The 1,153,433-nt window shown below is 41.1% G+C and overlaps 6 protein-coding genes, 7 long non-coding RNA genes, 4 other non-coding genes and 2 pseudogenes across 98 annotated transcripts; 11 read left to right on the plus strand and 8 right to left on the minus strand.

The window, feature by feature from the left end:
• Positions 1-19,516: 19,516 nt before the first annotated feature.
• Positions 19,517-198,416, minus strand: LOC105478822 (myomesin 1). 5 transcript variants are annotated; one of them, XM_011736457.3, is made up of 39 exons: positions 197,563-198,416; positions 177,007-177,116; positions 162,066-162,383; positions 140,349-140,489; positions 135,307-135,628; positions 133,994-134,151; positions 122,289-122,381; positions 120,080-120,168; positions 119,881-119,943; positions 114,741-114,905; positions 110,597-110,758; positions 102,457-102,598; positions 99,207-99,406; positions 96,741-96,797; positions 92,003-92,127; positions 85,855-86,038; positions 84,934-85,108; positions 81,397-81,518; positions 79,261-79,548; positions 76,726-76,922; positions 69,536-69,662; positions 65,988-66,172; positions 61,906-62,020; positions 49,289-49,445; positions 47,467-47,573; positions 47,306-47,350; positions 42,764-42,900; positions 38,583-38,727; positions 37,468-37,527; positions 37,108-37,175; positions 34,062-34,175; positions 33,120-33,207; positions 32,063-32,101; positions 31,863-31,968; positions 28,958-29,121; positions 25,602-25,638; positions 25,335-25,357; positions 24,454-24,509; positions 19,517-20,265 (listed from the first exon to the last, which is right to left on the minus strand). In XM_011736457.3, the coding sequence occupies exons 1-39, from the start codon at positions 197,563-197,565 to the stop codon at positions 19,972-19,974; spliced, it is 5,181 nt and encodes a 1,726-aa protein (XP_011734759.2). In that variant the 5' UTR covers positions 197,566-198,416; the 3' UTR covers positions 19,517-19,971. The 5 variants fall into 5 exon arrangements, with proteins under 5 accessions (XP_011734759.2, XP_070941697.1, XP_011734756.2 ...); XM_071085596.1 differs by lacking the exons at positions 177,007-177,116; positions 197,563-198,416 and adding exons at positions 162,930-163,012; positions 167,026-167,188; XM_011736454.3 differs by lacking the exon at positions 79,261-79,548 and having other exon boundaries at positions 197,563-198,411.
• LOC112426140 (U7 small nuclear RNA) lies at positions 42,162-42,224 on the plus strand. The gene has a single exon (XR_003017422.1). It is a non-coding gene; the product is annotated as a U7 small nuclear RNA (small nuclear RNA).
• LOC105478821 (uncharacterized) lies at positions 120,654-130,316 on the plus strand. Of its 2 annotated transcripts, none has more exons than XR_011617063.1 (6): positions 120,654-120,707; positions 122,469-122,520; positions 125,222-125,339; positions 128,101-128,217; positions 129,072-129,100; positions 130,179-130,316. It is a non-coding gene; the product is annotated as an uncharacterized lncRNA (long non-coding RNA). The 2 variants fall into 2 exon arrangements; XR_985474.3 differs by lacking the exon at positions 125,222-125,339 and adding an exon at positions 125,383-125,463.
• Positions 198,417-198,576: 160 nt separating the features above from the next.
• On the plus strand, positions 198,577-207,056 carry LOC105478820 (myosin light chain 12A). Of its 4 annotated transcripts, none has more exons than XM_011736453.2 (4): positions 198,577-198,683; positions 204,127-204,322; positions 204,767-204,928; positions 206,566-207,056. In XM_011736453.2, the coding sequence occupies exons 2-4, from the start codon at positions 204,142-204,144 to the stop codon at positions 206,736-206,738; spliced, it is 516 nt and encodes a 171-aa protein (XP_011734755.1). In that variant the 5' UTR covers positions 198,577-198,683; positions 204,127-204,141; the 3' UTR covers positions 206,739-207,056. The 4 variants fall into 4 exon arrangements, with proteins under 4 accessions (XP_011734755.1, XP_011734754.1, XP_011734752.1 ...); XM_011736452.3 differs by lacking the exon at positions 198,577-198,683 and adding an exon at positions 198,864-199,006; XM_011736450.3 differs by lacking the exon at positions 198,577-198,683 and adding an exon at positions 203,111-203,231.
• A 5,201-nt stretch (positions 207,057-212,257) lies between these two features.
• Positions 212,258-228,745, plus strand: LOC105478823 (myosin regulatory light chain 12B). Its single transcript, XM_071085598.1, has 4 exons — positions 212,258-212,388; positions 223,096-223,294; positions 227,793-227,954; positions 228,307-228,745. The coding sequence occupies exons 2-4, from the start codon at positions 223,111-223,113 to the stop codon at positions 228,477-228,479; spliced, it is 519 nt and encodes a 172-aa protein (XP_070941699.1). The 5' UTR covers positions 212,258-212,388; positions 223,096-223,110; the 3' UTR covers positions 228,480-228,745.
• Positions 228,746-287,963: 59,218 nt separating this feature from the next.
• Positions 287,964-349,280, minus strand: LOC139360064 (uncharacterized). The gene is made up of 4 exons (XR_011617064.1): positions 349,123-349,280; positions 309,202-309,231; positions 306,521-306,628; positions 287,964-288,329 (listed from the first exon to the last, which is right to left on the minus strand). It is a non-coding gene; the product is annotated as an uncharacterized lncRNA (long non-coding RNA).
• Positions 345,586-384,794, plus strand: LOC105478824 (uncharacterized). 2 transcript variants are annotated; one of them, XR_011617066.1, is made up of 4 exons: positions 345,586-345,612; positions 355,166-355,238; positions 382,241-382,382; positions 383,459-384,794. It is a non-coding gene; the product is annotated as an uncharacterized lncRNA (long non-coding RNA). The 2 variants fall into 2 exon arrangements; XR_011617065.1 differs by lacking the exon at positions 345,586-345,612 and adding an exon at positions 352,883-353,278.
• On the minus strand, positions 365,122-365,204 carry LOC112426152 (small nucleolar RNA U13; annotated as a pseudogene).
• A 2,522-nt stretch (positions 384,795-387,316) lies between the features above and the next one.
• On the plus strand, positions 387,317-398,011 carry LOC105478825 (TGFB induced factor homeobox 1). 10 transcript variants are annotated; one of them, XM_011736464.3, is made up of 5 exons: positions 390,640-391,372; positions 393,978-394,063; positions 394,789-394,861; positions 395,959-396,185; positions 396,970-398,011. In XM_011736464.3, exons 4-5 carry the CDS (start codon positions 396,003-396,005, stop codon positions 397,543-397,545), a joined length of 759 nt encoding a protein of 252 aa, XP_011734766.1. In that variant the 5' UTR covers positions 390,640-391,372; positions 393,978-394,063; positions 394,789-394,861; positions 395,959-396,002; the 3' UTR covers positions 397,546-398,011. The 10 variants fall into 10 exon arrangements, with proteins under 10 accessions (XP_011734762.2, XP_070941702.1, XP_070941700.1 ...); XM_071085599.1 differs by lacking the exons at positions 390,640-391,372; positions 393,978-394,063; positions 394,789-394,861 and adding exons at positions 388,021-388,041; positions 388,646-389,276; XM_011736459.3 differs by lacking the exons at positions 390,640-391,372; positions 393,978-394,063; positions 394,789-394,861 and adding exons at positions 388,050-388,191; positions 388,646-389,276.
• An 8,026-nt stretch (positions 398,012-406,037) lies between these two features.
• On the plus strand, positions 406,038-453,482 carry LOC105478831 (uncharacterized). 5 transcript variants are annotated; one of them, XR_011617304.1, is made up of 7 exons: positions 406,038-406,123; positions 406,902-407,072; positions 429,186-429,771; positions 447,236-449,378; positions 449,551-451,056; positions 452,316-452,408; positions 453,417-453,482. It is a non-coding gene; the product is annotated as an uncharacterized lncRNA (long non-coding RNA). The 5 variants fall into 5 exon arrangements; XR_011617306.1 differs by having other exon boundaries at positions 449,551-449,631; positions 450,912-452,408; XR_011617305.1 differs by having other exon boundaries at positions 449,551-449,631; positions 450,949-452,408.
• On the minus strand, positions 408,752-415,629 carry LOC105478832 (uncharacterized). The gene is made up of 3 exons (XR_985500.2): positions 415,091-415,629; positions 413,268-413,480; positions 408,752-408,832 (listed from the first exon to the last, which is right to left on the minus strand). It is a non-coding gene; the product is annotated as an uncharacterized lncRNA (long non-coding RNA).
• Positions 431,780-925,595, minus strand: LOC105478829 (DLG associated protein 1). 22 transcript variants are annotated; one of them, XM_011736476.3, is made up of 13 exons: positions 925,508-925,595; positions 802,153-803,181; positions 742,929-743,042; positions 733,593-733,807; positions 666,949-667,126; positions 660,153-660,393; positions 588,832-588,861; positions 519,519-519,808; positions 506,115-506,206; positions 473,279-473,700; positions 445,458-445,549; positions 438,239-438,391; positions 433,929-435,134 (listed from the first exon to the last, which is right to left on the minus strand). In XM_011736476.3, the coding sequence occupies exons 2-13, from the start codon at positions 803,107-803,109 to the stop codon at positions 434,925-434,927; spliced, it is 2,994 nt and encodes a 997-aa protein (XP_011734778.1). In that variant the 5' UTR covers positions 803,110-803,181; positions 925,508-925,595; the 3' UTR covers positions 433,929-434,924. The 22 variants fall into 22 exon arrangements, with proteins under 22 accessions (XP_070941938.1, XP_011734784.1, XP_011734785.1 ...); XM_024791968.2 differs by having other exon boundaries at positions 519,519-519,892; XM_071085837.1 differs by lacking the exon at positions 742,929-743,042 and having other exon boundaries at positions 431,780-435,134; positions 519,519-519,892.
• On the minus strand, positions 512,307-512,410 carry LOC112426151 (small nucleolar RNA U13). The gene has a single exon (XR_003017431.1). It is a non-coding gene; the product is annotated as a small nucleolar RNA U13 (small nucleolar RNA).
• LOC105478827 (uncharacterized) lies at positions 548,191-567,103 on the plus strand. The gene is made up of 2 exons (XR_003017417.2): positions 548,191-559,057; positions 566,354-567,103. It is a non-coding gene; the product is annotated as an uncharacterized lncRNA (long non-coding RNA).
• On the plus strand, positions 621,817-638,276 carry LOC139360129 (uncharacterized). The gene is made up of 3 exons (XR_011617309.1): positions 621,817-623,320; positions 623,422-623,540; positions 637,068-638,276. It is a non-coding gene; the product is annotated as an uncharacterized lncRNA (long non-coding RNA).
• LOC112426145 (small nucleolar RNA U13) lies at positions 730,847-730,950 on the plus strand. Its single transcript, XR_003017426.1, has one exon. It is a non-coding gene; the product is annotated as a small nucleolar RNA U13 (small nucleolar RNA).
• On the plus strand, positions 799,195-949,077 carry LOC139360127 (uncharacterized). Of its 39 annotated transcripts, none has more exons than XR_011617284.1 (9): positions 841,335-841,419; positions 914,018-914,129; positions 916,126-916,145; positions 916,584-916,692; positions 927,569-927,710; positions 933,010-933,266; positions 933,905-934,057; positions 935,276-942,098; positions 944,849-949,077. XR_011617284.1 is itself a non-coding variant. In XM_071085845.1 (4 exons), the coding sequence occupies exons 1-4, from the start codon at positions 841,345-841,347 to the stop codon at positions 916,638-916,640; spliced, it is 264 nt and encodes an 87-aa protein (XP_070941946.1). In that variant the 5' UTR covers positions 841,335-841,344; the 3' UTR covers positions 916,641-918,805. The 39 variants fall into 39 exon arrangements, 3 of the variants coding, with proteins under 3 accessions (XP_070941946.1, XP_070941945.1, XP_070941944.1); XR_011617276.1 differs by lacking the exon at positions 916,126-916,145 and adding an exon at positions 916,197-916,272; XR_011617288.1 differs by lacking the exons at positions 841,335-841,419; positions 916,126-916,145 and adding an exon at positions 887,692-887,779 and having other exon boundaries at positions 916,197-916,692; positions 918,812-927,710; positions 944,849-945,365; positions 946,101-949,077.
• On the minus strand, positions 817,750-817,856 carry LOC112426155 (U6 spliceosomal RNA). The gene has a single exon (XR_003017434.1). It is a non-coding gene; the product is annotated as a U6 spliceosomal RNA (small nuclear RNA).
• On the minus strand, positions 893,275-903,298 carry LOC139360126 (glyceraldehyde-3-phosphate dehydrogenase pseudogene; annotated as a pseudogene).
• Positions 949,078-1,153,433: the final 204,356 nt, after the last annotated feature.

Consider the following 1,153,433-nt stretch of genomic DNA (forward strand, 5'->3'; position numbering starts at 1 on the left):
CAGCCGTAACAATTTGGTTTATGCCCCTTTCGTCTTTCTTCCTCCACATTTATTTATGTGATTTTTTTTTTTTTTCTTTATGTTTTGAGACAGAGTGTTGCTCTATTGCCCAGGTTGGAGTGCAGTGGTGCAATCTCTGCTCACCACAACCTCTGCCTCCTGGGTTCAAGTGATTCTCCTTCCTTAGCCTCCCAAGTAGCTGAGATTACAGGCGTGCACCACCATGCCTGACTAATTTTTTGTATTTTTAGGAGAGACGGGGTTTTGCTACATTGGCCAGGCTGGTCTCAAATTCCTGGCCTCCGTGATCCTCCCTCTCTGGCCTCCCAAAGTTCTGGGATTGCAGGCATGAGCCACAGTGCCTGGCCCATTTATGTGATTTTAAATTGAAGAAAAGAAAATAAACTTTCCTTACCAGTTAAGCAATATATCAATTAACATTTTGTCAGCTACACAGCATTTCCTCTATGGATTACCACAGGATTTTTTATTTTTATTTTTTAAAATCTCCTATTTTTTAGCATTAACTTTTTAAAAAATAGAGGTCTCACTCTTTAGCACTGAAATGCTTTGAGTGTGTTTTGATGTGTAAATAATATAGTGGTGAACATTCTTATTCAAACATCTTAGGCTATTATCTCTATTTTCTTATGGTAGAATTATTTAATGCAGAATTTCTGTGTCTAGGGATATATAATTTTAAGATTTTTGATACATATTTCTGCTTTTTATTCCCTTTTATAAACTTGCTGTTTTGCTCTACCTTTAGAAAAACAATGCGAGCACCAAGCAAATTGTGAAGGCCCAAACCTTCTCTGCTCTTTATTTTGTATTATTTACTTATTTTTAACAGACAGGATTTGGCTCTGTTGCCCAGGATGGAGTGCAGTGGTATGATCATAGCTCACTATAATCTCAAACTCCTGGGCTCAAGTGATCCTCCTGCCTCAGCCTCCAGAGAAGCTGGGGCCAGAGGTGCATGCCAACATGCCCAGCTAATTTTAAAATTTTTCGTAGAGATAAGATCTTGTTTTGTTGCCAGTGCTAGTCTCTTGAACTCCTGGGGTCAAGCAGTCCTCCTGACTTGACCTCCCCAGGTGCTGGGATTGCAGGTGACTTCCCTTCTCTTTATCACATAAAAACCCATTCTCTGGAAGTAATCTGACAAATTAATTCTCACAGAAAGGTGAAGCAGGGAGGATGCTCATTGTGTGAAGCTGGGAGCAGCCTCGGTCTTGCCCAGTGCTGTGCGTGGGTGACTTGATTGCATGGAACTTTGGGCCAAGAGGAGCTTTATTCATACTCGCTAGCAGGAGTAGATGCACTGCCCTGCTGGGTTGGTGTTAAGTCATAGGAGGTAACTTGATGAAGGGCGAGTGGCTTTCTCATTAAGCAGTTTCAGCCCACTGAGAAGAAATAAGGGGATATATATTTTGGGTGAGGTGAGGACAATGCACCTTTTTTTTTTACTATTTCTGGAATCTCATTCTATGGATTATTAAATACTCTGCCCATTAATAAAAGAGGTTAGTGGGGAAAATAGTCTTGAAATCTCAAACTTAAGCATTCCATTCTCTGACCATAATATCCTCTGGCCTGCTTACCAAAAAGCTTAAATTCCAAATATTCCTATCTCATTGGGACTACCAGTTTACTGAGCGTCATTTGTCAAATGTTCTTCTCATTCTTCTTACCCAGCCTTAGACTCTAAGGTCGAACACTATAATCAGTTTCCTGAGAACCACCCTTGGCCAGGCACAGTGACTCATACCTATAATCCCAGCACTTTGGGAGGCCGAGGTGGGCAGATCACTTGAGATCAGGAGTTCGAGACCAGCCTGGCCAACATGGTGAAACCCCATCTCTTTTTTTAAAAAAATACAAAGATTAGCTGGTTTTGGTGACGTGCACCTGTAGTCCAACTACTTCTACTTGGGAGGTTGACGCACAAGAATTGCTTGAACCCTGGAGGTGGAGATCTCAGTGAGCCAAGATCCTGCCACTGCACTCCAGCCTGGGCGACAGAGCAAGACCGTCTCAAAAAAAAAAAGAAAAGAAAAGAAAGGACCACCCTTGACTTTGTTCCTTTGTTCTCTCTCCATTTATTTACCCACCTGGCACAGCCCCGTCCTCCAGCATAACCACACTTGTGCAAATGAATGTTGCAGATAATTGCACAGTGGTGCCACGAATGTGACACACAGATTTCGAATGGACCCTGGCACTTCCTGGAAACCTCCCACATCCCGCTGCTCTCCGAGATATTTATATCTTGCCTTTTCCTCTCTCCACTTACCTCATTTTCCATCTTCCTCTTAATTATTCACTCTCAGCTGACGACGTGGCCTCATAATTCCTTAAGAGCATGGGAACAGAAAGGAACATCCTCATTATCTCCCCATTAATCACCTGTATCTGGCTCGTATTCTTCCCTCCTGTCCTATGAAGGTAGAGGGCAAGGGTCCTCATCCAAGCACAGCTGAATTCCTGCCCGTCCTCTGAATGTTACCCTTTCTTGTCTCCTGAGATCTGTCTGCATCGTTTCCTCCTCCCTCTTCCTCAGTGAGTCTCGCCAGCATCTTCTAATCTATCATCTGTCATCCTAAAGTCCCCCACCCTACACTGAGTTCCCTTCAGCTACCATCTCATTTCTTTACTCCCCAGTCAAAAAAACTACTTGAAATCTATCTGTGCTCTGTGTCCCATTTTTTCCTTTCTGTTTTTTTTTGTTTGTTTTGTTTTTAAGATGGCGTATTGCTCTTGTTGCCCAGGCTGGAGTGCAATGGTGGGATCTCGGCTCACTGCAACCTCTGCCTCCCGGGTTCAAGTGATTCTCCTGCCTCAGCCTCCCAAGTAGCTGGGATTACAGGCACCCGCCACATTGGCCGGCTAATTTTTGTAATTTTAGTAGAGATGGGGTTTCGCCATGTTGGCCAGACTGGTCGCGAACTCCTTACCTCAGGTGACCCACTTGCCTCAGCCTCCCAAAGTGCTGGGATTACAGGCATGAGCCACCATGCCCGGCCTTGTGTCCCATTTTTTTCAACCTCCATTTTCTTTCAAATTCACACCAAGGCTTCTGTCACAAAAACTAAACTCTATGACAACTTCATCCTCACTGGACACAGCTGACCATTCTGTCTGGGGGACACACACTCTTCTCTTTCACCTCCCTGATACTCCCTGGTCCTTCTTCTGCCTCCCAAGTTTCTTCTCCTCGGTTGTCTTTGCTGGTTCCTCTCCTCTTCTAGAACTCTAAATGTTGGTGTGCACCCGGGCTCTCTTTTCCTTCCTTCCCTCTTTCCAGAAGGGGTCGTCTCTTGGAAACCCATAGATTTCAGGAGCATCTGTAGTCCAATGACTCTTAAATCTCCATCTCTCCCATGATCTCTCCCCTGAACCACAGATTTACCTATCCAACTTCTTCCCTGCCTTGTCCATGTGCAGGTCTAACAGGTGTCTCAAAATTAACATGCCAAATATGGGAGGCTTGATTTTCCTCCAAAACTCTTTCTCCCCATTTTTTCATGTCTCAAGTACTGGTGCCCAGCCCCTTCCAGCTGACAGGCTAAAAGTCTCCAGGTTATCCATGGCTCTTCCTTCTCTCCCTCATTCCCTATGTCCAGTGCTTCAACAGAACTTTACCCTGCAGTTGTATCTTGAATCTGTCCGTCTCTCTGCAACTCTACTGCTAGCTTTAGTCTAAGCTGTCTTCAATTTTATCCTGAACAGTGGAAGAGCAACTTGACCCTTTCCCCTTTTGTTTTTGTCCTTCTTCAATCCATTCTCCAACTAAGAACCCAGAGTGATTTTTTTTTTTTTTTTGAGATGGAGTCTTGCTCTGTTGCCCAGGCAGGAGTGCAGTAGCACAATCTCGGCTTACTGCAAGCTCCACCTCCCGGGTTCACGCCATTCACCTGCTTCAGTCTCCTGAGTAGCTGGAACTACAGGTGCCTGCCACCACGCCCAGCTAATTTTTTATATTCTTAGTAGAGACAGTGTTTCACCGTGTTAGCCAGGATGGTCTCGATCTCCTGACCTCGTAATCCGCCTGCCTCAGCCTCCCAAAGTGCTGGGATTACAGGTGTGAGCCACTATGCCTGGCCCAGAGTGATCTTTTTAAAAAGTTATTGAACTCATGTTCCTCTGCTTAAAACCCTCCAGTGGATTCCCACTGGATTTAGAATAAAGTCGAAATTCCTTACCTCACTCTATGTGGCCCCACATGATCTGACGCCTGCTTCCCTTTCTGACCTTGTACCTACGTTCCAGGCATACTGACCGACTTGCTGTTATTAAAACATGCGAAGGGCAGATATGCCCCTGGGCCTTTGCACTTGCTGTACCCTCTGCCTGGATCATCCTATCTAAACCAGTTCAAGCCTACCACTCATTATCTCTACCACTCATCATCTCTACCATTCATCATCTCTACCACTCATCGTCTCTACCACTCATCATCATCTCTACCACTCATCGTCATTACCATTTATCATCTCTACCACTCATTGTCGGGTCACGTCTTCACACCTCTTCACTCTTTCAACACAGTATCCTACTCTTGGTAGGCATTCAGAAATTTTTTTTTTTTTTTTGAGACAAGGTCTCCCTCTGTCACCCAGGCTGGAGTGTGCAGTGGCATGATCTCGACTCATTGCAACCTCCGTCTCTTGGATTCAAGCGATTCTCCTGCCTCAGCTTCCCAAGTAGCTGGGACTATAGGCACATGCCACCACACCTGGCTAATTTTATTTTTACTTTTATTTTGTATTTTTAGTAGAGACGGGGTTTCACCATGTTGGCCAGGCTGGTCTCGAACTCCTGACCTCAGGTGATCCACCTGCCACCAGCCTCCCAAAGTGCTAGGATTACAAGTGTGAACCACCTCACTCAGCCAATAAATATTTTTGAAGAAATAAGCGATGCTGTGCAATGAAGCCTGTTTGTTGGTTGACTCATGATTTCATTATTTTCCAGTAAAGAATGTGTTTGGGTCGGGTGTGGTGGCTCACACCTATAATCTCAGCACTTTGGGAAGGCAAGGTGGGAGGATTGCTTGAGCCCAGGAGTTCAAAACTAGCTTGGGGAACATAGCAAGACCTTGTCCCTCCAAAAATCAGAAAAGAAACAATTACCTGGGCATGGAGGTGCATGCTTGCAGTCCCAGTTACTCTGGAGGCTAAGGCAGGAGGATTTCTCAAGCCCAGGAGTTCGAGGCTGCCATGAGCTATGATTACGCCACTGCACTCCAGCCTGGGTGACAGAGAAAAACTCTGACTTACTTTTATTTTTATTTTTTCTCAAAGTCAGGGAATAAAAACCCTGTCTCAAAAAAATAAATAAATAAAAGCATATTCTTGGGCATCTATCCAAAACTGAAGCAGGATTAAAGAGGAATGAAAATACAGTTACAAATAATATGTTGACATCACTTCATAGCCAGCTATTTTAAATGTTCCTTTTGAGATAGTTCCTGACACTGTAATAAAATGATAATCTAGCCGTCATCCCCTAATCTGTCCACCTCCCACGGTTGACGGGGTAGACCTCTGATACCCCTGCCAAAGTAGTGCTCTTCGGGCCCATTGAAGCCCAACTTTGTGAAGAGTGGGCAAGAATGAAGGGCAGAATGGTCCCGCACCATCCATTACATTAAAAACATTAATTCATATGTTTTCAGTATAGGATTTCTATATGTTATTTTCCAAATTCATTTAGTTTTTTTTCCCCTAATAATATGTTGTTCCTGCCCTAGAGGTTATATTTCTTCCTTTACTTCCTTCAATATTTTAAACACGATTATTTTTAGGAGCTAAGCTATGAGGACGGAAAGGCATAAGAATGACATAATGGACTTTGGGGACTCTGGAGGAGTCCTTGAGTTAATGGATCATTCCCATTCATTAACTCTAGTTCTCGGATGGGAATGATCTCTTTTGTGATTCTTCCTTGTGCTGCTTCCTTTCCCAGATGGTTTTAAATTTTTACCTATGAACTCATCTGTAGTAGGTATTTTCCACCAGTTTTCTCTCAGGAGCCAAATTCCTCAGGTTGTATAGTTACAAGAAGTTACAGGAGGAGCAGGTCAGCTGGCTGAGGCTTCTCAGGACTGGTTGTCCAGTTAGTCTGGTCTCAGTTTCACAGGTGGGACAATTCCTTGGCTTTATACAGGGAACTCTCCTCACACAGGTTTGTGGCTTTATTTTTAAAAAAAAATTTTTTTTTTTTTGAGACGGAGTCTTGCTCTGTTGCCCAGGCTGGAGTGCAGTGTCGCGATCTTGGCTCACTGCAAGCTCCGCCTCCCGGGGTCACATCATTCTCCTGCCTCAGCCTCCCAAGTAGCTGGGACTACAAGTGCCCACCACCACTCCCGGCTAATTTTTTTGTATTTTTAATAGAGATGGGGTTTCACTGTGTTAGCCAGGATGGTCTTGTTCTCCTGACCTTGTGATCCGTCCGCCTCGGCCTCCCAAAGTGCTGGGATCACAGACATGAACCACCGCGCCCTGCCAGCTTCATCTTTTGACATGAGTGAATACTATGTATTTGATCTACGATCATTTGATGTATGAACAAGACCCCAGCAGCTCCACACTCCTGACGTTTGAGTTCCAACACCTTCTTTATCCACTCACTTTTACACTTGCACACTACTTTGCCTTTGAGTTCACTGTTCATTTCTACCCCCAATATTTTTCATTCAATAGATATTTATCAAATGCTTACTAATGTGCCAAGCATGATTCTAAACCCTAGACAATCAGCAATGAAGTACGTAATGTCTTTTCCCTGAACAATTGTACATTCAAGAGGCTTCTCTTTCTTCTTCTGTGCTCTAAATGTACTAAGGACAGTCCTGTTATATTTGATCTTGCATGGTTGTGTGTTTGGAGCATGTGGGTTTGTGGGGGTCCTGTGACGGAGGTAGCTCAACCTGCAGTAATAGCCAGAGGTCACCCCTCCCTTACATGTGGCCCTGTGAAGTATGCTCCTGGCATATCTTAAAGACTGTGAAAATATTTCTATCCAGAGGCAGCTGGGTATAATTAACTGTTAAGAAAATCAAGTCTGGAGCCTAAATGGCTAGGCTTAAATCCCAGACCACTTACTAGCTGTGTGGTCTTGGGCAAAAGGAACCCTCTTGGTTCCTCAGATTCCTCATGTGGAAAAGCAGCCCAATAGTAGCATCTCTCTACACGCTTATAGAAAGGATTCAGTGAGTAAAGGGCTTAGGACAGGAGCTGGCACGTTATAAGTACTTATGAATAGAGGCGGCGTAAACACCAATGACCCAGTGCCAATCACAAGGCTCTAGGACTAGTAGGTCTTGGAGAGGTGTTTCTTGTTGCCTTTATTGTTGTATTTTGGTTTCTTCTACCTGCACACCTTGTGCGTCAGGACCTGCTGGTGAGATGGCCCATCACAGTGGTCCACCAGCCTTGCTGGGCTGAGCTGTAAGCTGGAGCAAGGTAGGGAGCCCGGAAACCAAACCAAGTTCAAACCAGGAGAATGTCTGAAGTCTCCACGGGGACTGTGTTAGCTTGCTGGTGCTGCCACATAACAAAGGATCACAGATTATGTGGCTTAAGCAACAGACATGTATTACCTTATGGTTCTGGAGCTGGAAGTCTGAGATCAAGGCGTGCGTGGGGTTGGCTTCTCCCGGGGCCTCCCTCCTCGGCTTGCGCGTGGCCACATTTTCCCTCCTTCTCCATGTGGTCTTCCCTTTGAGTTTGTGTCCTAAACTCCTCACAAGGACAGCAGTCATTTTGGTTTAGAGCTCACTCCGGTGACCTCACTTACCTCTTTAAAGACATAATCTCCAAGTACAGTCACATTCTAAGGTACTGGGGTTTGGGGGCTTCAGCATACGAATTTTGAAGGACACAATTCAGCCTGTAATAAGGACAGAATGAATTTGGCCAATGCCTCCTTTGTCTGGGAGTAGATATTAAAGCACATGCCTGTGTATACCTGTCTGCTCTGGGGTTGCCTTCATGGTACTGAGGGATTTGTTTTTTGGTTTTTTGGAGACAGAGTTTTGCTCGTCTCCCAGGCTGGAGTGCAGTGGCACAATCTCGGCTCACTGCAACCTCTGTCTCCCGAGTTCAATCAAGTCTCCAGCCTCAGTCTCTCGAATAACTGGGACTACAGGTGCTAATTTTTGTATTTTCAGTAGAGACGTGGTTTCACCATGTTGGCCAGGTTGGTCTGGGACTCCCGACCTCAAGTGATTCACCTACCTTGGCCTCCCAAAGTACTGGGATTACAGGTGTGAGCCGCCGCACCCAGCCAGCCGAGGGATTTCTTTAACGTAAATACTCTTCCCTTCAGTCTTGAAACTGGCTAAAACCCTCCTGCTCATCAAAGCACCGATTAAATGCATCTGTGTCCACAAAGCCTTTTCTGATTCCTGTAATCCACCTTCCCCCGTACCCTAACCTCACCGCCCAGCAAGCATCGCACTCTGCTTGAACTCAGGCGATAGCACGCTGTCTGTCTCCTCCCCATGCACACTTTGTTTATATTGTGGTTATTCACATTCTGGTACTGCTAACACATCAGTTAGCAGTAAACATCCTGAGGGCAAATCTCCATCTGATTCGTCTTTGTTTTCTCACAGACATTGCTCAGTAAACATTTGTTGAAGGAATAAGTGAATGATAACAATAGCAGCAAAACTGGCATATATTTTGCACCTAAAGTCAAGTATTGAGAAGCTCCCCAAATCCATGATCAATAATTGACTAATTTTAAGAGATAATATGCTTAGCAGAACTTTTGTCAGCTCCTCAGAGTAAATGCTTCAAGGCCAGGCACAGTGGTGCACACCTGTAATCTCAGCACTTTCAAGGCCAAGGCAGGTGACTCACTCAAGCCCAGGAGTTCGAGATTAATCTGGGCAACACAGCAAAACCTGTCTCTACAAAAAAAAAAAAAAAAAAAAAAATTAGACAGGTGTGGTGGCGTGCACCTGTAGTCCCAGCTACTCGGGAGGCTGAGGTGGGAGGATCAATTGAGCCCAGGCGTTCAAGACTGCGGTGAGCCATAATTGCGCCACTGCACTCCAGCCTGGGTGACACAGAAACCCTGTCTCAAAACAACACCACCACCCACCCCACAAAAGAGAAAAACAACAAAAATGTTAATGCTTCAAAAGCCTGCCTTGTTGGGCAGAGGAGGCATGTAACTAATGCATACTTTCTACAGGCCGATGAATACCTTCGGCAAAAGAAAATATGCTATAAGGGTGTGTAAATTTCAAGGACTCATGCAAGCGGTCCATAGAGAAGTGAATTGAATTAGAATTTATTTATTTATTTTGCAGTGACTAGCCTAATCTCTCTACAAAAAGCACTTTAAAGGCTATAAAAGTAAACGCTTTCTGATTTTTTCCCCCTTTTCATTTTAAAGGGAGTTCCCAGAATTTGACTCTTGTTTTGAATGATGTCTTTGTAACAAACTTCCTGTGTTGACAAAGGACACACTGAATTTCTGTTACTGTGACTACCATAGAAATGAGAGCAGTTCCAATCCTGTCACTGTATTAAGGGCTTTATACAATTTCTTTCAAGTTTTCTTATTTTTATTATGTTTGTAGCTCTATAATATACAACCATAAAACAAGCTAATATTACTATAACAATATGCAACTGTATCTCTATATATCTCTATATAACACACAAATACTACACAGTAACAGTACTTTACAACAATATCTCTACAGCATACCACTATAATAAACATTTGAAGTGACACGTGGGTTTTTTTTTTTTTTAACTTCCCCTAGACTTTGGACTTATTTTACTTTAAATTATTTATCAACAAAGGTCTGAACACTTAATAACCTCTGCCTTATGGTGATACATTTCCCCATTATTTTAGTTTTATATTATCAAAGTACAGTGAAAATGAGACACATTGTCTCTGAACCTTAGCTATGCAGGAGATCAATCTGCTTCTACTTCATAGAAGTTGTTCAAATGTCACTGACAGTTTCTAGTAGAACCAGGGACATCAAAATGTCTATTTAAAAGCTGAAGTGATTTTAGCATGACCATATTTTAAAATGCAAATGAATTTTTTCTATTACTGTAGCTAAAATGGCTTCTCATTATCATTATGTTTTTATATTTTTATATTTCCTTTGAGAAGGCATCTCGCTCTGTTGCCAGGCTGGAGTGCAGTGGCACAATCTCAGCTCACTGCAACCTCCGCCTCCTGGGTTCAAGCGGTTCTCCTGCCTCAGCCTCCTGAGTAGCTGGGATTACAGGCATGTGCCACCACACCAAGCTGATTTTTGTATTTTTAGTAGAGACGGGGTTTCACCATGTTAGCCAGGCTGGTCTCTAACTCCTGACCTCAGGTGATCCACCTGCCTTGGTCTCCCAAAGTGCTGGGATTATAGGCGTGAGCCACCGTACTTGGCCTATATTTTTACTGACAGCTTTTCTTTTTCTTTGCTGCCTTGTATTTAAAGGCAACAACCGTCTTTTACACAGCGTTAGAAATGCTGAACCACTTTTTGAAATGTTAACAACCATAATGCAGCCCAGATAAGAAGCAAAATTAAGAGCCTCAAGAAATATAAAAGTGAGAAACATTCCAACTAAAAACGTTTAAACAAAATAGTCTCATTCTTTAGGGATGTGAAGTTTATGTGTAGAAGCCAGTACACATTTCCTGCCTCTTCTCCCTCACTTCCTGGCCCCCGGCGACACAGAGCGACTGTCCTGCTACACTTGAGTGAGATGGAAAAAACCAATTCCTCACCCCAGTTCATTTCCATGACTTCCGGCAGTGTCTGTTCAGAGGTCAAAGCTGTTGGTGATTTTTCACTTGTGCTGGACATAAACCTGGCAAAACGGCAGGAATTTTAGGGACAGAGGGCTTTCTACCATGGCAGGTCAGAAGAGCCTGGGGGAACAGGGCCTGACCCACACCAGGTGTCAAGTAAATATTTGTTGAATAAATGAATGAATGGAAGAAATGATATCTTATGGTTTGTCTTTTTTGGAGACAGAGTCTTGCTGTTGCCCTGCCTGGAGAGTGGTGGCACGATCGTGGCTCCCTGCAGCCTCGAGCTCCTGGGCTCGAGCATCTGCCCATCTCAGCCTCTCAAGTAGCTAGGACTACAGCGTGTGCCACCATGCCCAGCTAATTTATTTTTAGTTTTAGTTTTTGGTAGAGATGGAGACGCTCTGTGTTGCCCAGACTGGTCTCAAATTCCTGGCCTCCCGAGGTGCTGGGATTATAGGTGTGAGCCACCGTGCCCAGGCAATGCCTCGTGTTTTTAATAGGATGACATAGAGGTAGTTGCTTTTTCCTTCAGTTTTGAGATGAAAACAAGGAATTGATTTCATTTTCATTATTTTTTCATCTGTACTTCAGTGCTGCTGAAACTTTCTCCTGCGAGGATGATTTCAGATTTCTCAATTCTGCCCCAGCAATGAGTTGCTTCTCTTCTTTCTCTGCACAGTATTCACTTCCTTGAAGCCAAATGCCTCCTGGCAATTCAGTTCCTGGTTTTGAGTGTGTGAGGAAGACACACGCTTCTCGTGAAATTCTGGAGAATGTGTCCGGACTGCGTGGGAAGCTTATGGACCAGAGGTGCCTGTACTGACAGAAGCCTGTGAGCAAAGAGGGTTCCGAGATCTGGTTAGCTCTTTCCAGCCAGGAATATTAAGCTGCGAAGAACAAGGAAATTGAGGGGCATTCTCATATGTACTGCAGTTGGCATGGGCGTCTCCTTGGAGAGGCTTCCTGAGGGCAACTACGGGACATTTACATAACTAAGATCAGCCCTGGAACAACTGAAATAGAGTCAACGCGATAAAACACCCTGTGCTTCTGGGACACGTCCCCTCGTCTCTGAAAGGAAACACTTTGCTTCTATTTGACCCAGCAGGGTACCACCTTTTCTCCTGGCTTAGAACCAGCTCTTAGCAAGCAGAGTGGGTGGCTTTTGTGTGATACCACGGGCACTAGTAATGTCTCAGGCTGAAGTCCCAGCCCGATAGGTTATGCCCTTAACCTTTTAAAAATAGAAACGAGAGGAAAGAAACCACAAAAGGAAACCGTAGAACCTCAAGACCAGGGGAGGGGAACACTACCTTCGTAATTTATTCCAAACTGTGCCTATTTTGTTTCCAAAGTGTTTTAAATTAAACTTAGTTGTATATCGTTTTTCAGAATGTAAATATTTGTCCTCAAAAGTGGGTAGCAGGGAGCATGGACCGTCTCTGGGTAACCACAGTGTGTGTGTGAGCTTTGTGACAAGTCTACTCTGCCTTCTTGATGCTGGGCTACAATTAAAGTATGTTCCAAAAAAGTAAAAAATCCACTTAGATGTTAGTAAGTATGAGCTAAGTAATTTTGGAAACTTTCATGTGCATTTTAGAGATTGAGATTTTCATTTACATATATCAGTTGATTCTTCAGAAGCAATTTAAATAACTTAAGACTTTTTTAAACAGAATTTTATCTCTAAAGCCCAAGGTAGAGGTCAAAATGCAAATATTTGAAGCTGTGATGTGATGGCCACTGTGTATCCAGCTTGTAATCCTCCATATAATTGGTGTATTAGTATTTTATCTAAACATCTTGCTGTGGGTAAGTGAAGCAGACCCACAGAACAGAACTAATGAACACTTGAGACCGTGCCAGGGGCACTATCCATCCATAACCACTTTTTCAGTTGATCGTAGTGGATGCTTAGAAGTAACCAGCACATGCAGTTTGTGCTAATAACAATACAGTGTTGGTTTGTGCCACAGATGCTACACAGTACCTGGAAGTGCTACAGTAACCGCCAGAGCAGTAAAAAAATTATTGATTCTCTGCCTCAGAGAACTGACTCTTTTTTTTTTTTTTTTGAGACGGAGTTTCGGAGTTTCACTCTTATTGCCCAGGCTGGAGTGCAGTGGCACGATCTTGGCTCATTGTCCGCCTCCCGGGTTCAAGCGATTCTCCTGTCTCAGCCTCCCAAGTAACTGGGATTACAGGCACATGTCACCATGCCCAGCTAAGTTTTGTATTTTTAGTAGAGACGGGGCTTCATCGATTCGGTCTCGAACTTCTGACCTCAGTTGATCTGCCGTCCTTGGCCTCCCAAAGTGCTGGGATTACAGGTGTGAGCCACCTTGCCCGGCCAGAACTGACTTTTAATACCTCTATTGTGAAAGGTTTGCTGTCATCATTAACACACCACAAAGATGGGCGGGGTTTTGTTTTCGTTTTTGTAATACAGAGTATAAGAATTCCAAGTTCCTGGTGCTTTGACTCCCATTTTCCCTTTTATTTGTTCTTAGAATTCAACCCCAGTAATCATGTAAGCTTCACCTCTCCTAGGTTCTGGTCACACATCTCACATTGCCCCCTTCTCTTACATTCGGGGCTCTTTGTAGCTGATATCTTCTGAAAGCCATAATTTCTAACCCCGAGTTTTTAGTAAACTCACAATTTCGCTATGATGCTACATTTGCAACCCCTCCCCTCTGTCTCCAGATGGCTCCCCTTTTAGCCATCCAATCATCCACCTAGCTGCTCAAGCCCGTAGATGGGCAAGTGGTCCTGAGCAATTCCTTCTCCTTCTGCCCCTGTGCAATCCACACTTAAGTCCTGTCATTACACGTCCGAAATATCTTTCAGATCCATGTGTCCTCTTCTCAGCCAATCCTCTCACAGACTGCAAAAGCCTCCTAAGTGGTCTATCCAAGGGTAGAGTGGGACTTCCTGAGGACAGAGGGATGGAGGGGCGGGGCGGGTTGTCAGTGGGGGTGAGCATTTATTCTATGCAGCACCCTTGAAGAGACTGGCCCTGAGGCCAGTCTGGTGCTGGGCAGGGTTGACATGAAGGGAGTACATGTTTGCATATGAGGCTTGGCCAGAGGATCTCTGGCAGAGGCACATCACAAGCAGGAAGAAGAGACTAGAAGTGAGAAAAAAAAATGTATTTCATTTTTTTTCTTTTTTCTTTTGATGTAGAGATGGGGCTTCACTATGTTGCCCAACTGGTCTCTAATTCCTGGGCTGAAGCAATCCTCCTGCCTTGGCCTCCCAAACTGCTGGGATTAAAAAAATGTATTTTGGGCCATGCACGGTGGCTCATGGCTGTAATCCCAGCATTTTGGGAGGCCAAAGTGGGCAGATGACTTGAGCTCAGGAGTTCAAGACCAGCCTGGGCAATGTGTTGAAACTCCATCTCTACAAAAAATACAAAAATTAGCTGGGTGTGGTGCCTCACACCTGTAGTCTCAGCTACTTTGGGGCCTGAGGTGGGAGAATCACCTGAGCCAGTTCCTGGAGAGAAGCACCTGAGCCCAGGAGGTTGAGGCTGAAGTGAGCCATTCACACCACTGCACTCCTGCCTGGGTGACAAAGCGAGACCCTGTCTCAAAAACTACGTATGTATATTTACCCACGTGTTCACCAGTTCTGTCACTCTTCATTCTTTGTTGATCTGAATTCCTGTCTGATATAATTTGCCTCCGTCTGAAGATCTTCCCTTAATATTTCTTACCACATAGATTTGGTGGTGGTAGATCTCTCATCTTCAGTTTGTCAGAAGGTTTTCTTTTACTCAATTTCTGCACAACATTTTCAGCAGGTAGAGAATGGTAGGTGAACAGTTTTTTTGTTGTTCGTTTGTTTTTATTTTTGGCGATTTGAAGACCTTGCTCCACTGACCTCTGGCTTCTATAGTGTCTCACGAGAAATCCTGTATTATTCTAACTTGTGCTCCTCTGTACATAATTTGTCTTATTCTCAGCTTTTAAGATTTTCTCTTGATCTATGTTTTCCAGCAAACTCATGATGCTATGCCTTGATATTCTTCCGTATCTCTACTTAATGTATTAAAACTTTCTTCTGGCTTCTTGAACACAAGGAACATAGTTATTGTGGATGCGCAAAAGTCCTTGTCTGTTAATTCAATCATCTGGGTCATTTCTGGGCTTGTTTTGTGAATGTACTTTTCTGTTATTAGTCATATTGCTTTTTTGTATGCTGGCTAGCTCTTGACTGGATACTGGCTATTGTGAATCTTAGAGTGTGTTCATTTAAAGTGCGCTGCACCTTGTTGTGACACACGGTTTGTTGTAGATATTTGATCCTCTTGAGGCTTGCTTTTAAGCTCTGTTAGGGTGAGGCCAGAGCAGCTTTTAATCTAGGATTAATTTCTGACCTCAGGAGTGCCCCACTCCTGAGGTGAGAAACCTCTGAGGACTGTACCCGAGGCCCACATATTACAAACTCTTTTCTTTTTTTTTTTTTTTTTTTTTTTTTTTTGAGACGGAGTCTCGCTGTGTTGCCCAGGCTGGAGTGCAGTGGCCGGATCTCAGCTCACTGCAAGCTCTGCCTCCTGGGTTTTTACGCCATTCTCCTGCCTCAGCCTCCCGAGTAGCCGGGACTACAGGCGCCCGCCACCTCGCCCGGCTAGTTTTTTTTTTTTTTGTATTTTTTAGTAGAGATAGGGTTTCACCGTGTTAGCCAGGATGGTCTCGAACTCCTGACCTCGTGATCCGCCCGTCTCGGCCTCCCAAAGTGCTGGGATTACAGGCTTGAGCCACCGCGCCCGGCCTACAAACTCTTTTCATTCCAGCTGGTGGAAATGGAATCTGCTTCCAGCCCGTGTGAGCTCCAAGAACTGTTTGACCGGAGGCTTTCCGGATTTATCTCTCCCGTGCATTCGCAGAACAGTACTCAGCCAAGGAGCATGTGCAGACTCCAGCACCCTGTCTTCGTGCAACTCTCCTCTCTCTATTATTCTTTCTCATAAATTCTAGACGACCCAGCCTCCGTGAACCTCAATCTCTATCCCCTCAATTCAATGAGACTGACAGGTTCCCCCTGCTGAATTGCAGCCTGAGCACTCTGTCTAGGCAAGAAGAAGCTGGAGCAATCATAGTTGTCTCATCGCTTTTTCTCCTCTCAGGCATCCTGGGCCTGCACATCTGCTTGCCAATGCCCTGAACAGTTATTTTTCCATATATTTTGCCTGTTTTTCTAGTTGTTCATGGTGGGAGGACAATTTCCATAACAGTCATCCTTTGTGGGCAGACAGAGAAGTCCCGTGTGGTGCAGTTTTGCATTTGCTTCCCTGAGGCCCCAGACAGCGACCATTTTTATGGGAATTCTTGGCTTGATATTGTTTCCATGTGGTGCTGTAAATTTGCACCCCACAAACATGCAGTACTAGTTTGAGGAATCCATTACATTTTCTGTCTATCCAGAACCGCCCCCAGGCAGATGGAAAGCTTCAGTATAGCTTCTCTATGTCAGTTGGTGATATTTTTACTATTCCCATTTTTGTTTTGACTAAGCCACTCATTGTGCATTTCAGATTTGTGCAGGGATCCTGGTACCAACTCACTACCTTGAACAATCCAGGTCTACATCTCTCATTCTGGCATGGGTATTAAAACTCCAGTCCCAGATCTTAGGGCCTATATCTAGGCAAAATTAGTATTTCTGCATTATGTAGGCTGTGCATATTTGATTTTCACGTATTTGAAACGTCTTAGTGTAGTGACTTAAGTCCAATTTTTTTTTTTTTTTTTTTTTTTTGACAGATATCACTGTCTTCCAGGCTGGAGTGCAGTGGTGCAATCATAGCTCACTGCAGCCTTGACCTCCCAGGCTCAAACGATCTTCCTGCTTCAGCCTCCTGAGTAGCTGGAACCACAGGTTCATGCCACCACCCCCAGCTAATTTTGGATTTTTTGTAGAGATGGGTTTTCACCATGTTCCCCAGGCTAGTCTCAAACTCCTGGGCTCAAGTGATCCTCCTGCCTTGGCCTCCCAAAGTGCTGGGATTACAGGTGTAAGCCACTGCACCCAGCCTCCAGCTTTGTGATTCCAATGTAAAATGTTTAATTGACTATGATTTTATGTTCATCTTACTAAGTTTATATACAACATGAGAATATTTATGAAAACTCCAAATTTTCTGTATATACTTAGTTTAGTAGATAATTAAAGTTATTTAAGTTCTTGAGACAGTTTTGTTTAGGTCAGACAATAGCAGTTCTTAAAGTGGAGAGAAAATATATTAATTTATAAATAAAGCTTAACAAATTAAAGGGAATTTAGTTATGCTATAACAAGCAGCCTTAAACTTAATGTTCTTCAATGGTTAGATTTTTAAATGGAAAAATAATGTTTTAAAGTTGAACTTCAAGAATATAGGAAGATCTAGGGTTTAAAATGTGTCACTTGACTATTCTATATATATATATATATACACACACACATATATATACACACACACATATATATATATACTATATATATATATATATATATATTTTTTTTTGAGATGGAGTTTCGCTCTTGTTGCCCAGGCTGGAGTGCAATGGTGAGAGCTTGGCTCACCACAACCTCCGCCTCCTGGGTTCAAGCCATTCTCCTGCCTCAGCCTCCCGAGCAACTGGGATTACAGGCATGTGCCACCATGCCCAGCTAGTTTTGTATTTTTAGTAGAGACGGGGTTTCTCCATGTTGGTCAGGCTGGTCTCGAACTCCCGACCTCAGGTGATCTGCCTGCCTTGGCCTCCCAAAGTGCCGGGATTACAGGCGTAAGCTACCACGCCCAATCTATATATGAATTTTATAAAACTAAAGTAAATTCTGAATGGTCTTTTCTGTGTTCCAAGTTGATCCTTTAAGTACCACCACTTCACATTTACCAGGTCACAGGTTCATAAATTCTTATGTGTTACAAAGTACCTTTGGCATCATTAAAGTGATGGATCTATAGTTTCAGTTACATTTTTTTCCCTGTAGAAATAACAGCTTTTTACCTAAGCTATTAAATCTTGAGGTCACTGGTTTAGTTTGGTCATTATAATGGCTGAAATGATTCTTGTAACTATTTTATTGAGAAATCTCGGTGTATGGAGCTCCAAACACAAAAGCCATCTCCCCGACTCACTGCTGCCGTGTCCTATCAGGCCCCTCTGCTGGGCGCAGGGGTCTTAGGCCACACTTCGATTTCATACATTTTTGTACAATTTCAGAATTTGGAACACACTGTTTTGAAATTTTGTTTCCACCTGATTCAACATCCTTCTTGCTTTCTCCCCAGTCTGGGCTCCAGCAGGTGGAAATTAGGGAAGGGGTGGGAGGTGCTGCTTGCAGAAACCCCACCTCTCCAATGCTGGGAACTCTGTCGCTGGCCCTTTGAAGGGTATGGTGGGGGCTTTTCGGAGAGTCTTAGGGGCCTCTCGCTTGTATAGCCCTTGGCCCTTGGCATGGGAGGTCTGCCGCCGCTTGAACCCTCCCCGCCCCACCCCCACCCCACCACCCTCCTGCCTTTAGCTCCCCAGCAGGTGTCCACCCACTGGCAGTTTCCTTCTGGGTCGGCTTGTTCAGAGGTAGGCCTCTTGCTGAGGCAGGGAGAACTGCAGACTGCTCATGGCCAGCCACCTTCCACGGGGTCCACTTGACCCTTGGGAAGCTCATCTACTTGCCGTATCTGGGAGTGAGAACACAGCATCTGGCTCCTGCTTGGTGTTCAGTGTCACAGCAGCAGCATCCAGCACTTGTCTGGACAAGAGGATTGGCCACAGTCAGATGAGAAGCAATTTCCAGCCTTAAACTTGTAAAGGAGAGGGTGTGCAGCAGCTCCTGCCAACTGCTAAGGAAATTTCTTGCCCCATCTGCTACCTTTGGCAGGAGAAAGAAGGGGAAAAAATTGTTTTTATGAGATGGTCTTGTTCTGTCGCCCAGGCTGGAGTGCAGCGGCGCCATCATGGCTCACTGCAGCCTTGACCTCCCAGGCTCAAATGATCCTCCTGCCTCAGCTTCCCAAGTAGCTGCGACTATAGGTGGGCACCACCACACCCAGCTGATTTTAAAAATTTGTTGTAGAGAGGGGTCTTGCTATGTTGCCCAGGCTGGTCTTGAACTCCTGGACTCAAGCAATCCTCCTGCCTCAGCCTTCCAAAGTGCTGGGATTACATGTGTGAGCTACTGCACCCAACAGCAAAACTTCACCTTGACCATTTTCCTACAATGGTGTGTGTTATGTGTACGTGTGTGTGTGTGTGTGTGTGGTGCTGGGGTCAGGGAGGACAAAACTTTCTAAAACAGCTGCTGCTGGGATGCTCTCAGCAAACCCCTCAGGGAGTGGCAAGTTCCACAGCTGGCAGTTCTCTGCGCTTAGAATGAAGGCTTCTTTTGTACCTTTTATTCTTAGCTGTGAGCCCTTAGTCTCCAATTCTGGCACGAGGCACCTCACACCATCTTATCACACGTAATTGGCACACTACGTTCAATTGCCTTGTGTATCTTATTAATGGAATGGGCTTGTGTGGTGAGCCACCGGATGTGCCGGCGCAGTGTAATTTCACACCCCGAACCTCGTTGAGCTCAGACGACTTATCTGATCATGTTGCAAGGTACTGCTTCCACCAAAAGGAATTTCAATCAGACGATGTGGCACAAGAAGCATTGAGAAAGAAGCACCAAGAACACCCAACCTAGTAGCAAAACAGCAGGAATTTGAGAAACAGTGTCGGGGAAGAGGACAGATGTGAAAACTGTTTATTCATACTGAGGAGGTTCCCAGCCATAAGGCGCCCGTTGAAAAGCACAGCACTTCTGTGACAACACACAAGACACGGCCGTGGCTTCACAGCTGCAGCTAATCCCAACTCGCCCCACAACACATTCGTCTGCCCTCTGACCATCACTCAATGTCCCTCCAACTTTATTCAAGTCTTCTCCTTAAAACTCTTTCCTAATCTCCATGCTATGAATGGTATTTTCTTAACACATAATTTTGTAGATAAAGAAAAACAATTAAAGTGTCACTAGTTGGTGCTTTTTTATGTGAATGAAAGATCTGACATTATTTCCCCCTCAACCCAGAAAAGAAGAGGGAGGAGAAAGCACGAAGATGTCTCATCCTTAACCCAAACCATTCACATCCAAGTCGCACAGGCCAGCTGGCTCTCCTCGCACCTCCGGTCACTTGGCCTTCTTGCCGCCTTTCTGGGCCTCCAAGGCAGCCATCCTCGCCTCCTCCTCTGGGATGAACACGCTGACAGTGAAGTCGCTGGTCTCCGAGCCATACTTGTTCTTCACAACCAGCCCGTATTTGCCCGAGTCAGCAGTGCTCACGCCGTTGATGGTGAAGTACGCGGTCTTCCCGGCCTCGAACTTGAGGTTGCAGTGGTCATCTGAGGCCAGGGCCTTTTCGTTCTTCAACCACGAGACCTCCGGAGGCGGGTCTCCCCACACATTGCAAGTGAGATTAAGGGCCTGCAAGACAGGTTTTATGGGAGAGAAGAAGATAAATTAGATATAATAGACACAATGTCAACAATCTTGCCAGCTACTGGCTTGGCATGACCAAAGGGAGGATAAGTAAAAACCTCCTGGACCAGGGTTTAAAGGAGTTATGTGTGTGCACCCGTGTGAGTTACAGTTCGAAATAACATCTGAGGGGACCTCCTCAAGGCCTTTTAATGCTCCTCAAGGCCTTTATATGCTTTCTGGCTTCTGGAATGCTTATTATCAAAAACACACAAAAGAGTTTAGGTCTATTCCGCATTTTCACTTTCTCCTTCATAAACATATAGATGCCTTTTGCTCTATTGTGGCATTTTGGGTTCTGTCTCAGTAGAGGAATCTCATTGCTGTAATTGCCACCTGCTCCCTTTTGCATTTCATTTGTGTCAAAGAGCCGGGCAGCAGAATCACGGCAGCTGCTTCAGATAATGTTACCAATTTTCAAATTCCACCACCATTATTTTACTTCTCTCCTCAAACCCCACTCAATCTGTCACAGTTGCAGTGGTTCCCTACCAAAATGTATTCCTAAAGAAAATATTCTCATCTGTGCCGAAACCTTATTCTAAAAGATCAATATTCTCAATATATATGTAGATACAAGGTCTACAGTTTTACTTTACCTTACTTTTTTTTGATAATTGTAAATTCACATGCAGTTGTAAGAAAGAATAAAGAGATCCATAAGAAATAATAAAGAGATCAGGTGTGCTGTCTACCAAGCTTCCCCAGTGGTAACATTTTGCAAAACTGTAGTACAATGTCATAACCAGTATATTGACATTGAGGCAATCCACTGACCTTATTTAGATTTCTCTAATTTTACTGGTGCTTATTTGTGTTTGCATGTGTTTCATTCTATTCAATTTACAGAATATTTTCATCACCACAAGAACCCCTTGTGTTGTCCTTTTATAACCACACCCAGCTCTCTCCTCCAACTTCCAACCTCTGTTCCTAATCTCTGGCAACCACTCATCTGCTTTCCATTTCTAATATTTTGTCAGGTCAAAGATATTATATAAATAGAATCAAGCAGTCTATAACCTTTCAGAAAAACCTTTGTAACTCAGCACAATTACTTGCAGATTCATCCAAGGTGCTGCATGTATCGAGAGTTTATCCCTTGTTACTGCTGAATAGAATCTCATAGTATGTTTATGCCCGTAAGGGCCATCTGAGCGTTTTCCAGTTTTGAACTATGATGAACTAAGTTGCTATGAACATTTGTGTACAGGTTTTTATGTGAGCATAAGTTGTCATTTCTGTGGGATAAATGCCCAGGGATACAATTGCTGGAATGTATGATAAATGCATGTTTCATTTTTTTCTTTATTTTTTTAATTAAAAAAATAGAGAATAGAGATGGAGTCTCATTATGTTGACCAGGCTGGTCTTGAACTCGTGGTCTCAAGCAATCTTCACATCGTGGTCTCCCAAAGTGCTGGGGTTACAGGCATGAGCCACCACACCCAGCCCATGTTTTTTTTTTTTCCCCAGAAATTGCTAAACTGTTTTTCTGAGTGGCTATACAATTTTGGGTTACATTCCCACCAGAATATACAAGTGATTCAGTTTCTCCACAGCCTCTCCACCATTTGTTGTTGTACACCAGCCCACCCAGCTTCTATTCTTTATTACAGCAATTCCGATAGGTGTGGTGTGTTATTTCACTGTGGTTTTAATGTTCACTTGCCTGGTGACTAATGATGTTGAATTTACTTCACATTTTAAAATTCCATTCTTGTATTTTTATCTTACTAAAATCCAGACGTGATAAGGAAAGAACTAGGGCTCACAATGTATAGAGAAAACGCCCATCTACCCATCATTCTAAAGAGTCTTACATGATTATTTGTTACCCCTTTTGTAGGTGTATCATTTACAATTGGATAGATTAAGAAATCTGTTTATCCCCCATCACTAATTAATATTTCTTACTGAATTACCCTACAAATACATTTCAGTCAAAAAAAGAGGAGTCCAATTATTATCCTTAAACTGAATGAGCAGATTAGGTATATGCTCTTGGAAACTGTGATTACCTGTAGTTAAAGCTTTTAACAAAGTCAAACAAAAAGTCCCAAACACTCCTTGACAGTCTAGTGGTTAGGAAAAAAAAATGCAAAAAACCAAAAAACGAAACTCCCAAACACCTTAGGCGTCATGGAAAACTCTTATCCACACTTCAGATTTGAGTTCTGCATTACAAAGTACTGTCATATACATTCTCTTTAATTCTCAGTACGACCTACAGAGTTGTATATTTTTAACCTGATTAGGTGAGGAAAATGGAAAAGAGAGTTGAAGAACAAAAGCAGCCCTGCAGTGAGTGAGCTTAAAATTAACCGTGATCCTATTTTCCACCTGCGAGGAAACATAGTTGAATGAAACCTACCTCTTGCTAAAGCATTTCCACATGCCTTGCTTCGTTACCCGAATTCCAGTCACCCACTGTATGTCTTCACTGCCCTTTGAAGTGGAAAATTTGTTCTACTACAAATATCTCTACCCCTAGGACTGGTATGTTAAACTTGTTTTAATTTATTTTCCATTTATTTTTTGTAGGCAGCATCTTACTGTGTGGTCCAGGCTGAAGTGAAGTGGCATGTCATGGCTCACTGTAGCTTTGACCTCCTGGGTTTCTTGAGAGAAACAGACAGGTGCACCACCATCCCCAGCTGACTTTAAAAGATTTTTTTGTAGAGACGGGGTCTCATTATGTTGCCCAGGCTAGTTTGAACTCCTGGGCGTAAGCAATCCTCCTGCCTTGGCCTCCCAAAGTGCTGGTTTACAGTCATGAGTCACTGCACCCAGTGGCTGTAAACTTTTTAATGAAACATAAAGATAAAAAAAGTGAATCCAGGTTAGAAATTGTGTTGATTCGCTCAGACTGTGTAGAGTTAAATGAAAGTAAGGAAGGCCTCATTTGGCATCTTTATCTTACAGGGACTCTTCGGAAAATGCACAGTACTTGTTGGGGACAAGTTGCAGTGATTTACCTGACGCCAAATTTACAATGTTGTGAACTCTTGGAGAGATCATTATAGAGACAGGTTACATCAGTTTAAAACCAAATGGAAAGAAACCAGAGGGGCATGTTCTATTTTTGTGTGTGTGTATGTGACAGGGTCTCTGTCACCCAGGCTGGAGTGATCTTGGCTCACTGCAACCTCCGCCTCTTGGGCTCAAGCGGTCCTCCCACTCAGACTCCCGACTAGCTGGGACTACAGGTGTGTATCACTACACTCGGCTAATTTTTTGTAGAGATGGGGTTTCGCCGTGTTGCCCAGGTTGGTCTCAAACTCCTGGGCTCAAGTGATCTGTGCCCCTTGGCCTCCCAAAGTGCTGACATTACAGGCGTGAGCCACTGCACCTGGCCTAGGGGCACATGTTCTCAGGATCCCCTGGAGTTCTGTCACAGGGGAAAAAAATTAATAAAAAAAGAAAGAAAGAAGCCCATTTTCAACAGAACTAGAGCCTATAGAAATTTCCATATTCCACTGTGTTAGAGGTAATTTCTTTCTTCAATTGTATTTGTCATAGAGTTAACACAGAACATTTTCAGTTTCCCATAATTTTAAAGGGTGACTTTTGAAAGATACTAAGTGGTCTACATATGTCTATTAGAGACAAACTTTTATCCTGATGCTTGACCTATAAAACATTAAGATGATTGGAAAACCGACTGCTTTTTTTGAGATGGAGTCTCACTCTGTTGCCTGGGCTGGAGTGCAGTGGCATGATCTTGGCTCACTGTAACCTCCACCTCCCAGGTTCAAGCAACTCTTCTGCCTCAGCCTACCAAATCGCTGGGATTACAGGCACCTGCCACCACACCAGGCTAATTTTTGTATTTTTAATAGAGACAGGGTTTCACCATGTTGGCCAGGCTGGTCTCGAACTCCTGACCTCAGGTGATCCACCTGCCTCGGTCTCCCAAAGTGTTGGGATTACAGGCTTGAGCAACCGTGCCTGTTCAGAAAATCAACTGATTTTTAACCTTGTGTTTGGTTACTTTGGTTAAGTATAAGCAGCTATGGAATAAGATGAGGGTGGTGGGCTGTTAAGTGTATCTTAAAAGAAGGAACCAAGGTTGGGGTGCTGGAACCTGTTTCTAGTGCAGAAGGAACAGGCACAGGCAGGCTCCATGCTTACCTTCCCCTCCTGGATGGTGACCACATCTGGGAGACCTCCCAACACCCGGGCACGATCTGTAAGCATAGGCATTTTGGGTTAATCACTGCAGTGGCAAGGCCAGTGGCCATACTCACAAAACCACCCAGGAAGCTACAGTTCCAATTCAGTTTCCTTCTCCTGATTCTTCTATACAGTTTTCAATATGCAAAAGAAGAAAATGACCCAGGGATTCAGGATTTTTCTTTTCTTTTTTTTTTTTTTTTTTTGACACGGAGTCTCGCTCTGTCACCTAGGCTGGAGTGCAATGCCAAGATCTCAGCTCGCTGCAACCTCCACCCACTGGGTTCAAGAGATTCTCCTGCCTCAGCCTCCCGAGTAGCTGGGATTATAGGCGCCCGCCACCGTGCCCAGCTAATTTTTGTATTTTTAGTAGAGATGGGGTTTCACCATCTTGGCCAGGCTGGTCTTGAACTCTTGACCTCAGGTGATCCACCCACCTCGGCCTCCCAAAGCGCTAGGATTACAGGTGTGAGCCACTGCGCCTGGCCCTTACAATGTTTCTTGATGTTTCTTTTCTCCAATACATACACACTTTTATGAGACACTGTATCTGCAAGTGACTAACAACCTATTGTATGATTTGCAGCCAAGAGGTTTCTCAGGATGTCTGGGTTGGAGCTCAAGTCAAGGGTAGGGTGACATTCTTTACAATGTAACCTGAGACCTTCTTTTCATAGATATTCTTACTCAAAAGACTAAAATGAAAACATATGTAGAACACCTAAGATTTAAAAAAGAAAAAAAAACACTTCCACTCTCCTCCATCTGTAGTCATAATAGCAAAACAAAATTATCTTTTGAATCTATCCCAGGAGTACTTGTGAAAATGGTTTACTCACTTTTCTCGGCAATGGCAGCTTGTCTGTGGTTGACAGAAACAAACAAAGAATAATTTAGTGTTAGTATTACTTCAAAGTAGCTAAACTTGACGACATTTTCATCGCCTCAGAAACATTTTGCTGTTCAATGTAACAGTGGGAAGTGCTACTTCTACTGTATTTTCTGAAATAAAAGGCTCTTTCTAACACTCAGAGGGGTAAGCAGTAATGCAAGCTTCCAGGGAAATTAGTGCATGCAAGTGGCATTGGTTAGGACAAGGGACTTACTTCAACCTCTGGAATTCAGCATAGGCCTCCTCGTATGCTTTAAACGAAAAAAGAAGAGTTAGAATTTTCTCACCCAGAATTGACGACACACAGGGATATTAAAATTCACAACTGGAGATCATTGTGATCGGTCCAGACTTTGATTAAGACTGTGCTTATGTGTTCACTCCACAGCTTAATGTGCTTAACAAGGTCAGGAAATACTTTCTAGGCACAAAATATGAAATAGTAGATTTTAGAAGCTTTCAACTCAGCCAGAGGGTTTCAGCCCCTCAAATGGAAAGGCAGAGATTAACTCCAACAAAGAAAAACATGGGAATAAATATCTGTTTCTTTTCTTTTTTTGAGACGGAGTCTTGCTGTGCCCAGGCTGGAGTGCAATGGTGCAATCTCGGCTCACTGCAACCTCCACCTCCCAGGTATAAGCGATTCTCCTGCCTCAGCCTCCCAAGTAGCCGGGACTAATCAAGTAGCATGTGCCACCACATCCAGTTAATTTTTGTGTTTTTAGTAGAGACGGAGTTTCACCATGTTGGGCAGGCTGGTCTCAAACTCCTGACCTTAAGTGATCTGCCTGCCTTGGCCTCCCAAAGTGCTGGGATTACAGGCATGAGCCACTGCGCCCGGCCATAAAAGTCTGTTTCAAAGAAAAGCTGGCTGTTGAGTAAACATCCTGAGTGTCAAACAAAAACAAAAACAAAAACAAAAACAAAACCTTTCTCTTATTAAATTATCCCAGACATCAGAGCCTCCTAGATAGGCAGTTAACTCTCTCTCTGTTATGCTGTCTGGTCTATTTGGGTGAAAAAGCACAATGAGTTACTGTAATCACAGAGGGCGCTGGTGCTTGCCTGAAGCAATGTTTCTTATGCCATGATGGACAGGGGATGAAAGGCAAGTGGGACAAGAAAATGAGATCTATATAATTCTTAAATAATTTTTTTCTGTGCCTGTAGAGTAAGCCACTTTGATTAAAGATCCAGGCAAAATGGCAGCTTCTCTGGGACTACAGGCGCCCGCCAGCATGCTCAGCTAATTTTGGTGTTTTTAGTAGAGACCGGGTTTCACCACGTTGGTCAGGATGGTCTCGATCTCCTGACCTCATGATCCACCCGCTTTGGCCTCCCAAAGTGCTGGGATTATAGGCGTGAGCCACTGCACCCAGTCTTGTTTTTTTTTTTTTTTTTTTTTTTTTTTTTTTTTTCCAAGAGACAGGGTTTTGCCATTGCCCAGGCTGGAGTGCAGTAATCATAGCTTGAGGTAGCCTCAAACTCCTGGGCTCACATGATCCTCTCGAGCAGCTGGAACTATAGGTGTGTGCCACCACACCTAGTTATTTTTAATTTTTTTTATTTTGTAGAGACAGGATCTCGCTGTGTTGTCCAGGCTGGTCTTGAACTCCTGGGCTCAATCGATCCTCCTGCCTCAGCCTCTCAAAATGTTGGGATGACAGGTGTAAGCCACCATGTTGGGCAGGTTGCTTCGTTTTGAAATCCCTCTCACCTCATCTTTCATCTCCTCAGTGGTCTAGGAATCATAGTATTTTAAGTCTAGAGAGTGCTTAGATAATACTAGTTTATTCCCTCATTTTACAGATGGGAAAAATAAGTATAAAGCTAGGCTTAAAGTTGCTGGTCCTGAGTTTTTCTCATCTGTAAAATGAGGGGTAGACTGGTTAGGCGGACCCAGGCTGAAGTCAGTGCTTCCCCTTGTCCCCACACCACTCTGAGAGAGAGGTGGGAATGGCTGAGCCAATCTGTGCTTGGTAGCAGTGGCAATGCTGGTAGGACAATCTACAGGCTTTTCCTTAAAAAGGATTTCAGAGTGGGGTAGTTAAATAAGCTTTGGTGGACCAGAGAGTAAAAATAACATTTTAAAAATTTTAACTTTTTCCACCCCCTTACTGCCTCCCTTTTTCGGTTGTGTTTCACACTGTCAGACGGAGAGTGGAAGAAATCCCCCGTCGCCGTGCGCTGGTGACGCAGGCCAAGCGTGTCCTAGAAAGCCTGCGTCCCTCTGGGCCGGCGGCTCCCGTTACTGCGGGTCCTGCGGAGAGTCCTTCTAGTCACCGTGAGTGGGTGCGGTGAAGACAAGGGGATTCAGCCCCAAAAACACTCAAAGCAGGGCTGAAGGGCTACGCTCTAAATGACGAATCTGCTCTCTGAGGTTGAAAGAACCTGAGTTACTGAATATTGAGGTTGTATTTATTTATTTATTTATTTTTATTTTTTATTTTTTGACAGAGTCTCGCTCTGTAGCCCAGGCTGGAGTACAGTGGCGCAATCTCGAATCATGGCAACCTCTGCCACTTGGGCTCAAATGATTCTCCTACCTCAGCCTCCCGAGTAGCTGGGGTTACAGGCATGTGCCACCACAGCCAGCTAATTTTTATATTTTTAGTAGAGACGGGTTTCACCATGTTGGTCAGGCTAGTCTCGAACTCCTGACCTCAGGTGATCCACCTGCCTCAGCCTCCCAAAGTGCTAGGATTACAGGTGTGAGCTACCGTGCCCACCTGAGGTTGTATTTTAAAATGAAGGAGTAGAGGAAAAGTCAGTCCACAGCTGTCTTTATTAACTTTAACACAGTATAGACTATTTTATTTTATTTATTTTTAATTTTTTTAGAGACAGAATCTTGCTCTGTTGCCCAGGCTGGAGTATAGCAGTGTGATCTTGGCTCACAGCAGCCTCAACCTCCTGGACCCAAGTGATCATCCTAGCTCAGCCTCCTGAGCAGTAGGGATTATAGGTATAAGCCACCACGCCACCACACCTGGCTAATTTCTTAAAATTTTATTTTTGAAGAGCTGGGGTCTCACTATATTGCCCAGACTGGTCTTAAATTCCTGGCCTCAAGTGATCCTCCCACCTTGGCCTCCCAGAGTGCTAGGATTAAAGGCCACCATACCAGCAGACTATTTTACTTTTGTAAGAAAGAATAGGATGAAGAGTATAGTTCTGGGAAAGGGAGAAATGGCCCAGTATTTTTTAACTTTTTACTTATAACTGAGTATTTTTTATTATTTATTTATTTTTATATTTTATAGAAACGGGGTTTCGCTATATTGCTCCAGGCTGGCTGGTCTTGAACTCCTGGGTTCAACTGATTCGCCTGCCTCCCAAAGTAGCTGGGACTACAGGTGTGTGCCACTTTGCCCAGCTTTTTTTTTTAGAGATGAGGTTTCGCTATGCTGCCCAGGTTTGTCTTGAACTCCTGACTTCAAGCCATCCTCCTGCCTTGGCCTCTCAAGGTGTTGGGATTACAGGCATGAGCCACCATGCCCAGCTCCCTTCATTTCTTTTAAAAGGCTCATTCATCCAGAGTAAATTTGAATCTGCAAAATATCTGTTTACCTTGTCCAGAAAGATCCACTGTCTTCTGATGTCCAGTTTTGCCATCAAAGAGCTCCATGACGTACTTCCCTTTGTCATTCGGGGTGGGCTCATTGATTTGTAGCCAGATCTGCTCTCCAGTGACCCCGGTCTTAACTCTGTCTGAGTACCTAATGGCGGCCCCACTGTGAAAACCGAAGAAAACTTCCTTAGCGTTTGCTTCCATCCAGGGCTGATCTTTACTTTGTCTCTTATTGAAGCTCTTGCTGTAAAGTTTTATAGGCTTGCAAAAAGCGAGGGATCTGCATATGTTATTCTTCTGCTTCAGAAAAATTATGGGCCATGACACACAGAACTGGGATTCCAAGGCCCAAGTTCTGACGGTCGGAATATTTATTTATTAATAACTCCTCATAGCAGTCTGAGGCCCAGGGCAAATCACAATACTAATACTTCTCAGTGGTATTATTATCTTTGTTTTAGTTTGGATTTATTTGTAGGACTAGGGTAATCTATAAAGCTAAAAGGCCAAACTACATATTATTTTACTGTATATTTCATCTAGATAATCTATGGCTGTAAATCAGATTTCACAAGCTAGTCCAAAAACAACACTTATGGAGGCTCAAGTGGTTGACTAGACCAAATAATTAAGATGCTTATGCTTTGCTGGTCTAATAGCAATTTCCTCAAAACATCCTTTCAGTGTTCTCATTTTTGAACAAGTAATTCTTTTAGAGAAGATATAAAGCTTTTTGATTGATGATTCAATGAATTTTACTTCTCTGACACTTCAGACTGGTATATTAGAATGTCCTAGATGTCACAGAGGAATTTCCTGGAATTTGATCTATTTTAGCTTATAATTACTTTCCTAAAATGTATTCTGAAAGAAACAGAACAAAGGAATAAGCCCCAACATTCGACACTGGAATTTTACCAATTCTCATTTTTATGACTCAGTTAATAATAAATCATAATACTAGCGAAAACACTGTTTTACATAACAGTAAAGTCATCTTAAAGAAAACACAAATGGCTGCTTTGCGGCACCTGGCTCTGGCTAACTGTTCAATCTAGCCCAGTGGGCCCCAACCTTTTTGTCACCAGGGACCGGTTTCGTGGAAGACAATTTTTCCACAGACCAGGTAGGGGGAGGGTTTCGGGATGACTCAAGCACATAACATTGATCATCAGATTCTCACACGGAGCGTACAACCTAGATCCCTCACATGCGCGGTCCACAATAGGGTTCGCGCTCCTGTGAGGATCTAATGCCGCAGCTGATCTGACAGGAGGCGGAGCTCAGGCGGTCATGCTCGCTCCCTCGCTCACCACTCACCGCCTGTTACACGGCCCAGTTCCTAGTAGGCCACGGACTGGTACCCGTCTATGGCCTGGGGTTTGGGGACCTCTAGTCTAGACTTCACGCAGCTGGAATCCAGTGGTAGGTAGTGCCATGATGAACCGGGCTCTGGAGCCAGGCTGCCTAGGCTCAGCCTTGACCCACCTCTTAGCTGTGTGACCTTAGGCAGGTCACCTCCCCGAGCCCTAGCTTCCTCATCCCTCAAGGGAGGAGCACCTCCCACGCAGAGTGGTGAATGTGAAATGAATTCACATACGTAAAGGGCTTTCAGCAGCGCCCCCCATACTGTCAATGCCACTGAGGGTACAGGGTGGGGAAACTTGCTATCTGTACCCTCCTGGGGATGCCACGGGACCTTCTTCTCAGTGGGGCTCCTAGGAACACTTGCAGTTTGGAACATTTGCATCCTGAGGTTGGACTGAAGGTGGCTACACTCCATCAGATTATCTATGCCAGGCCTCGGTTCTCTTTCAGCTCAGGATATTTCAAGGAAGCACGGAGGTTAAGGACACTGTCAAGAGTGTAAACGGGAGGCCTGGTTTGATTTGGAAACTGATGTCAGCTCTTGGAATCCCGGAAGCTAACTTGAATAGAGTCCCTGTATAACTGCACGGAGGTTCAAACCCATCTTCCCCAAAGTCGCCTTGAGCTCTCCAAAGCCTTCTGAGGGTGGACCAGAAACATGCTAATGTCTCACTCTGCCAGGCGCTATAACATCAACAACAATAATCTTGGGCACTCATTGGATTAGGCTTCTTTGGTGGATGCCCACTCATTCATACCGTGGGAAATTAGGTGCCTCCTGGTGCACACTGCTTCATCTCTGTTCCAGACCACAGAATGTGTTAACCGTGTGGATAGAGAGAAGGGTAAGAATGTGGCTCCAGATGCCTGGCACAGCAGAGGGAGCCCAAGCACGACTGTCTGGAGGTGGAGGCTGCGTTATAGAGGTGTCCGTGAATTATGGTACTTCTTCAATCACAAATAAAGACGTACTGTAACTATTACCGGCCTCAGCACGTACATGTTGAGGGAACGAGCTAACCTCCCAGTAAGAGAATGCCCTGGTGGTTCTGTCCTGTGCTCACCAGTGTCAGACTTGAGAATCAAGAAGATTCCTTACTTGAGAAGAACATGAAAATTTTTTCCCTATCCTCCTCTCTTCCACTGGAGAAAGAATTTCTTTTTCTTTCTTTCTTTTTTTTTTTTTTTTTTTGAGAAAGTGTCTCACTCTGTCACCCAGGCTGGAGTGCAGTGGTGCAATCTCGGCTCACTGCAACATTTGCCTCCTGGGTTCAAGCAATTCTCATGCCTCAGCCTCCCCAGTAACTGGGATTACAGGTGTCCGCCACCACGCCCAGCTCGTGGTTTTTTTTTTTTTTTTTTTTTGTATTTTTAGTATAGACAGGGTTTCACCATGTTGGCCAGGCTGGTCTTGAACTCCTGACCTCAAATGATCCACCCACCTTGGCCTCCCAAAGTGCTGGGATTACAGGTGTGAGCCACCGCACCTGGCAGGGAAAGAATTTCTACACAGCAAGTAAGTTCCCATTTACTTACTTGTGGGACCAGTTAACTTTCAAATCCTCCACGTAGTAAGTTACAAAAGAGTACAGTCGGATGCCCTCGGCTGTGCTCTGGATTTTCAGGTCTGTAGCAGACAAAGCTGAAAGAAGAAAAGAGCATATTTCATGCATCTGCATGCCCCTCCTGGCAGGAGGATCATAAAGCATTGTTGTGGTGTGAAATGTTTAACTTACCTATTTTTTTGCATACTTCTGTCATCAGTTCCTTAAAGGCTGTGGAGAGAGATTCAGAGCCAAAACTTTAGCATAAAAATTCTCAATGTAAGGTTAAATCTCAAATTCTTAGTTCTCAAAACTTCCCTTTCTGGATGAAAGGAAATGGAAACAAGGTGAATTTGTGGACCCACTGAAAATGAGTATTCTTTGAGGAAATAGTTTAGTTTTATCAGGTTTTAAAGGATCCCTGCTTATTTTGATTTTTTTCCCCTTGAATTCTTTGTAACAATCGCCATATTTACATTCTAGAGAAAGGGCCATAAGAGATTTCTAGGAAGGTTCTTGACTTTGGGATTCTCTTTCTTCTCAATTCCCAGGAAGCCTTAGTTTACATTAGAGGACATTTTCTTATCCGTGTCATTGATTTATACTGAATTAACCATGTCGGTCTCCTGGCCTTCATCAGCCTGATAATGCTTTTCGCCAATAAACACATTTAGCCCCACCTCCGCCCAAAGTAGGAAGGTGAAATTAGTCAGATTTCTGCTGTTTGTTAGCAATATTATTTTTAAAATCTTGTTCAGGAACAAAATTGTAAGTTTTGGGGTCCCAGGTAGATTTTCATCATCATGATATATTTGTCCTTAGCGGTCTCTGAAAAATGGAATTTGCTTTCTTGCTCTGCTAAAAACTGCAAGGCTTCACATTTCATATGTAAATCTTGCTTGCTACCTTTGGAGTGGACTATTTTTTGTCATGCTTCTGACAGAAGTTTTTGAGCCTGGAATATTTTTATAGAGTTGAAACAAAAATGATTTAAATTGAAAACAGACCCCTTGTGGACTCTGGACTATAAATTCTCTAAGGATCAAAAATACACTTCTGATTTCGAAGACGACTAGAAGTGAGGTATTTTTGAATAAAATAGTTCACTCTGCTGGAATTTCACTTAAGCCAAAATCTGTGGACAAAAAAAAGTCAGCATGACTTCAATTGTCAGCTCAGTCTCAATCATCATTCTGGTAAGCTGTATGCAGAAACACACAAGACAGACGCCAGCGGTTGGTGGACTGACCTTCATCCACAAGCTTCAGTCTGCTCTTATCTTTTCCTCGGTCATCTTTCAGGATAACTTCATAAATCCCAGCATCTTTCTTGGAAAACTAAGGGGGAATAGATATACCACATTGCACCTTTCATAGCCGCAGGGCATGGTATCTGTAATTTTTTTCTTCTGCTTCTTCTTTTTTTTTTTTTTGAGACAAGGGTCTCACTATCAGCCAGACTGGAGTGCAGAAGTATGATTACAGCTCACTGTATCCTTGAACTCCTGGCCTCAAGTTTGGCCTACCAAAAGCCCTGGGATTACAGGTGTGAGCCACTGCACCTGAGCTGGTATCTGCATTTTTAAAGGCCCTTGATTTACAGAACTGCGATCAAAACACTCTTTGACTAAGCATCTAACTGCGTGAGTGATGAACCGCTCACAGATGCAGACATGCACCTCTCCGTAATAATTTGACCAGTGAGCTAGCAGTCCTGACTTTTTACCTTCTAAGGCTGTAACTGATATGAGGCTTAAAGTCCTTACCTTTTACTCTACCTTCATTTATTAAAAACAGTGATCACTAGCTTTATAGTGATATATTTAAATGGGGTGCTTTTTTAAACAAGAAGTAGATAAAAATCTATCCTTAAATGAAACCATGTCTGATGTCTCTGCACTTTTAGGACCAGGAGGCTTAAGTACAACTGAAGAAGGATCCACTTCACTGCCCATATATGGATAAAAGCAACTCAGAAAAGCGAGTTGTGGCATTCAGCTAATATTGGTTTGCTGTCCACCAAATCCACACACGTCACAAGGCTAGAGAAGCTTTTGTGTTCCTACAGCAGTTGAAAGTAAGCTAATATAAATCCCCTGGTCATGAAAGGAATACAGAATCTAGTCACTGTTTTGGGATAAGACAGAGGGTAGAGAGCTAATATATTACATTTTGCATTTATAATCGCCTACCTCTGTTATAAGCAGGGTACATATACCATCCTTAAAGTCGTGCTTTTCATCCACTGATATCTCCCTCTCATCTTTGTACCACACAATATGAGTCTCCTTCTTAATATTTGCCACCTAGGAGCAAAACCATAATTACTTTTTTTAAAATAAGGAAATGTACTCTTGTGAAGTTAAATAGTTCTTAATGCAGCAAGATATAAAAGAAAAAGCACTGAACATGGAGTGAGAAGACACAGATTTCTAAAGGAATCAATGGAAAGCGATTTTAATTGAGAAAAGAGTTTACAATCAAGTGGACACCAATAGAATAAACCTAAACCAATAGCATCTCTATTTCCAGCAGTGAAAATTTGACTTTAAAATCACATGGTAAGAAAGAAAAGAGAGAATAGATACATTCATACTGATATACATACTTAAACGAAAATAGAAATCTCAAAACCAAAGGAAGACAAATCCCATCAGATTAAAATAAAGGCTGTGTTAGAAAAACAAATGACTTTATTAAAGGAATGGAATGAGTAAGCCCCAATCTATATCTAAAAATTTAGTAAAAGATAAATGAGGCATTGCAAATATATGTGGAGGGGAGGCATGGATTAATAAATTAATTACTTAGCAATTTTGAGGAGACTCACTCAGATACACTAATCTCCTCATCATGTCATCTATTTCAAATGGACTAAACAACCGCATGTGGTTAAAGGGATCTTGAGCTTTATCTACAGTGCTTGATTTTTTTCTTTTTTTACAAAGGAGAATATACTCATGTATTTCTTGTATAATTCAAATTGTATGAAAAAGTAAAGACTTCTTACAAATCAAGAAAACTATCTCAAAGAGCCCACTGAATAATGGGTGAAAGGTACATACCATTCCCCAAAGAGAAAATACAACTATAAAACCAACAAAGAAAGTGTTACCTCATTATACATGAGAATATACAGGTTTTAAAATACGAAACAATTTCAGCTGATAAATAAACACAGGAACCACCCTGGTAACTGCAGTGAAACCACTACACACAATCACTCCGCAGCTTTGGGCTTTGCTGAGTACATTGCTCTTGAAATTTGGACATAACCCTTGTGTGGATCCTGGAAGTTCTGCTTAGATAGTTGTTACAAGAGATACTAGGTCCTTAGGGCATGAAGGTTTTTAGGTGTTTTGTTTTTTTTTTTTTTTTTTGCTGTGGCCCCTTCCTGCACCTGCCCAAAGTGGATCGTGTCTCCTTGCATCTGAGCTTTCTGTTGTCTGGGATGGCAAAGGTCATAGCTCCACATGTGGACTCCTGAGGGAGAGGAAGGTCCCAGTGTGCAAGCTAGGGTTCCGCCTGTGTTCGTTGTTTTGTTTTTGTTTTTGTTTTTGTTTTGAGACAGAGTCTCACTCCCTCGCCCAGGCTGAAGTGCAGTGGCGTCATCTTGGCTCACTGCAACCTCAGCCTCCCAGGTTCAAGCGATTCACCTGCCTCAGCCTCCCAAGTAGCTAGGACTACAGGTGTCCGCCACCACGCCTGGCTAATTTTTGTATTTTTAGTAGAGACGTTGTTTCACCATGTTGGCCAGGCTGGTCTCGAACTCCTGACCTCAAGTGATCTGCCTGCTTTGGGCTCCCAAAGTGCTGGGATTACAGGCGTGAGCCATCGCGCCTAGCCCCTCCTACATTTTTTTGAGTAGACTAGCACCAAGCAAGACCCACCATTCTCTTGTGAGTCTGAATGATTAGCTGAGCATACTCCAGGAACTGTAATGCCACATGTGAGGGGCCAAATTTACAGGAATTCCACAATAATGGAACAAAGAGCTATGGGGAGACAGAGGGAGTGGGAGGCCTTCTAGAGATGACTGTGCTAGGCCTGGAAAGGATTTTGTCAGAGAAGCTGAAAGAAGGTCATTCCAGGCATTGGAATGACAGCGTAAGCACGAACTGTGTGAATATTCACAACCCATTTCCAGGCTGCCCTTGGTTGCTCAGAATCTGGGAATGGGGCTGACTCTCCTGAGGAAGGCCATCACAGGACACCAGAGCTCCTCTGCAGAGGGCCACAGCAAGCGCAGAAGGCGAGGGATGTGTGGGCTTTTGCAAAGGGATGGTTTATAGGGAGGGGCCATGCGGATGAGGAAGTGAGTCGGGGACAGCACGACAGGGCAGCTGGGATAAGAGAGAAGCTGAGGGCTTCCGCTGCTGCCTGAGAAAGAGTTTTTCAAGCAGCATTGCTATTTCCTGTGAGGCTAAAACCTAGAATTGATTTTCCTTATATGTATTTCTGATAGACTACTGTTTCTCTGAGTTTATCAGATCTAGTAGACACTGGGGCACCTGGGTTCTGGGTTTTATCATGACAATTGTGAAATCCACACCAAATGCCACACCTACGCTTCCACTTGTCCTTGTCAGCCAGCAGGACCTTCACGCTCCCGCTCCAACCTCACCCACCAGTTCCTTACCCCAAACATTTCTGATGACTCACTCAGCTACACACCACAAGCTAAAGTACAAACTCGTTTAGAATGCCATATAGAATTTTTTTTTCCTGAATCTTTTCGAAGTCCTAATAAGACAATTGGTTTTGAGCTGCCAACTCTTTTCCACATCTCTCCCTCAAGCCAGCACAGTGGCTTGGAGTCAGTGGCACAGCTGGGGAACACCCAGGGGGATTGTTGCGCCAGCCTCACAATTTACTTAGCAAGGTCCACGAAACACTGCAGCTAGAGTGATTCTGGAATAGGTCTATGACTTACAATACAGATTTGGCTTAAGACAAAAACAATGTGAGAGTCTTTGGAGATTACTAATTAGATAAAGGTCGAGGGTCTTACTAACTAGGTCATTAGTAGTGACTAGGAATGATCACCTTGCCTTCTCATATTTTATGTCGTTTTATTTTAAATCGTTCTTATCAACAGATGATTACAGTAACATTCAACAGTAAATATGTGTCCCACTTATCATTTTGGCTCAGATGGAAGAGATGAAAAATTGATCTTCCTCTTCTCTACATTCTATTTCCCTTGAATCAAATACTAAAAATTTATCTATCTCTTACCTTGCATTTCAATAGTACATTACATTCACCAGTCACTTCCCAGCTCAAATACTCAGCAAAGTGAGGACCTATAAAATTTTAATGACATTAGCAATTACTCTATTAATCACAAATGCAAAATCAAAGCTCATACTTAAGTCCTAAGGTGATTTACGTCTGAAGTCAAATTTTCAAAATTCTAGATTTAGCTTTTAAATATTTTAATGTCTACCTATTTAACTGTAAATATTTTCAATTATTTTAATTTACTAGGCATTATTAACATAATAATATTCATTTTAATGTGTTATGGAAAGAACCTTGGAATATTTTGTACAAAAAAAATCAAAATTTTTCTCTTTATCCACTGCCTATTTTTACCTTGTTTCCTGATCCATTCTTGCCGCTGGAATTCAGCTTCTTTCTGGAGCTTTTTGAAAACTACAAATTGAAAAACAAGGAAGTGTGAAATTGAGTTGGGTGGTATAAATGCACCTGTCAGCTACCACCCCTAAGTGATTTATATTCATTACTGTAACACTCATACATTGTGACAAGCCTGCTCATTTTTTATCTTTATAGATGAAGAAATAGGCTCAGGAAGGTTGAATAAATTGTACAAGGTCATAAAGCTAGGAAACAGTGAAATGATATTGGATGTTGCAAACACAGAGCTCTGGCTAGCCTTTCCATTGCCTTTGTAACTGCCACATTTTAAATCTGGGTGGCAGGAAGGGAGCAGCTGATTTACTACAATCTAGTTACAATGGATGATTAGTAGATTCGCAATGCACTACTTTTGCATATTTTTATTCTCAATTTTAGTAATTTACAGTAAGTACACATGGCAAAACAGTATCATGGTTTGTTTCTGAGACACATACAGTCTTTGTTGTATTGCAATCTCCCTCACTGGAGAATTTGAGCAATAAACATTTGTTTATATATGAAAGTATTTAAATGCAGTCTTGCCTGTGGGCTAGGGATAAATTTGGTGTTCTTTTAACTTAACTTTCATTTCTATGAAATAAAATACCACGTAAAGTATTAACTGAAAACTGTATTTTGTTTTTTTTTTTTTTTTTTTTGAGACAGAGTCTCACTGTGTCGCCCAGGCTGGAGTGCAGCGGTGCGATCTTGGCTCACTGCAACCTCTGCCTCCCAGGTTCAAATGATTCTCATGCCTCAGCCTCCCAAGTAGCTGGGACCACAGATGCATGCCACCACACCTGGCTAATTTTTGTATTTTTAGTAGAGGCGGGGTTTTACCATGTTGGCCAGGCTGGTCTTGAACTCCTGACCTCAGGTGATCCGCCTGCCTGGGTCTCCCAAAGTGCTGGGATTATAGGCATAAGCTACCGCGCCCAGCTGAAAATTGTATTTTGAACATTAGAATTCAATTAAGAAACAATTCAAATGACAACTTTTGTGCCATGGGGTATTTGGATTGAAGGGAGGAGCAAAGCCTGCTGGTTAATGTTCCACGGAATTCTTACCATCTCCAATAAGAACAACAGTAGAATGGTTAGTTGCTTTTCCATCTTGAAGCTGGAAAGTGTACGTTCCCTCATCCTCATCCTGTAGCTTCTCCATGAACATTTCAATGATGCCAGTGTTTCGGTCAATATGCATTTTATATTTCTTCAGTGTGAAAAGAAAATGACAGAGAAATCACTGAGGCAGATATTTTACTTGGATGACAATAAGCTTGATGAAATAAAAATAAACCCCAAAGAATAATAATTTTAGGCTAGGTGCAGTGGTTCATGCCTGTAATCCCAGTACTTTGGGAAGCTGAGGTGAGGACTGCTTGAGGCCAGAAGTTTTAGAATAGCCTGGGCAACAAAGCGAGACCTTGTCCATATAAAAATAGAAAAATAGCCGGGGCACAGTGGCTCACACCTGTAATCCCAGCACTTTGGGAGGCTGAGGCGGGCAGATCACCTGAGGTCAGGAGTTTGAGACCAGCCTGACCAATATGATGAAACCCCATCTCTACTAAAAACACAAAAATTAGCCTGGTGTGGTGGGATGCGCCTGTAATCCCAGTTACTTGGGAGGCTGAGACAGGAGAATTGCTTGAACCCAGGAGGCGGAGGTTGCAGTGAGTCGATTGCACCATTGAACTCCAGCCTGGGCAATAAGAGCAAAATTCTGTTAAAAAAAAAAAATGGAAAAATTAGCCGGGCATGGTGGTGTGCAACTTTAATCCCAGGTACTCAGGAGGCTGAGATGGGAGGATCTCTTGAACCCAGGAGGTCGAGGCTACAGTGAGCCATGATTGTGCCACTGCCCTCCAGCCTGAGCAACAGAAGGAGACCATGTCTAAAAAAAAATTAAACATTAAAAATTAGAGTAATAATTTAAATACAATTTCTTCATAACTGAACAAGTTCTTCATATTCTTATACTCAGGAAAAGGGAAATATTATATGGAGTTTTTGATCTAGAGCAGAATGGATTACTAAAAAGTCTGAAATTTAGTTTCTTTTTTTTTTTTTTTTTTGAGACGGAGTCTCGCTCTGTCGCCCAGGCTGGAGTGCAGTGGCCGCATCTCAGCTCACTGCAAGCTCCGCCTCCCGGGTCTATGCCATTCTCCTGCCTCAGCCTCCCGAGTAGCTGGGACTACAGGCGCCCGCCACCTCACCCGGCTAGTTTTTTGTATTTTTTAGTAGAGACGGGGTTTCACCGTATTTAGCCAGGCTGGTCTCGATCTCCTGACCTTGTGATCCGCCCGTCTCGGCCTCCCAAAGTGCTGGGATTACAGGCTTGAGCCACCGCGCCCGGCCTGAAATTTAGTTTCTTAAATCTAAATAAAGTTTTGTTACCCCAAGTGACAAAATGTCAAAAAGTTGTCTTTAGACTCTCACATTACCTTCCAGATTACATTTTATCTATCTATCTATCTATCTATCTATCTATCTATCTATCTATCTAGAGATGGATTCTTGTTCTGCCGCCCAGGCTGGAGTGCAGTGGTGCAATCTTGGCTCACTGCAACCTCTGCCTCCCAGGTTCAAGCGATTCTGCTGCCTCAGCCTCCCGAATAGCTGGGACTACAGGTGTGTGCCAGCATACCCAGCTAATTTTTGTATTTTTAGTAGAGACGGAGTTTTACCATGATGGCCAGGCTGGTCTTGAAGTCCTGACCTCAAGTGATCTACCCACCCCAGCCTCCCAAAGTGCTGGGATTACAGGCATAAGCCACTGCTCCTGGCCTACATTATTTTTAATGAGTAGAATAAAACTATAGGCAGCAGAGGCAGGTATCTTGCTCATTTATCACTATCTCCTTGACATCTTGCACATGCATGGTATATAATAGTCAATTAATAAATATCTGCTGAATTAATACTTGAAAAAAATGCTTCTAAATCTATTTACTCTCTCTTTTTTTCTCTTTTTAGAGACAGAGTCTGTTGCCCAGGCTGGAGTGCAGTGGTGCAATCATAGTTCACTGCAGCCTCGAACTCCTGGACTCAAGCCTCAGGCCTCAGGCTCTTTTTTTTTTTTTTTTTTTTTGAGACGGAGTCTTGCTCTGTAGCCCGGGCTGGAGTGCAGTGGCCAGATCTCAGCTCACTGCAAGCTCCGCCTCCCGGGTTTACGCCATTCTCCTGCCTCAGCCTCCTGAGTAGCTGGGACTACAGGCGCCCGCCACCTCGCCCGGCTAGTTTTTTGTATTTTTAGTAGAGACGGGGTTTCACCGTGTTAGCCAGGATGGTCTCGATCTCCTGACCTCGTGATCCACCCGTCTCGGCCTCCCAAAGTGCTGGGATTACAGGCTTGAGCCACCGCGCCCGGCCAGGCCTCAGGCTCTTGAGGCTAGGACTACAGGCACACACCACCATGCCTCACCAATTTTTAAAAATTTTTTGTAGAGATGATGCTTCGCTATGTTGCCCAAGCTGGTCTCAAACTCTGAGCCTCAAGCAATTCCCCTGCCTCGGCCTCCCAAAGTGCTGGGATTACAGGTGTGAGCCACCATGCCTGGCCCTATTTGCTCTTAATGAATGGAAAGAGCCCTATTAGACTATACTTATTTTATCATATTGTTTAGACAAATTTTTTTCCCCAGAATGTAAAGATAAGTTTTAGTCACTGGGCATGCAAGCACAAATTCCATGATAGATTTGAATTTGTTAACTTTTGCTATATATAAACTATCACAGAATGAAGGCTCAGGCCTGGGATGAACTCTGTGATGCCATTCATGCTCCCGAGCCTCCCCTGCAGGAAGTCCGTCTCCAACTGAGATCACATTTTTGCTTAGCATCCCCCTATCCTATCCTGCTCCCCAACAATAAATCATTTGAACAAGAAACAACTTCAGACTATCTTTCTAAGAAACTTGACTTAAGAGAGCAGGTGCATACTCTCAAGGCAACACGTGTGCACGCTTGAACACGTGAAGGGGAGTACGTCTATATGCACGTATGCATGAATGTTCACTCACTGACTGTGGGGTGATGGGTGAGGCCAACAACACTTTTCCTTCCTCTCCCCTGGCCAGGTGGTGATCACAGCAGTCGAGGGAACATTTTGAAAGTGGAGAGGAGATGGGTCGCAGTGGACACAGGAGTCAGGAGTGACTTGTTCTGGCCCCACAGCAAGTCACTCTAGGCACTGGGAAGGACTACGCTGCATACTCTCCTAATATTCATGGTACTCGTTTCCCTCTCACTAACAAGTCCTCACATGTTTTAAAAATACATCTCAGTGAAAAGGGAAACGGTTGCTAATAACAGTCACAAACCACACCTCCTCTGCCCTTTCAGTTTCCCATTTACACCCATGATAGCACAGGTGACAGTCAGAGCACCTGAACCCCCAGTTCTTCAGTACTACTGGGCACTGGCCTGATCTTGACTTGACTGATGTCTGTGGGGAGGACAAATAAAGCTTAGATGTTGTAGCTCTATAAAAACGATGCTTATGTTAAAAGGAAAGGAAAGAGTATTTTTTATATATATATATATGTAACTATCTATGTAAATATGACACAGACATACACACAGAGAAGCATAGAAAAATGTCTTAAGAAGTATATACCAATATGTACATCAAAAAGCCATTAGAAGTGTTACAGCTCTTTTAGAATTTGTCTAGCAGGCTTTCCGGTTTTTGCTGGAAAGACCCCCCAGCACTGCCACCAAATTAAGAAAAGCCGTAAGAATGTGCGATTAGCCCTTTCTGAGTCTTTAATGCTTTTTGCAGTAAGGATGTATTGTGTTTTTAACCAGAAAAGCAATGAAAGGTATTTTTATTGAATTTTTCAGAGCCATTAGGCAAGAGGCCTGTTCTTCATATAACGAATCAAGTCCGTGCTGAGGTGTCCAGTGTGAGTATGATGTGAATTCAGGCAAGGGTATGGGCTCCTCTGCCTCCCAGGACAGCCTCTCTGTTTTCATGGGTGATCATACATCTCGGTTTGCCTGAGACCGTTTTGGTTTATGACTGTTTATGACTGTTGTCCTTTCATTCTCAAAGCGTCCCAGTTTGCATAATATGATATAGTCAATCTGTATTTTCATTTCACAGTTTTCACTTGTGAGAAGGATTTAAACTCACCCACTCCACCACCCAGCGGTTTTTATAACAACATATCCACATCCACATAAGGCTTCCTCAGTGTATTCTACAATGATACATTAAAAAGGCTAAACAGTGTAAAACCTACCGGGCCTTCAAAAATTTCCTTCTCGTTAAATATGTAGTTGACTTTGGCATTGCCAGACAGCTTCTCAGCCTGCATCCAAAACCGGACCTGGCCCTTCTCCAAAATTTCAACTGCCAACTCTGATTTAACTGGGACAGCTATGAAAAGTAAAAATAAACACAGTAATTATATTGGTAACCAATTATATTGGTGCTCATTTTTCAACAAGTGAAAAAAAAACAACAACAAAAAAACAGGCAATGGAAATGACAATGTAGCACCTGCTTCTTGCAAAGCCCAGAGACAATGAGGGTTGCAGGGAAAGGCTTAAAGACAGAGGGACTCAGCTCTGATGCTGGGACTGTCACTTAGAGCAAGTTGTTCATCCTCTTTGAATCATTAGTTGTCTCAACTGTAAAAATGAGGAAGATGAACTTACCTCTAGGGGCATGGGGCACTTGTAGTCAGTATCTCTAACTTTCTACTGAGTCTTTTGGTTAGTGTTTTTTCTTGCTTTTTTTTTTTTTTTTCCAACAGGTTCTCGCTCTGTTGCCCAGGCTGGAGTACAGTGACACGATCTCGGCTCACTGCAACCTCGGCCTCCTGGGTTCAGGTGATCCTGTCACCTCAGCCTCCTGAGTAGTTCACACAACAGTAACGCACCACCACACTCGGCTAGTTTTTTTTTTTTTTTCTTTTATTAGACAGGGACTCATTATGTTGCCCAGGCTGGTCTTGAACTCCTAGCCTCAAGTGATCCTCCCTCCTTCGCCTCCCAAGGTGTTGGGATTACAGGTGTGAGCCACCTCATCTGGTTGGCAGGTGCTGTATTTTAAATTAGAAGCTTCGAAACTTATGTCAAATGTAAATTAATATTTCTTTGTATTCATTTTAAAACTACCCTTTTCAAATTTCAAGGGATGCTTTTCTTTGCATTATTCCATATTCACTACCAAGTTCAGTGTGATAAATTCATTCCAATGCAGGACTGAGAGGGGGCTCAGATGTCATCTATCGAGGGGGTTTCAAGGTGGAGAGAAGGTGGGTTTTGGAGTCCCACCAAGATCTGGACCAGTTACTCTCCTCCTTTAGATCTTGTGTCCCTCACCTGCTAACATGGATGTGCTATGAAGAGTAAATATAAGGCCAGGCACGGTGGCTCACACCTGTCATCCTAACACTTTGGGAAGCCGAGGTGGGCGGATCACTTGAGGTCAGAAGTTTGAGACCAGCCTGGCCAACATGGTGAAACCCCGTATCTGCTAAAATTACAAAAATTCGCCAGGCATGGTGGTGGGCGCCTATATCCCAGCTACTCCGGAGGCTGAGGCAGGAGAATTGCTTGAGCCTGGGAGGCAGAGGTTGCAGTGAGCCAAGATTGCACCATTGCACTCCAGCCTGGGCAACGGAGTGAGACTCTGTCTCTAAAAAACAAACAAACAAACAAACATAAATATAGTAAGAGAACACATTAAGGTACTGTGAATAGTGGTCTGTGTTCAAGAAGGTTGGTTCTCTTCCTCCCCTCACTTTACTGATCTCTTTACAAAATCTCAACTGCACCCCGGAAGACAGTGGTAACACGTCTGGGTGGTGGAGCTGAGAGCAGGGTCACTCCATCTCTTCTGTATTCCTCTTGGTCCTGGTTGTCCACACGGTGGTTTTCCAGTGTGAGCAGGATGTCTCAGTGCACCAGGGCGGCAAGGGCAGAGGCTAAGCTTCTCCCTTGCAGGACATTCATGCTTGCTACAAGTAAGTCTTGAGGAGAGTAGAAAGTACAATTTCTTCTAAAAATATCTGGAGACCTCATTCTAGGAAACTTACTATGTGAGTGAAGAGGTTACCTAAGAGGCCCAGAGTGGTGAGGGAGGAGGAGGAACAGGCCCTCTTGGAAGCCTCCAGCTCCCTTAATGTTCACTGTCCTCCCTGAGTTCTGAGAACATCGTTTGGGGAATGCTGGCCTCCTTGAATGTCCACGGGGGCACGGAGCAAAAGTGGCTGTGCATACATGGAGACAGCCCATGTCACAGTCAGGGGAGCAGGCTCCAGAGGCAGACCACCTGGGTTTAACCAGCTGTGTGCAAATGATCTAGTTACTTAACCTCTCCAGGCCTCATGTTCTTCCCCTCTAAAATCAAATCACCACAATACCAACCCTTTTAAGGTCATTGTGGAATTCAAATAAATATATCCTGCTTAACTACTCTACAGAAAGCCTGGCATATAATAAATGCTCTATTAATGTTGGCTGTTAATGTTTTGGCATCTCTTTCCTCCTCTAGTTGCTTCTACAACACCCTGGAAACACTTTTTTTGTTTTCTTTTTTCTTTTTTTTTGAGATGGAGTCTCACTCTGTCATCTAGGCAGTGGCATGATCTCAGCTCACTGCAACCCCTACCTCCCGGGTTCAAGCGATTCTTGTGCCTTAGCCTTCAGAGTAGCTGGGATTACTGGTGACAGCCACCACACCTGGTTAATTTTTACAACCACTAATTTTAGAATATAATATGTTGACACCTAAGAGGATACACCAACATATCTATATTTATATATACGTGCTTGTGCATGTCTCTCCACATAAAGTGCATGTATACAACAGGGGTAACAACTGGTGTCTGCAAACGAAGGGCCATTATGCAGCATGCTGAGAATACCAAAGTGTACCCTCCCCCCACTCCCCCAAAATACCTTGAATTCTGGGTGTACGGATATATATTCAAATAAGCTATCTTTCCACACTGCAATTTAGTATCAATACTGGCAAGATAGACTAAGTCGCTTTCTATTTTTAGCTTTGTGCATTTTTATTTTTTCCATTTACTCAGCTCTAAATTTCCTTAGGCTCTTTTCTCTGGCGGTTAATGTGCCTCAGCGAAATATGTTATTTGTAGGTTTAAGGCACATGTTTAGTGGTTTTCAAAATATTTTTGAAAACAGCTTAAAATAGGAGAATTTACTGTGCCAAAGGATAAAGGAATACGATACTCGTTATTACATTCTCTAAGAAATAAGACAGTTTAAAACTTTACAAAATCTCATGAAGACAGCTTCATCAACATGCCAGCGTTTACAAAGATGGAGTGCCTATGAATCAATAAATCGCATGAGCTACTTTGATCCTATCACCAGGCCTCTGAAAATATTCACGTTGTGACCCCATTGGTCTGAGAGTGGTAGGGGAAAGAAAAGAGCGGGTGCTATAGTATTGAAAAATGTTGCTTCCTTGGGTTAACCAAAACACCCTTGGATTGGGGGCTTTGATACTTGCATGTCAGAGTTTGTTATTTTGTGATTTTTATATTTATTTTTTGTGACAGTTTCTCACTCACCCAGGATGAAGTGCAGTGGCATAATCACGGCTCACTGCCGCCTCCAACTGCTGGGCTCAAGTGATCCTCCCGCCTCAGCCTCCCGAGGAGCTGCTGCCACACCTGGCTAATTTTTGTATTTTTGTAGAGATGGGGTTTCACCATGTTGCCCAGGCTGGTCTTGAACTCCTGGGCTCAAGTGATCTTCCCGCCTTGGCCTTCCTAAGTGCTGGGATTACAGGCATGAGCCACCTTGCCCAGCCACATGTCAGAGTTTTAATCAGTCTCAGGTTCTCCCTACCAAAATGCGACACTAGGTCTCTAATAAAAGGATACCTGAGTTTGCTGCTACCCTCTCTCTTAGCACCAATAATCAGAGTTCTTAGGCTTATGCAAGATAAAATATCTCAGTATAAATGATAATGACATCAGGCAATGCCTACTGTCTGGATTAATTCTGGCATGATCTCGGCTCATTGCAACCTCTGCCTCCTGGGTTCAAGCGATTCTCCTGCCTCAGTCTCCTGAGTAGCTGGGGTTACAGGTGCCTGCCACCACACCCAGCTAATTTTTTGTATTTTTAGTAGAGATGGGGTTTCACCATGTTGGTCAGGCTGGTCTTGAACTCCTAACCTAGTGATCCACCCACTTCGGCCTCCCAAAGTGCTGGGATTACAGGCATGAGTCACCGCACCCCACCCTCTTACAGCATTTCTTTTTTTTTTTTTTTTTTTTTTTTTTTTTTGAGACGGAGTCTCGCTCTGTCCCCGGGCTGGAGTGCAGTGGCCGGATCTCAGCTCACTGCAAGCTCCGCCTCCCGGGTTTACGCCATTCTCCTGCCTCAGCCTCCCGAGTAGCTGGGACTACAGGCGCCCGCCACCTCGCCCGGCTAGCTTTTTGTATTTTTTAGTAGAGACGGGGTTTCACCCTGTTAGCCAGGATGGTCTCGATCTCCTGACCTCGTGATCCGCCCGTCTCGGCCTCCCAAAGTGCTGGGATTACAGGCTTGAGCCACCGCGCCCGGCCACTTACAGCATTTCTATATAGTAGGTGCTATAAACCATTGTGATAGCCATTCCTGGAAAAGAAACCAAGGCACAGAGAAATAAAAGTGAGCTGCCCAGGCACACAGCTTGAGTCAAAAGTCCAGAACAAAGAGAGTCCAGGCCAAACACTTTGCTGTCATCTGATCTATTCCAGAAGTTGCTGCCTAGTGAGACTGCTCAAATCTGTGTGTGTATTGTGGATACTTACTTGGGAACTTGTGTTCATGGCTGAGAGCAAGTAAACGTTTCAATTCTGTAGGGGGAAAAAGAAAGCAATTAAACCTTAAACTACTAAAATAAAAACCACTTAAGAATAATCGAGAAATCAAAGCAACATTCGATGTGTGAATGCACTGATTTTAAACTTACCTTCCTCATCTATTAAGTAGCTTGATGCTATTCCATCAGTGTCTGTTACATCGCAAGAGTAAAGACCCAAGTCGTCCATCCCAAGGTCTTTGAAGGTCATTTTCGTCCTTCGGAACAAAATATTTTTCTTAGAAATGAGGGTGTGTGGGATCTGTGGGCCTGTGTTTCCCCTGATTCTGGGCAGTTGTATATGCTACTCCTTTCATCTGGACGCCTCCTCTCATCTCGCTGAGCTACAGCCTACGTGTTCTTGGTGTCTCAGGTTCAATGCCATTTACTCTGGGAGGACTTGCCTTACCTCCTTCCAGGGGGTGGTGGTGACAGGGGAGTGGAACTGGCACAAAGCCCACATGCCCAAGCTATGTTGCTTATCAGTGCACATCCTGTATAAAAATATCCAGCTGAGCAGCCCCTGCTGGGAGCCAGACACTTCCCCCGCCAAGGGCAGAACCTGCTGTTGGTAACTCTGGGTGCCTCTCCTATGCCATCTCCTGCTCTCCCCTTTTCTGAACTTACCATGAGCATCTGTATTCTCCCCAGTGTATAATCCCTGTGCCTTCAGAGACAGGAACTGCTTTGTTTACTGTGTTATCCCCAGCACCCAGTACCTTGTCTGGCACATAATATGTGTAATAAGTAAATGAATGGCTCAGTGGGCAAGTTCATTGTGTTTTCTAACTTTGGCAAGCTATATTGCTAGGCAGTGTCTAAGACCAACCAAACATTGAAATGTTAAGTGTACAAACTGGGAGAAAAATTTATCGTTCAATTATCTTTTCTCGGGGCAAATGTGTTTCATGTCAAGAAATTTACAGCATAGGGGCAGAAAAAGTCCTTTAATTATATTCAGTATTTCCTTGTCATTCTACAACAAAATTGCTAGTTTTTTCTTTGATTTCTGAGATATACTGGGCTTCATTGTAATAGACAAAAGTACTTAGAAAATACTGTGCTTTATCAAATACTTTGCTTTATCATATCGATCCAATGTGGTTGACACGATGAAAATATAAAGCTTCGTAAGCTTTTGCTATAAAGCAAAGTAAAAAGAACACTCAAAATCTTGGCGTTGAAAGGAAATGACAGATCATATAGTTCCTCCATTCTCCCCACTCTCATTTTATAGAGAAAGAAATCCGAGGTTTGTGGAAGTTAAATAGCTGCCCACGGTTATACAGCCAGCTCCTGGTAGAGTTGGGCCTAGAGCTTTTCCATGTGGTGCTTCCACATAGAGCTTTCTTCCCATGTACTATTGGCTCACTCATGAGTGATGGTGAAAAAAGCAGAAGAGATTATCCTCAAACCATTTAATTTACCATAACTTGAACCAGCAGGTTCTTCCTAGCCCCCTACAAGTATCCTCGTCATTACTTTAAGATTTCCAAATTTCATAGATAATGAGAATCATCTTTAAAGCTGATCTTTATGTCAATCGAATGTTTCTAATAGCATAAATGAGACAAATAAGAAAGAACTTTAAATGGAATAAGTAAAAAGTATTTTAGAAGGGTTGTTATTATTATTTTATTTTATTAGAGACAGGGTCTCACTATGTTGCCCAGGTTGGTCTTGAACCCCTAGGCTCAAGTGATCTTTCTGCCTCAGTCTCCTGAGTGGCTAGGATTTCAGGTGTGAGTCAATGAGCCAGTCTAGGATGATTATTTTTAAGGTTTAAGTTGGTTATTATTTTCTACAATACCAGATATAAAATATATGTGACTTCATCCTCTTATTCCAAGCAATTTAAGTGGAAATCAAAGAGCTCACCTCATTCTCCTACAGTGAAAAGGAAACCCATGATTGTGATTGACATAGTCCTTACTTGTTGCCCTTGCTTTCGACTTCTAACCGTGGAGAGTCCTCAGTGGATACATAATCTTTGGACCAGGTGAACTCGGACTTTGGAGTCATCTGATCACATTCGAAGTTCAATGAAATGACTCCATCATCATCCACATTTACAACAACCTCTTTGGTTCCTATAAGATCAAAAAGAAGGTACTGATACTTCGTGGAGGAAAGCAACCAAGTAAGAATTTGTTACCTTGAGATCCTTTACTTTAGCCCTAAAGTAGGGCCCTGAGCCCAGGTCAAGGAAAAGTTTCACTGCTTATGTGAAGGGACAGTCCTACTCTACAATTTGGCTTTTATGCCATAACACGAAATCTGATGGTTGCACCACGTTTCTTAAGTAGAGTCAACACCATGGACAGTAGTGTTTGTTATGTGACTGATGGTATAGTTATGGGAGCGGTTTGATTGCAATAAGGAGACAAGGCAGCTTTGGGAAAAGGGAAAGTCAATTGATTTTCATCAGGCCCTAATTCATGACTTTTACTTCAATAATATCCACATGCAATCAGTCATCAGGAAAGCGCAGAGATGAAGAACCCAAAAGGAAATTGAATGGGAGAAAGTAGAGAAACTAAGAATCGCCTATATTCACGTATTCAAAGTCTTTAAGTCATTTAAGAGTGGAGAAATATATGGATGCCTGCTCTGTGGATCACATAACCAGAAATCAATTTAAAGATGTCCCTCTAGACTAGAGTGATAGCAACTGAGAAATGACTATTATTGAACTGCATGGAAATTTAAATGGAAATGAGTTTCAAGAGATTCAGCTCTTTCAAGAAGATTGGTTTTTGGATTAAAAAAACCAATTCAGTTAGTGTTTTGAGTTATTCTATTTTTGAGAGTTATAATAAATTGCACCTGCACCTAATAGAGAATTCTAGGAGAATTTGTATAGCATATGAAACATTCACATCTATTCCTAAATCCAGTTGAAAGGAGTAAAATGCTCTACTCAGATTTATACTCATTCAATTGCCAGTCTAAACTTCGTTTGTTTCAGTACATTAGGAAAAATATATTTAAAAAAATAAAAATAATATACAGTTTGTTTCAGTACATTAGGAAAAATATATTCAATCCCAGAAAAGTACAGCTGTATTTTTTTAAAAAGCATAAAAAAACTTCCAAAAGAATTGAATGTTTTCTCTCTAGATTATATCATAAGAGGCCAACATCCTGGCCTACTGTCCAATAAAACTTGTTAGTGGAAAAAAATTGCAAACGTTTTCCCAAGGGAAGGCCAAGAGGAAACCAGTGCCTGGTGCCTGGCAGGAAGATCTTGGTTCCTGAGCCTGACAGTTGATCTAACTTACGTCCGTACAAATGGCAGTGTATGCTTCAACTATAAATTTCCAAAAAGTGATTGTTAGCACACGCAAAGCTTAGAGAAGACTGGTTCTAGAAAATTTTTTAAAATTCCTTTTTCTTAAACAAAGGGCTACTTTCATATTTGGTTACATAGATAAACTGAAATAACAATTAAAGAAGGCTTAAGTATTCCTTAAGTTAATTGTCTGCCATATGTTACTTTTAAAGGGCTATATGTATTCCATTGCAAGTTGCAGCCCACATTTTATTTCTGTTCCTGATAACACGTGACTAATCCTCACACTCTAGTTTCGTATAATATTGAACAAATGCTCTTATTAAAACTTAAGAAAAGGCTAACACTGAAGAGTGTTGACTGTATTATAATATACAGTTTGTGTGACTGAGTAACAAAAAGAATGCAAACATAAATTTTTGTATATCTGTGTTGTTACAGAGAGAAAAGAAGTGAGGTAATCTTGCTTTTTGCATAATCTCTATTTTGGAAGCATGACAGATTGCTCATATTCATCATTCATTGTTCTATCTGTAATCTCTTTTTAAAAGGAAGTGAATCATCCATATGCTTGCTATTTATTACATTAGAGGTATGACAAGTTTACAACAAAAATATTGCTTATTGATTGTGAAAGATTTGACTTTTCTGAAAACAAAATAACCACAAAACAGAAAGAATATGAACAATTTAATCAGCTTCGCCATTCTCTCAATGCTGTAGATAACTTTTGTACTGTAACACCTTGCCCATTTGGAACACTGCCCAAAACCAAGAAATAAGGAAAATAAGCCTCTAATACCAGTTCTGATGTGACAAAGTCCACATGCTAGTATGCTGCACACTCACCAGAGAAGTGGAATCCCTTTTTTTTTTTTTTTTTTTTTTTTTTTTGAGACAGGGTCTCACTCTGTCACCCAGGCTGGAGTGCAGTGGTGTGATCTTGCCTCACTGTGGCCTTGGCCTCCCAGGTGATCCTCCTACCTCTGCCTCCCAAGTAGCTGGGATCACATGCACATGCCACCACACCTGGCCAACTTTTTTGCATTTTTTGTAGAGACAGGGTTTCCCCATGTTGGCCAGGCTGGTCTCAAACTCCTGAGCTCAAGTGATCCACCCGCTTTGGCTTCCCAAAGTGCTGGGATTACAGACATGAGCCACTGTGCCCAGTCTTGGAGTCTTTCTATACTTTGCTTGAGACAATTCTAACAAACCTAGTTGGTTGGTTTCCCTCAGTAGATTAAAAGAAAAAGAGGGAGGTAAGAAGCTACTATGAGCAGGAGCATTGAGAATAAAGAAAATGACAGCAAGAGAAGATGGAGAAAAACTAAAAAGTAGGCACAAAAACATTATTTACTATAGGGGCAGATAGCTTCTCACCCCATAACAACATTGCTGTATCACAACACTGTGTGTTAAATAAAGGTGATACTTAAACGGCTCTAAGTCACAGAAAACGGTAAATAAGATTCAGTATACTGCATCCAAGAAGGATGAAAAGCACTTATTAAATTGCATAATTTATTTTAAAAGGATTTTCATCAGAAAGTCTTAAATGAAATTTTAAAGTATTAATGCTTTAGCAGTAAACCCTCAGGCAAATGGAACAAATGGTCATCTAAAACAATAATTTGTTCAGGTTTTTGAATGGCCAAATTTGATCCCAAACCCATGAAACTTAGAGAATAAGAAAATCCTGGCCAGGCATGGTGGCTTATGCCTGTAATCACAGCACTTTAGGAGGCAGAGGCAGGAGGATCACTTGAGGCCAGGAATTTGAAACCAGCCTGGCCAACAAGGTGAAACCCCATCTCTATTAAAAATATAAAAATTAGTCAGGCGTGGTGGCACATGTCTGTAATCCCAGCTACTTGGGAGGCTGAGGCACAAGAATCACTTGAACCTGAGAGGCGGAGGTTGCAGTGAGCTGAGATCATACCACTGCACTCCAGCCTGGGCAACAGAGCAAGACTCTGTCTCAAAAAAAAAGAAAGAAAGAAAATCCTGTTTAGTTTTTGTCTCAATTGCCTCAGTTACTGAGCAAAGAATATAGAGCTGAATCACTGAAGTGCAGTTGGTCCTTCATATCTATGGGTTCTGCAACCGTGGATTCAACCAACTGTGGATCGAAAATACTTGGGGAAAAAAACAATAAAAATAACAACGCATCAATAAAAACAATGCAAATTTTAAAACAATACAGTATCCCAACTCTTTACATAGCATTTACATTGTATCAGGTATTATAAGCAAGCTAGAGATGATTTAAAGTATAAAGGAAGATATCTGTAGGTTATATGCATACACTATGCCGTTTTATAAAGGGACTTGAGTGTTCCTGGATTTTGGTATCCACAGGGGGTCCTGGAACCGATCCCCCAGGATAAAGAGGTATAACTGTATTCTGAAAAATAAACTTTGTAAAGCATTTCAAAATCTTTTGTGAAAATATGAAATGAAACAAAAGATGTTGCTTATTTGCCTTTTTAAATAAGATATGTTATTTTTAGGTTCCAAGTCACATCTGTGTTTCAACTTCAACCTATGAGTCGTACATCATTACCTTATAGTTGAGTTGTAACGGAAGAAATGGGATCATTTATACTTTTAGAAAAGAATGTGGAAATTTTTTCAAAGTCTTACATTAAAAATTGTAATTTAAAATTAGGTAATTGGCTGGGCTCACTGGCTCACACCTGTAATCCCAACACTTTGGGAGGCCAAGGTAGGAGGATTGCTTGAGCTCAGGAGTTTGAGACCAGCCTGGGCAACAGAGACTCTTTATCTACAAAAAAAAAAAAAAAAAAAAAATTTAAATTAGTAGGGTGTGGTGGCTAACACTTGTAGTACCAGCTACTAGGGAAGCTGAGGTAGGAGGATCACTTGAGCCTGGGAGATGAAGGCTGTGGTGAGAAATGATCATGCCACTGCACTCCAGCCTGGGTGACAAAATGAGATCCTATTGCAAAACAAAAACCAAAACAGACAAACAAACAAACTTAAGTAATTGCTAGGAGAGAGCCAAATAGGTAAGGATTAGCTATAATATCAATCAGTATCTGAGAGTTTCCCTTATCTGTGAAGCTTTTCTTGATTAATTATGTCAAATCAGTGTATCATAAGCAATATTTGTAGTGGGTAGAAAAGAGAGGCATGAGCATTTCTTCAACTTATGCACACATAATTGTGGGTGCTACTGGTGGACTTACTAAATAAATGAACAATAAAGGAAACAAAAACTGTTTAAACTATATTTGGCACTTAAGATTTAAAACTTTCTTTTCTTTCTTTCTTTCTCTTTTTTTTGAGACAGAGTCTCACTCTGTTGCCCAGGCTGGAGTGTAGTGACGCGATCTAGGCTCACTGCAACCTCTGCCTCAGGTTCAAGTGATTCTCCTGTCTCAGCCTCCAGAGTAGCTGGGACTATAGGCGTGTGCCACCACGCTGGGCTAATTTTTTTGTATTTTTAGTAGAGAGGGGGTTTCACCGTGTTAGCCAGGATGGTCTCAATCTTCTGATCTCATGATCCGCCCACCTCGGCCTCCCAAAGTGCTGGGATTACAGGCGTAAGCCACCGCACCCGGCCAGATTTAAAAATTAAAACTGGTTAAGAGGATTATTTGATTGGATTTTCATTTTTCAAAAACTTGCACTGGTCGTTTAGTTTATTGAGAATAGGGTTAAATTCTACATATGTCTTTTATATTTCCCTTACATATTTACACATGCCAGGGACTGGATTGAGATGAAAAAAAAAAACAGCTTTAAAAGATAAATGCCAGTTTAAGATTATGACATTTATTTTATCGGAAACTGTCTTGTTAAAGCTAAAGTATAACACCAACATTTTGATAAAGAGGTGAGAGGAAACCAAATTACCAATGAAACAGCCTTTGCAAAATTATGACATAGTTGACTTCATCTTGTTTCTGACCTCCAAGCTGCCCTTGGTCATTCCTGAGCATAGGCTAAGTTAACTTTGGGAGAAGGTTCGTTTATAGTTTAACTTGAAAGCAAGAATGGTAATAGTCCTCCTCTCTGTTCAGGGGCTGAAACCACTAATGAGAGGTTACAAGACAGGTGTAGTTTCTATTATCCCCTACTGCTTAGATGCCATGTGACCAGAGGTCACAAGATCTGTAAGCTTCCCAGTTGCTCCCATAGATAACATCAGTATTGTAGAATCTAAGATTGTTTTCTTTTAGATGTTTTTAAGACTGACCCCACCCAGACTCCTGACTTGGGACTCAATTTACTTTCCCATTATAGGCATCTTGGTCTTCTAAGTCACTCTTTAAAAAATGCCCTTATTCAAAGAAGCTCTGAGCCTTCAGGGAGACTGACTTGACTGACAACTCTAGGTCTCCCACTTCAGCTGGCCTCATGTCAATTAAACTCTTTCTCAACTGCAGTGCTGCGGTCGCAGTGGACTGATTTTGTCTATGCAGTGGGAAGGGATAACCTAAGGGGCGATTACACTAACAAAGAAAATATTCTAGTGGCAGTGGGTTTCCTACTTACTTTTATACTCAGAGTTTGAAGCTGGATCTCCTCCTTGACAATTTTTTTGAGGAATTAAAGAATTAATTAAATAAGGGTCCTGTACATAGCAGACAAAAAATTCGATTGCAATTTAACAAAAGATACATGATGCTCAAATGGATGATTCTCTTTATAGATGCCCTAGCAAAACCAAAGCTGATGTATTAGCCTACAAAGCAATGACAGCATTTTTTTTTTTTTTTTTTTTTTTCCGAGATGGAGTCTTGCTCTGTCACCCAGTCTGGAGTGCAGTGGTGTGATCTCAGCTCACTGCAACCTCCACCTCCTGGGTTCAAGCAATTCTCCTGCCTCAGTCTCCCAAGTAGCTGGGATTACAGGTGTGGACCACCACACCCAGCTAATTTTTGTATTTTTAGTAGAAACAGGGTTTCACCATGTTGGCCAGGCTGGTCTCGAACTCCTGACCTCATGATCCACCTTCTTCGGCCTCCCAAAGTGCTGGGATTATAGGCGTGAGGCACCGCACCCAGCCAATGACAGCATTTCAGAATTTCTAACATGCCCCAGGCTAACCCACCAGATAGTGCCTTGTGGAGATTAACTTGGTACAATATCACAGAAGAAGCCTGAGAGAAAAGTCTACCCATAACGTCCTCCTCAAATTTTCCTTTCTTTTTCCTTTTTTTTTTTTTAAGATGGAGTCTTGCTCTGTTGCCCAGGCTGGAGTGCAGTGACGTGATCTTGGCTCACTGTGACCTCTGCCTCCCAGGTTCAAGTGATTCTCCTGCCTTATCATCCTGAGGAGCTGGGATTACAGATGCCTGCCACACACCCAGCTACTTTTTTTGTATTTTTAGTAGAGATGGGGTTTCCCCACGTTGGCCAGGCTGGTCTCAAATCCCTGACCTCAGGTAATCTGCCCGCCTTGGCCTCCCAAAGTGCTGGGATTACAGGTGTGAATCACCGTACCTAGCCAAATTTTCTCTTTAGAATATCCCACAACTTAGCTGAGGTTTTTCCAAGAGCTGAGCTCCTGTCAATTAATTAATGGTTGAACTCTGAGCAATGCCTAAAGAGGCATATTCTCTCAAGTTGATTGAGGGATGTGGTTCCGATAATTAATGGGCAGGAAGCAAGTCTGATGTTCTGCTATCAAAGTAAAGCAGTCCTTGTAGCTATTCTTATCCAGATGAGAGGCCATCCCGCTTTCCCACAAAGTTGGGTTGGAAAAGTGGACCAAAATTTGGCATAACTTAGATTTTCTCAGAAACAACCTTTTAACCTGTTCATGAATATGAAGAACTTAACTAAGATCTCAGGAGACTGAGGTATAGAACGTGAGAGAGCTGTTGTGTTGTTACCTAAAAAGGATTTAAGAAGAGTTGTCACTAGTCAGCTACTCAACCTAAGCAAATCCTTCATATAGACACAGAGATCATTGTTTGTAACAGATCTCATTTTACATTACTATTATTGTTTCTTTCCTATTCTTTTCTAGTACAGACAGGTCCCACTATGTTGCTTAGGATGGTCTGCAACTCCTGGACTCGAGGGACCCTCCTGTCTGGACTCCCACAGTGTTGGGATTACAGGGCCAAGACAGAATTCCCATGGTCCCTCCAAGGCTTGCCCAGAACTCCCGGTATCCTAATGGGTTCAAGTGTGGCTCAGGACTAAAATGAACTATTTGGAAATTAACTCATTTCATCCCACTTTTCTTTCTCCTCCCTGAAAAAAATGATAATAAAGAATAACATTTAAAAGCTTAAATAAAATCACAGTAAACTGTTAACCTTCCTACACATTTTGTAATCTGATATGATAATTCTTTCTCATATAAAGTGTTTTACATGAGCATGAATATATCACTTTTATAAGCTTTAATTATTTGTTCTCCATGGTGTGTGTGTGTGGTGATGTTTAAAAAACTGAAGAGCGGGACAGAATAGAAGCAGAGGAAAGTGAGTTAATGTAATTGGTCACGTGTAGTACTGAGCTGCCCTGGGTTTCAGACGAGGACTGGAGTCTGACCATTCAGCCTCATGCCCACATCGGAGCCTCCACCAGACTTTCTTTTCCAGCTCACCCATCATAACCAGGGCAGGCAGAACAAGACAGTTAGGGTGAAGTGCACACACTGAGGCTTCAAGACAGAGTCACACTCACTGGCAAACATGCTACTTATTCATTACTTTTTCATTTAATAAATTAGCTACTATATACCTGGTACTATGTTAGACTCTCAGCACATGTAGAGAAAAGATGCAGTTCCTATTTTGGGGAGCTATGGTCTAATGTACAGTTCACAAGCCTGTTTTCACACTGGAATTACCCAAATTGCTAAGTAAACGAACAAACAGCAGTAAGTCTATGTTCAGGTACCCAGCCTAAGATTCTTTTTTTTTTTTTAAAGAATATCTGATCTTCTGTCATCATCCCATCAGCCCTAAAGATCCTGATTTAATTGGTCTGGAGTTGAGTCTGGATAGCAGTATTTTGAAAACGTTCCTCATATGATTCTAATGTACAAGCAAGGTTGAGAACTACGGTCCTAGCAGATGAAAGAGATCAGTTAGCGAGCAAATACAAGTGCAGTTTTCTTTTTTTAATCTTTCTTTCCTTCTTTCTTTCCTTCCTTCCTTCCTTCTCCCTTCCTCCCTTCCTTCCTTCCTTCCTTCCTTCCTTCCTTTTTTGAGTTTTTTGAGATTGAGTCTCACACTGTCGCCTGGGATGGAGTGCAATGGCTCAATCTTGGCTTACTGCAACCTCTGCCTCCTGGGTTCACGCGATTTTCCTGCCTCAGCCTCCTGAGTAGCTAGGATGACAGGTGCATACCACCACACCCCGCTATTTTGTTTTGTATTTTTAGTAGAGACGGGGTTTCACCATCTTGGCCAGGCTGGTCTTGAACTCCTGACCTCATGATCGACCCGCCTCAGGCTCCCAAAGTGTTGGGATTACAGGTGTGAGCCAATGCACCTGGCCAAGCGCAGTTCTCCAAATGAGCCAGCTGAGCTCATCTTTTAAAGTTAGTCTGGCTTCCTGCTTTAGAATCCTTCACTTCATGACGTCACCACTTGACCACTGAGCACACATTTGCCTTCTCATTCCTGGCAGGCTCTGGAACCAACCAGTGTTTAGACACTGGGATTGTAACGAGCTCTTGCTTAGTAGGTTATCAACTCAATCTCAACTCATCATTCCTTCTGGTAATGCTTTCTCCTAACCTGCCTTGCTCCTTGTGACCAAGCTAACTTCCATCATCCAGTTGTTGCTTGGGACCCAGCCCACCACCTGATTCTCCTGCCCGCTGCTCGGTTTCTCTGGTAAGAATACCTGTGGTCTGTACTGCCAGCGATGGTGCCCTCCAGATCACCTTCCAGGCTTTGGCAGGTCTCTCTCTTGTCTTCCATCTGATCTGGCTCACCTGGCCTTCACCTCCACCCCAGGCCTGATGCAATCAGCCACAGCTGCTGTTTTTAAAATATCTAATATCAAGGAGAGACCATCCTTTTTTATGTGCCAACTCATCCACATTAAGTATGTTTTATTCCATTCTTTTACAGACTTTTTTAGCTAATGGATTTCTTGGTAAAGCATGACACACTTAGTTCATTATCTGGATTCTTACTCCCAGCACAAATAGACAAGAATACATCCACTTGCAACGTATTCTTTGACTTCAAAGGGAGACCGGTGATCCTACCAACCCCAGGAGATTAAGTTAACTTTTAAAGTGGAATTCAAATTACACTTAAAGTATCTTGTTAGATGTATTTGTGGTTTGCTATTACGAGATAAGCTTTGTTTTCTAACTGAAATTTTAACAACGCATCCCCCCAAAAGTTGTTCTTCTGAAATAGCAATCCAAGTTTCACATCCCAAATCTTGAAGTTGATAACATGCTCCCCTGCCATGTATTCTAACATAAAAGAAATAAAGTGGGTAAAAGTAATATGTTGATATCTAATAGAACGAATACATACAGAAAATTTTAGGCTATGTATAAAGCTTTTATAGGGACTTATAAAACCTTGCTACCTAGTTTATAGCCTATTCGGCTATAGAAATCTTTTATGAGCACCTCTCCTAGCTCTCACAATCCTGTGCTGTAAATACTGTCTTTTCCATTAGATTGCAAGCCCGGTGTGCAGTGATGATGTCATATTATTCCTGGGACCCAAATGGCACCTGACACAGTAGGAGCTCAAGAAATACATGTGACAATAATGAGTGTGTGTCTACTGCATATAAAACAGGCTCAGATGTCATGGGATTCCATTTGGACTTTGTGTATCCAGCGTTCTTCTCTAGGCTGTGAGCCAGTGGTTTGTCCAGGGGTTAACAGGGTGCTGCTTAGCGCATCAGTGTTGCAGCTGTCTGTAGTTCGAGTCTGGGAATGGAATGGCATGCAAATGACTTTTGGTTCCTTAATCCAAGTCAGTGAAACAAAACTCTCACCCAGGAGGTCACCAGCAGATCCTTTTCTGGTGGCAAAATTTCCCTAGTGATGGCTCTGTTAATGTCATGCCCGTCACCTGCCTTTCTGAGGCTATAGATGAGAAAATAAGAAATTGATTTAAGTTCTTTTAACAATCATATTTGGAACCCATGGCTTCCAGGGTGCTTTTGATGTAGCCCTGACTAGATTAAGAGTTTACTTGTGTAGCAATCTACGTTGTTCTGAGAGCAAACTCTGCCCTTGGGTCCTTGGAGGTGTCCATTTGGCACCTTTACTATCCACACAATTGTCAGCTGAAGGGTTTGATTTCTATAGGAATATGTGTTCTGGTGTCTTTGTGTGTTACCTTTTACCTGGTGTATACATTCCTAGCATTTTTCTGTTTTCTCATGAAATTTTGCAAAGGTTATTTACATGCAGTGTGGTACTTCTTACAGACACCTACCACACTTTTGTCTAAGAAGGCCACTTTTGTCAGACCCACGTCCAGAGAGTAGTTCTAAGACTAGCTGAAAACAGCTTATGAAGAAATAGGATGAAAGGGAAAGACATTTTCTCAAAGGGTTCATTTTATATTATTTTGAAGTAATATGCAGTGAAAGTAGTTTTCTATATTTACATTCTTTTCTCATCAGAAAAATAAATATTACATTCTGTATCTGTTCTTTGTTTATTTCAGCCTGAAAACAGGGACAGATTAAAGCAAAAGTGCTTATACTAGAATGAATATAAATTTAATATAATTGGGTGATTTAAAAACTTGTACAAATTTATAGGGCATATATGCAATTCCATTACATGCCCAGATGGAATAGTGGTTAACTCATGGCTTTTAGGGTATCCATCACCCCCCAAAAATGCACATGGTACCCAGTACGTAATTTTTCATCATCCACACCACCCTCAGCCCTTACCCTTCCGAGTCTTCAAAGTGACAAACTTTATTATCTCTCATTTCCAGTGCTGGTTTTTTTTTTTTTTGAGACAGGGTCTCACTCTGTCGCCCATGCTAGAAGGCAGTGGTGAAAACATGACTCCCTGCAGTCTTGACCTCCTAGGCCCAAGTGATCCTCCCACCTCAGCCTCCCAAGTAGCTGGGACTACAGGCACTCACCACCACATCTAGCTAATTTAAAAATTTTGTAGAGGTGGGGTTTTGCCAAGTTGCCCAGGCTGGTCTCGAACTCCTCTTGCCTCAGCTGCCCAAAGTGTTGGGATTACAGACGTGAGCCACAGTGCCTGGCCTCTGGTGCTTTCCTTTACACAACTTTAATGAACTGAAATATATGATAGCTTACAGGTTAAATGATAAAAAAAAAAATCATTATGTAATGATCTGAAACTAGTTGGACAGTGAACACAGCAAACTTTGTTCTCATAAGAAAGGGCAAGACTGTCTTCTCTAGTAATCATGGCATCTTTGAAACTGGGAAATGAGGGCTGCCTCGAATCTATAAACCATTCAGTTGGGACCACTGTTAGTTTAGCCCAGAGATCAGCACACTATGGCCCGTGGGCTGAATCTGGCCCATTACCTCTTTTTGTAAGGGCTGCAAGCTAAGAATGGTTTTTATATTTTTAAATAGTTGAAAAAATTGAAAGAAGATTACTATTTTAAAACACAGGAAAATTATACAAGATTGAAATTTTAGAATGCATATAGCACATCATATTATATAATGCATATAATGTGCATGATAAAGTTTTATTAGAACACAGTCATGCTCATTTGTTTATGTGTCCTCAATGGCTTCTTTTGTGTCATGGCAGAGTTAAGAAGTTGTGACAGAGACCACAGGGCTTTTGAGTGAGAAATATTACCTGGCCCTCTGCAGAAAAAGTTTGCTGACCTCTGGTTTAAACATAATAGCCACAATTACATAAATCCTACTTTTGTTTAAGGATTGTGCCCACTAACTGGGCTGCTCTAGCTTCCCCTATGATTGGGAAAATATTCTTAGGAGACTTAATGGCCAGGGTGTAATAGGAATAACATTCCAGGAATGAATGCGGGGAACAGTTGGTCCAGGAAGCCTAACTTGATCAAGAACTTCCGTGTTTTTAGATGCGCATCAGAACAGCCCCTAGACTACATCAAACCTGGCTCAACCCTGTCCCGAGGTGCCTGTGATGGGACGAATGACTGTCATGTTCTAAGATCATTACTTATCAATTACATTCAGATAGTACACATTGATGATTTTGAAAATTGGGGGAAAGCACAGAAAGGCCAAACGTTAGTTCAGTATCTCACACAAATAGGATTAGTTTTAATGAACAGGTGAAAGCCCACCTGGACGGGTCTCTGCCACAACAGGGCCAGCAAGGTCAGACGGCTTCCCAACTCCCGCCTGGTTTATGGCTCGAACACGGAACACGTAGCTGACGCCCTCCTTGAGGCCTCGAACCTGGTAGAAGCAGGTGTAGAAGCAATGGGTGTTTGATGAAGCAGTGGCCGTTTTATGTCATTTAAACAGATGGGGCTGTTTTCCTCTGTAGTAATGATTTAGTGACCTAGTACCAGGTATACAAGACTTGTGGTCTAGACTTGATTCTGTCAAACACTAAGCAGGTGACTTTAGCTGCAGATGATCTTCTCTCTGGACCATCTGTAGATAGAGAGGAGTTTCCAATATCCATTCTCACGCTGATGTTTCTCCGTTTTAGTTAATTTAGTGGCTACCAACATCAGAAACAGACTAGTGTACGTAGGAGTCACATGTGTTAGCCACTGCATTCTTTGGTAAAAAGGACAAAATACAAAGTGCTCATTATAGCATATGTCACCTTATCCCCCGATCCTTTTGAGATATTCCATGAATAATTTCAGATGAAATTCTTGGCAAAAGAGGAGAATTAAAAGCATGAATCGCAAACACTTTCCATTTGTTTAAAAGCATGTTAAACTAGTAGAACCAAAACAAACAATAATTGTTCCTGTATATTTAATATAGTTATTTCTTACTAAATAGACACGAAATTAACACAATTGTGAGTTTGAATAATTTGTGAATAATCAAAGTGTACTAAAATTCTAAATCCTCAAGTTTTTAATAAGCAAGATGTGTGCTGAGAATCCACTACATATGTGCCACTAAGCTAGAGTTACGAAGAGCTGTTAAAAAAAAAAAGCATTTATAATTTATTTTTGTATGACAGTCCCACTTCGTGTGTATATATACACACACACACACACATATATATATATATACACACACACAGAAACATTTCCTTGTAATAAAAATAGAGCAATCGCCAGGTACCTGACACATATGCACCTGCCACCTAGGTGATGACATATGGCTGTGAGCCAGATATATATATACACACACATCTGTGTGTATATATGTGTATATATGTGTGTGTGTGTGTGTATACATATGTATTTTTGAGACAGAGTTTCACTCTGTTGCTCAGGCTAGAGTACAGTGGCACAATCTCAGCTCACTGTAGCCTGGACCTCCTGGGATCAAGCAGTCCTCCGGCCTCAGCCTCCTGAGTAGTTGGGACCACAGGCATGTGCCAGTACACCAGGCTAACTAAAAAAAAAAAATTTAATAGATACGGGATTTCACCATGTTGCCCAGGCTGGTCTCAAACTCCTGGGCTCAAGCAATTCTCCCACCTCAGCCTCCCACAGTGTTGGGATCACGGGAGTGAGCCACCATGCCTGGCTTCCCACTTAATTTTTTGTAACTTTCTTAGGGTTTTGAACAATCTCATTTCTATTGTCAATACTGTTAATGTTTTATCAACATTTTAAAATTAAAAACATGTGACTTTTAAAAGCTATGTTATGTTTTAAGAAGGAATTTATTATACACAGAGGGCATAATTTTTCCCCAAAATGTTGTGATAGAGACCAATATCCAAAATGTGATTTAAATCAAACAATGTTAGAATAAAGTCATTCAATTAGGTGAAGTGTTTGTGATCATGTATTTAAATGAGGTATATATTAAATTATTAGGTTTTTAATCTAACTAATTGTATTGTGTTTACAACAGAATGTCACTATTTATGTAGTAATAGCCTTCACTGGCACTAACGGAGTTTTGAAATGGATTTTATTCTGTAAATGAACTTTAACTTAAATGCATAGAGTCTGACACATTTAAATTCTATGTTTAGAAATAATGTCAGGAAACTGTGGATTTCCAGAACGACACAGAAACATTTCCTTGTAATAAAAATAGAGTAATCACCAGGTACCTGACGCATCTGCACCTGCCACCTAGGTGATGATATATGGCTGAGTCAGATTTCTGCAACATGTACAGGCAGTATATTCACATTCCAGTGTCTGGTCCCTGCGGTGACAGGGGCACTCTCCACTCTTCCATGACCACAGGGGCAATGACCACTGGCCTCAACAGCACCACAAATATGTAATCGAGATCATCGATGCAGATCTATTTTCCTTTTTTTTGAGACAGAGTCTTGCTCTGTTGCCCAGGCTGGAGTGCAGTGGTGCAATCACAGCTCACTGCAGCTTTCGCCTCCCTGGTTCAAGCAATCCTCCCACCTCAGCCTCCTGAGTAGCTGGGACTACAGGCACATGCCACCACGGCCAGTTAATTTTTTGTATTTTTTTTATAGACAAGGTTTTGCCATGTTTCCCAGGCTGGTCTTGAACTCCTGTGCTCAAGCCCAGATTTGCCTACCTTGGCCTCCAAAGCCCTGGGATTATAAGCGTGAGTCACCGTGCCTGGCCTACTTTCTTCTTTGTGCTTCTTATGTTTAATTTTTCATTCAAATTGTTAGTTTTATAATCAGAAAAATAAAAAAGATTACTTTCACTTTAGAAAAACTGTTGATAAAGTGTAAGAACTCCCCTTATGGAAGTTCGCTTCCAGGTTTGTTAGGCATACTTGATCTCAGTCTCTTTCTCTCTCTTAAAATTGCCTTTATTCTTTTTCTTTTTAAAAATGAGTGACATTAACCATTCTTTGACACATTTAAACTCTACTTCTTTTTTTTTTTTTTTTTTTTTTTTTTTGCTTGCTTTTTCACCTTTGTTTTGTTTCACCTGAGTCAGTTCAAACCTCAGGCCCTTGGCTTCCTCTATGGTGGCAGATTGAAGACTTGGAAATTTTCATTCCAGCCATATACACCTACCACCATCATCTAGGATGTTCCCGACCTTTATTTTACACTGTACTTTGGGGGTTTCTTGGAATCCAGGGGCCTCTGGACTCATCTTGACAGCAAAAGCATCATAGGCTCCAGTCCTTCCTTGAGCTTTTCTCTTCCTCATGAAAAGATGACCTGTCTTATCTCTTCAGAGTTTTGCAAGAAGCTGGATTGCTGATTGGCATATGCTAAGTTGAGTTAACGGCATGTTGGGTGTAATGGTTTATGGGCTGTATCTCCTGGAGGATATATTTACATAGTTTAGAGTGGCTGGAAATACCTTAACCCTGGAGAGTGGCTGACAGACGGAAGGGACTTAGTTCATGAAGCAGGTCAGGGAGAGATCTTTTTGGCCAGGTACACTTTGAATATCTTCCAAAGCTCACCTTATAGGCAATGACCTCTGCTGCCAAAAGATATGACGGTGCAAACGCAGTGTGTAACATCCTGAGTGACTGTGGTGAAGTCAGTCACATTTCATTCTAAGTAGTAAGTCATGCAATCATATTTCCTACAGTTTCTGAGGCCCTCTTGGGGAGTCAGGGTCTCCAGATGCCACTGCTAACACTAGGGGGAAGCGTTCTTTAGAAATTTCCTTTTGGTACAAATGAGAGATTCGGTGGCTACGGCAGAACAGTGTTTGGTTGACAGAGTTAGGAAATGGTTCATTGAGCACGCTAGAGGAACCTGAAAGGCAGTGACATGGATAAGGGGGGTGAGCGAACCTGTTCCACTAATCTCTGAGAGCTCATGTGAGAACCAGCCTGAGGGAGGAACTAACGTGAGACAGCAGTGACTTGAGAGGACCAGTAGTCACAGGCTTCCTGGTGTGAACTTTATAAAAACAGCACCCTCAAATCAACCCCCGCAGAAAAAAGAGGAATGAAAAAATCACCTTTTGGGGATGGTAAGCAGTAAGGTTTTAAGACTATGAGTAACAAAAACGTGTAGTGGGTAAGTTGAGGCAAGGAGAGAAAGGAGAGAGGAAGGAGCTGTTGCGTGCGTTTCAAAGCTGTGCTAAGGAATTCAGGTTAAATATAACCAAACTGTTGCAAGCATCAGAAACTTCTCCCAGCCCCAACCTCTGCCAATGGAATCTTACCAGGAGCCCAGTATATGAAACAGATCAAAGCAGAGAGATTCTGTTTTATCTTGCTAACTTTCAAGTTAATATTAGTAGAGCCATTTCCCCCCCCCCCCTTTTTTTTTTCAGGGAAGCTCTAGAACTGAGCATCCTCTTACCTTCAGGTATACGTTTTTAATTGCCGCCTCATTGAGCCCTCGCCACTGGTCCTCTTTGGCCTTGGCCTCCTTCAAATCCACGAAGTAACCAGTGACTGGAGTCCGCCCAGAGTGGACTGGAGGCTTCCACTGGAGAACCAGGGAGTCCTTCCTGACTTCACTACACTTGAGACTGTGCGGTGGTCCTGAGAGAGAGAGAAGCCAATGAGGAGAAATCAGAACATAGAAAACTCAAGTCTCCACACATTTAGAACTACTTGTAAGTCTTAAAGCTAATCTAACACTGGTGTTCTTTTTTCAAAATTTAGCATTCCCAAGAAAATAAGTATTCTGTGGTCATTTCCTGTCGTTTCCACACTGCTACATCAGCCCACCGAGTCCCTTTAAGGGTGGCAGGCAGGTAAGGCCACTCTGAGGTGCCTCTCAAAGGGTGGACCCAAAACTTCCCTTCAGGCCGTTCTCAGGCCTGCATTAGTCTTAAAGACCTTTTATTGAAACAGTTTGATTTAGCTGCAGATTCATATTTTTTAATTTTTATTTTTAGAGACAGGGTTTTGCCCTGTTACCCAGGCTGGAGTGCAGTGGTGTGATGGTAGCTCACTGTAACCTTGAGCTCCTGGGCTCAAGGGATCCTCTCACCTTAGCCTCCTGAGCAGCTGGACCTACAAGTGTGCACCACCACACCCGGCTAATTTTTTAAGTTTTTGTAGAGATAGGGTCTCGCTGTGTTGACCAGGCTGGTCTTGAACTCTTGGGTTCAAGTGGTCCTTCTGCCTCAGCCTCCCAAAGTGTTGGGATTACAGGTGGGAGCCATCACTTCTGGCCCCCCGTTTCAGACAATTTTTGAGTGACAGCCTAAAATTTCCCCTTAATGTCAAATAGTATAAAGAAAGCAGCTCTATCTGATGGCATATGAATATACGGAGTAATGGCTCTTTCAAAGGAAAAAGCATCGCTCCCAATCAGAGGGAAATCTTCCCCCTAAAGAGTATGTGCAGCCCGCAAATGGGTAAAAACAAATGATAGGTTATGGTTTACAAAATCCTTTTACCAAAGTAAATACAATCAATCCTATGGGCCTGCATCTGCACTAAATACTGCCAGGTACCTTACATTCATTTCTCTCTCTCTTCCTTAAGACAATTAACAGAAAGCTCAGCGAGGCCAAGTCACCTGACAACCCTCTGCAGGGAGAAAGCCAGAATGTGGCCTGTATGAATGCTATTCACACTCTTGGCAAATCAGAACTACTAAGCGATTGCCTGTATCTTTGCATGACCACCAGCTGCTATGCAGGTGAAAAATTCATTTATTTTTTCCTTTCTTTTTTTTTGGTTTTTTAAATAATGACTGACATCTAGCCAACCAATCAAAATCACCTGAAGTGACTCACAGTAGCCTGAAAGCCAACCTGTAGAAGGACATACTCTGTTACGCCATGCTTTGGTGTTTTGTAATTGATAGTTCAATATTTGTTTGACCCTTTACCTTGGTTTCATGGCCACAAATATGTGTCATGCTTGCCTTCCGATGTTTTGTATAAAGCTGTATTTAAATATTAATGCCAAATACCTCACACGAATGTGGCATGTTCTGTTTTGCGAAGGGCTTTTATAAACATGATCTTGTGTCACCCTTAGAACCCAGGGAGGCGTCTAGATTGGGAGCAGTATCCCTGCCTTACACACAAGGAACTATGCTGTCATTTCCTAGCAGCTATAGTCTAGGGACAAGCAGACCTAGTTTCCTACCCTAATTATGCTACTTGTTACCTCTGTCACCCTCTGGGCATCGTTTAACCTGAGTGTCAGTTTTTTCATCTGTCAGACAGGATGACAAAACATTCTTACTGTTTTCTTCCGTAGGGGCTTTCTTGAAGTGAGACTTGCCTAACAGGACTCAGTAAGTCAAGGATGGGACTGAGAAGCCAAGATGTCAGGATGGTGGGGGGCTGCCCCCTTCATTTTTTCTCTAAGTTGAGAGTGCTTACCTGCAACCTTTTTTTGTCAATTGCATCACTTTTTTTTTTTTTTTTTTTTAAAGAGAGAGCCTCACTCTTATCCAGGCTGGAACACAGTGGTATGAACACAGCCTTGACCTCGTGAGCTCAAGCAATCCTCCTGCCTCAGCCTCCTGAGTAGCTGGGACTACAGGCGTGCACCATCATGCCCAGCTAATTAAAAAACATTTTGTAAGAGATGAGGCCTCACTATGTTGCCAAGCCTGGTCTTGAACCCCTGGGCCCAGGCAATCCCCCTGCCTCCTCAGCCTCCCCAAAAACTGGGATTACGGGAATGAGCCACCGCACCCAGCCAACGACATCACTTTCGATCAAAAAAAATTTCTACAGGCCTGCTTGGAATTTCTTAGTCTCTAGTCAATTGCATTTCACTTTACTCAGGAATTGCAAGAATCTGAAAACAGACCCACTTTTACGCAGGTGGCAGAAAGGACTTGAGAAATACCATCTGGCCTCAAGGAACTACAAGCAAAGAGCAAAGTGTTTCTCTCTCTCTATTTGCAGAAGTCGAGAGAGCACCTGAACTGCTCTTGAGTTTCTCTTGGAATCTTGTGATTCACACCTGACAGAGGAGTTCAGCAAAGGCAACGTGATGGTCTTCAAGGGCAAAGGGTTTCAAACAGAGGAAGGGGGTGGCACCAGGGACATAAAATCACCCACCACATACCTCACTATTGCTAGTTTAAATCTTAATGGCTTAGTAAATTTGCATTCAATTTTTATTTTATTTCATTTTGTCTTTATAGCTCTGTAAGAGTTATAAGCAAGGTAAGTTCCCCCTCACCCCCATCCTCGCCCCACCTCCCACTTTCTTCCCTGCCCACCCAACCACTCCCTATGATGACCTCTGAAGGACAGTATTTGCCAGGTTCCAGGAACTTTCTTTTGGTTCAGAGTTTGGAAAACGTGTAGAGAGAAAGGGCTGGAAAAGTCAGTGCCGAGAGGCAAGCGGAGACAGGTCAGCCTTAAACCGTAGACAGGTGTATGAAATCTATCCGTGTGATATGATGAAGGGCTGAGAGGAGGGAGGAGAGCCCAAGAAGCCATGTAGCTTGGGTATGGAGGGATTGATTTTGGGGAGCTAATAAATGAGAACCTTCCCAGCAGCGTGACAATATATGAGAACAAATAAGTGCAGGGAGACGTGTTTGAGACATTTTGCTGTGGGATATAAATTAGATGACCTTTAAGTGGCCTTTCAGAAGCAAAAGCAAAGATTGGAATTCCTTTTAAACATTGATTTGCACTCAATCCAGCTGCCTCTGTTAATCCTACTCCTCACACAGGCTGAGCGGTGAGGGCTCTAGGATTTACTTGGAACACAAACACAAAGAATTTATACTCAGTTTTACATTGCTATCTATTATTTAATATTATCATTAAAATATTTTAGGTAAACACGAGGGGCCAAGAGAATTCTTTTCCCTTAAATGTTGACCATATAGTTCTTTGAATTTCGTTCCAGGTTGTAGGTTCTCTTGGAGGAAATTCTGAGGTGCAGTGTGGAAGCACGGTGTCTGTGGTTTACCTGGGACGGCGATGGTCCACTCTTCACACTTGAAGCATTCGCTTACTGCAGAGGGCACGCCCAGCCCAGCCATGTTCATAGCTGCCACTTGGAACTGATACACCATGTTTTCCTTCAAGTTGCTAATCTGCAACATTGACAACATCACAGATAGTGAATGTTCCAGGTTTGTTTTTTTCTACTTGTTGAACATTTTATTTATTTACCTTCCATGTCAGACACATCTTAGGGTGACCATCAATGAGTCACACCACTTTTGTAATCTCCTGGGTGTGGATGAAACTGTGACCTCCTTGTAGCCTACAATAGAATGTGGCAAAGGGATTGGGAGATCAAGTCCTGTGATTGTGTCACCCCATATGGCAAAGGAGAAAAGATATTATAGATGAGGGTCCCTGATCAGCTGATTTGAGGTTAATCAAAAGGGAAATTGTCCTGGATGGGCCTGATGTCATCAGGTAAGAACTCTTACAATGGGGTTTGGGCCCCTCCTAAATAAAAACATGGTACCACTGGCCTTGAGGAGGTAAATGTCACACTGAGAGCTGCCTACCCACTCACATTTGGAGAAAGGCAGCATCTAGGAGTGGAAGCGTCAGTCCTACAGCTGCAGGGAAGTGAATTCTGCCAACAACCGGAGTGGGCTTGGAAGAGGAACTCAATGTGAATGTGGCTCAGCAGACACCTACATTGCAGCCCTGTGAGATCCTGAGCAGAGGACCCCGCGACGCTGTGCCCAGAGCCCTGACTCAAGGACACTGATATAACAAATGTGGGTTGTTTTCGACCACCGAGTCTGTGGTAATTTGTTATGTGGCAATAGAAAGCTAAGGCATGTACAGGTGAAATTTAAACGAGTTCTAAGCTGGGAATCAAAATGCTCAAGTTATCATAATGTTTCTGCTCTTTACTGAGTAACCTAATATTTTTTGTGTCACTCAGTAGGAATTGGGTTGTTGAGGGTAAATATACATGATAAAATAATAAATGTTAAAACATTTGCAAAATAGAAGTGACAGAATATATTAGTGTGAAAAACATTTGTAGGAAGCAGCAAACTATAAAATATGTAAAATGTGACTGACAAGAGATGGAAAATACAGTAAGAAAAAAAAATAGACATTTTCTTTCTTTCTTTTTTTTTTTTTTTTTGAGACGGAGTCTCGCTCTGTCGCCCAGGCTGGAGTGCAGTGGCGCAATCTCGGCTCACTGCAAGCTCCGCCTCCCGGATTCACGCCATTCTCCTGCCTCAGCCTCCTGAGTAGCTGGGACTACAGGCGCCCGCCACCGGGCCCGGCTAATTTTTTCTATTTTTAGTAGAGACGGGGTTTCACCGTGGTCTCGATCTCCTGACCTTGTGATCTGCCCGCCTCGGCCTCCCAAAGTGCTGGGATTACAGGCGTGAGCCACTGCGCCCGGCCAGACATTTTCAACAGAATATCAGATGAAAAAGAACAGAGAGTTTGTAAACTGACAGAAAGTCAGAAGAAATTACACAGCACATGATGCAGAAAGACTCAAAAATGGGAAAGAGAGAAAAGTTGATTAACAGACATGGAAGATAGAGTGAGAACATCAAACATATGTTTAATTAGTTTTGGGAGAAGTGCAGAGAGAGAGAAAATGAGGGAGCAACAATATTTTGTGAGACACAGAATTTTCTAGAAAGATCTTCCGAAAAATCTAACCCACAGATGAAAAATCCTCTTCCCCCTAAAATCCTGGGTAGATATATTTTTTAAAAACCCACATCTAGACCCATAGTATTTTAGGTATAGCACACCAAAGATAAAGTGAACATATCAAAAGCTGTCCAAGAAAAAAGGCAAATTACCCTCAAACAAGCAAGCAGATCAAGAGTTGAATGTCAGTGGCAACAATAGGCCAGAAGATGGTGGAATTACATCTTCAAAGCACTTAATTGAAAGCAAATAAAGTGGCAAATATATTGGTAAGTTGAATCTATAAAACAATAATAACATTGCTGTTTGGATTTTAAAAAGAATTAAAACATAGACACATGAAAACACAATAGCATGCGAGTTGGGAAAAAGGTAAAGGGGTAAAGTTTTTAAGGCCCTTCTGTTTCTGAGATAAGGGTAAAACAAATGAAATAACTTCAGACTTCAAGTTGCACAGTCACCAAAACCAAAGAAACTCAGAATCTATAACTTTTAAGGTAGTGTAGAAGGAAAAATTGAATAATTTTAAAAAATGAGTCAAAAATAATCAAAAAAGGACAGAAAATGAAACACAGAACAGGCCGGATGTGGTGGCTCATGCCTGTAATCCCAGCACTTTGGGAGGCTGAGGCGAGCAGATCACTTGAGGTCAGGAGTTTGAGACCAGCCTGGCCAACATGGTAAAACCCCGTTTCTTCTAAAAATACAAAAATTAGCCAGGCGTGATGGCACATGCTGTAATTCCAGCTACTCGGGAGGCTGAGGCATGAGAATTGCTTGAACCTAGGAGGTAGAGGTTGCAGTGAGTCAAGATCATGCCACTGCACTCCAGCCTCAGCACCAGAGCAAGACTGTCTCAAAAAAAAAAGAGAAAGAAACAGAACAGAAAGGACAAATAGAAAGCACAAAATAAGATGATTAGATGTTTTTTTAAAAGTAATCAGTAATAGCAAACAAATGACAAAGACTGTCAGGGAGGAAAACACAAAATTTAACTCCGTGCTATTTTTAAGAGACACATGTAAAGCAGAAAGTTACAGAAAGAAAGTTAAAGGATGAGAAGTTACATGTCATGCAAACATCACCCCACCCCAAAACCCTAGTGTATCTATAGTAATAACAGGCAATATAGACTTTAAGGTAAAATGTATTAGTAGTGGTAAAGAATCACTTTGTATCCATTTAAAAATATCACTTCAAAATACATAAAGCAACATTTTAAATGAGTGAATTTTATGGTATGTGAATTATATCTTAATAAAGGGAAATCATCCTGCATTTTTTCCTTCCTGTACTATCCTTGTCGGATATCAGTATTAAATTAATTCTAGTCTCAGAATAATCTCACTCATGAACATAGAAGCAAAAATCCTAAACGATAATTGGCAAACAAGATCCAGGTGATAGAAACAGAGTATATATAGTCTCCAAATTGAATTTATTCCAGGAATGCAAGGTTGTTTTAACATTAGACAATTACAAGAATATACCAAATTAAAATAAAAGGGAAAAAATATATAATCTTCTCAATAGTCCCAAAAAATGTTTTTGATAATTTTAATTAACTGTTGGCAAACTGGGAATAGATGGAAACTTCCTTTAAGTGATAATAGATGTCTACAAAACACCTGTAACACACAACACGGTATTTAATGGTGAAATGTTGAAAAATTTCCCTTTAAGATAACTATCAAGCCTAGAATGACCAACATCGCCACTTTAAAAAAGAAAAAAAAAAAAGAAAATTTGAGACGGTATCTCGCTATGTTGCCCAGGCTGGTCTTGAACTCCTGGGTTGAAGCAATCCACTGCCTCAGGCTCCCAAAGTGCTAGGATTACAGGTGTGAGCCATCATGCCCCCAGCATCACGACTTTTATTCAATATTGTGCGAAAGTCGCTATGCAGAAAGTAAGGTAAGAAAATGAAGTGAAAGGTATAAAATTTGGAAATGAAGAAGTAAACTGCCACTATTTGCACATGATACGACTATACATAGAGAGACTCCAAGAGAACTTAAAGGTAACATTCAAATTATTTTAAAAATTTAACAAAAGACTATATATATGGCCGGGCGCGGTGGCTCAAGCCTGTAATCCCAGCACTTTGGGAGGCCGAGACGGGCGGATCACTAGGTCAGGAGATCGAGACCATCCTGGCTAACACGGTGAAACCCCGTCTCTACTAAAAAATAAAAAAACTAGCCGGGCGAGGTGGCGGGCGCCTGTAGTCCCAGCTACTCAGGAGGCTGAGACAGGAGAATGGCCCGAACCCGGGAGGCGGAGCTTGCAGTAAGCTGAGATCCGGCCACTGCACTCCAGCCTGGGCGACAGAGCGAGACTCCGTCTCAAAAAAAAAAAAAAAAAAAAAAAGACTATATATAGTAATTATATGTGAAATCAATATATAAAAGTTATATTTCTCTTTACTAGCAATAAAAACCGATACAAAAATATACTGGAAATATATCATCTCTATTAAAAAATAATAAATGATATACAAACCTCTGTAAAGAATCGTAAAACTTTAGTGAGAGGCTTGAAAGAAGACCAAAACAAATGAAGAAAAAATAACATGTTCATGGATTAGAAGGTTCAATATTTTTAAAATGTCAATTATTCCTTAATTTATTTATAGATTCAATGAATCCTCAATCAGAATTCTAATGGGTTTAGTTGGGTTGAATGTAAGCTTTTTTTTATTGTTGCTTTCTTTTGTTTTGTCTTACTTCTTCTTCTTATTATTATTATTCTTTTTGGTAGAACTTGGGACCCTAATACTTAAATTTATATCAAGTGCAAAGGGCTAAGAGTAGCTCTGGAAAAAGAATAAACTGGGAGACCCTGATCTACCAATCATCAACTTTACTATAAAGTTATAATTTTTTTTTTTTTTTTTTTTTTTTTTTGAGACAGGGTCTCGCTCTGTCATCAAGGCTGGAGTGCAGTGGCATGATCTCGGCTCACTGCAACCTCCACCTCCCGGGTTCAAGTGATTCTCATGCCTCAGCCTCCTGAGTAAAACGTATAAAAGTAGCTGGGATTACGCATGAGAGCCACCACTCCTTGCTAATTTTTGTATTTTTAGTAGAGACAGGGTTTCACCATGTTGGCCAGGCTGGTCTCAAACTCCTGACCTCAAGCGATCCACCCAGCTCAGCCTCCCAAAGTACTGGGACTACGAGTGTGAGCCACCATGCCCGGCCTATAAAGCTATAATATCCAAATCAGTGTGGTATTCACCCGCTGTTAGACAAACAGACCAGTTGAACAGCGTGGGAAGTACAAACACAGACTCATGCATATAAGGAAATGATATATGATACAGATAGCCTGGCAGAATAGCAGGCAGATGGCGAACTTTTCAATAGATGATGCTGGGACAAATATGTCTCTGTGGGGGGGATTAATTTTGATGCTTAACTCACAGCATATACAAATATAAAGGTGAATTAATGACAGAAATGTAAGTGGCAAAATAGTATACCTTTTAGAATATAATCAACTATAGTATTTCCACAATCTTGGAATACAGAAGGCATTTCATCAAAAAGGCACAAAAATCACTAAGGACAAAGCAAATGTTAGTAAATCTGACTACAATGAATTTGATGTTAAAATTAAAGTCAGAGAAGACGTGTGCGACTTACAGAATGTAAGAAATCCTGCAAAGGATTTCTATTCATAACATGTAGAGAACTTTGCAAGTCAAGAAGAAGGCATCAGAAAAATGGGCAAAAACCTTGAACAGGCATAAAAGAGGATATTAAAATGGACTGTGTACATAGGAAAAGATGTTCAAACTCATTTGACACTCAGACTGTCAAAGCTGAAAATGTGTGACTAGACCAAGTGTTGGCACGGATGCAGAGCGGTGGGAATTCTCACACACTCTTCAGAAGACAGTATGGAATTATCCATTAAAGAAGAAGATAAACAGACCCCCCAACCCAGCCATTCGACATTTAAGTGATCACCTAGAGAAACTGGTGCACTTATGTACCAGCAGATAGATGTATACAAAAATGTTCAGAGCTATGTTGCTTGATGTAGCTAAAAATGCAAAAATACCCCAATAGCAATAAGAATTGAATGAAAGACTATATTGTGATATGACCACATAATGGAATACCATACCACCCAGTAATGAAAAAGAATGAGTTATAGCCACATGCACTAACAGGGAAGAATCTTAAAAATACAATTTTGTATAAGCGCAGTGGCTGATGCTTGTAATCCCAGCATTTTGGGAGGCCGAGGTGGGCAGATCACTTGAGGCCAGGAGCGAAACTCCATCTCAAAAAAAAAAAAAATGCAATTTTGTTTTATGTATTCTCAGCATGTGTATGATATTTCATAAATTTCAAATGTTAAATTGAAAGAGCAAGGTGTTGAGTTGGGGCAAGTGTCATCCCTGGCCTCACCCTGCTCTGAACCCTCATGGCACGAGATTCTGTGAGTGTTAAGAGGTGGTAGCTTGGATGTAGCTGATGAAGCTCTAGAGAAGAAAGTCATCAGCTAAAGCAACAGTGAGACTGTTCTGGTTCCCTTATGTGACCTGAGCAGTGGAGGCCCCCATGTAGAGGAGAACACATGTGAGGCCACCCTTTGTGGCCATCAAGTGACTATAACAAGGGCCACTTCACAGGTGGTGAGCTGAGTCTGGCCAGCAAGCCCATATCCCTTCATCCTCTGTAATTTGGACATTGAAAGTTAAAAACCCAGCCGGCCACAGTGGCTCATGCCTGCAATCCCAGCACTTTGGGAGGCTGAGGTGAGTGGATCACTTGAGGCCAGGAGTTTGAGACCAGCCTGGCCAACATGGTGAAACCCTGTCTCTACTGAAAATAGAAAAATTAGCTGAGCATGGTGGCTTTCACTTGTAATCCCAGCATTTGGTAGGCTGAGGCAGGAGAATTGCTTGAACCTGGGAGGTGGAGGTTGCGGTGAGTTGAGATCATGCTCCTGCATTCCGGCTTGGGTGACAGAGAAAGACTCCATCTCAAAAAAAAAAAAAAAAAAGAGAAAAAGGAAAAAAAAAAAAAGAAAAAGGAAAAAAAAAAAAAAGAAAAAAGAAAAAAAAAAAAGAAAGAAAGTTAAAAATCCAGAGTGTCATTAAATCCTGAGACTCTTTTTTTTTTTTTTTTTTTCCTCAACTTGAGGGCTTTGGAAGGATCCTGGGACTCTTGAGGCTAGTGGCATATTAATTGTAGATACTTCGTAAGTTTTGAAAAAAAATTAGTTTGTACAGTAAGCGCACATTTCATAGTAAATATTCTAGGAAATTATTATGCTTATGTGTATGAATCAGGAAATATAAATCCTGCCTGGTTAGCCAAACTACTTGTATTCACCACAGTATATTTTTCACAAAACTCATGCCACTGCAGACAGTGGACTCTGGAGAAATGACGTGAGTCTCTTACAAGGTGCTGGGTGTGTGCGTGCCTGGGCATGCAAGCATAGCGTCATACATAGGACACGCCACGCTACAGAAAGTCGTGTGCTTACCTTGTATGCTTCCTCACTGACAGCCTTGACATTGGCTTCTCTCCATTTTCCTGGTACCCCATCAATGACCTCGCGATAGTTCACATAATAGCCAGTAATTTCTGCCCCTCCAATCTTATCTGGTTGCTTCCATCCAAGAACCATTGAGTCACGAAAACTTTCAAGACAGGTGATATCATGGGGTGGAGATGGTGGTGCTGTGGCAATATGAATAGCTTGTGAGTAGGCAGAAATGCATTTATGATTCTATATATAAACATTTCCGTTGATGCCACATATGAGGGCACTAGACCTTGCAGTATAAAACTAAAATGTGAGGCTGATCATTAACTTGACATTCGACTTGGTGTATGCAATGGACACAGTAAAAAGTACACTACAATCATTATTCCAAAGATAAAATGAACCTGTCCTAGCAAAATGGTACAATACCCTGAAAGAAAATGATTCTTTTCCTCATAAGTAGAAATATTTTTCCCAAGGTTTAATTTTTGTTTCTTTATGTGGTTTAGTTTTATTTGTTCCCTGAGGAAAATGGAATGTACATATCAATTTCTGCTGCAATTTGCTTATTCAGAATTTCCATATATGTGTGTATATATATAATATACACACACACACCTTTTTTTTTTTTGAGATGGGGTTTCACTCTTGTCACCCAGGCTGGGGTGCAATGGCACCATCTTGGCTCACTGCAACTTCCATCTCCCGGGTTCAAGCGATTCTCCTGCCTCAGCCTCCCGAGTAGCTGGGATTATAGGTGTGCACCACCATGCCCGGCTAATTTTTGTATTATTAGTAGAGGCAGGGTTTCACCATGTTGGCTAGGCTGGTCTCAAACTCCTGACCTTAGGTGATCCACCCACCTCAGCCTCCCAAAGTGCTGGGATTACAGGCGTGAGCCACCACACCTGGCCCAGAATTTCCATATATTTCTCAAATGATTAGCATTTCACCATTCAGGCACGCTTACCCTTGTGAGACCTTACAACTACACAGCTCTGTCTGCACACAAGAAAAATTGACTTTAGAGCTCAGCTAAATGACACCTTTGGAAAACATTTAAAAAAAACAGGCACAATCTGCTATGTGACTTTCTCTTAGTGTGTAATACTTTTGTCACATTATTTTTAATCTGATGTTGGAGTATTTTTCATGTGGTACAATGCTATACAGCTGTCACCATGTTTATCAGTGCTTAGCTAGAAAAATATTTGGAGGATATTTCAAAAGTCCTCCTTCATTTATGTGGCTTTGCTGATCAGCTCTTCACTCAACTACTGAAATTACAGTTTCCGTGAAGAGAGGGGGTGAAGTGGTGGAAAGAAATCCATCTAGAAATGCAATAACATCAAAGAGAATTTTCTGAATATTTATTTGGATTACAGGAGATAAAGGAACTATCTCATTCTTATCCAAAAAGAGTATCAGAAGAAAGAAGGCTTTTAAAATAAAATACATTTATCTCATCTCCACTTACCAGCCTCCTTCTATTCTTTACATTTAAAAAAAGCTTTCTCTCTCTCCCTCTATTTCAGAGCACTGTTGAATATGTGCTCTCAAATGAATATCTCCTCTCGAGTTGAGGGACAAAGAAAGGTGTCATAAAATAGAGGAGGTTATAGAAGTTGGGGTGGGGTAGAAAAAAGAAATGGATGAGAAGCATTTAAAAATTTATCACCACATGCTCATCAGTTCATTTTTATTTGATAGGAAAAACAATGTCTTCTAGGATATATTAGTCACAGGTACCAAATATCCTAATCAGATCATTCTTAGCCTACTGATAGATTGTCTTCAATAAATCACTTCTGGGAATGAGGATCATATGTCAAACAGTATAGCTATATGTGATTATAATTTTAACTTTTAAACTTTTCATGGTCACTCAAAGATATATTTATAGCTATGTTTTTCTTTTCTTTTTTCATTTCAATAGGTAGTAAGTAGCTATTTAAATTATTATTATTTTAGAATTTTTAACTCTTTTTATATACTTTTTTACTTAAAAAATTAATTTTCCAGTGTCGATTTTTCTTGCAAACTATTTAAGTTAAATGTGAATAACCGCTTAATAATCTGAGGATGAGCAAGAAGGTAACAACTATGACCCTGGTACGATGTCACCTTCTTTGTGAGATCTTTCTCTTCTACGTGTTCCAAACATGACTATTTCAAAGGACCTCACACAGGCTAGCAGTACCAAGAACTTCCTGCTCTCGTATCTCATTCTCTTAGCAAAATGAGGCCAGAGGTGTATCTGCCTGACAAACCAAGAAAGGCTCTATAACCAAACCACTGGAAACATTCTAGCATCATTAAGCACCCAAAATGATGTGTAAAAGCCAAACCCATAGACAATTACTTTTCCTCGTCATCAGATGAAAGTACGCATTTCAGATGGCTAGCTGAAAACACATACAATAAGAATGGACACTGATGAAAGCAAACATGGATGAAGGATGTGATGTAGACGATGAGAGGTGAGGACATTGATGGAGACGGATGGAACAGCTTCACTTTCTCAACTCTCACCTCTGTCTGTCTTCTTTTTCAGGGGGTCAGACTTACTTTTCCCCTGAGGAGCCGCTTTCTGTGGTGGTGGGGTAAGCTCTTCCTGAACTGTTTCACTTACTTTACTCACTTCTGTTTGGCCCAGGTTTTGAGAGCTACTGGGTAGTGAAGGTTTGTTAGGTTTGCTACCAAGCAAAGCATCTTTCTGGAAGATTGGCGGGGAGGCTTCATGCACGCGCCCCCTGGAGGCGGTTAGTCCACCAGGCTCATCGCTCAGTGCGGGACACACATCTGGAGACACTCCTCCCCCTACAATTGCCAGACAACAGAAACGCATTGAGCCCGGACAGAGTATCAGTTGCTCTTACGGGATAGAACAAAGAAAAAAAACATTAGGACCACAAGCAGAACAAAAACAATCTTGGCTTAAAGAAAATTGCTCGCATTTGCAAGAAATATGAAAGACTACATTTCACAGAATGTACACCAAAGAACATTTCAACTTCTCCATATTCCGGAAAAAGAAGAAATGAGAACAAAAAAGCCACAGATAGAATAGGAACCATTTCAATTTGCACAACCCAAAGGGTTTTTAGTATATATAAGGAAAAGCAAATCTTAGACATTTCTTGAGAGATATAAGCCCTATTATCCAACAGAATGCAAAAAGGACGATAAAGTGCACAAGAGACATAACATTAAAGATCCTGATTTTATAACACTTCGAATTATGTGCAGTACTACAGTAGTAATGGTCTGTACCTCCCAACCTCAAAGAGATATGTTTACAATGGTTCACATTATAAGGAATCTTCCTTCCTTTTCTTTCTTCTTTTTTTTTTTTTTGATGGAGTCTCACTCTGTCCTCCAGGCTGGAGTGCACTGGCACAATCTCGGCTCACTGCAACCTCCACCTTCTGGGTTCAAGCAATTCTCGTGCCTCAGCCTCCTAAGTAGCTAGGATTATAGGCATGCACCACCATACCTGGCTAATTTTTGTATTTTCAGTAGAGACAGGGTTTCACTATGTTGGCCAGGTTGGTCTCAAACTCCTGACCTTAGGTGATCCACCCACCTCAGCCTCCCAAAATGCTGGGATTACAGGCGTGAGCCACTGTGCCTGACTCCTATGTTATAAGGAATATGAAAAAGTAATATGAGATGCTAACTGAAGACAATCAATATTAAATCATCTTTTTAAAAAACATGTGTTACTATACAAACATTTTATTTTATTTATGTATTTATTTCAGACACAGGATCTTGCTTTGTTGTCCAGGGTGGGGTGCAGTGGTGAGATCATAGTTCACTGCTGCCTTGAACTCTGGGACTCAAGTGATCCAACTGCCTCAGCCTTCTGAATAGCTGGGACTACAGACATGCACCATCATGCCTGGCTAATTTATTTTTATTTTTATTTTTAGAAATGGGATCTCACTATGTTTCCCAGGCTGGTCTCAAACTCCTGGACTCAAGCGGTCTGCCTGCCTCTTCCTCCCAAAGTGCTGGGATTACAGGTGTAAGCCCCTGTGCTCACCCACAAATATTATTTCTATTGTTTCTAATCAGCTGGGTCCCTTTTCTACTTTATCCAAGATTGGGAGGTACATCACATACACACATATGATTACTTTATTACTCGCTTTATTCCGTTGGTTACTTTGCAAGCAGAGATAAAACGTACGATTAAGCAATTCCATGTGCCTTGCATGAATTTCAGAGGGGTTTATAAGAAGCATGTTAATGTTCTGTTAGCAAAAACAAGCCAGGCTCTGGCATAGACCAAATGGCTTTTAGGGACAAGATGATCTGTGTTATGGGTGATGTACCACTTCATGGAATTGGGATGGCCCTTCGCAGTCCCAGGATGAGCACGAAGTTAGAATGGAGTTTCACACAATGGGAAATATCTGAGGAAACTGGGGCTCGTGAAGATGAAAAGGCTACGGATGCACAGAATCTGGATAAGTGATGAAGGTCTGTGAAATGACAGCTATGGAAGGTTAGACATCACTTAGAGTCAGAGAAAATGATCATCTAAGGATGCAATCATCCAGCAATATTGGAAGCTAAGTAATTTCTGGAGATGATAGTATCTTCTTTTCTAACATAGAAAAATCAATTTTTCCCCCATACAGTTATGCATAAGGAACTTACCAATAGCAGCTTTGACTTCAATAGCTTCTGAATCCTGGGAATATTCACTAAGTCCAGCTGCATTGACTGCTCTGACCCGGAAAATATAACTCTGACCAGTCACCAATCCATGACAAGTAAATCTAAAAGGAAAAAAGTTTTAAAATATTTTCCTAGGAGGAAGATTAGGGAAGATGATTGTTAGCTTAATGGAGTGGATGTGGCTTTATGAAAACAATTCTTTTTTTTTTTTTTTGTAATTTGTTTTAAATAGAAATGGGGTCTTGCTGTGTTGCCCAGGCTGGTCTTGAACTCCTGGCCTCAAGCCATCCTCCCTCCCACCTCAGCCTCCTAAAGTGCTGGGATTACAGTTGTAAGCAGCATGCCCAGCTAATAATTCATTCTTTTGAAGAAAGAAAAAGATGTAGAAAGATTCAGGTAATGTATATACTTTAGACAAGAAGGTAACTAAGGCACTTTTCTAAACCCAACCTGTCAAAAAATGAGGAGCCCTGGTCTTCACTGAATGCTCACCAGTAAAATAGGGATAATGATGCTTACATGGTAATTTCCATGTAGAGGTTAGTTATAAAGTATATAAAGTACCTATTATAGGGCCTGGCATATATGAGGCACTTAAGAAATAATAATTAGTATTAATATTATTATTTTTAATAATTTTAGAGTATAACTCATATATATATATATATATTTTTTTTTTTGAGATGGAGTCTCACTCTGTTGTCCAGGCTGGAGTGCAGTGGTGCAATCTCAGGTCACTGCAACCTCCGCCTCTTAGGTTCAAGCAATTCTCTGCCTCAGTCTGAGAAGCTGGGTAGCTGACTCTGAGTAGCTGGGACTACAGGTGCCCACCACCACATCTGGTTAATTTTTTTGTATTTTTACTAGAGATGGGATTTCACCATCTTGGCCAGGCTGGTCTTGAACTCCTGACCTCGTGAGCCACCTGCCTCGGCCTCCCAAAGTGCTGGGATTATAGGCAAGAGCCCCCAAGCCCAGCCAACTCATATGTATTTTTTAACTTTTATTTTAGGCTCAGGGATACATGTGAAGGTTTGTTATATTGGTAAACTCGTGTCACAGGGGTTTGTTGACAGATTATTTCATCACCCAGGTATTAAGCCTAATACCCAATTAATAATATGATTAATGACTATTTCAGGTACATAACTATGGCTGTAAGGCATTGGTAGCTCCTTGTCATAGAGGCCTAGTCACTGTCTCCCTGCATGCCAAGGAACGTACTTACTTGGGAAATTACTATAGAATCTGAAGACAAGGTGAACAATGGATTCTAGAATTACCATTTAGATATGAAGACCCAATAATGAGGCATGAATCCATGGGCAGCTTCATCCGTAAAACAGCCTCACTCTTTTCATAGCTATTATGGCTATAAATAGCTGTTTTATGAATCACTGTAACATTTGAATCCATCCTAAGGACTGCAGCCAGAGGAAATAACAGGTCTGCTAACAAATCTGTGAGTATTAGCATGTTCAAGTATTTAACCAAGGAGCCACAATCTAGGCCAGTCCTTTAGTCCTTAGAGTCAGCTTGCTTCAGCAAATATTTATTGAGGTCTCGGTGTTCCAGACACTGAGCTAGGTACTGTGGACAAAAGATGAACAAAAAATGGTGCCTGCCCTCCAACAGCTCCTGCCTACACACCACCAGCATTTCTAAATAGTCCCAGGAAAATGCTGGATAACTCCGAGGAAAAATGAAATGCACCAATAGGCTAAAAGAATCTCTTTTTTTTTATTTTTTTTTATTTTTTTATTTTTGAGACGGAGTCTCGCTCTGTCGCCCAGGCTGGAGTGCAGTGGCCAGATCTCAGCTCACTGCAAGCTCCGCCTCCCGCGTTCCTGCCATTCTCCTGCCTCAGCCTCCCGAGTAGCTGGGACCACAGGCGCCGCCACCTCGCCCGGCTAATTTTTTGTGTTTTTAGTAGAGACGGGGTTTCGCCGTGTTAGCCAGGATGGTCTCGATCTCCAGACCTTGTGATCCGCCCGTCTCGGCCTCCCAAAGTGCTGGGATTACAGGCTTGAGCCACCGCGCCCGGCCTAAAAGAATCTCTTACAAAACATATTGCCTTCCCTAATTAATCTGTTTACCTCTATTATCTCACGTTCTGCAAAACCAACTCATTCTATGGGGGTCCTCGGACTGAGAAGCGGTCCAAGCCAGAAGGTGCCGAACAAGTCTATTTGACAATTTCTGGGAGGGCGGCATCCCCCTCTCAGATTGGTCTCTGGTCTGGGTGCAGACCAGAATTCACCACCAATGTGCAAAGCTGATTGATAAAACGGTTGGAAGCAAGAATAAAAACAAGCCTCCCCCCATTAGAAACAGATACAAAGAGGCAGCAAATTATTCTGAATGTCTTTGTTTTGGTGTTACTATGTCTACTTAGCACTGGGTTTAATCATGTTGATGTCCAGAATTTGTAAAATGTTGATACTTTTTTCTCTTCATTTAAAATTCCTGGGTAATTTATGTTAAGTAGAGCATATTAGATCCTCAGAATCTAATATCACAGTGCATATTAGATATAAAATCAGAGGCGTAAAAAAGGAAGAAGCAGCAAAAGCACTATGAAACGAACTCTTAAAATAATTGGCATTATGTGTTGCTAAGTGTTTAACATCACAAGTAAACCTTTTTAAAAAAGACGTATTGCATCTAATATGATCAATTTTAAATTCATTTAAATATCTAAAGTGTAATTGTTTTGCTTTGCTTTTTTGTTTTTTGAGACAGGGTCTTGCTCTGTTGCCCAGGCTAGCGTACAGTGGTGTGATCATAGCTCACTGCAGCCTTGACCTCCTAGGCTCAAGCAATTCTCCCACTTCAACCTCTTCAGTAGCTGGGACTATAGCACACCACCATGCTGGGCTGATTTTTGTACTTTTTGTAGAGGCAGGTTTTCGCCAGGTTGCTCAGGCTGGTCTCAAACTCCTGGGTTCGATCAGGTCTCAAACTCCTGGGCTCAAGCAGTCGGCCACCTTGGCCTCCCAAAGTGTTGAGATTAGAGGCATGGGCCACTACATCCAGCCTTGTTCTGTTTTGTTTTTTAGAGATGGGGTCTCCCTATGTTGCCCAGGCTGGCAGTGGCTATTTATAGGCCTGGTCGTTGTATACTACAGCTTCGAACTCAAGCTGTAGTTGAACTCAAGCTCAAGGGACCCTCCCACCTCAGCCTCTTGAGTAGCTGGGACTACAGGCCTGCCACTGCATTGGTTTATTTAAAGTATAATGTTTTCTTGTGTTTTTTTGTTTGTTTGTTTGTAGAGACAGGGTCTCATTATGTTGGCCAGGTTGGTCTTGAACTTCTGGTTTCAAGCAATCTTCCCACCTCGGCCCCCCAAAGTGCTAGGATTACAGGTGTAAGCCACCACTTCCAGCCAAAAAGTGTAATGTTTTTTTTAAAAAAAATCTCCTTCACTGGATGTCTGCGTGCTGTGTGTGTCTATGGCAGCTCCAGAGACATATGGTTGTCTATGGTTGCCCACCCTGCACGCCCGGTTGAGTTACCGTGAGCCCTTCACGGGGTTGTTGTTACAGGGCTCCCACTTGCCAGAGCCAGCAACGCTCGCCTCTATGTAGTACCCAACCAGCTCTTTGGCATCTGTGGACTCCTCCCATGAAACTACCACCGAGGTGTCTGTGTTTCTACTCGGGATGATTTTGCCAGGAGCCTTGGGGATATCTGAGAAAGAGGAACATGGTGATCAAACTCAGGTAGTTTTAAAAATTCTTCCTTATTATCTATGCACAAACACACACCTAGGTATTTTACATACTGCATCATGTCAAAGGGACAGCTGCTTTATTTTATGATTTTCTTTTTTTTTTTTTTTTTTTTTTTTGAGACTGAGTCACGCGCTCTGTCGCCCAGGCTGGAGAGCAGTGGTGGGATCTTGGCTCACTGCAGCCCCCGCCTCCTGGGTTCAGGTAATTTTCCCACCTCAGCCTCCTGAATAGCTGGAATTACCAGGCATGCGCCACAACGCCTGGCTAACTTTTGTATTTTTGGTAGAGACAGGGTTTCACCATGTTGGCCAGGCTGGTCTCAAACTCTTGGACTCAGGTGCTCTGCCTGCCTCAGCCTCCCAAAGTGCTCAGATTACAGGCATGAGCCAACGTGCCTAGCCTACATGGTATTTTTTAAAGCAAAAAATTTAAAAACAGTTAGGGAGTATGGATAAACTAAATGTCCATGAACTTCAGAAAAAACACATTATCAATATTGTTGAAACTCCCAAAGAAGTTTACTTTTCATAAACAAAAACAATGAATTTTTGTTTAATGCATAGGTTAAGTATAGCCATCAAGTAAATTTATAATATGAAAGAAGTATGTCACCATTTTTACTCCTGGCCAAATACACATATACTAGTTAGATTCTTGCTTTGAAATTTTCTCTTGAAGGAAAAGAAGTTTACAGTTGCTTACCAAGTTTGTCCCCTACCACAGTCACCTCCGTCGCATCCGAGGGCTCGCCAACGCCTGCAGAATTAGAACAGCGCACGCGGAAACAGTAGGATTTCCCCTCGGCCAGGTCAAACAGAGCAAAGCGGGGAGACTTCACAGGGAGCTCCGTGTTCACTCGTTGCCAGTTTTCTGTTCCTGCCTCACACTGCAGCAAGAACAGGGAAACTCATTGAAAGCACAGCAAGCCCAAGCGAGAATCCAGGCCAGGCATCTCCAAGTTTCATTTATCTACAACAAACTACTCCTTGTAATGCAAGCTGGACTGGAGGAGAGATTCGGAGGAAATAGGGGATGAGGCATCTAAAGTTTGTAGGATTCTCTAAATCAAACATGGCTTTTGATATGGTTTGGCTGTGTCCCTGCCCAAATCTCATCTAGAATTGTAGCTCCCATAATTCCCATGTGTGTGGGAGGGACCTGGTGGGAGATAATTGAATCATGGGGGGCGGTTTCCCCCATACTGTTCTCATGGTAGTGAATAAGTCTCACGAGAGCTGATGGTTTTAAAAGGAGAAACCTCTTTCACTTGGTTCTTATTCTGTCTCTTCCCTGCCACCATGTAAGACACACGTTTCGCCTTCCACCATGATTGTGAGGCCTCCCCAGCCACATGGAACTGTGAGTCCATTAAACCTCTTTTTCTTTATAAATTACCCAGTTTCTGGTATGTCGTTATCAACGGCATGAAAATGGACTAATATAGCATTGTATTGTTTGAAAAATATGCTACTTAAATACTCCGCTTCTTTTGTTAACTAAACACAATAATCTGCTTACAAAAGCCTTATTTCGAGGATAGTTCGGGGTCAGGTAATTTTCTAATTAAATTTTATTTTATTTTATTTTATTTTTGAGACAGGGTCTTACCCTGTCACCCAGGCTGGAGTACAGTGGCTCAATCACGGCTTACTGCAGCCTTGACCTCTTTGGGTTCAAGTGATCCTCCCACCTCAGCCTCCCAAGTAGTTGGAACTACAGGCACATGCCACCACACCTGGCTAATTTTTGTATTTTTCTGTAGAGATGATGTTTCCCCATTTTGCCCAGGTTGGTTTCTAACTCTTGGGTTCAAGTGATCCACCCACTTCAGCCTCCCACAGGCATGAGCCACTGCGCCTGGCCTGCCCATTACCTATTTAAAAGAATTCTTGATCCTTTTCTTATCACTCTCTGTTTCTTAGTCTGCTTTATTCTTCTTCAGTCATGTATCACTATTTGAAATTAAGTTATTTATTTGTTGTCTCCTCCACTGAAGAGCAAATCACATAAGCTCAGGGAGCTTTATCCACTGCTTTATGACAGAGCATAGAATTCCATCTGGCAAATAGTACATAATCAACTACAGTATTTTTTTTTCTAAATGAATGAAAGATGAAGATGTTCTTCTACTATATGATCGAGCAGTCCCAGTGCTGGGTATATATCCAAAAGAAAGAAAATCAGTATGTCAAAGAGATGTCTGCACTCCCATGTTTATTGCTGCACTGCTCACAATAGCCAAAATATGGAATCAACCCAGGTGCCCATCAGTGGATGAATGGACAAAGAAACTGGTAAATATGCACAACGGAATACTATTTAGCCATAAAAAAGAATGAACTCCTGTCATTTGCAGCAATATGAATAGAATTGGAGGTCATTGCGTTAAGTGAAATAAGTCAGGCACATAAAGACAAATATCTCATGTTCTCACTCATATGTGGGAGCTAAAAAATTTGATCTTGTGGAGGTAGAGAGTAGAACGGTGGTTACCAGAGGCTGAGAAGGGTTGGGGGCGGTGGTGAAGAGAGGTTGGTTAATGGGCACAAAAATACAATTAGAAGAAATAAGTTCTAGTGTTCAATAGCACAGTAGGGTGACTACAGTTATCAATAATTTATTATATATTTCAAAATACCTAAAAGATAAGATTTGGAATTTTCTCAACACAAATAATAAATGTTTGAGGTGATGGGTACCCCAATTACTCTGATTTGATCATTACATATTTCAAGGATGTATCAAAATATTCAGTGTACCCTGTAAATATATGCATTGATTATCAATAAAATCCAGATTAAAAAAAGATGTTCTCTTTTTTTGCTCAAGTCTTAGAATAATCAATGGGAAAACTAATTTAATGAGACTCTATTCTTAAAATGAAAATGATGTAGAGTGACTTGGAAATCCTCGAATGAAGGACGTGGTGTATATTTGAGCTCTGGTAGAAGATATTGTGAGAAAACTGTCAGAAGCCTTTGATAATCCTTTTTCCCTCCTAATTTCCAACTTGGCCCATGGTTGGTCAGAGAAGAAATTTAGAAACTCTTGCCTGATTTTGCTAGAGAAATTTTTAACAGTTTCAAAAGACTTTTCTGATATCCACATCTCGTGACAGATTGACCAGCTGTCAGGATGGTCCATTTCTGGGACTTTAAGTTTATGAGTCCATCACACAGCATGATCTTCCTTGACTTGATAAGGAGGTAACATGGCATGGCATAGAGGAGTCAAAGGGATGGGATCTGGTCCCTTTGTGTTAATAACAAGCCACGTGACCTTGGAAAGCCACACACATGCTCTCGGCCTCAGTTTCGTCTTCTATAAAACGAGCCAATTTGACAAGGTAACCTCTAAAGTTCCTTGCAGTGTTTTTTATAATATATCTTTTGTGTGTCTGCTGTCTCCTGTGGGACGAAACTCTCTCAGACCTTTAATCTTTTTGTTTATGGCTTTAATTTCTTTTGACATATTCCGCCCCGGCAAATTCTTAGGCCATTATCAGTTGTTTATACTCTCATAAAAAAATAGCTGCCTTTCACTGCGCCGAAAACTTTATAAGCCATTATAACTCTTTACACCTCTCAACTATGCCATGGAGTAGGTATTGTGGAGGTAGTATTGTATGATTGTCAACATTTTCCAGAGGAGAAGACAAGCCTGGGAAGATTGAAAGGCGACCCAGTGTAATAGTTGGATTTATGCACCTGAACCAGACTGCTGGGGTTCAAATCTCAGTTCTGTTTTGCACCAGCTCTGTGACCTCGGGCAAATTATATACCTTTCTATGCATCAGTTTCCTCACCTACAAAACAGGCATGATCTGTTATTCCTTTCTCTGTTCCCCGCTCCCTTCTAGCCTCACGATGTTCATGCTACAGAAGGAGGAGTGGTACAGAAGGCACAGTGGCTCACAACTGTAATCCCAGCACTTTAGGAGGCTAACAGGAGGATCACTTGACCCCAGGAGTTTGAGATCAGCCCGGGCAACACAAGGAGACCCCATCTCTACAAAACATGTAAAAATATACAGGCATAATAAAAACAAAGGTATTTACCACATAAGGCTACTCTAAAAATTAAGTGGGTTAATTAATGTAAGGTGCTTAGAACAGTGCAAATCTTAGCCATGTTCATTCCTGCTGTTAACGAGTGATACAGTCCTTGTCTCTGACACGATCGGATTTTTGATAGGGGAGTGAGAGAAAGTGCTCAGGATGTAAAACACCTGAGGAAAATGTTTGGGACTAAAAAGAACACAGTAGGATGGGGAGGCTGGAAGTCCAAGGACTGATTCATCTGAGTCCCTTGCTAATAAACCCTTCGATTTCACCCATTCTGGGGATCAAGGACATGCCGTGAAGAAGAACAAGCACAGGGGTGGCCCAAAGGGCAGCATGCCGGGCGCAGGGCGTCCTGGAACAGACACGGCAGGCACAGGAGCGCACAAACCTTTTTCCCTTTAGAAAGGTCAGCATATCAGAAGAGCTGCATCAGAAATAATTTTAGTCTCAGCTCAGAACAGTTTGACATTTGGATGGCTCTGCAAATGTACCCCAGGTCCCTGGATGTGTTCTGTGTCCTCAATACCCAACATCCTGGGTGTTCTGTGTGCTGTGCCCTGTGCAGGCCTCTCTACATAGTACTGTGTTCATAAACGCCCCCTTCTGTTCCATGCCAATAGGTGTGCTGGAGGAAGAATATTTAAATTTTTAATCACAAACTCATAGGTATTTGGGTCTGGGGAAGTTACAGGCTTCCACAGAGAAATGAGAGTTTATATGACCAGAGGAAATGTTCAGCAGCAGCCAAAGCTGACTCATCTGCAGAAAACGCCTCCGAATTGTTGTTATGTGTCCTTGTTATAGGAAAGACAGTAATTACTGTCACAGAGGTTATTCAGAACCTTCTTCCTGTGGAGTGTTTCAAAGAGGTTCAGTGGGGGTGTGTATTAAACACACTAGGAAATGAACATCGATCCACCACTCTATTTTTGCCATCTATTTTCTTTTAAAAAGCTTACAATGCAGCCAGGCGTGGTGGCTCATGCCTGTAATCCCAGCACTTTGGGAGGCTGAGGCAGGAGGATTACTTGAGGTCAGGAGTTCGAGACCACCCTGGCCAACATGGTAAAACCCTGTCTCTACTAAAAATACAAAGTTTAGCCGGGCGTGGTGGCTCACGCCTGTAATCCCAGCTACTCAGGAGGCTGAAGCAGAATTGCTTAGACTGGGGAGGTGGAATGTGCAGTGAGCTGAGATTGTGTCACTGCACTCCAGCCTGGGCAACAGAGAGACTCCATCTCAAAAGAAAAAAAAAAAAAAAAAAAAGCTTAGAATACTACTCAAGTTATATTATATTTGAAGTTGATATCTAGAAAGTATATAAAAATTTAATATTATTTCTGTAAAACAAGACTCTCTTGGAAGATATCCATATTGCATGTAGAGGAGATAAGGCATCCATTGTTACCAATTTCCTAGGAATAAAAAGGAAGTGAAGAATGCAGCTCAAAGATATTTGCGTATTGTCTTTATGTTGTTACCTAATTTGCAGAAGTTTGCATACACCTATATACCTATGAAACGTATTATCTTGCAATAATTATCAGGGAAGGTGACCTAATAGGTGTTACAAAATCGAATGACCAAAACAGTATTAAGGATGAAAGAGAACGACCTTTAGGAAAATTAATTGAGCACCGTATTTTTATTTAAAAAAATTCTATGATTTTGCTATGAAAGTAAAATGTAAAGTAAATGATACCTTTTCATGCTACCACACAATTTTATTAAAAAAAATTTTAAAGTACAAACACTTGTTTCATTTATTGTTCTAAAAAATGGTGCATCGCTACCAATAAAAATATAAAGTTCTTACATATGGGATAAAATAAACTTATTTTCTTTCATTTTCTCAATTATATCCTAATCAGAACCTTTTTAACAAATGGATTTTGAACCTCGTTTTAAGCAAATTCTCTTTAAATGTCATTTTCCAGTAGCCATTATCCTGTTAGTCAAGGACTTCTTGCCCCTCTAAGACCTGTGCCTTGCCTGGCAGCTCTCCTGTTTCTACACTTGTGGCAGTCAGTTCCCCCAAAATAATGTCCTGTACAGGTCTTGGCTCTTCTCCATTTGTTGGGCATAAATCCTTATCAGAACTCCCCTCAAATACGGATGTGTGGTTGATTCACATACCGTTCTCATTCGTTCCACCCATTCTGGGCCTTCATTGCATGCTGCCTTCTCTAATGTTCTCATTCCCAACATAATTGTAAGCTATCTGGGGAAAGAACTTGCCAATATTTACTGTTTTGTGATCCCTGACCTCATTCCGCTATCTGCACTCAGAGTGAAGCTAGCCAAGTACAGCGGCGTGAGGTTGCTGTCCTCCACACTCCCGGCCATTTGAGAGTATTGCCCCTTCTCTGTTCCCCGCTCCCTTCTAGCCTCACGATGTTCATGCCCTGCTACAGAAGGAGGAGTGGTAGAGAGATGAAAAGCCATTACCGAGCAAGGGAGACAGGAAGGTCCCTAGAAAACATTGTCATACAGGCAATCTACTATTTCAGGAACATTTCTCTTCTTGTAGGGGCTATGATATTGGGTGTGGATCTCTTAGGAGTCTATGGGTGAGTCTTGGGGATCCATAAACCCCTAGATTTTCAGGCACAGTTCTGTGTTATACACTTCGTTCTATGGAGAAAGTTCACAGTTTATAAAGATCTAGTGAGTTCAGGAAATGTTCCCCTCCTCCCTCATTCCATTGTCCCTGGGAATTTAGCCTCCACTTTTCTAAAGAAATCGTTAGGAGGTAGTATGAGGTCATGTTGATTCTAGAATCTTACCTTTTCCACAAAGTACATAATGCCCTCATGACCACGCTGACGAGGGGGCTTCCAGCTGAGCACCACATAGCTCCGGGTGGCCTCAGTGACAGAGAGGTCTGTCGGGGGGCCAGGCACAATACCCTCTGAAAAACAACAAGGAAACATGAGAAGCACACATTCTGGGTAGCCCAGGATACTCAGAGAGCCACAGATGCTGCTCTCTTTGTGGAGGAAGAGTTAATTATGGCTCCATAGTATAAAGAAATACCTTGTCTCTAAAATTCGCCCACAACATCATTCATTCATTCATTCTTCAAATGCCATTGAGCAGTTGTTGTTGTTTTGGTTTTTTTGTGGGGGAAAGGGTCTCACTCTACCACCCACGCTGGCGTGCAGTGGTGTAATTTTGTCTCACTGCTGCCCTGACCTCCTGGGCCCAAGTGATCCTCCCACCTCAGCCTTCCAAATAGCTGGGACCACAGGTGCACACCACCACACCTACATAATTCAAATTTATTTATTTATTTATTTATTTTTGTAGAGACGAGGTCTCCCTATGTTGCCCAGGCTGGTCTTGGACTCCTGAGCTGAAGTGATCCTCCTGCCTTGGCCTCCCAAATTGCTGGGATTACAGGCGTGAGCCACAGCGGCCAGCCCCATTGCTCATTTAGAATATAGAGCTAAGGAATCTAGGATACTCTTCTTATCTTTAGTTCTGAGGCCAGGTCAGGAGTGTTAGGGTGAAAGCAAGGACAAACTTTCAGAGGCACCCTGATCCCAGAAGTCCCAGAGCATCTAGAGTTTCGAGCCACATGAACCCCCAACAAGCAAGATTTACCCTGGCTCAGATATGAAAATAAGTGGGGCACTGAATCCTATAAGCAGACAGGCAGGAGCCAAGGACCCAGTGGAGCTGAGTTTATAGTTTTAGTAAAGTTTAGGACAGTTTCAGTTTATAGTAACAGTGAAGTTGGTCTTATCAGGCAGGGGGGAAGGAGACTGGAAATACATAGACTCCAGAGGTCAAGAAAAATAATGGGGTACAGAAAAAATATTTAAAGAAATAATGATGAAAAATTTCCAAATCTGATGAAAACTACAAACTCACAGATTAGAGAAACCTGCAAACCCTAAGCACAAGATATACGAAGAAAACTACGCAATGCATATCATAATCAAACGGTAAAAACTAGTGATAAAGAGAATATATTAAAAGCAGATAGAGAAGACACATTATATATTGAGGAACAAAAATAAGAATAAAAGCAATCATTCTTGTAGTGTAGATCTGCATTATGCTGGACAAAGCTCTTAAAGTACTGAGAGAAAAAACTGTCAACCTAGAATTCTATACTTAGTGAAGATATAGTTCAAGAATGAAGGTAAAATAGAGGTTTTTTTTCACATAACAAAGGATAAAATACCAGCACTACAAGAAATGTTCAAGGAAGTGCTTCGGGTGAAAAGAAAATCATATCAAATGGAAATCTGGATTTATACAAAGAAATGAAAAGCAACGGAAATGATAAAAATGTGAGTGAATAAAACCTTTTTTCTTACATTTTATATCTCTGAAAGATAATTGACTACAGTCAAAATAATAATATCATATTATGTAGTTTACAATAATATGCAAATAAAATGTATGACAATAACAGCACCAAGGGTAAGAGTGGGCAATGGAATAATACTGTTGCAGGCCAGGCACGATGCCTCATGCCTGTAATCCAGACAGTTTGAGAGGCCAAGGCAAGTGAATTGCTTGAGCTCAGGAGTTTGAGACCAGCCTGGGCAACTTGGTGAAACCCCATCTCTACAAAAAATACAAAAATTAGCCAGGTATGGTGGTATGTACCTACAGCCCCAGCTACTTGGGAGGCTGAGATGGGAGAATTGCTTGAGCCCAAGAAGTTGAGGCTGCAGTGAGCCATGGTCATGCCACTGCACTCCAGCCTGGGCAACAGAGAGAGACCCTGTCTAAAAAAAAAAAAAAAAAAAAAAAAAAAAAAAAAAAAAAAAAAAGCACTGTTGTAAATTCTTACACTACATGTGAAGTAATATAATATCACTGGAAGGTAGACTACGAAAAGTCAGGTCAGGACAAAGGAGGTAAAACACGAATATCAGGAATGAGAGAGGTGACACCACTACAAATTCTGCAGATATTAAAAGGATAATAAGAAAATATGAACAACTTTATGAATGAATAAGTTTCTTGAAAGATGAAAACTATTAAATTTTACTCAAGAAAAAGTAATAACCTGAATAGTCCTAAATTTATTTTAAAAATTGAATTTGCAGTGTAAAAGCTTCCCACAACAAAACAAAACAAACAAACCAAAAAACAAACCTCCAGGCCTAGATGGCTCCACTGGTAAATTATACTAAATGTTTAATAAAAAAAAAATAGAAGTCCACACAAGCTCTTTCGAAAAATTAAAATAATGGGAACACTTTCCACTCATTACCCTAATACCAAAACCAAGCCAAGACTTTACTAGAAAAACCACAGACCAATATCTTTTATGAATATAGATGCAAGAATTCCTTAAAAAATCTTTAGCAAATAAACTCCAGCAATGTATAACACAGCATAACATAGTGACATTCAACCCAAGACTGTGAGGTTTAGTTTGCGTCACTTACTTTATTTAGGTTTAATAATCTAAAATTAATCAATGCAATTCAACATGTTAAGTGGAAAAATAAAAATCATATGATCTTCTCAATAGAAACAGGAAAAGCATTTGACAAAATCCAACGCTTTTCCCTAATATAAACTCTCAGAAAACCAGGAGTATAAGAAATTTTTCTCAACTGGATAAAGGATATCTATACAAAACCTACACTTAATGTTATACTTAATGGTGACAGCCTGAATGCTTTCCCCCTGAGATCAGGAAAAGGCAAAGATGACCAGTCTACCACTTCTATTCAACATTGTACTAAAGGTTCTAGATGGAGCAATAAGGAAAGAAAAAGAAATAAGAGGTATCCAGATTGAAAAGGAAGCCATTAATTTATCTTTATTTACAGATGGCATAATCCTGTAATAGAAAATCCATAATAAATTTCATAAAAAACCCTAACGTTTGTGAGAATTAATAAATTAGTTCAGCAAGGATGCAGGACACAAAATCAATATACAAAAATCAATTGCGTTTCTTTCTAATAGCATCAAAAACAAATTAAAGTAAAAAGCAATACCATCTACAGCATCATCAGAAATCTGAAATACGTGAGAGTAAATCTATAAAAATGTGCAGGACCTGCACACTAAAACTACTAAGGTGAGAGAAATGAAAGCAAAGCTGAATGAATGGAGATACAGGCTATGTTCATAAATCAAAAGACTCAATACTGTTCAGTTGAAATCCCAGCATGTGTTTTGTAGAAGTTGATAAGCTGATTTTAAAATTTATATAGAAATGTAAAGACAGAATAGCTGAAACAACTTTGGGAGGAAAAAAACCAACATAAGATTAGAGGACTTGTACTGATTTTAAGATGCTAAAATTTATATGTCAAATAAAATGAAACTCAGAAAAGCCGTAGTAATAAAGACAGTATGATATTGATAGAGGGGAAAGAAAATTGACCAATAGAGATTCCAGAAATTGATCCACAAAAACGTAATAAATTGAATTTGACAATGTTGCCAAGACAAATTTGTTGGGTAAAGAATAATCTTTTCAATAGATATTGCTGAAATAATTTAATAGCCATATGCAAGTATGAATGATAGTAGTAACTGAGACCCTTACTTCTTGTAACATAGAAAAAATTAATTTTAAATGCGTCACAGAGTGAAATGTAAAAACGAACGCTATAACATTTCCAGTGGGAAAAAAACAGGAAGAATACCTGGATTTGACAAAGATGCCCAATGTCACAAAAACTGGCAAATTAACACATGAAAAGATGCTCAACATTATCAATAAAATGTAAATCAAAGCCACAAAGAAATATCACTATGAACCCACTAGAATGGCTAAAATTAGAAAGACTGGCCACACTAAGTCCTAGTGACAAAGCGGGAGCAACTGGAATTCTCATGTGGTGCTGGTGGGAATGGAACACGGTACGATCATTTCAGAAAACAGTTGGCAGTTCCTTTAAAAATTAAGCATACACTTACCACATAACACATCCATTCAACTCCTAGGTATTTACGCACGATATAAATGAAAGCCTATGTCCACAGAAACAGTTAAGAATGTTCATAGAAGCTTTCAACAGTGAATGGATAAATACATTGGAATGAATTGATACACACACCAATGTAGATAAATCTCAAAATAATTATGCTGAGTAAAGAAAAACAGACAAAAATGAACACGATTCAATTGATCTACAATTGTGGACAACGCAAACTACAGTGACAGAAAGCAGATCAGTGATGGCTGGAGATGGAGAGACATGAAAGGGAGGAATTACAAAGGGGAAGGGGAAATTTTAGGGGTGATAAATACGTTCATTATTTTGAAAATGGTGATGGTTTCACGGGTATATACACGTGTAAAATTTATCAAATTGTACATGTTACATATTTGCAGTATATTGTATGATAATTACATCTTAATAAAGCTTTGAAAATAAAATGGGATTCTCTGACTTAAGTTACTTACAATCTCCATATATTTTAGAATGTTCTTCCCAAAACATCTTAAGCAATACACACGGCACCCTCTACAACAAAAGCCAAACTGCTTAGCAAAACATCAGCAATAGTATCTGGGGCAACCAGACTTCTTACCTGAAGGTTCTTCTTCAGTAACAATGATCTGTCCAGTCCAGGGTGCTGAGGGGCGACCTGAACAAAGACAAATAGAAGAATTACAAACGTTCACAAGTGTGCAATTTATCAGCTGCACTGATGAGTTGGGGAAGTGGCCAGATTAGTCACAACTGGGGTTGTTACTAGTAGACTTCTGTGTTTTCCCATGAATGGTATCAATCATGTAGAGGGCATTGTGGGAAACACAGCCCCTGTCCTCAAGGTACTCATAATCTCCTGGAGCCTGGAATCTGCCTGGACTGGCTGCGTGGACGTTTCTGGAACTGTACTGGCACAAGCTAGGTAAGTAACCTGTGTTCATTTAACTGTTCAATATGAATCTCCTGGAACAGGTAGGCTTGCTCATCCCCTCTGAATAGATAGCATGCGTTTGGGAGAAACATTTCCAGAAAATTGTAAGTCCAGTAGTTATTTATCTGTCATAATAAGATGAAAGAGGAGAGGGAGTGCTGATCCTGCAGTAAAGCTCAGCAAAGCAAATCTTTCCCATTACATTTTGAAAAACATTATCTCCAAAGGAAATCAGTTGAGATCCTGAGCAAGGAAAATGAATGATACGGGTACAAAGTTAAAGAGGAAATTTCACTTGTATGATCCCATAAACATCAGAAAGAGAGAGTGGTTCTACTCTTGCATTAACCAGGGGACTTTCTGTCAGAGTTTGTGCAAAAACGGAAAGGCGGTGAAGAAGATAACTTATTTTCAATGCAAACAAATCTTATTTTGATTAGAATTGATAAAAGAGGAGAAAACGAATGTATGAGATGGAATTTGCAAGTTCAGAAAAGAGGGCAGGAAGTCAGAGGGTTGGTGAAAAGTGACTGAAGAGCAATCAAGGAGCCTGATGGGACACGGTTGCTGGGGAAATGGTAATATTATTATTATCATTTTGAGATGGAGTCTCGCCGTCGCCCAGGCTGGAGTGCAGTGGCGTGATCTTGGCTCACTGCAACCTCTGCCTCCCGGGTTCAAATGCTTCTTCTGCCTCAGCCTTCCAAGTAGCTGGGATTACAGGTGCCTGCCACCACGCCTGGATAATTTTTTGTATTTTTAGTAGAGATGGGGTTTCGCCATGTTGGCCAGGCTGGTCACGAACTCCTGACCTCAGGTGATCCACCCACCTCGGCCTCCCAGAGTGCTGAGATTACAGGTGTGAGCCACCACAACCAGTCAGTGACTTTATTTTAATTAGACTTTTATGATGCCACTACATGTACTGAAGGTAAAGAATAACACTGTGATGGAGCATAGACCAGCAGTCCTCTACAAAGGTGATTTTGCCCCTCAGGTGATATTTGGTAGTGTCTCCATGACACTGCTGGTATCTAGTGGTTAGAGACAAGGGATGTTGCTCAGCCTCCGGCAATGAACAGGACACCCCCAGCCACCTCCCGCAACGACAAAGAATTACTGGCCTAAAATGCCAGTAGGGCCAAGGTTGAGAAGCCTGGCATAAGACTGAAATGTTACTATCCAACACTTCTCGTAATGTCATTTTATGTTCCCTATTGTTGGAGACGCCATATGGGTTTCCATGAAACAAATATAGGGCATGATTCATGTACCATGGTTTTGACATTAAGACTTGGAGACTAAATTTATTGAAAGATTTTTATTATTGTTATTATTGAGACAGGGTCTCACTCTGTTGCCCAGGCTGGAGTGCAATGGTGTGATCACAGCTCACTGCAGCCTTGACCTCCTGGACTCTAGCAATCCTCGCACCTCAGCCTCCTAAGTAGCTGGGACTTACAGGTGTATGCTACCATGCCTGGCTTTTTTTTTTTTTTTTTTTTTTTTTTTTGTAAAGCTGGGGTCTTTCTATGTTGCCGGGGCTGCTCTCAGAACTCCTAGGCTCAAGCAATCCTCCCATCTTTGCCAAGTGCTGGGATTACAGGTGTGAGCCACCACGCCTGGCCTGAAAAGATGATTTTTGACAGTCTAATATGAGAACTCAAACCTAGATTAGACATAATGTTGTCTATCTGTTTTTCCTTTGATATAGAGAGACGTACTGTGCTGAGATATTAGTGCTCTAAGGGAGGACTCCAAGGTAAAGAAATAGACCTAGAGGCAGAAAAAAAAATTATTTTTGGAATGTATAATAATGGGAATAAGAATGTTCTCCAGGCTCTTTGCTTTCATACTTCATTCCACACACAATGCCTGGAACTCAGTTTAACAATATAAATGTTTCTGAATAAAATAAAATAAAATAAAATAAAATAAAATAAAACCCTTAAGAGAATGACTAAGGCAAAGTTTTTGGGGGATTTTTCCCCCTCGGATTTTCTGATGAAAAAAGGATTTCTTGTTCTTGTCTCCCTCTAGTGGAAGGGAGAGGAACAACCTTGCAATGAAGCTGATTCTTGCAGTCATTTTAAAAAGGTTTAGGGAAGGTCCTGAAAAATGAAAAGTGCTTACTTTTAAGTCTAGCTTTCTCAGCTGGATCCAGAGCAGCCACGGGCTCGGAAACTCGAGATGGGAAACCTATTCCCGTTTTATTCACAGCTCGAACTCGGAAGATATAGGAACGACCTTCGATCAATCCAGTGACAGGAAAACGAGCAAACTTCACAGGTGTGTCATTGCACTGCGACCAGTTATCTGTGCCCACCTCACACCTAAAGGAACGAGCATGATTGACAAAACTAGTAAAAGAAGTATGGCTTAATGAATATCTCCAGAGCTGCAAAATCACCTAGTTGTTTCAGATCTCCCAGTAAAACATCCAAGTCAGGCGCGCGGCTCGCTAGCTGCTGAACTGCAAGCACCCAGTTTCACTCAAATGCACTGTGTCTTCTTTACCAAGAGGAAAGAAGCCTCAGATCCTTCCTGAACGCATAAAAGGCAGGCATCTGAGGGGTCTTGTGTACAAAGCAGAGGGGTTTGGGGGCTGCTGGGCTAAGCAGATAAATATACCCAATCTTAGCACTGGAGAGGACCCCCAAACATCCCCCCGGCGGATGCCTTCAATTCTACCATTAGTGACTTCTCTGTCTTCCTTAGGTATTTCCTTTGAAAAACAGAGATATTATTGAGAAAACTGGCGTCGTAAAAGATAGCTATTTGCACTGTAGTTTGGAGACTAGTTCACCGTATTTTCTCACTTGATGGTCATTACATCCTGTATAGAGGGTAAGGAGGTTATTGTGGAGATGTTTGTTTCTTTAACTGAAGAGACTGATGAGAGGTGGGGAGATGCCCAGGCCTGGCAGGGGCAGATTGAGTAGGTACTTGGAAACACTGATTTCTAATTGAGTGCTTTTACAGCAGTTGGTACCTGGGGATGGAGTGGGTCACTCCCAGCAGACAAATGTGACAACTCTTATCATGCTGTTGGCCTGATCAACAAAGGTTTAGGGGCTCAACATGTGACTAAATTTTACAGCATTAGGATTAAGCAACTCTTACCTTTTTTATGAGCAGAGTGCTGCACTTTTAGTTCATATCATTTCCCCAACATGGGCTCTATGTCCAAAATGTATAATTCCCAAATGATTCTCAGGGGCCTGGGGGTTGCCAGTGGCAGGACAGAGGCGGCTGGTGTGGGAAGTTTATCTCCCCTCCTCACGATCACCTTCCTCTCTTTGATATAGACAATAGACAATTTCCTTACGTAAAGTAGAATAGACAACTTCCTCACTTTCCTTATGTAAAGTGTTGTCTGTCAAATGTGGCTTCGATCCCTGCCTTCCATCCATTTCCCCTAATCCTCCTTGGTAGAAATTCTGGAGCTGCTAGGATTTTGGGGAGGTGGGGCGGTGGCAGAAGCCGATAGGGCCAGGACAATTCTTCAAACTACACCTGTCTCCAGAGATTCTGCCAGGACTCAGCCTCTTCTCTGTGCGATACTGTGGTGACCCAGTGACACTAGAGGATCCTTCCTAACCTCATGTGGGCAGAAAGAAAGGCGGAACTCACTGCTCCTGACACTGTCCACAGCACGTTGGAGCAGAAAGAACACAAACCTACAGCCAGGCTCACATCTGAATCCTAGTTCTGCTACTTATTACCCGCGTGATCTCGGGCGAGTTAGTGCTTCCTCACTGATATGTGGTCTTGGGCCTCATTTCCTACTTGAAATAAAAGCAATGACCTCACAGGGTGGTTATGGGTTAGTGGTTAATATATGCGAAGTGTTTAGAACAATGCCATGCACACAGTAAATGCCTAATAAATCATAGCCACGAGGTGGGTATTTTCATTACGACTAAGGCCAGAGGAGAACAAAATGTACTGATTGTCCCTGGCCTTTCACTGGTCAAAGTGTAAAAATCCCTTGGAAATGTGCCAAAGACAATAAAGCACAAAAAAGAATATATCTAAACCTTCACAATTCATCACTACTAAATGATGAAATGTTGTGGAAGCATTTTTTCACATGGATGGTTAAATAGTATATAATTTATTAGAAATATTTCTTACAAATAGTTCTGAGCACAATCGCCTGTATTTATGTACTGCGAGGTTCAACGCACCCTTGGTGCAAACTCATTGTGCTAATACGACACAGATTGTCCGTCTCTAGTGATTTCTACAATGAGGTTTCATTACTCAAAAATGAAAAGAGAATTCGAGCAATGATCTGAATAGAAACCAAGTCAGAGAACAATGTTATTTAGGCCAATAATCTAAACTTGCTGTCTGTATTGTCCAAACTCATGTCATAATTAATGTGTAAAGCCCAATTACTATAAATATCAGAGCCTCTAAAGTTTTGGAGAATGTAGACAACACTTGTAGATAGTGCATAATTTGCTACTATTGATTTTTTGTTGTTACTTCTTTGTATAACTTGGAAACACATCCTGAGGTAGAAATAAGACTTTGGTAGTATTACCAAAGTAAATATTCTTAAATTATTGACATATTAGGAATATAGACATTAACTATGCTGAATTCCAATTATTTCATTTCGAAAGTGGCCTCTATGAGGTCTACAAATTCATAACATTCTTGCCAAATTAGTGACATAAGCTGGTAGCCAAATTCAAAAAAATTCATCTTTGGAATTTAGGTAAATAATTAATTCATTTTTGGAACTTTTACCTAAATTCCAAAGAAGGATTTTTTGAATTTGACTACCAGCTCATGTCACTAATTTGGCAAGAATGCTATGAATTTGTAGACCTAATAGAGACCTAACAGAGGCCATCTTATAAATGAAATATATATATATATATACACACACACACCCCTATTTACCTAAGTTCCAAAGATGAATTTTGTGACACTATGATATGAGCTGTCACATTTGTCTGCTGGGAATGACCCACTCCATCTGCAGGTACTAACTGCTGTAAAAGTACTCAATTACAAATCGGTGTTTCCAAGTACCTACTCAACATACACACACACACACACACACAGAGGTACTTATAATGGGTATATATACCCATTTTATATATATATATACATATATGTAGGACCATTATATGTATGTGTGTCTATGTATGTGTACGTATGTGTACATCTATACACACACAGAGAAAGAGAGAGCGAGAGACTGAGACAGAGACAAATAGAGAAAAAGAAAGATGAAGAGAGATACAGAAATAGAAACAGAGAGGAAGGCCAGAAAAGAAAATATTTCCCCTAGAAATGATGGGAGAAATCAAGACTGCATCTCTATGACCAAATAACTGTAACTGATATTAGCCTAAGCACTAACTTGTCAATAAAATATCCGAGAATAGGACTCCCTCCATCGACAGCTGGCTGTTTCCAAGAGATGATGATATAATCTTTGTTGGCCTCCAAGCACTTCACATCCAAGGGAGCAGCTGGGGCTCCTTCAATCTCTGCATCAGCATCTGTGGAGAGAGAAGGATCCCATTAACCCTCTCAGACATGCTGTCAGCTCGGCAGGCGGAGGTCTCAGTGCACACACTTCTTACCACATCATCACAGTGGCTCCATCTTTGGCCCCAACACAGCAAGCATCAAATCTTGCTATTTGTTGACCAACATGTGTGTTTTTCACCTTCGGCAGGAAGAACATTGGGTCGGAAAATAGAAAGTGCTCTGAAAAGAACCCATGACCTTTGTCTCATGGTCCTTCCAGCCCAAAATGTTCCAAAAGAAAATTAATATAGAGATGCTGAAGATTGCATTCAGACAAGTCAGTTGTGCCAGAAAGTCAGTTCTCATGACATTGATTGTGCAATGTTGCTAAGAAAAAACTAAGAAAGGCCCCCAAGAGGGACAAATGCCCCTTCTGGAGGCATCCGCAAGAAAATACGAGTCATAGAGCTTCGCCAGTCGTAGGCAAGACACTACCATTTTGAAAGAGAAAACATTTGTTTTAATCAAATGATTGTCACCAAACTCAAGACACTTAGGGAAAGAACTCCAATGCAATACTCACATCTGAGCTTAGTTTATCTGAGTTTAGTAAAAGTCCAGGATAATACAAGAAACAGTACAATCCCTTTTTATGAAATGGGATCCCCTGACCACGCAGCCCCTCAGGCACAGCTAAATTAGTGAATCAGGGCTGTTTATAGGAGGGAGAAAAGGGGGAACGAAAATATTCAGTTAGCAACCTTTTAAGTGAGAATAATTAAGACAAGAGGCAGGGTCCCTGGGGGCGGAGGCCCACATTTGCCAATTCCTCCTGGCATTTGACCAACGCTTTCATAAACGGAGTTAGTAGAAGAGGGCGAGACATGCGGGAGCCACTCACTCAAGGGAAAGCACCCATGTCAACCAAACAAACACTTTCTTTTCCTATGATCTACATTCTGTAACTCTTATGAGTTACAAGGACATTTGATAACAGCAGAAATATTTGTCTACTGCATTTAATAGGTTTGCATTACCTGTGAAGAGCTCAAGCCACTTGGGTTTTGAACATTCTGTCTCTTGCTCTGTGAACCAGCAGGAAAGCGTCTAGGCAAATATCTCCTGCAGAAGTGCTATAGGAGAATGTAACTAAATCATTGTGCCTAAAACTTAATGCAGAATCTCTGCGTGGCACTCAATGGGAAACGAGCATTTTGATGAGGAGACACGTCTTTCCTTCCAGACTTTCAGAGCACTAGATGGCAGAGGGTGGTGCTGCTGATGACAAAGGCAGAGCAGAGCTGCAGAGGAGGTGGGGATGCTGAGGCTGACATGCTTGGGCTGCAAAAAAGGCACTGCTAGAAAGCCACTCAGCTACAAGGGGGACAGCTGGCAACCTCTAGCCATGTCCTTTGCTAATGGCCTATAGCACAACAACCAGCAGCCCCTGAATTGATAGAGCAGAGTTTAGTGAGCTGGGCATCCATGGCTTAGCTGCACGATGGCAGGAATACGCTGTTGTGGAGCCTGGCAGACAGCGGGCATTCAGGGAGCCATTGTTCAGCATTTGTATAGCATTGCTTGGAACTGAGGTGGGCTTGACAATCTTCCAAGTTACTCAGGCATTCATTTGCTCATTCATTCGTTCATTCATTCAGTGCTCTTCTAGGTGTTAACTGCAAAAGTTAAAAAATAAGGATCCTAACTGGGTGCCGTGGCTCATGCCATGGGAGGCTGAGGCAGGTAGTTCACTTGAGCCTAGGAATTCAAGACCAGCCTGGGCAACATGGTGAGATCCTGTTTCTATGCATTAAAAAAAAAATAGCCAGGTATGGAAGTGCGGGCCTGTGTTTCCAGTTACTTGAGAGGCTGACAGAAGAAGATTGTTTGAGTCTGGGAGGTAGAGGCTGCAGTGAGCTATGATCGCACCACTACACTCCAGCCTGGGTGACAAAGTAAGACCTTGTCCCCAAATAATAATAATAATAACCTTCTTTTTCTCAAGAAGCTACAATATAGTGTGAGAAGCAAAACATACTTGGGATGACAAGCGACAACTGTGAAGCAAGGAATCACAGTATTTGGCTTCTAGCAGCTGCTACACAGTGTGGGGCCCACAGCACCCTTCAGACAACATTAATCCTCTTCTATGCCTCTGCCCTTCCCTCTCCCAGCCCTCCAAATAGCCAAACTTTTGTAAGTTTGATTATTAGGTCAAAGATTAGCTTACTACTCTTTATATTTTGACCTCTGACACAGACTATTAAAAACTTTTTGCAAAATGTAAGTAATTCTATTGTCTTTATTGTAAAAGTATTATATATATTTTATGTGAACTGTATGATAATCAAAAACTATGTTAAAATCCCTTTTTTATAACCCAGAGATAACTACTATTAACATATTGGCCTAAATCTTTCTAGACTTTCTTCTATATTTATAAACTCAGAAATGATTATTTTTGAAACAAAGTGATCTTACTATGTAGTTTCATGTAAGCTGTTTTTTCTTGATATATTTCCATATCAATACATGTGGGTAGACACTGGTTTTCATTGCTGTGTGGTATGTCATTGTTTCATGGAGCATCTATTATACTTTATTCTATAACTTGCATATTGGTGAATATCTATATTTCTTTCAATTTTCCTCCAAACGTTTTTTTCACCTCTGTCCACTTAGCTCTTAGAACTAGAATTGTTGGAAATGTGTGTTTTTGATATTTACTGGCAAAGACCCTGATAAAAGTTAAACCAATTTATACTCACCAGTCACTGTAGCAGTGTTGTTCCTCCTTTACCCCAGTGGATTTTAAAAAATGTTAAATCTTTTCAATATTTTAGGAAAAATAATCTCATTTCAATTTTCTTTTTTTTCTTTCTTTCTTTTTTTTTTTTTTTTTTTTGAGATAGGGTCTCACTCTGTTGCCCAGGCTGGAGTGCAGTAAGGCAATCATAGTTCACTGTGGCTTTGACCTCCCAGACTCAAGCTCTCCTACCTCTTCAGCCTCCCAAGTAGCTAGGGCTATAGGCATACTCCACTATGCCCAACTAATTTTTTAATTTTTTGTAGAGACAGGGTCTCACTATGTTGCCCGGGCTGGTCTTGAACTCCTGGGCTCAAGTGATCCTCCCACCTGGGCCTCCCAAAGTGCTGGGATTACAGGCGTGAGCCACTGTGCCCAGCCTCATTTGAATTTTCATTGATTTGATTACTAGTGAAAATTTTTTCATATACCTATTTGCCATTTTCAATTCTTCTTTCATGACATTTTAATGACATCCTTTATCACTTTATTATTTCTCTATCTCTTTCTCTCTGCATGAGAGACAGCGAGAGAGAGATTGTGTGAAAAAAAAGAAAAGAGAAAGAGAAGGAAAGAATACATCAAAACCTCAAAGAATACGTAATAAAATGATAACACTGGATACCTGTGGGTGGTAGACTTATGGATGGCTTTACTTTTTATTTGTTAAATTTATATTATCTATTTTTTCACAATGAACACATATTATCTGTGTAATAAAATCTTGGCCAAATGTGTACAGCTCTTTACAATGTGTTTCTGCAGACATATGGTGCTTTATACACTGATCATTCTGGTGTGGAAGCTATTTTCTAAGCTGCAAGAATATCAGAGCTCCAAAACAATGCCCTGAAGTGACCTCGTGCAGCTCAATGAATACAAAGTTTAAAAAATACATATATTATTTAAACAATGGCAGTTTCTTACAAAGTTAAACACAAATTACCTAGCAATTCCACTTGTAGGTAGGTACCCAAGAGAAATGAAGATATAGGCCTATAAATATGAACACAAATGTTTATAATAACCAAAGAGTAAAAACGATCACACTCTCCATCAGTGGGTGAACGTACAGGCAAAAGGATGCATATCCATGTATTGGAATGCAATTTAATAAGAAAAAGGAATAATAGGTGTTACAACATGAATGAACCTCAAAACACATAAAGCCAAAGAAGGCCGACATAAAAAACCATAGAGATCCAGAAATGTCCAGAAAGACAAATCTATAGAGATAGAAAGTGAATTAGTAGTTGCAGGAGGCTAGACTGGGTATGGAAGAGGGAAGTAGGGAGGAGAAATCTTTTTGGGTTGATGTAAATTTTCTTTCTTTTCCTTCCTTCCCTTCCTTCTCTCCTTCCTTCCTTCCTTCCCTACCTGCCTGTCTTCCTTCCCTCTCTCTCTCTCTTTTTCTTCCCTTCTTTTTCCCTTCTTCTCTTCTTCTTCTTCTTGTTCTTCTTCTTCCTCTTCTTCTTCTTAATCTTCTTCTTCTCCTCCTCCTCCTCCTTCTCTTCCTCCTCCTCCTCCTCCTCCTTCTTCCTTTCCCTTCCTTTCCCTTCCCTGCCTTCTTTTCTTCTTCTCTCTGACTTTCTTTTCTTTTTTCTTTTTGAGACAGGGTCTCATTCTGCCACCCAGGCTGGAGTGCAGTGGTGCAATCACCACTCATCGCAGCCTCAACCTCCTGGACTCAAGCAATCCTCCCACCTCAGCCTCCTGAGTAGCTGGGACCACAGGCATGCACCACGCCCAGCTAATTGTTTTCAGTTTTTGTAGAGATGGGGTCTTGCTATGTTGCCCAGGCTGGTCTCAAACTCCTGGGCTCAAGAGATCCTCCTTTCTTGGCCTCCCAAAGTGCTGGGATTACAGGCATGAGCCATTGTACCTGGTCAAAATTTTCTAAAAGTGGAGTGTGGGTAATGGTTGTCTAACTCTGTAAATAAACTAAAAAGCACCAAATTGTAATTTAGCATGAGTGAACTTTATGGCATGTAAATTATATCTCAAAAATATGTTTTTAAAAACCTAATATATATCATTTAAAATAAATTTATAAGTGAAATCTTTCTCTAAAGATTGTAAAATTCACAATGCAATTCTGAAATTTACCTTTCCAATTTTGTCTTTTCCATTTATCTTTTCAATTCTCTCACATCAACCTCTGACAAACTGAGAATCTTTCCATTTCCTTAATTTGTGGATTTGAAAGCTGGCTTGAGTGTAAATTTTAAATTGGAACACCTTCGCCTCATCCATAGTTAGTAACGTGAAGTCTGGCCTAAACCTGGCAAAGAGGCACCTTTCTGGGTGTGGGCACTGAGAAATGCTGAGGAACCCTAGGCTAGGTCAGAGTTCCCAGAAAAAGTTCACGAAGGAAGGAGCATGACAAAGATTTTTGGAATAGCCAGCAATGTTCTCTGGCTCTGGTAAAACAACGGAAAGCGGAAGCAAAGACTTAGCTTAGTTCATCCTCATCTAGCCAGGTTTATCCTGGCGATTTGGCTAAATGAACACACTTGCTAATTGCAGCGTGTCGGTTCTCACTGCGATTTTCCCAGAAGGCCAGCTCCTGTCTTCCCTGACGATACAGACTTTTTCATGATGCCTCTGTGGCGGAGAACGCCTGACACGCTTTTCAGATGTTATAGATATTCAGATATCTGTACCAGTTGGGACAGAATTGAATTCTGGGACAGAATTCAATGATCATTTGTATTGTTCAATGCTGATGTGGTATGGCCTAACTGTCCCCAGTAATCATTCTTCCGGTTTCCTTTTAGTACTAGGACCCCTGAGCGTTAGCAGAAAACATGGCTGGCTAACAAGAGACTGTACATCCCAGCTCCCCGCACTGTGAAGTGTCTGCATGTGCTAAGTGTGCACCAAGCAGAAGTGATGAGTGCAATTCGGCCTCTGCCCTTCCACTCCCTCTCTTTCCCCTCCCCATAGGCTGGGATGGGAACCTGGGACAGTACCCCAGGCACAGTGCAATAACAACATAGAGGGGACCTGGGAAGAGGCATCAGGATCATACCCAACTTTCACATAGAGGAGAGAAACAAACCTTTTGTTATTTCATTTCAGCAGCTTAGTCTAGATCCTAATTAAAATCCTGGGTTAGCCATTGGAAGATCTACAACCTAGTTCCACTTCTGCTTCTAATTAACTGAAGTTTTTGGTAAATTACTGTACTTTTTTGAACCTCAGTTTCTGCATCTTAAAATTAAGGGGTTGTACTAGGATGAGAAGTCTAATATTTTTTGAGTCATCAACCCCTTTGACAAGCCGGTAAAGCCTAGAGGTCCTTCTGAGAGTAATGCATTTAAACACATAAAATAAAATGTATGTGATTACCAAAAAAACTAATTATATTGAAATACAGTTCTAATCACAGACCCTTTGGAAGTCTGTGGATCCCAGCTGAGCACTCGAAACGTTTATGAGTTTATGATGCTATTTAGCGCATGACAGATAAAAATGAGCTAGTCTACCTGCATTGTTTCTATTTTAAATTTTCTCTACATTATGATGCTTTAACATCTTAGACACTTTTCTGACTAAGGAGGGCCTGCCTTCCTGAGGCGAGCCAATTCTTAGGGCCCAGAGGGGAGCATGACTGATATGCAAACTAACCACTTCAGCCACACCTCCTTTATCTGGCCTGTGAACCCAAGAACCAATATTGCTCTGCCTTAATCATCCCTGGGGCCAGGTACCAGGCAAGCAGGGACCACACCTGTAACTTACAACCTACTGAAATTATTTGAACTAGCCAATCCTAACTTGTTAATTGCCCTACTTTCCTTTCCCAAGGAAACTCCAACAAAGGCCTTGGTCTAGGCACTCCTTTGCTCCTCTTGCCCCTTCTGACTCATGACTGACACTGGCACTTTCCCATGTGGCCCTGCTGTTCCTGTTCTAGGACCTGTAAGTATCATACACGTTGTTTTCTTGTGCCTCTCCTGGATCTCTTCTTATGACTGCATCTGACTAATCATCCCGTAAGAAAACACAGACAACCACCTGGTGGCGTAAAAGTGCTAATGGTCTTCCAAAGTGCTGGGATCCCATGGAGAAATTATATTCCACGTGTACATACCCAATCCATTTAAGACACCACTGAAAAGGCCGGGCGCAGTAGCGCAGGCCTATAATCCCAGCACTTTGGGAGACCGAGGCAGGTGGATCATGAGGTCAGGAGATCGAGACCATTCTGGCTAACACGGTGAAACCCCGTCTCTACTAAAAATACAAAAAATTAGCTGGGCGTGGTGGTTGGCACCTGTAGTCCCAGCTACTCAGGAGGCTGAGGCATGAGAATGGTGTGAATCCAGGAGGCGGAGCTTGCAGTGAGCCGAGATCGTGCCACTGTACTCCAGTCTGGGTGACTGAGCGAGACTCCCTCTCAAAAAAAAAAACACTGAAAGAATAGAAAGACTCCTAAAGTCAACAATTATGGTTTGTCTCAAGAATTAAGCTGAAACTCCTTGCTTCCTAGTTCACCAAAACAGAGGCTATAAAGTTCAGTTATGGGCCAAAGGACCTGAAATGAAATAATAAATTTACTCTCTGAAATACATATTAAAGACCTACACCCAAAATAACAGATCCCTCTTCTGCAGCAGCTTCTTTAAACTGAGATGGCGGGTATCATTAGGATTTAGCATCTCCACCTGAACAGTCATAGGGAACTGTACTAGTGGCTCCCTGAAGATGAAGAAAGTCCTGATATTAATGATGGAAACATGGTCTGGAAAATGGTGACTTTTGAGTTGGTGCCCTCAGGGCTCACCTTTTAACTAGGTCTACTTTTTTTTTGCTTTTGTTTTGAGACAGGGTCTCACTCTGTCACCTAGGCTGGAGCACAGTGGCACAATCTCAGCCAACTGGAACTTCTGCCTGCCAGGCTCAAGCCATCCTCCCACTCCAGCCTCCCAAGTAGCTGAGACTACAAGCGTGCACCACCATGCCCAGCTAATATTTTGTAGAGATGAGATTTTACCATGTTGCCCAGGCTGGTCTCGAACTCCTGAGCTCAAGTGATCCACCCATCTCAGCTTCCCAAAGTGCTGGGATTACAGGCATGAGACATTGCACCCAGTCAGAATTTTGAAATGACTCTTCCATCATTATGAAACATGTTTGAACTGTTTTGTAATCAAAAACTGCTTTGGCTTCAGTGTACTAAATATTGTTAGGTGTTTGGTTTTTTGCTAGGACTTACCTCGAACAAAGACATAAGCACTATATTGTTCATAATATTCTCCCATCCGTACACGGATTGTATAGAGGCCTTCATCTTCTTTGTTGAGATGGGAAAATGTCAGTGTTGCCCGCTCTCCACTCCAAAGTGTTTGCACCCATTTCGATGGAGAAAGAGGTACTCCTAGAAACATTTTAAAAGTAAGCAAATTAACTTATTTTTACTACTTCCTTCTTGTATCCCCCTCCATTCCTCTCCTTAGCCTTTTCTATATTGAAAGTGATTTAACTACTAGAGGAAGTCTCTAGGACTTTGAGCCATTCTGATACGTTTACATTGGTAAAAATACCGGACCAAAAGTAAGGGGATCAGGGGCAGACACATAATCTGCAGGGGCCTGGTGTAAAATTACATGACAAGCGCCTTGTTCTAAAAGCAGAGAAAAAGTGCAATTAAAGGTGCTAAAATATGTCTTATTCCTTTAAAAAATATTTTATTACTTACAAGAATATAATAGGGGTAATAAAAGTTGCAAAAAATCATACTTTTGTGCCATAATTGTATATGCAATCAATAATAATACGTTACTAGTAGGGAGACCTTGATTGATAATAAGATATTGCTGGTCTGCTTTTCTGCAAATTCATTTATTAGTCATCAAAATTAATACTTTTAGCAACTTTATTTTAAATCAAATAATCAAAAGCAGTATCAGTCACTCTTTATAAATGCAAGCTCACGAATGAGTTTCCATAATTTTTTTAGAAAGACCTTTCTGCTGATGTAACTGTTACTGGGGCTGTTAAGGAAGTTATATAGGCTATGACAACATTGGGTTAACTTTCTGAGAAACTATTTCAAAATACAAATTTTAGTAATCTAGAACTGATGACTCCAGATTCTAGAATCTAGAATAAAGGGACAATCTGGAATCTAGAATAAAGGGGTAATTATTCTAAGAAGATTTAACTCTTCATACAAATCAGTTTCATGTAAATCTCAATTTAATTTTAAGTGTGAATTTATACAGTTTCCTTTTAATGCGTTGTCCAATATGGCTTTAACTTGTGGAGGTGATACTACAAGCCAAACATGATTTCATGATTTGTATAAAATTCAGGATGTCTGTTTATGTATTCCATTACTGTATCTTCAATTATAAGTGGTAATTTTTAAACTGTCTTCCTTGTTAATAGGCTCATCCAAAGTTTCATATGAAAATGTTCTTTTCCATCAAATGCTACCATCTTTAAATTTAACTTCTAATTCTAAGCCTCAAAACCAGAGATTTGAACCTCCTTGAAGAATTCTAATAACTGCCTTATGTGCCTTATTGCAGTGTCTACATGTACACTTTTATTTTATAATATTTGACTGACAAAGTTTACTGTCCTATCGCCAGCAGTTCCTGTCCCCATGCTCAGGCCAGGAGTTAATATTCGTGCAGATCCCACAGACCTGAGTTCTGGGGAAGGCCGGGCAAGCTGGCCCCACACTGTGTGTCCCTATGCTGCCTCCACGCCGAGCCCCTTCTCTCGTCTGCAGCCATGGGACCCATCACCACTGCTGCTGCTGCTGCTGGGGCCACCACCATTGCTAATTCCAGTCTGGCCCTAGGTCCTGGTCTCTGCCATCACCTTGGAATGCCATGGTGCCACAGACAGCCCCAAGCGCTCATGTGCACACCTGAAGACCACGCCTGCTGCCTGGTGCTCACACTGTCCACTACCCACTGCTCACTGTGCCCGGGATCCCGCGCCTACATGGGTCTGAACTGCCATTGCCATATTTCCTCCTATCGTGTGCATGTGCCGTAGTCCCATTGGACTCCATGTATAAAACACAAGGTCAAAGATAAAGTGATCATGAACTTCAAGAGGGTGACAACAGAGCATTAAACGCAGGCCCAAAAAGTCAGCTCCGGAGAGGACCTATATTTCAGTCTGATCTCTTTCTATTTCAAGTCTTTTTTTTTTTTTTTTTTTTAACTTTTATTTGAGGTGGCATCTCGCTCTGTCACCCAGGCTAGAGTGCAGTGGTGTGAGCTCAGCTCATTGCAACCTCCGCCTCCTGGGTTCAAGCGATTATCATGCCTCAGCCTCCTGAGTAGCTGGGATTACAGGCATGCGCCACCACGCCTGGCTAATTTTTTTTTTCTTTTTTTCTTTTCTTTTTTTTTTTTTTTACTAGAGATGGGGTTTTACCAGGTTGGCCAGGCTGGTCTCAAACTCCAGACCTCAAGTGATCTGCCCACCTCGGCCTCCCAAAGTGCTGGGAACACAGGCCTGAGCCACCATGCCCAGCTCAGTCTGATCTCTTTCACTAACTAATTATGTAACTTTCAGCAAATTACTTAACCTCTCTGTGGCTTTGTTTTTTTACCTGAACAAAATGGACTTTGAATAATAAATAGTAATACAAATAATAATAATAAAGTAGCTTATAGGATAATACCGCAAAGCATTATCATTAACTATTTTTTCTTTCATTTTTCTGTATTTTTCCAAAATTTATTTTCTAAAACAATTTAACAGAAGGAGCTAGCATTGGCCTCGCAGATAACTATGTATGTAGGGGCAAGTTCAGTTTCTTAAATTTCAATGTTTTTTTCAATACCGAGGCATAAAGGGAGGCAGACAGGTCAGAGAAAGTACAAATTTTCGCATGAGGCTTTTTGTCTATATTAGACCTAATACAGACAATATAAAAGGAGGCACATGGTAGTGAAAAGATCTCCAGGCTTAGAGTAAACACCAGCAGGTCTGGAGGTCTCCTGTGGCAAGAATTTGACTGTGTGATTTGGGGTAATCCCTTATTCTCTTCAGACAGTTTCTATATCTCGGTCTATTCTATGAGATATTCTAGTATGGAAACTTAGTGTATTTGGACCTAAGATTTATTGTTATTTTATTTTATGTTTTTTATTTTGTTTTGTTTTGAGATGGAGTCCCGCTCTGTCACCTAGGCTGGAGTGCAATGGCGCAATCTTGGCTCGCTGCAACATCTGCCTTCTGAGTTCAAGCGATTCCCCTGCCTCAGCCACCCAAGTAGCTGGGACTACAGTTGTGCGCCACCACGCCCGGCTAATTTTTGTAGTTTTTGGTAGAGACAGGGTTTCACCATGTTGGCCAGGCTGGTCTCAAACTCCTGACCTCAGGTCATCTGCCCACCTCCGCCTCCCAAAGTGCTTAATTAAATCCTTATTTCTTTCTCACACCAAAGTATCATGGCTCTAGGCCCGTTTGAAGCAAAGTGAGATCAAATTGTGATTTAAAGCCAGAGTCAGAGAAACTGACAATGGAAGGAATTTCTTTCTGTTTTACCAGCCTGTTATAATATGATGTAAAACAAAAGGATCATTTTATCTATTTTTGTGTCCTTAGGGGACATCAGTATAACTTGGATATATTGCATGCAGAATATACTTATCAAAAATTTCAAAATTATAAAAAGCCTTTAATACATTAAAACAAAAGTGCCAGAGTCTGAAATTTTTCTGAATGTACTCTTCTAGTTAATTAATAATAATATCAGGATTTTATTATTTCATAAAGTTATGTTTTTTAAAGTTACATACCATTTTTGTGGTATAAATAAGTCTATGAGGATGGGTATTTTACCAAATGGATTAACTTACAAAATGAATATACCTTTTTTTTTTTTTTTTGAGACGGTCGCTCTGTCGCCCAGGTACAATGGCGCCATCTCCACTCATTGCAACCTCTGCCTCCTGGGTTCAAGTGATTCTTCTGCCTCAGCCTCCTGAGTAACTGGGATTACAGGCGGGCACCACCACACCTGGCTAATTTTTGTATAGTAGAGATGGGGTTTCGTCATGTTGGCCAGGCTGGTCTAAAACGTCTGACCTCAGGTGATCCACCCGCCTCAGCCTCCCAAAGTGCTGGGATTACAGGCATGAGCCACCATGCCCAGTATAATATACATTCTTTATAATTCTTTCCACATCTTACTTGCTAAAAGGAAAATATCATCTCCACAAATATGAAAGTGTTGCTACTTTGCTATATATGTAAAAATCTTTTAATCGTGTAAAGGTAGTCCCTTCTAACTTCCAGATTCCGTCAGCTCTGATAAACAGATCTGCAATCTGGTCTACAACTTCTTCGAATAAGAACCTAAGTGAGCATTCATTGTAAAGACTCACCATTTCTGTACCACTGGATCTCTGGCTGGAAATGTTTAATTTCAGGAGTGATGACTACGCGACAGCCTAGACTCATTGTCTCTCCCTCTCTCCCAAAAGACACATCAAATTTGTCATCAAAGTGGATCTCAAATTTGGATGCATAACCATACGGGGTCACAGCAACTGGGTACAAAAATAACAAATATCTGTAATTTTTTTCTTCATCAAAGAGACACAAGCAGTTTAATAAGCACAGGCAGAAAGCAGTCACAGCAAAAAAAAAAAAAAATGAACATATGAGCAAATGATTTATCTGGGTCAAAATGAAACTCTATATAAGAAGTATTTAGAACATATGCATATATAATTTGTATGGAAATTCTTGCTTCATTGGTTATAAAAGCTAAACGCTTATTTTTATTATTGTAATGAATAGAATTTAAAGGGTCAGGTTTAATGTCTTAAATGCAAATTAATACCACTTTTAACCTACACTTAAATCTTTAGCTGCAACATATGCACTTTGTAATTTTAGACGTTGAGTTAATTTAAACTCTACTGCCTGTACTCTTGGGACAAAATAGCCATATCCATTATTCATAAAAATGGAGTTTTTCATCTGACAAGGGATTGATAACCAGAATATACAAGAGGCTCAAAGTACTCAATAGCAAAAAATTCAAGTAATCCAATTTAAAAATGAGCAAAAGATCTGAATGAACATTTCTAAAAAGAAGACACACAAATGGCCAACTGGTATATGGAAAAATGCTCAACATCACTAATCATCAGAGAAATGCAAATCAAAACTGCAATGAAATATCATCTCACCCCAATTGAAATGTATCCAAAAGACAGGCAATAATGCTGACAAAGATGTGGAGAAAAGGAAACCCTCTTGAGCTGTTGGTGGGAATGTAAATTAGTACAACCACTATGGAGAACAGTATGGAGTTTCCTCAAAAAACTAAAAAAATTACCATAAAATCCAGCAATCCCACTGCTGGGTTTATATCTTAAAGAAAGGAAATCAGTATATAGCAGAGACACCTGCACTCCGATGTTTATTGCAGCCCTTTTCACAATAGGCCAGGATGTGAAATTAACCTAAGTGTTCATCCCTGGGAGAATGAATGAAGAAAACGTGGTACTTATACTCAATGGAATGTTATTCAGCAAAAAAAAAAAAAAAAAAAAAATTGAAATCTATCATTTGCAACAACATGGATGGATCTAGAGGACATTATGTTAAGGGAAGTAAGCCAGGCACAGAAGAACCGATATCATGTGTTCTCACTCACATGTGAGAACTAAAAAGAATTGAACTCATGGAGATAGAGAGTAGAATGATAGTTACCTGAGGCTGGGAAGCTTAGCGCAAGGGGGAATAAGGACGGGTTAGTTAATGGGTACAAAAACACAATTAGATGCAAGGAATAAGATCTAGTGTGTGGTAGCACAATAGTGCAACTACAGTTAATTTATTGCATATTTTCAAACAACAGAAAGAGTGGAATTAGAACGTCCCTAATATAAAGAAATAAGACATGTTTGAGATGATGGATGCTCCAATTACCGTGATTTGATCATTACACATTGTATGTTTGTATCAAAATATCACATGTACCCCATCAATATGTACAACTACTATGTATCCATAAAAATAAAAATAATTTTAGTTAAATAATTTTAATGTAGTTTTAAAATAAGTTGCTTCATTTTCTTTAATGATCTGAGTAATAAATATTACAAGAAATGTCCACAGGAGAAAATGGAAAAGTTTAAAATATTCTAACTTTTAAAAATATTGTTCTCAGAAATATCTTATTTATAGATTGAGTAAATGCAGCCTGCATAATCAACTCTCCTAGGTTTTATTTCCTCTTTTCACCAAAGAAAGAACTTGGGAAAGAAATGACTATTTATTGATGGGTTATTACATGCCAGACACTTTCACATTTGACATATCATCAATTCCTTGCAACAACTCTATGCCGTAGATTTTATTTTCTTCCTCTCTTTCAGGTGGGGATATGGAAGTTCACAAAAGTAACACACACCTAATGCCAGAATTTCACAGGTAGCATATGTGAAATTGAAATTCACACTCATAACTTCTCGATTCCAAAACTTAGGCCTTTTCTCATATATTTTGTCCCTCTTCCTAAGACTTCCTTCATTGCACTTGAAAATGCAAGCTAACATTTACTGAGTTCAACTTTGACCAAGTATTGGTCCAAGCATTTAATACCTATTAACACAAGCCCCATAATAGTGCTATTAGGTAAGTACCACTAATATCTGCATTTTATAGAAGAAGAAACTGATGCATAGGAAGGTAAAATAACTGACCACATTCCCCTGCAGAGCTAGATTTGCACCAGCTGGCCGTTTCTCTGCTCTTGGCCAATACATCGTACCGTCTTGATTTTGTGTGTTCCCAGGTAACCCTAATTAACAGTGATATAACTTCTCTTTGGAAGCACATCTCCCATCTGCCTCACTTTAATGTGTTGATGTTCATTGAGACCAGAGAGAGAAACAACTTGACAGATCTTGCACAGTGCTGGGAGGCTGGGCTGGTTCCAGAGCTGCCTTAGGGGGTAGAGCTGAGGGCTACCGTCAGACATTCCAGACCCAGCTGGAAAGGCAAGTAGGTCTCCTAGAAATGGACCTAACTTCTAGGTTCTCTTCTGTATTTGAGACTGGACCGGACTGTCTGCGATAACTTTGGAGTTCAGTAGAAGGCACCCCAGTTTAACAACTAGAAGACAACACATCATTCTGCTGTCATGTCCTCAATCTTTTATCACATGTACACACTATCCTGGGAAACATGGTTTAGGGCAGGGGTTGGCAAGTCTGTGGGGCAAATCTAGAAATGCCTCTTGTTTAAACCATTAAGAATGGTTTTTGCATGTTTTAGTGGTTGAAAATAATAAAAAGAAGCACAATATTTTGTGACATGAAAAGTCATAGGAAGTTGAAATCTCAATGTTCATAAAGGAGGTTTTTTTGGAACACAGTCACGCTCATTCATTCTCCTACTGTTAGGCTGCTTTTGTGTTACAGAGGCAGAGTTGAGTGGTTGTGACAGAGACCAAATGGCCCACAAAGTCTACAATATTTACAGTCTAGTCCTTTACAGAAAATGTTTGGTGACTCCTTGTTTGAAATAATGGTTTAGAATTAAAAAGACCAAGTGACACATCCCTATTCTACCACTCTGTGTGGTCTTCTCTAAACTGTTTCCTCATCGGCATAGCACAGATGGAAATGCGACTACTTCATAAGCTTTTGGGAAACGTTAAATGAATCAATGTGTACAAAAATGTCTTAGTACATTGTCTGGCAGAACTGATCAATAAATGTTAAGTATTAGAAAAAAGAGCAGAGAGCTTTGTCTGTGACATCTACCAACATTCCAAGCAACTAAACCCCTACCTAGCACATAACAAGTGCTCAGTAAATAGTAACCAAATACGTGAATATGAGCCCTCTGTTTTCTGTTAGAAACAACTGCATTCAATTCAGGGGTCATCAGAGAGGAGGCTCTGTAAGACTGAGCAATAAGAGAAGTGAGAGTGAATTGGACTTTTAGTCCCTGCGTTGACAGAGAAGAGGGGAAAAGGAGAAACATGGATCACGATATGGCTGTGGAAATGGACAAGCTACATTCAGAGGATTGTGAAGTGATCAATAGGCCACTCCTGGGGACACTGGGAGACAAGTCATAGGTTCAGAATTTCCAGCTATTCTTCTTTTTTTTTTGCGGGGGGGGACAGAGTCTTGCTCTGTTACCTAGGATGGAGTGCAGTGCCGTGATCTCAGCTCACTGTAACCTCTGCCTCCCCAGTTCAAGAGATTCTCCTGTCTCGGCCTCCTGAGTAGCTGGGATTACAGGTGCGCACCACCATGCCTTTGTATTTTTAGTAGAGACAGGGTTTCACGATGTTGTACCAGGCTGGTCTGGAACTCCTGACCTCAGGTGATCTACCCGCCTCGGCCTCGCAAAGTGCTGGGATTACAGGCATGAGACACTGCGCCTGGCCCCAACTATTCTATCTCAGCATAAATCAAGAGATAGGAGAAGAACATGATTTGGGATGTGCTTCTCCGTTGCTCTACCAGTCATCCCTTGTCACCCATGGGGCTGATACCAATGATCACAACTTGGGATATTAAATGAGAAGCCATTGCATGAAATCAGTGGAGCAGGTCAGCCATAGACCTCAAGCTAGCCAGGCAGGTGAAAAACTGATCTCAGCCATTTTCAAAACTACCACTAATTTCTTCATGTTTGAAAACTAAGTTAGGGCTTGACTACCTTTTTCAGTCTGACCACTCTAAGTATATAATGCTTTCAACAACCATAGATTTTGCTTTTATTGCTTCTCATAAATAGAAGTTCTGATGTAAATGAAATGACTGACATTCACAGACTTGCAGATTACCACTGATCAGAATATTTTTAATAGGTTTTTATGTAATCACATTTAGACTTCATTTTAGATTGTACTTTGTAACTTAATGCATTTATTTATTCATTCATTATTGAATACTCACTCTGTGGCAGGCCCAACCTTGCCTTCAGGTGGCTCATGGACCAGGGAGGGAGACTGACACACAACGAGTAACAGGGTCCAGCCTCACTGACGCTCTGATGAGGTGCCGTAGCCTCACCCAGGACACCTAACCCTGATTGGGTAGGGTGTAGCGGTGGCAGTGGGGGGTCAGACCTGCTTTCTCAAGGAAGTGATGCCCATCTGGACATTTAAGGGTGAGAAAGAGTGCTTTGATATAGTCCAGATTCGTGTGTGTGTGTGTGTGTTTGGTGAAGTCATTCTGCCCAGGTTTGTATAATGATCTTTCTCAGTTTAACCCAGAAAGACATAAAGCATTTGCCATTTTTAGCCCATCATATCTAGGTTTTCATAAAACCAGCACAAAGCAATTCGATTCAGAAAGAGAACAGTAACCAAAAAATCTTTTTAAAAAAGTAAATAAAATAACCACAGATACCTACTATATCCAACCTAGCATATACTATGTTATATATAGTATGCATTTATTTCAGCATTATGGACTAGCTTATTATGCCATATTTTACATAGAGGTGACACTTAGTAAATGACACTTAGTAAATTTTTAAACTTACAGCTGAGGGGCATGGTAGAAACCCCAGCATGAAAGCGAGTCTCATCAAACTCTCCCTTATACCCTAGAGAAGAAAACAGAAATGGATGTGAACTGCTTTGTGATAGATTTATTTTAAAACAATGGGAAGAAATTTAAAACACACACACACACACACACACACACACACACTTTGAAGAAAACAAATCTAGCAAACCTACTCTTTACCACAACTGAAGCATATGCCGAAAGCTCTCCTTTAACATTCATCGCCGAGGCCCGGTACTGAGCTGTATCTTCAAAATCACATCTGAAAGAACAGATGGAAATGAACATCCATCATAGTGACAATCCTTGTAATTATTAGCTGTTCTATCAGGGAACTCTTTGCTATCACAGCCCCCTGCAAATCAGTGGCTAACACACGGCTCTTTGGTTCTCCTGGTACAGCTACTGTCTCTGATCTAGCTACCTGTGGGATATTAGTCCACGTGATCTACTGTGGTTTCCTGCCAGCAGCATAGACTGGGGAGAACACCTGTAGTTCACTGTGACCCTAGCCTGGGTTCATTTAAAATGTCAAACAAAAAAAAGGCAACCAAGTGCTAGGCACATAAATTACAGAGTGAACAGCATTGTGATCTACTTACTTGTCTAAAGTTGCATTGGGAGGAGAAAATGTGCAGGCATGTAACCTTTGTAGCAAGTAACTACCTGGAGGCACACTGGAGGGTGTGACTTTCCTGCTGTCCTGCCCTTGTGGTGGGTTTCAGTCTGGGGGCAACCAGGCAATGGGGAAGAGAAAGCAGCAGTCCCTCCGTGTAGATTCCCGCAACCTCCCTGAGCCAGGTTGGTCTATGTGTTCTGGCTTGAAAGCTCATCTAAGTTATTTACACTTCATTTCCACTAAGGTTCAGGCCATACTTGGAGTTTCAGCTCACAGCATAACACAAGAAGCACTTTTTTTTTTTTTTTTTTGAGACGGAGACTCGCTCTGTCGCCCCGGCTGGAGTGCAGTGGCCGGATCTCAGCTCACTGCAAGCTCCGCCTCCCGGGTTTACGCTGCCTCAGCCTCCGGAGTAGCTGGGACTACAGGCGCCCGCCTAATTTTTTGTATTTTTTTAGTAGAGAGGGGGTTTCACCGTGTTAGCCAGGATGGTCTCGATCTCCTGACCTCGTGATCGGCCCGTCTCGGCCTCCCAAAGTGCTGGGATTACAGGCTTGAGCCACCGCGCCCGGCCAAGAAGCACTATTTGGATGTTCTTCTAAGTTATAATACAGAAATTGGAATTCTTATAAAAATGGACCATTAGGGAGAAGAATGGTCTCATGGAGAGATGAAGAGGCTAAGGTTTCAAAGCAGGTTGTTTTATGTCTTATCATTGCCAGTTTCTCGTGTTCTTCATTGTTTCTCAGGATTTAGTTTCATTTGTGTAAACTTTTTTTGTTGCTGAAATTTTACAGACATCAATAGAACCCCAGGAAGGCAAATACAGTTGCCCTTCTCATAACTACTTAATTTTGAAAGTAACCACATAGCTCACTGCTGCTTCAGCCGAACCACCCACTGGCAGAACTGACCTGACCTTGGGTCAGGGTCAGTGCTTGGCAAACATCACAGGGTCCTAGCATCACTTGGCCAACTCCTCTGATCTGAGGAGAAGGCTATACGTCTCTTGAGAATGAATAATATAAATTTCACCTTGACATTTATGCACACCATGGTTTTATCTAAACTGAAAATGGTGGGATCTTGTTTAGCTTTTTCATTGACCTAACTAGGTTTGAATTTCAAAATCATCTTGGGAGGCATAATAAACATTTGGGAACTTAGGAATTTTGATGTAGGCTTCATTTTCAAATTTTGCTTTCGATTTTACTTTAAGCTCAAACATCTCAATGTCTAGCCTGCTTCACATACACAGATTGACAGAGTACATACTTTCCCATGGTTCCTGGCAAGCTGAAGGAAAGAACATTATCTCCAAGTTTAGACCACATTCAATGCCACCTACCTGGATCTCCATGGCCTTTAGTTATTAAAAACAAGAGAATGTGATGATGATATTGATTTGGGACTCTGAAATGATTACTGAATATAAAAGCCTCTTTATGCAACATATTTTTCTTACTTACATCTAAACTCCCAAGTATATAAAAAGATAAATAAAAATATGCAAATTGGTTTTTTTCTGATCATCTTTGACTAAATACAAATATAAAATCACTTTGGGAGGTAGTGTGAGCATGGTAAGAATCAGTCATACATATCACTTTCAGGTGTGCACCCAGAGAAGCACCGTATATGAATGTCCCTCATTGTGATCACACAGCATTGGGATGAAATGGGGAGAATGGGCTGTTAACTGCAGGGGTGAGACGCCTCCCTGAGCAATGTTGAGCAACACATGGACACTGATGTTCTCTTACGCATTAATCTCCAGAGTGTGCATTCCATATCGACTCTCAATAATGTACTTTCCAGGGTTTGCATGGACATTTATTGGCACCTGGTTTTTATACCTGTAACAGAACGGAAACAAAATGAAGTAAGCTGAAGTGTAAACAACTTCACGATTAAACACACACATACAATTCTTGTTCTTGCAGGAACACCTGTAAACAGAGCACTGAGGGTAGCAGCAGCATTGATTAAATAAATGTAAGTAATATTAGCTTACGTGAAGTGTACCAGCAATACAATCACACTTCTTGATGAAGTGCTTTCCCCTCCTCTATAAACTTACATGAAAAATGTTGACTATTCACAACAATATGGCTGAATGTCATGTAACATAATGTTACCGAAAAAAGCCAGTTTCAAAAGAGTGCACAGCAGAATGATTGCTTTTATATAGAATACAAAAACAAAAAAGACTAATTAATGCTACTAGAAATCAGTAGTGTGTTGGGACGCATGAAGGCGGCTTCTTGGATGTCAATAATGTTTATTGATTTGGGGGTCAGTTACATGGGTGTGTGCAATCTACAAAAATTCACTAAAGCAATTCATTTATAAAAGTGTGCAGTCTTTGGGAAGCCGAGGCAGGCAAATCACTTGAGGTCAGGAGTTCGAGACCAGCCTGGCCAACATGGCGAAACACCCTCTCTACTAATAATACAAAAAATTAGCCAGGCGTGGTGGCACACACCTGTAATCCCAGCTACTCGGGAGGCTCAGGCATGAGAATTGTTTGAACCCAGGAGGCGGAGGTTGCAATGAGCCGAGATTGTGCCACTGTACTCCAGCCTGGGCGACAGAGTGAGACTCTACCGCAAAAAAAAAAAAAAACAAAAAAACAAAAAAAAACAAAGTAGGCTGTCTGAAAGGGAAACAAGTGAAACCCAGTTCCTCCTTTGGGCAGAAAATGGTTTTTTGTGTGCATGTTATATTACAATTAAAAAGGTTTTAGGCCAGGCATGGTGGCTTATGCATGTAATTCCTGTAACTCCAGCAGTTTGGGAGGCTGAAGTGGGAGAATCACTTGAGGCCAGGAGTTAGTGACCAGCCTGGGCAACAAGCAAGACCCTGAATCTACAAAAACTACAAAAAATTAGCTGAGTGTAAACCTGTAGTCCCAACTACTCTGGAGGCTACAGTGGTAGAATAGCTTGAGCCTGAGAGGTTGAGGCTGCAGTGAGCTGTGATCGCACCACTGCGCTCCAGTCTGGGCAACATGGTGAGACCCTGTCTTAAAATAAATAAATAAAACAAATAAGCTTTTTAAAAATAAATAAATAAAACAAACAAATAAATACATAAATAAGCTTTTTAAAAAGTTGACCACTGTTGATGTAACAGAGAGGAAGGCGTTGTGTTGGGGGTTTTATTGTTGGCTGTCTGTGAAGGATGAGAGCAAAACATTCTTCCTGCTAACATTCTTGCATGTTGTTAGAAGCAATATCATTGTTTGTTTTTTTCTTTTCTTTTCTTTTCTTTTTTTTTTTTTTGAGACAGAGTTTCACTCTTGTTGCCCAGGCTGGAGTGCAATGGCATCATCTTGGCTCACTCCAACCTCCGCCTCCCAGGTTCAAGTGATTCTCCTGCCTCAGCCTCCCCAGTAGCTGGGATTACAGGCACCGGACACCACGCCCGGCTAGTTTTTTGTATTTTTAGTACAGACGGGGTTTCATCATGTTGGTCAGGCTGGTCTCAAACTCCTGACCTCAGGTGATTCACCTGCCTCGACCTCCCAAAGTGCTGGGATTACAGGTGTGAGCCACTGCACCCAGCCTGCAATATCATTGTGTTGAACAATCGTTATATTTAAGTGTTTTATTCAATGTCATAAACAAACACAGCTCTTACCTTGGAAGAATTTATAATACAAATCATGAAAGGAAACTTCTGACAAGAGCTGAAAGCCTCCCCTTTTCTGACTGTTCCATATCTGGTTAAGCCTCGCAGCCCTCAGAGAGTGGATTACGCAGAGGGGCCTCTCCCTGGGACCCTGTCTTCCGGGTCTGTACGTGGTGCCTGGATTCTTCACCACTTCCTCATGTTCTCAGCAGCCAGTGGCTATGGTGCTGGACCAGGCTTTTCTACTTAAACCATTTTCTGCCCAAAAGAGGAACTGGGTTTCACTTGTTTCCCTTTCAGACAGCCCACTTTGCATGTACAAATGACGTCAATAACCCTGATAAACACAGCTGACATGGAGATTGACTATGAGCCACGCAATGCTCTAAGTGCTTTATGCATACATTGGTAAGTTCAGTTCTCACAACCACGGTATGAGATAGTGTTTTTAACCTCATTTCCCAGATGAAGAAACCAAGGCATGAGGGTTTCAGGAACTTGCCCAGTCACACAGCCAGGAACAGCAGAGGGGGGATCTGAACAGGCAGCCTGGCTGCCGACCCATATGATGCTTCCATTTTCCAATTGTTCTCTCTGCATTTCATTTCTTTAGACTTGTGGACATGATCATAAAGGGGTTTGGGAGTAGGGAACATGATAGAAAGGGAGAGAAAGGAAGAATACTGGCTTCAGTCAGCTCCTTCCTTTCCCCAACTCTCTCTCTCACACACACATACACCCCTACATACTTAAAGCACATTATTCATTTTCTACACTTAAAAAAAAAACAACAAAAAACACTTTCTTCCATATAGCAAAACCAACTCATCCTTCAAGATTCAGATCAAATGCAACTTTTTCAATAAACTCTTCTCTAAAATATGATACAATATGAATTGTTCCTGCCTCTCTGCATCAGGGTTCATTGCTTCAAATTACTAAATATAACATTGATCAAAATTATGGTTGGATATGTGTCTCTTCTATTAAGTTGCCAAACCTTTGAGGTTGGGGATTGTGTCTGATCCACATTTACTTTTTGTTGTTGTTGTTTTTGAGACAGGGTCTCACTCTGTCTCCCACGCTGGAGTGCAATGGTGTGATTATAGCTCCCTGCAACCTCCACCTCCCAGGCTCACGCAATCTTCCCACCTCAGACTCCTAAGTAGCTGGAACTGCAGGTATGCACTACCACGTTCAGCTAATTTTTTCTATTTTTTGTAGAGACGGGCTCTCGCTATGTTGCCTACGCTGGTCTTAAACTCCTGGACTCAAGCAATCCTCCCACCTCGGCCTCCCAAAATGGTAAGATTACAGGCATGAGCCACTGCACCTGGTCTGATCCACATTTACTTCTATTCCTACTCCTGAGGAAGAATGAGTCATGGGCAAACACCAGGCCCTCAGAATTGGTTAAATTGGGTAGAACAGAATTATCATGTAATGCAATAGATTAATTGTAGCTTCATAATTTTTTTGGCTGAGAGAACAGAGTTCTGACAAACATACATGTCATGATATGGATGATTTTATTTTAAATGAATAGAGATGAGGTCTAACTATGTTGCCCAGGCTGGTCTCAAACTCCTGGGCTCAAGCAATCCCCCTGCCTCAGCCTCCCAAAGTTGGATGATTTTAAATAAATGCACACGAAGAAAGTAAGTTGATGCTCTGAGTCTGAGTTCCCTCAGATGTGGAATGGAGAGGGTGGGACTGGCTCAACAATCGCAGCTGCGTGGCAGGTGCAGCAACATAACCTTCTCCAAGCACAGAAGACCCTACAAGTTGATGCAGTGCTGTTTCCTGCCAGCAGCTTCAGACAGCTGTCTCAAAACGGCTCGAGCAGACAGGACTATCTGATCAGAGATGGCCTGGAAAAAGAAATCTACTGGCCACTCCTAGTCTCCAGCATTCCCCGTTTTGATGAAGGACAGGGTAGAACATATTAATTGGCATGCTCTTCTTATAGAATTGGTTTAGGTAATTTCACGCTGGACTCAGAAGCTCACTCTGGCTCTGCTCTTTCTTGTGCTGGAGGGTTTTCAGTGGTTCCTCTTTGCCTAAGAAAAGCGCTGTGATACCAAAAGCTGTGACATGTGCTGTTTGACCAAATGACTCAGTGACACTCAATTTGGCTTTTGATCAAAAGTATTGCTCGTATCTCTATAAAATTTTCATTACAAAGTATTCTGCAGGTCAGGAGTGGTGGTTCATGTCTGTAATCTCAGAACTTTGGGAGGCTGAAGCGGGAGGATCGTTTGAGGACAGGAGTTCGAGACCAGCTGGGTAACATGGCGTGACTCCATGACTGTAAAAAATAAATTTTTAAAAATAAAATAGAAGGCTATTTTGCAGCTCCCATAGTTGCTTCACCATCCTTTCCTTCCATTACTACTCAATTTAGCACCTTAATACCTTTTCCCCAGCTGATGACTTTTCTATTATCGCCACATGGTAAGAGAAATGGGTTCAAAATACACACACACACCACACATCACTTCGACTGCAGAGTTTGTAGTCTTTTCTCTGGAGCTCCAGATACCAATGTGAGAAATTCTTCATTTAAAGCAGTGGGCAAGGATCAACTCAGAAAGATATTTGATACTATTCTCCACACAATTTCACCCAGCGAGGCATTTAGATTTGGAGTCACTTGAGACTGGCTGTCTTTAGCTTTGAGTCAGGGAAGAAAAGAAGGATTTGGGGCCTGTTCTGTATACACTTCACAGCTTGTTATTTCTGGAACATGAAATTCCAAGCTGAGTAGTCATCGGCTAATTTTGGAGGTTAATCCACACCCTGGGATTACGTGTCAGAAGCTTTCTTAAATCCCTGTGAATATACAGATGTATACCATCTCCCTTATCATTTTTATGTAATGTCTATAAATTGTTAATGAGCTTTCAGTATACTATAAGTTTTTCCAGTGACATTTCCTTTATGTGTGTAAAACACACAATTCCCCCCAACAAATGTCAGTTTGGATGTTGGGCCGAGTTTGATAGTATGGGGTCACAGTAAAAGCTCCTTGGCAGTGTAAAGCATGATCAAGCAAAAGCCTTCACGAAAATTATTTTCTATCCACAAATAATGCACACCAAGATGATCTCTTTTTTGAGATGGAGTCTTACTCTGTCACCCAGGCTGGAGAGCAGTGGCGCGATCTCTGCTCACTGCAACCTCTGCCTTCTGTGTTCAAGCGTTTCTCCTGCCTCAGCCTCTCGAGTAGCTGGGAGGAGCTACTCGAGTAGCTGGAGGAGCGCACCACCACGCCCAGCTACTTTTGTATTTTTAGTAGACATGGGGTTTCACCATGTTGGCCAGGCTGGTCTCAAACTCCTGACCTCAGGTGATCTGCCTGCTTTGGCCCCCAAAGTGCTGGGATTATAGGCGTGAACCACCACGCCTGGCCAAAGATGATCTTTAACCAACTGAATCTCACCACAAATGAGATTGCTGCTTAGACTCCAACCTGTTTTGAATAAATCACTCTACACCCACTTTAAAAACTAATTATCTGAAAGAGAGAGAGAGAGAGATCCCATTGGGATAGATTTTGGAATTAAGTAAATAAGAAAAATTCAAAATAAAACTCGAAATCCTTATGTTGGAAAACTGTTGTAAACTGTAAATAATTTGTGTTAACCATTTTAAATATAGGTTGTTTTTCCTATGATAATATGGTAGTAACTGCTAAATTTGAATATGTGATGAATAATTCTAATATTGAAAATAAACTCAATGCATGATTCTATTATGAAATTTACAAACCCTCATAATTTGTGAGACTAGAAGAAGAGTTTTCCAAATCTCTGCCTTCATAACTATTTTATTCCTAGGTTTTGAATTATTATAATGGGCTTAATGACAAATTTCTTTAAGTATCTATTTGACAATGACTTTTGGGTGAAACCGAATAATTTTTTTTTTTTTTTGAGACAGGGTCTTGCTCTGTCCCTCAGGCTGGAGTGCAGTGGCGCAATCTCACTCACTACAACTTCAACTTCCCAGATTCAAGCGATTCTCCTGCCTCAGCCTCCTGAGTAGCTGGGACTACAGGTGCCTGCCACCACACCCACATCTACTAAACCACACACCACATCTACTAAATGTAGATGCCACCACACACCACATCTACTAGAAATTTTTGTATTTTTAGTAAAGATGGAGTTTCACCATGTTGGCCAGGCTGGTCTCGAACTCTGGACCTCAGGTGATCTGCCTGACTCGGCCTCCCAAAGTGCTGGGATTATAGGCGTGAGCCCCCGCGCCTGGCTGAAACTGAAGAATTTTAAACACGTATTGTAAATGTTTTGCTTGAAGATCGAGTCCAGTGTCCAACATATACACATGAAAGGATGAGTGCCGAGTGAGGGAATGACAAGTACACACTAATACCAACACATTGCTCCAGAGAGTTTTCCTGATCTCACTGCAGGCTACAGTCAAGATTTCCACTGACAAATTCAATCCAGGCTTCAGGCCAGAAACCAGCTGAATCCCGCTCTCTAAAAAGTATATAATTAACACTATTCTCTCCTTTTAAAGAAAACTTTTTCCTTCTCCACTATTTCACAGAATGTTTAAAATTTGACCAGGTGATACGTTTATATGGTTCAAGAACCAGAAAGAATAAAGGGTGCACAGTGAACCCTTCCTGGTGAACCCTTCCTAGCACTTTTGTCCCTTTGACAAGGTTCTCCCTCAGGGTCAATAGCTTTTCTTAGGTTCTTACATATACATATCCTTCCAGAATTTCATTATGCAAATAAACACAAACATAAATGCTTTTTTTCTGCCCCTTTTAAACAGAAAGACTCTTATTATACAAGTTATTACATAAATGTACCCTATTAAATTTTAAAACTTTAGTTTTTCTCACTACATATGTATTTTCCCTTCTATGTTGACAGAGTCCTCCTGCAGGATGGCCAGCTTCACGGTATGGGCGCAGCAGCATCCTCCGTAACTCCCTCCTTTCCTTCCTTCCTTCCTTCCTTCCTTCCTTCCTTCCTTCCTTCCTTCCTTCCTTCCTTCCTTCCTTCCTTCCTTCCTTCCTTCCTTCCTCCCTCCCTCCCTCCCTCCCTCCCTCCCTCCCTCTCCCTGTCTCTCTCTCTCTCCCCTTCTTTTTTTCTTTCTCTCTCTCTCTTTCCTTCCTTCCTTTCTTCCTTCCTTTCTTTCTCTTTCTCACTCTCTTTCCCTTTCTTTCTCTCTCTCTCGCCCTTTCTCTCTCCCTTTCTCCCTTTCTCTCTCTCTCTCTCTCTCTCTCACAGAGTTTCACTCTTGTTGCCCAGGGCTACAGTGCAGTGGCGCGATCTTGGCTCACCGCAACCTCCACCTCCCGGGTTCAAGTGATTCTCCTGCCTCAGCCTCCCGAGTAGCTAGGATTACAGGCGTGTGCCACCGTGCCCAGCTAATTTTGTATTTTTAGTAAAGACGGGGTTTCTCCATGTTGGTCAGGCTGGTCTCAGAGTCCCGACCTCAGGTGATCTGCCGGACTCAGCCTCCCAAAGTGCTGGGATTACAGGTGTGGGCCACCGCGGCCGGCCTGTAACTAACTTTTCTACTCAGGCCAGTGCTTAGACAGGCTCCCTGCTGTTGTCAGAGGGAGTTGGGAATAGGACGGTACTGCATCCTGTCTCTGCACCTGACCTTAATGAGGGATGTGTGTGCCCTGTCATTCAGTGCTCTCCGGGTAACCTTTAGGTTCCACATAAATAGATTTGGTTAGTAACGTGGGATTGGTTGGAGAGCGGCTGCTGAGTGTTTGTATCATAGGCCTCAGGAACTCCCATGACATAAAGATGTCCAGTGGAAACTTGGAGCCAAACTCTCTTTGGAAAGGCTTTTGCCTGAACCAGGCCCGGCACACGTGCCTTTGAAAGACATGGCTAAGGACTTAACTGCTATGAGCGGAGGCAGTGTGATTATATGAAGCATCATCACAAATTTACTCCTTTAATAAACCTGCTGATATTCAGGAAGGGCATTCTCAATATTCCCTTTGTACTTCTCCTCAGTGTCAGGCCCAGGAAGCTGCAATTGGATACCAAAAAGGTATAAATGCCAGCAATGTCATCACCAACAATCTTGGCTCCTGCTTGGGTTGCGGATTCCCAGGTCTTCAAGGGGAAGGCTGCTTACTGAAGATTGCATGCTCTGTACCAGTGGTGCAAAGTCAATTAGCACTCCAGTGAACGACTTTTTTCTCATTCTCTTTTCTTTTTTTCTTTTCTTTTTTCTTTTTTCTTTTTTTTTTTTTTTGAGACAGGGTCTCACTCTGTTGCTCAGCCTGGAGTGCAGTAGTGTCATCTTGGCTCACTGCAACCTCTGCTTCTCGGGTTCAAGTGATTCTTCTGCCTCAGCCTCTCGAGTAGCTGGGATTACAGGCATGCATCACCACACCTGGCTAATTTTTGTATTTTTAGTAGAGACGAGGTTTCTACATGTTGGCCAAGCTGGTCTCAAATCCTGGCCTCAAGTGATCTGTCCACCTCGGCCTCCCAAAGTGCTGGGATTACAGGTGTGAGCCAGCTCGCCCAGCCCAGTTAATGACTTTTTAAAAACGTGCCCAGGAATATATACTAATCCCATCCAGAAGTCAACTCCCAGAGGTGGATTTACCTTGAAGCAAATGAAGCTTAAGTTTCAGGGTCTCCCACTATCCAAATCCCTGCAAGACCTTATGTCCTGGCTTATACTGCTAATTTATTTATTTAGTTTGTAAAGAGTGCCCTCCGAGTTGTATCAGCTTCATGCCCACAAAACCTGAACTTGACCCTGTTTACTGCCATTTCCAATTGTCAGTTATCTGCTAACTGATTGTCCGAGTTTCAGCTTTACCCAGGGCAAATCTTGCTCTCAGAAGTATAGTTAACGATTTTCTTAGTTGTCTCCCAGTTCTTTTTTTTTTTTTTTTTTTAGCTCTGTTGCCCAGGATGGAATGCAGTGGTGAGATCAGAGCTCACTGCAGCCTTGTTGTTCGTTTTAATACTTGTTTTTCACTTAGCTTGCAAGGCAAGGAGACTATCTGTGATATGCTCTGGTCTGTCCCTCGTGGGAGAATGTACGATAAAGAATGGAGTCACTAGGACTGATGCTTTGCACGAGGCTCAAGGGAGTTGTTTGCTGCAAGAGCACTAACGGGGGTGCAGGGACCAGAGGAGGCCCATCCAGTACTTCTGGAGAGGAAGCTTGTCTCTGTGTCTTCCCTTTTATTTGAAATGAACCCCTAGGACATAAACTTCACATGTAAAGGATGTAAATATTTCAAAGCCACCTGTGAAGGGTTTGGGGCTCAACTCAACCGCTTCTCAGCTCTGTTAGTGAGGATAACTGGAAATGGACAGTATTTCTATTTTTGAATTTAACTGGAATTTGAAGGGTTGACAGTTTGGTCATCTCCTATTTTTCTGGAGACCTTCCATTCTTTTTGTTTTTGTTTTTAATTATTTTTTTTCCAGATCAACAGAGCACAGTGTGAGGAGTCTAATCTCTGAAGTTCAGCTCTGCTTTTGTGAAATCACACTGCTTTTGCTTAATAACACCATCAGTGTATGTGGCTGGGTTTTTATTCAAGCTGCAGTGTAATTAACAGAAAAAATAAATGCTTAGGAATTGAATATTTATCTCCCAGAAGCTACTTTGTGTCCTTTTGATAATCATCTTTAATTCTAATTTTTTTAAGTGGGAAAACACAGATAGGATACGGTGTAATAAACACATTTATTCAACAAAGGCCTCTAATTCTTCATTTATTATTGATACATTTTAATTCATGAAAGAAGAAATATTTTTACTAATATTTCTTGCAGCTGAAAATTTGTTATTGTTTGTGCATTTCTATAGGAAAGTTTGGAATTTCTTTTTTTTTTTTTTTTGAGGTGTGAAGTAATTGGTTTTTTAAGAAGAAATGTCCCTTTGACAGGCCAAATTGTGCAACTCCATAGTCACAGAGAAGGGCAGGCAAAGGCAGAGTGATTGCTAACTTACTTTTCTATTTTAAAGCTTGTAAATTGATTTTTTTAAACTTCATTTTTATAGAAATATGTTTCCACAGTTCTCATCTTTGTTTACTATAAATTATTTGCCCCGATAATTCATAGCCAGTTTTGATTTTTATTCTTTGGTTTTCAAATTCAGAAGCCCTGAAAAGAGTTTACATACATAGAAAAATTGTGAGTAAATCCAAAATCATCAAAGACAGATTAAGATTACAAGTAAAAATTCACCATATGCTCCTTAGGAACCACCTTAGAAGCCGGGCACGGTGGCTCACTCCTGTAGTCCCAGCACTTTGGGAGGCCAAGGTGGGCAGATCACCTGAGGTCAGGAGTTCGAGACCAGCCTGGCCAACATGGCGAAACCCCATCTCTATTAAAAATACAAAAATTAGCCAGGTGTGGTGGTGCACGCCTGTAGTCCCAGCTACTTGGGAGGCTGAGGCAGGAGAACAGCTTGAACCCAGGAGGTGGAGGTTGCAGTGAGCCAAGATTACACCACTGCACTCCAGCCTGGGTGACAAAGCGGGACTCTGTCTCAAAAGAATAACCTTAGAGAAATAAGTGGGTTTATCTTGTCAGCTACCTCCACAGTGCTATGCAGGCATCTGATCAACATTAGAAATAATAGAAAAGAAAGGAGAAGGAGGCAGACACTCTGGGTGACAGTGACATTCGTGTAGTGTTTATATTGCAACCTAAGGTGCATTTATCACCACTCCTGAAGATAAGAAAAAAGCATGCAAATACCTGCACCAGAGAGTAAAACTGAAATATCTTTTTTAATTGGCTCAATTATTTTCATACTTCCGCTCTCTATGGCAGATATTTGTGACATGTGACAGGAAAGTTCTCAGTTTAAGGACCACAAAGCCACTGACAATTGCAATAGGATATATTATGGAAGGAGAAAGAGTGCTTATTCCTTACGGAAAGAAAGTATCTCCTGCCCCCTGTTGGGTAGTATCTGGCATCCAATTCTTTCTTTTGTTTGGTGTCAGAAAACACATTGATGCAACTTGCTTATGCTCTCTGGTAAAAAAATAAATTAATTAAAAAAGAAAGGAAGAAAGAAAGAAAAGAAAGAGAGAAAGAGGAAGGAAGGAAGGAAGGAAGGAAGGAAGGAAGGAAGGAAGGAAGGAAGGAAGGAAGGAAAGGAAGGAGAAAGAAAAAAGAAAGAGAAAGAAAAGAGAGAAAGAAGAAAGAAAGGAAGAGAAGGAAAGGAAAAGAAAGAAAGAGAAAGGAAAAAGAAAGAGAGAAAGAAAGAGAAAGAAAGAAAGAAAGAAAGAAAGAAAGAAAGAAAGAAAGAAAGAAAGAAAGAAAGAAAGGGAGAGAGGGAGGGAGGGAGGGAGGAAGGAAGGAAGGAAAGAAGGAAGGAAGGCAGGCACATTCAGGCCTTAGCTCATACGAGGGGTAGAGATGGGAGTTTTAGTTACTTTGTAAAAGGCAGCATTGCTTCCAATCACAAAATCCTGCCCTGCTGTGTGAAGTTCATTGATGGAAGCTAATTTTTACCTAACTTTTATCATCCATAGCATTTATAGACATATGTTTGGTAAGTATATATGTTGACTAAAATGCAATACTTCATATAAAATAAAGACCCATTTGCATAATAGGATTATAGAGTATTATCATGTAGCATATATACACAAGAATGTTTTTTCTTCCCACACATACAAATTCATCTCAATACCCTTCTTCACTCTTTGGAAACCTATACAATCTTACAGATGTCTTCACTGACTCTTGCATATGGTGGTTCTGTGTGTTTCACTAGAGGTGAACTTAACTTTGTGTAATGAATTCTGTTAGTTTTCATAAAGATAACATACCACGTGACACGAGGTTCTGGCCAGCCTGCTATGGAGCAGTGCAATTTTACATTCTCCTTCTCCCAAACCGTGTGGGAGCGAGGTTTAATGATAAACTCAGGAGCGTGGAGAAGATGGTCTTCATTCAACTTAGCATGATATGCCTCGGTTTCTTCTAACTGAAATAACAAATAAGCAAACATATTACCAAAATACCACTAAATCAAAGTGACTTTTGGTGCTAAAATAACAAGTAGAAGCCAAAAGTTTTATTTTTCCATTTGGAAGCTTAATTTTGTTTAGAGAAAATGCACTCCCTTCTCCCTTTTAAGAACAGAGGTAGTTATTTGACATTTAACATTCCAAGCTTAAGCAACATCTTTGATTTCTATTTCTTTTTCTTTTTCTTTTTTTTTTTTTTGGCCTGGGCTGGAGTACACTGGTACAACCTGGCTCACTGCAGCCTCTTCCTCCCAGGTTCATGCAATTCTCGTGCCTCAGCCTCCCGAGTAGCTGGGATTACAAGCACTCACCACCATGCCTGGCTAATTTTTGTATTTTTAGTAGAGATGGGGTTTCACCATGTTGGCTAGGCTGATCTCGAACTCCTGACCTCAAGTAATTCTCCTGCCTTGGCCTCCCAAAATTGGGATTACAGATGTGAGCCACCACATCTGGCCATATTTTACATAGAGGAGTATTTTACTTACAGTATTTTACTCCTGTAAGTAAAATACTCCTCTAAGGTGGATTTCTTAAGGCTCTTTAAAATCTTTAATTTCCTTAAAACCTAAAATTCCATGGAGTTTAAAACTATTGTTTGCTTTATTTGACCTACATATTAATATTTTAATGTCTTTCTCCTTGTTTTCTTATGTTTTGTTTCTCCAAAAGATCACATATTCTTCATTTGAAACACATCAGTCAGGTGCAGTGGCTCATTCTGTAATCCCAACATTTGGGGAGGCTGAGGTGGGTGGATCACTTGAGGTCAGGAGTTTGAGACCAGCCTTGCCAACATGGCGAAACCCCATCTCTACTTAAAAAAAAAAAAAAAAAGAAAAAAGAAAAATTAGCCAGGTGTGGTGGCACATGCCTGTAACCCCAGCTACTTGAGAGGCGAAGGCAGGAGAATCGCTTGAACCCAGGAGGCGGAGGCTGCAGTGAGCTGAGATTGCGCCACTGCACTCCAACCTGGGGGACAGAGTGAGACTCCATCTCGAAGAAAAAAAAAGAAACAAATCCATCTACATCTACACACACACACACACACACACACCCCTTATGACATGCATTTCCACCTTTGTAAGTTACATTAAACTGTCTTTTCTTACTGTTTTCCTCAGGGACAGGCGTTCTGCCTTTTCTCGAATCGCAACTTTCCTTGACTTCTTTTCAAAAGTTTCTTCCTGTTGAAGAGTGGACGTGGCCTGTTTGGCAACCACGGACTGCTTGGATGCCATGGATTGCCTGGATGCTGTGGACTGCTTGGATGTCATGGACTGCTTAGATGCCGTGGACTGCTTAGATGCCGTGGACTGTTTAGATGTTGTGATTCCTTCCTCACTAGCAAGAAGATTCCTCTGGGCTATATAAGCAGCAGCTTCTTTAATTCTTTCTTCTTCCGTATCTGTAATTCCACTGACATGCTTTTGACTAAAACACAATAATGGCAAAATGTAGATGTTGTGGATGGCAGTGATAAGATTGAGTAATTTTTACTAAGTTCAAAGTACCACACCTCAGACACTGTATCCTGCACCAAAAGAAAACCCGACATAGAAAAAGCAGGTAAATCAGAAGCTGACGCTTCATGTACGGAAGTGTTCCTCACCTTAACAAATAACAATAATAATAATAATGATAACAGTAATTATAACACCTATGATGGCCCTGGTGCTTTTCACATACATGATCTTGTTTCATCCCCATATAAACCCTATGAGATAAACTTTTTTTTTTTTTTAAGATGGAGTCTCGCTCTTGTTGCCCAGGCTGGAGTGCAATGGTTCAATCTCAGCTCACTGCAACCTCGGCCTCCTGGGTTCAAGCAATTCTCCTGCCTTAGCCTCCCAAGTAGCTGGGATTACAGGCTTCTGCTACCATGCCCAGCTAATATTTTGTAATTTTAGTAGAGACAGGGTTTCACCATGTTGGCCAGGCTAGTCTCGAACTCCTGACCTCAGGTGATCCACCAGCCTTGGCCTCCCAAAGTGCTGGGATTACACTCGTGAGCCACCATGCCTGGCCAAGATAAATTATTATTTCTGGTTTAGATATATGGTAACGAGGTTCAGAGAAGTTAGATAACTTGCCCAAGGTCGTCTCACGGATTGTCTTAGTGTGTTTAAACATGATTTTGTTTACAATAAAAGATTATGGTTCCTTTCCAGAAAAGCCATATTGTCAAATGAGATCTAGTTTGTTTGCCTGTGACCCTGATACATGAGTAGGAGCTTGATCTGGATTCTGTCACTTTGCTGATGTAATGCACTGCCTGGAGTTGTTGCAGTATGAATAAGTTCTGAATGTACATGAGGTTCCTTATGTCTACTGAGTTTCTTTCTAAGATAATATATGTTGTGTGTGCATATACTATGTGTGCACCTATAGTATATACTAAGAAATTATCAAACTTGTGATGGAAGTGGTGACATTTATAAATGTGACTCGTTATTATTCATAATTGATGACAATAGTGAGGGAGTGGTAACATCTCAAGTTCAATGCCTACTGTGGCAGTTTATGATAGAATCTGTGCTGTGATTTATTCATGTTGTTTAAAAATATTTGAATTATTTTAACATATTTCAATGCCTTTTGTTGTAAAGCCCCTCAAATGTTTTAGTGAAAGAGTGTATTGATCATATCGAGGATTCTCTTGAAATTGAGTGTCCTTAGACCTCTTACGTCAGAATTATACATTCCAAGAATGATTGCTTCAGTATGTAAGCAAATGCTGCCATTGTGTTAGCAAGTTCCTAGCATCTAAATCTATGTCGCTTGCTGAGGAATAAGATTCCACATTTGCCAAGTTTGGGGTTTCTCATGGACTATTCCTAAAACATCTGGCAGACGAGATGAGTCCATGTTGTTTCTGACTAAATGTAGTGAGTAAATTTTAAGTTTTTTCCTCTCTCTCTGTAAATATTAATAAGATAATCCCTATTATGGATGTTAGTAATATGTCCATTATTATTTGAGGGGGAGGAGGAAGATGAAAGATTTTTAGCTTAGTGTCCTCACATAATGACTTCTCAATCTTTTTTGAACAAGATAGGAAGTGAATGAATTACTAACTGAATACAAAACAAACCATGGAGAATTTGCTTGGAATTCTCTATAGAAGTCAACATACAATAGGGAGATGTGAAATGAGCTTTGTGATCTGTTTCAATTCATGTAATGATGGATCATATTCAATGCTAGTCTTGCCCCAGGCTCCAAGTAAGAGAACTTTATGTTTAAGTTCTCATTACTACTGATACTGGATAGGTTGGCACAGCTCTAGAGGGCCAAACGAAGTGATAGTCTCCTTGCCTTTTCCGTTTACAAAGAAGCCAAACTTCGGAAAAAAAACCTTGTAATTATTTCACACGAGAACTCAACTACACTTAAAAAGTATGTTAGACCCAGGGCAGTAGGGATATTCTCCTTTAAGTAAAAGTCAGGATTTATCAGTGATAACCCTTCTATAATCTGGACACAAAAGTAAAACTGTGAGGCTAACATGTTGACAAAAGTATACTACTACGAAGTAAAACTAAATTTAAAATCTCCCAGTACTCTGCGAATCTGTGACAATCTCAATTCAAAATCTCTTGCCGACAGAAAGTTTACTCAATTTATTAGAATATAAGTGGAATTTTCAGGTGCCATGCAGAGGAAATGGTGTTTTCCAGAAGCACAGTGTGAGTGCAGAGGGCATGTCCACTGCATTGACCAGGCCTACGTGGGACTTTCAATTCTTTCCCTCCCAGGCATGCAGCTTTCAGCAAGTCACTCTGCCATGATTTCCTTGTCCAAAACGTTGATATATTAATATCTCTGCAGGGTTGTATGGAGAATTTAACAAGATGGTTTATATAAAGCACCTTGCATGAGTCCCAGCAAATAATAATAGACACTCAACAAATGTTCATTTTTTTCCATCCTCTTCTCAGATTGTTAATACTGCCAAAACCGTTGTGAAATGTTATTTTTGACACAGTAATAGAGTATAGGTGATGACACCGTATAAGATATAATGGAGAACTAGAAATAAAGCCTAGAAAATCAATTTTTATTCACATCTTTTTTTTTTTTTTTTTTTTTTGAGAGGAGTCTCGCTCTGTTTCCCAGGCTGGAGCGCAGTGGCGCGATCTCTTGGCTCACTGCAACCTCCACCTTCCAGGTTCAAGCGATTCTCCTGCCTCAGCCTCCCGAGTAGCTGGGATTACAGGTGCCTGCCACCACACCCAGGTAATTTCTGTATTTTCAGTAGAGAAGGGGTTTCACTGTGTTAGCCAGGATGTTCTCAATCTCCTGACCTCGTGATCCGCCCACCTTGGCCTCCCAAAGTGCTGGGATTACAGGCGAGAGCCACCACGCCCGGCCTCACATCTTCTTTTATCAGTTTATTTGGTAAATGATCACTTCCTGAGACTGGCCCGGAAGAGACAAATAGTTTGGTGTGGACAGAGCAGGGAGAAGATGTTAGGAGTAAGAAGCTTCATTTCATGCCCTGCCAGGTGGAGTCATGTCACGTAGGCTAGTGTTAAGCTGATGTGGTTTTAAAATGATTTTTTGAAACAGAGTGGGAAAAATACCAGAGACAAAAGACTTTACCCCTCTAGCCTACCATCACTTATAAGGAATGCGAGGTACATTAAGCTACTGTGAAGAGGACAAATGGCTGGACATGCATACTTAGCAGCGAAAGCGTGTTTGTCTGGAAAGTTCACTTTAGAAAATCAGAGAGAGCAAAGATATCAGCTAAAAAGCCAAAAATAGAATGTTATTTATCCCTTTACCTTCCTAATTGGGTTCAGAGCAATTATGACATTAGCCTCCGACACAAGTCAGAAAGGAACTGTCAGAGGGCAATGGAAAGAAAAACACAGGCAACAGATGTAGGTCACCATCAATCACAACCAAATTATTTCCTGACTTCCAAGAGGATCTACTTTTCCATGACATTTGCTCTTAGAGGATGGCCTCACTTTGAGCGTCACCTGAGCTATGGGAATAACTCTGTGTTCAAAGAGAAGTAAACAGGAGATGAGCCAGAAAGTTCCTGTTGAGCTTTAATCTTGGTGTCCAGGACAAGTCTCCTTTCAAGATTCCTTTGAATATTATTAATGCTCAAAAATAATGTTATGTAATAAAGATAGAAAATTGGCATCACACAGACTTGTGATTTAGTGATTATTTTGTTTGAAGTTTTCCTCAAAGTAAATAGCAATCTATTTCCCATTGAACAAGGCATTCAAATTATGATGAGATTTTTTCCCCCAGTGAATAATAATTAAAACCACATTGATAACCAAGATATTTTTCAGCTACCTAAACGTGTCATCTTGGGTTTTTTTTTAAAGTTCACCCAGGCCAGGTGTGGTGGCTCATGCCTATAATTCAAGCACTTTGGGAGGCCAAGCAGGGAAGATCACTTGAGCCCAGGAGTTCAAGACCAACCTGGGTGATATAGTGAGACCCCATTTCTACAAATAATTTTTTTTTTTAATTAGCTGGGCATGGTGGCTCGTGCCTGTGGTCCCAGCTACTCGGGAGGTTGAAGTAGGAGGATTGCCTGAGTCTGGGAGGTTGAGGCTGCAGTGAGCTGTGTTTGTGCCACTGCACTCCAGCCTGGGTAGCAGAGTGAGACCCTATCTCAGAGAGAGATATATACATACACACACACACACACACACGCACACATACACACACACACACACACAGAGTAATAAAAATTCACCCAACATTTTATAGTTTTGAAGCTTTCTTTTTACTCTGGCTATCCTGTCCAATCACTAGCATTCTAGGATCCACTTTCCATTCCAGCTAGTTTTATAAGCAGCATTAAGTTCTGATCATTCTTGTTTGTCATGTAGCCATCCTATGTAATGGCAAAATTTCTGAAAAGGAAATCCCTTTTAACATAATTATCACGTCTCTCTCAGTGCATGGTTCTGAGCTTCCTCAGATCTTTCTCAATCAGTATATAGTAAGTGCTTAATAAAAGGTTAGCTGCTTTTACTATAATCTGACAAGTGCTCAATAAATGTTAGCTGCTATTTCTATAATCTGTCCACAGCAATTATGACTATAATCTGCTACTCCTATAGCACTTACTATATACTTCTTAATAATTAAAGCCAGGAAGAACAAGCACACTCACCGTCCCGAGAAAATGGGTACCATGTAGTCACTGGGCAAATTTTCTTTCTCTTCTCCAGACAGAAGGCTGTGCTTGGCTCTCTTTGGTTTGGGGCTCAACTTGGATGAATAATCATCTAACAGTAGACTGGAATCTGTAAGTCTGAAATAAACCACCTAACATCAGACAATAATAACAAAAAAAAGGCATTTACAACATTCAAAATACTGATACAGGAAGTTTTAACTTGGGAGAAATTTTACCAAATCCTAGATCTCTAATGTTACAATTATCTTTTAGCTTTAGAATCAAAGTAGAGTTAGAAAGATTTCAAATAACAGACTCTATAGAGACAGAAAAGAAAAATAGTGATAATAATTTTATGGCTCCAGTAATTTCATGGCTTTTTCCCCCACTTAAAGTTTCAAGGGAAAACAGTGATGCTTTTATGATAGTTCTAAATGCCCTTTTGTGTTAATGTCATGTTGGAAATCTAGGCAGACTATATAAATGGTTTTGATACATGGTGCATCCAAATTCTTTTGGGAGCTTATTTAAAACGCACACTTTTCTAGATAGATCCATTCTGATGTAGGACCCTTGGTTTACACTGAGACCTTTATGTATTATAGGTGACTCCTGCCTTTGAAGGGATGTGAGGCTTATTAAATAATAGAGTTAATATATTTTATGTGAACACATGATGCCGATTGACTCAGTGATTCACAAGGGTGTGATAAAGAAGCCTTTGGTCAGTTCTGTCTTCCTATGCACACTGGTGCAAATGTGCACTTGGAGGTAGTTAGTGTTCTAATAAACCAAAAAAATGACTAGGGAAGTGGAAAACATGAGAGCAGAGATAGCAGAGAAAAGGGATTGATGAAATGAAAAGAATAGTGTTAATTTGTATAGTTCTTGAATGAAATGAAATGCATTCTTATACAAACATACACAATTTGGCATAAACTTCAGGAGTTCATGGACTCCCTGAAGTCAATCCGTGAACTCGGGGCTAAAAGTCCCTAATCTACACAGTAAGGAAAGATGTTAACAATAGGGGTCTGTATAGGAACTCTTCTGTACTATCCTTTTAATCATTTTGTAAATTTGAAACTATTCTTAAAAAAAAAAAGTTAATTTTTTTTTAGAAGCTCCCAGTCTAGAGGATCTCTAAAGACAAGGTGAAGAGGGGTATTATGTCATGGGAAAAGCCAAGCTGCCCAGTTGAAATAGGAAAACCTTCCAAACCTTGACCATTTCCTAATCTTCGAAAATCATTTGAAAAAGCAAAAGGGATTACCTAATCCAAAGCAGAAGAGAGGTCAAGCATATACATGGTACAAAATGGATATATGATGATGCGAGAAAACAAGTAGCACAGGGCTTTGACATGCAGGGCAGGCAGCAGCACCTTGAATCCTCCCGGGAGGTCTCCTGGAAATGGCCTAACTCTTCCTTCCCCATATCTATCCCCTCCCCCAGAGGTGAATATCTATCTCTTTTTCTATGATCAGCATTAAAACTAAAGGTTAGAACTTTGAATTCAAGCTTGTGGATTGGTTACCAACTGGAAGCCAGGGTGACATTTGTTCCTGGCTGGCTGTCCTGGGCAGCAGCAAAACGACTGCATTCTATACCCCGGCAGGTCACGAAGTACAGGCTGTGCTTATACAGGTCTAAGTTTAAAGTGGTATTTTCCCTCACCTCTTTATTCCATTACCATCCAAAATAAAATAATTATGGGGCTTAAGAGTTTCATTTTTTCCCCCATTTCGAACAGCTGGATTCCAATTTCTCTCCTATTTTTCTGCTTTTGCTTTTCTCTCTTTACTCATTCTAGTGGCTACAGGAGATTCTCATGAGTTCATCATTTTTTGACATTTATTACATCAAAATAGCTATGATTTCTTATTCTTTTCATTGCATTGCTCCTTTTTCTGTCATTTATCCTTTAAGACAAATTCTTAAAATAATGCATTTATTACATAGAATGTGCTATAATATGAGTACTCCATTCTCACAAGTAAATCACAGGAGCTGTTTTTTTTTCTTGTACATCATTCCAATGTAGGAGCCGACTTTTTAATAGTTGAACTTTATGCTAAAGACTCATGGCCCTTTCATCAGCTTCCACTTCATATTTCATTTGGAACAGAAGAATTTTTAAAAAGCATTATGATGCTATGTGTTATATAGTACTGCTTAGAAAATGAAGATCTCCACTTTTATTATGCTAATATTTCTTCGAGACTTTGATTTCTAATAAAGAGTATATGAAGAACTAGATGTTAAAATACAATGCGAACTGATGATTTAGTAATGCTAAGACATTTATTTATTGAGGCTAGCAAACAAAACTAAATCAGGCCGGGCCGCGGTGGCTCAAGCCTGTAATCCCAGCACTTTGGGAGGCTGAGATGGGCAGATCACGAGGTCAGGAGATCGAGACCATCCTGGCTAACCCGGTGAAACCCCGTCTCTACCAAAAAAATACAAAAAACTAGCCAGGCGATGTGGCAGGTGCCTGTAGTCCCAGCTACTCAGGAGGCTGAGGCAGGAGAATGGCGTGAACCCGGGAGGCGGAGCTTGCAGTGAGCTGAGATGGCGCCACTGCACTCCAGCCTGGGGGACAGACGAGACTCCGTCTCAAAAAAAAAAAAAAAAAACTAAAACAGAGAGATACAAACTTTAAAGAAAGTGACTGTTATAATAAGCATAATTATCTTAAGAAAAACATCCATAGTCTATTTTGTCATGATCCATGACCTCTGAAGTCCAACATCTTACTCTATCGAATTTTAAAGTTGAAAAATGTTTCTAGAGGAGTTACATATAATATGTAGATTTTAAATTTCTTTGATCTTAAATCAAAGAGCTAAATAAAGGCTTGCTAACCCCTTGGGCTTTTATGTATTTAAATTTTGAAAATAAGCCAACAACTTACTTCTGAGTAGTTACCAAACTTAATATGTATGGATTGGTGTCCGTCGTTACCTATTAAAACTAGATGTAGTGTTTTTTAATGTGCTTAGCTTAAATCTTGAAGCTTTCTGAATTTTGATGAAAGCAATCAAATTAAGCAAAAGGCAAGGGTTAATTGTGTGTGTGCACAGGTATCTATGAGCCTGTAACTGTATCTATATCTAGGTACATCTTTTTGTACTCCCCACCAATTATGCTAGTCCTTGTTAATATGTCTACAGTTAACAGATTTTAAATACATATCCTGGTGTGTAGGACATTATCACATACATCTATGACTGGTAGCACCACAGGGAAGAGACGTAGCCAAGGTACAACATGCACTCTCTGGAAATATTCCAGGAATTCAGAAGTAGACTTACACCTGCATCTAATTCAAATACTGAAGAGAAAATATTATAACCCCCTGCTTATTCAACTTCATAACAGGAAAAGCAAGAATAAAACCATTTATAGAATTTCAGAGCTGAAAGCGGACTTGGGGATATTTATACCAGGCCCTTGATTTGACAGATGTGGAAAGCAAAGCCTGGAGAGTGTTTGTAACTCACCCATGCTCACACAGTGAGTTGGTGGTGAACTGGGACTGGCACTCATCTCTTCTTGATTTTCAGGTTAGTGTTCTTTTCACTATACCAGTCATCTCCAACGTTTTTTTTTGAGACGGAGTCTCATTCTGTCGCCCAGGCTGGAGTGCAATGGCGCGATCTCGGCTCACTGCAACCTCTGCCTCCCAAGTTTAAACAATTCTCCTGCCTCAGCCTCCTGAATAGCTGGGGTTACAGGCGCACGCCACCATGCCCGGCTAATTTTTGTACTTTTTAGTAGAGACGGAGTTTTGCCATGTTGGCCAGGCTGGTCTCAAACTCCTGATCTCAGGTGATCTGCCTCCCTCGGCCTCCCAAAATGCAGGGATCTCCAACTTTTATGATCAAGTACTCTTAATTTTAAAAATTGGGGGCATACTACCTACATATGTTTATTTACAAGTTCTATCCATATACTACTGTATAAATAGTCCAATTTTATGAAACATTCAATCAATAGAAAAAAGCTAAAGATCGCATTTGATTTTTTTTTTAAAAAAAGAAGTGTTACAGCCAGGTGCAATGGCTCACACCTGTAATCCCAGCACTTTGGGAGGCTGAGGCAGGCGGATCACGAGGTCAGGAGATCGAGACCATCCTAACTAACATGGTGAAACTCCATCTCACTAAAAAATACAAAAAAAAAAAAAATAGACAGGCGTGGTGGCGGGCACCTGTAGTCCCAGCTACTTGGGAGGCTGAGGCAGGAGAATGGCATGAACCCAGGAGGCAGAATTTGCAGTGAGCCGAGATCACGCCACTGCACTCCAGACTGGGCAACAGAGCGAGACTCCGTCTCAAAAAAAAAAAAAAAAAGAAGTGTTACTATTTCGTTCTATACCCCAGTGGCTTGCCTTTGTGGACCCCCCAGTTTGGAGACCATAAAACCATGTCATACTGTCCATGATGACTTTGATGTTGATTCGTTGTTCCTGAATTTATTCACCTAAATTGAAGTTATAAAATAATCAGTTACAGCTAAAATAAAGCACCAAAAAAGTCATTAAACTGAACATAAAATAAAATGTTGGCCCCCTAAAGTTATGTTTATAATCACCATATAATTTGGGGAAATTGTTCCAGGTTTACTAGGATGAATAAATGTATTCACGTTTATGGGAAGTGTAGACCTGCATAATGGCTATGTTACTTTCTGAAAATATTCTGACAGCCTATCAGCATGTTTCAGAGAAAGGATGAACTGTGGGCATTGTCTCCACTGACTGTGCTCCCAAAGCCAGCATCACCCATCCTTACGTGCTCAGGGTTAGGCTGCATTATTGGTTTCTCTGTCTTTCCCACTGCCTGTGACTACCTGAGAAGAGGGATGGTCTCAGTGATCTTCATATCCTCAGCATTGTACCCAGTGCCTGACACAACTCAATAAATGTTTATTGAATGAAGTGAAATAAAGATTTATGACCAGGTGCAGTGGCTCACACCTGTAATCCTAGCACTTTGGGAGGCCGAGGCGGGTGGATCACGAGGTCAGGAGTTCAAGACCAGCCTGGCCAAGATGGTGAAACCCCGTCTCTACTAAACATACAAAATTTAGCTGGGCATGGTGGCGGATGCCTAGAATTCCAGCTACTCAGGAGGCTGAGGCAGAGAATTCCTTGAACCCAGGACGGGGAGGTTGCAGTGAACTGAGATGGCGCCACTGCCCTCCAGCCTGGGCGACAGAGGGAGACAGCGTCACAAAAAAAAGAAAAAGAAAAAAAAAAAGATTTATTCTCCTGTAACCAACCCTAGCGCAAAGATTCTCAACCCTGGTTTCACATCAGAATCAGATGAGGAATGATTAAAAATGGCTGAGGCAGAGGTGGGACTTCCAGTATGGTGGAAGGAATAGTTCCTCAGCTCCTCTTTCCAAAGCAGTGATGATATAGAACACATTGTCAAAAATAACCAATCAGGGCTCTGAAAATCAATCAAAGCCATACGCTACACTGAGAAGTTATTCATAGAACAAACAAACAACTGAATTTCATGTATGAGCAGCGGGAGTCTGTGTGTCATTCCTGCCTACGCTTCTCCCATCCATTACTCCCAGCTTAGTCCATAAGGTAGTTCAACCAAGATGAGAAAAGGCATGAAAAGGAGCAGCCAGGGAAGAATGACTTGATTTGGGCACAATGTGATAAACCCCACATCCAGCAGCATTGTCACTAACAGTAGCAATCTAGGTGGCAAACAAACAAGGGAAGACCAGCAGCTCAGCTAGCCTGAGGTTACAATCAGGCTTGGGACAAGCAGCAGATTGGTAGATCAGCCAGAAATTTACCAGGAAAATCTGGAAAATAAAATAGTCATAGGGGCCTTCAGAAGCTCTCCATACAAATATGTGTAGGAAAGATTGGAGAGGCCCAAGTTTTCCATACATCACTGGCTGACTGTAAACCTGTGCACACGTGCAGTGGACAGGCAAGAGAGCCTGGAATTAAGCAAAACCAGACTTACTTAAAAGTTACCTGCACACAGGCTGGGCACGGTGGCTCATGCCTGTAATCCCAGCACTTTGGGAGGCCGAGGTGGGTGGATCATGAGGTCAAGAGATCAAGACCATCCTAGCCAACATGGGGAAACCCCGTTTCTACTAAAAATACAAAAATTAGCTGGGCATGGTGGCACATGCCTGTAGGCCCAGCTACTTAGGAGGCTGAGGCAGGAGTATCGCTTGAACCTGGGAGGCGGAGGTTGCAGTGAGCCGAGATCGCACCAGTGCACTCCAGCCTGGGGGACACAGTGAGACTCCGTCTCGAAAAGCAAATAAAAAATTACCGGCACACTTTAACTGTGCTCCCCAACACACACACAGATCTACTGCCAGAGGGTGGAAGATTTATTGTCTTGAGCTGTCTGGGCACAATGTCTGACCACTCATTGGCCATTAATCTATGCAAACACAGTGTGATTCTTAGGAATTCAGGCTTAAAAATGAGAACAAGAATTTAAAAAACAAAACAAAGCTGAGCAGAGACACCTACAGCCACATAGTAGTTAAAGAGATTCTACAAGTATGTCCAGCCAAATTATTAAACAAAACTTGAGATCACGCCACTGCCCTCCAGCCTGGGCAACAGAGTGAGACTCCAGTTCAAAACAAAAACAAAAACAAAAAAACCCAAAAACAAAAAAACAAAACCAAAATACAGTAACAACACACTCTGAGGAAAATTCAGAATTCAGAATTGTAACAATGTATTATCTGACATGTCCCATTTTTAACAACAATAAAAGTTATGAGACATGCCAAGAAACAGGAAAATGTAACTCACACCAATGAGAAAATAGTAGTAAACCAAAATTGTCTCTGGGTTGTCCTTGATGTTGGGTTTAGCAAAGACTTCAAAGCAGCAATTATAAATATGTTCAAAAACTGAAGGAAACCATGTTTACAGAGTTAAAGGAATGTATTACAACAAGGACTCAACAAATAGAGAATGTCAACAAAGAAATATAAATTATAAAATAAAATCAAAGGACACTCTGGAGTTAAAGTGTACAATAACAAATGAAAATTTCTTAGAGGGACGCAACAGCAGATGTTAGATAAGGGAAGAAATAATCAATAAAGTTGAAAATAGAAATTACCCAGTCTAAAGCACAGAGAGATAAAAGAATAAAGAAAAATTAAAAGAGCCTCAGAAACCTGTAAGACGATGTCAAACATACTAACATGTGAGTAATGACAATGCCAGAAAGAGAAGAGAGAGAGAAAGGGCAGGAAAATATATTTGAAGAAATAATAGACTAAAGCTTCCAAAATTTGATGAAAATACTAATCTGTGGATCCAAGACACTCAAAAAACCCAAGTAGAATAACACAGAAAGAGACACACAGACCTGGAAATATCGAAGTCAAACTGTTGAAAGTCAAAACCAGAGAAAAACCTTGAAAGCATCAAGAGTAAAATGATTCTTTACACACAGGGGAACAATAATACTGTGAATGGTAGACTTCTCATCAGGAAAATTGGCACTGACATGACATATTTAAGTGCTGAAAAACAATGTCAATCAAGAATTCTATATCTGGCCGGGCGCAGTGGCTCATGCCTGTAATCCTAGCACTTTGGGAGGCCAAGGTGGGTGCATCACTTGAGGTCAGGAGTTTGAGACCAGCCTGTCTAACACTGTGCAACCCCGTCTCTACTAAAAATACAAAAATTAGCTGGGCGTGGCAGTGCACTCCTGTAATCCCAGCTACTCAGGAGGTTGAAGCAGGAGAATCACTTGAACCTGGAAGACAGAGGTTGCAATGAGCCAAGATCATGCCACTGCACTCCAGCCCTGGCGACAGAGTGAGGCTCCGACTCAAAAAGAGAAAAAAATAAAAAGATTAAAGGTAATTTAATTGTAATTTAAACCCACATTAAAAAAATGGAGAACACCAGAAAGTAAATAATTGGGTAAATACAAAAGACAGTGTGTGTACATACACACATACACTCATGTGTATGCACATATATGTATATAAGCTTATACATACTATGTATATAAATTTATATGTATATAAGCTTATACGCATATATGTATGTAAATTTTTACACATATATATTCTATTAAATTCTTTTTTTTTTAATTTTTTTATTTTTTTTAGACAGAGTCTTGCTGTGTCAACTAGGTTGGAGTGCAATGGCGTGATCATAACTCTGTAACCTCGACCTCCTGGGCTCAAGCCATCCTCCCACCTCAGCCTCCCAAGTAGTTGGGACTACAGGCACACATCACCATGCCCAGCTAATTTCTGTATTTTTTGTAGAAATGGGATTTCACCATGCTGCCCAGGCTGGTCTCAAACTCTTGAGTTCAAGTGATTCACCCACCTCAGCCTCTGAAAGTGCTGGAATTACACATGTGAGCCACTGCAACTGGCCTTCTCTTAAATTCTTTAAAAGACATAATATTGCAGAAAATATTTATTGCATTGTGTTGTTGGGTTTACAACATTCATAGTTGTAATATACTTGACAATAGTGCAAAGGAGGGAAAAGGAAATGAAGCTATATTAGAGAAAAGTTTCTATGTTTACTGGTATTCAGTGAGTATATATTATCTGAAGTAGATAGAGATAAGTTAGTATGTGTATTGCAATTCCTAAAGCAATCCCTAGGAAAATAGCTCAAAGAATATAGTCAAGAAACAAAAGAATTAAAACGATACACTAAAAAGTTTCATTTAATACAAAATAAGGCAATAAAGGAGTAATTAAAGAGATATGAGATACACTAAAAAAAGTGGCAGACATAAATACAACTATATCAGTAATTTTATTAAATGTAAATGGAATTAAAAAACTGCAAGGAACAGGCAGAAGTTGTCAGACTGATTGGAAAAAAAAAAGATTCCACTAATTCACTTATATGCTGCTACAAGAGGCACACTCTAAAGACACATTTGTTAAAGTAAAAGGATAAAAAAGATATACCATGCAAATGGTAAGCTATATTAATATAAAACATAATATGCTTTACATCAAGAAATAATATTAGAAACAAAGAGAAACATTTCATAATGATAAAATGGTCAATTCCTCAGAAAAACATAATAATTATAAATGTATATACACCTAAAAACAGATCCCCAAAATACATAAAGCAAAAATGACAGAATTAAAAGAAATGTGAAACCGAAAAATAATGGTTGGAGACTTCAATATTCCACCCACAATAACTGATAGAATAACTAGATTTAAAACATCATCAGGAACATAAAATACTTGCAAAACACTATCAATTACCTTGACGTGACTGATCTTTCTTGAGTACCTTACCCAAGGACAATAGAATACTTATTGTTTTCAACATTCTCAAGGAGGGTTCTTATGGTAGTTCACAAAACAATCTAAATCAATTTAAAAGAACTAGAATCATGGAAAATATATCCCCAGATAACAGAAGAATTAAACAAGAATCTACAATAGAAAAATATTTAGAAAATCCTCAAATATAAGGAAATTAACAACATACTTTTAAATAACCTATTGGTCAAAAATAAATCACAAAAGAAATTAGAAAATACTTTGAACTACATAAAAACAAAAACACAACTTATTAAAATATATGGGATATAGCTAAAGCAGTACTTAGAGGGACATATATAGCTTTAAGTGTTTGTATTAGAAAAGACAGTCTCAAACTAATAATCTAAGCTTCCATCAAAAGAAGCTAGAAAAAGATAAAACTAAACACAAAACAAGCAGAAGGACAATATAACAAAGATTAGAGGGGAAATAAAAAGAAAACAGAGAAACAATAAAATTAATGAAACAAAAGTTGGTTCTTTGGAAAGATCGTGACAATTAGTAAGGCTTTTGCTAAATTGACTACAAATAATAGAAGACACAAATTATTAAAATCAAGAATGAAAGAAGAGACATCACTAACAACCTTATAGGAATTAAGAGGCTCACAAAGAAATAATGTAGATGCCTTTATGCCAACAAATTAGACAACTTAGACAAAATAGGACTCCTATAAAGACTCAAATTACCAAAACTAACTCAAGAACAAATTTAAAAATCTGAAGAGATCAAGAACAAGTAAAGAACTCGAACTGGTAATTTAAAATTTTCCTACAATGAAAAGTCCATGCCCAAATAGCTTTGCTAATGAATTCTATCAAATACTTAAAGAAATAATACCAATCATTTATCTTTTTTTTCCCAAAAATAGAGAAGGGAACACTTTCTAACTCATTCTATAAGGTCAGTATTACGTGATATCAAAGCCAAACAAAGACATTATAATAAAAGGAAACTACAGACCAATATCCATCATGAATATAGATGCAAAAATCCTTCACAAAATATTAAGAAATAGAATCCAGCAATATAGACAACCAAGTGAAGATTATCCCAGAAATGCAAGGCTGATTTAACACATGAAAACCAATCCGTGTAATATACCATATTAATAGAATAAAAAACAAAAACCATACTATCATCTCAATAGATGCAGAAAAAGCATTTGACAAAAGTCAGCATTCTTATTAATAACTCTCAATAGAATAGAAATAGAAGGGAACTTCCCTAACCTGATAAAGGACATCTATGAAAAATCTACACCTAATGTCATATTTAATGGTAAAAACAAAATACTTTCCTCTTAAGACTGAAACAAGGCAATGATCTGCTCTTACCACTTTTATTCAACATTGTACTGGAGGTTCTAGTCAGGGTAATTAATTTTTAAAAAATTGAAAAGATGTAAGTCCACCTTTTGTTACAGATGATATAATCCGATGTGTAGAAAATCCTAAAAAATACACACACAAAAATTGCTAGTACTAATAAATGAGTTCAGCAAGGTCATAGGATATAAAATCAAAACACAAAAATCAATTATATTTCCATATACTAGCAATGAATAATCCAAAAATTAAATTAAGACATCTCCATTCACAATAGCATCAAAGTGAATAAGATATTAAGGAATAACTTTAACAAAGAAGTATAACACTTGTACATTGACAATTACAAAACATTATTATGATAAGTGAAAGAACAACTAAATAAGTAAGCATTCCATGTTCATGGAATGGAAAACTCAACATTATTAAAATGATACATTTTTTCAAAATTGATCTACAGATTCAACATGATCCTAATCAAAATCCCAGTAGACTTTGTTCTTTGTAGAAATTGACAAAATGATTCTAAAATTTATATGGAAATATGAAGGAACTATATAGGCAAACAATATTGTAAAAGAAGAACTAAGAGGACTTACATTCACCAGTTTCAAACTTTTTATAAAACAGTATGGTACTGGTATAAGAACAAGCATATAGATTAATGGAACAGAATTGATAGTCCAGAAATAAACCTCTACATTTATGGTCAATTGATTTTTGATAAAGGTATCAAGAAATTTAATGGGGGAAGGGATAATCTTTTTAACAAACGTTGCTGGGGCAATCAGTTGTATTGTACACCCATATGTGAAAGGATGAATTTAGAGCTTTACTCAATATTATACACAAAAAGTTACTTCAAAATGCATCACAGTTCTAAATATTAAGCGCTGAAATGATAATACTCTTAGAAGAAAAGATGAGAGAAACTCCCTAAGGTGTTGACTTAGTCAAAGAGTTCTTAGATATAATACCAAAAGCATGATTTGAAAAGAACAAAATTGTTGAACTGAACTTCATCAAAATTAAAAACTTCTGGTCTTGGAAAGACACTGTGGTGAAGAGAAGGAAAAGACAAGGCACAGAATATGAGAAAATATTTGCAAACATATCTAATAAAGAACTTGTATCCAAACTATTTAAATAACTATGACAACTCAATAAGAAAAAAATCCAATTAAAAAATGGGCAAAAGATTTGAATAGGCATTTCACTAAGGAAGATACAGAAATGGCTACTAAATGCAAAAAAGATGGTTAACAAAATTGGTCATTAAGCAAATGCAAATCAAAACCACATTACACACAAACCTCTATTTCACATACATTATAATGGCTGTAATAAATAAGACAGAAAATAATAAATGTTGGCATGGATGTAGATAAACTAGAATCTCCATACATTTTTGTGGGAATGTAAAACAGTACAACAACTTTGGAAAACCACTGGGTAGTTTCTTACAGAGTTAAATGTAAACTTAGCATACAACCCAGCTGATATTTCAGAAAGTGCATGAGAAAGTTTATTTCAAACATTATTGAATAATCTCCTTGTTCAATCGTTCACTATATATATATATATATATATATATAACATGTTATATGTTACAATACCACTGAAATCCTCACAGGTTTATTTCTTAACATTCTGTAGCAATTTCATTTATTCGACAAAAAAACTTACTGAGTATCTACTGTGTGTAAAATACTGTGTTTGGCACTGGGGTAGGAGTAGGATACAAAGATAAATGTAAAACCCTTGTATTCTGAGAGCTTTACGTCTAGTAAGGGAGTAAATATATGATGTCAATCAAGGAAGAAAGGATGGAAGAACACAAAGAAGGAAGGCCAGTAACCACAAAGCCAGTGCAAACAAAATGTGAATTCACACACTTGAGAACGAGTTTCTGTCTAGAGCTATCAGGGAATCCTTTGTGGAAGAGCTGGACGTTGAAAGATGGGTAGGACATCCCAGGATGAAAAGCTCTGTTTTTAATGCTGACCTATCTATGTGTTGTCATTAGGCTTTACTGAGTGGCCACAAAAGAGCTGAATTCATTTTTTCTATTCTAACACGGTTCCTTTAAAAACTTCATCTTTACATATATTTACAGCTCAGTACTGTTCACATATATGCAAGATGATCAGTCGTTTACTGGAAGAGAGAAAGAGGCCATGTTTTTAAGCTGTGGGTCAAGCTTTTTCTGGGCCTCCTCGGGGCTGTCTTTGCTCCGGTTAGCTGCTCCTCTGCAGAGCTTCAGCATCTGAATTATGGCTGTCATCTTCAGGACCCAGTGCAGAGTCACTGGGAATTTGCATTCTCTTTTCTACTCTCTACTTTTCTATCAGCCACAATTTCCTCTTTGCAAAACCTGAAAAATGATGCTGTTCTTTGGACTTTTGTGAAAACGTTGTTTTGGAGCTACTTTTGATTGACAGCAGTTTGGTTTTGTGCTCCTCCTCCTTTGATACAGGCAATCCCGGTGGCCTAACACCTACTGATTTTTCATTCTCCCATTTCCCAGTCTTGACACACACGGAGGTTTCAGGAGAATATCAAAGTTCATGGACAAGTAGGAAGCTGAAAAGAGTCCTCTTTTTGCTAATATGCTTTTCAGGAAAAGTTTCTTATGGTACAAACCTGAATTTATTTAGATCGACATGATCCTTGAAATTTATCGACAGGTAGCATCATAATAAATACTATGATGTCAAAATAAATAACCTTCCCTTGGATTTTAATTTTTTTGCATTATTTATCTTACACTAATCTCTTCTCTTCATTTTGCTCTTAGCCATAGAAATATCTCACTTTTAGCTTTTTTTAAATTAAAAAAAAACTAAATAGGAATACAACCACAATTTTTTCATTTAATTTATTGCTTTATTTTTTCCATGATTTAAATTTCCATTGCTATTTTTACTCGCTTTTTACTCGCTTTTTCGGTAACTTTCCACAGTTAGTGTATAGCCATGATATAAAAACAAATGTCCTAGGAATGCAGAATATTCATTTGTTCTAGAAAAGGTGAATGTGTAAAACTCTGAGAGAATTAAATATCGTATGGTTCTTAACTATATACATCCTTCAGTTTTTATTCACTTCTGACTACTCCATAAGTGAATTTAATCAGACTAGATTATGGTTTTTAAGCAGGAGTAAAAGAGTTTACCCCATATTTCCTAGACATTATAGTATAAAGACACTTGACAATAGTACCAGGAAATGCCTTATGAAGTCTAAGGTTGTTTCTTTGTGAACTGAGGTGTCCAGGGTTTGTCAAAGCAGGTCTTATTCACTTATTTATAATGCAGCCCAGATGCCAACATCCCACTCTACTTTGGGATGGTCACTGGGGTTGACTAGACATTGCATAAAAGTTACCTTACTCTTGCTTTCTTGTTTCATCTAAAAGATGGCTGTGGGAAACCTCAAGCCTGTTGCAAGGGCACCCTTGGGCTTCCAGAGTCCAGAGATCTCTCTGTGGACGTTCAGTTACACCCCATTACCTGGCCAGTGCCGATACTGTGGAGGTCAAGGCTCTGCAGGGACAGAGCAAATGTTTCACCTCTGAGCCCAGAGAGGTAGCAGCTTTGCCCTTCCTCCTCCTCTGGCTGACTCATTCTAATCCACTCTAGAAAAGGACATGCCTTCCTTCTCACAGCATGATTCACCTGCCTAGGGAAGATGATGCCATTCTGAGTGTATCTGGTGCCATCTCAACTTGATTTAGGCTGCATGAGAGCCTGACAAAAGAGTCAAGCACAGGAGGCAAAGAAGGAACCATGTCTTTCTGGGCCTCACTCTACATATCTATGAAAGGAAGGGCTTAAATTATATGAACTTTTGGCCCTTTCTTTTTTTTTTTTTTTTTTTTTTTTTGAGACGGAGTCTCGCTCTGTCGCCCAGGCTGGAGTGCAGTGGCCTGATCTCAGCTCACTGCAAGCTCCGCCTCCCGGGTTCACGCCATTCTCCTGCCTCAGCCTCCCGAGTAGCTGGGACCACAGGCGCCCGCCAGCTCGCCCGGCTAGTTTTTTGTATTTTTTAGTAGAGACGGGGTTTCACCGTGTTAGCCAGGATGGTCTCGATCTCCTGACCTTGTGATCCACCCGTCTCGGCCTCCCAAAGTGCTGGGATTACAGGCTTGAGCCACCGCGCCCGGCCCTACTTTTGGTCCTTTCTTGCTTTAACATTCCACAGTTCTACGGATCTATAAATTGCCAATTATGGGAACCTGTTGTTACCAGGAGTGAGAATCCTAGCTATGTCTCCCTGTGTTTACAGCTGAGGAAGCTGGAGCAGGAGGCTGGTACATAGAGAGGACCACTCTCCTTGGATTTAGGGTTGGTCTTTGGGATTCAGAACATAATGCAACAGGCCGGGAGCGGTGGCACACACCTGAAATCCCAGCACTTTGGGATGCCGAGGTGGGCGGATTGCCCGAGCTTGGGAGTTTGAGACCAGCCTGAGCAGCATGGTGAAACCCCATCTCTACAAAAAATACAAAAATTAACTAGGCATGGTGGCGTGTGCCTGTAGTTCCAGCTACTTGTGGGCTGAGAGGACTGAGCCAAGAGGATCCGCCTGAGCCCAGGAGGTGGAGGTTGCAGTGAGCCGAGATTGCACCACTGCACTCCAGCCTGGGCAACAGAGCAAGATCCCATCTATTAAAAAATAAAAACAACATAATGCAACAGCCTTTTGAACAAAGTAACTCTGGCTTTTCTACTTTCATAGCTATTTCCCTCTGAACTTCTACCATATAGGAGATAATGTGGCTCATCATTTTGTTGGTATTTAAATACTGGAAGACAAACCCTAGAATATTGTATTGATTTTTGTTACCCATGAACTATGATGCTTTTTTCTTATATATAATAATTAAAATTTTATTTAGAGAAGAAGCAATAAAATCATTTCTAAAGGAAAAAAGTAAAACCTTGATATATCAGCAACAATAGAGACAAGGTTTCACTATGTTGCCCAGGCTGGGCTCAAACTCCTGGGCTCCAGCAATCCTCCTGCCTTGGCCTCCTTGAGTGTTGGGATTACAGGCATGAGCCACTGTGCCCAGACTATCAGCAGCTTCCTAAGCAAATGTCATTTCCAGTAACAGTCAATTGGCTCAATATTTTTTGTTATTCAGATTCAGCCACTTCAGTCTCCAGATGGATTTGAGTCTCCATACAACTATCATTATTTCAAGGTGCTTTTCCTATTACATACCAGAAAAACACTAACAAAAGAATAAGGCATTTCTTAGACATGGCGTGGATGGAATCTGGGAAAATGGGGAACAAGTAAATGGTTTTACTATCATCATATCACCTAAAGAGAGTCTCAGAAGATTCGTTATATGCGCAAAATCTCCACAGACCATTTCACAGCCTCAAAACTCCCTGGTTAAGGGTGCTGAGGAGCTCTGAGAGAAATCTGAAGGAATTCAGAACTCAGCCATAACCAGTAGACCCTCACATCTGGCACCTGCTCACACATCCCCTCTTCTGCACATCTGGCCCTGGCTGGACCACAGCATTAGCCTCCTAACAAGGGAGCTTGCTTCTGCAACAGCCACAGTGATGCCGTTACCGCTGAGTCAGAGCATGTCGCTATTCTGCTCAAAACTGTCATGGATTCCTTCTTTAACTCAGAATATCGACTCCCTTCAATGGCCCACAGGCCCTCCATGATCAGTCCTGCCCCACCCATCACGTTCCTGACATCCTCTCCACCTGCACTATCCATCACTCCCCTCATTCCCTTGCATGGGCCTCGATGCTGTTCTGTGCTGTAAGGCCTTGCAGTGGCTGTCCCTGATGCCTGGTCTATTTTCCCCAGATAACCTCATGGCTAACTCTCTGAGCTACTTCATGTCTTTGCTCAGATATCACTTTCTCACAAGGCCTGACTGCCCTCTTGAAAATTCTAACCTGTACTCCTGGCCCACATTCCTGATCTCTCTTACCCTGCTGTTTCTTATTGTTTCTATAACATGTATTACCTTCTGGTATAAAATATAATTCTACTTAATAGAACAGAATTCAATATAACGTGCTCAGTAATTTATCCCAAGCACCTACAGCAGTGCTTAGCGCTCAGTAAATATTTACTGAATAAATGACTTAGAACGCCTAAACCTCACTGAGTGTTCCCCCTGTGCCAGCCACCACACTCAACATCTTACATGATTATCTCTTTTCGACTTCACAACATGAGGGACAGTCATTTTCCTCATTTTACAGAAATAGATATGTAGAAAATAACATGAATCTACAGCTCATAGCTGAGGTTAGGACACAAAAGTGTCCACAAGGCAGATTTCTTTGGTAACACATTTTGAAAGGATATTGGGGTAGGAGATGGAACAAGCTTTCAAGTTCTCTGCACTCTCTGCTGTGTTTAGTGGTCTCTATTTTTAGCATTGGTATCTTCTGTCTGAATTATAACTGTTTTGAATGTTAGCATGGTCTTCACCAACTCTAGTAGTTTCAAGAGGTTATAAGCTGGGTGACACACTGGGGGTGGTTGATCAATGTGACATAGGGGTAGGTGAGGGGCATGGTTTAAAGTTAGGGTGCCCAGGGAAAGTCACTCAAGCCTCAGTGTTTGTATACCCAAACTGCTGTCTCTGAGACTCCTTTGCAAATATCTATGTCTGATTCTAAATGGTGGGTTAAAGTGTCTGTAAGTTTCCAGGATTGGCATTCATGGACACTCCTTGGGTTTTCTTTGTTAGAATTTGTGTCCTTCCATCTACTGTACCCTGCTCTAAATCTTGGTTATTTTGGTGCTCAATAGCTTCTCCACAAGAAGGCTAAATCAAAGGAAGCACAATGCAAAACTACATATTGATGTTTCAAGGAAAACCCAGTGGTGTATGATCAAGGGGAGTTGCTGACTGTAACTGGCATGACGTGCCCGCGGAAAGGGTGGGGACTTGGGTATGACGAGGGTTCAAATAACTACTCTGCTCCTTCCTAGTGTAATGAAGAAAAGTCATTTAATCTCCTTGGTTTCCAATTTTCTCATTTACGAAATGAGGATAAAAATTTCTACTGTTCAGAGCTGTTCTAAAGACTCGGTGGTATAGAGAATGCAATGCTGAATTATGTCATATAGGCTGAATTTTAGTCTGTTTAGAATAAATGTCTACTGTTACCATGGAAGGCTGAGGAACAGCTCTAAATCTTCCCATAACCTGAGAAACCTGCTGTGCTGTTCTCTGGTTTTTGTAAGCTATTCATTCTTGTAAGTCATTCATTCTACTTACAAGAATAAGAAAACATTCTTTTAAAATTATTTTCATCTTAATGTATGATCCAGCTTACTTGCAAGAATGGAAGGTGCCTGCTTTCCATAATCCCACCTTTTCTGTAAACATCTGCCTTATTTCATCCTAAGTCCTTATAACATTGGCATTAGGAAAGAGGTCCTCCGGTCATACACTAGACTCTGTTATTCATTTTTAGACTTTCTAGAGCAATGGTTCTGACCTTTGGTGAGTCACAGAGCTCCCTGAAAATCCGATGAAAGTTACAGTCCCTCTCTCCAGAAAAGTTCTCATCTGTGCATAATTTTGCATATAATTTCAGATCATCCAAGACTCTACTGAAACCATTCATGGACAGAGGTTAAGAACCCTTGCCTAATGGTTGCAAAGTGGTCATGAGTAACACTGCTCCTTTAATCCTGATGATATTTTGTTGATTAGCATGAAACAGTAGTAATCTTGTCATTTGAAGAGTTTTTGTTTTCCTAAATTATTTTCTTTATTTTTCCCACTGTGACCAAGAACAAAGGCATTTAGAGTAAGCCGTCCAGAATTTACTTTATAACCCGTGGCTCAGAATACAATTGGTAACTGATCTGTACTGCAAGCGCACTGACACTAAACTAGTCATTGTTCCTAAGACTCACTAAGGTCAGCCAAGCCCTGAGCACATGTAACTCTCCATAGTTTCCACTTTAACCCTGGACATCTAACTACAAAGCAGAGCTAAAAATAGACCAAGCGGAGCACTTACACTCCACAGAGGCACATTTCCAACCCTAGGGGTTTTAATCAACAACACTGTACACAATCCAAAGAGAATGCTTTCATTTAGCAGGAAAAAGTTGCTTCATTTTGAGCAAGCTAAAATATAACCTAAAGGAATTATGAAGACTTTGAAGTGTTCAAAAAATATTATCTGCACCTGTGTTCTAGGTCTAAAAAAAGAAAGACTAAAATACCTTCAGGATTGAGTTGGCTTTCTTTGTCTTTCACATTGAATTATTCAAAGGAAAACATATTGGCATTTTTCCCCCTCTTGTTTCTAGGTCAGCATGCTTCTACCAAAAAGTTTAAGTTGTTCAAACATAGCAAGCCATAATAAATACCTACCTACAAAAATATATACATAGTAGGAAGGAAAAAGTAATGAGTTTGAACATAGAAAAATAATTACAGTCCCATTCCCTAGAGAAAGTTTATTGTCTAAGGCTCTTTATGGCCAAAATGGCTAAGTCTCCTGAGGATTATATAGAGCAAATGTTTTCATAATAAAATTTGCTTAAAGGTTTAATTACTAATGATATATCAGATTATGAATAAATATAAATATTGCATATGTGGCTAAAAGAAGGATTTGTATAAAATTAAAATAATTTTAATATAAAATTTTGCAATAGAGTTGAGAAAATAAAGATCCTTTAAAAATACAAATTCATAAAACTCTGGATTCTACAGCACTGGGGAAATGAAATAAGTACACAAGTAGTTACCTTGACAACTGCCTTATAATGAAAATGCCCATCTTCTATAAACCTAGCACAGACAGTCCAGGAAAATGGATATTTAAAATGTAATCTTTCTCTATTATATGTATTTTCCTAAATGAGGTTCTTAAGCATATCTGCAGAACATTTTTCAGGGAAACAAATTGAGGCTGTCATATACATTTGGTATTAATTCCTCCCAGCTTTTCTTTGGAAGGCAGTTCGTTTGAAGCAAGTGCTAGAAGAAATGAATTCACCTCAGTGACAGTATTTCCATATCTGCAGCCAATGTATGATCCTTATGAATAGCCCACGGCAGAATATGACCTATGAACTTGAGACTGCGAAGTGATCCTGTTCCATTTTAAATGGAATTTCAGAGTGTTGCCATCATACATTCCAGGTAAACCCCAGCAGAACCTGGCTGTTACTGAACCCAGCAGAAGCTCCCAGGAGGCCACCTTCACTGATAAAATGATAGCTATAGATCAGATGCTGCTCAAATCCAAGAGGGATTTAGGAATTTCTGCCCCTGGAAGCATGCGTCACTTCTAGTTAAACTGACCACTCTATTATTTTCTCAATACCTTTTTAGATTCCCAGAGAAAACAGCTTTTCTAGTTGCCCTACCGGATATTTTGTGGACTTAAGTTTTGTAAGACTGAAAACTATGTTACGTTTATAGCAAAAAATGCAACCTATGCCAGATACTTTGGAGAAGAGGATTAGAGGCAGAAGGTGGTTATTGACCACATAGCCCAGAAATGTCTATGTTTTGAAGATCAGCAATTTTTTTTCTGTGGAACATAGATTTTAAATAAAAGTCACATGTATCTTGCAAGTGTTTTTTTAATGTCCATGAACAGGGGATCATTCTGAATATGAAGAAAATAAAACTTGCCTTGGACTGAGAAAGTAAATATCTGCCCGTCACTCATCAGGCTGAAATAGCAGCCACAGATAAGCCAACTGCAAAGTGAACAGGAAATGACATTTCTCCAGAGACATTGCTGTTGTAAAGTGTCACAGTGACCCCCTTCTTCGAGTGACTATAGACTCACTGAGAAACTCTTCTCTAATATCAAAGACAATCAGTGAGCTTGCTGTTTAAAATTTTATCAGTAAGAGTAAAACATCTCACTCTTGCCTGCAGGATCTTAGTTGCTTCACTGAAGCAGAGAAGCAGCCTCAATTCCCACTTCTGGTGAGAAGTCCCAGATAAGGGGTTTGGGGATGCAACAGTCCACACTTATCTTTACTTTATTGTTTCCAAAGAAACAGCACCCTGGGTTCACTTTGCAGACCAGACCTGCATCTAAGCTCCACTCTTCCCAGAATCCTAAAATAGCCCCTTTTCCTCTAGTGTTTAGTCTCCTTCATTGCATTGGGTCAATAAACCTGATTTTGTCAGAATACAGGTTGGTTCCTATCATTCTTTGACTGAAATAGGGCCATATTTTTATCAAATGGTCGAGCTAAAGAAACTATTTGTTGCATAAATAGTAGTTCTGAATTTAAGTATTTGCTATTAGATATTGAAAAAATATTTAATAGAATACATCTTTGCAGTAGTTCAGTCTCCTGTGACCTGTGAATTTTAAATTCTATATATCAGCTTCTCATCTAGGCAGAAACATTCTGAGTGCGAGGAAACCCGCTGTGAGTACTGAAATGATCTTTTGTGGCCCTGCTGCTGCTCAAGTAACCTGTGGCAAAATTTCCCTGCTCTTAGAAATAGCAAATTGGCAACACAAGCAAGGCTCGCCCGTGAGACCACCAAGCTCTTTGTGAAGCTAAAAGAGACAATAAAGGGAAATAGGTAGGCATGGGTCCCAGGTCTCCCAACCAAGGTCTGCCTGCACACTTGGTTGAAATGCTGGGCTGCCCTATTTAAGAAGTAACTGGGAGAGGCTGGGCACGGTGGCTCACGCCTGCAATCCTAGCACTTTGAGAGGCCCAGGCGGGTGGAACACCTGAGGTCAGGGGCTCGAAACCAGCCTGGCCAACATAGCGAAACCCCGTCTCCACTAAAATTACAAAATTAGCCGGGCGTGGTGGTGCATGCCTGTAATCCCAGCTACTCAGGAGGCTGAGGCAGGAGAATCGATCGAACCCAGGAGGCAGCAGAGGTTGCAGTGAACTCCAGCCTGGGCAACAAGAGCGAAACTCTGCCTCAGAAAACCAAGACCAAACCAATACAAAACAAGAAGTAACTGGGAGGGTGACTCAGCGCACACGCCTCTTCCCTGAGGTGGGAAGAGTGCTTCCGACATACCCATGGGAGGAGCCATAATCAAAGGCTGAGGCCGCCTTCCGACTGACGTCAGAGCTCAGGGCATACTGTGAGGCCTGCTGCTGGAAGGAGGCGGCGGACGCCTGGCGGAAGGCCTCGGCTTCCTGGCGGTGCGCGGCGGAGGAGCGGCTGCTGTAGGCCGTGGAGCCCTGGGTGTAGATGGCCGAGCGCTTCTTCTCATGCTGGTAGTGGCTCACGGTGGTGCGGAGGTCCTTGTTGCGGTAGCTGAAATCATAGTGCTGGTGGGACCTCTGATAAAAAGGCAAAGACATCCTGTGCCCCTTGAAGGAACCGGGCCACCTGAAGGAAAACAACACTTTTTGAGTGAATTATTAAGGAACAAATTCCATAGAACAAGTCATCTAAATCAATGTGTAAAAATCAATACACTTGGCTGGGTGCCGTGGTTCATGCTTGAAATCCCAACGACGATCTCTTGAGGCCGGGAACTCAAAGTCAACCTGGCCAACACAGTGAGACCCTATCTCTACAAAAAGAAAAAAGAAAAATTTAGCCGGGTGTGGTGTGTGTGTCCGTAGTCCCAGCTACTCCGGAGGCTGAGGCAGGAGGATTGCTTGAGCCCAAGACTTCGAGGCTGCAGTGAGCTATGATTGACCCTTGCACTCAGCTTGGGTGACAGAGCAAGACCCTGTCTAAAAAAATAAAATAAAAATTAATATTCTTATCTTTTCCAAAGAGTAAACCAAAAAGGGTATGAAGTTTAGCATAACTGGATATTCAAAAAACTCTCCACTTCATAGCCCAGATGGGCTTGTCCTGTCATTGTACCTTTTTAAAAAAAATTATATCTAGGAGGTTTTCCTAGAAAAACAAAGTTTTTCTAACCTGGCTATTGTGCTTTTTCCTCAGACTCTCCACAATACATATTTCTAATTTTCTGCCATTTCATTCTTCATTTGGGACTTCATCTGGAAGAATGTGGAAGGATAGAGTCACGTGGTGTTCATTCAACAAATAATTAGCAGCACCTACTGTGCGCCTGGCACCATCCAGCCCATCAAATCCAGTAGTGAGGCTGGGAGTGGTGGCTCATGCCTGTAATCCCAGCACTTTGGGAGGCTGAGGCAGGCGAGTCACTTGAGGTCAGGAGTTGAAGACCAGCCTGGCCAACATGGCAAAACCCCGTCTCTACTAAAAATACAAAAATTAGCCTGACATGGTGGTGGGCACCTGTAGTCCCAGCTACTCCGGTGGCTGAGGCAGGAGAATCACTTGAACTCAGAGGCAGAGTTTGGAGTGAGCCGAGGTTGCGCCACTGCACTCCATACTGGACAACAGAGCAAGACTCTGTCTCAAAACAAAACAAAACAAAAAAATACAGTGGTAAACAAAACAGACAAAATGCCTGCTGTAATCACCTTGTTCAGAACCATACAGTCTACTGCAGGAGAAAGACGATAGAGAAAACAAGTCAAGTATGACATAGGTTAATATGCCAAGAACCAGAGAAAAACAAAGCAGGTAAGAGGGATGGATGCAATTTTCAACAGCCTCAGCAGGGATAGCTTCCCTAGAAAGTACATCTGAGCATGAGACTTTCTGGGGAAGAGTATTCCAGAAGGAAGACCAGAGCAAAGGCACTGAGGAATGAACATGACTATCGTGCTCCAGGAACCGCTGATTGGCAGGGGTTCTGGGGTGGGAGAGGTATAGGAGATGATGTCAGAGAGGTGAGCTGTGAGCATGGGGGATGGGCTGGTAGTGTAGGGTCATATAGGTAGCAGTAAGGACTTCAGCTAATACTGTGAAAGGGCTGAGAAGCCATTGGAAGACTCTGAGCTGAGACTCATTCTTGCCGATGTCTGAAGATCGACTGTGGAGGGAAGAGAGTGAAAGCCAGGAGACTTATGAAAGGGCTGAGTTGTATCCTCTCAGAATTCCTAGGTTGAAGCCCTAACCTCCAGTACCTCAAAATGTGACCATATTTGGAGATAGGGTCCTTAAAGAGGAAGTTAAAATTAGGCCATTAGGATGGGCCCTAATTCTATATGATGGTGTCTCTATAGGAAAAGAAAACCAAGACCCAAATATGTATATAACAGAGGGAAGGCCATGTGGAGACACAGGGAGAAGACAGCCATCCATGAGCCAAGAATAGACCTGAGAAGAGACCAACCCAGCTGACACCTTCATCTTGGACTTCAGCCTCCAGAGTTGTAAGGTAATAAATTTCTGTTGTTTAAGCCACCCAGTCCATGGCACTTTGCTGGCAAAAGAATACAAAGTCCACTGCAATTGTCCAGGCTAGAGGTGACAGGGGTAGCAGTGAAAGTGTGAGAGGTGGTCAAGCTCTGCACAGGTTTTGAAGTTAGAACCAATGGCATTTGCTGAAAGTTGTGAATTAGGATGTGAAAGAAAGAGATGACTCCAAGGTTTTTGCCTGAGCAATTGAAAGACAAGTTGCTATTAACTGAGATGGGGAGGAATGTGGGAAAGTATCAATTTGGGGTGGAAAAACAGGCGATTGATTTTAATGCTCTACATCTGAGACGCCTGTTAGACCTCCCAGAGGAGACATTTTAAGTGGGAGTTGGATACGTGACTCTGGAGTGCAGGGGAGAAGTCCAGGATGCAGATTTACATTTGGGAGTCAACAGCATATAGGTGGTATTGAAAGCCAAGAAAACAGATGAGCACCATTATACACGGAAAAGAAAGTCCTAAAAGAAAACAGATGAGCACCATTATACACGGAAAAGAAAGTCCTAAAAGAAAACAGGTGAGAACCATTATACACGGAAAAGAAAGTCCTAAAAGAAAACAGGTGAGAACCATTATACACAGAAAAGAAAGTCCTAAAAGAAAACAGGTGAGAACCATTATACACGGAAAAGAAAATTACAGGCATGGTGGCTCACGCCTGTAATCCAGCACTTTGAGAGGCCAAGGCAGGAGGATTTCCTGAGCCCAGAAGTTTGAGACCAGCTTGGGCGACATGGTGAGACCTTGTCTCTATCATAAAAATCTAAGATAAAATAAAATAAATAAAATAAAGTTCTAGAACTGAACCCTGGAGTATGCTAATCTTATATATAAGCTCTCTCAAATCTCACAAACACTTCAAGCAAAGGTATAGTCTCAAAGCAGAAAAAAAAAACAACAAAAAAAACACAACTGTTTGCTCCATAAGGAACATACAGGCTTCTAGTCTCCCTACATAAAGAGGTAAGAGAGTCGATTCCCAGGGTGGCAGCTGGCATTGTGAACTTGAGCTAACAGTTCTACTGAAAGTCAAAGGGTATGTTTGTTTAGCATAGGGTGGGGAGACATCACATTGCCTTAGCATTCTTGAATAGTCTATCCACTGAAGCAGGCCTATCAGCCATGTTGACAACCCTGGATGAAGTAATAGTTTTATAAAAGCTCCACCCCCCAAGTGTTTTAATGCTGTAGAATTAGTTTTAAAGTGATCTGTTTTCTCCAAATGTCATTTTTTAAAAAATTCAAAATGAAGAATGAATCCTTCTAAACTCAGCATATTCTTTGTCAAGTTTAAAACTACTTTTTATTTAAACTATTTTAAAAGTCAGCATGTATTCCCTAGAGAAGAAAATCGAGCAAACTTCACTCCAGAAATATTTATCTTAGGGCTCATGGAAGATATCAATCTACATGGCATTTCCTAAGAGAAAAAAATAGCTACTAGCAGGCAACTTTGCTTCAACCCTTAAATAGATGGCTATTTTCTGTTACAAAATATAGAGGATAATTACCATGTATAACTAATAACTACTAGACGAAAGGGGTTAGAAAATGTTAATACAGAATTATATTAGGCAGTTATAAAGATATTAGAGAAGTTTCTGTTATGATACTACATTGTAACATGGCACATGTTATTTTAATGATTTTCAAATAAATAATAAAGAACCTTGTTATGTTATAAACTAAATTCACTCCCCAGATTATTTGAAATGCTGTTATTTTCACAAAATAAAATCTTTAAATATCTTGCCCCAATACTATTTTTTACCCTGTTTCATTTCTCCCAAATACATTTATTTTTAATAATACTTAATATTCCTCTCACATAGATAGTAGGTTACAAGTAAACGGGGTTTGACTTGAAGTCCTCCCTGCTGTTGTCACAGCCCTGACCTCTGGAACAAAGGTACAACCACCTCCTCTTCATCAAGTAAGCCCTTGAAGTTAACTAAAGCCAGGATTAGCCCCAACACATGACAGCTGGAGAAGGTTGGGAGGAAAGATGGTTTTAGTGTCTTTTGTTTCTTTAAGACCTAAATTTTCTTTCTGAAAATAATTTGAGAATTTAGGAAGAAATACAAATTCCGTAGCTGTAATTTATGATACCTTTGTGCAGTCATTAAAGGGCAAAAGCTGATGAAAACGATTCCCAGAAAAATCGCTATGTGGGGCTCTATGTTGCCTCTGAAATATTACTTAACTGTTTTGAGGCCATATCATTGTGCATACTCACATTTACCCACATTGCATTGTCACAGCAAGATCCCTGAATTATAAACTAGTGACTTCAGAGTTAATTTTTCTTCTTTCGGTCTAATTTGTAACCAGGGAGCATTGTATGGCACACACAGGATTGAAAACACAGGGCCTCCTGTCTCTCACCCATTTCAGATTTCAACCAAACCGTGCTTGGAAGGAGCACTAAACACACGCTTGCAGTTCAATCCGAGGCAAATATGACCTCCTTACAGTTCCAGGAACAGCAGCTTAATTTCAAAAGAATACAGTGATGTGAGAGAAGAGCTGTGCCAGCCCAACTGGCACCCGGCTGTTCTGGTTTCCCTCCCTGGAGCTTCTCTTTCCTATTTCTCTGTGATTCTGACATCTCTTTGAGAAAACTGCTGAGTTCAGAAGACAGAAAGAAAGCACTTACACTGCAGTGCTGCTAAGCTCATAAGCTATCAAGTGCATTCTTCTGCTTCAGTGTCACACTTACCAGTTTCCAAAGGAGTGATGGTGGTGGAAATGTTCCGATGAGGCCGAGGAGCTGGATGAGAGAATGAAAACTCCGCCTAGGTTGAGTCCAAGAAAATGTTAAGAGGCAGGGCTAAAGACAGGACCCTGGAGGCCAGTTCAAAAATAATGCATGTGGTCAGGCAGTCGAATGTCAGGCCACACAACCAGCCTTTTATGGCCAAGAAAGCAGTTAAATATAGCAGCAGATGGGGAGGGTAGTCCCAAACCAGGAGGAGGAGAGGGGCGCGGGCAGGTAGCTGCCTCAGTAATATAATTGCATAATGCCGGTCAATGGGTCTGGCCCAATTAAACAAAATATAGGATTTTTATTTGGCAACAGGAGCTATTTTCAATGTCACTTTATCATTAGATAATGTAAAAGTGTAATGGAAAGAGTGGTTTGTGTTAACAGCTAAAAATAGGTGTAGTAATATGAGTCTCAAAATGGACTTCATGGAATTTTAATGCCAAGATATGGTTCTGGGCATGCTGTTAGTAACACACGTACAGTACATTTAAAAGATACAAAGTGAAAAAGAACTTGAAGCTAACTAAAGGCAAAATAAGGAAGAAATGGGTTACACGTGGTGGCAATTTTTACCTGACATCACAGTCACTATTTCTCTCATTTCAGGAAAATTTACAAGGTGAGGTCCTAGCTTCAAGCCTGACTCTCTCTCTCTATATATATATATATTTTTTTTGGGGGGGGGGGGTGGGGGATGGATACTCGCCCTGTCGCCCAGGCTGGAGTGCAGTGGCGCGATCTCGACTCACTGCAAGCTCTGCCTCCCAGGTTCAAGCCACTCTCCTGCCTCAGCCTCCCGAGTAGCTGGGACTACAGGTGCCCGCCACCACGCCCGGCTAATTTTTTGTATTTTTAGTAGAGACGGGTTTTACCGTGTTAGCCAGGATGGTCTCGATCTCCTGACCTCGTGATCCACCTGCCTCAGCCTCCCAAAGTGCTGGATTACAGGCGTGAGCCACCGCGCCTGGCCAGGCCTGAATATTTGATTCCCTGTTCATTAACTAAAGCCTTTTGAGATGCAACTCAGTGTTTCATCCTTCCTAACTCAGAGTAGGGTCAGTCCATCTAATAAGAGATTCCCTTTCTTCGTTCTTTAAATGGTGTGACCAATGAAGAGGAGGTATAACCCGGTAGTGAGAGCCTGTGTTGATTCAGACCAGATCTAGATCCCACTATACTGATAGCACTTAGTAGCCATGTAATCTCTAGCAATTTATTTCTCCTTCCTAAGCTTCAGGTTTTTTGTCTATAAAATGGGGATAATAATATCCAAATTATAGGATTGCTGTCGTGATTAAATGTGATACTGCAGACACAGCACTTGACCTAGTGACAGTTACATAATATAGACTCAGTAAATATCAGCTATTATTACTGACACCAATAATATAAAAACTCATTGTTAGATTATATGTATGCAGTAGGTTGGTATTTTGATCTATTGGCCTTATGTTCTGACAGTGATGTTACATCAACTGAATAAAGGTTACTTGTGTCTATCAAAATTGTTTTTCTTTTTGATACAGGGTCTCACTCTGTTGCCCAAGCTGGAGTGCAGTGGTGCAGTCTTGGCTCACTGCAACCTCTGCCTCCCAGGCTCAAGCAATTCTCCCACCTCAGCCTCCCGAGTAGCTACAGGTGCGTGCCACCAAACCCGGCTAATTTTTTTTTTTTTTTAACTTTTGGTAGAAATGGAGTTTCACCATGTTGCCCAGGCTGGTCTCAAACTCCTGGATTCCAGTAATCCACCTGCCTCAGTCTCCCAAAGTGCTGGAATTACAGGCGTGAGCTACTGCACCCAGCCTCTATCAAGATATTGAACAGACTCAATATTATAGTATACTTCATCATGACTTTCTTGATGATCACTACAGTTAACACTGTTCAGGACCTATCCAGTGCCAGACATTGGGATAGGCAGTTTATATACATGATCCCACTGACTTCTTATCATACCTTGCAAAGTACAGCTCCATTACCTCGTTGAGGAAAGCAAGGCTTCTAGAAGGGAAGGCATTTGCCAAAGATCACACAGCTGGTAGATGACAAAAACGCAACTTCATTCAGAGATATTTGATTCCAAACGCTGTGTACTTGTAGTCATGTATTGCTATCTCCTCCAGTGTACTTTGCTGGTAAGAAACTAGATATTTTGAAATGGCCCTTCAAGTGCAATATGGGTCTTCACTTGTAATAGAGGGTTAGCTTCTGAGCTACTCAAAGTATGTAAAAGAATCTATTCCACCTAGTTCTGATCCAGTTACCTGTGAAATTCAGCCTGGAATTTCTTCATATACATACATCTGCTATTAGTGAGCATGTGGACATTTTAGCTATCTGGAAGCTATAGGCGAGTTTTCCAAGTGTTATGTTCCCCAAGCATCCATTTGTTCTCTAAACATCCAATACAGAATGCAGTGATTCTTCTCAAGTCTTATCCACCAGCCATTAGAATGATTCCTGGTGAGCCGTTTCTCTAGAGAATATTGGTAAATTGCCCCAAATCTTCTCAAAGCAGAAAAGAGGAAAAATAAACAAAAATAGGAGATATAAGTCCTCCTAATAATAGCTAATATTTAATGACTATTTGCTATATGCCAGGATGTAACACTGTTTTACAAGATCTTATTTGATTATCATATACATGAATATCATGAAAACATTTTATGGATTAAGAAACTGAGATTTACAGCCAAACATGGTGGCTTACACCTGTAATCCCAGCACTTTGGGAGGTCAAGGCAGGCAGATTGCTTGAACTCAGGAGTTCGAGACCATCCTGGGCAACATGGTGAAACCCCATCTCTACAAAAAGTACAAACATTAGCCAGGTGTTGTGGCATATGCCTGTAGTCCCACCTACTCGGGAGGCTGAGGTGGGAGAATTGCTTGAGCCTGGGGAGGTCGAGGTTGCAGTGAGCCAAGATCACACCACTGCACTCCAGCCTGAGCAACAGAGCGAGAGACCTTGTCTCAAAAAGAAACAAAAAAAAATTGAGATTCAGAGAGATTAGCATCCTTAAAGTCACACAACCAGAATGTGACAGAGGATGGAACCCAGCACTGTTCCACACAGAGCATAGCCTCCTATATATCACACTGTGCTGCCTCTCAACCATTTAACTGTGTGTGTATGCCTGTTTGTGTGTATGTGTGTGTGTGCACAAACACACAGTTATGTTGATAGAGAGTACCATGTGCCAGTACTGTCCATTAGAAGGAAGAACTGTTACAGAAGAAGAGTTCCATTTATGTTTCTTATGTAACAGACAATAATTTATCAGGTCAGAATGTACTGGCTACAAGTATCAATACATTTAAATATTTACTGAACTTTCATCCTTGTTAAAAATACAAAAATGGGAAAAGTCCACACCACACACACTATGGAAAAACTAAAATATTATCATTGATTCATTGATACTCAGGATCCCTGTGAAAGCCAGAGTTTATTCCAAACAAATATAAAATAAGTTTAGACAAAAGAAGCATGAGCTAGACCCAGGAGAATCTCCTAAGTGATCTTTCTGCTGTGGTATCATCTAGATTCAGGTTTTTCTAACAGCAAATTTATCTGAATTACAACTAGCTACATAATAAATTACATATGGTGATGTACTGGATAATAAAACTAAAGAAGAAAAACTTGGGCTCATATGAATCAATTATTGTAACTTAGTTATGATTCCTTTACAGATGTGGACTCTAGTCAATTACTCTTACTCATTATACACTTACAGATTTGTAATTATCCTGAAAACTTAATGGAATGCTAACCAGTGGTTAATTTCAAATTTCCCAGAAAACCATCTAATGTAAAAAACACTTTTTAAAAAGTATATAAGCCTAGAAACTTCAGAAAATATTTGCTTCCAGAATTATAGCCAGTTTTCAAAAACAGTTTTAAAGTAGATACATTCTCTCTTCCAACTAACTATAAATGCATTAATATTTTTATAAGTGTGAAGTGATGAGTTTAACTAACAATAGTGTGTCCTAAAAGCCAAAATAAATGTATGAATTGTATTTAGCCACCTATCAATTTTCCAGCTCATTTTTGTTTTATAGACTAGGTAGTTAGCACAAATCTATACACGAGCGAATAAACAAAAGAAATAGTCTTCATTAATTAAATATAATGGAAACAAACACAAATTAAACTCCAACTGAAATGAAGAACATTTTTTCTTAACTTGCTGGTTTTAGTTAACAAATAAAACTCATGCATCAATAATATACAAAAAGGCCCACATTTACTCAAGTCAGTTGATAAAGCATTTATTGAAAACCTGTAAGATATCAGGCATTGTACTATGTCCTAGTATACAAAAGTAACTAATTCATGCCCTCAAAGTAGCCACTAAAGTGATGGATTAGAGCCCTTTGTCTTTGTTGGGTAGACAAAAATTACATAAGACTATTTATGTTACAGTGTGATAGGTGAATGATGAAATGATGGACACAGCACAGAGGAGTATGTGATTAGTTTTTATAGCTGTACAAAGCAAACACAAAAAGAATCCCTCTCCTTTAAAAGATAGGGATTAGCCAGTGTGGTGGCTCACACCTGTAATCCCAGCACTTTGGGAGGCCGCGGCCGGTGGATCACTTGAGATCAGGAGTTTGAGATGAGCCTGGCCAACATGGTGAAACCTCATCTCTACTAAAAATATAAAAATTAGCTGGGTGTGGTGGTGCGCACCTGTAATCCCAGCTACTCTGGGAAGCTGAGGAGGGAGAATTGCTTGAGCCCAGGAGTCGGAGGCTGCAGTGAGCCGAGATGGCGCTCCAGCCTGGGTGACAGAGCAAGACTCCGTCTCAAAAAAAGAAAAAGAAAAAGAAAAAAGAATAAAGGGATAAAGGGATTAAGGGAGCAAATCTACTGTGCAAAGCACTATGCTACATATGGGGAAGCAAAAATGACTGACACTGGCCCCAGAAACAGGGATTTCCAAATTCTAAGCAATATTTCTTCAATGGAGATGCTTTCCACGGAAGGAAAGGCTTAAATAAATTGTTCAGTGAGCTCTTTTGAAAGCTGTAAATTTGCTGTATCCTTCCTACCTCAGTGTTGCCTAATTTATAGGCAACACTAAAATAGAAAGACACCATATTTGGCATCTAGTCCTGTTGTTTATTAACTTTGAAAAATCATTTCACCTCTCTGAAGCTCCATTTTCTCATCTGTAAACTAAAGGGCTTCGAGCCAGATGATCACTAAGGTGCTTTCCAGCTCTAATAACCTGTGCTATCAATCCACAAAGTAACTGTTCTATTCTTGCTTTGCTCATAAGCAGATTAGCAGCATTCTGTGCGGAGCAATTTGTGGGAAGAATAAAACAAAGCCTCCTTGATCCAAAAATTCTGCTTCTACCTGCTGGCTCACATCTGAAATACTCCTCCCTGAGAGTGTCATTTTATGACTTTAATCCCTACTATGCTGAAAATAATCCAGAAAGATATTTCAGTATGTTATTGTTTCTTTTAAGTCTTTGTGTGTGATGAGTGGGGGAGATGGAGGGAAGCAGAGCCAGTGGTGAGTGTGGGAGTGGCTGGAGGGTGGGGCCTAGGACTCTTATCAGAAGCCAAATTTCATCTAGCTATTAAATGAACTAGATCTAAACTAGGTGAACTAAAACTAAAATTAGTTTTGTTTTGTTTTGTTTTTGAGACACAGGCTTGCCCTGTCGCCCAGGCTGGAGTGCAATGGCACAATCTCAGCTCACTGCAACCTCCGCTTCCCAGGTTCAAGAGATTCTCCTGCCTCAGCCTCCGAGTAGCTGGGACTACAGGAGCCTGCCTTGACACCCGGCTAATTTTTGTATTTTTAGTGGGTTTTGCCATGTTTGCCAGGTTGGCCTCAAACTTCTGACCTCAAGCCTCCCTCAGCCTCCCAAAGTTCTGGGATTACAGGCATGAGCTACTGCGCCTGACATAAAATTAGATCTAAATCTAAAATTAGATCTAGTTTGAATGTTGAGTGTATCTGGGCAATGGCAAAATTAAGGCCAGTGCAGTTGACATCTGGCATCAGAATCCACAGACTGTGAGGGGCCCCTGTGAGCTCCCTTCCCAGTTGTGGATGGGGGAAGAAGTGCTGGGTTAAGCCCAGCCCTGGAAGAGGGCATGCCTGCCATGGTGCAGAACTGGTAGTAGGCAAGTGGTGGGACAGGGCCCAAGCCTTAGTCAGATCTTTGCCTATTACCCTGTCCTCTAGACTAGACTCCAAGCCATTAGGAAGCACAAACATAATTCCACAGTGGTCTTGGTTTTTGTGAAATGCTCCACTCATGGTTATGTAAATGGAATTATTATTATTATTTTTTGTTGTTTGGTTATTTGTTGTTGTTGTTGTTGTTGTTTGAGATGGAGACTCACTCTGTCTGCCCAGGCTTGGGTGCAGCGGTATAATCTCAGCTCACTGCAACCTCCACCTCTTGGGTTCAAGCAATTCTCTGCCTCAGTGTCCTGAATAGCTGGGATTGCAGGCGCCCGCCACCACGCCTGGCTAATTTTTTTTTTTGTATTTTTAGTAGAGACAGGGTTACACCATCTTGGCCAAGTTGGTATTGAACTCCTGACCTTGTGATCCACTCACCTCGGCCTTCCAAAGTGCTGGGATTACAGGCGTGAGCCACCGTGCCCGGCCTATTATTATTATTATTATTATTATTATTATTATTTTGAGACGGAGTCTCGCTTTGTCGCCCAGGCTGGAGTGCAGTGGCACTATCTCGGCTCACTGCAAGCTCCGCCTCTCAGGTTCACGCCATTCTCCTGCCTCAGCCTCTCAAGTAGCTGGGACTACAGGCGCCCACCACCACACCCAGCTAATTTTTTTTGTATTTTTAGTAGAGGTGGGGTTTCGCCGTGTTAGCCAGGATGGCCTCCATCTCCTGACCTTGTGATCCTCCCGCCTCGGCCTGCCAGAGTGCTGGGATTACGGGCGTGAGCCACCGCGCCCGGCCTGGGATTACTTTTTATTCTTCATTAGTCGCCCATATTCTCTCTTCTCAATTCCTTCCTGCATCAAAGAAGTTCATTTTGCCCATCTGAACCTTCTTCCCCTGTTCACAGGAGGAGGGAAGCCCTTTATTTGTTAAGGTGCACCTGGCCCTTGAATTGTTAGATAATTGAGTAGAAGCTGATAACATACTTCCCTATAAACCAAAGGCGGGGGATAGCAAGTGGCCTTTGTTGAAGCTCCCAATACAGAGGGGGAGGAGTGATCTTGGCCTCTTCCAGAGCCCCAGACCCCAGAACAAAGGCTTGGCACCTCTCTCCCTAGACTACCCTTTATGGAGGTGAAGGAGAGCAGAGTCAGGATGAATGGGCAGCGTCTTAAATGCCGAACATGTCCAGAGTCCAGCCTTAGCCACATTTAGTATGTCCCAAGGCCACGGAAAGTTGACTGTGGTTATGCTGATTCACACCCTCCTCCTACCATGCCCTTCCCTGCCCCGCTCTGGTTAATGAAGAATGGTCTGCATGCTGTGTTACGGCTGAGGACAAAGAACAGGTCAGGCAGCCAAGGCTGGTTAATCTTTTTGCTTTCCTGTGTCTGTCAGGAATTGGGTTGACTTAGACTGAAATATTGCCCTTTCATCATTCACCAGTGATTGTCAGTAAATGTTGTGTTTGAATTTCCAGAAATACGACACAATTTCAAAATCTTGCACTTTGAGAAGACAGATGGCCCCATCAGTATTTTCACGTAATGGCATTAGCAACTAGAACTAGAATCAAACTACTGGAGAATCAAAATTCCATTTCATGAATCTGTTCATTTGTAACCCTAATGCATGCATTATGTGGGATTTGCTGAAGACCTAAGGAATGTCGTGTTCCATTCATTCGCCAGCATGAAGGGTGCACTGGATGGAGAGTAGAAGTGCTGCAGTAAACCAGGCACTGGGATTGAGGACAGAATGTGGACTGTCGCTATGACAAAGGGAGAATGCATTCAGACAGAGCTCACTATGTCCTCTTCTGCTTCATACCTTCCAATGGCTCCTCACTGCCTGTTCTTCCCCAGGTGGCCTCCTCAGCATGGCATGAGAGCATCTTCACCCTATGAGCCTCCGTAATTCTCCAGCTCCGCCCCTCTCCATTCCCCTGCCTGCCTCCTGAGTTTCAACCACAGGTAATTCCTTGCAAGCCCTCAAACTCCAGGACTCCAGTGCCCCGGTTCCCTCACACCTGTTGCTCCTCTCAGCCCTGCCAGCACACGCACACTTCCTCACTACCTTCACCCCGCTCCTTCAACACCCTGTGCCATCTCCTTCCGGGAGACTTCCCTACTTCCACTAGGATGGGAATTTTGTCTTGTAGTATTTATGTGTTTACTTTTCTGTCTCTGCACAGTGATAGTCACTGGTAGGAGTGGGATCTCTATGGCTAGGTGCTCCCAGTACCTAGCAAAGCTCCTGACCCACAACAGGCCTTTAATAAAGAATTACTGAATGAGGAAAACTGGGAAATGTGGCATAGGACAACTCCTCAGGACATAGGGACTCCTTAGAGATGGGAAAAGCAAGGGCTAGGAGTCAGTGTGGCCAGGGATCAGCTGTTCAGCTGTGGGGAGGCCAACTGCTGCAAGCCCCTCTTAACCTGCCTGTGAGGCTCAGGAGCTGGTGGGTAGATTCTGGGAGTGGGACAAACCCCTAAGCCAGAAAACTGCCTGCACCTATAGTCCGGGCCAGGGAGCTGGAGGTGAGTATTAGAAAGCAAGACCCCAAAGCCCATTTTCTAACATTTTTTGTCTCTACCTGTTTTTCTGTCTATTCATAAATAGATATTTGGAATTATAATGACTTCCAAATGATGAGATGCTTTCTTTCTTTTTTTTTTTTTTTAACTTTCTTGTTTGTATTTTTTTTACTTGATTTAAAGATATAATTAGCATCAAGAACTGTGAAGGTATATACATACAACGGAATATTATTCAGCCTTAAAAAGGAATGAAATCCTGACACACACTACAACATGGATAAACTCTGAAGACATTATGCAAAGTGAAACAAGCCAGTCACACAAGGACAAATAGTGTATCATTCCACTTATATGAGGTACCTAGAGTAGTTGAGTTTATAGAGAAAGTAGAACAGTGGTTGCCAGGGGCTAGGGAAAGGGGGTAATGAGGAGTATCGCTTAATGGGTAGAGTTTCAACATGGAATGATTAAAAAGCTTTAGAGCAATGTGAGCTGGGCGCGGTGGCTCACACCTGTAATCCCAGCACTTTGGGAGACCAAGGCGGGCGAATCACAAGGTCAGGAGTTCAAGACCAGCCTGGCCAACATGGTGAAACCCGGTTTTTACTAAAAATACAAAAAAATTATCTGGGCGTGGTGGCAGACGCCTGTAATCCCAGCTACTCGGGAGGCTGAGGCAGGAGAATCGCTTGAACCCAGCATGCGGAGATTGCAGTGAGCTGAGATCGAGCCACTGCACTCTAGCCCAAGGGGCTGTGTGAGACTCCATCTCAAAAAATAAATTAATTAATTTTTAAAAAGCTCTAGAGATGTGTAATGGTGATAGTTATACAACATTGTAAATGTACTTACTGCCACTGAACTGTATCCCTAAAATGGCTAAAATGGTAAATTTAATGTTATGTATATTTTACCACAATTCTTTAAAACAAGAACCCAGGAGTCAGAGATTTTACTCTACGTGCAAGCTAAAAAGTGAGCCTGCTACAGTTTCATGGGTGTTAACAGAAGACACAAGACAAAGAGCTTTACTCCTGACAGCAAGAGCAGTGACTGAGTGTCAGCATATTCTTCACTGGTTTGCCAGCCCCCAATCCCCATGTTCCCACAGGACAACGTGATAAAGACCAGGTGACACCTGCAGTCACGGTGGGCTGCATTACAGAAGAAAAATCTTGACTTTAGAGCACCTGACTGTTTCATCATGAGCATTCAGCTTACCTGCCCTTTGCCGCAGAGGGAGATATTCTTGTTACACGGGATAGTAAGCGTGTCTGCCTTTTGCTCTGGCTGGAGATACTTCCTCTGTCTTCAAAGTCTGCAGAAACAGGCTGGAACAAAGGAGAGCCAGAGTTTCGCTTGAAACATGTGCTGAAACACAAGAGACCCGTGGAGAATTGTCTCCCAACAATGACTGTGTGTTATTTTTACAAAAACAATATGTTTTTTTTTTTCCTTTAAAAGTAAGAACCAGAATCTGAGTCTCCAGTTTCAATTCATTTCGAATTTCCTTTTAACAGTTTATAAGTTTATAGCAATAAAACTGACACACCATAAATTAATCCATTTTAAGAGTAAAGTTTAGTGAGGTTTAGTCAATTTTTACATTGTGCAACCATCACCAAAGTCCGGTTTTTTTTTTTTTTTTTTTTTTTATAGGTTAACTTTTCTTTTTTTTTTTTTTTTAAATTTATTTATTATTATTATACTTTAAGTTCTAGGGTACATGTGCATAACGTGCAGGTTTGTTACATATGTATACTTGTGCCATGTTGGTGTGCTGCACCCATCAACTCGTCATTTACATCAGGTATAACTCCCAATGCAATCCCTCCCCCCACCCCCCTCCCCATGATAGGCCCCGGTGTGTGATGTTCCCCTTCCTGAGTCCATGTGATCTCATTGTTCAATTCCCACCTATGAGTGCAAAATCCGGTTTTAAAACACAACTATCACCAAAATCCAGTTTTAAAACACTTCCATCACCCAGAAAGGTTTCCTCAGGCTTGTCTGCAGTGAATCCTGGGCCCCACGCATGCCCGAGGCCACCACTGACCTCTGTCTCAACAGTTCAGCTTTTTCTAGAAATTTCACACAAATGGAATCCTACCATATGTAGTCTTTTGTGTCTGGTTTCTTGGCAAGATGTTTTTGAGTTTCGTCTGGGGTGGTGTGTGATTTGGCAGGTTGTTTCTTTTTATTGCTAAGAAGTGTTTCATTGAAAGATAGACTACATTGTGTTTTTCCATTCATCAACTAACGGACATTTGCATTATGCCTGGTTTGAGGCTATTATGAATAATGCTAACTTAAATCTTAAAACTTAAAATCTATTTTTCCTTATTTAACCGAATGAAACACCAAAGCACTGACCAGGATGGGCATGGTGGTTCATGCCTGTAATCCCAGCACTTTGGGAGGCCAAGGTAGGCTAATTGCTTGAGCTTAGGAGTTTAAGACCAGCCTGGGCAACATGGCAAAACTCCATCTCTACAAGAAATACAAAAAATTAGCTGGGTGTGATTGCATGTGCCTGTAGTCCCAGCTACTTAAGAGGCTGAGGCAAGACAATTGCTTGAGCCCAGGAGGTCGAGGCTGCAGTGAGCTATGATCATGCCACTGTCCTCCAGCCTGGGCGACAGAGTGAGACAAAACAAAAAAAAGCAAAACAAAAACTAAAGTATAGAGAAATTCAGTTATTTGCTCTAGAACACACAACTAAAAAGTATTAGAGCTAGGATTCAAATTCAGATAATTCAGATCCAGAGTTAATATGCTTAACAGTGTGCAACATTTCCTCATAAATAAAAACAAAGCATTTCTGATGAAATTCTACTTCTACAATTTCTAAAATAATGTAGATACCATTTTTTCATGTGAGACAGGTCTACATTTCCAAGTATAAATGTGATTATATTCTGTTGTCCTCTTTCTCTCTCATTCCCCAACAGTCTCTTTTCTTCCCTCAGTCCACACTGAAGCAGAAATGAAGATGCAAGAACAAAACAAAACCACCCTTCAGACTTTGCAGTCTCACATACGAGCTTGCAGAGCTAGCGTTTCCTATCTTGCTCACTAGATAACACTAAGCTTTAAAGGAAGAGGAAAAAGGCAGAGTACACTAGAATGGGTAAGCCAGGATTGATAGAAGGGATAGGTGGTCCTCAACCTGGAAGGAAAAGGACATTTGGTGGAAAGAACAGGGGAGCAGAGAGAAAGAGGATAATTTATTTTTTTAAATGGCCTTTTAAACTTGGAGACGCTATGCTAAGTGAAATAAGCCAGACACAAAGAACAGATACTGCATGATCCCACTTATATGAGGTACCTGCGATAGTTGAATTTATAGAGAGAGGAAGTGGAGTAATAGCAACCAGGGTCTGAGGTGGCAGGGTGGGAGGAATTAGGAGTTAATGTTTAATGGGTATGAAGTTTCAGCTGGGGATGATGAAAAAGTTCTGGAGATGGGTAGTGGTGATGGATGCAAAACAATGTGAATGTACTTAATGCCAGAGAAACTGTATACTTACAAATGGTTAAAGCGGTAAATTTTATGCTATACATACTTCATCACAGTTTTTAAAAATGAACTCTTGCTAGTTCATCACTGCTCAGCACAGACAGCCCATCATTCAGCAGTCCTGGACACTGATAACCTCACCCTCCACAACAGAGATGTTGGAGGAGGAGATAAGGGCACCCACGAGGATTCAATCCTTTCAGCTAGGAACAGTTGCTGTCTCTCTATGAGGGGCAGTAATGGAGACACCAGTATCACACTTGGTTCTCACCAATGTCCTACCCTGTCCACAGTTGTCCTTTCAATAACAATGAATGAATGTGTTGTATTGCTCTGCTATAATTTGTTACCTGGTCTCTAAGTGTTGAGCACCTGGAAATTTCCAGTCATTCACCAGGACTAGAAGCTGGAAGCAGGCACTTGGAGCATCTTTAGTTCAATCCAGCTCTTTTATCACCTCTCTGTGACTTCTTCTGAGAGGGCTTTCAGCCTCTCTGGCTCTTGTTTATTCATAGATCCCCTAATAGAGTGGGATTGGAAGAGTGGTTTTCCTTCCTGGCTGTACATTAGTATCACCTGAGGAGCTTTTAAACCGTACTCAGGCCTAGGCCATATTCTAGGACTATTAACTCCATATTTCTGGCATGAGACATGAACATCAGTGTTTTTTGAAAGCTCCGAAATGATTCTAACATGCAACCCAAGAGAAAAAAAAATAACTTCTTAGGTCTCTTTCAGTTCGAAAAGGATGAAAGCCTGAATTAAAAAGAAAGCTATAAATATTTTGTACAAATAGAAGTATTCCTTTTTAACTACCTCCTTGGGAAGTATTTGCCCAGAAGGTACTATGAATTGGAGGGTATGTTTTATGAGATTGCTATTTGGAATAATTAGGCTAATGTATAATGCCATCAACCAAATATGAATGTACTCTTTCCTCATTGTCCCATCAATATTGGAATGGTTAATTTTAGTTTATTTTAGCAAGTTTAACAGAAGTGAGATGTGGCCGGGTGTGGTGGCTCACACCTGTAATCCCAGCACTTTGGGAGGTCAAGGCAGGTGGATCACCTGAGGTCGAGAGTTCAAGATCAGCCTGACCAACATGGAGAAAACCTGTCTCCATTAAAAGTACAAAATTAGCCGGGCATGGTGGCACATACCTGTAATCCCAGCTACTCAGGATGCTGAGGCAGGAGAATGGAGAATCAACCCAGGAGGCGGAGGTTGTGGTGAGCCGAGATTGCACCATTGCACTCCATCCTGGGCAACAAGAGTGAAACTCCGTCTCAAAAAAAAAAAAAAAAAAAAAAAAAAAAAAAAAAAAAAAGTGAGATGTATCTCATAGCTATTCTCAAATGCGTTTAAAAAATTGTGAGGCTGACCATGTCCTTAAATGTTATCCCACTATTTGGCTTCCCTCTTGTGTGAGGTATCTTTTTCCTGAGATCATTATTAATCTGTTAATGTGATAATAAAATAGCTATCATTATTGAGACCTATTGTGTGCTAGATACTATACCAGAGCTTTACAGATATTATTTTATATATTTGTTACAAAATTTCTTCAAGGCAGTTATTATTCCCAAGTTAAAATGAAAATGAGGCAGGAGAACAGGGTCTGGAGGCAGGGAACCTAAGGCCGAATTCATGCTGACTTCCTAGAACTCAATCACAAAGAAAACCCCAACGTTCCATGCCCAGGTAAGAAAAGGACCAGAGGCTAATCCCTTTGCAACCTCCCATTTTCTGAGTGGCAGATGAAAACTTGAAAGTGCCTCTGATTTGTCCCCTCTGGGAGACAATCAGGCTGGTTGCCGGCCAAGTTTTCATTTGCATAGTACTATAACGTTGTAACTTCATTTCAGCCTCTGATTGGTCACTTTCTGCAACCAATCAGACCTTTGCATAGGGTGTAACTTTGTAACTTTGCTTCAGACTCTGATTGGCCCCCTCCTGCAATCAATCAGACTGATTCCAGGCCAGTACTTCCTTTACATAGGGGGTACACCTGTACACCAAGTAACCAATGGGAAACCTCTAGAGGGTATTTAAACCCCAGAAAATTCTGTAACTTGCCTCTTGAGTTGCTTGCTTGGGCTGCTCCCACCATATGGAGTATACTTTCATTTTCAATAAATCTCTGCTTTTGTTGCTTCATTCTTTCCTTGCTTTGTGCATTTTGTCCAATTCTTTGTTCACAATGCCAAGAACTTGGACACCTTCCACCAGTACAAAAAACCTAAGGCTCAGAGAGGTTAGGCAAGTACCCCAAAGTGACACGGCTACTAAATAATAGAGCTGGGATTTGAATCCAGTTCCAGCTGTCTCTCAAGCACCATTCTCTTTGCTAGACAGAAAAGCACTCAATGCCTGCACTACTCATACCCCTTCCTGAGGAAAGCTGCCCTACTGATATTTAGAACCAGGTGACCCTACTTTTTGATCTTAGGTGATCGGTCATTTCAGATCCAAAGGTAACAGTGAATGGCCTGGGCCAAAAAGGCGAGCCAAGCCAATCACACTCCTCCCGTGAGAACTTGAATTTGAAAAGACTGAGTGTCAATACACTTAATAGAAGGAACGAAAGTCAAAGAGGCTGAATCAAGGTATGCCACGGGTGTATTTGGAATCAGATGAGCCACGGCACGCTGAAATTATGAGGGACTGCAAATTAAAGTTAGCGGAGAAAGATAGGTGGTAGGGGGCAAACAAAACAGATGGGCTTAAAGAAGCAGAGGTGCAATTGGAGAACAAACATTTGGCCCATGAGACCCTTGAGAGAAAACCTGAAGAGCCAAGCCTTCAAGTTACCTCTGTTTTCAGCAGTAATCCAGTCATGTGTATTCCTAAAATATGCATCCTTTTTTTTTTGTTTTTTTTTTTAGACGGAATTTCGCTCTTGTTGCCCAGGCTGGAGTGCAATGGCACAATCTCGGCTCACTGCAACCTCTGCCTCCTGGGTTCAAGCGATTCTCCTGCCTCAGCCTCCCCAGTAGCAGGGACTACAGGAGTGTGCCACCACGCCCAGCTAATTTTTGTATTTTTAGTAGAGACGGGGTTTCACCATGTTGGCCAGATGGTCTCGATCTCTTGACCTCACGATCCACTAGCCTCGGCCTCCGAAAGTGCTGGGATTACAGGCATGAACCACTGGACTGTCCCTGTTCTTTGCAATCAAATAAACCAAAATAAAATATTCTTTCTATTAAATGTTTGCTAGTGTGGATATTAAGCTTTTACTTGTCATTTATCACAAAGAGTTTCCATTTCAGTTCTTTCCTTGCTTTTTTTCATTACATTTTGGCTTTTTAAAAGTAGAACCTGGCCAGGAGCAGCGACTCACATCTGTAATCCCAGCACTTTGGGAGGCCAAGGCGGGAGGATCACCTGAGGTCAGGAGTTCGAGACCAGCCTGGCCAATATGGCGAAACCTCGTCTCAACTAAAAATACAAAAATTAGCTGGGGGTTGTGGCACGCTCCTGTAATTCCAGCTGCTTGAGAGGCTGAGGCACAAGAATTGCTTGAATCTTGGAGGCGGAGCTTGCAGTGAGCCGAGATGGCGCCATTGTACTCCAGCCTGGGCAACAGAGTGAGACTCCATCTCGGGGAAAAAACAAAAACAAAAAACAAAGTAGAACCATCCATCATATAATCAATAACCACTTCACCAGTCAAAAACTTACATTCATGCAAACGATAGTAACAGAAAGCAGATCAGTGGTTGTGTGGGTCTGGGGGAGGGAACAGGTGGGAAGAGTTGGGAGCAATGGGACACAGTGGAGCCTGAGAGCACTCTGGGGTGATGGGTGTGTTATTATCTTGATTGTGATGATGGTTTCACAAGTGTATACATATATTAAACTTTGTCACTGGGTACAGTTTAAATATGTGTAGTTTATTGTGTTCTAATAATACCTTAGTTAAAGCCATTTTTAAAAATATTTATTATTCTTCCCAACAAGGACACTTACACAATTCTATTCAACGTATTATGCTTTATGTTCTATGCTTACCTATAATTCACCTGCAATTAATTGTGATATATGCTATGTGAAATTAATTATATGTTTATATTTTTCAGTTTTAATAATCTATTTTCCAGCTGTATTTCATAAATAATATCTGTCACCATTGGAAAATCATGTGGTGAGCACTGTAGTTTTAAATTTATTTCTATTAATATTTTTCATTCCTTGGCCAATTTTCCTGTTTTTAAACATAGCATCATCTGATCTGGAGGTTTGAAATTTTGTTACTTTGTAGTGTTTTAAAGTCATGCTAAGGCATGGACCCTAATGAGCATTTTATAATGGAAAGGGCATAAAATAGAAAGAATTACTGTAAGAACTAGTATAGATATATTAAAGATTTTATGCATTGTTCTCCCCTGCCTTGGACAATAGTTTTTATTGTGCCTTTATAGCTAAACAAGATCTGTCTATGGCTAATCTGGCCACTTCTATTACCTACGTACCACAAAAATGTCTTTCTGGACCTAGCAGACCATACGGAAGTTTGGTAACAACATTCATCTGGTAGAGTTTCAACACAGGATACTTTTGTCATTTATCCACTTGCTAAAACTCCCTTACTTTTTCTACTACTTTTGTTCCAAAGTTCTTAAAGTTTATAGATTTAACTGAGGTTTTACTAAGCACACATGACTTGGCTAGCACTCTGCAAGGTACTGAGAGTACAAACAGAGTAAGTGACTCTTGGGAAGCATGTCCCCTTACCCCCTTACTATCAGGGCTTACCCTTCTTCCTCAAGCAAATAATGAACTGTGTAGCACATGGCAGGACACTGAAGAATAGACCCTGGTAAAGCCCCGCACACTCTGCGAGGTAATGCAAAAAGAGGGGTTATGTGTTCAATGCTGACAAGTCATATGAATGGAAACTGTCCGCAGATTCATCTACCGTTCCTTCTCCAGAGGAAAGAAGAACTCAATCAAAAGTCATAATACATCTACAGGTGGCTGGGAAAGTAGAGGCACTGATTTCCGTGGAATTAGGCCTTGCTGGAAATTCTGCAAGAGACCATAGAGACACTTTTTCTGGGAAGAACAACAACAAAAAAGTCAACATTCCAAGTAAATATTCCCACTCCAAATGATTAACACAGTCATTCTTATCAATAGTTACTATGTTTCACCGATTAATATAGCATAGAGGCTGAAAGGTCAGGCTTTGAAGTTATAACAGACATGTGTCATATTCCTGCCTTTTCCTCTTACCCAGAATCTGATCCCGGACAGGTCACTGACCTCGCTAAGCTTCAGCTCACTCATCTGTAAAATGGAGGTGACAGTCATTACCTTGCAGCTAATGTTAATGAGAGGTAATGTGAATAAAACACTTTGCAGAGAGCTTGGCTCATAGGACGTGCTCAATAAAGAAGAAGAATATAATGTTTATTATCATTGTTAAAAGTATACATTGAAAAATTTCTACTTAGCTAATGTAAAAGTAATATATGTTTACAAGCCAGTTTGGGAAGCAAGTCAAACATACATGAAACAGCAGAGGAAAATCCCAAATTATGTAACATTGTTCACTGTACTAGGATGTTCAGCATGACATTCCTGTTATTTTAGAATTGTGGGAGATGTCCCAAAAGCTGGAAACGTTCATTGTCAGAACATCTATTCAGGACATGCTACAAGATTGTGGAATTAATTTTGTGACCCCCTAGTTAGTTATCCACCTCAGGAATTATAGGAGGTAAGAAGATCAATCTTTAGACCCAAGAGATTCTAGGGAGACCAGCATCCAGAGTCGTTCAGGGAGAGTTGCCAGTGTGCCACACCCAGTCCACACACAGTAAGGAGTGGGCGGCGCTTCTCGCAGCATTTTGAAGCTATTGCTGCCCCACCTTCAGCCTGCATGGTTGCTACAGGAAAGCACGCTGCCAGCCTAATTATTGTCCCATTGTAGACACTCCCTTTTTTCTGGCAGCTTTTACCATTTCCCTTTTACCCTGCATGTTCTGCAGCTTCATTGTGATAGAACTTACTATAGATTTTATATATTTTATTTTTTCTGCTTGATATTCAAAGTACACTCTCCATGTGAATGAAAAATTTTGACTGTCTTTCAGTTTCAGAAAACTCTGTCAGTATCTCTTTTAATTTTTTTTTTTTTTAAGAGACGGGGGTGTCATGCTGGGTTGCCCAGGCTGGTCTCAAGCTCCTGGCCTCAAGCAATTCTCCCTCCTCAGCCTCCCAAAGTGCTGGGATTACAGGTGTAAGCCACTGTGCCTGGCCCGACATATTTTTAATATTGTTTTTTCCATCATTCTCACTTTATCTTGTTCTGGCTTTCCTATCCACAAATATATACCATGTCATCTCAATACATCCTCCATGATTCCTGATAGCACTTCTACATTTTTTTTCTTTTTGTCTCTTTTTACTGTGTTTCGGTTAAGGCCTCAGTACTGTCTTCTAATCCACTACCTCAAAATGTCCCAAATGATAATTGTCATTTCCTACCATTACCACACTCTGCCTTCCAAACTATTTCTCCTCCTTACTTCAGTCAGTGGCCTTACCATCTGTCAGAAATCCTGAGCTTCTCCTAGACTTACCCTCTGCTGATCCTCCATACTATTACTAGAGTGATTTTTAAATAATATGATTCTGAACATACTAATCCCATACTTACGACGTATCAGTGGCATCCTACTGACCTTTAGAAACATGGCTTAGAAGTCACTCAGGACACGTCCCGCTTCCCCTGTTGGCCTCATGATTCTACATTTTCCCTTTGTATTCTGCCTTCCAGCGATTCATTCATTCAAATATGCACCTTTATACACTGAGTGCCTATAATGTGCCAACTACTTTTCTGGGCCTTGGGATACTTTAGTAAACAAATCATGCCAAAATATCTTCTTCATAGAACTTAGTAGGGGAGATAGATAGTAAACAAAATCAGTAAAGTGTCTGGTGTGTTGGAAGTAATAAGTACAACGGAAAAAATAAGCCGAGAGAGGGGAACGCTGCGGGTGGAAGCTGGGTGATGGAGACTTAAATGGAATGACCAGAGAAGGCTTTACTGAGATGGTGATATCTGCTTGAAGATGCGAAAGAGTTGAGGGCATGAGTAGTGAAGAATCTGAAGAAAGAGCATTGAAATCAGGAATATCCAATGCAAAGGTCTTGAGGTGGAAAGTTACCTGACTAGTTCAAGAAGCATTCAGGATGTCAATATAGCTGAGCAGACTGGGAGGGCAGGAAGTTGGAGATGAGGGTGGGGAAGTTCCCAGAACCTGAGTTACTGGGCCTTGCGGGCCATGGTAAAGCGTTGGGCTTTTACTCTAAGTGAAGTAAGACACTTCACTCAGTGTAGTGACATAAGTAGAGGTAGTAGGACACTTCACCATGGAGGGTGTCAGGAAGAACAATGATGTGCTCTAGTTTATATTTAAAGGATTACTCCGTCTGCTATGTGGAGAACAGACTACAGGAAGAAAAGGAAGTAAGAAAACTACTTAGACCTCTTTAGGAGGCTATAACAAAAATCCAGGCTTGAGATGAAAATGACTTGCACTGGGATAGTAGCAGTAGAAGTGGCGAGACTTAATCAAATTCTGGACGTATTTTGAAGGATTTCGCTAATAGGCTTGTGCTAATTATGGTTTTAGGCCATGGAGATACTTCTATAAACGAAGAAAACAGAAAACCCTACCAGAATTGACTGAAAGGTTGAGTGAGGGGCAGGAAAGTAAAAGAGGTGGCAAAGGTGAGTCAAAGGTTTTCGGCCTGAGCAACTTAAAGGATGAAGAAGACAAACAGGACGAGCAGGTTTTGGAGGTAAAATTAAATCAGTTTCGGAGTGTGAAGGTTTGGATGCCCAACAGACATCCTCATGGAGCTGTCAAGTGAGAGGTTAGATATGTGAGTCTGGAGTGGAGGTCAGAGGTCTTGGCTGGAGATACACACTTGGTGATCGGTGTATAAGTGGTATTTAAAGCTATGAGAGTGGATGAGGTAAGCTCAGAAGGACGGTTGACAGAAAAGAGAAGAGATCCAAGAACTGAATCCTGGGCTACTCCGTGTGATTAGCGAAATTAGGAGGAATTGGCAAAGAAGATTGAAGAGTAACCACAAATGAAGGCTGAAACCAGGACAGTGTGGCATCCTGGAAGCCAGAGAAGAAGGTATTTCAAACGTGAGGGAGTGATCACCTTTTCTAATACTATTTGAGAAGTGACAATTGACTATGAGGATGTAGAAGTCACTGGTGACTTTGATGAGCATACATTTGATGGAGTGGTCAGAAAAAAAAAGATTTCTTATAGCAGATTCAAGAGTGAATTGCTCAGAAAAGGATCACTGAGGAAGAAAAAAGTAAAAACTAAACTAAAGAGAGAATTGGGTTTGTACACCCATGTTCATAGCAGCAGTACTCACAATAGCTAAAATGTAGAAGCAACCCAAGTGTCCGTCAACAAATGAACAGATAAGGAAAATGTGGTGTATACATACCATGGAATATCATTCAGCCTTAAAAACGAAAGACAGAGGCCGGGCGCGGTGGCTCAAGCCTGTAATCCCAGCACTTTGGGAGGCCGAGACGGGCGGATCACGAGGTCAGGAGATCGAGACCATCCTGGCTAACATGGTGAAACCCCGTCTCTACTAAAAAATACAAAAAAAACTAGCCGGGCGAGGTGGCGGGCGCCTGTAGTCCCAGCTACTCGGGAGGCTGAGGCAGGAGAATGGCGTGAACCCGGGAGGCGGAGCTTGCAGTGAGCTGAGATCCGGCCACTGCACTCCAGCCTGGGAGACAGAGCGAAACTCCGCCTCAAAAAAAAAAAAAAAAAAAAAACAAAAAACGAAAGACATGGCCGGGTGCGGTGGCTCACGCCTGTAATCCCGGCACTGTGGGAGGCCAAGGCGGGCAGATCACGAGGTCAGGAGATTGAGACCATCCTGGCTAACAAGGTGAAACCCAGTCTCTACTAAAAATACAAAAAATTAGCCGGGAGTGGTGGCGGGCACCTATAGTCCCAGCTACTCGGGAGGCTGAGGCAGGAGAATGGTGTGAACCCAGGAGGCAGAGCTTGCAGTGAGCCGAGATCACACCACTGCACTCCAGCCTGGGCAACAGAGCAAGACTCTGTATCAAAAAAAAAAAAAAAAAAAAAGAAAGAAAAAAAAGAAAAGAAAAAAGGAAAGACATTCTGACACGTTACATCGATGAACCTCAATAACATGCTAAGTGAAATAAGCCAGTCACAAAAAGACAAATAACTCTACAATTCCATAACTTATATGAAATACTTAAGAGTGGTCAGAATTCTAGACAGAAAGTAGAATGGTGGTTACTAGGGGGAAGGGAGGAATGGGGAGTTATTGTTTATTGATCATAGAATTTCAGTTTTACAAAATGCAAGGAGTTATGGAGCTGGATGGTGGTGATGCACAACATTACAAATATATTTAATCCACTAAGCTTTTAGTCCCCAACCTTTTTGGCAACAGGTATCTGTTTAGGGGAAGATGGTATTTCCAGGGACTGAGGCAGTGGTGGCAGTGGGGGGCAGGGAGGCAACGATTTCAGAATAATTCAACTCATTACATTTATAGTGCACCTCATTTCTATTATTATTACAATGTAATGTATCAAGAAATACATATACAACTCACCATAATGTAGAATCAGTGGGAGCCTGAGCTTGCTTTCCTGCAACTAGATGGTCCCATCTTGGGGGTTATGGGAGACAGTGATAGATTATCAGGCATTAGATTCTCATAACGAGCACACAACCTAGATCCCTCACATGCACAGTTCACAATAGGGCTCATGCTCCTGAGAGAATCTAAAGCCACTGCTGATCTGACAGCAGGCGGAGCTCACACAGTAATGCGAGTGATGTGGAGCAGCTGTAAATACAGACAAAGCTCACTCCCTGGGTCCTGGGGGAGGTGGGAGGCAGGGGGCTGCACTAAGCTATACAATAAACAAGGTTAAGATGGGAAATGTCATGTCATGTACATTTTACTAAATTGGTGGGGGGTGGGGGTGGGCATTGAGAACCAGTGAATACAGGTGACTCATTTAAAGAGCTTTCTATAAGGGAGCAAGAAAATAGGACAATAGCTGAAGAGAGTTTTTGTTGTTGTTTATGATATGGTAGATTCATTTTCTATTGCTGCTGTAACAAATTACCACACATTTAGTGGCTTAAAACAACAAAACTTAGTCATCTTACAATCTTGTAGGTTGGAAGTCTAATGTGGGTCTCACCAGACTAAAATTAAGCTGTCAGGCAGACTGTGTTCCTTTCCAGAGGCTCTAGGGGAGAATCAGTTTCCTTGCCTGTTTCAGCTTCTAGAGGCTTCCTGCATTCCCTGGCTCCCGACCCCGTCTTCCATCTTTAAGGCCAGCAACATTGTATCTCTTTGACCCTTCTTCCACAGTCACATCTGTCTCTAACAGTCTTCTTCTGCTTCCCTCTTCTTCCTCCCGCTTATTTTAAGACCTCTTGTGGCCACACTGGGTATACCCAGATAATACAGGATAATCTCTGTATTTTAAGGTCAGTTCATTAGCAACCTCATTCCATCTTCTCCCTTGATTCTCCTTTGCTGTGTGACCTAACACAATCACAGGTTCTGGGAATTAGGACAGGGATATCTTTTGGGGGTCCTTAGTCTGCTTACTACATATGGGGTACATTACAGCATTCATGTCGGACACTCCAATAGAGAGAGAGAACTTGATGATGCAGGAGAGGGCAGAATTGCTGGTGTGGCCAGAGGGAGAAAACAGAAGAGCTGGCTTTCTGTAGGAGCAAGGGGAGTTCCTCTCTAGTTAACAGGAGAGGAGGGGGAGGACAATGCATGAAGACAGATGATGGCCAGTGAGTAAATGTGGTGGGGACTTGTGAGAGCCATTATCTTCTCAGTGACTTAGAAGCAAGGTCGTCAATTGAGAGTGAGGATAGAATAGAATGTGTTAGAGGTGTGAAGAGACAAAAGTTATAAAACTGACATCAAATAGACAAGAGCATGGGCCGGGTATGGTGGCTCATACCTGTAATCTCAACACTTTTGAGGCCAAGGCAGGCAGATAGCTTGAGCTCAGGAGATCAAGACCAAACCTGAGCAACGTGGAGAAATCCTGTCTCTACAAATAATACAAAAATTAGCCAGGTGTGGTGGTGCACACCTGCAGTCCTAGCTCCTCAGGAAGCTGAGGTGGGAGGACCGATTGACCCTTAGGAGGCCAAGGCTGCAGTGAGCCATGATGGTACCGCTGCACTCTGGCCTGGGTGACAAAACAACACCTTGTCTCAAAAAAAAAAAAAAAAAAAAGAGAGAGGAGCATGAAAAGACTAGAGAAATGTGGGCATCGAGGGCCCACTTGAAGTCTGTGGTCATTAATTTAAAGTGCAATCACTTAGCTTGTTTTCTACACTCAAGTGGACAAAGGATTCATATACTAATTAGTCAGGGTAGTAAATTTCTCCGTAAGAAATTTACATGGGTTATCGCACTTTATCCTCACAACCACTGAATGAAGTGGGCACTATTATTATGCCCTTTTTCAGATAAGGACACTAAAAGATTGGCTAAAGTAAGCATCAACTACAATTTTTGTTTTAGGTATTAGTTTTATTAGGGGATTCAAAAATAATATTTGTGTCATAAGATTAATTTAGTAAACGTAATTTGATCACTACATTCATTCATTAACCAACTATTATGGTATCACTATTTTAGGCTATATACTTCAAAACAGCTTAGATATCAGGAATCTTTGTCTTTTAAGAGTTGAAACAGCATTTCTCCAGTTAACTATCAGAGCCAGTGATATGGTTTGGCTGTGTCCCCACCCAAATCTCATCTTGAATTCCCACATGTTGTGGGAGCGATCCGGTGGGAGGTAATTGATTCATGGGGGCAGGTCTTTCCTGTGCTGTTCTCGTGATAGTGAATAAGTGTGACGAGATCTGATAGTTTTAAAAAGGAGAGTTTCCCTGAACAAGTTTTTATTCTTTTGTCTGCCACCACGTGAGACATGCCTTTCATCTTCTGCCATAGTTGTGAGGCCTCCCCAGTCACATGGAACTGTAAGTCCATTAAACCTCTTTCTTTTTTAAATTGCCCAGTCTCAGATATGTCTTTATACAGCAAATTGGTACCAATAAAGTGGGGCACTGCTGAAAAGATATCCAAAAATGTAGAAGTAACTTTGTAACTGGGTAACACACAGAGGCTGGAACAGTTTGGAGGGCTCAGGAGAGGAAAATGTGGAAAAGTTTGGAACTCCTAGAGACTAGTTGAATGGCTTTGCCCAAAATGCTAATACTGATAGCAACAATGAAATCCAGGTTGAGATGGTCTCAGATGGAGATGAGGAACTTGTTGGGAACTGGAGTAAAGGTGACTCTTGCTATGTTTCAGCAAAGAGACTGGTGACATTTTGCCCCTGCCATAGAGATTTGTGGAAGTTTAAACTTGAGAGAGATGATTTAGGGTATCTGGCAGAAGAAATTTCTAAGCAGCAAAGAATTCAGGAGATGACCTGGATGTTGTTAAAGGCCTTCAGTTTTGAAGCAGAGCATAAAAGTCAGAAAATTTGCAGCCTGAAAATGCAATAGAAAAGAAAATCCCCTTTTCTGAGACAAATTTAAGCTGGCTGCAGAAATGTGCATAAGTAATGAGGAGGTGAATGTTAATCCCCAAGACAATGGGGTAAATGTTTCCAGGGCATCTCAGAGGTCTTCATGGCAGACCCTCCCATCACAGGACTGGAGGCCCAGGAGGAAAAAGTAGTTTCATGGGCCAGGTCCAGGGTCCCTATGCTGCACGCAGCCTAGGGACTTGGTGCTCTGCATCCCAGCTGCTCCAGCCATGGCTGAAAGGGGCCAAGGTACAGCTCAGGCCATGGCTTCAAAGGATGCTAGACCCAAGCCTTGGCAGCTTCCACATGGTGTTGAGCCTGCAGTGCACAGAAGTCAAAAATTGGGGTTTGGGAAACTCCACCTAGATTTCAGAGGATGTATGGAAACGCCTGGATGCCCAAGCAGAAGTTTGCTGCAGGGGTGGGGCTCTCATGGAGAACCTCTGCTAGGGCAGTGCAGAAGGGAAATGTGGGGTGGGAGACCCAAAACAGACTCCCTACTGGGGCACCACTCAGTGGAGCTGTGAGAAGAGGGCCACTGTCCTCCAGACCCCAGAGTGATGGATCCACGGACAGCTTGCACTGTGTGCCTGGAAAGTCACAGACACTCAACGTCAGCCGGTGAAAGCAGCCAGGAGGGAGGCTGTACCCTGCAAAGCCACAGGAGCGGAGCCACCCAAGACCATGGGAACCCACCTCTTACATCAGCGTGACCTGGATATGAGACATGGAGTTAAAGGAGATCATTTTGGAGCTTTAAGATTTGACTGCCCTGCTGGATTTTGGACTTGCATGGAGCCTGTAGCCCCTTTGTTTTGGCCAATTTGTCCCATTTGGAATGGCTATATTTACCCAACACCTGTACCCTCACTGTATCTAGGAAGTAACTAACTTGCTTTTACTTTTACAGGCTCATAGGTGCAAGGGACTTGCCTTGACTCAGATGAGATTTTGGACTGTGGACTTCTGAGTTAATGCTGAAATAAGACTTTGGGGGGCTGTTGGGAAGACATGATTGGTTTTGAAATGTGAAGACATAAGATTTGGGAGGGGCCGGGGTGGAATGATATGGTTTGGCTCTGTGTCCCCACCCAAATCTCATCTTAAATTCCCATGTGTTGTGGGAGGGACCCAGTGGGAGGTAATTGAATCATGGGGACAATTATTTCCCATACTATTCTCATGATAGTTAATAAGTCTCATGAGATCTGATGGTTTTAAAAAGGAGAGTTTCCCTGCACAAGCTCTTCTCATCTGCCATCATGTGATATGTGACTTTCATCTTCCACAATGATTGTGAGGCCTCCTCAGCCACATGGAACAGTTAAGTCCATTAAACCTCTTTCTTTGTAAATTGCCCAGTCTCAGGTATGTCTCTCTCTCTTTTTTTTTTTTTTTTTCCTGAGACGGAGTCTTGCTCTATAGCCCAGTCTTGAAGGCAGTGGCATGATCGCAGCTCACTGTGACCTCCCCCTCTCAGGTTCAAGCGATTCTCCAACCTCAGCCTCCCCAGTAGCTGGAATTACAGGTGTGCACCACCATGCCCAGCTAATTTTTGTATTTTTAGTAGAGATGGGGGTTTCACCATGTTGGCCAGGCTGGTCTCAAACTCCTGAGCTCAAGTGATCCGCCCACCTTGGCCTCCCAAAGTGCTGGGATTACAGGTATGAGCCTCTGCGCCCGACCTCGGGTCTGAAAACAGACTAATACAGCCAGATAATTTATTATCTATATAATCCTTATTTCTTTTTTTGTTTGCTTTATTCATGTTCTCTGTTCTTACATCTCATTTAGTATTTTAATTTTTCTAAGCATGTATCTATTTAACTTATTTTTTCAAATTTTCTAGTATGGAAGTAATAAGTATCCCCAAATACCCTTAATCCAATTTCACATAATTTTTTATCCCATTTATCATCCCCGACTTTAATGATAATTTTGATTAAAGTTTTTTAAAAAGCAGTTCTTTATATATGTAGAATCTTCTATATCTTTGTAATATATTGTTTGTAGTTTTGGTGCTCTAAAATTAATTATACAGATTTATGTAAATACTTACTCATTTAAAAGAAAGGAGCTCCTCCTACTGGTGTCCTGAATTAATGGATTAGTGTTAATTGTTACATCATACATATTTCATGTATGAGGAATTAAAATTCCATTTATGTAGGCAAAACCAGAATGTAAGCCATGTCTCTTAACATTCAATAGTTTCTTACATGCAATAAAAATTGCAAGTGATGCGTATAAAATCATTGACTTAGGTTGTAAATACCAAGATCCATTGTGCTATGCTTCCTTGCTGTTGTTTGGGTAACGAATTTTCCTACTTTGGACCAAAGAAGAAAGCACAGTATAGTACAATAAAATATGGGCTTTGGATTGGACCACTTACGAGCTATGTGCACTTGAACAACTGACCAGTTACCATGTATTTACTGGCACCTGTGGATATTTGGCATTGTATTAGGAGTTAGAGATATGTGTATAAATATCCACATATTTACCGTTTTCCTTTCTATTCTTCCCCTGGACAATCAGAGACATGAGTTATAATCTAGGTTCTTTCATTGCCTTTTGGGAAACCTGTGCAGATCATTCAAGTATTTGAGCTTGTGTCCCAATCAATGATATGGAGGTAATAATATCTATCTCACAGGGTTGCTGTAAGAATTAAATACTAGAAATGTTTATACAGAATACCTAGCACATAATAGGCACATATAATAATAACTGTTCGTTCCATTTTTTTTCTCCCTTTAGATCTGACGTGGGGAAAAAAAACGACGACAGCTTACTCTGAGGCAGGAGCAATGGATAGTGTCCTTGTAGAAATTATAGTACTCCCAAAATAATTGATTACTATAAATATTGAGTTTCCAAATGATTAGTGCTGGGTTTTCTCAACCTAAGCACTATTGACATTTTGGGCTGAATAATGCTCTGTTGTCGAGGGCTGTCCTGTGCATAGTAGGACGTTTAGCAGCATCCCTGGCTGCTCCCCACTAGATGCAGTAGCTGTCCCAATTGTGAAGAGCAAGACTGTCCAGACATCACCAAATGTTCCTTCAGGGCAAAACCCAAGCACCACTCCTCCACCATTGAGAACTACTGCAATAGTGGATCATAAGCTCACATTTAGTGGGCCTTGAGAGGTATTTTTAAAATTAAGTGACATAGAATTTGCTATAGACTGAATTGTGTGTCCCCTCCCTGCCAAATTCATACGTTGAAGGCCTAAACCCCAATGTGACTATATCTGGAAATATAATTAAAATATAATTAAGGTTAAATGAGGTTGTAACGGTTGGCCCTAATTCCATTAACACTGAAGCCTCATAAGAAGAGGAAGAGATCCCAGCCATTTGGGAGGCACTTGAGGTCAGGAGTTCGAGACCAGCCTGGCCAACATGGTAAAACTCTGTCTCTACCAAAAGTACAAAAAAAAAAAAAAAGAAAGAAAGGCCAGGTGTGGTGTCTCATGCCTGTAATCCCAGCACTTTGGGAGGCTGAGGCAGGTAGATTACCTGAGGTCAGGAGTTGGCAACCAGCCTGGCCAACATGGTGAAACCCTGTCTCTACTAAAATACAAAAAAAAAAAAAAAAAATTTAGCCAGGCGTGGTGGCACATGCCTATAATCCCAGCTACTCGGGAGGCTGAGGCACAAGAATTACTCGAACCTAGGAGGCAGAGGTTGCAGTGGGCCGAGATTGAGGCACTGCACTCCAGCCTGCGCAACAGAGTGAGACTCCATCTCAAAAAAATAAGTAAATAAAAGTAAAAAAATAAAAATACAAAAAAAAAAGAATTTAGAAAAGTTAAAAAAAAAAAAAAAAAAGAAGAGCAAGAGAGCGAGATCTCTCTGCCACATGGGAACACAGGAAGAAGGCGACTGATTATCTGCAAGTCAGGATGGGGCCTTCAATCGAATTGGCCAGCACTTTGATCTTGGACTTTCCGGCCTGCAGAAGTATGAGAAATAAATTTCTGTTGTTTAAGCCACCCAATGTATAGTATTTTGTATGGCAGCTAAAGCAGACTAGTAACAGAATTGAAAAGAACAGAATAGAAAATTTTGAAAAACATTATAGGTAGTCAAGTATTTCTTAGTGAAATAAATTTCTTACTCTGAGTATTGGTCAAAAGATTGAGGGAGGATGGCTTGAGCCTGGGAGATGGAGGCTGCAGCGAGCTGTGATCAAGCCACGGCACTCCAGCCTGGGCAATAGAGCAAGACTCTGTTTCACTCTATTTGGAGCAGAATTCAAGTCTCCAAACTTTTAGTAAAAACGTGAGAAGGAGATTATCACGCGGAGGTAAAGATCTCCCATAGGGTCCAAAAGGGTAGATATATCAGAAAGATTCAGAGGCCTTTGATGGTGGGTCCAGTCATCAAAACTGAACATCAAAACACTAGGTGGACATTTGAAGAACATTTTAACGAGATGTTATTTTTCCACATCGGTTGACTAACCATTTCTAAATCCATAGTTGTGGAATGAATAAATGAATGAACACAGACTACACAATTCCTGTTCATCTTCAATCAGCCAGGCTCTCTGATCACCTCCAGACAATCAGGCGTGCTGCTCCCTCTGCCTGGCATGTCTCTCTCCTTTTCTTTCCCCACTGAATTAATTCTAGAATCAGCTCTTTAACATCCCCTGGGGGACACCTTCCACTAGTTCCCAGACAAGTTTATTCTTCGTTTGTGCTCCTTCAATAGGCCCTAACTAACTGTACCCTAATTATTATATCTGTTCCACCCTTGTTCCCTGATACCCCGCTAACTCCGCATTCTTTCTATTCCCCCCCGCCCCCATCCCCAAGGTAGCAACAACTATGTTCTGTTCCAGAAAACATAAGCCACAGCCCCCACCACAGTGCTTGGCAAGGCGGTTGCCGCTTAATACCTGCTGACTGAGTGGCAGGAAGACAAGGCAATTACCTGACTCAAATAGGTGGGAACTGAACAATGAGATCACTTGGACTCGGGAAGGGGAACATCACACACCGGGGCCTATCACGGGGAGGGGGGAGTGGGGAGGGATTGCATTGGGAGTTATACCTGATGTAAATGACGAGTTGATGGGTGCAGCACACCAACATGGCACAAGTATACATATGTAACAAACCTGCACGTTATGCACATGTACCCTAGAACTTAAAGTATAATAAAAAAAAATAAAATAAAATAAAAATAAAAAAATAAAAAATAAATTTAAAAAAAAAAAAAAAAAAAGAGAAGCAAAAGAATGCTGCCTTCAAGCTGAGGGGAAGACTGAATTGTCCGTTTCCTTCCGCTCTAGTGTCCTCAGGAGAGGACGTTGGCGGAGCTGGTGCTCTCGCGGTGGCAGGCCACCACCCTGTGGAGGTGTCATGCACTGCAAGTGCTCGCAAGCTCCAGGAACAAACGCAGCCGCGCAGTTGTCTGGGGTTTGCCCCGTCGCTGCCAGCCCTCTCGCTGAGTCCCCGCCCTCGCTGATAAGAGCCCACTTGGGACCCCCGTTACGTGGATGGCTTCCCAGGACCTGCCCTTAAAGACTCTGATTTAGTGCGTTGGAAATGACGCAATTATTTTTATTTTTAATTGGTACCCCAAGTAATTCTTACCATCAAGGAAGTCTGGGAAACAGATCACGTTTGTTTCAATCACCTGTGGAACTGGAGCGATTTTTTTTTCCCCGGTGACTTTATCACGAAGTTAACTTTGGAATATGCTAGTGGTTAATACACGGAATGTTCCCGAGATCCCTCAAGAAAGAAGCTACGAATACTTAGAAGATACTATTCCGCAGCGTTTACAGTTAACACTGTCCGTTCCAGACGGATTCGAGTGACGGCCTGCTTTGAAGGCGAAGACCACAGGGCAACCCAAGCTTCAGAAGGGTTCTGGCCACGGGAGCCACACTGGTCACTGTCCCCTAGTGCTGGGATGACGGCTCGAGTGTTAGAGGATGCCACTCACTCCTCTGGTAGATGAGGTCAGAGAGCTGAGGGGACCAGAACAAGTCTTCCTTATCGGATTCCGGGCGGAAAAAGAGAAAGTCCTCCCGGAGTTTAATAAGAGTCATTGTTGCGAATTGTTCTAGGCAAGGAGAACTCAAGAGAAATAGGCCCAAGTTTTGATTTCTGTTTTCACCAAGCCGCGAGTCCTAATCGTAGCAAGAGGTGCAGGGGAGTCGCCTTCCTTCCCGCCTAGTGGGACCCAAGTCAGGCTGTCTTTGTTAGCCAGGGTCAAAGGGGCTCTGCCAGGGAAAAACGACGGCAAATGTTTTTCAAGAGGGAGGAAGTCTCCAGCCACATGTGACCTTATGAAATCCGTCTGGGCCAAAAAGATAGTGGACGCTTGGCTGAGGGCCCCAGGGACACAGGTTTCCTCCTGTAAGGAGGAGGCGGGACTCTTCATAAAATTACACTGCACACAGAGCTAGCATCAAGGTCCACTCCCGGGCTACACACACAGCTCCGAGGCCCTCAGGCGGAGACCCAGACCCCGCGAGGGGCGTCAAGTGCAGGCACACTACCGCGGAGGCTGGAGCCCGGCCTCGGGGCGGGGCGAGGGCCAGTCACGTGTGTCCGCTGCCGTCTCCTCGATTTCCCTACAAGGACTTGGGCCGACGGGCCCCGCCCTTCGCCGTGCCCTGGAATGTGCGACCAAGCAAAGCCACAGCTCGGACGCAACCATCTGCAGAAAAGATAGGGGGGAGGAAGACTTAACACTGCAACAAGAGGTACAAAAAAGACGGAAACTCAGTGAACAGGACCCAGCGAACCATGATATATTGCTTTATACTCTAGGTCGCCCACTTTAGGCTTCCTTCTCCTGCACTTGGTCAATACCGCGCTCGCTGACCACACTGGCGACTTCCCTCCATGTCGCCCCTCCGAGAAGTCTGGCCCACTCTGCGGGCCAAGAAAGGTGACCGGGCTTCCTTCCGGCTTGCTAAGCGGAGGCCGGAAGCGGTGGTTTTTAGCGGCTCTCTGGGTAGTAGGGTGGTGTAGTAGCAGCAGCGAGGGGCTCGCAGAGGTACTCGGATTCTCGTAGCTGTGCCGGGTGAGTGGCACTCGCGTTCGGGCGCGGGACACCCATCCCGGGGACCCGTCTCCGCGGGGCAGCTGGAGGGCGGCGGGGCTCCTGGCGCCGGGAGCGCACCTGGGCAGGTGTGCCACCCAGGTCCCCGGTTGTGGGATCCGAGGCCATGGCTGGGAGTGGCCCAGACCGAACTTCGCTCCGGTGCCCAAACTTGGAGCCCGGGAAATGCGGCTTCGCTCACTGGCGCCTTGATCTTGGACGACTGCCGGGCCCGCGAAACCCGACCCCTGCAGAGCTGATCCCGGGACTATTTTTGTTTCTAACGTCAACTTGCCCGATTCAAGAGGGTTTGCGCAAAAAACGTAGCCCATTGTCCCCCCGCTGCAGCTGTTGCAGCTGTGTGGCTACATTTAGTAGGAATAACCAACTCAAATTGGGAAGTTCTTCAACTCAGTACCCGCTTCTGTAATTAGAACTTTTTTTTTTTAAGCGATGAAATTTTGGACAAAGAGATCTGGAGTTTAGTTTGTGGCTCCAGGAAAAACTCCAAAATATAATGCCTTGTCCCATGTGGGGGGGAAGTTTGGGCTAATTCAATTCTCCACGGAAGTGTTTTCTTTTAAAGTAGTTTAGTAGGTATATGAATGTATCTATCAATTTCTTGAGAGACCTATGGATTTAGCAGAGATTTTAACTTAAGTGCAAAAAGTTTTATATCTAAAGGCGAATAAAGCGAGTATTTCTTAAAATTATTGGTATTTGTTTTATGTTCTGGAAGGGCTCTTATAAACGGTCATCAGAAAAGCACTTTATTTTCAAAAGCGAGGCTTTACTGGCAAGTCAGCCCTAACAGCCAATTTTCTGTCCAGTGGTGAGAACTTTTGGGTGTGGCAGTCCTAGAGAACGAATCCTACCTTCAACCGGAAGTTTGCATAAGAAATGAAAACTTGGTTTACTTGGAACTGAAGCACTAACTTGAAAATACACTTTTTAAAAATTGCGGTTAGCACCAGAAAATAAATTACACTTTTTTTTTTTTAAGTGCATTGATTAAATGAGGCGGTGTATTTGTTCAGGGTTTAAAAAGCCGACCAAATGATAGGTGCTATCACACTACGCAGTGTTTTGTAAGATGGTAGTTTTTTCTTGAAGAATATCTGATATTTCTCAGAATATTATCAATCTGAGTGTTCGTTTTGTAGAAAAAGTTTCTAGGTTATTTTACATTTATTGCCAGTTTGTAAATGCTGGACTCTAGGGTTCTAACCAGAGCACTCTAATGTATATATTGGTATGGATTAATCCCATTTTATAAGTGAATATAGTTTCTAGAGATCTGAAAAATCTTCTCGTGTCCTTTGGTGTGTGGGGAAAGCCACTTTGAGAATCTGTTCTATTTCTGCCACCTATTAATCTAGTCTAACATTTTCTTTAATTGTGTTGTGTATCTCGTTATAGCCCATAATGATTCTGAGTTAAAACACAAAATAAAAAACAGATTCATTGCCACCAGCGTTCACCTCCCCTGACTTAAAAAAAGGTTATGCTCCTTTAGATTAATCTGTAAACTCAGTCTCCTGACTGCCCTTCATCCACTTTCTCATGCTTCTGAAATCCTCTTATATTTTGTAGAAGCCTGTTCTTAAGTCTCCTTGCTTTACAGTTTCATACAACATATACTCCTTCACACCAAAGATCTTTCATTTAGTCCTTCAAAAATAAAGACTCAGGCTGGGTGCGGTGGCTCACGCCTGAAATCCCAGCACTTTGGGTGACTGAGGCGGGTGGATCACGAGGTCAGGAGTTCAAGACCAGCCTGGCCAAGGTGGGTGAAACCCTGTCTCTAACAAAAATACAAAAATTAGCCAGGTGTGGTGGGGGGCATCTGTAATCCCAGCTACTCCGGAGGCTGAGGCAGAGAATTGCTTGAACCCTGGAGGTAGAGGTTGAGATGCGCCATTGCACTCCAGCCTGGGCGACAGAGCGAGACTCTATCTCAAAAATAAATAAATAAACAAATATAAATAAATAAAGACTCGACTTTATGATTGAAGAGCTTTCGTAACTTGGAAACCTCGGGTCCTTACCTGGCGATCTTTGCATCCTAAATAACTACACTGACATGAAATCTTTTCAATTTATTTTACCCTAGCTTGCTTTTTGCAAAAAGCAATTTCAACTTTTTTAGATTAAGGAGTATACCCTAGTTTTCTAAACTTAGATGAGAGTTGTGCATTTGCTGAAGGCTTATTACATGAAGAGTGATAGTATCCATTGTTTGCGGGAAAGTAAAACGAACAGCAAACTAGAATAATAGCAAAGAGGACCCTGACAATATCAGAAATGATCTGCTCCTTGAGATCATAGCACTGTTCCTGATTTGACTCCCTCCACCATTGTTTATTCCCCCCACACTTTTAGTTTGGTAGGAAAAAAACCCCACAGTTTCTGTATTTTGGAACAGTGACTGAACTCCCTATCGCTGAAAGGTTTCTGGTGGAAAATAACTCAGAGATAAGAATCCAGCCTCCTCGAAAAATTAAAGGCCTAGGTAGTAACTTGCTCAACATTACACTATCAGTTTTTGGTAGAATTAACTACCTTAATTTGTTAGAATTGAGACTAACACCCAAATTCTTAATTCTAACTATGCCTTGTAGCTTCTAAATGATCCCACACTGGGTTTTTCAAGGTCTTCCTCCTCCCCAATCACTTAACTACTCAGAAACATCTTTTCTGAACTCACAACATTTAATTATTATGTACCATCCTACAAATTATTTTTCATTATTGTCACACATTGTTTTAAGTTTAGAGTCATACTTCTGGAATGAAAACTATGACTCATTTCATAAGTTGAACCAATCATCTCATTTCTTTATAGTTGCCTCCCCACCTGTATTTTAAGCTCCTTGAAGATAAGACACATGCCTTACATTTCTTAACTCTTAAGTAGTATTCAACGTAATTAATAAGACATTTGATACATATTAGTGTAATGAACTGTTCATAATAAGATTGATAAGATTAAGTCTTGAATATGCTGAAGAAGAGCTCTATATGAAGCCACTGTCAGTGCTGACAAAAAAAAACTTTACTTTAAAAATCTATTTTATAATACATTTACAAATTCAAAAAAGTGCATGATTAAAAGAATAGGAAATACATCAGAATTCAGAAAACAAACTACAACCAAACCTAAACATTTTGAAAAGGTATCTAGAGGACCCCCATACATTTAGTAATATGAGATTTTATATAATAGATTAAAAAATCAGTTGTGGCAGCCGTTTGACCTCATCAGTTCTTTGTTCTTAAAATAGCTGACATTTCTGCATCATTAGGGAAAGACAATGTTGTCACACAAAACAGACTATTTTTAAAGATGTGCTTTGGCTTGCAAAGGCGTGACATGCCTAAAATATGAAAGTGATATGGACTGGTAAACGTGTCACACATTGGGTCTCAACCTCTTGCTGCAAGTCCTTGAGTACATTTAAGAGATGGAGGAATAATATACTCTATAACTCTTTGTTGTTTTTGAAGACAGCACTTACAACAAACAGGAAAGTACAACCCTATGTAGTTTAGATATGAATGGGATTTACTACCTCCAAAGGTGTTATAGAATGAAAATATGCATTTATGAATGGTTTAAGTCATGAAAGGCAGCATCCTAAAAGTTGATTAAAGAATTCTAGGAAATTTGGGAGCAGCATATATCATAACTTCTGTGCTGTGTAGGATATATCTTTTCAACAATATATTCCAGTTGCCATATGGTGCTATATTGGATGGGCTGGAATTTGTGACTATCCTTTGTGGAATTTCCTATTAAAATCTGAAAACAGATTTAGCTTTTAAAAATTTGAGGCAGAGCTTTTCTGATCATTCCGTAATTGTATTTAGTCTGGACGATGTGGTTATAATCAAGGAAATAATGTAAGAAATTACTTTTTAAACACATTGGAATCATATTCTTAGGGTCACTGTGGAGTGCTGAGATCTAGGTGGTAGTTCATTCTTTGCAGTCCACAGACTTATTTTTAGAGCAGTGGCATAGTGTTTTGCCAGATCATAGCTAAATGTTTTCAGAACGTAAGCTTTAGAATTGTTATCCTGGTCAGAGTGAAATCAGTAGTGCCTATTTTAGACCTGCTTGGAAGAATATAACTCAATGCAGTGTCTTACTTTTGCTGCTGAGCGGTTTTGCAGACTACCATCTTCACTGCAACTCTGAACGATGGTATGGTAGAATTTTATTGTCTGATGACTATGGATCTTCAAACAAATTTTTGTAGTTTTTAAAAAAGACTGAGTATTGAAAGTTGCCTTTTTATTTTAGGTATTACTAGACATTCTTTTTAATTTTAACTTAAATTTTACTGGGATAAATTTAGATAAGAGAGCAAAGGTAGTTTCTACCTTTAAGATGTTTTCTAAAACATTTAAATTATTTTAAAAGCTTGTACTCTGATTTCTGTTTAGAGGTCTTAGATACTTCCAGTGATTTAGTGTGACTGTAATACAAGAATCTGGTTTGGATAGAGTATAATGTCTATAAAAACTGTAGATGAATTCCCCTCAGTTTTTTTATCCTTTACTGTTAGCCTTTCAACAAATAGTTTTCTTGAACTACTTTTGCCTAGAGGTGAGGGTACAATAAAAAATGTTAGTTGAAAGTGGAAGAACAATATTTGTCAATAGAGATTAGGAGATGAAGACCTGTTCCATCAGTTAGTCGTTCTTACTGTTCTTCACCTTTCTGTCCACCGTACTATGGAATAGCCAATTTAGGCTAAGGCTGCAAAGGGTGGACCTACTGAAGATGAGTTAGTATCCCTCAGCACCCCCATAGTGCTGAAGTATAGAACTTGGGAGTTTCCTAGGTAACTAATTTTTTTTGCTGCTTGGTTTTTTATTGTTATCAAATTAGCAGATTTGGTTATCAGCTGTTGTTAGCTATATAGCAGTACGGGTCATATGTAATCTTGTTGACATGTGTCTTCTAAAGACACATTTCTGAGTAGCTCAAACATATCAGGAAGGCTGATTCTGTGTACTTTTGTTAATCACTGTTTTGATTCAAACTTAAGTAATCTTAGATGTTTAGTTTTTATTGTATTTCCTTTCCTAATTAGGACTTAACCACCACCATGTCAAGCAAAAGAGCAAAGACCAAGACCAAGAAGCGCCCTCAGCGCGCAACATCCAATGTGTTTGCCATGTTTGACCAGTCACAGATTCAGGAGTTCAAAGAGGCCTTCAACATGATTGATCAGAACAGAGATGGTTTCATCGACAAGGAAGATTTGCATGATATGCTTGCTTCATTGGGTAATGCTCAGTTTAAATATTAATCTATTGGATAGAATTTCCACGGTGCCTTTCATGTTGATTTCATGAGTCTTAAAGCTCTGTAAAGCCTGTCTAATGGTTTGAGTAAAGTGTGGAACGGTGTTTCCCACCGAACCACCAGCAGATTCCTGACCCTGTCTTAGGATTGGGTTGGGGTTCATGTGTGTGTGTATGAAAACACTAATCTAGATTATGGAAGCAGTATTATTCCTTCTGACATTCCAATGGAATATCATATACTCTCCAGACTCTTTAATAGGCCCTATTCATTAAGAAAACTTTCCCCCCCAAGTAGTTTTGCTGTCATGAGTGCAAACAGTAAACTGTATGAATGATAATCTTTCTTACCAAAATGTTTACTGTCATTAATAGTTGATATGTATTATAATGTACTTTAAATTATGACCCCTTTTAAAAATTTAGGGAAGAATCCAACTGATGATTATCTGGATGCTATGATGAATGAAGCTCCAGGCCCCATCAATTTCACCATGTTCCTTACCATGTTTGGTGAGAAGTTAAATGGCACGGATCCTGAAGATGTCATCAGAAATGCTTTTGCTTGCTTTGATGAAGAAGCAACTGGTAAGTGAGAGGTAACCTTTAATTACAAAGTGATTTAATTTTTAGTTATGGTAACTAAAATATACAGTGACTTAAAATAGGATAACACCGTCAGGTTTGTACTACACCTGTGTTTTTAAACAGAGTTCTCTTGGCATGTTTGTCACTCACGTTCTGCTTCTGCCCTAAGTATTAGTTTACAATGAATAGGTTGTATTTGAAACCTCTTTGGGAAACTTGTATTACCCCTTTCCTAGCATGTTAACTCCACAAGGGTTAGGCTATCAGAAAATATGTATTGAATAAAAAACTTTTAACAGAATAATCTTGATGAAGTATAAATTGTTATAGGCTATGGCACCACTACAATCCTGTGTGTGTTTACCAGGTATCTGTCAGCTCTCAAATTGTTTAAATCTGACATTTAACCTCTATTTTAAAATACACCCAGTAGAACTTAGGGTCTGGAATTAGACTATCTGGCTTCATTGTAATTTGGGGCAAGTTGCTTGACTTTCTCTAAGCCTCTGTCTTCTTATTTGTAAAATGGGCAGTATTACCTACCTCACAGGGTGGTTGTGAGAAGTAAATGAAGTGAGATGTACATGAAGTACTTAGCATACTGGGTGGCATAGAGTTAACTCTCAAAAAAACAAAATGTTAACTATATAGGGGCCTGATCCTTTGGCGGAAGTGTAAAACATAATGAGGGAATATTTTCCATGACACCCAAATCAACATGGCGTAGCCAAGTATGTTTAGTGAAGGAAGGCACAATCTTGGGTTGCCTGCATTAGTGGGACTAGTTTAAATACTGCGTGGTTGCCAGGGCCTACTGATGGAAGCATGGTCTGTGGCTTTCAAGGTTCCCCACATGTCCATGCCAGTTATTTGGGAAATCTTAAAAATACCAATACCAGAAAATCTTCGGTGACATCTGATTCTTGTAGGCAGGCAGGTTTTATGAGAACCCTGGTATCAAATTCCCAAAGAGCACACCTTTCATTTTACCACTGCACACCCCCACTGCCTAGCACAGTGCCTGCCACATAGTTAGTGCTCAAATATTTATTCCATGTTTTTGCATGTGCTGGGACTGGCCATATTTGTTATAATAATTGGATTTGTAAACAGTAAAAATCTCATTTTACATCTGAGAAAACCAAAGGTCAGGGATAAAGTGAAATGCCTGAAATAAAATAGCTTGTTAAAACTGGGCCTCAAGTTTCCAATATTCTTTCCACTGTACCACTTTATTGATGTGTATGATGTAGTGTTGATTTTAGCGTGGCAGGTCAATGTTATTTGCTTGTAGAATAACACATGACCATTCATGCCACTTTAAGGAACCATAAGGCTAGATTCTTTAACCATACTTTTTATTACTTTGTTTAGGCATAGGTTTAGTCTATTATCAAGAGATCAGAAGCTGAATGTGGAGGCAGAATGATAGAGCAGAACGACGCTGCTAAGCATCTGGGCATTTTTCTAGGCACTTCCCTGCTGAGGCTATTTTAAGTAGGTGGACACCCTGGAGTTCACATATTTGCATGTTTATAGTTTTTAACATACAGAACATGCTTAGTCGAGTATAGATATTCTTTGTGATTGACCCTCAGAGTAGTATGTATTCTGATCCCTTATTCTGTATTCTCCAGGCACCATTCAGGAAGATTACCTGAGAGAGCTGCTGACAACCATGGGGGATCGGTTTACGGATGAGGAAGTGGATGAGCTGTACAGAGAAGCACCTATTGACAAAAAGGGGAATTTCAATTACATCGAGTTCACGCGCATCCTGAAACATGGAGCAAAAGACAAAGATGACTGAAAGAATTTCAAATTCCAGCCAAACGTTCCTTGTTGCCACTTTGGGTATTTTTGAGATTTTCTCTTGCATGCCCTTAGCTTTACAGCTTTTGCATTTCCTGTTGTATTTATTCTCAGCCATTTTGGGCATATGTATCTTTATACTCAGACTGGAAAAGGGACTTTCTATTGATATCATTTTCAGAATAGAAAATAGGGTAATTTAACCTACCAGCCCTTTCCCCTAATAACTGTGGTCTATACAGAGTCAATATATTTTTTTCAGAAAAGTTATTTGCTCGATTTTTTCTGAATCATAATTAAACTTTATGATAAAACACTTACTTGTTTAAACTTCTTATTTACCAAACTGGGCCTTTGTTGGTTTTAGTTGTATCTTCCAAAGAAAGGTAGATGAGGAAAATCCTAGAAAATGATATGGTTGTTAGCTTTCTCTTCCTCCAAATTTCCTAACAATCCTATCTCCTCTACTATCCTCCTCCTCCTCCCAAGGATATCCAATTTTAACTGCCCTAATCAGGTTTTCTGCACTTTGTCTTCCAATTCTTCAAATAATTTCCTGTAGAATTGGCATACATATGATAGTTTCCGTAGCTTTAAGTTCTTAAGTTGACATACCTGCCAACATTTCTGCTTTATTTAAACTTTTGTAATTTCTGATTATTTAAAATTAGACCAGGTCACTGAGTGTAATTTCAATTTTTCATATTTTTAAAAACCATTTTGGCTTAAAGGTTCTGTGGAATGCTACCAAAGAGAGATTTTTTAATGTTATGTTTTAAAGTGCTGGAAATACAATGCAGTATTTTTTTATTATATGTAGTTCTTCTTTAACACAACAATGCCTATTGAAAGATATTTATGCAGAGATTCACCACGAGTCCATGTATGAGTTTTGGACATTCCTGACCTTCCCACAATCAAAACAGCTGAACCTACATGCCTGGGAAAGTGAGGTCATTATTTCAGTCCTAAAAATAACTTCTACTATTTGCAGAAATGCAGAACTGTTTCATAGTTAATCAGGGAGTGGCACACAGTTTCATTCTTTTTCAGCTTTAAAAATCTGACTCTCAAAGGGCTTCAGGATTCTCTTTTTTTTTCCAGACAGGGTGTCTCCCTCTATCATGCAGGCTGGAGTGCAGCAGCACGATCACAGCTCACTACAGCCTTGACCTCCTGGGCTCAAGTGATCCACCTGAGTAGTTGGGACTACAAGCATGCACCACCGTGCCTGGCTAATTTCTCAATTTGTTGTAGAGACAGGGTCTCATTATGTTGCCCAGGCTGGTCTCAAACTCCTGTACTCAAGTGATCTTCCCACCTCTGCCTCCCAAAGTGCTGGGATTACAGGTCTGAGCAACCATGACCAGCCCAAAACTCCCACTCTCAAAGATTCATGAGTTTTAAAATATTTGAAACGGAGAAAAATTTGGTTGAAAAGAGTTGACAATTAGCCCATGAAGATGAGTAATTGACAATTACTGTAATAACTTCAAGTTTTATGCTATGATTATCATGACTCTCCTTGGACAAAACCATTACCTCATTCGGTAAACAATTACTAAAAGCCTTCTGGGCAGCAGGCCTTTGCAGCCAAAAAGATCAGCTAGATCCTGTAACCTGAGAAGGCCAATGCTATAGGAATAGATGGACTAGTCAAAGCTAGTTCTTGTCCTCTTCAACATTAGAATCTTAGGACCTGCCTTCATTCTTTGTCTTTTGTTACTGAATTTTATTCACTGGTTAAGCCAAAATACTTTTTCCAGGCTATGGCCATGGTGCTAAAATCTTGTTTTTTGAACTGAATTTCCATGTCAAGAGAAAAAATTATCATATGCTTTGTTAAATCTCCAGTGAAGAACAGATAACATTGTTTCCACTATATGAAATACAAGGTACTACTAAAATGATCTCTTGCAGGGTTCCTGTTTCCCTTTCAGATAACTGCTCAAAGAACCAACTTGCATTAAGAACAATGATGTACCCTGAATGAAATAATTCTCCTAATTTAGTAATACCATTCTTTGCTTAAACAAGAATGATTGCCAATAGAAAGGTAAAAGCATCCATTTCAATGGTGTGTTTGACTGAAAAATCAGTCTCAAAAGTTTCCACGATGAAAGTCAAACTTGAAACAAACCATTTCAAAAGATCTGACTAGGCATATTGGCTCACATCTGTAATCCCAGCACTTTGGAAGGTCAAAGTAGGAAGACTGCTTGACGCCAGAAGTTTGACATTAGCCTGGGCAACAAAGCAAAACCCCATCTCTACATTAAAAAAAAAAAAAAAAAAATTAGCCGGATATGGTGGCGGGTGCCTATAATCCCAGCTACTCCGAAAGCTAAGGTGGAAGGATTGCTTGAGCCCAGGAGTCCAAGGCTGGAGTGAACTGATTGTGTCACTGCACTCCAGCCTGGGGTGACAGCGAGACCCTGTCTTTAAAAAAAAAAAAAAAAAAAAAAAAATCGGACAAAACCAACCTAATGGGGGTGGCATCCTTATCTACCTGCAAATGATATGGTCATTTGGATTCCAGGCCCCAAATTTTACTTGATGAAAGAACCTATGACTTGAGAGCAGGAATTGAATGCTCCTGGGAAAGAAAGGAGGAAGGCCTGAGCATAAGAGACAAGTAAAAGCAAATTGAGAAGGAAAGGAAACCATTTGCTACAAAGTGAAAAGAGGAAGGACAGCAAGAGGTTTAACACCTAGACTTGAGGATCAGATAAAAAACGATCAGAGTTTGGAGAGGTAAATGGAGCCACAGAAACAGTTTTACGGAAACCTAGTTAATGTCAAGAGTAAGGAGGTTAGTAGTGTCCAACACAGAACAGTGGAGTATGGGAAGGTTTAAATGAGACGCCCCCAGATTTGACAAGTCGTTAGTCATATTTGCTTACCTTTTCTGTCCATAAAGCGATTGTTGTAGCTAATCCCGCACTGAAGAAATGCCCAGTTTTCCCCGTGCTGCTTATTCCATTTTCACTTGCTCTTCCATCTTCCAAGTCCCTATATCTTTTTAGTCTAGATTTCTCTGTGTCTGCTCAAATAGCAGGAATTGTGACTTCTCCAATGTTTATCCACATACATTTTACAGTTGTAATGAGTTTACAACTTGTTTTTTCATTTACTAAAATTATATCTCATGTTTTGGCATAGCCACTGTTGTTTTAAGTATATTGGTTTTTCAACCATTCTTAACTTCAATTATCTTTGACGTGGGTATGCTATAAACAATTTTCCAATGATAGATATTTAGCTATCCAGCTATTTTTGTTAGTGAATACATTTTTATTAATGATTAAATAAAGCCTATATAGGCTTTTCTTTTGCATCTAGAGAGAACAATGTACCTTAGAATTATTTCTTCAGAATAGTGCTGTCAAATAGAAGCTTCTGTAATTATGGAAATGCTCTCTGTGCCATACAATAAGGACACTAACCACATGTGGCTATTGAGCACTTAAAATGTGTCTAATACTGGCTGGACGCGGTGGCTCAGGACTGTAATCTCAGCACTTTTGGAGGCCGAGGCACGTGGATCACAAGGACAAGAGACTGAGACCATCCTGGCCAACATGGTGAAAACCCGTCTCTACTAAAAATACAAAAATTAGATGGGCGTTGTGGCACACGCCTGTAGTCCCTGCTACTCCGGAGGCTAAGGCAGGAGAATCGCATGAACCCGGGAGGCAGAGGTTGCAGTGAGTCGAGATCGAGCCACTGCACTCCAGCCTGGGCAACAGGGCAAGACTGTTTCAAAAAACAAAAATGTGTCTACTACTGCCAGACGCACTGGTGCGCTGTCTCTCACCTGTAGTCCCAACTACTTGAGAGGCTCAGGTGAGAGGATCGCTTGAGCCCAGGAGTTCCAGGTTGTAGTGCATTATGATCACACCTGTGAATAGCCACTGCATTCCAGGTGTCAAACGTTATCAAATACAACTGAGGAACTGAATTTAAGTTTAGCCACATGTGGTTAGTGACGATTGTATTGGACAGCACAATTCTAGAAACTTATATTTTTTAATTATTTAAACTATCGAACCAAAACCTAGACTACAGTTAAGGAAAGGGTAAATATTGTAGAACCAGGTGTGACTTTTAAGCAATTGCTTTTCTAACACTATTGAGAAAATACATACAGTCATGAACTGGATTTAGAGCTGTGCTGCTGGGATGAGGACCACCGCATCAGCATCATGTGTGCTTACCAGAAATTGGAATTATCCTCCACCCTTTACTCACTCAATCCTAATACCCGGTTTTGAGGCTCAAAAATGTTTTTTAAAGTCTTGTTATTAGGCGTGCTACTGTTTAAGAACTGCTATAGAATGCTGAACACAAGCTCCCTCCCTTCTAGGAATTTCTGATCAAAGATTTCTAGAATATATAAACTCCCTAAGAGGCTTTGAATTCATCTCTCAGCATGCAGCACATGTTAAGGCAATAAGAAGAGTTCAACAAAGATTTGCTATTAGATTGCCAATCTTCCACCATCCTGAAGCAATGCTGTTTTAGTAATGCTAGATGAAGTAATGCTAGATTACCTCAAGGTGAGGGAAAATATCTTGAAGAACACAGCCACAAACACGATCTAGAGCAAAACCTGAAAAACGTAGCTTCTTGTTTTTCTTTTTTTTCTTCTTCTTCCTTTTTGTGGAGAAAGGGGTCTCGCTATATTGCCCAGGCAGGTCTCGAACTCCTGGGCTCAAGCTATCCTCCCGCCTCTGCCTCCGTGAGAGCTCGTATTACAGGCGTGAGCCACCGCGCCCGGCCGCTTCGTGTTTTTCTTTGTGTGTGCACGTTTGTGTGTGCGTTGCCATTTTCTTGATAAAGTTAAGAAAGTAGTTTGAATAAAACTTTCTTGTGGCTAAAGGAGGAATGAAACAGCCATAGGCTGTGGCCGTAGCCTCATAAGGCCGTAAACCTTATGAGGGTAAGCAGAGAGGAGTAGGTTAAAGGATTTAACTCGGGCTGGAACGCGGTTTGAAAAGAGAAAGGGATTCTGGAGCGGAAAAGAATCCGCCCAGGCGCCGCCCTCACCTTCTTAGCATTACATGGGACGAACCCTAAAACCTGTCTTGTCTGAAATTCAAATTTAGAAGAACTGTACTTTTACTTTCTAAATCTGGCAACTCAGGGTTCGGCGCCAGGGGACCCCAAATCCTCGGCGGATCGCGCCCCGCCTGGGTCAAAGGGTACCCCAAATCCTCCGCTGATCGCGGCCCGCTCGGGTCAAATTCCAGCGCCCGGCCCAGCCGCGCCCAGCGGGCCAGGAATGCGGAAGGGCCGCGGAGCTGCCAAAGGAGCAGGGGACGAGGGCCCGGCTGCGGGCGACCGCCGCAGCGCCGGCGCTATATCGCAGCGGATCGGAGCAGGCCGAAGGGCAGTTAAGACCCCGGCCGTGTGCCTCCGGCCCCAGCAGCCCAGCCGCTCGGCTGACACACAGACCCAGCGCCCAGGCGCGAACACTCTGCGCACCCCCGTTCCACTTGGTCCAGCCGCGCCTTCCGGTGCGCCTTCCGCTCCGCCCCTTCAGGCAGGAAGTGTCGGCGCCGCCACTCTCCGGCCACATCCTAGCGCTCTTCGCTGTCGCTTGTTGTCTCGCGCAGGGCGACCCCGGTTCTGGTGTTTGGCGCCGGGTGAGTGGCGCGCGACTCCGCTCGCGAGACCCCTCGGGCCGCCTCCGTGTCCCCGCGCCCCCTCCCGTCGCGCGCCTGCGGCCGGACCCCGCCCCAGCGCGGCCAGGCGTCGGCGGGACCTGTCAGGCTGGCTGAGAAGGGGGCATGGGGCCGGAGGTGGAGGGAGGAGGGAGGAGGGTTGGCGGTGAGGCCCTGGCCCGGAAGTCCAGAGGCTGGGAGGCTGCAGGCGATGGAGTCGGCCGGGGGAGACGCCCTGCTGGAGAGGTGGCCGGGGCCCGGCGGTGCGTGGGTCGACCCTTCACCACCTGGGTGACCTCACACACCTGGGCCCTGGACCGCCCGCCGGCCCCGGGATCGACGCCTGCCCTCCCGGCCCAGCGGCGGGCCCTGGCGGTGGATTAGGGCGGACCCGGGCGTGTTCGTGTGGAGTACCTGCCCTGTGCCCAACACTGTCCTAGATGTTTTGGAGGGTGCAGGAGCCTCCTAGTGCACGGTCTTGCCTAAGTGAAGCCTCCAAGGAAGCTATTAGCATGCCGGTAGCCGAGTGTGTGGTTGATACAGGCTCAAATGTAATGATTTACATAGAGTTGTAATTCGCTTAGTGTGTCTTGCATCTTGTAAAGGTTTAGTTTATTCGTGTTGTCTGAAGAAAGGACAATTAACAGAAATAGGGAAAGGTTACTTGGAAAAGAATCGTGACCTCACTGAAGGCCTTGGATTCAGCCCTAGGAGGGAGAACTTAGCGTTTCCGGCTAGATGTGTGGGAGGTGGTAACGAGCAAAACTCAAAAGCTGGGAATTGTCTCCTGTGAAAAGCAGACCGTACGGTATGGAACCCATACCGGCGGGTATGGAACCGAACTATAACGACTTATAGTAGCAAATAAGGGTAGATAGGTAAGTGGGACCTTCTTATGGATGTCTTGAAAACTTAGGAGAAAGAAAAGATTATTAAGAAGCCATAGAGAGTAATTTTGGAGTCTTCACTAAGGGAGTAATAAGAAAGGGATGTTTAGAGGATTCATTTGGCCGCTTAGTTGAAGGTAGATTTGGCATGGTCTTTTGGTAAGAGAAGAATCAAAGCATTTAGAATTCAGTAGGACCTAATAGATTACCTTGTGAAGCCTTTGCGTTTTATAACTGAGAAAAACGAAACCCAGAGAGGTGAGGTAATTTGCCCAAGGTGGTAGACCCTCCTGGACTTCGTAACTAAGAGCACAGCTTTTGCCTTGTTTAGGCTCTGTTGAGTGAAACAACTTTTATGATGGCTGACTCGATGTTCATTTATGCTTTGATGAGACTAAGCTTGGACAAGATGAACTGCAACTTCTAAAGGACAGATCCCCAGACGAGAGTTGCTAAGGTTAGGAAAGGTAACAGGATGTAGAGCCCCAACATGGAGCTAGTTTTCCCTTTCTCCCAAGATTCAAAGACTCCAGGTATATTTGGGGATAAGTTTATCGTACCCTTTTTGCCAGCATCTTTGGGATCTTCCTCACTCCACACATTTAACTTTGGGGTATCATTGCTTGTTACTCCCAGCTATCCACATTTTCATGGCAGAGAATTTCAGCTGCCTGTATGCAGGATGTTACTGGCTAGTGGTTCAAGCTCTGGAGCTTGATTTCCTGACTACAGATCCTGACTCTAAGTTCTGCCATTTTCTAGCGGTGTGGCAAGTTGTTTATTCTCTTTACCCTGATTTTCGTATCTGAGAGAAGAGAATGATAACAGTACCCATATGATGAGTTGTCGTGAGGATTAAATGTGTTAATACATACGAAATCCTTAAATCAGTGCCTGGCACATCTTTAGCACTCAGTTATTGTCCCTGGTTAGTACTGCTTCTTCCAGGTATGGAGCAGTGGGTAGCTGCTAAGTTTCCTTAGGGATCTCTTGGGGAAGAGACTGGAACCATAGGTAGACCATAGAGAAAAGCCTCATGTTGGAATTCAGATCCGGGACCTACCTTGTAATGAACATATATGTGTAATTCTGTTACAGGAAGGAACTATATATACACACTATACACAACTATATGTACTATACATATATATATATGTAGTTGCTTAACTAGGATTATTTGAGCACCTGCCGTGTGCAAGGCACACTACTAAGTTCCACAGTCCAAAGTGGAAAGGCAGAAGGCAGTAAAAGGAATGAATATGGCCAGGCATGGTGGCTCACACCTGTAATCCCAGTGCTTTGGGAGGCCAAGGTAGGAGGGTCATTTGAAGCCAGGGGTTCAAGACCAACCTGGGCAACATAGCGAGACCCTGTCTCTACCCCTGCACCCCCTCCTTGCAAAGTAGCTGTGTATGGTGGCTCATGCCTGTAGTCCTAGCTGCTCAAGAGGCTGAGTTAGGAGGATCACTTGAGTCCAAGAGTTCAAGGCTACAGTGAACTTTGTGCCATAAACCCAGTAAGAGAGGTGAATTTCAAAAACAATGTATTGAGTGAAAGAAGACAGGCATATATATGAATATATACTGTACAATTCTGTTTATAAGAAGTTCAAAAACAAAACTAATCTATGGTGATAGAAATCTGAACAGTGGTTGCCTATGGGAGATGGTGATTAACTTGGAGAGAATTTTCTGGAACAATGTTAACATTTGTAACTTAATGGGGGTGGATAGTTACATGGGTATACACATTATAAAAACTGATTAAGGTTTGTACATTTGACTATATAAATTTCACTGCAGTAAAACAAAATGATATGGGAGGCTCAGAATAGAAAGTTTGCAGCCAGCTGGAATGATCATAAAACCTATAACAAAGAAATGTCAGTGTTACATGTATGTGGTAAGTGTTAAAATACATATAGAGTACTAGGGGAAATGCTTCATGGTGTTAAAAAAAAAGTTGAAAAAATTGAGTTTGACTCCTTGAAAAAAAATACTTCTAATAATTTATGGAGCTATCTTTTTTGCCTAAATAAAACAATTATATGTCACTAGGTATATGAGGTTAATTTCGGAAGTATTTTAACTTGATATAAACTAAATTCTGTTTATGACTGCTGCTTTCAGACTGTTGCTTATGTGTCCAGTCATTTGAGTCTTCCAGTTAGAACATTCATCTTGACTACAGTAATAACCACAAGAATCCATGATAAATTTCTAAAGATTCTGATAGACCTTGAAGAAGATGAGGTGGAGTAAAAATGACCTTAGGTTTTAGCCCAAGAACTACTCTCTGCTTTTCTGTGTGAGTTCATCTACTCTGAGGGCTTTACTCACACACATCAGCACTGCTAACAAGACCCCCTCAGAGTCCTGTCCTCTACTAGCATTCTACTGTGGCCCAGCTAAAATTTGAGTTGTTTATCATCCTTTGCTCACAAAACCAGCTCCTCCCTCCTCTCCTCAATTATCTCGTTTTTGAGTGGTGCCTTTATACTACCAGGTTTTCAGTTAGTACTTAGGAAAAAGGACAGAGCTTTGAGGCTCTAATTAGAAAGCAGGAATAACTAGCAAATCAGGAAGTGATTTGCTGGTCAGAGCCAGAGGAATTCAGCCAAAAGAATAGGATGGTGGTGATAGGAATGTTGAGGAAGGGTGACTCAAAGAATCTACAGAACTTGAATGGAAACTAAGTAGAAGGAGTTAAACTTTTCTCTTCAGAAACAGAAAATTCCCTGTGCTATGCAAACTTGACTGTGGTCCCTTGGAACTTGGACTGTGACTATAATTCTGAAATAAAGGCATAGCCCTATTTTAACATTAAAGAGGTCAAGGAGACAGTGGCTTTGTAGCTTTTCTATTGGTGTATAACAAATTACTCCAAAACCTAGCACCTCAGAAACAATGAACAATTTTTGAGGGTCAGAGCCAGAGCAGCTTAGGTGGGTGGTTCTGACACAGGGTCTCTCATGAGGTGGCATGCGGGGGCTGCAGTCGTCTGAAGGAAGATCAGCCTCCAAGATGGCTGACACATAGCTGACAAGTTGGTGCTGGCTGTTGGCAAGAACCCTCAATTCCCTGCCACATGGATCTCTCCACAGGGCCGTGTGAGTGTCTTTATGACCTGGCTCCTGCAGATTGAGTGATCCAAGACAGAGCCGGGAAAAAGCTGCAAGGTGTATTATGACAAAGCCAAACACCCTCATTTCACAATATCTTTTTTTTTTTTTTTGAGGCGCAGTCTTGCTCTGTCCCCCAGGCTGGAGTGCAGTGGCGCAATCTCGGCTCACTGCAAGCTCCGCCTCCCGGGTTCACGCCATTCTCCTGCCTCAGCCTCCCGAGTAGCTGGGACTACAGGCGCCCACCACCGCGCCCTGCTAATTTTTTGTATTTTTAGTAGAAATGGGGTTTCACCATGTTAGCCAGGAGGGGACTGCACAAGGGCATGAGAATTGTTGAGGGCTTTCTGGGAAGCTGGCTACCACCATGACCAGAGGGGCAAGGTGAAGTGTTCTGAGGGCCAGACAGATAACAAACTAATACCAGCTGGGATGAGGAGATGGAGGGAGTAGAGGGGATTGCTTGTTGAACACTTACCACCTACAGGGATTTCCGGGATGCTGGTCAAGTGATTCCTTATTGTACAGTTGTTTAAAATATCTGAAATTTAGGTTATATAAAATGTTGTTTTTTTAAATGTTGGCAAACTAATTCAGTTTTTAAAAGAGGCATTTTAAAGGTCATCCCTGCGGATTACTAAATGAACCTCTGTGCAGACTGCATATAGTTTGGTAGCTGCCAGGTTATGACTTCTGATCTACTTAACACTTACTTTATGGATGAGGAAAATGAGGCCTGGGAAAGCCGAAATGACGAGCAATCATACAACTTGTGAATAATAGAACTGGAATTAGAATCCATGTCTCCAACATCTCCATTAAACCATAATGACAACATTGAAAAACTAAGGGCAGCTAGATGCATGAACAGCCAATGTGGTCTAAGTGGTTAACTTAACAAGTTAAGTGGTTCTCAACCTTCAATGTGCATTGAAATCACCTGGTGCATTTTTGAAAATACAGATGCCTGGGCTCCACCCCCAGACCTTCCATTACCTTGAAGCTACAGGCATCACTTGTTTGAAACTTCTGAGGTGATTCTGACGCGCAGCCAAGATTGAAACCAGAGGATTTAACTGCTTTAGGAGCCGTATTTACTTGCTCTAGCTGACTTCAGATACTTGAAGGAAGAAGCCTCAAAGCAATGGTGAGGAAATCATAGGTAGCTAACAGAATGTGCTCTGTGAGCATCTTCCCCAGGCTTCGATAGAGCCGTATATGCTGAAGTACATAGACAGTTTCTACTTATTAATGATGATGGTGTCCATGTTTCTGTTTGCATGTCAGTACTGCAAGTGACTTTACAAACGTTTTTATTATCAACTAAATATGTTGATACCACAGCCAGCTATAATACATAATACAGTAGTCTTATATGATGCTGCTTTCCACTGTCCCTGGTTTTGCTTCCTCCGTTTCAGTTACCTGTGGTCAACTGAGGTCTGAAAATAAGTGAGTACAGTACAGTGAGATATTTTCAGAGAGAGATCTCATCCACATAATTTTTATTACAGTATATTATAATTGTTCTATTTGATTATTGTTAATCTGTTACTGTGCTTAATGTATAAATTAAACTTTATCATAGGTATGTATAAGAAAACAGTGTGTGTAGTCATTCATCAGGATCTGCAGAGGGTTGGTTCCAGGACCCTCCTGCGGACACCAGAATCTGCAGATGCTCAAGTGCCCCATATAAAATGGCATAGTGTTTGCATATAACCTACACATATCCTCCTGAATACTTTAAATCATTTCTAGATTGCTTATAATACCTAATATAATGCAAATACTATATAAATAGTTGTTATACTGTATTTTTTGTATTTTTATTGTTGTATTTTTTGTTTGTATTTTTCCAAATAAACGAACAATGGATTCTCGGTTGAATCTGAGTGTGGAACCTGTGGATATGGAGGGCTAACTGTTTGGGTTGGGTACTATCCCTGGTTTCAGACATCCACTGGAGTCTTGGAATGTATCCCCCTCACATAAGAAGGGACTGCTGTATCAATTCCTACATGCCTGCCTTTGATGTAACCTCTGAGTACTACTTATATCCTTTAGTTCACTTTATATTAGAAATTTATAGCAATATCAGTAACAGTGTTGCAGAGGGAGGAAGAAGTGTTTTTACTGCTATTGAGGGTTATTACATTCATTTTGTGCTGTGTTCTGTATGGCTATTTTCTGTCTTTAAGGGTTGGGTTGGTTTTTTGTGTTTTTGTTTGTTGTTTTTGAATGCTTCTTGGTTAAACATTAATAAATTGGACAGTCCTAGATCAGAGTTTCAAAGGAAAGCCATGACTGATAGTTGCCACCTGACTAAACCCAACCAGGACTACTACACTGCACAATTCCAGGCAGTGCCATTCACATTTCATTTACTGACTGCAGCTCTATTCTGTACATTGGTGTCTCTGGTATAGTTTGACTTGGTTTGAAAACTCAGTTTGTCTAGGATTTGCATTTAGAGGAATGTAGGTGCTCAGAAATCAGTGTTGAATTATATTGGTGGCATGGCAAGTTATAAAAATTTTATGCTAAACTCAATTAGAAGAGTATTTCGTAGGAAGTAGAAAATATACAGGGAGAAACAACCTGTAACAAATGGGATTTGAATCCTAGCTCTGCCGCGAGGTGACCTTGGGCAAGATTATTTAATATCTTTGACCTTCAGTTTCTTCACTTGGCAGGGGGGCATGTTTCAGTTAACGTACATAATGTTTCCAGCATGTGAGTCACCTAATAAATGGTAGTAGCTGTAAGTTGAGTAGACCTTTAATTCTCTCTCTGTTCCTAGGGCAGAGAAGTAGATCAGGGCAATTGGGGTTGGAAAAATAGCAAGAACAAAGATACACAAGATAAGAAATGGCATGGTACCTTGGGGACATTTGCAGTTTGGTGTTGCTAAAGGAAAAGTACAAAGCAGGGAATGACTAGAGAGGAGGCTGGAAAGGTCATTCTAGAGTAGGGAAAGGAAGACTCATGCGCCATGTTTAGGAACTTGGTACTTTATCTTTTAGGAAGTGGAGAGCCAAAGAAGATTTTAAAAAGTGGAATGATGAGGTCATATTCATATTTTAGACAACCCTGGCTAGAAAACTAAGGGTAGTTTTGAGAGAGCCGGGAGGCAAGGGGATAGTGAAGAGGCCATAGAAATATTTTACACAAGAGATAATAATCCAGTTTAGGGTGGTGACAGAGGAATGAGGAAGATGAGCATCTCTCAGAAATATTTCTTAGAGGCAGGGCTTGGTTCATCAGGGAGAGGGATTGGGGAGGGTGACTCCTAGGTTTCTGGCTACTGGGTAGATGATTGGAAACAAAGATGGTAAAGTTCAGGAGCGGGGAGATAATTGAGTTTTCAGCATGTTGATTATGAGTGTCTATGGGGTATCCAGATGGGTGCCTTTCACAGGCATTTGGATGTGTGAGTCCGAGGCTCCAAGGAAAGGTCAGGCCTGGAGGTTCAGATTTGGGAGGTGTAGGTGTTGTCAGAACAGTGAAAGTTGATGAGATCATCCAAGGAATGAAGACTGAAAAGAACTTTAAACCATGTGCTGCTAGAATACTGGGAAACATGAATATTTAAGTGGAGAAAAACATCTAAGAGGGAAATGGAGGAGGAAGTCTTAGAAATAGGAGAACTGAGCTAGAGTAAGTCAAATACACCATTGTACATAATCAGTCTTCCTCATTAGAGCATAAGTTCTTCAAGGTTGGGACCCTTTCCACCTGGGAAAGTTCATTTCTACTGTTAGGGAGCACCAGGCTAACAGTGGCTGAATCTCCAAAGAAAAGAGGGATAAAATAGTGTGATGCAGTAGACTGATCCAAGAAGATTTAGACCAGATTTGGCAATTAAAGCAGTTGCTGTAGAAAACAGAAAGCCAGATTGTGGTGGGTTGAAAAGTGAGTGGGAAGTGAGAAGGTGGAGGAAGCCAAGATACTTATTTCAGAAGGGAAGGAGAGAGGGTGGTAATTTCTTTGGGGGCCAGAGTTCCCTTCAGATTGATTATTTTGATGCAATTTTGCCTCACTTTTCAGCTGATATTGTGTGTGTTTTTATAGGTACCATATACAATACAAATGTACCACTGTTTTTAAATGAAGTATGAAACAAATTTAAAATATGGTATTACCACATGGAGCCTTTATCTGCTCTAACGTATTTTGATTAGGACCAGTTAGTGAATTGTTTTTTGTTCTCTTCCATCAACTTGCCTTCTCTGTTTCCTTTTCTTGGGCATCACCATCAGATGGTGATGGCTCTTCTAGCCTTATCAGGCTAACTACCTACATATTCTTTCTCACAGGCATTTCCCCTAATAAAAATCTTTGGGTGTTTAATTCTATCTTGGTATCAGCTTCTTAGAGAACTCGTACTAAACTTCAAAAATGTTTAAATATAGTATATTTTTGGGTTAACTGTAGAATTAGCATGATACAATTGACTGATTTTGATTTGATTTGATTTGATTTTTTGAGACAGTGTCTTGTCACCCAGGCTGAGGTTAGGGGCACCATTACGGTTCACTAGACTCGACCTCCCAGGCTTAAATGATCCTTGCACCCCAGCCTCCCAAGTAGTAGCTGGGACCACAGGCATGCGCCACTACACCTGGCTCATTTTTTTATTTTTTTGTAGGGACAGGGCCTCACTTTCTTGCCCAGGCCTGTCTCAAACTCCTGGGCTCAAGCAGTCTTCCGGCCTCAGCCTCCCAAAGTGTTGAGATTACAGGTGTGAGCCACCGCGCCTGGCTTGATTAGTTTTTAAAAATAAATATTTAACTTGTTGGGAACTTTTTCTAAATAACTTGATTACAAAAACGACTTGCTGATACTGAGAGAGAAAGAACTAACATTTTTGCCTTCAGACGTACTTGACTATCTTGAAGAAATTGAGTCAAAATTTTTAGCATTAAAATGAACCTTATAAGTTTTGGTATGTGAACAGGAATGAAAACATAATCAAATGCCTTGTTAGTAGACTACATTCTGTCTGATTTAACCTTCGATATAACTAAGGTCAAATAACACTAAGTTACAGGGAAGAGAAGAAAATTAACATTTATTTAGGACTTGTACGTGGGGAGGGTGAGGAGTTCGAATGTTAGAGTAAGGACTGTAAGGCTGGTGTACTTCAAAACTACACCACTAAGTCAAGCTTCAAAACACCCTGTGCGTGTTCTTTAGCTTGAAGAAATAGAAGTAGACAATAAATTTATATAAAAAATCCCAATACTGGAAGTCCTGGAGACTCAGGTCCAAAAATCCCCCTGCTCGATCATTGACCTGTCTAGTCATTTGTTTTCACATTGTGGGAAGTTACAGAAACAGTCTGCGAGACCATCATTGCTGACAGCAGTTTCAAGTTTGGCTGTTCTAAGACCACCCTTGAGTTTGATTATTTGCTAAGACTCACAGAACTCACTGAAAGCTGTTAGGCTCAGATATGTAGGTTTTCAGAGGTTATATGTAGCTAGTAATGGTGGAGCTGAGATTTGAACTTAACGACTTCCTAACTCCAGAGCTGATGGTATTTTTGTGTGTTATTTATTATATAAAACTGCACATAAAAAATGAAATGACAACTGTCTTTTCTGCTTGATATTTAAATTATTGGTGGCTTTCAGTAGAGTGTTGGAGGCTACTACCAAAGCCATATTACAGAGAATCGAGAAATGATTGGGAAGAAGAGAAAAGGGGCTGGGCACGGTGGCTCCTGTCTGTAATCCCAGCAGTTTGGGAGGATCTCTCAAGCCTCGGAGTTCAAGACCAGACTGGGCAATATAGTGAGAACCACACATCTCTAAAATAAAAAACAGAAGGAAAAATGACAGTTCAGCATCAGACTGGTATTCTGAAAGTCTTGTCAAGGGAAAAGGGAAATGCAGGGATAGCTAGAAAGATGAAAGGGTAGGTTTGATATTTATAAAGATGAGACTTTTTTTGAACATGACTAGTCTTTTTACATATGTTATCTCATTTAGTTCTTTGCATTGAAGTAGATATCATGTTTTACTGATGAAAAATTGAGGCTCAGAGAGGTTATATTATACTGGTAGTAAGATGGGAATAAGAGTACCTACCATAGGCCACTGTTGTGAGGATTAAATGGGGACAGTCTTTGTCAGAGTAAGAGATCAACTTTGGAGACTTTCTCTTTGAGGAAGCCCTGGGCCTTCATAACAGTGCTTGGCCAGAGTAAGTACTCCATAGATGCTAGCTATCGTTAGATATTTTAAAGTCTCACTTCATAAAAATCGGTCCCCTGAAATTTAGGAGAAGGTACATCAATAATTTCTATTGTGTTTCTTTGTTTTTTAGAGATGGGAGTCTCACTATGTTGCCCAGGCAAGTCTCGAACTCCTAGTCTCAAGTGATCCTCCCACCTTGGCCTCCCAAAGTCTTGGGATTATAGGCATGAGCCACTGGTGCCTGGCAAATTCTGTTCTTAATGTTTCAAAACTGCTTTTTTTCCACTCAGTCATTTAATTGTCCCATTGGAAATACAGTTTAGTTGCATACTTATTCCTATCCAATTGAAGTAATAATTCCATATTGATATCTTTACATACTAACTTTAGGTGTTATGTATTCTGTTTTTGCTTTGTTTTATAATTTTGGGGTTTTTTTTTTGTTTGTTTTATGTTTTTGTGTTTTTTTAAACTCCAGAATTAAACAACCACCATGTCGAGCAAAAAGGCAAAGACCAAGACCACCAAGAAGCGCCCTCAGCGCGCAACATCCAATGTGTTTGCCATGTTTGACCAGTCACAGATTCAGGAGTTCAAAGAGGCCTTCAACATGATTGATCAGAATAGAGATGGCTTCATCGACAAGGAAGATTTGCATGATATGCTTGCTTCTCTAGGTAGACTTTATATTCTTTATTTGTATTTTCCCAAAAATAATAATTTGTCTCTCTATGAATCATTTTTTTGTGTGTGATGTACAAATATTTCTCTCCTTGTCTCAGAAGGCTTCTAGAGAGATTTCCAGGTGTGGGAGGTGCCATTTTGGGGCTTGGCCAGTCATATGGGGATAAGCCTATAAGGCTGGGGACCTGGCAGATGCTGTGCCCGGGTAGACTAACGTTCCTGTTAGCTAAATTTTTTAGGTCTCTAGATGGAAAGCCAAGGCATGGCTAGGCAGCAAAATACCAGAGTTTCAAATAAGTATAGCTAAATAATATACTCAATAAAGGTTGAGTACAGGTTATAAACAAGGAGTGACAGTAAGTGATGATGGTTATCTCTGCGGAGGAGGGGCAGTGCGACTGGAAAAGGGAACAGGGAAGACTTTCACAATATTTTGTATGACTTTTTTTAATAACTAAAGAAAATGTAAAGATACAGGATTTAAAGCACACATAAACAGCCATTTGTATGTTGGTATATGGGTGTTAATATTCCTTTTATGATTTTGTTATTGTTTCTTTTGATCTTAAAAAGGAGGACAGGAGGCAGCATCCTACATGTTCTGCCCAGAGTCAGCAGTTATTTTACAGTTGGGAGTCAAGGAACTGCAGGCAAAGGAGACCTTGATAGGCCAAAGCGGAGGGGGTGAGGCAGGCTGGGAGCAGGTCAGGGATGGCCTACAGTGAGACTTTGCACTCTGTCCTACTGCTTGGCTGACTGGCCAAAAAGGCAAAGAAAGAGGTGGGGTTTTTTTTTTTCTTTTAATGCCTACAAAATGATTAGCTAGCTTTTATTCTTCTAACTTTTGATTTTGATTATTTCTCCTGACACACTGAAAGTGAAGTTTAGGTGTGTACTTATTCCTATCCAACATATGATTTTGAAAAATTTTAAGCCTACAAAAAGTGGAAAGAATGTTATAGTGAACACCTATACATCTTTAGCTATATTCACTGATTGTTAACATTTTGTAACTTTTGTTTATCCAAGGTGAGAGTAGAATCAAAGATTTTTATCTGATTTGTTGACTTGCAGTGAGATTATAACCTAGTGTTTCTCACATTCAGAATGTCTGAGTATATTCTTGGGCAAGTCAGTACTGAGGAAGGCCTCTGAGGAAAATTGAGGAACTTAGCCGTCTTCCAAAGATTGAACTCTCAAGTCTATACTCTGCTTATAATAGATGCTCAATAGATATTTGTTGAATGAACAAGTTGTGGTAGAGTCAGAGGTTGTCTTTGAGGCCTTCTGTTTTGCAGAAACCCATCCTTTTAAAGATATGTGTTAAAAGAACAACTTCAGCCTAATTAAATTTAAGGGAGTTTAACTGAGCAATGAACAATTTGCGAATCAGGTATCCCCCAGAATCACAGCAGATTCACAGAGACTCCAGTACAGCCACGTGGTAGAAGAAGATTTATAGACAAAAAAAGGGAAATGACGTACAGAAGTTGGAAGTGAGGTATGGAATGGCTGGATTGATTACAGCTCGGCATATGGCTTATTTGAACATGGTTTGAACACTCAGCAGTGTATGAATGGTTGAAGTATGGCTGCTGGGATTGGCCAAGACTTAGCAGTTGTTACAGGCTCGTACTCCTAAGTTAGGTTTTCAATCTTGTCGGACTATTAAGCTAGGTTATAGTTCATCCACAAGGACTCAGATGAGAAGTACGGAGTCTTTCTCCGGCCATATTTAGTTTGCTTTAGCATATATATTTACTTTTTAGGGGAACCTTCATACATTATTGGTAGGAATGTAAATAAGTACAGCCACTGTGGAGGACAGTATGGCGGTTCCTCAGAGAACTACAAATAGGAGCTCTCCCACGTGATCCAGCAATCCCACTGCTAGGTACATACCCCCAAAAAAGGAAATGAGTAGTATAATTGAAGAGGTACTGCACTCCCGTGTTTATTCCAGCACTATTCACAGCAGCCATGATTTGAAAACACCATAAGTATCCATCACCAGGAACAGATTTTAAAAATGTGGTAGTTATGTACAATGGAATACTATTCGGCCATAAAAAATGAGATCCTGTCATTGCAACATGATGGAATGGAAGACATTATATTAAGTGAAATAAGCCAGGCACAGAAAGATAAACTTCACATGTTCTTACACATTTATGGGAGCTAAAAGTTAAAATAATTGAACTCATGGAGATGGAAAGTAGAAGGATGGTTATCAGAGACTGGGAAGGGTGGGGAGAAGAATGGGAATGGTTAATAGATACAAAAGTATAGATAGAATGAATAAGATCTAGTATTTGATAGAACAACAAGGTGACTGCAGTCAGCAGTAATTTATTGTACTTTTTAAAATAACTCAGTATAGTTGGAATGTTGGTAACACAAAGAAATGATAAGTGCTTGAAGGGATGGCTATGCCATTTACCTTGATGTGATTATTATGCACTATATGCCTGTATCAAAGTATCTCATGTACCCCATAAATACATACACCTCCTGTGTACCCATAACAATTGAAATAAATATGAATTTTCAAAAGATACGTATTTACCTTTCAAATCAACAGATTACATTGCATGTTTTGAGCGGGTCCGTAAGTGCTTAGCCTAAACCAATTCATTTTAAATCCCTGTAGCTTTTTGTACCCTAGAGTTCTCTTCACACCTTTTGGTTACAGTTTTTCTTCCCCCCAAAAAATGCTGCAAGTGATTGGGTTAAATCTGGAGGTAGGAAAGTAGATCTTTTTTTTTCTTCTTCTTTTTTTTTTTTTTTTTTTTTTTTTTTTTGAGATGGAGTCTCGCTGTGTCACCCAGGTTGGAGTGCAGTGGCGTGATGTCAGCTCACTGCAAGCTCTGCCTCCCATGTTCATGCCATTCTCCTGCCTCAGCCTCCCAAGTAGCTGGGACTACAGGCACCTGCCACCATGCCTGGCTAATTTTTTGTATTTTTAGTACAGACGGGGTTTCACCGTGTTAGCCAGGATGATCTTAATCCCCTGGCATTGTGATCCGCCCGCCTTGGCCTCCCAAAGAGCTGGGATTACAGGTGTGAGCCACCGCGCCCAGCCGAAAGTAGATCTTTTTAGCTACTTTAACTTATTCAGTGAATCTTGAGTTTAATTTTGGGCTAATTTTGATATTGGAGCATTGAGTAAGTGTAATCAGGTAGGATTGGAATGCAGTGAAATAGATGCCAACATGATGTTTAAATTTCACCCAAATTCCCAGAGTTAAAACTTACATATGAACTATAATTGTAGCTTTGATTGTCATTCTAGCTTTGGCTTAGTTGGGTGTAATTTTGAGATGCTTCCTTAGATACGAATATCTGACTAATAGATATTCTTTTCATGTAAAATCATATAAACTTAATGTTGGAAGATACCTTTGAGATACAAACTTTAACCAGTCAGTGTTAGATTTTTTAAAAAAAGAAGTAAATTCTACATAGGGCAGCACTGAATGAAGGATCTGGAATACTGGGTTTGAATGCCAGTTCTGCCACTTCCTCCTATGTCCCACAACCAGTGGTAGAACTGGGATTCAAACCCAGTATTCCAGACCGTTGGTTCAGTGCTGCTTCCCCCACACCGTGGGGCCTCAGAAACACTCCCACCATGTCTGGCCATTCCAGGGAGATTTCTTCCAGCTCCTAGGGAAAGGCCAGGGGAGTTCACCGCTGCACTAAAAGAACTGTTCACACTTGGGATGGAGATTAAGATTTCCCATTACAAACAATACCAAACAAGACCACAGTTCAATGACGTGTGTAAACAGTGTTTGAAGATATCTAACATTGTTCAAAATAAGCTCCCAATTCAAAACCATGCTAATAGTTTAAACTTAAATGGCCAACTTATAAATACAACTTTGAAGCATACCAACTCATGGGCATCCGTACCACAACTGGAAATGTGAATATTTAGATTGTTTTGAATGACTCTATTGAACCGACTCCCCTGATGAACCGTTGATGTTATCAGCATTCAGGATATAGGCTGGGCGTGGTGATGCACACCTGCAATCCTGTCATGTTGGGAGGCCAAGGCAGATGGATCACTTGAGCTCAGGAGTTCAAGGCCAGCCTGGGCAGCATAGTGAAACCCAGTCTTTACAAAAAATAAAAAATTAGCTGGGCGTGGTGGCACATGTCTGTAGTCCCCCCCCAAAAAAAAGTTGTAATAATGTGGTACTGCCCGGCTTCAGGTTTTTGTTTTGTTTTTAATGAAAAATAAGAGAAAGTTCACATAAACGAATAAATAGCCTTCAGTGTAAACCTGGAATACATTTTTATAATGATGTATCAAATATTTTTTAAGTTGTCAAAAATAATCTTTTTAAAATGTTCTTAAAGTTAATTGAAAAATTGGTGTCAAATGATGTAAATTTTTAAAATATGTTGGGGAGCATAATAGTGAAATAACTATTGAAGTTAGATTTTTTTGTCTTTAAATGTTAAAATGCGCATTTTTAACAGGGAAGAATCCCACTGATGCATACCTTGATGCCATGATGAATGAGGCACCAGGGCCCATCAATTTCACCATGTTCCTCACCATGTTTGGTGAGAAGTTAAACGGCACGGATCCTGAAGATGTCATCAGAAATGCTTTTGCTTGCTTTGATGAAGAAGCAACAGGTGAGTGCTATTTGTTTGTGCCCAGCCTCATTCCAGACTCGATGAAGTACTTCTCTTGAAATAGAAAGGGTTTTCTTTTTTTACCTTTGGGAAAATATTTGCTTAAGAATAATTTTGTAAGAATATGATCTGTTTCTGAGCTTTTAAATGATTTGATCTAATATTAACACAGAACTCTAAGAATAATTGGAAAACATAATGGTATAGTTCATATAGCCTTAGTTCACTAACTAACTTTGTTTCTAGATATGGATATTCTGAAACATTTTATAAGATTGACTAGCTTTAGAAATGAACCGTTAAAGTGCCAGGAAGTAGTGATGACTGCTTTCTTCTTTCTGTTGCCTTCCAGGCACCATTCAGGAAGATTACCTGAGAGAGCTGCTGACAACCATGGGGGATCGGTTTACGGATGAGGAAGTGGATGAGCTGTACAGAGAAGCACCTATTGACAAAAAGGGGAATTTCAATTACATCGAGTTCACGCGCATCCTGAAACACGGAGCAAAAGACAAAGATGACTGAAAGAACTTTAGCTAAAACCTTCCAGTTACATTGTCTTACTCTGTTTTATTTCTCAGACACTTCCCCCACCCTCATAGAACCTGTTGCATGCAGCTTAGTTTCACAGCTTTGCCTCTTTTTGATGTATTTATTCCAGACCTTTCTGCCACTTAGCACTTGTATAATCAGACTGGAAATGGGGATGAGGGTGTAAATTGTATTGAAAAAGAGATCGCGAATAAAAATCAAGAAATGTGAAAGCCCAGAAAAATATATTCGTATTTCTGGTTTTGCTGGATTTTTACATTTTTATATAATAAAAATGTTATTTTGAAATAAAGATTATGCTGACTCAAATGCAGTGTAATGGCAAGTTAAACAAATGAGTGATAGGTGCGGGTAGTCCTTTTTTCAGGTTTTCAACTTCATATGACTCAGGTTTTATGGTAAAATTGATTTTTCACATGTATGGGACAGTGTTCTTCAGAACTTTTAAGTACCCTTTAACATTATTATGCAGTGCAAACTAGTTATGCCATTGTTTCTTTCATGCTTCTAGTCAGATGTTTATTAAATGATAAATATAAATATATCTGGGAAAACATTAAACATTGCATTCATCTAAGATTCTGAGAAGAGGCAAAATTCTGAAGATTAGTTGTTGTACATTTACTGTATGTGGAGCATTGTGCCTACACAGTTTTTATTGAATCTTCCCAGCAGCCTTGTGGGATTTTTATTAGCCTTGTATTTCAAGTGGGAGGACTTAGCATAGTTGAGTAGTTGATCAGGGTAACTATTAGGACATGAGAGTTGGAATTCCAACCTAGGGCACCTAACTTCAGAGCTCGCAGTGCTGGAAGCACGGTACTGTCTATGAAAAGCCCCAAATTTCTAAAAGAGTCAGGACATTTCTGTTCTATTATGATACAACTCTGTAGTCACTATTGAAATTTAAAATAATCTTGGGGTAATTGGTTATTGGAACAGAATTTCAGAAAATTCTATCCCAGGTTGAAATAAATAATACTATTGTGTGTTTGAAAGCAGTTCATGTAACACATAGACTAGAAAGCTGAAAGACAAGGTTGCTCTGAGCATTTAGAATCCTTAAGGCCAAAGTATGAGAATAAAGAGAACAATCTAAAAAAGGAAAAAATCAGTTTTAAAAAATTAACCAACATTGTTCAACACCGATTTCTCCTCCTAAAAGTATTGTGATGGTATTTTATCTGCTTAGCACCAGAGCATTTATATGTTGTTTAATATGGGTGCTTTACAACTTGGGGTAGTAGGCCAGTCTGTATTCACTTGCTAACAGTTAGCCTGGGCCTCCTTTTATCATCAGAATGAGGGGACAGCTCATGAACTTTCACATTACCTAATCTTGGTCTCTGAGGTATCAGTTCTACTTTATATTAATAGACCTGAGGTTTAGACTGAAGCTCCTGCCCAAGATCTAACAAATACAAGAATCCACATCTGGCTCTTTTTTCCACTTAGAAGCTTAAAAGTCACCACAAAGTGTCACAAAACCAGGTGGAGAATTGCTGTGTGTTTCACAGGAAACAGGAAAATATGGTGGGATAATCTTGATGATCACTGAACCACTGTCAACCACCTGTTTTGTGCCTGACACTGTTGCAAGGGTTGGGGATAACGGGGATGGGACAGACAAGGATGCTGCCCTGGGAGACTGCATTCTCTACTGGGAGACGATCCATGTGCAGTATCAGGTCAGTGCTGTGCAGAGAACTGGGCAGGCATGACAGGGTGGTCAGGAAAGGCCTCTGAGGGGGTGGTAAGCTGAGATCTGAATGACAGGAAGGAGGTCCGGGGCCCCTGTGAAGATCAGAGTGAGGCTGTCCACTCCAAGGCATGCGTGGCAGGAGCATCGGGAGAGCACATGGATGATAGGGGTCCAGGGAGGGTATTTGGAGCAGAATCCTAGTGTGAAATGCAGGGAAGAAAGGTGATGTACATTCTTAAAATCAGTGTTGGCGCTGTGTCTAGAATGGAGGGGCACCAAGAGAAGCAAGAAGGCCAGTATGGAGGCTGTTGCCATTGTCCAGGCAAGAGCGGGCAGCGTGGACTCAGCGGGGGAGATGGTTATAAAATGCCTCTCCAGGTCCTACCTGTTTCCTCCCCTGCAGCTCAGCCTTGTTTCCATCTCTGGCATAATTGTAACTGTGCTTATTTTACTGATCTGCTTAAAGCCAGATTTGAAAAATTGAGAGAAAAGTTTTGAAGATTAAAAACAAAAAAACGTAGTTGTTTCTCGACTGCCTTATGTTTACCTGACACACTGTTCTGTTTCATTTATATTATTTGTGAAGAGTGTTGTGTGGAATCCAGTAGTGGAAGACACCTGGGCCAAGACCTTGTTTCTTTTTGGTGTCCAGTAAATATTATTAATGATGACAATGAAAACTTTGCCTACTTAATATCTTTCTCCTCTTGAGAACCACATAGTGACAGTCTCCTAATTTGGTTGATCCCATGGCCACTGCAGTGAGAATATGTGTGTGTGTGTGTGTGTGGTCCCATAGTGAACATGTACTGAGTATTCACTATGTACTAAGCACGTTACACAACTGCCCTTTGAGGGTTTTTTGTTTTTTTTTTTTTTTTTTTCTTTTGAGACAGAGTCATTCAGGCTGAAGTATAGTAGCACAATCTTGGCTCACTGAAACCTCCACCTCCCAGATTCAATCAAGTGCTTCTCATGCCTCGGCCTCCCAAGTAGTTGGAATTCAGGTGTGCACCACCACACCTGGCTAATGTTTGTATTTTTAGTAGAGAGGGGGTTTCACTATGTTGGCCAAGCTGGTCTCGAACTCCTGACCTCAAGTGATCCCCACCCACCTCGGCCTCCCAAAGTGCTGGGATTACAGGCGTGAGCCACCGCGGCCGGTCTGAGGTAGGTATTTTTATTATCCCTATTCTACAAATGAAATGTCAAGGGGCAAGGAAGTAACTTATCAAAGTTACACAGGGAATAAGCAGCGGGGCAGTCACCTGAGCCCAGGCAGTTGCACTCCTGCCAAGAAAATGATTATGGAAACACCACCACTAGTTTCTTACGGTCATGAACCAGTTTTACAAGCATGTTACTGTGTTTGATCCTCAGAACTCTAGGAAGTGGATAAAGTAGGAATTGTCATCCCATTTCACAGATGAGATTACTGAAGTTACCTGACCTGCTCAACTTTGTATAACTGAAGAAGCTAGAGGAGTGTCCAACTTCTAACCTTTTTGACCAAGGTGGGTGCTTCTCATTAAACCTGTAATTTCCTAATTAAATAATTAGTACCTGTAGCCTGATCAGAATGTCTCACAATGTATATATTTAATATTGTCTATCCTGAAAAGCAGCAGTTACACCGATTTGCATCTCAAAATTGATATGTGTTAAAATATAAGAAACAGAAATATAAAATAAATTTATATTTCTTAAATTATAAGAAACAGTTTTTGAAATAGAAACATAAACTGCTGAAAAATTGGGTATAAAATGGTCCCTTAGAAACATCATCTGGGAAATCTGAATAAGGATGTAAAGGATTATCACATACTAAAATATCAAGAAAAGGTTTCTTGTATAGAAAAATGATGAAGATGACGGATTGCACACATCACAGTCTCAAGTGTATCTTTTTTTTTAGAACGGTTGTCATAGGCAATTTTAGAGACAATAACTAGAAGTGTCACTAGGTGGCACGATTGTTCTTAGTATAGTACTGTCTTAACCTATTCCCTAATGAATGTACAGTACTGTCTTAACCTATAGTATAGTACTGTCTTAACCTATTCCCTAATGAATGTGAGCTAGAGCAGCCAAATCATGAGTATGTAGTATGTATTGCCAGTAATGCTATATTGCCAGTAATGCTGTAACTTTGTCAAAGTTGTTTCTTAAATAATTGATGAAAAGTCTTACAATTAAGTTCATGCTATTAAGTTCATACTATTTCATGAACCCCAAATGTAGGGAACAATCTCTAGGACTCCTTTTTACAAATATCAATGGCAAATTCCCTTCCCCTTCTCCACCCCTTTTGCCTTTTCCTTCCCCTTCCCCTCTCCTCTCCTTCCTTCCTTCCTTCCTTCCTTCCTTCCTTCCTTCCTTCCTTCCTTCCTTCCTTCCTTCCTTCCTTCCTTCCTTCCTCTTTCCATCATTCATTTACAAGTATTTATTGAGTGCTTGGAAAGTGCCAGAATCTCAGCTTGGCTCCAGCTGCTTTTACACAGAAATAACGACCTTTATTGAACATAAGACCAGACTTTGCACTGAAAAGACCAGACTTCCTCCACTTACTGACTTGAACAAGTCGTTCTTGTTACCATTACTTCTATTTTAGAGATGGGAAGGCTAAAGCACAGAGCCAGTGGGTATGTATGAAAATACTTTGTAAAATTATGCTTTATATAGGAATGCTATTATTACCACCTCAGGAATGTTGAGAACTCTATCTATTATAGTTCTAGATAATATACTCTAATAAGGCACCTAAACTGATTAAAAACAGCTCTAGCACAAATGACTATAAGACAGCTTCCATTTTTTTCTTTTTCTTTGAGACCGAGTCTCACTCTGTCACCCAGGCTGGAGTGCAATGGCATGATCTCGGCTCACTGCAACCTTCGCCTCCCAGGTTCAAGAGATTCTCCTGCCTCAGCCTCCCGAGTAGCTGGGACTACAGGCACGTGCCACCACACCCGGCTAATTTTTGTATTTTTAGTAGAGACAGGGTTTTGCCATGTTGGCCAGGCTGGTCTCAAAAGGTACAAAGGTATTTTGGGAGATGTGTATGAACGGGTGTGTTTAAATATAAAACTGTTCTAACATGTCTTCTAGACCAGCCTAATCTTTCACCAGCCGCACTTGACAGCAGCATTGCCAGGACACAGGCTTCCTTTCAGACACTCATTCTGAATGAACTTGACGATGATTCATATTTCCCCGTGGACACTGGGAACTAGCACAGCAAAAACCAATCTGAAGACCTTCGTCTACTCGCATTTTTTAACAATTCGAGTGTAAATTGAGATTGGCTCATTTGGGAGGTTGTGCTTACTGTACTTTTCTCAGGTAATCTTTTTATACAATCTATTTATTCAGTTCTTACTTACTGAAGTGTACATTACATCTGAGAGCCAAGGGTGATAGCAAAACTAGGACCCTTCTCTCTGGGAGTGTTTTAATGCCCAGCACTCCGGAAGCACGTCATGAATGTGAGTTCTCTTCTGTTACCAGGGTGCCAAACAGCTGTTCAGGAGCTGCGACGGGTGTCTAACAGCTCACTGAAGAGGTCAAAGAGAGCTTTTAGAAACGCTTGCTCTGACAGTGATGCTTGTTCTCTCAGTGCTACCGCTGATCGCCTTCGTACCAGCCAATCACATAGCTGAGAACTCAAGCAAACATGAAAAAGAAAAACGTCAATTTGAAGAGTTTTGTACTGAAAATATCCAGGATTTCCTGATTATTTTACAGATAAGCTAAAGAAATTCAGTATATGATCTGTGTTTCATCCAGCCAGATGACAAACAGTTGGGACCAGGGGCCACTTGCTGAAAGGCATCTTGAGAGATAAACTCCCACTTCTCAGACTGGAAGACTAAGGCCCCAAAGCCTCCAGAACTCTGAATCCAGGCTTCTTCTGAGCCACTGTGGTCTCACCAGTTTATCAGGCAGTGGCATCAGCCTGCCCTACCCAACTCCAGAGTTTTTCCTTTTGTTTTTAAATTGCCCTTGAGTTCTGCACCCTCTTCTCCTCTTCCCCATGGGTATGAAAACACCAAGGATGTCAACAGGAAAAGACAAGGGTCTGTAAACAGAGAAGCAAGCAGGAAACAAGGCCTGCATTCATGGGAATAAACTGAGCAATCCTAGAAAATTTGCCATTCATAACGGCAAATTTTGATCAGTGGTGTTAGAAACTCTTCCCAAGCAAAAAAAGGCTTGTGTCTCTCTGGGGTGAGCCTCTCTCCTTGCTCCAAATCTGGTCTTAGTTCCCAGGTCTAAGGTAGCCAGGGGATCTTCACAGCATACTCCTTGAACACTATCACATTTATATAACTTTGTCCCTCCCTTGTTTGTAAGTCTGGCTATTTCTTTCCCTGTTAAAAGACAAAAAGGGTCTGCAACCCCAACCTCTTCACAGAACACCAACTCAACAAGAGCAAGAATCCCTCTTTGTCGGATGGGCTTGCCACGCAGAGCTGCGGACCCTGAGTTGCCTGGCGGATGGGAAGCAAGCCCACCTTGCCCTGTGGAGGGGAGGGCTGGAGGAGAGCCTACTGCCAGTCCACAACAGCCACACTGGAGAGAACTGCAAATCCGGGCTGGCCGTGCAAATCCAGGCTCATTGTCAGGCTGGCAGCATTGGCCAGGGCTGAGTAAATCAAGTGAAACAGAAGGCAAATGGATGTGACCAGCTTATTACCAAGAGGAAACAGACAAGGTAATTTTAAAGAGATGAAAAATAAGCTTTTCTACTCTCCATAATGATGGAAATGGAAAAGGTTAGATTCTTGCTTACCTTTTCAGTGCAAATCTGTGTTTCTATGCATATGATTTTTGCTGTGACTTTTTTCTTTTTGACCTCATATGTTTCACGTGTCTGTTATGTCACTGCTACCACTTTGCTACTTTCCCTGAATATGTGAAAACAGACCTCGATTTTGAAACTCTTCCATGGCACATTTTTCTTTTATTTGAAAAGATGCATTTAGAAAATACAAGGGCACTGTCCTACTTTCTTTATACCTGGGCTAAATTGGACATAGGTATCAAAATTAGCTACCTCCTCACCTGTGAAAGAGACACTGATAACAGATTGGGGGTAGGATGGGCTGGCCGTGAGGACCTGTGGTGCAGGATGGGGTTGTCCAGGCCAGGGCAGTGTGAGTCAGGGACAAGTATGTGTTCCAGCTTTTGTGCTTGTGTCACAGAGGGCAGAAATGACAAGCAGATAGGGAAGTCTGTGGCTTTGGTTTAAAGTAGAGCCCAGGTAGAGTCCATACTGTATTTAGAAATCAATTCATGTGTAATATGTGTGTTCCATGCATGTGTGCATGTGTGTGTTCATGCAGCCATAAAGCAAACATCTCTGGAAAGACACACCAGAAGCAGGTTTCTGTTGTGGTGGGAATTTAGTAGCCATGGACCAGGGGTGAGAGGAAAACTTACTTACCTTGTAAACACTTTCTTTTTAAAATTTTAGAGTGTGTGCTTGCATTTCCCATTAAAACTAAAACATCTGATACTCAACTAAAGGATATATTCTTGGCAAGAGTAGGAAAATCTCAAAGTAGTCCCATTGAGCAATTTCTTCCTTGGCATAAGGGGAATAAAATCCTGGTTGTCACCTCAGTTTGAAGGGAGGTTAAAGTGGGTTATGTTTCCTTTATGACTTCACTACAGAGGTGTTGGAAGGGCCAAGCGTATGTTCCCACGTAAGCAAGTGGCTGTTGAGTACCATGGGTTTGGGGGCTCCTGATAGCAGTGCTACTGCAAAGACGGTGAGAACTTTGGTGTTTGTGTTGGTTGGGCCTGGATGCCACCTTCCTGGCCCTGTCATTGGGAGACCCATATTCTTAGAAAGATCTGAGCTGAAGTAGTGGAGATTGAGAAAATGAATGAATTGGAAGGAGATTCTGAAGAAGTAGGAGTGGCTGAAGAATCTGTGAGCTCCTCTATTGACAAGGAAGAGCTCCCTTCCCTGTGGCCCCCAATACAAATGTGAAAAGCAACCCCAGGAAAAAAAAAAAAAAAGATCACTGACAACAGTAGAAAAAAAAATACTGTGGGTGGGAAATATTATATTACAGGAGACTAGTTAAGGAGCTCCTGCTGCACCTCGGTCAAAAAGGAGTGAGATGGTGAAGAAGGGGACAGTTGCAGAAATGGCAGGAGTGACACCATGGTTTCGCTCCCCTGGAAGACAGGGATCAGGATGTCGCTGCCGGTCTACCTGAAGGTAACTTAGTAGAAATGGACAGACAGCATCTGTATTAGTCAGTTCTTACACTGCTATAAAGACATACTTGAGACTGGGTAATTTATAAAGAAAATAGGTTTAATGGACTCACAGATCTGCAGGATGTACAGGAGGCTTGGCTGAGAGGCTTCAAGAAACTTACAATCATGGCTGAAGGGGAAGCCGTCACGTCTTACATGGTGGGAGGAGGAGGAAGAGAGAGAACGAAAGGGGAGGTGCTACATACTTTCAAACAACCAGATCTTGTGAGAGCTCTATCAAGGAACAGCAAGGGGGACATCCGCCCCCACCAGACCCTTCCTCCAACACTAGGAATTACAGTTCGACAGGAGATTTGGGTGGGGACACAGAGCCAAACCATATCAGCATCCAAGTGTATATCAGATCAAGGCCTAGGGAACTCACGCAAAGGCAGTATCAAATGCATCCAACTTTGCCAGGAGGAGGGAGCTAAAGGGTCAGGCCAGGTGGGATGGAGAGTGAAGGGAGAAAGTGCAAGTAGATGCCAGAGTGGCCTGATTTTGTGGGTCACTTGCAGCTGCTGGTGAACATGCTAGGAACCCTAAAGGAGACAATAGGGAACACATGTATGGGGATGGATAGGAGTCTGGGATCACTCACTTTCAGGCCTACGGAGTAGCCGAGTGGGTGGAGGTATAGTCAAGAGAGCAAGAGTTCAGGACAAAGTTTTGGGGGAGAAAATGATGAGTTCACTTTTAAACTTTTTTTTTTTAATTTTAATTTTTTATCTTTGTAGGTCCACAGTAGGCAAATATATTTATGGCGTGTATGAGATATTTTGATACAGGCATGCAATGCATAATAATCACATCCATGTAAATGGGGTTTCCACTACCTCAAGCATTTCGCATTTCTTTGTGTTACAAACATTCCAACTATACTCTTTCAACTACTTAAAGATGTACAATAAATTATTGTTGACTGTAGTCACCCTGTTATACTACGAAATACTAGATCTTATTCATTCTCTCTAACTTTACTTTTGTACCCATTAACCCTCCCCACTTTCCCCTGCCTCCGACTACCCTTCCCAGCCTCTGGTAACCATCCTTCTTCTATCTCCATGAGTTAATTGTTTTAATTTTTATCTCCCACAAATGACTGAGAACATGTGAAGTTTGTCTTTCTGTGCCTGGCTTATTTCACTTAACATAATGATCTCCAGTTCTATCCATATTGTTGCAAATGACAGGAAATCTTTTTCTTTTTTATGGCTGAATAGTTCTCCATCATGTATATATACCACATTTTCTTTATCCATTCATCTGTTGATGGACACTTACGTTGCTTTCAGATCTTGGCTATTGTGAATAGTGCTGCAATAAACATGGGAGTGCAGACATTTCTCTGACATACTGATTCCCTTTCTTTTGGGCATATACCTAGCAGTGGGATTGCTGGATCTTATGGTAATTCTGTTTAGTCTTTTGAGGAGCCTACAAACTCTTCTCCGTAGTGGTTGTACTAATATACATTTCTACCAAAAGTGTACAAGGGCTCCTTTTTCTCCATATCCTCTCTAGCATTCATTATTGCTTATCTTTTGGATAGAAGCCATTTTAGCTGGGTGAGTGATAGATATCTCATTGCTGTTTTGATTTGCATTTCTGTTGATCAATGATGTTGAGCACCTTTTCATATACCTGTTGATTGTATATCTTCTTTTTTTGTTTGTTTTTTCTGAGATAGAGACTCACTCTGTCATCCAGGCTGGAGTGCAGTGGCGTCATCTCGGCTCACTGCAACCTCTGCCTCCTGGGTTCAAGCGATTCTCCTGCCTCAGCCTCCCCAGTAGCTGGGATTACAGGCATGCACCACCATGCCCGGCTAATTTTTGTGTTTTTGTTTGTTTGTTTGTTTGTTTTAGTAGAGACGGGGTTTCACCATGTTGGTCAGGCTGGTCTCAAACTCCTGACCTCATGATCCACCTGCCTCGGCCTCCCAAAGTGCTGGGATTACAGGCGTGAGCCACTGTGCCCACCCTGGATTCTCTATTCCTTTCCATGGTCTATGTATCTGTTGTGCCATTACCATGCTATTTTGATAACTATAGCTCTGTAGTACAATTTAAAGTCAGGTAATGTGATTCCTCCAATTTTATTCTTTTTGCTCAGGATAGCTTTGGCTACTCTGGTTCTTTTGTGGTTTCATGTAAATTTTAGGATTTTTTTTCTATTTTGGAGAAGAATGTCATTGGTATTTTAATAGAGATTACATTGAATCTGTAGATTGCTTTGGGTGATATGCACATTTTTAACAATATTGATTCTTCCAATCCAAGAACATGAGATATCTTTCCATTTTTTTGTGTGTCCTCAATTTCTTGCATCATTGTTTGATAGTTTTCATTGTATAGAGCTCTTTCACTTCTTCTTCCTCTTTTTTTTTTTTTTTTTTTTTGAGACAAGGTGGTCTCTCTCTGTTGCCCAGGCTGAAGTATGGAGTGCAGTGGTATTATCATAGCTCACTGCAACCTGAAACTACTTTGCTCAAGCGATCCTTCCACCTCGGCCTCCTGAGTATCTGGGACTACAAGTGTGCACCACCACACCCAGCTAACTTTTTTACTTTTAGTAGAGATGAGATCTTTCTATGTTATCCAGGCTGGTCTTGAACTCCTGGGCTCAAGTGATCCTCCCACCTTGGCCTCTCAAATTGCTGGGATTATAGGGATAAGCCACCATGCCCATTTCTCTTCTTTGGTTAAGTTCATTCCTAGGTATTTTATTTTATTTGTAGCTGGTATAAATGAGATTACTTTCTTAATTTCTTTTTTCAGATAGTTCAATATCGACATATAGAAATGCTACTGATTTTTATATGTTGATTTTGTATCCTGCAACCTCACTGAATTTAATTTGTTCATCAGTTCTTTTTTCTTTTTTCTTTTCTTTTTTTTTTTTGAGACACAATCTTGCTCTGTTGTCTAGGCTAGAGTGCAGTAGTGTGATCTCGGCTCACTGAAGCCTCCACCTCCCAGGTTCAAGCAATTCTCCTGCCTCAGCCTCCCAAGTAGGTGGGATTACAGGCACACACCACCACAGCCAGCTAATTTTTGTATTTTTAGTAGAGACAGCATTTCACCATGTTGGCCTAGTTGGTCTCAAACCCCTGACCTTAGGTGATCCACCTGCCTCGGCCTCCCAAAGTGCTGGGATTACAGATGGGAGCCATTATGCCCAGCTGTTCATCAGTTCTAATAGTTTTTTGGTAGAGTCTTTAGGTTTTTCCAAATATAAGATTCTATCATCTGCAAACAAGGATAATTTAATTCTTCCTTTCCAATTTGGATCCCCTTTATTTCTGCATCTTATCTGATTTTTCTAGCTAGGACTTCCAGTACTATGTAGAATAACAGTGGTGAAAGTGGGCATCCTTGTCTTGTTGCAGATCTTAGAGTAAAGGCTTTCAGTTTTTCCTCATTCCCTATGACACTAGCTATGGGCCTGTCATATATGGCTTTTGTTATCTTGAGATATGTTACTTCTGTACCCAGTTTTTTTAGCGTTTTATCATGAAGGGATGTTGAATTTTGTCAAATGCCTTTCTGCATCAATTGAAAGGATCATATGGTTTTTGTTTTTATTCTGTTGATATGATGCATCATATTGATTGATTTGCATATTTTGAACCATCCTTGCATCTCTGCGATAAATCCCACTTGGTCATGATGAATGAAGTTTTAATGTGTTGTTGAATTTGGTTTGTGAGTATTTTTTTTTTTGAGGATTTCTGCATCAAGATTCATCAGGGATATTGGCCTGTGGTTTTCTTTATTTGATATATCTTTATCTAGTTTTGGTATCAGGGGAATACTGGCCTTGTAGAATGAGTTCAGAGATATTGCCTCCCCTATTTTTCAGAATAGTTTGAGTAGGACTGGTATTATTTCTTCTTTAAATGTTTAGTAAAATTCAGGAGTGAAGCCATTAGGTCCTAGGCTTTTCTTTACTGGGATACTTTTTATTATGGCTTTGATCTCAACACTTGTTATTGGTCTGTTCAGCTGTTGGATTTCTTCATGGTTCAATCTTAGCAGGTTGTATGCATCTAGGAATTTATTCATTTCTTCTAGGTTTTCCAATTTATTGGCAGGGAGTTTCTCATAGTAACCTCTAATGATCCTTTGAATTTCTGCAATATTAGTTGTAATATCTCTTTTTTTATCACTGCTCTTTTCTGGTTTCCATTTGCATAAAGTATCTTTTTCCATCTCTTCATTTTCAGTCTATGTGCAACTTTATATATGAACTGTGTTTCTTGTAAGCAACAGATCATTGGGTCTTGTTTTTTAAGATCTATTAATATTGAGCCACTCTGTATCTTTTGACTGGAGAATTTAGTCCATTTACATTCCATGTTAAGAATGAATTTCTGGCCGGGCGCGGTGGCTCAAGCCTGTAATCCCAGCACTTTGGGAGGCCGAGGCGGGCGGATCACAAGGTCAGGAGATCGAGACCACAGTGAAACCCCGTCTCTACTAAAAATACAAAAAATTAGCCGGGCGCGGTGGCAGGCGCCTGTAGTCCCAGCTACTCAGGAGGCTGAGGCAGGAGAATGGCGGGAACCTGGGAGGCGGAGCTTGCAGTGAGCCGAGATCGCGCCACTGCACTCCAGCCTGGGCAACAGCATGAGACTCTGTCTCAAAAAAAAAAAAAAAAAAAAAAAAAAAAAAAAAGAATGAATTTCTGCCATTTTGTTGTTTGTTTTCTGGTTGTTTCATGTCTTCTCTTCCTTCTTTCCTTTCTTCCTGTCTTTCTTTTAGTAAACGTGATTTTCTTTGGTGGTATGTTTTAATTTTCTGCTTTTCGTTTTGTGTGTGTTTTTTTTATTTGAGATTACCATGAGGCCTGCAAATATAACTAGTTTTATAACTGATTATTTTAAACTGATAATAGTGATTGCATAAAAAAACTAATAAGCAAAGAGAAAACTAATAAAAACTCTACACTTTAACTCCATCCCCTACTTTTTAACTTTTTGTTGTTTCTATTTATGTCTTATTGTACTATGTCTTGAAAAGTTGTTGTGGTTATTTTTGATAGGCTCATCTTTTAGTCTTTCTACTCAAGATATGACTAGTTTACATACCACAATTACAGTGTTATAATGTTCTGTTGTTTTCTGTGTTCTTACTATTACCAGTGAGTGTTGAACCTTCAGATGATTTCCTATTGCTCATTAATGTCCCCTTCTTTCAGATTGAAAAACTCCCTTTAGCATTTCTTGTAAGACAGGCCTGGCATTGATGAAATCCCTTGGCTTTTTTTTTTTTTTTTTTTTTGTCTGGAGTATAGTGGGGGAGTCTTTATTTCCCCTTCATGTTTAAGGTGTATTTTTGTTGGACATACCATTTTAGGATAAAAGATTTTTTTCTTTAGCACTTTAAATATGTCACAACACTCCCTCTTGGCCTGTAAGGTTTCCACTGAGAAATCTGCTGCCAGATATATTGGAGCTCCATTTGTATGTTATTTGTTTCTTTCTCTTGCTGCTTTTAGGATCCTTTCTTCATCCTTGACCTTTGGAAGTTTGATTATTAAATGCCATGAGGTAGTCTTATTTGGATTAAATCTGCTTGGTGTTCTATAACTTTCTTGTACGTGAATATTGATATCTTCTCTAGGTTTGGGAAGTTCTCTGTTATTATTCCTTTGAATAAACTTTCTATTCTGATCTCTCTCTTTACCTCCTCTTTAAGGCCTATAACCCTTACTTGAACTTTCTGAATTACAGATGCTTGGCATCCAACTGGTCCATGTTAAATCCAGAAAGCATCTAGGTAATACAAGAGATGTGATGGAACCTAAGAGAAAAGGGTCTCAAGAAAGAAAATGTGACAAAAATGTCAATTGCTTTGACAATATGGAAGTAACTAGTGCTCCCAGTGAAAACATTTTTGGTAGAATGCTGTCTTACTCCATTTTGTGCTGCTATAACGGAATATCTGAGATTGGATATTTTATAAAGAACAAAAATTTATTTCTTACAGTTCTGGAGGCTGGGGAGTCCAAGGTTGAAGGGCCTATATCTGAAGAGGGCCTTCTTTCTGCACCATCCCATCATGGTAGGCAGAAGGGCAGGAAAGCATGAGAGAGAGTTAGGAAGAGGGCTGAAATTATCCTTTTATTAGAAATCCATTTCCACAATAATGGCGTTAATCCATTCATGAGGACAGAGCTTTCATGACCTAATCACCTCTTAAAAATCCCACCTCTCAACACTGTTGCATTGGGGATTACGTTTAGGACACATGAACTTTGAAGAACACATTCAACCCATAGCAATTTGTGTCCATAAAAACCAGATTACAATAATTGAAGAAGAAAAGGAGAGGTAAGGGGACTGCTTCAGTGGGAAATGAACTTGATGTAATAATTACTTCCAAATAGAGTGACCAATTGTCCCCATTTGCACAGAACTGAGGGGTTTTCTAGGATACTGGATTTGTGTGCAAAAACTACAAATCAGGACAAGTTGGTCATGCTACCTCCAAGTACACTATCAGGCAGGATGCTCTAGAGTTCACAAAAGAGACAAGGTGAGAGAAAATTAAGATGCTGAAATCACAAGGTTTATTTATTTATTTATTTTTTCTTTTCTTTTTTGAGACAGAGTCTCGCTGTGTCACCCAACTGGAGTGCAGTGGTATCATCATGGCTTATTGCAGCCTCATCCTCCTGGGCTTAAGCAATCCTCCAACCTCAAACTCCCTAGTAGCTGGGACTACAGGCACACACTAGCATGCTCAGCTAATTTTTTATTTTTATTTTTATTTTTATTTTAGAGACAAGGTCTCACTATGTTGCCCAGGCTGGTCTTGAACTCCTGGGCTCAAGCAGTCCTCCCACCTCAGCCTTCCAAAGTGCTACGATTACAAGTGTGAGCCACCATGTCCAGCCTATTGTGTAAATTTTAAACACAAAGCAAGAAGCAAGTGGAAACTGAGATAAGTTATCACACTAAGGATAGGATCCAAGTTGGATGTAAGAGTCATACAAACAAAATCCTGTGCCATACAATGTTCATATCCTATCTCTGTCACATACAAAGACACATCAGAATTCCCTACTGATGGCATGGTCTGATGCAGGGACCAGAGTCAAGAGTGAGCAAGGAGACTCAGCAAATTGAACATGCCTGGAGCCAACACATGCTTCCTCTTTCAAAGAAATGGAGGACAAGCAGCCTGTGCATAACTGAAACTCGCCAACAAAGTGCTGAGGAGCTGTAGATTTATCTGCATATCTTGGACAGAAATCACATGGGGCAAGAATAGTTGTCACGATTCAGCAGCTGATTTAAATATGACATAGCTGTCATTCAAGAAGATACATGATCTGTGATTTTACTAATATTTTAGGTTTACTTGGTCCTTCTATCCTTTCCTATCTATAAGTAGAACACTTGGTATTTCCATTCTTTTAATCTATGCTTATCAAACATGTTCTGTATATGCTATTTATGTTTAATTTAAAAGATTTCTAACTTATTACATTTGCTATCATTCCTCAACATGTTTTATGAGTGTCATTTATTGTTCTACTTGTTTGTTTCTCTTGTTATTTACAGAAGAATTGAATATTCTCAAATACTATAGAAAAATCATATCATAGAAGTAACGATAGCATGAATAGGCTTTTTGTACTCAACACTTGGGTGTAATGGAAAAGAGAAAAAAAGGCTATTTGCTATAGGAATTTACAGAATCAGGGGAAGTTTTAAAAAAAAAAGTTGAAGATATAGAACAGCCAGAGACAGAAGTTAATTGATGAAGCATGACTATTGAGAGAGAATAAAAGGTGGAGGAGAATTGGTAGGAGATGGTATTCTCTTACAGGAGAAGAGGGAAGAATAATGGGTGGCAATGCAAACATGTATCCAGTGGTGGGTGGGATTCACCAGATGTGTTTCAGTTTACTTTGTGAAATAACTTGGCTCTTAAATAGTACTTCCAGGCACTGGTTGATTGATTTACAAGTGTTTACTTTTTATTAAGTGTAGTATGGTGGCCTTGTAATGTATTGACTTGGCTAAGCTGAACTACGTTTTCCACAGTTTTGTTTCTTGCATGTTTCTGGTTATGGTGGGCCACAAGGGAGATTCTTGTGAGATTCAGAAAGCAGATGGGAAGCTGCAGTCACTTTGTAACTCACGCACATTGTTGCTGATCTGCTGACTCACCTCATCAGCATGAAGCAGCAGCTGGGCCTGCTCTACCTTCCACTGGGTTTTCCCTCAGCTTCCCTGACTCCTGGGCCGTGTGTGTGTGTGTGTGTGTGTGTGTGTGTGTGTGTGTGTGTGTGTGTGTGTGTGTGTGTTTGGTTCCATGAGGATGGGTTCTCACTATCAACACCAGAAGGAATATGAACTGACGTGAGTTTCAATTTGTCCTGCTGGATTCTAGTTCATGCTGTGGGTTCCAGGCTTTCCTTGATCTTCCTCACTTTATATCCATTGTCCCTTTCTAACTCCCTGCCCTCTGGACTTCAAGCTCCAGTATCAGATGAAAGGACTACAGTCTTACAGAGACTCTTTAACCAGTTCCAACATTTGTGGAAGGCTGTATTTCTATAAAATAATACCCTCAGATTATGCCTGAGTTTATGTTAATGATACCACTCAGGATAGGGGCTGGACATGCCAGAAAAACCATCCATGTGACTAGAGGGTTGGGACTTTGAGCAATGTGGATATCAGCCTGACTTCTGACCTCTGACCCAGGGAGGAGCAGGGGGCTGGAGACTGAATTTGATCACACTGCCAATGATTCAACCAATCATGCCTATGAAATAAAACCCAAATAAAAACTCTGGACATGAAAGCTAAGGGAAACTTCCAGGTTGATAATCATACATCAGTGTGCCAGGAGGATGACAGGTCCCTGAGCATAAAGAAGCTTTGAACTTGGGACCCTCCCAGACTTTGCTCTCTGCACCTTTTCATTTGGATGCCCCTAATTCGTGTCTTTTATAATGAAACTCTAAGCCTTAGTATAGTGCGTTCCTGCATTCTGTGAGTCGTTCTGGTGCGTTATTAAACCTGAGGAGTTAGTGGGAATCCCTGCATTTGTAATCAGTTGGTCAGAAACACAGGTGGCTCAGGAAACCTAGAACATATAATAGCTGGTATCTGGGGTAAGAAGCATCCTGTGAGTGGCTGTCCCCTTAACCTGTGAAATTTGACTTTACTCCAGGTCAGGATTGTATTGCAAAGAGAAAATAATATATGGATCCCCATGTAGGCATCACCTAGCTTCAATAAGAATCAGCTCATGGCCAAACTTGTTTCATCTATAACCCCTCCTATCTCTTTTCATCATTATCCCTCACCCCTCTTACCTGCATCACTGGGTTACTTTGAAGTAAATCACTGACAAATCATTTTGTCAGCAAATCACTGATATTTGTTCATACATATTAAAGCAGATATCTCTAAAAGAAAAGACCGTTCCCCTCCCACCCCCTTTTTTTTTTTTTTTTTTTTTTTGAGACAGTCTCACCCTGTTACCCAGGCTGGAGTGCAATGACGCTCTCAGCTCACTGCAACCTCCACCTCCCAGGTTCAAGTGATTTTCCTGCCTCAGCCTCCTGAGTAGCTGGGATCACAGGTATGCGTCACCATGCCCAGCTAATTTTTTGTATCTTTAGTAGATACGGGGTTTCATCATGTTGGCCAGGCAGGTCTCAAACTCCTGACCTCGTGATCTGCCTGCCTTGGCCTCCCAAAGTGCTGGGATTACAGGCATGAGCCACCGCGCCCGGCCTCCTCACGTTTTTTTAAGAGACAAGGTCTCACTCTGTTGCTCCCAAGATGGCAGATTGGAGGCAGTGTTAGCATGCCTCTTCCACTTGGAAAGACAAGACAGTGTGTAGAGACTCACACTGTGAACTTTTCTCCTAGAAGCAACACAGGAACTTAACAGGAGAACTGAACGAAACCACAGACGCTTTGAAAGAAGCATTGGGCTGCAGCCTACACCATGAGCCAGTGGAAAAACTAAGTCCCCAGAGTGTGAGACAGGAATAAATTGCATTGGGAACATACACTCCCACTTGGGAATCTGGCAATCCAGGCCCATGAGGGAAGAACTTCACCCTATCCAGCAATGGAGATGATTTTAGTGAGCACTGGGTAATTTATGAGAAAAAGCATCACTGGGATGGGCTTTGCATGCACTCCCAGGCTCCAGTGAGGACAGAAGGAAGGAAGACATTCCTGATCCTACCTCACAGAGGATTGTGCAGAAACCTGCCAGCTAACTCAGGCAGCAGTCACAGGTTGACAGAAGTTCCCAACTGAGATTCACAATATAATCTCGAATGGGGACAAACTCCCTTGGACAGAACCAAGGAGTGAATGGGAAATATGCACGGGTGCAGGAGCTGGGTGCCCCTGCTTCAGGGGTGGACTGGGAGGGGCGTGGCTTGAAAGCTTTGGTTGCTGTCTCCTTGAGGAAGGCTTATGGCTTGGGGCAGTCTTGAGTTCTGAATGCAGACTGCCTGGATTCTAGCGAGCTGCTGCAAGCAGAACACTGCGGGTGAGGGACCTGACTTGCCAAGTACATGGGAACGGGTGGGGCCTGCTACTCCCTAACCCCTGTACAGAGACTTCTGTGCAGCAGAGGCAGCTGCACCCCTCCCTGCAACATTACCCCTGCAGCCAGAGAAATGCTCTCTGACCTCCAGAGGGGCTACTGCTTACCCCGCATATGGGGAGCCAGAGCATGAACCGGCCTGACCCAGCCGCCACTTGGCTTTGCTCCTTCATTTGCTCTGGTAGCTTAACACAAAGGACAGAAATTTTCTGGAGCTCTATGGCGCCACCCATTACCTGAGCCACCAGAGTACCTCTCCTGGGTAACCTGAGGCAAGCACAAATCCCACTGCAACTACTGCAGCTAGTGCTCTTTGGCAAGTGCAACCTTCTGGCTGGAGGCCAATTGACAGTCCATTACAGCATCTCCAAGTAGAATAACACACTGCACCAAGGAAAGAGAAAACCTGTGCATGACCTCAGCTATCACCATTGCCTGCATCATTCTGGTTAACCAGGGGGTTCTGAGTCTGTCCACATGACCAGTTCATTACTACTACTACTGGCATTTGAGAAATCTTTACCAGACAAAGAATTCAAAAGGTTGATCATTAAGCTACTCAAGGAGATATAAGAGAAAGGTGAAAAACAACATATAGACATTTAAAAATCAATTCAGGATATAAATGAAACATTTTCTAAAGAGACAGATTTAAAAAAAAACAACAGAACTTTTTGAAATGAAAGACACATTTAGGGATTTAGGGAATTACAAAATGAGCTGGAAAGTTTTAGCAATAGTCTAGACCAAGAAGAAGAAAGAATTTCAGAGCTCTAAGAAAGGTTTTCAAATTAGCCCAATCAGACAAAAATAAAGAAAAAAGAATTAATAGAAATGAAAAAAGTATACAGGAAATATGGTGTTATGTAAAATGGACAAGTATAAGAACTACCAGTGTTCCTGAAGGAGAGGAAAAAGCAAAAAAAGAAAAAAAAAAATGTGGAAAACTTCTTTGAGGGAATAATTGAGAAAAACTTCCCTGACCTTGCTAGAGATTTAGACATCCAAATGCAAGAAGCTCAAAGAAGTCCTGGGAGATTCATTGCAAAAAGGATATCACCAAGGAACATAGTCATCAGACTATCTATAGTCAGTGTGAAGGAAAGAATTTTAAGAGCAGTGAGTCAAAAGCATCAGATAAGGTACAAAGGGAAAACTATCAGACAAATAGTTGACTTTTCAGTATAAAATTTACAAACCAGAAGGAATTGGGATCCTATCTTTAGCCTTTTGTGTGTTTGGTTGTTTTTGTTTTTTTTTGTTTTTGAGACGGAATGTTGCCCTGTTGCCCAGGCTAGAGTGCAGTGGTGCAATCTTGGCTCACTGCAACCTCCACCTCCCAGGTTCAAGAGATTCTCCTGCCTCAGCCTCCTGAGTAGCTGGGAATACAGGCACACACCACCACGCCCAGCTAATTTTTGTATTTTTAGTAGAGACGAGGTTTCACCATGTTGGTCAGGCTGGTCTCAAACTTCTGACCTCATGATCCACCCACCTCAGGCTCCCAAAGTGTCTTTAGCCTTCTTAAACAGATAACTCTCAACCAAGAATTTTGTATTCAGTAAAATTAAGTCTCATAAATAAAGACAAAATAAAGTATTTTTCAGATAAGCAAATGGTGAGGGAATTTGTCACTATCAGACCAGCCCTACAAGAAATACTCAAAGGATTTCTTGAAACAAAAGGTTGACATAAATCAAAACAGAACCTTTTGACACATAAAGCTCATAAGGTCTATAAAACAATAACACAGTGAAGAAAACAAAATATCTAGGTAACAACACGATGACTGGAACAGTAGCTCACATCTCAATATTAATGTTGAATGTAAATGGTCTAAATGCTCTACTTTAAGGTACAAATTGGCAGAATGGATAAAAAATCACAAACCACATATCTTCAGTCTTCAAAAGACTCACCTAACACATAAGGATTCTGATAAATTCAAGGTAAAGGAGTAGCAAAAAAGTTCTGTGCAAAAGAAAACCAAAAGTGAGTGGAAGTAGCTATTCTTAAATCAGATAAAACAGACTTTAAAGCAACAACAGTAGAAAAAAAGACAAAAAAAAGTCATTACACAATGATAAAAGGATGAATCCAACAAGAAGATACTACAATCCTAAATACATATGCCCGTAACTCTGGATCTCCCAGATTCATAAAACAATTACTTCCAGATCTAAGATGAGAGATAGACAGTAACATAATAATAGTAGGGGACTTTAACACTTCACTAACAGTCCTAGACAGATCATTGAGGCAGAAAGTCAACAAAGGAATGCTGGTCTTAAACTATACTCCAGAACAAAGTGACCTAACAGACATTTACAGAACATTCTACCCAAGAACTACACAATATACATTCTTCTCATTAGCACATGGAACATTCTCCAAGATAAACCATATGACAGGCCACAAAACAAATCTCAAAAAACTTTAAAAAATCAAAATCATGTCAAGTATCTTCTCAGACTATGATGGAATAAAACTAGAAATCAACTCCAAAAAGAACCTTCAAAACTATACAAATACATGGAAATTAAACAATCTGCTGCTGAATGATTTTTGGGTTAACAATGAAATTGAGATGGAAATTTAAAAATTCTTCAAAATGAATGAAAATAGTGATACAGGGTATCAAAACCCCTGGAATACAGCAAAAGCAGTGCTAAGGGAACAGTTTATAGTACTAAATCCCTATATTAAAAAGTCCGAAAGGTCACAAATTGACAACCTAACACGACACCTCAAGGAACTAAAGAAACAAGAACAAACCAAACCCAAAACTAGCAGAAGAAAAGAAATAACAAAGATCAGAGCAGAACTAAATGAAATTGAAACAAAAATTACAAAAGATTAACAAAACAAAAAGTTCTTTGAAAGGAGAAATAAAATCAACACACCATTAGCCAGATTAACCAAAAAGAGAGAAGATTCGAATTAGCTCAATTCGAAATAAAAATGGAGACGTTAAAACCAACACCACAGAAACACAAAAGATCATTAGAGACTACTATGAACACCTCTATGCACAAAAACTAGGACATTTAGAGGAAATGAATAAGTTCCTGGAAACATACAACCCTCCTAGTTTGAATCAGGAAGAAATAGGAATACTGAGCAAACCAATTACAAGCAGTGAGATTGAATCAGCAACGATTTTTGGGTGCCAAAACACAACTAAGTCAATTATCCTGATACAGGAATTGACATATATTATCATCAGATGGGCATTTCAGAGGTCTGCTAATCTCTTTTTTTTTTTTTTTTTTTTTTTAAGGTAAAGGCCTCACACATTCATTACTGAACCCAGCCAACCAATCCCTTCATAGCACATACAGAAAAAATATATTCCCAATAAAACATGTCCAACTGTCCAGATAGTAGTGACATTTTCAGCTTGATATGGTAAGCTGGTCTGACCTTGGCACCACGCCATCTCATGTGCGATTCTTTATAGACCCAGCTGACTGCTCCTCCAATGTCTCCTTTTGTAGTTGTGCCTGATTTTATTACCAGCTTTCATCTGAATCCACTGGGGAATGGGACGATTTTGCTTTAGTTTCTTGGCCAAGAATCGCTTAATCCTGAAAGTCTTGTGAGGAGACATGGGGAGAAGCGAAGTCAAGCACACACCAGGATGGCAGAGAAAAGTGGTCTGCTAATCTTAATCTTCCATTCAAAATAAAATGCGGCCGGGGGCAGTGGCTCACCCTGTAATCCCAGCACTTTGGGAGGCCAAGGCGGGCAGATCACGAGGGTCGGGAGATCCAGACCATCCTGGCCAACACGGTGAAACCCTGTCTCTACTAAAATACAAAAAATTAGCCGGGCATGGTGGTGTGCACCTGTAGTCCCAGCTACGCAGGAGGTTGAGGCGGGGGAAATTCGCTTGAACCTGGGAGGTGAAGGTTGCAGTGAGCCGAGATCGTGCCACTGCACTCCAGCCTGGAGACAGCAAGATTTTCCATCTCAAAAAAAAAAAAAAAAAAAAAAGAAAAGAGAAAATGCCACAACAACAAATATTTATTTGATACTAAACAGCAAACTTTCTGATTCTGTGTGTCCTGTCCTTCAGTAACGAACTGTCCTTTGACTTTGTTTTTTGTTTGTCTTGTTTTTGAGATGGAGTCTCGCCCTGTCGCCCAGGCTGGAGTGCAGTGGCACGATCTCGGCTCACTGCAAGCTCCGCCTCCCGGGTTTACACCATTCTCCTGCCTCAGCCTCCCGAGTAACTGGGACTACAGGCGCCCGCGGCCACGCCCAGCTAACTTTTTAAAATTTTTAGTAGAGACGGGGTTTCACTCTGTTAGCCAGATGGACTCGATCGCCTGACCTCATGATCCGCCCGCCTCGGCCTCCCAAAGTGCTGAGATTACAGGCATGAGCCACCGCGCCCGGCTGACTGTTTTAAAGTAATAAATGCACATGATAAAAATTTCAAACTAAACAAAATGAAATGAAAAGCAAAAGTCTCCCTACCCCAGCCTCCTCTCCACTCCCCAGACATAACCAAGACAATTATTTACCTTTCTAAAAATTTCGTGATGATTCTACTGGTGTATATTATGGAAGCTTTGTAGTTCAGCTTGGTCTCAATGTTCTGCCAAAATCTATTTGGTTTCATATTTGACCTGGAGTCGACTTAATAGTCAAATGCCAAATTCAGCATCCATTCTAGCATTCTCAGAGCATGATCAATTATCATCCAGATCAGGGGATCTGCAATTTACAGCTCTTAGGCCGAATCTGGTCTCCCTTGTGCTTTTGTAAATAAAGATTTATTGCAACTCACAACACTCATTCATTTAGATACATTAAGAGTTTTCAAATAGTTAAATAAATAAGGCAATAGACTGGCAGTGCACAGATTTTAAAATAATTTGATAACTTTAAGAAAAAATATAAAATTCTTTTTTGGATCCACAAGTATTTATAAAAAGTATTAATACACGGAAGAATAATTGAGATCAGAGAGTATCAAAATTCAAATTCCTGGAGACTTGTTTGGTGAAGTAGGTAAGCCAAATGCACCTTAAGAGTTTTATTTAGTTATTTGGTATTTAATATTTCCTTAGTTTTATTGGTTGTTTTCTAAAAACTACATGTAATTTTTTTTTAGCCAAACAGTACCCTTATATTTTCCACAAATTAATTGCATGTTTTATTTTTTCACTTGTGGGTTGTGCTCTGCTTCAAAATTATATTTAAAATTTACTTCAAAATTATGTTTTAAAATTTCACATTTCACACAAAATTTTCAACCATTTTGATTACTTTATATTTTACGTGAAACGCTACCTTGAATTTATTTTGAAATAAGACAGGAATTGAAACTTACATTTTTCCCTAAATGGTTAACCAATTGAACCAACACCACTTATTAAGTAATTACTCTTGTCCCACAGACATTTATCATCTAAAAATATGACTAGTAAATTTTTAACTAATATTTGAATTTTAAAATTAATTCCAGATTTATTCTTGTAACCCAGCAGTTTCGTTCTACAGTGGTATAATCTGCTTTAGTCATTGTTTTAATGAAATATTGATTTTAATTGCCAGACATTTGGAGTTCAGCCAAACTGTGAAGTTAGTGATGAAGCACACATAAAATTGTGTATCTTTTAAAAATGTACATGAATGAGACTCAAGTACACATGCTATATTTAATTTTTAAATTTAGTGACATATCTTGGATATTTTTCCATATCAGGACATACCACTCCAAGACAGGTATTCATCCAACAGAAATAAAAGCATACGTCCATATGAGACTTGTACGCCAATGCTCATTGCAGCTCCATTTGCAATAACTTCAACCTGGAAACAACCCGTGTGCATCAACAGGTGACTGGCTAGATGAATTGTAGAACATTCTGATGATAGAATACTTTTCAATGATTAAGAATGAATTGGCCAGGCACGGTGGCTCACGCCTGAAATCCCAGCACTTTGGGAGGCGAAGGCAGGCGGATTACCTGAGGTCAGAAATTTGAGACCAGCCCGGCCAACGTGGCGAAACCCCATCTCTACTAAAAATATAAAAATTAGCTGCGCATGGTGCACACCTGTAATCCCAGCTACTCCAGACGCTCATGCAGGAGAATCTCTTGAACCTGGGAGGTGGAGGTGGCAATGAGCCGAGATTATGCCACTGCACTCCAGCCTGGGTGACAGAGGGAGACTCCATCTCAAAAAAAAAAAAAAAGAAAAAAGAATGAACTATTGATATATACAACAACATGGATGAATCTCAAAGTATTTATGTGAGTTAAGCTACACAAAAAAAAAGTATTACTGTATAATTCCATTTATATACAATGATAAAAATGCAAACTAATCCATAAGAGCAAAAAAACAAATCAGTGGTCGCGTAGAGACTGGGGGTGGAAAAGAGGAGTCAGGGAGGGAGAGATTGCAGGGACACAAGGACAGTTTGAGGTGACAGATATCTTCATTATTTTCATGTAAGTCATAGTTTCACAGATTTATCTATATGTCTAAACTGATCAAATCATTTAAATATGCGCAGTTTTTTACATGTCAATGTTATCTCAATAAAGAATTTTAAAAAATAAAACAAAAGGTTTTCAGGAGTTTGTAATGTGTTTACTCACACCCTCCACAAACTTAATTTTATCAAATATTTTTTGAATAAGAAATTTTAAATCTATTAATGAAATTAGCCCTTTTCAGTGATGTGCATGGCAACTACTTCCCTGGTTTGTTTTGTTTGTCTGGAGACAGAGTCTCTCTCCGTTGCTCAGGCTGGAGTGCAATGGCCCCATCATGGCTCACTGCAACCTCCCGGTCTCAAGCGATTCTCCCACTTCAGCCACCTGAGTAGTTAGGACTACAGACCCACCACCACACCTGGCTAATTTTTTGTATTTTTTGTAGCGGCGGGGTTTCACTATATTGCCCAGGCTAGTCTGGAACTCCTGGGCTTAAGGGATCCACCCACTTCAGCTTCCCAAAGTGCTGAGATTACAGGTGTGCGCCACCACACCTGGCCTGTTACTTGTTTTCTAAAACTATATTGAGTCATTTTTTTTTTTTAAAGCTAAACAGAAACCTTATATTTTCATCAAATTAAATGTTTTTTTTTTTGGTTTGTGGGGTTGTGTTCTGCTTAGAAAGAAGATCTACTTCAACAATATGTACTTAAATTTTTCTCACTTTGTTTTCAATTGCTTCCTATTTCTGTCTCAAATTTCTTTTGGAATAATGCAAGAGTTAAAATATACTTTTCTTTAAATGGTTAGTGAATTGAACCAACAATGTTTATTGAATAATTGCTTTTGTCTCACAGATTTTTTATCACCTAAAAATACTTTTTTGTTTGTTTTATTTCTGGACTTTTTAATCTACTCAGTTGGTCAGTTAATTGTTGAAGTTTTGGAATCAATGCTCATTTCTGTTAGGACTAGTCTCCGTCAATTCTCTTCTCTTTTAGTATTTTTTTGCATAATCATTTTCCTTATTTTCTAGCTCTTCTTTTTTTTTTTTTTTTTTTTTTTTTTTGTCGGAGTCTTGATCTGTCGCATGGGCTGAAATGCCGTGGCACAATCTCGGCTCACTGCAACAACCTCCAGGGTTCAAGTGATTCTCCGGTCTCAGCCTCCTGAATAGCTAGGATTATAGGTGTGCACCACCACACCCAGCTAATTTTTGTTTTTTGTTTTGTTTTGTTTGTTTGCTTGTTTGTTTTTTAGTAGAGACGGGGTTTCACCACGTTGGCCAGGCTGGTCTCTAAAATCCCAACCTCAGGTGATCTGCCTGCCTTGGCCTCCCAAAGTGCTGCGATTACAGGCCCAAGCCACCGTGCCTGGCCTCTAGCTATTCTTTAGTATTTTTCTTTTTCTTTTTTCTTTTTTTCCCCCCGAGATGGAGTCTCGCTCTGTCATCCAGGCTGGAGTGCAGTGGCGCGATCTCGGCTCACTGCAAGCTCCCCCTCCCGGGTTCACGCCATTCTCCTGCCTCAGCCTCCTGAGTAGCTGGGACAACAGGCGCCCGCCACCACACCTGGCTAATTTTTTGTATTTTTAGTAGAGACGGGGTTTCACCATGTTAGCAAGGATGGTCTCGATCTCCTGACCTCGTGATCCACCCACCTCGGCCTCCCAAAGTACTGGGATTACAGGCGTGAGCCACCACACCCGGCCTGTTCTTTAGTATTTTTCAAAGAAGAACTGGAAATGAGTTTCCCAAGGAGTTAATATCTTTTATTCTTATTGTCTTTTTAAAATTCTTTGTGCATTTGCAATTTTTTCTTAATGTATTTGAAGAATATGCAATTTAGTCCATAAAGATTTATGATAGGTAAAGCCTCACTCCTTTACCATCATAAAATTTCTCTTTATCATTTTTCAACTTTTTCTTTGTTTTGAATTCATCCTTGACTGATGTTGATACCAGATCTCTTTTTGCTTTCATTGTCTTTAGACTTATTAATCTACCTTTCCCTTGTATCTTTCTTTCTTTTTTTTTTTTTTTCAAGACGGAGTCTCACTCTGTCACCCAGGCTAGAGTGCAGTGGCTTGATCTGAGCTCACTGCAACCTCTGCCTCCCGGATTCAAGCAATTCTCCTGCCTCAGCCTCCCAAGTAGCTGGGACTACAGGCACATGCCACCACGCCTGACTAATTTTTGTATTTTTAGTAGAGATGGGGTTTGGCCATTTCAGCTAGGCTGCTCTGGAACTCCTGACCTCAGGTGATCCAACCGCTTCAGCCTCTCAAAGTGCTGGGATTACAGGCGTGAGCCACCGCACCCAGCCCTCCCTTTAATTTTCTGAATAACTTTGTTTCTAACTCTCTTATATATGACATTTAATCTTTTTTTAACCCAATCTGGTTTTTTTTCTCCTATGTATTTACTACATTTATTTTATTTATATGTAATATACTTGATATTAATTTTTCATCAGAATATAGTTATAGTTTTAATACAACTTTTGTTTTGCTTAATGATTTCTGCTTTCTTTGCGTTAAGTGTGTACTTTTCGAAACTTGGAAGTCTGGTTGTTTACTTTTAGATCTTCTAAGCTATGGAATTTTTGTTCAAAATCTTTTAGCTTGTTTATTTTTGAGGAAGTCACAGACAATTTGGTTTAGAGGAAGGGTTATGAAATTTTCCTCCACGTTTTGCTCTATCTAAATCAGATCTGTAAGGGAAAAATAATAAATATTCCTCTTTGCCAGACATACAGTCTTATTGCAACTACATATTTGTCCTATAGAGCAAATGCAGCCACAGATAGTAAGAGATGAATGGGTGTGGCTGTGTTCCAGTTAAAATTACACGGACAGACACATTTGTATTTCATATGTCAAAACTATTTTTAAATGATTTACAAATGTAAAAACTATTTTTAGGCTGTAGTCTAGATTTAACTCAGCCCAAAAGCCTGAGAGTCAGGAGAGGCAATAGTGTAAGTTCCTATCCAAAAGTGTGCAAGCTTGACACCCAAGAACAGCCAATGTTTCAGTTTGAGTCCAAAGGCGGGAAAAGGCTGACGTCCCAACTCAAAGCAGTCAAGTAGGAGGAGTTTCCCTTTTACTCCGCCTTTTTGTTCTATTCAGATCCTCAACTGATTGCATGAGGCCGACCCACACTAGAGAGAACAATCTGCTTTACTTGGTCTATTGATTCAAATTTCAGTCTCATCCAGAAACATCCTCACAAACACATCTAGAATGTTTGACCAAATGCCTGGGCACACCCTGGCCTGATCAAGTTAACACACAAATTTAACCATCACACATTGCAATCTCAGTTTTCTGTTGCCTTACGTCACCTTTGATTTCTTGTTTCACTGAATTCATACACAGATGCTCCTCAACTTACGATGGGGTTATGTCCTGATAAACCCATCGTAAGTTGAAAATATTGTATGTAAGTAAAAAATGCATTTAATACACCCAACCTAGCAAACATCATCTATGGAATGTGTATCACTTTTGCATTATTGTAAGGTCAAAACACTGCACGTGAAACCGTCATAAATCAGGGGCCATCTGTACTTTAAAATATTTTCCTAGACTGCAAAACTTTGGTTTTAGGACTTTTTCTTCACATTTTAAAGGTATGTTCCTTTCAAGATATAGTTTTAATCTTTCGTTCCTTTTTTTTTTTTTTTTGCTATATTTTTGCATTTTCATATACTCCTCCTCTCCATACTACTCTTTAACCTGTGGGGCTCTATCCATGTTTTCTATTTTTGCAGATACAGTGTGGATGAATTTTTATTTATTATTTTTCTTTATTACTTTTTCCCATTGCCCTGAGACTCATCTTCCTCTTAGAAATTCGGTTTGAGGTTGCATCTTTTGTGCTCTGTCTTTTCTCCCAGTGCCTGAGGAAAAGTTGAAGGGAGCATATATCGGTTAGGATTAGACTTGACTGTAGTAGAGAAAGCTCAAAGTAACAGTGGCTTAAATCGAATGAAGTTTATTGCTGTCTTACTTAGAAGTCTGAGTAGGTCATCACAGTTGGTATGACACTCTGCAGTGTTAGAGTCTCAAGCTCAAGTTCACCAGGTGGTTCCAGATGGTCACTGTAGCTCCAGCCATCACATCTACTTTATAGCCAGGAGAAAGAGAGAAGAAGAGGAAATGGGAATGTCCATTCCATTTAAATATCTTTCCACAAGATTTCCATATTGCATAGGACTTCACCAATGTGGTTGCACTTAGCTACAACGCTGGTGTAGAAATATATATTTTCTTCTGAGTAGGCCTTGTGCCCAATAAAAACGTGTAGATTTTTCTGCTAAGGAAAAAGGAAGAACAGACAGTGGGGGCAACTACTGGTTTCTTTTCTTTTCTTTTCTTTTCTTTTTTTACTTTAAGTTCCTGGATACATGGGCAGAACATGCGGGTTTGTTACATAGGTATACATATCCATGGTGGTTTACTGCACCTGTCAACCCATCATCTAGGTTTTAAGCCCCTCATGCATTAGGTATTTGTCCTAATGCTCTCCCTCCTCTTGACTCCTACCCCTCTACAGGCCCCAGTGTGTGATATTCCCCTCCCTGTGTCCATGTGTTCTTATTGTTAAACTCCCACTTACGAGTGAGAACATGCAGTGTTTGGTTTTCTGTTCCTGTGTTAGTTTGCTGAGAATGATGGTTTCCAACTTCATCCATGTCTCTGCAAAGGACATGAACTCATTCTTCTTTACGGCTGTATAGTATTCCATGGTGTATATGTGCCACATTTTCTTTATCCAGTCTATCATTGATGGACATTTGGGTTGGTAATGCTAATGATTATCTGAGCCTTCAGCAAGTTGTAATCTTTTTGCTGGTGGAGGGTCTTGTCTCAATGTTGATAGCTACTGATCAACCAGGGATGTAGTTGCTGAAGGCTGGAATGGCTGTGGCAATTTCTTAAAATAAGACAACAATGAAATTTGCCTCATTGATTGACTGTGTCTTTCATGAAAGATTTTTCTGCGACACAGGATACTGTTTGATAGCATTTTATCCACAGTAGAACTTGTTTCAAAATTGGAGTCAATCCTCTCAAACCCTGCCACTGCTTTATCAAATAAGTTCACGTAATATTTGAAATAATTTGTTGTCATTTCAACAATGTTCACAGCATCTTGAGCAAGAGTTGATTCCATCTCAAGAAACCACTTTCTTTGCTTATCCATAGAAGCAACTCCTCATCCATTCAAGTTTGTTCATGGGATTGCAGCAATTCAGTCACATCTTCAGCCTCCACTTCTAATTCTAGTTCTTGTGCTATTTCCATCCCATCTGATGTTCCTTCCTCCACTGAAGTCTTGAACCCCTCAGAGTCATCCCTGAGGATGAATTTTGAGGGGTCCAACTTTATCCATGAGGATTAACTTTGAGGGGTTTGACTTTGAGGATGAACTTTGAGGGGTTCAACTTTGAGGTTCCAGAGAATTAACTTCTTCTGAACTTCTGTTGATGTTGATATTTTGACCTCCTTCCATGAATCACCAATATCCTTAATGGCATATAGGACAGTGAGTCTTTTCCAGAAGGTTTTCAGTGTATTTGCTCAGAGCTGTCAGAGGAATCATTATTGCAGCTCTAATCTTACAAAATGTATTTCTTAAATAATAAGATTTGAAAGTCAAAATGACTCCCTGACCCATGGGCTGAAGAATGGATGTTGTGTTAGCAGGCATGAGAACAACATTCATCTCCTCGTACATCTCCATCAGAGCTCTTGGGTGACCAGGTGCACTGTCAATGAGCAGTAATATTTGGAAAGGAATTTTTATTTGTGAGCAGTAGGTCTCAACAATGGGGTTAAAATATTCAGTAAACCATGCTATAAAGAGATATACTGTTGGCTGAGCATGGTGGCTCACACCTGTAATCCCAGCACTTTGGGTGGCTGAGGTGAGAGGATCACTTGAGATCAGGAGTTTGAAACCAGCCTGACCAACAGGGTGAAGCCCCGTCTCTACGAAAAATATAAAAATTAGCCAGGCCTGGTGGCAGGTACCTGTAATCCCAGCTACTTGGGAGACTGAGGCAGGAGAATTGCTTGAACTCAGGAGGCAGAGGTTGCAGTGAGCTGAAATTGCGCCACTGCACTACAGCCTGGGCAACAGAGCAAGACTCTGTCTCAAACAAAAAAAAAAAAAAAAAGGAAAGAAAAAGAGATACACTGTCATCCAGGCTTTGTTGTTTCATTTAGGGGGTGTAGGAAGAGCAGATTTAGCATAATTCTTAGGAGCCCTGGGATTTTCAGAAAGGTAAATGAACACTAGCTTCAACTTAAAGTCACCAGCTGCCTTAGCCCCTAACAAGAGAGTCGGCTTGTTCTTTGAAGCTTTGAAGCCAGGCATTGACTTCTTTCTAGCTATGAAAGGCCTAGATGGCATCTTCTTCCAACAGACGGCTGTTTCGTCTACATTTAAAATCTACTGTTGAGGGTACCCACCTTCATCAATTATCTTAGATCTTGTGGGTAAGTTGTTGCAGCTTCTCCATCAGCTCTTGGGATTCATCTTGCACTTTCATGTTATGGTGATGCCTCTTTCCTTAAACCTCTTGAAGCAATTTCTGCTGGCTTCCAACTTTTGTTCCGTAGCTTCCTCACCTCTCTGAGCCTTCACAGAATTGAAGAGAGTTAGGGGCTTGCTCTGGATTACGGTTTGTCTTAAGGGAATGTAGTGGCTTGTTTGATCTTCTATCTGCACCACTCAAACCTTATCTATATCAACAATGAGGCTGTTTCACTTTCTTATTATTCATGTGTTGACTGGAGTAGCATTTTACATTTTCTTCTTTTGCATTTCACATTGTTTTTGCTTTCACAACATGGCTATTTAGCACAAGAGGCCTGGCTTTTAGCCTATGTTGGTTTTTGACATGCCTTCCTCACTAAGCTTAATCATTTCTTGCTTTTGATTTGAAGACAGAGATGTGTGCTCTTTCTTTCATTTGAACTCTTAGAGGCCATTGTAGGCGTATTTATTGGCCTAATTTCAAAATTGTTGTGTCTCAGGGAACAGGGAGGCCCGAGGAGAGGGAGAGAGATGAGGGAATGGTCACTCACTGGCACATTTGGTGGTGAAGTCAGAACACACAATATTGACTGATTTCGTTTGCCATCTTATATGGGTATGGTTTGTGGCACCCCCAAAAAATTGCAATAGTAACATCAAAGGTCGTCATAATACATATAATTAGGGAAAATCTGAAATATTACAAGAATCACCAAAATGTAACCCAGAGACAGGAAGTGAACACATGCTGTTGGAAAAATGAAACAGACTTGCTCAATGCAGGGTTGCCACAAACCTTCAATTTGTAAAAAATGCAATTCCTGTGAAACACAGTAAAGCAAGGTACAGTAAAACGAGATATGCCTGTAATTATAGCTGACATTTATCAAGCACTTACCAATAATATCCTTGCTTAAGCACAGCTTACTGTCATAAAGAAGCGCAAATATTTTTTTTTTTTCTTTTTTGAGACTGAGCCTCACTCTGTGGCCCAGGCTGGAGTGCAGTGGTGCCATCTTGGCTCAGTGCAACCTCTGCCTCCCGGGTTTAAGCAATTCTCCTGCCTCAGCCTCCCGAGTAGCTGGGATTATAGGCACCCGCCACCACACCTGGCTAATTTTATTATTTTTAGTAGAGACGGGGTTTCCCCATGTTGGCCAGGATTGTCTCGAACTCCTGACCTCAGGTGATCCACCCCACCTTGGCCTCCCAAAGTGCTGGGATTAGAGGTGTGAGCCACCATGCCCAGCGAAGAAGTGCAACTATTTCTTTCAAAATTATACTCTTTTATTTCACTTCCTTTCCCCTCCTCTTTGTTTTAATTTATTTACTTTTTATTCTTAGAGACTGAGTTTTGCTCTGTTGCCTAGGCTGGAGTGCATTGGCACATTCGTCGCTCACTAAAACCTTGAACTCCTGGGCTTATTCAGTTGATCCTCCCACGAGGACCACAGGCACATGCCGCCACACCAGACTAAGTTTTCTAAAAAATTTTTTTGTAGAGATGGGGTCTCGCTATGTTGCCCAGGGTGGTCTTGAATTCCTGGCCTCATGTGATCCTCCTGCCTCGGCCTCCCAAAGTGCTGAGATTACAGGCATAAGCCACCATGCCCAGACCCTCCTCTTTGTTTTAATGAGACACTTACGTTGTAGACATTCCCGCCTACTCCCAGATTATAATACTAACCTAACAGGTCCGGAGAACTGTCATATATTGCTTACTCACTTTCTTGCCCACCTTCCTGAAAGGAAGACAAAGTTGCAGCTTTCCTTTTGTGTGTGCCTGTTTCCTATCACCTCTACTACCCCTCTGCATCACTCAGATGTACTATAACATGGTCAGTGACCTTGGTCATTTGATTTTCATTAACACTCTTCAGTACTTTTTTTTTTTTTTTTTTGAGACGGAGTCTCGCTGTGTCTCCCAGGCTGGAGTGCAGTGGCGTGATCTCGGCTCACTGCAAGCTCCGCCTCCCGGGTTCACGCCATTCTCCCGCCTCAGCCTCCCAAGTAGCTGAGACTACAGGCGCCCGCCACCACGCCCGGCTAGTTTTTTTGTATTTTTAGTAGAGACGGGGTTTCACCATGTTAGCCAGGATAGTCTCGATCAACTGACCTCGTGATCCACCCGCCTCGGCCTCCCAAAGTGCTGGGATTACAGGCTTGAGCCACCGCGCCCGGCTCTTCAGTACTTTTGCTTCCCTTTTGGAGTGGGGGAGGCTTTCATTTTATATCCATCTTTTGGGTATGCAGATGTAGGCAGAGATTGTTCTTTTCTTTTTCCAGAAAATATAAATCCCAGGGCAATGTATCATTGATTCTGGTTTTCACTTAAATGCCTACCATGGTCAAGAGAGATGAGTTGTAGTCTTTGTTTTGTCCTGTGAGCAAAAATCCCAACTTACAGGAAATGGCGTTGTATCAGAAACCTTCCTAGGAAGTACAGTGACTGATGTGAGCTCGGCAGTGGTACCACCTTGCTCCAGGGAGACGTCACGCTCTGTGAGAACAAAACCAGGAGAGAGACTCTGCCACCCCAGCTCCAGGCCAGCCATGGCCCCCCCGGGGCTCCATCTGAAAAGACTGCAGCATCAGCCTCCCACCTCCTAATTCTCATTTCTGGAGCAAAATATCATTTTGTGTCAGCTTGTGGTTTTACCTCTAGTTAAGAGCACTCCTATTTTCTTTCACCACTCTCAACATATTTGTATTTGTTGTTAAACAGGGTCAGAAAATACCGTAGAGAGTAGTCTAAAGGGAAAGTATGTGGTGTGGCAGGACAATCAAGATTTTAAACAAATATCAATGACCAGTTTTGCTTCCACGTTTTGAACGTATAGTGAAGAGTGCTTTTATCGTTTTATACCAGATCAGCCATGAACTTGATCTTTACTGTTCACTGTGATGCTGCATGAAGTCTGCATCCAGTTGTTTTGTAAGCTTTTCTATTGAAGTCTTAGCTCTCTGACTTTAAGTGTCCGGGGACAGGGTTACTGTCTGTAGGGGACAGGGCTACTGTCTCTAGGGGACAGAGCTGGCTTTGCCACTGCCACCTTCAGCCTCTTGAAAGTTGTTAGCTTCCTTCAGCACAGCTGAAAGGGTGTTGGAGTGGGGTGTTCTCAGTCCCAACAGATGCGAGCAGAGGGCATCTACTCTTGATAGGAAGGGTCACATTAGGTCAGCTGATGGCCAGATGAGGAACTCTGGGTTGGGTTGCACACAATCAGGAGCTACCCCCACCCCCAGTACGTTGATGTTCCAAACCAGACACTCCCTCTGCACTCCAGTGCAATTTCGGCATCCTTTAAAGTTCCTGCTTTGGGACTCCAGAGTAATTACCCCCATACTTTAAAATCCATTTCAGGCCGGGCGCGGTGGCTCAAGCCTGTAATCCCAGCACTTTGGGAGGCCGAGGCGGGCGGATCACAAGGTCAGGAGATCGAGACCACAGTGAAACCCCGTCTCTACTAAAAATACAAAAAATTAGCCGGGCGCGGTGGCGCGCGCCTGTAGTCCCAGCTACTCAGGAGGCTGAGGCAGGAGAATGGCGTGAACCCGGGAGGCGGAGCTTGCAGTGAGCCGAGATCGCGCCACTGCACTCCAGCCTGGGCAACAGCGTGAGACTCCGTCTCAAAAAATAAATAAATAAATAAAATAAATAAATAAAATCCATTTCAGAACCTGCTTCCTCCCTGAAGTCTCTACGCTGAAACCCTGCAATCTTCCTGCAGCTACTTTAAAGCATTAAATAAGAAACAATAATATTTCAATATGTATATTCCGCGATATTAAGCACACAGTTGGTGAATATTTAGAGCCAAGTTTTGGTCCAGAGTCAAAGCAGTGAGAAACAGAACAGGTATGAAAATTGAACTTAAGGCTAAAAAAGAAAATCAATGTCCTTCTGAAATTATTTTCCTCCTTCCGCGTCATTAGGCTTTCTCTGATCTCTAGAGCATGCCAAAAGTTCAGGCACAAATAAACCATAAAAAGAGAAGTCTAGAATAATTCTCCTTTAAAAGAGATGTATTAAATCTAAGATCTTTCACACAGTTATATTTTAAAAGAACACAGTGAGCAAGGAAGATAAGTTAAAAGATTGTAACAGAGTGGTTTTTTTGTTTTTGTTTTTTTAATAAAATAGATTAAAACTTCCTTATCCAGTCTACGACCCCATGCCATTAGTTGCTTGTTTTATGTTGTTGATGTTGTTTTTTAATAGTGAAGCCTTCAAAATGAACCTTTGGTGTTAAAGGCCAGAATAATGGTTACCTTTGTGGGAAATTGATAAGAGTTGGCCTGAGGAAGACCCCTGGGTGTTTGATCTGGGTGGTGGCTATAGGGAGGTGTGCACATGTGTGTGTATTTGTTAAAATTTATTGACCTGAACACTTAGGACTTGGGCACATTGTTAATGTAAGTTACACCTCAATAAAAAAGAACTGAAAAATGAGGAAATGAGGGAAGATTTGAATTACACTAGTTTATGAAGAGGTGCAAATTGTGTTACTGGTTACCTTCGTGCAATGCCCTGAGCTGCCTGACAGCTCACACGTGTGTTCAGTGAACGCAATCGTGGACTGAAAGGCTACACGGCACTTTGCAGGTGTATTGAATCACCCATGAATCTGAGGGGTGTCTGGCCACCAGCAGTGACCTCAGTTTGAAGGGGATTGTTAGTTCCCATGTATTTAAGCCACTTCAAAATTATTCAATGAAAAACAATGACTAGCTTTGAGGCCATTGCTTAATACATGTAATGTATGACATTTTTCAGGAAATGGTTCTCTAACACTGAGATCTAAATGAATTGAAATTTGAGGCACACTTGGAGAAATTTCCCAGACACCACAAAATCAAGATAGCAGAGTGCAATTGTCAGTCACTTGGCCTGGGGCCATGTCAAATGAGGACCTGGCCTCATCTTGGCTTGTCACCAGCTTGCTGAATCACTTTCAAGTCTAAGTCATCTGAATGCTCTCGACCTCAATTTTCTTATTTAAGAGACAAGAAGATCTCAAGTGTAGAATTATGGGGCTATAAAATTTTGAGTTTTGTAAACTGTTTGAATGGATGTATTGGGCAGTTACCTCTCCCCGTGGGAGAGGTGATGCTTTAAAACATAAGATACATAGATGACAACAACAACAACAGAAAAATCCAAACAGTATAGAATAAGATTAAGTCTCCCTCTCCATCAACTTCCAGCCGTTTTCTTTAAATATAATTAGAGTCCATAATTATTTATCCTTCAAGAATTGTTTATACAAATATCAGCATATATGTGTATAGTCTCGAAAACATTTATACAAATGATACACTAAATACTGACTATATTTTGCTTTTTTTCTCACTTCATATCTTAGAAGTCTTTACATGAAATGTGTAAATTTATTTCAATCTTTTTAACTGCAGCACATTATTTCATTGTATGCCACACTTTATTTAATCAGTCTCCTACTAATGGATGTTTGAATTATTTCCAGAATTTTTTCTTTTTTTTTCTTTTTTTTTGAGATGGAGTCTCGCTCTGTTGTCCAGGCTGGAGTGTGGTGGCTCCATCTCGGCTCACCACAACCTCTGCCTCCCAGGTTGAAGCGATTCTCCTGCCTCAGCCTCCTGAGTAACTGGGACTACAGGCGCCCACCACCACATCCGGCTAATTTTTTTTTGTATTTTTGGTAGAGATGGAGTTTTACCATGTTGGCCAGGCTGGTTTTGAACTCCTGACCTCAAGTGATCCACCCACCCTGGCCTCCCTAAGTGCTAGGATTGCAGGCTTGAGCCATGGTGCCTGGCCCAGAATTTTTTCATTACAATTAATGCTCTAATGAACATCTCTGTATGCATTTAATTAATACTTTTGCAAATGTATCCCATAAGGTAAATTCCCAGTAGTAGAATTACTGGGTCAAATGATGTGTGTTTTAAATTTTGGAAGACTGTAAAATTACCCTTCCAAAATGTTTGCCAATTTATCCTGCCACTGACCATGTAGCAAGGTCCTCTTCTCTGTCCCACCTTTCCAACACTGAGCATTATTCATTTTTTAACATTTTCTGTCACTTATAGATAAAAATGTGGCAAGCGACAGATTTGAAGATCAGAATTAAATGATGTAAGACTGATCACCAAGCCTAAACTATTTCCTTGTATTTGGCCTAACAAAGAGACTCTTTCATTTTTAACTGATTTGTTTTGCATTTGTCAGCTTGTCAATGTAGTATATGTTAATGTTGGAAGTTTAACAATTAACTAGATTTGCTTGTGCAACTAAAGAATATCACAACTCACCTGACATTTGTGTTGTGTTTTAGTACCTTATTTTGTTTCAGAAAATGTGTCCCCTAGTGGGCATATCTTCTTTAATTTTTTTTTTTTTTTTTTTTTTGAGACAGAGTCTTGCTCTTGTTGCCCAGGCTGGAGTGCAATGACGCTGTCTCGGCTCACTGCAACCTCTGACTCCCGGGCTCAAGAGATTCGCCTGTCTCAGCCTCCTGAGTAGCTGGGATTACAGGCGTGCACCACCACTTCTGGGTAATTTTTATATTTTTAGTAGAGAAGGGGTTTTAACATGTTGCTCAGGCTGGTCTCAAACTCCTGACCTCGTGATCCGCCCACCTCAGCCTCCCAAAGTACTGGGATTACAGGTGTGAACCACCATGTCTGGCCCTTCTGTAATTTAACTGATACAGTGGAGAGCACAACACACACGTCACTGGCTGCATTGTGTCCTGTGATATGGCTGCTCCTAGAATGACTCAGAAAAATAGATTATATTTTACAAAACATGCACAGTTTTCTCAGGTTAACTCATTGTAGATTTTCCTCACTGATCCAGTAGGATTCACTCTAACAGCTACCTGATAGTCTTTCAAGAAGGGCCGAGTACATACCCTATCTTGATGTTGCTTCAGGCAGAATATCAACCATATTCTATTTGCATCTGACTTCCTAGATTTCCATGGGAATAGCTGGTGGAAATGTGTATATTTACAGAAAGGAAAAATGGCCCTCAGTAACAACAAGTGATGAATTCAAAGTCAGTAGGTCAGAACACACCTGAAATATAACTTCACACTTTCCAATCTTCGATGCTTAAAAAATGATCACACACAACTAACTGTCACTATTCCCACAAGAAAATACTAATAATTTCTAAAAATTTTTACAACTTTCCTTTGAACCACAAAAATAAGCATTGATCTGTCATGAACACATTTCTAGAGTCTGCTAATAAATACTGTCATTAAGCCCTCTAAAAAGTACCTGTGGGTATATTTGCCATAGACATGGTTTTTAAAACAACCACAATGAAACGGAGAAAAGGAAATAAAGGAAAAGTTAGAGAATGGCAGATGGAGAGGCTGGAGAGGAAGACTAGAAAGGAACAAAAGGGAAGTGGTGAGTCAGGCTGAAGAATACAGGGTCAGCCAGGGGCCAACAGGGGAGAGGGAGGATTGTTTTCAAATTTGTGTTGGTCCAGCCTAATTTATTTCACCAGTTATACAAGGTCATAGGTGTCCATCTGAAAGGCTCTCTTAGGACACCTACTATTATTATTAGATATGTAAAATAGAATTCATGTTACTAATGAGATATTTAGAGAACATTTATAATACGTGCTAAAAATATGGAAGGGAAAATTTGCTTCAGGAAATATAGAGTAGATGTAGTTTTCTCTATTCCTCCCATTAGGTACAATGTTAACCCTGGACATAATATATGAACACACATAAGAAAACTCTGAAAAGGGAAAGAAAAAGTAGATCAGTTAAGAACCTTGAGACTCAAGTAACAAAAAGATGAGTTGCTTGGCTTTGCTTTTCGCCATGTATAGCTAATACTTGCAGCTGAAGAAGTCAACAATCCAGAAATGATGGCAAGTACAGGCACAAATATTAGGCTGGTGCAAAAATAATTGCAGTTTTTGCCAATGAAAGTGATGGCAAGAACCACAGTTACTTTTGCACCAACCTAATAACAACAAAGGTCTTGTCTCTCTAGTCAAAGGACCAGGTGAGGAACAGCCTAGCAAAACAGAACACTTAGACAACAGCCACTTTGGTCCAGCCAAACACCATAGAAAAATCTCCAGTTCTACCTAAAAACAATATCCTAAAATTGATTTAGGAATGATTTAAAAAAAAAAAAAATGGACAAGAATTGTTAGAGCCCTTGGGCACTGTGGTGGCATGGAAGCAAAGACAATGGAGGAAGGTCATTGCCACCACATGGCTGTGGCCTGTGGCTTCAGGGTCCTCACCTAGAAAACAGTGCTATTGTCTGTACCTTGCAGGGTTGCTGTGACTCTTAAAAGAGGTAATGTATGTAAAAACCTTAGCACAATGCCTAGGCTAAAGAAGGTGTTCAATCAGGTAACTGTCATAACAATGTTAATTTTTTACAAACATTAAACACCTTCTAGAAATATCTAGTGTTTCCAAGTAGTAGGCATCAACACCATTTTACAGACTAAGAATCTCAGTGGATAAAATAGACATTAAAGACCAAATTCCAAATTTCTACCTTTCAAATAATGCTGCTTAGGTAAGTTATTTTTTATTTTTTATTTATTTATTTTTTTGAGACGGAGTCTTGCTCTGTCACCCAGGCTAGAGTGCAGTGGCACGATCTTGGCTCACTGCAAGCTCCGCCTCCCAGGTTCACGCCATTCTCCTGCCTCAGCCTCCCGAGTACCTGGGACTACAGGCTCCCGCCACCACGCCCGGCTCATTTTTTTGTATTTTTAATAGAGACAGGGTTTCACCGTGTTTGCCAGGATGGTCTCGATCTCCTGACCTTGTGATCCGCCAGCCTCGGCCTCCCAAAGTGCTGGGATTACAGGCGTGAGCCACCACGCCCAGCCTAGGTAAGTTATTTTTAACTGGTTGAGCCAACTAGAAAATCCTGCAACAAAAGATGAGTTCTTTCTTAGAAAGCATTTGTTTAACACACATTTTAAACTTGTAAAACAGAAAGCTTTCTCTCTTAAGTAATATTTCTCTAAATAACTTTTATTCCCATATACTTTATATGTAAATAGATGTTGTGACTATAATGTCAAATAGGTACCGATTATTCTTAAAAAAACAAATGTTAAGAGAGTTTAAAGGCTAGGCAAGAGGATTGCTTTGCACCCAGGAGTTCGAGCCTGCAGTGGGCCGTGGTTGCACCGCTGCACCCCAACCTGGGCAACAGAGCAAGACCCTGTCTCTAAAAATACATACATACATACATAAACAAATAAATGAATGAATGAAATGAAATATGTCAGTGTACTCTGACAAAACATGTACAGGACTTATGTTTCATTTCATTTATTTATTTATTTGAAACATGTATAGGACTCATGCACAAAATGCTACAAAATGCTGATGACAGAAACTGGAAAAGATCTAAATAAATGAAGATGCATCCTGTGTTCATGGATTGGAATATTCAACATAGAAAAATGGTTAATTCTCCCCAAATTGATAAACAAGTTTCACACAATTCTTATCAAAATCTGGGCAAGATTTTTGCAGATACAGACAAGATCAGTCTAAAATTTACATAGAAAACTAAAGAAACTAGAATAACGGGCCGGGCGCGGTGGCTCAAGCCTGTAATCCCAGCACTTTGGGAGGCCGAGACAGGCGGATCACGAGGTCAGGAGATCGAGACCATCCTGGTGAACACGGTGAAACCCCGTCTCTACTAAAAAATACAAAAAAACTAGTCGGGCGAGGTGGCGGGCGCCTGTAGTCCCAGCTACTCGGGAGGCTGAGGCAGGAGAATGGCGTAAACCCGGGAGGCGGAGCTTGCAGTGAGCTGAGATCCGGCCACTGCACTCCAGCCTGGGCTACAGAGCGAGACTCCATCTCAAATAAAAAAAAAAAAAAGAAACTAGAATAACGAAAACAATTTTGAAAAAGAAGAATAAAGTAGAAGTAATCAGTGTACTCAATTTCTAGAATAGATAAATAACATGTAGCGTATTCATACAATGGAATACTATACAGCAATGAAATGAATGAACTACAGTACAGATACAGGCATGAGATGAATACATCTACACAATTTTGGATGAAGGAAGCCAGGCACAAGACTATGTATTGTACAATTCCATTTGTATAAAATTTTAAAACAGGTACAACTAAACTAGGTATTTTAGAGAGGAATACTTATTCTCTCCTCACCTGTAAGGTTTCTGCAGAGAAATCTGCTGTTAGTCTAATGAGGGATCACTTATGTGTGACTTGACACTTTTCTCTTGGAGTTTTTAGAATTCTGCCTTTGTTTTTCACTTTTGACAATTTGACTGTAATGTGCCTCAGGAAGGATCATTTTGGGTTGAATCTTTGAGTTCCTTAATCTAGATGTCTACACCTCTCCTCAGTCTTGGGAAGTTTTCAGCTATTATTTCATCAAGTAGGTTTTCTACACCTTTTCCCTTCTTTTCTGCTTCTGAAACTCCCATAAGACAAATATTTGTTCACTTAATGGTGTCCCATAAGTCTTGTAGGCTTTCTTCACTGTAAAGTCAAGACAGTACTTCTGTTAGCGGGGGCAGGGGAATGGGTGTGATTGGGAAGGAATGTGAGGGGGCTTCTGGGATGCTGGAAATATTTGATTTCTTATGGTTATAGGAAGCTTGCTTTATAAAAATGTGTCAAGCTGTACATTTCTATTCTATGCCCTTTTCTGTAAGCAGATTGTATTGCTAAATATAAAGTCTATTTTTTTTCTCTCTTTTGAGACAGGATCTTGCTCTGTTACCCAGGCTGGAATGCAGTGGTGTGGACACAGCTCACTGTGGCCTGGACCGTCCTGGGATGAAGCGATCCTCCCACCTCAGCCTCCTGAATAGCTAGATCTATAGACACATGCCACCATGCCAGGCTAGTTATTATTATTATTATTTTTTTTGTAGAGATGGGGTCTCACTTTGTTGCTCAGGCTGGTCCCAAACTCCTGGTCTCAAGTGATCCTCCGGCCTCAGCCTCCCAAAGTGCTCGGATTACCACTGTGCCTAAAGTCTATTTTTTTTTTCAAGGATCTCTTACCATCTTTGAGAAGAGAATCTTGTATGAATTATAGAGGAGCATGATAGAAGTCAGGAAGAGTGGCTGGGTTGAGGGAGGCTTTTTATTGCAATAATCCAGGTGTCAGGGGACAAGAAGCAGGACTAGGACATTAATAGCTGGGATGGAGAGATTAGGGAACTTTTGAAAGCAAATGGAGGAAAGGGGAATGTCAGCGTTGGTAGCTAGTTTCTAAAGATCGTCCCCAGTGAGCCACACCCAGTAGTGTTGTCTCACATTGATTCTGGACTGGGCCATTCAAACTGATGGAATGAGGCAAAATGGTACTACATGACTTCCCATGACTTCCAAGGCTAGGTTGGAGGAAGGTTTGCCTGGGCCTCTTGGAGTGAGAGCCCAGCTCTCATGCCATAAGAAGCCCAAACCACCCAGCTGAGCTCCTAGCTACCAGCCAGCATCACCTGCCAGCCACAGGAGTGAGCCGTCTTGGGCAGCTAACTGAGCCATGAGATGATGGTAGCCCCAGCCAACATCTGCCCTTAATGACCTAAAAGAACCCAACAAGAACTACCTACCTGAGCCAATGGACCTCCAGAATCAGGAAGGACAGTAAGGAATTGCTGCATCACTGAGTTTGGGGGAGGTTTATTTTGTAGCATTGAATAGCCAGAACACAGAGAACACACCAGGTTGTGCTTGGGTGACTGGATGGAGGGTGATATTATTAACTGAGATAGGTAATATGGGAGAAAGAATAGGTTTGGTTGGGTAAATAGGTTTTGTTTTGGACTTTGAGATGCCTGAGGTACTTCTAGATGTAGTTCCCTAGTAGACATCCATATGTACAAATCTAAAACCCAATGAAGAGATCCAGGCTGAAGATGGAGATCTGGAAGACATGAGCATATAGCCTTGAGTGCCTCACCCTACCCAAGAAGTAGGACTACTCCTCTTGCAAAGATTAGTCCAAACAGTACCTCCTCTATGGCGAATCCATTGGCATTGGTTTCTAAAAACTAGCTATTCTTTTCCCAATAATTTGGTAGTTCTTTGGCAATATCTTATCTACGTCTCTTACCACACTACCCTATAATGATATATTTACATGTCTGTCTTCCCCAGTAACTTGTGAGGTGACCCGAGATAGGACTGTAATTTAATCATGTGTCTCATCGTTCCCAAAAGCAAGTAGACCTTCAATAGATGAATGAACAAATGAAGATTAATAGGGATTCGCTGTTCATACCTTACTGAACAAGCTAATTTCTTACCAAGCTAAAACTAGAAAATAACTCACTATGTGATTAACACTCTGAAAAGAATGTTTATTTACCTATATATTTCACCCTCTTTTAGACTTACTCCTCTCCAGAGATTATTTCTAATTATACAAATTTATCTTCTATTTGATATTTAAATTGGGAGAGAGTTTATGGATCATATTTTGAAGATACTCTTCTTTTTGTACGATTGAGTAGTTAGTAAAAAAAAGAGAGAGAGAGAGAATACCTTAAGATTCTGTGAATTAAAGAGAGTTATGGGTTTTTCTGTTACCCAATAAGGGATTTCAAGTAAATTAAACAGCTTTAGGGCACTCCTTTGACTATTTTAGAAAATTATGAAGACAACTTTACTCTAAAACCTCTGATTTTTATACCATGGAGTGCAATGCACTTTAACCCAATAAATATCATTAATTTATTTAGACTTTGGAAGAGTCAGTGTGAGAATTTAAATCATAGGCCCATAGGCTACCCTGTAATTTTAGTTTTCTATCCTTCTCATGAGTAAAGAAAACAGCTGTGTTTATCCACTCATGGCTGACAAAATCCCTTTGTTGGTACTGCACTATCAAAGTTACTTGTATAAACGCAAAATCTGGCAGCATGTTAATTTCAAATTATCACATGTACTTGAATGAATCTTTAGAGAAAGAACTGCCAATTTTAAAGGGCTACTGAAAGTACTAAAATATTTATCAGACAAGAGGTCTGCCAAGAGCTTTCAGGGCCCAACTGCTTCCTCAAATTACACACTAGACATAGAAGATTAGGGGAATGTTAACAGAATGAGAATATTAGTTTTGTAGATGAAATCTGAACTGCTGAAATTAGATTGGGAGCAGCTAGCCTCACCCAAGATTAAGGGTTGATGAGGAAGTGCCTTTCTAGAACAAGCAAAATTCTGAATACTGGTTGGCGATCACTATCACTGCAAAGCTAGCCAGACTTTTGATTGGAAGACTGGAAGAAAAGAGAAACTGGTAAGGATTTAAAGAAACCCCTAAAAGGTAGTTTAACTTGTAAAGACTGGGTTTTTGGTGGATTCATTTATTCAGTAAAGATTAAGTGCTGATGCTACCATCTCTATGAAAGCAGTCCCCTTGAGGCCAGTGGTGTTTGGGTTAGTTTTTGTTTTTGTTTTTAATTAGGAACAAAGCTACTCACAAAACAATATGTTTTATCATCGTCCATGATATGACTCCTGCCAGTTTTCCCAATTCAAACCAGACTCTCTCTTTAAGCTCTCCAACCTTGCCATAACACCCACTTTTTTCCAATCCTACTCTTCGATCCATGGTTCTACCCTTGACTACAAATTAGAGGTATGTGAGAAGTTTTAAAAACAGGCAATGCCGGGGCCCACCCTTAAAGGTTCCAATCACTCTGCTCAGGGGTGGGGCCCAAGCAAGGGTATTTTTTAGAAGTTCCTCAGGTGATTCTGAATGTGCAGCCAGTGTTGAAATGCACCGCCTTAACTCCCTGCCTCCTCCCCTGGAAGCACTTTCCGGCCCCTCCTCCCCATCTCAATCAATCTTTCAAGCTTCTACTCAACATTCCCAAGCATCACTTCACCTGTAAGTCATTTCCTGACTCCCCCAGGAAGAGAAGCATCCTTCTCCCTTGTGACCATCTATGCACTCTGCATAGTTTCATCACAGCACCTGGCGTAAATTTTTTCAGGGACAGGTCTCTCTGTTTCCACTGGAGTTTGAGTTTATGAGGGTCAGGTTCATCTCTGTAACCCCTGTGTCAATAAGTGTTGCCAGGAAGAATGAGTGACAAATATTAACTACTTTTCGAACTCCATCTTCTCTGGTTTAAATCTCTAGAATCCCTTGGGGCAACATTTCCAAAACTACTGGTATTCCAAAGACCCATAAATTCTCTAAATTCTCTACTGCAGACCTCGCAGTGGAGATAGTGATAGTGTGGCTGTGAGAGGGACTGTGCAAGGCTGTAAAATTCCACCTTTAGACCCAACTGTTACGACACACTCCCTCAGGGTCTTTGTAGTCCACTCTGGTATTCTGAAAATAACAACGATAAAAATACTTGTATACCAGACACTCTTCCAAGGTTTTGACATAGATCTTCATTTCATCCTCATAGCAATGAGGTATTAGATACCATTAGGTATCTAACATTTGGTATTTGCTAGATACTAATAATATCCTCATTTTACAGTTAAAGAAATTGACACTAAAACTTTACCTACTTTACCTATATAGCTCTGCATTTGCAACAACCCTGTAAGAAAGTGAAGCTGATGATACAGGAGGTAGAAAGAAATTATTTAGGCAGATAGTGAGAACCCAAGAGTCCTCAGCAGAGCTTCCCCTCCAACAAAAAGCAGCCCCAAAAATCTTTTCTTTTCGTAACAAAGAGAAGCCTGAAAAATTGAGTTGCAAACATAGATAAACAAGATGGAAGCTTGCACAGGGGAATGACGGCAGCTGTGCCAATAGAAAAGGACTACCTGGGGGCCAGCCATGTCCAACATGGAGGCTCCATCTTCCGTTTTTTTGTTACAACGTGTACAATAATAAAGAAATAGGCAACACTGTGCAGCTCAGGCAGAGACGGGCCTGGATAATAAAAAGGGTTAAGACAGGGGATACCAGAGATTCTTGCCCTATGAAAATGGCACAACGGGTCTAACCAATCTTTCTTGTCCTTTCTTGCCTATGTAGATCAGATACCACCGCCCCACCAGCTCATCTATAAAACTTCCTGCATTTCACCACGGATCCGGCAACCCATTTTTCCAAGACTGCTCTCTGTAGCAGAGAACTCTTCTCTTTCTTTTGCCTATTAAACTTCCACTCTCAACCTCAATCTTTATGTGTCTTCATTATTGTTCTCAGTGGCCGTGAGACAATGAACCTCGAGTGTGACTCCAGACATTGAGGCTGTTTCACTTAGAGGTCAAACAACTTGCCCAAAGACATGTGGCTATTAAGTGGAATCAAACCCATCTCTGCCACTTACTCATTTAAATCGTCAGAAAGCACTGTTTTATGGATCTTAATGACCTATTATGTCTGTGAGATTATTTTGTCCGCAAATAATAGAAAAACACAATTCGGATCCATATAAACCATAAAGAAATGTATTCTTTTCCACAGGAAGTCCAGAGACAGGGTAGCCCCAGTCATGATGTGGTGGGTACTTCAGCTTCCTTCTCTACCTCTGCAGTTTCCCCTACGTTGTGCAGGCTTCGTCTTTAGGTTGACTCCTCTCCCTAGATGGCCATTGAGATCCTACCTAGTCCTCACACAGAGACATAATAGCAGGCCTTTTCCTAACTGAGCATTTCCAAGGGCACAGGAGAGCCATGAGCAGCTAGAGGAGTTGAATAGGTGCTGCAGAGCCAATCACCATCTCCCTTATTCCTTATACTCACAGAGCATGCTCGAGTTTTCAGAGTACTTTCATGGTGATTATCACTTTCAGTTTTCACAGTGAGCTATGTGAAATGTGAGTTTTGGATTATCCTCACAGCTAGATTTGTTTGCAGGAAAAAAATATTTAATTTAAATTGTTAATATTCAATATATTAAGGTACAAATCTCACAATCTAATACTTCCTTAGGTTTTTTAAGTCCACCTTACAAATTCTGTTTTTTAAGTCGAATGAATTTGGTAATCATCTTACAGAGAACTTTTTTTGTTGTTGTTTGTTTGTTTTATTTGTTTTGTTTTGAGACAGAGTCTTGCTCTGTTGTGCAGGCTGAAGTGCAATGGCATGATCTCAGCTCGCTGCAACCTCCACCTCTGGGGTTCAAGCAATTCTCCTGCCTCAGCCTCCTGAGTAGCTGGGATTACAGACATGCACCACTAAACCTGGCTAATTTTTGCATTTTTAGTAGAGACAGGGTTTTGCCATGTTGCCCAGGCTGGTCTTAAACTCCTGACTTCAAGTGTTTCACCCACCTCGGCCTCCCAAAGTGCTGGGATTACAGGTATGAGCCACTGAATCCTGCCTACAGAGAACTTCGATTAAAACTTCGTCCTATTTATAAACAAAATCAAATATTTTAGAACCTTTTATACTGCACTTATAAATTTATTTCATATTTAATTTTATTAAATAATTATCTGACTTAATAAATGAAACCTTCCTGAGCACTAAATAATTCTTTTACATTTGATATGTTCAATTAAACTGATAATATGTTGAACATGACGTTCTCTTAAATAATTAAGACCTGGATATAAATTTACACACATCAGAATCAATTATGCATTTGTGTATTTTAAAATGGATTTACAAAGCAGTTGCTAGAATAACTCAATCATCTTAAAACATGACAAGTTTATAAAACATCAAATATGTATAAACTCCTTAACCCCAAAATACAAATACGGTGAGTTTTGTTCTCAAAACTTATTGGGGTAAGGCACTTCCCACTCAGGCTACAATTTTCCCCATGTAACTACAGCTTGAGGTTGCACAACCACCAAAGATTTTGGCCACGAGGCTGAGTTCTTTGGTAACTAAATGAATTCTATTTGTGGTTGCTATGTCAATTACTCCTTAATTTCAGGAGAGGGATAGGTCAAGTAGCCCAAAACCAAGATCCTTCTGATTATCTCAGAAGAGTTTACCCCACTCACATCACTTGATTGGATTTTGCATCTCTTTGGCAAAGATGCGTAAATGTTTTCCTTGTTCCTTTAAAGAACTTTGAATTTGCCTGATTCCTACATTTCTTCTTATTCTTAGGATTTCATAACTCTTATATGGTATTAAAATGATATCCAATTGAATTCTGAGTTTGTTGATTAGTTTACAACTTGCAAGGTAATTCAACTGACACACTTTAGGTTATACGAGTTACCTGCAAGTCGTGTGGTAGGGCTCTGAACTATATGCGGTACTTTTCTCTCAGAGCAAACCTTCTATGGCCCATAACTCTTGCCTCTGGTTAGAGAACGGTCATTTGCCCAACTTATAAAGTTAGCCAATGAAAAGAGTAGCAGCCCTCCAAAGTGGTATAAAATTAGAAACATCTGAAATCTGTAACTACAAAAATAAACATTATCTAAACTTAAGCAGAGCCTACAGAATTACAGCTGCTATGATTCCCCTCTGAGGGAGTTTCTTGATTGGGAGAAGATGGGCCCTAGCATCAGCAAGTAAGAATTCAGCTACCTGTCAGCATAAAAAAGCCTAGTAGAACTTTCTCTACTTTCCCATTGAAGCCCAAACCCTACTCCCACTTTTTAAGTTGATATAAAATTCTTTACATCTGCTTATTCAGGGAGTTACTCATTACTGAGTACTCCCACATGTGCATGTAAATAAACATTGCATTTTATTTTCTCCTGCTAATCTGTCTATTGTAAGTTAATTCTCAGGCTCCCAACATTTTGCACCTAAATGGGTATATTAGTCTGTTTTCACGCTGCTAACAAAGACATACCTAAGAGTGGTTAATTTATAAAGGAAAAGAGGTATAATGGACTCACAGTTCCACGTGGCTGAGGAGGCCTCACAATCATGGTGGAAGACGAAAGGCACATCTTACATGGCAGCAAGGCAAAAAGAGAATGAGAACCAAGCAAAAAGGGGCTCCCCTTTATTAAAACCATCAGCTCTCACGAGACTTATTCACTACCATGAGCACAGTAGCAGGGAAACTGCCCCCATGATTCAATTATCTCCAGCTGGGTCCCTCCCACAACACATGGGAATTATGGGAGCTACAAATCAAGATGGGATTTGGGTGGGGACACAGACAACCCGTATCAGTGGGTAAACAAAGTTTCCTCTCTACACTTTTAGCAAGCGTAGGATGGAATGATTAGGACTCCCTACTTAATCTAGAGACAGCAGTGATCTCGGACCTCTGACCAAGCTGGTAAAGGTTAACCTTCTTAAGCATCAGACTCCTGGGTCTCTGCTGGGGCCCCGTGAGTGACTCCGTTTCGTAAGTGACTCCGTTTGGTGGTAACTTTGGCCACTTCCTTTCTTGTTGATGAGACTTTAATAAGGACAAAGTCATGGGACTTTAGTGGCCCTTTCGGAAAACTTAAGATCTCCCCAAACTAGCTCCTCTAAAACCTCTCTCTTACCATCTTTCCTCCTCCTTTTACTGCCTTGAGTGTTCCCTTCAGCTCCTTCGACATGTCCCCTTCAAGACCCTACCTCCTCCATCCCTCTGTCTGCCCCTGTCAGATCTTTTCTTTCCCACTCCAGCCCCCCATCTCTTTACATTCACTCAAGCTTTAGGTCTCCTTCCCTCAACAGGGTCTCTTGAGGGGTTGAGGGACCCCAAAAGCAATCATGTGAGGCTAAAAAGACTTATTGAAAATAGAATGGATGTCTCATCCACTCAGATGGGATATGGAGACACCCACACAACCGCTTGATGTGTGCTCAGTCCCTTAATCCACAAACTCAGTCCTAAATTTTAGTCCACAAACTCCATAAGATTACCAAAAAAAAAAAAAAAAAAAAATCTTAAACTCTTTCCTGTAAATATCCGTGGAAAGTTTTAGTCCTCATATTGAACTGGTAATCTCAACATATTCCATCTAATAAAGATACAATTTGGGTAAAAGTATAAAGGGGAGTAAAGACGGGAACCAACTCTTGTAAACCAGGGAATTTTGTATTACTGTGTTTACACCTTGGGTGCTGTGACTATTGTTATAGATGGCTAAAAATTTTAGGATGAAAGCCATCAGTTCTCTATTTGCACTAGTTTGTATGTATGTATATACGTATGTTATGTACAGGTGATATTTTCCTATCTCTGATTGGTATTGACAAATTAATCTCTAAAATCCCTTAAACCAGTTCCAATTGGCTTAGACAAACATGTGCTATATAAATTAAAATATTCCTAAAACTTTCAAAAGTATAGAAACGAACCCAAATGTTTTTCAAGTTCATGTAATTTGGGTAAATCTTTGGTAAATAAGACTAAATTGAATTTGTTGCTTTAATAAAAACAGGTGGTATGTCTTCCAAGTTATCAGCATTAAGCGTGAAACAAGTGTGCATTTTATTTGCCTTGGATTTACCAGTTAAATAACCTTATATCTGTCAGATGTTTAAGATTTTAAAACTATAAACTTAACCTAAAGAACAACTGTACAAGTAAAGATGCAATAAAAATGAATTGCATGATATCCATTATTTCTTGTATATGAAGCACAGAAAAAAGTATTTAACTTTTTAAATTTTAGTTTTATTTATTTTAGGTTATTTGCTTTTTTGATTTTTTTGATAATTGCCTAAAATAAGTTAACAGAAAAATAACTTGAGATGATGGGTAGCTTTGTTTAATGTCTTAAGAAATTTTCAGGCTGGGCACAGTGGTGTGCACGCCTGTAATGCCAGCAGTTTGGGAGGCCAAGGCTGGTGGAGCACTTCAGACCAAGAGTTTGAGACCAGCCTGGGTAGCATGGCGAAACCGCATCTCTACAAAAAATACAAAAATTAGCTGGGCATAGTGCTGTGTGTCTGTGGTCCCAGTTACTCAGGAGGCTGAGCTGGGAGGATACCTGAGCCAGGGAGGTAGAGGTTGCAATGACCTGAGGTAGCACCACTGCACTTCTGCCTGGGTGACAGAGTGAGACCCTGTCTCAAAAAAAAAAAAAAAAAAAAATTTAGCTGGGCATGGCGGCTCATGCCTATAATCCCAGAACCTTGGGAAGAGGAGTTCCAACTTGAAGTCAGGAGTTCAATACCAGCCTGGACAACAAAGTGAGACCCTGTCTCTACAAAAAATTTAAAAATTAGCCAGGCATGGTGGTACATGCCTGTAGTCCTAGCTACTCAGGAGGTTGTGGTGGGAGAATTACTTGAGGCCAGGAGTTCAAGGCTTGCTGTAGTGAGCCATGATCCCACCACTATACTCCAGCCTGGGTAACAGAGCAAGACCCTGTCTCTAAAAAAAAAAAGAAAGAAAGAAAAAAAAATTTCCATTAACAACCTAAACAGAATTGTTAAGAATACATTTATTAAGTTGATATAAGTGGGATAAAAATTTTATGAATGGGCTTTTTAACAGTTATGTTTTATAATATGTATGCTTTAAGATAGTTTCAAAAACCATTTTGGTGACTTGCAACTTTAGAGTTATGCTAATGAATAGATATTCATTAAAAATCTAGATCATTTCTAAGTAAGGATCTCCTGAAACATTCATTATTAAACCAAAGTTTATATATTTTCAGTTTCTTTTTCTTTTCTTTTTTTTTTTTTCTTGAGACAGAGTCTTGCTCTGTTGTCCAGGCTGGACTGCAGGGCACCATCATGGGTCACTGCAGCCTCGACCTCCCAGACTCAAGTGATCCTCCTACCTCAGCCTGTCAAGTAGCTGGGACTACAGGCGTGCGCCACCATGTAAGGCTAATTTTGGTATTTTTTTAGAGATGGAGTTTCACCATATTGCCCATGCTGGTCTCAAACTCCTGGGATCAAGTGATTTGCCTGCCTTGGCCTCTCAAGGTGCTGGGATCACAGGCATGAGCCACTGCACCCAGTCTTGATTTCTTATTTTTACAAAGAGACTAAAGATACTTGGGTCTGTAAATAAACTTTTTTTTGTCATATTGAAAAACTGTATTATGAAGAGGCATATAAGCATTATGAAATGATATATTCGTAAACTGCTAGCCTGCTATGGAATTTTGGAATATGGCAGACAATTCACAATTGTCTACTTTTCATTACTGTCTAGTTTCCTCTATAAAAGGAAGGTTACTAATGATAAAAATTAATTATAACCAATATAAGTAAATTAAACTACTAAAAATAATAACAGTGAAGGGATACAAACACAAGGGGCTGGGCATAGTGGTTCATGCCTGTAATCCCAGCACTTTGGGAGGCTGAGGCCAGAGAATCACTACTTGAGTCCAGGAGTTCAAGACCAGCCCAGGTAAAATAGCAAGACCCTATCTCTTAAAAAATAAAAATTAGTTGGGTGTGGTGGTGCATGCCTGTAGTCCTAGCTACTCAAGAGGCTGAGAAAGGAGGATTGCTTGAGCCCAGGACGTCAAGGCTGCAGTGAGCCTAGATTGCACCACTGTACTCCAGCCTGGGTGATAGAGCAAGATTCTGTCTCAAAATAAATAAATAAAATAAAATGAGCTTTAGTATTAATAGTACCTATTAGCAAAATTAGAGTTTATTTTCCATCTTTCTTAAAATGACAAAAATTTCTTGGATTATTGGTCTGCTCTTAATAAAATACTGTAAAAAGTTTTTCTTACCATTTAAGTAACCTACTCATAAAACAAAGATTCTATGCCTTAGCAGGATCATTTTCTATGTAGTCTTTATGATGTCCTCAATTATTTAAGGGAATCAAATCTCATTTTTAAAAGAGCTAAGGTTTTCCTTACAATCATGTTACCTCCTATATTTACCTTTGAAATCTTTATCACTTTGATTAAATAGGTAACTAAGTACAGCTCCTAACTTATGATAGTTAAATATGCCATTTTTTGACTTTACGATAGTGTGAAGGTAAAACACGCTTAGTATGCTCCTTGACTTACTACGATGAGATTACATCTGGATAAACCCATTGTACACTGAAAATATGGTAAGTCTGTTGTTTTGCAGTGATCTGTCATCCTACTTAATCAAGTAGAAATGAAAAATTTACCTTTTCTTCTCAAACATTTTGACATTTTACATCTTAGATATATTGCCTTCCCAAATTCAAATCCTAGATAAAATTTTAATCTCAATTCACTTTGAGATTTTCCAGAAGGCCTCTGTTATTTTACATAATAAAAAGAGATCAATTTTTTAAAATTAGGTTTTTTTGATATGTTGAATTGCATGAAAAGCATTGTCAGGGAAGAAGAGATGCTTAACCTTCTCTAATTATACTCATGTGGGTAAATATTATTACTATAACTATTTCAGAAGTTATACAAAATTTCTAGAAGTTTGGCAATGCCCTCACAGGACATGATGTGTCCTGGTAATGTCATCCCTGCTATTAGACAACCACAGTATAATGTTATCAGTGGCAACTTCAGTTATTATTTTAAATGTTGTATGCCACGAAACAACCAAATTCTCTTCTCCAATTGCATTATTTTTGTAATGAACTCTCATTGGATTTTTAACCATGGTCATTTTAAGTCTTTTGTCATCCACAGACAATTGTTTTATGTCATTGCTTTTCTAAAAGCTCTTGCCATCAACTACAGGCCAGAATGCTTCATCTTCAACAAAAGGGGACTATTTCAGACACCCATGAAGAGGACCATGCCAGATACTGTGGGGCACAGGCTTCTGATGGCATTGCTTAAATAACTGAAATCATATCACTTAATTGAGTAAGGGTTTCTAGAACTCTAGTGGAGAAGCTAATGGGTTCATAAAACTGCCAATCCAAGATCACGTAGAACAAGAATTAGTTATGTGGGACTAAATGAATTGATGAAAGATAATTATGGCTTTTGTTTGGAACATTTCTGTTTCTTTAACGTTCCATTTTCTGGATTTAGGGAACCTCTTACTCTTTTCTCATAAGTTACCTATACTTGTAACAATTTCATAGATTAAATGTTTGTAACAAAAATGAAAAGTTTTTCTTTTCTTTCAGCCTGATCCCTCTAGAATTCATTAACTCTCAATGAGTACTCTTATTTTCATACTTATTTGCATACATTCAATAAGAATTTGTTCTTCTTTTTTTTTTTTTTTTTTTTTTTTTGAGACGGGGGTCTCGCTCTGTCACCCAGGCTGGAGTGCAGTGGCCGGATCTCAGCTCACTGCAAGCTCCGCCTCCTGGGTTCACGCCATTCTCTGGCCTCAGCCTCCCGAGTAGCTGGGACTACAGGCGCCCGCCACCTCGCCCGGCTAGTTTTTTGTATTTTTTAGTAGAGACGGGGTTTCACCGGGTTAGCCAGGATGGTCTCGATCTCCTGACCTTGTGATCCACCCGTCTCGGCCTCCCAAAGTGCTGGGGTTACAGGCTTGAGCCACCGCGCCCGGCCTGTTCTTCTTATAAGAAGGCATGATTAGAAACATTGGCTGTATAACTAAGGCTTTGACTAGTATGTCATATTTAAGAATGATGTGCATAGAATCAGATATGATCAGTTTTTTAAAATTTTATTTTGGGTTCAGAGGGTACAAGTGCGGATTTGTTACTTGGGTAATTTGCATGTCGCTGAGGTTTGGTGTACACATGATCCTATCACCCCAAGTAGTGAGCATAGGACCCGACAGGTAGTTTTTCAACTCCAGCCTCCTTCCCACCCCCTCCCCCTTCTACCAGACAGTTTTAAAAACTAAAGTTGACTTTATGGAGCCAGTGCTTACAAAGTCCTCTTGGAAAAACCATCCTGGTATCTGACTTATAGGGTTTCCAGTCCTCAAGAGAGTAAATAAGGTCACCTCCTGGCAAGTCCAAGAAGCTTAGGATATTTTGGGGACCTCAAGAAGAGAAGCATTCACCCAAATGTATAGGTATTGCCAAAGTCTCAGAGGAAGTTCCTGGCTTGACTTCCTAGCCTCAAGAGGCTTTTAAAAGTCCAACCTGTGATTCTGTATAGAAAATTCCAGCAAAGCAAGCTTTAAAAGTCTCTGAGTTCAATTACTCTTCTTGATGAACTTATGTAAATAATCAGGCCAAGCTTAATGAGACTAGACTTGTAAACAAGAATAATCTTACTTTGATTATTTTTGATCAAAATAGGGACAATGATTGAGAGAAATTTTATGTTTCAATAGAAAACTACCATCAAACATTGTGAATTATCATATTCTAGTCTTGTTCATTGCTTTTGAGGTTTTATTATCTACCTACAAATTTGACCGAATTCTGCCGTCTTCTACATTTTTATCAAATTCTCATTTTTTCTAATTGTCTTCAATATCAGGCTCCAAATTAACATTTCCAATTCCTACCCTCACCTTCCTGACTTGGTGTTGTTGAGACCTAAAACCTGATTGCTGAGCGTCTAGGTTCTCTTGTGGCTCTCCTTTGCCCAAAGTCCTATAAACTGAAGTTGAGTGACTTGATATAAACTTCAAAGGACTCATCACTACAACAGTGTGGGCCTCTGAGGAAATTCACCAGAACACCCACATCTTCCATGATCTGATCTGAGAAGTAACCATGACTGTGACTCTAATGTCTATACCGTCAACAAAAATAGTTACCTGTGAACTGAGAAATCTGTCAGATTGCCACTGCTATCTTCACTCCAACATCTAATGATGCTTCAAGCCCAGCGTCTAGAAATCATCTCAACTGGCTGAACTGTGGACTCAAAAATTGCGTCTATCATCTGCTCTCACCATTAATCTTTGTTTTTCTTTGTGTTTCCATAGAAATACCCCTCATGCCCAAGACTAGGAGATTGGTTTGACAAAATACTGTGTAGTGTGCTTATGTTAGGTCTTTGGCGCTAATGATATTTGTTCTGATGTATGTTCCTTCCCTTTGCAGATCCTTACCTCACAAGGCCCGACCAGTGTCTTTTCTCCACAGCAATAAACCCAGTTCCTTGTTTGTGAAACACCTGGGGAAGTATTAAATGGGGGAAAGGAAGGAATTAACAGTCCACCAAAATGGTATGAAAATTACTTTAAACTCAAAACGTCTTCACAATCAGCAGCCACAGAGAGAAACATTATCTAAACGTAGGCAGAGCCTCCTGAATTACAGCTTCTATGACCCCTCTCTGAGGGAGTTTGAGAAGTGTGAGAAGACTCATCCCAGCATCAGTGAGTGATAATTTAGCTATCCGTTATCATCACAAGGCCCGATCGAACCTTCCCTACTTTCCCGTGGAGTCCAAACCCCACTCCACCTGTCTGTTAAATTGGTATATAAACCTTTCACTCTGCAGCCATAAAAAAGAATGAGATCATGTCCTTTGCAGGGAAGTGGATGCAGCCTGTAAACCACTATCCTAAGCAAACTAACGCAGGAACAAATACTGCATGTTCTCACTTATAAGTGGGAACTAAACGACGAGAACACATGGACACACAGAGGAGAACAACAATACACACTGGGCCCTATTGGAGGGTGGAGGGTGTGAGGAGGGAGAGGATCAGGAAAAATTACTAATAGGTACTGGGCTTAATGGCTGGGTGATGAAATAATCTGTACAACAAACCCTCATGACACACGTTTACTTATGTATCAAACCTGTACTTGTACCCCTGAACTTAAAATAAAAGTAAAAAACAAAAAACCAAAACCTTTTACCTTTTAGTATTCAGGGAGTTGCCCATTATTGAGTATTCTCACATGTATGTGTAAATAAACCTTGTCCTTTCTTTTGTTAATCGGTTCATTGTTACTTAATTCTCAGGCCTCTGACCATTGAACCAAAGTGAGTAGAGAAAAACATTTTCCTCTTAGACTGTCTGGGCAGCTATTAAAAAATACCCTAGACTGGATAATTTATAAAGAGTAGAAATTTTTTTTCCTTTTTTTTCTGAGAGAAGTCTCGCTCTTGTCCCCCAGGCTGGAGTGCGATGGCTAGATCTCGGCTCACTGCAACCTCCACCTCCTGGGTTCAAACAATTCTCCTGCCTCTACTTCCCAAGTAGCTGGGGTTAAAGTGCCTGCCACCACGCCCGGCTAATTTTTGTATTTTTTAGTAGAGACAGGGTTTCACCATGTTGGCCAGGCTGGTCTCGTACTCCTGACCTCAGGTGTTCCGCCAGCCCCGGCCTCCCAAAGTGCTGGAATTACAGGTGTGAGCCACCGAGCCCAGCCTATCAATAGTAGAAATTTATTTCTCCAGTTCTGGAGGCTGGGAAGTCCAAGAGCAAAGCATCAGCACATTTGGTGTCTGGTGAAGGCCTGCTCTCTGCTTCATAGATGGTGCCTCTTGCTGAACCCTTCCATGGCAGAAAGGCAAAAAAGGGCTCAGAAGCTCCCTGAGGCCTCTTTCATAAGGGCACTAATCCCATTCGTGAGAGCCCAGCCCTTATGACCTAATTACCTCCCAAAGGTTCCACCTCTTAAAACCATCACCATGGGGGTTAGATTTCACCATGTGAATTCTGGGTGAACATATACATTCAGGCCATACACCTACTAACACCAATGACCGAGTGCCAGTGTAAGTCCCATTCTCCCAGCACATGCTACAGGGCCCTTTCCTGAGTCCTGGGTTACCCCAGGGTCATATGCTCTGGTTGGCCCTGGATAATCCTGGTTTACACCACAGAAATTATTTGCCACATCCTCTTTTATTCTTAAAAGTTTTCCTCCTTTGGATAATAAGTTATATTAATTAGGAACATAACAGATCCTATCTGCAAACATAACATGTCCCAAACTTAACTCCTGATCCAGCAAATGGCAACTCCTTCCTTTCCGTTTTTGAGACCAAAACCTTTGAAGTTACCCACGCTCTCTTTCTCTCATGCCTCACTTCCAATCCATACTGGTTCTACCTTCAACACATATTCAGCCTCTGATTCTCGCCACCTGCTCTTTGACTTGGATCTAAGCCACCTTTACTTCATACTGAATTATCACCATAGCCTCCCACCAGACCTTCCTGATTCCACCTTTGTCCAGAGTGAAACTCTTAAAGTATAAGTTGAATCGTGTCAATCCTCTGCTCAAAACCCTCCGAAGCTACCCTTTCATCTCTGAGTAAAAACCGGGTCTTTACCATAGCTTACAAAGCCCTGCGTGGTGGGACAGTGACATTCCCCACTCCACACTACATGCCCTTTCCATCTCATGTTCTAACTCCTTTCTCCATTTTGCTCCAACTCCCTATGGCCCTGTGTGGTTCCTCACATCTACCAAACATGCTCCCTGCCTCAGGGCCTTTGCACTCACTCGCCCCTCTGCCTGGAATGTTCTTTCCTCAGATCTGTAAGACTTACTTCCTGACATTTTTCAGGTCTCTGCTCAGATGCTCAAATCTCATTTTATTTTTAAAATGTCTTCATTTACCACCTTATATAAAATAGTCATACACATACACACACACCCTGTTGCAAGTTGGGTTCTCTGAAAGCAGATACTGGGGTGCAGGATATTGATTAAGGCTCAGCACCTGTGAAAGGAAGATATGGGAGAAGCAGAATGGAGCAGAGGGTGAAGTTGAATGGAGATACAGGCTTGACAAAGCACTGGCCAATTTGGCAGGGAGTTGTAGAGCAAATGTTGCTCATCAGAGTTGTCCGTATTGGGTAGAAATGACCAGGACTCTTGCTTTGTGTAACCACTGGGTGAGGGTTGCCTTGGGAAGGGCATGACCTAGGGCAAAATAGCAGCCCGCAACTGAGGCTGATCCTGAAGGAACTGACAGCTGGAGTCTGCTGCTGACCACGCCCCATAGCTGGGCAACAAGTTCTTCCTTAAAGGGGGATCTGAGTGGAGCATCTTTGTGTCTACTATACCCATCCACCTCCCCCCATCATGGTAATAAAACTTCCTGAGGGCAGAGACTGGTTGTCTAATAAACACTAATACACCACTGGCACTCAGAAACTGCCTGGTTCATAGTAGGGCTCAATAAGTGTTGGTTGGTTGAGTGAATGAAAAGGTTAATAAATAAAATCAGTTCCTAGGTTGGATATTTATTAAGACTAAATGCAAGGCTGCCTTAAATTTTTTCTTTACCTCAGTGGTGCTCCTTCAATCTTTCATCATGAAAATATCTCAATCATTTTTCTCCATGCCTGTTATTGATATAGAATGACAACACAGGATAATGATGCATCTTCAGTAACCTGAGAAGGAAGCATTCTTGGTGTTCTCTAAAGTCAGATTTCTTTTATGTATTTATTTATTCGTAATCTGCTTCCACAGGTTGAACAGATTTCTTTTTGATAGACTGTGTGGCAGAATGACAGAGTACTACTGGACATGGGGTCTGAAGATCCAGGGTTTAGTGTCAGATCTGTTACTGGATGACTTTGACCTTGAGCAAGTCACAGCCTTCTTGAATCTCAGTTTCTTCATCTAAAAGTAAGAAAGTTGAAAATATAATTTTCAGTATTTCTTCCAGCTTCTTGCGTACTGTAGTTTTCGTCATTCAGGCCCTTGAATTGTACATTTATGTGATATTTTGCCTGATTATCTTTAGACAGAGTTAAAAAAAAAAAAAAGAGCTATTTCAAGAAGGTGGGTGAGTGATATAAACAACGAAGAGTTAAAAGAGGGAAAGGAGGCTGGGTGCAGTGGCTCACACCTGTAATTCCAGCCCTTTGGGAGGCTGAGGCAGATGGATCACTTGAGGTCAGGGGTTCAAGACCAGCCTGACCAACATGGCGAAACCCCATTTCTACTAAAAATACAAAATTAGCCAGGTGTGGTGGTGTGTGCCTGTAATCCCAGTTACTCGGGAGACTGAGGCAGGAGAATCACTTGAACCTGGGAGGTGGAGGCTGCAGTGAGCCAAGATCGTACCACTTCACTCTAGCCTGGGCTACAGAGAGAGAGACTCCATCTCAAAAAAAAAAGAGGAGGAAAAGGAAAACTAGGCAGTAGGCAGATGGTGGCTGAAAGCAGCCCCTTCTGTGCACCGATCCATCCTAAGAGATCACCTGCCAGGGCACAGGCCAGTTCAAAGGCCAAGCATAATCCTAGGACAGGAGAACGGAGGAGTCTATCCCAAGCTCTATCAGTAGGAAGAGCAAATGTACCACTGGAGGCATCAGACTAGAAAAAGAGGTAGGGCACCCAAAAGGGTATCGGTATTTGTTTATTGCCTGTCTTTCATCTCTCTCATAATCTCTCCCCTACATTGTAATCTCCATAAGATTACAGAATAGGCACCTAATAAATATTTACTTAAAAATAAAAGATGTTAGCATCTCTAAAGCAGTGATGTTCACATATTTTTTTGGAAAGCAGTCACTGTAAGAAACACATTATTTTTTTCACATAGGACCCAATACTTCCATCAGTCTATCTATCTATCTATCTATCTATCTGTCTATCTATCTATCTGTCTGTCTGTCTGTCTGTCTGTCTATCTATCTATCTATCTATCTATCTATCTAAATTAAAACGAGTTTCATGAAACAAATCTTACTCTTGCTAGGCACAATGCTTTCTGTTATTTTAATCTTCTATTTCTTTATCTTAACAATTCTGACCCTGACCTAGTCAACTCATTTAGCAACCTCACAGGGCGGGAAGGAGGCCCCACCAGTCAGTGTGATGGGATCACCTGAGCTGGAAATGGAGGTTCCAGCTGAATCGGAAATTTATTCTGATTTCACGCTCTGCAGGAAGCCTTAATATTTTAACAAGATTTCCTCGTGGATTTGCCTTCAGGGAATGAATGTGTTCATCAGCAAACATGAGTATCCATCTTGTCAATATTTCTATCAATTAATTGATAGTCTATAGTAATTAATCAATCAATTGATATTCTATTTTATATACCACTCTCTTGTGAATTTGATTAATGTGAGTCAGAATCTGAGAAACTGTTCACCTCTGGATGCCCTGACAAGGTCATAATTCTACAAAGAACAGACCCCAGACTGTACAGAGAATAGGCCAGCTCTGTGATGATTTAATGGAACACTCCCTTCGGGACAGTCTAATGCTTGGAGCAGTTTGGAAAGACACCAAAGATCTTTTTGGATGCTGTCACTAATTTTAGACTTGATAGTGAAATCATTTGTAAACCTGTGTAAGCCTCTCTGCTTACCCAAATAAGAATGTTTTATAGAGATGACAGACTTCAAGTTTGTTTTTTATAAAACTCTCTTATAGCACTTGTCCTTTGGTAATAATAACAGAATCATTTCCAGAGAATTCATAGTTAGCACACATGAATATCATATAGTGGAACATGGTTTCTTGCCCTTGGAGACTATATCATAAATACAACCTCCAGGGCAAACTAAACCTAAACAATATGCTCACATAAGCATGTGCTTATTCAATCATGCATTGAGTTTGGACAGGGTTTTATGGTCTCCACATGTGTGCAGGCTCACTTGTTCTTTAGGAAGTCAGGATGGGTGGTGTTATAACTGTGATTCTGAAGACTTAAAATAATCCAACAAGGTCACGTGCTCAGTAATAGAAGAACTAGGCTTCTTGCCTAGTCAGCCTAGTCAGCTGTCTTCCTGTGGTTTCACAATAACATTTGAGTATGACAATTCTCTTCTGCAGGGCTCCAACCTCTCTGATGTCCGACATGCTTATGAGCGGGTTCCAACACACTGCAGTTCTATTTCCAAGTCTACTCATCCTTCCAACTTACACCTCACATGGTGCACATGGAAAAGACATAAATTTGGCTAACTTTGTGCAATGCAAGAGGGGCTATGTACACTTGCCACTCTTGAAACTATCCTCTTGACTCTCGTGGCTGGAGAAAGCCATCTGATCCCAAGAGTTATCTAGATCCAATATCTAGAGGGTACTTCAAATCAGAACCAATAAAGCAACAAAAGGAGGTAATCAGGAATGAATGCATACCAAGGAATGAGCATGATGGACAGCTGACCACACAGTTTATATAAACATGCAGCACACTGCAAAGAATATAGAGTGAGTTTCTTGGACCAGCTTCCAATTTGTCTCCACTAAAATGTAATGAAAGTATGGGACTTCAAATACGTTAAGTTAGTCACTGTTAACCCCTGGAGCTTTTCAAAACCATCCTTACTCAGACTTTACTCCAGGTGGACACCCACCCCATTCTAAGGGTTTGATAAGTGACTATTCCTGTTGTTTAAAGCAGGCATTGGCCGGGCTCGGTGGTTCATGACTGTAATCTCAGTGCTTCAGGAGGCCAGGGTAGGAGGATCACTTGAGTCCAGGAGTTGAGACCAACCTGGGCAACATAGTGAGACCCCACCTCTAAAAAACACAGAAAAATTAGCTACCTGGGAGGCTGAGGTAGGAGGATAGCTTGAGCCTGGGAGGTAGAGGCTGCAGTGAGCCCACTCTAGCCTGCATCAAAAAACAAAAATTAAACTAAAAAATGTAAAAAAATAAAGCAGACATTGGTACCAAATATTTGCATAAGGCTCTTTTCCTAATTTAGTGCTTCAGTGTTTTGGCCATTTCTTGACATTATCTACATTTCATTAATCCTGAAGTTTCCCACTTCTCTCTAAATACCTATTGAAACACAACAGCGCAGTGGTCTTTTATCTTAGTGCGTGGCTGTTGAGTTCTCAGATTTAATTGTTGTCAGTTGCTTGGTGATAATATCATGGAGGTGAGAAAAGAAGAGGCAGCTGGGTAATCAGCTTTGCAGGCAAAACAGTATAAATTCCAGGGGCCCTGCCCCCAAGTAGCCACACTGGACCTGTGTGTTCACTCAGAACAGCTCCAAAACCCCTAGTACTTCTGTGTCACCCATTTCCCTACAGTTCCCAGAGAAGCACTCCCATTCAAAAGTGTGCAACCCCTCCCATACCCTTCTTCGTGACTTACAAAAAAATTCCCAGATTTTCTTTTAAGTATTCATCCCTGATGATAAACAATCTATATTTTTCCCGAAAAGAATGGCCTCATTCTCTGCAGTCACTTGAGGGTTATTAACATGTTCCTTTACAAATCCTATAGACCAAGTGGATTAGCTATAGCCACTTCACAGTTGGGGTCACTGCGGTCTAGAGAGAAGAGGGAACGTGCCCAGCATGTAAGGCATGATCTACTGATTGGTTAACAGATTTACTGAGTGCTGTTTATTAATTGATGCAATCCTTAGAGTACCAACATTATCCTCATTTTATACATGTGGAAATGATAGAGGAAAGAGAGGCATAGAGAAGCTGAGTCACTGCATTTGGACACACAGGTAGTAGGTGGCAGGGTGGCCACACACTGGAGCCCTTGCCTGGATTACCACTCTGGGTGTGGAGACGGCAGTATTCCTGGAGGCTGAAGGAAAGGATCCAGACTCAGTCTGCAGAAATGCTCTGAGTCCTGGCTTCTTCAACAGGACGCTTCTCTCCTGTTCACATATTCCTTAAGGAAAACATGGGACTCTATGATGTTTAATATAATAAAGAACAGGGCTTTTGACTGCAAACCTCTCTAAGGAATGATCATCCAGTAAAGGGTATGCAAAACAGAATTATTAAATAAAGAGGTGGAATGACTTTAACTACCAATCCCTTCTCCAAGACTGAAATTGCAGAAAAAGAGACGGGGGCTGCTTATTTAACTGAATTTCTAGAAAGCAGGCTCTGATAACCACTTGCTCCTGTCATCTTGGTAAGTGGATTCCTGCACAAGGGAGAAAGAAAGTCATCAAATCCAAATGACTTCAAGCCAGCTCCCAAAGCAAGCCTGGCAAATTGCTCAGCTCACAGCAGGTAAGAGGACTTCTAGGGAGAGGAGCTCACGCGGCACCTCCTAGCTGGGGCTGCTGGAGTTGGCAAAAAGAAATGCCTGACACCAAGCGGAATTTGAATTTCAGATAAACAATGAATAATGTTTGTATGTAAGTATGTCCCTGTTGTTTAGCAATTCAAAGTCAGTGGGGCATCCTGTATTTTATCTGGTAACCCTAATCCCAACACTAAAAAGATCATAATAAGTACATGGTATAGTTTCCCTAGATGACTAAGCCTTCCTATCTCATTATACCCTGAAGACCTGAACTTCTTTCACTAAAAAGAACAGGAAATTCTACATTTATACATTAAATAATGTAGGGAATTAAAATATGTCTGATAGAAATCAAACCAACCAGCCAGGCGCAGTGGCTCACACCTGCAATCCCAACACTTTGGGAGGCCAAAGCAGGCGGATCACTGGAGGTCAGGAGTTCAAGACCAGCCTGGCCAACATGGTGAAATCCGGTCTCTACTAAAAATGCAAAAAGTAGCCGCGCGTGGTGGCACATGCCTGTAGTCTCTGGTACTCGGGAGGCTGAGGTAGGAGAATGACTTGAACCTGGGAGGTGGAGGTTGCGGTGAGCCAAAATCATATTGAACTCCAGTCTGTGCAACAGACCAAGACGCCATCTCAAAAAGAAAAAGAAAAAAAAGAAATCAAACCAACCTACCAGTAGTGTGAGGGGGATTTTATTACTTCCCTAGTAAAAGGAACGATTAAAAGTTGTTGAAGGCAAGATGTGATGGTGTGCACATGTAGTCCCAGCAGTTTGTGAGGCCAAGATAGGAGGACCACTTGAGCCCAGGAGTTTGAGACCAGCCTGGGCAACATAGCAAAACCATGATTCTACAAAAAATTTTTAAAGCCAGCTGGGTGTGGCGGTACATGCCTATAGTCCAAGCTACTCAGGAGGCTGAGGCAGGAGGGTCGCTTGAGCCCAGGAGCTCGGGACTGCAGTAAGCCATGAGTGTGCTGCTGTACTCCAGCCTGGGTAACAAACAGAGCAAGACCCTGTTTCTTTTCTTTTCTTTTTTTTTTTTTTTGAGATGGACTCTCACTCTGTTGCCCAGGCTAGAGGGCAGTGACGCGATCTTGGCTCACTGCAACCTCCCCGCCCCTGCCCCAGTTCAAGCAATTCTCCTGCCTCAGCCTTCCGAGTAGCTGGAATTACAGGCACCTGTCACCACACCAGGCTAATTTTTTTTTTTTTCCCCGAGAGGGAGTCTTGCCCTGTCGCCCAGGCTGGAGTGCAGTGGCGCCATCTTGGCTCACTGCAAGCTCCGCCTCCCGGGTTCGAGCGATTCTCCTGCCTCAGCCTCCTGAGTAGCTGAGGCTACAGGCGCCCGCCACCACGCCCGGCTAATTTTTTGTATTTTTAGTAGAGACGGTCTCAATCTCCTGACCTCATGATCCGCCCGCATCAGCCTCCCAAAGTGCTGGGATTATAGGCGTGAGCCACCGCGCCCGGCCTAATTTTTGTATTTTTAGTAGAGACGTGGTTTCACCATGTTGGCCAGGCTGGTCTCCAACTCCTCACCTCAGGTGATCCACACTCCTTGGCCTCCCAAAGTGCTAGGATTATAGGCGTGAGCCACTGTGACTGGCCAAGACCCTGTTTCTAAAAAGAAGAAAGGAAGGAAGAAAGAAAAAAATGTGTAAAAGATGACTGAGCTGGGAATGAAGAGAAACGGGTTCTGGTTCTGCGACGTCTAACCCTATAATCAGCTCCACCGCCTGCCACACAGCTTCCTTCCTCCCCTACACTTCAGCTCAAATCCTGGGAATGGCTTACGTATTTGTAACGGCGGAGGAACCAGGGAAGAGGGCCTGAGATGGAGGATTTCTGTATTTTTGTGTGGCTTGCGGGTTGAAACCAAACTATTGCTTAATATTTAAAAGTGCATATCTAATTAACACAATTAGATATTTTAACAATTCTATCTACAATATATGCACCTGTTTTCATTAAAAATAAGAATGATACCTCTCTGTCCCTGAAGAGAGAGCTGGAGAGGAGTGGGTGTTGCAACGCTCTGCCACTAGTGAGCATCAGGTATCTGATTATTTTCTGAGGGTCAGATTCCTCACCTGAGAAACAAGCTGGACTGAAGACCAGCTGGACTAGGTCTAGTTCTAGGCATTCTAGAACTCTTTGACTTGACAATTCCTCAGTAGGCTTTTGTAGGCTGCAGGAATTTCCCAACTCAGAGAAGAGAGTTAGTATCACCGCTTAGCTACTTTCAGCTAGGGGACAAAGTGGCTCCAGCTTTACTGCCAAATAACAACCACAAAATGTGGCCAGGCATGGTGGCTCACACCTGGAGTCCCAGCACTTTGGGAGGCAGAAGGGGTGGATCACTTGAGCCCAGGAGTTGGAGACAAGCCGGGGCAATATGGTAAAGCCCTGTCTCTGCCAAAAATTTAGAAATTAGCCCCGCATGTTGGTGCCTGTTGTCCTAGCTACTCTGGAAGCTGAGGTGGGAGGACCACTTGAGCCAAGGATGCAGAGGTTGCAGTGAGCCGAGATGGCACTACCGCACTCCAGCTTGGGCGAAGGGAGTGAGACTCTGTCTCACAAAAAAGAAAAAGAAAAACCAAAACCATAAAATGGAAAGGACTGAACCTTAAGTCAAAAAAAAAATCCTTATTAAATAATAGCAGCCTTCATTCTTCTTCATTAGCAAAACGTGCCAAAGGAGCAGTTGTTCAAAGGCGATTGCCTCTGGCCCGTGCCGACAAGCCTCCTTTCAAAAGGAAATTAACCCTGTGAGTCATGACACAAGCATATTCACACTCCAAGTGAGATAGGAGTCAGATAGCGTCATAAACCTTCCACCCCAACTGTCTGAACAGGTTGAGAGGATTCTGGGATTACTGCTCTTTGGGCCATTTCCCAGGTGGAAAACGTCCACACAGTCACTGTGGTTACTTGCTTACTGCCTGGCAGTAACCATGAGTTCCCCAGGCTTCACGCTCCACCCGCTGTCAGCTCATTGTGCAGGTAGTAATTCCTCAGTTACCCACATTTATGTTTTGTACGTTAATTATTTCACTCTAAATATCAGCAAAACTCATTAGCAGGTGTCTGACGTTGGTAGAAAGCCTCCTGACTATCTAATACTAGGAGTAAAAGAAAACATAATGGCTATTTAAATATGGCCACACAAATGCACTGAAATGTACAATACAAACTCCAGTGGATCTAAATTGAAAACTTTTCTCAAAAAGTTCAAATCTTTGAAAAGTATATTTAATAACACTTTTTAAAGTTATTAAATTACAACAGAAAGACTTCGAGTTAGAAAAGCTGGATTGCCTTTAAAGTAAAGTAATGATAATAAAACTTATTATTATAAAATTGTTTGGGCTGGGTGTGGTGGCTCATGACTGTAACTCCAATACTTCAGGAGGCCAAGGCAAGAGAATCGCCTGAGCCCGGGAGTTTGAGAGCAGCCTGGGCAATATAGCAAGACCTCACCTTTCGCAAAATGTTTAAATTAGCTGAGCGTGGCGGCACATGGCTGTCGTTCCAGCTGCTTGGGAGACTGAGGTGGGAGGATCACTTGGGCCCAGGAGTTCCAGGTTGCAGTGAGCTATGATCATGCCATTGCACTTCAGCCTGGGTGACAGAGCAAGACACTACCTTTATAATTAAAAAAAACAAACAAAAAAACAAAAACCAGGGGCAGTGAAAGCATCCCTTTCCTCTAATGACACAAAGTATTTAACAATATGTTTTGCTCCATTTGCGCTTAACAAGTGGGAGTGATGGTTGGTGAAAATATTATTCAGGAACAAAGAGACCTTTGGATTCCTCTCCCTGTATATCAACACTCAAAATGAAGGCGGAGCCCTTTTTTCTCTGTTTTCTTTTTGGATCAATGTGAATAACTCACCAAGATCAATTAGTTCCCACAGCAGATCTAGGGTCGCTCTCTATCCAGCTTAAATTCTCCAGATGATGGCCAAATCTTTCATTTTCTTTTCCAGCTCTACCTGTGCTTAACATCTGGTTTGAGATTTTTTTTTTTAAATTCATTTAAAAGCAAAAGTGAACTGGATTCTTCCCTCTGGAGCTCTGGGAGATAGAAGAGTGTTCTTTGCATTCTTCATGTGTGGCCCAGTTTTCTTGTGGGGCCAGGCTTATGTTTGACAGTCCCCAGGGACTGTGCAGCAGCTGCAATAGTCCTAGCCTTCCAGTAAAGGCACTTTGGGACCTGTGACAAGGCACCAGGACTACTGTACAGGGCTCCCTGCTCTGCCTGCTGCCAGCGTCTTCTGTGGCCACTGCCTGAGTTTGAGGGGAGTCAGGGTGGTAGACAACTGACAGGTACATAGAGGTACTGAGACAGCTCCCAGAAGCGCCCCAGAGTGCTGGGGCCCTGGTTCTGGATTTTCTATGTGCAGTCCCCAGGGTTCAGACCTTTATGTCCAGGCCTGGAAAATCAAAAATGCAATTTTCCCTTTGGTTCATTCAATGAAGCCATCTTTCAACACCTTTTCTGCATCCCTGGATCTCCTCACATTCTTCCTCCCACTCCTTTGGGGAAGTCAGTCTTGTGGTCTAGAACTCATCCATGACTTAATCATCCTTGGTGCCTCCCCTCCCTCCTTCTTTCCCTCCCTCCCTCCTACCTTTCTCCTTTCTTCCTTCTTCTTTCCTCTCTCCTTCTCTCCCTTCCTTCCTCTTTGAAACTATTTTGTTTCTCTTTCTTTGTTCTCTTGCTGAATTTCCCATCTCTGTCCCACTTGCCAAGCCTGGAGTCTTTCAGAAGACTGTATAGGTTATTCTAGAGCAGCACTGCTTAATGGAGATATAATGTGCGGCACACGTATAATGTGAAGTTTTATGGTAGCTGCATTTTATTTTATTTTATTTATTTTATTTTTTTGAGATGAAGTCTCAGTCTGTCACCAAGGCTGGAGTGCAGTGGTGCGCTCTCTGCTCACTGCAACCTCCACCTCCCAGGTCAAGCGATTCTCCTGCCTCAGCCTCCCGAGTAGCTGGGATTACAGGCACCTGCCAACAGGCCTGGCTAATTTTTGTATTATTAGCACAGACGGGGTTTCACCATGTTGACCAGGCTGGTCACGAACTCCTGACCTCAAGTGATGTGCCTGCCTCAGCCTCCCAAAGTGCTGGAATTATAAGCATGAGCCGCTGTGCCCAGGTAGCTGCATTTTAAAAAGTAAAAAGGAACAGATGAAATTATTTAAATAACATTTTATTTAAACCAGTATATTTGGGTATTATTTCAACGATAGTATCATTTCAATATGTAATCAGTATAAAAACTGAGCAATATTTTGCATTCTTTTTATCATACTGAGACTTTGAAATCCTGTGTGTATTCTATACTTACAGCACATCCCAATTTGGACCAGCAGCATTTCTTTTTTAAAAAAAGTCTTCTTGTGTTTTTAATGGACAAATGATAATTATATATTTACAGGATACAATGTCATGTTTCAAGACAAGCACATATTGTGGAATGATCGTGTCAGCAGAGCAGCCACATTTCAAGTGCTCAGTAGCCACATGTGGTTGGTGGTGGCCATATTGGACAGTATACATGTAGAGACTAATTTGCCCTCACGTTGTTGTGGCAAGGATTGATAATTACCTCCCAATGTTTCTTTTTCCTTCCAGTTTAATAATAGAACTTCAATTTTTAGGTTTTATTTTTTAGCCTCCCCTGCAGCCCTGTGTGGCCATGAGACCAACTTCAGGTCAACGAGATGTAAGTGACAGCCCAAGATTCCACGTTTCTCCTCGTGGGGGAAAGACGTGCTCTTTGCCAGCTCCACTCTGTGTTTAACATCTGACTTGGGATAAAAGATCTTTACAGAGGAAGAATAAGCTGACTTCTCTCCTCTGGAGTCTGGGAGAGAAGAGTGTTCTTGGTCTTGTTTCCTCAGTTGGACTGAGCCCTGAAATGCCTTCACAGAACTGTCATGGCAGCCATGGGCTCTTAGCCCCTGTACTTCTCTGGGAGAGAAATAAGCTTCTGCCTTATTTAAGCCATGGGTATTTTGAGCTTTTGTAATGCTCCTAATCTGAACTGATTCATTTCCATAAGATGGTTTTTGCCCACAACAAAATCAGTCACAGCAAGTAGCAGGTAACCTTGGAAAATACTTTTGGCACCACCTCGTAAAAACATCTGCACTCCCGTGTCCATTGCAGCATTATTCACAATTGCCAAGATATTGAAACAGTCAAAGTATCGATTGATAGATGACTAGATGAAGAAATTGTGGCATAGATACACAATGGAATACATACTCAGCCTTTAAAAAAGCAGATCCTGCCATCTGTGACAATATGGATGAGCTTAGGGGACATTATGCTAAGTCAAATAAGCCAGACACAGAAAGAAAATTACTGCATGATACCAGCCTGGACAGTATGGTGAAACCCCGTTTCTACTAAAAATACAAAAAATTAGCCAGGCATGGTGACACATGTGCCTGTAATCCCAGACACTTGGGAGGCTGAGGCAGGAGAATCACTGAACCCAGGGAGGCGGAGGTTGCAGTGAGCTGAAATCATGCCACTGCACGCCAGCCTGGGTGACAGAGTGAGACTCCGTCTCAAAAAAAAAAAAAAAGAAAAAAGGATAATACTGCATGATCTTACTTGTAAGTGACATCTAAAAAACTAAATTCAATAAATTGAATATGTAGAACCAGAGAGCAAAAGGGCGGATACCAGAGGTGAAGGGGGCCGGGAGGGGAAGGGTCGAAATGGGAAGATATAGGTCAAAGAGTACAAAGTTACATAAATGTTGAATGAATAAGTTTAGAAATCTAATGTACAACATGAGGACTACAGTTAATATTCTATTTTATATTGGTAATTTGACAAGACAGTAGATTTTAGGTGCTCTGATCACACACACACATACACACACACACACACATATACATACACAGTGGAAAAGTAGCTATAGAGATAACGTACCAATATATCAATTTACTTGACCATAGTGACCACTTCACTATGTATATGCATGTCAAGATAAGTATATTGGCCAAGCACAGTAGCTCACGCCTGAAATCCAAACATTTTGGGAGTCAAAGGCAGAGGATTGCTTGAGTCCAGGAGTTAAAGACACGCCTGGGAAATATAGTGAGACCCCATCTCTACAAAAAATTTAAAAATTAGCTGAGCATGGTGGTGTGTGCCCGTAATCACAGCTACTTGGGAGGCTGAGGCAAGAGGATTGTCTCTACAGAAAAAAAAAATTAGTTGGATGTGGTAGTATGTGTCTGCAGTCCCAGCTACTCAGGGGCGCTAAGGCAAGAGCCTCACTTGAGCCCAGGAATTGGAGGCAGCAGTAAGCCATGGTTGCACTGCTATGCTCCAGCCTGGACAACAGAGTGAGGCTCTGCTTCTCACAGAAAAAAAAAAAAAAAAGGTAAGTATCTGAAAATATACTCTACACCTTAAATATATTCAATTAAAAAAAAGGAATAAGAAAGTAAGAAGTAGCAATTTTTTCCATTTTCCATAGTTATAACACTGAGAATAAATTTAGTTCTGTTGATCGAAAAACAAAAATTTTTTAAAATAAGTCATTAGTTTTTTTTAAAGTTCATTAGCCATTGTTTCTGTGACAGTCATTTTATTTCCCTTGCACCTTTGTGACTGAGGTTTCGTGTAGTGACACGGGCATAAGGAGGACCCTGCGTGGGTCCCCTGAAATGTGGTCGCAAAGCAACCACCAGTCCACATTCCTCGGTCCACAAGGATGTCACGTGAGACTTTTGCTAAGTGTCTTGCTGAAATAAGTCATTTCTGACTATGATATTTTCCTGCTCGTCCAGTGCAGTGCTACGGCATGGAAACGAGGCTGTCTGGCACAAGCTCAGGTTTCAGGGAACTCATGAGAGTGCCTAGCAGTCATTACTTTCTTTAATAAATGCGCACAGAGCCCCTTCGATCATCTGTTCCCGAGTTTTCCTGAAGCTCAACATTAAATGTAACTGGCACACAGACCCGTAAGCCACCTTTCCTGTTGTGTGGAAAATCTGGAACTCATTTACCCATCTCCTTTCTTTTGCTGTCTCTCCATTCCCCCCAGTTTCTCTGGTTCAGATGGTCCTGTGATCACATCTGCAAGTTCTTTCAGGACTCTGGGGTGCCAGCTAGCTAAGCCAACAGCCATCCCTGCTCTCATTTTAAGCAGTTAGATGCTCTCTCTGCCTGTGTTGAGAGCATTCAACTTGGGCTAAAGATCATTCTGCTTGACAGAAAACAAAAGCTTTATCTTTTGTGCTGTTTTATCAGATACATTACACTTTTTTTCATTTACATTGATGATCTTTCTTTTTGTCTTTCCTGGATCTATCAGGGCAAAATGTTATTTGCTGTCCCTAATATGCTTTACACTGCAAAATCTCATTAAGTAGATATCAGTTTAATTCAAGATATACTATCCAGAGCTGCAAGGATTCCCTTGCTGCTATAGGATCCATTGGTATGATAGGTTAATTTGTATTATTATAAATATACTAAAGGATTCCACATGTAGTTCTATTTTTTCCTATTCCTTTGAGTTTTGAATTAGTCTTCAGTCTTTGTCATATATTACAAATAATGTTTTTAAATTAGTAAGTATCAGAAGTAACATGCATCATGTACTAAATCACACCATTCTGTTCTCCATAAATGATGTCGGTATCAGAAGGTACATATTTCTTTCTCTCCATGCTTCCTGTCCAGTGAACATGTTTACATGCCCATTTGTGGCTGATCTGTCAGATCTCCAAACACCAAAGAAGGCCTGCAAAACCTTACACATTGGCCTCTTTGAGGACCAAACCAACTGAAAACCTGTATTGGCTGCGTGAGTCCCAGTTCCCATGAGGGATGTCACCCAGCCACCTGGTGCTGACGCTGTGCATTGCTGCAGAGGAGGCCTCTGTTTCCTCCAAAGCTGGTCAACTCTCACTGTAGGATTTCCACTGAGGGGCATGGCAGGACTTTCCTAAGGGGGCTGCAGAAATAACCCAACAATCACCCCGCTTTCCTCCCATTGCTGCCTGTTCTTCAGTGCATTTTTACATTTGGTTGGGGAGCCTCAGTCATTGCAGGAAAGGGAGTCTGGGAGAAGGCTAATGGGAGAGAGGCCCCTTATAACTGCTTCAATTTGAGCAGATTTATTCCTGTTTTCAAAACTTGTATTTGTTGTATTAGTCAGAGTTGCTCAGAGAAACAAAATTAATAGATGATTGATAGGTAGATGGATAGACAGATAAATAGATGAGAGAGGACATGTTAGAGGAGTTGGCTCACCCAGTGATGGAGGCTAACAAGTCCCTTGAGAGGCCATCTACAAGCTGGAGAATTTGAGGTGCCAGTAATATGGCTCAGTCCAAGGAAAAAGGCCTCGGGACCCGAGGGTCACTGGTACAAGTCCTGGAGTGCAAAGGCCAGAGAACCTGGGGTTCAGTCTAAAAGCAGAAGAAGAGCTTTCCTAGCTCCGGAAGAGAGAGAGACCAATTTGCCGTTCTTCTGATTTTGTTCTGTGTAGACTCCAGCCAATTGGATGGTGCAAATCTTCCCCACTTAGGCACGTCCGACTGCCACGCCAGTCTCCTCGGAAACACCCTCACTGACACACTCCAGAATAATGTGTTATCAGTTCTTTAACTTGACACCTAAAATTAGCTGTCACATTTGGCATCCTCCAAAGATTTTGTTTCAAAAAAAATCCTTCGAAATGGTTTATAGTAATAACTATCTTTGGAGGCTACTCCTATCTGCCCCCCCACTTAAGGGTGGTAGATTTCGCAAATAAAAATACATGACGTTCGACTGAATTTGAATTTTGGATATGTAATAAGATTTTTTTAGTATAAGTACGTCCCGTATTTTTCATGGGCCATATCTATACTGAAGAATGATCAGTTGTTTACATGAAATTCCAAGTCAGCTGGCAGTCCTTCCCTATCCAATGAACCAGCGGCCCTTTGTCCCACTCCAGAGTCGGACAAAGCGTGCCTTGTCTCACTGACCCTTGTTGTGGATGAGCCCTGCGTCCTGCAGCAGCAAAGTAGGGCCACGTCCCTCAGGCCCGGCCTCTGCTCTCTTCTCACTCCCGCTCCAGGCCTCACGGACCCAGCTCACCTGAATGTTTATCATCAGAACCAACGCCCCTTTCAGGCTTCCAGGGCAGGCTGACTTTCATTTCTCTTTATCACTGCAAATGACCCACATCAGCCTTTCCAGCTGTCAGCTGGGAAACAATCCTTCAGTGATTTCCCAACAGAGGCTCTTAGCCGAGACTGTCGATCTACAGTTGGCGGGTGTTAGGGGTGAGGGTGGCGGGGGCTGACAGATCCCGAGGAAGGGCCCAGAGGTTGAGGGAGGTGGGAAGGAGGAAATGTGTTCTGCCACAGCTGTAAAAGGAAAGGAAGGATCTAGAAGATGGCTTAAAAAAGGATCCCGTCTAAGATAGCAAAGACGTCTGACCACGTGCTTCTGGTACTTCCCATCTTTTCTCAGCAAAGAAGGAGGAGCCTCCAAGGTGGAGTTTGAGCGCATTCGCGGGTCTGCCATTTAGGGGCCTCGCCCAGCCAGGAGCCAACTGTGGAACCTTCCTGGCCTTTCCCCATGGAACGGGTGCTAGTGCCTGTCGTGCTGGGGTTGCGTGGGTGTTAAATGAACTAACTCTCAAAGTTGGATTCCTATGCCTTCCTTTCTCCATTTTCCAAAACTAAATTTCTTTTCTCTCACCAAATAAAACTGAAGTTAAGTCTGGGTGTGGTGGCTCACGCCTGTAATCCCAGCACTTTGGGAGGCCGAGGCAGACGGATCACTTGACCTCAGTAGTTTGAGACCAGTCTGGCCAACATGGTGACGCCCTGTCTCTACTAAATATATAAAAATTAGCTGGACGTGGCGGGGCATGCCTCTAACTCCAGCTACGCAGGAGGCTGAGGCATGAGAATTGCTTGAACCCAGGAGGTGGATGTTGCAGTGAGCTGAGATCACACCACTGCACTCCAGCCTGGGCGGCAGAGTGAGACTCTGTCTCATAAAAGTAACAATGAAGTTAAACAAAATAAAATGATTATGCCTTGGAGAGAATAAAGTGAGGAGGAAAAAAAGAAAATAATCATCTAAAAATATTGACCTTAAAGCAAATTACGCAACTTAATTTGAAAATATGCCAATCAGCCAGGGAATATGAGGAGATTCTGTTGATGGACAGTGGACTGAACATACACATTTACTGCTTCTCCTTCCAGAAACATGACTGAAATTATGGCAAAGGGACAAACAAAAGCTGTAAACACACAGAACAAAGAGTACAGGAGGGAAGACAATAGCAAAGGCCGAAAGCAGGAAGAGTGGTGAGCTGACTCTGCTCCCCATAAGGCAGTTCGGTTTCCCACGGGAAGCACAAGGCAGCCAGGGAAATGGCAAGGCAGTGCCATTCTGGAAGAGAGATAAAGGAGGGAATGGAACAGGGCAGGTACATCCTTAGGACCCTCCCTTACCTTCAGCTGAGTGAGTCCCACCTCGTTGGGGGGTGGGGGTGTGTGCAAGTTGCTTCCTGAATGTTTGCTGTCAGGTGTAAACCCCACAGGCAAGAAATCGAATATTTTTCTTTTCTTCTGGGGAAGACGATCAACATGAGAGAAAAATACCTAAAAATCCTGAAACTGAGGGTGTGGAAGGGTCCTCACTGAAGAAGCTCAGCCTCCAAGCAAGCCTAAGCTCCCTTCCATATATGCAAAGTATTCAAACAGCTTTTTAGTAGTTAAATTTTATGCAACGACAGGAAGCCAAGGATGATCAGACATCTAAGGGGGAGTTTCGTATATGAAAGGTGTAGTTCTAAACATCAGTTGGGGGGAAAAATCAATTCAGAGGAAACCTGGGCTATCCATAAAAGTAAAAACTTTAAAAAATTCAGGAACATTCTCACAGAGATGAACAAATATTTTATCCATGCAACAAAAACAAGATGTCACCAAAAAACTTTTCAGGAAAAAACCCAACTCTTTTTTGTTTTGTTTTGTTTTAGACAGAGTTTTTGCTTTTGTTGCCCAGGCTAGAGCGCAGTGGCACAATCTCAGCTCACTGCAACCTCCGCCTTCTAGTTTCAAGTGATTCTCCTGCCTCAGCCTCCCAAGTAACTGGGATTACAGGCACCTACCACCACGCCCAGCTATTTTTTTTTTTTTTTTTTTTTTTTTTTGAGACGGAGTCTTGCTCTGTAGCCTGGGCTGGAGTGCAGTGGCCGGATCTCAGCTCACTGCAAGCTCCGCCTCCCGGGTTTGCGCCATTCTCCTGCCTCAGCCTCCTGAGTAGCTGGGACCACAGGCGCCCGCCACCTCGCCCGGCTTTTTTTTTTTGTATTTTTAGTAGAGACGGGGTTTCACCGTGTTAGCCAGGATGGTCTCGATCTCCTGACCTCGTGATCCGCCCGTCTCGGCCTCCCAAAGTGCTGGGATTACAGGCTTGAGCCACCACGCCCGGCCCACGCCCAGCTATTTTTTTGTATTTTTAGTAGAGACGGGGTTTCACCATGTTGGTCAGGCTGGTCTCGAACTGCTGACCTTGTGATCCACACGCCTCGGCCTCCCAAAGTGCTGGTATTACAGGTGTGAGCCACCGCTCCTAGCAACCCAACTCTTAAAAAATTGAAGTACCCACATTTAAGATGCCTGTAACCATAAGGCATCCCATTATTTTCTGTACCATTAAAAAAAGAAAGCCATGCATGGTGGCTCACTCCTATAATCCCAGCATTTTAAGAGGCCAAGGCAGGAGGATTGATTGAGCCTGGGAGTTCAAGACCAGCCTGGCTAATAGAGAAAGACGCCATCTCTACAAAATTAAAAGATAAAAATTAGCCTTGTGTGGTGGTAAACACCTGTAGTGAGCTATGATCATGCCATTGCATTCCAGCCTGACCAGCAAAGCAAGATCTTGCCTCAAAAAAAAAAAAAAAGAAAAGAAAAGAAACAAAACAAAAAAACAAAAGAAAACCACTAACCAATGTATGACACTGCTTAACATTTACAAGTTTTGCCTATTGAAAAAGTCTTTTAGTGTTACTTAGAGATAAATGTATGAAATATCACCATTGCTTGTTTATATAAAAGAAAAAATAAGCAAAACACTTTACCTAAGGAATTCATAAACATCTTCACATTTAAAGTGTGAGTTCTCTGAAACCAGTTCCCAGCTCAGAATTATTGACATTGTTTTTTCCCCTTTTAATATCTTTCTCCATGTCATTAAGAGTATTGATGATGCATTATATTTTAGCCAATTGTTCAACTAGTGTCAGGGATTTTTTTTCTAAGCTATTGATACCAATTTTCAAATTTTGAAGCTAGCACTTAATTTGGCTTCATTTAACTTAAATAATCATTTCGCTTTTCTCCATTGAATCGCATCACTGAATGTCATGCTGTGTTGGCCCAAGGTCTGCAGGAATCTTCTGACAAACTAAGTTTCAATGCTTCAATGATAATCCTGTACAATGCACAAATCGGTCATACCAACTCCTTGTTGCTTTGAAAGTTTACTCATTTATTCCAAAGGATTTGACATTTTTACTGCCTTCAGTTGCATTTCCTGATATGTAGTATCAACATGTGTGGCATCAACCATGCATATAACTCAACTGAGGAGACGGCAAGCTTGTGTATGCAGAAGCAATGGCAATGACGCTGTGACTGGTACCTGAACAATGGTCATTGTCATGGTTCATTATTTATGCAATACATTCTGACCACAGAGGTTATAAACTGTGAAAAACATACATCTTAGAATCAATTAAGAACATTTAAAAAATAGCACTCACAGGCCAGGCACGGTGGCTCACGCCTGTAATCCCCGCACTTTAGGAAGTCGAGGCGGGCGGATCATGAGGTCAGGAGATCGAGACCATCCTGGCTAACACGGTGAAACCCTGTGTGTATTAAAAATACAAAAATTGGCCGGGCGCGGTGGCTCAAGCCTGTAATCCCAGCACTTTGGGAGGCCGAGACGGGTGGATCACGAGGTCAGGAGATCGAGACCATCCTGGCTAACACGGTGAAACCCCATCTCTACTAAAAAATACAAAAAACTAGCCGGGCGAGGTGGCGGGCGCCTGTAGTCCCAGCTACTCAGGAGGCTGAGGCAGGAGAATGGCGTAAACCCGGGAGGTGGAGCTTGCAGTGAGCTGAGATCCGGCCACTGCACCCCAGCCTGGGCGACAGAGCAAGACTCCGTCTCAAAAAAAAAAAAAAATACAAAAATTAGCCAGGCGTGGTGGCATGCGCCTGTAGTCCCAGCTAATCAGGAGGCTGAGGCAGGAGAATTGCTTGAACCTGGGAGGCGGAGGTTGCAGTGAACCACCTCAAAAAAAAAAACAGAAAGATAAAGAAAAAATAGCACTCACTAGAACAGATGGAAGATAAAATTTAAGAAATCTCTCAGAGAATAGGAAAAAAAAGACACAGAAAAATAAAACGAAAGAGAAAAGATAAGAAAATTAGAGAACCAAACCAGAAAGTCCAACAAATGAATAACAACGGTTTGAAAGAGAAGAGAGTACAGAACATAATAGAGAGAGAAAACAACAAAGAAATGATTTGAGACCATTTCCTGAAACTGACCTATAAGAGTTTTCAGGCCCAGCACTGTGGCTCACACCTGTAATCCCAACAATTTGGGAGGCCAGAGGATCACATCAGCCCAGGAGTTTGAGACCAGCCTGAGCAACATAGGGAGACCTTATCTCTGCAAAAAAATTTTAAGATTAGCTCAGTGTGGTGGCACACACCTGTAGTCCCAGCTACTTGGGAGGCTGAGGTGGGACGATCACTTGAGCCCAGGAGTTTGCTGCCACAGTGAGCCGTGATTGCACCACTGCACTCCAGTCTGGGTGACAGAGCAAGAGCCTGTCTCAATTTAAAAAAAAAAAAAAAGCAGCTTTCAGATGGTAAGAGCACACAAAGTGCCAAGAATAGTTATAGTAAGACTTTAGGGTACATCATTGTGAAGAATGAAGAACTTAAAAGATCTTAAAAACTTCCCAACAGGGCTGGGCATGGTGGCTCACACTTGTAATCCCAGCATTTTGGGAGGCCAATGTGGGAGAATTGCTTGAGGCCAGGATTTTGAGTCCAGCCTAGGCAGTATAGTGAGACCCCACCTCTACAAAAAAATTTTAAAACTTACCCAGAGGCCGGGCGCGGTGGCTCAAGCCTGTAATCCCAGCACTTTGGGAGGCCGAGACGGGCGGATCACTAGGTCAGGAGATCGAGACCATCCTGGCTAACACGGCGAAACCCCGTCTCTACTAAAAACACAAAAAATTAGCCGGGCGAGGTGGCGGCGCCTGTGGTCCCAGCTACTCGGGAGGCTGAGGCAGGAGAATGGCGGGAACCCGGGAGGCGGAGCTTGCAGTGAGCTGAGATCTGGCCACTGCACTCCAGCCTGGGTGACAGAGCGAGACTCCGTCTCAAAAAAAAATAAAAATAAAAATAAAAATAAAAAAAAAACTTACCCAGGCATAATGGTGTGCACCTATAGTTGTAGCTACTTGGGAGGGTAGGATCACTTGAGCCCAGGAGTTTGAGGCTACACCTCTAGTCTGGGTGACAGAGCAAGACACCATCTCTATTTTTTTAATACAGTCATATTACTGTGAAATGATCCAAAGTTTTATTCTTAAGAGGGTCTTGTGCCCCAGTTACAGGGAAAATTCTTTTTTTTCTTTTCTTTTATTATTATTATTATTATTTTTAAATTATACTTTATGTTCTAGGGTACATATACACAATGTGCAGGTTTGTTACATATGTATACATGTGCCATGTTGGAAGACACCATCTCTAAAAACAAAAACAAAACAAAGAAACTTGCCAAAAAAAAAAATCTGATTCCTTAGAAAGGAACAGGTCTTAGAATGGTTCTGGACTTCTTAATGACTACATTGTATGCAAATAAAAGAAAATAATATAAAAATTCACAGGAAAATGATATTTGTATTTAGATTTCTCTTTCCAGTCAAATTTTGATTAGATATGAGACTGGAATGAAGATCTCCAGATGTTCAAGGTCTCAAAACATTGATCTCTGAGTACCCTTTCCCAGAAAGATACTAGAGAAAGCATTCCACCAAAATAAGTGAAAGAACTTAAAAGAAGACATTCCGTGAAGAGACTGAGAGAAAATCAGATGTATTGAGAGGAGATTTAGACCATGGGAAAATTTAGAAATATGCTAATATATGTTGCTTAGAAAACTAAGCAAAGGCAAATACTTGACATTTACTAACCCCAGTGAAAATACAAAGTTAGCAGTAGAGGAAAAGTCATCATCGTATACTGTATGGCTCAGCTACACAGCAGTGGCTAGCATTTAGAGTCATAGTAATCAGTGAATATTGATGTACTCAAAATTAGGATATGTAATGGGAGTATGGGAGGTGGTCAAGTAACATTTGTAGGAGATGGGGACATGGAAGGAGGCAGCGAAGAAGTAAGTCCTTACCTTCTGATGTGGGAAGTCAGCAGATGGTACCTAAAAACGAAAAATCAAGAAATAGCAGTGTAAGTGTGCTATTAGCGATAGGAAGATGAAGACCAACAGTTGTTGCTGAAAGTTTGAGAGTAGTTTCCTTCTGCTATGATTTGAATGTTTTTCCCTCCAAAGCTCATGTTAACATGTAATTGTGATTGTAACAGTATTAAGAGGTGGGATCTTTAAGAAGAGTTTGTGAGGTCCTGCGGGCTCTAGCCTCCTGAATGGACTCACGCTGCATTACTGTGGGAATGGGTTCACTTCTTTTTGTGCTCTCTCTCACCGTCTTTTGACCCTTCCAGTATGTGGCACCTTCCACCATGTTATGTGGCAACAAGAAGACCACCACCAGATGCTGACATCTGATATTGGACTTTCAGCCTCTAGAACTGTGTGCCAACAAATTTCTGTTCATTAAAAATTACGCAGTTGAGGTTGGGTGCGGTGGCTCACGCCTGTAATCCCAGCACTTTGGGAGGCTTAGACGGGTGGATCACCTGAGGTCGGGAGGTTGAGACCAGCCCGGCCAACATGGAGAAATCCCGTCACTATTAAAAATACAAAATTAACCGGGTGTGATGGTGCATGCCTGTAATCCCAGCTACTCGGGAGGCTGAGGCAGGGGAGAATCACTTGAACCCGGGAGGCGGAGGTTGCAGTGAACTGAGATCACATCATTGCACTCCAGCTTGGGCAACAAGAGCGAAACTCTGTCTCAAAAAAAAATTACGCGGTCTGTGGTATTCTATTATCGCAATACAAAATACACTAAGACATTTCTAGACATTTGATAGCCAGAACTAGAATGAAAAGGCAGTGCAAGGGACTGCTCTTTTTTACAGTAAACCTTATAGAATCATTTCATTCATTAAAGTGATATGCGTAATAAATAAATAATAACAAAATATTTGGAGAGTAGAAACAATAAAAGAGGCATCGTAATGAGGTAATTACCAGAATGGGAGGCTGGGGCCCAAGTCTTTTAACTTCTGTAAGACTCAGTTTCCTCACATATAAAATACAAATTATAGTAGGGACCATAATTTTCTGGGCTGATCACAAGGGATAAATAAACTAAGATACATATAAAGGTCTTGTAAATTTAAAACACCATAGAAATGTAGAAAATTGTATTTATTAAGTGTGTAAGGCAAAAGGCAGAGTAATAAAACTAGTGTAATGCAAAGAAACATCTGGCTCTTTGATACTTGTTTGCAGTCCTCAGAAACTTGAACTGAAAAATCTCTGCCATTCATAGTAGATGGCATGGTTAATGTTTATGGAAAAGAAGATGGTGCCACCTTTCACAGAGCACTGAGGCTGCTCTTATGAAACAAAACACCAATGGAGTCTGCAGCCGAACTAGTGTTTTATGTGCATTGTACACATATCCAATGTGTATCACATGATGCTTCCCAAGGTTGCTCCTGAGCCATCTTGCCTACATGCCACACAAACATGGCTGTCCATTTTGGCTGCTACAACAAAATACCTTGTAAACAGCAGAAATCTGTTTTCTACAGTCCTAGAGGCTGAGGAATCCAAGATCAATGTGCGAACAGATTCTGTGTTGGGTACGGGCCGTTCTCAGGCCTTCTTGCTGTGTCCTCACATGATGAAAGAGGGGAACAAAGGACCGCTTCTGTAAGACACTAATCCCATTCACGAGGGCTCCACCTTCATGACCTAATCAACTCATAAAGGTCTCACCTATTAATACTAATGCATTGGAGAAAGATTTCAACAAACGAATTTTGGGGGTGACACAAACATTCAGACTATAACAGGGACCAAGTCTGTGGTGTAGGTAATAATACTGCACATATTTCAAATTCTTGGTTTTGAAAATATGCTGTGGCTATGTAAGATGTTATCACTGGGGGAAGCAGGGTGGCGGGAACACACTGTACTATTTTTACAACTGCTCGAAAGTCTAAAAGTAATTCAAAACAAAAAGTTAAAAAGTAAGTATTTAGATCCAACCAATGCCCCAATTTAAAGAGAATCCAAACTACATCTGGACCCCAAAGGAGGTCTGAACCTTCCAAGAACACTGGACTGTGCGGTGCTACAGCAAGTGAAAGGCTGTATCAACACCTAACAGGCTGATCTCTTCTCACCAAGGAACGGGCTTTTCCCATTTCCATTTTCATGAACCATTGGTTCAATACTTCCCCTGAAGCCACAGTTTCATTCATGCCATTAAGAAAAATTATCAGGTATATTCGCCAACCTTGGGAAAAGAATATAATCATTTTGTTTTCTTTCAGACACAAAGTAGGAAATCAGAAGCCCTGGGTAACTTGAAAATCCCAACTTTGTTTTATTTAAGGGATGCCAAGACTCCTTGTGCCCCTGGCACTGTGGGTGGGGAAATTTCCTGCATGCCAAATTGCTAATGCAAGATGCATTAGCCCATAGCTTTAGACGTTCCAGATTTCTTGGCACCAAAGGGTTATGAATAATCCTCTCCACTCCCCTTGACTGTTGGAGGACTTTCAAAATATTTTCTAGTCCTTACTTCTACTGCCCTTTGATCTTGTCAGGGAGAATGCAGGAGACCAACTTCTTTATTTCCTGGACTAGCAGCAATGCTTCTCCAACTTTAACAAACATAGAAATTACCTGGTAAAAATACAGACTCACAGGCCACACTCCTTGAAATTCTGGGATGGTGCAAGTTGTACCCAATACTGACAATGATTCCGGGTGATCTGATGTGGGGTTGACTATATATCACACTGTGAAAATCACTGGCAGAGAGATATAAAAGATAAAGAACACCCTTAAAAAGTGCTTTGAAGGCTGGGCATGGTGGCTTATGCCTGTAATCCCAGCACTTTGGGAAGCTGAGGCCAGTGGATCATATGAGGTCAGGAGTTCACGACCAGCCTGGCCAACATGACAAAACCCCATCTCTACTAAAAATACAAAAATTAGCCAGGTGTGGTGGCCGGCACCTGTAATCCCAGCTACTTGGGAGGCTGAGGCAGGAGAATTGCTTGAACCCAGCAGGCTGCAGTGAGCTGAGATTGCACCACTGCACTCCACACTCCAGCCTGGGCGACAGAGAGAGACTCTGTCTCAAAAAAAAAGAGCTTTGATGTGGTTTGGATGTCTGTCCCTTCCAAATCTCATGTTGAAAGTGGAATCTACTGGGAGGTATCGAATGATGGAGATGGGTCCCTCATGAATGACTTAGCACCATCCCCTTGGTGATGAGTGAGTTCTTTCTTACTTAGTTTACACGAGATCTGGTTAAGAGTCTGGGACCTCCCCCTTCTCTCTCTTGCTTCCTCTCCCATCATGTGATACAGCAGCTTCCCCTTCACCTTCCGCCATGATTGTAAGCTCCCCGGAGCCCTCACCAAAAGCAGATGCCAGCACCACCCTTCCTGTACAGCCTGCAGGACTGTGAACCAAAATACACCTCTTTTCTTTATAAATTTCTCAGTCTCATATATTCCTTTATAGCAACACAAACAGACTAATGCATCTTTAAAAGAAAAGAAAAAAAAGAAGAAAGAAAGAGAAAGAAAGAAAGAAGGAAAGAAAGAAAGAAAGAGAGAAAGAAAGGAAGGAAAAGAAAAGAAAAAGGAAGAAAGAAAGAAAAAAGAAAGAAAGAAGGAGAAGGAAGGAGAAAGAAAGAAAGAAAGAGAAAGAAAGAAAGAAAGAAAGAAAGAAAGAAAGAAAGAAAGAAAGAAAGAAAGAAAGAAAGAAAGAAAGAAAGAAAGAAAGAAAATGGCTCACTATCCACAAGATTTAGTTAAAAGATTACATGAAAACCAAAGGGTTTTGGTGAGGCATGGTGACTCGCACTTGTCCCAGCACTTTGAGAGGCCAAGGTGGGAGGATTGTTTGAGCTCAGGAGTTTGGATCCAGTCTGGGCAACACAATGAGACTCCGTCTCTCCAAAAAAATAAAAAATTAGCTGGGGATGGTGGCGTGTGCCTGTGGTCCCAGCTACTCAGAGTGGGGACTCTGCTCTCTGACGTAAGGTTTTCTGTTTTGTCCTACAACACTATGGGAGGCAAAGTAAGTCATGGGGTCACACCTTAAGGTCAATGGGAGTGGAGTAATGAACTGCAATCCTACCATGTGTCTGGAGGGTGGAGAGCAAGAAATATTTGATGAATATCACAAAGGAGTCCTGCAGAGGGTATTTCAGAACAATCATTCAATTGGGAGGATTAATTGAACCCAGGAGGTTGAGGCTGGGGTGAGCAGTAATTGTGCCCCTGCACTCCAGCCTGGGTGACAGAACAAGACCCTATTTCAAAAAATAAAAAAAGAAAAGAAAATCAAATCAAAGGGTTTAACATGAGCATTGAACCATTAGAAATGAAAATGTGATACTGGTTCATCAGTTCACATTGTAGATATAATTTTCCCTTTAGTAATTAATCATTGAAGAATAAGATACTAGAATTGTCCAGTTATTTTCACCTCTGAGATAATGGCATTGATGTTGTTATTTCAGTAAGCCTAACTGGGACAAAATGAAGCTGAATCCCTTAGTGTTTTCCCCACGTGGTCAACACTTGCATCTAGAGTGATTGAGTTCTTTTCAAAGTAACAAGTAGAGAGTAGAAGTGGGTTAACGTATAGACTTGCTGAGATTACGTGAATTGTGAGTATTTTCGGGAAAGTTCAAGGAGCAAATTGCATTTAAAGCTGGGGCAGTATGGTCTTCAAATAGTTTTTCTTTTTTAGCTACTCCAAGCCAGGTGAGATTTCCCTTTCCTGAACAGCATTCCTATTAGCATCTCATTTACCTTCAAACTTGGCCATTTATCAGCTCTTCACCCACAAAACTTTTGTCCTTGGCAGGACTGAGTTCAGGGCAGAGCACAATCATATCACCTCCTACAGAGCTTTGTATATAGTAACTGAGCAATAAATATGTGTTGTATGAATCCATGAATAAATACATTTAGATAAGCAGCCAGTCAAACCACCACCACCAGATAAATTCCCTTTGAGAGGGGAGGAATACATGCTCCAAAGAGCCCTAAATTTAGATTCAGAGCAACTAGTCTTTGCTTCCTCAATTTATAACCAGTAAACCAGTGCTGTCCAAGAGAAATATAGCACAGATTACAAATGCAAGTTACCTATGTACTTTTCCAGTTTTAGTAGCTCTGTTCTAAAAAGTAAACATAAATAAGCAAAATTAATTTTAAGATCATATTTAACTCATCCAATGTCTCTAAAATATTATTTCATCATGTAATTAAGAAAAACTTTTCCAACAACCAAGAGCAGGTAAAATATAAACTATTAATGAGATTTGTACATTCCTCTTTCATGCCAGTTTTGAATCTGGTATGTGTTTTATTGGACCAGCCACATTCAAATGCTTGCTTGCCGCATGGGGTTGGTGGCCGTGGTGTTGAAGGACACAGCTCCAGAGTTATTTTGGCTGTGAATAAACCCCGATTTCCTTTTTTGGGACACTAGAATAATACCTACCTCATAGGACTTCTGTGAGGATTAAATGAAACCATGAAGTGTGAAGGTGTAGGGTGGCTTCTAACAAGGTTTATTTCTTGCTTTCCATTCATTGATGGTTTATTTCTTGCCACCCGTTCCTTCACTGGGGACTCTGCCCTCTGACTTAACGTTTCTATTCTGTCCTATTACATTTTAGGGGGCAAAGTAAGTCATAGGGCCACACCCAAAGGTCAATGGGAGTGGAGTAGAGAACTGCAACCCTACTGCGTGTCTGGAGGGTGGAGAACAAGAAATATTTGATGAATATCACAAAGGAACCATGCAGAGGGTATTTCAGAACCATCATTCTAATAATCATTTTTGGCCAGGCACGGTGGCTCACGTCTGTAATCCCAGCACTTTGGGAGGCTGAGGCAGGCAGATCACGAGGTCAGGAGATTGAGACCATCCTGGCTAACACGGTGAAACCCTGTCTTTACTAAAAATACAAAAAAAAAAAAAAATTAGCCGGGCGTGGTGGCGGTCGCCTGTAGTCCCAGCTACCACAGAGGCTGAGGCAGGAAAATGGCGTGAACCCGGGAGGCGGAGCTTGCAGTGAGCAGAGATCGCACCATGGCACTCCAGCCTGGGTGACAGAGCGAGACTCCATCTCAGAAAAAAAAAAGTCATTTTTACTAACTTTCTGAAGGACTCATTTCTCTAGTCCATACTACCACTAGAGATAGCATTTCAAACACAGTTTCTTTCTCCCAGCACATGTTTGTGAAAAGGGGTAAAAAGGATGGGGGAACCCCATGAAACATCCCAAAATGTTTTTTGGGAGGGGAATTAATTTTTTTTTTTTAGAGATGAGGGGGGTCTCACTATGTTGCCCAGGTAGGTCTGTCTTGAATCCCTGGCCTCAAGCGATTGTCCCACCTCAGCCTCCCAAGTCGCTGAGTTACAGGCATGAGCCACCACATTGGGCCCGAAGTGTTCACATACAGTTCATACAAAGGTCTTCATCCTGCTATGTCTTTGCACATGCTGGCCCCGCCTGGAGCACTGCTCATCTGTTCAGAGTCAGGTTAAATGCCACTTGCTTCATCCACTTTTTAGATAGATCTTTCCCATGCGCTCTATGAAGCTGTTCCAGGAGCTGGGGATTCCACAATGAAGAAACATCAACTTTCTGCCCTCCTGAGTTTGCTTGCCTCAGTTTCCTCTACAGAACTTCATCTTTCCCTTTTAAATGGCACTTCTATGACAGACTATTGCAGGACAGTCACTTGTCTGGACGTCTCTCTCTTTCACTTCTCTGGAGAAGGCTAAGAATCTTACTCATATTTAGAGTCAGCTTCTTCATATTCTCTAGGTTTGGAGACAAGGTTGCCTAAAAGATTAGCCTCTGAAACAAAAATGCAGACGTCAACTAGTATGTCAACTAGTATATCCGTCATAGAAGCAACTCACCCTAGGATAGGGCTGCTGATGGGTGAATCTAGGGGTAGTGGCCAAGATAGATGAAAAAATCAGCGTAAGAGGTACTAGTGCATTTTATGCTTGATAAAAATGGGACTGGAGAGTAAGAACTGATTATTGAAACACAAGCAAGAGAACCATGGCATCTGACAGTTCCACCGGCACTAGAGATGCAAAACCTATGGTGGAACAGTTTTCTCATCTGTAAAAAGGGGGTAACAGCTACCTCATGGGCTATAGAGACTAAACCAGAGAATCTTTGTAAAGTCAAGGAGATAAAACAATATGCTGAGAGATTTCTCCTTGTGATTGACACAACCCAAAAAATAGACCTCCATAGGGAAATACCTGCCACTTACAACCATGCCTTTTTCATTGCATAACAATGCGAATGTACTTATTGCAACTGAACTATCACACTTAAAAATAGCTAAAACGATATTCTACCGCACTGGAGCAATCACAGCAACAAAACAAAAACACGTATTTTTCAAGTTTAAGTGGACCTTAAAAGAGCCGGACTCTAGATCTACAAACATCTCTAGCAGAGAAAATTTTTTTTTTTTTTTTTGAGACGGAGTCTGGCTCTGTCGCCCAGGCTGGGGTGCAGTGGCCGGATCTCAGCTCACTGCAAGCTCCGCCTCCCGGGTTTACGCCATTCTCCTGCCTCAGCCTCCCGAGTAGCTGGGACTACAGGCGCCCGCCACCTCACCCAGCTAGTTTTTTGTATTTCTTAGTAGAGATGGGGTTTCACCGTGTTAGCCAGGATGGTCTCGATCTCCTGACCTCGTGATCTGCCCGCCTCGGGCTCCCAAAGTGCTGGGATTACAGGTGTGAGCCCCCGCGCCCAGCTGCAGAGATAAATTTTCTAAAGAGCTTAAAATGCTTTCGTACTGAAAAGATGCCAATATTATGTATATCCAGCAATTGTGTCCATTAATATTCTCTTGATAATACTTTATATTTTCCTAATTTTTTCTTGCATTAAGAAATCAATAACCCTCCCCCCCACACACACACACACACACAAAAGTGGGTAAAGGGCAAATTTCTGAAATATTATTATTAAATGTTTAAATATTTAGAAGTATTAAAATATGTGCAACAGTTTGCACAACTCTTCTTGTGATTCAGCAAAGAATATCTCGGCCAGGCGTGGTGGCTCATGCCTGTAATCCCAGCACTTTGGGACGCCGAGGTGGGCAGATCACTTGAGGTCAGTAGTTCAAGACCAGCCTGGCCAAAATGGTGAAACTCTGTCTCCACAAAAATTAGCCGTGCATGGTAGCACGAGCCTGTAATCCCAGCTGCTCTGGAGGTTGAGGCAGGAGAATCTCTTGAATCTGGTAGACAGAGATTGCAATGAGCAGAGATGGCGCCACTACACTCCAGCCTGGGCAACAGAAAGAGAGTCCGTCTCAAAAAAAAAAAAAAGGATTTCTTATGCATTGCCTATAGCTAAACATTAGACAGACAATACCATAGTGTGACAGAAATAATTGTCTCATGTGTCATAGTGAGTGAATCATTCAATTAAATAAGCAATTACATGATCATTTCCAGTAGAGGCTGCTGCCATTCATTTCAAAATCATATCATATAGCTTTAGAAGAAAACTTTAAGATGATGTACTAAAATTATTCATTCAGAAACCAGAAATTGTTAAATACTTCCCCTCTGTCTCATCACTTTGTTGTTGTGTGTGTGTGTGGTTTTTTTTTTTGTTGTTTATTTTTTTTTCTTTGGAGAAAGTGTCTCGCTCTGTTGCTCGGCCTGGAATGCAGTGGCATCATCATGACTCCTGGGCTCAAGTGATCCTCCCACCTCAGCTTCCTGAGTAGCTGCCACTACGGGCATGCGCCACCACACCCGACTAATTTTTACATTTTTTTTGTAGAGACAAGGTCTCACTATGTTGCACAGACTGGTCTTGAACTCCCTGCCTCAAGTGATCTTTCTCAGCCCTGCAAAATATTGGGATTACAAGCATGAGCCATCGCACCCCGCCTCATCACTTTGAATAATACATTTTAAATCTGTAAACCATTATTTTATAAAAGTTATACAGACTAATCTAGGGAAAACTAAATACTATTCCTATTTTAAGGAAAACCATTGTCTAATGATAAACTTTAAAAAAAATTATAATTAGCCAGGCATGATGACATAGCCCTGTAGTCCCAGCTACTCAGGAGGCTGAGGCACTAGAATTGCTTGAACCCAGGAGGTGGAGGTTGCAGTGAGCCGGGATCGTGCTACTGTACTCCAGCCTGGGTGATGAGTGAGACTGTCTAAAAACAGAAAAAAAGAAAGAAAATTCTCAGAAATTATTTCCATAATTAGCAAGTACATAGAATTGATGTATGATGGAAGAGATAGAGTCTAAGGTAAATTATCACAATTCTGCAAACTATCCAAAAGTAACATTTTACAACATAAAAATATTATATATTAAAGCACATTAAATAGCATTCCCACTAAAAGGAACCAGGGCTGTCTGGAAAAAAGGCTAATTTCAGTTTGGGGGTAGGGAAAGTACAACAAGGTAGGCCTGGATCATTTTTGCTTGAGAAGATAAGAAAGTGTTCAAAACACACAAAAACAAGTAGAAAAGACACAGGAGCTGAATGCAGTGGCTCACGCCTGTATTCCCAACACTTTAGGTGGCCCAGGTGGGAGGATCCCTTGAGGCCAAGAGTTCAAAACAAGTCTGGGCAACATAGTGAGACCCTATCTGTATACAATTTTTAAAAAATTGGCTGGGCATGGTGGTCCACACCTGCTGTCCTAGCTACTTGGGAGCTTGGGGTGGGAGGATCCCTTGATCCCAGGAGTTGGAGGCTGCAGTGAATGAGCCAGTGCACTCTAGCCTGGGTGACAGAGCAAGACTTTGTCTCCATTTAATAGTAATAAAAAAAAAGACACAGGAGTCTACTAGAAGAGGCTTCGCTGGCCAAATTTGGAAAACTTTGAGCATCCAAAAAAAAAAAAAAGACATCTGGCGCATAATACCTTAACCAAATGATCAAATATGACATCCCTGATGTTAGGGCAAACTGACATGACGCACCTGCTGGTATGAGAAGAACACACTACCACCTGGGCCAGTCAAAGTGAATAATCTGAATTTAATTCCGAGACAGTCTACAAAACAATTGGCCTGGACACTTTACAGGTTGTATCTCAAAAGAAAAAAAAAAAAGGCAGCAGAACCACTTGAAATTAAAGGAGATGAAAGTTACATGACGTTAAATGCAACACTTCATCCTAGACTGAATCCCTGATTTTTTAAAAAAGAAGAATTTATGAACAGTATTATTGGGAAAACTGGCGAAACTTGATTATTGGTGGTTATTTTAAATATTTCAATAGTAAGTAAATTTTTGATAATAGTATATCAATGTCAAATTGCTTGAATATGATCAAGGTAAAGTGGTTATCTAGGAAACGATCCTTTTTTCTTAGGATTGAGGAATTAAATAGGAATATAGCATAATGATAGAAGTTCTTTGTGCTATTCTTTTAACATGTCTATAGGTTCAAAAATTTTCAAAAGAAAATGGGAAAAATCACATTAACAAAACTCTAGTAAAAGGTTCTTTACTATGCATGTTTGATTTATCCATATTTTTGCTTAACATTGTCTTTGTCTGACCTTGTCGACATAAAAGGAGGAGGCTGTGGCACAAAATAAGATTTAAGGAGTTTACCTGAGCCAAAGTATAGACAGCTGCCCAGAAGACTTAGACCCAAGAAACCTTGAATGTGAGCTCCGTCCAGCCGTTGTTACAAGCAAGTTTTTAAAGGCAAAAAAGAGGGACGAGGAGTGAGCTCATACAAAGTTGTTGTCAGGAATTCTCTCTGGTTTCAGAAATAACAGGGATTAGTGACTGGCTATACACTGCTCGCCTATAGGCTACGGCTTATAGTGTCCAGTGTGGCATTATTAGGGTAATTTATAGCTACTTGTGGCAATAGCAAACAGTTTCAAGAGATGAATACATAGCTTACGAGGGACGTGATTGCTGTCTCATTTTAATGGCTCTCTGGTCCTGATAATTTAAAAGGACTCGCATTCCTCAGATAATAGATTTTTTTCTAAGCCAGGCATTGTGGCTCAATCCTGTAATCCCGGTGACAAGCAGGAGGCTGAGGTGGAAGGAAGGATCACCTGTGTTCAATAGCAGCCTGGGCAGCAAAGGGAGGCCTTGTTCCCCATAACCCCAAAATGTAAAGAATTAGCCAGGCATGGTGGCCCACACCTGTAGTCCCAAGCTACTTAAGGAACTGAGGCAGGAGGACCCCTTGAATCCAGGAGTTTGAGGCTGCAGTGAGCCATGATCAAACCACCATACTTCAGCCTGAGTGGCAGAGAGAGACCTCGACTCTTGAAAAAAAAAGAAAGAAAGAAAGTTCTTTTGTTTTGTTTTGTTTTGAGACGAGTCTTGCTCTGTCGCCATGCTGGAGTGCAGTGGCACAATCTCCGCTCACTGCAACCTTTGCCTTCTGTGTTCAAGCGATTCTCCTGCCTCAACCTCTGGAGTAGCTGGGATTACAGGCACGCACAACCACACCCAGCTAATTTTTGTATTTTTAGTAGAGAAGGGGTTTCACCATGTTGGCCAGGATGGTCTCGATCTCCTGACTCGTGATCCACTCTCCTTGGCCTCCCAAAGTGCTGGGATTACAGGCGTGAGCCACCGAGCCCAGCTTTTCTTTTCTCAACCTTGTCTTGTGAATTTTTATGTTGAGGTTTGTAAGTTATTTTCTAGTACTTTAAACACAGTAATTGTTTTGGACCACATGTAATAGACAATTAATGCAGTTAAATCTCCCTGGCCTGAAGTTTATGCTTTTGGTAAATTAAGGAAATTATAAAGAGCACACATTCTACCTTGTTGGAATTTGGCCATCATGGGCCATCATGTTGCATGGCTGGATGGTGAATGAGAAGATGAAAATGGGGTCAGGAAATTTTAAAGCTGGAAGAGATCTTAAAGGTTACGTTAAAAGAAAAACCTTGGCCAAATTAAATTTACCAGACTTTAATTGAGAAAAGAACAATTCGTGAACTGGGCAGACTTCCAAGCCCAGAGGAGGCTCAGAGAGACTCCAGTGCAGCCACGTGTTGGAAAGAGGTAAACAGAAAAAGGAAAGTGAGGAACAGGAAATGGAAGTGAGGTACAGAAACAGATTGGTTACAGCTCTGTGTTTGCCTTATTTAAACACGGTTTGAACAGTTGGCCCCCTTTAATTTGCCAAAACTTGGTGATAGGCACAAGAGTAGGTTACAGTCTGTTTACTCTTCCATTTAGGTTATGGTTTACTATGTACAGAGAAACCTTTAGGCCAAAGTTAATATACGTAAGCAGGCTGCTGTGGGCTAAGCTCGATTTAATAGTTATGAACGCAGCATGGTTTTGCTCTTATGTGGCTGTTTCTGCTGGGCCATTCTGACACATGTACCACCTAGTGATGACCTTTGATCTGAGGGGACTGGGAGATCCTTGATAAACAGTATCCTCTTCTGTCCTGCCAGGGGATAATTCTAGGGTGAATTATACATGGCTCCTCAGAGACTTTCCAGCAGGATTAAACTCCAGTTACCTAGAGCAATGAACAGTTTGAAAATGCACCCTTCCCCTATTTCATCCTTTCCAGTCCTTCCCACCATGAGGAGCACTTCCCAACATCAATGATCTGCCTGGCAGCACATTTCTCAGGCTCTGCTTGAAGACACCCACATTCCATAGAGCCTTTCCTGGTGCCTCTGAGCCCTGGGCTTCTCAGTTTCTCTAGAGATAATTGTCTTACTTCTCATAGATGCCCTGCTCCGCCAGGATTAGGAGCACATCCAAATTCCCTGCCAAGGTAGTAGAAACTCCTTCATAAATTTACCACCTTGCAAATATTAGTGGATATTTGCGGTCTCCTTTTTCCATTCTCTTTACTCTTGTAAGTTTCAATATTTTAATTTTGTATTGTTATTTTAGTTGGGGAGCACTGCAATATACAATAACCAAACATTTTTAAAAACTCAAAGATGGACTCAATAGCAGAATGGAAGTGACAAAGTGAAGATTTAGTGAGCTTGAAGACAGAACAAAAGATATGACTAACCTAATGACAGAGAAAGAAAAAAAAACAGAGCTTCAGGTTTCAGGTGTTATTAGGACTATAACAAAAGATCAATCATTAATATCATTTGCCATGTTTTGGCACCTTATGAAATGTTCTTATGGTATTTCTCCTTTTTGTGTTGTTATTGTTGTTGCTAATATGGTGAATTGCATTGATTGATTTTTTTTAAAACAGTAGGCCAAGTTTGCATTATCTTAGTGAGGATATATTACCCTTTTTGTTTATTAGTTGAATTTTGTTAATATTTTGCTAATATTTACAACTATATTCATGGAGATATTGAACGAAATGACATGTAATAGAAAAATATGAAAATAACAATAATCTGGATTTACATGCATGTGTTATAGTAACAAAGACCAAGGAACACTTGGCTGTTAAGAAATGCAGACGTGCATTATGTTTCTTATCTTGAATGGGGGTAGAGAGTTGGGCATAGCACCATGTCACTTTTGGCTTTGTCATTTAGAGAAATGCTGATTTATTTGAAAAGTTTAAAGGTAGTCACCGACAGAATTTAAAAATCAGTTATGAGACAAAATAACACAAGAAAGATCAGCTATCAGTCATAACAATGAGTATAAATAAATTAAACTCCTTATGAGAAGACAAAGATTCTCAGACTGACTCGAAGAAAACAGCATCCAACTCCAAGTGTATGGTATTTTATAGGGTTATCATTAAAAACAAGTATCAGAGACCAGACGCGGTGGCCCAAGCCTATAATCTCAGCACTCTGGGAGGCCAAGGCAGACAAGGTAAAACTCCGTCTCTACAAAAAATACAAAAACTAGCCGGGTATAGTGGTGAATGCCTGTAATCCCAGCTACTCGGGAGACTGAGGCAGGAGGATCACTTGAGTCCAGGAGGCGGAGGTTGCAGTGAGCAGTGACTGCACCACTGCATTCCAGCCTGGGCAACAGAGCAAGACCCTGTCTCAAAAAAAAAATCAGAAAACATTAAAAGTGATTTCTTTCCTAGTTTTCTAACAAAAGTGCAGATGCTGAATTTTTTTATGCTTTCTTAAATATGCGGCTTTAAGAAAAAACTGTATTGGACTACTAATATAACACATTATAGTAATTCATTTTCTTTCTTTCTTTTTTATTTTTGAGACAGAGTTCTGCTCTGTCACCCAGGCTGGAGTGCAGTGGCACAATCTTGGCTCACTACAACCTCCCCCTCCCAGGTTCAAGCGATTCTTGTGCCTCAGTCTCCCAAGCAGCTGGGATCACAGGCAGCACAGCTGGCTAATTTTTGTATTTTTAGTAGAGACGGGGTTTTGCCATGTTGGCCAGGCTGGTCTCAAACTCCTGACCTCAAGTGATCCTCCCACCTCGGCCTCCCAACGTACTAGGATTACAGGCATGAGTACCACACCCTGCCAGTAACACATTTTTTACTATTGAATTATCATGTAGTTTCTGATATAAATAAGGAAAGAAAACATGGCCAAAGATTTATCAAACATGCCTAAACAAAAAGTAAATACATAAAGCAATGATAACAATACTAATATATGAGAAGAAATCAAGGCAAAAGCCTCAAATGAGATATAAATGGCTATTTTATTTCACTGTATTTTTTGCTTATTTCTTTATCTTTTAGAGAGAGAAACTATGCTCTAGGAAGCAGAGATAATACAGAACCTTATAAAATGTAAAGTTTAATTTTACTTTTGCCATACCCATGAAGCCAGCTGTTCCTGAAAGGAAACCACTGTCCTGTAAGTTAATAAAGGTTACACTTCATGTACTTGGAAACAGAGAATACTATTGTGTCCAAATACAAATGTGGAAGAAGAAATGAATAGCATGCTACAGGATTTATTTTTTTTAGAGAGGGGGGTCTCACTATGTTGCCCAGAGTGAAGTCCAGTGACTATTCACAGGCCTGATCTCCTAGGTTCAAGCAATCCTCCCACCTCAGCCTCCCAAGTAGCTGGAACTATGGTACGAGATATTTTAATATATCATTCTCAGTCTCTGACAAATTTCACAAGCAACAAATAAACTAGACTATGGATTGTATAGTAATATCAACAAACTTACTTTAATAGCTGCACGTTATGTTGTACAATGGAGAATATACTTTTTTCCCGATATAAATGAAACGTATTAGTCAACGAGGAAAATACTGATAAAATTTAACAGCAGAAAACATAGCACACATCCTCAGACTACAATGTGCTGAAACAAAAAACTAGTAATGAAATTTTAAATTCTAAATAATCAAGATACTTGGAATTTTAACTATAAATGTGTTTAAACATTAATATGCATTACATAAATGAAGAACTTCTAGATTCTAGAATCAATTTCCTTCAAATTTTTTTTCTCGTAGACTTACGTACACAAAAAATTATGAATTGTGAGCTTCAGTTTTACAATGATAAAAGAAAAACATTGATTTTTATCCCATGAAAAAAGGCATATAGATTGTTTGTTAACCATATGGAAGTTACAGACCACATGAAGTTATATATAAAAGTACAGTGGACATGCTACTCATGGAAGAAAGTGGCATTTTCCTTGAATGGATTTGTTTTTTGCTAATATTTGTTATCAAAGCCACTGAAATGAGTAAGAGAAAAAAGAAAAAAAATGAAATAGCAAACACTTCAACAATTATCTGGCATGTATACCAGATAATTTATTAGCTATGAAGAAAGAGAAATAAGGCCGGGCATGGTGGCTTATACTTATAATCTCAGCACTTTGGGAGGCCAAGAGGATCACTTGAGACCAGGAATTTGAAGCCAGCCTAGGCCAACATAGCAAGATCCCATCTTCAAAAACAAACAAACAAATTAACCTTTAAAACAGAAAAATAGGCCGGGCGCGGTGGCTCAAGCCTGTAATCCCAGCACTTTGGGAGGCCGAGGCGGGTGGATCACGAGGTCAGGAGATCAAGACTATCCTGGCTAACATGGTGAAACCCCGTCTCTACTAAAAATACAAAAAACTAGCCAGGCATGGTGGCGGGCGCCTGTAGTCTCAGCTACTTGGGAGGCTGAGGCGGGAGAATGGCGTGAACCCGGGAGGCGGAGCTTGCAGTGAGCCGAGATCACGCCACTGCACTCCAGCCTGGGAGACACAGTGAGACTCCGTCTCAAAAAAAAAAAAAAAACAAAAACAGAAAAATAAAAAGAAGAAATAGAAGAGATGAGAGACTCAATAAACAGAAAAACTTGTCAAGATGTGGCTAAATTAAATCATATTTTCCCAACATGATAATATTATTTTGACATCATATTCTACAATAAGAAGTGGTAGGGTTTTTGTTGTTGAGTCAACATCTCTTGCTATCATGAGATCACATCAATTGTGGCTTCCACATCCATTTTCAATGGTGCCAGCAAGGGTGTCTGATCAGCGGTGAATCAAATGAGGATTTGCTCTTTCCCCATGACAAAGCCTGTTGCTCTAAGTGAACTTTCATTAGTTTACAGATGTGTGATTTTCAATCTTTTTCTTTTCTTTTAATTAAATTATTTTTTATTTTTGTAAAGATGGGGTCTTGCTATGTTACCCAGGCTGATCTGGAACTCGTGGACTCAAGCAATCCTCCCACCTTGACCTCCCAAAGTGCTGAGATTACAGAAGTGAGCCACCATGCCTGGCTGTGTCTCTCAATCTTAAACTGCACCAGAGAAACACTCTGCCCTGAGGACTTCACATTAATATGATTGTTGTTTTAGTGGCTGACTCACTTCTCAGAATTTACCTCTATCTGAGTTGATGCCAGAGTCTCCTGGGTTGTGACTTCACAAATGAGACACCTGAAAAAATGGTGCTCTCTCCAGGAGTCACAGACTAATGAAGTGGAATGGAGGGGTCCATTTGGGTTTTCTCCTTTGTAGTTCTTTGTATATTTAGGCTTTCTACAGTGTTTCCCATGAGTAGTCTACATTTATTCTGTTTTATAGGACAGGTTTTGTTATTGTTTTGTTTCAAGAGCTTATTTAATAAGTCTTCTAATTCATTATTTTGTTTTGTTGCTATTCATTCTTTTTTTTTAAAAAAAAGAATATTGCTGTCATCCTTTAAGCATTTTTTATTTGCTTATTGAATTTTTTTTTTTTTTTTTTTTTTGAGACGGAGTCTTGCTCTGTCGCCCAGGCTGGAGTGCAGTGGCCAGATCTCAGCTCACTGCAAGCTCCGCCTCCCGGGTTTACGCCATTCTCCTGCCTCAGCCTCCCGAGTAGCTGGGATTACAGGCGCCGCCACCTCGCCCGGCTAGTTTTTTGTATTTTTTAGTAGAGACGGGGTTTCACTGTGTTAGCCAGGATGGTCTCGATCTCCTGACCTCGTGATCCGCCCATCTCGGCCTCCCAAAGTGCTGGCATTACAGGCTTGAGCCACTGCGCCCGGCCTGCTTATTGAATTTTTTAAAAACCCTAGGACCCCACTTTTAGTGTAATAACCATATATACAACACTTTCTGCAGAATCAGAGATCTGTAAGGAGGAAACTGTCATTCTATGACACTAAAGCCCTCCCTACCACTCAAAGGAAACTGTCTCCAGCACCACAGTTCTATAGATTCTACTGTGTCTGCTTTTTTCCTGGACCTCCTTAAATCTGTCACTGCATTAAAAGATTTCATATTGTTCTCATTTGAATTTTTTTTTTTTCCTCTTCCTTTTACAGGAGTAAAGTTCTTATTAGGAGTTGCATAGTTTTTAAATTCCTACATGTCAGGAGAAACCTTTTTGCCTTTTCCCACTTTGATGCTAATAAGACTAAAAATAGAAATCTATCTTCAAAAGCTCCATGGAAGGGAAGAGAGAAAGAAAGGGGAAGGAGAAAGAAGGGGGAAAAAAGGGGATAGAGTTAAACTGGCCCAAGCATTCCATGACATTCTTGAATAACTTATGATTGCCCCAGGGCCTTTGTTTTGGTTGTGTACGCTATGTAATAATCGTAAAACTTAGTGGCATAAAGCAATGCCCATTTGTTTTACTATCTCCAATGATTCTGTGCGTTAACTGGGCTCAGTTGGGCCAGTTTTCTGTCCCCAGTTATGTGGGATGCTTCTGAACTCATCAGGGTTTTCCACTGGGTGGCACTATTCTGATGGCTTCCTCCAGTGCTGGCAGAGATGCTGGCTGTTGGCTGGAGGACCCTCAGTTGGCCCTTCTATGTGGCTTCTGCTTTCCACAGCATGACAACTGGGACTGAGAGTTTCCAGAGGAAGGAAGTGGAAGCTGTCCGTCCTCTTCAAGGCCAGGGCTGGAACTGGGGTGCGGCTCCTCCCTCTCCAGTACTTTGAATTTGTTGGGTGTAGAGCTTCTCCAGAGGCATCTTCAGGAAAATTCTCTCTTCTATCTGATATTATGGGCTGTGGTATTTTCCTTATTTTTGGTCCTAAAAATTTGTCTACATCTTGCATATTTACTTGTAGCTTTGTAGTCTGCTCTCTTTCTTTGCTTTCCAGCACTCTGCCATTTTATTGTCTTTTGCATCTTTTTTAAAATTTATCTTTCTTTGAGACAGGGTCTCTCTGTTGTCCAGGCTTGAGTGCAGTGGCCCAATTACGGCTCACTGCAGCCTCAACTTCCCAGGCCCAAGCGAAGTGATCCTCCTACCTCGGCCTCCTGAATAGCTGGGACCATAGTCATGTAATGCCACACTTGGCTAATGTTTTGATTTTTCATAAAAACGGGATCTCCCTATGTTGCCCAAGCTGGTTTTGAACTCCTGGTTCTAGTGATCTTCCTGTCTTAACCTCCCAAGGTGCTGGGATTACAGGTATGAGCCACCTTGCCTAGCCTCCATTTGTAAATTCTTAATTTGGTTCTTCTTTCAGACAGCAGTTGTTGTTTCACATACATTCTTTCAGGAAGATTTTATTAATGCTAAAATTATAAAGTTCTTGCGCATATATATACACACATCTTTTTTTTTTTTTTTTTTTTTTTGAGACACAGAGTCTCGCTCTGTCACCCAGGCTGGAGTGCAGTGGCATAGTCTCGGCTCATAGCCTCTGCCTCCTGGGTTCAAGCGATTCTTCTGCCTCAGCCTCCTAAGTGACTGGGACTACAGGCGCTTGCCCCCATGCCCAGCTAATTTTTGTATTTTTAGTAGAGACGGGGTTTCACCATATTGGCCAGGCTGGTCTCGAACTCCTGACCTCGTGATCCGCCTGCCGCAGCCTCCCAAGGTGCTGGGATTACAGGCATGAGCCACTGCGCCTGGCCAGTTCTTGCATATTTTAAGAATGTATTTCCCAGGCCTTTACAATTGAAAGATATCCTGGGTAAGTAAGAATTCTTGTGTTCTATTTTTTCTTCTCAAAATTTCCCATTATCTTGTTCCTCTAGTGTTGCTGTGGATGGAAGTCTAAAGCCTGCCTGATATATATTCTTTCCCTTTAAAGGTGACAGGTTTCTTCTGCCTGAATGCTTGCAAGACTTTCTCTTATCCTTGAAATTACTTCATCAGGATATGTCTTAATCTTGTTAGAACTCATCAGTTTTTTCTCCATACATTGTTTCAACCTGAAGATTTAGATCTCTTCTTTCAGGAGAATCACCTATGAAATCTTTGAATAATTTTCTGTTCCATTTTTGTTGGTTTTTCCCTGGGAATACGTATTATGTGTGTGCTGAATCTTCCTTGTTTCTTTTCACGTCTGTGACTCACATGTTAGCTGAAGTCACTTGGCCCTTTGAGATCTAGATAACTGGTTAAGTCCCAGCCAGCTCCAAGACCTATAAAAACCATAGACCTCACAATTTCCACTAAATCCTGTCCCTGTTTCTTTTCATATTCCCACAGCTATAAAACTCACACCTTTTTTTTTTTTTTTAATTGGTTTTCACAAGAAATCAACTAACACCAGCTTCCTTAAGCTTTGAGGGTTTGTGACCTTCTGTTGCTTGTTTCCTCTCTCATAGATGGTGGCCCCAGTCCCAAATTCTGCCCCCATGTGTGTGCAGAGTAACTTCTCTCTTTCCTTAAAACCCTCTTACTAACTTACCAAGCCTGGACTTGGGAGTGGGGTGGGGTTGGGAAACTTAGAACTCATTTCTACCCTTACAATCTGCTCAACCAAAGGCTTTAGTTACAGGTGCATTCAAGTGTTCAAATGATGTCATCAAGTTTCTATTTCCCACTCTTCCTCTCAGGTTATGTTTGTCTCTGCCTCTTTTTGCATTTGGCCTCACTGTCTCCTGACACAAATATGTTCATTACATGTGGCAGGAGAGATGGCTGCTGGTAGTCCCAATCCTGGGTATAAACTTACAATTCGTGGTATAAAAGTGAGACTCTCCCTCCCTTTCCCAGTATTTCCTATATTAAATTTCTTGAAAGAAATATGACTGGACTTGATTGGGTCAATGCCCAATTGCATTGTGTAAACACGGCTGGGGTGGTGTGGCTGGACGGGGGTGGATTGTATACCCACCCCATAGCCAGGCCCATGGGAATCATATGGGATGCTGTGAAGACCAATTCTCCAGCGTAAAGAGGAGTGTTTTGTTGAGAGGACAAAAGCAACAGATGTCTACCACACCTCACACTCTTTGGTATGGAAATTTGCCCTAGCTGTATTCTCTTTCCTTCCCCTGGATCATCCTGCCTCCAGTTAAGTTATTTTCAGGTCCTTTCAGAATCTTTTCACTTAAATATGCATAGATATGTCTATCCTGTTAAAGATTTGGGGAACTTGCATGGGCTTGCATTTTCGTCTCTCTCGTGATTCTTCTTTTTCTTTTTCTGTCTTCCCCATAGATTTCAGGGAGAGGCATTAACAGTGGGAAGTTACTTTTATGAAAGGTCTTTTGTTTGTTTTTGTTTTGCTTGCCTGTGAAATATGGTGGAATAAATAAGAATAGGGGAAAAGACTGAAGGGAAAATGACCTCATAAATGCCAATCTTTCAGAGAGAAATTAGAGTTGCTGCAGTGGTTTCACATACAAGGGGCTCAGTGAGTAACAACAGGGCAATTCCCTGGGTAAAAATGCCCAATCAGCTACATATCTGAGTCAAAGAAAAATCTTGCTTTGAAGCTATTCATTGAAAGCAATACACGCGTATTGAGCACTTAAAGATTTGCTAGGCACTGAGCTAAGTACTGAGTATAAACACGGGTGATTAAAACAGACTATGTCTTAAGAGCTCAAAACCTTGCTTTTGTGTTGTATACATTTTTTACTTCCTCTGTGCACTCCATTCTTTATTATAAGTGATGATTTCAGAAGATTTCTCAGTATTTTTCTTTTTAAAAAAAAATACTTTTATGTGTAATATAGCCACCATTTAGTGAGGTCCTGTTGTGTTATATATACTTTATGTACACTATCTCTAATCTTCTGCAGATGAGAACAGAGGTTTTGTTTTTTGTTGTCTGTTTGGGTTTCTTTGATGGAGTTTCGCTCTTGTTGCCCAGGCTGGAGTGCAATGCCTCACTCTCGGCTCACCGCAACCGCAACCTCCGCCTCCGGTTCAAGCAATTCTCCTGCCTCAGTCTCCCGAGTAGCTGGAATTACAGGCATGCACCACCACATCCAGCTAATTTTGTATTTTTAGTAGAGATGGGGTTTCTCCATGTTGGTCAGGCTGGCCTCTAACTCCAGACCTCAGGTGATCCACCTGCCTCAGCCTCCCAAAATGCTGGGATTACAGGTGTGAGCGACTGCGCCCAGCTGAGAACAGAGGTTTGAGTTAGTCAACTCCTCAAATCAAGTGGCAGAATTTAAAGGAAATGAAAGCAGTTTCGCAGAGAGATATCTGCACTCCCATGTTTATTGTAGCATATGTTTCAATAGCCAAGGTACAGAAACAACCTGTGCAAATGTGGATGAATAAATGGATGAAGACAATGTGGTATATATGTGCAATGGAGTGTTACTGGAGTTGAAGAAGGAAAGAAATCCCGTCATTTGTGACAACCTGGAGGATATTATGCTAAGTAGAGTAGGCCAGACACAGAAATGTCCCATGATCTCCCTTATATGAGGAATCTAACAGAGTCAAACTCATAGGAGCCCAGGAGTAGAACAGCGGTTGCCAGGGGCTGGGGGGTGGGAAAAATGGGAGATATTGGTCAAGAGGTATGAAGTTTCATTAGAAAATGAGTAAGTTCTGGAGATCTATGTACAGCCTGCTGACTATGGTTGACAATACCATATTATACACTTGATATCTGCAAAGAGAGTGGATCTTAAATGTTCTCATCACACCACACAAATGGTAGCTATGTGAGGTAAGATCGTATTGTTAATCAGCTTGATTACGGCAATCATTTCATGATGTATTTCATGATGTATATCAAAACATCGCATTATACCTTAAACACATAAAACTTTTCTTTGTCAATTACAGCTCAACAAAGCTGAGGGACAAAACCAGCTGGCAGAGCCAGGTTGGGAGTTGTAATCTCCAGTCTTTCTCCAACTGTGGTTTCTCCCTCAAAGCTTTTCTTTGCATGTTCTCATCTCTGGCTCCCTAGGGTAGCTGCCTCTTACTCTAATGGTTCCTCTTTGTCACCCAGTTTACCTTTTCCCACTGGCCCACACCACAGTATCTGGCCTGTCTCGGGTCAGGTGTCCATCCTTGGTCCAATCAGTTGTGAGTGGTGTGGGAGGGCTTATTAGAGGCAGAAGTCTCCTTAGAAGAGGATGTGAATTCTCAATCTCTCTCCTGCTGCCATGTGAAGAAGGACATGTTTGTTTCCCCTTCCACCACGATTGTTTCTGCTCCAGCCCAGCTCCTGGACTGGCCCCAGGTTCTGGCCCTATGGGTTTCAATCCAAGCATCATTCACTGTTGCATGTGTTTGGCAGCAGGACCCAGCTCACTGTCTTAGGCAAGCCCAAGGCTCCTCGTTTAGTACTCTGTTCCCGCCCTCCTCTGAGGAGCTCCAAGCTAACAAGGCCACCCTAGGGTGTCTCATGAGTGACTTCTACCTGGGCACCATGACAGTGGCCTGGAAGGCAGACAGCATCATCATCACCCAGGACATGGAGAACACTAAGCCTTCCAAACAGAGCAACAAGTATGCGGCCAGCAGCTACCTGAGCCTGATGCCTGAACAGTGGAGATCCCGCAGCAGCTACAGCTGCTGGGCCATGCATAAGGGGAGCACCATGGAGAAGACAATGGCCCACACAGAATGTTCCTGGGCCCCGGCCCTCACCCCACCCATGGGGGCCTGGAGCTGCAGGATCCCAGAGGAGGGGTCTCTACTCCCATCCCAAGTCATCCAGCCCTTCTCCCTGCACCCAATAAACCCTCAATAAGTACCCTCACGGTCAAACAGAAAAACAAAAAACAAAAAAAAAGAAGAAGATGTGAATATTAGTGAAGACCACTGGCCTTCAACACAGACATGCCTGAATGCATGATTTCATTAATTTGTTAATATGACTTTATTGGATTTTGCGTGATAGCCAGCAGATGACTTGCCAAGAGTCATCTCATGCAGATGACAAAGCTAGCCAACATCTGAATGAGATCAGTATCGAAAAGTGACAGGCCAGGCTTGGCAGCACGCACCTGTAGTCCCAGCTACTCAGGAAGCTAGATGGGTGGATTGCTTGAGCCCAGGAGTTGGATTCCAGCTTGGGCAACATAGTGAAACCTGACTCTATTTTTTTTATTTTTAATTTTAATTTTTGGGGGTAAATGTAGGTATATATATTTAATGGGGTACATGAAATGTTTTGATACAGGCAGGCAAAGACTTCAACTCTTAAAAAAAATGACAATCTAAATGTCAAAAAAAGAGTGGTTAAGCAATTATACTACACGTTGTGATATTAAATAATTGTCAAGAGTTATATTTTCTTTTCTTTTTTTCTTCTTTTTTTTCTTTTGAGACAGAATTTTGCTCTGGTTGCCCAGGCTGGAGTGCAATGTCACCATCTCGGTTCACCACAACCTCCGCCTCCCGGTTTCAAGCAATTCTTTTGCCTCAGCCTCCCGAGTAGCTGGGATTACAGGCATGCGCTACCACGCCCAGCTAATTTTGTATTTTTAGTAGAGATGGGGTTTCTCCATGTTAGTCAGGCTGGTCTCGAACTCCTGACCTCAGGTGATCTGCCCACCTAGGCCTCCCAAAGTGCTGGGATTATAGGCATGAGCCACCACGCCCAGCCAAGAGTTGTATTTTCAAAAGATTTTGATTACATGGAGAAATTCCCAAAATATACTAAATGAAAAAAAAAAAGCACAATAAAATTCTAAATGTCTTATGTTAAATGAACATAATGTGCATTTTTAATGATTAGAAGGTAATATGAAGTTTAAAAGCGGATAAAGGGCAGGGCACAGTAGCTCACACGTGTAAACCCAGCACTGTGGGAAGCCAAGGCAGGAGAACAGCTTCAGCCCAGAAGTTTGAGACCAGCCTGGGCAACATGGCGAAACCTCATATCTAACAAATAATACAAAATTAGCTGGGTGTGCGGCACGTGTCTATAGTCCCAGCTACTCAGGAGGCTAAGGTAGGAGGATGGCTAGAGCCTGAGAGATTGAGGCTGCAGTCAGCCAAGACTGTGCCACTGCACTCCAGCCTGGGTAACAGGGCAAGACCTTATCTAAAAAGAAAAAAGAAAAAAAGGGAAATCAAGATAATCAAAAGAATTCTAGAAACAAGAAAGAAAGGCAAGAAAACATAGACTTCTCAGCATCGGTGTCAAGAACCAGAGGCAGAGAGATCCCAGAGCAGACAGACACATTTTATTTTGGTAAAAATATTTGGTAGCAGAGTTAGCTGCCTTTTTTGGGTTCCACAGAGCTGGTTTGTGATTCTTAAGCTTACTAAGTACGTTGGCATAGGGAAGGTGATGCTTTCCCAAGTATCTCTGACTTTTGGAGAACTTTCCTCTCTCGGCTAGAATACTAGGCTGATGGTCTGGCTTACAAAGTAGCCCCCTGTTTAGATAGAGCGAAATGTTGATCTCAGTTACCTCGTTCACCTCCAAGTTCACCATGGAAGCTCTGAAACTTCAGAGCAGAGAAAGCAAACCCTAAACTGTGCTCACCTTGCTCCAGCCAAAAGAAACCAAACAGGTTCAACCTGTAACTGCCTATCGACCTTTCCCATTTGCTCACCCCAGAGAGTTTTGAGATCATTCCACAAAGATACCAGCTTTTCATATTTGGAACTAAACGAAATGCTCAGGTCCCAGGACCTCCTATGCTTGTAAGCTGGCTCCAAGACACAACGCCTCTACTGTTTGCTACTGACAGTCACACCCACATGCATTTTGAGGTTGTGGAGGTAGATGTTTGTGGATGAGGAAGGAACACATTCCATAAACACAAACTGGAAAACCATTGATCAGATGGAACAGGGAAGAAAGTCTACGAAAGAAGGCAAGCCACAAGGTGGATATGAGTCAACAAAGCCACAGAAACAGGCACACACACAGTGTTTGAGGATGTTCAATAAGAGCATTGTCTGTAAGACAATTCTATCTCTTTCTCTGGCCCTCTCTAGTGAAGACACAAGTCGAGTATTGTTGCAGACAGAACCACAATGGTAGCAGAGAGTCGGGAAAACAAACTGTGAGGAGAGAGTGAATAAAAACTAAGATATTTATACAAGTGCAATAGTAATCAATAAATATATGAGTGCTTCCATTTAAAGAAATAACAAGGTAGTGAGAAGAGAATAATTGTGGGGATTAGTTCCCACCATTTGCTGGCAGAAGCATAAGGTCCAATGATCAAATTCAAAGGTTTAAGTTAAGCATTCTGAGCTTAAGGGGAAGGGAAAAGTCTCCCCCAGACTGGGATAAGCTCTATCTTCAGGCTGTTCGGAAAAAATAGTGGTTAACATTTGTTGCATTATGCCATTGTCATGTACCCTCCTAAAGCCTTAGATGTATTAGCTTATTGACTCCTCACAGAAACACTATGAAACAGGTGTGATTGGGTGCACATGTGACAAATTATGAGACTGAGACACATGAAGTTTAAGTAGCTTGGCCAAGGTCTTGCTGCTAGTGTCAGGACAAGATTTTGAATCGAGGAACCCAGCTGTTACCCAGGAGACCGGAGCTCCAGTTTTCTTTCTTTCTTTTATTTTTTTTTTTTCTATTTTATTGATTTTTTTTTTTAGACAGGGTCTTGCTCTGTCACCCAGGCTGGACTGCACTGGTGAGCTCTTAGCACACTGCAGCCTCTAGCTCCTGGGTTCCAGTGATTCTCATGCCTCAGCCTCCTGAGTAGCTGGGATTATGTGCATGTGCCACCATGCCCAGCTAGTTTTTTCTATTTTTAGTAGAGACGGATTTCACTGTGTTACCCCGGATGATCCTGAACTCCTGGCCTCAAGTGATCTACCTGCCTTGGCCTCCCAAAGTGCCAGGATCACAGGCGTGAGCCACCGCGCACAGCTGGAGCTCTAGTTTTCATACAAGGCACACACTTGAAAGCTTGCTCTTTGGCCTCCCCTTTCAGTTTATTATTGTGATAGTTAATTTCACATGTCTTAAAATTACTTAATTGCACCAGGAGTGCTCAGATTAAGTATTGTTCTGGGGGGCCGGGCATAGTGCCTCATGCTTGTAATCCCAGCACTTTAGGAGGCCCAGGTGGGCAGATCACCTGCGGTCAGGAGTTCGAGACCAGCCTGGCCAACATGGTGAAACTCTGTCTCTACAAAATACAAAAATTAGCTGGGCATGGTTGTGGGTGCCTGTAATCCCAGCTACTTGGGAGGCTGAGGCAGGAGAACCGCTTGAACTCAGGAGACGGAGGTTGCAGTGAGCTGAGATCACGCCATTGCACTCCAGCCTGGGTGACAAGAGTGAAACTCCATCTCAAAAAAAAAAAACATAAATAAATAAATATTGTTCTGGGTGTGCCTGTGAGGGTGTTTCCGTCTGAGATCAACATTGGGATCAGTGGACTTGGTAAAGTAGACTGCTTTCTCTAATGTGGGTGGGCACCATCCAATTCATTTCCAGCCTGAAAAGAACAAAAGGTGGAGGAAGGAAGAATTTGCCCCCTTTTGCTTCCACCCTGGCTACTTGAGTTGGGGGAGGTCTTCTCCTGCCCTTGGACTGGGATTTACAACGTGGGATTCCCTGGATCTTAGGCCTTCAGAGTAGGACTGGAATTGCACCACCCACTTTCCTGGGTCTCCAGCTTATAGACGGCAAGATCATGGGACTTCTCAGCCTTCTAATCATATGAGCCCATTTCTTAAAATAAATCTCTGTATCCCATCTATATCTACAGCTGCATCTTTATCTATATCTACCTCCTATTGGTTCTGTTTCTCTGCAGAATCCTGACTGACTAATACAATTATAATACCCCAATCTGCCCAGAAGTCTGACATAACATTGGGGAACTGGGCAGAGATATTATGAGTGACTCTGCCTTCAAAAAGTCCCCCTTTCTTCTTTCCAGCTTCTAACCAGCTTCAAGAAACATCCTGGAATCCATAAAAAATACTTATCGCGATATGTCTGCCCATCAGAAGAACTTCTTAGAATAAACCAAGATTTAGTACTGACAACAGTGTATATTTGCACACAGTTGTATAAGTCCTTACTTTTTTTTAACAAATGTTCTCACTTATTTCTTACAAAACCCCAAAGCACTTTGAGGCTAGTATTATTCTCCTCATTCTATAGGTGAGATAACTAAAGTTCTGTGAGCTTAAGTGACTTGTCCAAGGTCACTTAGCCAACACATAACACAGCCAGCACTAGAATCCAAATTCAGTGAGTGGTCTTATGTGATGGATCCTCTGTAGGCCAGAAAAAGTCCCTGTTCTTTGGGATCTCTCATGTCACTGATATGGTAATACATAACCCATAAGAGATCTTTAATAGATATTGTTGAAAGATTTCAGTAACAGAGACAGGGCACAGTGGCTCACGCCTGTAATCCCAGTACTTTGGGAGGCTGAGGCGGGTGTATCAACTGATGTCACAAGTTTGAGATCAGCCTGGCCAACATGGTGAAACCCTGTCTCTACCAAAAATAGAAAAATTAGCCAGGCATGATGGTGGGTGCCTGTGATCCCAGCTACTCGGGAGGCTGAGGCAGGAGAATCACTTGAACCTGGGAGGCAGAGGTTGCAGTGAGTTAAGATCACACCATTGCACTGCAGCCTGGGTGACAAGAGTGAAACTCTCAAAAAAAAAAAAAAACAAATTTCAATAGCAGAAAGAATTTTAAAGTGTTAGTTTAAAACTGGAGTAGTGCCTGCATTCTGAAGTAGAAGTTTGGACGATATTTTTATTTTGTTCTAGAAGGGACCTTTTCTGAGCCCTTTCAGTTCATTTTTCTTAAGGACGGCTAGCAGTTGAATAATCTGAATGCACATATTTCAGACTGAGATGGCAGGTGTTGTTTAATAATATAATGCTGTCATTAATATAACTTTCAATAATGTAAAGGTACAGAATGTTGTGGTTTGAATGTGCCCTTCAAACTTCATGTGTTGGAAATTTAATCCCCCAATTCAAATGCTGATTGGAGGGGAGGCCTTTCAGAGGCAATTAGGATTAAAGAAGGTCATCAGGGCAGGGGCCCCACAATAGGACTGGTGGCTACACAAGAAGAAGAAGAGAAGCCTCAGATGACACTCACCCTCGTGCCTTCTCACCATGTGATGCTCTCTTTCATGTTATCATGTAGCAAGAAGGCCCCCGCGGAGGCTGGTGCAATGCTCTTGGACTTTCCAGCCTCTAGAACTATAAGAAATAAGTTTCTTTTCTTTATAAATTACCAGTCTTAGGTATTCAGTTAAAGCAACAAAAAATGGACTAAGGCAGGGAGTGTCTTTGTCTTGAGCAGATATTTTCTTTATAATTTCTACAAGATGTTTGCTTCTTGTACCTGAAAGTGGTAGAAGTGAGGGAGATGAAAAGGAGGAACTGAGCCTGAACAACAAAGTGGTAGGCTGGGGATGGAAAACAGATGGCCCAAGGGGATTTCAACTGAAGGAGTGTGGCCAATGGGCAGCACTAGCAGTGATAATAGATATCCAGACTTAAGGTTCCCTTTTCTGAAGAACAGTTCCCTTGTGCTCATCTCTACCCATGTAAAGTCTAAAACATGGCAGCCTTGCCTTCCATCCTTTGAGAAATAAGGCACAGGACTCTGCACCTAGTGTAGGAGGGGAAGGGTTAGGGAGGAGGGTAGCAGGCTGAGAAATGGTTATGAAACAGCCAGAGGTGAATAGCAGAGAAGCCTTGAGGTGTAGGAGTATAAGATCTGAGACAAGATAACCAGAATGAAAGTGTGAAAAGGATGGCCAGGCGTGGTGGCTCACGCCTGTAATCCCAGCATCTTGGGAGGCCAAGGTGGGTGGATCACCTGAGATGAGGAGTTCGAGACCAGCCTGGCCAACATGGCAAAATCCCATCTCTACTAAAAAGACAAAAATTAGCCAGGTGTGGTGGTGGGCGCCTGTAATCCCAGCTACTCTGCGGGCTGAGGCAGGAGAATCACTTGAACCTGGAAGGTGGAGGTTGCACTGAGCTGAGATCATGCCACTGCACTCCAGCCTGGGCAACAGAGTGAGACTCTGTCTCAAAAAAAAAAAAAAAAACAGAAAGTGTGAAAAAGAGAAGCAACCTTCACCCACCCTGAAGGAGACTCAGAAACGTCTGTGGAGGAAATTGGACTTGCTGCAGACAAGTAGGGTGGGAGTTTCAGCTGCTTTGTATAGGCTTTAAATAGAAGCGTTCCCTTGGCCACATACACATACCCAAGTACATACATACGCCCACGAGCATGTTGAAAGCTAGAGGACCCGGGGAACATTCAGGTTACTTTTGTTAAATACATGAACTACCATATATCCTGAATTTTAGAAGAGAAATGTATATAACCAGAAAATGATATTACCTTATACTCAGGCTATCTTTGTGGATGATGGGGGACAGTGATCGATAGTAAGTGAAGGGAAATGAAACCACAGAAGTAACAGAACTGCAGCTAGGGGGAAAATTATTTATTCAAGTCATATGTAAATATGTGCCTTTTTGAAAGTACAACTTTGTCACTCTTAATGGTTTTAGAAATCTGAGAGGGGCCCTGTGCTATAGCCCAGAGAGATCACTGTTTCGACCAGGGGAATTCAGATATTGCTGACATTCATTTTTGTAAGGAATACAGTAGATATCTGAATAACAAATAACAGCCTGTAAATATTTATATATATGAAATAGTCCTGTTTATATATTTGAAATAATCTGCTATCTATTAACAGAAAGAAAATATTAGTATGCAGTAGGTACATCCAGTCATAATGGGCAGCTCGACATTTCTGGAAGAGCCATCTGCAATAAAACAATAGTATTGTAAATATTTAAAAGACAGTAATTAAACTCAGCATTGAGGTGAACTCCACACTGATTTTAGTTACTGTTTTTCTTCAGATTCCACAAAGAGGGAAGTACTCCAAAGAAATCTTTACATTCTAGAAAGATCTAGTTTTTATCATGATGCATTATTTAATACTCTTAAACTACTTGTCTGTGAGACTATGCTTTTTAGGAATGAATGTGATTCTGTTACTCCTAATGTGATAACAGTAACTCCTGGGTACATTTTAATCTTTGCAAAATTTTAACTCAAAATAAAAATCATCCACTAGTGTGAAATATTTCAATGACATGATTCCAATACAGATTCAAGATGAAAACATCAGGTTTCCTTCAAAAGGAATTTTACTCTCCTTTTACGAAATTGTGTAGGTATTTATATAAGTTAATTTTGAGAATTTTTAGCTAATCATACATTTATTTATCAGTAAGTGATTGAAATCGAGTCCTTTTAGAGAAGGAAACCCAATTAAGATGGTGTTGTGGTTGAACTGTGTCCCCCAAAAAAAGTATGTTGAAATCCTAACCCCCAGAACCTCAGAATGTGACCTTATTCGGAAATAGGGTCACTGAAGATCTAATTGGTTAACATGAGGTCATACTGGAACGGGGAGGCCTCCTAATCCACTATGACTGGTACAGGACGATAACCATGTGAAGACAGACACACACAGGAAGAAAGTCATGTGACCACAGAGGCAGTGATTAGAGTTATGCAGCTACAAGCCAAGCACTGCTTGTGACACCAGAAGCTAAGAGAAAGGCATGGAACAGATTCTCCCTAGAGCCGTTGAGAGAGCATGGCCCTACCAATGCCTTAATTTCAGACTTCCAGCCTCCAGAACTATGAGATGATAAATTTCTGTGTTCTGAAGCCACCCAGCTGTGATATTTTGCTATCACAATCCTGAGGAATAAAAACAGATGGGAACAGATGTACCCACCTGTCTTCGGGTCTATGAAGTAGTACAAAGGGCATAGGCTTTGAGGTTCAGCAGAAGTGGAAATTAACCCCACCCCAGTCAATTCCTTCGTATGTGACTTTACACAAGGTAATTAAGGTAGCCTGCTTCCTCAGCAACATGATAGAAGTAAGATCTTCATGAGATAGTTAGCAGGGCATGGTGGTGCATGCCTGTAATCCCAGCTACTCGGGAGGCTAAGACAGGAGGATAATTTGAGCTCAGGAGTTAGAGACCAGCCTGAGCAACATAGCAAGACTCCATCTCAAAAAAAGAAAAAAAAAAGGTTGTTGAGGGCATCAATTGGTGATTGGTGAATATACAAAAGTTATGGGGCACATAGGTTCTCAAAAAATACTAATTTACAACCCGTATATATGAGCTCATTTAAGTGGTCCGTTAATATTATTTTATGTGGTCATGGAAATTAAGAGCTTTTTTTTATTTTCAATAATTAAAAAAAAACAGTATCTATAAATCCGAACTTCCAGTGACCTGGATGTTCAGTAACATTTTTGGCAGTAATGATTAAAAAAAAAATGAATTATTCATAGTTAACGGGAAATAGACAACCATTTTATTTATGTGCTGTACAGTTTTGTTTGGTCAAAGAAACTCTAGTCCCCTAATTTAAAGAACACTCTGGAAAGGAAGTATCCCACACAAGAAATGTGGTGGATGAAAACTCCCTATAAAAAGTTTATTCCTTTAATTATATGCTAAAAAAATATATTTTTAGAAGCAGTAAAATTATAGTCTTTCCAAGAGTACTGTAATGTGAATTATCCAACCTAATGACTCAGTTTCAAAGTATGAATTATGTATTAGTCTCATTAGAAAGGGATAAAACTTGTCATTCAATATGGGGGAATGACATATTGTTTATGTGATCATCCTTCTGAGATCCTATTAAAATGATAGTAAAGAAATAAAAAGGGCAGAATCTAAGGGCAAAGGGCAATTAAGAGAAAACAAAGACCTAATGATGATCACTGATCTAAATCTTTCAATAAACTTCTAGAAGACAGAGAAGGAAGTGATAACTAGAGAAACACAGTGGAGGTGAAGGAACTCAAAATATGCCACTCAGGCTGGGCACAGTGGCTCACACCTGTAATCCCGGCACTTTGGGAGGCCGAGGCAGGCGGATCACCTAAGGTCGGGAGTTCAAGACCAGCCTGACCAACATGGACAAACCCCGTCTCCACTAAAAATACAAAATTACCAGGCGTGGTGGCACATGCCTGTAATCCCAGCTACTTGGGAGGCTGAGGCAGGAGAATCGCTCGAATCCGGGAGGCAGAGGTTGCAGTGAGCCAAGATCGTGCCACTGTACGCCAGCCTGGGTGGACAGAGTGAGACTCCATCTCAAAAAAAAAGAAATAAATAAATATGCCACTGTGGCAAACAGACTTTTTTGAGTTAAGGGTCTTGAAAAAAACAGCAAGAACAAGATCATTCTGACCTTCCTACTGTTTATTAAAAGCAGATGATTAAATTCCTGTGTGACAAATATCCTCCCTGTACCAGAAGGAAAATATCACTCTTATCATCATCAAGGATAAGAAGTTGAGGCCAAGGAAAATCTGTACCGACAAACCGTGTTAGACTAATCCTGATCCTCCTAGCCACTTCTCTATTCAACGAACCACCCTTCTCAAGCTCCTTTGACTTGTCACATTTTCACAATTTACTTTGCGTTGTCTAATTCAGTATCTCTGTGTTTATCTCTAACTGCCTCCTTGAGTCTCCATTTCCTTTTGAAGGCTCCCATGCCGTGTAAAACTTGCAGTAAATAAATGTGCATGCTTTTCTTCCATTGCTACAGCTTATGTCAATTTAATTCCCAGGCTCAGCCAAAAAACCCTAAAAGGGTAGAGATAAAATTTTGCTTCCTCTATAAAGGGAATTCCAGCCAGGAGGATGCATGGAGAGACCATATCTGAGAAGGAAGCCAATCCGCCTGCAGGACCCAGTGTGCAAGGGCTCAGAAAATTCACTTCCCACATTTTCTTTTCTTTGCAAATTACTTGGCAATATGCCTCAAGAATACAAAAGAGTAAACCAAGGAAAAGACACCAGGATCCAGGAAACAGTGGTTTCAAATGAGGTAAGTAATTAAGGGAAGTCCCTGGGTGACAGCTGTGCAGCAGATCAAGGCAGCAAGTAACAAAGGCCTTCGGAGGAAGTTATCTTGAGGAAAAAAGAGAGTTGAGTATTTTTCAAAATCTTACACTAACTTTGAGATTTTGTAATAATAGAAAGATACCAACAATGCAAAAATAAAAAAGAAAGAAAGAAAGACAGGAAGACAAGTAGAAAGCCACCTTATTAGGATAATCTGACTGCAAGCAGCAGGAAAACCAAACCAAGAAGGCTTAAATAAGACATTTACTGTCTGACATAACAAGAGCTTTATAGGCAGGGAAACTTTAGTTGACTGGTTCATTCAGTATCTGATTCTTCAAGTGCATGGGTTCTTTACATCTTTCTTTTGTTTTTTCTTTTTCTTTTTCTTTTTTACAGTCCAGAGGTTTTTTTTTTTTTTTTTTTTTTTTTTAAACACCTATGAAGTCATGAATTCATAGGGAATAGGTTCCAGCAGCTCAGGCTGCTTCCCATTGGTTCCCACACAGTGTGCGTCTCCGGGTGGAGCAGCCCCGTGCTTCCGCTGAACCCGCGTACCTTTCTCTTTGGCTTCTTTTTCTGACCATTTTCCTTCATGCGTTTCAGGAAGCTATCTCGGCTCTTAGAGTGCTTGATGTACTCAATACGCACATTAATTATCTGGCAAGAATCTTGCCCTTAACTTGTTTGTTAACACAATGCCAACAGCATGCTGGGGAACATTGTAGACTCTTCCAGTTTTGCCAAGGTAACACCTGTGGGACATTCGTTTTTGGACAGTACCCAATGTCTACACTATCACCTTTCTTTTTTTTTTTTTTTTTTTTTTGAGACAGAGTCTTGCTCTGTCGCCCAGGCTGGGGTGCAGTGGCCGGATCTCAGCTCACTGCAAGCTCCGCCTCCCGGGTTTACGCCATTCTCCTGCCTCAGCCTCCCGAGTAGCTGGGACTACAGGCGCCCGCCACCTCGCCCGGCTAGTTTTTTGTATTTTTTAGTAGAGACGGGGTTTCACCGTGTTAGCCAGGATGGTCTCGATCTCCTGACCTCGTGATCCGCCCGTCTCGGCCTCCCAAAGTGCTGGGATTACAGGCTTGAGCCACCGCGCCCGGCCCACTATCACCTTTCTTATAGATTCGTATATACGTGGCCAAAGGAACAACTCCATGTTTTCTAAAAGGCCTAGAGAATATATATCAGGTGCCTGTCCTCTTTCCTTTTGTGTTTGTCATTTTGACAAGTTACTGGAAAACGGCGGTTCCGGCCAAAAGGCTACATCTCTCTTTCTGCCATCTTCACTCATCCAAAGGCAGGCTCCCCTCATGGTAACAAGATGCACACACTCTTTCAGGGTTCATATCCAACATGGCAGAATCCCAAAGAAAATACTCTATCTCCCTTAGAGAAAGGAAAACTTGCTGGAAGCCCCTAGTAGGCATTTTCTCCTGTCTCATTGGCTAAAACTGTATCCTGTGCACATCTGAACAACTACTGGAAAGGAGAATGGAACCACTGCAGCAGGGATTGTTAATTGCCTCTCAATATCCATCTCCCCCTCCCTCCTTTCTATGATAGAACTTCTCTAAATTGTATCTCGACACATAATCACTAAGCTAGAAGCAACTTTTCCCATCCTCTCTTGCACCTAGGTGTGGCCATGTTACGACGTTCTGGCCAATAGGATATGAGTGGAAATGATGTGGGCAATTTGTAAATTTTTCTTTATAAAAAGTTGTGTGCTCTCCACTGGCTCAATTCCTCCGTTCTGGCTAGTATGAAGATTCGGTGGTAGTGGGTCAGCTTCAAACATGAAGATGGGGGCAATTCCCAAGGGGATGACAGAGCCATAGGTAGAAGGAGCCTGGGGACCCAGGACATTCTCTTGATGCTCAGCCTCTCTCCTCTTACACTGTCAGCTAGCTAGGAATTCTACCTGACAGACACTCTATTTATGTTGGTGACTATTAAAGTAGTGGCAGGGGCCGGGCACGGGCTCATACGTGTAATCCCAGCACTTTGGGAGGCTGAAGCAGGCAGATCACTTGAGGTCGGGAGTTCGAGACCAGCCTGGTCAACATGGCGAAACCCCATCTCTACTAAAAATACAAAAATTAGCCAGGTGTGGTGACAGGTGCCTATAATCTCATCTCTCAAGAGGCTAAGGCATGAGAATCACTTGAACCCGAGAGATGAAGGTTGCAGTGAGCCGAGATTGTGCCACTGCACTCCATCTTGAGTGACACAGTAAGACTCTGTCTCATAAATAAATAAAGTAGTGGCGGGTGCTCTGGCTCATGTCTATAATCCCATCACTTTGGGAGGCCAAGGCAGGTGGATCACCTGAGGTCGGAAGTTCGAGACCAGCCTTGCCAACATGGTGAAATCTTGTCTCTACTAGAAATAAAAAAATTAGCCAGGTGTAGTGGCAGGCGGCTGTAATCCCAGCTACTTGGGAGGCTGAGGCATGATAATTGCTTGAATCCAGGAGGCGGAAGTTGCAGTGAGCCAAGATCGTGCCACTGCACTCTGGGCAACTGAGTAAAACTTTGTCTCAAAAACCAAAACAAAACAAAACAAAACAAAAAAATCCAGAAACTTCCTAAAGTAGCCAAAGCAATATCCCAATTACTGCAGTGGCCATGCTTCCCTTAGACCAGTGGTTCTCAAAGTATGATTCCCATACTGAGAGCACTAGTATCACTGAGGAACTTGTTGGAAATGTACATTCTTGGGCCTTGCCCCAGACCTACTGAATTGGAATGTCTGTGACTGTATCCCAGCAACCTGTTTTTTGTTTTGTTTTTTTGAGACAAAGCGAGACCCTGTCTCAAAATAAATTAATAAAAGAAAAGAAAAAAGAAACTTAAAAAGAGAAGAGATGAAAGAAAATGGGAAGAGATAATGTCAATAGGCAACATCAAGAAAAATGAAGGTGCTAATTTAAAATCATAAATGCAAGGAAAGAGGAATTCAAAATAAGAATATAATTCTATTGTTAGAAGGGGCTGGGTAAAGGTGTACTAAATCTTCATTTTGCATAAAAAGAAAGTCAATAGGTAGTTCCCAAAAATACTATATTAAGGCCAAACAAGGTGTTGCATGCCTCTAATCCCAAGGCTATGGGAGGCTTGAGGCAAAAGGATTGTTTGAGGCTTGGAGGCAACATAATGAGATCCCCATTTCTACAAAAAAAAAATTAATGAATTAATTAATTATTTTGAGATGGAATCTTACTCTGTCGCCCAGGCTGGAGTGTAGTGGCATGGTATCGGCTCACGGCAACCTCCGCCTCCCGGGTTCAAGCAATTCTCCTGCCTCAGCCTCCCAAGTAGCTGGGACTACAGGCATGCGTCACCATGCCTGGCGAATTTTTTTGTATTTTTTTTCAGTAGAGATGGGGTTTCACCATGTTGGCCAGATTGGTCTTGAACTCCTGACCCCAGGTGATCCGCCCACCTCAGCCTTCCAAAGTGCTGGGATTACAGGCGTGAGCCACCGCGCCCAGTCAAAAAAATATATATATTATTTTTTAAATTAGCCAGGTGTGATGATGGACGCTTGTAACCTCCCATCAGGCTGAGGTGGGAAGATAGATTGAGCTCAAGAATCTCAAAGTCACAGTGAGCTCTGATTGTGCCACTGCACTCTAGCCTGCATGACAGAATAAGATCCTGTCTCTAAAAACAAAACAAAACAAACAAAACTGTAAAATACTGTATCAAGAAACAACTGCCAGGCACGGTGGCTCATGCCTGTAATCCCAGCATTCTGGGAGGCCAAGGGAGGTGGATCACTGGAGCTCAGGAGTTTGAGACCAGCCTGGGCAACATGATGAAACTTGATCTCTACAAAAAAATACAAAAATTAGCTGGGCATGGTGACACGCAGCTATAGTCCCAGCCACTCAGGAGGCTGAGGTGGGAAGATTGTTTTAGCCAGAGAGGCCGAGGCTGCAGTGAGCCAAGATGGTGCCACTTCACTCCAGCCTGGGTGATAGAGCAAGACCCTGTCTCACAAAAACATAAATCAAAGCAAAACAATGCCTGCGTTAGCATATTATTTAAGGATATGAGGCAATCACCGTAAGAATAAAAACAGACGATTCAACTAGTTAAAAAGAATTTTCCCTTTTGGGATGGGGACTGTGAGAGGAGAGCTGTTGATTTTCATTATAAATCCTTCTGTACTGTTTAATTTTTTTTTTTAACCTAGGGCATGTATGCTTATAATGAACCATTGAAAAATTATGCTTTCAGAGGGGCTATACACAAGGTGGGACACAGTCCTCCCACTCTGAGAGCCTCTTTGTGAAGTTCTGCTTTGTCCAGGAGGGGGTCACCAGAATGTTTGCAGAGCCCCCGCCAGCGCTGTCTCATGAAGCAGCTTTACAAATGGTCGGATGGGACAGGGTTTCTGACAAAAGGCCCTCTCCTCATTGGCATAATCCTCTGGACAGCTGTACCGGGTGAATGGGAACAGCTCAGAGCAGTCTGTTGGCAGGCTTGCTGCTGTCACCTCTTGTAGAATTTCCTCTCGACCACCCTGCTCTCTCATTCAGATGTCCAACACACAGCCTTAATGGGTAACGGATGTTTTCACCCAGAGAATCCTCCTCATTAGCCTCTCAGTTCTGACCCGGAGGCTGAATGTTCACATCATGGAAAGTCATAATATTTCCACAATCATTGGCCCCAAAGCACTTGTTCAAATAGTAATGGTAGTTAGGATGCTGTAAGAAGATCAATTAAACCATGTCTACGTCTTTACATTTAGCTGGTATGCTTCCTCCTACCATATTGTCCTGTTTGTGATTTACTCTGTACCCAAAAGCTGATGTCAGACTTTCTGCTTTCAACACCAAGTAATTATGGGTGGAAACGGGGGAGGTTGAAGTGGTTTGGGAGTGGAGTGACATGTAAGGCAGTAGTTTTCAGATCATTTCCGGTGGCGCCTTGGTGTGCTGCAAAGATACTTTCATGGAAATGTCCCAGGGATTGGTCAGGACCCTGGATCCTACCTCACTCGAATCAGAGTAGCTCATTTTTGGGGTTTTTTTTTTTTGAGACAGAGTCTCACTCTGTTGCCCAGGCTGGAGTGCAATGGCACGATCTCGGCTCCCTGCAACCTCTGCCTCCCAGGTTCATGCAACTCTCATGTGTCAGCCTCCTGAGTAGCTGGGATTACAGGCACCCACCACCATGCCTAGCTAATTTTTTTTTTTTTTTTTTTTTTTTTTTTTTTGGTATTTTTAGTAGAGATGGGGTTTGGCCAGGCTGGTCTGGAACTCCTGACCTCAAGTGATCTGCCCACTCGGCCTCCCAAAGTGCTGGGATTACAGGTGTGAGCCTCCAGGCCCGGCCAGCCCACTTAATCTTAAACGCAGTCTTCCACTTCATACAACACACAGGACATAGGATGCAGCAAGTTGGAAAAATTACTCATACCACCACCCAGATGTGCAAAGAATTTAGAGTGCATTTTCCCTTTGCTTGCTCATTTAGAAGCACACCTGCTCCTCTTCACCTCCCAGGTAGCAAGGGAAAGGCTAGATTTAATCTCATTACAATATTTCCATTTCTTCCCATTTATACAGGCTTGTTTCAGCGTAAACATTTGGTCCATTCGAGGTTCAACTTCCCACTAGGGCTAATGAACATCTTTACCTGGTTGAGTAAATGTTTTCAGGTAAAATACTCTCTCTCTCAAATTTAGTCTCCTCCTCCCTGACCTGGTAGAAAGGGCAGGACTTACTATATCCTTGTGATGCCTGTAGGTTCCTGAGTGGTATGTATCTCAGGCCTCCTCTGGTCTCAGAGGCAATGCCCCAAGCCTGCCTGGGTACTGTTTGCCCTGCTGCTGTTGGGGGTGAAATTTGCTGCTGGGATCATTCGTGGCTTGGTCAGTGCCCAGCGGGCGGTCACCAATAACGTCACTCCCTCTGAGCCTATACCACACCCTCCACCAAACCTCTCCCGTGTTGGGCCACACAAGGCTCTGCTATCAAGCCCTCTCGCTCTTGCCCCCTGGGGACCCACAAGGCCCCTGGTCCTCAAGTCAGCCACCTCTGTGTCTTCCTCCATCCGAAAGACCTGCAGAAGCTTCCGAGCCTGGTGACACTTGTTGGGGACCAAGAGCAGCTTGCACAATGATACTCCATCCTACTCCGCCCCAGCCACGCTGCATGACCTCATCTCAGCCCAAAAACAGACATTGGGAACATCCGACCATCCATCCGTTTCCCCCGCTCTTTTAGGCTACCTGCAGTGACCGCAGCAGCAGGGGCGGCGGGAGTTGCCTCTCCTCTTCCAGCCTGGAAGAGCATGTATACTACGCCCCTCCTTCCGGGGTTGACTCCCGCCCGCCCCTCGGGGTGGGAAGGGTTCAGGAAACACAGGCCAGCTTATCTTAAGGAAACATGGTCAGGAATCTTTCAAAAACATACCTGTTGCGAGGGGGAAAGAAACCTCCAGGACAACAGTGATTTGCCTCAGCGGGGCAAAGGCCAGGCCTGATGGAAGAGCCCAGCCTTCGCCGAGCGCCGCAGGGAGCCAGCGACTCGCGCCTGCGGTTCCAGTCCCGCCGCGAGCCTGAGGCGTGCGCATGCTCGGTGCTGCGCGGGGCTCCTTCCTTACCGCAGGAGCCCCTCATCGAGAAACGCAGGTAGGCCGCATCCTTCTCGTCGCTGTATTCCCCAGGACCTGTGGTTCCTTATATTGAGTGGCATGACTGCATTCCTGCCCTTGCCGTTGACTCATTCTTTGCCCTTGTCAAGTTTCTTTGCATGAGTCGGTTTTTCCCCCTCTCGTTAGAACTGATAATAAAACAGACTTACCTAGCCAGGACAACATAGGGAGACCCTGTCTCTACAAAAAATAAGAAAATAAAATATTAGCTGAGTGTGGCGTCACACGCCTATAGTCCTATCCACTTGGGAGGCAGGAGGATCACTTGAGCCCAGGAGTTCAAGGCCGCAGTGAGCTGTGATGGCGTCACTGCACTCCAGCCTGGACAACAAAACGAGACCCTGTCCCCCAAAACCAAAAACCTCACAAGGCTCTTCCAGGTGTGAGCTAAGATAATGTATTGAATGTCCCTTGGTGAATTCAGAAATGCTGGGGATAAAATATACGGAACTCTCAAATACATCCGGATTATTAGCAGTGTAATGTCTACAAAGAAATACTCGTCGTCTCGTTAGCATTCTTTTATTTAATAGAGTAAAAAAGAGCGAAGATTTTAAAAAATTAAATTCATGGAACTGTTTTTATGTTAAAGGAGGGAAACATGGATTATGAACATTTTTATTCTTCTTGGCCAAGCCCTTGTACAATAAAGTTTGCTAACTACCATTATCTCATTTGCCAGTCATTAATCCAGAGAGATATATTTAGAATCATTAAAGTTTCTCCCCCCAAAATTAGGTTGAGATTTTATTTGAATTTTGTTAACCCTGACATCTTTATAATATTGAAACTTTTCAGGAAAATGATAGTTTCCTTTGCTTATTCGAGTTGTTATTTTTCTCTGAGTAGATTTTGGAGTTCTCTTCATACAGTCTAGTATACTTTATAAAGATTTTCTTGATAATTTTATAAATTTCTTTTTGGCCTGGACAGTGGCTCACACCTGTAATCCTAGCACTTTGGGAGGCCAAGGCGGGAGGATCACTTGAACTCAGGAGTTCAAGACCAGCGTGGGCAACACAGGGAGACCTCGTCTCTATAATTTTTTCAATTAAAAAAATGTTTTTTTTCTGATTACAAATGAGACTTTTCTCTCCTTCATGGTTTAACTATTTATAGAAGATATATAGTTAAGGGAATGATTTTTGCAAATTCATCCTATAGCTGCCATAATAAAAATACCAAGAGTGATTCTTAAAAGTACACCTGTATCTTATAGTATTTAGCAGTTGCCAAATGGCAGGCACTATGTCATAGGTTTTAAATGTATTTTCTCAGCAAATTTTCACAATAATCCTATAAATTAATAATAGTTATTATCCTAATGTGTAGATGAAAACGCAAGCCCAGTGAGATGACATAATCTGCCTAAGGTCACACAGTTCATTACTAAACACGAATTAATTCTCTTAGGTTTTCTAGATACACAATCATATCATTTATACAAAATGACAATTTTGTCTCCTCTTCCTAAGGGCTATGTGTTCAATTTTTGTTCTACACTTTACTGAACTGGTCATAATTATATTAAAATGTTAAGTAATTATTCTCACTTAAATACTTCTAAACCCTTTTCCATTCACTGGATATGCGTATATGATGCTGTAGTCAATAGAAATAATGATCACAATAATCCCTAACACTTACTGTGAATCCAGGCAGTCTAAGTCTGGAATTGATGTTCTCAATTACACAACTAATTCAAGAGTTACCGCACCTTGTTATAGCATGTTTCAGGCCACTCTAGCATGATCCACATGTTTCAAACCTTCTCCACCACCTCCCTTCAGTTTTCTGGCTTTGTAGCCAAAGTTTGCCTCTAAGTCTAGCCCCTGTTGGGTTGGTGATCCTGTTTACCATGAATCTAATCTGGTACTTTCTTATGACCTGTTTTCAGTAATGGTCCCTTGGCTCTACTCAGTGAACTTAAATAAACCCATCTGTGTCCTCTCTAGACCTCAGAACCCCATCCTATTTAAGTCCAGTTTCCTTTTACCAACAGATCCTGATGAAGTCTCTTTCAATATTCCTTTCAAATATCTTTGAAAACAGAAAATAAGGAATTTCGAGAGTTTTTATTCATCAAAACCCCATAATAGCTATGCCAGCATGGTGGTGCACAGCTGTAGTTCAAGCTACTCTAAGGCTGAGACCAGAGGATCACTTGAACCCGGGAGTTCAAGGCCAGCCTGGGCAAAGTAAAGAGACCTCTTCTCCCCACGTCTCTAAAAAATAAAAATATTGAAAGCCCCAATGTCCAATGTCAGAAAGATCAAGGAGAAAGTGATACTCTTCTACACTACACTTTTAAATTCTTTTTAAAGGGCAATTTGACAACGCATGTAACAAATTTTGCATATTCCTTGACTCAGAAATCTCACTTATTGGCCTCCTTCTCCTCCAGCCCTGTCACCACCTCTGTCCTGGAGAAGAAGCCATATTTGGTCTCCCTCAATGGGCAAGACAGAGGCAACGCGGGCACCATGATCCCGGCTCTGCCTTCCGGCAACCCGCAGCTCATTGCTCTCATCCTGGAGCGGCTAAGAGCCAGGCCCATGTGGCAACTTCTGTTGATGCTGCCTGGCCACTGTGGACACCAATCCAGCTTACCAAAACCCGAGGCAGAAAGCCGAGCATTGGATGTCCACACACCTGGATGAGCAGGACTGGAATCTTATGATGCACAAAAGCTTATTGCGAAATGATCAGAGACAGAGTGAGGTTCAGTCAGGGACATTGGAAGCTGGAGTAGACAGGGTTATTTCTCAGGCAGAGGATCCACAATCAAATCACAACCTCAGGCCGCCAATGGAACGAAAAATTCGTGAGATCCTGGGTGCCCAGAAGACAGCGATGTTGCCAGCGCCGCCTTTAGAGCCTGCAGACCAGGACCCTCCAGCTCCAGCCCAGGGTGCTTCCCGGGAACGTGTCCAATCTCTTTTGAAAGCTCTATTTAATTACTGGTGAAGAAGTGACTGGTTACATAAGAGTGCAACTTCAGAATGAAGATACGCCAAGGTCTCACTGATTTCTATATTTCAGCCTTGGCTATGGGCAGTGTCCAGTTGGAATGGGGAGCAAGTTTGGCAGTGGGGATGTTGACCCAGTTGTCCCCTGTATTGTGCCGCCATTTGGCCAGCCTGTCCAAGGATACGACACCCAGTAGACACTACAGAGAGATAAAGAAACACTGTAGTAACCTGGGATTGTCCTAAAACAGACTTTTATACTTGAACAAGGAGACTCTATGTGGATTCAGCGTTTGTGCTCTGGAATACACCAAAGCTACACTGAGAGAACGTAACCAGTCCCAAAGACAATTTCAAAGAACAGTAACAATATAAAGGGTAGTTGGGAGTAGGTATTTGACAGTGCTTATTTGATATTGTTTCTCAGAGTTGCAAACTGGAATGTAGAAACCACCAGCATCAGATACCTAGAAAGTTGTTATGACCTTCTTGTTCATGAATCTTCTAGCCAGCTTCCTTTCCCGTGTAAGAGGTGACAAAACATGGAACCCTAGAATGTGTGAGGAAGCTTGGACGTTAGGTATAAAAAAAAACATTTGTGGCTGGGCACGGTGGCTCAGGCCTGTGATCCCAGCACTTTCGGAGGCTGAGGTAGGTGGATTGCCTGAGGTCAGGAGTTTGAGACCAGCTGGACAACATGATGAAACTCTGTCTTAACTAAAAATACAAAAATTAGCAGGGTGTTGTGGCATGCGCCTGAAATCCCAGCTACTCAGAGGCTGAGGCAGGAGAATCGCTTGAACTCAGGAGGCAGAGGTTGCAGTGAGCCGAGATCACACCACTGCACTCTAGCCTGGGCGACAGAGCAAGATTCTGTCTCAAAAAGACAAAAGAAAAGCATTTGCAGGCTCTCTGTCTAGTGCCTCTTCCTGTCCTGCAAAGGCTAGTAAGTCTGGGGTGTGTGTAGTTTATTCTCATGCTTGTGTTTTTTAAGAAAAGTGAGTGGTAAATAAATGGCTTAAGATTTATAATAAGGGTGGGCTGGGTGGCTCATGCCTATAATACCAGCACTTTGGGAAGCCAAGGGGGGCGGATAACCTGAGGTCAGGAGCTCGAGACCAGCTTGGCCAACATGGTGAAAACCCGTCTCTACTAAAAATACAAAAATTAGCGGGGCATGGTGGCAAACCCCTGTAATCCAACTACTCAGGAGGCTGAGGCAGGAGAATCGCTTGAACTTGGGAGGCGGAGGCTACAGTGAGCTGAGTTCGTCCCGTTGCACTCCAGCCTGTGCGACAGAGCAAGACTTTGTCTCAAAACAACACCACCACCAAAAAGATTTATAATGAAATCAAATAAAATTTGATAGTCTTTTTAAAAAAATCTCACTCAGAATTTATCCTAAGTAAATCATTATGGATAAGCACAAATATATTTTTACAAAGATGTTTATTTTGATACTACTTATAGAGGTTAAAATTTTGTAGCACTCTAGATGTGCAGCATGGTTTTGTTTGTTTTTTGTTGTTGTTGTTGTTGTTCATTTGTTTGTTTTGAGATGGAGTCTCGGTCTGTGGCCTGGTCTGGAGTGCAGTGGCGCGATCTCAGCTCACTGCAACCTCTGCTTCCCGGGTTCAAGCTATTCTCCAGCCTCAGCTTCCTGAGCAGCTGGGATTGCAGCTGTGCACCACCACATCCAGCTAATTTTTGTATTTTTAGTAGAGGAGGGGTTTCGCCATGTTGGCCAGACTGATTTCAAACTCCTGACCTCAGGTGATCCACCCGCCTCAGTCTCCCAAAGTGCTGGGATTACAAGCATGGACCACCGCTCCCGGCCTGTTTGTTAACTAAATTCTACTACATCCGGAGAAATATTTCACTACATGGAAACGTTTATGATACGCTGTTAGATTAAAAAAGTATATCACAACTCAACATGTAAAGTATAATCCCATTTGTGTTTATATATCTATTATTGTCTATATAACTGCTATTTTAAATTTATCTAGCTACCTATTCATGTATATATCTATCGTTATTGAGATCACATAAAACAAAAATAGATAATTCCAATTATTCATTTCTCACTAATGGAATTATTAAGAAATATGCTATATTTCTTCTTTTTGTTCACTGTTTTCTGAATGTTCTACAATTAGCATGTATCACTTTTGGAATAGTAAAACCGTTATTCTGGCCGGGTGCAGTGGTTCACGCCTATAATCCCAGCACTTTGGGAGGCCAAAGTAGGAAGGTCCCTGGAGCCCAGGAGTTCAAGAGCAGCCTGGGCAACAAAGGAAGACTCCATCTCTACAAAAAAAGTGGGGAGTTATTCTTAACAGCTTTCTGTTAGTTAAGCTAAAGGCAGAGAGACAAAACATATAGGGCTTACATATGATAGAAGTTGTTTCTTTTGGCCGGGCGCGGTGGCTCAAGCCTGTAATCCCAGCACTTTGGGAGGCCGAGATGGGCGGATCACGAGGTCAGGAGATCGAGACCATCCTGGCTAACACGGTGAAACCCCGTCTCTACTAAGAAATACAAAAAATAGCCGGGCGAGGTGGCGGGCGCCTGTAGTCCCAGCTACTCAGGAGGCTGAGGCCGGAGAATGGCGTGAACCCGGAAGGCGGAGCTTGCAGTGAGCTGAGATCCGGCCACTGTACTCCAGCCTGGGCTACGGAGCGAGACTCCGTCTCAAAAAAAAAAAAAAAAAAAAAGTTGTTTCTTTTTTCCTCTCCCCAAATTATCTGTCGGTGCAAGGGCCCAGTGTTACAGTGAAGCTGTACTCCACAAAGTTACTCAGGGGTCCTGATTTTGTGCTGCTGTTATCTAGGTTGGTGTCTTTTCCACGTGGTAGAAGCTGGCTAACCTCCACTTCCACATTCCAGCCCAAGGAAAAGTCCAAGGTAGGTAGATATTTCTTTAAGGGGATGACCTAGAAGGTACACACTTTGTTTTCACGCACCATTGGCTTGAACCTAGTCACGTGACCACATCAGTCAAGAAGGCAGGCTGGGATCTACAGTCTCCAGCTGTCAGCCATATGCAGTTGTCCCTTGGTATCCACGGGGAATTGATTCCAGGATGCTACCTCAGAAACTAAAATGTGCAAATGCTCAAGTTCATTATATAAAATGACATAGTAGTTGCATATAACCTGTGCATATCCGCCTGCATACTTGTAATCATCTTTAGATTACTTATAGTATCTAATATAATGTGAATGCTATACAAATAGTTGTTATACCATATTATTCAGTACAGATGCAACTATAGTAGGCCTAACTACATTTTCTATCCACAGTTGGTTGAATCTGCACATACAGAACCCTTGGAAACCCAGGGCCAACTGTGTGTGTGTGTGTGTGTGTGTGTGTGTGTATGTGTATTCAGCTAAAATTTAGGGGGAAGGGATTATTACTAAAGATGATTAGGAATAGTGAGAGATGGACTCATTGGACTCTTACTTAGATATTAAAAATTTAGGCTGGGCTCACGCCTGTAATCCCAGTACTTTGGGAGGCCAAGGTGAGCGAATCACCTGAGGTCAGGAGTTTGAGACTAACCTGGCCAACATGGTGAAAACCCATCTCTACTAAAAATTCAACAATTAGATGGGCATGATGGAAGGTGCCTGTAATCTCATCTACTCAGGAGACTGAGGCAGGAGAATCACTTGAACCTGGGAGGCCAAGGTTGCAGTGAGCTGAGATCGTGCCATTATACTCCAGCTTAAGTGACAAGAGCAAAACTCCATCTCAAAAAAAATTAAAAAATAAATTAAAATGTACAATAGTTATAATACTGTGATTTTGGCACACGAATAAATAAAAAAGGACAACCATAAATACACTGGAACTCATATAAGATTAAAGCATATAAATTAAGATGGAGGAAAATAAACTCAATAATGTTGAGAGAATTGAAAAACCATTTGGAAAAAACAAAGTTAGATTAAATGACAAAATTCATTCCACATAAAGACTTAACTTTCTGTAGGGAAATATAGATGAAAATGGCAACCAGATTTTGACCTCTGCTTTAGTTGGTTCCCCATGCCACAAATTTCTGGACCTTATTGAGAATAATTATCTTTTCCTTGACCTTCGGCAACCAGAACTGCAAACCATACACCACATATAGAAGACATCATGCTTGTATTAGGTCAGGAGAATGCTTTATATTTTTTTTGTGTTTGTTGGTTAGTTGGTTTTTTCTTTACTTTCTTATGAAGCGTCTTTTTTATGTTGATCTTCTTATTGTTGATCTTCTTTATTGATAGATAAAATGCACAAAACTCATAATCCACATAGTGACTTCTAATTCCCATCAAGGGACTACCCTAGATGCGTATCTGATTCTGTATGCTCCATATAAACATTAGTCTCCCACTCAACAAGAAAAGAGCAAGCTGGGCACGGTAGCTCACGCCTGTAATCCCAGCACTGTGGGAGGCCGAGGCGGGTGGATCACCTGAGGTCAGGCATTCAAGACCAGCCTGGCCAACATGGTGAAAACCCTCCTCTACTAAAAATACGAAAATTAGCAGGGCATAGTGGCGCCTGCCTGTAATCCCAGCTACTCAGGAGACTGAGGCAGGAGAATCACTTGAACCTGGGAGGCAGAGGTTGCAGTGAACCGAGATCATGCCATTGTACTCCAAACTGGGCAACAGAGCAAGACTCCATCTCAAAAAAACAAAAAAAAAAGAAAAAGAAAAAAGAAAGTAACCTGATTTAAGCATGGGTAAAGGACTTGACATTTCTCCAAAGATAAAATACAAATGGCCAACAAACATAAAAAGATGTTCAATATCAATAATCATTAGAGAAATGCAAATCGAAACCACAATAAGATACCACCTCACACCCATTAGAATAACTACTATCAAATAAATATATAAATAAGCCCTGGCACGGTGGCTCATGCCTGTAATCCCAGCTCTGGGAGGCTGAGGTGGGAGGATTGCCTGAGGTCAGGAAGTTTTGAGACCAGCTTGGTCAACATGGTGAAACTCCATCTCTACTAAAATACTAAAAATGCAAAAAATAGCCAGGTGTGGTGGCACGCCTCTATAATCCCAGCAACTCAGGAGGCTGAGGTGAGAGAATTGCTTGAACCTGGGAGACCGAGGCTGCAGCGAGCCAAGATCATGCCACTGCACTCCAGCCTGGGCAACAGAGTGAGACTCTGTCTCAAAAAAAAAACACAAAAAACATACATACATACATACATACATAAAATAAGTGTTGATGAGGATGTAAAGAAATTGAAAGCCCTGTGCATTGGTGGTGGGAATCTAAAATGGTGCAGCCACTATAGAAAGCAATATGGTGGTTCCTCAAAAAATTAATAAATATAGAATTACCATATAATCTAGCAATTCCACTTCTAGGTATGTTTCTAAAAGAATGAAAGCAGGGCCTCGAAGAGATGTTTGCATACCCATGCTCATAGCAGCATTATTCACCATAGCCAAGGTGTGGAAGCAACCCAAATGTTCATCAATGAATTAATGGATAAACAAAATGTGATGTAAATATATAATGGAATCTTACTCAGTCTTGAAAAGAAGGAAATCCTGTCACATGCTATAACATGGATAAATCTTGAGGATATTATGCTAAGTGAAATAAGCCAGTCACAAAAAGACAAGTCCTATATGATTTAACTCATATAACGTGTTTAAAATAGTCAAATTTATAGAGACAGAAAGTAAAATAGTAGTTACCAGGGGCTTGGGAGAGGTAGAAATAGGAATTGTTGTTTAATGGGTATAAAGTTTCAATTTTGCAAGATTAAAAATGGCAGAGATCCCTGAATGTAATTAATGCTACAGAACTATACACTTAAAAATAGTTAAGATGGTAAATTTTGTATGTGTTTTTTACTACAATTTTTTTTTTTTTTTTTTTTTTTTTTTCAGACAGAGTCTCGCTCTGTCACCCAGGCTGGAGTGCAGTTGTGCAATCTCGGCTTACTGCAAATTTTGTCTCCCAGGTTCACGCCATTCTCCTGCCTCAGCCTCCCAAGTAACTGGGACTACAGGTACCCACCACCATGCCCAGCTAATTTTTTGTATTTTTAGTAGAGATGGAGTTTCACAGTGTTAGCCAGGGTGGTCTCGATCTCCTGACCTCATGGTCCACCCACCTCGGCCTCCCAAAGTGCTGGGATTGCAAGCATGATCCACCGCGCCCTGCCTTTACTACAGTTTTTTTAAAAGTTTGAGAAGGCTGGGCAACAAAGTGAGACCTCATCTCTACATTTTTTTTTTTAATTACCTGGGCAAGGTGGCGTTCATCTGTAGTCCCAGCTACTTGGGAGGCTGAGGTGGGAGGATCACTTGAGCCTGGGAGTTTGAGGCTACGATGAGCTATGATCACACCACTGCAGGATATCCAAGAACTGTGGGATAATTACAAAAGGTGTAACATACGCATAATTAGAGTTCCTGAAGGAGAAACAAAGGAAATTTTTTCAGTAATAATAGCTAAAATTTTCCAAAATTAACAAAAGACACTAAATCACAGATCCAAGAAGTTAAGATAATACCATGCAGGATAAATAACAAAAATTCTGCACTTGGGTGTATCATATTCAAACTACATAAAGTCAAAGACAAGAAGAAAACCGAGAAAGAAGCCAGAGGGTGAGGAAAACCACTTTATGTATAGAGGAATAAGAAAAAGAATTGAGGCCGGCATGGTGGCTTACGCCTGTAACCCCAGCATTTGGGAGGCTGAAGTGGGCAAATCATTTGAGGTCAGGAGTTTGAGACTAGCCTGGCCAACATGGTGAAATCCCATCTCTACTAAAAATACAAAAATTAGCCAGGTGTGGTGGTATGCATCTGTAATCCCAGCTACTCAGGAGGCTGAGGCAGGAGAATTGCTGGAACCAGGGACACAGAGGTTGCAGTGAGCCATTGCACTTCAGCCTAGGCCACAAGAGCAAAAAAAGAATAAGAATTGCATTGGCCTTCTCTTCAGAAATCATGCAAGCAAGAAGACAGTGGAATAAAATATTTAAAACATTGAAAGAAAAAAACAGCAACCTAGAATTCTGTATCCAGTAAAATTATCCTTCAGAATGTATCTCCCATAGACTTGCCTTGCAAGAAATGCTAAAAGAAGTTCTTCAGAGAGAAGGAAAGTGTTATAGGTCAGAAACTTGCATCTGTGTAAAAAGAAGTGTTTGAGGGCTGGGTGCAGTTGCTCATGCCTGTAATCCCAGCATTTTGGGAGGCTGAGGCGGGTGGATCACCTGAAGTCAGGAGTTCAAGACCTGCCTGGCCAACATAGTGAAACCCCGTCTCTACCAAAAATACAAAAAGTTAGCAGGGCGTGGTGGCAGGAGCCTGTAATCCCAGTTACTGGGGAGGCTGAGGGAGGAGAATTGCTGGAACCCAGGAGGTGGAGGTTACAGTGAGCTGAGATCATGCTGTTGTACTCCAGTCTGTGTGACTGAGTGAGACTCTGTCTCAAAAAAAAAAAAAAGTATTTGAGAAATAAAGCACTGAGAAATAAAGGTTAAAATAACATGTTTTAGTTTTGTTATTCTTAACTGATCTAACAAAAAACAGTTTGTTCAAAATAATAGCAACAATATATTGGATGATTACAGCTTATGGATTAGTGAAATATATGACAACAACGTTATAAGGGATGGGAGGGAAGAATTGGAAATACTATGTTATAAGGTATGTGTACCACCCATGAATTTGTAGAATGTTATTTGAAAGTGGACATATATTATTTGTAAATATATATTGCAAACTCTAGGACAATGACTGAAAACATTTTTAAAGTGTAATTGATACACAAAGAAAGAAGAAAAAATGGAATCATGTAAATGCTCAATTAAAACCAAACAAGTGGTAAGGCACAGTGGCTCAAGTCTGTAATCCCAGCATTTCAGGAGGACAAGGTGGGTGGATCACTTGAGGTCAGGCAGAGTTTGAGACCATCCTGGCCAACACGGTGAAACCCCATTTCTACTAAAAATACAAAAATTAGCCCTGTGTGATGGTGGGTGCCTGTAATCGCAGCTACTCAGGAGGCTGAGGCAAAAGAATTGCTTAAACCCAGGAGGTGGAGGTTGCAGTGAGCCAAGATTGCGCCACTGTACAGGATCCAGCCTGGGTGACAGAGTGAGACCCCCTCTCAAAAAAATAATATTGCCGGGTGTGGTGACTCAAGCCTGTAATCCCAGCACTCTGGGAGGCTGAGGCGGGCAGATCACGAGGTCAGGAGATCAAGACCATCTTGGCTAACGCGGTGAGACACCGTCTCTACTAAAAATACATAAAAATTAGCCAGGCGTGGTGGCAGGCACCTGTAGTCCCAGCTACTCGGGAGGCTGAGACAGGAGAAAGGCGTGAACCTGGGAGGTGGAGTTTGTAGTGAGCCAAGATCGTGCCACTGCATTCCAGCCTGGGCGACAGAGTGAGACTCTGTCTCAAAAAATAATATTAATAGGCCGGGCGCGGTGGCTCAAGCCTGTAATCCCAGCACTTTGGGAGGCCGAGGCGGGCGGATCACAAGGTCAGGAGATCGAGACCACAGTGAAACCCCGTCTCTACTAAAAATACAAAAAATTAGCCGGGCGCGGTGGCGGGCGCCTGTAGTCCCAGCTACTCAGGAGGCTGAGGCAGGAGAATGGCGGGAACCCGGGAGGCGGAGCTTGCAGTGAGCCGAGATCGCGCCACTGCACTCCAGCCTGGGCAACAGCGTGAGACTCCGTCTCAAAAAAAAAAATAATAATAATAATAATAATAATAATAATATTAATAAAACCAAACAAGACAGGCTGGGTACGGTGGCTCACACCTGTAATCCCAGCACTTTGGGAAGCCAAGGTGGGCAAATCACGAGGTCAGAAGTTCGAGACCAGCCTGACCAACATGGTGAAACCCGTTTAGTAGAGTACTAAAAATACAAAAAAAAATTAGCCAGGTGTGGAGGCACACACCTGTAATCCCAGCTACTCAGGAGACTGAGGCAGGAGAATTGCTTGAACCCAGGAGGCAGAGGTTGTGGTAAGCCAAGATCACACCACTGCACTCCAGCCTGGATGACAGAGCAAGACTCTGTCTCAAAAAAAAAAAAAAAAAAAAAAAACGAAAGAAAAAGTGTGGAAAACAAAAAGGAAACAAAGAATAAGAGCAATTAAATAAAATAAACTACAATTAAGGTACATGTTAATCCAACTATATCAATGATCACTGTAAATGTGAATGATCTAAATACATTAATTAAAAGACAGAGACTATCAGAGTGGATAAAATAACACCACCCAACTATATGTTGTTTACAAGAAACTCACTTTAAATATGCAGACACAGACGAAAAGTAAAAGGATGAATAAAGGTATGCCACACTAACACTAATCAAAAGAAAGCTATGGTAGCTATATTAATTTCAGACAAATTATCTCCTGCAATATCTTGGAAGACAGTTCACATGTCAGTCAGGCCCTTAGCCCTTAGTTCTAGAAAGGGTTTTTGAGAAATATCAATGTTTATGTATTTTGACTGCTTTTTGCTGCTTTTAGCCAAGTTCTGTGAGATTGATGAACCAAGGCAAGAATTAGTCAGTTGGAAAGCAGACTGGAATGGAATACATTTCCTCACAGGAGGATTTGTAAAGGCTTCTCAGGTGTTTTTTACCAAACCAGACAATGAGAGCCGGCCAGAATGATAAAGCTGCCTTCCAGTCCAAGGATATTGCTTTATACAGCCTCAGAGTATCCATCATAATATTGCAAGTGTGGAGTTCATGCCATATACCAGCTAGTGAGTAAAAGAGGAGAGTCTTCAGTCTTAAGAACTTTTTCCAAGGCTGGGCGTGGTGGCTCACACCTGTAATCCCAGCACTTTTCAAGGCCGAGGTGGGTGGATCACAAGCTCACGAGTTTGAGACCAGCCTGACCAACATGGTGAAAGCTCACGTCTACTAAAAATACAAAAATTAGCTTGGTGTGGTGGTGCACGCCTGTAATCCCAGCTACTCAGGAGGCTGAGGCAGGAGAATCGCTTGAATCTGGGAGGCAGAGGTTGCAATGACAGAGATTGCACCACGGCACTCCAGCCTGGGTGACAGAGCAAGACTCTGTCTCCAAAAAAAAAAAAAAAAAAAAAAGAACTCTTTCCAGAAAAGATCTATGGCTGTGGTTACTTGCCCAAAGAACTGAATGGAAGAAAATACATCAGAAGTAGATTGATAATTCACAAGACTGGCCTTTAATAATCTGTAGCTCTTCAACTTCTAAAGCATCCCCTGGAGCCACTCAAACAGAACCTACACGAGAGCATAGTCTTCAATGTCACTTCAGATGTGGCTATGGAGGATAACTAATGGAAGAACCTTCTAGAGGCAAAGCCAAGAGCCAGAAAGGACAATGAGCAAGGAGTTTTCTTGACAGAATCAGGATCAAATGTACTTGGCAATAGTACGTTGGTAAATCTGCAATTTAAGCTCAGTAGGAATTTTATCATTATAGTAGTCCAGTGATTGTTCTTTCCCTCCATTTCTTTTCTTTTCTGAAAGAGGACTTTTATTAAGCAATTCCTTATTCACCACTATCTTTTTGGTGGGTGGAGGTGGGAAGACAGATAACTTGTCTTTTAGAAGATGCTCACCTGAGTCATCGGTTGTCCTGGTGAAGAGGACTTAATATCACTGAGATCCTAGATTTTGAACTGAATGCAGTAGCTGGATGGAACACTGCATTATTTTACTTGGAAGGGAGAAAAGTATGTTTTATATATAGAAAAAAGAAGGGGGAACATGAATATTTGGGTAACCAGGAGTGGACTATAACAGAGACTGCTGGTTGTCTCACATGTGCTCTCTCTTTCTCTAGCACATGGCTATTCAACCGAAGGCTATATTTCTTTTGGTATTATTATTATTATTATTATTATTAAGATGGAGTCTCGCTCTTGTCGCCCAGACTGGAGTGCAATGGCGCAATCTTGGCTCACTGCAACCTCCACCTCCCAAATTCTCTTTATTGAGAATTTCAGGTTCAAGAAATTCTCCTGCGTCAGCCTCCCAAGTAGCTGGGATTACAGGCGCCCGCCACCACACTCAGCTAATTTTTGTATTTTTAGTAGAGACAGGGTTTCACCATGTTGGCCAGGCTAGTCTCAAACTCCTGACCTCAAATGATCTGCCCGCCTCAGCCTCCTAAAGTGCTGGGATTACAGGCATGAGTCACCGCGCCCAGCCCAAAGGCTGTATTTCTTACACTCCTTAGCAGGTGAGTTTGACAGTGTGACTTGGTTCTAGTCAATGGGATGTGAGGAGAAATTATATACAGTCATGTACGTCATAACATTTTGGTCAATGACAGACTATGTATATGATGGAGGTCCCATAAGATTATAAGGGAGCTGAAAAATTCCTGTTGTCTTGTGACGTCAAAGCTGTCCTAACTTTGTGGTGCAACAGATTATTCACATGTTTGTGGTGATGCTGATGCTGGTGTGAACAAACCTACTGTACTTGATGTCCTAGCACTTGATAATAAATGACTAAGTTACCTGTTTTATGAGTTTACTATACTATATATATACATGTATACATATATATAAAATTATTATTTTTTTTGAGACGGAGTTTGGCTCTTGTTGCCCCAGGCTGGAGTATAATGGCGTGATCTTGGCTCACTGCAACCTCCACCTCCCAGGTGCAAGTGATTCTCCTGCCTCAGCCTCCCGAGTAGCTGGGATTACAGGCATGCACCACCACACCTAGGTAATTTTGTATTTTTAATTGAGATGGGGTTTCTCCATGTTGGCCATTCTGGTCTCAAACTCCCGACCTCAGGTGATCCGCCCGTCTCAGCCTCCTAAAGTGTTGAGATTACAGGTGTGAGCCACCGCACCCATCTATACTATATTTTTAATTGTTATTTTAGAGTGTACTCTTTCTGTTTATTTAAAAAAAAAATTAAGTGTAAAGCAACCTCAGGCAGGTCCTTCAGGAGGTATTGCAACAGACGGCATTGTTACCATAGAAGTTGAACACTCCATAAGTGTTATCGCCCCGAAGACCTCCCAGTGGGAAAGATATAAAAGTGAAAAACAGTGATATTGGCCGGGCACAGTGGCTCACGTCTGAAATCCCAGCACTTTGGGAGGCAGAGGTGAGCAAATCACTTGAGGTCAGGAGTTCGAGAGTAGCCTGGCCAACGTGGTGAAACCCCGTCTCTATTAGAAATATAAAAAGTAACTGGGCATGGAGGTGGTCATCTGTAATCCCAGCTACTCAGGAGGCTGAAGCAGGAGAATTGCTTGAACCTGAGAGGCGGAGCTTGCAGTGAGCTGAGATCCGGCCACTGCACTCCAGCCTGGGCTACAGAGCGAGACTCCGTCTCAAAAACAAAACAAAACAAAACAAAACAAAAAAAATACACCTGCCCTACTTTCTTCCTCTCTTTCCAGTGGCCTAAAGGTTGAGAGGTAGAGAGAGCTAAAGCAGCTGTCTTAAACTAAAGAGGGCAGCCACAACGGAGTGACAATACAGAAGGGGTCTGCATCACCAACATCGTGGAACTGCTGTAGCCCTGGAGTGCTTATGTTCACACTGTGACACAGACACAAGTCACATTCTTCCATGTGTATTTGGGTCTATGTGAGAGCAACTCAAGCTGTGACCTACTTAATGTAGGTTTATGATCAAGCACATATCTCATTGTATTGTAGCTATTTCTCTAATTATGATTATTTTTTAAGTAATCATCATTAATAATATCAGCAAAGTACGTTTTTTTTTGTTTTGATGTCAGATGAGTAATGTGCCAAGGTTTGAGGGAGGCATATCTGTGTGAAAACCCAATCATCATGTTTATAAACTACAAAGAATCACATGCAGTTAAGTTTTTACTGTAATCCAAGGGTGGGAAGTTCAGCCACGCCTTGCAGGATCTGGAACAGCAAATAGAGAAGCCATCAGTAACTGAGGTCATTCTCATATCAGCTTCTGCAAACCAGATTTCCCCCCTGTGACATTGTGAAATACAACTTGGTCTTCTACCCATTTCCTGGCAAGCAACTTCTAAAATCCTTGGAATCTCCATGTATGCTAATGAGTTGACCTTTGGGTGGGTGGGTGGGAGCTCCTGGATAGCCCCAGGATAGTGGTTGTCATATGATTAGAGGGTAGGGACTTTCAGCCGCACCCCCAGCCTCGGGGAGGAGAGAGTAGCTGAAGTTTGAGTTGTTCACCGATGGCCAATGATGTAATCAATCATGCCTACTTAATGACCCCGCCATAAAGCCCCCAAAGGACGGAGGTTGGAGAGCTTCTGAATTGCTTAACACTTGGAGGTGTTGGGAGGGTGATGTGCCTGGAGCGGGCACGGAAGCTCTGCACCCCTTCCCCATACCTTGCCCTTTGCATCTCTTCCATCTGGCTGTTCATCTGTATCCTTTCTAAAATCCTTTATAATAAACAGGTAAACTTAAGTAAGTGTTTCCCAAAGGTCTGTGAGCTGCTCTAGCAAATTAATCAAACCTGTGGAAGGGGTATGGGAACCCTGATGTATAGCCAGTTGGTCAGAAGTATTGGTGTCAACCTGCTATTTGTGACGTCTGAAGTGGAGCTGTCTTGTGGGACTGAACTCTCAACCCATGAGATTTGATGTTACCTTCAGGTAGATGGTGTCAGAACTGAACTGAATTCTAGAGGATGAAACTGCCTTTGCAAAATTATGACAGCAAGAGAAATCTGACATGGCTAACTCCATCTTGCTTCTACCCTCACAGACTGGCTGTCCTTGCTCATACCTGGGCATAGGCCAAGCTAACCATGGGAGAAATTTAGTTTATAGTTTACGTGATGATAGCCCTTTCCAAAAACTAAACTACCCTTGTAAAACTGATGAACAGCATGAAGTTAGGAGGATGAGAGGGGCCTGAATTCTACTAAGATGTGGGCGTAGTTAAATAATTACCAGCCATTATTCCAAAAGTCACAAGGTTTGCAACTTCCCCAATTAATCCTGTAAATAACATCACTATTGTAGAGCCTAGGATTGACCTTCTGGGATGTCTTTTCAGGCTTTTGCATTTCTAAGTACTGGATGGCCCCACCCAGACCAGTGACTCCTCTCGTGGGTCCCACCCAGAAGCCAACTTAGCATACAAGGACAGTTTTCCACACCCTTAGGATTGCATCCCCAGACAATCAGTGTGGCCCCTTCCCTAGCCTCCTGCCTACCAAACTATCCTTGAAAAACCCCTAACCTCCAAGCATTCTGGGATATTGATTTGGGTGATGACTGTCTCCTGCTTAGTGCCAGCCTCGTGTCAACTAAACTCTTTCTTGACTGCAATGCCGTGGGCTCAGTGGATTGAGTCTGTGCAGGAAGAACCCATCAGGCAGTTACAAGGACATCCAACTGGGGTATGCTGGAGAATCTGTTGCAGTTGATTGCTTGCTTGGTGTGTGAGGAAACCCGCACCCTCCCCCTGCCCTGCCCTGCCCCCACATTTGGTCACAGCATCAGCCTATGTTGTGAGAGTATAGTAGGAGAAAGTGTTTTTACATATATCCTTTTATCTATTTTGTTTGGTATATGGCCATGTATAAGTGAGCAGGCCCCAACTTTGAATTTCCTGAGACACACTAAGATCTTAGCCCTAATCTCAGGCCCAGTTCTGGCTTGGGTCTTTTTTTTTTTTTTTTTTTTTTTGAGACAGAGTCTTGCTCTATCGCCTAGGCTGGAATGCAGTGACACAGTCTTGGCTCACTGCAACGCCCTCTTCCTGGGCTCAAACAATTCTCACACCTCAGCCTCCCAAGTTGCTGGGACTACAGATGTATACTACCACACCTGGCTGATTTTTGTATTTTGTATAGAGATGGAGTTTCACCATGTTGCCTAGGCTGCTCTCAAACTCCTGACCTCCAGTGATCCGCCTGCCTCTGCCTCCCAAAGTGCTGGGATTACAGGCATGAGCCACTGCCCCTGACCCAGCTAGGGTCCACTTATTCAATCAACCCATAGACTCATAATGGAGAAGGTTCTCAGAAAAGACTGGTGTTAGCTGTTCAGATAACCTATGGGCCTAATATATGTCTGTCTTCCATATTCTATTTTGTTCACTAAGACTGGAGAAAGAAGCAGGAATTCCCATTCATTGCTAGTAGAAATGCAAGTTGGTACAACCTTTGTGAAGTGGAATTTGGCAATATCTAACAAAGCCACACGTTTATTTATTTGACATGAGAATCACACTTTTAGGAAGTCATTCTGAGGATACAGCTTCAATAATATGAAAATACATGTGAACAAGATTGTTCTTTGTAGCACTGTTTAGAATTTCAGTCCAAATGCCAGAGAAAGTAATTAAACCATGGTACATCCAAACAATGGGGTCCTATGCAACAATAAAAAAATTAATAAGGATGGCCGGCGCAGTGGCTCACGCCTGTAATCCCAGCACTTTGGGAGCCCGAGGCGGGCAGATCATGAGGTCAGGAGATCGAGACCATCCTGGCTAACACGGTGAAACCCCATCTCTACTAAAAATACAAAAAATTAGCCGGGCATGGTGGCAGGCAACTGTAGTCCCAGCTACTTGGGGGCTGAGGCAGGAGAATGGCATGAACCTGGGAGGCGGAGCTTGCAGTGAGCGGAGATCACGCCACTGCACTCCAGCCTGGGCGACAGAGCGAGACTCCGTCTCAAAAAAAAAATAAATAAATAAAAAATTGATGAGGATGATCTCTATAAACTGATATGGAGTGATTTCCAGAATATATTCTCTTTTTTTTTCCTTGAGATCAAGCCTTGCTCAGTGCAGTGGCACAATTTTGGACACTGCAACCTCCGCCCCACCAGGTTCAAGCGATTCTCCTGCCTTAACCTCCCGAGTAGCTGGGACTACAGATGTGCACCACCACACCTGGCTAAGTTTTGTATTTTTAATAGAGATGGGGTTTCCCAGGTTGGCCAGGCTGGTCTCCAACTCTTGACCTCAAGTGATCCGCCTGCCTCAGCCTCCCAGAGCTCTAGGATTACAGGTGTGAGCCACCGCACCGGACCCAGAATATATTCTTTTTTTTTTTTTTTTTTGAGACAGAGTTTCCCTCTGTCACCCAGGCTGGAGTGCAGTGGCAGGCTCTCAGCTTACTGCAACCTCCGCCTCCTGGGTTCAAGCAATTCTCCTGTCTCAGTCACCCGAGTAACTGGGATTACAGGCACCTGCTACCACACCTGGCTAATTTTTATATTTTTAGTAGAGACAGGTTTTCGACATGTTGGCCAGGATGGTCTCGAACTCCTGACCTCAGGTGATGCGCCTGCCTGGGCCTCCCAAAGTGCTGGGATTATAGGTGTGAACCACCACACCCGGCCTCAGAATATATTCTTAAGTGAAGGAAGGAAAATGCCAAAAACAATCTATGGCTGCCATTCTCAAAATGTAGTGCCCATACCCCTGGAGGTACCTGAGGCACTTTTGGGTGGCCCATGAGGTCAGAACTATTTTCCAAATAATGCATTGTTTGCCTTTTTCACCGTGCTGACATTTGCATTGTTGATGTGGAACAGGTGCACATAAAACTGCTAGCTCTTCACAAATCGAAGCCATGGTGAGCGCTCGCTCTCCACTGCCACACTCTGGGGCCTGGGGGGAGGGAGAGACAGTTTTACTTAAGAATGTCCTTGATGAAGCAGTAAAAATCGGCAATTTTATCAAAACTTGACCCTGAGTTCACATCTTTTTACTATTCTGTGTGACCAAATGGGAGGTTCCGAAGAGCACTTCTCATGTGCATGGAGTATGATAGTGATCTTGTGGAACAGTGTTTCTGCAGTTGTTTGAGTTGCAAGATGAGGTAGCCATTTTTTCATGAACATCATTTTTAATTTTTTAATTAAAATTTTTTAAAAATTATTTTGGCCTGGTGTGGTGGCAGCTCATGCCTGTAATCCGAGCACTTTAGGAGGCCGAGGTGGGCAGATCATGAGGTCAGGAGATTGAGACCATCCTGGCCAACATGGCGAAACCCCGTCTCCACTAAAATACAAAAAAATTAGCCGGGCATGGTGGCACACGCCTGTAGTCCCAACTATTCAGGAGGCTGAGGCAGGGGAATCACTTGAACCCGGGAGAGCCAAAATCACACCACTGTACTCCAGCTTGGGTGACAGAGCAAGATTTTGTCTCAAAAAAAAAATTTTATATATTTTATAGGCCATGCACGGTGGCTCACACTTGTGATCCTAGCACTTTGGGAGTCCGAGGTGGGCAGATTGCCTGAGCTCAGGAGTTCAAGACCAGCCTGGGCAACACGGTGAAACCCTGTGCCTACTAAAATACAAAAAAAAAAAAAAAATCAGCTGGGCATGGCAGCGTGCCCCTGTAGTCCCAAGCTACTCAGGAGGCTGAGGCAGGAGAATTGCTTGAACCCAGGAGGCAGAGATTAGAGTGAGCCAAGATCGCACCACTGCACTCCAGCCTGGGTGACAGAGCAAGACTCCGTCTCAAAAAAAAAAAAAAAAATTCATTTTATAGAGATGGGCCTTGCTCTGTTGCCCAGTGTAGAGTGTAGTGGTAGGATCATAGCTCATTGCAGCCTCAAACTCCTGGGCTCAATCAATTCTCCCCCCTCAGCCTCCTGAGTATTTGAGACTACAGGCACGTGCTACCATGCCCAACTAATTTTGTAATTTTTTTTGTAGAGACTGGGGTCTCGCTTTGTTTGCCCAGGCTGGTCTTGAACTTCTGGCTCAAACAATTCTCCTAAAGGCATTTCAGGCATGAGCCACCATGCCTAGCCTGTGGAACACCATTTCAATGTGAAACCAGAAAGGCAAACTACTGCTAGTTGGACGTGGGATTTCACAGTTATTTTCTCAACTATGAGTGAAGTAAGTCTAACATTTCAAGCAAAAAAAAAAAAAAAAAAATGGATAGTAAATGTTGCTAATGGAAAAATTCGAAAGTTAAATTTAAATTTAACTTGGAAAATCTCTCATCCACTGCCATGGGCTTTACAGAATCCTGATATCAACAGAGTCAGAGAAGATAGTAAATGAAACAACTTCTTTTATGTGCAATGAAATGTGTCAACATTTGGAAGATGTGTATACTTCAGTGAACCATTATTTTCCAAGTGACCAAAGCATGATGTTACAAAATCATGCGTGGTTAAAAAACACAATCAAAGTACAAGATAGGGCAATGCATTTTAATGTAACAGCACAAAAAAGTTTGTGAATGTGATTTCAGAATCCACATTGCAACTAACTTCTGAGAAACAATCACTATTGTGTTTTATTGTTTTCAAAGAGGAACAAACACAATTACCTTAAAAGACTGAGACTGGGCACAGTGGCTCACGCTTGTAATCGCAACACTTCGGGAGGCCAAGGTAGGTGGATCACCTGAGGTCAGGAGTTCGAGACCAGTCTGGCCAACATGGCAAAACCCCATCTCTACTAAAAATACAAAAAATTAACCAGGCGTGGTGGTGGGCACCTGCAATCCCAGATACTCGGGAGGCTGAGGCAGGATAATTGCTTGAACTTGGGAGGCGGAGGTTGCAGTGAGCTGAGATCATGCCATTGCACTCCAGCTGGGTGACAGAGTAAGACTCTGTCTCAACAAAAGAGAAAAGACTTAAAATACTCCTCCTTTTTCCAACTGCATATCTGTTTGATGCCAGGTTTTCTTTAGATGCTTTTACCAAAACACCGTATTTTAAGAGATTACTTGAGGAATTAGGTATGAGAATCCAACTGTCTTCTATTAAACCAAGCACTAAAGAGATATGCAGAAATATAAAATAATGTTATCCTTCTTTCTATATTTTTATTTGATAAAATGGAGTTTTTATTCATAAAAATGTGAAATGTTACTTATATTTACATGTCATGAATTTATATTATTATTTTACATGTATTTAATAAATAGGTATTTTTACAATTTCTCAGTTTTAGTTTTGTTTTGTTTTTTCTTTTTTTGAGATGAAGTCTTGCTCTGTCACCCAGGCTGGAGTGCAGTGGTGCAATCTTAGTTCACTGCAGCCTCCACCTGACATAGGCTCAAGCAAACCTCCCACCTCAGCCTCCCGAGTAGCTGGGACTACAGGACCATGCCACCACACCCGGTTAATTTTTTTTTTTTTTTTTGGTAGAGATAAGGTCTTGCCATGTTGCCCAGGCTGTTGTCAAACTTCTGAGCTCAACTTATCCTCCTGCCTCAGCCTCCCAAAGTGCTGGGATTACAGGCGTGAGCCACTGCACCCGGCTAGTTTTAGTGTCTAATGCGGTAAATATAATAGATATAGTTCACATAAACAAAAGCTTTTTGGCTCTTCAGTAGCTTTTAATAGGGTGAAGAGGTCCTGAGCCTAAAACAATCTGAGTCTTACTACTTACTGTATAATAACAAATATATACATGTCTGTATGATCTGAAATGACCGATTCCAGGGCTGGGGCAGGGAGAATATGATATGAACCTGGAACATTTTGCTATGCCAGAAAATAAGAAAACCCTCAAGGAGTGATGAAGGCAAGTCGAAAGGATAAGATGCCCAATTTGAGAGCTCCCACTGGCCAAATCCAAGATAATCTGAGCATTGAAATAAATTAATAATAGAAGGCCGGGCGTGGTGGCTCGCACTTTTAATCCCAGCACTTTGGGAGGCTGAGGCAGGCGGATAACCTGAGATCAGGAGTTCGAGACCAGCCTTGCCAACATAGTGAAACTCCATCTCTAGTAAAAATACAAGAATTAGTCGGGTGTAGTGGTGGATGCCAGTAATCCCAGCTATTCATGAGGCTGAGGCTTGAACCCAGGAGTGAGCCGAGATCGCGCCATTGCACTCCAGCCTGGGCGACAGGAGTGAGACTCTGTCTCCAAAAAAAAAAAAAATTAATTAATAATAGTAATGGATTTTTAACCTCATGAATAAAATAGGGCTCCACAAATCCATACTGATACAAATAAGCAAACAAACAAATGGAGAAGGAAAAGCTTTTCCATAGAGTAGAAAACCAACAAATGCAGAAGAAACGATGGATGATAAAACTAAGGGTAAAAGTTTGAGGAACAGGACATCTACCTTGTTTCAAAATAGGGAGCTATAATAACTTTATTATTATTTCAGGTGGAGAGGCCCGGCAGACACCACCTTTACCAAGTCATCAAAGTTAACATTACTAGTAAGGGGACAATCACACGTTAAAATCACATGCCACCTAATAAAATGTACTAAGGTCCGGGCGCTGTGACTCACACCTGTAATCCCAGCACTTTGGGAGGCCAAGGCAGGCAGATCATGAGGTCAAGAGATCAAGACTATCCTAGCCAACATAGCGAAACCCCATATCTACTAAAAATACAAAAATTAGCTGGACATGGTGTTGCGCACCTGTAGTCCTAGCTACTGGGGAAGCTGAGGCAGGAGAATCGCCTGAACCCAGGAGGTGGAGGCTGCAATGAGCCGAGATCGCGCCATTGCACTCCAAACTTGGTGACAGAACAAAACTCTGTCTTTAAAAAAAAAAAAAAAAAAAAAGCACTAAGAAGGCTAAGGAGGGCATAATATCAATTTTGTGATATATCTGTCAAAAATGCACAGCCTCAATCTTATCATGAGGAAACATAGGACTGCTAAAGTGAGGGATGTGCTATAAAATAACAGGCCTTTACTCTCAAAAATGCCAAGGTCGTGAATGACAAATACAGACCATTCCACATTAAAGGAGACTAAAAGGATATGCTTACTCAATACAATGCATGATCCTAGATTGGATCTTAGTCTGAAAATTTTTGCTTTCTTATGAAGGACATTATTTGACAACAAAAAATATGAATATGGTCAGTATACTAGGTAATAGCATTATATCAATGTTAATTTCCTAATTTTGATAATTGTAATACGTTCTCTTATGCATAAGAGAATGTCCTTGTTCTCAGGAAGTACACACTGAAGTATTTAGGGCACAAAGGGCAACATATCTGCAATTTACTCTCAAATGATTCAGGAATAAAAGACATATATGGGAAATGATTATATGTAGTGTGTGTGCCTGTGTTTGTCTATATGGAAAATAATGGATCAAATTTAGGGAATCTGGATGGTGAAGAGTATATGAGATTTCTTTATACCATTCTTAAGACTTTTTTTTTTTTTTTTTTTGAGATGGAGTTTCGTTCTTGTTCCCCAGGCTGGAGTGCAATGGTGCGATCTTGGCTCACCACAACCTCTGCCTCCCGGGTTCTCCTGCCTCAGCCTCCCGAGTAGCTGGGATTACAGGCATGCACCACCAAGCTCGGCTAATTTTGTATTTTTCGTAGAGATGGGGTTTCTCCATGCTGGTCAGGCTGGTCTCGAACCCCCAACCTCAGGTGATCCGCCTGGCTTGGCCTCCCAAAGTGCTGGCATTACTGGCGTGAGCCACCGCGCCCGGCCTTCTTTTTTTTTTTGGAGACTGATTCTGATTCTCACTCTGTCGCCCAGGCTTGAGTGCAGTGGGTCAGTCTCAGCTCACTGCAGCCTCCGCCTCGTGGGCTTAAGCATTCCTTTTGCTTCAACATCCCAAGAACCTAGGATTACAGGCACATGCCACTATGCTGGGCTGATTTTTGTATTTTTTAGTAGAGACGGGGTTTCGCCGGGTTAGCCAGGATTGTCTCGACCTCATGACCTCGTGATCCGCCCGTCTCGGCCTCCCAAAGTGCTGGGATTACAGGCTTGAGCCACCGCGCCCGGCTGTACTCATTTTCAAAACTTTGCATATGTGTTGATGAGTTGCTCTCTCACTACCTGTGAATAAAAGGCCTCCTTTTCCCCAAACTAGTTGGTAAGGTTGGGATAAAGGAGGACTCAATATATATGTATATATATTTAGGGACAAGGTCTCACTCTGTCACCCAGGCTGGAGTGCAGTGGCATGATCATAGTTCACAGCAGCCTCGAACTCCTGGGCTCAAGCAATCTTCCTGTCTCCGGTCTCCGCCTCCTGAGTTTCTGGGATTACAAGCTGAGCCAGTGCCCCTGGCCTGCCTTCAGTTTTCGAAGTTCCCGAGCTACTCATTTGTTCTCTTCCTCTGAATGCCTGAGCGCATTCCTCTATTATTCTTTGTTTACTTATTTTCACACCAGCCAGGTTAATATTTCACATATTTGGCCGGGCGCGGTGGCTCAAGCCTGTAATCCCAGCACTTTGGGAGGCCGAGACGGGCGGATCACTAGGTCAGGAGATCGAGACCATCCTGGCTAACAGGGTGAAACCCCATCTCTACTAAAAAATACAAAAAACTAGCCGGGCGAGGTGGCGGCGCCTGTAGTCCCAGCTACTCAAGAGGCTGAGGCAGGAGAATGGCCTAAACCCGGGAGGCGGAGCTTGCAGTGAGCTGAGATCCGGCCATTGCACTCCAGCCTGGGCGACAGAGCGAGACTCTGTCTCAAAAAATATATATATATATATTTCACACATAGTGAGCCCTCAGGAATATTTGTCAATATTTGTCAAGTGAGAATATCACTATTTCAGCAACTTTTTTTTACTAATTTAAAAAATAATGCCTATTGCTTTTTATGATGATAAAAGTAAGACAGTACCAGCTAATTGCAGAAAACTTACAAAAGACTGAAAAGAGTGAGGAGTTATAACCCCACAACTTGGGCATAAGCATTATTTACATTCTGGGTGACAAATAGTCAAACTTTATACAACAGATGAAGCTGAATCCCAGAAGAGAGGCACACAATTTTAATTTGTGTTTTGCTTTGTTTCTATGAACATTCAAATAATGTCTGAAGTGGATGTAGGTTAGAGTGTAAATCCAGAGGCCACCAGATTAAATAAAAGAAGCCCTGAATGCAGCCTGGCATGGTGGCTCATGCCTGTAATTCCAGCACTTTGGGAGGCCGAGGCAGGTGGATCACCTGAGGTCAGGAGTTCGAGACCAGCCTGGCCAATGTGGTGAAAGCCCATCTCTACTAAAAATACAAAAATTAGCCGGGCGTGGTGTCGCACTTCTGTAGTCCCAGCTACTCAGGAGGCTGAGGCAGGAGAATCTCTTGAACCCGGGAAGTGGAGGTTCCAGTGAGCCAAGATTGTGCCACTGCACGCCAGCCTGGGAGAGAAAGGGAGGCTCAAAAAAGGCAGGCTGGGTGTGGTGGTTCACACCTGTAATTCCAGCACTCTGGGAGGCCAAGGTGGGTAGATAACTCCAGGTCAGGAGTTAAAGACCAGCCTGGCCAACATGGTGAAACTCCATCTCTACTAAAAATACAAAAATTAGCCAGGCCTGGTGGCTCATGCCTGTAATCCCAGCTACTCGGGAGGCTGAGGCAGGAGAATCGCTTCAACCTGGGAGGTGAACGTTTTGGTGAGCTGAGATCGTGCCACTGCACTCTAGCCTAGGTGACAGCGCGAGACTCCATCTCAAAATAATAATAATAATAAAGTAAAATAAACCCTTAATTTTATTTACCCAGGAAAAAGAGTGTCAACTCTTTTTGCACATCCTCCAAACCTTCTCAATTTATTTCTCAAGAACAGTCAACAGTTGGCATGACTTCTCTGTGTGTGGAGGTGTGCGAGCATGGGGGATCTGCATTCTTATCCTAAAAATGATCAATGAGGAATGAGTATAAACGTCCCATTCCAGTATATGTTTTCTTGTTTCTAGCTTAAGCCACCTGTTACTAGATAAGGATTTTTTCCTAGCAGTAAATTAATTAAATCTTTACCTATCTTGAAGTCCAACAATACATAATTTATGTTATTTTTTTCCTGGACTAAAATTTATTTTGCATTTTCAATGATTACCATTTGCAAAATAATAAGTGATGTATTTTGGGAGTGGCTGAGGGAGAAATGGGAACAGAAAGTGTATATTGAAGCTATATTAGAGAGAGAGCTTTTTTCTAAATAGTAATTTTAGTGTGAAAAACAGGTTATTTGTTAATTGTATTTCAAAGCTACACGGAAGGGCTTGTATTTCTGGCTGGGAGTGGTGGTTCGAAGAAATGTTTCTTGGAAACTCAGCAAAATGATGACAGAAGGCAAAGCGCATATGGTTATAGAATCACTAATCCCTTTGGAAAATGCACTTTGTGATCAGACAAGAAGTGACAAGTGGCCGGGCACGGTGGCTCATGCCTGTAATCCCAGGCCAAGGTGGGCAGATCACTTGAGGCCAGGAGTTCGAGACCAGCCTGGCCAACATGGTGAAACCCCATCTCTACTAAAAATACAAAAATTAGCCAGGTGTAGTGGTGCACACTTGTAATCCCAGCCACCTGGGAGACTGAGGCAGGAGAACCACTTGAACCCGGGAGGCGGAGGTTGCAGTGAGCCAAGATCACGCCATTGCACTCCAGCCCCGGTGACAAGAGCGAAACTCCATCTCAAAAAAAAAAAAAAAAGTGACAAGTGACTAATTAAATAGAAGTTAGTGTAGGTGGTGGTTGTATTTTTTTTCCATAAAGAAGCTGATAGAATCAATATATCATTTTATTAGTTGAAAGCAAAGTGAACCTAAGTCAAGCCATCTAGACCCTGCTTTTGAAAAAGTTGGTTTAGTTTTTAAAACCAAATGGGATTCTTGTGAAGCAAAAAATATTTAGTCACAAATTACAGATGTGTGACTTCCAGTGAGGGGTCATGTGTGCGAGAGTTATGAGAGATGGGAGAAGAGAGAGGAGGGGAGGGAGGGAGGACAAGCATTCAGATAAGTTACCTGAAATTGTCCTACTTTTTTCAAACCTGAAGGTCAGAATGTTACGTTTTTAAAACTTTGTCATGTGGCTGTTTGTGTTTCTATGTCACCATCTGGCTGTGCTGGCTAAAAACAGCCCCATGTTGGATGTATCAAATCCTTCTAGACTTCATTCCCCCATCTTCCATTCCCATCATTTCATACACACACACACACACACACACACACACGAAGGAAATCATTAGCCATTATTTTTTCTAAAAATTAATTTTGTCTAGTCAATAAAGTAAAACAATCTTCCTGGAGATCTCAAAGTGAGGTACTGATTTGGTGAACATGTTTCCTGAACCAAAAAAATCAAGACATGTAGTCTGACCAGTGCAAACAGAAGTGGAAATAAATATTTGAGAGTAGAACTGTCCAAAAGACAAGTTTTCCCTCTGTCATTGGTCTGAAATAAGCTAGTAGAACTAAAAGCATTGAAGTTCCATCTGAAGATAAAATGGAATTGTTCTTTCTGGCAAGAAGAAATTGTATAAACATAGGAATATACATAGCTAGAAAGAAAAAGACAATAGAGCATAATTCTGGGACTACTTGGCCCCATTAGTAAACAAATCATTTAGACTGAAGAATAAGGAGTTACTGATCAGGCAAGCCAGATCATTCACTATGAGAGCTTATCCAGAAGACGTATGATGTCTGGAATTTGCTTTAAAGTAATATAGGTGAAGAGGAAGTGTGTAAGGGAGAAGGCAACACCAGAGGGGTCATGAATTGATCATTGTCAAAGCTGAGTGATGGTTCTGTCGGGATTTATTACACTAGGATCTCATCACTGTTGGATATATTTAAAATTTTCCATAATCAAAAGTTTAAAAAGCAAAACAAACAAAAACACTGTGGACACAACAGAGTCCTTGTTTCTGAAGTCACCTCGCTATTTTAATTTTTTTTTTTTTGAGACAGAGTCTTGGTCTATTGCCCAGGCTGGAGTGCAGTGGCAGATCTCGGCTCTCTGCAACCTCCACCTCCCAGGTTCAAGCGATTCTCCTGCCTCAGCACCCGAGTAGCTGGGATTACAGGTATGCACCACCATGCCTGGCTAATTTTGTATTTTTAGTAGCGACAGGATTTCTCCATTTTGGTAAGACTGGTCTTGAACTCCCAACCTCAGGTGATCCGCCCACCTCAGCCTCCCAAAGTGCTGGGATTACAGGCATGAGCCATGGCGCCCAGCCCTAAAAATTTTTTTTTAATAAAATTTATTCAGGACTAGTAGACGTGTGTGAATTGTTTCCTGTCTCAGGGAAAGGAGAAAGAAAAATATGAACTGGGCTGGGCGTGGCACCTCATGCCTGTAATCCCAGCACTTGGGGAAGCTGAGGTGGGCGGATCGATTGAGCCCAGGAGTTCAAGACCAGACTGGGCAACGTAGTGAAACCCGGTCTTTAAAAAAAATAACAAAAATCAGCCAGTCATTGTGGTAGGCACCTTTGGTCCCAGCTATTAGGGAAGCTGAGGTGAGAGAATCACCTGAGCCCGGAAGGCAGAGGTTGCAGTGAGCCAAGATCAAACCACTGCACTCCAGCCTGGGCAACAGAGGAAGACCCTGTCTCAAAAAAAAAAAAAGAGTACTGATTTAGACATGTATTTCACCCTTGAAGAGGAGCTCTACTAAACTACTCTGTAAAACACATGTTGCTAAGGAAAGCTTCCAAATAGGGTTGGGAAAATAAAATAAAAAATATCTAAGGCTTTAAAAAATATTTCATTTATTTATTTATTTTTATTTTTATTTTTTTTTGATACAGAGTCTTGCTCTGTTACCCAGGCTGGAGTGCAGTGGTGTGATCTCTGCTCACTGTAGCCTCGAACACTTGGGGTGAAGCAATCCTCCTGCCTCAGCCTCCCAAGTTGCAGGAACTAGAGGCATGTGCCACTATGCCCAGCTAATTTTTAGTTTCTGTAGAGATTGGAGTCTTGCTATGTTGCCCAGGCTGGTCTCAAACTCTTGACCTCTGGCCTCCCAAAGTACTGGGATTACAGGCATAAGCCACTGTACCCAGCCCTAAGTTTTAAACATAAAGTTTATGCAAATCACTTGGAAACGAGTAAGTTTTCCTCCCTTTTAAGGTAGTAGGGAAGAACTTTTTTTTTTTTTTTTTTTTTGAGACAGAGTCTTGCTTTGTCGCCCAGGTTGGAGTGCAGTGACGCGATCTCGGCCCACTGCAAGCTCCGCCTCCCAGGTTCACGCCATTCTCCTGCCTCAGCCTCCCGAGTAGCTGGGACTACAGGTCCTCGCCACCACCATATCCGGCTAATTTTTGTATTTTTAGTAGAGACGGGGTTTCACCGTGTTAGCCAGGATGGTCTTGATCTCCTGACCTCGTGATACACCCGCCTTGGCCTCCCAAAGTGCTGGGATTATAGGTGTGAGCCACCGCGCCCGGCCATATGGAACAATTGTATTGGCTTTTGCCTGACATTCTCTGGCAACATGATAAACACTTTGAGAGATAGTAGATTGCCCCCATTGATAAATACGCCACTAGATTGGAAAGCTTTTACTTAAATGTTTCCTGTCTTTCAAGGGATGTGTTGACATCATCCATACATTGACAGCATAAAGTTCATTTGGGAACAAAAGCATCTTGCCCTATTTTACCATGTTGTAATGGTAGGCCAAATCTTCTATAAGAATTACCTGCGGCCAGGCGTGGTGGCTCAGGTCTGTAGTCCCGCACTTTGGGAGGCCGAGGAGAACAGATCACTTGAGGTCAGAAGTTCGAGACCAGCCTGGTCAACATGGCAAAACCCGGTCTCTACTAAAAATACAAAAATTAGCCAGGCATGGTGGTACATGCCTGTATTCCTAGCTACTTGGGAGGCTGAGGCAGGAGAATTGTTTGAACCTGGGAGGCAGAGGTTGCAAGTGAGCCGATATCACATGACTGCACTCCAGCCTGGGTGACAGAGCAAGACTCTTTCTCAAAAAAAAAAAAAAAAGATTACCTGCATCAGGATTAACATTTCCAATTTTGCAGATTTGGTCATCCAAATCCAAAGCCATTTGGATTGGTAAATGGTTTGACAGTATTTGTTCTTATGTCTTGTAAAAGACAATGAATAATTGGCTCCCAGAGTGTCATTAGGGGTTATTCACATTTGCTAATGATTAACCACCAATGGCTCTGGGACTCCAGAGACAGACTTCAACTTACCCCTTTTTACCCCGATTAGAAAGGCCTTCCCCACTCTAAACACAACTGTGTCCCATTTCAGATCCCTGCTCAGTTTTTTATACAAGATTTGTGAAAATCTCCTTTAACACAAATGAGAACCAAACCTAAATGTCCAATAATTGGGCACTAGTACATAAATTATATCCATAGTTTCAACAGACTGCTATTTAGTCATTAAAAATGACCATGTAGGCTCCCCGAGTCAGTCTAAGAATGGGCTGGTGTCTTCCTCTCCAACCTTATATCACCCAAAGGTAGTAACTGTTAATCTTTCTACACTTATAATTCCAGAAAAATACAGGCATACAAAAGTTTTTTGCGAAAGGGATAATATTGTAGAGCTCTATACCTTGCTTTTAAATAAAACAACTTAACATCTATTAATGATCTTTCCATATCAATTCAATCTGATTTACCTTATTGTTGCAATGACAGCAAAACAAAGTTTTCATGTCCCCGCCTCCGACCCCTGCACCATGTTTTTTGGTTATCTGGATTCGTTTTTAGGTGAAATACGAATCTACAGGCTGTCCAACTTTCTAAACACAGAGTTTTTCTTTCCTGTGGTTTGTATAAACCCTTCATGAATTAAGTCAGTTGGGCTTGTGCCTGACGTGTGCTACAACTATTTTTCCAAGTTTCTTAGCCTTTGAAAATTTTATACAATTTTTCCTTAAACATAAATTCTTTCTAAGAAACAAAATACTTATAAACATTTTTATCTCTTATCATTTCTTGATTTTGTGCTCTGATTAGAAAGGCCTTCCCCACTCCAAGATCATATATTTACTCATGCTTTCTTCTAGAAGCATGTGTTTCACCCTTGGCGCTACTGACATTTTGAACAGGAGAATTCTTGTTGTAGGGCCTGTGGTGTGTGTGGTAGAATGTTGAGCAGCATCCCTGGCCTCTATCCACTAGATGCCAGTAGCAACACCTCCCCTCCAGTTGCAGTCACCGTCTCCAGACATTGTCAAATGTTTGCTGGAAGGGAAAATTGCCACACACACACCCTGCTTTGAGAACTACTATTCTAGAATATACATTGGTGCGTTTTAAATTACTTTTACATTTCAATCTTTCATTCAGATGAATTGTACTTACGTTAAGGGCGTGAAATGAAGAGTTAGGGCCGGCCGGGCACGGTGGCTCAAGCCTGTAATTCCAGCACTTTGGGAGGCCGAGACGGGCAGATCACGAGGTCAGGAGATCGAGACCATCCTGGCTAACACGGAAACCCCCGTCTCTACTAAAAAAAAGATACAAAGAACTAGCCAGGCGAGGTGGCGGGCGCCTGGGAGGCTGAGGCAGGAGAATGGCGTGAACCGGGGAGGTGGAGCTTGCAGTGAGCTGAGATCCGGCCACTGCACTCCAGCCTGGGCGGTAGAACGAGACTTCATCTCAAAAAAAAAAAAAAAAAAAAAAGAAATGAAGAGTTCGTTTTATTTTTTTTAACCAAAGGTAGTCAATTATCCCAATTCAATTTATCCCTGATATGAAAAGCCACCTTTGCCAAAATCTAAATCCCCATGATATTCTAATCTGTCTCCTTATTGTTTCCTCTTTATTATTTCTCCAGCATAAAACTTTTACATTTAAATTATAAACTTCAAAATATGCTTTAAATTTTGGAAGGCTTCCCCGGCCACCTCTTCCCCTACACGAGCTCTTCTCTTTCAGAATTTCCCCAGCTGCTGTGAGGTTTTCATTTCAATGAACTGTGGCATTGTTTCATCCATTAAAAAGAAAAAGAAAGCCCTGTTGGTCTTTTAATGAAAATTACTTTGAATTTAAAAACTGATTTGGGGAGAATAAACATCTTCACATAACTTTCACTATTGGATCTTGCTAGAAAGAATAAGTTGTCTTTTGCTTTACTTGTCTTCCTTTATGTCTTTCAGTGTGGTTTTCAAGTTTTCTTCATAAAACTTGCTCAAATTTCTTGTCAATTTTATTCCTAGATATTTCATCATTTTATTGCTATTATAAATGGCTACGCCAGAGCTTTGGGAAGAAGTAACTGTGATAAATGGAAACATGGATGAATTAATCCTTTAATGGAAAGAAAAGGAAAAAGTTAAAAACTGGTGCAGTATTCTGAAGGTCTTTTATTATATATTTGTATTTATAAATATAGTACTTAGTCCAAACAATGATTTTTTAAAACAAATGGGGACACATTGCCTTCTTGCATTTATAATATTAGTTCACTGCTTTTTGCTCTTTGTCAGATGAGCTTTTAAGCTAGTACAAAAACAGGCTGTCTCTTATCATTTTAAAAAGAAGAGAAAAAAGAACAGACACAAAATAAAACCAATACAATAGAAAATTTGGCAAAAGTTACGAACAGGATTGTGCAGTGGCTCAACTTGTAATCCAAGCCCTTTGGGAGACTGAGGCGGGAGGATTCCTTGAAGCCAAGGAGTTCAAGACCAGCCTGGGCAATATAGTGAGACCGTATCTCTACTTTTATTAAATAAATACAAAGTCTTTAAAAACTAATGTTATGAATAAGCAAGAAGAAGAAATAAAAATGACTAATACCTACGCAAAAATGGGCTCACCCTCTCAAAGAAATGTGAACAATAAAAACATTAGGTTCCATTTACTCACCTGGGAGATAGACAAATAGGAAATTGATTAATAATATTCAGTGTTAGTGAGGGCACAGACAAAGAGATCTCACGTAACTGTGGTGAGATTTTAAATAGGTAAGATCATTTGGAGGCAATTTGGCAATACCCACCAAAATTCTGAATGAAACACATTTTGATGCAACTATTCCACCTCCCAGAAACTCATACAGATACGCTTACAGAAGCCCCAAAAGATCTGCCTACTAACTAACATTCTGCCGGGCCCAGCTGGTTCACTATCAGTATGCCCCAGTACACAATCAGAAGGGGCTCTTCTAATTGGTTGATGCGCATATTCTATCAATTGCTAAATATTTCAAATGTAATTGCACTATCTCTTTGTGCTGAGTTACACATTGGAAACAATTAAATGCTCATTACTAAGAAAATAAATGAAAAAGCAAATGGTAGAATATTAGTATTGTTTAGATTATTGGTCCACAGGTTATACTGGCAGGATAAATTAAGTCCCACAGACTTCAACTTCTTCATCTGTAAGATGGGGATAATAATGCGGTTTTTGTTTGTTTGTTTGTTTTTCAGATGGGGTTTCGCTCTGTCTCCCAGACTGGAGAACAGTGGTGCAATATAGCTCACTGCAGCCTTGAACTTCCAGGCTTTGCAGGCTCTAACTCTATGCACTACAGGTGTATACTACCAAGCCCAGCCAATATAATATGAAAATAATAATAATAAGTACTTTTTTTTTTTTTTTGAGACAGAGTCTTGCTCTGTCGCCCAGGCTGGAGTGCAGTGGCGTGATCTTGGCTCACTGCAAGCTCCGCCTCCTGGGTTCACGCCATTCTCCTGCCTCAGCCTCCCCAGTAGCTGGGACTACAGGCACCCACCACCGCGCCTGGCTAATTTTTTGTATTTTTAATGTAGACAGGGTTTCACCATGTTAGCCAGGATGGTCTCGATCTCCTGACCTTGTGATCCGCCCGCCTCGGCCTCCCAAAGTGCTGGGATTACAGGTGTGAGCCACTGCGCCCAGCCCCTTTTTTTTATTTTTTTAAATTTGTTTTTAAAGTGTCTTTAAAAAAATGTTTTTTAACTTAGAATTTACATTTGGTGGTACATGTGAAGGTTTGTTACATAAGAAAACATGTCACAGGGTTTGTTGTACATATTATTTCATCATCCAGATATTAAGTCCAGTACCCAAAATTTCTCCTCCTCTCCCTCCTCCCACCCTCCCCACTCAAGTAAACCCCAGTGTCTGCTGTTTCCTTTTTTGTGTTCATAAGTTCTTATCATTTAGCTCCCATATAGTCTCACTTTCATGCATTATTCATTTGATAAATATTGGGTACCTATGATGTGTTAGGCACTGTGTTAAGTGCATAAAGGTTTTGTTTGTTTTTGTTTTTTGTTGTTGTTTTTGAGACAGAGTCTCGCTCTGTCACCCAGGCTTGAGTGCAGTGGTGTGATCTCAGTTCACTTAAGTGCATAAAGATTTAATAATGAAAATTTTTTTAAAATGAAAAAAACAAATTTAAAAAAGATTTAATAATGAACATACATTTGCATGAGAGGTCAGAGGGAAAAAACCAAGCCAACAGTCAAATAAGCAAAATAATTGAAAACTGTGATGTTATGGAAGAAATAAAGGATGGAGCTAGATCTGTGGTTCTGAACCAGGGGTGATCCCTGTCTGCCATTTCTGTCCCCATGGAACATCTGCCAACATGTGGAGACATCTGTGTTTGTCACAACTTGGGGGAAGGATGCTACTGGCACACACTGGTTAGCGTCCAGGGATGTTGCTAAATATCCTACAATGTGCAGGACAGCCCCACAAGAAAGAATGACCCAGCCCCAAATGTCAATAGGGCTATGATTGAGAACCTCCGAGCTACGTGATGGCAGTGGGGCTACCTAATTTAGGTCAAGTGATCAGCGAAGACTCCTCTAAGAAGTAACATTTAAGCCTAGCCTTGACTGGTGAGAAACTGTCAGACGAGCAACAAGCGGTGAAGGAGCATCCCGGGCGGAAGGGACTTGGGAACAAACAACAATGGAAATCCCATTACATCTGTGCATAATATACAAATGCCTAAATGAAGAATGGAAGGGGCAGTTACCAGGTCGGCCATGTCTCACTTAGTATATTCTTTCTTGCTTGAATTTTTGAGAACTTTTCTTGTAGTTAAAAAATGAGAAGAAAAGCAATTTTAAAAAGTAGACAGACTGGAAGAGAGCTTCTTGTAGAACTGGAGGCAGGAGGTTTCAGAGCACAACTCCCCACAGTGTTCAGGAGGCCCCGGTGTCCCTGGCATAATCTGAGGTCAGTTTCTGCCCTCTGCATCCATCTGACCTTCTGAAATGACAGGATTTCCCAGAGACCACTTGATTTATAATCAGATAATTTATGTTTGGTATCCAGTTTTATGCCTTTTAACTTTGCTGTATTTGGATGTGTTAAGTGATCCTGACTTTTAAAAAAAATAACATCACTAGTTTGGGCATTAAATGAGATTAAATAAGTGTTTCATAAACTATAAAGAATAATGTAGACACAAGATGTTGAGAATAAGGAGAATGAAGCCTGTGCTAAAGGAATTATCTTTCCGTTTTTTGTTTTTATTTTTGTTTTTGAGACAGTCTTGCTCTGTCACCCAGGCTGGAGTACAATGGCGCGATCTCAGCTTACTGCAACCTCAGTCTCCCAAGTTCAAAGAACCCTCCTGTCTCAGCCTCCTAAGTAGCTGGGACTACAGTCACACACCACCACGCCCAGCTAATTTTTGTATTTTTAGTAGAGATGGGGTTTCACCATATTGGTCAGGCTGGTCTCAAACTCCTGACCTCAGGTGATCCACCCACCTCAGCCTCCCAAAGTGCTGGAATTACAGGCGTGAACCACAGCGCCCAGCCTTTCTGTTTTATCCCTTGGATTCCAAAACTCGTTTAGGTAAAGAGAAGTGATGACTTGGCTACAGAGGAGAAAGGATGGCTGGGAAGGGAAGTGCAGGCTAGGAAAAGTGACTAAAAACAAAAGTAGTAGCACCAGTTACATTATTCATGCAAGGAAGAGGAGGAGAATTATCCTGATGGGGCTGATAAAATCACCTCAAGACGGCTCTAAGCCAGCCCCAGGCTCTTAAGACAATGGTCAGCTCTTTCTTAAGCAGTCCAAGACCCTCTGACCTGAGATGTGACTGGATAATTACAGACCTCTTGTCCAGTGTTTAGAGCCTAGCTGTCTGCATATTTTATTTTATTTTATTTTATTTTATTTTATTTTTTATTTTTTTTTTTTGGAGACGGAGTCTCGCTCTGTCACCCAGGCTGGAGTGCAGTGGCCGGATCTCAGCTCACTGCAAGCTCCGCCTCCCGGGTCTACGCCATTCTCCTGCCTCAGCCTCCCGAGTAGCTGGGACTACAGGCGCCCGCCACCTCGCCCGGCTAGTTTTTTGTATTTTTTTAGTAGAGACGGGGTTTCACTGTGTTAGCCAGGATGGTCTCGATCTCCTGACCTCGTGATCCGCCCGTCTTGGCCTCCCAAAGTGCTGGGATTACAGGCTTGAGCCACTGCGCCTGGCCTGTCTGCATATTTTATAAAGAGATCTGCCTTCCAGAGACTGGAAGTAAAAGACATCCAATGACTGGGTGAGTCACCCTTTCTCCACCTAGAACACAGTCCTTGATGGAAATCATGCTTCATCAATTGTTGAGTAGAAGAAACAAACACATCCTCCAATCTTCACCTGGTGGACCTGGCATCAAAAAATAATCATATTAAGTGCACTTATTAGTACACTTTTCTGGTTATTTGAGTTCTTGCCTTTGAAGGGTTTGCAGGCTGTGAAAAGTAACTTAACTTTTTAATAACTTTCTTTGCTTGGCCTTGAGGCAACTTTAGAAGATAAGACACCAAAAGGAACTATGTGTGTCTGGAGAGAAAAAAAATAATGGTGAAAAACGTTTATCAGCAGCCTCCACCAGCACCAAGCAACGCCTCAATTTTACTCAAGCAATTTCCCAATTCAATTAACATTCATATGAATCAGCAAATAATATGTAGCAAATTTGAATCCATATCCTTTTTTAAACAAAAACACTGGAAAGAATCTTAAAAGTCATTGAATCCGTTTTATAGCAAGGCCCTGAGACTGGAAGGGACTAACAGAGCTAGAACTGAAACTTGCTTTTCCACCTCGAGAAAAACGAGTCAACAAATACCCTAAGCAATTGCTGGTATCTGAATCCCACTTTTTTGAGGCTGTTTCCTTTGTTATGTTGCACTGACCCGAAGCACTTTCTTCCCAGAATGCACCAAGAATTCAAAACTCCAAACAAGTTTGGGATCAGTGTTGGGGGGTGGGAGGCAGTGGGGGTGCATCTACGGGGGCGGGTGGGCTATGCCAGTGTTTCTCTTTGGAGTGCCTCGCCAGCTTTAATAACTGTTTCGATATGATTTGCTCGGACAGAAGGTGTGCATTGGCCCGATCAAGCCTGACTTGTAGCCAAGGTGAGTTCACATCTCCATTTTTTCCTCCCCATAATTTGAAAGAGGCTTTTAATTGTCTCCGCTCCTCCCCCCTTCCCCGGGAAAGTTTGTTTTCAAGCTATAAACCCTCTGCAATTCTCGGTTTTCATCTCGGTTGCCTGAGAATCGCAGTCATTATTAGCCAAGTCCACTTGGACGAAAGCAAAGCTACCTTTGTGTATATAATGAGAGCCACCGCGTGGCCAAGGAGAACCACGGGGAAGAGGGAAACAGTTTTCTCTCGAGCTGCCCAAAGCGGGCGGGGAAGGGAGGCAGGGTTAAACCGACCGAAGGCGTGTTTTGTGGAGTGGCTTCGAAAGCTGCCGAGGCAGCCGAAGCCGCTTTCGAAGTTAGCAAACAAAGCGTCTCCCCAGTAACCGCCCGGTTCCAGGCGAGGCTCCTGCCACTCAGGCCGCGGAGTCGCAGCGTCGCCCGGCCCCCGGCCCCTCCTCCCTGCGTCTCTCCTCCCTCCGCTCCCGGCTCCCCAGCGGATATGAGCCACCAATCCCAGCCACAAACAACCCTTCAAATGAAATAGCGAGGCGGCCCTCTAACGGGCGGCGGGGGCGCTGGCTCCCTCCCCGCGCCACATCTGTCCCGCACCGGGCGCAGCAGCTGATTCATCTGCAGCCAGGTCCGGGAAGGAACTGTGCTCCCGGCAGTTGCAGGGCAGCGTCCGGGCGGGTGGCTTCTCCCCAGGACCACGTTCCCCCCGAGCCGTTTTAGATGTGTGTTCTCTTCTGTGCCGAGCAGTCAGCAAACCACAGAAGAAAAAAATCGTAAGGTCGCTGCCTTCTTAGAGAGACGCTTTTTTCCCCTGTTGATTCATTTTAAGTCCTGTAATTGGAAAAACCACCCAGGCTTTTTAAACTCTGGCCTCCACGCACTCTCGGAGCGGGGGTGTCTTTTTTTTTTTTTTTTTTTTTTTTTTTTTTGAGGGAGGGTGGCAGGCTGGCTCTAATTTTCGGGGTAATCCTAAAACAGACTCTCCAAAGTGGAGTTAGTTATCCCTTGGCCGTCTTAGTACTCCTCGGGTTTAATCTTATTTCCACAGAGTTTCTTCTGCCGGGATCTCTACCGAGGTTACCGAACAAAAACAGCAAAGCCCAGGCTGGAGGCAGACCCGGGCGCTGCCTCTGCTGGGCTTATTTGTTTGGGGTTTTTCTTTCTTTTTTTTAAAGTGATGGGGGAAGTCTCATTGTGTGGCATGTGACAGTTCATTTGCTTCAAAACAACAGGACGTAACCACGCGAAAACTAGAACCAGAGGAAGGGGCATGCGTTTCTTTAAAGTCAGCCAAACAGCATCTGGTCTTTGAAAGGGCAATTTCATCAAGAAACTCCCGTTGGATCCCTCCTAATGTGGACCAAAATAAGTCAACAGGAACGGGTGTTTACTTAATGGCTAGTTTCTGTTTGAAATACCGGAGGGGAGGAGGGATCCCCTACGAGGGTTCCAGTCCTAAAAGCAGACACTGTTGACCGAAACAGATGAGCAGCCACAGCGTGGTCACCCCTTAGCTATAAAAGTGGCTGCTGCCGGGGTCCGGCGACTCGGGGTGTCAGGCGGAGTCTTGGCGAGGCGGGTGCGCGCCCTGCCGTCCCCACCAGGCAGAGACGTTTAAAGAGCATGTGAGCATGACAAGTGTCTGTCCGCAACGTGTCAGATTTCGAAACTGCCTTGCAATCCAGTCCGGAACTCGCAGCTTTAGCCCGGGGGAACAGACGTTCGCTGAGGCTGTGTCTCATCATTCCCCCACCACCACCCCCGCCGACCTCCCACTGTTGCTGCTGGAGGAAGAGCCCCGGGAGGAGAAGGGTGCGCCGCGCCGCGCCCGCGTGTCAATGGCAGCCGCGCATTCTGGAAGAAGTTGGTTCTTGTCTCGAATACTTTTCCTCCCGTGCCCCGCCCCTTGAATCAGAGGCGGCTGTCCTGTGCGGCTAGAGCAGGGACAGTGGAGTTCGGGGCAGCTGTCAAAAACGAGACGGGGAGGCTTTTCTTCCCTGGGGTGGAGGAGGGAAGAAGGGAGGTGTCCTTTTTTCCATCTATTGCAGTTTGCTAACCAAACGCACCCTCGCCAGCCCCGTGAAGAAAGGCCCAAGGGAAAAACCTGGGGCGCTCGGCTGGTTCCCCCACCGGCGGGCGAGGGATGCGGGCGGTCAGTGCGCGGCAAGCGGAAAGGATCGCGTTTCTGGACCCGGCCACCCCCCGCGTCCGCGCCGCCGCCCCCAAGGGACGAGTGACAGCGGCCGCTGCGCTCGGTCCAGTCCTCCTGGCTGGAAGGTGCGGGGGAGGGGCGGAGGAGCGGCGGGGCGGGAGGGGGACGGGGCGGGCGGCTGGGGGCGGAGGCAGGACCTCCTGTACCTTCCCTCCTCGCCTCTCTCACTCTGACAGCGCCGAGGTGCGCCGAGCAGGAGCAGGGAACAAAGGAGCAGAGAGGGGAGGGGAGAGAGTTGGGCGAGGGAGAGCCCCCGGCCGGCTGCCAGAAGATCCCGGCGGGAGGAAGCCCAAGTGTCACTTGAATTCCACCCAAGGAGCGGACGCCTGGGATCAGAGCGCCCTGTTTAGCAATAACGGCTGGAGCACGTCCTACAAGTTACGGGAGAGTCGGCTGTGAAGGAGACGTTCGCTTGTCCCCAGTGTTCCCGCTCCTGGACCCTCCAGACCCCAGCCTTGCCTCGCGCTGGGAGGGGAGATCCAGAATGAAAGGCAAGAAAGGTAAGGCGGCCGCGGGCTGCGCGCACCGGGAGACGCGAGTCCGGGGAAACGTGCTGGCCGGGCCGCGCCGCGCCGCGCGGAGTCACTTGGTGGACTTTTCCGCCCAGGGGCTCTCATGCTGGAGCGGCGGCCGTGCTCTTTGTTGAGGCTGCGTCTGAAACGGCAGCGGCTGTTTTCCTGCTAGACACAACACGAGGGGCTGTTGTGGGGCGAGCCTCTCCACGCTGTTGGCACGTTGTCAAGAAACACGCTCAGTGCCTTGTTTGTGCGCCTGCAAGTTTCATTGTCTCCGCCGACACCCCACGCTCGGCCCAGCCGCCGCGTGGCTTCTCGCTCTTTCTCGCGTGCTGGGGATATGGGGTCCGAGTAGGGAGGACCCACCACCTCGTTTTTCCCGATCCGGACGGGGCCGCTGGACCGCCGCGCCTTTGTCTGAAAGTTCCACTCCTAGGCCCCCCCGCCCCCGCCGCCCCCCTACTCCCAGCCGGGCCCTAGCAGTGTTCTTTAGGGATGTGGTGTTTTTACGATAGAAGGAATGCGATTCTGGACCCCCTCATCGCCCTCGGGTGTAAACATCTCTGGAAAGCCAGACTTTTACAAATTCCCAGTCTCTAAAAGTTTTCCCACGATGAATTTTGGGGCAGGAGGAAGAGTTAGGACCCAGGGCCAGCAGCTTCAAGCGGCATGCAGTCAAAATGTGTCCAAATGTGACAAGCAGGCTTGGTTGTAAGTGCAAAGAGCAAGGCTGTCATTGTTTCCACGAAGCGTTCTGGAAGCTTTACAACTAAAACTTGCCGTCAGTTTGGTTTAAAAACAAAATACACCAGAGGGGGGAGGCCGGGGGGGAAGAAAGCACACACAACACCCCGAAAGGTCAAAGACTGTGAAGTCCCTTTTGAAGTTAACTTTTGAGTCCCTGGTTGGGAGGTCCCCCGAGTGTTCCGCCGTGGGCTGGAGGTGGCGTTTCTGTTGTGATTTATGTGGAGTGGTTCAAAACAGAAGTTAATCGCTCGGGAAGCGGACGGGCGGGGCGGCGCTACTGCGCATGCCCGGGAGTCGCCTGGAGTTTAGAACTCCGCATTCTTTCAGACCCAGCCCGCTGGGGGGCGTTCCTGGGGGGTAGCCGCAAGGCCAGCGGGGTTCCTTCGGCTGCGTTTCTGTGGGAGGCCCTGAAACGCGCGGACCTTCTCTCTGCCGCCAGGCTTTTCCAGCGAGAGTGAAATTAAACGTGAAACTCGGATCAACTGGTAGTCGTTGGCGGTAGAACGCCCTAAGGACCCCCTCCCCGCGATACGGAGGGCGGACTCGGGACAGGGAATTGGCTCTGGGAGAAAACGCGCGGGGAGCGTCCGAGACGAGACGCCCAGTGAAAGCCGTGCCGACCCTTGAGGGGACTGACAGGTCTAGGGAGACGCGCTGTCTGTTGTGGTGGGCCTCCCGGGAATAAGTGAGGGCTCTGTTTCAAGGATGATTCTAGCGCAGAGCCGGGCTTCCGCCGGGGTGGGCTCCCCGCATTGTTCGGGCTCTGGCGGGGGCGGCTCCGATTACTTTCCACGGCCCGCCCCCCCACCTCGGGAAGCCTCAATGCTCCTTTTCCACGGCTTTCCTGGCGTCCCCCTGACTCTCCCGCGGCACTTTCGCCTACCTCCCCCCAACGCCCTGGTCCTCCCTGGCGACCCCCTTTGCATTCTCGGGGTCCTCCTGCCCCTCCCGCGGCGCGCCTCCCACAGCCGCGTGCCCTCTGCCCGGAGCTGGGGACCAAGGCTGGGCCCCGCCGGCCGCATCGGTGGGGAACTTCCGCGGTCCCCATCCCAGGGCGCATAGGGTCCAGCTCCCCGGCGCCGACTCATGGAAACAATGAAAGGTGACGGGCTGAAGGGGAAACTTTGCGACTGGTTCAGGGCTCGTCGGGGGAGCCGAGGCTGCCGAGGTTACCTGGGTTTCTTTCCCTTTTTAGGTTTCCCTGGCTAGTAGTCTGGGGTGGGCAGGACCCTGAGAACGTGGGATTCACGGCCTCATTTCTAGTTTATTGGGACCTGGAGTTCCTTTGCTTGTGCTAACTCGTGCAGTATGCGGGCCGGCCTATTTCACTTGAGGCTGAGGAACTCTGAAGAACAAAAGCTACTTGCTTTTCCTCCTTGGGCCCCTCCCTCTCGCCGTGCTCCTCCGCGGTCCTCCTCTAAAACTACCTGGGAGGGGGGAGCCTTCCCCGTCGGCTCTGGAAAGACTCCTGAGGAAGTCGGGCCCGCCTTACTGTCCGTCGTATAAAAGTCCGCAGTCTTTTCAAGTTCTCTTGAAACAAGTACACTTTCAGCTCCATTCTTGAGCCCGTGGTTTGGTAAGACTGGTTTGTGATAATAGTGTGTCCTCCCAGAAAGCCGAGAGTGACGCCAAAAGACCTCCTAAAATGGCTTAAAAACAATCAGAAGGATCGATAAGGAAAATCCACTAAGCCTTTTTGCTCCCAGTTTTTAACTGTTGAATTCCTGCTTTGGGATTGCTCTTTGGCTGGGGTCGCCAACCACACCTTGGATTTGGTGGCTTGGGAGTTCGATTCCTGTTGCTTCTCCCAAGGAGATACTGATTTTTTTTTTTTTCTTTTTATCCTGGAGACCGGGTCCGGCTGTGTTGCCCAGGCTGGCCTTGAACTCCTGGGCTAAAGAAATCCTCTCGCCTTGGCCTCCCAAAGTTCTGGGATTACAGGCAAGAGATAGTGCTCCCGGCCCAAAGGAGAACTTCTGGTCAGGAAATTTGCTGGGTTAAATTTGCTTTTTCCTAACTGTGCACCTCGACTTTTCCCATCGATCTTACTTCTCGAGTCTCTTCACAACCAGTGTCTCCCGGCCTCCCTGTCTCATCATGATGTTACCGACCTACTCAGAAAAGAAAGTGCAGGGCCGGGCGCGGTGGTTCATGCCTGTAATCCCAGCACTTAGGGAGGCCTAGGCGAGCAGATCACCTGAGGTCAGGAGTTCGAGACCATCCTAACCAACATGGAGAAACCCCGTCTCTACTAAAAACACAAAATTAGCCCGGCGTGGTGGTTCATTCCTGTAACCCAGCTATTCGGGAGGCTGAGGCAAGAGAATCGCTTGAACCTGGGAGGCCAAGGTTGTGGCATTTGCACTCCAGTCTGGGCAACAAGAGCGAAAGTCCGTCTCAAAAAAAAAAAAGAAAAGAAAAGAAAAAAGAAAGTGCAGGAACAAGTTGGTCGCTGCTTAGAGCAGTGGGATCCTCAGGCCATGTTGTGGCTTTCCACACAACATTTCCTTGTATGTGGATAGAGTGAACGAAACTTGTGATTCTGCCCCCACCCTCCCCACCGCCACATTTTTTAAAGTGTAAGCAAAGCAACACGTTTGGAAACAAGTCTTAACCGGGAAACTTTTCAAAAGCGCTGTTACAATAGGAAATGAGTAAGGAGGAAAAACGTCTTTGTTTTTCCAAGCTGAGCCACAACCAGGAGGGAGAGTTTTAATGAAAACAGTCCTGACAGCAGCAAACGTGGTTTTACTGCAGTGAAGTATCAGCTGGCGTAGCCAAGGAACTGAAGTTTTAACTTCCTGTTACTTCAGCTTTTGTGCACATATTGGAAATATTTGTTAAGAGTTCCAGAGGCCTGGCATTCATTTATTTAAATGAACTGAAAAGTCGCGCTGCAGTTTGGTGTTGCTTAACTGAAACCTGCTTTTGTGTGTCACTAACCTATTCTGAAAGATCAGCCTTCTTGTCAAACTAGGCAAGCAGATCAAAGGGCAGGCTTCAGGGGCCTTTTTTGTTTCAAACTCTGTGATTACCAACTTACAGTTGGGAATTCACTGTTCAATGAGCAAATTTTCACACTTTTTCTAGATTAAAAAACGGAGGGAGATAATAGCCTTGAGAAGAATGTCTGGCTTTTCAGATGTTGGAGAGTTGAAACAAATTGCTGTATTCAGGTTTGCTATAGTCATTTAATTAACTTGACACGTTTTTTTTTTTAAAGTTCCATTTCTTTAATTATCAAAGCCAGTGTGAGACAGGAACCCAGCTGTAATTTCTTTAAGCTTTTTCATTAATAGTTTTTCACCCAAATTTCAATATGGGTTTGAAAGGCTCGTCAATAGTGAAAGTAGTTTCAGTTTTAAATGGGCAGTTTTTAAAAACTTCAAAAACTTAAATCATCAGAGGAGGGAAATTTCAAATACACAGCAGTTAAAACTTAGGATTCTTGTGTGGTTTATTTGTAGCTGTTTATTAAGCCGCGAGCTAAAGTGAATTTGCAAGATCATCCACCTCTTTGTTAGAACTTGCTTTACTTTGTCTGGAGAGTTCTGCCTTTTGTAGGAATACCCTGCAGCACCTTCTGCCCCCTGCAGTCCAAATCTAAAAATGTGTCACCAAGTCAGAGTCAATTATACGGGTGGGAAAAATTCCTTTAAAAAAAAAAAATGGTGTTTAGCTTAAGAGGAATATTCCATTTTTATTTCCTGTCAAGGTGAACTGGCTCAATTAAGGTCAAGTCATATTTTCAACCAAAATTACATACTACAGAGAAAAGAAAGCATACAAAGCTAAAAATGCATACCTTTACATTTTTTGTTATTGTAATTACTTCCCCTAATATAGAAGTGCTGATTTTTTTCAAGCATGCCATTGTTTGTAATTCATTTCTGTTTTTAAGATTCTAGGTTGTCTACAAGCAAAAGAATGTATTTCTTTAGTCATTCGGAGTAGCCTGCTGTAGTTTTTGAAAGGTGGAGTTAATAGCGTTTGTTATTTAATTTTTTTTTTAAGTTCAGAATGATGTTTAAATATCTGTAAAGGCCAGGTCTGAAGCTTTATTGAATCCAGTCCATCTGTGATTTAAATATTCTCTATGGCTTGTGAATTCTTAAAATTTCTGGCAGGATTAAAGTACTTACAGCCAAAAGAGCTTCCTCTGGGGCTTGCATATTCAGTTTCCTTTGTCATGTAATCATTTAAGACTAAACTCTGCTTATTGATATGTAGTATTCTATTCTAGATTGAGATCAAACCGGTAACTGAAATTTAGGAGACATTTTTAATTCATTTAGTATTAGGCATCTTTTGACCTTACCAAAGTACCAGTAGTAGAAAAATATTTTTGTGTGATGAAACTGAAAACATCAGTAGTTGTATTTAATAAAAGGTGACTGGTACTGCCCATTTAATGTAGATGTCTAACTTTGAATAAATGTAGGTAGCAATGAATAAGCAATGACCATGCATGGTGTTAGCAGAAAATTTTAACATGTACTTTACCTTTAGAATACTAACTGGGTTCAGTGTAGTATGTAATTTTCCTTCCTTGTATCCATGGAAAACAATGTGCAAGTGCCGCCTTTTATTTCAAACCTTCAGTAGAGAAAGGAGGAAGAGTAACATTTTAAATATACATTAGGATACTGGTTAGGTTGCTTCTCCTAGCTAGCACTGATCTTAGAAGGAAGGTTGGTAGGCACATTCCAACTGCCACAGCACCCTTCCTGTTTTCAATGTGGCAGGTTATTCATTTGGGTGCAGTTTGTCTCCTCCAATGATTAGACAAAAGAGTTTTCTGAGCATCATTCAAAAGGAATGTGAGAAGTTAATGAATCCTAGAGGAAAGCGGCTGAGAAAAGGCGTCTCGCGTTTGGTTGAGAACCTCCCATGTGGTGCTAGTCAAATTACTTTTACTTGTACCCTGAATTCAGGACAGAAAACACTGCTCCTTCCCCTCGCTCTCAGTTGTTGGGAAAGCATGGTTACACTGAATGCTCAGCCAAAGTGAGCTTTGCAGTAGTTGCTGTGCTTATAGAGCAATTGACAACTGGCCTTTGTCCTTTCCTAGGTATTGTTGCAGCATCTGGCAGTGAGACTGAGGATGAGGACAGCATGGACATTCCCTTGGACCTTTCTTCATCCGCTGGCTCAGGCAAGAGAAGGAGAAGGGGCAACCTACCCAAGGAGTCTGTGCAGATTCTTCGGGATTGGCTGTATGAGCATCGTTACAATGCCTATCCTTCCGAGCAAGAGAAAGCATTGCTGTCCCAGCAAACACACCTGTCTACACTACAGGTAAAGAAAGAGAGCATGAGGTTTACAGATGCATTTTTATTTTCAAAGTCATTTTATGGCATTCCTGTGTGTCAAGTCATTAAGCTCCTTTCCACTCAAAGACAGAAGGAATATCTTTTTATTGTAAACTTGATAGTGTTAAAAGCTAATAACTAGCTATTTAGAGAACACAGAAACACTTGACAGTCATCTGTCAGATAACATTTCCTTTAATGCCTAAAAGAACCTTCCTTTATGCAACAGACATTAAAAGGAGGTTAAACCTTACTCTATTGCCCAGGAAACTGGTTTGATATTTAAACAAGGACGACTTCAGTGAGGTTATTCATGTTCTGTCTGTTGACATAGTCATTTGAACTGGGAAAAATCAGTTACTGGGAGGAGTGGCCCTTTTCATAAGGAGAGGTGTTCCTGTAGTTGATTAACTTAAATGTTGGGGCAGTAGGTGATAGGTTAAAATGGGGAGAGATAAAAGGTAAACCTCTCTCTCAAATCATTTTTAAGCATTTGAGATTTTATATCTTTTTCTTCATCCTGAAAAGGTTTAAGTATGAAGAGACAAAGAAGGAAATTTGTATTAGAAACTAGAAGGTTTATGACAGGAGATAGCTTGCTTTCTTGGCGGAGCTCAAATACCTTGAAATAGCATTGTAAGTTCAGGTAAGCCTTTTCATGCTTTCTTTAATACAGAGAGCAAGATCAATTAGGTACCCCATAGAACGTTCTCAGAACCCGCTGGCTGAGTGAATGAGTAAAGTGTTAAAGCGTACCGATATGATTTCAGGTCTGTAACTGGTTCATCAACGCCCGCCGCAGGCTCCTCCCTGACATGCTGAGAAAGGATGGCAAAGATCCAAATCAGTTCACAATTTCCCGCCGTGGGGCCAAGATTTCTGACACGAGCTCTGTGGAGTCCGTGATGGGCATCAAAAACTTCATGCCAGCTCTAGAGGAGACCCCTTTTCATTCCTGTACAGCTGGGCCAAACCCAACCCTCGGGAGGCCACTGTCTCCTAAGCCGTCATCCCCGGGATCAGTTTTGGCTCGTCCATCGGTGATCTGCCATACCACTGTGACTGCATTGAAAGATGGCCCTTTCTCTCTCTGCCAGTCGGTTGGTGTGGGACACAACACAGATATACAGCAGATAGCGGCCAACAGCTTTACAGACACCTCTCTCATGTACCCAGAGGACACGTGTAAATCGGGACCAAGTACAAATACACAGAGTGGTCTTTTCAACACTCCTCCCCCTACTCCACCGGACCTCAACCAGGACTTTAGTGGATTTCAGCTTCTAGTGGATGTTGCACTCAAACGGGCTGCAGAGATGGAGCTTCAGGCAAAACTTACAGCTTAACCCATTTTCAAGCAAAACAGTTCTCAGAAATGTCATGATTGCCGGGGTGAAGGCAAGAGATGAATTGCATTATTTTATATGTTTTTTATTAATATTTGCACATGGGATTGCTCAAACAGCTTCCTGTTACTGAGATGTCTTCAATGGAATACAGTCATTCCAAGAACTAGAAACTCAAAGCTACTGTAGAAACAAAGGTTTTCTTTTTTAAATGTTTCTTGGTAGATTATTCATAATGTGAGATGGTTCCCAACATCATGTGATTTTTTTTTCCTCCCCTTACCCTTTTTTGTTATTTTTTCAGACTGTGCAATACTTAGAGAACCTATAGCATCTTCTCATTCCCATGTGGAACAGGATGCCCACATACTGTCTAATTAATAAATTTTCAGTTTTTTTTCAAACAAGTATGAATCTAGTTGATTGATGCCTTTTTTTCATGACAATAAAGTATTTTCTTTAAAAATTGTTGTAATTCAGAGTATTTCTGTTGAGGGAGGCGCTTCTTAAAAATGAGGAGGAATATAGCACTCCAGTGAGCAGGAAGCTGAGGGGGTAGGGTGCAGTGTTAGGGGGTGTCAACAGCTCTTTGAAAACCTGTGGACGACAAGCCAGTTTGCATAAACAGGATGTGTGATATTTACTCTTGATAGGAGGCATAGCAGGCCCTTAGAGCTTTACTTAAACTGCATGGCAAATTGAAATGAATCATTTCAGTGTTTAGCTAGCCACTAAATCCCTTACTGATCTGTCCTGCATAGTTTAAAACATGGCCGCGTTGTAAAGAAAAGTCTTGAAGCATCCGGTTATTGCTAAGCTTACAGAAGAAAACAACCCAAGCAATCTCTTGCCCTTTTTCCATGTTACCCTTTAACCTTTGTTCAGTGGTACATTTAGTTAAGACATTTGTATTCAAATATAGCATAGTATTTGCAGAGAAACTACCTTTTAAAACATCTTAAAATGTTGTCTAAAATGATGAAATAGACAGTGGGGTTCTGTCTATGGTGGGATTGTTAGTTTATTAGGTGAGTATTTTCCAAGGTCACAGTTTGTGGAAAAATGGTGCTATGTACAAGTGGAGTTGGTTGGGATAGACAATCACTTATAAAGCCCAGATGGCCAGAAGGGAACTGGTGTTGCTCCTGTCACTTGTATGGTTGAGCAGATTTGTCACATGCCACAAAACCATTCTTTGTAGTCATGCTTAGTAAGAGCTTTCTTTGTTGTTACAGTCATGTTCTTTCCAGCCCTGCCCCAGCTATGAATTGTCTAAGTGTGAGGGAGCATCGGAGCTTCAGTATTGTTTAAAGAATGTAGAAAAATCCTACTCACAAATTTGTCTAATTTTGAAACTATTTTAGAAAGTCCCTACTGTAGAAAGAGCTAAACTCAAAAGACTTTTCTTGTAAGTGAAAGAAGAAAACTGCTGATGACTACTGAGAGGTATAAGAAAATGAAGTGAGGGAATGTGCTCTAGCCTGTGGGGTGCAGCTTTGGTGGGGCACATCAGCTTAGAGTGGTCTGGCCCCACCTCAGAGAGTCACAGAAATAGACAAAAACCCAAAAAGTACTAGTAAAGTAAATACAAGGAACAAAATAAACATTAATAAAAATGAATGACGCAAAGGTGATCAAGAATCATTACTTGCTCCAACAGCTAGATCAAAGGCTGAACATTTTGCTTTAGCATAGGTGAGGGAAATGAGCAAGTCCTAAAAGGCTTGCCCTGTTAAACGGTGTTTCATCACTCATACTGGAAGGGGAAGGAAAGGAGCCATATGACTCATTTAAAAGAAAAACGAAGTCACCTTAAATTCCCTATGTTTTACTTCATTTTTTCCCTATTAAGGTTGTTACAGATCATGGTTGATAATAGCTGATGTTGAATGAATGTAATCCATTATCTAAAAACAGGTACATTTAATTGAAAAGATACATGTAAAAAGCTGTTCATATCAAAGCCAAATAGGAATGATTTTTATGCTTATAATTTCCACGGTGCAATATATCTTTTTAATTTGTTTACTTTTCACCTATTTGTGTTTTTGAAGTTCATCCCATCGCGTGTAGTTTGGGTCTGGCTTTTTTATTTAGTCTAGTGATCTCTGCCTTTTACTTAACATTTGTCAATTTACATTTACTGTAATTATTGATATGTTTAGACTGAGTTTACCATTTGGCTTTTTTCTTTGCTCCTCTTTTCCTGCCTTCTTTCAGGTTGAATGTTTTTATTCTTATATATATCATATCATATATTATATATCATTTATTGTTGTATGTGATATATATTATATATCATATTAAGATATATATGAGAATATCATTATTCTCATATATATAATTCTCATATATATAATGTCTTTTTCTCTGATTTTGTTTCAATTTTTCTTTTTAAAAAAGTGTTCTTTTTTTTTTTTTTTTTTTTTTTGAGACAGGATCTTGCTCTATCACCCAGGCTGGAGTGCAGTGGCGTGATCTTCGCTCACTGCAACCTCCGCCTCCTGAGTTCAAGGGATTCTTGTGACCCAGCCTCCCAAGTAGCTGAGATTACAGGCGTGCACCACCATGCCCGGCTACTTTTTTTGTATTTTTAGTAGAGATGGGATTTTACCATGTTGCCCAGGTTGGTCTTGAACTCCTGACCTCAAGTGAATTGCCCTCCTCAGACTCTCAAAGTGCTGGGATTACAGGCATGAGCCACCAAGCCCGGTCTATTTTTATAGATTTAGGGGGTACAAGTACAGTTTTCTGTTTTTTCTATTGGTTTATAAACTATACACCATGTTTTTTAAATGGTTCTTCTAGGGTATTACAACATACATGTTTAACCTACTGCAATCCACTTAGGGTTAATATGATACAGCTTCATATAAAATACAGAACCTTGCAACAGTATAGTTCCATTCACCCTCCCTCTCCTCTCTTCCTTCGTTTTTCACATACATTTACAGCTACATACATGATAAACACAACAGTACGATGCTATCATTTTCACTTAAAACGAGCATCATTTAAATGATTAAGAGAAAAAAGAATGTATGTATCTTTTATATTTGCCAAACATTGACCATTTCTGATGTTCTTCATTGTCTCCTATAGATTTGAGTGACATCTAAGGTCTTTCCTTTTCAGCTTGAATGATTTCTTTGAGAGTTGTAGTCCAGGACTGCTTGTGACAAGTTTAGGCTCATTGAAACGCTTTGAAAATGAGCTCATGGAAAATGGCTTTATTTCACTTTAATTTTGGAAGGATCATTTCACTGATGGGGAATTCTGGGTTGATAGCTTTGTTTCTTACAGCACGTAAAGGCATTTATTGTCTTTTGACCTCCATTGTTTCTGATGAGACATCAGCTGTCATTTGTATCATTAGTCTCATATGTATAATGTCTTTCTCTGGCTGTCTTATTTTTTAATTTTAGCAGTTTCACTAAAATGTGCCTACATATAGTTTGTTTGTACTTATTTAGCTGGGGGTTCATTGAGCTTTTGGATCTGTAAATCTATGTTTTTATGTTTATTTATTTTAAAATCAAACTTGGGGAAATTTTGGCCATTTTTTCAATTTATTTCTTGCTTTCCTGTCTCCTAGAGCTCCAGCAAATTTACATTAGATCACTTGAGGTTGTCCTACATGTCTCTGAAGCTTTTTTTTTCCTTTAGTCTTGTTTCTGTTTTAGATTGAATAATTTGTATAATTTATTTGCAATTCACTAACTCTTCTGTCTTCAGTCTGCTGATGAACTCATCCAGTGGACTTTCATTATAGTTATAGTATTTTTCACATGGAAAAAATTTCCATTTGGTTCTTTAGCATTCCTAATTCTCTTCTGAGATTGCTCATTACTAATTATGAATATATATCCTTATAAGCATTTATAATAGCTGCCTTAAATTCTTGTTTGCTAATTGTAACATGTCCCAATCAGAATCAGTTTCCATTGACTGTATTTCACTTCTGTATGGGGGTCACTTTTTTCTTTTTCACTCGTCCAGTGATTTTTTATTATATGCTGGACAATATGGATGGTACAGCAATAAAGACTATGGATTCAGCTACATTCCTCTGAACCGTTAACTTTTGTCCTCAAGCAGCTCGTTCACCTGAACTGAAACTTCAAACTATCGTGTAATGAATCACAGCTGAAGTCTCTGATTAGTTTTCAGCTTCCGGCTGCTGCCTTTAAGTTGGGCCACTGGCGTCTCCCGTGCTGCACAAACCAACTAGGGATTTGAACAAAATTTCTATTCAGAGGTTGAGATTTGCTCCTTCTTCAGTTCCCCTCTTTCCGGAATTATTCTCCTAACTTTCTTAACTTTTGCTCTGCTCTACCCACCCCATTTCTGTCCTTGACATCTCAAGCCACTGAAGTTGCAGCTTTCTGCCACCCGTAACCTTCTGAAGAATGAGAACTGCCTTCAGCCATAAAGGTACAAACTTGTACGTCTTGAAGTTCTCTTTTAGGGGGAGATGACCCTCCAGTTTTTGCTTTTGGTTACTCTTCAAGCCTTCAACTAGCTTTTTGTTTGTTTAACTTTTTGTTCATTCACACTTTATGATTGTTACCCGGAGGGAATTAGTCTGAAAAAGGAAAAAAAAAATCCACTATTACTAGAAACTAGAATTTTACTATAGTTACTTTGAAACTCCAAATCAGTGGTTCTCAAACTTAACTGGACACCAATGGAATCACCTAGAAAGCTAAAAAATAAAATAAAATAAAATAAAATAAAATAAAATAAAAATACTGTGGCCTCGAGTTGGGAATTTTTAGATCTCTTAGTCATTCCAAAGCATAGACAAGATTGAGAACCATTGCCTTAAATAATTCTTTAAATCAGCCATTGTTTCTCTCCTTATCCAGAACATGGGGAGTTGACCATTCTTTTTCCAGACCTAAAAACAAAACAAAATTGTTTTTGTAGTCTTTTTGTTTGGCCAGAAGGACTGAAAATTAGAGTCTTACAGAAATGTAATTTGTCTTACAGAAATGTAATTTGCTGTAGAATTATTTTGTCACCCAGGTCAGCTTGTTCAATTAGAGTTTAGCATAAATTTGATATTTGGGACTATATACACATAACTCATACCATATGTAAAGCTAAGCCTCTGAGTGATAGACCCCAAAACACTGCAGGGAATACAAAATATTCATTTGTACTAAATCAAAAAGTAAAATTTATCTCTGGAAACTGGCCAGAGAGCAAAAACCAATGTTTAGAGATCAGTTTTAGGTCTCATTAAGCTCATTAACAGGAGAATGTGTCAAGTCTTAACCTCCAAAAATCGTGACCTCTAATTAAAAACGGCTATGTTCTGGGCTGAGTTTTATGATTCAGAGGCTGAAAAGAGAGACGTTCAATAAACGCTTTGTGGCTGAAAGAAGAGCAGTAACTTAGGGTTAATGGTTACAATAGCACAGCTGGCAAAGAAGGGAAGCATGAGAAATCAATGAATAAAAATAATAAGTAGTACAGGGATTTAACTAAATATCAAGGAAACGGGGTTTTTGAATGAAATGTGTTATAGACATCAATAGAATGTGCAACCTTTGAAGCACACTGTGGGTGACTTACAAAGGAAACCAAATCCAATGATGGAAATTTACTCAGGTTTAGAAGGGACATGTTTATAGACAAACATTTAACATACAGGTAAGGAAAATACCATGGAGGGATTTCAGAAGATAAACTGTTACTCTAGGAAGTGTCAGCTTGTTTTGTTTTTAAAAAATATTCCAAACTATTTTTTTTTTTCTTCTTGAGACAGGGTCTCATTCTGTCACCCAAGCTGGAGTACAGTAGCTTGATCTCGGCTCACTGCAACCTCTGCCTTCCAGGTTCAAGTGATTCTCCTCTGTCAGCCTCCCAAGTAGCTGAAATTACAGGCATGTGCCACCATGCCCTGCTGTTTTTTTGTATTTTTAGTAGACACAGGGTTTCACCATGTTGGCTAGGCGGGTCTTGAACTCCTGATCTCAAATGATCCACCCACCTTGGCTTCCCAAAGTGTTGGGATTATAGGAGTGAACCACTGTGCCCAGCCTCCAAACTATTTTCTTTATAAAGAAAATTACTGAAACTTGAACATATTCTTATTTGATCAGATCATTTTAACTTATGATCTTAGGACAAATTCAATTGTCCTATCTTGTCTCAAATTTTTGCTAACATATTTTAATACTCTAAAGGCATAAGTTCTCTCCATATAAATTGTAATATGAGGATAGGGCTTTCAGAGACTGTAAATAGGTTGAAACACAACAAAAGGTACACATTAAATTTTTACATATGCCTCTTTTAAAAAATTATCCTGTTTAACAAGTCAAAACAACTTGTTGACTTGTTACCAAGTCTGATTATTAATGTTTTGTTGCTTTTAATTTCTTCCCAGTGATTTTCAGGGATTTTTTGGTGGTGGTGGTTATTGTTTTGAGACAGGATCTTGCTGTGTCACCCAGGCTTTAATGCAGTGACATGGTCATAGCTCATTGCAATCTTGAGCTCCTGGGCTCAAATGATCCTCCTGCCTCAGCCTCCTGAGTACCTAGGACTACAGGTGAGCTCCACCAGGCCTAGCTTTTAAAATTTTATAGAGATGACGTCTTGCTGTGTTGCTCAGGCTGGTCCCAAACTCCTGAGCTCAAGCAATCCTTCTGCCTCGGCTTCCCAAAGTTCTGGGATTACAAGTGTGAGCCACTGTGCCTAGCCTGATTTTCATTTTGAAATTTGATTTACTTGAATGATTCTGTGAAAAGCCAACGTGTATGACATTAGTCAACATCTTTTCCCAGCTAAGCATGGGGGCTTCCTGGTCTGGGCAGCATAGCAAGATCTTGTCTACAAAAAAATAAAAAGTTAGCCAGGCATGGTGGCGTGCACCTTTAGTCCCAACTACTTGGGAGGCTGAGGCAGGAGCATTGCTTGAGCCCAGGAGTTTGAGGCTGCAGTGAGCCATGGTTGCACCACTGCACTCCAACCTGGGCAACAGAGCAAGGCCCTGTCTCGAAAGAAAACAAAAAACATTTTTTCCCCTAGCCTGCTTGTACAAAAAATCTATACAATCTAGAACATCATTTATTTTAAATTCTCTGACAGCTTGATTCAGTCATTTCACAATGTATACATATATCAAAACATCATGTTGTATACCATAAATATATACTTTTGTTAATTGAAAAACTAAAAATAAGAAACTTCAGGCCGGGCGCGGTGGCTCAAGCCTGTAATCCCAGCACTTTGGGAGGCCGAGACGGGTGGATCACGAGGTCAGGAGATCGAGACCATCCTGGCGAACACCGTGAAACCCCGTCTCTACTAAAAAATACAAAAAACTAGCCGGGCGAGGTGGTGGGCGCCTGTAGTCCCAGCTACTCGGGAGGCTGAGGCAGGAGAATGGCGTAAACCTGGGAGGCGGAGCTTGCAGTGAGCTGAGATCCGGCCACTGCACTCCAGCCCGGGCTACAGAGCGAGACTCCGTCTCAAAAATAAATAAATAAATAAATAAAAAAAATAAAAAAAAAGAACTTCAAACAAAAAAATATCCCAGCCAGGCATGATGGCTCATGCAGTGCTTTGAGAGGCCAAGGTGGGCAGATCACTTGAGGCCAGGAGTTCGAGACCAGCCTGGCCAACATGGTGAAACCTCGTCTCTACTAAAAATACAAAAATTAGCAGGGCACGGTGGTGCATGCCTGTAATCCCAGTTACTTGGGAGGCTGAAGCAGGAGGATCGCCTGGACTTGGGAGGTGGAGGTTGCAGTGAGAGGAGATCATGCCACTGCACTCCGGCCTGGGCAAGAATGAGACTCCATCTCAAAAACAAATAGATAAATAAAAATAGCCCTTTCCATTATAGTGTTATTTTCCAGTATCATCTGTAAACCCAGTATTGAGTGAAAGAAAGTGTTAGATCAGCACACCAACATGGCACAAGTATACATATGTAACAAACCTGCATGCTATGCACATGTACCCTAGAACTTAAAGTATAATAATAATAATAATAATAAAAAAGAAAGTGTTGGATAATTTGAGAAGGAAAAGATATATTTATCAAACACCTTATATTAAATTATTATTTATTATTATTGTATTTATTGAATACCATATATACATATTTAGTCCTCACAACCCTAATGGGATGTGTTATTCCCATTGTGTAGCTGAGAAAACTGAGACTCTACAAAGTTCAGCTTGTCTGTGGTTACCAGCTGTAATGGGGCCCACACTCATGGGGTGATTCTGTGAGCTCACACTCTTTCCACACCCTATCCCCGAAATGAAACAACTTGGAACTGTCTCCATTTTTATTATATTGTTCAATAAAAATTTGGGTTTTTTTTTGTCAGATGATCATATGCAAGCTCTATTTTCCAAATATCTCAACTTATTTTTCTGCTCTCTCAAATTCCTCCCTCCCCTCCCCCATTCCATTTCCTTGTGACCACATCTGCTTCTTGGAGAGACTTGCAGGATCTGACACATCCTCTTGGTTTCCTAAGTCTTATGACTAGCCAATGCCTGAAATAATGAACTCCTCCAAGGCAAGAAATCTGTTTTGAAGCGTCTCTGCGTAAGTATTAACTTAACACTTAATCTATTATTCAATGCATTTCATTTCCCTTTGTAGGTATCAGTTTTCTGAGCCTGCAGCCTTAGGCTAGTATCTTTTTTTTTTTTTTTTTAAAGTAAGTTTCTGTTTTTTATTTGAACTCCGTTAGAATCTTTCGATCTATCCTAGTGGCTATAGTTTACTCTGTGCTGTGCCTTTCTGTTTTCTCTCTGCAAAAATTGTGGCTTTTTAGCAATATTTCCCCAAATAGAGGTGAGGCACTGCTCTTATACAAATACTTGAAGTTATAAATCCCACCTGCATTAAAAGGAAAGTGAAGATTTATGACAATGCCTTCCCGTTCTTCTCTTTCAACCCCAAAACCTCCACCATTTTTGAAACAAGGCAAGTTCTTTAGGGCTGGAGGTCTTCAATGGTATACACCATGAGGTAAAGATCAGCTTTAAAACAAATACGTACCTCCAAGGGAGGAAAATTCAACAGGCCTTTCATTGCTTTTCCTTCAGAAAGTTAAGGTATAACAGGAATAAACCTAACTTGTGAAAGTTTTATGAAAGGATTGCTACCTCCTGCCTTGATGAAAAGATTAACTTGATTTGGTGAAATATGCTGCCATTTGCAGGCAGGTGCTGGCCTGATTCACCAACTCTGTGTTAATTTGAGCCTGCAGAGGTACCTTTGATCAGCTCTCAGAGCCTCAGCAGCGCCTGGGGAAACATCAAAACGCTATAGAGCAGGCTCTAATCTCAGCCTTCCTGTTTCTATGCCTGCTCACTAGGTTCACACACAACAGCCCGGTTTCCTTGAAGGGCATTTTCCACATTGTGCATTATGGATGATCATGCCGGGTATCAGGATGTGAAGCCCCGCATCCACATCCAGGGCCTATCAAATCTCTCTGCAAAAGGAGAATCTGGACTCAGGCTCGTTTCCAGTGATGTGTATGCAGGTATATGTAACATCGTTTCCAGTGATGTGTATGCGTGTAATGCTGGAAGTAACAATAGTTCCGTTGCGGGGAACTCTATTATCATAATGCGGCTGCTAAATGCAACATATTCTGTCCATGAAGACGACACTTGGATGACAGGTTTGGGTGATAGTAACTGGGGCTGTGGCAGTGGATTGCGAACTCTGAGCTAGAAACATAATGGCAATACCCTTTACTAAGCCAGGGTGGTAGGTCAGATAGCATGGATATTTTTTTGGAAAATTGAGCTCTTATCCTTTTTTTTTTTTTTTTTTGAGACAAGGTTTCACTTGTTGTCCAAGCTGAACAATCATAGTTCACAGCAGCCTCACCATCCCAGGTTCAAGTGATCCTCCCACCTCATCCTCCTGAGTAGCTGGGACTACAGGTGCACACCACCACACTTGGCAAATAAATAAATAAATAAGTAAATAAAATTGTACAGGCTGGGTGCAATGGCTCACCCTTGTAATCTCAGCACTTTGGGAGGCTGAGGCGTGGGGATCACCTGAGGTCGGGAGTTCAAGACCAGTCTGACCAACATGGAGAAACCCCATCTCTACTAAAAATACGAAATCAGCCAGGCGTGGTGGTGCGTACCTGTAATCTCAGCTACTCGGGAGGCTGAGGCAGGAGAATCGCTTGAACTCGGGAGGCAGAGGTTGCAGTGAATCAAGATTGCACCATGGCACTCTAGCCTGGGTGACAAAAACAAAACTCCATCTCAAAAAAAAAAATGTTGTACAGACAGGGTCTCTCTATATTGCCAAGGCTAGTCTCAGACTCCTGGGCTCAATCAATCCTCCCGCCTCAGCCTCCCAAAGTGCTGGGATTATAGGCATGAGCCACTGCCCTTGGCCTCTCATCCTTTTTACTCTCAATAACAGGTTCATATTTGTCCTTGGGCTTTATTTCCCTTTCCAGGCACATTTCCCTTAACTCTCCTCCAGAGTCACACTCCCACATTTGGAATTTTTAAAAATTGATGTATTTTTTACATTGCATTGGGAGATATTTTAGAACCACTGGGTAGCCAGGTGCGGTGACTGACACCTGTAATCCCAGCACTTTGGGAGGTTGATGCCGGTGGATTACTTGAGGTCAGGAGCTGAAGACCAGCCTGGCCAACATAGCGAAACCCTATCTCTACTAAAAATACAAAAATTAGCCAGGTATGGTAGCACATGCCTGTAGTCCCAGCTACGCATGAGTAGGAGGCTGAGGCACGAGAATCACTTGTAGCTGGGAGGCGGAGGTTGCAGTGAGCTGAGATTATGCCACGGCACTCCAGCCTGCACAACAGTGAGACTTCGTCTCAAGAAAAAAACAAACAAAAACATCACTAGGGAAACAGGGGAAAGAGAACTGAACTTCTGTAGCTGCTCAAGTCATTCGACATCTCTAAACCTGGGCTTCTTCATCTCTCATTGTATAAAAAACAAATACCTAAATTTCAAGGTTGTTGAGGATTAAATGAAGTAACAATGTAGAAACTTTAGAGTTTTAGAGCAAAGCTGATTGATCTACAAATGCATGTTATTGTTGGCTCTTAGATGAGCAAATCTACCTGGCTCAGGTTCTGACTCTGGTTTCCACCTGCTGCCTGGGAGATGACTGTCCCCAAGTCCGCCTCTGAGCTGGTCCTGCTGGGTCCTGGCCTTGCCTATTTCCAGCACCTCTAGTCTGCATTTCTCCAGTTTCTTAAAACAGCAGCAGCAAATCCTGTCTTTACTTCTCTCCTATGATGTTATACAAGGAAGTAGTGTGAGGGCTTCAGGCGAGGGCTGTAGGCTGGGGATGGTGGTGGCTGTTATAGAGATGATGAGGTCATCATCATCCCTGAAACTAAGCAGTGTGCTTTTTTTTTTTTCACCACTGGCATCATTCCTACAACACTAAAAATAACACCAGGCCTTTTTTTTTTTTTTTTTTTTTTTTTTTTGAGATGGAGTCTTGCCCTGTCACCCAGGCTGGAATGCAATGGCGCAATCTCAGCTCACTGCAACTTCCGCCTCCCGGGTTCAAGTGATTCTCCTGCCTCAGCCTCCCGAGTAGCTGGGATTACAGGCATGTGCCACCACGCCTGGCTAATTTTTTGTATCTTTAGTAGAGACAGGGTTTTACCATGTTGGCCAGGCTGGTCTCAAACCCCTGACCTTGTGATCCGCCCGCCTCAGCCTTCCAAAGTGCTGGGATTACAGACATGAGCCACCATGCCCAGCCCAACACCAGTTCTTAATTACTAAAGGGCTGACCACCCAGAGCCTCCAGTTTGCTTTCTCCTTCTCCCTCTGGGCTCACGCAAGTAGAACACTCTGAAGAAGTCTCAATCAGCTTTTTGTGATTTTGATATGCAGTAAACGAAGCTGCCCCCTGATACAGAAGGAAGAGAACTGAACTTAGCTCCGGAAGACCTAAGTATAGCACTAGGCCAGCATAATACTAGCTGGGTGGCTAGGAGCAAACTAACTTCTTTGAGCTAGTTTTCTTACCAGTAAAGCATAGAGTTGGATTAGATGATATCTTAGCCCTCTGAAAGCTCTAACTTTCTAAGGACATAAATAATACATACAGATCTAGTAACAGTGTAGGCTATTTGAAATCAGTGAAAGTTCTGTAAGATACCTCTCATCCTAAGCCTAGGTGAAAGGTTTGCCATAGAAGAAAATGCAAATAAAAAGGTTCAGTAGAGGGGATCTCAGAATGATGAAATGATTGGTTTCTTTGGGCGAAACCATCAATAGGGTGATTTGAAACTTTTGGGATGACATTTCTGTCCAGAGAAAAGGACAGTCAGCCAGGCACGGTGGCTTGGCTCATGCCTGCCATCCCAGCACTTTGGGAGGCCAAGACGGATGGATTACTTGATGCCAGTAGTTTGAGACCAGCCTTGCCAACATGGTGAAACCCCATCTCTACTAAACATACAAAAATGAGCCGAGCATGGTGGCCTATGCCTGGTGGCCTATGCCTGTAATCCCAGCTACTCGGGAGGCTGAGGCAGAAGAATCGCTTGAACTTGGGAGGTGGAGGTTACAGTAAGCTGAGATCGCACCACTGTGATTAGGAGTTGATTAGGAAAGTGACTGTGATTGTGTCAATGTACACTTAGTTGAGAAGTCAAGGAGCATTTGGAAACCAAGAGAAAAGAGCCTGTTACTTCAAGGAATAAAAACGTGTAACACCTGCCGTCAGGACGTAGTGCTTTTAAAACTGAGCTGTCGTTTCAGAGCAGCTGGGCAAGTGTAGGCTTTAATATTAAGTACATTTGTCCAGGCATGGTGGTTCACATCTGTAATCCCAGCACTTTGGGAAGCTGAGGTGGGCAGATCACTTGAGGCTAGGAGTTCGAGACCAGGCTGGCCAACATGGTGAAAGCCCGTCTCTACTAAAAATACAAAAATTAGCTGTGTGTGGTGATGCGTGCCTGTAATCCCAGCTACTTGGGAGGCTGAGGCAGGAGAATTGCTTGAACCTGGGAGGTGGAGGTTGCAATGAGCTGAGATTGTGCCACTGCATTCCAGCCTGGGCAACAGAGCGATTCTGTCTCAAAAAAATAAAAATAAAAAAATAAAAATTAAACACATAGGGTAAGTCTTATTTGAGAGAGAGCTACAGCTATGCAAGGCAGAATACTTTGAGTTCAGGACTGCCTTAGGCAAAGTTGGAGAGGGGCCAGGTGTGCAGTGAAGCGGGCAGGTAGGAGTAGAGGACTCTGAAGCCTTTGAAATAGACCCAAGATCCCCAGCTCTGGTTGTGCACCTGAATCTTCTGGCAGTGGTTTTCCAATGCAAGTGTCTAAGCTCAGCCCTGGGCCAGCTCTGGAATTCGCAGGGCACAGGGCAAAGTACACATATATAGCCCCTTCCAAAAACACAAAAAACAGTAGCATTAAAGGTACTCAAATGTCTTTTTCCTCTCTGCCAATTTGTCTTGGTGTTTTCTGTTTGGTATTTAAAATTGTTTTAACTAGAGAAAAACTACAATTTAAGATTATTCACATGAATTTTTACCACTTGGCTTTACATTGTGCAATAGCAGTTTTCAGTGGAAAGATAGGCACATTTAACTTAGATGTGGAATCACCTAAATTACACACTTTCTGTTTCATTGCTTATGCATAGATACATGTTTTATTTTTCCTAGAACAGGGGAAACACTACATACAAGTAACTAAGATTTTTTTTCTTTACTTTTTTTTTTTTTTGAGATGGAGTCTTGCTCTGTCATCCAAGCTGGAGTGCAGTGGTGCAATGTGGGCTCACTTTCAACCTCTGTCTCCTGGGTTCAAGTGATTCTCCTGCCTCAACGTCCTGAGTAGCTGGGATTACAGATGTGTGCCACCAAGCCTGGCTAATTTTGTACTTTTAGTACAGATGGAGTTTTGCCATCTGGCCAGGCTGGTCTTGAACTCCTGACTTCAATGTATCTGCCCACCTCGGCCTCCCAAAGTGCTAGGATTACTGGTGTGAGCAATTGCGCAGAGCCTCTTCACTTCTTTTCTTATGAGATGGGGTCTTGCTCTGTTGCCTAGTGCAGTGGTGCCACCATATCTCACTGCAGCCTTGAACTCTTGGACTCAAGTGATCCTCCTGCCTCAGCCTCTTGAGTAGCTAGGACCATATGCATGCTCCATCAAGCCCCACTAATTTTTTGTAATTTTTGCAGAGATGGGGTCTTGCTATGTTGCCCAGGCTGGTCTTGAACTCCTGGGCTCAGGTGATCCTCCCACCTCGGTTCCCAGTGTGCTGGGATTACAGGTATGAGCCACCTAGCATTTCTCAACACACATCTTACTTCAGACTGCTATATTCTCTAGATTTTACACTGAGGATCTCTAAAATGAAGGCAGGGTGAAGGGGAAAGTAAAAGAAAGAGCCAGGCCCCAATCACCTGCTAAAGGCCTGGGTGAAAAGATGGAAAGGAAAGGACTTTGGCTAGCCCCTTCTTTCCCTTTCCTCCTATGTCCTCATTTTCTTTTCTTTTTTTTTTTTTTGAAACGGAGTCTCACTCTGTCGCCCAGGCTGGAGTGCAGTGGCCGGATCTCAGCTCACTGAAAGCTCCGTCTCCTGGATTTACGCCATTCTCCTTCCTCAGCCTCCAGAGTAGCTGGGACTACAGGCGCCCACCACCTCGCCCGGCTAGGTTTTTTTTTTTTTTTTTTTTTGTATTTTTTAGTAGAGACGAGGTTTCACTGTGTTAGCCAGGATGGTCTCGACCTCCTGACCTCGTGATCCGTCCGTCTCGGCCTCCCAAAGTGCTGGGATTACAGGCTTGAGCCACCGCGCCCGGCCAGCCACCATGCCCCGCCCTCATTTTCAATGTAAGTTCAAGAGTTCCCTACAACCAAGCTTCAGGTCAGCCCTGGAAAAACTCTGGATAGATCATTTTTGTAACTTTAAGAGTTGGACCAGCTTGAGATATTGGGGAGGGATATATCCTTTCTCCTCATCCTACATTTTGTTTTCAGACCTTGGGAACCAAAGCTCTACGAGGGAAGCCAGGTTGAGGGCTGAGTGCTTATCTCTGAGACCTCCAAATAAGAAACCCTGGTCTAGGGGAGCTAGAGGGCTAGATTCCAATATCATCTCCAATTAAACCTAGCTGGATAATTCCCAAACCTGCTTACGGGGAAGGTTGGTGAAGCGCACTCAATCGATTCTTGATGTCAAAGCTATACTTTACCCTATGTTGAGACTCAGAGATTAGGTGCTATCCAAACTAGTTTTTCCACAACCTTTTCTAGAAATGGAAATTGAAGATAGTTTATAAAAGTACTACTGTCAGGAGAAGATTGCCTGAGGCTATTACTGTGAAACTATTTTCATGGCATAAGAACCATCAAAATGGCTCAGTAGCATAGTACTTGGCAATTCTTTCTTATTATGGCAGGCTTAGAAAGTAGACATGTTTGTACAGCCTATACAATGGCTCAAGGATGGAGATCTCACTGGGTACTCTGGCTGTTCCAGCCTTGTGTGAGCTCCAAGGCCTGCTGTGATCTCAGCATATCTTAACCCAGTCACTCCACATGCCTGGGCATGTGGGGTGGGAAGCTCTGCAGTGGTAGACACTTGGTGTTCCCTCCCCAATAGCCATTCCTCCTTTCTCCTTTCCAACAGTGTATGTTTTCCATTTGGGGGACCATATGGTTCAGGAAAAGGTGATACTCACCCTGGCTTCGAAGGGTGAATGCAGACCTGGGCTAAGTCAATTGGTGCATCCATGGCCTTGGCCTTGATGACTGGTTCCAGCATGGCACTCCACGAGTCCATTAAGAATAAAAGTCATGGCTTAGCCTAGACCTCTGGGACAAAACTGATCTCATTTCCTTCAGACAAGGTATGCACAGATGTGGAAACAGGAACTGATGTGTCCATTGCACCACTAGGACAGAGGCCAGAACAATGGAGAAACCAAATACTTGGAAGAGGGTAGAAATAATGAATGGAGTCCACAAGCCCTGATTGTGTCATAAATGTCCAGATAATTCCATACCTGAGGGTTACGTGGTTTGTAAACTTGGCACTTAGAAGAACCAATAAAATTGTGTTATAGTTTCAACCGGGTCTAGTTACCTTTCCTCTTAATTGTGACTCTCTATATCCTAACTGACACAGGCTCTCATGCCACGTCTAATACTAAGGCATCTATGGCAAGCACTTTTCCAGTAGCAGCAGGGAACAATCTATCCAAATTTTTCCTTCATATAGAATTGCCATTAAGAACAAACACCCATTTGAAAGATGTTTGGCCTGGGTTAGACAAATGGTCTCTGACTGCGAGGTGCGATAAAGTGAACTGGGGCATATAGAAAGCAAACCTACAACACTGTTTAGTTGTTGAGAGTCATGGAGCAATTGAGTTAAAGCTACTTGTGCCACAATGACCCACAACCCCAAGAGATGTAGGGATGGTCAATCATGAAGGATTTCAGAGCAGGCCAGGCACAGTGGCTCAGGCCTGTAATCCTAGCACTTTCGGAATCCAAGGTGGAAGGATCACTTGAGCCCAGGAGTTCAAGACCAGCCTGGGCAACATGACAAAAACCTGTCGCTACAAAAAAATACAAAAATTAGCCAGGCTTGGTGGGGTGCACCTGTAGTTCTATCTAATTGAGAGGCTGAGGTGGAAGGATCACTTGAGCCTGAGAGGTTGAGGCTGCAGTGAGCTGAGATTGCCCCACTGCACTCCAGCCTGGGTGACAGAGTGAGACTCTCTGTCCACAACAACAACAAAAAAGGATTTCAGAGCAGCCAAATGCAGGAGAATGACCTCCACTTTCAAAGACAAGAACAGTCTTTAATTCTCGATTATGCAAATTCCCAGTTTCATGACCTTGTCTGAGCCTCAGTTTCTTCACCTATAAAATGGGAATAACATCTGTGTCATGGAGATTTCATAAGGATAAATGAGGTGATGGATGGTGATGCGCTTGGTAAAGCATAAATATTATACTAACATGGTGAATTATTTGTAGAGCTTTTTTTTTTTTTTGCTTTTTGTTTTTGAGACAGGGTCTCGCTCTGTCATCCAGGTTGGAGTGCCATGGCATGATCACAGCTCACTGCAGCCCTGATCTGCTGGGCTTAAGTGATCCTCCCACCTCAGCCACAAGTAGCTGGGACTACAGGTGTGTACCACCATGCTCGGTCTCAAACTCCTGAGCTCAAGTAACCCTCCCGCCTTGGCCTTCCGAAGTACTGGGATTACAGGCATGAGCCACTGCACTCGGCCTGCCTGCTGCTTTGATCTTATTGACATGTCATAAAGTCGATGATGGAGTTAGGGTTATACATCCAGAATATGTTAGCCAATCCTTGTGGGCTTCTGAGCAGCCACCCGATACAGTAAAAGCTCCCTCCCTGCCTCCCTGCATGGGTTGGAAGGTCCATTTCCAGCGGTGCTGCCGCTGATGGCCTGACTGTACTTGCACAAGTCACTTGCAAATCTCCATCCCAGTGTCCTCATATGCAAATGCAGGTAATAAATCTCACCTGTATGGAGCCAGACCATGATGTTGTGTGCTTTCCTCCTCCTCGCTTCTTTGTGCATCCTCTTCCGGGTTCAGTCAGAGATGCCCATAGACCTTGAGAACCACAAGGAGTGTGATGGCAAAAGGGCAGGGAAAGAGACATTTGTCTTGCTCATTGGTTTTGCTTTCAAAGTACATTTTTTTTTCTTTTGAGAGACAAGGTCTTGCTCTTGCACAGGCTGAGCACAATGGGAAGGTCATAGTTCCCTGCAGCCTCAAACTCTTTGGCTCAAGGGATCCTCCTGCCCCAGCCTCCTAAGTAGCTGGGACTACAGGTGCGTACCACCATGTTTGGCGATTTTTTTGTTTTGTTTTGTTTTTTATAGAGATGAGGTCTCACCATGTTGCCCAGGCAGATCTCAAACTCCTGACCTCAAGTGATCCTCCTGCCTCAGCCTCCCAAAGTGTCTGGATTACAGGCGTGAGCCATTGCACCTGGCCTCAAAGTATACTTTTGAAATCAAAAGAGGGAATGGAGCAGCAAGTCATAGGGTTTATGCCTTAAAAATACGATGACGAGAGAAGTGAGGAGTTGGCAGACTCAGCCCAGCAGGGAAGTGAGGTGAGGGGATGAGGGTGATGAGGCCAAGGTCACCAGAAAGGTCACCAGTGCTGCAAGGGTGAGGAAGAGAAAGATGGGGTGTCCTGGCTTTGGAGACAGTCGGGGCTGGTGATGAGAGATGCTGATACAAATAGAGACAGCGAAAGAGTCAAGCAGATGGAAGTCTTCCACGCCAGGCCCATGCTAGGCGCTGTGTGCAGTTTGGGGGCTTGGGACAGACTACCCCAAAATATGGCACCTTGATGTTTGAGAGAACTGAAGAAGGAAGTTCACTCTCCGGTCTTCTCTGCCATTGTCCCCTGAAGAAGGCCATAAAAGAATTCTCTGACCTTCCTCTGGAGTGGGTCACAAGATCCTCGTGTGAGAGGTGGCCTTTCTACACCCAGAGAAAAGCAGCATTCTTTTTTCTTTTGAGATAAGTCCTTGCTGTCTTGCTCTGTCGCCCAGGCTGGAGTGCAGTGGCACAATCACTGCAGCCTTGATGTGCTGGGCTCAAGTGATCCTCCCACCTCTCAGTCTCCCAGGTAGCTGAGACGACAGGCAGATGCCAGCATGCCAGGCCAATTTTTATATTTTTTTGTAGAGACAGTGGTCTCCCTATGTTGCCCAGGTTGATCTCGAACTCCTGGGCCCAAGTGATCTGCTCACTTGGGCCTCCCAAATTGCCGGAATTATAGGCGTGAGTCACCACCACACTGGAATTCTTTGGAATTATAGGCCAAAGAATCCTTATCAATGAACAGGCAGGGACACAGAGAAGAATCTGAGTAAACTGGCCTTGCTAAGTTCCCTCTAGTTTATTACTATTACATCACACTCCCTTTGTCCCATCACACCTCTCCTCCACTCTCCCCTCTTCATCAAGCTTAACATAAAAACACATTTCCCTGTTTCTTTGAGCCTTGGTTTCCAAAGGCTCTTGTGTTACATGAAATGTAAATAAATTGGTATGCTTTTCTCTTGATAATCTGTCTTTTGCTATAGGTGCCTCAGCCATGGACCTAGCAATGGGTAAGGAAAAGAGTATTTTCTCCCCTACAGCACCCCTGGTGGCAGGCTCTGCGTTAGAGAGTATCGCCCTTCTGTGCTATTCGAGTCAAGGCAGCTGTTCCTCCAGCTGCCTGCCTACTGCCCATGGTTCATCCTATAGATAAAGGCCCCAAACTTTTCCCACAGGGGCACCCCAAACAGAGCAGGATAACTGACACCAGAGGCTCCGTGGTGGAGGAAGCAAAGCCCCAGCTCCTGAAATAGGCGGCATGGTTTAGTGGTAACCAACGCCCGAGAGATACTTAGGAAGACGTTGGGAGAATCAAATAAGATAAACATGTAGGGATGTGCTTTAAAATTTCTAAACTATTGGCAATATAACTGCATATAGGATTTTCCTGGATTATAAACCTTTCACCCAAATTCAACTTGAGGAAAATTGCTGCAGAGAGCATGTAGTAACATTTCAGATACAGAAAAGTTGGCTTTCTGGCTTGGGATATTTCTATTATCCTGTGAATTCTCATTGCATCAGCTCTGGGTCGCTGTGGTTGTGTCTTCTTTTGTTGTAGTTTTGGAATTTGAGGTTTCAAATTTCAAGTGTTTCTGCCTCCAGTTCAACCACCCTTTCTTTTAAAAATTGTCTAAATGTACCGTAGCCCTCATCTTACCAGATGCAGAGAATTTAGTACTTCCCTACAAGCACCAATATTGCTGAGAATTGTAGGGGAGGGATCCAGGGGCTTACTTTCTTATTGACATCTTCTATTCCAAATGTTCAGTTTGGCCAAGTGTCACCTCATCTTCTACATGTAAATAAAGTCTCCTTTCCTTCCACCCCCATATATATATATATATATATATATATATATATATATATATATAGAGAGAGAGAGAGAGAGAGAGAGAGAGAACTGCAATGTGTTAAGTTAATTTCTTTCTTATTATTTATTTGTTCTTTTTTTTTTTTTTTTTGAGATGGAGTCTTGCTCTGTCGCCCAGGCTGGAGTGCAGTAGTGCAATCTCTGCTCACTGCAAGCTCCGCCTCCCAGGTTCAAGCAATTCTTCTTTCCTCAGCCTCCCGAGTAGCTCACCACCATGCCTGGCTAATTTTTGTATTTTTAGCAGAGATGCGGTTTCGCCATGTCGGCCAGGTTGGTCTCGAACTCCTGACCTCAGGTGATCCACCTGCCTTGGTGTCCCAAAGTGCTAGGATTAAAGGTGTGAGCCACCGTGCCGGCCGGTTTAAGAACCATTTTATGCAGACTGCTTTTGGGTGCTTTTGACATCTACTTTTCTCCTTGTACCCCACATCCTGAATGTATAGAGTCATTTGGCCTGCATGCATGTGTGAGTGTGAGTGTGTATGTGTGGGTGTACATGGAAGAAGGGACTGGGTTTAGGTCCAAATCAACATGATACAGAATAGAAGCATCATATCTAGAAGCAGGAACCCAAAGGCTAACAAGACCCCAGGCTTAAAGTCTCCGCTGGAGAATTAATAGAAATCCTACGCAATCACTCTGGGCTTCCACAGATAGAGAAATGGTGTGAGGAGAGGAGGGAAAATGGAGTGGTTAGCTCAAAATAATTTCACCTCTTGGGCCACAGAAAGCTCATGTAATTTCTGATATGTATGCACACCTAAGTCTACACGTACATATATAAATACGATCAGCCGTCCCGTGAGCTGTTTTAAAGCAGGGAGGAGCAGGGCAGATGAATCTGGAGACTAGTTAGATGAGCACATTATAATCTGTAGGAAAATCAACATAGATTTCCAGGTGAGAGCGGAGGAAGCAGCAGTGATTTGAGGAGAGGAAGAACACGATGCTTCTGAACTAAAAACCAGGACACTTGGTCTGACAAGGGACTTTTTTTGCTGGGTTGCATGTGTACCAATATCGATACCTATAGACAAAATCGATTAACATCTAAATTGTCCTGGAAAATTCAGGATCTGCAGTTTCCTTCCTTATTGTTCAAATCTCATTCTTGTATAAAGTATCTAGAGAGAAATCTTGAGGTTGGTTGTAGAGGAAACTCATTGCTGTAAAGGTTGATTGCAGCAAGGTGTCTGTCCACAGGCTAGTGCGTCTGAGGATCTTTTCATGACACAGATGATCACCATCTTTTTCTTGTATAGGAACTGGCCTCTCAGACTTTAAGACCATAACTGAGATTTTTCTTTTTCCTTGAAGACAGAATCTCATTCTGTCTCCCAGGCTGGAGTGCAGTGGCGCAATCTCGGCTCACTGCAACCTCCACCTCTTGGGTTTGAGAGATTTTCCTGCCTCAGCCTCCCAAGCAGCTGGAATTACAGGTCCATGCCACCACACCTGGCTAATTTTTGTATTTTTAGTAGAGATGGAGTTTCGCCATGTTGGCCAGGCTGGTCTTAAACTTCTGACCTCAACACCTGCCTCGGCCTCCCAAAGTGCTAGGATTACAGGCAGGAGCCACTGCGCCCGGCCTTTTTTTTGTTTTTTTTTTTTTTTGAGATGCAGTCTTTTTTTTTTTTTTTTTTTTTTTGAGATGGAGTCTGGCTCTGTCGCCCGGGCTGGAGTGCAGTGGCCGGATCTCAGCTCACTGCAAGCTCCGCCCCCCGGGTTTACGCCATTCTCCTGCCTCAGCCTCCCGAGTAGCTGGGACTACAGGCGCCCGCCGCCTCGCCCGGCTAGTTTTTTGTATTTTTTAGTAGAGACGGGGTTTCACGGTGTTCGCCAGGATGGTCTCGATCTCCTGACCTCGTGATCCGCCCGTCTCGGCCTCCCAAAGTGCTGGGATTACAGGCTTGAGCCACCACGCCCGGCCAGAGATGCAGTCTTACTCTGTTGCCCAGGCTGGAGTGCCATGGCACGATCTCGACTCACCACAACCTCCGCCTCTTCCTCCTGGGTTCAAGTGATTCTCCTGCCTCAGCCTCCCGAATAGCTGGGATTACAGGCAGGCGCCACCACGCCTGGCTAATTTTCTGTATTTTTAGTAGAGACAATGTTTCACCATGTTGATCAGGCTGGTCTTGAACTCCTGACCTCAAGTGATCTGACCACCTTGGCCTCCCAAAGTGCTGGGATTACAGGTGTGAGCCACTGTGCTGGGCTCCTAACTGAGAATTAATAGTACTAGTAACTATGTTAAAAATGGACTTCACGTGACCAATTAGTCTCCATTCTGGGGTTATATAAAAGCAGGAAAGTGGTAGATAAGTAAATTGCCATGGGGTGCAGTGGCTGTTCCTGTAATCCTAGCCACTCGGGAGGCTGAAGCAGGAGGATCACTTGAGGCCAGGACTTTGAAACCAGCCTGGGCAACATAGTAAGAACTTGTCTCTAAAAAAAGAAAACTGTCATTTTAGGTCATTCCTTTTAAGATATTGATTCTCTGTGCTAGGTATCTATGCAGAAAAGTCTCATTTCATAGTAATTGATTCACATATTATTGCAAAGTCTATTTTGGAAAATAAACCGATATAAGCTAGTCACTATATCGGAATGTGCTGTACAATGCTGAGCCTTCTGCCTGCTGCGTTCTCATTCTCAGAATGACTGCCAAAGATCCAGGCTGACCAAGAAGTTTAACCTCAACGGGAAACCTCACACCGAACTGATACACTCATTTGTGCCCCAGACAAATGCCCCTTACATACAAATCGAGAAATTGTTTGTGTCCCACTAGTAAGTGGGTCATACATTTCCTAGTAATGCTTTAGGTGAGGATAGTTTTTTTTTTTTTTTTTTTTTTTTTCTGGTACACAGTCCACGAGTTCTTACTTGTCTTTGCCCCATAATATGAGTTAAAATACAACTCCCACGGTGAGTGGGTCCTTCTAGCCATGCTACTTCCCTGTGACTGAGTTCTCAAACACTCACTGCTCCCACCCTCCTCCCGGCCTTGGCTCAGCCTACTCCCTTTGCTTCAAATGCCTCTGCAGTAGGGAGTCTCAACCTCAGCTGCACAAGAACATGCAAAACATAGGTACATTTGTCTAATATAATTGGTTTGCTGTGCAGGTTTCTCAAAGCTTCCCAGGTTGAAAAGCACTGCTGGGCAGCAGAGTCTTGGAGGCTGGCCCATGAACTCTGGCATTAGCCTCAACTGGGTGAACTGGTGAGAAATCCCGGCGGATTGTCAGAATAGACTTACAAAGTTAGGATCTTCTTGGGGGCCCCAAGCGATTCTTAGGAACGCAGATGTTTGAGAATCATTGCTGTGAAGGCTGTCAAAAGCCTGTAAGTCAAACCCTGCCTCTTCCATAAATCTTTGCCTATCTCCACTCCAATTCATCACTTTGTGTGTCTATGAGCATATTTTGTAAAAGGTAGAATGCTGTGGCCGTTTTCCAGTTTTTGTTGGGTTTGCTTCTATTGCATTTGCGGTGTGCATCCCTTTTCCTCTTTCTCACCTTTCAAGCAGTAGACTGTGGCTACAAGTCTACTTGGTAGGGATGGCTTAGTCCAGTGTTTTATATTTAATAAAGAAATCGTCTGCTGGGTGCAATGGCTCACGCGTGTAATCCCAGCACTTTGGGAGGCCAAGGTGGGTGGATCACCTGCGGTCAGGAGTTTGAGACCAGCCTGACTGACATGGTGAAACCCCCTGTCTACTAAAAACACAAAAATTAGCTGGGCGTAGTGGCGGGCACCTGTAATCCCAGCTACTTGGGAGGCTGAGTCAGGAGAATTGCTTGAACCCGGGAGTCAGAGGTTGCAGTGAGCCGAGATCACACCATTGTACTCCGGCCTGGGCGACAAGAGCAAAAAATCCATCTCAAAAAAGAAAAGAAAGAAAAGAAACTGTCATTTAAATTCAGTGCCAAAGCATACTCTTCCCAGGTCTGGGCCAGAGATATTAACCAGACCTCAGAAAATGGCAGCCGCAGTGTGAAGTCCTCTGTGTGTTCTCCCACACTGAGGAAGAGTTTTCATAATGGTGTTAAAAGGCACAGAGCAGTTGGCTTAAACGCAGCTGAAACTACAGTCCAGGGTCACAGCACGGACACCGGTGATAAGTCTTTTGCCCAGTGAGGAGTGGCTGAGGCTGCAGGGCGGAAAGGGTGGCACCCTCGAGCGTGACAAAGGGATGCATCTGGGAACTGAAGAGTTCCTGCCCACAGACGAGCAGGTCTCTAAAGTCATGGGCTCTGATACAGGCCCTGTCTGAACAGGAAAACCAGGATGTCTCATCTGTCAGGTCTGCTTTAGAAGAAAAGAAAAGAAAAAATAAAATACTGACTGAAATATTGCTTACTTCCTAGAGAGAAGGACACATTCTTGGATTGAACCCCAAAGGATGTTGAACTTAACAAGGATGTTAGAACTAACCCCACCTTATTCTGGGACCACTTGCTTGCCAAGAACTAAAAGTCACTTAAACCAGTTAAATACAAGAGAGTTGATTTTATTTTATTTGTTTATTTATTTTTTGAGACGGAGTCTCGCTCTGCCGCCCAGGCTGGAGTGCAGTGGCCGGATCTCAGCTCACTGCAAGCTCCGCCTCCCGGGTTCACGCCATTCTCCTGCCTCAGCCTCCCGAGTAGCTGGGACTACAGGCGCCCGCCACCTCGCCCGGCTAGTTTTTTTTTTTTGTATTTTTAAAGTAGAGACGGGGTTTCACCGTGTCAGCCAGGATGGTCTCGATCTCCTGACCTCGTGATCCGCCCGTCTCAGCCTCCCAAAGTGCTGGGATTACAGGCTTGAGCCACCGCGCCCGGCCAAGAGAGTTGATTTTAAAGATGCAATCGCTGTACTTCATTCTGTGTGGTCATTTGTCAATGTTGTGGTTAGCAAGTTGTGCTCCCGTGAGCTCACACATTAGGTTTGCAATGTACGCAAAATCATTTGGTAGCTTTCTGAAAGAGAAGAGGTTTTAAAAGTTTTGGTGTCTGCAAAGTGAATTAGACTCTTTTCTTAAAAATTTCCAAACATGAAAATGTCTTCTTATTTCTTGGATAAAAATAAATTCACATTTCCAAATGGTGTGTATCACCATCATAACATCATAATAAGTAGAAAATTTCTAACAGAAAAATAGACATTTTATTAAATAAGGTAATAATGTATGCATAATGCCCCCTACCTAATAAAAGGCTTTTAGGAAAATCAGTCAATCATCTTTGTTTTCTAGTGTAGCTAGGAATTATAGAATGAAATCTGAGAAGTTGTCAACATACCTTTTTCTTCTTATAAAGATAAAAAAAAATACAGCACTTCCAACTGCCTGCTATGAGATATTCTAAGTATTCATAATAGGCTTTTGGAAATATTTTCTTGTTTCCGGTTTGAATATTAACTAGTTACAGAAAATTATATAATTATTTATAATTCTATCCCATAATTAATATAATTATAATATGTTAATAAATTGATAGCCATTAACTATAATATTATTGTAGAATGTTAATTAACTATGAAACTGATTCTATGCTCAGAAAATTTAGGTGGCAGGAGTTGCCACACTCTGTTTTTCTGCTCGGTTTTTATTCTAGAGTTGAAAGAAGAGGACTTTGCATGGTCACTTTCTTTGCTTGTTTCATTTCTATCAAGTTAATATTTTGGTGGCTAAATGCACTCCAAGCACCTTTTTTTTCTTTCTATTTATTTCAATAGCTTTAGGGGTACAGGTTGTTTTTGGCTACATGGATGAATTATATAGTGGTGAAGTCTGAGATTTTAGTGCACCAGCCACTCAAATAGGTACGCTGTACCTGATATAGAGTTTTTATTTCTCCCCCTCTGTGTCTCCTTTGTCTGTTATACCAAGCTGGATGCCTTTGTGTACCCACAGCTTAGCTCCCAATTTAAGTGAGAACATACGGTATATGGGTTTCCATTCCTGAGTTACTTTACTTAGAATAATGAATGGCCTCTATTCTAGAGACTCACTTTTTAAAATGCTGTCCACTTTGCCCTGGCTACCAGGAAGCCTAGAGAGACATTTTTTATTCATTGGCCACAACTCAGGGACCCTGGGGACCTGGGAGTTTAAAGATGTTATTTACCAGTTTTCTTGTACTGTCTTTCAGTGTTTTTTTGTTTGTTTTCATTTAAAAAGTTGTTTGGTTTTTTTAATGCCTTTTTTTTTTTTTTTTTTTTTTATTCGGAGTCTCGCTCTGTCACCCAGGCTGGAGTGCAATGGCACAATCTCAGCTCACTGCAACCTCTGCCTCCCAAGTTCAAACTATTCTTCTGCCTCAGCCTCCCAAGTAGCTGGGATTACAGGCACCCGCCACCACGCCCGGCTAATTTTTGTATTTTTAGTGGAGACGAAGTTTTACCATGTTGGCCAGGCTGGTCTCAAACTCCTGACCTCAGGTAATCCGCCCACCTTGGCCTCCCAAGGTGCTGAGATTACAGGTGTGAGCCACCACACCTGGCCATATGCTTTATTTATTTCTTATTTCTTTTTTTTTTTTTGAGATAGACTTTCACTCTTGTTGCCCAGGCTGGAGTGCAATGGCTCAATCTCAACTCACTGCAACCTCTGCCTCCTGGGTTCAACCAATTCTGCCTCAGGCTCCCGAGTAACTGGGATTACAGACGTCCACCACCATGCCCGGCCAATTTTTTTATATTTTTAGTAGAGACAGGGCTTCATCATTTTGGCCAGGCTGGTCTCAAACTCCTGACCTCAGGTGATCCGCCCACCTTGGCTTCCCAAGGTGCTGAGATTATAGGCATGAGTCACCACGCCTGGCCTATTTCTTCTTTCTTTCTTTCTTTCTTTTCTTTTTTTTTTTTTTTTTTTGAGATGGAGTCTTGCACTGTTGCCCAGGCTTGAGTGCAGTGGCATAATCTCCTCTCACTGCAACCTCCGTCTCCCAGGTTCAAGCGATTCTCCTGCCTCAGCCTCCTGAGTAGCTGGGATTACAGGCACTCGCCACCATGCCCGGCTAATTTTTTGTATTTTTAGTAGAGACAGGGTTTCACTATATTGGCCAGGCTGGTCTTGAACTCTTGATCTGCCTACCTCGGCCTCCCAAAGTGCTGGGATTACAGGTGTGAGCCACCGCGCCCAGCCCTATTTCTTATTTCTTCTTATTATTTTTAAATTTTAGATTCTAGGGGTACATGGGCAGATTTGTTACGTGGCTAAAGTGCATGGTGCTGAGGTTTGGGTTTCTAATGATGCCATCACTCAAGTAGTGAACACAGTAACTGACAGTTTTTCAACCCTTGCCCCATTCCCCACGTCCTCCTTTCAAAATCCCAGTTTCTATTGTCACCATCTTTGTGTTCGTATGTGCCCAACATTTAGCTCCCACTGATAAGCGAACACATGCGGCATTTGGTTTTCTATTTCTGTGTTTATTCTCTGAGGATAATGACCTCCAGCTGCATCCATGTTGCTGCAAAGAACATGTTTTGTTCTGTTTTGTGGCTGTGTGTTTTATGCTTTAATTCTGTAAAGCATTTCAAAGTCTTTCTAGAAATGGAATTTCATTTAAAAAATAAGAAGATGAGGAAGAAAAAAACAACTGCCAACCCTAAGAGTTGGTGTCCTGTGGCATAAACCTCACCTCCCGAGTGCTCCTGCTCTGTTCTCTTCCTGACCGGTCCTGCATGTTGAGCACCTGCCCGGTTCAGTAGAGGGTTCTTATGCCAGCATCTGAGGTATGCGCAAATAGACCCAATTCCCAGATGCGTTCACATAGGGCGAGGACTGTGCTTACTTCTTCCTTCAGTTCTAGTGGCTTTATTCTGGGAATTATAGAAAAGATTGCACTAGCCGAGCATGGTGGCTCATAACTGTAATCCCAGCACTTTGGGAGGCCGAGGTGGGTGGATCACGAGGTCAGGAGATTGAGACTATCCTGGCTAACACGGTGAAACCCCGTCTCTACTAAAAATACACACAAAAAAATTAGCCGTACGTGGTGGCGGGCGCCTGTAGTCCCAGCTACTCGGGAGGCTGAGGCAGGAGAATGGCGTGAACCCGGGATGTGGAGCTTGCAGTGAGCCGAGATCGCGCCACTGCACTCCAGCCTGGGTGACAGAGCGAGACTCCGTCTCAAAAAAAAAAAAAAAAAGAAAGAAAAAGAAAAAGAAAATATTGCACTAAAACCACCTCCCCTACACGTTTCTAGAGATACCCTCCCCAAGCCTCATTGAAAGCCAACTGGAAGATTGAAAGATCTTTCCTTCTTCCCTCCCTCCCTCCCTCCCTCCCTCCCTTCCCTTCTCTTCCTCCCTTCCTCCCTTCCTTCATTTTATCTTTTTTCTTTTTTGAGACAGAGTCTTGCTCTGTCACCCAGGCTGGAGTGCAGTGGTGTGATCTCGGCTCACTGCAAGCTCCACATCCCGGGTTCACGCCATTCTCCTGCCTCAGCCTCCCAAGTAGCTGGGACTACAGGCGCCCGCCACCACGCCCGGCTAGTTTTTGTATTTTTAGTGTAGACGGGGTTTCACCACGTTAGCCAGGATGGTCTCGATCTCCTGACCTCGTGATCCACCCGCCTCAGCCTCCCAAAATGCTGGGATTATAGGCTTGAGCCACCGCGCCCGGCCAGATTTTTTTTTTTTTTTTTTTTTAATCATAGCAAGCAACAGAAACAGCCTAAATGTCTATGAATAGGTGGACTACATAATGTATTATGGCTCATTCATAACATGGAAACGTATGAAGCCATCAAAGAGAAAAGGCAGATCACAGTTTTCTGCAATGGAAGAATACATTACAACATAAAAAAGGCAAACAGTAAAGGGAATGTGTATAGCATGCTACCGTTTTGTGGGAAAAAATTATATACACATTTGTATATTCATAGATAAATGTGGAAGGATATACATACAATAAATATACAGGATGTACATACAATAAGCTGTTCAAAGATATTCAGTATCACAGCAAACAACTAGAGTGTAAAGTGGCTCTCCTGTCATTATCTACCCTTTTGTTGTCTTTAAAATTTTCTTGTGTACTTTTTGTCGGCAAAAAGAATGCGACAAATTGCTCTGTCTTGCACGTATCACACGTGTGAACAAAAGATCTCGTGTCAGACTGAATTCAAATACTCGCTCTGTCACTTGCCAGGAACCTTGGGAGCCTCTCTCGTAGTGACCACCTCATAGCACAGGGTTGTCATAAGGATTGAGCTACAGAATACACATGAACCAGTCCAGCCAGGGCACAAATTAATAGTAATAATAATAATAATAATGGCACTTAACATTTATTTCGTGCTGACCATGTACCTGGGATTGGTTTAACAGTTTTACATAGGTTAATTCATTTAATTCTTATAAAAACCCTATGAAATGGGTACTATTTTCTTTTCTTTTTTTTTTTTTGAAGATGGGAGTTTCACTCTTGTTGCCCAGGCTGGAGTTCAGTGGCGCGATCTCAGCTCACTGCAACCTCCACGCCTCCCAGGTTCAAGCGATTCTCCTGCCTCAGCCTCCTGAGTAGCTAGGATTACAGGCATGCACCACCATGCCCAGCTAATTTTGTATTTTTAGTAGAGATGGGGTTTCTCCATGTTGGTCAAGCTGGCCTCGAACTCCTGACCTCAGGTGATCCACCCACCTTGGCCTCCCAAAGTGCTGTGATTACAGGTGTGAGCCGCTGCGCCCAGCCGGAAATGGGTACTATTTTTATCCTAATTGTACAAATGGGAAAAATGAGGGACAGAGAGATGAACTAACTTGCCAAAAATACACAGCTAGTAAAGGGTAGAGCTGGGATCAAACCAGGTAATCTGGCTTCAAATCTAGGCTCTTACCCAGTTACATTTGCCCCTGAACCTGCTGGGCAAAATTTTGAGGCTGGTGAGAGAGTGAGTCAAGCTTTCAAGAGAAACACTGGAAATATTTGTAACCATCTTATAAGCCCAGGGAAATGCTTTCTTATCTGACCCCAAGCCAGAATGTGATAATCAAAATGACACCTGGGTGTGTCTGGTGGCGTATGTGAGGACTTCCCCCACTGTCTTTGTGACTCTGGAGTTACTGGGGAATCACTACTTTGGGCTGAAGCCAACAGGCATCATGGAGTAGGGAGCCCTGTCTTTTATGCATCTACCATCCAACAGACAAATACTAACAGGCATGGAAGACCTGCCCTCTTAAGGAGGCTCGTCCCAGTGACATGGTTCTGTCAAAAGGATTTATCTTGGGAGATGTATTGAGTTTCTCATGGCTGTTGAGAGCTGGTATTTTCTTTTACATAAGCATTTCTTTAATATTTAACCCAAATTCTCTCAGTTGAATATTTAACTCAATTCTAATGTGTTGTCTTTGCTGGAAGAATAGTTGGTCATTGGCTCATCCTATCTTCAAATAAAGTGCCCTTAAGAACACGAGGAGTTTAGCCACTGGCGGATCCTTGAACAGGTTGATGCCAAAACATCTTAGGTCCTCCTTGGTAGAGAGTTTTCCTTTCTTTCTTTTTCTGCAGAATTACCCAGAATTATCTAAATAATCATTCTCCACGTCACCATTATTGATGACGTGCGTAACCCTCACTTGAATTCAGTTTGGAAATTCCCATTTTCCTGTGCCAACCCCTCTCCACTGTTCCAGTGTTTCAAACTATTGATCAATTTTCACTCTCTCTGCAAGATTCCCTAGATTTCGTGTTGAACAACCTGCTGGTCAAGGTATCCCTGGTGCATTAACTCAAAACTAGACACACAGGCACCAGCTCCTTGGACGGTATCCCTCGTCAGTCATTCCAGACTCATTTCCTTGCTTGACTAATGTTAAGGAAAAGTTCAGGAGCCCTTGAGTTGCTTTCATGTTTGCCAAACTCAGTGTTGGAAGTGCCAGGCTCACCACGACCTCCCAGGCATTGCTCCGGCCAGCGGCCAGGCTGCAGAGAAGAGAAAAGGTCAACCCCTCCTCAGTAAAGGAAGCAGGACTTTCTTCCCGGAGCGTGTTGAGGAGGAGGGGCTTCTCACGAAACATGTTAAATTAAACCAAACAGGAAAGGAATCTAAGGGTAAATTATTTAAACTATCCACTTTTCACTTTTGCTCAAGTTCTGTCTTTGAAATATGCTGCTTCTCCCACTTGGGAATTACAGACACACATCATACCGGCTGAGGTTATAAAGCACATTAGATTTTATTCTAGAAAGGAAATGGTGTGACAAATCTGGTATTTTTTAAAAAGTCACATACAGCAGTACACATTTTCATATAGCAAGTGTTTACTCCCTAAGGCACACACACACACACATACACACAAATCCTCTAAAATGAACCCTCCTTGTTTCAGTGAGTAGAATATTTTTATTGAAACCTGGGGAGATGTTTCTTCGCCAATACCATATGGGGACATCTATTGTATCTTCCAGCTCCTTAGATGTTTCTGCTTACTTTTCATAATTGAAACTGCTCAGAGAAAGAAGGAAGTGTTCATCAACTGAAAACTATATTTGCAAATCTCTGAAGGGTAGCTCTGTTGGAATGGTTTTTATTTGTAGCGCATTGGTCCTCAGAAACAGTAAAAGCATCTGGATTTAAGACTGCAGAAATCTGAAATTGTTGCTTATAATCTCCTTGTAGAGTCAACAGGAAGAATGCGTTTTCCCCCACTGTGACAGAAGAATGAACACAGGCTCTATTTGCTCCAACTTCCCCTTTTCCAAAGTGAAAGGAAGAGTTTTTCAGTTGAAGAACCTCTTCATTGAGATCTCAAAAGAAGCTTGCTAATAACACTAATTTACCTATCAAGTTTCCAGATGAAATTAGCACCTACTTCTTCAAGCAGACAGACAAGAAGTGTGAAGAGGGAACGTGGCAAGCGTAATCAGCACTAGCGGCAATATTTTGCCCCATGAATAGCAACAGCTCCATCAACTGCATGGCAGAGCTTGACTGGCATTTATGAAAACGTTTGCTTGCTCTCAGCCACCTTCTCTAAGTCGAGGCCTGTGCTCAGTTACAAAGAAGACCTATAGGAATAATCCCTTGGCTGTCTAAGCCAAGACACAGGAATCAGGAATCACACTGGGGCCTCACATTCCTGCGATTTTCTGATGACGCCTTCCTGGACCAGCAGTAAACCCAGAGGAGAGCACAGGACCAGCGGGGAGCACGCTAGTTCTCTTCTCTATGCTTCATGGGAGAGGATGAGTGACTCACAGTCACTGTAAGTAAACTTGTGCTGGTAATTGAATTAGAGCTGAGAGGGTTTTCAGACAGGGCCACTACTTTGTTTGCAAAATGAGTTGATTCGATCTTGGCTAAGCAGCTGCAAGTCAAACAGCCTATTGAGCAAACCCAAGGTAAATTTCAGCACCCTTTAGTATCAATGGCATTCAAGAATGAACACGTTCAGACGCTATGATTTTTAAGATGTCATTTATTTAAAGTAAAATCAGTTTATATTTTCAAGGGGTGGATTTCAAAGATATAAAAAGAAAAATGTTGAGAACAAACAATTTTGTTCAATTTGTATATAAAACCTAAATTACATTTTTTTTTTTTGGAGGGTGAACTCTGTAATAAGGGAAATGGCTTCACTGAAATTCAGATTTCTACATGCAAAAGCTAACTCATTTTGTTTTGGGATTAGCTAAAATGTTTAAAGAGCCCCGATGAAACAGATGAATTAATTTGTGAAAAGGCAAAAAGTATCATCACGGTTCAGACTACATGAATAGTCAGTGCATGAACCAAAGTAATGAGGCCTTTGTAACCTCACAGAGATTTAGTCACTTGATCATTCCTCTTTCAAAGCAGTTTCTAAAGTACAGTGTGTTATTCCGGTGCCTGGCATAGGTCTTGCTTATGTACAAAAATTAGAAAAAGTGGCTCATGTGCTTACTAATTTCCAAGGTTGTTGCATGTAGGTGAAAAGTTGGTGGTGATTAGGAGGAAGCACTGTGGAAACAAGTTTTAGAGTTGTGGCATTTTCCGGTAACAAATAAGTGCAAGTCAACATCATAAAAAAATTCTAATTTACCCTTTTTTGGGGTCAATTTGTATTTTTTTCTTTTTTTTTTTTTGAGACAGAGTCTTGTTCTGTTGCCCAGGCTAGAGTATAGTGGTGCGATCTCTGCTCACTGCAGCCTCCACCTCTTGGGTTCAAGCATTTCTCCTGCCTCACTCAGCCTCCCGAGTAGCTGGGATTACAGACATGTGCCACCACGTCTGGCTAATTTTTGTATTTTTAGTAGAGACAGGGTTTCACCATGTTGGCCAGGCTGGTCTCAAATTTTTGACCTCAGGTGATTCACCCGCCTCGGCCTCCCAAAGTATTGGGATTACAGGTGTGAGCCACTGCACCTGGCCAAATTTGTATGTGTGTATATATATATATATATATATATATATATATATATATATATAAAGTAAGGTTTACAAATATGACCTAAATGAAAACCAGATAAAACTGACAATGGCAAATAGTTACCAATTTTAAATGTGGCAAGAATAACAGCGACGGCACTAGGGAGCTCAATAAAGCCTTGGGTTCTGGACTCGAATCTATCTTTTAATAATTGTGGCACAGGCCGGGCGCAGTGGCTCAAGCCTGTAATCCCAGCACTTTGGGAGGCTGAGGCGGGAGAATGGCGTGAACCCGGGAGGCGGAGTTTGCAGTGAGCCGAGATCACGCCACTGCACTCCAGCCTGGGAGACACAGCGAGACTCCATCTCAAAAAAAAAAAAAAATAATAATAATAATAATTGTGGCACATTGGGCAAGTCACTAAACCTCAGTGAGGCACAGTTTTTCATTATTGCAAGGATGGAATGAAAGCTACAAAGCATTTTTCTGATTTTCCCTATGCTTGAGAGTTGTATAGGAAACAAAGTGGATGAAATGTATGCGAAGAAATCAAAGTAGGTAAAACTGACGTGAATTTGCACATTTGGAAGGTTCATCACTCCTTCATAAAATAGAAAGTTAGTCTCAGCTGCTGAACTGAAACTTCACAAGTGTGATTATCAGAGTAAAAGGACTTTTTAGTTCTTCAGTATTGAAACCCCTTTAAACAGGATGTAAGTTCTCCCTGCCTCATCAACAATGAATAGCACATGTGCTGTACAGTGTACGTTAGAATGACGCGCTTCTTCACTGCACAAGTATTCCCCTCAAAAGACGATGAGTTATATTTTGGAAGAAGTGGGACTCTAGAAAAAACACACCAACCTGAAAGCAGTGCATTAATTATTTTATTAATTTCTTCTTTTTACATTATGGGAAACATTCATCTATTTACAATTTTTTTTGTTCACACACAATCTAGGTAAATAAGCCTATGAAATTCCAATTCATAAAGCCATAAAAATGTTCCCCACCCCTCCATCTGAAGGCTTTCAAATGAATCTTTTTTTTCCAAACCAAAATAATTTTTAAAAATTACATTTGGGAATTCAGATATGCTAGTGATTTACATTCCAGTTATTTAAAATATGCATCTAGACATGTTTTAAAAAAGAAATGGTAAATTCACAAGGATAAGGCTTAAATGAAAGTGGTAATGCACAGTAAAACATTAAGGAAACATCTATAAATAACAGAAATATATTACAAATAAATTAGTTCTATTTACCATTTCAAATATTAAAAATCTTTAATCCATTTCTTCATCTCTCTTTACAAAAAGGTTATGTGAATTGTATGGAAACATCTGCAAAAAATATAATAAATACTTAATTTCTTTGAACGTTTTTTGATGTGGGAGACAAACTTCTTTTGTAATCCCCCCCTCCCCAAGAAAATGCCCAACACCTTTATACCAAAGTTAAACAAAATAAGTAATTTTTCAGGGTACATACATTTTCCATTATGAACTAAAAAACATTTCTACAAATTACATCAAAAAGAACGATGTAACAAAGGTTATGCTCATGAATGTCAGTTTCAGGGGTCAAGCAGCATTGTGTGGGGTCATGTTCTAACATCAATCATTAGTTTTTTATAAAGTGTTTGTACAATTTAAATTGTATTTTCAAGGAAGGCAAAGGTCATGATGCCCTGTAGGCCTTGAGCTAAAAGATTTAAAATTCTTACCAAAAATAGCTTATGAATATACAAATACCGTTCACTTAGACAGGATAAATAGGCCTTCTCTTGTCTCTCTTTAAAATATCATGGGCTAAATTAGTTTCCAAAGAAAATATTGTAGGATGATCTTGAATCGTATTGGAAATCTATTTCTTAATCCAAATCTTAACTCTTCCTCAGGGCACGGAGCTGTAATTGTGAGCATGGGTCTTGGGATGAACGCTGCTTCTTTCATATTAATCTGTGAGTTCCAAGTCATTCTCAGTATTGAATGTGACCATAGGCTACCCAAGTGGCAGTTGGCCCTACTCGATGCAAGCTTTGTGTGACTTTTAATTGCTGCTACAAGGTAAAGAAAAGGTGTATTCTTTTTAAAACTAGCAAATACTTGAAGCTCAAAATCTCTGTATGCTCCAATTTCACAAAGCACTCAAAGTGCTTTGTTCACCCTAGTTAAAAGTTGGTTGGTTGGTTTCAAAATAAGTGAGTAGCCCTTTTCTTGTAAACCACAGCAGTAAACATTTGTGCCCTGTTTATAAAGGTAGCTCAAAGCATCGATGGCTCTGAGAGGTAGCGAATTCTCTAGTGGTTTTAGAATATGTCCGTGAAAATATTTGTTGCTAGAACCCATCACCTCTCTTAATTTCATAAGTAAAATTAAATTAGCACCTGGCTATGAGAGTGTATTTTAAAAAGCTTCTCTGGTGCAAGCATATTTGATGTATGTTTTTAAAAGTCTTTTGTTTTTAATTTCTAATGCTTTAGGGTGTGAGCTGGACATAAAATGCCAGTGATACTTAAGATTGCCACATCCTAAGTGTTTAAACTGTGACGAGTAAGGGCATTTAAAGACAACTTCAGCTAGACACCGATGCATACTGCCCATCAATCATGACGACAATTCTAAATCAACACTCTCTGCCAAAAGCCTTGATTTCTTTCAGTGTTTATGAATCATGACTCCCCCACCTCTTCATGGCTGTTGACCCTGGCAGGTCGAATTTCTTCTCTCACTACCTGGGACCTCAGGATGACAGCGCTGGCTCTTTCGAATGAGGCAGTATGTCTATTGGGGTCAAAATTTAGCCATCTGACATAGGACAGAATCCTATGCTAGGTCCTACTGGACTCTAGTAGTGAGAGGAGACGAAAGGAGAAAATATATCTGAAATATGAACTACTTGGGTTAAAATAGACGGATGTGTAGCATTCAAAGGGATGGTAGGAAAACCCAAACTCTTCTCTGAAAACAGCCTTGCTGCCATTTACAGTGCTTTACAAGCAGATATGTACTTATATATGTGGAATCAGGTAGGCCCACCTGGATGGACACTAACAAATTAATACAACCCACACTTTCCCTTTAAAAACAGCCGCCACGACAACAGTAGAAATATACACAGTACAATAAGAGTTGAGAAAACATTTCAGGTCTAGATTTTCTTAATAATAGGACAAAAAAAATCCCTTAAGTAGTATCCTAAACCATCAGTGCCTCCTTTGCCTTGCTTCATGTTATTGCCTTTCAGAATAGATTAATTTCCCTGAAAGATCGAATTTACAATCTTCTGCTGATTGAAACATTTGAAGCTGTGATTGATGAAGTAACAGTGAGGCAGTTTGTGCAGCTGTGAGTGTGCAGGTGCCCCCAGCACCTGCAGATTTCGCTTCTCCCATCCTTGCTACACATCCAGGTCCCCCACCCCCAGGCCAGGCTTGGTCCCCTCTCTCTCTGTCCCTCACGGATTCCAGTGAGATGGTGTGATTTCTGAGGTTGTGAATAAAGTGCTCCATCTGCCTTTTAAAAAGAATAACCATTTAGGGGAAGTAAAGGGAATCGGAGGCCTAGTTTCTTTCATGTGGAAGACGGTAAGTCCCAAGGGATCACCCTGTGATACTGGATTTCTGAAATACCCTATGGTTTTATATTGCTGAACAGACTAGCTCGAGAGAACTGAGGATGGCGGGTGACCTAAAGGCGTCACTTCTACACAGGTGGGTTTGGCTTTGCCCAGAAAATAAAGGGTTGGATCTCAGTACGAGGCAGGGTGACGGCATCAGGACAGGGGGCGAAGCTCGGTGAAGAAGAAGATGGGCAAACGGGTTCGGGAAGTGGGGGGCTTCGCGGGGACTGGGGGGCGGCTCCTGCGAGATGGACAACTACACCACGACAGTGGAAGTCACTGAGCTCGGAAACAGACGGGCTCGGAGGGGAAGAGGGAGCCGGCAGAGGGGTGGCAGGGGGAGGGGGACAGATACTTGGCGGCGGCGGCCGGGCTGCAGGGCGCTCAGAGCCGGGTCTGCGCCTCGGGGATGTAGATCTCGATGCTCTCGGCGCTCTCGGTGGCCGAGTTCTGGCGGACGGACGCGGCGCGCTTGGCGGCCATCAGGCGCTTGCGGGCCTCCTGGCGCTGCGAGCTCTCCAGCGAGCGCTCCCGGATCAGCGGCGCGGGGCCCTTCGCCGGCTTCTTTGGCACTGGAGGAGGGGCCCTTCTCTCCTGATCAAAGCAGAAGGTTCAGGACATTACACAGCTTCTCAGGACAAGCTTGGGAAAAACTGGGATAGGTCAGTAGTTAGAACACACATTTTTTACCTAGGGGTGGTTAGTTCTGATCTGCATACTGCATATCTACTTTTTTCTTCCTTATTCTGGCTTGGGTATTCAAAAGATGCAGGAAAAAAAAAAAAAAAAAAAAAAAAAATTCCCGGTAAGCTTAAGGCCCGGGGTAAGGCTGGGTTGCAGAACTAGGTCTCTCCAAGGGAAGAAGTGGGTATTGTAAAGGCCCCCTGCGGCTCCCAGCACATTGAGTGTGGTTCTCTCTGGAGACTCCAAACTCCTCCTGGTGCCAGAGATGGGCCAGGAAGCAGCGGCTGCAGCAGCATCTTAGCACCCCTGCATCCCCTCTAAGGACGCAAGTCACCGGGTGCAAGCTTGGTTCAGAGCTTAAAAACATGTCCGCCCTGTCCCCGGCCCGCCCACCCTCCCCTTCCCCCCAAAGCTAAATAACCAAAGGAGGAAGAAGAAATATTAGATTGTATTCTTTAGCTTTGTTGGTGCTACACCAGGTTAGACCCTTTTGCCCACCACACACGAACACACAAGCAATATACAATATACAGGGTCACGGGAGCGGGAGGCCATTGATATTTCCTACACTCGAGAGTTCAGTCAGTTCCAAGGTGACTCTGACTAGGGACCTCGGGATAACTGTGGTGGCCCAGGAGGCAATTCCAATCACAGGGGCAGAAACTGTGCCATGAAAAGTTGACACAGGATGAAAGAGGTCATTCCTCTTAGCAGCAGCAAACTATGGAAAGGGCGGATATTTTCAACGCCACTGCAAAAACAAAAGACAGTCAGCTCTTTGGCATTAAAAAAAAATGCAGCAGGAAAGAATGGCATCTAGACCACAAAAGACTCTGAGGGAAAGAAGGCTGAAGTTGTAGACTGTGAAAGGGTGCACATAAAGCTGATGTTATCATTTTGAATAAAATACCCTCCATTCTCCTAAAACGAAGCGTGAACATTATCTTAAAATACAGATTCGGTGATTCTCCAAAGGCACTCTTTGTGTCTTAACACCGATGCTCAACACAGCAATTCCTCCCTGCTTGCCAGGGCAAGTGCCTAGTTCAACTTCTCACCCTGGAGCTGCCCCACCGGCTGTCTAAGGTGGAGTCTGCGTGGCTTAAAAGAGAAAAAAGGAGAGCCTGGAGTGCAAACTATATTCTACCAAGTCTGATTATGCTTGTTCATTTTTCTCCTCAGGTTCATGGGGTGATGAAAAGCTCTGATCATAGGCAAAGTCCATTAAAAAACTTAAAAATCAAGCTAACTAATGATTTACTATGTAAATATCAGTAGGTTACATATATCAATTCTTAGCATCATTTCTTTGAGACATTTTAAATCTTCATTGTGGAATAACTCAGTGGATATTTTTAGAAATATGAATACTGGATTTTTTTAGTCATTTTCCTTATACATTTTGATTTTTTAAACAATTATTATTATTATTTTAATTTTTGAGAGAAGGTCTCGCTCTGTCACCCAGGCTGGAGTGCAGTGGCGCAATCATGGCTCACTGCAGACTGAAACTCTCCGATTTCAAGCAATCCTCCCACCTGAGCCTCCCAATAGCTGGCACTATAAGTGTGCACCGCCACGCCCAGCTAATTTTTGTATTTTTTGTAGAGACGGCGTTTCACCATGTTGCCCAGGCTGGTCTTGAACTCCTGGACTCAAGTGATCCACCCGCCTTGGCCTCCCAAAGTGCTGGGATTACAGACATGAGCCACCGCGCCCGGCCAACAATAATTATTAAAAAGATATATAATAAAAAATAATAAATGAATAAGAAATGAGATTGATCAGCTCTGGAAACTAAATTACCAGTGTGTGTGCATGTGTAGTGTTTTCTTAAAATAAGACTGATTTATAGCTTATCTAGCAGATAGTTTTAAACACAGATTAAAGAAAACTAGATTGGGTGCAAATGTTTGGCTTCCCAAGTGAGAGGCCACATGTACATCAACAGGACTTTCCAATTTAACACTACAACCCCCATTTTGATGGTGACAGAATTGGAAATGGGGGACAGTGATGAGAGCATCACCCTCTTGTCACTTACAGATGGTCCCTTGGGACTGGATTTTTCCTGGGAGCCCACTGACCCCAAGCACCCTGAAAACATGATATGCGGCAGCAGAATGGATTAGATTGCTGTTAGCTCTCTGACGGGTGGGGGGACCTGAAAAGAACAGGGCCACCAGCATTTCAAGGGAACAGCCATTCAATTTTCAGAGGTTGATTCTCTTGGAATTATTTGACCTGAGGCCATAGGAAAGCAAAGGGTTAAAAAAGTCACTTTCGACACGCCAGCCTGGGGAGCTGGACGTTGGATACCTGTGTGAGCCTCGTGGAACACCATAATCAAACGTGAAAATTACAGTTGATTAATTAAAGTAAAAGAATTTAAGTCTTTATTTCTAAACTGTTGCATGAGGACCCCGGTGAGCAATATTCCCCAAGGCATATCAACCAAAAGCAAAACTCTTTTGAAAAAAAAAAAAAAATCCCAACATTTATATAATTACTGTGAAACTTTATGGTATATATATTTTTAGACTTGAACAACAGTAATTTCTTTATTACTATATTTATGAAATGATTATCAAAGTCAGTTATTTTTCAGGGCATCCTATTTTTCTTGAAAACACATCCTAGGGGTGTAAGGAAGTTGAATTCTTGTTCTATGGATTCATGCACTGAAGATGTCATTTATTTTAGTTTAAAAAGCAAAATGGAGGCAGTTCCTTCCAGTAACTAAAATGGTTTAACTTAAAGTTTAATTAACAAAAAAGCCACATTCCCATTTTCCAATTCACAGAGACAGGTTTTTCTTTAAAAGTATGCCTGAAACATATTACAGATAATATCCCAAATGATTACTGTGTAAACATTGTCATTACAATGAAATGAATATGATATCAGCTCCATTTCACATTGTAAACAGCAGGACTGAATGCAGAAGCCTATTTAGACTGTCCAGTGTTTGTGCAGGTTTTTAAATGAACCATACAAAATCTACATTGTTCTACCTTCTTGTCAAGAGGATCCATCTGTTTCCAATTATTGGCCTTTAACTGATGAAGTTCATCAAATTTCATACTAATATTTTCTATGGACAACTGCAGCATGTCCCAAAACCCCGCCAAATCCTGGGAGGTGGGTCTTGGATGAGCATTAGGATTCTGCACAAGAGAAAGAAAAACATTCATGCTTTAGAGGCAATTCTCGACAAGCACGGGCCCAAAGAGGCATTTTCAAATATTTCAAACAACATAAGGAGGATGAGTTTCTTTTTGTTTTCAGACATGAGGTAAAAGTGAGGTTACAAATGGTAATTTTATACACTCATCCATTTGAGTCAGTGATTCTCAAATGTCAAGGTTGTAAAACTCTTCTGTTGTGATACCACATCTATCAATTCAATATGGTATGGGGGAAGGGTCTAAACATATGAAAAATCCCAGAACGTGTGATCTACTACAGGATGCATTTTAAAACACCATATTTAAATGAAAATGCCATTTTTGAAAAAAAATACAGTATATTATTATTAGAGTTTGTATTCGACTACATGCCATGCAATTTATCCAGAGAACAGATAAGGACTCTAAAATAAGATTAGTTTAAATATTCATGTCAAGTAAAACACTAGGATAAACAAATGATTAGTAATGAAATATTGGATTTTCAAAGCACTATGTGTTTAATAATTAAGATGTTTAATAATATAGGAAGTAATTTTATCATAGGAAGTAATTTTATCATATGACTGCTTTGACAAAATCATTTGGAAAGCCATTCATTTTAAATTGACCATAAAATCATATAGCAAATGTGAGAACACATTATCTCTACATACATATATCTACATGTCTGTAACGACCCATTTGCTAAGTAATAGTGAACATTCTTTAGTGTTTCAGGATTGACTTTCTTTGCCCCATCTACATATCCCTGATAACAGAATGTATAAACCTGAATTTATATGACCTAAGACAGAAAAAACACAGCTAGGAGACTGAAAATGTCATACTCTTTGTTAATCACTACCTGCAACAGTAGCTAAAGGCATTCATGGTTAGATGGGTAGCAGCCTCCATAGGTCAAGAGATCTTAGGGCCAGGCGCAGTGGTTCACGCCTGTAATCCCAGCACTTTGGGAGGCCCAGGTGGGCAGATCACAAGGTCAGGAGATCAAGACCATCCCGGCTAACACGGTGAAACCTTGTCTCTACTAAAAATACAAAAAATTAACTAGGCGTGGTGGCAGGCACCTGTAGTCCCAGCCACTCGGGAGGCTGAGGCAGGAGAATGGTGTGAACCCGGGAGGCGGAGCTTGCAGTGAGCCGAGATCGCACCACTGCACTCCAGCCTGGGTGACAGGGCGAGAATTCTGTCTCAAAAAAAAAAAAAAAAAAAAGATCCTAACTGGTATCTGTTTTGGTGACCTCTTGGTATTTCAGGCAACTGGATAGACTGTGAAACTACACGTCCTATAATAACATGAATGAGGCCAGTGTATGCTTTTAAAACTAACCCCTAATAAAACTGCTATCAGAATTTTGGAAAGTACACGGTTGATGACCATCAAAATAATGGATTGTAAAGATGTTTTAAGTTCTTGGGTGCACCAGTATTATTGGCCTACCTCAAAATAAAAATAAATGAAGGCTGGTTGTGGTGGCTCACGCCTGTAATCCCAGCACTTCGGGAGGCCGAAGTGGGTGGAACACCTGAGGTCAGGAGTTCGAGACTAGCCTGGCCAACATGACAAAACCCCACCTCTACTAAAAATATAAAAATAGGCCAGGCACGATGGCATATGCCTGTAATCCCAGCTGCTCAGGAGGCTGAGGCAAGAGAATCTCTTGAACCTGGGAGGCAGAGGTTGTAGTGAGCCAAGGTTGTGCCATTGCACTCCAGCCTGGGTGACAAGAGTGACACTCTGTCTCAAAAATAAATAAATAGATAGATAGATAGATAGCTCTGTTTATAAATGTATAGTTCCCAAAGTGCCCGAAAGTTCTAAAGTTCATTAGAAGAAATAAATTTTAAAGTTTGTAAGTGTTTGATTCATTATTAAAATCTGTTCCAATGTCTGAATTAATGAAAGGGTTTCTCTGTAGTATTCTGATTTAGTAAACTAAAACAAAAAAAAAGGATTTCTCAATATTTAGATTTCTAGAATAGACAGGTACAAGCTTTGACCACGTGTCCGTGGTGTCAGCTACCCAGGAGGCGGAAGTGGGAGGATCACTTGAGCCTGGGAGGTGGGAGGCTACAACGAGCCGCGATCGTACCACTGCACACCTGCCTGGGCCACAGAGTGAGGCTGTCTCAAAAAAAGAAAGGAAAAGAGAAAAGAAAACACTGCAGTGTACCTACACTCTCTGATTCCACTGAACTATCATTTCGTACATTGATGTACTGAAACAATGTAGCCAATAGGCCTGGTGACCTCAAGACTTCATTGATTTTCAAAATATGAATAGTTTAGTCTTAGTTACCAATGAGGCCAAATAGATTGTAGGAGCATCAAACTATATTTAAGAGGTCCTTTGTCAAAGCTTGTATCTGTCTATTCTGAAAACCTAAATATTGAAAACCCCCCTTTTTTTTTTTTTAGTTTACTAAATCAGAATACTACAGAGAAACCCTTTCATTAATTCAGATGTCATTAGAATAGATTTTAATACTGAATCAAACACAAACTTTAAAATTTATTTTTTAATGAACTTTACAACTATTGGGCACTTTGGGAACTATAAATTTATAAATATATCTATTTATTTATTTTTGAGACAGAGCATCACTCTTGTTGCCCAGGCTGGAGTGCAATGGCACAATCTCAGCTCACTGCAACCTCTGCCTCCCAGGCTCAAGTGACTCTCCTGCCTCAGCCTCCTGAGCAGCTGGGATTACAGGCATGCACCACCATGCCTAGCTAATTTTTGTGTTTTTTGTAGAGATGGGGGTCTCACATTGTTGCTCAGGCGGGTCTTGAACTCCTGGCCACAAGATCCTCCTGCCTCCACCTCCCATTACAGGTACAAGCCACTCTGCCCTGCCGGTGTTTTCTTAAATGTATTTAACTCTGTATAATGGGCAACTTGTTCCTTTCTCATAAAGAATCTCTTTGCTCCCACATCATTAAGAAGATAGACAGAGATACAGAGAGAAAGCGTTTAGGCTCAGCCATTCTCCAAATCAGTGAGTCGTGTGCAGCGGCAGCTCACTCCTTAATCTAAGCCTTGGAGACCAGAGGTGGGGGCTGGAGGGGAGAGTGGGGAGGGTCAAGGGAGGCTGGAGTCCTTGGTTTAGTTATGTTGGAAGAGGCCAACTTTTGTCTATTCATTCTAAGCCTGAGAGTCTAGTTTGTGATAATGAGTAAGTGTTTTCAAAATAGAGCTATGATTTTTCTCCTCAGAACAGGAACTCATCAAAGGAGGCTGGGTCTGGTTCTGACAAATTATGGTGCCACTTTCATGCAGCTGTGGACCTAAGCAGTGCTGCCACCAGGCCATAGTGCCTCCTGGGGCAAAGGAGCATAGAGCTGAGTCCACTCCACGAGCAGGAGGAGTGAACTCACATCCTGGGTGGGATTTATAGGGATTGTGGTCGAATAGACTGGGATTTGAATCTTGGCTCTGCCTTTTACCATGGGGCTGTGGGCAAGTTTCTTAGTTTTTCTGTGCCCATTTTCCTCATTTGTAAACTGTCATTAAAATGTCACTATCAGGCCAGGTGAGGTGGCTCATGCCAGTAATCCCAGCACTTTGGGAGGCCGAGGTGGGAGGATCACGAGGTCAGGAGTTCGAGACCAGCCTGGCTAACATGGCGAAACCCCGTCTCTACTAAAAATATAAAAAATTAGCTGGGTGTGGTGGTGGGCGCCTATAGTCCCAGCTACTCAGGAGGCTGAGGCAGGAGAATCGCTTGAACCCAGGAGGCGGAGGTTGCAATGAGCTGAGATCGCACCACTGCACTCCCAGCCTGAGCAACAGAGTGAGACTCCTTCTCGGGGGGAAGAAAAAAAAAAGTCACTGTCAACTCCATGTGTTTTTTTTGAGCATGTAACCAGACCAGGGATGTAAACGCTCTCAGCATGGTGTCAGGCACATGTCAGGCTCTTGACTTGTTTCTGGAGGGGCCTGGTTTGACCAGCATTGTGACTCTCTTCCCCCAGTGTGCCTCAGTCTACCTAAAATACGAGAAGCATATTTTACCACCTATGTGCTTCTAGTGGCCAAGAAATGTGAGCCCATAGGAACTAGGAAACGTCAAAAGCTGGCTTTAACGAGGTTAACATTTTCTAGAAATCTGCACATTTTTGGACCCGGTGCAGTGGCTCACACCTGTAATCCCTACACTTTGGGAGGCCGAGGAGGGTGGATCACCTGAGGTCAGGAGTTCAATACCAGCCTAGCCAACCTGGCCAACATGGTAAAACCCTATCTCTACTAAAAATACAAAAAATTAGCTGGGTGTGGTGGTGGGCGCCTGTAAACCCAGCTACTTGGGAGGTTGAGACAGAAGAATAGCTTGAACCAGGAGGTGGAGGTTGCAGTGAGCTGAGATCGCGCCATTGCACTCCAGCCTGGGCAACAAGAGTGAAACTCGTCTGGGCACGGTGGCCCACGCCTGTAATCCCAACACTTTGGGTGGCCCAGGTAGGCGGATCACCTGAGGTCAGGAGTCTGAGACCGGCCTGACCAACATGGAGAAACCCTGCCTACTAAAAATACAAAATTGACCGGGAGTGGTGGCGCATGCCTGTAATCCCAGCTACTCGGGAGAGTGAGGCAGAAGGATCTCTTGAACCTGGGAGGCGGAGGTTGCAGTGAGCCGAGATCGCACCATTCCACTCCAGCCTGGGCAACAAGAGTGACACTCTGTCTCAAGAAAAAAAAAAAAAAAAAGTGAAACTCCATGTGAAAAAAAAAAATCTGCAAATTTTTCAAAACTTTTGTCTGCAATTTCATCTTTAAAATTTGTACAATGTGGCCGGGCGCGGTGGCTCAAGCCTGTAATCCCAGCACTTTGGGAGGCCGAGGCGGGCGGATCACAAGGTCAGGAGATCGAGACCACAGTGAAACCCCGTCTCTACTAAAAATACAAAAAACTAGCCGGGCGCGGTGGCGGGCGCCTGTAGTCCCAGCTACTCAGGAGGCTGAGGCAGGAGAATGGCGGGAACCCGGGAGGTGGAGCTTGCAGTGAGCCGAGATCGCGCCACTGCACTCCAGCCTGGGCAACAGCGTGAGACTCCGTCTCAAAAAAAAAAAAATAATAAATAAATAAAAAATTTGTACAATGTTTACATTCTTCTTCATAATATAGTTGCTCATCATATATTTCTTTTAACAAGGTGTGTTGTGTTTTCCCTGTATCGTGTACACATTGACTTCCTCATGTACCTATTCCTCATGTACATGTTTGAGCAATACGGCTTTATATAAGCTTTCTTATATTTAAAGCACAGAGAATCATGTTAATTGAGATCTGTGACATATTAGCAAGTTTGCAAATTAGCAGGAGTTCTGTACCTGGCCCATAGCTGAAGCTTGATAGAATATTTGTTGGACTGAATTCACTTATTAATACATTTACTAATAATAATGATCTCATAAACCAGAATAAATTTCTGAAAAATTGGAAGAAGGGTGAGTTTATTTTTTCTGAGAGAGGGGAAAATGAATTATAAATGTGTGTGTATTAGGCAGGGGGTGGGAGAGTGTGGGAAGAGCCCTAAAGAGAGATTACAAAAAGAAAAGAGGGATGGAGACTACCAACTTTTCCATACTTTATATTTTCTCTTGGTTGATCCCTGTCTACATAAATTTCTTTCAGTCTGTATTTCTCCTTGTTAACAAGAAGTGGTTAAAACTCCAAAACTGGCCGGGTGCCGTGGCTCACACCTGTAAATACCAGCACTTTGGGAGGCCGAGATGGGAGGATCACAAGGTCAAGAGTTTGAGACTATCCTGGCTAACACAGTGAAACCCCATCTCTACTAAAATGATAATAATAATACAAAAAATTAGCTGGACATGGTGGCATGTGCCTGTAGTCCTAGCTACTTGGGGGGCTGAGGCAGGAGAATCGCTTGAACCTGGGAGGCAGAGGTTGCAGTAAGCTGAGATCACGCCATTGCACTCCAACCTGGGTGACAGAGCGAGACTCCATCACAAAACAAAACAAAACAAAACAAAACAAAAACTCAAAAATCATGCCTGTCAATTGTTGGGGATAAAAGAAAAATAAAAACCTCTAAGATCATATTTTAAGTCATTTAGATTGCTAATAATTGTTTTCACTTGCCACAAGGTGTAAACAAGTTGCTTTTCATTTTCTTTGTTTTAGACCCAGCTTGACCAACAATTGAGCAATAAAAGCTATTCTTGCAGGGATTTATTTTATTTTATTTTATTTTTTTAGACGAAGTCTCACTCTGTTGCCCAAGCTAGAGTGCAATGGCTCAATCTCAGCTCGCTGCAACCTCTGCCTCCTATGTTCAAGCGATTCTCTTCCCTCAGCCTCCCCAGTAGCTGGGATTACCGGCACACGCCGCCACACCCAGCTAATTTTTATATCTTTAGTAGAGACAGGGTTTCACCATCTTGGCCAGGCTGGTCTCGAACTCCTGACCTCAGGTGATCCGCCTGCCTTGGCCTCCCAAAGTTTTGGGATTACAGGCATGAGCCATTGCGCCCAGCCTGTTTTGCTTTGTTTTTGCATGTCCAAGAAGGATGAATTCTTCATTTGTCTCAAGGAGATCAAATCTACACTTTGTAACATCCTTGACTTCTGGCTCTTGAATTAAAACAGAGAACTCAGATTAGGAAATAGTCATTGACTGCTATTTTAGAAAGAAAATCACTATCCAAAATGATTTTTTTGGGCAATATTATTTTAGAAATATCAAGCTGCTTCATATTTTGATAAGAACAATAAAATCAGAGATGCCATGTGAAAGCCAGGAAAATGGAAAATTTTCAGTTACAAAAAAAGCAGGAAATAGTTTTAACTTGATTGAATTTTTTCTTCTAAGATTATTTAAGTGAAAAATAAACATTTTAATTTTAAGACAATCAGGAAATAAGATTCATCAGACAATTCTCTGTTCCAAGTGAGAGACTCCAATGGACCTTGACTTGGTTCAAAATCAGTTTTACTTGAGTTGGGCCAGTCTTGGTAAGATGTTCTTCTTATGGCACTAGCAGGGAAATTATAGAAGGAGAGTGTTACCTACCAGGTTTTCTTCACACAGTTCTCTGAACTGGTAGAATTTCTGGGCCATGAGAAGTTGAGCACTGCCCACTGCGGTTCGGATTTTTCCTAGAACTGAAAAGAGCAAACATACGAGAAATTTACACATCTTGCTTCATCGTTGAGATTTAGTCTGGTAAAGCAAAGAGGAAGTTATGCTGTAATAATTAGGGAAAATGGCACACACACACACTGAACACTCATGCCCACCCAGACAGCCCAATCACTGTTGTTACCCTGTTGGTCTATGTCACAGAGGCTCCTGGGTTAAAGTAATAAAATCAACTTGGAAAAACACATGCTCCTCCTGCATATTTCTTGGGAGCAATGGAGTTTTCCAGCACTGATGTTACCAAGAACTGGATGTTACCAAGAGAAGAGGCAAACAGTTGTTGCTTTTTTTTTTTTTTAACTTCCTTTACCGCAAGGATGAATTTCAAGTGTTTACCAGTATAGTTTTGGATTGATGGAGTCAGCCGTCATGGTCGGCTGGCTTGTTTTTCTAATACAAGCCCAAACACAAGGAAAGCAACACTAAACTGGAGGGGGAATCTCTTGGCACTCACCATATCCCATCCATATCCTTTCATATTTTTCCGGAGCTCAGCCACTGGTACTGTTAGGAAAGAGCTGTGACTGACTGAAGTATTTTCTAAGGAGTGAACATGTTCAGTCTGTTGCCTAGAAAACACCAAGGCCGTCCCAGCTTTTACACTCCACAGCCCAATCTTCCTGTTAACAACATAGGGCGAATTCCCTAGGCACCGTGCTGAAAATCGTCTCTGCAACAGGCTACTTCTTGTCTCCCCAGCAATCTAAGGCACCTTTCAGCTGCCGGCAGGCGTGCTCCGACAGAGCGGAGCTGCTCTCTGCTGAGCAATGCCCAGCTCTGCAGTGTCCCTGGGGCTCGCCTGCACACTTTGGGACTGGGTGCAGCTGCCCCGCTACCCACCAGGGTGTTCTCAACACGCCGTAATGGTCGGGAAGGAAGGGATCAAAAACTAAAGCAGGAGAACGTCTCAGAAGAGCACTTGCCCCTCTGGAAATCTTTACAGGATTTAAGCAGTCCGGTTGTTGTGAATATACAGAGCCAGACGCCCGAGTGGAATGAAGCCTTTCTCAACCTCATTCCCCACAAAGTCTGAGCGACAGAAATCGAAGAATAAGAAACTCCATTCTGGCCCAGGGTTTTCTAGCAATTTGCTCCTTTATTTGTTTTAAACTGCTAGGCTAGATAATGGTTTCTGCTGCACATTCTACGTAGGCATTACTCAACTATTTCAGCATTCCCACAAGTCACTCAGCGCATTTATATTTCCTCTAATATGTCACCAGCCACACCAAACAGCTCACAGGCAGATATCTGTCCCCTCCCTCCGTGATCTCGAGGGGTCTCCATTGACAGCTGTCTAGCAGCAATTTCTTAGGCCTAAGTTCTATTTTTCTGCTCTGCTTTTAAAATCTCTTGGAGTGGTTATCCTTTTCCTCTTTAACTAATAAATCAATTGTGCAAGACCTCCTCTCCTTTGCTTAACATCCCCAGAAAGGACAGCTTATGGAGACACAGGGCCTGAGTGGGCCAGAGTCCTCACCATCTACTGCCTGGACAAGTCACCATCTCTACTTTCCCATCTGTAAAATGGGGCTAATGGTACCTATTTGGAGGGTTGTTGGGAAGGTTAAAAGCATTAGTGTATTTGAATTGCTTAGGGCTGTGTTGGATTTACAGTAGGCACTTAATAATTATTGGTTATTATCTAGGATCGGAAACCTCTACCTCTTCTATGGGTGTGCCCACTGTGAGAGCCACACTTGCCCTGGCTAGGAGAGAAGAGGAAAAACAAAGTCTGGATTATCTTAGGTGACTGGATATCTTGGTCTCCTGGGACAGGTATGTTCTCTGGTTGACCTCTTCCAGCTCTGAGAAGGTATATGGAGCAGGCACTTCCTAAGTGAGCATGCGGCTATAGGTAAGCTCTGAGGTTTATGGAAACCTCTCTGAATTATCTTGCTGAAGGGTAGGACTGTGAGACTGGCAAATCTCAGAATGAATCCTGGGAGGTTATGACCAGGGTACCTAGGTCTCCACTCTGATGGCTGGGTTCCACAGCTCCTGGGAGCTATCACAGAAACTCCAGCTATTCTGATTTACCTAAGAACTTTGAGCTGATGGTTCTCAATTACGTCTGATGCTTGAGCTATATAATAGACTCCCATAATAAAAGTCACTGAGTAAGACAGTGATTCTCAAAAGAGGAGACAGCACTGTTCTATTATTATTCTATATTATTCGGGCAACATGCAACCACATAAGTTAGGGCTAACTCAGATGTCTTCTCAAAAGTGAAACAAGGGACATCTTTCTTCATTCAGCATGGCCTGGCAAGAGCCCTGGCAAAGTATCTGGGGTGGAGTTGCGGCCCTTGGCCCTTCTGTTTCCCGGGCTTTTGCTGTCATGTTCCTTGCATGGAAATTCCCTACTGGCTCCGGGATACTTGCATTTCCTGTGTCCAGAAGATGACCTTTCCTAGGTCCTGGGTGGGGAGATGACTGCTTGGGCCTAGAATGAGATCATGAAACAGGGAGGCTTGGGAGAAGCAGATGACGGCTCATATTTCCTCATCCTCCACACTTTCTTTTCCAGAGAACTAAAAACTCACTTTAATTTTAAGAAAGAAGCTGTAATGGAGGTTTTTTGTTTTGTTTGGTTTGGTTTTTTTCCACTAGACACTCTGTGTGTGTGAGGTAAGTTCTTTCTTCCAAAAGTAAATTTCACATTTGTTGCCCATGCCTTGAGGAAGTTGAAATTAATAAACAATAAATGGTAAACACCAGTAGAAGTAAAAAGTGGAAATAAAAAGGCTGAAAGTTGGTAAAGAAATGAAATGAAGAAGAAAGAAGCATCTCGATGTTGTTTTGAAACTACTCTAAAATGTTCAATACCAACCTTCAGGGCAGAAAAAAAAAAATACAGTTGGCCCTCTGTATCCATGGGTTTTGCATCTGTGGGTTAAACCAACCTTGGGTCTCACCATGTGGCCCAGGCTGGTCTCGAACTCCTGGGCTTAAGCAGTCCTCTCACCTCAGCCTCCCAGAGTGCTGGGATTCCAGGTATGAGCCACCGCATCCTGCTGAGTTTGTTTTCTTTTTCCCTTTTCTCTCTCTCCTATGAAATGAAGCCCTACAGATAAAGTAAATGTTCTCCACTCTTATCCCATTCCTTTTTTTTGTTTTTTTTTTTGAGATGGAATCTCGCTCTGTCGCCCAGGCTGGAGTGCAGTGGTGTGACCTAGGCTCACTGCAAGCTCCATCTCCCAGGTTCATGCCATTCTCCTGGCTCAGCCTCCCGAGTAGCTGGGACTACAGGCGCCACCACACCAGACTAATTTTTTTTGTATTTTTTGGAAGAGATGGGGGTTTCACAGTTTTAGCCAGGATGGTCTTGATCTCCTGACCTCATGATCCGCCCACCTCGGCCTCCCAAAGTGCTGGGATTAAAGGCATGAGCCACCGCGCCCGGCCTATCCCATTCCTTTTCATCCCCAGAGGAAACCATTGCAGTAGAGAATGACTATTTCAGTCCCATCACTGAGTTCATAAGGTGTCTTTTCTGGTCCTGGAAAGGTGATAGCTAAGGGTCTTTTTAGTGTTAGATTGGGGCAATGTCACTAGCACAGTTGAGACCCTGTAGCCAATAGCAGCAGATTTTCTCTGAAAGTTAGAATGGGGGTTTTAAAGCTCTATGGGTGTTGAGTTGATCTCTTTCACATTCTGGTCATGCTTTTTTTTTTTTTTTTTTTACAGATTGTTCAACCCAGATGTGGTTAACAGTTTTTCCACCCATCTCCCTTAGGGTACATTCAAGTGCATCTTACAGAATAATTATCTCTGCTGTGTCACCCAGGCAAGCCATGTAACCATGATTCATACCATATATTTGTGTAATACTTAATCAGACAGTAAGCCTTGTATTGCTGGGCAGTTCTTTTTATCTAAGTAAATCCAGCCTCCCCAGACACCGTATAGGCACCTGATGGTGAGGCTTATAGACTCTTCCCTTTCCTTTCCTTCCCCAGCTACTCTGTGAGTCTGTCCCACAGTGGAAGTACAGAACAAAACAGAAGACAGAGTTGAATGGAATTCCTCCTACTTAAGAAGTAAGCACTCTCTATAAACCCCCCACTTACAATTCTTCAAACCTCTTACTCCACAATAGATATTTAAAAAGACCCACAATAGAGAGGACAGCCCTGGGTTAGTGAATCACATAAAGTCAGGAAGAACTTTTGGGAGGCCTTGTGTTTACTTAAATGTGAATATGTGTTTACTTAAATTATCATCACTTGGTATTTCAAAACTCACAAACAGGCATCTAATTAGATCCTCACAGGACCCTGCGAGGCAGAGCAGATAACTTCATTTGAGAAAACTTGTGTTCAAACTACAAAGTCTCTTCCCCAGGGACACCTGCTGTGGCCAGTCCCTATCTTCTGACCCCAGTCTAGTTGGGCTCTCTTCTCTCTACACTCACTGAAAATTGTGTCTGAATCTACTTAAGTAGAAGCTATCTGAGTGTGATTTCCTTCTTTTTTTTTCTCTCTCTACTGTGGTAAGAACACTTAACATGAAATCTACCCTCTTAACAAATATTTAAGTGCACAATACAGTTTTGTTAATGGTGGTGCAGTGTTGTACAGCAGATCTCGAGAACTTATTCACCTTGCATAACTTTAGATCCACTGAACAGAAATTCCCATTTCCCCCTCCCCCTAGACCCTGACACCCACCATTCCACTCTCTGTTTCTTGAGTTTGACTCTTTTAGATACCTCATATAAGCAGAATCATGCAGTATTTGTTCTCCAGTGACTGGCTTATTCCACTTAGCATATAGTCCTCCAGGTTCATCCATGTTGTTGCATATGGCAGAATTTCCTTATTTTTCAAAGCTGAATAATATTTCATTGTATGTATATACCACATTCCATTTATCCACTGAGTGTGATTTCTATTTATTTGTTTATTTATTTATGAATGAGGTCTCACTATGTTGTCCAGGGTGGAGGACAGTGGCTATTCATAGGCATGATCATGGGGTACTATAGCCCTGAACTCCTTGCCATAGCCTTCTGAGCAGCTGGGACTGCAGGCATGAACCACTATGCCAGGTTGCATGTAATTTCTTTATCAACATTTCCCAGCCAGTGCCAATGGTTAGGGGTGAGTGGCGTAATAAGTCAGTGGGAGAGTTGGAAGGAATTCGCCAAGCCTGATCACTGTCCCACATTAGGAAGCAAGAGCCAGACCTGATCACTGTCCCACATTAGGAAGCAAGAGCCAGACCTGATCACTGTCCCACATTAGGAAGCAAGAGCCAGACCTGATCACTGTCCCACATTAGGAAGCAAGAGCCAGACCTGATCACTGTCCCACATTAGGAAGCAAGAGCCAGACCTGATCACTGTCCCACATTAGGAAGCAAGAGCAAACCACATCCATCCACCTGAAGTGACTGGCAGGCAAGGCAATTTCAATCCTGAAAAGAAGAGAGGAACCAAGGACACCTTGAAAGAGATGGTGGGTGTAAGTTTCAATTTCTGTTTTTCTTTTAAAGATTAGACGTCATAATGAGAAGCAGAGAACAACTATTTTGGCTGTGGGAAAGGGGAGTCTTTTATGCAAACTATGATTTGAAATCTCCGGACTACATTCAAAGACCCAGCCATTTAGAAGAGAGATACCTTCTCTTTCCCACTGACCTCTGTGGGATAGGTTGTGATTTTGAGAAAAGGAGGTAGTATAAGAGAAACAAGGATGAAGAGAAGAAACACTTTCTTTTAACCCTCCCAGTGGGTCTATGACAAAGCTGCAAGGAGTTTCAGTGCGCTGGTGATCTTTTTGCTGGGTTAAAATCAGGATTACAAATCCTTAAGCATAAGTAGCATATGTATCCTTTCCTATTTCAAGAGAAGTTAGGTCTCTAGAACTGAAAAGGCAGACGTGCTCATTTCTCTGACTGCTTCTTTTTTTGTTTGTTTGAGACAAGAGTCTCACTCTGTCACCCAGGCTGGAGTGCAGTGGCACGACCTTGGCTCACTGCAACCTCCATCTCCTGGGTTCAAGTGATTCTCCTGCCTCAACCTCCCAAGTATCTGGGATTACAGGCATGAACCACTGCGCCTGGCCTCTCTGATTGCTTCTAATTCTTACATGATACTACACCTAACTTCACGATCATCAGACCTTACCTTAGGGCCTCAGAAACAGAGAAGAATAGACATATTTCTTATATCCTCAAAGTATGTTCCCTGAAGCCCAGATACGACAGACACCCCTGCAATGGATTACATCTGACAGGCTCCCCGTGGTGAAGGTTACTACGGTACATATGCTACATAGAACTTGTCACATTTTTCTGCCACCTACACTGTAATTCACCTAGTATGTTTCATTTTAGTCTAACTTTCTCTCTGGGCAATATAGGCATGCCTCAGACATATTGTGGGTTTAGTTCCAGACCACTACAATAAATGAATATCACAATAAAGTGAGTCACAGGAATTTTTTGTTTCCCAGTGCATATAAAAGTTATGTTTACACTATACTGTAGTCTGTTAAGTGTGCAATAGCATAATGTCAAAAAAAAAGTACCTAATACTTTATTGCTAAAAAATGCTAATGGTCATCTGAACCATCAGCAAGTCACAATCTTCTTGCTAAGGGAGGGCCTTGCCTCGATGTGGATGGCTGCTGTGATCAAGGTGGAAGTCGCTGAAGATAGGGGTGGCTATGGCAATATCTCCTTTTAAAATAATTTTTTTTTCATTTTTTATATTTTGTAGAGACGGGATCTCGCTATGTTGCCCAGGCTGGTCTCAAGCTTCTGGCCTCAAGTGATCCTCTCATATTGGACTCTCAAACTGCTGGCATCACAGGTATGAGTCATTGCCCTGGCCGGCTGTGGCAATTTTAAAAATAAGACAGCAATGAAGTTTGCCGCATCAATTGACTTTTCCTTTTGTGAAAGATTTCTCTGTTGCATACAATATTTGTTTGACAGCATTTTACCTACAGTAAAACTTTTTTCAAAATGGGAGTCAAGGGGCTGGGCGTGGTGGCTCACACCTGTAATCCCAGCACTTTGGGAGCCTGAAGCGGGCAGATTACCATCCTGGCTAACATGGTGAAACTCTGTCCCTACTAAAAAATAGAAAAAATTAGCCAGGTGTGGTGGCGGGCGCCTGTAGACCCAGCGACTCAGGAGGCTGAGGCAAGAGAATGGCATGAACCCAGGAGGTGGAGCTTGCAGTGAGCCAAGATCATGCCACTGCCCTCCAGCCTGGGCAACAGAGCGAGACTCTGTCTCAAAAAAAAAAAACAACAAAAAAACAACTAGAGTCAAGGTTGGGAGTGGTGGCTCAGACCTGTAATCCCAGCATTTTGGGAGGCCAAGATAGGAGGATTACTTGAGCCCAGGAGTTCAAGACCAGCCTAGGCAACATGGCGAAACTCCATCTCTACTAAAAATATAAAAAATTAGTAGGCATGGTGGCATATTCCTGAAGTCCCAGTTGCTCAGGAGGCTGAGTTGGGCGGATCACCTGAGCCTGGGAAGTAGAGGCTGCAGTGAGCTGTGATTGTGCCACCGCACTCCAGTCTGGGCAACAGAGGAGACCCTGTCTAAAAAAAAAAAAAAAAAAAAAAAAATTGGAGTGAAAATCCTCTTGAAACTTGCCACTGTTTTATCAACAAAGTCGATGTAATATTCTAAATCCTTTTGTGGTCATTTCAACAGTGTTCACAGCATCTTCACCAACAGTAGATTCCATCTCAAGAAACTATTTTCTTGGCTCATCCATAAGAAATAACTCCTCCTCTGTTCAAGTTTGATCATGAAATTATAGCAATTCAGTCACATTTACAGGCTTCACTTCTCATTCTAGTTCTCTTGCACTTTTTACCACATCTGTGGTTTCTTCCTCCACTGAAGTCTTGAACCCCTCGAAGTCATCTGCGAAGGTTGGAATCAACCTCTAAACTCCTGTTAATGTTATTTTGACTTTTTCCCATGAATCATAAATGTTCTTAATGGCATCTAGAATGACGATTCCGTTCCAGAAGGTTTTCTTTTTTTTTTTTTAATTTTTAAATTATTTTTTCAAATTTTTGTGGGTGCATGGTGTATATATTTATGGGGTACATGAGATGTTTTGACACAAGCATGCAGTGTGACGTAAGCACATCATGGAGAATGGGGTATCCATCCCCTCAAGCATTTATCCTTTGGATCACAAATAATCCTCCAGAAGGTTTTCAATGGACTTTGCCCAGGTCCATCAGAGGACTCACTATCTATGGCAGATATAGCCTTATGGAATGTATTTTTAACTAAGAAGACTTGCAAGTCCAAATGACTCTTTGATCCATAGGCTGCAGAATGGATGTTGTATTCCTGTGTTTTCATGCTACTGATAAAGACATACCTGAGACTAGGTAATTTATAAAGGAGAGATGCTTAATGGACTCACAGTTCCACATGGCTGGGGAGGCTTCAGTCATCGTGGAAGGCGAAAGGCACGTCTTACATGGCGGTAGATAAGAGAAAATGATGATAGACAAGCAAAAGGGGAAACTCCTTATAAAATCACCAGATCTCATGAGACTTATTCAATACCATGAGAACAGTATGGGGGAACCACCCCCATGATTTAATCATCTCCCACCAGGTCCTTCCCACAGCATGTGGAAATTATGGGAGCTACAATTCAAGATGAGATTTGGGTGGGGACACAACCAAACCAAATCAGATGTCATGTTTGCAGGCATGAAAACGACATTCATCTCCATGTACATCTCCATCAGAGCTCTTGGCTGACTAGGTGCATTGTCAATGAGCAGCAATATTGTGGAAGAAATCTTTTTTTCTGAGTCACAGGTCTCAACAGTGGGCTTAAAAGTGTTCAGTAAACCATGCTGTGAACAGAGATACTCTCATCTAGGCTCTGTTTTTTTTTTTTTTTTTTTTTAAAGACAGAGTCTGGCTCTGTCGCCCAGGCTGGGGTGCAGTGGCGCGATCTCAGCTCACTGCAAGCTCTGCCTCCTGGGTTTACACCATTCTCCTGCCTCAGCCTCCCGAGTAGCTGGAACTACAGGCGCCCGCCACCACGCCCGGCTAGTTTTTTTTGCATTTTTTAGTAGAGACGGGGTTTCGCCGTGTTAGCCAGGATGGTCTCGATCTCCTGACCTCGTGATCCGCCCGTCTCGGCCTCCCAAAGTGCTGGGATTACAGGCTTGAGCCACCGCACCCGGCTGCTCTGTTGTTTTACTTATAGAGCACACTTTATAAGAGCACACAAATTTAGCATAATTGTTAAGGGCCCTAGGTTTTTCAGAATGGTAAATGAGCATTGACTTCGACTTCAAGTCACCAGCTGCCTGAGCCCCTAACAGGAGAGTGAGCCTGTCCTTTGAAGCTATGAAAGGCCTACATGGCATCTCCTTCCGATAGAAGGCTGTTTGGTCTACATTGAAAATCTGTTGTTTAGTGTAATCATCTTCATCAATGATCTTAGCTAGATCTTCTGGATAACTTACTGCAGTTTCTCCATCAGCACTAGGAATTCACCTTGCATGTTTATATTACAGGGACAGTTTCTCTTTAAACTTCATGAACCAACATTTGCTAGCTTCAAACTTTTCTTCTTCAGCTTCCTCACTTCTCTCAGCTTTCACAGAATCGAGGAGAGTTGGCCAGGCGCGGTGGCTCATGACTGTAATCCCAGCACTTTGGGAGGCTGATGCGGGTGGATCACCTGAGGTCAAGAGGTCAAGACCAGCCTGAGCAACATGGAGAAACCCCGTCTCTACTAAAAATACACAATTAGGCATGGTGGCGCATGCTTGTAATCCCAGCTACTTGGGAGGCTGAGGCAGGAGAATCACTTGAACCCGGGAGGCGGAGGTTGCAGTGAGCCGAGATCACGCCACTGCACTCCAGCCTGGACAAGACAGAAACTCCATCTCAAAAAAAAAGAGAGAGATTTACAAGGTCTCTCTGATTAAGCTTTGGCTTAAGGGAATGTTGTGCCTGGTTTGTTCTTCTCTCCAGACCACTCAGACTTCATCCATATCAACAAAAAGGCTGTTTTGCTTCCTTATCATTTGTATGTTCACTTGGGTAGCACTTTTAACTTCAAGAAGTTTTCCTTTGCATTCACAACATGGCTATCTGGCACAAGAAGCCTAGCTTCTGGCTTATTTTGACTTTTGACATGCCTTAGTGACATGATTTATTGAGGAATCACTAAGCTTAATCATTTATTGCTTTTGATTAAAAGTGACAGATTGTGCCGGGCGCAGTGGCTCACGCCTGTAATCACAGCACTTTGGGAGGCCGAGGCGGGCGGATCACAAGGTCAGGAGATCGAGACCACAGCGAAACCCCGTCTCTATTAAAAAAAAAATACAAAAAATTAGCCGGGTACGGTGGCGGGTGCCTGTAGTCCCAGCTACTCAGGAGGCTGAGGCAGGAGAATGGCGTGAACCCAAGAAGTGGAGCTTGCAGTGAGCCGAGATCGTACCACTGCACGCTAGCCTGGGCGACAGAGCGAGACTCCGTCTCAAAAAAAAAAAAAAAGTGACAGATTGTAACTCTTCATTTGAACACATAGAGGCCATTATTGGGTTATTAATTGGCCTAATTTAAATATTATTGTGACTCAAGGCACAGGAAGGCCTGAGGAGAGGGAGAGAGACAGGGAAATGATGGGTCAGTGGAGCACTCAGAACATAAACACCATTTATTGATTAAGTTCACTGTCTTATATGGGCATGGTTCATGGAGCTCCAAAACAATTACAACAGTAACATCAAGGATCACTGACCACAAATCACCATAGGAGATATAATAGTAATGAAAACACTTGAAATATTGTGAGAATTACCAAAATCTGACACAAAAACAGAAAATGAGCATATGCTTTTGAAAAGATGGTGCTGACAGAGTTGGTCAACTCAGTTTGCCACAAACCTTCAATTTGTTAAAAAAAAAAAAAAAAAAAAGCAGTATCTTCAAAGTGCAATAAAGCACTGCCAATAAAATGAGGTATGCCTGTGTGTGGGAAAAAGTGTAGGTGTGGGGCCAGGAACAATCAGCTCACCAATTACCAGCTGTTGATCTTGGGAAAGTTGATCAGACTCAGACTCTTTTTCCTTTAATGGCCATAATATCATCTTCATAGCATTGCTGATTACTTAATGGAATAATATAGGTAAACGTGAGAATGCAGTAGGAATTATAACTCCTATAACTGATCTACATTCTTTAGTTCTTGGGTATTTACCTAAAAGGTGGCAGTATCCAAAAAACGACATGATTTCTCCTGCAAATCTTTACACTCCAACTTCTCTCTCCAGTAGTGTCAAATAATTTGATGTCCTTCTTTTTTGCTGGCTTTTATTCAGGCAGATTCTCACAAGTGTCACTGATTGGTGAATAATTTCCTTTTTTTTGTGTATAAGAAATCCATTCAAGACCAGCCTGACCAACATAGAGAAACCCCATCTCTACTAAAAGTACACAATTAGCCGGGTGTGGTGGCACATGCCTGTAATCCCACCTGCTTGGGAGGCTGAGGCAGGAGAATTGCTTGAACCCAGCAGGCGGAAGTTGCGGTGAACTGGAGATCGTGCCACTGCACTCTAGCCTGGGCAACAAGAGCAAAACTCCGTCTCAAAAAAAAAAAAACAAAACCAAGAAATCCATAACAATTTTTCAGGGGCTCAGATTGTAGTGCCTCTCTGTATAATCTAGCACAGTTTCCCCCAGCCATCAGAGCTCGAACAGTGGCCAACTGACTGCTGGGTGACACAGACACACAGAGGAGACAGGACCTTAAAGCACACTGGACATTCAATCAGAGCCTTACTTGGAAAACAGACTCACTGCAAAATGAAGGGTCAAAGCCCTCCTTAAGAATGGCAGCTTCTTCGGGTACAGAGATGATGGCAGGTAAACCCTGCTAGCCTCTACAGCTATATTTCCATTTTTATTTTCCAGATAGTGCTTAGCCACATGACTTGATGCCGCCATAAACCAATGGTCTCTAAACTTGGCTGATCCTTCACTGCTGCCCATCAGTTCTTTGCGATGTGTTGGGTTACCTCCCTCTCTAATCCTAATTTCCTGAATCTTATCCATTCTCAACTCAACCCCTATTTCCTCATCTTCAGCAACCTTGCCTCCTATGAGATGAAAATGGAGGGATCAGGCATGAACACTGCTGTGATCCGGATGATAGTGTCTCCTCCAAAATGTATGTTGAAACTGAATCCTCAATGCAGTAACAATAAGAGGTGGGGCATTGGGAGGTGATTACATCATGAGAGCTCTGTGGTCATGAATGAGGTTAGTGCCTTTATTAAAGGACTCAAGGTTGAAGGGACAGCCTCTTGCCCTTCTGACCCTTCTGCCACGAAAGGACACAGGGTTTGTTGCCTCTGAGGGATGCAGCAACAGCCTCATCTTGGAAGCAGAGAGCAGCCCTCACCAGACTCACAACCTGCTGGCACCTTGATCTTGGATTTCTCAGCAACTACAGCAATGAGAAGTAAATGTGTATTGTTTAAAAATTACCCAGTCTTGAGCATTAGGACAAATACTGAATGCATGCGGGGCTTAAAACCTAGATGACAGGTTGATAGGTGCGGCAAACCGCCCTGGCACATGTCTACTATATAACAAACCTGCACGTTCAGCACATGTATCCCAGAACTTAGAGTACGATTTAAAAAAATTACCCAGTCTTTGGTACTTTGTTGAGCAACACAAACAAACAACGGCAAACACTCTCAATGTTCTGTCTCTCCTAATACTCCTCCCCCACCAATCTCCTAAACCTTTCTGCCCCCGCCCTAGTGTCTTCTCTACATCCACTTTTCCCATCTACGTGTGTCCTCGGTCTGATTCTGTCCCTGCTACCCTGAGGCCTTGCTGCGTGAGCCAGTCCCTCTCTCTGAACTCCTTCTGCCAGTGCCTTACCTGAGACGTCTGGCAGCATCCTCAAGTCTTTCCCATTCTAAGTGGGGCAACTCCTCCCAACCCTACGGTCCCCTCCAGCTAATATAAAATTCCTCTTCTCCCCTGTTATTGGCTGAATTGCATTTTCCTAAAACTTACATGTAAAATTCCTAACCTCCAGTGCCTCGGAATGTGATTCTGGAGATAAGGTCCTTACAGAGGTGATTAACTTACAAAGAGGTCATTCCCATGGGCCCCAATCCACTATGACTGATGTCCTCATAAGAATTGGAAGTGAGAACACAGACACACACACGGTGGGGAGACTCGGGGAAAGGGCGGCGGTCTGCAAGCCAAAGAGAGCGACCTGAGGGGGAACCAGCCCCTTGAGGTCAAACTTCCAGCCTCCAAAACTGTGAGAAAATTAATTTCTCCTGTTTAAGCGACCTGCTTCATGGGTACTTTATTATGGCAACCCTGGCAAATTAACACATTCCCTTCAAACCCCCATTCTCCAAAGGGTAGCATGCCTTTGCCCTCGTATTTCTTCTGCTCTCCATTGTCTCCACTCCCTGCAGCCCGGCTGTCTCCACCCTCTTCACCTTCTGGACTCTGCTTTTGGCACAAAGGAACTCAGATCCCTTGGGTCTCCCAACAACGGTCTCTGGCTCACTGCCCTTCCCTGATGCTGCCTTCCCTGTGCTTGCTAGAATTTCTGTCACTCCACCTCGTAAATGTTGAACACAAAATGTAATCCCCAGCTCACTTCTCCACTCACTTCCCTCATTCTGCTTTCTCGAATTTGTGACTCCACTGGGTACTGACCCCAGACGCTTTCAAGGAGCATGTGTAACCACCAGCTCAACACCTCCTGTCTCCCCAAATCCGTGTTCCCCTCAGGATTCCCTTGTTGATTACCATTAGGGGTACAAGGCTTGATCAATCTATCCATAGCGTAAATGTTCTCCATCCCTTGACAATCTTGGAGATTTGGTTTCATTAAGGGAACTACAGGGTTTTCTTATCTCGTGTAACTCTCATGCTGACTTTTCTTTGGTTCCCCTGCTCCATAGGATAACCCCTAAGCCCCCTTCAGCAGGGCAGGTGCAGGCCAAGCTGTCCAGTTTCTCTCTGCTGACTCCTTCCGTGCTCCAAGCGCCCATGGCTTCCCACATCCCCAAGGTCTTTCTCTCCTAAGTGTCTTCTTCACACCAAGCACTAAGCTGAGACTGTCTCCTCCCCTTGATGCCCTAGGCAAGCCCCTCTCCCTGTATCTAGCAGTCCTCATCCTTATGATTCAGCTTGGGTGTACCTTGCCAGAAAGCCTTACCTCTTTCACCTCTCCCTCCTCACTGCTTCCAAAATTCTCCTGCATAGCTGTCTCTGCCTTTTGCTCATTCTTTTCAACATGTTCCGTTAATATGTCTGATTTCCAACCAGAATGTGAGCTCTTTGATGGCTTAGACTGTGCCCATGTAACTAACTCCTGTTATCTCCACTGAAGGAATACGTTTTGAAATTAACTGAGTTATTTACAGATTCTATATCAACCAGAAAAGAAAACTACCTGTGATATTCTGATCCCTGAGCATTCTAATTCTTTAAGGTTTTATCATGTCTCGCACCACTTTTTAAATTATAGTGTTGACTAATTAGCTGATACAGTCTTAGCTGGGGTATTATTCCTCTTGCATTGCTGTTTGTCATGCTATTTGTAGTGACTAGCCTGGAAAAGTCACACCATCTAGGATAAGTTGAGTTGTGTTTGTGGATGATGAATTATATTTCCTTATATTCAAATTTTGCCTTCTTTTTACCCACTTGCCCCTTCCTTCCTTCCTTCCTTCCTTCCTTCCTTCCTTCCTTCCTTCCTTCCTTCCTTCCATCCTCTGTTCTTTTATTTTCTTTTCTTTCAAAACAGAGTTTCACTCTTACTGGCCAGGCTGGAGTGCAATGGCGCGATCTCGGCTCACTGCAACCTCCGCCTCCCGGATTCAAGTGATTCTCTTGCCTCAGCCTCCTGAGAAGCTGGGATTACAGCTGGGATTACAGCCCACCACGCCCGGCTGATTTCTGTATTTTTAGTAGAGACGGGGTTTCACCATCTTGGCCAGGATGGTTTCAAAGTCCTGACCTCAAGTGATCCACCCACCTTGGCCTCTCAAGGTGCTGGGATTACAGGTGTGAGCGCTGCACTTGGCCTCCCACCTGGCTTTTTTCCCCCAATGTTGTAGACTTTAGGGGTGAAGACAGAGAAAGGAAATTTAAAAAGTGGGTCCATCCACTTACTTTAAAGACACGTGCAGTCAACTAATTTTTCCTTTTTTTTTTTTTAAGACCTCACTCTGTTGCCCAGGCTGGAGTGGAGTGGCACGATCTCGGCTCACTGCAACCTCCGCCTTCCGGGTTCAAGCAATTCTCCCACCTCAGCTTCCCAAGTAGCTGGGACTACAGGGGCCCGCCACCACTCTTGGCTATTTTTTGTATGTTTAGTAGAGATGGGGTTTCATCATGTTGGCCAGGTTGGTCTCAAACCCCTGACCTCAGATGATCTGCCCACCTCGGCCTTCCAAAGAGCTGGGATTTCAGGCGTGAGCCACTGAGCCTGGCCGCAGTCAACTAATTTTTGACAAGGGCGCCAAGAGGATACAATGGGAAAAGGGTAGCCTAAGTGTAGGACCAGAAACCACACAACTCCCAAAAGAAAACAGAAGGGAAAGGGCCCTCAACATTAGCCTTGGCAATAATGTTTTGGATATCACAACAAAAGCTCAGGTTACAAAAGCAAAAATAAATAAATGAGATTGTACAAAATGAAAAAGCTTCTGTTAGCAGAGGAAACAATCAACAAAATAAAAAGGCCAGCCACAGTGACTCAAGCCTGTAATCCCAGCACTTTGGGAGGCTGAGGTAGGTGAATCACCAGCAGTTCAAGACCAGCCTGGCCAACATGGTGAAACTCCATCTCTACTAAAAATTACAAAAAAATTAGCCGGGCATAGTGGTGCATGCCTGTAATCCCAGCTACTCAGGAGGCTGAGGCAGCAGAATCACTTGAACCTGGGAGACGGTGCTTGCAGTGAGCCAAGATCGTGCCACTGCACTCCAACCTGGGCAACAGAATGAGACTCTGCCTCAGTAAATAAATAAATAAATAAAATTTTAAAAATAAAAATAAAAAGGCATCCTACAACCAGGGAAAAAATATTTGCAAACCACATAACCAATAAGGTTTGTAGACTATAAATCCAAAATTAATGAAGAACTCTTACAACTCCATAGCAGGAAAGCAAATAACCCCAAAAACCTCAATTTAAAAATGGGCAAAGGTCCGGCCTGGCGTGGTGGCTCACGCCTGTAATCGCAGCACTTTGGGAGGTCGAGGTGGGTGGATCACGAGGTCAAGAGATCAAGACCATCCTGGCTAAACGGTGAAACCCCGTCTCTATCAAATATACAAAAAATTAGCAGGGTGTGGTGGCAGGGGCCTGTAGTTCCAGCTACACTGGGAGGCTAAGTGAGGAGAATGGTGTGAACTCAGGAGGTGGAGACTGCAGTGAGCTGAGATCGCACCACTGCACTCCAGCCTGGGTGACAGAACAAGACTTTGTCTCAAAAAACAAACAAATAAACAAACAAACCAAAACAAATGGGCAAAGGTCCTTGACACAGGGTTTGAACAAGACAAAACAAGAAAAGCAGACAAAACCAGAAGAAACAAAAATAGGCAAAAGATCCGAACAGACATTTCTCTAAAGGGGACATAACAAGAAGCCAGGTGCAGTTGCTCTTCTCTGTAATCCCAGCATTTTGGGAGGCCAAGGCAGGAAGAATGTTTGAATCCAGGTGTTCAAGACCAGCCCAGGCAACATCGTGGGATCTTGTATCCACAAATAATATTTTTTAAAAAATTAGTTGGGTCTGATGGCACACATCTGTGGTCCCAGCTACTGAGGAGACTGAGGTGGGAGAATTGATTGAGCCTGGGCAGTTGAGGCTGCAGTGAGCTGTCATCACACCACTGCACTCCAGCCTCAGTGACAAAGTGAGACTTTGTCTCAACTAAAAAAAAAAAGAAACTGTGGTATATATACACCACATACATATAGTGAATATTATTCAGCCCTAAAAAAGAAGGAGCTCCTGCCATTTGCCACAACATAGATGGACTGGAAGACATTATGCTAAGTAAAATAAGCCAGACACAGAAAGAATAATACTGCATTATATCATTTATATTGGAATTGAAAAAATAAGATCAAATATACAGAGATAGAGAATGATACAGTGGTTATAGGGGGAGGAAACGGGGAGATGTAGGTCAAAGGTTACAAAGTAGGAGATGCATGGGAGGGACGAGTCTAGAGATCTAACGCCAGCATGAGGACGACAGCTAATTAAATTATCTTGTTTTAGGGCATCTTGTGGAATAAGTAGACTTTAGCTGCTCTTTCACAAAAAACGTAACTATGTGAGATGACAGATACGTTAATTTGCTTCATCATAATCACCAACTTACTATATATCTGTATCCTATACAATATAAACCTCAAATATACACAAAATTTATTTCCAAAAAATTAAGTCAGGTAGGCACAGTGGCTCTTGCCTATAATCCCAGCACCTTGAGAGGCTGAGGCAGGCAGATCACTTGAACCTAGGAGTTCGAGACCAGCCTGGGTAACATTGTGAGACCCTGTCTCAACAAATAAATAAATGAAAGTCATGTGGATTTGTCAGTCTGAGTCTGTGTGATTTCATGGCATTGGGATTATCCATGTGGAGACATTCTCATTTACGAGTGTGTCCTTGTGGCAAACATTTCCCCAACCTACTGCCCAGCAGCTGCTTCTCAGACACACTTGTGATCTGGAGCTGCTGTCAACAAAACGTCTCCATAGAAAATGTGGATCTGTTTCATTCCTGACTGGCCGTTGCTGTTCTGCATTGCACAACAGTGCTTTTTTTGTTTTGTTTTGTTTTGTTTTTAGCTGAAACTTGGTAGCTAATGAATAAAGAATGGATTCTCTAGTAGAAGTTTTCCCATAGACTAACACCAGAGTTTCCATAGTGTTCTAGGGGGAAAAAAAACACAAAAAAGCATTATTTTGTTTTGAAAGAGCAAGTTTTTAAAAAAACTCAGCTGATTTTAATTTTTTTTTTTCCCAGTCCCATCCCCTCCAGGAAGATGGCCATTCGTAGAAGATGGTCACTCTTTGGATCCATATCTTGACTTATATCAGCCACAAAACAGTAACATCATATACATCATATAGATAAAGACAGTTTTGAGCCTTTGAAAGTTGGATGAAATGGAATTAGTTTATGTTTCCCTAGGTAATCTAAATGAAAAAAACTTGAATATTTTATTTGAAGTTCATTGCATTTATTTATTTATTTATTTATTTATTTATTTATTTTCGACACAGAGTCTTGCTCTGTCACCCAGGCTGGAGTGCAGTGGTGTGATCTCAGCTCATTGCAACCTCCACCTTCTGGGTTCAAGCAATTATCCTGCCTCAGCCTCCCGAGTAGCTGGGATTACATGCATGCGCCACCAAGCCCGGCTAATTTTTGTATTTTTAGTAGAGATGGAGTTTCAACCATGTTGGCCAGGCTGGTCTCGAACTCTGACCTCATGATCTGCCTGCCTCGGCCTCCCAAAGTGCTGGGATTATAGGCATGAGCCACTGCGCCGCACCAGTCCGTTGCATTTACATTTCACAGAAATGGTTATTGGAGAAAATGATAGGGGTCTTGCTCCCTGAACCAGTCCCTCTCTCTGCCTTCTCTGGAATGACAGAAACACCACTGGCCTAGGAACAGATCTGCTTCCAGGCCCGGTTCTGCCCCCAATTAACCACATCACTTCACCTCTTCATGCTTTCGTGCCCTCCTGAGCTGGGAGACACCACCCTCAAGAGGCACATCCACAAAAGGATGGTGTCTAATGGCCTTCTGGCACCAGCTCTGTGCAAAGCGGCATGAATGGAGCATTCTCGAGGTTAAACATATGGCACATTATAGCCGATTTCCTTTTCATTACTGCCACTTCCTCTGTGGTCACTAATTTCAGGTTGTCTGGAGCTTACAAAAAGAGACATGCAAGTGCGTGTGTCTGTGTGTGTGGTGGAGTGGGAGGGACCTTTGAGGGTTCACTGCAAGAGTAAGATGAGAAGGGAGCTAGGCTAGGATGCAGCCACTGCTCCCCACTTAGAAACACACACGGGCTGGAGGCAGATGAATTGCAGAACTCACAGATGCAGCTCTGTCTGCCATCCACTGTTTCACAGGCTGCAGAGACACAGCAGAGGCAATCCCAGGCAGATAAACCCTGGTGATGGCACCGATAGACCGTCACAATGACTGTGCACAGCTTCCGTAACCAAACCTGAAACCAGGCAAACCCCATTTCAGGTGTCATTACCAGCCCCGCATTCGCTGCCAAGGGTCCCAAGCCTTCTGGGTGCCTGCAGGCCAAGTTTCACTAGCTTGAATGCTATTACCAGGCAAAATTAAAGTGGAAGAATTAATCTGCCTCCGGCACATGCTCTAGGTTTATCAGTTTGTTTCAGATAAAGACTGAAAATTCCACGTATTCGTTCTCCACAATCCAGAAGGCAAAGACAGATTTCGAAGTACAATCGCCAGTATTTCATCTTGGGGCCATTGAAACCTGAGCCTGTGTTCCTTCCCCACAGTGGTAGACTGCATTCCTAGTTGGAGGCATTCAGCTCCATCTGGTCGTTTCATCCCTGGTTAGATAATACCAGACGTATCTATGTAACATACAAGCCACTGTCAAATAGCACTGAGCCATCTCCCTGAGACAGCTGTTTCACACAAGGGCTCTATTGTCTGAGAAGAGCTCGTATCATTTTACTTCAAGTGCTGCGGGAACAAGCATTCTGTCAGCTGTCTTGGCTTGGAGGAAACCTCACTCACTGCAGTTTCTTTATTTTATGATCAAGCCAAAAAAAAAAGTACTATTGACGGTTGGGGTTGAAGGTTTAAAACAAGAACTAAAGTCTTTGCTCTGCTTTGCTTTCATCAGGGAAAATAGTAATTCCACACAACCAAAGAATGTACAGTTACACTGTTCAAAAGATAGCTTGAGGCTCCTGGGCCACTCTAAATGCTTGCTTTCGGTCTGCCTTTTGTTACCCACATTTGATCAGTTTCAGGTGAACTAGGAAAGTGTTTTCCAGCCCTGTGAGACCAAAAGCAGCTGTCACAATTAGCATAATGACATCACAAAATAATTAATAACTAAATAACTATTTAAAATTAGATGAACTCTTTCTTCTTCAACTCTCCAATAGAGAAAGATGATTACAACTACCCCACATGCAATATCTGAACCTCAAATTTCCAGTGAGTAAATAGGTTATTTTCCAAACTTTTTTTTTTTTTTTTTTTGCCATGGATGCATTGTATTTTGAATTCAGGGAGTCATTTAACAAAACACATTCTTACACGAATATGAACATGAACTTGGTTGTTCTGCTTATCTTTAGCTGCTACTGCCTATTTCTGAGTTTTTGTTTTTTTGTTTTTCTATTTTTTGTTTTGTTTTGTTTTTGTTGTTTTTCATTTGTTTGAGACAGAGTCTCCATCTGTCTCCCAGGCTGGAGTGCAGTGGCACAATCACGGCTCACTGTAGCCTTGACCCCTGGGCTCAAGCAATGCTCTCACCTCAGCCTCCTGAGTAGCTGGGACCATAGGTGCATGCCACCAAGCCTGCCTAACTAAAAATATATGAATTTTTGTAGAGATACGGTCTCTGTTGCCCAGCCCAATCTTGAACTCCTGGGCTCAAGCGATCCTCATGGCATGGCCTCCCAAAGTTCTGGGATTACAGGCAGGAGCCACCACGTGCGGTGGGGGTATTTTAAAATTGTGATACAATAGACATAAGATTTGCCATTTTAACCATATTTACGTGTACTATTCAGAGGCATTATGTACATTCACCAAACATTTAAAAATATTTAAAAGTTGGGATAATTCTGGTACCCCACAAAATAAATCGTGTGATTAGAATCTTCCATTTTTTTCCTCTATCCTATTTATCTTTCCATGATGACTTCAAGACCAGATCTCCTGGGCGGATATTGTTATGGGACCACATTTGTCAGGCACCCTGAAGAGAGGCCCTCCTTCTGCAGGCCCACAGATAGAGGTATCTGTGCTGGACCCATTTATCAAAGCTATTTTTCTGGTGTGCACAGAATGAAAACAAACAAAAGCTGGTTGCTTAGAATTTGGCTATGCCTGCCAAGTGGGATTGGCCTCTCTTCCTTACCGCCCCTCGTATAAAAAAAGAAAAGGTTAAGTCAGAGAATTAGTGAAACAAAGGCCCTCTGCAACTCTAGGCCCAGTTATCAGAACAGAGTGGTGGTTGCCAAGGAGTCAGGGACAGATCCGTATGGCGGGCTTTAAGGAGGACAGTGCCAGGCAACACAAAGTATCATTATCTTGTCAAATGTTATTCATGTGTATCTGTTCTATCAGACACTTCTGTTTTCTGTGACCTTGGACAAGATACTGCCAGAGAGCTGTTGTGAGGGCAAATAAAACAGCACCTGTCAAAGTCTCTAGGCCATCGTCAGGGGTATTGTGAGGACAAGATGAATATTCTTTCATGCGCTGATATTCTCCCTTCTTCCTGGGGAGGGTTGCTACTGCCTTACGGTCCGATTCTCCCTGATCTGTATTGGCCACATTTGAAACTGGTGACTCTGTCCTGGGCGCAGGGTTTGCCACTGCACTGACTAGAATTTTGGAATCCTAGTAGTTTGAAGCTCCTATTTCATGTTTCTTAAAGTATGAAAAAATAGAGAAAGGCTTCAAGTGTTTGTGGAATGGAATTGTGTCTTAAGAATGAGACAGGACACATGAGGTTCATCTGGACTAGCCACCTGTCCCACACGGAAGTGCTTTCCATCACTTCTGTGGCAGGTGCCTATCTCTCTTCCATATCCTCGTCCTGATCAGAAGAGCTCATCATCTGTCATGGGAACACCTTTCCAGTTTCTGGCAACAAGAACTGTTACTTGCTATGGTCTGAATGTCTGTGCTCATCTGAAATTCATACGTTGAAACCTAATCGCCAATGTATAATAGTAAGAGAGGGGGCCTATAGGAGGTGAGTAGGTCTCAGGGACACAGTCCTCATGAATAGGGTTACTACGCTTATCAAGGAGGTCCAGGAAGCTTGTCCGCTCCCTCCATCATGAGGCTGCAGCAAGAAGGTGCCATCTTCAAAACAGAGAGCAGCCCTCGCCAGACACCACACCTGCCAGTGTCTTGATCTTGGACTTCCCAGCCTCCAGAACTGTAAGCAATAAATTTCTACTGTTTATACATTACCCAGTCTGGGGTATTTTGTTATAGCAGCCTGAAATGACTAAGATATTACTTATTGAGTATTTTTTTTAGCTAATTAGGAAGAAAGGTTTTGCTAAGTAAAATACTTTTTTTTTTTTTTTTTTTTTTTTGAGACGGAGTCTCGCTCTGTCACCCAGGCTGGAGTGCAGTGGCCGGATCTCAGCTCACTGCAAGCTCCGCCTCCCGGGTTTACGCCATTCTCCTGCCTCAGCCTCCCGAGTAGCTGGGACTACAGGCGCCTGCCACCTCGCCCGGCTAAATTTTTGTATTTTTAGTAGAGACGGGGTTTCACTGTGTTACCCAGGATGGTCTCGATCTCCTGACCTCGTGATCCGCCCGTCTCGGCCTCCCAAAGTGCTGGGATTACAGGCTTGAGCCACCACGCCCGGCCGTAAAATACTTTTATAAAACAGAATTTCCAGACTATTTCAAGGACTCAAATACATATTTACTGATCCCCTGTTATGCGTCAGAGGGTCTGGTGATATAAAGATGAGTAAGACAAGAATAATTTCTGTTTTCAGAAAGCTTACTTTTTAGTAGAGGAGAAAGATACATCGATTACTATAAAATAATGTGGGAATTACCCAAAGGACAAATACACAGGGCATGACAGGAACACCAGGGCGATACCCAGTTCAGCTTGAACAACAAATTAGGAAGGAACAACAGATGGTTGGGCAGTTCCCTCATGTTCATTATCTTGGGACTTTGCCAGCAGTGTACATTTCAAAATACAAATACGTTTCTCTTTCATCCTGAACATAGGCTGAGAAGCTGGTTTTCTGACAAGATTTTCAACCTTTCAAATATATGTTATTGTATTAGAATACAATTGACTTGTTTTCCTAGCTCCTTTAGTTTTTCCTAAATCTTTATACAATGAGTCTCCTCACACATCATCATAGAATTGGGTTGAGAGAGGTAGATCAAGTCTCAGATTGAAAGGCCAATTAAAAGAAAACATCAGAGAAGTAGTTTCCAAGAGTCCTGTTGAAAGCCAGCCAGGAGCTGGGTGGGGGGCTCATGCCTGTAATTTTGGCATTTTGGGAGGCGAAAGTAGGGGGATTGCTTGAGGCCAGGAGTTTGAGATCAGCCTGGGCAACACAGCAAGACTCTGTCTCTACAAAATTTTTAAAAATTAGCCAGGCATGGTAGTGTACACCTGTAGTCACAGCTACTCAGGAGGCTGAGGGGAGAGGATCACTTGGGCCCAGGATGTCCAGGCTACAGTGAGCTATGAGCCCATCACTGCACTCCAGCCTGGGTCACAGGGCAAGACTCTGCCAAAAGAAAGAAAAGAAAACAAAAGAAAGAAAGGAAGAAAAAGCAAGAAAAAGAGAGAGAGAACACCAATCAGGAAGCTAGAAGGAGAACCAAGTTTGAGAATTGAAATCTGAAAGACAGCTTGTGCTGCTGAGCAATGGCACAGGATGTCATTGTTCCTCAGTTGCTGGCATTTTTCCTAGGAAAACCTGATAAATTGTGAGTAGGTCCACAAGGAGAAAAGTGAATAAGATGATCCAACTAAGACTTTCTTACTTAAACCTACTCCTGCTCCCTCCGCTGCTGAGAGGTACCTTGTTTACCTGTCACCAGGGCAAGGACCTAATTGTGCTTGGGGGTCAACACTCAGGTGAGTCTGCAGTGGCACTAACAGGGGCAAATGTCAAGATTTACTTTTCCACTGCCAAGTTGTTTGCACTCATAATATGAAAAAGCAAAGGAAACCCATGTATGGGTTTTACAAAAACCTGTTAATGAATTTCCTAACTTGCTCATAAAGGCAAGCGATAAGCTAGTCATTCATTTGACAGCGGTCAGGCAGGAGGTGCAGACTGGAGCTGTGAGTGAGGGAATGGACACAGTGAGGACATCCCCAATCTGATGACAACTGTTATTTTCCAGACTCCATTTCATAAAAAAATGATTCCCCTAGGGAAAAACTCACTACTCTTTGACACCACTAGTTTGGAACATTTAGTAAATTTACTTAACATGATTTACAGTAGATGTTAAATCTAACTAAGAAATTATTGACCGGGCGCTGTGGCTCACCCCTGTAATTCTAGCACTTCGGGAGGCTGAGACGGGTGGATCACCTGAGGTCAGGAGTTCAAGACCAGACTGGCCAACATGGTGAAACCCTGTCTCTACTAAAAACACAAAAATTAGCTGGGCATGGTGGCGGGTGCCTGTAATCCCAGCTACTCAGGAGGCTGAGGCAGAAGAATTGCTTGAACCCAGGAGGAAGAGGTTGCAGTGAGCTGAAATCGTGCCATCGCACTCCAGCCCGGGTGACAAGAGCAAGACTCTGTTTAAAAAAAAAAAAAAATTATTGTTGTTTTTTTAGGTATGATAATGCATGATAATATTTTACCTTTTTTGAGTCGGAGTCTTGCTCTGTCACCCAGGCTGGAGTGTAGTAGCTATGATGTCAGTTCACTGCAACCTCTACCTCACGGGTTCAAGCGATTCTCTGCTTCAGCCTCCTGAGTAGCTAGGATTACAGGGGCCCGCCTCCACACCTGGCTAATTTGTGTATTTTTACTAGAGATGGGGTTTCACCATGTTGGCCAGGCTGGTCTAGAACTCCTGACCTCAAGTGATCTGCCTGTCTCAGCCTCCCAAAGTGCTAGGATTGTAGGCGTGAGCCACCACACACGGCCTATGATTATATTTACAAAAATGTTTTCTATGAGTGTGAGCTACATAGGGAAGTGACGGATGCCCTTGGATTTTCTTTCTTTCTTTTGTTTTTTTTTGAGACAGAGTCTCACTCTGGTGCCCAGGCTAGAGTGCAGTGGCACAATCTCAGTTTGCCACAACTTCTTCCTCTGAATTTAAGCAATTCTCCTGCCTCAGCCTCCCAAGTTGCTGGGATTACAGGTGCGTGCCATTGCACCTGGCTAATTTTTGTATTTTTAGAAGAAATGGTATTTCACCATGTTGGCTATACTGGTCTTGAACTCCTGATCTCAAGCAATCCTCCTGCCTTAGCCTCCCAAAGTGCTGGGATTACAGGTATGAGCCACCACACCTGGCCCTGGATTTTCTTAAAAATACTCTGACAACAATAACTACTAATGGGGGAGATAAGACTGACCAGTTGTTGAAGCAGGTGATGAATACATGGGTACTCATCATGTTAAACTCTCTACTTTTGTGCATGTTTAAAAATGTTCATAATAGGCCGGGCATGGTGGTTTATGCCTTTAATCCCAGCACTTTGGGAGGCCGAGGCTGGTGGATCACCTGAGGTCAGGAGTTCAAGACCAGCTAGACCAACAAACCCCTTCTCTACTAAAAATACAAAAGTGGCTGCATGTGGTGGCACATGCCTATAATCCCAGCTACTTGGGAGGCTGAGGCAGGAGAATAGCTTGAACCCAGGAGGCGGACGTTGTGGTGAGCCAAGATCGCACCATCGCACTCCAGCTTGGGCAACAAAAGCGAAACTCCGTCTCATAAAAAAAAAGAAAAAGTTCATAATAAAAATTGAAAAAGTAATTTAAAAAACAAGTCTAAAAAGTTACTTCATAGCAATACTCTTTTAGATCCTTCCCACATAGACATGAAGTAGGCATTAATGCCTACCACCAAATTTCTTTGTTTCAAAAATATCATCAGTTGGAGGATCCACCATTAATTTAATAATAACGTTTCAGAGGAAAATAAACACACAACATTAAAATACATACTGATGGCTGGGCGTGGTGGCTCACACCTGTAATCCCAGCACCTTGGGAGGCCCAGACAGGCAGATCACGAGGTCAGGAGATCGAGACCATCCTGGCTAACATGGTGAAACCCCGTCTCTCCTAAAAATACAAAAAAAGTAGCCGGGCGTGGTGGCGGGTGCCTATAGTTCCAGCTACTTGGGAGGCTGAGGCAGGAGAATGGCCTGAACCCGGGAGGCAGAGCTTGCAGTGAACTGAGATCGCCCCACTGGACTCCAGCCTGGGCGACAGAGCGAGACTCCGTCTCAAAAAAATAAATAAAATAAAATAAAATAAAATACATACTGATTATAAATAAGCTACATTCTAATTTCAGAATTGTTGAAAACATGTAAAACATGCCTCAGAATTGAGATAATTTGACAATTTTTCTTTTTCAACTGTTAATATAATTTGATAATTTTTCTTTTTCAATTGTTAATTTTTCTTTTTCAAATGTTAAAAGGTCAAGTTTGAAAATAATAGTGTGCAGGCTGGGCACAGTGTCTCACGACTGTAATCCCAGCACTTTGGGCGGCCGAGGTGGGTGGATTGCTTCAGTTCAGTAGTTCAAGACCAGCCTGGGCAACATGGCAAAACGCTGCCGCTACCAAAAATACAAAAATCAGCATGGGGTGCATGCCTGCAGTCCCAACTACTTGGGAGGTTGAGGCTGGGGTGAGCCATGATTGCGCCACTGCACTCTAACTTGGGTAAGGAGTGAGGCCCTGTCTGAAAAAAGAAAGAAAAGAATAGTGGGCAAAAAATAGTGTCCATTATTTATTTTATGTATGCATCATGTATTTCACTTTAGCCCATTCAATTGTAATAAGATTATAAAATGTATTACTATAGCAGCTAAAGGGTTTGCCTCTGTAAATCCTAAGAGAAAGCACCTGTCAGACAGACAAGAAGGCAAATAGGTGGAGGTTTCTACTGGCCTATACATTATAAGCCTTGTTTTAATGCTGTATGTTGATGAGAATAACAAAATCATAAAGAATATAAATCCCCAATGTACCAGTATCTATGGACCTTGAAAAAGTTAGCATTATTTATATATTTATTTTTAGAGCTGGGGTCTTGCTCCGTCACCCAGGCTGGAGTGCAGTGGTGTGATCACAGCTCACTGCAGCCTCTAACCCCCGGACTCGAGCGATCCTTCCACCTCAGTCTCTTGAATCAGCTGGGACTACAGGTGGGCACCACTGCACTGGGCTAGTTAGAATTATTTTCTTTTTTTATTTAAAAAGAATTTTGTGGGTATATAGTAGATGTCTGTATTCGTGGGATACACGAGACGTTTTGTTTAGAACTATTTTCAATCCTGTGAGAATCAGCGACATTCCAGGATCATCTTGGAGAAGAGGGACCAAGTTAGAGACATGAAAGCGCCTCCACGCAGAGCTTGGTATTTTCAGAGAGAAAGAGAACGTCATGGGCCTAGAGCTAAGGACAGCGCTACATCTGTCTACCAGGGCTTTTCTTGGTTTTGTGCTGTGCAGGCACTTCTGGACTCAGCTGGGATCACCTGGCTCGCCTTCGTGTTCTGGTTTGGGGTGTGGAACGTCAAGGTTATACAAGTGAAGTTGGCAGAGAAGAAAACAACAAGGTCTGCACACGCAAAGCAACCCCAGCCCCAGGGGACGGGTGTGGCGCGGTGGGTGGCATTACTTACTGTCTTCGGGCAGGCTGTTTTCCCGTTCTTCCCGCTCCATCTGTTGGCACCACCCCTCCATGCGGTCTCGCTCTGCCTGGAGCAGCTTCAGGAACCAGTGGCCGTCCCGGTGGCACACTGACCTTTGCACGGCCTCCAGAGGGTCTTCAGTGATAGAGTCAATCCAGGGGTCCGGAGGAGGCAGAATAGAGGGGTCAAAATCCGTGTCAAAGTCATCATCGGCGGCACAGGCGTGGTAATGGTTTCCTGAGCCCTGAATGCTGACTGTGGAGGTGCTGGCATCGCGGGAGAACTGTCTGGCCATTGGGCCAGGACACGAATTGTCCTCTATAGATTCCAGAGAATTTTCCAGATTATCATGGAAGTCCAGGTCGGCCTGCACTGCTGTCGTCACACTGTTGGATCGAGTGAACCTGCGGAAACTTGGGAGAATAGAATAAAGAACTTTAGTTAGAGGATATTTCTTTCTTTCTTTCCTTTTCCTTTCTCTTTTTTGTTTGTTTGTTTGCTTGTTTTTTGGAGCCAGGCTGGAGTGCAGTGGCGCGATCTTGGCTCACAGCAACCTCCACCTCCCGGGTTCAAGCGATTCTCCCACCACAGCCTCCCGAGTAGCTGAGATTACAGGTATATGCCACCATATCCGGCTAATTTTTGTATTTTTAGTAGAGAAGAAGTTTCACCATGTTGGCCAGGCTGGTTTCAAACTACTGACCTCAAGTGATCTGCCTGCCTCGGCCTCCCAAAGTGCTGAGATTACAGGTGTGAGCCACTGCACCTGGCAAGGATATTTCTTGAAGCAAAACTACTTTCTACTTTACTCACCGGGTGTGACCATTAGAAGTCTCATCTTCTCAATCTTCTCTGTGTGTGTGTGTGTGTGTGTGTGTGTTGGGGGTGGTGGTGGCAGGGGTAGACCCTTGAGGCAAGCACATTGATTGTCATAGCTTCAAAGTGAAGAGCACGAATCTCATGTTTGCTCAATATGGAATATTAAAGCGTATCAAGAGAAATTTTATAGGTGGGACAAAGCGCTGAACTATTAAAGCCAGTAGAATGTCCAGCTCTATCATTCCTTACCTGAAGTGTCCCACTTCCTCCCCAAATATGGGGTGACTTAAGTCCTGAAATTCAGGTTGGTGATGAGTAAGGAAACAATTCACTGGTATCTTAGTCTGGGTAATTTGCTTAGAAATAGGGAGAAAGGGCCCAGCGCGGTGGCTCATGCCTGTAATCCCAGCACTTTGGGAGGCCAAGACGGGCGGATCACGAGGTCAGGAGATCAAGACCATCCTGGCTAACACGGTGAAATCCCGTCTCTACTTAAAAATACCAAAAATTAGCCGGGTGTGGTGGCAAGCACCTGTAGTCCCAGCTACTGGGGAGGCTGAGGCAGGAGAATAGCATGAACCCAGGAGGCGGAGGTTGCAGTGACCTGAGATTGCGCCACCGCACTCTAGCGACAGAGCGAGATTCCGTCTCAAAAAAAAAAAAAAAAAAGAAAAAGAAAAGAAAAGAAAAAAAGAAATGGGAAGAAAGGCCAGGCGTTGTGGCTCACGCCTGTAATTCCAGCACTTTGGGAGGCCGAGGTGGGCAGATCACCTGAGGTCGGGAGTTTGAGACCAGCCTGATCAACATGGAAAAAATCCCGTCTCTACTAAAAATACAAAAAAAATTAGCTGGGCATGGTGATGCATGCCTGTAATCCCACCTACTCGGGAGGCTGAGGCAGGAGAATAGCTTGAACCCAGGAAACGGAGGTTGTGGTGAACTGAGATCGCGCCATTGCACTCCAGCCTGGGCAACTCCATCTCAAAAAAAAAAAAAAAAAAAAAAAAGAAAGAAAAGAAAAAAAAATGTGGAAAAACATAACCTAACCTGGACCAAAACTACCATGAATCCTGCGAAGCCACATTTTTCCAGGGGCAACTCTTACCAAAGACTTCCTGAAAGCAAACTGAAGTAAGTGTCTTCCTTCTTTTCTTCCTTCCTTCCTTTCTTTCCTTCCTCCCTCCCTCCCTCCCTCTCCCTCCTTCTTTCCTTCCTTCCTTCCTTCCTTCCTTCCTTCCTTCCTTCCTTCCTTCCTTCCTTCCTTCCTTCCTTCCTTCTTTCCTTCCTTCTCTCTCTCTCTCTCTCTCTCTCTTTCTTTCTTGAGACAGAGTCTTGCTCTGCTGCCCAGGCTGGAGTGCAGTGGCACAATCTCAGCTCACTGCAACCTCAGACTCCCTGGTTCAAGTGATTCTCCTGCCTCAGTCTCCCAAATAGCTGGGATTACAGTCATGCACCACTATGCCCACCTAATTTTTGTATTTTTAGTAGAGATGGGGTTTTGCCAAGTTGGCCAGGCTGGTCTCGACCTCCTGACCTCAGGCGATCTGCCTGCCTCTGCCTCCCAAAGTGCTGGGATTACAAGGTGTGAGCCACCACACTCAGCCCAAACTGAGATTTCAATAGCTTCCTCTTAAAATTAAAACTCGTTTGCCTGGTAAGGGTTTACCTTTCTCTTAGTCATGCAGGTACAAAGCCTTGGGAGCAAACATCAGCTTATAGTTCTCTATTAGGGCTCTGTATTTCTGCCCTCACCTGCGCCTTTAATTTTCTTTTCACAGTTCTAGCAAGGTGATGAAAGACACCTTGTTCACAGATTAAGTCTGAGCATTTTACATGGATGTCCATGAGATCAGTGTTTCTCAACCAAAGCGCCCTGTATATCTCTGGCTGAACCCCGCAATGAAGGGGAGAACATGTGGAAGGTGGGAGGGGAGGGAGAAGAGGAGAGAAATGAAGAACTCTTTCTCAAACAACGGGCAAGGAATGTGTGGGCCTGAAGTCATTGAAGACATACAAAAAGAGCTTTGCTGGCCTCTGGAGAAGGCAGGAAACGATGACAGAATATAAGTCCACTGAAGATAGCACCATGTGTCTGTTACCCTGCCCTGTATTTCTTTTTTTTTTAAAGTCACTTCCTGGCCTAATAGTTTACTTATTTTTTATTATGATAAAATATATATAACATAAAATGTACCAGCTGAACCATTATTAAACATACAGTTCAATGGCATTAACACTTAATATATTCACATTGCATGTGCAACCATCGCCACCATCCATGTCAACTTTCTTATCTTTTCCAACTGAAACTGTACCCATGAAACACTAACTCTCCATTTCCTCCTCCCCCCAGCCCTAGGCAACCATCATTCCACTTTCTGTGTCTATGAGTGTGACTACTCTAGGTACCTGTTATGGGTGGAATCATGTAGTATTTGTGTTTTTGTGACTGGCTTTTTAAATTTAACATAACATCTTCAAAGTTTCATCCATGTTGTAACATGTGTCAGAATTTCCTTCCTTTTTAAGGCTGAATAGTATTCCCATTGTATATATTTACCCATATTTATCTTACCCATTCGTGGCCACTTGAGTTGCTTTCACCTTTCGGCTATTGTGAGTAATGCGCTATGAACATGGATACACGGGTATCTATTGAGTCCCTGATTTCAATTATTTTGAATATATATCTAGAAGTAGAACTACTGAATCACATGCTAATTCTGTTTTTAATTTTTTGAGGAACAATCCTAATATTTTCCTTAGTGGCTGCACCATTTTGCATTCCCACAACAGTGCACCAGGATTCCTATTTCTCCATGTTCTTATCAACATGTGTTATTTTCTGCTTTTCGGACAGAATGTGTGTTCTGTGATTTCTGTGTTTTGAATGTGTGAGGTGGTACATTTCTTTGAGTAGCTCACGATTGTGCCATTTTAAGATAGTTTGTTGGTCAGTTGATTTTCAACTGTTTCCTATTCAGTAGTGCCAGCCTTAAACGATAGTGCACTAAACAATATCTATACAACACTAAATACACCAGATTATGTGGGTTTTTAAAAAACTCTCCTGGACCACACTCTTGAAGCCAATAAAAACCAATATTCTCGTCCTTCAAAACTAAAGAATGACCTCAGTAATACAGACAAGTAGTTATTCGCAAGACTGTAGAAAGACTAAGAGTCACAAAAAGGAAGAGGCATCTCAATAAATCAATTTTTTTCTCTAGAGAATAAGTGTCAAGAAAAAAAGTGGCTGAGGTATTGATCTGTGTCAGTTATTAAGATGGCCAAAATGACCAAACATGTTGTAATTCTGGCCATCCATTTTATGAAGATAAACTAGTCAAAGTTGGCCCATTTGCTGTTTCGAAGAAATCAATTCTGCTGACGTTATCCAACCTAGTCACTTTTGTAAGCTCTTAACTCTCAAATGGGCCAAAAAAAAAAGAAAAAAGAAAAAGAAAAAAAAAACACAAAAACACATAGTGTGAAAGTCTGAATGCAATGTTACAAGTCTCGTGTGCTAGCAATGAAAGAAAGAACAATTTTGCTAAAGCGGTTCTTCCAACAACCACTCATTTCTTGGCTGCAGTGGGCTGTTTCTGCATGCTTCCCGTTCATCCCCAAAATGTTAACTGTCATCTCCTGAAGCTAGGCTTTCTCTCCAGCGGCATATGTGTGAATTGGATGACTCTCCTTGCAAACAGTTGACATTTTGGCTGTTCTACTAACATGAAATCCCAACTATGAAAACATTAGCCTCCACGCTCCAAGATCCTGTATTGCCAGAGGCATTACATTTCCAAACTTAAAGAAGTACTAGTCCCTTATTGTTTTCCATCAGAGCAAACTGCCAGAGCCAGAATCTGTTCCACATATAAAACAGAATGGCCTACTTTCCTGTGCCTCTGTTTTTATCTACACAAAACTGTACTACCCGCATTCCTGACAGCCAGCTCCTGGCGATGGCTCTTGCAAAGTATCCACCTTCTTAAGAAAAATGACTTGGCAGTAGATTAATAGAAGTTTGCAGTTTGCAGTGTAGTCACTCAGAAAGAAATAAAAGTTAAGTAAAATTAAAATAGTTTGGGATTAAAAGCGGTGCCTTTGAACTCAGGCAGCCCTGTCCAAACTGCTAGTTTCTATCAATTAAGTTCCTTAAGCAAGTGCTTTCTTCTACTCAGAGCTTTCAAAGAACGTTCTGCTCTACAAAATGATTTATGTCTTTCATGAGCAAAGTTCCTTCTGGGTGAAGGGTGCAGTCAAGTTGTTATTGTTTCTCTGCAATTTTGGTAGGAATGCAAAATGAGGTCCCTAGATTAATTTCTTTATTTTTTGAAAGAATTGATCAGTCGCTGGTTGATGATATAAACCCAAAAGCTGAACCCAGTGGCTTGCTGTTTCCCAACCCACAGTTTTCAATCTTGAAGCTTCTTTGGCTCTTCATGCCCCTGCAGGCACAGTGTGTAATAATTACAACTTCTGAAAAATGCCGGCCAATATTCTGGCTCAAGGAGCAGAAAACCATGAAAGCAAAGACTGGATCAGCCAGTATGGAACACAATACTCTGACTGTTCTGAATAGCCAGAAGAAAGTCACTTGTTAGCATTCACTTCTGCTGTTGCTTTATGTTCCTTCTTTGAAACAAGTTTATATTTCTAACTAGGGGCGTTTCTACCCTCCCCCACTTCCTACAACTTTTCTGTACAGCAAGTTACAAATCAAATTATACGTGGGTAAACTGCAGAGGTTCCATTCTTGTCCCCCTGTCTGACAGAGTTGCAGTTAAACAAAAGAAATTGTGCACAAAAACTAAGCAAACTAAGCACAGTCATTATCTTTATGACATCCGTGCTTTGGACCTACCAGACACTCAACTGATGAGACTCAAGTCATGAACTTATTTTTAGGAGACTTAGTCTTTCCATCATAGAATCCCCTGGCCTCTTCTTAGCATCTTTATCCCTCTCATTCACATAATGGCTGCTTTTCAAGGCTAAGTCCAGTTCCAAAGGGGGCAATGCTAGCACTCTGCTATTCTTTCTTTCTTTGTACATGCCTTTAGACATTTTAAACTAAGCCTTCTGTCAAGGCTGAATATATGTGAGATCTGAAATGCTACTCCTGGAAAGTGCAACCATCTTGGTATTTTATGAAATGGCACCCTTTCACTGATGTAAAAATCGAGATGTCTCATTACGTAAAATAAAAGACAGATCAAAATAAGGCATGGGCGTGAGGAGACTGAGATCAAGAATTCAAGCTTGGCTGGGTGCAGTGGCTCACACCTGTAGTCCCAGCATCTCGGGAGGCTGAGGCGGGCAGATCACTTGAGGCCAGGAGTTCGAGACCAGCCTGGGCAACATGGCAGAATCCCGTCTCTACTAAAAATACAAAAATTAGCCTGACATAGTGGTGCGTGCCTGTCGTCCCAGCTACTCAGGAGGCTAAGGCACAAGAATGGCTTGAAGAACCCAGGAGGCAGAGGCTGCAGTGAGCCGAGATTGCACCACTGTACTCCAGCCTGGGCAACAGAGTGAGATCCTGTGTCAAAAAAAAAAAAAAAAAAAAAAAAATTCAAACTCCCTAAAAAGAGGTTTACTTAGGTTTACTAATTTGGATCAGCTTCCAAATTAGAATCATGCATGGGAGAGCACAGGCATAATGCATCCCATGTTCAAAAAATTCAGCTGGGAGGAACCCTCCTACCCTCCACTCGTATACGGTTAACACCGTCCTATCACCAGATTTTAAAACTATCTCAAGACAAACATCCGTCAGTTATTTCAAATTCTCTGTGTTCATCATTCCTCTGATTACATACATCATGCTTGAAGATGTCTTTAAAGCAAAGGAAAATAGGATAGGCTTTCTATAAAAAAATTTTCTCTACCCCAAATAATTGTGACGTTTTTCTCAAATGATACAAAGGGAGGAAATGGAAAATAATGAGAGTGGATGTGTTGTCATCTGGTAACTTCTGAGAGGGCCCAGCGTGCTCCCAGCCCCTTTTTAGCACCAGGTGGGCAGGTGCTAATACCTTTAATGGGCTGTCACTATAGGAACCCTGGTTAGGAGTCTCAACAAAACATCCTTGAATTGAATGTGCCCCAGAAGGAACTGCTTTACCTCCGCAACTGGAGGGTTGGGTCACTCCTTGGCTACTGACCCGAGGTAACGAACAAAGCATGAGCGGTCTCACTAACAATTATGTTTTATTGAGTCTTGTCAAATGGAGGCCATAGGCTTGTGAGACAGATGGTTTTCTTTTTGCAAACTAAGTTATCTTGAAAAATAAGTAAAAAGGAAGAAAGAGAGAGAGAAAGAGAAGGAGGGAGGGATGGCAGAAAGAAAGAAGGGAAAGAAAAGAAAAAAGGAAGCTATGAGGCTTATCAGGAGTTATGCCAAGTTTCAGGCTTTTGAAATTTGAGACACCTGAATGCCACGCCTTTAAAACTCAGGTGTACAGTAAGGAACTATTTGGCTAGGTCATGGTATTGTTAACTTGGCAAAGAAAAGAAATTACTTTTCAAGTGCAATTTCAAGGGTGGGTACTAGGCTGTGAGGTACTCCAAGGAAACTTTGAGGAGTGGGGATTGATCCAAAGCTTCTGGGTTGACAAAGAAGGAATGTTGAATGCCAAAGGCCTTTCCAAGTCTGTGGTCCCTGAACTGGCTGTCAGATGTTACCTCAATTTTGGCTTTACGTTTTAATATCCTGCTTAGTTGAAAAGGCACAAATCACTACAAGCCCCAATGTTCACATATTTAAGTCCCTTGTGATCAAAAGAGATCTTTTATAGTAGCTGACATGGTGCTATAAGAGAAAACAATGCTACCTTTCCACTTGCTTGTTCCACCCAGTTACGAAGGCTGTGAGCTTTGATGTGTGAAGCAAGAAAACTCAGAACTAGGTCACTTCTGGAAATGCAAATGGAAACAGAGCAACACTGGTGAAAAAAAAAGGGTAACAGTCCTATTCACTGAGGCATTTGTTTCTAGAGACGAGGAGTGGCTCTCATAATATGTCACCCGGGCTTTCCTTCAACACCTCTGACTCAGTCTGTGCATTCACAGATCTATTGGAATGGTGGGTGCCATTCGCAGGCATATTTAATGCCAGCATTTTTTCTCTTTCACATTAAGTATGTCCTGGAGGTCTGAATGTTATGTGTGATGTATAAAAGGATACTAGGAGAGAAAGAGGTTGCTTCACCAACAGACGATCAGAAAGAGCAGAAGCTTTTATGCATATCATCAAAATACCCATCTGCTCCCATTTCCACTCCACTGACATCAATGAAAAGACACCGGCTTTCCCTTTAGGTACACACACCTCTGAACACACAAAGCTTGCTCTAGACATTCACTATGAGCCAATTTCACCTGTTTAACAAAAATTGATAAGGCTGGAGAGTTGATGAGGCAGAAAAAGAGGCCACAGAGTGGTTTGCCATCCATGTATTCTAGGAAAAATTTTCTCTTCTGATTTTCTGGATGCTGAAGGAAAAGAGTTCTTGCAGCAACACCCAATTCCACTCGGGTGATCTCTAAAGATCCCGGACAGTGGAGAAATCGTTTGTAAAGGCATGGATGAAAATATTAAGTATACATACACCAGAAAAACAACCTCCTGGAATTCGCTTTCCAGAACGTTGTTATGAGACCAGTAGCTTCTTTCCATATAACCAAGAATGACAGTTGTCACTGGTCAGTTGGACATTGTCAGTAGGGAACCAAGGATTATACAGTTGCAAAGTTTCTGCCTCCCCTTAACACTTTCAGTTGTGAAGCTGGGAGATGACTACTTTATAAATTATTACAAAATACATCAGAAATATCTCACTTTAGGAAAGGTAGCCAACTTAGAACGGAGGCGGGAAGCCAGAACCTATACCACACACTTACTCATCTCTTGTTTCTGAAGTGGAGATTATGACAGCAATATAGCTACCTGGGAACTATGGTAATAAGCAGAAAGGCAAAATCCAGGACATAGGTCCTACACTTCAACCAGGAATCTCTATCTACATGTAACACGACCCTAAAGTTGAGGAAACATTGATGGTGTTGAATCAGAGAACTTACACCAAAAAAGGTTATTGATGTTAATAGTAGTCACCTCCCAAATTTTAGAAACAGAGAGGTAAAGCAACTTTCAATCTGGATCTCTAAACTAGAATACTCTTTTGTTCCCATGACTCCATTTTTTTTTTTTTTTTTTTTGAGATGGAGTCTTGCACTGTTGCCCAGGCTGGAGTGCAGTGGTGTGATCTCGGCTAACTGCAAGCTCCGCCTCCCGGGTTCATGCCATTTTCCTGCCTCAGCCTCCCAAGTAGCTGAGACTACAGGCGCCCACCACCACGCCCAGCTAATTTTTTGTATTTTTAGTAGAGACGGGGTTTCACTGTGTTGGCCAGGATGGTCTTGATCTCCTGACCTCGTGATCCGCCCACCTCGGCCTCCCAAAGTGCTGGGATTACAGGCGTGAGCCACCGTGCCCTGCCCCACGACTCCAACATTTTTCCAGTACATTCCAAGACCTTCAAAGCCAGAGAGTAGCGCTAAATAACAGGGCTTGCCTTACTTACATATACGCCAAATAAAACTTATATGGACAACTTCTGTGCGTGGCACAGATGGAGTAAGAATGACTGAACTTACTATATTATCTGAAAGAAATAAAAAGCTGGCAAAATATATGAAACAACTGTTTTCAAGACATTTGATATCAGACAATGAAGAACAGTGATCTCTGAGATATGGGAAACAAATGGGACCTTTGACTGGCTGGAGCAAGTTTCCAGGGAGTGGTCCCCATGGGGAGGCGGTCTCCCTGACTCATGAGACATTGCCAGGGGTATGAGGAGGACAAAGCAGCTGGAATTTGCATGGCAGCATATGGAAGAGGTGAGAACTGCACAGAGCGAAGGTCTAAGATCTGCACGGGTCCCAACAGCATATTCACCTAAGTACTGTTCAACGCATGACCTATCCAAGACTGGGATATCTTCATTCCTCTTTGGAAAACAAAAACCAAAATAACCCAAAAAACTTAGCCATTAATTTAGAGTGCTGTATGTGGCAAAAATATCTTTTAAAAATGAAGACAAAATAAGGACTTTTTTAGATATACAGGAGCTGAAAGTAGGCTGGGCACGGTGGCTCACGCCTGTAATCCCAACACCTTGGGAGGCTGAGGTGGGTGGATCACCTGAGGTCAGGAGTTCAAGACCAGCCTGGCCAACATGGCAAAACCCATCTCTACTAAAAATACAAAACTTAGCCAGGCGTGGCAGCGTGCACCTGCAGTCCCAGCTACTTGGGAAGCTGAGGCACAAGAATTGCTTGACTCTGGGAGGTGGAGGTTGTGAGGTTGTGGCGAGCCGAGATTGTGCCATGCACTCCAGCCTGGACGAAAGAGCGAGACTCCATTTAAAAAAAAAAAGCTGAAAGTATTCATCGCCAGCAGTCATGCCCTATAAGAAAGGTTTAAAATACTTTCTATTTTCCTTTTTGATTTTTTTTCTTTAACCCATGGGCTACTTGGAAGTGACTTACCTAGTCTCCAAAAATTTGGGGATTTTCCAAATATTTTTTAGCTGTTGATTTCCAGGTAGGTAGAAGGTAGGAGGATCCCTTGAGACCACGGAGGCAGAGGTTACAGTGAGCTGAGATGGAGCCACTGCACTCCAGCCTGGTGGTAGTGCCAGACCTTGTCTCAAAAAAAAAAAAAAAGCAAAGTACACACTTTTTTTCTGAGTACACACAGAGCATTTAACAAGATAGACTATATTTTGGCCCCAAAAACAAGTTTCAATAAATTTTCAAGGGTTCAAGAAAAAGTACGTTGTCTGACCACAATAGAATTAAATAGAAATCAATAGCTAAAAAATATTTGGAAAATCCTCAAATATTTGGAGACTAGGTAACACACTTCTAAGTAGTCCATAGGTTAAAGGAAAAAAAAATCAAAAGTGAAAATAGAAAGTATTTTAAACTGAATGAAAAAGAAAAAACAATGTATCAAAATTTTTAGGATGTAGTTAAAGCAGTACTTAGAGGGAAATATATAGTACTAGACACCACTAGTCAAAAAGAATTAAGGTTTCAAATCAATGCTCAGCTTCCATCTTAAACTAAAAATAGAAGAGCAAATGCAGCTCATGGTAAACAGAATAAAGGAAATTAAACGATAAAAGCAGAAATCAATGAAGGAGTAAACAGAAAAACTATACAGAAGAATCAATGAAATCAAAAGCTGGTTCTTTTCAAAAGCTAATAAAATCCATAATCCTTTAGCAGACTGATGGGAAAAACAAAAGAAGACACACATTACCAATATCAGAAATGAGAGAAGTGACATCACTACAGATTCTATAAATATTAAAATATTAGGGGAATATGATGAGCAGCTTTATACCAATACATTGGATAACTTAGATAAAATAAACACGTTCATTGAAAGGTACAAATAATCAAATTCAAACAAGAAGGAATCAATGGCCTGAATAGCCTAAATCTTTTAAATACATTGAAGTTATAGTTAAAAACTTTCCCTGAAAGTAAATTCCAGATCGAGGTAGCTTCACTGGTGACTTCCATGAAACATTAATTAAAAAAAAATACCAATTCCACACAAAATCATCCAGAAAAGTGAAAAGAAGAAAATAGTTCCTACTTCATGAAGATAGCTTTATTCTGATACCAGAGACAAAAGACAAGAAAACTGCAGAAAGAGAGCCCTCATGAATACAGACACAAAAGTTCTTAGCTAAATTTTAACCAATCAAATCCAATAATATATAAACAGGATTGCACAGGATGACAAAATTGGGTATATCCCAGAAATACAAGGTTAGATTATCATTCAAAAATCAATCAATGTGGCTGGGTGAGGTGGCTCACACCTATAATCCCAGCACTTTGGGAGGCCGAGGCGGGCAGATCACCTAAGGTCAGGAGTTCGAGACCAGTCCGGCCAACATGGTGAAACCTCATATCTACAAAAAAAAAAAAAAAAATTAGCCGGGCATGGTGTCAGGTGCCTATAATCCCAGCTACTCGGGAGGCTGAGGCAGGAGAATCGCTTGAACCCAGGAGGCAGAGGTTTCAATGAGTAGAGATCATGCCACTGCACTCCAACCTGGGTGACAGAGCGAGACTCCGTCTCAAAACTAAAAAAAAAAAAAAAACCAAATCAACCAATGTGAGATAACTGCATAGCCACATGCAAAATAGTGAAGTTGGATCCTTAGCATATATAAAAATTACCTCAAAATGGATCAAAGGCCTAAATTTAAGAGCTAACTGTAACATTCTTAGAAGAAAATACAGGAGCAAATCTTGAGGACCCTGGATTTGGAAACAACTTCTTAAATATGACAATGAAAGCAAAAAGCAAAATCAACCGAACAAAAAATAAGCTGGCTGGGATGGTGCACACTGCAGTCCCAGCTACTTGGGAGGCTGAGGAGATGGGATCGCTTGAGCCCAGGAGTTCAAGGCCAGCCTCTGTAACATAAATTAAACTTCATCAGGTGTATTTATTTATTTTTATTTTTATTTTTTGAGACGGAGTTTCACTTTTGTTACCCAGGCTGGAGTGCGGTGGCACTATCTTTGCTCACTGCAACCTCCGCCTCCCGGGTTCAAGCAATTCTCTTCACTCAGCCTCCCGAGTAGCTGGGATTACAGGTGCCAGCCACTACAACTGGCTAAATTTTTGTATTTTTAATAGAGATGGGGTTTCATCATGTTGGCCAGGATGGTCTCGAACTCCTGACCTCAGATGATACACCTGCATCAGTCTCCCAAAGTGCTGGGATTACAGGCATGAGCCACCGTGCCTGGCCAACTTCATCAAATGTAAAAACTGTAGTGCATCCAAGGACCCTATCAAGAGAGTGGAAAAACAACGCATAGAATGGGAGAAAATATTTCCAAATCATACATTGATAAGGATCTAGTATCCAGAATATATAAGGAACTCTTAAAACACTCAACAACAAAAAGACAAATAAACCAATTAAAAAATAGGCATAGGACATGACGAGACATGTCTCCGAAGAGATAAAAAACGGCCAATAGACACATGAAAAGGCAATCAACATTATTAGTCATTACAGATATATAGATCCACACCACAGTGACACGCCACTTCATACCCACTAGGATTGCCACAAGGGAAAAAAATTTAAAGAGGAAAATAAGTGTTGACCAGATTGTGGAGAAACTGGAATGCTCATACATTGTTGGTAGGAACGGTAAAATGGTGCAGCCACTGTGGAAATAATTCCTATATTAACTAGCAATTCTATTGTTAGGTATATACCAAAAAGAATTTAAAACAGGTGTTCAAAGACTTGTACATGAATGTTCATAGCAGCTCTATTCAAGATGGATAAATAGATAGATGAAAGATTTTTAAAAACCCAAATATCCATAAACAGATGAATGCATAAACAAAATGTGGTATATCTAGGCAATTGGATATTACTCACTCATAAAAAGGAATTAAGTACTAATACACGCTACAACATGGATGAACCTCAACAACATCACACTAAATGAAGGAGGCCACACACAAAAGGCCACATATTGTATGATTCAGTTTATAAGAAATATCTAGAATAGGCAAGTCCATAGAGACAGCAAGCCAATTAGTAGTTACACAGACTGGGAGGAGAAAGGAATGCAGTGACTACTAATGAGTATGAGATTTCTGTGGGTGATGATCAAAATATTTTGGAACTAAGTCATGATGATGGTTGTACAATGTTGTAAATGTAGTTAATGCTACTGGATTGTATACCTTAAAATGGTTTAAATGGTAAGTTTTGTGTTATATGTATCTCACTATAATTTTTCTAAAAAAATGCAATTCATCATAGTAACAGTCTAAAAATGAAAATCTTTTTAACATCTCAATAGATGCCAAAAAAGCGTTTGACAAAATCCAACATCTGTTCCTGATCATAATTCTCAACAAATTAGGAAAAGAAAGGAAATTCCTCAAGTAGGTAAAAAGGCATCTATAAAAACAAAAAAACACAAAAAACAAAAAACCTAAAGCTAGCTGGGCACAGTGGCTCATGCCTATAATCCAGCACTTTGGAAGGCTGAGGCAGGTAGATAGCTTTGAGCTCAGGAGTTCAAGCTTAGCCTGGGCAATATGGTGAAAACTTGTTTCTACAAAAAATACAAAAATTAGGCCGGGCGCGGTGGCTCACTCCTGTAATCCCAGCACTTTGGGAGGCCGAGATGGGCGGATCACGAGGTCAGATGGAGACCATCCTGGCTAACACGGTGAAACCCCGTCTCTACTAAAAATACAAAAAATTAGCCGGGCGTGGTGGCGGGCGCCTGTAGTCCCAGCTACTCGGGAGGCTGAGGCAGGAGAATGGCGTGAACTCGGGAGGCGGAGCTTGCAGTGAGCTGAGATCCGGCCACTGCACTCCAGCCTGGGTGACAGAATGATGAGTCTCAAAAAAAAAAAAAAAAAAAAAAAAAAAAATTAGCCTGGCATGGTGGTGGTACACATCGGATCGCGCCACTGCACACCATACTTAAAGGTGAAAAACTGCGTTTTTGCACCTAAGATCAGTTAACAAGGCAAGGATGTCCATACTCATGATTTCTATTCAACATTGCATTAGGCCAGGTGTGGTGGGTCAGGCCTGAATCCCAGCACTTTGGGAGGTGGAGGTGGCCGGATCGCTTCAGCCCAGGGGTTTGAGACCAGCCTGGTAAACATGGCGAAACCCCATCTCTACTAAAAATACAAAAATTAGCTGGGCGTGCTGGCGCATGCCTGTAATCTCAGCTACTCCGGAGGCTGAGGCGGGGGAATCGCTTGAACCTGGGAGGCGGAAGTTGCAGCGAGCCAAGATCACATATACTCCAGCCTGGGCGACAGCGTGAGACTCCATCTCAAAAGAAAAAAAGAATATTTTTTATATGTCTGGATTATTTCATTTCAGGAAATTTTATCACAGTTATATATGCACAGTTTTAAAATATCAACTTGTTCTAAAAGGTTGGTTATGAAAAATAGAAATGTCTGGCCCAATTATAGAGCAACTTTCTGCTTCAGAGGCAGCCACTATTAAACACTATTTCTAAATAACAAAAATAAATCTTTGAACTTTTTTTAGTGTTTGTCCTTAGGAATGCTGAAGATTTAGATTTCTCTCCTTTCCACCACTCCTATTCCTCACTCTCTCTCTCTTTCTTTTTTTTTTTTAAAAGGAGTCTCACTTGGTCTATCCCTGTATTTTTCCATTCCCCTGATATAGTTGTATTATCAATTCAGATAACTATATTCAGAACTTGTTTTTTGTAACTATATTATTATGACTAGGAAATGTCATTCACAGCTGAATATGTGTTACAGGCCGAATCATAGGCCTCTTCCCTAAATTTGTATGTTGAAGTCCTAACACCTAGTACCTTAGCATGTGACTGTATTTGGAGATAGGGCCTTTATTTTATTTATTTATTTAATTATCTATCTATTTCTTTATTTTTGAGATGGAGTCTCGCTCTGTTGCCCAGGCTGGAGTGCAGTGGTGCAATCTCGGCTCGCCACAACCTCCAACCTCCGTCTTTCAGGTTCGAGCGATTTTTCTGCCTCATCCTCCCAAGTAGCTGAGACTACAGGCGCATGCCACTGTGCCCAGCTAATTTTTTGTATTTTTAGTAGAGATGAGGTTTCACCATGTAGGCCAGGCTGGTCTCAAACTCCTGACCTCGTGATCTGCCCGCCTCAGTCTCCCAAAGTGCTGGGGTTACAGGTGTGAGCCACCGCGCTGGGCCAGGGCCTTTATTTTTAATTTTTATTTTTATTTGAGACAGGGTATCACTCTGTCACCTAGGCTGCAGTGCAGTGGCACAGTCATGGCTCGCTGCAGCCTCAACTTCCTGAGCTCAAGCCATCCTCCTGCCTCAGCCTCCCGAGTAGCTGGGACTACAGGCACATGCCATCATGCCCAGCTAATTTTTTTTTATTTTTCAAGAGACAGGGTCTGGCTATTTTGCTCAGGCTGGTCTCTAACTCCTGGGCTCAAGCAATCCTCCTGCCTCAGCCTCTTAAAGAGTTGGGATTATAGGTGTGAACCACTGCTCTGGCCATAGGGCCTTTAAACAGGTGATTGAGGCCCCAAGGGTAGGCTCGAATCCAGTATGACTGGTGTCCTTATAAAAACAGGAGATTAGGACACAGACACACACAGAGGAAAGACGATACGAAGACAGAGGGAGAAGATGGCCATTTGTAAGCCAGGGAGAGAGACCACATGAGAAATCAACACTGCTGACATCTGGATGCAGAACCAGACCTTTTTTTTTTTTTTTTTTTTGTAAGACAGAGTCTCACTCTGTCACCCAGGCTGGAGCGCAGTGGCTCAATCTCAGCTCACTATCAGTTTGTTGATATTTTGTTACGGCAGCCCAAACTAAGACGCTATATATATATATATGGTGCTTTTTTCTGAAATTTATCTTCCAACTCCTTTCGGGTTTTTCAATTCTGCTACTATCCTTCTTTTTTCTTTCTTTTTTTTTTGGAAATGAAGTCTTGCTCTGTCACCCAGGCTGGAATGCAGTGGCGATCTCGCCTCACTGCAACCTCCACCTCCCAGGTTCCAACAATTCCCCTGCCTCAGCCTCCTGAGTAGCTGGGATTACAGGTACCCACCACCATGCCCAGCTAATTTTTGTATTTTTAGTAGAGACAGGGTTTCACCATGTTGGCCAGCCTGGTCTTGAACTTCTGACCTCAGATGATCTGCCCTCCTAGGCTTCCCAAAGTGCTGGGATTACAGGTGTGTGCCACCACGCCCAGCCACAGTTCCACTATTATTTCTATGAACACTTTTCACTTTTTCTTCCCTTCCTTCCTTCCTTCCTTCCTTCCTTCCTTCCTTCCTTCCTTCCTTCCTTCCTTCCTTCCTTTTCTTTCTTTCTCTGTCTCTTTCTTTCTTCTTTCTTTCCTCTCTTTCTTTCTCTCCCTCTCTCTCTCTTTCTTTTCTCTCCCCTCCCTCCCTCCCTCCCTCCCTCCCTCCCTCTCTTCCTTCCTTCCTTCCTTCCTTCCTTCCTTCCTTCCTTCCTTCCTTCCTTCCTTCCTTCCTTCCTTCCTTCCTTCCTTTTGTTCTTTCCTTTGAGACAGGGTCTCACTATGACACCCAGGCTGGAGTGCAGTGGCACAATCTCAGCTCACTGCAACCTCCGCCTCCCAGGCTCAAGCGATCCTCCCACCTCAGCCTCCGAAGTAGCTGGAACTGCAGGCATTCACCATCACTCTTGGCTAATTTCTTTTTAAATTGTTTTGGTAGATAGAGGGTCTCACTATATTGCCCAGGCTGGTCTTGAACTCCTGGGTCCAAGCAATCCTCCTGCCTTGGCCTCCTAAAGATCTGGGATTAGGCATGAGCTACCACTCCTAGCAGGAGCACTTCTCACTTCCGCCGCTTCTCTCCTCTCCCAGGTGGATGAGAAGATTCTTTGAGGAAGACCTTGACCACTTTCACATCCCTCATGGATCCTTCTTTACTCACCTTTCCTCTCAAAAAGAACTTTTTAATTTTCTGAATGTTCCTGAACAATTTTTGTTTCTAGTTTTCTGGCTATTGTCTTATCTCCCTGAGTTTGCTGATCCTTGTCTTCTCATTCTTTTTTTTTTTTGAGGCGGAGTCTCGCTCTGTCTCCCAGGCTGGAGTGCAGTGGCCGGATCTCAGCTCACTGCAAGCTCCGCCTCCCGGGTTTACACCATTCTCCTGCCTCAGCCTCCCGAGTAGCTGGGACTACAGGCGCCCGCCACCTCACCCGGCTAGTTTTTTTTGTATTTTTTAGTAGAGACGGGGTTTCACCATGTTAGCCAGGATGATCTCGATCTCCTGACCTCGTGATCCGCCCGTCTCGGCCTCCCAAAGTGCTGGGATTACAGGCTTGAGCCACCGTGCCCGGCCTGTCTTCTCATTCTTGAGAAGCACACTAAGCCCAGCTTACAAGTCTATGCTTTTGGGAAGAGCTTATCCTCTCTAATCTTCACATAGGATGATCTGGCTGGGCTTTCATCTTGCAACATCCCTGATGTCAGCATCTTTTGGTCTTTGGGCTCAGAAGGGTCAACCCTCCACAGTGGACTCTGCCATACTCCCATGTAGAGGGTTCTGTGCCTTGCTGTCGGGACGCTGGGGGGCTGAGCGAGCCTAGGAAGGCTCAGGGCAGTGTGCCTCAACACTGTTTGTATATCTTCACTTAATCCTCCTATTTTCAGTATAGTCACCCTGCTCTCAACTATGCTGGTATCCTCCAGGCCAGAGACCTTTAGTTTTAGCCTCTGAAGAAGAGACACCCTCAGTCTCTGTCAGGATAGCGAAGGACTGTCACTTGGCTCTGCAGATTCAAGGACTTTTTAGCTCCATCATTATCCCCACTTTCAGGGCGCCCAATGCCACCCATCCGCATGCATTTTGCAGGTTCTTAAATTTAAATGGAATTACATCTTGGAGTCCTGCACTAGCAGCTTTCGATTCAGTTTCCTCTGGTCTGCCGAATCGGTTATCACTTTCATATCTGTTTTCTAGCTTGCTAAATTTTGCTGTTGTTTTTCTCTCTCTTGTTCTCTTCCTCCTTGGGAGTTCATGCCAAAACAGACAAAAATTCCTTTTATTGTCATTTAGTTTCAGAAGGCCTCGAAGATACATGTGTATCCTTTGTTTTCACCATCTTTAAACAGAAATCATCTAAAAGTAACGTTGATAATCCGGCAGAAGGAGAAAGGGGCAGAAATTATGGTTCACCTATGAATTTGAGTATTGTGCATTCATTAAAAGAGGTGTTTGCTATGAATTTTCAATAGTAAAAAGAAAACTTTTAAAATAATGTTTGTTGATTTTAAAGATGTTATAAGATTGTATATATAGGATTATTTCACCAACTTTTTAAATATTAGTGGGAAAAGTGAGGGTAAAAATATACTCATTTATTTGCTCATGGTTAATGGATAGGATTATGGAGGACTTTGTTTTATTTCTGTAATTTATACATTTTCACAATGTAAATACTACTTTGTTTTTCTTATCATTAAATGGATTGTTCAATAATATGTAATTACTGTGGAAAAGGTAGATAATACGTAAAAAGAAGATACATACACACATAGTTTTTTTGTTTTTTGTTTGTTTGAGACAGAGTCTCGCTCTGTCGTCCAGGATGGAGTGCAATGGCATAATCTCGGCTCACTGCAACCTCCGTCTCCCGAGTTCAAGCAATTCTCCTGCCTCAGCCTCCCTCAGCTGGGATTACAGGTGTGTATCATCACGCCTGGCTAATTTTTGCATTTTCAGTAGAGACAGGGTTTCACCATGTTGGCCAGGCTGGTCTCAAACTCTTGACTTCAGGTGATCTACCCGCCTAGGCCCCCCAACGTGCTGGGATTACAAGGGTGAGCCACCACGTCCGGCCCACACATAGTTTTTTAAAAAATTACTCCAAAGGCCATCAAAGTTAAAAACTGTTAATATGTTAATATATGTTTTCCTCCAAGTAAATTTACATACTACTTTTATAATGAAAACAGTACTATTCTTCCTCTTTGCGTCCACTGCTGGAGTCTTAACCTCACTAAAGGACTAATGTAAGAAAGTCTAGTTTGAAGTCACTGTTAAAATACAATTGTTATTTGGAAGGAAATGGGAGATTCCTGGGAGCCTCTTAGCTTTCTCACCTAAGTCAACAGAAAGGATTGGCTTACTAGATTTGCTAATTATCAGCCTGAAAGACAAAAGGACCTCATACAAATTCCCGGAGACCATCAAAAGGATGAGAGACAATGGGGACGTGATGGTGGAGACTTCTACATTGGCGCACTGGCGGAGGTGAGTACCCCTTGGGGAGGCGTTGCCAAGATTTGCCTGCTTTACTTAGGATCAGTACTGCATATCAGCAAACACATGCTATATGTGTCCTATAGAGCGATACCACTAGCCGACCTGTGAAACAGGAATTGGGGGAAAACAGCTAATGTTTGATTAAGATGATGGGTTTCTGCATCGGCTTGAGAGAAGCAGTCTCTTTTTAAAATGACATACACATTCATTATCCCTGGCTTCCTGCTGCCACGGCATTTAAACTAGTGATCTTTAGACAGCATTCCTCTGTCCACGGTCCCCACCGCGAGGCAGCCCCAGAGAATGGACAATGTGCATTTGCGATCCATGGCATTTTGAGAATGTCATGGTGGCCTGCAAATGTAACAGGGATATTTGTGATGCTCCATTTCAACTCCTATTATTGAAGCAGACAGGGCTACCTGGTGCATTTTATTTTTTACTAATGAGTTTTGAACTTACTTCTTTTTGTTTTGATTTGGAACACTGAAAACCACACTAAATTTACAAGTCTACTCCTTAATAGATCAATCAGTTAGGTGGGACTTGCTGGGTTAGTTTTGGTTCCTAAATTGTAATTGAGTCAAAAGGAATGAGTGCCTTGGCCTCTTACAGGTCTTTTAATCATTTCTTTGCACTATCTCTTTCTCAGCCCAATTTTCTTTCTTTTTCTCACTTTTTGTTAGGTTGCTGTCTTTTATCAGTCTGTTTATTTGAAAAAGGAAAACAGAAATTGTTACTGGCCATTCAGTGTGAAAACAACAGCCTCATCTTTATCACCAGATAATTAAAAATAAAAAAAATCCCTTAGCTGTCATTAAGTAATCTCATCTGCCCGATATTGCTTTTTAAGATCCTATCTAAATGAATTACAACCAGCAAAACTGTAAAAGAATTAAGTTAGAGACAGAAGGTATTGGTAATCCCTTCTTCCTGTTTGACAATGGATTTCGTTTGCAGAGGCTGAAAACAATCATTAACATCAATTTAAATGCTTATTTACTTTACAGTGGTTAACTATAAAGTGACCTTTGAAGAAGGGTATGTTTTGGAAAGCTAAGTACTAAAACTGGCCTGCCAACCGTTTTGGGGATGAGTTTTAAATATTTTACTCAGTTTACTGAGGAACTGACCATTCTACAAACTTCAATAATTCAAATAACGTTCAACTTTTTAAAAAAAAATCATAAAAATGACTCGTATGAAGTTTTTTAGGTTGCTACTAGGTCTGACCAAATAATGCAATATTTAGCATTCTTGTGGAAATGAAATTTGAGGCTGGGGGCAGTGGCTCATGTCTGTAATCCCAGCACTTTGGGAGGCCGAGGCGGGTGGATCATCTGAGGTCAGGAGTTTGAGACCAGCCTGGCCAACATGGTGAAACCCCGTCTCTACTAAAAATACAAAATTAGCTGGGTGTAGTGGCGTGCACCTATAATCCCAGCTACTCAGGAGGCTGAGGCAGAACAGCTTGAACCCAGGAGGCAGAGGTTGCAGTGAGCCAAGGTCACACCATTGCACTCCAGCCTGGGCAACAAGAGTGAAATTCCATCTCAAAAAAAAAAAAAAAAAAAAAAAAAAAAGGAGAGATAGACTGGCTGATTGCAGGAGAAATGTCTGAAGTAAAATAAAGGAGATGACTTTCTCCTCCTTTTTTTTGTTTTGAAGAAAAGGCAGTATAATTATTTTCTTGAAACTTCATTCTTTAGAGAGATTCTATTTGACTGCTTAATAGACTAGGAAACACGCAGAGCATTGTACGTATCAGATATTGCTCTAAAAGTTTTACAAAACACCCTAAGACAACACACTGAGGTTAATGCTATAATCCACCTTCCTCCAACCCCTTTTTAAAATTAATAAACTGTTTTTTTAGAACAGTTTTAGGTTCACAGCAAAACTGAGCAAAAAGTAGAAAATTCCCATACACCCCTTCCCCCAACACACACACAGCCTCAACTAATACCCACATTTCGCACTACAGTGGCACTTTTGGTGCAGTCCAGGAACCTACACTGGCTGTCGTTATCACCCAAAGTCCATGGTTTACAGTAGGGTTACTGTTTGTGTTGTATATACTCATATCCACCATTGTATTTATTTATTTATTTATTTATTTATTTATTTTTTTGAGATGGAGTCTCGCTGTGTCTCCCAGGCTGGAGTGCAGTGGCGTGATCTGGGCTCACTGCAAGCTCCGCCTACCGGGTTCACGCCATTCTCCGGCCTCAGCCTCCCAAGTAGCTGGGACTACAGGCGCCCGCCACCACGCCCAGCTAGTTTTTTGTATGTTTAGTAGAGACGGGGTTTCACCGTGTTAGCCAGGATAGTCTCCATCTCCTGACCTCGTGATCCACCCGCCTCGGCCTCCCAAAGTGCTGGGATTACAGGCTTGAGCCACCGCGCCCGGCCACCATTGTATTTATTATACCTACAAAATCGTTTCACTGCCCTAGACATCCTTAGCCTATTCATACCTCCTTCCTCCCAACCCCTGGCAACTAGTCATCTTTTTACTATCTCGTTGCCTTTTCCAGGGTGTCACATAGTTGGAATCATACACTATATAGTTTTTTCAGACAGGTTTGTTTCACTTAGTAATAATACATTGACATTTTTCCCATGTCTTTTTGTGTCTCGATAGTTTATTACTTTTAGTGCTGAATAATATTCTATTATCTGTATGTACCACAGTTTATTTATCCATTTATCTACTAAAGGACAACCTGGTTGCTTTCAAGTTTGGGTAATTAGAAATACAGGTGCTATCAATATCGATGTGCAGGATTTTGCGTGAACATAAGTTTTCAATTCGTTTGGATAAATTCCAAGAAACAAAACTGATGAATTGTATGGTGAAGAATATTTAGTTTTGTAAGAAACTGCTGACTAGGCAAGGTAGTTCCTGCCTCTAATTCCAATACGTTGGGGAGGCCAAGGCATATGGATTGCTCATGTCTCATATTATAAGAGTAATTTGTGTCTTCTCTCTTAGTTAGCCTGGTTAAAGGCTTATCATTTTATTAATCTTTTCAGAGTCAGGTTTTGGTTTTGTTGAGTTTCTCTACTGATTATCATTTTCAATTTTATGATTTCTGTTCTAATTTTATTTCTTTTCTTATGTTTATTTTGGATTGAATTTGCTCTTCTTTTTCTAGTGTCCTATGGTGGAAGCTTAAATAATTTATGTTAAATTGTTCTTTTTTTCTAATACAAGCAATCAGTGCTGTAACTGTCCCTCTAACCACTGCTTTTGCTGCATTCCATAAATTTTAATAAGTTGTATTTCCGCCGGGCGCGGTGGCTCATGCCTGTAATCCCAGCACTTTGGGAGGCCGAGGCAGGTGGATCACCAGGTCAGGAGTTCAAGACCAGCCTAGCCAATATGGTGAAACCGCCGTCTCTACTAAAAAAAATATGAAAATTAGCCAGGCGTGGTAGTGCATCCCTGTAGTCCCAGCTACTCGGGAGGCTGAGGCAGGAGAATTGCTTGAACTCGGGAGGCAGAGGTTGCAGTGAGCAGAGATTGTGCCACTGCACTCCAGGCTGGGCAACAGAGTGAGATTTCGTCTCAAAAAAAAAAAAAAAAGTCATATTTCCATTTATTTCAAAATATTTAGTTTCTTGAGATTTATTTCACTCATTTGTAATTTAGAAGTGTGCTGTTAAATCTCAGTATTTTGGGAATTTCCAGCTATCTTTCTGTTGTTGATTTCTAGTTTAATTCTACTGTGGCCTGAGAGCAAACATGATATGATTTATAATTTAAAAAATTTGTTCGTGACCAGCCTGGCCAACCTGGTGAAACTATATCTCTAATAAAAATACAAAAATTAGCTGGGAGTGATGGCAGGTACCTGTAATCCCAGCTACTTGGGAGGCTGAAGCAAGAGAATTGCTTGAACCCGGGAGGCGGAGGCTGCAGTGAGCCGAGATTGTGCCATTGTACTCCAGCCTGGGAGACAAGAGCGAGACTTCGTCTCAAAAAAAAAAAAAAAAAAAAAAAATTTGTTAAGATCTGTTTTATGATCGAGACCATCCTGGCTGACACGGTGAAACCCCGTCTCTACTAAAAAATACAAAAAACTAGCCGGGCGAGGTGGCGGCGCCTGTAGTCCCAGCTACTCGGGAGGCTGAGGCAGGAGAATGGCGAGAACCCGGGAGGCGGAGCTTGCAGCGAGCTGAGATCCGGCCACTGCACTCCAGCCTGGGTGACAGAGCGAGACTCCGTCTCAAAAAAAAAAAAAAAAAAAAAAAAAAAAAGATCTGTTTTATGCCCCAGAATATGTTCTGCTCTATCTAGGTGAATGTTCCATATGAGCTTGAGAAGAATGTGTAATCTGTTGCTGTTGGATGAAGTCGTCTACAGATGTCAACTATATCTAGTTGTTCAATAGTGTTGTTGCATTCAACTACGTCCTTACTGATGTTCTGCCTTCTTGATCTGTCCATTTCTGATAGAGAATTGTTGAAGTCTCCAATTATAATAGATACATCTTCTTCTCCTTGTAGTTCTATCAACTCAAGAACTCATGTATTTTGTAGTTTTTGTTTGTTTGTTTGTTTGTTTTGGGACTGAGTCTCGCTCTGTTGCCCAGGCTGAAGTTCTCTTGGCTCACTGCAACCTCCGCCTCCTAGATTGAAGTGACTCTCCTGCCTCAGCCTCCCAAGTAGCTGGAACTACAGGTACGTGCTACCACACTTGGCTATTTTTGGTATTTTTAGTAGAGATGGGGTTTCATCATGTTGGCCAGGCTGGTCTCAAACTCTTGACCTCAAATGATCCGCCCACCTTGGCCTCCCAAAGTGCTAGGATTACAGGTATTAGCCACTGGGCCCAGCTAGAACTCATGTATTTTGAAACTCTGTTGGTAGGTGCACACATGTTAAAGATTTGTATGTCTTCTTTGAGAACTGACCCCTTTATCATCATCTTTATCCCTGATAATTGTCTTTGCACTGAAGTCTGCTCTGAGATTAATATTTCTACACCCACTTTCTTTTTATTCGTGCTAGACATTTTCTTTTTCCATTCCTTTACTTTTTAATCTATATCTATCTTTATATTTAAATTGGGTTTCTTGCAGACAACATACAGTTAAGTCTTGTTTTCTTCTCCACTCTGACAATCTCTGTCTTTTAATGGTGTATGTAAGACACTCATGTTTAACCCTGTTCCTATTTGCCCGGAGAATACCTGCTGGTGACACCTGCAGCTGCAGCCTTTAACCCAAGAGAACTTTGCCACAAAATAGTTTGCTTTTATTATTATTTTCACATCGCTCTAGTATATTGACTTTGGAAACAAAGACATCGTCCTATTTCTAGCATTCTGGTCTTAGTAGTGGTATTTCCATTTAGAAAATATAGTAATTGGCCGGGCGCGGTGGCTCAAGCCTGTAATCCCAGCACTTTGGGAGGCCGAGACGGGTGGATCACGAGGTCAGGAGATCGAGACCATCCTGGCGAACACCGTGAAACCCCGTCTCTACTAAAAAATACAAAAAACTAGCCGGGCGAGGTGGCGGGCGCCTGTAGTCCCAGCTACTCGGGAGGCTGAGGCAGGAGAATGGCGTAAACCCGGGAGGCGAAGCTTGCAGTGAGCTGAGATCCGGCCACTGCACTCCAGCCTGGGCAACAGCGTGAGACTCCGTCTCAAAAAAAAAAAAAAAAAAAAAAAGAAAAAAAAAAAAGAAAATATAGTAATTATCCATTGCTGAAAATGGCAAGTCCTAGAAAACGTAGCATTCCTACACGTGATGTTAACATTGTCCTCAAAGAGTTGTGGCCAAGATTCATTTGATGAATCCTATTTTTCTGAAATAGATGATTCTGATGATTCAGATGATTCTGATGTTAGTTCTGTTTAGAAATAACTCGAAGATCAGTTTTTACATTTTATTTTCACATTGAAAATCAGTCATATTTGCTTCAGCCTCAAAGAGCGTGTTTATGTAAAATTAAATGAGCACTGGCTTCTAAATGGGAAAAGGGTTAAACTGATTATCTGGTTGGATTAATATCTACCATATTTGTTATTATTTTCTATTTTTTTGCCTTTGTTCTTTCTTATTTTTGTCTTTCACATTTTTTCTACTTTTAATAATTTTCCATTGAGTATTTATATGATGGAATTTTTTCTCCTTTCTTAGCATACTAATTTTATTTTTCTTTTACTTCTTTTTAATGGTTACCCTAGAGCCCTACAGTTTGCATTATGCATTTACCACGAATCCGATTCACCTTTTTTTTTTTTTTTTTTTTTTTTAACGGAGTCTTGCTCTGTTGCCCAGGCTGGAGTGCAGTGGTGTGATCTCAGCTCACTGCAACCTCTGCCTCCTGGGTTCAAGCGATTCTTCTGCCTCAGCCTCCCAAATAGTTGGGACTACAGGCACACACCACCACACGCAGCTAATTTTTGTATTTTTAGTAGAGACGGGGTTTCACCATATTGTCCAGGCTGGTCTTGAACTCCTGCCCTCGTGATCCATCTGCCTCGGCCTCCCAAAGTGCTGGGATTACAGGCATGAGCCATCGCTCCCGGCCCCAATCCACTTTCATATAACACTATGACACTTCACAGGTTTTGCGAGTACTTTGTAATAACTAAATATTTCCAATTCCTACCACTTATTCCTTGTATCATTGCTGCCATTCATTTCACTTTTACATAAATAAATAAATGTACATATATTTAAATACATTTTTGCTATTGGTATTTTGAACAAACTTATCTGTTAGATCAATTATGAATGAGAAAAATGGGCCGGGCACAGTGGCCCATGCCTATAAACTCAGCACTTTGGGAGGCTAAGGTGGGAGGATCACCAGAGATCAGGAGTTCGAGACCAGCCTGTCCAACATGGTGAAACCCCGTCTCTACTAAAAAAAAAAAAAAAATTACAAAAAAAATTAGCCAGATGTGGTGGCAGGTGCCTGTAATCCTAACTACTTGGGAGGCTGAGGCAGGAGAATTGCTTGAACCTGGGAGGCGGAAGTTGTAGTGAGCCAAGATCCTGCCACTGCACTCCATCTTGGGCGACAGAGCGAGACTCCATCTCAAAAAAAAAAAAAAAAAAAAAAAAGAGAAAAATGAAAGTTTTTATTTTAGTTTCTGACCTATGTCATTTTCTTTCTCTCAGAAGAACTTCTTAACATTTCTTGAAGGTCTGCTGGCAACAGATTCCCTCAATTTTTATTTATCTGAAATAGTCTTTATTTTTCTTTCACTTTTAAGGATAATTTCACAGGGTACAAAATTCTAGATGGGTGTTTTTGCTTTTTTTATTCTTCTAGTACTTTAAATATTTCACACCAGGCATGGTGGCTGACGCCTGTATTCCCAGCACTTTGGGAGGCCGAGGCTGGCAGATCACGAGGTCAGGAGATCGAGACCATCCTGGCTAACATGGTGAAACCCCATCTCTACTAAAAATATAAAAAATTAGCCGGGAGTGGTGGCAGGCGCCTGTAGCCCCAGCTACTCAGGAGGCTGAGACAGGAGAATGGCGTGAACCCGGGAGGCGGAGCTTGCAGTGAGCTGAGATCTTGCCACTGCACTCCAGCTGGGGCTCTGTCTCAAAAAAAAAAAAAAAAAAAATTTCACTCGTTCTTGCATGGTTTCCGATAAGTTGGATATACTTCTTTTAATTTTTTTCATTTTGCAGTGTTTTTATAGAGACTAAGCCTTGCTATGTTGCTGTATTAGTCCGTTTTCACGCTGCTGATAAAGACATACCTGATCCTGGGCAATTTACAAAAGAAAGGTTTATTGGACTTACAGTTCCACGTGGCCGGGGAGGCCTCACAATCATGGCATTAGGTGAAAAGCACATGTCACATGGTGGCAAGAGAAGAGGGTAGCTGGGCACTGCGGCTCACATCTGTAATCCCAGCACTTTGGGAAGCCGAGGTGGGAGGATCACGAGGTCAGGAGATCGAGACCATCCTGGCTAACACGGTGAAACCCCGTCTCTACTAAAAATACAAAAAACTAGCCAGGCGTGGTGGTGGGCACCTGTAGCCCCAGCTACTCGGGAGGCTGAGGCAGGAGAATGGCGTGAACCCGAGAGGCGGAGCTTGCAGTGAGCCAAGATCGGCCCTTTGCACTCCAGCCTGGGCGACAGAGGGAGACTCCGTCTCAAAAAAAAAAGAGAGAGAGAGAGAGAGAGAGAGAGAGAGAGAGAGAAGAGGGCCTGTGCAGGGAAATTCCCGTTTTTAAAGCCATCAGATCTCATGAGACCCACTCGTTACCATGAGAACAGCACGGGAAAGACCCTCCCCCATGATTCAGTCACCTCCTGCCAGGTTCCTCCCACAACGTGGGAATCCTGGGAGTCACAGTTCAAGATGAGATTTGGGTGGGGACACAGCCAAACCCTATCAGTTGCCCAGGATAGACTTGAATTCCTGTCCCTAAGCAATCCTTCCACCATAGCCTCTTGAGTAACTGTGACTACACAGATATAATTATTTATTTATTTTTTATTTTTTGAGATGGAATTTTTGCTCTTGTTGCCCAGGCTGAAGTGCAATGGCATGATTTCAGCTCACTGCAACCTCTGCCTCCTGGGTTCAAGCAATTCTCCTGCCTTAGCCTCCGGAGTAGCTGAGATTACAGGTGCCTGCCACCATGCCTTGCTAATTTTTGTATTTTTAGTAGAGACGGGGTTTCACAATGTTGGCTAGGCCGGTCTCAAACTCCTGACCTTAGGTGATCTGCCTGCCTTGGTCTCCCAAAGTGTTGGGATTACAGGCATGAGCCACTGCGCCTGGCCAGATTTAACTCTTATCTTTTATCTTTTTTGTTTGTTTGTTTGTTCTGTTTGTTTATTTTTGAGACAGGGTCTCTCTCTGTCGCTGAGGCTGGAATGCAGTGGTGTGATCTCAGCTTACTACAACCTCCACTTCCCAGGCTCAAGCAATCTTTCCACTTCAGCCTACTGAGTGACTGGGACTGCAGGTACGCACCACAGCCAGATAATTTTTTGTAAAGATGGGATTTTGCCATGTTGCCCAGGTTGGTCTCGAACCCCTGGACTGAAGTGATCTGCCCACCTCAGCCTCCCAAAATTGTGGGATTACAGGTGTGAGCCACTGCACCTGGCCTAATTCTTATCCTTGCTCCTCTATAGGTAAGATGTTCTTTCCCTCTCATTTTTTTCAAGATTTTTAAAGTCTTTTATTTTTCTGAAGTTTGAATATGATATGCTCAGGTGTAGTATTTTGTTTTTTGTTTGTTTGTTTGCTTGTTTCAGCATTTCTCTTGCTTAGTATTCTCTGAGCTTCCTGAATCTGAGGTGTCTGACATTAATTTGGGGGAATTCTGTTATTATTGCTTCTAACATTACTTCTGCTCCTTTCTCCTTCCTCTCCTTGTATTCCTCTCTCATATAAAGTACACCTGTTGTAGCTGTCTCACCGTTCTCAGATAATCTGTTCTGACTTTTTACCAGTCTTTTTTCTCTTTGCTTTTCAGTTTTGGAAGTTTCTATTGTTATATCCTCAAATGTAGACATTAGTGTCCAGTTTACTAATGAGCCCATCAAAGATATTCTTTGTTTCTATTAGAGTGTTTTTTATCTCCAGCATTTCTTTTTAATTCTCTCTTAGAATTCTTTTTCATTCTCCATCTCTCTGCATGTTCTGCTTCTTTCATTAGCACCCTTAGACTATTAATCATAATTTCAACAAAATCTTGGCCTGGTAATTCCAACATTCCTGCCATATTTGACTCTGGTTCTGATGCTTGTTCCATCTGTTCAAACTGTGTTTTTTACCCTTCAGTATGTCTTGTAATTTTTTGAAAAGTGGGCATGACGTACTGGGTGAAAGGAACTGTGGGAAATTGGCATTTAGTAATGTACTGGTCAGGTGAGGGAAAAGCGCTCTACAGTTCTATGATTAGTCTCAGCCTTTGGTGAGCCTGTGCTCCTGGACTGTGAACTTCATCAGTGTTTCTCAGTTGTGTGTGTTTTTTTTTCTCTTATGTGGGACAAGATGCCTAAAGGGGGCTGAGGTTGGGTATGTCCCTTCCCCCATGTGGAAGGCTAGAGGGAACTAGAGCTGAGTGTTTTCCTTCCCCCAGGTAGGTTCTAGGCTCTTATAAAACCCCAGCCAGCAAAAGGTTCTGGTAAAATAGTGTCTGCTGCATGCAGGGCTTGTGAATAAGAGAGAACATGCTGGCATATTTCAAAGCAGTTCTTTTCTCCTTCCCCCTCCTGGAAGCACAAGGAGATTTTTTTCTCTGATATTCACTATGAGGACCTGGTAGAGTTCCTGGAGGTAAAACTCACAAAAGTGTGAGGTCTCCCTCTGACTGGGTTTCGCTGGAGCTTTTAACTCTCAGAGATGTCAATATTGAGCCTCCAACAATTCTTCAGTTACTGCTTATGTTTTCTTACCCTGTGCGGGTTCCTGCAGAGATTTCTACTTATGTTTCTACTCCAGTAGGTTGTAATTATCTGTATCTGTCTGTCTGTTTCTCCAATTTTGGGAGAAGCAGTGTGCCCTGTGACCTCCTTTCTCTGATAGATACACAAAGAGATGTTGATTTTTTAGTTTGCTGAGATTTTTACTTGTTAAGATGGAGTGGTGACTTCTGAGTTCCTTTTAGCTTATAGTGGAAACTGCCTGTAACCCCCTTTTTATATATAAGGAAACTAAAGCACAAAGATGGGTAGTAATTTGCTTATGGCCCCTTGGCTAGTAAGGGGCAGAGCCAGGATTTGGTGCTCTGGCTCCAGAGTCTGTGCTGTCAACCACTAACTATATCATTGAGAGAAGGCACCGAGCTGGGCTGGTGGGAGATGGAGGACTATAATATCTTCTTCTTTTTAAGACGGAGTCTGCTCTGCCACCCAGGCTGGAGTACAATGGTGTGATCTCGGCTCACTGCAATCTCCGCCTCCTTGGTTAAAGCAATTCTACTGCCTCAGCCTCCCGAGTTCCTGGGATTACAGGCACCCACCACCACACCCAGCTAATTTTTGTATTTTTAGTAGAGACGGGTTTCACCATGTTGGTCAGATTGGTCTTGAACTCCTTACCTCAGGAGATCCACCCGCCTCGGCCTCCCAAAGTGCTGGGATTACAGGTGTGAGCCACTGCCCACGGCGAGGAATACATTTTCTTTAATGTCTACTAAATGTATACTTTCAAAACTTTTTCTAAAACACTTAATAAAGAAACATATGCGTAGGACATTAAAGCAATGATTATTGGCCCGCCATGGTGGCTCATGCCTGTAATTCCAGCATTTTGGGAGGCCAAGGCAGGTGGATCACAAGGTCAAGATGATCGAAACCATCCTGGCCAACACGGTGAAACCCTGTCTCTACTAAAAATACAAAAATCAGCTGGGCATGATGGTATGCGCCTGTAGTCCCAGCTACTCGGGAGGCTGAGTCAGGAGAATCGTTTCAACCCAGGAGGTGGAGGTTGCAGTGAGCCAAGATTGTGCTACTGCACCCCAGCCTGGGTGACAGAGCGAGATTCCGTCTCAAAAAACACACACAAAAAAACAAAAAAACAATGATTACTAAAACTTTTTAGAGTAGAAGAAAAAAGTCACTCCTAAACCTACCATTTATACGTATTATATTTCAGTCCTTGTCCATCTGCATGAACATTATGCATGGATATTATATATTTAACTTTTTCACCTAACATTGTATCATGGGAATTTTCCCATGTTTCTCCACCTTTTAAATAAAATGATATTCAATAGCTGTATAATAGTTTACCTTGGTGGGGTGCTATAAATTACAAAAGCATGCTATTAGTGGTTATTTGATAATTAGTGTTTTTCTTTTACAATGATAAATAATGTTTCACAATTGTTTACCTTTCATTGAGTAATTTAATTCAAGCCCCATGAGTGTGATTTTTGGGTCAATTGGTATGGATAGATGTATAACTATTGCTAACTTTTGTCATATTTATTTCCAGAATGATCGTACCAGTTTTCTGGGCTTCCAGCATTGCATAATTATATTAGGTTGGTGCAAAAGTAATTAAGGTTCTTGTCATATTATACACACACACACTATATATATATATTACATATACACATATTATATATTTTATTAATATATATTAACTATATGTATATGATATATATACACACCTCTTAAAAGTACAGTGTCAATCAATAGTGAGAGGTTCTAAAACAGGACCACTTCCATAAACTGATAAATTCCTCCTTTTCAGATTTTCAGTTTGTGTTACATGTAGCCTTGATTATAGGAGGCATTCCATAGATTTTATTGAATGGATGGATAATGGAAGGATGGATAGGTGACATTCAAATGATTCTTCCTAATTAACACACAGAAAGTTAGTAGCAAAGTTGAGATGATACACTGATTTATAATTTAGAGCGTTTTCTCTTACCATAACTCCAGTTTTACTTTATTCAGCCAACATTTATTGTATATTTAGTAGGTGCAAATCACAACGCTGGAAGCTGGGGGACACTACTATCAATAAAACATGGTTCTACCCACCAGGAACCTCCCAGTTTGAGAAATTCACACGACTTTCTCCATCAAGTTCTCATTTACAAAATGAAATTATTGACCCCAAATTCTGTAATTTTATGAAATCCTACATTTCCCATTTATAGATACTGAGGCTCTAAAGTAGGTAAAGAGTAATCTAAAGGACTGGTGATTCAGGATAATGATAGGGAATATCTTCCTCATTCATTCATTCATTCATTCATCATTCATGGAGCACACACTAAACACCAGACACTATTAAGTGCTGGGAATAGAAATAGAAATAAGGTAAATTTTCTTCTCATAAAAATGGGAAGGTTTTTTTTTTTTTTCCCCAAAGGTATAGTTTGGCAACCCAAGAGTACTGCACACAGTATTTATATGTGTGTAATACGCTTACAGTACTATTCCAGTAAAACTCAAATGGAGTGGTCTCTAGTATTAAAAGTACAGGAGAGAATCAACTAATATTGATTCAACTTCACCCTTTAAATACTCCCAAAACTTAGTGGAAAATATCATTGAATTTTGTAGATTTATCATGGGGAAAAATACTTTTACGTTACTTCACAACATCAGGACAAAAGAGGATGCATATGCACGTGGACTTACCACTTCTCCTCTTCTACTTGCACTCCCACGGACTGGAACTTACTGGGTGCTTTATTCTCTCCTGTTTTGTCAGGTTCTTCAGCATCATCCACCTGGAGAAATCATCAAATAGAGTAGTTCCATTTCAGTCATCTTGCTTGAAAAATGAACATGACATTTTATCAGAAAGACCTCTAATATTACTGGAATGTTTTGTAATTTGTAACCTCCTTAGTCAGTATTTGTGTATTTTCTGAGAGCCGACACTACCTTCGCTGCATGCTCTTTGACTCTGTTGCTCTTAGTAAAATGCAATTTTATTCACTCTCAAGGTAGCTGATAAATGTCTATGATTCTTCCATAGATTTGCAAGTCTGTACTTAGACTTAAGTATCTTACTGTAAATGCTGTATTAGAATGGAGTCTACATGGAAATGTGTTCTCAGAAGTTTTTTCTTTTATGGAATCTCCCTCTGTCGCCTGGGCTGGAGTGCTGTGGTGTGGTCTTGGCTCACTGCAACCTCCACCTCCCGGGTTCAAGGGATTCTCCTGCTTCAGCCTCCCGAATAGCTGAGATTACAGGTGTGCCACCATGCCCGGCTAATTTTTGTATTTTTAGTGGAGACAGGGTTTTGCCAAGTTGGCCAGGCTGGTCTCAAACTCCCGATCTCAAGTGTTCTGTCTGCCTGGGCCTCCCAAAGCGTTGAGATTACAGGCATGAGCCACCATGCCCGGCCTGGAATTTTTGAATTTGAAGATAACAACATACAAAATAAAGAGGAAAATTTATGTATTGTAAATATAATTGTTGACATTGGGAGATTTAGATATTAACCTTATTAAGATAAACCATAGAGTGTCTTCATCTTTCTCCTCTTAAATAAAGAATTGACTTTGAATATCACTCCATAGTTTCTAAATAGCTATGTGTATATTACAGCTATGTAGAAAATATGCCCATAAAGAACTAATAACCTATGCAACAGATTAGTCCCAATCTAAATTTGAAGAAAATTTTAGAATTATTAGGTTTATTCCTTTTTCCTACTATGTGTTTAAGAAATGTTGTTTCTAAATATAAAAACAATTCAATGTAAGCTGTATAAAATTAAAATACAGAAATATATAATGTAGAAAAAGTCTAAGAATCATTGTCAATTATTTGATGTATATTTGTCTATATCCTTTTATATATATGTCTAAATGTATATATATATTTAAATGATTATTAATACTGAAATTACACACGAGATTATACTATGTATGTTTCTTCTGCAATGCTTTATTCATTAACACTACTACTATCTCTGCACATTTTATCGTGTCAGTAAATACAACTCAGTCCTTTTGTTGACTACAGAAGTATTTCTTTTCTTTTTTTGACACAGGATCTCACTCTGTTGCCCAGGCTGGAATGCAGTGGTGCAAACACAGCTCACTGCAGCGTCAACCTCCTGGGTTCAAGCAATCCTCCCTTCTCATCCTCCCAAGCAGCTGGGACTACAGGTACATGCCACCATGCCCAGCTAATTTTTCTTATTTTTTTGTAGGGGGTGGTCCCCCTATGTTGCCCAGACTGGCCTCAAATGACTGTGTTCAAGCAATCCTCCCGCCCCAACTCCTAAAGTACTGGGATTATAGGGATGAGGATATTTCTTTTAATGACTAAGCAATAGGCATCAAAGTAATTTGCTTTTTATTGCTATTATGTATGATATTACAAATAGTATTTCATATGTATCCTTTTGAATACTTGTACAAATATTGTTTAGGAAAAATTCTTAGAAGTAGAAATCCTAGGAGGAAAATATTGAGCATGTGCAACTTTAAAGGTTATCTCATCAAATCATTTATCATCCTTTCATAGTCCGTGCATAAGAGTTTCCAATTCCCTATACCTTCACCAGTACTAAATATCGGGAAACTTTTAAATTTTTGCTAATGTATCACAAGTAAAAAAAAAAAAAAGTGTGTATATACACACACACACACACACATATATACATATACACACACATCCTTTTTTTTTTTTTTGAGACAGAGTCTTGCTGTGTCACCCAGGCTGAAGTGCAGTGGCTCAATCTCGGTCACTGCAACCTCCACTTCCTGGGTTCAAGCGATTCTCCTGCCTCAGCCTCCCAAGTAGCTGGGATTACAGACACGTGTCACCATGCCCAGCTAATTTTTGTATTTTTAGTAGAGATGAGATTTCACCATGTTGGTCAGGCTGATCTCGAACTCCTGACCTCATGATCTGAGTGCCTCGGCCTCCCAAATTGCTGAGGTTACAGGCGTGAGCCACTGCACCCGGCCAAAAATATGTATTGACTTTGTTTCTATCTGTAAATTGTCTGTTCATATCCTTTACTAGTCTCCTCCCTAATTAGGCTATTTTTTATTTTCTTAATCATAGGATCTCTTTATATCTTATGAACCTAAATTCTTTCTCTGTTACATATACTGCAGATGTTTTGTCTCGTTTATCATGTGTCTTTTGAACTTTGCCCTTCATTGGAGAGAATCTTAGGTAGTCACATCCAGCATTTATGGTTTGGAAAGGCTTTTTCTCTAAGCATATTTTTTTAAAGTCCTCTTGTATTTTCTTTTATGCTTTCATGTTATCTTTTTCTTGTATTTAATTCTTAAATCCACCATCCTGAAATGTTTGTGTCGAAGATACATATGTAGAGATCTCATATTACCCTCCTACACTACCTCCCTTGGGTTATCAATGGATCTGGCTCCATTTTTTAACTAATTTTCCGTTTTTATTTGAGATGCCAGCTTTATCTGATACCAAACTTTACTCTCATATATTTTCCCATACATTCTCATATAGGCATTCCCATATACAGTCATGACACACACAGTGACATTTCTGTTAACGATACAGCACACATACAATAGTGATCATAAGATTATAATGGAACTGCCCTGTGCAGAAGTACCACTTTGTGTCTTTTGTACTATATTTTTACTGTACATTTTCTATAGTTAGATACACAAATACTTAACATCGTGTTACAATGGCCCACAGTGTTCGGCATAGTCATAAGTTGTACAGGTTTATAGCCTAGGAACAATGGGCCGTACTATATAGCCTAACTGTGTAGTATGCTCTACCTTCTAGGTTTGTGTAGCTTCTGTGATGTCCACACAACGACAAAATCACCTAATAACACATTTTCCCAGGTGTATCCCTGTCATTAAGTGACACATATATACAGACCTGTTGCTGGCCTATTGATCTGCTGGGCTTATTGACCTTCCCTCTCCTTTTTCCTAAATATGATCTTTTTTTTTTTTTTTTTGAGATGGAGTTTCACTCTGCTGCCCAGGTTGGAGTGCAGTGGTGTGATCTCGGCTCAGCGCAACCTCCACCTCCCGAGTTCAAGTGATGCTCCGGCCTCAGCCTCCCAAGTAGCTCCAATTGTAGGTGTGTGCCACCACGCCTGGCTAATTTTTGTATTTTTAGTAGAGACGGGGTTTCGCAATATTGGCCAGGCTAGTCTTGAACTCCCATCCTCAGCTGATCTGCCCGCCTCAGCCTCTCAAAGTGCTGGTTGCGTGCCTGGCCTTTCCTAATAAAATTCTGTAATCAATCTTGATATTTTATATGGCAAGTCTCCTCCTGTAGTTCTTTTTTTAAAAAAATATAATTAGGCTAGGTGAGGTGGCTCATGCCTGTAATCCTAGCACTTTGGGAGACCGAGGTGAGAGGATCACTTGGGCCCAAGAGTTAAAGACCAGCCTGGGCAACATAGCAAGACCCCGTCTCTACAAAAAATAAGAAAAAAAAAATAGCTGGGCATAGTGGCATGCGCCTGTACTCCCAGCTACTCGGGATCTGAAGGAGGATTGCTTGAGCCTGAGAGTTAGAGGCTGCAGTGAGCCGTGATTATGCCACTGCACTCCAGCCTGAGTGACACAGTAAGAGTTTCTCAAAAAAAAAAAAAAAGTAATTTAAAAACAGAACAAAAAACCCAAAAATATCTAGGTTATTTTGGAGTATTAACTTCTAAGTAAACTTTAACATCAAATTGTCAAGTTTGTCCTGTTAGCCCCCATCAACTGATAAAAATCACGTTGGAATTTTTATTGGAATTTCTTTAAATATTTGTATTCATTTTCAGGAAATTGTTGTCTTTTTACTACGTAGTATTCCTGTGTAGGAATATTAAATAATTTTCCATTTATTACAGTATCATATTTTATTTATTTGCTAGACGAGATCTTGCTATGTTGCCCAGGCTAGAGTACAGTGGCTATTCACAAAGTTGATCCCATTAGTGATCAGCATGGCAATTTTGACCTGCTCCTTTTCTGACCTGAGCCAGTTCACCACTCCTTAGGCAACCTGACGGTCCCCTGCCCCTGGCAGGTCACCATATTGATGCTGAACTTACTGTGGACACCCTATTGGTATAGTGCACTACAGCCCAAGACTCCTGGGCTCATGTGATCCTCCTGCCTCAGCCCCCTGAGCAGCTGAGAATACAGATGTGCACGACCATGCATGGAGGTTATTTATTTATTTATTTATTTATTTTCAGACGGAGTCTCAGGACTCTCACTCTGTCGCCCAGGCTGGAGTGCAGTGGCGTGATCTCGGCTCACTGCAACCTCCGCCTCCAGGTTCAAGCGATTCTCCCTGCCTCAGCCTCCTAAGCAGCTGGGACTACAGGTGCACGCCACCATGCCCAGCTAATTTTTGTATTTATTAGTAGAGACGGGGTTTCACCATGTTGGCCAGGATGGTCTGGATATCTTAACCTCATGATCCGCCCACCTCGGCCTCCCAAAGTGCTGGGATTACAGGTGTGAGCCAATGCTCCCGGCCGCCTGGAGGTTTTATATTTTATGTAAGGTAAGTTTTTATATTGTTTTCAAATAGGAGTTACATATTATTTCTGAAGTTCCATTGTGTAGTTTTATAGTTTTTGCTACTATTGTGAATGGGTTGTGTACCTTTATATTTTGTTTATTGATATTATATAGATAAGTTATTGATTCCTCTATATTTATATTATATTCTTTCACTTGGATTTTCAGTGGTTTCTGCTAGTTTTTTTTTTTTTTTTTGAGATGGAGTTTCGCTCTTGTTGCCCATGCTGGAGTGCAATGGTGCGATCTCAGGTTACCGCAACCTCCTCCTCTGGGATTCAAGTGATTCTCCCTCCTCAGCCTCCCTGTTTCTGCTAGAATTTTAAAGGTGGACATGCATATTATCTATGAATAAAAGCAATTTTGCTTTGTTTTTAAATATTTACACTTCATTTCTTGCTTTGTGTGTTGGCCAGTAAAGGCAAACAACACTGAATAAGCCTATGAAAATATTCATCCTTACTTGATTTCTGACTCTGGAATATCTCTAGCATTTCGTCTTCAAGTAGAAGTTTAGTTTGGTTTCTTTTATTTATTTATTTATTTTTGAAACAGAGTCTCACTCTGTTGTCCAGGCTGGAGTGCAGTTGTGCAATCTAAGCTCACTGCAACCTCCACCACCCGGGTTCAAGTGATTCTCCTGCCTTAGCCTCCCGATTAGCTGGGACTACAGGCATGTGCCATCATGCCTGGCTTATTTTTGTATTTTCAGTAGAGATGGGATTTCACCACGTTGGCCAGGCTGATCTCAAACTCCTGACCTCAAGTGATCCACCCACTTCAGCCTCCCAAAGTACTGGGATTACAGGTGTGAGCCACCACACCCAGCCTTTAGTTTGGTTTCTTATAAATGCTTTTTATCATGTTGATGCTTGGAATGGCTTCTGATTTTTACCAAATGCAATACTTTTTTTTACTTTTTTTTTTTTTTTTGAGACGGAGTCTTGCTCTGTCGCCCAGGCTGGAGTGCAGTGGCGCGATCTCGGCTCACTGCAAGCTCCACCTCCCGGGTTCACGCCATTCTCCTGCCTCAGCCTCCCGAGTAGCTGGGACTACAGGCGCCCACAACCGTGTCCGGCTAATTTTTTTTGTATTTTTAGTAGAGACGGGGTTTCACCGTGGTCTCGATCTCCTGACCTTGTGATCCGCCCGCCTCGGCCTCCCAAAGTGCTGGGATTACAGGCGTGAGCTACCGCACCCGGCGCAATACTTTTTACTATCTATCTTGATACCATATTTTCCCCCCAAAGGTTAAAATAACTTTGAATTTCTGTGACATACACTACTTGATAATAATATATTATTTTAATGTTTATTTCATTTTTCTTACTTTGGACAGGAAATATGCTGACATTATAATAAGATGTGTCTCCCTCACATCTTAAACGTTTGTGTGAAGACCCAGTCATCATGCTTATGAACCACAAAAAGATCAGTAAAGGTATATTATTTTTAAAAATATATATACACTTTGATTAATTATCAAATTTGTTAAGAATTTTTACATCTATTTTTGTAAGCATATTACTCTATAACTCTTTTTTCTTGTGTTCTTTCAAATTTAGGTATTAGAGTTATGCTTATTTGATTAAAATATATTAAGAACCTTAGCTGGGCGCAGTGGCTCACGCCTGTAATCCCAGCACTTTGGGAAGCCGAGACTGGCAGATCACCTGAGATCAGGAGTTTGAGACCAGCCTGGCAAACAAGGTAAAACCCCGTCTCTACTAAAAATACAAAAATTAGCTGGGCGGGGTGGTGCGTGGCTGTAGTCCCAGCTACTCAGGAGACTGAGGCAGGAGAATCGCTTGAACCCAGGAGACAGAAGTTGCAATGAGCCTAGATCACACCACTGCACTCAAGCCTAGGAGACAACAGCAAAACTCCATCTCAAAAAAAAAAAAAAAAAATCTTTATCTTTTCTTGTAATATTAAATGCTTTAAATAACATAGGAATTATTCGCTTCATGAATGCTGAGAAAAGCTTTCCTGTTAAAATGATCCAAGTCTGTAACATTTGTGAAAGTTTTTTTTTTTTTTTTTTTTTTTTTACTTTTTTTGCACTTTATTCTTCCTCCAGGTTTTTATTTTATTTATTTATTTATTTTTTAGAGAGACGGTTTCTGTCATCCAAGCTGGAGTGCTGTGGCAAATCATGTCTTACTGCCACTGTGACCTCCTGGGCTCAAGTGATCCTCCCACCTCAACCTCCCAAGTAGCTTGGACTCAGGTGTGTGCCAGCACACACGACTAATTTTTTCTTTTTTTTTTTGTAGAGACAGGGTCTTGTTATGTTGCTTAGGCTGGTTTGAACTCCCAGGCTCAAGCCATCTACCCACCTCAGCTTCCCAAAGTGCTGGGATTACAGGCGTGAGCCATTGCACCTGACCTCTTTCCCCAGATTTAATACTCCCTCTTGCATCAGTATTGGTAATATACATGAGTGTCTATATTATTTTGACTTTAAAATTTACCAACATTAAGTTGTCACAAGAATCTTTTATAATTTTCTCAAAAGGTCATATACTATTCCCATTTCTAATATTGTTAATTTCTATATTGCCTTTCTCAATCAGACTTGTCTATTATTTAGTATTTTTAAATAACCAATTTTGGTTTATCAATTCCACTTTACTTGTTATTGCCATTGCTCTGTTTTGTTTTCTAATGCATTTATCTATACTTTCATCATTAGTAATTCCTTCTTTTGAATCTGTTGTTCTTTTTCTAGATTTGTAAATTGAGTGTTTATATTGCAATATTTCTTCCTTAATTATGAAAGAATATAGGGCTAGGAATTATTCTTAGACCATAACTACAGCCACAGCCCATAGTGATGATTTATAGGATTCCTGCTGTCATTTATTTCGAAATAATCTTGAATTCCTTCTGTAATCCAAATGTTATTTAAATGTTTTAATATTTGCAAATGGTTAGATTTTGTTATCTGTTTAGTGTTCGTTTCTAATTTTAATGCATCATGGTTGGCAAACATGACTGATTATTTCTTCTTTTTGGAATTCATTAAAATGATCTCCGTAAGGCTCATTAGTTTTGATTGGAGACAGGTCCCTCCAAAAATCTCTTTCCAAATAAACGTTGATGCTGACTTCAAGGCCGTCAAAATAAAGTCTTCAAGGCTTAAATGTTTTGAAAGTATCTCCTTAGTGTTCCTTTATTAAGTCAATAAATTATGAATCCAAGATAATGTGTCATTTTATTTTATTTTATTTTACTGTATTTTATTTTATTTATTTATTTAGAGACGGAGTCTGGCTCTGTTGCCCAGGCTGGAGTGCAGTGGCACGATCTCGGCTCACTGCAAGCTCCGCCTCCCGGGTTTACGCCATTCTCCTGCCTCAGCCTCCCGAGTAGCTGGGACTACAGGTGCCTGCCACCACGCCCAACTAATTTTTTGTATTTTTAGTAGAGACAGGGTTTCACCATGTTAGCCAGGATGGTCTCGATCTCCTGACCTCGTGATCCGCCTGCCTCAGCCTCCCAAAGTGCTGGGATTACAGGCGTGAGCCACTGCGCATAGCCAATAATGTGCCTTTTTACTTTTCAAAGCTTTCTTTCAAATAGTAACAATTTCTTTGGTTTGTACTTTACCTGGCAGAGACAAGTTTCATTATCTGCAGTTGGACTTATTTCTTCACATAAACATAAAATATTAACATATCTGTACACTTGGACAGGTATTAAAGGAAATAAATAAGTCTTAAGAGTACGATCTCAAATAACTAAATTTTCTTTTATTCATTAAAAGAATAGAGAAAGCCATTGCATTTCACGTAATGTGAAGGATTAAGCTGTTCTTTTAATCTGTTTTGCAACTTGAGTTAAATGATAATAGATGGAAATCACAATGTACCATCGAGAGATAGAGGAGTCAGGGCCTAAAGGTAGTACCTGAAACCCATCTGTAGTCAGAATTGCTCTTGAAAGACTAAAAGACAGTGTAACCAACCGTTGCCAGGTGTCACCTTTGGGGAGTACAGTAGAAATAGTAGGTGGGAGTGGGAAAGAAGGGGAAATCTCATATTTTGCTCTATACACTCCTGCACTGTACAAACTCTTTATAATAATACTGTATACATGAATTACTCATTTTGTAATTATAAGAAAACAAAAAAATTCTCCTTAATGGTGCCTATGACTTTCAGTTTACACATACAACTTTGCCCTAAATCCAAAGCAGCCGGTTCCCACAATGCCCCCCTCGCCCCCAACACTAGAGCATCAAGAAAAACACCAGATAAAGTATTTGACTTGTTTTGGTGCCATATTATGCTATAGAAATTTATATCTTTAAGTATTCTAGAATCAGAGTGCCATGAGTTGCTCCCATAAGAACACAGGAGCAAAGATGCACACGGATCATGTCCATTTTAGGCCTTTTAACACACACACTGATGGAAGGAAACAGCTATTTATTTATTTATCGGACAAAGAGCTTTGTTTTGGTGATTTGCTTACTGTCTAGCAGCCCCAAGCCCATATTCTACATTCAGCTGCTCTTCGATATTGAGGCCAGGACTCCCAAACTACATTTCCTAGGCCTCCTTGTCGGCTGGTTTCCAGTTGTGTTCTAATAAAGGAAGGTGGAAGAAGAGAAGGAACTTCCTTCCTGTTTCCACCTTCTTCTGGCATCATTCCCACATGTGAGGGCAGCTATGGCTCCACCCTCCAGCTCCTTTTTTTTTTTTTTGAGATGGAGTCTTCCTCTGTCGCACAGGCTAAAGTGCAGTGGCGCAATCTCTGCTCACTGCAACCTCCGCCTCCCGGCTTCAATCAATTCTCTGTCTCAGCCTCCCGAGTACTTGGGATTACAGGCGCCCACCACCACACCCGGTTAATTTTTTTGTATTTTTAGTAGAGATGGGGTTTCATCATCTTGACCAGGCTGGTCTTGAACTCCTGACCTCGCGATCCACCTGCCTCAACCTCCCAAAGTGCTGGGATTACAGGCGTGAGCCACGGCACCCGGCTCCAGCTCCTTCCTTCCTTCCTTCCCTCCTTTCTTTCTTTCTTTTTTTTTTTTTTGATGGAGTTTCACTCTTGTTGCCCAAGCTGGAGTGCAATGCCACAATCTTGGCTCACTGCAACCTCCGTCTCCCAAGTTCAAGGGATTTTCCTGCCTCAGCCTCCTAAGTAGGTGAGATTACAGGCATGCACCACCAAACCCAGCTAATTTTTTTATTTAGTAGAGATGGGGTTTCACCATGTTGGTCAGGCTGGTCTCAAACTCCTGACCTCAGGTGATCCACCCACCTCGGCCTCCCAAAGTGCTGGGATTACAGGCGTGCGCCACCACGCCTGGCCCTCCAGCTCCTTTCAACAGCCCATGCACCAGCTGCTCTGCACCACTCCAAAGTCCCAGCACCACCTGACTCTGCCATCTCACAGTCTGAGCACAGGCTACCCCAGGCCTTCCTTCTGAGCTCGTAAAGTTCTGGTAACCCCACATTTCCTTCTTTTTCCTTTTATTGCTGTCTCAGTCTTCCCATACCTGTGTAACCAATTTTGTATATTAAACTGTCTCCGTTTAAGAAGCAAGCCTGGTCTGTGATTTCCTGGATGAGATTTTAACCAATTCCATATGACTACACTCATGTAAATTAAAAACGCTTAGGATGTCAGCCAAAGTAGGATGTTGTGTCTTCACTATGCGGTGGTATAAAACTATCCAATGAAACTTTTTTCAGAAAATGCATGGTAGTTATTTCCCTGAAGAAGCATGATCCTCAATGCATTTAAAAAAAAGGAGACAGAAAAGAAGCAGGGTTCATCAGAACAAGAATGGAGGACATTGTTCTCTTCCTGGTCCAAGCCTCATCCCCACCGGTCCTAGAACTGCCAGCTCATTTGCATCAAGTATTAGTATCTTGTAAGCTTTAGTCATTGTATATAAATTTATCTCTGTGATTTTTTACTCTTAGCTCCAAATATTGGCAAATGGCACCTTTTAAGTATTGTATCTAGAGTAATATACTTAAATGTATAAAGTGGCTTTCAAAAATTGTAAAAGAAATTGCAGGATATGAGATCTCTGTCCAAAAAGTAATAATTGAGAGAGGCCGTGGATTATTTAGTTCAGCATATTTAGCTAATTATAATTTTAAAGGACAATATGAATCATAACAGCTAAATCTAATAATTGTTGAACACTTACGCCTGGCACTGTGCTTACAGCCTTACATATATTTTATCAATTAATTTTTACTACACCCAAAATACACCTTATGAAATAAGGACTATTATTATTCTCATTTCCCAGATGAGGAATCTGAGATACAGAAATATTAAGTAATTAATCTAAGTTCACGGAGGTTGTAAAATAAGTAGATGTAGTATTTAGCTATTGGGTATGAATTAAATTTAAAGTTTTGGTAAAGGATTAGAAACTCTGGCCCTAAGAGGGAAACCATGGGAGAAAGTCTGAGATCCTAGCGTGACATATTTTGGGAACTTGCATTTAAATTTGATTTATGTATAATGAAATTCAATGAATATTTTGAGTCTTTAATTTTTTTTTTTTTTTTTTTTGAGACAGAGTCTTACTCTGTCGCCAGGCTGGAGTGCAGTGGCACAACCTTGGCTCACTGCAACCTCCGCCTCCCGGGTTCCAGTGATTCTCCTGCCTCAGCCTCCCAAGGAGCTGGGACTACATGCGTGTGCCACCACACCCAGCTAATTTTTGCATTTTTAGTACAGATGGGGTTTCACCATGTTGGCCAGAATCTCTTGACCTCGTGATCTGCCCACCTCAGCCTCCCAAAGTGCTAGGATTGCAGGCGTGAGCCACTGCGCCCGGCTTTTTTTTTTTTTTTTTTTTTACTTATTATTCTCCATCAAAGAAGTAGTATAATGTGATCATGTTAGACACTCGGTATAATCTTGGCTCTGTCAACAAAAAGCAGGTGACCTTGGGCAAGTTTTTCAACCTCTCTGTGCTCTCATCTGTAGGGTACAGATGATCCTAGCACCTATGCCATAAGGTCATTGGATGAGTTAAATGAGAGTCACATAAAGTACTCAGTACTTTGCTATAATTTATATAGCGGTGTACGATGATTAGAGGAATAAGAACAATTTTTTTATTCACTAAAATACCCAACTATTTAAGACATGAGATAATATCTCAAGTAAAAATTTTTCTCCCCAATGTTATATGTGGATTTAAGTCTAGTTCCATCCTACTGGGTGAAAATAATAAAAATATTTATTATTCTGAGACTGAGTGTTAAAAAATCTAGCTCCCTGTGGAGGTTATAGTTTAGTGGGTGCATCATTACCACTAAACATACACAATGTAGTGATGGTCATACAACAATGTGAATGTCCTTAGTGCCACTGAACTGTACATGTAAAAATAGTTAAAACGGTCATTTTAAAAATTAAAAAAATTTTTTTTTCTTTGAGATGGAGTTTTGTTCTTGTTGCCCAGGCTGGGGTGCAATGGCGCGATCTCGGCTCACCACAACCTCTGCCTCTTGGGTTCAAGCGATTCTCCTGCCTCAGCCTCCCGAGTAGCTGGGATTACAGGCATACACCATCATGCCTGGCTAATTTTGTATTTTTAGTAGAGACAGAGTTTCTCCATGTTGGTCAGGCTGGTCTCGAACTCCCGACCTCAGGTGACCCGCCTGCCTCGGCCTCCCAAAGTGTTGGGATTACAGGCGTCAGCCACTGTGCCTGGCCACACCTGGCTTTTAAATTAGACTTAGAGTGGGTTCAGTGTGGATGGATTTACTCAACAGCAAATTGAGAAGTTATTTTTCAAAGGATACCCGCAGACTGATACAGCACAAAAAAAATGGAGAGAGAGGATGATTTTTCTGCTTTGATAGAAGAACATTTCTAGCAGGGTAACCCAGCTAAACAGATGTAAAAGAAACAAGGTGGAATCAGTTTGATCTTATCTTTGAAAAGCAGAAAAACAGTGAACTGAACTGAGAAGCCTACTGAGTTTTCTACCATTTTCATGAAATGCTTGATTAGGCTGAAACTAGTGCACATTCCTTCCTCATGATGCTGTGATGTGAGTTATTGCTTTCCACACTATCAGTCACTTTGGTCTTGCTCGCCCTCACTCCCACATCTATGGGAAGTGGTTCGCATTTTTGTTCTCATATGGTCATTCAGTAGTGTTGAACATACTGTTATGTGGCTCGATGACCCCGGCTATTCTTGCAAGTCCACTCTTTTTTCTAAAAATAGAAATGTGTGTTAGGAATTAAAAGCACCTCGTGTTTGATTGTGTTCATGTTCTTTGAATTATCCTGCAGTTTGAGTCACACATTCAATTTAGAGAACAAAAATAATAGCTGCTAATAATGTCTCCAAAGAAAATACTTTCATACTCTTGGTCACATTTAACAGTATACGGAGTCCACAGCCAATCACTTGAAAATCTGGTCCTACACATAGGTGTATGATTCTAAGTGGCAAGAAAGCAAATCTTCCGGGGAAAGAAAAAGTGTTAACATTCCTTAGTTTTAAGTTCCTATTTCAAAGGACAGAAAGGGAGGCTGTTACCTGTATCCCGATAGACAGGCATCGATTTTTCTTAAAGTGGTCCTTCTTCCTGTCCTCCGTGGTGACGGTGGCTATGGTGGTGGTGGTGGTGACGGTGGCAGTGTTATTACCCATGTGTTGACTGGCAGGGCCATGGATCTGGGCGTTTGCAGCTTCGATGGCGGCGGTCAGAGCCTTCATACTGTCCAGGCTCTCGGTGGAGTTGCTGAGTCCAGACTGGCTGATAATATCTCCTCGTTGGCCCTGGCCGTCCATGTAGGCATCCTGGGCTGACTCTGTGCTACTCTGGGCTGTGATAGAAATGAAAGGTTTCGTGGTAGTTCTGGGTGGGACTGGAGGTGGTGTCTTCTTATATGTTGTAATGCAAGATGACACTGGAAGACAGTGAAAACAAAGACACTGTGATTTCTGCGTGGGTTTTAATTTCTGATATTGTAACTGACAGCCATTGGAAATTAGGGCACACGAAACACACTGAGACATTTAACAGGAAAAAAGTTCCATTGACAGGCTGAGACCCCTGCTTTCCAGAGGTGGTTTCAGTCTCCTCTGAGGTGACATCTCCACAAAACCGAGGGAGAAAAACACTGGGAAATACCAATTTCTGAAATGGAAGTTTCTAAAATGGAAATTAATTTGAATCAACATAAACTAGACACGATTAGCCCTCTGTCGAAACCTTCCCAGCCAACAAAGTGTATAGGCACAGAGAGAAGGTGAGGGGAGTCTCTGCCTTCAGGGAAAACACTAAATATAGCTAACGTTAAGCAAAGTAACTCATTAGAAGAGATTCTAGTGGTTGATAATAAACATGGAAAAAGAGAAAATAAGGCAAAGAGGTTGCGAGGATGCGTGTTCTGATCCTAATAACAAGGATGAGGTGTTTGGGGAAGAAGGGTACACACGCCATCATGGCTGCTACAACTTATTTATCGAAGCCCACTCCTTCCTTTCTTCTCTCCCTCCCTCCCTCCCTTCCTTCCTTCCTTCTTTCCTTCCTGCTTTTTCTGTCTCCCTCCTTCCCTTAAAAATGTTTTCTTAAAAATAGAGAGGAGGTCTCTCTGTGTTGCCCAGGCTGGTCTTGAATTCCTGGGCTCAAGAGATCCTCTCCCTTAGGCCTCCTTTCAAAGGACAGAAAAGGAGACTGTTACCTGTAACTTGATAAACAGACAAACAGCCGGGTGCGGTGGCTCAAGCCTGTAATCCCAGCACTTTGGGAGGCCGAGACGGGCGGATCACGAGGTCAGGAGATCGAGACCATCCTGGCTAACACGGTGAAACCCCGTTTCTACTAAAAATACAAAAAACTAGCCGGGCGAGGTGGCGGGCGCCTGTAGTCCCAGCTACTTGGGAGGCTGAGGCAGGAGAATGGCGCAAACCCGGGAGGCGGAGCTTGCAGTGAGCTGAGATCCGGCCACTGCACTCCAGCCCGGGCTACAGAGCAAGACTCCGTCTCAAAAAAAAAAATAAATAAAAAATAAAAAATAAAAAAATAAAAAAATAAAATAAAACAGACAAATAGAAGTGCTGGGATTACAGGGGTGAGCCACCGGGCCCGGCCACTTCCCATCTTTCTCTCTGTCTTTCTGTCCTTCCTCCCTTCCTCCCTCCCTCCCTCCCTCCCTCCCTTCCTTCTTTTCCTTCCCTCCTCCCTCCCTTCTTTTTTCTCTCTGTCCCTCTGTGTTTCCCCCCGTCCTTCCCTTCTTTCCTTCCTTCCCTCTTTCAGTCTTTCACTTTTCTCTATCTTCCTGTCTTGTCATCCTTCCTTTTCGTTCTCTCTCTCTCCATCTCCCTCTTTCTTGTCTTTCCCGTTCTCCTCCTCTCTGTCTTCCTTCTTCCCTTCCACCTTGCCTCTCTCTCTCTGCATGTCTTTTTTTGGATAAGCGCTCATTATATAAACTTCTTTTGTCGAATTTTCGCTTGTTTCTGAGCAGAACTACTCACTGAGAGTATTTACACTGTACAAAAGTCTCCTATTGTAGAAATTAATCCACATGCTAGCTAATAAATCAGTCTTCGTGGGCTTCGTCTGTATGAGCCACTCCCTAAAGTGTCTTCCTTTAGGGCAACTTGGTCAAGTCAAGGGCCTGAATCTGACTGGGTGTGGTGGCTCACGCCTGTAATCCCAGCACTTTGGGAAGCTGTGGCAGGTGGATCACCTGAGGTCAGGAGTTTGAGACGAGCCTGGCCAACATGGTGAAACCTCGTCTCTACTAAAAATACAAAAATTAACCGGGTGTGATGGCGTATGCTGTAATCCCAGCTACTCGGGAGGCTGAGGCAGGAGAATCGCTTCAACCTGGGAGGTGGACGTTGAGGTGAGCTGAGATCGTGCCACTGCACTCTAACCTAGGCGACAGAGGGAGATTCGGTCTAAAAAAAGGGTGGGGGCCTGAATCTAGGCTGCCGAGTACAATTTCGGACCTGTACAAGGGAGTCAAGGTCTATTTGGAGGCTCCCAGCAGCAGCCTAAGCCCCACCATCTAGCCATTTGATTACAATGCTGAGGGTTTTGAAGAAGCTTTACATTTTGGCTTTCAGTTTCTCATTTGTAAAGCATGATTTTAGAAAATAAAGATCAAAAACAAATTAAGTTTCCAAGTGGGACTCCAGTCAGTGAAGCACAATTCCTTAAGCAGCTATTATAAATTCATTCAAATAATTACACTTCCATCATTTCCTCCCCAGCCCACCCCAGCCCACCCACTCTCGCAGGTGGTGTCACCGTGGCTCCATCACATCAGCTAGACCTGGCCACGCAGTCCCAACTTGTTACCTACGGTTCCAGCTGCCAACTTGGACCATCTCACTGAATGAAATCCTTGCTTCAACATTGAAGATGTTTCCTTTGGCCACTCAAAGGAAACACCCTATAATGAACAATAAACAAAAGACCCTATTATGCTGTCCTGCTGTTTCAGTGGCCTGTGATTTGGAGTAATGTCCTTAACCATAAAATAGATGGAGACAATAATGTTTGGCTATTTCGCAGGGATTGCCTGAGTATTGGAGGAACAAATCAAGCAAATGTCACATTACAATATCATATGGACTCTGGGAGAGGGGAAGACAAGGTGCATGACACCGAGGCAGTTGCCTCTCATTCCCTGGGTGGATGACTGGCAGAGGCCCAGCCCAGCAGAACCTCCCCTCTATGTTGACTCATGAAACACACATCTTTACCTCTTTTTTATTTTTTTAAGAGATAGGGTCTCACTCTGTCACCAGGTTGGAGTGCAGTGGCACCATCATGGCTCACTGCAGCCTCGATCTCCCAGGCTCAAGCAATCCTCCCACTTCAGTCTCTTGAGCAGCTGGGACTACAGGTGTGCACCACCACATCCAGCTAATTGTTTATTTTTTGTAGAGATGGAGTTGTGTTGCCCAGGCTGGTCTTGAACCCCTGGCTTCAAGCGATCCTCCCACCTCAGCCTCTCAAAGTGCTGCATTAGAGGCATGAGCCAGTAGGCCATGCCTGGCCCATCTTTATCATTTGAATGCAGCTCAACAATAAGCAGTCAACTTCCTCATTTTTTAGCTAATGCACCTGACAGGAAATGCGACTCAGGGAAAATACAGGGCCTGCAAGGTGCAGTCGGGAGCGGAACCAGCCAGCCTCAGGTTCTTCCCATTAGCCCAAAGCTAAGCCTCTGGCTAAACAATGCCAATGCATATACATTGTAAATACTTTGCCTCCCTCACTTTAGTTTCTTGTATCCAAACCTTGCTGCGGCTCAGGTTCCCAGAGAAGCATGAGTGTTGGTAGCCCTGCTCGGAGTAATGCTCATCTCAGTCATTCAGCTGAAGACCCAGAGTGGGTGGGAGCCATAAATAGGATAGAACCTCTCCCTATTAAAATCGAATGAAGCTAGAGCATTGTACCACTTCTCCTAAGACATGTCTTTACAGTGTGAACTCATTATTTTGTTCAAAATGGATTCTCAGGACATTCCACCCACTGATATTTCAAGAAGCTAAATAACATATTCCAACATCAAATGGCTGACCTTTTGGATTACATATTGCTTCTTGTTAGCTCTCCCTGGTTTCTTCTTTCAGTGTGGATAATCCAAACTGGACAGTGAGGACAGGGACGGTGGCTCACACCTGTCATCCCAGCGTTTGGGGAGGCTAAGGTGGGAGGACTGCTTGAGTCCAGAAGTTGCAGACCAGCCTGGGCAAGATAACGAGATCCTGCCTCTACTCAATTAGAAAACAAAACTAAACACTCCCCCTCCAAAAAAAAAAAAAGCTAGATAATGCAGCCAAATACAGAATCATTTGATTTGCTATGACATACAGTAAAAATCCTGCCATGATGTGATAAGTGTGATGATGTGGGTGGGAGGGCACGGGGCTAAGTCACATCGTTCCCAATGCATGACTGACCTTGGGGACCTGAGCCTCCAATGTGACTCCTACACTCCCCAGGCCAACTGCAATTGGACGCCACCTGGTGGCTGTTGTCAGCTCATCTTCGCTATCTATCGGGATAACTCTGGATACCTTGTTCAACAGGGACATTGGCAGAGCTCCAGTACTGCTTGAAATCTACTATGGTTAGATTGGACAGGGAGAATACTGGAGACATGACTTCTCCAACAGGGTGGTCCTGCCCCCAACACCCAAAGGAGATAAGATTTTGAGATCCCCCTCACTTCGAATAAGGGAGCTGCATGGAGGACAGGAACCATCTCCCATGCTGTTATACGGAGGGACGTTACTCGTCATTATGAAGCTTTAGGATAGGAACCATCTTCCATGCTGTTACGAGGAGGGGTGTTACTCATTATTATGAGGCTTCACTGCGGTAAGCAACACTGTCCAATCATGGACTAGGAAGGTGAAAGGAATTCAGATCTTCATGATTGCTGTTTTTTTCCAACTACAGACAGGGTCTCATTGTGCTGTGTTTTGTGTTCATTGCAAATCAAATGATTTTCTTCCTCATCTGGCTGAAAGGACTCCATCTGGCTGAAAGGCCTTGAACTCCCCGGTTTAAGAGATCTTCCCCCTTCAGCCTCCTGAATAGGTGGGACAACGGGCGCATGCCACCATGCTCGGCTTAAGATTGCTGTTTGAAGGAGAGGAAAGGAGATTCAAATCACAACTCACACTTCTCCATCGTCCCCTTCTTCATTTTCCAATTCTTCTGCACTCCAAAGCTCATACAACAAAATCCTTCCATTTTCCCCAACATCACCCTTTCCTAGATTTGCTATCTAAGCCCTAAACTCTCGCTTCTCTCCTAAGGGTGTTTTGTTTGTTTCAGTTCTACTCTCAGGATTCAGTGCCAGGAAAGATTTAGAACCCACTGAGAAGGTCTGAGCACCAGCAGGTGTGTGATAGATAAGAGTGAGGCTTAAGGAGGGTGAAACACCACCCAATATGTTTGTCTTGTCCGGTCAAAACAGAAAGAGAAAATGAGAAAGAGAAAAAGAGAAAACGAGCAGCTTCTATACAGTGAGTGAAACATCTGATTTGTTTAAAAGTGATGTTCTCTCTTTTTTTTTTTTTGAGACGGAGTTTCGCTCTTGTTACTCAGGTGCAATGGTGCGATCTCCGCTCAGGGCAACCTCCGCATCCTGGGTTCAAGCAATTCTCTTGCCTCAGCCTCCTGAGTAGGTGGGATTACAGGCATGCGCCATCATGCCTGGCTAATTTTTGTGGGTTTAGTAGAGACAGGGTTTCACCATGTTCGCCTGGCTAGTCTCAAACTCCTGACCTCAGGTGATTCAACTGCCTCAGCCTCCCAAAGTGCTGGGATTAGAGGCGTGAACCACCATTCCCAGCAAGAACAGAGAGGTGAAGCCAGCTGACTTCCTGGGTCCAGTGGGGACTTGGAGAACTTTTCTGTCTAGCTAAAGAATTGTAAATGCACCCATCAGCACTCTGTAAAAACGCACCAATCAGCGCTCAGTGTCTAGTTAAAGGATTGTAAATATACCAATCAGCACTCTGTAATAACGCACCAATCAGCACTCTGTGTCTAGCTAACGGATTGCAAATGCACCAATCAGCAATCTGTAAAAATGCACCAATCAGCACTCTGTAAAATGGACCAATCAGCAGGACGTGGGTGGGGACAAATAAGCAAACAAAAGCTGGCCACTCCAGCCTGCAGTGGCAATCCAGCTGCAATCCGCTGGGGTCATCTGGCATGCTGTGGAAGGTTTGTTCTTTCGCTCTTCACAATAAATCTTGCTGCTGCCCACTCTTTGGGTCCACACTACCTTTATGAACTTTTATAGGAATTTTATAGCATGTTTTATCTGTTGAATCTAAAACAAAAACCAAAAAACTATGGGTTTTTTGTATGTCTTTAAAAAAAGTCCTCTTTCTAGTAATTCTTTTTTGTTGCATTTTACCAAAGCACTGATCTGCAACAAATTGAGGGCAAACAAACAAACTGGTCCCTCACCAGAGATAGTCTGAGAAGCACTGAAAAGAACATTTGCAAATCCAGAGAACAGGGCAGAGGTAGTACGAGTGAGATTAAGAATATATTCAAGAGGTAACTTGAAGCCACAGGCTGTTTTAGAAAACAAAATGATGTGCAGAGGCCAAAAAAAAAAAAAAAAAAAAAAGGAACATAGAAGGACCTAAACTAGGGACATAAACATATATCTATTGTAGAAATACAGAATGGGAACGATTGGACTTATGGTTGTAATGTCAGGTAAGGTGTCTTATTTCAGGAAAGGCATGTAGGATTAGAAGTACGGACCTAGGCCTGTTGCGGAGGCTCATTTCTGTAATCCCAGCACTTTGAGAGGTCCAGGCGGGAGGATCTCTTCGAGCTGAGGAGTTTGAGACCAGCTAAAGCAACATGGTGAAACGCATCTCCACACAATTATCCAGGAGTGGTAGCATCCTGCCACAGCCTTCCAAGTAAGTGGCACCTGTAGTCCCAGCTACTTGGAAGGCTGGGGCGGGAGGACTGCTTGAGCCCGGAAGATCGAGGTTGCAGTGAGCCAAGATCGCGCCACTCCAGCCTGGCGACAGAGCAAGAGTACGTCAAAAAAATAAAAAATAAGAATAAAAAGACGGGGTGTTTCATTTGGAAGAGAAGAAAGGGGGGTTCTCAATTATTTGGAGGGCTCTTGCTTAGAGGATGGCATGGGCCTGCTTTGTACAAGTCCCCAAAGGAACAACAAAGGCAAGAGCTCAGAGAGGCATAAAGCATAATTCTACAGGCATTGATTGTCCGTCCATAGAAGGAATACGAGGACCTCACAGCAGAGGGAGTTCTCAGCCCCTGTTCAAGCACAGACCAGCACATGTTTTGGCTGGGAAGTTACAGCAATTGTACCAACATCTGATAGGTGGCTCAACTAGATGACAAGATTTCTTTCAAATTGGATGGTTATGATAATGACTGAAATCTAGACAAGAATTTGCAAACTAGGGAGGGTCCCACAGACAATGATACTAAAGAACTGAAGAAAGAAGCCAAAAAAGGAGGCCAGAAAAAGAGCTCCAATGAGGCTGTCTGGTAGCAATGATGAATGTGCTGGCATCTTGGGAAAGCATCTGGCACCGATGAGGACAAAATTACTAATAGATAAGTTTGCTGCTCCTGCTTCCAGCCAAACAGACCCCAAAGTTGTGCACTTAATAGCGCATCATAGGGCTCCTGCTCCTCGCGGTGATGTGTTATGCAGGCCGCACTTTCCAAAAAATGCCAGACAAATCAGCGGTCTGGCTGCAGTCCTCCACCGGGAAAAATGCACAAACCCTGGCAACCACATAGATGATGAGATGAGATTTAGTCCAGATCCGTGACATGCCATTAGATCTTCCTAATCACCAGAGAGCAGATCCTTACTCTGTGTACTGGACACTGTACTAAGAACTTAATAGACATGGGGGCTGGGTGTGGTGGCTCCCACCTGTAATCCCAGCACTTTGGGAGGCTGAGGCATAAGGATCACTTTAGCCCAGGAGTTCGAGACCAGCATGGGTAACAGAGTGAGACCTTGTCTTAAAAAAACCCAAAAACAACAACTAGCTGGTCATGATGGTGCACGCCTGAAGTCCCAGCTACTTGGCAGGCTGAGGTGGGAGGATCACTTGAGCTTGGGAGGTGGAGGCTGCAATGAGCCATGACTGTGCCACTGCACTCCAGTCTTGGTGACAGAGCAAGACTCTGCCTCAAAAAAAAAAAAAAAAAAAGAAAAAAAAGAAAAAGAAAAAAAATAGACATGATCTCACATATGTGAAAGATCCCACTATCCCCATTTCACTGATGAAAATATTAAGGCTCAGAGCAGGCAACGGACATCTTTAACTCATCTACAGATTCAGTGACAGAGTTAAGAGTACTCAGGGCTCCAAATCCCATTTTACCATTAACTCAAACCACCTCTGTTTATCCCGGCACCCTCCTCTCTCCCCCCCAGTAAACACTCTCTATTAAACACCCTGTCCACTAAAGCACCATGCTTTCCACGAGAGACTCCTTTGTGTACAGCCCTCCTCACTCTGCAGGAACTCACCAAAGTTTCAGTGAATGAATTAATTTGGAGTGGTCAACAAGGGGTGCACAGTTGCAACCTTTTTTTTTTTTTTTTTTTTTTTTGAGACAGAGTCTGGCACTGTCGCCCAGGCTGGAGTGCAGTGGCCGGATCTCGGCTCACTGCAAGCTCCGCCTCCCAGGTTCACGCCATTCTCCTGCCTCGGCCTCCCGAGTAGCTGGGACTACAGGCGCCCGCCACCTCGCCCGGCTAGTTTTTTGTGTTTTTTAGTAGAGACGGGGTTTCACCGTGTTAGCCAGGATGGTCTCCATCTCCTGACCTCATGATCTGCCCGTCTCAGCCTCCCAAAGTGCTGGGATTACAGGCTTGAGCCACCACGCCTGGCCCACAGTTGCAACTTTTAAAAGACAGCAGAAGGAGAGAAATGCCACAAAACAAAATGCACATGGAAAAATCACTACCTTATTTCAAAATATTTACAGCTTCACATTTACAGGCCACCCAAAGTGTGGTGGTCAGTGGTGAGAAGGCAAAGATCAGAGGCTGTTGGGGTGGGGCATACACCATGATTCCCGGCCCCCCTCTGGGAGACACAAGGTATCCCACAGTCTTCTCTCCCAGTCACATCCTCCACGGAAACCACAAGATGACTTACTCAACTTTTTTTTAAAGTAGAAAAAAGTATGCTTGTGTGTGTGTAAGGGGAGGAGACGGGATGTGAATGAGATGGAGGGTAGTGTAATAATTCCTGTAGTCATAAGACACGCCAGTTGGTAGTTACTAGTATTCCAGACACTTCCTAACGCCAGACAAATGCCCCAAGCCTCGGCATGTCTGGCTTAGAGATCTATTCAACTGATAGCAGCCGCCTCTTCTGGGGAGAGCAGATCTTTCAGAAAGCACTGGCTGCGCTGCTAATCAAACGCAACATTGTTCTCAGAAAGGAGGAAGAATGGAAAGGTTTGTTTCAGAGTCACAACTTTATTTTTTTTAAAAAGCACCCAAGTTGTTTTAACAAGTTGCTACAAAACTTGGGCTTCCTGAGTGGAGGCTGTTTTGCACAGTGCATCTACTGTACAAAAATCCAGGCAGGGAGGGATCAGAAAGTTAGAGTCATTAAAGAAAAAAAAAAAAAAAAAAAAAAAAAGCCCCAGGCACTTCATGCCTGGAAATGATGTCAGACGCAGCCACTCCTCTGTTAGAACTACGACCAAACAATGCGCAGGCAATCCACAGCAGCTGCCCTGCAAATGTCAGCGCCAGCCCAGTCCAAAGAGCTTGAAACCTACCAAGCCGAAGGACTGTGCTGTGCCTCTCTCGCGCACATTTTCCCCAAGCACTCTCAGGAACCTGGCAACAGGTAACGTGGCAACCTTTGACTTATAAAAGGGCAAGTGGCACAATTTCAGGCAACAAATGGACTTTTTTTAAAGCCAGCATCTCCCCCACCACTCCCACACCCTCCCTCCCAACCAAAAGTGAGTAAAAAACAAAGCATTGACGCGGGCAGTCCTACTCTCGAGTGTCCCCTTGTGGCCAAGCCTGGAACATCACATCCGTACTTTGCAATCTGTGGATCAGCTACGAGGTAAGTCGCTCTTTGGAAGGGGTGGAGGTCTTCGCTGGACTTGTCTTCCGAAAAGCATAAAGAGTGGAAGTCAAGGCTAAGAATGGCTTGCTTTTTTACCTTACCACCTTAACAAAAACTTCACCTTAGCTGCGGGGTTAAATCTCTGCTTCGGGGCTGGGGATTTTCGTCGCTGTTGTTTTAAAGCAGCAGCCAAGGCCATGTTTTTTAAGGTGGTGAGTTAAACAGAGCAAGCACTGCGGTAGCCTCTTTCCACCCAATCTCTTTCTTCACATCCTAGTCACAGCCAAGCGTAGGGCGGATGGCAGTGAGGATAAACAGCCCAGAAACTGAGGGTTCCTGCAGGGTGGGACTGGCATTTTCCATTTTTATCTGAAGGTGTACTTTGAATGCAGACACTTTTCTCGCAGGCCAGAAGCACTGCTCATTTGCATTGCTGGCTTCCAGTTAGCCTATTTGCGAGGATTACTTAGGATTTCCAGACTGCAGGCCCAGCTACCCAGAGAGTGTGCCTCGAAGCCCCACCTCAACGCTTTCATCTCTTTGTGGGGGGAAGCACCCACGAAAATGCCAACGGCAGTATTTGTAACCGGCCTTCTTCCTTTTGGGAACTGCTTTCTGCAGCTCTCTCTGTTTTAGAGGAATAACTACAGCAGGGAGCTGCTCCAGCCTCGCAGGAGGAGAGGGCACCGTTGAGGAGAGGGCACCCGTTCTGTCTCCCTCTGGCTATGTTAACTGGAAACTAGGAAAGGGGTTCAGATCAAAGTAAGTGCTCTCTTCAGAAAGTTCCATTCATTAACTAAATTAGCGGAAATTAAATGGTGTTTGGAGGAAGGTCATTTCAGAAGGCCCAGGGCCAGAGGCTGAGGTCTAAAACTTCTAATCTGGACTTTGATTGAAGTTTGGCAGTTAAGTAGGAAGTTGAAGGCTACCATATGTAAATCCAGTTCTTGCCTGAAATCACTCATTTCAAAGCAATATCTTGAAAGGACACAGACTGGGAAACAGGCATGAGGGGGAAAAAAAAAAAAGATAGACATTTGGCTAGTATGTGCTTAGATCACTTAACACTAAAGATGAGAAACCCAGGGCTCTGAGTAAGAATCATTTGCCCAGTAGCTAAGGTGAGTCACAGCCTGCACAGAACTAGGGCACACGTTGAAGTCAGGATGTTGAGAATGTCAGGCTTACTAATTTGCAAGGCAGGAGTGTTGCTTCCAGTAGGGAATGTGATCAGGATTTCACGGCTCATTTTCCCAGCCTTTGCAACAGGTGCAGTCAAGTCATCCGTGGAGACAAGCGACTGCCCTGGCACTTACATCTGTTACGATTAAATTTCCATTTGTTCCATTACTTTATATGAAGTGATTTCTACTGTCGAGTCAGACAGATCACTTCCTCTTAGACCTAGGGACTTTTTCAACATTTTTAACAATGTGTGTGTTTTTCAAAATGTGTCCCAGCCAGGTCTGCAGGTCTTCCTGGGTTGAATGGCCTGTTTACAGAAGGGGAAGATTCAGGACTTAAGGTCAGGGTTACGGAATTATATAAAGTTTCCTGTTTGGGCAGCTGGGCTAGCAACACCTCAGGTTGGGGCAGACTGGGTCTTGTTGAGAGATAGCATGCCCAGGAGGCTAGGGCCGGGAGAGTGCCAGGAGCAGGGAAGGACATTTTTCGTTTCTTTTGTTTTGAGACCGAGTCTTACTCTGTCACCCAGGCTGGAGTGCAGTGGTGCGATCTCGGCTCCCTGCAACCTCCACCTCCCAGGTTCAAACGATTCTCCTGCCTCAGCCTCTCGAGTAGCTGGGATTACAGGTGCCCACCACCACACCCAGCTATTTTTTTTTTTTTTTGAGACAGAGTTTCCCTCTTGTTGCCCAGGCTGGAGGGCAATGGCGCGATCTCAGCTCACCGCAACCTCTGCCTCCCTGGTTCAAGTGATTCTCCTGCCTCAGCCTCCCGAGTAGCTGGGATTGCAGGCACATGCCACCACCCCTGATTAATTTTTTGTATTTTTAGTAGAGATGAGGTTTCTCCATGTTGGTCAGGCTGGTCTCGAACTCCCGACCTCAGCTGATCTGCCTGTCTCGGCCTCCCAAAATGCTGGGACTACAGGTGCGAGTGATCGCGCCCGGCCACTCCCAGCTAATTTTTATTTTTTTAATAGAGACGGGGTTTCACCATGTGGCCCAGGCTGATCTTGAACTCCTGATCTTAGATATCTGTCCACCTCAGCCTCCCAAAGTGCTGGGATTATAGGCTTGAGCCACCAAGCCCGACCTGACATTTTTCTTTTAAATCTTTCATCAACCAGCTTTCATTTCTTGTTGGATGTCACTTTTCAGCATCCTGTTCCTATATTCTCTGTTAGGAGAACCTTTTTTTTTTTTTTTCTGGCCAGACTGAAAGAAAGGAATTAGTTAAAGGATGGAAGAATTACAAGATCAGGCACTGTTGTCTGTCTGATCCACGGATGTAACCACAGCACACGGCGCGGCTTACGGTACTAGTGTGGTAAATGCTTGTTACATGAGGACATGAACAGGGATGAGAAGAGACCTTCCTGGAGAAAAAAAAGGGACTAATAATCAGGAAAGGGAGGTGATCGGGGCAGGAGTAAAGTGGACACCTCAGCAAAGCCATTCGCTGTGATCTCTGATGGTGCAGTGTCATGTGTCACCAGAGCCCCCTCGTGTTTGATGTCGGCCAATCCTGCCAGCATGGATCTAGGAGGCCAAATCCTCATCTACCATGCTCTGACACCAGCTGGTCCCCTGGTCCACCTAATGTCCCCCATTCTCCCCACTTGGCCTCCCCTGCGGGCCCTCGGAAAAGGACCGTGGGAGGCACCTGTGACACGGCCCTTTTCCCGTGCTGCTGTTTTTCTTCTTCGTTCTTTTCACGCCTCATTATTCTCTCTCTTTTTTTTTTTTCTTGCTCAGCCCACACAGAACTAGGAACCTTGTTATTCTTCTACTTATTTTTCTGTGCTCTGTCTGCTTGCACACACACAGATGGATATCTGAGCGCCAGGGAACTTTCTTTACCTCCTAGTATCATTTCATGAGAATTAGTAGCACCTGCACAATGGGGCCTCGGAGACAGGAATAAAAGGAAAAATCTGGCATGGAATCACATGACTCAACTGTGAAGGCTGTGAAGACTCCGTGCCCTGCTGCTGTATGTCCGGTAAACAGAACAAATAACACTTGAGCATCCCTGACCTGTGGAGTAGCTGGTTGTTTCTAGATGGGACCAGGGTATCCCGCACTTACTGCCAATTCATCTTGCTTCAGTAAGTGCAGGGGGCGCTGTGCAGAGTGAGTGGCCTGTGTATGAACCAGAGTCCGTCCCATCCAAAGACAGTCCGGTCAGGCCGAGTCCTCACCGAGACTTCAGTGTGGATTAATCAGTAACCTTGGTTCACCAGCAGGCTCGCTGGACTTTGGAGAAAAGGCTGACCCTCCACCAAAGCAGCCCACTGCTGCCGTCGCCCTAGGAACAGAGGGCCTGGAGTCAGGGCTTGACCTGGCACAGGAGCTTTTGCACAAGGCTGGCTCAAACCTCCAAACCTGGGAAAACAGGATGCGTGGGGAAGTGACGAAGAAAGAAAATGCATCCACCATTCCTTCCCGTTGCTGTCAGCACGATGAGGAATAATTACCTGGATCTGGAACGCAGGCGTGTGGGAGGCTGCAGGCCCCCCTGGTCTGTGTAGTTAGGCACTTAATTTTTCATCCTCCTCCTTTTCTTTTTTTTTTTTTTTTTGAGACGGAGTCTCGCTGTGTCGCCCAGGGTGGAGTGCAGTGGCCGGATCTCAGCTCACTGCAAGCTCCGCCTCCCGGGTTTACGCCATTCTCCTGCCTCAGCCTCCCGAGTAGCTGGTACTACAGGCGCCCGCCACCTCGCCCGGCTAGTTTTTTGTATTTTTTAGTAGAGACGGGGTTTCACCGTGTTAGCCAGGATGGTCTCGAACTCCTGACCTCGTGATCCGCCCGTCTCGGCCTCCCAAAGTGCTGGGATTACAGGCTTGAGCCACCGCGCCCGGCCCATCCTCCTCCTTTTCTCTGCCCTCCCGAAACCCCCATTTTCAAAGGAAAAACAGAAAAACGTATCTGGTTAACCTGTGTAATACTGTTTACATCAGTCCACTTGGTCCAGAAAGGATACCAGCTCCTTACTGATGCTCAGATAACAGGGTTAGTGCTTAAAAAAATTATGCCTTGGGCCGGGCGCGGTGATCACGCCTATAATCCCAGCACTTTGGGAGACGGAGGTGGGCAGATCACGAGGTCAAGAGATCAAGACCATCCTGGCCAACCAACATAGTGAAACCCCGTCTCTACTAAAAATACAAAAATTAGCTGGGCATGGTGGTGCACGCCTGTAGTCCCAGCTGCTCGAGAGGCTGAGGCAGGAGAGTTGGTTGGGCCTGGCAGGCGGAGGTTGCAGTGAGCCGAGATCGCACCACTGCACTCCAGCTTGGTTGGTGGCATGGGACTCCATCTCAAAAAAGAAAAAACAAAATTATGCCTCATTCATTATCCAACTTTGTCACTGAGAGAGAAGGACATGGATTCAGAGATGAACTTGTCCAGGCGACCCCAGGGTTCTTTCCCCCTCCATTACTCTTTTTTTTTCTTTTTTTTCTTGAGACGGAGTCTGGCTCTGTCACCTAGGCTGGAGTGCAGTGTCACGATCTTGGCTCACTGCAACCTCTGCCTCCTAGGTTCAAGCTATTCTCCTAACTCAGCCTCCCTAGTGGCTGGGATTACAGGTGCATGCCACCCCACCCAGCTGATTTTTGTATTTTTAGTAGAGATGAGGTTTTACCTTGTTAGCCAGGCTGGTCTCGAACTCCTGACCTCAAGCGATCTGCCTGCCTTGGCCTTCCAAAGTGCTGGGATTACAGGTGTGAGCCACTGCGTCCAGTCCCCTCCATTACTCCTTAAGTGTCCCTTAAAGACTATATTTATTTATTTATTTGAAACAGAGTCTCGCTCTGTCGCCTAGGCTGCTGTGCAGTGGCATGATCTCAGCTCACTGCAGCCTTCTGCCTCAGCCCCCTTAGTACCTGAGACTACAGGCGTGTGCCACCACACCTGGCTAATGTTTGTCTTTTTGGTAGAGATGGGGTTTCACCATGTTGGCCAGGCTGGTCTCGAACTCCTGACCTCAAGTGATCTGCCCACTTCAGCCTCCCTAAGTGTTGGGATTACAGGCGTGAGCCACTGCGCCCAGCAAGGACTGCATTTAAAATACTATCTTTCTGTTAGGTACTTGTCATTTGCCAAAATTAAATAAAAACAATCTAGGGACCTAGGAACCTGTGAAGTCCAGTACTAAAATCTATACCAATTTACTCTACCAACCCCCATCCTCCTCCTCGTTCGCTGAGTGTTTAATAAAGCCAGGCGCTTTACCTATAGCCTCATTATATTAAAAACAACCCTGCATAGGAAGTCAGGATCTCAATTTTGCGGATGAAAAGGAGGCTCTTCTGGGCAGGCCCAGCAAGGTCTGGGGAACGCCCCTTAATCGAGTACTTGAATTTGTCTGCAGGGAGAGGTGGCATCACCGCACTGTAAATAGTTCCAAGGTCAAGTTTGGCTAGTGGCTTTTAGAATTGTGGCAGAAGGATGCCATCCTACTCCCACCTCAGAGGCATCTCAGGTTCTGGAGCTCTGTGCTAAGCCCACCTGTGGAGGGTGGCACTGGAGTGGTGACAGGTGTGCAAGGTTTCACATCTTCAAGGAAAAAACAGCTCCAAGGACAGAGTTGTTTTTTGGTTTTGTTTTGTTTTTTTTGAGATGGAGTCTCCCTCTGTTGTCAGGCTGGAGTGCAGTGGCGCGATCTCAGCTCACTGCAACGTCCACCTCCCGAGTTCAAGCAATTCCCCTGCCTCAGCCTCCCGAGTAGCTGGAACTACAGGAGGGTGCCACCACGTCCGGCTCATTTTTGTATTTTTAGCAGAGATGGGGTTTCACCATGTGGACCAGGATGGTCTCCCATCTCTTGACCTTGTGATTCACCCACCTTGGCCTCCCAAAATGTTGGGATTACAGGCGTGAGCCACCACTCCTGGCCAATTTTATTTATTTATTTATTTATTTTTATTTTTATTTTTTTTAAGAGGCTGTGTCTCACTCTGTTGCCTGGGCTGGAGTGCAGTGGCGTGATCATGGCTCACTGCATCCTCTAACTCCCGGGCTCAAGCGATCCTCCCACCTCAGCGTCCGGAATAGCTGGAACCACAAGCACACACTACCACATCCAGCTAATTTTTAAAAAATTTTTTGTAAAGATGGGGTCTCACTGTGTTGCCCAGGGTCAAGGTCAGATTTGTTAATACTTGTGACATTGTCTCCTGTTGGAGTTCTGGGTGTTCAATAGTTCATCACCATGTGTGTGATTCACACACTGTACTCAGAAACATTCTTTTTGTTTATTTTTGGGTTTTTTTGCGACAGAGTTTCCTTCTTGTTGCCCAGGCTGGAGTGCAATGGCACACACAATCCCTGCTGACTGCAACCTCCACCTCCCAGGTTCAAGCAATTCTCCTGTCTCAGCCTCCCAAGTAGCTAGGATTACAGGTGTGTACCACCACTCCCAGCTAATTTTTGTATTATTAGAGACGGGGTTTCACCATGTTGGCCAGGTTGATCTCAAACCCTGGACCTCAGGTGATCTACCTGCCTCAGCTTCCCAAAGTGCTGGGATTACAGGCATGAGCTACCGTACTCAGCCAGAAGCATTCTTTTTATTCATTTTTATTATAATGATAATAAGGGCCCTAGTAGGGGATTTTAACTGTTTCTTTCCACAGTGTAGAATGATGTCTATATACATTACAGAATGGAGTAATCTTTTTTTTTTTTTTTTTTTTGAGACAGAGTCTCACCCTGTGGCTCAGGCTGGAGTACAATCATGTGATCTCAGCTCACTGCAACCTCCATCTCCCGGGCTAAAGCAATTCTCCCACCTCAGCCTCCCAAGTAGCTGGGATTACAGGCACCTGCCACTGTGCCGGCTATTTTTTGTATTTTTAGTAGAGATGGGGTTTCACCATGTTGCAGGCTGGTCTTGAACTCCTGACCTCAAGCAATGCACCCACCTCGGCCCCCCAAAGTGCTGGGTTTATAGGTGTGAGCCACTGCGCCCAGCCCAGAATGGAGTAATCTGATGCTGTCTTACAGATGAGCACTTCACATTTGCAAGGGTGCGCGTGTGTGTGTGTGTGTGTGTGTGTGTGTGTTTTAACTCATCTTTCCATTCTCTTCCCCACCCCTCCTTTCCCATCTGCTACCCTCAGGCTGCAGTTCGATTTCACAGATAGAAAAATAAATAAAGCCTATGGCTGGGCTTGGTGGTTCATGCCTATAATCCCAGCACTTTGGGAGGCTGAGGTGGGCCGATCATTTGAGGTCAGGAGTTCGAGACCAGCCTGACCAACATGGTGAAACCCCGTCTCTACCAAAAATACAAATAAATTAGCCGGGCATGGTGGCCTGCCCCAGTAATCCCAGCTACTTGGGAGGCTGAGGCAGGAGAATCGCTTGAACCCAGGAAGCGGAGGTTGCAGTGAGCCCAGATCACACCACTGCACTCCAGCCATGGTGACAGAGCGAGACTCGGTCTCAAAACAAAAAATAATAATAATTAAAAAATCAGCTGGGTGTGGTGATGGGCGCCTGTAATCCCAGCTACTCAGGAGGTTGAGGCAGGCGAATCACTTGAACCTGCGAGGTGGAGGTTGCAGTGAGTGGAGATTGCGCCACTACACTCCAGCCTGGGCTACAGTGCAAGATGACTCCTCGAATGAATAAATAAATAAATAAATAAAACCTACATTCTTTACCTTGCCCCACTATAATTTGCACTGACAGGAGGGCAGCTCCGTGCTAGGTACAAGCCGGGTGCTGCTCTGCTTTGATGCTGCCCAGGACACTGGCCTAAAAGCGTGTTTGCAAGCTCTCTCTTCATTCATTCAAGCTCTGCCTAGTACACACTTTTTGGAAACCATTTCCCAAAATGTGTGCTCTTATACCACATTTCCCACCCAACAGATAACCGAGACAGTGCAAGTAACATAGTTTGAATTAAAGAATAAACTTGCGTTGGCCGGGCACAGTGGTTCACGCCTGTAATCCCAGCACTTTGGGAGGCCGAGGCGGGCGGATCATGAGGTCAGGAGATCAAGGCCATCCTGGCTAACACAGTGAAACCCCGTCTCTACTAAAAATACAAAAAATTAGCCGGGCGTGGTGGCGGGCGCCTGTAGTCCCAGCTACTCTCTCAGCTACTAAGGGAGGCTGAGGCAGGGGAATGGTATGAACCTGGGAGGCGGAGCTTGCAGTGAGCCGAGATCATGCCACTGCACTCCAGCCTGGGAGACAGGACGAGACTCCGTCCAAAAAAAAAAAAAGAAGAGCCGGGCGCGGTGGCTCAGGCCTGTAATCCCAGCACTTTGGGAGGCCGAGATGGGCGGATCACGAGGTCAGGAGATCGAGACCATCCTGGGTAACACAGTGAAACCCCGTCTCTACTAAAAATACAAAAACTTAGCCGGGCGAGGTGGCAGGCGCCTGTAGTCCCAGCTACTCGGGAGGCTGAGGCAGGAGAATGGCGTGAACCTGGGAGGCGGAGCTTGCAGTGAGCTGAGATCCGGCCACTGCACTCCAGCCTGGGTGACAGAGCGAGACTCCGTCTCAAAAAAAAAAAAAAAAAAAAGAAGAAACTTGTGTTGGTAGACAAGTAAGTTCATGAACTGCAGATACAAATAGATCGAGCAGCAGATATGTTTATTATCTCAAACAAGCACGGCACTGCTTCCTGGTGTGGATTATATTCCAGTTTTCAAAAGGAACCATAGCAAGTACAAGCAATACGATTTTATTTTGGAGGGATTTCTACCATCATAGGCCAAAGATGTTACTAAGTATCAACTCTGAAAAAGCAACTATAAATACTGCAAATCGACTAAGCCAGAGGACGGGAATATATATCCTGCGTGTGGTGTGCTGGACTGTGGTGGGGACTTCATGCTTGTGCTCTGGGCTCATGGGGGCAGCTGACTGCTCATAATGAAGATTGCTGTTGCGGCTGCCCGTGTTCCAGAGAGAACACAAGACGACAGAGCTAAGGTGCAGGAATGCGGAAAAACTTGCAGAAACTAGAGCCAGTCTTCGGATTGAAATGAATTACCAATAAAGGGTTGGGAAATGGATCGAGGGGAGGGAAGCATTTTGATGGCCCCTGCTCCGAGGTTCAGCCCATTTGCAGTTGCTGATAACCTTGTCAGGTCACCAGATAAAGGCAAGTCTTGTCACCCTCAGGCACCTGGCAGCAAGGTAATAAAACGGTTGCCTTATCATCTGAAGGTGGAGTTAGTCAAACCTCAGCCCAGGGTAATTATAGTAAACTGAAATTGCCTGTCCTTTACAAAAGAAAAGGGGGGGAGGGAGAGAGAAAGGAAAAGGGCTTAAGGCAGGAAATTGTGTTTGTCTTTCTCCTTGGATTTAAAAAAGAAACGAGCAAAACAGCAAGAAGTTTTCCAGGGAGGGAGAAAAACAGCCCAGCTAAACTCCCCTCACGGGGGTTAACAGGATTGCTGACAGATCAAGCCCACGTGATGGTCAAGAAAAGAGGCTCAAGCTGATGAAAATCCAAGAAATCTTCTTAGGAGCCTTCCTTTCTAAATGTAAATGACTGAGTCATTGCTTTGCTAAGGAGGGAAGGAAGTTACAATCACACCAAGTGACTCATTCATTGCTGTTAGCTCTGGCAGTTGGATAAAAAGTTTTAGCAAAAGCAGCAACAAATGTACTTGAAATACTAGCACAGTAAGGGAATTCCTCTCTTTCAGGATGAATGCCATCCACACAAAAGAGCTCCTGTTGACATCTCATTTACAATCTCCCCCAGGACACAGACAAGACCCTTTCAATAAACTCGGCTCAGAAACACCTATTGTTCAAAATCTTCAACTCGCCACAGGCTACCACCACTCCCTACGGCTTTGCAAAATTAAAGATTTAGAAGAAGGATGGGGACGGTGGAAGCTATGAAAAGAGGCAGGAAAAAAGCCCCTTTGACCCGATGCTGTCAGAGAGCGTGCATGAAGAAGAAAGTTAATGGTATTTCCATTTATATAAGAAGTGCCTAAGAAATGCCTGTGACGTTCGTGAACTAGTGATTGTGAATTCCAAATTTGATGCCAACTTTATGTGTAAAGAAGCTAACTCCTGCCAACATTGTGGCTGAATGAACAGCCGGGGCTATGCTTAACCCATTCCCAGCTTACAAAAGCCCCATAGCAGCTGCAGGAAAGCATCAGGTGAGTCTGATACGGGCTGTCTGTTTCCTCTGGGATTTGAAGCTTGCCTGTCCTGTCCAAGTGGAATCTTGTGCCTAAGTGCTAGAGTCCACCCCTCTCCACTGATTCCCTTCCTTCCATTTCTGCCATTTCCCTTCTTCTTTTAATAAAACTTGGGCATTTTCTAGAGTTACATGTTTTTCTTGGGATGTACTTCACATTAAGGAGCATATTTGTGTTTACAGAAACACACACACACACACACACACAAAAGAATCGGGCATTTCCCAAGTGGTGATATCTTTACCTTCCTCATCTTTCACTTAAGGTGCCCTATCTCAGTACACGATCCCTTTGTCTGCCCCGAGTTCAGGCCAAAACTCGGCATTATCTGTAAGCACTCTTGGGTCCTCTCTGATCTCTTAAATCCCTCTGGAATCATTCCACATCCTTCTGTGCATCTTTCTGCTTCCCTAGATCCTATAGTTTGAAATGTTCTCTTCTGGAGTATCACAGCAACTTCCTTAACCCAAGGTTTCTCCAACTCTGAGTTGTGACTTAATGGGTAGTGAAATCAGATGAGTCATGCAGTTTCACCATTTAGAAAATGCAAAAGGTTAGGTAGAAAATGTCAGCGTACATCCTGTGTAGAAAAATTAAGTCTTGTTGGGAAACTTCTTTCAGTTTGTGTGTACGTACTGGGCAACAGGGAAAATGCATTTTGTAGGTCAAAATATTTGGATAAATACTTTTCTACTTAGTCTCACTGGGTCTGTCTTTTCTCTGTTTCCAAACTATTGCGTACACTTAGAGGAAGAGCGGAAACCCTCCAGCAGGTCCTGTCAGTCTGCAGTTTACAAATCTGCCCTCAGGATAAGAGTTCCTGCTCACGGTTCAGGTCTCAGAATTCTCCATCCTCCTGACCACTTTGCCTTCAGTTATTCAACCCATCAGGTTCCCTGGGTTTGCATGTGCAATCGATTCCTCGTTAGGGATATTCTTTCCTCTGGTTTTTCCTTCAGATCTGAGCTTACGTTTGGCCTCTTCCAGGAAGACTCCAGGAATGTCCTTCTGAATGCCCTTCCTCGTTCTCATGAGAACACTGCCGTTTTTAATCAGGCAGAGCACTTATTACATTATGATTATCTTCTTGGTTCCCAACCGAACTTTCAAGCTCCAAGTGGGCAGTCAGTAAATATTTCTTGGTGCATCAAATGCTCCACATTTTACACAGTTCACGTTTGCTTCCTACGAACCAATTTGGATAGTTATAAAGTATCTTATCTCTAGTTTCCTTTAACACTTAAATATCTCTTGCACATTTTCTTTTCAAACACTGCTTCGTTAATTTGCAAATTCATTGAACTCCTATTATTTTGAAAAATCAAAATAATAAAACTTCAAGAAAGCTGTTTGGCTTCTGGCCAGTTAGTCACCCTCTCTGAATGACAGATCTGTAAACAGGAAGGGCAGAACTCTGATCTCTAAAATCCTCTCCAGTCCACTATGACCCTCTAACTTGAACTTTCTCCAGAGAGGTTAAGTGACTTTTCCAAGGTCGTGCAGCTTTTTAGCAGCAGGAGATTTTTTGCCTGTCTATAGATTTTTAAAAGCTAGCAGCAAACAAAAACCAAAAAGTTTACCAAGGAAACTGAGTGCCACTAACAAGTTTGTGTGAAAGAGAATTCATAAAGAAACAGGAGACTTTGAACAAAACACTAAAATCAACAACAACCAAAATGGATTCCTGCCTAGGCAGGTCTGGACTTTAAAAAAAATGGTCTCACTGTGGTTTGCTATTAGATGGAGAGATATTCAGATTTCATTTTTAAAATGAAAGTGAAAGATTAAAGAATTTTGGCATCCTGACGCTTTGTAGAGGCCATTCCTCAGAGGCACAGTGTGCAGACAAAACTATCCTAGAGGTGCCAACCAAAACAAGCTAATGTCTGTCTCATTCCTGAGCCCTGGTGCCTTGACCAGTAACCACGCTCAGGAAGAAAGCTGCAACTTGCCAGGATGAAATTTGGCCCCAGTTCTTACAACCCTTCCCCCCTTCCTTCCCCTGCCAGAATCACACTGAAGAATTCGCTGCTCTCAAAGGCAGACTTTTTCATTACTTCCTTACATTATAGAGTTTGGGCTTAGATAACCAGTTGTATGAGTAGCAAGTCCAACAGAAATACAACAGCAATAATACTTATTTCCTTCCCTAATGTAATATGTTATACTTCATAAGCCACCATATGCATTTGTTGCTTTTCCCCCTTCTACACTGACCAGCAGTTTTGCTTTGTTTGACAGAAAAGTATGGTAAGAAGAAATTGAATTTGAAGTGCTTTCTTACAAAGGAAAAAGAAAATCACTATTATAACTGTATACCAAACTACTACGTATGTGAGGCCCCAACTTTGACTTCACATCTTTATAGCCAGGTGATGGGATATGGGTGATTTTTACTTTACTCTTTGGGCTTCTCTGAATTTTCCTATTTTTTGAAAAAGAATTACTTTTGTAATTATAAAAAAGTACAAATAAGAATTACATACACGGTTATTTCTTCACTGCTATGACATGACTAGATTATAACTTTTTTTTTTTTTTGAGACAGACTTTGAGAGTTTCACTCTCGTTGCCCAGGCTGGAGTGCAGTGGCACGACCTCAGCTCACTGCAGCCTCCACCTCCCGGGTTCAAGTGATTCTCCTGCCTCAGCCACCCTAGCAGCTGGGATTACAGGCGCCTGCCCCCACACTCGGCTCATTTTCTTTTGTAATTTTAGTAGAGAAGGGATTTCGCCATGCTGGCAAGGCTGGTCTTGAACTCCTGACCTCAGGTGATTGATCCACCCGCCTCGGCCTCCCGAAGTGCTGGGATTACAGGCATGAGCCACCGTGCCCAGCCTAGATTATGAAATTTTAGTGTTACTATATATGTTGCTGTGTAATTTTTGTTTTGAACCTTTTTTATTTTTCTTTTAATTCCTTTGAGACAGGATCTTGTTCTGTTACCCAGGCTCATTGCAACAAGGTGATTTTCCCGCCTCAGCCTCCAGAGTAGCTGGATTACAGGCCTGTGCCACCACACCCAGGTAATATTTTATATTTTTTGTAGAAATGGGGTTTTGCTATGTTGCCCAGGCTGGTCTTGAACTCCTGGGCTCAAGCAATCCACCCTCCTCAGCCTCCCAAAGTACTGGGATTACAGGCATAAGCTACTGCACCCAGCCTTGAGCATTTGTTTTTTGAAGGAAATTTTATGTGATTATTACGTAAAAAAGGAATACTAAAAATCTCCTAACATTGATATCTCTCTGTCTTTAAATTTTAAAAGCTTAAGGAACATGGACCCATACAGTGCAGCCAAATATTAGCCGGTAACTTCTTTATTTTTTTTTGAGATGGAGTCTTGCTCTGTCGCCCAGGCTGGAGTACAGTGGCGTGATCCTTGGCTCACTGCAAGCTCCGCCTCCTGGGTTCAAGTGATTCTCCTGCCTCAGCCTCCCGAGTAGCTGGGACTATAGGCGCCTGCCACAACACCTGGCTAATGGTTGTTTTTTTTTTTGTATTTTTAGTAGAGACGGGATTTCACTGTGTTAGCCAGGATGGTGTCGATCTCCTGACCTCATGATCCTCCCGCCTCGGCCTCCCAAAGTGCTGGGATTACAGGTGTGAGCCACCGCACCCGGCCAGCCGGTAACTTCTTTACAAATGGGCTGCAGCATATTTTATTACCTTCTCCTGACAATTTCTTATTTGACTATTTATCATTTCCAGAACATACTAGCCTTTTGCATGCCTTTACGCCCGTGGCAAACATTGTTGTTTGCCTCCTCATAACCATTCTCCCTGTCCTGCTTGCTAATGAGACCCCAGTGCTGTTGATCTTTCCACAGCTGTGAGTTTTAGAGGTGGCAAAGCCTCTACCTAGACATGGAGGCTGAATCTTCACCAGTCTACAAGACAAAGAGATGAGAAGGGAGGTCAGATGGGAATGTTCTGGGAAAGTTTACCTCACTATTTAAAGCCACTCAAGTCAGGGACATCCCTTTTATTCCTCTGGACTTTGTCATCTGCAAGGGATGCTGGAACTGTGGCTGCCATAGGGAGACCACAGAAAGTACTGGCCTAAGAAGACGAGTTCAGTCGGGCGTGGTGGCTCGCACCTGTAATCCCAGCACTTTGGGAGACTGAGGTGGGCAGATCACCTGAGGTCGGGAGTTCAAGACCAGTCTGACCAACATGGAGAAACTCCATCTCTACTAAAAATGCAAAATTAGCCGGGTGTGGTGGTGCATTCCTGTAATCCCAGCTACTGGGGATGCTGAGGCAGGAGAATTGCTTGAACCCAGGAGGGGGAGGTTACAGTGAGTGGAGATTGCGCCATTGCACTCCAGCCTGGGCAATGAGAGTGAAACTCCATCTCACCAAAAAAAAAAAAAAAAAAAAAAAAAAGGATGCGCTCACACTGGGGATGACAGGTGGAAGAAAGGCCAGCTGTCATGAACTTACTGGTTTTGGTAAATTCATTGCCTGCCCTACCTTGGGACTTGGTATTGTTTGAGAAAACAAATTATTTTGCCATCTTGGTCACTTCAATTTTATTTTTAAAATTGTGTTTGCTTTTTGATTTGATTGGCTTGGCACTTATGCAGTGACTTTGTAGATGCTGTCTATGTGTTGGGGCTCAGAACATGATGCCCTAAAATATGGTGACTTGGCAATTGAGAAAACCAAAGGAGCAAGAAGGTCACTCAGTGTGAGATCTGGCCACAACGGAATGCTCTGACCTACCTTTGCCTGAAAGTTGGTCATAAGATGCTCATTCCAGAAGGGTCCTACTCTATACCCAGAGGCAAAGAAGAATCGGAACAGACAGCTCCTGCCCTAACTGGTCCCCAGTTGTTTGTTAGCATTAGATAATAAATTTATTCTATTTCAAATCTGAAATACTCTAAAGTCTGAAACTTTTTGTTTTTTTGAGACAGAGTCTCGCTCCGTCACCCAGGCTGGAGTGTAGTGCATGATCTCAGCTCACTGCAACCTCCATCTCCCGGGTTCAATGATCCTCCTGCCTCAGCCTCTCCTGTCTCAGCCTCCCAAGTAGCTGGGAGTACAGGCGTGTGCCACCATGCCCGGCTAATTTTTAGTAGAGACAGGGTTTCACCATGTTGGCCATACTGGTGTCGAATGCCTGACCTCAAGTGGTCTGCCTGCCTCAGCCTCCCAAAGTGCTGGGATTATAGGCGTGAGCCGCTGCACCTGACCTAATCTGTAATACTCTCCCCTGCAGTGTCCTCAGCCTCCCAAGTAGCTGGGACTGCAGGCGTGCACCACCACAACCAGCTAATTTTTAAACATTTTTTTGGTAGAGATTTGGTCTCACTATGTTGCCCAGGCTAGTCTCGAATTCCTGCGCTCAGGTGATTCTCCCACCTTGTTCTCCCAAAGTACTAGGATTCGAGGTGTCATCCACCTCCCTCCCTCAAAAAAATGAAAAATATGGTATAAAAGTATTAACTGCATGGTCTTTTTTTTATTTTTTGGATTTTTCATATGTATTTTTTTCCTATGGCAGAAGAGTTTTCATAATTTGTATGACTCATGCACATGTGTGCACATTAGTGAAATTTGTATGCCAGCCAGGTGTGGCATAAGCCTGTAGTCTCAGTTACTCAGAGGCTGAGGCGGGAGCATTGCTTGAGTCCAGGAGGTCGAAGCTGCTGTGAGCTATGATCACACCACTGCACTCTACCTTGGGCGATAGAGCAAGACCCTGTCTTAAAAAAAAACAGTGTATGCTTTTTTTTTTTTCCTGTTAATTTGCTGTTTGTTTTATAGACTCAAATTATCAAGGCTTCAGGGGAAAAATGTAAACTTCCCTACAGCTCCCTTGATCACCCAGCTTAGAGCAGCCTCACACCCTCCCATCCCAGGCCTCCAGCCCCCTAACTGATTTGAGATGCCTGGAGAAAATAAAATTGCTGCTCCATCTTTTGTAAACTAAAAGTGCTGGGGTAGGGGTGGTGCAAAGTTGTGGCTTGCTCATTCAACCCAGTCCTGACCAGCTCTACCACTGCACTCCCCCGCCAGCCCTCCACAGCCTTCCAACGGCAGCTGTCTCCAGATTCCCTACATTCTAGTTAGCAGCCTTCACTCTCCCCGTGACCAAGGCCCCACGACGTCTTTCCAAAGCCCCTGCTTGTCATTTCTGTTAACATGCCCCTGCCTCCCACCTCGAAATTACATAGCAGGACCGGCTCCAGCCTTTGCTTCCTTGCATCTTGGAAAATGGCAGAAGGTAAATTACCCCGAGTTTCTCAGGGCTTGTAGGGTGGACCCCTGCCAGTGGTTTCAAACTTTTTCCATACCTTCTCTATCACCCTTCAGTTCAGAAAAGACAAAAAGGAAACCCCAAAGAAAATCAAAACAAAAAAACTTACAAGTCTGTTTCCCTTTGTCTCCATAGTCAGCACTAATGATTTCCAGCTGGGGTGGGGAGCAGGGTGTGGATGGGACCAAATCCTGTTGCTAAGTTCAAATACTTGAGAATTTAACATCCCAGACCCTCTCCAAGCTCTGCCGCAGGCCCCTCAACTATATTTCCCTAGCTTACCATGGTAACAAGCCAGAGGACTAGCCCTAAGTGTATCCACTTACATTACTAAAGCTCTATCAAGTGAATAAATAATTCCCTCTGCTTTTCATGCCTGAAAGGCGATATTGTATGATGTTTAAGAATATAGCACAGTTCTGTCATCCCAGCTGCTTGGAAGGCTGAGGTGGGATGATTGATTTAGCCCAGGAGTTTGAGTCCAGCCTGGGCAACATAGCAAGATCCCATCTCAAAATATTAAAAAGTAATGTAAGTTTTGGAGGCAGACCTTGATTTAAAAGTGTGTTACCTAGGGAAGGTTGCTGAAGCTCTATAAACATCTGGTTTTTATTGTCTAAAATGAGGATAAGAATGAAAAACTTCCTTATAGGTTGCTGAGAGGCTGAAAGGAAGTAATATATGGGAAATGCTCAGTGTATTAACTCAGGAAATGGCATACAGTAACAACAGCATCAACAGTTCCATAAGGGGAATCCCTTCATTTTGTCCAGGGGGACCCGTGGTCCTTGTGAAAGGTGTGAGAACATCTGAAGCTAACTTCTACACCAACGTGGTCAGATGATGCCATCCCGTATCCATGGCGACCAATATCTCCATTGTCTAGTTTAGTGCCAGGCGGGTGGTGTGCAATGAAACAATGCAATCATAGGCTGCAACTCTGGGGTTCAGTTCATTCGTTAGTGGAACTCCTGTAACACTCAAAATTCTGACTTCATAGGACCTTTGAATTTCAGTTTCAATCATAAAAGAAGTTCTGAAACATTGACCAGTCATCTCATACACGTTTTTTTTTAGTTATTCCCAGATGGTTGCTGATGTAAAAATAAAACAACCAAAACCTTTGTATTAGATATATCTTGAAGTCTATCATAATATTTTAGTCCACTTCCTTTTTTTTTTTTTTTTGAGATGGAGTTTTTGCTCTTGTCTCCCAGGCTGGAGTGCAATTGCCATCTCGGCTCACTGCAACCTCTGCCTCCTGGGTTCAAGTGATTCTCCTGCCTCAGCCTTCTGAGTAGCTGGGATTACAGGTGCCCGCCACTACGCCCGGCTAATTTTTTTATATTTTTAGCAAAGACGGGGTTTCACCATGTTGGTTAGGCTGGTCTTGAACTCCTGACTTCAGGTGGTCCACCTGCCTAGGCCTCCCAAAGTGCTGGGATTCCAGGCGTGAGCCACCATGTTTGGCCTTTTAGTCCATCTTCTATTGCTAATGTAAGAGGAATTAGATTAGGAAGTAGGTTTTTGAAGGCAAAATTTCAGCTTACATGAATTGTTGGTAGCACCTCACTTCATAAGTAATATTAGATATAAAATCTTTCTCAGGAAAAAAAAAAGTTAGCATTCTGGAGAAAGGAGTAAAGGAAACAATGGTTTGGCCGGGCGCGGTGGCTCAAGCCTGTAATCCCAGCACTTTGGGAGGCCGAGGCGGGTGGATCACGAGGTCAGGAGATCGAGACTATCCTGGCTAACATGGTGAAACCCCGTCTCTACTAAAAATACAAAAAACTAGCCGGGCGAGGTGGCGGGCGCCTGTAGTCCCAGCTACTTGGGAGGCTGAGGCAGGAGAATGGCATGAACCCGGGAGGCGGAGCTTGCAGTGAGCCGAGGTCATGCCACTGCACTCCAGCCTGGGAGACACAGCGAGACTCCGTCTCAAAAAAAAAAAAAAAAAAAAAAGGAAACAATGGTTTAATCTCTTTTGTTTTGTTTTGTTTGTTTTTGAGACAGTCTCACTGTTGCCCAGGCTGGAGTGCAGTGGTACAATCATGGCTCACTGCATCCTCGACCTCCTGGGCTCAAGTGATCCTCCTGCCTCAGCCTCCTGAGTATATGGGACCATGGGTGCATGCTACCATTCCTGGTTAATTTTTTAATTTTGAATTTTGTAGAGACCGAGTCTCCCTGTGTTGCCCAGGCTGGTCTCGAACTCCTGGGCTCAAACTATCCTCTAACCTCCTCTCAAAGTGTTGGGATTACAGGCATGAGCCTGGCTAGGAAGCAATGTTGACCCACAGTGTCCAGTGCCCAGTACTCTTAGGAAGTATGAGTTTATGAACAATTAATGCCCAGATGAGTTAACAGACCTTGGGTATCAATTGGTTGGTCTGTGTTCAAAGGCAATACAGTTCTATGCTTCATTTTATGACCATCTGTGGAATGGGACAATAACTATAGGATGGCTGTTACAGTGAACATTAAAGACTTAAATTATGTAAAAGCCCTTTGTAAGTTGCAAAGTGCTATGCATATGCTAGGCAAAGCTGCCGCAGCAGCTACCCAGTAACAATTGTTATTTTATTTTATTTCATTTCATTTTTGAGATGGAGTTTCGATCTTTCGCCCAGGCTGGAGTGAAGTGGCACAATCTTGGCTCACTGCAACCTCCGCCCCTGGGTTCAAGCAATTCCCCTGCCTCAGCCTCCCATGTAGCTGGGATTATAGGTGCCCACCACCATGCCCGGCTAATTTTTGTATTTTTAGTAGAGACAGTTTCACCACGTTGACCAGACGGGTCTCGAACTCCTGAGCTCAGGCAATCCGCCTGCCTCAGCTTCCCAAAGTGCTAGGATTACAGGCGTGAGCCACCGCGTCCAGCCAGTTGTCACTTTTTTCTGGCTCCAGCCGAGTAACATTTCCAAACCACAATTCTTCCTGGAGCAGCACAAGTTGTGTTGGCCTTGGCCAATATTGAGCTGGGGCTCCGGGATACTGCCAAGTATTATATACAATTTGCATAAATGTACATTTAGGCTGAATAGAAAGGGAGAAAATGCTATAAAAATTAATATGGGTCAAAAGGAATGGTCTCTAATCATAAATTGCACACTTCCCCTCCCAACTATCCCCAAAACACTCATAATATTTGATATGAAAATACAATGGTGGCAAATAGCTGTATTAAAAAGAAACGATTCTTTCAGCATAGCGTAGGGTGAAGCTGAGTAGATTTTAAGAATTACTGGAGTCCCCAGCACTTTGGGAGGCCGAGGCGGGCAGATCACCTGAGGTCAGGAGTTCGAGACCAGCCTGACCAACATGGAGAAACCCCACCTCTATTAAAAATACAAAAAAAAAAAAAACCCCAAAATTAGCCAGGGTTGGTGGCGCATCCCTGTAACCCCAGTTTTGGGAGGCTGAGGCAGGAGAATTGCCTGAACCCAGGAGGCGGAGGTTACCATGAGCCGAGATAGTGCCACTGCACTCCAGCCTGGAAAACAAGAGTGAAACTCTGTCTCCAAAATAAAGAGAGTTATTGGAGTCAAGCATAACTTGGAGAGGAGACAGAATAATTTATTTTTATTTAATTAATTAATTTATTTTTTTGAGATGGAGTCTTGCTCTGTTGCCCAGGTTGGAGTGCAATGGCACGATCTCAGCTCACCGCAACCTCCGCCTCCTGGGTTCAAGTGATTCTCCTGCCTCAGCCTCCTGAGTAGCTGAGATTATAGGTGCCCGTCACCACGCCTGGCTAATTTTTGTATTTTTTAGTAGAGACAGTGTTTCACCATGTTGGTCAGGTTGGTCTCAAACTCCTGACTTCATGTGATCTGCCAGCCTCGGCCTCCCAAAGTGCTGGAATTACAGGCATGAGCCACTGTGCCCAGCCAACAAAATAATTTTTTAAAGGATGCATAAATAGAGTTGATAATTTTGGTGGTATTTGAGTAAATGAGTAGAAAAGCTGGGACTGGAAGGAGTAATGTTACCACACAGTTGGTGCTGGTTGGGGAGCCTCTATTTTCTTGACTAGAAACTCACTTCTAAAGAGAAAGAGCACAGATGCCTGTTAACAAATAGGCTTCAGGATGACCCTGTTTGAATTTCCAGCAGGGAGGAAAACTGGGTCACAAGGAGATAATCTCAGGGGTTGCTGGAGGATTGGCCTTGGACACGCCCAGGTGAGGAGAGAAAACACGCAAGGCAGATGCTGACAGCAGAGAGGGCACTGAGGCACGTCTGGGCAGTAGGAAAAGCGAGCCGATGGAGATGGGGGAAGCCAAGAAACAGGCATTTTTTCATTGCTTTGTCTGAAGCAGTGAGCCCTGCGCACACTCGTGCAGTAGCTAAAATTTCTCAAGTCTATCTCTGTAGGCAACTGGAGACACACTGACAGCCCGTTTCCCCCCCACTGGCTCCAGCCCAAATTAACTCACTCTCTCATTCCCTGAGGCACTTGTTCTTTGAGAGGTAAAAATTTAGCTAAAACTATTCTCTTATTTTATGTGGGGAGGGGGCATTTTAAAAGGGATTTTTGCAAACATTTCTTCCCTCAAGGGTGATAAATGTATATTTTAAAAGGGAGGTTTCTGTAAAGTTGGCCTTAACTGCAAGGGGTATCTGAAGTGGGGAGTTTCTGGCCATAGTGCAGCTAAGACCTTTCCGTGGCTCTCAAACCATAATGAAGCCCAGGAAGGAAAAATGCAATTGTATACTTTGCCTGTCACAGGCATAGAATTCTGCTGAGTAATGTGTACATGGGATTATTATTCCATGTTACATATTTGGAGGTGGAGCTAAAGTTGAGAGGCTGGTAACCAGCCCTTGGGAGACTGCATTTTCCAAAGATGGCTGCAACAGTATCTTCCATCTGACATGTCCTTCTAGAACAGGTGTTCACTAACTTTTTCTGTTAAAAGCCATCCAGTACTTATTTTAGGATGTGTATATCATTCGCTGTCTGACCTGACTGCTCTGTCACTGTGGCACAGCCCTGGGCAATGTGTACATGTACAGGCTTGTTTGTGTTTGAGAGCTGAGCCCATTCGGTGGTCTGAGGGCGACAGTTTGCCAATCTGTGCTCTAGAACTTTGCTGGTTCCCTTTAAGAGGTAGAGTCTAGGCCAGGTGCAGTGGCTCACACCTATAATCCCAGCACTTTGGGAGGCTGATGTGGGAGGATCCCTTGAGCCCAGGAGTTTGAGACCAGCCTAGGAAACATGGTGAAAACGCCATCTCTACAAAAACAAAAAACAAAAAACAAAAATTAGCCTGGTGTGGTGGCGTGCACCTGTAGTCCCAGCTACTCCAGAGGCTAAGGTGGGAGGATCACTTGAGCCCAGAAGGTCAAGGCTGCAGTGAGCCATGATTCTGCTACTTTACAGCAGTCTGGGCAGCAGAGGGAGACCCTGTCTCAAAAAAACAAAAAGAAACAAACAGGGGAAGAAAAAAAAAAAAAAAAAAAAAGAGGTGGACTAATTCCCTTTTCCTTGAATCTGAGAGGTTTGTGATTTGCCTATAATTAAGACAATTGGAAGGAAGTGACACTGCATGACCTCTGAGGCTAGATCAGAACAGGTGATGTAACTTTTACCAGTCAGCACAGAAGCAGCCCAGTTGTCCTGAGGCTGCCATGCTGTAAGGAAGCCCAAGTGAGTCCATGTGAAAGATGACCTGAAAAGCCTTGAAACTATAGGAGAGGCTCAGCCAGCCCCACTTGCTCCAGCTCTCACCTGGAGAGACTGCAAGCTCAGGAAAGATGCTGAGCCAGAACTACCCTGCTCTCTCCAAATTCCTGACCCCCAGAGACTGAGAAGTGATGAGATGATTGCTTTAAGACATTAAGTTTTGGGGGTGATCTGTTCCATAGAAAGAAACAGAACATTTTCCCCAAACCAGTGAGTGGTAGAGATGGGATTCAAACCGAGGCTGGTCTGAGCCCAATCACCTGATCTTTCTATTAAAAATAAATAACAAATATTGCTGGCCTACACCTGTAATCCCAGCACGCTGGGAGGCTGAGGCAGGCAGATCACCTGAGGTAGGAAGTTCGAGACTAGCCTGGCCAACATGGTGAAACCCCATCTCTAAGTAAAAATACAAAAAGTAGCTGGGCATAGTGGCGGGCACCTATAATGCCAGCTACTCAGGAGGCTGAGGCAGGAGAATCGCTTGAACCCAGGAGGCGGAGGTTGCAGTGAGCCGAGATCACACCATTGCACTTCAGCCTGGGCAACAAGAGTGAAACTCGGTCTCAAAAAAAAAAAAAAAAAAAAAAAAAAATTGCTAAAAAATGCTGACACAGAGACACTAAGTGAGCACACGCTGTTGGAAAAATGGTGCTGATAGACTTGCTCCATGCATGGTTGCCACAAACCCTTGATTTGTGAAAAACACATCTGCAAGGCCTAAGAAAAGTATAATTGCCAGGCACGTGGCTCACACCTGTAATCCCAGCACTTTAGAAGGCCAAGGTGGGTGGATCACCTGAGGTCAGGAGTTCGAGACCAGCCTGGGCAACATGGTGAAAACCCGTCACTACTAAAAATACAAAAAAATTAGCTGGGCGTGGTGGCAGGCGCCAGTAATCCCAGCTACTCAGGTGATCGAGGTAGGAGAATTGCTTGAACCCGGGAGGTGGAGGTTGCAGTGAGCCAAGATCGCACCACTGCACTCCAGCCTGGGTGACAAGAGCAAAACTTCGTCTCAAAAAGAAAAAAAAAGAAGGAAAAATGCCATTAACAATGTGTGCCTGTATTTAAACCTATATTGGCTAGTGAGTTTGACCAGAGTCTAGCAAAGGTTTATCAAGGAAAAATGTCAGAGAATTCAGATCCTGTAAGTCAAAGACACAACCCGTTCCCGGAAGGACTTTGCAACAGTAATTACTCTAACAAGTTACAATTCGCAGAGTCTGGCCTTTAAGGGGCTTTGAAGAGAGAGGAACCCATGAATCAAGAATAAGATAAGGCTATTTGGTTTGTTTCAACTTGCGGGCTGTTTGACTTCCCTATCAAAGCCATGCCTTGAGAGTGAAATCATTTCTATCAAACAGCCTTTTCAAAGAACATCTGACACAAACACTGACTGGCTGCTCCTTTATTTCCACTGTGTCCAGGGTGTGTGTGGACTTGGTGGAATTTAGGGGACTAGCTGTGAATCGTGCATCAAATAAATAACCTGCAGGGAGTTGGCACTGGTGACTGCTAGCCATAAATGATGCTGTTTGCTTACACAGACTAAGCCTGGGGTTTGGAGGCTTCTTTGACCTTTTCTGCATTTTTCCCAACCCTAACCCAACATAGCTATGAAAAGGCAGTTCTGGGCCTGGTGGGGTGGCTCACGCCTGTAATCCCAGCACTTTGGGAGGCCGAGGCAGGCGGATCACAAGGTCAGGAGTTCGAGACCAGCCTGACCAACATGGTGAAACCCTGACTCTACTGAAAATACAAAAATTAGGCAAGTGTGGTGGTGTGCGCCTGTAATCCCAGCTATTCAGGAGGCTGAGGCAGGAGAAGCGCTTGAACCCGGGAGATAGAGGTTGCAGAGAGCGGAGATCGCGCCACAGCACTCCAGCCCTGGCGACAGAGCGAGACTCTGTCTCAAAAAAAAAAAAAAAAAAGTGTGCCCCTAACCCAGAATTGCCTGTTTTTGTTTGTTTGCTGGGATTACAGGTGTGAGTCACCATGCCCGGCCCCCAGAGCGCACTTTTAAAGTTAACAGCTTGGACTCCCTTTCCCAGCATTCATCCTCGTTGGGCCTAGTCCACCTGTTACACCAGGGAAAAACTGAGTGATCTTTCTTTACCTCCCAGGGTCTTAGCCCAATGTTATGGGCCACTTGTGTCCTCCCACCCCCGAACAAATGCATATGTTGAAGTCCTAACTCTCAGAATGTAACTCTCTTGAGAGATAGGGTCTTTAAAGAGATGATTAAGTTAGTTGGGTCATTAGGGTCATAATCCAATGAGTGGCATCCTTCTCAGAAGAGAGACAGCAGGACCTATGTGCATAGACCAAGTGAGGACAGAGAGAGGCCAGTCACCTGCAAGCCAAGGAGAGAGGCCTCAGAAGAAACCACCTTGCTGATACCTTGATCTCAGGCTTCCAGCTTCTAGAACTGTGAGGAAATAAGCTTCTGTTGTTTAAGGCACCCCGTCTATGGTACTTTGTTATGGCAGGCCTAGCTGACTAACACACCCACAGACAGAGAATTCACAGCCTTAAGGCTGGGACTTCAGAAAAGTTCCAACGGTAATAAGCAGAAATTTCAACACACAAGAGTCTAGCCTTTTAGTGCAGTTTCTCTTCCTGCATCTTTCCCAGGTGTCCCGCAGGCAGGATCGTAAGGCAGTGCTGGGGGCTGGGCAGGCACTGCTGCCCTGCAAGTCTAGTGGAGACACTAAGGTCTCTTGACTCAAAAGGGAGGACACCAGGGTTCCAGTCCTAGAAAGTCCAGAAAGTAGCAGGTAGACTGAGTAGGTGTTTGGGGCACGGTCAAGAGGCCCACACGGATGCATGTCACTAACTCCTTCCCTCTTCTAGCTGCCCTAGTCCTTCCTTCCCCGCTCCTCTTCAGGCTCTTTGACTTTTCCCACCAGCCCCTCCTGCGACCAGGTAAATCAGAAGAAGGGGAAAATTTGACTTTACCTTCTGACTTAGCATCATGCAAATGCAAATCCTGATGCTCTTTTAGTTTTTTCCTTGTTTTCATTTTTGTGGGAGATACGGGATGGAAGGATATTTGCTGGAGTTGGTTTTTTTTTTGTTTTTTTTGTTTTGAGATGAGGTCTTCCTATGTTGCCCAGGCTTAAGTGCAATGGCTACTCACAGACCCCATCATTGCACACTACAGCCTTGACCTCCTAGGCTCAAGGAATCCTTCCACCTCAGCCTCCTGAGTAGCTGGAACTACAGGTGCATGGCACCATGCCTGGCCACCTGCTGGAGTTTAAGCATGTGGTAGGATGGGTAGATGGTCCCTAAAGACACCCATCTCCTAATCTTTGAAATCGGTGGATATGCTACCTTCTAGGGAAAAAAAGGACTTGGCAGATGTTAGTAAGCATCTTAAAATGTAAAAGTTGTCCTGGATTACCTGAATGGGCCCAATGTCATCGTGAGGTCCTTATAAGAGGGGGACAGGAGGGTTAGAGACAAAGACAATAATGCGATGATGGGAGCAGAAGTGTGTGTGTGCAAGAGAGGAGCAGAGGGGTTGAAGATGCACCTCTGCTGCTGGCTTTGCAGATAGAGGAAGGGGCTGCAAGCCAAGGAACACAGGCAGCCTCTAGAAGCCTGAAAAGGACATGGATTCTCCCCTATACCCTCCACAAGGAAAAGCAGCCCTGCTGACCCATTTCTGACTTCTGACCAGAACAGTGAGATGATCTGTGCTGTGTAATGCCACTCCACTTGTGAGTGTAACTGATGACAGCAGCAACAGGAAAGCATACAGGCTGCAAGGATGAAAATCCTCGAGAACAACTGCTATCCCATTTTATTATTATTATTACTACTATTATTATTTTGAGATGGAGTTTTACTCTTGTCACTCAGGCTGGAGTGCAATGGCACGATCTCAGCTCACTGCAACCTCTGCCTTCTGGGTTCAAGTGATTCTCCTGCCTCAGCCTCCTGAGCAGCTGGGATTACAGGTGCCCACTACCACGCCCGGCTGATTTTTGTATTTTTAGTAGAGACGGGGTTTCACCACGTTGGCCAGGCTGGTCTAGGACTCCTGACCTCAGGTGATCCACCCACCTTGACCTCCCAAAGTGTTGGGATTACAGGCGTGAGCCACCAAGTCGGGCCTGGTATCACATTTAAACAGGCAGTGATGTGTGACCAGAAATTATACATATTTCTAGAGCTTTCACTCTTCAAACAATAGTTCCCAAAGGGTAGTCTCCCACCAGTGGTGTCAGCACCTGGGAACACGTGGGTCAAATTCTCAGGCCCCATCCAGGATTATTGGGTCAGAAACTCCGGAGACGGGGCCAGCACCCTGTGTTTGAACAGGTCCTTCTGGTAATTCTGAGGCATGCTAAGGTTCACCTTAAAGATAAGTGACCTGGGGCTGAGTTCAGTGGTTCACACCTGTAGTCCCAGCACTTTGGGAGGCTGCTAATAATAGCTATGATTACTATGCCCGCCCTGGTATTATCTTCCAGGCTTCACATATAGGGATCCTATACAAGAGTTCACCCGCACAAGAGATTCAGTCCATCTTAGGTTCTGCTAATGACCTCCCCTCCTGAGGTTCATCAAAGCTGAAGCAGGAAGATTGCTTGAGGTCAGGAGTTTGAGACCAGTCTGAGCAACATAGTGAGACCTTGTCTGTTAAATCAAGTTTAGCCTAATGTGGCCTCCTTACATAAAGTTCAACTTAGAGGTTTCTCTGTACATAGTGAACTATATACAACCTAAATGGAGGTATAAACCCACTGTAACCTACTCTTGTGCCAATCAGAGTGTTTTGGCCAATCAAAGAGGGCCAACTGTTCAAACCGTGTTCAAATAAGGCAAACGCCAAGCTGTAGCCAATCCCATTGTCTCTATACCTCACTTCTGTTTTCTATGTTACTTTCCTTTTTCTGTCTATAGATCTTCCACTGTGTGGCTGCCCTGGAGTCTCTCTGAGCTACTCTGGCTTGGGAGGCTGCCTGATTGGCAAAGCATTCTTTGCTCAATTAAACTGTGTTAAACTTAATTTGGCTAAGGTTTTTCTTTCAACACGTCTCTGCAAAAACTGAAAATAAAAAAAATTAGCTGGGCATGGTGGCATACCTGTAATCCCAGCTAGTAGGGAGGCTGAGGTGTAAGGATTGCTTGAGTTCAGGAGGTTGAGGCTGCAGTGAGCCGTGATTAAACCACTGCACTCCAGTTTGGGTGACAGAGTGAGACCCTGTCTCTACAAAATAAATACAGAAGTTAAAAGTGACCTGGGCTGCTTTTTTGCCAACAGAGGGTACCTGTGGATCCTCTGATGTGCGTATGGGTAGTATATGTGTATATTGGCTGTGTGTGTTCCCACTCACTCTGCAATTAAGCTGGTTCTTTCTTTTTTTTTTTGAGATGGAGTCTCGCTCTGTTGTCCAGGCTGGAGTGCAGTGGTGTGATCTCAGCTCACTTGCAAACTCATTAGTCTCGATCTCCTGACCTTGCGATCCGCCTGCCTCGGCCTCCCCAAGTGCTGGGATTACAGGCGTGAGCCACCGCGCCCGGCCTAAACTGATTATTTCACGATTCATGGTTGGCTTGGGATCCGGGAATGATGGGGAAAGTTATTCTCTCAAAGACTGGCTCTGCCCCCTGGGGAATGTGGGAGAAGGAAGAGTCCGGAATTCGGCTTCCAAGTCCAGGCTGAGAGCCATGTGCTGCCACACCGCTGTCCAGCCTGGGGCAAGCAGAAGGCGGCTATTTTCTTTCATCTTTCCCCAATTTCTTGCTTGCCAGAGGCAATCCTAACTTGGCTAGTGGAAAGATACTCACTTTTGAAAACATGAGTGAGGTCTGCCCTTCCAGCCACAGCCTGGAGTTTGAAATTACACATTTCATTGATTTCTTTTTTTTTTTGAGACAGAGTCTCACTCTGTCGCCCAGGCTGGAGTGCAGTGGCGCACTCTTAACTCACTGCAACCTCCGCCTCCCAGGTTCAAGTGATTCTTGAGCCTCAGCTTCCCGAATAGATGGGATTACAGGCATGTGCCACCACGCCCAGCTAATTTTTGTATTTTTAATAGAGAAGGGGTTTCACCAGGTTGGCCAGGCTGGTCTCGAACTCCTGACCTCAAATGATCCACCTGTCTCTGCCTCCCAAAGTGCTGGGATTACAGGCATGAGCCACCAGCCTGGCCTGATTTCAGTACTGGATGGCCTCATGTCAGCTGGGTGATCTTGTGTGCTGCCTCTCTGGGTCCCCATGTCCTCATTGGTACAATGGGCTTGCTAAAAGCATTGCTTTAAGAGAGTTGTTGAAAGGATCACATGAGATAATCAAGGAAAAAGTCTTAGATCAGGGTCTTAGATCAGGGCCTGGAACAAAGTAAATGTTTAATACTATTGTTATTAATGCAATTAATTGTAGTTAATGATATGTCATAATTAATAGCTATGATTATTTCCACAAGCCCTGACATTATCTTGGATTTCCAGGCTTCACATGTGTAAGAGGTCCTATACACAAATTCACCTACACAAGGGATTCAGTCCATCTTAGGTTCTACTAATGACAGCTCTTCCCGAAGTTCTCCAAGGCTGTGTGAAAAGGAAAAGCCAGCCAGGTGCAGTGGCTCACGCCTGTAATCCCAGCACTTTGGGAGGCTGAGGCGGGCAGGTCACCTGAGGTCAGGAGTTCGAGACCAACCTGGCCAATATGTCTCTACTAAAAATACAAAAATTAGCTGGGAGTGGTGAAGCATGCCTGTAATCCCAGTTACTCAGGAGGCTGAGGCAGGAGAATCGCTTGAACCCGGGAGGCGGAGCTTTCAGTGAGTGGAGATCACACTACTGCACCCCAGCCTGGGTGACAGAGCGAGACTCCGTCTCAAAAAAAAAAAAAAAGTAACCCCCCCCCTAGAAAATGCTTTTCCCGTTGCTTCCCTACTAATGGGCCTTTTTGCAGCAGGGTAGCCTCCAGCCTTAGGATGTGGCCAGTCCCGGTGCGGATGCCTGTTTCCCCTCCTGCCTGCATTCCTCGGACCGGTTCAGTGGGATCTGGTACTTTTCCTCCCTCCTCGCGCTGGGCTTCCACATCATCCCGACAGCTGCCGACACATTCCACCGCTCCAGCAGCGGAAGTAAGGCACATTTAGGCCCTTTCTGGGTGAGTGACAGCATTTGAGATGAGATTAATCAAATGCCAGTGTTAGGGGAAAGCAGCCTGTCCCTGAGTCACCTCTGCTCCACCTTTCTCATGACACAGAGCATGAGCCTGTCCAACAGTTGGCCTGTGCGTCAACCTCTGGCCAGGAGACAGCGGGCGTCTGTGACCTGGGCGTGAACCGTCAGTTTGTGCACACAGGTCTGACACGGCTGCTGGGCGAGCCTGCGTGCCCCGGCCCCGCGGTCCGTTGACTGTACCGCTGAGCACAGGCGGGGATGTGTGCCTGTCGCCCTGGGCCTCTGTCCCCTGACGGCAGATGAGGTATTCTTCCAGCTCACCACTGATGTTGCAGGGTGTTTCCTCACCTACCACATGACGACTGAATGAAAGCATTCCAGGAAACCGAAAGGGCTGGGCAGGCCTCTGGAATTTCAAAGCCGACAGCCTGGCCCTGCTGGCAGCTCATTTCTGCCGTGTCATTTTCTCTGAACTGTAGGAGCCGTTTTGTAGCAAACTTATCACCCGAATCCCACAAATGTTAAGCATTACCCTTCTTAGGAAGGAAAAGCCTCCTTACTTTTCCCCATTGCAAGATTAATTTTTTAAGATTCAAGACATCCCCAAAAGTCATGATAAAGAATAGGGAAAACAGACTGAGCATACTCATCCCCTTTTAAATTCAAATTTATTTTGTTTTTTTTCTGCTTAACTACAGGGAAGGTTTGATCATATCACATCTGAGCTAGGCCATATGCATCCAAGGGAAATTTCCAGAGCAAGCTAATAATCTAAACTCCGCCGGGGGCGGTGGCTCACGCCTGTAATCCCAGCACTTCGGGAGGCCGAGGCAGGCGGATCACGAGGTCAGGAGATCGAGACCATCCTGGCTAACACGGTGAAACCCCGTCTCTACTAAAAAATACAAAAAACTAGCTGGGCGTGGTGGTGGGCGCCTGTAGTCCCAGTTACTCGGAGGCTGAGGCGGGAGAATGGCGTGAACCCAGGAGGCGGAGCTTGCAGTGAGCTGAGATTGCGCCACTGCACTGCAGCCTGGGCGACAGAGCGAGACTCCGTCTCGAAAAAAAATAAATAAATAAAAAGAAATAATCTAAACTCCAAGAAATAGACCACTAAGACCCACCCAAGTAGTACTCACTGAATGCTCCTCCCGCCTCTCATAAGAACCAAAAATAGTGGCCTCCCACAGATGCTCCCAGAAGCAAAGTCTACCTACCACACACAGAATATGCAGAAGGGGAAAAACCCAAGCCACAGGTCCCTAAACGCCTGAGTCGTGACTCAGGGAGCCTGTCCTCCACCCCTGCCAAGTATAAGAAATGATTTCTACCGACCCACTTCTCTAAGGAGATGGTCCCTCATTCCTCTCTCCCGAGCCGGCTTCACAGTCCCCTTCATCGAAACGAAGCCCTAGTCATTGTATGCCTAGTGATGTTACGACTGCCAAATTCTATGACTATTTGGAAAGTTGTATCAGGTATGGATACATTCCACCTATTTGCTTTGGTGGCCAAGATCTCTTTGCAGTTGCACGGCAGTTTCTGTCCTCCCACCCTGTGTCAGGTTGTGTGTGTGTTTGCGGGGGCTGGGAAGGTAATGGAGGGAAGGAGGGACCTTCTCAAGTGAATCACCTTGCAGTGGAGCTGCTTCCTGTGTGTGTGAAGTTCTTCAAAGAGGCACCACTCACACAATGCCCCAAACAGAAAACAATCATAGGCGAAATTAGCAAATTGTTTTCTAGAAGATTAGATGTCGGACAACTTCAAGCATTCACAATAGAAAACAACTTGTTTTAAGGCAGTTAAACCCAAAGCATGCCTTTTTTGGGGTTTTGTTTACGAATATGTTGTAATCTAAGAAGAGTAATGTTTTTACAGAAAAATTAGACCTTTATGATTGCAATCTAAGTGAGAGACAAGTAGGCCTACTTTTCTTAGAGATTAGTACATCATGTTAGTTCAGAAAGCATTTGTAAAAGGAAAAAACAAAAGGAAATCATAAATGTCAATTTCATCTTAACACAGTGCAACTATCACTGTTCTCAACCTGAGTTCTTAATTTCTGGCACATCACAAATTCCTGGAACTACCACTGTTGAGCTAACCTCCCCTGACCCAGGCAGTTGAATCGTTTTTTCAAAGGATATGATCAAATCTCTGTTCACGCATGCCTACATGTATTCGTTTTCCAAAAGCATAAATTAATTCCGAGGGACGGAAAGTAGATTTGTGGTTGCCTAGGTTTGTGGGAGATGAAAATGGCCGTGGCTGGGAGCCATGGCTCACACCTGTAATCCCAGCATTTTAGGAGGCTGAGACAGAACGATCATTTCAGCAGAGGAATTCAAGACCAGCCTGGACAACATAGGGAGACCCATCTCTACAAAATAAAAAAATTAGGCCGGGCGCGGTGGCTCACGCCTGTAATCCCAGCACTTTGGGAGGCCGAGACAGGCGGATCACAAGGTCAGGAGATCGAGACCACGGTGAAACCCTGTTTCTACTAAAAATACAAAAAATTAGCCGGGCGCGGTGGCGGGCGCCTGTAGTCCCAGCTACTCAGGAGGCTGAGGCAGGAGAATGGCGTGAACCCGGGAGGCGGAGCTTGCAGTGAGCCGAGATTGCGCCACTGCACTCCAGCCTGGGCGACAGAGCGAGACTCTGTCTCAAAAAAAAAAAAAAAAAAAATTAGCCCAGCGTGGTGGCACATGCCTGTGGTGCCAGCTACTTGGGGGGCTGAGGTGGGAGGATCACTTTAGCCTGAGGATCACTTTAGCCTCAATTTCTCATTGAGGCTACAGTGAGAAATGATTGTGCCAGTGCACTCCAGTCTGGGCTACAGAGTGAGACCCAGTCTCAAAAAATAAAAAAAGATCAGGAATGGTGGCTCACATCTGTAATCCTAGCACTTTGGGAGGCCGAGGTAGGAGGATTCCTTAAACACAGGAATTTAAGACAAGCCTGGGCAACATGGCGAAACCCAGTCTCTACAAAAAATACAAAAATTAGCTGGACATGGTGATGGGTGTCTGTAGTCCCAGGTACTTGGGAGGCTGAGGTGGGAGGATCATTTGAGTCTGGGAGGTCAAGGCTTCAGTGAGCTGAGATCACGCCACTGCACTTCACCCTGCTGGGTGACAGAGCAAGACCCTGTCAAAAAAATAAAAGAGCAAAGCAAAGAAGGCTGGATATAGTAGCTCATGGCTATAATCCCAGTACTATGGGAGGTGGAGGTGGGCGGATCACTTGAGGTCAGTAGTTCGAGACCAGCCTGCCCAACATGGAAAAATCTTGTCTCTACTAAAAATACAAAAATTAGCCAGGCGTGGTGGTGTGCACCTGGAATCCCAGCTACTCAGGAGGCTGAGGTAGGAGAATCGTTTGAACCCGGGAGGGCGGAGGTTGCAGTGAACTGAGATCACGCCACTATACTCCAGCCTGGGCGATAGAGCGAGACTCCGTCTCACAAAAAAAAAAGAAAAGAAAATATTTGAAGCTAAGACTGTGGTGATGGTTGTACAACTCTGTGAGCACACGAAAAAAAAATCGCTGAATTGTACACTTGAAACAGGTGGATTGTATGACATATGAGTCATATTTCAATAAGATCATTAACAATGTACCTGAAAGAATTACATGGTCTTATGAAAGTACTGCTAATATTTTATTAGTGCTAGTAATTTTTTTTTTTTTTAATAGAGATGAGGGTTCACTATGTTGCCCAGAGTGGTCTTGAACTCCTGAGCTTAAGTGATCCTCCTGCCTTGGCCTCCCAAAGTGCTAAGATTACAGGAGTGAGCCACCACACCTGGCCTAGTGCTAGTAATTTTTTGTCAGTTGTTTCTGGTGTGTGATTACTAATACAGTGCTCTTGAGAAGAACAGATTGGAGAAGTTTATAGGCTTCTGAGCTCAGGGAAGGCACTGACCGAGTCCCAGGCAGGCAAATGCAGTGAGTGAATTTGTTCAGTCCAGCGTGTTGTCTGTTTCCTTCGTACAGATCCGTGAGGTAGAGGAATTATATATATATATATATATTTGCTTTCTTATCCCCCATCTTTCCTGTTCTTCTCCCACACTCCACAGTCCTACATGCTATCCGGATGCTTCTCCAACGGGTGGGCGTGTCAGAATCTTGAGGAGGAAGAAAGTGAAGAGCAGATAGTTTTTGTAATTTGAAAAAACATATAGTAGTTTGTCTTATAATATAATATTTACTTGAGGGGCATTCCTTCTTTTTCTGTTATATATATATATTTTAGAGATGGGGTCTTCCTCTGTTTCCCAGGCTGTAGTGCAGTGATGTGAGCATATCTCATTGCAACCTCAAACTCCTAAGCTCAAGTGGCCCTCCTGCCTTAACCTCTCAAGTAACTGGAACTGCCTGTCTAATTAATCCCTCTGCTATTTCCTTCCTCCCTCCCTCCCTCCTTTCTTTCTTTTCTTTCCTTTCTTTGCTTTCTTCTTCCTTCCTCCCCCCCTCCCTCCCTCCCTCCCTCTCTCTCTCTCTTTCTTTCTTGTCTCACTCTGTCGTCAAGGCTGGAGTGCAATGGGACGATCTTGGCTCACTGCAAACTCCCACCTCCCGGGTTCCAGTCATTGTCCTGCCACAGTCTCCTGAGTAGCTGGGATTACAGGCGCTCACCACACCCAGCTAATTTTTGTATTTTTAGTAGAGACGGGCTTTCACCATGTTGGCCAGGCTGGTCTCCAACTCCTGACCTCAAGTGGTCCACCGCCTTGGCCTCCCAAAGTGGTGGGATTACAGGCGTGAGCCATTGTGCCTGGCCTTCTGTTAATATTCTTCTTTTTTTTTTTTGAGACAGAATCTCACTCTGTTGCCTAGGCTGGAAAGTGCAGTGGTGTGATCTTGGCTCGCTGCATCTTCTGCCTCCCGGGTTCAAGCCATTCTCCTGCCTCAGCCTCCTGAGTAGCTGGGATTACAGGCATATGCCATCATGCCCGGCTACTTTTTATTTATTTATTTATTTATTTATTGAGTAGAGATGGGGTTTCACCATGTTGGTCAGGCTAGCCTCAAACTCCTGACCTAGGTGATCTGCCCATCTTGGCCTCCCAAAGTGCTGGAATTACAGGCGTGAGCCACCATGCCTGGCTGACTTTTTTTATATGATTTTAGGAGTTAGCCTAGAAATTTTAATCCACATATTTAACTTACTAATATCTAGACTTAATCAATACCCTTAACCTCTTCTTAGAAAATACAAGGTACTTAAAACACTTTAACTCCCTACTTTTACTGGGTTATATGTATTTTTTTTTTTTTTTTTTTTTTTTTTTTGAGACGGAGTCTCACTCTGTTGCCCAGGCTGGAGTGCAGTGGCTGGATCTCGGCTCACTGCAAGCTCCGCCTCCCGGGTTTACGCCATTCTCCTGCCTCAGCCTCCCGAGTAGCTGGGACTACAGGCGCCCGCCACCTCACCTGGCTAGTTTTTTGTATTTTTTAGTAGAGACGGGGTTTCACTGGGTTAGCCAGGATGGTCTCGATCTGCTGACCTCGTGATCCGCCTGTCTCGGCCTCCCAAAGTGCTGGGATTACAGGCTTGAGCCACCGCGCCCGGCCGGTTATATGTATTTTTAATTCTGTCTTTTAAAAAAATATTCTGGACAGTTGTGGTGGCTCATGTCTGTAATCTTAGCACTTTGGGAAGCTGAGGCAGGAGAATCACTTGAGCTCAGGAGTTCAAGACCAGCCTGGGCAACATAGTGAGACCCTGACTCTACAAATAGTAAAAAGATTAGCTGGGCATGGTAGCGTGTGCCTGTAGTCCCAGCTCCTCCAGAGGCTGAGGTGGGAGAATTGGTTGAGCCTGAGAGGTAGGGACTGCAGTGAGCCGTGATTGTGCCGCTGTACTCCAGCCTGGGCAACAAGGCAAGATCCTGTCTCAAATAAGTACATAAATTAAATTAAATAATTCACAAGATGTTATTTTTTATTTGTATTTTATTTTTTCAAGACGAGGTCTTGCTCTGTGGAGTACAAGTGGCATGATCTTAGTTCATTGCAACCTCGGCCTTCCAGGCTCAAGGGATCATCTTACCTCAGCCTTCTGAGTAGCTGGGACCACATGTGTGTATCACCACACCTAATTTTTTTATTTTTTGTAGAGGCAGGGTCTCACTATGTTGCCCAAGCTGGCCTCCAACTCCTGGCTCAAGTGATCCTCCCACCTTGGCTTCCCCAAGAGATGGGGTTACAGGCATGAGCCACTGTGCCTGGCCTCACAAGATGTTGTTATCTTTGTTTTACACTATCAATGCCCATGCGTCTTTACCTAATTATTAACCACTGTATTGCTGTTCATTCTTCCTGCATCTCAGATCTTCCATCAGGGATCATTTTTCTTCTACATAAAATAAATCATTTGTAATTTCCTTTAGCAGTGGTCTGTAGTCTTCATTTGAGGGTGTCTTTATTTTGTCTTCATTCTGGAAAAATATTTTTTCTTTTCTTTTCTTCTTCTTCTTTTTTTTTTTTTTTTGAGATGGAATTTTGCTCTTGTTGCCCAGGCTGGAGTGCAGTGGACCCATCTCTGTTCACTTGAACCTCCCGGGTTCAAGCGATTCTCCTGCCTCAGCCTCCCAAATAGCTGGGATTACAGGCGCCTGCCACCATGCCCAGCTAATTTTTGTATTTTTGGTAGAGACGGGGTTTCACCAGGTTGGGCAGGCTGGTCTTAAACTCCTGACCTCAAGTGATCCACCCGCCTCAACCTCCCAAAGTGCTATGATTACAGATGTGAGCCATCACGCCTAGCCTAATTCTTATAATCCAACGTTTTGATCCTTGATGGGTCTTTTGTCTTATTTATGATGCCTTGTTTCCTTGTGTGCTTGGTTATTTTTGACAGTGAGAAGATTACTTTCCTTGGGAGCTTATTTTGGAAGGTTATATGTGGCCTAGAAAAATAGTCTTTTTTTTTTTTCTGTAGAGGATTACCATTTGAAATATATCATTCATGGCTTGAAGTTTTTTGGACCACTCAGGTGATATAAATTTGGGCTGAGGTTTGAATGAAAGCTCATGGTTACAACTTCTCATGAATGGATAATCCCCAATTTTAGCATATGACAAGGTTTTGTTTTTGTGTTTTGAGTTGAGATGGGGAGTGGATCATATGGTGATGACTACCTTCTAGTTTATCTTTACCTTTAGGGTATAATCTTTTTGGGATGCCAGGTTTATGGGATACAATTCTCCTATTAGGCTATGTCTTGGGCAAGTTTTGGGCTTTAAAGTCTGCTTCTACCTACTCTAGGTACCATCAAAGCCTAAACTGGGCCGGGCATGGTGGCTCATGCCTATAATCTCAGCACTTTGGGAGGCCAAGGCGAGCGAATCACGAGGTCAAGAGATCGAGACCATCCTGGCCAACATGGTGAAACCCCCTCTCTACTAAAAATACAAAAGAAAAAAATCAGCTGGGCATGGTGGCAGGCTCCTGTAGTCCCAGCTACTCTGGAGGCTGAGGCAGGAGAATCGCTTGAACCCGGGAGGCAGAGGTTGCAGTGTGCTGAGATCACGCCACTGCACTCCAGCCTGGTGACAGAGCAAGACTTTGTTTCAAAGAAAAAAAAAAAAAGGCCTAAACTGAAGATCAAGTTGAATAGATAGGGATGGGGAGTGCTTTGCATGCTTCCCTTAGGGGAATTTATCAGAATTAAGAGTGGAAGGTGGTGCTTTCTGCCAGGGATCATTATGTATGTGTATGTACAGTATATAAAAACGTAGCTTGGATTTTTTTAAAGTTGAGAAACACTATTCTGTCATTGTACTCAATCCTGTTTTCTAAAGTTTCACTGAAATTGCAGTTCTACAAATTCTGTAATGAAGTTCCTTTACATTTTGTGATTCCTTGTGATTTCAGATAATGTGCTGAAAGCTATAGACACTCTTCTCCAGAGGTAATTCACATATGCACACATATATACATTTTTATTATAATTTCAAATGGTTTAAGAGACCCTCTAAAGTCCATTCATGGAGTCAGTGTAAGAATGTAAGCTCTGGCCGGGCGTGGTGGCTCACGCCTGTAATCCCAGCACTTTGGGAGGCCGAGGTGGGCGGATCACAAGGTCAGGAGATCGAGACCATGGTGAAACCCCGTCTCTACTAAAAATAGAAAAAATTAGCCGGGCGCAGGGGCGGGCGCCTGTAGTCCCAGCTACTCGGGAGGCTGAGGCAGGAGAATGGCGTGAACCCGGGAGGCGGAGCTTGCAGTGAGCCAAGATTGCGCCACTGCACTCCAGCCTGGGCGACAGAGCGAGACTCCGTCTCAAAAAAAAAAAAAAAAAAAAAAAAAAAAGAATGTAAGCTCTAAAAATACTGAATACTACTTGAATTTCCATAAGTAAAGGAATAGTTAAATAACTATGGCCATGCATGAAAACAGATTTTTGTGAAGACATTAAAAAGAAGGTAACTTTATATTTACCAATATAGATAGATGCTAAAGATACAATGTCAAGTAAAAAGAGCAATTTACAGAGCATATTAGAGTAATTTTGTTTATATATATATATTATGTATGTTATTCCATTTCTGTAGATGTGCATAGAAAATATCTGGAGGAGGCCGGGCGCGGTGGCTCAAGCCTGTAATCCCAGCACTTTGGGAGGCCGAGACGGGCGGATCACAAGGTCAGGAGATCGAGACCATCCTGGCTGACACGGTGATAACCCCGTCTCTACTAAAAAATACAAAAAACTAGCCGGGCGAGGTGGCGGGCGCCTGTAATCCCAGCTACTCGGGAGGCTGAGGCAGGAGAATGGCGTGAACCCGGGAGGCGGAGCTTGCAGTGAGCTGAGATCCGGCCACTGCACTCCAGCCTGGGCGGCAGAGCGAGACTCCGTCTCAAAAAAAAAAAAAAAAAAAAAAAAAAAAAAAAAAAAAAGAAAATATCTGGAGGAATACATGAGAAATTTGGACAATGTGGCTGGATGAGTATTAGACAGATTTTTTTCTTTAAAATAAGTTAGCTTTGAACATCCCCCCCACTATAAATTTGTATAATTTTTTGCATATATTAATGAAAAAATCAAGTGAATTAAACGGTGAATCTTTTTTGTATATATAATGTTTTATTTATAATGTACTCTGAAGAAAAAAGTGACTTTGTATTTATTGCTATTCAAATGAGATCCTTTTCTGTAGCTGAAAACTTTGATCTTCCTTTCCTTCTTTGTTTACCTAAAGGTTAAAAGACATTTTTGGACTTTCCGTCCTGACTTGACTTATCACTGCTTTATCATCTTGCTTTTGATTCTCCAAGTTTTCAATTTCTTATTTATGTGTAATGCCCTGACATTATAAGAATAAAATCCAGATAGATGTAAATTATATTGAGAATATTATCTTCATTTCTATATGAATCTGCTTAATTTATGTCCTTTTAAGATACACTTTATGATTTTAATACAAACTGGTTCATGGATTATTAATTCAAATTATGCTGTTATAGTCAACCACATGAGATGAGGTAATTGGAAAGATACCATGTTCTTACATAATGATCTTGGTCTCTGAATGACTGAAGGACTCTCCCTGTCATGTATTTGTACAGATGAATTTATTTGAGGGTGAACAAAGTAATTCTAATCTTTACCAAACATTAAATTTCCTAATTGATATTTCAACTCCATGACATCCAATATTTTAAGCAGAGCAAATTTTCTAACTTTATTATCTGACATACACAAGGCGTGTTGGATACCATTAGAAAAGAGACATTTTTCCTGGCTCCTGTTAGAGCAGGGTTTGGAATGACGTAAGGAGTATGTATAATAAATGTAGAAATCACTACAATAGAAGATACATGAAATGCCTAAATGTTCTCTCCTACTGACCACAGAAAGTTTCATATACAAACCAGTCAAGAGTCTGGTTGTCTGTGCCATTTTTTTGTCAGTAAATAGGAGCTCTACCTTCTTGGCCAACTGATTCATTCATTCTTACAGCCGTCGGTGTGGTGACTTCTATTGTGACTAGCTGAGTACAACCTCCTGGGGACCAGGGAAGCTGCTGGGGATGTACTTTAATGAGACTACTCACCAGCAGATGGTCACCATCTCTGTCTTGCAATCAGTTACTTGCTAACAACTTCCTTATGTTTAACCCAACTCTTGGAATGTAACCCCCTTACTTTGAATTCTAATCTTCAAAAAGAAAGACACTGGCAATATCCAGTTTGTAAGCCCCCATTCTTCCCCTCATAACTATGTTTAAATAGTCAGGAATTCCACGAATTCAATCTCCTCATTCCATGGATGACTTGGTCTTGACAGCCCTTCCTCAATAATCACTGGATTTTCTGCCCATAATCCAAACCCTTCCTAATTCACTCTTCGAAATGCCTTCTGAGTTGTATTTTGAAGAAAGAAACTCACTACTTCATTCACTGGCTTACAGATCTAAATGGCTCCTCATTTCCTACAGAATGAAGTCCAAATTCCTTGTTGGGATTTCAACAGTTGGGCCCTTTATCTTCTGCCTCTTCCTATTCTCTCCCCACACACCTTTTGCTCTTTTCTCAAATATGAGTATGGTCCTGTTTCCCTGACTTGACACATGCAGCCCCTCTGCTTGGGGTTTCCATCCTCCCTTTCTTTACCTGGCCAACTCCCATCATCCTTCGGGTATGCTGTCACCTCTCCTGTGAAGCCTTCCTGGGTTATCTGCTTTGTCCTCATGCTCTCTTAGCCTTTAAAGGCTGTCTCTCACACCTTTCATTCATGGATTATAGATTTCTGTCTCCCCAAGAGATAAGAACCTGTGTCCTCACTATTTCTAAGTCCAGACCCTATACAGTACCCAGTTCAATAGAATTTGCTTTCAATTATTCTTTTGTATATAAGTTTTGTTGGTTTATTTTTGAGACAGAGTCTCGCTCTGTCTTCTAGTCTGCAGTGCAGTGGCGCTATCTCGGCTCACTGTAACCTCCACCTCCCAGGTTCAAGTGATTCTCCTGCTTCAGCCTCCCGAGGAGCTGGGGCTACAGACGCACGCCACAATGCATGGCTAAATTTTGTATTTTTTTTAGTAGAGACGGGGTTACTCTATGTTGACCAGGCTGGTCTTGAACTCCTGACCTCAGATTCACCTGCCTTGGCCTCCCAAAGTGTTGGGATTACAGGCGTGAGCAACCATGCCTGGCCACTTTTAAATTTTCTTTTTCTTTTTCTTTTTTTTTTTGAGATGGGGTCTTGCTTTGTCACCTGGCTGGAGTGCAGTGGCACGATCTCCGCTCACTGAAACCTCCGCCTCCCAGCTTCAAATGATTCTCCTGCCTCAGCCTCTCGAGCAGATGGGACTACAGGTGCACGCCACCACACCCGGCTAATTTTTGTATTTTCAATAGAGACAGGGTTTCACCATGTTGGCCAGGATGGTCTTGATCTCCCGACCTCGTGATCCGCCCGCCTTGGCATCCCAAAGTGCTGGGATTACAGGCGTGAGCCACTGCACCTGGCCACTTTTACATATCTTAAATGAGTTCATATGTCTTTCTAAGGACACCCAATCTTTTCCTAAGAACAAAACTGAACTATCACAAAATGAACCCCTGGATGTCCCTGATTACCCAATAGGTAACAGTGATACCCCATCCTTTTGATTGTTGTAAGATTTTGCAGTGTATATTTATGGATATTTACAGAGATAGTGAGTGAGCAAGAAAGGGGCAAAGGCTGATCAAGGAATTTCATTTCTTTGTAATTTTAAGACCGACAATCTGGTAATATAAAATAAGCGCAAATCCCTAGAAAAGTCTCCATCTGAGGCTCTCCTCTTGTTTGCCTTCTAGAAATATGTTTAGTTTGTTTGGTAAAGGAGCCACACTTTGCTCCTGGTAGCACTTTTCTATATCTATGATTTTGCTCTTTTAAAAATGTTTTTCTAGGCCAGGCGCAGTGGCTCACAACTGTAATCCCAGGACTTTGGGAGGCAGACCCGGGAGGATCGCCTGAGCCCAGGAGTTCAAGACCAGCCTGGGCAACATGGGAAAACCCTGTCTCCCCCACCAAAAAAAAAAAAAAAAAATTAGCTGGGCATGGTGGCATGCACCTATAGTCCCAGCTACTCAAGACACTGAGATGAGAAGATTGATTGAGGCTGGGAGGTCGAGGCTTCAATGAGCCATGATTGTGCCACTGCAATCCAGCTTAGGCAACAAAGTGAGATATTATCTCAAAAATTAAGAAAAACAAAAACAAAGTCTAGTTCTTTAAATATTATATCAATATAATACACAGAGTTTTGTTAAGAGCTTATCCAATTCCAAATATATTAGAAAGAGTAATGCCTGACTAACTTGCTTTGGCACCTAAAGTATTTCAATTCATAAATCTATGGTGTGTTGCACTATCACAATGGTAGGTTTTTGTGCTAGGTAGATTTTTTTTTTTTTTTTTTTTTGAGACAGTGTCTCACTCTGTTACCTAGGCTGGAGTGCAATGGTGCAATCAGAGCTCACTGTAGCCTTGACCTCCTGCTCAAGTGATCCTCCTGCCTCAGCTTCCTCAGTGTCTAGGACTATGGACTTGTACTGCCATGCCTGGCTAGTTTTAAAAAATTCTTTTGTAAATATAGGGTCTTATGATGTTGCCCAGGCTGTTCTTGAACTCCTAGCCTCAAGTGATCCTCCCACCTCAACCTCCCAAACTGTTGGGATTACAGGTGTAAGCCAATGTGGCTGTCCTTTTTTTTTTTCCCCATCTTGTGATTTTATACTTCGTTTTTCTTCGCTCAGTCACATTAATGTACATCTTACTGCCTTGGATGTCATCTTGTTAATGAGATATTTATACTTTATAAAGATCACAGTGACTATTCTGTTAATCTTACATATTTAAAAGTGTGAAAATTTTAAGAATAATATCAAATTCTTGACACATTATGTGCTTTCTGTTTTTAACATCAGGAAAACATTCAATATCACCAGTACTTGATACCATTAGTATTTGATTCCTACATTATCAGGAGAACAACTCTAAATAAGTCTGATTATAACATAAAGTTCAACAAGATCCTAAAACGGTCACATTGGCTTATGGCATCAAAGTGGATGTTAGATAAGGTTACAATCATTGTATAAATCTCATTTCCTTTTATCTACTTTATCGAACCAAACTTAGTGATAAGTCCACAAGAGCTCAAATACTAATGCCACACTATGCCTTCAGTTTCCTAAGATAGCTTTTTACCCTCATTGGTTTTGAAAGGAAAAATCTGGCCAGGCACAGTGGCTCACACCTGTAATCCCAGCACTTTGGGAGGCCAAGGCGGGCAGATCACTTGATGTCAGGAGTTCGAGACCAGCCTGACCAACACGGAGAAACCCTGTCTCTACTTAAAAAATACAAAATTAGCACGGTATGGTGGTGCACGCTTGTAATTCCAGCTACTTGGGAGGCAGGAGAATTACTTGAACCTGGGAGGTGGAGGTTGCAGTGGGCCAAGATTGCGCCATTGCACTCCAGCCTGGGCAACAGAGCGAGACTGTTTGAAAAAACAACAACAAAAAAGATATAAAGAGATATAGGGGTAACTTGACATAAAAGTCCACTTAAGGACTGCTGTGGCTAAGTACCATGTTGTCCTGTTCTCTTCTCACTCCAAACTACATGCTGAAGTCCTTGATCTATAGCCCAGGCAATAGAGAATGGCCTACTCTTAGGAGCAAAGCCAGAATTCTTTCCAACGTGCAATAATAGTATACAGTCTTCAGAGGCACTGCAAAGCAGCCGGGAAGGTCAGGACCTGCCGCACACCAAGACACACAGCAACAGGTGCTCTCAGCTCGGGTCTGAAAGGAACAAGTGATGGAAACCAACAAAGCTCCCAAACTGAAGAGAAAGCAAGCACGTGGAGACACTGGCCCATCAGGCCCCAGGGCTGGTTCCCCAGTGTCCCACTGCTGCACTCAAGACCCTGGAGTTACCTAAGCTGATCCCGTGCTCGTCCCACACCACGTTTGCAAATGAAAGATGTTTCCTAGTTGAGGGCCAAAGACGTGACAACCAATGCCCAAAGCAGAGCAACCCTGTAGTTTCCTGCGCTTTCCAGCAAACCCTCATGTGTGGAATCATTCTCAATCTCCTTTCTCCGCCAATACGACTACTGTTACTATTACAAGTACTATCATCAATTATTGAGTGCATACAATGTGCCATACATTGTCCTAAGACCTTATTGTGAATTATACAATTTAATCCTTACTATTATTGTCATTCCAATTTTTAATGAGGAAAGAGAGGCACAGAGAAGTCAATTAATTTGCCCACAGTCATACGGCTACTAAGCAGGAGGGCCAGGATTCAAACCCAATAGTCAGAATCTAGAACTAAATTCTTAACGACTACACTGTACGAAACATTTTCTTCATGAGGCACAGCAAACAAGATTACACTAGTATTCCATAAAAATAAGACAATGTGTTTATATGTAATACTATATGTGTGCATGTACATATACTACTTCTTAATTACATATAACTAGTATTACATATCATATATTAACAAATATTAATTAATACATAATACAAAGGATTCTACAGGCAGTCATTCTATTGAAAATAAGACAAGAGGCTGGGTGCAGTGGCTCATGCCTGTAATCCCAGCACTTTGGGAGACTGAGGCAGGCAGATCACCTGAGGTCGGAAGTTTGAGACCAGCCTGACCAACATGGTGAAATCCCATCTCTACTGAAAATATAAAATTAGCAGGGCGTGGTGGCGGGGGGCCTGTAATCCCAGGTACCTGGGAGGCTGAGGCGGGAGAATCGCTTGAACCTGAGAGTTGGAGGTTGTGGTGAGCCGAGATTGCATCATTGCACTCCAGCCTGGGCAGGAAGAGCAAAACTCCATCTCAAACAAAAACAAAAACAAAAACAAAAAGACAATGTGCATATACACACACACACACACACACACACACACACACACACACACACACACAGAGCATATAATACTGTCCTCTATGGTAACAATAGTAGATTGGCTATTCTGTAATAAATTCATAATAAATACTTATATTTCACTCTACAGTTTGAAAGTCCTTTCACCTTGTCATCTTACTTAGCCACACAGCAGTCCTGTAAGGGCATAGAACAGGCAATTGTCTCATATGTACTATAGATGCTGGGCCTAGGCTTATGAGCCTTTCAAGAGGATACAACTATTTGAGTCTTGAAAAAAGAGCTACTGGCTCTAAACCATAAACAGAAAACTGCAAAATCAAAACTAATAAAAATCTAGTTAAATGCCTTTGGACACTAAATATTTAACTGGTCTCCGTGGGACAGTGCAGCTTCTGTTCTGTCTTCAGGGATCTGTCTCCACTAACACCTAGGTCCCCTTCTTAAACAGTGTTTCATAGACCAGTGCCTGTCACTGTGACACACGTGCTAAATTATGTCCGTTGTCATTATCCGCAAACAGTCCCCTGCTACTCCCACCCCATCTCATGACATTGTGCCTGGAAGCATTGGTACTGCAGGTTGACTATCCCTTATCCAAAATGCTTGGGACCAGACTGTTTTGGATTTCAGATCTTTTTGAATTGGACAGGAATATTTGCATTATTCTTACTGGTTGAGCATCCGAAATCTGAAAATCCAAAATCCACAATGATATAGTGAATACTTCCTTTGAGCATCATGTCAGTGCTCAAAAAGTTTCAGATTTTGGAGCATCTTGGATTTCAGATGTTTGAATTTGGGATGCTTACCTTGCATATGTAAACGTGAGATTTCACTGTGCACCATCTCCCTTAGATAGTGTAAACTGCTTTTAGCCCTATCTGGAGATAGGTATACCGAAAAGGAGGGTACTACTGTAGATGACTCCAAGGATTCAATTATTACTCACTCAGTCCTGCATTTAAAATTTTATGACCTTAAGCTAGTACATTTTCCATGCCTTTTTTGATTTTCTCTTCTATACATCAAGGATAATAAGAGTAGCTACTGAGTTACTGTGAAGTATTAATGAGATAACATACGCCTTGCCTTTGCTTACTATAATTATGAACATATTATAAAGTGCTCAACAAATGTTAGCTCTTTGTATCATTATAAGCCTTCATATCTTTCTGATAAGATACATTCTTTGTTCAGAACTTAAAAAAGCACACCCAGGAGCTAAGCATTTTAATATATTGCTGGTGGGAGTACAAAGGGTATAGCCCCTACGGAGGGGTATGTGGCAATGTCTAGTAAAACCAGATCCTCTTCAACACTTTGACCCAACAATTGAACCTCTAGGAGTTTATCTGAAGATACGCCTCCCCACGTATGAAACAACTAGACTCAAGTTATTCGTTGTGGCATTATTTGCTATAGCAAAATATTGGAAATAAACTGCTCATCCATAGAAGATCATGTGAGTGAATTATGGTACAATCACCCCATAGACTACCATGCAACCCTAGCAAAGAAGGAAGAAGATTTTAATAAAATGAATGATTTCCAGAATATACTACGGAATTTTGAAAAGCAAAGTGAGTATATAATATGCCACCTTTTGTATATGTAGAAACAGGAGGATAGATGAAAGAGAAAGAAAGAAAGAAAGAGAGAGAGAGAGAGAGAGAGAGAAAGAGAGAAAAAGAGAAAGAAAGAAAGAAGGAAGGAAAGAAAGAAGGAAAGGAAGAAAGGAAGGAAGGAAGGAAGGAAGGAAGGAAGGAAGGAAGGAAGGAAGGAAGGAAGGAAGGAAGGAAGGAAGGAAGGAAGGAAGGTAGGTCAAAATCACAGGGGTATTCTCCCTAATATATAACTCCAACAACTCAGGCTAATAGTCATCTAAAAAACGCTGAAGGAGGCCGGGTGCGGTGGCTCACGCCTGTAATCCCAACACTTTGGCAGGCTGAGGCAGGCGGATCACGAGGTCAGCAGATCGAGACCATCCTGACTAACACGGTGAAACCCCGTCTCTACTAAAAATACAAAAAATTAGCCGGGCGTGGTGGCGGGCGCCTGTAGTCCCAGCTACTTGGGAGGCTGAGGCAGGAGAATGGCGTGAACCCAGGAGGCGGAGCTTGCAGTGAGCCGAGATCGCGCCACTGCACTCCGGCCTGGGAGACAAAGCGAGACTCCTCTCAAAAAAAAAACAAAAAGAAAACAAAATGCTGAAGGATATGACATGACAGTTCATTGAAAAGAAAATACAAATATAGGTTCAACATTGCTCCTAATAAGAGTATTACAAATGGAAAACCCAAAAGTTTGATAAAAGAGTATATTGATGAAACTGTGGAGAAAGAGGCGCTTTCAACAGTGCTGCTGGCACTCCTAGCGGTGTCTATTGGGAAAGCCTGTGGAGGGTCATTTGGCAGACTTTTGCCAATGCAAAAATCATGCATGCTTTCTGATAGATATAATTAGTGCTCACCCGTATTGTACTCTCTTCTCCTACCAGAAACACACACAAAAAAACTGTACTTCTTGACCTTCCTGAAGTTTGGCAGGGCCATGTGACTAGTTCTAGCCAATAAAATATAAGTAGAAATAATGTTTGTCACTTTTGGTCCAACGCTGTCTCTCTTCTGTGGCAATGACTGTGAAGGTTGTGGGTTCCAGATGGTGCAGGCACAGGACCCAAGCCTGGGTCTCTGAGACACTGTGTGGAGCAGGAATCTCCCGCAAAGCGAACATCACAGGACGGGTACCAAGGGTTGGAATATTTTTGGTATATTTAGTGACAGATTTGAGAATTGTTTTTTATTGTAGCAAAACGTAACCTCATGAATACAACCTTTGACCTCGTAACTCCACTTCAGGGATTTGTCCTGAAGACATATTAGGACAAAATTATATGTTTACAATATTATTTATTTAATTTAATTTAATAATTTATTTTTTGAGACGGAGTTTTGCTCGTCACCCAGGCTGGAGTGTAATGGTGCGATCTTGGCTCACTGCAACCTCCGCCTCCCAGGTTCAAGTGATTCTCCTGCCTCAGCCTCCTGAGTAGCTGGGATTACAGGCACCCACCACCATGCCCAGCTAATTTTTCTGTACTTTTAGTAGAGATGGGGTTTCACCATGTCGGTCAGGCTGGTCTTGAACTCCTGACCTCAGATGATCCACCCGCCTTGGCCTCCCAAAGTGCTGGGATTATAGGCGTGAGCCACTGTGGCCAGCCTATTATTTATTTATTAAAGAACTGTATGAGAAAGCAAAATATTGGGACGAATTAAATGTGTGGCAAAGAAGAAACTGGTTAAGTAAATTGTAGTATACCCATATAGGAGAATACTATGTAGCTACAAAACATAACTAGAAAGTTCTCTATAGAAATATGGAAATATTACTAAGACATTGTTAAGCGAAAAAAGCAAGCTGTACAATAGTGTACATCTATGTATTATCTTTTGGGTAAAAAAAAGGGAAAAATACATACTCATAATGTTTACATATGCAAAAAGCATATATCTATATAGAAAAAAGAAAATAGGTCATGGTAGGTTACCTGTTAAGCGGAATGGGAACTGGGTATTGAGTCAATGCATTTTTCCCTCGTATTTTAATTGTTTTTTGTTTTTCTTTCTTGAGACAGCGTCTCACTCTATAGCCCAGGCTGGAGTGCAGTGGAGGAATCACAGCTCACTGCAGCCTCGACTTCCCAGGTGGGAGGATCACCTCAGCCTCCCGAGTAGCTGGGACTACAGGTGCATGCCACCACACCTGGCTAATTTTTGTATTTCTTGTAGAGACAGGGTTTCACCATGTGGTCCAGGCTGCCATATTTCAATTGTTGAGCTACGTGAATATATATATGCAATACAGAAAATGAAAATAAATAAATAAATAACATCCTTTTCTGGCTATGTATTGCCTATAGGAACTTTGAAAATGTATTTCCAACCGGCATTCCCAACTTCATGCCTGGCTGTTTTCCCTTCTGGGCATGGAGTTGCAGCCACATCTGACTCCTGGTGCGCTAGGCGTTTTTCATCCTTCTGTCTGTGTGCAGGATTAGGTCTCCCTCAGTGAGCCCTCCCCTTCCTGTTTGCCTCTGCATAGCTTGAAAGTCCTAGACATCTGCACTGGGGCATCCTTCTGATCCACCCAGGCAGAGTTCCTAGGCTGACTTTTATGTTCACATAATTCCTTTTATATATTCCTGCCATTGCATTCATTAAATTAAGTTATAATGGCCTATTCACACATACGCTGCTGTCTCTAGATAGGAGAACCATGTCTGGCTCATCTTTCCATCTTTCTGTCCCCATGGCCTGGGATAGGGCATGAGATAGTAGTATGGGCATTTAATAACTTTATTCATGAATTTTGTCATAAATAGATTAGTAAGCACGAAGTAATAAAGTATAATATGTCATGTTTGGAAACAGTCTTTCTGTGCTTCCTGCCACAGACCTCAGCAGCCTGAATCCTTTACGTCATTATGCCTTACAAATATTCTATATGAGTTATGATACTGAAAAAGACTGGTATGCCCTAAATCATTTGATGGTGGTATTTTTCAAATGTCCTATTTTTAATTTGATGAGTATTTGCTCGACTAATGCTACTCCAAAACAATATTTTTAAAAAAGGAGGCCAGGTGTGGTGGCTCATGCCTGTAATCCCAGCAGTTTAGGAGGTTAAGGCTGGAAGACAGCTTGAACCCAGGAGTTTGAGACCAGCCCGGGCAATATAATGAGACCTCATCTCTACAAAAAATAAAAAGTTAGCCGAGCGTGATGGCACACACCTGTGATCCCAGCTTCTCGGGAGACTGAGGTGGAGGATCACTTAAGACCAGGAGGTCAAGGCTACAGTGAGCTGAGATTGCACCACTACTCTCCAGCCTGGGTGAGATCCTGTCTCCAAAAAAAGAAAAAGATAAGAAAAGAAAACAAATAAAACCCTCCATGCTTAAACCAAAACCATAACCAGATAAAGAAAAGGAAAGAGTTGTGTAGAGAATTCTAATCATTTTTCTTGAGTGATTTTGATTGTATCAAGTTCATTAGTTAAGATTTTCATTAGATTACATGTAATAAAATAATATTCAATTTAGTAAAAAACAAATTCATGTTATTTAGACACATGATCACTGCTGTTTAAAAAACATTGTAATGGCCGGGTGCGGTGGCTCACGCCTGTAATCCCAGCACTTTGGGAGGCCGAGACGGGTGGATCACGAGGTCAGGAGATCGAGACCATCCTGGCTAACACAGTGAAAGCCCATCTCTACTAAAAAATAAAAAATTAGCCAGGCGTGGTGGCGGCGCCTGTAGTCCCAGCTACTCGGGAGGCTGAGGCAGGAGAATGGCGTGAACCTGGGAGACGGAGCTTGCAGTGAGCTGAGATCACGCCACTGCACTCCAGCCTGGGCAACAGAGCGAGACACGAGACTCCATCTCCAAAAAAAAAAAACAAAATTGTAACATCTCCAGGCATGGCGGCTCACGCCTGTAATCCCAGCACTTTGGGAGGCTGAGGCAGGTGGATTACCTGAGGTCAGGAGTTCGAGACCAGCCTGACCAAAACGGTAAAACCCTGTTTCTACTAAATACAAAAAATTAGTTGGGCATGGTGACTCATGGCTGTAATCCCAGCTACTAGGGAGGCTGAGTCAGGAGAATCGCTTGAACCTGGGAGGCGGAGGTTGGAGTGAGCCAAGATTGTGCCATTGCACTCCAGCCTGGGCAACAAGAGGGAAACTCCATCTCAAAAAAAAGAAAAAAAAAATATATATATATATGTCTATATATAATGACATCAAGTAAAAGTAGCAGAATATGAATTTTTTATAATTTAATTTTTAAGCCCACAATAAAAACAATAACAATAACAAAACAATATAAATAAGTATCTAAAACATATTGAATGCCTACATGCTAAACAGTTTAGTAGGTACTTCAACATTATCTGATTTTATTTAAGCTCCTTTTTTTTTTTTTAAACTGAGTCTTGCTCTGTCACCCAGGCTGAAGTACAATGACACGATCTTGGCTCACTGCAACTTCCACCTCCAGGGTTCAAGTGATTCTCCTGCCTCAGCCTCCCGAGTAGTTGGGACTACAGTTGTGCGCCACCATGCCTGGCTAATTTTTGTATTTTTAGTAGAGATGGGGTTTCACCATGTTGACCAGGCTGGTCTCAAACTCCTGACTCAGGTGATCACCCTCCTTGGCCTCCCAAAGTGCTGGGATTATAGGTGTGAACCACCACGCCCGGCCTATTTAAGCTTCTTAATCATCTGGAGTGCTAAGTGGCTTTACCCCATTTTACAGACGAGGAAAGTTGGGGTACAGACAGAGTAACTTGCTCCAGATTACAACACAGTCGGGAAGTTATGGCTATGAAGTTTGAACCTAGAACTTTCCTATATACTGTTCTATACTTTCTTCCAATATGTGTTCCAAACACAATTTTAGGAGTTCGTATTTGAGGAGGGCATGTATAAAATCAACGATGGGATATAGAAGGCTAAAAAGGAAATTAAATTTGCTTCATATCTCTTAACAGGTGCATGTTTAAGAAACATTGTACTCAACAGAGGTGCACCAGGCTGCCTTCTGCCTTCACTTAAGTACCCGTGTTGGTTAAAGCTAGGAAATACCTGAAAATCTGTATTTTCAAAACATTTCGCATCCTTAAAGCTTCTGGGCTGGCATCTAATTTTGCATTTTGTTGAAACATTGCTAGAAAAATCCCTTGGCCTTCTCAGTGAAACCAAACAAAACCCACAATGTATGCTCTTTCAACTTAAAGCATCAATGGATTCAACAAAACCGTTGTATATACAGCTGTGGCCATATTTACGTATGTAAGCATCTTAGTTGAATACCAGATTCAAACAAAATCAATAAAAAATGGATTTTACAGTTAATTTTAATGGGTGTGATGTATCATTTAAGAGGGTGTGATTTCCAGGTTCATAACATTCAGTGATTTCAGCAGTTTTCTAAATCATAGTGTGTTCCAAAATGAATAGTAAGGTCAGACTATAATTTTAGACTGAAAACATCAAGGCCATTTTCTAAATTTGGGCTTGAAATACTAGAAGTGGCTTTGATATTACTATTGAATTGGCTTCAAAGACTGCTAATTAGACCATTGTCTTTAAGAACTGCCTTCTTATGCAATTTAATAGAGCTGCTTGTTCTGTAAGAGTAAGAGTTTTGTTTACATTGAAAACTTTCACTACACTGCCAAAATAACAAAAACAAATACACAGACATTGAAACTTATACTCTTGAAAAACAAAAAGAAAAGAGGGAAAATAAATCAGTGACAAGTGGCAGATTATCGTTTGCAGCTTGCCTTTGACTTATAAATGCCTATGTCCTGCCCCCGGGAGGAGGGTGAAGGGCAGGTTATGGTGCTTGGGACGCACACCGTCTTCTGGATTATGCTAATTTGTTGTTAAGGGCTTAAGGCTGCTCATTCAGCACAGATTTGATTAGTTTTTGGCTATTGAGTTCAAAGATTTATGAGAAGCTTCTCTCTGAATAGCTGTGGTTGTATTCACTTTGGTTCTCCTTATTCAAAAACGTTCATTTCCTTGATGAGTGGTGACAAATGGCTTGCTCAGGAACACTGTGCAAGTATAAACTCCTTTGTAATAAAACACAATTAATATTGATGAAATCGGTCTTCAATTAGCACTTGTTTGTTGTATCAGCCTGAAAACCTTTCCTCTCCTCCCCACCTTCTGGGACTCAAAGAACAGACTGGGGGACAATCTCGTCTGAATCGAACACTCCAAACTGGGGCTGTGACTGGCCCCTGGCAGATGTCACAGGTCCCAGAAAGGTGATCAGAGAGCCCTATCCAACAGGAGGAGTTGCTTCCCTCTAAGTACTCTCAAAGGGGAGAAGCAAGGATTTATGCTGGCTCTGTTTGTGGCTTTGCCCAAAATGAAACTCTCAGCAGTGTGCTACACCACGATTGTAGTGGAAGTGATCATTAGACATTGGAAAGAGGAAAGAGGGAAGGAGAGCGCCTACTGCCTTCCGTACACTGTGTTAAGGCTTTCTCTCTAGCATCTAGTTTAGTCTCTGCAACTGCCCCAGGAGAAGTCTTCATTTTATTGGCGAGGACACTGAAGCAAATAGCGGTTCCTTGTCAGACCCTTCCAGGCACTGGTTGGCTTTCTGTTGCCTAAGGTCCCCCGTAAACTTTCTTCTACACTGCGCAGAAATAGAAAAGGGCAGTTGGAACAGAGGAGGAGGGAGAGGGAAACAAAGAGGGGAAAAGAGAAACTTAAAAAAAAAAAAAAAGTAAAAAGATAAATGTGAAAGAGCTCTGAGATGAGGCCAATTGTTGGTCACGTGAGGTCAACTTTATCTGAGGTGAGGGTAATCCCAAGGCTACAAATGGCTAATCCTTGGAAAATTCTTTCCACACATCTTCCAGTTTCTGAGTCTCATGGCTCCATCTCTGTCATTTCAGGAGGGTCCTAGTCTTAGGAAGCTATTTGGGAAACTCTCAATGCTCCCAGAGATATTACTGTTTTTTTTTTTTGGAAACAGGATCTTGCTCTGTTACCCAGGCTGGAGTGCAGTTGCACAAACCGCAACCTCCACCTCCTGGATTCAAGCGATTCTCCTGCCTCATCCTCCTGAGTAGCTGGGATTACAGGCACCTGCCATCATGCTTGGTTAATTTTTTGTATTTTTAGTAGAGACGGGGTTTCACATATTGGCCATGCTGATCTTGAACTCCTGACCTCAAGTGATCCTCCTGCCTCAGCCTCCCAAAGTGCTGGGATTACAGGTGTTAGTCACCGTGCCTGGTTGAAACATTTCTATTTCATAGGAATATTTTGGCTGGATGCAGAGGCTAAGGCAGCAGGATCACCTGAGGCCAGGAGTTCGACACTACCCTGGGCAACATAGAGAGACCCTGTCTCTAAAAAAAAAAAATTTGAAAAGAAAAAAAAATATATAACTTTTAGCCAAAAGTATAATGACAAGTGTCTGCAAGATATATCTGAGAACAGAACATTTGTTTGTTTAGTGTGGTGCTCCAGCCTCCACATCACTCTTATAAACAGGATGTCTGGGTTTCTTTGCAGAAACAAGTTTCTTGAGTTTTGTTCTCAGTTTCTATAATATTCCATTTAGTATTCCTGACACACTGCCGCCTGCCACGCTGGTGGAAGGAAGGAACTCCTTCTGAGACACAGCTTTACCCTATCTCTGTCAGTTATCTGACTAATGTTTTGATTTCCAGTAGTAAAAATGTTGAAACTGGCCGGGCATGGTGACTCACTCCTGTAATCCCAGAACTTTGGGAGGCTGAGGTGGGTGGATCTTGAGGTCAGGAGTTCGAGACCATCCTGGCCAACATGGTGAAACCCCATCTCTACTAAAATACAAAAATTAGCTGGGTGTGGTGGTGCACGCCTGGAATCTCAGCTACTCAGGGGACTGAGGCAGGATAATTGCTTGTACCAGGGAGTCGGAGATTGCAGTGAGCTGAGATCACGCCACTGCACTCCAGCCTGGTGACAGAACCAGACTCCGTCTCAAAAAAAAAAAAAAAAAAAAAGTTGGCCGGGCACAGTGGCTCATGCCTGGAATCCCAGCACTTTGGGAGGCCAAGGTGGGCAGATCATGAGGTCAGGAGATCGAGACCATCCTGGCCAACATGGTGAAACCCCGTCTCTACTAAAAATACAAAAATTAGCTGGGCATGGTGGCAGGCGCCTGTAATCCCAGCTACTCGGGAGGCTGAGGCAGGAGAATCACTTGAACCCGGGAGGTGGAGGTTGCAGTGAGCCAACATCGTGCCACTGCACTCCAGCCTGGGGGACAGAGCAAGACTCTGCCTAAAAAACAAAAACAAACAAACAAACAAAAAGTTGGAACTTCATTCTCAATTTACTACTGGAGGTAAGTCCATCAGTGTCTGTTTATTAAAGGATTTACCACAGTCTACCCTGACACACTGAGCACATGGCTTTGCTCCAAAAACAGAAAGACTCGGCTGGGCAAGGTGGCTCATGCCTGTAATTCCAGCACTTTGGGAGGCCGAGGGGGGCAGATCACTTGAGGCCAGGAGTTTGAGACCAGGCTGGCCAACAAGGCGAACCCCCAACTCCACTAAAAATACAAAAATTAGGCCGGGCGCGGTGGCTCACGCCTGTAATCCCAGCAATTTGGGAGGCCGAGGTGGGTGGATCTCTTGAGATCAGGAATTCGAGACCAGCCTGGCCAACATGGTGAAATCCTGTCTCTACTATAAATACAAAATAGCCGGGCGTGGTGGCATGCACCTGTAATTCCAGCTACTGGGGAGGCTGAGGCAGGAGAATCACTTGAACCCAGGAGGCGGAGGTTATAGTGAGCCAAGATCGCGCCACTGCATTCCAGCCTGGGAGACAGAGCAAGACTGTCTCAAAAAAAAAAAAAAAAAAATTAGCCAGGCATGATAGAGTGTGCCTGTAGTCCCAGCTACTCAGGGGGTTGAGGCATGAGAATTGCTTGAACCTGGGAGGCGGAGGTTGCTATGAGCTGAGATTGCAACACTGCACTCCAGCCTGGGCAACAGAGCAAGACTCTGTATGAAAAAAAAAGGAAGAAAGAAAGACACAATGACAAGGACAGAGTTCACCTACAGAGGGAATGACATCAATACATTATGAATATTTTTAATACATTAAATCCATTTGGGGTGTTTTTGGACACATTGTTTGTCATACTATGAACAACAGAATTTTTCCTTAAAAATATTTTATTGGCCGGGCGCGGTGGCTCAAGCCTGTAATCCCAGCACTTTGGGAGGCCGAGACGGGCGGATCACGAGGTCAGGAGATCGAGACCATCCTGGCTAACACGGTGAAACCCCGTCTCTACTAAAAAATACAAAAAACTAGCCGGGCGCGGTGGCGGGCGCCTGTAGTCCCAACTACTCGGGAGGCTGAGGCAGGAGAATGGTGTGAACCCGGGAGGCGGAGCTTGCAGTGAGCTGAGATCCAGCCACTGCACTCCAGCCTGGGTGGCAGAGCGAGACTCCGTCTCAAAAAAAAAAAAAAAAAAAAAAAAAAAAAAAAATTTTATTTTAGAGACAGGGTCTCGCTCTGTTGATGAGGCTGGAGTGCAGTGGTGCAATCATAGCTCACTGCAGCCTCAAACTCCTGAGCTCAACTGATCCTGCCACTTCAGACTCCCAAGTAGCTAGGACTACAGGTATATGCCACCACACCCAGCTAACTATTACAAAATATTTTTTGTAGAGGTGAGGGAGACTCTTGCTCTGTGGCCCAGAGCTTGGGAATACCTGGCCTCAAGCTATTTTCCTGCCTCAACCTCCCAGAGTGCTGGGATTAGAGGTGTGAACCATCGCGCCCAGCCCTCATTTATTTGATTTCTTCAGAGAGGCTCATCTGTTCCTCTATTTAGAGACATGGAACTTTTCCACAGAAGACAACCTTCGTTGTTTTCATACGGGCTTTCAAAAGAATGTGATGTCCCTTTGGTATTTCGGATTCTCGCCTACAAGGTATAAACAAATCGCCTTGGAGACAAGTCTCAACACAGAACACGCGCCGGTTATCAGTGGCGAAGACTTGCATCCGCCTACCACCACGGCTGGCTCATCTTGCCCCTCCAGGCCTGTGACTGCCGAAACACTCCCACTCCCCGTGTGCGAATACACCACTTCAGTTGGACCAAGAGTTTCCGGCTCGGGTGGCCCCTCCTTCCCTGGAAAGAAATAGCTGCCTATAGAATATCAGAGCCATTCGGACTCAGGGGTGACTCAGCTCTTCCACGACCTGTGTTCCCACTTCTTGATAAGGCCAATGTTTTGGTCCTACTTGTGAAAATACGTAGCCCTACATCTATCTCCCAGCTCCAGTATCAAGAGAAAATACCCTATTCAGAGAAATATTTAGAAGATTCTTGTGGAATTCTTGTTGTGAGTGGTTTTTCCTTCGCTGCCATTGGTGCGACTGTCTCCCCCTTCCCTCAAATTGCTGTCTGGATGTTTCTCTCTTACCCAAATTTTCTTGGAGTCGAGGATTATCAGTCTAAAATCGGAGGTGAGAATTCATCAGTGTTATCGATAAAACTTTGCAATTATTTCTTTCAAACTGAACTTTTTCCCTGTTCACATATTTTTCCTCATCGCAACATAATCAAAGCATTGATGAGTGTTTCTGTTTAAATTCAAAGGACATTCCACCTTTAACCTTAGCATTCATGAGATACAAAATGGATTTTTCTTTCTGATGATTTAAAAAGCTGATATGAAGCTGCACAGTGCAGAAGAGGGCACCCCTTCCAGAAAAGAAGAAACAGAACTGCCTGCCATAAACACTTGGTAGGGAGTGGCAAATGGAATCTTGGTTTGTTTTTCTCTTAGGACTTTGGCAATCATTTTTCCTTGAAAAGAATAAGAGAATCTACCTAAAATATTAATACTATTTTCAGAGCTCTAGGATAATACAGAGCAGAGTCTTTAAAAAAAAAAAAAGGAAAGAGGTTTCATTTCTGACAGTGGATTTCTTCCACTGATGTGCGTACTCTTTGATATGAAAAGCTGTACGAAACTGCCTTGAATTCATTCCACAGATAGAAAGTTGCAAGTACGGTAATTAGCTAAGCAGTGGCAAGGCCGACCATCTGAGGTTTGATTTCTCATCAAGAGATAGTGTCCGACACACATGCCACTGAGCATGCTTGTAGGAGTTCCACGTTTCAGATGCACTGAGAATGCATGCATGGAACACACATCCCCCACCCCAACAACCGCACTCCCAAATTGCCCCTGCACACAGATATTCTAACACGGTTACAACACAGCATGCTCCCGAGCCTCAGACAACAAGCTGCCCAAAAGATGCTCAAGCAACAGCGGCAGTGGGCCTGACTTCCGGTATCCGCAGCAACTCCAGAGAACTTCCTGTGAGCCCCAGGGACTCAGAGGAGGCTGAGTGATGAGGAAGGTGGCCAGAGGCTGCCAGACAAGCCCCAAGCAGTCATTCTGCTTCCTGCCTTCATTTTCCCTCAAACTCTCATCTTTCTGGAGAGAACAGAACCCTGTTCTGGGGGTGCAGACAAGCCATGACACCCACTAGTAACCTCTAGCAAAACAATAGTTTAAAAATTACTTAGTGCTCTCTTGACTTTCTGACTGTTAAAATGAAAATTGTATTTTGTCGCTATATCCTTTTGTTGTAAGTGAAATACTGCACTCGAACCAAGCAGGCAATGTAAAACTATGACTTCAAAGCCATTCCTTGATAAAACATCAAAACGGCCCAGAGTGAACAGCTGTTATCTGTAATTCAACAGATAATTAACTGAAACTCAGTGCTGAAATTGCTACTGGGAGTTTCTGCAGCCAAGGTCATTCTCATGGTGCTGCTTGATTTTGTTTCTGTGTCTCTTATTTCTTGTTAGGCAGGGAGGAGCTTGGATTGTCCTTCAGTAAAATTCCATTTTGATGGGTAAAGGGAACTTGAATTTCTGCTTGGCCTACCAGAGGCCTGCAACTTGCACTTTTTCCCTGAGATGAGAAGGTTTTTTCTCTCCACCTTGAAACACCGCTGCCTGCACCTTTTGCCCAGTTTAGAGTAGCAACATACTTTCCGCCACAAATGCCAGAAATACTGCCTTTTCAACTTGGTTTTGTAAAATGTGATGGTACTAAATCCACCAAAGGGATAGGGCACCCTCACTTTGGATTTGCCAGTCCCATGGGTACATAACTGACCTACTCTCCCACCTCCCAACCTTGAAACTCCAGCCCCTTGAATGGCCTCACCACTCCAACCCCCAGTGCAATTTCCCACTTCCCACCTCCATGCATTGCCCATTCACCAAGCCAGCCACATCTCCCTTTAAATTGAAAACTCACCCGAAAACCCACCACCTCTTCCATGCAGCCTCCCCTGATTAAGTGAGGATGAAGAAACCTCCAAAGCATGACCGACAAACTCCCAATAAACGAGAACGCACGCCCCCCCAAAACAAACACAGAAACTCACAAAAGAAGAAAATGACAGTCTCTACTTTTGGTTTGTGAAACTCCTATGAGGCTAAGGAGATCAATTTTACACCAATAACCAATTAATCATTTCAGAAAATGAGGTCATTTTTAATATTCTTGGGGTTACTCAGCAAAACACTTTGCTTTAATGTCTCTTTTGTACTTTCCTTAAATCCTTCCTTTTCTTCTCAGCTTTTTGAATGCATGACTGAAGGGAACTGCCGCTCACCGACATGGACAACAGTAAAGGAACTTGGTCTTCACTATGCCTGGTGGTGGTGGGCCACGCTGCCCAGGAGGAACCCGCAATGAGACTGGCAAATGCCTTAACCATCTCATTTTCTCATCAGGGAGAAGCCTTAATGACTCTTCATGCCCACATACTTCCTGGGAAAACACGTCTGCTCTGTTGGGATAAAGGACGCTCTAGACCAGGCTCTGCTGAAAGATCCAGGGCAAAGGTTCCCGACAAGACCATGTCCAGCCTCAAATAAGGCCACAGAAGAGCCCAGGCTCTCTGAGGAGCACCAGCTCCGAGGCAGTCACATCAGGAGACAGAAACAGACATGTTGGTGCTGCCCTCTCAGGTCATTGCAAACGCCACTTGAGGAGGGCTAAGAGCTTTGCAGCATAAAATGACCTGAACAAGGAGAAACACAGATGCAATGGCAATAGCTGGCAATTCGCACATGGCGTCAAACACCACTGCCACAGAAGCTTTTTAGCTACAAGCCGCGCTGTGCAACCTTTAAGCAAAACATTATTGATTTTGCGGTTGTAAAAACATACCTTCAACTGCAGAACTCAGTTTTATGACACCTTGAATAAAAACAAAAAGTGGCAGTTATACAATGGACCCAAATCGCCTTTTCCAGGCTTCTCATAACACACGCATGCTTCAGATCTAGACTTTTCTTTTTCTTTTTTTTGCTGGCATTGCAAGAATGTAACTAAACAAATACCAACTTCAAAAATAAAATAATGTTTAGTCTTAACCAGGTTTCATGGATGTCTTCTTTTCCCCCACTAAAACCATTTGGGGAAATTTTTCACTAAAAATGAGATCAAACATGTTTTTGGATGGGACAAAAGCCAAGTCTGTCTGAGTGACTTATTTCTGTGTATAAATTATACCAGATTATGGATCAATAAAAGTTCACACAATAGGACGCCAGGGACAAGCACTTCCTCTATGGTACTGTATATAGAGATCATTTGATGCATGTTAGGACAGAGTTTCTGTTGAAACATGTAACAGATGGTTAAAAACCATGGTGTGGGTCGGGCGCGGTGGCTCACGCCTGTAATCCCAGCACTTTGGGAGGCGAGGTGGGTGGATCACGAGGTCAGGAGATCGAGACCATCCTGGCTAACATGGTGAAACCCCGTTTCTACTAAGAATACAAAAAAATTAGCCAGGCGTGGTGGCAAGTGCCTGTAGTCCCAGCTACTCGGGAGGCTGAGGCAGGAGAATGGCGTGAACCCTGGAGGCGGAGTTTGCAGTGAGCCGAGATCATGCCACTGTACTCCAGCCTGGGCGACAGAGCGAGACTCCGTCTCAAACAAAACAAAACAAAACAAAAACAGAAAAACCATGGTGTGATCTGGTAACTTTCTTCTCTGGGGTGGTTGGGCCAGAGCCCTTTTCTTGGTCTGATGGGTTTAGCTTTCAGCTCCCGCAAGCGAGAGACTGAACGGGTTATCTGAGCAACTCAAGTTTTTCATGAAGCAAGTCAGTACCCCTGACTGATATTTATGCACCTTTTCGGTGAAAAAAAATTTTTTTTTTTTTAAGACGGAGCCTCGCTCTTTCGTCCAGGCTGGAGTGCAGTAGTGTGACCTCAGCTCACTGCAAGCTCTGCCTCCTGGGTTCACGCCATTCTCCTGCCTCAGCCTCCCGAGTAGCTGGGGCTACAGGTGCCCACCACCACGCCCTGCTAATTTTTTGTACTTTTAGTAGAGACGGGGTTTCACTGTGTTAGCCAGGATGGTCTTGATCTCATGACCTTGTGATCTACTTGCCTCGGCCTCCCAAGGTGCTGGGACTACAGGCGTGAGCCACTGCGTCTGGCTTTTTGGTGAATTTAAAGGTGAAAATACCAAAGTAAGATAAACTAAGACCTTTGAAAAGCATTTTTTATAAGTCATAGTTAAAAATAAATAATATCTAATCTTATGCAATAGTCATGATCATTTAGGCTGAACAAAAATGTCTGCAGTTTCATTTGGTTGAAGTCCTGGTTCTCTTTCAAACTGGAGGAGTTTGCAAATAAAATTCTTTTCAATACTGGTAAATCGAATTGGTATCAGCATGAACACACACTGATTTGAACAGATTATGTTCACATTGCTCTTCCTTATGACTTTCTGGAAAAGCTGCTTTGAAGCTTGTTTCCTATTGAATTTCATCTTTCCTGCATAACCAGTGGTGTCCAACGCTGGTCCAACGTTCAATAAGAAACTCTCTAGGGGAGGAAGTATGCATATATATGTCCATATGTTTATTATAAATTTTGCTGATACGAAGGATATGTGGCAGACAGTCTACAAGTAACAGTGAAATATACAGTATTCTTTATGGCAAATTCCATATAGAGAATTGGTTGCCATGGAATTCTTTTGTTCATCTTGGCCAAACTCTTGTATCTGTAGCCAGCAGTTCAACCATGATCAACAATCATTCATTCAGTTGCATCCCAGTTTACCCTTTTCCCAACAAAGTTACTGTTACTATATCTTTTATGTGATATAAATTATTTTTATTAAATTAAAGCCTCTTTCAGCTTCCATACTATGTCAGTACTCGAACCATGGCATATTTGTCAGTGTATGTAAAGTTGGGCAGACATGTGCAGTGACCACACCAGCACGTAGTATTTCCACCATACGGGTATGGTAGAATGTAACCTCAAGAGCATGGATAGAAACATGACTAGGAAATGATGAGTTTTAAATATTTATAACTTTGTTTTTGATATAATTTATCTAAATGTAAGTTATACATTTTAATTTGTAGTAATGGGCTTCCAAAATGTCTGAAACTGTAACATCTGGCTCTTGCAAGCCCGTATGAACCTGCTTTAGGGTACCACTGCCATAACTGATGCTTCTTTCTGCTCAGGCCCAGGGAAGACCTTGAACTTCAGGATCCTCCCTGAGATCTTCATAAAGGGGGTTATAATTTAATTGAACAAGACAAATGGAAGTAAACTTAGGATTTACTATTATTTTGCCAGTTATTTCAAAACCTGTAAAGCCTTTCATTGCAAAAATAAACTATGCATACATTGTCTTGGAAATAACAGTCATTGACAATCAACTAGTATAATCACAATATCAATGGATTTGACTGGATTTGATGTTCTTTTGGTCAGGCAACTAAACCAAGATGCAAAGTCAGGTACAAGTAATTGACTTATTAAGCAATGACCTCATCTTTTCAGAGTAGAATTATTATATACATCAGAATAACAAGTTTTTCAGCCATATTCATTTTTGAGCATAATCATTATGTCAGCAAATGTCATTCAACTGAAAAGATAACAATGTGCTCTGATCAGTATGTAGAAACAGGATTCATGCAAGAAAACAAGAAAATTTAAACAAATTCTCAGGGAAGACAGGGGTGGCAGTGAAGGACAGCCCAATAATCATTTATTGACTTGGGAAAACAAGGTAAGCTCAAATACAAACAAAAATGAGATCTCTAATTATAAACCTTATGTTAAGAAAAACATGTGATTCATTAGCTCCAAATAGACTTTTCGCATATTTGTAAACCCCAAGTCAAATTATTCTGTATAGTAGGGTAGGCCTTTATATTGGGAAGTAACTATGTTACAGTGAAAATTTAGAACGAGCTATATCTAGTTGGATACCTTATATTAACATGATACACAAAATTGTACAACGAGTGGGAAAGATCATTTATCTCAAAATGTAAATGTTTTTTTAAAATTTGAATACTTAAGAGGGGATTGATGTTGATGTTGATGTTAAAAGCTACACATAGCACTGCTGACTTCCAGGACACACAACAGACATTATCTGGTAAGAGGCTAACATTGACATTGCCTGGAATTCAGGGTAAGCCGTAACACATATATTTTTATATGTATATATAGACACACACACACACACACACACGGATGCTACCCCCCTCCCCTTGGTTTCTTTTTCATAGTCTGCAGAAGTGTTTGAAAAATACAATTGAAAACAACAACAGAAAACAAACTCAACTGTTTTTCTCTCAGCTCAATATTTTCTTTTTCTTTCTTATTTTTTGAGACGGAGTCTCCCTCTGCCACCCAGGTTGGAGTGCAGTGGTGCAATCTCGGCTCACTGCAACCTCTGCCTCCCAGGTTCAAGCGATTCTCCTGCCTCAGCCTCCCAACTAGCTGGGACTACAAGAATGCCTGACCGCACTCAGCTAATTTTTGTATTTTTAGCAGAGACAGGGTTTCACCATGTTGGCCAGGATGGTCTTGATCTCTTGACCTCGTGATCTGCCTGCCTCGGCCTCCCAAAGTGCTGGGATTACAGGCGTGAGCCACCACGCCCGGCCTATTTCCCTATTTCTTCTACTTCATCTCACGTGACTGTTCCCCTTATTCCAGACCCATTAGCCACATGGTTTTTCTCTGTGCTTTGCAATGCTCTTTCCTTTCTGCCCTTGGCTAGTGTACTTGCTGCTCAGTCTCTCTTGCCTGCTGCCCTAAACTGCTCAATCTTCCTATAGCCAGCTCTTTTCTTTTGTTCATATTTGACTTCAAATATAACTTCCTCAGAGAGTCTTCCTTGATGACTGTATTTAGAGCAGGCCAGAAATAACTCTCTACCCCATTGCTCTCTTTTATTTATTTATTTATTTAATTTTTATTTTTTAAAAGGATGGCGGGGGGCATCTCACTTTGTTGGCCAGGCTGGCCTTGAACTTCTGCCCTCAAGCAATTCTCCAGCCTCAGCCTCCCAAGTAGCGGGAACTACAAGTACATGCCACCACAACTGGCTTTCTTATATTTTTTAAAAATAGCACTTATCACTGCAGTTATCTCATTGATTTTACATCTGCTTCCTTGTTTACATCTGTCCTCCTCATTAGAATATAATCAGAATGAGAGCAGGAACCTGGTCTGTTTTCTTTGCTACTGGAACTCCTCTGCCTAGAAGTTTGTAGCATAGAGCAAACACACAAAAAATATTTACTGAATGAAAAAGTGATCATTCCCAAGTATCCTCAAGGAGGATCTTATCAATCCCAGCAAATGTACTTCAAATATGTTATTTCCATTATGGATGTTATTGAGCTGAGTACTCAGATTTCATTATATTGACCACTGTCTATTTCTACTTAGAGGCTGTTCTTTATAAGGAGTTAGTCAAAATCTATGTGTAGAGTGAATACATGTAACTTATAGTAAATTTTTAGGTGTTTTAGGGTTCCAGTGTTGGCAAGGTCTCTGAGAAGTAAGTTTATTGGCTACTTGGAGACAAAATTATGCCCTAAATGGACTTCAAGAAATATTAGTTAGTTAACTTTATATTCAAATACCTCAATAATCTGCAGTTCTCTTGTCTCAACTGTCATCACCCTGGGCCAAATTATGACAGCAATGTTCACAGGAAACTGTATGATAAGGCACAATAGAGAAAGAGGAACTAAAAAAGAACTTCAGCCTTTAATATCCTTTTTCTAAGTTATTCCCTTGCTGCAGCTGGAGTGACTTTTTCTAAAGCTCATGTAATAGCCTTCCAAGTCTTATTTTATTCATTTATTTTTTAGATGAAGTTTCAATATATTGCTTAGGCTGGTCTCCAACTGCTGTGCTCAAGTGATCCTCTTGCCTCAGACTTCCAAGTAGCTGGGATTATAGGCATGTACCACAGTGCCCAGTGAAATTCTTAAGATAAAAAGCCTTAACATTACCTGCAAAACCCTCTATCATGTCAGTTATAGGTGAATAAAAATTGCCACAAATTCTTCCATACTCCTCCCACAGAGAGGTGGAGGCTGTGTCTCCTCTCCTTGAATCTGGGTAAACTCTGTGGCTGCTTTTCACCATTAGAATACAGAGGAAATGATGCTCTCTGCCCAGATCTCATGAAACAGGCAGCTTGCACTCTGGTCTCATGGAGCACTCCTTCTGGGAAGCCTGAGACAGCAGGTTACAAGTCCTAAGACAGTTCTGATGGAAAGGCCACGTGCAGACACTCTGATAAACATCAGCTGAGCCTAAGTGTCAAGTTTAGGCAGAAGGAAGAAGCTATAATATCTATTTTTTTTTTTTTTTTTTTGAGACAGAGTTTCACTTTGTTGCCCAGACTGGAGTGCAGTGGCACGGTCTTGGCTGACTGCAACCTCCGCCTCCTGGGTTCAAGCAATTCTCATGCCTCAGCCTCTCATGCCTGGCTGATTTTTTTTGTATTTTAGAAGAGATAGGGTTTCACCATGTTGCCCAGGCTGGTCTCGAACTCCTGAGCTCAGGCAATCCACTCATGTCGGCCTCCCAAAGTGCTAGGATTACAGGCGTGAGCCACTGCACCCGGCCAGCTGTAAGGTCTTGAGGAGACTGTTGGTGAAGCCTGGGAGCACCGAAAATTGTCACTGGGGCCTGGAGAAAAGGTAGTGGCAGAGAATTTGCCAACATTATCACTTGTAGTAATGTGGAAAATAGAAAATATACTCAATGAACCCATGGATTTTAGTAAGAAAATTCCTAGGCAGAATGCTTAAAGTGCCATTTTTATTTTAAAAGTTTTTTTTTTTTTTTTTTTTGAGATGGAGTCTCGCTCTGTCCCCCTGGTTGGAGTGCAGTGGCGCGATCTCGGCTCACTGCAAGCTCCACCTCCCGGGTTCCCGCCATTCTCCTGCCTCAGCCTCCCAAGCAGCTGGGACTACAGGCGCCCGCCACCGTGCCCGGCTCATTTTTAAAAAAATATTTTTAGTAGAGATGGGGTTTCACCGTGTTAGCCAGGATGGTCTCGATCTCCTGCCTTTGTGATCCGCCCGCCTTGGCCTCCCAAAGTGCTGGGATTACAGGCGTGAGCCACCGCGCCCGGCCTAAAAGTTTTTTTAAAAGCTACACTAATAAAAGGTGCAGGTAGAGAAAGACAAGTCAAAAAAGAACTGTTCAGTTTTCAAACAAAATTTGGAGACAATAAAGAGCTAGAATGTGTTGAGTAAAACAAAACAAAACAAAACAAAAATTGTTTTAACATTCCTAGGGGGTGGCTGTAAAATACTTTTATATGCCTGTACCTCATAGAGTTTCTAAAATAGACAAAAAGGCTTTTAAGAATCCTAAGGGTGGCCGGGCATGGTGGCTCAAGCCTGTAATCCCAGCACTTTGGGAGGCCGAGAGGGGCAGATCACGAGGTCAGGAGATCGAGACCATCCTGGCTAACACGGTGAAACCCCGTCTCTACTAAAAAATACAAAAGCGCCGGGCGCGGTGGCTCAAGCCTGTAATCCCAGCACTTTGGGAGGCCGAGACGGGCGGATCACAAGGTCAGGAGATCGAGACCATCCTGGCTAACATGGTGAAACCCCGTCTCTACTAAAAATACAAAAAAAACTAGCCAGGCGAGGTGGCAGGCGCCTGTAGTCCCAGCTACTCGGGAGGCTGAGGCAGGAGAATGGCGTAAACCCGGGAGGCGGAGCTTGCAGTGAGCTGAGATCCGGCCACTGCACTCCAGCCTGGGCGACAGAGTGAGACTCCATCTCAAAAAAAAAAAAAAAAAAAAAATACAAAAGCTAGCCGGGTGAGGTGGTGGGCGCCTGTAGTCCCAGCTACTCTGGAGGCTGAGGCAGGAGAATGGCGTAAACCCAGGAGGTGGAGCTTGCAGTGAGCTGAGATCGTGCCACTGCACTCCAGCCTGGGCGACAGAGCGAGACTCCGTCTCAAAAAAAAAAAAAAAAGAAAGAAAAAAAGAATCCTAAGGGTATTGTCCCACAGCACCCCAACTCTGAGCCTAGACCAAAGAAGGGACTGTCTTGAAGAGAATTGTGGATGTGTGTTTCATTTAACAGAATGAAACCTAATAAGATTCAAAGGATGCCCACAAAGATTACAAGAGAAGTGTATTGGTACACACATAATCAGCTTGCAGAAAGCAGGCAGAGGTAAAGTGCAAAGAGTCCTTAGAGCCCCCAAACTTTTATGGGTGAAACATAAACTGAGAAGATTATTCAGCTGAAAGTGCTATTTCCTATGGAAAGGGGACAACTCAGAAGGTGCAACAAGAGTCTAGAGGGTGGATCCAAGAGCTGCAGAGAATCATTCCGGAGAGTAGCACTGGGCCCTGTAGCCAAGGAACTGGCAGCATGTGAATTTCAGACTTGCTATGGTAATACCTGGCGTATAGCTGTTTATCCACTCTTTGAGTGGGAGTATCCCAAGCACTTATCCCATCCCTGTATTATCAGTATATGTTGGGCATATATGAGGCAGATACCTTGTGTTTTTAGTTCACAGGTCTTCATATTGAGAGAAATTGTACTAGACAACAGCATCAAATGGGCCCCATCAGCAACTGAACCTTATTTAGATGGTAAGAACCTGAATCTCAAACTTGAGCTGGGGATGAGGTAAGTCTTTAGAAGGGGTGAGTATATTCTGCCTTACAGAAGATGTGAATAATTTGTGTCCAGAGGCTGAAGCATGGATGACTAATCATGGCCACAAATTATTTAAAACTCTTCCCATTCAGAGGTGGCATCTTCGTTATTCCCTTTGATCTGAGTGGGCTTGTGGACTGCTTTGGCCATCACTAGGAATATGATGGAAATGATGCTCTGCCAGCATCTGGGCTCAGACCTTAAGACCTTAAGATTTCCTATCTCTTGGATAGGAAAGGTCAATCTAAACTGGAAGCCGTGAACTGACATGTAAGGGGTCTTGAAGCCACAAGGCTGCCAATTACAGGCGCTCTAATCAACAGTTACCATATTGCTATTGATCAGGAGCCCACACTCCCAGCCATGGAAATCAAGGTGCCAGGCATGTGAATAATGCCATCTTGGACTCTCTAGGCCAGCCTGTGATGGTTAGTTTGTGTGTCAACTCAACTGGGTCATGAGGTGCCCAGAGATTTGAACAAACATTATTCAGAGTGTGTGTGAAGGTGTTTCTGGATGAGATTAACATTTGGATCAGTTCATTGAGTAAAGCAGACTTCCCTCCCTAAGGTGTGTGGTTCTTGTCCAATCAGTTGAAGTCCTGAATAGAACAAAAAGGCCAAGTAAGACAGAATTCTCTCTCCCTGCTGAGACATCAGTCTTCTCCTCCCTTTGGACTTCCACTTGAACTGGAACTTACGTAATTGCTCTCCAGGTTCTCAGGTCTTTGGACCCAGATTGGAACTATACCATTGGCTCTCCTGGGTTTCCAGCTTGCTTGCTGACTGCAGATCTTGGGAATTCTCAGCCTACATAATTATGGGTCAGTATACATATATGCACACACACACACATATATGGATATACTATTTCTCTGGAGAACTCTGACTACTACACCAACTTCTAGCTGAATGTGAAACAGAAGAATTGCCCAGCTGAACCCTGCCTACATTCCTGATTCAAAATCATAAGGTATAATACAAGGATTGTTTTTCAGCTGCTCCACATTGGGGTAATAAGGTATGTAGCAACAGATGACAGACATAGTCAGCTGTGCATACATTTTCTGGCTACACATGTGCCCTGTCCCTTAGCTCTTGGTACTCCAGCCACATCACCCTTTCAGTTCTACTAATATTTAATGCAGAATTATCACGTGCCATCCCTCACCCTTCTTGATCCTTTGACTCCCAGCTAATGAGGGTTTTCTCAGGGAATTTCTCCCTAAGCCTCTAGATTAGTCACTTTGTTACAGTAGATTCTCCCACAAGAACTGTTTCTTTGTTTCAGTGCAGTTATCTCTGTGATTATTTGATTGATGCTAGTCTCCACCCCTAAATGGTAAACTGCATGAGAACAAAGGGTAAGACTGCTTTTGATCACCAGTGAATTCCCCGAGTTCAGCACCATGTCTGGACATAGTAAGTGCAGAATAAATATTTGTCAAGAAGGTGAATGAAATATTTGAAGCAACTGATAAAGACTCCCTTCTCACCATAGCTTTTAATAACCATGTCAATATTCTTTTCTTTGCACCTTGTGAAAATCTGGGTTCTCAGCCATTGTAACTGGGGAAAGACAGTGTGACTTAATATGAGGCCACTGGTCCTGCTTTGCTATTGTCTGTGAAGGCAGCTAAGCACAACTGAAGTTGCTGGAGTTCCTTTTTGTAACCGCTGGGGAAGAGGAAGCATAAGAGAGCCTCTGGGTGTGTGGGCGCAGGAATGCATAGAGAAAAAAGTAATCAGTGCCTGTTCACATTTATGTCTGTAGTTGGAAGTTAGAGAGCTCTCCTAAAAGTCTAAAGAAAATCGTGGATGCTCAAACTGTTTAAAATGTTTCTCAATTTAAGTTTAGAAACAATTTGTTACTAGATCAGGAGCTCTTCCCCCACCCCCACCCCCTTCCTCTAAAAATGGAAGAAGTAATTGCTGCTTCCTGAGTCCTGATAGCTAGGTAAATTCTCTACCTTCCATACCCATTGCTCTCAGTATTATTTTCTTAATGCCTTATCTGTATTCCTACTGTTTAAAAATGCATTCCCCTACTTAGCTCTATGGATATGGAAAATACATGCTCCGCTGGAAATAGTCCTTAAAATATCTGCTCTACTTAAAGATTACTTTATCATTTTTGCGGTGTATAAAATAAGCCCAGGTCTCTACAAGTGCCCTTTATGTAATTTCCATTTCATAAATTTAAAAAATATTTTGTTTTACCTCTTTATATTTCTCCTAATAATGACCTCCAAATGGGTCTGTGTACAATATTTCATTAAATGGGTTTAGTAGGGTTCCAACTGGAGAAAAGAGGATTTCCATTTCTCCATAATATTCTTGCTCTTTCAAGAAGAAAACACCTCCACCGTAGCAGGGCTAATATGTAGACAGGCATATTCCATATCATTTATGTAAGTTAACACATTCTGAGGCTCTGCCCATTTCCATTTCTCTGATTTGTCCTCCCTCCCTGAGTGCACAATACTGCATTTGTCCCTTTTGAACATGTAACAGATTAAAGAGCTGGGCAGGAGGCAGATGTAGGGGCACCTTTGATCTCTCATCCTTGGAGGTTAAGGGAGGGCAGACACCTGGCGGTTGCCGAGCTGGAAACAAAACACAGGCCCGGACTGGAATTACCTTAAAGGGAGCCCGACTCCAACCGCAGAGGCAGCTGGAAGCGCTGAATGAGCACCGGGGGAAGAGAGCCCCGCGGTCAGGCAGAGGACGCAACAGAGTCCTAACAATGTGATCCAGGCTAGCCCAGAGTTGGTTAGAATAATCTTTCCTACGCAGAAAGACCCAGGAAACTTTCCAGGAAAGACTAGGCAGCCGCATTACGAAAAAATGAAAAGTAAATCTTTTGCAAATAATATCACAAAACTTCCAGCTGTGCACAAATACTGAAGGACAATTTTGATGACAATGCAGGAAGCTTTCAAAGAAAGGATTTTTAAACATATTTTTTCCTTTGTGAAACTCTTGTTAGTAAGGATTTCACCTTTGCCCCAGGATGCTGCCAATGTTCTTAGTCAAAGCCAGACCCGAGTTTCCTATGATTCTTCGGTGACACTGCATTGCCCCCTGGCGTTTGTGTGCTGTTGTTACGCCACACATATAAAGCCCAAAGAACACCTACCAATCCGAGGAAGGATGCAGCTCATTGTTTCATCTACATGGAGAAACCTCTCTGAAAACACAGGATCAGAGAATGAAGCTCTAAATGGCAAATCTAGACCTGGTTTGACAAGACATGGAATGAAACTCTGCAATTAAAACTCCTTCCTTTTCCATCCTTAGAATCTCCTGAGATGTTCAAGTAGCTCTGGAAAGAAACTGATTAGATTCTAATCTGTCAATTTAAACAGTTTTTTTAAACAACTTTAAAATTTGTTTTAGAGAGAGGGTCTTGCTCTGTCATTCAAGCTGCAGTGCAGTGGTGCAATCACAGCTCACTGCAATTTCGAACTCCTGGGCTCAAGGGAATCCTCCTGCCTCAGCCTCCGTAGTAGCTGGGACTACAGGTGCCCGCCACTACACCCTGCTAATTTTCTTATTTTTCAATTTTTTTTTTTTTTTTCGAGATGAGGTCTCACTGTGTTGTCCAGGCTGGTACTCCTGACCTCAAGCGATCCTCCTGCTTAGTTTCCCAGAGCTCTGGGTAATGAGCCACTGTGCCCTGTCGCTAATCTGTCAATTTTTTTTTTTTTTTTGGAGACAGGATCTCAATCTGTTGCCCAGGCTGGAGTGCAGTGGTGCATCTCAGCTCACTGCAACCTCCACCTCTCAGGCTCAAGTGATTCTCTTGCCTCAGCCTTCTGAGTAGCTGGGATTACAGACATGCGACACCACCACCCAGCTGATTTTTGTATTTTTAGTAGTAGAGGCCATCCTGGGCAACATGGTGAAACCCTGTCTCTACTAAAAATACAAAAATTAGCTAGGCGAGGTGGCGGGCGCTACTTGGGAGGCTGAGGTAGGAGATCGCTTGAACCTGGGAGGCAGAGCTTGAAGTGAGCTGAGATCGCACCACTGCACTCCAACCTGGGCAACACAGTGAGACTCTGTCTCAAAATAAATAAATAAAAAAGAAACAGAATGTTCTACATAATATTTGACATGTTAGTATTTGTACAGCATCTTTGAACAAAGGCTGACAAATCCTCCTTACAAGTGATAGATAAGTGTTTGTTGAATGAAAATAAATATTGTACAATTTCACTCTTTAAGAAAGACAATGCAGACTGGTTTTACGGTTCCAAACTTTCCAGATGTTTTTCTTATTTTGCACTGCATCTTTAAAATCTTGCATATTATTGATACGGGAGTGCTGGGAAGGGAAGAGCGTGATCCCTTTAAATGATACGGAAGAGGGGAAGGAAAGTGCTGGGTAGAGAAGGGCGTGGTCCCTGGCTAGGGCTCTATCCCCACGGACCTAGGTGAGGACAGGCACTCCCGCCTTCCTGCCCAAATGTTGCATTTTCCAAGACCACCTTGGCCCACCACAACCCCATCCTGCGCCCATAAAAACTCGAGACCCTAGCAAGGAAAAAACACAAGCGACTGGACGTCTTGAGAAACACATCGGCAGAAGAAGACACAAGTGGTTGGTCATGTGTCTGGTCATTCGAGAGCATGTCTGCGGAAGAGCACATCCATAGACTCCGGCACGGCGGCAGGCCATCCACCCGCGACAGGACATCCACCCGCGACAGGACATCGACCGGCGACCTGCGGAATGAGGCGGAGTTTGGCCGGAGCAGTCAGAGGAGAGGCGGGCAGCGAGTGGCCCAACTCTAGGGGAAGGCCTTCTTCCTTCTGGTCTCAAGGGCTGAGAACTACTTCTACTCAACACAACTTTCCACTCATTCTCCAAACCCCCACGTGATCCAATTCTTCCGGTGCACCAAGGCAAGAACCCGGATACAGAAAGCTCTCTGTCCTTGTGATGAGGAAGGGGATCTAATTGAACTAACACAAGCGGCCTATAGACGGCTAAACTAAGAGAGCACCCTGTAACACACGCCCATTGGGGCTTCAGCTGTCAACGTTCACCCCAGACACTGCCGTGGGGTCGGAGTCCTGCAGCCTGCCTGTCTGTGTGCTCCCCTAGAGGTTTGAGCAGTGAGGCACTGAAGAAGTGAGCCACATAGGGTGTGCGGTGGGGACAAGGGAACATTTCGCATTTCATTATGATGATAGGAAAAGTGCATATTGTTTAAAAACAAAACAAAACCAAACCCCTAAAAATTGTATTGCTGGAGTAAGACGATCAAAGTGAGATCGCTTTAACTACCGTCTTTTAAAGTGTGTCTGCAAAGCATATTCAGACTTATACAACATGGAACAGTGGATGACTAGAGAGATAAATGGTGCCAATAGCTACGAACAACTGTGCAAAATTATACATCCTGTGGGAGCCTGGAAACAGATACTCATTTTCAAGAGAAGAGGCTAGAAAATGGAGACCTCTGATGTGATTTCAAAAGACGTGCAATCACCAATGAGCACTCTTTGACTTCCTGGGAATTTCTCTGCATTACAAGCAAACCTGGCAACTGATAACTTCCTGGACAGCTGTTTCTCCCATTTATTCCCCCAATTCTTTTTTGGTAGTTGTCAGCTAAATCTTTACGTGAGTGTAATCTCTACCCTGCAGAAAGAAATTCATCCTAGAAGTTTTCATTTTCATTTGGCAAAGGATTTGCAAAAATGGTGATTGTTCTCTAAGCCTAAAGTGAAAATTCAAGGGTTTGTTTTCTACAAGTGCAATCAAGCATAATATAGTGGTATCTTTATGAGAAATTTCTAAGTAATGGCTAGTTCAGTGTGCCTAAATGTAAATCACAATTCTGATTACACATGCTTGTATTAACCATATCCTGAAATTAATGTTTGCTAACTGTCATTTAAGCAAAATGTGCTTTCTTTGGTTGGTAAATCATCTAACATTAACTCTCCCATAACTAAGCACACTGAGATCAAGGTCAATCTGCTAGTTTGATTTTAGTTTACCTTATTAAGAACATCTAAGTTTAGCTTGCTTGGCTCTTGATTGAAACTGTTTAATAATCTCCCACTGCTCTTCGCAAAACTGTCAAAATCCTTAATGTGGCTTACAACGTTCTGGGCTACCTGAGCCGGTATTACTTCTAGTTTTGTCTTGGAACACTCCCATCCCTTGTTTCTTTTTCCCACCTTCCCTCCCCTCCCCATCTCTGTGTTCTAGTCACTCTAGCCTTCTTTTAGTTACTCAGAATTTTATATTCATTCCTGCCTCTGGCCTTTGCTCTTTGCTACTTTTTTTTTTTTTTCCACCTGGAATTCAAGTCAGACTTCCTTGAGGAAGAAGCAATTTATTTTCTTTGATCATACAGCTCATGGTTGCCTAGGATCATAATACCCCTATCTCTTTCTCTCTCTTTACAGTACTTGCAGCAACTATAAACATTTTATGTATAAACACTACAAGAAAAAAAGCTCTCAGATTATTTGCCTTTGAAGTCAGAGCAGAGGCTGGGTCAGTGTTATTGCTGTATCCTCAGGAGCAGCCTCGTGCCTGGCACATGTTAGGTGCTCCATAAATGCTTGTTAAATAAGGGAAGGGATTTGTAATTCCACCTGACTCCAATTGGCAATGCATGTTTTCCTGCTTCATGGCTGCACTTGAGCAGAAATGGCAACCATGCCACAAAAGGTTGATTATTTTAGTCTGAGACGGAGCCAGTTGTTTTCATAAAGGTTGAAAACAGATTTTGCATTTGTATTCCTTAAGTGCTTTTGAAACAGATATATTCTCCCACACATACTCATTCACAAATAATGGGAATATGATCTTTAAGAGAACCTAAGTAAATATAGTCTTGATGAAGTAATTCCATTTTAAATAATCTATTTTAAAGAAATAGTCATAGATTATTTTACTCCTGCCCTCATGTAGTTTATTCTTAGCAGAGCAGGAATAATAATTTCTTAAAAGCCAGGATCACACACCCCCTTGGGCAAAACCTGGAAATGATTCATATTTCACTCACAGTAGAAGCCAAATCCTTTCAATTGCCAACAGAGTCCTGCATAATTCATGTTATTTGTATATTTCATTTTTTTCTTTAAAATTTTCTGCATTGAGATATTTATTCAGGAAAAACAAAAGCATTATTAGAAAGGAAAAAGGGACATTCAGAAAGCAGATTTGAAAAGTTAATATTCTTTTTTTTATAATTGAAAATAAGTTATGAAGACGAGATTTCTTTTAGAAGTTTTTTTCAGTGGGAGAAAATGTGATTATTACTAATCATTCAATTGCTGATTAGACACACACGCGCGCGCACACACACACACACACACACACACAGGCAAGAATTTGCTCTTTTACTTCTACATACCTATTTCTTGAAGGTTAATGAGAGCCGGGCACGGTGGCTCATGCCTGTAATCCCAGCACTTTGGGAGGCCAAGGCGGGTAGATCACCTGAGGTCAGGAGTTCGAGACCAGCCTGGGCAATATGGAGAAACCCTGTCTCTACTAAAAGTACAAAATTAGCCGGGCATGGTGGCAATGCCTGTAATGCCAGGTACTCTGGAGACTGGGACAGGAGAATCACTTGAACCTGGAGGCAGAGGGTGCGGTGAGCCAAGAGCTCGCCATTGCACTTCAGCCTGGGCAACAGAGCGAAACTCCATCTAAAAAAAAAAAGTTAATGAGAAACAGGTAGATAAACCCAGGAGTGTTTAAGACTTTTAGAGACCACTCGCAACTAAGTTCTAGTTCTTACTTTGTATTTCTCTTGAAGTTATGGTGTTCTCCCTAATCTTCTTGTATCTGTTTCAGTCATTCATCAATAGTGGTGGCAAGCACATGTCCCTCATCAAGGCAGACTCAACCTTGATGAGCAGATAAGAACCTCCTTCAAGACTCCTCCTTTTACTGTAGTCTACTTTCTCGCTGGCCACCTCCCCTGGTGGATTTCCACAGCAGTTCTTTCCTCTCCATCCCCAGCACCATGCCTGGGGCAAGTCCTTATCTCCTCTTGCCTGTTATATTCCGAATGGTTTTTCTGTCTTCAGTCTTTTGCCTCTTTAATTTATTCTACATTAGAGTGAATGATACTCTAAGATACAGATTACTTCCTACTGGCAAAAGGATAAAGTTCAAGGTCTATCTCAGTCCAGATCCAACCTCGTCTTCTGTGGTTCCCTAGGCCCTATTCTTTAGCTTCTTTCTTTCCTTCATACGCCTTGTACTTACATGCCTTCACACCTGTGTGTGTGTGCCTGGGGAGCCCCTCCCCAGTTTCTTTTCACATTCAGGGCTCAATTCACTGCCTTTGACAGTGATGGCTCCCTAGTCCTCCTCCAGCACAAACCTATCTTTTAACACTTTGCTTATCTCTATTAGGCCCTTACTGGATGGCATTGTAATTGATCATATTTCTGTTGCCCTCAGTGACCTGTTTGTTCTACTAAAGCATTGTTCCCATTGGTTATTGTGTACTGTCACTCTTTAGAAGCAGGAATTGATAGTAAACCATGGTTGATAGCAGAGAGCTATTCTAGTAAACAGCTATTGTAATAACTATTGTTAGTACACAGATTGCTGTTGTGAACAAGAGGAGGATGATTGCTACTCTTTTTTTTTTTTTTTTTTTTTTGATGGAGTCTCACTCTGTCACCCAGGTTGGAGTGCAGTGGCGCAATCTTGGCTCACCGCAACCTCTGCTTCTTGGGTTCAAGTGATTCTCCTGACTCAGCTTCCTGAGTAGCTGGGACTACAGGCACGTCCCACCACGCCCAGCTTATTTCTTATTTTTAGTAGAGACGGGGTTTCACCATGTTGGCCAGGCTGGTCTCGAACTTCTGACCCTAAGTTATCCGCCTGCCTTGGCCTCCTAAAGTGCTGGGAGGACAGGAATGAGCCACCACGCCTGGCCGATTGCTACTCTTAAAACTGCTGCCATTGCCAGGCATGGTGGCGCATGCCTGTAATCCCAGCACTTTGGGAAGCAGAGGTGGGAGGATTGCTTGAGGCCAGGAGTTTGAGAACAGCCTGGGCAACAGAGTGAGATCTTGTCTTTATTATATATATATATTTTAATTATTTTCCTTTTTAACAAAGAGCAGCCTATAAAATCGAGCGGCAGACATAGAAGCCAGTAGTTGTGCCAATCAAGTTCAAAATGGCAGCCCCATCTTTCCTTCTCTGCCAGCTGCATGCACAGTAAGGAGCAGACAAGATAGCGCAGGCCAAGGAGAAAGTTCATTTGCATAATAAGATTAGGGTGGGGCAGCCAGCCTTCCCTGCCCACAATGTAAATGTCACACTTAATTGAACCAATCTGTGAGCGTTACGTAAATCAGACACCGCCTCCTCAAACCTGACTATAAAATCCGGCACATCTACCACTGGCCGGTCCTCTGGAAAGACCCCTCTCTCTCACTACAGAGAGAGCTGTTTTCCTTTCTCTTTCTTCCTCCTCCTTTTGCCTGTTAAACTTCTGCTCCTAAACTCCTCATGTGTGTCCATGTCCTAAATTTTCCTGCAGCGAGATGACAAATGCTGGGTATTTACTCCAGACAATGTAGCAGCTTCAGTATGAGCTGGTTTCAAGGTCCTACAAAAACCCCTTTTACAATGAGCAACTTCCTTCCTTCACACCTCTGCCTTAAGGGAACCAAGGATTTTTCCTTGATAATACCATTACCCTCAAGCCCATGCCAATTTTTCGGAAGAAATGGTGAGGTCAGTATACAAAAACAAACATTAACCAATTAATTAGAAAAAGTACTCTTCTAATTAATTTAAAGCATTTTTTATGGTTTAAAATCCCAAATTCAACAGGGTAGTCACTGAAAACTTTCTCTTCTATCTGTGTTTCCAATCACCAGATTTCTCTCCCTGAATGCAGTGCTCTCTCAGTTTTCATGTGTATTGACATACTTTTTCTTTCCCATTGCCGTTTATAGATACATTTTCTGTTACCACCACCTTTTAAACTCTTATTTTGAGACGAATTCCACTCATACGGAACCTCCAGGATATTCCTGGAATATCTTCTGTAGTGACTTCCGTCCCTGTTTCACTGGGCTTTCTATCCCATCCTCTGAGATTTCAACATTCATGTTCATGGTCTCACAAATTTCCCCAACTTCAAGAATCTTTATCTCCAGTTCCTCAACCACCAGTCCAGTAGCAGTTCTCCAAACAACTCCATTTCTAAATTATGGAAGAGTCAAGAACTCCTTGGATAACTGTCCCTTTATCCTACACTCTAGTCACTCCTTCACGTCCACTGAATCCGCCCGAGGGCCATTTGTGAACCCTAGCCTGGCTCTATTTTGCCTCGGCAAATCAGCTCTCTACTGTTTTCATTTTTGTCTTAACCTGACCCAGACCTTCAAGACTAGCCATTCCAACAAGAGAATTCTCTGTCCTCTTCCCTACCAGTTATATCCATTCTAAAATTACTCATTACCTGTATGTATTCCTGCAGCAGTTCTGAAGACATTTTTGTGCTTAAAAGCCTTCAGCGGCTTTCCAGGAATTTAATCCAGAATTCTCAGCTAAATAGACAGAGGTCCATGTTTCTAGTGTCCCTATGACCATCCACTTCAGGGATCCAGTGCTCAGCCACATCCAGCTACTTGCTCTGTTTTTTTTTTTTTTTTTTTTCTTTTTTTGTTTTTTGAGACGGAGTCTCACTCGGTCGCCCAGGCTGGAGTGCAGTAGCACGATCTCGGCTCACTGCAACCCCCACCTCCCAGGTTTAAGCAATTGTCCTGTCTCAGCCTCCTGTGTAGCTGGGACTACAGGCGCTCACCACCATGCGTGGCTAATTTTTGTATTTGTAGTAGAGATGGGGTTTCACCATGTTGGCCAGCTGGTCTCTAACTCCTGACCTCAAGTGATCTGCCTGCCTCGACCTCCTAAAGTGCTGGGATTATAGGCGTGAGCCACTGTGTCTGGTCGTGGGGTTTTTTTTTTTTTTTTTTTTTTTTTGAGATGGAGTCTAGCTCCATCGCCCAGGTTGGAGTGCAATGGTACAATCTTGGCTCACTGCAACCTCCATTTCCCAGGTTCAAGCGATTCTCCTGCCTCAGCCTCCCGAATAGCTGTGAATACAGGTGTGTGCTACCATGTCTGGCTAATTTTTGTATTTTTAGTAGAGACAGGGTTTTGCCATGCTGGCCAGGCTGGTCTTGAACTCCTGACTACCAGTGATCTGCCTGCCTTAGCCTCCCAAAGTGTTGGGATTACAGGCATGAGCCAGTGTGCTCAGCTTACTTGATCTCGTTTGAACATACCTTGGGCTTTCCCACCTCCAGGCCATTTGTTTGATGATTCCTTCTGCTTGGAATTCTCTCTCTGTCTCTGCCTATTGAATTCCCATAGATTCTTTAAGACCCAGCTCAAATCACATCTCCTTCAAGTTTTCTCTCATTTCCCCATCTCTCCTTTACCATTGTGTATGCTTACTTATTTTATACAGCAAAGCACGTTCTGCTTAATATGATCGTTCTTTTTGTGTCTTATCTTCCTAATAGGCTGAACTTCTTGAGGATGCTTGTATTTATTTTTAAGACTCCCCACTACATTAAATAATTGCTTTATGGCTTTGGATAAAATACATTTACAATTTCTTTTCCAAGAACGAACAAGAATCAGAAAGCAAAATAGGGCAAAATAAATGTTACAATGTTCTGATAGGTTATTATACCACGCAATTTAATTCTCAAACTTTATAGAAACACAGAATAGGACTTTTCCCTCCCCTAGTTATTATAGAAACTATTCTTTTTCTACCCCAATATAAAACAAAGCTCCAGTAAAAGAAGGTGGGCACACTTGTTTCTGCCAAGCATCACAATACATAGGATGTTTATATGCCAAATGCATGTGTGGGATGTGTCCTGCATTTATATACGTTGGGGGAAATTCTTAGCTTACAGAGGATGGTGAATGAAGAGGAACAGTTATCACTGGTTCTTCTTCTTCTTCTTTTTTTTAAAATCAGTTAATTAATTATTTTTAGAGACTGGATCTTGTTATGTTGCCCAGGCTGGGCTCACACTTTTGGGCTCAAATGATCTTCCTGCCTCAGCCTCCCAAATAGCTGGGATTATAGGCACATGCCACTGTGTCTAGCTGTGTTCTTGATCAACAAGGCCTTTGCAGCAAATATTGGTTTCCCATTCTCCTCTCTCCCCATCCCCTACCCCCATCCCCATGGATTTTTATCTTTTCAGAAAAACTCTTGTTGACCTCCATTCTCTTATAATTATCCCTTAATTCTGTACTAGTTGGCCTTTCCAACATAAAAAAGAGTGAGGTCTCTATAATTATGAAACTTCTTGTGTGACATGATACTACTTGTCAGCATTCTTTCTGTTGTGAGAATGAATAGCAACTTTGACTTCCCAAAAAACACAGCTCTAGCTTGAATACACTGAACATGTGTAGCCATGCCAAGAACGACTAAGTACATACTACCAGCAACGAGCCCTTGATGATCACCTGCAGTTTTCATCATCCCCTTCTGTTTAGCCACCCCAGTGGCCTACCTCTTACAGTCACTGCAACACACAGGAAGCAGGCATTAGAGAGTATATGGGCTACTAGATAGGGCCGATGAGCTCTGTGGTAGTTTGGCTCTAAGAAAGACAACAGGCCAGGCACAAGTGGCCCATGCCTGTAATTCCAGCACTTTGGGAGGCTGAGGTGGGAGGACTGTTGAGCCCAGGAGTTTGAGACCAGCCTGGGCAACATAATGAGATCTTGTTGCTAAAGAAAAGACAGACAGACAACAAAGGGACATGAAGTGTCATTATTATTTATTTATTTTATTTATTTTTATTTTTTAAATAGAGATGGGTTCTTGCTATGTTGTCCAGGCTGGTCTTGAACTCCTGGACTCAAATGGTCTTCCCACATCAGCTTCCCAAACTGTTGGGATTCCAGACATTAGCCACTACGCCCAGCCATGGGTTTCTTACTAGGTTGTGGAGCTATTTCCCATGAGAATAGCATGAAATGTGAACCATTTCACTAGAGAATAGCACGGCCATTCTTCACCAGGGGTCTTGGTGGAGGTTGTAGATTTATGTGGCCCTCCTCTCTCTAATGGTTGGCAAAATGGTACAGGCCAGTAGGGTGACAGGATAGCCTGGCTGGACATCTCCATCTGTCATCTCTATTATGGTTGGGACCTCAGAAGGGAGCAAAACAAAACCAAAAGTCATTCCAAATTGCTTAGGGTCAAATGAAGGAAGCCACCGGAAGAGCAGCTATGAACTCTGTCCTCAGGGCATCCACAGAGTGTGGGGACCTGGAGAAGGAGCAGTGGCAGCCAGAGGCCTGAGGGCAGAAGGAAGGGGTACAGGTGGGTACAGTGATAACAGTCTCAGCTTTCTGAGAAAGTCCTGATTTTACCCAATCTATTCTGTTGTCAGACATGTTCTGTTCTTTAAACCTCAAAGCTTAGCCATTGAAAATTTGGAGGCCGGGTGCAGTGGCTCACGCCTGTAATCCCAACACTTTGGGAGGCCAAGGCCAGCGGATCACGAGGTCAGGAGATCGAGACCATCCTGGCGAACACGGTGAAACCCTGTCTCTACTAAAAATACAAAAAATTAGCCGGGTGTGATGGCGGGCGACTATAGTCCCAGCTACTCCGGAGGCTGAGGCGGGAGAATGGCGTGAACCCGGGAGGCGGAGCTTACAGTGAGCCCAGATCGAGCCACTGCACTCCAGCCTGGGTGACAGAGCGATACTCCGTCTAAAAAAAAAAAAAAAAAAAAAAAAAAAAAAATTGGAGGAAAAACATTGTTTGACTCATGAATCATGGCAATGTTTTTCACAAACAAATGCTACCATTTGCACACTTGGGCCTAGGAAGAATGAAGAAGCCTGAATCTGTGCTGCAAACTCTGGTTTCCACAAGCCTCATGAAAGATGGAGAGAGAAGGCTAAGGAGGCTTCCTCCCAATGGGATGAGAGGAAGTCTGAAATCCCAGCTGATCTGGTGGGCCCTGAAAAAGGGTGGGATAATTGTGCTGCCTCTGTGAACGAAGAGAGGTTGATTTCAGGCAATCACATTTACAGGCACGCACGTCTTCAACACAAAATGGAGGCTGATGAGGGCTCAGTTCAATGACTGTTTCCAGCACCAGAGTAGGGGCTATGAATTGGCATCATCCTAGAGAAATTTCAAGTGATTTAAGTGGACTTGAAAACAATACTGTCCTCTCACTTTTTGTCATTTAGTTTCTTAGAGTCAGAGATAATGTCTAAAAAAGGGCATTTCTCATAATGATTTGTGACCAGCAGAATCAATAAAGAGAGATTTCCCTTGCCAGGATTTTCAGAGAGAAAACTCTACGTACAGTCCACAGAATGACAAATATTCATTGTGTGCTGCTAATAAAAGTGTAAGGCATTGTAAAATTCAAGGGTATTTTTTTTATAACCATCCTCTTCAAAGAACTTTGATCTCTAGTTACCTTATATGATTGAAAACAATGACTAAATGAAATGCTTGTCTCCTCCAAGAATGAGTATGAAGTATTTACATAAATTGATATTGCTGGAAAAAATCTGCAGATTCCTCATGCTTGGGTTCACATGAAATAAGTAACTTTCTTCCCCCAAAAGCCAGCTGTGTGATTACTAGGAGACCAAGTGATATGGTTTGGATCTGTGTCCCCATCCAAATCTCATGTTTAGTTGTAATCCCCAGTGTTGAAGGTGGGGCCTAGTGAGGAGTGATTTGGTCATGGGTATGGTTTCTCATGAATAGTTTAGCACCATCCCTTCTTGATATTGTCCTCATGATATTGAGTGCATTCATGTGAGATCTGGTCATTTAAAAGTGTGTGGTGGCTGGGTGCAGTGGCTCATGACTGTAATCCCAGCACTTTGGGAGGCTGAGGTGGGTGGATCACTTGAGGTCAGGAATTTGAGACCAGCCTGGCCAACACGGTGAAACCCTGTCTCTACTCACAATACAAAAATTAGTTGGGTGTGGTGGCACATGCCTGTAATCCCAGCTACTCGGGAGGCCGAGGCAGGAGAATTGCTTGAACCTGGGAAGCAGAGGTTGCAGTGAGCTGATATTGCACCACTGCACTCCAGCCTGGGTGACAAAGCGAGACTCTGTCTAAAATAAAATAAAATAATAAATAAATAAATAAAATAAAAGTGTGTGGTACCTTCCGCCTCACACTCCCTTGCTCCTGCTCTGGCCATGTGGTGCACCTGCCCCCTTTTCACCTTCCACCATGATTATAAGTGTCCTGAGGCCTCCCCAGAAGCTAAGCAGATGCCAGCAACATGCTTCCTGTTCAGCCTACAGAACCAAGAGTCAATCCAACGTCTTTTCTTCATAAATTACCCAATCTTAAGTATTTCTTTATAGCAATGTGAGAATGGACTAATACACATGGCCTTTTTGGAAAAGCTCTAGATATAAAGTCCAAGGTCAGAGGTTTAGATGTGTGGTAGAGAAAATACATGAGAAAAGAAGTTGGGCCCAATCCTCTCTCTGTTTTTGATTTTTATTTATTTTTTATTTTTTATTTATTTTATTTTTTTTAAGACTGAGTCTGGCTCTGTCGCCCAGGCTGGAGTGCAGTGGCTGGATCTCAGCTCACTGCAAGCTCCGCCTCCCAGGTTTACGCCATTCTCCTGCCTCAGCCTCCGGAGTAGCTGGGACCACAGGCGCCCGCCACCTTGCCCGGCTAGTTTTTTGTATTTTTTAGTAGAGACGGGGTTTCACCGTGTTCGCCAGGATGGTCTCGATCTCCTGACCTTGTGATCCGCCCGTCTCAGCCTCCCAAAGTGCTGGGATTACAGGCTTGAGCCACCGCGCCCGGCTTGTTTTTGATTTTTATAAGGATGCTATCATTTATGAATCAGAAGGCCTAGATTCAAGTCCTAATTCTAAGAAGGTGTTTGGCTATGGTTATTTTGGTCTTAGTTGTGTAATCTGTAGTGAGGTAGCTACTCTAGATGAACTCAAAGTTCCTGTGGGCTGTAGCCCTCTGAGGACTGGTGTGGGGTGTAGGCACTGGACTCTAACTGGGTTCTACGGAAAGCACTGATAGCATAGGACTCCTAGAGCATCCTCATTATTTATGAGCATTATTTGCTTGATTAAATACTAGTATCCAAAGCTTTTTTCTTTCTTTTTCCTTTTTTAAATTTTTTCTGAGATGGAGTCTTGTTCCGTCACTCAGGCTGGAGTACAGTGGCACGATCTCGGCTCACTGCAACCTCTGCCTCCCAGTTCAAACAATTCTCCTCTCTCAGCCTCCTGAGTAGCTGGGATTACAGGCCTGCGCCACCACGCCTGGCTAATTTTTGTATTTTTAGTAGAGATGGGGTTTCACCATGTTGGCCAGGATGGTCTCGAACTCCTGATCTCATGATCCACCAGCCTCAGCCTCCCAAAGTGTTGGGATTGCAGGTGTGAGCCACTGCACCTGGCCACATCCAAAGCTTTGAGGAAGAAAGTCCATTGAGTGGTATGTTTCCTACTGAGTACTCTTACTGATCAGTTACAGACAAAGAGCTGATGGTAGATGAAATCAGGTGAGAAACGGTCAAACACATCAAGAGATCAATTTAGTGTCTCTTTATAATAAACTACCCAAACCAAAGGTATCAACAATATATAAGCAAGAACTGTTTTGATACAATCCTGTAAAAATAGCTTTATTAAAACCTAGCCTGAAGTTTTACAGAGAAAAGATTAGACTTAGAAAGCCTCCAAATCTATCAAGAGAGAAACATTTTAAAAAAATCTCTATTTGGGATGATAAATGATGCATTTCAGTTTCAGAGAACCAACTAAAAACCAAGGATGAAATAATAAGTGCTTAAGTGGGCTAGAAATAAATATAGCTGCTGTTTTCCCTATATGAGGGATATGCAGCAGTAATGAGGCTCAGAAAAAGGATTATCATCACAGAGAGGAAATTAGGCATTAAGCAAATAATTAAAGAGTATTAAATCATCTCAGAACACTTGTAAGACTGTAAAAGGCAAACACTGTTAGCAGTATTGTTGAGAAATGACGGTAAGAAAAAGCAAAGGAAATACAATTAGTGTTTGGGAGGGAGTGTGGTATTGCGATCTCTTACTAGAGGTATGTTTTTTGGGAAATCACTTACTCTCCAAGATTCTTATTTTTTTCATCTTAATGAAAAAATTTCATCTTGCTCTTAAGATGGAGCAAGTAATATCTCCCTCGGTGCGGGGACAAAAGGATTAAATAAGGGCACAAATAACTGGTTCTGAGACATTAAGCCGTCAGTAAGTGGTGCCTACTGTTATTCAGGAACAGAAACAAGGTGATGTTTGATCCAGCTAGTTAAATAGCTGTATTCTATCATTGATATGAAAAATGTACTCTAGGAGAGATGACAGCTCATTAAAATACCATATATTTATAATATGACTGGGTAAGATTTTTTTTTTAATTACAATGTTTTTCCTTTGCTTTTTTGAGACAAGGTCTCACTCTGTCACCCAGGCTGGAGTGCAGTGGCGCGATCTGAGCTCAATGCAAGCTCTGCCTCCCGGGTTCATGTGATTCTCCTGTCTCAGCTTCCTGAATAGCTGGGACTACAGGAGCCCGCCACGGCGCCTGGCTAATTTTTTGTATTTTTAGTAGAGATGGGGTTTCACCATGGTCTCAATCTCCTGACCTTGTGATCTGCCCTCCTCGGCTTCCCAAAGTGCTGGGATTACAGGTGTGAGCCACCAAGCCTGACCTTTTTTTTTTTTTTGGCACAGATGGAGTCTTGCTCTATTGCCCAGGCTGGTCTCGAACCCTTGAGTTCAGGTAATCCTCCTGCCTCCGCCTCCCAAAGTGCTGGAATGAAAGATGTGAACCACCACACCTGGCCAAGACGTTTTTATTTAAGCCATATTGCCTTGAAAATTAGTGATCTTCCACTTTCATTGCATGAATCATTCACAACAGGAAAAGCAATTCACCCAGGATTGTACTATTGCAATGCTATAGGAACTAATCCTCTATAAGAAGTGAAAGAAGAAAAGACAACAGGGTTGGGGCACCCCTTCAGGGCAGTTGCGGTGTTCACTGACAGAGACTAGGCGAAACCTGGGAGGGAGGGTCTTTGTCTACAGGAGAAAAATTGCTGAGATTCTGATGAAACGGGAAAAAAAAATTGTCACTTAGACCACACCTGTATGTAATTAGCCATCAACATGGCAACCAAAATCGTGTAGGGAGTGAAGGCAGCATAGTTTAGCAACTTATTTGATAAAGTCAAACAAGGATTTGCATACAGTGAAAATTTTCTAAGGATTGTTCAAATGAAAAGCTGAAAACACAGTTATCCTGTATTGGGTGTTCCTTTTAGTAGCCACAACTTAATGTTTGGCATTATTTACAAAGCGCTAATTTTTTCCCCCTAAACATTTGGAATAAAAATATCGAATATTGCTGAGAAGCCTGCATTACCTTGTAAAAAATGAGCGTATCTTCTTGATTTCAGTTATTGCCTTAATAAGGTGTTTTGGTAAATGTATCACGTAGTGAAACGTAGATTTAAGTATGATGTATCAGCACCCAAGAGAAAGGAACATGACACAGAGCAAGGTGTATTTCTCTAGTATTCAGTGTCTCACGGTAAAAATCCAAAAATGGGGCCTGGCATGGTGGCTCATGCCTGTAATCCCAGCACTTTGGGAGGCCAAGACGGGTGGATCACTTGAGGTCAGGAGTTCCAGACCAGCCTGACCAACATGGTGAAACCCTGTCTATTAAAAACACAAAAATTAGCTGGCGTTGTGGCGCTTGCTTGTAGTCCCAGCTCCCCGGGAGGCTGAGGCAGGAGAATCACTTGAACCCAGGAGGCGGAGGTTGCAGTGAGCTGAAGTTGTGCCACTGCACTCCAGCCTGGGTGAGAAAGTGAGACTCTGTCTCAAAAAAAAAAAAAAAAAAAAAAAAAAAAAAAAAAAATCCAAAGATGGTACCCTTTATTTATTTATTTATTTTGTAGAGATGGGGAATCTCACTATGTTGACCAGGCTGGTCTCAAACTTCTGCCCTCAACCAATCCTCCTGCACTGGCTTCCCAAAGTGCTGGGATTACAGCCATGAGCCATTGTGCCCAGCCCAAGGTGCTACCCTTTAAATCTTCATTATAAGACAAGAATAAACCAAGAAACCTAGGAGCACATTATATAATACAACACAACACAATTGCTCTTCAAGGCCCCTGCCCTCATGTAATGACACAGCAGCAAAATTTAGAAAGGGAATGCTGTAGGCCGGGTGCAGTGGCTCACGCCTGTAATCCCAGTACTTAGGGAGGCCAAAGCAGGAGGATCACCTGATGTCAGGAGTTTGAGACCAGCCTGGCCAACATGGTGAGAGCCCGTCTCTACTAAAAATACAAAAAAATTTAATTGGGCGTGGTGGCACGTGCCTGTAATCCCAGCTACTTGGGAGGCTGAGGCAGGAGAATCGTGTGAACCCAGGAGGCGATGTTACTGTGAGCTGCATTGTGCCACTGCACTCCAGCCTGGGTGACAGAGAAGACTCCATTTCAAAACAAACAAACAAGCAAACAAAAAGAATAAACTAAAATAATAAATAAAATGATAATAGAAAGGGAATGCTGTGTAAGGGTGTTTCTTAGAAACCAGACTGTTTTGATCAAGTATGACACTTTTCAAAAAGCACTAGGAATCCCTAACAGATTCCTTCAATTAAGGCATCATGGGGGAAGGCTGTTTAGACAGCTCTTGCTTTGAAAACTATAGCAAACCATGCTGTTAATAGAATTAACAGCATTATTTAAAGACTATATTGGTTATGATAATAATAAATATTGCATATTTTTATTCAGTTTATATATTATAGGGCAAAGGCAGTGTTCCCTTATATCAATGCTGTGCATAGCAATGGGGGCTCTGTACAAAGATGTTTCTTTCCTGCGATTTTTCTTTTGTCCTAAGGATTTTCATGATTGAACCAGAGACTTTAGTTGCCTCAGGAAGCGAAGAGATCCAGCCTAGATCAAAGAAATAATTGGCCAGATTCTCAGTTGACTTTTAAAATCTGTAAAGTAGGGTGCATACCAAATGCCCTCTAAGAGTATGTAGGAAGGTGGGATCCTGCACATAGAACAGATGTTCTAGAACAGATGTCAGAGGCCCTGTGGGAGGCAGAATAATGCCCCTCCCCCAGAGATACCTAAGTTCTAATCCTGGAACCTATAAATATTATCTTATCTGGCCAAAGGGTCTTTGTAGAACTGATTAAGGATCCTGAGGTGGGAAGATTATCCCGGATTATTAGGGTGGGCCTAATGTCATCATGGGGTCCTTGTAAATGGAGCGGGAGTCAGACTGTTCCAGGCTAAGGAAGACTCAGTGAACCATTGCTGGCTTTGAAGATGGAAGGGGCCACCAGCCAAGGAATGTGGGTGGCCTCTAGAAGCTGGAAAATGTAAGGAAATGGATTATTCCCAAGAGATTCCAGAAGGATCAGTGTCCTGCTGACATCTTAATTTTAGCCTGGTGATACCTGATCAGTCTCTGACATTTCAGAATTCCGAGATGATAAATATGTGTTCGTCTAAGTCACCAAGTTTATTACAGCAGCCGTAAGAAGTGAATACAGGCACTCTCTCTTACACTTTGGTATTCAGTTCACTTTAAGGTGCTTCAGTCTGTGGGTGCCCAAGTAGGAGGCTTCTCTGATTATATGATCTAGTTTTCTCTGAATTAGCTTCATGAAATGGACAGATGGTGTAAAAGAATTAACGATAATACCAATAATGTGAGCATATGCCAACAACACAATAAAATGTTGACTTGCTTTGATATAGCTCTTCATTAATTACTTTACAAATATGATGATGATCTTATCAGATCTGACAAGAAATTGGCTCACAAATTTAAAATGCTTAAGAATTTTGAAGAACAGGGCCGGGCGCGGTGGCTCAAACCTGTAATCCCAGCACTTTGGGAGGCTGAGATGGGCGGATCACGAGGTCAGGAGATCAAGACCATCCTGGCTAACACAGTGAAACCCCATCTCTACTAAAAAATACAAAAAAAAAAAAACTAGCCGGGCGAGGTGGCGGGCGCCTGTAGTCCCAGCTACTCAGGAGGCTGAGGCAGAAGAATGGCGTAAACCTGGGAGGCGGAGCTTGCAGTGAGCTGAGATCCGGCCACTGCACTCCAGCCTGGGCGACAGAGCGAGACTCCATCTCAAAAAAAAAAAAAAAAAAAAAAAAAAAAAAGAATTTTGAAGAACATTTACTCTTTAAAATGAAGAACTAAGTCTAAATGTATGAAGCTTTATTAACTAATTATATATGGTCATCACAATGGAAAAGTACTTTCAGAAATACTTAAAGGTATAGCTATGAACTTAGAAACAATAACTTGCAAAAGTGTGTACAGGACTTTCACAGATAAAACTGAGAACTCATTGCCAAAAAATAAGCAAAACAAATTTTATGCTGGGAAGTGCAGTATGTATATAGAATATAAAAAAGGCCAAAGTAAACAAATGACCAACCTATAACATTGAAAGAAATTCTGACCAAACAATAGCTTTATGAGTACAATTATTCCAATCCTCAGAGACTGTTTTAAAATTTAATCACAAGATAATTCTTTCTCATCTAAAATGGATATAGTTAATGGTTATCAAATGTGAATTTCTTGATTTGTATGAAAGAATCTGTGACTTAAAACCAGACAAAGATGTGAGATGCAACGTAGAAATCCAGCCCTCTAAAGGGAAGCAGAGGGCAGTTACTCTCAGAGATGGAAGGGATGCAACCCTTGAGGAATCTTGGCACTTGAAGGGAAAGATCAGTGAAGTGCTGAAAGTTATTAAAAAACAACAACAAAAAAAGAAAAATGTGAAGTGCCCGTTCATGTATATGACTACTACAATGTCTCAGAACAAACTTTAGAATGTTACTATTGATAATATTTGCTTTTCTCCCATCAGTTTAAGATATATTCTAGGTATTAAAAAAAGACACACACACACACACACACACACACACACACACACACACACCCCTACCAAAAGTAAGAAATGAAACTTGAAGTTGGAAGCAGGTAAAGGAATGGGTTAAAGGGTTGGCTTGGAGACATCTGGCAATGCTTGCTCTCCCCACTCCCTCCTCATGGATTCTTTACGTGTTCGCAGGAATGTCTGATGGTGCATGAGACTGGCCTCTTTCATCCGGCCTCCTTTCTGGTCTCCAGAACCCTCCGAGGCCCTTTACTGTTGACTCCACTGCAGGGATGTGTTAATAAGAAACAGATTTGATACTGGGAATGCTGTCATGGAGAACCCTGGGCTTAGCTCATTCACACTCAGTTTACCTTTAGCGGATCCGGTTTCATGCATTCCTGATCTGTTTATGCGTGTCTGCCTCTCTAGAAAGACCATGAGGTCCTACCCCTGAGCTCTGTCTCCTCTAGGCACAATATTTTGCACACTAAAGCGCTGAATGAACATTTACTAAGTTAAAAAATAATATTTGAAGATTCTTTGTATTATTTATTGTATTATTTGCAATGCAGGATCTGTGGTTTCTGGAAGAATTTAGTCATTTATCTCTGCTTGTGTTAAAACCAAAGGACTCCTAAACCTCAGACTGTAATTACTGACCTCAAACAACAAACCTTTTCATCAGCTAGAGCAACAAAGTGAAAAACCTGGCTGCCAAATCAACTCTCCTCTCTGTTTGACCGTTAATGGGTTTCAGGAATGTAATTTTAGATACCCCATCACCCAGGGTCAGGTTGCCCTCGTTTTGGTGACACTGGGAATGTCTGAAAAATAATCTCTGGCCTTGTATATATCAGACAAATGGTATCATTGTATCCCTTTTTTTTAAAGCTGACCTATCTTTTCCCTTCTCTAAATATCATCAAGAAGAGAAGGTAATCAGCCATTTCAGTGGGAAGCTGATACGTATTGAGAACTGCTACCCACCTCAGCAAATCAGAACATGAATGATGGATTTAAAGGTGTATTTCCATGTGTCCAGGACTAGGACCCATACAAATATAACCAGGCCACTGTGTCATAATTGTTGTTCAAGTATCTCCCAAATTGTATGCCTTGGAAGACCAGTTCTGAGAGAGATAAAAGCACGTCTTGAGAAAAAAAAAAAAAAGTTTTGCTGTAAATTTGGAAAATTCTGGATCAATTAGAATTAAAGAGGTTTCTTGATTGTAGGGTTTCTTAGAGTCCTCGATATGCTAAAAAGCACTGTGATTTTTTAAGAGGTTTACAACATGTAACTAGGGTAAGATATACTTTTATTGTTTTCAAATTTATTTCTAGAACACCTCATAAAATCCTGGCATACAGTTTGGAAAGGCCGACAAGCCTCCCCCTTGATTCCCATTTTTTTTGTGTGGAATTCCTAAGCATTGTTGAGCATTTCTGAACTTTAGGATTATTAACAGTACACTGCGGGCTGGGTGAGGGTTTTTTTTTTTTGGACAGTGTTTCACTCTGTTTCCCTAGCTGGAGTGCAGTGGTGCAGTCAAGGCTCACTGTGGACTTCAACTCCTAGGCTCAAGTGATCCTCCCACTTCAGTCTTCCAAGTAGTTGGGACTACAGGCGTGTGTGATGAAACCCGGCTAATTTTTGTATTTTTTGTAGAGTTGGGGTCTTGCCATGTTGCTCAGGCTAGTCTCAAATTCCTGGGCTCAATCGATCTGTCCCCCATGGCCTCTCAAAGTGTTGAAATTACAGGTGTGAGCCACCAATCCAGGGCAAGGGTATTTTTTTTTGTTTTTGAGATGGAGTCTCGCTCTGTCCGCCAGGCTGGAGTGCAGTGGCACCATCTCGGCTCACTGCAAGCTCTGCCTCCTGGGTTCATGCCATTCTCCTGCCTCAGCCTCCCAAGTAGCTGGGTCTACAGGTGCCTGCCACCACGCCTGGCTAATTTTTTGTATTCTTAGTAGAGACGGGTTTCATCGTGTTAGCCAGGATGGTCTCGATCTCCTGACCTTGTGATCTGCCTGACTCGGCTTCCCAAAGTGCTGGGATTACAGGCATGAGCCACTGCACCGGGCCAGGCAAGAGTATTTTTAAACAATACCAAGGAAGGAGATATTTTTCTTGCCTTGTTTTAGCTCCTGAAAAAGCCTTTGGGGATTTCCAAAGGGCTTGATTGCTTCTGAAGCCCCAAGACCTCAGACTGGCCTGGAATCACCTGCTAGAGCAATAAAGTGATGAAAGTGCCCAGAGGAAGTACAGGTTGAAATAACACATTTAGAGAAGAGAGTAACTTTTAAAAAGGAATAAAGAAAGGAAGTGATTACTCTTTTTGCTTCCCTATTTCTTCCTCAAGTATTTCTTTAAAGGAGAATTCCTTATAATGTCTATTCTTTTTTTTTTGTTTTCATATACTGTAGTTTTTTCCTCTAGCTTCCTAATTTATTAGTCTTTTTCACCACCATCAACAGAATTAGGCTCTACATCTCATGCTGCTAGTCACTGAGGCCAAGACTTATGATTCAGACATGCTGGCGGTGGCTGGCTTCTTATCATGTGCTGAAGAAATAAATACAGCTTTGGAAAATGGTACAGTATCGGCGTGCCATGCAAAACAGTATTTGGTACAGGTGGAAGGTGTATATAAGGGTCTGGTTTAGTGGAGACACTCAAAAGCACCCACATAAAGACCATTCCTGACAAAGGGGTCTGACTCCCTTTTTTTCTCAGGCCAGATGATTTCCATAGTTGATATGCTAATTCGAAAAATCATAAGTAGGATGAACATAAATTACTCAGAAAAAGGCTAGGCGCAGGGGGTCATGTCTGTAATCCCAGCACGTTGGGTGGCAGAGGCAGGTGGATCACCTGAGGTTAGGAGTTCGAGACCAGCCTGGCCAACACTGCAAAATCTCATCTCCACTGCATGCTGGTGTACACCTGTAATTCCAGCTACTGGGGAGGCTGAGGCAGAAGAATCCCTTGAACCCGGGAGATGGAAGTTGCAGTGAGCCGACACTGTGCCACTGTATTCCAGCCTGGGTGACAGAGCAAGACTCTGTCTCAAAAAAAAAAAAAAAAAAATTACTCAGAAAAGTTAAATGAACATGTGTATGACTTCCAGCAAGTAAGCTTCTTTATTATATCTTTACATTTATGGGCCTGTATTTACATATGTTATTGTAACAATATAAAGATAAATACAAGCCTAAAAGAAAAACAAAATAAGTCCTTTGTAATTCCACCATACATTTTAAAAAAAGGATTGAGGAGGCTGGGCACAGTGGCTCACACCTGTAATCCCAACACTTTGGGAGGCCAGGGTAGGAGGATCACTTGAGCCCAGGAGCTTAAGAACAGCCTAGGCAACATGGTGAAAAACCATCTCTACAGAAAAAAAAAAAAGTTAGCTGGGAGTGGTTGTGGGCATGCACCTGTAGTACCAGGTATTTGGGAGGCTGAGATGGGCAGACTGCTTGAGCCTGGGAGGTGGAGGTTACAGTGAGCCGAGATCATGCCACTGCATTCCTGTCTGGGTGGCAGAGCAAGATCCTGTCTCAGAAAAATAAAAAATAAAAAAGGGTTAAGGAATTAGTTCATTTAATATTTCATGTAAGGAAGGAAAAATAGAAAATTTTGAATCTGTGTAATGGTGGTTTGTATTTTTCTCTGTATTTGCTTAAGTCAATGTTTTCTTTAGTTCACCTTAATCAAGAATGAGCTATCCTTAGGAGGGCTCTGAAAAATTGACTCATTATTTTAACATATCATCAAAACAATACCAAGGGAAACAAATTCCTGATCGCTGGTAAGCTACCTCTGGTCATGTAACTTAGCACAGGATCAAAGGTTAAGTGCCTCTTACCAGAGGAAAGAAGTAATCATTTCCATTATGTGTATTTTTTGGCATGTTTTTATTGTTAATACAAAATGAAATGGACTTTCCCCTCTACAAATCATTAATAGCTGTGTATGTGCAGCCAAAGCACATTATGAGTCAATTATAAAGTTCTCATGGTCTCCAGAGTTCAAATGTAATTTTATCATTTCAATTAGTAGTTTATCCTTTTACCAGGCATCAGAGTGTCTTGTGACAATGTACACGATGGCCTACCTTCACTCCCATTTTACAGCAGGATGGGGAGGCATAACCTCTTCAAGGTCGCTCAGTACCTCTTCCCATTTATTTACACTGGCAGTGGTTCAGATCTTGGGAAGTTAACCCGGTTTCTACAAGCAAGGGCCAAATGGTCAGGTCTGACTGAGATCTGCATATGGCAACTGTTTGCTAACTACTCGGTACTTTAAAGATTCAAAGCACTCTCCTGTTACTGAGTTCACATATACTCCTCGGGAGAGGGATATTATCTTAGAATTATCCTCGTGAAACAACCTCTGTTACTAACTTTTCTCCTTCTACATTAGGAAATCAAGAAGCTGTGTCCCTGGAAATTCAAACAACTTCTCTAGTGTTCCAGAATTAGCAAATGAGGTGGGCCTGATAGCAACACAGAGCTAGGACCTAGGTTAGTAATTCTGGACTTGGAGCTTCAAGGCTCTGCTCATGCGGATGAAAGCCATGCAGCACGACCATCATGAAGCTAGCACCCTGGATCACTGAAACCTCTTTAACTCTTGGCTTAAGGTATTCTGGCTTTCTCAGTATAAAAGCCAATACATTTCTTTGCACTGCTAATGTCAAGGAACAAACGTGAGGCAAACTATATTTTCTTTTTTCTTTTTCAGAGACAGAGTCTATGTCGCTCAGGCTGGAGTGCAGTGGTGCCATCATAACTACTGCAGCCTCAAACTCCTGGGCTCAAGCGATCCTCCTGCCTCAGCCTCTTGAGTAGCTGGGACTTCAGGTGTGTACTACCATGTCCTGCTTATTTATTTATTTATTTTTTTGGGTAGAGATGAGGGTCTCCCTATGTTGCTCAGGCTGGGCTTGAACTCTTAGGTTCAAGTCATTCTTCCACCTCAGCCTGCCAGCCTCCCAAAGTTCTGGGATTACAGGCATGAACCACAGTGTCTGGCCGCAAACTGTATCTTCTAACATCTGATTTTCTCCTTCCATGTACACTAATCTGCATGTAGAAGAAATGCAAAATATTTAATTATACTGCATGGGCAGAAACATGTTAGAAAACCGATTTTAATATGAAGGCAATCACTGCAGAGATGTGTGCCAGTCAGATTAGCGGTACAGCTTCCTGCTGAAGATGATTAAAAAGAAAAGAGAAACTCACACATCCAGGGGTAATTGACTCAGGGCAATTTGGCATATAATTATACTCAGGACCATAAATCCTCTATGATTTCACAGCTGAAGTAAGACTACCCCAATACATTTAAAGTGGAAGTATTATTCTCTGCTGAAAATCGGTTTATTGAAAAGGACAAAAGGGAATCCATATCGGGCTAGGAAGCTGCTAGGTGAGCATTTAGTCTTAGCATCTCAGTGTTATGATCAGTGTCTGGTGTTGCACTGTCTGAATCAGTGGCTGATGTAAGCTGATGATGGCATTTAAAAAAAATTATAGTTTAAGTTCTGGGATACATGTGCAGAACGTGCAGGTTTGTTACATAGGTATCCATGTGCCATGGTGGTTTGCTGCACCCATCAATGCATTGTCTACATTAGGTATTTCTCCTAATGCTATCCCTCCCCTAGCCCCCATCCCTCAACAGGTGGGGTGTGTGATGTTCCCCTCCCTGTGTCCATGTGTTCTCATTGTTCAACTCCCTTTTATGAGTGAGAAAATGTGTTGTTTGGTTTTCTGTTCCTGTGTTAGTTTGCTGAGAATGATGGTGTCCAGCTTCATCTGTGTCCCTGCAGAGGACATAAACGCATCCTTTTTTATGGCTGCATAGTATTCCATGGTATATATGTGCCACATTTTCTTTATCCAGTCTATCATTGATGGGCATTTGGGTTGGTTCCAAGTCTTTGCTATTGTGAATAGTGCTGCAGGAAACATACATGTGCATGTATCTTTATAGTAGAATGATTTATGATCCTTTGTGTATATACCCAGAAATGGGATGGCTGGGTCAAATGGTATTTCTGGTTCTAGATCCTTGAGGAATCGCCACACTGTCTTCCACAATGGTTGAACTAATTTACACTCCCACTAACAGTGTAAAAGTGTTCCTGTTTCTCCACATCCTCTCCAGCATGTGTTGTTTCCTGACTTTTTAATGATCACCATTCTAACTGGTGTGAGTTGGTATCTCACTGTGGTTTTGATTTGCATTCCTCTAATGACAAGTGATGATGAGCATTTTTTTTCATATGTTTGCTGGCTGCATAAATGTCTTCTTTTGAGAAGTGTCTGTTCATATCCTTCGCCCACTTTTTGATGAGGTTGTTTTTTTCTTGTAAATTTGCTTAAGTTCCTTGTAGATTCTGGATATTAGCCCTTTGTCAGATGGATAGATTGCAAACATTTTCTTCCATTCTGTAGGTTATCTGCTCACTCTGATGACAGTTTCTTTTGCTGTGCAGAAGCTCTTTTAGTTTAATTAGACTCCATTTGTCAATTTTGGCTTTTGTCCCTTTTTTTTTTTTTTTTTTTAAATTTGAGATGGAGTCTTGCTCTGTTGCCCAGGCTGGAGTGCAGTGGTACGATCTTGGTTCACTGCAAGCTCCACCTCCCGGGTTCATGCCATTCTTCTGCCTCAGCCTCCGGAGTAGCTGGGACTACAGGTGCCCACCATCATGCCTGGCTAATTTTTTTTGTATTTTTTTTACTAGAGATGGGGTTTCACTGTGTTAGCCAGGATGGTCTCGATCTCCTGACCTCATGATCCACCCATCTTGGCCTACCAAAGTGCTGGGATTACAGGCATGAGCCACCATGCCCGGCCTGCTTTTGGTAGTTTTAGTCATGAAGTCTTCGCCCATGCCTATGTCCTGAATGGTGCTGCCTAGGTTTTCTTCTAGAGTTTTTACGGTTTTAGGTCTTAAGTCTTTAATCCATCTTAAGTTAATTTTTGTATAAGGTGTAAGGAAGGGGTCCAGTTTCAGTTCTCTGCATATGGCTAGCCAGTTTTCCCAACACCATTTATTAAATAGGGAATCCTTTCCCCACTGCTTGTTTTTGTCAGGTTTGCCAAAGATCAGATGGTTGTACATGTGTGGCATTATTTCTGAGGCTTCTGTTGTGTTCCATTGGTTTATATATCTGTTTTGGTACAAGTACCATGCTGTTTTGGTTACTGTAGCCTTGTAGTATAGTTTGAAGTCAGGTAGCATGATGCCTCCAGCTTTGTTCTTTTTGCTTAGAATTGTCTTGGCTATATGGGCTCTGTTTTGGTTCCATATGAAATTTAAAATAGTTTTTTCTAATTCTGTGAAGAAAGTCAGTGGTAGCTTGATGGGGATAGCATTTAATCTATAAATTACCTAGGGCAGTATGACCATTTTCATGATATTGATTCTTCCTATCCATGAGTGTAGAATGTTTTTCCATTTGTTCGTATCCTTTCTTATTTCCTTGAGCAGTGGTTTGTAGTTCTCCTTGAAGAGGTCCTTCATGTCCCTTGTAAGTTGTATTCCTAGGTATTTTATTCTCTTTGTAGAAATTGCAAATGGGAGTTCACTCATGATTTGGCTCTCTGTTTGTCTGTTATTGGTGTACGGGAATGCTTGTGATTTTTGCACATTGGTTTTGTATCCTGAGTCTTTGCTGAAATTGCTTATCAGCTTAACGAGAGTTTGGGCTGAGACGATGGGGTTTTCTAAATATATAATCATGTTATCTGCAGACAGAGACAATTTGACTTCCCCTCTTCCTATTTGAATATGCTTTATTAAATAGCTCTTATTATTTTGAGATACATTTCATCAATACATAGTTTATTGAGAGTTTTTAGTGTGAAGGGATGTTGAATTTTACCAAAGGTCTTTTCTGCCTCTGTTGAGATAATCATGTGGTTTTTGTCATTGGTTCTATTTATGTGATGGATTACGTTTATTCATTTGCATATGCTGAACCAGCCTTGCATCCCAGGGATGAAGCTGACTTGATCATGGTGGATAAGCTTTTTGAAGTGATGCTTGATTCGGTTTGTCAGTATTTTATTGAGGATTTTCACATTGATGTTCACCAGGGATATTGGCCTGAAATTTTCTTTTTTTGTTGTGTCTCTGCCAGGTTTTTGGTACCAGGATGATGCTGGCCTCATAAAATGAGTTAGGGAGGAGTCCCTCTTTTTGTATTGTTTGGAATAGTTTCAGAAGAAATGGTACCAGCTCCTCTTTGTACCTCTGGTAGAATTTGGCTGTGAATCCATCTGGTCCTGTACTTTTTTTGGTTGGTAGGCTATTAATTACTGCCTCAATTTCAGAACTTGTTATTGGTCTATTCAGGGATTCGACTTCTTCCTGGTTTAGTCTTGGGAGGGTGTATGTGTCCAGGAATTTATCAGTTTCTTCTAGATTTTCTAGTTTATTTGCATAGATGTGTGTATAGCATTCTCTGATGGTAGTTTGTATTTCTGTGGGATCAGTGGTGACATCCCCTTTATCATGTTTTTATTGTGTCTATTTGATTCTTCTCTCTTTTCTTCTTTATTAGTCTGGCTAGTGGTCGATTTTGTTAATCTTTTCAAAATAACCAGCTCCTGGATTCACTGATTTTTTTGAAGGTTTTTTTGTGTCTCTATCTCCTTCAGTTCTGCTCTGATCTTAGTTATTTCTTGTATTCTGCTAGCTTTTGCATTTGTTTGCTCTTGTTTCTCTAGTTCTTTTAATTGTGATGTTAGGGTGTCGATTTTACATCTTTCCCGCTTTCTCTTCTGGGTATTTAGTGCTATAAATTTCCCTGTAAACACTGCTTTAGCTGTGTCCCAGAGATTTTGGTACATTATGTCTTTGTTCTCACTGGCTTCAGATAACTTATTTATTTCTGCCTTAATTTCATTATTTACTCAATAGTCATTCAGGAGCAGGTTGTTCAGTTTCCATGCAGTTGTGTGGTTTTGAGTGAGTTTCTTAATCCTGAGTTCTAATTTGATTCCACTGTGCTCTAAGAGACTGTTATGATTTCTGTTATTTTGCACTTGCTGAGGAGTGTTTTACTACCAATTATGTGGTCAAATTTAGAGTAAGTGCAATGTGGTGCTGAGAAGAATGTATATTCTTCTGTTCTGTTGATTTGAAGTGGAGAGTTCTGTAGATGTCTATTAGGTCCACTTGGTCCTAATAGACCAAGTCCTGAATTTCCTTGTTAATTTTCTGTCTTGTTGATCTGTCTAATACTGACAGAGAGGTGTTAAAGTCTCCCACTATTATTGTGTGGGAATCTAAGTCTCTTTGTAGGTCTCTAAGAACTTGCTTTATGAATCTGGGTGCTCCTGTATTGGATGCATATATATTTAGGATAGTTAGCTCTTCTTGTTGCATTGACCCCTTAACCATTATGTAATGCCCTTCTTGTCTTTTTTGATCTTTGTTGGTTTAAAGTCTGTTTTATCAGAGACTAGGATTGCAACCCCTGCTGTTTTCTTCTTTCCATTTGCTTGGTAAATATTCCTCCATCCCTTTATTTTTTATTTTTTTGAGACGGAGTTTCGCTCTTGTTGCCCATGCTGGAGTGCAATGATGCGATCTTGGCTCACAGCAACCTCCGCCTCCCGGGTTCAAGCCATTCTCCTGCCTCAGCCTCCTGGAGTAGCTGGGATTACAGGCATGCGCCACCACGCCTGGCTAATTTTGTATTTTTAGTAGAGACGGGGTTTCTCTATGTTGGTCAGGCTGGTCTCGAACTCCGGACCTCAGGTGATCCGCCCGCCTCGGCCTCCCAAAGTGCTGGGATTATAGGTGTGAGCCACTGTGTCCAGCCTTATCCCTTTATTTTGAGCCTATGTGTGTCTTTGCACGTGAGATGGGTCTCCTGAATACAGCACATGGATGGGCCTTGACTCTTTATCCAATTTGCCACTCTGTGCCTTTTAATTGGGTCATTTAGCCCGTTTACATTTAAGGTTAATATTGTTATGTGTGAATTTGATCCTGTCATTATGATGCTAGCTGGTTATTTTGACCATTAGTTGATGCAGTTTCTTCATAGTGTCAATGGTCTTTACAATTGATAACTTTTTCAGTGGCTGGTACCAGTTTTTCCTTTCTATCTTTAGTGCTTCCTTCAGGAGCCCTTGAAAGGCAAGCCTGGTAGTGACAAAAATCTCTTAGCATTTGCTTGTCTGTAAAGGATTTTATTTCTTCTTCGCTTATGAAGCTTAGTTTGGCTGGATATGAAATTCTGGGTTGAAAATTCCTTTAAGAATGTTGAATATTAGCCCCTCACTCTCTTCTGGCTTGTAGGGTTTCTGCAGAGAGATCTGCTTTTAGTCTGATGGGCTTCCCTTTGTGGGTAACCTGGCCTTTCTCTCTGGCTGCCTTAACATTTTTTCCTTCATTTCAACCTTGGTGAATCTGGCGATTATTTGTCTTGGGGTTGCTCTTCTTGAGGAGTATCTTTGTGGTGTTCTCTGTATTTCCTGAATTTGAATGTTGGCCTGTCTTGTTAGGTTGGGGAAGTTCTCCTGGGTAATATCCTGAAGAGTGTTTTCCAACTTGGTGCCATTCTCCTCATCACTTTCAGGTACACCAATCAAACATAGGTTTGGCCTTTTCACATAGTCCCATATTTCTTGGAGGCTTTGTTCATTCCTTTTCATCTTTTTTCTCTAATCTTGTCTTCACGCTTTATTTCATTAAGTTGATCTTCAGTCTCTGATATCCTTTCTTCTGCTTGATCAATTCAGCTATTGACACTTGTGTAGGCTTCACGAAGTTCTCGTGCTGTGTTTCTCAGCTCCATCAGGTCATTTATGTTCTTCTCTAAACTGGTTATTCTAGTTATCGATTCCTCTAACCTTTTTTCAAGGTTCTCAGCTTCCTTGCATTGGGTTAGAACATGCTCCTTTAGCTCAGAGGAGTTTGCTATTACCCACCTTCTGAAGCCTACTTGTGTCAATTCATCAAACTCATTCTCCATCCAGTTTTGTTCCCTTGCTGGCAAGGTGTTGTGATCCTTTGGAGGAGAAGAGGCATTCTGGTTTTTGGAATTTTCAGCCTTTTTGCACTGGTTTTTCCTCATCTTCATGGATTTATCTACTTTTGGTCTTTGATGTTGGTGACCTTCGGATGGGGTTTTTGTGTGGACCTCCTTTTTGTTGATGTTGATGCTATTCCTTTCTGTTTGTTAGTTTTCCTTCTAACCTGCCCCTCTGCTGCAGATCTGCTGGAGTTTGCTGGAGGTCCGCTCCAGACCCTGTTTGCCTGGGTATCACCAGCAGAGGCTGCAGAACAGCAAAGATTGCTGTTCCTTCCTCTGGAAGCTTCATCCCAGAGTGGCATCTGCCAGATGACAGCCAGAGCTCTCCTGTATTGGTTTATGTCGACTCCTGCTGGGAGGTATCTCCCAGTTATGAGGCACAGGGGTCAGGGACCCACTTGAGAGGGCAGTGTGTCTCTTAGCAGAGCTCGAGTGCTGTGCTGGGAGATCCACTGCTCTCTTTAGAGCTGGCAAGCAGAAATGTTTAAGTCTGCTGAAGCTGTGCCCACAGCCGTCCCTTCCCCCAGGTGCTCTGTCCCAGGGAGATGGGAGTTTTATTTATAAGTCCCTGACTGGGGCTGCCGCCTTTCTTTCAGAGTTGATCTGCCCAGAGAGGAGGAAGCTAGAGAGGCAGTCTGGCTACAGTGGCTTTGCGGAGTTGCAGTTTGAACTTCCCCATGGCTTTGTTACACTGTGAAGGGAAAACTGCCTACTCAAGCCTCAGTAATGGTGGACCCCCTTGCCCTGACCAAGCGCAAGTGTCCCAGGTCGACTTCAGGCTACTGTGTTGGCATCGAGAATTTCAAGTCAGTGGATCTTAGCTTGCTGGGCTCTGTGGGGATGGGATCTGCTGAGCTGGACCACTTGGCTCCCTGGCGTCAGCCCCTTTTACAGAGTAGTGAACGGTTCTGTCCTGCTGGTGTTCCAGGCACCACTGGGGTATGAAAAAAAACCTCCTGTAGCTAGCTTGGTGTCTGTCCAAATAGCTGCCCAGTTTTGTGCTTGAAACCCAGGGCCCTGGTGGTGTAGGCACCCAAGGGAATCTCCTGGTCTGCGGGTTGTGAAGACCATGGGAAAAGTGTAGTATCTGGGCTGGAATGCATTGTTCCTCAAAGCACAGTCCCTCAAAGCTTCCCTTGGCTAAGGGAGGAAGTTCCCTAACCTTTTGTGCTTCCTGAGTGAGGCGACATCCCACTCAGCTTCAGCTTGCCCTCGGTGGGCTGCACCCACTGTCTAACCAGTCCCAATGAGATGAGCTGGGTACCTCAACTGGAAATGCAGAAATCACCTGCCTTCTGTGTTGATCTCACTGGGAGCTACATACTGGGGCTGTTCCTATTCAGCCATCTTGCCAGCCACCTGGCATTTTATTTTTATTATTTTAAAATTATTATTATTATTTTTTGAGACAGAGTCTTGCTCTGTTGCCTAGGCTGGTGTGCAGCAGTGCAATCTTGGCTCACTGCAAACTCTGCCTCCCAGGTTCACGCCATTCTCCTGCCTCAGCCTCCCAAGTAGTTGGGACTGCAGGCGCCCAACACCACGCCTGGCTAATGTTTTATACTTTTAGTAGAGATGGAGTTTCACTGTGTTAGCCAGGATGGTCTTGATCTCCTGACCTTGTGATCCACCCACCTGGGCCTCCCAAAGTGGCTCCCACAGGTGTGAGCCACCGCGCCTGGCTGACTTTGTTGCCTGGGCTGGAATGCGGTGGTGTGATCATAGCTTACTGCAGCCTTGATCTCCTGAGCTTAAGCAATCCTCCTGCCTCAACCTCCTTAGTAGACTACAGGAGTGCACACTGCCATGCCAGGCTAAGTTTTAAATTTTTTGTTGAGATGGGGTTGTGCTATGTTGCCCAGGCTCATCTTGAATTCCTGGCCTCAAATGATCTTCCAGCCTCGTCATCCCAAAATGCTGGAACTATAGGTGTGATCCACAGCACCTGGCCTGATGATGGCTTTTTAAGTGTACTAATGATCTCATCAGAGGAGCCAAATGCCACATGACTCAAGAAGAAATAACCGACCAGTCCTGATCCAGGGTGAAGGCCTCCTTCAGTTATTCTTCATTCTGTGGTGTCTGTGTGTGGTGTTTCCGTTAAGGGTGAGAAGGGAAAGCAATGGCCGTGTGTTGGGGCCTCCAGAAGCAATCATGTCCCTCCCTACAAATCACTGAGAATCCTAGTTGCTGAAGAACGTTAAAATAATAATATGTGATTAGGAGAATGACAGTGCCGCAACATCAAAGAAAAAAGCCGGGCAAAGCAGAAGGATTTGACACACGCTTATGTGGTAACTTTGGTGCCAGCTAGTTGAACTGGGGAATCTGAGAGACTAGAAGTTGTTGAAGAATCTGTGGTTTCAGCTAAAGAAGCAGAGAAAATGGCCAAGGAGGCCATTTGGGTCTAAAGTAGAGAAGGGGTTGGTGCAGAGAAGCTCTGTAGGCTGAGTCCAGGAGACTGTTTGGACTTTGGGTGATGAAGAAGAGAGAAGATACCATCTGAAGTTGGGTTGGTATATTTTGGGTTCAGAGCAAAGAGGGACCGTTTCTTTAGGAGGAATTGAGATAATTCAGCTGAGATCTGGCAGATGGACATAGAGAAGGATAACACAAGATGACTTCAAGAGTCAAGAGTGAGGAGAGTCATAGGAGGGGCTCTGTGTATGTGAGAGACAGAGAGACATACGGAGTTCTTGAAGTGACTGTTTAAGATTTCAAATGTGTGCCCAGATGTCAGGGTAAAGTTCAGATGTATACATTTATGTTACTCTCTATGTATGAGTACCCTGAGACTACCTTTAATTTAATTATTTATTTACTTTTGAGACAGAGTCTCATTCTTGTCCCCCATGCTGGAGTGCAATGGCACAATCTCAGCTCACTGCAACCTCTGCCTCCCAGGTTCAAGCGATTCTCCTGCCTCAGCTTCCCAAGTAGCTGGGATTACAGGCGTCTGCCACCATGCCCGGCTAATTTTTGTATTTTTCGCAGAGATGAGGTTTTACCATGTTGGCTAGGTTGGTCTTGAACTCCTGACCTCAGTTGATCTGCCCACCTTGGCCTCCCAAAGTGCTGGGATTACAGGCATGAGCTGCTCCTGACCGCTACCTTGAATTCTAAAATAGCAGGTGTGCTTCATAGTGCTCGATTGGATATGCTTCACAGGAGTAAACATGTTTGGGAAATGTTATCAAAACCAGGAAGCATAAATTGCCACCTTCCTATGGGATGGCAATAGACAAGTTCCCAAGAGAGACAGCAACAGACCCCCTAGGGAAGAGCCTGGCAGGGGTATGGACTTCCTGCATGCAAGCGTTCTGGGATCCTGGGCTTCTTCCTAGACCCTTCCCTGGCTTTGAGAGACAGGGGAGCGAGGCAGGCTATGGGATCCTATATGTATCATCTTAGAAGTAATCAAATACAACAAGGTAGCTGGCATCTTAGCAAATCACACAGTTGGAAGACAAAGTAAATCTCTGTGGGCAGCCAGAGGGCTCAGATCTGGAAGGAGACAGCTGCTGGATGAGGAATAAGTAACAACTGAAAAGTCAGAGCAGCCCAGGGGCAGGGCCCTTACCAGTGGGGTTGAGGAGAATGACAGGCTCGCTCCTGCAGCCACTCAGGTACAGGCAGTTCATCCAGGAAGCAGTAAGGGACAGAGGGAGAAGAGAGAGGACAGGGATCCAAGTCCCAGAAAGGAGTATAAGATGAGAACTTTGTCTTAGAAATAGACATGAAAGTTTACTTGCTAGGACAAAGGCAAGCAAGGGTCTCTGGAGTGTTCTCCATTCTGTGAAGGCAGGATCAACCCAGAGCTGGTTAAGATGTGGAGCCTGATGGGGCCAACAGGTCATGAGGCCATTCATGGAAAACAAGGGTTAGGAAGGAGGATGGGGACCCAGGCACATGATGGCACTAGAGGTCCCAAATTCCAAATTCCAAATTCCAGAATATTTGAAGTGGTGTCAAGACTTTGTCTTAGGATCACCGGAAATGGCTGGTCCTTGGGATGGAATGTGGCGCTGTCCTGACGGAAGATCTGAACTTCTTGCCAGCTGACAGCCTTTGATTCACGTGCTCTGAATTTTATCACATTTACTCCAAATGCTTTTAGGCAGTTGTCCATGCATAGGTTGGAGAAATTAATAGGAAGGGCAAGAAAACATGAGAAGTATCATAAAGAAACAGCATAAAGGACAAATAAATGAGACTGGTAGTGAACTAGACAGACACAGAAAATAGAGGACAGAAATTCCCAGAACTGCTTCAATCACAAGAGTGTAGTGACCCTGATCGCTGCTGCAGAAGGAGGAGTGTGAGGGGGATGTGTGTCCAGAGGAGAGCAAGTGGCTGTTGTTGACTTGTTTCTTTTTAGAAGACGGAGGGCTATTTGAAAGTTCACTAGATATGGACACATTCTCTGTGTTCTTCTTTGCTTTTCGTTCTTTTTTGTTACCTTTTTTTTAATTCTAGAAAAGAATTGCTTCTTATTTTCTTCCCGAAGATGCAACCAAATGCCCCATTTCCTGGAAACATTTTAGTTGCAGCTTCACGGACTCCCTTACGGCTGACATGCATTCTTTCCCCTGTGAACTCACCTCAGCAGCCGCCAGAGGGAGACTTCTCACACACGGTTTTAGCAAAGAGACTTTCCTTGGGGATTACTGCACCCTACATGATACAAATTCCTCCTCAAGTTCCCCTTCACAGGCAGGGCTTCTAATCTTGACAGTTCCCAGCGCAGCAGGCATGGCTGTATTGGGCAATTATACCATTGGGAACATTAGGGCTGCTTTGTAAGACCACAAGTACCCAAGAACAGATGCTTTAAAAAATGTAAAACAAGACGGCAGTGATAGCAGAAAGGACACAGCAGCTGAGTCACCTCACTGCATTTCTCCACATCCTAGCCCCTAGGAGGATGCTCTGTGGGGCCCACAGGAAGGGCTGAGTGCCACAGGCCAGGGACCCCAGAGGCTGGCAAGAATGGCTTTGCCTAGAGACCATGCTTCCTTTGGGGTGTTGCAGGGAGAGGTGGCAATTCTGTTTCCCACATTAAAGAAAAAATTGACCAGGTGCGGTGCCTCTCGCCTGTAATCCCAGCACTTTGGAGGCCGAGGCGGGCAGACTACGTGAGTTCAGGAGTTCGAGACCAGCCTGGACAACATGGTGAAACCTTGCTTCCATTAAAAATACAAAAATTAGCCAGTGTGGTGGTGGGTGCCTGTAATCCCAGCTACTCGGGAGGCTGAGGCAGGAGAATCGCTTAAACCCTGAAGGCAGAGGTTGCAGTGAGCCGAGATTGCACCACTGCACTCCAGACACCAGCCTGGGTGACAGAGCAAGACTCCATCTAAAATAAAAAAAAGAAAAAGTAAAAATTAAATTTCATGACTTAGTGAGAAATGGTCATTCTGGGGGTCCATTGCTCGATTTTTAAAAAAATCTTCTTAAACAACTCTGAATAAAAATGTCTGAGAGAGCACAGTGACTCATGCCTCTCCACTTCCCAGCTTTCCAACTGAGCGGCCCACTGGGGTTCGAGGTATCTTGCCAAGAGGGAAGTATTTTTAATTTGGGCTTTATCTGCCACTCAGCTGAGGTCATAGAGACTGACAGGAATGCATGCAATTAGTAGAAGAAAGAACACCTTTAGGATTCAATACTATTAGCATTTAATGCCTTTTGGATATTTTGGGTAGCAGGCTTGTGTAAAGAGACAAAACATGAATACATGCAAAAGCAAATGAGAAAAGTCAGCAGTTATAACACTATATTTGGGGATTCCAGAATTGGGTAATAGAGGACAAAAGCGTGCATCTCTAAGGAGTTATTTCTGTAGTTCAGTTCACAAACTGCAGAGGAGAATAAGCTTAGCAGATAGAAATAAGACATTCAGTTTTTTATTAGAAGAGAAACATGCATAATTTGGTAGCGCTATTTAAATTTTTGAGCCACACGAATTTCGTTGGCATGATGACTTCAACGAACCATCTGCAAGGCTATCTGAAAGGAATCGAAAATAATTGAAGGGATTATTCCAGTTTATTTTGTGGAAAGAAATATTTTCAACTTTTCAGGCTACTTTTTTTTTTTTTTCAGGAAACTTGGGGGTTAAAATGCAGTTTTGCTTTGCTCTGTGTACCTCCTTGCCAACCAGTATTGTACGTGTATGGTGCAGTATTATAATCGCAATGAGTTATCTGTATTTATCTCTTAAAAATATGCTGGAAAATATGGAGCTAAACATATCATACTTGTTTAGTCGCACTATAATTCTTCATAAGAGGCTACTCTGCCCAAACCACCAGACCCCAAGGAGCATTAAAATATTGTTTCCCCAAGGGTCCAGGACTTAAACACAATTGCAGACTCAAAATGTCATTTTAACTAGGGTTACCATATATCCCAGTATAATAATAATAATAATTATTTTTTTTTGAGATAGAGTCTTGCTCTGTTGCCCAGGCTGGAGTGCAGTGGCTCGATCTTGGCTCATTATAACCTCTGCCTCCTAGGTTCAAGTGATTCTCCTGCCTTAGCCTCCCTAGTAGTTGAAATCACAGGCCTGTGCCACCACGCCCGGCTAATTTTTCTATTTTTAGTAGGGATGAGGTTTCACCATGTTGACCAGGCTGGTCTCGAACTCCTGACCTCAGGTGATCATCCCTCCTTGGCCTCCCAAAGTGCTGGGATTACACGTGTGAGCCACCGCGCCCGGCCCCCAGTATAATTATTAATGGTACTTTTTTTTTTTTTTTTTTGAGATGGAATCTCATTCACTCTGTTGCCCAGGCTGGATTGCCCAGGCACAATCTTGGCTCACAGCAACCTCTGCCTTGGGGTTCAAGTGATTCTCCTGCCTCAGCTTCCCAAGTAACTGGGATTACAAGCACTCACCATCATGCCTGGCTAATTTTTTTGTATTTTTAGTAGAGACAAATTTTCACCACTTTGGCCAGGCTGGTCTTAAACTCCTGACCTCAAGTGATCCACCCACCTTGGCTTCCCAACGTGTTGGGATTACAGGCCTGAGCCACCATGCCTGGCAAATGGTGCATTTTTCACACTCAGTTTGGAAGATACAATAAATGGCCACCATGCATTTAATATGAGCCCTGGAGCTTGCAGAGTAAAGGACACATAAGGGCCATTGTGTCTCTACACTCAGGAACAGCATTGATATGCTTAATGAGGACAGGCTGACCCCTTCCCTTCAGTCTTCCTGCAAAGAGCAAGATCAACAGCTCCGGGGCAAAAATAAAAGGCCAAGGTGCTGGAAATAGGATATAAATTTTCTTACCCAAAGCTTTCTCACCAAAGCTTGTAGGTATGAGAACATAATGGGAGTCTGTAAGCATAAATGTTGATGTCGGAGATGGAGTTTATCAAAGACTCGCATGTGTGAGACTCTGAGTGACGTCAGCGATGTGTTAAGCAACATCGTGATCTGGATGCAGAGAGAAACTGAAGAGATGATGGAATGATTTGATACAGACCACAGAGCAGTGACTCCAGCCAGAAGGGTATGTTGACTTACTAGGAACAAGTAAGCAAGTAACTTCAGGAAAGCACACAGCACTAAAGCAATACATCCTGGTAGAAAAAAGTTTCCCCAGATGAGAACTTGACAAAGAGGTATTCAAAAGAATACCAACATCTACAAGATATCAGTGCCACTGAGTTTGGGAATGGGCAGAAAAGGAATTTTAATATGGAATTTAAGAGAAGAACTGAGTTCAGCAAGGGAGAACTGAATAACATCAAAGTATTACACATGTAATTGTGGGTTATATGGAGAATATAATGGAGAAATGGGTTGTTAAGGGCCTGATTAATTAGTAAACCAAGATCTAGTATTTGTTTGCTTATCTCTTACTTACCTACCTGAACCCACCTATCTGAATACAGTTTATGTCTTAATATTTCATGACTCTTGCAAGTTCTCTCATTGTACCTCTGCACTCTGAGAAAAGAAAGGGAGAAAGATGGTGGTCTGAAGATCTCCATCTTTGGAAGAGGACTTCCTCTCATGCTTTTGATGGAAGCAGAAGAAAATGGACCCTAGGCTGGGTGCAGTGGCTCACGCCTGTAATCCCAGCACTTTAGGAGGCCGAGGTGGGTGGATCACTGGAGGTCAAGAGTTCGAGATGGGCCTGGCCAACACGGTGAAAACCCATCTCTACTAAAAATACAAAAATATTAGCTGGATGTGGTGGTGTGTGCCTGTAGTCCCAGCTGCTCAGGAGGCTGAGACAAGAGAATTGCTTGAATCCGGGAGGTGGAGGTTGCAGTGAGCCGAGATTGCACCACTGCACTCCAGCCTGGGCGACAGAGTGAGTGAGACTCCATCTCAAAGGAAAAAAATAAAAAATAAAAAGTAAAATAGACCTTAGATTATCTTGTGCATGTCTTTTTCATTGCACTTAGAATACTACACTCTAATCATGGATATATTTGTCTGTTTTCCTGCATTGGTGATGCGTTTCTGGAAGGTAGAAATCAGTTTCTATGAAGGCAAGGATTATGTCTGCCTGATTGAAAGAGGCTCCTTGGAGCTCTTTGGTCTCATTAAACAGGCACAGGAATAAAGTCCTTCTAAAGAAAGGATGCTGGGGCCACTGGGTGACTTGGTGCTTAGGAGCAGAGGACTACCACAGAATGAACCTCTTCTTGGCCGGGTCTGCAATCTCTTTTGAAATTCAGAATGACATTTTTTCATCCATGAGAAAATGGCAAAAAACTGCATACAACTCATCCTTTGTAATTCCTTTTTTTTTTTTTTTGAGACAGGGTTTCACTCTGTCACCCAGGCTGGAGTGTACTGGCGCAACCCTAGCTCACTGCAACCTCCACCTCCAGGGCTCAAGCAATCCTCCCACCTCAGTCTCCTGAATAGCTGGGACTACAGGTGTGCGCCACCACACCCGGCTAATTTTTGTATTTTTCAGTAGAGATGGGGTTTCAGCATATTGGCCAGGCTGGTCTTGAACTTCTGACTTCAAGTGATCCACCTGCCTCGGCCTCCCAAAGTGTTGGAATTACCAGCATGAGCCACCATTCCTGGCTGTAATTCCTATCCGAGCAAGAACACAGATCTGACCATTGTAAAACAAAATGTTTTTATTGTGAGAGCTGTGAATTCACCAAGTTGAAGTTCATATGGGGTGATCTTTATGCATTTTGCCTGAGTGGCATCAGGGGTCGGGGAGTCATGTCTTCCTACCCTAGCGCCCAGGATTCCAGGTTCTTGTCAAGGCTCCCTGCACAGAACAACACAAGTGTCTCATTTCTGCTCCACTTCTTGCCTCCTTCCTCTCCAAGAGCACCTTCAGGAAGGGTGGAGGATGAGGGGAGCTGTTTGGGATGGGCATCTGGACTTAAGTGGCTTTCAATTTTGGGGCCTACTCTACAACAAGAATTTAAAAGCTTAAGTAAGCATAATTTTAAGTGAGCTAAAGCTTGGGAATGGTAATGAAGGATAAGGATACAAAAGGACCTGAATTAGCTTTTTTTTGGAGAAAATAAATTGTAAGAGCGTACTTGACAGTACCTGTACAGAGACTCCTCATTGTGACTGAGATATGACTATCCGAAGCTTCTCTCCCAGGTGCACATCAGGTGGAAGGAGGAAGGGAGAGAGGACCAGGTTTCTTTAAAAACAGATTTTTCAGAGAAATCTCTGTCTGCCTTTGAGATGCCTTACACCTCTTCAGAAGCCTATAATTTGGTGGAATCCATGCTCCAAAAAGACTGGGACAGAAAAAAATTTACAAAGTCTATTTGTTTAGTTAATTTATTCAACAAATATCTACTGAGTATTTATTATATGCCAGATACTGGTTATATAATCATGGGAAAAACATAGTCCTTCCTTCAAAGTGCTCCTATAAATATACATTTGCAACAATGGCAAGGGCTCTAAAGAAAAACTATATACAAGTAAACTCAAACCCAAGTCCTGGGCCTAAATAGAAAGAGAAAGCTGCCGTGCAACCTGACATGCACTCCAACCCCCTCCACACCTTCCTTCACTCTGTGCTGGCCCAATCTGCCTCCAAATATTTACCACAGACACCCCTTTAGAAGCCTTCCTAAGACTGAAGAATGTATGTTAAGAATGCTTCACTATACACCGGTAAACCACAGAGCAGTATTGTGCCAGCTCCTTTGATCTGATCAGCTTTGTTCGAATGTGAGCTGAACTATTAGCACGTTTAGTTCTCAACACCGTACCAGTAGAGTTGAAAGTAATTGCACATGTGAACTGTATACAATCCCTTGGTCATTTAGGGAGACAGATTACAACAGGCTTTTCAGCCTCTTTTCAGTCTGTGCAGAACGTGTACATTTGCACTGGGTCCTGGAGACTCGCTGTAAAGCAGCAGTGCAGAAATTGAGGATTTAGCACATGGTACTGACATGAAGAGTGTAGGTTTCCATGCTAGACTGTGAACCCCTCCAGGGCAGCATGATTTCCGCCAGCCCTGCACTCAGGGTTTGGCACAGAGAAGTGTTTGGTGTTTGCAGGACTGAAGGATTCAATAATACTTGATATTCCTCTTTTCTCTTCATTCCTACCATTGCCATGCACAGTTAATACTGGAATTAGAAGTAGACAGCATGGTCTCTTGCCTCTGAGATCTAAGGAGCCCAAGACAGGCCCAAACCTGGTTTCCTTCATACATCAGTTCACAAAACTAAAACTCAGGTCTATAGAAGATGAATCACTACTACTCCTACAGCCAATGAGAAGCACATTTAAAATAGGGAGCTGCTATTTTCTGTAGTGGAGAAAGTGATTCTTCTTGTGTGGCTAAGTTTAGCACATATAGCTTGGGTCATGGAAGGATTTATGCTTCTCTGTGCAGTGGGCTCTCTCCATAAATACCCAGGGGTCTTTCATTTTACACTAGGAAAGACAAGCTACCATGAACGGAAACCTTCTCACAGGCTCTTATCCTACTCCTACCAAAAGGAAGGAATATTTAGGGAAAATGATTTGAAGGGCTGGGACTTAAGACTCCTTGTGATAAAAAATTCTCACCTGCCCCTGGAGATTTTGATGGGGGCCCTACTTCACCCCCCACCCTTTCTCCTCCAAACCCATGCTCTGCAGAAGGACATGAATTTGATTTTTGTTGGTTTATCAAGAAGAGGTATAGGTTTAGAAGGTTAAAGACTCTGGTCTAATGTTCTCCCCTCTGTTCCCAGAAAAGCTCCCATCAAGGACGGTATCAATCACTGTGTAGAGGAAAGCACAGCCCTCTTTTACGTATTTATTCCATATATGTATTTAAAGCATTCACTACAGATGTCACTGTTCTAAGAGCTGGAGGCATAGCAGTGAAGAAGACAGAAAAATTTTTTGGCTGGAATTGAGATGACAAATACTCAGGTGAATATTTAATTTCATGTGCCAATAAGTGTCATGAAGAAAAAGTAAGCACTGCAAAGGACAAGAGATTGACTTGGGGCAGAGCCAAGCGGCCATGAGACGGAGATGTGAACATGGAGTTGGGAGGTGGGGGAAGGACTCCAGGCATGGGGGTGGGGAGTGGGTAGAAGCAGCACCAGAGCCCTAAGGCAGGAACAAGCTTGCTGGGGTCCAGAAGGTCAGAGCTCTCCATGTGTGGGTCACGGTTCCCTGGTGAGTGTCTAATAAGTAACAGGTGTTCCTCAGAAGGTGGCACACAGAGGCCAGAGGACAGGGCTAGGGAAACACGGGGGGTGAGGGCAAGAAGAAGGCCAGTGTGTCTGCAACAGAAGAGTCCACAAACACGACAGAGGAAGTCAGAGAGCCGGGAGGGGCCACCCTGGGCAAGGCCTGGCAGAGTCTTGGCTAGAAACATGATGATCTCAGCCACAGAGTGTAAGAGGGCAGCACAAAAGGAAGTAAAAACAAAGCCAAGGGCGTACCCTTGTTGTTTCAGGCATTTAAATCTGATAAGAACTTGATAACTAGAGAGGATGAAAGCTACAGCTTGATGCCCCTCCTGTAATGACTCCAGTGATCAATGCTTTCATCACACAAGTGAATCAGATCATATCGCTATGAATGATTGAAAATTCTGTTAAAGAATAGCCAGGTAAATCGGCCTGTTTATAAAATTTTTATGCCCAATTGGTCTATTGGAACAAAAATAGAATGTAAAACAAAAAATAAAAATACCACCTAGGTGAGACAACTTCAACTTCAATCACCTGAAAGTGGCCGATGATGATCTCCCACCCAGATCATCAGCCGTGTTGACTGTGGTGAGGAGTAAGATAGAAACCAGAAACCCAGCCGGGTGTGGTGACTCATGCTTGTAATGCCGGCACTTTGGGAGGCCGAGGCAGGAGGATCACTTGAGCCCAGGAGTCTGAGAGCAGCCTGGGCAACACAGCAAAGCTCCATCTCTACAAAAAAATTTAAAATATTAGCTGGCTCAGTGGCACCACCTGTGGTCCCAGCTACTTGGGAGGCTGAGGTGGGAGGCTTGCTTGAGCCCAGGAGATCAAGGCTGTTGTGAGCCATGATCATGCCACTGCACTCCTGTCTGGGCAACAGAGTGAGACCTTGTCTCAAAAAGAAAGAAAAAGAAAAAAAAAAGGAAGACAGAAATGCATCTGAGTATGAGGATGTGGTTTAGGGATGAGGAGTGTGGGGCTGGGCTGTGGGAAGGGAGACATACAGAAATGTTTAAGGAGGTGTGGGTGGAGCATGGCCAGTGAATGGCTAGAAGTTTGGGTTTTCTTTCTGCTCTGTCCTGAAGGCTGAGGCTGCAAACCTGGAATACACACTTAATGAGTGAGGATCTCACTGCACTTTTGGCCTTCTCAATTCTCCTTGAGAAATGCAGCCCCACCTTTATTTCTTGAGTGTTCTAGAAAACAGCCTGGACTACAGTGGGGGTCAGCCCAGCATCACTGTGGTACTGAGCAGGGGTGGACTTCGGGAGCCAGAGCAGTGTTTGCTGCAGGGCTTGCACTCCCAGCGACTCACCTGTCTCTGGCCTGACCCTCCCTACTAGGCACACAGGGGCTCTGCTGCGCTTGGCCGAGGCCTGGATACCCAGGTTTCCCACTGGAAAGTCTCAACTGGGGTTCATGCTTCTCACTGTACCTGTTAACTCCCACTAGGCCCTACTTAGGGAAACACCTCATGAAATTATTGAACCTCGGTTATTAAGAGCTAATAGTGACCCATAGTGTTATTTTCTCCAAGTAGCAAGCAGGCTCTGATTTTAAGCAGGCCCATTACAGGGAAACAATATGGGGTGTGAAATGGCAGTGGTGCTGGGGGGCTCATGGCTGGGGAGCTTGTCAAGCCACAGAACTGTCCTTCTGATCATTCCTTGGCTTATTGCAGCTGACATCATGGGGCTTTCCCACAGTGCATATGGGAAAATGAAAGAGGCAATCACACGTTTTAGTTAAAGTGCTTAAGTTACTACGTTTTGCAGCCAGCAGGACCATAAGTTTAAGCAAGTGGACCAAAAAGATAGAAGCAGAATCAATTCACTCCTAACTCACTTACCCAGTCTGAAAGGCAAATTCGTGGGAATGAAGTTATTCTACTGGTACTGTTTCCTTTACAGAGTTATCCTTCAAATGTGCTCAGAAGGGTGGGGTAGGACACAGTGAATATTTGCAAAAGCTCTAGTATTGCCCTTGAAAGCTGTTATTCTTTTCAATCAATCCTCATCAAACCCTGCCTTGGTGCAAAAACCAGACGCAGACTATTGGGAGATCTATATACACAGGATAGACCCTGAACCACCACCAAGTACAACCCGGGTTCATGTGGACTCAAGACCATTCTAGCGTTTCTCTGTCTCCCTGCTTCTTTGCTGCTGTTCACAGCTGGATCAGCTGAGCTACAGTTTGCACAGCTGCAACTGATTGGACTCCCAGTTGCCTTTTCCAGAACATGCAATTGGTGCCATAACCTACAAAAGAGATATTAACCCTACAACTGAGAAGATTAAGAGCAAACAATGATAAGAATGAGGACAAGGTCAATCCAAGATGGATGGCGTTGAAGGCCTGTGGACACACCGCTCAGATAACTGAAGTTTTTACAGTAATTGGAAAGATTTGTGCATCTGGGGGAGGCTTCAGTCTAAAAGGGGAAATGAGTAAATGTTACAGTGGCTTGTTAGTAGTTAGAAGTATGAGTATGTGCAAATTGCCGTTTGGGATCAAACTAAGGCATATGGTATAAGATAGAAGTATGCTCAGTGGAGGCAGAAGTAATAAGCGGCACATTGATGAATTATGCCTTTGCTTATACTTCTATTTTCAGAATTTGCTTTAGGTCTTCCACTTGATTGTACCTTCAGTAATCATAAGTATTTGGTGGTCTTTCCTCTGATATGAAGTGTGACACTTGTGTGATAGAAAGACACATGTTTATGACACAGAGCACCCAGGAGAGTCTGGCGCACTGCAGATGTTCAGTGGGTGTCCACGGTGGGACTGCTATGCAGAGTACCCACATTTGAACATATGGGAAATCCAAAAATAAAAGGTTTTGAGGATGATTTACCATGTTGGACTACATAGGAAAACAGGCAGCCAAGCGGGGACACTGTCAGGATTCCGCCCTGTTCTGAAACACCCACATTTCCTCACAGCATAGTCAGAGGATGGGCCCTAGGAAGCTGACTTGATCAACCAATTCTGTTCCAATGCTTCTGGAGGTGTGGTGTTAACATTATAAACAATTTCTTCAGAAAGAACTTTAAGCATCACAAGTTTCTTAATCCTCTTTTTTAAAAAAACAATTTTGATTCGAAATTAATTCCAGGGGAGACAGATATGGGTGTCCTGTCCAGTCATATAATCCTACGAAGACTTTCCATGGAAGCAAAGCAAAACAATGCATGATTTTCTAAGACAGTGTAGGGTTTTTCCGCGATGCGGCTGTAATCTAGAGGAGTCATTTTTGGAAAGAATCACTACAAACTACATGCCGGTTTGAATAGTCCATTGTTTCTCAAACACAGCCATAGGTTGTGCATGAGTAGACGGATGTATAGCCCCAGAAGGGATGGAAATACAATCCCAGAAGGGATGACGGTACAACCCCAGAAGGATGGAGATGTACCCCCAGATGGGAGGCTCTGGATAACATGTACAGTTCCTATTAATGCTCATGACAAATCCTAAGCACTAGGCTGAATCTAAGCTTCTGTTTGCTCATCATCTTGAGTTGAAAGCCTCCTGTTGCACACATTCAGCTTGACTGCCACAGCATACTAATAGGCTTAAAATAATTAACTGATTAGGTGGGCTTTGTTTTGTTTTGTTTTGTTTTTTGAGACGGAGTCTGTCGCCCAGTGCAATGGTGTGATCTCGGCTCACTGAGACCTCCACCTCCCAGGTTCAAGAAATTCTCCTGCCTCAGCCTCCCTGAGTAGCTGGGATTACAGGCACTTGCCACCATGCCTGGCTAATTTTGTATTTTTTAGTAGAGAAAGGGTTTCACCATGTTGGCCAGGCTGGTCTTGAACTCCTGACCTCAAGGTGATTTGCCTGCCTCTGCCTCCCAAAGTGCTGGGATTACAGATGTGAGCCACCACGCCCAGTAACATTTTAAAATTCTGCAGACAACACTGCAGATGTAGTTTCTCTTTCTTTTAGATGAAGGCTTCACAATGCTTTGAAGTAACTTGTCCTATAAAATATGGGTTGGGAAATACCAGTCTTTGGTAGTCTTGTCCAAGGCAGTGTAACCATATGAATGGAAGAAGCTCAGCTGCTTATTTCTAGGATCTCATTCCTGCCACATTCCCTCAAACAGAGAGTTCCAGAAGAACATGGGTCAGAAAAGAGAGAACTGGTGAGCATGGCTATTTTTACTTTTCGTCAAGTTTCCCCTAGAGCTGTTAGAATGGGTGAGAAATGGACAAATGCCTTTGAGCTCTCTCTGGAAAAGATTAAGAAAAAGGGAAGGCAAAGGAAAAGTCGAGGAAGAGGTTAAGAAGGGAAAGGCACAGGCTGCAACGAATGTCACCAGCTAACTCAGTAGCACCATTCCCACTAGAGCTTGCACAGGGCTACACTGAGGTGCACAGGTGTCTGAGAAAGCATTATCCTTCGTTTCATCGCTTTGACACAGCTCACAATGCAAGGTTTCTTAATCCTCTTTTAGCGTAGGTTTGTCAATATCACTTTCTCTCTGAATGGATAACGATGATGATGATTTGCCATGACTCTTCACAATTCTACCCAGCACTTCGCTTTTCCTATTTTCAAAAGCGCTTTCCCTTTCTGAAAACACAGATGGTTTACACTATTATATTAGATCGTGGCTGTGACAGAAACCTTTTTTTCTTACCATAATTGCTTGGGGAGTTTTTCTGGCTGGAACACAGGTACTACTGAATGCATGCCCTTGAGAGCTGAGCTTTTGTTAGAGTAAGGACTACAAAGGCATGGATTTATATTTTTAAAGACACCATGAGCTGGTTTTATGTAGCTTTATTCCTTTGTCCTAAACTTCCTCTGCTTCAAAAACGACCTGCAACTGTGGTTTGCAAATTAACTGCCTCTGACATCTGAAGAGGGGGAAAAAACCCTACAAAAATCTATAAAACTTCACTTGCTACCCGTATGGGGGTCAAGGAAAGCAAGGGAAAGAATATTTTTTTAAAAATTTAGTTTAATTTTTAAAAATAATTCCTTACTAGAAGATGTTATATACTTAGATAAATACAACAATAGCATAGCAGCACCTTTCTGGAGATCATCTCCAATGATCCTGCCCTATCACCGAATCCAAAAGATTTCATTTAATCCAGAAAACTAATACAAAAAAGGTGAAACCTGAAGGATATGCTGACATGAGATGTATTATTGCTTCCAGTAGGACCAAACCAATGAAACACTAGCTATTTCTTCATTAAAAATAGTTCCTTGGCTGGATATGGTGGCTCATTCCTGTAATCCCAGCATTTTGGGAGGCTAAGGGGGGAGGATCACCTGAGGCCAGCCTGGGCAATATAGTGAGACCTTGTTTCTAGAAAATATTTTAAAGATTATCTGGGTATGGTGGCTTGTGCCTGTGGTCCTAGCTACTCAGGGGGCTGAAGTGGGAGGACTGCCTGAGCCTAGCAGGTTGAGGCTTCAGTGAGCTGTGATTGCATCATTGCACTCCAGCCTGGGTGACAGTGAGACCCTGTCTCAATTTTTTTTCCTTTTATTATAAAAGTGAAACATGCACACCTCAGAACATTTGAAAACTAAAGTATAAGGAGAAAAACAAAACCATTTTGGTTCCAATATCAAAGGTAACCACTTTAACATTCTAGTGCATTTCCTTCTAGTATTTTTTTTTTCCTTAGCAAAAATTCTTGACACATTCTGAGTTATGTGTGTATGTACAAAAACACACTATTTTGGATACTGCTCCCATGTCCTGTGGATTTCTAGTTTAATATAATACCAGAGTCCTTCCCCTTCCCATATTATTATTATTATTATTTATTATTATTATTATTTTTGAGACAGAGTCTCACTCTGTCGCCCAGGCTGGAGTGCGGTGGCTTGATCTTGGCTCACTGCAAGCTCCGCCTCCCAGGTTAATGCCATTCTCCTGCCTCAGCCTCCTGAGTAGCTGGGACTACAGGCACCCGCCACCACGCCTGGCTAATTTTTTGTATTTTTTTTAGTAGAGACGGGATTTCACCGTGTTACCCAGGATGGTCTTGATTTCCTGACCTTGTGATCTGCCCACCTGAGCCTCCCAAAGTGCTGGGATTACAGGTGTGAGCCACCACGCCTGGCCCCTATATTATTATAAACTTCTTAAAACATTTGTGGGCTGGGTGTAGTGGCTCGTGCCTTTAATCCCAACACTTTGGGAGGCGGAGGTGGGTGGATTGCTTGAGGCCAGGAGTTCAAGACCAGCCTGGGCAACATAGTGAGGCACCATCTCAAAAAAAAAAAAAAAAAATTTCCAAAAAATTTTTAGACATTTTTACATATAACTTGGGTTGTTTCTTATGGCTTAGATTGGTGCAAAGAGTGTGAGTTTGCCTTTTTTTTTCCTTCTTTTTTTTGTGGAGATTCAAAACAGGGAAGAGACCTCCATTCTAGCAGCTTTATACTATTTTGTAAGCCTTTTGGAATATGATGCATTTCAAAAGAAAACTAGAAAAAATAGAATATACATTGATGCAAATTCTCTATAGATTTTCTCATAGTTTTATATTCACTCTAGAAATGTGATCAGCAGTCCATGAAGTCTCTTTAGTTAGATGTTTATAGACAGAGATTTGAGACCAGGTTAGTACCGAGGTTCTATTAGCACCACTAAGTTATTTACAGATAAGAGAGGGAAAAAGAAAGAAGGGTGGGTAGGAATTTCACCTCCATGGGGCTTTGGACAAGACAGTGTAGAGAAAGAACACGAAGTAGATGAACAGCCTGAGAAAGAAAAGGAAAGGAAGGCTTTCTCTGCAGAAGTTAGCACTTACCAGTCTCTCAGATTCTTGCTATCACCCATTTCTAGAAGTTCTTTTTTTCCAAGTAAGAAATTATTGAAACTTTGTTCCTCAAAATGGTTTGGGGTAACATGTGACCACCCCACTCTCTCTGTAATGAGGTGGTTTATTTTCAGGTGATTGAAAAACCAGTAAAGATTTTCTGCTTCTGTGGAGACATCAGTCATCCCAGAAAGCTACAGTGTTCACTGGAGCAGCGCATTTCCAGAGGAAATCTTATGTTCTCACCTCTCAATTAGCAGATATTCATGGGGCAAATTCTATGTACAAGAACTATAGATTCTGTGTTTAGATGGTTAATTGCTGAACCACTGCAAAGCTACAAAGTGACTGGTGTTTAAAGTCTGTAACTCCTTGTACGGTCCCAAGGTAGTAGCTGAGATCTTACATTAGAGTGGTAGAACTTCAAGACTGCTACGTGCCAAGGTCAAGTACTTGCATCCTGTTTATTTAACTAATTTAGAAAGTGATATGGGCTTTTGGATTGTGAGTTTCTCATTCTCTTTTTCTGAGAATGAGAACAGCTCTTCATGTTTCAGGTTACCAATTTTTAAATAAAAAGAAAGTTGCTTTAATTTGTGTTACTTTAACCTGGATTTGTGTCAACATTCTTTTCATTTAAAGGGATACGGTAAATGCATTATCAATAAAACCAGAAAAGGGGCGGCGCAGTGGCTCACGCCTGTAATCCCAGCACTTTGGGAGGCCGAGGTGGGTGGATCAGGAGGTCAGGAGTTTGAGACCAGCGTGGCCAAGATGGTGAAACCCTGTTTCCACTAAAAATAAAAAAAATCAGCCAGGCATGGTCTTATACCAATAAGAGGCACTGTGCGCTGGGTACAGTGGCTCAGTGTAACTTTGGTCTCCCATTTGCAGCTGTCCATGTGAAAGTTGGGTCATATTTGATGGGGGCATTTCTAGAATGCGTGGAAGAAATATTTTTTGTATTCAACAAGCAGATAATGTTATATGATGGAGATGAAACAGTGCCTACCCACCTATCCGCCTCTAAGGAAACCACCCTGCTCAAAACCCCCATTGAGAGAATTGTGGCCATTTTTGTCACTGGAATCTCAGAAGAAGGGGATGAAAAAGTAGCCATAGAAATAATCACTGAAGATGGCCGGGTGTGGTGGCTCACGCCTGTAATCCCAGCACTTTGGGTGGTCGAGGCGGGTGGATCACCTGAGGTCAGGAGATCGAGACCAGCCTGGCCAACATGGTGAAACCCCGTCTCTACTAAAAATACAAAAATTAGCCAGGCATGGTGGCAGGTGCCTGTAATCCTAGCTACTGAGAAGGCTGAGGCAGGAGAATCACTTGAACACGGGAGGCGGAGCTGGCAGTGAGCCGAGATCGTGCCACTGCACTCCAGCCTGGGGGACAAGAGCAAGACTTTGTCTCAAAAAAAAAAAAAAAAAAAAAAAGATAAATAAATAAAAATAAATTTAAAAATAAATAAAAAATAAAAATAAAAAATAAAAAATAAAAAAAGAAATAATGGCTGAAAATTTCTCAAATTTGACAATTTGGGAAAAAAATACGGGCAAATCCAATAGAGTTTCCTTCTCTAAAAGTTTCTAAATTATATTTGACATTTGAATCAAAAAGTATAACATTGTGCAACGTGACTCTTCATGTATGTGTAGGAAACATTGAAGATAATTTTAAGTGGGAGAGGGCAAAGAGACTTTGAAGGGAGGTAAGGTTTCTATACTTCACCCAACTGGCAAAATGTGAATACTAAGAGATCGTTGTGGTGACGGAATGGTTCTACATCTTGATTATAGTGGTGGATATAGAAATCTACACATGATAAAATGATGGACTATTCAGCCGGGCGCAGTGGCTCACACCTGTAATCCCAGCACTTTGGGAGGCTGGGGCGGGCGGATCGTGAGGTCAGGAGATTGAGACCATCCTGGCTAATATGGTGAAACCCCGTCTCTACTAAAAATACAAAGTCAGCCGGGTGTGGTGGCAGGTGCCTGTAGTCCCAGCTACTCGGGAGGCTGAGGCAGGAGAATGATATGAACCCGGGAGGCGGAGCTTGCAGTGAGCCCAGATCGGGCCACTGCACTCCAGCCTGGGTGACAGAGCTAGACTCTGTCTCAAAACAAAAACAAAAACAAAAAAAACAAAAAAACTATTCATACACATCGCAACAATGTCAATGTCTTGATTTTGATATTGTTGAGATGTAACTGTTGGGGAAACTGGGTGAGGAGTACGGGGACCTCTATGTACTATCTTTGTAATCTCCTATAAATCTATAATCATTTCTAATTAACAAGATATAAATAAAAGATGACTGAAAGAAGTTTCTCGAAAATGATAAAAGCAAACATCAAAGTATCATTGTGATTCTCTGGCCATAATCAACATTTTAGAAAAGAGAAAGGGTTTCAAAAGCAATGTAGTGGATGAGGTGGACCCACTAATTTTCACACATTTTAAATTTCATCGTGGGGCAAATATGTAATGGAATGTTAGGTGAAAAAGAAATTGAAGGTTGGATTTGAAGAGAGACAGCATGGCAGTCCTGTCCAGAAATTCAGGATGAACTTCTGTCTTGATTAGATCTGATACTTCTTGTCAGATTTACATCTCTACAACATGAAACTGGTTAATCACTGTTAAGTTTAATAATATTATGTACCCCTTTGAAATCACAAAATATTCTAGGGATAAAAGCTAATTAAACTTTGACAGTCTGTCATATTTTTAGAGATAACTTAGACTAGTTATTTTCTTCCATAAGTTTAATTAGAAGTTATAGAATTAAAATTAGTATTCTCAGTAATATTGACAATTGGAAGAAAAAAGTAAGTAAAAAGTAAGTAAAACAAAAGAAAAATTCTCTTGTATGTTGGTGGAAATTGCATGTCAGTAGGACACCAGCAGATGGCAAAGAAAGCTTTCAAAATGATCGTCACAGTTACACGATCATTGATTTGTCATTAAAATAAATGTGAGACTGTTTCAAATGCCAACATAGTAAAATCATGGTACTATTCATTTTGGTCTTCTCTGTTCTTAATTAAGGACACTTGGCAGCAGGAAAGGTTTGCCCTGAAAACTTGACAGAAAGTCAGTGGCAGTAGGTATAGACAGAAATACAAAACTTCAGGTCTTGGATTTACCACGTGGAGCTGAATAATGTTGCTCTTAAAGTGGCTTTGCAGCATTGTCCAACTGCCAGTATTAATTACACGGACAGTTTCCAACTGCTATTACTTTGCCATATTTGTTAATGTTTAATACAAACTGGATCAGACAACTGTGGATCATGAAGTCTTTTTTAAATGGCAGTTTCTTCCATCATAAAAGTGCCTATGGGCAAGGCACAGTGGCTTATACCTGTAATCCTAGCACTTTGGGAGGCTGAGGCAGGAGGACTGGTTGAGCCCAGGAGTTTGAGACCAGCCTGGGCAACAGACTAAGACCTTGTCTCAAAAAAAAAAAAAAAAATATATATATATATATATATATATTTATATATATATTTTTATATATATATATAAATATATATATATAAATATATATATTTCACAGATACCTGAAAAAAAAAAATATATATATATATACACACACATATATTAGCTGGGCCTGGTGTACTGCCAGCTACCCTGGGGGCTGAGTTGAGAGGATTACTGGATTGCTTGAGCACAGGATGTCGAGGCTGCAGTAAGCTGGGATTGCACCACTGTCCTCCAGCCTGGGCGGCAGAGTGAGACCCTGCCTCTAGAAAAAAAAAAAAAAAAAAAAAAAAGGTGCCTGTGGAGGTATCATAAAGAAAAAAGTGAACGATAAAGATTCACATTGAGAGAGCCTGTTTTTCTAGTTTGTGTTTTCTGATTGACCTTTGTAACTGAGTTGCTCTTGTTCACGTCTTTGCTTTACAGGTCAATCAAGAGACCAGTCAGATCAGAATTACATTAGTTTAGTATTTTTTCACTTAACCCAAGGGCACAGATACCTGACCACTTCATCAGCCTCAAAACAGAATTTGCCACCTGCTTAATTTACGCATGAGTTGGCAAAAATTATTTTTTCCATTTAGTGCTGTCTGACACCACCATGACTAGATCAGGGGATTGGATATTTGATCTTCCAAGTACACATAATGTCAAAACGACTGAGTGTAACAGGAAATTTTAAACTCAGAGAGTATTTTCCTTTTATAGCCTTTAAAAAAAATTTACTTTAATTTCAGTCTATTATTTTACATCTTTTTCTTTAAACAGATATTTCACAGACAAACCAACATGAGAGGCCACGTCAATAATATGTGAACAATGTTTCTTTAAAAAGGAGAATTTTTCAGAAATTGTTATAGAAAATACAGGTTTCAAATATGGCAGGAAGCTAGATGCATATTTGTGAGAGGAAAGAATGAAAGAAAACAGCTCCTAGGCATTTTATTCCAGAAATGGATTTGTATTAAATTATTTCAGATTATACCATAGTTGCCAAGGCATTTATTGGTGATTACAGAGAGAATTTCACTTACTAGCTGTGGGGCCTGGTCATATTGTATAAACCCTCTAAGTCTTATTTGTTTTTTTCTCTGTTTGATTTAAATGATAATACCATGTAGAACTCATAGAGTATGCATTATGGTTACGTTAGATAATCTATGCAGCTGTTTGTATGCTCGTCAAATAATACGTGCTTAAAGGTTAGCTATTATCATTATTATTAAACTAAGCCAGATTGAGAGATTTCAAATCAAAGCCAAAGTAGAGGCATTCTAATTTGTAATTTGCATAATGCTTCCTTATGAATGATCTCATGTGAACCTCACAACAGCCTTTAAGGCCAGTGTGCCATAAAACCCTGGAAGCCCCTTCACTGTTTGCCATGCAATAACCCCGAATGTGGGCAACGGTGGACTTGCTTGTTGGCTGTCTGTGCGGCATAGCCCCTCAAGGTTGGCACTCCGTTCCCAAGAGGTGATTTATGCGCTTCCAAACAACTGCAGGAGGTAGAAGCAGATGGTATTCTTCAGATTTTAAATCTCGCTCTGTGTCTGATAGGACTTTTGCATTTTTATGACTTCCTAATATTATAGAGGAATCCCACCTCGCATGCCCCAAAGAAGAAAGGAAAAGTTATAACCAAAAGTCTCCTGAAAATCATCACTGTCAGTTTCCTTCAATGTAACAGCGGACAAGGATAAGCTGCCTCTCAAGAGGAGTAGGTTGTGTCATAAATCTTGCTCTTTTTTATTTCATCTGAGCCTGCAAGGGTGGAAGTACGCGATGTCTCCAGTTCCACTTGGAGAGATTCAAAGAAGGAAAACTCATTAGCAGGGAGACAAGGAACCAGTCCAGGCAATATCTGAATATTTATTATTTGATTTTATCTTGAATAGAAAAGAAAGGTGCTTTGTTCAGAAAGCTTCTGATTGGTATCTGTCCCTTCAACTTCTGAACCTTTGCCTCCCTGCTTTATAACAAGGATCTATTAATTAACTTGGTGCTTGGCAGAAAGAAGTGAGCTTTTTCTGAACTCTAAGAATTCTCCAAAAATGGTCATTAATGCTGGGAAGAGGATCAGCATTGTAATCTCATTTTATACATGAAGAAACTGAAGTTCAGATTAACTTCATACTCAAGCAATAAATAATTTGTAGAGCTGGGCACCAGAGGAACAAAGGGCTGTTTACTGAGAGACCTGAGCTTCTTATTCTGACTTTGCCTCCTGCTGGAGGTTCACCACTATGGGCCTCAGTTTCCTTACCTTCGAATGGGTTCAATGAATTAGATAGGCGGAGCAGACTTTCTCTGTAAAGGGTCACATAATAAATGTATTTGGCTTTGTGGACCAAAATATTCCTGCAGAGACTACTCTGCACGAACAATTCAACTCAGCTTTTAAAAGAGGGAACTATTCAACTCTGCTGAAACTTCTGTTTAGAGATAGCAGGTAAACAAATGGGTGTGAGTTATGTCTGATGACACTTAATTTACAGAAACAGGCAGCAAGCGGGACTTGGTCCACAGGCTATAGTTTGCAGACCACTAGCCTGGATGATGTAGAAGTTTTTTTACTGCTAATATTTGATGACTCAACTTGTTTTAATAGCAATGCTATTTCCCTAGGAAAGTTACCTTGATTATTCAATCATCTGTGGCTTGTGCAGTTTGTGGAGTACTTAAAGATTTTTCTGCAGCTTTTCCTTTCTTCTTCCATTTTTGAATGCCTGCTGTGCATATTGCAAATACAAATTATTATCTTAATGTCATTCTGCCTAGGGTTTAGGGTTTGTGTTAGGGGGAGTCGGGAGCAGTATGTGTGGGATTGGAGTGTGGGGTGTATGAAGGTGGGTGAGGTGTGGTCTCCTGGGTAAGATGACTGATTCGGAATGAAGACCCAAATCCTCAGGAGAACCTTCTGAATGTTAGTTCTCACCTCAGCTGATGAAAACGTTAGTTGTTTTTGCTATATTAAGCAAGGCTTGAGCAAGCGTCTCAGAGCTGCCAGGAATGGGGGGGGGATGTAAGGTAGGAAGATGGAAGAACGTGTCTCAACTTAGAGGAAAATATGATTTCTCCTGTTACAAACATCAAACTGTAAATACTTCTGTAACTGTGGTCCCAAGCCACATCCAAGAGGGTAAGCACTGCTTTCACATGGGGAACACTGTACCCTGGGTCCTTACTCCCCTTCCTGAACTATGTGAAGGAGAGGAGAACAGTTCAACTCCATCATTGTTTAAGAAATTCCTCTAATAAGAGAATTAGAGTATTGGTGGGGCACAGTGGCTCACACCTGTAATCCCAGCACTTTGGGATGTTGAGGTGGGAGGATCACTTGAGCTCCGGAGTTTGAGACCAGCCTGAGCAACATAGTAAGTCTTCATCTATATAATTTTTTTTTTTTTTTTTTAATTAGCCGAGCATGGTGGCATGTGCCTGTGGTCCCAGCTACTCTGGAGGCTGAGGTGAGAGGAACACTTGGGCCTGGGAGGTTAAGGCTGCAGCGAGCCATAATCACACCTCTGCACTGTAGCCTGGGCAACAGAGCAAGACCCTGCCACAAAATTAAAAAATAAATAAATAAAAAAGAAAACAACATAGCACACTGGCCAAACTTTAACAGTAACAGTGTGGCAAATGAACCTATTTACTCTTTATAAAAATGGTATTATTGCTACATAAAGCTTCTTTGGAATTTCAAAGTGAAGAAATGTCTTAAAAGACCAGAGAATCTGTTGGGTGTGGTGGCTCATGCCTGTAATCTCAGCTCTTTGGGAAGCCAAGGTGGGCAGATCACTTGAGCCCAGGAGTTTGAGACCAGCCTGGCCAATATGGTGAAACTCCATCTCTACCAAAAACACAAAAAATTATCCAGGTGTGGTGGCATGCGCCTGTAATCCCAGCTACTCAGGAGGCTGAGGTAGGAGGATCACTTGAGGCGGAGGTTGCAGTGAGCTGTGATTGCGCCACTGCACTCCAGCCTGGGTGACAGAGCAAGACCCCATCTCAAAAAATGAAAAAAAGAAATTAGCCAGGCATGGCGGTGCGCATCTGTATTCCCCGCTACCTGTGTTCCGGAGGCTGAGATGGAGGATTGCAGTCCAGGAGGTGGAGGCTGCAGTAAATTATAATCGTACCACTGTACTCCAGCCTGGGTGACACAAGGAGCCTCTGTCTCAAAATACCAAAAGCAAACAAACAGAAAACCCCCCCAGAGAATATACATCATGATAGTTTGCCTACTTCTATCAAGGAGCATTAGTTCTATTCAAATGTTATATTTGGCATTAAAATCATAAAAAGTCATAAATACTTATTTTTAATATCTCCTTATCTCTTTACCATCTGCCTCTCCCCACCTACTACTTTCTGGGAAACCACTGCAAATGATTTACTTTGTGTCCTTTTTGAAGTTTTTTTTTTCTGTACATTTATGAGTGTGTGCCTGCATTTGGCCGGATGTGTGATTATTAGATAATAATTAGATCACTGTGTATGATTATTAGACAATGTTTCTGCCTATTCAGACTACTGATATCACCAGATACAAGTCTGCCTAGCTACAGTGTGATAATACCTTTTGATAGGTCCTAGGAAATATTCAGCACGGGAAGTAAAACAAAAACTTCCCCTTAAACCCATACAATTGCATTGGTATATTGCTTCAGAGGCAGGCCTAATCCAGTCCTCTGAAGTGGAGGTCTGGGTGTATTTCAAGCATCAAGTTCTACTGTTACCTAAAATATTTTAGATGACTGAGGCAAGGGTTCTTGTTTTTCAGTCACGATATTAACTGAATCATGTTTTCATTCTACTTTCCTACCCTAATATTCTTACTGTAATATTAACTGCTCTAATACTTCCTCCTCTAATATTAATCTAGTAGTCCCAGGCACTGTGGTTTATATGAAAACTTGTTGAGTCTATTGGATGGAGAGAAATCTGGGTGCTTGAAGTAGATTACAGGCTGAAAGAACCTGAGATTCTACCGTAGTTAGACAAGCCAAGAAGTCAATAAGCCCAAGGAAGCATAACTTTAAGTTGCTGTAACTTCATCCCTGATTTGTCCTGATTTGCTGAGCTATCTCCATTCATCCTTGCTCACCTACTAATAGCTAGAGGATCCCTGCAGCCACCTAGAGCTGAGCCCATCTTCATAATTCTCTCCTATGGCATCAGACTCTTGTCAGTGATTTCATTTTAAGAATACGAATAAAGAACAAGGCTAGGAGAGAAAGATTTAATAGCATATTTTGCTGAAAATGTGAGCAATTAAAATGGGCTGACCAAATGTCAAAGATTCAGAATGTGGACTGTTGTGGAGAGAAGTTCTGCCTAATAAGTGCAGTGGACAAAATGAGGAATTTTTTCCGGACAAAGAGTAAGTTTAGTAAAAACAAAATCTGCTGTGAGTATCTGAAAATAATGAGCAGAGAAGAGAGGCAAAAGGACACATCTACATCTACATCAAGTCCTGCTAAACCGAGATGTGCATCTGACCCGTGCATCTGGGGAAATCAATCAAATTAGAGCAAAGTCATTTCCCAATTTTCATAGATGAGTGTTTTCTTTCAAAAATTAGTAGGTCCCGTAAGAAAATCAATTTTCTGCATTTTTCTACAGGAAATTATATTTGATTCAATGTAAAAAGGAAACGAGGAAGAAAATTAATATGACAGTACCGAGATCATGTGAGAAAACGAGAAGGAAATGCATGTGTGTGTGTGTGCGTGTGTGTGTGTGTGTGTGTGAGAGAGAGAAATAGCATACAGGAGTAGTAGGAAGGGCAGAATAAAGGGCATAGACCCTTATCATATCATAAAATAATGAATTTTTAAAGAACAAATTCATGTCATAGAGAAACTATGAAAGGTAATATTGGAAAAATATCCTATGTGCTTACTTAGTTAATCTACTGTAATGGTTTAGTACTTAAAACTGTTTATGTTTCCACGCCTGTGAAGATGACACATTATGTTTAGTTTAATGATTCTAGGTGAAGTACAGCTGCCCTGTGCAAACACTCGGCATTTTATCCATCACGAACCCCAGGGGCAAGTCACACCTTTCTGCCCTTAAATCCTTGCAGGGGCAGCCAAGCCTGGAGCCTTCCCCAGGAGAGCTGCAGGTGGAGGTGGCTCCGTACTTAGGCTGCGATTCATAGAGCCCAGGAAGAAGCGAACGCGATCCCGTCTCTGCAGCTGGATTCACTTCTCCCCGTTTTGGGTGTTTTCCCACATAGCATTTCTGGCTAAAGCCCTTTAGATTCAACTCAGATTCAAAATGGAACAACACGAGACACCCTCCCAGGGCTCATTCATCTCCTGCCCTGATAGGCTTGTTGGATTTCAGAAAATACTACAAACATGACAAATAGTTCTGTATATAAGTATTTCTCATGCAATATTTGGGATATACCTATCTAGCAGAATTATTCACTCTTTACTACAAACATGACAAATAGTTCTGTATATAAGTACTTCTCATGCAATATTTGAGATATACCTATCCAGCAGAATTATTCACTCTTTACCTGAAATTGAAATTTAACTGGACGACCTAGATTTTATTTGGCAACTCTATTGCTTGAGCTCTGGGAGCCTCCAGAGTATCTGAGAAATGTCTTAGGAGGGCAGACCCCTGTGTGTTTGGAGTGAAGAGCATGGGACAGGCGCTGATGCAGGAAGTATAAGTAAAATGACAAAAACACGCAAATCCAAATCCGACAGGTGAGCAGAGAAAAACCATTCTAAGTCTTTTGCTACTTTATCCGCAACACTGTTTCCTGAGGGTAAAGGAGTGAGCCAGCAGCCCTTTCCTTCCTGACTGTTCTCCTGAGAGCACCCCTTGTGACTTCTGGGCCAGAATCTGCATTTTACATATTTAAGGAACGATTTCAACTAGCAGCAATGAGTTCATCATACAGAAGAATGGACCAGACACTGGGAACGGGTTGTGTGTTGGGTTGGGGTGGTGAAAATGGGACACACCAAAAGACATAATGATACACTACAGGGACAGGGCAGACCTTCCAAAACACACTGCATGAATGCAAACACACACAAACATGCTCATGGTTGATTTTTCAAAAGAAATTATTTTTTTCTCTTCATAAATAACTCTCATTTAATTTATTAATCTGTGGCTGTTCTTGGAGAATTTCCTAGTGATCAAGAACATACGGACATCCACCATCTCTGGTCTGGAGGTAGGCAGCCAGGGTCTGAGCTGTTGGGCTCCCTGCTGAGCTGCCTGGCCAATGCAAGGTCTGGAAGCATCTCTTCTCTTAACACTGAGATCTCAGTCTGCGGTGGTCAAGAATGAACTCCTCTTGTTTAACCCGTATATTTATTTTAAATAAAACTATCACCTCAATTCCATATATCTAGGATTTTAACTTGGATTTGAGGACCTTTTAACTCTTAAGCCTGCAAAAGTTCTAGACTGAATGATAATTACTGACATTTGATGCACCTAGCACTAAAATGGAATGATATAATATTCTGACACAGGCTTTTCTTTCTAATTTATTCATCATTACTTATCTTGAGTCTAAGTTTGATGATCTTCTTGTAGAATGTTCTATATTGAAGTTATGCTGAGTTCAATCATAAAGTTAAGCCTAGTTAAACAGTGGGATTTTCTTTTTGGAACTCAAATGTTATATATATAATACATATGCACACATAGTCATACATAGCCCACGGCTATATTATTATGCAGGTTCCAGTGTCACGGAAACTCGTTAAGCTTTTCTGTGTCTCTGTGCCTAAAATCTACTGACAAAAATACAGTTTAACCACACACACTTAAATACAGTTTAGAGGGAAAAGGAGGTGCTATTTATACGGGATAGATAGAAATTTTAAAATAGTGAAATAAATCTGCTTTCTGTTAAAATAAAACTCATAAAATGTGCGATCGATATTACGGGTCATCCATTTCTTCCTTCTTATTTCTCACAGTGATATTTCAGGTCTTTTGGGATAGTCACTTTGTGGCTATCTTGGAATAAAACAGTCATTTCAATTCTGTGATGGGTCATAAGTAGGGTGTCTGGTTCATTTAGGGTCACAGCCCTAAAAGGCCAAGCCTAATCACTGGGAGTAGGAGCTGGCAGGGATCAGCTCCTAGGGCCTGTGTGGGCATTTTGGAAGTCCCTCCCCGCTGGGCTGCGCTGTCCCTCCCTCATGGTGCTGTAGTTGCAGTTTCCCCTGCGGGTGCCAGAGATGGAGTTGGGAAGGAGGTGTGGGAGAGTGGCCAGAGGCGGGGATAGAGGCAGATAGGGAAGAAAAACCTTTGGTTTGTAGGACATGGGTGGTATCTTGTTCCTGGCAACTATGCATGATGACAGCAAGGGCACAGTCTTTGGGGACAGTCATGCCGTAGCCAGCACAGAGGCCAGGCTGGCTGCGGGCCTGCACACTCACCCGTGCTGCTCTGGATGGTCCTAACGGTGGTGGTGGTGCGCGGTGGCGAGGACGACCTCAGGGACACGCACTCGTCGTCCTGGGAGCAGCCTTTCTCGATGGCCCGCACATAGCTGTGGCTCCGCATGCGGAAGCAGCCGGGCATGGGCAGGTCCAGCGCCTCCACCGCCTGCGACTCCAGCTCGCTGAACACGGACTCGCACACAGACTCAAACTGCCCGTTCACTTCCATCTCGCTCACCTGCGGACAGACACAGGCGTTGAGACACTCGCCTCCACCTGGTGGAGGACCAACCTCTCCAAGCATCTGCGAACTTCAATCCCCAGAAGAAAAAGCAGCGTCTGGTTATGTTAAGCTCAAATGCATTTTATTTCCTTTCTGTTACAGGCTATAATTGAATGGCATCCAGTTTATAATTCCAAAAATAGGTTCCTTTTTTTTTTTTTTTGTATTTTTAGTAGAGACAGGGTTTCGCCATGTTGGCCAGGCTGGTCTTGAACTCCTGACCTTAAGTGATCCACCCGCCTGGGCCTCCCAAAGTGCTGGGGTTACAGGCATGAGCTGTCACCATCAGCCTTGATTACATTTTAAAGAAAAAGGGCATTGTTTGTAGAATGCAAGGAAATGTGGGGCTTATTCCAATGCATGATGTTCTTATTTATAAACGCAAACTTGAAGAAGAATTTTATCAGTCCATTGTCAGAGTTCATGTATTTTGGTATAACTTTTTAGCACAAACATTTTAGAAACGAGTATTCTTACAGTGCCTTTTGAAGTAACTAGTTTGTCAAATAATTTCAGTGTCAAGCTTAATTTAGTGCAAGGTATGGAAACATGCCCTATATTTTCTGGCAAGATACTCACATTTTTCACAAAAATAGACTAAACTCAGATATGTCAAAATCTTGAAAAGCGCCATCAAGATTTTCAAACTATTTACCAGTTTCAGTCTTCTTTACAAAAAGCCCATATGGGCTGAGTGTGGTGGCTCACACTTATTACTTTGGGAGGCTGTGGCAGGAGGATCACTTCAGCCTGGGAGGTCGAGGCTGCAGGAAGCCCTGATTGTACCACTGCATTCCAGCCTGGGCAACAGAGAGAGATCTTGTCTCAACAAACGAACAACAACAAAAAAAGCTGATATGATTCATAAATTGTTTATTAATGTATTTTTAAAATTTGCTACAGAAATATTTGGTGTAATTGGAAAAAAATCTTTGAAATGGGGGCCCTCTTTTTTTGAAGAATAAGTTTTTATTGATTTATATTCCTCCTGTATATAACTTATATTAGGTTTGAGCCCCACTTAAGAAACAACAGGCCGGGCGCGGTGGCTCACGCCTGTAATCCCAGCACTTTGGGAGGCCGAGGCGGGCGGATCACAAGGTCAGGAGATCGAGACCACGGTGAAACCCCGTCTCTACTAAAAATACAAAACATTAGCCGGGCGCGGTTGTGGGCGCCTGTAGTCCCAGCTACTCGGGAGGCTGAGGCAGGAGAATGGCGTGAACCCGGGAGGCGGAGCTTGCAGTGAGCCGAGATCGCGCCACTGCACTCCAGCCTGGGCGACAGAGCGAGACTCCGTCTCAAAAAAAAAAAAAAAAAAAAAGAAACAACATTCCTGACTAGATGTTCCAGTAACTTCTCACTTTTTAGTTGACTTGCTAGAGATTTGGGAGCATTCTCAATTTTCTGTTACCTTCCAGGACATCTTATCTGTATTTTCCTAATATCAAATTCATGAGGCACTGAGAATTAAACAAATTAAACTACAATTGGGTTTTGAACGCTTACTGAAAACTATTACAATTTTTGGCTGTCTCCTCATTTTGTATTATCTGAAGTTGTGCTCCGGTTATGACTAATTTATTTAAACTTCAGATAAAAGTGACCAATTACCTTAAGGCATATCAATAGAAAGAGACATGCATTGTTTAATAATAATTCTTTACAGTTTAAAAATGCTATTTTCACATTCTTCATCTAATTTGTTATGTGAAATCCCTGCACATTTTCCAGGATAATAACTATGTGTGTCCATATTAGAAAATTATATCTCTATATATCCTTGTTTTTAAAGAAATACATGGACATACATTTAGAGGTAAAGGAATGTATCTGCAGCTATCAAATGGAGCGAGAGAGAGAAAGACTGAGCAAGTGAGCCAATATCTCAACAATCCATACATTTCAATCTGGGTCAAGGATATACAGGAGTCTTTGTATTACATGTGTTACTCTTTTTTAAGGTTGCAATTATTTCAAAGCCAAAAATAAAGCAAATATATATGTGTGTATGTCTATATACATCTGCACACGTATGGGTCTATATATATATAGACATATGTAATATATGTATATATGTATATAATTTATTCATTTTTTCCCCCTTTTAATCAACATACCAAACTTTACAAAGAGATAGCAAACTATCTCTGTCAAGGTAACAACCATTAAACTCGGATGACTATCTTTCTAGATAGTATATATGTCCCCTCTTCTACTTTGTATAAAACTTGAATTACATAGTAAATATAATTCTGCAACTTGTTGGTTTTTTTCCTTAACCCTCTAGGTTAAACTTACATTCTTTTTTTCTTTTTGTTTTTGGGGATAGGGTCTTGCTCTGTCACCCAGGGTGGAGTGCAGTGGCACGAAGAAGACTTACTGTAGCCTCAACTTCCTGCGCTCAAGCAATCCTGCTGACTCAGTTTCCTGGATAACTGGGACTACAGGTCTGCGCCACCATGCCTGGCTATTTTTTTTTTGTAGAGACAGGGTTTCGCCATGTTGCCCAGGCTGGTCTCAAACTGCTGGTCTCAAGCCATCAAGCCATCCTCCCAACTCCACCTCCCAAAGTGCTGGGATTACAGGTGTGAACTATGGCTCCTGGCTAAACTTATGTTCTTCATAGAATTCTTCCTCATTCCCTTTTATCCTTTTATTTTCATTATACACAGATACAGAAAACCATACAAAATAAATATATAACTTAATGAATTATAATAAGGCAAACACCTTGGAACCACTACCCAGATCAAGAAACAAAACTTTTCCAGACACCCTAGAAGTCCTCCACATGCCCCAATATTCACAATCTCTACTGTCTCTCTAATAGTACTTAACTAATACCCTGAGTTTTATTGCGTTTACTTTCGTGCATTTCTTTATGTTTTTTTTTTTTTTTTTTTTTCACCCAAGTGTGCATCCCTGGGCTCTGGTTTGTCTTACCCATTTAAAAAATCTGATAGATTTTAAAATTCACCTTTAACATACACTTATTTTGATTTATCTATTGAGAATCTAGGTTGTTTGCCCCATAGAGGTTCCCGTAGTCTGGATTTTGCTGATTTCATACTCATGGTGGAGTTCATCATGTTCCTCTGTATTTTGTATTGCTTGAAAATTGGAATCCAGATTCAGAGATTTGATCAGATGCAGGTTCAATCTTTCTGGCAAGGCTAGAGGTCATGTGCTTATTTCATCAGGAGGCACATTATGTCTAGTTTGTCTGTCTTTTATGTTGTTAGGAGTTATCTATGCTCAATGCCTAGATCTGTTAGTACTTGGGAGTTGTAAAATGCAATATTCTATAATTACTTTTACAACTACTAGTTGGAATATTCTCTTACACATTACTTGTTTACTTAATGATTTAGTTCATATAGCAATGGTAGGATAAATGCCTGATTTCCCCTCTTTATTTACTAATTTTCAAGATAAATTTTTTTCTCTTATATTCCATATGTAATCAGTTTTTAAAAATATCACATTAACTCATAGATTTAAAAATATTTGATGGTTTTCAGTTAATTGAAATAATTATCCTTAGTGAACTCAAATTTGTGCCATCTTTCATCAGTGGGAGCCTTTTAGGTTGGTTTGGGGGTCTTTTTGACATGAAAGTAGTAATCTTTGAGAACTTCTTTGATATCTGGTATGACAAAATATTCTAAACTCCACTTAAACCTTTCCTGCCCAGTCCTGGAATCAGTATGTTTCTGAAAAGCCCTTTCTTTTTTTAGTGGGAAATGGTTTCACAAGAACACAATCTGGCTACTAGGAAGATACGCTGTCATTGCTACTGGGTTAATCACTGTTCTTAGGTCTTTTCAGTGGGAAGAACTAGGATATAAATACTATAGGGTTCTTATGCAACCTCTTCTATATATGTTTATTCTTAGATATTTATTCCATACTGAGAATCTTGGTTCTCAAGGACACAGGAGATGATGGAATTGGAATATTCTATAACTATCCATTTACTTTATCCCATAATATATGCACAGAAAACATTACTAATACTACCCCTGCCCACATATGATTAAAGAGCTAACAATTTCATTTTATATGTGGTCCCTCTATTCTTTTCTCATTTTTAAATAATTGTGCTGTATTTATATCATCAGAGCAAATAAACCTATTATGCTCCCCAACCAGTGAATGCTCATTTAGTCTTAGTTCTACACATAATTGTGTTTAATGTTTGCTACTACAGGTGGTCCATGACTAATGATGGTTTGACTTATGCTTTTTCTACTTTATGATGATACAAGATTGATATGTATTCAGTAGAAACTGTACTTTGAATTTTGAATTTAAATCTTTTTCTGGGCTGTTGATATGTGGTTTAGTATTATCTCGAGATTCTGGGTAGGTGCTCAGCCATGCAATTACAAGGGTAAACAACTGATACTCCAAAGTGTACTGTGTTGCCAGTCCAGCGTTTTTTGGATATTGTGTCTTTTGTTTTCACATCCATCATGTTTACAAAATGCCCATTTTTGAGTTATGGTATTTTCAACTTACAATGGGTCTATCAGGGAAGTAAGTAGAGGAGCATCTGTAGTTCTTATGTCTGCTCATTCATATGGCTGGTTTAGAGCTCATTGTCTAGTGCATTTCTCAGAATGTGTTCATGGAATCAATATTCTTTGCATGCATCCATGCTTATAACAGTTTGTACCTTTTATACTTGAAAGTCAGTTTTTCTAGATATAAAAATCTTTGATTCACATATTTTTCCTTGAGTGTATTAAAATGCTACACACATCATTTTCTTCCAGCATAAACCATTGTTGTTAAAGGGTCCAATGGTAACTCAGTTTTCATTTTATTAAGTCAGTTGCTCTTTTTGTCTAGAAATTCAAAGTGTTTTTTAAAAAATTCTTTAAAGTCTTGTAATTTTACCAGAATATGCCCTGATGTTGATTGCTTTGGGTCAATTTCTCAGGTACATGGTGTGTTTACATGGTATGTTCTTCCACTATGTAGCTCCAACTCAACTTTTTATTTCAGGAAAGTTTAAAAAAATTCATTGTTTTTCTTACTTTTTCTGTTCCATTGATTTTCTTCTGAAGGGACTTCTATTATCTGTATGTCTAATGTTCTTGGTCTGTTTTTGATATTTGTCAATTTCTCTTTAATTCTTTCTAACTCTTGATTTATGTTCTCTGTTTTCTCTCTCTCTCTCTCTCTCTCTCTCTCTCTCTCTCTCTCTCTCTTTTAAGAGATAGGGTCTAGCTCTGTTGCCCAGGCTGGAGTGCAGTGCTGTGATCATAACTCATTATTATAACTCATTATCATTACCATCACCACCACCATCACCATTACTATCACTACCACTACCACTGCCATCACCATCATTACCACCACCATCATTACCAACACCATCAACATCATCACCACCATCACCATCACTATCATCACTGTTACCACCATCACCATCACCACCACCACCACCACCATCACTATCACAACCGCCACTGCCACCCGTTACCATCACCACCACCACCATTATGATCATCACCACCACCACCACATCACCACCACCATCATCACCACCACCATCATCACATCACCACCACCACCATCACAATCACCACTGCCATTTACTGTTACCATCACTGTCACCACCATCACCATCATCACTGCCACGACCATCACCACCACCATCACCATTACTATCACTGCCACTACCACTGCCATCACCATCATTACCACCACCATCACTACCAACACCATCACCATCATCACCATCACCATCACTAACATCACCATCACTGCCATCATTATCACCAACACACCAACATCACCACTATGGTCACCACCACCATCAGTAACATTAATTCTCACCTTGATGATCACAGTGTCTTCCAAACTAGCCTCTCTGCTTCTAGTTTCTCATTTTCTCCAATCTTTCCTATGTTTTTTTTGCCAGATTAATTATCCTACATCAAAGTTAGATTCATATCTCTTGCTTGCTTAAAAGTCAAAAGTTTTCTTTTTTTTTTTTTCTTTTTTCTTTTCTTTTAATTGAGAAAGAGTCTTACTAAGTCACCCAGGCTGGAGTGCAGTGACATGATCTCGGTTCACTGCAAGCTTCGCCTCCCAGTTTCAAGTGATTCTCTCGCCTCAGCCTCCAGAGTAGCTGGGATCACAGGTGTGTGCCACCATGTCAGGCTTACTTTTGTATTTTTACTAGATATAGGGTTTCACCATGTTGGCCAGGCTGATCTTGAACTCCTGATCTCAAGTGAATTTCCAAGGACCCTCTTCATTGTGCTTTCTTTATCCACCTATACAGGGCCCCACCTCCTGGCAGACCATTGATACCGGGGGCTTACTGTGGCTGAACACATGGCATGCTCTTTGCACCACTTGACTGGACCTCCTGTCTGAGGACCCAATGGTCTCCTGGGTGAGCGACTGCCTCCCTAACTCACGCCCTCTCAGTTCTCGCTAACCTTCCTGCCGCTAATGGCTCCTGACCACTGCTGCCCTGACGGCCCTCACCTGGCTGATGGTGCTCATGGCTCGCATGTAGCTCTCATTCCTGGAGCGGAACTTTGGTGATGTGAGCAAGCCTGCAGGGTCGAGGCTGTCCAGGCTCCGGTTGATGGAGACTTCACTCACTGCCCTCAGGTAACTATGACTCCGGATCTGGAGTTTGGGTGAGTGTTCATTGGAGATTCTGGAAGGGAACAATGGAAAAGGTACATTAGTCACATTCCAAAATGCAGGAAACAATAAGATATGGCACTACTGTCATTTATGCGGCACCCTAAATACTGGGACAAATGACGTAGATGCCCTTCTATGATTGCTAAACTCCCCCACAGTGTCTCAGAAGGAAGAACTTTTGACAGGAAATCATCAAGATCTGATGACATTAGAGAGCAATTAACATTCTCTTCAACCATGAACTAATTGCCTCATTCACATTTTCCTAGCCACCCTAGGAAGCAGATAATAAGCAGCAATTGTCCTGCCCTGGAATTCTGACTTGTGTAATTTGTAAAGCTTTTCTTTGTACCTATTTCTCTCTTGTGGTCATCTTTTTGTGTTTGGACAGTAAGTTTTAACAGTAAGTGGGTATATATCTATATCTACATTTTTATCTATCCATTTTCCTTCCTCCCTTCCTTCCTTCCCTCCTTCCTTCCTCCCTTCCTTCCTTCCCTCCTTCCTTCCTCCCTCCCTCCCTTCCTTCCTCCCTCCCTCCCTTCCTTCCTCCCTCCCTCCCTTCCTTCCTTCTATCCAATCTTTAACTCTCTAATAGAGTTGAGATTGAACTTCGTGAACAGACCTTACACCTTAGCCATTAAAAAGGCATACCTCTCAATCTTTATATGTAAACACAAGTCACTACACACCTTGTACTCTTTGGATTTATTCTAGGATGCATTGTAAAATTATAAAAGTAGAAAATGCTAATTGCAAATAGACAAGCTATACAGATGTGCACAAAGTGGAAGGCGGGTCCGCCTGTCTCTCCTTGTTCCTGTATGTAGAATTACATACCCTTAAAAGAACTACTCATAGCAGTTTGGGGTATATTCTTCCTCAGTCTTTCTATTCATATATAATCAACTTAATGTTCATTATTTTATTTTATTTTTTGAGACAGAGTCTCGCTCTGTCATACAGGCTGGAGTGCAGTGGTGAGATCTTGGCTCACTGCAGCCTCTGCCTCCTGGGTTCAAGCAATTCTCGTGCCTCAGCCCCTGAATAGCTGAAACAACAGGCACATGCCACCATGACCGGCTAATTTTTGTACTTTTTGTAGAGATGGGGTTTTTCTGTATTGGCCAGGTTGGTCTTGAACTCCTGGCCTCAAGTAACGTGCCTGCCTTGGCCTCCCAAAGTGTTGGGATTAAAGGTATGCGACACTGTGCCCGGCCAATGTTAGTCATTTTTAAAGTTTGTTTTCACATGGGATTAGTGTGATTTTTCTTTCTTTATTAGATTTCTTTAATTTTGGCTGTAACATTGTTCCTAATTAAATAAATTAAAGTTGATAGGGAAAAAGATATATGCCTCCACAGCTGCTATTATTTATCATCCTAGCCAGTGAAATTAGAAAATTTTAGAAAATAAGTAATATAAATATTTTAAAGAGATAAGTTTTGAGTATTTATAGATTATGCGATCAATTATCTGTAAATTAAGAGAAAATCAACTGAAAGACCATGAGCACTTTTAAGGGAAATCCTCAAGGTAGCTAGATATAAGGTAGCAATACATAAATTAACAGCTTTTCCATGTAATATCAAATAAAATTTTAATGAAAAAATTCCCTTTAAAATTGCAAAACAAAGAATACACAGAAATTACAAAAAAGAAATGCATTGGAATTTTATGAAGAAAATGATAAAATTTATGGAAGGCAATAAATAAGTGCTAAATTAATGCGAAAAACCTCCACAACAAGTTTCCTGTAAAAAAACTTAAATTTTTCCTAAATTTATCTATAAATTTAAGGTAATTGCAACAAAAATCTCCATATAAATTTTACCTGTTTTCTATTTTTGAGATGGAGTTTCACTCTGTCGCCCAGGCTGGAGTGCAGTGGTGTGATCTCGGCTCACTGCAACCTCCACCTCCTGGGTTCAAGCGATTCTCCTGCCTCAGCCTCCCGAGTAGCTGGGATGACATGCGCACGCCACCACAGCTGGCTAATTTTTGTATTTTATTAAAGATGGGTTTCACCATGTTGGCCCATCTGCTCTCAAACTCCTGACCTCAAGTGATCTGCCCACCTTGGCCTCCCAAATTGTTGGGATTACAGGCATAAGCCACTGCCCCATAAATCTCCATAGAAATTTTACTCAAATCTAACAAACTCATTTTAAAGTTTATATGAGGTTCAGAGCAGCATTATTCATAACAGACAAAAGGTGGAGGCAACTCAAATGTCTATCTAATGCTGAATAGATGAAATGTGGTAAAAGAACTATTTGGCTAAGAAAAGGAATGAAGTATTGATACATGCTACAATATAGATCTTTGAGAGCATCATGCTAAGTGAAAGAAGCCACATATTGCAAAAGATCACGTATTACATGATTGCACTTACATGAAATGTCCAGAATAGGCAAATTGCTAAAGACAGAAAGTAGATGAGTGGTTGACTAGAGCTCGGTGGAGAAAGCACAGGAAGATGGTGGCATTAGAAAGTGATGTCTAAAGAGTATGGAGTTTCTCTCTGCAGTGATAAAAAGGTTCTAAAATTAGTTATAGTGTCGGTTGCACAACTCTGTGAATATGCCAAAATCATTAAATTGTACACTTGAAAAGGGTGAATTATATGGTACGTGTATTATATTTCAACAAAACTGTTGTAAAAAATTACGTGAGTCCTCAAAATAATCAGATTTTCTTACGAAGGGAGTTTAGAGGGTAGACTAAACTGGGCAACACTAGAGAGAGAAAGCCAGTCAAGGTGGTTGCAGTGTTGCTATAATCTAAACAAGGGAAAAGGGCTCAGTTAAGTATTAGTGGTAGTAGAGAGGAAGAGACAGATTTGAGAATCCACATGAAAATTAAATGCAGATGATGAGTAAGGAGGTCTAAAGGTTCTAAGAAGAGCCAGAAAATAAAAATAAATAAAAAAACAAGGGGAGGAATGCCCTTTATCAGATCTAAGCTATATTTCATGTTTTATTTTTATTTATTTTTTGAGATGGAGTCTCACTTTATCGCCCAAGCTGGAGTGCAGTGGTGTGATCTCAGCTCACTGCAATCTCTGCCTCCTGGGTTCAAGTGATTCTCCTGCCTCAGCCTCCAGAGCAGCTGGGATTACAGGCACATGCCACCAAGCCCAGCTAATTTTTGTATTTTTGTAGAGAAGGGGTTTCACCATGTTGGCCAGGCTGGTCTCGAACTCCTGACCTCAAGTGATCTGCCCGCCTCGGCCTCCCGAAGTGCTGGGATTACAGGCGTTCGCCACCACACCTGGCCTCGGCTATACTTTATAGCTGCAATGATGAAAAAGGGTCATGTTGGTAAAGGAAATCGGTAGAATAAAATAAGGACACCAGAAACAGGACTAAGTATGTATTTGAATATAATATATTGCAAACGTGGCAGTTGGAATAGGCAAGGAAAAGATCAAGTATTTAATAATGGAGTTAGACCCTTTTTGCATCCACTTGGGGAAAAATGAATTCCTACTAAGCATATAGATTAAAAATAATATTTTAAAAATGTAAAGTTCTCCAATAAAATATAGATTATATTTTATAATCTCAATTTCTATACTTAAACAATTTAAAGAGAAATTTATCAATGTTTTATGAATTAAAAAAAAACCTATAAAGCCTTATGGAAGGCAATAAGGAAGACCTAAAGAAATGCAAAGCAATGTGGTAGAGAAAGACTTTAGAAGCATCGTGGTAAACTTAGACGCCATAAAGAGAAAGGTTAATGAATGGAAGTACATAAAAATTTAACACTTTTGTTCAGCCAAAGATCCTGTCAACGATGTTAAGAAAAATAGTCATTGAGTATGAGAACAGATTTGCAACACTAAGCAGCAAAAAGGGATCACATGCATAATATTTAAATTAGTAAGATGAATAAAAAATATGCAATCAACACAATGAAAAATGGTCAAAGCCTATAAAGAGGGAATCATAAGAAAAGAAATATGTAAGTTCACAGGAAAGTAACTTTATATATCACCAAGCATATGACAAAATGCTCGATCTCTCTAGTAATTAGAGAAATGTGGATTTTAAAAAACATACATTTACACATTACATTCATGTACATGCATCTCGATGTCCTCAAATTGTAAAGATATTCCCTATATTCTAAGTATCCTCTTAGTAGCAATGTATACGATTGCATCTATTCTTAAAGCTTGTATGGAATTACTTACATATAACAGCCCAAAACTATTCTTAGTAATACTAAACCCTGAGAATGTGATAAGCAACCACTTTTTGCAGCTGCACTGAGGGAGAAACCAAATTAAGACAGATCTAGAATATAACATCAACAGTAAATCTCTTATTGCATTTTACTGTTACAAAAGATAAACTAGGCCAGGTGCGGTGTGGCTCACACCTGTAATCCTAGCACTTTGGGAGGCTTAGGTGGAAGGATCACTTGAGCCCAGACCAGCCTGGGAAACACAGTGAGGCCCTGTCTCTATATTTTAATATAAAAAAAGTAAAAGAAAAAAAACTGTTCTAGAAATGTGCCCTTTAGATCCTTCAAGTAGTGGTCAAACATGAAAATAGCTTTGCCAGGTCAAGGTAATATTTTCCATGTGTTATGTGCTATTTTGGTGATTCTGACTGCGTCGCTTTATAACACCAATGCCCAAAATTTCAACCAACAAACTGAAAAATTCATTTTCCTTTTAAGATCTTTTTTTTCTTTTAAGAAAAAGAGAGCCATAGCTGGAAGCATTCATAAACTAAAGTTCACTTCTCCTTAGAACTTGCGCGTTAGATGACAAATGTGTTTCTTTGGCTGTTTTGCAACCTGACCCAGAGCAATGATATTGCCAACATAAATGATGATGCCATTGCAAATGTTATCAGGGCAGTGACGGGAGTGGCTGTTTCATAAATGGTGTACATTCAAAGAAGAAGTGAAAGTCCAGCATTTTGAAAAATGAGCGTCTGCTGGCTGAGATGGGGAAACGAGGCATCATTGCAACAATCATTCACTCTGGCCACTCGTCATGAAATAAGGCATAATTCCCAAATTTCAAAGTGAAACATCATTCAGAAGGAATTGAATAGTTCTTCTTTGGTGAGTCATTCCTGATAAAACAATGCATACATTAATAACACACAAAATGTAAGGAAAGGAACTATTTTATCTCGTCCACTTACAGAACAGAGCCTTCTGCTATCAATATAAAGGTTACTATATGCCCATGTGCTCCGGATGCAGAAACACTCATTAAAGAAACACCAAAATAGTATATCGATGACTTTATCTTCACCTCAAAAGAAAGCTGATCTGCTCAGAAGAAAGAGAGTGTGCATATTCAGAAACATTAACTCTCTCATGTTAGATGAATTATTTTCAACATTGGTCTAACAAAATGATGCTCTTCTTTTCCCACTCTTCTCCCTAAATTACTTATGCTAAGTTAACTTTTTCTAGCTTATTAGAACTAAAGTGAGATCTTGATTTTGTTGGGCTGGTAGGTCCCATTCATTATCATGTCTTTAAAGTACAAGCAATGATGGGAAGTTCTTAGGTGACAGTGAGCCAACCACACAAACAAGCTTGACGCTTTGTATCTGGAAGGCTGCCATTGCAAAGAAGAGCATATGCAGTAATCGTCAGACCACAAAGCTTTAAACCAATGTCTCAAAAGACAAAATGACTAACTTTGTAACATATTACTGAAAATAACTTCAGATGGTTGCGATGTTTTTTTCCCCCAAAGAAGGAAATGCTTCCAGGTTATTGAATCCAGTGGGAGAATCTTTGGAGGTGATGGACCATCTTATGGAGCCATCTGCACCTTAAGTTTTGTTCATTTTCATGTTGTCTTCTCTCTGACTTACAAAAGTATTGGAATATAAGGCTCTTCCATGGGACCCAGAGGAAACATCTTACGGCCTCAGGAGGTTAATCTAACTTTACTGTATTTCAAAAATGAAAGTATTTGGCCTTGGTCATGACACTTTTATCAAATCATACTCATAAACATTAATGGCTTGAACTGAGAGGCTTTGATCCCTTGGGCTTTGGTGTGGAAAATGGTACTTAGTAGGTGACAGTTCTCTGTTTAGTTTCAGGGAATCCAACACGGGGCATTTTACTAGTCAATCTGCTTTGGTAAAACGAAGCCTTTCTTTTCAGTAACCTTAACTATAATGGCTTTATAATCCGTATAGAAGTATAACTTTCATTAAAGTTGTTTACTTTTGTAGTTGCCTCTTGAGTTATTTCTACTTTATAATAATACCTGACATTTGTCACCATTTATCCAATGCCTGGCTACCGTTAATACTACCTTATAGATAAAGAAACTGTGACTTTGAAAGATCACATCGTGTTGAAGGTAATTCCAATGGAAGCTTGGCCTGTTAACTTCCACATTCCTATTCTGTCTTCTCCTCCTCCTCCTCCTCCCCCTCCTCCTCCTGCCCCTCCTCCTCCTCCTTTTTTTTTTTTTTTTGGACAGAGTCTTACGCTGTTGCCCAGACTGGAGTGCAGTGGTGCAGTCTCAGCTCACTGCAACCTCTGCTTCCTGGGTTAAAGTGATTCTCCTGCCTCAGCCTCCCAAGTAGCTGGGATTACAGGCGGGTGCCACCACGCCCAGCTAATTTTTTTGGTATTTTTAGTAGAGAGGGGGTTTCACCATTTTGGTCAGGCTGGTCTTGAACTCATGACCTCAAGTGATCTGCCTGCCTGGGACTCCCAAAGTGCTGGGATTATAGGGGTGAGGCACTGCACCTGGTCAACATCTCCTTCTATTTCTTGGGGAATCCAGCCTGGATTCTCATTTGGGTTCTCCTTCCTCCAACTTGCCCTTACATGCTTTTATTCCCTAATACTTTATAATTGTTTCTATTCTGTTTTTATTGTACATTCTGTTTATGGACAATCTCATCTCCTCAAAGGCTTCTATTACCAACTTTATGCTAGCCACTCCCAAATCTCTCTGTAGTCTAGAGATCTCCTAAACTTCAAAACTGAAGTTTTAAGTAACTACTGTACATTTCTATCCAGATGTTCCATAAGTACCAAAAAATTGTCATGAACCTCAAATGAACACATACCTTTCTCCTCAAATTTTCTTATTTTTTTAATCCACACTGAGATGAATACCCAGTCAACTAACCTAGAAATCCAGAAATTTATCCTCTTTTGTTAACTGTCTAAATCCAGTCGATCATCATATTTTCTTGTTTCTACTTCCTATATACATTTAAATTTGGTTTCTTTTCTCTCTTTCCTTGTTTCCAACTTTTTGGATTGGGGGGTACATGTGCAGGTTTACTACATGAGTATATTGTGTGTGATACTGAGGTTTTGGGGTATGATCGATCTTATCACCCAGGTAGTAAGCGAAGTACCCAATAGTTAGTCTTTTGACCCTTGTCCCCCTCCCTCCATCCCCTCTCTAGTAATCCCCAGAGTCTGTTGTTGCCATCTTTATGTCTGTGTGTACCCACTGTTTAGCTCCCATTTATAAGTGAGAACATGTGGCATTGGGTTTTTGGTTCCTGTGTTAATTTGCTTCAGATACTGGCTTCCAGCTGCACCCATGTTGCTGTGAAGGACATGATCGCATTGTTTGTTATGGCTGTGTAGTATTCCATGGTGTGTATGCACCATATTTCTTTATCCAATCCACTGCTGATGGGCATCTAGGTTGATTCCATGTCTTTGCTATTGTGAACAGTGCTGTAATAAACATACACATGCATGTGTCCTTTTGGTAGAAGGATTTATTTTCCTTTGGATATCTACCTGGTAGTGGGATTGCTGGGTCAAATGGTAGTTCCATATTCAGTTCTTGCCTCTCTCTCCTTCAGTACTTCTTGCTCTACTGCTTTCTCAGTCCAGGCTTCACCTTGATTCTACTAACCATGCTCCTATCACGAGTCTTGTACCCTTGAATGCATTTCTCTTGTCCTGCTAGTTACTTCGACGCTCTCTTCCGCAGGCTCCTTGGGTGAATCCTGTTAACCACAGGAGACACTCTAAACTCTTTACCTGCTTTCCAGTCTCCTCATTGGCTGTTTCCCCACATGATCATGCACGCCCTCGCAAGCTTCATCTTTGCACACCTGTTTCTATGGCTTGGAATGCTCTCCTTTCTCCACTTTCCACCCACCAAACTCTTCAACTCATTTCAGCAGGTCACTGGGTGTTAGAACCTCTATTTAGGTCATTTTCCTTCAGAAGGCCTCCTTTGTTCTTCCCAGACTAAAGTCCTCCATCTGTACCCCTCCAGTGGCTTTTATACTTCTCTGTTACACACTGTTTCCGTTGCTGTAATTATTATTATTATTTTTTTGAGACGGAGTCTCGCTCTGTCGCCCAGGCTGGAGTGCAGTGGCCGGATCTCAGCTCACTGCAAGCTCCGCCTCCCGGGTTCACGCCATTCTCCTGCCTCAGCCTCCCGAGTAGCTGGGACTACAGGCGCCCGCCACCTCGCCCGGCTAGTTTTTTGTATTTTTTTTTTTAGTAGAGACGGGGTTTCACCGTGTTAGCCAGGATGGTCTCAATCTCCTGACTTCGTGATCCGCCCGTCTCGGCCTCCCAAAGTGCTGGGATTACAGGCTTGAGCCACCGCGCCCGGCCGCATTGCTGTAATTATTAATATTTGGTTACACGTTTGTGTACTCTTCAGATTTTTGAGCTCTTAGAAGCAGAATCAGTATTTCATTCATTTTTGTTACACAGTGGTACACTGGCACTTAAATGTTTTACTTTAATTACCACTAATAACCCCTAACACTTGAGTGCTTTCTTTATGCCAGGCACTGTCTTTAAATCATCTCATGAAATGGATGAGTAAATAAATAAATGAGGAGGGTAACTCAGTTGATCATTATTCTAGACCTAAAATAGTTTGCTGTAAAAATTTTTTCTTTTCTTTTCTTTTTTCTTTTTGAGTCAGGGTCTCACTCTGCTGCCCAGGCTGGAGTGCAATGGTGCAATCACAGCTCACTGAGGCCTCGAACTCCTGGGCTCAAGCAATCCTCCCACTTCAGTCTCCTGAGTAGCTGGGACCACAGGTGTGTGTCACTACACCTGGCTAATTAAATTTTTTTTGTTTTTATGTTGCCCTGGCTGGTCTCGAACTCCTGGTCCCAAGTGATCCTCCTGTGCCCCGAAAAATTTTTATTTTTTAACTTATAAAGACCTCGTAAAGCTTTTTTTTTTTTTTTTTTTGAGATGGCGTCTCACTCTGTTGCCCAGGCTGGAGTGCAGTGGCACGATCTTGGCTCACTGCAACCTCTGCCTCCCAGGTTCAAGTGATTTTTCTGCCTCAGCCTCCCGAGTAGCTGGGACTACAGGCGTGTGCCACCATGCCTGGATAATTTTTGTATTTTTAGTAGAGATGTGGTTTCACCATATTGGCCAGGCTGGTCTCCTGACCTCGTGATCTGTCTACCTTGGCCTCTCAAAGTGCTGGGATTACAGGTGTGAACCACTGTGCCTGGCCTTCTTCTTTTTTTTTAAATGAGACGGAGTGTTACTCTGTCACCCAGGCCGGAGTGCAGTGGCACGATCTCGACTCACTGCCACCTCTGCTGCCCAGGTTCAAGTGATTCTCCTACCTCAACCTCCTAAGTAGCTGGGATTACAAGCATGCGCCACCACACCCAGCTAATTTTTGTTTTTTTAGTGGAGACAGGGTTTCATCATGTTGGCCAGGCTGGTCTCGAACTCCGGACTTCAAGTGATCCGCCTGCCTCAGCCTCCCAAAGGGTTGAGATTACAGGTGTGAGCCACCACGGCCAACTCATAAAGTTTTATTGTGATATAATTTATATACAGTACCATAAAAGTCACCCTTTTCAGTGATTTTTAGTATATTCATAGAATTATGCAACCATAATTACTACTGAATTCTAGAACATTTTCGTTATCCCCCCTCCAATCTTATACCCATTATAGTCACTCTCCATTCTTCCCTAGCCCAAATCCCTCATCTACCCCTTGTCTCTATGCCTTTGCCTGTTCCGGACACTTCACATACATGGAATCATACAATCTGTGGCTTTTGGTATCTGTCTTCTTTAACTTAGCATGATATTTTCTTTCTTCCCTCCCTCCCACCCGCCCTCCTTCCCTGCCTTCCTTCCTTCCCTCCCTCCCTCTCTCTCTCTTTCTTCTCTCTTTCTCTTTCTTTCTTCTCTCTCTCTCTCCCCGCCCCTTCCCCTACCTCTCTCTTTGTCTCTTTCTTTCTTTTTTGAGATGGGTTCTTACTCTGCTGCCCAGGAGTGCAGTGGCATGACCACAGCTCACTGCAGCTTCCAACTCCTGAGCTTAAACAATCCTCCTACCTCAGCTCCCATGTAGTTGGGACTACATGTAGGTGCAAGCCACTGCACCCATCCCTAGCATGATGTTTTCAAGGTTCATTCATGTTGTAGCGTGTATCAGTACTTCATTCCTTTATATAGCTGAATAGTATTGCACTGTATGAATATATATAACAATCTGTCCATTCATCAGTTGATGGACAGTTGACTTGTTTTTATTTTTTGGCTATTATGAATAATGCTGTAATAAACAATCATGTATAAGTTTTTGTGTCAGCACATAAAAATTTTATAGGAAAACATTTGAGATAAATGAGCAAGAAATTTTACATTGGGGGGTGGGACTTCTGGAATGACAGAGAGGAATTAGGTTAACATATTGGCAAAACTATTAAAATCAACCATTCCTGAACTAAGTAACCAAAGGCAGAGAACAAACAAACTCATTTATCCAAGAAAAACTACTGATTTTAGATAAAAACAATGGGGTCTTTGGAGATTTAACTTGGGGATATGCACATTCCCCTGCCCCCCAGCTCTGGCATACTAGCTGTGAACAGATGGCAGCCTTGCAGCCAACAGAGGGGACACACCCTTTTGGAGTGCTGTTGAAACCACCATCTCCAGTGAACAGTTAATATTTTTACTGGTCTCACAGCTCCCCTCTAAGCAGATCCCGGGGCATTGGAACTATTTGATCTGATTGGAAGCTCTGTTCTGTGGAAAAGCCCTATCCCCAGGTTGTTATAGAAAACAATAGCCTGAAATGGTTAACATTGTAGCTATTTAAGGCTGCAGTTTCCCTTGGGGCATACAAGAACTTGACCCAAAATTTCAAAGAAATTATTGGCCAAAATTATTTACAGACTATTTTTATTTACAGACTCAGGGTCTAACTCAAAGCCACTTTCTGTCTGAAGCTCTCCCTAATGCCTGCACTCCAAATGAGTCTCTTTTTTGTCTACCCTCTCATGGTTGCTTTCTTGCACATCTATTATAAGCTTAACATGGATTATATTGAAGTCAGTTCTGCATGTTCATCTTAACCTGGAGATGTGTAATTCTCAAGGGCAGGAATCACATGTCCTCCATAACATCCAGCATAAGCGTCATGCATAGTTGGATTAGTCATGCATATGATTCATGCATATGTCTCATCCAGCATAAGCGTCATGCATAGTAGGATTGCAGATGCCCGACTTTCCTTCCTTTGTTCCAGATATTTGCATTGCCAGCCAGAGTCCTTTTTCAAATTTTACTCCTTTTGCAACAACACAGTTTTCCTTAAACGTTAATTTTCCTTCTGTTTCTTAGGAGAGTAACTTCATAAAGGGATCCATTTCACCAACCAACGTGCCCCATCCGAAGAGCTCAGTTTACACACAGGGACAACTTCTAAAGTTTAAAATACAAATTAGAGGAACAAACTCCTATGGACCCCTTCTATATTCTTGTTCTTTCTCCACAAAGGTTTGACACGGGGGCATAAATGTCAGCATTATCTCTGGGAGACACTGCTATTGTGAAGAGCTGTAGACTTTCGTATCTCCTAGAAGCTCAGGGTTCAGGGTAGGGTGAAAGGGAGTTGAGAGAATAATCATGTGGATTCAGTTGATGCTGCAACTTATTGTTTGCTCCATCTATATTGCTCTGCCAAAAAAAAAACAACCTCATTTGGTTGGGGATTTCTGAATGTTCAACACTGTTCAAAAGCCACAGTCTCACTATGCGCAAAGCCAAATGCTAGAAGCTGGGATAACCCATTTTAGTTATCAAGTTGGCTTTATCCAAAATGAAGGTATTGTCCTTTCCATAATAATTCATCAGATGTAGAAACTATCAACATAAAATGCAATTCTTTCAGTGTGCCAAATATGTTTACCTATCATATTTAGACTCTTGTGGCACTTGGAACTCAAACGTTCTTTCCTCAATTATCAAGGCTGTGCAACATTAGATTTAAGGCAATACAAAATGAATGCCGACTACACATGATGCTTATGCTGGATGTTATGGAGGACATGTGATTCCTGCCCTTGAGAATTTCACATCTCCAGGGTAAATGAGCATGCAGAACTAACTTCAATATAATCCATGTTAAGCTTATAACGACGTGCAAGAAAGCAACCATAAGAGGGTAGACAAAGAAGAGACTCATTTGGAGTGCAGGCATTAGGGAGAGCTTCAGACAGAAAGTGGCTTTGATTTAGACCCTGAGTGGTAAGACGGTCATCAGGTAAAAGTGAGTCAGACGCAGTCATTCCAGATCCAGGGAGCTGCAAGGGCAAAAGCCTGGAGGCAGAGGTACAGGCAGCGGCTGGGATGCCAGACACTCAGGTTGCCGGCATATCCAGGGCTGAGCCTGTTCTGGTCAGAGGCCTATTGAAGTGTGGTGTAATGCTCTGCTGGTGAGTTTCTTCATCAAGACATGGCCTTCCCGAGGGCAGTGACCATGGTTGGCATCATAGGAATACATCGTTGTATTCCCCAATGTCAGCAAAGTGTCCGACATGTATTAGGTCTCCTTATACGTTTATTATATAAGTGTATGTGGCGCAGGGGTGGTAGGTTGTGAAGCCTGGCCAAGACATGGTGACAAGATGCCCAGTGAGACTGTGATGAGGGCCTGGAGAAAATCAGGGAACTGTGGAAGGAAGACAGGAGGAGTGGCATAGGGCCAATCCAAGAAGAAGCAGTTGAAAGGACAGATCTGCTGAGCTCCGCTCCTGGGTGACAGGAGGCAAGTGACGACACCTTTTACCTGGTATCTAGAGTGCAGTCAGGCCCAGGGGAATTAGTTTCTTTTTTTGGGAGCAGTAAGGAAATAATCTATCTTAATACTTCAATGTTCCTAGCAGAGTTTTATTGCCAGCTGGCTGGGGATACAGCAGGCAGTACAGAAAGAATTGTTTCCAAAGCATGCCGGGCAGGAGTTCGGGGCTACGGCCTGCTTTCGTGATTGCGGGAGGTCTGTGTGAAAATGCAGTGCATACACATTTGGGCAAATCACTGTCCAGAACTGAACAGCAACTAAAGCTAAGTGGGGCACCTCCTCCTTCTGGTCCAGGGCTGCCAGTTTTATAAAAACAATACTTATGCATTGCCTCAAAATAACTCCTGCAAGTACCTTTGCTTAATTTCCATTTGTGGAGGACCAAATTGATCGCCACATCAATTACAACAATCCAGAGAAAAATGTGATTTTCTGTGGGGGGTGGTTCCCTTTAGCATAAATAGTTTTACAGCGGGAAGTTTGTGTTGGTGGATTTGGCTCTTCAATTCGTTGAACCTTGGTTCATCAGTCTCAGTTTTGGTTGGGCCCATGGCACTGTGCAAGCCACAGCTTCCTCTTTAAAACAGAGCTAACAATATCCACCTTATGGAATTGTGTGAATTTACTGCATAATAAACATCTGTCTGTTTCTGTCTTTCTCGTGCTCCCCCTTCATTGTGGCAAAATACACATAATATAAAATCCACTGAATTCACCATTTTAGGGGTACAGTTCGGTGGCATTAAGGATAGTCACATTTTTGCACAACCACTGCCACTGTCCAACTCCAAAAGTTTTTTCTTATCCCAAACTGAGACTCTGTACCCATTAGACACTAACTCCCCATTTCCCTCCCTCCCCCTTAGCAACCAACATTCTACTTTTTGTATCTATGAATTTGGTCACTCTAGGTACCTCATATAAGTGGAATCATACAAAATTTGTCCTTTTGTGACTGTCTCATATTTCTCTTGGCATAATGTCTTCAAGGTTCATCCACATTGTCGTGTGTGACAGGATTTCCTTCCTCCAAGGCTGAATCATACTGTATTGAATGTGATGTGGTTTATCCATTCCGCCATAGATGAACTTGGTTATTGTGAATAATGCTGCGATGAGTATGAGTGTAGAAATATCTGTTTCAGTCCCTTTCTTTCTTTCTTTTTTTTTTTTATAAGACGGAGTCTCACACTATTGCCCAGGCTGGAGTGCATCTCGGCTCACTGCAACCTCTGCCTCGCAGGTTCAAGCTATTTTCCTGCTTCAGCCTCCTGAGTAGCTGGGATTATAGGCACGTGACACCACGCCGGGCTAATTTTTGTATTTTTAGTAGAGACAGGGTTTCACCACGTTGGCTAGGCTGGTCTCGAACTCCTGACCTCGTGATCTACCAGCCTCAGCCTCCCAAAGTGCTAGGATTACAGGCGTGAGCCACCGTGCCCGGCCTCAGTCCCTGCTTTCAATTTTTTCAGGTGTATACTCAGAAGTAGGAATCTCTCCTTAACAGAAGAACTTAATCTTTTCTATTTCATTTCTCAGTAATTTTGCTACCAACATTTGGGGACCAACATAATAAAAACAAACCATCATTTCCCTCAACCTGAGAAGGCACTTTGTTGATACTTCAGTGCCAGTTTTAAGGATGTTAAATAACATAGTAGTACTTCAAGGACTATTATGGCCATGGCTGAAAACAGAAAAATGATAGTTCTATTAGTTGGTGAAAAACAATAATAGAATTAAAACTCAGTATAATATCGTTGAGAATTCATTGTACTTCCAAGATTAAGGCATCCAGAAAAACAATTTCTTAAGCAGTTAAGAGATTGCTGAAAGACTGTTGACAACAGTATCAGTTTATGAACCAGCAAGAAAAGAAATAACTTTATCACTAAGGAAGACGTAATGACAGTTTAAATTGTACCAGGCAGTAAAAAGCCCACAATGGTAATTCTTAGGAAGGGATGGAAGTATGACCTGCATGCTGCTTTGAGCTGAATGCAATGTGTTTCTTTCAACTTTAAGAGCAGATGTACTTACACAGATGTAAGCTGACACTGACAAATCGGCACAGTTAAAGCTAGTGTAAAAGTATTTTGATAGATTTTTTTTTTCACAAATTGCTTCATATTCTGACTTCACTTTAGGAATTACAAGAGCAAGTAAAGAGAGACTCTTAAATAATTATTTTAATGTTGGTTTTCTTCTCTTCTCTATTGTCAAATGCTCTATGTCTATCTAAACTCACTGTCGGCTTGCTGAAAGGTCACAAAAAACGTATTCCTTCTATGTAATGGCCTTCAATGGTTCTGAAACCAGCAATCATGTTATCTGCCAAGCCTTCCTTTCTTTAGGTGACATGACCCTCTATTCCTCTCATGTCAACATTCCCAGGCTCTCCATAATCTTGATGACTCTTTTCTAAAGGCAGCTAAATTGTGAATTTCTCTTTGACAACAAGGCACCCTGAATGATACTCCATCTTTCAAATGTGGCTGACAAGTGAGGAATACAGAATGGCCATTATCATCCACATTCTGCAGGAAATCCTGCTGGGATGCAGCCTGGGAAAGCTTTGGATTGCATGGTGTGATGGTTACCATTGAGTGCCAACTTGATTGGATTGAAGGATGCAAAGTATTGTTTCTGGGTGTGTTTGTGAGGGTGTTGCCAAAGGAGATTAACACTGGAGTCAGTGGACTGGGAAAGGCAGACCCACCCTTAATCTGGGTGGGCACCCTCTGATCAGCTGCCGGCACAGCCAGAATAAAAGCAGACAGAAGAACGTGGAAAGACTAGACTGGCTTAGTCTTCCAGCCTGTATCTTTCTCCTGTGCTGGCTGCTTCCTGCCCTTGAACGTCGGACTCCACGTTCTTCATCCTGGGACTCTTGGGCCTTCAACCACAGACTGAAGGCTGCACTGTTGGCTTCCTTACTTTTAAGATTTTGGGGGTTAGATTGTCTTCCTTGCTCCTCAGCGTGCAGACAGTTTGTTGTGGGACTTTACCTTGTGATCATGCGAGTCAATACTCTTTAATAAACTCCCCTGTGTATATACATCTATCCTATTAGTTCTGTCCCTCTAAAGAACCCTGACTTATACACATGGCCTATAATCTCATTTTTGACTTCTGGTAAGCTCTTTTTGGGCGACTTTTGGATCTTCTTTATATCAAATGATGTTAAAGCATCCCAAATTTTGATCCTTTGCTTCAGTTAAAGGGAAATGAAAGGCCTATCCTTTTTTTATTTTTTATTTTTATTTTTGAGATGGAGTTTCACTCTTGTTGCCCAGGCTGGAGTGCAATGGCGTGATCTCATCTCAGTGCAACCTCCACCTCCCAGGTACAAGCAGTTCTCCTGTCTCAGCCTCCCAAGTAGCTCGGATTACAGGCATGCGCCACCACGCTTTTTTTTTTTTGTATTTAGTACAGATGGGGTTTCACCACGTTAGTCAGGCTGGTTGCGAACTACTGACCTCGGGCGATTCACCTGCCTCGGCTTCCCAAAGTGCTGGGATCACAGGTGTGCAGCACTGCACCTGACCTATCCTGTCGTTCGTATGCAATACATGCATATATCACCTATTCTTGCCAGTTTTGTGTAGCAGCAAATGTGATGAGGAAAGCAAAAATAACAAAACCACAATTTACTGAGTGTGTTACATGGCCCTATGCATTTGAGTGCTTTACCTACAGTATCTTATTTATCACACCAGTATTAAGGATTATTATAACAATTATGAAGTATTATTATACCTATTTTATAATGAAGAAGCTGAAGCTGACAAGTTTGTAAACTCAAAATTGAAAGCTGGTTCTAACTTCTGTAGTCTTAACCATCCTGTACCTTCCCATAAGCATGTCATCTATATCCTTACCCAAACACTAGCAAATTATTCACAAGGACTGGGCAAATCAGTAATCTCCTTTGGTAACACCAGTGATCAGTGAGTTGGCTCAGTCCATTAATAATGCAGCCTGTACTGAGAAGCCGATTAACCATCTATGTATGTTCCTATTACCCAGGCCTCTTGTTTGTTTGTTTTTCCTGCAAGGTAATTGTGATATACTGTTTCAAATGCTATCCTAAGTACAGTTACATTCCTCTGATACATCTCTCTCAGCTAAGACAAAGAGGGAAATACGGGTAGTTCTATATACCCCTTGTTAACATATCTATGCTGTTTTCCTATTTTCTACATCACCCCAAACCATCTATTTTAAAGCTGATTTTAGAATTTTGCAAGACTCATATGAAGGTAAGTATTTGCAGTCTTAAAAAATCTTCCTTTGGGAAAGCGAGATAACATTTACTGTTTTCCTGGTACATTCCTCATGGTTCCCAAATTATCACCAATAGTAATTCCGCAATCATATCTGAGTTCCTTCAGATGGAAACAAAATTTTCATGGCTTTATATGACTTCTTATTTGCGGCAGTTATCTGGTTTTGGTTCTAGGTTGAGCTTATGTAAGTGGTGTCAACTTTGTCAGCTTGGAATTGGGCAGGAGATGAGAATCAGGGGCCATAGGGAAGAAGAGGGGTGAGAAAAGCAAACTTAGTAGATGCCAGAGGTGTAGTTGAGTCTGGGCACAGCCTCAATTTTGTTTGTGTGCATGGCTGTGCTTGTTGTATCTGTTCATGTAGGTGGTGGATGAACATTCCCTGGCTGCTTTGGAAGGCTCAGAATCTCCATGCACACTTGCAAACTTCTTTTTTTTTTTTTTTTTGAGACGGAGTCTCGCTCTGTTGCCAGGCTGGAGTGCAGTGGCGCGATCTCGGCTCACTGCAAGCTCCGCCTCCCAGGTTCACGCCATTCTCCTGCCTCAACCTCCCGAGTAGCTGGGACTACAGGCGCCCGCCACCACGCTCGACTAAATTTTGGATTTTTAGTAGAGACGGGGTTTCACCGTGTTAGCCAGGATGGTCTCCATCTGACCTCATGATCTGCCTGCCTTGGTCTCCCAAAGTGCTGGGATTACAGGCGTGAGCCACCGCGCCTGGCCCCACACTTGCGTGCTTTTAAGATTGTTACACTTCATTTAAACTGGTGAAATGATGATGTCATTAGATTCTGATAAATTATAATACCTACAGCCACCCTTAAAAATCTGTACAAAGAGATATACTCGGGTGTGGTGACTCATGCCTGTAATCCCAGCACTTTGGGAGGCCGAGGCAGGTGGATCACCTGAGGTCAGGAGTTCGAGACCAGCCTGGCCAACATGGTGAAACCTCATCTCTAGTAAAAATACAAAAAAATTAGCCAGGTGTGGTGACGGGTGCCTGTAATCACAGCTACTCGGGAGGCTGAGACAGGAGAACTGCTTGAACCTGGGAGGCAGAGGTTGCAGTGAGCTGAGATCACACCATTGCACTCCAGCCTGGGCAACAAGAACAAAACTCTGTTTCAAAAGGAAAAAAAACAAAGAGATACACTCAAAAACACTACAAATAAAAACAGACTCCTGAAAAAATTAAGCATCACATTGGAAGGTGGGAAAAAGAAAATAGGGAAACAATAGACAAAATAAACGGAAAACAAAATAAAAAATGGCAGACATAAGCCCTAACATATCAATAATTGTGTTAAATGTAAAGAGCCTACATACATAAATTAAAAGGCAGAGATTTTCAGAGTGATTAAAAAAATGTCTATAAGAAACTCACTTCAAATATAACAATGTAGGCAAGTTGAAAGCAAAAGGATGGAAAATTTATATCCTGCAAACATTAATTAAAGGAAAATAGGAGTTGCTCTATTAGTATCAGATAAAGTACACTACAAAGTAAAAAAAAGTCAGAGATAGGGAAGTACATTATATAATGATATATCATGGGTTAATTCATCAGGAAGACATAGCATTCTTAGATGTTTATGCAGCAAACAACAGCATGTTTATGCTAAAAAAATATTGAATGAAAAAACTGATAGAACTGAAAGAAGAAATAGAAAAATTCACAATTATAGTTGGAGACCGCAGTTACTACCTCCCCAAAATTGACAGAACTAGACAGAAAGTCAGGAAGGATAGAGAAGAAGTCAACAACTCCATAAACCAATAGAATCAAACAGACATTAGAGAACACTCTACCCAAGAACAGCGGAATACTCATTCTTTCCAAGTGCCCATGGAACATATACCAAGATAGTCCATATTTGGGGCCATAAAAAAAAAAACTCAACAAACTTGAAAGAACTGAAATATACATAGTGTGTTCTACAACCACAATGGAATCAAATGAAAAATCAGTAACAGAAAGATAACAAGATCATCTTTAAACATGTGGAAATTAAACAACGCAAAGCTTAATAAGCCATAGATAAAAGAGGAAATCTCAAGGGAAATAAACAAATAACGCTGAACTGGAAGACAATTAAAACAAGCATACTAAAAGTTTTGAGACATAGCTAAAGCAGTGTTGAGAGGGAAATGTATAGCACTAAATGTATATGTTAGAAAAGAAGAAAAGTCTCAAATCAATAATTAAGCTTTTCCTGATGAACCTAAAAAAAGATCAGAATAAACTCAAAACAAGCAGAAAAACAATCTGAAAGATCAATTAAATATTTGACAAGAATCAAAGCTCTTCTTTGAAAAGGTCAATAAAATTGACAATCTTTTCACAAGCCTAACAAAGAATAAAAGAGAAAAGACTAATGATCCATATCAGGAATGAAATGGAATATCACTAGAGATTCTGCAGGTATAAAGGGATACTATGAGCAACTGTACACTCGTAAACTTGGCAACGTAGATGGAATGAAACAATTACTTGTAAAACAAAAATTACCACAATTCACCTTATTTTAAACAGATAATAGACATGTAATTCTTAAGGATATTGAATTTGTAATTTAAAAGTTCCTCAAAAAGAAATCTCCAGGTCCAGATGGTTTCACAGGAGGATGTCATCAACTTCTAAAGAAAAACCAAAACCAATTATACACAATCTTTTCCAGAAAATAGAAGAGAAGTGAACATTCCCATTATAAAATGAATTTTTATAAAGCTAGTATTACCCTAATATCAAAAGCAGAAAAAGACAGTACAAAAAAAGAAAACTATAGATCTCATGAATAAAGACACAAATCATCTTATCAAAACATTGGCAGATAGAATTCAGTAATATATATAAAGAATTATACACCATGACCAAGTGGAATTTACTCCACTTGGATGGGATATTCTACTTTCAGAAATGCAAGGCCTATTCCATATCTGAACATCAGTGTAATCTATTAATACCATATTAAGAGGCTAAGAAAAAAAATGATATGACCCTATCAACTGATGCAGAAAATGCATGTGACAAAAGTCAATACTCATTCATGATTAAAAGTCTAAGAAAAATAGAAATAAGAGGGAATTTCTTCAATTTGATAAGGAACATCTAAAAAGATCTACAGCTAATGATATACTTAAAGAAAGACAGAATGTTTTCCCAAGATCATGAACAAGACACAGATTTCCACTCTTATCATGCTTATTCAAAAGTTCTGGAAATTCTAGCCAGTATAGCAAGGAAATAAAAGGCATAGAGTTGGAAAGGAACCTAGTTCTCCTAGGCGCAGAACCACCACTTAGTTCAAAACTGTCCCTGTTCTGTCTTGTCATCTGTTTGCAGATGACATTATTGCCTACAAAGGAAATCCCAAGAACTTAACAAAAAAACTTCTGGAACTAAGTGAATTCAGCAAAGTCACAGGATATAAGGCTAATATACCAAAATCAGTTGTATTTCTCTATGTAGTCATGAACAGCCGGACACAGAAATTAAAAATCCAACAACATTTACAATTGCTTAGAAAATAAAAAGCGTAAATCTAACAAAATATGTTCAGGTCTGGTGAGCTGAAAAGTACACGACACTGATGAAATAAAGAAAAGATGATTTTAATAAATGGAGACACATATCATGTTTATGAGTTGTATAACACGAGTTGTATCATGTTTATGACATTTCTACTCAAAATAGTACAAATGTCAATTCTCCCCCAAATTGATATGCAGGTTTAATGCAATTCTTGTCAAAATCTCATAAAGATTTTTGTAGATATAGCCAAGGTTTTTAAAAAATTTATATGGAAAGTCAAAGGAACAAGCATAGCTAAAACAATTTTGAAAAAGGAGAATGAAGTGGGAGGACTCACTCTATTCAAAGACTTACTGTATAGCTACAATAATCTAGACTGTGTGGTATTGGTGAAAGGGTAGGCACATAGATCAATGAAACAGAATGGAGAATCAAGAAACAGACCCCACAAACCTCCCTAACCGATTACTGACAAAAGTGCAAAAGCAATTCAATAGGGGAAAGATGGCCTTTTTAATAAATGGTGCTGGAGCAATTGGACATCCACAGGCAAAAAGACATGAGTTTCACACCTCATGCAAACTTAAAATTGATCAAGGGCTTAAATGTAAAATATGAAACTATAAAACTTTAAAAAAAAATTGAAGAAAATCTCTGGGATTCTAAGCTAGGCAAAGAGTTCTTAGAATTGACCTAAAAGAATGATTCATAAAGTGAAAACCTGATAAATTAGATTTAATCAGAATTAAAAACTTCAGCTCTGTGAAATACCCGATTAAGAAGATGAAAAGATAAGCTAGAAATTGGGTGAAGATATTTGAAAATCACATATCTGACAAAGGATTAGTATCTAATATAAATAAAGTACTTTCAAAACCCAACAGTAAAAAACAAGCAATCCAATTAGATAATGCGCAAAACTCATGAAGAAACATTTCACAGATAAACCCAGGAGAAGAGTTCAACATCACTAGTCATTAAGGAAATGAAAATTAAGTTCACAATAAGATAGTACTCCACGCCTATCATAATGACTAAAACAAAACATAATGACAACAGCAAATGTTGGTGAGGATTCAACGAAAAGGGATCACTCACACATTACTGGTAGGAATGTAAAATGGTACAACCACTTTGTAAAACCGTTTGATGGTTTGTCTAAAACCTGAATATGCAACTACTATATGACCCAAGAATTATACTCCTGGGAATCTGTCTTAGAGAAATGAAGCCTATGTTCACTCAGAAACCTTTACAGGAATGGTTACAGCAGCTTTATTTATAATTGCCCCAAACTGCATACAACCAGGATATCCTTCAAGGAATGAATGATTAAACTGTAGTACATCCATGAAATACTTCTCAGCAACTCTCCTGGATGAATTTCCAGAGAACTATGCTGAATGAAGAAAGCCAGTCTTAGGTTACATACTGTATGACTCCATTCATGTAAAATGACAGATTTACAGAAACAGAGAACAGACTGGTGATTGCGAGGGGTAAAGAAAGTGGTGGGGTTGGGAAGCAAGTGGGTGTGGCTATAAAAGGGCAACATGAGGGACCCTTGCAGTGATGGAAATGTTTGTATCTTGACTATCAATGTCAATATCCTGTTTGTGATATTGTTCTACAGTTTTTTGAAATGTTACCATGGTGGGTAGCGGGGAAACTGGGTATAAGGTGCATGAGATCTCTCTGTACTATTTTTACAACTACATGTGAATCTACAATTATCTCAAAATAATTTTAATCTCAAAATAAAATTTTAATTATAAAAAGAATCCCATCTTCAGACAATGAATGAGTTAGGATGCAGGAAAAACTAATAGTGTGGTCCACCTAGCTCAAAGCTGGACATTGGAACTGAGTTTGTGCCTAACCAAGTAGAACCAAGTTAGTCTCCAAATTTTTAAACGTCTGCCATGATGAACCAGGGTCTGTGTGTGTGGCAGTGCGAAAAACACACTTGAAGAATGTACTCTTGGGTGGACTTGGGACCTGGTTGGAGACAGGCACTACTATGTGTAAGGCCTGCCTCTTTCATTTTCCCTGGCCTGATAGGTCAGTGCTGTCATTGTGGGAGAGGGAAGGAAGGCAGGAGAAGGGAGGTGGTGGAATTTTCCTCTTATTCTTCTCTGAATCTCTAGAAATTCAGGTAGTTCTTAATGAGCAGACATATGTCCTGAATATTGCTCCTGCCTTACCCCCACATCCCTGACTACTGCAAACTCCTGATAGTCACCCTGCTGCCAAAATTAAGGCAAAAAAGACTGGAGGTGGCCATAGGAGAAGGCATTTAAAATACATTTTGATGTGCCATGAAACAAACATGAATGCCCATTCATTTCCTATGCTTTACATGGGTTTAGCTATAGAAAGGCAACAGTTCTGAAATTTATACTTAGAGAAAATAACCACTCATTCATCTGAACAAAAACATAAAAGTTTTCCAGGAAATGTGAAGAATCATTAACTTCACAGATTCTGAACAGAAAGTATAATTGCATACGCTGTAAGGCAGAAACACATTTGAAAGCATTTGTGAGTGAAATGGAAACATGCCCGCCCCATCAACCCATTATCACCAGAATCACATAGTATTTAAATGGCCACATGTACTCTGACTAAATCAATTAGGTACAAAGACAAATAATTAGTACTGTTGGTAGTCAAAAGCTTTTCCAGATAGGTGCTTAGGTGTTGGAAAGATGACTTCTACCCACTTTTATTACCTTTATGCCATGGTAAATTATACTAATTTCTTATGCCTTGGGTGAGAGAATGGAAAGATAATATTCCCCGTATTGAGGATGGTTTAACTTTTCTATAGAGAAGCAACGAACAATCACTGACACATAAAAAGGGATAAAAACTTTCTGGTCAAAATGTACTCTGTTATGCTAGCAATATAAGCGATTTGACATATTCTGTTGTGGAAACTCCCAAGCTTCCAAGATTCCGATAAGGAACGTGTATGAAACACGAGCTCAGTGAAGCAAGGAGATTTGACAATAAATAAACAAAGCTTCCCTTTCACAAGCCTCGGTCCCACAGCTGAGACTCCGCTCGTGTTCTTCCCTCTTCTAACCCCTGGCTCTTGTTCTTCCCTTCCTCTTTTCTGGGTCTTTATTAATTGGGCTTTGTGTCTCTTGTAATGAAAAAGGCACTTATGCTCCGTCCTACTCCTTCCTGCGCCCCCATGGAAGGATGATGGGGATAATGGCGTGGGTCCAAGGGAGCAGAGAGTGCGTCTGTGTTTCCATGGAGACGCGCTCGGCCCGGGGGCGGCTGGCGGCGTCAGTCCCGGGGAGGACCGGCAGGGGGTGGTCGAGGCTGAGGACTGCGCAGGACCGCCCGGGCAGGACGTGCAGTGTGTATTGCAGGACTTACATAATGCTACTTTCCAAGCCAGGGTGCCTTCTAGGAAATCCTCAGCGATTTGCTCATTCAAGGTTTTAAAAGTTTGCCGTTGGCGACTTAATGAAAGAATCAAAAGGATGTTAGGGGCCTGGATTGCTGTTATCTTCTTTCAAAGGCTCTCCTTCAACGGATAAAAAGTTAAGGCTCAGAGCAGCTCTGGCTCTAACTAGCTAGTTAGTGGCAGAGCTGACGCTGGAACTGAGGTCTACTAACGGCCCGCCCTGGCTCTTAAAAAAAAATCCATGTGGTCACTGCCAGCTGTTATTTACAAGATACATTTCTAATGCTGAAAGAGCGTTCTCTCCTCTCCCGGCCCCTTCTGAGTTCGCATGTCTGTGGCTTAAGCTGCAAGTGGTGAAGCTTATTTCGGGAACAGAAGCACAAATTTAAAATACAACAGAATTATGAATAGATTGCAATATTTGACTATTTTGTAACAACTATAGACTCTGATGGTAAAAACAGTTAAAAACTCTTTCTTTCTCTCTTTCTCTTTCTTTCTCTCCCCTCCCTCCCTCCCTCCCTTCCTTCCTTCTTTCCTCTTTCTTTCTTTTCTTTCCTTTCCTTCTTTCCTGGAGTTCTTAATGAGCTCCTTGTGTGTTTTTTCTTTGTTGTCTAGTGTAGCTGCCTGTTGTCTTTTAATATATTTAGGAATAAGGAGTCTTTGTGAGTTATACATTCATGTGATCGTTTCGGGAATTTTATTAATAATATTATTATATGCTCAATTTCTGAGTCCTACCCCAGAACAATTAATTTAGGCTCTAAGGGTGTTTTTAAAAGTAGGCTATTCAAAATGTGGTTCTTGGACCAGTGGCATTGGCGCCCCCGGGAGCTTGTTAGGAACGCAGAATCACAAGCCCCACTTCAGAACCCCAGAATCAGCATTCGTGTTGTCACAGGACTTCCAGGGGATTTTTAAGTGCACTAAAGTTCGAAAAGACCAACGCTAAGCCCCCGACAACTCCAGTGAACATTTGGCACAGGGCCTCACCTCTTCAGCATGGTGTTAAACGGGGCCCTTGGTCCTTACCTTGGTGTTCCTGTCCATAATTGACTTGGCAGAGCCCATTTCAAAGAAGAGAACATTTTTACTTGTGCTTTAAGATAGGGCTGAAAGAATACTGGAATGAAGGAGTTCTTAATGAGCTCCTTGTGTATTCTTAGACAGGACTTTTAAATTTTTTTAATGTGAAAGGGCACTATTGATATACAAGGAACTCGTGGGAACTGAAAAAAGGAAACCAGTTTCTAGGTGGGCTCTGTTGCCTGTATTTGACTCATTCACTGATAACACACTCATAAACTGACACACACATGAACTCTGTTGGGCTCTCAGGATATAAGAACATTTGGTAATAAACTAATATTAGTAGACAATTTATCTTCTTTTTTGTTTTGTTTTATTATACTACCAAGCATAACACAGGGTTTTGTATATAGCAGGTGACTAACTATTGTTGGCAGCAAAAACAGTAGGTAAGTATTTACGGAAGGACCACTGTGCAAAAAGTACCCTCTAGGAACAAAATGTTTTCCTAATTAGTTAGAATAGTTAATATTTTATTGCTATTAGTGCAAGAACTGAGCAATTGGGATTGATGATTTCGGTTATCTGGTTTGCTTTTGGATAAGATGACTGTTGATCCCCTAGTGCTGAAAACAAGAACCGGCAGAACAAGTTCGGGTGTACTTAACAATAGTGTTCATCAATAACTTCCTGCCCCACTGATAAAAACACCTAGCTAAATTCATTTTTAACTGATAGCTAAATGCTGTTTCTATTTAACAGATTTTTTATGCTACATATTTGTAAATCTATTTCACTGTGTTCTGGGAGCACGAAAGATTGGTGCTAGATTAATTCAAGCATATTATAGAGGGAAATGGATAGAAACTTTCTGCCAATATTTCCATGTAGCCTGACAGTCAGATGTTAGAAGTATTCAATTGCCAAGTTAAAAAGTAACAGGAAGAATCAAAAAATATTTTTCTGTGATTGGGAATCCAAGCTGGGAAATGAGACTTCTTTCTACTTTCAAATTGGGGTGCTCACCTCCCCCAGCATGTCCCAGCAGCTGCCGCCTCACCTCCTTCCTCCTACTTATTAGGAATAATTTTCAGCTGCTGTCTGAGGGATGGTCTGCTACAGTTGCCAACTTCTGGGTATAGGCGGCATCCTTAAGCTGTTCCAATAACTCCGTGCCAAAATGTTCCTCTTGGTGAGTGCCAGGACACAAAAAGCTGAGATTTCCTGTTAAGGACTTAGCAAAATCCTGATCAGGTTCAACCTGGGTCTGCCAGGTACCCAAAGCCTTTTCTCGTTAGTGACAAGGTAATTCATGAGGAAGAATGTGTAATGGTTAGTGACAGCAGGACTTGTGGTAACTGTGGAGTCTTAGAGGCAGGGGTGCTGAGAAGTCGTTATGGTGTGAGTATCATATAGGACATGATAGATGGATGGACTATGAGTGATGCCCTTTCTTAGCCCATTTAGGAGAGTCTGTGTCTCAGATGTCTGAGGGGTTCTGTTTCAGATGGCAGGAGCTATGTCATGGCAAGGTGACATATTCGTCCTGCTGAAAGGGCTGGCTTGTTCATCGCTGCTTTGCCTTTTGCTCCTGGAGGTGATGCCTCTTATGAAAGGGGCTGGTGGGGGATAGTGGTGGTGGGCCCAGTCGTTCCATTCTGGTTATTTGGCCTAATTTCTTAAAAACACGGTTTTACTAAAAACTACATAAATGCAAGAGTACGCAGTCAGGTCATAAGTTTACAGTGTTGTGGCTCAGAAACCAGGACCCCAAAATATGGAGCTTGGACATGCTGAACTGAATAAGCCTCTCAAGTCTCTCTGAGCTCCCAGTCCCAGTCTCTCATCCTGGGTCTCTCTGAAAACAAAGAATGAAGTTGTTCTCTGAAGTTCCCTCATCTGCCTAAAGTCTAGACCTGCCAAAGAAAACAATTACCCACTTCCTCCCACCACCTCCTGCATCCCCTGCCTACAGTCCCTTTCCTGCGTTTTCATTAACTGAACTCATATCGCAGGAAGAAAGACTGAAGTCTGTCCAGGTAAAGAAAGTCACATCTGGACAGACTTTTTTCACAAACCACTGTCTGCTCTGCAGGCCCCACAGGCTTTGTCCCAGGTCACTGTGTGTTCTTCAAGCCCATTGAACTCCCCTAAAAATCATTTAGTACCTCCCTAAAATAATACACACTTCCCCATCTTTCTTTTTCCTTAAGAAGGATATGTAAGCATCTGGATCCCACTGGGTTATTTTGTAATAATTCTCCTTTCATTCCCCTGTGTTATGCACATCAATAAGGTTTGGCTTTGTGTCCCCACCCAAATCTCATGTCAAACTGCCATCCTCACATGTTGGAGGAAGGGCCTGGTGGGAGGTGACTGAATCATGGGGGCAAACTTCCCTCTGCCCATTTTCTTGATAGAGTTCTCAAGAGATCTGCTTGTCTGAATGTGTGTAGCACTTCCCCCTTCATTCTTTCTTCCTTCTGCTCCAGCCATGTAGGACGTGCCTGCTTCCCCTTCCCCTTCCACCATGATTGTAAGTTTCCTGAGGCCTCCCCAGGCATGCTTCCTGTACAGCCTGTGAAACCATAAGCCAATTAAGCCTCTTTTCTTTATACATTACCTTGTGTCAGGTAGTTCTTTACAGCAATGTGAGAACAAACTAGTACATTAAAATAAATTTGTGTGACATTTCTTCTATTAATCTGTCTTTTAAAAGTTGATTTTCAGTAAAACCTTCAGAGGGTGAGGGGGAAGTTTCCTCTTGGCCCCTACAACAGCTTGAAAAACTGTCACAAAGTGAATGCGCCCATGGAGTCAACTTTCAGTCCAGAAAGTGAACATTAGTTGTATCCCAGAGGCTCACTGCCAAACACTACCTCCTTTCCCCTTCCCAGAGATAAACACGACCCCGGCTTCTGATACCATAGATTCGTTTGGTTTGCTTTTGAACTTGAGATAAGTGATATCAAGATCTAGTAAATGGTAAAGGCGCAGCTTGAACTCACGTCCTTGGAATTCAGAACGAATGCCCACGTCACTGTACATTCTGCCAAGACACTCAACCCTTAAGAACTATCAGCTTCTGTGAGTTTCCCACCCCCATCCGGCACAGGATTGATGAGCAGAGAAATGACCAGTTAGCAGCCCGAGGGAAAAGACGGGGAAGATGGTAAGTTTGTGCATTCCATATAGGGTATCACCAGTCTCTGAGTATCAGATTGTGTGCACTGAATGGAAAACAGCATTCAGAAAGGGACTATAGATCCTCAGAAATCTAGAACAGGCTATGTCGCTAATTTTAGAGGAAACATTAACTTTGGCTTTTAAAGGTTACTAGTCTAATAACCATCATCTGGAGCTCTCTGTCTCCAGGGAAAGTAGTGCTAGAAATTAGGAGGAGTGTATTTTTCTGTGTTTGTACAACCCCAATGAAATGAATCCTTTGAAAGTAGTCAGTCTCTTCTGTTTTTTTATCTTCCATGCTGCATGGGACCTCAATCTAGATCCAAGAGACCGGGCTCTTAGAGGAACAAATGCACGCTTAACCTTTAACATGGGACCAGTTGTTGGCTTCCTTGTTCAGGGAGCGTGACCATCCTTGGAGGTGTGCCGACTCTCCGTTATAACCAGAAAGTGCAGATGCTTTTTCTCCTCACCCCCTGCCTTCCCTGCGCCAGTGCCAGCACATTTCTTTAGGGACATCACGCTATTTCTCTAAGCCTGAAAGTGATAAAGAGGAAATTACGTAACATTTGCTCAGTTGCTATTTCAAAAAAAAAAAAAAAAAAAAAAAAAAATCAATTCAAAGAGATCCCTGGGAAAATAATTTCATTTAATTAATTAATTAATTAATTAATTTTGAGACAAGTTCTCACTCTGTCACCCAGGCTGGAATGCAATGGCACGATCACGGCTCATTGCAGCCTCGACCTCCCGGCTCATGCTATCCTTCCATCTCAGCCTCATGAGCAGCTGGGATCACAAGTGTGGCCACCACGGCTGGTTAATTTTTTAAATTTGCTTTGTAGAGATAAGGTCTCACTCTGTTGCCCTGGCCGGTCTCAAACTCCTGGGCTCAGGCAATCCTCCTGCCTCAGCCTCCCAAAATGTTGGGATTATAGGCGTGAGCCTCTGCACCTGGTCAGAAAATTTTTTTATATATGCTTATAAAAGCAAATTTTCAAGGACCTATACATTACAAAACCTTACATTTAAACAATAGTTCAGTTTCCTTTTAAACACCCATTCATAAGTATGGCTGGAGTGTTTTGGCAGAGAGTGGGGAAAGGGCTTAGATGAATATTCAGAAGGAAATTCAGAAATACCCCCTGGGACAAGAAACTTCATGATAAAATGCATCCCTCACAGGGAGAGGCATTTCAATACCAGCCCGTGTGAATCAAGTGACCATTTCAGGGAAGAAACTGAATATGTTAGAGACAAAAAAAAAAAGTGTAGATAATTTTATAAAAGTGGAGGTGGTGGAAGAATATGCAGATGTGGCTGGAGAGAAGGGAGAGATGGGTTATATAAGTTTATATCTTAAAATAAATTTCTTAGAGCTCTGTACGTTATTATTTCATATTGAGAATAAGGGAAGCAAAGCAATTCTAAGCCTTTTTACTTGGAATTTTTCATACAATATTATTATGATCATCTCCTCTTGAAAAAACAAAAGAGATGTAAATGTCATTCCAAGGGCATTTGGGGTAGAGAGTATGTTTCAATTTTGAAAGGGGTTCCAAATCAGTGATAAATGTGGGTCAACAAGACATGAAAAATGTTTTGCATTTTGATATTAAGTGCTGTTTCTTTGAGTACAATAACATAATTGAACTAATAGGAATTGGCCCCCTGGCCTCCCAGACATTAAGAGAAAAGGCTGACCAGAAACAAGTTCTTTAGATCTGAAGTCAGAGTCCTGGGTGGGGGGTCCTTTTCTGAGCTGGGTGGATGTGTAGTGTGTGTGTGTTTGTAGAACTCAAATGGAATGAATCCTTCTTAAGTAAGCAGGCTCTCACATCTGTTCTTTTATTTATTTATTTTTTACCAGCCCTTTACTTTGTGTTCTCGTCAGTGAGACTTACTCTAGAAGAATTTCTGATTAAAGACATATCTTTAAGGGAAAAATTTAATTTCACACATCACAGCCTTGAACTAATTACCTTTTTGGGTGCAGGTAAAAAGCAGGTCAAGGCCAGGCGCGGTGGCTCATACCTGTAATCCCAGCACTTTGGGAGGCAGAGGCGGGTGAATCACCTGAGGTCAGGGGTTCGAGATCAGCCTGGCCAACATGGTGAAACCCTGTCTCTACTAAAAATACAAAAATTAGCTGGGCATGGTGGCGGGCGCCTGTAATCCCAGCTACTTGGGAGGCTGAGGCAGGAGAATCTCTTGAACCCAGGAGGTGGAGGTTGCAGTGAGCCGAATTTGCGCCATTGCACTCCAACCTAGATGACAAGAACAAGATTCCACCTTTTTTTTTTTTTTTTAAAAGCAAGTCATGCCTCTCATTTTAACTGATATAAGGAAGAGAAGACTTTTGATGGAAGGATCTAGGTTAGTAATAAAAACAGGTTTCTCAATAGTATGGGCTGTATAGGCAGGTTTTTCAGGGCTGCTGGGGATCTCTCACTAGAAGGCCCAGGCACAGAGACCTGTGCACAGCAGTGGCATGTGGGGAGAGATTCAAACTCCTTGGGATGCGCCAGAGTGGATGACTTTGGACCCAGATCACTCCATTTGTGAACCAGAAAGGTTAGGCATGGATACAGGAAAGAGGAACAAATGATCATTATGTTCTAAGGATAAATATTCCCTGGGAGAGCTGGCTGGGAAGCAAATGGATGAGCAGAGGGGACGAGGACCCGACAGAAAGGGAGATCCTGCCCTGGAGACATAGTGTGGCTCAGGGTCCTCTCTCCATGGCCCCACCCAGTCCTGCAGCCTTATAAGTCACGTGGCATTTATACAGGGAATTGCAGAGGCATGCAAAACCCAGGCTATCCCAATCTGATCTCACCCTCCATATCATATTACTCTGACTAGGTCATCCCCCCACGACCCAGGCCCAAAGACCACCGTTCCTTTTCTTACCCACCCACAGCTGGTGAGTGAGCAAGTTTTCCAAATGTAGCTCCCAAATTTCTGTCTGTGTTGTCCTCCCTCCTTCTGTCCTGATGTCAGAGCCTAGATCCTGGTAGAGTTCTCCTGTTCTATCTCCCTTTATCTCTCTGCATGGAAGGATTAATCCTTAAAAAGCAATGCCACCAGTTTTTGTTGTTGGTGTTGTTGTTGTTTTAGAAACAGGGTCTTGTCATGTTGCCCAGGCTGGTCTCGAACTCCTGAGCTCAAGTGATCCTCCCACTTCAGCCTCCCAAAGTGCTGGGATTACAGGTGTGAGCCACCATACCTGGCCCGGCAATCAGTTTTTTCCCCAAAACTCCAAAACCTTCAGTGGTTTCCATCGCCTACCAAATTTAAGCCTAAACCCATAGTAATCCATCCAAGCCCTCTCGGATCAGACGTGAACACTCTCTAAGGATATAGGTGATGCTGCACTGCTGTGCACAAGACAGACAACATCTGATTGTCCTCCAACGGGCCTGCCTCATTGCTTTGTTCAGGCCGCCCCATTGTTTTGATCTCCTCTATCTTTGCATGACAATATTCTATCTATTATTTAAGATCCATCCATGTATTATCTAAATCCCATCTCCTTCAGGAAGCTTGCTTGCTCTGATGCAAAGAGAAGGAAGCCGCCTCTTTCCCTTTTCAACATCTTCAAAGGGCTACTGTATAGAGTGGTCAATGCACCCTTTCTTTTCCTTTTCCTTCCTTCCTTCTTCCCTTCCCTTCCCTTCCATTCCCTTCCCTTTCCGAGAGACGGAGTGTTGCTCTGTTGCCTAGGCTGGAGTGCAGTGGTGTGATGTCAGCTTACTGCAACCTCCGCCTCCTGGGTTCAGGCGATTCTCCTGCTTCAGCTTTCCAAGTAGCTGGGACTATAGGCATATGCCAACATGTCCAGCTAATTTTTGTATTTTTGAGTAGAGGTGGGCTTTCACTACATGTTGGCCAGGCTGGTCTTGAACCCTTGACCTCAAGTGATCCACCTGCCTCGGCCTCCCAAAGTGCTGGGATTACAGGTGTGAGCCACCGCTCTCCTGTTACTCTTTCATAGACAACCCCACAGGCTTAAAAAATATTTTAAATGACAAAATACAGACATGCTCATATAGAAAATGTAATAACTGTCATGTGTAAAAAATAAAGGTATCCTTTCTCCACATTTTAGTTATTTAAAGATAAGTTATGATCATATATCTGTATTTATTCCTTATTGCTACTGTAATAAATCACCACAAGCTTAGTGGATTAAAACAACATTACTTTATTATGCTACATTCCCGGAGGTCAGAAATATGAAATGGGTCTCATTGGCTGAAATAAAGATGTCGACGGTGCGGTGTCCCTTTCTGGAGGTTCTAGGGGAGAAGCTCTTTTCTTGCCTTTTCCAGCTTTTAGAGGCTTCCTGTATTCCTGGATATTCTTCTTCCATATGCAAAGCCAGCAGTGGTTGGCTGGGTCTGTCCAGGTGCCCCCCTCCAACACTAACTCTTCTGCCTCCCTTTTCACTTGTAAGGCTGCTTGTGATTATCCAACTGGATCATTCAGGATAATCTCCCTATTTTAAAGTCAGTTGTTTAGTGACCTTAATTCCAACTGCAATCTTAATTCTTCCTTGCCGTGTAACATAGTCACAGGTTCCGGCATTAAGATGTGGATAGCTTTGCAAGCTATTATTCTGTCTGCCACAAGATCCTTCCATGTATTTCTCCTACTTTATAATATCAGTATCAATATGGAAAAGGATTTATTTATATATATTTTAGAGAGAGGGTCATGCTATACATTGCCCAGCAGGAGTGCAGTGGTGCAGTCTTAGCTCACTGCAACCTCAAGTTCCTGGGCTCCAGTGATCCTCCCACTTCAGTCTCCCAAGTAGCTAGGACTACAGACATGCACCACTATGCCCAGGTAATTAAAATTTTTTTTAAAAACATGTTTTGTAGAGATGTGGCCAGTATTGCTATGTTTCCTAGGCTGGTCTTGAACTCCTGGGCTTAAGTGACCCTCCTGCCTTGGCCTCTCAAAGTGCTGGGATTGCAGGCATGAGCCACTCTGCGTGGCCCAATGTTTATTTTTAAATATGTGATTGTTAAAGGTGTGAGATACCAGACATATGATATTATGTATCTTCTTTTTTAGTAGATAAATTATCTTGTACATTTTTATGTCAGTTCATTCAGAGGCCCTCATTATTTTTAGTGGTTACACAGTATGCCATAACATGAATATTTCATGGTTTATTTAATATTTTCCTACTAATGGACAGAAATTGTAGCAGCTTTAATTTTTTTTTTTTTTTTTTTTTTTTTTTTGAGATGGAGTCTTGCTCTTGTTGTCCAGGCTGGAGTGTAGTGGTGCAATCTTGGCTCATGGCAACCTCCACCATCCTGGGTTCAAGCCATTCCCCTGCCTCAGCCTCCCGAGTAGTTGGGACTGCAGGCACCTGCCACCATGCCAGCTAATTTTTTTTTGTATTTTTAGTAGAGACGGGGTTTCACCATGTTGGCCAGGCTGGTCTCAAGCTCCTGACCTTGTGACCTGCCCGTCTCGGTCTCCCAAAGTGCTGGGATTACAGGCATGAGCCAGCAAGTTTCCATTTTTTACCTTGTGTGTATATGCTTGTGTCCTTAGATAAGGCTGTCTACAGCAGAGATACCCATAAATGGACCTGCTGGGAGCAAAGGATAATTTATATTTTGACCTATATTTACATATTATATACCATTAAATAAAGTAGGAATTTTAAAAACATATTGCTGTTCAAATTCTTGTAAATTCAATGAGTTCAGATCTTTTCTTGATTGATTCAACTACTTCTCATCTAGGTACAAGGTACACACTGCTACATCTGATTAAACATGCTTGATTTGATTAAAATACATCTATCCTTGTTGTTGTTATTGTTGTTTGTTTAAAAACTCTACAGGAGATTCTATATATTCCAAGCTGTTCCCAATGACCATCTTGGTTTGGAGACAGAAGGAATGCCTCAATGATCATTAAAGTTCACTTTTGCTCCAAGATTTTTTTTTTTTTGGAGACAGAGTCTTGCTCTGTTGCCCAGGCTGGAATGCAGTGGTACAGTCTCGTCTCACTGCGACCTCTGCCTCCTGGGTTCAAGCAATTGTCCTGCCTCAGCTTCTAGAGTAGCTGGGATAACAGGTACGTGCCACAATGCCCAGCTAATTTTTGTACTTTTAGTAGAGACGGGGTTTCACCATGTTGGTCAGGCTGGTCTCGAACTCCTGACCTCAAGCGATCTGCCTGCCTTGGCCTCCCAAAGTGTTGGGATTACTGGCGTGAGCCACCGCGCCCGGCCTTGGTCCAAGATTTAAAGTATGAAGCATTCGGCACAAAACAAAGACTAATCATGCGAAGAGAGACTTTGCAGGTGTTGATGACGCATAAATCAGAAGAGCTCAGGTAGACCCCAAATCCCTTTAGAATGGCCCCAGTTTTTCTGGGTGGGGGAAAGAAAATTCAATGGCAATGACTCACCAAAGTACACCAAAATTTGTCCCTCTTGTGTTTGTTAAGTGAGCTGTGCACTGTAAGGTGGCCTCGTCCCCAAAATGCTGAGCTAGTCTGGAAAGCAGGCTTACGCTAAGTACAAGTGCTGAGGTAACAAGGAAGTGAGCCCATTCAAAACCAAGAGAACTTACGTCAGATCTTCTGAAAGTTAAAATCTCAACTAACAACAGCCTCTCCAATGTTTTTACTCTACTGATGAGCTATCAAACATCTTTACAGACCTTCAGTGTACAATTCCTCTTTGTTCTTTTAAATAAGAACATGACTTCCCTTCCTTTCAAATTTATATCTGAATTTCTTTTAAAATTTCTTTGACCTCAATTATTGTGACTTTTCTTGTTTTTTAAATGTTGGACTTCATCAAAATTAAAAAATTTTGTGAGTCAAAGGACACCTCAAGAAATTGAAAAGCCAATCCAAAGAATGGGAGAAAATTTTTGCAAACCATATCTCTGATAAGGAACTTATATCTAGAATATATAAACAACTCCTACAACTCAATTATTCGAAGACAAATACCCCAGTCAAAATGGGTAAAAAATTTGAATAGATATTTCTCCAAAGAAAATACACAAGTGACCAACAAGCATATAAAAAGATTCTCAAATGGTTAGTCATTTAAGCAATGCAAATCAAAACCTCAATGAATTACTACTTCACACCTTCTAAGACAACTACAATAAAAACAGATAAGAATATGTTGTCCAGGATGTGGAGAAATTGGAGCGCTTATACACATCTAGTGGGAAGAAAAAGGGTGCAGCCATTTTGGAAAACAGTCTGGCAGTTCCTCGGAAGGTTAAAAATGAAGTTAATATATGAACCAGCAATTCTGCTCCTAGCTATATACTCTGGAGGAATGACAACATATGCCCACATAAAAACCTGTACACATATGCTCACAGGAGCATTACTCATGATAGCCAAAAGTGAAACAATCCAAATGTTCATCAATTGACGAATGAATAAATAAAATGTGGGTTTTCCACACAGTAAAATACTATGCAGCTCTAAAAAGAAATGAAGTACTGATACATGCTACAACATGGATTAACCTTGAAAACATTATGCTAAATGAAAGAAAGGGTCACCTGTGCAAAATGTCCAGAATGGGCAAATCGATACAGACAAAGCAGAATGGAGCTATCTAGGGCTGTGGGGAGGACGGCAGGGAAATGGGGCATGACTACGAATAGGCATGGGAATTTGGGGGTGCTGAAAACGTTCTAAAATTGATAGTGGTGGTGCACAGCCATGAAGATACAAAAAACCATTGCATTGCACACTTAAAAAATGGGTGTGTTACGTAGTATGTGCATTGTATCTAAATAAAGTGGTTACTACAAAAAGCAATATCCTTTGGAAGCTGCTTACATGTGAATATAAGGCTTTTCCCTTTCTGTGGGTGCCACAGCGATCTCCCAGAGGGGTGGTACTGGTGGTGGTGAGAATCTTATGTGTACTCATAAGTGAAACTGATGTTTAAGCACTGAGGTAAACTGCTTAAATTAACCTGCTTTTTGTCTGCTTTTTGTTCCTGGCCCCTGGCTGGTGGGCTCATTTTTCTCTCTATGCTGATCTCATGTGTCCAACAAAAGCAACATTTCCAAATTTGAGCATGAGGTCTTTTATCTACGATGGAAGTCATTGCACAGACTAGAGTGTAAAGAAACAAATGGTGTTTGTATGTATGTTTGCAAGCCCACGTGTAAGTGGGAGGCCAACAAAGGGAGAAGTGTCATTGTTTGTTCCTGTGTGCTGTGTCCTGGGCTCCCCCGAGTTGGCCTGTTTAGGCCTACAAGGCCTCTCACCTGTGCTGCTTCCTTCTTGGACTTTCCCAGTTGTTGGGTCTCGAAGTGTGGCAACAACCTGGGGGCTGGGTACTCACCATCCTTTATCCTAGCCTTCTTTTCTATCAAGGTTTGTTTTCCATTTTCTTCTTTTTCTTAAGCTGTTATAGTCTCTGGAATGATTTGGGTCTGCCATGTGTGTGTTATTTTTTAAGAATCCTGGAGAATCTATTTTTACTCCTCTGTTCAGGTGTCCAAATGATGAAGACATTTTCTCCCAATCAGTGGCAACCCACCCACAATGTCAGTGTGTTCTCTGATTAGGCCTCTTGATGATGGCCGGATCCCTGCCTGGCTCTGCACCCGCGATGCTCCTGGGGCGCCCACGCAGAGCTGCTCCTGACAAGGAAAAAGGAGGGACGTTCCAGGCCAAGTCTGGATCCGGTGCACCAAGCTAGAGCCTTGGGGAAAGGGCGCTGCCAGAATTGTATTTTGTTAAAAACTGTATTGAGAGAACAAAGATAATCTCTAGAATGGTTCTAAAACTCAAGTGAAACCTGTAAACACGCAGGTGACAGGGCTCTGGCCACCTCCCTGGCCTCATCTTCTACCCCTTGTCCCTTGTCCTCTCACTGCCAGCCACCGACCTTCTTGCTCCTCTGTGTATCAGACAACCACACTCCTGCTGAAAGGTCTTCTCTGGGTTTGTAAAATGAAAACCCAGGTACTTCCCCCTTTTAAAAAAAAGTCCATCTTACTTTACAGACTGAAAAAGTAATGACTGCTTCTCTTCTCGGATGTTTTAAAATATTCTATGCAGCAGTTATGCATTCATTCACTTCATTTGTGCTCCCACTGATGGAAGCAGTATTAGGACAGGCTGTATTAGTTTCCTGTTACTGCTGTAACAGATTACCACAAGTTTAGAGGCTTAGAAAACCCACAGAGTTATTCTCTTACAGTTCTGGAGGCTGGAAGGCTGGAATGGGTCTTAAGGGCTGCAGTCAAGGTCTCAGCAGGACTGAGTTGCTTACGGATGCTGAAGGGGACAGCCTGTTCCTTTGCTTTGTAGGGGCCCAAGGAAAACATCCCCTTTGCCCTCTGAAGGTTCACTGAAAAACTCACTGACAAAAAGCAGATTAATAGAAAAAAGGCATGCAACATTATTCTAATGTGCATAGCATGGGAGAACCGCAGGAGAATGAGTACTCAATAACCCAATGGAGTACAGATCTTAAAAAGCCTTCTGCCTAGGGGAGGGGGACATGGGGGAATGTGGACCATTCTTTTGAGGGGCAGTAAATGATCATTAGGGAGAATGAATGGGCCTAGAAGACAGAAATTAACTTGTAAATGGAATTTGGATTTTGAATGAACCCAGGAGGCATTGTCTCATGAAAAAGTCTGTCCAGGTGGCTTTGCATTCTGTGTTCTTTTCTGAGACAGCAAATGAGATTTACCGGGATGAGAGGTGGAAGGCAACTGTGTTTCTCTTTGGGGTCTGGTTACTAGGTAGATAAGAGAATACTGAAGAAAAGCTTCGTCCTATGCCTTAGGAGAAACAGAGGATTGAAAGGGAGCAGGGGAGCAGGTCAGAGAGACCTCGAGGACTTTGAGGCTACTTCTGTAGTTTAGTCATATTTTGGGGTAAAGTGTGCTGGCTTCCTTCAGCCTTTCTTCTCTCCTAGAGGCAGTCTATATTTATTGGCTGTGGCCTTTTCTTACATCTTCAAAGCCAGTAGTGCAGCATCCTCCAGTGCTTCCTTCTTTCTCCAACCTCTGCTTCTGCTGCCATCTCCTCCTGTGACCCAGACTCTCCTGCCTCCCTTTTATAAGATCCCTCAGATGACATTGATCTCACTGGGATAATCTCTTCATCTCAAGATCTTTCACTTACCCACATCTGCAAAGTCTCTTTTGTCATGTAAAGTAACAAACTCACAGATTCTAGGGATTGTGATATAGACATCTTTGGTGGGCATTATTCTCCCATCCACAGAGGTCAAAGGCTGAGATAATTCAAATGCATTATTTTGGACCAAATGCTCCCATTTGGTTTTTATGATGATGATGACGATGACTAGATAGGCCCCAATGTAGTATTAGGAAACCAAAAATAGTTACAGATAATAGAAAGAAATCTGTTAAAATACTTAATGAGAATAAATCAGTAAAAATTACAGAGGTACATGTGGGTTTAGTGAATAATATCTTTCTAATGCAGAGAAGATGTCATCCGTGGAAAAGGCTATCAGTGGTATGTGTGGTCTTGGGTTTAGACTAGCTATGCTGCGTGCTAGCATGGAACTCTCCAACTTTAGCAGTCCTTGGTTCTAACGAGGAACTCTCAGCATTTGACCAACAACCTGCCGTCACAGGTGAGAACACGGGGCCTTTACTGAGCAAAGACCAAGCCTGTTAAATGTACCTCAAAAATAAGCTAAGTTAATGGAAAATAGGAGTGAATGACTACAAGGTTTATTTTTAAATTGCTTTCAAGTGGTGCATCTGTTGTATAAAAGAAGACATTTCAGGTCAATAAATTTTTGGACGATGTCTCATCTAGTTATCAGAAACTTGGTATTAATAATGAACTCTGGCTTCTAGCTCAGGGTCAAAGAACAGTGGAAAATGAATGTGCTTCAATGAGGAACACAATCTAATAGAGATTTCATGGAGTGTGTTGTTTGCATTTTTATATTGTCTAAGATGAAAACAGTGAATAAGTACCAGATAGCGAATTTTGAAACCCATCAGGGGAGAATTAGCAGTGGTTATTTGTGCAACAAGCAGAAGTAGTGAGAATTAGAAGAGAATTTAGGTTTCTAAAAACAAGTTTAGGAAAAATGTTCATGATAATCAAAATAGGAACATCATGAAATGACTTTGGATGTTTTGGGCATAGATATATGGTCACATTAAAGCAAACAAGAGGGGCCAGGCGCGGTGGCTCACACCTGTAATCCCAGCACTTTGGGAGGCCAAGGCGGGCAGATCACAAGATCAGGAGTTCAAGAACAGCCTGGTCAATATAGTGAAATCCCGTGCCTACTAGAAATACAAAACTTAGCCGGGCGTAGCGGCAGGCACCTGTAGTCCCAGCAACTTGGGAGCCTGAGGCAGGAGAATTGCTTGAGTCCAGGAGGCGGAAGTTGCAGTGGGCCAAGATTGCACCACTGCACTCTGGCCTGGGCGACAAAGCGAGACTCTGTCTCAAAAAAAAAAAAAAAAAAAAAAAGGTAAACTAGAGGAAAATGAACTTCTATTAATCTGAATTTCCTCATGACTTCACTGTGGTTCATATGATTTAACTAAGATGAGTCATATGAAAATAGTATTACCATGAGTACAACGGGGGCTGCATGATCCTCTTGGCAGTTTTATCTCATTCTTACTGGTATTCATTCCTTCTGAAATATTACCAGAAAACTGTGCAAAATTTGGGCTTCCTTTTGACTCTGTTGGGGCTGAGAAACCAATACCCCAAAATATGGCACTTTGATATGCCGCACTGAAGAAGGCTCTCGAGGTCTCTCTGACCCCGCTGCCCCGAGCTCTTATCCTCTGTCTCTTGCAAAACACAGGATGAAGTTCTCTGAAGTGCCCTCATCTGCCTAAAGTCTGGACTTGTGAAGAAAACAATTCCCTTTGGTTCTTTCCCGAGTCTTTAGTAACTGGACTCATATCACAGGAAGAAAGACTTAAATCTGTCAACGCACCTGAACTGACTTCTGTCACTAACCACTTCCTGCTCTGTGGGTCCAGCAGACTTTGTCCCAGGCCACTGCATGTTCTTTAAGCTCACTGGATTCCCCTAAGAAGCATTTACTACCCCGGTAAAATCATCCACACTTCTCCATCTCTCTTTTCCCTAACAAGAGGGGTATGCAAGCATCTGTGCTTTCTCCAAAGTCCTTCTTCATCTGAAACATGAGAGTCGGACTAGTTATAATTCCTCAGTTTCCTTCCAGTGCTAAAATTTAATCATATCAGGCAAAGATGATAATATGGCAGAAAGATAGGGAGGAAACTTTTAAAAGATGAAAATAGATGACTCCAAAACAACAGAGTCAGTTAGATGTTTTTGCCTCATTTCCCCTCGCTTAATCCTTTCAATCCTCACTGCTTGGGAAAGGTCAATTTTCACTAACCTGCCCTGCCTTCAAAGGAAGAGACCATGGAGAGTGAGTCATCTCTATCCCGCAAACATTTCAAACATGTGAGATACTAAAGATGATTTCTACTTCTACAACACCTTTTCTTCTGAGGATTACAAACAGCTATGATTAGGTTCATTTGGCAAATAGGAAAATTTGCTCTTTGAGTTAAGTAGCTTTTCAAGGTCATTACACATTGGCAGGCTCCTCCGGCACTCGGCTTTGTGAATCAGATGTAATTCTTATAGGGTCAGGCTTGGCAGTCCTATCACTATCATTCTAGAGCTACTTTTGTCATATAATGTAGCCATTATAAAGGAGAGCTACAAAGCACCTGTAAATACACAGGGAAATGGTTATGAATCAATGTTTAAGTGAAAAAAGAATAGAACACAAAGCTACATGTCTATTATTGTTACAGCCACCTAAAAATATGTGTGCTATGAACAAAACAGTGAAAACACATGCTGAAAACAAAGAACAGCCACAACAGAACCATTCCTGTTCTGTGGTGATATTACAGCTAATTGTTTCATTTTCAAACATTCTTCTAATGTGACAGATCATTTATACATTTATCAATTCATTCGCACAATTAATTCAGCACGTACTCTGTGCCAGCTCCTACAGTGCTAGTACATCACGGAAGAAACAGATGGATATTATGGTGCTAGTCCTTGACTGAGCCCTCGCTCTGAGTCTAGCAGGGGAGAGATACATGTAGACGAACAGTTCCGACACAGTGCAATACGTCTCGTAATGAGGGTCTTTCGGATAATTTACTAGAGAAATGTTTAGAAGATATAATTAATGGACTTTAATAAACCTACCACAGAGGTAGGACTTTAATAAACCTCCCACAGAGGCTGTGGGAAGAATGGTAACAAACAGAGAGGAAAGAACAGGTAAGAGACTGAGCATGAAAAGCCCCCTTGTGATAACTTTCAACACTGAGGTGCCAGGGAGCCATCCAGAAAAAGCTGGAAACTTCTCAGAGATGTGGAGCTCAGATGGAAGGCCAGGATCAAAGAGGTAACTCTGGGGGTTAAAGCCAAGTAGGTAACAGATGAATCTGCAAGAATGGATGAGATTGTCTAAAGAGACTATATTGGATGAGAAGAGGCAGTGATCAAGGCAGGACCACAGGATGTATCAATATTTAAAGAGACACTGAAGGAAGGGGACCCCCAAAAGACACTGAGAAACTGTCTGATTTTTAGGAGGAGAGCAAAGAGAGAAGGGCAGCACTTAAGCCAACAGGAAAGTTCCTAGAAGATAGTAGTCAACAGTGTAAAATATTATGGAAATGTCGAAAAAGATGAGTATGCAGAAATGTCCCTTGGCTGTGGCATTTGGGAGGACTTGAGTGAGGTTAAGAGTGATGAGGACCCAAGAGTTAATGCGAAATACCAAGGAGGTGACAGATATGAAACAACAACAAAATGGAAATATCTGAATTTAGGCACCATGCTAAGATAACCAGCAATAATATTTTTTTTTTTTTTTTTTTTTTTTTTTTTTTTTTTTTTGAGACGGAGTCTCACGCTGTTGCCCAGGCTGGAGTGCAGTGGCGCGATCTCGGCTCACTGCAAGCTCCGCCTCCTGGGTTCACGCCATTCTCCTGCCTCAGCCTCCTGAGTAGCTGGGACTACAGGCGCCCACCACCGCGCCCGGCTAATTTTTTGTATTTTTAGTAGAGACGGGGTTTCACTGTGGTCTCGATCTCCTGACCTTGTGATCCGCCCACCTCGGCCTCCCAAAGTGCTGGGATTACAGGCTTGAGCCACCGCGCCCGGCCAGCAATAATATTTTTAATGGTCAGAAGCTATGTTTTAGGAAATATCATAAGCAGTAGCTCTGGCACATAGATTATTTCAGAGTCAAAGAAAATTCTTTTAGCCTAAATGTGGGCAAATGTTGATAAGTTCTTCATGGCTTTCAAATGTCAACTAGGTACAGTAGCTGGTTTTTAGTTTGAGGAGATGCCTATTAGCCCGCAGATGGTATGTCAGAATCAGTGGAAAATTATAAAATTCTCAGTCTCCAAGAAAAATTTTAGAATGACCTACCTTCCTTCTCTTTGTTTAGTTGGTAGACAAGCAGATGCCTAGTGAATGGTGGAACTTGCCTCTTTTTTGTTTGGACAGTTTCAAAATCTTCCTGAGTCTCTGCTTCTTTTGTTTCTTTTTCTTTTTTTTTGAGACAGGGTCTTACTGTGTCACCCAGGTTGGAGTGCAGTGGCATGATGATAGCTCACTGTAGCCTCGAACTCCTGGGCTTAAGCAATCCTCCCGCCCTAGCCTCCTGAGTAGCTGAGTTCACAGGTGTGCATCACAATGACTGGCTAATTTTTCAAATTTTGTGGAGAGATGGGATCTTGCTATGTTGCCCAGGCTTGTCTCAAAATCCCAGGCTCAAGTGATCCTCCTGTGTTAGCCTCCCAAGTGCTGGGATTACAAGCATCAGGCATGGCGCCTGGCCAGTCTTTGTTTCTTTAATCTTCAAAATGAGTAAGTTGGATTAGGTTGTGATTTTCATTATCAACTTGATTAGAGAAAAGCAGGAAACAGATATCAGATTTAACTCAAGGAAGAGTATTTGCCTGCATTTTCTTTTAAATTGGATATACCCATGCAAGAATTTGGGGAAAAGGGAAGGACTCACGACTTGCAGGGAAGTGGATGGTGCATTTGTGGCGGCAGGCAGTGGGGAAGGTTTCCTTTGCAGGAGTCAATGTGAGGGGTTTGGCAGGGCTTCAGCATCTGTCACAAGGGGTTGGTAGATTTATGTGCTTCTCTAGGAGGCCCCTGAACTTGTTTTCAGCATGAGATAAATCACTGTCACTTTGCAGACAGGCACAGACAAACATGGAGGCTACTTTTGCTTCATTAAACAAAAGAACCAACCAGGCTCCCGCAGATGGGGTTTCTGCCTCTTAGAAATGACAGAATCAATTAGTGCAGGTTCACCACGATGGTACACCACGGACATGGCTTTTGGGCTGCGGCAATAAAGACCTGTCAACTCTGATGATGTTTCTGGAGAACGGTGGGGGAATATGTGGCAGCTCCTTGGGACCTGAAAAATGATATCCCTCAGAAAAGCAGGCACAGGCATTGTAATAATACACTTGACAAGCACCTTATCTTCTAGGAACTTTGTAAGACATGATGATAATTACTAATCAAAATTGGCTTAATATAGCATAGCAGTACTCACTAGAAATCAGCACAGATGGGAAGGCTGTGAAAACCAGCATTTTGTTCTCTCGTAATTTCATACACATTTGTTACTCCAGTGGTGTCAGAAAGCTCAAAGTGGCTTATAAGAACAATGGATCTAAAAGTTGGCTTGAGTCCAGAGCTGTCAAAGCTTAGTCTGCATTGTATGATGCCATTTATTGAAGCAAGGTGATGTGCACATGTGCGTGTGTGTGTGCGTGTATGTGTGTGAGACAGAGAAAGAGATGAATTGATGATAGAAATCTTATTCAGACAAAAACACAATATTAACTTAGGAGTCAATGATAATCATTATGTAATATATGGCATTATACGTAGTCATGTATTTTGTGAATTAAAATGTATTTTCCTAGAAAGTATAACAATTTCAGTACTACTGAATGTAATCAACTGAAATGAAGCACAGTTGAGATAAGCAAATGAAGCTGGGTGTGGTGGTGCATGCCTGTAGTCTCACCTACTTGGGAGGCTGAGGCAGGAGGATTGCCTGAGCTCAGGAGGTTGAGGCTGCAGTGACCTATGATTTTGCCACTGCACTCCAACCTAAGCAACAGAGTGAGATTCTGCATCTAAAAAATAAAATTAAAAAATAGGCAAAGGGGCTATTTATCATTTTTAACAGCAAAGTAATGTGTTAATCCCTGTCTGCTCCCACATCCACACTGAGGACCACCCCCAACCCCACTGTAGCTGGCTGGCTAGAGCCCTACCGCAGGCCACATCTAACCTGGTATCATTGCACTGCAGAAGCCCCACGCCCCAGCCCTGTAACCAGCTGGCCCTGGGTACTCACGGGCCTGCAGGGCAGCAGCCCTCTTCCCTAACTCCAGCTGTGGGTACTTAAGATATTATGATGGGGCTGGGCGTGGTGGCTCACGTCTGCAATCCCATCACTTTGGGAGGCTGAGGTAGGTGGATCATTTGAGGTCTGGAGTTCGAGACCAGCCTGGCCAACATGGTGAAACCCTGTCTCTACTAAAAATACAAAAATTAGTTAGGCTTGGTGGCGCGTGCCTGTAATCCGAGCTACTTGGGAGGCTGCGGCAGGAGAATTGCTTGAACCTGGGAGGTAGAGACTGCAGAGAGCCGAGATCATGCCACTGCACTCCAGCGAGACTCCATCTCAAAAAAAAAAAAAAAAAAAAAAAAGATATTATGATGGGACATTCTGTCTTGACATCATACTGGTCTCTTTGATGGAGACCTTGACCTCTCCCTTCCCTTCTTTCAACCCCTTCTGCATGGAGGTTGGACCTTGAGCTCTGCAATTCCACTTGCTGTCTTGGCCTCCACTACAGGCCAGAAGGAATGGGATAGTCCCACTAACCTGACAATGTGTGTCACCACCATCTGCGGCCACACCTCACCATACAGACTAGCTTCTCTGGGCACCGGTGTCAGCCCAGATTGAGCCTGTGTTGGCTGAACTGCTGCGATAATGTACTGGGGCTTGAGCATGTACCTCCCAGATCCTGTTGGTCCTGCCTGACCCCTCAGCATTGGACGCTGGCCCTGCTTCCTGGACAGAGCAGCCTCAGGATGGTTCGTGCTGCTGCCATCTGTGAAGCCTGGCCACTGTGCCTCTTCCTCCACCTGCGGCACTGCTGGTGTCTCGACCTCCCTCGGGGACGGGGCCAGGCTTTGCCCAACTCCATTGAACCACTGGGCCTGTGGAGGCTTCTTCACTAGGAGCCTCAAGGCCCTCGGTAAGTATCACAGCTCAGAAGTGCAACACTGTTAATACCCCATGGAATACGACTTGACCAATGAAAGACAGACCAGGAGGAATTAGCAGATGAATTATTTGCCCCCTCTCTGAGATGGACTGTTTCGGCACGCCGTGGTTCCATGTGGTCCAATAGCCAGAGTCGTCCATGTGATCCAATAGCCAGCTCTGTTTCCTTCCACAGCCCACATCTGATCCACAAATGCACCCTGCCAGCCCTGCCCTCAGGATGGGCGCGTGCCTGTCCACTGCCCCACCCTGCTCTCACTGTCGCTGTCCTGGAGCGCTATGCAGCTTCTCCTGACTCCCATCCTTGCCCCCTCCAATTTCTTCTCGATAGAGCAGCCAGATTTATTCCCTTAAAGTGCTGCTCCTCCACCCAAGGCTGTTAGAGTCATCGTGTCACTCAGAGTACAACTCGGAGTGCTCCCTGTGGCCTCCAGGCCCCAGGCTGTCCGGCTCCCTTCTCTCCTGCCTCCTTTGGTCCAGCTTGCTACTCATGCTCTCTGCTGTGGCCGCCCCTGCTCTCCTCCTGCACGGGGCATCCTGCACACCAGGTGCACCTCCAGGATCTGCTGCTCCCTGTCTGACTCACTTTCCCCTTGTACAGCTGCATGCCCCACCCTGTGACTCCCTGACACTATCCCCTTGTGACTATGGCCTTTCGGGGTCACGGTCTCTGAACAGCACCTCCTCCTGTTTAACTTTTTCCTTCTCAGCTGTTATCTTAGTCTTCCCTGCTCTTTATGTCTATCTGTCTTGCTGATTTTTGTCTTCCTTACTAGGATGCAAGCTCTGTGAAGGCAGGGGCTACTGCCTGTTTTGTTCACTGTGGTATCCCCAGCGCCCAGCACAGTGCCTGCTACACAGCAAGGTTAAGTACCAGCTGAACAAATGAACCCATGAATGAATGAAGATACCGCATATACTTCAATGCTTTGTTCCTAACTCTGCACGTCTCCCCCATCTCCTTTCTCAAGGAGGGCCTGGCTGGCTAGGTCGCAGTTGTCTCTTGGTTTCACCTGCCCTCAGACTCTCCTGTTTGGCTGCACATCTTCCTTTAACACTTCTCTATCTGTGGCAGCATGGAAGGTGACAGCTCGGAGGTCAGTGATGAGGCAGGAAACTCGTTAGCTGGGACAGAACATATACAGAAGAGACTCAGTGCAGCTGACAGCGTGCATTATTGTGATACATGTTCAAAGCCCATCTCGATTCTAGGCACAGATTCATTTTTTTCTGACTTCAAAACTCTCCGTGTTAAAAATCTTGCTCTTACTACCTTGTTGAACTTGACTATAGCAATGGGGAATGACACCTGGAAAGCATCCCGTGAAGAACCCACTCAGGATGCTGTCAGTCAGCACTGACACGGGGCTGGAGGTGGGAGGCTCCTCTATGTGTAAAGAGAGCTGCTCACACTCGGGGCTTTTGTGTGGGACAGGAAAGGCTGACATAAAACAATGGGGTTGAATCATTCATGTGGGAACACACGTAGCCACAAAGGTGTGACTTGGCCCACTACCCCACAAAGGGCAGGTTGCAGAAGCTGGCAGAAATGTCACCTAATTATCAAGGTGGCTGTGTGGCTGGGAGTTACTGCCCAATCTATTCAGCAGCGGAGGGAGCTCTGCCAATTCTCAGCACATAGGATCTGGCTAATCTGATAACATATGGAGGAGAAAAAGTGCGTCACCGGTTTCCTCTCGTACCATGCCTGACTTCTGCAAAGCGGCTTCTCTCCCACTTATCTCCCACTGCGAGGCCTTAGGCATTCATTCCTGTGTGATGGAATCAGCATCCTGAAGAACGTGGAATATCTTAGAGATGCAAACGATCCAATGAAAACTTATTTATTGGTCAGGGAGAACGTAACTGAAGCCAATTTCCCTTGTGAGTTACTCACTTACTTCCAAATTGGCGTGAGTGTAAGACTCTGTGGACATATACAACTCATTCTAGCTGGGATCCAGAGGATCACAGAGACACTCACTGAGTGTCCTAAGTGACAGGGGAGTTGGATGTCATGAAAAGCCAGGAAGAAGCCCCCAAATTCCTTGAAACAGACACAGGGATTTTCTTATTGGAAACTAAGCTAAACACTTATTAAAAATATATATTTTCTCCATTGTCCTCATCTGTTTTCTTTTTTCTTTTCGAGACGCAGTCTTGCTCTGTTGCCAGGCTGGAGTGCAGTGGCACGATCTTGGCTCACTGCAACCTCCTCCCCCCGGGGTTCAAGAGATTCTCCTGACTCAGCCTCCTGAGTAGCTGGGACTACAGGCGCGTACCCCACCCCCAGCTAATTTTTGTATTTTCAGTAGAGAAGGGGTTTCACCATGTTGGTCAGGATGGTCTCGATCTCTCGACCTTGTGATCTGCCCACCTTGGACTCCCAAAATGCTGGGACTACAGGCATGAGCCACCGCGCCTGGCCTGTTTTCTATTTTTAAATTTACTTGTATTATTTACTTGTTTGTTTATTTTTAGAGATGAGGGTCTCACTCATGTTGTCCAGGCTGGACTCCCAACTCCTGGGCTCATTCGATCCTCCCACCTCAGTCTCCCAAGTAGCTAGACCAGGAGATAGACAGGCACATCACCTATTTTCTTAGGGTTGCAGGGCTTGTTGAATACAAAATATCTAAATAAAACACAAAGGTTCTCCTTGTATATACCAGCCAAAACCCACAAAAAATGTGTTATCCTTTTATTGTATGATCTCATTGGATATCTGGAAGTGCTGGGAAGAATGAGCAGGTGGAATGAGCAGGGCTGCAGGATTGGGCCAGTCTTAAAGGGATGCTATCAGATGGCCAAACGGCTCATATGATTAAGGAGTTAAGGCCCAACATCGCCCACTGGGTTATTGCCAATTAGCAGCCAGGTTTCTCCAGCAGCCCCAAGCAAACATTACCACCAGTTTTGATTACTGTTATCGCCCCTCTTTATCTGTGTTCTGGGTTCTAATGCAGACATAGAGAGAGAGAAATTAATTTGTGATTAAGATAGGCAAAGCACTCAGACCTGTAGACTCAAAATTGTCCCAGGAAATCTTCCATAGTGAAGATTTGGAGGGAAAAACTCTTCTATTCTCATTTCTCACTGGTATTTAATACTATGGAAAACATCCTGGTTGTGGAGTGAGAAGTCCTGGGCTACACTCTGGTCTGCCCATGATCTATCATTAATGCAACAGATTCTCCTGTATACAAAGGGGCTGTTTAATGATCAAATGAGATACAAACCACAAACTTTTTACAGTTGTAAAAACTACATGAAAACTTAATGATTTCATGAGTACTGCATATGACAAATGTTTCTAATAATTGTAACACTCCATTGGTAGGATTCAGGTAGTGTGTTCTCTTAAGAGGCCCTAAAGAGAGGGAACATGCGCTGAGTGACAGCCCATCAAAGAGCTCCTGGGAGGAAGCAGACGTGTAAGGCGAGCTCGATCCATGAATACGCTCTAGACCTGTCAGTCACAGCCGCTCAGCCACTGAGCTAAGAGCTGAAGCATGAGATGGAAACTGTTGGATCCTCACCATGCTATCAAAGCAAATTCCAGCAGCAGGCACATTGCTGGTAAAAATAATGCTCAGAATTCACATTTTAATAACTTAAAATGCATTTACTCATAGTTTCTTCTTCATGGCTGGGGTGCATCACCACCCTTCCATAAACGATTATACTCAAAGACAGAAAATAATATCGGATGCTATGGACTGAATTGTTTTCCTCCCAATTCATATGTTGAAGCCCTAATGTCCAGTGTGGTGGTATCTGGAGATGGGGTCTCTGGGGAGGCAATTAGGTTTAGATATGATCACAAGGTGAGAACTTCATGATGGGAATAGTGTCCTTATAAGAAGTGACACCAGAGGCTGGGCATGGTGGCTCACGCCTGTAATCCAGCACTTTGGGAGGCTGAGGCGGATGGATCATGAGGTCAGGAGATCAAGACCATCCTGGCCAACATGGTCAAACCCCATCTCTACTAAAATACAAAAAATTAGCCGGGCATGGTGGTGTGGGCCAGTAGTCCCAGCCACTCAGGAGGCACGGCAATCACTTGAACCTGGGAGGCGGAGGTTGCAGTGAGCTTGGATCGTGCCACTGCTGTCTAGCCTGGTGAGAGAGCAAGATGCCGTCTCAAAAAATAAAAATAAAAATAAAAAAGGACACTCAAGAGCTCTGTCTCTGTCTGCCACATCAAGTCAGTGAGGAGGTGGCCCTATCTGCTAGCCAGGAAAAGGGCCCTCACAGAACCTGACCATATTGGCACCCTCATTTCAGACTTCCAGCCTCTAGAAAATAAACTTTTGTTAAGTCACCCAGTCTATGGTATTTTGTTATAGCAGCCGAGCAAACTACCAGATGTAGTTCAAAGGATGAAAAATACGAATAATAAGAGAAGAAAGAAAGCTTTATACTGTTAAAGGCTGGTGAGCATAAAAACAGAACATTCTGGACATTTTTAAAGTGGGAGGGAGGGGTCAGGTGGGTCACTACACACAGTGTTGGAAGAGTGTGTTTTGCCCGAATTGATCAAATGAGACAAGGACTCAGTGTTATCATAATGTACTAGGAAAAACAGTCTGGGATACTGTAAGCCCTGCTTCCCCAGTGATATGGTTTGGTGGTGTCCCCACCCAAATCTCATCTGGAGTAGCAGCTCCTATAATTCCCACGTGTTGCCGGAGAGACCTGGTAGGAGATAACTGAATCATGGGGGCAGAGTCCCCCATACTGTTCTTGTCGTTGTGAATAAGTCTCAAGAGATCTGATGGTTTTATAAGGGGAAACCCCTATCACTTGGCTCTCATAGCCACTCTTGCCTTCTGCCATGATTATGAGGCCTCCCCAGCCACATGGAACTGTTAGTCCTTAAACCTCTTTTTCTTTATAAATTACCCAGTCCTGAGTATGTCTTTATCGGCAGCATGAAAAGGGACTAATACCCCCAGTCACTGAATTCCTGTAAACACAGGCAAAGGCACTAGTTTAGAACGATAGGTAAAACACTTAGCGTCGCCAAACCCGAAGTTAATCATTCAACCTGCCAGTGAAACGCTTCCAACAGAGGAGAGGAGTCAGGGAGAGATGAATAAAGGACAGAGACACAAAAGCAGCCACACAGATCCACAGTCAGAGAACAAAGCCGGGGATAGCTTCATGGTCGGCCAGTGAGCCCTTTGGGGTGAGCGACGGAAGGAAGTACCTTCTTTCTAGGGACAGGGACAGGGACAGGGATGGACCTACAGGGATCAAAGGCTACAGGCAGCTACAGCGTAGAAAATAAAACACAGTCCAGGGCCCATCCTGGGGGATTGACTTGGAGAGGAAAGTAGGATTCCAGTTCCGTGCGGAAGAGCCTCATGGGACTTGGCACATGGAGGGTGTTGAGTAACCTGGTCTCTGAATGCATCTGTTTGTATGGTTTTATTGTTGTGTTTTCCCTGTAAGGCTGTTTATTTATTTATGTATTTTTGAGTAACATTTTAGCTTGCACACAGGAGATGCTAAGTATATGCTTACTGTATAGGGCATTCTAGGTAAGGTGCCTAACATAAGTTGGCTCAGTTAATTCTCACAATATTTTTTTTAATAATAATTAGAACCATTTTTAATTTTTAAAAAATTTTAACATTCTGATCTCACTTAATGGCCTCAATAGACTTTTTTTTTTTTTTTTTTTTTTTTTTTTTGAGATGGAGTCTTGCTTTGTTGCCCAGGCTGGAGTGCAGTGGTATGATCTTGGCTCACTGCAAACTCCACCTGCCAGGTTCAAGCGATTCTCCTGCCTCAGCCTCCCCAGTAGTTGGGCTTACAGGCACCTGCCACCATGCCTGGCTAATTTCTGTATTTTCAGTAGAGACGGGGGGGTGTTTCACGAACTTGGCCAGGCTGGTCTTGAACTCCTGACCTCGTGATCCACCAGCCTTGGCTTCCTAAAGAGGTTACAGGCATGAGCCACTGCGCCCAGCAATAGACTCATTTATAAAATGAAAAACAAAAAGCCACAACCAGAGAAGTCACTCACATAAGGCTGCAAATTTGTAAAGTCCAGATTTGTACACAGTTCTGCCTTCTCTTATTATTTCAGGCTGCCTGTAAGTCAGCTGGACTGAAGCCCTAGGGGCATGGGTGCTGCCAGAAAGGGAGAGGGAAGAAGAGCAGTGTGGCTACGGTGTGCTGTCCCTTCTGCGGGGGTTTCTTCACAGCGTTCCTCTCATTCCTGAAATTATTTCATTTCCAGTGGTATTGAGGGTGACCAGCAGACCCTGTTGTACCATGTCACTTAAAAAATGTAGTGCCTTTTTTTTTTTTTTTTTGTAAACACAGGAAACACAAAACCATTGTTAGTATTTTTAAAATTATCATTTCAATTTTATATTGTTACCTCCAGGGCACAGTGAATGATCATGGAAGCTAGACAGAGGCTTGCCAAGCTGTTTCCCCGCAATACTCAGCTCAGCTACTTAAAGTGTTGGTGGTTGCTATGGGCAACCACTTAAATAAACTCAGGGAAAGTGTGGGGAGTGAGGGCTGAGGAGTGCAGGCAGTTAATGGATTTACCTAATTCAAAACAAAACAAAACACCTCGAAATTTTTCCCCAAGGATCATTCTTCCCTCCCGCTAATACTCCTCTACCTGAGATGATTGTTTTCTTTAAGACAGCCAAGGAAAGAGAAATGAGAAGAAGGATCTTAACCTATCATATGAATAGTGAAGTCCATCTCAAAATATTCAAAAAGGAAGAGAAGCTGGAAAATTCTAACTGTTGATCAAATATTACCACTGCTGTAAGTTAAAAAAAAAATAAAAACAAACAAACAAAAAATGCACCTAGTTTTAAAATGGCCCCTGGATTTTTCTTCCCATGGTAGATAGCTTATACTCAACCCCGAGCGGCACAGTCTTAGAACCTAGTCTTCCCAGCAGGGAATTGGAACAGCAGGTTTTATGATTATACTTGTCTATTTTGGCGGGTGGGAGCATATTTTACTTTATATCCTGTTTTTTGCTTCATTTTCATTTTCTTTAAATGATTAAGTGCTTTGAGATGCCAAGCCTTCATGCTTATTGAAGTTACTTTTACACTTTTAGCTAATTCCTGCACTCTTGCCCAAGGCCTATACTCCCATGACCATGCTGATATGTTTTGAATATCTCTTTTTGTTATAACTAGGTCTTTTTGTCTTCCATTGCTTTGCATAAAGAATATTACCCATTCAATGAGGGAAGTGGTTGCATAAATTATAGTACAGGCATACAATGGAATACTTTGCCGTTGTTAAAAAGAGTGTGGTTAACCCACAAGCATTTGTATAAAACAATGTTTAAGACCTAATTTCAAGTGAAAAGAGCAAATTGTAGAACAGTATGTATAAAGTTTAGACATGGGTATATGTAATGTATGCCTAGAACATTTCTGAAAAGATTCGTAAGAAACAGAATTCTTACCTCTATGGAGGGATAAAAAGGGAAAGAAGAGGGGAGGGGGACTTTTACACATTATTAAAATATTTCTTGGTGCTGTTAAAATTTTTATGAGTATTATATTTTGTAATAATAATAAAGGAAATCTTCCTATTATTCCTAAACAAAAAAAAGAGACTTATATGGGTATGGTGTATATTGGGGAATAGCGTATCACTACAGTAAGCAAGACAAAATAATAGCAGCAGCAACAAGGAGATTTGACCTGTTGTATTAGGCTGTTTTTGGGTCACTAGAAAGAAATACTCGAAGGTGGGTAGTTCATAAAGAAAAGGGTTTTAATTGGCTCATGATTCTACAGGGTTTATAGGAAGCATGGTACTTGTAGCTGCTTCTGGTGAGTGTTTAGGAAGCTTACAATCATGGCTGAAGGTGACAGGGTGTCAGCATGTCACACGGTAAGAGAAAGAGAGCAAGAGGGTGGGGAGGTGCCACACTCTTAAACAACCAGATCTTGCATGAACTCAAAGTGAGAACTCAGTTGTGATGATGAGGACAGCACCTAAGTCATACCTTAGGGATTCATCCCCCAGACCCAAACACCTTCCAGCAGGTCCCACCTCCAACACTGGGGATTACGTTTCAACATGGGATTTGGAGGGGACAAACACCCAAACTATGCCACCTGTCCTTGGTTGGCTTTTGATTTTTGGTGCCCTTATTTATCTGTGTAACTTCGTATATCAGCCCTTTCTGGTACCATCCTAATCTCTGCTTCTACCATTCTTTCCTAGCAGTACAACTTTCTCTAGCCTCTTACTTGATTTCAAATTGTCTGTCTCCAATTTGTCTCTCTCTATCTCATCTAGAGCAGGCTAGTATAGTGGCTAATGACATGGGCTCTGGATTCAAATCCTGGCTGTGACACTTGTAGCTCTGTGACCTTGGAAAGTCAATTAAATTTATGTGCCCCAGTTTCCTCCTTGTATAACTTAGTCAATAATAATTCTTGTCTTATAGGTACTGTTAGTTATTATGTGAATTGTGTCTGGCACAGAGGAAGTGCTTCTAAGTGTTAGCCATTACTATTCTTCAAGGTGATTTTTTGGGGGGTTAAAATGAGACATATTCCAACAACAAGAAAAACAAATAAAGAAGCCAGAAGAAAAAAGTAAGAGAAAAGCACAAGAAATGCTGTAATTGGAATTTTGACTCCACACCATGCAGGCCATCTTTTTTTTTCTTTTTGAGACGGAGTCTCACTCTGTTGCCCAGGCTGGAGCACAGTGGCGCGATCTCAGCTCACTGTAACCTCTGCCCTCCCGGGTTCAAGTGATTTTTGTGCCTCAGCTCGAACTCCTGACCTTGTGATCCACCCGCCTTGGCCTCCCAAGGTGTTGGGATTACAGGTGTGAGCCACCGTGCCTGGCCACGCAGGCCATCTTTCTAAAACAACACTTACATCACTTCATTATCTGGCTCGGCTATCAGTGGTTTCCTATCGCTCTCTTTATTAAAACAAAATGAATTCTCTGGATATTTAAGGATCTTACTTAGAAAAGTTCTCACTTTCTATCCAAAGATGGCCTCTCACTTTTAAATACTCTTCTAATACACTAGTCAACTTAATTTCTTTATACTCAGACAAAATTCCTCCTCCCTAGTCTGTTGCCTCTCAGTGATTATTCAGATTCCAAATTCAATCCTTTCTCTTTCACGAAGTCATCCCTTCCTCTTTTCAATTCATTTTAATTTTTCTCTTTTTTGAACAAATATAGCACTTTTAGTCAGAGGTAACATACATAATGTAATTTCACAACTTACAAATAATTATACAACATTGTGTTCATTGCTCTTGGCGGCACTTAATCGTATATGTGCAATGGAGACAGAGTCTGACAGGTCTCTTGTCTGCCTCAGGGCAGCCAGCAGCTTGAAACTTTGATTCCTCTGGAAAGAAGTCTTGGTTGAGAGTGAGATGACTTGGGTCCTAAACCTTGCTGAAGGGCTTCAGTGACATACCCCTTTCCTTGGGGCCTGCATATCCTCATTTGTAATATAAAAGGGTTAGAATCATCTTTGAGGTTCCTTCTAGTTTTGCTTCTAAGGTTTTTCATTTATTCTATCTCTGAAGAAAGGCTACAGGAAAATAATGCTGTTGGTAAAGTGGTAAATGTTTAGAAATGGACTTTTTGGGAGGAAGAAGCTCTGCCTTGTAGAGCGTGTTGATTTCCACGGTGTAAATATTCCAATCATGGCCAGTATGGCTCCCAGGATGACCAAACTGAATATGGAGTTGGGAAGAGATGTCCACCATTGGCTCTCATCCGACTACTGGACCCCGCCTAGCATTGTGAAGGGGCTCCTTTCAATGAAGAAACGCAGCCTCGGGCTAGATGAGCACGTCCAGCTAGCTTTGTCTCTAGCTTCTCTCACTCTAAAATTCCAACACAATCTTTCTTCACTGAGTGGAGACGGCAACGACAATGGAAAGTGCTCCCAGCTTGGCTTTTCAAACCCAGGCTCTGAAGGCACAAACCTCAGGACCAGGCCAATCTTCTCAGGTGCCTGTACTCACAGCAGTGTCCATTCTCTCTTGGAATCTGGCACAGGAATGATGCTACCGAGGTGGTGGCAATTTTATATGCAGTTGGTAATCTGGATCTGTTCCGAGAGCTCTCAGCTCTGCTTTTTCTGGGAAAGAGGTGTGGCCCGCAGAACTAAAAGAAGGTTCTGAGCTGTAAGTCAAGAACAATGTCCAGATGGTGGAAACAGTCTCCAGACTGTTCAGGGAAAAGTCCTCAGAGTTTCACGAGTCAGTGGGAGGAAAGAAGTTGGAGAGAAAGTAGAGGGCTGGAGCTGAAGGCCCAGGCTCTGCCTCGTGAGGTTCACAACCATTGGAAAGCCTTGGTGTATCAGTAAAGTGTTTGTTAAAAATCAACTCTAAACTCCTTCTGACACCGTTGGGAGGATCTTATCATATGTACTAAAAACACTTGATGACTGTTATTTCCAATTATTTATGTTAAACAATAGGCTTAGAAGAAAATTAAAATATTACTAGCTATCAGGATAGATGATATTTTCTCATTGGTGTATGTGGGTTCATATATATATATATATATACACACACACATTTTTTGAGACAGAGTCTGGCTCTGTTGACCAGGTTGGGGTGCAGTGGCAAGATCTCGGTTCACTGCAACCTCTGCCTCCCGAGTTCGAGTGACTCAGCCTCCTGAGTAGCTGGGATCACAGGCACACGCCACCATGCCCAGCTAATTTTTGTATTTTTAGTAGAAATGGGGTTTTGCCATGTTGGTCAGGCTGGTCTTGAACTCCTGGCCTCAAATGATCCGCCTGCCCTGGCCTCCCAAAATGCTGGGATTAGAGGCGTGGACCACCACGCCCAGCCACAAATAATTTTTAAAGAATGTTGGAGTAGTTAATGTGATCATTGAAGAAGACCCTTCCCAACTTCAAAAGGACTAGTTAATGCTGGTGCTTCCTGCCCCCTCATAGAACTAGAAGGAACTGGGATTCCCCAGATGAACTAAAGGAAATATGCTAATGTTCAAAATGGATAACAATACTAGGGATGGCTGCGTGGATATTTTTAACAAGCTAATGTGTACCTGCCAGACTGAGCTCCCAGCCTCCAGGTGGGCTGGCAATGCAAAGCAGGTTGAGAAGGAATAGGGAGCTTTTCAGAGAACCACAGATTCAGAAGCAGAGGGAGGGGGAAGAATCAAAGAGAGCACAGACGCAGTCAAAGGATGCTGGGCAGATGTTAGATGGCAACTCAACTCAACCACTGCGCATTAAAGCTACTCGTGGAGGGTACTGTTCAGGGCACCTTAGGCATAGAGGGATTGCGTAATGATGCGTTAGCATTTGTTCAACTTCCCCTCTGGGATGACGACTCTGTGCCAAGCGACTCAAAAACATTCTTTCAGAGAGCATCGAATCTCTTTCTACACGAGGGACGGGGAAAACAGACCAGTGCTTAAGAAGGCTATATTACCTTAAGAAATGTTAACACAGTGCTTCGGGAATTCTTAGGAGGAAGAAATAATGGCCGACAGCCAGAGGTTAACTTTGAGAAGAAGATTTAAAAGAATGGAGACTTTCTTCTCGTCTTCTCCCCCATTAGATCGCAAGTTCTGTTGTACTGGGAATCCTGACTACTATAATATATCCCAATGCTTAGCACATAGTAGGTGGCCAAAACTGATAATAATGATGGTGATAGCTAACATATATGGAGCAACTACCGTGTGCCAGAGACGGTGCTAAGTGTGCCACATACACTGCACCTTCTTGAATCTGCATAATTACGCTTGAACAATCAGTGGCTTGTTGAAGTGGCTTGATGTTACTTCCCATGCAAGTGTTCTGTGCTTGTAAGGGAATAGCAGGAAAGAAGATCTCAAAGGAGAATGGAGCCTTACTGTGACACTTTTGAATGCTACATTTGGGACTTTGTGCCTAGACAACATGGGATTCAGAAATAATATTTTAGCAACCTGGTAGAAAGTCTTAGAGAAGGAGTTGGAGCGGAGAGAGGCTGGGGGCATCAAGACAAATGGGTCCATTGCAATCACTCAAGTGAAAAGTAGTAAAGCTGGAAGAGGTAAGAGGTGAGTTGCAAAGTTTCCAGACTGTATTTAGAAAATGATCATTCCACGGATAGAAAGGGAAGTGTCAGGAAGAGAAGTGATATATTTAGGGGGTACTGTGTTATGTGGGTGCTTTGAAATCTCTTCTTCCTGCATGCTTAGCTTGAAAATACAGGATCAATGCACAGATCAGACGATGGTGCAGATCTTATGATACAGTCTTAGACTCTTCAGGCTGGAAAGATCTTATATAGACATTTTGTCTGTCTTGCTCAAGCAGAATTATCCAACGTCTCAGAGGAATATAACTCAGCTGGTTTCAAAAGAGGCCTTGGAAGTTTTCTCTAACAATTTCCAAATTAATTGATTGGATAATTAATAACTTTGCACTTAGAAGTTCCTCCTTGCAGCTAACCTGAATTCCCTGGGCTGCAATTTTGATCGAATTTCTTCCTAGTTTATAGATAGGAATGTTGATGGTTTTGCTATTTCAAATGCATCTTCTGTAAACATACATTTATTTAGGACTTACACCCGGCCTGCTTCTATAAAGGATTAGAGGCACCTCCTAATATGTCCACCTAGGCTTCCTTTTCAAGAAGCTTTTCTTATTCCTGCAAAATGTCCTTCCATCTGCATGCATAAGAAGAATTTCTTTAATAATAAATGATACAGCAAAAGTAAAGCTAATAACGTACTATGCCAACTAAATAGTAACCTGTAAACAAAACAAAAGAAAACAAAAACAAAAAGAAACAAAAAATACCACCCTTTCTTATGCCAGGCAACACGGATTTTTCTCATCAGAAAATAATTCTGACCAAAACGATCAACTTTAATACCACCAGCCTCTGAATTTTAAGTTCCTTTCTTCTTTGTAGTGCCTGCTTTTGCCATTCTTAGACTTTTGTGTGTGTGTGTATGTGTGTGTGTGTGTGTGTGTGTGTGTATTTTTCTCTTCTACTTGACTCTGGAAAACCAGATTTTAGTAAAGCATTTAGTGAATATTGAAACCAAGGTATAAATGTAGGACACAGTACTTAAATTATTAAAGTTACCAAATGTTTGTTGCATGAATAAATGAGTGAGTGATTGCATGAATATAATTTCTGATTGTAATTAGGGTGTTCTCTTTACCTCGTTGTCTGCACTTTAACGGGAATATAGATATTAAATTGAACAAATGGCAGGTGGCAGGCAGACAAGACGAAAGAATTTTGAGGCTCTCTGCAAAGAGAAGCCGTCCTGGAAGGACAGTGGGCAGCATCTGTGATCGGCACCACCTAAAGGAAGTGGGGAGTCTTTGTTTCCAGAACCCTCAGCCAGGGCCTTCCCTGGCTCCCCTCCCTCTGCTGTCTTAGGGCTTTGTTTACACAGCCCCTTGAAGCCAGCTGTCAAGGGTGCAAACCTGGTCTGCTGTCCTTTGAAGAGGGTTCAGGTTACACACGGTAAGCCATAGAACAGATACAGGCCCAGGACTCATGATTGTATTAGTCTCCACAGAGCTGAACCCAGGCTCCTAAGAGTCCGTCCCTTCTTCCTGTGTCCTCTGTCAGCCAGCACCTTCTGCAGCTCTGATTCTTTGGTCATTGGTCCTTCTTCTCTGTACCTGAGGCTAAGCCTGAGTCACGATGTTCTCAAGATCCTTCCTGCTTCAGCTGCATGTTTGATGTTTACACTTCAGACAGAGAACTCACTTCACTGCAGGCTTCTGATGCCCCTTCAAATCCATCCTTCACTCTCACAGTCTGTTTTGAATGTCTGTTTTTCCTGGGTACCACTTGTCAGTTGTCCACACCCAGCTGATCTTCCTTTCCCCTCCATTATTAAACGTCTTTTAAATAGCTCATCACTGCACTCTTAGTAAGTTCAACTTTCCGTCCAGCTTTTTATCTTTTCTGCTTTCAACACCTGGGCTCAAATCTTAGCTCTGACATTTGATTGATAGGTGACCTTTAAAAAGTTATTTAATCTCTCTGAGATGCAAATTTATCATTTGTAAAATGGGCAAAATTGCATGCATAGAGTTGTGATGATCAAAAGAAAACATGTATGTAAAGCCCATAGCACTCAGTCAGGCACTTAGAACCTTGTTAAAATGTAAATATTCCTCCTACTTAAAAAAATTATTTTAAGTTTTGGGATACATGTGCAGGATGTGCAGGTTTGTTACACAGGTAAACGTGTGCATGGTGGTTTGCTGCACCTATCAACCCATCACCTAGGTATTAAGCCCAGCATGCATTAGCTATTTATCCTGATGCTTTCCCTCCCCCAACCCCTGACTCTTAACTTTTAAACATGTCTCCATTCCTTCTCTCTAGAAAAGTATTTGGACTTTCTTTTATTCTTTCGCCTCCTTTAAAGACACACAAGGAGTTCTCACCTCTCTGTAGTCATGATCATTGTAGAAACTTTTCAGTCTATGCAGGCTTCCTTTCAACACAGTCTTTTCTAAAGAGTAATTATACAGCAAGAGACCAGGATTTGGTACAGACTACAATACTCACACGTGCCCACATCATTTGGAGGAGGGCATTCATTTCCCAATGAAGGAACATTTTTTTTTTTTTTTAAACTAGGAGTGGTGATCTGGGACTGAATATAATAGGCGATAGCTTGTATTAGGTGTTTTTTTCTTTTTCAAATCAAGCTGATTTCTAACAAAGTTTTGAAAGGTATTTAGATAATTTGTAGATGAGCAAGTGACAATTTTTCTGTGAGCAAGAATGACTTTCCCTGTTTTAAATGTGTCACATTTCTTATTATATTGGAAAGTGGGAATGAGGGGTTAGAAGGATAGAGGATAATAGAAGAAAGTATTATAGTCAGGGAAGAATGGGACACTACCCTGAGTTTATATCACTGATCACTGAGGACGTTAATTCACAACTTCGTGTGGCAGGTTGTGTTTTCTTGTTCTACCTATCTTGTGAGGAGCATTTGCTATTGTATGTTACAATGATACAGAGGAACAAGTAGGAGAGGAACAAAAAAGCATTGGGCAAAACAGATATTTCATACTACTTAGAACAGAGATGAGATGATACAAATTGCTATGTCCGCAATACGGTTCATATATTTGGGGAAAAAAATAGCGATGCTCCAATCTTCATCCCATCCCCCTCTTTCTCGAGCAAGAAAAGGAGAACGAGGAGCAGTAGGTAGGTAGGAGGGGAGTGTATGACGTGAGGAACAGGCAAGGACACAGCATGTCCAGGAGGAAAAAAGGGGAGAAAAAAATGTATACAAGATAAACAACAACAACAACAAAAGAGACTACAGCAAGAACCTATGGTTTTGGGTTCCTTACGTAGAAATCGACGCATTTAAAATATCCAGAATTAAGGTTGAAGAAGAACACTCCATCCACCTCTTCTCAAATTATTTTCTTTACCAATACTACTTTCTTTTTTCTTTAAACTGTGAACCGCCAGCCTACCGTGCCTCGTTCTTATAATTATACACATCAGTGCTGAAAGGTTCCTGGGAGATATTTCCTGTAGACTAAAGATAGCACCTGTGGGCATCTCGGATCAATGAATCATGGTGGCTGGAGCCCTGCATTGAGACTGGTTCAGGGGCTCAGTCTGTTCTCAATCGGTAGGGCGATGGGATCCATCAATGCTGGGATTGGCTAATGCTGTCTGCCACAGGTTTGGGGTGGGAGGAGTTGTAGGGAGAGCCACTTAAGTGGTGCCATCCATGCTAAGAGACTGAGACTCTCATTTAGGAGGAGGTTCAGAGACATTAATCCATTTGCCAAAAGGCACACAGCTACTTAGTATTTTTCCAAATTTAAATTTAAAATTTTCCAATTTATCTAAAACAAACAAAAAAAAGGTTCAGGGCCAGGGGGAAAAATGAAGATTAAGAGGATTAACCATCCTGAAAATGAAAAACAATTTGCCTTCAAGGCATTTAGAACTGAAAATAAATCTTCCTGAAGCCTTTCGTCAGACACTTTATCAAAATTGCTAGGAGCTCTGACTAGCTCTCTTGCAACGGCCTGGGATCCTTTTCCCCAATTTCAGAGGAGTTTCAACATCTATAATATTAAAGACTGACTATTTCTTCTAGGGGAAGAATTTTTCTTAGTGCTTGGATAAAGAGATGAAGTATTAAGTCACTTTAAACTATTATTCATGTAGGATTAATAGATATTTGAATTTAACTTCAGAATCTTTTAAATGACACCCCACTTAGTATAATTTTTAAAAAGTTCTTTCTGCAGTGTATCGAATAAAAGTCCCAGATGGGATTTGGACTAGGTTTTAACTAATCATGGTAGCAGGCAGTAGTCTCAGTTCTAGAATAAATAGCACTCCAAGTAAGAGACTTATGTTCTTCATCAGTGCCAGGCTGCAATGACATGCTTTGAGAAAACTCTGGCCCCTAAATGTCTCCTCTACTTGCCTGGAAATTTACTATTAAACATTCAGAATTTTTTGAAAATATTAATATTCTCGGGTGATATGCCATTTCAAATTTATTGTTAGCTAATAAGTAAGGAAGAAGGAAAAGCTAGTGAGGAGGTGGAGCGATTTGTTAATAGCTGTGGAATAAGAGAAGAGAGTGACCGAAATAATAGTTTTCCAAGAGTAGTTACAGGAGGGGTTTTGCTGGCCCAAAGATGGACTTCATTGTCTCAAAACTACTCCTAACACCACAATGTTTAACTGACCTTAGGCCTTATATGTCTGAGGACCCAATGACTAACACTAAGCAGCTGATGAAAAACCACCCACATAAATAAACCCTCAAGATGCCTTTGGAAAATAGAAAAGAAAAGAGAAAAACAATGTAAGAAAGTGTAGGAGTGCCTTCTCTTCAACATTTCTGAGAGAAGATGGGAGTTGAAAACCTTAAACAAAATGTTGCCCCAATCTCACTTGCCTAATTTTAGTTATCTTGGTTCAGGGCTATGATTCATCCCTAAAGCTGTGAATTGCTGAGGAGGAAGGAGGGAAAAAAATCGACTTAAATGTCAAAGAAGTAGGAACATAAATATAGTTTTCTTTTTTGAGGAACTAGAATTCCAGGATATGGGGATCTTTTTTCTCATAAGGGACTGAATCCTTCAAACTTCTAGAAAAATAATGATCTGCAGTCCAAACATCATCAAGGAATGAAAGACAGAACTGATTATGACTCATGTCATGTCTGAATTTTTGCCTTTTTAGTGTGTTTTCCTTTTTTTCTTTTGTATCTCTTTCAATCTGGTTAAACTATTAATTAATTAATTAATTTTGAGACAGGGTCTCTCTCTGTTGCCCAGGCTGGGGTGCAGTGGCTCAATCATGGCTCACTGCAGCCTCGACTTCCTGGGTTCAAGTGATCCTCCCACCTCAGCCTTCCAAGCAGCTGGGGCTGCAGGTGCGCACCACTACACCTGGCTGATTTTTGTAGTTTTTGTAGAGACGAGGTTTTGCCATGTTGCCCAGGCTGGTCTCAAATTCCTGGACCCAAACAATCTGCCCACTTCGGCCTCCCAAAGTGCTGGGATTACAGGTGTAAGTCACTGTGCCTGGCCAATCTGGTTAAACTAGAGGTCACTAACAATTGTATGCAGTCGAAGATGACGGAGGTTTAATGTGTAGACTGTAATGACAAAGGGAACTCATAAACTAGGTGAGTGTGAAACGAATAGAGGTAAGTAGAACTATGAGAAATGATTCTAGGGGATGTGATGGTAGCACAGGGAAGGAAGATATGTTTAGATGGTTGTCTAAGGTTCTCTTGTGATCCTTTTGTGGATCATAATCATGATGATTGAGTTTTCACAGTAATATATGAGATGTGCTTCCTTCAAACCTTGTGATGATATCGGCACATTATCCATCTTACATAAACATAGGAAAAAAAAGTTCTCTTTCCTGCCAAAGAATAGGGGACAACAGAGATGGTTTGGGGAAACTCCATCCTAAGTAAAATGTTTTCAGTTTAGTAGGTGTTCTCCTGTCCACTTATCACCACTTTGAATTTCCGTAAGTGGGGAGGGAGGAAATAGCAGTCACTAACTCATAACCAGTTCAACATCTCCACCCTCTGAAGGAGCTGGCCCTCTACCATCAGCCTAGCTGTCATGTGCATGTTTGTCTCTTTCTGCTCTGAAAACTTCTGAGCAGTAAAAGAAATATATGGTGGTCACAAAAATATGGTCCAGGACATTAGAGGAGGGTCATATTGTGAAGAAGGCAAATGAGAAAGAAAGAGTTTCGATGACTTCAGAGTGATCCTCCACATCCTGAAGCTATGAGAGTAGCCCAGGGCACGATTGTGATGTTGATTTCAGCCCCTACCCACCACCCCTGTCCTCAGTCTCCTCAGAGCACCCTTCTCATCTTCCTCATGGCTCTGCATCTTCCGCTGTTCTCCTCTTACCTGGATATCGCAGTGGACAAGAGCAGTTCCTCTATCTTATCACCCAAGACCCAAAGTATCACTCAGCGAATGTGACCAATGCATCTTGATGACAACCTAACAGGATACTCAGGAGGTGGAAAGGACTCTGGAGGTTGCTGGTTTAAGTGACTTTCCTGCCCATTGCAATTCTTTTCTTGCATCTTCAGAAAGATGTTAACCCCACAGCCATGACTACCTAGCATTGTGTCTAGTGGAGAGATACTTTAAGGTCCATAGAAGATATTTTTTTCAGAAGGGTCCTTGGCCTCCCTCGTTTCATGTCACCTTGGTCCACTGCCTTTATTACAAATCCAGTTCTTTTAATTTAATTTTCTGAGCATCTGCTAGGTGTGCCAAAATACAATGAAGATTTGTTTCTGTTTTTTATTTCCATGTTTTTTTTTTTAAGTTCATGTGGCAATGTTTTGGGTCCAATTCTGTTCTCCAAATAGATATATTGAAGTCCTAACTCCTACTATCGGTGAATGTGACCTTATTTGGAAATAGAGTCTTTGTAGATCTAATCAAGCCACCAAGTTTGTGGTAGTTTGTTCTGACGATTCTTGAAAACTAACACATGTAGTAAAAAGGCAAAGAGGAAGGGCAACTGAAAGCCAAAGAAAGAAAGAAGGGGTTTTTTTCTTGGCTTAATTTACTGATGCGTTGGTGTTAATTTTTGATTAAAACGATCCAGAATTGTTCCACACAAACACTTGACAAATAATTCATGAGAGGCTGTCTCTGTCCGGTTCTTTAAAATACAATATACTCTGCTATTTAAATAAATTCCCATGCACGAGAGTCAGCTGTTTTTCAGTGCTCTTGATTAACAAATAGGTTTGTTTTCCTTAACTCGACAGCATTGATTTTTTTGTTTTATTTATTTTGTCTTTTAATATTTTATTGAGTAACATAATATAAATGCACGAATAGTAATGTTATTTCATCAAAATACGGAATCAATGGCACTTAAAAATATGAGTTATCTGTAATATATTTTTCAGGTCCAAATGGAATTCTATCTATTTTCTACATTTCAAGACTCTAAAGAATGTACTCTCTATAAACAGCATTTAGAATTAAATCAGGTCTGGCTTAAAATAATCAATTTCAGTGGTTTCCTGTGGAGTGCTGTTCTTTGTTCACAAACAGCACAAATACAGTTAAGGACTACAGTCATATGCTGCAAAACAACATTTCAGTTAATGATGCATATAATATGGTGGTCCCATAAGATTATAATACTGTACTTTTACTGTATTTTTCTATGTTTGGATATATTTAGAGAAACAAATACTTACCATTGTCTGAGAGTTGCCCACAGCATTCAGTACAGTAATTTGCTGCATAGGTGTGCAACTTCGGAGCAATACGCCACACGATACAGCCTAAGTGTGTAGTAGGCTAGACCATCTAGCTTTGTGTAAGTGTACTCTATGATGTTTGCACAGTGAAATAACTTAATGATGCATTTCTCAGAATGTAACCCCATCATTAGATGTTGTATGACTATATTTATATTTTCAAACAAAACATTTTTAAGGCCTTCAAATTGTAATACGTATTGAGTGCCCAAGTTTAAAAATGTATGTCAAGAACCTTCACATATCCAATTTGCAAGCATGGCCACATTCTATAAGCTTCTCCAAGACAATCTCCTCTATTATGTCACTCAATTATCTGAAAAATTCAAGAGTCTTAAGAAAAAGTTCTTGTATGTACTTCATGCCCGAGCAAATGTTCAAGAATTGGGATACATGTATATTCTTATTGACCAGAAATTTTAATTCTTTTCAGAAGCCGTTCTGGATTTAAAAGAATCCAGAACGGCTTCTGAAAAGATTGGATTGTTTCTGCTTCTTAGGGATGAGGGGTTCAGCTTATGATCAACGCAGAGCACATCTGTTGCCCCTCTCTACAAAGGCACTGGGGTACAGACATCAGATCTAAAGTCACAATCAATGTATTGCACTGCTCCACCTGTAGGATGTTTCTGCCCCACTTACTGTAAGAGACACACCGTCTGAGCCTCGGTGATAATACAAGCACCTGGACTATCACAAGTGCAGGGTTAGGACTACTTACTTGAGTGTGGTGAGTTCTGTAAGGGATGGCTGAGTAGCCTTGAGATAGCTTTCTCTCCGTGCAGCAACTTTTGGAGAAGGCTTGGGACTCGTGTCTGAGTCTCCACTGTCTTCATCCCCCATGGCCTTGATATAACTACCACTCCGCATTCTTCGGCATGGAATTTCATCATCTTTACCTCGAGGGGTGTACCCTGTCCATTCATCTTGAGGAACCTATTCAAATAGAAAACAGATAAATCACGTTTTACAAAATCCTACCTTTTTCTTTTCTTTCCCCCCCCTTTTTTTTTTAGATTTAACATTTCTAATTTTTATGAGTACGTAGTAAGTATATATGGAGTACATGAGCTATTTTGATACAAGCATATGATGTGTAATAATCACATCAGGGTACATGGGGTATCCATCACCTCAAGCATTTGTCATATCTTTGTGTTATAAACATTCCAATTATCCTCTTAGTTATTTTAAAACGTACAAATAAGACCAAGTGTTTTTTTTTTTTTTTTTGGTATGGTACTGCATGTTGGTAATATAATTATCTGAAACTTTAGACATTAACCTTTCAATAACAATATTGTATTGTAATAGGCTCAAGAATATTTTGAATACATACAAATCCATGTCTCTCAATCTTTAACATGACTCATGTATTAGGAAAAATTAAAACCATTGGCTTTGAATCATTTGTACATCTCAGTTTTCTCACGCTGATAATAGTTGAGTCAGGCATAAGAATGCCATTGGAAAGGAGAGCAATTTTATTTAAGCTTTCCAGTGATTTGTTTTCAATTGCCATTTAAGATTCGGGAATGTTTTCTGATTGATCTATGCCTTCCTTGAACCTTTTGACTTTACCATCTCATATCCAGTCTGTCTTCTTCCTAAACCAGTGGTCTCTACCAGCTGCATTTACTCCCCAATCACTTATTCTTTCTGAATCTTTCTTAATTTGGATTCAGCTTCCAAAGATCTGCTTAAAGCACTCTCTAAAGGTTTTCAATAATCTCCTTCTGGAAGATAATGGCATTTTCTCGCTTTTATTTTTTGTTGGCCTCTGCACACCCATGCACACACTTACATACAAATGACTCCTCTTGCAAGCTTCTCCCCTTTTGGCCTTCTGATTCTGTGACTTACCTGGTATAGCTACTACTTGTCTGAATTGTTCCTTTCCTTTTGCTTTGCTGGATCCTACTCTAAGTCCCTAACTGTGGGTACCACAACAAAATAATGCTGTTAGTGCACTGCTCTTTTTTTTCTTTCCACAGTCATTTTCTCCGAGTTCAGCAGAACATTGCACTATGTTTTAGAAGCCGTCTTCGTGGCTTTCTCTTAAGTTCCTCTTACATTTTCCACTTCAACATGAACTCAACCTAGATCTCATTCCTTCTTCATTTTTCATGATGTGAAAAAAGATGCATAGTAGCCACTCTTTTTATCCATTAAGAAGTAACATAGCAAACATCCTACAGTGCACAGAGCACTCACTGCACAAGGCTTAAGTAAAAGAGACCAAAAAAGGGGGAGGCTTGTTCTTGCCCTCAACGTATTTATAACAGAGACGAGAAGAGAAACGAGAGTTAGCAGTAATGGTGATGGGAAAGGAGGATCCGGGAAAGGAGGATCCAGGAAAGGCTCCCTGGAATTGGCCAGGTTTGCAATGAGAAAATAAAAAGGCTTTTAATACTTTGATATTAACAATTTACTGCTTATACATTAAAATAACATGGCACTTCACTATTAACATTAACTCTGCTAAAAAACATTTGCCTACAAGATCTCATTTCATCAATATGACAACCTGTGCATATTTTTCTGTTTTTTCTCAGGTGAGAAGCAGGAGCTCAGAGAAGGTAAGTAACTTGCCAAAGGACACACAGCTAAAACAGCAGCACTACAGTTGGAAGTGTTTAACTCCTAAGATAAAATTACATTAATCAAAATTTTATGATTCATAATATATCATGTTGGAATCTAAAGTGTTAAGAAAATTGTCCACAATAGCGCACACACATATCAGACAGAGATTTCTAGATATTATAGGTTCTAAGGAAGTGAGAATAGATGTTTTACTAAAAGAGGATCATTCTTTCCTTTTTAATTGTGAATTTACCTGTATAACCTGAAATTTTAGATCTAAGAACTTCAGATTGAAGAAATGCTACTATTCGTGGACTTTAAAATAGTGGTTTGTAGGTTCTAATTCTGAAAAGTACTAACCAAGATGAAGCATCACCCTGCAGAATGTTCATTTCATTTAATCAATTCTTACATTGCGCTGTGCGCAGGCACTGCTCTAAGCACTTTACAAATGTCAGCTCATTTGATCCACACAGTGGAGGGGTATATTCCTATTATTCCCATTTTACAAAGGAGGACACTAAAGTTATGTAACTCACCCAGAGTTACAGCTAAGAAGGGGCTGAGTTCCAGTGAGGCAGTTCTTAGGGCCACATATTGACCACTGTTGGATGCTCCTTGTCTTTTGTTTTGTGGCACCTGCAAAACTGAGCAATTATAGTCCCGGACACCTTTGTGCTCATCACATTTGATACACTTGCCATTTATTAATTATGCTAGTAACAATGTCATGTTTTTACTTTTTTAGGTAAAAGCATCAACATCACCACAGCAATAAAGATTTCTCAGGAAATTGTAAATGCTGAGAACAGTCTTGTTTTCCTTGCATTGGCAGGTGACTCACTGCATAGATAGGATCACGTTCAGAGCCTCATTACAGGCTTAGCAATTGCATTTTAAAAATTAACTTGGTACAGCTGAGGGTCATAGATGATGCACCCCACACTTGCTATTTCTCAATACTGGTGTGAAGTTCATAGGCATTGCTCTCTGGAGTATATCAGAGAGTAATGACAAACTGATTAGCTCATATGGCTTATGCAACAAAACAAGGCAAATTTTGTTCACATATTTTGTTCACAGTTGAGACCAGCCTGGCCAACATGGTGAAACCCCGACTCTACTAAAAATACTAAAATTAGCCAGGTATGGTGGCGGGCACCTATAGTCCCAGCTACTAGGGAGGCTGAGGCAGGAGAATCTCTTGAACCCGGAAGGCAGAGGTTGCAGTGAGCTGAGATCGTGCCACTGCACTCTACTCTGTGTGGAAACTACTACTAAAACAGTCTGTAATTGTTGTTTAGGGAATCAGCTGAGAAGTATTTAACCTGTAGATCTTTCAATTAATCATACTTTTCAAATGATGGCAGCTAAGAAGTTGTGTGGAAGCGACTTCCATTGGAGTGGAATTTGAATAGTAATACATTATTTATATACCTAAAGGTAGCATACAACAAGATTACACATAAAATAATACAGTAATCAGTTCTAGGGAAAGTGTAAAGACAGAAAATCGAGACCTTGGAGAAGAAAAACACAGTTGCTGAACTGCAAGGGCCATTACCATCGGTATAATCGAGTCAGTTTTTATTTTTTGTTTCTTAAACACTAAAGCAAAAGGGAGACGTTACTTAGGTGGATAGTTTTAGAAAAAAGCATAGAAAGTGGTAAGCATACCAGGTCCAAAGAGTGAAATGTTAATCCCTTTTGATTGGAAAGAAAGGGGGAATTACATGGCTGCAGCTGCTATTGTGAGCTGGACAGAGGTTGCTGTGTCCTTCCATTTCAGCTGCACAGAGAGAAAAGATTTAGGAAAATCCAAAGAAAAAGATAACCTTGCAGCTGTCTCAGAAAAGCCTGCATTATTACTGTGGTGGCAGTTTCAGGAAGTCTTGGTGGAAGGAAAGCTGGAGCAGAGACAAAGAGTGCAGGACCTCATTGATTTTAGGCTGGTGGGATGCCCTGTGTGTGTGTACCAGCTTAGGAGGGGGTTGGACTCAACAAACATAAACAAACAATAATAAAAACAAAATAATACAGGTTAGATTTTACAGTAGTTATGGATGAGAAAAAAGGATTAATTGCTTTTTAATTGTTACGTTTAAGCATTAGCACTCCAACAGAAATCTTAATTTTTGTTAAAACAAAATGAGGATTAGTGTGCATTCTCTGTTTCAGTGATAGCCCATCTATCACTGAAACCACATGTTATCATTCGGAAAACTGGAAGAGCTGCCCTTGACTAAGAAATGGCCATAATCAAGGGCTAACGCCCTCTAATTACAAGATAGGGATTTTTTTTTTTTTTTTTGAGATAGTGTCTTGCTCTGTTGCCTGAGCTGGAGTACAGTGGCGTGATTTTAGCTCGCCACAACCTCCACCTCCCGGTTCAAGCGATTCTCCTGCCTCAGCTTCTTCAGTAGCTAAAATTACAGCCCTGTGCCACCATGTCCAGCTAATTTTTGTATTGTTAGTAGAGACAGGGTTTTGCCATGTTGGCCAGGCTGGTCTTGAACGTACTGAAATAATTATTTCAATATCTTTTTTTTTTTTTTTTGAGATGGCGTCTCGCTCTGTCACCCACACTGGAGTGCAGTGGCACAATCTCAGCTCACTGCAACCTCTGCCTTCTGGGTTCAAGAGATTCTCCTGCCTCAGCCTCCCTAGTAGCTGGGACTATAGGTGCCCGCCACCATGCCTGGCTAATTTTAGTATTTTTAGTAGAGTCGGGGTTTCACCATGTTGGCCAGGCTGGTCTCAAACTCCTGATGTCATGATCTGCCTGCCTCCGCCTCCCAAAGTGCTGGGATTGCAGGGGTGAGCCACTGTGCCCAGCCAGGATGAGCATGCTTTCTGAATTGAAATGATGTCATGGGCACTGAAGGATGGGCCATTCTAATGAAGGTTGTAGTCTATTCAGTCACAGAACAGGAGACAATAAAACACCACCTAATGGGGCATGCTCATATTTTCTGTCTCTCTTCCTGCCTCGCTCCCTTATTTCTTTACTTCTGCAGGTATTTTTTAATTGTTTATTGGCCAGCCATGGTTTGGGTGCTGGGAATACACACTAGCGAATAATACAAACGTTGGTCTCATTCCATGTAATTTATATTCTAGAAGGAGAGCTAGAAGAGACAGTGAATAGACAAGCACCTGATAAATGAACAAGATAATTTCAGACAGCATAAATGCTATAAGGAAATAAGATAAGGGGGTGTGCCAGGGTAGCTGGAGGGGGGCTGCTTCAACTTCTCCTTCAGTGAAGCCCCCTGAAGAAGTAACATCTGAGAGATTTGATGACCAGAAGAGCCAGCCTTGGAAAGATCTAGGGGAAGAGCTTCCAGGCAGAAGGATCAGCCGGTGCGAAGTATCTAGAGTAAGAAGAAGACTGGAGTAATTGCAGCCCTAGGAATGAAAATGCCAGCCTGGTCAGAGAGCACTGAGCAAGAGAAGCAAAGGGGGTCAGGTCACATAGCTCATGTCAGGCTATCTCAAGTCTTCCTTAAAGTTGAATCTGCTCTCCCAAAACTCCCTCCAACTACTTCAGCCTAAATTAATCTTTTCCTTTATGAAATTTATAGCATGTACCATCTATATAAGGGGTCAGCAGAATAGAGCTTGCAGACTAAATCTGTTTCATCATCTATTTTTGTAAACAAAGTTTTATCGGTACACGGCATGCCCATTCATTCTGTGTTATCTATGGCTGACTTTGAGCTACCAGGGCAGAGCTTTATGGTAGCGATGGAGACAATATGGCTCATAGAGAAAGTATCCCAACCCTCGGTCCACATGATTATACCGAGTACTTAAATAATCACGAAGTGCTGTTTTATGGACATGGCTCTTTGTCTTTGTTTCATCTCTCCAACTACTCCATAAGCTTACTGAAATCACGGGAAGCTGTATTGCCAAAGGATTAGAGGGTGGCCTCTGCAATTAAACTGCCCGGACTTGAATTCCAGGTTTGAATTTTTGCTGGGTAAATTACTAGGTACATCCTTGGGTGAGTTAATTAACTTATCTGTGCCTCAGTTTCCTATCCCATAGAATTATGTGTGGATGAAATGAGGTAATGTCCATAAGCACATAGGAAGTGTTTAATAAAGTTCTGTTTGATGGGAGTTCTTCACTGTACACTGTACTCTGCCATGTTACTGAGCACACAGACACCACCTGATGATGAATGACTTTGGCTTTCCAAGACTCTGATGCCTACCTTCAATTTTCTTTGGCAAGTTAGGAGCAAAAATAGTCTCTCTCCACTTCCAATTGGTTCTTTTTAATTTTTGTAGAGATGAGGTCTTGCTCTGTTGCCCAGGCTGCTCCTCAAACTCCTGGGCTCAAGTGATCCTCTCCCCCCAGCCTCCTGAATAGCCGGGACTACAGGCACCTGCCACCACACCTGGCTTTCTTCATGGCTACTTTTAAAGAATATGGTCAATGATAAAAATCTTGGGCATTAAAAGTAGTGGCATTTATTATTAAAAGCAGTGGATTAAAAGCAGTGGCTGCCACATTTCTATCCACTATATATTCTAGTATAAGAATATAAGTGCAAATGGACTATATATAAAATAATTTGCAAAATTGTAAAAATTTCTTTCATGGTAAGAAAACGGTTCTCCTAAGTTGGCCCACGGGCACAAACAGGTATTTGTGTCTCTGCCGGGAGCTTTGGAAGTGGACTAGCTTTTGGTGCTGACATTTCCCCTCACTTTAGGTTTTCCTGAACTCAGTTGAAAGAGGAACACATGGCCGGATGTGGTGGCTCACGCCTGTAATCCCAACGCTTTGGGAGTCCGAGACGGGCAGATCATGAGGCAAGGAGTTCAAGTCCAGCCTGGCCAACATATAAAACCCCGTCTCTATTAAAAATACAAAAAAATAGCTGGGCATTGTGGTGGGCACCTGTAATCCCAGCTACTCAGGAAGCTGAGGCGGGAGAATTGCTTGAACCCGTGAGTCGGAGGTTGTGGTGAGCTGAGATCATGTCACTGCACATTTTACTGAATCTAAGACACTAATGCAATTGTCCCAACATTTTTCGTGTTGCTAAGAAATAAACAAACATCACCAATAAATTCTGACAAACCATAGAATATATGATTTATCCCAATATCCAAAATGCTAAAACGTGGAAACTATGGCTCTTAGAATAAATTAAAAACTCTTTTAAAATATGTATGAAAAGAAAAACAAGAAATGGATTTATTCGGGGATAGTAACTGTCGAACTTAATGTTCATATTTAGTAATGACCAAATTAATAATAGCAATTACATTTATCATGACATGCTTTTGGAAAAAAATCATAACTTCACATAATGTCTCATGATCCTTACAACCATCATGAAGGATATGAGGAGTAAATATTATAACCTCAGTTTGTCATATAGAGAAACTGAGGTCCGGAAACATTAGTAACTAGTGTAGGGTGACACTGTGCCCAAGTTGAGGTCTGCCACTGACAGTTCAGGAATCTCCCCCGTCCCCTTCTAGCATATTCTAGCATATTCATATATGACATATGACATGTCTTTTGGGTAACAATTATTTTTTGATAAACTACAAAGCACATATTTCAGATAAGAAAATAATGTCATAGTGCTTTAAGGTCTGTCTGAAGGAAAAAAATTGATAAACAAACAATGAGTTACAATCCCTTGAAAGAAAAGTTACAAGAACTACTCTATCAGATGTAGGAACGCTTAGTTTTAAAAGTCTCTCCCCAAGCGCATCTAGCTTGAGTGCCCCGCTTTGGCTGGGCTGCAGTTATCAAAGTGTAACTAAATAGATATAGTCTGTGCCAGTGATGGTCTGAGAGACGATGGTTGAGAGATGAAGCCATGTGCATGTGACTCTTTGAGAGCAGATTATCTCAGGATGGGAAGTTGCATGGTGAGGTGTGGAGTAATGAGAATGCGTGAGATTTTGGGAAATCTGAGAGCCACAAAAGGAATGAAGACACTTAGAAAGCCGGGACAGCTGAAATGGAGCATATGTCCTGAAAATATACAAGGGCAGGCCAGTGTGATTCCGTGAGCTATTCTGGGTTGCAGAGATTTGGGAGGAAAACTGATGAGCCCAAGGCTGTGAGTGCATAAAGCAAAGTTCCATTTCATCAGGAACCAAAGAACTGGGAATAAGGAACTTAGCATTTGGCTGATTTGGTGCAAACAAAGACAGTAGAGCAAGGAAAAGTCACAATTGAATGGTGGGCATCAGGGATAGGTTTCTATTTGCACAGCTACCCCTCAGCAGCTGTTGATTCCTTCCCAAGCACAAGGTGTTTCAATGACAACAACCAGGTAAATAAGGGTGCTTGGCAGTGACTTAGGGGTCAACCTGTTTGGCCTTTCCTGTGCTTGAAAAGGAATGGTAAATAGGAGGAAAAAAACCTACATTATGAAAGGAGAGTTGGGCATCTGACATTCATGAAATATCTGACAATTATGGAATAATCTCAATGAGCTAGGGGCAGTGCCTATGTTACTTTATTTTAATCTTTGCAGCAGTTGTATGAAATAGGCATTACTATTTCCATCTTACTGCTTCAAAATTGAGATTCAAAAAGGTTAAATGGCCAGGTGCAATGGCTTGCACCTGTACTCCTAGCACTTTGGGAGGCCAAGGCAGGAGGATCACTTGATTCCAGGAGTTTGAGACTGGCCTGGGCAACATAGCAAGATCCCACCTCTACAAAAGAATTTTTTAAGTGTAGCTGGTGTGGTGGTGGTATGTGCCTGTAGTCCTAGCTACTTGAGAGGCTGAGACAAGAAGATTGCTTGAGCCCAAGAGTTTGAGACTGCAGTGAGCTATGATGGTGCCACCACTCTCCAGCTGGCAGACAGAGTGAGACTCTGTGTCAAAAAAAAAAAAAAAAAGATGAAAGGACTTGCCCAAGGTCATAATAATTGGTAGGAATGTGCATTTGTCTGACACCAAAACTTTTAATAATATCACCTTGCCTCTGATGAATCTGTGATGATTAAGTGAATGAACCAATAAACTAAGAAAAAGAAGAAAAGAATGGGGTGCATACTCCCACTCAACAGTAGTGGTTTTTAAAATAAAATGTAACCATTCAAATAAGCACAAATGTTCTCGTGTCACTAATTTTCTAGCACTGCTAAAAGAGGGTTCAAAATAATAAATACTTAATGCTGAAGTGAAAGAGTGTTGTCATTTCCTGGTCTGGGGTTGCCTTACCAAGTACTGTTTGCAGCTGCTGTTTAAACAAACATGAACAGTTCGGGATGGGGGTGCGTGGGTGATTAGAAAACTTGCAGGACAGACACACCTTTAAGGGTGGCTTTGGGAGCCTTGAAGCGTCCCAACAGCGTCTTAGCATTTGTAGGAAGGCTCCGCCCTGGACTTTTGGTTCCTGCCTACAGCTTTTTAGAGAAATGGCTGTAATGTGTTGGCCTTCTAAGCACTTTTAGTGGGCTCTCAGATTCCCTACTCACTCGATTTCTTTGCATCTTCTTTGCAGCTGGGAGAACTGCTTTTCTGCTCCACACAGCTTTCACCTTGACAAATGCGACTTGGCTTAAATGTCCCTTTAGCCTTTTTAGCTTGCTCTTCTCATAGCAAAAACAGAAAAAAAAAAAAAAAAAGAGCAAGAATAGGAAAATTACAATTATGCAATGTGCAGATCCCTAGGCATGACTGTCGCTTCCCAATCAGGAGAAGATTTCCCTGGCAACCGCCCTTTCTTACTCCCCTGGAAGCCCGAAACTGGTGGAAAACTTAATTTGTTTTAGATTGCTTAAAATTACCTTTTAAGGATAAGAGTAAATACCTACCTCTTTAAATAGAATTTATACCCTCTGCCACAGCTCTTCCAAATAACATTTTAAAATGATCTTGAAAGAATAGAACATTGTAAACAGTGATACATAATGGTAATTTGCTTACCACGACCCTATAGAATTATTCTTACCCACGGACATGTATAGTACCTACAGGGTACCCAGCACCAGAGCAGGGGCTGGGTAAATACCCCCAAAGCATTTGATAAAACACAGTCTCTGGTGTTAAAGGAGTTTATAAGTTTTGAGTGGATCTGGTGAATCTGGAGGGTGGATGAAGGAAACGAGTAAAAAGCAGCTTTAAGTAAGTCAAGCCGAGTCGAGTATTAAATCTCAGTACTTCTGAATTTCCTACTGGGTTTGAAGTTTGTTCCCATAAATCCCCTTTCCCGGTGATGAAACTGTTCCTTAAAAGTTGAACATATGTGTGTGAAGTGCACATGCCACTGATAAACAGCCCTGCGGGGGAATGGCAGAGGGGCTAGGTCTGCAGTCCCCAAGGGATTGGGGAGCCATGGGCCTTTGGGGACTAGTAGAAAATGTTACTGAGGTCCTGGGTGACATTAAAAGGGGCACTACCTGTGGATAAGACACCCTCGTGACATCACATCAAGACATAATAACTAAGATGCTGGGCGTGGTAGAATGCACCTGTAGTCCCAGCTACTTGGGAGGCTGAGGGGAGATGACCATTTGAATCCAGGAGTTCAAGACCAGCCTGGGCAACACAGTGAGACCTTGTCTCAAAAATTTTTTTACAAGAAATAGCAGCTAAGATACTAAGATTCTAGTATGATGTAGGGACAGGAAGGGAAATGAATTTTATTAATTATTCACCCACTCTTTTGACTGTAGTGAATACGTATGGGTTTAGCCATCCCAGTTCCACTTTTGGTTCTTGTAGCCAAGCCTCCTGACTTTGCTCTGGGAAAAGCTTTCTCCCCAACTCGAGGTCCATGTATTTCAGGAGTAGCCCAGGAGTTGGGATAGGACAAACAGCAAATCACACTTCCTGGCTTCACTGCTTGGCTCAGGGCAGAGGTGAATGGTCTAAGCTTACTCAGTCAGCAAGCGTCTCTGGACCTGTGCATGAAATGCCAGGACAAAGATACCTCCTCTCCCACTGAATACATTAATAAGGATGCATGTGACCTTAGGACCTGCTGGTAGCCATTTTATAACATCTAATACACAAACATAATTTCACGTAATACAAAAACCCTATGTTATCTTAATGCCATTGCAATGATGAAACAATTGAGACTTAGTGGTATGAAATCACTTACACCAAACGTTACAGCTCGTCAGAACTGAAAGACAGGTTTGTCTGACTCAAATTTCTACACTCTTTTCATCACAACAGGCCGCAGTCTATAAGAGTTTCAAAACTTTCTTACAGTAATTTTCTATTAAACCTCATATTCAAGTGTGAAGTTGCTGGGAGATACAATCCCATAGCATTTTGGAACTTGTAACAAGTACTGAATCTTAGATGCTTGGTCCAGCACTTTGGGAGGCTGAGGCGGGCAGATCACTTGAGGTCAGGAGTTCGAGACCAGCCTGGCCAACATGGTAAAATCCCATCTCTATTAAAAATACAAACATTAGCCAGGCATGATGGTGGGCGCCTGTAATCCAAGTTACTCAGGAGGCTGAGGCAGGAGAATTGCTTGAACCTGGGAGGTGGAGGAGGTTGCAGTGAGCCAAGATGGCACCACTGCACTCCAGCCTGGGTGACAGAGTGAGACTCCCTTTCAAAAAAAAAAAAAAAAAAAAAAAAAAGAGGTCTAGGTCTATGGTAAATATATTTTTTCCACTTACTATATAGGAGATAAGCTAACTTAGAACCCTTTTTTAGTTTTTAATGTAACTTCATTTTCTGGCGTATTGGAGGGCATATCTGTGGGCTTGGAATTGTTAGTGGAGCCATCATAGCTTTCCATTATTGTTATAGTTACTAGTGTGCTGGTGTCTATCCACCACATCCTATGTTGTTTGTTGCTATGATTCCTAGTTGTGAACATTGAATTCCCTGAGGCAAACTAGAATTCTGTGTCTGGTGTTGAGAAGCAGAGATGTGGGTAGAAGATTAGTGACCTTCCTCTTGGTGTCAATAGAAGCCCACATGTGGAAACCTCATTCATCAACACTAATCCTCGGTATTGTCTAAAATCACATAAACCTTTCGGCACATCTGTCTGTTGCTGTACACACCCAACTACTCGTCAACCTTGTATATGAATTTTTTCCTTAGGACACAAAATCTGATAATGTTATTATTAACAAATGGTACAGCTAGAGTCTATAAAATATCAAGTCAATCATCTCAAGTATTAATACTTAATTTTAAAATTATAAATTTTAAAATAGATTTCAGCAAATATTTTCCTTTAGTTTCTATTATCAATTTTGAAGTATTAAGTTTCTCAAATGAGGCTTCCTTGTGAATCATTAACTTACGTTTTTGACATTTATAAACAAACAAAAATCCTGATAGATTTAGGAAGAGCTACAACTCAGAAGCTCCTGCTTTTCGTCATCATCGTCTAATTCCCACTGCATCTTGGGACTGTTTGGACTTTTTATTCCAAGCTACATTGACAACACCTGAAAGCATATGGCATTCAAATGGGCCAAAATAATCTTTCCTCCCTGAATCCCATCCATTCTAATGCAATGAAACCATCAAACCACATGCATCTAGTTCTTGATATCGGGAAAATAACTGAAAAATATTTTGGTGTCCTCATGCACATGTGTGATTCAAAATTCCACTTTCATAATCATCATACAGGGAAGTTGCCTCTTGAGGGTGTGTACTTTAAACTACGTTTCAATCTACTTTCCACAGGCAGCAAGGTATCGATAATGAACAGAGGATGTCCCACAAACATGTGTACAGATGAGTATGATACACTCAATAGTTATCCAAATCACTGCTTCCGGGCTAGCTCAAGGTCCATTGAAAGGAAGTGTTCCAACTGGAATATTCATTACAGGGTTCTCTTCTTTCAGTTTAAACTGATTACTTCGTGGTTAAGCTGCAGTTAAAAGTGCCACTTCTTCTGTGACTTTATCAAAATGCTTTAAAAGTATTCATTCACTTATTCAACACGTATTTATGGAGTATATACAGTCGTCGTCCTATGGTATCTGTGGGGGACTGGTTCCAGGATACCAAAATCCATGGATGCTCAAGTTCCTGATATAAAATGGTGTAGTATTTGCATATAACTTATGCATTATCTTCCCATATACTTTAAGTCATCTCTACATTCCTTGTAATACCTAATACAATGCCTGCACATCACTTCATTTGTGTGGATTCAACATAGTACTCAGGGTACAGCAAATTGAAGTTTTGTTTTGTGCAATTTTGTGGATTTTTTTTTTTCTCCAAATATTTTTGACCCATGGTTGGTTAAATCCACAGATGCAGAACTGACAGATACATAGAGAGGACTGTATCATGATACAGGTGCTATTTTAGGTACAGCAATTGATAGGCAAAGAAAAAAAATCTCTGTTCCTCAAAGAACTAAAAATAGAACTACCATTTGACCCAGCAATCATAATACTGAGTATATATAGGAAAATAAAGCACTCTACCAAAAAGACACCTGCACTCACATGTTGATCGCAGCCCTATTAAACAATACTGAAGTCATGGAATCAACTTAGGTGCTCATCAATGGTAGGCTGGATAAAGAAAATGTGGTACATATACACCATGGAATACTATACAGCCATAAAAAAGAACAAAATCATGTCCTTTGCAGCAACACAGATGCAGCTGGAGGTCATTATCCTAAATGAATTCATGCAGACACAGAACACCAAATACTGCCTGTTCTCACTTGTAAGTGGGAGCTAAACCATGGGTACACACAGACATAAAGATGGCAACAGTAGACACTGGGGATTCCAAAAGAGGGGATGGTGAAGGGCAAGGGTTGAAAAACTATCTACTGGGTACTCTGTTCATTATTTGGATGATGAGTTCAATAGAAGCCCAAACTTCAGTGTTATGCAATCTATCCATGTAACAAGCCTGCACATGGACGGCCTGAATCTAAAATTAAAAAATAAAGCTCTGCCCTCATGGGGAAGGGAGAGGGCAGCCACTAATAAAACAAGCAAAATGTATGTTAGGCAATGATATGTGCTATGGAAAAATGAAAGCAGGAAAGGGGGAAAGAGTGTGTGGAGGAGAGGAGGGTGGTGGGATAGGCAATGTTAATAGTGTCATCATCGCAGGCTACGTTAAGAGACCTCTAGGTGCTGACTGAATGGAGTGAGGGAGTCTGCCCTGGGGTCTGGCAGCAGAGTGCTCAAGGCAGAAAGAAGCACAGATGAGAAAGTCCTGAAGGAAGGGCAGGACTACTATGCACCCAGCGGGAGGCCCGGTGAGCGGAGTGGAGTGAGAGGTGGCAGAAGGTGAGGACAGTGATTGCGGGGCTATGGGCGTCCATTTCAGGAGGCTTTATAGGCTGTGGTAAGGGCTGTGGCATTTACTCGGGGTGAGATGGGAATAGAATGGAGGCTTTGATGAAACACAGACACATTCTAGTTTAAGAGAATCACTCAGGTTGCCAAATTGAGAATGGCTCAAGGGCAACAAGGGTAGAATCAGAGACCCTTGGGGGCTCATGTAATAACCTAGATTGTAACTAAAGGGGAGAAGCCAGGGTGGAGCAGCATTGGAGGGAGAAGATAGGGCCAAGAGGTTTGTTAACGATGATTTGGATATGCGGACTGAGAAACAGTAGTAAAGGGCGACTCCAAGGTTTTCGGCCTGATCAACTGGAAGGACTGAATTCCCGTTAGCTGAGATGACGAGGCCTAAAGAAGGAGTAGACACGGAGATTAGGAGTTCAGTTTGGGATGTAGGAAGTTTGAAATGCCCATGGGTCATCTAAGCAGAGATGTTGAACAGGGTAGCTGACTATCTAAGACTGGGGCTTCAGGCAATCTGGCTGCAAACACCCCTGTGGGCAGACACCTGGTACTCAGAACGCTGAGAATGAAGGAGTTGACCTAAGGAGTGTGTGTTGGTAGAAAAGAGAAATGGTCCAGGAGCCATGTCCTCTCAGCATTGCTCCACCGTTAGAAGTTTGGAGCTAAGAAACCACAAACTAGGCAGGATCAACACAGGTGTGTTGTCTGTCCTGGAAGCTGAGTGAAGAAAGTTTTTCAAAGAGAAAGGAGTAACATACTGTCACATTGACTTTTTCCCGTGATCTTAATCCCATGGGACACTAAGTCAGCAACGTTAATTTTATCTCTTAGTCATCAGTTGCCATAGACAAAGGATTCTGCTGTTCATGAATAGCTTTATCTTCCCAGCAAGATGCAAACTTCTTGAGAGCAAGGCTTTTGTTTTCTTCTTTTTCTCTCTCTCTACAGCAGTGGCTTTTAAATAGCTTTTGGCTACATCTCACAGTAAGAAATACATGTTACTTTGGAAACCAGTATAAGCACGTATACAAGTGAAAGACAGAGAGAAATACTTAACCTTTTGGCATGCCATGCACTCTGTCTTTATTTTCATTCTCTTCTATTGTATTCTATTTAATTAAAAATAATGGTATTTGTGACCCATTAAACAGATTTCACTACCACTAATTGGTTGCTACCATTGCTTAGAAAAGTGCTACTGTTAGAGTGTCTGCCACAGGGTTCTGCCATATTCATTATTAATCAGATACTGTTATTCATCTTCATTCCTCCTCAAGTACCCTCTGTAAAGCAGGCACTTAACAGATGCTTGTCGAAAAATAGTTTTCAGACCCTAAAGTAATACTTATTGAATTGAGCTCCTTGGTCTTTAGTTACCTTTACTTTTACTGATTGTACTTCTGTAGTCATTGTAGTCGTGTAGAAGAATATTTCTTAAAAGCTCTGTGTCTTCAGAATAATCACAGACCTGCATGTCTTTTTAAAGGGGTCCCTGTGTAGCCAAGAGTCAGAGAAAACACTGGCCAGGGTTGGAGACGACTGCCCAGATGAAGTGGGTCCATCACCTGGGTTATCACACGTGCAGAGTTAGGGCAGGAAGCGTGATGTTTAAATGCTTTTTCATGTTCTTGTACATCAGCCTCTGGGGGCCAGGGGCAGTGGGGTTCAAAACATTTTTAAAAACAAGACAGGCCAGGCACACTGGCTCACGCCTGTAATCCCAACATGTTGGGAGGCTGAGGCAGGAGGATTGCTTGAGCCCAGATGTTTGAGACCAGCCTGGGCAATGTAGCAAGACCTCATTTCAACAAAATATTTAAATATTAGCTGGGTGTGGAGGCATGTGCCTGTAGTCCTAGCTGCTTGGGAGGCTGAGGTGAGAGGATCTTCTGAGCCTAGGAGTTGAAGACTCCAGTGAGTTGTGATCATGCCACTGCACTCCAGCCTGGGTGACAGAGTGAGACTCTATCTCAAAAAAAAAAAAAAAAAAAAAAAGGACAGAAAGACTAAACAAAACCTACAAAAAAAAAAAAAATTCAAGAACAATCCCAACTTTTTATTATAATTTATATAGTATTCAATGTCAATATGAAACATTGATTATTTAAAAACAGGAGTAGAGATCTTTCATTAAATATCTATGACCCAAAGTTGATGGAGCTGGGAAAATCATTAGTACTAACAATGTCTTAGGATTTTGAAATGCCCAATTACAGAAACGATATATAACTTAACCCAGACATTTCATTTAAAGAATCTTTAAAACAAGAGCCAGGTACATGGTAAGTCCTCAATAAATGTTAGCTAATGTTTAAATCCTTCTCTATAGAGAATGCTTATAAAAGTGGCACAGAAGAAAATAAAATATTTTTCTACCATGTAATTCTTACTTAGGTAGTCTTTCACTTACAAGGAAGGAGGATGGTGCAATGGACACAGTATATCAGGTCAACCTGAGTTCAAATCTGACTCTACTTAGACCAGACATGTGATTTTTGGCCTAATTACCTGAACATCTTTTAATTTCAGGTTTTCAAACATGAAGTGAGGATAGAAATACCTACTTCAGAGACTGATTATAAAGATAAGATGATATAAAGTAATATATGACATGCCAACTAATTCAAAGTGTATTTGTAGGTTGCTTTTTCATGTAGAAATCATGTTTAAATGACGGTTAAGTTCCCACATGGTGCAAACCCTTAAAGCTGGTTTCATTTATAATAGAACTGACCCTTAATGGATTGTGCAATAGATCCAAGACTCTCTGAGCCTGGGGAGGGAGGAGGTTGAGGGTGGGGAAGATTAGTTCACTTAGGGGAATCTCTAGAGGCCTGTGTATAGGGGACTGTGGATCAGTCAGGGTTCTCAGAACAGAACAGGAAAAAAAAAAAAAAAGATTTATTTTAGGGAATTGGCTGGGATGACTGTGGTAAGTAACAAGTCTGAAATCCACAGGGTGGCCTGGCAGGCTGGAAACTCAGGCCGGAGTTGATTCTGCAGTCTTGAGACAGAATCTTGTCAAAAAAACCTCAGTTTTTGGTCATAAGGCCTTTCCACTGATTGGCTGAAGCCCATCCACATTACTGAGGGTAATCCTCTTTACATAAAGTCAACTAATTATAGATTTTAACCACATGTATAAAATTACTTCACTGCAACACCTAGATTAGGGTTTGATTGAGCACTGGGTACTCTAAACTCAGCACATGGCTGCACAGAACTAACCATATAGACAGGAATTCGGGTGGCAGCTTCTAGGCAGTGAGGGGGAGACTTTATGGGCAGACAGGGCCACTGCAGTGATTTTTGATATCTAGATTCTCTTCAGTTGTGAGCTGCATGTGCCCCGTTTATTTTCTGAGGAATTATGAGTGTAAAGACCACCTCCTCACTAGTTGATCAGCAGATGCACAAAGGCCATGTAAGCAGAGTGAGCCTCTTACTGGCTCTGTACCAGCACCTAGCAAGGTGCCTGGCATGTCAATTTCATTGACAATGTTCTTTAAGAGCAAAAGAGTCATTCATGGAATTTTTATTTCTTGTCGACAAATGAACAGGAAAATCTACAGTCACCTGAAGCATCCCACCATGGTAAATAGACAGGAAATTGGCCAGGTGTGGTGGCTTACATCTGTAATCCCAGCACTTTGGGAGGCCAAGGTGGGTGGATCATGATGTCAGGAGCTCAAGACCAGCCTGGCCAACATGGTGAAACTCCATCTCTATTAAAGATACAAAAAATTAGCTGGGCATGGTGGCGCATGCCTGTAATCCCAGCTACTCAGAAGGCTGGGGGCAGGAGAATCCCTTGAACCCAGAAGGCGGAGGTTGCAGTGAGCCGAGATCGTGCCATTGCACTCCAGCCTGGGCAACAGGGCAAGACTCCGTCTCAAAAATAAACAAATAAATAAATAAATAAATAAATAAGTAGGAAATTTATAGACTCATCTTTTATTTAAGCCCTTTATATTCTGAAAGACCAAGAATTCCATAATGCCCTGCCTTGATAAAACAAATATAGAGCTAATCTTAAAAAAATCAAGATTTACTGTAGCAACTTGCACATACTACTAATGTAACACGATCACATTGTTTTAAAACCATTTGTTTATAGATCTGTCTCACCCACCAATCTGTAAGCAACTTGAGAGGAGGGATGATGTCATTTGTCTGGCAGAGACCATTATTCATTCTTATAATTCTAGTTCTAAGCAGAGGATAAAATAAAACAACATACAATAAAGTAAAAGTGCTCATGAAATCTCTAATTACATCACCCAGGTTGCACCTGTTTTATTCAACAGAGCAATAAAGTATGGGTACCTTTCATAACCAGATTTTCCTCCACCAAGGGCAGGGAAGAAACCTGGCAATGGATGTGGGCAAACAGGGATCACGGGGGAACACACCCCCATGCACGAAGTTGCTGGTGCATGTGTGTGGAGGGGCACGCATGACCAGTATCCAGAAGAGAGGCTCTGTTGGCATCCAAGGAGCTGCAGTTGGCTGTTGCTGTGGAGATATTCGGGGAAACAAGGCCACAACCCTCAGCAGGGTCAACTGAACTCTACCAGGCCCAGAGAGCCCCATCACCAGATCATGGCAGGACCAGTCAAACAGAATCTGAAGACTGTCATCTCACCCTGTGTATTCCAAAGCACATGTTATGGATCACCCATCCTTTGTTTTTCATGATTATTATACTTTAAGTTCTGGGATGCATGTGCAGAACACACAGGTTTGTTGGATCACCAGTCCTTAGAAATGTTTTGTGAAATGTGGTTCCAAGAGGGTTTGGGAGATGCTTGATATTGTATTGTTCTCTTAAAGAGTTTCCATCCATATGAACATCTTAAAGATTCTAGGTTGTCTGCCAATATAGAATTCTGAATACAGCACTCAGTTTCTCAAATTCAAACTCCTTTTCTTCACATTAATATCTATTCAAATCATCCTTTGGGAAATGTCAGCTTCTTCACATTCCAAACAAAGAAACTGACACCCAGAATGTAAGTTACAGCTTTTATGGCTAATAAGTGGCAGCATTGGGTTAGAATTCAGATCTCCTTTTAGGCTAGTGCACTTTCCCCATTCATCACACTGGAACTATTTATCTCACCATTGAACTCTTAATGAATACCTTTCAACAATTTCTGTGAAACTGTTTTGATCTCCCTATATCAATATGTAGAAGACAAACATGAAGGAATGGCTACTGTGTATAGGAGGGACTCAGCCTTTGGAAACTTCATATTTTGTGTCAAGCCTGTGCCAGGACATGTTTCATTCAAGTTATCAGTGCAAATGAAAGGTGGTAATAGAGACATGTAAGTGGCATTGATCTATACAAATAGGTTTGTATAGATCTTGTATTTTAAAACACATCTTGTATTTTACACCAAGAACCTAGATCATGCCAACCTTTTGATGGTAAAAACTGTAATGAGAGAAGAATGCTTCATCAAGATAATAAATGATTATCTTTGCATATAGAAATAACCAGAACCCATGCATGCACACTCCATTATTCCTTTGGTCTCCAGACATTGACTGGAACTCAGTCTTTAGTATCCTCTCTCTGTCACACACACATGAACGCATAAACACACTTCATATTCAGTGATGATGTTTTTCCTATTACAAAAACTGTGAACTACCCACGGACAGTAACAATGCAGATATATTTCACTTGAGAGAGACTTTCTTTTGTCATTTTCTTTCTTTACCTTTTTGGTGATGAGTCAAGCTGACCTGATGGGTGAGATGGTTCAGATACTCATGCTTCCTCCTAGTGACAGTGCTGGCTTTCTGCAATTCTAATGCCCCACTACAGCTACATGAGTAGGCAGTTAGCCACCTACTCCAGTTAGTAATTATTTGTTTAGACTAAAAACTTCTGAATCAATAGAAAAACATTAAATTAAACCTCATTTTTGATATCTCATTTGACAAAAGGAATCATGTTATTTTTCCTTGCAGCAGATTTAGATAAACATCAAGAAAAAAAAAAATGTTTTGTGTTGGAATGGCCACAGAGAACCTTTTTTTTTTTCTCCAGGAAGGAACATAATTCTAAGTCAGGAAAAATAATTTATGTGGCTTCCTAGTTTCTGCCCAAACCAGCCATATGCTCTCGATATTACTGGAAGAAGTCTAAAACAGAAAATACAAAGTAAGGGCAAGAAGGCCCTTGTGGGGAATGTGGGGGTGGAAAATGGAAGGCAGCTTAGGTGCTCCCCCATCACTGAGGCAGAGGAGGTGAGAGCACCTTTCTTCCTTGTATACCCACTTGTCTATCAACTTCTCTCCTTCCATTTGAGGCTGCTCCTGGATGTAAATTTTGACCTGGTTTCAGTTGTAATAAATACATGAGGCATAGAAGAGAAGCTCAAATAGCTTTCTAAAGGAGAATCTCATAAATAACAGTAGCTTTTGTTGTGCTCAATTACGTTGGTGGCATAATTTTCTTTTTTCTTTAATTTTCTATGAATTAAAAGATACATTTTTTCTTTCCTTCCTTCCTTCCTTCCTCCCTCCCTCCCTCTTTTCTTCCCCTTCCTTCCCTCCTTCCTTCCTTCCCTCCCTCTTATTTTCTTTCTTTCTTCCTTCCTTCCTCCCTCCCTCTTTTCTTCCCCTTCCTTCCCTGCCTCCCTCCTATTTCCTTCCTTCCTTCCCTCCCTCCTTCCTTCCTTCCTTTCTTCCTTCCTTCCTTCCTTCCTTCCTTCCCTCCTTCCTCCCTTTTCTTTTTTTCTTTTTCTTTCTTTCTTTTGACAGGGTCTCACTTTCTCCCCCAGGCTGGAGTGCAGTGGTGCAATCACAGCTTACTACAGCCTCGATCCTTCAGGCTCAAGCGATCCTTCCACTTCAGCCTCCTGAGTAGCTAGAACCACAGGCGCACGCCACCACGCCCGGCTAATTTTTCTATTTTTGGTAGAGACAGGGTTTTGCCATGTTGCCCAGGCTTGTTTCAAACTCCTGACCACAAGTGATCTGCCCACCTCGGCCTCCCAAAGTGCTGGGATTGCAGGTGTGAGCCACCGCACCTGGCCTGTTTTATTTTGATTTACTAAACATTGTCTATTTTTCTCTTCTGTTACACAGAAACAAACAAAAAGATAACTTTTGTTTGGGAAGCATTTGATCATGAAATATTTAAATCAGAGGTTTCTAGCACGTGTGATCAATGAAAATAGAGGGAAACTAGGACTTTTGAACTGATTTCCTTTTGGAGCATTCTCATAGACGAATCTAGAAGGATACAGTGATTTATCTGAATGATAAATTTATCTGAATAATTTATCTGAATGATACAATTTTGATACCTTTATTAAGATACTTGAAGGTGTTGATTTACAAAAGATTAAGTACCACAGTGTAAAACTTCTACTGTTGCATTAGATTAGCAATGAAAAACTCAGAATCCATTTCTAAAGAAGTTGATAATACAAATAAAACATTGACCTAAAGACTGACTATATAAAAATAATTTCTGCAATTTATCCAACTCATAAATTGGTATAAAGATTTATGGGCCAGGCACGGTGGCTCACACCTGTAATCCCAGCACTTTGGCAGGCCGAGGTGGGTGGATCACGAGGTCAGGAGATCGAGACCATCCTGGCTAACATGGTGAAACCTTGTCTCTACTAAAAATACAAAAAATTACCCAGGCATGGTGGCGGGAGCCTGTAGTCCCAGCTACTCGGGAGGTTGAGGCAGGAGAATGGCATGAACCCAGGAGGTGGAGCTTGCAGTGAGCTGAGATCGCACCACTGCACACTGCAGCCTGCTTGATAGAGCAAGACTCCATCTCAAAAAAAAAAAAAAAAAAAAAAAGGATTTATGAACAGATGATTCATCATAGCACTGGTTGTAAAAGCAAAATGCGTGATAGTGAATACTGTTCCTCAATATGTATTGCTAATATACTACTTCTTTAATATGTGATGTTAATATAGTAGAATGTAGCTTCATTAAAGAAAGAATTTTGATTTGATTCAAACCTGTGTTCCCAGTGTCCGGAAGTAAGCTTGGCACACAGTAAATGAGCATTAAACATTTGCCAAATGAATGAACACCCCATATAATCAAGTATATGTACATAGGTGAATATGTACGTACACATACACATATTTGTATGCTTGACTATATGTAGAAAATAGCAGAAGGCGAATGTGAAAATGATGACAGTGATGGCTGCCTTTGGTGAATAAGCCTGGAACACGGTGGGGGAGGGGCTCTTACTTTAACTCTGTATGAATCTGTACCATTTGAATTTTTTTTTCACAATTAGCATATGTAACTTTTATTAAAAAATGAATTCTGAGGAAGAACCCCAAATGTACGACCACTGGAGATCCACCTTTTAGAATTTGTGTTGTCTTTACATTATCTCAACCTAAAGATACAACTCCATTATGTACATAGATAACCTAATGAACAGGCTTTGACTGGAAATTGATGAAACCTGGACTAGAGAATCAGAAATTAGAATCTTCAAAGAATCATCATTACAGATTATATTTTGCTTTTCCATTTCTTCAGCTTCAAGTAAAATTTTATATTCAAAGTTAAGAAAATTTACATGTAACTGTATGCAAAAACCCATATGGTCTGTGTCAGTCTGTACCACTTATTTTCAATGACATAAAATAGCTTATTTAAACTTTGAATTTTCCCATTGGGTTTAGATGATTTAGCTGTTTATCCAGCAGCCCTATACTTAAAAATAGATGAGATGACATTTGTGGGTTCTTTAAAAAAATACCCTTTGGAGAAAGAAGCAGAACACTAATGCCATATTTATCATTTGCATTATATAAGAATGGCAAGTTTTTATAGAATGAGTGCTTCATAGAAAATATCCTCCTTTCTGGCCAGGCGCGGTGGCTCACGCCTGTAATCCCAGCACTTTGGGAGGCTGAGGCGGGTGGACCATGAGGTCAGGAGATTGAGACCATCCTGGGTAACACGGTGAAACCCCATCTCTACTAAAAATACAAAAAACTAGCCAGGCGTGGTGGTGGGCACCTAAGTCCCAGCTACTTGGGAGGCTGAGGCAGGAGAATCACTTGAATCCGGGAGGCAGAAGTTGCAGTGAGCCAAGATCACCCCATTGCACTCCAGCCTGGCGACGGAGCAAGACTCCGTCTCAACAACAACAAAAAAAGAAAACAAACAAAAAAAAGAAAACATCCTCCTTTCTAACATAAAAGCTCTAGCTCTTCTGTAACCAGTCACAATCATTGCATATATAAGGGCATCCCACATGAGTTTCATTATTTGATGATTATAATTAATTTAATGGAAACATAAACATGTTTGGAAAGTTTCCAATAATAGCATAGGAAGATTTTTCTCTCCCTTCTCCCTTCCAATTATGTAGTGCCTCCCCGCCATCACCATCATTCTTTTATCAACTATTTATTGAGTGTCTACTCCATGGGAGGCACAGTTGTTATAAAACAAATACAAAGATGATGTCGACTACATTTAACTTGACCTTATATACCTATTTAATAATTATAGCAACCTGCCAAAAATGAGAAGTGATTAATATTAGCCTTAAGCCTGCTGTCATACGATTCCAGAGTCCAGGATAAGAATTAAAATAAGCTGAAAATATACTGTCACATGAAATTGCAAACTGGGTAGGTATACAGGATAACTATAGTCAATTAAAGTATGAAATATTAAAATCAGTGTTCCAATCTTGGTAGCATTGCTGATGGCAAAGGATGATGACACCAGGAGGAAATGAAACCAAACACATCACTTTCCCACTCAGAATAATAGACCTATCTTAGGATCTTACTGATTTTATTTATTTAAAAAAATACACTTCAGGAGAAAACTGCATTTATCGGGTAATATGAAAGAGGAAATGAGGTCTGTGTGAGGGCATGCGTATATGCCATCACTATGCAACATTTTAATCTTCAGTTTTTATAGGAGTTTCCTCTGAGCACTCATCAAAGGTAATGGGATTAAAGTTTTTTTTTTCTTCCTTTGTCAAACGTTCTCCTCACCCTGAATACTGTCACACAGATCGCAGGTGGATGAGATTTGCCCACTGAGGAGGAATTGCACTTTTCACTCCTCCTAGGATGTGACTGGAATACCTGGCTTGTTCCATGTTGGGCTTGCCACCTGCTCCTGCTCTGAGGTAGCCGCTGACCTAAAAGCATTGCAAGGGCAGTCAGGTGAAGAAGGAGCAAGAGTTCTCAGCCACACATTTTTCCATCTCCCCTCAGAATCCACCTCTCAGAGGTCGCCTAAGTGGCCCTCCTACCAGATGCATTGTTTTATCACTGCTGTGGCTTTCTTTTCTTAGATTCTGCCAATGCTTTTAATGGGTTGGTCCCCTGCTAAGAGCAGGGATTTTGTGTTTTCTTTTGAAGAGCGTGGTAGATTTCTGAGCACCCTGTGGCAGTCTGTAAAAGTGATAAATACTAATGATGAACAATGAAGCAGGCTCTTGAGTGCTGGGGCTGGCTACAGGAGAACTCAGAATGAGGGGGAAAAAAATCAATTTCTAACACAAAGGCAAGATTTAGCCTCTTATTAGATCCAATTGCTACATGTAAAGAAGTTTGTTAAGAAAATGGCACAGGGATTTTGTGAGGTGGAGCCAAGCCTGCAAAATAGGCTTTCAAGATGTGTTTTCTATCTTCCTCCCAATTTTGGGTGTTATGATGTAACAGGATTTTGAAATCCAAGCATATGTTATTTTCTTTCTTCTTTTCCTTTTATGTTTAAACCTCCATTATGATGAATTAGCTTTCCTTCCTCAATAATTTAGAGTTTATTTTCTAAAAAAGGCAGCATTTAGAAATGTGATATTAGGCATATGGCCCCCTTTCAGATCTTTCCAGTTCTATTTGTATATGATTTTAGACACAGCTGTAAATATATTAATTGATGCAGCAATGGATATTATAAATCCTACACTTTATATAGATGTAGCCTCTTTCTCTTCATAAACAAAACTTGAAACAATATTAAATTTTTAAAAAGATAGACATAACTGATAATCTCACTTTGAGAAAGCAAAGTAATCCAGATTGTGAAAGTCATGGACAGAGGCTGGGTGCAGTGGCTCATGCCTGTAATTCTAGCACTTTGGGAGGCTGTGGTTGGTAGATTGCCTGAGCTCAGGAGTTCAAGACCAGGCTGGGGAACATGGCGAAACCCTGTCTCTACTAAAAATACAAAAAATTAGCTGGGTGTGGTGGTGTGTGCCTGTAAAGCCAGCTACTCAGGAGGCTAAGGCATGTGAATTGCTTGAACCTGGGTGACGGAGGTTGCAGTGAGCCAAGATCAAGCCAGTGCACTCCAGCCTGGGCGACAGAATGAGATTCTGTCAAAAAAAAAAAGAAAAACAAAAAAAAAAGGACAGGGATACCTGCAAATCGTACACATTTCTCTCTCTTGATTATGATAGTTTGGAAAAAAATCGTTTTTAAAAAAACCAGTATATTACTAATTGATGGCATCTAATGTTTTAGTAATTTAAAACAAAACGTAGATTGGGATGGAGCCACAGAATTCAACAATGGGGAGAAGAGGGAAATAGAAGGCAGAGGCAATTTTAGAATAATAGCCAACTGTCTGTGGAAAAAGGGGAGCTTCAGTTAGTGAATGAAAGAACTGAGTTTTCCTGATGTTTTCATCTAAGATTACCCTCATACCACATGCACAGGATTTGATCATAAAGTATTCGAAGTTAGTAAAAATGTAACCAGTCCACCTGAGCTAAGGAAATATCAAAATGTCAATTGTTCTTTCTCAAGTTTAGTCATGCTAATCAGGTTCTTTCAGTTGTTAAGAAATATTCTGTTGTATGGTTTATGTGTAAATCTGACTAGAAATTCTCAGCAGTGGTAAAGCACTGTAACCGGGCATGGTTGCCACACATATTTACATCTCTGATGGTGCCTGGCATTGTCCCTTGCATACACAGAAAGTTCAAAACGACATGCTTAGTGTTTGACAGAAGTGTAGGATTTCACTCTCCCCCAAAAGCACTCTATTTGATAGAGAGCTGCACGCTTTTGTGCTCACAGCAATGAGTAAACTCTTAGAGCCAGGTCGTGAACTGCTTGTTGTAGGTATATGCTGTAGATATTTAATCACTTGGTAACTCATTAGTGATATATTTAATCCATCTAAAGTGATTTATGTTTCAAATGTGAACATGATGTTCTGCTACTGCTTTTACTATTTAATAAAAAGATAAGTGTTGCATCCATTTATAAATTTTGCACTAAACATGACACATTTATCTTTTCAAAGAAAATGATTGTTAATCTTAGAAAATGTTCCTCAAATGTACAAAACACCAGGCAAAAATCAAACTCTGGTTTTACTGTACTTGAAAATAAATTAGCGTGCATTTCACATGGTATTTTGTTATTCTCCTTTCATAGCCTGCTTTGGTAAAAAAAAAAAAAAAATCATGTCATAAAAGAGATGGCAAATTAGATCTGGGAGTGAAGAAAACTTGTCTTAAATTTTATCTTAGATATTGAACTATTAAATAGATGATAATGAAATTAATGACTGTGTCATGCATGATGCAGCTCTATTACGTTCTTTTACAATTTCTTGCTTTTGAGAGGTTAAGGTGGAAGGGCTTATTTTCTTTAGACACTGACCCTGGGATTCATGAACTTCATTATTCTCTTTATCTTATGATAACCATGCCCACAGGGTGCAATTAATGAATCAATTCATCAATCCATTCATTCACATTTATTGAATGCTTCCTGTGTGCCAAGCACTGTAGGAGTAGAGACCATAAGAGTCAATAAAATCAACAGACTTATATTTGTCTCTAGGGGTCTACTCTCTATTGGGGGACAGGTGGAATTATTGGAGGAGAGGAGCAACAGGCACTCAAGCTTGGTGTCAGCAAAGTAGGAAAATTGCTAGACAATCCACATGTAGGCATTGGTAGCATGGGGGCTAGTTTAAGGAGGTCATACTTGTCTTGGGATTTGAATGATGGCCAAGACTTTGGCAACTGGGCAAAGGGAAGAGAGGAGGGCAGTACAGAAGTGGAAACAGAAACAGGAGCACATAAACAGGCATGATATATACTCATGGAAAGCAGCAAGCTTCACTTTGGACCTAGGGCCTCTCAGGGTACTGCTAGAAACAGATTTTGCTGAAGGTACTCATCCTGTTATAATAGTCTGGACTTGGTTTAAAGACCCAGGAGGTCTTTTTCAGAATTTATTTTCTTGGACTGCCTCTTTCTATCACCAACATGGCACTGAGAACAACAGAAAACAGTTCCTTTTGTTTCTGGGACACACCTCCTCTTTTCTAAGATTCATGCCTGGTTGCCCTGGGAAATTCCTCAAACCAGCCTTTCTTCTCAGCTGATCACTCTCTTTTGAACAGGACATTCCGCCATCTGCTCAGAACCCCTGGCTGTCAGCCCCACCCTCAATCACCATGCGTCACCTCCCTTCTCAAGGAGACCCCAGTTCTCTTTGTGTCTACAGTCCCACAAATGGCTTTATTCCTTCAACCCTCTCTTTCAAGATTTCCTCTAGCGCCAGCATTGCGATTCCTCTGACCACATATTTAGGCACACTTACTTTAGACACACTTACAATACTTAGAGCGCCTCTCTACACATTTAACCCTGTAATATCATCTTTCTTATATTAACATCTTATTCCTGTTTACCAGCTCATTTGGAGCCATCTTTCATTTCCCAAAATATCACCACTATATTCTTTTGGCTGTGGTATCAAATTACCATAAGCCCAGTGGCTTAAAGCATCTCATATTTAATCTCTTACAGTTGTGGAGGCCAGAAGTCCAAAATAGTTTCACTGAGCTGAAACCAAGATAGCAGAGCTGGGCGTCCTCTGGAGGCTCTAGGGGAGAATCCATTTCCCTGCCTTTTCCACCTCCCACAGCTGCATTCCTGGCATTCCTTGTCCCGTGTTCCCTTCCTCCATCTTCACAACCAAGAGCAAACATCTTCAAATCTCTCTCCGCTTCCACGGCCATGTAGTCTCCCTCTGCCTCCTTCTTACAAGAACACTTGTGACTACATTGAGAGGCCACCCAGATAATCCAAGACAATCTCGCATCTCAAGATCCTTAATGTAATCACATCTGCAAAGTCATCATTTCCACATAAGGTAACATCCTCAGTTTCCTGACATTAGAGTGTGGCCCCATCTGGAGCCTCTATTCCACTAACTACGACCACCCACACTAACACCATTTTTTTTTTTTTTGAGACGGAGTCTCGCTCTCTCTCCCAGGCTGGAGTGCAGTGGCCGGATCTCAGCTCACTGCAAGCTCCGTCTCCCGGGTTTACGCCATTCTCCTGCCTCAGCCTCCCGAGTAGCTGGGACTACAGGCGCCCACCACACCCAGCTAGTTTTTTGTATTTTTAGTAGAGACGGGGTTTCACCGTGTCAGCCAGGATGATCTTGATCTCCCGACCTCATGATCCGCCCATCTCGGCCTCCCAAAGTGCTGGGATTACAGGCGTGAGCCACGGCGCCCGGCCGGACACCATTGTTAATCGAGTACTTACTCTGTGCCAGGCGTTATTTTATGAAATAGGCACCAGCATTATCTCCATTTTACAGATGAAGAAGCTGAGGCACAGAAAACTTTAGTAATTTAGTAAAGTCATATAGACAGAGAAGTGGTAGAAAGAGCATTCAAACCTAGATGTGTCCAACTGGAAAGCTGTCACTCATTCACAGAACACTCGGTTGCCTCTCACATTTTGCAACTGACTGCGCGTCTGTGTGCTGGTTTTAATTAAAGGTACCTAAAAACTACCACGGTCAACACACAATGGAAAATTTTCCAGAAACTGCACATGTCCCTTCTCTAGCTGTACTTCCAGATATTTCTTCCACAAAGAGCACAGTCAATTAAGTGGTTAGGTGGTAACAAGTAGCAATTTGCTTCCCCAGTGAAATACCAGTGGAAGCCCCCCTAAGTAGGCTGACATCAGGCTACAGCTGAAGAACATTAAGGGCCAACTGAGTTCAGGCAAAGCGCTGTGGAAAGAGTAATCACAGAGCAGGTCCAGGAAAATAATGCCTGTTTAAAAGGACAATGGAAATGAAACAGAAACGTAAGGCCCAGCTACTTTCTATGTTGAGAAAGTGAGAAAGGCTGAAAGCTCCTGCAGACATAGCGCTCGTAGAAGAAAGCTTGAGAATAAAGAATACAGCACAAACAGAAGTACTTTCAGTTTAATTTAAGGGAAAAATACACTCAGGGCAGACTACTGGAGGTCAGAAGGCAAATGAACACTGGCAGGCAGTGAGAAATTAAGGATTTAGAAAATGATCACTATAAACTTTTTCTTTTATTCTAAGAAGGCAGTAGATCACGTGGAAAATAGAAAGAGCTGGTCCCTGGTGTCAAACAGACTGAGGGTCCCATTCCATAATATCAGCGTCATTCATGACAACTTGAGCCTCAGTTTCTTCATTTACAAAACGGGAACGACAACATGAAGATTCAGGAAATTATATGAACCACCTTAGCACAGTACTTTGCAGGAATGAGTAGCATAAAGAATCATTGCATCTAGTTTCTGCAACCTCAGCAAGACAAAAGGTAATACGGCTTGTGAAAGAGTCCAGCTAGCTATTTGTGCATTCAGAGAGAATTCACCCTGTGCCAGGCATGGTGTTGGATCACAGGTCACAACTATGAATAAGAGACCAGCTATGTTCTTTCATGAAATGATCTAGCGGAAGAGTCAAACAAGAAACCAGGCAATCCTACCTAAGATAGAAGAAGCATGATAAGGAAATGATGGGTGCTATGAGAGCATATTGGGAGAGGGTACCTCACTTAAACTAGGGCAGTCAGAGAAGGCTTCTTGGAGGAAATACCATTTTAGATGAGACTGGAAAGTTGGGAAGAAGTTAAGTAGGGAAGAGCGGAGCTTGGCGGGGTGGGGGATAGGGGGTGAGGGGGGGTTGTAGGCAGGCAGAAGAGACAAAGGAGGAAGCAGTTCATGCAAAGCTCCTGGGCAAGAGAACATGGCACTGCTAAGAAAGGGAAAAGTAGACCAGCATGGCTGAAATGCGGAGTGGACAGAGGCAGTGTTAGGAAATGAGATTGTGAAGGAAAAAGGTCCCCAGCTACATCATACTCTGTAAGTCATGTTAAGAAGTTTGGACTTTATCCCAAGGGTGAAGAGGAACCGGTGAAGGATTTTGAAGCAGAAGATTTAGTGATTTTATCTGTATTTTAGAAAGATCATTTGGGCTATAATGTGCAGAGTGAACTGGATTGAGGAGACACTAGAGGCAGGAAGACCACTAGGGGATATCTGCAATAGTCTAGCTGAGAAATGATGGAGGTTTAACTGGGATTGTGGCAAAGGGAATGGCGAGAAGTGGAGAGAAATGAGATTTGGTGTTTTTTTTTTTCCCTTCCCTACTGATTCATTCATTCATTCATTCATTCATTCATTCAACTAACTTTTATGAGTCTGCCTTGGAGGAGTCACATGAGGGTGAAATAGAGAGAGGTATCAAGATTGGCCCCATGTTTCAGGGTTAAAAAAATGCATAGATAGTGGTGTGATTTACAGGGGTAGGAAACATGGGGTAGCAGGCTCTTGGGGAGATACTGAGTGCAGTTTTTGACATGATAGGTTTTTGTGTCATGCCTTTATTTTTGTAACCTAGATATCTTTGTGTACCCCAACCTGTGAGAAGATATGAGGTCATATTAACAGTAATAACCAAGTCCAGTGATATTTTAGTCCTCTCTCATCTTTGTTCCTTCCCCAGTTAATTCTGACTGTCCCCAAGAATGAGCTTCACGTGTATTTGGGAACAAATCTGTTTGTTGCCTTCTGTTAGGCCTTTTCGCAATGGTGCCAAGAACTTCTTATGACTGTGGGCCATCTGTACTGATGCTGCTGCCTCAGTCACCACTGTCCTCAGCTGGTACCTGCTCTGTGGCCTTTGATGTGTGTGTGTATGTAGGGAAGGTGGTGGTGTTGCTTTCTCTAGATTTTCTCCATTAATTAACTAACACAGAGCTAATGTGTGAGTTTGTAAATAATACATGCCTTGCATTTGGCATTGCTAAAAATACCTTCGAGGGCTAACAACTGTGCATCTCATCTCCCAGCATGCATGGGTTGACCACTACAGACAAAAGATCATGAAACTGATGTTGGCCAAGGAGCCTTGCACATTTTCATCCTCAAGTTGGTTTTATGGAGCAATTGTGGATAAAAAGCTCTGCTGGTATAAAAGTCTTCTTATTGCACAAATGGCAGGAAATAGAAGACCACATCATGGTGGTTACAAAAATTTGTTTCCTAGTTTGTTTCTGCCACCCTTAAAATGAACATAGATCAATCCATAGGTTCTGAATTACTGTTATTGGGGAGAAAGGAAATGGGAAAAATAGCAGACTTAAGTAAGCATAAAAGTGCATGGAGCAGCCCAGGATGCTCTGGAGTGATCAGGGGTGAGAGAGAAAGGTAGAAAAGAAGAAAACAAAATGAACACCTTTCAAATCCAAAACAATCCACACGTTTGAGCCTCCAATATAATTTTACAAAGACAGAATGGCTGTGAAATCAAACATCTAAGTATGAATAGGTAACATACGTCTGTCTTATTGTTCTTAAAAATTAAGTGTGATAGATTGAAATTCCATTCCACACTCCTACTTCTTGATGGTCTACTAAATTACAGGCATTTCAAGAGAAATGCCTAAAAATTTTAGGGGAACCATCGATGATATTTTGGATGGAAGTAAGTTATATGTGGCAGCTAAATACCTGTGCTCAAGCTCTCAGCATCCTGTGTATACTTCTAGGAAAAACAGACACTGTGAACAATTTCAGGGGATGAAATAAATGTTCTTCTTTATCTATAAAAGTCTGATTGTGGTGTTTAAAGGCTTCTATGAAACAAAAACACCTGTGCCCACAGCTCGTCTCCCATGCATAAAAACAGAGTACAAAGATGAGACAGTAGGAATAGGAGGGACATTTCCTATTTCTCCAATATTTCCCACATGCTTTGGCTGTTTTTGAATAGACCTTCTGAAATATCTTTTGAGGTCACCTACTTTGTGAGCCTAAAGTCTCTGATTTTTCAGGTGACACGGCAGCAAGCTCAGAATGTCTGAAAACATAAATCTTAGTTACATTTTCCATTTTTGTCATTCTTCTAGAAAAGAAAATATGATAATTTCTTCCCCAGCTTGCTAAGCCTTTTCTAGTTTCAGGAATTTCTGCTACCATCTGATGAAAATCAAGATCCCTGTGTTAAACACCAGAAAGCTATATCGCAAAAAGTGAAGCCAACCTAGTAATTGCCTCATCACTTCTTGTTTTTGAGATAGAGTAACCAAGGTAGCAATAGAAGGCTCAGAGAGACCTGATGGTTTCTAATTCCATAAACTTAGTGGACAATTTTCCACATGAACCAAAATCATTGCCGCCATGGTGAATCAAAAAAAGTAATAACAAAAATTCACATTACCAGCATGCTGTTATTTTAAAAATCCAATTTTACAAAATAAAACTCACCTAAACTGAAGCTGTGGAATAATTTTAGCAATTGAAAATTACTACCTTCTCTAGAATAACATGTACTTAGAAATGAAATGATTCAGAAATCAACATGATGTATGTATTCTGCTTTTCTTTGCAGCTTAGAGCAAATTCAACATCAATTTACACTATATCATACTAAATATATTCAACAATCAGTGCTTAAGTAATTTAGCCTGTCTTTGCTGCATCTAAATATTCTGCTGTTTAACTAAATTCACTCCGTACTATAGATGATAAAAATAATATACACATTTCATTCTTATTAAAAAGCTGGATTTCTCCCTTAGCCCTGCAAGTACCATAAGCAACCTAATCAGAGGAAAAGGCTATGTTGGGGGTACTCTTTATAAAATTGTTCATCCCCAATTCACAGACATCATGAAACATGAAATTAACTCCAGCATGTTAAAAGAAAGATTATGGATTAGCACAGAAATCAAGCACAAAGAAACGATTTCTTTTCCTTTCCATAGCCCGGAATTGCTATTAGCTTACCTTATTAGCTGGAATGCCAAACAGAATGTCTTTATGGAAAATTAAGTTCATTATTCATCTCAGCTTTGATTTGGTGTAGTGCAGCTGAGAGCATTTAGCTTCTCTCTATGATTTGCCGATTCTAAGTGGTTGAGTGAGGCAGTAAACACAGGACTTGGGGGTGGGGGGAGAGTGGTTGGTCATGGCTCACAACTCAAGACTTGCAACTTTACATCTTCATTCATATAAAGATACTTAATGAAATAAAACCCTATAACTGAAGAATAACACTTAAGTGAATACTTAGTGCAGATTTTTCAGCCTGTACAATTTTGCATAGCAGTTGTCCTTATAGTGTCCGGCATGCTCACTGTCCCAGCAAAATCATATTGCTATCTTTCATTATCTCAGTAAATTCCGAGCTGTTGATCACTTTGCAGCACATATAGGGGGTAACATATATTCTGTCAAAGGGAAGTCCCCATGAGGGAACGGTCCCTGCAGCTTGCTAGAAGAAGCGTGCCTGGTTGTTTGACTAGTGATGGAAAGGCAGATGCCTTTTACAATGTTGAAGTGTGCACATGCACAAATTGGATAGAACATTCAGTCAGCTAACAAACAGATTTTAAGGAGTAAAATAACAATAGATTTCCATCCTTGAGATATCACATTCTCTTTTAGAGAAAAATTAAGTAATACTTCTCAATAATTCATTCACTTTCTTCAAAAGAATTAAACATGTTTTAGAAATCTCTTGGCAAACACTTTTCATTTTTTAAAAAATTGACTTCCATAGAGCAACATCTCAGTAAAACTTATTTAAAGTGTGTGTGTGTGTGTCTCATTTCGGGATGGGGCAAAGGAACAGTTGCAGCGTCCTCTTCCAAGTATTTCACTTTCTAAGTTTTAAGTGAGCAGCATTTACTAAAATCCAGCTTTACTGAGTGCAATCTGCAACCACATCAGTAAGATCACTTGTAGGTTATCAACAGACAAGGACAATACGACTGAGCAAAACAATTTCAGTTTAGAGCAAAGACTTACACCTTTCATTTCTTTGTCACCATACAAAACCAAATGCCAAAACTTTCCTCTACTGAATTAATAAAAGCAAGGGTGCATTTAATAAGAAATGATAAGGAAAATCATAATTAAATGATTGGTTTGTTTCAAAGTGTTAAGGATAGTGTCAACATATGACCCAGCAATTATGCTTTCAGGGATATACCTGAAGAAATGAAAACAAATGTCCATACAAACATTTATACACAAATGTTCATAGCACCATTATTCACAATAGTCAAAAAGTGGAAAGAATCCTCATATTCACTAACTGATGAAAGGATTAAAAATGTAGTATATCCATACAATAAAACATTATTTGGAATGAAAACAAATGACATATTAATACCTGCTATAACATGGAGAAATCTTAAAAATAGTATGATAATTGAAAGAGGCCAGTCTCAAAAGATCACATATCATAAGATTCTATTTATATGAAATGTCCGGAAAAGGCAGAATCTATAGCGACAGAAAAGTAGACTAGTGATTGCCCTGCACCTGGGATAGGGGGACTAGGAAGTGACTGCTAACAGGTACAAGATTCCTTATTGGAGCGAAGAAAATATTCTTATCTTAGATCTTGGTGATGGCTGCACAACTGTGAATACACTAAAACCATTAAATTGTATATTTTAAATGGGTAAATAATATCACAATAAAACTTATTTTAACATGATGCATTACATTGATTTGTGAATATTAAATCAACTTTATATCCCTAAGATAATATTTGCTTGCTCATGATATATGATCTTTTCAATATATTGATGTATTCAATTTGTTAAGGGCTTGCATGTCTATTTTATGAGGAAGATAGGTCAGTAAATTTCTTTTCTTGTAATATCTTTTTCTTGTTTGGGTATCAGGATAGCACTGGCCTAAGAAAATAAATCCTGATTCTGAAAAAAAAGATGTATAAAATTATTAATTTGCCAAAAGAACATTGTCATATGTTTATAATTATATGAATGAGTTATATATAATACATTCTACACAAGGCAGATAGTGAGAGGTTAGGGAAGAGAAAGGATGACCCCAAGTGTGGGATGCTCTTGAGGACTAGAAGGCTGCAGACGTATTTCAAGAACCACCTGTACCGGTGTTTTATCATGGCTAACTTTCAGTAAGAAAACAAATCCCCAAATCTGCAAGAGTGAGAGCACCAGGAAAAAGAGGAGGACAAGAAGGAAGAGGAAGAAGAGAATAAAGATGAAGCGGAGGAAGTAAAAGAAAGAGGAAGAGGAAGACAGAGGAGAACAAGATGGGGGGAGAGCTGTGTTTGATCAAGATCATGAAAGGGCAGGAGATTCAAGGGAAGGTAGGATCACAAAACGTAATTATAGCAACATCCTATCAAATGATCCAGAAGAGAATAAAAGAAGCCTATAAAGAAACCAAAAGAATTGCACAATGAGGATTCTTAAGTATTCCAATGAAAAAAACCTGTTTTAAGCATAAGAGATGGGTTCACAATCAAGAAAGAACACAGGTAAGTGATAAGTGTCTACACGAAGTGCCCCAAAAGGGCTAAAGCCCAGAATGAAATGAGGTTTGTGAATTTTAAAAAGAGCCAAGGGCCAGGCACGATGGCTCACTTCTGTAATCCCAACACTTTGGGAAGCTGAGATGTTTGAGACCACCCTGAGCAACATAGTGGGACCCTGTCTCTACAGAAAATAAAAAAATTAACCAAGTAAAATTAGCATGCAAGTAGTCCCAGCTGATTAGGAAGCCGAGGTGGGAGGATCCTTTGAGCCCAGGTGTCCGAGGCTGCAGTGAGTCATGATCGTGCCATTGCACTCCAGCCTGGACGATGGAGCAAGGCCCTGTCTCAAAAAAAAAAAAAAAAAAAAAAAGCCAAGGACGGTAAAAGCAAAAAAGACTTTTTAAAAGAGATGGCTTGGAATGAATAGAACAAGGAAAATCCCAAGGCTTTTTCCAGATGGTACAATGTGAACAGATGATAATGAAAGAGGAGGAAGAGGAGGAGGAGCAGTAGGGAGAAGGACAAATATCAAACTCTCACACTTTTATTTTTCTACTATTTTCTCTATCAGAGGACATGATCTTCAAATTTTAAAAGGTAGAAGAAGCATGGTAAAGAGAAATTTGAACCCCAGCAAAACCTCTTCTATGCAGATGACTCATACATTTATATTTTTGTTCCAGAACTCCCATGTGAGAGTCAGGTACTTGCCAACTTCACTTAGATACTTGAAAGTGCTGCATACATACATAGCACCTTCAAAACCAAACTCTCCCGCCCCCATCTCCACCCCAGCAGTAAATGTACTGGGGCTCCTGTAGAGTTCTGTACTTCAGTGAATGGAACCACTGTCTTCTATGCAGGTCAGAAACCTGGGTACTCTTTTTGGACACTTCCTTCTCCTGCCATATTACCAAGAGATATTGATTTGAAATCTCTGGAAACCACCCACTTACCCCAATACCACTGTCACCATCCTAGTCCCACTAACCATTTTCTTGCACCTGGATATTATATTTGTCTTCTAAGTGACTCTCCTCTTCCATTGTCCTTCTCCTTCTACTCCATCCAAAAGGATGTTTTCAGAGGGCAAAGTAGGTATTAGCTTTCTTCGCTCCTCCCCCTAAATACTAACAAGGATATAAAGATTCAAACGTTAAACGTGACCTCTGGGCTCCTGTGACACGGTCCTGCATCTTTCCAGACTCATCTTGTACTATTTTGGTGATCCAGCCATGCTAGATTCATTTCTCACCCTTTTGTTTCTTTCTGCCTTTGCATACGCTCTTCCCTCTACTTGAGACATGATTCCCTTGGCTCATTGTCTAATTAAGTCTAGATTTCCTTCCGACCTCATCCCAGTCTTACTTCCTATGGTATGCTTTGCTGAACATCTCAAGTCAATATGCGATCACCTAATCTCTTTTGTAGGTATTGAGCCAAGTGATCATGTGGGATATGCTTTACTTGTGAGCAGAAAGTTCAAAAGGTGTATGGGTCACTACACTTCTAGTATCTCCAAAGACACTCACTTAAGGTTGAGTCTCTGTTAAATTCACTGTGGAGAGAACGGAGTCTCTGCTAGCTACTCTTCTAATAGAATGAGTATGAAGGGTGCCTTGCATGGAGGGAGGCAGGAAATAAACACTTTGAGATCAAGAACACTACAGAAGATCTCAGGTGCTAGACGTATAGGGGAGTGCTAAGAAACACCATTTCCCCATGCCTTAGACTCCATGGGGCCGTAGTCCTGTGGAAAGTTGAATTCCACTATCATTGCTGCCAATGAAAAAAGGGACAGCCCTGATTGCAGACATTTCACTGCCAGAGAACCAGGGCAGAGCTCTGAGAATAATTCAACAGTAGCCCTTATCATGGTAGTAAACTGACATTCATTTGTGTGGTTGATTTGAGAATATTTATCTCACCACTGAACAATGGGAGCACAAGAGCAGGAATCATCTTTGTTTCTGATTATCGTGGTATCCTTTGCCTCTACTCAGGGCCTAGTGATTGTAGGCATTTAATAAATATTTTTGAATGAATGAATGACAGAGCTCTTAAATTGCTAGGCGACAGAGCAAGATTCCGTCTCAAAAAAAAAAATAAATAAAAGAAATTAAAAAATGAGCATGTGGGATGCTGATTTAAAATATTATAAGATGCATTATATTAATAATTTAAGTTTCCCAATGAAGACATTTTTCTTTTTAAAAAGAGGACATGCCTAAAAATATTAAGTGCTTGACAAATTATACCACAAAGAACTTTTGATAGGGCCCCCAAAATCAACCTGGGCATTCTTAAAGATTGTTAAAAGAAATGGTGGTGACAAAACACTGAAGATAGACAAGACTTTTGAAGCTTTAGAGAAACATATTCTGTATATAGTAGCATGATAGGCTTGACTTTACATCTCAGCATCATCCCAGAGCAGGCTGTTAATGGAAAGTCTGCAAGTGCTTAAAGAAACCACCCAGGTTTACAAAGAAGTAGTATGCTAAGCTGACTGTGCTTTATTTTTATTTTTTATTTTTGAAGATTAACTTGGTTGATAGGTAAACACACACTGAGATCTCTTATACAAAATCATCTTCATAGAAAAAGAAAAAAACAGGTGAAAAAGATTTCTAAATGGTAACAGGACTGGTTTTCATAGGAGCTGAATTTTCTCACTTCTCCTGGAATCTATTCCAAACAACAAAACAACAATACAACGAAATGAAAAGAAACACCCACAAATTACATTTTCAGCAAAACCAGCAGAAAATCCTCAAACTCCAAAGTCAGAGTCAGGCAGGAAGCCAAGGAGAAAAGTCTTAATACTGTGGTAGGTAAGTGGGAGGTACGAAAGGATTCTAGATATAGCAGAACTCTGAAATCTCTGTTGAATACCCACTCCCCAAAAGTAAAGGCCTTAATCCAAGAGGAAAGTGCTGCAGAAAAGACTGAAATTTACACAGCAGGTAGAGGGTAAATGGCAAATCTCATTAGGGTCAGGAAAATTCTAAAACTGTTACTGAAAGTGACTGCATCATTTGTGTTCCCATGTGACAGGCAGCCTGTTAAGTGATCCATGAAATAATTGAGGAAGAACAGAACTAGGTTTGGTTCTGAGTCAGATGATGTGTGACTATACAGATGGATTGTATGCAGCAGCAGCAAAGGAAGCCCTTGATGCTTGGAAAACTACTGCTCATCATTCCCTCCACAGGAACACTCTTTTGATTTCCTAGGAAAATCCAACTCATTCAAATAGGAGTAACATACAAGTAATACACATACAGGTATGATAAGAAATATGGCCTATGACATGAGTTTACCTATATAACAAACCTGCACACACACCCCCAACCTAAAATAAAGGTTTAAAAGTAAAAAAATAAAAGAAACATGAAGAAGACCAGTCAGGAGTCTCTTGTAAATAATGAAAACTCAACTGAAATATACATTGTCACAAAAAAGATTAAAAGCATAACCCAACATTCTGTTATTAATTAAACCAATCATTAATGAAGCAGTTATAGCTATAAAAGAAGATCACAAAGCAGAATTGTAAGAACTCAGGGAAGAAATGAGAAGAAAACAGGAGGTTATTGATAGACTGCTGGAGGATGTCAATTGGGAACTGGCAGAATTGAAGGAAAGAAAGGTAAAGGAAGGGACATAAAAGATAAAAAATGAAAATGCAAGTAAATTATACAGAGGCAAAAAGGATAAAGAAGGATTAGAGAGAAAAGGGTATACATCGAATACAGGCAAAGGAGAGCCACCATATGCATAGCTATAATCTCGGAAGAAGAAAGCCAAAACAATGGAATAGAATAATTACTTTAAAATATAATTCAATAAAACTTTTCTAAAATAAAAAGCCTTAAATCTACTTACTAAAAAGATATCCATTGTATCAGTGCAAAGTCATCTAGAATGATCAATCCAAAGACATACCCCAGAAAAATTTTTGAAAAGAATCCTTAAGGCACTCAAGGAAAAAGATAAAATCAGTTAAGGAAGAGAAAATGAGGTTGACATCAGATTTATCCACAGAAACATCTAACCTCAGCAGAGTGGAGCAGGATCCATAAGATACTAAGTTAGAAGGCAGAAGGAACCAAAGATTTTCTTTCTAATAACGTTCCCCTTCAGGTATCAAGACTCAAGGAAAAAGACAGCTTTGAGCTTGCCAGGATTTGGGTAATAACTGCTTCCTCATATTTTCTAGGGGAAGATCCTACAGGAGGTGCTATAGACTAACAGGAATCAACAGAGAAATGTCGGCGAAAGAACCAGTGGCCAGTGTTTAAATGATCCAACATGACAGGAAGTTCCTGTTGACTACATATATATACCTTTTAAGAATTTTTTTCTATTCCCAATTTGTTATAATAGGTTTTTTGTTAGATCATTAATGGCTGGTGAATATTTGGAAATACCTTTTCTGCATATATTGAGACAATCCTATGTGCTTTTTTCCCTTTAATCTTTAAGTGCTATGAATTATGTGAATATCTTTTCTAATATTAATCTTTCTGTTAATAAATAAATGTCATTTGGCCATGTTATTTTACATTATTTTTAATTATTTAATTATATTTTTAAGTTTATTAAGAATTTTTATGTCAGATTCATGATAGAAATTGCATTTAAATTTCTCTTTCTTAAATGGCCCTTGTCTGATTTAAGTCTATATTAAATCCTGAAACTAGTTGGGCATCTATTTTTGTTGTTGTTGTTCTAATTTCTGGAAGAATTTTTATATGACAGGGATTACCTCTTCTTGCAGGTTTTATAAAACTAATAGGGTCTGGTATTTTTCTGAGTAAATTTTAAGCTAAAATTTTAAAATGTCAGTTTCTTAAGTTGTTATGGATATATTCAAGGTTTCTGTTTTTACTGAGTTTTGAATGCTTTATTTTTCTGCGAAACTGAACACTTATATTTTCAAGGTACACGTTGACTATTCCTTATCTGAAATGCTCGGAACCAGAAAGGTTTTGAATTTCAGATTCTTTCGAATTTTAGAACACAGTCATGGGCCAAATGACATTTTGGTCAAAGATGATTGTATATAAGACAGTAGCCCCATAAGATTATAACACCGTATTTGTATCTTTTCCATGTGTAGGTACACAAATACTTATCATGATGTTATAATTGCCTACAGTATTCAGCACAGTGACAGGCGGTAAGATTCTGTGGTCTAGGAGCAGTCGGCTATATCATAGTTGAGGGGTGTAGGAGGCTCTAGTATCTAGGATGTGTCAGTAAACTCTATGACGTTCACACAACAACCAAGTTACCTTACGGTGCATTTCTCTGAAGGTATTCCCATCATTAAGTGACGCCTGGTTGTGTTTACATCTTACTGGTTCAGCAACCCCAATCCCAAAATCTGAAATTCAAAATGCTCCAATGAGCATTTCCTTTGAGTGTCATGTTGGCTCTCAAAATGTTTTGGATTTTGGAGCATTTTGGATTTGAGATTTTCAAATTAGGGACATTCAACCTGTATTTGTATGAAGTTTGTTTCTGTTTTTTCTCATATGATAGATTTAATATCTACTGTGTATATATCCATGGCCCTCTTTTCATTACTGTTACTGTTTATATTGTGCTTTCTTTTTTTCCCTCCTTGGTGACTTTCCTCAGAGGTTTAGTAATATTATCAGTCTTTCCAAAGAATAGCAACAACACAAACTTGCTAACAGTGATTATGTCTGGGGGACTTCTATTATCTTCTTTATGTTCTTAGGTATTTTATAAAATGTCCCCAATAAATGTATATTAAGTTTATGAACCCCTCCCCCAATACTACCTGTAACAAAGTAATGCACTTTTAAATACAATTTTAAAATGTGGACTGGATAGGAGATTCATAACTAGTTGAATGACTTTTCCTAACGGTATCTAAATAATTTCAAGAAAAAGAGCAGGACAGTCTCTAGTGGGAAGCACAGTCTTTCTTTCTAGCCCTATTCTGAACTTTTAAAAATTGCCAACATCAACAATGAAATATTGGATACAATTATGAGAATTAAAATACTGTACATTGTGGGGAAATATTTAAAATACTGGATCTCAGATTTAGCATTCCCCAATTTTGTCATTGTTTTGAAAACATTCTTTTTGGTAATTCAAATGACACTTTCAGATGAGTGATTTAGAAACAAGTTGTTCTTTCCTCAAGATTCTATTGCAATTTTCTGGAAAATTATAGTAATAAATAAATCACTCTAAGATGACTACTAACATAAGTGGAGCTCCCTAGAGTTAGGTAGTGCACAAGCTGCACTTCAGTAACCAGCGGCCTTTGTCTAGAATGCACTCATATCTGTATAATAATATTTAATGCAGATACATGTAAAACTCTAGATTGTGTTAAACCACCTGAATGTGCAGTACGGTGTGGGGAAAGCTATCAGTATGATTTCATGTGAAAAAATGGTCCTAGAAATTTTAGCTGAGTGTGAGGCAGCCTGACATGATTCCCAGACACACTGGAACTTTGGTAGAAATTCATGGCCAAAGATTTCCACTGAACACGTGAAGTCTCCACCCAAATGAAGTAATAATATTCACACTATGACCACCATGAGCTAAGAGGGATGCTTTTCTTGGGATGAGATACAATTTGTCAGATGAGATGCTGAACGTCCTGTACGTAAAGAATTGCTGAAGGCACTATTCACAATAGCAAAGTTATGGAATCAACCTAAATGCCCAAGAACAATAGACTGGATAAAGAAAATGCAGTACATATACACCATGGAATACTATGCAGCCATAAAATAGAATGAAATTATGTCCTTTGTAGCAACATGGATGGAGCTAGAGGCCATTATTCTAAGTGAACTAACAGGGGAACAGAAAGCCAGATACTGCATATTCTCACTTAAGCCAAACATTAAGTACATATGGACACAAACAAAGGAACAACAGACTCTGGGGCCGACTTGAGGGTGGAGGGAAGGAGAGGAAGGTGAAGATCAAAAAGCTGCCTATTGAGTATTATGCTTATTACCTGAGTGACAAAATAATCTGGACATCAAACCCCTGTGGCAGGCAATTTGCCTATGTAATAAACCTGCATAGGTACCCCTTAACCTAAAATAAAAGTTAAAAAAAAAAAGCTGAAGGAACTAGTTCTACTGATGGCAGAAAAATGAAGACTTAAGTGGCAAATTACTGTTTGCATTAAACATGTGAAGGAATGCCATGTGGAGGAGTAATTAGATATATGTCCTGCTGTTCTACAATCAATAAAAGGGAGGTAGATTTTTAATTATTTATTTATTTATTTGAGATGGAGTCTCACTCTGTCATCCAGGCTGGAGTGCAATGGCATGGTCTTGGTCTCAGCTCACTGCAACCTCCATCTCCCCGGTTCAAGCAATTCTCCCACCTCGGCCTCCTGAGTAGCTGAGACTACAGACACGTGCCACCACACCAGGCTAATTTTTGTATTTTTAGCAGAGATGGGGTTTCACTGTGTTGGCCAAGCTGGTCTGGAACTCCTGACCTCATGATGCGCCCGCCTCGGCCTCTCAAAGTGCTGGCATTACAGGCGTGAGCCACCATGCCCGGCCAAAAAATTTATTCTTATTTTACGGCTCCAAGACGAATTCAAAGAGAAGTGGATTTGGATTCACAATAGAGAAGAATCGTCTACAAAGTGCATCAAGAATGGAAAGTACCCTTGGGGTGGGAATCCAGGCCACTTTTCTAGAGGTCACTGGTAATACGTGCGAGGAGTCAATCTATGTGTAATATTTAGTGTTTTGCATGACTGTTGGCCTGGCTTATCTACTTCCAGGAATTTTTCCTGAATAAACAACTAGATGACTATTGAAAAGTTTGTAACAGTAAAGGATTTGAATAGGTTACTAAGTAAACACAAAGAAAAGAAAAAGAAATGTGAAAGAAACATTAACGAGAGCAAAGAGCTGGGAAAGAGAATGAACTCAATGGAACAGAAACTACAATTATAAGCACTGGGGTAAAAAAGAGTGTGAGACATTATTAGAAAATGGCCAGTCAAAATAAGGTTGAATGCAGGACACTGAGGCAATGGCCCAATTTTTTTGTTAATTAGATGAGAGAATTGTGATTGCTAAAATTAAACTTAGATTGAGGAACTCTGGTGAAGCGAGGTCAACAGAAATAGCTAATAGGTGGGAAATTACCTTAGTCACTTGAAACAGAAGAAACTTATTACTAATGGTATTAAATTACTTATAATATAAAGAAATACAGCTGATTATTTAGTATAATGCTACATCCATGGAGGACTTCAGTATATAGTATGAAGAAAGTGCTTGCTCTTATAAGTGTGCATGCTAGGCTAGATATTGACCCAGACATTTGTGATGTCTCCATCTGAAAATAACAAAAAGAGCCGAAAACCTCTGTAGATTAAGTTAGAATATTTAAATTATTTTAAGATGCTAAGAATTACTTGCATTGCTTTCTTCAAATTGAAGGATGTCCATAATATTTGGGAATTCTAACCAGGAAAAGAGTTTTAGCCTTTTATTGAAAATGACATTTATGGTATTATTCATAATGGTAAAAAACTGTTTAAAAATTCAAATGACAAATAATTTAGAAATGAATATACTAGCCATGGTGTATTTGCATACTTTAATAGCGATACATATTTTCATTAAATGATAGACTACTATTGAAAATAATAAACATTTATGAAAATGATACAAAATGACTTTTACCCTTTCAGTTTAAGGAAACTCTTGGCATGTGCAATAGTTACCACCCAATTGCCAAGTTCACGGTCAGACTTTCCATTCCTTGTCTGACTGGACCACTCCTTGGTAGTTGACTTTGTTAAACTTTCCGTTTCTTGAAATTCTCTTCCTCTCCCTTTGCTCCCACACTTTTCTGGCCTGTTTTTATGACCTTTTTTTACAGCTTTTCATATGATTCCTGTTATGTAGCCCAGAAAGTTGGCTTGTGATGTCTCATCTTCTGACTTTACACATGCCCCAGTGGGACCTCATTCACGCTCAAACTCTTCTCAGCCTCCTATGTGATGACTCCTCAGTGCCTTTCTCCAGTTCTGATGTCTTCCAGAACTCCACAATCATAAATCCAGTTGCTTTCATTCCTCCCTCTTCCTCATCCATCCCACCCAATTCTTAACCAACTTGATACCTTCAAGATACAGTAGAGAGGTATGTTTATTTCTCTCCATCTTTATTGCTTTGATCCTATTTCAAACACAATCATTTCTTATCTGGTTTACTATAATAACTTCCCAAATAGTATCTGAATAAATGAACATTTGCCTACGGGACATCTTCAACTGAATATGCTTCAGGCACATAAGATTCAGCAGGCTGAGAACAAAACCAACTTCTCCATCTAAATGTATTCTTTCTCCTGTATTATTTATCTCAGTTGGAAGTACTGAGAGGCACCCAATTTTTCAAACTATACATTTTTCATCATTTTTACTTTTCTCTTTCCAGACACCTCAGTAGTTCCATCACTAAGTCCAGGTGATTCTATACTTAAAACATGTTTTTTTCCCTATTTGAAAAACTTTAACCATCGGTTCCCCTCTCCTCCCAGGTTGGTGAGAGCTCTTTGAGGGCAAGAGTCATGTTCTTTCAACTTTGTATTCCCAGCCTTTGACAGAGCCCTTAACCTGAAATATACTTAGCACTCACTAGTGTTTGAATTAAACATTATATTATATACAACAAAAGGTAAACATATATATAATATCTGATTGCAAATGTGCAAGATGTATGCATTTACATGTATAGATACTGCAAGGGGATTTCAAATGACATGAAGAATTGGTGTTTTACTACAAAGTTAAGAGACTAATAAAAATTTCAAATAAGAAGTAGCAAATATGTTACTCATAGGCAAAGGGGAATATAGAGCTAATAAACTAAAAAATTGTCTGGCATGAGATTCTTCTGCTCTAAAAAGCTTACTGAATGAGCTTTCACATGATAAACATTAGAGGGCATCCCATCTCACTAGAAAGGAGCACTCCTTTTAGATGACACTAAGAGTTAATACTTTAAATGTAAGAAGAAAAGTGGTGGATGAAGCTTTTGAATGCTTATATTTCAAGAAGAGTGAACAATAAAACTTTCATGCTTCAGAGATTTTTTCCATACATGAGGTTATAGGTATATTTTAAGCAAGATGTTAGAGCAGGTGATAATTTTTAACATGGACTAAAAAATTAATTGCAACACAAAAATTAACAGTATTTAAGAGCAAATGACTGTATACAGCGGAGTACGTAAGTGAGTACACCGTCTACAAGTGCTCTGACTGGAAATAGTGATTTGAATGGATACGCTGCCAAACTATTTTAGAAGAGTATTCTTTTATCTAAAAAAAACACAGAAATGGATGGTCTTTTCATTTCGTCACCATACACATGAAATATCCAGGGACCAATGCATATATACAATGATCTCATTTAGCGGATATGCACTAGATATATAATTTCACACATCTTTCACACCAAGTTTAAAAAAATGGTATTAAGTTTAAAAATATTTCATGTTTTAGATAGTAGATTCTGTAGTAGGCAGATTAAGGGCTCCCCAAAGACACCCCATATCTTAATCCATAGAACCTGTGCGTGTTACCTTATATAGCAAAAGGGTCTTCACAGATGTGAGTAATTTACTGGTCTTGAGATGGGGAGATTGTCCTGCATTATCAAGTGGGCCCAATATAATCACAAAGAAGCAGAAGGAAAGTCAGAGAGAGAGACGTGGCCACAGACACAGATCAGGGTGATGCAGCTGCTGGCTTTGGAGATGAAGGAAGGGGCCAGGAGTCAAGGAATGTAGGTGGCTTCTAGAAGCTTGCAAAGGCAAGAAAAGGGGGTCCTCCCTAGACCCTCCAGGAGGAACATAGCCCTACTGCTGTTTTGATTGTAGCTCATTGAGACCCACTGTGGACTTCTGACCTGCAGAACTGTATGATAATAAATTTGCGTTGTGTTAAGGCACTAAACTGGGGGCATTTTTTTATTGCAGCCATAGGAAGTTAACACAGATGCTGAAGGGTTTCATGTGCTCAAAACCCTGATAAGTGAAACAGTGATCTCTAACAGTAACTTTTGCAATATCTCTTAAATCTGTTCTCTTGCTTCAGCTCACCCTGCTACCACTGTGTTTTTTCAGGCATAATAATAATAGGATTTATTGAGGCATTATATAATATCCCCTTTCCAAGCATTGGTCTGTGCCTTCCATATTTATTAAGGCATTTAATTCTTTCGACAACCCTGTATGATAGGTATTTTTACTATCTCCACATTACAGAGGAGGAGACCATGGCAGACAGACACGAAGTATCTCACTCAATGTTGTATAATTGCTAAAACACAGAATTTGAAGACAGTTTTCTGGTAGCAAAGCTGTATTTACTCTTCCCAGAATGAACTTCGTGGCCCTTGAACTGCATGGCTGTCAATGACAGTGAATGCTTCACTAATTTACCATCTATGTTCACTGTTGAATTATTGTGTAGACAGAATTTTGGCTCCCATGAACTCCACCTCCTGGTGTCATGCCCTTGAATTCGATGTTTCATGGAAAAAGGGACTTTACAGATGGAATTAAGTGTTTTACAGGTACTTGTTAAACATGGGGGATATAGGGCTGAATTGTTGAGAGATTAACAAACAATGAGAAAATGCTAAGAGAAATCTCTCCTGATATACTTCCATAGGAATACTTTCAAGGCTTCAGAGATATGGTATTTCAAATGAGGAGAACTCCTTATCCTCCATCCTTCCTTGCCTACAATCCAGGTTTAAATTCTTCCTGTGAACTTCCCTGTTCTTTGTTCAGATATCTTTAGGCTTCTTCCTTTGCCCATGTATTTATTTATTTAATGTTCCACTGGACTATAAACTTTTTGAGAGTAAGAACTGTTTTAGAAGTCTTTGAATTCCTGTTTCCTATCAACTTCAACCCTTACATAGAGAAGATCCTCATTTTTTATTACTTGAATCGATTATTCAGGAAAAGCTCCTTTACAAAAAATCCTACGACAGGCTTTACATTGTTATAGGAACTCCAAATTCCAACAGAGGATCTGTTCACTTCAGCTAATATTCATCCACAATAATAATTCTTTAAAAACTTTATATTCCTCAAATTATTCTAGAGGCTTTCCTAATAAACTGTTATCATAAGGAAGAAGAAAAGCCATCAATTTTATGCTTGTAAGGAAAAAGCATATAATTTTTTAAATGTCATAATTTAAACTTGTTGGTGTCTCCTTATTTCTTTTGGGGACATGATAAAGGCTAAGAATTTTTCTTCTAAGCAAGATGAACATCTCACCCACTCCCTTGACTTTTATATAATTTCAGGAGTTCGCTGATTGTGTAGAGTCCAATCTTGCATGTCCCACAGGTCATAGCCTCAGATAGAGAACACCCGGATTAGGTGGATGAGATGCCCTGCCCTTCTGCATTTGACTTTCTGCCCAACACCTCCCCCGCCACCCCGCCCTCTACTCGACCCAAAGGTCTTTTTGAGAGGATTATTTCAGAAGTCAGTCAAACGTGCAATCTCATCAGTTCTGCTTCTGTGTTGCCCCAGCCTGACCGGTGACAATCCTGCTGATGTTGCAATCCTAAACATTATCTTCCTCTGACAGTCCACATTAGGGAATCCGGCCTCAATAAGCTTTTCCAATGGGCCTGCCACCAATGGCATTGTTCTGATTTTTTGGGCTGAAGTGATCTCTCTCCTTCCAGGCCTCAAAGATGGCAAAAGAGTGCCTGGTTTCAGACAGCAATATGAAAAACGCAGCTTTGGAAGTCTGCTGAGCAAACCAATGAAGCCAGACATTGACACCTGTAAATCAATCATGTTCATTTTTTCAACGTGCATTGGAAAGGTTTCAGACTCACTTGTCTCAGGTAACAGGGTTCAATTAAACCACTACCCTGGATATTCCATAATGAACACTCCAAGGGCCTTTCTGGAAAGTTCTTTCCCTTTGGTGAAAGGCATAAGCAATGTGGGGTAGACAGGAGTCTTTCGGGTAACACGTAAACTGAACCTGTCGAAGGATGAGGGGCCCTGTCTGAACGGCACCAGCCAAAGGACTGGCTGTAGCAGATATGATGATGTATCGCCAACTTCCAAATCCATTTGCGCCCAAATATTGCTCCTAGAGGTGCCAAAACATTGTAATTTACAAGTAAATGCGAGGAGAAGAAAAGTTTTGCAGACATGTTTCTTACAGATGAGGATTACTGTCCGAAAGACAGCTTCAGCAACTACCGCCCCAAACTCAGCGTGAGAATGGAAATATTATGTAAGGTGCTGCCTACTTGGCTAATGGTGAGGCAGGTACAAAACGCAGAGGAGGAACCGAGCAGGCACGTGGAGAGGACGGCGCCAGATGGGTGGGAAGACCCAGGGAGACAATGCACATGGCGTGCCCAGCACAATGGCCAGCACATCATGAGTGACTAATAAAAGGTGAGTAAGAATCCCGCCAAAACTCTAGCCTATGTTAGTCCCATGTTTCTAATGGGAAGTGAGTTGTACTTATTGAAAACTAGGGATGTTACATAACTGACTCCTCAAAACAACTCTACGAAGCATTTTTGCAAATGAAGAAAAAGGAGTTTTGAATGGTGGAATGATTTATTTAATGCCACAATGTGAGGGCATGGAGGACAGGCATTCAAACAGGGCAGCCCTCGCCCTCACTGGGCCTCCCTGCCCTGCTTTGGGCACACAGAAATCTACCAGGCAATTTGGATACCTCTAATCACTGGGACATCACCACAGGGTATTACCTTTTTATGGCAAAGCCCCAATCTACTAGAAGTCAAGAGAGTAAAAGAGACAGAAAACAACTAGAGCAATGCCATCCAATACAACTTTCTGTGATGACAGAAATGTCGATTGAAGGATTAATAAACAACAGGAAACATGGTTACTGACCACTAGAAATGTAGCTACGGTGACTGAGAAATTGGATTGTTATTTTTTTAAATTTTAATTCCTTGAAATTTACAGATCCACATGTGGCTAGTGGCTACCACGTGGGACAGCAGAGAACTAGACTACCTGATTTAAAAGGAACCCTAGGGCTCGTTTGCCCTCATTTCACCAAATAGGGAAATGTCCTTTGCTTTATGCCTCATATGTTCATCCAGTTTCTCATTACACATTTTTAATAACAAGAAATTCTTCCTTTTACTTGGGATCTGATGCCTCTGTTAGAAAAATTGTCCTAATCTAAAAGCTACATCCTCAGGTGTTATAATCTGGAGATAAAGTTAAGTTCTGGTAATAAACCCATTCATTATTCCCTGGGGTTATCTCCCAACTAGCTAGCTCTGCTCTTCTCACACCTGGAAGCATTTAGGTGTCTGAGGGCTGCCCCAGAGGCATCTAAATTCTCCGGGTGCACAGTGTTGCTACTGCTATCCACAGCATCCATGCCATTCCATCCTGCCGACTGGTACTGATGCTGAGTGCACGGATGCAATGTGAATCTGAGAGTATTTTCCTTCACAACAGTGCAGTGCTGCTTGCTATATTTCTTCCCCAGGGCCTAGTCAGCCCCACCACCTCTGGAGCCAGCTGCCTGGTGGCTGGGCTCAGGAGCCTGCAACCTCCTAGGCCCCTCTGGGAAGCAGCTCCCTGCTCTTTTCCTATCCTGATACCATTGGTTCCCCTGAGAAATGCTGCCCAGAGATTAAATTGCTTGGGCTTGGTCTCCAGGCTAGACCATATCCTCCATCTTTGGGAAACTTGAGTACTTTCGAAAATAAAATCTTATATTATCTTGTCAACTAGGAATAAATTCTGTTCTCCATTTGCTTATTTCTACGAGCTGAGTGGTCAGCTACCTATCTGGACTTTTCCTTTCCTGGTTTTATCTAGCCACTGCCCCCAGAGTTCAGTCTGGGTCAAACAAGTGCTGAAGAAATCTTGGTTGAATAAAAAACTCATGGAGAATGACAGTATTATAAAATCATTTAACAGAATTTTTCATTATATGCTTGCAGACAAATAACGTGAGGGGAATACGTGTTACAACGGGTAGATTCACGGTGGGTTGACGCGAAGAAATGCAACGCTCAGTTCTATTCACCTATTAATCTAATAACATCTTCAGAAACATAAATGAGATCAAATTGGCATGGTTTAAGTTTAGGGAATTATTTCACTTCTCAGTTCCTTAGAAGTCCCTATTAAGTGAATAATTAATATTTCATTCTTATGCATGGCGATATGTTATAAAATACTGAACCAAAAGGAAATGGAGGCTTTTAAATATGCCCATATTAAAACTAACTCTTATTTTAAATTAACTTCATCTGGGCTTAAACAAAGAGGGGAGGGCATCAAGCAAGAGTTTGCTATAGAACACTGAACTACCTGCAGTGTGATACATGTACATGAGGAAATACCCTAAACCAGTTAAGAAGGAGGATTGTGAAGACGACATTGACTTCTAAGTTCATGACTGACTATGGCACCTTTATTCTGATAGATTTCCAAAGTCTTACTATTGTGCATTGTTGTCTGTTACAAGGATTTAATATAAACTCTACTGATATTCTCTAACAGCACCGTTTATGCCCTGGATACCTGCAGCCACCTCTAAGGTGGCTCATGTAACTGTTCCACCTTGGATAGTATATGACTTACTAATTCAATTTTACTTTTATAGGTAATTAGGCAACATTCTAAGGGTAGATCTTTAGGGAAACATATCTTTTTCTTCAAACCTGGACTAGTAATTTGACAAATAGTAAAATGGTTAAATCTCCCAAACATTTAGTTAACACTCTGCGATATATGAAGCTCATGTACCGAGCAGAATTCTGGTTCACAATATGCTGAGAGATAACCATCTGGTCTCCCAAAAAGTAAGGACAGACAAAATAAAAAATCACACTGACTTATCTCTGTCAGTCTGGGTTTGGGGTTTGGGTTTAATTTAATTGGGTTTGAAGATTCCCACTTTACTTCCTAATCATTTCAGAAGCAGACATTCAAAAATTAAATTAAGCAAAGAATATTAAATGGGCAGACAGTGCATATTTATCCATAAGAACCTTATAGTATTATTAACAATGTTATAACTACAATTAGGCTGGCAGTCTCATGGGGTCAGTAGTATTGTTTCTTGTTGAAACAAACAAGCAAATAAACACAAGGAGCCTTGAGTGAAGGTTCTTTCATAGGTTGAGATATACATTTCCACTCACATGAAATAATGTCCTATTACAACCCTTTTGATATAGCTCACTTTGCAAATCAACCTCATGTATTACTTGTTTTCAAACACAACTACTTTCCAAATTAGATTTAGTTTTACACCTAATCATAGAAGTAGAACCTGTTTTTTAAACCATAATTATTCATTTTTAATTGTGATTAAAAGAAATTCTCATTTCAAAATCCTTCAGGAGAAGACCAAAGGAAATATTTCCAAAGCAGAGGCAGCATGCTATGGTGGAAAGCGAACAGATTATGGAATCAGACAGGCCAGGGTTTAAATCTGTTTTGTCACTTACTAGCAGAATAATCTTGAGCAAATTTAATACCCTCCTTTTCATATAAAACAGGGGTCAGAACAGCTACCCCAGAAACTTCCAGAAATAAAGACAATGTAAGAGCACTGTATGGTAAGCACAAGTCCATAGAACCTTCTCAGTAAGTTATAGTTCTTCTCTCTCTCCTTCTTCCCCTTACCCCATCTTCATCTTATTTTTAGTCATTGTCACATAAAAGTGGAACCAGCATAGGATGGAGATAAAAAGATGTTCAATATGGTGCTGTGGAAAGAGCACTAGCCCAGGAGTTGAGGGGCCTGTGTGTTCCTAAAAAAGTCAATTCCTTTTTTTTTTTTTTGGGTCATAGCTGGAGAAAACGTATGACGGTGATGTAAGAATTTGTCTATCAGAGCTTAAAGCCCAAAAGTGATTTTGTAGTCTGAGTCAATCAGGAACTCTGGGAGTCCCAGGATCAATTGCTGTCTTTTTAATGAAGGGCAGGGCACCAGGACTGCAGCCTGGACAGCTGCTGCCGCTAATTCAATTACCACACTGGGGATGTTTAACTTTCCAAGCTCAGACTAGAGATCCCAATATCTTTTTGGGAACTTATCAGGGCTTTCTGATTGATCTGATTTATTAAGAGTGGGCTTATTAAGAACAGATACAGAAATTTCCCTCCTGGATCATTAAAATCTTTCTTAGCTTAGATTGCTTAATGGGGAAGGAATGGGCAGTAGTTTTCAAATCGTAGAAAGCCCCGGTACAGAGTGGGGTGGGGTGGCTTGGGGAGAGAATTTAGATTTGAAACCTCTTGTTCTTGCGTCAATATGACTAGTGCTGTTTTAAATTGTTTTACATGTTTTGCTTTATTTGAACACAGAATTTGATGGTTAAAAAGTACAAAATACACTGGGCTAAGTGATATTTTGAGTTCTTCCAGATACCTGCTTCTATTGATGGTGTGCGTTCTTGGAAAATTAATAAAGAAAGGCATAATGAGATGCTCTTTCTAGAAACTTTAGCAATAGACAGGGCGTAGGCCACAGCAAATTAGATCCAGCCACCAGAGTGGAAAGGGCAGGGGCTGGGACTGGAAGGAAATGTCTTGAGTATCCATCAAGTGTGGAGTTAGTGTTATTTTTTATTTTATTTCTATTTTTTTTTTTTAGACAAAGTCTTGCTGTGTCACCCAGGCTGGATCTTGGCTCACTGTAACCTCTGCCTTCTGGGTTTAAGCGATTCTCCTGCCTCAGCTTCCCAAGTAGCTGGAAACTACAGGCTCATGCCACCAAGCCTGGCTAATTTTTTTGTATTTTTAGTAGAGACGGGGTTTCACTATGTTGGCCATGCTGGTCTTGAACTCCTGACCGCGTGATCTGCCTGCCTCGGCCTCCCAAAGTGCTGGGATTACAGGTGTGAGCCACCACACCTGGCTAGAATCAGTGTTATTAACACTGCGAGGAACATCAAGATAAATGCCTACCTCTTGCTAGAGATTGAGGAACTTGAAAATAAGAGGAACTCAGGAAGACTTTAGAACGCCACTGCTTCTCTCCACCTCTCTCCACAACCAAGGGCCATGGAAATGCCACTTAGCCTCTCCACTTCTCAGTTTTCTCATCTGTAAACTGACAATCTTGGACTAGGAATCCCTTCTCAATTAAGTAATAAAATAGCTACATAAAAGGAAAGGGAAAAGAAGTGAGAGAAGGGAGTCCTGCGGAGGAGAGAGTACTGCTGAGCTCAGCTCTCTTGCTAAAGAGGGTTCACGGAGTGGGGAAGGGAGGAGGGGATGAAATTAACCACTGGTATGGGTTTCTAAGGCTCGTGTCAGTAAGATCAGTGAAGGAAGAAATTACCATCCTGCCCACCATGGGCACAGTCTTCCAGAGGTTTCATGCCCCACTCTGGGGGCTCTGTGATGTGGACGATGGGTGGGGCCTCGGAGGCAAGAGAGAAGGGCTGTTGGAAGGAGAAATAGGGATAGGGAAAACAGTTTCAAATTTCCCATGATGGAAAGGCTACAGGAATTGGTTATCTAGATTTACAAATAGAATCTAATAAATAAAAATTGGGTTTGATTTTTTTTTAAAATAGCAGTGTGAAAGTCAAAGTACATTTTTTTTAATATACTTTAAGTACTAGGGTACATGTGCACAACATGCAGGTTTGTTACGTATGTATACATGTGCCGTGTTGGTGTGTTGCACCCATTAACTCGTCATTTACATTAGGCATATCTCCTAATGTTATCCCTCCTCCCTCCCCCCACCCCACGACAGGCCCCAGTGTGTGACGTTCCCTTCCTGTGTCCAAGTGTTCCCACTGTTCAATGCCCACCTATGAGTGAGAACATGCAGTGCTTGGTTTTTTGTCCTTGCGATAGTTTGCTGAGAATAATGGTTTCCAGCTTCATCCATATCCCTACAAAGGACAAGAACTCATCCTTTTTTATGGCTGCATAGTATTCCATGGTGTATATGTGCCACATTTTCTTAATCCAGGCTATCACTGATGGACATTTGGGTTGGTTCCAAGTCTTTGCTATTGTGAATAGTGCTGCAATATACATACGTGTGCATGTGTCTTTATAGCAGCATGATTGATAATCCTTTGGGTACATACCCAGTAATGGGATGGCTGGGTCAAATAGTATTTCTAGTTCTAGTTCCTTTAGGAATTGCCACTCTGTCTTCCACAATGGTTGAACTAGTTTACAGTCCCACCAACAGTGTAAAAGTGTTCCTATTTCTCCTCATCCTCTCCAGCACCTGTTGTTTCCTGACTTTTTAATGATCACCATTCTAACTGGTGTGAGATGATGTCTCATTGTGGTTTTGATTTGCATTTCTCTGATGGCCAGTGACGATGAGCATTTTTTCGTGTGTCTATTGACTGCATAAGTATCTTCTTTTGAGAAGTGTCTGTTCATATCCTTCACCCACTTTTCGATGGGGTTGTTTGTTTTTTACTTGTAAATGTGTTTGAGTTCTTTGTAGATTCTGGATATTAGCCCTTTGTCAGATGAGTAGATTGCAAAATTTTCTCCCATTCTGTAGGTTGCCTGTTCACTCTGATGGTAGTTTCTTTTGCTGTGCAGAAGCTCTTTAGTTTAATTAGATCCCATTTGTCAATTTTGGCTTTTGTTGTCATTGCTTTTGGTGTTTTAGACATGAAGTCCTTGCCCATGCCTACGTCCTGAATGGTATTGCCTAAGTTTTCTTCTAGGGTTTTTATGGTTTCAGGTCTAACATTTAAGTCTTTAATCCATCTTGAATTAATTTTCGTATAAGGTGTAAGGAAGGGATCCAGTTTCAGCTTTCTACATATGGCTAGCCAGTTTTCTCAGCACCATTTATTAAATAGGGAATCCTTTCCCCATTTCTTGTTTTTGTCAGGTTTGTCAAAGACCAGATGGTTGTAGATGTGTGGTGTTATTTCTGAGGGCTCTGTTCTGTTCCATTGGTCTATATCTCTGTTTTGGTACCAGTACCATTCTGTTTTGGTTACCGTAGCCTTGTAGTATAGTTTGAAGTCAGGTAGCGTGATGCCTCCTCCAGCTTTGTTCTTTTGGCTTAGGATTGTCTTGGCAATGCAGGCTCTTTTTTGATTCCATATGAACTTTAAAGTAGTTTTTTCCAATTCTGTGAAGAAAGTCATTGGTAGCTTGATGGGGATGGCATTGAATCTATAAATTACCTTGGGCAGTATGGCCATTTTCATGATATTGATTCTTCCTATCCATGAGCATGGAATGTTCTTCCATTTGTTTGTGTCCTCTTTTATTTCGTTGAGCAGTGGTTTGTAGTTCTCCCTGAAGAGGTCCTTCACATCCCTTGTAAGTTGGATTCCTAGGTATTTTATTCTCTTTGAAGCAACTGGCAGTTCACTCATGATTTGGCTCTCTGTTAGTCTATTATTGTTGTATAAGAATGCTTGTGATTTTTGCATATTGATTTTGTATCCTGAGACTTTGCTGAAGTTGCTTATTAGCTTAGGGAGATTCTGGGCTGAGACGATGGGGTTTCGAAATATAGAATCATGTCATCTGCAAACAGGGACAATTTTACTTCCTCTTTTCCTAATTGAATACCCTTTATTTCTTTCTCCTGCCTGATTGCCCTGGCCAAAATTTCCAACACTATGTTGAATAGGAGTGGTGAGAGAGGGCATCCCTGTCTTGTTCCAGTTTTCAAGGGGAATGCTTCCAGTTTTTGCCCATTCAGTATGATATTGGCTGTGGGTCTGTCATAAATAGCTCTTATTATTTTGAGATACGTCCCATCAATACCTAATTTATTGAGGGTTTTTAGCATGAAGGGCTGTTGAGTTTTGTCAAAGGCCTTTTCTGCATCTATTGAGACAATCATGTGGTCTTTGTCTTTGGTTCTGTGTATATGCTGGATTACGTTTATTGATTTGCATATGTTGAACCAGCCTTGCAACCCAGGGATGAAGCCCACTTGATCGTGGTGGACAAGCTTTTCGATGTGCTGCTGGATTCGGTTTGCCAGTATTTTATTGACGATTTTTGCATCAATGTTCATCAGGGATATTGGTCTAAAATTCTCTTTTCCTGTTGTGTCTCTGCCAGGCTTTGGTATCAGGATGATGCTGGCCTCATAAACAAAGTACATGTTTTTAAAGAAGCATGAAAGTTCAAATGAGTCTCACTTGATGGCTTGTTCAGTTCATGAGATCATCTGGCATGAAATAAAATGTTGCTTTTTCCATGCAGTGATTGCGTAAGTCAAATATGGCAAAGCCACCTACACGATAATTTTCAGCCTATGGATTTGATTTTTCATAAGCCTCACCACACACCCCTCACAGAAAGCTCTTGTTTCTGGTGGATTCGTTTCACCTCCTTTGTGAAAGCCTTAGAGAGAAGGCAGTAAGCAGGGAAAATCAGCTATTTATAGGCATTTTTGACTAAAAGTGTCTGCTCAGCGTGCCATGGAATACTTCCAAGAGGTGGGAGAACAGGAAACTATCTAAAATCAACTAGAAGGCTGGAGGAGTGTTATGGGGGAATGACTTTGCAGGGGAGTCATTTTCAGAAAGCTCAGGTTTCATTTGCAAACAAATGACAGTTTCATCGACACCCCTTGAGTTACAGATAAGCCTTCGAAACTTTTACTAGTTAAGGAGAGAAGACAAAGACATAAAATTTCCAAGGAATACAGGTAGTTGGGTTCCTTTAAGGGACTTTAAAAGGAGAAGTCCTGCAGAAAGGCCTCCCTCCCTACTTATTTTCTGCCTAAGGGGATGCCAGTCAGATGGATGTCCACAGAAGAGCTTAGACTGGCAGGTGGCATTCAGAGTGTAAACTGCATGTCCCGGGGTGGCCTAACAGGGTCTTCCAGTGCCCATAGGATGATATCTATCATCACTATTTTCCACTTTTATAACCAAAAATGGCAGGCCTATTCGGTCAAGTTTTCATAATTAAGAGATATAATTTCATTAAATGTATTAAACACTTCCTGTGAATTCTGAATGGTTTTGTTTTCATTGTTTTGGTGACACTGGAGAAGCAAGTGAGGTAGACTTCAGACTGCCCAGAGTCACAGGGCTGACAGAAGAAGTTTGAACTGATGGTTCTGTGGAGAGGGTCATGAGACAGATCTTGCTCAGTGTTCACTCGCTCTTTTGAATTTCTACAGCATTAGAAGAATGATATATCTGGCTGAGGGACTTTGGGCATGAGCAAAGAAGAGTGATGGCCAAGGGCGTTTGGTCATCTATCAATGGCGGAAAAGCACCCATCAAGGTGCCACGGAGGAAATACTCCACGGAGAACCTGGTTCTCCTAACTCAATTAAAGCGGTGATGATGGTGGAGAGAGTTCCCTTGTAGACACCTCCCATGACTATTATTACTAATTAAACTTGTCCCGTTGACTTATCAGAGCTGTCTGGAGTAAGGCAGCAGGGGCTTGACAGACTTAAGGTATGAAAACAAAAGCAAGTGTGTGTTGTGGTTTTTTTTTTTTTCTTTTTTTGTGTGAATATACTTAAGCTTGAAGAAGCCAGAATGATATTCCATCAGCCAGTATCAAGCCATGGGGAAACCTGATCCACTGAGGCTGAGCTATCAAAAGATTAATCCAGGCTGGGTGCAGTGGCTCACAGCTGTAATCCCAGCAATTTGGGAGGCCGAGGTGGGAAGATCGCTTGAGGCCAAAAGTTTAAGACCATCTTAGGCAACATAGCGAAACCCTGTCTCTACATAAAAACTTAGCCTGGCATAGTGACTTGAGTCTGTAGTCCCAGCTACTCTGGAGGCTGAGGTGTGAGGGTCGCTTGAGCCCAGGAGGTCAGGGCTACCGTAAGCCGTGATCACACTACTGGACTCCATCCTGGATGACAAAGGGAAACACTGTCTTTCAAAAAAGAAAATAGAAAAAGATTGACTCTGTGATACTTCTGCCTTCAGATGAAAGCTTTCTGTGTTTAGTTGGCACACATGACAGTGAAGTTTTACACCTATAGTGTGATTAAGACCTACTTTCATCCCTCATTGGAAAGGGCTTTTCTTTACCACAGAATCAGATATTTTTTTTTTTTTTTTTTTTTTTTTTTTTTTTTTGAGACGGAGTCTTGCTCTGTCGCCCAGGCTGGAGTGCAGTGGCCGGATCTCAGCTCACTGCAAGCTCCGCCTCCCGGGTTTATGCCATTCTCCTGCCTCAGCCTCCCGAGTAGCTGGGACTACAGGAGCCCACCACCGCACCCGGCTAATTTTTTGTATTTTTCAGTAGAGACGGGGTTTCACCGTGTTAGCCAGGATGGTCTCGATCTCCTGACCTCGTGATCCGCCCGTCTCGGCCTCCCAAAGTGCTGGGATTACAGGCTTGAACCACCGCGCCCGGCCAAAATCAGATATGTTAATCCCAACTCCAGCTTAATAAAAACTAGATCAAGTAAAATATAAAGGAAAAAGTGGTATGGTACATGAAACATGGGAAAGAGATAAAGCTTGTTAATGTTTGAGGATCTATAAACTTGGAATATTTTCACACTGTATTTTTCATTTATTTCTCAAATTTGAAGTTTAATTTGTTTCTAAGACCTGAAGCAAACACAGTCATCTCATCATGCCCATTTTACAGATGTAGAAATAGAAGTACTAAGTAGAGAGAGCCCAAAGTCATGCAGCAAGCCAGCATCAATAAAGCTTGCAGTCAGAGCACCTGGATCCCGTATTTCATCTATTAGGCTCTACTGCCCTCTTCAGTAAATACAGTGAGAAATTAAGCCTTACAGTTCTCTCGAATTGGGTTACTTAAAGTGCAGTTCTGGGATTGATCACTGTCAGAATCATCCCATATCTATGCAATCAGAATCTTCTGGGTTGATGTCACAGATCCTCATTTTACAGACACTCTCAAGGTGATTCTTGTGCACATAAAATTAAGGAATCTGTACCTGTAAATATTCAATGATAGAGCAAGTGGCCACACATATATATGATTCTCTACAGGTATACATGTGATATTATTGTGCCCATGTGTACCCATATTGATTCCACTTTACAATGTTTCATGTAGCATTTCCAATTTTAGAGATAAATCCTTTCCAATCACTTCCTTTTACATGTTGGGGGCAATAACTAAGAGATTAGCTAGTAGCTCTTAGTTTATATATCCTGTGCACTATTCCTCTCAGATTTGCTGCAGTTGCTCCCATTTAATATATTTGCTCCCATGGTCCCATTGTTCCAATATGTAATTCCTACCTGTCACACCATACATATTTTTTATATATATAAAAAGTTTGGCCTTTGCAAATATGGTAACAGCTATGTTAATTTTTATCCTAGAGAAGTAAGATGAGGGATGCTGACTTCAAACGAGTGAAAGATGCTGGAAGGATGCATGCTGTCTTCAAAATCTAACTAGGGCTCTGAGCAAATTCCCTAAAGATCACATATCCTAATGCATTCTGCTCCATTCCTCCTCCTTTGCTACATGGTTTACCATGATGCAGGGAAAACTCATCCATAAAAGGAGAAGCATACCAATTTCTTTTCTTTGGAAGTTAAAATAAATAATTGCAGGCATGATTTAGTTAATCTTTGCCTCTTTTGAGACTTTCGAGTCACAAACTTGATTCAACTCTAACTTTCAGATAATGTCACTTCTCCCTTTGCTTCCTTGTGCCTTGGCACCATTGCCTTAAAATGATGTTACGAGAATGGATAATAGAATATGTACAACATAAAGGGAACAGAACAGCACTTGTAGCCAGGCAGTGAGCCTGCGAATGCCAGGTTCCACTGACAAGATGACTGATCTCATCGAGGTATTTCCTTAGGATTTTTCTCTTTTCAAAAAACTAAATTGGACTAAATAATTTTAAAGCCTTCTTTTATAAGGAGATTATTAGATGAAAAATAGATAGGAAGATACAATGTCCACATTGCAGGAAGATTAGTGTGAATGGGAAGCTATACCAGATGACCTTCTGATCAGGAGGTTCTATTATCTAAAACTGTCATTTTAAGGGGGGAAAACCCAACTCCGCCTAGTCCTTTAGTTATATACCTTATGATTTTAGAGTCTCAGAGAATTAAATCAGGGAGGAGTTAGACAATCTTGCAAGTGTATATTAAATTGTGGTTACAAAAATTAAGGAGAACAAAAGTAATTTCCTTTTATGATTGTTGGATGCCCCCTTATTAAGGGGACTAAAACCTCTTTATTCTTTATTCTATGTCCAGAGAAGCAGGACATCCCTAACTAGTCTACACTAATAGTCCAAGGTGAAGTTCAATATAATCAGTGGAAAAGCAAAATAATGAATTTTCCACTAACATCTATGAAAAACTTGTTTCTCCACTTCATGGTCATTCCTCTTACATGGACTTTGAGAAATGGCACTCTTAAAACGGATCTGAGTTCATGAATCGGAGATCAAAGATGGCATGTGTATAAATGCATATTTTAGAAGTATTATTGGAGGGATACCTATGCGGATAGAAGGTGTATCTATAAACCTGCACACTTGCACCTGGCATGCAGTAACCCCAGGCTCATGTAATTCTGCTTCATAGACAGTTCTGTGATATCACAAGCCTGATTTTTGTGGGAAGTTTCCTAATTCTGTGAAACAGTGAGTAGAAACTCCAGTTGATAGAGAATAGTGACCTAATATACACAAAAAGACCTACACGTTCAGCAAATTCATTGTATAATATATCTTAGAAATGGAAAAAAAGCAGGCATATTGCCAGACTTTAGCAAATGAAACAAAAAAGTTTTTAATGAGAGTCCTAAATATTCCTACATTTAAAAGATCAGGGAATCAGAAGAGGTCTTTCCTTAATCACGTGTGTGCTCTTCAAGACAAAAAAAAAAAAAAAAAAAAAAAATTAAAAACAGTAAAAACAAGAATTTGGTCAAAAGTAACAGTAAATGTTATGCCTTTCTTTACACAATATTTTCTCCTTTATCTCTGTATAACAGTAATTAATTGATTCTTTATATCATTACTTTTTAGTTTATAAACATAGAGGACTGGGTTGAATATAAATAAATCAGTCATTGAAAAAAATTAATGTAATTCTCTATGGTGGCTTTAACTTAAGAATTTGGAAAAACACATAAATATGAATTTACCAAAATAATGGGAAAAAAAATTCTCCCTGTGCAATAACCCGCTAAGACAGATTGTTGTCTTTGAACCTAAAACCAAAGTGGTGGAAAACATAATCTAATTACAAATTAAAGTCAGCTTGGCAATATTGCATATATTTTTTAGCAGTTCCTAAAAAACCTGACACAAAAGAGCAATGTGTTCTACCATTCACAAATCACTGTGTAAAATTGTGTAATGCCATGATCTCCAGTGGGCCAGAGACTGTGGGTGAATGGTTCTCTTAAAGAATGGTGAATGATTACCTTGATTTACTGTCTTTAATTTGCAATCAAGCAAACCGTCTTCTAAGGAGAATGGAAAAAGGGGAAATGAAATCTCCTGGCCCCTGAGAGATCCAAGGCTAGCTTTTCTCTTTCACTCTTTGCTAACTAATGCTATGCCTTTAATTAGTAGATTGGAATTCTGTGAGATCAGAAAGTGAGTGTTACAGGCAGAAACCTCGGACTGTGGCTAACCAAGCATTTTGGTGTTGCCGAAAATGTCTTTAGAAAACAATGAAACTGGAGGCCAAGAATACCAAAGTTTCTTTAACAACTCCCAATAAGGCTTTCCTGTATAGTTTTGATCTTCCCTTTACTACCACTGAGTCTTTCTGGACCCCTGCTTTCTCACAGTGTTTTGTCAATTGTTTTTTTCCCTCTATTAATTGGACATGACAAGAGTGAGAATAATAGAGAATCAGAGAGACAGAGAGAGAGAGAGGAGAATTAACAGGATTCTGCTGCTGATCACTGATTCCACATTCAAAGTTAGCACCGGCTGGAGCAATCTCATCTTTCTATGAATGAAGAGGACATCTCTACAAGATCAGTGAAAAACAGGCAGACTGTACAAACCCAACAGGAAATCCATTCAGGAACCTTGACATTCACTTGCTGGATTATGAAGGCAATTTAAATTAAAAATAAAGAAAATCATCAATGAATGTGATGGATGGGATTTCAGAAAAACGCAGCAAAGAAACATCCCAGCAACCAAAGTCAGTAGCAGAACCGTTCAGCACTTTCACAAATTGCATGTAAAGTAGTTTTAACTGAATTGGGAGACTTAAAATTGTTCTAACACAAGAGGGAGGAAAAACTCAGCCAGGGAAAGAAAGCTCCCACTGGGCAAAGATGGAAATAATCTTGAACAGATTATTGAAAAAATAATTTTACCTGTATTTAAAAGATCCTGGAATCATGCTTATGAACGCTTCCTCAGTGATCTTGTGTGGTGCCTTATTTAAGCAGACCCCCACCCCCCAAAAGAGCAATCATCACAAATGTTAATTTTGCAAAGGAGCAGTAAGTATTCAGAATCCTGGCGCTGGAAAACAACCGATCATATTTCAATCACCAGCCATATAACATCCGCTAACAGCACCGAGCAGATCTAAGGAGATCATGTGTCATTTAAAGATTTTATAAAGCCCTGGTGGAGACACAGATCTGTAGGTATCTGATGTCTCCACCTGCTTTTTTACTATCTGTACATACATTAGTTTGTCAGTTCTTTCAGTCTCACTAGCCATTATTTAGAGGAGAAATAAAATCACAGATACTACCCCTTCCTCTCCCTACCACAAAAACCATCCAAATCAACAACACTCTATTATCAAATACAAAGTAATAAAAGAGTTATACCCAAACCTGGTCAGTCCTTCCATTTCTTGAAACTTGCACACAAACTGAAGAAACCCACTCAGCCTTAAAAAGGTCGATCATTTTGCTTTCCTAAAATTTCATCTCTGGGAGTGCTTTCCTTCTCGGTCTGTCTTGCTCTCTCTCTCGCTCCCTCTGTCTCTCTCTCTCCACTTCTACCGGGGAGAGAGCGTTTTGTTTCCCTTTTCCTGTTTCTACGGCTGAATGAATGCAAAATACACGGTTTGAAGGGCTTTTTCTTTTAGGTTAACAGTTGGAAATCTAAAATCTTGCTCTTCTGAATGGCTTTACATGTCAGTCACTCGACATACAACATTTACATAAAGAGGCATAAACGGAACCAAGATTTCTGCTTTTTAAAAGCAAAAACAAAACAACAACAAAAACTACCTTTTATTCTATCTCTGAACCTCTTCCTATTTTATTTATTTAACTATTAAGCACTTACCCTGAGATGTGCCATAAATGCTTTATTCCAAATGTATAAGAGCCAACCACATCTCAACTGAGAATTAAACAGTTTTAATGTCTTCAAATCCATGTTCCTGCTCCCAACCCTAATACAGACAGTCACTGGCAGCGGTACAATAGTTCTAAACAGCAGACATCTGATTCTTGACATTTAAAAATAACAATATTGGAAAAAAAGGAGTCCCTTTTTTATTAACTACAGACAGCTTGTCAGCGAGCACATATCACTCATAATATAATTGACCGTATTAACTGGGACTTGCAGTGATTTCAAGCTACAGTATTTGATTCCTAAGTCAATGTCAGGCAGAGGCTAAATACCTATAGACTTCTCATTTTCTATAGAATCATGGCAATGACCTACATTAAGCTAATTCTAAGTGATAATTCTGCAAAGAGAGAAGCAGAGGTTTGCTAGTATTTAGACTTTATTATTGGTGATTATTAATTTCATCTTTGTTAGTCTTGAATTAAATTAGGGACATAATCAGTTGTTTCATTGTTAGTCTGATTTCACATCCGCGCCCTGTTAACTTCTCACACGCATATGAGGTCAGATGCACACATACATTTACCACAAAACAAATGAGGTAATAAAAGAAAAAATATGCACTCATTTCCATTACTGAAGCATATTATGGAGTTGGACAGATTTGGGATCAAGTGCTAGCTCCCCACTTACTGTTTATGTGTTCCTGGGCAAATGATTTCAGCATTTGTGCCTGTTTTGCTGTCTATAAATCTAAAGTAAATAATACTCTACAAAGTTGTTTTGAGTACTTAATGAGATATACCCAGTTTCTGGCACATAATAGATATTTGATATACACTGCTTCCTTCCTCTGCTTTGTATTTGGAGGAGGTAGAGATTGGGTGTAGTAAATGAACACAGACTTTGAAGGCAGAGAAATCAGTTTTGACCCAGCATGTTGCCACATACTAGCTGTGTGTCCTCGGGCAAGTTACTTAACCTAATTTACAAAAACTTAGGTTCTTCGACTGTGAAATATCTCTAGAATTTTAAAGAGCAAATTAGATAACATCTGAAAAACACATAGTAGGCATCTCTGAAATGAGAGTCCTGGGACTTCCAGCTCTTGACAATAGTTCTAATTAGTACTCCGACACATGTAATTTGAGAGTTTGAAAATGCGTACCGAGATCATATATCTTTTGGAGGAAGTGCCTCATTTTCTAGCAGGGGAAGGAAGTCCAGAGAGCTGAAAGAATGTTTCCAGGTCATGTTACTAGTTAGCGGCAAATAAGGACTAGAATGCTCTTGGAACTAGTAGAATAGTGCTTTGCCTACTAAATCTCTAATACTGAAGTTAAATCCATTTATAAATCCAGCTTCAATATTAGTTGGCAATTAAGGCAATAGAACTGAAAAAGAAAAGAAAAAAAAAAGAACTCCAAAGAAACCCTTTCCCTCTCTGTTTTCCCAAATTTACTTCTAAGAATGAGCCCATAGATGAAAGTGTTCCCTTGGAACGGCTGGCGCGGGGGCTAACCCCATCTTCCTCAGCAGCCCTTGCACGGGATGGCAGATCCTCTTTTCATTTCCTAGAAGCAAGAAGGGAGCAGCAGCCCATTTCTCAGGAGGTATTTTCTATTCTCCTCTGATCCCATATGAATGTATGGCTCTCTCTTCCGTTTCTTTACAGCATCTCTTCAGCCTCAGCACATGGTTTGGGAGGTGCACACTGGTTTACATTTAATTCATTTACTAACATGCTACCTCCCCACATTGAAATATAGATTTTTTCCCCCTAGTTTTAAAGCCTTGCATAAAATAGAAATTTAATAAATTCAACATCTATTAATAAGGATTATCTTGGAGTTTAGTTTATATTTAAAAGGTTGAACTAGCTTGGTTAATTATTGCCCAATGTAGGACAGAATATGTGAAACTATTTTCAACGTTTCAATAATTTCAGAATTAAAAACAAAGGTGCTTTGGTGTCAAAGACAGATTAGCTATTACTCTGGGGAAGAAGGGAGGTAAAAGGGATTAATACGAGTGTGTATGTGATCCATTGTAATGAATGTTTTAGTTCTGTATGACGGGTAATGTATAAATGGGTGTTTTATTTGTTTTTTCTTTATACCTTTCTGTAAGCCTCAAATGTTTCATTAAAAAATGGCTTAAAGAAGGCAAATAATTTGAAAATAGAATTCTCAAATCTTTTAGAAGGAGATCCAATAATGCTACTATACTAAATCCCATACTTCAGCCTTTAAGATTTCATTCTGATTTTACTGAAAAACTTTAATAATAATATGCTTATTTTAAAGATTTTATTTTCTTCTTGCTCACCATTTTTCATGCCTTTGATTTCAGGTCTGTGCTAGGGCATATTAGAAAGAGTTTGGCTTTGTCATCAAACAGACCTGAGTCTAAATCTCAGTTGTACAACCTCCAGAACATGGGACTTTAAATCACTTGATATTTCTAAGTGTCAGTTTCTTCTCTCATAAAAATACAGTATTATTACATTCAGTAATCTCAGGATTATTACAAAGATTAAATGAAATACGAAATGTGAACACATTTGCTATAGCATCTGGTATATAGTAGATTTTCAATTAATATCACTTTCCTTCTTTCTTTCCTTATCCTTCCACGTTTTACCACTACCTGAGATTGTGACTCCAAAAAGGTATAAAAAAGAAAGAAAAATGAACCTAAAGTAGGAAGAATGTAGGCATACAGGCAAATATAATGAAAACATTTCATTACTAATGAAGGCTTATGCTAGATCCATACACAGCATCCTTTACTCTGATACTTCTCATCTAATCTCATCATTACTTACTTAAGTACAGGTGTTTTTTTTTTTTTTTTTTCTTTCAATTTGTTTTGTTTTTGCCACTGGTCATAGAATTTTTGCAGACAAAATGTGTGGTACTCTAGGGCTTTTATCTCTTTACTCCTTACTTTTTTCAAGACAGATATCCTTACCGAAATACTTTACTTTCAGTGGTGGGTGAGCTTTACGTTCTTAAAGAGTTTCTAGAGCTTTCAGTTGCAACCTTCATAATGGCCATTTCTCCAAGTTAAGAGACTGGGTTCTGGTCCCACCTCTGCCACATGCTAACGGTTTAACTCACTAAGTATTTACCTTTCTTGGTGTCTACTTCTTCATATGCTAAGTGGATTAAACGATTCTTTGAGCTCGGAAATTGTTATAGTTCTTGATAACTTATTAACATGTAGCAACCTTACGGGAAATTAGGCAACACGACCTTCAGTGGGAAATACGGACCACGTTATTGTGTGTTGTGTGTGAAAACTGTCCATGTGCTGGTGCTGCTTCTGAACTCCAAGAACAGGCTCTGGCACTGCCCTTGTCCAGGGATTGCCAGCTTGGGGTCTTCTCAGGGATTGGTGGAGGCATTCCCAAGGGAGCCAGATTTGCCAGGAGGAGTTCAAAGGGAGCAAAAAAGATGAACTCCTCGAAGGAAGAATTTTTCTTTGTATTTCTTCTTAAGGTGGGAGTGTAAAATGGGAGTGGGTATGTTATACTTTTATAGCTCAGTAATTTTTTTTTTTAAGATGAGGCTACCAGGAGAGAACAGAGAAGAAAAGACACTTCGAAAAAGGAAAAGATGAGAGTCCTCCTTATGGAAAAATGTGTCTTGGGAAAAATTACAATACTACAGCAAGGAGGTAGGGAAGAAGAAGACCCTCTCCTATATTTTTCTCCGGGTAACATCTGGTTTCAGTGCACTGGAGGAAAACATAAGGAGACTGTGGCAGGGAAGAGCAGCCTGCCGTGGCTCTGTAGGTGTGTGGGATTTACGCCCTGACACTAATTGTATTTTACTTCTCTGATCCTTCCTCCTTTTCCTCCTCCTCTCTGTTGTCCTGGGTCTCTGCAGCTGTGTTTGTCAGGTCCCCAAACTGGCTAGCTCCCCACCTCCTCAGGGCACAGGGTGTCTTCCTGATTTGCTGTGCCCTTGGGGTGGAAGCTCAGGTGGGGTGTAGTTACTGATGGTGCTGGTGATGACCATCGCAGTGTTCTAACATAGCTTCAGGCAGGATTTCACAATGAAAACCACCCCACAACCCTGAATAGATTTAAGGAAACTCTTTCCATAATTCAAAAGATCATCGTTTACTTTTGAATTAAAGAAAGGTGGACTTATTTTAAAATTCTCTGTAGACTTCCCTTTCCTCTCTTTCCCATCCTATGATCTCTCAGACAGAAGAGGAACGCCATAATAACTCGTTGCCTTTCCATAGGCGTGCTTTTCAAAGCACTTGGATATATAGTATCTTAAGATAACCCGATGAGGTCGGTAACACTGGGTTCTTTGCATTTTCCCCACATGAGCAATTCGGCACAGAGATGCCAAATAATTTGCACAGGTTCATATCTTAATAGAAAATTCAGAGTAGTGCCAAGACTAGAACCAGGAGAAATGCCCACACAAGCATGCCAGGTACTACTTCTAAGCCTCCATCACTGACAGAAATGGTACCTGCAAGTACTGGCAGGAGCGTTCTTGCTGACACGACTCGGACTTCACCATGGCCTGGTCCATGTTCACCGACGCCTTCTGGTAAACCTCCCGGGCCCGGCTCACGGTGAGCGTGGAGGACCAGGCGCTCTTCTTCAGCAGCGGGGTGTCCAGGGTGACCGGCAGGTTGGCGCAGGTGGAGCACTTGACGTCGTTGTTGCTCCGGGAGGCCTTCACCGCCTGCTCGCTGATGGTGTTGTAGGCCTCCATGAAGTACTGTGAGGCCGAGCGGTCGGGGCACCTGCCCATGGTCATCACGCCCGAGGGGGTGTGGTAGATGCACATGTCACCATCCAGGTTGTCGTCCGAGCTCCACCAGCCCGGGGAGGTGCTGGGCCGGGCTTTGGGCTCCGCGCGCCGCTCCTTGCTCTTGCTGCGCTTGCCATAGCGCGCCGCCTGCGCCTCGTCGGGGCTGGCCTTGCCCCCGTTGACGCTGCCCTTGGACGGCCCCTCCAGGGAGTGCGACTTGGTGAAGAGCTTCTGGACCGAGTGCACCAGGTGGCGGATGCGGCCGGGGCTGTCGCTGCGGTGCTCCACAGCCGTGCGCTTGTACTGCAGAGTGTGATAGCCATCGCGGCTGAGTGGCAGCTGCCGCTCGAACTGGTCCAGCAGGTTGGCGGGGATGCGGTTCGCCTTGGTGGCCAGGGTGCGGGGCACCAGGGCGCACTCGTCCTTCAGCTCCTGCTGCGAGGTGTAGTGCCTGCGGGGGAAGGTGCTGCTGGCCAGCGGGTCGCTGAAGGGTCCCACGCACTCAGCTTGGAAGGAGTTCCGCTGGGTGTAGTACGGGTGGTCCGCGGGGTGGTGCTCCACCGGGCTCAGCAGGTAGGGCTTGCGGTCCGAGTGGTGCGACAGCGAGTCACAGGCCGAGTCGCAGGTGACCCCGTGGTGATGGCTGCGGCTGCCCGATAGCCCTTTCATTGCGGACGGGAAGCAGCCACCGGGGTCATGGACACCCGGGAGTCAGGTTCCAGACCCGTCTCGGGCAGAGATCTGGGGGAATGAAGAAGAGGGCAAAGTCGTTAATATTTCTCTTGGAAATTAGGTATTGCACTTTACAGGGTCTTGCTTTGTTGCCCAGGCTGGAGTGCAGAGGTGCCATCTCTGCTTCCTGCAGCCTCCACATCCTGGGCTCAAGCCATCCTTCCACAACAGCCTCCTGAGTAGCTAGGACTACAGGCAGACACCACCACCCTTGGCTAATTTTTTGTAGAGACAAGGTCTCACTATATTGCCCAGACTTGGTCTCGAACTCCTGGGCTCAAGCGATCCTCTCACTTTGGCCTCCCTTAAGCGCTGGGATTACAGGCGTGAGCAACCCTGCAGGCCTGGTATTGATCTTTTGAGGGTGCCATCTGCGACTGTGTTCATTTTTGGCAGAACTTATCAGTGTCCCTAAAACCAGCTTGAATTCATTATTGGAAAAGCTTTGTCACCTCTGTGGGGCAGGAAAGCTGACTCCGAAGCCTGTAGGGAAAGAAGGGGGAGGTAAAGCTAGAAAACCAGAAAATGGAAGCCGGGCGCGGTGGCTCATGCCTGTATTCCCCACACTTTGGGAAGCCCAGGCGGGTAGATCACCTGAGGTCAGGAGTTTGAGACCAGCCTGGCCAACATGGTGAAACTGTCTCTACTAAAATACAAAAATTAGCTGGGCATGGTGGTGGGTGCCTGTAATCGTAGCTACTGGGGAGGCTGAGGCAGGAGAATTGCTTGAACCCGGGAGGTGGAGCTTGCAGTGAGCCGAGATGGCCCCACTGCACTCCAGCCTGGGGAACAGAGGAAGACTCCGTCTCAGAAAAGAAAAAAACAAAAAAAACAAAAAAAAAAAAACAAAAAAAAAAGAAAAAAGAAAACAGAAAACTAGGAAAAGGAAACTATATTTTTAAAAAGGCAAATTGTTTTTAAATTATTTGAAAGAATAACTCTCCTCCCCTCTATGACCACAATAACTGGATGTATCTTTCTCTTGCTTCTTGGGTCTTACTTTTTGTTTCTTTTTCTTTTTTTGAGACGGAGTTTTTGCTCTGTCGCGCAGGCTACAGTGCAATGGCACGATCTCGGCTCACTGCAACCTCTGTCTCCCAGGTTCAAGTGATTCCCCTGCCCCAGCCTCTAGAGTAGCTGGGATTACAGGAGCCTGCTACCATGGCTGGCTAATTTTTGTATTTATGAGGTTTCACCATGTTGGTCAGGCTAGTCTCTACATGTTAATCGTTAAAGATAGAACCAGAGAGGGGCTCCGTTTCTCTGGGAGACCTTTGCTGGTTCTCCTAGCAGAGAGAATTAGTTCCTGTCTTCTGTTTCCACCACATCTGAAACTCACTCCCCAGAACCTACAGAGTTGCTTGCTTCAGGATCTCTCTTCCAGCTTACATTCCTTGCCACCCAGTCTATTAGTCACCTTATGTACCCCCACCTAGTGTCGATCCAGCCATGTAAGCACATAATAATAGCACTCCATAAATGTGAATGAAAATGTGAGTTAAAAAACAAGATGAGCCAGGCGTGGTGGCTCACACCTGTAATCCCAGCACTTTGGGAGGCCGAGGCAGGTGGATCACGAGGTCAGGAGATCAAGACCATCCTGGCTAACACGGTGAAACCCAGTCTCTACAAAAAATTAGCCAGGCGAGGTGGTGGGTGCCTGTGGTCCCAGCTACTTGGGAGGCTGAGGCAGGAGAATGGCATGAATCCAGAAGGCAGAGCTTGCAGTGAGCCAAGATCATGCCACTGCACTCCAGCCTGGGTGACAGAGCAAGACTCTGTCTCAAAACAAAACAAAACAAACAAACAAACAAACAAAAAAAACAACAACAGGATGACTAACAGAAGCCAATGGCACCTCATATCTTTAGGATATATCTGTCTTCTGTTGCATACTTTCCTTTTTGAATTCTGTAGGAACAACTGCACCACACAAACAATCCCCCCAGGTTACTCAGAACGGGAAAAAGTAAAGATATGGCAAATAAATCAGAAATGTAGAGAAAATCTGCCCAGGTGTTTCTGTCAATCGAGGGTCAAGAGCTTTCTCTAAACAGAGAGAACAAGTAAGCGTGACTTGGCTAATTTGAGGATCATGTATCTCTTCTTCCTAGTTTAAGGTTTCTGGTTGAAGATTTATGCACAAGACCAGGTGTGGTGGCTCATGCCTATAATCCCAGCACTTTGGGAGGTCAAGGTTGGAGAATTGCTTGAGCCCAGGAGTCTGAGACAAGCTGGGAAAAATAGTGGGACCCAGTCTCTACAAAAAAAAAAAAAAAAAAAAAAAAAAATCAGCTGGGAGTGGTGGCACATGCCTCTAGTGCCAGCTACTCAAGTGGGGAGAGGACTGCTTGAGCCCAGGAGCTTGAGGCTTCAGTGAGTTGTGAATGCACTGCTACACTTTAGCCTGGCCTGGGTGACAGAATGAGACCCTGTCTCAAAAAAAAAAAAAAAAAAAAAAAAAAGTTAATAGACAATGGCAAAATGACCAAAGGATGGCCCTTGAAAAGTTCTTGGGGACATGAGTGAAGGGCCCCAGACCTAATAGCTCAGCCTCAGGAAAAAGTCACTGATGCATATCCCATGTAGGGTAGCTCAGTCCATTTCCAAGCTCGGATCTTCTGGAGCTTTAGTAACTAACAGAGGCTGCTACTCCACCAGGGCAGAGTATTTTCTTTGGACTCTAAAACAGTGTTAGAGTCAGTGCCTGACCAAGTTCCTTCTGACAGCCTGATTTTCTTTCAAGACTTCCTACAATACAAAAATTGCCATATAAAGAATCATCTTGGAAAGCCAACGTGACTCTCTAAAATATCACTAATGTCATTTCAGATATTCCTAGAGAGATAGATATATGGTTTAATTAAGAAACAAAACGTAGGGCTGGGCGCGGTGGCTCACGCCTGTAATCCCGGCACTTCGGGGGGCCGAGGCAGGCTTGTCACCTGAAGTCAGGAGTTCAAGACCAGCCTAGCCAACATAGTGAAACCTCATCTCTACTAAAAATACAAAAATTAGCTGGGCATAGCGGCGGGAGCCTGTAATCCCAGCTACTTGAGAGGCTGAGGCAGGAGAATTGCTTGAATCCGGGAGGCGGAGGTTGCAGCGAGCCAAGATCGTGCCACTGCACTCCAACCTGGGTGACAGAGCAAGATTCCATCTCAAAAACAAACAAACAAACAAACATATCAAACACCCACACTAGGCCTCATGAAAAAAGATTTTTGAGAGGCCAGGTCTTGTCTATTCCATGAGACATACTGCATCTGGGAGCTCATGACAATGTTGGCAATCTCTATCCATGCTTTGTGAAGCTCCTTTCTTCCTCCTGTCTCCCAGTTTCTGGATTGACCATTCAGGGATAATGCTGAAAGGTTTTCATCAGTACAGTCACTCAAAATTGGTTAGTCTGCTAAATTGTGAGGTCCTTAAGGGTAGGGACTATGTTTCACCCACCCAGTATTTAGTAAAGTGTTATCCTAGTGGATAGTGGGAATCAAGTTAGTAGAATATTTACTCAATAACTTAATGCATTAATGCAACATTTCCCAAAGTGGTTCATGTTGTGATTCAGGTAGCATCTGTTTAATGAAAACATGACTGTGTGGCAAAGGCCAGGCTGGGTGCGGCCAAGGAAACATACCCAATAGTTGGGGGGACCATTCCATCGGGGTGACCATTCCAAAGACTAGTGGTTTTCAGAGCAACGCAGGAAGCAGGCTGGTGAACATCTCCTCTGACCTGTATACCTTCGACTTCTAACTCTGCACCTCACTGGACAATATCATACCTTCTGCTGTTCTACCTGTCTGGAAGTAGTCTGGGGAGCTTGCCTGACCTGCTGACTACAGGATGCTTAGACAGAGGGCAATCTGCCTGGAGGAGAGAGAGAAACTGACTTTTGAAAGGACAACAAAGGTATTCAGGACTTATGATACCGGTGGATAAGGAAGAACCAATAGGTAAAAACATGTCCACTGGTGAGAGACTAATGAAACAGAACACCTTGGGATTGCTTTGTATGAAGTTATGGTCCTAAAAGTAGGCTGTGGCAAGGAAGAATGTAAGAGGGTGAGGTATGTGTTTTTAGCAAAACTGTGGCACAAATTAACTTAGATGCAAAAAATCCATTGCATAAGAAAGTCTCCCTCTATAAACCAGGTTCCACTGAGGACATTTTTGCCTTTCAAATATAGACGTAAAAAGCAAAAACAAGATTCTATTAGGATTAGAGACACATACCAAGTTTTATGATCACATATAGTAGAATCTCAATATATAAAATAATACGGGATAATATTTTGAACTTTCCTTCTCAAGCAGTTGAGTCTTGGGTAGATATTTTCTGCTAAATAAAATGTGAAACTGGCAAGAGCTGAAAACATGAATTATACATGTTTATTCCAAAATATACAAGATTATTTTAATCAGGTATTCAGTATTTAATTATCTTTAATATGTGAGCAACATTCCATGCAAGATGATGTTACCTGAGGACAAGCAGAGCAAACGAAGAGTTGTTTAAGGCCACTAATGATGATTTAAGTTAAGTGATGTAACCGATGATAATTTCTGTAAATTAATCATACACAGTGTGATTTTTTACTAAAATTTAACTGGGCTATTTTCAGCACAGGACAAGCACCTCTATTTTCTTGGAGGGTAACAAATTGCATCCAGAATAAATAAGCTAATGTTCCTCCTTCCTTACTTATATTTGTAAAAGAGATATTGAGATCTTGATCTGTTTTCTCTGTGATGTGGGAAAATAAGGTCATAAAATGGCAATAAACATTTCTAAATGCTAAATCTATCTTTCTGGTCAAGGCCAAATACACAACTTAATACCTTGGCCCTTTCTATAACAAATCTTACACTCTCTTCTATCTTGTCATTTTAAAACGAAAATAGGGGAGTTTGTGATCATAAAAGGGAACACATTCTGCGACTTCCTGGTGAGCAAGGGAAAATGATCTAAAATCCTAAGGCCACTGGCAATGGGTAGACAGTTGTTGGTGGCACCTACTGTGGAGGTCCTGCTCTTCTTTCTCTCATTCTTCATGTTCCTCTTGCCTTACTCTTAAACTCCCTTTCCAGCACATTTGTCTCTTTTTTCCCCCCTCTCCTAATTAATGTTTATAAGTTGTATCCATGGGCACCACTTGCTCCCACCTATGGTGTGACCAACAGCGTCATTAGAAAGCATTAATTGAACATCCCTTCCTTGTCTGCTGCTGCAAAGATGACCAAATGCCTACAGTGAATCCCTAGTGGCCAGAGGGCTTATGATATATTGTGAGAGCCATGTCATAAGCCCTTTGGCCACTAGGGATTCAGTGTATGCATTTCATGACCTAGCCATGAAAAAACGTGAAAAGAGATAAATAACAACTCTCATTCTTCTATGCATTCTTGAAAAAAGAGGATGCCAACCTCTTAATTAGACTTTGATGATAACAATTTCTGGAAATAGGGAAATTGCCTTGCAGGCCTTGTTCTTTGAGCAAGGATGGGGACTGTGGTCAACATGTCTTCATGAGGGTTTCTATGACTACCAGTGATTATCTCTAATTTTTTCTTGTTCACTGTGACTTCAACATTCTGTTTTATTATTCTTCTAAGTTCAATTTTACCATTGTGCCATGACTTCTGATTTTTTGGCTTGGATAATTTTTTGACGCTGTTTGTGACCATGAGACAAGCTCAGAGTGTGAGATGCACAGTTTTTCCAGAGTTCCCACACCTGGAGCAGAATTATTACTGTCCAGATGATGACCAAAGCAAGAATAATCCAGCACTGTAAAGGAAATTTTCAAGGTAGGTAATTTATTAGACCCAAGGAAAACACAAACACACCACACATTAGAAGATGCTGACAAAGGGGAAATAGTCTTGCAAAGCTGGCAAGTCCTTATTCCATTTTGATTTTTGTGCATGTCTTTATTTAGAGCTGCTTTTCTTGATTTTTCTTTACATGCAGAAATAGGAGCATACTGAAGGTCCTCCCCTGTCTTACCCCATGAGGAAGGACAGGCAGGCAATAACGACTTACTTTAGAAAGAGAGTGGTGGACCCTGCCCAGGAGAACGGGGGCACTGTGTTCTTGTTTGAGGAGACATCAGGAAGAGGAAATCTCCATGAATCTTTTCAGGGTCAAGCTGTCTTAAATTTTTTTTTTTGAATTTTTGTGGGTACCTAGTCATGTATATATTTCTGGGGTACATGAGATATTTTGATACAGGCATATAATGTTTAATAGTCACATCAAGGTAAATGGAATATCCATCACCTCAAACATTTATCCTTTTTGTTACAAACAATCCAATTATACTCTTATGGTTGTCTTTAAAAGTGCAATTAGATTATTATTGACTATAGTCACCCTATTGTGCTATCAAATACTAGAGCTTATCATTCATTTGGCCTTGCATCTATTTTTTTGTACCCATTAATCTTCCCCACTCTCCCACCTCAGCAGCACCCCCTTAACTACCCTTCCCAGCCTCTAAATGATCATCCTTCTACTCTCTATCTCTCAAGTCACCTTTTTGGCATCCCTCCACCTGCCTGAAGCTTGTCCATGCCAGGTTATAACATTCCACTAAAGAGAAAGAAAGGATTCTCTTGTTGAAAAGTACAAACAGCCCCGAACAATGACTACATTTTTCAGTCTGCCTAGATGTGCCTGGGTGACTAATGCCGGCTAATGGAATATAATTTGAAATGGCATGTGCAATTTCTGGAAAACATCTCTAAAGTGAGGGGCATACCTTTCTTTACCCTTTCCGGGTAAAGAAAAGCAGCTGATGGGACTGGGTGAATAGTGATCTTTACCTTGAGGTGGAAATTACAGTTTGAGGATTAGAGAACCAAAAGATAAAGGTTCTGAGCTACAGTGGGGTGCCATACCAGCCCTGGATGTGCACCTCTGCATTTTGTTTAGTTGAGAGAAAAACAGACCTTTATCTTGTTTCCTTACCAAGTAAAGGAAGGGCCTGTGTTGGCCCCATAGGAAGCCAGAGTCCCATGCTATTGAACCATGTGGCAACTTTAGCCAAGGGCTCTGCAGAGGGAATATGTGTGGAGAGAGAAGAGACAAAATAGCTTACAGTTATTTTGCTTTCTGTAATTTTGTGCACTAAACTGTGCATCTGCACCTGTTCCTAAGTGAAACAGGTAGTCCAGGCAAAATCTTGAGATCCCTGGTGAAGCTATGTCAGGATGTAGCACTGTATTTGCAGGTGGTGGTAGTCCACTAGAGGAATTTAAACAAGACAGTGGCATGGTCACACTTGTACTAAAGATTTCTCTACCTGTAGTTAGAGAATACATGTGGGAGTGGGGAGGCGCAGAAAGATCTCAAAGAAGCAATGATTTCTTGCAAGAGCAGTTTATGAGAGAAGACTGGAAGAAAAGAAGGAGTATGCCAAGAGATGGGGACAATGTCCTGGCAAGCTACGGCAGTGTCTCCTGATTCAGGCCTCCTTGCCCACACATGTATGTTCCAACCACAGTCTGAACACATACATGACATTTTTTTTAGACAGAACAAAATTAATTTTCCCATTTACTTATAATAAATCCCAATTCTACAGAGATCGAGAATGATGAATGCCCAACAGACTGATGATTTTAAATTATTACTTTTTAAAATCAGAAAATGGTTCTTACTACTAAAAAATGAAACCATGGCACTTTTGGGTAAAAGTAAACAGAAAACGGCCAGGCTTGGTGGCTCACGCTGTAATCCCAGCACTTTGGGAGGCCAAGGTGGGCAGATCATGAGGTCAGGAGATCGAGACCATCCTAACATGGTGAAACCCTGTCTCTACTAAAAATACAAAAAATTAGCCAGATGTGGTGGTGGGCGCCAGTAGTCCCAGCTACTTGGGAGGCTGAGGCAGGAAAATGGTGTGAACCCAGGAGGCGGAGCTTGCAGTGAGCCGAGATCGTGGCCACTGCACTGCAGCCTGGGTGACAGGGTGAGACTCCATCTCAAAAAAAAAAAAAAAAAGAAAAAGAAAAGTAAACAGAAAACTTAACAGAGGTGAGAATGTGAGTTAACGTTGTCCAAATGCCTACCGTTTGGATATTTTCTGACCATCTGAAATTGTACCTGCAGAGGATAACTGAATGTCATATTCTTTCACTTTTCCAGGCTTCCTTACCTGAAGATTTTCATGTGTTGTATACTTAAAATTATACAAGTACCTTTAGAGCACCTTTGAATAAGCACATTCTAAAATATACCAATTATATTACGCAGAGTACAATGCTGAGCCATTTTATAGATGCAGAATGTATTTTGGCTTTTCATTAACATTGATTGCTATCCTAATCATCTGCAGTTTGATTTCGTCTGTGAATACCTCTGTCAATCAGTCTGCTCCTACAAATAAATGCCTTCAGAGGCATTTCCTTTTCAAAAGATATGGTATTGTTAAAAAAAAAAAAAAACCAACGACTCAACTGAAATCTTCTCCAATTTGGTCACAGTAGGCAGCACAATTACAATCACCCGCGTCTCCATACAAAGCTTTTAAAAAGTGGTTTCATAACAGTTTTTGAGAATAAAAAGGTGGAAGGTAGTGTTCTTTGAGAAATGATTAATAGGTCATCATTTATATTGGTGGCTGAGCAAAATGTCGTAGGACTTAGGAAGTGATTTTTATGTGAAGATAATCCAGGCAGTAAACGATAACATCTCCTAATGTTATTTTGGACTGTCAGAGTTCAAAGGTGCCTGTGCTGACTCTACGAGACCTCGGAGATATGCTTCCTATGGAATTGTTCTTATTTGGATTTCCAGGAGAGGGTTGGTTATCTCGGCTAAATGGACAGATGAATTCCCCTGGGAGCCTGCTAAGAGAATGTGGTTACCTTGACTGGCCATGGACCAGTGCCCTTCAGGAGGTGCCGCAGCAGGGGGACTGCCTATCTTATGGGGGTACAATTGATGGGAGTAGAATATTCACAGAGAAGAGAAAAACCCATCAGTGTTTACTCCAAAAAAAGTTGGGAAAAACTTGCAAACTACTGATAAATCTAGGAGAAAGAAGCAATGATGACAGAATAAAGCCGTTTAATGGTACCTAAAGACAGCCGTGATGGAAGATGGAAAAAACACAAAAACAATGACAATCAAAACAATATGACAACACAACTTGAAAAGAAGCAGTGGAAATAGCCTCTGATGAAGCCAAGTTATTTTTGTCCAGACTGCTCATGACTAGCTGAGTAGTCTTGTGAACATGTTCTGGCACATTCTAGACAACTTGTTTTACAGCCAGACTTTATATATACATACATGCATATACATATATTCACCTGAATCAAATTTTCTCTTTTAAAGTCTCTTTCTTTAAATGTTGTTGCTGTTCTCACCAAGTTTGCTGTACAAATCTACTTTCCTGAGTGCTGAGACCCCAAAAGTGCAGATACTAAGCCTGGTTGTGGTAGCTGTTTAGCTGACACCTGCTTTTGGGAATTTCTTCCCTACTCACAGCATCTCCTGATGACACTGTGGCCAGGACTGTTGAAGGCGATCACCACATTCTCTGACCTGATGGAAAACTGGATTCAGGGGCATCCATGCAGAGCCTTCAATGAGCTAATGAGATGCTCACTTTGGGAAATTTAGGTGGGGATGTTCCTAGAATCACTGGACTCTGGTGAGCTTATCTTCAAGGTCAAGTAAAGGAAGGGCCCACGTCGGCCCCACTGGAAGCCAGAGTTGATGCTACTGAACTGTGGGGCAGCGTTAGCCATGGGCCCTACAGAGGGAGTGTGTGTGGAGGCAAGAGAGGAGCCAGTCATGGAATCCCAGGGAAAGACACAGACAGCAGCTGCCTAATGGCCTTGTAGGTCTAGTTAGGCCTGGCTCCCTGCCCAGAGGGTGAGACTCTGTGGTCACATGCGGCAGAACCAGGGCAGGCCCACAAAACTTACTCATCCAAGTAAAGGGGACCCTCCTGCCCAGTGGGTAACTGCAAGCATACAGAACCTCCACCGCTGTGGTCTACATCTAAGTGGGGCCAATGTGAGTCAGTCTCTGAAGCAGCCCCAGCAGAACTGGCTAAGTTATCCTTATACAGTTTTATACCCATTTAAGTATTTATTGGCTTGGATACAGTATGCACGCTAATTCAGACTATACATACACTCTTTGAAAACTATCATCAATGCCTGCATGAGCGAGCAGTGGTCAGATACCATGTAGGAAGTGAGGAGGACAATCTCTGCAATCGGCTGTTTTCAACACCTTACAGAGTCTTTCTCTTTCAGTGAGTTTGGCCTGCCCTGACCTCTGCAATAGTTGCTGTTAATGGGAATTAGATTTGTAATTCCTCAAACACTGCCCCTTCCTCCTGCTTCCGTCTTCCCATCATTTTTAAAGTGCCTTATTCTGACTCTTTATACATCTAGGAATCTGACCCTTCTAACTTTTTTCATTTTGGAACTGGTTTTTATTATCTTTTAGAATTCTATACCCAGTCTTAAATTTTAAACAAACAAATCCACATCCAGTCAACCTTCTGAAATATTTTTTTGCTGTGATAGAGAAGGAAGTATGATGACATTCATTGTTTCTGGATTAAAGTATTTTTGTTTGTATTAAATTTTATTTATTTTAGAGACAGGGTCTTGCTCTGTCACCCAGGCTGCAGTGCACTGGCATAATCATGGCTCACTGCAGACTTGAACTCCTGGGCACAAGTGATCCTCTCATCTCAGCCTCCCAAAGTGCTGGAATTATAGATGTGCACCACTGCACCAGCTTATTTCTGGATTAAGTTTTGGCAGATAAGAGTGTTGGTTTGTAAGGTATCAGCCAAATAGTCTTTGCCTGTACTGAGCATGAAGTCAAATCAAATCAATACATGTGACTTTAATTCAACAATTATTTATTGAATAGCTATTATTACATGCAGTGCACTGGGCACTGTAGCAAAAATTGAAAATTTTTAACATTATACCTTCAAATTCCTGTCTCATAAATTTTCTTGTTCCCTCACTCCCACTTTTCCTGCCCTCTGATGGTTCTCATGATAGTTTATTCCATTCACTGGTTCCTCAGCTCTGCCCTCTTCTCCCATTCTATCCATTCCTGGTGGTCTTCACTTCCTCCCTTGCCAGCCTAGGAGAGACAGCAGGTCAAACATCTTTTTTTTTTTTTAGCCCCCTCAGGTCCCTTGCTGTATGATCCTTCTACCTCACTCACTGTGGACAATATACACCAAGGACTGATTCCATTGTCCTTCTGTTTTTCCACACAGAGGCTGCTGAGTGTCGCTGGGGATGGGACTGGTGCCATGGCAAATTCCCAGCGTCCACTCTCGGCTCTACTCCCAAAGCTGATTAGGAATAGTATCATGGGTCTCCTGGTTCTGTTCCAGCTGTCCTAAGCCCTCGAGTCTACTCATTATTTCTCATCTAGACTTGGATGGAAAAACAAAGTAGTAACCAATAAACGTCAAGTGAATAAAAATGGAATGGTCTGTGCCTCTAGGAATCATAACTAGATACCAGGCACGTGTTGTCCACTTTAAATGCAAGATCTCATTTCATTGTCAAACAACCCAACGTGGTAGGGACTAATCTCTGGATAAGAAAGCAGACTTTTAAAGAGGAAATAACTTGTCTGAGATAATATATTAAGTAATTGTTAAATTTTTTTAGAGATAAGATCTCGCTCTGATGCCCAGGATTATAGCTCACTGTAACCTGGAACTTGTGGGCTTAGGGAATCCTCCTGCACAGCTGGGATTACAGGAATGTGCCGCCATGCCTGGACAATTTTTTTCTTTTCTTTTTCTTTTTTTTGTAGAGATGGGGGTCTCACTATGTTGCCCAGGCTGGTCTCCAGCTCCTGGCATCAAGCAGTACTCCTACCTCAGTCTCCCAAGGTGCTGGGATTAGCTCCTTGAGCCACCGTACTCATCCAGTTACTACATTTTGAACACAGCATGTTCTTAATCACTAGGCCATAATGACTGTTCTTATCACCTCTAAAACACACACACACACACACACACACACACACAGAGTCTATTTCATATTGCTAACAGTATCATTTGTAATGTAATGTTTGTTACCTGATTATGCCATTCTTTCACTTTAAATTCTTCTCAGACCCTCTATACTTTTTCAATATAACTAAGACTTTGAATGTGACTCAAGGTGGGAGGTTTCCTGACCTGGCCTCCATCTGCCAGACAGCCCTGTCTCCCCATCCCATACTCCACACAGCTCAGCTCCAGTGACACTGGGCTCCTTGTATTCTTCCCCACATGCCACATTCCCCATTGATTCTGTGTTTCATGCTCTCTAAAACACTCACTTCCAATTCCATACAAATTCTTATTCCTTCTTGAAGAGTAGGTACAAATATAGCCTCCTTCTTAAAATATTCCCTGACTAAAGGAATCATGGAAATGATAGGCCTCATCTAATTTACAATCTAGTTGAGAAAATAAATCACATAAACGTGAACAATCAGCAAACAATACAGGTCAGAATCTAATCAAGTGCTAGATTGTATGGTACAATTCGCATATGTAATGCACCAAGTAAAAGGCTTTGGAAAAAAAGAAGTCTAGAAGATGCAAGAGTTAAGGAGTGAGAAAACATCTCAATTTAGGAGGTGTAGCTGGCTCAGAGCAGCATACTCTTCAAAGACAAGGTTTTTAGGACAGCGTGCAATTCCTGTTCCATATTTTGTTCAAATCTAACCACTTCCTTTCTCCTCTGGCTTTATATATATATGTATATAAATATATATAAAATATATATATTTAATTTTTTTATAGGTTTAGGGATACAAGTGCAATTTTGTTAGATTGTGTAGAAGTAAAGGCTGGGCTTTTAGTGTAGCCATCCCCTGAAAAGTGTACATTGTACCTATTAAGTAATTTCTCATCCCTCACCACCCTCCCATGCTTCTGATTCTCCAATGTCTGTTATTCCATTCTTTATGTCCATGTGTACACATTATTTATCTCCTAAGGGAGAACATGTAGTGTTTAACTTTCTTTTTCTGAGTTATTTCACTTAAGATAATGGTCTCCAGCTCCATCTATGTTGCTGCAAAAGACACGGCTTCATTCATTTTTATGGCTAAGCAGTATTCCATGGTGTATATATATACCACATTTAAAATGCAATCATTGCCGGGCATGGTGGCTCATGCCTATAATTCTAGCACTTTGGGAGGCCGAGGCAGGTCGATCACCTGAGGCCAGGAGTTTGAGACCAGCCTGGCCAACATGGTGAAGTCCCGTCTCGACTAAAACAATACAAAAATTAGCTAGGCCTGGTGACGGGTGCTTGTAATTCCAGCTACTCAGGAGGCTGAGGTAGGAGAATTGCTTGAATCTGGGAGGTGGAGGTTCAAGTGAGCCGAGACTGCACCACTGCACTCCAGTCTGGGCGACAAGAGCGAAACTTAATCTCAAAAAATAGTAATAATAATAATACTAACTCAATCATCTATTGGTGAACACAGGTTGACTCCATGACTTTGCAATTCTGAATAGTGCTGTAATAAACATGAGTGCAGGTATCTTTTTCTTTAGGTAGACACCCAGTGGTGGGATTGCTGGATCAAATGGTAGTTCTACTTTAGTTCTTTAAGAACTCTCCATACGTTTTTCATAGAGGTTGTACTAATTTACATTCCCACCAAAAGTGTATGGACATTTTCTCATTTCTCCATATCCTTGCCAGCATCTGTTATTTTTTGATTTTTTTAATGATAGCCATTTTGACTGGTGTAAGATGGTATCTCACTGTGGTTTTAATTTGCATTTTTAATTTGCATTTTTCTGATGATTAGTGATATTGAACATTCTTTCATATGCTTATCAGTCACTTGTATGTCTTCTTTTGAAAAATGTCTGTTCATGTCCTTTGCTCACTCTTTAATGGGGTTATTTGGTTTCTGAAATTGTTGAGTTGCTTGAGTTCCCTGTATATTCTGGATATTAGTCCTTTGTCAGTTGCATAATTTGCAAATATTTCCTCCTATTCTGTAAGTTGTCTGTCTGAGTATTTCTTTTGCTGTACAGAAGCTTTTTAGTTTAATTGAAATCCCATGTTGTTTTTTTATTTTTGGTTGCATTTACATCTTTGAGGTCTTAGTCATGAATTCTTTGTCTAGGCCAACATCCAGAGGAGTTTTTCTTAGATTTTCTTCTAGAACTTTTATACTCTCAGGTCTTACATGTAAACCTTTAAGCCATCTTGAGTTAATTTTTGTGTACACTGAGAAATAGGAGTCTAGTTTTCATTCTGCACATGGCTATCCAATTTTCTTAGCACCATTTATGGAATAGGGTATCCTTTCCCCAGTGTATGTTTTTGTTTACTTTGCCAAAGATCGGTCATTTCTGGGTTTTGTTTTTTGTTCCATTGATCTATGTATCTATTTTTATGCTAGTATCTTGCTGTTTTGGTTACTATAGCCTTGTTAGTATAATTCGAAGTCAGGTAATGTGATGCCTTTAGCTTTGTTCTTTTTGCTTAGTATTGCTTTTTGCAGTTTATGCTCTTTTTTGGTTCTATATGAATTTTAGGATTAAAAATATGGAATGTTTCATCAATTTGCATGTCATCCTTGTGCAGGGGTCATGCTCATCTTCTCTGTATCATTCCCATTTTAGTATATGTGTTGCTGAAGCGAGTACTCCTTTTACTTTTTTATTGCCTTCCATTTCTACCTCTGATATGATCTTTGATGATACTATTCAGATGTTGGCCAGATTGTCTGAGAGCTACAGACTTGACCTCCTCGTTTGGCCCTTTCAACTGCTCTTAGATGTTAAGCCACTAGCCTATGTAAGGGAACTATACGAAACAGGCATTTATACTTGCTATGGTTTTTACTGTCGAGACGTTGCCTGTCTCAGCAAAGATTGACTTCTGAATTTACCATGTGGTAAATTCCTCTCAGGTATCATTATTAACAAAACTGTGTGCTTACCAACTGTCTTTAATCGTGCAGGTGCTATTACTCTTGTAAGATGAGCATGTTTCCACTTCGAGCAGTGCGTGCTCCACCAGCTTGAATACCAGGAAAGTTATCAGGAAAAGCTATGGCAAAATCATGATGGTTTTAGTACTTTTCCATTTTTATTCTACTATCATTGTATTTCCCTTGGGTGTTTATTCCATACACACACACACACACACACACACACACCCCACAATCTCATAAACCACTTTAATCCCTTGTGGAAACAAATTGTAGTAGAGGTAGCAAATCTATATCCAGATACCTCTGTATTATGTAAAATATGTCAATATGCTTTTTCCCTCACTTGATATCATCCGTTGACTGTTCTCAAACTCGAGTGTGCATCAGAATCAGCTCGATGTCCCCAAGGCACAGATGCATTCGATAAATGTTAGCCAAATAAATACATGAATGGGAATTTTCCTGCTCGGGAAACAAGCTATGTCCACGGGAAAAGTTTGATAATTTATAAGTAAGATGACTATTTTTGTACTGGGAATAATGCATCGTTAGTGCCGGCACCGTGCAGAGTGGAACCATTGTGCTGATCAGGAAGGACTGGAGCAGCGGCTAATGAAGACCGCTAAAGCCTGCTTTGCTGTTTCATCCACAGCACACAGGCCGCATCTGTCCTGGGGCTCATTTGTCCGTCTTCCGCCTCCTCCGCAGTTAGAGTCTCCTAAACTACAATGGCAATGATTGAAGAAACTGTGGTTGAAAAGTCCACACCAAATTCTCTGTATGTCACTGAAGACAAGGACATTTTGTGTAGAACCTGGCTGCTAATCCACTCTTGTCATGAGGGAAGATTTTTTCTCTTTCTGTAGTGAGCAACAAGGCCACTCGGTAAGATACAGAATTATCTAACTAGTATTTTTGAATCTAGAAAAATACAAGCTTTGCTTCATTAATGGGCTTATTACATGTATGTGCTGAAAACTTGATATATGCTCCTTCTCATGCTTGCAAGTGTGACATGGTTTCTTCCCTTTTCACAGATGAAGAAAGTGAGGTTCATGGAAGTTAAATAACTTGCCCACAGGGCACAACTAGTAGGCAGCTAAGCTAGGACTTCAACTGAGGTCTGTAAGACTTAAAGCACCTGCTCTTCCTGCTCCTCAATAGCTTTCTTGCGAAGCACCAAGAGACTCTAGGCTGCCAGGAACATCCCAGCAGGGACCACTGTCAATCAGTGGATCTCCACTGTCTTTCAGACTTTCTTTTGAAGAAAGATTTAGCTGCTAAAGAAAAGATGAATATACAAAAAGGATAATACTACTGTATTTCATCGTATTGCCTCGTTTTAATACAAGAAGACTCATCCAGCTTAAACATTTGATGTCTAAGAAGCTAACCAGCAAGCTGCCCTCTGGGAATGCATACCATCAGGTATGGATCAGTGGTCCTGAGATCATGTTCATAAATCAACAGCTTTGTACAAGCTGTCAAAACTCAGAACATGGTACCCCAAAGTATGGCACCTTGGTGTGCCGAGTACTATGGACTGAAGGACATCGGAAAGGTCTCAGAAGCAATGTCTCTTTGACTTTCTCCCAACCCCCTGTGTCTCACCTGTCTTTCTCCCATGAAGTGAGTCATGGCAACCAGAATTCCTCTTTCCCAAGGCGTGTCACAGAAACTAGAACCCTCTCCTCCAAGGGAAGCCGTGAAACCCAGAAAGGTCACTCTGCCTTCCCCCTTCTCCCTTGAAGACCTTCATTCCAGAGGGGCCCTGCCCCATATTCAGGAGGGTTACACAAAGAGGTTAAGAAGAATTTGAACAGTCAGGCCTTGCTAGGTTCCCTGCTCAGTCTGTCAGCATTAGATCACACCCTTTAGTCCATCACATTTCTACACTGCTGTCCATTCTTCGTCAAACCGAAGAATAAAAAAAGCTTTCCCTGGGTCTTAGGGTCTTCATTTCTGAGGAGTCCCATGTTACATAAAACTTTGGTTACCTTCATTATGCTTTTCTCTTGTTAACCTGTCTTTTGTTATAGGAGTGACCATTATGATAGGTGAGGAAATATATCACACATTTCTGCCCCTACAAAGCCAAAAATGTTGGCTTAGGAATGCTGCTAAGCTCAAGGCCACAGCTACTCACAACCTTTTATCTCCACTACCAAGACCTGTAGATACAATGTGAATAATTTTAACCTTGATGTAGAAGTGAGCCAACGCAGACAATAACTTCTCAGATATCCACAAGTGCTAGTTACTAGCATCCATGTATTCTTTCTTTCCCCAACAAATATTTATTCAGCATTTACTAAATGACAGGTGCAGTTCTAGGGAACAGGGGTTCAGTAGTGAACACAATTCTAAAAGTCCATGGCTTCATGACAATTACATTCTTGTGTTGGGAGACAGACAATAAACAAATATATTGTGTATAAAATGTTGATGATGGTATCATGTCTTAGGTGATGGCATATTAACTGCCTTCTGTAAGTAATCTTTTATAAACTCTTTGCTGACTTGGAGGCATTGAAAGTTTTACAAAAATATTGGCTTATTTATTAAAGAGGAAGTATGGTAAAATTTGCACTCATTACAGGTTGAGTATCCCTTATCCAAAATGCCTGGGACCCAGAAGTGTTTTGAATTTCTGATTTTTTCAGGTTTTGGAACATTTGCAGTTTACTTTCTTTACAGGTTGAGCATCCCAAATCTGAAATTCCAAAATGCAAAATGCTCCAATGAGAATTTCCTTTGAGTTTCATGTTGGTGCTCAAAAAGCTTTGGATTCTACAGCATTTTTGATTTTGGATTTTTGTATGTGAGAGGCTTGACCAGCAATATGTTCCAGAAAATATTAGAAAAATGGATGTGTCTCTGTGGTAAACCCTGTCTTAGGCATCTTACATGTATTATCCCACTTAATTATCACCGCAGGCCTAGGAAGCAGGTACTCTTACTATCTTCATTTCCCAGAGGAGGAAAATGAGGTACAGGAAAGTTAAATAATTTACTTGTAGTCAATCCAGGAAGTCAGACTCCAGAACTCACAGTAGGCACTGCTACACTGTCAATGACAAAGTTGCCTTTGTCACTCAACACAATGATGGGATGTTACCAAGGTTGCAGCATATGGCTGCATAAATTGCACACAGCACAGCTGGGGATGGGGGTAGTAAGCTGACCTTGCTTGGTGCAGCAGATCTGTTGCTTTGCTGTCACTGATGTGCAGTTAGGCAATGTCCTTTAACTTGTATATACCTTAATGTAAGCATAAGAAGAAGACACCAGAGAAAAATCATGCTTTTCAACACGAACTAGAAATAAAATTATTCATCTATTATTATTTTCCAATAAGACAATAATTGAAACCATGGAAGCCATGTATATTCCAGAGACACGTACATAGGCTGACTATATACATCATCTACACTTTAGATAGGCCATTTAAAGTAAAGGATGCTTGCAATTTGGAGGAAATATGAATTTCTCCATACAAAATGCTCACACCTCTCAGCTTAACCTGGAGCTTCCAATTTCCGTGTGGCCACTCCTCACCATCTGCTTATGTTGGCACAGGGTGGGAGGCAATTCACTTCATTCAGGGAGGCGTCCTACACTACACTTATGAGCAAAGACCTGCAAGCCAGGTGAAAGAAATAAGGAAGCGGAAATGAACCCACAGTAAACACTTCACTGGGTGGCATCCCATGGGCAATCTGCATGGACGGGTGTTTGTCTAGCAACCCCCACCCATGGCCGCTTTTCCTCTGACTGCTGGAGGGGTTTGCTTCCTTTACCCAAATCTGTGTCGGGAAAAACTCCACTGAAGTATGGTTTTAAGTTTCTTCTCCCAGACAAATAAACAAGCAGCCCATATTCCAGCAGACCAGATCTGAGTGAGAGCAACTGACACTGGCAAAAGTGGCCGTGGCCAGAATGAGTGGTACCTGTGTCAGTCGGAGAAGTGGCTTTGGGCAACAGCAGGAATGTTAAAAGGATGTTACCTGAAGGAAAATCGTTAATTTCATATTTGAGGAAACCTTTTGGATGCTTAGGGAATGATAGTCAAAATTCGGGCTGCTATTGTTCTTATTCTCCTTACACTCTGTATCCAGGTTTGGTCCAATTTCAGAAAACATCCTTCCCATTGCCTTGAATTTCTGTCTAGTTTCCTTCTACCATAGCATCTTTAACCAGAAAGAAGGCATCTTCTCTTACTATCCCACTTTCCGCTAGTGTGAGCTTAGACAGGTATTGATCTCTCTCTCCCTCTCCCTCTGTTTTTCTCCTCTGGGGAAGCTTCTTAGGAAACATCAGCTCTATAAATCACAAGTTTTCCTGCTAAGACCTTTGGCATATAGCTGGCTGCTACTTCACCTTTTTAAAAACATGATCAACATCCTGTGTCCTGTTAGAATTAGGTAACTTAACCTTTCTATCAAGGTTGATTTTTGTTTAGACCCTGGGAATTGCTCTGCTTCATGGCATATAGGCAAAAACAAAAAACAAAACAAACAAAAAACCCTGAAGAAATAAATTGTGGAGAAAAATGTTTGTAAGTACAAATATGAACTCTGCAGAAAGGATTGGAATCCAGTAGCAGGTAGACATGCTGTACGACTGGACCCATAAGTAATGGAGGACCGTACTGAAGAAATGTACTCTGTACCCCAAAGTTTATAAAATAATTGAACAGGGGATGTGGAAAGGGAATCTGATATTGGCAACACAGCGTGTCTCTCCTGTGAGTTGCTGGAAGTTTGAGGTGACTGATGACAATTCTGTCTGCCCTGATACCAACATTGTTGTTTCTCATCAGCTCCCTCCTCAGGACCCCTGACTATCCACTTTCCAGCAGAGATATCTGTGTTTCTGGGCACCAGTCCCTTTGGAAATAACACTTTAGCACCTTTTAAACATTTGCTTCACTACTGAGTAGTTATTTGCACATTATTCTGTCTTCCCTCCTAACGAGAATTCTTTAACAGTCAGACTCGTTTGCTCAGCAGCTACCCCAATGCCAGGCATAGAGTGAGCGCTCAGTAAACCCTGAATGAATAAAACAAAAGGAGGGGAAGAAAGCCTGTCAGCTTGTGGGCTCACTTTTGTGTCTCATAAATAAATGGATGCTCCAAGACTTGTAAAAGAGGAACATTATGCCCTTGGGATGCAGGAGAAATCACACATGATTGTGTTAGATTAGATTGGGTTGGTTAGAGGAAAAAAAGAATTTGGCCTCAGAAAGCTATTTTCTTCAATGTGGGAGTTTGATGTAACAGAATCCCGCCTTTGGATATTCCTTATTTGGTTTCGGGTACTGATAACAAAAAGGACAAGGAGAAAGATATTTAGAAATGGTTTATAAGATATTCTGTCCAAGCCACCTTGCCTCTCCTATCACCCCCTCAACCTTGTTATTTTCCTTCCTCTAGGATGATCTTTCTAACTTCCAAATCTGATCATGTCCCTTCCCTGCACAAAACGGTCTCTATTCTCTTCAAAATGATGACTAGAACCCTTGCGCAGTGTGACAGCCCCTTGTGGCCTTGCTGTGAACGCCCTCCAACCTCATCCCTCCTCCCTTCTGCCGCACCCTCAAACCTGGGCTGCAACCACCAAACGACCTGCAGTGCTCCTTACCCACCCTGGCTCCCTGTTCTTTATGACTTTGAGGATGGTGCTTACGTCCTCCACTTAAGCGATGCCCTTCCCTGCCTACATAGCTCCTACTCATCCTTCAAAATTTAACTGCTCCTCCACCCACCATCTCTCGTTCACTTTTCACGCTGAGCGCTGTCCAAATCTAGTAAGGCTCTGCAGTTGTCTCCTACGCTCATTTCCTTCCTTCTCGTCCTCTCTTCTCCCACTGTGGGGTGACCACGGTTACACATAAGGACAATACACTTTCTGCTTTACACCCAGTCCACTGCTTGTCAATAACAAGCTTTATAATCTCTCAAAGATATAAAAGCTGAACCACATGAAAGGGCTGTGGAGTTGGTTCCCTAGGGATATTGGCCACCCTGCTGCTGGCTGTGAGACATGTGACTGCTAACCTACGTCAGTACATAGATGTGGAGAAGGATCTGACACCTGACACCCAGTCCCCTACGTCCTCATGGGTGTCAATATTTTACCACCTACATGGGGTATTTTCACTTTACTTTAACATTTCTGCTCAGTCTAAGAAATCACCTCCTCCTTCATTGTGTTTTTCAGAAAACCAAGTGGGTTATTACATTAGTTCTGAGCAATGAGAGGGAAGCAATCCATACACATGGGGTGGAAATTAAATGAAATCCTAGAATTAGGATTTAATTCCCAAGTGAGAATGAGCTGAAGGAGAAGCCTAATAGGAATGCCTCAGCCTCTCAGTTGGCCAATAGAACCCTAAGGTGTCTGTGGTACCCTGAGATTTTTCGTCTTGCACTTTGCAACATTCATTTGTGGGCTTGTCTTTCTGCTCCACCAAGCTCTCAGAGAATAAAGTGAAATGCATGTCTGCCTTCCCACTTCCCAGCACAGTAGCTGCCTAGAGCACAGAACCTCAATACCAGCATTGAATTTCACAGTGAGAAAGTTATTTCCATTTCCATTCTCTTTTAATCCTTTTAGTTCAGGCAGAGCAGAAAAAATTGATTGTGTGTTTTGAACACTCCTTTAACATTTGTTTTTCATCCCTTTTAAGCAGGCTTCAGTGGGCACAGTATCTACCTGGAAATGAGTAACTTGCTTTGTTTTCCTTGTTCTTTTTTAATGGTCAATTCCCTCCCAAATGGCAAGGCAAATGGAAGTAATATCAAGTTGCTTTTAACAAATGTATTCAAATAAAAATAAGTCTATTTGTGGAAAACTAGTAAAATATAACATCAGTAGAAATGGACTTGGCCAAAATCATGATGATGCTATATAAAGGATGGATGTTTAGAAAACACTGGCATACAGCAGGTGCTCAATAAATGTTCATTTGATGGATAAATGAATCTCTCTTCCATCTTCTCTCTTCTTTCAATTTCTATAAGTTTTACAATAGATCTGGTTCGGCCTCAAATTTGTATTACTGTACTTGTCTCATATTCTCAGCTATAGTACTGTATCTGCTTTCTGCTCGGCCCCCACCATGCACTAGCATGACCTACTCATAAATGTACCATGTTTCTTTTAGTTTAGCTTTAAAGACTGATGTCAGACGTTCAAAGTCCTCCAGAAGCTGGCTCCAATCTATCTTTCCACGTGTATCAGCCCAAGTTCTCCTACATAAACCATGCGGATATTTGTGATTTCTAGACTGGACACTAGGGAGAGTCCTCCTGGCCTTGAGCCTTCCTCTCAGTGGGATGCCCACAGAATCCTATAGATCTTTTAAGACTCATTCAAATCCTGCCTCCATGAAACCTTCGCTGAGAGTGATCAGCTCTCTTAATTCCAGCTGAGAGTGATCTGCCTCTCTTCTGAGACCCAGAAGCACTTTGCCTGTGGGGAAACATTCACCATGTGTACATTGTGTTTAAGATACTCCTTTAGTGCCCTGTACTTTCTTTTCAATTGCATGCTCTTGGAAGGCAAGAACCAGTTTTCATACATCTTTCTACCTCTACTTTAATCTTGTTACTGACTGGAATTAAATGAATGGAGACATTTGGGGATGTACTGAGGGAAGGAAATGTGGAAAAATCAATGACCTGCTTACAAATGCTACCTGAACTGAAGAAATGAACAGCAAACTCAGTAGAAAGTGAGGTTCACTGGAAACATGAACATGGTAATTGATTCAATTTGATCACGGGAACCTACCTCCTTTTTAAAAAGGATACGCAATCATATTTTTAAAAGTATTTTTCAAAAGCCATTATTTATAATTAAGTCAAAATCCTTCTATTTTAGAGGCAGGAAAATTGAGATAACATTACAAGCATAATGTATGGACACCCATGGATTTACATATGACTAGCACAGTATTCATGCTGCAAATATGCATGGGGAAAATGGTCCTAGAGTTCTTTTGCAGCAGACCTTTTAAACCTCAGATGAATCACACTATAAAATTCTCTTAACCTTAGACGTAACCACAAACAATAAGAGCCATATTTGCAGCACGTAGTTCACTCCACTGGGTCTAATATTTGTTGGATGTTTTATAGGAACAATGGAGAAATCTAAGATGCCTGTGGGTTTATTAGGTTGACCATTCCTTTCAGGGTGAAGTGATAGTACCATGAAAAACATTTGAGAAGATCCTCCTACAATAGCTGACTCTAACATTAATTTGTTGTTTTGTTTCATACCAGATGCCTCATTAGAAAAATAGCAATATTGAAATGGCAAAGGCAGCAATGTTAGTAACATTAGCGTTTCTAGAACTATTCTGCAAAAAACAAAACAAAGAGACACTATCCTGGGGCTGAATACTGGCCTGAGTGAATCTCATCTGCATGATCTCCTAGAGAGATGGGTCACTTTCGCAAAGACACATCATTCATCAAGCCTAAGACTCTGGGCTTAAGGAAAAATTCTCCTTCCTGACCCTAGTCTAGTGAGAATTTCCTTCTGTTCCTTTTACACCATCAACAGGATTGAGGAGATGCACTCTCAGGAGCATTTACATTAAGTGGGAATAAATCCCCTAGGTAACCAATGGCTGAGAATGACAGCATGTTAGACTGGTCTCCTTTTTCAGGAGATTACCCAGAACAAGGCCAAATAGGGCATGCAGCACTGCTCCACAGCCCACCAAGGGCCAAGCAGTGCAGGAGCAGGTCTAGACGAGATTTGATAGCACTGTGGTCAATAGTGGCGATATGGTAGGTGGCACTAAGACTCGGGAAGTCTGCAAACACTATGGCAATGCTGGCTTAGATTCAGAATGACATAACCCTTTAGGGAAACAGAATTTTAGAAATTGTATTTATTCTTATGGGAGTCCTTAAGCCTGGGGTTAAGTCAGGACAAAATGTAACCCGTGGGTTTCGCCTAGTCCTGCCTCAGAGCCGAAGTCTATGGAGTTGACCTGTAATAGCACTGATCATCAGCATTCTTGGAGTTACCATTTGGTGGGTTTTTAGTGATGATTAAAGAATCTATTCAAATCAGGAGAAAATGCTCCTGATTTCCTATAGTTTAGCCACATAATAAACCAGTGTTTGAGGGACACATAGCCCTCATAATTAAAGCAAGGCTGTTAAGATTAAATATCTTATTCTTATAAAGGAATATAATTGAGACAATTATTAATTAATAATGCTTGAAAATGCTTTTCACTCCTTAAGAAACCTTAAGATTACTCCATGTTTCAAGACATACTTTGGATCTTGCTCACTTACATCTTATACATAAAATATAAAAGTAATAACAGCATGTACCCCACTCATTTGGCATAGTAGATACATTTTCTGGGCTACTGACTATGCATGATTTTGTAGGGTTTCTTAATAAAACCTCGGCCCTATTATTCATTATTATCATTATTATAATATCTGTTCCCTTTTCTCTATCTAGTTCTTTCCCTGACATTATAAAAATCAACCAGGACAGTTGAAATGTACCTGAATAAAGGGAAGAACCAAAAAAAGTATAAAGATAATTGGGAAGTCGCCCTTATCAATACCATTTCCGTACAAAAATTTATTTATAATTACCAACTTGAAGGGTATTCATTATTTGGTATCAAGGAAAACATCTAAAGAAAGCTATGGCAACTCTCCCTCTTTCTTCCTGACTTAGTTCAAGGTTTTGCCTTTTAAAAATTATTCCCATTGCCTCCTTGGAAATTTCGGATTACTTGTTTGTTAAAAGTCTTAATGAGACAATACGATAGGCCCCAGCTAAGCAGTGGATTTGGAACTAGAAAAGGACCATAAAAATAGCCATGTCAGAAGATCCCCAAAGTGTGTTATGTGGATCTCTAGTCCTGAGAGATATTCTGTGAGAAGATGTTTGGCACATGTGTTTGGGGGAAGCTGGTTATTATAATCTCCACTTAGAGGCACAGCACCCTTTACTCTACAACAGGCTTCGAAGTTTTGCAAAGAAAGCTTTTGAACAGTTTTACCACAGCATTTTGCAAAACAGTCTGGTCCTTGAACCCTTCTGAAGAGTACCTCTAGCCATGGCTTGAAATGACTGGAATGACTGTTCTGCAAAACATACCTGAGGAATTGCTGACCGATGCCAAGTCCCTCCTTTCACAGTTGAGGAAACGGAGTGTGATTCGCTCTCCTTTCACCTAAACCATAGTTTACTCATAAGAATCTTGGGTAAGTGTGGATAACAGCCTTTTGAAATTGATGCAAACTTAGTCCATCTTGATAGTAGAAAAGAACTGAACTCCATCTGGGAAGTTGAGCTGATTTATCCAAGGTTACTAATTAACCAGGGTGTACAAACCAGAACATCTTCACTTCTGCTTTGTCCTTTGACCATCAAAAAAATGCTGTTGCCATGCTATGAGAACGTTTTTCAGAAATTATTATAGCTTGCATTTTGCTTTATCTTATGTTGAGTCTTTTATTTTTTTCTCTCAGTACGGTTGAAGTCCTTTAACAAAACTCCACCTAATCCACTCACCCGCTTAATGAACACTCTTTATTCCCCCCGAAAACACAGTCAGGCTGCCTGGAGTGCAGGAACTCTTACACCAATAAGCTATTCTAGAGCTTTTCTAGACGTTTCCTCCAATCTATTTATGTTAGTCTAATTTGAAATTATAATTATGTAATTTAAATGTTACAAAAAGTGCCGAAGTATGAGTGCAGAAAACAAGAGTCATTTTTCTAAAAATAAAATGGTAAGCTGTGTAAAGGTTGGATAGACATGAGCTGTTAAGGTTGCTGCCAAAGTAGCTGTGGGTGAGACCAATGTAAATAATTGGAAAAATGGTGAAAATTTAGAAGGATTCTGGACTCAGATTGCTTTGCATGTCTACATTTAAAGAAATTGACATTGGAATTTATAGATAACACACCATGAGTGTGGTTTACCTGAGAAAGAGAACTTGGAACTCCAATCAATAGATTCCTTTAAAAACAACCACCACCACCTTGTTCCTTCAAGAAAACATTAGTGAATGAATATACGTTTGTATGTATTTTTTTTTGAGACAGACTTTCATTCTTGGTGTCCAGGCCGGAGTGCAGTGGCGCGATCTCGGCTCACTGCAAGCTCCGCCTCCCAGGTTCAAGCCATTCTCCCACCTCAGCCTCCTGAGTAGCTGGGATTACAGGCGCCCGCCACCATGCCCAGCTAGTTTTTTTGTATTTTTAGTAGAAACAGGGTTTCACCATGTTGGTCAGGCTAGTCTCGAACTCCTGACCTTGTGATCCGCCCACCTCGGCCTCCCAAAGTGCTGGGATTACAGGCGTGAGCCACCACACCAGGCCTACCTACGTTTGTATGTTTTAACTTAAAACTTAATGTTTGAAGAAAGTATTTTTAAAAGGTTCTCTACTTTAACCTTTATAAAAGTTGACAACTAGAATAAATAAAACAGTTTAGAGAAATCATTACTATGTGTCTAAACATTTTAAAATGCTTATTTAACGTACTAGAAAAGCACCCCATTTCTGTGTGACAGTATATTTTGAATTGTTCTCTGTCCTATTTTACTTCTTTTGGTTCCCTAAGTGCTTGGGCCATTAAAACTAGACCAGAGGGTGAGGCGCATTGCCCCAGGGCAGGGAGGACACAAAGGGCTGCGGAATAAAAGCCTCCTCAACTCAGACACGGTAGTTAAGAACAATTTGACTTTTAACCGGGCAGGCCAGACACCAGAGATGGCCCATGTGTGAAAGACTAGTTTACAAAATTAACCAGAGAACAGAGAGCTGGAAAGACGGTTCCCCCGGAGTTGCTGACTCACTGGGAAACTCAGAGATATCTCATTGGGTGACCAGAAGGGTTTAAAGGGACCAAACAAGAGTCCACAGTTTCTGATTCTTTTTTAAATCTGAGAATATAGTAAAAAATAGATACATTAACCTTCCGTTTTGCTGGGTTCTGCATCCACAGATTCAATCAACCTTGGAATGAAAATGTTTTTTTAAAAAAATACCATAATAGTAATACAAATAAAATGCAATACAGTATAGCAACTATTTATGTTGTATTAAGTATTATAAGTAATCTAGAGATGATTTAAAGTATATGGGAGGACATGCATATGCAATTATTTGCAAATACTATAATACTATATGATTTTATATTGGGGACTTGAGCATCCATGGATTTTAGTGTCAGTGGGGGCAGGGTGGGGTCCTGGAACCAATATCCCCCAAATCGGATGACTGTAGTTTATTTCCTGATACAGTATTAGGAAAACCAAAGCACTACAGCAATATATTCTATTCTATTTGATCTTTCCTAGCCTATACCCTCTTCTATTTCATTTAACAATGCTGGCCATGAACACTAAATTATTTCTTGACCCTCAGTTTATCAAACAGTGTATAAATAATGACTGGTGCCACAAGAAGGTTCATATCTCATCCTACCAACTCCTAGGGTCAATACCTCGTGTGGCAATAGAAATACTCTGATAAAATATGTAGGAAAACTATCCCAGATCTCTTGCCTGAATTCCAAGCTGGGGAAGACAGCAAGCCTGTAATAGAAACCTCCAGTGTAGGCTTGATTCAGGCTGGAGCTGATGTGGGGGATAGGTGACCTCAGAGCCCCTCACTTCTTGGCTAGAGGAGGAAGGAAGAGGTGAAGATTCCCCAGTAGTTGTAAACATGCAGGGAGAGGCGTGTGGGCGGGCATGGAGGACACAGGTACACCCACTTCAAGATCAAAGGCTGTGGAAGAAACCACCGGTATCATCAACAGTTGGTTATATAGAAGACTTGAAGGCCAGGCTACCTCTCAGCAGATGCCAATGACCAGGAGGGATGAGCTGCAGGTCAGAGGCCAGTGAGGCCAGGCTGTGAGGACATAAACCATCCAGGATGCTCAGTGAGCCTCCCAGCAGGATGAAAGAATATTCAGTTTCATCAAATATTTACCTGAAAGAGACAGGTTTCATGCCAGCAGAATTCTGAGTTCTATGTGTTGACTGTAATTGGAGCCTTAAGAACTAGGTCTAATTTAGTTGTAGAAACTAATAAAAAGTTATGCTCCTGCACACATAATTTGTGACTGTAAATTTTCAACCTGCTATACCTGCACTGAAAAAATTTTTGGCGTATGAAAGCAATGTGCAGTTCCTGCTGTTATTTTTAACAGTTATTCAGTGCCAATGTTCTAGGCATTGTACTGAACTGAGTAGGACAGAATTCCCTGTTCACTTGGCTCATGGGCAAAATGAGAAGAACACGATATACAAAGAGACAGTGGAATGGGGGAGAGGGATATATGCACAATTATGATTGCGGCATATTTAGGAGATATAAATAATCTCATGATGTATTACTTAGAGGTAATTGTCATATAGGACTAAAACTATGCACTTATAGTTTGATAGATTAGATATCTCAAAAGTAGTGCATAACTATAGAATTTTGCTCTTAAATTTGGCCAGCTGTGATTCACGATCTTCATCAGTACTCTTGAAAAATTACTGATTTCTGGCCCTCATTCCTAAAAGCCTGGGGTTTGTCCTGGTCATTTGTATTTTCAGAACATTCTCTTGATGATTCTGATGTGCAGTTCAGGTTGGTGGCCGCTGCCATAGGAGGCCATGTGTGTTTTTAATAGATTCGCTATTTATGCTTGCTTATACATTTATCTGCCATTCTTAAGAAGAGAGAAATAAACCATTTAGGCTAACTCACAAATATACTTTTTCTCCATACAAAAACATCCTTAAACATGATAGGATTAGCATGTAACATCCAATTTTGCATTAATTATAATACACTTTTAGTAAACTACGTGAAAAGTAATAAACCTACAAAAATATGTTTGAAGCATCATGCCAGGGGTAACATGTTCCTAAAATCTAGAATCATAAATGTTGTTAAGAGGCAAAGGCTTGCATACTTCAGTTTGTCAAGTGCTTACAGCACAGTAATAGGGCCCCTCATTCATCTTCTTCTCTACTGTTCCGGTCACAAGGTAGAGTTTGTGTTTTGAAAATCCTAGCATGGGTTGCTGAAATCAATAGAAACAAAGTATACTCTACAAAAGTATGCTGGTGATATTTAGAATCATAAGTTAGAAATGAACTTTTCTCGACCTTGGAAAATCTAAGGAATACTGATAATTTTAGATCAAAAATTACCTGAGTGTTTATTGCCCTGATAGCCTTTAGTGATAGGAGGCAAAGGGTGGTAAAAGTAGTTTCTGTCCTAAACAGTTGAAACCAATCGCTGAAGATCTTTCCTAAGTGAGATTTGCTACCATAGGTAAGAAAGACTGCTTAGGGTCATGGCCTACAGGTTTTTAAGCACCTAAGTTCCCTTATTCAAGACTCAAGATCCCAAAATCCAAGTGATTAGATAAAAGTTAAGGTTTCAGTCTTTGACAATAAAGTTAACCTGCACTTTTGTATCACGTTAATGCCACTGGTCATATTGTAAACCATTAACTGCTATTTGAAAGTCTCGAGCTGTGCTCCAAAAGGGACTCACTGTCTAGTACTAACACCCAAGAACAGTGGATACTAATTTGTTGATATTATTGATTAGGGTTCTTTTCTTGCTTTTGATTTTTGTATTAATTAGTGATGATAATTACTTTTATTCCACTGAGATAAGGGTTAAAATTAAAACTCTTTCTTTCTCCTGATTCTTCCAATAAATAGTGCAACAGTCAATAGACGGAAAATTCTTTGAACAGCAGGGATCATATACATGCTCTATTTTTGGTGTCTTTCCAGTGTACTGCAAACAGCTGTTTGGTTGTTGTTGACTCTGCCCATCTTAAAAGACACCTTCAATGAATTTCACCTTTCTATTTACCTAGAATTCTGGAAAACTCCATATTAGATACTATCTGCAGAATTTTCTCTTGCCTAGATAATATGTTTAACAAATTTTGAGTTTTTTAGAAAAAATACACTCCCCACAACCTATTTTTAAGTCAATTTAAGTTCAGGAATCACACAGATAAAACTGCAGCTTTCTTGATTTAGTGTCATTTCTTATGGGTTCAATGAGAAGTTCCTGAGACTTCCTTCCCAGAAGCACAGGAACAGGAAGTCATCATTTGCCATTTTTTCCATGATTAAAAACTTTTACAAGTTAATAGTTGGACTACGAAAATGAATACCTGCTGTCGGCTATCTAGTATCCCTAGCTAATATTAAGAAATAATGAAAATATCCTCTTTCCAATGAGCATGTGGATTATTGCATCATTATTCAAATGCTAAAGAGAGTCACAAAAGCAGTGATTTGGAGTTTTATCTTACTAAACTGAGGATAGCTGTCTCCGTATATCTCCATTTTCCAAGTAGTGAGAAGGTAATATATTCGTTGGCAATTTCTGTATTATTACTATTATCCACTGCACAATGAGAGGAAATTAAGAGAGAGAAATCTGATGATTTAAGACAAAGCATGGAGAGTGATGTCTGGATTTAAGGAAACAAACAAACAAGTAGTCTGAGAACAAAATTTTCATCCATGAAAACCTGCTGCTTCCTATAGGCGAAATTCAAATTCAATAGTCATTTAGCTAGGACAAAACAGAAACATTTGGGTAGGTGACCTCAGGTGGACTAAGTTTTTCCATCTTCTTAGTGAACTCTAGAACAATGAAAACTGAAAATGGTTGCTTGGCAAAAGGGCAAAATTGGCGATTAGGAATCATTGCCATCTGCTAGTGCCTGCCTTTGCGGTGTCCGGGGGAAGTTGATTATGGAACTGTATTTGTAGCAAGCTTCAATGGAGTGACTCACCTCCTTTCTTGGACAGAAATAAAGGGTTGGGAAGGGATACCTCATTTTCTAAATATATAAAAATACCGCAGAAAATTAGAATAGGAATCTTTCTGATGACATCAACAGTGTCTAAAAAAAAAAAATGAGCCACCAACAGAGAAGGCTGGGTGGAGGTGGGACAAGATTTCTGTAAAACCTGTAAGGATCATTGCTTGCTGGGAATTAGAAGGAGTCATAGTTCTAATCCTGGTTTTGGCCCACGAATTGCTGGAGGATAAGACATTTAAACGCGCTAGAGTTGAATTTCTCCAGCTGCGAGTTGAGAAAGCCTTAGATGAGTACAAACAGAGCAAATTCCTATTAGAAAGTTTTAGATGGTAGATGCCTATCAGGTAAACTTGTGTTCTCCCTGAGGACAAAAGTGTTGACTGGGCACCTACCTCGAGCCATGTGCAGTTTTTGTGCAGTTCTTTAAGATGAAGTCTGGATCTTACACATATTTGATTACTTTTTGCACCGTGGTTGGCTTATCAACTGTAATCAATAAATATTTGTTGAATGATTTGATTTTGCATAAATTATCTTAAATGAATTAAATAAACCCTTTTTCTGAGGGTAGGGGAAGGGAATTAGTCATGCAAATATATCAAGATTGGATCTTTATTTAAAGAAAGTTTCTTCTTTTTCCCTTATAATTGGAACTTTCATTTTATATGATTATCAGGAGAAATGTATTCCCTAGACTCTGTCTGCAGATGGATTAGAACATTTGGAATAACTAGGAAGTTGTTTGCTCACTTTCAAGTTGTTCAGTGACTAGAATATATCTCATTGTGTGGTATATGGTGACATGGTTTGCTCTAGCTAATTGAATCACCCAGGAAGGGCATTACATAAATTTTCAATCCTACAGAAAAGCAATCCAAGTCAGTTTTCTAATGAGCTGATTGATGGCTCTTTTGTGAATGATTTAGCAGGAACTGAAATAAACAAGACCTGATTCCTTTTACTGAATCATAGCACTTCTCCTTCCTCTCCTGTTGCAGCTAGGCTGCCAAAGATGTGAACTGATAATATCTGCTTAGCTGCTACAGGCTCAGCATGTGCCAGAGGTTGAATATTAACTTAATGTCAAATTAGCATACAACAGTGAAAAGTCAATCAATGGCAGTTGGTTAATCAAAGTGAGTCCCTGGACCCATAGCAGCAGCATCACTTAGAATGCAGATTCTCAGATTCAAGGCCTGTTGTATCAAAAACTGTGTTTTAGTAAGCGCTTCAGGCTGATATGTGCTAAAGTTTTGAAACTGTTGATGTATGGTATTTAACATCCCAAGAAACAGCAAAGGATTTATTCTTCTTAGACCCATTTATATTTTGGAAATAAAAGTTTCTAACATATTAATCTGTTCTGTATGGATATCTAAACTTTAATAAACCAAAATAAGATTTCTTGTGCTCCCAACAACTCTAATGCTTTACCTCATATGTTTTATAGTTTTAGGTCAGACAACTTGAATTCACATCAATAACTGTTGCCAGAGCATCCACTGTGTTAAGTTCTGTGGGGGAAATGGAAATGAATGAAACTTGTTCTTTTCTTCTAGGGTCTCACAGTCTAGTTGGGGAGACTGACCTAATATGAGGCCTAGTGTGAGAGGTTTATTCTTCCAGGTACTGTTACTTATTATGCACCTATTATGAGATGGGAACTAGTCTAGGTGCTGGAGACAGCTCAGGAAACAACCAAATACAGTGCCCTTCCCTCAAGGAGCTTACAGTCTAGTGGAAGAAACAGAAAATAAACAGAATGAACATGTTAGAAGAATAAACATATATTTAAATACGTAAATACATAAAATAAATATCTGGCAGGTCACAAGTGCTCTGGAGAAATGCCGAACCAGGGAGGTGATGGGGTGTGCCTCCGATGGAAAGACACAGAGCTGTGGGAGGCTCGTGTGTCCACAAGGGTCCTGACTCACTGAGGCCTCAGCTCTGTGGCTGGGTAGGTGAGTTTGACCAAGTCAAATTTTCTTTCCATGCCTTTGTTTCCTTGGTTCTAAAAGAGTCTGAGGTGGGGTAATATTGCAATTTGAAAAAGTCCTTTGCTGACTATGTAGGGTTGGGTGTGGTAGGAAGCCAAACTGGGGGAACTCTGTGTTTGCTGCTCCATCCAGAACCATAACCTATTTATAGATCAGGACTTCGGTGTAAGTTTTTGTTTGAAAAATGTTTTCCACAGCTGAAGAAAAAAAAAATAAACCACTGAACTAGATGATCTCAGGTTTGTTCCAGTTGTGGTTCTACAGTCTTTACTTCTGCATTAGGATTCCTTAGTGGGAAGAGATACTTTTTGTTTTGTTTTTGAGACAGGGTCTCGCTGTCACCCAGGTTGGAGTCAATGCAGCCTTGACTTTCTGGGTTCTAGCGATCCTCCTGCCTCAGCCTCCTGAGTAGCTGGGACTACAGGTATGAATCACCACACCTGGCTAATTTTTAAATGTTTTTGTTTAGAGAGGGTCTCACTTTGTTCAAGTGGTCTTGAACTCCTGGGATCAAGCAATCCTCTCACCTCGGCCTCCAAAAGTGTTGGGATTACAGGCGTGAACCACCATGCTTAGCCAGAAAGAGATATTTTGAATTATTTGCAGGAAGCTGTTATGGAACTACAGGTAAAATGGTAAATATTTCTATTAAACATAGCTTCTGTTTATCACTCTACATGGAATATAAAAAAATTTCTTAATCTTCCTTAAGAAGCATATATTTACTTTTTCTACTTTCTATGCTAATACAAGATCAGAGAGCACAATTACTTTTCCATGGCTGGATTGAAATATAGATGCTTTTGGACTTAAAATTTCAGAATAGATCAAATCTCAGTTGAGAGAAGTAAAATATCTGATAGTTTTAGGTTCTCATTAATATTGCTCCTAAAAACTAAGTTTCACTCTTTAGTTGCCTTTCTATGTATGAATATACTATGACTGAAAATGATGTATTCCCCCTAATTTACTACGGTGTGTTTTACTAGCTTGGAAACATTGCATGGATGTTACAAGGAACATTACATGAAACATTACAAGGGTGATACATATTTTTCCAAACAGAAACCAAAAGAATAGTATTGAAATAAGTGACAAATGGGAAACCTGTTACTAATTTGAACTAGAAACAGATTACATTTGACTTTCATAACTACTCACCAATGCTGCCTTAATGAAAAGCCCTTCCAATTGTCACTACGGTTTTTCCTTTTTCCCACCAAAGGTAATTTTATTTTATTTTATTTATAGGTAGGAGAATATTTAATATCTACTCTCTTAGCAAATTTCAAGTACAGTGGAGCACAGATTAACTACAGTCATCATGCTGTACAGTAGACCATAGAACTTATTCATCCTGTCTAACTGAAACTTTGTATCCTTCCAGAACTCCCCATCCTCCCCCCAGGCTCTGGTAATTACCATTTCACTTTCTGCTTCTATGAGCTCCAGTCTTTTAGAGTCCACCAAGATGGGCGGATCATGAGGTCAGGAGATCGAGATCATCCTGGCTAACATGGTGAAACCCCGTCTCTACTAAAAAATACAAAAAACTAGCCGGGCGAGGTGGCGGGCGCCTGTAGTCCCGGCTACTCGGGAGGCTGAGGCAGGAGAATCGCTTGAACCCGGGAGGCGGAGCTTGCAGTGAGCTGAGATCCGGCCACTGCCTCCAGCCTGGGCGACAGAGCGAGACTCCATCTCAAAAAAAAAAAAAAAAAAAAAGAAAAAAAAATTGAGTCCACATTTAGGTGAGGTCGTGCAGTATTTGTCTCTCTGTGCCGGGATTTCTTTATTAGCATAATGTTTTCCAGATGCATCCATGTTGTTGCAAATGCCAGGATTTCTTTCTTTTGTAAACTGAATAGTGTACAATTTTTAATATATGAAACACATTTTCTTTATCCATTCATTGTTGATGGATGCTTAGATTGATTCCATCTTGTGAATAACCCTGCAGTGGACATAGGGTGCAGATTTCTCTTCAACTACTGATTTCATTTCCTTTGAATACATTCTTGGAAGTTGGATATATCCTTTGGAAGTTGGACTACTGGATCTGATGGTAGTTTTATTTTTAATTTTTTGAGGAACTTCTGTATTATTTTCCGTAGCAGCTGTACTATTTTACGTTCCTACCAATAGTGTACAAGGGTTCCCTTTTCTCCACATCCTTGCCAACATTTGCTACCTTTCATTCTTTTGATAATAGCCCTTTTATTATTATTATTTTTTGAGACAGGGTCTCTCTCTGCCACCCAGACTGGAGTGCAATGGTGCAGTTTTGGCTCACAGCAACCTCTGCCTCCTGAACTCAAGCAATCCTCCTGCCTTCCAAGGAGCTGGAACTACAGGTGCATGCCACGACACCTAGCTAATTTTTGTATTTTTGTAGAGACAGGGTTTTGCCATGTTGCCCAGCTGGTTTTGGGCCCCTGGGCTCAAGCCATCTACCTGTCTCAGCCTCCCAAACTGCTGGGATTATAAGCATGAGCCACTACATCCAGCTGATAAAAGCCATTGGAACAGGTATGAGGTGGTATCTTATTGTGGCTTTAGTTTGCACTTCCCTGATAACTAGTGATGTTGATCATTTTTTCATATGCCTGTTTGCCGTTTGTATGTCTTCTTTTGAGACATGCCTATTCAGGTCCTTTGCCCATTTTTAAATCAGGTGATTTGTTTCCTTGCTCTGGAAACTATGACTTCTTTTAAGAAGAATTTTAATAGTTTCATCATAAGCTGAGTTTAATAAGCTCAACTGTAACAATCATGTATAAAAATAAGAGATCGCCAAAAGCACACTAGCTGAGCTTTAGTCGAAGTACCTGTGAAGTGAACCTCATGCAGACTTAAAATAGTGGGTGACTTTGTAAAGTGGCAGTTCACTGTGGTGCAGCTCATGGAAGGAGGAGCCCGGTTATAACTTAGCAAGGTAACTGAGGAGATTAAAAAGGAACAAAGATGGAAGCTGCTAATTGCGACTTAAAAAGGACATTTAGAACCTAACTCCAAACATAAGATATGATTGATCTGTTCCTGGGAATTCTTCTGTGCACTTGGAGGGTTTTAGGATCAATTAAGTCTTTGCATCTTAAAAATAATGATCACAAGGTAGAAAAAAAAGTTAAAACAAGGAAAACAGCATGCTGGCATAAACAAGCTATTTCTGAAATATCAGTTACATTTGGATGCAAAATTTCAAGTTTTCCTTTTTGGGAGAATGTCATCTCTCTGAAAACTTATTTTGAAAGCTTTTTTTTTTTCCTGTTATCTTTCTCCGTGTTCATCTGAAGACATCTTACTGCTTTTAGGAAAGAATAGTAAGTCCTGACAAGTCTTAGACCTTAGATAGATGGTAGTTCTATTTTTAATTTTTTGTGGAACTTCTATAAAGTAAAAGTCAATGAAAACAGAGAAAAAAGTAGAGAAAGACTCTTCTATAACAAGATGCCCATCAGCAGAAAAGGACAGTGTAGAAGCAGATAGACACTGAGTTATGGTCATCCTTGCTCAAGTGAGCAAATTAAAATCCCCAAGGACATCCACAGACTTCTCTCCCAGCATCTGAGGGCTGGATTTGCTCTCTGCTGTCTACCACAGACTATATTCAACTTGCTGGAACCTTGTCTAGTGCTGAATAGCCCAAGGACAGGGACGCTGCTTCAGAGACACCCACGGTCACAGTTGCACCAGCCAAATCTGTTTTCGTGCCCGTGTCTTCTTGGAGAACAGAGCAGCATATGGACGGCTTGGGCTCCCTGCCATCTGTCAAGAGTGGGCAGGACAGCGCGTGCAATCCCAATCTGCACCAATGCTTGGTAGATAACACTTTCCACAGGGAAAGGTCTGCTGGCCTCAGATAAGAACAGCTTTCAAATGGGGACTATGAAAAACTGCACAACAGACACAACTCGGTTCCACTCCTCTCAGATCTACCTAAAGCTCTTATAGTCATAACCTATATGACTTTGAGGGGAGAAAATCCTGACCCATTGCTCGGTTGGTATAGAGCTTGAACACTCACTCCCATGCTATCATATCATGATCATCATTATCGTTATAAACAACAGCATTTACTGAACTGCTACCCTGGAACTCTTCCCTTTAGCTTCTAAGAACATGCACAATCTACTGTCTTCACCGATGAGACAGAGACCTATGTATCACACTTTTTCTATTTCTACTTCTGCTCCTAATGGGTAGGGTAAGGCAACTGCAGAGGGAAATGTTTTTAGTAGAAAACTAAATGATGAGTTTTCCATCATTCCCCTTTATCTTGAAAATCTAACCCTTTCTTCAAACTCAGACCAACATCTATAAATGTCCAAGTGAAACAATATAAAACATACAATGAATATCACCACCCTATGTAAGGGGTGGCCCTGGGTAGCCACACGAGGTTAGCATGATGATTGCTGTAAAAAGCTCATCCAAATTAATCACTATATACTCTGAAATTTCTCAGTTATTTTTCCACGGTGTCTACCAATAGTTTAGTTATTTATTGAACAGGATACACTAAAAGACTATATTTCTGTTTCAGATGCCCTGTTTAAATTTGTTATTATTCCAACTCATCAAACCCTCTTAAGAATTCTGCATTGCAGGCACTATTAATTTCCTCCTCTACAAATGAGGGAAGCATAGCACAAAGTAACTTACCCCAAGTAATAAGGGGGGCCAGGAAGCCAGTGGAGGGAGGCCTGCCTCAGAGTCTGTGATTGTAACCATTAGGCTTCACTGCCTCCCACCTAATCTAGGAGCTGATGTTTGTAGAAGGGTGTGGGGAATGAGCTGATCATTACAGCAGGGATGTACATGGAGGAGAGGGTGGGAAGGGTAGGAAGAAGCGGCATAGAGAATGCATCAGGATGTTACATATCGCACATACACTATACAGACCGTTCCTGGTTTATGATGGTTTGGTGTAGGATTTTTTTTGACTTTACGATGGTGCAAAAGCAATACACGTTTAATAGAAACTGTACCTTGAGTACCCATACAATTATTCTGTTTTTCACTTTTGGTACAATATTCAGCAAAATACATGAGCTAGTCAGCACTTCATTACAAAACAGACTTTGTGTTAGACGATTTTGCTCAGCTGTGGGCTAATGTAAATGGTCTGAGCACATTTAAGTAGGTTAGGCGAAGGCTAAGCTATGATGTTTGGTAAGTTAGCTGTATTAAATGCATTTTTGACTTAATGATATTTTCAATTTACAATAGGTTTATTGGCACATAATCCCATTATAAGTTGAGAAGCATCTTTACTAAATTTCTCGTAAAGCAAAGGCGGTCTTTGTTACAGAAGGCAGGGATTTGCATTAGGGAATGAGGACCCTGCAGACGGCAGTCAGCAGCATTCCAGCTCTCGCACCCATGGGCTACGAGGGGGAAGCACTGGAGGTGAGTTAAGTCTCAGTCAGTTTGTTGTTACCTAAGTGTTCTCATTTCTGGAGGGGTCAGCTAGAATATTACTGTATATGTTATATAATATTTGACATCATTTGATAGAGTAATGATCTACACTAGAATTTATAAATGTGAGGATTTATGAAGTCACTAGACATGTACTGAGTAAACACCAAAGAGCTGCTCTATTCAACCATCATTTGCTATTAAGTAAATTTCAGTATAAGTAAGAGAAGACTGGCTCTGACTATTGTGAAGCATACTTTGGGTGATTTTTTTAACGCAGCATTATAGATATGTAAGGCTATGTGGTAAATACTATGCTAGAGTGATAATAATCATTTTATATTTGCTTACATTGTGAAAATTGTATACCTGGGAGAGTCAGTACCTAGGGGAAAAGGAAAAATCTCAGGCAAAAAAATCAAAATAAGCAGATGTTTTTCTTTATAGATTGAGGATATGAAAGGGTAGTGGTGGTGATGAAGATTGTAGAAAAGAGATTAAAAAAAAGGAAACCAGGTTTAAGGAGCCACTGTACCCCACTCCTTGGCTTTCCCTCCTTCACAATCATCAGCAGTTATACTAAAAAGAAAGGAACCAGTTTTACAAGTTTCCTTAAGTCTGACAATAAACTAGAGTATCTGACAGAGAAGGAAGTGCGAGGATAACATTCTGAAGAATCAAGATTGCTTGCACATTTGCATTTCTGTGGTTCTTGCAATCATCTCTCTATTCAAGCTGAGCTGTGAAATACACCATACCTGTTATTACTGGGCTTGTGGACCAAATGTGCTTTGTTGTTGTTATTCCAATATCGTGTCTGTTGCTATGAAAACGAAGCCATCCAGACTAAGATTTCAAGTACATAAACTGAATACGGTAGAAGCCAGCACACAGAATAATTCTAATTTTGAATGAATATATGCCAAATAAGTCATTTAACCTTTGAGTCTCAGCTTCTTCTGTGAAACAAAAATACTCTGCTAGACGTTTTCCAGACTCTCTTTAACATATACAAGTTAGGCGAGAAGAGATAGAAACCAAGAGACAATGAAACAAACACATACATCAAGAGGGGAATAAAATGCCAGTCAGGGAAGTGAATCACGGAACTTTGGATTCAGGAACTAGAGGTCCCCGGAAAAGCCATTAAATGTGTTTCTGGAGACTTTCTCCCTGAGTTTTCTCTGAAAGAATGGTTTCTACCTGTGTTATGGATTGTTCCAGGGACCGGCATTCCCAGCAGAGACCACCCTTCCTGGGGATAGTGGGCAGGAAGAGAAAGTGGAAGGAGGGCAACCAAGAAGTTGAATGTGACGATAGACCACAGGTCTTAGTGATGAGTCTTGAACTAGGGAGGCTGGAGGCAGAGAGTGGAAAGAAAGGGGCAGATGGAAGAAATATTGTGAAGCTAAAGTTGGAAGAAAGACAAAGCTCATGAAAGATGCTGCAAGCACTAGAGATGCGTAGCTTAGGAACCTGTACACAGGGCAGCCTACCAGCATGGACCTACACAGGCTTCTCAAGAGATACACACAGTCTATTTGCAAAGTGACACACAAAAAGAATTTGGATGGTCTGTGACATGCACAGTCCAATGAGAATTCTGTCAAAATAACATGAATACTGTGTCGAGAAGATGCCTGGGCATAGGTAAAGGTGATCAACAAGAAAGATTTGGTGAAATGGCTTTGAACTTTTTCTGGAATTTAGTTTCAGAGGCATTTTGGATAATTTTAATCTCCTTTGCAGGCACTTGAGAAACACTTGAAATTCACACACCTTGAATCCTTAGCTTTGTTTGAAGGTGCCTATGGGCAAATTTGTAACCCTTAGCAGGCAAGGGAACTTGATACCATCTACTGACACTTCAACATTTTCAAGTGCAAGGGTAGCATTCCTTTCGTTTGCTAAAAATGCACAATGCGCCGCATACAAAGCATACAGATTCCTGGTGAGTTTAACCGGGAGATAAAACTGAAAGTTAGGTTGAGGCTAGTGAATGACTTTAAATTTCGGATTTATTGGATTGGTAAGGGGGTCCCATAGCCATAGTACTACTTTAACAAGCTAATATGGCAGTGGTGGAAACATCCAATGGTCAAGGTAGAATTCTTGAGTCACGCTACAAACAGGAACTGCCTGAAATGTGCTAGATATTAAGGTGATAAGTTGTAATAGCTGCCAGTGATTGCGTGTTATGATAAGCCAGGCACCGTGCTAAGTAAAGTGCTTCGTCTATATTATTTCACTTAATCCTGATAGCAGTTCTACAATATTATCACTAGCATTTTATGGAAAAGTAAATGGAGGCTCAGCAAATGTGGTCCAAGGCCACACAGCAACTAGTAAGTGACAAAGCCATGGCTGAACTTCAAACCTGTGCTCTCAGCCTGTAAGCTAAGAAAGTGACAAAGGTAAGAAAGAGTGAACACATAGCACTGTGAAACAGAGGTGCAGTTAGATGCAACTGCCTGGGAGATGACGGTCATCTCCCAGATGGATTTTCTGCAGGATGTTACAGACCTGAGAAATGAAATCTTTCTTTCCACATCAAACACCTTGAATGTAAAAAAGCACGTTAAAAATTCATTGGGCCCGGACACGATGGCTCACGCCTGTAATCCTAGCACTTTGGGAGGCCGAGGCCGGCAGATCACTTGAGGTTAGTTCGAGACCAGCCTGGCCAACATGGTGAAACACCCGTCTCTACTAAAAATACAAAAATTAGCCAGGCATGGTGGTGCATGCCTGTAGTCCTAGCTACTCAGGAGGCTGAGGCACGAGAATTGCTTGAACCTGGGAAGCAGAGGTTGCAGTGAGCCAGAGGTTGCAGAGATTGTGCCACTGCACTTCCACCTTCAGTGACTGAGGGAGATTCTGTGGAAAAAAAAAAAAAAAAAAAAAAAGGAGCATTGGGTATTTTCCTGATCTGTTTTCCTGATGTGTTGTATACCAGGTTACCATTAGACTTACTAAAATTATAGTGGAGCATCTTCAAGTTTCTTGTTTCCCCTCTGCTGCCACCGGGCATGTTCAGTTTACGCCCCACTTTTTTTCCACAGTATATCCAGTACGTCTATCTTCACATTTCTCACCCCTTAATTTTTTCCCCAATGGCTAGGAGGTAAATCTGTTTGCATTGCATCTCACTGCAATGCACTGCCTTGCACTTGGCGTTCAGTTAGGGAGAAACTCTCTCCCACTCAGCTCCACCCAAGGATACACTTCAAGGTATCCAGGAAGCAATGTCTACTAATGTAAAAGGTCTTGTTGACCTGACAGCGATCAATACACACATCTTATTTTCTAGAAAGAATTACTTCTTGTTAACTGCTTCCCATTTTCAATAGTTTCACTAAACATTGAGAGCTAAAGTCTGACTCATGTTAGGAATTTTATGAGTTTTTATATTTCTCTGGCAAAATTGAAATGTTCAATGCTGGTAACTGCTAGAAACGATTATTAGGTAATTTTTGCCTTTTCAACAACAGCTCTCGCCATCAAAAATCCAACGTGTATGTTTGTAAAACTGCAGTTCTGCTACATTTATAATCACAACATGGCCAAAGGGATTACTTATTTTTCCAATATAGTAATGTAACTTGGAATGATTCTATAGCTCAATAGAAGCAGACAGCATGAGCCTGGGAAGCATTCTTTTATAAACCACAAATGCAAGGAAAGAAAATTAAACCAGGAACTCTAACCTGAGTTTTTGTTCTAGCTTGGTCATTTTCTACCTGGGTGATCTTGGGCAAGGTGATTCAATATTCTGAACCCCATTTTCTGCAATTATAAAATGAGAAGACAACTTTCAAGTGCTGTAAGAGTTTATTTATTTGAGAAAATAAAACAAAATGGGTATGTGTGCAAAGATTGTTTCCCAGAGCGAGATGGTAAAATCACCATCAGCGAAACTTAAATAGTGCCTGCAATATCTATACTGGTTAGAAAGCATGGTGTGGTGGAAAGAACATGGAGTGTAGACTCAGAAGATACAGGTTTGAGGTCTGGCTCTATCCAATTCTATATATAAGAACTAGAGAATGTTATCAACTGGATGAGTTCCTAGCAAACAAAATTAAAAATGCAAAAGGTTAAAAGGAGACCATAGCTAGACAATCAAAAGATATTTGTCAAAGCACACTGTAAACTGGAAAGTCATATGTAAATTAGATAAACTCAGGTAAGTCATTTTTAGGGTCAGAAGATAGCATAAGCACAGAAGCACATGTTGTAAGGATTTAAATAGGCCATAGAGCCAACTACTTCCTCACCTAGTTTCTGAGCTCTGCTACGGAGGTAAGCAAGTTCTAGTTCTCTGCTCAGTATCAAAACAGTTAATTTGCAACAAGTAATTGGAATTAACTGTACTAATATCAATTTTAAACCTGACGAATGTCAGGTGGCTGTGAGACGCAGCAGGAGATGACCAGCACGCAGGTATGAGGTTCTGGAGTTCAGGAACAGTGCTCTATTGAGAGATCTAGATTTGGTACATTACAGCATGGGAGCAGGACAGTTGCCGCCTCAGTCTTAGGGGATGCCAACATTTAAAGCAAGAGGCAGAAGGGCTCCGGCAGGAGACAGGGAATCAGGAAGGCAGCAGTTTAAAATGAGGCAAGTGGTCATCAGTGACAAATGCCACAGAGAGGAAATGTGAGATCAAGACCAAAAAAAAACATTTAATTTGACAATTGGGAGATTGCTGGGTTCCTTTGTCTGAGCAGTTTGGCTGGAGTTAATGGTCCAAAAAGCTTCATTTTAGTTAAATAAAAACTAAATTAAAAGAAAATAAGTGAGGAAAAAAAGGTTTGGCAATTCTTTTTAGGATCTTGACAATGAATGAAAAGGAGAGATGCTCGGCATTAAGCCAGGCACTAGGGATATGAAATCCTTACCCCTGGAGAAGAATTCCTCAGTAATAGCTTTGTCATTTGTGTGTGTTTAAGATGAAATGCTCATGTATTACTCTCTAGGGATAAAGGGAAAATAAAGCTACAAACTTTGGATTCCATTCCCCGTTGTCAACGGTTTCCGTTTCTTTTGTGTCATGCACAAAATAATCTACAACTTGTTTTCTTCACTTAATACTACATAATCTTAGACATATTACAAATCATCAAAAAGAGATTCAAAATAATTCCTTTTTAATAGTTGCATATTATTTTACCTTATGGCTTGATCGGAATTTATTGAACTGGCCCTTTATGGAGGAATGTTTTCTGTTTCTAGCTTTGTGCTATTTGAAGCCATCTCTCAGTTATTTTCATATATATCCATTTCCATTAAGTGAATTACTACAAATGGAGTTACTTCTGGGTAAAAGGATTTAGGTAGTTTCAGATTTAATAAGTATTGTTAAATTTATTTTCAAAAAGCATGCACTGGACTATGCGTGGTGGTTTGTTCCCATGATCCCAGCACTTTGGGAGGCTGAAGAGGGGAGGACCTCTTGAGGTCAGGAGTTTGAGACCAGCCCAGCCAACATGGTAAAACCCTACCAAAAATACAAAAATTAGCTGGGCATGGTGGCGCACGCCTGTGGTCCCAGCTACTCAGGAAGCTGAAGTGAGAAGATCACTTGAACGTAGGAGGTGGAGGTTGCAGTGAGCCAAAACAATACCACTGCATTCTAGCCTGGGTGACAGAGTGAGAATCTGTCTCAAAAAAAGCATGCATTAATTTTGCTCCCACTAACAGTGTATGAGAACAGGGTCTTCTCCAATCTTACCAATCCTGGGTATAATAAACTCTTAAATATCTTTTGGATGAAATCAGTATCTTATTTGATTTTTAAAAAATGATATCTTGTTTTAATTTTCACATTATTATAAATAGGATTAACTTTTCACGTTTATTTGCTATTATTTTATTTCTTCTGTAAACTTTTTTTTTATAACTTCTGCTCATTTTTATTAAATTAAAATTTTTATTTGTAAAATTCATTGGTTTTATGGTAAATTATGGCTTTGTAAGTCATATGTTTTACAGATATTTTTCTAGTTTAATCCCTTTTTTAACCTTGTTTGTTGTTTTTATGTAGCCAAATTTATAAATATTTTACTTCAGAATCTGGTTTACATCATGTTTATAAAAGTTTTCCCAACTTTGAGTTAAAAAAAGCATCATTTGGCCGAGCACGGTGGCTCATGTCTGCAATCCCAGCACTTTGGGAGGCCGAGGCAGGTGGATCACGAGGTCAGGAGATCGAGACCATCCTGGCTAACACGGTGAAACCCTGTCTCTACTAAAAATACAAAAAATTAGCTGGGCGCGGTGGTGAGTGCCTGTAGTCCCAGTTACTTGGGAGGCTGAGGCAGGAGAATGGCGTGAACCCGGGAGGCAGAGCTTGCAGTGAACCGAGATCATGCCACTGTACTCTAGCCTGGGCGACAGAGCAAGACTCCGTCTCAAAAACAAACAAACAAACAAACAAAAAACCCATCATTTTAGTTTCCATTTTTTAAATTCCAAAGATGATTCGTTAATCTTTGGTGATACCAATTTCTATCCTGTGTCACTCTTGCTATCTGGAAGTATAACCAAAGTCCCTTACATTCCTCTGTACTAAAACCGTAATCCTGCTGTTTTGGTATTAACACATTTTTGAATAAATTTTTATCATATTGCTGATTCTCTTTTGGAAAGGAGAATCATAAAATTACATCAAAGTCATGGCACCTAAGTTGGAGACAAAACCAGTATCTTAAAGGAGATGGTGCTGGTGTTGAGTCATTATCTAATGACGACTCACCAAGCAATCCTGCTTATTGTTCAGCTCAAATGCACTGGAGAAAACACGATTCTCTAACCACATCTGAGAGTTCAGCCACATGTAGACACATGGAACCTTCACACCTTTCCTCTATCTGTTGTTTAAAAGTGTCAGTGATGCCACAGAAATAACTATTTCATGGAGTGTCACTATTACAGAAATCATGGGCCTGGCAGAGGCTAGAAAGCAACCGACTACCTCAGGTCATATTAGCTACATCGCCATAGAATCACTGCTGCCCCAGTGGAAAGAAGTGAAAAGCCAATTTATCATCTTGCATATACCCTCCTCAATCAGTTGCCTGGAAAACCATGGGGAAATGTAAAAAGCTTTTGGTTCAACAGTTCAGAAAACAAAACCAGTCCCACTACACTCTCCCAGGTGTGGTGCCCTGGGTCCACACCCTCCACTTCCTCCCCCACCGCCACCCTATTCTCTCCTGAAGCTCCCTAGATTTTCTGTTTATGTTTTCCTTCTCTTTCAAGATGCCAACAGTTTCTCCACAAAGCAGTTTACTAAGTCAGTGCCATTAGCATACACAAATCTCAAGTTTTTGGGGAAAAAACCCTGCAAAAAGCCCTTTTTGGTGACCTTGTTCATTTCCTCCCCTAAAAGTGTGAGTTTTTTCAGCCGTATCCCCATAAGGTGCTACCCAGCCCTTTTCCCCACATTGGCGGTGATGAAACATACTTGACCTTCTGATGCAGCCAAATCTGTTTCCCAGGCAGTACTAATTATAATATAGTTACTTTTTCCAAGGAACTGAAATTGGAATCTTGCAATTTCTACTCTTTAATTTTACTTCTGCCAGTGGGTATCAAAGGTGTTGTGTTTGGTTTTCGTTTGTTTGTTTTGCCCATCTTTTGCTTGTCCTCTATGGTGACATCTAACATCTGTTCTTGAGTTGTAGATGGAAGTTCAAAATACATCATCCATGAGTAAACTGACCCAGTAGCATTACTTTATAAAAGTCCATTTTTGTTGCATTTTTTTGGAGATGGAGTCTTGCTCCATTGCCCAGGCTGGAGTGCAGTGGCGTGGTCTCAGCTCACCACAACCTCTGCCGCCTGAGTTCAAGCTATTTTTCTGCCTCAGACTCCCGAGTAGCTGGGACTACAGGCGTGTGCCACCACGACCAGCTAAGTTTTGTGTTTTTAGTAGAGACGGGGTTTCACCATGTTGGCCGGGCTGGTCTCTCGAACCCCTGACATCAGGTGATTCGCCCACCTCAGCCCCTGCAAAATGCTGGGATTACAGGTGTGAGTCACCGCACCCAGCAGTTGCATTTTTATTTAATAACAGATTTGTGGGATTTTTTTTTCTTTTTCTTTTTTAATTTCAAGATCCCAAAGAACATGTCATCTGCAAATAGGGCAGTTGTATTTTGCATTACCTCCACCATGGCCCCTGATAGTAGTCTACCCATGCTAAGAAGTTCCCACTTACCTCTACTTAGACTACTGATTTTGAACCCTACCCAGTCACTTTCAGGCTCAGCCTTGGGATGCCCCGGCCCTTCCTGTTATCACTCTGGTGTGCTCTGGGATTGTCATAACCTCTTATTTTCAGGAAAATGTGTACGAAAAAATAATATCAGGAAAATAACCTCCTTTGATATGAAAGTTCATGCAGTAAATCATACAGGTCAATAGAGCTAATATGTTTAAAGACCTTCTTACTTCTGGGCACATAGATCTAAGTAAGACATAGTGTGTTTTCAACGCAACAGATGCAGAGAAGGAAAAAAACCCAATAAAGCTCAAGTTGTTCTCATTCATTAATTACATTCAGGAAAGAACTCAAAACAACCCAAATAATTTAAGTAACTTTTGAACACAGTGTTTGACCATCCTCAGGCTAACGGCCAAAGAAAGTCAGAAAGAAGAGAAAAACCAAACTCAAACCCAAGCCAAACAAAACACAAAATTCCCATTTCATCATACCGAGTTTTAGGAAATAGGTTTGTTTTCCTGTTGAGGTATGGGACAGCAATTTGGAAGCATACTTTCACTGCATTTTAGGATTGCCTATGGTGTTAAAGGAGGCTATGTTTCTCATTGTCAGAGAAGGACAGGCTGGAGTGAATAGTGTGGTGTCAGAGTGAAATTAGAGGTCATTGTATAAGCCAGGTCTTCCCAACTACTTCAGCATTACTGACATTTGGGTCAGAAAATTCTCAGTTGTGGAGGCTGTCCTGTGTCTTGTTGGATATTTAGCAATATCTCTGGTTTTTATCTTTTATGCACAAGATGTGAGTAGCACTCCCCTTTCCAGCTGTGACAGCCGAAAACATCTCCTGATAGTGCCAAATGTCCCTGGGGCAAAACTGCCCCCTGCGGAGACTCACTAGTGTAAGCAAATGGCATATATATATATGTGTGTGTGTGTATAAATGTACATATATAGGTACATGCAGACACATCTCTTGTGTGTGTATACATATAGAGACAGATACATGCAGACACATCTCTAGATAGATATCTACATAGAGCTCTCTATATAGCTATAGGTATAAATATATTTATAAAGAGAGAGATGTGTCTGCGTGTATGTATATATGTACATATTCACGTACTTCCTAGATTTGTCTCTTGAGACTTGGCAAGCAATGACAAATTAGTAGCAATGAGCTCCTATAGCACCAGGGGTTGAGTTGTAACTACCATTCTTGATTAAAAAGAGCCTGGGCATCTTGGAGAAATGATTTCTTCCAGGGCTGGGGCTAGGGGAACATGAGGTGAGCCTGTAACATCTTATGTCAGAAAGTAAGAAAGGCTCAAGAAATGAGGGGGACATATCAAAATGACACAGGAGTTTGCTTGAAGGTGCTCCTTCTCACCAAATCTGGGGCAGCAAATTAAAAAAATTTGAGCAGTACAATGAACAATAATTTAATAAAATAAGATTACACAGTCCATACTAAATAAATAAATGAGAGAAAAAGAGAGCTCTTCCTTACTCAACTAATGGATCTCAACGAATGAGTGTAGAACAGTAATGATTCCATCATTAGAAGATCACACAGGCTGGTAGTAATTGATTCAGGCAACAGAAATTCAATGGATGCTAAAACTAGTGGGTGAAAGTGGGTGAGTAACAGTATATTTACATCTTACAACTTTTGGAAAGACATCAGCTTGACTGAGGAACATGTGATTGTCATCTCGCCTAAGTGCTTTTATTGAAAGATCGAGAGAAAGACGTCTAAATTATGATAGAGTCCAGAGTTAAATGAGCACGTATAATTATATTTATCAGCATCAGCGCTTGGCAAAATAAATATTTGTTAAACGAATGAATAATATCTCTCTATTAAATATAATATATGGCTGTTGTGTCAATGTCAAAATCATAAAGGTACCATCATGACATATGAGCAGAGGAGCTGGCTGCAATTTTCTTCGCCTAAATAAATTTTTATCCTATCAGCAGAGGGGTTTTAAATGTTAGCCCTTCAGCTATACACATGATTTAGAGTTTTGATGCTGAAAAAAAACCACATATCTACTAGTAGAGTAAAGAAGTCATGTTTGAATTATTCCTTTGTATTCATAGAGTCTTTAAATATGAAGTCTCACTGTGGTAAACTGATGGAAATACCAACACGTGAATTTATTATTAGGAGTAAAAGTTGTACATTGTACTTTATATCATTAAGCAGCATGAATTTTTTCCCAATATAATCCATAGGTTCCCAAGCAGCATGAATGTTTTTTAAAAACGTAGAGTGATTTAGATTTTTGTTGGCTTGTACACCAATAGTTCCTCCCTATTACAACCGTCTTTAAAATGCTCAGATGATCTGATTTGCACACTAGTCCTGTTAGCCAAAAGACCTTGAAGACTTACCTGCTCAGGAATTTTTCCCTCCTAAATGGCTCACCCCACCATTTGTGGTTTCTCTATGGTTTATGTAATTTAGTAGTTCATATTCCTCCACTCGCCATCCACACACACTGCTGTTTCTTTTCTCTGCTTCTTTATGGTATTCTGTCTGCACCACTAGTTTCTATCTGTATTTGTATCCAGAAAAGCACCTAATTCTCAAGACATTTGTTGAACTCATCTGACTGCAACAACACACTTGTAGTTTTTCATATTTAACCTGCTAGGTATCTGGTTTATGGAACAAAATCCATTGGCTCTTGAGTTGTTGCTATGTTGATGCTCTCAAGTCTTTTCTTGGAAGAGCATTTGAACATAGAGACATATTTCTCACCTCAGTAATTATGCTGAAAGTTCATAATGTTCCTTAAAAATATTTCTAAAGATGCAAGAAAGGGGATTGGAATTAAGTGGTTTAATTTATTGATGGTTTTTAGCACAAGTGAAGAGAGAAGAAGATATACTACTAATAATTTAATAGTGATGATGATAATAATAGTTCTGTTATATAGAGACCTTATTATGTGCCAGGCATGGTTCCAAGCGCTTCAAATACATTAGTTCATTTAATCTTGACAACACCTTAAAGTAAGTACAATTATCCCCCGATTTATAGAGGCAGAAATTGAGCCACAGAGAAGTTAAGTAACTTATTCAAAGTAAGAAAGCTGGTAAGTCATGGAACCTGGGCTAAACACAGTTGGTCTGGCCCCAGAGTACGGATCCTCATCCACTATGCTGAATTCATATGCCTTATGATTTCCATGCAAAATTTTCTTTTGTCACTGATATGGTTTGACTCTGTGTCCCTTCCCAAATCTCATGTTGAATTGTGATCTTCAGCGTCAGAGATGGGGTCTGGTGGGAGGTGACTGGCCCATGGAGGTGTTTTCTAATGTTTTAGCACCATCCCCTTAGTGCTGTCTCGTGATTGAGTTCTCAGGAGATCTGGTTGTTTGAAAGGAACTCTTTGCTCTGTCTTCCTGCTGCTCTGGCCATGTGAAGACATGCCTGCTTCCCCTCCGCCTTCCACCATCATTGTAAGTTTCCTGAAGCCTCCTAGCCATGGAGAACTGTGAGCCAATTAAACCTCTTTTTCTTGATAAATTACCCAGTCTCAGGTATGTCTTTATGTTGCTGGAAGTCAGGGACCCTGAACGGAGGGACCGGCTGTAGCCATGCCAGAAGAACATAAATTATGAAGATTTCATGGACATTTATAAGTTCCCCAAATTAATTCTTTTATAATTTCTTATGCCTGTCTTTACTGCAATCTCTGAACATAAATTGTGAAGATTTCATGGACATTTATCACTTCCCCAATCAATACTCTTGTGATTTCCTATGCCTGTCTTTAATCTCTTAATCCTATCATCTTCATAAACTGAGGATGAATGTCACCTCAGGACCCTGTGATGATTGTTTTAACTGCACAAATTGTTTAAACAATATGAAATCTGGGCACCTTGAAAAAAGAACAGGATAACAGTGGTGTTCAGGGAATAAGGGAGATAACCATTAGGTCTGGCTGCCTGAGAGCCTGGTGGAACAGAGCCATATTTCTCTTCTTTCAAAAGCAAATAGGAGAAATGTCACTGAATTCTTTTTCTCAGCAAGGAACAGCCCTGGGAAAGAGAATGCGTGCCTAGGGGTAGGCCTCTAAAATGGCTGCTCTAGGGACGTCTGTCTTTTACAGTTGTAGATAAGGGATGAAATAAGCCCTGGTCTCCTGTAGCGCTCCCAGGCTTATTAGGAGGAGGAAATTCCCGCCTAATAAATTTTGGTCAGACTGGTTGTCTGCTCTCAAATCTGTCTCCTGATAAGATGTTATCAATGACAATGCGTGCCTGAAACTTCATTATCAATTTTAATTTCGCCCCGTCCTGTGATCTTGCCCTGCCTCCATTTGCCTTGTGATATTCTATAACCTTGTGAAGCATGTGATCTCTGCGACCCACACCCTATTTGTACACTCCCTCCCTTTTTGAAAATCACTAATAAAAACTTGCTGGTTTTGCGGCTTGGAGGGCATCACGGAACCTGCCAACATGTGTTGTCTCCCCCAGATACCCAGCTTTAAAATTTCTCTTTTGTACTCTTTCCCTTTATTTCTCAGACTGGTTGACACTTAGGGAAAATAGAAGAAGACTCACGTTGAAATATTGGGGGATGAATTTCTAATGTTTTAGCACCATCCCCCTAGTGCTGTCTGTGATTGAGTTCTCACGTGATCTAGTTGTTTGAAAGGAACCATTTGCTCTGTCTTCCTCCTGCCCTGGCCATGTGAAGACATTCTTGCTTCCCCTCTGCCTTCCACCATCATTGTAAGTTTCCTGAGGCCTCCTAGCCATGGAGAACTGTGAGCCAATTAAACCTCTTATTCTGTATAAATTACCCAGTCTCAGGTATGTCTTTATATCAATCTGAGAATAGACTAATACAGTCACCTTTTTTGGTAATTTCATTTTTAGATAGAAGAAACTTGAGAGTAAAGTAAGGTTGTTTGCCTAATCTAATCACACTCTGAGCCAAGACCTCACAGTCTAAAGCTATCAAGGTGTAGCACATTATCCCCATAAATTTGCAAATGAATTTGAAAGGAAATGAGTTGACAAAGCAGATTCCACAATTCTGACCACTCCAGAAACAGAGTTAGGTCACTGTCTCTGTAGCAGAAGACAGATGCCCCACCATGGGTTTTGGTTCAAAAGTCAAAGCATCTTTGTGATTTTCTAAGTGCAAACACAGATGCCAATACTTGGAAGTGCTCTTCTAAACCACCTTTTGTCTGATTATAACCTTCAGCAGGCAGCAGGAAGCCTTACTCTGTGTTACTCTGGGGTCATCATGCAGAGTCTCTGGGTGTGTGTACAGAAAGGGCTCTATAGATTTCTCTCTGGGGGCAGATGAAGCCCAAAAACATGTTCTATTCCTATGACACGTGCATTTTAGCAGGATCAACAGTAGTACAAACCAAATGTATTTCTCTCAGCTGAACTTTAAATTCTATGCTGTGGATGCTGGTCATCTACCCGTGAGCAAAACTGATGTTCGTCTACATTTTTCTCAAAAAAGAGTGTGAGGAACATTCTATAGCTAAATATTTGTACATGTTCTATTTCTTTTCTTAGAATGAATTCCCTAGAAGTGGAATGACTGCACCAAAGTCTATACAAACATTTCTGAAGCTTGCAGTCTTGTACATCAATTGCCAGATCACTCTGCAGAAACATGGTGCTAGCTTACGGTGTCACCAGCCAGTGTCTAAATAAGTGTCTGTTGGGCTAATAACACCAGCTATTATCTTAAACAGAACAAAAAGCAAACTTCGCCAATTCAATGTGTGGGGAAATGGTGTTTTATTATTTTAATGCATACTTATTTTATTTCTAATGAGGATAATATTTTATGTGCTGTGTGGGCCATAGGAAGTTCTTTTGCGAACAGTCTGCTGTGAACACATTCTTTTCCTATTTTTCTATTGAGTTACATAAAACTCTATTTTCATGAAAACAACCATAAGTACAACTAGCTGAGTAGTTGCCATGGGTGTGGTACTGTGCTAAGCTCACTGCTATCTTCTTCATGGCAAATATTTTCCCAGGTGGTTTGTGTTTTAAAATACTCTTGTGAAATCATCACTCCCATTTCTTGAGGGAGTTTTTGGAGCAGTCTGTTTTAGAAGTCTACATTAGTTCATTTTTAGCATTTAACATCTTGAGTGGGGGCCTGTGTAGGCTGCCCCTGAGATTGTGCGGCTCTGAGCGTGTCCGGCAATAGGAAGGGTGCCGGGTCCCAGCCTGAGGGTACATGTACTCAGTCGCTACCCTGGATACCACAGCCTGTGACTGTGCTGGGGACCTCAGAATTAGGTTCCAGGTGCTCCATGGGGATCGTTCTGTGCCTGCTCTTCCACGGATCCCAAAGGGACAGAACCCTGAGGGCCAACATGCTGAGGGACACTGATGCCACTTTCCAGTGACACTAAAATATGGGATCACAGTGGTCCAGAGAGCTCTTGGACACTTACTTAAGCATCTCTTGAAAACTGCACAGGATTATGATTGAGGAAAAACAGCAACGACCCACTAGCCCTCAAAATATCGTGAGGCAGAGACATTTCTCTTGTGGTTTTGGAAACGGTCTACCCTGTTGCCATGGTTACGCAAAAGCTGGTTTAAAATGGCTCCTATATTGGCATCTGGGCTGGGGCCTAACTACTCGTCTCCACCATTTTCTCTACTGCCTACCCCTTCCTCTCCTCCAAGAAGGCTGTAAGCACCCGGCATGGCTTCTGGGTATAGTCGCTGTGCCAAGCCTAAGGCTGGGCCAGTCCTCCGAACTGCTCCTGCCTCCACCGGCTTCACTCTACCTAGTCTGGACTTGCCACATGTACGCTGCTGCCTGGGCTCCCTTCAGCTTCTCACCGGCATCTCACTGGCTGTTATTGCCTTTCCTTGCTTGGAGAGGTAAGACTTGAGCTTTGGCTTGGGAATTGGGGTTGAAATAGGCAAAAGCAGTCTTTCCATCTGCTTTGGCTCCGGCCCATTAGGCTGGTGGAACCCGGGGAAGGAGCTCTTCACTCCATTCTGCCCTGTTCACTGGGTCTGTTCCTGGGGATCAGGAATCACCTGCTTCTTCCCTGGGCTGGGGCCTCCCTCAGGGACTGCCGCAGAAGGGCAGGGCGTGGAAAATGGTCAGGTGGTGGTTTTCAAATCTGGATATGCTTTGGCATGGATTAGGACATTTGTTAAATCTAGGTTTCTGGGCCCTGTTTCCCTTTGTCTCAATAGGATAAGGTAGGACCTGAGAGTCTATGTTTGTAATTAATTAATTCATTAATTATGCACAAGGTAATTCAAATGCAGCTCATCTGGCCTTTGGAAAGCAGTGAATTGGGAGTAGGTCAAGTAGGTCACTTGTCCTGGCCAAAAGCATCTAAGGACATATTGCTTTCAACATCCTCCTTCTCGTAAACCTGAATGGTTGTTTAGTGCCACCTTTGCACAGATAATTTTTTTAAATGTAAGGTAACTATAGTAATGATTAATACCAGTTAAAGAAGATTGCTTTTTGTAAGTGTGGCCTATAAATATAGCACCCAGTAAGGCATTTGGGAGTTCGCATTTGGCTTCCAACACCACCTTGGCCTTGATGGTGACTCATCTCCTCATCCAGAGATTGCAAGGTTGATGAATCTACAGTGCTCTAGCTTTCATATCCTCTGCTGTGCACCCTCGGTTTCTCATTCTCTTGTTCCTGCTTTCTTACCTGCACATCTCCCATAATGAGGGCTGCTGCGGCAGACACCAGACACCTACAGGCGTGGTCCCAGAAGCAGAAAGGTTGTCTAAGGGTGTCCAAAATATATTTAAGCGTCCTAATAAGGCTGCTTCTAAAGTTGCCCACATGGTTGAGTCTAGAGCATGTCAATATCCATTTGGGAAGGGCCCTTTAAAAGCCACTGGGCAGGCGAAGGTTGTAGGTGAGTGCATACACACAGCCCAGGCCAAAGAATTCATGACATCCCACCTCCCACAGATTGTAGGAGTCAAAAAGTTCCCTTGAGCAGTTTTTCCCTCTAGACAGCCAGCCAATAACATCAACAAAAAGTGCCTCATGTGCATCTTCTGAAGCTCAGCGGCAGATGGGAACAACCCCCACAAAGATTGTGCCAGAATGAAGCTGTGATACCAGCCTCTAAGATGGAACACTGCAGAAATACCCTTGGTGGGGAGCCCAGACCCTGCCTACCAGCAGAAGCCAAATCTACCTCCTGCACTTCCCACGTGGCCAAAGGAGGTGTGGCTAGGGAGAAAGTATGAAATGTGACAAGGGCAGCAGGGACAGGGCTACATTGGGAGGAGTCTGGCCTGGTCTCTGTCAATCTATCTCATAGATAAAAAACATGAACAGGACCAGTGTAAAAAACAATCACTTTCCCAGCCCTAAATACTCATTCCATATCCATTTGACCACTTGGTGCTAGGCACTAACTGGCCAGAAACATAAAACACTTAAATCAACTGGTGCACATGTCATTAGAAAAAAAATTCAAGAAAGAAAAAGAATCACCTTCAGCTTAGAAAATATGCTCCTGGATGCAGCATGGAAGCTGGGTAGGAAAAGCTGGGCCACACTCGATTCCTACAGAAGGACCATTCAAAGGATAGACTGGGGACTGGGCTGGGGGAGATGACAGAAGTTAGGGGTTCAGCCTGCCGTCCAAACGAGTTCCACAACTTAGAGCAACATGAAAATCTCTACAGATTCCATGGGGAAACTTTTGACTTGGGAGCTGCAGTTGGTTCAAGATAGTGGATCACTGGGTGAGGCATTGCACTTGGAAATTCACGCATTTATGCGACGACTATTCTATGGACTTAGGTTCTTCTAACTTCAGAGGCTGTGCTCTTCGTGAGTCACCATCTTGGCCCTGTTACTAGGAGCTAAAGCCAAAATAAGAGGGGAATTCAGATGGCTTCTGCCTTTCTGTAGCTTACAGTGCAGTGGGAAAATGGATGTGAATAAAATGATCACCAAATACATGCAGTGGGCTCAGAATTTATCATCATGATTCAGGTTGCAGATGTGGAATGCTCTCTGTTTTCCCTATGTGAACTCCATTTGTTCTCAAGACCCCATTTCTGCCAAGGAGTTCAAGGGGTATTTTTCATAACCTTTTTTGTAATTTCACAGCCAATTTAGAAATCAAGTTTGATGGATTCAAAGCTTATTGATTAATGAAAGGACTCTTGTCTCTTCTCGGGAGGTTTCGCCTCCACTGCTCCTCTCTAGGTTTGCATCTGGGAGCAGAAAAATAACACAGCAGCTTTCTGGCTGTCTATTGTTCCTTTCCTGAAAGCCTAGTCCTCCTGGTGATTGGCCACTGGCCTTAACACCCTTGCATCCAGTCCTATCTGGGAGAGAAACTAAAGACATGGTGTGAATGCTCCCTTTCTCATAGTCGTTTAGATTTTGTATCTGTCTGTGGTTCAGACAGAATGGAGGGATAGAGGAGAGGTTGGCTAAAAGGAGAGAGTCTGATACAATGTTTTCCAGTAGCCACAAAAAAATCGGTAGATCCATCAAAATCATAGTGTTTAAAGAGACCCTATCTTCCTCCATAATATCCCCAGTCTCCTATAGTCATACTGTCAAAGGGCATCAATGAGGGGCCGAGTCTGGGGTCACTCGAGGTCACTGGAGGCCATTAAACACTAAATGACGGATTTGAGCCTGTGCCACACTCAGCAGGCAGCAGCCATGCAAGGAGGGTAGTCTCTCTGGGTAGATATTCTAGGTAAGAGTCATTTTATTTAGTGAATTTGCCTAATCACTAAAAATGGAACAGCACTTACTAAAAGGATGTAGTGACAAAGTACAGACTTTTCCCTTAAAGCTTCTTCATTCATTTGAATTAGTGACCACAGCCACGACCCTGTGAAAGTAGACTGCAGCGATGTGAGTTTTCCTAAAGGTCCTGATTCTGAAAAGAATGCTTTCAAGGCCTATACATGTTAGACAAGCCAGGCAGCTCCCTGGGAAGGAGAGGCTCTCCAGAGGAGACTTGCAAAGATGAGTTAATTCAAACTCATAATCATCGACTGATTCATTCCTCCACTCACTCAATAAATGTTTAAATATCTAGGGGCATCTGCTATATGTTGGTATAGATGGATTGATGGAGGGATGTATGGAGAGAGAGAGAGGGAGGGAGATAAGAAGAGAGGCAGACAGGGAACGAGAGAGAGAGAGAGAGAATAATACGTATTATAAGGAAGGGGTATTCTATGCCTTCAAAACACTAACAGACCTTTTGGTGACATAAGAGTATATATATGCACAGAGTAAAACAATATTTTCAGAATTAAGGGTAATGGCAGACATCTCTGTCATGATTTGGAACCAAACAGAGGCCAAGGGAATGGAAACGACCGATCAAAGAGGCACAGCCAGGGCAGGTCCTGGGTAGGCCGTGAAGAGGAGATAAAATGTGTAGACACAAAGAGAGAAAGTGTTCATGGAGCAGTGACTACACAAGTCTGGCTGGAGTGAGGGGGGTCTTTTGAAAAGAAGCATGAGGCAGTGTGATGAAGGATCAAAAGCACAGGTTTTAGAATGAAGCATTTCTGAATTCAAACCCCTGTTCCATTTCTCAGTGCTGTGTAGCCCAGAGCAGTGACTTAGCCTTGCTGTGCCTCAGATTTTTTAAACCTTTGAAACTGGAACAAAACCATCTGTCTAATGCAGTTTCTGTAATGATGGTAGAAAAGAATACATACTGGCCTGGCATAGGCAAATGCTAGTTCCCTTACCTCTTGTACACGATGCTTTATAACACACAACACACGTCCATAGATACTAGCCATTTGGCCCTCACCATAACCTTGTGACATGGATAAAGCAGGTATAAATAGCATCATTTTATGGGTGCTCGGAGATTTTTACTATACATCCCTCTTTAGGAAAATAGAGAAAAAGAAATAAATGGAAAAACACTCTACGATTAACTCAAACGAAGACTTGAGGATTAATTAAGTGTTGGGATTTAATTCAATAGGTAATAGGATACCACTGAATAGTCTACATCAGAAAAATGAAGGGTTAGCAGTATTTTAGGAAGGGTAATCTGGTAGGCAAATTGGATGGAGAAGGAGTGACTCAAGTATGCCTCCAAGGCAAGTATTTTGGGTGTTGCTGCTAATAGAAGTATCAGATTACTATGCTTCATGATGGGCTGCTGATGCAATTTGACATCATTTCCTCATCACCAGGAAGACATGTGCAGTGGTCCATCTGCTGTTCTTGTTTGCCTCTTCCTCCCTTGCAAAGTGATGATAAAGATAATGACAGTAATACAAATGACATAATAGCTCGGGGGTCTGAGTATCAATGGTGTAGTAGAACTGTGTTTATACAGTAAAACTGAATCTTCAAAATGTTGAAGATGAGGACTGTCATGATCTGAGAGGTTTATAACTGGCCTAGGGTAACGGAGCTAGTGTTGAGAATACAGGTTTGAAACCAGCTCTCATTCCAAAGTCTAAGCCTTTTCTACTCTGCCATTTTCCCTTTGGGATTTGGGAGACTGTCTTTCATTATGGCAAGGAAATATTTTATTTATACAAACTCTGCACAACAGTCAAACCCCCAGTGTTGGCTTCCTTAAGGACTTTATTGATGGCACCAAGAAAAGACTTAACCAGCTCACAATAGAGAGTACTGTCTTGAGGGGCATTGCAGCCTCTGCTGGGGTCAGATCACCATCTTACAGAGTCTTAACCTGTGACCGGGGTACAGGCTGAACCCCCCTGGAGACTTATCTGCCACATCAGCCTCCTACTACTCTTTCTTTGCAAGTCCAAGTCTGCACAGACAATAGAGTATTTCTAAGACACAATCTCATACTGATGTGAATCTGCTGAAAGCCATCTGTTTTCTCTGGATCAAGAGTGAGCTCCGAAGCCCAGTGATCAAGGCCTTCATCACCTGGCCTGGGCCTCTCTCAGCTCCACTCTTTGCCCTACAATTTGTCCCCAAGTGGCACACAAAATTCTTGTTTTCCCCACAGACCATGACATTTCCAGTTGGCGCTGAGCCTTTTCCTTTCCTGTACTTTTACATTTTCATTTCCCCAATTCCTCCTAATAGGGGCAGCATTTGAAAAGGATGGCTTCCCCCTTGTTCCAGAATAGGTGCTTCTTCCCCCACGTGCCTCCATAATTCCATATGCATTTGACCATTATTTCCCAACAACACTGTATTAACGTCTTCTGGATATATTCCTGTCGATTAGATTGTGAATGCCTTGAGATAAAATTCTGTTGTTTGATTCATCATCTTTGCATAATTTCTGGCTGGTAGTAAAGGTTTAAATATGATGTTTGAATGAATAAATGAGTGAAATATTCTCAAAAAGCATTCTAAAAAGGTTCCTCCAGTATCCCAGTATCCACAAAACGATTCACAATTTGGAGGTATATATGGGATAATGTGTCAACTTTTAGCTTACCCAAGAACAAAGAAGCAGGAACGACGAACCATCACTGAGAAGCTCTAATTAGGAGGCTGAAATCCAATGAAGGTGGGTGGAGGGAGGGACACACACCCATGTTGTGTAGGCATTGGAAACTAGTCAACTCTGACATGTAGGCTATGCTCCTTGGCTCTTATTTAAAACCAGTTTGCAGAGAACTCATGGAGGAACACATGGAAAGTGTAATGCAGGGAAAGAATTAGCTCTAAATGGAGGCTGAAACAGGGGCACGCCCTGGAGAGGCCAGCTTCTGAAATAATGTGCACAGGAAGAGGAGATTGCTGTAGACTTCACGACTTGATGTGTGCTTTGAAGGCATCACATTGCATTTATTGCAATTCCTGCTTACATAACATAACAACCGTGTATTAGTCTGTTCTCAGGCTGCTCATAAAGACATACCTGAGAATGGGTAATTTATAAAGGAAAGATGTTTAATTGACTCACAGTTCCACATGGCTGGGGAGGCCTCACAATCATGGCAGAAGGTGAATGAGGAGCAAAGTTATGTCTTACAAGGTGGTAGGCAAGAGAGAGCCTGTGCAGGGGCACTCCCATGTATAAAGCCATCAGATCTCATGAGACTTATTCACTACCACAAGAACAGTATGGGGGAACCTGCGCCTATGATTCAATTATCTCCACCTGACCCCGCCCTCGATACAGGGAAATTATTATAATTCAAGGTGAGATTTGGGTGGGGGTACAGCGAAACCATATCAAACCAGCACACTTACAATTTAGCTACCCAACATCATGTTCACCTCTCTGAGATGCAGTGCTAAATCAGAAGTAATCGAATTTAGCAATGATAAATCAGATACGAACAAGGTAGCTGGGTTTATTACAAAATTTTTGTAATAAAGCTTACACTGTTTCCTCATAGGAGGTCCCCTCAGACACCTGCTCAGAGCCAATTTATCTTTATTTTACACGTGATTCTAGAAGGGGGTGGGCACATATAATAGCGATTAAGTGTGAGGGCTTTGGAGCCAACTGCGTTCATTCCAGTCTGACTCTGATGTTTGCGAGGTAAGTCACCACGAACGAGCTCTTTAGACCCCCTGCACCCCAGTTTCCTCAGTTGTACAGTGGAAGGATCAATAGGCTATACTTACAGGGCTGTTGTTAGGATAAAAGTACTCAGCAGATATTAGTTATTATGAAATGTGGTTATCTAGCATCTAATCTCACAGTGAATTAGAAGCAGTGAGGAAAACGGTGTTACAAAGTCTTGTGTGCTGAAAATTAAGGCAACTGAAGTTTTGGCAGCAACACAGGCACTAGAAGCCGAAACATACACATTCAAAAAGGGCAAGAGTTTGGGGCTATTGGCCCAGTCATTGGAAAACATTAAAAACTCCCTGTCCTTTTGAAGCTTTCATCTGACTAGGGAGCTGAACATGAAACAGATGAATGCAGGGGGGTTGTAGCTCAGTGGTAGAGATTTGACTGCAGATGAATACATAATATCAGATACAACAGGAGGTATGAGGGAAAATAAAGAAGGGCCTGGGGAGAAGAAGTGTTAGGGGATGAGCAAAAGCCTCTCTGAGGAGGAGACGTTCAAGCTGAGACTTACATGTACGAGAGTGCGATGCATGTAGAAATCTGGGAAAGGGCATTCTTGGCAGAGGGACGTGCAGGTGCGAGGTTGCGAGCCTCTGTTGTACTTGATGGGTTTTTAGATCATTAGAATGCTACCTCCATGAGGGAGACCCGTTTGTCTGTTTCATTCACTGCTATACTCCAGGTGCCCAGGAGAATGCCAGATAGGTGGTATTTGCTCAATTAAAATTCTTGAATAAATGAATGCAAGGAGACAGGAGTAGCTGGAGCATTGGAGAAGTGTGGTGCAAGAGGAAGTCCACCAGACAGCAGGGTGCATATCATGTGGGGCCCATGGGCCATGGTGGGGACTTCAGAGATGCTCTAAGAATAATGGGAGGTGACCGGAGGCATGTTGGCTGCTGGGCGGGAATACACAGTAGTGGACAAGACTGGAAACAAAGCAAGCAGGTAGCAGAATAATCCAGGCTGAGGTGATTGGGCTTGAACTAGAAAAGGAACAGTGAAGGTGATGGCAAGTGCCCCAGTTCTAGGTAAACACTATGTTCATCACTGCATAACTTTTATAGAGTATGAAACTGGAGGAGGACTCGTTCACCAATAGCAAGGGAGTAGACAGGGAAGAGGTGGCAGAAGTGTATTATTGAAAATTGTGCAGCAATGAACCTGATAGCAAACAGAAACAGGGATAAATATTAAAAATGTGGGCCAGTGGCTTATGTGGGTGGTGGCTCATGCCTGCAATCCCAGCACTTTGGGAGGCCGAGGCAGGTGGATCACTTAAGGTCAGGAGTTTGAGACCAGCCTGGCCAACATGGTGAAATCCCATCTCTATTAAAAATACAAAAGTTAGCCGGGTGTGGTGGCGGGCACCTGCAGCCCCAGCTACTCAGAAGGCTGAGGCACAAATCTCTTGAACCTGGGAGGTGGAGGTTGTAGTGAGCTGAGATCGCACCACTGCATTCCAGCCTGGGTGACAGAGTGAGACTCTATCTCAAAAAAAAAAAAAAAAAGTGACATAGAGTATACATTTTAGAAAAAGACCTATGACACCATTCCATTCATGTAATTTAGAAATGACCATTAAACCTCATGTATCTTAGTATCTTACAGTGATACATATCTTCATAGCTGCATAACCAAAGGTAAACTTCATGCTGTTTTGAGTTGATGTTTAGTGGAGGCTGGGAGTGGAACGGTAGTGAGGAGAGGAATGTAAGGAGAAATTGAGATAAAGGGATAATAATAAAAATATGGTGGCAATGTGCCACATCAAGATTGATACACTTCAATCTTGGCTCCTGAGGCGCAAACACAAAGAAAACAATCCCCTTGACCCCAACCATTAATGACCAATTTCTCTGTGAGGACATATAATTTATAAAATCATTTTACTTTTGTGGTATATGTGGTCCCCAGCTTCCCAGATGGTCCCCAGCCATCACTGCCTCCTAATATTCATGCACCTGTTTAGTTCTTTCTCATGCTGAATAGGGCTGACCTGCTAATCAATGGGATATCACAGAAATGACAATGTGTGACTGCCAAGGCTGGGTCATAAGAGACATTTTGGCTTATTCCTTGTTCTCTTGGATCAGTTGCTCTAAAGGAAGCCAGCAGCCATGTTGTGAGGACCCTAAAGCAACTCTGTGAGGATGTCTACATGGTGAGGAACTAAGGCCTCCTGCCAGTAGCTACCATGTACTTGCCAGCCACATGAGTGCACCACCTTGGAAGCAAATGCTCCAGCCACAGTCAAGTTTACAGATGACTCCTACCCACATCTTTACTGTAACCTCATGAGAGACTCTAAGCTGGAGCACCCAAAAAAACTACTCCCGAAATTCCTGGGTCACAGAATTCCTGTGGGGTAATAAGTGATTATTACTGTTTTAAGTTGTCAGTGTCGAGGTAATTTGTTATGCAATAATAGATTCAATGGACCCCATTTAAGTCAGTGCTCTGTACTCTTTCCTTCAGAACTACTTCACTAAGAGCTGCTGAGAAGCAAAAAGGACTGTCTGGCTTGGGACGAATTCATTGCTTCTCATTATCTCCTCCTTCCCTCCTATTGGGAAAAGTGCTAAAAGCCATAATTTAAATCAAAATAAGTAACCACCTAGTTCAGGTAAAATCAACTCCTATAAAATTGGACCATATAAAATCAAATGTTGGCACTGCAGATAACCATAGAAGCATCCTTAAACAGACAAATGAGTCCTAGGATTCTACACTGGTTTTCATTAATGCTTCCTTTTCTATATCATGTAGACTTCTGAAAAATCACTGCCTTGCTTTGAAATCTTTTCTCTTTGCTCTCTTTACAACCTTTTAAGACAGATATATAATAGTACCCATCAGACACTGATGAGCTTAAATGAGTGAAATGATTTGGCATTTCCTCATTGTTAGTAGGACTTAAAACTTTCCCACAGTGACAGAGAGAGGGCATGTCCTGAGGGACCGGCATATGAAAGATCCTGTTGGTCTATTAAGCAGCTCGGTGGGAGAAGTGAACACCTTAGTCCATCACAGGAAAGAGAGCCACAGAATATAAAGTGGGAATGGCGTTTTCCTCCCTTGTTGGAAATGATGTCTACTAGTTTGCCATACTACTTTGAATGTACAGTAAGGAAAAAAGTGTCATGATTAAATTCTAGTAAACCAAGAGCATTGGAACCAAATGCTCTAGCCCCAGTCATTCAGAAACATTCAGAAACAAGCATTCAGAAAACCAAGAATGTGAATAGAACTATAACTGGAGGTACAAACACTTACCTTTCATTGAATTCAGAATTTGCCGGTGATCTCTGTCTGGCCAATGGTTTGCACTTGTCAGACAGGGAACACTGCAGTAGGGTTCGGGGTGAACAATGGAAACGGAACCCACTGAGACAAGGAGGGGCCTGGCTGCAGCTCAGGCTGCAGGATGTGAGACCCCTTCCAGGTAGCCTTGAGGCCTGAACTGAGATGTTCATGAGAGTGTTGGAAACAGGAACCAAGGTTGGGTAAAGTTAGAAGGAGTCTTAACAACTGGCTGATAAATATTAATAGAATAGGCCAGAGGAACATAGATCAAGCAGAGGTTGATTCCTAGAATCTGTAGAATTCCAGAAAGAACAAAGAAGAAAACTGTAAAATAAGAAGCCTGGAGGACGCTAAGGATTCAGAGAGAGAAATATCTTCTTTATCCAAGATAACAGTCATCACCTCAAATTAACAATAACAAAACTTTATATTTTTGGTAACATAAAAACATTTTTTTTCTGGAAAAGGTACATAACATTATATTGTAATTATAAGTCCTTATTTTTGAGACAGGGTCTTGTTTTGTCACCCAGGGTGGAATGCAGTGACATGATCATAGTTCACCGCAGCCTCCACCTCCCAGGTGCATATGGTTCTCCCAACTCAGCCTCCCAAGTAGTTGGGACTACAGGCTCACGCCAGCACGTCTGGCTAATTTTTAAAATTTTTTGTAAAGACAGGGCCTCACTACATTGCCCAGGCTAGTCTTGAACATCTGAGCTCAAGCAGATCCTCTCACCTCAGCCTCCCAAAGAATTATAGGTCTTTAATCTCCTGAGGGGAAATTTGAGATGATGATGAAGATTAGACAAAGAAAATCACCAGGTCTTTCTTAAGAGAGAGACAACATGTATAGTGAAGACCATGGGTTTTGGATTCAGGCAGTGGTTCTGTTTCATCCCAAATTTGTGACCTGAAGTGAGATAATGAGCATCATTTTCTAGAAGTTAGCATTTATGAAGAGCCTTCACTGTAAGGCAGTGTGCCCAGGGATTTACATGCATGTTCCCATTATGTTCCCACAACAGCCCTCTGAGTGTTGCTATCTTCTAATTTATGAATGAGGAAACAGGCTAAAAAAGAGGTTCAATCATGTGCCCAAGGTCTTGAAACTAAAAGTGCTGGTGTCTGAAGGCAGGTGTCTGACTGCAGAGCCGGAGCTTTCCACCTGTGTATTACAGGACCTCCGACCTCGGAGGCGAAAGCTTCAGAATACATTTTCCAGGTCCTAGGAAAAGAGGAGATTATCTTGGGAAACTATATTCAGACTAGTAAGTTAGTTCTAGGAAGGATCAACAAATCAATGACATCTGAATTTGTGCCAACCAAATCTGTCTTAGGAAGGGCTGCAGTATCTTGGTCTCACATCCATCCAAATAGAATGGAAGAAACTGAACAGGATGAAGTGCATCTGTCCCGTCACAGTGAGCCAAGCCAACCTGTAGCTGGAGTTAAGACTAGAAACCTTTAATCTGTTCTGAGCCTTTGCTGTCCTGGAGGGCAGGCATTCATTTTGAACGGTACCTAACACTTACTAAATAGTAAATGTTTCTTGAATTGAAAAATGTTTCCAAAAATTATTCGTTTTGTTCAAACTATGAAGATGCATGTTTTTTCTACTATGGATATACCCTCTAGGGTTTGGGTACGGGAGCAATGGTTTGAGTAGAATTTGGGAGCTGGGACACCAGGGGGGTTGGATTCAGCCTGAGGACGATAATCAGAACCAGCAACATTTTAAGTTTTTTTTTTTCCTACCTAAGCAATCTCTTGATGCAGCTATTAAAAATAAATAGGTAGTTTCATCTTCAGCTTTCTTTACCGTTCACTTTCAGAGAAAATTGGTTACCGTTTTCTTTGTGCTTTCCATTCGGTTTTCTATTTCACATCTCTTTTCTGGTTATTTAGCTCCCTGGCATCAATCTCCTACCTTCAACTTCACCTGCTCTTATTGTTTTCCCTTTCTGAATCTGCACGCCTCTGTCATTTTCCATGGATCAAGGAGGTTAAATTGACAAATATCTGTTTTTGAAAGAAGAAAGGGAAAAAGGAACAACAAACTTCGCTTGGATGTTTAGAAGTTTGCCTTCGCAGATCGCCAGGCTTTGCTGACTTATGTATAAAAGACTATTTTTATTTTGGCATCATCAAACAGCTTATTCATGTCAAGGTTTTTAAGGTGATAAACTGCAAAGATGGAGGATTATCTACTGTGAAAGAGAGGTTTTTTTTTTTTTTCTGGCACGAGGGAAAGAACATCACTGCTCAGAAATGGTCCGGGTCTAACACCGGATTACTCCTTCTGTGAATTTGCAAATCAGTAGAACTGGTCAGCCATTGGAAAGGGGAGATAACTGAGACTGCCAAGCACACCTAAGAAAAACTGGCATGAAAAAGAAACCCAAATTAAAACAAAACAGCATATAATTCATTTTTTCTTTCTAAATGAGACCATCTATTTGCTAACATCCGAAAGCAATTAAAGTAATATAGTACAATCTCCTCAAATTTAAATGGGAATCTCATCTTCCCACCGTATTGCAGTTCTTGGGATGAGGTCCCACTGTCCAATGAAAGCATGTATGTAAACCACTGGACAGTGCTCAGCACAGACCGAAGGCTCTCGATAAATACTAACTTCTGGAAAATGAGGCTCATTAGCTCGCTTGGGTTGTGCCTTTTCCAAATTCATAAATTGAGTTCATAACCCCCAGTGTCCCGGAATGTGACTGTACTGCATTTGGAGATAAGGCATTTAAAGAGGCAGTTAGGCTCAAATGAGGTCCTATGGGTGGGCCCTAATCCAACATGTCTGGCTTCCCTAGAAGAAGAGGAGATTAGGACGCAGACACACAGGGAGGACCATGTGAGGACAGAGGGAGAAGACAGCCACCTGCAAGTCAAGAAGAGAAGCCTCAGAACCAACCAACCCTGCAAACGCCTTGACCTGGACTCCCAGCCTTCAGATCATAAGGAAATAAATTTCTCTTGTTTAAACCCCTCAGTATGGTACTTTCTAATGGCAGCTCTAAGAGATGATTCCAGTCTCTCATGCACATTTCATCACTTCTGTATCCATAGGGCATGTGTCTGTGTGTGTAGTGACGAGATGAGATTGAAGAAAATGTCTTTATCTTTCTAGCTCAGTACTCTTCAAAATGAAAGTACACAAAAAAGTGCAAGGGCCGGGCGTGGAGGCTCACGCCTGTAATCCCAGCACTTTGGGAGGCTGAGGCGGGTAGATCATGAGGTCAGGAGTTCAACACCAGCCTGGCTAAGATGGTGAAACCCTGTCTCTACTAAAAATACAAAAATTAGCTGGGCATGGTGATGTGTGCCTGTAATCCTAGCTAATCGGGAGGCTAAGGCAGGAGAATCGCTTGAACAGGGAACCGGGAGGCGGAGGTTGCAGTGAGCCAAGACCGCACCACTGCACTCCAGCCTGGGCTACAGAGGGAGACTCTGTTTAAAAAAAAAAAAAAAAAGTGCAAGGTGATTGTGGCTGCTCTGAAAAGCAGCTAGGCTCCCACAGATTATCCCTAACACTGCCTCTCAGCTGCCCCAGCCAGCTTTCTGCTGAGAGTGTGAGCTGGGGCTGAGGCCCTGTAAGACTGACAGATACCACTTCAGGGAACCATGCTCATCCCTGGGTACGAATTACTGCTGTAATCAGCATTGTTACTGTGGAAAGTGTGTTTATTTCCTTTTAGAATGTTGTGAAGGTAAGAAGAAGTTGAGAATCACTACTTTGTTGAGAGTTCCTTGCTGCACTTCTATTTTGGGCCTTTGGGGTGGATAGAAGGACATACCTAAAAATGGAGAAACTCACCAAGCCTTCTGCAAAAAAAAAACGATGAGATTGGAACCTAGCCATGGTATCCTTGGAGAAAAGTGTGAATGTGGCTCTTTTACTAACATAACAGCCAAGTTTGGTTTCCTTAAATACACAATTGGGTGGCCTTTTATATTAACTTTGTTTTCTTTTCAAAAATCTTTATGGTTTCTTACATGTAGGGTAAGAATCTCAGAGAATCTCCATATAGCCATTGAAAGCCAGGTTCTGGGGCCACATAAGCTGGGTTTGAATCCCACATGCTCTTAACTAACTTCTCTGTGCTTCCAATTTCCCTCTCTCTAAAATGGGAATGATAATAATATTTCCATCATCAGGTTGATATGAGGATTAAAAGAGTTAACATGCATAAAATCCTTAGAATAGTGCCTGGTATGGGAGTTCATTAACATTACTTATCAGAATATCTCCAACTGTGCCTAACAGTTTGCTTTAGGAAGAAAACAGGACTCCCTAGGCAAAGTATGAAACATCTTACAAGATGGAAACAAGCTTGAAGCAACAAGTAAACATCACTCTTCGATCCTTCCATATTTTGTGTTTTGGGAGTATATAATAAAACACTTATAAAATGGTTACATTTGGAGTAGAATGTAGGGCTTAGAAGTATCACTGAGTGGTACGATTAGTTCTAATAGTTATGTGGAGATAAAATCAGGTTAAAGTGAATGTCAAGGTAAATCTTCAAAAAGAAAAAAGAAAGCCTAAGAATTCTTAAAAATATTTGCTCAATATCTTTTATGTAAAACAAAGACAATAGCATCTTCTTATGGGATTTTTAAGAGTTAATATGCTCTTTAAAGCAATGGTTTCAAATAATGGGGTTTCCTTTAAATATAATGAAAATATCACTATATAGTTATGGGAATGGATGCCTCTGATAATTTCAGACCACATTCAGAATCTGTCGATGAAAATTATTAGACAAGCCAAGACTGGGGATAATACCATTGGAAGCTCATGTTCTAGGAAATTGATTCTTAAGGCTTGAATTTTTATAATGCCTAATAAGTGGTTTTTGATTTTGGTAGAAAGTTATCATAGGTATACTTAATATCAGCATTTGTCTGATTAGAGATTTTATGACATAGGTAATTTATTCCCTTATTTTTTTTTTTACTTTGGGTCCTTTGGTTGCACAAATAACTTTAAAAGAATAAAAAGTGATGAATTTCGAACATCAAATCCTCCTTACTCTTCATTGCTGTCTCTCAGGATGGCAGGGCAACTGGGTGGATTTCCTCTGATCCATGAATGGTCCAGTCTGACAATGCGGTGGATAGACATGAAGTATAGAGACTGTAGCTTGGTTCATTTGCTCACCATGTGTCATAATAATTATTAGACCAGATCAGTCCAGGGGCTCAACTAACGTGCCAATGGTGTGGTTTTCAAAAGCAACAAATATCAATTAAAAGGAAATTAGCATCTTACCTTTCAAGTCAAATATTAAGAAATTAAGTAATTTCCCAAGCCAAATCAAAATAGATTTGATCAATTATTTGTATGCTTTATTACTTGGTTCAATTATTTACATTATTATATCAGTAATGGGGGTTTTCTGGGAATTCACTAAATATAAAACAAGCAGAGAAACAAAAACACTCTTTAAAGCAAAGTATTCCCTCTGTGGAAAAAAACTATCAAGAATTAAAATTAATTTGGTCTCTAACTAATGAAAACCTTTCTGGAAGAGTCCTATCATTTTCTTTGTGGCACCAAGGTTATTCATAATTAAAGGTTCTGACTTATTGCTAATAAAAGATACCAAAAATGATCTGAGTCACTGCTAAAATTAACCTTGAATTTTGATTGAAAGAAAAAAACTAATAAATTGCTTTCATCTCATTTCATTTAAACCTTGATGTGATGCTTTTAGAACTTACTGCATTAATTTGAAGATATATTTGTAGGATTTTCCACTAAGTTCTTGATATTTTAGGGGGAGACTTACATGATTATTGGGATAAAGCTCCTTGTGTTATTCTTTGAATGGGTGTTCAGCAGTAATGAAGGCAGGTGGAGAGGAGAGAGACGTCCTGAGTTTCCCAATGCTCCCCTCCCTGCAATCCCTATACCCACCATTTTTTCCCAGGTTACCCACAACCACTGCATTCTAACCTACACACATTGGGTTGGGCTTAGACTAGTGTTTTTCAACAACCTAAGATCTTTTTAGGGGATTGATCCTCCCAAGAAATAGAAAAAATTTTCTTTATGTGTTCAAAGTGCTAAGCCGACACTTCCAAGTTCTTTCAGTGTCTAATCTCTTTAGTTACCTTAACCACAGACTAGGCTTGTCTGATCATGGTGCTGACTCTAGGCCGTTCTCAGCCCTTGTCTGGCTTATCTCTTCCAAAATGGCAGATGTCTACCTCTCCCTGTCCCCTCAATCTCTGCCTCTACATGCTGTTTTGATACGATCCATCTTTCTCTTGTTTCACATAGGCACTGGTCTTCATTACTCTGTACTCCGGGCATCAACCACTTGCTTAGTCCCAGTTCTCAGTCAGACCAACTCTGTTCTAAAACTAATATACACATACATATGTTAAAGGAAATGCTCAGTGACTTCTGTAAGATGTTGAAAATACTTTACATCCTTTACCACATTTTGAGGTTTAAGGGGACTCCCTCCACCCCAATTTCACTACCACTTGTGAGCTCATTTGGCCACACTCCCCCTGCCAAAAAGAACCTGCCCTATATCCCCTTTCCTTATTAGCTAATCTTACCAGTTGGAGAATATAGTGTTAAAATGGAAAGTGCTACCTCAACAAGCTGTGATCTCAGAGATCCTTTTATATTAATAGAAGAATCCAGGAGATCCAGGGCCTCAAAGGCAAACAAGTTACTACCTGATTTTTGAGTGAGTTAAGATTTGTAATACATCTTGTCTCTGTTCCAAATAGTGGTGGTGTTGGCGGGTGCATCTCAGGAAATAGAGGTAGTTGTGGGTGAAAGAAGTGAGGAGGAGTTGGCCTGTAGCTCAAAGCAAAAGGTAAATGAATGCACATCCCTAAAATGGTAGACTCGGGAAGCAAAGTACACTCCCATACATTCAATCTGCTGGGGTTTGGTTAGGAACACAGAAGAGACCAACTGAAGGGAGATCAACCAAGGCCAGGCAAGACCCAGCTAGTGCTTTGGGAGGCAGTGGCTGAAGATCTTTTCCAGGCCAAAGATATCCAATTGATAGCAACCTCATCGACTTGCCAAGAGCTTGTCCTGCTCTTGTCTTGCAAAGAGCTTGTCCTGCTCTTGTAGTGCCAAGAGCTTCTCTTGCTGTGAATGATGCCAGAGAAGGTAGGGGCCATAGTGAGTCAAGCACACTGCCAGTTACTCAGCTCACTAGATAGATGCTAGATCCCCCTTCATTTTTCCACTATTGAAAATTCATGCAAAGTGGCAGGTTTGTCTCCCGCTGTTAGGGTTTCACAGAATTCTTCCTCTGCATATGCCTGTGATATCTCCTTCCTACTGCCTGCCTCTCTCCAGCACTGCAGATAAGTGGATCTAGCGTGTTGTCTCGTACAGTGTAAGAGCCAAGCATGCATGCCTAGGTTGGTGAAAGTCTGTTAGGAAGAAACAACACACTCAGTAAGGAATAGTTAAAAATGACTTTCAGCATGAAAAGGAATGAATCAATGGCATTTGCAGCAACCTGGATGCGACTGGAGACTATTATTCTAAGTGATGTAACTCAGGAGTGCTCTCATTCGTAAGTGGAAGCTAAGCTATGAAGATGCAAGGGCATAAGAATGATACAATGGACTTGGGAGACTCAGGGGAAAGGGTGGGAAGGAGGTGAGGAATAAAAGACTACAAATTGGGTTCAGTGTATACTGCTTGGGTGATGGGTGCACCAAAATCTCACAAATCACCCCTAAAGAACTTACTCATGTAACCAAATACCACCTGTTCCCCAAAGACCTATGGAAACAAAAAATTAAAAAAAATAAAACTATGGACTAAGAATAACTACATAATTACAGACTTAAATAGAAATTATCAATAATTCTTTCATAATAAAAAACGAATATGTCTCCCATAAAAATGGCTTTCAGGAAGAATATTGTTATGAAGAAAAGTTTAAGAAAAAGAGGCGCCAATAACACAGGGCCCTGGACCTTCATACATGATATCACTCAGCAATATCTTCTGGCTCTGTGTCACACATCTGTCTCTTGACTCTGATTTCTTTCTTGCCCTTACCAAAGGGCTTGCTGCAAACTGTTATTTCCCAGCCTCCCTTACAATTGGCTCGAGTTAGGTTCAAAAAATTAGATAGTAACTTGTTTGTCCTTCAGTGGGAGGCTTGGTGGGAGGAAGAGAGAAGTCAGGGTGCTTCTTCTGCTCTGCCTGAAGTGCCTCCATCTCTTTGTAGCTCCAGACCTGGGGCTTCAGGGGTCTCAGGACCCAGCGGTGGCTCTGGGTTCTGGGTACCTTTTCCCTGTGACTTCACACCACAGGTCTAGGTTGTATAGGCTTCCTGCTGCTAATCTGTTTCCTAGCTCTTCCCATCATCTTGGTAATAATTCCCTCTCTTAAATCACGTGACGTGGGTTCTGCTTTCCTCACAGGACCCTGGCTGTTATATCTCCATGATTTTACTGTAGGAAATTTCACTAGCAGACCATTTCTTTTTCGATGCAGGACATCCTCTCTGAGTTATGTAGTACTGGATTGGTTGTATATGGTTCACCCAATATAATATGCAGTTGTATTTAACATCACATAAGCAAAATATTTCACACAAATACTAGCTTAGATTTTGTTCTAAAAATCTGTTATTTTCTAAGAAGATCATTTATAATATGGGTGACATGTTAGTAATGATTACACCAAATAGCATAAATCACATTGGAAAAATATATCTTATTGAGGACCACCTGTCTATACCTTTTTTAGCCCACATGGCATTTTGTTTATTTAAGGAACACAAATTCATTTATATAAACCCCAAAACACAGATGGCAGATGCTAGGAAAAAACATTAGAATAGATGCAGCCTTTTAACAATATCTGAGATCTGAAGGCACAGTGAGAAGTGAGTTCTATATTACTGAGGTTTTTTTTTTCCATACCAACGAAACATCTCCAAGTTCAAGAACAATCTAACCTAGGCTCTTTGCCTATCAGATTTACCACTTAAAGAATAATAGCTTGAGTACCCCTAAAAATCCCACAGAATGAGTTAATTATGACAGAAACTCCAAAAAAAAAAAAAGAGGCAGAGCCAGTATTTCATTATTTATGGAGAGTTGTGCAACCATCTTTGCTGGTTTCCAATTAAGGAATAGGTTCACACGCATATACTTCCCGCTGCAATGATGTTTTCTCTCCCGCCTGGTTAACACCTCTCATCCTGCAGATCTCAAGTCAACTGGCACCTCTTCGTGGAGTCTAATCCGCTCTGGAACAACAGAGTGTGCCAGCACCAGGCCTAACCTCAGAAGCACACATCACACTGAAGTCTGCAGTTCTTTGCTAGATTATTGGATTAGCACCTTTCTTTCCCATGACACAGAAAGCCTCTTGAGGACAAGGACTATTTCCAGTGTTGCTTATGACTATTTTCCTTGTTAGTAACACATGATAAATACTCAGTGCAAACTAGTCAAATGAGTGAATGAATGAATGATGAACAGGCACAGAACTTCTCAGGCTTCAGAAGTGGTGATGGCACTGGAACCAGCCCTGATGTCTGCTGGGGGTGCTCCACGGCTTTTCTGAACGCTGCTTCCATTTACCCTAGCCTGAGACACACTCACCTGGCAAAGATTATCTGATTTTTACCAGCCCTCAGAAGGGACTGTTTTTTATTGTGTATTCTAATTGTAGTGTTACAATAAAACTGAAAGAGAATTTTGATAGGTCAGCAATTTGAAGGTACTCATATGAATGAACTATATGGGCTGACAATTATCTATGGTCAAGGAATGACAAGATTGGAGGAGAGTCCAAACCTGAGAGAACAGATGAGAAAGTGTCCCTTAACAGCACATGAAGGCAAATAACCTTTCAGCTCAGAAGTTACCTTTTCTGCACTTCCTATTTAAAAAGTCAAGTGTTTTGGGGTCAGCAGAGCCTAGACAACAATGGAAGAAAACTCATTTAGTTCCTACATGTTTGCCCCATGGTGTAAGACTAATGCAATCTATCTAGAGCTGATTTAAGCATTAACATTCTAATCAAAGAAAATTAGCAAGTGAAAATGTGACAGTGGTTTTGCAGTGGTTCTGCATTTTCAGTACTAACCTAACATTACACACATATACAAACACATACATCGAAACACTTCTGGGGAAGGAATCATCTAATATACTTAAGTTCATATTTTCTAATTCTTAAACGGTTGATGTGTAATTGTAGTATAAAGGTGTCCTTTGATGAATACAATTACTTAGAAAACATTTGGAGAATAGCTGTCAAAGTAATTTGAAAATGATGTACTGGTTCTTCATTTTTCCTTTTCTTTGATTCGTTTATTGATTGATCCAGCTCTTTAGCTGAATTTAATTTCAAATGTATCCACTACATTTTTTTTTTTTTTTAATTGCAAGAGACTCTGGTTTACAGAGAAGAAAAGTTGAGTTAGCCTATTATATGGTTTGGTTGTGTCTTCATCTAAATCTCATCTTGAATTGTAATCTGAATTGTAATTCCTATGTGTTGGGGAAGGGACCTGGTGGGAGGTGACTGGATTATGAGGGTGGTTCCCCCATGTTGTTCTCCATGATAGTCAGCAAGTTCTTAGGAGATCTGATGGTTTTATAAGGGGCTTTTCCCCCTTCACACATTTTTTTCTCTCTTGTTGCTTTGTGAAGAGAGTACCTGCTTCTCCTTATGCCATGATTGTAAGTTTCCTGATGTTTCCCCAGCCATGCAGAACTATGAGTCAATTAAACCTCTTTCGTTTGTAAATTACTGAGTCTCTGGTAGTATCTTTAAAATAGCAGTGTGAAAACGGACTAATACAACCTATTAACTAAGTATCACTTTCCTTGAAGATTTAGGTGATTAGAATTATTAAGACATTTTATGGAAAACACAGGATAGTAGAAAAGCATAGAGAAATTGCTATAATAGACAGTTAGGAATGTTATATTACATTCTTGCTAGCAATTAGTCGGTTTATAAGATGGATTCTAAAACCATGTGTGGGAGCATTTGACTGAAGTTAATTAACATGACTCAGATCATACAGTTTGGGGAAGAAAAAAGCATTTCCCCTCCTGAGGGATGATTTTTTTACTGCTTTTATCTTTTAATGCCAGAGGGAAAAATATCAAGGAAGTTTGCTTTAATCTCCTTAGCTCTTCACTATGATGTATCATATAATGGTACTCTGGCTCACTGGGACCAACCCTATACTCTTGGAGTGAGGATTCCCACTGAGGACAAAGGCTGTTTTAACTTCACACTACTGACCACTCCCCCTAGTGATTTGCATTAACCAGGTGCCTGAATGGAGATAACAGGGTGGCATCAGACCACGGCAAGGGGTTGATTTCCCACTTGGGTGAACTGGTTGACCATGGCCACAAACCTGCAGCCTCAGCCCCACTTAGCCTGGTGTTGCTACTGAGCCGAGAGGTGACACAAAAGAGCATGCTGAGGGTAGGAACAAAACCACAGTAACTGCAGAGAAAAGGATAAATGTTAATCATTTAACTGAACATATACTCATTTGTCAAGCTTCAATGAGATTATCTTGCATAAAGAAAGATGTCTATTGAATGAAATAAGTGTAGGAAAGATGTTAGAGGGTACTGAACAATTGTTTTTATTGCTACAGAATCAGAAGCAATGGAATAAAATTATAGGCAGGAGAGAGTTTATAATAAGTAAATAAGTTTATAATAAGTAAATAAGCATTTGGAATCTCTTTCACCCACTCAGGACGGATGGCTACATGCCACCTTCTTGATGTCCTCTTAACTACCGAAGAATTTGTCCTCTTAACTACTGAAGGATTCATCTGCTTATTTTCCTAAGTTCCTCCTAGGGCTAGACTCTGTGTTCTGCCCTTGGAAGACTGAAAGCCATCTCTAAGTTTATTAGTTCTATATCAAATATGCAAAACCGAAAGTAACCTAAATTTTTCAAAAGTTAACTGTCCTGAGAAATTGCTTTACCTCAGATTTTTGAGTCACTTATTCTTTAAGTTTCCTTAGCCCCTGAAATGATATGTCCCAGGGTTCTGCTCTGTATTTTCCAAATGGAAAATATTTTTAAATTCTTATAAGTTTAGGAGATATAAGCACAGGTTTCTTACATGCATAGATTGTACAGTGGTGGAGTCTGGGCCTTTAGTGTAACCATCACCCAAATAGTGACCATTGTATGCAATAGGTAATTTTCAACACTCAGTCCCCCCCCACCCTGCCACCTTTTATAGTCTCCAGTGTTTATTATTTCACTTGATGTGTCCATGTGTGCCCATTGTTTAGCACTCATTTATAAGTGAGAACAAGTGGTATTTAACTTTCTGTTTCTGAGATATTTCACTTAGGATAATGGCCCCCAGCTCCACCCACGTTGCTGCAAAAGACATGATTTCATTCTTTTTTTTATGACTGAGTAGTATTCCATCATCTATATGTACACTACATTTTCTTTATCCAATCATCTGTTGATGAACACTTAGGTTGATTCCGTATCTTTGCTATTGTGACTGGTGCTGCGACAAACATATGAGTGCAAGTATCTTTTTGATATAATTATTTCTTTCTCTGGTTATATACCCGGTAGTTTTTGGATTGCTGAATTGAATGGTAGTTCTATTTCTAGTTCTTTGACAAATTTCCATACTGTTTTTAAATGGATTTTCACCATTAAAATAGTGATGCTTAAAGGATGATGGTGTGGTATCTGATATTTCAATCAGTGTGAAACATACTCTAATCTTTTATGGCATCTCTAAACTAGTAAGATGGGAAAAAATGGCCGAAGAGAGTCCATGACTTGGATAACGTTGTTCCATCTGAGGCCTTGTGGTTGGAGCTTTTTATCATCATCACCATTGGATTGTCCTGAGGAAGGGAAATCACTTCTAACATTACTGCTATAAGGAACATTTCATCTTTTGCCTTTAATATTAGGTAAATATTGATATTTGGGTTTTCTCTTAATATATAAAAGTTATAGACAGTTGTTTATCATTCAAAGTAACTAGGTATTTTTATCTTAATAAAGGAAATGGTCAAATGTGGAAAAGATAAAGACTTCAAGAATTAAGAGATCAAGTATTTCTTATTTTCCTAAAAACATATTATCTAAAACCATTTCTCATTTCATGATAAGTTAGAACTATGTTCATAGGATTCCACTTGAGGGACAAAAATAAAAGGCCCCATAGGGATTTCAGAAGCTCTGATACTAAGCTGCCAAAACAGGATTTTTGATGTTAAGTGGTGTGAACAGATCTTATTTTAATTGACACGTTTGAAGATGAGTAATAGGATGTGTGAAAGATCAAACTGAATGTACTTCAATGAACATTAAGCAATATTTTTACTAGTAAGTAAAATAATAAAACTACTTCACACAAGAAGGTGTCAGTCACACTTAATGATTTTTAAAGCAAAAGGTATGTGACTTATCTCTCTAGTGTCACAGCATTGTGTTCAAATAAAGGGAAAGTCTCGGAATTATCTGTAAGAAACAAGTGAAGGAGTCTTTTGAGATGATGAGAAATACAAGATTAGGAATTTTCCAAAAGGTCTATAAATCACTAAAGGGATGAGATACTTCTGCCTAAGATAGTGTCACGAGGGGCAGATTTACCTCCTGCCTGAAACAACCAAAAACACCAGACAAAACATGTGATATAACTGTTTGCAAAGCACTGGACATGTGGACAATGAAGGGACAGTGATCACTGAGAGATGGGAAACAAATAAGATAAGCCCCCAAATTGCCCCTGCTCACTTCATAAAGTTGCAGTGCTGTGGGGCAGGCAAAGCCCAGCAGACTCTTTGAATTTAGGAGACAAGGAGGAGAGAGTGCAGGGAGATAAAGGCAGCTGGAATTCTCAGGACAGAGTACCAAAGAGAAGAGAGCTGCCTAAGAGGTCCACAGAGGCTCCAACCAGCAAATGCATGTGAAGAAATTACTCCAGGTTCGGGGGGAAAGAACATCAGAAAAGATTAGAGAACAGGACTTGGTGTCCTTGCAGAGCTAGGAAGAGTACCTATTCCTACCAGGCTGGCTGGAGAAACTCGGAGTTTATGCGGCAGTGGGTAGAGTGCTCAAGGACTTCTTGTTTTAGTAAGTGGGGAGTTACTATCCTTATATTGGGCATGCTCTGGACTTGTCTAACAAATCATAAAAGCAAGACCCAAAAAGGTCAAGCTCTTTCCAAGGGACTTAACTGCCTCAGAACAAAACATAAGAATATTTACAGGAATACAAAAATATCCAGTACCCGACAAGGTAAAACGAGCAATGTCTGCCCATCAATCAAAAAGTTAGGCAGAGACATGAAAGATACAAAAGACATCCAAATTGAACATCTAGAGAGAAAACTAATATGTGTACAATAATAAATACACTGGATAACGTTAATGCTAGATTAGACATGGCAGAAGAAAAGATTAGTGAACTTGAAGACATAGAAACAGAAGCTTTCCAAAATAAAACACATAGAAAAAAGAACAATTCCTCAAAAATAAACAAAAATACATTGGTGAGCTGTGAGATGATGTTAAGCAGACTAATATATGTGTAATTGACGTTTCTGAAAGGGACATAAGAAGAAATAATGGCTGAAATTTGATGAAAACTATATAGCTACCAAACTAAGAAGCTCAGTGAACTCCAAACATGTGAAATATGAGCAAAATTGCACAAAGGCACATCATAATCAAACTGTATAAAGCCAGCGGTAAAGATAAAATTCTTAAAGGCAGCCAGAGAAAGAAGGTGTCCTTTATAGAGGAACACATTAAAATGGTAGTAGATTTCTCACAGGAACAATGCAAGTGAGAAGATCCATCTTTAAATCTGGAAATCTATACCCAAGAAAATGTCTGTTAAAAATGAAGATGAAATGAAGATGTTTCACCCTGAAAGAATCCCTTTAACATTTTTCTTTTCTTCTCTTCTTCTTTTTTTTTGAGACGGAGTCTCTCTCTGCCACCCAGGCTGGAGTGCAGCGGCACGATCTCAGCTCACTGCAAGCTCCTTCTCCCAGTTCACACCATTCTCCTGCCTCAGTCTCCCCAGTAGCTGGGACTACAGGTGTCTGCCACCACGCCTCGCTAATTTTTTGTGTTTTTAGTAGAGACGGGGTTTCACCGTGTTCACGAGGATGGTCTCGATCTCCTGACCTCGTGATCCACCCGCCTCGGCCTCCCAAAGTGCTGGGATTACAGGCGTCAGCCACCGTGCCTGACCTATTTTTTCTTTTCTTTTAGACAAGGTCTCACCCTGTCACCCAGGCTGGATGGAGTGCAGTTGTGCAATCTCAGCTCACTGCCACCTCTCCCTCCTGGGCTCAAGTGATCCTCCGACCTCAGCCTCCTGAATAGCTGGGACTATAGGTGCACACAACCATACCTGGCTAAGTTTTGTATTTTTTGTAGAGATGGGGTTTTACTGTGTTGCCAATGGTGGTCTCAAACTCCTGGGTTCAAGTAGTCCACTTGCTTTGGCCTCCCAAAGTGCTGGGATTACAGGCATGAGCCACCACACTCTGCCAACATTTCTTATTTACTCATTTCTTTTCCAGGATTTGAAACTGCAGTAGGCAAAATAATGGTCCCCCAAGACATTCATTTCCTAACCCCCAGGACCTGTGAATATTTACTTTACATGGCAACAGGGACTTTTCTGAGGGGATTAAGTTAATCTCGAAATGTGGAGATTATCCTGGAGGCAATGAAATTATTACAGTTCTTTTAAGAGAAAGAGAACAGGAGTGTCAGAGCCAGAGACTGCTTTGAAGATGCTTTACTGCTGAGTTTGGAGATGGAGGAAGGAGCCAGGAGCCAAGGAATGCTGCTGGCCCCTGGAAGCCTGCAAGGGAAAAGGCAAGGGAAAAGATCTTCCCCTAGAACCTCTAAAGCAACACAGCCCTGCAGACACCTTAACTGACAGTCCAGTGAAACCTGTTTTGAGTTTCTGACCTCTGGAATTGTGGAATAACATACTTGTGTTGTTTTAAGCCACTAAGCTTGTGGTAATTTGTTATAGCAGCACTAGGAAATTAATACACTTACATTCAGGGATGACACATTCTAATTGACTGATTAACCAGGTAGATTTTACATGTATCTTAGATATTTTTAAAATCTTTAGACATTTGTTAATATCCACACTGCTAATTCCTATTTACTATAAATTAATCTTGAAAAAAACTTACATTTTCTGCTTCAAGATTATTTTAGACATCACTTACTAAATAATTTAAAACCATTGATGATTAAAAGCTATTGTCATTGTAGCAACTCACTCAAATTCATAGTTCATAGAAATTAAAAGAATTTCTATCTTAGTCATTCATCTCTCCTGCATATTAAATTATGTGGAGCCCAGTATGGGAATCCTAAAGCGTGTATTTGATAAAGGTACCTTGTTCAGTGGAGTCATTTTTACATTCTTCCCTATTCCATACTTTTTTTTTTTTTTGAGATGGAGTTTCACTCTTGTCACCCAGGCTGGAGTGTAATGGCGCAATCTCGGTTCACTGCAACCTCCGCCTCCCAGGTTCAAGCATTCTCGTTCCTCAGCCTCCTGAATAGCTGGGATTGCAGGTGCCCGCTACCATGCCCAGCTACTTTTTGTATTTTTAGTAGAGACAGGGTTTCACTATGTTGGCCAGGCTGGTCTCAAACTCCTGACCTCAGATGATCTGCCTGCCTCGGCCTCTCAAAGTGCTAGGATTACAGGCATAAGCCATCCCTCTGGGCCTTATTCCATACTTTTAAAATCAACAACTACAATAAGGAAGCAGGGGTTATGTATGCCTGTAATCCCAAAGTGCTGGGATTACAGGTGTGAGCCAGTGCACTCGGCCTTAGTCCATACTTTTAAAAACAACAACTATAATAAGGAAGCAGCGGTTATGTATACATGATAAGGAGGTAGAAGAAGCAGGACTTTGGGGACAGTCTCATATGATAGCTGGGACTTCAATACTATTGTGAAGAGAGATAGCAAACTAGGAGAAGCAAAAAAAAAAAAAAAAAAGGAGGGCTGTATGAACAAGAAGTCTTCTGGCTAAGTCAAATACTCAAGATTGGCCAAGAAAACGAATGAAGATTCATTAAAGGCAATGAAGACAGTTCACAATTTGAGAAACAGAAGGCCTTAGAGAGTTTAATTATTAATGGGTTATTTTACACCCTCTCTTTTTACACTAAGGCTTGGAATGAAGTGTGCCTTTTACACTTAACAGCACATTTCAATTCAGACAAGCTTCTTTTCAAGAGCTCAAGAGCTGCACAGGACCAGTAGTTAATACATTGGAAAGTGAGGTCTAGCATCTCTCCCTTCACAGACCTCAGGAAAATCCTCCCCTGAGTATTACTTTATCTCCAGTATCTTTACAAAAAAAAAAAGGCTTTGTGGCAAGTTTTCTGGTATTTGAGAATCTGGAGTTATAAACAGGATGCTTGTTGCAGCATTATTCCTCTCACCTGGACTGCCTCCAGGCATTGGGAGGAATTTCTCACTGACAAGTTCTCAGGAGCTGATGAGTAGCCACCGGGTAAAGCCCCAAGTGAGCACCGTTCTCCCGTTTGACTTTAGTCTGTGGTGTCAGATTTTTCCCAAGCAAGTCCTGTGCTTTGACATTTGATGCATTTCTGAAGTGGACTGCCTGTAATATCTCAAGGAAGGCTTCTAGTTATCTTATTCTTAGACCTTAAACCTTCCCCTTTCAAGCATGAAACCAAAAAAGCAAAGTGTGATGTTGGGTCACTTTTCTTCTTCTACCTACCAAAAGTCTGTGTCCAACCTAGTTGAAAGATTTCTTTCAAGCACAGATGAAATTTCAGCACCACATTATATTCTCATTCAATGAACACAACTCCTCTTGTCACTATTAAATTAGTAGCCAGTAGGCTAACTTCTACATCCTTATAATTGCCTCAGCATTTTTTTTGAAAGAGGCAGAAATATTTCTGCTCAACATTTTAAGACTCCATTTCAGTGAGAGGAATCTTTAAACAGTTGTACCTGACCTTGTCTTTAGGTCCTTTTGTTTACCTAAAACGTCTACACTCTCTTTCACACAGTTTTTCTCCAAACCTATTAGAATTTCTTGTGGTCTAGACCAGAGCTCTTAATCAGAAACACAACTGGGGCCGGGCGTGGTGGCACATGTCTGTAATCCCAGCACTTTGGAAGGCCGAGTTGGGCAGATTTCTTGAGGTCAGGAGTTCGAGACCAGCCTGACCAACATGAGGAAACCACATCTCCACTAAAAATACAAAAATTAGCCGGACATGGTGTCACGTGCCTATAATCCCAGCTACTTGGGAGGCTGAGGCAGGAGAATCGCTTGAACCCAGGAGGTGGAGGTTGCAGGGAGCTGAGATTTGTACCACTACACTCCAGTCTGGGTGAGAGAGTGAGACTCTGTCTCAAAAAAAAAAAAAAAAAGAAAAATGGGAGTCACAAGCATAATTGAAAAATTTCCACTAGTTACACTGAAGAAAGAAAAAAGAAAAAAAGCAGTGAAATTAACGTTAATAATATATTTTATGTAACCCAATACATCTAAATGTATTATCATTTCAACATGTAATCAATATACAATTATTAATGGGTTATTTTACACCCTCTCTTTTTACACTAAGGCTTGGAATGAAGTGTGCCTTTTACACTTACAGCACATTTCAATTCAGATAAGCTTCTTTTCAAGAGCTGAATAGCTGGACATGACCAGTAGTTAATATTAATACATTGGAAAGTGAGGTCTAGCATCTCTCCCTTCACAGACCTCAGGAAAACCCTCCCCTGAGTATTACTTTATCTCCAGTATCTTTAACTCTCTACTGGATTCTTTTTCTCTGACTTGAAACATGCACAGCACTCCCCTGAAAACTCTTTGCTTGAATTGTAACCACTTTATGTTTCATTTCTCAATTTCCTATCCCTGATAAGCTCTTTAAATAAAACGCACGACTTTTTCATTGCATTTGCTGTTGCTGACGCCTCGCTGCTTCCCTGCCTTAGGTGCCTTTTCTTACCCCCGCTGGGTCTGTTCTTGTGTCTCCTTTGCTGATTCATTGTACTCTGACCCCTAAGAGGAGGAGGTTGGGGAAGCCAATGGTTCCTGTACTTTATAGAGTGCTTCCCCTGGAGGGCTTCTTACAACTTAAATTGCTTTAGCCAGGCATGGTGGCCTGTACCTATAGTCCCAGCTACTGGGGGTTGGGGAAGAGGGGGTTGGTGGGGGGAGCCCGGGAGTTCGAGGCTGCAGTGACCTATGATTGTGCCACTGCACTCCAGCCTGAAAGTTCGAGGCTGCAGTGACCTATGATTGTGCCACTGCACTCCAGCCTGGGTGACAGAGCGGAGACCCCCATCTCTAAAAAAATAATAAAATAAAGAAACAAAAACTTGAAACCTAAATTGCAGTGCCCCGCCTCCAGAGTTTCTGATTCTAGACATCTGGGTGAAGGCGAAGAATCTGCATTCCCAGTGAGTTCCCAGGTGAAGACGAAGCTGCTAGTCTGGGGACCACACTTTGAGAACCACTGTGAAGTTCAGTCCTCGGCGCCGCTAGCCTTGCTCCCTGCAGGTGCCTGCTCCCCAGCCAGGCTCCCTCTTGCAGCTGTGGGGACCCTGATTCTGTGCAGTGTCCAGGTGGCCTGGGCCTTGGGGTTGACTGGCCCTCATGGTGTCACGGCTGACCTTGTATTAGTGAATCCTGGCACATGGGAAACGAACTACTTCTGGACAGTGACTGGTTCTGACAAATGAGACCTGGGGTTAGGGGGAGTCCAGGAGCTTTTCTTTCTCTGGAAAAGGGACACGAGGCAGGCTTGTTCTCTTCCTGCTTCTGGACACTGTGGCCTGGGGGCATCACCCAGAACTATGGGTTGCCCTGGGCCGCTGGGGGAACAGGTCGCAGAGGCCAAGCTGCGCACTAACCTCAGACACAGAGAGGGAAGACGGAAGGGCTCCAGAGCCGTGAGGAGTTCACTGAGCAAGGAAGGAGGCATCCTGAGGCCTCTCTCCTGCAGTACGACTGACAGGGAGTACACACCTCCTTTGGACCATTTGGAGCTGGGTTTTCTGGTACTTACTGCAGGAAACCTCCAACACTTCAAAAGCTCCCACCTTTTCCTCCTCCAATTGCTATGGCCGGTTGGCTTTTTTCTGAAGCCTTTTTTCAATCCCATTTCTTTCTGTACTGAATTCTCTCCTTCCTCCCTGTCTTTCTTCCTCTGTCAAAGACGAGAGCAGGCCAGTCCCTGACATTTTCAGGACTTAGCGCAGGAATACAAATGAAGGCTCCTGGCCTTCTGCCTCACCCATTTCTCTTCCCACACCTGGATCCACACTATACTATAAGTAGCATACACAAGGGCACCTGAGAGTGTGTCCAGGTTTTGTCCATCAGTCCCTCCTCCCAGCAAAACCTCACTTCTTGGCCATCCTTCATCCAAGGAGAGCACACACTGATGTCTGGTCAGCAATGGGAGGGCAGACCTGGAGAACAGCTTTGCAGGCCTTGGAAGGGGGCTCAGGGACATCTGACTGGTAATTCTACCATCCTAGGTACCTGGAGCATGTCCCACAAGTGGGGCAAGGGGAAGCATGGACTTGGGGGTCTGCACACTCATCATGCTGCTGCGAGGGGCATGGACAGAGGAAAGCCACAGTGGGGTCTTCTGACACAGGGCACAGGGCAGTGGCTTGGACTGCTCAGGTTTCAGAGAGAACTGGATGCAGGATGCCAACGCGATGGACCAGATTCTTTGACTCAGAGTCACATACAGTAAAGGATCCCTTTGTCGTGTATTAACAGGTCATGGGCAACACTTTGATCCTTCCTTGGTACAAGATAGTACAAGATATTACCTTAGGATATTGATTCTCAAAAATATCTGGGAACTTTTGTTTGAGATTAAAAAACATACAGGATGCACAATCAGGCAGTTACATCTTAGTGGTGAGAATTTTTGTTTGCTACCACTTATAATATCTGCAGTCCTTCTTTTTTGGATTCATTTGCTGAAATAAATTCCCTAGTTATTCTTTCAGAAAGGACGTCATCGGGTAAACTTTGCCCAATCACTCATCGTTTTTTCACATTAAATTTGAGTTTGAACTGGTACTGGTAACAAACTAGTATTCACTTTCCCTGAGCACTTGGGAGAATTGATCCAATGACTGGTGGCGTGTAGAATGAATCGCGATGAAACGTCTCGTCCTACCTGCTCCTCATTCCCTTGTAAGTAATCTGTGTTCACTTCTCCCTGCAGCCTGGAACCTTTATATATTCATATATTTATTTATATGTAAATATTCTGAACAGATACCAAACTGTGTATTTCAGGGAAATTTTCTTTTAATTTGGTCAGGATTTTCCCTCTTTCGTTTTTTGTTCTTTTCTTCTGAAATTCCTATTTGATAGACATTTGAGGTTTGGCTCTATCCATCATTCCTACCTCACTCTTCCCATTCTTTCAATCCCTTTGCTTGTTTTCATGATATTTTTGGGAATCCTTCCAGGACATTTATTCTTTAGTTGTATGCATTTTGCTTTGGACTGACAGCGTGTATCTCCCAGGAATTTTTAAAAGAGTGGCTTAGTCATATTTTATTGAATATTTGAGGACAAAGGGATTATATTTTTTTGGTTGTTATGCTTATCTGAAAATTGTCTTTGCTTTTTTTTCTGTTGACAAGATCTCCTTGGGGTGAGTGAGTTCTTCAGTTTGTTGATTTGATGATTCTTGTAGGTGCTGGTGTTCTCTCAAAGTTTGGTGATTCTCAGTTATCTATTCATACTCACGTTGAAGGACTGACTGAAGACTGAAAATTTCCTCAATCCAAATGAGAAATGCTGTTTTCGATTCATGTGCATCTTGATCTCTTCTGTCTGCTTTCTATAATTGTGGGGAGAGCAGGATGGGGGAGACTGCTTTGTTTTGGGGGTGCCAGAGGGGATTTTTCCTTAACTGGAGCGTAGCTTTCTTGGCCTCTCTTGTTACAGTCCTCACTTCAGAACACCCACTCAGAGGCTTCACCGGAAGCTGGGCCAGTTCCAGCTTCAAAGGCTCCATTTCATTGCCCTCCTCGCCCCCAGAGTTCTACTCTGCTTCTCATAAATATAAACCAGCAGAAGAGCTTTTCCTTTGTTGAGAGCACAGCTCCTGGGCCTTGTGAGCCTGAAGGAAAGTGTGCAGCTCCCCGGACTCAAATGTGCATGAGGATGAGGTGCCGAGGCTACCCTGCTCTTCCAAGACCACCTCCTAATTACTGACACACTTGTCCCAGGTCCCTTTCCTGTACAGTTTGCCTCGGAGCTTCTCTCCTAGGCTGTGGTTTGTTGTTATTCTTAACCTTTGAAGGTCCATTCTCTTCTGTGTACTTTGGGCTGTGTTTTCTTTTTTTTTTTTTTTAAATGCAATTTTATACTTAATTGGATTACATTTGCCTTATGGTTCTCTGCTTCATATTTTCAGTGTGATTATGGACTGATTCTTTGTTTCCACTGCAAGTACCTTGATATATGCCCTTGTCCCTCACCAAGGCTGTAGGTGTATCTTCTATGGGATCTCTAGTGTAAGCCCCTTCGGCTCACCTCCAAAACCTAGGCTATCTGCTGTGATAGCCACTGGCCACATGTGACCAATGAGTCCTTGATTTCGAAGACTTTGTACAAAGAAAAGGAATGTAAAGACCTTAATAATAGTGTTAATACCAATTAAAGTTTGAAATTTTAATATTTTGGATGCACTGGCTGAAACATAGCGTTAAAGTTAATTTCATTTCTTTCTATTTCTATAATGTTGCTACTGGAAAATTTAAAATTGTATACATGGCTTGGGTTATATTTCTATTGCTCTACACTGCCGCAGGCGTCATTCCTAAGATAAAATTAGGAGGAGTGGGTTAAGATGATGAGCTGGATATGTACACACACTCCCTATTTATTCTCAAATCTCAGCATAAAACACAAAAGTGCAAGATAATTTATACTCTTTAAAAAAGTGGCAGTGCAGACAGAAGAAAACCAAAGGCAAATTTCTTTGGCAGAATTTATGTGATTTAGGGATCTATTTATCATTAGTGGAAAGGCAGAAAAAGGCCCAGGAAAAAAATTCAATGTTTCCAGCTTGGGAAAATGGGCCAATAGTTGTCATGTTAATGATGTCAGCTGGGAAGCTGTAGAAGGAGAAAAAAGTCTGAGTGAATACGGCAGTGGTGGTGGGAAGATAATGAGTTTGGTTTTGCATTTGCAGTGTTTGAGATGTCCCTGGATTGTCCACATGTTCAATAAATAGATGACAGGGTGAGCAATGCTGGGAAAAGGGCATAAGGCTGGAGGTAAGAGATGGGAATCGTCGTTGGGAGTTGTCGCTGTAGTGGATGAAATCCCAAGGAGCACACAGTGTGAGAGGAGACCTCAGTGCTGGAGCATTGGGAAGTCCACTACTAAAGAGTGGGCTGATGAGGAAGAGCCTTGAAGGAAAAGGGGGTATCAGCAAGAAGAACCTTGATAAACTTCTATACAGGAAGGCCTAATGTAGCAATGTTACAAGGTAGCCACTTAGTGTTTCAGGAGTTACTAGAATATCAGGTGCGCTTTAACCAGCGAAGCATGTTATCAGTCAAGGGTTTTTAAGAGGTGGCGCAAAAACAGGAGGAGAAAGTGCAAACTGTGGACAAAGAGAGTTTGCCCTGGGAACAAGGGTCTCACGTTGGTTTTGATTGGGATGAACAAATCTTGCTCTTACTCTTGCATGCTTGTGAAATATTCTACTAAGTTGTAGAGTTTCTGCCGAGAGATCTGCTGTTAGTCTGATGGGCTTCCCTTTGTGGGTAACCCGACCTTTCTCTCTGGCTGCCCTTAAGATTTTTTCCTTCATTTCGACTTTGGTGAATCTGGCAATTATGTGTCTTGGAGTTGCTCTTCTCGAGGAGTATCTTTGTGGCGTTCTCTGTATTTCCTGGATTTGAATGTTGGCCTGCCCTACTAGGTTGGGGAAGTTCTCCTGGATGATATCCTGAAGAGTGTTTTCCAACTTGGTTCCATTTTCCGCCTCACTTTCAGGCACCCCAATCAGATGTAGATTTCCTTTTTTTACATAATCCCGTACTTCTTGCAGGCTTTGTTCATTTCTTTTTCTTCTTTTTTCTTTTGGTTTCTCTTCTCGCTTCATTTCATTCATTTGATCCTCAATCGCTGATACTCTTTCTTCCAGTTGATCGAGTCGGTTACTGAAGCTTGTGCATTTGTCACGTATTTCTCGTGTCATGGTTTTCATCTCTTTCATTTCGTTTATGACCTTCTCTGCATTAATTACTCTAGCTATCAATTCTTCCACTTTTTTTTCAAGATTTTTAGTTTCTTTGCGCTGGGTACGTAATTCCTCCTTTAGCTCTGAGAAGTTTGATGGACTGAAGCCTTCTTCTCTCATCTCGTCAAAGTCATTCTCCGTCCAGCTTTGATCCGTTGCTGGCGATGAGCTGCGCTCCTTTGCCGGGGGAGATGCGCTCTTATTTTTTGAATTTCCAGCTTTTCTGCCCTGCTTTTTCCCCATCTTTGTGGTTTTATCTGCCTCTGTATGCAACGGCAGCAAAAGCCAAAATTGACAAATGGGATCTAATTAAACTAAAGAGCTTCTGCACAGCAAAAGAAACTACCATCAGAGTAAACAGGCAACCTACAGAATGGGAGAAAATTTTTGCAATCTACTCATCTGACAAAGGGCTAATATCCAGAACCTACAAAGAACTCAAACAAATTTACAAGAAAAAAACAAACAACCCCATCCAAAAGTGGGCAAAGGATATGAACAGACATTTCTCAAAAGAAGACATTCATACAGCCAACAGACACATGAAAAAATGCTCATCATCACTGGCCATCAGAGAAATGCAAATCAAAACCACAATGAGATACCATCTCACACCAGTTAGAATGGCAATCATTACAAAGTCAGGGAACAACAGGTGCTGGAGAGGATGTGAAGAAATAGGAACACTTTTACACTGTTGGTGGGACTGTAAACTAGTTCAACCATTATGGAAAACAGTATGGCGATTCCTCAAGGATCTAGAACTAGATGTACCATATGACCCAGCCATCCCATTACTGGGGATATACCCAAAGGATTATAAATCATGCTGCTATAAAGACACATGTACACGTATGTTTATTGCAGCACTATTCACAATAGCAAAGCCTTGGAATCAACCCAAATGTCCATCAGTGACAGACTGGATTAAGAAAATGTGGCACATATACACCATGGAATACTATGCAGCCATAAAAAAGGATGAGTTTGTGTCCTTTGTAGGGACATGGATGCAGCTGGAAACCATCATTCTTAGCAAACTATCACAAGAACAGAAAACCAAACACCGCATGTTCTCACTCATAGGTGGGAACTGAACAATGAGATCACTTGGACTCGGGAAGGGGAACATCACACACCGGGGCCTATCATGGGGAGGGGGGAGGGGGGAGGGATTGCATTGGGAGTTATACCTGATGTAAATGACGAGTTGATGGGTGCTGACGAGTTGATGGGTGCAGCACACCAACATGGCACAAGTGTACATACGTAACAAACCTGCACGTTATGCACATGTACCCTAGAACTTAAAGTATAATAATAATAATAAATAAATAAAATAAAATAAAATAAAACCAAACAAGTCAAAAACTGCCAAAAAAAAAAAAAAAAGAAATATTCTACTAAGAGATTTAACTTAGCCACAGTAGGAAATGTCACCAAATTTATGTGAACTCCAAATTTAAAGCAGAATACAAAGACATTTCAAATCCTAACCACCTGGCCAGAGGGGGATTCCTGTTGTTTTTAACGTTATAGTAATAGAATTTGAAAGGTGAAAAGAAAGATCTCTTTGTAAACAAATAGAGGCATGGATTCACTTCATTTCTTTTCTGTGGCCTAAATTTGTAATACAAAACACTGAACAACACCACAAAGCCTAGAATCACTGTCAAAATGTCAATATGAGAACTTGGACTAATTCGTAAGTTGAAGTCCAAGGATATTCTGGAGGACCTGAATGAAAAACTTGACCGTGTTCCTAATGTTTGCAAAAATAAGTAGCCAGACAAGGTTTATGTTGAGTTAAAACCATAATCTATGGTGGTGGATCCAAAATAAACCTTAAAACAACATAAAGACAAAGGCATGAGATTTCTGCTTAGCAGCTCAAGCATCTGTTTTTGGAATTTTGGCTTTTGGGATTTAAGAACAGATTTAAATGTATGACTTTATCACTGATTGGAACAATCCATTATCTAGATAGTGGAGTAGATTGTGATCAAATTACAACATAATACCTAAAGAGGCATCAATATGGTGTTGTAGAAAGAACAATAGATTTAAAGTTCCTCCACTCAACAACATGCTTGTGTGTGTGTCTACTACCCTGCAAGTACTGTTCTAAATAATAGAGTAAGGCCAGGCATGGTGACTCATATCTGTAATCCCAGCACTTTGGGAAGCTGAGGTGGGTCGACCACCTGAGGTCAGGAGTTAGAGATGAGCCTAGCTAACATGGCAGAACCCCACTGCTACTAAAAATATAAAAGTTAGCCAGGCGTGGTGGCACGCACCTGTAATCCCAGCTACTCAGGAGGCTGAGGCAGGAGAATTGCTTGAACCCAGGAGGCGGAGGTTGCAGTGAGCCGAGATCCTGCCACTGCACTCCAGTCTGGGTGACCGGGTGAGACTCCATGTCAAAAAAATAAAAAATAAAAAATAAATGAATAAATAAAAAATACAGTACAGCTATTAAGACAAAATCCCAGCCTGCTTGGAGTTAACAATCTAGTTGCCAGATACAGATAAATATTTAAGTAAACAACCACATGGATAATTTTAAATAAGTGCCCTGAAGAAAATAAAAATGGGACACAGATGATAGGGTGGTAGGGGAGCACTAAGGGGAACAGCATCTAGAAAGGGTAAAAGCTCAGAGACCGGAGAAGCTTGTTAGTTCAAGAAGGAGAAAGGGGGCCAGGGTGGCCGGAGTTTCACAGAGCTTGGTGGGTGGGGAAGGTGTAGGAGATGAAGATGGAGAAGTAGTGCTCTATTTGCCTTAAGAAGTTTGGATTTGGTTCCATTTGTTACGGGGAAGCCTTTAGCAGGTTTTAACCAGGAAACTGTTATGATCTAATTCACCCTAACACAAAATCACTCCGGCTGCTCAGTGGAGAATGAACCATTGGAGATAAGAGTGGGAACTGAGGAATGAATTATGAAGCTATTGCCATGGATTAGGGATGAGAAAAGCTCTGGTTGCAGAAGATGAGATAGTAAAAAGAAATTGGACTAGAAACTGTTTTGGAACCAAAACTGATCGGAGGGGTTTTGGAAAGGTAGCACAAAAAAGAAATCCAAGACAATGTTAAGTTTTTGGCATGAGCAATTGATATATGGGGATGATATCTACTGAGGCAGGAAAGACGGGACAGAGGTAGGCTTGAGGTAAGTGAGGATTTTGTTTTGGACCTGTTACATTGGAGATGTTTATTAGATATTCAAGTGGAGAGGCCAAGTTGGCAGCTGGATTAATGAGTATGAGGTGAGAAGGGATGTCTGAGCTGGAGATAACAGATTTGGATGACATCAGCATGTTAATGTTATCTGAAGCCCTGGGACTAAATGCGATCATCTAGGAATAGAGGAGAAGGTCATCAAGAAAAGAGCTCCTTGGGGTAGTCAATGTTCTGAGGTCCAAGAGAGGAGGAGGAGGAGGAGAAAGCCAGGGTTTCTAAGAGAAGTGGCCAGTGAAGCAGAAGGGAAACCAGAGGTGAGATGGTTCAGAACCTGGAGAAGAGAGTAGTTTAAAAAGGAAGGACTAGTCCACCGGTTCGAACTGCTGAGTGACTAATCTTCTTTCAATGTTTGTGTAAGTATGGCAGTGCCTGTCTACATTGGTGGAAGGAACATGCCTACCATATTGTAGAGGGCATTCAATAAGTACTAACTTACCTTTTTCCCTCGAAACAGTCACTGGGCTCCAGCCAGGCACTGCCAGGTACTGTGGTAGGCACTGAGCGAATCAGCAAGGCATGAGAAATAGATTATGAACTGATGAGCTCACAGTGACTTTACCCTTTGCAGATATTTGTCCTGGCATTGCAGGGTTTTATTGAGAACAGTGATTCTCAAGATGTGGTGCCCCGACCAACAGACTCTGCAGAACCTGGGAACTCGTTAAAAATGCAAATTCTAGGGCTTCACCCCAGACCTACTGAATCCCAAACTCTGGGGTTGAGGCCCAGGAACCCGAGTTTTAACAAGCCCTGCAGGTGACTCTGATGCCTGCTGACGTTTGAGAACCACTGGTAAGGAGGAGAGCAGGCTGTCCTCTGGAGAGCTGTCATTTAAGCTCCATTTAAACATGATAGTCTCTAAAGAGAAAGTGTAAAGCATAGACGTAATGGGTAGTATTGATCACTCTGTTTCATTTCTGAAGCCCATAGTTGGTTATTTTGGCTTAAAGAGCATTTGACTCCTCTTTTGGCTTCAGACTACGTGGAGCTATTTTTTAAAAAATTGAGTTTATGTATTTCCACAACTAAGTAAAACTGTTGAGGGCTTCTGAGAAAATCACCCAGCTATGCAGACTGATTCCTGTATATACATATAGGATAAATGTGTGCCTCTCAACTGCATTGGACACTTGATGCCAAGAGGCAAGCCACACTTCCCTTGTTAGCACTCCTTCACATTCTCCCTGCAGCTGTTTGGAACATTTCATTTGTCTATTTGCTTATCAGTACCAACAAATCATCTTACTGCTTACTCTTCACAGATAAAATCAGTTATTGGAAAAACGTCCTGACACTAATCCAGAATATGTACCTAGTTCTATCACATCTTTCTGCCTTTGATCACGTTTAGATGAAGGAGACATAACTGCTCTAATTTGAGCGTAAATTTACTGGGACCTCACCCTGCCCCACTTCTTTCTCCTGTATCTTAAATCCTTCACTGACCCTTAGTATCTTTCCTTTAATATTTAAATATGCTAAGATACTCTTTCATCTTAAAAGGCAATGCTAAATCTTATCCCAATTTCACATCATTTTTACGCAGCTATTGATCTCCACTTTTTATTTTATGCAGTAAAATTTCTAGCACTTGTCTATCTTGTTCCCTTTGTATCCCTATTAATCAGTGTGTCATTGGCTCATGGCAGGCACTCAACTAAGACTTGCTGAATAAAATGGCTAACTATATACCTTACCAAAAACTTGGAAACACAGAAAGTTACTGACAAACATATTATGTGCAATCTCTTTACCCAAACAGACCATCATAGAACTTTTAAATGTTTAACATCTTTATATTTGTATTCCTGGCTTTCAAAAGACATATCACAGTTTGATGAAGTTTTACAAAGAACACAGTAATATTTGGAGGATGATTTCAAACCAATATCCAATTATTTGTGCAAATATTATTTAGAATAAGTGGAGGTAATTGAAATTCAAAGAAAATGCCTTTCCTGAAAACTTTGAATCATCATACCCAACCAAACTTTATTGGAACAGCTAATAAGTAATAACATGCAAGGGAGGTTTATTTTTTTCTTTCTTGTCCCTGCGCAGCTATGAGGAACTAATAATCAAAATAATTAACAACGAGAAGAGAAATAATTAAGAGGACCTGGTAACAAACAAAACTGTTGATTTGTTTTGAATACAAATGACATGGCATTCTTTCTCCAACTTTCTTTTAAAAGACACTTTGCAGGTGGCAAGAAACCAGCGAGACAACCTGGAAAGAAGTTAACTAATGAATGAACAGCAGTGGGGACATAGGATGTATATTCTGAAAGAGAAATACTATTCTCCTTAACAATATTCAAAGAAAATTATGATTATTTTGCTACTATGAAATAGTTTACAAGGAAAAATTTGAAGATTGAAGTAGTTCAACTTTCCAGGTCAAACTATGTGAACTTCCATCTGCCAAAGTTTACAGCAATTCTACTATTACAAAACAATATACTAGAAATCTCACTAATGATCATGTAGTCAATCAACACACCAATAATTATTGTCTAAAAAGAAATACAACTTTTAGTCATTCCTTCTTGAAGACTAAGTGGCAGAGAAAAAGAGTGGGGTCTCCTGTGGTTACCACTGGTTTTTCCAAAACGTTCCGCCACATTTTACTCAATTAGGCGTTGACTGAGTGTGTTACACCGCTGACCCATTCTAGCCATAGGAAAAGAATACTAAAGAGAAAAGGGTGCTTGTTCTCAAAACAAAATAGATATACACAGAAAGAAGACAGTGGTTTAGGACCTTATTTGTAAAAGAGATCCAGAATAAAGTAAAGGTACCAGTCCTTGCAGAAAAACTGTGGCCCAAGTTATAGCAGTTTCACGACTTCAGTCTATTCTTAAAAAAAATCCTACCAAAGAAATTAGCACAGATCAGCTCTTCAGTATTTTATTTTAGTAGTGACTATCCACAAATTATGCAAAATCAAAATTAGACCCTTAATAAGAGTGCCAACTTCCTTCTGCCAACTATTCTATGTCTGTCAACGTGCAGTTAAGGAGGTTCTATCCAGCAATGATCTTTATTTAATTTTTTAATGTGTTTCATGTAAAAAGCCTTTCTTGAATACAATATGTAAAGGAAAAGACTCTAGGATTAAATGCTTCTGATAAAGGGCCTTCTTAGGACTATCAGTCTTGTCTGTGTCTGTGTGTTAAGACGGAAAGCACACGAAGAGAAGTCAGCAGATTTGTTGTGTTAGGATGTGGGCGTTTAATCAGTGCTTAATACTAGTGGTAAGTTTGATTAATGTTTGTCTTTGTAGGTAAAGCAACAGAACACAGTTTTCCAGAGCAACAAGAAGCAAACATTTTACAAAAATGAAAATGCAGAATTTAAGATGAGTTGACTACCATTGTACTCCTACAAGTTACCCTTGTCATGCTTCTCTTCTTTCATATAAAAATATGATTTATTGAATTTTATTTCAGCTAAATAATCAGAGTTTTAGTTTTAAATCCCAGAGAATAAATGAGATGAATTCTTTGGGTATTTTCAAACCCCGGAATTCCAGTAAAATATGGCAACTAGAAACAAAGGAAAAGAAAATAAAACGACTTCATCCCAGTATTCTTATTGAAGCCATTAGGATCAACTTTGTAGCACTAATAATAAAAAGTCCTCCAAAGAAAGAGAGCTTTGGTAATGAACCTTTGTACTTTAACTCAAATACACTGTCAAAAGTGATTTTACAACAAATGTAAGGGCTCCAAATTATAGCAGATATATAATAGAAATGTGTGGGACATGAGAGAGAAATGTTGGCCTCATCAAGAAGTACATCTTCTAGAAAATCTAAAAAATAAAAAGAAACTTAGAAGATAAACATCTTGCGCTATATCAGACTGCAAAATAGTAATACAGTTTCACTCTTAGTTTTTAATCAATTAATTCTCAAACAGGTACTAAAACTAGAACCAAGGATATTTTATTATTAAATCAGAGATATCTCGACATTAGTATTAACATTAAAAATATGCAAGCAAAAGGGCTTTTCTTCCCCCAAATTGAACTGAAATCCACTTTAATATCAACTGGGTTTCAAGAATAAAATATAAGCCCCTGCCCTAGTTCCGAGGTCCCCACAGGAGCCCTGCACCCTGGGCCTGTAAGGTCTGCTTCTGCCCTTGTCTCCGAGCTGAGTATGCATTTATTTCCAGAAGTGGGAAATGTTGGAACACAGATTTAAGGCTTCATCAAGCACTGAGACAGCTGGAACCACCCTCCGATTTCACATCTGCCCCCTCTAGCACCGCACATCTACTCCAGGTTATTGCAACCAAAGAACAGCTACCTCCACCTGCCTTCTTTCGGTAGCTACAGCATAACCTCAAGGTCGCTTTTCTCCATCTAGCTTTCAGTCTGTAGCATTGACCTAGAACATGAACCAGACTCTGGCCTCTGGCAAGAACTTTGCAGTGAATTGTTGACCAGTTTGTGATGGTAGTTTCTATTATTTCTATTCAGAGATAGGAGTTCTTTTCACCCTAAGTGCTTTCCATTCGTTTAGAATTAAGTCCTCTAAATCAGTGACTTAACATTTTTTTTGACAGGGGACTTTATTGATGTACACAATGAGGTAGGGCTCCCTAGGTCTCACCCTCTTCAGGGGGTCTGCATGGAAACTGTGAGGAGGGGAGAGTCTCAGTGTTATGGGGGACTGAGTGTGGCAGGGACTCCCCATCAGCTGAGGGCCTCTCTCTTCCTCTCGTGCTCTCGCTGGGGCTGGTGTCCAGCTGGCTGCTATTCCTTGGAAGTCATGTGGACCATGAGGTCCACTACCCTGTTGCTGTAGCCAAATTCATTGTCATACCAGGAAATAAGGCTTGACAAAGTGGTTGTTAAGGACAATGCCCACGCCAGCATCGAAGGTGGAAGAGTGGGTGTTGCTGTTAAAGTCAGAGGAGACAACCTGGTGCTCAGTGTAGCCCAGGCTGCCCTCAAAGGTCCCCTCCAATGCTTGCTTCACCACCTTCCTGATGTCATCATATCTGGCAGGTCAGGTCCATGACCAACACATTGGTGGTGAAGACAAGGAAGGCCATGCCAGTAAGCTTTCTATTCCGTTTCAGGATGACCTTGCCTACAGCCTTGGTAGCACCAGTAGATACAGGGATGATGTTCTGGAGAGCCCTGTGGCTGTCACACCAGTTTCTTGGAGGGGCCATCCACAGTTTTCTGGGGGCGGTAATGGCGTGGACTGTGGTCATGAGTCCTTCCATGATTCCAAAGTTGTCATGGATGACCTTGGCTAGTGGGGGGCAAAGCAGTTGGTGGCACAGGAGGCATTGCTGATGGCCTTGAGGCTGTTTTCATACTTCTCATCGTTCATGCCCATCAGCAGATGGGGCAGAGATGATGACCCTTTTGGTATCCCCCGCAAGTGAGCCCCAGCCTTCTCCATGGTCATGAAGACACCAGTGGACTCCACAGCGTACTCAGTGCCAGGATCATCTCATTAATTTTGGTGGCATCTCACCTTGGACGATGAGTGATGTGATTTTCATTGATGACAAGCTTCCCATTCTCAATCTTGATGGTGCTGTGGAATTCGCCATGGGTGGAATCATACTGGAACATGCAGACCATGTCATTGAGGTCAATGAAGGGGTAACCGATGGTGACAATATCCACTTTACCAGAGTGAAAGCAGTTCTGGTGACCAGGTGCCCAATACGACCAAGTTCGTTTACTCTGGCCTTCACCTTTACCTTGGTGTCCCAGGGACATGGCTGGTTTTACATAAGAATACGTAGCTGTCTATCAAATGGGAGGAGCAGAGAGCCTGATTCTTACTTTTATGATTTCTTTTATTGTTCCAAAGCTCTTCCCAGTCTAGAACTTTCGAAGACGATTCAATTTCCCCCCTAGTTTTTTATGGGTTGATGTTGCACACTTAACTTCTTCCATCTGGAATTTACTCTGTTGTATAGGACAGATCTTGATGGACAGAGGCAGAGGAGGGGGAACAGCATTAGTGAGGTTTTAGAGGAAGAATTAAATGAAGAGTATGTGGAAAGTGTACATATGTAAGTCCACTTCTCTGGTGAAATGACCACATTGAGTCATAAAGACATACCTAAGTGTCCATCAACAGATAAATAAATAAATGAAATGTGGTGTATATACACAATGAAATACTACAAAGCCACAAAAAGAAGAAAATGCTGTCATTTGCCCACATGGATGAACCTGCATGACATTACGCTAAAAGAAATAAGCCAGGCACAGAAAAACAACTATGGTCATGTACCACATAATAATGTTTCGATCAACCACAGACCACACTGCATATACAGTGGTGGTCCCATAAGACTATAAAGCCCTATTTTTACCATGATTTTTCTGTGTTTAGATGCACAAATATTTACCGCGGTGTTACAATTGCCTACACTATTCAGCACAGTACCACGTGTACAGGTCTGCAGCCCAGTAGCAATGTGCTAAACCATATAGTCTAGTTGTGGGGTAGGCTCTACCATCTAGGGTTGCACTCTACAATGTTCAATCAGTCATGATATCGCCTAATGATGCATTTCTCAGAATGTACTCCCATGATTAAGCGACACATGACTGTACTGTATTAACTCACTTATATGTGGATTTTTGAAAAGCATATCTCTTAGAAAGAGAAAGTAGAAAGTCGGTCACCCGAGGCGAGGCTGGAAAGGAGAGGAAGAGACGGGGAAAGAAAAGATGTTGGTCAAAGTGTACAAAGTTTCAGTTAGACTATCACACTGCAACTGTTACACTGCAACTGTTACCCTGCATGGTAACCACAGTTAAGCATGTTTGTTTCAATATTGCTAAAATAGATTTTTAATGTTCTTACCACAAAAAATGATAAATTGGGAGATGACAGATATGTTAATTAGCTTGACTGAATCCTTCCATAATGCATACGTAGATGAAAACATCACATTGTACCCCACAAATATACACAATTATTATTTGTCAATTAAAAGTAAAAATATGGCCGAGTGCAGTGGCTAACACCTGTAATCCCAGCACTTTGGGAAGCCAAGGCAAGTGGATCACTGGAGGTCAAGAGTTCGAGACCAGCCTGGCCAACATGGTGAAACTCCATCTCTACTAAAAATACAAAAAAAATTAGCCAGGCCTGGTGGCACATGCCTGTAATCCCAGCTACTTGGGAGGCTGAGACAGGAGAATTGCTTTTACCCAGAAGGTGGTGGTTGCAGTGAACTGAGATAGTGCCATTGTGCTCCAGCCTGGGTGACAGAGTAAGACTTCATCTCAAATAAATAAATAAATAAACACACACACACACACACAAAAACGGGGGGTAGAGATGGTAGGAAGGAGGAGAGGAGAGGCTGTAGGGGTCTGATCTCAGGCATCGTGACCTCTCTGGAGGCAGCACCTACAGCCTCAAGTGAGTCTTGGCTGGGTGGAGGAAGCAGGACCTGGGAGGAGCAGCCCAGCTCCTAACAGGAGCATAGAGGAGGAAGCCTCTGCCACAGGAGGGACACCAAACTTTGCAGCTGCACTTGATGAGTGGGAGCAGAAAGTGCTTATGGCATTATAATATATAATTTGTGTCCAAAATGAAGTGGGATATTCATCTTTACCCATAGTAATTTTGTTCAATGTGATTTAAATGTGTTTGCAAAGGAAGGGCATCTCTAGCCTAGCTGGATACCTGAGCTTTGCTTAGATGTACAGGTGTTTCTGCCACGTAGCTTTCCTACTCCTTTCCAGAAAGAAAAAGAAACAAAACACTCAGCAATTTTCACTGCACGGTTCTCTCTCTAGGGTCCTGACAGTTTGTCCATATGCTTATTACTGCGTACTTTTCCAGGTCGCTTTTTACAAATTTATTTATTTTTTGAATTGAAAAATATTGTATATATTTACAGTATACATGATGTTTTGAAACATGTATACACATATCATATATTCATATACATATATCAAGCTAATTAACATATTTATTACCTCATAGATTTGCCATTTATTTGTGGTGAGAATATTTAAAATTCTACTCTTGTAGTAATTTTCAAGTACACAATGCATCTTTATTAACTATAGTCACCATCTTGTTCAATAGATCTCTTGGACTTATGCCCTAAGGTCACTTTTTAAAGACAAGATCATAGTTCTTTTTCATATAGATTCTCATTTTTAAAGAATGCATGGTTAGCAAATACATTGGAAACAGTGGAACTTCAAAATGCGAGAGAATTTAAAAAGTAGAAATGTTTGTCTCCAAAGGCCTGCATTTTTGTATGGACAGAACGCCAGATATTGGCCTCCATCAGATGAAAGTGGACTTTATTGGTGAGAAACTCAGTTATCCTTTGCACTTGCTCCGCTGTCACCTTTGTGATTTGATTCAAAGCTAGCAAGGAAAAGGACATACTTCAGCATAACTCGACATGGGGAGAAGAGACTAAAGATTTGTGTTCCCACAAGGGAAGTATGAGTGTCTTCTGATGCTGCATTCTGAGGCTTCCGTCCTCATCCTGACCCATGAGGGTTCAGACCTGGCGGAGACCACAGCTACTGCTAACGTTACACATGTAGGAGGCAGGGCTGTGAGGTGAGGGAATTAAAAGGTTGCAAAAAGATTTAAGGACCTTAGAGGGATGGAAAGGAAAAGAAGAGTTTCTGGGGAATGTTCTCTGCCCAAGGTAAAGGGGTGTCACGTGATGCCCCAGAAGGCTCTATAGCTAAGAACAGGGCACTGGGGACAACCAACAGAATGAGTGGAGTAGGTGAGAAAAACTCTCCCTAAATCTCCAAGGCCCTTCAGATTATGCAGGGCTTGGGACAAAATGCTTGAGATTGAAATAAAGGACTGATTGACTATTTTTCAGGGAGTCCCAGGATGGCCTGAACTGGATAATACAGATTTTGTGGTGTACTGTACCATCTATATGTATATGAAGTATAGTGGTGGATTCTGTTTCACAGGAATTTCCTCAATCATCTGAATCTAGTGATTCTTCCCTCCTCTGATCTCCTACAACACATACTTTTCATTGCTATTGCCTTATGACGACTCTTCTGTAGTTATCTTGACTACTTTTTATATTATATTATTGGTTACTATTGAACTTTCTTTTCCTGATGGGTAAAAGTAAAATGCATTTTCTAATAAAAAATAATGCACCGAGAGCCTATCTGGTCAGAAATAACAGGAAGAAAAAAAAAAAAAAAAAAAAAGAGACTCTTGGGGACAGATAAAAGAAAAAAAGAAAAAAGATCTTCATGCAATGGAAAAGCTTCTGAAACTTCTCCAGTTTGTAGTCTTTGGAAAGAGAAAAAAAATCAGAAAATCCTAAGACAAAGCATCCAGGATCTTAACCATTTTTCACTGTGATTTTTCACCTTGCTTTTTAGGATGCAGATTTTGTTGTCATTAAAATGTTTATCTCTAAAAGTCACACTGTCTCCATGTCGTGTATGCATCTCAGCCACTTCGACACACTTATACATGGACATGTGCCTTCTTCAGATCACCTCTGACTCAATACACATACTGTGCTCCGTGACACGGAATTGACAAGATACAATATGAACGATTAACTTTGCAATTAATGTTTTCTATATTATTTTCTATAATATAGAAAATGCATTTGCTTTTGGAGCAGGACAGACTGACTTGTGATTTGGTGCTGGTAATTAACTTCTCTGAACATCAATGGGGGCACCTCTCAGAGACCTGGTGAGGTTTCCATGGGATGGCCTGTGATAAGTTCTTATTATCTACGTGCCTGACACATGGTAAGCCCTTAAGACATTCATTCCATTTATAGCCCTTCTTCCCCTCATCATTAAGTCTTTTCTTTCCAGCTGGTATGGAAGCTCAGTGATGGCAAGAAGCCCATTTTGTACTTCTTGGTATATTCTACAACATTCTAGGACTGTGAGTTGCAGACTTAGGTAATTAACAATTACTTACAAATTTGAATTGAGAATGTGACAGAATGGTGAAAAATCAAAACATGAACCATCATTGCTTATATATCTGATGAAATTTGTTTTGAATTTTTTAAAGTATCATTTTATATAATTACTAAAACCTTAATATAATGACTAAAGAGTAAAATGGTTTCACTATTGCTTGTATCTGAGGAATTATATAACATATCAGCAACAAAGGTTCCCAAAAAACTTGCTTATAGAAAATATTAGATACATACTTATTAGAGGGTTCTTTTGGGGGGTTCTTCAGAGTCAAAGGAATATAGAAAAATATTTGTTTTTTAGATTTATTTTTCCTTATTTGAAATTTCAAAGCAAAATTATACGCACATTTGTTTCTTACTCATTAATTTAGTATTTGTAAGAATTTAAGGGCTATCCATCAGGAAAAAGAAAAAGGTACCTTGAATTAATAATGATAATTATAGTGATTGCCATTACTTAATTATGCCAGGTACTTATATAATCTCAAAACAGTACTTTAGGGACAAATTTATTTGTATGCTCTAACATGACCCTAAATTCAACATTCCCCAAATAAAGTTCATTTGCCTGATGTACTCACTATGTGTCAGTATCTGCTTTTAACAGAGGAAGCAGCTAAGCCTCCAAGGATCTGTGGCTTGCCAGCTCACACTAGTTGCTGGGGGTGGCAAGAATCTATTTTCCATGAAGTAATGTACAAAATGGGCCATCTCAAGTACCACCGCTACCTGAGACATCATTAGGTTAAAAAAATGCTTTATGTTCTCTATCAAAACTGAATGCAAGATTAAACCTGTAAAAGAACAAACTGAACAAAGAATGATTAATACCATAATGTAAGATTATGGCATTCCTCATAGCCCACCCTCCTTCCAAGAACAAACCAATCTAAATTGCCTCTGTTTAAAAAAGACTCTCCTATTATGAAAGAAACACTTGTAAAACTTACCAGAATGGGAAAATTAATCATTAGCCTGTTCTAATGATTTAGAGCATTGTTTAGAGAGATAAATAACACAGTCAGCAGGACCATTGCAGTTAGGCAGGTTCTTAGACAACACCCCTATAGTGACAGCAGTTACCACTGAAATGCTCCCCGGGAACATGGAACTGCAACTTGTGGTATAGGTTTCTTTCCCAACAAAAGACAGGCACAGAGAGCCTATCTGGTCAGAAATAATGGGAAGAAGAAAAAAAGAGGCTCTTGGGGACAGATAAAAGAAAATAAAAGATTCTCACAGAATGGAAAAGCTTCTGAAACTTCTCCAGTTTGTAGTCTTTTGAAAGAGAAAAAATTAATCAGAAAATCCTAAGACAAAGCACACAGGATCTTAACCATTTGTCACTGTGATTTTCACCTTGCTTTTTAGGATGCAGGTTTTGTTGGCATTAAAAAGTTTACCTCTAAAAGTCACTCTGTCTCCGTGTCATGTATGCATCTCAGCTACTTCGGTAAACGTATTCATGCACATGTGCCTTCTTTAGGTCACCTTTGACTCAATACACACACTGTGCTCCATGACACGGAATTGACAAGATACAAAAGAGCAATTAACTTTGCAATGTTATTTATTATGCAATATGAGATGTTTAATTGGTCTCTGGTCATTTGCTTCTGGTTAATTTTTTTTTTTTTTTTTTTTTTTTAAGACAGAGTCTCGCTCTGTCACCCAGGCTGGAGTACAGTGGCGTGATCTCTGCTCACTGCAAGCTCCGCCTCCCAGGTTCAGGCCATTCTCCTGCCTCAGCCTCCCGAGTAGCTGGGACTACAGGCGCCCGCTGCCACGCCCGGCTAATTTTTTGTATTTTTAGTAGAAACAGGGTTTCATCATGTTAGCCAGGATGGTCTCGATCTCCTGACCTTGTGATCCACCTGCCTCGGCCTCCCAAAGTGCTGGGATTACAGGTGTGAGCCACCATGCCCAGTTTGGTTAAGCTTTAATGCTCATTCTCTTCCCATGTATGAGTTTTCTTACCTTCTGATATGAGTTTCGTTGCACCCCCCAAAATGTATATGTTGAAGTCCTAACCCCTACTATTACAGAATGTACATGTTTTTTTTTTTTTTTTTCTTTTTTGAGACAGAGTCTCGCTCTGTCGCCCGGGCTGGAGTGCAGTGGCCGGATCTCAGCTCACTGCAAGCTCCGCCTCCCGGGTTCACGCCATTCTCCTGCCTCAGCCTCCCGAGTAGCTGGGACTACAGGCGCCCACCACCGCGCCCGGCTAATTTTTTGTATTTTTTAGTAGAGACGGGGTTTCACCGTGTTAACCAGGATGGTCTCGATCTCCTGACCTCGTGATCCGCCCGTCTCGGCCTCCCAAAGTGCTGGGATTACAGGCTTGAGCCACCGCGCCCGGCCTACAGAATGTACATGTATTTGGAGATAGGTTCTTTAAAGACGTGATTAAGGTAAAAATGAGGCCATATGGGTGAATCCTTATCCAATATGACGAGATTTCTTATAAGAAGAGATGAGGACACAGACACAAGGAGGAATGACCATGTGAGGACACAGGGAGAAGCTGGCCATCCAAGCCAAGGAGAAACCAACCCTGCCTACACCTCGATCTCGGACTTCAGCCTCCAGAACTGTCAGGACATTAATTTCTGTTGTTTCAGCTGCCAGCCTGTTGTCTCTTCTCATGGTGGCCTGAGAAAACCAAAATCCCTTCTGAGGGCAGGTCCCTCCAATGGTCTCCCCGGACTCAGGATGGCTTCTGTCTCCACAATGTCTCAGAGGTCATATCACTTCAATTACCCAAGTCTGCCCTGTGCTAGATCATTCAAATGGAAATCCCAAGTCTCCACTGACCGACAAAGTCTCAGGTGCACATTTTTGGCTGCCTTGAGACTGCTTCACTTGTCTGTTCTGACAGCACTCTAAGCTCCCGGTGTCTAAAACAATTCCTCTTCTGATTAGACTGATGTACTCCTCTCACATTCACCCTGTCACCCAGGCTGGGGACTCTACAGCCATTTTGAACGTTCTTTCCTGATGCTTCTCACAGCCAAGCAGTCATCCCCTTTCCTTGCCATTCCTCCATTTTCACTTCTTTGGCATTTTCTCTGCCTCAACCTCGGTTGAGGCCTATTTATGTTAGGCCAGTCCACAGTCAACTCCTAACTGAATCCCCTGCCCCTAGTCCTGCCTTGTCGCACGCATGTCTCATCAGCCCAGGTTCATCTTTCCCCTGCTAGTCCATTTTGGTGTTTGGGCCTTTCTTTTGCCCACAGAGCTCAGCCCGTTCTGAAGGCCCTGACATATTTGATTCCTGACCACTCTTCACCATTGTTCCTTGCCTATGCCCTCCATTCAGACAGGTTTATTGACCGATCCCAACCTTGTGTTCGCTCAGCGATGTCTTATTTCCACCCTCATTGTTTTTGCTCAAGCCATTGTCGCTTCTTGGAAATCGCTTGCGTTTATCTAATCCTAACCCATTCTTCAAAGGTAATTTCACATCTCATGACTGTGTGAACCCTTCTTCAAGGACACCAGCCACATGATCTGCCTCCTTGAGTTCCTCTAACATATCCTGGTCACCTTTCTACTTGATTAGCAAGAACCTCCGAGCTGCATGTGATGCCCAAGTGTCATACTGTCTCCCTCTCTTCTTGATGTGATTTATGTTACTGCTTTCAGTTCCATTTTAAAGTCTCTTTGGAAAACAGACTTTTTCAACAAGAGGACTCAAATGCTCCAGGCCTGGTTCATACTAAGCTCTGAAAAAATATTAGCTATTAGCTATTAAGTTATAAGCAAATAAAAAGTTAAGCTAATTACAGCTCATGGCACTCCTGTGGTTCTCATTTTTGAATCTCACTTTTCATTATTAGCTGTATTTTTTTGGCATATGATGTAACTTTCCAATCAGACTTTATTTCTTAAAGGCTGGGCCTTTGACTTACTTTTTTTTTTTTTTTTTTAAACATAGAACAAAACAAATACTCTATAAATGTTCTCTGTTCAGTGAAGAGATATGTACTTCCTAGGAAGACTAACATATGCTTTAATAGGATGCATTGATAAACCTGAAGGATGGGTTTACTGTTCAGTAGTACTTTGTTCATAAATGTGGAAACATCTGCTTTGGGGTTATAGGGAAACTTCTTTCTTTTAAATTTGTATGGGCTTGAAAAATAGTTGTGCTCTATAAATACCCCAGTATGAGTCATTTGCTTAACTAAACAGCTGCTTACTCATTAGCCAAATGCACTTCATTTTAAGGCATACACTTAAATGAATTTTCTCCCATGCCTCTCTCCCTCCCCCAAGAGCCAGAAAAGTGACGTGCAGATACTTTTCTGGAATACAAACGAGATACAGATCTGCCTTTGACATGGGGAATCTAAACTCCATGATGCAGCAGAAAGTCGTCCCAGCTCAAATTCATAAGCTGTCTGTATATGCTCTGATTGTTCTTGTAACACCACAGTCCTTCATTTTCTATTGCCATCTCTCCCCACACACCTCTGGAACATGCTCCCTCTTCCCATTCAAACCCAATGTACCAATTCTCCCGCTGGGGCAGCTGGTAGGGCTTTGTTCTTTTTGTTCCTTCTGTCACCATCGACCATTTCTTATGCAGGTAGATAGTCTGCGTCAAGACCGCTGGCAGAAGCCATTTATTTTCATAAGTGGAAGCAAATGACAAGTATTCTTATAAATCCTTTTGTAAATATGGAGACACAGATCAACCTCTACAATGAGTGGCATTCAGCTATCACTTTCTATTCTTCAACTTATTTTGAATGATAAGTTGAAGTTACAAAGCAACGACTCACATCTTTTTAAATTTTTATTTGGATTTAACTTTTTTTTAAAGATGAGGTCTTGCCATGTTGCTCGGGCTGGTCTCGAACTTATGGCCTCAAGCCATCTTCTAGCCTCAGCCTTCCAAATATGTGGGATTCCACCTGTGTACTACCATGCCCGGTTTCACACTTTCATTTTCTTTAAAACTGGTCAATATCACCATGAGTTCCTTCTTTTGGAAGCCAGTAAATGTCTAATGTTTTGGAAGAGTCCAGAGGAGAACTTTGATTTCTAGAAAGACCAAATGGGAAGAAACAGATACAGTCTCCAGAGTTCCATATATAGTGTAGCTATTCTCAGCAGGATTCCAATCCAATGTAGATTTTTTCTAGCCTGCGGAGGACATTTTCAAACGCCCAGGGCTGACATTTAGCTGGTACCCATTTGGTATGAATGTACTTTGTTAAAATCACTTTTATACCAGTTGGTAATTACCTCTTGTCCTGAGCCCCCCGGATACTGAACCCTTCAACGCTGACACCCTGCCTTCCACAAAAACGTCCTATGATTTAGCAACTAAAAAGTTAATGCCTGACACAGGATCAGGATGAGGCTCTGACTATGCAGAGCCATTCTGAGTGGACACTGGTTAAATATCTTGAATATCACCCTGCAAATAGCGCTTGTTTCCAGGTGTGTTAGGTATTAATTTTCTGGAAAGCAATCTGTGCTAGCTTTGAGAATGAGAGCATTTACCTCCCTCGGTTTATTTACCTCCCTGGGGTTTATTTTCCTCATCTGTCAACTGGTAGAGTGCCTTGGCTTAGGGTTCAGACTGGGTTCCAGAGTTGCCTCAAGGGGAGATTGTTGATGGATAGAAACCTGGCCCCACTTCCTGCAGAGCAGCTCCTCCTCCAGGCCTACTCACTGGGGTCCCCATTTCCTCCATTGTTTGGAGAAAGGAGTTTGAAAACTGAAAACTGAATTTTGCTGCTAAAAAAAAGTTTGGAAAAAAACCCCAAAAAACTAGCTTCAATAAGCACTAATCTTTCATCCTTTCTAAAAACTGTAAAATTCAATTATGACTACAATTAACAGAAAGAATGGCATCTGTCTACCAAGAGCAAATAGCTACATTGGGCCTACTTGGTACCAGGCATTGTTCCAAGTGCTTTGCGTGTTTGAACTCACTTCACCCACAGAACTATGCCTATGTTATAATTTATTTTTACAGTTATTAAAGTCCAAAAAGTGTATGTTCAGAGGTATTTATTTTCACTTTTATAATTTTCTTAGATACATTTGAGGTTATAATTTATTCAAAGCTAACATTCCTACAATGACTATTTAATGAAATGTAATCATGATAACGTCTTTCTTATATGCTCCAATTACAGATTTCTATGCATATTTTAAAGAGCGTTTTGTCTTTAACATTTGGATTTTATCTTGACATCATTAGATTAACAGTATGTACTATACTTTATAAATTATACATTAGACTATGTATGTACTTTCTCTGTGGCTTATACCAGTGGTCCCCAACCTTTCTGGCACCAGGGACTGGTTTCATGGAAGACAGTTCTTCTATGGACCAGGGTGGGGGATGGTTTTGGGATGATTCAAGCCATTACATTATTGTGCACTTTATTTCTATATATTAGATTGTAATATGTAATGGAATAATTATACAAGTCACCATAAGGTAGAATCAATGGGAGCCCCGAGCTTGTTTTCCTGCAACTAGATGGTCCCATCTGGGGGTGATGGGAGACAGTCACACCAAAGTGTGTTGCTTATGTCCAGTTCACTCTGCAATCTCGTTGGGTTGCTGTCACTGCAATCTCAGGATATTCTGCCTTGACTTTAACCCAGATCGTATGGGGATTTGAAGTTCTCTCAAACATACATTTAAGGACACTAGATGCAGCTATACAACTGAAGTACATCAACTCACCTGCCACTATAAAGCCTGCCACCAGAGGCAGCTTAATTGTCACTTGCCACACACTGATAGGATTTTGATAAGAGCCTGCAAGTAATTGATTTATTATGGTCTCTGCACAGTCAAACCTCTCTGCTAATGTTAATCTGTATTTGCATCTACTCTCTAGTGACTGCATCACTACCTCAGCTCCATCTCAGATCATTGGGCATTAGATTCTCACAAGTTGCGTACAACCTGGATCCCTTGTAGGCACAGTTCACAATAGGGTTGGTGCTCCCATGACAATTTAATGATGTCGCTGATCTGACAGGAGGTGGAGCTCAGGCAGTAATGCAACTGATGGGCAGCGGCTGTAAATACCGACTAAGTTTCCACTCACCTGCCGTGCAGCCCAGTTCCTAACAGGCCATGGACCCGTACTACAGGAATGTCTGAAAGATGCACTGTGTACTGTACGAGTGTCAGTCTGTGGCCTGGGGGTTGGGGACCTCTAGCTTATACTGTTTGTTTCTTCACTTTCAACCAGACCTGGAAATCAGTTTTTAATGCCAGTCCGTGGCTGTGGCTCTGGGTAGCTGTAAATGCGCTCAGACATTTCCTGAGCTCCAGCTCCTGACTGCCATGGCTTAACTGGGATAAATAGCTGAATGCAAATCTGAGCATGAAATTCCTTGTCACTGTCCTTTTCCGGAACATGAGTTTATGGAAGGCATCACGGGCCCTGCCTGCTCCCTCCTGCCTCCACTGCTGCGCTTCCGAGGCACTGGGTTGCTCAGGATCTTGTGCTTTTCCCTCCCAGGGCCTGGTCCCTGTGCTCCTGGATGGAAGGGAGTTGCTGGCCATAGTTCCCTGGTTCCCTGGAACAGCCTAACTTGGGTCCTTGCTGGTGGACGGCACTGTCTTTTCTTAGTGAGTCCAGCAGAGTTGGGAAATGGAAACTATATCATGTGAGAAAGTAAAGCTGCAAGGGATGAGGAGGAGAAGGTTCTGAGGGTTCCTGTGTTTTAATAAAGTAGCAAAGCACAGGAGAGAGGGATTCCACTAATTCCTGTAGCCTTTACAGGCAGGAACAGAGCTGGTGTCAGGCAGGCTCGGAGGCTGTGTGTCAATGAAGAGAAGGAAGCCTTCCTGTCCACTGAGCGATCCACACTGAGGCTGTATCCACACAGTCATTGTATGATAACTCATCAGGGATGACAGATGAATCCAAACAGGATGTGTAGCTTGACCAGATGAGCTTTATGCAGCATTAACTATCCATCCAAGACTTCAACTATTTTGTCTTAATGATCCCCAAAACAGACGTTAACTTGTCAGTCTTGACTTGAAGTTAAAAAACAAAAGACCTCATTTCTTGTATCTCTAAAGCACCAGCCCATTCTGAGATTTTATAGTTTCTTGCTGATGTCTTGCTCAGACTTTTTCAATAAATATTGAAATGATTAGAATTAAATAGAATTCTTATATATTTGTATTTGTTCATCTCCTGTCTGTATTTTGGGTTGGGGGGATAGAGTTCAAGGAAAAGGGTAAGAGACATGGTTGGTTTATGTCTGGAGTCAAAGCCTTATGTTAATGAGGAAGCTCTGTCAGGGGAATTTCAGATATTGGCCAGTGGCAGTGGTGGGAACCTGGGGGTTGGTGTCCTTGAAATAATATCACAGAGGTGGTGAGTGGCCAGTGTGCCTGGATGACCCAAAGTTGAGTGAGGTCTCTTCTGGAGGCTGACTGCCCAAGCAGCCTGAAGAATCACATAGATACTTTTTGGTTGGTATTATCCTTCTCCCTTCTCCCCAGAGCTATGCCTGATTTGGGCTGAGACAGCAGAAAATACACAATGCATGTTTCAGACATTCCTGCTTTAATATATTAATATCTCGCTCACTCTCCAGACCAGGAATCTCATATCTTGTCCTACCCTTTTCCACACAAAAAGAAAACTACATTACATATAGAATATTTAAGTGTAGCTGTTACTTATCCCATTGTCACTAGCCATGTTGACTTCTTTTTTGTACGTGTGTCTTGCCTTGACACGCTTTCTTTATTGAAGACCATGGAAAAATGGATTTCTTTGTGATATTTTGAAAAATGGCAAATTGAAGAGATTTTTATCTCTGGAGACTGAGCTTTTACATCATAAAGTACTTCTCTCCCCGATGGCTAACCCAGTCACATAGTTCCACAATAAACAAGATAAATCTAGATTAATAAGACAGTATGTACAGAAAAATCCTTTTACTCTTTGTGGCTTCTTTCCCTGTGCTTTGAAAATGTTCATTAAAAATCTCCTACTTAGTCTGCCTCATTATATTGGTTTACTCATCTTGGTCTCCCTATTTTAATGATTTAAATCACAATTTGAAAAGATTTCTTGTTTGGAACATCCTTGGCCAAGCCATTACTTTGTAAAGTAGGGAAGTCTGGAGGCCCTAGTTGCTCTTTAGAACTTAGTTCATAAAATGATTGTTAAACACTGATCTATCAGCTTTTCTCTTCTCTTTACCAAAATTAATAATTCACACGAAAGCCACCTATTTAAATGGAGTCTCAGCTGGGTACTGTGGTTTATGCCTGTAATCCCAACACTTTGGGAGGCTGAGGCGGGTGGAATGCTTGAGTCCAGGAGTTCCAGACCAGCCTGAGCAACATGGTGAAATCTGTTTTCTACAAAAATTAGCCAGGTGTGGTGGTGCGCAACTGTAGTCTCAGCTACTGGAGAGGCTAAGGCGGGAGGATCACTTGAGCCTGAGAGGCAGAGGCTGCAGTGAGCCATGATTATGTGACTGTACTCCAGCCTGGTGACAGAGCCAGATCCTGTCTCTAAATAAATAAATAAATAAATAAATAAATAAATAAATAAATGGAGTTCCATTGTTAGCAACTTACACAACCTGGAAAAATCAACTGAACTGTAAATATTGGCATGGATGAGTGCATAAATACTTTCAAAAAGAATTACAACTTCTCTGTAATAACCATCAAGACTATTTAGCTAACAGGAGGTCCCTGGAAGACCTTTCAGATCTGTCTGTAAAAGAAAAGGAACCCTGGCAATTCACAAGACAACCCAGCGACGTTGCATCTGCTCCTGGGGCAGGTAACAAAATCCAGTTTTAAATTTTGCTCTAAACAGTTAAGGAGATAATCAAGTCAGCTTGGGATTGGGTTGTGCACAGGAAGGCTGCAAAAAGATTACAAAATAGCCTCCCCCTGGCAGAAATGTAAAAAAGCCATTCCATGATTTTTTTTTTTCAGTTCTGCCAACGATTCATCTTCAGAAGACAAGCAGATGAGGAGACAAAACCTACTGATGTGGGTACCCAAGCAGGAACCCCCCTCTTGCACCGGCGACTCAAGTGGGAAGAAGGTAGGAAATCAACAGCACAGGGGAAAGAAAGGGAAAAGGAGTTTAGAAACAAGATAAGACAGGCTTCTTTTGAATAATGGAGAGGATTCTTAGAAAAAAGAAAAGAAACAGAATAAATTTGTATTCACTGATTCCATTTCAGCGCAGCAAAGGCTCATTGGCTTTAATCAATTGCTTTCTTACAGAGTTTTGTCCATATGTATGTGACAAAATCCGCGGTCATTTAATGACAGACTTAGAATGTGTGCTGAGAATGAAACCGTTGAGATTTCCTTGTCTTTCCTCCTTTCAGTAAAAATCAGGAAGGGGAGAAAGGGAGGGGGTGAGGGTGGGACAAGGAGACCAATATTTTATAAAAGTGACAACACGTTTTACATTTGAATTATTTATTTTCCGTGATGGAATTTCAAGTGGGTTATTGCAAGGAAAGGAAAAACTGGAAATTGACCAAACATGGTCCAGGCTGGGGATGACGAGTTTAGTAGGGGCTTTAATGGGGCCTCCTAAGCGATTCAGGAGAGAATGAATCTCTCACAGGTTCCCTTCTCATGGGATCACTGACTAAGCTTCCCCAAATCAGGGTGCAGCAACAAAATCAGGGTGCAGCATCTTTTAAGTGGGCTTAAGAAGATCCACTTAAAAGCTTATCATAGCGAGATGTTGAGAAGACAAAGTTTTAGATTTTTATAGAGCAGAAAATGATTCCTTTTGAACCAAACAAAAGACAAGATACATGACATGAGGAAAAAAAGCTTCTGTCTAAAAGCCCGACGTGTGTAAGACTTTCCCTCCACTGTTGTTTTCCCTTTGGTTTGGTAAGAATGTGGTGAGTGAAGTAAAAAGAAAAGGCGAGGAGAACCACAGAGACCCCCTCGAAGCGTAAAACGCTGTTAATTAAGAGTGAGAACGTTCAGTGGCCGGTGACCCTCCCTTTCCTAGGCCACCATCCCCAAGGCTTGGCTCTTCCCTGCCTTGCTCCAGGTGGTCCAGGCAAGGGCCTGGATGGGGGTACTGAGGGTGGGGGAGACAGCTCTGGGTCCTTCTGTGCCACTTCCTCCCTGTGCTGGTGTTTCAGCAGCAATCTGCTCCTCTGCGATGGCAGCCTGTCCACAGCTCTAGTGCCCACAGACTTGGGGACCCCCTTCCTTCCCCTCGTCTGACTCTTCAGGCCTACAGTGGTGAGGGCTTCCCACTGTGCTTATCTCTGGGTACCTCAGCCTCTCTGGCTGTATTTTCTTAACCCTGCTCCCTACTCTGTAAACAGACCCTACTTTAAGTTCACCTCAGCCCTCTTAATGAGATTCTCTTTCATGGGATTCTGACTGATAGAGTGGGGCTAAAAAGATCTCAAACCTGAAAGAAGCTGAGAGGAGCTCAAATTTCGAGTCACAAAAACCTGGATGCTTGCCACGATATAGAGGAGGGCAAACCATTTATTATTTATACAATTTCAGGCAAATAGGTTATAGAAATTCCAGGTACAAAAGATCTGAAGAGATGACTAAAAACCAACTAGGATTAATTATATTAATCATGGACTTTTAAAATCATCAGAACCACTAGCTGCTCAATTACAAAGTCCAAAAAGACTTCAAGAATTATTCAAAACTAAATAATGTCAACTCTCTAGAATGATTTATTCAAATTTAAGTAGGCCAGACTCACAATTTGGAGCACAGTTCTTTAATACATATAGATTCTAATTTTCTAAAAGAGAAAGAAAAATGGATTTGTTACTTGACTATTAGAAAATTCGTTGCATATTTAAAAAGCAAGAGAACTTAGCTGTCTGCCTGGTTCCAGTCTGAGGTATAAATGTTTACCTCATCATATATTAAGTATCTATAGATTATGCTCAATACTTTTTGCAAAATGTAGCATAAAGTCACTACTCATGCCATTAAAATAGACAACAACTATGTAATTTCAGAAAATGTAAATAAGTTTTCCTAGCTTTTGATTTTTTTTTTTTTTTTTTTTTTTTTTTTTTTTTTAGCTTTGGCCTTATCCTTTCAGGTAGTGGCTGGCATTATGGATTAATTACTTAATACACTTTTGTTGCCTTAGAATTCACTGAGTTGAAATGGAGTGAGAGCTACGATGCTCTCAGAATGTCCTTAAAATGTGCTGCAAAGAAGCCTGGGTGAGTAGAAGAAAATAAAAGGAATGGTGGATACAAGGAAAGGTTAAAATGAGGTAGGAACTAAATATTATACTGGCACTTGGGGTTACTATTTATGAATTGTTCCTTTCTGGCAATGCTCTACTCTTTTGTATCTTCTTTGGGACAGAAAATTCCATAAGAAAGACCTTTCCAGGAAGAGCTTGTCCCTAAGCTTATGGACTCAGGGTTTGAACAAAGCGTCTCTTCCAAGACCTTGTGAATAATATGCATATGGTCCATATAACTTCACAAAGTAAAGTTAAATGAACGCATTCTTTTCTTGCTATTAGACCCCGTTTATCGCACTAGCTGCTGGTGATTTGAGCGCTCCTTTCCAAGCCTCTTGAGAGTTCTGCTCTAACAACACTGCCCCCTAGTGTTCTCTCGCTTTGGTGCAACGTGAGTAAAAAAACCACAAGATTGACTTTCAATACACACACACTGTATTCATCAGTGTTTTGCTATAGAGAATGTAAGATATCTTTCTGTAAATTATTTATTTAATCTTATTTATTTATCCCAATAAGATATTAAAGCATGCTAAGCTGGAATGATTTTTTTTTCATAAATGGGTAAAGGCAAAAGTAAAAAGTTTAGATACTATGAAATAATTCCTGATCTAATAAACGGAGACAAATTACCTAATATTTTTGGGCACCTATTATGTTAGACATGTAAGAAATACTGTATTAAAGGTGAAGTCTAAGTAAGCCTAATTCAGTACTTAACTTTTAAAGTTAGAAACATTCTAAATATATTTATTAATTTGATCTCAAATTTGGGGAAAATAGTAAAGATGGAAGAGAGAAAAGGGAGAATTTAAAAATTTTACATATCTAAGTGGTTTGGTATCATGTTTTAATTGAAAAATATTTTAAACAAGTCCATTCTGATAAGATGTAGAAATTCTACTTGCAGCTTTAGGACAAAGTGAATTTAAAACAAAGGCTTTCTACTTGAAATGTGGCCAGTGTGACTAAGAAATGGAGTTTCTAAATTTTCATTTCATTTTAATTAACTCCGTTGATTTAAATTTTAAAACTGATACTCAAATCAGTCATTGAAAACTTTTAAGTATGTTTGTAACAACTTAGGTATCTGAATCTATTTTTTTCAAATGTAAATTTTAAGGTATCTACTTAGATTAAATATTCCTAATAAAAATATAGCATTTGAATTGCAAGTGCTGTAAGTGAAAAATGTACACCACATTTCAAATATTTCATACAAAGCCAAAGGAAAGTCATATTTCTCATTAATAATTGTTATATTTAGTACATGTTGAAATTGATATTTAGATCTATTATGTCAAACAAAATATATTATTAAAATTAATTATATTGGTTAAAAAATAAAAGTTTTCTAATAGTATAGAAATCATAACTATGTATTTATCTATCTGAACAAACTGAGAGAATTAAGTTTTCAGATTATTAAAAATTGAAAATCTATCTGTTTTCCATGGTGCAGTTCATAAACCACTGGTGATAAATTACTTCAGCCAATGCAAATATATAGGCTTTTTATTGTTATGCATTATCTGAGCAATAGTGAAAATGAAACTGAGATATCAAATCTATGATTTTGCAGATACTGATGTTTAGGACTACATTACACATTAATTACAGTGCTCATGTTTATAAATTTTTAGTAACTTTGACCCCACCATTAAAACGGATTAGAAATATAAGTTGCAGAGTTTTCTAAAGCCTGGGTTTTACTGTTTCTATCCTCTGGTGTCATTTAACATGTTCCTCTGTCCAGCGTATTTCCTGTAAGTTGTAGTTAGAATTAAGAACAACACCATACAATAGAAATATGAGCCACAAATATAATTTTAAATTTTATAATACACATTTAAAAAAGAAAAAATAACAATTAAAATTAATTTTAATAATACAATTTTATTTAACCCAATATGTCAAAAATATTATGTATGTAGTCAATATTAAAAATTATTGAGATAGGTTACTTTTTTTTCATATAAAGTTTTCGCTATCTGGTTTGTATTTTACATGTACAGAACATCTCAATTTGGCCTACTCTCATTTCAAATGCTCAGTAGCTATGTGGGACTAGTATTGAATATAGTAGACCCAGGGACATCATCAGATTGAGGTTCAATTTTTGGCCAAAATACCCGATAGGTGGTGGTGTGTACCTCCACACAGAAGCATATGTCCGGTGGCCTTTTTGTGATGTTGGCAGTCATTGATTATCATTGTCCACACCCAATAATTCATTAAAGGTTCCAAAATGGCGATACTAGAATTTTAAAATTCCTTCTTCATTTATTAGATGGAATACTTCCATCAAGAGAAACATCTCATCAACTACTTGGTTACTTGGAATAATATGCATAGGGAAGTTAGAAAAAATGGTTGATCTCTTCCTTTTATTTGCTAGTTTTTTAAAATAACGATTTTGGTTTCCTTGCATTTTCCAAGGATGATCAATACTATTTTATTTTAACAGTATCATTAGGAATTCATGAATTTTAATATTTGATGTGTTTCAGTTCATTGCAGAGTTAACTTAATTGCAGAGTTCTGATATCAACAAAGCAGTTTATGATATTCCAGGTCCATCTTGTACACTTCCTTCCATAGACCTGTAATCATCTATTTCTTCAGGGAGCCTTTGATTCCTTTTAGTGGAAAATGGTATGTAGAGAACATTATCTGTGTGTGAAAGATTGAGCATGTTCTGTCTTTTCAGAGAACAAAGCTAGAGAACATGTATTTTAATAAGATAATATTCATGATGAATTCATGATAATGTTTCCTATTCAAATTCAAGTGGAGGACTTTTTTTACAGTGTCCTTTTCCCTGTCAAATTTCAAATTTTATTGACATGAATACAATTATTCATTTGCTGTATTCATAATACACACGTGTAACAGTCGAATAAATATAAGACTACCACTAGCAAAATGATTACAAAAGTCAGCTTAAGATACTTTGCAGTTGTTTTTGTCCTTATGATAAGATTCTGCTAAAACAGTCAAATTACTGTGTTTTACAGTCACTTGGAATAGTCCCTTAGGTGCTGTTCTGCCACCTACTGGATAGACAGGCTCAACAGGCTTATTTTACTTTTGATGTTTAGGAATCACTTTATTTTAAATTTAATTTTGCTTTATAATAACGCAAAGCTTTCCATGACTCTAAAGTCAAATTTACAAAACAAGTCTAGTTTTTCTCCCTGTCTCCTCAATCTTATTTCCTTTCTTTACCTTTAAATATTTTATCTTTAAAGGCAGTGATTTATATGTCCGTTAGTATATATTTGTACATAATTTGTAGACAAATTATACAAAATTGATATATATTTGTATTTTTTATCCCATATCTCCTTTGTTAGATAATTGGTAGCATACTATACAGACTTTTCTCCACCTGAAACATATACATTATTATTAAAAGTTTATATGTATATAACCTGGAGTGTTGCATTTTGCTTTGTTAGGTAATCTGGAAATCTTTTTATAAATGTAAATGTAATCAGTAAATGTATTTTTAGGATCCAAATGCTTGGCATCACCTTTGTCACATTTGTTACATATTATTTCCATCCATACAAGCATGCAAACATATTCACATCTATATACCGGTGACTACCTCTATCTTTATTGCCTTACATTTCTACCCTTTTCCTATGTGGTCGATATCAAGGCTGCTCCATGAACTGTTTGCTACCAAGCTATGATGACTTGTGAATAGACAGTAAAAACAACAACAACAACAACAAAACACATTTAGAAACATTTAAAGTAATTTGATATTGCCACTAAATTCAAGTATATGATTTTGTATATTACAAGTGTCGCTTACAAATTATTGGGGAAAAAAAGGAGTCCTTCTTACAGAGTCTGAAAAGCACCTGCCTACATTATTTGCTTGTGTGCATGTGTTCTCTCTCGCGCGCCTATCTTTCTGTTCTGTGGGTTTTCTTGAGACAGGGTCTCACTCTGTCATCGAGGCTAAAGTGCAGTGGCACCAATATAGCTCATTGCAACCTCAAACTTGTGGGATCAAGGGATTGTCCCGCCTCAGCCTCCTGAACAGCTGAGACTACTGGCACATGCCACTGTGCCTGGCTAATTTTTAAAATTTTTTGTAGGGAATAGGGTTCTCACTTTGTTGCCCAGGCTGGTCTTGAACTCCTGAGCTCAAGCAATCCTCCCACCTCGGCCTCCCAAAACGCTGGGATTACAAGTGTGAACCACTGCACCCAGACTCTTTTTGTATTTAGAAATGTTTGTGCTATTTTGTTCTGAGCCCTTTATTAACATGTTTATATAATCTAGAATTTTATTAATATCTGTAAATAATACCTTTAGTCCCATTTTTACTTTTTTCCCCCATCCTACTATGAATAAAATTGAAATTAGCTAATAATCCCTTCTTCACCTTCTCCCATTCCCTGGCATCTATTTTCAACAGGTATGTTTTTATTCTCCATTGATATCCTTGAGGCAATCACAGAGCTTACTCTACTTTTTACATTCTCTTTCCAATTTATGCCACTCATTTTTTACAGTTAATTGCATATAGAGAAAATGGCCATCACATTTTATACTCTCTCCCTTGTAAACTACAGACATTATGAGTTACACAAAAATGTCTACTTAATGTTCACCGCCAGTTCTATTGTCGATGTCTCTTTAGTCATATTGGTTTTCTGAGGCTTGGTCTCCATAAATTCCCCAGGAAAGGCTCATAGGAACATTACTCCCTGAGTTCTTGTATGTTTATTAAGAATTGTGACCACGGTATTTAAAGATCAGTGTTGCTGGGTATAAAATCTTTAGCTCACATCTGCTTTCCTTAATATTTCTTAAATATTTTATACCATTTCTTCTGGCATAAAGCATTGTCAAAAAGTCTGATGACAATCTGATTTTCTTTCTCTTATAAGGGATACTGACCTTTTAATTAGTGCCAAAAAAAAACCCCTTTTTTCTTTTTATTTAAAGGTCAATAGTTTTACTAGACTATGTTTATATGTGGCCCATTCTGGGTCAATAATTTTACTAGACTGTGTTTATATGTGGCCCATTCTGGGCCAATTCCACCAGGTATGTCCTTTCAAATGTTGGGCAAGTATATTTTCAGGTCAGAAAAGCAGGTTTTGAATTATAATTGATAATATTTGTTCTTTCATTACATTGATTTTCTTTTTTAGGAACTTCTATTTCATGTTCTTTGGTTCTCCTATTCCTACTGTCTATGCCTTTTTCATATATATTTTAAAATCTTTTTATTTTAAAAATATTCATTCTTTCCTTTTCTATTTTTCTTAAGGAACTTTCTGTGGTGTTCATTCACTATTTTGTTTCTTCTAGTCTAGTCTAAAATTTCGAAATAAGTTTTTCCTTCAACTCTAATATTTTTCTATTTCTATAAACTCCTTTTCAAGTCTTTGTTTTTTCAAATTAGCTTCTTTTTGAGTTCTTAAAATTCTGGGTTATGCTGTTCTTTAAAAGTTGCTATCTTTTTTTTCAGCTTGATTTAAAATATGAGGCTACATTTTCTTCTGTTTTGTTTGCAGATCTTTCTGGCATGATTTTATTGCCTGCAGAGACATTACATTCCTCAATCCATTTTTCTTTATGATAGATGCGATGGCCATTTTTTTCTTTTTTAATGTTTAAGTGAGATGAGTTTTCTTGTACTCTTAGAAGAGAAGAGTGAACCAGGATAGCTTCCTAGCCCTAGAGATTTAGAGCTGCCTTTTCTGTTATTTTTGGATGTGTTTACAAATATGTATCTGGTATCTGTTGGCTCTTTGCTCCTCCCTCCACTTGTATCTGCGTCTTCTTTCTTTTGCCTCCTTTGCTCCTATTTGTCTGTTTCCTGCTCAATTTGGATTCTATGCCAGTAGTTTCTCCTCAATGTGGGGTTTTGCTGTGGAGGAGATGGCTATTACGGGTCCCTTTAGGGTCCATGGGGCACAGGCTGCTCCAACACAAGCTGATTCTCTTGTGTTCACCCACAAGTTGGAGGCAGCAGGACTTAGGGTTTTCAGCTGCCCTTCCCAGAGTGGCCCACCAAGCCTTACAGTGGGTACTTGTGAACTGTTTTTGTTTCTCTGCCTCTTGGGGCCATCAGAAATCCCTTTGTCCTCTTTTCATTTCCTCTGATGTGTTGAAGATACTATACAGGTCTTAATCTCACCAGTAGTTTATTCCAACCCACACATATTTGGAGGGATTTACAGGGAGGGATATTTATAGGGATATGTTTTCCCGCTGCTTTATTGGAGATGTTGTCTGGGAGGTTTTGCTTTTGTTATCTTAGTTGCTCTGTTTCCATGGGGTGGTTGGAGAGATGGAAAAATTACGCCACCTTGCCACCACTTTCCTAATTACTTTAAGCAACCAAACTTTTAGTCTACTTCTGTTGTACTTTGTTAGTAAGCATCTACCTGCCTGTCTATGTTAACAGGTTTTCTGATGTGCTATACACTTGACCTTTGAAGAATACAGGTTTGAACTGCACGGGTCCATTTACAAGTGGATTTTCTTCTGCCTCTCCCCCGCTGCCCCCACCCCGAGACAGCAAGACCAGACCCATCTCTTCCTCCTCCTCAGCCTACTCAACGTGAGGATATGGATAAAGACCTTTATCATGACCCACTCCACTTCCACTTAATGAAATATGTTTTCTCTTCCTTATGATTTTCTTAATCATACTTTTTTTCTTCTAGCTAACTTTATGGTAAGAATACAATGTGTGATACATACTACATATAACATACAACATACGTGTTCAATGACGATGTTATTGGTAAGGTTTCCAGTCAATAGTAGATTATTAGTAGTTAAGTTTCTGGAGAGTCAAAAATTAAACACGATGACTGTGACCCTTTGGGGTTGGTTCCCCTAAACTCCACATTATTTCGGGGTCAACTATTATTTAATCAGCATGGTCATATTGATGTCCATGCATATTAATACTTGAGACCTCAATAGAGAATATGCCCATAGTTCAGGGATCTATTGATGTCTTTCTACACTGCCAGGTCACTATCTCTGTCCCCTTCCCAGTCTGTGAAGAGTCTCTGTGTGTCTCTTTGTTGCCACTGTCTTGAGTCTTCTGGATGCTGATACAAGGCCAACTGAATGTGCATCGTCCATCTGAAGTGCTCCTGTGTGATTACTAGGCCACGGAACAGCCACAAACATCACTCCTTCCTTTCCTCCCCTAACAGGCTTTGAGCCCTGATTCTTCATCAGGGTGGTAGAAGAGAAGTCTTAGAGAACCATGACCCCCGTGGGAACATATTAAAATGATGGGGGAATATACTGGGAGGAAACAATAGTTTGATAAAAGCTTCCCAGTTGGTTCTAATGGAACTCCTCAGGGCTGTAGTTGGATCCTCTGCTCTGGGTAGAGACGGGCAGGGTGCCATGGAATTGGCCCCGGGTCCAGATCACCTGGGCATCCTCAGGCACAGGACTGGGAATTGACTGACTGAGATTTAAGGGATAGGAGAAAAGAGAGAAAAGAAGGCAGGAGCCCAGGGATGTAATTTCTTTTTGGACCCATCTTCTTTTTCAGGTGCTTAATATTGTCTTTTTTTTTTTTTTTTGAAAGCTAACAGATTTATCTTAAAAGCATTTATAGTTATTCCTGCTTAATGTGTAGCTAAGAAATTCTTTCAACTCTAAACAGAAAACAAAGACTTTCATTTTACAGGTAGAGATAAAAGGCATTGAATGAAAAAGTTTGAAAGAGGTGGCATTTGGGGTGAAAGTGTCTCCATCAAAGAAAAACTGATGACATCAGATCTGTGATTGTTTTAATAGAGGGAGAGAATACAGGAAGGCAGAGGGGCTGGGCAGGGGGATATAAGAGATAGGGAGCAGCAACTGGATGCTGGAAATGGTCATAAACTGCTAATTTCATAAGTGTGTTTATCTTCATTTGTGCACAGAAAAATAAAGGCACTGTGTGGGTATATTAATGGTCTATATGAATGCCAGGACTGGTACAGCCTCAGGCTCTAAGGAAGGAAGATGGTCAGGTATTTGGTAAGATGATTTGAAGACAAACAAGTGTCAAAGAACTGATGGTCTGACTTGAGTCTTGGTGTATGATGTAAGAGCTCAGCAGATTATAATATTCAGGATAATTTCGGAGGAATCCACCCAAGCTACAGTGTCCAGGGCATATTAGTAACTGAGGGTCACATAATTAAACAAATAATTCTTACAGATGGTTCATTTGTAAGTTAGTAGGCATTTCTGCTATAAGCAAAAATGTTGTCATTTTGACTTCAGAGAAATAGACAACTTTATATTTCTGAGGCGCTTATGTTTTCTCTATTGTGGATGATGTATCTTCCATTACTAATGAAGGATCATAGGAATTGAGGTAATTGAAACACAGTTCTCCTCTCTATGGTATTAATATTTTTCCCAATGATTGCTTTTCTTTTCCTGTTTCCTGGATATGACAGAGCACATGGTATAAATACCGAACCGCTCGGGGAACAGCCACCCCCAAGGCCCTCTGCCTTCCTCCTGCTCTCCCGGGGAGCCCCTTCTTCCCCTTTCTCTTCCGAATTAACCTGTTCTTCACACCTGGATGTTAAGATTATTCAGCCCCTTTCCCCAGTCAAGGTTACTGTTCTATTTTTAGCCTTGAAATACAGATGAATTACACTACTAGAATATTCACTGATCAATAATGTGAAAAAACAAAAGAGAGAAATTATGAGTCAGAAGAGGTAAAATAGTGAGTCACCAGAGTACGTCCCTATTCTATTAATTTCAACTGCACAGTCTATAACAACCAGTGTGTGAGAGTTTCAGCCTTCATCCAAATAACATATGTGAAACCACAAAGGAATTCAAGCTGCAGACAACAAGGCACATTTAAGAGGTTACAGTATTAGTGTTGAGCTTGGGGACATAGAATAGAGCATTGATTTCTGATAAATTATTGGGCATTGACATTTTTGGCATGGGCATTTCTTTCTATATTATGGTTCCATAAAAAGTCAGTTTGGGCCCATTGATTGCCTCAGAGGGAAGTGTGTGTGTGTGTGTGTGTGTGTGTGTGTTAGGTGGAATGTGCTGGATTTGGGAGGCGTAGTGGGATGTTGGAAATTTAGCTGTACATGCCCAATAACGTTAGCCTTTTATATTTTAATTTAGGATATCTGGGCTCCATTCTTCCCTGACGCTTCCCAACCATGACTTACCTTTCTTAGCGCCGTTGTCATTCAATCAGGAATTCGCTCGAGCAGACCCGCTAGTGGCATTCAGTGGATCCCAGAATAGATTTAGCCTGTTGGGAGCACAATGCATGTTTTAGTCTCCTGGTCACATACAAATGAAATAGGAGGGGGTGACAAAATATTGGAATTTAGGAGGGCCCTATGACTTGATTTTCTTTTGCATATTAGACAGACTTCTGAGACGTTTGAATCTTTGAATTGTTATGTTTAATTACTTACACCGAAAAAGTCTAAGACTGAATTCACTTTTTTTCTCTAAATATGTTTCCTTCTGAATTTCTTTGTTGTGTTTTGGTGATACTCTATTCCCCAGCTGCCCAGTTTTCCAAATTTTTAAAATATAGTTACCCAGTTCAATTATTTATTCAACAAGTATCTATACTGCTGGCATGTTGTGTGAGTTACATACTGGGCACTCTGGGATGGAGAGATAGGTCAGTGCCCACCCTTGGGGGTTCACAATTTAGCGGGTCCCCTTTTGCATCCTCTCCCTCCTGTCCCTCCCGTCAAGTGCACCTGTGTCTTTAGCGTCTTCCTTCCCATCCCTATTGCAGCTGCTCTGATAGGAGCCTTCTCCATCACACCCGGCCCACAGCAATCAAGTGCTCCATGGTCTCAGGGAGCCTAAAAGCTACAGCTTCAAAATCCAGTTTCTCACTCTCTAACCTCTTCCAATAGTTCTCAACCTTGGTTCTACATCAAATGCATTGGTAATTTTTTTAATCTGTCTGTTTTTGACACAGATGCCCAGGAACCCTTTTGTAGAGGGCTTGGTTCATATGTAATCTCTAAATGGTGCTTTCCTTGGGCTTCCAGATAAGAGACAATTACTCATTCCTCTGTGAGTCTAGTTGTTTGTACTTCACTTTTACTGATTACATTGGTATCCCTGTGCCACTCTGTCCATTCCACTAGACCATGACAGCACTGAGGCCAAGAAATGCTACCCTACTCAGCTTTCTGTAAGTATTAGTTCCTTTTACCCCATCTTTAATGCCTAATGATGGACATAAGTTCTTGCTACATCTTCATTTTATCAAGTATTCTTCTCTTGTCATTTTGATTACAGGGAAAAGAGCAACCATGGGAGACTAGCAAAGCTCCTGCATTCTGTTTGTCTTTTAGGGCCAGGGCAGGGCTAAATTGTGTTTGAAAGAAGAGAAAATGAGTTGTTCCAGTTTTCTCTTAGAAAAACTCCAAGAAGCACTTGAAATTCCAGCATTCTCTTCTCTCCATGGGAAGCACCATTTCATTTCTCATTTCTTCATTAATACTCTCTTTTCCTTGTCCCCAAGAAAACTACCACTCTATCCTCACCAACCAGTATAAAGTTACTTGTTTCTTGATAAGAACGGAAGTCACTCTAAGAGTGCTACTCCAGCTGTGGAACTTCACCTGGTTGAATTTTTGCAATCACAGTTGGAGGAGTGTTAATCATAGTTATCACAAGCAGTCTAACTTATCAACCCTTTTGAGTTACATGTCCCTGGAAAAATTAGTGCCTCTGTTCCCTACCCAACCTCTGGCTTTTTTTTTTTTTTTTTTTTGAGACAGGGTCTTGCTCTGTTGCCCAGGCCGGAGTGCAGTGGCACAATCACAGCTTACTGCATCCTTGACCCCCAGTGTTCAAGTGATCGTCCTACCTCACCCTCTCAAATAGCTGAGACTACAGGGAACTAGCACCATACCTGGCTAATTTTTAAACTTTTTCTGTAGATACAAGTTCTCACTCTGCTCTCCAGGCTGATGTTGCACTCCTGGCCTCAAGTTATCTTCCTACCCCGGCCTACTAAAGTGCTGGGATTACAGGTGTGAGCCACTGCACCCAGATACTTCATGGAATAATGCAGTGTTCTATGAAGTGCAATGTTTAACTGAATAAGAAACACAGTAATTGTATAGAAATAGGGCTGTAGCGAGGAGTGAATGGGATAACACAGGTTAAAACTATCAATGTAGCACCTGGCCCATGCTAAGCACTCAATACAAGAATAACCCTGGTAACACATATTATCTTCATCATAGTCAGATATTTCGAAAAGACTCCCTGGGAATAATCATGGACTTTGGAGCCTAGGACAGAGGCAGGGCTTCGTGCTCCCGGGGCAGCTCCAGGAGATGCTGACTGGAAGGGTTGAAAGGTCAAGGACTGAAGAGTGGCTGAAAAGTGAGTAACCCTTAAGGGAGCATTTGGGTTCCAACCCCCACGTTTCCCTTTGTGCTGTTTTGTTACTTCCTTAAAATCATTTCATTGCAGGCCCGGTGCGGTGGCTCATGCCTGTAATCCTAGCACTCTGGGAGGCGAAGGCTAGCAGATCACCTGAGGTCAGGAGTTCAAGACTAGCCTGACCAACATGGCAAAATCCCGTCTCTACTAAAAAATACAAAAGTTAGCTGGGTGTGGTGGCGGGCGCCTATAATCCCAGCTACTGGGGGGCAGGAGGGGGGTGGGCTGAGGCAGGAGAATCACTTGAACACAAGAGGCGGAGTTTGCAGTGAGCCGAGATTGTGTCACTGCACTCCAGCCTGGGCGACAGAACAAGGCTCCGTCTCAAAAAAACAAATAATAAAAATAAAAATAAATAAATAAATAAACCATTTCACTGCTGTGAGGCCTCAGAATAAAACCCTAAAGTTTTCTCAAAAGGGAAATGTGTGTGTGTGTGTGTGTGTGTATTGGCTTGCTATCCGGTCATTTAGTGGTGATTTATCTCAAGGATTTATAAATACTTATTGCACAAACACTGTGGAAGCTAGTCAGGATTCACTCAGGAACTCAACCTGTCTGTATTTTTAGGTAATCTTGAGTTTTCTTTCTATTATTTTGCATGTAAGAGTGGTTCCCCTTTTTGCAGCTTCGTTTTCTGTCAATGGCAAGCTAAAAACCCACATTTAGAAAATATGACTATTCATTTGCTTAATTATCACATAAACTATTTTTTAAAACTGGAATCAGTCACTAACAAATCCTGCTGGGCTGTTTCCTCTGTCTGGACTCCTCCCCACTGGGATTTTTCCACTGAACTTTATGACATACAGTAGCCCCTCCCTCCCCATCCATAGGAGATAACATGCCAAGATCCTCAGTGGATGCCTGATGCCCCAAATAGAACCAAACCCTATAAATAAATAAATAAATAAATAAATAAATAAATAAATACACACACACACACACACACACACACACACACACACCAAGTAACAACAAAGTTATTACGTCCAGTTCTTCTATAAAATAAATATCAACTTGCCATCTCTTTGTAAAACTGCATATCTAGTTATATTTTTTCAGGTATAAACAAAAAATACCTATTTTTGCAAGGTATTTGTATGCCATAGAGTTATTATCTTTGAATCCAAGCAGGAAGGCTTAGCAAAGGCTCTGTACAGAAACCTGTCGTGTCTTGTATCAGGCTACAATTTTTTTTAAGTCAGATTTCTCAAAGACTGGCACAGCAGTTGGATATAAATGGCTTCTGAAAATATATCACATCTGTCCAAAAATGAAAATCATTTTTCATGCCCAGCAATTTTGAACTTTCCAAATTGCTCTGTGAAAGTATTTTATTCTCATGCAACGAAAAGCAAAAAAAAAAAAAAAAAAAAACCAGTGACGGGGGAAAAAATAACAATTCCTATACAACCACCATATGCTTTTGATTCAGATAGTTCAATGCTCAATATGTTGTTTTTTATATTCGTTTTTACTTTTCTGACTTTTGAATCAATACGCAAAATGCGAACTGGATTATTCAAAGGTAGAAGAAGAAATGCTGCTTCTGATGAAACCTTGCTACAGGACGTGGGAAGGGAGTGACAGCTACCGAGTCCTGGGTTCATGCCATTCTCCTGCCTCAGCCTCCTGAGCAGCTGGGACTACAGGCGCCCACCATCACACCCGGCTAATTTTTAAAAATATTTTTAGTAGAGACAGGGTTTCACCATGTTAGCCAGGATGGTCTCGAACTCCTGACCTTGTGATCCGCCTGCCTCCGACTCCCAAAGGGCTGGGATTACCGGCCTAAGCCGCTGCGCCCGGCCGCCACGGAATCTCTTTAGACTCCACTTGCGCTCCAGGCTCCTCTTGACTTCATTCCTCTCCTCACTCTAGTGGAAGTAGAAACTTTTTGCATAATAACAAATGGAAGTTATGTCATGAGTGGGATTCATGTTCCCGTGGTAGAGATGGGTTTGTTTAGTAGTTGTTTCAAGCTGAAGAATGACAGTGTCCACCACCCTCCCAGGAATAGGAACCTTTAGGCGAATGAGTCTCCTCACCGGACCAAGGGAACAGTAGTAGTAGGACGGAGTTGGATCATGCATGGACAGGGAGGTAGAGGAGAAGAGAAGAGCGCCAAAGGTTAGAAGGATTCTTAGACTCCCATATCTGGCTGACTTTCTAATGACCGAAGATGTAAAAAGGGCAAGTCATGATCTGCACTACTTACAAGATGAGGCAAGTTCTGTTCTAGAACTTGAGCATGTCTGTGATCCACAAGGAGCACAATTGCCTTGTTTTCTTGTAACAGACTCGACTACAGGACGTGATGCAGGGTTACACACCATTTCTCTAAATATTCCATTTAGAGAAGTTTCTAATGAGATGATTCTTAATCTGATTTTACTTTGATTGCCACATAGTTTAGTGTAGTGTTTGCTTAGAAGCTGACATAGTAAAATAAAAGTAAAATCAGATTAAGAATCATCAGGGTTGCTGGGTGCGGTGGCTCACACCTGTAATCCCAGCACTTTGGGAGGTCAAGGAGGGAGGATCTCTTGGGCCTATGAGTTCAAGGCCAGTCTGAACAACATGGGAAGACTCTGTCTCTACGAAAAAATGTTTAAAAATTAGCCGGGTGTGGTGGCACAGGCCTGTGGTCCCAGCTACTTGGGAGGCTGAGGTTGGAGTAATGCTTGAGCCTGAGAGGTCAAGGATGCAGTGAGCCATGATCGTGTCACTGCACTCCAGCCTGAGTGACAGTGACACTCTGTGTAAAAATAAATGAATAAAATTTAAAAAGATAAAGAATCATGAGGGCACTTATGGCAGTTATCAGAAGGCAAGCCATTCTACATAGTGTTAGGTTTCGCTGTTTACAATAGAAAACCCAAACTAATAGTGGCCTAAATATGGAGATGCAACCCTCAAGAAAAGCTGTCCAGAGCTGGGCAGTTATGTGCTGGTGTTTTGGTTCTTTGGTATCCAGGGGCCTAGGTGCCTACTATCTTTAGGCTCTCCCTTTCTAGAGCCAGCCTCCAAATTTAAGGTCCCCTCATATTCCAAGACGGTTGCTGTAGTGCCAGCCTTCAAGCACAAGGCCAAAAGAGGAAGGAATGAAGCAGTTGAGGCAACAAAAAGCACAGGAATCATACAACTGTGTGGAATGTATATATTTTTTGCTTCCAACTTTATTTATCAAATTTTCCAGGCTATTGGTCCTTTCAGGAGTTGCTCCTTAGCTTCTCTATTCTCATGTGAAAGGAGGTGGGGATGTTACTACTTCAAGATCCACATCTTTTTCCTGTCCCTTTATTCTCATTAATGAATTAGCTGATTCATCAAATGTCTACTGAGCACCTATGAATCATAGGCCCTTGGCTAGTCATTGGAAACACAAGGATGGAAAAAAAAAAAAAATCCCTCCGGCCAGGCACAGTGGCTCACACCTGTAATCCCAGCACTTTGGGAGGCCGAGGCAAGTGGATCACCTGAAGTCAGAAGTTTGAGACCAGCCTGACCAACATGGTGAAACCCCGTCTCTACTAAAAATGTAAAAATTAGCTGGTTGTGGTGACGTGCACCTGTAATCCCAGCTACTCGGGAGGCTGAGGCAGGAGAATCGCTTGAACCCGGGAGGTGGAAGTTGCAGCGAGCAGAGATTGCACCACTGCACTCCAGCCTGGGAGACAGAGCAAGACTTTGTCTTAAAAAAAAAAAAAAAAAAAAAAAAAATCCCTGCCTGCCATCAGATGCTGTCTGTCTAGTTGTAAAGAGGTCATGAGCATGGTGACCCCACTTTTATAAGTGCCACCAGAAGGGAGAGGGCATGGGAGAGAAAAGGCTCAAAGGGGCTACAGCTGGGCTTTTCTGAAGTGAGAGAAGCCTTCCCAGAAGACTTGATGTAGGTAAAAGGCTGTTTAGAAACTTTCTAGATTATCAAGGGGATGTGCATATTTCAGACGGAGCAATAGTACCTACAAGGGCAGCAATAAACGAAATAGCCATAGTTTGGGATGGATAGAGTGTAGAATTTGGCAGTGGAGAGGGGGCTGATAACAGTCCTCTGGGCCAGGCATGGTGGCTCATGTCTGTAATCCCAGCACTTTGGGAGGCTGAGTCAGGAGGATTGCTTGAGCTCAGGAGTTCAAGACCAGCCTGGGCAACATAGTGAAACCTTGTCTCTACCAAAAAACAAAAGTAAAAAAAATTAGCTGGACGTGGTGGTGCAAGCCTGTGGTCCCAGCTACTTGGGAGGCTGAGGTGAAAAGTTCCTTTGAGCCTAGGAGGTCAAGCCTGCAGTGAGCCATGATCACACCACTGAACTCCAGCCTGGGTGAGTTCAGTGGTGTGAACATGACCCTGTCTCAAACAACAACAAAACGAAACCAAACAAATTAAAAAAAAATTTTCTAACTACTCAGAGAAAACAGCAGGCATGAGCATAAGCACCCAAAGTCATGATGCAGCTCCAAATGTGATGACATCTGTATCCACCTTTATTTCTTATTGTGGCATCTCAGCTCCCCACACCCAACAGAACAGTTGACTCTACAATGTCCTTGGGCATCTATCTCTCCCTTTCATCCCTCTAACACTACTTCATTTCAAGCCCGATTCCTTTCCACCTGGTGATTACCAAGCCTCCTAACTGCTTCCAGCCTCAGCACCATTCCCACCTCTCCTGGCCTCTTCAGTATCCTCCCCCAGCCAAGGGAGTGAATGTTCTGAAATGCACATCTGCTTGTTACACCCCTGTCTACACAGAGCACACACTTTAGTGGATCTCCATGGTCCCAAGGTAAAGTTCAGGCTCCTCAGAGCAGCACTGATGGTTCTGACTGACACCTCTGCCCATGGGCCAGCCCACACTCTGGCACTTCCACACAAAGAATCCCCCAGCCACTGCAAAAACATCTGCCACTGTATAACTGCACCACAGCCTCACAACACAGAACGGCACCAGGGAGAGCTTCAGGGGCCAGGCCTGGGCATGAGACATACTCCTTTTCAGGTTCCACTGGCTATCCCAAGCTGCAAAGGGGGCCTGGGAAATGCAGTCTGGCTGTGGCACAAGAGGAAGAGAAAGAGAAAGCTGGTCTTGCTGAGCAGCAGGCTGTCTGCTGTGGGTCCTCTAAACTGGTCTACGTATTTGACATTTGTCTTTTTATTCTATAAATTTTCTTTGACTATCTTGTTAACAGATTGCTCCTGTTCTTCTTCTTTTCTTTTCTTTTTTTTGAGACAGGGTCTCACTCTGTTACTCAGGCTGGAGTGCAGTGGCATGATCACAGTTCACCGCAGCCTCGACCTAATGGACTCAAGGGATCCTCCTGCCTCAGCCACCTGAGTAGCTGGGACAACAGGCATGTGCCATCAAGGCCAGCTAATTAAAAATAATTTATTTTATAGACCGGGGGTCTCATTATGTTGCTCAGGCTGGTCTTGAACTCCTGAGCTCAAGCAATCCTCCTGCCTTGTCCTTCCGAAGTACAGGGATTACAGGTATGAGCTGTCGGGCCTGGCCTTATTTATATTCTCATATTGTGATTGCAATATCCTCTCAATGTTCTGTGAAAACTAATTTAGTAATACCAAGTTGCAGTTTCTAAAAGTTTTCTTATTAAAAAAAATTCTTTCTGTTTCCATTGGGGTCATTTATTCTGAATGTTCATTTTTAGCTCTTGTGTGTCCTGCGCTGTTGGGGTACCTCAAATCATAATTGCTAACGCTTGCTTATTGTTTACTAGGTACTATTATAAGCATTTACATATGTAATCATTTGATATTTAAATAACCTCTCTAAGGTAAGGACTATTACTAACCTCAATATAGAGATAAGGAAACTGAGGCACAGGGTTTTCCTTACAGAGGTAAGGAAACTGATCTGCGCCCAGGTCCACACAGTTAGTAAGTGAAGGAGTTGGATCCAAATCCAGACAGCCCGACCCTACAGTCTTCCTTTCAAATGGGCAGTGCACTTTGGATATCTGTTTGTGGTTAAAAGTTTCAAGCACTAAATTAGTCAATGTAGGCAGTTGTCAGAGGCTTTCTCTGCTTTTGTGTAAAGAGGACAAATCACAATAATAATTTCGATGTGCTCTATTCTCCTCAACTCTCTGACATTTCTTTTTCCTTTTCAGTGCAGGTTTCTCATACTTTATGGAGAAATAGAAAGCACCAGATGACAGCCACCACACATTTTTGTCCCCATTGCTATAAGATGCTTCTAACCATCGTAAAATTATGAAACACTGAATTCCTTAAAAGTTGTCCACTTGCGGATTTATCTGATGGTAACTATTAAATATTTAAAAGTAACTTTAATGAATCTACTTGTGATGATTGTGTGAGTAATGTATTCTCTGAATTCCACCAAAAAACCATTTTATGACCAAAGTCATAACGAACATATTTCTATAGTCCTAAGCTGGCAAGATAAATAGAGATCTGCTTATAATATAAACAACATATTTATTCCTAAACTAATAAGATGATTATCAATCCGTAAAAGACTATGAAAATCAATGCTGTATACTTGGCTATACTTGGTGAGAATTTTGGAAACATGTCTGTTCTTTTTTATTTGTGTTCTGGAAGATACTTAGCCCACCTTTTTTTTTTTTTTTTTTTTTTTGAGATGGAGTCTTGCTCTTGTTGCCCAGGCTGGAGTGCAGTGGAATGATCTCGGCTCACTGCATCCTCCACCTCCTGGGTTCAAGCAATACTCCTGCCTCAGCCTCCCAAGTAGCTGGGACTATAGGTGTGCGCCACCACGCCCAGCTAATTTTTGTATTTTTAGTAGAGGCGGGGTTTTGCCATGTTGGCCAGATGGTCTCGATCTTTTGACCTCATGATCCGCCCACCTCGGCCTACTTAGCCCACTTTTAAGGACAAGTCCAGCTGTCCTTATCCTTCACAGCAAATAACAAACATAGTGATTAGTGGGGGTGAAGAGATGTTGGTCAAGGGGTACAAAGGAAAGTCAGATAAAAGGAATATGTTCTAGTATTTGATAGAATAATAGGCAAATTATAGTTAACAAAAATTTATTGTACACTTCAAAGTAGCTAGAAGCAAAGAACTGTAATGTCCCCAACACAAAGAAAAGATAAATGTTTGGGGTGACAGTATCTCAATTACTCTGATTTGATCATTACACATTATATGCAGGTATCAAAATATCACATATCCCCCAAAATATGTACAATTGTTGTATATTAATAAAAATAAATACAAACAAAAATACCAAAATAGTAATTAATTATAGTGTAATTATTAGCCTAGGGCCAATCTGGACAAGCACCTGTTCAACACCGTATCCTCATTTTCTGTCACCCAGTAGACACTGCAGAAGCATTTTTGATTGGTCCTGCAGAGGTTCTACCCCGCCTTCACCAGGTGCAGGTGGATGCCAGGTGCCAGCCCGGGACAGGCTCTAAGTTCTAAAGAGTGTGTCGGTGGATGGTGCGCTTTGATCTTTTAGTTCATACGGCTCTGCCTTTGATTAACAGCACAGAACACTGGGCCCAGACTCTTGCCAGAAGATGCCTTTGAACTGTTTGCTGCTCACCTTTTAGTGAAAGCTCTTGACACAAATATTAAAGAAAAGTGTTTACAGGACGTGCGGTCAATGCATTCCTGACGGTGAGTCTTTCGTGGATTGAAAGCTCTGAAGTCCCACACTGGAAAAACACTTCGAGAGACCTACACAGATAATGGTGTGTACAACTTCAGAGGCCTGCGCTGTCTCTTGAAGTGCATATTGATGCCCTAGACGGTTCTGTCATGATAAAAAACAGGCTGTAGTTTTTTCCATCTCTAATCAATTGGTAGTGAAGACCAAGAGCACTGTTTTGAAATGGATCTGAGCCCAGTTTGGTCTAAGCAGAAAAGAGTTCTATGATGGATCCACACATCCTAAGTTGAGGTGAGAAAGCTGCTGGGCCATGGGCTATGATTTTGGTATCCTTACTCTGGAAATTAAGGTAGACTACTAGCAAGTTGTGTATGTTGACCACACACTTTCTAATTTATCCAGAACATTGCTTCCATTGAGTTGGACTTGGTCATTATATCCTCAGTTTGCATTCAGGGAAAATTTTAAAAAGTTTCCCATGACACCTGCCTTCACTTTTTTGTCAGAATGTCATCGAAAAACACTGGCCATGTCAGATAAAATATCCTTGTCAGACCTAAGTGTCAGGAAAATCTTTGCTTCACTGAAGAATTTTATTCTTTCAGGACAAAATATGAATGACATAATATACAGTATTCCTCTTTGCTTCTGCTTTTAGGAATATCAGCTTAATGTCAATAATTGCATAGCATACTATAACAAAAATCATACAATGATACTAATTTTTATTTATATCTCTATCCATGAATCTATCCCACTGTTGAGCTAACAATTCTTATAAGCCACTCCAAATTCTTTGTGGAACAAATCAAGATATATAAAGGTAAACAAATAATATTGTACAGATGTTAATATTTTAATTCTCCCATGAAAAATAAAAGTTCGCCTTCCTTTGGCTTCAGAAAATTCATTAATTTTCCAGCTTTAAGACTGAAGAGTAATGAACACATGCTATCAGCAGATTTAAGTATCTGACTAACGACAGTTCAAGCCTTCCCTTTCATATTCCTCTCCAGTATGACTGAATAACTTCTTTTCCCTAGAGACAGATATTTAGCCTTAAATTTTATTAGAAGAAGAAAGAACAAAAAATTTTAAAATATCAAAGGAATATAAATCTACAGTGGTATTCAGAGTTGTTCATTTTTAATAGAAATAAATTACTAGTTCAAACAACTTCTCCAAAACAAGTTTCCCAGCCCACCAAAGCAGCCGCTGGTGAGCAGCCTCACCTGTTATCATTAGTCTTTTCTTGTCACACTTCCCTATTTAAGTGTGGAATTGTTCCCAGTTCAAAGATACATGGGAGAGAAGTGGCTGGATGGGTAGGATGCACAGAAAACCTCGTGTATATTCTCTGGGAGAAGCTTCTGTATAAGAATCTAAGAGGCCACAGCAGATGACCTCTGGGGAGGTTTGTGGCTATCATCATGAAGAAAGGCTTAACTGTTACACAAATCTTTGCAATACTTTTCTTCTGAATTTCTTAGGCCCAGAAGGCTCTATTGCTCAAGTTCATTTTAAAGCACACTGGTTTCAAAACCTGCATAAGTGTTCACTGAATTAAAAAAATTCTTTCTCAAGCTCTAGGTATGCTGACAAGTTCGGTAGACCGGAAGTGTGATACTTCTACCCGAGAGCCTCCCACAGAGTCAGCACCTCAAGGGAGAAGGCAGGGGCCCTGAGCTCCGTCCCGGGTCAGTGCCTTACTTCCTGTGTGATCTCTGCAAAGTTATTTAGTCAACCTCTCAGTCTCAGTTTTCTCATACATAAAGTAGGGATAAAAGTCATATCCAACTTGCAGATTGTGCAGATTAAATGCATGTCATGTAAAGCACATGGAGTGTACTAAATGCTCAATAAATACCAGTTCCCTCCCTTCACCTTTCAGCCCCTCGTCTCCCCAGCAATATTTTCAGATGAAGAAGAGGTGAGAATTTTCAGTCTTATTTACACCAAAGATCACGTCTCGGTAGTCAAAATAAAAGTGACCGTATAATCTAAGGACATAAGTGAGTTATGTGGTCTGAGAACAGGACGGAATAATTAAAAGCAGGCTTGTGCTGAAAGCCTGGAAATATGCTGCACATCATGTCTGCATCCTTCCCTCACGCCTCCTTCTCTCTCCCACAGGGTAGTAGAGCAAAGAAAGTAGAACTCAGGGCAGGGCTTGTGTCTGTTTTGTTCACTGGTGTACCCCAAGTGTGGAGAATCCTATAGATTTGATGCTCAATAGATATTTGATAAACTGAATTAAATACTCAGAAAGAAAGCAGAAATGTTTTGGGACTTCATATCCTGTTTTCCCTGCAGTTCAGCATAAATAAAATAATTATTTCTAACAAAAAAGTTAAAGAAAGTCTTTAGTTTTCTACCACAGGAAAAGGTATTAGATTTGTATTCATTTTCCTCAAGCACATACCCAAAAAAAATCCCCCCAAACAAATAAACATCAGTAAATGATTTCTGGAAACCCAATTTAGCAATAGGTTACAAATAAAGCAAAGAGTGCCCCTGCTCAAACTGCTGTTTATCTTGCAAGGGCCTTCCAGGGTGGAGCTCTCTCACCCTCTCTCGGCCCAGCCTTAAACTTCACTCTAAGTAAGCAGAATACAGCTGAGACAAGAGGAAGTAGTTCATTTGCATAATACAAAGACACCCAGGTGAATGGTTTGCCACTTATCAATGTTCGCTTTGCTCATTAGTGAAACAATCTACCAGTAAGTCTACCTAAAGTCTAATATGCTATACTTTTTTCCCCCAGAAAGTTGGTCAATGGAGAAGGCATCAGTTGGCAACATTCGGTTGGACCAGTTAATGATGGTTTGCTTTTCAAAAGATACTAGCAGAGAGCATTAATCTTATCACTCTCTTTAAGTATAATCTGGACGCAGAGAATCACTCACATGCTTTAAGTTAGGTTGCAAAGTTTTGGGGGAAAATGTCAGAGATTTTGTTGTGTTTTTGGATGTCTGGCATCAGATAAGCAATGGATATTTTGGGAGCCCAAATATCCATTGTTTCTCTGGATACTAAAAATGATTATATTAATAGAAATAGCAGGGACTGTGAAGATTGGCTGTGACAAGTGATGCTGTGGTTTACTCTGACTTAGATTTGCTTCCATGGAGGTTTGACTGTGAGATGGAGATCTGTGGGGAGTTCCACTGGGTCGTGCTCTGGGCAAAACCACTATGACAGCAGTGAAGGAAGAAGGATCAGGTGGGAGGGGCATGTTGGAGTCCTGAGCCGGGATGCCCTTCAGAACTGGCCCAAACTGAAGCAGTGGGGATGAGTCTCAGTGGCCAGACATTGGATGTGGGCTACCCAGGGAGGACGCATGACCTCGTGTGAGGCAGCTCCCTTTGGCCAAAGGCAATTTTCCAGAAGGGATGCAGCTGAGGGCTGTCAGCTTTCACCAATTCCAGCAGCTGGCAGAAAGAGTACCTTGGCTCTGAAGGAGTATCTGGGTCACCAACTACACATCCACTAAAACTGGCAAGTTTAAATAAAATATTTAGGAATGAGTACTTCCTATGTAACCTGCATATAAAGGACATTTAACAAATATTTGTCAAATGAATAAATGAGTGGTTATTAGGATAGAAGAATGATAAGTAGTGGATTTAAACCCCAACAGAAGGGATTTAAATAAGGCTAAAGACAAATACAGAACTATAATAATGAACCACTCAGAGCAGAAGAACTTCCAGTCTAGATAGCTGTATTATGACTTCATCATTGGATTTAGTTACTCGAATTCTGAATTTAAGCCTTACAGCAAAAGTAGAGGGAAAAGATGGAAAAGGGACTCCGATTTTGGGGATCAAGGTTCAACAAGTGAGGGTCCCCCACTCACTTGGAAAGGGCTATCATTCTACTACATTAGAATTTGCCAGAAAAACTCAAGGCTTTAAAAAGGAAATAATTAGTCTGTGTGAAGCAGCTGAAAGAAGTGAAAAACATCATTGATCGAATTTTTCCAAAATTAATGACTCTTCCTGCTTGGAGCCCTTTCAACTAAGGTAATCAACATCTAAAGTTCTTGTGAAGGTCATTTCTGAGCACAGTCTATTCTGCTCCATCGAATGATCCAGTTCCTCTCCGTCTGAGTGTCTGGGCATGCTCATCATGCAGCCAGCTGTCTAATCACAAAGACATTTTCCTGACACTACACATTAGAAGATGCGCCTGACTTTATAAAGTTATATAAATTAGAATCTATTTTATCCAGGGGCTTATATGGTTAATTTCAAGGATGCTTTGTCTCCTTTTCTCAGTGGTCTTCATACCAAAATAGATTCTAACACTTAGCCTATAAACACTTCCGTTGCTTAAGATTTATCTGATTAAAAGCTTATAAATACATATTTTCATATATTTACAAGATATAATTTTTTATGCAAAAGAGTCTTTTCTTAAAATGAAAAGTCCTTTTAGTTTTCATTACGCAAATGTATATCTTCCAGACTTGGCTTTACAACTCTTCAATATCTTTGGGGAAGAATATTCTGTTCATATAAAGCAAATATAACTTATTGGCACCTCACGAATTTGTTTTTGTAGCTTAGGATAGTCAGGTTGTTTGGGGGAATTTTTTGTTCTAATGATTAAAATATTTTGTTCTAATTATTAGAATATATCATTTAACTAGATTGCAGGATCAATCTTTAACCAGGGTCCCTGGCTATGCCTGTCCAGGGAATCTAGGAAAGGAGACACATAGGTGCGCGCGCACACACACACACACACCCCCTTCCCTCCCAAAACCTGAAATTTCACCAAGAACAAAGTATATGACTTATAAAGGGCACATAATTTTATATATTTCAGAGAGACATAATACATCAATCAATACATGTAAGATTTACATTGGTTTGATCTGGAAGGGTGGGACAACTCACCCTTTATGTAGATTTAAACATATTCTGATTGGCAGCTGGTTGAAAGAGTTATTATCTATAGAAAGGAATGTCTGGGTTATGATAGGGGATGTGAAGACCTAGGTTTTATCATGCAGATGAAGCCTCCAAGTAGCATGCTTCAAAAGACTGTAAATGTTTCTCCCCAGACTTAAAGTTTGTGTTGATGTTAATGCTGGAGGGGTATCGTGAGACTGTCCAACCCCCCCACTTCCTGTCATGGCCTGAGCCAGTCTTTCAGGTTAAATTTTAGAGCACCTGGCTGAGGAGGGAGCCCATTCAAATGGTTGTGGGAGGCCTTTGAATTTTATTTTTGGTTTATCGTCCCAAGGTTTAGCTATATGAATAATAATTCTATGCTTTTAAAATGTTAATTCATTCATTCTACAGACTTTCTGAGTACCGTTATGTGCCAGGTCCTGGGCTGAGGAGGAGGACCTCATATAAATCAGGACTTGATATAGTTTGGATATATGTCCCCATCAAATCTCATGTTGAAATATAATCCTTGGTGTTGGAGGTGGAGCCTGTGAAACCGCCTTTGCAAAAATTATAACTGAGGAAATTATGACAGGGAAAGAGACCTGACCTAACCAGCTCCATCTTGCTTCTAACCTCTCAGCTGTCCTTGTTTATTCCTGGGTGTAGGCCAAACTAACCTTGGGAAGGAATTTAGTTCATAGTTTAACTTTGAAATAAAGATGATAATAAACCCTCTACTTACCTGGGGACCAGTCTGCCCTTGTAGGACTAACAAATTAGTTACAAGATTAGAAATTACAGTTAGGAGCCATACAGCCTCTGGTTGCGAGTCTGAACCTCCCCAGATTGCTCCTGGGAATAGCATTACTGTTGTAAAGCCTAAGATCAGTGCTGGAGATACTTTGCAGACCCTGTGTTCTGTTCGGATGGACCAGCTGACGCCACCCAGACTGGTAATCTGGCTCAGCCAGCTCTGCAGTCCCACCTATGAACAGTAGACAGCAAGAAAAACTCACTTTGATGCCTTATGATTTCATCCCCAACCCAAGCAATCAGCACTCCCCACTTCCTGAGCCCCTACTTGCCAAATTATCCTTAAAAACTCCGATCCCCAAGTTTTGGGGGAGACTGATTTAAGTAATAATAAAACTCCAGTCTCCTGTACAGACGGCTCTGTGTGAATTACTCTTTTTGTATTGCAATACCCTTGCCTTGATAAATCAGCTCTGTCTAGGCAGTGGGCAAGGAGAATCCACTGAGCAGTTATACCTGGTGGGAGGTACTTGGGTCATCAGGGCAAATCCTTCATAGCTTGGGGCTGTCCTCCACACGGTGAGTGAGGTCTTGTGAGATCTGGTTGCTTAAAAGTGTGTGGTATCTCCCATTGTCTCTCTTTCTCTCTTGCTCCTGCTTTTGCCATGTGACATGCCTGCTCTTGCTTCACCTTCTGCCATGAGTAAAAGCTCCCTGAGGTCTCCCCAGAAGCCAAGCAGATGCTGGTGCTGTGCTTGTACAGCCTCCAGAACCTCAAGAGAATTAAACTCCTCTTTTTTGTAAAGTTGCCCAGTCTCAGGTATTTTTCTTTTCTTTTCTTTTCTTCTTTTCTTTTCCCTTCCCTTCCCTTCCCTTTTCTTTCTTTTCTTTTCTCTTTTCTCTCTTTTTTTTTTTTGAGATCAAGTCTTGCTCTGTCGCCTAGGCTGGAGTACAATGGCACGATCTTGGGTCACCACAACCTCTGCCTCCTGGGTTCAAGCAATTCTCCTGCCTCAGCCTCCCGAGTAGCTGGGATTACAGGTATGGGCCACCATGCCAGGCTAGTTTTTGTATTTTTAGTAGAGATAGGGTTTTCCCATGTTGGCCAGGCTGGTCTCAAACTCCTGACCTAAGGTGATCTGCCTGTCTTAGCCTCCCAAACTGCTGGGATTACAGGCGTAAGCCATCGTGCCCGGCCTCTCAGGTATTTTTTTATAGCAACACAAGAACAGACTAACATAGAACTCGAATGAATGAATTCTGTCCTCAACTGCAGTAACTGTAAGGAGGTATTATTACATTTTCTCTCCCCAAGTGAGAAAGACTAATCCTTTAAAACTACCGTAAGTTCTCATTGTATGAGACTCAAGTTGAGCTTTCATGAAGGCTCTCAAATAGAGTTGGTGTTTTTATGGTATTGTTCACATGTTCTTAATTTTGTTTTTTCCTCAACTTTTAAATGTTCAGAAAAGTTTTTTAAATATGGACTTTTGATAAGAAAATTTAAGATGATCATGAACTGCATGACATTTTATCATCATCAAGCTATAGAATGCTTCTATGTTGTTTCATTTACTTTGGTTTTACTTTTTTCTCTATTATCTTCTGTCTCTAATCTCACAGCCCCCTCCAACCATAGTCAGCTTTTATAATATATATGAAATATATACTATTTATAATATATATGTTCATCCATTCTACCTTTTACACACACACACACACACACACACACAGAAGATGTGAAAAATTTTGGCATTCACTGTGCTTAATTTACATAGATGATACTGTGGTATAAGTATCTTTCTAACTTTTCTTATTCAACACTGTTTTTAAAGATCTACTCATGATGCTACACATAAGCATAAGTGATTGCTTTTTACATTCCATTACACGCCATGCTATTCATACATTGGTAAGTCTACTAACAGTAACAGCTCTACCATGAACATGAACACATCTTATCCTTGAGCACCTGAGTGATTCGTGGAGGGTATATTCAGCAGTAGAATTGTTGGATTGTTGGGTATATCCATACTAAATGTCAGCAAACTCAGTGAGATTATTTTCCCAAATAGCTCTATTAGATTATATCCTCACCAGCAAGGTATCAGGGATTCCATTTCTATATCTCTTCACCAGCATTTGATGTTATGCAACTTTTTAGTTTTTGTCGATCTGATGATTATAGACTGACACTTTATCAATGATTTAATTAGTATTTTCCTAATTTTGAAAGAGTTTGGGCATCTTTTAATATTTACTACCCATTTAGGTTTCTCTTTCTGTGAATTGCCTATTCAGAGATATTGCTTATTTCTTTAGGTTTTCTTTCTTTTTCTCTTTTCTTTTCTTTTTAAAAATGTGCCATATGGACAGTCTTTTTTAAATGCCTTTAACATTTGGAAAACTTTGGACTTTCCTAAGAGCTATACAAATGTCATGGGTAAACTTTTTGTGTTGACTTTGACTTTCAAGAAACCTACAGCCATATCTCACATGTAATCACAGCTGTATTTTCCCTTTCAGCAAGTGTATTCGCATTCTTGTACTTTCTTGGAACCTAATTTTTGCATTCAATGTTATTATTAACTTTATTTTTATGTCTCTTGTCATAACCTAACTCAAAAGATGTTTTGAAGGAGTCAGGCATAAGTGAATCAATAAGCTTATTTTTTTTCAAAATGTTCCAGTTTAATTTAAATTGGTCTTCTAGCTAGAACAAAATGTGTTCCCACTCACCTTAAAGTGACAATAGGCTTCTGAATTCCATGGCTGTAGATGTCATCTAGTTCAAAAACACATTTTCAAATAGGATATGGAAGACCACAGAAGTCACCTGAAGCTGTTTAGGAGACACAGGCTGGAGCAAAACTGGAATGGCCTGGCATTAAATCTGGTTTTTCTTTTCTTTTTATTTATTAATGTAATTAAAACAATTTTTGGTTTCTATTTTGCTTAGTAGAAAAGGTTTATATATGGATCACATGTCTGTGTGTGTATCTCTGTGTGAAAGTGTCTGTGTTTTGTAATGCTTATGTATTTTTCTTCCCCTATCTCATTGGCATTTATCTTGATGTAATTGATGTGAGGTTTCTGGTCTTCATAAATTTCCTATTATTTCTGAAGCTTTGAAAAATTATTAAATCTAATTTAGAAGTGTAAAATTCCAACTCAAACTTTGGAAGTCAAGTTAAAACTCCTCTGTTTGGTAATCTCTGAGATGCTATATACAAATATCATCCTACTTACTAATTGTTCAGCTCTTTTCTTAAATCATACATGAATGACTTGTCAAAGATAAAGTACTGGCATCAGAAAGATTCTCAATATCAGGACTTGAAGGTCATGTTACACCTCAGTCTGGAGCTTCTGAGAATGGACCCCTGATCTCCTATCCTTGTAGAATCCACACTTTCCTGGTGAGGCCTAAACCACAGCTGGGAAGAACCCTATGTTCCTGACCTGGATCAAGGGAATGCTACCCCCACAATGGTGATACTAATACTTTTTCATGGAAACTGGCTTTCAAGTTGAACAAGACCGGCAAAGGGGACATGGCAAATCCTCCTCTTACCACTTATGCTTAGAGTGACATGTCTGTTCATGTTCACAAGTTGGTGTTAAAGCAACTCACATGGCCATATCTGTCTAGAAGGGGTCAGGGGAGTGCAACTCTTTTATGTACCCAGAAAGGGGGAGAAATATTTGGTAAAGACTACTAATGACTACCACCGTCTGCAACCCTCACTTTTTCTGACTATGATTATAAATGATACCCTTTGCCTTTACAGAGTATAGCTGTGCCTAATCAAAGGGCACACCAGCCAGATCTAGAGATGGGAGTGACTTCTAAGGAGCATGGACTTCACCTGGGAAGGTGATGGGCTTGCTGGGGAGCTGTGGAGTTTGAGAGCCAAATGGTTGACTCATGAAACAGTAATCCAGGAGTGAAACAGAAACCAAGCTCTTAGGCAGGCAGTGCTACCAAGTCATCAATATGAAGGGACCAGGCAGAGAGCAGGAGACTCGGATACTGGGGAAATCAGACAAAACAAGAACCCACCTACCTGCCCTCTGTCTTCCTGACTCCCACAAGTACTTTTTGTGCACTTATGAAGTGGCAAGTACTACTTTAGGTTCTAGGGATTTAGCAGTGGAAAGACAAGTGGAGGAACTAAAACAATTAAAAAAGTGTCTGAGGACTTGAGTGTACACAGGGGAGAGACCCTGTCCAAGGTCATGTGTGTGCACTCTACGCTGAGTATTTCATACCCATGGCTCATTTGAAACATGCAAGAACTCAAAGAGGTGAGTACTGCTATTACAGGTTAAGTATCCCAAATCCAAAAATCAGAAATCCAAAATACCCCAATGAGCATTTTTTTTGAGTGTCACATCAGTACTCAAAAATTTTCAGATTTTGGATTTTCAGATTTGGGATGTTAATCTGGTAAGTGGAATGCAAATATTCCAAAATCCCAAGAAATCTGAAATCTGAAGCACTTATAGTCGCAAGCATCTCAGATAAGGGACACTCAACCTGTATAACCATTTTTTCAATGAGGCAACAGTCCTTCAGGGTGGTAACGATTGGCCCATGGTCATGCAATTGATCCAAGTCCTGGTTTTCTGACTCTAAAGGCCCTTTTCATTTTATTTTTGGACAATAACATTGTCATTTTTAACAGAACAAACATATTATAAGTTTCCAGAGTTTAGATCTCTGCTTTCTAAGGTTACTGTTTTCCATCTGAGTTCTGTTTTCTGCTGATAATTACAAAGTTTTGAAAATAATTCAAGCCATATATATATAATTTATAAATACCATACATACATATATATAAAATTGTTTTACATGACTGCTAAGGGATGCTTCAAAGTGACATTTTTAAAAGCCAAGTGAATATATTGAAGGTATTTTTTAAAAACAGTTACTTTGGTTTGAAACAATCTCTTGTTATGATAAAAGTAGTCTCATCTCTCAAATAGACAAATATAGACAGCCATAAGATAATTAAATCAGAACCTGTTTTCTCTTTGCAGGAATTGAATCTAAGTGTCAAGACAGTCCCCGCTCTTTTCAGGCTTATGGTATTAACAGCATCATATCATAAAATGTTGTCAGGTTCTTGGGGCAGCAATAATGCTTTCACTTATAAAATGTGACTACAGTTCTTAAGTTGGTTCCTCTGGACCTCTGTCATCGACACACATAAACATGCACAGTCACTAGTTAGGTTAAGTTGAATTCGGCTTAAGAAGTGCTAGAAAAAGGCTTCTGAACTGTTGAAACCATGCTAGGGGCCAGTTGGTGGATTTTTCACCAAAAGGGTCATATAGATGTCTAGGTTTTTCAGTGTGAGTGTTAGATATCCATATTCTAAAACGCCATTCTGAGCAGGAAGCAAGAAAGGATTGTACAAAGGCTACATTAAAAGTATAACGAAGCCAAATTCTTCCGCTCCAGTTTAGAAGGGGTTTTGCACTTTTCAGGGTGGAATGCTTAAAACTCAAAATTCACAGATCAAACAGGTACACAGGCCACAGGTACTCAGGGGCTGGATGTTACCAAAGGGTTAAAAAAAAAAAAAAAAGAAGAGTCGAGAGAACAGGAATTTTCTTTCTATAGCACCATCTATGAGATGGAGCTCTGAGTATAAGCAATCATTTCTGGTTCTCCAGATTGGAAAAGTCATCAGGAGATCACATCATAATCTGTTAAGTAGACAACTATCCTTTAGTGGTGCCAACGTTTCTATTTCTGATTCTTTGGTCACACAGTGACTTTCTGGGCTATGAAATAGTCTATTCAGTGAAACTAGTTATCTTTTAAAAGACATGCAAAAACCTTTTCACAGTCTTTGTCCTGGAATACACAATTGTAAATTGGCATGCGACTTTCTTTTTTTTTTTTTTTTTTTTTGAGACGGAGTCTTGCTCTGCCGCCCAGGCTGGGGTGCAGTGGCCGGATCTCAGCTCACTGCAAGCTCCGCCTCCCAGGTTTACGCCATTCTCCTGCCTCAGCCTCCCGAGTAGCTGGGACTACAGGCGCCCGCCACCTCACCCGGCTACTTTTTTTTTGTATTTTTTTTAGTAGAGAGGGGTTTCAATTCAGCCTGAGAGTATTGTTCTTTCCAAGGTTTCGGCACTAGCTGCTGTTACCAAGATAGGAATTGTACAGGTGGTGGCTCAGTCCCAAGTGAGGCTCAGCCTGAATAATCTCACTATGCAGAAGTGAGAGCACCTGGGGAGAAGAGACAGGCTCCTTGCTTCCTGGATTACCCCGACTCTACTGCAGCCACAGTGCTGTTCTTGAGTTTTATGTCAGGTGAATATTAACAACAGCAGTAGGATAGGTTACTAGATAGTCAGCATGCTTTTTAGGAAAAAGCACAGAAATTTGGAAGGTTTTTGATATATCCTAACATATGATTTGTGTGATGTCTCTGAGGCTCACTTCTCCATTTAAAAATAGAAATAATGTGGTCTGGTGTGGTGGCTCATGCCTATAATCCCAGCACTTTGGGAGGCTGAGGTGGGAGGATCACTGGAGACCAGGAGTTCGAGACTAGCCTGGCCAACATGGCAAAACCCCATCTCTACTAAAAATACAAAAATTATCTGGGCGTGGTGGTACATGCTTGTAATCTCAGCGACTTGAGAGGCTGAGGCAGGAGGATGGTTTGAATCCGGGAGGAGGAGGTTGCAGTGAGCCAAGATTGTGCCACTGCACTCCAGCCTGGGTGACAGAGTGAGACTCCATCTCAAAAAAAAAAAAAAGGAATAATGATATGCTCTAGTGAAATTAAATGAGATGGCACACTTGCTTACTTACTTAGTAAGCCCAGAATCTGGGGCATAGTAAGCATGCAAAAATGTTAGTTCCCTCATACTCCTTCCCTTCTCTGTAGGAAGAAGTGATTTCGATCATTTATGTTAATACAGATTCCCTTGTTATATAAAATTAAAATTGTAATTTATTTGAGATCAACTTAGAACTTTGTTGTTGCAAAAACAGAGAGATAGCAAAATGTAAGCCAAAAAACCCCTCAGATTATGGTGACTCAGATAATTTGCTTTCCAGCTCAGCAGTGTCAGGTAGAACTTGAGTAATGAGTGACCCTGAATCTGATTTACTTCACTTAAACTGCTTCTTAAAACCATTCTTTGTGGTGCCTTCAAGATGGTTTTGCTTAAGTAGCACGTGATGGTGATATCTTCCTCAAATGGCCCTTGTGATAACGAATCAGTTGCGGTGTCACCTACCTCAACAGAAAGGAAAAAACATTTCAATCTGGAGAAAGATAAAGTGTGCTTCTTTGCTAGAAATGGCTGTAAAGTGCTACCAAGTAGAAAAATCTAGAAACAAACTCAAGGTTGTCGAGAAGATTCTAAAACTCTTCCTTTCCTAGATGAGGGACTGTTATTGCAAAGACAATCTGAGCCCTGTGGATTTTAATCAACATAGGTTACCCAAAATATGTAAATATACAGGGAACTGACTCTCTGTATTTATATAGCTATTCATTACTTTTGTTTGTGACTCTATGCAAAGCATATTTATATAAAACAATACAAAAACACATAACAGACCATGAAAGTAACATGCAGAAAGCAGCATTACCTTGCTCTGCTCTGAGGGGGCATCAGCCTCCTGACTTGGTTGTGCATTCAGGTGGCAACAAATACATTATTATCTGATCTCAGTTTTAAAAAAGCAGGCACAGAGCACATCACGCCAAATGTTGAAATGATCAAACTAAATAGAAACTTGCCTAATATGAACAGCGCTACTCACCATCACATGCTACTTAAGCAAAACTATCTTGAAGGCACCACAAAGAATGGTTTTAAGGAGCATGTACACATGTGTTGAAACACCATACTTTATTCCATAAATATGTACAAATATGTCAATAAAAATAAAATAAAACTCAAAAGAAAAAATGAAATCTGCTATCATCACATCTTTTTTACCTTTATCACATCTAGTCCCACCCCACAGATCGGTTTCAGGAAATGAGGCATTGGTGTAATTACAGACTACTGAAGTTTAACATTTAAGTACTGAACCCTTTTATTGTAAGCATTTGTGATGGGAAGTTTTCTTAAATGCATCACATTATTTCCCTGCTTTGTGAATTAAAAGTGCTAAATGCTATCTAGCCTTTTTTTTTTCTTCCAAGCAAGTAGCATTTTTACTTAATTTTTTTTTTCAAGTATACAATACATTAACAATAGTCCCCATGTTGGACACTAGGGCTCTTGAAGTTGTTCCTCCCATTCAACAAAAATTTTGTATCCTTTGATCATCATTTCTCTAAACCTTGCCTTCTCCATGGTAACCACTCTTTTACTCTCTGCTTCTAAGAGTTTGACTTTTTTAGATTCCGCATGTAAGTGAGATCATGTAGTATTTGTCTTTCTGTGCCTGGTTTATTTCACTTAGCATAATGTCCTGTGGGTTCATCCATGTTGCAAATGACAAGATTTTCTTATTCTTAAGGCTGAATGGTATTCCCTATGTATATATACCATATTTTCTTTATTCATTCATCCACTGATGGATGCTTAGGCTGATTCCAGATCTTGGCTATCATGAATAGTGCTGCAATAATCATGAAAGTGCAAATATCGCTTTGATATACTGACTTCATTTTCTTTGAATATATACCCGGTAGTGGGACTGCTGGTAGTTCTATTTTTAATTTTTTGAGGACCTTCCATATTGCTTTCCATAATGGCTGTACTAATTTACCTTCCCACCAAGGGTTCCCTTTCTCTACATCCATCTAACGGCCTCTTAATGACTCCATTTTTATTAAACAAATAGTTGAGTGAGTAAGAAATTCCAAAATGATTCAATTTCCCCGGCTCATCCTTGTATTTTACACCTGAATGCTAGAGATGTTAAGTGACTTGCTAATGCCCACACAGGTGGATATACCAGGAGCTCACCCTAATGCCTACGTTTCCTAATTCCTAATTTCAGTGGTCTTCCTAGTAGACATAATTCCCAATAATATTGAATTATTGGTCCTTGCTGTTGTTCTCACCAGGCAGGTTCTTTCCTTACATTCAAGTGTGCCCTACTGTCTCTCCTACTTCAGGGTTTTCCTCATTTGTCACCTTCTCAGTAAGGTCCTCCACGATGGCCCTATTTAAATTGGCAACCTCCTTCCACTCATGGCATTCCTTTCGGTTTTCTTTGATTTATTCTTTTCTCTACAGCAATGATCACCTTCTCACATTCTATTTATTGCATTTCCTCTCCCACTAGAATGTAAACTCCATTAAGAAATCAGTATTATTTTTTGAGACGGAGTCTCGCTCTGTCATCCAGGTTGGAGAGCAGTGGCGTGATCTCGGCTCACTGCAACGTCCACCTCCCAGGTTCAAGCGATTCTCCTGCCTCAGCCTCCCAAGTAGCTGGGATCACAGGCACATGCCACCATGCTTGGTTAATTTTTGTACTTTTAGTAGAGACGGGGTTTTACCATGTTGGTCAGGCTGATCTCAAATTCTTGACCTTGTGACCCACCTGCCTCAGCCAAGAAAATATTTTTGTCTGTCTTGTTCATGACTCCATTCCTTGGGCTAGAATACTGCCTGGCAAATAACAGGTGCTCAATAAATATGTGTTAAGAAAATCATATATGGCAGATGCACCTGACAGCAGAAACTTAACTGAAGCACACCCTGAGAATGACCTTATGGGCTAAGAAGAATGTGTGTTCAGAGTTCCAAGTTAAGGAATCCAGGAATGGCCAACCCAGAGATTCATTCTCTTCCGGCGAGGAACATCTGAACCTCCAGCCCATCCCATGGAATCCAGGCCATACAGGGGATTGAGGCCTTTTGTTTTGGATTGAATGAAGGTTACCAAGTGGAGGTAGCTGGCTGGAAGGTGGTAAATGAAAATGCTATGTAAACTGCATGCTTTTGGCTGGGTGCAGTGGCTCATGCCTGTAATCCCAGCACTTTGGGAGGCTGAGGCGGGCAGACTGCTTGAGCCCAGGAGTTCGAGACCAGCCTGGGCAATGGGGTGAAACCCACTGTCTACCAAAAATACAAAAAATTAGCTGGGTATACTGGCATGCGCCTGTAGTCCCAGCTACTCAGGAGGCTAAGATAAACGGATTGCTTGAGCTGGGAGAGGTGGAGGCTGCAGTTAGCCGTGACTGTACCACTGTACTCCAGCCTGGGTGACAGAGTGAGACCCAGTCTCAAAACAAAAACACAAACAAAAAACTACTGCATGCTTTTCACAAACGGTAGCTGTTCTCCTATCCAGCCCATCACCACTGAACCACCCTATGTAAATCCCCTCATTAAACCCTATATCACGTTCACTGGCTCTGGGTCTCTTCTTTGGCCTCTCAAATATGGTGCCTGCCATCCCTATTGAAGTCCACAGGGGTCCACCATGACAAATCACTAGTCTGAATGACCAAAACTTGACAGAGTTTGAGTTCTGAATAAGTCAGTTCAATAACAAAGAGATTTATATGTTATTTTTTTTTCTGCTGGTAGAAAAGGTATACGAAATTATTTGTTCAGCAAAGTCTGGTTTGAAAAGAAAAAGGAAGGTGGAGTTTTAGCTGGTTAATCAGTATCAGAAGTTGACTTCCTATCAGATGATACAATAAAATACGTATTGTATTTACAAACATATTTCTACCAAACTACTGAAAGCATTGGTGACTATACCATCAGCTAAATTTTTAACTAAAATAATGGCCCCATCATGAAAATCCTCTGTAAGTGCACCCGGAAAGGGTACCATCAATGTCTCATTTTGTTCACCTAAAAGCGGTCTCACTGGTTCAACATGGAGCTGTTATGGCCCCTTTAGAGTTAGTTGACGGGAAATAAACAACAGTGTTTGTCAAGGAACCATTTGTTAAAACCACAGGGGTGGCTGGGTAGCTTAAAGAGTCATCTTCAGTAAGGTACATGAAAGAGCTTTACAATAGTCAGTTTCAAAGGAGGATGAGTGTTTGAGGGATCTGTCTGATGATAATGAAAATAAAATGAAGGTTAAAGTGTTCTTTGCAGTTTTTACCACAGGAGATGATTGGAAGGAAACTAACTCCTTCAAGTAAGGAGATGATTCATAAATTACTGACAAGAAAATAGTGCTTCAATTAAAATGATGATGATAAAGACTACAGAGCAAAAAATCATAGGAAACAATATTAAATTCTTTACATATATGAAACCACGTGTGGTGGCTATGGTCCTGTGAACATATACACACAGATAAACTTACAGGTGACATTATGAGTAACAAGCAAAATTATCCCTTTTCTCTAGTTTCCCAGTTTTGATACTTCACATTATAAGGAATAAAATAATAATAAAAACATATTGGTCATGGGGCATGGGTGATATTAATAGTAGTTTACCTAAGGTAACTAAGGAAAACTTGATTCGAATGGAAGGTGATTACTGACATTTTCATACTGACATTTGAAAAGAATTTCCAAAACTGTGGTTTCTTGTATTTTATACAAGAAATATAAATTTGAATATAAATATAATTTATATATAAATATGAATTTTTAATACAAATATAAATTATAAATATAATCTACATATAAATATGAAACATAAATATGAATTTGCCAGATAATAACTGCATCACCCACAGACCCAAGGGATGTGAGGTAAAACAAGCTTTGATGTCTTTTGGAGATTCATGATGCAACTTGGAGATTCATGATGCAACATGATGCAAAGGGTCTGAAAATTTCTGTAGTCTACCTATTGATATTGTGAGAAAACCAGTGTTTTACAGCGCACCATTAGCAAACAGTACATTAAGCACACAGATACCTTGGTTTTTCCCTAGTAAAGTTTTGAACATAAAAAAATATAAGAAAACAAGACCTAAGAAAGCTGGGTCAAGGTTTTTTTGTCCTTGAAAGCTTTCTGGGGAAGACTGGCCTTATATCTAATTACTAGGGTCACGAGGTAAAGAGGAAACCTCTCTCCACAGAGAGACACAGCTAAATCAAAGCCTGTCTCTGAAGAGTTTCTGCAGCAGGGCTGGCTAAAATCCAGGGGTGGATGATCATGTCACATCGTTTGGAAACAAGTCACTCGGAAGCCAAAGTTTTGTGGTTTATAGAAGGGAGTTAGGGGCTACGAGGAAGGTTTCTGAGCCCACGTACTCCCATCATATCCTGTACTAGTCATACACCAGTGTTTAAATTGTCTTAAGGATTGTTCTCAATAGAGTGCAAGCCTCTCTGTCTCTGTCTCTCTCTCTACGCTTCTTGATGACAGCAACCACTATGGTCACCTTCATATCCACAGTGTCTGGGTCCTAGTTGGTGTTGAATAATACACATTGAATTAATGACAGAAAGCATGAATAAATGAATGAATATTCTTGTAAGCTACAGAATATTGATACTGGATCAGAGGAACTAAAAATTCTTTCCAAGTGTAGCTCTTAAATAAAACAGTCCTTTATCAATGATATATTTCCATTAGATTGGAAGGCAAAAGAATAATATTCTCAGCCTTTCCCTAGTTTCTGCTGTAATCATTATTTAATTTTAATTTTTATTCATTCATTATTTTTAATTTCACATGATATGACGTGTAAAACATTGAAACAGCTCAGATAAGGCTAACGTGTCTCTTGACCATCACCCACCAGTTCCTACTCAGAGCTGGAAAACTTGGAGTCTGGCACACAAGATTGTCTTCAAGGTCCTATTTTAGGAAATATAAATTACTCTAAATTTTGTCAGTGGCTGTAGAGGATTCCATAAAATGGTTGTATCATAAATTATTTAGTTTTCTCCCCTTGATAGACATTTATGTGTTATCAAGGCTTGCTATTATGGGAAATGTATCAGTGAACATCTTTGCATCCTAGACCAGATACTGAGAAATAAAATTGTTGGATAATTAATTAAAAAATTCAAATATGGTCAAACTGTCATCCAAAGAAATGGCTCACCAGTCTGACATTCCTGCCAGCAATGTAGAGCATACGCATTTTCAATACTTCTGCCAAAATATTTCTATTATCAAATGTAAATTATTTTTTTCCAAATAATTCAGGTGAAAAATGGTACCTTCCTTTATTTTGCACTTTCCTGATTACTACTTAGTTTAGAAACTTTTTTTTTTTTTTTGAGACGGAGTCTTACTCTGTTGCCCAGGCTGGAGGGCAATGGCACATTCTCGGCTCACTGCAACCTCTGCCTCCTGGGTTCAAGTGATTCTCTGCCTCAGCCTCCTGAGTAGCTAGGACTACAGGCGACCGCCACCATGCCCGGCTAATTTTTGTATTTTTTGTAGAGACAAGGTTTCACCGTGTTAGTCAGGATGGTCTCGCTCTCCAGACCTCATGATCCGCCAGCCTCGGCCTCCCAAAGAGCTGGGATTACAGGTGTGAGCCACTGCGCCCGGTCCTTCTTTTTTTTTCTTTTTTGAGATGGAGTTTTGCTCTTGTTGCCAGGCTGGAGTGCAGTGGCATGATCTCGGCTCACTGCAACCTCCGCCTCCTGGGTTCAAGCGATTCTCCTGCCTCAGCCTCCCGAATAGCTGGAATTACAAGCACCTGCACCGCGCCCGGCTAATTTTTGTATTTTTAGTAGAGACGGGGCTTCCCCATGTTGGCCAGGCTGGTCTCGAACTCCTGACCTCAAGTGATCCACCCGCCTCGGTCTCCCAAAGTGCTGGGATTACAGGCATGAGCCATGGCACCCGGTTACAACTTTTTATATACTATTTGTCACTGTATCCATTTTAGCCAAGATATTAATCACATTAAAATAATATTAAAAACATAAAAATCATTAAAAACCCACACAAGTCACAACTATAAATTATCTAGTCCTGTTGCCTTATGGTAAGCAAAACCATACCTTTACACCATACCTTTAAAATTCACAAATATATGATTGTCTATTCGGTGGCTTCTGAAAAGATCTCCAGCATTACAGATTTTATAATCTTCCTCAGTAGGAAGTTGGAATGCTTCCTACTTCCCACACTTTTACAGCCAAGTTGGTCACCTTTCTGGACAAACAGGCGTCACTTCAAGAGAACGTCACTTATTTCACTTTGTAGGTGAACCTTGTCTCACTAACATTACCTTCTTGTGTACAGACATGAGGTTTATACTTTCGTAGCTTTTATGCCTAGCACTGTGTTGGGCCCATCAAAGAAACAAATATATCACAAGTGTAACGAATTCAGCAATTCAGTCACAGTAAACTTTCAAATGCCCGAAATCACATACTCTACTTTCCCCTGCACTAAATGCTAATTCTACCATCATTTGAAAAAAAAAAAGAGTCTTCTTGTACTGTCAAGTAACATAATCATGATCAAAGTAGACAAGACTATAAGAATCTATTGGTAAAAATTAACTATTGACTTATGTGATATGCACAGGAACATCTCCATCTCCTCCATCTCTTTTATCTAAGCAAAACTGAATGGTACAGACAGTGTTTGGGTGAAAGAGAATAAATGGAGATATAAAAACAGTAGTAAAGATACTTGTTACACACACACATAAACACACACACAAACACACACCCCTTGAAGAGTAACTAAATGTAATGCCAGGTATTTTTTGAGCTAATAATTTTTTGGAACAGGGATTATTAAGGTAAATACATTATTACAGAAGAAGAAACTTACAGTTCTTTATTATTTTCGAACCTTATTTATCATAAACAGTTCTACAGAGGTTTTAAGAAATGAGTTTACTTTTATTTAAATAAAATGTCATTATCAAGGAAAAGGCAGATTTCCATTGTAGGCAACTTAATGTTTAGACCCAGTAATAGTGTGTTTTCCTGTTTATTTTATGAAAGTAATTTTCAATTAGTAAGTATAAAAAACCTCTCCCATATATCACTCCTTATTCACGGGTTTGGTGAAAATAATTGAGATAGTTTCAAATTCAAGGAAATTTAAATACTTGAGGTATTTCTACAGAGCTACATTTTACTCTAGTTCACCAAATAATATGACTTGAAATTCTTCCTCCCAGCCTACTTCACTTACAAACAACCTCCCTGAACTTTATAATCATTTATAAAAAAGACTAAACTGAGAATCAAGAGACTGCATTCTAGCCTAGGCTCTAACATTAAACCCATGTATGACGTGATTACTTTTCTAAACTTTTGTGTTTTATTGAGTAAAACAAAAGATTTGGCTAGATTGAGGGATGCAAACTCAATTTCCTTGATTCATCTTCCAATATTAAAAAAGAGATTTCATATGAAGGTAAGTAGTAGTTCAAGTGCTTTTTGAAATCCTGGGTTATCTGGCCACTTTGTACGTTGTCCTACATGTTACTCACCAGCTGAAGCCCAGGCGCAACTTCTACTTGTTGGTTACGGACTCCCCAGTTCACCGGAGTCCCACTTGGCCTGTTTCATTTCTTTTTATGCACAGTAGACAATAAACTCATTCAAATGTGCAACTAAGGGCTGGACAAAAGTCTACAGAGACTTCATGTTCTAAAATTCAAAGATTTAAGCTCCCAAAGGACTCATTGGTGAGATATCAGGAAAGACTCATGACTGACGTGTCCAAAACTACTCAGCATCTTCATGCTTTCTCCCTGTCTCTCAGAGACTCAGTTATAGGTTTCTCTGGAAGGCTGCCTCTTCCTCCCTCCCCAAATGCCTCATGGGTCTCTCCAAGCTTTGCCTTTTGCGCCTACCCTGTGATTCTAACCTTACCATTTTAGATACTCTCCTCTGGCTTCCAGATTTTGTTCTCCACCTTCTTAGTGAACTTGATATTTCAGTAAACTTTTTCTGCAAACGCTGCTTTGCCAAGGATAGAAAATCTGGATTCTTCTTGGTTCAGACAGGCAGCTGAGGACCAGTCCTGTCCAATCCCCCACTTAGCCATGGCTCCTAAGGACCCCAGCCTCTGACACTGCCCAGCCCACTGCCCACAACGGGGTGGCAGCGCTGGAGGTATGCCGTTGCTATTGTGCAGAGAAACTTTCAAACCTGTTTCTGAGATTCATTCACAAAACTCTCTCCATTTTGCATAAAAGACAAAGAAGCCCACAGAAATGAAATGATTTGCTTGGTTTCAAAGACAGATTTTGGACATAGGGGTTTTTTTGCTTTTTTTTTTTTTTTAGACAGATTATCCCTCTGTCACCCAGACTAGAGTGCAGCGGCGCCATCTTGACTCACTGCAGGCTCCACCCCTCCCGGCTCACGTGATTCTCCTGCCTCAGCAGTCAAGCAGCCACCGCCACGCTTTTTCGTATTTTAGCGGAGATGGGGTTTCACCACGTTGACCAGGCTGGTCTCCAACTCCTGGTCTCTAGTGATAACATCCGCCTTGGCCTCCCGAAGTGCTGGGATTACAGGAATAAGCCACCACCCCTGGCATCTTTTTTTTTTTTTTTTTTTTTTTTTTTTTTTTTTGCTATTCTTGACAAGAGGACAAAGAACTTGAGCACAGAAAGCAGGATAATGGCCTGAAAGCTGGTGAAAAGTCACCATGTCCGTAGAGGAATTGAGTTTGCAGGAAGAAATGAAGGAGGGAGGAGGTGGGCTAGGGGCTGAGAAACCCATCACTAATGGATAACTATGCCTTAGCACCTACCTGAAGAAATTTATGTTATCATCAATAAGAATCTGTAAAATTCTCAACGGCTTTAGTTAGCTTAGCATGTTAAGTCAAAGTGACTTCAAGAAGATTTGGAAGCATAAATTATTAGACAGAACCAGCCTTCATATATTTAACATTAAAGCCACTAGAAGGAACACGATGTCTCCAGAAGTCTATTAATTCTGGCCCCAACTCAAGATTTTTCAGCACAATCATGGAAATACGTGCTTGAATAACATAAAGCTAACTATTATTTTGTAGTGACTAGCCACATGGCCAATTAATATTTTCTAACCTCAGATTTTGAAGTATGTCAGCTTTTAGAAAGCAGTCTGTTCTATTAAGTTCAACTTCTATTAACAGCATTTATACTTCACTATTATTTCTTCTTTATTTTGCCTGTCTCACTCACTTCAGGTATTCTTATCAAAATATGCCATATGGCCAAATATCTACACTCAAAATTAGACCTATAATTTCCAAAATGTAATTGGCAGAAAACTATTTCTGTTATCTGTATAAATTTTTACTTAGCTGTCTTATTCCATTGGATTAAAATTTACTTTCTTTATGACTGCAGAGAAAAGAATACCTATTAAATTACAGGCCAGGAGTAGTGGCTCATGCCTGGAATCCCTGCACTTTGGGAGGCTCTAATGATCCCAGAATTTTGGGAGGATGAGGTGTGAGGATCCCTTGAGACCAGGAGTTTGAGACCAGCCTGGGCAACATAGGGAGATCCCGTCTCTACAAGTTTTTTTTTTTTTTTAGTTGCCAGGCATGGTGATATGCACCTGTATTCCCAGCTACTAAGGAGGCTGAGAATACAAGGGGTACTGCTTGAGCCTGGGAGTTCAACGCTGCAGTGAGCTATGACAGTGCCACTGCACTCTAGCCTTAGGGACAGAACAAGACCCTGTCTCAAAAAACAAAAAAAACAACAACAACAAAAAACAAGTAAAGTTTATAAGATAAGATACCTGAGTTAGGATTAAAGATACTGAACTATCATTAAATAAAATAAGTCACATATGATGTTTTGGGGGTGTTTCACATTCCATGGCTATTGATGAGAAAAAAGGATTTTTAAAAATCTGCAGGGATGAGAAGACACAAAAATTGATTATTTATTCCACAGGAAAAAATATCTAAAGTGAGAAGAGATCATATACCTTTACTTCTCTAGGTTCTGAGCTTTAGAAATGTTCCTGAAATAAATCTGTTGAGCTCAGAACAACAGGAAATCGCCACTTACGCACTTAAAAAGCTTTCATGCAGCCACGAAACCACCTACTCACTTGACACTAATCAGTTGCTAATGGTTTCTGGCTAAGATTTGATTTCTTTGGCTTAATCACCAAGGGATCACCTCTTTCCAGATCAATTTCAGTCCACTGGCTAATCTGATTCTGTGATACAGCACTCAGTTCTGTTCCATCTTGAGAGTTCCTAAGTACATAATCAGTCTAATTTTGGTGACATTTGATTCAATATTTACAATTTTTGTCTACTTCTTGGACACTTAGTACTGGGAAAACCTACAGGTATCACAGATATGTCATTTGGTAAAGGGCATGATTTAGCTATTTATTTTCAGGGATGGAAAGATAGAACAGATACCTTTAAAACTAGTAGCTCCATTTGCAAGTTCTACGACAGCTTTTAATGATGTTTATTAAGCTGATTACACGCTACTGTACAAAAGAAGTCCTTGATATGAGGTAATGCTAGGAGAAACACAGCTGGCCATCAATTTAAGCATCTTTTAAAAGCAGATGTGTTAAAACTCAAAGTGGGTGTGAAGAGGACATGCAAATCAATCTAAGGTGCAAGGCACTCCATTTTGAAATGCAGCACCTAGGAAGAATCTTGGAGAGTCTTTAATTAAAACTCTTTTAAAATAAAGAAACTGAGTCCTAACATTATTAAACATAGAAAAGATTTTTTAACCTGGAATTTGGCACAGTGGTCCCTTCTCCAAGTTTGACAGTTCCTTTAACTTAAGTAGAATTTTTCTTGCTTCCATATATTAGTATTTCTTTCTCAAGGATCCTTACAAAGTACTGGGATGTCACTTCACAGATTCTTTGCCAAGACGCATGATTACTTGCATCACAGAACATGTGTTCTAAATACTTTTTCAACAGAAATTTAAGATTGTCATATTGATACGAAGAATGCATTTAGCTCGTTTGCTCTTTTAACAGAAAGTATACATTTTAAGCCACAGCTGTGTACCATTCAATCATTATGATTTAAGAATTTTTCAGGGGGGAAAGGCCTGAAAGAGGGAGAGTTGTAAATTTCTCATGCTTAAGAATGACGAAGAAAAAAAAGTCAGAATAGAATTCAATAGCAAAATAAATAAAGCCCAACAGGATAAGTATTCAGTGAACAAAAGTAGCATTATTTTCTCTTCAGTATATTCTAGCCTTCAAACTCTGGCAACAGTTTCTTAATATGAGTGAATTGCCATGAAACTGCTTTTGCCTGACAAAATTCCTCTGAGTAGTGTGCCAATTGTAAAGCCTATTTCTGTCTGTTCATTAATAAGACAGTTCATATTGTATAGTGCCAGAGACTCTTCGCTCATTGATTGTGAGAGGTGATAACTGGCTGGCACTGAAACACTAGAAGGCAAAGTTGTACTTCGGAAGATGAAGAGAGGTGAGAAAGAGTAGCAACGTGTCAGTTACGAAATATACTGTCAACACATACGAAGGATAAAGAACACCAGTTTAGGGCTGATTTGCAAAGTATATCATTCCACTGGTGACTACAGAAAGTTAATAATTCATATTATTAATATGGATATATGGATATGGAGTCTATACTAAGAAAAATGGACAGCTCATGAGCAAAAGTGGAGAAGGTGATAGCCATTGTTTCAATTCATGTACATAACCAGTGAGTTTAACTTTCACTTTCTTTTATGTATGTATTATGTGAAGATTTCATTTGAAAACTTCTTAGACTTGGTTAAATCCACATTAATTGATACATATTATATTATTGCAACAAATCTGAATATGGCTTTTTTATTCCATTAGAATTAAAGATGGGAGCCTTCTCTTACTTTCCCTTTGTTCTGAGTTGAGCCATGCCTTTTCTCTTTTGGGGGTTCTTCAGCAAAGACAAGGGTCCCCAGATTGAAACTCTGGATATAACTTTTTAGACTCAGGGAACATAGATTAAATTTACCGTTTGGCTGGGCGTGGTGGCTCATGCCCATAATACTAGCACTTTGGAAGGCCAGAGTGGGTGGATCACCTGAGATCAGGAATTTGAGACCAGCCTGGCCAACATGGTGAAACCCCATCTCTACCAAAGATACAAAAAATTGACTGGGTGTCATGGTGCATGCCTGTAATCCCAGCTACTCAGGAGGCTGACACTTGAACCCGGGAAGCGGAGGTTGCAGTGAGCTGAGATCGCGCCACTGCATTCCAGCCTGGGCAACAGAGTGAGACTCCATCTCAAAAAAAAAAAAAAAAAAATTACCTTTTAACTGTCATGTTACCAGAGGCAAAACATGACTGCCATATCCATAAGTTTCTTTAGATAGTCGTTCTATAATCAACTTGCTCACTCTAATAACTCTAGATATGTAATCATGTAATACAGGCACGATTCTCCATAGCTCTAAAGAATGATTTCTTAATCCCAGATGCTACAGTTCCAATGCACAGAATCAGTCCTATATTAAGGCAAGGAACTTGACAACATTTTTCAACCAACATTAAATAATGATTTAAACATGTATTAACTTCACTCATTCAGTTGATTCTGCCTATTGCTTCTTGCCATTCTTTTTGCCAGGATTGGTAACCTTTAATAACCCACACTCATATACATTCAGATAAACGCGCACTCTGGAAGGTAATATGTATGGGCTTCAGTCTGGGGGCGTTAGGGATGAACCATTTCATATTTCACAGCCAATAACAGAAGCCTATAGGAGAGCAGCCACAGAGGGGCAGGAATGAAAACAGCTTGCAGATAGTTCTGTGTTAATTTTTATCTCCCTCCATATTTCAAATCTTCTATAAAGTAAGTTTATTTTTAACATCCTCTCATTCTCTTTAATAAGAGGTAAAATAGACAAAACGCGTGAAAAGAGAGAAGGGTGAAAAACGGGTGAAAAGAGAGAAGGAAAGCAATTAAGGATCTAGACGGTCCACAAATATTGAAGGAATAATCAAGACACGACATAAAAAATATTTTCAAAACATGCTCTGGAGTATTTTTCCTCTTGGTAATTCATTTTTCTTTCTTTTTTTGCCCTCCTGCCTCTGAGGCTGGACAGGGATCTTTGCCCCAGGTAAAGAAAAAAAGATATAATAGTCCAGAGGTACAGGAGTTCTGCAGAGTGGGTGTATGCGTTTTCTCTGGCTGTGGTACTGCAAATTATCACAAACTTGTTGCCTTAAAACCTTACACATTTATTCTCTGACAGTTCTGATGTCTGAAGTTTGAAATCCATTTCACTAAGTCAAAATCAAGGTGCCACAAGGGTTGCATTCCCTCCCCCTCCTTCCAATCAAGCACACAAGCACAGAGGAAAATGGCAGCACAAGGAAGAAGTGGGTTAACTTGATCAGTTACTCTAGGGTTTACGCTAGTACCTTAGCCCTCAACCTCGTAAACAAGAAAGAAAAAAAAGTTCAGCTCAGCTTTTAGAAATATTTTTCATACAAATTGGAATGCAAATTAATTTTTCTAGAGAATAAGGGAATATTCAACACCAATGTCCTTGAGGGTGAAGATGATAGTTTACTTATTTATAGGTATATTCCCTCTCTGACCCAGGCCCCACACTATCCTCTGTACAGCCTGAAACAGGTTCTTCCCAACAGGAGACACCCAGTGAATGTCTCTGAATGACTCTCTAGGGCTCAGCAGTACAGCTGCCCTCCATCTCTATCCTCCTTCAGAAGATGTCCAGGAGGCATGCTGGGGTAGGGTAGAGTGGATATAGTGGAAGAACACCTCTTTTTCTCTTTCCTAAGAGAAAACTTACTATTAATTATTCCATCAAATAAATGCCTAGAAAATGGTAAGAAAATGTGAAGCAAAATATAAAAAAATCAAACATCAATGGCAAAGCAGACAGAATAGAAAGGGAATATACATTGTGGCCAGAATGAGAAGAATGTGGTACTGCACGGTGTGGTTCATTACTGTATTTGTAAAGAAAGCATGGGTTCATCTTTTACCTTTTAGAATATGACTCTTCAAATATAAAATGGCGATGGTGATAACACTAACTTATTTGTTGAGATGGTTAAAGAATATACAAATAAAAGCAGTGATAAAACAATTAAGAACCAATATTTTTAACCCCCATGCTATTTAGCTTGCATTTACTAAGTCAAACTTCATAGAATTAAGAGAACTGCGTGTGAAAGTTCTTTTTACAACATTGCGAATGATAGCTGTAATTATTACATGAGATAAACTACCTTTGAGTCAGCATCATACATTTCCATGTTGAGGACACAATAAAAATTTGGAAAAATGCCTTCCTTCGCTTTAATTCCTTTCTGCTAATCTATAGAACAGCCTTCTATTCAGGGACTCCCAATTTGGGCAGAACAGTACCTATTCTTGTTTTCTAAAGATGTTTTAGAATAATATGCCTTTCAGAACAGCTGTAGCCTAATGGTTAAGAGTTTGGACTCTCCACTGTCAAATTGTAACTCTACCACTCATCCGCTGTGTGACCCTTAGCTTCTTTTTGCTTCAAGTTCTTCATCTATCAAATGGAGGTAAAAATATTACATCATATGTAGTTGCAAGGATTAAATAAGTTAATACATGTAAACAGATTACACTAGTATACCAGTGAACACTCACTTAATATTGGCTATTACATTGCTAGTCATTATAAAATAAAGTTATATTTTATTGTTAATAAAACTTATAATAGATAAAGTATAAATAGAGGTTTACTTAAATTTAATGGATGGCCCTTTCTTATACAATTTCAAAACATTCATCCATAACAGGTCTAGGATGCAGAGAGATTTCTGTCTTTGCTCAAGTAAAAAGAGAGAAAAAAGAAATATTCCATTTTCACAATGTGGTAGAAACTATGAAGTAAGTGATTGGTAGTTTCTTTGCTATCTTTTTTTTCCCTGTCACACAAATCTTGACATACCATTAAAAAATTTGAGTGACGATTCATTTCAGCCAAGATATCAGTTTGTTAATAAGTGGTGCTCAGGGCAAATTATTTAGGAGATGAAGTTCTGGAAGACAATGTCTTGGAAGCTGACACATGAACGTGAAAATCTGCTACAAGCATAGGACTAGAATCTCAAAGCAGGCTTGGGGTTTCAGCATTGTGTTCTTTTTAGGCAAGTTTCAACAAGACAAAGGGCTGTTTACTTCTCTATGTCAAGAAACAGCTTTATCATTGTGGCTAAAAGTATTCACACACAGTTGCTAGTGAGCAACCTGCCACAGGCCTGATCCCAGAGAGACCCGGCATTAACATGATTCTCCCTAGGGAGGAAGTCTAGCAATGCCTAAACAGACATGTCCTCATTTCCACATCCTTGGTACAGACTCACAAGCAGCAGGGTGAAGCAATAGCAGCAGCTAGAACAGAGAAGCAAATGCAGCACCCGAAGGGTTCCTCCAACTATTATGTTGGTGCCATTACTTTTAATGGCAAGAACCGCAATTACTTTTACACTAATTTGATATATAGAAACCTGGTTTTGCCATGCCATAGTGGGGAGATGTCGATGTAAAATATGTTCTATTTCCTTGTATTTGTTTGATGCTTATTTATGTCATATCATCATCATAGCATGTTACACTACATTTATTCATCCTCTTCCATCTGAGGGATTTTATAGGATTGTCATGGCAGTCCTTAGAACACTTTTCATAGATGAGGAGCATGGAGTAGAAAATATTCCCTGGCAGGCTACAGTTACAGAGGTTAGATTGTTACGAAGTTAAGAAATATTTGCAACGTCAGCATGGGATATGCTTACTGAATTCCTTGTCCTGGTGTCTTCTTTAGGTAATATTTCATGTTTGAGCATCTTTCTTTTATAACTGACCTATTGCTAAGTTAAAAGTATCTTCTGTATTTTACTGATACTCCCAAAAGAAACATGTTCGAATTAGCATAATTATTACGACAAAATCAAAGCAAAGAATAAGGATGGAACTATCCTGTTCTTCCACTCATACAACTTTCCTTATTCCACTCTTTCAATATCCCACCCTTGCCCCTGGACGAATAGCAAGAAAGAACTCATTAGTTCCCCCTGTGGAGTGGGATTCATGGGAAAGTCCCCACAATCCCATCTGTTTCCCACAGAAGATGGTGACCAATTGCTCTTCATCTTTGTTAGGGGTTTAAACAATACATTCTTAACATATTAAAAGTATATAAGGTACAAAGAGATTAACAATAAAGACTTTGAGATCTCGTTTTGTGAATCTTTTTTAAAATAAAATATGGGACATCCAGAGTTGATCTAATGGGCTGTGGGCAGAGGTATGGAATGGCATAAACAATAACTTGAGCTGATTTTTATAAAGAATGATTTTCTCATTCTATTGTGTTATAGAGATGTTTTGATGACATCCACGTTTCTAAGAACTGTGTGTTCCTTTAAAGAAGAGCAACAGAAGAAATACATAATCCTGTAATTGATGTGCCATATTTTATTTTCTTAGAGAGTTACCATTCTTCCCATAATACTAGATTGGACAGTTTTGGGTTAATAGATTTTGCAGTGGACCATTATAATCATTCAGGTCACTTGGAAAATTTGCAAAAATCACTTTTCAAGTGTCCTGATTAATGGAAGTAATATTTTCATTCCCCATCAAATGTAACTTACTTCCAATTTGTGGTTTAATAAAGCACTTCAGACTTTCCTAAATTCCTTTTCAATATTACATTACATGGTATTTTCTGATACTTTATCAAGTTTGTATCTGCAAGACTAGAATTCACAGGCAGTTATTTTTCACCAGGATGAAGACAGCCTTCAGGACACTGCCTGTTCACACTTGTAATGCCAGCACTTTGGGAGGCTGAGGTCTGCTGATCACCTGAGGTTGGGAGTTCGAGACCAGCCTGGCCAATGTGGTGAAACCCTGTCTCCACTAAAAATACAAAAAATTAGCTGGTCAGGGGTGGCATGAGCCTGTAGTCCCAGCTGTTTGGGAGGCTGAGGCAGGAGAATTGCTTGAACCTGGGGACGAAGGTTGCAGTGAGCCGAGATCGTGCCACCACACTTCAACCTGGCTGACAGAGCGAGACTTTGTCTCAAAAATAAAATAAAATAAATAAGTAAAATAAAATGAAATGAAATTATGGTTCATAGCAACAATGTAGACCACTTCTTTTAATTTTTAATAGTTTCAGTATTAAAACATCCGAGTTTCCCCAAAAGATCATCATTTTGGCTAACCTAAATATTTTAAAACATTAAAAGTTTATGTATGATTAATAGTTAACAGCAGAACGTAGGATAATTTTTCTCTTCTAAAAGAGATTCATTTATATGATTTGAACTTACTTGAAACAAAATATAACATTTTATTTTCCAACCACTAAAAAATGTTTTTATATTTGTCCTCACACATAATTTAGGCTTTAAATTTTCTGTTGATCTTTTTTTTTTAGAAGCAGAGGGAAGAGTAGACCTTCTCATATGATTTTTTAAATTACTATAGTAATATTTGTACATACTTAATTTCTATTGGAAATATTTATTGTAAATACAATTTCTATACCCAGTATAGGCAAAACAATCAAATTTAATTAACAAAAAGCATTTGCATAGCCAGTCTGGCTGGACCTTATGCAAATGTAGAAAATCACAAGCCTGAAATTAATCACCAAATGTCTGAAATTAAAACAGAATTGTCAAGGCAGAAATGTATGAATCATAATAGTATCTAATTCCATGGTTTTTGGGCAGATGTCTTTCTGTATTCTGATGAAAACTAGCATTTATTTATATTAAAACCTCTTTGACAAACCATATGTTATATTTAGCTCGGCCAAAATAACCAGGTGGAGAATATTTGTGTGGAAGATTTCAAAAGGACGATCAATTTAGATGTAACCTACATCTTATTTATTTATTTATTTATTTTTGCCTTTTATCTCTGAAGACTGTGTGGGAAAGACAGACACATCTTTTCTTTCATACTTCAACATCTTTTCAACATCCCCAGTTTGATTTAATAAGTCAGGGAAGCAAGCACCCGAAGATTTTATGGATCACAGTTCTGATTTAGAATATCCACAGAAGTGATTTGTGTTTCCCTTTGTGTGTATCCTTCAAGGATACATTGGAGCAACAGGACCAGCAAATCTCAGCAGAAACTTATTGAGAACAACTAAAAAGCTGACTCAGACACTTGGTGTTGAGATGTTATCATTCTCTCAAGTGTTAGTAAATAAGAACTATGTAGAGGAGAAATTGATAAAACTTTTGAATATCATCTTAGCATTGTGTAATGACGACTGACCAATGTCATAATTGTGCATTTAAAAAGTATTTAAAATTAGTACTAAATGAAAATTGGGTAATGTAAGACATTTCCTCTATTCTGTGTTTGCTTCTGGCAAACTAGAATTATTTCAAAAAATTTAAAAATCAGGGATATGAAATGTCTTCCAGGAGATAAGCACAAAATACAAAAGACAAGTAATATTAATATTTCCTTGATAGTGTTTACAGAAGTCCGGGTTTCTCTTTCCTGGAAAGTTCAATCACTTTACCTCATGTCTGAGTTTTGGGATATTTATAGTCCTGGCCACCCCAGACCGAATCATCTCCATCTAAATGCTGTTTATGGCTTCACATAAAAGGAGCATAACTTCCAACAGTAAAAAGCCACGAGGAACATCTCTACACGCCTCCAATTTAAACACTCAAATCAGCATAGAAAATCAAGTAGGTATTTCTCCAAATTGCCCAGTGTTGAGAATCAACAGACACACTTGTTAAAAATACAAATCCTGGCCAGGTGCGGTGGCTCATGCCTATAATCCCAGCACTTTGGGAGGCTGAGGCAGCTGGATCATGAGGTCAGGAGTTCGAGACTAGCCTGGCCAAGATGGTGAAACCCTGTCTCTACTAAAAATACAAAAATTAGCCAGGCATGGTGGTGGGTGCCTGTAATCGCAGCTACTAGGGAGGCTGCGGCAGGAGAATTGCTTGAACCCAGGAGGTGGAGCTTGCAGTGAGCCGAGATTGCACCACTGCATTCTAGCCTGGGCAACAAAGCAAGACTCTGTCACCAAAAACAAAAACAAAAAACAAAAACAATCAACAACCACCACCAAAACAAACGAAAAAAACCTAGGTTGACCTCAGGTAAAAGAAATAGTACTACAAAATCTCATGTCAATTGTAATCCCCAGAGTTGAAGGTGGAGCCTGGTGGGAGGTGACTGGATCATGTTTACAAATGTCTTGAATTTTTTCATTCATCAGGCTTGGGGAACACTGCATATCACCACCTCCCCTCTCCATAGAGTAAACCACCCAGCAAACACCAAGGTGAACTAAAGAACAATGTCAATAAGATATGATTAACTAAAGACAAGTTATAATCATAACTAATCCATTTTATTTTCCAGATCAATATAATATTGTTATCCCTTCTAAGAGATGGTCTGCTTTAGTGGGCAACAGTCCTGTACAGCGAGCCACTCTCATCTCCTACTAACTTAACTGCTCTGCACTGTCCCTCAACTTTCACCTTTCTTGCCTTAGGAACCATCCATGAAACCCTCTTCTAATCATCTCACTTTCTTCATTAAAAAAAAGTAGTTTCATATGTGTCCAAAATAAAAGGAAAAAGAAACTGGTAACTCCTTGGTATCTTTTAGTAATTCTTGATCACTGGCTCCCAATTTCTAGAATGACCTAAGATTTGCATTTCTAGGAAATAGAGATCACAGCCTGTGTAACATAGAAAGACCCCATCTCTACAGAAAAAAAAAAAAAAAAAAAAAGGCTTTCCTTTTAGTCCCAGTTACTTGGGAGGGTGAGGCGGAAGGATCGCTTGAGCCTGGGAGGTGGAGGCTGCACTGAGCCATGATCGTTTCAGTACTGCACTCCAGCCTGGGTAACAGAGCAAGACCCTAGTCTCAAAACAAACAAATAAACAAACAAACAAAAAACCCAACATATTTTTTTGAAAGAAAAATAAATAACTGATTAAACTTACATCACTAGTAATCAAAGGAGTGAATACATTGGGACCATTTATCCTCGGAGGTTGTGGGTTGATAGGAAATTCTTCCTTGGAGAGGCTAAGTTTGAAGTGTCTGTAGAACATATATCGCTGGAGATAGATACATGGGTCTGAAGTTCATGTCTAGGGGCAACAGTGCCTTTACCTTTGCTCTGTAAACTGGCCTCAGGATAAAAGGTGCAGATCTACAGGAGATGTGACAATTTTGAGATGTCAGATTGATAAGACCTGAGCCAGATGCTAATGACCCTTATTCTTTGCCTCCACATCCTGGAACAAGAGGTTTCTGTTACAGAATTATAGGAAAGTATATTTTCCAGCCTACTCAAATAACTGACTTCGATGTTGAATTTCCAGAAGAAAATTAGAGTTAAATGTTGCTTAACCCTACTTTGAATGCAGAACCATGCAAAAAGAACATTTATGGTGTCTATGTAACTGTTTCTAAATTCCACTCCAGGAGCTTCCTGTCTTTACAAGAAATTCTCAGACAATTTTCAGACAAATAAAATGGTTTGCTTTAACTATAATAACACATGCATAATTAGCATATCAATCTGTATGTGGCAAATAGTGGAATAATGATTTGCTTATTATGCAAAACATATTTTTTGGAAGGATATTGTATAAATATTACTTGGGTAAATGTAATGAGACTTAGTTATAACCAAAAATTGTATTGCGCTATCTTGCTTGCATCATGATCAAACTTTATGTAAAGTAGCCAATAGTAATAAATGGATACAAGAAACAGACCAGATAATTATGAAATAAAGAATATTTAGCTATGAAACATAATTTCAAAGGTTATACATACTAAGGTAAGTTGATAAACTAGAAACCAAATCCCATGTGACTTAGGTGTTGTAGCCAGGGGTGAATGCCAAAGTTGTTACTTTTAGTCCATTTGTATCAGATGTCTCAAGACACATATTATCTTTAGGAAGAAACCTTGGTCAATCAGCTTTATCCAGCTCAAGAATTGAACTGTTACATGGTGCATGAATCTGCTTATCACCTGTAAAATGGCTTCTTCCATTAGATCATTGAGGTTTAATGAGAAAGTGAAAACTTATTTTTTAGTTTTTAGAGATGGGGTTGCTCTGCCGCCCAGGTTGGAGTACAGTGGTTTGGTCATAACTCACTGCAGTCTGGTCTTCCCAGGTTCCAGTGATCCTCCCACCTCACCCTCCCAATTAGCTGGGGCCACAGGTGCATGCTACCATGCCCAGCTAATTTTATTTTTTTCTTTTTTGTAGAGACAGGGTCTTACTACATTGCCAGGCTGGTCTCAAACTCCCGGGCTCAAGCAATCTTCCAGCCTTGGCCTCTCAAAGTGCTGGGATTGCAGGCATGATCCACAGTACCCAGTCCTAAAAACTTCTTTTTGAATTAGAAGGAGACTGTTGTTCATCTCAATTATCCAATGTTCATTTGAATAGATTATTAGAAAAACAAATTAAATGTAGAATTGTGAATTACATCATGCAAAGAGTATATAAAAACATTTATTCAGCCATTTAAAAAAAATGTGTTAGTTTTTGAAGAAATGTAACTGCTCATATTTAAGATGAAGAATTAAAACACCAATCTAAGCCATCAGAGCTCATTCTTGACATTTGAAAGTAATGAAATTCAAATTTTGCCTTTTATCCTTATCTTGTACCATATTGATTCTAAATTATTTGGAGTTTTTCACAGCATGATCAAGCATGAAGCTTGCAGTTTGCCAAATCTTTTTTGGTCAGAAGTGGCATTTTCTTGACAAGGCCTGTCAGTCACTCAGTGCCTACTCACCCATCCAGTGTAATAATTTAAGCAAGACTTAAGGAGGGTTTTGGTAATTTTTTTCTTTGACAAACAAATCCTACAATGTAGATAGACTGAGAGAATCTGAAAACTGTGACCTGACCAACTTGTACCTGCACTAGATCAATCTTTGACCAAACCTGGGGAGGGTATGGGGACAATTCTGACTGTAAGTGCCAGCAATTATGAAAAGTCTGAATGTTAGTTGCCAAGGCAAAAGCAGTAGAAAAAGATTGCTTTATGATGAGAAAGAAAAGCTGACTTTTGTCACTATCTCTAAGACAACAATTTCTCAGTATGATACTTTATTAACTGAGGACTACTTGTATGTATAGTTCTTTCAAATGTTTCTGTCTTTTGCAAGTCATTAGTTCACATGTAACCCTTATTCTCATTTCAGAATTAAAAATTTGAGGCTAGGCACAGTGGTGCACGCCTGTAATCCCAGCACTTTGGGAGGTCGAGGGAGGCTGATCACTTGAGGTCAGCATTTTGAGACTAGGCTGGGCCACATGGTAAAACCCCATCTCTACTAAAAACACAAAAATTAGCTGGGCGTGGTGGTGCATCTCTGTAGTTTCAACTACTCAGGAGGCTGAGGCAGGAGAATTGCTTGAACCCAAGAGTCAGAAGTTGCAGCGAGCCAAGATCATGCCACTGCACTCCAACCTTGGCAGTACAGCAAGACTCTGTCTCAAAAAAAAAAAAAAAAAGATATGCCTGGGTATAGAACTTCCCACCACAAAGATGTCAGCCACGGCCTGGGCTATATTTGGTTCTGTGACTGCATTCATGGGAGCTGCCCTCCTGCCAACTCAGCCCTGCCCCAGTACCTGAGCTGATCCTGTCTGAGGGGCTTCCCATCTCCTCCTCCCATGCAGCCAAGGCACTCACGGCGGCCGTCACAGTGGAGCCTCTGCGCTCCTTAACTGCTTCCCCAAGTCCACCCTGCCACCATATCCCTGTTCTACAAATTATGCTCCAAACTGACTTCCCCTTGGGCTCTAATTTATAAGTCTGGGATTTCGTCACAGTTTCCTTAGGGAATTCCTTTTCTGGTAAACTGCTAAGCATTCCAGCTCCCTTCTGGGAGCTGGGCCATCTGCCTTAGACCTTGCTCTTGTCAGTTCCTGTCTCCGGCATGCCACCCAAGGACCGACTCCTCAGATGTGGACTGCCTGGTGGGCCACACTGCTTACCCCATTGTAATCATGTGCTTAGACTAGGTTTTTACTTTACCCTTGACTATCATCATAATTGCCTCTGGGATTTTCCACTCTTCCATCTGTCCATCCATCCATACATCTGCTTTCCTACCCAAACACCTACCTACCCATTTATCCATCTGTCTATTTATGTATCTACCTATGTATCCATCCATCTGTCCATCCATCTTTTAATTCATTTAAAAGATGCTTTTAAATGAGCTTACTCTATGCCAGCCCCTGCTTAGTGGTAGAGAAACTATGGTTTCTAAGACAGATATTATTCCTCCTCTAGTAAGGGAGACAGAAGTTAAAGAAACATTTACAACAAAGTGTGATAAGTAGCTGTCCCATGCATTGCCCTAAGTGGGTGGGTCCAATGCCAAGTTTCTATACTTCTGTCTTGCCCTATTTCTCTAAGTGCACACAGTTATACTCTGTGGAGGCAGAACAAACTAGTATTTTCAGTTCTCTTTTTGAGAACTTTAGGAGAAAAAAATGCTATCATTCCAAGTCAGGAGAGCAAGTATTAATATTACACACATATTTACATAATAATAATCCCCTAGACTTGTATGGGGTTTTGAAATATGCAAATACTTTTATTTACAGATATTATTTGTTCTTCAGAGCATACCTGTAAGGTATATGCAGGATAGGTATTATTTTCATCCTCACTTCATGGAACAGAAACTAAGGTTCATAAAAGTTAAAATAGTTTTAGCAAAGCCTAGAGTTGAAACTAATGTTAAGCTTTATTATTGTCAATATAGGCTTCTATCCACTTTATTAATACTCAGTGGAAACTTGCACAGTTTCCAAAATCTTAGGAATGTCAGTTCCAGTTATTACCATCTATATTTTTAAACAGGTTAATGCTCATATGATAGCCTTTTATGTCACTTGTTTTAGAAAAATGACAAAAGATGACACACAGAACTCTAAAGTATTGATTTATATTCTGTTAACTGTTTATTACTTTAATCTATGAATCCAAGTGGGGAGGTAGAAAGATGAAATCACTTGCCTCTTATCTTTGAAAGATGTGAGCTCATTACTAAACCCTATAAAAACAGCAGGTAGCTTGGGAAACATTTTCCAAAGAACACTTAGAGATTTTGATTCATGACTGAAGTTATACTGTGGCATTTTCCTCTCCATCATCCATCATGGGGAAGGCTCATTCTATTATCATCTGTTGTCATATTTAATTAGGGTCATCAGAATGTGTTGTTATATGTCACTTGTTTCTTCTTCCTTTTTCTTTATATAGCAGTATGACTTTTATTTTCCCAAACAGTTTGTGTCTTTGAAACTGCAGTTGTTTCTTTTGGGGCCAGCCTCCTTAAGTCCACCACGGTGGTTAGTTTTAAGATACCAATAAACAAGGCAAAATTCAAAGGTGTATCACACTCCTGGATTTTAGCTACCCCATTTTTCTATTTACCTTGTGATATGGGTTGGCTCTGTGTCCCCAGCTGTATTATCTGTTCTCCTGCTACTAATAAAGACATATTCGAGACTGGGTAATTTATAAAGGAAAGAGGCTGAACTGACTCATAGTTCAGCATGGCTGGGGAGGTCACAGGGAACTTACAATTATGGCAGAAGGGGAAGGAACCACATCTTTCTTCACATGGCGGCAGCAAGAAGAAATGCAGAGCGAAGTGGGGGGAAAGCCCCTTATAAAACCATAAGATCTTGTGAGAACTCACTCACTATCATAAGAAAAGCATGGAGGGTAACCACCCCCATGATTAAATTACTTCCCACTGGGTCCCTCCCACAACATGTGGGGATTATGGGAACTACAATTCAAGATGAGATTTTGGTGGGGACACAGTAAAACCATATCATTCTGCCACTGGCCCCTCCCAAATCTCATGTCCTCATGTTTCAAACACAGTGATGCCCTTCCAACAGTCCCTCAAGGTCTTAACTCATTCTAGTATAAACTCAAAAGTCCAAGTCCAAAGTCTCATGTAAGACAATGCAAGTCCCTTCTGCCCATGAGACTGTAAAATCAAAATCAAGTTAGTTACTTCCTAGATACAACTGGGGTATAGACATTGGGTAAATACACCAATTCTAAATAAGAGAAATTGGCTAAAACAGAGGGGCTATAGGCCCCACACAAGTCTGAAATCCAATAGGTCAGTCATTAAACTTTGAAGTTCCAAAATGATCTCCTTTGACTCCATGTCTCACATCCAGGTCACGGTGATGAAAGAGTGGGTTCCCATGGCCTTGGGAAGCTCTGCCCCTGTGGCTTTGCACGGTACAGCTCCCCTCCTGGCTGCTTTCATGGGCTGGCATTGAGTGTCTGCAGCTTTTCCAGGCACACAATTCAAGCTGTCAGTGGATCCACCATTTGGGAGTCTGGAGGATGGTGGCCTTCTACTCACAGCTCCACTAGGCAGTGTCCCAGTGGTGACTCTGTGGGAACTCTAACCCCACATTTCCCTTCTACACTGCCCTAGCAAAGATTCTCCATGAGGGATCGCCCCTGCAGTAAACTTATGCTTGGACATCCAGGTATTTCCATATATCCTCTGAAATCCAGATGGAGATTCCCAAACTTCAAGTCTTGTCTTCTGCTCACCCACAGGACCAACACTATGTGGATGTTACTAAGGCTGGGGGGCTTGCTCCCTCTGAAACAATATCCTGAGCTGTAACTTGGCCCCTTTTAGCCATGGCTAGAGTGGCTGGGACATAGTCCCGAGGCTGGGCACAGCATGGAGGGCCCTGGACCTAACCCACAAAACCATTTTTCTCTCCTAGTCTTCCAGGCCTGTGATGGGAGGGACTGGTGTGAAGGTCTCTGACATGCCCTGGAGACATTTTTACCATTGTTTGGTGATTAACATTTGACTCCTCATTACTTATGTGAATTTCTGCAGCTGGCTTGAATTTCTCCCTAGTAAATGGGTTTTTATTTTCTATTGCATCATCAGGCTGCAAATTTTCCAGACTTTTATGCTCTGCTTCTTCTTGAACACTTTGCCACTTAGAAGTTTCTTTCACCAGATATCCTAAATCATCTCTTTAAAATTCAAAGTTTCACATATCTGTAGGGTGGGGGCAAAAAACCACCAGTCTCTTAGCTAAAGCATTGCCAGAGTCACCACTGCTCCGGTTCCTAACAAGTTCCTCATCTCCATCTGAGACCGCCTCAGTCTGGACTTCACTGTCTATATTGCTATCAGCATTTTGGTCAAAGTCATTCATAAGTCTCTAGGGAGTTCCAAACTTTCCCACATTTTCCTGTCTTCTGAGTCCTCTAAACTGTTTCAACCTCTGCCTGTTACCCAGTTCCAAAGTCACTTCCACATTTTCAAGTATCTTTGCAGCAACACGCTACTGTCTGTGCTACCAACTTAGTGTATTAATCTGTTCTCACACTGCTAATAAAGGCATACCTGAGACTGGTTAATTTATATTGGAAAGGGGTTTAATTGACTCACAGTTCAGCATAGCTGGTGAGGCCTCAGGAAACTTACAATCATGGCAGATGGGGAAGAAAACATGTCTTTCCTCACATAGCAGCAGCAAGGAGAAGTGCAGAGTGAAGGGGGCCAAAGTCCCTTACATAACCTTCAGGTCTTGTGAGAACTCACTCACTATCACAAGAACAGATTGGAGGGTAATTGCCCCCATGATTCAATTACCTCCCACTGAGTCCCTCCCATGACATATGAAGATTATGTGAACTACAATTCCAAATGAGATTTGGGTGGGGACACAGCCAAAGCATATCATTATATGAATCTCATGTTGAATTACTGTTCTCATGAGATCTGGTTGTTTGTAAGTATGTAGCACCTCCTGCTTTGCTCTCTGTCTCCTGCTTTGCCATGTGAAGAGGTGCCTGCTTCCCCTTCGCCTTTCACCATGATTGAAAATTTCCTGAGACCTCCCCAGCCATGTTTCCTGTATAGCCTGCAGAACCATGAGCCAATTAAACCTCTTATCTTTATAAATTACTCAGTCTCAGGTGGTTCTTTATACCAATCCGAGAATGGACACCTTGTTTCTGGAATTATGGGTAAAATCCAGTGTTTGGTATCATATAATTAAAAAGTATTTAAAATATGAAATTTCTCAGTTTTAAAATGTGGATTCTGTTCATGTAGATAAACCTTAACAGTGATTTTAAAGTTCCTTGATTACTTTGAAGCAAGGGTATTCTAGAAATCTAAAAACTGGTCTTACAACTCTTTAACTCTATTAAGCAGAGAGCAACCTGACAACCATGAGGGGTGAGGTCAAAGGGCAATGTGACTGCCACCCGATACTTCTGTGCCATTTGCTGTCAGGTGATTTTGTCACTAGTTTTGTAGAATGGAGAACTTTCTCTCATGATTCTCACTAGCTCCCTGATCTTTTAGGTCTAAATATGCATTCTCTGAAGCTCTACTTGGTGGTAGCACTATGAACTTGTCACCATGGGAGGACCATGAAGGATATTATATTGGTAGGGAGGAAAAACATCCCCAAATCTCGCATGATGTGGGCTGTTTTAAAATTAATTTTTTGCTTAATAATTTTAATGAAAAACCTTCTCAGGATGGCAAAGTAAACCATTAGTCTGTTTTGAAAAGCGTATTTCTTCCAAGTTGAAAAGAGTCATTGTTCTGTATGGATAAAATCACAGTTCATTTAATAGCTCCATGTAAATAGTTCTAGAAAATCCACAAGTATAAATCATAACTACACAGCAGTATACATAGACAGACAACAGGGGTGTACCATTATTTTAGGAAGAGCAGGAAACATTGATGTAAGTATTTAGGTGAATTTAATGAATGGAAAATTCCCTGTAACTTTATCAACTCTTTTCAGCTGGAGTTTTTCTCAGAAATTATACTGAAGGTACAAGAAGACCCAAACACACCAAGATGCTAATGCTACAGGTGCTAATCTAAATTGAGATGGGTCATATTTGGTAACATTTAAAGGTGGTTAAGTTTTTAGCCACAATATCAAAACCTTCATAACACTCTTTCTTTAATTACATATTACTCACAGAAAATAACATTTTCTTTGGTGTATACTCGAGCACTGGCTTTGGAAAATGCATGCTCCTAGAATGGTTAAGAGAAAATTTCCTTTTTATATTTAGGAGGTAAGCACCAAATCTTTGAAGCAAGTTGAGATCAAATTTTATGATTTAGATCATCTTTATTAAGTATTTAAACTGAGGTATTATTTTGTGTGCTTTGGGAACAGAAAGTTGATGGTATGTTTTCTGTTCTCAAGGAGCTTTTTAGTCAAGGAAGATATACGTCAGCACGTGCTGCGATAAATAATTCCAAATACAAGTTTGGTTCCTGCTCACGTGACACGAGCAGTGAGGTTGGCACAGGGATCTGGTCACTGTGGTCACTGAGGGACACAGGCTGGCAAGGGTTTCATCTGGACGTGCATTTCCAAGTTCACCACAGTGGTTGGGAGAGACTTGGGACTGTGTGGGCTCTCTTGATGTATTTTTTTCATTTGTTTAACTTTTTAATTTTAGGTTCAGGAGTACATGTGCAGGTTTGCCATATAGGTAAATTGCACATCGTGGGAGTTTGGTGTACAGATTATTCCATCATCCAGATGATAAGCACAGAACCTGATAAGTAGTTTTTTATCCTCATTGTCCTCCCACCCTCCACCCTCAAGTGGGCCCCGGTGTCTGTTGTTCTCTTCTTTGTGTCCATGTGCACTCAATGTTTTAGCTTTCACTCTTAAGTGAGAACACGCGGTATTTGTTGTTGCTTTTTTTTGTTCCTGCATTAGTTTGCTTATGATAGTGGCCTCCAGCTACATCCATCTTGAGACTTCTACTTACATTTTATTAGCCAGTGCAAGCCCCAGGGTCATGACTAACTGTAAATAAGGCAGGGATGTGTAATTCTGTGGTGTGCCCTGGGAGCGAGCTGGCACTATTTGGTGAAATTTACTAATGCTGCCACAGAATGGTGAGATGTGTGTGGGTCACCCCCATGTCCTGATGCCTTCAGAGGTGCGAGTTAAATGGGTTGCTGTAAAAATTTAGGAAAAATGTTAAGAAATCCCAGATTGCTTAGAATTATACTGTCATAAGTAAGAAAGGTGAGTTGTGCAGGTGGATGCATCATCATCACTCCACTGTCGCCAGGCCTGATTCTCTCAATGTTAATAAAAGACAACGACTCTTATAGAGGAGGTCTATATTTTTACAAAAGATGTATACATGCAGGGAAGGGGAAAAATAGAGGGTTGATCATCTTCCTTTTAAAGATAGATACATATTCATGTGATACATAAATTCAGGGCGTTATGAGGCAGACACTGATGATGAGGTGAGAGAGGCAGGTTATCTACGGGGAAGCAGGCAGGAGAAGGCAGTGGAGCCTTCAGATCGAAGCTCAGGTCTGATCCTGTCATGAAAGAAGGGGAAGGAAGGAGGAGCCTCCTACTGCAAGGTGTTTCTAAGAAAGGTTTGGGCAGGCTGATGTGTGGCCTGCAAGCCAAAGTCACTCCTAAGAGCACTTGCACTGTTTGCTAGCTATGCTTGTCTTCATAATTCTGATGTGCTTAGCCACTGGCCAGAAGCAGCCTGGGGAAAACACAAAACTTGACACAAATGTGGTAGACTCAGAATGGCTAGAAACTGGCCCTCAGACAGTTATGATCCTGTAGCATGAGATCTGGGTGGTACATTTTTATGGCTACAACACGTGGTTTTTAGATCCTGTCAATTCTGTATTAGCATTCGTCTTCCTTGGACAGTACAATTCCAAAGGAAGCTAACAGTGGTGAACTAATAAGCAAACAACCTCAAAAGTCAAGGAATGGTACTTCGTCATTGAAACCAAAGTATGTCCCGTCCTCTCAGGCTGTGGTCTGAGGTCTTATATAGTCTGGAGAATTCCAGAGAGGTTAAGACCCTAGGAGCCACCTAAGAATTGAGACATACACTAAAAAATACCTGGGGGAATGATTTGGTTTCAGATATTCGGACTGACCCCAGGAGAGTACCTCCAAAGAATCTACAGAGTCTTTTATTTTCAAAGGATTTTCTAGATGAATATAAGTCTAATGCACTTTAGCATCTTTCTAATTCACATGCACATCCAGATGATAACTAGACTCATTGTGGGATAAATTTGGTAGCAGACTAGAGAAGATAACTAGGAGCTTTCTTTTTTTCTTATTTGCATTTATTAGCAACTGATCATACACACACACACATTACAGTAGGTAGTTAGGTAGACATGAGCAGGGCAGGAGAGGGGCTCCTGCCACCAGCAATGTCAGTTGACCATCAGGTGATGGTCTGATAGTCAGGCAGTTGTTAAACTGTCTCTAAAATAATTGATTGCAGCCAGAACCAGGGAAAGGCAGTCTCCCAATAGACAGAAAACCCCCAAAACTGGTGATCAGCAACTTCTCGATAAGATCTCAGGACTTGAGCAAGTACGCTCAAGCATGCATGAAGAGGCAAAATGGCAGGCTTTAACTGGTATATGACCTTGTAGGAACACTCTATTGGTAAGGGAAAAACACCTCAAGTGAGCATGTGCACAACTCTAGTAAACACACTGTGTGTGCAGCCCCTCCCAAGTGCTGGCAGGCCACTGTGCATGCGGACAGCCCACCCCAAGGGAAGAATCAAGGGAGAAGGATCACAACCCCCTAGAAGCCTGCCAATGTATAAGACCCCAAGTCAAAGGTCAAACCATGCACATGAATCTGTCAAGTTGCCTGCTTGGCCTTCTTCCAAGTGTACTTTACCTCCTTTCTTTTTTGCTGTAAAACTTTTTAATAAACTTTCATTCCTGCTCTAAAATTTGTCTCGGTCTTTCTCTCTCTGCTTTATGCTCCTTGGTCAAATTCTTTATTCAGAGGAGGCAAGAATAAAGTTTGTTTCAGATCTGTATGGATTCGCCGCTGCAATCATACTTTGGCACCATGACTTGGATATGTTACCCAGTGTTAAGACACCTCTATGACTTGCCTTCTTTAGCTGGATGTGTTCAACCCCTGTACATGGTTTTCTCCTCCCCTTTCACTCTCCTGCTTACTAACCAATTAGTAGGAATGATTACTCTCAGCGACAGTGGCTCTGCTCCCCTTGGCTGATCTCTCAGTTCACTCTGATGGATGGCTTGTGGAGGAAGGAAGAACCCTGGAGTCTGCACAGAGTAGACCTGAGACATTTATGGCCCTCCAGGACAGGAGGCTCACGAGAGTAGTAGGGTTAAAGCCTGAGACCAAGCAATGTGTGGGGTTTCCTCTGCTTTTTCAACTAAAATCAGTGGTTTCCCCAAAACCCACATAGCCTATACTCCTGTTTTCTCTGTGTATATTCTGAAATGGCCTTGCACACCTGCCAGACAGTCCACCTTGGGAACAAATCTGCCTCTTCTCTGTTTTAATTTCACATATAAACACACACTCCCTGTTATTTGTGTGCCTGGGGCTCTTGCTGCATTTGTGTAGCAGTAAATAAATAGACTTCCTTTCAGATGTCTGTTGGCTCATTGCCAGGACAGACACTAATTGGAACCCTAACTCTGCCAGCTCCTTATGACTTACCATCTACTTTTTGTTTCTGCTATGCCCCAGGGCCAAGTTTTTTGGTGACTTTTGAAGCAGTTTTTCTGCCTGCACAGGGCCTCACTCTGTGGCCTTTTAAGAGCACCACCTACTTGGTTTTTTTGAATTAGCACCCCTTTGGGAGTAGGGAAAATTCTTTCTTTACCATTTATGAGCACTTACCCCAAGCCACAAGTCCTCCAGAAGTTCCTTCTTTATGTCAAGAGGGCAAACAAACATTTCTCTCTTCAATCCAACATATAAAGGCTTTCCATGTCTATTCCTCTTGTTTTCTCCCACTTCATCCCGTAGCCTCTATTTCTCTAATCATGGCCATGCCCTTTTCGATATGCATAGAGACCTTCAAGGTCTTATTCAAAGGGAGGGAAGTCCAGATTCTTGCAACAGCTAGCTGCAAAACAGGCCTCCTGTCTACTTAAAGAACATGGGAAATGGAAATCTGAGAAAAGACGGGTGGATCACCTGAGGTCAGGAGTTTGAGGCCAACCTGACCAACATGGAGAAACCCTGTCTCTACTAAAAATACAAAATTAGCCAGGTATGGTGGTGCATGCCTGTAATCCCAGCTACTCGGGAGGCTGAGGCAGAAGAATCGCTTGAACCTGGGAGGTGGAGGTTATGGTGAGTCAAGATCACGTCACTGCACTCCAGCCTGGGCAACAGGAGCAAAACTCCATCTCAAAAAATAAATAAATAAATAAATTGGAAGAAAATTACAAAAGTCAACCTTAGAACTCAGTGCCCTTAGACAGGAAATCCTCAAATTAGCTTCTTCAGTCTTTTATAACTGAGATTAGAACAAGGAGGACAGGGCTGAGGAGAAAGAGAAATGGAAGATGCAGAGGCAGGCTCAACTATTGGCTGCTTTAGAAACTCTCCGGTCCCCTCCAGCATGCCCTCAGAATACCCTGCCAGGTAATGGGCATTGGTGCTAGAAGCCAGGCCACTGGAAGGCAAACTGCCCTGATGGGATAAGTGGTAAAAAGCCCTGCACAACTTGCTCCCTCTGTTACAAGCTCGGCCACTGGAAACAGCACTTCCCTTAAGGCCAAAGGGGCCCCAAGACAGAATCCCAATCTCTGATGGCCTTAAGATGAAGGGCCTCTCTTCTCTAGCTGGCTTTCAAATCAGACATTGTCATTAATGGGATAAAGCCAAGGGCAACTCTAGAGGTGGGAAGTAAAATTATAAATTTCTCTCTTGAGTTCAAGGGCTGCCTACTCTGTGCTAGTCTCCTCTGAGCAACTCTCCTCCAAATCCTGTTGAGTAATGGGGCAAATGGCACCCACTCCCTCTAAAAGAAAAGACTAACACTGCTTTAGGGTAAAAATATACTTCCCAAGATGGGTAACTGCTTAATATTTACCAAACTCTGAATTCATCTTTCCCTCTGATAGCCCTATTTCTCCTGGGAAAGTTACCTAAATCTTCAACCAGTAACTTTAACCTGGACAGTCCTGCCTCAGGGGTTTAAAAATAGCCCACAATTATTCAGACAAGCTCTAGTAAAAATCAAACTGAGCAATATCTTGAGGAAGAATAGCTTCTACAGTATGTACATAACTTCCTCATTTTGCTCCCCCTTCACAGAACTTGCACAACAACTTGCAGTACAAACAACTTCCTCACAGAAGGAAAATGACTTATCTCATTCAAAAGTTATCAAGGTAAATAAGTATTTCTGGTAAAGAAGGTTATAAATAAAAATACTTTCTACGAAAAAGGATCTTGTACAGTAAATTCTTTTCCTAAAGCAAAATGACTGGTTATTTGAAAAGGAAAGATATTTTGGACAAGTCAGAAAGTCCAAGCATGTTGTAGATGATCTATGTAAGTCATGAGAAAATTCATAAAAGGAAGTTTATGAAAGAAATGTCATACAATTTAAAGGTTATTAGGCCTACTAAATGCATCATGAACTGCTACTATGACTCTTAACTGTACAACTTCCTTTCTTTAAACCTAGGTAAGGCCTGGGGACATACAAAGTTAGCCATGCCCTCTAGCTATGCTGGACAGAGTCAGACCTTATCTTCACTTCTATCTGGTGTCCTAGTCTTCACACCTAATACATAATTAGAATTGCTTACTTATCAAGTTTTCACCCAAAGTTAAAAGTTGCCAAGACTTAACAGTGTAACATGCACTTGAGATTAAATATAGTTTTACATCCAAGGCATGTAAGGAAAGTAGAATATGCTTTTTCTAAAAGATTATAAGAATACATAAGAATGTGAATTTTTTTGCCTAGTTTAGAGGGTTAAAGGATTGTTTTAAGTGGGATAGGATAAAGCTGAAGGTTTCAGGAAGTTGTGGAAGGTTTGTGAAAGATTAATCTTATTAAAAAGTCTGTGTGTGAACATATTAGCTAAATTTAAAGGGGTATTATTCAGTTTACCCATAAATTGAAATTGGAATAAAAGTACAACATGTTTTTCTGAGATCAATGTTCTGCTCTTCAACAGAAAACTGTAAAAGAGCATAAAAGTTTTGTAAAAATCTTCTATTATGGTCAATCTGACTAAGATTAGATACATTTACATTTGTCTATAAGGTTTTACTAAGAATTGGGTTTAACATCAATACTGCATTCATGCAAAGGTAAAATTTGGATTTCTTTGGACGGTATTGGTATAAGTGTGTTACTGGTATGTGTTCCAAAATTATGCAAAACTTCTATAATTCTGATATTACTTAGTATATGTTATCAGTAATAATTATAATTGTTACATTAAATTATGTGTGCCACAGAGGTAACAAATTTTCTCATCAACTGTGTCTTTGACTGTGGCTGCCCTAGGACTTTTTGTCATCCACAGACAGTTTTTGTCTTGTTTTAATCCTCTTGAAAAGATGGTTTCATAATCAACTATAGGACTTTAACAGGTGCTCTTAAATGCAGGATGCTGGTAACTTTAGAGATTGTGACACTAAAATGGAGAGGAAAGAACTTCTATCACTCTTTTGGAAAACTAATGTGTTCATAAATATCGAGCAAAACAGGAATTAAGTAGCCAAAGTAATCCTTGTGTGACTTTTTGTTTAAAATATTGCTGATCTTTTGTTTTTCAGAAAGTGTATTCTTCTAAACAAAATTTGGAGCATATTTCTCTCTACCTGATTACTCCAAAGTTTGGAAACTATTTGTGAATACTCTTAACTTACAGCAATATAGTGATTTGCCTAAGTGCAATAAGAATCTATTTTCTTTTACAACAGGACACAATTGGAGAAACTGGTTATTTTACCAAGGCTTTGACTGGAATGGCATGCTTTCCTTTAAGCAATCAAATTTGACTTATTGAACCAATAAAAGCCCCTTGGGAAAACTGGCCTCAAACCTCATCTACACAGTCCACGTACAGGGTACCTGATTTGTGGTAAGTAAAGAATGTCAAATTCTGACAGGCCCAGGAGCTCCAAGTTATCTTGGGACTTTGAGGAGAGAAGCTTACCCAACTCATACAGGTATTTGATGGCACAAACCTATGGCTGGGCTTAAGGCTTTAAAAGTTATTATCTGAGATTTCTTATGGAATGAAGTTCCATCAAAGCCAATTTAAAAAGAAACTTATATGGCAAATAATTATTTTTGCCATGCTTCATGCAAATAATCAGGCCACGTGTAATAAGACTAAAGTTTATTTTGCAAACAAATCAGTCTCATTGTGATTTTTTTAAAAATAAAAATGAGAATGGGAGAGAAAAATTATGTCTCAAGAACTACAGTATACCTGTTACTAGATTCTAGTCTCATCAGTTGTTTTAACTTTCTTTTTTCCTGCAATTTAGACTGACCCTGTTTCTTACTGTGAACCAACCAGTGATCTCTGGCTACAGCTTAGAAGAAACAAGAGGGATGGGCCATCAAGCTCCATATGATCCTTAGTGAGGGATACCACTGTCTCAATATTAAAGATTTCATTGCTGCTAACATATACACACATACACATTATATATATTACTTTGAAAATATCATCCAGTTATATTAATGCTTTTTCTGTGTTTAGACAAATAAGTTGGCTAAAAACATTAATAGAAAATTTGGGACTCAGAGCCTATACCTTATGAAAAGCTTGGTATCCAAAAGGAGAGTTATTGGTAACAGATACAAAGTAGAACTTCTCTAATGGGAGGCAACAAATGGCTAGCATATATAACACAGTAAAGTTACCGAAGCAGTGTTACATGTGTTTTTCTATCAACATATTCAATATTGGAGATTACTACAGTCTATGAAGTGTTGCTTTGTTGCTATTGCTATCCAGGAATAACTACGTTTTGAGCTCAAAAGTATGCAGATAAGCTTGACTAAGGCAATGAAGCTAGCAGGAAAGTCTCTTATTTATCTGATTATATAAGATACAGAAGAGAGGATCTTTTTATTCTGAAGGAAATTAAAATATTTTACCCCAAGATATATTTTTTGACATATTTTGAAATGGCTATTGGTTGGCCACCCTGACAGAAGTGGCCTTACAAGGCTGTCTTAAGTGGGGAAAATTTGCATTTTTAGAGAATCTCCATTAATGCAGTCTTACCCCTTCTACGTTCTATGCCTTTCCTCAGACCTAGGAGAGATAAAGAGTCTTATACCTATAAAAATCTGAAAAGAAACATTTACTATCCATTCTCACTAAGGAAGCCTTCATCTATATAACAAGACCACCTTGCTACCCAAGCTTCTTCCTTCCTTTCTCTCTTAACCTGTGTTGCCACTAAAGCTGCTTTACCTGTTTCTGGCTAGGCTCTGAGGCTGCATTCTTTATGTGGCCTCAGGGTGGTTTCTGTAACTCATTAGGTAGTTGGGTCTTCATTATGAAGGCTCCCATGTATGCATATTAAATAAATGTGTAGACCCTTTTTTCTATTAATCAATCCCCCTCAAGTCAATAATTTTTAGGGAATCTTTAGGGGTCTGAGAGCCTATGGCCACCACAATTCATTCTCAAGTCCAAGTGTTTCCTAATGTAGTTTCACCCACCTGGCATGTCCTCCTGGATCTAAAACTTACTCAGTCTTTTAGCATCTGTTATCATCAGTCAAAAGCTTTGTTGTCATTGATCTGATATTCTAGAGAAATCCTCTGTACCAAATAATCTACTACTTAGGTTTTGTCTTTTTTTTTTCCCCCACTAACGAATTCTCATTTAAATTAGAAGGACAGTATCTCATATATCTTTTACACCCTCCAATCAGTTCTTATCACAAAACTATATACATATGTAGATCAAAAATAAAATTCTAAGCCCCTCAGTGAACTGAATGGACCCCTCTTCTCAGCCAAGGATATTCCAAAGTTATTTTGAAAAACTAGTTCAGTGAAAGAGATAAAGACATGAAAAACCATTCAAGAGATCAATGAATCCAAGAGCTGGTTTTTTGAAAAAATTAATACAATAGATAGACTGCTAGCGAGACCAATAAAGAAAAAAAGAGAGATGATTCAAATGAACACAATCAGAAATGATAAGGGAGATATCACCACTGACCCCACAGAAACAGAAACAACCGTCAGAGAATATTATGAACACCTTTACGCATATAACTTAGAAAATCTAGAAGAAATGGATAAATTCACAGACACATATACCCTCCCTAGACTGAACCAGGAAGAAACTGAATCCCTGAACAGACTCATAATCAGTTCTGACTGAGGTAGTAATAAATAGCCTACCAATAATAATAAAAAAAAAAAGCCCAGGACTGGGTGGATTCACAGATGAATTCTAACAGATATTCAAAGAAGAGTTAGTACATTCCTACTAAAACTGTTCCAAAAAATTAATAAGGAGGGATCCTCCCTGAGGTAAGCATCACCCTGATACCAAAACCTGGCAAAGATACAACAAAAAAAGAAAACTTCAGGAAAATATCCTTGATGAACATTGATGCAAAAATCCTCAACAAAATACTGGCAAATCAAATCTAGAAGCACATGAAAAAGGTTATCCACGACGATCAAGTAGGCTTCATCCCCATAATGCAAGACTGTTTCAACATATGCAAATAAATGTGATTCATCATATAAACAGAACTAAAGACAAAAATCACATGATTATCTCAATAGATGCAGAAAAAGTCTTTTGATAAAATTCAACATCCATTCATGTTAAAAAATCTCAATAAACTAGGTACTGAAGGAACATACCTCAAAATAACAAGCAATATATATATTAAACTCATAGAATCTAGAAGCATTTCCCTTGAAAACTGGCAGAAGACAAGGATGACCTCTCTCATCAATCCTATTCAACATAGTATTGGAAGTTCTGGCCAAGGCAATCAGGCAAGAGAGAGAAATAAAGGACATTTAAATAGGAAGAGAAGAAGTCAAACTATCCCTGCTTGCAGATGACATGATCCTATTTCTAGAAAACCCCATAGTGTCAGCACCAAAGCCTCTTAAGCTGCTAAACAACTTCAGCAAAGTTTCAGGATACAAAATTAAGGTACAAAAATCACTAGCATTTCTATACACCAACAACAGCCAAGCTGAGAGCAAAATCAGGAATGAACTCCCATTCACAGTTGCCACAAAAAGAATAAAATAATTGGGAATACAGCTAACTAGGGAGGTGAAAGATTTATATAAGGAGAACTAAAAAGCACTGCTCAAAGAAATCAGAGACGACACAAACAAATGAAGAAACATTCCATGCTCATGGACAGGAAGAATCAGTATCATTTAAATGGTCATACTGCCCAAAGCAATTTATAAATTCAATGCTATTCCCATTAAACCACCACTGACATTCTTTGCAGAACTAGAAAAAAAAATTTAATTCATATGGAACCAAAAAAGGGCCTGAATAGCCAAGCCAATCCTAAGCAAAAAGAACAAAGCTGAAGGCATCAAGCTCCCCAACTTCAAACTATACTACAAGGCTACAGTAACCAAAACAGCATGGTACTGGTACAAAAATAGACATATAGCCCGATGGAACAGCATAGAGAAGCCAGAAATACGACCACACACCTACAAGTATCTGATCTTCTATAAACCTGATCAAAACAGGCAATGGGGAAAGGATTCTCTTAAATGGTGTTGGGATAACTGGCTAGCCATATGCAGAAGACTGAAACTGAACCGCTTCCTTACACTATACACAAAAATCAATTCAAGGTAGATTAAAGACTTAAATGTAAAATCCAAGATCATAAAAACCCTGGAAAACAACCTAGGCAATGCCATTCAGGACATAGGCACAGTCAAAGATTTCATGATGGAGATGCCAAAAGCAATCACAACAAAAGCAAAAGTAGAGAAATATATTCTAATTAAAATAGAGAGCTTCTGTACAGCAAAAAAATAAAAATTAAAAAAATAAAACTATCAACAGAGTAAACAGACAACCTACAAAATAGGAGAAAAGTTTCGCAATCTATGCATCTGACAAGGTCTAATATCCAGTGTCTATAAGGAACTTAAACAAATTTACAAGAAAAAAAACAAACAATACCATTAAAAAGTGGGCAAAAGACAAAGTAGATGCTTTTCAAAAGAAGACATACATGGGACGACCAAGCATATGAAAAATACCTCAACATTACTGATCATTAGAGAAATGTGAATCAAATCAGAACCATGAGATACCATCTCACACCAGTCAGGGTGGCTATTATTAAAAAGTCAAAAAATAACAGATGCTGGCAAGATTGTGGAGAAAAAGGAATACTTTTACACTGTTGGTGGGGGTGTAAATGAATGTAGCCATCGTGGAAGACAGTGTGGCAATTCCTCAATGACCTAAGGACAGAAATGCCGTTCAGCCCAGCAATTCCATTACTGGGTATATACTTAAAGGAATATAAATCTTTCTACTATAAAAGCACATGCATGTGAATGTTCATTACAGCACTATTCACAATAGCAAAGACATGGAATCAACCTAGACGCCTATCAATGATAGACTGGATAAAGAAAATGTGGTACATATACACCATGGAATACTATGCAGCCATACAAAAGAACAAGATCATGTCCTTTGCAGGGACATGGACAGAACAGGGTGCCATTATCCTTAGCAAACTAACACGGGAAGAGAAAACCAAATACCACATGCTCTCATTTATAAGTGGGAGCTAAATGATGAGAACACAGGGACACATAGAGGGAAACAACAGACACTGGGCCCTACCTGAGGGTGGAGATTGGGAGGAGGAAGAGGATCAAGAAAACACCGAATGGGTACTGGGTTTAATACCTGAGTGATGAAATAATCTATACAACAGACACTCATGACACAAATTTACCTGTGTAACAAACCTGCACTTGTACCCCTGAACTTAAATAAAAGTAAAAAAGAAAGAAAGGAAGGGAGGAAAGGAGGGAGGGAGAAAGTAAGGGAGGTAAGGGAAAGGAAGGGGAGGGGAGGGAGAAAAAGTAGTTAAAGCCACAATGGGAAGTAGGAGTTAGAGGTTGGACATACCTCATTATATCCTTCTCCCTCTGGAATTCAGGCACAGTTGACTAGCATTAACATTAAAACAGACATCCTGAGACTGACAATGCAGACTCTTTGTAGTAATAAGATACCAACATAACCCAGGAGAGAATTAACTGAGAGTTTGGCTTTTTTTTTTTTTTGAGTCTGATAAGAAACTTTGACCACCTATTCTCTCTGAAGCCTGCTACCTGGAGGCTTCACTTGCATAACACAACCCCTTATCTTAACCCAGACACTCTCTTCTATTGATTCCAGGTCTTTAGATAATATTAATAACTTAACCCTTTCAAGCAATTGCCAATTAGAAGACCTTTGAACCCACCTATGACCTAGAACCTCCTCCTTTCACTTCTAGTTGTCGCCCCTTTCCTGACTGAATCAATGTACACCTTACATGTATTGACTTATGTCTTATATCTTCCTATAACTGTAGACCAACCACCTTGGGTGTATGGTCTTAGGACCTCTTGAGACTGTGCCTTGGGCCTTGGTCACTCATATTTGGCTCAGAATCAACCTAAAATATTTTACACAGTTTGACTCTTTTCATTGACACACATAGTATACATAATATGTATTATACTAATATATATATATAAAATATGATAAAAGCACAACCTCCTTCTCATGTAGACATATTCCTTTTCTCTGTTTTGTTTCCCCTTTGCATTTATCACCATATGGCATACTATATATACTAATCTTCTCTCCTTTTATTCAATCATTGCCTCTTCAATGCAATATGGGCTTGATGAGGGGAGGATTAGTTGTTACTATTGCATCTCTAGGCTTGTAATAGTGACTTACTCAGTAGTTGCTCAATAAATAGTCAATGAATGAATGAATAATACACTTTGTGTTTTGGCATAAATTTAAACGATATTTTAATGTTACATATGTTTATGTATGTAGGCATATTTATGCATATTATATATGATATATACTATATATTAATGTCATACATTTTTACATATGTTTATATTTGGAAATCATAACTTTAATCTTCTGATTTTCTGATATTTAATATACCAACAATATCATGGACTGATTTAGATGTTTAGATTATTTTCGGATATTAATAAACATGATGCATAGCTGTGCATTTTTAACGCATAAAACATGCTTTATAGTATACATTATTGTATAAAAATGTTTTTACATTTGTAGTGACTATGTAATACCTAATAAATGAGAAATGAAGAGAAATCATTATTTTTGGAATCATAGGGACATGAAGAGAAGCAGCTAGGTTAGCCGGTTCTTGCTCTGTACTGCCATCTGCTGTGTATTGGTAAAACTACAGTGAACTTGTCAAATGTGTAAAAGCCAGGAACTGGGGAGCACCTTAGAAAACATTCAATCCGATGTCCACACTTACAAGTGAGGACACAGAGACAACAGAAATTAAGTGACTTGCAGGCTTGTTGTCTCTCTGGTTATTAGCAGAGCTCAATGTGGAAGAAGTGCTGCTTAGTGGCAAGGCTATGAGTTCTGGAGTCAGATAGGCTTACTCTAATATTTTACTACATGGCCTTCATTGAGTTACTTAGACTTTCTTGGTTTCAACGTCCTTTTGGGGTTAGTGCTATTTACATTTTATGATTGCTCTGAGAGTATATAGATAGATATTACCTGGCACGCAGCACAATCACGACTGTGCTTAAGAAATGGTAATTATTTTTATCCTACTAAAGTGTAAGGTCTTCCGCAGCAAAGGCATTTTTTCTTGAAATTCTCAGTGATATAAAGTATTCAAAGAACTTGGTTCATAGACAGTACTTACGAGTATTTCTTGATTAAGTGAATGAGAGTAAGGATGAGAATTGGGATCCCTCACATATCATTGTAAATTACACTGAAAATCATGTCTTGGGGATTGATGATTCTTTGTTGTAAAGTGCAAGTCATACTGACTGATATGGTTTGGATGTGTCCTCACAAAATCTCATGTCAAGTTGAAGGTGGGGCCTGGTGGGAGGTGATTAGATCATTGGGGCAGGTTTCTAATGAATGGTTTAGCACCATCCCCCTTGGTATTGTCCTTGAGACAGTGAATGACTTTTCATGAAATCTGGTCTTTTAAAAGTGTGTGGCACCTCCCCCACGCTCTCTCTTGACCTTGCTCTGGCCATGTGACATGCCCGCTGCCTCTTCACCTTTTGCCATGATTGTAAGTTTCCTGAGGCTTCCCTAGAAGCTGAGCAGATGCCAGCATTGTGCTTCCTGTATCGTTTGCAGAACGTGAGCCAATTAAACCTCTTTTTAAAATAAATTACCCAGTCTCGGGTATTTCTTCACAGCAGTGCGACAAGGGACTGATACACCGGCCAATTTATCTCTTCATTTGTTTCCCATGAGGTGCCCTAATCTGTGACTATGTTAGCATGTTTAATGCAAATCAAAATTTCTAGTTCTCATATTTCAGAATAGTTATCTTCACTACTTTTAATTCAAACTGAGACAATAGACAAAGGCTTATTCCATATTTTCTTTTTCTTTCTTTCTTTTTTTTTGAGACAAGGTCTTGCTCTGTCATCTGTGCTGGAGTGCAGTGGTATGATCTCATCTTACTGAAACCTCTGCCTCCTGGGTTCAAGCAATTCTCTTGCCTTGGCCTCCTGAGTAGCAGGGATTTCAGATGCCTGCCATCATGCCTGGCTAATTTTTGTATTTTTAGTAGAGATAGGGTTTCACCATGTTGGCTATGTTGGTGTCTTGAACTCTTGACCCCGGGTGATCTGCCCACCTCAGCCTCCCAAAGTGCTGGGATCACAGGCATAAGTTATCGCACCTGGCTTAATTCCGCATTTTCTACCCGACTGTCTTTCACAACAGCTAAATACTAGAGTTTTTTGGTACCTCCACAGAAATCATTTATGATTAATCAACCTCTACATTCAGAGTCCAGCGTGCTCACTATTACACCATGGAACCTCACACTGATTAATTAACATCTGAAAAGAGAATACCAGTTTTGGAAAATTCAAGTAAAAAGAAGTTATATAAAAGTTACTTATAAACATATATATATTTTTGCATAACAGTTTTTTCCATATATGATAACTATAAAACAGTTCTTCATTTTCCAAGATCTATGCTAAGAGAAACAGCAGTCAGAAAAGCAACTCTTTTTATTTTATTAATTAATTATGTATTAATATAAGATAAAATAGAATTCATGGCAAGGAGCCTTAAACAGGGCTAAAAGAAGTATTTCCATATGGATAAAAAAGTTTGATCCAGAAAGATAATAATCATAAACGTAAACAAGAACAGAGCTCTTAAATTATATGAAGTAAAAACAATACGTATAAGAAGTTAAAAGTCATGTTGGGAGACTTTAATACATGCTTCTCAGAAATCTATCATTTTCTATTTAAAAATAAAAAAGTTGAGTATTAATTCATTATTTCTCATGTTTTAGTGGACATAAGACATAAGAATCATCAGAAACTGGCCCCATCTCAAAAACTGGTGTTGTATTAAGGCAACCTTTATTCTCATCTCTACTCAACTGAGATTTGCTTCTTTGGAGCCCCTAGGAACTTATGAGAAATGTGGTTTTTCAATCAGAAATAATCTAAGCAAATGTAAGAGACAGATTAAATATTTTTGTCTATCCAAGATATTTACGTTTTCACTATTATACATAATTCTATAACTATGAAATAAATATTTGACTTATTTCCTTAGAATTGATTTTTAGAAATGGGAAAACATAAATTTAAAAGCTAAAACTTTATATAAAGATATATGTGTGTGTGTGTATTCAAATATTTGACTAAATTATTTATTGAAAAAGTCAAATTTTTGAGAAGTCTGTGGTCTGGATTGGAATCTTTCTTTGGGACAGTTAAATATTAATATAACAAACTTTTCATAAGAAATAATAATATGCACATCAAAATTATAAATGTAATTCTTTTAAGTTCTTCTCCTGGGTGATCGATTTGCTGTTTAAAATGCTTTATAATTTCCTTTAATGATTTCAAGCACAACTAACCAAATCTCCGACTTCCCAGGGCCGTGCCCTTTCCCACAGCTCCCAAGAAACATTTGTCAGCGTTATCTCAGGAAAGCTACACAGCCATCACCACATTCTAAGGTAGAATTACCTCTAACAATAGTCCCATTATATTAGTGCTTAGTCTTTCACAATGTACGATAATGACACTATTCTGAAATCCCTTACTGCAAGAAAAGTTTGTCTTTGACATTGTAATAGGTCCAAAAGGATGGGTCTGGTTGTCTGAGTTGTCTCGAAGGAGAGGAGGAAGACACAATGATAGCCTTCTTACTTGCAGCCTGTCATTATGATTTTGTAACTCTGTTCAAATGCCCATTCATCGTTATAGAGAGAATTTCAACTTTGTTAATTCAAAATTCCCATTGTTCCTAAGTATATTGCAGCCCCCTCAGAGCTGTACTTCAAGAGAGGAGTTTCAGTTTGACTTACGGTCACTTCCCCCACTGAAAAGTACTTTTTAAATACAGAATATAATGAATGTGCTCACATATGCGTGTCTCAATTTTAATTATCTCTTGGTTCCTGTGGCTGCCTTGTAGCGGCTGAGGACATATGCTGTGTGTGTCTGTGTTGGAGGCCCCAGTACTACTAATGGTGAATATTAAACAGGTAGCATCAGTTCTGTGTAGACGTTAAGCAGTATAAAGCAAAAACTTGGAGTCTATGTTTTTCTGAAGACTTTCTCTTAAGAAGAATTACTTTAAGGAGCCCAGATAGTTTAGGGGCACAAAAAGAGACTTTCACTGCATTTTTAGTTGAAATCTGACTCCACTAGTAATGATGACACTTTGTTTTTCATAGATTGAGATCGGCTTCTCTTAGATGTGATGTGTCCTAAATAGTTAATGTATCAATCCTATTAGAAATCATAGTCTTTCATCTTCATTGTCATCAGCATCATCATTTTCATTATCATCATCATCATCAACATCATCATCATTTTCAACATCATTATCTTTTTTTTTGAGATGGAGTCATCTCTGTTGCCCAGGCTGGAGTGCATGGGTGCAGTCTTGGCTCACTGTAATCTCCACCTCCCAGGTTCAAGCGATTCTTCTGCCTCAGCCTCCTGAGTAGCTGGAATTACAGCTGCATGCCACTGCATGCGGCTAATTTTTGTATTTTTAGTAGAGACAGGGTTTTGCCATGTTGGCCACGCTGGTCTTGAACTCTTGACCTCAAGTCATCCACCACCTCGGCCTCCCAGAGTGCTGGGATTACAAGTGTGAGCTGCTAAGCCTGGCCCCATCATTATTTTTTGTAACTACCTTTAATGTTATGAGTTATAGATACATATTAACTCACCTATCTCAACAGCCTCACGAAGAAGGTATTATTATGACACCTTGATTTGACACAGAGACAAAGGCAAGATAATTTAAGAAAGCTATACAGGGTTCCAGAGTCAGTAACGCTGGAGTAAGAACGTGGACTTTAGAGTAAGTCTACTTGGATTTAAAATCCGGACTCCCCATTACAAACAGTGTGACTGCATGCAAGCTCATCTTCCCTGACTCTTAGTTTCCTCATCTGAAACAGTGGCACATAATCATGGACACACATCAAGGAGATCAAGATGGGATGGAGAAGAGGAGAAGTATAAATTGTGGCAAGAAAAGAGCTTAGAAAAACAGGATGACATCAGTCTGCTTACTAGGCTTCCTCCCTGACATCTGTGCTGTTACCTATAGAAGTCTGAGTAACCAGGCCCTTAACCCATAACCAATTTTTTAAAAAAGAGTACGGCTTGGTAAATCCCAGTTTCTGATGCAAAGTAGACTCTAAGGTAAAAATCTATGCAAGCCTTAGCACACACAGCTATTTATCTAGGAGGAAAATGGAATTAGGAGTTCACACTTTAGTAAGAAGAGAACTAAGATATTAAAATGCTCTATCATCACCAAAACAGCACGTTCTTCCAGAGAGTACACGAATTCATTTTAATCTTCTGGCTTTACATTTTCAAATCAGGGAAGTCACCTTCAGGCAGTGCTATCTGAGGACAATGAAGGGGGAAACAAGCGATAGAAGCATATCTAAGAGTTCTTTAATGCATAAATCAAAGTGACCTTATTTTAATGTGAGGCAGAAATAAATAAGCAAAGAGGTCTTTACCTACAAAAAACTAAGTGGATAGAAATTCTATTAATTTCCAATGAATTTTAAAAAAATAAAACATTATCTGCTCAATAAGAAATAGAAAAAAATTTGACACTGGTAGGAGAAGACAGTTAGATATCATCACCCTATTTTGGAGATCCTTAGTCAAATGAGTCAATGAAAGTCAGATTATTCATAGTAAAGTTTGTTTAGCTAACTGTTTAAATTCTGATAATTTAAATACCACAAACAACCAATTAAGACTTTTTAAATAGATAAAATGAAAATAAGAGGAATGAAACAAGGTCAATATTTTCAACAGAAAGCATAAAATGAAGATGAAGACATTGGAGAACATTCTTCACAGCCTATTTATGAGCAGATAACCTTATTCATAGGAATAGATGGTTTTGAAGAAAATAAGTGAAATTCATCTTTCTCCACAACTCTTTATAAAGCTTGACATACTCAAGACATACGCATACAGTAGATGAAAATGTTTTATGTAGAATAAAGATCAATAAACTAGGAGGCGATGAAAATGGATTCTAGACTTAGTTCTACTAACTGCCTAAACTTGGGTAAGTATATTAATGACTTTCTGCATCAGCAAATTTTTTTGGCATAGATTATTAGATGGATATATTATTTCTTAGGTTCTACCTCTCATACTCTAGCTAGACATACTATTTTGAGTATATATCATCTAAGGGCTTGAAGAAGTTCAGCAAGGTTCTCTCACTTAAATTTTCATAAAAATGAATGTCTTTGTTTTGAAGGAAATGAGGGAGGGAGAATCTGTTGTTGCAGAAATAATTCTGTTTTATATTTCTAAATTTTCTGTAATTTCAGCATGACCCCTAGAAACTCATTTTAATGTTAGTCTTAAATTTGGAAGGCAAATCAATTGCCAAAGGCTTAAAAATGTTAATATAAAGAATTTAAAAATAGTTCAGCCACTTATGTTATCATGCCAACTGCCTTTTCTACCCAGGTCCAATGAGTTTTTGTTGTTGTCGTTAACATTTTATTTAAGGTGTCAAATCATAGCTCATCTACAATCATAAAGCTTAACCAATACTGCAAACTCCTAACTGAACAAACACAACATGCAGTTTTCTGAAAACCTCAAAGACCGATTGTAATCTCAAACTTGTTCTTTCTTGTCCTGAAAATGTAAATGTAAGTTTTCACTGGAGAATGAATACAGCTCATACTGGAATACAGTCAGCCCTCAAAAAATGTTTACTGAATAAATGGATGAATCATCATGCCTAACACACACAGGACAAATCAGAATATTAAAACTTCCAGATTTTTGTAAAGAAACTTTGTTTCTTGCTCACAACACTTTTCTTTTTCCGTTAATCTAACCTTTGGAAGGTCAAAGCTTTTGTTTCATTAGTTTTCTTGACAGTAAAATGACTTATGCCTTTTCTACTTTAGAACCACTGAAATTCACCAATAGGATGTTCCTCTTGTTTACTTCATGGGGGCAGCCACTTGACATTAAAATGCTTTTTTAGCATCATTACATTTTTAAAAAATCAGTGGCAATAGTTTCTCCAGATATGCATTCTTATTTCAATACCATCTGGTGCTGGTGAGTAACAGCAAGAAATCTTCAAACATTTGAATAGGATAGCTAGCTCTAGTCTTCTGAGTTGTGAATGGGTCAGCCTTTCTCTACTGTGTGAAAAGAAATAGGGAGAAAGTAAATATAACACTTTCTCTTTCTTTCCTTAGGCCCAACAAAATTTTTAAAAATCATGTAACCAACTGGTAGAGAAATAAATGGAATCTCTAATAACTAGAGAAGATTTTAGCTACTGTACCCCATTTGAAAGCACCCATACTTCCCTACAGCTACACTGACATGGGAAAAATGTGGTTGGGTCCCAATTCGTTTGATTATTTAAGTCACAGGTACACTGTGCCTAAAATATGGATAGTCAACATTTAATGACAAGACCTCATTGAACAAAATTTAGAGACAGCTGGTTTTGTCTGGCATCATTAGGCTAGAAAACAACAACAGGCAGAGAATTCTATTTAATTATCTACAACATAAGTATTAATAATAACAATAAGTGAGACAACAATACACTCAACTTTGGTATTTCTTTTCAACAACAAGGCAAGCACTGTTTCTTGTCATAGAGTTGTTCTTTGTTCAGTTGTATTTAAATGTAACATGAGAAATGCTTTACAAGAGAAATGCTGATTATTTAAAGAAGAATCTAAAGTTGTTGTTGCTGTTGTTGTTTTATCAGAATTTGTTGTCTGAAATCGAATCATGGAGCTTATTGTCAGTCTTGAACCTGTTATAGCTCTAGGGCTGTTTTTGCAGTTAACTCTTGGTCGTTCTCCCTCTCCCTCTCCCCTTCTCTCTGTCTGTCTGCGAATGCCTATTGCATTTTCTCAAAAATAAGTATACAACTCACTGAAGTGAGGCCACACAGTTTGGAAATGCAGAAGAGAGAGTTGAAACTTCATTTATTCATTCTCAGCTCAGTTCAGTTTCCTCCCAATGTGCTGTTTTTCTTTTCTCCTTAGAAACACACCACATATTTTATTTAAAAAAATTATATGCCATGGAAAGAGCTTATTGTAGCTAGTACATTTGATTAAATCTGGCATGAACTTGTTAGAACTGAGTTAAACACAGGTAGAATCAAAGCTTCTTCTACCAAGGCATACAAAACCTAATCCACACCTTTTAAGTATATAAAACTATATATACTATATATAAAGTATATATACTATATATATATATAACTATATATACTATATATATAAAACAAGAACTATATTTTTACATATGGAATTGACTAAAATTAGATATTGATAAACAAAGTAGAGAAAAATAAATGAAAATTCCTAATGAAATAACTACATTTCGGAAAATAAAGGGTTTGCAACCTATATTTGGAGGCAAACTATCTTTTAGGATCATTACTAAAGCCTAGGGCCTCGTGCTTTGATTTAAATACTTTAATCTCATTATTATATAATCTGTTTTCCCATTTTTCTTACAACACTCTGTTTTCTTTCTTTATAGTATTTTTTTTTCTTGAGGCAGCGTCTTGCTCTGTTGCCCAGGGTAGAGTGCAGTAGCGTGATCTCGGCTCACTGCAACCTCCACCTCCAGGGTTCAAGCGATTCTCCTGCCTCAACCTCCTGAGTAGCTGGGATTACAGGTGCAAACCACCACACCTGGCTAATTTTTGTATTTTTAGTAGAGACGGAGCTTCACCATGTTGGCCAGGCTGGTTTTGAACTCCTGACTTCAAGTGATCCACCCGCCTTGGCCTCCCAAAGTTGCTGGGATTACAGGCGTGAGCCACCATGCCTGGCCTCTTTATAGTATTTATCACCATTTGTTATTATATGTTAAGTACTTGTTGGCTCAGTGTTTGTCACTTCACAAGGCTGAGCTCTACTAGAACAGGGACCAGTTCGGCTCAGAGAAGGGCTCCAGTGTGCATCGGTTGAATTAATTTATAAACGAATGACCTTCACTCTATGACACCCAAAGGGTCATGGTTAAATCATCAGATCTTGTCCTTTTAGTATTTTATCATCTAAATGCATAGTTAATGTAAATATATTAAGGAAAGAGATTCAATAAACAAGTAAAACACCCAGTGATTTTTTTGGTGACACCAATTTAAAAGGTGTTCAAATCAATTTTCACTTTCATGATTAACTTCCTAAATCTTGAAGTGATACTGGGAAAAACAGCCATTTAGGAGTTACCATTGTTTGGATATGGTTTGTTTGTTCCACCAAACCTCATACTGAAATTTGGTCCCCAGTGTCGGAGGTGGTGCCCAGTGGAAGGTGTCTGGGCCATGGGGGTGGAACCCACATGAATAGATTAGTGTCTGCCTTGTGGTGGAGGGTGGGGGCGGGGGCTGTGAGTGAGTTCTCACTCTATTAATTCCTACAAGAGTTGATTGTTAACAGATCCTATCGCCTCCCCAGACCCACCCTGCTTCCTCTCTTGCTGTGTGATCTCTGCATATTACTGGCTTCTCTCCCACTCTGCCACAAGCAGAAGCAGCCTGTGGCCATCACCACATGCAGATGCCCAATCTTGAACTTTCCCAGACGTTAGAATTGTGGGTAAAATAAACTGTTTTAAAAAAATAAATTAACTAGACTCAGGGATTCCTTTATAGTAACACCAAACAGATTAAGACAGGAGTATACAGGTCCCGAATCCCTGTGTAAATTTAAACAAACTATTAGAAAATCTTTGCAGGTCATTTAAGCATTCTGTGAAGGAAGGCACTGGGTACTCAAGAGCTCTGCACCATAGAAAGTGCCAGTTTGCTTCATAGGAATTTAAACAGGCCGTGTAAATAGGCAGAAGCCTGTGGTGGAATATGGCCTAGACAATGGGGACCAGTCTGACTGCTGTGGAAAATGTCATGGGGTTTACAAGGTTAAGAGTTTTTTTCTATTCATTGAAAACAACAGATACTTCCATCGGTAAATGGGACCTTTTCCCAGGGAAGTAAGTTATTAAAGCTTCAGAGATTTAACAGAGTTACAATGGGATCGAATCTTTACTATCTTCATACATATCCTTCTAGAAAGATTACTCTGTACGACTGATAACAGTAACACTAAAATATTGAGAGAGTTAAGCACCTACAATCAATAACCGAGGACCACATTGGAAGAGCCAATTTGACTCAGAAAACCCTTGACACATTTTCAAGCCTTTGGAAGTTACACACATTTATATTTAAATAGAAATCACTGAATAGATAGCCGAATGTAAGACAAGTGACCATAAAGCACACACAGAATCTCCGGGGAGAGACCCAGGAATGGACGTTTTTAATAGCTCTCCATGGTTACTCTTGAAATGAGTGCTGACAAAGTGCAGAGCAGCTGAAAGAATCAACGTGAAATTAGGCACTAGACACTTCACACATCAGATAAAATTAAATCCTCAAACCTCCATTGTTTAGATAAAAAGTGAACAAAGAGGTTCTATAAACTCATATATTAGTGTGAGTGCTACAATTTTACAAAACACTGGTCATCTATCTAACTTACTTTGAAGTAACTTTACACAATCTGGAAACCTGGTATTCAATCATGTTTTTTGGGTGGGAGAATGCAGGTTTCAAGGGAGGAAGACGGAGGTATGAATGGATATATCAATGAGTCCATGTTTCCCAGAAACTTGAGGATTCCTAAGTGAAACATGGTTTGCTGATCCCAGGTTTATAGCCCTGTGATAAGGATACAAAGACCACAGATTCAGTCCCCATTATGGACTAGTTAGCATTTTTTTTTTTCTATTTTGTGGCCACAGTTTATATTCCCAAACTTTGACTGTTTTGCAAATAGATACTCTTGTTCATAACCCTTAGATGAAGAAGTGTGGTTTGATGAAGAAAAAGCCATTATCATTGGCAGAAGACACCTGAAGTCCAGCCCACACTGGTGGTGGGTGATCAGAGCATGGACTTCCCATGTAAACTTAAGGACAGCCCAGCATAGACGGGGCAGGCCTAAGCTGCTGGCCTCATTAGGCATATGCTGTCCACTCAGCATCCATTGGCTTGTGGAGAGCTGGGGACAAGGAGAGAGAGAAAAGCAATGTGAGCAATTCACCATTGCAAAGTGCCCATCAGCCAATGAGTAGATAAAGAAAATGTTATATATATATGTGTGTGTGTATATATGTGTGTGTATATATATTTATATATATGTGTGTGTGTGTGTATATATATATACACACACACACACACACACACACCCACCCACCCCATGGAATACTACTCAGCATACAAAGAATAAAATAATATCTTTTTCAGCAATTTGGATGGAGATGGAGGCTATTACTCTAAGTAAAGTAACTCAGGAATGGAAAACCAAATACCGTATATTCTCACGTATAAGTAGGAGCTAAGCTATGGGTACACGAAGGCGTAGTGAGTGGCATAATGGGCATTGGAGACTCAGAAGTGGGGAGGGTGGGAGAAGGTAAGGGATAAAAAACTACTTGTTGGGTACAGTGTACACTGCTTGGGTGACAGGTGCACCACAATCTCAGACTTCACCTCTATACAATCCATTCATGTGACGAAAAACCATGTGTACACCAAAAGCTATTGAAGTTTAAAAATATACATATATTTAAAAAAAAAAATCAGTGTGTGTATGTGGAGGGTAAGTTCTTTCCATAGATATAACCCCAGGGACCACTTTAGGTTTCATTTTCTCCAGATTCAGGATCTGGTGCTTGAGTTAAGGTGGAAAAATCATGCTTATGTCCTAGGAGTAGCAATAGACTTGCCTTGTCAAGGAGAGAGAAAAGAAGCAGAAAGCAAGCTCTTCCTTATACATTCGGAGTCTTACTAAATCACTCATCTTTCATCTATTTCCACATGATTACATAGATGTTATATGGGTGTGGTTGTCTAACTTTAACATGGATAAGAATCACTAGCTTGTTAACAGTGAAATTTCTGGGTTTCATCCCAGAGTCTCTGACATCTAGCTTTATGAAGTCAAGTGAAAGAGCTATGTTCCTCTTTACCAAGAATACGAAGTGAGGGAAGGAACAATAGATTCAGAGTTCTTTATGTCTAAAAATAGACATATTGCAGTGCTTTCCTTTATAAAATTTGCTTCTGGGGAACCACGATTTAATATTAAATCTTATTTCACTGTGCTACTATGGCTCTTAATGAAATTTTATCAATGATAACTGATAAATCATTTCTTAATGATAATGCTATCATTTTGTTAATGAGAAAGTTAAATATAAATTAAAGAAATGAGCAGGACCTTTCAGAATGTTTGTTTTTCTTATTTTCTGTTGGAGAAAATAAAAATATTTCATTCCAAAATATACTTCTTTGACATATTTCAAAATGGCTATTCAGGAAGGGCTGGAAATACAAGAATAATTGCAAAGATCTCTTTTGTTGGGCAGATATGTGCATCTGTACAGAATCTGCATTGATGCAGCCAGGCTTTCTTTGAGGCCTTGCTTGGATCTAGGAAAAGATTAACAGAGTCTGATACCTTTAAAGATCTAAAAGAAACATTCACCATCTCTTCTCTCGTGGGCTGCTCCTGGGAAGTTTCATCTACAGAACAAGACCTCCTTTGCTAGCCAGGCCTCCTCTTCTCTCCCTCCCATAACCTGTCTTGCCACGATAACCCGATTTACCACAATAACCTGTTTTTGGTCACCCTGTGAGCCACCATTCTTTCTGTAACCTCAGGATGATATATAAGCTTCTGAGCCCCATGAGGGGAATTCATCACCTTGTTGTTCTCCCTGACGCATGTTAATAGATTTGAATCCCTTTTTTTTTTTTTTGAGATTAAGTTTCGCTTTTGCAGCCCAGGCTGGAGTGCAATGGCTCAATCTTGGCTCACTGCAACCTCCGCCTCCCAGGTTCAACTGATTCTCCTGCCTCAGCCTCCTGAGTAGCTGGGATTACAGGCATGCACCACCACGCCCAGATAATTTTTATATTTTTAGAAGAGATGGGGTTTCCCATGTTGGCCAGGCTGGTCTCGAACTCCTGACCTCAGGTGACCCACCCTCCTCAGCCTCCCCAAAGTGTTGGGATTACAAGCGTGAGCCACTGTGCCCAGCTGAATGCTTTTTCTTTTAAAAAATTAATCTGCCTTGGAGAATTGCTTGAACCTGGGAGGCAGAGGTTGTGGTGAGCCGAGATTATGCCACTGCACTCCAGCCTGGGCAAAAAGAGTGAAACTCCGTCTCAGAAAAAAAAAAAAAAAAGAAAGGTAATCTGCCTTTGTCAGTTGAGCTTCCAGCAAACCTTCAGGGGGTCAAGTGAAAAAGAGGAATTTTCTTATATTTCTTGCTCTGTTTGTACAAGACTCCAATAGCATACCTCCTGTTGGGGCTCAGAAACTGATAGCCCAAAATATGGTGCTTTGACATGCTGAACTGAAGAAGTCACACGGTATCTCTGACCCATCCCTCACGCACCTCTCAATCCTCTCTCTCCCCCAAAGCAAGGGATGGAGTTGCCTCATCTGCTTATAGTCCAGACCTGCCAAAGAAGCCAACAATTACCTTGGTCCCTTCCCCGAGTTTTCATTAACTTAACTCATACTGCAGGAAGAAAGACTGAAGTCTGTCAACGCACCAGGACAAACCTGGCATCAACCATTGCCTTCTATTTTGGTCCCATTTGGTAGTTTAAAAAGAATCATTTACCAGTCATTGTCTGCTCTGTGGGCCCAACAGACTTTGTCCCAGGCTACTGTATATTCTTCAATTTTTCCCTAAAAATCATTTACTACATCCCTAAAATCATTCACACTTTCCCATCTCCCTTTTCCTTAAGAAGAAGGGTATATAGGCCCGGCGCAGTGGCTCACGCCTGTACTCCTAGCACCTTGGGAGGCTAAGGTGGGTGGATTTCCTGAGCTCAGGAGTTCAAGACCAGCCTGGGCAAAATGATGAAATCCTGTCTCTACTAAAATACAAAAAAATTAGCTGGGCGTCTAGGCGTATGTCTGTAATCTCAGTTACTTGGGAGGCTGAGGCAGGAGAATTCCTTGAATCTGGGAGGGGGAGGTTGCAGTGAGCCGAGATTGTGCCATTGCACTCCAGCCTGGGTGACAGAGCGAGACTCCATCTCAAAAAAAAAAAAAAAAAAAAAAAAAAAATCAGCCAGACATGGTGGTGCACACCTGTAATCCCAGCTACTTGGGAGGCTGAGGCATGAGAAACGCTTGAACCCGGGAGGCGAAGGTTGCAGTGAGTTGAGATTGTGCCACTGCACTCCAGTCTGGGTGACAGAGTGAGACTTGGTCTCAAAAAAAAAAAAAAAAAAAAGAAGGGTATATAACCATCAGTACCCCATTCCATGGTGGGGTAATCGTTCGGCGATCTAACCACCATGCATGCTAGTAAGTTTGCATATCTTTTCTCCTATTAACCTGGTTTTTTGAGTTGATTTTTCAGTAACCCTTTATTGGATGAAGGGGAAGTTTTCCTTTGGCCCCTACACTCCATTTTTGCAGATGGGGAAACTGAGGGACTGACAGGTTAACTAAGTTGTGAAATTTAGGCAACTGGTGTCAGAACAAGAAAGATTCCAGTTGAGGTCTGTCTGGCCAAGGGCACAGGTTCTTTTCTAAGGCTGGCTTCACTTGACGTGCCAGCTGCTCAGTCACGCGGGGCCTCATGTGTTGCTGTAATGCACATGGACCCCAATCTTGGTTTAATGCTCTGCTGTAGCTACCCTGAAATTCTTAACACTTGAGTAAGGGGTCCCACCTTTTCATTTTGCATGGGGACTTGCTAGTTATGTAGCTCCCTTCACTGCCATGGCTGCTTCAGGCTATGATCTCCCAAAGGTTTCAAACTCAAAAGTCAGAAAATCTGATCACTTCTGCTAATGAAGAGATAAATATACATGTGATTCCTACTATTGGTAGGGGGTAGAGTAGAAAGTTGTTCAAAGAAGGAACAGTCACATTATTCCACATAAGTGTTTGTAAGGATTTATGCACTAACAGGGATTTGATCTTATAAATTCTGCTGTTTTGGTTGTTGACCAAATGACTTTGTTTTAATTTTGTTTTGTTTTGTAGTATTTTGTTTTAATTTCTGCTGGTTACATTAGGGACAAAGCACTTCTACTCCATTCTCATCTTTCTCTTTCTATAAAAATAGCGTGTCTTTTTCTTTATTATAAAAGTAATGAATGTTTCCTGCAGAGAATATGAAAAAAACTACATGTAATTAACCAAGTAGAGAAAACATTTTGGTACACATCATTTTAAGGTACATTTATATATGCATCAGTATATATTTTTATTTCTACTGTTATCTATCAACTATCTAACTGGAATCATAGTGAAGCCATTCTTACGGGGTTGCCAAGAATTTGGACAGAAATATAATGAAGCATTAATCATGTTGTACTTTGATCCATTTCCTTGCTGCTGAAAGTTACTTCGTGAAACTAGAAAAGTTCCCTTATCCTCCTTGCAGAGCAAGTGATGGGGGTGTGGCTCACTTCTTTGGTGCCCTACAGTTAAAATTCCTAGGGGGAGCATGCAGGTGAGCAGGTCGTGGGGAGCGTGGGCTCTGACCCCACGGTAGTGTCCAGGGTTGAGTGTTCGCAGCTCCGGAGGCCCCAGTGGGCATGTGTTACAGGGTGCTCTTCCAGCTTGGCCGTCCGCAGGTGGCTTGTGTTAATTAGCTCAATTAGACCCTCTGCCTTATCTCTAGGACGGAGGGCTTTCTGTATCCCGGGGTTCTTGCCTTAGTGTACTGGAAAAATGGGATCACACATGAGCTTGGAGAATGAGTGCAAGGTTTTATTGAGTGGTGAAAGTAGCTCCAGAAGATGGATGGGAGCCTGAAGGGGGATGGAGTGGGAACAATCTCCCCAAACCCTTAAAAATCCTAGCCCCCACATGCCACAAAAAGATGGACTTGAGGTTTCCTCCTATCTCCTCTTTGAGCAGCCCTGTAATTAAACTGCCTTCTCTGCTGCAACCTGGTGTCTTAGTATAATGATTTGCAGCACAGTGGTTATGGTAGCATTCATGATTTGAATTTGAATCCTGTAGGAGTTTACTCTTTTCATTTAACTTATAAGGATTTTCCTTACAAGAAAAATGATTCTTTACCATAACTTGTTTAACAATCTTTCCATTGTTAAAATTTTAGATTTTTTTTTGACAGGGCTCAGAACAAGGGCCAGATAATAGCCCCTTGGCATACTTAATATTTGAAGCTGAAAGAATTTGAGAAAAGCGCAGAAGCAGGAGTGTCTCTCTGACCTTCTACCCTTCCCCCTTCTCTCCTATGACCCTCGTGTGAGAGGTGTCCACCCTTCACCCACAGGACAGGAGCGTCGTTCTCTCTGAGACTCAGGGACACAGAAGAATCTGCACAAACAGGCCTTGCTCAGTTCCCTCCAGTTTATTGCCATTAGATCATTCTCCCTTTGTCTAATCTTACTTCTCCACGATTATCTACTTATTTACCAAACTTAGCATAAAAATACATGGGGTTACTTATTCATTTGGGCTTTCATTGTCCTATAAAGACTCCCACGTCATGCAACACTTACTAAATATATTAGCATGCTTTTCTACTATCAATCTGTCTTTGCCAGGTTGATTTTTAGACCCAGCCAAGGGACCCTAGGAAGAGTGAAGGAAAGTCTTTCCTCCCCTACATTTTGTTCTTTTTAAATTTTGTTGTTTATGATTGACTCTAAATCAAAGAGAGCATGCTGCAAGGAGCAGGCATCAGGTAAGTCCAGGACGGTTAACGGGGAACACATCACACACTCAGAACTGCAGACTGCAAGTCTATGAACCAGGGGGCTTTTCTGTACTTATGTGGCATGAAAATAGAACAGATGATTCTATATTATTCTATATAAACCAAAAGAAAATGACCGAGGCAGGACAGGGAATCTTGGTGCAACTGAATGGTAGAATTAAATGGGAAAATAAAAAAGGAAAGGGGAACTACAATTTGCAGAATCTTTCTAATTGTCAGCCTCCTTACAAAATCAAGAAGCTCATTATTTACTGCACAGACAAGTCACCAACCCAGAAAAAAAATGTGGGTGGTCTTGGGGTTTGATTATTTCCACCAAGCAGTGATTATATATGCATCAGCATCTGATTCACTTACATGCTAATTATCTTCATTGAGGAATCTACTTCCTTTGTTTAATTCAGCAAAACCTGCTCAAGTCAAAAGTTTGTTACCTAGGAAGTCTTTATTTCCGCCTTATCACAGGAGAAACTTTCTTTACATTTTGGGCAAGACTAAGTTGAGATCTAGTCTACCTCCAGAGTTGTCACACAGTATTTTTAGAAATAGATTCGACTGACCCATGGAAAGGAAATACTTTGAGAGCAAAACCTTCTAATTGCCAATATCTGTTTTACAGACTTTACAAGTCTGTGTTCCTTTGATGTAGCTTCCAAATCACAGGACTTCTTGTTGACAACTCACCCTGCCTGAGCTCCGTCTTTGTCCCAGAAGGAAACAAAACGTATTTTTCTACTTTAAACACGGAGGAATTTCTTTAGATAACCTCAGAACACAATTATCTGGTCCAGTCAAACAATCTGAAGTTACAGTTCTGCTGTTGTCTCTGACCTAACTCCCCCTTTTTCCAATGTTTCACAGATCTTTCTATTTTCATTTCCTTTTGATTTTTCAATTATCTCTATTTTGCTTACTGTGGGAACTTCTTTTGAAAGTGATTATTAGGCCGGGCGCGGTGGCTCAAGCCTGTAATCCCAGCACTTTGGGAGGCCGAGACAGGCGGATCACGAGGTCAGGAGATCGAAACCATCCTGGCTAACACAGTGAAACCCGGTCTCTACTAAAAAATACAAAAAACTAGCCGGGCGAAGTGGCGGGCGCCTGTAGTCCCTGCGACTCGGGAGGCTGAGGCAGGAGAATGGCGTGAACCCGGGAGGCAGAGCTTGCAGTGAGCCGAGATCCGGACACTGCACTCCAGCCTGGACGACAGCGCCAGACTCTGTCTCAAAAAAAAAAAAAAAAAAAAGAAAAAAAAAGAAAGTGATTATTGACTTTGCTCTCAACTTGGTTTGACTTAATAAATTGGTAACTTAAATAAAACCTAAGCTGGGCAGAAACAGAAAAAGAGGTTGTTTGTGTCAAATAACTACCTTTCATGTATTTGAAAGGTGAAGATTATAGAATGCCCAACTGGACTGCTTTCTGGTGTGGGGACAATCTGGCCTGTGATAAAGTTTTGACATGGGAACAGAGCAGGATAAGCATGTGGTAGGATGGGGTGGGGTGATGAAGGACTTCGGGAAGCTGCTGGATCAAATTTGAGAAAAAGAAGGTTAAAAGGGCTTCCCAGAAGAGCACTAAAACTGGTTTAGATTTAGTCATTCAATTGCTCTCCTCATCTTCATCACCTCTGTGTGAAGACCTAATAACAAAAGTATGAAAAAAACTGTTCTAAACAGGAAGGTGCTAAATAAAAACAGCATTATTACTAATTACCTTAGTTAACTAAGTTGACTGAAAACTTAATTATTCAATTCACATCAGCATATAATGCTATAAATTTTCCTTCAAGCACTGCTTTAGCTGTGTCTCCCACAAGTTTCGATATGTTGTGTTCTCATTTTAATTCCATTGAAAATGATTTTTACATTCCCACTGTGACTTTTTAATGGGTTACTTAGCGCTGTGTTATTTAATTTTAAGATATTAGGAAATTTTCTATTTTTCTGTTTTTTTAATCTAATTTAATTCCATTATGGTCAGAGACTATACCTTGTATGTTTTTAATTCTTTTAAATTTGTTGAAGTTTGTTTTATAGCCTACTATATGATCTCCCTTGGTGAATGTTCCACATGCACTTAAAAAGAATGTATAAGTCAGGTCAAGTTTGTTGATTGTGTTGTTAAGTTCTATATCCTTATTGATTTTCTGTCTACTAGTTCTATTAATTACTGAGAGAGAAGTGTTAAAATTTCCATTATAATTGTGGACTTGTTTATATCTCCTTTTAGTTCTATTAGATTTGCTTTATGTGTTTTGAAGATGTGTTGTTAGCTGCATACACATCATTATTTAATACTCCTCTGTATCCTCATTAATATTTTAGTTCTGAAGTCTACTTTGTCTGAGATTTATATATTTTATATATATATATACACACACACACACACACACTGATACATATATATATATCTCTCTCTCTCAGAAGAAGGTTGTTTGTGCCAAATTCATTTATTTGAAAGGTGGAGATTATAGAATGCTCCAGTGGTTATATACATGTTGGGAACAGGACCCCAAATCTGGCCATAAACTGGCCCCTAAACTGGCCATAAACAAAATCTCTGCAGCACTGTGACATGCTTGTGATGGCCTTGATGCCCGCGCTGGAAGGTTGTCAGTTTACCAGAATGAGGGCAAGGAACACTTGGTCCGCCCAGGGCGGAAAACCGCTTAAGGTGTTCCTGAATGACAAACAATAGCATGAGCGATCTGTGCCTTAAGTACATGTTCATGCTGCAGATAACTAGCCAGAGCCCATCCCTTTATTTCCCGTAAGGAATACTTTTAGTAAATGTTATGACTGGCTTGCTGTCAATAAATATGTGCGTAAATCTCTGTTCAAGGCTCTCAGCTCTGAAGGCTGTGAGACCCCTGATTTCCCACTCCACACTCTATATTTCTGCCTGTGTGTCTTTAATTCCTCTATGCCACTGGGTTAGGGTCTCCATGACAGAGTTGGTCTCAGTATATATATATATATATATATATATTTTTTTTTTTAAATTAACATTTACATGGTGTATATTTTTTTACATTTATGTGGTATATATATTTAAATGGCATATATACATAGTTTCATCTTTTTACTCTTAACCTATTTCTTTATTTTAAAATGGGTTTCATGTAAACTGTGTAGTTGGGCTTTGCTTTTTTTTTAGATGGAGTCTTGCTCTGTTGCCCAGGCTGGAGTGCAGTGGCGTGATCTCGGCTCACTGCAAGCTCCACCTCCCGGGTTGACGCCATTCTCCTGCCTCAGCCTCCCCAGTAGCTGGGACTACAGGTGCCTGCCACCATGCTCAGCTAAGTTTTTGTATTTTTTAGTAGAGACGGGGTTTCACCGTGTTAGCCAGGATGGTATCGATCTCCTGACCTTGTGATCCACCCACCTCAGCCTCCCAAAGTGCTGAGATTACAGGCGTGAGCCACTGTGCCTGGCTGGGCTTTGCTTTTTTGAGTTGACATGATCTGTCTTGATTTGTTATGTTGAGACCATTGACATTTGTGGCAGTGCTACATTTAGATTAAAATCTAATATCTGGCTAGCTGTTTTCTGTTTGTTCTGTTTGTTAATCTTTCCCCTTTCCCTCTTTTTCTGTTTTTTTTTTAAATTAAATAATTTTTATCATTCAATTTTTCCTCAACTATTGATCTCTTATTTATATTTCTTAAACACTGATTTTTTCCTATAGAAAATTTTCCTATAGGAAAATTTTAAATATGGATTTTTTTCCTATTTGGTTTATGATATACTTCCATCATTATTTGTAGTTTATCCTTGAATAATTTTATTCTTTTGTGCTGCTGTTGTAAAAAATTTTATCTTTACATATGCTATAAACCAGCAACACAATGCTACTATTTTTCCTTTAGACATTCAACTATCTCATAGCATGACTAAACATTAAGAAAGGTGTCTTTTTATTTACCCTCACATTATTTCCCTTTGTGTGTGTGTGTGTGTGTGTGTGTACACATTTACAAACATACATATCTTCAACTTTCCCATTTCTTTTTGAGGATCCAAGTTTCTGTTATAGATTACTTCTGCCTGATGAGCCCCTTTAACCATTCTTGTAGCACTGTCTGCTGGCTGGTAAATTCTCTAACCTTTCATTTGTTCGAAACAGTTATTATTGCTGTGGTTTTGGGAGGTTTTTAACCTGGTATAGAATTCTGAGTTGATTTTTTCCTTCCAGCCTTTGAAGATGTCAAACCATATGATTGTCTCAATAGACACAGAAAAGACCTTTAATAAAATTCAACATCCCTTCATGTTAAAAAAAAAAAAAAACTCTCAATAAACTAGGTATAGATGGGATATATCTCAAAATAACAAGAGCCATTTATGACAAACCCATCCCAATATCATACTGAATAGGCAAAAACTGGAAGCATTCCCCTTGAAAACCGGCACAAGACAAGGATGCCCTCTCTCACCACTCCTATTCAACATAGTGTTTGAAATTCTGGCTAGGGCAATCAGGCAAGAGAAAGCTGATAGGAAGAGAGGAAGCAAATAGGAAGAGAGGAAGTCAAACTGTCTCTGTTTTCAGATAACATGATCCTATATCTAGAAAACCCCATCATCTCAGCCCTAAAGCTGCTTAAGCTGATAAGCAACTTCAGCAAAGTCTCCGGATACAAAATCAATGTGCCAAAATCACAAGCATTCCTATACACCAACAACAGACAAACAGACAGCCAAACCATGAATGAACTCACATTCATAAATGCTACAAAGAGAATAAAATACCTAGGAATAAAATTTACAAGGGATGTGAAGGACCTTTTCAAGAAGAACTACAAACCACTGTTCAAGGAAATAAGAGAGGACACAAACAAATGTAAAAACATTCCATGCTTGTGGATAGGAAGAATAAATATTGTGAAAATGGTCATACTGTCCAAAGTAATTTATAGATTCAATGCTATTCCCTAAACTACCATTGACCTTCTTCATAGAATTAGAAAAAACTACTTTAAAATTCATATGGAACCAAAAAAGAGCCCGTATAGCCCAGACAATCCTAAGCAAAAAGAACAAAGCTGAAGCCATCCCACCATCTGACTTCAAAGTATGCTACAAGGCTACAGTAACCAAACAGCATGGTACTGGTACCAACTGACACATAGACCAATGGAACAGAAATAATACCACACATTTACAACCATCTGATCTTCAACAAACCTCACAAAAACAAGCAATGGAGAAAGGATTCCCTATTTAATAAATGGTGCTGGGAAAACTAGCTAGCTATATGCAGAAAACTGAAACTGGAATGCAGAAAAGCCTTCCTTACACCTTATACAAATATTAACTCAAGACGGATTAAAGACTTAAATGTAAAACCCCAAACTATAAAAACCTTGGAAGAAAATCTAGGCAATACTATTCAGGACATAGGCATGGGCAAAGGTTTCATGACAAAAACATCAAAAGCAATTGCAACAAAAGCAAAAATTGACAAATGGGACCTAATTAAACTAAAGAACTTTGGCACAACAAAAGAAACTATCATCAGAGTGAACAGACAACCTACGGAATGGGAGAAAATATTTGCAATCTATTCATCTGACAAAAGTCTAATATCCAGAGTCTACAAGGAACTTAAACACATTTACAAGAAAAAAAAAAAAAACAACCCAGCAAAAAGTGGGCAAAGGACATGTACAGACACTTCTCCAAAGAAGACATTTATGTGGCTAACAAACATATGAAAAGAAGCTTAACACCCCTGTTCATTAGAGAAATGCAAATTAAAACCGCAATGAGATACCATCTCACGCCAGTTAGAATGACAATTATTAAAAAGTCAGGAAACATTAGATGCTGACAAAGCTGTGAAGAAATAGGAACGCTTTTACACCATTGGTGGGAACATAAATTACTTTAACCACTGTGGAAAACAGTGTGGCGATTTCTCAAAGATCTGGAACCAGAAATACCATGTGACCCAGCAATCCCATTACTGGATACATACCCAAAGGAATATGAATCATTCTATCCTAAAGACACATGCACATGTATGTTCATAGCAGCACTATTCACAACAGCAAAGACTTGGAATCAACCCAAATGTCCATCAACGATAGACCGGATAAAGAAAATGTGATACATATATACCACGGAATACTATGCAGCCATAAAATGAATGAGATCATGTCCTTTGCAGGGACATGGATGGAGCTGGGTAATATCTATTGACCTATTAAGTTCACTGATTCCTTCCATGACTGTGTTGATTCTACTGATAAGCCCATTAAGGGCGCCGTTCATGTTTGTTACTGTTTCCTTTTTCTAGCATTGCCAATTGATTCTTTGTTAACAGTCAACATCTCTCTGTGAAATTCCATATCTGTTCATGACTGTTAGTTTTTCCAATGGCTCCTTTAACATATTAAACATGGTCATTTAAACTTCTCTGTTCGATAGTTCCAATATCTAGGTCATATTTGAGTCTAGTTATATTGATAATTTTGCCTCTTGATCATGCTTTTTTTCCCCACTTGCTTTTTTGTATGTCTCATAATTTTTAAGTGAATCACAAATATCAAGGATACGACAGTATGGGCTAAGATAAATACTATCTATGTCTGGAAATGGCACATTTCTTCTTTTAGTAGGCCTATAGTACTGGAGTTGGTCTCTAGTTCGAAGTTGAGCTGGGTTTGGGTTTTGTTATTGCTATGGTTAACCTCAGTATATTACTAGCTTCAAACTCCTCTAGTGCTACCTTGTGTGTAGGTGGGGGCTAGGGTATCAAAGGGTGTGTCTCAACATCCCTGCTCTGCCCTCAGCTTTCTACTTTCTTTGAGTGTCTGTGACAAACAGGGAGTTCTTTCTTGCTCTCCCCACTCAGAAGTAGAGTGCTATCGCTTGATACCTGGTGCTTATAAGGCCGACGGGAGTGGAGCTGCTAGCAACAAGGTTCTCCGTTGTCCTGTCCCATCAATAGTCTTAGGGAGGTCCTGTGTGTCTGGATCTTAGGAGTGGGGCTTTCTCTGTGATCCTGCCCCTCCTCCCAGTGTCAACCAAATTCTGTCTTGCACCTGGTAGATCTCCCGTGAGAGATGGTTTCTTGTCCCTCCCCTTGTGGTAGGAGACATCTAATGGTACTGGTGTAGGATTTTGGACTTAGGGCTCTTTTGTACCCCTCATCCAGGTATGGAGATTGTTTTTTTCCTTTTATTCTTTCCCTAACCAAAATGGGTCACACTTGTGCCTAGGGGCAGCATAATTTGCTGCTCCTTCTCTATCGGCTTAAGGCTTTTCTTCCACAACAGGGGCAGGCCAGATGGTGCTTAATATTTTTCCTGAAGTGGCTGTGGCTCCCATCCTCCAGGCTCACATCACCTAGAGAGACTCTGTCCTGTCTCCAGCTCTGTCCTTGATCCTTCTCGTGGGCACCCAGTAAAGGTCTGTGGAAGAGAGCCTGTGTCCCTTTGTGCCTGCAGCGTCTGGGGTTCTGCACTCACACATTAGCCCACACTTTGCCTTTAGCAATTTGTTAAAAAGTTTAGCTGATTTCTTCTTTAACTGTGTGGAGCCTGGTGCCTCTTCCTCCTGTGCTCACAAGCCATGTCTTCCTGGAGGAGCTTGTCTTTCTTAGGATTTCAGGCTACTTGCTTATGTGTGACCTCAGCTCTTTGGTGGGTTTAAGAAAATTTATGACATAGTAGTTTATCTTGCTTTTCCTTAGCCTTGGTAGAAGTGGCAATTTGTTCAATTATATGTATTGTGTGTGTATGTATGTATATATGTGTGTGCAATGTGGTTCATGTTTCTTTTCAAAAACACAGCTTAGAAAAGTGAAGGCTACATTAGAACCACTGAATAAGAATATTTCAAGGAAGAAAACAGGGATAATTAAAAAAAGGAAAAACCCAATGTGACTATATCTAGGCTTTCAGCTTTCTCCCAGTAAGGGGAAGAAGGAAATAGGAATTTCTTAATGTTCTTTATCTGAACTAGGTTCCGTGGGGCACCAGAGCGACCAAATGCCGATTTGACACTGGAAACCAGTGAGAATGAGGGAAGCCTATTAGTCTCTTAAAAATATTTAAGAAGTGGATTTTGCGTTTTGTCTGAAAGGAAGAATTCCTCATTTGGACAAGAAGGCTATTTCATACGTGCATATGAAAACAAAAGTTAAATCCAATCTCTGAATCTAAACATTAATCTTTTTTTTTTTTTTAAAAAAGGTCTTTGATATACTTCTCCAAGTTTGTACAATAAGGAGGTATTCATTGGAAAACTCTATAGTAGCAGTTTGTTTTGTTTTTGTGTGTCTGTTACTCACTGAATAGTTAGGGGCATGGTAGCTGTTCACCTCTACAAGCAATCACCTTGTCTGCTTTTTATTATAAAATTTGATGGCTTTTTTTTCTGTTTTTATCTCTCTTGGTCTCATTGCATTCCTGCTTCCTGTGGCTTCTGTGAAACTATACTCTTCTGGTTCTAATTCTGATGAGCCTCTGTTCTCTCCCTCACACTTTTGACATGCTAATGTTCGCAGACTTTTCAACCTCATATCCTGACCTCTTGCTTTTAACCTTCAATTTAATTTAAGACTCTCCACTAATTTAAATCTTTTAAGAGCACAAAGTGAACTTTTATAATTTTCTTCATGTGGTTCTGACATCATTGTTGTTGGGATTCTTCCTTAGTATTTTATGATTTTACATCCTTTATAAATCAACCCAGCCTCCAATTATATCATCTACCGTAATGGCTGGAATACTGATATGTATTATGTGGGACTTTTAAAATTGACATTAATTCAAAGAGATTTTTCTTAATTTTTCTTTGTGCCTTAGTTTTGTCTTAGTTGTTTACATATTAATCTTATGTCTCCTTTTATTGTCATGGTTAGAACTTTTGGAAGCAAAAAAAAATAGTGAAGATGGTAATTTTTGTCAAATTTCTGATTTTATTGAACATGCTTTTATGGTACACAGTTATGTATAACATTGACTGCTAATTTAAAATTAATTTTCTGTATCTTTATCTTGCCTTTCAGTTGTCATCTCTGTATAGTCTGTGTTCTGATGAACTTTTCTTGTTTGTGTATGATATATCATGTATCCTTTTCTTGTTAGTGTATACTGTGTTCTGTAGAATTGATTATTTTCTTATTGCCTTAAATAAATTCAATTTTTATATATTTTATATTTTTATATTTATATTCTTTCTTTTTTTTTTTAATGGAGTCTTGTTTTGTTGCTCAGGCTAGAGTGCAATGGCATGATCTCAGCTCACTGCAACCTCTGCCTCCTGGGTTCAAGGGATTCTCCTGCCTCAGCCTCCCCAGTAGCTGGGACTACAGGCATGTGCCACAATGCCTGGCTAATGTTTGCATTTTTAGTCAAGACAGGGTTTCACCATGTTGGCCAGGCTGGTCTCAAGCTCCTGACCTCAGGTGATCCACCCACCTTGGTCTCCCAAAGTGCTGGGATTACAGGCATGAGCCACTGTGCCCAGCCACTTATTTTTTCTTGATATCTGCAATTTTTTTAAGACTTACTTTTCCTATCTTTTTAGTAGGATTACATTTTAAATAATAAAACAAAGGTGTACTCCTCCACGCCCTTCTTCCCGTTCATTCAGTCAGCAGCATCACCTTCAACCTAATATAAAAAGCAAGATTCAGAATTTTGCTTGGATGACCAAATAAAGAAAACCTGAGATGTCTTCCTGAGAGCATTTGAAATATCCTTGTGCCTCAAGAGGGCACCAGCTCTAAAACTGAGAAAAGACAAAAGTCTTAAAACCAAAATAAGATATGGCAAGAGTGGGACTTTTGAAAGAGTTTTTTTTTTTTTTTCCGGTTTCAGAAATTTGTGCTTTTAACAAAGTTTTGGAAAGAGAATGAACAGAGACACTGGCCACCTTCCCCAATCAGGTACACATTTTTTTTCACGTGGGCGAGAGGGAGATTTATAGGGGGGAAAAGCTTAGGCTTGGATGCTTTTAGACATAGATGTATCCCCATGAGACGTCTGGGTGAACAACAGAACCCCTAAAGAGTTCTAGTGATCTGGAAACAGAGACAAATTGTACCTTCTTTTCCAGGGGTGCTTTCTAACCTTGTAGAGAAGCCTTTTCTCGCTAACAAGTTATGGAAAGAGTATAGGAGACAGGGTAATAAGAGACGGTCAAGTAAAGAAGACCTAAGACATCTTCCTGAGAACATATGAAATTTCCTTGTGCCCCAAGTCGGGGCCAGAAAGACAGACAGGGCTGGTGGCCCTGCAGGGGCTGCATCGTCATGGTGACAGGGTACCTCTGTGGAATTTGACATCAACCTTCAACTGGAAACCATGTAACATACTAGACGCCAATTGGGATACACATTGATGAATAAAGACAAGAAGGGAAGGGAAACAACTTCAGATTTGACCTCTCTCCAACGCCATGAAGCCAACCCAGATTTCTCCACCCCGAGAACATAGGTGCCTCCTTAGAAAGAAGGAGGGGTAGGCAGAATCCTTGAAATGATTTAATTTAAACCCAAATTGATCAGCAGAAACAAATTCTAAAGAGCCTGTGTTTACCTGAAACTGCCTGAGATGATGATGATGATTTTTTACCTTTAGGCAGACTGTGGAATCGATTTTTTTGGGGATTTTTTTGGAGACTAAGTCTCGCTTTGTTTCCCAGGCTGGAATGCAGTGTTGTGGTCTCAGGTCACTGCAGTCTCCACCTCCTGGGTTCAAGTGATTCTCCTGCCTCAGCCTCCCAAGTAGCTGGGATTACAGGTGTGCACCACTACGCTTGGCTATTTTTTGTAGTTTTTTAGATATGGGAGTTTCACCATATTGGCCAGGCAGGTCTCGAACTCCTGGCTTCAAGTGATCCTCCCGCCTCGGCCTCTCAAAGTGCTGGGATTACAGGCGTGAGCCTCTACACCCGGCCAGAATGTGGAATGTAGAAAAGAATCAAAGTAAGTTATAGAAAAGTAAAGAAAATATTTCTCTCACAGAGTTTGTCATGGCCTGTGAAAATGTAAACTCATCATATTTTATCGGAAAAACCTGTATATACACATTTCTCATCTGCTATATGTCCTTTTCACAGATACGCTTTTTCCTTTGCTTAAGGTACTTTTTGCCATTCTTTTTTATTTTTTTTTCCTGGAATGTTTTCATAGGTTTCATTTATCTCATCCTTGAATGAAGAGTGAGTCAACTGACCTATATTTCCTTTGGACCCTCCCAGTTCTTTAGGATGCTGCCAGATTTGTCTTCTTAGATCTCAAGGTAGAATGGAGCTGAATAGGTTCAGAGTCCTCAGACAACCTTCCCGTGACTCACAGCTGTGTGTAAAATCTGTGTCTGCTGGACTGAAGCAGAAGCTTTTTTATAGGCTACCTGGGTTAACGTCCTGGCTTGGCCATTTACTAGCTGTGAAGGCTGAGCAAGTCACTTAACCCTCCTATATTTCAGTTTACTTACCTATAAAACTGAGCTAACAATGGTACCTGACAAAGTTGTAAAGATTACATGAATTAAGTTAATGAAAGTACTTAGATGAGTGCCTGGCACAAAGTAAACATTGTGTAAGTGTTGGTTGGTGTGTTTTTGTCATCATTATTCTCACAGGGGTCCCTTCTCTCTTCCCAATCCAGCTGATCTTGTGTTTCATTTCCAGATTAATCTTTCTGCAGCACAGACCCACATATATTATTCAATTGAACAAACACTTTCAAAGGCTCCCATTGTTTACCACATTAAGGATGACCTTCTTGGCTTGGGATTCAAAGAATTCGGGTACAAGGATCAGGGCTTCGTCCCCACCTCTCAACGATCCACTGCATTATGCTCAGGCCGTGGTGGGGATCTGATTGTTTCCTTGAACTTGCTCTGTTCTTTTCTGCCTCAGAGCTGTCCTTACTGCCCCTGGTGCTTTCCATCTTCCCCATTTATATCTATTAGAGCAGATTTAAATTCTACCTTCTCTAGGAAGCCAATCATAATTTCCCCCATCAAATGTAATCTCTTGGTCTTTACAAGCCCCACTGTACATTGTCAAAAGTGTTCATCATGTGGTACTGAGAACTATAGCTTCCTGCAATGTGGAGGTAGTCATTCTCCACTTTTCCTTCCCTTCTGCCTCCAGGCACCTCACAGGCAGGAGTTTAGGCTGATTTATCTGTGTATTCCCTGAAATTCCAGCCATATGCTTTTCATGCGATAGGAGTGCAACAGATAGTTACTATTCTGAATGGAACCAATATAGATAAATTCCAGTTAAGGAGTCTGGTACACAAAACGATTTTCTTGGTTCTATTTTGCTGCATCATACAGCAGAGCTTCTTAACTTGTTAAAAACAAAAGTTTTAAATGTTTCGACAAAAATATTCAGATAGATATATTTTCCCACAGGATGTCAGAAACCATTGAATATCAACAAATATAGTGGGATGTTTTTCTACGAAGGAGGAAGTTGATATTAATCATTCAGCATAATTCCAATCACTCATATAATTGATGGTTGCAGATTTCTTTTTCTTTTTTTGAGACAGGATCTCACTCTGTCACTCAAGCTGGAGTGAAGTGGCACAATCTTGGCTCACTGCAGCCTTGATCTCTAGGACTCAAGAGATCCTCCCACCTCAGCCTTCTGAGTAGCTGGGGCTACAGGCCCACGCCACTATGCCTGGCTAATCTCTTTTGTATTTGCAGAGATGGGATTTTGCCATGTTGCCTATAGGCTGGTCTCCACCTCTTGGGCTCAAGTGATCCTCCTGCTTCGGCCTTCCAAACTGCTGGGGTTACAGGCAGGAGCTACTGTGTCCAGCTGGTTGCAGATTTCATACCAGCAGTCAAATTAAAGTAAATAAAAATATAAGAAGATATTGTCTATTAAAATCTACAGAGAATATGAATATTCTAGTTACAAAATATGAGGAAAAGGTTAAATGCCTTCACAGAATAAATCAATCAACAAATATTTATTATAAGTCACTGAGTGATACAAAAAATGTAAGATAAGGCTTTTATACCCCAGGAGATAATGCAGTTGGTAAGACAGCAGAGGAGGCTGTTTCACTGGTCCAGGGCTGCAGTGATTAGGATTGGAGAGCAGCTGTGATGAAGAGGATAAAAGGAAAGGAAAGAAGAAAAGCTGATTTAAAGAAAGAACAAATGGGAAATGGAGATTAAATGGGGCAATGGAGAAAGACTAGTTTAAGATATTGCAATGTTTTAATCTATTGAGAAAACCGCCAATAGAAATACAGAAAAAAGGAGGAAATTATTGGGGATGGTGGTGGAAGAAAGAACAAGGAAAAAATAAAATGTAATTTTAAGTAAACTGAGATTGTGTAAAGGTAAAGTGTTCAGGTATAAATATCCAGAAGGCAGCAGATATTTGCATGGTACTTTCTACTTTAAAAAGCCCTTTTATATTTATTATTTTGTTTGAGACTTTTAGACACACTGGCAAGTCAGGTAGTTTAAGTAAGTTGTTTAAAATCCTAAGGCCAGAAGTCTGAACATGAACCCAAGGTTTGGACTCCTAGTACCCTTACAAGCACTGGGTTTGGTATCAGACCAGCTTTGGATTTACTTGCTTAAGTTGTTAGCTCTGTAACTTTATATAAGTTACTTCAATTCCTCTAAGCTGCATTTCCCACCCATACCTTGACCTCCCAGGCTCAACTGATTCTTCCACCTCAAGACTATCTTCTAGTTTTGTTGTAAGAATTAGATGACATAAAGCACTTAAGTAATTGGCATATTTTAAAGTCTTAACAAAGTTTATTCATTATATTATTTCTATACCTCAGCTGCTTCACAGAGAGCCTGGAACCTGAAAAGAGAGGTCAGGATCTATCTATCTATCTATCTATCTATCTATCTATCTATCTATCTATCAATCATATCTATCATATCTATCAATCATATCTCTCTCTCTATCTATCATATCTATTATATCTATCTATCAATCATATCTATCTCTATCTATCATATCTATCAATCATCTCTCTCCCTCTCTATCATATCTATTATATCTATCAATCATATCTCTATCTATCTATCATATCTCTATCTATCTATCTAATCTATCTATCTAATCTATCTATCTATCATATCTATCAATCATATCTCTATCTATCATATCTATTATATCTATCTATCAATCATATCTATCTCTATCTATCATATCTCTATCTATCTAATCTATCAATCATATCTCTCTCTCTATCATATCTATTATATCTATCAATCATATCTCTATCTATCTATCTATCTATCTATCTATCTATCTATCTATCATATCTCTATCTATCTAATCTATCTATCTATCTATCTAATCTATCTATCTATCTATCTATCTATATCTATCTATCTATCTATCTATCTATCTATCTATCTATCTAATCTATCTATCTATCTATGTTTTTACAGACATACTTTGGAGATACTGCGGGTTTGGTTCTGGACCACAGCAATAAAGAAAGTCACATGATTTTTTCAGTTTCCCAATGTGTGTGTTATGTGTACACTGCACTGTAGTTTACTGAATGTGAAATAGCATTTTGTCTTAAAAATAATATGCACACCTTAATTAAAATGCTTTATTGCTAAAAATGCTAATGATCATCTGAGCCTTCAGGGAGTTGTAATCTTTTTGTGGTGAAGGGTCTTGCCTCGATGTTGGTGGCTGCTGATGATCAGGGTGGTGGTTGCTGAAGGCTGCAGTGGTTGTGGCAATTTCTTTTCTTTTTTTCCTTTTTTAAATTTTTTTAGAGTTGAGGTCTTGCACTGTCACTTAGGTGGAGTGCAGTGGTGCAATCGTGGCTCACTGCAGCCTTGGATTCCTGGGCTGAAGCTATCTTCCTGCCTAAACCTCCCTAGTAGCTGGGACTACAGGTGTGTGCTGCCACATGCGAGTAAAGTTCTTTTTTTTTTTTTGTATTTAGAGATGAAATCTTGGGTCTGGGTATGTTGTCTAGGCTGGTCTTAAACTCCTGGCCTCAAGTGATGCTCCCACCTTGGCCTCCCAGAATGCTGGGATTACAAGTGGCAATTTCAAAAAATAAGACAACAATGAAGTTTGTCTTATCAATCGATTCTTTTTTCATGAAAGATTTTTCTGTAGCATTCAGTGCTGTTTGATAGTATTTTATCCACAGCAGAACTTCTTTCAAAATTGGAGTCAATCCTCTCATAACATGATGGTGTTTATCAACTAAGTTTATGTAGTATTTGACATCATTTGTTGCCATTTCAACAATATTCACAGAATCTCCACCAGTAGATTCCATCTCAAGAAACCACTTTCTTTTCTCTGTTCATCCATAAGAAGCAACTCCTCATGCATACAAGTTTTATCATGAGAGAACTTTATCAGCAATCCAGCACCACTTCTAATTCTAGCTCTCTTGCTATTTCTACCCCATGTGCAGTTACTTCTCCAATGAAGTCTTGAATCCCTCAAGGTCATCGAGGGTGGAAATAAACATCTTCCAAACTCCCATTACCATTGACATTTTGACCTCCTGGCATAAATCATGAATTTTTTATTTTTATTTTTATTTTTTGAGACGGGGTCTTACTCTGTCACCCAGGATGGAGTGCAGTGGCATGATCATGGCTCACTGTAGCATCAACCTCCCGGGCTCAAGTGATTTTCCCACCTCAGCCTCCTAAGTTGCTGGGACAACAGGTGTGTGACACCATGCCTAGCAAATTTATTTTACATTTTGTAAAGATGGAGTCTTGCCATGCTGCCCAAGCTGGCGAATATTCTTAACAGCATCTAGAATAATTAATTCTTTCCAGAAGGTTTCTCAATGGATTTTGACCAGATCCATCAGAGGAATCACTATCTATGGCAGCCATAGCCTTACAAAATCTATTTCTTAAATTATAAGACTTGAAAGTCAAATTTAGTCCTTGATCTATGGGCTACAGCATGGATATTGTGTTAACAGGCATGAAAACAATACTGATCTTGTATATCTCCATCAGAGCTCCATCAGAGCTCTTGGGTGAACAGGGACATTGTCAATGAACAGTAATATTTGGAAAAAAAATCTTTTTTCTTCTGAGCACTAGGTCTCAATAGTGGGCTTAAAATATTCAGTGAGCCATGTTGTAATCAGATGTGCTGCCATCCAAGCTTGTTGTTCCATTTATACAGCACAGGAAAAGCAGGTTTAGCAAAACTCTTAAAGGCCTTAGGATACTCAGAATAGTAATAGCATCGGCTTCAACTTAAAGTCACCAGCTGCATTAGCCCCTAACAAGAGAGCCAGCCTGTCCTTTGAAGCTTTGAAACCAGGCATTGACTTCTCCCCTTTAGCTCTGAAAGTCCTAGATGGCATTTTCTTCCCATACAATGCTGTTTCATCTACATTTAAAATCTGTGGTTTACTGTAGCCACCTTCATTAGTGATTTTAGCTAAATCTTCTGAATAACTCAGCTTCTCCATTAGCATTTTCTGCTTCACTTTCACTTCTACGTTAGAAAGACAGCTTCTTTCCTTAAACCTGATGACCCAACCTCTGGTAGCTTCAAACTTTTCTTCTGCATCTTTCTCATCTCTCTCAGCCTTTATAGAATTGAAGAGTTAGGGCCTTGCTTTGGTTTAGGCTTTGGCTTAAGGGAATGTTGTGGCTGGTTTGATCTTCTATCCAGACCATTCAAACTTTTTCTGTATTCTCAGTAAGGCCATTGCACTTTCTTAACGTTCGTGCATTGGCTGGAGTAGCATTTTTAATTTCCTTCAAGAATTTTTCCTTTGCATTCACAACTTGGCTAACTTTTTGGTGCAAGAGGCCTAGCTTTTGGCCTGTCTCAGCTTTTTACAGGGCTTCCTCACTAAGCTTAGTCATTTCCAGCTTTTGGTTTAAAGTGAGAGATGTGCAACTCTTCCTTTCACTTGCATGCTTAGAGGCCATTGTGAGATTACCAATTGGTTTAATTCCAGTATTGCTGTGTCTCAGGAAATATGAAGGCATGAGAAGAGGCATGAGAAGAGCTGGTGAATGGAGGAGTCCAAACACACACACTTATTGATGCCTTATATGGGTGCAGTTCATGACATCCCAAAGCAATTATAATAGTAGCATCAAGGATCACTGATCACAGGTCACTATAACAGATAACATACTAATGAAAAATTGAAAATATAATTGTGAGAATTAGCAAAATGTGACACAGAAACACAAAGTAAGCACATGCTGTTAGAAAAATGGCACCGATAGACTCACATAATGCAGGGTTGCCAGAAACCTTCCATTTGCAACAAAATACAATTTCCACCAAGCATAAAAAAGTGACATGCAATAAAACGAGGTATACCTGTATACTGAAGAGTCTTGCTTCCAACTCTGACTTTATTCTATTTCTCCCTTGTCACTATATGTAACCATTGAAATTAGTTTATTTTTTATTCTTCCAGTGTTTCCAAATGCCAATATTTGTATATATTTAATAATTATATGCACATATATAATATACATGAACATAGATCTGTAACTGCCTATATATGTATAAATGCATGTGGATTTGTACATATGTGCATTTATACATACATAAGCAGTTACAGATCTATATTCATATGCATTTGTACATATATAAGCAGTTAGAGATCTATATTCATATATATTACATATGTGTGTATAATGCATATATATGCATTTATACATATACAAGCAGTTACAGATATATAAAACCTTAAAGCAGTCTTTTGTGTATTAAAATTTCAGGTGTATTGGTATATATTAAAGCATTAAAGCAGTCTTCTGTGTATTAAAGGGAGCCACATATATATGCTTTAAAAGGACTACTTTAACATACACCAATGCACAATAAATTTTGAAAATAATCTGACAAAGGAATAAAGTTTTTACCCAAACTAAATGTTCAACTTTTATTTCCTTCCCCAACTGTTCTAAAGGACTCCAGTAGCAGACCTCTGTCATTTTGGTGCGTCACTTTCTGGAAACAGTTCTATGCATTTTCTTTTGAGAAACCATTTTTGTCTTGGCATTGGCCTTATGGTTTGTGTAAATGGAATTCATACTCAGGATTCGAGGTGGGTTTATAAACTTTAGTCACTTTATCACAACAGCCATATTGGGTTTAGGCACATGCTCTAAGCCAACTAGACTGAACTCTGGCAAATTGTTTGAAATGCTGAGACAGAAATGATCTTTTTTTGTACGAGATGTAAAAGAAAAAGCCCTATGAGAAGACTCAGCTATAGAATAAAACCAACATCCTACAAAACGGAGCAGACAAAAGGCAGACACAGGATCACTGGTGATGTTTCAAGGCCCCTGAAGTAAGCCCTACTTACTCCATGAAAATGAAGTCATTTCCTTCATCTCCCTTTAGATTTTTCATAATCTGAGTCAACAAGTTCTCTTTAATTCTGAAGCTAATATGAATTAGATTTTCTGTTACTTACAGCTGAAATGATCACACTGATATAGTTTTTTTATTATAAATATCTATACATAATTGAATGTATTTTGGTATTTATTTCCATTCTCATAAGCAGTATGTTTATTCCTGTGCCGACATTAGACTGTTTTAATTTCTTTCCTTTTTTTTTTTTTTTTGAGACGGAGTCTCGCCCTGTCGCCCAGGCCGCAGTGCAGTGGCGCGATCTCGGCTCCCTGCAAGCTCCGCCTCCCGGGTTCACGCCATTCTCCTGCCTCAGCCTCCCGAGTAGCTGGGACTACAGGCGCCCGCCAACACGCCCAGCTAATTTTTTGTATTTTTTAGTAGAAACGGGGTTTCACCGTGGTGGCCAGGATAGTCTTGATCTCCTGACCTTATGATCCGCCTGTCTCGGCCTCCCAAAGTGCTGGGATTACAGGCATGAGCCACCGCGCCTGCCATGTTTTAATTTCTTGAACTTTATTCTTTGTGTTAGAGAAACTTTATTACTCAGTCCCATGTTTCCCAGTGGGGAATTCCCACTTCTCTCTCCCATACTAACTCTCTCCTTCCCTTGGGAAGAAAAGTGATTTATGTGATTGAGAACATGGAGTTCTTGCCCTGTCTCTCTGGGACCTGCAGAGCCGGCAAGTGTGGACTCCTTTTCTGCTGCTTCTGGGGGCAACAGTGTGTTTTGATACTTGGTGGAGAAAGTGTTTCCATATTCTGTAGTTTTTTCTCTTTTCTTGCACGTTTCCTCTTTTAGATACATTTTTAGGTCAGCATTTTAGAACTGATGGAAACACTTGCTGGCCCTTTGATCAGAACTGTTATTAATTTTATATAATAACTTTAGAGGACCTGGTATCCTGTTCGGGAGCTTGATATATTTTTCTGTTTACTCAGGGCTTCTGTGTATAATCTATCACAAAAGTTTAACAGTTGTCTTCAATAAGTTTTATATTTTTCTTTGTATATTTATTTCCAGCTATTTGAAGACATTGGTTACTTTGGTAAAGAGCACTAAAAAAATTCTAATTGGTAGGGTGGCGTGTAAGAAAAACTATTTGTGTTTGCTTATTAATTTTTATTCTGGCCAACTTGATTAAATATTTTATTAGTCCTACATAGATAATAATATCTTAAATAATAAAAGTTTTCTCCTCTAACCCCACTACATGTTTTGAATTAACTGTAGTGACAAGGAATTATAGTATTGAATAATAGCTGAGATATCAGGTATACATATCTTGTTCCTAACTTTTATTGATAAGCACTTAACGTCTTACCATTGAGTATGATGCTTGCTGTTCACAGCAAGATAGAAGTTTTGTCTATTGTTTGCTACTTCTTTGAAAGTCAAGTAGGTTTTGTATCTTTTTAAATATTTTTTCAGAATCAAATAATACATTTTTTCTTTCCTTTCTTTGTTAGCATAGATTAAAAACGTTAATTGATATTCTAAATTGAACTAGCTACACATAGTTCATATAAATGGCACTTTGTCCACATTTTTAATTCTTTAGAGTCATTCTTATAATTTAAATTCCTAATAGTTTATTTAGGAGTTTTACATCCACATTTATGAGTGAGACTGACTCCCAGTTTTCCTTTTCTATGTGTATTCTTCAATCTAATTTGGTATCAGAGTTTTGCTAGCCTTTTCTAATTCTAGTCTAATTTCTATTTCTAGTAAAGATAATTCCAGTCTTTTTCTACTACCTGGATGTAGTTTCAGAATATAAATATTATTTGTTTCTTAAACATTCAATAGAAGTCATCTGTAACATTTTCTGAATTTCATGCTTATTTTAGGGATAGATTTTTGACCACCTTATTTTCTTCTGTGATTATTATTATCATGAAATTTTCTATTATTTTAGCCAATTTTGGTAATGTATACATTTATGAAAGCTAATAGTTGTGTTTACAATTTTTAGATGTGTACAAAATATTCTCATGCTTTCTTGAATCCCTGAGTATATCAGGGACTACATAATTAGCTATATCCCATACAGTTATCACTAATTATGTCCCTTTTCTTACTTCTAACATCACTTATTTGTAGCACTGCTTTTTTCCCCTTTGATCAACTTTGCCAAGGATTTGTCAATTTTCCTGGTTAGTTTAAGAAACCAGGTTTTGATTTATTGTTCCAACTCTAGTATTGTTTTATCTTTTTTCATTTTGATCATTTCTGGCTTATGCTTTTCTATTTTTGAAAGCCTTCAAATATAATGCTTTTCTGATCACATTCTTCTCGTGACACACTCTGGTTTTTGATTGCAGATTAAGTATAATATACATCTCTTCTCTGTCTCTTTCTCTCTGTTTCTCATTTCAGAATATATACTAGTAAATAAGAATATAATAAGAAGGGGTTGGTCTTGGTGACTCAACCAAGTTCTTCTCTTCTCTAGTTCAAATAATATAGCATAAGGCACAGGTCTTTATAGTTCTGTCAGTTATTTAAAAGTCACCCCAATTCTATTAAGTTTGTCTGATCTTCCTGTTTTCCTTCACATTAACTTTGAGCAAATGCAACCATCAAACAGACTATGGAAATATCTAGTGCCTGAACCACATTTACTTATTCAATGTACAAGGACTGAAACACACACACACACACACACACACACACACACACACGCTGGGGCTAGGCACTGTGCTGGCTGCCAGGACACACAGGTGAGTCAAGCAAGGTCCACTGCATAAAAGAAACCCTGAGAGGAGTAGAGTGAAGCACTCACATGGCGCATAATCCACCGAGACCATGCTTTAGTGAGATGTGTACTGAGTGTTCTCCAAGTAAGAGGAGCAGTCAGGGATGGATGCTTAGGAAGCAGCATGAGTTGAGTTCACGAGGCACTCAAGCATACCAGACTGGGTTCGAGGCCATGCTTAGTGTGCTTTCCTCTATGCAAGTTAGCAGCAAAGTCCTCCGTGCACACACACCCAGGAATTTTAAACACCATTTATTTGGGGAAAGGAAAAACCAGTGCAAATTAACAATATAAAAGTGAAATAAAAGTCTTTCATTTCAGAGGTAGAAAGACCATTGTAAATTAAACTGTAAATTTGGTCTAAATCTCACTTCACATTACTTCTGATATTTTTAGCAACGTTACTTAAAGTCATATTACACTCACTTATCATTGAGTTTGTGAATAACGTATTCACTTCAACTTAGAAATTTTGATTTAACCTTTGAACTCTTGGGTTAACACAAAGAAACATGTAAATGGCAGAAATGTATTGCTATTTAAAGTAATTTAAATGCAATCTATTTCTACAAATGTTTGTTGCTTTTTAATCTCTGATATCCAAAAATCAGGAGAAAAGGAGGGCTTAAAAGTTGTAATTAGGCCGGGCGCAGTGGCTCACGCCTGTAATCCCAGCACTTTGGGAGGGTGAGGTGGGCGGATCATGAGGTCAGGAGATCGAGACTATCCTGGCTAACACTGAAACCCCGTCTCTATTAAAAATACAAAAAAATTAGCCAGGCGTGGTGGCGGGCGCCTGTGTCCCAGCTACTCGGGAGGCTGAGGCAGGAGAATGGCGGGAACCTGGGAGGCGGAGCTTGCAGTGAGCCGAGATCGCGCCACTGCACTCCAGCCTGGGCAACAGGGCCAGGCTTCGTCTCAAAAACAAAAAACAAAAAAAAGTTGTAATTCAATTAAAAACTGCTTAATTTTTTAAAAGGTTTTTGTTTTGTTTTGTTTTAAGAAGTAGCAGTTGGTAACTGTCTCTAGCTCAGAGATAGTATATGGCCAGGAAAAGAAAGATTGCCCATCTCAACTCAGAGGATAAGGGCCACAAAACAGCACGTTCAGTGCCAAGAAACCTACAACGTGGCTGTAGCTCACACAGAAGCCCAGTTTCTAGTCCTGAGAACTCCCAGGGTAACTTCTTCCCTTGGAATTCACCCCTTTTTCCAATCATTACGCGAGGATTTCACTGGCAGAAAGGCAGGCTGCACTATTAGCTGTCATGCCCCCAGCACTGCGTGCATCACCTTTCCACATTCTGTGGGTGTAGGATGAGACTAGGAGGAGGAGTGGATAGAAGAAATTGTATTTGCCTTTGGTAATTTTAAGTTTGACCATTGCATTGCGTTTAGCTGTTTTAATTGTGCAGGTCAGAAAATGTGCCCAGGTTTGCTAAAATAAATAGGTAAATGAAACCCACGAAGTGCCAGTTGTACTTCCTTCAGCCGGCAGAGGGCAGAACAGAGGAACAGAACTTCACAGATCTATGCACTGCTTGTCTTCATAGACCAAAACACAAACCCGAAGCTATGCTTTCCTTTGTTTCTTTAGAAAAGTTGTACATAGAATAGCATTTTTGAAGGAGGACTTTCACCAAGGCTTTTAATATCAGAATAACATATCCACTTTAGTATTTGATACGTCCAGTGTCAAGACATCCAGATTCACCCAAACTGTGACAGGGATGAGGCAGGAGATCCCAATATAGAGCTGTCCAGTGTGCAAATTTTAGTCAATTCTTAGATCAATTCAGAGTGCATAATTCTCAGAAAGGAAAAGATTTGTGAATTTTGTTATAGTTGTTTCATGCCAATGAACATTATAGTCACATTCTGATCATTTAAAATAAAATGCACTAGATTTATTTTAACACTGCGGTCTCTGAAACGGAAAGAAAGCCATACGGCTTAATAAAAGCAACCCAAGGCAAGTATTTGTTTCAAAATTGCCTCGCTAAAAAACAGAGCCACTTGATTACAATTGCCTCTTTGCTGAAGCAAAACACACATTGTGCTTAGATTCTACTTCAGCCTGAACTCCTTTTGAAAAGAAAGGGAGAACACTGTAGTGGAATGTGATTCACAATTCAGCCTTTCTATAAGTCCCGGCATTCCCATTAGGCTTAAATGGAACCACACAGTGAATTTTCCACCAGCTAAATTTACTAGGGAGAGCCGTTTGCAAGCTGTCTTTTACTAGAAGCTCAGGAAGCCAGTGTGATCGATGAATACCGACTCTCCTCTAGCCATGTCTGGCTCCCCTTTCCCTATTCCACTTCCCAATTTACTTGTTCCCCATGACCCAGAACGGATTACAATGCCTTCTACCTCACCATTATGAAAAATGGGATTTCAGGGTTTCTTTCTGGGGGGATGAAATTGAAAGGTTCTAATATTTAGGCTGTAGTCATGGTTGCGCAGCACTGCTAATAAATATACTAAAAACCGTTGAACTACCCATTTTAAATTGGTGAACTGAGTGGTGTGTAAATTATTTCTTCATAAAGCCATTAAAAATAAACTGATTTATCTATGATAGAAATGAATGTAATGTAATGAATAGTAATGTTTAAACTCGCTTGCTTTTTAGCTAAAATGAGAGTCAAAGCAACATTATTTGATTGTCAGACTCTATTTCCTTCTAAAGTTTTTATTCTTCCATTTGGTGTTTATGTGTCTGATTTTCTTTCTAGATTTTTCTTTTAGTGCTTCAGGTCTGACTAAAAGTTGGTTTTTGTTTATTTACTCTAAGAATTGAAAAATCTACAGATGGGGTGCAGAAAATGCTACCTCAAAATATAGCCCCTAGGCATACTGAGTAACTTGAGAACACAGTGGAAGCAAGGACATCTTTGACTTTCTCCCATTCACTCTCTCCTGAAGCAGACCAAAGAAACTGACATTCTTTTGTCGCTTACTCCCCTGAAGTGGGCCACAGAAGCTAGAATTCCCTTCACATTTTCTTCCCTAAAGTAGGTCATAAAACACAGGAAGAGCACTCTCTGACCAGCTCCCTCTCTCCTCCCATCATAACCCCATACCCTGAAGAAAGGAATGTCACACAGAGAGGACATGAAGAATCCAAACAGACCAAACGGACAGGCCTTGTTCAGTTCCCCCAGTGTATCATCGTTAGATCACACCCATTTGTCCTCCAGTCACACTTCTGCGTGGCTGTCAACACCAATTCAGTATTCCCTGGGGCTTTGGGCCTCCTTTCTGAAGGCTCCTATGTCAGATGAAATGTATATTAAGTAAGTCTGTATGTTTTGCTCTTGCTCATTGTCTTTTGTTATAGAGGTCTCAGCCATGAACCTGTAACTGGATGAGGAAAAGGTATTATCATTTCTCCCGTACCCTGCATTACACAATTAAAAAAAAAAACCCAATGGCATCTTATATTTGTCCTATTTGAAAATTTTATTAACTAATACCGCTTATATGTATATATGCAAAACAAGATTGGAAATGACTTCCTGTTACATGAAAATGATTTCATTATGTGAAATAAATATTTTAAAGCGATTTCAGGCAGCATTTAATAAAGAAAGGGGCTAACAGTGAGGACGGAAGTATCTGACACTTGGTACTGGTCAGACACATCTGGGGTTTGGTGTTAGCTTTAAACAACAGTGTAGCCTGGAATAGTTCCAGTAGAGAGAGAAAGGGCTCAGGCACACTCAGGAGAAACCTATTTCTACCTCCAAATAACTGAAGGGCTGTCAAGTGAAAGAATGAGCTTCTTTTTTTTTCTTTTTTTTTTTTTTGAGACGGAGTCTCACGCTGTTGCCCAGGCTGGAGTGCAGTGGCGCGATCTCGGCTCACTGCAAGCTCCGCCTCCTGGGTTCACGCCATTCTCCTGCCTCAGCCTCCTGAGTAGCTGGGACTACAGGCGCCCGCCACCGCGCCCGGCTAATTTTTTGTATTTTTAGTAGAGACGGGGTTTCACTGTGGTCTCGATCTCCTGACCTTGTGATCCGCCCGCCTCAGCCTCCCAAAGTGCTGGGATTACAGGCTTGAGCCACCGCGCCCGGCCTAAGAATGAGCTTCTTTGACATAGCTCTTACAGTATAAAATTGTATTTGTTTTACAAATAGTACAATAGGTGTAAGTTCTAAGGAAACACGAAAGAACTCCACAATGTTTGGAGCTGTCTAAATGGGAGTGAGTTACTTCATTAAACAGTGAGCTCCTGTTTGAGGAGTGTGGTTCATGACCTGGAAATGATTATGCTGTAGGAAGGATGTGCTAATTCCAGGTCCAGCTCGTGACTGACACCTGGTAACCCTGTGCAATCCACAACAGCACTGGGGGTGTCCTTTGGCGAAGTGGTTGAGTGTGGACTAACTAAGCTATATCACTTGATGATCAGATCATTTTGCCAAAGCACACCCATGCCAGCTTTTAAAAGGCTCATGTTATTAGATTGGGCCCACTAAAATAATCTACCTTTTGCCATTTAACATAACATGATTAAGGGAGGGATATCTCCTCATCTTTAGACTTTCCACCCACACTCAAAGGGAGGGAATTGTACATCAGCATGGGGCATTAGGCCATTCTTAGAATTCTGCCTTTCACAGGGTGACCAGAATTAAAATATTCCATGGGTACTGTAGTGTTCAGAGGAGGCTAAAGTGTCCATTGACTTTAGAGCTCCTGCTTCACTACTTGGAGACCTGTATTTTTTTTTCAGCTCTTGATGCTGGAAGCAAGGTTGTTTCCAACTTGATGAAACAATCATCAAATATAAACCAGAGGGAGCTTTTCTCTGAGCCCCTGCTCCTGAACTGGGTCCTCTCCATCTTGCATTCACTCCTAGAATCTCTAGGACTCCAGCCTATAGCAAGTTCAAAACTTGTCCAGATCTAACTTTAATGAATGTAATCACCATTAATCCTAACTCAAACTATGGCCCCAATGTTTTTTCTTTTAAATCAATCTTCTTTACCTCTTTCTTGCTTAATTTCTCCTATGAAGCAGGATTTGGTTTTGGTTTTCCTTTTCTAGGTGTTATTTTGTTTATCTGTTTTTTGTGAGGACAGGACTCAAGTCTTGAAATGTGAAATATACATTCATATTATATATATTGTGTGTATACATACACAGATGCACATGTTTCACATATGTAGAAGATTTCTCTTGTGTCCAAAAAAATAATACACAGTCATGCATTGCTTATGACAGGGATACCTTCTGAGAAATGTGTTGCTATCCAAACCTGTCATTGTGTAAATATCACAGACTTTATTTACACAGACCTGGATGATCTAGCCTACTAAACACCTAGACTATGTGGTATAGCATATTGCTTCCAGGCTGCAAAGCTGTGCAGCATGTGACTGTACTAAATGCTGTAGGAAAACGTAACAATGGTATTTGTGTTATTTAAACATATTGAAACACAGAAAAAGTACAATAAAATACGTCGTTATAGTCTTATGGGGCCATTATCGTACATGTAGCCCATTGTTGACTGAGCATCATTATGTGGTGCATGACTGTCTATATCCTTGGTAATATGGATTACTCTTAAGCCATTAATCCCCCCAGTGTGTACTCACGGAATGGAAACTGACTATAGAATTAAACTTAACAAACCATAATTAGGAAAACAAATCATCCATAAAAAATACTGTGCACAGGCAGTCTCCAAATTATGAATATGTCAGGTCCCCATAGTTTACTTTTAAGTCAATTGTTTAGAGCCTAGTCCTAGAGATACTATATTTTGGGGAAAATGCTGGTTAGGTTTCTGGGTTCCCTGTGGGTTTAATTAGCCCATAATGAAAATGAATTATAGTAGTAACAGTAATGGAGATCAGGATTCTGGGAACCAAAGAAAATGTTTCTGCTTATTTTTTATTGAGTAGGGCCATTTGGGAGAATATTTGGAGATAGTTTGCTTTTTATATTTTTCACTCTTTGTACATTTTGCTAATTTACTTTTATTCCTCTACTATTGCTCAAAAAGTCCCCTGAGATTCCTGGGATTTTCTGACTGCCCATCTTGCCTCACTGGCTAACTTGCCTCACTGGCCAACTTGCCTCACTGGCCAACAGCACCAGGCTCCCTGTCCCAGGCGGGCTCTTCTTCCAAAAGTCCTGTCTACTTACAAATCCTTTTTCCTCCCAAATGCAGAGGAAGCTCTGTTCATTTCATGAAGCTGATCTCACCTAAAGGTTATGACATTAGCCGTGTTTTTTTCCTAAATGCTGTGTATCAAGTGGAGGAAGCTGCCTTCTATTCCCAATTTGTTGTGTTTTTATCATGAAAGGCTGTAGAATTTTATCACATACTTTTGCTGTGTCTATTGAGATGATCTTATGTTTTGTTTTCTATTGTATTGATATGATGTATTATATTATTTGATTTTTGAATGTTGAACCAACCTCACATTTCTGGAATAAATTCCACTAGATCAAGTTGAGTAATCCTTTTTCTGTGTTGCTTGATTCAGTTTGCTAGTGTTTTGTTGAAGATTTTTATGTCTACATTCATAAGGGGTATTAGTCTGCAGGGTTTCTTTTTTCTTTTTCCCTTGAGATGTCTTTGCCTGGTTTTGGTATCGGCAAAACACTGGCATCACAGAATCAGTTAGAAAGTGTTTTTGCCTCTCCTATTATTAAGAAGACTTTATAAAGGATTGGTATTCATTCTTCATAATAAAATTTCTGGGTAATTTATCAGTAAAGTTATCTGAACTATGGATTTTCTTTACGGAAAGTTTAAAAATTACTAATTCAATTTTTAAGCTACGGTTTTTAAATTAGTGATTCAGTCTGTTATAGGTCTATTTAGATTTTCTATTTGTCTGATAATTTGTGTTTTTCTAGGAATTGATCCATTTCATCTAAGTTAGCTAATTTGAGGGCATCCATTATTATATAATATTTCCTTATAACCATTTTTATTTTTGTAAGATGGGTAGTGCTGTTCACTTTTTCATTCCCAATTTTGATAATGTGAATCTTTATCTTTCTTCTTTTGGTCAGTCTAACTAAAGGGATGCCAATTTTGTTGATCTTTTCAAATAATAAACTTTGAGTTTTATTGATTTTTCTCTTTTGTTTTTGCCTTTTATTTATTCTGTAATAAAATAAAATAATAATAATAATAATTATTTCTATTTGCTTTAAATTTAGTTTTTTTCCTAGCATCTTAAGATGGGAGATGGTTATTTATTGTTATTTATTTGAGACCTTTTTTTTTTTTAATGTAAGTACTTACAGCTATAAATTTCCCTGTGAGCACTGATTTAGCTACAATTCATACATTTTGGTATGTTGCATTTTAATTTTCATTTCTAATTTCCTTTGTGATTTTTTTCTTTGACTCATTCAGGATGTATTGGGTAATTTCCACATGCTTGAGAATTTCTCCATTTTTTTCTGTTGTTCATTTCTAACTTAATTATGTTATGATAAGAAAAAATAGCTTTTTCTGATTTTAATTTTCTTACATTTACTGAGGTTTGTTTTATGGACTACTATATGGTCTACCTTGGCAAGTGTTTCTTGTGTACTTCAGAATACTCTGTTGCTGTTGGGTGGAGGGTTCTATAGATGTCTGTTAGGTCTTGTTAGTTTATACTGCTGTTTAAGTTTTTGACTTCTTTGTTTATCTTCTGTCTAGTAATTCTATTCATTATGGAAAGTAGGGTACTGAAACATTTATTATTGTCAAATTATCCATTTCTCCCTTCAATTCTGTCAATTTCTGTTTGATGTGTTTTGGGGTTGTGTTGTTAGGTGCATATATATATTTTGTATATGTTTTCAACTTTTATTTTGAATTTAGGGTGTACATGTGCAGGTTTGTTACCTGGGAATATTGTGTGATGCTGAGGTTTGGGGTACAATTTATCCCATCACTAAGCATGGTACCCAATAGTTACTTTTTCAACTCTTGCCCCTCATCTCTCTCCTTCCTCCGGTAGTCACCAGTGTCCATTGTGGATATCTTTATATCCATGTGCACCCAATATTTAGCTCCCAGTTAAAAGTGAGAACATGTAGTATTTCATTTTCTATTGCCATGTTAATTTGCTTAGGACATTGGCCTTTCGCTGAACCCATGTTGCTGCAAAGGACATGATTTTATTCTTTTTTATAGCTATGTAGCATTCTGTGGTGTACATGTACTACATTTTCTTTATCCAATCCACTACTGATGGGCAACTAGGTTGAGTCCATGTGCTTGCTATTGTAAATAGTGCTGCAATGAACATATGAACACATGTGTCTTTTTAGTATAACAAGTTATTTTCCATTGGATATATATTCAGTTACGGAACTGCTGGGTTTAATGGTAGTTCTGCTTTAAATTCTTTGAGAAATCTCCAAACTGCTTTCCACAGTGACTGAACTAATTTACATTTCCACCAACAATGTCTAAGCATTCTCTTTTCTCTCCAGTCTCACTGGCATCTGCTGTTTTTGGACTTTTTAGTAATAACCATGCTGAATGATGTGAGATGGTATCTCATTGTGGTTTTGATTTTCATTCCCTGATGATTAGTGATGTTGAACATTTTTTGTAAGTTTGTTGGTCACTTGTGTATCTTCTTTTGAGAAGTGTCTGTTCAAGTCTTTTGCCCGTTTTTTAATGGGGTTATTTGTCTTTTGCTTGTTCAGTTGTTTAAATTCCTTTTAGATTCTGGGTATTAGACCTTTGTCATATGCATAGTTTGCAAATATTTTCTCCTATTCTGCAGATTATCTGTTTACTCTATTGATAGTTTGTATGGCTGTACAGAAACTCTTTAGTTTAATTAGTTCCTGCTTACCAATTTTTGTTTTAGTTGCAACTGCTTTTGGGGACATAGTCATAAATTCTTTGTCAAGGTAGAATTCCAGAATGGTGTTTCCTAGCTTTTATTCTAGAATAAAAGTTTGAAGTCTTGTATTTAAATCTTTAATCCATATTGAATTAATTTTTGTATATGGTGAAACACAGGGGTTTAGTTTCATCCTTCTGCATATGGCTAGCCAGCTATTCCAGCACCATTTATTGAATAGTGAGTCCTTTTCCCACTGCTTATTTTTATTGACTTCATCAAAGATCAGATGAAGTTCTGATCTTTGGGTTCTGTGGGTCTCTTTCTGGATTTTCTATTCTGTTCCATTGATCTATGTGTCTGTTTTTGTGCCAGTACCATGCTATTTTGATTATTGTAGCCTTATAGAATAGTTTGAAGTTGAGTAATGTGATGCCTCTGGCCTTTTTTTTTTTTTTTTTTTTTTGGTTCCATATAAATTTTAGAATAGTTTTCCTTTTTCTTCTAATTCTGTGAAAACGATGTTAGTTTGATAGGAATAGTGTTGAATCTACAGATTTTTTAAAATGATATTGATACTCCTAATCCATGAGCGTGGAATGTTTTTTGATTTCCTTATTCCATCTATGATTTCTTTCAGCAGTGTTTTGTAGTTCTCCTTGTAGCGATCTTTCACCTGCCTAGTTAGCTGTATTCCTAGATATTTTACTTTATTTTTTTGTGACAATTGTAAATGGGATTGCTTTCTTGATTTGGGTCTCTGCTTGAATTCTACTGGTGTATAGAAATGCTACTAATTTTGGTACATTGATTTAGTATCCTGAAACTTCATTGAAGTTGCTCATCAGTTTCAGGGGGTTTTTGGTGAAGTCTTTAGAATTTCGTAGTTAAAGAAAATTATTGTGAGTGAAGAGAGATAGTTTGACTTTTTTTCCTATTTGGATACCTTTTATTTCCTTTTTTCGTGCCTGATTGCTCTGGGTATGACTTCAGCATATATGTTTATAATTGTTATATTCTCCTTGTGGATTAACCCTGTTATTTTTATGAAATATTTTCCATTATCTCTAGTAATTTTTTTGTTTCTAAGTGTATTTATGTTGTCTCATATTTATATGGCCACTCCAGCCCTTTTGAGGTTCCTGTTTGTATGGTATACCTTTTTCTATCATTTTACTTTCAACCTACTTGTATATTTGAACTTAAAATGTGTCCTGCAGAGACTGCATAGTTTGGCTTTGTCATTTTCCCAGTCTGATAATCTCTGCCTTTTGATTGGATTGTATATATTTAATATTTTATTGTAATTTTCAGATTTAATCTGTCATTGCTTTTGTTTGTTTTGTCATTTTTTTCTGTATGTCTCATGTTTGTTTCATTCCTTTCCTCTTTACTGCCTTGTTTGGTGTTAAACAAATATTTTCTAGTGTGACATTTATTTAACTTATCTTAATGATCTTTAAATAATATATGCATTATTCCCTTAGTGATGTCTCTAGTGCTTACCATGTATGTCTTATCAAAATCTACTTCAGATTTATATAAAATTCATTCCAACAAAATAAAGAAATTTTACTCATATATATCGCTTTTCCCTTCCCTTCTTTTGGGTACTATTAATGTTGTGTATATTGAGCTAACTATGTTACAAACGAAAAAATCTATTGTTATAATTTTACAAAATCTTATGTTTTTTTAATGAAACTGAGAGAAGAAAGAAGAGGAAGTACATATTTATACAGTTTGCTATATTAACCTTATTATACACGATTTACAATTCTCTTCATTTCTTTCTGTGGATCTGAATTACCATCTGGTGTCATTTTCTTACTCTGATATAGTTTTGCTCCTACCGACCTTCTCTGCACTGTTTTTGTCAAATATATTAAATTTCTATATATTATAAACTCAATGATATAATGATATACATATTTTTGTGCAATTTGTCCTTTAAATCAGTTTAGAGAAGAAAGGGGAATGAATATTCAATTATACTGTCTTTTTTATTGACTTACATCATTATCTTTATTATCACTCTTTCTTTTTTCATAGAGATTCAAATTATTCTCTGGTGTGGTTTGCTTTTAATCTCAAAAACTCTCCTTAGTATTTCTTGTAAGGGGGGTTAAAAAACAGCATTTGTTTATCTCAGAATGTTTTTATTTTGCCTTCATTTTTCAAAGATAATTTTGGTAGATTCCTGTTGACCTTTTTGCTTTTAGCACTTCAAATATGTCATACCACTGCCTCCAATATTTCTAATAAGAAGACAATTGTTAATCTTTTTGAGATTCCCTTAAAAGTGGTGAGTCATTTTTCTCTTGCTGTTTTCTCTTTCTACATTTTGACTATAGTGTGTCGAGTGTGAATTTCTTTGTATTTTTCTTACTTGGAGTTTATTGAGCTTCCTGACTGTGTAGAGAAATGCTTTTCATCATATTTAGGAATTTTTCAGACATTGTTTACTTGAATATTTTTTTCTGCTCCTTTCTCTTTCTCCTCTCCTTCTGGCACTTCTATTATGCATAAACTGGTGCACTGAATGGTGTTCCACTTTATTTTTTCAGGCACTATTTATTTTTCCTCATTCTTTTTTTCCCTCTTTTGGATTGCATAATCTCTATTGATCTTCTTCAAAGTCACTGTTTCTTTCTTCTACCAGCTCAGATTGTCTGTCGAGCCCCTCTAGTCACTATTTTATTTATATTTTTGTACTTTTCAAATTCAAAATTTTCATTTGGTACCTTTAAAAATAATTTCTCTTTCACTGGCATTTTTTATTTGATGAGATATTGTTATCATACATTTTCTTTAATTCTTTAGACATGATCTCATTCAGTTCACTGAACATATTTATAATGTGTGATGTCATTGTCTGCTAAGTCAATTATTCAGGCTCCTTCAAAAGCAGTTTCTATTCCCTGCCTTTCTTCTGTGTATGGATCTACTATGAGCTGAATATGTTATGAGATGAATTGTTTCTCCTCAAAATTCATAGATTGAAGTCCTAACCTCCAATATCTCAGAATGTGACTGTATTTGGAGACAGGGCCTTCAAAGAGGTAATTAGGTAAAATGAGGTCATATGAGTGGGCCCTAATTGAATACCACTGGTGTCCTTCCAAAAAGAGGAGATTAGATACACACACAAAAGGAAGATCACGTGAAGACCGCATGTGAAGACCATGAGGAGGGAGGTGGCCACCTACAAGTTAAGGAGAGACGGCTCAAGACGGCTGCTGACATCTTGATCTTAGACTTCTAGCATCCAGAATTTTGAGAAAATAAATTTCTGTTGTTTAAGCCACATAGTCTGTAGTGCTTTGTTATGGTATCCCTAGCAAATTAATACAGGGTCACATTTTCCTGTTTCTTTGCATGTCTTGTAATTGTTTCATTGAAAACTGGAACTTTTGCACAATATATTGTAGCAACACTGTTTACTGATTGCCCCTCCTCCACCCCAGGGGGTTGCTGTTGTTGTCTTGGCCATTTCTTTACATGTTGATGACTTAAACTCTATTTCCCACACAGTGTGCAGCTTCATGTTTATATCTTTGAGCCGGGCTATGCAGAGATTTCCCCGGGTCAGCATAAACCACTTATTGGTCATAGACTGTGCTTAAGCTCGCTTAGCCAGTTATACTTTTACTCTTTACCATTGGATGTGTTTGTGGCTTGCAGGCTGCTATTGCAATTTAAATAATTATGTGTTTGCTTTCACATTTTGTGAGGGACTACTAGCTTGGATTTTTCCTCTCCCATCACTCCTGAGAAGGCACAGTCTTGGGTTTGTACATGGACTTTCAGGCTCAGGGATCGGCATGGTTTTTCTTAAGCCTGCTATCCTGGGAGTTGCTTCTGGGTCAGAGTAGCTTATGGTTCAGCCAGTCTTGTTGAAGTTTGTGCTTCAGCCTCTAGTGCCAGTGAGGCTTCCGCCCTTTGTGGATTGTTCTGTGTGTGGTTTAGGGGTGTTTTCAAATCTACCCATATCTTGCTCTGATTGCTTCTGACTATAGATAGGTACAGCCTTGCACTGCACACAGCCTTCCTGACCACCAGGAGTATGTGGCATCCCAGGAGGGCTCTTCTTGGTGGTCTTTTCATTGTACTCTGTCACACATCTGATTGCTCTGCCGTTTTACATGTGGCAGCTTGCATCGTGGAGCTATGAGTGCCTTCTAAATTGCTCTCCAACAAGATGCTCACTGCTTTTGACAATGTCCTCAAGCATGGAATTCTCCACGCTCTGTTCCAAATAAAGCCAGCCCCCTCAGGCCAAGCTGTGGAGTTCTTCATCCCTGAGATGTGCCCCTTTGACCTGCCTCTTCCTGAGCAGCACTTCCGTACCACTGCACAAGAGCTGGGGGTAGAACCCACTCTTGTCCCAGAGTGACATCCTGCTCTGCCAGCGGGTGCGGAGTGTGTGTGGTCTACACCTTCCTGGCTTGCCTTTCCTTGTATGGAACCTCGGCCTTAGAAGTCAGCTGCGATGAAGGTGGTCAGGGCCTCACTGTTCTTTCCTTGCTATGCCCGGGGAAAAGCTTCTGTCCTACGAATAGAAGTTAGGTGGGGGAGAGAAATCCTGGGCCTCTTAGTCACCCCTGCCTAGAATGGAACTTCTGTAAAACGGGGCTGGAAGATGAGAAACTCTTTCGGCTCGTTCCTCTGATGGTGAAACTGTAGCGGGAGCTGGAGTGGTGGTGGTGGGAAGAGTCTCATTTTCTTGGTTGCATCTCCCTGGATTAGAGCTCCTCAATCAGTTTCCCTAAGCTTCGGGTGGGAGGTAAGGGTTGTGACTGAAATGCCACAGATTCCTGTCTTAATGAGATTTAGCTGATTTTCTCATTTCCTTGAATGAATATTACTCTATTTACTTTATGTCCTTAGGCCAATTCTCTTTAAAAAATTATGTGTTTAAAAAATGCTTTTGTCCAGATAAATGGATGTTTACTGGGGAGAGATTCTGAGGGACTCTTCACCCTCCTCTGGAGTCATCTTTCCCTGTGTATTATAAATAATTCATATAACACAAATAATGACTCCTACCTTTGCGTATACATTTTTTCATAATGAAAATTTTCTCTTCTATTCTATATATGTTTTATATACTAATAACTTTATCTCAGTATTTTATTTTATTTTTTTTGAGACGGGGTCTCACTTTGTGGTCCAGGCTAGAGTGCAGTGGCACGATCACAGTGCACACTGTAGCCTCGAACTTCTGGGCTCAAGTGATCCTCCCGCCTCAACCTCTGCTGTGGCTGGGACTATTGGGATGTGCCACCATGCCTGGTTAATTTTTTTCTTTTTTCTTTTTGTAGAGATGGGTTTTCACTATGTCTCACAGTCTGTTCTTGAACTCCTGGGCTCAAGCAATCCTCCTTCCTCGGCTTTCCAAAGTGCTGGGATTACAGGTGTGAGCCACTGCACCCAGCCTATCTCAGTATTTTAAATAATAGAGCCACCAATAATTAGAACACTGCAGGACAGACCAAAGAGCTAATCCTCACTCAAATTGATCTGCATTTGAACAGCACCCTATTGTTTCACAATGCTATTGAAATGATAATAGCACTTTGTCCTCACTGGGAAGTGACTGGAATGTGTTTAGCAATACGGAATACAGTGAGGATGACAGCCGAAGGCACACAGGTGGTTCTGGCAGAGCTGGGACTAGAATCAGGGCTCCAGACTTCCAACTCTTCCAACCTAAAAAGAGTGAATTAGCCAAAAGCACTCTTTTAAAAAATCTGCTTATTTTATGTCTGGAGTAGGAGCTTATCTACCCATAAAGATGTGGATCACTATTAATCTGGAAATTTTCTGTTTCCATATTTTAATTCAGTAACAATGCAATGAAACTTGTGCTTTTGATAAGATTTCCTAAGAAATGAGACATCATTTGGATATATAAATATTCTCACTGGCAAAGGGAGTGCTAAATTACAATTCATCATTTAACTGAAGGATTCTTTTCAATACAATCACTATTTTGAAAATGAATATTTATTTTTACTGAAAATTAGTGAAGATTAATTATAATGCTATTTATTAAGAGACTTTAAAAACCATCCCTTGTTTGAAAAACACTTATAAAGCTCCTAGTTGTTCAGGCATTTATGTTAGCAACTGTTAAAAAAAGCAGTGAGCTGCTACTAAATATATCAGAGTGCCCAATTAAATTTCTACAGGTCATCAGATGGCGTCACTGACTGGTAGAAAGGCTGAAGTTAAATCCTTCATCCTAAAGGAAATAATCAGACAACATGGGTTCTGTATCTAATCCGCAGCATGACACAAAGCCAATAGGAAAAAGTGAATTGCACATCACTCTTGGCTTTTCATAACCATTGTCCACAGTTTAATCTTGATGTGAATCACCGAGACATAGCTGGTAATCATAAAATCTGCAATGTCAGCGAAGCAATGATAGACAGGTAAGAATGAGATCGGTGCTCAAGCAGCTAGGGAGGTCTAAAGGTTTTGCTTGACAAGAGAAGAGATCAAAATATGGCAGAGTAACTGCCCACCATTTCCACTGTTTCTTTTTCTTCTGAATTAAAAGTACTCAGTCATGAAAACAAACCAATTGGAATGTCTGCCCTTCCTTCTTTCCTTTCTTCCCTTCTCCTTCTTTCCCTTCCTTCCTTCCTTCCTTCCTTCCTTCCTTCCTTCCTTCCTTCCTTCCTTCCTTTCCTACCCTCCCTCCCTCCCTCCCTCCTTCCCTGCCTCCCTCCCTCCTGTCATCCCCCTCCCTTTCTCTTTCTCTCTCTCTCTTTCCCTCCCTCCTTCTCTCCTCTCTTTCTTTTTCTTTCTTTTATTAATTCAACAAATATTTACTGAATGCCTACAGTAGGCTAGGCACTTTGTTACTAGGCTAGATACTGGGCTAGGCTAGATACAGGGATATAGCAGAGAACAAGGTAGACACAGATCCCGTTCTCAGTACTCACATTCTCATGGTGGTGGCTGGAGGAGGTAGGCACAGACAGCAAATGTGTAAACAAATGCAAAATGAGTTCTGGTTATGGTAGCTGTTACGCAAGATGGACACTGGTTAATGTGACAGAACTTGTCTAGAGTCGGGGTGCGAGTGGGGGTGTGTGAGGTGGGTTAGAGATTGGGCCATGCCAGTTAGGGCCATTAGGAAAGACCTGTTTTAAGACCCGAGAGTGAGAAGGAACTGACTGTGAGAAGAACATTCCAGGCAGAGGAAACAGCAAGAGCAGAATCCCTGAGACAGGAAAGGGTGTGCAGGAACTCAAGGATACATTGAGGTGCAGGAGGTAATGCTGTGGAAGTCAGGATGGGCAAGAGGATGAAGGGACAATGCATCTTTGCTTGGCCAGACTTTATTTAGGCTTCTGAACCTTCTCCTAGGCCCATCTGTGCATTTCCTTGTAAAATCTACTTTTAGCAAAGAACCCTGCTAAGTCACTTTGGCAAGAACCCCTCACCCTCCATCCTCAATATCTGATTACTCTCGATTCTGATCAGGTTCCTCATCCTCCACCATCCCCCAGGTGATGTCTGGTTATCCTGGCCTGCCTTCAGCAAGAATCCTGTTAGGTCAGTTGAGCCAGAATCCCCCTTACTCCTGATGTTTCTTCCTAGCAATTCCCATCCACTGACCCCCACCCTGCCCCTTGACTGTTAATTCCCACTTGCTCACGCCATACTCAGGGTTGAGCCCAATCTCTCTCTCCCACTGCAAGACCCTGTTGCTGTGGTCCCTGTACCTATCGTGATAGTCCTGAATAAAATTTTCCTTATCATGCTTTAACAAGTACCATTGAATAATTATTGTTTTTAACAGTAGCAATATAATGATGGCCGACATTTACTGAGAGTTTGCTGTGTGTCAGCTCCTCTAAGAAACTAACATGTATTATCTCATTTAATACCCATGACAAACTCAGAAAGTAGGTATTACTATTATCTTCTTTTTAAAGGTGAGGAAACGAAATCCTAAGTCAGGCAAAACTGGGAGTTGAACCAAGGTTGTCTGACTCCAGCATCTGTGAGTTTAAATACTACATTTTAGTAATGGGGGAATGCAATCATGTGGCAGTGAGCAGGCTAGACAAGGGCTCTATCATTATCCAAAAATATGTATGGCACACTGTATGCCTGTGATGGTGTAGCGGCAGCTCCACAGAGGAAGTTTCACAGACACAATCTCTGCTTTCAGTGTATTTATAACCAGAAAAAAGACAAATGTTATAGTAGGAGGGGTTACAGGAGGGGAAAAATATTAAACCAAAAAGCAAATGCATGGTTACAGTTCAGTAATCACATGCAGGTGAAAACTTAAATGATAGTTCACTTTAGTCCGTAGCTATGTAATTGTATCCATTTCAGACAGAAATCTTATTCTATAATTCCCAGGAAAGGCCTTTCCCCCCATGATTATTGTGTTTTCTCTTTCTTATTTTGAGGGGGTGATGCGGGAGAAGTGAACGAAGCTATTGTTCCAGAACAGGTTAGTCATGAGGTCTAACCTCAAGCTGGCAAGTTCCTGTGGAACTGTAGTGAAAATATTTTTATGGTTTTTGCACAGTTAGGACTTTCTGAACTAATTGTACTAAATTCTAGGACCTGAGCTAAAGGGCAAGCCTGCAAATTAAACGATGATTGATTCGATGGTAAGAGACCATCCGGAGAGATTTACCTCCCTGGAGGTAAGTATTTGAATCTTCATTTCAAGGGGAGAATGAGACCTGAGACCATGGAGACATCCTAGCGTTGTAAAGCTGGAGAGGCTAGATTTTGTCTACTCCTTGCAGAGATTTGTTTGCATTCCGAAGGCTAAGAATAGGAACTCAGGATCCTTGCCAAAGAGCAAAAGTTCTCCCCTCTCTTTCAGGAGGGAAGGGGAGATGGCGGTCCCTCTCCTATATAACTAGCCAGGTTCATAGTTGGGGGATTTCTTGCCTGCAGTGGACCCTATTTGCCTCTCATTGCATTGCCCCAAGGGTAAGAACTGGGGTTAAAGGGATCCGGAGTGGAAATTATTGTATAAGTAGTGATAATTAATCTGCTCTGGTCCAGAAACCTTGTGTTTGTCTTCAGGGTAGTATTAGTAAATATAGAATTGGAAACTGACTATCCTTCCAGCTCTTTCTCCTTCATGGGCATCAATGGACAAGATGGGAGGAGGGAAGCACCAGCCCATGTAGGTGGCTGGTGAGAAGGAGGGGTGGAGTTAGGGGAGTTTTAATGACCAGGGAGCTTGGAGTCTGGGCCAGTTCACTTCCTGCATTCCAGGTGCAGGAAAGGAGAAAGGGGGATCAGTTTGACTGCTAAGTTAAGTGTAGGCTGAGGAAACTGTTTCCAGAAGGTAGAACTGGGACAATATACACTCGCAGGGCCATAGGAGACCCTCCATAATTACATGCATAAGGATGCACAGAGGAGAGGGAGGGAGGAAGAAAGGAAGGGCCTAATAAAGTCTACTCATGGGAATGTACTTGGACTGTGGGACAGAAACAATGTTCAGGAACATAAAGAGTGACCATTTTAAGTAATGCTTACCTAATATTACCAAATGACCCTACGTTCCCAGCTGGGCAGAACAATTAGAAATGCTGATCTACTATTCAGTCAAGAGGGAAGTCACTGGAGCTGCTGCAGGAACAGAGCATAACCCATGAGTTGTGGAAACTGCGATGGAACTGTCAGCAATTGCCCTGAGAATGCAAAAAGTGGAGGGCCCTCCTCTCCCTTCCTCAGGGCCTTAATCTACACTCAACTTCTCAGAGACTTTGGGCAAAACTGAATACTGTTTATAAGGCGGATTTCTGGTAACAATGTGTGGATTGGTTTTATCCCTGGAGGGGTTAAAATGCACTATTCTGGCATATTGACCATTTAAGTTAAGGCCACGTGAACATCAGCAGGTGTGGAAAGATCAATCTGAGCTTCATGGTGTTGCTTAAAAGCAGACGGTGAAATTCCCATGTTAAGGATGCACTCCTAGAGGAAGCAACATTCTTATCATCGAGGATGGAGAGTCAATCCCAAGAGAATAGTGAACAGATATTGCTAAACTAACTCCTCTCCATTAAGGCTCCCCACATAATTTAGTTGTTTTCTTCACAACTGACTGCTCTTTGTCCAATTCAACATATGAGTATCTGACACTGCTTTTTGGGGTCTTCATTTCCTCTTGAGAGCTCCTGTGCCAAGAAAAACTTGTAATATGCTTTCTCCTATGAACCTATGCTATGTTAATTTCACTCTCGAACTCAGCCAGGACCCTAGGAGGATGGAGGTGGAATTTCTCCACCCCTACACCTCCAAAATGAATACTACCAGAATTTAATATTATTGGGAAAAAATGTTCGAATAATCCTCATGCCTCTAAAAGTCATTATATCTCTCGCCAACTGTAAATAGCTTAGAATATTGAATTTTGGAGTAGTTGAAGAAAGAAAGATCTCGGCAGTTTGGGCTCAGAACCTAGAAACATAATGATAGGTCAGGGCCTCTGGCTCATAAAATACGGAACAGCTTTGGCCTCAAGCAGAGCTTGGTCTCCACAGACACTATCAGCTCAATTTGAAACAATGACCTTGTTTTCAGAAATCCTTCACCATAAAAGATTTTGCTATTTCATTAGTCACCATTAAAAGTGTTAAAAATGATTCATTCAATACTTTGTATTTTCTATTAAGGAGGAATAAAAGTATTGACTCATTCAATATTTTTTATTTTCCTAGTAAGGAGGAAGGTTTACATGCTTGGCATTTTCTCTCCAGGGTTCAGAGTTCATGAGAATCACATTATCTTGATATGGGTTATTTTCTAGCCTGAAACAGAGAAAGGCCGTGCACACATCCCAGGATTTTAGCCATTGTTACCAGCAGTAGAAACTCTGACGGTCCTTCCTAGAGACCATCCACCACTAGCTAGAGTTAACGGGCAAGACTAGGTACCCCAGAATCAGAGCCTTGAGCATGGCAAGCAAGCATGGGGTCCAGGTTGGTGGGCAAATGTCATAGCCGCAGTATGACCATGGCCAGCAAAGGCCAGTGATTGAGTTGAATGAAGCTTGGATATCAGTATATAGGAGCAAGGCAAAGGGTCACTTCTTGTAGATTTAGTGCACAGAAACATTTAAAAAGCACAGTACCAGGCATTATGCCAGGCACTGGGAGGCACACAGACGAGTGAAGAGGGGTGCTTATGGGTGATGGATATGTAAATGGACAGTTACAATACACAGCAGTGCATATGTTTGAAATGTACACAGGTCATCATGAGAGCACAGTGAAAGGGCTTCCAGCCCAGCCTAGCAGTAGGAAGTGGGGGCTACAGGAGGAGGCCAGAGAAGGCTTCCTGGAGAATGGATGCCTGAGCTGAGTCATAACAGATGCAGAGCAATTCACCAGACAAAGGAGAGAAGCATTCCCATCATTAGGGACAACAGGCTGGCCTCACATTGTGTTGCTGTGGATTGCAGACTCAAGCAACATTGGCAAAAAGCCCCAGACTCAGTGTCTATCTGTGTAGACATAGGGCTGGAATAGTGTGGAGACTCCAGAGGCAGGTCTGCATGAGACATGGTCAGGGCCAGGGAAGTGTGGTAACCCCAGGAAGGCTGAGTTGTGCACTTAAAAAAAAAACAAACAAAAACAACCAACCAAACAAACAAACCAAAACGAAAACAAATCCAGGCGGGTGTGTATTAGGACATAGGGCACAACCTCTAATCACAGGGAAAAGTAATGGATGTTGAAGAAACTAGATTGAAGTTGACAAAGCAGTGAAACTAGATACACCTGGACCTGTTTCTTGGCCAGCGATTTACTGTTTTCATGTCTTGGTCTCAGGCCAAAAATTTGTCCTAAAATTAGAGCATGGTGCTGGGCTCACAGGTGGATGCTACAAACATTTCCAGGGCCAGAGTGACTGGAGCCACAGGAACAGGGAATCACAGAGACCAAGGGTTGAGGCATCAGCAAACAAAAAACTAAGGGCACAAGCCGCAGTGGGTGAGACTTGATGAGCGAGGCAGTTTTCTGACCTAGTTCAGGCTTCCTCTTTACTTTCCTGTGTGGCAGGAATCAATCCCAGCACAGCTGGACTCAGGCTCATAGATAGAAGCTTGCAATTTGAAGCACCTGGCCAAAGCAGCATGCACAGAGCAGGGACACAGCTGTAGCTTTTTGTAAGTGAGTCCTCTCATGGGTAGGGGTAGGGGGATCACATTAAAAAATAAATAAAAGCTACTGCAGAGATGGATATAGCAGACCTCTCTACCATTATTAAACACTTTGTCTCAGAGCTGATTTTGTATTGCCCTTAAGCGCAGAGATAGCAATAGTCAACTCAGCAGCGCACCAACTCATTCGCTCAAAATTACAAAGGGACAACTTCTAAGATCACATCTCTCAGTAAAATACAAAGCTTGTTTGCCATCTAGCCCAGAATTAACCTGTTCAATACTGTGCACAAACGCACAGTTTAAAATACTTGCACAGCACATTTTAAACATCTCTATACCTATTTGCTTTACATAGTTGTATAAATGGAGTATGCATACATCTGTGTATGTGTCACATATACACACATACAGGGTAAACAGATAAATATTTATATGCAGGTAGATATATTAGCCATGCATTTATAGTTCTAAAGAAATGAGAATGCTTTTCTTCTTGGAAGATCCCTTTAGAAATTTATAGGTGCTTAACATCATAAAATGGCTTTTCCCCTGTACCTGCCACAAGTCTGTTGTGCAACCTCACAGCAGCAATCTCATTACTCTAACAGTGGTTACATGTGGTGCTGCAAGATATTTTATTTTTAAATCACAGAAACCCAAAAATACAGATATCAAAGACACTTTTCAAAGGCAACTTCTAAAAAGGATAAAACCTCTTCAGACAGCTGTCCCAGATTAATGAAACCTTTCTCCCTCAAGGGAAATGAGAACATCCTACAGGAAATAGCTAAAGGTGGCATGACAGTATCTCCAGAAGATGAATTTCCTTCACTTCATTTATAGCAGTAGCTCTTCAGTTCTACCTTAAGATCAGATTTGCATAATCATATTTTGTATGCCTAATCATTTGGCTTATGACACTGTAATATCAGTTGAAAATTTCCAAGAATAATTATATCATTTCAGAAGAGGAACTGGAAGCAGCCACCAGAGTTGAACCTGTAAGCAAGGTGGCAGTTCTGAACATCGGCAGGAGCTACTATGCATGATTTGAGATTATTCAAAAGCCAGCACCCACCTTCATGCCCTTCTCAAAGTAGGGTGTGGTACTGGCTGACTGAGAAAATAGATTAGCAGTCAATAATACACTTTCAAAATAATAAGTATTTTTCCAAAAGGGGAAAAACACGATTGATCTCTTTTTTTCTACCCTATCAGGGTATTGGCTACTTGCATTTTTTGTAATCATTAGTCATTTTACTGCAAAAGTGAAGAGGTACAAAAATACAGTGTGGAAAAGAGAGAAGAGAAAAGAAAGAGGAAAAGGAAGTAAAAGGAAGATTTCAAATTCAGAAGAATACATTTGGAAGCATTTATTTAGTTGATCCATTGATGAAACAAAAAAAGTCAATTGATTTCACAAAGCAAAACTGGGGCCACTTCACAAGCGTATTCCCTAGCAATTGACTTGATAATGATTTTTCAGAATAAAATATATTGTCCGAAAAATATAACTAAATATAATTGTAAGAATCACACATTTGCTACAAAATAGAAAAACATGCCAAAATACTATTGTATTGCTAATTTGTCATCCAATGTAATGGTGAATTAAGACCTCAGAAAATAAGGCCTGAAACACACATTAAATATTAAAAATATGTATCCCAGGTATGAAGCTTTCATATGTCATTTTTTGGCTTATTCAATTAAATTATCCAGTCACTCTGAAAAGAAACACATGTAAAACATTCATTTTACATGGGTCAAGACTATGCAATAGGTTCATATGTCAAAAGAAATCACTGACTACAACAGTCCACAGTAAGACTGAGCTTTTCCAAAAAGCATTTTGAGTTTGACATAAATCTTGTTTTTTATGGGACATTTCTTCCTTTGTTAGCTACACAATATTTCCCCTCAATAACAGCACGAAGTTCAGCACCAGCATTCTATGTCACTAGAGACAATCATGGTTGGCCCTTCATATCCATGGGTCAACATCCATGGATACAATCAACTACTAATTAAAAATATTCAGGAAAAAAATTGCATCTGTACTGATCATATGTGGACTTTTTTTCTTGTCATTATTCTCTAAACAATACAGTATAACAATTACTTACATAAGATTTACACTGTACTATGTACTATAAGTAATCTAGAGACTATTTAAAGTATACGGGGGGATGTGAGTAGGCTATATGCAAATACTACATCATTTTATATAAGGGACTTGAGCATCTGTGGATTTTGGGATCCAAGGGCATGCTTGGTACCAATCCCCCTCTGATACCAAGGAATGGCTGTATGTATCTCCTGCAACTGCTGATTTCACAGGTGAAAATGTGATTATACTACTTGTCATTTATGTGCCACTTTCTGTTTTCTAAATGCTTTACAATTTCCTATGGGATTTAAATGAGCAGAAAAGAAAGCCCCCAGGACACAGGAAGGCACGAACCATGGAAACATCTCCAACTTCTAAGTTCCTACAAAGGTACAGGGGTCCTTAAAAAGCAATACTGGCCTGGAGAAGCAGGACCAAGGAGCATGCTATCAGCGAAGATCCAAGTTAATACCCCAAACTTCCAAGGCTGGACCACACTCACCAATGGAGAGAAAAATACATGCCCAAGATGAGAGTCAATGGCAGAAGCCAACACAAGATCTCCTGACTTCCCATATGACATTTTGCATCACAGAAGATTATGCTACTCTGAAGACCTTGATTGAACAACTAACTGCTGGTAAACACTGGTATTTTTTTTTTTAACTTACAGTTTTCCTGAAATGTCTGGAAATTTTCCTTCTAAAGGTTGTGTTCAGTATTTGAGAAAAAGTTAAGGCTAAATTCATAACAATAACAGAAGCTATAGAGTGAACAGAAGGTTTTTTTGTTTTGCTTCGTTTGATAAGGAAGGGAGGGGCAAGGGGCATTTGTAGTCAAAGGCCATCTATAAGTACAATTGTGTTGTTTATACCTAATTATTAAAATCATAATAGAGGGGCTACCGAAATGTGACAGCTTATTGAATGAAGTGCTTATTGAATGAAGAACAAGAAAATAAAAGAATCCTTCTGGTTAGTTCCACAGGAAAAAAACCTAATGTAATGATATTTGGCAATGATGACAGGTAGCATCTTTAAAGATTCTGTATGTTTAAAAGAAACCCGGCCGGGCGCAGTGGCTCACGCCTGTAATCCCAGCACTTTGGGAGGCCGAGGCGGGCGGATCACGAGGTCAGGAGATCGAGATCATCCCGGTTAACAGGGTGAAACCCCATCTCTACTAAAAATACAAAAAAAAAAAAAAAAAAAAAAAGCCGGGCGTGGGAGCCTGTGGTCCCAGCTACTCGGGAGGCTGAGGCAGGAGAATGGCGTGAACCCGGGAAGGCGGAGCTTGCAGTGAGCCGAGATCGCGCCACTGAACTCCAGCCTGGGCGACACTGCGAGACTCCGTCTCAAAAAAAAAAAAAAAAAAAAAAAAGAAACCCATAAGGAGCTTCCAATTTCCAATCTAAATTCAAGTATTACACATATATATAATAGTTTGGGCAAGTGTATAGCTGTCCGGACTACACTATGGTAATGCAGCATCTCAGCATTGTCTTTTCATTAAAAATTGTATCGGGCCACATCAGGCAGCTCCTCTATCTTTCCTTCATCATGAAGGAGAGGGTGGGAAATCATGGTGCGTCACAGAATGAAACTTGTCAGAAGCACCGGTTCGTCATCCTCACAGGCCAGTCTGCTTTCTTTTAGATACCTGCTTTTCTAAGACTATAAGGAACACTGCGACTTTCCCTGAGGCTTTGGGTTACTGGAAGATAAGGAAGGATAAATGTGAAGTTGCGACTGTTTTAAATTCCATCTGACCATTCTGCTTTCCTGAGCAACGCACCCAATGCCAATTTAGTACTGCTTTCTTAAAAGCATTAGGACAATGGGATTCTGTCTACAGCTGTGCCATGAACGGACTCTGATTCCTTAGGCAAAGAATCTCTTCTTGCTAAAATAGTTAATTTGAGGGAATAATAGGAATACATAAAATAATGTTTCAAAGTGTTTTGATCACCTGGTAAATAACTAGATTTCACATGAATGCCACATAATCAGTACTATCCTTAACTATTGATGACATATCTAAATGGGACATTCTGGGCATTGTCTGGAGCACGCTGAACAGAAGCATTATATTTTCTTAGAAAAGCTAATTGTGCACTCATTTGACCAGCTTTTCACCATGTCCAAACCTTCTAGAACATTGTGATTTAAATGATCATAGTCTGCTCAATTTCATTGCAAGAACATCATTACATGTTTTGTCATAAGAACACCAAATATTCTCCTTCCCTGTTGGTTTTTCAAGCTGTTCTTGTTCTAGAGTAAAAGTTTTATGTACTCTAACAAAACTTTCTCAGTTATACAGACAGGTAACGATCTCCTATTTCCCAAATTTTCAGAATGAGTAAATTCCAGAGGCACTGATGATACCAATATACTCATATTACCTCAAGTGAAGAAAGAAAGGAACACACGAACACAGATAGTACCTGGAATAGTGATTATTTAATAGTAAGTGATGGATTAGTAAGTGAATGTGTAAGTAACATCAGCAAAATTGAGTGAAGATCCCAGTGACATCCGGATATGATTAGAATCTCTTACCATTTCAACACTTATAAGTTCAGGACATTCATCTATTTTATATTTATTTATTGAGTTACTTGTCATTTATGTGCCACTTTCTGTTTTCTAAATGCTTTACAATATTAGAAACTAGGAAGAAAATGGTGAGGAAGACAGATTCAGTCCTTGTCCTTGTGAAGTTTACATGCCAACAGAGGAGGCAGGCCCACACCCTTCCGTCGCACACACATACACACAGAACATGAACTTGGACCACGAGAGAGCAGCACATTGCGACTAATGTCAGGGTCATCACAGAAAAAAGAGCCGAGGGAGCCATTATAGGTAAGGGAAGGCTTGTCTGAGAAGGTGACATTTTGGCAAAGATCTTTTAAAGGAGGACGGAGGCAGGAAGATGACCAGAGAATGCCTGGGTAGGAGTGGCAAGAAGTTGGCCTGTTGCAAAGACTGTAAGAAAATCATTCACTCTGATGGGTGAGGATGTGGCCAGCAGGGGGAATTGCAGGAAAATATGACAAGGATTTACCAAAGAAGGGACTATCTGCATATAGTTGTATTAAAAAAACCAGAGTCTTAAACACATGTAATATTGATAAACAATGTCTTTTATGATCACAAACAGCATTACTGTGTCTTTTTTTTCAGAAATATATTATGCAACTATTTATATCCCAAGATAACTGCAGACATTCAGACTTTCACAGAAAGAAACAAAGACCATTATTGTCTCCAGTTTATGAGCTTCAGGAAAAAACGTGTGTATGTGTGTGTGTGTATGTGTGTGCACGCACACACATGTAAAAGAGAGAGCAAGAACAGTTACTTACTAAACATGAGAAGAAAGTCAAACCATGTGTGGGTTCATGTTGTTCAGGCCATCGCAGTCATTTTATTCCAATGACAAAAAGAATAAGAAATAGTGATATTTAAAAGTAAAACATATGAAGAACTGCAATACTTTAAAGCACAGGTTAGAAAGCTTTTTCTCAAAGGCCCAGATAGTAATATTTTAGGCTCTAAGGGCCATATTTCCTCTGTTGCCAGTACCCTACTCAGCTTTTCTAGAGCAAAAGCAGTCACAGACAATACATAAGAGAACAGGTGTGGCTGTGTCTCAATAAAGCTTTATTTACAGTAACAGGAGATGGGCCAGATTTGATCCACAAGATGAGGTCTGCTGACTCCTGCTTTAGAGGACTAGAGGACAATGCTAAATAATATCTACAAGAATTACTGAAAATATCAAGCCAATTTCTCAAACGTGGGCAAGAGAAAGAGCCAGGAAAGGGTGACAAGAAACTCTGCTGAATTGGATTAGCTAGAGGTTCTCATATTTTACTAGCCATAGGCACAAATTTAAGTGATAGTGTAAATAAATCTGTAACTGTTTCTATTGACCGTGCAAATGTTAAAAGAACATTGTCAAAGATCTTATTTTAAAAATGTTGTATGAATGCTCCTGGCATGAGGTACGTAGCTGGCACAGATGATTCTGAAGTTCCCATCCAACTCTAAAATTCTAAGATTCCAAAATTTAAATTTTAATACAATTACTAATATCTGGCAGAATTTCAAAAGCAGTTGAAATGGTGTTTTGTGACTTTTTTTTTTCCTAGCTTAACATTTTTGCAAATTCTAGAATGCTAATTCTTGAAGCTTGGCAGCTAAAACAATAATTGACTATTTGCTAGTCACTTTGCAATTGGTTTCTTTTAATTGAGGATAAATTGGTACAGCATGTAAAATCTGAAAACTAAAAATGGATGCTTGAGACAATTCATTCTTTTCACTGAAATGACTCAACCATACTAAGCCATATATCTACTTTTATATATCATTTGGTGAAGACCCTAAGTACTCACATTGTATAATCACTAAGTACGTATTCATTGACCATCTGTTACAGGGTAAATTCACGACTGGCCTATATTAGGGCATAAAACGCTTATTAATTGAATGAATGAACATAAACTCTAAGCTATGGTGCCTACGGGTTCAAATTATAGCTCTGCCACTTACTAGCTGTGTGACCCTAGGGGAAATTACTTAACCTTTCTGTATCTTTCTTGGTCATTGGTAAAATGGGGAGAAAATAATACCTATATCATAAGGTATTGTGAGAATAAAAGTTGACAACCCTGTTTCCACCTGCACTTTCATTCTGCCAGGTACAATAGTTATCTAACATATAAGCATCATATAATCCTATGGAAGAAATGGTCTTCCAAGAGAGCCTGGTGTCCTGCTGATTTCTGGCAAAAGGGTACCCACTTAAAATTCTACTCTGAAGTATCATATTCAAAATGAAAAGAGGAAAACAACAGAAAATGAAAATCTGTTAAAGGAATCAAGTAATTTCATTTGCTGCATGCCATACATGTTGCTGGGCATTATGAAAACTTCAAAAGCATAATTTCTGTTATCCAGGAGCTTTAATAAAATAAAACATACTAACAGGTAAAGGTAACTAAATGGACTTGTTACACATTTATTGAGCATTTGCAAGGTACCAGCATTGGTAATGCAAGGATACTTCACATACAATCTAGAGAGGCAAGTCACCTCAGCTCTGTGAGACTTTCTTCATCTTTGAAATGAGGGTAGAACTGTTTCAGCAAGATTTTGTGAGAATCAGTGCACAATGGGCTGCAACATGACAGGCTTGCAACACCCTAAGTGCTTTGAGTAGAGGCTGCATGAGTGTGGAGGACAGACTCAGCCTCTCCCAGGAAGATGACAATAGAGAAGTGCCTTGAAGGAGGTTTGGGAGGCAGAGAAATTCGGTGAGAACATGCCATGAAGAGATGACAGTGTATGCTAAGTGAAGGGCTTCCAACAGGGCTTATGAGTGCTAAAGATTCACTGCCCCAACACCAGAGGTACAAAGGTTGCCCCAGATTCAAATCCATCTAATCCATTCACCATTTGCCTATCAGAACTATTTAGTAAAATAAAATCTGATCATGTGCCTGTTTCTCCAGTCCCTGCTTAAAAGCTTTGAATAAACTTTTGTCCGTTGGGTGGAATTAATGGAATATTTTACAATCTGATCCAGCTTTATCTCCTGGAGTCTGGTCACCACAATCTCTTTTATACATGGCCACAGGAGGTATTATGCCAGAGTGGCGAAGGGCTCTGGTTTTGGAGTTAGATAGACTTTTCTACTTACTTGCTTGGGTGAGTTATTCAGACTCTCTAGAGATCAATTTGCTCATCTGCAAAGTGTAAAATGGGTTATAGAAATTAAATGAAATAGCACACTTAGCATAGTGTCTGCTATGGAAGGACTCAACAAACACTATTAAAAACATGTCAGAAACAGTATTTTGGGCTTGCAAAATATAAGGATGGCTTGCAAAATGGAATTTTGGAGTGAAGTTAGTGGGTGAGGCACTAACAGTGAGGTCCTGCATGAGGAAGGTGCCTGGCCGAGAGGATGTTAGGAAGGCAGCGATTTAAAAGGACTGGGGGAAGAACAACCAAGACCTAGTGAGAGGCTGGACAGGTAGAGGAGAAAGAATAAATCAAGGATGACTCAAAGCTTTTGACATTGAGATAATAGTGGTCCTAAAAAAGAAGGAGAAGTCAGGTAGGTGAGATGGGATGACTGAATTTATAATTTCACAATGTATAATTAGACAAATTTATAAAACAGATGCCATATTAAAAATATAGAAATTTCTAAACTTAAAATTATGACATCACCATGTTAACGAAATTTCCTAGTCTGAATCCTGTAACTTTATTAATACTTTTAGTCTTCATGCCAAGAAACATCCCTTCCTGTCTCTCTTTGCATCCTTCCCAGCTAATTCCTTCTTCTCCTGCCCCCTAAATGAAAGCCTTCCCTTCCCTTATGGATTTCAAGCCACAATCCTTCTCTTTTTCTATTAACTGCCTCCCTGGGGTGAGAGGTTGGGGGGACTGGGTTAATCTTACTCTTAATATTCTATTGGACTGTAGGTCTCCAGTTTACCTGCACCTTCCCCTCTATTCAAACTAGGCAGAATTTTCCATACCTACAAATAAATTTGAGTGAAAAACAATGATAATAAAAATGTCAGGAACAAAGCAGTAATTTCAAAGTCAAGGCCGAGATAATTCATTCAAGCTTTTAACACCAATGCATATGTTATTTACCAGTAATTTTTCTTACATAAAAATGGATCAAAATGTGAGAAACCCTCCTTGTGTCCCTCATGAAGTATTTTCTCATGTGTAACATTTAGAGCTTGTTGATTCCCAAAGGAGATTAAAATGCCCAGTTAAACCCCACAATAAATATTAGCTTGAAACATTTGAATTTCTTATTACTGAAGACCCAGGAAGCCTTTTATGAGGAAAGCTGCCTTGCCAGGAAATGATTTTTTTTCCCAGGGGACATAATTAAAGAGGGCAATACTGCTGACAGCATGTGCACCAACACGCTGTATTTGTCAACACACACAATGCCTTCCTAGAGAGGCAAAGCATCTCAGCTGTTCTGCAGAGGATCTTCCAAGAATGTATTCAGGCTCAACACCAAAAACCACCACCAAGAAAATGCGAAAAGCCCCACAAAATCTTACGTAGGAATTTGAAGAGTGAGGCCAGAAATTAAAACACAGTAGAAACTATCAGCAGAGTATACAGTGTTTGATCTCTAAACCCTCTCTGACTATAACCATATGACAAATTGGGCATTCAAATATTGTGGTTAATATGGTACTTCATTCAAGAAATTTATTCAAATTTATCAAAGGTAAGGGGTGAAGGAGATTTCATAGATGTCTCCCAGGTTTCTAACTTATGCAATTGGGTGGGTGGGTAGATGTGTCATAGACTGAGACAGCAAACAGCAGAAGAGGTAGGAGCAGATGAAAGGGGGTGTTTTTGTGTTGTTTTGGAAATAAAGGGTTTGATGTGACCATGAAGGACCAGTAGATGCCCTCCTATTCAATACACAGGCCCTAAACATGGTCAATAAGTCAGTTCTGAGTTATGAATGGGAATTAATTTAAGGCAGTAATTCAGACTGTGTAATTCTTGCTTTGCCTTTGCTATTTAAACATTTAGTAACTGCTTAAATCTTCTAACTTTTGGCTTGAATTATTTTCTTCTAAGTCTAGCTTGATAGTGTTACTCATTTTATGTAACTATATTTTTGCACCCATTAACTATCCCTCATTCTCCAGTCCCCACTACACTTCCCAGCTACTGGTAACCATTGTTCTACTCTCTATCTCCATTAGTTCAGTTGTCTTAATCTTTAGCTCCCACAAATAAGTGAGAATACGTGAAGTTTGTCTTTCTGTGCTTGGCTTATTTCACTTAACATAATGACCTCCAGTTCTATCCATGTTGTTGTAAATGATGAAATCTGATTCTTTTTTTGTGTGTGTGTGGCTGAATAGTATTCCATTATGTGTATACACCATATTTTCTTTACCCATTTGTCTGCTGATGGACAATTAGGTAGATTCCAAATCTTGGTTATTGTGAGTAGTGCCACAAAAAACATGAGAGTGCAGATCTCTCTTCAATGTACTGATTTATTTTCTTTTGGATATATACCTAGCAGTGAGATTGTTGGATTGTATGAGAGCTCTATTTTTAGTTTTTTGAAGAACCTCCAAACTGTTCTCTGTAGTGGTTGTATGAATGTATATTCCCTCCAGCAGTGGTTTCCCTTTTCCCCACACCCTCACCAGCATTTGTTATTATCTCTCTTTTGGATAAAAGCAGTTTTAACTAGGGTAAGATTATATCTCATTATAGCTTTGACTTGCATTTCTCTAATGATCAATGATGGTGAGCACCTTTTCATATACCTGTCTGGCATTTGTATGTTTTAAGAAATGTGTATTCAGATATTTTGCATATTTTAAAATTGAATTATTAGATCTTTTCCTATAGATTTGCTTGAGCTCCTTATATATTCTTATTATGAATTCCTTGTCCAATGGATAGTTGCAAACATTTTCTCCCATTCTGTGGCTGTCTCTTCACTTTGTTGATTGTTTCCTTTGTTGCACAGAAGCTTTTTAACTTGATATGTCCTATTTTTTCATTTTTGCTTTGGTTACCTGTATTTGTGGCATATTACGCAAGAAGTATTTGCTCAGCCCAATATTCTAGAGAGTTTCCCCAAGCTTTTCCCAGTAGCTTTATAGTTTGAGGTCTTATATTTCAGTTTTTATTCAATTTTGATTTGATTTTTATATATGCCAAGAGATAGGGGGTCTCGTTTTATTCTTCTGCATATGGATATCCAGTTTTTCCAGCACCATTTATTGAAGAGATTGTTCTATCTCCAATATATGTTCTTGGTACTTTTGTTGGAAATGAATTCACTGTTGATAAGTGGATTTGTTTCTGGGTTCTCCATTCTGTTCCATTGGTCTATGTGTCTGCTTTTATGCCAGTACAATGCTGTTTTGGTTACTGTAGCTTTGTTGTAAAATTTGAAGTCAGGTAATGTGATTTCTCTAGTTTTGTTCTTTTTGCTCAAGATAGCTTTGGTATTCTGGGTCTTTTGTGATTTCATATAAATTTTAGGATTGCTTCTTCTATTTCTGTGAAGAATATCTTTGGCATTTTGATAAGGATTGCATTGAGTCTGTAGATTGCTTTGGGTAGTATGGACATTTTAATAATACTGATTCTTCCATCCTATGTACATGGAATACCCTTCCATTGTTTTGTATTCTCTTAAATTCTTTCATCAATGTTTTATGGTTTTCATCATAGAGATCTAAAAATTCATTGGTTATTTCCTAGGTGTTTATTGTTACTTGTAACAGGGATTACTTTTCTGATTTCCTTTTTAGATTGTTTGCTGTTGGCATATAGAAATGCTACTGATTTTTGAATGTTGATTTTGTACCCTGCAACTTTACTAAATTTATCAGTTTTAATAGCTTTTTGGTGGAATCTTTAGGCTTTCCCACATATAAGATCATATAATCTGCAAACAAAGATAATTCGACTTTTTCCTTTCCAATTTGGATGTCCTTTATTTCCTTCTCTTGTCTGATTGCTTTATCTAGGACTTCCAGCAATATGTTGAATAATGGTGGTGAAAAGTGGGCATCCTATTCTTGTTTCAGATCTTAAAGGAAAGGCTTCTCATTTTCTCTCATTCAGTATAATACTAGGTGTGGGTCTGTCATACATACCATTTATTGTGTTTACTTATGTTCTTTCTATATCCACTTTTTTTTTTTTTATTAAACTTTAAGTTCTAGGGTACATGTGCACAACGTGCAGGTTTGTTACATATGTATACATGTGCCATGTTGGTGTGCTGCACCCATTAACTCGTCATTTACATTAGGTATATCTCCTAATGCTATCCCCCTCCCCCATGACAGGCCCTGGTGTGTGATGTTCCCCTTCCTGTGTCCAAGTGTTCTCACTGTTCAATTCCCACCTATGAGTGAGAACATGTGGTGTTTTTTTTTTTTTTTTTTTGTCCTTGTGATAGTTTGCTGAGAATGATGGTTTCAGCTTCATCCATGTCCCTACAAAGGACATGAACACATCATTTTTTATGGCTGCATAGTATTCCATGGTGTATATGTGCCATATTTTTTAATCCAGTCTATCATTGATGGACATTTGGGTTAGTTCCAAGTCTTTGCTATTGTGAATAGTGCCACAATAAACATACGAGTGCATGTGTCTTTATAGGAGCATGATTTATAATCCTTTGGGTATATACCCAGTAATGGGATGGCTGGGTCAAATGGTATTTCTAGTTCTAGATCCCTGAGGAATCGCCACACTGTCTTCCACAATGGTTGAACTAGTTTACACTCCCACCAACAGTGTAAAAGTGTTCCTATTTCTCCAAATCCTCTCCAGCACCTGTTGTTTCCTGACTTTTTAATATTTGCCATTCTAACTGGTGTGAGATTCTATACCCACTTTTTTGAAGGTTTTTATCAAAAAGTAATATTAGATTCTATCAAAACCTTTTTCAGTATCAGTTGAAATGATCGTAGGGTTTTTGTCCTTAATTCTCTTGATATTAACACGCTCTTTGGGCAAATATTTCTGTTGATATGTTGACTGATTTCATTTGCATATGTTGAAGCATCCCTGGAATAAATCTCACTCGGTCATGATAAACAATCTTTGTAATGTGTTGTTGAGTTCAGATTGCTAGTATTTCAGTGAGGATTTCTGTATTAGTATTTATCAGGGATATTGACCAGTAGTTTCCTTTACTTTGATGTGTCTTTGTGTGGTTTTGGTATCAGAGTAACACTGGCCTTGTAGAGTGAATTTAGATATATTTGTTCCTCCTCTATTTTTCAGAAGAGTTTGAGTGAGATTGGTATTAGTTCTTCTTTGCATGTTTGTTAAAATTCATCAGTGAAACCATTGGGTCTTGGGCTTTTCTTTTCTGGGAGAATTTTTATTACGGCTTTGATCTCATTAGTTCTTATTGGTCTGGTTCAGGTTTTGAAATTCTTCATGGTTCAATATTAGTGGGTTGTATATGTCTGGAAATGTATCTATGTCTTCTAGGTTTTTCCATTGATTGACACGTAGTTGCTCATAGTAGTCTCTAATGATCCTTTAAATTTCTGCTGTATTGGTTGTAACGTCTTTTTCCATCTCTGATTTTATTTATTTGGGTCTTCTCTCTTTTATTCTTAGTCTAGCTAAATGTTTATTGATTTTGTTTTTTTTTATAAAAGCAACTTTTCCTTTCATTGATATTTTGTATTGTTTTGTTTCAATTTCATTTATTTCAGGTTATTTGTAGTTTTTCTACTTTTTCATGTAGGTATTTATAGCTATAAACTTTCCTTTTAGCGCTGCTTTCGCTGCATCACATAGGCCTTCATATATTGTGTTTCCATTATCATTTGTTTCATGACAGATTTAAATTTTCTTCTCAATTTCTTCATGATCCACTGGTCATTCAGGGGCATATTTTTGAATTTACATGTCTTTGCATAGTTTCCAAAGTTCCTCTTGTTATTGATTTCTAGTTTTATGCAACTGTGGTGAGAGGATACTTGATATAATTTCAATTTTTTTGATGTTTTAAGACTTGCTTTGTGGCGTAACAAATGGTCTATCCTTGATAATGATCCAAGTGCTGAGGAGGAGAATGTTTACTCTGCCAGCCATTGGATAGAATGTTCTATAAATATCTATTAGTTTCAATTGGTCTACACAACAGAATAAGTCCAATGTTTCCTTGTAGATTTTCTGTCTGAATGATCTGTCCAATGCTGAAAGTGGGGTGCTGAAGTCTCCAGTTATTATTTTATTGGATTCCATCTCTCTCTTCAATAATATTTACTTTTTATACATGGGTGCTCCAGTGTTGGGCATATGTGTATTTATAATCATTACATCTCTTGCTGAATTGAACCCTTTATGATTAAATAATAACCTTCCTTTTTTAATAGCTTTCGTCTTGAAAGCTATTTGGATATAAGTATAGCTACTCCTGCATTTTTTTAGATTCCGTTTGCATTGAATATCTTTTTCCATCCCGTTAGTTTTAGTTTATGTGTGTCTTTATAGGTGAAATATTTTCCTAGTAGGCAACAGATAATGGGTCTTGTCTTTCTTTTATCCACTCAGTCACTCTGTCTTTTGACTGGCAAGTTAAATCCACTTACTTTCAATGTTACTATTGATAAGTAAGGATTTACTCTTGCCATTTTTGTTACCTGTGTTCTGGGTGTTTTGTGATCATTTCTTACTTCTTTCCTTTTTCCTGTCTTCCTTCAGTGAAGGTGAATTTCTCTGGTGTTATATTTTAAATTCTTCCTTTTTATTTTGTGTATTTGTTGTATGCTTTCTGTTTTGAGGTTACCATGAGGCTTGCAAATATCTTGTAACCCATTATTTTAAACTGATGACAACTTAACCCTGATTGCATAAACAAAGAATCAAACTAACAAATAAGCAAAGAGAAAATGAATAAAAACTCTACACTTTTACTTTGTCCCCCCACTTTTAACCTTTCTTCTGTCTATTTATATGTTATTGTACTGTCTATATCTTGAAAAGTTGTTGTCGTGGTTATTTTTTGATTGATTCATCTCTTAGTCTTTCTAGTCAAGATAGGAATAGTTTACACACCACAATTCCAATGTTGTAATATTCTGTGTTTTTCTGTGTACTTACTTTTACTGGTAAGTTTTGCACCTTTAGGTGATTTATTCTTGCTCATTAAAGTCCTTTTCTTTTGGATTAAAGAACTCCCTTTAGCATTTCTTGTAAGACAGGTCTGGTGATCAAATCCTTTTTCTTCTGTTGTTATGGAAAAGTATTTCTCCTTCATATTTGAAGGACATTTTTGCTGGATATATTATTCTAGAATAAAAGCATTTTTCCTTCAGTACTTTAAATATGTCATGCCGCTCTCTCCTGGCCTATAAGGTTTCCACTGAGAAGTCTGCTGCAGGATATACTGATCCATTGCATGTCATTTGCTTTTTGCTCTTGAGGCTTTTAGGATCCTTTCGTTATGCTTGACCTTTGGAAGTTTGATTACTAAAGGTCTTGAGGTAGTCTTCTTTGGGTTAAATCTGCTTGGTGTTCTATATGCTTCTTGTACTTGAATATTTATATCTTTCTCTATGTTTGGGAAGTTCTCTGTTATTATCCCTTTGAATAAACTTTCTACCTTGATTTCTATATCTATGTTCTCTTTAAGGCTGATAACTCTGTAACTCTTAGATTTTCTTTTTTGAGACTATTTTCTAGATCTTGTGGGCATACTTCATTCTTTTCTATTCAGTTTTTCCCAAGATTTCAAATGAATAATTTATTAGGTGAAAATAAGGTTACACAGACTAAGCAGACACACCAAAGATGGCTAATAAGGACACGTAGAAGTTCTGAAAATGATCTGAGATAACTTTTGAAAATGCACATGTTTATAGCCCAAACCTACTACTTTAGAAAACCCTGGAAAACAGAGGAATACACAAGCATGCATTCCACTTTTACATGACACCACTCCATGTCATATAGCCTCTGGAAACTCCACTATATGCTCATTAAGTATGAAGTTTTGGCAAATGAAATCTTAAAGTCTTAATATTATGAAAAGAGTTTTGACCTTCTGTACTCCCTGAAAAATACTGGAGATCCCCATGAAACCACATTTTGAGTACTGGTATCACCACACTTTTGGGTGTTTAAGCATCACCTGTATTCATTCTTCTTTTGTCCTTTCTGACTATTTTCAAATAGCCTGTCCTCAATCTCCCTAATTCTTTCTTATGCTTGATCAATTCTGCTGGTAAGAGACTCTGATGCATTCTTCAGTATATCAATTGCACTTTTCAACTCCAGAATTTCTGTTTGATTCTCTTTAATGATTTCAGTCTCTTTGTTAAATGTATCTGATGGTATTCTAAATTCCTTCTCTGTTTTATCTCGAAATTTGTTGAGTTTCCTCAAAACAGCTATTTTGAATTCTCTGTTTGAAAGGTCACATGTCTCTGTATCGCTAGGATTGGTCCCTGGTGACTTATTTAGTTCGTTCAGTGCTGTAACATATTCCTGGATGGTTTTGATGTTTGTGATTGTTCATTGGTGTCTGAGCATTGAAGAATTAAGTACTTATTGTAGTCTTCACAGTCCTTTTTTAAAATAATTCTTGTCAAGTTCCATCTTTTTATTGCATAGTCAAATGTCCTTGGACATTCTTACCATTTAAACAAATACTCAAAAATTGCAAGTTGTAATAAGCTCTATTAAACTATTGTAATCTGTTTTCTAAGGAGATTATTCTATCATTCAAAAATAACATTTATGTTTCTTTCAGAGAGTACTTAATATGTCATTTTATTAAAAATGTCAATATTAGTAATAATTGCCCATGAAGAAATAACTCTTCTATTGTGAAGGTCTGGGCAGTCTAGTTAACAACATTACCACCCAACACAATATATATATACATATCTATATCTATCTATATCTCATAAGGCTTGAGATAGCCTCATCAGTAAGATTCTCATCTTGATAGCGATAGGTCTCTGAGACATGAAAAATAAACACAGTATTCCACAAACAGATTTTAGTATCTCATAGATGTCTGAAAAAATCAAGTTATCAAATAGCAATAGAACTTTTTAGCTTCTAAATTATTTCTGACATAAAAAGTACAGAACAGCGAAATAGTAAGATTTATCTCAGAACACATGAACTTGAGAGGATTTGTAGAATATTAAAATAGAAAAATAGCCAACAGGATTAAAAGGCTTGTTTGTACCTGTCCTTCTTTGGAAGGCTCTCCAGGTATTGGTATTCAGAAGTATTTGAGTGTTATGAACTAAGTTTTTTTTGTCACTACGGGCATATCTGTATTAGGGAGCACCCCAAGCCCCGCAATGCTGTGAGGTGATTCTGCTCTTGCAGAATCATAGAGGTACTGCCTTGGTGGTCTCGGAAAAGATGAGGAAAAATTTTCTAGACTGCCAGGCAAAGACTCTTGTTCTCCTCTCTTACTTTCTCCCAAACAGAGTCTTTCTCTGTGCTGAGCTGCCTGGAGCTGGGAGAGAGGTGACACAAGCTCAAATGTGGTCACCACCACTGGGACTGTGCTGGGTCAGACCTGAAGCCAGCATGGTATTGGGTCTCGCCCAACGCCCATACTAACCACTGCCTGGCTACTACTTAAATATTTGCTCAAGGCCCTAGGGCTCTACAATCAGCAGGTAGCAAAGCTAGCTAGGCTTGTATTCTACCCTTCAGGACGGCAAGTTCCCCTTTGTCCTGGGGAGGTCTAGGGACACGATCCAAGAGCCAGGGCCTGGAGTCAGATACTTTAGAAATCAACCTGATGCCCTATGGTACTGCAGCTGAGCTGGTATTCACAAGTCAAAGTCCTTCCCACTGTTCCCTCCCTTTTTCACAAGCAGAAGAACATCTCTCTATGGCCACCCACTGCCCAAGGCCCATGATGAGTACCGCCAGGGTACTGCTGATGGTCACTTAAGGTCCAGGGGCTCTTGAGTTAGCTTGTAGTGAGTGCTACCAGGCCTGAGACTCACTCTTCAGGGCAGCAGACACCCCTCTGGCCCAGGGAAGGTCCAGAAATGCCAGTCAAGAGACAAGGCCTAGTATTGAGGACCCCAAGCCTGCTCGGTGTTCTCCTCCACTGTGGGTGAGCTGGTGCCTATGGTGCAAGACAAAGTCCACTTTACTTTCCCCTCATTTGCTCAAGCAGAAATAGTCTCTACCCCTAGTCACCAAAACTGGGGATGTACTGGGTCACATGTGTATCTAGCACGGCTCTGAGTCACAACCAAGGCCCATGACAAGTGCTGCCTGGCTGCTACAGTTGAATATTCAGGACCCAAAGGCTCTTTACTCATCAAGTGATGAATCCTGCCAGAACTGGGTCCTTCTCTTTAAGGCAGTGGGTTCCTTTCTGGCCCAAGTTTTGTCTAGAAATGTCATGCAGTAGCTAGATCCTCAGGACTCTATCTGGCTTCCTAGCCTACTGTGGCTGTGCTGGTATCTAAGATGCAAGACAAAGTCCTCTTTACTCTTCCCTCTCCTCTCCTCAAGCAGAGGGAAGCAGTCTCCCTCTAGGTAGGAGTTGTGTTGCCTGGTGCTGGGGGAGGGGAGGCGTAAGTACTTTCTTAGCTGTGTCAGCGGGTGTCCGACTAGATCGTGAGCGCCACAAGCCCACTGGCTCTGAGTCCAGCACAGCACCAGGACTTGCCCAGGAATTGCAGTCCTTGTGGCCTAGACTAGCATTTAAGTTTATTTAGAACCCCAGAGCGCTTTAGCCCACAGTGGTGAGGCTTGCCAGAATTAGGGTTCTGACTGTTGGGACAGACAATTCCCCTCTGGCTAGGACTAGTCTAAGTGCTGCCTTCCCGAGTGCTGGCTAAGTTCTGTCCCACGTTGCTTTTCGCTGTGAAAGGGCAGCCCTGAGTTCCTATGCAAAGTCCCACAATCACTGTGCTCTCCCTCCCCCAGGCACACAGATTTCCTCTCTGAGCCACAAGGCCCCTGCTGGGAGACAGGCAAGGGGTGCTGTAGGCAATTCAACACTGTTTTTCAGTGCCTCTTTTAGTGATACAAAGTTAACACCAGGTACTGTGATCACTCACCTGATTTTTAGTTCTTATAAAGGTGATTTTTTTGTGCAGATAGTTGCTTAATGTGGTGATCCTGCAGAGAGGATGACAGTGGAGGTGTCTATTCAGCCATCTCGCTCCACCTCCCCTACTGTGCAATTTTGCTAATGTCTATTTTTTTTAACATGGTATCATTGTTTCTCTAACCTTAGTCTTTAAATAAATAAGACAGGTAAAAATTTTAGGTAAAAATTTCTAGCACATGATAAGAATATAGCAAAAAGAAAATAAATCCAGCCAATATGCCTTTTCTTCGTTTCTTATAATTCTTGTCAAGTTGTACCTTTGTACTGCATAGTCAAATGTTGTCCTTGAACATTCTTACAGTATAAACAAATACTCAAATATGTGATTTGTAATAAACTCTATTATACTCTTACTTTACAAATAAATTATTTCATCATCTAAAAATAACATTTATGTTTCTTTCAGAGTACCTAATAGGTCATTTTATTAAAAATACCAATATCGGTAATAATTGCCTATAACTTTTCTATTGTGAAGGTCTTGGTTGCCCAATTAACAATGTCACCACCCACACAATATGTCTATATATTTACATATCTATATCTATTATATCTCCTAAGGTTTGAGACAGCCTCATCAGTATGATTATCATCCTGATAGTAATAGGACTCTGAGACATGACAAATAAACACAGTATTCTACAATTAGAGTTTGTATCTTACAGATGTCTGAAAAAATCAAGGTATCAAATAGCAATAGCAGCTTTTAGTTTCTAAATTATTTCTGATATAAAAAGTATAGAATAGTGAAATAGTAAGATTTATCTCAGAACACATTAACTTAAGAGGATTTATAGAATATTAAAATAGAAAAACTGCCAACAGGAATAAATCCTGTGCTAAGATTGATGAAATATTCCAGCAAAACTTTATTGATCTACTCTTGTTAAGTAGGCAGCTTTGAATTTCTGCTGACAAGTACTGGGGTTAACCAATATCAAAATGACAACTGAAACTCAAAAACACATAAAATAAGAACAGAAAAGTATTCAATATCTGCATGAATCTCTTAGTAAATGAATCTTCTATTGACCAAAACTTTGATTTCTTTTGCCTCTGGGTATAAAGCTACATCTGGCAAATTGGCTATGAAAATAATTTTTTGGAGAATGAGAAGAAAAAAATGAATAATTTTAGTCATTCTGAAATCAGTTAAAAATTGAGACCATATGAATGTTTATTCAGGTTAAACTTTTGCCTTGAAGAATCTTTATTTTAGTTTCTCCCCAACCCATGGCGAGATTACAAGGCAGAAAACAAAATGTAAGTTGCAAACTTCATGCTTCACACTGAGAAATCACTCTTGATGAAAAAGGCCCGGCTTGACACATGTAACCATCAGCAACGCATAGAACCAGAGCTATCCCGTGTAGATAAAAAAAGATGCTGAATTTTTCCACTAGCCTTTCAGTCTCAGATGACTAAATTATGGATACATTTTCTAAAGTGTGTTCATCTTTTAAAGTCCTAAACAAAAGTTTCTTACTCTTGTAGAATTATGTTGGAAAAGAAGAGTATACGGTAATCTCCATTAACCTCCAAAACCGTGGTGGGATTCTGGTCAGCTTCTAGCCTGTATAGGTCTTTAAACTCACCAGATGCTGGATTTATTTTATACACTATCTCTGGTCTTTAAAGTGACCTTTCAGATAATAACACTGCCCCCGTTTTACAGATGAAGATACTAAAGTACATAGAGTGGCTCAGTCCATTCGCCATGTTCACACAGTTAATAAATGAAAGAGCTGAGTTTTGAACTCAAGTTTTTCTGAATCTCAAATCCTGCCTTTTCAACTCTGCTTTCAAATATGTGCCCTTAGTTGACTGATTGACTCACTCATACTTTCGTGTTGGGTTTTAGGTAGGATTTCATATGATCTGTACCTTGAAATTGCAAGGTAAGGCACTAGAATGAATTCCAGGGGTTACTTATCTTAAACCCTTCTTTTTATAATGGAGGTAACTGAAGCCTAAGGACTAGCCAAGAACATACATCAAGGTAATAACAAAGTTGGGGCTAGGACATTTACGTTTTAATTAATATTTAAGCTTTACTATTAGGCAAGCCACAACATAAAATGAAAATTTTAATTTTCTCTTACAAAAGTGAATTATGAAATATATTTAAAAAATAAATGTTCAAGCTTTCATATTATCCTCTGTTGTTGTTATTTATGCTAATATGTGATTACAGGCTTTTTCAAGAGTGCGTTCTGAGGTTAACTCCACTACAGAATACATAACAAAAAAATAAGTGGAAACTTGGTTTAAAAACATACAAAATAAATTTCACACTGAGCTCTAAAAGTAGGCATTGAGCCTAATTTCTGGAATAAATCAAAGAGTAGGCAGAAAACAGACAGAAGGAACAGTTATTTTAGCAAGAAAAGTAGGAAAAATTTACCAAGCCAATCATGGGATGATGCATGCAGATAAAAGATGTAGAGAGAAAATGTGCAACACTGACACATGAACACATTTGAATGCAAGAAAGCAAAAAAACCAGAAAGTATAATTGTCCTAAATGTGAATAAACATTCAAATTATGCTGCAGCTGCAAAATTTAAACTCAAGGAAAAGACATTTGCAAAAGAATTTATTAAATAGATGTGATTTGCTGGTTTCATACAACCAGTGGCTCTTTTACAAAGTAAAATGTACAATTTAGCTTGATATAAATGACATTTCCCCCGTTGTACTCAATCAAAGAGCAAAAAGTCTTTCGTGAGAGACTCTTTATTAAAGAGCACAATACTATGGATACTCAGATGCTTGGACTTTAACTACGTAGTGTGATTTCATCTAATAAAATGTCTTATATATTGAGTATGGGCTTATATAATAAGGTTTCTCTGTGAAGCAAAACCATCTTTCTCTATGGCACAAGTCAGAGTAGTTTCTTTGTAAGGAGTTAAGTTTCATGCTGAAACCAGTTCTTGGTTGCTAAACCTGTTCATCCATTCTTCCATCCATCCATCCATCCATCTATCCTTTATCCATCCAATAGATATTTATGGGTCTACAAAGTCTATGACATAGTAAAGGATATAAAAATGCATCAAAAATCTTACTGTTGGGAATTTTATGATATTAAGATGGTATTTGACCAGAAGACTCAGAGCTTATTATTAAACTAACACACCTACCCACAATGGTGATGTTGGTAAGGAAGACCTTTCATTGTGATCACTCTTTGACTCAAACTGTAAAGCAGAAATTGTAGTGCCAGCCTGGATCATTTAGTTTACAGAGTGGTTCTCCAAGTTAAGGTCTCATGGAACAGCAGATCAGCATCATCTGGGAACATGTTAGAAATGTACCTTCTTGGGCCTCACTCCAGAACAGAGGTGTCCAAGGGAGAGAATACAGTTATGTGTTCTTAGTTTCTGTTTCTGGTTGGGCATGTAAAGCCCCATGCTTGTCTCTTTTTTCCATTTATCACTAGAGACAGAAACTAAAAGCCATGGCTTCAGGCTGCTAAAAGCCCAAAACAAAACAAAACAAAACAAAACAAAACAAAACAAAACACCACCACCACCACCACCACCACCACCACCACCACAATAAAGCGGGCTAGATAAGCTTGCTCTAGACCAATCTGTGTTTGAAAATCACAAAGCCTTAACATCACTTGGAAGGCTTGATAAAAATCACAGCACTTACATTTCTACACAATGGGCTGGGCCACTGGTAAGTGAGGCCAAAGAATAAAAAAAATAAGTTTAACAACTTAGAGTGGCAGGTTTTAAATGTCTGCTTAAGAAATTTAGATAATGATAGATTGGTAAATCAGAGAACATTTTCTGAGCAAAAAGCAGACATGATCAGAGCTGTGATTCTGGAAGACTCTGGAGGCAAAGGAGACAAGGGAGAGGTAAACTAATGAGGGGCAATACATGGTTCAGGTGAGAAGACACAGTAATTTTTCTTTCGTGATTCAGGAGGATGTCCAGCCTCAAATGAACGGGGGCCCTTCACTTGGTTTGCATGTCGTGGATCCTCTTCCTCTCTAGTTTGATTCCGTCTGCTCTTTTTGGTATTTCTGACTAGCATCTGCCATGGCTTTCCTGGTTTCTCTGCACTACCATTCTCCGCTGCCCTTTCTCCTGTCCCCTCCACTCTCATTTCCTTCACGAGGAAATCTGCATGCAAATGCACATCACTTTAAGTGTTTGTTGTTGTCTGTTTTATTTTTAATAGCTGCTCCTTAGAGAGTTTATCAATTACATTCTTCCTCTGAGCATATGATCTTCTAGGTCACAACACAACCACAGGCTAAAGCAACTTTATTTTCAATCTGTTTAATGGCCTCATGTCAAAACAAAACAAGCTCTGATTCACCTTAATGTGCTAAATCTGTTTTGCCAGCTGACTATTCATCTAACATTATGCCCAGATATATATATAATTTCAGTCATGCATTTCACACAAACAGGGTTGTTTCCAAATAGGAAAGACAATAATTAAATTTTTGTGTATACACAGACACCTTCTTGTAAATGAACAAATATAAAGTGAGTAACAAATGCAGCTATGATTAAATGTTGTTATATTAATTCTGACTATTCCAAATGTTGGTCATAATTTGAATCTTATATAATGTCTCAAATATACATGGGGACTCAGATGCATTTCTCACTTAGCTGACACTATACCATTTACTGAAGATGGACAATTTATTAATGAAGAAGTTAGTTTCGAAACAGAACTCGCCTGGATTCCATGATATTTAGGTATAATTATTTAATGTCTTTAAAACACAAAACTTTTTTTTCTTGGAGATATTTCATTTAGGAGAAAAATGCTGATATAGAATAAAGTAAAAGGAGGTGCAACAAACGCGGCTGGCTCCCTACATTATGTCCCGGGGTTCGCTTTGGATGTCAGCCACAGCTGCAGGGGTCTCCTTGCCTTTGTAGGGAGGGATCTCTAACCCCCAGGTCATAGACTAATACTGGTTCATGGCCTGTTAGGAACTGGGCCGCACAGCAGGAAAGTGAGCAGTGGAACAGCGTGCATTACGGCCTGAGCTCTACCTCTTGTGAGATCAGCGATGGCATTAGATTCTCATAGGATCATGATCCCTATGTGAACTGTCCATGCAAGGAATCTAGGTATGTGCTCCTTACGAGAATCTAATTCGTGATGATCTAAGGTGGAACAGATTTATCCCAAAACCATCTCCCCACCTCCCCACTCTGCCCATGGAAAAATTGTCTGCCATGAAACCTGTCCCTGGACCACTGCCTTTCAAGGTACACAAGTGACAACTGAGTGTCTTTCTGCTTTCTACCCATGCATGGCTGGCACAGCCCAGCATTGTGAGGGAATTCATGCCCCTCGGGGGGATACAAAACCAAGGGGAAAAAGTCAGTCAGTAAACCTCCTGCTGCACATCTTTCTAACAGAAATTTGGGCATCTGTACCCCTCTTGGGAGGAACCAAGTTCCCACTGTTTGCAGTGGTGGACCTGCTAACCCGCCTGCAATTTGGCCTGTGCTTCTTCCCTGATTCACTCTTCCTGCTTCTAACTCTTGATCTTTTGGGATCAGCTCCCTAATAAATTGCCATATCCAAGTCATTGTCTCAAGCAAGTAACCCAAACAAAGACAACAGCTTATTATTCAGCAATATTAATCTCCTTCTGATCTGATACCACTTCTGTAGTGTATTTGATTTATATGTGGTAAGACCCTTCTTTTTTTCTCCCTCCAAAACGACATAAAGAAAGGAGTAGAGATGATAGCAAGGACTCAAGTGTTTTCATTTTCCTTCTTTTTCTTTTTTTTTTTTTTGAGATGGAGTCTCCCTCTGTCACCCAGGCTGGAGTGCAGTGGCACAATCTTGGCTTACTGCAACCTCCGCCTTCCAGGTTCAAGTGATTCTCCTGCCTCAGTCTCCCAAATAGCTGGGATTACAGGCACCTGCCACCACACCTGGCTAATTTTTGCATTTTTAGTGGAGAGGGGGTTTCACCATATTGGCCAGGCTGGTTTCAAACTCCTGACCTCAGGTGATCCACCCACCTCGGTCTCCCAAAGTGCTAGAATTTCAGGCATGAGCCAGCGCGCCCTGCCGTTCATTGCTTTTCTTAGCACACTTACATCATGTTGAACATGTCTGTGTGGATAAATGCAAATTTGTTCCATATGCTAAGAAAAGCTAATACTATGCCATTTACTTCCATAATTTCATGCCTAACCTACCAAACACACAATATTTGGGTCCACAGATTTATACAAATGGCATTTGCCCAATATGCCATTCCAGATTAACAACAACAATGAAGATTAAACATATAAAATACATCTGGCCCAGATTCTGTACAGGTAGCTAGGAAGTTAAAAAACCACAGGTTTTAAATTCAACAGACTCTTAATATGTCTGGAAAGCATATGCCTGGAATATTTTGTGCAAATATACCATGCTATTACAAAATGTTTCATATAGGATAGCTGAAGAGGAGGCTGTTATTTAAGAAAGTGCTTCCTATACACATAAGGGGAAAGGGGGCAATTTTACCTTTGATTATCAATTGTCCATTTTCCTTGCTTCCGAGGTAGGAAAAGATCCAAACTGCAGGCTTTTTTTAACCTGATGTCACTCTGGGTATCTGATGTTCAACTGCTCTGAAACATAACAATGCAATAATTAGATGTAATAACTAGCCTGAAACAAAAAAGATGCTTAACAATGATCTCACAAGAATTGCTCTGACAGACATTATATTCAATGTTGTTAAGAAGAGAGTTTCATAGAAAATCTACATGGCCGTGTTCTTGCATGATGTCACACTGTATTTTTATGCTTTTCAGAAAAACAAAATCAATCACACAGAAAAAAAAATGTTGCTGTAATAAATACGCTTGATATTCTACAATATACATTTCCTATCATTTATTTTCTTTAAAAAGCAATAAAATGCAAACATCAGTGATCCGATTCTGTAAGATATAGTATACATATGCGATTGTATTCACTTCCTGAGCATTATTTGTTTTAGCAACAGTACAACTAAGCCACTGTGACTTTAAAAAGGGCTAAAATGTATCATTTTTTTCCAGAGTGGTTCTTTTCACTCTGGGAAAAAACCACAGGAGGATGCCAATCATGGCATAATATTCCCAAGTGTGCTACTAGGGACTTGCTGGTGCCTCAGTCAAGCCACTATCCTTAATTAGGACAAATACCTAATGCATGTGGGGCTTAAAACCTGGATGATGTGTTGATGGGTGCAGCAAACCACCATGGCACATGTACACCTATGTAACAAACCTGCACATTCTGTACATGTATCCCAGAACTTAAAGTAAAATAATAATATTTTAAAAATCCTTCCTTAGAAAAGTGACAAAATGGAACACATAACTGGACCCACACGTATGAACGAGGTAACTATTCCCGATCATATCACATGCTCTATGGCTGAGCTATGAGTTTCCTTTCTGAAAAGTGACATAGAAAAGGACTTGGGTCACACGCGAAAATGATATGATGTTGAAAAGTGTAAGTAGCTGTAAAGGTCTGTTTCTATTTTTTTGTAAGCAATGTATCCTTTTGGATCTAGGTAGCATATTAAAATACTGTCAGAAGGGAATGAGAAAAATAATAAATCTAATAAGCAGAAACGTAGTGATATTCAGAATCGAGAATATAATTTGTATTTTTTAACCTCCTAATTATTTATAAGAACTATAAAGAAATGAGTGTGGAATTCATTTTACAGAAGAGGAAGTAGATGTCAGAAGAGGTGATATGGCTCGATCAATTTTATGCAGTGAGTAGGCACAGAGGCAGAGGCAGAATTACGTCCCAGATGCTCTGTCTGGAAGTTCAGTCTCTTTAGAAACTCACATCTTGTTTCCAAAAAGAACACTGGACTTTCAAAAAGTTCAGGGCTAGTACAATTCTCTGCACAACTTGTTAAAGCAATATTTTGAGACTGGCAAAACTGACAGGTATGAAAGTGCTGTGGTAAAAGGCAAGAACAGAAACATAACAGCCTCAGGTATTTGCATGATAATAACGCACAGGAGGAACACTTGACTTTCACATATACCTCTTTATCCATGCCATAGAAGACAAAAATGAGACTCCATCATCAAAAGCTTTTAGTTATACTTAAAAGATTATGAGCCCTGACTTATATACTATTATCCTGCTAAGTATTTTCAATATTCCATTAAACCAGGCAAGCTCTGAGTGGAATTTCTTCCCCACATATATGAGGACTAAGTAACTCAGGAGATAATGAAAAATTGTTAATTTCTAAAAATACATAGGACTGATCATTTATCCTTTCATAACTACTTATTGAGAATTGATTGTCTACTAGATAGTTCTCTTAATTTTCTTTGGAAACGAAGTGGAAAGATTATGTAATTTCTGAAAAAGACACCCAGAAACACAAGAAGAAATTCATTTTATTATAATTGGTTTTACAAGTTAGATAATTGTTAGGTAAACAAATATATTAATCACTAGGAGAGGTCTTAAATGTCATCTAGTCTAATGCTTCCCAAATGTAGCTGATCATCAGTCATCTGGAAATTTGCATTAAAATACAAATATAGAATTTCATGCAAGATCGTTTAAATCAGAATCTTTATGGGGACGGAATCTGCATTTTGTAAATGCTCCCAGCTAATTCTCCTGAGGAAGCAGGTTGGGAAACCTACCGATTCTGTCTGATTTCCTCATTAGATAGAGAAGGACACTGAAACCAGAGAACTGACTTGCCCAAGGCATTTGCTTCTGGTGACAGGACTGAGACTAAAATGCAGAACTCCTGATTCTCCTTTTTTTTCTTCTTTTCCTTACCCCAGTGTCCCTCTTTTACTTTTTTCTTCCTGTCCTTTTTTTTTAATCACCACATAATCAAGATTTAGCATCTGTAGCTGAGAAAGAACCAGAGTAAAAGAACAAGCACATTATAATTATTTGAGTATCAGAAGATTCAGGTATGTTTTCTCATTAGCAACCTCATTGAACTTACACAGATGAAAGGTGAAAAACAGGAATTTGGACTTCAGCTATTCGATTCAATCACGTGCTTCCTACTCTTCCACTGTCTTTTTCTAGAATCAGCTACTTGGGAGTTGTCTGCTGAGTCCCTTTCTTTGGGGTCTGCCCAGCACTCCCGATCCTGCAGTTGTCAAAGGGGTCCTCGTACCTGGACATCCCTGATTGGACCAGGAGAGGTGTTTTTCCCAAACCAGGCCCATAGCTGGGACTGTGAGACTATAGCTCTGTCCAGGTTAAAGAGTGATGGGTAAATCACGGAGAAGGAAGAATGAAACAGACACACATGGAAGGTGGGACAAGAACTCTCTCAACTCATCTGCCTCCTGCTCCCTCTTTTTCATTTTTTCCTGTGGCTTTCATGAGCTCATGTATCCTTAAGAGATAAGGAGACAGAGTCTTGCTCTGTCATCCAGGCTGGCGTGCAGTGGTATGATCATAGCCCACTGCAGCCTCCAACTCCTGGGCTCAAGTGCTCTTCCTGCCTCAGCCTCCAGAGTAGCTGGGACTAGATGTGCACCACCACACCTGGCTATTTTTTTTTAATTTAATTTTTTGTAGAGATAGAGTCTCTCCATGTTGCTCAGGCTGGTCTCAAACTCCTGGCCTCAAGTGATCCTCTTACCTTGGCCTCCCCCTTTTTTTAAAAAAAAAATTAAATTATTTATTTTTAAATTAATGTTTTTGGCTTAAGCTTACTCAAGTTAGTTTATTTCTGTAACTCTGCAGCCAGAGTCAAGAAGAATACATCTCATATCATTCATTTTATATGTGTTACTCTATAAGCCAGTCACTTTAGTTACAGTATTCTAAAAGGCTTACATAAAAACTATTGGCTGAGAGTGTGGAGAAGGAAGAATACACACTACAAAGGTCTTGCATTTTATGGAATACCTACATTTTCATCAAATACATGTTTTGAAGTGTGATAAAGTGGAGAAGGTCCCAATCAGAAAGTCCTCTTTTCATCACAGATCTGACTCTTACAAAGTTTCTGACTTGTGAAAGTTACCTAGCCTCTCTCAGTTTTAATGTCCTTATTTGTAAAATACCTCTGGGCTAAGTTTAGTCAGGTTAGTATGAGGAACAAGGGAAAGCACTCATTCATTCTCTCATTCATTCATTCACCCCACGATTCTGCAAAGATTTATTGATCATATGCCAAGCACTATCTAGGGGATGAGAATGCATTAGTGAACATTTCATTTTAGTGAAGACAAATAAACAGAAAGTAAATAATAAATGTAAAGCAGTAAATTATAGAGAAGTTTAGAAGGTGAAACATGCTATAGATGTAAGAAATATAGACCAAGGTAAGAATATCAGAAGTATATGGGTAGGGAGGTATAGGGAGGGGAGGGGATTCCACCAAGAAAGTGAGATTTGACCAAAAACTTGAGAGATGTGAGGGAGTGAGTCCCAGGCCAGAGAAGGGTGTTCCAGGCAGAGGGAACTGCAGGGGTTATAGTGCTAAGGTGGGAGTGTTCCTGGTTGGTCTTGGGACTGCAAGAAAGTCATGGGATAGAGTGAAGTGAGGGAGGAGATTAGTAAGTGTGTGCACAATTTACTTCTACAAATGCGCTGCCCATTGTGAACCATGTGGGAACTAATGAAAATAAGTCACAACAAATTGCATTATTTGAGCAGTCTACAGTTCACATCATGCTTCTGTGTGGATTAGCTCACCCTGCTACCTGGAACACATTTTCCTCCCAGGTCTTCTAAGGCACCGTGGGGAATAGTAGTGGGTACAGATAATACAAGGTAGTTCAACTACAATTGCTAACCTCATAGACTTTTCTCCCACAGTTGCCATTTAGTGTATTTTCTGAATATAAAGATGTGTATATTTACTCTTCCGAAGTAGAGAATAACGAATTCAATAAGCTGAAAGTATGCACTGAAAAGTGAGTATATGTATATTAAAAGATGTATGTCCGGCAATTCAGTACTTAGACAAGCTTATGAGCAAAGATGAGTTGTTATGAATTTGTAACATTAAACATGGTGGGGCAGGAGGGTGCTGTGGGGAGGTGGAGGAAGGAGTGGGTCAGGATGGCTCATGGCTTTTCAGCTTTTACTCTGAGAGTGAAAAGGGGGCCATGGCAGGAGTTTGAGCTTATAGTCGGCATGGCTTATATTTCAAAACCTCATCCTGGCTGCTGGTTTGGAATAGTACCTAGGAGAGGTCAGGATGCAGGTAGCCGGAAAGCTTGTGAACCACCCAGACAGAGGCAGCATTTGCTCTGACTCAGGTGGGGTTGAGGAGCAGTCAGATCCATGCTGAACTTGTTTGGAAGCAAAAGTTGACAAGGCCTCTTGATGGATTGGGTGATTAGGGCGAGAAAATAAAGAGACAACAATGACCCCAAGATTTCTGGCCTAAGCAACTGGAAGAGTGACCTCGATGTCGCTTGAGATGAGAAATGCTGAGGCTAGAGCAGGCTTTTTAGGGAAAGCTGATGCGTTCAGTCTGGCCATATCGATTGAACGATCAGTGCCAACTGGACTTGCCACATAGGTGGTTGGAGATACAAGACTGGAACGTGGGAGAGAGTCTGGGCTGTAGTTTGTGTTAGAAGCTTTCTGGTATAGCATAGGTCATTGATAGTATTTCTATTTCCACCACCACAGATGGTTATATAAGGGTTAAATAATATTTGTAAAGCACAGTATCTGGTATGTAACAGGAATGCAACATATTTTAATTCCCTTCTGTTTCCTGCCTTTATTTAAAAATATATCTTTTTCTACCGACTATTAGATTATGTTTATCTTTCTGTGAAAAAACAATCAATTTCTGCAAGACACAATATCATACTTTACATTTTGGCAGTCCTTTTTAAAACAAAGGGAAATAATCTCCTTATAAAATGTTGACAATCGTACTCAGTAAGTCATAAAAGAGAAGTTCCAGGAAGCAAGGTAAAGTTTTGTTTGGATAGGAGCTGAAAGGTCTAAAGAGAAAGTGAAAACTGAACAGATATAAATCTATAGACCTAAGAAAACCCTAAACTTTTCTCAGATCTCCCTGGATTTCTTTGGACATAGAGCTTGTCTTTTTACTTTATCTTCTAGCAGTTAAGAATTTTTCTTTTTAGCAATGATTAATAGTCCGGTAAGATGAAGAACAGGCAGAAATATGAGAAAGATGATCATGTAAACCATAGGGCCGAGTGCACAGCTGAGGAGGCACATTTCTGAAAGGCATGGATGGCTGAGAAACTCTGGAAGTTGTAGGGTGAAATCTTTAAAGTCTACAATCGTATCTTTAAAATGAGTTTCTTGATTTATAAATGCCTCTTTCACAGAACAAATTTTAAAACTAGAAACCATCTGTGTTTAAATCCTGTTTTACAGATGAAGTTTATGAAAACTAGAGGGGGATGTGGCTTGTCTGAGATCATGGACCACGAAGATCAGAGGTGGGATCGGGCCCTCAGCCCTCTTAACTCTGGGTGGTTCTTTGCACACAAATAGTTTCCCTTAAGTTGTTTTACCCAACTCCCTGTTTTATGTAATAAGCATCATTTGTTTTAAACCTCACATTTGATCTTAAATTTTACTTAAATTTTACCTTATTGTCCATAAACTATTATGTAGGTTTGAAAACAATGGTAAACTATCTATGTGCTTCACTCCAGCAGATCTTAGAAATAAAGTCCAGAATGAGGTCTGCATTTATTCTGTGACTTTCCATGCGTCTGAGACAGCATTAGTTCACATCATAAAAGACTAGTCAGTTTCCATATTCTTTGCAAATCACTTTGCTAATTGGTTCCTCATTTGTGTATAAGAAATTTCAAGGCAGGCTGGATTCATGGGTGTGTGACCCATGCAGCTTCAGAGGGAGGACCCTAGGCTCAGAAAAGCTCTGTGCTTTGTTCAATGATTTTAGTAGTTGAACCAGTGTTTTGTGGGCAAAGTCCAATAGGACAGTGAGCATCAAGGGAGCAGGGGCTGTCTGCACACTCTGCACACGCTCAGCCATTCTGCACTGCTCATTCACACATGGTGTGCATAATGGTGAATTCTGGGGGATGCACAATTCATGGGAGTTTGGTGAGTTTCAACATGAGAGCACGAGTAAGTGTGTTATGTCTATGAGTAAGTGGGGAAGCTGGCAGCCTCAAGGGACCATGCTTGCCACTGGAACCAGAACTTCTTTCAAACTTAGCAAGAAGGCAAAGGGTTCTAAGAAACACAGATGACCACGGGAGCCTATTGCATACTTTCTTCCTTGAATAATTCCCTGTATCAGCCAACCGCTTATGCTGAAAATGAAGACATACAAAGAGAGAGAAAGAAAGAGCAAACCACAGATCTTTTTCTTGCAATCCTTTCTTACTCATGAGTAAGTCAAAGGGAGAGAGTGTATCCAGAAATGAAATACAAACAGTTATTTAAGTCTTGTATATCATTTCCACTGTTTGGGTAAGGATGGCATACATATGTACAATCTATGAAATACCTAATTTTTACTGATTCTGCATGCAAAGTAACTATTCTTATATTTGCACTGCATAATACAAAGTGAATGGCAAAATTTGTGTTAAAAATTTATACTTTTGTTTTTTCTTTCCTTGGAATAACATGAAATAGCAAATAAAAACTAGTAGAAAAAGTCAAGAGAGGAATGGTAGAAGAAAGGACAGTTTTACACATTATCACCTTTAATGACCCTTTGTTCCTGCTTTCTGAATAAGGGACCTGCATTTTCACTTTGCCCTGGGCCCTGCAAATTATGTAGCCATTAACACTCACCCTGATGTTATAAACTGGTACACACGCTAGCAAGTGCTTCCAGCATTATTAACTTACAGCTTAAGTGTTACACAGAGAACTTTGGAAATAGAACACCCTCTTTTGAAAATTCTAGTACAACTGCAAACTGAATTAATCTGCTCTCTCTTCTCCTCAATGTCTTGTCTCATTTTCCAACTGACTTCTTGGACATTTGACCAAAGTCCCCCAGCTCATAATTTAATTTGATTTCTAATTTAATTTAGTTTTAATCTTCCATTTGAAATGCCACTGCCCTCAAGTTCAAATATTCAGCTGGGGAAGAGAGAAAAGTCAGTGATAAAAGAAATTTGGTCTAAGGTGTGAATAATGAAAATAATTGATACTTTAGAGGGATATTAAGGTAAGCATATGTCCAAACTCATCGGATTGCATATATTGAGTATGTACAGCTTTTTGTATTCAGTCATACCTCAATAAAGCTGTTTTTTTTTTTAAAAAAGAACCACTTGTTAAGCCTAGATGACCTTAATAAGTCATAAACAATGTTTTAAAGGAAGAAAACTTTGTATTATTCTCTGCTAAGAAGGCCCTTCTACCCTAATCCATTTGAAAGAATGAGCAGTCGCCTGTTTCTGAACAATTGCACATTATTTATTTAAAGACGATGTAATGTGCACATAGTACCTTGCTGCCCAGCTGGTCTCCTGTCCTCAACTCTCCTCTCCCATCCATCCTCCAAGTAGCTGCCAGAGAGTCATTCTAAAATACTATACAGAGTAAACCTGATCGGTTTAACTCAATCAATTGCTTGCAGGGTCTGATACAATCTCCCTGGTCAGGAAGTCAGTGTCCTTCATGATCTGGCCCTGAAACTCTCCTTTCCTTCTCTGACACTGTCAACTCCAACAGAACCAAACTGCTTTCTTGAACTCAACCTCTGGCTTTGGAATCATTGTCCATGAACAAAGCTTTTGAATCTTTGCTGTTCTCCTCTTCTTTGCCCGGCAAACTCCTACTTATCCTTCATGACTATACCAAAAATTAAGTCTCTTCTCTGCAGTCCTTTCTTCACTCTTTTCCTATTTATCTGTTTTTCTCAGTAGAATGAAAGCTCCCCACGGAATGAACCTATGTTGTTCATCTGATATCTTTGGCACCCAAACTCAAGTTGGGCACATTGTAGATACTACACAGATGTGGGTTGAATGTAAAAAACAAAATGAAGTAATGTGTACTCAAACATAACCAAGTATTTTCCAGTTAATTGAAAAGAGCCTTTCAATCATGAAATATATAGGTTTATTACATTTCTTTAAAGTTCACCAAAAAGAAAAGCACTTTAAAATGTGTAGTGCTAGTTGACTTAGTCTCCATTCTCGTTTATACTTATTTTTGGTCCGTGTTCTTCCCTCTTGTCTTTTTTTGTTTTTTTTTTTTTGAGACGGAGTCTCGCTCTGTCGCCCAGGCTGGAGTGCAGTGGCCGGATCTCAGCTCACTGCAAGCTCCGCCTCCCGGGTTCACGCCATTCTCCTGCCTCAGCCTCCCGAGTAGCTGGGACTACAGGCGCCCGCCACCTCGCCCGGCTAGTTTTTTGTATTTTTTAGTAGAGACGGAGTTTCACCGGGTTAGCCAGGATGGTCTCGATCTCCTGACCTCATGATCCGCCCGTCTCGGCCTCCCAAAGTGCTGGGATTACAGGCTTGAGCCACCGCGCCTGGCCTTCCCTCTTGTCTTTATATCTCAGTCTGCCTGTGGAAACTTGGCAGCATCAGGAATTTGGCTAAAGGACGCTGCTGAAATGTTAAGGTACTGCCTCCCACACCAACTCACTTCTTCGCAAAGAACATGATTTTTGGATCCTCCATGAACAGAAAGTGCGTAATGACTCATTGTGATATCACAACTGTTGCCTTGTTGCAAAAAGATTGACAATTTATTTACAACTAAGATATTGCACTATTCGGCAGTATCTTTTTTTAAATTATACTTTCTAAGTTCTAGGGTACATGTATACAACGTGTAGGTTTGTTACATATGTATACATGTGCCATATTGGTGTGCTGCACCAACTAACTTGTCATTTACATTAGGTGTATCTGCTAATATTCTCCCTCCCCTGGCTCCCTACCCCACAACAGGCCCCAGTGTGTGATGTTCCCCACACTGTGTCCAAGTGTTCTCATTGTTCAATTCCCACCTATGAGTGAGAACATGCGGTGTTCGGTTTTCAGTCCTTGCGATAGTTTGCTGAGAATGATGGTTTCCAGCTTCATCCATGTCCCTACAAAGGACATCAACTCATCCTTTTTTATGGCTGCATAGTATTCCATGGTGTATATGCCACATTTTCTTAATCCAGTCTATCATTGATGGACATCTGGGTTGGTTCCAAGTCTTTGCTATTGTGAATAGTGCCACAATAAACATACGTTTGCATGTGTCTTTATAGGAGCATGATTTATAATCCTTTGGGTATATACCCAGTAATGGGATGGCTGGGTCAAATGGTATTTCTATTTTAGGTCCTTGAGGAATCACTACACTGTCTTCCACAATGGTTGAACAAGTTTACAGTCCCACCAACAGTTTAAAAGTATTCCTATTTCTCCACATCCTCTCCAGCATCTGTTGTTTCCTGACTTTTTAATGATAGCCATTCTATATGGTGTGAGAGGTGTCTCATTGTGGTTTTGATTTGCATTTCTCTGATGGCCAGTGATGATGAACATTTTTTCATGTGTCTGTTGGCTGCATAAATGTCCTCTTTTGAGAAGTGTCTGTTCATATCCTTCACCCATTTTTTGATGGGGTTGATTTTTTTCTTCTAAATTTGTTTAAGTTCTTTGTAGATTCTGGATATTAGCTCTTTGTCAGATGGGTAGATTATAAAAATTTTCTCCATTCTGTAGATTGCCTGTTCACTCTGATGGTAGTTTCTTTTGCTGTGCAAAAGCTCTTTAGTTTAATTAGATCCCATTTGTCAATTTTGGCTTTTGTTGCCATTGCTTCTGGTGTTTTAGACATGAAGTCCTTGCCCATGCCTATGTCCTGAATGGTATTGCCTAGGTTTTCTTCTAGCGCTTTTAGGGTTTTAGGTCTACCATCTAAGTCTTTAATCCATCTTGAATTAATTTTTGTATAAGGTGGAAGGAAGGAATCCAGTTTCAGCGTTCTACATATGGCTAGCCAATTTCCCCAGCACCATTTATTAAATAGGGAATCCTTTCCACATTTCTGGTTTTTGGCAGATGTTCAAAGAACATCTTTATTTCTGCCTTCATTTCGTTATGGACCCAGTAGTCATTCAGGAGCAGGTTGTTCAGTTTCCATGTAGTTGAGCGATTTTGATTGAGTTTCATAGTCCTGAGTTCTAGTTTGATTGCCCTGTGGTCTGAGAGACAGTTTTGTTATAACTTCTGTTCTTTTACATTTGCTGAGGAGTGCTTTACTTCCAACTATGTGATCAATTTTGGAATAAGTGTGATGTGGTACTGAGAAGAATGTATATTCCATTGATTTAGGGTGGAGAGTTCTGTAGATGTTTATTAGGTCTGCTTGGTTCAGAGCTGAGTTCAATTCCTGGATATCCTTGTTAAGTTTTTGTCTTGCTGATCTGTCCAATGTTGGCAGTGGGGTGTTAAAGTCTCCCATTATTATTGTGTGGGAGTCTAAGTCTCTTTGTAGGTCTCTAAGGACTTGCTTTATGAATCTGGGTGCTCCTGTATTGGGTACATATATATGTAGGATAGTTAGCTCTTCTTGTTGAATTGATCCCTTTACGATTATGTAATGGTCTTCTTTGTCTCTTCTGATCTTTGTTAGTTTAAAGTCTGTTTTATCAGAGACTACAATTGAAACTTCTGCTTTTTTTTTGTTTTCCATTTGCTAGTAGATCTTCCTCCATCCCTTTATTTTGAGCCTATGTGTGTCTCTGCATGTAAGATGGGTCTCCTGAATACAGCACAATGATGGATCTTGATTCTTTATCCAATTTGCCAGTCTGTGTCTTTTAATTGGAGCATTTAGCCCATTTATATTTAAAGTTAATACTGTTATGTTTGAATTTGATCCCGTCATTATGATGTCAGTTGGTTATTTTGCTTGTTAGTTGATGCAGTTTCTTCCTAGCCTCGATGGTCTTTACATTTTGGCATGTTTTTGCAGCGGCTGGTACCGGTTGTTCCTTTCCATGTTTAGTGTTTCCTTCAGTAGCTCTTGTAAGCAGGCCTGGTGGTGACAAAATCTCTCAGCATTTGCTTGTCTGTAAAGGATTTTATTTCTCCTTCACTTATGAAGTTTAGTTTGGCTGGATATAAAATTCCAGGTTGAAAATTCTTTTCTTTAAGAATGTTGAATATTGGCCCCCACTCTCTTCTGGCTTGTAGGGTTTCTGCCAAGAGATCTGCTGTTAGTCTGATGGGCTTCCCTTTGTAGGTAACCCGACCTTTCTCTCTGGCTGACCTTAACATTTTTTCCTTCATTTCAACTTAGGTGAATCTGACAATTATGTGTCTTGGAGTTGCTCTTCTCAAGGAGTATCCTTGTGGTGTTCTCTGTATTTCCTGAATTTGAATGTTGGCCTGCCTTGTTAGGTTAGAGAAGTTCTCCTGGATAATATCCTGAAGAGTGTTTTCCAATTTGGTTCCATTCTCCCCATCACTTTCAGGTACACCAATCAGACGTATATTTGGTCTTTCCACATAGTCCCATATTTCTTGGAGGCTTTGTTCATTTCTTTTTAGTCTTTTTTCTGTAAACTGCTCTTCTCATTTCATTTCATTCATTTGATCTTCAATCACTGATACTCTTTCTTACAGTTGATCGAACAGGCTACTGAAGCTTGTGTATGCGTCACGTAGTTCTCGTGCCATGGTTTTCAGCTCCATCAGGTCATTTAAGATCTTTTCTATGCTGTTTATTCTAGTTAGCCATTTGTCTAATCTTTTTTCAAGGTTTTTAGCTTCTTTGCAATGGGTTTGAACATCCTACTTTAGGTCGGAGAAGTTTATTATTACCAATCTTCTGAAGCCTTTTCTTTCGACTTGTCAAAGTCATTCTCCCTCCAGCTTTTCTGTTGCTGGTGAGGAGCTGTGTTCATTTGGAGGAGAAGAGGTGTTCTGATTTTTAGAATTTTCAGTTTTTCTGCTCTGGTTTCTCCCTATCTTTGCAGTTTTATCTACCTTTGGTCTTTGATGATGGTGACGTACAGATGGGGTTTTGGTGTGGATGTCCTTTCTGTTTGTTAGTTTTCCTTCTAACAGTCAGGACCCTCAGCTGCAGGTCTGTTGGAGTTTGCTGTGGGTCCACTCCAGACCCTGTTTGCCTAGGTATCACTGGCGGAGGCTGTAGAACCGCAAATATTGCAGAACAGCAAATGTTGCTGCCTGATCATTCCTCTGGAAGCTTCGTCTCAGAGGGGCACCCAGACGTATGGGGTGTCAGTTGGCCCCTACTGGGAGGTGCCTCTCCGTTAGGCTACTTGGGGTTCAGGGACACACTTGAGTAGGCAGTCTGTCCGTTCTTAGATCTCACACTCCATGCTGGGAGAACCGTTACTCTCTTCAAAGCTGTCAGACAGGGACTTTTATGTCTGCAGAAGTTTCTGCTGTCTTTTGTTCAGCTATGCCCTGCCCCTAGATGTGGGGACGGGCAGGCAGGCCTCCTTGAGCTGTGGGGGGCTCCACCCCGTTCGAGCTTCCCAGCCACTTTCTTTACCTACTCAAGCCTCAGCAATGGTGGACGCCCCTCCCCCAGCCTCACTGCCGCCTTGCAGTTCAATCTCAGACTGCTGTGCTAGCAGTGAGCAAGGCTCCATGGACGTGGGACCTTCTGAGCCAGGCAAGGGATATAATCTCCTGGTGTGCCATTTGCTAAGACTATTGGAAAAGTGCAGTATTAGGGTGGGAGTGACCTGATTTTCCAGGTGCTGTCTGTTATGGCTTCCCTTGGCTAGGAAAGGGAATTCCCCGACCCCTTGTGCTTCCTGCTTCCCCGGTGAGGCGATGCCTCGCCCTGCTTCAGCTCACAGTCTGTGGGCTGCACCCACTGTCCGACAAGTCCCAGTGAGATGTACCCGGTACCTCAGTTGGAAATGCAGAAATCACCCGTCCTCTGCTGTAGACTGGAGCTGTTCCTATTCGGCCATCTTGGAACCTCTTGGCAATATCTTATAATCTATGTGCAGTAAGAATAAAAGTCCTTTTCCCTAAGGTAGAATTCTTGGCTAAAATGAGGTTTATCACCCAAACATTGGGATAAACTGGAGATTTTGATATTTGTTGTCAATCACTTATGTGGGAACTCTCAATGTCTTGTATTTGCAAGGCATTTTTTTTCTTAAAATCTCTGAGAGTAAAATTCACTAGACTATTATAATCTGTTTGTCCATACTGAACTCCCATTACTTTCTCTCCATCCACTGGGCTGAATGCCTTTCACATCTCTTTCAGTTTTCTCCCTTCTGTATAAGCTTAACTTCTGTTATAAGAAAAGCTACAATTTATTGAGTACATTCTATATGTCAGATTCTTTTGTAAGAATATTATTAATACATGAATTATTTCATTTAAAATTCACAATAAGCCTAATGAGGTGGGTTCAATGATTTACCACTTTGCATAACAGGAGACTGAGATGCAGATATATTAAGAAATTCATCTTAACATTAGAGATGTTAAGAAACCAAAATATTACACCTGTAAGTGGACGTATCACTATATAGAACTAGGCAGTCTGGTCTCAATTTCACCTCTCAAGTGTTTGCCTCAAGTCAAATGTGCAGATTTACTTATTATGAATTAATTTCCCCCTTCTTATTTAATTCCTTCATATAAGCGTGTCTGTAAGGTTTTGAAAGCTTACCATGTCCCAGGAACTTTAAATACATTACTTCATTGAGATATTATTATCATTATCCCATTCTACAGATACCAAAATTGAGGCACTAAAAGATTATGCTACTTAGCCAATGATATCTCATAGAAAATTCTGGAACCAAGATTTAAATATAGTTCTTTTGTCATTATGCTACATTGTACTCTTCTGTGTCAGATTTAATTTTCCTTATTCTTTTATAAATAGCTGAACAATAAATTTCATAGGTTATTTATTTTTTCTTCAACTTTTAAGTTCTAGGGTACATGTGCAGGATGTGCAGGTTTGTTACATAGATAAACATGTGCCATGGTGGTTTGCTGCACAGATCAACCCATCACCTTGGTATTAAGTCCAGCATTCATTAGCTATTCTTCCTGATGCTCTCCCTCCCCCCACTTTTCCTCAGGACAGACACCAGTGTATGTTGTTCCCCCCACCAACTCCACGTGTCCATGTGTTTTCATTGTTCAACTCCCACTTATGAATGAGAACATGCAGTGTTTGGTTTTCTGTTCCTGCATTAGTTTGCTGAGGATAATGCCTTCCAGCTCTATCCACGTCCCTGCAAAGGACAGGATCTCATTTCTTTCTATGGCTGCATAGTATTCCATGGTATATATGTACCACATTTTCTTTCTCCAGTCTATCATTGATGAGCAATTGGGTTGATTCCATGTCTTTGCTATTGTGAACAACAGTGCTGCAATGAACATAAGTTTTCCCTGTTCTTAAAAATTAATTTTCTATGCCAAAGTATAGAAGAGCCTTATTTTTTAAAAAAATCAGGTTGGTGACTAGTTCATTTGTTAGAGCCAAATTTTTAGCTGCCAAAGAGACCAAAATCTTACTTCCAAGCCTGTATATGCCAGTTGGCAATGCTGGTTCTACTGCCACAAAATGTAACTCTGTTCCCAGACAGCCACTTGCAAAATGCATGCCGCTAATCATGAAGCAGAAAATTATGTACTTTTAAAGGTAGATAGAAGTTTATTATGCCTTGGATCTAATATCATTTCATATATAAGAAAAGCACAGACAGATTAAGTGGCATACCTAAGATGACACAGTAAATTCATAGCAAGCTTGGGACAATCGATGAGATTTTCTGACACTAAATCTGAGGTCTTCATCCCATACAACAAAAGCAATTTCTGCAGCCATTTTGTCATTGTGTCTTTAAAAAATGTATTCATTCAACAGATACTGAGTGGTTACCTGTGCCAGACAATGTTCTAGGTGCTGGAGACAGAGTATTAAACAAAAAAGAAAGATTCCTGCCCTCCTGGAGCTTTACATCCTGGCATTGTAATGGCAGAATGGAACAAATTGTTATTGAAATAAGGATGATCCAAAGCTATAATGTCTCATAGGCAGAAGAGCTTATTAGTATAGTTACAGTTTTGTGCATATACTCAAAGTGTACTAGTTACACTGAAAGGATTATTGGTATCAATAAATAGGAATGGTGTGGGTTATGTGGTACCAATGGAGAGATGATAAGATAGGGTCTCTGCTCTCAAGGAGCTTAAGGATGAAGTATGTCATGTAGATTAAAGGAAATGTTTTACCTTCCAATTAAACTTTTTAAAGAAAATGTTGTCACATTAAAAATTATCTTTTACCCTAACAGACAAAAATCATTATGTGCAGCTACTAATCCAAGTCAATTAGAACTATAAGGAAGTAAATAATCTGAAATCCAAAAATTCCACCTAAATTTTCTGAAATTAATCCATTTGAAGTCTTTGAAAAGGTTCCATACCTGATTTTATATGAACATGTCCGGTGTCAGAGAAATAACAATAAAGTATAAATTTGCCTCTAAGTCAATATATATCTCTTCTTGCCAATAATTATTGTAATAAAGTGGCAAAATTGAGCTCCTGGTCACGGTGTGGTGGCACGTGCCATTAGTCTGAATAGAAACAGCCACCCTAAAGCTGTTCAATAATGGAAAACAGAAAGTTGTGCAGTTTAAAGTGCTCTACTAAGCCTATTCCTTAATTACAATATTTTGCAATGTCAATGCACATCATTATCTGCAATAACTAGAGTTTGTTTTTAAAAAAACATAATATAATTATGTTTTGAGCTAGTCACAAAGTATGCTTTGTCGTCTTCCACGATGTTAAATGCTTGAGTCTGACTCTCCCACTGCTAAGTCTGTTGAAAAGGTATAGCTGATACTCTGTCCCCATTGTAGGTCAGCACTAAGACATCTTCACTCATGTCCAGCAATAGAAAGATATCTAAACTCAAAATATAGTTTAATGTTACAAATTCATAACCACTCATCTTTGCTCATAAGCTTGTCTATGGGCTGAATTGCTGGACATACATCTTCTAACATACATATACCCACTCTTCAGTAGTGCACTTTCGTCTTTAATGAATTCCTTATTTACTACTTTGGAAGGGCAATTATACACATCTTTACATTCAGAAAATATACTACATGGTAACTGTGGGAGAAAAGTCTATGAGCTTAGAAATCATAGTTGAACAACGTTGTATATCTGTACCCACTACTATTCTTTACAGTGCCTTAGAAGACCTAGGAGGAAAAGGTGCCCCAGGTAGCAGGGTGAGCTAATCCACATGAAAGTGTGATATGAACTGTAGAGTGCCTAAATAATGCAGTTTATTGTAACTTATTTTCATTAGTTCCCACATGGTTCACAATGGGCACAGACTCGTTGAAGTAAATTGTGCACATACTTCCCACTGCCAATGGCATCACAATAAAATGTCTGCTAAAATAGAGGGCAGTAATTCTGTTGATATAGTAATTAGCTGCAACAGTCCATTTCAGAGGCAAAAACAGTGAACAGAAATACAGGGAGCCTCTTTTTATTTCCTTTGTTTCCATCATGGATGGAAAGTTTGTAGGGCCATCTCTGGAAAATGCCATGACAGAGAGTCACATTTTCTTCTATACTTTTCTGTGTCCCATTTTTGTACCTCTCTTTTCCATTTTGATGTTTTCTTTTTCAGATATTGCTATTCAAATTTCCCTTCATTAAAATTATAATTCTCCACAAGAAGTGGTACAGCCCAAGAAGCTTCCTTGTCCCTGTAGATCTAAGATGCTCCTCCCTCACTGAGAGACATCCAGGGGCTTGGCCAGTGAAAATTCACTCAGCTCACTCATGCAGTACTAGCACGGGTAAGTGGAAACCCTGGCAGCATCAGATGAACCCTAACTTTAAAAACTGGCTAAAGGAAGTTCTTCAAACAGAAAGAAAACAATAAAATAAAAGAATCTAGGAGCATAAGAAAAAAGGAAGAAGTAAAAGAGCTGAAATATGGGTATATTGTGAGTTTCATAAAATATATTTGATGACTGAAAAAAATATTAAAATGCAATCTGATACTTAAGACACTCATATCTAAAAGTGGGGAAGGGAAAGAAACCTGAATGGAAGTGGGGTTCCCACACTTTACTTAAAAAGGTAAAATGCTGGCACTAGTAGACTGTGAAAAGTCACATATATATATTGAAATATCCAGAGCAACCACTATAAAGACCATACAAAGAGATCCACTCAAAACCATTATAGAGAAAATATTTGCAAACCAAATGTCTGGTAAGGGATTGATATCCAGAATACAGAAAGAACATCAGCCGGGTGCTGTGACTCATGCCTGTAATCTTAATACTTTGGGAGGCTGAGGTGAGAGGATGGCTTCAGGCCAGAAGTTCAAGACCAGCCCTGAACAATGTAGTGAGACCCTGTCTCTACAAAAAATCAAAAAAATTAGCCAGGTATGATGGCATGTGCCTACAGTACTAGCCACTCAGGAGCCTGAGGTAGAAAGATCACTTGAGTTCAGGAGTTTGAGGTTGCAGCGAGCTATGATCATGCCACTGCACTTCAGTCTGGGAAACAGAGTGAGACGCTGTCTCTAAAACAAACAAATAAACAATAACCACAAAATCCAATTAAATAATGAACAAAGGACTTGAATAGACATTACTCCAAATAATATATACAAATGACCAATAGCACATGAAAAGATGTTCAATATCACTAAACACTAGGGAAATGAAAATCAAAACCACAATGAGTTACTACTTCATACACATTAGTTGGCTGTCATATATATATGATTATGAGTGTTGACAAGGATGTGAAGAAATTGGAACCTTTGCGCATTGCTGGTGGGAATGTAAAATGGTGCAGCTGCTGTGGAAGACAAAAGGTTGTTCCTCAACAAATTAAACAGAATTATCACATGATCTGGCAATTCCACTTCTGGGTATATAACCAAGAATCAAAAGCATAGGCTTAAACAGATATTTGTATACTGCTGTTCACAGCAGCATTAGTTTACCACAGCCAAAAGGTAGAAAGCATCCATGTGTTCATGAACAGATAAATGAATGAACAATGTGGTATATCCGTATGAAGAAATATTATCCAGCCTTATGACATTCTGACACATGCTGCAACATGGATGAACTAAGTGAAATAAACCAAACACACAAAAAGATAAATATTGTATGTTTCCATTTACACATGGTTCCTAAAATAGGCAAATTCAGAGAGACAAAAAGTAGAATAGTCATTAGCATGGGCTTGGAGAAGGAGGAAATGTTCTTGCTTGTTGGATACAGAGTTTCACTTTGGAATGATGAAAAATATCTGAAGATGGATAGTGATATGTTTGCACAATAATGTGGATGTACTTAATACCAGTAAATTGTACAATTAAAGATGATTAAAATGATAAACCTTACAGTATGTATACTTTACCATAATAAATAGACACTACAAATTAATCAAGACAGACTCCAAAAAGTGTTCAAATAGCAGGAAAGCAAGTAAAGAGAAACAGAAAAAAGAATGAGAGGAAATAAACAAAACAATAATTAAATGGCCAACTTATACGCGGACATTTCAATAATTATCTTAAGTGTAAATTATGTAAATACACCAATTAAAAGATAATTATTGACAGAGTAAATAAAAACATGGCTCTACTGTATGCTGTTTGGAAGAGATTTATTTCAAACTCAATAGAAAAAATATATCACGCAAACACTAATTAAAAAATAGGTGTGGCTATGTTAATGTCAGATAAGGTAGACGTCAGAATAAGAGAAATTACTAGAGAAAAAGAGGGACATACCACAATACAAGGATTAGCTAGAAAGATATAACACCCAATCTTAAATATGTATGTACCAAATAAAACTTGAAACAAATTTCATCTAAGAGGTACCCTCTTAGATGCCACTATCATATATGTGAAGCAGAAACTGATAAAACTGCAAGGTGAAGTAGATCTATAATCACAGTTGGGGACTTCAACAACCTTCTCTTAGGAACTGGTAAAACTACTAGCCAGGATATTAGCAAGTATATAGAAGTGCTCAACAACACAATCAAATAACAGAGTCTAATTGACATATGCAGAACTATACCCAACAATAGCAGAGTACATCAGTGATTTCAGTGATGTTGCTGGATACAAGACTGATACACAAAGATCAATCATATTTCTACATACTAACAGTGAACATGTGGAAACAAATTGAAAACAGTATAATTTCAAATGCTGCAAGGGAAATGAAGTACTTAGGTACACAAAAATATATGTACAGAATCTATATGTTGAACATTATAAAATTCTGATGAAGAAACAAAAGAAGATTGAAATAAATGGAAAGACATATTACATTCATGGATTAGAAGACTCAACATACTAAAGATATCACTTCTACCCAAATTGATCTATAGGCTTAATGCAATTCCTGCCAAAATCTTGTCAAGGTCTTATATAGACATGGAGAGCTTTAAGAAAAATGTGTATGGAAATAAACAGGCACTGGAATAGCTAAAATAATCTTGACAATCAAGTATAGAAATGGAGAGCTCAATCTACTTATATTAAGGCTTGATATGTAGCTATAGTAATCAAGACAGTATGGTATTGGTGGAGAAACAGACATTCAATTCTATGAAACAGAACAGAGAACTCAGAAATAGATCCTCAAAAATGTGTTCAACTGGTTTTTGACAATGGCACAAAAGCAATTCAATGGAGCAAGGGAGTCTTTCAGCAAATATTGTTGAAGCAATTAACCATCTATAAGCAAAAAAGACGAACCTCAAACTAAACATCATGCCTCATACAAAATGTAACTCACAATTATATTCTAAGTACATTCAAAATGTTGTACAGCCATCACCACTATCTATATTCGGAGCTTTTTCACCTTCCCAAACTAAAACTTTATACCCATTAAACCATAACTCCACATTGCCCGCTTCTCCCTAGTCCTTGGTAACCACTATTCTACTTTTTGTTTCTATGAATTTATTTACTCTAGGTACCTCATAAAAGTGGAAATACAATATTTGTCCTCCTATGACTGGTTTATTTCACTCAGAATAATGTCTTCAAGGTACATCCATATTTAAGCATGTATCAGAATTTCATTCCTTTTAAGTAATTAATTAATTTATTTATTTTAAAGATGGGGGTCTTACTATGTTGGCCAGGCTGAACTCGAACCTCTGGGCTCAAGTGATCCTACCACCTCAGCCTTCCAAATAGCTGGAACTACTGGTGTATACCACTATGTCTGGCTCTCATTTCTTTTAAAGGCAGGATAATATCCCTTCGTATGGATATATTTTGTTTACCCATTTATCTTCTTATAGACACATGGGTTGTTTCTACCTTTTGGCTATTGTGAATTAATATTGCTATGAGCATTAGTATATAAATATCTCTTTGAGTCTCTGCTTTTAGTTCTTTTGAGTATGTATCTAGAGTGCAATTGCTGGATCATATGGTAATTCTATGTGTAATGTTTTGAGGAAAAACCATATTGTTTTCTAACATGGCTATCCCATTTAAATTATCACTTGCAATGCACAAGACTTCGAATTTCCCAAATCCTTGTTAGTATGTGTTATATTCTGTTTTATATATATAAACTAATGGGTGTGAAGTGGTATCTCACTATACCACTTATGGCCAAACTAATGGGTGTGAAGTGGTACCTCACTGTCATTTTCTTAATGTGTATTTCCCTAATGAGGATAATAGTTTTTTAAAAATTTAAGTGTGAAAAGAACACAACTTGTACTACCCTTTATGATCAGAAAATTATTTTGAATCTTATGTAATAAATGTCCATGTATTAGTTATACTCAAGGGAGATAACCTAACAAAATATATATGGCAAATTAAAAGTATCTGTTGGTTAAGTTGCTATCATTAACACATACTTTTTGTTAGAAATCTGCTTAAAAACATCCCAGCTCCCTCAGTGCTCTGATCTCAACCATCATAGGAAAGTTTCATGTTTCCCAGTAGACTCAACTAGAGCTCAGCTTGCTAAAGTCCCAGGAGTATTTTCATTTCAAAGTGTTAATAGTCAAAATAAATACATCTTTAATGTTCTACTTGTATAAATTATGCAACACTTGTATGGGCAGAGCACTGAGTCTAGTTCCAATCTGTGTTTCTCTTCTTCACAGTTGTGCCATTGTAAACTAGTCACTTAACCCTTTATACGACTCAGTTGTCTTAGGTGAAGAAAGCATGAGCTTAGGAATCAAAGCCTGAGTCAAACCCTAGCTCCATCATTCATAGCTAAACTTTCAGAGTCTCAGGGCCCTTACTGTAAAATGTGAAAATAATCCACTCGCTCTACATTACACTGAGCTCCGTCAGAATTAAATAAGGCATTGCAGCGAGGGATGGGTGGAGACAGACTGTTAGGGACTATTTAAAAAGACACACGGGTTGTTTTCACCTTCCATCATCAAGTGATGATGGTTTAGAGGAGGCCAGTAGCAGAGCATATAGGTAGTAATAGTAAGATTCTAAAAATGTTTTCAATGCCAAGTCAATAGGATTTGCTTTTTTATTGAACGTTGGGCATGAAAGAGGAGTACAGGAAGAATTCAAGATTTTTAGCTTTAGAGATGGGATTAATGGAGTTCCATTTACTTTGATGAAGACTGAAGTTGAAAAATTTTCCAGTGGTAGGTACGTTCAAGTGTTAGGTTGGACATGTTAAGTTTTAAAATGTCTATTAGACATCCTAATAAGGATGATAAGTAGGGAGGCCTGATTTATATTATGGAAAAATCCCTGAAGACAGGTGAGAATGGAGAGAGAGGTCAGATGAAAGCCACTGGTATAATTTAAGCAAGAATATAGTAGGGCTTGAAAAAAATGAGAAGAGATTTAATGGAGTTTAGCAGGAACTGAGGATAAACTGGAGATGAGATATAAGAGAAAGGGAAGACTCATGGATGACCCCAGGACATATGACTTGGGATACTGCATGAGAGTTTACCAGAGTGTGGGAGAAGCAGCAAATCTGAGTGGGGAAAAAGGAGTGAAGCTATCTATTAATAGCTTAATCTGATCTAATCTTTATATGATAATAACCTTACTTATTTAAATAGGAATAAAATTACTTATTGTCTTCTACAACAAAGGATAATTCCAGTTATTTTTCAAATAACTGAAAAACAGTATTAGTGTTCATTGAGATTTTACCTTTATTTGTTTGCTTGCTTTTGATGGGGGGTATATAGAAGTGGGAGAGGAGGACTAGCTTGAGAACGACGTATGCATGTGTCTGTTCTTACACCTCAGCGAACTCTGTTTTTTTAACATATCAGAATTTTAAGGCTTAAATTTGCATGAGTATATGTACTCATATGTGTGCAAATATCATAAATAGGATATTATTCATATTTTTAAATCCTCCAGTTATCATTTTCTATATAGAATGAAAGAGACTGTTAACCAACAATACAATGTCTCGACATATTTGTCCATATATATCACTAGTCTGAAAAGTACTATATAAATAATTCCTTAAAATCAATGTTAAATGGTGTTTTCTGCAAGCCAAATGCATAAGGCCTCTTTAATTGTTAAATATAGAAAGTATTTTTAGGAGGGGAATTATTGAGATGAAAAACCCACTCAGCAGTTGAGAATACATGATCTCAGGAAATGATTCAGTTATTTTCTAAAATAAATTGTATTATAGAAATGTCAAATTCACTCATAAACCTAGCTTTCAGTGTTCTCTAATATCGAAGAGCACAAATGCTATAGAAAAAATAATTACAAAATATGGTTACTATGTACTTATAAGTAGTAAAATCTTGATTCCCTAGTATTAAGCCAACTTACTTACATCCTTTTCACAAGTTCACTTCTGAGTGTATATTGGAAAAAAGTTACAAACTGCGTCTTGTCCTGTTTAAATAGACTAGTGACTAAGCAACCAGGGCAAAGAGCCCCTGGATCTTTTTTTCCAAAGAGTTTCCTTCTAGCACTTGAGATAAAGAAGATCAGATGGAAGACAATCATTATGATAATGAGTTTTTTCCTTCTTTTCCAAAGAGTTTCAGATTTGGGTTTTGTAATTCTCTGAAATGCTCAATAACATCATCACATTTCAGAGGCAAAGACAGCTGATTAGAAAGTTGATCCAATGGCAGAGAACCTTTGCCCCAGATACATACGTCTTAATGCTCCTGTAAAAGTACAGCAGAAAACTGCATTTTTGGAGAATGAACCATAAATAGAAGTTATTGTGTTAATTTTGACAGCTGTCACTGAAGTTGACAGGATGTGGCCACCTCCAATTTGAAATAATTTTTCTGTTCAAGATAACTACATAAATGCCAATGTTCATCCCTTTTAATTTCTCTGAGTCTCATGACTTAAGAGTCACATGTCTTGTACACAGGCAAGTTTCTAAATATATCACCATTCAGTCTTGCATGTGAGTGTACACACGCATGATTCCTATACATACCACTTGAATTCTGAGTGCATTTTCGCTTCTAAGGACAGAAATGGTGGGATTCCTTTATATCTAATTTCAGTTATTTCAGAGCTGATCAGCATTATTGAGCCTACCCATCAAATTAAAATAAAATAGCATGATTCAACATAGAAAAATGTCAACTGGTGAACATAAGGGTGCTGAAATAACCAATCATCGTTTGGCAAACACCCAAGCCATCCCCCATAGCAACAGAGCTGATGGCATAGCAACCGCAGCTGCTTCAACCCAGAAAAATTAGAAGAAATATTCTTGGAAAAAAAGCATAATCCATGTTAAAGTCAGATATGACATTTTTTTTCTGCAACAAAAGAAACTGTAAGTATGAATGTGTTAAATGATACAGTTCCTTAGCAGCTGTAAATGCTCTAGTGCAGGCTGAAAGCCACTTTGATTACAACACTCAAGGCCAAGTGCTTTGAAGCTAAAACTTCCTAGGTTGTTCTCATCCAAACTGTTATGTTTCTTGCAATGTTAGAGAACAATCTTTTCTTCAACCATTTATCAGCACTTTGGGAGGCCGAGACGGGCGGATCACGAGGTCAGGAGATCGAGACCATCCTGGCTAACATGGTGAAACCCCGTCTACTAAAAATACAAAAAAAAAAAAAAAAAAACTAGCCGGGCGAGGTGGCGGGCGCCTGTAGTCCCAGCTACTCCGGAGGCTGAGGCAGGAGAATGGCGTAAACCCGGGAGGCGGAGCTTGCAGTGAGCTGAGATCCGGCCACTGCACTCCAGCCCGGGCTACAGGGCAAGACTCCGTCTCAAAAAAAAAAAAAAAAAAAAAGAAAGTTTTCCGCAATTTTTAAAAAGGATCATTTGAGAGAAAGATTTGCTGGTTAGAAATCCACATCATCAGTACTTGAGAAATATTAAGATCTAAAAGGAAATATATTGATTAAAATGGTGATGATGTCATCCCGAGGTATCCAGGAAGCATGAGGATGAAACATCAGCTTGAAGAACTAGGAGCCTAATAATATTTGGATGTACCCTCATAGTAGTTTGACCTGTAAGGAATTCAAGGTTTTCTGCAGAGCCCCAATCTCAGGATTTAGCTAGATATATAGACTTTCTTTAGTATTCTATGCTGTTTTATCTAGAAGCCCACACAATTACAATCAGTCAAGGTAGACTTCTGAACTTGTCGCTGAAGGCAGAGAGGCAGGGTCAAATTCTTTATGATCAGTAGAGATGATATGACCGTATAATGCCTCTCTCCCCTGGGTTATTTAGCATTTGCTTTATTAAGCGTAGAAAGTGGGATGATGTTCAACTGATTTCAGACACTGGTTATTTTAATCAACTCATTTTCCATGGTTTCTATTTGAAAATTTTAAAAAATCCTAGGCTCTACTTATGAAAATTCAAAGTTTCGGACTTCACATGGGAAGCATGACACTGCAGCCTAGGCCAATCGTAGACTGCAAAGTCTCAGTAAAAAGGAGGAAGAGAAATGCGTATATGAATCCAGCCAGACTCTGAGACTTTTGTCAGAAAGACAAAACTTTCTGTGATTTGGTGAAAAATAAGACAGTGAAGTAAACAGACCTGATGGAAGCTCAATAAATGTAATGGCTGCTGAGAGCTTGTCCCCTGACAAAGTAGCAATTTCAAATATGTAGTCCTTTTCCTCCTTTGACCCATTATTGCACCCGGTTGGATCCACTCATGGTTTCTACTTGGCTCTCAGGACATCTCCAGTTCCTTTATCCTCAGAGGAATGACCTGTATCACTACTTGCATAAGTTCCACCTTCTGCACCCCTACCTGGCCTCCCTTTCCCTCACCTCCCATGCTAAAAGTTAAACATCAGTGATTCTCGTTGACCCAGGATTCACTCAGCCTCCATCCTCTTCTCCAGTTTTCTAGGAGGTTAATTGGACATTTTCTCATTCAGTGCTTCCGGGCATAAGTCCTAGGTGCCTGGGAATATTCCCCAAACACAGTACTTCCAATTACCTGAATTCTAATCGCACCAAACCCCAACCCAGAGACCCAAGAAGGAGCTTCCCATCTGTGGTAGAATTCCAGTCCTTAAGTCAGTGGCTAACACCTGCCCTGAGCTGCCCGTGGACACACTGATTAATTTCATTATTTTTTTATATTTTACTTTAAGTTCTGGGATACATGTGCAGAACACGCTGGTTTGTTACATAGGTATACATGTGTGTGATGGTTTGCTGCCCCTATTGACCTGCCCTCTAAGTTTCCACACCTGCCACCCCCCAACTCGCCCTGGTGTGTGTTGTTCCCCTCTCTGTGTCCATGTGTTCTCATTGTTCAACTCCCACTTATGAGTGAGAACATGTGGTGTTTGGTTTTCTGTTTTGTGTTAGTTTGCTGAAGATGATGGCTTCCAGCTTCATCCATGTCCCTGCAAAGGACATGATCTCATTTTTTTTTATGGCTCAGTAGTATTCCATGATGTATATATACCACATTTTCTTTATCCAGTCTATCATTGATGGGCATTTGGGGTTGGTTCCATGACTTTGCTATCGTAAATAGTGCTGCAATAAACATGTAAGTACGTGTGTCTTTATAGAAGAATGATTTATATTCCTTTGGGTATACACCTAGTAATGGGATTGCTGGGTCAAATGCTATTTCTGGTTCTAGATCCTTGAGGAATTACCATACTGTCTTCCACAATGGTTGAACTAATTTACATTCTCACCAACAGTGTAAAAGCACTCCTATTTCTCCACAGCCTCACCAGCATCTACTATTCTTGACTTTTTAATAGTTGCCATTCTGACTGGCGTGGGATGGTATCTCATTGTGGTTTTGATTTGCATTTATCTAATGACCAGTGATGATGAGCTGTTTTTCATATGTTTGTTGGCCACACAATGTCTTCTTTTGAGAAGTGTCTATACATATCCTTCACCCCCTTTTTGATGGTTTTTTTTTTTCTTGGATTGTAAAAATTTTCTCCCATTCTGTAGGTTGCCTGTTCACTCTGATGATAGTTTCTTTTGTTGTGCAGAAGCTCCTCAGTTCAATTAGATCCCATTTGTCAATTTTGACATTTATTGCAATTCTTTTTGGCATTTTTTGTCGTGAAATTTTTGCCCATGCCTATGTCCTGAATGGTATTGCCTAGGTTTTTTTCTAGGGTTTTTGTGGTTTTGGCTATTACATTTAAGTCTTTAATCCATCTTGATTTAATTTTTGTATAATGTGTAAGGAATGGGTCCAGTTTCAGTTTTCTGCATATGACTTGCCAGTTTTCCCAGCACCATTTATTGAATAGGAGATCCTTTCCCCATTGCTTGTTTTTTTCAGGTTTGTCAAAGATTGGATGTTTGTAGATGTGTGGTGTTATTTCCGAGGCCTCTGTTCTGTTCCATTGGTCTATATGTCTTTTTTGGTACCATGCTCAAAACAGTACCATGCTGTGGCCAGGCACAGTGGCTCACTCCTGTAATCCCAGTACTTTGGGAGGCTGAGGTGGGTGGATCACGAGGTCAGGAGATTGAGACCACGGCGAAACCCCGTCTCTACGAAAAATACAAAAAATTAGTTGAGCGTGGTGGCGGGCGCCTGTAGTCCCAGCTACTTGGGAGGCTGAGGCAGGAGAATGCTGTGAACCCAGGAGGCGGAGCTTGCAGTGAGCCGAGATCATGCCACTGCACTCCAGCCTGGGTGACAGAGCGAGACTCCATCTCAAAACAAAAAACAAAAAACAAAACAACAACAACAACAGTACCATGTTGTTTTGGTTACTGTAACCTTGTAGTATAGTTTGAAGTCAGGTAGTGTGATGCCTCCAACTTTGTTCTTTTTGCTTAGGATTGTCTTGGCTATACGAGGTCTTCTTTGATTCCATATGAAATTTAAAGTAGTTTTCTCTAATTCTGAGAAGAAAGTCAATGGTAGTTCGATTGGAATAGTATTTAATCTATAAATTACTTTGGGCAGTACAGCCATTTTCATGATATTGATTCTTCTTATCCATGAGAATGGAATGTTTTTCCATTTGTTGGTGTCCTCTCTTACTTCCTTGAACAGTGGTTTATAGTTATCCTTGTAGAAGTCCTTCACATCCCTTGTTAGCTAGGTATTTTATGCTCTTTATAGCAATTCACACTGATTAATTTCATCAGTCCCTTGATGTAGGTCAGAAGTTTATCCTACCTGCCTTTTCTCACTACATATTGTAAATAGACAATGACTATCCATCATTTCCAAGTGAATGACTTCCAAATCTCTGTGTCTAGTGTTCCAGCCATTCATTTCCAGATATTTATTGTATATACTCTTCACTAGCCATGCAGCACTTTCACACATCTAAAACCAAGTTTATTTCTATTTCAAACCAGCAGCCATTCACGTAATGTATATTTTTAATGGACCAACCATTCATATTATGTGAGTTCAAAGCCCCAGAGCTAACTCCTACTTCTTAACTTACCCTATCTGCTCCATCTAGGAGGAGCCCCATTTCTAATGGTCTTACCCTAATTCAGATCTTTATTATAATCTCCTGCAACACTACAGCAGTCTCCTTTCCCCTCCTTTCCAGCTCTGCCCCATTTTTAGCCTACACGTTGCTGATATTAATACTATTACTAATTACAAAGCACTGGTCAAGCTCTTGGTCATTTATGCCAACTTGGTGAAGTCTAGAAGGTACTTTTCCCGGAATCCCCTGCTCCTCTATTGTTGTGAGTTAAGTTGGCCAAGACAGGACTTTGAGAATTGGAAGAAGGAATGGGGTGGATGCCATTGTTCATGGAAGTTTATCATGATAAATGATGGTGATAAAAGATGTCAGGATCCAGCTTGTTCTTCCTCTAATGCACTGTGTGCCCAGCATATTTTCCTGTCTGTTGGCCTCAACATCAGCCCCAGGCTCACACCTGGATCTTGGATGCAGACCCTCAGAGACAGGTGCTGCCCCAGGTCAGCAGCTTCACCAGGAGTGGCAGTTCCATCCATCTCTCTGAACTTGTCACTGAAGGCAGAGAGGTGGGTCAAGCTCTTCTTCAACAGACACATGCCAGTGGCAGATTGTGCAAGGCTCCCTGGGTTCCTTGCACACTACACCCTAATGTGGTCTAGCTAGGGGCTGTTTGATTCTTCAGTATGCCCCTTGCAAATCCTCCCTTTCTCACCTTCTCCCACAATTGTGCAGAGTGGAATTCCCATATTAAATACTTCGTTTTCACAATACTTAGAGTGGCTGTTTTCATGAATAAAACTTGACTAATGCATATGCCTTGACTTTGTTTGAACACACACACACACACACACACACACACACACACACACACACACACACACACACACCTTCCTTGGCTTGCTGCTGTTTCCAAGTTTGGTTTCAACTCTTCAATTAGAGACTCTGGTTCTTTTTTTTTTTTAACTTTTATTTTAGGTTCAGGGATACATTTGCTGGTTTGTTATATAGGTAAGTTGAGTGTCATAGGTGCTTGGTGTACAGACAATTTCATCACCTAGGTAATAAGCATAGTATCCAATAGATAGTTTTTCCACCCTTACCTTCCTCCCTCTGTCTACCCTCCTGTAAGCCCTGGTGTCTGCTGCTCCCTTCTTTGTGTCTATGTATACTCCATGTGTTGCTCCCACTTATAAGTGAGAACATGTAGTATTTGGTTTTTTGTTACTGTGTTAGTTTGCTTAGCATAATGGCCTCCAGCTTCATCCACTTTGCTGCAAAGGATATTATCTTATTCTTTTTTATGGCTATGTAGTATTCCATCATGAATATATACCACATTTTCTTCATCCAGTCCTACTATTGATGAGCATTTAGGTTGATTCCATGTCTTTGCTATTGTGAATAGTGCTGCAATAAATATACACGTGTATGTGTCTTTATGGAGACTAATTCTCGTATCTTTAACTTTCCAGACATATATCCCTACCACTTCCATTCAAACCCTCAATTCAATCCTATTCCATTCAAATCCTATTCTTTCTATTCATATCCACAACATCTATTCATATCCACAACATCCACACCACTTCCACTTAAATCCTATTGAATTTCATTCAAGTATTTTCTACTTCTGAGATTCAGATTATCCCACTATGGGGTCTTACTCTCTCTTCCTTATCTCTACCTGTAGAAATCCTATGGGTCCTGGAATGCACGCGCGCGCGCGCGCGCACACACACACACACACACACACACACACACACACACACATATTAGAGACAGGGGTCTCCCTATGTTGCCCAAGCTGATCTCAAACTTCTCAGCTTAAGGGATCCTCCTGCCTCAGCCTCCCTAGATGGAACTATAAGCACACACCACTACATATTTTTTTATCTCTGCCTACTTGATTCTAAAACATGTTTTAGAACACATCATAGTTTGTTTTATAATTTTTTGCATACTTTTCTTAGTTTCCAGTATGGATAATCAGAAGGTCAGATGCTAAATCTTATTTATCTTAGTGTATCTCATAGTGACTAGTATGGTGCTTCAGAAATAGAATAAGGTGCTCATTAAATGTCTATTTAGTATATGGTTCAGTACATACTTTTTCATACCCATTTCTTTGCATATTAATCAATGACACTAGAGTTTAGAATGCTACTATTTTATACTGACTCTAAAGGAAATGCTTTTTATAGTCATATTTTATATTGTGAAAACATTCCAAGAGCTTTTTCCAAGAATCTTAAAATATACAGAGCCTGATAAATCTCATATAACTTAAATAATAAATAGTAAGTATATATTAAGGTCAATGTATTTTCATATTACATTTTAGACTGTGAACATATTGTTATAAAGAGTATGCAATATGGAAATGTCTAATATCTACTGAAAATGATTACAAACATGATGCTAGATTATCTTGAAATGGAACTTTATTCATAACATTTTTATTTATAATAAACCCACCCACTGCAAGGAACATTATATGTTTATTATAAAAACCACAGTATGCCAGGAACCTGATTCCTATCCTAAAACAATAAACCATTTACATGTTGAGAGCAATGTGTGTAAAGGTAGCTCCTTCACAGGACAACAAAGCAGAGATTAAAATGCAACTCTGTCCTTTAGGCTTAAGACAAAGAAATCAGGTTTTCATTTATTGGATAAGTCTGTATCTCTTTTTTCTGTAACCTTCAAACTGATGAGGATTATGAAACATAAAATGTCACCATGTGATAAGTGAAAGTCACCAGTCTTCATAGAAATCATCTGAGAGTGCCCTGCATTCTGCTAAATGACACCAGCGACTCTAACAGTTGTCAAAAGTAATGGCCTTAATGATGCTCACAGGCAGAAATGCTCGCTATTCGATAAAATAGAGGTAGTTTCTGCTTACGTTTAAGTTCCTAACTTAAGACCATTCCCTTTTAACATTAAAATAGTCATGATGACTTTTGTTATTTTCCTTATTGATTTAGTGCCTATTAAGTACCAGGTACTGTGGTAAGTGTCTTACATTAGTTATGAGACATACTATCATCATTCTATGAGAAAACTGAGATACAGAGTAATTTATTCAAGGTCACACAGCTGGATATGAGCAGTATGTTAGCCTAGACTCTGACACTTAGGCCCAAGTTGTAGCCTCTTAAAGCCTCACACATATCCTATGTGCTTTAGTGTCTCAATAAGTTTATTTGTAATAAAATGAAAAAGAAATAAAAGCTCTTTCTCCTTTTTTTTTAGTACATGAATCCTAGAATCAAAACTTCTGGCAACTTGAATTATTCCCCCAGTAACCTCACTCCACACACATCTAGCCATTAAATCTCGGCTGAGTTCCTTGGGGAAGACACTTGACCTCTCTGATCTTCAGTGCCTGTATTTTTCAAATTGGGCAAAATGACATTAACTTTATCAGTTGTTTTGGGGTGAGCGAAAGTCATTTATATTGCCCTGGATACATGGTATTCCTTACAAATAAGTCTTCTATTCTGAGCTAAGGAATGTGGACTTTACTGACAGGCAACGGAAATCCTCAAACAACACAGCAACATGGATCTCCCTCATGATCTCCCTCTCTCCACAATCATGTGTGCATCAAAGATGAATTTTCTTTTAACACAACTTACACTTTTCATCATACAACTCTCTCCCTTCGTAGCAGAAAGGGCTTATCTGGTTTCCTATTTCACACAGAATGAAACACAGAATGTTCCTCTAGATTGTTGCCCAGCACTCCTGACACCAGTGTTTGGCTTCAGTTACACTCATCCGGCAGAGTCCCACAAAGGAGGTGACTGACTTATCTGGGTTTGTCTGGGACTTTACTACTTGTGGCATTGGAAGTCCCATGTCTGGACCCCCCTCAGTCTCAAACAAAATGGGAGAGGTGGTCAATTACCCCAAAGACATTACACTTTCCCAGATTTCCACACATTTGACATTGCCCTTTATGTTGCTCTATCAGGAAGCGTATATCTTGGAAGGCTTAATTCAGAGCCAATACTACAATCACCTGGTGTAACTGGAGCAGGTGGCACCAATGGGAGAATTATTGAGTTTCATAAACTGGGATCTATTGTTGAAGGTTTTAAAAAAGTATTTACTTTGAAATAAACATTAAATACAAAAAGTTACAATACTAGTGCAAAGAATATGCATACAACTTTTACCCAGGCTCACCTAGTATTAACATTTCACCATTTTGCTCTAACCTTTGTGTTCTGTTTCTCACACACATATAATATTCTTTAGATGGTGAAGGTTTTTTTGTTTTTTTGTTTTTTTTTTTTTAAATCATAGCATAGAGATATGTTCAGAGGTAGGGAAAATCACTTCTAACCAGGAGGAAATAATGGAGAAACTGGCTTTCAGTAAAGATTTGCTGGGAAGCCAAATGTTCAGAGCTCTGCTTGTGGAAGATGACGACTCCAAGGGTGTCCAGGTAGAAAGAAGGCCAGGCTGGAGACAGAGGGACCAGTCAGAAAGCTGCTCAGAGGTTCAGGCACCAAGGACTTCTACTAATGGAGAGAGATACTGATGGGTTTGAGTAAAAATAAAATAATATTCTTTTAGTGCCCAAGTTAGGTAAGAATATCTCACATTTTCTTGACTATTTGACCCAACTTAATAAGATGATTTACGTCTAGGATTTTTCACATCTCTTTTATAAAATAGAGACCTTATATCACATCCGTCTTCTCATCTTGGTTGTTCATAAATGAAATGTTAAAATGAAAGATTATGGGAAGAATTAGACTCCTGTCATTTCATGTGATGAACTCATTTCTTGGCAGAGTTACTGGATGAGTTAAGATGTAACTGAAAATATGCTTCCCTCCTGAAACTTTGGAATCTTGCTTTTAATTATCATTGAAATGTCACCAGAGATACATTTAAACGGTTTTTGATAAGACACGGACTAACAAACTGAATCCAACCGCTACAGGGACAATTTTTTAATTTCACAGGTGATTGACATATATACTGTGGCAGTATATTAAAGGAGAAAACGCAGCAGGAGCTACCGGTGATAGGAGTCTATACCTCTGTGAACAAGGAGAATCACTACTATCTTGGTTGAAAATACTCTTATTCATAACAAAACCGAAAGTTCCTGTGTCTGATCTTTTAACAGACTTTCAAGGACACATTTTCAAGTATGTACCACTATATCTGGACAACAATCAACCTTTAATTTCTTTCCTTTATTGTTCCCTTGTTTAAGTGTCTTTGGATTTCTTCCTTTTTTTTTTTAAAGTGTCTGGTATTTTAACATTTTCACTTCTCATGTGGGCTGTATGTATGTATGGTACTCATAAACAAACACATCTACAGTTTTTGGTAGATAATGTTTTGTTTGCTCCAAAAAAAGAAATTAGGGGAGCCCTTACTGAGAAAGCAATAGCAGTACTACTAATAAATATGGGAGCTATTTTCTTCCATTAGAAGAAACACCAGTAGCCACACATGTATTCCAATCTGTAACACTAAGTGCACTCAGTTAAAGAGAAGATGACAGGGATTTGCAGATCCCCCTGCTCCAGCCTATTTTTCAGTTGGCATGGTGGGGTCTGGCTAGGGAGACCATACTCATTTCTTTCCAAAGCAGGGGTCGGGAAAGACTTGCTGCTAGCTTGAAGCTAGCCATGGAAAAAGTGCACGCACCACAGACACTGGCAAATATCACCAACCATTTTTCTGACAGCAGGTATGGGAAACCAGAATACGCTACACCCAAATGTGCCTGTTTGGCAGAAGTCTGGGATTGGGCTGAAGGAATTAAGAACAAGCAGAAGCAGGAAGGCTCTTTGCCCTCTCTCTATTTGCCTAAAATTGGGATGTAAATTTATAAAGACAAAAGCTATTTCACCTCCCCTCTCTGAAAGGAGAACAAAGGTTAACCACTGAAGAGAGCTTTTCACCCTTATGGGCCGGAAGATGGCACCAGAGGAAACCACGTTAGCAAGCTTTACAAACCAGCCTTTTTCTGACAGTTATTTTCCTTCCCCCACCTTGTGGCCCCTAGAGATACGAAGTCTTTTTTTTTTTTTGTCTTGTCACTTCTCTAAACATTGACTGTTCTTTGTAGAAGATCCCACATAAATTGGAATTCAAGCCACCTCTTTGAAAATTACTCATTCCCAAGATATCTTCCATGCATATATTAAATAAACACATTAATAAACTTCTGTTTGTTTTTCTCTTTTTAAAGTGTCTTTTGCTATGTGGTCCATTCCAACTTAGAACTTATTGGGGTTGAGGTAATAATTATTCTTCTTCCCCTACACTGGTTATTAAATGTTACCAGCACACTAGCACCTACAAGGGATAGTTGGGTTTTAGAAATGCTGGACCATGGACAGGTAGAATCAAGTGAAATAATAATAATGTGCTGCCCTTAATGAAACTGTTGTCTGTCAATAGTTGGTAACATTGAATTCACTTCAAAAGGGTAGAGAGGAAGAAAACAATGTTTGCAGGAGATTGTGAACAAGGAAGGAACATATTTCAGATAAGGGTAATCATAGTTGGGCTCCTTAAAATGACAATTATAAACATGTCTCCATTATTTCAAAGGTAGGCCAATGACTGATGGTTACAGAAACATGAGCTGCCAAAACAGACCATCAGAAAGCAAAAGAAAAAATACGCTAACAGAACAGCTTTTTAGGAAGAAAGTACATTAAATCAAATTCTTGGCATTTTTAATATGCAAGAAAATTAAATATAGAAGTCATACTGAAAACTATCAGTCCTTTCTGCGCATAACTTGATGTCCACCAGGCAAATAATTTTCCCTAATTGAGATTTAAGAAAAATAGACAAGTTTAAGTCTACTGCAAAATAAAATGACTTAATTGACAATGTGAGAGGCTAACTGAAGAAATAAGAAATATTTAGAAAGAAGAGAGATATACCAGGATTTCATAGATTATATGAGAAGAGGCAGACTAAAGGGAACATTTCCTTGTATATTATTTCCATATATATATGTCTATCAAAAGTAGGCATTTCAAAAAATCAAAACATTATTTGAAGGTACAAGCCACTTTATTGACAAAATTCTCCGGTACCTTTTGCACTGTAATTTAACTTTCTTAAACTTTTGACCTTGTTTCTTGACCTCTGTACATTTTTCTTTTCTTTTTTAAATTATATGGCTCCTTTGAGTCGTCCATTTCCTCTTTCCTCCAGAAAGGGAAGAGTCATGGATTCCAACCTTCCTACTAGAAGCTACGAAGAATTAATTGCCATGTAGTTTTCCGTGGAAGCCATCAGATAATCTTTATCTGGATTTCATGCACAATCATTTCTTTAACAAGACTGAGCATTAGTCGTGCCTATAAATTAATTCTCCCTCCTGGTCTACAACTAACATCTGAAAATACTGTACTTTTTCTTTCCATCAAATATGGCCTAAGTATCCCTTTCATTTTATTTTCCAGAAAGCTTTCCCAGTACAAAGACAGACCTGAGGGTATTTTCTCATCTTGTTGCAGAGAGTGATGGTACAGAATGTGCATAATGCCCACGCAGGAAAGTTAATAATATTCTACAAGCAGTCTATTTTTAGATTAATAGAGCCAGTTTACGCAAAAGCAAATCTGTAATGCAAAAAGAAGAGCTTTAAATGTTTGAAAAAATTCTGGGTAAACTTTAAGAAAAAAGGTAACCTTTTCTTTTCCTACACTGGGTCTAACATAATTAAATGAATTCAAAGCCTTAGCCACTTCTGCAAAGGCTTTTTAATTGCTTGTATTGATCATGACCTAAATTTACTTCTGCACAGTTTATAGAGCTGCATTTGGCACTGGAACCAAAACCCCTCGAGATGAAAAGCCATAGCCATCCTAACATTACCAAATGGTAGAATAATTATTTACATTTATTAACATGGACAGAAAGATCATTTTGTTGGGTGACCAGATAACTAGGTCTTTCCTGGCTAATGCTGCATTAAAATACATAGTTTCAAAAGCCAAGAATTCTCCTATTGGGCTTTGGTAGACCATAATTTTAGTTAACTCAGAGAAGACAAATCCCTCAGTGTAAACACTGGGTCGTTATTCTAAATCTAATCAATAAATTGGTATTGTACATAACTCTCACAGACATGCTGATTTCGTTCAATGGTATTTCTAAGCACTGATAAGCCTATATAGAGAGTAAACACAATACCCAGGATTCTACTACTTGGATAAAAAGCCAACAGCACTCCGCCTTTTCTTCTTTTAAGATAAAAGGGAAATCAAAGAGTTTTAATTTTTTTTTTAGGAGTGCAATCTGCTTATTTTGCCATACTAAACTGAAGTTCTCGGATCCCATGACACTTGTGCAAATTACCACATACACATCTCTGATGGATGGAGGAATGTTTCTTCCATTCTAAGCACCCTGCAAAAGCCATTTATATTTTGAGACCTGAATTATATGCACCCAGTGTCCTGCACTGTCACTCAGAGAGTCTTTCTCTTCTTCCAGCTACTCCCTGGCTCCTTTGATGTTCTGTGAACAATCTAATACGTTAGAGATCACTTAATGCACTTGATTTTAATGATCTGCACACATCCCTGTCTTCCCACTAGACTAGATACTTTCCTAGTTATCTTTTCCTCATTCATCTTTTTATTCCCAGGGTCCTGGACAGTGTCTGTTAAATACTATTTACCTTAATATTTAGTAAATTTACAAAACGTGTGAGTGAATGCTCCTTTTTTAAAAGATTTTATTTTTAAAATTAGCTTCAATATTAATAATATAATAAGACAAGAATAAAATTTGGTTTTCTATTTTAAGCAAGATTTTCATGAAGTATTTGAGTTGTTTTTTTTTTTTTTTTACTTTTACTTCAGGTTCAGGGGTCCATGTGCAGGTTTCTTACGTACGTAAACTTGTGTCACGGGGGTTTGTGTACAGATTATTTCATCACCCAGGTACCCAATAGTTATTTTTTCTGATCCTCTCCCTCCACTCTCAAACAGGCCCCAGTGTCTTTCATTACCCTCTGTATTTATCCATGTGTTTTCATCATTTAGCTCCCACTTGTAAGTGAGAACATGAGGTATTTGGTTTTCTGATCCTGTGTTAGTTTGCTAATGGCCTTTAGCTCCATCCACGTTCCTGTAAAGGACATGATTTCTTTCTTTTTTATAGCTGCATAGTATTCCATGGTGAACATGTACCACATTTTGGATATTTGATGGACATTTAGGTTGATTTCATTTAGGTTGAATGTCACTGAAGGACATTTAGGTTGATTTCATGTCTTTGCAATTGTGAATAGTGCTGCAATGAACATTCACATGCATGGGTTTTTATGGTAGAAGGATTTGTATTTCACTGGGTATACACCAGTAATGGGACTGCTGGGACAAATGGTAGTTCCTTTTAGCTCTTTAAGGGATCATCACACTGCTTTTCACAATGACTGAACTAGTTTACACTCCCAGCAACAATGTATTAGCATTTCCTTTTCTCTGCAACCTTGCCAGCATCCGTTATTTTTTGACTTTTTAATAACAGCCATTCTGACCAGTGTGAAATAGTATCTCTTTATGGTTCTGATTTGCATTTCTTTAATGATCAGTGATATTAAGCTTTTTTTCCCTCTGCTTATTGGCCTCATGTATGTCCTCTTTTGAAAAGTGTCTGTTCCTCTCACATGCCCACTTTTTATTATTATTTTTTTTTATTTTTTTTTTTTTGAGACGGAGTCTCGCTCTGTCGCCCAGCCCAGGCTGGAGTGCAGTGGCGCGATCTCGGCTCACTGCAAGCTCCGCCTCCCGGGTTCACGCCATTCTCCTGCCTCAGCCTCCCGAGTAGCTGGGACTACAGGCGCCCACAACCGCGCCCGGCTAATTTTTTGTATTTTTAGTAGAGACGGGGTTTCACCGTGGTCTCGATCTCCTGACCTTGTGATCCGCCCGCCTCGGCCTCCCAAAGTGCTGGGATTACAGGCGTGAGCCACCACGCCCGGCCTCTTGCCCACTTTTTAATGGTAGTGTTTTTTTTTTTTGTAAATTTGTTTAAGTTCCTTATAGAAGCTGGATTTTAGACCTTTGTTGGATGCATAGTTTGCAAATATTTTCTCCCATTCTGTAGGCTGTCTGTTTACTCTTTTGATAGTTTCTTTTGCAGTGCAGAAGTTGTTAAGTTTAATTAGATCTCATTTGTCAACTTTTGCTTTTGTTGAGATTGCTTTTGGCATCTTTGTCATCAATCTTTGCTAGTTTGTATATCCAGAATGGTATTGCCTAGGTCATCTTCCAGGGTTTTTATAGTTTTGGCTTTTACATTTAAGTCTTTAATCTGTCTTTCATTGATTTTTGTATATGGTGTGAGGAAGGGGTCAATTTTCAATATTCTGCATGTGGCTAACCAGTTATCCCAATGCCATTTGTTCAATAAGTAATCTTTTCCCCATTGTTTGTTTTTGTCATCTTTGTCAAAGATCAGATGGTTATAGATGTGTGGTCTTACTTCTGGGCTCTCTATTCTGTTCCACTGGTCTATATGTCTTTTTTTGTACCAGTACCATGCTGTTTGGGTTACTGTAGCCCTGTGTACCATTTGAAGTCAGGTAAAGTGATGCCTCCAGCTTTGTTCTTTTTGCGTAGGATTGCCTTGGCTACTCAGGGTCTTTTTGGTCAATATTGATTTTAAAATAGTTTCTGTGAAGAATATTGTTGGTAGTTTAATAGGAATAGTATTGAATCTGTAAATTGCTTTGGTCAGTATGGCCATTTGAATGATATTGATTCTTCCTATCCATAAGCATGGGATGTTTTTCCATTTGTTTGTGTCTTCTGATTTCTTTCAGTAGTGTCTTGTATTTTTCATTGTAGTACTCTCTCATCTCACTGATTAGCCAGGTATTGTCTTCTTTGGTGGCAATTGCAAATAAGATTGTGTTCCTGATTTGGCTCTTGGCTTGACTGTTGTTGGTATACAGAAATGTTAGTGATTTTTGTATGTTGATTTTATATCCTGAAACTTTGCTGAAATTGTTTATCAGCTCAAAGAGCTTTTGGGCCAAAAGTATGAAGTTTTCTAGAAGTCATCTGCAAACAGGGATAGTTTGACTTCTCTTCCTATCTGGATGTGCTTTGTTTCTCTTGCCTGATTGTTCTGGCCAGGACTTCCAATACTATGTTGAATAGGAGGAGTGAGACAGAGCTTCCTTGTCTTGTGCCAGTTTTCAAGAAGAATGCTTCCAGCTTTTGTCCAGTGAATGCTCCTTTAAAGGTTCCAAGATATTGACCTTGCAAAATTTGTATTTAAAGTGTTAATTTTCTCTCTGAAGTGTGTTAATATTTTATACAGAGATTTTAAGTGCTGAAGTGTTAAGAACTAAAACATTTTCTAGAGAAACTCTCTTTTTCAATTCTTAGTACATTAATATTGTGTGTATAAATGCAAAGTTATAAATCCAGTTAGACGAAAAGCAGAGTATGGTTAGTATCATCCATTTTCTGTATTGCTGCTGTGAGATCTGGGCTATTTCTACACAAAGTTATCTTATTGAAAATTTGACTAAAGAAAGTAATGTGGCTTGTTAAATAATTAATTTTTTAAATTAAATTGTCAGCTGGGTGGTGGCTCATGCCTGTAATCCCAGCAATTTGGGAGGCTGAGGTGGGTGGATCGCTTGAGGTCAGGAGTTTGAGACCAGCGTGGTCAAATGGTGAAACTCTGTCTCTATTAAAAATACCAAAATTAGGCCGGTCGCGGTGGCTCAAGCCTGTAATCCCAGCACTTTGGGAGGCGGAGGTGGGCGGATCACGAGGTCAGGAGATCGAGACCATCCTGGCTAACACGGTGAAACCCCGTCTCTACTAAAAATACAAAAAAACTAGCCGGGCGAGGTGGTGGGTGAGGTGGTGGGCGCCTGTAGGCTCAGCTACTCGGGAGGCTGAGGCAGGAGAATGGCGTGAACCCGGGAGGCGGAGCTTGCAGTGAGCTGAGATCCGGCCACCGCACTCCAGCCTGGGCGACAGAGCGAGACTCCGTCTCAAAAAAAAAAAAAAAAAAAAAAAAAAAAAAAAATTAGCCAGATGTGGTAGTGTGTCCATGTAATCTCAGCTACTTGGAAATCTGAGGCACAAGAATTGCTTGAACCCTAAGCAGAGATCGTGCCACTGCACTCCAGCCTACGAGACAGAGTGAGACCCTGTGTCAAAAATAAAATAAAATAAAAATAAATTGTCAATTTAATTTTATTGTTTTAAGAATAAATTGTATAACAAATTTAAATCAAAAGGACATGGGCGTCTGATTATCTTTCCCTCCTTGTTTTTGGTGATAAAATTTCAAAAATGTATGTTACCAATTTTTGTATTTCTGTGTGCTAATTGGTTTCATCTTAAAACTGTCATTATTTTTCCTTTATCCCTATTTATTTGATAATTTATTCATTCTAGAATCCACTCATTTATTCAGTTTCAAATATTTATTGAAAATATATTAGGCAATTTTTTTAAAAAATTCATTTTAAGTTCTGGGATACGTGTGCAGAATGTGCAGGTTTGTTACATAGGTATACGTGTGCCATGGTGGTTTGCTGCACCTATCAACCCATCATCTAGGTCTTAAGCCTCGCATGCATTAGGTATTTGTCCTAATCCTCTCCCTCCCCTTGGCTCCCACACCCTGACAGGGCCCAGTGTGTGTTGTTTCCCTCCCTGTGTCCATGTGTTCTCATTGTTCAACTTCCACTTATAAGTGAGAACTCGTGGTGTTTTGTTTTCTGTTTTGTGTTAGTTTGCTGAAGATGATGGTTTCCAGCTTCATCCATGTCCCCACAAAGGACACGAACTCATTCTTTTTTATGGCTGCATAGTATTCCATGGTGTATATGTGCCACATTTTCTTTATCCAGCCAATGATTGATGGGCATTTGGATTGGTTCCAAGTCTTTGCTATTGTAAATAGTGCTGCAATAAACACATGTATGCATGTGTCTTTATAGTAGAATGATTTACTCATTCTTATAAGGTATCTCAATTCTCTTTGCAACATGCAAAGAGTCACATAAAGTCATTGACAGATTAAATTAAACCAAATATAAAAAAAAACCAAACCCAGAAGACCTTTTACTCACTGGATTTCTTTACTGGAGATATTTTTGAATGACGTTGTCATCAATGTTTTATTATTTTATATATAATCATATTAAAAGTTCATCTGTCTCACTGTAAAAACTCTTAAAAATGATAATTACTTTTTTATGTTCTTTTCTGGTTTTTAAGATAATGAATGCTGTAAACATCCAAGAATACCATCAGAAATAAGAATTTCAATCATCTCCCTAAAACGAATGCTTTATAACTAGGGCCTGCTTGTTACCAATGAGTATGTATTATACATATAAAGATAAAGGAATAATATTTTTTCTTGGTAATTTCCAATGTTGTTGATGTGATTTTTATTTTTATTTCATTACGTCTTTCCCAGGTGTTGCAACTTTTTATTTTCTTTCTGTTTTGATTACTGAAGACTATTATATAAGAACAGTTGTAGTTTAAAAGTACAAGTCTTAATAAAACTATATCATACTTGGGTTTAAAAATTTTAACTTACACAATGAACAAGTCATCTAAGAAGTAAGCACTGAAACTACAAAGATTTGATGAGAAAAATCAAAGAAGGTCTAAAAAAATGGAAGAGATATTAAGAGGGACTCAACGTTATTAAGATGTCAGTTTCCCCAGCTTAATTAACAGGTTAAATGCAATCCCAATCAAAATCCCAGAAAATTATTATACAGATATAAACAAACCAATTCCTAAGTTTATATGGAAAGGCAAAAGAACCAGAGTGGTCAAGAAAATATTAAAGAGGACTGACACCATCCAACTAAAAACATACTCTGAAACCACAATGATTAAGACAGTACAGTATTCATGAACGAATACACAATACATCAACAGAACAGAATATAGAGCCCAGAAATTTACCCACAGAAATACAATCAACTGATTTTTGACAAGGAATCAAAGGCAATTCAATGGAGAAAAGATAGACTGGACCTCCACATGGAAAAAATGAATCTAGACACAGACCTTATAAGCAACGGCAGCTCCCATACATTGTTGATGGGAATACAAAATGGTACAGTCACTTTAGAAGACAGCCTAGCAGTTTCATGCAAACCTTATCAAAGGCTCATGATAAGATCCAGCAATCACACTCCTAGGTATTTACTCAAGTGAGTTATAAGCTTATGCCCACACAAAAACCTGCACATGAGTTTATAGCAGCTTTATTCGTAATTTTCAAAGCTGCAAGCAATCAAGATATCCTTTAATAGGTGAAGGAATAAACAAATTGTGATATATTCATGCAAGGAGATACTATTCAGTAATGTAAAAAGAAGAGCTATCAAGCTACTAAAAGACATGGAGGAAGCTGAAATACATATAGTTAAGTGGAAGAAGGAAGTCTTAAGAAGCTACATGGTATATAATTCCAACTATATGATACTCTGGAAAAGGCAAAACTATAGATACAATAAATTAATCAGTGGTTGCCAGAAGGTTCAGGGGAAACGATAAATGGTTGAAGTACAAGAAAACTTTAGGGCATTGAAACTATTCTGTATGATAATACAATGGTGGATGCATGACATTATACACTTGTCAAAACCCACAGGGTATAGAACACAAAGAGAGAACTCTATGTAGCTATGAACTTCAGTGAACATTTATGTATTAATATTAGCTCATTAATTGTAACAAATGTACCTTACTAACGCAAGATACTAATAATGGGAGAAATTGTGTGCAGAAAGGAAGGGTTTATATAGGAACTTTGTACTTTCTATACAACTTTTCTGTAAATCTGAAACTTCTCTAAAAACAAAGTCTATTTTTTAAAAGTATATAGTTTTGCTTGCTTAACCCATTATGATTTTCCAATGAGTCCTTGTGTCTAGGTTTGGAGCTTCGAATAAATGGCAGTGAGTTTTCTGTCCACAAGTTCTAAGGACTATAATATAGTTCTTTTCTCTTTAAAATACGAGTAAAGTTTTAAATATTTTTCCAGAAATACAACTCAGTTACTCTTAAAGAATATGTGAAAACTTATTTTCATTTTGAAATATTTCCAAGTATAATAATCTTATGTGAAATACATTAAATAAGAAACTCAAGGAGCCTTTTTATTAATCCCTTAATTTAGAAAGAGAAAGTATCCGGAGAGCATTTGCTTCACATAAACCCTATTACCAAAAGTTACAAAACATTGTTCTTTCATGGATGTATAGCTGAAATTGATTTTTTTCCTTTAAACAATCGTTTTGCTACATCTAGCACATCAAAATATGTTTGCCATAACGACAGATGAAAATGACATTTTTCTCCTCAGGTTTACATTGATTTTGTTTCTACACATTTCATGACTGCATCATAAATTTTTTGATTACTCTACAAGTATAAGCATATTTCTAAGTGTTCCTTTAACCTAATAATTCACTCCAAAGACTTCTTTGTATACATTCTACTTTACATAGAGCCTAAATGCTAAATGATGAAAACCACAGATATGCTATCAATTAGAAGTCTGCCAGTCCCCTATAGTACTTAACGTAAGATTTAATTATAACTCAAAAATATATCTACCCTTTCTGTCCGCAATACATTATCTGAGCTGTGACTATCTCTTTCATGAGCAACTGTAATTCCCTCCTAACTGTTCTGTTTTCATTTTTTCTTCTTTCTAATCCATTCTCTCCAGAGTGGCCATAGTGATCTCACCTAAGCACAATCTGATCCATCACATTTGTGTCAAAATCCTCCAAAGGCTCTAAGTATACAGTTTACTCTTTTCTCCCCTCCTTTGTGGCTAATTGTCCCCCATTCTTCAGGATTCAGCTTCAGTGTAACTCCTTAGGGAGGCACATCCTAAGCATCTGCAGTGTAGGTCAGGACATCTCTTGCAGTCTCAGGATGCGGTGCATCCTCTAAAGCACTTGCCCAACTGCAATGACTCAGTGATTTGTGTAATTACATATTTGCTGTTCATTTCTTCTAACAGAATGAGAGCTCCATGGGTGCACAAAAGATACATCTGTCCTCCAAACCTACCACAGGGCCCACCACATACATGCTCAATAATTATTTCTTAAATGACTAAACTAACACCAAGAGGACCCTGAAGCAACACTAGTATTCAAAGTAAATGGATGACAAAGGGGAAGGTGTATTCAAATTTAGATAATATCATTAACATAATGAAGAAGTGACTTCATCAATATAGTTGGTGTGGGACATCATTTTTCTCCTGATCACAAAAAAGCCCTTATTTATAAAATTTCTCAAGGGTAAGAGAGGAGAATCCTATTTCTCATGATGCCTCTCCTTTTATGCTCAGAAAAGCATTTAAATAAAAATACAAAGCCATTGTCTGAATTTCTGTTCTGCTTTAAAGTGCGTGATGAGCCAATTGAGTAAAAGAAAGTAGAATGGCTTATGATAGAACAATGATGGCTTGTCAACACGCACCTTTCAAAGAAAGAATGAGACTTTCATAAACATGTCATTTGATAACGACTGCAACTCATTCTTCCTCCCCAAACAGCCAGCGCTTAGAAATGGCAATAGAATAAATTTAATTTAACCCTAAAAGCAAAGCTATTATTGGAACGTACTTATCCTGTAACCCTAACTAACTTGAACTTCCCCTCTACCCTGCTCCGAAAGGTATGCTGCCAAACACAATTTTATCAGCCTTTGTAAATGCAACTTCTTTTGATCTTCCCTATTTCTATGACCGTACAACAATATTATGTGCCCCTGAGAGGGATTAACATTAAAGTCAAGAAGCAGCAGCCAAGTAAAGATCTGGAGGAGACAAATTCCAGGCAAACGAAAGAGTAAATGTTCCCTAAGGTAGAGCAATGTGAGACCAATGTGGATGGTGCAGACTCGAGGTGAGGTTAGTGCTGTAAGGAGATGTCAAATCATGAGCTTTGTAGGCTCAGGGGGAATTTAGGATATACTCTGGATACAGGGTTGACAGAAGTTGTTCACATTGGAAGAGAGGCAAAGACAGGAACTACCTTCTCATTGAAGAAAGGTACTGATAATCCAAATTCCAGAAAAAGACATCTTAATCCACTTAACCTTGAAGGGTATTGCAAAACTACATAATATAGATTTTCATACCTTTCTTTATGGACATTCACTTTAAGTTTCTAATGTCTGTCGTTTCTGCAGGCTACTGCCTGCAATGATGAGTCAGCCACTGAATAGAATTGGAATTCAGTGTTATCAACTGCATTGGTATAGTCCATGTGATTTGTTAAGGACTCAATAGTCTCCAGGCTCTCTGCTAGGACAATAAGTCTTCTCAGGAGCATGCTGCAGAGAAGAGGCTCAGCTGGACGTGGGTCTGGCCTGGATTTCAGTACTGCTACGTGGCCAGCTCTGGCTAGAATTCATATTTGATCTCATTTTTTATATGTTTCCCTTATACATTCCAAATTTTGCATAGATTATTGAAACTAGGTCAAAAGTAAAATCATCAGTTAATAATTTATGACACTTTTGCAATTTGTCCCATCTAAATAGAAAGGCCTAGAGAAACTTGGTGGCTGTATGAAAGTGGAGCCAACATTACAACTCTGTGAAGCTGCCCAAAACAACAACTTTGGGGGAAAAAAGAGTCCAGTGCTAGGCTGCCACCAATTTCCATCCTGGAAGCTACAAAAAGACTCACTTAACAATATAAAATGAAACAGTTTCATAGTTTTTGGTTAGAAAAGACTTGATTACAGAAACAGGCATATCTTGTAGAATTTTATATATGGCTCTGCTTTTTATGGTATTTGGAGAAAAATATGACTTTTGTTCGTGTTTTATAAATATTGGTTAAAAATGAAATAATGACCTTGAAGAAGGGAAATCCAGAGAAAGCTAAAAGCTAGAGTTTTGCATATTCTCTTCTATATTGGCACTTTGCTTTTTCTGTTTTGAATATATTTTCAATGTCCCAGTGAACTTGATAACACTGTCAACAATAAAAAAAAAATTGTAAAGGACTTAGATCCATAATATAATGTGAAAATCTGGAAATTAAACAGAATAACATAGATGAAGAAATTAATTTTCAGATTTTTAAAAAAGATTTTTGCTGGCCCCTATTTTTCTATTGTAATTTCAAATTTTATTTTCAAATCGGTGGCTACATGTGCAGGTTTGTTACTTATCGTGTAATCCCAACTGTTATAGTATATTGTGTGATGCTGAGGTTTGGGGTACAATTAATCCTCTCACCCAGGTACTGAGCATAGTAGCCAACAGTTGGTTTTTCAACTTTGCCCCATTCCCTTCCCCACCAGTAGACCACAGTACAGTGTCTATTGTCGCCTTTATGCCCATGAGTACCCAATGTTTAGCTTCCACTTATAACTGAAAGCATGCAGTATTTGGGTTTCTGTTCTTGTGTTAATTTCTTTAGGATAATGTTGGCTTCCATTTCCCTAAGATTAAAGCTGAAATTTGGAAACATCTCTTGGTATTGGTGAAAAATGCTGAGATAAAAAGATTAAGATATACATTTATTGTCCAATCATTAAATCATTAGCTTTACTGCAGATAAAATATTATATTAAATTGGATTAGTAAATTTAAGGCCAAACCAATTTTGAAATTGTTTAGAACTTACATCAATAAAAGGTTCCCATTAACAATTTTATATGTAGATCTCTACATATGTGTGAGTGTGTACGTATTTGTTTTCAAAACATAGCCTAGTGTTTTTATTTAATATTTCCTAGACTTATAAATTATTTTGAGCCAACATCTATTTAGCCATGAAAATACAATAACTACATGGTTATTTTGAATTATAATTCTGGCTTCTTATTTAACAAAATTCAAAGTTATATACCAGTTTTGAAATTTTAAGATACCTTCTATCATTTAATAGAGTCTATAGGTGTGTTTTACTTTTTAAATAAATATATTTGAGTAACAAATCATAACTGTATACATTTATGGGAGACAAAGTCATGGTTTGATATAGGTATACAACGTGGAATGATTCAATCAAGCTACTTAACATAGACCTCACCTCCCCCTCACCTATCATTTTTTTGTGTGTGTGTGGTGAGACATTTGAAATTGATTCTTTTACTTTGAAATATACAATACATTATTGTCGACTATGGTCACCCTGATGTGAAATAGATCTAAAAACTTATTCCTCCTGTCTATCTGAAACTTTGTAACTTACAAACATCATTTGAAGAAAAAAAGCCAAATACCAAAATATTTGAAATTGCCATCACTAATGATTACCGTTTTAAACATACAGAGTGTAGTTTAGAATACTACAGTTTTATCTACATGAACTCTAGAAAATTTTGTCTCTGTCCACTTGAAGCCATCCAAATTAAGCCATTCCCATTCAAGATTCATGAGACATAGGACAATGTATGAGACTTTGAAGTTTTTTTTTTCCTGTTTTTACTTCTTGAGCAACTACCCCTGAATAAACAAGCCATTTGAGGAAACAATATGCATCTTTCACAACTCCTAAGCCTACGAGTAGGCATAAGTGGAGTAAGCTCCAGCTGCAACAGGGACTTTGTTGCCTGGTTCTAGTCAGCCCTAATTGTCTTGCTCTAAAAATGATAAAAGATGTGAAATTTGCATGCTACTCAAAAGGACTGTTTTTAAAATTGCCATTCAACTATTGGGTATTATTATTTTTCGCAGATGACTACTTTTTTTTTTTTTTTTTGAGATGTTTTGCTCTTGTCCCCCAGGCTGGAGTGCAATGGCATGATCTCAGCTCACAGCAACTTCCGCCTCCCGGGTTCAAGCGAATCTCCTGCCTCAGCCTCCCAAGTAGCTGGGATTACAGGCATGCAACACCACACCCGGCTAATTTTTTGTATTTTTAGGAGAGACAGGGTTTCTTCATGTTGGTAAGGCTGGTCTCGAACTCCTGACCTCAGGTGATCCCTCCGCCTCAGCCTCCCAAAATCCTGGGATTACAGGCATGAGCCACTGTACCCGGCCTGACTACTTTTTTAAGGAAGACCCCATTCTGCACAACAGAGGACACATTTAAAGAGGGAGTTTGCAGGGAAACCTTAGGAATAAGAAAAACAGGGCACAGATAATCCAGTCTGCTGTGTCTTTGTTATTGTGATCATTGGTTGGTTAGCTGGTTCTCATGCCTGTGGGTGCTAAGAAGGGCAAGATCAAAGAAAATCCATGTGGGACTGGTGATCCTTCATCCAGTGTTTCATTCAATACTCATCAATCATGCACCAAACACTGCTGGGCATCAAAAGTCCATCTAGGTACTGGGTTGTCATGGTGCAAAGGGACAGGCAGCCTATCTGCTCTTATGGACATTACAGTAAAGGAGACAGATAGGAGAGCTCACTGAACTATAAATTACCACACACTGAAAACAGGCCATGGAGAAATGGTAGGTAAGAGAACATAAGGACGGAAAATGACCTCGCCTGGGTACAGGCAACGCGTCCATGATCACTGTGTTTAGGAAATGAAATGAAAGTTCTCTGCTTCCAAATTCAAAAAACAAAAGCAAAAATGCTGATTGCCATGTGGGTGTTATTTGCAAAGTTTCACACAGTATTCATGTATTATTCATTTATAAAAACACTGAATGCTTACTACATGAGCAGTGCCTACTCAACACTTTTGGCAGTGTGAATGCGACAGACGTCCACTTCCAACACGCTTACTGATTAGCTGGACAGAAAGATTTATTACTCTGTACGCAGCAGGATGTGCCGAGAACTGATAGAGGAGCAAAGAAAACCAGAAGCATCACAAGAGATATGTGAGGACACTCCCAATGACAAAGCTGTCTTGTGTGGGGCATAGGATCCGTTGCCATTCTTTTTTTTTTAATTTTTATTTTCAGTACCCTTATTTCTGGCTTTGTTGTGTGTATACATTTATTTCATTTTTCTCACTTCTATCTCACATAATTACAAAGTGTTTATATGTATGCATTTTTGTGAAACATCTTAAAACTTTTCACAAAGAGAAGAGAGGCACAATTAAATAAATATTAAAAGAAAACTAGAAAAAAGAAAGAAAAGAGGCCGGGTGCAGTGGCTCATGCCTGTACTCCCAGCACTTTGGGAGGCCAAGGTGGGTGGATCACCAGAGGTCAGGAGTTTGAGACCAGCCTGGCCAACATGGTGAAACCCCATCTCTATTAAAAATACAAAAATCAGCTGGGTGTGGTGGTGGGTGCCTGTAATTCCAGTTATGTGGGAGGCTGAGGCAGGAGAATCGCTTGAACCTGAGAGGCAGAGGTTGCAGTGAGCTGAGATCGTGCCATTGCACTCCAGCCTGGGGACAGGAGGGAAATTCTGTCTCAAATTTTTTAAAAAAGTAAAAAAAGAAAAGAAAGCAGCAGCAACCCTTCTAGAGAAAGGCTTCCCAAATGAGAACTATTCAAATACAGAAAAAAGCACAGAGATAGGAAATATAAAGAATGTGAAAGAGAGGGAGGCATGTTGGTAAACTGGATTACAAGGCCCTGGGGTGGGTGGTATATAGGGCATAAATTTAGCAAAAATTGGTTGATTTCAAAATACAGAGCATCTAGAATGGTAGACAAAAGAGTTTAGATGCAAGCATCTGGCAGTGTTAGGAGACACTAATGGCCAAGTCTGTATTGGAGGAAGATAACAACGGTGGCATTGTGAAGTGGCAGAGTATGACCAGATTGATAGGATTTGACAAGGGGGACAAGAGAGAAAACACATTTAAAGAAGTTCCAAATGTTTCTAGTCTGGACTACTGAGAAGATGGTAATGTTTTAACGGGATACAAAAGAGAGTACGGACAGGTATGGCGAGGGATGATGGGTGCCACTCCAGACAAGCTGCCCACAGAGTATCTAGACTGGAATTTCCAAAAGAGATTAGGATGTAAACCTTTAGGAATCATTTACCTTCAGGTGTCAGCTAAAACCCCGTGAATATTAGAGATGAAGTAGGGAGAAGTTATTGAACGAGAAGAGTGGGCAGCCAGCATTTACTTCCCAGGGCTCATAGTTGCTGCAATACTACACATGGGAAGCTGAAAAGTTTTGTGGAAAAAAGATGTTTAAACCTATTCTTGGATTTCTAAGAAACGGTCATGGCCTATTTGATATTTATTTCCCATCCATGGAAGAACCCAGAACCCAAGAGGGTCTCAAATAAGGGTTTTGTCAATGAAAGCAATGAGGTCTGTCCCCAGCGGCCATGATAACGTGTGTTTCTTTTTCCTCATTTAGGTACTGTGGGTACCTAAATGGGTCCACTAAACAATTAATAGATATTATTAGAGAACATATTTGAATAATGCACATTTAAATAATGCATCAGACAGTTGTCACCCTTTCTAATCCTTTAAAAATAGTTTAGGATGGTCATCAATAACATTATGAAAACTTTTTAATCTCGAAAATGAAATCCATATATTTGATAGGAGGAATGAGTTGGCAAGAATGTCAGTAAATCACATTTTTCAAAACTATATCTTTAACATCGCTTAATCTGTCAGAAATTTAACAAGAAAAAGGATAACAGATTTACAGTATTTGGCCTCAAGCTACAATTCACCTTTCTCCTCAAACTCCTTGTAGGTGCATATCAAATGATGTATTACATTCTGAAGCTTTTGGAGAACATATTTAAAATTAATTAAGATAGAGTCATTATAATCCTTTTAACAATGTCATTCTTATTAACTTGCATTGGAGTGGGAGGCAAATGCCACAACCTTTGTGGCTCAAAAGAAAAGCAGGCATGGTAGTGAGAGGCGGGCATTGTAGTGGGGGGAGGGCCAGCAAGAGGCTGCCCTGCTGCAAGTGGTCATCCTCCGAAACGGAGCTGCAGCTGGAACCTTGCATGGTTTTCCAACAAGGGGCCCTACCGCTCACCTACTCTACTTTTTACCGGCAGTGAATAATGAGAGGAGCATTTGCAAGTGTGAAATTGGAAAAGAGTGGAAAATCAGCCTGAGGCTGTGTGCAAGCTGCTCAGGGAGCCAGCAGAGAAGCACTGCTGATCCTGCCTGGACCTTCTGTCCTGGTGGAGGGCGGGCCTGCAACTCATGCTGGTTGTAAGCATCTCTGTCTTCTTGCTTGCCTTCAGACATCTTCTCTTGCGTAGGGTAAAGGAAGAGTGATTGCAAGCATATTATAGCAATGTTTTCATTCATTTTAGTATGCCTTTAAAAACATTTCAACATCTACGAAGAACGCTTATAATCAACAACATTGTTGTATTCTGACTCATTGGTACATAGTGTGTATTTTACGATGGGTGTCAGATTTGGTGAATTAAGATAATTGTGAATAATCCTGGTCATGCCAATGAGAGGCTGTGATCCATGTTAATATCTTCTGGCATATGTGAACTGGGGGAAGTGTTCTCCCATTTAACCACTGCCTTAATATAACAGCCACATCTATGGGGGGATCTGTCTTTAGAAATTAAGCATTTTTGGAAAACTATTTGATGGGGAAATTATTTTAATGGTTTAGCTTTAGGACCACGGAAGAGATAAGAAGAATGCAAGGTGTTTTGCTTAATTCTTAGAGGTAGTTTTCCTTCCTGAAAATGTTGGCATCCTTGATGTTATAAAAAGAATGTAAGGGTCTCATTGTTGTTGAAAACAATTCCCCGAAGAGCTTTACAGAAAACTGAGCAACATAGTGATAGTTTGGCTACCCAGATAAATAACTCTGTCCTTCAAAATGTCCTACATTTCAATGCATTTTTTACTGTCAAAATTATGAAATCAGAGTCTCATCATCCAAACACAACTCTTAGTATTATGGATATATTTCCTTCTAGTCTGTTTCATAGCCATATTTTACACTGTTATTGTATGTATATACAGTTTTTTATCTTGTGTCTATTTTGTTACAATTGGATTCCAAGTATTTTCTTAGTATCCAGTCTTTGTTAACTACTATCTTTAATGGCTGCATAATAATCTCTTAAGCGTATGTACTGTATTTTACATGTGACTTTCCCTATTGATTCCAATATTTGGCAATATAAAGCTATATTATAAGATTTGTGAATTTAAAATATTTCTTCAGACAGGTTATAAGAAATAAGATTTATGATATCAATGGGTATGTATATTTATAGCTTTTATAGAATCAGTATACTTATTATTTGTGTATTTATAATAGTACAGATTCCATTTGCACTGTATTTTAGTAGTGATGATAATTAGCTTTATTTTTATTTTTGGACTTTAAGAGATGAAAAATTAAACCTAAGTTGCATTTCTTTGATTAATTATAAGGTTGAATAACTTCCCATTTGTTTGACAAGCATGGTTCCTCTTTCATGAATTATCTGTCCGTATCTAGACACATTTATATATTTAGTGACTTCAGTTTTTTCACTCAATTGTTATCACCTTATTGCATAATATATTATATGACATTCTGTTTTATGCCTTTGAAAATGGAGATTTTTAATATCTATAGTTTGAAGAATTTTTATATTAAATTATCTACTTTCGCTTGCATTTTTTAAAGTTTAAAAAGTTTTTTCTTTACAATCAGAGTTGTCAAATTATAAACAGAATTTTCTTCTAATGCTCCTTTTTTTTTTGTTTATACTCTGTCAAATTAAGCAGTGGGGGTTGTACAACAACTTTAGTGACACTAAAGTTAATAAGTTCTGTTAACCTACTACCATCAGACCAGCCTTCGAATTTTTAAAAAATAACTTTTAAATTCTTAAGCATTTATTTCTCTGTAGCTTATGAAATGAGAATTTAAGTGATTTCATTCTAAGTATTTTTTTAGTCAATAATTCTAATACCATATATTGAATATTTTTTCTTCCTCAGGAATTTGTAATGATTCTAGATGCATAATAAATTTCTAGATATGTCAAAGTCTGTTTCTTGGCTAACTAATCCATCTGTTCATTCTCAAGATAAAAATTCATGACTTTAATTATTGTGCAAATATCTTGCCATGCTCACTTTGCTCATGACCTTCATGCTCATTTTCATGTTTGTATAATATTTCCTCCTCAATATTTCGAATGTAATTTAGAGATATTTGGTAAAGATGTTTTTGAAATTTTTATTAGGATTTTAACAAATCTGTCAAATTGTAGAGAATTAAAATATCTATACTATGTACCACTGTCTTTCAGAAATATGCCCTCATAATTTCAGTTATTCACATAGATTCTTTGTAAGTCTTATTAAAATGATTACCAGATATTTTATATATTTTTGCTACCATAAATAAAATTATTTTCTATTTTATTTTCTAAAAGAATGCTCACAAAATTACAATTGCTTATTTATAATATTTTATCTTGTCAAGTTACCTACATCTATTAATTACAATTTAGTTGATCTCTTTTGATTTATAAGATATATAACATCACTCATAAAGAATAACATATTTAGCTGTTCCTAATATTTACACCTAATATTTAGAGGAATAAATAACATTTAATACTTTAAAACAATTTAAAAAACATTGTGAAAATGTTAAAATATTTTTACTACATTGGCCAGAACTTTCAAAACAATGTTAAATAATTAGGGTGACGCTAAGCACCATTATCATACATTTATTTTAAGACAAACGCCACCAATAGTTCACAGGTGAATTATAATTGACTGACTTTAGTATATGCTGAAACTAGGGTAATCCTTGTCCTTAATTTCTACATGTAAGGCAAATATTTGGTCACAATCCCTGTAGTGATGTTACATCTTATTAACTACATTTCTGTTTATCTGACACAAAGGATTTACTTCAGAGGTGGGAAATTTAGGAATCTGGTAGGCCCTTGACAAATTATCAGAGTCACTTCGTTTTTATCTTCACAACTTCACAACATTGTAATGAGAATCTGCTCTGCTCAATTCCTCCACTAGACTTTAAAGTTTGATTAGAAGCTAGATATTAGTCCCTTGTCAGACGTATGCTTTGCAAATGCCTTCTTCCTTTCTATAGATTGTCTGTTCGTTCTGTTGACTACTACTTTTTGTTGTTCAGAAATTTTTAGTTTAATCAAGTCCCATTTATTTATTTTTGCTTTTGAGGCATTTGCTTTTGGGATTTAGTCACAAATTCTTTGCCTAGATCAATGTCCAGAAGAGATTTTCCTTTAGAAATTTTTATGATTTTAGGTCTTACATTTAAGTCTTTAATCCATCTTGAGTTAGTTTTTGTATATGTTGAGAAATAGGGATACCGTTTTATTCTTCTACATATGGCTATCCAACTTTTCCAGCACCATTTATTGAATAGGGAGTCCTTTCCATGGTGTATGACTTTTTTTTCAGCTTGGTTGAAGATCAGTTGGTTGCAGGTATTTGGCTTTATTTCTGGGTTCTCTATCCTGTTCCATTGGTCTGTGTGTCTATTTTTATACCTGCACCATGCTGTTTTGGTAACTATATCCTTGTAATATAATTGTTGGGTAATGGGATACCTCCAATTTTGTTCTTTTTGCTTAGGATTGCTTTGGCTACTTGGGCTTTCAAACAAATCACCAAGAAAAAAACAAAGAATCCCATTAAAAAGTATGGAAAATATGTGAACAGACATTTCTCAAAATAAAATATACAAATGGCCAAAAAACCTATGAAAACATGCTCAACATCACCAATCATCAGGAAAATCCAAATTAAAGCCACAATGAGAAACCACTTTACCCCAGTCAGAATAGCCATTATTAAAAAGCCAAAAAACAGTAGATGTTGGCATGGATACAGTGAAAAGCAAAAACTTATATACTGTTGGGGGATTGTAAATTAGTACAACCTCTATGGAAAACAGTATAAAAGATTTCTCAAAAAACTGAAAGGAGATCTACCATTTGATCCAGCAATTCCACTACTGAGTATCTATTCAAAGGAAAATAAGTCATTATGTCAAAGAGACCCCTGTGCTTTTATGTTTATTGCAGCACAATTCACAACTGCAAAAATATGAAGTCAACCTAAGTGCCCATTAAGTGATGAGTAGATAAAGATAAAATATGTATACACACACACGCACGCGCGCACACGCGCACACACACACACACACACCATGGAATACAATTCAACCATAAAAAGAATAAAAGGAACTTGGATAAAACCGGAGTCCATTTTCTAAGTGAAGTAACTCAGGAATGGAAAACTAAATACTGTATGTTCTCACTTATAGGTATGAGCTAAACTATGGGTACAACGAGGAATACAGAGTGGTATAATGGACACTGGAGCCTCAGAATGGGGAAGGGAGATTCCAAAATTACCTGTTGGGTACAACGTACACTACTTGCATAGTGGATAAATGGCCAGACTTCACCACTATTCAATTCATCCAAGTAACCCAAAACCCCTTGTACCCCTAAAACTATTGAAATAAAAAAGTTTTGATTAGAAAGATAGACCATATACAATAGAAAAATCAAAGCTAGTTAAAATCAACAGTGATAAAACCAACACATTATGGCAAGACAGGAATATTTCTACACATTTAAAAGAAAAAAATCAAGTATGGATTTTGTATATGGTATAAATGAAAGGTAAAAGATGCAGCATTACACTAATGTCAGCAACTATCCACTCTCAATTTTTTCAATCTATATGGATTTAGGAATGCTTAACAAAATTCATGGCATTTTATAATTTTACTTTTTTCTGGCAGAAGATTTTACCACTTCTGACTAGAAAGTTTTATCCTATATTATTCCAAAATAAATATTCTACACTAAATAAATATCATTTGATAGCAAAATGATAATTTAAACCATGCTACATTCTAGAAAGTACAGATAAACACAGTCCGATTTTCTCCCTGAATTAGTCCTTAAATCACTTGATTAAAATATGATACTCCTGGCCAGATGCTGTGGCTCATGCATGTAATTTCAGCAATTTGGGAGGCCGAGGTGGGTGGATATCTGAGGTCAGGAGTTCGAGACCAGCCTGGCCAACATGATGAAACCTGCCTCTACTAAAAATACAACAAATTAGCTGGGCGTGGTGGTGGGTGTCTGCAATCCCACCTATTTGAGAGGCTGAGGCAGAATTGCTCAAACCTGGGAGGCGGAGGTTGCAGTGAGTCGAGATAGTGCCACTACACTCCAGCCTGGGCAACAGAGAGATCAAAAAAAAAAAAAAAAAAAAAAAAGATACTCTTATAAAAGGGTGTTATTTTAAAGCATAAATATAGTATAAAATACTCTCTAATTGCAAGAATGCATCCTTGAAATATTCATTTGTCATGAGGAAATACTTTAAGAATAGGTAGAATCTACTTCCATTTTTCAAATCTTTAATATAGAAGCAGATACCAATTAGTCTTTTAAAAACACAACTTTATTTGCCAAGAGCTTTTACTTGGGCTCCTACTTTGACACATGTTTTAGCTTTAAGGTATCTTAAAACATAGGGGCATTTAAGCTTTTAGATCTCATAAAACTTCCTAAGAACATGCTCATCACTCAGTCAGGCCCAGAAACCAACCACTCTTTCTTCCTTTTCTCTCTCCCTGAAACACTTACTGAGGGCCTCTCTGGTTCACGGCAACATGCTAGGCTCAGGGGAACACAATGATGACTAATACAACATGGTACTTGGCTTCGGAAGTTCATAGGCCAATGGAAATGAAGAAATATACACATCTAATTACAGTATGACTCAGTAAGTTCAGTAATAAATGTATATGAACATAGGGTGCTTTGAGGCACAGAAAAGCAGCTTCCTACTCAGCCCAAGGAGGTCAGAAAGAACTCAGAAGAGGAGGCACTGAGTTAATGCTTCAGCTGTTTTTCAAAATGCTTCTCCACAAACACAAGAGGCTTAGGATTTACCATGTTTCTAGGTTTGATTGTCAAATAACACATGGTCCATAATTTTAAATCTGGTTGACTATAAAACTCTTCGTTGTGAAAATAGGAAGTAACAGAAACCCAGTCATTATGCATTCATCTTCTATAATATTTAACTCGGCTTAATCGCCGTAATTCTTTCAACTGTCTGTACATAATAGTGTCAATAAAACTAGAAGAGTTTGAATAGGTACTAAGGAGCAAACTCTTTCAAGATAATCTTCTTTTTAAAAAAATGATACTAACAGCAGCCTCAAAAACACAGCAGATTGCTTCGCTTACCATAAAATCAGGACAAGAAGGTTGCTATTCTTTTCATTCTCCAGTAAGCTCAAAAGGTGGGAATCTTGCCAAGACAATTCAATGGGCAGGAAATCATTTTCTCAGGAAATTTCAAAAATATCATTAATTCACTCTGATCTTTTACAATGATTATAAAACATTCATAAGGCTGGCTGTATTTAGCAGTTTTAACTGACAGGACTGTTTTTGTTTTCCGGCTGCAGTGCATCACATTAAAAACACCCTCCCTCCTCATCATCAATTTCATAGTGGAAAATCCAGGCAAAGTGTTTTATTATTGCTTAACCTTGAAAGATATATGGTGTGCTCAATTGAAAAATCTATTACTTAATTAGCTTTAAGAGGTTTGACATCAAACAGGAACACATTTGAAATATAGATGAAGTAAGCGATAAAAAAATTTAGTTCAGAATTGTAAAGGGAAATGTTGGATGTTTCATGAAGGTCAAAGTCAATTCCTTTACTTAAGTTCCCTGAAAAGACTTATACGCATGGAAATATTCAGTGTGGTAACTGAGGGGAGCCTTTTTTTTCTTTGTTGTTGTTGTTTGTTTTCTTTCATAATCCATTCGAACTTTGGCTTGACTCTTTTTCCCTCAACATATTAACTATCTATCAGACATAATAATTTTGAAATCTGCTTTCTAACTGATTGCTTAAGGGGAAAATTAAGATTACAGATAACAGACAAGAAAACAAATAATTACCAGGAAGTACTTTCAGTGCTGCAGTAGAGAATATACAAGTTGCTGTGGGAGCACTAAAAAGCATGTTGACAGATGCCCGAGGAGGTAATAGGAGGCTTTTCAGAAGTCACCTTTGAACATGGCCTTTAAGGATTTGTAGATGTTCTCGGGAGGTTAAGAAGAGAAAGAGTATATCAGAAAAAAGCACATACAAACCAGCACACATACAGAGTAGGTGAGAACAAGCGGCCCTTTAGGAGATCTGAAGAGGTGTCATGGTTGTGTGAGTCTACAGCATATGGCGCTGAATGGATGGGATGGGAGGGGGTGATGAGAAGCTATGGTTGGCCTGTGAAGGCTCTTGAAGGTTATGCCAATAATTGTAGATTTTATCCTTTGGACCTGCACTGTCTGATATGATAGCCACTATCTACCTGTGGCCATTTACATTTCTTTTTCTTTCTTTCTTCCTTTCTTTCCTTTCTCTTTTTGAGACAGGGTCTCATTCTGTCACGCAGGCCAGCATGCAGCGGTGTGATCACTGTTCACAGTAAAGTCAAACTCCTGGGCTTCAATGATCCTCCAACCTTAGCCTCCCAAACTGCTGGGATTATAGGCATGAGCCACCATGCCCAGCCTTAAATGTCAATGAAAAATAAATACATAAATTCAGTTCCTCAGAGGCACTAGCCACATTTCAAGTGCTCAAGAGCCACATGTGACTCATGGCTACCATAATGGATAACACAGAGAATGTTTCCATTTCACCCCAAATACTAATGGACAGTGCTGCTTAAATAAGGAGAAGCCACATCCAATTGCCAATTGTAAAGTAAGAGATTTACTTGATGAAAACTGTGCTTGATTAAAGAAGTAACTCATGTAGTGTGAAGGATGGGCATGGGGGCAGAGGGCCAGTGAGAAGGAAATTGTTAAGCTATTCACCTGAAACTTTAACTATGGGGAGGTGGAGAAAGTTGCCTATTTCAGATTTCCAGGTATAGAATCGAGAGGGCTTTGCTAACCATCTGGTGTAGATGCCTGGGCAGATGGTAACACTTTGACAGGAAGACACTAGAGGAAATTATAGTGGACTGGAGAGAGGAAATTAGTTTATTTTTTGACCTGTTGGGTTTGAGGTGCCTGGGACTTAGGGACTTAAAGAGAAGCTTTAAGTCAATAGGTCTCAAGAGTAATTTCCAGTCCTTTTCCTTTACAATCCACTTCCTTTCTCAACTGCCCCAAACAAGCATTGTGAGTTTCTCATGATTTCAGAAGTTTTTAAGCTAGGTTAAACAAGAAAGGAGAGTTGAGGTTTAAATTTGCAAAAATGACTGAGTCTGGGTTTAAGGCTTTTTCACTCCATTTTGCTACCAAACCTGCAAACAAGCAGTGCGAAGGAACTATGTCAGCTGAGGGTACCAGGAAGTGGCCGCTCTTCCCGGGTGTCACCATAGTTCCAAGATCTGAGGGTCAGTGATGCACATGGGAGGGAGACCTCCTCAGACCAGGAAAAAGAAACCCTGTCTTCCAGTCTTTACACTAGTTTGGAGAGGGCCCACATCAGCATGCCTGGCTCTGCCTACTGTCAGAGAAGGTTTAAAATACCACAGTTAAAAGCTACAGTGCTCTATTTCCTCCTTCTTCATGCCTCTTCACCTCTCTTTCACTTTGGACTGAGTCTCCTACATCACAAAGAAAACAGAGGTACACTCCACTGCTAAATTCTGTTACCTTCATTTATTTCCATCAATTTCCTGCTTGTTTCACAGAAAGCCATCCCTATTAATTTCTTGGTTTGCAAAAATGAAGTCACAAAAGGCATGCAATACAACAGATTAATGATGGAGGAAGACATGAAGCTGAGAGAATTTCTTTAGGAGGGGGGACAATTGAATATGTTTAAATATTAATGTAAAAGAGGTAGTAAAGACCAAGACATTGAAGTTACAGAAGAGAAAGGACTGTTGGTAAGTCTCATAAGAAGCTGGAGTCGATGGGATCCAATTGCAGATGGTGGGTAAGCACTGAGGTGGAGGAAAGACCACTCTTCCATCATCATGGAAGAAAAGGAGGTGTATTAGTCTGTTCTCATGCTGCTAATAAAGACATACCTGAGACTGGGTAATTTATAAAGGAAAGAGGTTTAATTGACTCACAGTTCAGCATGGCTGTGAAGGCCTCAGGAAACTTACAATCATGGTGCAAGGAGAAGCAAACATCCTTCACGTGGTGGCAGGGAGAAGAAGAATGAGAGCCAAGCAGAGGGGGAAGCCCTGTATAAAACCATTAGATCTCGTGAGTACTTACTATCACAAGAACAGGATGAGGGAAACTGTCCCCATGATTCAATTATCTCCACCTGGTCTCTCTCATGACACCTGGGGATTACAGGAACTACAATTCAAGATGAGATTTGGGTGGGGACACAAACCATATTAGGAGGCAAGAATGCAGACCACAAAGAACAGAACATCTAACTTGAATCCCAAAGGCTTCAACGGAATTTACCATCTGAGGTAGTCACAAGCCCACCTGCAGCGTGGCTCAGCTTGGCCCTCTATTCACGTAGCTTCACATGTATCTTGACTTCTGGGAGGGTTTGGGAGCAGCTTCTGCAGCCTTGGGAGAGGCCAAACACAGATCTGCCTCTGTATCCATCCCCTTCTCCACATGAGCTGCTTTTAGTACAGCTAACCACTAAAGAGCCAAACTGCTCTCCGCCACTGCCTGGTTTTGGGATCCAAATCCCAGATTTGTATTTCTGTCCAGGTATATGTTTATCTTGGTTTAAATTCCAGGTCTGTCTTTTAAGCTTTCTTTTTTTCCCCTATTAAAAAAATCATTTATGTGTGTAGAGCAGAATAAATGCCTCATATTGTATTATCTACTAGAAATCATCCACATTTTCTTTTTGAAATAATGAACCTGCTACTTTTTCTAAATGATACCAGGTGTCCATTTTAGTTCAAATACTTACAATGTTACCTCACCCTGAGAATCCTCATCTGCATAATATTTTTCACTTTCAGTGAAAGTACAGCTGCACAGAGAAAATTTCTACACAATTAAGTTTAAAAATGAAAATTGCTCTATTCTTGATACAACAATCAAAGAGGAAATAAAACATAAAATCTCTGCCATTAAGATTTCCTGTACAGGTTGTCTCCACCTTAGGAGCAGGCTATGTTTTGGAAGTTCACTTGTAAATTTTGTGTTTGGAACATCTAAAATAATTTCCACAGAAAAAATATTATAAATTGTAATTATGTTTCCAGGCCAGCTCATAAAAGCAAATTTGATACACAACATAACTTGAAATACCATAAATTTGCATAAAATAATAGGAAATAGCAAATGTAATTATGATCTGTTTTTCTTTTACACACATTAAAACACTTTTTGAACCAATGCAAAGCCCAGTGGCTTGACTAATTTACTGCTGAAGTCTGAGCCATAGGTGGAGTTGGGAACTCATTTTGATCTATTTCCATTATGCCAGTAACATATGCTACTGAAATTTAGAGTGAATGGAACAATGAGAGTGGGAAGATACTGACTGTAGTTTGGGAGTTTTGCAACAGGGAAAGATGGTTAAATGGGTCTTCAGCCAAGAAATAAATTTTTATTTTCACCAGCTTTTGACTCAAAGTATTCAAGATACTCCCTCTCTCACCAAGACCAAGAGGGTGACAGACAGAAAAAGAGAGGGAGAGAACAGAGGAAAAGGGAGAAGGAGAGAGGGAGAGAGGAAAAGGGAAAAGGAGAGGTTGAGGGAGAGAGAGAGAGAGAGACAGAGAGAGAGAATGAGAGCTGTGGGAACAAGCCAACTAACTATCTAGACATGCATTCAAATGGAAGACAAAATGGCAGCTATCATAGGCAGAGAACTCATTACCTGCAGAAAGCAGAGAGAGCTCCCACGTGACCACAATAACTGTCAGTGGCAATTAAGTTATCAAGTAGTGGGAAAAGAAGTAAACAACAGTAACTGTTCTCAGGTGAGGCTGGTGGAAAGCTGCTCCCTTCATTAAAAAGAAGGGAGAGAGGGATTCAGAGTCAACTGGTGCTGAGGGTGAGGCTCATGTGGGAATAATGTTGCTTCCACATGTACCAGCAACAGAAGGCAGGGGACCTGAGACTCCTTTCACTGTGGTGCTGGAGAGGCAAGGATTGGGGTTATGGCGGTGGTTGATTCTCCACCAGGCAGCCTGGGAGCTGCGCGGAAGACTGAATTGGAGCCATGCAAACAGGCCAAAAGAGACAAACTAAAGTTACTATTTCCAGAAGACAAAAGGGCCATAAAGAGAAACACCACTTTCACTTAATGGACAGTAGCGAGTTATATGTGCACGAGTCAAAGCCTGCTCTTTCAATCCTGAATATCTGATAAGCAGATTTACCTTGATTAGTGTTTCAAAATACTCATTTTAATAAGTCTTTCAACTTATTATTTGAGTCATTGAAACGGATATAGCTATCAAGCATTTGAGGTATATACTCTCCTGTTTTAATTTAGTAAAATTAAAGGAGATCATAGGCCTCATATTTCATGTATTTAATTTAGTTATATTATATCAAATGTAAATCCTTTTTGAGGAGAACAATAACATGTATAAACAAATATGTTATAAAGCAGGATACTACATTACTTAATATGTATTGGAATTTTAACTATCATTATAAAAGTTAATTCATCATACAGAATTTTGGGGGGTACATATTGGTGCCAGGATCTATGTTAGGTGGAGTGAATATAATAGCGTATAAGAAAGACCCAGTTCTTGCCCTCTTGGAAGATAAGGCATAGCAGAAATAATAGAAAAACCAAAGCAAGGACATAAAATATTCGATATCTGTATTTCCTGGCCTCCCACCTGCTCCTTCATTCACTGCAATCTGACTTCAGCTCTACTCCAATAAAACTTCTCTTCCTGAGCCATTATATGGTTTTTCATGGGACTTGTACATGCCCTAATTCAGCTTAAATTATCTTTAGCAGTTCCGTTTGGGTTTAAAATTCACATCCTTGGAAACTTTCCCTAACCACACAGAATGGGTGAATTACACATTCCATTTGTTCCCATAGAATGCTCCACGTCCTCTCTCATGAACTGTAATTTTAAAAAGTCAATTCACTGTCTGAGTCCTTCACTGGCCTGTTAGCTCCCTGAAGGTTGGCACCATTTCAGTTATGTTCACTATCAAATTCACTTCCCTATCAAGAGTATGGTCATTAAAAGGTGTTGTACAGTATCTGACGAATCAATGAATGAATACATGAATGGAAGAGGCATTATATGATATAATAATCGGAAAGATCAAGTTCAGAACAGAGTGATGGGAGATGAAGGTGGAAATGTACTCAGCTCATAGGGAGTCTTGGATATCTTTTTGTTGATTGGGACACTACTGATTGGAAAAGTAGACTCAAGAGTTATCATTAATGCCTTATTTATGCTGGGCTAGGAAAAGGAAAAGATGATTCCAGTGGAATAGACTTTTTCACATGATTCTTACTGCCTTGATTGATTCACTATTTACTACATACATGATGTCTCTTGGGAAAATGAGCAAAAGGAATGGGAAACTCTGCAGATGAAAGAGGACGATGGCCTCTCAGAGAATAGAAATGGCAGGGCTGGAGTGAACATAAAGTTTATCTGCAGCAGTGGCTTCCAGACAGAGAACAGCTACATAAAAATCAAAATTTAGAAGATTCCTGATTCCGATCCCAGAAGACTGTACTACATCTAGATGGGGCCTAAGGATCTATTACAACACTTCAGACAATCCTGATGTGTAAAGAGAACTCTCATCTAGTTTAACCCTTTCATTTACATGTAAGGAAGCTAAAGTCCAGGAGAGGTTCAGCGACACTGTGCAGGTCGTGAGCTAGGACTAAAATTCCTGTCTCCTGACCTTGAGGTCAGGGTTCACAGCATTAGCTCTAAAGAGGCAAAAGAATTACCCATAAGTCTGAAAGTCTGAAGAATAAAATTCAAAGAGAACAGTGTAATTTAATCTACTTATACTACATTTTTGAAGTTAAAGGTAGAAACTAGTTCTCTCAGCCTGAGTTCTGAAGCTCGAGAAGGAGATGGGTCCACACCGCACAATGCAACCACCTTGTTTAGTGCATTAACATCACAGCCAACCTACAGAACCTCACAGATTTCCAGGCCTGTGATGACAATGAATCTACAGATGGCTGGGGGGTTTTATATTGAGGGGTGAGTTACTAATAGCATGCATCAAGAGGAGCTTGTAGAGAATGATAAACATCTGTTCTTCATAACTCCTAAGTATAGAAGACAAATGATGGACGAAGATGATAGTGTTACTGACTTGGCTGGATATGTATGAACTCTTTTCATTAGTAAATGTTAGAAAGGTTTATCAAGGGAGATTGTTTAATTACCATTTTTGGTAAGTCCTTAGTTTGAATCTGGAAGACATTAGACCTAATATTTCCAAATGACAGAGAGTGATACCAGTTGATGTTGTGTTAGAGCCCAGTGAGACCTCTGCCTTTAAATGTTTCCTCCGTGGAGTATCCTAGGCACTCTCCAGTAAGATGAGTACATATGAGCACAGATCCTAATGAAAGGGTTTGATGGTGAGTCATGATTCCCTGCATTTTACCCGGAAAGATCAGCAATCACTCAATTACCTTCCACAGAGAAACAATGGTCAGCATTTTCCTTAGTCTTTCGAGACAAGGACAAAGCAATACACCACTATGTAAAATGAATGAATCACTACAGGCAAGTGACAAGGGGCTATTCTTGTGATGTCAACAAAAGTCACTATAGTAATGAAGATTTTCTGAATTAGATTTTAGCTTCACTCTTCGCCCCTTCTCCTTTTTTGACCATTCTTTTGCAGCTTGTTTACCAAATTCAGGAGAGAATGCAAGCAGCTTTTCATATGTTCAGCAGTCCCAAGAAAGTCTTTTTAAAAACATAAACATGTCTGTGTTTTGTATGCATTTTTGAAAATGTATGCATTTACTGCATTTGATATACAGTTTCTTTTTGCAGAAGCAGGTATTCCCAATAGAAATACATTTTTCCTGCAGTGTTAGAATCCACACAGGTCAAATTGTACATTACTTAACTCTGTGACAGGAAGGAAGGTGGGGGGGCAAAGGACACTGAACTCCAAATGTCATCAAACTCAACGACTTTGAGATGAGTCCTGCTGGACTATAGGTACTGCCAGAGCTATCTAGTCCTTAAAACATACCATATATGTCACTTATTCCCAAACTGACAGATTGTGCTAGTAATCTGGAAATGCAGGAAAAGGAAATAAGGTGATTTAATTTTTAAAAGGGCTTAGTGGCTCACACCTGTAATCTCAGCAATTTGGGAGGCTGAGGTGGGTGGATCACTTGAGGTCAAGATTTTGAGACCAGCCTGGCCAACATGGTGAAACCAGGTCTCTACTAAAATAAAATAAAATAAAATAAAATAAAATAAAATAAATAGCCGGGTGTGGTGGTGCGTGCCTGTAATCCCAGATACTTGGGAGGCTGAGGCAGGAGATTGCAATGCTGCACTCCAGCCTGGGTGACAGAGTGAGACTCCATCTTGAAAAAAAGGATAATAATGATACCTCATCATAGGTTCTTTATGAAAATTAAATAGCCTAATTGGTATACTTTTCATAATATCCTCCATAATACAAATATTCTGGTTAATTGGGAATCAACATACGTCACATAGATTATAAATTTTTTACTCAGTATAAAAATATCCCATCACATAAATCATATTTATTATACCTTATCCATTTTAATCATTCAAAAAATGTTTCAGGAAGGCCTGATAAATTGGTGTCAGTATATGAACAATTATATTTGTCAAAAATAAGAGATTCTGTCATCTAAAGATGTACTAACAATCTACAGATAATCAAGGGGCAAATAAATTATATTTACATTATTTCATAAGGTACTTTTTCACATATTGAAGCATAATTATAGTACTTATTACTTTCATTTGTTTGCTTATTAATTGAGCAAACATGTTTTGGGGATTAAGTACAAAGCGTGAAATTAGACTTTTAAGGTATAAACATTAATGAGATACAGTCTCCGCCCTTCCTTGAAGCAGATGCCAAAGCAAATCGGGGCGAAAACATGAGAGTTGGAACCAAGGGATTTCATCTTTACTCTGAGGGCAAAGAGAACCATTGAAGGGTTTGGAGGAGCAAAGTGATATGATCAGCTTTGCCCAGAGATTCTCTTGGGAAATGATTTGAGGGAACCAGTTGGAGGGGCATGGCAGAAACTGAGGCAAGAAATGATGCCACGTTGACCCCGGAAGTAACATTGAGTCAGGAGGAAGAATGGAGAGCAGTAGATGCATTGGAGTGACAGCAAGAGTGTAAAACCCACTAGCTTGAGAGTTAATTAGCAGAAGATTATTTCCATACTTTAATTGGGGTCTCTGGGCAGATATGGTGCCACTCAGAGATGTACAATTGTGGAAGAATATAGCAGGTTTAACCTTGGGACACAATGAGATTGAACTTGGACATTTTATATCAGAAATGTCAATGGAAAATTTTAGTAGAAATAGTACCCATTGAAGATCAGGGGAGATATTTCAGTGGGGGCTATAGAGATATATGCATTAACAATGTCAAATAGCTACAGAAGACAACGGGGAACTCCCCAGTATCTCAGGGAAAGTTTTCTGAGAGTAACAAGACAAATACAAGAACAAGTCTTGGGCTTCCAAGATTTAAGTAGTGACAAGCCTGACAAGAAGACTGGAGAATATTCAGATGAGTAGGAGGAAAATTAACACAGCAAGTGGTGTTAAAGTCCAGGAGCCAGTGGTAAAGAAAGAGGACCTGGCTGAGGGCAGCAGGTGATGCAGAGTCCATGTAGGAAGTCTTCTTGATTTGGCACCAAAGAGTCTCCTGAGACTGTGGCCTAAGAAATTTCAGTGGACGCCAGAGGGCCCTAGATTGAGGAGTCACCCTACAGAAGATAAGGTGGAGACGTGAGGTGAGGACGATGCTTCCAAGATGCGGAAACCCATCAGGATGGATCAAAGGTCAAAAGAGGACTTTGGACTTTGTTTGCTTGAAGATAGAACTGTCCAAACCTTACAAGAAAGAGACAGAAGAGAAGGGAATATCAAAGGCAAAAAGAAAGTGAGGGAAACTGAGGAACAGGAAGGTGGCAGGAGGAGATGGGAACTGGAGTCGTGGATTACAGACTGATCAGGGCATACAGATACAGGTTAAGGAAACAGAGTTTTTTTTTGGTGGGGGAAAGGATTCAGTATAAAACCCTGCGTTTGACTCTGATTTTATTCACAGTGTGGCCCATTTTTCCTATTCATTCAGCAAGACTCAGTGAAGGGCTCTCTCATCCTGGAATTGTGCTAGGCACACAGAGGATACAGTGGTAAATCAAACAAGGTCCCTGCCCACAAGAAACCCACCCTGCTGGAGCTGGGGTGGAGGCAGAGGGTACACACGTACATTTCTAATCCAAGGCAATCTGTGGAAATCTTAGCATTGATATACAGTTTGCAGTGGAAAGCCCTCTATACCTCTATACCTTTCTGTCTCTCAGATGTGAACACCAGTATTAAAATAGTTCACCCTCCTTAACGTAATTGCAAACAGCAATCTTTTAAATGTTGACCACTATATAGATACATTAGTTATAAATGTAGCCAGGGGACTGGAATTAATTAACCTTAGCAGTGAATTCCATTTGACCTTAGTCTAATCAGGGCAATTTTCTATTCTGGAGAACAAAATTAATTATCTGGTTCATTTAGAAAGAGAATCCCAACAAAAGAAAACACAAACACTAGAAGTTTTTCCTTTATTATTAGGATTTTAATACAATTCTTGATACAGCGTGTCTTTCCTCTGATAAGAAAATGTACAATAAAAAGAATGACATTTTAGGCTAATAGATAAGGAAAGAGATAAATAAAGAGTTCAGGTTAACTTATCAGGAAAGCTGAGATTTATTTTACTGTAATATCAAATTTGTTCACTTTATTCTCACTTTACTGTATTTTGCCCCAGTTTCCCTTTTTATAATATGCAAGTTAATTTTGTATTGTCAATATTTTATATACCAAATAGCCAAGAAAGTGATAAGCTAAAATATTTTGAAATGATGCCGTATGCATAAATTATTTTTATTGCATTAATTTTAAAAATTAAAAATTATCTAGATATACATCAACTCAGAGGTATCACCATGAAATATCTTAAAATAAAATTATGTGTGGCAAAATGCTATTTTATGCAGCACTTATGTTGCTACCCATTATCTATGTCAATATTTCAAGAGAGGCTTTACACAAATTCCAAGATTTTCAGGAGAAACAGTGAAGATATTAACAACGAACTAAGGGGACAAGCAGAGCCTCATTCTTTGAACGGCATATCTCATATGATCCAGGTTTCTGTCAGCCTTGATGCTGTGTTTTCAATGAATAGATCGAACAAATGAACCTGAAAAGTAAATACTCTTGGAAGGACAGCAACCATTTCCTGATACTGCAGTCAGTATTTCTGGTTCTATGTGGCAAGTAAGAGGGACATTTTTTTCCCCTTTTATTAAAACAGATGCGCTCATTTACTGTCCAAAAGCGAATCAGCATTAATTTGGGGCATCCTTTCTATGCCAAGGATATTGGCAGATTTTTAACACTCAAGTAATGGCTTGGTGTGTTTTTAAAACAAGCAGTAATGCAATTTTCATAGCAAAGGTACAACATCACATCTCTGGCAGTGCGTCTCCTCCTGATGTGGGTGGTCCCTCTCTCCTGCCAAAAGTGGGAGTAGGAACACATTTGGGTAGGAAGATGCAGACTGAAAATTCACTGAAAGAAGATTAAGGATTACACTAGGGACATAGGCAAAAAGGGAATACACCTGAAGCAATTTTAGAACACAAAAACATATTGCATTCTTTAAATTCACTGTCTCCTAAATGTATTAGTCCATTCTCACGCTGCTAATAAAGATATACCCGAGATTGGGTAATTTATAAAGGAAAGAGGTTTAATTGACTCACAGTTCAGCCTGGCTAGGGAGGCCTCAGGAAACTCACAATCATGGCAGAAGGGGAAGCAAACACGTCCTTCTTCTCATGGTGGCAACAAGGAGAAGTGCAGAGTGAAGGTGAGGAAAAGCCCCTTATAAGACCCTCAGATCTTGCGAGAACTCACTATCATGAGAACAGCACGAGTGTCACGGCTCTCATGATTAAATTACCCCCACCAGGTATCTCCCATGACACATGGGGATTATGGGAACGAAAATTCAACGAGACTTGGGTGGTGACACAGCCAAACCACATCATCTACCAACTAATTTTGAATGTTACACTCTTTAATTTTCTACCTGTTTATTTTCATTCATGTTCATAGTCAAATTTTTTAAACACCATTTTGAATGTTTAGAAAAAACACGGCCATGCCATACACAAACACATGTATAGATACATTCACATCATTTTGCTAAGCGTGAATAAAAATATCCTAGCTTAATGCAACAATGATCGAATCTGTACAGTTACCTTGTACTATCTTTGTAGGATTCCATTATTGAGACAAGCACAAAATGCTTAGAATAGACAACTTCTATCTTACTCCCTCATAGTTAGGATTAAAGAGATTATGACTGAACTTTTAAATTGATAGACCTTATTTTTAGAGCAGTTTTGGGTTTACAGAAAAACTGAATGAAAAGTATGGAGAGTTGTCATAAAATCCCACATCACTCCGTTTCCTCTATTATTAGCATCTTGCATGAGTGGGGTACATTTATTGCAATTGATGAGCCAATATTAATATATTATTATTAATCAAAGCCCATAATTTACATGAGGATTCACTGTTTGTGTTGTACAGTTCAAGGAATTTTGACAAACTAATAATGTTATGTATCCATTGTTACAGTATCATATTGAATAGTTTCACTGTCCTAAATATCTCCTGTGTTCCACATATATATCCCTCTCTCCCTCTTTCTGAACTCCTGGGAACCACTGATCTTTTTTCTGTTTGTATTTTCACCTATATCAGAATGTCATATACTTGAGAAGATGCAATATGCAGCCTTTTCCGGCTGCCTCCTTTCACTTAGCCATATGTATGTAAGGGTCCCTGTATGTCTTTTTGAGGCCTGACTGCTCATTTCTTTTTAGCATTGAATAATACTTCACTATATTTTTGCACCATAGTTTGTTTACATGTTCACCTAGGGTATCTTGGTTGTTTCTAAGGTTTGACAAATACGAATAACGCTGATATAAATATTCATGTTCAGGTTACGGTGTGGAAATTAGTTTTTAACTGAACTGGATAAATACCAGGAATGTGACTGCTAGTACATGTGGTTATATTTTGTAAGTCACTGTCACATTGTTTTCCAAAGTGGCTGTACCATTTCACATTTCCACCAGCAATGAATGAAAGTTCCTGTTTATCTGCATCCTTCCCAGCATTTGGTATTGCAGTTCCCTAATGATAGATGATATTCCACACATACACACACACACACACACACACACACACACGCACATACAATATATGTATATGTTTGGTGCCATGACTCAGATTGTATATTGTTTTTGGTGAGGTGTTTGTTCAGACCTTTTTTCCATTTCCTAACTTTTCTTATTGTTGTTTTAGGATTTCTTTGTGTATTTTGAATACAAGTGCTTTAGCAAACATATATTCTGCAAATATTTTCTCATTGCCTGTGGCTTGTCTTTCTATCATCTTTATTGTGCCATTTGAAAAACAGTATGGAGATCACTCAATAAAACAATAGATGCATAAAAAGGCTTTTTTTTGAAAGTAGAAGATTTTAATTTTAATAAAGTCCAAGTTATCAATTTTTTTTCTTTCATGAATTGTACTTTTGGTATTATATCTAAACACTTACTGCTAAAACTAAAGTCATGTACATTTTTCCCTCTTATGTTATCTTCTAGAAGTTATACAGTTTTGCAATTTACATGTCTGTCTATGATTTATTTTTTTTTAAATTTCTGTGAAAGGTGTAAGATCTATTAGAATTTTTTTTTTTTTTTTTTTTTTTGCATATGGACCATTTGTTGAAAAGTCTGTCCTTTCTTCACTGAATTGCCTTTGCTTCTTTGTCAAGGATCAGTTGACAACATTTGCATGAGTCTATTTCTGGGGTCTCTATTCTGTTCTATTGATCTATTTTTCTGTTTTTTCACCAATACTATGCTGTGTTAATTATTGTAGCTTTGTAGTTGTTCTTTTTAGTAACTGTATATGTTTGTAGGCGTGATATATTGTGATATTTTGGTATATATTTACAATGTAGAATGGTTACACTGAGTTAATTAAAAAATTCATCACCTCACATAACTTATCTTTTTGTGATGAAAACATTCAAAACCGAATCATTTAGCAATTTTGCAATATATAATACATTATTATTGATTATGGTCACTATTCTGTGCAATAGATCACTAAAGCTTATTCCTCCTATCTAAATTAAATTTTATACCGTTTGACCAACATCTCCTTTTCCTCATTCACGTCCCATCCCAGCCTCTGATAGCCATTATTCATATACCTCTATGAATACAACTTTTTTAGATTCCACATATAAGTAAAATGCAGTATTTGTCTTTCTGTGCCTGGCTTATTTCACTTAGCATAATATCCTCCAGGCTTAGGCTGTGTGTGTGTGTTTTGTGTATGTACCTAAGTGATAAAGAAAATGTGTATCCACACACATACACACACACACGTTTTCTTTACCCATTAACCCACTGATTGACACTTACATTGATTCCACATCCTAGCTATTGTGAATAATGCTGCAATAAACATGATAGTGCAGGTATCTCTTTGATATATTGATTTCATTTCTTTTGGATATATACCCAGTGGAATTGCTGGGTCTTATGCTAGTTCTATCTTTGTTTTTTTTTTTTTTTTTTTTTTTTTTTGAGGAATCTCCCAATTGTTTTCCATAACGGCTGCAATAATTTAAATTCCCATCAACAGTTCCTTTTTCTCCACACCCTTGTCAACATGTTATCTTTCATCTTTCTGTTAATAGCCATTCTTACAGGTATAAGATGATATCTCATTGGGGTTTTAATTTGCATTTCCCTGATGATTAGGATAACAACATTTTTTCATATATCTGTTGGTCATTTGTATGTCTTCTTTTGAGAAGTGTCTATTTAGGTCCACTGTCCATTTTTTTTGGACAGGGTTATTTGTTTTCTTGCCATTGAGTTGTTTGAGTTCCTTAAATATTTTGAATATTAGCCCCTTATCAGATATATGGTTTGCAGATATTTTCTCCCAATCCATGCACTGCTTCTTCACACTACTGTTTCCTTTGCTCTGCAGAAACTTTTTAGTTTGATATAATCCTATTTATTTTTTTATTTTATTGACTGTGCTTTTGGGATCATATCTAAAAAATCATTTCCCAGACCAATGTTGTGAATTTTTCTACTATGTGTTCTTCTAGTAGCTTTATAGTTTCATGTCTTTAGTTTATTTAAGTCTTTAATCCATTTTTAAGTTGAATTTTGTATATGGTTTTAACTAAGCACCTAATTCTAATCTTCTGTTTGTGGATATCCAGTTGTCCCAATATTATTCATTGAAGAGGCTGTCCCTTCTCTATTGTGAGTTTTTGGTACCTTTGTCAAAAATGGATTGACTATAAATGGCTGGGCTTATTTCTGGTGTTTCTATCCTGTTTTATTGTTCAATGTGTCTGTTTTTATGCCAGGAATATGCTGTTTTGATTAATATATCTTTGTAATAGATTCTGAAATCAGGTAGTGTGATTTCTCCAGCTTTGTTCTTTTTGCTCAAGATTGCTTTGGCTATTCTAGGTCTTTTGTGGTTCCATATAAATTTTAGGATTGTTTTTTCTATTTCTATGAAAAATGACATTGGAATTTTGATAGGGATTGCATTGAATCTGCACATCATATTGGGTAGTGTGGGCACTTTAACATTAATTCTTGTAATCTGTGAACACAGAATCGTTTTCCATTGATTTGTGTCGTCTACAGTTTCTTCATCAATGTTCTATAGTTTTCAGTGTATTTCATCTTCTTGGGCAAATTTACCCCTAAGTATTTTTTATGCTGTTTTGAATGGGATCGATTGCTTTACATCTGTGAACAAAGACAGTACATCAAATCTCGCTTTCCTTCCTTTTCCAGTTTAGATTCTATGGCTCATAATTTCATTAAGACTCTTGCCAAGAACTTAGTATCCTTTGTTCTCATTTCTTCATTTCCATCTGGCAAAATCCCAACTGTGCATGACTGCAACTCAACTGGCTTATTTTGCCTCCATTTGTGCAAGCACAGCTGGGGAAATCAGAAGAGGGTGGATGGTGACACTGTAAATTTGTCATCAGCAACATCAAATGGCCCTCAGGATGGATGAGCAATTTGACTATATTTTTCTTTCCACTCTCTCTACTTTCTCCCATAGTGATTGTTTCAAAACTTTTCCATTTGCCTCAAGCTTGGACACATTCCTTACTGTTCTTCATTGACACAGGAAATTTCTTGTGATTTACATAACACAAGAAGAAGCCGTCATATATATGGAAATTCCATCCAGTACTCCCTAACAAACCTACAAATCTATCTAGATGAACTCTTACTTTTTAAAAAAGTTTATTTGATAAGCAGGGAAGAAATTCTTTCTATCTAGGTCCAGGGCCTCTCCTTACATAGCAGTGCACTATATAATGATATTTAAGTCAACAGTGAACCACATATGTGACAGTGGTCTTATAAAGATTATAATACCATATTTTTACTGTGCTTTTTCTAGGTTTAGATAACAAATATTTACCACTAGGTTATAATCACCTACAGTATTCAGTACAGCCATCCGCTGTACAGGTTTGTAGCCTGTGAGCAATAGGCTGTATCATATAGTACATAGTCATCTCTACCATCTAGGTTTTTGTTGATGTTTGCACAACAATGAATTTGCTTGGCAACACATTTCTCAGAATGTATTCTGGTTACTATGCAACGCAAGACTGTAACTTGGATCCCTATGTTTTTGGGAACCTCAAAATAGCAACCATCCGCTCTTATTCCCAAATATTCAATAATTTTCTTACAATTGAATCCCTTGCCTATTATAATTAAACATTATCAATTATCTCCATTAAAAAAATTCTTTGAACTTACATGGCTTCTTGTTTCCCATTCTCCTCATTTACAATAAAAATAATCAAAAGAGCTCTCTTGTACATATGACAGATTATATATTTAATTAAAATATCCCCTCTCTATTGCTGCCTCATTGACATCAGGTTTGGTTATGTGACTTTCTCTCATCAATAAAATATATATGAAAGTTATGTGTGCCGCTTCCAAGAAGTGGCTTTTAGAGCAATTGCATGCACCTACCCCTTTCTCTTTTTCTTCCATCATAAGACCAACGATGCCTCAGAAGCTGCTTCACCCTGGTCCTGGAAGATGCAGGACATCAGCAGAGGTGAAGTTGACTGACACTACATGGTAGTTTGAGCACAAAAATCAACCCTTGCAATAGCGTGCCTGCTGAAATTTTAAAGGTGTTTTCTACTGACTCATACTTTACCCTATATTGACTTGTACATGACTTTTTGCCTCCATTTTCTCCCTCCCCATTACTCCCCAACCTGCTTAAATCTGACTTCAGGGTTATCTCTTCACATTTACACGTCAATAAGTTAAATGGCGATTTTTCAGTGTAACTTAAGTTGATCTCCCTAAGCGACATTTCAAATAGTTGATCACTACCTTCTTTTTGAAACAGTCTTTTTAAGAGAATTTCTTGCATCTTTGAACACAGAATATTCCTGAATTTTTTCCTAATACCTTGTTGCCCCTCAGTCCTTCTTATTCCCCATTTCCTTGACTATTAAATATAGTAGATTCTCAATTTTATCTCCTAAACCATCATCTCTTTTCATTCTATGTTCTCTTCTTAGTCAACTTCATCCAATGATTTTCTTTCTTTACTTAAATGATGTTCAAACATACACTTTCAGTCCAAACTTCTCTGAGTTTCTGACACATATATCCAATTGCCTACTTTATGTCTCTACTTACATGCCTTAAAGTCATATTCAATACATCCAAAAGACAATGCTTAACCTTTTGCCCCAAACCATGCTTGTTTCTGGTGTTTATTTTGTTTTCTCTCATTTCCTCCCTTATAAACTCCATGAGGCAGGGCCCGAGCCCATTTTTGAATCTTGGAGTACCTGATGTACAAGACACCAAAATTCCAACCACGATAAAGAAAACAATTAACAATTCCACACAACAGGGTGAAACTGCAGATAAAGATATGATCATTTGCAGTTTGCTTTTTAGGTCAGGAGCTAGTGGAGTAATATAAAAACTGCAAGAAAATACTATCAACTTAGAATAGTATATTGAGTAAAAATATCTTCCAAGAGCAAGGCAGAATTAAGGACTTTTTAACATAAATTTTAAAAAATGAAGAGTTTGTTTTGCCAGTGGTGTCTCCCTATAGGGAATTCCAAAAGATATGTTTTAGACAGAAAAAGAAAATGATACAAGATGGAAGGCTGAGATGCAAGAATTATGAGGGACAAGAAAGTGGCAAAAATGTGGGTAAATTGATATAGGTACTCACCGAATAAAACCATAATAATGTCTAATTTGGGGAAGTTAAAATGTAGAAAGAAAATAAGAGGACATAATTAAATATTAGAATGACTATAAACAGAAAAGAAATAAAAGAAATGATAAACACACAGTAAAGATTTTTGCTGGGTTTGGTGGTACACATATGTAGTCTCAGCTACTCTGGAGGCTGAAGCAGGAGAATCACTTATGTCCAGGAGATTAAGACCATCATAATAGCAACACAACAAGACCCCTGTCTCTCTAAGAAAATAAAATAAAATAAAATATTGTTATTATTTTCTTTTTAAACTGTGTGTGAAGCATTTAGTATATTTTTATACTTTATACCCTACAGATGTTTTATAAATATTGCTGTCTTTTAAATTAATATTTAATAAACATATAGAAATACATTGTCTTATCTCCAGCTGAGTTTGAAATATGTTTATGCAGGAATAAAATGTATAATTTATTAGAGAGTGAGACTGGCCTAGTTCACTGTTCCTTATATTTTCCAAATGGAAGAAGTATTCCAAGAACAGAGCCATGTTTTGAAACCTTGTATTTCAGTGTGTTAGTCTACAATTATGTACCAAAATAGTTGCAGGCTTTTAGATAGCACTGTGAAGTATCAGTGGGTGCTCACAACATTTGAACAAGATGTGCAAAGATCACAGTATCATCGCATTTGTTTACAGGAAATAATCTAGTTTACATAGTTAGAAAAGTATGGTTAGTGAAGTCATGCAGAATTTCATCATTTATGTTAATAAATCTCAAGATTACGAAACAACAATAGATATTAAAGTGGTCACCAGATATGTAAAGGCATTACTATAATTCTGAATGCTACTCTAAATGTTTATATTTCCTTGTCAGAAACGCAAAATTTTCTTGAAAGTGTATTAGTGGTGTCAGACTCACTTTTTTCAGAATCCACTGCTATAACATAAAATATCACCCTTCCCAGTCTATACAGAGAACAGAGAAGTAGTCCAAAGAGCATCCTTATGGTACATAATAATTGCCATAGGAAGGTAAATGTCTACATTAAAGAGCTAAATCATTATAACTTAATTCTTAGCTGTAACCTCATAACATTTTTATATAACCAGTCAGATAATAGCTTCAATCACTTAAATACAACTTGGAAAATTCTAGTTAGAGAAATGAGAATGAGCATAGAACACTGAGCGGAGTCCTGAGACACTCATTCCAGGCCCTAACTCCTGGATGACATATCTAGACACAATCTGGGCCAGAAGGGAACCTGCTGCCTTGAAGGGAAGAACTCAGTCCTGGCAGGATTCATCACCTGCTGACTAAAGAGCCTTTGGCCCCTGAATCATCAGCAGCAGTACCCAGGTCGCACACACTGTGGGCATCCACACACTCTGGGCATTGGGTGAGACTCTGGGATGTGCTGACCACAGGTGGGACCAGCTGTTTCACAGCTGTCATGGCTATGAGGAGAGAACCCTTCTTCTTAAGAAAAGAAGAAGAAAGAGTAAAGAAAACTGCTTACAGATTAGGTATCAGTTTGGCCACAATGAGGTAGAGTACCAAGGGGTATCTTGGGGTCCGTGTTACCAGGCTAAGCTCTTGGACAGCCTTTCTAGACCTGCCCTGGGCCATATGGGAACCTACATCCCAGAAGGGTGAGTTTCAGGCCTGACCATATTCGCCACAAGCTGACTGAAGAGCCCTTGGGCCTTGAGTGAACACTGGCAGTAGCCTGGCAATACAACCTGCAGGCCTGTGGTGGTGGTGGACACAGAGGAAGACTCCTCTGCCTGTGGAAAGGGGAGAGAAGAGTGGGAAGAACTTTGTCTTGTGTTTGGGTGCCAGCTCAGCCACAGTGGAATAGAGCACCAGGTAGGTTCCGAAGGTCTCTGTCTCCAGGCCTTGGCTCTGGGCCTATATCTCTGAACCCACCTGGGGCTGGGAGGACTTACTACACTGAAGAGAAGGATACAAGCCTGGCTGGTGTTGCCACCTGCAGATTGTAGAGCCCTAGGGCCTTGAGAAAACAAAGGAGGTAGCAAGAATGTGTTTACAGTAGGCTTTTGGGGGACCCAGTGCTATGCTGGCTTCAGGTCTTAGTGCATTCAGTGGTGATGGCCACAGGAAGGCTTATGTCACTGCTCCCCCAGCTTCAGGTACACACACTCACAGCCACACACACACACACACACACACACACACGCATGCACACACACAGATACTCTGTTTCTTTGGGAGAAAGTAAGGGAATAAAACAAGAGACTCTGCCTGGTAATCCAGAAAATTCTTTTGTATATCATGCAGTACTACCAAGAACCATGAAGGTAGCATTTAAACCAGCTCTAGCCAGAGGGGAATTATCCATTTCAGCAGTCAGATCTTCAAGCCTCTATGAGGCTGGAAGAATCACAGCATTACAAGGATGGGGGTGCCACTTAATGCAGTTATGGTTGCAGTGACCTAAAACTTAGATCACAATACCCACAACCCATAGATACCTGGAAAATCCTCCCAAGAAGGACAGGTACAAACAAGCCCAGACTGTGAAAACTACAATAAACACCTAACTCTTGTATGCCCAGACACTGATGAACATCTACAAGCATCAAGACCATCCAGGAAAACACGACCTCACCAAATGAACTAAATATGGCACCAGGGACCAATCCTGGAAAGACAGAGATATAGGATCTTTCAGATAGAGAATTTAAAATAGCTGTTTTGAGGAAACTCAATGAAATTCAAGGAAACACAGAGAAGGAATTCAGGATCCTATCAGATAAATTTAACAAAAATACTTAAATTATTAAAAGAAATCAAGCAGAAAAAAGTTGAAAATGCAAATGACATACTGAAGAATGTATCAGAGTCTCTTACCAGTAGAATTGATCAAGCAGAAGAAAGAATTAGTGAGCTTGAAAACAGGCTATTTTTATATATACAGTCAGAGGAGATAAAAGCAAAATGAATAAAAAAGAATGAAGCATATCTACCAGTTCTAAAAAAATAGCCCCCAAAGGATAAATATAAGAGTTACCAGCCTTAAAAAGGACACAGAGAGAGAGAGATAGTAGAAAGTTTATTCAAAGGGATAATAACATAGAACTTCCCCAACCTAAAGAAAGGTAGCAATATTCAAGTACAGAAAGGTTAAAGAACATCAAGCACGTTTAACCTAAAGACTACAAAATATTTAATAATAAATCTCCCAAATGTCAAGATTAAAGAAAGAGTCCTAAAAGCAGCAAGAGAAAAGAACCAAATAACATGCAATGAAACTCCGATACACCTGGCAGCAGACTTTTCAGTGGAAACTTTACAGGCCAGGAGAGAGTGGCATTATATATATAAGGTGTTGAAGGAGAAAAAAAAAAAAATTTATCTTAGAATAGGATATCCAGCAAAAATATCCTTTGAACATGAAGGAGGAATAAAGACATTTCAAGACTAACAGAAAAGCTGAGATATTACATCAACACCAGACCTGTCCTATAAGAAAAGCTAAAGGAAGTTCTCCAATCTAAAAGAAAAGGACTTTAATGACCAACAAGACTCCTCTGAAGGTGTACAAATCAATGGTAATGGTAAATGCACAGTAAAACAAAATATAATAACATTGTAACTATGGTGGGTTAA

Source organism: Macaca nemestrina, chromosome 19 (assembly GCF_043159975.1).
Source record: "Macaca nemestrina isolate mMacNem1 chromosome 19, mMacNem.hap1, whole genome shotgun sequence".
Taxonomy (NCBI): Eukaryota; Metazoa; Chordata; class Mammalia; order Primates; family Cercopithecidae; genus Macaca; species Macaca nemestrina.

Coding starts and splice junctions, on each gene's coding strand:
- LOC105478822 (XM_011736457.3), bottom strand. Junction 140,490..162,065: donor GATTATGGCTCCTCCCATGG/GTATGTCGGAAG, acceptor GGTTTATTTCAG/ACTTACAGATTCCAGTCTAC. Junction 32,102..33,119: donor ACTGAAGCTTGTGGATGAAG/GTCAGTCCACCA, acceptor CTCTCTCCACAG/CCTTTAAGGAACTGATGACA.
- LOC105478820 (XM_011736450.3), top strand. Junction 204,323..204,766: donor TGATATGCTTGCTTCATTGG/GTAATGCTCAGT, acceptor TTAAAAATTTAG/GGAAGAATCCAACTGATGAT. Junction 204,929..206,565: donor CTTTGATGAAGAAGCAACTG/GTAAGTGAGAGG, acceptor TGTATTCTCCAG/GCACCATTCAGGAAGATTAC.
- LOC105478823 (XM_071085598.1), top strand. CDS start 223,111: ATGTCGAGCAAAAAGGCAAAGACCAAGACCACCAAGAAGCGCCCTCAG. Junction 223,295..227,792: donor TGATATGCTTGCTTCTCTAG/GTAGACTTTATA, acceptor CATTTTTAACAG/GGAAGAATCCCACTGATGCA. Junction 227,955..228,306: donor CTTTGATGAAGAAGCAACAG/GTGAGTGCTATT, acceptor GTTGCCTTCCAG/GCACCATTCAGGAAGATTAC.
- LOC105478825 (XM_071085599.1), top strand. CDS start 389,045: ATGACAAGTGTCTGTCCGCAACGTGTCAGATTTCGAAACTGCCTTGCA. Junction 389,277..395,958: donor AGCCGCGCATTCTGGAAGAA/GTTGGTTCTTGT, acceptor GTCCTTTCCTAG/GTATTGTTGCAGCATCTGGC. Junction 396,186..396,969: donor CACACCTGTCTACACTACAG/GTAAAGAAAGAG, acceptor ATATGATTTCAG/GTCTGTAACTGGTTCATCAA.
- LOC105478829 (XM_024791968.2), bottom strand. CDS start 803,109: ATGAAAGGGCTATCGGGCAGCCGCAGCCATCACCACGGGGTCACCTGC. Junction 588,862..660,152: donor GACCATCCAGAGCAGCACGG/GTGAGTGTGCAG, acceptor TTTTTATTCAAG/GTGTCATAAAACTGAGTTCT. Junction 473,701..506,114: donor CAAGTAGAAGAGGAGAAGTG/GTAAGTCCACGT, acceptor TATTCTCCCAAG/TTTCCGCAGGTTCACTCGAT.
- LOC139360127 (XM_071085843.1), top strand. CDS start 856,382: ATGGCTTCTGGGTATAGTCGCTGTGCCAAGCCTAAGGCTGGGCCAGTC. Junction 856,564..914,017: donor GCCTTTCCTTGCTTGGAGAG/GTAAGACTTGAG, acceptor TTTTTTTTTCAG/TTCTGCCAACGATTCATCTT. Junction 914,130..916,125: donor GCGACTCAAGTGGGAAGAAG/GTAGGAAATCAA, acceptor TTTTTTTTTTAG/CTTTGGCCTTATCCTTTCAG.